Source organism: Chlorocebus sabaeus, chromosome X (assembly GCF_047675955.1).
Source record: "Chlorocebus sabaeus isolate Y175 chromosome X, mChlSab1.0.hap1, whole genome shotgun sequence".
Lineage (NCBI taxonomy): Eukaryota > Metazoa > Chordata > Mammalia > Primates > Cercopithecidae > Chlorocebus > Chlorocebus sabaeus.
In genome coordinates, this window is record NC_132933.1 from 87335283 (window position 1) to 88488715 (window position 1153433).

At 39.1% G+C, this 1153433-nt stretch overlaps 7 protein-coding genes and 7 pseudogenes across 34 annotated transcripts; 11 read left to right on the forward strand and 3 right to left on the reverse strand.

The window, feature by feature from the left end:
- The first annotated feature begins 7340 nt into the window (after window positions 1–7340).
- Window positions 7341–29082, forward strand: LAS1L (LAS1 like ribosome biogenesis factor). Of its 10 annotated transcripts, XR_005239114.2 has the most exons (15): window positions 7342–7672; window positions 8423–8548; window positions 9529–9598; window positions 10682–10763; window positions 12235–12519; window positions 12856–12902; window positions 13745–13854; window positions 16952–17037; window positions 17388–17438; window positions 17740–17946; window positions 18295–18442; window positions 21185–21300; window positions 23533–24026; window positions 26691–26841; window positions 28763–29082. XR_005239114.2 is itself a non-coding variant. In XM_007991914.3 (14 exons), the coding sequence occupies exons 1-14, from the start codon at window positions 7437–7439 to the stop codon at window positions 28887–28889; spliced, it is 2217 nt and encodes a 738-aa protein (XP_007990105.1). In that variant the 5' UTR covers window positions 7344–7436; the 3' UTR covers window positions 28890–29082. The 10 variants fall into 10 exon arrangements, 7 of the variants coding, with proteins under 7 accessions (XP_037850625.1, XP_037850627.1, XP_007990105.1 ...); XM_007991914.3 differs by lacking the exon at window positions 21185–21300 and having other exon boundaries at window positions 7344–7672; window positions 26694–26841; XM_007991913.3 differs by lacking the exon at window positions 21185–21300 and having other exon boundaries at window positions 7345–7672.
- A 4984-nt stretch (window positions 29083–34066) lies between these two features.
- Window positions 34067–457702, reverse strand: ZC3H12B (zinc finger CCCH-type containing 12B). Of its 13 annotated transcripts, XM_073013611.1 has the most exons (13): window positions 457259–457699; window positions 418894–418962; window positions 381992–382096; window positions 98282–98406; window positions 96425–96594; window positions 87711–87935; window positions 83417–83575; window positions 80527–80638; window positions 52544–53307; window positions 44665–44804; window positions 42710–42944; window positions 41952–42058; window positions 35550–40162 (listed from the first exon to the last, which is right to left on the reverse strand). In XM_073013611.1, exons 9-13 carry the CDS (start codon window positions 53149–53151, stop codon window positions 38742–38744), a joined length of 2511 nt encoding a protein of 836 aa, XP_072869712.1. In that variant the 5' UTR covers window positions 53152–53307; window positions 80527–80638; window positions 83417–83575; window positions 87711–87935; window positions 96425–96594; window positions 98282–98406; window positions 381992–382096; window positions 418894–418962; window positions 457259–457699; the 3' UTR covers window positions 35550–38741. The 13 variants fall into 13 exon arrangements, with proteins under 13 accessions (XP_037850623.1, XP_072869712.1, XP_072869713.1 ...); XM_073013612.1 differs by lacking the exon at window positions 87711–87935; XM_073013613.1 differs by lacking the exon at window positions 83417–83575.
- On the forward strand, window positions 102734–104404 carry LOC140710767 (peroxiredoxin-like 2C pseudogene; annotated as a pseudogene).
- Window positions 135268–136965, forward strand: LOC103232092 (mortality factor 4-like protein 1 pseudogene; annotated as a pseudogene).
- ZC4H2 (zinc finger C4H2-type containing) lies at window positions 457632–564972 on the forward strand. Of its 5 annotated transcripts, XM_007991911.3 has the most exons (6): window positions 457632–457899; window positions 460328–460443; window positions 559372–559543; window positions 561110–561282; window positions 562154–562316; window positions 563458–564972. In XM_007991911.3, exons 3-6 carry the CDS (start codon window positions 559388–559390, stop codon window positions 563569–563571), a joined length of 606 nt encoding a protein of 201 aa, XP_007990102.1. In that variant the 5' UTR covers window positions 457632–457899; window positions 460328–460443; window positions 559372–559387; the 3' UTR covers window positions 563572–564972. The 5 variants fall into 5 exon arrangements, with proteins under 5 accessions (XP_007990102.1, XP_007990100.1, XP_072869723.1 ...); XM_007991909.3 differs by lacking the exon at window positions 460328–460443 and having other exon boundaries at window positions 457789–457899; XM_073013622.1 differs by lacking the exons at window positions 457632–457899; window positions 460328–460443 and adding an exon at window positions 514765–514845.
- Window positions 564973–652279: 87307 nt separating this feature from the next.
- On the forward strand, window positions 652280–652652 carry LOC119622501 (biogenesis of lysosome-related organelles complex 1 subunit 2-like; annotated as a pseudogene).
- Window positions 652653–695538: 42886 nt separating this feature from the next.
- LOC103232086 (la-related protein 4 pseudogene) lies at window positions 695539–696473 on the forward strand (annotated as a pseudogene).
- Window positions 696474–754042: 57569 nt separating this feature from the next.
- Window positions 754043–755746, reverse strand: LOC103232085 (SHC-transforming protein 1 pseudogene; annotated as a pseudogene).
- Window positions 755747–796276: 40530 nt separating this feature from the next.
- Window positions 796277–919900, forward strand: MTMR8 (myotubularin related protein 8). 3 transcript variants are annotated; one of them, XM_007991903.3, is made up of 14 exons: window positions 796277–796389; window positions 830559–830681; window positions 833736–833901; window positions 835144–835301; window positions 839985–840113; window positions 841291–841425; window positions 847239–847371; window positions 848705–848814; window positions 855091–855216; window positions 856356–856405; window positions 858723–858923; window positions 861580–861708; window positions 909601–909727; window positions 911634–919900. In XM_007991903.3, the coding sequence occupies exons 1-14, from the start codon at window positions 796366–796368 to the stop codon at window positions 912156–912158; spliced, it is 2136 nt and encodes a 711-aa protein (XP_007990094.2). In that variant the 5' UTR covers window positions 796277–796365; the 3' UTR covers window positions 912159–919900. The 3 variants fall into 3 exon arrangements, with proteins under 3 accessions (XP_007990094.2, XP_007990095.2, XP_007990097.2); XM_007991904.3 differs by having other exon boundaries at window positions 833736–833898; XM_007991906.3 differs by lacking the exon at window positions 830559–830681.
- On the reverse strand, window positions 813815–814821 carry LOC103232082 (small ribosomal subunit protein uS2-like). Its single transcript, XM_037994686.2, has one exon. It carries the CDS (start codon window positions 814780–814782, stop codon window positions 813895–813897), a length of 888 nt encoding a protein of 295 aa, XP_037850614.1. The 5' UTR covers window positions 814783–814821; the 3' UTR covers window positions 813815–813894.
- Window positions 881149–887854, forward strand: LOC140710846 (importin subunit alpha-3-like; annotated as a pseudogene).
- A 39283-nt stretch (window positions 919901–959183) lies between the features above and the next one.
- Window positions 959184–960701, forward strand: ASB12 (ankyrin repeat and SOCS box containing 12). Its single transcript, XM_037994685.2, has 2 exons — window positions 959184–960069; window positions 960427–960701. Exons 1-2 carry the CDS (start codon window positions 959247–959249, stop codon window positions 960558–960560), a joined length of 957 nt encoding a protein of 318 aa, XP_037850613.2. The 5' UTR covers window positions 959184–959246; the 3' UTR covers window positions 960561–960701.
- A 16378-nt stretch (window positions 960702–977079) lies between these two features.
- Window positions 977080–998180, forward strand: AMER1 (APC membrane recruitment protein 1). Its single transcript, XM_007991899.3, has 2 exons — window positions 977080–977236; window positions 989951–998180. Exon 2 carries the CDS (start codon window positions 990049–990051, stop codon window positions 993451–993453), a length of 3405 nt encoding a protein of 1134 aa, XP_007990090.1. The 5' UTR covers window positions 977080–977236; window positions 989951–990048; the 3' UTR covers window positions 993454–998180.
- Window positions 998181–1119402: 121222 nt separating this feature from the next.
- On the forward strand, window positions 1119403–1120752 carry LOC103232079 (eukaryotic translation initiation factor 3 subunit E pseudogene; annotated as a pseudogene).
- The last annotated feature ends 32681 nt before the right edge of the window (window positions 1120753–1153433 follow it).

Below are 1153433 nucleotides of genomic sequence, written 5' to 3' on the forward strand. Positions count from 1 at the left end.
AAAAGGATAGTTTGACAAGCAGAAGGTTAGGGTAAGGATACTGCTGATTGGTTGGAAATGCAATCATAGGAGTGTGGAAAACAGTCCTTGTATGTGGAGTCTACTTCTGGGTGAAGGATCACAGGGGAGTTGTTGGTCTGACTGGGGCCATGTAACAGTCAGAAATGCAAAAGTCAGTTGGGCACGGTGGCTCACACCTGTAATCCCAACACTTTGTGAGGCCAAGGACAGGAAATTGTTTGAGCTCAGGAGTTTGAGACCAGCCTAGGCAACATGGTGAAACCCCATCTCTACCCAAAACCCAAAAATTTAGTCTGGTGTGGTGCTGCATGCCTGTGGTCCTAGCTACTCTGGAGGTTGAGCGGGGAGGATCACTTGAGCCCAGGAAGCAGAGGTTGCAGTGAGCTGAGATGACACCACTGCACTCCAGCCTGGATGATAGAATGAGACCCTGTCTCAAATAAAATAAAATAAAATAAAATAAAATAAAATAAAATAAAATAAAATAAAATAAATGCAAAAGCCTGAAAAGACACCTCAAAAGGCCAATCTTAGGCTCCACAACAGTGATGTGATGTTACTTACAGGAGTAACTGGGGAAGTTGCAAATTTTGTGACCTCCGGAATAATCACTGATAATCATTTAATTATGGCTACATTTTAGCGGAATTCAGGGTCCTCTCATCCTCCTAACTTGGTGGTCTTTCATTAGTTTTACAAAAGTAGTTTAGTTTTGAGAAGGGCTATTATAATTTAAACCATAAAGTAAATTTCTCCCGTAGTTAGCTTGGCCCAAACCCAGGAATGACCACGGGCAGTTTGTAGGTTAAGGGCAAGATGGAGTGGGTTAGGTCAGACCTCTTGTACTTTCACTGTCATAATTTTGTTACTGTTATAATTTTTGCAAAGGCGCTTTTAGCACCACTATACTGTAGCCTGGGTGACAGAGTACGACCCTGTCTCAAAATAAACAAACAAACAAACAAACAAACAAAGGCTGAGCTCAGTAACTTACGCCTGTAATTCCAGTAATTTGGGAGGCCTAGGTTTGTGGCCAGGAATTTGAGACCAGTCTGGGCCACAGGGCGAGGCCCTATCTCTACAAAAAATAAAATAAAAAATTAGTTGGGTGTGGTGGCATGCCCACCCAGCTGGTAGGTAGGGGTCCAGTCTTAGCTGTTTTGGGAGGCTTTAGCGGAAAGATCTCTAAAGTCCAGGAAGTTGAGTTTATAGTGAGCTATGGTGGCATCACTGCACTCCAGCCTGGGTCACAGAGTGAAATCCTATCTCAAAAAACAAAAGAAAACAAAACAACAACAACAACAAAAAATCCCCCCTTTTTTTAGACAGTCTTGCTCTGTTGCTTATGGTAGAGTGCAGTGGTGTGATCTCGGCTCACTGCAACTTCTGCCTCCCGGGTTTAAGCAATCCTTGTGCCGCAGCCTCTCAAGGAGCTGGGATTACAGGCACACCACCATGCCTGGCTAGTTTTTGTATTTTTAGTAGAGGCAGGGTTTCACCATGTTGTCCAGGATGGTCTTGAACTTCTGACCTCAAGTGATCCACATGCTTTGGCCACCCAAAGTGCTGGGATTACAGGCATGAGTCACCACGCCAGGCCAAAAAACAAAACTTTGAAAAGCTATTTAATGCCTACTATTTCAGGAAAAGAGTCTAGGGGTTTATTATTCTAACAAGATGAGTTTTCAGTTTATAAGACCCCTTCTCCTCTATGTAGGGGATGGAAGCAGAGAGACCATGTAGAAAGGTGATCCAGAGAAAACCAAGGCCCGAATTAGAAGAGCGGCCATGAGAATGAAAAGAAGAGGACTGATTAAAAAGGTAGCGGGTAGATTATGTAGTTTTGGGGGAGGGTGGCACAAAGGTTGAGGGAGAAGATGGAACAGTGGAAGTGAGTGAGGAGGTGAAGTAGTGGAGAATGATAATACTGTTACAGGACCCCACCACTTACCCAAAGTTAGCCTTTGGGTAGGGGGTTTCCTCACCGTAGTCCCTTTGGGGTTTGACAGAAACATGTTGAAGGAAAGGGGTCCAGATCCAGACCCCAAGGGAGGGTTCCTGGATCTGGTACAAGAAAGAATTCGGGGCGAGTCCACAGAGTAAAGTGAAAGCAAGTTTATTAAGAAAGTAAAGGAAGGCCCGGCGCGGAGGCTCACGCCTGTAATCCCAGCACTTTAGGAGGCTGAGGTGGGCGGACCACGAGGTCAGGAGATGGAGAACATTTTGGCCAATATGGTGAAACCCCGTCTCTACTAAAAATACAAGAATTAGCCAGGCATGGTGGCGGGCTCCTGTAGTCCCAGCCACTCCGGAGGCTGATGCAGGAGAATCGCTGGAACCTGGGAGGCGGAGCTTGCAGTGAGCAGAGATCACACCACTGCACTCCAACCTGGGTGACACAGGAGACTCCTTTTCAAAAAAAAAAGAAACAAAAAAAAAAAAAGAAGAAAATAAAGGAATAAGAGGATGGCTACTCCAGAGACAGAGAAGCCCCGAGGGCTGCTGGTTGCCCATTTTTTCTGGTTATTTCTGTTTTTTTTAGAGACGGAGTCTCACTCTGTCACCCCGGCTGGAGTGCAGCGGCTTGATCTCGGCTCACTGCAACCTCTACCTCCTGGGTTCAAGCAATTCTCCTGCCTCAGCCTACCGAGTAGCTTGGGACTACAGGCGCACGCTGCCACACCTGGCTAATTGTTTTGTTTGTTTGTTTGTTTGTTTGTTTGTTCTTTGTATTTTAGTAGAGACAGTGTTTCACCGTGTTGCCTAGGCTGGTCTCGAACTCCTGAGCTCAGGCAATCCATCCTCCTCGGCCTCCCAAAGCGCTAGGATTGCAGGCCTGAGCCACCGTGTCCGGCCTGATTATTTCTTGATGATATGCTAAACAAGGGGTGGACTATTCATGCCTCTCCTTTCTAGACCATATAGGGTAACTTCCTGACTTTGCCATGGCATTTGTAAACTGTCATGGCGCTGGTGGGAGTGTAGCAGTGAGGACGACCAGAAGTCACTCTCGTGGCCATCTTGGTTTTGGTGGGTTTTAGCCCGGCTTCTTTACAGCAACCTGTTTTATCAGCAAGTTCTTTATGACCCGTATTCTGTGCTGACCTCCTATCTCACCCTGTGACTTAGAATGCCTTAGCCATCTGGCAAGGCAGCCCAGTAGGTCTCAGCCTTATTTTACCCAGCCCCTATTCGGGATGGAGTTGCTCTGGTTCACACGCCTCTGACAATACGATTAAAAATATAGGCTAGACTGGGCGCTGTGGCTCATGCCTGTAATCCCAAAACTTTGGGAGGCTGAAGTGGTTGGATCACCTGAGTCAGGAGTTCGAGATCAGCCTGGCCAACATGGTGAAACACTGTCTCTCCTAAAAATACAAAAATTAGCCCGGCGTGGTGGCGTGCCTATAGTCCCAGCTACTTGAGAGGCTGAGGCAGGAGAATCGCCTGAATCTGGGAGGTGGAGGTTGTGGTGAGCTGAGATCATGCCACTGCACTCCAGCCTGGGAGACAGAGCGAGACTCTGCCAAAAACAAAATAATAAAAATAAATAAATATATATATGTGTGTGTATATTATACGTGTGTGTGTATATATATATATGCTAATAGCTGTAAGTGCTTACAGTGTGTCATGCACTCTCCTAAGAAGTCCTTCCCCCCTACCCCTCCCCTTCTTCTTTCCTTTCTGAGACAGAGTATCCCTCTTTCACCCAGGCTGAAGTACAGTGGCACGATCTTGGCTACATAGTCCTAAACACATTTTAGCCAACCTGTAAAATCAGAAGGACTTCACTGCAACCTCTGCCTCCCGGGTTCAAGCCATTTTCATGCCTCAGAATAGCTGGGATTACAGGTGCCTCACCATACCCGGATAATTTTTGTGATTTTTAGTAGAGACAGGGTTTTGCCATGTTGGCCAGAAGGCTCTTGAACTCCTGGCCTCAAGTGATCCACCCTCCTCGGCCTTCCCAAGTCCTGGGATTATAGGCGAGAGCCACCGCACCTGGCCAGTGCTCACCTCTTTTAATCCACATACCAGTCCTTTAAGACTATTATGCGAGCACTATTAATAAGTGCTCTTATTATTTCCATTTACAGATAAAGTAAACGAGGCATAGAAAAGTTAAGTAACTTGCTCAAGGTTTCAAATAGTAAGTGGTGAAGACAAAATTCAAGCCCAAGCTACCTGAGTGCAGATATTGAGGTTTAGATGACTGTGTGGATACTGTTGCCATGTATTGAATGATATAGGAAGAGGGACAGATTTTGGGGGAAAGTATTTTAGTTTTACACAGGTTGATATTGGGTTGCCTGCGGGATCACATGAGTGCAGCAGACAGTTGATTAAATGTGTCTGGAGTGCCACAGAAAACTGTAGCTAGAGACTTGAAGAACATCAACATATAGGTGTTTGCTTAGGTGAGGCCACAGGACTGCTCTAGATGAACTAGATACACAAAGTGGAGGTTGGGGTCAAGTGAGGGGGAGGGAAATGGTGAAATAAGGAAGGGGAAACAGTAGCTTGAAGATAAATTTGATTAACTTCAGGATTTCACAGACAATGCCTTGGACTTGGAGACTTTATTTAATTCATGCCCACTGCCACTGCTAGAAGTGTCCTACATCACCACAAGCCTAGGGATTCTTAGGATTCTTGAGCATGTGCCAGGACAGATCCATATTCCTTGTGGTGAGCTGAAACAATTGTCCCCCAAAATATACTCACATCCTGATCCCTACAACCTATGAATGTTACTTTATGTGGCTGAAACAAAAAGAAAAAAGAAAGAAAAACATTGGACTTCATTGTAATTAAAGATATTGAGATGTGGAAATTAGCCTGCATTATCTGGGTGGACTCTGCCACCACATGTATCCTTTGAAAGGGAGTCCGGAGGAGATTTTACAAACACAGAGGGGAAGATGGAGCAGAGAGATTTGAAGATGCTGGTCTTGAAGTTTGGAATAATGTGCTCCAAGCCAAGGAATGCTAGCAGCCACTAGAAAAGACAAGGAGTGTATTCTTCCCTAGAGCAGCTGGAGGAATCATGAACCTACCAGTACCTTGATTTCAGGTCAGTGATACTGTTATCAAACTTTTGGCCTCCAGAGCTATGAGAGAATAAATGTCTGTTGTTATAAACCACCAAGTTTGTGGTAATTTGCTATAGCAACAACAGGAAACGAACACAGTGCTCCTTCAAAATTAGCACTATTTAACACAGTTTGTCCACTAATTCCTAATTCTCAATCGGTCTCAGGCTCCATTTGCAACATATTAGACATAGTGCTCTTGTTACATGCTTTGGTCATGTTTTCTTAGAACACATGGAATAGAGAGAACTTCAGCTCTATATGGATGGAATGGGGTTAAATAGGTGTCTTTACCTGAAAAGTACTATGCAAAATTTTTAGCCTATAAACCCCAAAATGTGTGTGAATAATTGCCGCAGATCTGGCAGCTCCTCTGACTGAACTATATCTTGAGGAGTCATAGAAACCATTCCCCAGACTTCTTTGCCAGCACACTGTCATGATCCCGAAGGAAAAAGGGTATCTGGTTTCAGGCAGACACCTGGCCAACTGGTTGGCATGGCTACTTGGGACAGAGTAACTGTCAGTCAAGAACCATAGGCAGGCCAGGTGCGGTGGCTCATGCCTGTAATCCCAGCACTTTGGGAGGCTCAGGCCAGCAGATCACTTGAGGTCAGGAGTTTCAGACCAGCCTGGCCAACATGGCGAAACCCTGTCTCTACTAAAAATACAAAAATTAGCTGAGCATAGTGGCGGGCGCCTGTAATCCCAGCTACTCGGAAGGCTGAGGCAAGAGAATCATTTGAACCCCAGAGGCAGAGGTTGCAGTGAGCCGAGGATTGCGCCACTGCACTCCAGCCTGGGAGATTGGGCCAGACTCCATGTCAAAAAAAGAGGAGAGGAGAGGAGGGGAGGGGAGGGGAGAGGAGGAAGGAAAGAAGGAAGGAAGGAGAGAGAGAGAGAAAGAAAGAATGAGAAGGAAGGAAGGAAAAAATAAAAAATAACCATGGGCAGACTACATCTTAGGAAAAGTTGGCTGGAGAAAGAAGCACGTGCAGAGGATGAACTGGGATTTGTTGCTGTAAAGCGTGAAAGTGCCACTCACAGCAATGCTGTTAAGATCGCTAGCAACAGTTCTGTCTCTCTCTCTCAAGTGTTACATTGGAAAATAACTTCTGCAAGAAGGATTGGGACATAGTCCTAAACATATTTTTGCCAACTTGTAAAATCAGAGGAACTTCGTAATACTGCTTTTCTCCCAGAACTCCAAAATACCAAGGAATTTTGCAGAAAAACTAAGTATACCTTGGTGGATGTTGAAACCAACATAGTGGAATGTTGGCAGAGTAAAATCCTACAATTTTCAGCTGTGACAGAGAACCTAGAGACCAGTCTACAACTCTCACTGTACAGATGGGAAAACTGAGACTAGTCTAAGTCCACACAGTTAGTTGCAAAATTTAGAGTAAAACCCAGGTCTCTAGGCTGGTGTGTATGTATGTATGCATATATGTATGTATTTTATTTTTGAGACAGAGTCTCTATCTGTCACCCCGGGTGGAGTGCAGGAGTGCGATTTTGGCTTGCTGCAGCCTCCGCCTCCCGGATTCAAGCGATTCTTGTGCCTCAGCCTCCTGAGTAACTGGGATTACAGGCGTGTGCCACCATGTTCAGCTAGTTTTTGTATTTTTACTACAGACCGGGTTTCACCATGTTGGCCAGGCTTGTCTGGAACTCCTGACCTCAAGTGATCTGCCCGCCTGGGTCTTCCAAAGTGCTGGGATTACAGGCGTGAGCCACCACGCCCGGCCAGGCTGGTACTAATTTAAAAGGCAGGGCCCCTGGTTAACGGCCACGAAAGCAGATTTTTTCAACCCAACTTTATTTCGATGAGATATTTCCTCTGCAGCCCGGCTTCAGTGTCCAGTGTTTTACTAGGTTAGGTCCTGATTCGTAGCAATAAAAACATACTTAAAATCGCATTTTCAGTTCACTGGATGACTACAATCATGCTGCCGCCCGCCGAGGGGCGCCAAATAAAATTCCTCTTGCAGTGAAGACACACCCTTTCCGGTCTGGTACGGAAACCGTTTAGCAACCAGGAAATTGGCGGAACCTGGAGGGTGAACGCTTGCACCTGGAGGGTTTGGTTTGTGAAAAGAACACTTCCGGCCGGCGAGTTTTTAACCCCGCATGTCATTAGGTCGGCGCCCAACTCTCACGTTCCGATTGGCCATGCTGACGTTGGAAGGCGGGCTTGCGTATGGGGTCACGCTCTCCTATTGGCTGCTGTTGCGGTGGCGGTTCGGAGTGAGGGTAGCACGTTGAGCTGAAGGCTGTGCGGAGCGGCGCGGCACAGAGCCTGGTGTTGAGCTCAGTATGTCGTGGGAATCCGGGGCCGGGCCAGGTCTGGGTTCCCAGGGGATGGATCTCGTGTGGAGTGCGTGGTACGGAAAGTGCTTCAAAGGGAAAGGGTCGTTGCCACTCTGGGCCCACGGCATCGTGGTCGCCTGGCTCAGCAGGGCCGAGTGGGACCAGGTGACCGTTTATCTGTTCTGTGACGACCATAAGTTGCAGCGGTACGCGCTTAACCGCATCACGGTGTGGAGGAGCAGGTAAGGTGGCGGATTCGGCCCTTTTGCCTGCGTGCTGGTGGCGCTGCACCTCTTCCTTTGTCGAGTTTCTATAAGGCCCTGTTCTCCAGTCTTCCCCTAAGTCGCCTAAAGTTGCCCCTCTCCCAAATGCCTGGGGGAACGCCGCGGCCATCCTTGCGCTAATCCAGTTTGTGGATGGAAAGTAAGGGGTTGTGCCTCAACAATTCTCTTGTTATGTCTGTGAGGTTTACCCATTACCTCCAAAAAGTGACCTTCTCCCAACTTGGAGAGGATGCCGGAGGGACTAGTGAGGCCTGAGCCAGGGCTTAAGGAGTAGGTTAATACCCTTGGGTGGATTTCCGATTTCAATGGGGAGGAGGTCTTGCCTGCAAAACCATGTTTGAGTGGGGCGCCTCAGTCCTGTTGGTAAGATTGAGTTGGGACCCGATTAACAAGGGATAAGGGGCTCCTCTAGCTCAATGAGTTGATTTGGGGGGGTGGGGGGTGAAAGAAAGGGGTGTGTCCACACAACTGTTGATTGACAGTCTACCAGTTAGGTGTCCTGTATACGGCCTAGTCAGCCCCTCATGCCCTGTATACTGTTGGATCCCACAGACATTACCCTGTCTCCCTCACCTTCTTGTTTTGTGTCTGTTCATGCTCTCTTGAACCAGAATATGATGGGTGTAGCCTGCAACAACCTAGGTTCTGAGGTGGAGGGTAGACCAGTGTAAGGGCTCTTTATGATGGTGCTGGACTGTGACCCTTTAGGTCAGGCAACGAACTCCCTCTGGCAGTGGCTTCTACTGCTGACCTGATACGCTGTAAGCTCTTGGATGTAACTGGTGGCTTGGGCACTGATGAACTTAGACTGCTCTATGGCATGGCATTGGTCAGGTAAGACCTGCATGGGGTAGGGGTGGAGGTTGGCTTTGGGGACTGGAGGCAGGGGAGGCATGTGATAAGCAAAACTTGGCTTCAGGTGTTACCTGAAGCAAAACCCTGCGTGTACCTCAGTGTGGGTCAGCCTGTGATTATTGCCTGACTTAACAGCTTTTGGTACCCTTGTCAACACATTCCTCTTTTTCTTCCTTTTTCCTGAAAGCCTTCTCTTCCATTTTTCTTTCTCTCTTGGAATGTGGAGGAAGGGATTCAGACCAGGTGATCTCTGTGGGTCTCTTGATGGTCTGATATTTTTTCTTACCTTTGAATTCCTCACCCAGAGGAACTTGTCTGAATGGCTCGATGTCCTTGCCCGTGATTTAATGTGGACTTTCCAACCCTGTCCCTGTCTATTCCTAGCACCACCCTTTTCCCCTTCTCTCCTCATGAACACTGAAAGATTGCTGAGTTATGGAAGTGGAGACATGGGCTGGGAATTCCTGACTTACAAAGTGACTCATAATGGTTCTAGCTGTATACACATTGGAAAAAAGGTTGCTACTGAGTTTTCATATCTGTCAAAGTCTTTGTTTATCTATTGTTCCCCTTGTCTGCCTTGAGATCCCCCCTTTCTCTTCTTATTTTCTCCATTGGTTAGCTGTGCTCCCCATTATCTGATATAGTCCTTTGCAGCATTTATAGCATATTATGTTCTAGCCTAATACATTACATTATGTCATGATTATTTATCCTAGACCGAACTGTTCAAGGCTAGCGCAGTGTCTTATTCATCTGTATGGCTTCATTATAGTGCAGACTCTCATTAAATGTCGGAATGGATGGAACTGTCCCTGCTCTGGCTGACACCAACTGTAAGAATAGGACAAGACAGTCAGTGGAAAAGTTGTGGAAATGCAGGGTTTCAGTAACTCAGCAAAGCGTTTGGAATAAAATGGTTCCTTGGGCTGTGCCACTTATTTTTCCCTCAACTCCAGGTTTGTGAATCTTATCTCGGAGAGGAAGACAAAGTTTGCCAAGGTCCCCCTCAAGTGTCTGGCTCAAGAGGTGCGTATGATTCAGTGAACTTGCTCAATTCTCTCTCCAAGAGGGTTCACCAGATGGGGCATGGGGTAATGTGGGCACACAGTCAGACTAGCTCTTCCCATCACTACCAGCCAAGCCCTGCAAGAATCCCAGAGCCTCAGCTTCCAGCCTGAAGGAGGCACAGTTGCTCCCTTGCTCATGACTGGTATCTCAGAGGGCTTGGCCTGCCCAGCTTGCTGGGAGGAGCCCAAATGTAGCACTGGGTGGGGACAGGAAAGAGGTGACAGTCAGAAGGAGGAGACAGCTCAGCCACTGTGAGTCACTTTGTAAATCAGGAATTCCCATCCCATGTCTCTACTTATGTAACTCAGACATTCTTGCCCTGAGTGAGTATGTGAAGTGTGTAGAGGCCCAGAGGGCAGGCATGTTCTCAGTCATTAGCACTTCCCAGAGTAGGTGTAAGAGGGAAACAGGGGTAAAGGATACTCAAGGAGAAGGACACGGTGGAGGGAGGCTGGAGAACGTGATTGTTAATGCTCATTCACAGGTATTTCTTTGTTATAAAAGGGTGGTTGGTGGTTAGGGGAGGTATGTGCCTTTTCTGTTTCAGATTTTCTTTTCTTTTTTTGAGACGGAGTTTTGCTCTGTTGCCCAAGCTCGAGTGCAGTGGCGTGATCTTGGCTCACCACAATCTCCGCCTCCCAGGTTCAAGCGATTCTCGTGCCTCAGCCACTCGAGTAGCTGGGATTACATTTATTTTTGGTAGAGACGGGGTTTCACAATTTTGGCCAGGCTGGTCTCCAACTCCTGGCTTCAAGTGATCTGCCCGCCCTGGGCTCCCAAAGTGCTAGGATTATAGGCATGAGCCACTGTGCCCGGCCCACTTTTCTAATTTTCAATACCTCCTCCATAGAGCAGTAAAAAAAGAATAAGGAGAGCTGGTTTTTTATCTTGGCTCTGTCACTATGATTGGAATCTTCTTTCAGGACCTCAGTTTCTCTAGTTGTAAAATAGGGCAGAGGGTGGTCAGGATAGTTAATCTCTGGCTCCCTTCCAGCTTTAATATTTTCCAATTTCTATACTCACACCCTCCCCTGTAATCAGGTAAACATTCCGGATTGGATTGTTGACCTTCGCCATGAGTTGACCCATAAGAAAATGCCCCATATAAATGACTGCCGCAGAGGTGAGTCCTCAGAGGGTATACCTATTACAGTTAAACCCAGGGGCCTGGGCTTGGTGGCACTAAGGGTAGAGGGATAGGCAGGAGGGTCTTCACCTGGAGCCAAGGCTGGGACTAGGGTGAAAGAAGTAAGGCCTCGTCTTGGGCACAACATTTAAAGCGGGGAGAAGTCAGAAGTTCCATAATCAAGATAAATAACATATTAATGTGGAAAAATTCATGATAAACATAATATCAAAACTTTAAATAAAGCAGGATTAGTATTACTGATTTCTCCTTTTGTTTCAGCTTCCAACATGGCTTGGCATATTTTGATACCTTGACTACAGAGGTTTTTTTGCCTGCCCTTAAGTTGTTTTTGTTTGTTTGTTTGTTTTGAGACAAGTCTCACCTGTTGCCCAGGCTGGAGTGCAGTGGCACGACCTTGGCTCACTGCAACCTCCACCTCTTGAGTTCAAGTGATTCTCCTGCCTCAGCCTCTTGAGTAGCTGGGTCTATAGGCACACGCTACTACGCGTGATTAACTTTTTTTTTTTTTTGAGACAGAGTCTCGCTCTGTCACCCAGGCTGGAGTGCAGTGGCGCAATCTCAGTTCACTACAACCTCCACCTCCTGGGTTCAAGTGATTCTCCTGCCTCTGCCTCCTGAGTAGTTGGGATTACGGGCACCTGCCACCATGCCTGGCTAATTTTTTTTTTTTTTTTGTATTTTTTAGTAGAGATGGGGTTTCACCATATTGGTCAGTCTAGTCTTGAACCCCTGACCTCATGATCTGCCCGCCTCGGCCTCCCAGAGTGCTGGGATTACAGGCATGAGCCACTGCACCCGGCTGCATTTTAGTAGAGTTGGGGCTTCATCATGTTGGACAGGCTGGTCTCAAACTCCTGACCTCAAGTGATCTGCTTACCTTGGCCTCCCAAAGTGCTGGGATTATAGGCGTGAACCACAGTGCCCGGCCACTCCCCCATTAAATGTTGTTCCTGAAGTAGTCCCTCATTAGTCTCACATACCTCTCTGTAGTTGAGGTGGGGAGGTTGCCAGAAATGAGCTATCAGCAGTGTCATGAACCCAAGAGTTCCTTGGACATCCACCCCATCCCGATTAAGAGTCCCGGATTTAGCCTTACCTTTTGTGATGGGAAAACTGAGATCTAGGAAAGGGGAGACTTGGCCAACGCCATGTAACTAGCTAATGGGGCTGATTCCTACTTCTCCCACTTACTAGCCACTTGCTGTTTTTGGCATCCCGTCTCTAAGTCCAATAATAGTTTTTTTCTAGTAAAGGTGCTTGTGAGCAGGATAAAGCAAAGAACGGGGATAACCCAGAGTGAAAGAGGCTGCTTCTGGATATTTGAGATTTGAACCTTGGAGCCAAGCCTTTTCCTGGGGCCTTCCTATAATGCCCACAAGATGAGGCTGGAGGCCTGCTAGCTGCCTGCCTGATCCTGTGGCACTGCCTTCCTTCCCTCCTCTAGGCTGCTACTTTGTCCTAGATTGGCTCCAGAAGACCTATTGGTGCCGCCAACTGGAGAACAGCCTGAGAGAGACCTGGGAGTTGGAGGAGTTCAGGGAAGGGATAGAGGAAGAGGATCAAGAGGAAGATAAGAACATTGTTGTTGATGACATCACAGAACAGAAACCAGAGCCTCAGGATAATGGGAAAAGTGCGGAGTCAGATGTAAAGGCCGATGGAGACAGCAAAGGCAGCGAAGAGGTGGATTCTCATTGCAAAAAGGCCCTGAGTCATAAAGAGCTATATGGTAGGTGTTTTGGAGGGCAGAAAGGGGCCCATGAGCCCAGAAGGCTCAGGCTTAAGAGTTAATGCTGTTTATTTCCCTGGCTCAGCATTTCCTCTGGGGCTGTGGTGAGTCTTAGCTTAAAAAATTACTGTCACAAACCATCTTCCTGGCTAGTTTCCATAGTATAATGGCTGTCACATTCACTTCACAAACCATCTTGAGCCCTGTGAAGTAGTTGGGGAAAGAATTCTAGTTCCCCAATTACAACTCAAGAAATGAGGTGAGAGAGGCTCAGAATCCCATCAGGAACAGGGGTCTGGGCTGGCAGTCCTATCTGTTTCCCCATTCTGTTTTCAGAAAGAGCCCGAGAACTGCTGGTATCATATGAAGAGGAGCAGTTTACGGTAAGAAAGTGCCCTGGACTTGATGTGCTCTCATCTGCCCCAGCCATTTCTTCCCTTTTGCCAGCTACCTGAGACAAGTCTTGAGAAGGAATGTGAAAGAAAAGTGACAAAGCGTGAGGGAACTACTCGGAAAGAGAGAGGGGGGAACTAGGAAGGACACAAGAGGAGCAGAGTCCAAGTGACTGATCCTCCACACCGATGGAAGGGAACAGATGATGAAGTTTGCGGATAATCTGCCCCACTGGGTGGTAGGGAACAACTGGGAGTGGGTAGTTGCGCAGCCTTGCAATTCTGAAGCTGACCAGTAGATGGGGCCCAAGAGCTTCCCTAAATCAGGTGAGCTGGAGGGGTGCTGTTTTTAGGGAGGTCACTCAGAAACCATTTAGTTCAGTCCTCCCGTTTCACAGATTAAGAAGTTGAAGCCATGGATGAGTGAAGGGACAGGCCCAAAGTCACATATACAATTAATGATAGAACCAGGATTAGTACCTGGATCTCCCAGTTATCTTTCTTCTGTAACTCATTGCCTCCCCTCATCCCTGGCCCTTTGGCCTAAGAGTCTGTATCTCCAGCCAAATTCCCCCATTGAACATCTCAGTATTTGCCCACAGGAAATTCAGTTGGAGGAGGGAGGGAGAGAGAAAGAGGAGAAAGTCTCGCATTTGAGAGTCAGGCTATTTTTAGTTGCAAGGCCAATAGGGGAGTTGTGGGCCCACCCTTGCATGCCCTGCCCTGTCCCCTGCAGGGCAGTGCTGAGATGTCCTATGGGAAGGGATCCTGGAGGGGTGGAGGTGGGTTGCTTGGCTGAACCAGCCTTCTGATGGGACCCTCTTTACTGGCAGGTGCTGGAGAAATTTAGGTATTTACCTAAGGCCATTAAGGCGTGGAATAACCCGTCCCCACGTGTAGAATGTGTCCTGGCAGAGCTCAAGGGCGTTACATGCGAGAACAGGTGTGTAACTAGGTAACCGGGAGCTGCGTATTCTCTAGGATAGAGGGTAGCAGCCTCATTGAAATTGGTTTCCCTATCCTAGCTTGCCAATCTCTGCTGTACAGAATCCCAGGGATAATCCTGATCCCCTCCACAGTGACCCTACATTTGGCAGAACTGTTTGCCCTCGACCCTGCCAACTTCCAGGTGGGGTTTGCCTATACTAGAATGGCCAGAGGCAGGAATGCCCACTGTCATCCATCTCCTGGCCAGCTGCTTTCCTGTCTGTCGGGTGGCATGTGGAGCTCTTGACAACTAGGAAAATCCCTTGATAATTACCACCTCACTGCCTAGCCCTTGTCTAAGTTTGAGGTAAAAAATAATATGGTAGGTGTTGCTAGTCTTGTCTTTTTTTTTTTTTTTTTTTTTTTTTTTTGAGACAGTATCTTTCTCTGTTACCCAGGCTGGAGTGCAGTGGTGCAGTCTTGGCTCACTGCAGCCCACCTCTTGGGTTCAAGTGATTCTCATGCCTCAGCCACCAGAGTAGCTGGGACTACAGATGTGAGCCACCACGCCTGGCTAGTTTTTGTATTTTCAGTGGAGACAGGGTTTCACCATGTTGGCCAGGCTGGTCTCAAACTCCTGGCCTCAAATGACCTGCCTGTCTGGACCTCTGAAAGTGCTGGGATTACAGGCATGAGCCACTGAGCCTGACCTTTTCTCTTTTTTTATGATAGGGTCATGCTCTGTCACCCAGGCTGGAGTGCATTGGTGCGAACATAGTTAACCACAGCCTCAACCTCACAGGCTCAAGAGATCCTCCCACCTCAGCCTCCTAAGTAGCTGGGACCAACAGGCATGCACTACCACGTCTGGCTAATTTTTTAATTTTTTGTAAAGGTGGGGTCTCACCATGTTGCCCAGACTGGTTTCAAGTTTGGGGATTCAAGAGATTTTCCTGCCTTGGCCTCCCAAAGTGCTGGGATCACAGGTGTAAGCCACCGCAGCCGGCCTGGTCTTGTCTTGTCTTTTTTTTTTTTTTTTTTTTTTTTTGAGACGGAGTTTCACTGTTGCCCATGCTACAGTGCAGTGGCACGATCTCGGCTCACTGCACCCTCCACCTCCCGAGTTCAAGGGATTCTCCTGCCTCAGCCTCCCAAGAAGCTGGGACTACAGGCAAGCACCACCACGCCCAGCTAATTTTTGTATTTTTAGTAGAGATGGGGTTTTGCCATGTTGGCCAGACTGGTCTGGAACTCCTGACCTCAGGTGATCCGCCTGCCTTGGCCTCCTAAAGTGCTGGGATTACAGATGTGAGCCACCACGCCCAGCCTGGTGTTTTCTTTTGAACTGCCATTGGAGGGTATTAGCATCCCTTGGATAGTCATGATTAGGGGAATAGAGGCAGGACCTTCTCAGGGTCTGGCTCCTAGAGACTAAGTTCCTTGTCTCTCAAGTATGGCTGTGAGCCTTTTTTTTCCAAAACAAAGTGCTCAGCTCAGTCCAGAGCAGGCACATAGGATGTCTGCCCATTCTTCTTTCCTCCCTAGCTCTTGGGGGCTTTTCTACCTAAATTCAGCTGGAAGGGCTTTGGGGGACTTTCCTCTAAGAACCTGTGGAGGCAGTGCTAAACCTCAGCTAGAGAGAAGTTGGAGAGTGTAGGTAGGTGGTGTAGGTGGCAGATTAACCCTGGGTGAAAACTACAGTGTAGGCTGGGATTGCCCCTGGAGTCTTCTATTCATGTCCAGGATACTAGTTCCAAAAGTATTTTATCAGTGTTTGTCCAGCCTAGGTTTCTTGGCTCTACCTTTCAGCAAAAGAGTTGGTGGTGGCTTCATTAGCAGCTGGGAAAACTATGCCCCTAACACAGTAGTGTCTGCCTGGTAATGCTGGAGGGAGGGATCTAAGTATGTCAATTTTCCAGGCATTAGGACACCTTGGGAGCTCTTTTTTCCACGTCTAGGCTTGGTCAGCTAGGAGAATGTCTGTATCTGTTTAGTGTTGCTATAAAGGAATACCTGAGGCTGGGTAATTTATGAAGAAAAGAGGTTTGTTTATATCATGCTTCTGTATCCTGTACGAGAAGCATGGTGCCAGCATTTGCTTCTGGTGAGAGCCTCAGGCTGCTTCTTCCACTCATGGCAGAAGGCAAAGGGGAGCCCACTTTGCAGAGATCAGATGGCAAGGTGGAGGGGGAGATGTCAGGCTCTTTTTTAACAACCAGCTCTTGCAGAAACTAATAGAACAAGAACTTGATACTGTGGGAACAGCACCAAGTCATTCATGAGGGATCCGACCCAGTGACCCACACCCCTTCTACAGGCACCAAGGTCAACATTGGGGATCAAATTTCAACATAAGATTTGGAGGGGACAAACATCCAAACTGTAGCAGAGAGCTTCTTGGGAAGCCACTAACTCTGGAGGAATCAGCTTGCTGTTGCTGGTGTAGGTTTGAGCTATTAACCCATTTATGCTGGCGGTTCCAATAATGGAACACTAGGCATAAATGGGTTAATAGATAGAGATGGGTGATTACCTCTATAGCCTATTCCTGCAACCCCTCTAACTTTGTTCTGGGTTTTTAGAACCCCTAGTAATAAGGCCTGTGGACCATATTTGGTCTAGCAGTTGGGTCCCCAAGGTTTCTACTTCTAGGATCTAAAAGAAGGTAGCCAGGGAGAAGAGAAGGGGTAGGGTACTGGAGAGTGGTTAAGAGAAACAGACTGCAAGAACTGAGTCGAAAAGCCCTTGACCCCATGATCCCAGGCATTTAATTCCTTCCTCTGTGGATGTGGAACTTTTTCCTGTCTGTGTGTTGAAGTGTATTCAGACACTACTGCCCTCATTATGGGCCATAGATCAGCATTAGTGCTTGGTAAGCACTTGTTCAAAACCCACTGATCCCAGCCTCTAACCAGCCCCTGCCCGAGGAGGCCGAAGCCTAAGATCCAATTGTCAACTCCCTTCCTCCCCACTCCTACCCACTCACCACCCCTCTCCCTATACTGCTTCAGCCACTTGAGCCAGAGGCATTAACTGCTTTGGAGGTAGGTGGAGGAGTAGGAGAGGGTCTTCTGCCAGCATCACTTTGCTAAATTAGTGTCCTCTTCTTCCAGGGAGGCTGTGCTGGATGCTTTTCTGGATGATGGCTTCCTTGTCCCCACATTTGAACAGTTGGCAGCTTTGCAGATAGAGTATGAAGGTAGGGTTCTGGGGGCTCACTGTACCCTTAGGGTTCTGATTCTTGGGTGGGAACACCTGGGGTGGGCTGGGGGGCCCTGGGTTGGGGTGTGAAGGCTGTTTCCTGCCATTCCGCGGTCTCTGAAATTCCCTCAGCCTTTCTGGCTGAGCAGAACAGGTAGCCCCACTGACAGTTGTGGGGCTGTCCTTAAGTGGTCTGGAATGGGGTGGGGTGGGATGGGGTGGGGTCGGGGAGTCTTAATGACATTATTGTGCCATGTTCATTGTGATTTAGCTGCTAGCTAGAGAGCTAGAACAGCAGAATTGGAGGGGCCTTGTGAGGTCATCTAGTCCAACATCCTCATGTTACAGATGGTCAGACTGAGGTCCAGAGAGGGGAAGGTACTGACCCAAAGTCACACAGTGAGTTATTGACAAAGCTGAAGCTAGAACCAGATCTCTGTTTTGTTTATACTTTATTTTGAGTCAGTTGTTGGTTGCCAGATACTAACTGGTTTCTCTCTCCCCACTGTTCTGCTCTCCTCTTTCCTTTGTTCTGCGGTGGCAACTCTGTTGTTGGTGGGGGGCTTGGCTCATGCGCGCGCACACATTCTCTTGCTCTCACTCTCACTTCCTTTCTCTTGCTGTCTCTTGCTCTCTCTTTCGTGCTCTCCTGCTCTCTCCCTCCTATTGCCCCCTCAAATGGGTGTCCCTTACAAACCAGAAAACGTGGACTTGAATGACGTCCTGGTGCCAAAGCCGTTCTCTCAGTTCTGGCAGCCCCTGCTCAGGGGCCTGCACTCCCAGAACTTCACGCAGGCCCTATTGGAGAGGATGCTCTCTGAACTGCCAGCCTTGGGGATCAGCGGGATCCGGCCTACCTACATCCTCAGATGGACCGTTGAACTGATCGTGGCCAACACCAAGACTGGTGAGGGAGACTAGCCCTAGCCCTGGGGCCTAAGGCAGCCCAGGCAGGAGCCTCTGCCGCTGTCCTCAGCTCTCTGCTAAGAAGCACCAGGCAAACACCTCCCGTGTTAAAGGTTTAGGTTTGCCCAAGAGGGCCCCGCGGAAGCAGTGGACAAATCTCCCTTTTCCTTTTCTTCTCAGAGCCAACTAAACTGGGCTGGGGCAAAGTGCCCTGAATTCTTTGAGCAGTTGGGAGGTATAGGTGGGGAGTCTGGGGGGATGGGGAGGGACAGAGCCAAACTTTCTGAGGTGAAATGTTGGGTGGGGGGCTCACTGCTTCCTTCTCCTTAGATCCTCTCTTCTCTCTCAGGACGGAATGCTCGCCGATTTTCTGCAGGCCAGTGGGAAGCAAGAAGGGGCTGGAGGCTGTTCAACTGCTCCGCCTCCCTTGACTGGCCCCGGATGGTTGAGTCCTGCTTGGGCTCACCTTGCTGGGCCAGCCCCCAACTCCTTCGGATGTAAGTCTCTTGAATTCCATCCGGTAAGAGGGTGAGGCGCTTCAAGCCTCGGGGCCACACTGCCCTAGAATGACTGAGTTAGAAGGGCCCTTTGGGGACAATCTAGCCCAGTCTCACTCCCACTGACAGATGGGACAACTGAGTCCAGAGAGGGGAGGGGTAGCGTTTTCTTACCTAAGATCATACAGCTTAAGACTTGACTGAACTGAGTCCAGTGTGGGAATGGATAAGACAATCCCCCTAGAGTGCTTAGCACAGTGGCCTGCACAGAGTAAGTGCACAATAAATGGTAGCTGCTGTTTATTATTGAACCCAGGTCTTCTGACTCCAAGCCCAGTGCTGTTTCCTCTATTATCTTTCCAAAGTATACCTCTGATAGTTGCTTAGCAACCTTCAGTTGCTCCCTATTGCCTTCCTGTTAAGTCTAGGCTTCTTAGCCTGACATTCAAAGATCTTTCTGATTCTGGCCCAACTTACCATGGTAGCCATACCTCCTGTGAGTCTCCTTTACCCCATCCACCCTGGGTTCTATGGTCAAACTGAATATTGCACTGGTAAATACCTGTGGTTGTCTCCCTTTCCTTTTCTCTGTCATTTCCTGACCCTGAGCCACTTCCCTCATAATCATGGAAGCCTTTAGCACCTGATTTCCTTCTTGCTTTCTTGAGCAATATCTGTTTCATTTGGATGACTCATCTGACACTCTGCAGCTCCTCAACTCCAGTGACTTTCATTCTCCACTACACTCAGCAACCCATTTCCATCATTCGGAGCTGTTCCACCTCTGAAAGCTGACATCCCAGCATCCCACTCGGTGACCACCACTTCTCGTCCTTCTAGTTCTCACCCTTGCATCCCATGACATTTGCTCTTTGCCTGCATCCAGATCTCCATCCCTCCATTTCCTGCATCCCTTGACCTTGCTTCCCCTCTATCCTGTCTGTGGTTGCTCAGTTCGGCCACTCATCATCAGCACCTTCAGCTTTGCCCATCCTTTGGCCATATCTGACTTGCAAACCCCTGAGCTATAATTGATCCTCCCCATTCTGCTTCCCCTGCTCCTCAGCCCGGGTAGCTGAGCTCTGCTGGAGAAAACCACATAGCCCTGCGGATTGCTGCCACTGCAGAGGTATGATTTTTAATCTTGGGCGAGGCCTCAGTTCTGCTTGTCTGAACTTTTACTTGTTTTCTGACCACTTTCTCTCCCATTTCCTCACTATTCTAAACCCTTACCGCTCACCTCAAGCCCCTCCCCCTCTCCCATTTCACCCTAGCTTCCTCGAGCACATGGAGGCATCCGGCAGGGCCCCCTCGACCTGAGGTCCAGCCCTCGTGAACTGATCTGCGGCTGCACTCAACCTTCTCGCCAGTCTCAGGATGAGGTGGCCTTGCCCCACCTCAAAGCCTGCTCCTCCACCTGTGCTCTGGAGCCACCTCTGCCAGCATCGCTGGGGCCTCACCCCAGCCTCTACCTTGCTCTGCTGGCTCTTGCTCTTCAACCTAGGAACGTGCCTGAGCTTTTCTCATCTTAAACAAAACAACAGTAACAGCAACACAAGCAAAATCTCCTTTGACCCTGCATCCCTCTGTTGGGTTATCATCAGCTTATCATTCCCACCCTTCCCATCAAAACATCTCAAAAGAGTAGTCTACACTCAACACTCTCCATTTCCTCACTACCCTCTTACTCCTCAACCTGCTGCAATTTGACATTCACCCCCAGAGTTGCTTTGACCTCCTAGTTACCAAATCAGTGGGCCCTTGTCAGTCTCTGTGTCTGCTGCATTGATGCTGTTTACCACCCCCTCCTTGAAAAATGCCTGTGCTTATTACTAGTTCCTATAAAGTGCTGAGACCCAAATCTGTCTAGTTCTGGCCCTTCCCCCAAGATTCAGCCTCCTGTACTCGACTGCATGTGAGACATCTCCCCTTGGATGGCCCACAGGCACCTTACTGTGACCAAAAGAGAATTAGTCGTCTTAGTCCCCATCTCAACTCTAAAGTGGTCTTCCTCCTCTGTTCCCTATCTCACTTGGTGGCGGCACCATCTACCCTGTCCTGTTGACTCTCGAATACTTCCCAAATCTGAGGTTTTGTGTTGCCGTGTCTACTTCCCCTAGTGTCTCCTTCCCTCTATCAGACTAAGCTTTTCAAGGGCAAGGACTCTACATCAGCTGTCTGTGCCCCAGCACACCACACAAGTCTAGGCACCAAACAGGCCTCGGTAAATGTTGTTGAATTGAACCATGCTCTGCTCTCTCATTCCTAGCAGTGCTGTCCTTGGTGGGAGCTGACCCAGTGCCTGGGGAATGAATGAAGTGGGAGTCTGGATGCCAAGACCCTCTTAGTCCCTGATCCCCCTATTGAGTCCAAAAGTCTTTCTTTAACCCTGATGACATTTGGGACACAGAGGTATTTGTAAGATTTTAAAAGTGGCTTTGTAGACAAAGTCAGTCAAGGCAAGACTTCCAGAAATTGGGACTGAACAGCCACATTGCCAGATGTGTGCTCCAGACTAGAAGTGATGTGGATGGGTGGGAAATTGGGAGGAGAACCAAAAGGGCCTGGATGAGTCAGAGTTTCGAGAGGAGGCATTTGAACAATTCAAGCAGGAGAAAGAATAAAGCAAGTTTCAAAGTCCAGAAGGAACATGGCATGTGTATGTAATGGGAGGGAGGGAATGACAAGAGCAGCATGGAGAGGTTTGGATAGGTGGCCTTCAAGGTACTTTCCAATCCTAAGTGCCTGCAGAGTGGAAGCTGCTGGTCTTGGAGAAGTCTGGACCACAGAGATCTTCTCCCAACCCAAGCATACCAGAGGGATGCGAGACATGCCAGCAGTAACAGCGGCTCACTTGGGTACGATTTCTTGTGCACAGATCCTGCCTTTCCCAGATAAGCAGTGAATCTAGTCCTAATCACCCCATTACACAGAGTGGGGAACAGAGGGTGTTTGCCCAGGTATTATGCTGCAAGTCAGAGCTGGGGCCAGAATCCAGATAGCCTGTCGTTAGTCCCATGCTCTTCTGTAATACTCCACTAGATTGTATTATTGCAGAAAGCATCTGTTAAACACAGAACTTGGCTTTTGTTTACCCCAGAGAAAAAATAAAAGATACTATTGGAAATTAAGTGTCAGGCATGGTGCTGTGTTTTTTTGTAGAGGTTAATTTCATTTACTTTGACACAGCAGTCTTGGGAGGTGGAAGTATTATGTATTATAACCTATTTGACAGATAAGACATTGAGGCTCTAAGGAGTGATGGGACTTACCTAATAGCCACATATTTGTTGATGGTGGGACAGGGATCTTGGCCCAGGTGGTGTGAGCCCAAAGTCCACCTTCATTCCATCAGCCTGAATTCTGTGACCTTCTCAGTCCTGAGCTATGACCAGACATACTTGAGGAAGGGGGTGTATTTTAAGATTCGCATCACCCCTGCACCTTAGTGGTCAGACTAATGGCTCAAGATAGCAGGTGGGTAATCATAAGCAGGCTGATGAGGCGTTTTGCCAGTATCAAGTGTCTGGGAATATTTGTTATTAATCACACTAATGGACCACCATGAGAGGACAAAGTTTCTCTCTGGCTTTTCATCTGATAGGGCTGGAAGCTTTTCAAGCACTTTCCCCAGCCAGCCAATATCAATTTAATTTGAACTACTATCCCCTTGGAATATGAAATTGGCTCCATAGACAGGATCTCCCAGTCAAGTCATCAGCCCCCCAGCCCTGCCCCCACTGACCAGTCACCCTGCATATGTGACCAGTCTGCATGTGCCCAGAGAAAACAGCCTGCTGAGCTCATGGCCCGTCTGTGAACCATCCGCATCCATTTGTGACCAGGTGCCCGTTAGGTACCAGGTTCTATGAGAGGCTCTGTGAGGGGTACTCGCCCTCTTCTCACCTCGAGCTCCCCTTCCCAGCAGCTCTGTATCTGTTGGTGGTTTTGCTGTTGGCGCCGTCTTTTGTGTGCACAGTGTCATCATCTTTAACTCTGCCTGACCCCTGCCATCAGTCACCAAACCCTGCTCTCTGTCTGTGTATCCTTCACAGCTTCACTCCATCCCATCTCCACTGCCAGTGCCCCAGGTCAGCCCTCCCCGACTCTGGCCTCAACTGTCGGAACAGGCTCCTCCCTGGTCTCCCTGCCTCCAGGCTGCCTGTCCAGGCCAGCTTCCACATGGTCACCATGGTGATCTTCAGAAACATGGCCTTCATGTGTACTCAGAATTGGCAAGTGACCCCTCACACACACACCAATGCACACACATAACTTCCCAGCCCTCTCTTCCTCCCACGGCTCCTCAGCACAGGCCGTGCCCTCTAGCTGGGCTACTCACTGCACGCAGCAGCACCGTGTGCTTGCTCTTGTCTCTGGGCTTCCCGGGCCCTACCTCCTGCACGAAAGCCCTCCCTTGGTCTTTCCTACCCTCCTCGTGCTCTCTGTCTCCCTCAGTCCCGCAGTGCCTGCAGTAGGTTTGCAGTGCTCATCTGGCCTCCCTCCCACATCCTGCTTTGTCTTGTCAGCCGCTGCTTTTTTTTTCTTTTCCTCCATTCCAGGCTGGGCTGTAGCTGCTCCCATAAAGGGATCACAGTTTGTGTTCCACGCAGAAGGAGCCCAGAACACTTCCAGGCATATCCTTGGAGCTCAAGACAGGTTGCTCAGCTAGGCCAGAGAAGAGAGGGATCTGCTCATTTCCAGCCCTGCAGGCCTGTTGGCTGTTTTGTGTATTTATGTAGCTTTTAAGTGCAGACTAATAGCTATCATTTATTGCATGCCCACTATGTGCCAGGCACTGTGCCAGGCATTCTATGTGAGCTTTCTTATTTACTCCTCCCAACAATCCTATACATTAGGTATCATTATTGTCCTCATTTTACCTGAGAATGGAAGTGAGGCACAGAGATGAACCACAGAGCTTGTTCGGGGTCCATGGTCCTGTTGTTTCTATGTTCTGTCTGCTCTACTACACTGCCTTTCAGAGGCAGGTCTGGAAGTTCAGAGACCAAGTTCAAACCCTGGAGTGTTGGGGTATGAAGTGGCTTGGGATTTTGAATCTTTCCTACCCCATCCCTCCCTTTGCTCAGCATCTTCAAAGCCATGGGGCAGGGCCTGCCAGACGAGGAGCAGGAGAAGCTGCTGCGCATCTGTTCCATTTATACCCAGAGTGGAGAAAACAGCCTGGTGCAGGAGGGCTCTGAGGCCTCCCCCATTGGGAAGTCTCCATATACACTAGACAGCCTGTATTGGAGCATCAAACCAGCCAGCTCCAGCTTCGGGTCTGAAGCAAAGGCCCAGCAGCAGGAGGAGCAGGGCAATGTTAATGATGTCAAGGAAGAGGAGAAGGAGGAGAACGAGGTCTTGCCAGACCAGGTAGAGGAGGAGGAAGAAAATGATGACCAAGTGGAGGAAGAGGAGGATGAAGATGATGATGAAGACGATGATGATGAAGATGAAGAGGAAGACAGAATGGAGGTGGGGCCTTTCTCTACAGGGCAAGAGTCCCCCACTGCCGAGAATGCTAGGCTTCTGGCCCAGAAAAGAGGAGCTTTGCAGGGCTCTGCATGGCAGGTTAGCTCAGGTAAGAACTACTTTGTCCCCACATGAACTTCTTTTCTCTTTGGCTGGCTCTTGAGGCTTCCTTCTACCCTAGGAAGAGATGGAAAGTAGCAGGAGGTAGCCAATGTGAGGCAAGCCAATGTGAGGTATGCACCTGGAGGTAGCCTGGTGCATAGATGACAGGTGGCTTCTCCTGCCTCTTAGGATGGAGCCTGTGAGTGCCAGGGACCACTGTCAGGCTGCTGGCTACCTCATATAAAGAGCACATTCTGAGAGGATGACATGGGTGTGAGCCCTGGGCAGTAACATAGAGGCAGAAGATAGCAGAAAGTAGGGAGTGTGTACGTATATGGTTCTGTACGTGTTTTTCACTTGCAGTGAGACAGTGCTTTCTGTGTATGCGTGTGTGTGCCTCGAGGCTGGCTGGTCATGAGACAAGATTTTGCTGTGTGTATTAGAAAGAAGGAACCTAGGGCATTAAGTCAGAGAAACAGGAAGTGAAATCACAAGAGAGAATAAGGAATGCTGTGATTATTAGGTGAGCACACAAATTAGTGAGACCGAAGCCAGGAAGAGGCTGCAGGGAGGGTTAGTGATAGGGATCTGCTCCTCCTTTTGAGTACCCTTGCTTAGGTTAATGAACAGGAACCTTGGAGGCTGGAAGACCCAGAAGGAATGACAGAACAGTGGAGTCTGTGTGCTGAAGCCTGGGGAGGGAGGGAGAACAGCTGGGCCTGTGTGGTGTGGGGTGGGCAGTGGCAGAAAGTGAGAGGGGAGGCAGTGAATGAGTTTACAGAGAAAGATACTATGGCCTTTGTTTGCCCTTGTATGGACAGGGCGGAAGGGCTGAAACATAAAACATAAAATCTGTCTCTCTGTGTGTGTATATGGGCGTGTGCCTGTACCTGCTGGCCAAACCATGGCCCAGTGACAAATAACTTAGGGCAAGGAGGGCTGTGTTGGGGGGTCTTTGTAAATATTGAAAGGGAGGGGCATTGACATAAGCAGAATTGTGTGTGTGTGTGTGTAGGAAAAAGGGAAAAGTAGGGGCAGTTAAAGAAGTCATGGCCAAGCAGGCTGTTGTACAGCTTTGTGAAGAGGAGGCAGGGTTGCTGAAATCCATGAGGGCTAATAGGTGTCTGTGAGAGAAAAGTGACAGCATTGAGGTTGGCATCTATGGAGGGGTAGTGGGAACAGGCAATGAGATATAGCCATCCAGAGGTGGCCTGTATGTTCACACCATCACTGGGGCCATGTACAAGGGTATCAGGATAAAGAAGCAGGGGCAGTGACGTAGACAGCATTGGGCATATTAGTGATGATAGATGATTGGGTCAGTGACAGAGCCTATGTGGGTAGTGGTCCCTGTGCACGAAGGTGTCTCTGTATCATGGAGTAATGCAGGACATTAAGACAGGCACAACTTCGAATAAGAGAGCCAGGGGAGGGGGATGGACAAGTAGAGGAACAGTCCTTCCTGAGGAGCTCTGGGTGACATAAAAAGTTGGTCCAGGGTTGACACATTATAGAATGCCAGGGGCATTATGACAGGGAGAATTCTTTGAGTACCAGGGAGATGCAGAAGGCCAGAAATGGAAACTACGTGGAATGCACTAGTGAAGGCTTCATTTGAAAACACTGAATGCATTTGTGGAAGGATGGGGAGGGACATTTAATATAATACTGTGTGGTAGGTGTCTCAGTGATAGGACAGAGCGGGATGGGGGATGCCTGGCATCCCCATTCCAAAGTGGAGCATCTGTATGTGGGGGGATGTGAGTTGTGAATGTGGAAGTCTAGAACGTTAACTCTTTCCCTCTCTCCTTTGCCATTGCTCCTTCTGTGTGTACACATGTGTGGGGAGGTAGGGACAGGAAGATTCCTGGTTGTATGCCAATGAATGAGGTTTGTGGGAGGCAGGGAGTGAACAGGACAGTCACTGAGTGAAGGGCTTATGTATGTGTGCTTCTGTATACATACTTGGGGGGCTGTGAGGGGTGGGATGTGTAGTGAGACAGCCCTTCCCCAGAAAAGGGGTGTACCTTGTGCATCTTGGGGCAAGAACTGCAGGGGGCAGGGGAACATATTATCTCAGGGAGTCCACCCTGAGATGGGCATGGGGGTGTGTGTGTATCTCTGCATTAAGAAAATATGTGGTATTCAAACAGGCAGGGGAGTGTGTGTGTAGATTTGTAGGAAATCTAGGTCATTCAGATACTCTGAGGTACTGGTGGATTTGGGGTTTGGGGGGGAGGTGCTTTGGGAATTCTGGGACATCCAGACCCTCCATGATGTGTCCCTATGTATGTGTCTGCAGACAGGGAAATAGGGGTGAGGATGAGAAGTTGAAGCAGTGATACAGCCAGGTCTGAAGTTGTTATTTGTGTCTGTGTGGGAACATGCCTGGGGAAGTAGGAAAAGAGCAAAGAGGGACAAAAATGTCTGTAGTTGTATACTTGTATATGTAAACAAATAGAGGGGAAGAAGGACCATAAAGAATGTGTGGTGAAGCACTCTGGTGGAGAGAGGCTCATGAGAAGTGATACCGAGAGCAGTGAAGCTGGAGATCCTGAGACAGCCCACCCGTGCTAAGTGGGGTGGGTGGATGGACAAGGTGAGCAGGCCTGTACACCAGTCGGAGAACCAGCTCATCAACCCAGTCTTGCCACTTCCCTTTGCTCCACAGAAGACGTGCGATGGGACACATTTCCCCTAGGCCGAATGCCAGGTCAGACCGAGGACCCAGCAGAGCTCATGCTGGAGAATTATGACACCATGTATCTTTTGGACCAGCCTGTGCTAGAGCAGCGGCTGGAACCCTCAACATGCAAGACTGAGTGAGTGCCCATGGCAACAGGATTTCTCACCCCCTTTCTCTGCCACCTGTGGGAGGGAGAGAAGACAAGGTGAGGTGGGTGGGGGAGGTAGCTGTCCCCAGTCAGGGCCTAAATGAGTGAAGTGTAAGCCCCAGTCCCTGGCTGGGCCCTTGCCAGCTCTCCCTGTCCCTAGTGTGGGGAGCCAGTGAAGTAGCCACACAAGCTGGGCTTAGCATCCCTCTCAGATTGCATTCAGTTTGTGCTTATGGATGGACGTGTGTGTGTGTGTCTGTGCACACATTTTGGGAGGAAAAGGGTCCATAGCTTTCAGCAGATTCTCTTAACTGGTCCACCACTCCTGAAAGGTCAAGAATAGATGCTCTCATCCAGCTTTTTCATGTTCCTGAGGAGAAAACTAAGGCCCAGAAAGGGGAAAGGATTTGTCCAAATGTGCACAGAGTAGTCAGTAGGCCTCCCCACACTGTCCAGGCACCTTGGTAGCAAGGCCTGCACAGGGCTTCATGCTGTCCCTCGAAACTCGCCTCTGAATCACAGGCGTGGGAGCCCTTGGGTCACCAGGGAGCCAGGAACCAAGCAGCCCTTGCTGAGGGGCTATGCTGGTAACACAAAGGAGCCCATCCAAAGGGCCTATACATTCCAGAATGCTGGGCCATTGTGACCAGGGGAATCCTGTGAGTACTAGAGAGGAACCCCTGCAGGGCCCTGAAACTGAGTCTTTCCCTTTGCTGCCTGCCCACTCCCTGGGAGATGAACCCTTCTTCATCTGGACGTTCTGGGAGAGGGCTATAGAATTCAGGGGCCCCAGAAGCAGACCAGACCCAAGGCAATGCCATGGACTCTGTCCAAGGCCACGGGCCAGGGCCAGCAGGCCTCTTGGAGAGAAGAGGCGGCAGCTGGGGAAGCCAGGAGATCTGCAGTTGGGAGTGGGATTCACATGTCTGAGACAGAGGTGCCCTTACCCGTCCTTCCCACCCAGCCTGGACCTGGGTAAGGATGGCTTATTGAGTACCATGGATATCAAGGGTGAAGTGTGGGCAGCTGGAGCTGTTCAGTCAAGAAGGAAGCTGATTCAGCCCAGCTCCCACACCAACTGTAGTCAGGAGGTTTCCTCTGCTGTGGAGGGGCAAGCCCATCCCTGCTCCTTGTCTCAGCTCCACCCCTGACTTGGCTATGTGGCCTTGGGCAAGTCCATTCCCATCTCTGGGCCTCAGTTAACTTGTCTGTAAGATTGTGGGTGATGGGAGGTGGTGGGACTAGATCATCTATAAGGGTTTTTTCAGCTGCAGTAGTGTAACCATGGATCTGCCTGAGGGTAGGATGATGGCTTTGCTCTCAGCTGTCACCCTCACCCAGCTGGAAGGACCTTGACCTGCGGGAAGCAGGGGAAGCAAGAGTGTTATGAGCAGGGCCAGGGAGAAGGAGGGCAGAGCCACCCTCCCTAAAGCAATCTTGCAATTGTGGGTCTTGTCTTACAGCCCAAGCCTGGCCGTGGACCCCTTAACCAGCTATTGGGTGTGGGAGGGATCCAGCGTGGAGTGGCCTGGCCCCCAAGCTCTAAGGCCTTGAAAGGTGGCCCTGTTAAGGCAGCTACTTTCAATGTCTTGGGAGTCAGGTGGTGTGGGGCCCCCTCCCCTGCCTCAACCCAAACAGCTCTACTTTAATCTGGTTTATCTACTAGGACTCTGCGTAAAGCTTCATTTGAAAAGCTCCTTGCCTCCTTCCCTCCTTTCCTCAACTGAGGAGAGGGCCAAGCCACCCCTGGGGCCCACATGAAGTCATTTCTAGGATTTGCTCCAGCCTCTTTGTAAAGCCAGACAGGAGAGTGGGCCCATCCCACAGATACACACATGTCAAGCACACTTGGCCCCTCCAGAGCCTAAAGCTGCCTCCTTCCCTGACTGACCTCCCACTCTTTCCTCAGCACCTTGGGCCTGAGCTGTGGTGTCGGCAGTGGCAACTGCACCAACAGCAGCAGCAGCAACTTCGAGGGCCTTCTCTGGAGCCAGGGGCAGCTGCATGGGCTCAAAACCGGCCTGCAGCTCTTCTGATGGCCATCCCTGGTGCAAGTGTTCATCTAGCCCTGCCAGGGCAACAGCCTACCCCCTAGTACAACGGATGCTCCCTGAGACAACCTGGGAGACAGCCTGGATCAGCCACATCAACTCAGTTGTCCACCACAGGGGAATTTTGAATGTCTTTTGTTTTTGTTTTGTTTTGAAAAATAATAAACAGGCAACTGTAGTTTTGGTGTTTGTGAGATGAAGAGGGTGGGTGCTGGGGCAGACCAGTATAGTTGTCCCTTTACTGTGGAGGCTCCAGACAAGGCTTGACCAGGAACCAGGTCCTGAGGCCCTGTGGGCCTCTGGCTCTGATTGCTCCCAGAACCAGGCTCCACCCATATCTTACTCCGGACTCCTCGAACCATTTCTGTTCTCAGCTGTAGTATGAGGCCAGCTCACTTGGAAGCATCAGGCCCCAGAGGCACTGCTGGCCACAGAGCCTAGCGAGTGGCCAGGTGGTTTGTTTAGAGCCTCCCTGACAGTGGGAAGAGTCAGGCCGCCTTGCTGCTACCCAACAGGCTTCCTGCTGTTCTCCACACCTGCTCACACTATACACCAAACAGCAGTTGGAAGCCAGAGAGATTTTCTTTGTCACTTCTGCACTCTTTTGGCCTAGAAAAGATGAGAGTGGGCTTCCTTGTGGTGTGCATTAGAGCAAGAGAAATATCTTAGGGACTGATCCACTGTTCTCTGTGGTCACCAAATCCCCTCAGAAACTCACCTCACCTTAGAGTGCCTACGCCATGTCAGCCCTGAGCTAGCAAGAGATAGGGATGAATAAACCATGTTTTCATTCCTTAGAGCCTTCAGCCTGGTGAGGAAGGACAGAGTCACCAAATGATAACCTGATGCCTCTGCTAGGTGCCTTAAGGGATTTCTGTAAATGGCCACACCAAGAAATGATGGAGAGGGCTTATACTAAGAAAATGCCAAAGAGGAATTTGGTAAAAGTGCTGTGCCAGAGCCCAGACAAGAGTTTTAACTTGGATTAGGACCCCTAGAGTGTCTACAACACTTCAGAGGATATACTGAGTATCATTGTGGGTATGTGTATAATCATTTTTCTAAGGGGCTGGTCCACAGGTTTTATCAAGTTGTCAAAGGGGTCCATTAGTCCAACAGCCCAGCAGTGTTAAGATCTTTGCTGTGTATGATCCAAGCAATAGGCATGGGCAAAGCAGTCTTGTGCAGCATCAGTTTCCTTCCAACTCTCCCCTGTCCCCTCACGATGGCAAATGCTAGAAGTCTGTTGGCATCTTGGAATGTCAGAGCTGGAAGCGTTCTCAAAGAACATATAGGCAGCCGGACGCGGTGGCTCACGCCTGTAATCCCAGCACTTTGGGAGGCCGAGGCGGGCAGATCACGAGGTCAGGAGATCAAGACCGTCCTGGCGAACACGGTGAAACCCTGTCTCTACTAAAAATACAAAAAAAAAAAAAAAAAGTAGCCGGGCGTGGTGGCGGGCGCCTATAGTCCTAGCTACTCGGGAGGCTGAGACAGAAGAATGGCATGAACCCAGGAGGCGGAGCTTGCAGTGAGCCAAGATCACGCCACTGCACTCCAGCCTGGGGGACAGAGCGAGACTCCGTCTCAATTAAAAAAAAACATGTAGGCTACATCTAGTGAAGGGATTTGCAGTTGTGTACTCCAGGAGGTACTCCAGTGCCTGCTCTGTGGGGAGATAGGTGCCACAAGCTCTGGGTTCCCATCCAGCACTTCACCAGATTCTTATGTATTGGAATCATATATAAGATTTCTTTGGAAAGATGTTTTTGTTTTTGTTTTGTTTTGAGACAGCCTCACTCTGTCGCCCAGACTGGAGTGCAATGGCACGATCTCGGCTCACTGCAATCTCTGCCTCTCGGGTTCAAGTGATTCTCCTGCCTCAGCCTCCCAAGTAGCTGGGATTACAGGTGCCCGTCACCAAGGCCGGCAAATTGTTTTTTGTATTTTTAGTAGAGATGGGGTTTTGCCATGTTGGCCAGGCTGGTCTCAAACCCTTGACCTCAGGTGATCCACCCGCCTCGGCCTCCCTAAGTGTTGGGATTACAGGCGTGAGCCACCGCACCTGGCCAGAAAGATGGGTTTTGCTGCTAAAAAAAAAAAAAAATAAGGTCTGGAAGTCACAGTTCTAGTCTACACCCCCACCCCGCTCCATTGTATGCATTGAGACAGTGGGATAGGGAAAAAAAGGGATTTGTCTAAGGCCACAGAGCAAGTTAATAGGTCGGCATAGATCAGTGTTCTCTAGCAAATGTGAACATCACCTGGGTACTTGTTAGAAATGCAGATTATTGGACTCCACTCCTGACTTGAATCAGAAGGGGTGAGAGTGGACAGCAATCTTTGGTTTAGCAAGCCCTTGAAGTGATTCTGATGCACACTGAGGTTTCAGATGCACTGGTATACAGGAAAAAGCTCGCCAAAGACCTGGGTTCCAGACAAGCTCTACCACTTAAGAGGAGCAACCTTGGACAAATCATGCCACAGTTTTTTTCACCTGCAGGGAGATAATATTTGCCTCACATGCTTATAAGGATTGAAACACAATAGATGGGAAAGTGTTGTCTAAAGCATATTATGCTTTGTATGTGTGAGTGGTGTAGGTTCATGCCAGGGTTGATAAACCTTGAAATTGGGACTGAGGTCTCTATATAAATAACCCATTGTCATGCTTTCCCCTGGCCCTCAAAGACTGATCTAAAGATGAGAAGCAGACTACATGAGCTCATTTCTAGTCCAGGTCCAGAGAGTAAGAGCCAAGGGTCATTGTTGGCTGGTGTCCTTCTGGAACCTGGGAGTTCTGAGGCCAGGTTGAAGGGCTTCAGACGGCAGGAGTTGGTGGGTGGGGAGTGGAGCTGTCAGGAAGCAACCTTACTTAGCCTAGTGCCCATGGATGTTTTCTGTCTGATTAGAGATAGACTGATTAGAAAGTCTGAACTGCACACAATTTTCATTTTTTTTTTTATTTTTGGAGACAAGGTCTTGCTGTGTTGCACAGGCTTGAGTGCAGGGGCACAATCATGGGCCACTGCAGCCTCCAGTTACTGGGCTCAAGCAATCCTCCCATCTCAGCCTCCTGAGTAGCTGGGACTACAGGTGTGCACCATGACACCTGGCTAATTTTTGAATTTTTTGTAGAGATGGGGGTCTTCCTATGTTGCTCAGGCTGGTCTCAAACTCCTGGCCTCAAACGCCTGGCCTTAAGTGATTTTCCTGTCTCAGTCTCCAGAGTGCTGGGATTATAGGTGTGAGCCACTGTGCCCAGCCTGAAATGCACACATTTAACTGGGAAACAAGGATAGGGGTCAAGGAAAGGGAGCATAGATTATATTATTATTCAACAACAGTAATTCAGAGAGTCCCCTCTGATAGGTAATTCATCAGTGGCAAATAACATGGTTCCCGTGCCCAAGGAACTCCCTGTTTTGTGGTAGAGACGGTGTGCCAAAGTGAGTGACAAGAGCTAAGAGGTATTGCTCAATATTCCTGCAAGGCCCACTGTGGGGAGGGACTAACAATGGCTTGACCAGGAGGTTGGACATTGCCACTGGATCTTTAAAGGCAAGAGTACTAGTCAGAACAAGGAGTAGAAGGAAGGTCAAAGTCTGGAGAGGCTGAGAAAGCATGGTTGGGGGCACAAGTGCAGGGTACAGGATAATTGGAACATGGTGATGTGAAGGACTTGGTATTACATGAGGCCCGAGGGGAGGTGGAGAGGGATATGACCAGACTAGTTCATTTTCCACCTGAGATTAGGGCAGAATGACTGGACATTTGTTGATTGTCCCTTTTTGGAATTCTAGTAGTTCTTACCACTCTACTTACCCTCATGCTGCCACTGCCCTCCAAGGAAGTCTTAATTTCTTACTCTATTCTCTGAGTGTGCTTCATTCTCCCAATAGAGTGCAAGTTCCCCAAGATGGACTGTTCCTCTTCTGTCTGCCTAGCTTAGTATAGGCCAGACCCCCCCATCCGGTACTCAGTAAGAACTTGATACGTGTATGCCCGAGGAATGTGACAGGAAGAGTAAGAGACAGAAGAGGAAAAAGGTGGGGAGAGACGAGCACTCTTAGTCCCATGGAGGATGATAACAAAAAAAGATTCTCAGATTCACAAATAGCCTCTACCAAAGGCTTGTAGGCTGGGCTCTGCTGCAACCATCATGGCTACCTCTACCTTTAGAATGAGACTGGCCTGGAGTGCGGTGGAGGGTAGGTAGGAGGCTCCAGAGAGAGAACCAACTCCACTATGATAAATGGCTTACTGGCCTGGGAGTCATGAGGCCTGGGCTTCCAGTCCTGCCTTTGCCACTAATTCTGTTCAGCCTTGGTCAAATCTCTTCAGTGCTCTTGGAGCCTCAGTTCATGTACTATACCCTGAAGGGGTTGATGCAGCTGAGCACTCTGAGTGTGAAGTGTAGGATAGGAGGCACCTTTTGGCTCTGATATTCTGGCTGAGACAGCAGATGATGTATCTTTGGCCCTGAGGCTATTCAGGGGAGAAACTATAGGCTGCATACAAAAATTAAGTCTGGGCCCTGGGCCCACCACTTGGCTCTGACTGGTGGGCAAAGGCAGGCCCAGCCCTGCCCTGCAGGGAACACCAGTTCGATTAGCACTTGGAACTGTTAGTCTTCAAAAATTTGAGGACATATACTTACTGTGGTAAAATTCAGATGAACACATTTGGGGAAATCCCTGGCTTTATAGTTTATCCCAATATAAGTCGCAAGGACATAAATCTAATACTTTAGGAGCAAACTAGAGTATATGTATATGTATGTGTGGTATGGCTTTTGTTGTTGTTGGTTTTTGTTTGTTTTTTATTTTTTGTTTGTTTTGTTTTTTGAGATGGAGTCTCTGTCGCCCAGGCTGGAGTGCAGTAGCACAATCTCGGCTTACTGCAACCTCCAACTCCTGGGTTCAAGCAATTCTTCTGCCTCAGCTTCCCGAGTAGCTGGGATTACAGGTGCGTGCCACCACACCCGGCTAATTTTTGTATTTTTAGTAGAGACGGGGTTTCGCCATGTTGGCCAGGCTGGTCTAGAACTCCTGACCTCAGGTGATCCTCCTGCTTTGCCTCCCAAAGTGCTGAGATTACAGGTATGAGACACCACGCCCGGCCCATTGTTGTTGGTATTCTTAAAGAAACAGAGCCATGAGTGGTCAGTAGACAAATAGTTTATGCAGTAAATAACTGGTTACAGTTCATTGTTGTCAGCGATACAGCATTTTCCATCACAATGATAGGTGAAACAAATTAAAACCTCATGAAGTAGTCATAGCACATTCATGCTAGTGAGAGCATATTACAAAGCAATGCACGTGCATTATAGGGGCAGACAAAACTGGGGAAGGGCTATATTTTCACTCACCTCTGGTTAACTTTGTGTATTTTGTCATTGAGACTTACATTATATTTGGGTCAAACAAAAAACCCAAAGAGATTTTATAAAAGTTTACAACCAATAAACAGTATTGTTTAATCCCACAAATGGATAAAGCAAACTACTATAGCTCAACAATACACAAACCAGGACTAAAAATAGTCAATCTATGTATATAGCTAGCTACCATACAATAGATATTGAATATGCTGTCTTTACAAAGGCATTGGCTATTTTAGACAAGCAGATTCCAGAAATACACTTGTTTGTTTCCAATGAGAACTAACTATAGTGCCATTTCAGTTGAAGACTACGCACTCCTCAGTGTCAGACCTGAGGATAAACAAACTAGGGGAAGGCAGAGGAGGGTTAGGAGGGAGACCTGAGCGGACTCGACAGCTCAGCATTACTTTCTCTGTGCAGATCCAGACCTGGTTCACAAAGTAGAACAAAGTGTATTGAAATTTTTGGCCCTCAAAAAGGGCATTTGTACAAAGTCCCATACTTACAGCACAGATAGAATGGTAACTGAGTGCCTCTCAAAATGAATTCTTCTATGTTAGAAGAAAACTCAGGGCCAAAGGTTAATGGAAATCAGTGTTTGAATTACTGTATAAAGATAATTTATTCCAAAATAGAAAAAAATGAATTTTAGAGAAGTATTCTCCTGGAAACTAGCAGGGGGTGGGCAGAGAGAGAGAGAGAGAGAGAGAGAGAGAGAGAGAGAATCATGCTATGTGCTTTATTACTTAGAAGAAGAAAAGTTTCGTAGACCATTTCCATAAGGCATCTGTCATTCTCCCTTCCATACCTGGCACCTTAAGAGAGAGTGCAATGGCTCGATATTACCTTTGAAAAGGCTTCTTTTCCTTTGAGTTGTCTTACAGAAAGGGTGCCCTGGATTGACCATGCCACTCCGGGGTCACACTTCTCCTTTAGATCAAAATGAAAACAACAAAATCACAAAAAGAAGAAAAAAAATCAGAAAAGCTACAAAATTGAAGGCCTCAACAGGCACAGACTTGCTATGAGGTCAGAAAATCAGTGAAATAATTAAAATTACAAAGCACCTCTTGCAAAACACACTGTTTCTTGAAAACCACACAAAACGCTTTGTAGTAACCCCTGCTGAGTGCTTAGAGGTAAGTATCCTGAAGGACACATGCTTAGCCCCATGAAGGAAGCTTGATTTTATTATCAAGGCAGCCGAGGGGGTCCCAATGCTTCTTTGTTACTTGCTGTTTTATAATTACAGACAAAATGGAAAGTCAAGAAGTGCCTAGACCTCAATATAAAGAAAATGTTTCTCTAATAACTAAGAACCATGCTGTATTTATGTATTCATATTTGTATAGCTCCATTTATAGATTCTTGCAGATGAGTCACTAACACTGACACTTTTTATACAAAATCCCTTTTTCAAGGACATATTAAATTTAATAGTCTAAAGAGAACTTATGCAATATAATGCTTGAAATTGTACACGTGATAACTGTGCACTGGTAATAAAGAGGCCTTGAAAAATTGTTTTTGTCTATAAATTACTACTGCCCTTTAGAAATAAAAGCTCCCTCACAACCCCTGAGCTACTTCCCTGTGACACACAGTGCCACAAACCTCATGGTGAAAATTCAGTGCCAAACCTAGCTTAAGATGAGTTTTGTACATTTGTTTCTATACAATCAGGAAAAAAAGAGATACAATTTGTATCAACAAAAGGTCATTTCTGGTTATTTGAGGCATTGCTCCTAGCCGCTTTTGGTTCATACCAAAAAGAAGAATGAGAGGAGGATGACAATCATTTTTAGTAAATCAGAAATACATATGCTGCCTTAAAAGAATTTTCTGTATTGGGAGGAGCTTACACGTTTTCTGAGTACTAAATATGAACATGTTCAAGACGAATTATAGGTGACAAGATTAATCTTGTGCTTCCCTGTAAATTGTACAGCTCGTTGATACTGTGGTGCCATTGATGATTTTGGTAGGAAGATGAACTAACTGGCACATAGGCAGTAGCATCATCTGAGATTGTCAAATACCCTGATTTAGACACAGGTCCAATTGAGAAAGTCCAAGAAGTTGAAGGTATGAAATGGTGTTTGTGTGAAATAGCAAGCACTGCAGTGGCAACTGTCACTCTGTGGACCTACCTGATAGAAAATACTTTTACTCTTTTTCAATATGCTGGGGTATACGAAGATCAAAGGATAGGAGATAGAATGTAAAGCTGTGGTTAACTGAAGTGAAACATTGGTTAAGATGCAGTATTGATCAACTTGGACAGAGACAGAAAGCCAGAAAGCAGCATGCAAGCCATTATCAAACCACCAGAAACAACCCTGACTACAGCCTCACATTCAGAGTGTTTCACAGTAAGAAACATTTATAGGCAGTGTCACACCTTCTCATGAAGAAACAAAAGGCCAAGGCCCGGCCTTCTCAACTTTCATGAAAAAACGATCATAGAAGTTAGCAAGTTCCAGCTCAGGAAATAGTGAGCTGGTCATGGTTCGAAATATTGAAATATACAGTGGATTCAAAAAGGGAATTCATTTAGTGCAGCTTAAAAAAAACAATAAACACCTCTTCTAGAGGCATTTAGCTATGAAGTTTTCCACCCTGAGCAAGATACAAGTTGCACAAATGGTGTCGCCCAAACTGAAAGTCCTGCCTTCTAGTAACTCATCTAACAATTATTTAACAGCAAGTGCACTCTCTTTGCGTGGATTTAAAGTGCATAACTGAGCCAGCTATTAGTAAAGATGCAGTATCCCCTTTTGGAAACTTCCTTCTTCCACATAGAAAATCCCCTGGTTTTGTTTCCTAGAGAAATTCTGTTCCACCAATGATTGACCTTATTACCCAAAGGGTGGACAGGAAGAGAAAGTGGATACATGGCTGTGCACTGTCCTCCATTACATTTCATCCAGTGATGTTGAATACTGCATAGGTTGGAAGTCCAAAGAGCATCCAATAGTCCCTCCTTGAGTGGAGCTTTTTTATTCACCATTTAATGCCACATGTGTTTGGCCATCTCTCCTGGGATAAGGGAAGTGGATTGTGGTAGTAAGTCCCCTGGTCCTTGTCAAACTCTTCTGAGCTTGTGTAGCACACACATACTATGCTTGGAACTTGAGCTTAACCATCAGTTCCTCTGCAGAAGACTGCAACCTGATCCCTGATTTGCTAAGGTGAAGAGACTTGGAAGCTAAGAACTGTTAATAAATGTTGGCAGGTAAAATGTGCAAAGGAAACAGAGCTGCTTTGCTCTGGTGCCTAAGAAAGCAATGTTCAAATATTGCCATATAATTTTCACTCTCATAACTAGTTGAAACTATGAAATGTGACTTAAAATCATCAAGTCAGATTAGTGACCTATACAGCTATAGACGAAAGACTGTAGAGCCTACCCTCTCATTATCACTATATAAAAGGTTATACAGAGATACACACACATCTCAAACCAAATATATATATTCATACATGCAATATAATTGCTAATAATAGATTTAAAATATAGTTCTAGAAGCTTCAATGTGACCCTATAGCTTCGTTAATAAAGATTGAATGATCAGATATCCATGCAATAAAGTATGCATTTACTTTTAAATAGTTTTAAATATTTCTATTAGAAAAAACCTAAAAGGTTAATTCAACATATGATCTGATCCTGATGCTTTTGCTCTCTAAATTGGATATATCATCCATACTTTGTAATATAGAATATGTGACTATGAAAACTCTGGTAGGCTGGGCGTGGTGGCTCACACCTGTAATCCCAGCACTTTAGGAGGCCGAGGCGGGTGGATCACTTGAGGCCAGGAGTTTGAGACCAGCCTGGCCGACATGGTGAAACCCCGTCTCTACTAAAAATACAAAAATTAGCCGGGCATGGTGGTGCATGCCTGTAATCCCAGCTACTTGGGAGGCTGAGGTCATAGAATCGCTTGAACCCTGGAGGCGGAGGTTGCAGTGAGCAGAGATAGTGCCACTCCAGCCTGTGTAACAGAGTAAGACTTTGTCTCAAAAAAAAAAAGGAAAAGAAAAAAAGAAACAAACAAAAAAAAGGAAAACTCTGGTAATGGAATCCTCTGGGGTTTCTTACGTCTAGACCTCTCCCCCTGGGTTTTGTCCTCCATTACCTGCATGGTGCAGTGCAAAGGGGCATAGGACTTGGATTTAGAAGACTTGGGTGTGTGTCTTGACTTAGTCATTTGCTAGCAGTGTGACCCTGGCTAACCACTTAATTTCACTGAGCTTCACCTTCCTTCTCTATAAAAGAGGATGTTAGTAAGACGTACCTCACAGGGTTGTTATGCGCTTAAATGATATAAACACTCTGTAACTTGTAAAGCGCAACACAAATTATTAGTTACTATAATTATTGTGTTAGTGTATTGTTAGTATTAATATTCATATTTGTATAAAGAAATAAGTACTATGTCATATCAACGTGCAGCCCTAAGCTTAGCAACAATCAAGGCTGCCAGTTGCTGGGCATCTGCTGTGTGGGGATTCTTCTCCATCACTGCAAGGACGATGTTAGAAGGGAAAATATTGCAGAGGTTCTTGTAGGTCTGATACTGGTGCTCTGGGATCATATGCTCCCTGGAATCATTGCACATTCCAACCCAAGGATTCCTCCAAAGCTGCTCCATCTTTTCAGGCACGCTCCGTACCATGACTGGCTCATAACATGGTTGCATGAGGCTGTTACTCAAGGGATAGGAGTGGTAGCCATAGGAGTCAGTTGCACAGGGCAGCGGGTCCCAGCTGGCATGCTGTTCCCGGCACAAGGGAGGTCGTCTTTGCCTCACGGGGTTGCTCTCATAGAGGCGGGAGTCAGAAATGCTATCCATCCGAGTCATCACCAGGGCACGGCCTGGCTGGGGGGTTGCCCCAGGATGGATATTGGGAGGCATGGGGTAGTCTGCAGGACAGCTGGAACGTGTTCCAGTTGCTGGGTGCTGGGCATGCAGAGCTAAGTGGGGGACTGACTGTTTGTGGGGGCCTTGCTTAGAATCCTCTGGGCCATAGCTCTGCACTCGTGTTAAGGCTTCATGGTAACCATGAGGAAAAGGCTGAAGTCGGTTCTGGGATGCTGAGCGGTGCAGCTTCAAATTGCCTTCAGGATGGGTATCAGCTACAGCCAAATACACGTTGTTGTAAGAGGAATAGTTGTCATTCCTGGTATGGCTCACACGGCTGTCAGGACAGAGATTAGGATTCCGGGCATATACCCCCCGGTCTACTTCAGCCATGTAATACTCTCGATTATGCATGCTGTTGATGTTCAGTTTGGAGAAGTCACCTAACATTGAATAGTAGCCATGGTCCCCCATGGATTCAAACTTTGGGTATTGCTCAGCATAGCTAATAGGGGTCCCATGGCTGTTGGTAACCAGGATGGGAGGATACTGCATGCTGGCCATATGCTCCAAAGAGGCCTTCTGGTGGGGGAAATGGGAGGATCCTGGTACTGGGCTGCTGGCCGAACGGGTGTTGAGTGCACCCACTGCATGGCTTTTTGGGGGTGGGATTGTGGGAACACTTAGGGCAGTCACAAGCGAGGGGACAGAACTAGCCTCAGGCTTACGGGAAATGGACAGCCATTCCTCAGGCTCCACAGCCACAGACCGGATGCTGGGATCTGATTGGCGCTTGGGGGCCACACGTTTGACCTCTGAGGTTATCTCACCTTTGGCACTAGACATCCCTGTGCCACACTTGGCCAGGGTGCCTTCACTCATAGTTTTCACTGTGGACAGTTTGGCACTGATGCGGAGCTCATCAGCCACCGAACGCTGGGGTTGGTTGGCCCGCTCCGGATGGTAGTATTTGCACTTGTGGCCGTAGGTGCATTTTTTGCCTGAAAAATAATGCCTTGGGGTAAGACTCTCTCTCAGTGATGGAACCCTCCGTGCCAGAAACTGTTGTAACAATCTGGTCACTCAGGTTAGGGTTTTACTGTTTGGGGTAAAGGCAGAAAATTAACTGTCCACAAAGATGAGAGACAGACAACACCAAGGCGGCATCACACACTGTGATGGGAGAGAGAAAGTGGAAAGCTATGGAGAAAATTGCAGCATAAAAGCTAATAGCTGGCTGGATGCAGTGGTTCCTGTCCGTAGTCCTAGCAATTTGGGAGGCTGTGGTGGGTGGATCACTTTAGCCCAGGAGTTCAAGACCAACTTGGGCAACATTGTGAAACCCCATCTGTAAAGAAAAATATAAACAAAATTAGCTGGGCATGGTGGTGTAGGTCTGTAGTCCCAGCTACTCAGGAGGCTGCGGTGAGAGAATTCTTGAGCCTGGAAGGTCAAGGCTGCAGTGAGCCATGATCATGCCACTGCTCTCCAGCCCAGGTGACAGAGCAAGACCCTGTCTCAGAAAAAAAAAAAAAGCTAAAGCTGAGCAGTTGAGCAGTTTTAAGTTTTCGATAATGTACGACTTTGCCTAGGCATAATTTGCATGCTGAAGCAGCATAGAGTAACAGAAAGCAGCACAGTGCAGTGCAAAGAGCACAGGTTTGGAGTCCAGTCAGATCTGAATTTCAATTCCAGCTATGTCCCTTACTAGCTGTGTGACTTTGGTAAGTGACTTTATTTTGTGAGCCTCATTTTCCTCTTCTGTAAACAAAGTTCATCATCATGCCTATATTATAGGGTCATTGTAAAGATTAAATGAGATAATGAATATGAAAGTACTCTGTGACTTAAATGTTAATTGAGGACAAAAACCAAAACGACCCACAAAACAAATGATCATCCAAAAAAACAGACATTCAAAGTAGCCTCAGATCAAGCAGCCCTGTCACAATGTCAGGCACACAAACCTTGTATCAGAGGGACTGGGATAAGAGCGTGAAAACACTCTAGAAAAATATATTTATTAAAAAATGAAAAAAAAAAGGAAAACTGGAAAGGGGCTGGGTGCGTCATGCCTGTAATCTCAGCACTTTCAGAGGCCGAGGTGGATGGATCACTTGAAGTCAGGAGTTTGAGACCAGCTTGGCCAACATGGTGAAACCCCGTCTCTACTAAAAATATAAAAATTAGCTGGGCTTGGCATCGTGCACCTGTAATCCCAGCTACTGGGGAGGCTAAGGCAGGAGAATCACTTTAACCTGGGAGGCGGAGGTTGCAGTGAGCCAAGACTGCACCACTGCACTGCAGCCTAGGTGACAGAGCGAGACTGTCTCAAAACAAACAAACAAACAAAAAAACTGGAAAGGACAGATCTAAAGGAAAGGTTAGTATTAATTGACAGAGGGTGCAGTCACCTGCCTGAGACACAGGTTCATCTTAGGGCCAAACTCAGTTCAGTATTGCCCTTTCTGCTTCCACAGGCCATATAGGTTTCTTCATTTCCCTGCTCCTAGCAACATAGTTCAGGACTTAGGCAGCTAGAGCACATGTGCTATTGTCACAAGTGACAACTGATCTTCCCTTCAATTCTAGCTACCTTTTCCTCATTCAGTTTCTAAAATTTTTCTTTAAATACCTAACGGTGCACATGAAGACACAAACTTTAACTCAAAGACAGTGGACAAGCCAAGATTTCCCATTTGAAAGGGAAACCTGGAAGAGAAAAGTATTCACAGAAGAATCCTTATGCTTCTGGTGGTACAGAACTCAGTTTTGTACATAGGTACTCACCGTAAGGACATGGTTGCTTCTTATGCTCAGGAACAATGGGTCTCTTTCTTAAGAAATTTTCAAGGCTTGGGCCATGGCGTCCTAATGGATCATCTGGAGGCATAAATCTGAAAGCAAGTAAACAAGAGGTGACTGTCTTCCTTTCTGTCCCCTACTCCTTACTAGGAGTTCAGACTTTCATTACCTCTTGCCTGTACCATTGTCACAGCCTTCTAATTGCCCTTCGTGCCTCAAGTCTATCCTCTGCTAATCTAGAAGTTCTCCCCTTTGTTGCCACTTTATCACATAGAAAGGATGATTTTCCCTGTTCATCATTCTTCCATGAACTACATGTTCGAGCCATACTGGCATGTCTGCTGGTTCCACCAACATGCTACCCACTTTCACACCTTCATAACTTTATTCATGATGTCCCCCTCATCTCTCATGCCTAGCAGCCCCCTTTCCTCCATCTGTAAACTTGATCTGAAATGTCATCTCCTCTGGGATGCCTTTTTCTATTACTTCACATAGACAAAGCAATTTTAAAAAAACAACTTTTAACTGTAGCTCTTACAACAAAACACTGTGGTTGTCTCTTTCACTCTTCTACTACACTTTGAGTCCCTTAAGGGTGAGTCCTCTTCTTTATTCATCCTTTTATGTCTGTGGCAACTAGCAAAATGTATGATACACAGTAAGTGTTTGGCAAATGTTTATTAAAGTAAAATCTATTCCTACTGATAACTTGAATATAGGCCTACTGGAAAGAAACGCACTTGTCATTCACAAAAGAATACATCAGCAACCGCTCCTCTATAAACTTCTTCCATTCTGGCTTTTCAACTTGAAGGTCTCGGTAGTTATCATTGGACACAATGATGCCATCAGAATCAAAAGCCAGTTTGACTATGAACCGGTCATCATAGCAGACAACCCTCCTGCCTTGGACTCTTCGGGATGGTGTGAAGACGAGAATCTTTTCCTTCTCCAGTTTTCGTAGAATATCTTGATCTGTCAAAATATGATTATATGCCACAGAGCAGAAATCATCTTTGGAAATTAACAGTATTACCCCAATATTAAAAATGCAAAAGTTGGTACTGGATGAAGATATTATTTATCCTTAGAGGGAAAGTAGGCCCTGTTCCTGGCTATGATATCAATCTGGATTATGACCTCAGGCAAGTCATCTTCCCCTTTGGACTTCAGTCTTCTTTTTGATAAAATGAAGGAACTGGATTCAATGACATCTAAGTTTTAAAAACTACAGGAAGAGTGAGAGTGACACTGATATCTTAGCATTCTTGATGCTTGTTTTGCCCTTTGGCCAAAGCACCAGCTTTTTGGTTGTTGATTTCTAACAGGGAAGTACTGAGGATGTGTCTGCCAGGAGGAAACTAAAGCATCTCTCCTAGGGACTTACATTTTTGGCTTCTGCCTGAGGGAAGGCCAAAACTAGGGTGAAACATTAAGATATAGCAACTGAGTGCTGATCCCCTTTCCTTTTGGTCTACTAGTTGCTGAGGCAAGAAAGCTTGCTGGCTGGGCTCGAGCAGGGCTAGGATCTATTCTCAGATGGAGGCTCAAGAGCCTGTTCAGCAGATGGCAAATAGCTTCACACACAGCTCAGACAGTCATTCATGGGACTTTCTCATTAGGCACATTAGGCAACAGTTGATGCTCAGAAGACTGTTGTAAATGAATGTAGAGACCCCTCTGCCATTAGGAGTGCATCATGACTTTTGAAAACCTTAGGCATTTTTGCTTTCCTGGACTTCTTCCTCCATAAGAAATGTTAAATATTGGCTGGGCATGGTGGCTCATGCCTGTAATCCTAGCACTTTGGGAGGTTGAGGTGGGCAGATAGCTTGAGCCCAGGAGTTCAAGACCAGCTTGGGCAACATGGCAAAACTCAATCTCTACTAAAAATACAAAAATTAGCCAGGCATGGTGGTACACACCTGTAGTCCCAGCTACTCAGGAGGCTGAGGTGGGAGAAAAACCTGAGCCCAGGGAGGTAGAGGCTGCAGTGAGCCATGATCACACCATGGCATTCTAGCCTAGGTGACAGAGTGAGACCCTGTCTCAAACAAATATAAATATTAAAAATTTCATTTTCAATTGCTTTGGTATAAAGTCAAGGATAACCCAGGTAGATACATCATTTTACATGCATTGCTATTATATTCAATTTTTTCTTCTGATGTGAGAAGAAAATAAAATTAAGACATTTCCATGGGACCTTAACAATATCATTGGCCCTAGGTGCCAGACCTACTGTGTCTCATGGATAAGTTGGCTCTGACTGCTGTGGGACTTTTCTCTCTCTCTCTTTTATTCCCTAATTTGCAAACCCCACAATCACTTCTTTGGTACAGAATGAGATCCATTGTCCACCATGGTGTTTTTACTCTCTTGAAAACTTAGTCATGCTCATAACCAGATTCATCTCCCTTTAGTCTGAAGTCTATGGTCAAATAGAAAAGCACTCCTTTTTTAAAAAAACTATATACTTTATCTTTTGCCGAATTGAAGTTTTCTTTATTTAACTGTCAGATGCTACAAAATAATGATGGCTTTCTTTGAATCTTTTTTCAAATATACACTTAATACAAATACTTTAAATATACTTAACAACTTTGAAAAATAAATATCTAAATTGGGACCATCCCCAAACTATCTTTCCAGATTTGCCTCTAGATGAGAAGAAATACCTTATTTGACATAGTACCTGTAATTGGTGCATCAGGGCGGGATTGCTCCTTTCTCCACGCAGGCACAAATACAGTAATATCTTTATGGCCTTTATCTAGAAACCAATCCACTGCAAGTTGTATTCCTCTGCAGGAGAATTCTTCTTTATTCCCATGGCTTTAGGAAGATACAGAATAAGAGGAGAGAAGATTGATAATAGATAGCAAAGAAATACCTAAAGCAGGATTTTTCTTAGTGTCAAGGTATTAATAATAGACATTTACATTCTTTTCTTTCTTTCTCTCTTTCTTTCTTCCTTTCGCTTCTTTTCTTTTCTTTCTTTTTTTTTTTTTTTTTTGTCTCACTTTGTCGCCTAGGCTGGAGTGCAGTGGCACGATCTCAGCTCACTGCAACCTCCACCTCCCAGGTTCAAGGGGTTCTCCTGCTTCCACCTCCTGAGTAGCTGGAACTACAGGTGCGTACCACCATGCCCAGCTAATTTTTGTATTTTTAGTAGAGACAGGGTTTTGCCATTTTGGCCAGGCTTGTCTCGAACTCCTGACCTCAGGTGATCCGCATGCCTTGGCCTCCCAAAGTGCTAGAATTACAGGCATGAGCCACTGTGGCCATACAGGCATGAGCCACTATGACATTTACTTTCTTGATAATGCCAAGTAATATGCTTTTTAAAGAGCAAATCAAGTTATTTTTATTTAATTATTACAAATTTGCCATTAGTATTACAAACTTCATTCAAGGCCACAGATGGTTAGTAACAACTCCCAATTTATTGCAGCCCTGATGGCTATCTCCTATCACTAGTTCCATTTTCTCTCTTCTCTTTCTGTTTCTCCTACCACTTTCTTTTCAAAGATTGCGATATTCACAAAAAATGAAAAAAGTAAAGGTATTACTAGAGGTTTAAAGTTTATATAGAGTATTAATTCGGGATAAGTCCAAACATATATATATTAAGCTTCAAAAATAACATCGACAGCAAAAAAGATATGCACATAAATGCTCACTGAAAATTCTTATTACATATATCCTTTTAATATAATGCACCAACAAAAATCATATTCATGAAAATTTTAAGATGAAGGAAATGCTCGTAATTCTGAAAGAGAAAAGAAAAAATACAGACTATATATAATGTAACACCAATTTTGTAGAAGAAAACCTATGTATAAGCTTAGAAAAAATACGAGAAATAAGTACATCAAAATATTAATAAATATTGTTGTTCTGTGTGAGAGGATTATAAGTGATCTATTTTCTTCCTCTAATTCCAAAATATCCTTAAAAAATCAACTATTTCTGGCCGGGTGCAGCGACTCAGGCCTATAATCCCAGCAGGTTGGGAGGCCAAGGTGGGAGAATTTGCGACCAGCCTCGGCAACATAGCGAGACCACATCTTTATTAAAAAGAAAAAAAAAATTCAAGTATTCTTTCTATAATCAGAACATGATATAAAGGAGAAAAAACTGTCAGAATTACTTATAGGAACAAACATTGTGAAAACTTAAAAAGCCAAACAGAATTCATTTAACTAGAATTTGGAAGAGGGAAAATTTGCAGATAAATTGGGAAAAGGTGCACTAGATTTGTGCCTTGTTTGGCTGTGAAAATTATGATCTCTTAGCGTGGTATCTAGTGCTCTGACATATACATAAACCACACTAAATTATAGTTAATTAAACAGCTTGGATGGAAACAAATGGGCATACGTGTACCAATTCTACTACAATCAAGTGGCTATTGTCTGTTAAGACTGATCAGAAGGAAATAATTGTTTTGTTACAAGGCTAATTAAGACAATGTGATGGGGCTTCTCACTTTTGATTCCTCACCTTCTCACTGGCACTAGCTCACTCAGCTACAACAAAAATGAACTCCAACATATTGTTCCCTTTCGATGAATTCATATATAATATCAGGGGCTTCATCAATTCTTGTACTGCAAGACTTCCCACTGTCTTATCACTCTTGAGGCAAATTGCAAAAATTTATTAAATGCTTTTATTAACATTTCCAAGCATATGCTAATCATGTTTAAAGCTCTCCAGTGAGTACCATAAAGCAATTACACTACTCAACTGAAAGTTGAAAGCACTTAAGAAACAGAAGGAAAATATATTTAGTTGTCAATATACTCCAAGGTAGCCTTAGAGATAACTACCACTAACTTCTAAAAAGTTGAACAATGGGGAAATTATGCAAGAATTATGCTTAAATGGTTAATATTGGATGAACTGTGGAAGAGAAGTTGTTCAGCTGTGAATTTTCCCACTGCTACAGTGCTGGTAAGTATAAAGAATAACAGAACTTGGGAAAATTATCAGAATTGCCATTAGAGGGGATTTGAAGGAAGGGGATGGAATTTCTTCGGCTCTGCAGTACTATGATCTTCTCCCAAAGGGTCTAAGTCCGGAAATAAATGAGAGAGTAAAATTTGCTGTTAGATACTGCAACTTTATATTTTATTTATTTATTTATTTATTTTTTGAGACAGCGTCTTGCTTTGTCACCCAGGCTGGAGTGCAGTGGCACCATTTCGGCTCACTGCAACCTCTGCCTCCCAGGTTCAAGAGATTCTCCTACCTCAGCCTCCCAAGTAGCTGGGATTATAAACACAAGCCAACACGCCCAGTTAATTTTTGTATTTTTAGTAGAGACGGGGTTTCACCAAGTTGCCAAAGCTGATCGTGAACTCCTGACCTTGTGATCCGCCCACCTCAGCCTCCCAAAGTGCTGGGATTACACGCGTGAGCCACCACGCCCAGCCAATTTTATATTTTATACTGCCAAATTCTGTGTTTAAAAATTTTTTTTCAGCCTTGGCAACATAGTGAGACCCTGCCTCTACAAAAAATTAGCTGAGTATAGTGATGCACTCCTGTAGTCCTAGCTACTCGGGAGGCTGAGGCAGGAAGATCACTTGAGTCCAGGAATTTGAGGTTACAGTGAGCTATGATCATGCCCCTGCACTCCAGCCTGGGTGACAGAACAAGGCCCTGTCTCTCTCTCTCTCTCTCTCTCTCTCTCTCTATATATATATATATATATATATAATCGTTAAAAAATGTAATATAGTTATAGTATAAAACGTGGAAAATACATAAAATATAAAGAAAAAAAACCCCAAAATCCAACTGTTTTACTACAATCCAGAGACAAACACTTAATATTTTGATATATTTATATTCTGATATCAATTTCCTAACATACTGAGAATTATGTTAAGAAAAAATGTAAAATGTAACATACCTATAGCATCCTATTAAAATATATTAAAAGTATGCCACTGAAGCATTTCATCAGGCACACCAAATGCCCAATAAGAATCAGATGGCACTTTCAACATTTATCAAGGTGGCAATGAATACCTACACAACCAGCCAAGTATGCAAAGTTTATTGCCCCCCAAACATTTAAGGAATGAATAAATATTTTTTTAAAAAAGAGGAAAATAAAGTAATGCTTTTCAAGTGGCTTGTTTTTGCTTAAACCCATACAATGTCCTTTTGCAATCTATAAACGCTGAAAACCCTAGGACCTGCAAGTCACAGAGTATCTTGGTGACACTACAGTTCACTTTGTCTTTTAAACTGGCTTAGGAACCTCTCATGATCCAGGTTCCCAAGCCAAATTCAGCTTAGCAGATAGGTCATTAGCCCCTCCCTCTGCAATTGTTTTCTCTGGGCTTCAAATATTTGGGCTTCTCCTAGACTTAACAAAGAATATGGTTGCATTTACATTTCAAAGCCTTCATTCCTCTGAAATGGATTTCTCTTCCCAAAAGAGACAGCTCTCAGAATGAATGTACCCTTTAGGATCTTAGCATATATCAATCAGTATGTGGACCACAGGTGCACTACTACTGCAAATGTTAACCAAATGCTGCTAATGGCAAACAAAGCATCATAATTTGTTTGTTTGTTTTTTTTTTTTAGACGGAGTCTCACTCTGTCGCCCAGGCTAGAGTGTAGCGGCACAATCTCAGCTCACTGCAACCTCTGCCTTCTGGGTTCAAGTGATTCTCCTGTACAGGCACACCACCACCACACCTGGCTAATTTTTTATTTTTAGTAGAGATGAGGTTTTGCCTTGTTGGCCAGGCTGGTCTCGAACTCCTGACCTCAAGTGATCCTGCTGCCTCAGCCTCCCAAAGTTCTGGGATTACAGGTGTGAGCCATCAGGCCTGGCCCATAATTTTGTTTTATTTTTGGAGACAGTGTCTCGCTCTGTCACCCAGGGTGGAGTGCAGTGGCGTGATCATGGCTTACTGCAGCCTCAACCTCCCTGGGCTCAAGTGATTCTCCACTTCAGCCTCCCAAGCAGCTGGGACTACAGGCACGCACCCCCACGCCAGGTTATTTTTTGGTATTTGTAGTAGAGATGGGGTTTTGTCATGCTGCTCAGGCTGGTGTTGAACTCCTGGGCTCAAGCAGTCTGCCTGCCTTGGCCTCTCAAAGTGCTAGGATTACAAACGTGAGCCACTGTGCCTGGCCAGCATCATAATTTTAATGCAGGGTCATCCAACAGGCTGAGAAACAACAGACATTAACATGTAGTTTATCTAAGAAATACCAATCTCACCATAAACTTACAGCTAACTAAGGAGGAAAACAAACCTAATTTAGATTAATAGTAATAACAAATCCATAAGTAGACTATAGCACTGAACTTTGAGCATGTGAAATGTGATTGCAGAATAAATGGGACTCATCAGTAATTTACTACTCAGACAAAAGAAAAAGATGCTAACAAGGACTCAACTGGCAATTTTAAAGAAATTACATGGTCTACTCTGCACTATTTTAATATGCTCCTAACAGTAAGGTTGCATGCTATTTTTTTGGCTCTATTTAAATCATGTGAGATGCCTTTAATTTAGCAAAGTAACTCCTACAGGAGATAAAAGTTCATTTTCCTGTCAGTATAATAGTTTGCTACTGACATAGACCAGATATGTTGAAACTAATTATCCAAGTAATTAATCTCTGCATTATTCCTTAAAAAGCGAAAGAACCAGAGTGTCCTTCGTGATCAGCAATCCTTGAATAGAAGTCTAGAGAAAAGGAAGATATTACATTACCATGAAGCCAAAGTCCCCACGAATGCCTTAGGTTCTTCTCATCCTCAACTCCAAAACACAAAACCAGACCAGACCAAAAACAAAACAAACCAAAACAAAACAAAAAAACGGGTAGGCCTTGGGAATCAGGTCCAGTCTAGGGTGTTCCAGGTGGTGTGGTTTGGTGACAGATTGAGTTGGGCACATCCCAAACTCCTTCCCCTCAAGAATCACCCTTTCTTATGCCTGATAGGAGGGGAGCAGAGACACCTTTGGCCTTTTGAATAGACATTATCCTTTGCTTTTCACTGGCCCACTGCATCATTCTGATTGCTGTAGTATTGTGTGCAGGTCATTTAACTTTCTTGTTACCGTGCTTTTGGTTTCCCCTCATTAAAACAAAGGAGCTGTCTAGCCTGCTTTACATACCTTATAATGATGATGATGTCATTATTTTAAAAAACTGAAAAAGGAAATCTGTAAATGCATTCTCTGCTACTAGCAAATACGCCATACACACACACACACACACACACACACATATACATACACACACTTTTTTTTTAATAGGGTCTCACTCTGTCACTCAGGCTGGAGTGCAGTGGCGAGATCACTGCTCACTGTAGCCTTGACTCCCGGGCTCAAGAGAACCTCCCACCCCAGCTTCTTGAGTAGCTGTGACTACAGGCATGTGCCACTATACCTGGATAATTTTTGTATTTTCAGTAGAGACAGGGTTTTGCCATGTTGCCCAACCTGGTCTTGAACTCCTGGGCTCAAGCGATCCTCCCACCTTGGCTTCCCAATGTACTGGGATTATAGGTGTGAGTCACCATACCTGGCCCAAATATTCTTAATAACACTAATAGCCACATAATACTGTGTGATATTGTGAAAAGAGAACTGGAGTCAGATTAGTGTTTTAATTTAAGCTTTGTAAGCTTGGGTAACCTTGGGTAGTTACTCAAACTCTCTGAACCTGAATCTCTTCACCTGCAAAGATGAACCAAATTAGTTTATTCTTATAGGCTCTCCAGTGGGGATTAATTCACATATGTAAAAAATCTGGCACAGAATCAGTATTCGTAAGTGTTTGTTTGTTTCATTGCATTCATTTGAAGTCAGAAGACTTAAGTTCGAGTTCTCACTTTAGTACTTACTAGCTATGTAAACTCAGGGAAGTCAATTACCTTTGCTGAGCCTTATTTTTTCATCTGTAAGATAAAGTTGCTGTGAGCATTAAACAGGAGTATATACTAAAGTGTACTTTCAGATAGTCTGCTAAACATTTCCTGTATACAGCAATGGTATCGTTCATGACTTTCTCCCATCCCCACTCTCTCATGTCTCTGTGGGAGCACCCAATAATGTGGGAAAACAAAGCAAGATCCCTGCTTTCAAAGACAATGGAATAATCTAATGTAAAACTTGCTAGACTAAGGCTTTTTCACTTCATTCTGATTGCCTACGGTCTAAGGATTCTAGTGAGTCCATCAAGCAATGAGAGACTCAGTAGGAAAAAGGCTCCTGATTAGTGTGGTTTTTTAAACCAAGACTGGATGACAATTCGTTTGAGAAATAGAAGAAGGGATTCCTATGGCTTAAAAAAATGATATGAGAGAGTATGGAATAAATTATGAAGGCACTATAGGTACGGTTAGTCTCCCACTGCTGCTGTAACAAATTACCACACATTTAGTGACTGAAAATAGCACCAATTTATTCTCTTACAAGTTCAAGAGGTCAGAAATCTAAAATCAAGGTGTTGGCAAAGCTGTGTTCTTTCTGCAAGCTTAAAGAGAGAATCTGTTTCATTGCCTTTTTCAGCTTTCTAGAGGCCACCCACATTCCTTTTTTTTTTTTTTTTTTCCTGAAAGAGTCCAATGGGTCAAAAAGGTCACCCACATTCTTTGGCTTATAGTCCCTTTCTTATGTCACTCCAGCTTCTTGTTTCTGCCATTGCATCTCCTTCTACTCATTCTGATCTTGCTGCCTCCCTCTAATAAAGACACTTGTGATTACATTAGGCCCACTTTGATAATCCAGGGTAATCTCTCCCACCTTAAGAACATTAATCACATTTGCAAAGTCCATTTTACCATATGAGATAATGTATTCAGAGATTCCAGGGATTAAAATGTGGACATCTCTAGGGGGGCTATCATTCAGCCTACCACAGATACTGTAGTTCAGAGATCATCATTGGAATCAGAAAAATTAGGAAGTTCTTTGTGGAGGTGGTGCATTTTGAAGGCTATGAAGATACAAAGGAGGCACTTCTAAGTTGGGAAAAGGCATGAACACAGGTGGTGGGGATAGAAATCAGCATAATTTTCATGGAGACCATTAAAAAGATAGATGTAAATACAGTAAGCATGAGAGATACAATCAAATGGGAGGAGGGAAAGGCCAGATCACAAAGAGCCTTAAAGCCAGGAAAAAGGATCAAAATTTGGTATAATAACAGTTGAGAGTTACTGAAAGTTCCTAAGCAAACCGCAAAGTGACTTTATAAAAGCAGCATTTTCAGGATGATTAGTCTAGTAAAGTAGGGGTAGGACAGCAGACCACAAAAGGAACAAAGCTGAATGGCTATGTCTCCTCTGAAGCATCATCACTGATGTTGAAGCTGCCTTTAGAACACCTGGAAACAAATTGGCAGCAACTTCAGTGGAGGAAGAAAAGGCAAGAGCAGGATCATTTTAGTCTCTGGCCACCTTCAGAAACACACGCCACAGTCAATAGCCATGTGCCTCTTATAATGATTTGCAAAGGAAGAAAATTTCTATGAGCTCAGGGCAGGTTTTTAAAATGAGAGAAAAAACATACCAGGCTTACCTCATTGCCACATTACTTCCATCAATGACAACTGGCCTCAAATTGTCACTGTTGTCTATTTCATCTTCAAGAGACAATTCAGGGCTTGCAATCTCTCTGGAGCTGGGCCCATGAGGCACTAACAGGCTCAAGTTGATCTGCCCTTCTGAATCACCTTTGTTCCCAAGTCTGACAAGCTCTGCCAATACATCATTAATAAGTGATTCTGGGCCCAGCTTGTTTAGCACTGATTGAATCTGTTCCTCTGCATAGCCCAGCTTTAGCGCAAACTCCATCTTAGCTTGGTATTCCTTCTCCAAGTCAAGTTTACCATCCTGTAAAATGCTGCTCTGGGAGAAACTTGGACGATCTAGGCAGGGAGATCGACAGAGCTGGCGGTGTGGCTTGGAGGGCATCTCCTTTTTCTTCAACTGACCATCCCTAGGTTGGCAGCTCTTGCTGTTGTCACTACTCTTAAGGCTTATCTGTTCAGGGTCACTCTCAGAGCTCATCCACTCTTCAGAATCAGCATTGCCCTGCTCTGTGCTGTCCTGCTTAGGCTGCTGCTTCTCTTCCTTGGAGGCACTCTTCTCCATTTTTGGTGTCTCTACCTCAGCTGTGGCCGTCATCCCGTTTAGTGGGTCGTCTGAGGTCTAATCAGTTCTTTTTCTTTTTAGCCTGCTTGGAATCCACATGCAGTGGCATTCTTTTGTGGTAAAATGTCGTGGTAGCGATGGTGCAAGAGTTTGCCTGTTTGGTTTGGTATGTTCAGATGTTACCACTCCCTACAAATAAACACACATACCACATCATATTTAGTAAACTTTAGGAAAAGCATTTTAGAATACAGAGGTTTCTTCTTAAGAAACTACAGGGGTTTTTTTTGTTGTTGTTTTTTTTTTTTTTTTTTTTTTTTGCATTTGATTTTTCTGCTTACAATGATTAGACTAAACTTCAAGAGTCCCTAATTCTATAATAATTCTAGACATAAATATTTCAGTGGTGGTAATAATGCTGTAATTCCTGCCCCCCGTCCCGCCCCCCATGACATGCACACAAAATAACAGCTAAAGTTATTTGCTTACCACAACAATTTGGAGAAAGAGAAACATCACATTTCAACAAGGAGCAAGAATATATATATATACACATACATATATTTCCATGGAAAGACTCTCCCTTTCTGCCAGGAAGTGTTTCCAGATCCCACACCATATCCTTCTCGCTAAGGCTAAAATTCACTCCTGAAAAGCACATGTGGGCTGGGCACAGTGGCTCACGCCTGTAATCCCAGCACTTTGGGAGGCCGAGGTGGGCGGATCACGAGGTCAGGAGATCGAGACCATCCTGGCTAACATGGTGAAACCCTGTCTCTACTAAAAATACAAAAAATTAGCCAGGCGTGGTGGCGGGCACCTGTAGTCTCAGTTACTCGGGAGGCTGAGGCAGGAGAATGGTGTGAACCCAGGAGGTGGAGCTTGCAGTGAGCTGAGATCACGCCACTGCACTCCAGACTGGGTGACAGAGACAGAGTGAGACTCTGTCTCAAAAAAAAAAAAAGCACATGCTCTCTAGCGTTACTGTTTACAAAATATCAGGAACCCATCTACTAGGGAGACTAGAAAACCATTAAAATTGCTTCAGACAACTAAAGCAGGCTGTAAGGGTAACAGAGAGGTGTGTTTCAGATAAGAAAGGGTGTGTGTGCATTTTCCTGTCTGAAGCCTCTTTTTAAATTATAATTGATAAACAAAAGGAGAAAAGGATAAAACCAACTCAACTTGCAAGAGAAACCAGAACATAATAAAAAGAATATTAATTACAGAAGAGAATTAGGGACAATGTTATTTCTTTTTTTTTTTAAGATGGAGTCTTGCTGTATTGCCCAGGCTAGAGTGCTGTAGCATGATCTTGGCTTACCACAACCTCCGCCTCCCAGGTTCAAGCGATTCTCCCGCCTCAGCCTCTGGAGTAGCTGGGACTACAGGCACACGACACCATGCCCGGCTAATTGATGTATTTTTAGTAGAGACGGGGTTTCACTATGTTGGCCAGGTTGGTCTCAAACTCCTGACCTCGTGATCCGCCAGCCCTCACCTCCCAAAGTGCTGGGATTATAGACGTGAGCCACCTCACCCAGCAACAATTTTATTTCTAACCTCCTTCTCTAACTTATCTCATCTGTCCCAGCAGGTTTCAGTTCTAACCTGGCCTAAGTGTGTTCTTTCCTTTGAGCCTCAGTTTCTTCATATGTAAAATGAGGATATTGATAGCTACCTCACTGGTTAATTGTAGGGACTGTATAATATATGTTAGGAAAATGCTTAGAAAAGTGAAGAGAACACAATAGGTTCTCAATATACATAAAGCAGGTAATGATACCAGCATGGGTTCGGTTTTCCTTTTAAAAGAAGACTGACAGTGAAATAAGGCTATAGACCTGTGAACACTGATGAGGTCTTTAGGCAGAAGCTGTGCTCACTCATCTAAAAATAGGCTACTGGCCGGGCACGGTGGTGCATGCATGTAATGCCAGCACTTTGAGAGGCCGAGGCGGGCAGATCGCTTGAGGTCAGGAGTTCGAGACCAGCCTGGCCAACAAGGTGTAGCCCCGTCTCTACTAAAAATACAAAATTTAGCTGGGCGTGGTGGTGGGTGCCTGTAATCCCAGCTACTTGGGAAGCTGAGGCAGGAAAATCACTTGAACCTGGGAGGTAGAGGTTGCAGTGAGGTGAGATCACACCACTGCATTCCAGCATGGACGATAGAGTGAGACTCCGTCTAAATAAATAAATGAATAAATAAATAAATAAATAAATAAAACCAGGGTACTTGTGTGACCAGTGTGCCACAGATTTCTAGTTACACCTCAATTCTGTTTCTTTTTTTGTGTGTATGTGAGATGGAGTTTCACTCTTGTTGCCCAGGCTGGAGTGCAGTGGCAATATTGGCATGAGCTCAGCTCACTGCAACCTCCACTGCCTGAGTTCAAGCAATTCTCCTGCCTCAACCTCCCAAGTAGCTGCGATTACAGGCATGTGCCACCATACCTGGCTAATTTTGTATTTTTAGTAGAGACGAGGTTTCACCATGCTGGCCAGGCTTGTCTTGAACGCCTGACCTCAGGTGATCCACCCGCCTCGGCCTCCCAAAGTGCTGGGATTACAGGCGTGAGCCACCATGCCCTGCCTCAATTCTGTTTCTACAAATAAGAAAAACCTCTAATGGTTTGAAGAATGCTATGGATAACTGCATGCTTACTTTAGGAGTCACATTTGGAAACAGAGCCAAACGTAATCAACATCTCAGAAATGACATTCAGGCAGCATATAATGACTCCTGGAATGATTACATTACCATTTGTGACTTTAAAATTTTCCCTTAGTGAATTAGTCAACACATAGACACCCATTTCCTTGTAAATTTCACATTTGCTATCTGATTTACAATTTATTTTCTTCAAAATAATTTCAAGTGTACACAGAACATTGAAATATTTCCCCTGGATTTATTCAAAGCTTCAAAGTCACTTAAAACCAACTGTTTGTAAGATTAAATGTATATTTTCTTGGCAAATGGGAGGTACCTATAAAAGATAAGTTAGACTACTCTTAGCTAGTGGACCATAGAATGTTTATTTCATACTATCAAATATTTAGTTATGTCTAAATTGTCATTGGTGTGAATACTTTCACCATACTTATGTAGACATACAATAGCAAATTTAAATTCGGGAAAAATCTCACACACATAGGAAACCCTCATTGAAATTACTTGTTATTATTGTGGAAGTTTCCTACTCAATAACCTAAAGTAAAAGAGAAATAAGTGGCTTAGCAGAAATAAACTTGAATTTCTCTTTCAAAACCTTAAGCAAGAATATCTTAAGAAAAATGTTGGCGATCTTTCCTAAAACCTGTGTAAGTGAAGGTGTCATGTGTTTGTCTATGTGTATGTGTTTCTTTTATAATGCAAAAGTCCTTGGGACAAGATAGCAAGAATGTATTTTTATTCAAAAGAGCAGTCCCTGAGTGGCAGAGACTGTGCTAAGTCCCAGGGTTAGAATGATAAACCAGAACTAAGCCTGTCCTCAAGAACTCAACCAACTAGTAAAACCTTGGCTAGAATTGACCCTAGAAATGCACTTCTATAGAGGATGAATATTTCAATTACAGTTCAAGCTGGGATACTCTTGTGAATGAAGGGAGTGTTTACTAATAGTTATGTAGGAACAATAGGCATATACTAGGGATGTCTCAGGTAAACCTGGGTATACGATTGGTCACCCAAGTTACCTGCAAATTTTCATTGACATACAGAAGAGGAAATATTTAACTCTGTCAGTAGGGTGGGAGATAGGTGTGGTGGTTGAAGAGATTAGGAAAGAATTCAAGAAGCATATAATGCCTAGTCATCTGCTGACATTACTTAATTCATTCAAAAACATTTATTTAGTGACAACTATGCACCAGACAACATGTTAGAAGCTGAGGATATAAAATAAGATGAGGACTCTAATCTCAAGGAGCTTATAGTGATGTGGTGAGGAATGGGGAGACAGACAATAATCAAATAATCATATAATTCATAATTATAAACTGGCTAAGTGATTAAGCATTAAAAAGCATAGGGAGCTATGAGTTGAGCCTTAAAGGAAAGAGTTAAAATTTGCTGGGCAGGAAAGAGTTTTTAAAATTACAAGTATATGAAGATTAACATCATATAATGCTTTAGTCAATACCTCATGCCTAATATTATTGGCAAGGAGTAACAAATGAAAGCACTGAAGAAGGCTAAAGCAAAAGAGTCACTTTTGCTCAAAAAAGGAAGATGAGTGGGGAGAAAAGTTTCAAAGATGTTGTTTTAGCTTATGGCATGTGTTAAAAACAGTTGTTGGCTGGGCACAGTGGTTCAAGTCTATAATCCCAGCGCTTTGGGAGGCCAAGGCAGGAGGATCACTTGAGCCCAGGATTTGAGACCAGCCTGGGCAACATATGCTGAACCTTGTCTCTACAAAAGAATACCAAAATTAGTCAAGCATGGTGGTATAGGCCTGTAGTCCCAGCTACTCCGGAGGCTGAGGTGGGAGAATGGCTTGAGCCCTGGAGGCAGAGGTTGCAATGAGCCAAGAGGGCACCACTATACTCCAGCCTGGGTGACAGAGCCAGACCCTGTCTCAACAACAATAAATAGAATTGTTACCTTTTATTGTTACTGATTGAAAAAATCCACAAATGAATGCATTAAAGACTGGCATACTTTGGAAAATCGCATTAGTCAGATGAAATTATAGAACTGGATATAATTTGTTTGAAGAAGCTAAGAGCTTTGTCATCAGATAGCCACGTGTTGAAGATACAGAGCTTGCCTATAACTTGTTTAAGAATATGATTAAGCAAATGATTGCAAACTTGCATCTGAATCTAAAAAAAGCAGAGAAACATATGCAGGCAAAATCTGCTAAAAGTGACCTCGAGGAGGAATTTCCACCAAGAAAAAATGATCAAAGTCTTCTACTTTCTTCTCTCTCCCACTAATCTTTTTATTAGGAATACAACTTATTCAGTTTGCATTTGCATAGAGAAATTTTCCAAGATTAGTCTTCAGGTTCTACTAGATCTTTTTTTCTTGGTGGAAATTCCTCTTCGAGGTCACTTTTAGCAGATTTTGCCTGCATATGTTTCTCTGCTTTTTTTAGATTCAGATGCAAGTTTGCAATCATTTGCTTAATCATATTCTTAAACAAGTTATAGGCAAGCTCTGTATCTTCAACACGTGACTATCTGGTGACAAAGCTCTTAGCTTCTTAAAACAAATTATATCCAGTTCTATAATTTCATCTGACTACCAACTCGACTTCATCTATTCCAGAATCTGCCAAATGACATCCTATACAGAGGTAGAAACATCTGACCATTTCTAGTGAGCCAAAACCTTTGAAAATGTTCCAGAAAGCCCATTAACCACATAGAACAGAGTTACCCAGCAGTAATTAAGTCAAGAACGAAATAGTAAGTTCTCAATTATCTGAAGGTGACCAAGCCACTTGTTATTGTGTTTTGTGAATGCATGTTTTGATAGAGACTTAGGGATACCTACTTAGACAGCTGCCCTTCCTGCCACTTCTAGTAATTTTTTTTTCATGAAAGGAATTCTCAAAGAAAATATACATATGAAAAATTATCTGCTGTGTGGGATTTCTGGTGGGGCCCAGATAATTGAGAAATGACTATAGTTCAATCATCATAAGAATGCTAAGCTTTATTTTCTTGGTTTCTCCTCTGAAGTGGACCACTGTTTTCAGAATTACTTTTTTGTTAACTTTTATTTTAAGTTCAGTGGTACATATGCAGTTCTGTTACCTAGGTAAACTTGTGTCATGGGGATTTGTTTTACAGATTATTTCACCACCCAGGTATTAAGCCCAGTACCCATTAGTTATTTTTCCTGATCCTCTCCCTCCTCCCATCCTCCACACTCTGTTAGGCCCCAGAGTGTGTTGTTCCCCTCTATGTGTCCTCAAAGACCTAAAGACAGAAATACCATTTGACCCAGCAATCCCATTATGTGTACATACCTAAAGGATATAGATCATTATATTATAAAGACACGTGCACGTGTATGTTCATTGCAGCACTATTCACAATAGCAAAGACATTCAACTTAAATGCCCATCAGTGATAGACTGGATAAAGAAAATGTGGTACATATACACCATGGAATAGTATGTAGCCATAAAAAAGAATGAGATCATGTCTTTTGCAGGGATATGAATGGAGCTGGAGGCCATTTTCCTTAGCAAACTAACATAGGAACAGAAAACCAAATACTGCATGTTCTCACTTATAAATGGGACCCAAAGGATGAGAACACATATAGTTAGCTTCTAAAAGAACAAATTCAAATCTGTATTTATCAAATCATCACATTTTACTTTAAAAATCACAAATAAGTTATAAAACTTCAATAACAGTTATAACATATGAACAATCATTTACATTTGCATTACATCTTAGAGTTGCCTAAGTGCATTCACATATATGCTCTCAACAGAGCCACATAATTACCTACACAACCCAGTTTTGAGATGTTATGACTTATATAGCCCATCTCCAATCCCCTGTGTCAAGCACATCAGCTAAAGAAGTTATAGAAAGAGCTATAAAGTAAGGCTTTCTCAGATACTTTGGAGGCAAAAGAGTTTGAAAACTTTACTGATTCTCAAAATGAAAAGGTTCACATAGAGGCACTCTGAGAAAATCAAAAATTCAAATATTTCCACTTTTATTTATAATAAACCACATGCAGCAATTATATTGTAAAGGAGGTAAAGATTGTTTCTTAACCTCCAACTATACCCATCTGTTTGTGTGCTCTTGAATAGTTTATAGGTAGTAACACTTAGCAAAGAAACAAGTCTTAAGAAATAGCATATTTTCTGTGGTTTGTAAAAATGGGATTTCCCTTGAGCAATGAAAGCACTCTTGTCAGCCTATCTGGTTTTACATTACCCTCCAAACAAAATTGTTTTTTTATACTTTACCTTCAATACATTATCAAAATGATACATGTCACAGCAAAAACTGTCACAATCAGAGCTAACAACAACTGACCTTATTCAAAACTTAGGATTTCATTTCAAAGGAGACCCAAGAGCTTTGTATGATTAAACTACGTCAATTCTTGTCCTCCCACTCCCACACCAAATGTTGAAGCTTTAGACAAAATGTTTACAAAAAAGTAACAGTCTGTTGATTTTCATTACTCATTCATTTTTTTCAGGACTTCAAGCAAAGTAGACACACAATGATTTGATTTCAAGACCCATTATTCCCAGGTTTTGAACAAGGGCTCATTTTTCTGCTACCTTCCACCGCCACGTGTTCCATTAGAAAGGACGTACGTCTCCAGGATATTTAAAACATTTCATACTACACACACTCTGTTGTCCAAACTAATTAAAACCACATTGTTAAATGTAACCTCAATTTATACTTGATTCAATTTTCCCCACACAAAACCATTTCTAGTGCTTGACACTCCAGAAGGACAAGAAAACTGTAGGTTACATACTTACTATTTTCTTCTCTCTATATAAAGAAGGTCTAGGGAGATCATTTCAAATCATGCAGGGAAGCTGCATCATATGCTACAGGAGATGGTCTCTGTTAGAGTAAGGATTCAGTGAATGTGTGTTCTCTGGCCATTAGTGACAGCTGAGGAGCTGTTATGAAAGTGGCTTCTTCAGAAAACACGCCCACTTCTATGATTCATTGGTGAAGTTTATTTTTTTTCCTCTCTCTCCTCCTCTTCTCTCTTCTTTCTCTCCTCCCTCTCTTTTTCTTTTTGTGCCACCTATCCCCATCCCAAGACCCTTAGTCAAAAGCTATAGGGAAATATGGCTATGTAATTCTATAACTTATAGTAAATTGGAAAAAAAGAGTGCCTTTCTTATTACTTTAATAGTGATAAATATATCTTGAACATCTCATTCAGTTAACAACACTGGGCTTGATCTTTCTTGATTCTTTCCAATTTAACTGTTTTGTTAAATGTATGGAATAGAGTACACCCTATTCTCTCTCTTTATAATTAAATCGTTAGCAAGAATGAGAAAGGACACAAGCATCGGGGCAATTCTGAGGGGTAGCTGCAGTATTGCAGCCATGACATAATCAGCTGGTCTAGTTAGTTCCAAAAATCTCCCAGATGAAATTCAAGATATATTGGGTGGCAAATAGGAGTAGGAGGGAAAGAGGGAATAGAAGGTTACAAGTTTTAATTGTTATTATTTCAACTAACATGTTGTTTGTTGTCACTTCCTTCCTCAAACAATTACATATTGCTTTTTTCAAGAACTGCTCTGTTTTATCTCAGGAGTACTTCTGTGGCCCACGAAGTACATAAGAAACACCATTTTAAAAGTATTTCAGAGGCTTTCAGAACAAGGAATGCTTAATAATGCATTCTTTTTACATTAAATATGTCAACCATATAATGACATAGGTACGCTCTTGGCAGAAACCTTCTGCATTGGAGCTCGGAGTCAGGGTATTTGGGTTCAAATATTCCCTCTACCACTAATTTTTAATTCCCATCCTGCATACTAGGTACTTAGCACTGCTCTAGGTGCCGGGGGTTCTAAAATAAATAAGATGCAGTCCCTGTGAGGTGCTCACATTCTGGTAGGTGAGATAAATATGCAAACAAATAATCACAGAACATAGAATATGTTTTCGTAAGGTTGTTTATAGATGCTAGGGTAATACCAAGGAGGGGTAAGGAGGTAAGTAATTCTGCTATCTGAGGTAAGAGAGATGAAATTTGAGCTGGTTTTATCAGGAAAGGGGGAGAGAAATTGGGGAGGACATGCTAGGCAGATGGAATAGCATATGAAAGGGCATGGAGGTGTGAAAGACAATGGTGAGGTCAAGATTAGTGAGTAATGCTCTCCACACAGTGTTCTCTCCCCTGTAGTTCACCCACTTAACTCCTGCTAGTTGTAACAAGTTTGTTTCTCTCCCCAACTAGACTGTGAACTCTACTAAAAGAAAGAACTGTCCACATTCATGTTTGCATCTCTGCTTTCCCCAATCCCAACACTTAGCGTACCTTTATGTATGTGATACGTTTTCAATGAATACTTTATTAAATATTTCATCCTTGTACTTTTTTTTGGGGGGGTGGGGGCAGAGTTTCGCTCTTGTTGCTTGGGCTGGAGTGCAATGGCATGATCTCGGCTCACTGCAACCTCCCCCTCCCGGGTTCAAGCGATTCTTCTGTCTCAGCCTCCCGAGTTGCTGGGATTACAGACATCCACCACCATGCCCAGCTAATATTTTTATTTTTAGTAGAGATGCGTTTTCGCCATGTTCATCAGGCTGGTCTTGAACTCCTGACCTCAGGTGATCCGCCCCCGCTCGGCCTCCCAAAGTGCTGGGATTACAGGCGTGAGCCACCGTGTCTGGCCCATCCTTGTACTCTTATAGCCTCTGGCATACTCATAGAAGCCTGAAGTGAAGTTCAGCTGATCAAAATTATAAAGACCATTTGACATTAGACTAGTTGTACATAGCCCTGGCTTTTACTCAAGTAGTGGTAAGTTGGGTTAAAATGATTTCTTGTGAGTCATTGATTATCCAGGAAAGACATCATTAAAAATCTATGAGTGACTTTGTATTTCAGTTGACATTAATATCAGCTTGTTTAGAAAGCACTTTTTTCCCACAGTAGAAATTAAAAATAGTGAAAACAATGTATAGTAACAAACCTCCAAATGTTTAAAAGTTCATGTAATTACATTTATGCCATGAAATCTTTTGATAGTTACATAAATTTAAATATATTAATGGATGATGTCAGTGGTAATGACAGTGAAAGGACCTTAAAAACTCTGCTTATCAATAAAAGCATTGACAACACTGGCAAATTGTTAAAATCAACTTTTCCAGAATTCTGTTAGGCAGGAAAATAGGGTCTGGAAGTAGGGAACATAAGACCGATTCATACTTCAGCTATGGCAGGAAATATCATCTCCATAGGGCGTAGGCCAAGTAAATAACTTTGTAACTTTACTTCATCCTCTTCATTTACATATGGTGTACCCCAAATAACCAATGGAATCCTCTAGAGGGTATTTAAACTCCCTAAAATTCTGTAATGGGGCCCTTGAGCCCCTATGCTCTGGCCCGCTCCCACACTGTGGAGTGTACTTTAATTTTCAATAAATCTCTTCATTCCTTCCTTGCTTTGTTTGTGCGTTTTTTTCAATTCTTTGTTCAAGACACCAAGAACCTGGACACCCTCCACTGGTGACATCTGGAACTTAATGAAAGGTTTTTAATAATCCAAATAGTGTTTATTTAGCCAGGTGCGGTGGATCTCACCTGTAATCCCAGCATATTGGGAGGCTGAGGCAGGCAGATCACCTGAGGTCAGGAGTTCGAGACCAGCCTGGCCAATGTGGTGAAATCTCTTCTCTACTAAAAATACAAAAATTATCCAGGTGTGGTGGCAGGAACCTGTAATCCCAGCTACTTGGGAGGCTGAGGCAGGAGAATTGCTTGAACCTGGGAGGTGGAGGTTACAGTGAGCTGAGACTGCTCCATTGCACTCCAGTCTGGGCAACAAGGGTGAAACTCCATCTCAAAAAATAAATAAATAAATAAATAAATACAAATAGTGTTTATTTAAACAACAAGAAAACAAAAATTCAAAAGCCTGGCTGAACCTTGGTAAGAACAGGAAAATCTGTGGCATTTGAATGTGCTCTATTCACATCTCCTCTTCCCAGAAACATGGTGGCCTTGAAAGCCAACAGCCTCACAATCACAGTAGCCATGAGAATTAGCAGCCTAGAAGTCAACAGAGGAAATTGAACAAATTTAGAACTTCTCCAAACTTCCATCTCCATAGAATTATTATTATCTGACCTGTCTGAAAGTTCCTTGGAAAACCTGGCATTTTCAAGGGCTTGTGTTTATTTGATATGACTTAGAGCTCACTAACAATGAACAGCTTTTTCCTCAGGGATGTTTGTTGAAAACAATTAGAGACACTTTAAAAAAATATCACAGCTGCCCGAGGGGGTAATAACAGCTAGAGCAAACAAGAAGTTGACAAAAAACCTTTCAAGGAAAAGCTGGGAATTAGATGTCCATAAGGGGCTTTGAAAAGCTTCCACATATTCCTAGGGATCTAGAAGGACACATGCTTGTGTAGGGTTGTGCATGTGTTCATGGAAGACTTGAAAAGCCCCTTATCCCTCATCTTTGGTTGACCTTAAGGGTTTATGTAATCAGGAGGTAAAGGCTAAAGCAAAGTTGTCAAATGCTTTCTAGGTGTTGAGAGTGTGCCCCAATATGCATTCAAAGCTTCTTGGCAAAGGGAGGAAAACTTACTGGTTGAAAGCATTTAAGAAAAAGTTTTTTGAACCAATAGCTGACAAATAAGCTATTCCAAGAAGAGATAGCAGTGGCCACACACAACAAATAATACAGACTTTAAAGAATTACTTCATAGGTCACTAAACAACAATTACAAAAACGAACCTCAGGAAGAAGAGGGAATCTGATTTCCAAGGTTGTCAATTATATTATTTAAAATGTTCAGTCTTCAACAAAAAAATTATGAGACATGCAAAGAAAAAAAAAGTATGGCCTATATACAGGGAAAGGAAAAGTCAATAGAAACTATCCCTCCTGAGCTGGGCATAGTGGCATGAGCCCATAGTCCCAGCTACTCGAGAGGCTGAGGTAGAAGTAATGTTTGAGCCAAGGAGCTCAAATCTAGCCTGGGAAATAAAGTGAGACCCCATTTCTTTAAAAAAATATTTCAAAAATACTGTCCCTGTGCAAACCCAGATGTCAGGCTTACTTGACAAAGATTTTAAATCAGCTATTTAAAATATGCTTAAAGATTACAAGAAAGTATGTCAAAGAACAAAAGGAATGTAAGATGTCTTATCACATAGAGAATATTAATGGAAATTCTGAAGTTGAATAGGACAATAATTGAAATAAAAAATCCACTGGAGAGATCAACAGCAGATTTCAGCTGGCTATAGAAAGTATCATCAAACTTTATGTTGATAGGTTAACTGAGATTACCTAGTCTGAAAGGCAGAAAGAGAAAATAAAGAAAAATGATCAGAGCCTAAGAGACTTGTGATATATCAAGTGTACACACACACACACACACACACACACACACCCCGGAATGTTTTTGAGTTTTTCCAACTTTGAGTTTATTGATTTTTTCTTTCTTTTTGAGAGAGAGTCTTGCTCTGTCACCCAGGCTGGAGTGCAATGGCATGATCTCGGCAGCTTACTGCAACCTCCACCTCCCGTGTTCAAGTGATTCTCCTGCCTCAGCCTCCTGAATAGCTGGGATTACAGGCACCTGCCACCACGCCCGGCTAATTTTTGTATTTTTAGTAGAGACCTGACCTCAGGTGATTCACCCACCACAGCCTCCCAAAGTGCTGGGATTATAGGCATGAGCCACCGTGCCTGGCCTATTGATCTTCTTGAATGTGTGGATTAAAGTTTTCCATCAAATTTTGGAATTTTCAGTCATTAGACATCAAATATTTTTTCTGTTTTTTATTTTTCCTCTTCTTCACACAACTCTTGTGTGTGTGTGTGTGTGTGTGTGTGCATGTGTGCATGTGTGTGTGTGTATAATGCTTGTTTAACCTCCTTGTATAGTTTGTGTCTTCTAGGTTGCAACATTCCATATCAAATGATGGTTATGCAAGGATTCCAATCAATCCCTGCCTCAGATTTAGACTTTCTTGATGACCTTAACTTGGATCCCCTAGACCAGTCAGCCAGAGATTTCCATGCCCTTGCTAGGCAGTGCCATTACCCCTAATCATCAGGAAGGAGGATGAACAAAGAATTCCAGGCAGGCGGTTCACGGTGGCTCACGTCTGTAATCCCAGCACTTTGGGAGAGTGAAGCAGGCAGGTCATTTGAGGTCTGGAGGTCAAAACCAGCCTGACCAACATGGTGAAACTGCGTTTCTACTAAAAATACAAAAAAAAAAAATATTCAGGAGTGATGGTGCATGCCTGTAGTCCTAGCTACAGGGGAGGCTTAGGCAGGAGAATTGCTTGAATCTGGGAGGCAGAGGTTTCAGTGAGCTGAGATCTTACCACTGAACTCCAGCCCGTGTGACAGAGTGGAACTCTGTCTCAAAAAAAAAAAAAAAAAAAAAAAAATCCAGGCAGCAGTTTCACATGACTAGAGGCTATGGACTGATAAAACCATGAAAAACGGAGTGTGGAACAAGTTGGCTAAGACTGACTGAATCCAATATGGTCCTGAATTTGACCTAGGTTTCACCTAGGACCTCATTATATACTCATTAACATAGTAAATCACACACCCACCAGCACCATGACCGTTCTGAGATTACCTATTAGTGGTGTAAAAATGAGTGGCACCACAGTTCTGAGAAATCTTCACCTTTTTCCAGGAATCTTCATAAATATTCTACTTCTCGGTTAAATAAGCCCATAAAAGTAGAAGCTGAAAACTCTATTGTGTGACTGACTCTTGAATATGCCTGCACTCCTCTTTCTTGAGTGTGTACTTTTCACTTTGCAATAAATCTCTGTACTTTCAAAAAAAGAAAGAAAGAAATTAAAACCTAATACAGAACTTCAAAAACAGAATTGATCAAGTAGAAGAATCTGTGAACTTGAAAATAATTGAAACTATCCAGTTAGAAAGACAAAAAGTAAAAAGAATGAAAAAGACTGAAGAAAGTCTGTAAGACTTACAAGATAGTATAAAACTACAATGCATACATTATAGAATTTGGAAGGAGCAGAGAAAAAAAGGAGCAGAAATCTTATCTAAAGAAATAAATGAAAGAAGACTTTCCAAATCTAGGGAGGAAAATGAACATCTAGACCCATGATGTGAAAAGAATCCCAAATAGATCTTCACTGAGACCCATTATAATCAAATTATCTAAAGTCAAGGATGAAGAAATCATTTTGAAAGCAGCAAGAGAAAAGTAAAATCTTGACATGTAGGGGATTCCTGTAAGACTGTCAGTAGATTTCTCAACAGAAACCTTGCAATCCAGGAGATTTGGTTTGGCTCTATGGCCCCACCCAAATCTCACCTGGAACTGTAATAATCCCCACATGTCATGGGAGGGATCCAGTGAGAGGTAATTCAATCACGGAGGTGGGTGTTTCATATGCTGTTCTTGTGATAGTGAATAAGTCTCTGATCGTTTTATAAAGGGGAGTTCCCCTGCACATACCCTCTTGCCTGCTGCCCTGTAAGACATGACTTTGCTCCTCCTTTGCCTTCCACCATGATTGTGAGGCTCCCCAGTCACGTGGAACTGTATGTCAATTAATCCTCTTTATAAATTACCCAGTCATGGGTACATCTTTATTAACAGCCTGAGAACAGACTAAAACAAACAAGGATGAAGAAATAATTTTGAAAGCAACAAGAAAAAAGCGAAGCTTCACATGTAAGGGATCCTGGTAAGACTATCAGTGGATTTCTCAACAGAAATCTCGCAATCCAGTAAAGAGTAGGAACACATATTCAAAGTCCTGAAAGAAAAAAAAAAATACCTGCCGTCAAAGAATACTATATCCTGCAAAATTATCCTTTAAAAATAAAGAAGGGAAACCTTTTCCCAGACAAACAAAAACTGAGGGAGTTCATTGCCACTAGATCTGCCTTACAAAGAAATATTTATGGGAACTCTTCAAACTGAAAGAAACACATGTTAAATAGTGATGTGAAAGCATAAAATAGAGATATACAGATTAATGTAACAATGTAATGGTGGTGCATAATTTACTTTTAGCTCATATACAAAACTTAAAAGATAAAAATTTTTAGTGGATACAAAATATAAAAAGCAGATTCTGAGTACAAGAGCACAAAGTGTGTGTGTGTGGAGGGATGTAAAAGTATAGTATTTTTGTATGATATTTAAGCTACATTGTTATCGACTGAAAATTAAAGGCTAGAATATATTTTATATAATCCTCAAGATGACAGCCAGAAAACCTTTAATAGATACACAAAAGATAAAGAGAAAGCATCAAAGCAAGTCACTACCAAAATAACTCATCAAATAACAAAGGAAGAGGTGGGGTGTGGTGGTTCATGCCTGTAATCCCAGAATTTTGGGATGCCAAGGCAGGTGGATCACCTGAGGTCAGAAGTTTGAGACCAGACTGGTCAACATAGTGAAACCCCGTCTCTACTAATACAAAATTAGCTGGGCATGGTGGCATGAGTCTATAATCCCAGCTACTTGGGAGGCTGAGGCATGAGAATCACTTAAGCCTAGGAGACAGTGGCTGCAGTGAGCCGAGATCATGCCACTGCACTCCAGCCTGAGCAACAGAGTGAGACTCTGTCTCAAAAAAAAAAAAAAAAAAAAAAAAAAAAAAAAAAAAAAAAAAAAAAAAAATGGAAGAGAGCAAGATAGGAAAAGAGAAACAAAAAATCTGCAACACAGACAGAAAATAATTTAAAAATAGCAATAGTAAGTACTCACCTATCAGTAATTACCTTAAATGTAAATGGATTAAACTCACCAAAGGCAGAGAGTGGCTGAATAGATTTTTGTCTTTATTATAGAAATCCATTGCTTGCTAATGAATAGATTTTAAAAAACAGGATCTAGTAATATGCTGTCAACAAGAGAGTCACTTTAGATTTAAGGGCACACATAAGCTGAGAAGTGAAGGGGTGGAACAAATATTTCATGCAAATGGTCACCAAAAGAAAGCAGGAGTGGCCATACTTATATCAGACAAAATCCATTTTATGTTTAAAACTCTAGAGACAAAGAAGGTCAACTATGTAATGCCAAAAGGGTCAATTCGGCAGGAAGATAAAACAAGTATAAATATATACACACCGAACATCTGAGAACCTAAATATATAAAGCAAATATCAACAGATCTGAAGACAGACATTGACAATACAACAATAGTAGAGGACTTCAATACCCCATTCACAATATCAGATACAGCATCCAGACAGAAAATAAATGAGGAAACATCTGGCTTGAAGAACATTACAAAACAAATGAAACTAATAGACCTATATGGAACTTTCTACCCAACATCAGAAGCATACACATTTTTCTCAAGTATGCAGGGAACATTCTCCAAATAGATCACATGTTAGGTCACAAAACAAGCCTTAACAAATTTAATAGGATCAATGTCATTCCAGGTGTATTTTCTGACCATAATGAAAAAAACTAGAAAGCAATAACAGCAATATATATGCTATGGGAAACAAGTAAAGGATGACAAGGAAAGGATGACAATTCTCATCACTTCTACTCAACATGGTACTGTAAGTCTTAGTCAGAATAATTAGGCAACAGAAAGAAATGAGACATCCCAATCAGAAAGGAAGAAGTTAAATAATCTCTGTAGGTGAAAGACTTATACACTGGAAATTATAAAGCATTGATGAAGGAAATTAAATAAGACACAGATAAGTGAAAAGACATCCCATATTTTTGGATTGAAAGAATTAATATTGTTAAATGTTAAAATGTCCATACTACCCAAAGTGAACTATAGAGTAAATGTAATCTCTATCAAAATCCACTGACATTCTTTACAGAAATGGAAAACACTCTATAATTCATATGGAACCATAAAAGACCCTGAATAGCCAAAGACATTTTGGGCAAGAGGAACAACGATGGAGGTATCACACATCTTGATTTAAAAATATATCACATGGTGGGTGTGGTGGCTTATGCCTGTAATTCCAGCACTTTGGAAGGCTAAGGTGGGTGGATCACCTGAGGTCAGGAGTTCAAGACCAGCCTGGCCAACATGGTGAAACCCTGTCTCTACTAAAAATACAAAAAAATTAGCTGAGTGTGGTGGCATGTACCTGTAATCCCAGCTACCTGGGGGGCTGAGGCAGGAGAATCGCTTGAACCCGGAAGGCAGAGGTTGCAGTGAGCTGATATATATATATATATCAAAGGTAATCAAAAGAGTATGGTACAAGCATAAAAACAAACATAGGCCAAAATAACAGAATTCAGAACAGAGAAATAAATCCACACCATTACAGTCAATTGATTTTCTACAAAAATGCCAAGAATGCACAATGGGGAAACACAGTCTCTTCAATAAACAGTGATGGAAAAACTGAATAAAAGGCAGAAACTTTTTAGCTTGATGTAATCTCATTTGTCTATTTTTGCTTTGGTTGCCTGTGCTTAAGGGATATTGCTCAAAAAATTATTGTCTTCTCAGGACATTGAGACATTGGTCTCAATGTCTTGGAGAATCTCCCCAATGTTTTCTTGTAGTAGTTTCATAGTTTGAGGTCTTATATTTAAGTCTTTAATCAATGTGGATTTGATTTTTGTACATGGTGAGATGCAGGGGTCTAGTTTCATCTTTCTGTACATGGATATCTAGTTTTTCCAGCACCATTTATTAAAGAGACTGTCTTTTCCCCAAAGTATGTTAGCACCTGTGTTGAAAATGAGTTCACTTTAAGTGTGTGAATTTGTTTCTGGGTTCTCTATTCTGTTCCATTGTTTTTTTGGCTGTTTTAATACCAGTACCATGCTGATTTGATTACTATAGCTCTGTAATATAATTTGAATTTGGATGTGATTTCTCCAAGTTTGCTCTTATTGCATAGGATAACTTTGGCTATTCTGGGTCTTATGTATGCCTATATAAATTTTAGCATTTTTTTCTATTTTGGTGAAGAATGTTGTTGGCATTTTGATAGGGATTACATTGAATCTGTAGATTGCTTTGTGTAGTGTGAACATTTTACCAATATTGAGTCTTCTAATCCATGAACATGGAATGTCTTTCAATTTTTTGGTGTCCTCTTCAATTTCTTTCATCAGTGTTTTATAATTTTTATTTGGGAAATCTTTTGCTTCTTTGATTAAGTTAATTCCTAGGTATTGAATTCTATTTGTGGCTATTGTAAATGGGATTACTTTTTAAATTTCTTTTTAGGATTGCTCACTTTTGGGATGTAGAAATGCTATTGATTTTTTTTTGTATGTTAGTTTTGTAACCTCCCACTTTACTGAATTTGTTTATCGGTTCTAATAGTTTTTCTTTTTGTGCCTGTGGAGTCTTTAAGTTTTTCCAAATATAAGATCACATCATCTGCAAACAAAAATAATACTACTTCTTTCATTCCAAGTTGGTTGCGATTTATTTCTTTTTCTTGTTTGATTGCTCTAGCTAGGACTTCCGCTACTACGTGGAATAACAGCGGTGAAAGTAGGCATTCTAATAATGTTGCAGATCTTAGATGAAAGGCTTTCAGGTTTTCCCCATTCAGTATGATACTTGCTGTGGACCTGTCATATATGGCTTTTATTATGTTGAGGTATGTTCTTTCTATCCCCTGTTTTATGAGAGTTTTTTGTTTTTTATCATGAAGGGATGTTGAATTTTATCAAAAGCTTTTTGGCATCAATTGAAATAATCATATGGTTTTTATCCTTCATTCTGTTGCTATGATGAATCGCATTGATTGATTTGCATATATTGGACCATCCTTGCATCCCAGGGATGAATCCCACTTGGTCATGATGAATTTTTTTTTTTTTTTTAATGTAACAGTGAATTCGGTTTTGCTAGTATTTTGTTGAGGATTTTTGCATCAATATTCATCAGAGATACTGGATTGTAGTTTTCTTTTTTTGATGTGTCTTTGTCTGGTTTTGGTTTCAGGGTGATGCTGACCTCATATAATGAATTTAGAAGTATTTCCTGCTCTTCTATTTTTCGCAATAGTTTTAGTAGGATGGGTACCAGTTCTTCTTTAAATGTTTGTGGAAATCAGCAGTGAAGCCACTGGGTCCCCAGCTTTTCTTTACTGAGAGACTTCTTAATATGGCTTTGATCTTATTACTTGTTATTGGTCTGTTCGGGTTTTGGATTTCTTTCTGGTTCAATCTTGATCGGTTGTATGTATCTAGAAATTTGTCCATTTCTTCTACATTTTCCAACTTATTAGCATGTAGTTGCTCATCATAGCCACGAATGATCTTTGAATTTCTGCAGTATCAGTCGTAATGTCTCCTTTTTCATTTCTAATGCTTTTATTTGAATCTTCTCTCCTTTTATTAGTAAGTTTGGCTAAAGTTTTGTCAATTTTATTTTACTTTTCAAAAAACCAACTTTTTTTTAATTTTTTTTAATTTTTAATTTATTATTATTATACTTTAAGTTGTAGGGTACATGTGCACAACGTGCAGGTTTGTTACATATGTATACTTGTGCCATGTTGGTGTGCTGCACCCATCAACTCGTCATTTACATCAGGTATAACTCCCAATGCAATCCCTCCCCCCTCCCCCCTCCCCATGATAGGCCCCGGTGTGTGATGTTCCCCTTCCCGAGTCCAAGTGATCTCATTGTTCAGTTCCCACCTATGAGTGAGAACATGCGGTGTTTGAAAAAACCAACTTTTTGTTTCATTGATCCTTTGTATTGTTTTCCCTCGTTTTAAATTCATTTCTGTTTTAATCTTTATTATTATTATTATTATTATTATTATTATTATTTTGAGATGGAGTCTCCTTCTGTCACCCAGGCGGGAGTGCAGTGCTGCTATCTTGGCTCACTGCAGCCTCTGCCTCCTGGGTTTCAGTGATTCTCTTGCCTCAGCCTGCAGAGTAGCTGGGATTACAGGTGCCTGCCACCACACCTGGCTAATTTTTGTATTGTTAGTAGAGACAGGGTTTCACCACATTGGCCAGGCTGGTCTCAAACTCCTGACCTGAATTGATCTGCCTGCTTCGGCCTCCCAAAGTGCTGAGATTACAGGTGTGAGACACCACACCCAGCCTATTAGTTCTTTTTTTATTTTTATTTTTTATTATACTTTAAGTTCTAGGGTACATGTGCACAACGTGCAGGTTTGTTACATATGTATGCTTGTGCCATGTCGGTGTGCTGCACCCATCAACTCGTCAGCACCCATCAACTCGTCATTTACATCAGGTATAACTCCCAATGCCATCCCTCCTCCTTCCCCCCTCCCCATAATAGGTCCCGGTGTATGATGTTCCCCTTCCAGAGTCCAAGTGATCTCATTGTTCAGTTTCCACCTATGAGTGAGAACATGCAGTGTTTGGTTTTCTGTTCTTGCAATAGTTTGCTGAGAATGATGGTTTCCAGCTGCATCCATGTCCCTACAAAGGACACGAACTCATCCTTTTTTATGGCTGCATAGTATTCCATGGTGTATATGTGCCACATTTTCTTCATCCAGTCTGTCACTGATGGACATTTGGGTTGATTCCAAGTCTTTGCTATTGTGAATAGTGCCGCAATAAACATACGTGTGCATGTGTCTTTAGAGCAGCGTGATTTATAATACTTCGAGTATATCACCAGTAATGGGATGGCTGGGTCATTTGATATTTCTAGTTCTAGATCCTTGAGGAATTGCCATACTGTTTTCCACAATGGTTGAACCAGTTTACAATCCCACCAACAGTGTAGAAGTGTTCCTGGCCGGGCGCGGTGGCTCAAGCCTGTAATCCCAGCACTTTGGGAGGCCGAGACGGGCGGATCACGAGGTCAGGAGATCGAGACCATCCTGGCTAACCCGGTGAAACCCCGTCTCTACTAAAAAATACAAAAAACTAGCCGGGCGAGGTGGTGGGCGCCTGTAGTCCCAGCTACTCGGGAGGCTGAGGCAGGAGAATGGCCTAAACCCGGGAGGCGGAGCTTGTAGTGAGCCGAGTTCGTGCCACTGCACTCCAGCCTGGGCGACAGAGCAAAGACTCCGTCTCAAAAAAAGAAAAAAAAAAAAAAAAAAAAAGAAGTGTTCCTATTTCTCCACATCCTCTACAGCACCTTTTCTCCTACTAATTTTAGGTTTGGTTTGCTTTTGGCTTTCTGTTTCTTTAAGATGTGTCATCAGACTATTTATTTGAAGTTATTTCTCTTTTTGATGTAGGGACTTATAGCTATAAACTTCCTTCTTAGTACTGCTTTTGTTGTATCATATAGATTTTGGTATGTTGTATTTCCATTGTCTTTTGTTTTAAGAAGTTTACAAAAATTGTTTCATTGACATACTTGTCATTCAGGAGCATACTGTTTAACGTCCATGTGTTTGTATAGTTTCTCAAATTTATCTTATCATTAATTTCTAATTTTATTTTATTGTGGTCAGAGAAGATGTTTGATGTTATCTCAATTTTGTTGAATGTTTTCAGACATTTTTGACCTATTATATGGTCTATTTTAAAGAATAATCCATGTGCTGAAGAAAAGAATGTGTATTCTGCCACCATCAGATAAAATGTTCTGTAAATATCTATTAGATTCATTCGGTCTATACTGCAGATCAAGTCTGATGTTTCTTTGTTGATTTTCTGTCTTGAAGATCTGTCCAATGCTGGGAGTAGGTTGTTGAAGTCTCCAGATATTATTGTATTGGGACCTATCTCTCTCTTTAGCTCTAATAATGTTTCCTTTGCTTATCCAGGTACTCTAGTGTTGGGTGCATATATATTTAAAATTGATATATCCTCTTACTGAATTTACCTCTTTATCATTATATAGTAACTTTCTTTGTCTCTTCTTATAGTTTTTGTCTTGAAATCTATTTTGTTTGATATAAGTATAGCTACTCCTGATCATTATTTGTTTCTATTGGCATGGAATGTCTTTTCCATCACTTTTCTTTTAATCTATTTGTGTCTTTATGGGTAAAGTGTGTTTCTAGTAGGCAACAGAATCTTGTTTGTAATACACTCAGCCACTCTATTTCTTTTGATTGTAGACTTTAGTTCATTTACAGTCAATGTTATTATTGATAAGTAAAGACTTACTCCTGCCATTTTGTTATTTATTTTCTGGTGTTATTTCTTTATTTTCTTCCTTTAGTGAAGGTGATTTTCCCTGGTGATATGATTTATCTTGCTTTTTGTTTTTCTGTTTCCATTGTAATTTTTTTTTTTTTTTTCGTTTGAGGTTACTGTGAGGCTTGCACATGCTATTTTACAACCTGGTAACTACTCAACCCTGTTTTCATAAATACAGAAACAAAAAGAAAACTAATATAAATTCTATGCCATAACTTTATTTTCAAGATTTTTAACTTTTGTTTCTATTTAGATCTTATTGTACTGTCTATATCTTAAGAAATTGTTGTAGTTATTATTTTTGTTTGGTTCATCATTTAGTTTTTCTAGCTAGCATTTTAGTTGATTACCTATGACAGTTGCAGTATTATAACACTGCAGTATTCTGTGTGTTTTCTGTGCACTTACTATTACCCATGAGTTTTGTACCTTCAGATGATTTCTTGTTGCTCATTAATGTCCTTTTCTTTCTGATTGATGTACTCTCTTAAACATTTCCCATAGGACAGGTCTCTTATGAAGGAAATCCCTCAGCTTTTGTTAGTCTGTGTAAGTCTTTATTTCTCTTTCATGATTGAAGGGAATTTTTGCCATATATACTATTCTAGGGTAACAGTTTTTTCCCTTCAACACTTTAAATATATCATGCCACACTCTCTTGGACTGTAAGGTTTCCACTGAAAAGTCTGCTGTCAGACATATTGTAGCTCTATTGTATTTGTGTCTTTTTTCTTGCTGCTTTAAGCATCCTTTGTTTATCCTTGGTCTTTGAAAGCTTGATTATTAAATGCCTTGAGGTAGTCTTTGAGTTAAATATGCTTGAAGTTATATAACCTTCTTGTATTTGAATGTTAATAACTCTCTCTAGATTTGAAAAGATCTCTGTTATTATCCTGTTGAATAAACTTTGTACCCTTATCTCTTCCTCTATCTCATTTTTAAGGCCAATAACTCTTAAATTTGACATTTTGAGGCTGTTTTCTAGATCCTGTAGGCAAGTTTTGTGGTTTTATATTTTTTTCTTTTGTCTCTCCTAGCAGTGAAAATTTCAAATAGTCTGTTGTCAATCTCACTCTTCTTGATCAATTCTGCTATTAAGAGACTCTGATACATTCTTCAGTATGCCAATTGCACTTTTTAGATCCAGAATTTTTGCTTGATTTTTAAAATTATTTCAATCTCTTATAAATTAATCTGATAAAATTCTGAATTTCTTCTCTGTGTTATCTTGAATTTGAGTTTCCTCAACACAACTATTTTGAATTCCCTGTCTGAAAAGTCACATATCTCTGTTTCTCCAAGATTGGCCCCTGGTGCCTTATTTACTTCATTTTGGTGAGGTCATGTTTTCCTGGGTGGTGTTGAAGCTAGTAAATATTCTTTGGTATCTGGACATTGAAATGATTGATATTTAATTTTAGTTTTCACAATCTGGACTTGTTTGTACCCGTCCTTATTTGAAAAGCTTTCCAGAAATTAAAAAGGACTTGGATGTTTTGATCTAAGCTGTATCTGCTTTAGGGAACACCCAAATCTTAGTAATGCTGCAGTTCTTGCAGACTTATAGAAGTTGCGCCTTGATGGTCATAAATGAGATTTGGGAGAATTTTCTGGATTACCAGGCAGAGACTCTTGCTCTTTCCCCTTATTTTCCCCTAAACATATAGAGTCTCTTTCTCTGTTCCAAGCCACTTAAACCTGGGGTTGGAAGTACACAAGCTTCCCTGTGGCCATCATCACTAGGACTAGGACCATGCTGGGTCAGACCTGAAGCCAGCACAGCACTGGGTCTCACTCAAGGCTCACTGTAAACACTTCCTGGCTACTGCTTATATTCACTCAAGGCCCTGGGACTCTATAATCAGCAAGTGGCAAAGCCAGCCAGGCCTGTGTCTGTCTCTTCAGGGAAGTGAGTTCTCCCAGGTCCAGGTGGGTCCATAGGTGTCATCTAGGAGTCAGGAAATAGAGCGACAAAACTTAGAAGTCTACCTTGTGTTCTATTGTATTGTGGCTGAGCTGGCACTGAAACCACAACACACAGTTCTTTCAAATCTTCCTTCTCCTTTCCAGAGGAAGAGAACCTTCACTCTGTAGCAACCACCACCTTAGGCCATGAGGAGTTCTGTCTGACTACCACCAATGTTCCCTTAAGGCCCAAGAGTTCTGACATCAGCTTTTGGTGAATGCTGCCTGGCCTGGAACTTACCCTTCAGGGAAAAGGGTTCCCTTCTGGCCCAGGGCAGATCCAGAGATGCCATCCAAGAGTGAAGTCCTGAAATTGAGGACTCCAAGAGCCCACTTGGTGTTATATCCTCCTGTAGTCATGCTGATATCTGAAGCCAACAAATTTCAGAGGCTTGCTCAAGGCCATTGATGTAGCTCAGGGTCCAAGGCCTCTTCAGTCATCAGGTGATAAATGCTGCCAAGACTGGGTCCTTCTCTTCAAGGCAGTGGGTTCCCTTCTGGTTCAGGGCATGTTTTGAGATGTCATAAGGAAACTAGAGCCTGAAATGGGGGTCTCATGACTCTGGTCATTGCCCTATCCTGCTGTGGCTGAGGTGGTATCTAAGATGCAAGGCAAAGTCCTCTTCACTTTTCCCATTACTCTCCTAAAGCAGAAGGAAGGGATCTGTTTTGGAGCCTCAAGCTTTGCAGCCTGTGGTTAGAAATGTGGTGATTTCAGAACTCCCTTAACTGTCCCGGCTGGTGTTTCAGTAGATAACGTGGCCTCCCAGTCCACCATCTCTGGGCTCAGTTTAGCCCTAGGACCTGCCTAAGAGTTGCAGTCCTGATGACATAGAATGCTTTTCAAGTTTACTTAGAGATACAGAGCACTTTGTCCCCCAGTAGCGAGGTGTGAGGGAACTCAAGTTCAGACTACTAGGCTAGGTGATTCCCCTCTGGCTAAGGCTGCTTTAAATGCTCCCTCCATTAGCTCGACAGGTGAGCTTGGTCTGGTTTTCCTCTCTGCTCTTAAAGGATAGCACTGAGATTAATGCCTCACAATTGCTGTGCTCGCCTTCCTCCAGCATCCAAAGAAGCTCTCGGTACCACACTGCTGCTGCCAAAGGTGGGGAAAGGGTGGCATTCGAGATTCAGGAATGTTTTTTTTTTTTTTTTTTCTATCTCTTTAGTGCATCTTTAAGCACTATAGAGTTAAAACCAGGTATTATGAGGGCTCACCTGATTTTTGGTTCTAATGAAGGTTTTTGTTTTGTTTTGTTTTTTCCTCTGTAGATAGTAATTAAATTGGTGTCCCTGTGAAGGTGATGACTGGTGGAGCCTTCTATTCCACCATCTTGGTCCTCTCTGAAAATGCATTTTGTAATATTGTTGTTTCCTTGGAAAATATGTTTGCAGCTTCCGGAAAATAACTAACATTACCTTTGGATTAAACACCTATACTGAGTACTGCCTTGAAATGATTACCTACTATGAAGTACAATCTGATCCAAAATAGTGGTAAATTCTTCCCTGAGATGAATTATCACCTAGGTAGAGATTATTATCCAGATTAAGTAAACTGAAAAATGAAGCTGTTGAATCTTCTTTTCATTTTCTGTGCTTTGTGTTAGAACATCTCCCCAAAGAGTCAGGGTTTTTATTTAGGAATAAAATGACTGGACTTCGCTTTTAGGAGTATAATTCAGTAACAATGAGTAGAAGAACTAAGTAGATGGCTTTCCTGTCTTCCCCTTGCAAATTTTTTGAAGATTCTGCATTGAAATCATTATAACACTTTGATTTCAATCAACATTATCAAAATCTTTACAAGCATAAAAAGGTGAATTCCATACAATTTGTTAGACTGATGAAAAATCTGTAGCATTACTGTCTAAAAATAACAGAATTTGAGAAGAGAATGACAATAACAAGTTATAGATAAGTTCCCTTAAGAGATTCCAGAGTCTTTTTAAAAGCACCAGATGAGGCATAGATCTGATGATCTTGAGTTTATTTCCTACTCTGAAATTTTTAAATTCTCAGATTTCTAAAATTCTATGAGTTGTCTATCCATAAACCAGTTTCTCACAGCCAACTCTATGGGCACATATAACATATATTCCCACTTTCATACTTTGGCAAAATAACAATAACAGCACTGATAACACTGATTGATGCTTTGGTATTTTTTGTTTATTTTAAATATTTTTTATTTTAAAATATTGTTTACTTTTTACTATAGTCACTCTGTTGTGCTAGCAAATACTAGGTGTCGTTTATTCTATTTTTTTTGTACCCACTAACAATCCCCATTTTCCCTATCTCCCGACTACCATTCCCAGCCTCTTGTACCTACTCTTCTACTCTCTATTCCCACGGGTTCTGTTGTTTTTATTTTTGGATCCCACAAATAAGTGAGAACATGGGATGTTTGTCTTTCTGCCTGGCTTATTTTACTTAACATAATGACCCCCAGTTCCATCCATGTTGTTGCAGATGACAGAATCTCATTCTACTTTTATGGATGAGTAGTACTCAATTGTTTATATGTATTACATTGTCTTTATCTAGTCATCTGTTCAACACTTTGGTTGCTTCCAAATCTTGGCTATTGTGCATAGGGCTACAACAAACATGGGAGTGTAGACATATTTTTGATATACTGATTTACTTTCTTTTGGGTATATATCTAACAGTGGGATTGCTGTAACATATAGTAGTTCTTTTTTTCTTTTTTTGAGGAACTAATAAACTGTTTTTCATAGTGGTTGTACTAATTTACATTACCACCAACACTGTATGAGGTTTCCTTTTTCTCCACATTCTTGCCAGCATTTGTTATTGCCTGTCTTTTGAATAAAAGTCATTTAAACTGAGGTGAGATAATATTTTATTGCAGTTTTGATGTGCATTTCTCAGATGATCAATGATATTGAGCACCTTTTCATACACCTGTTTTCCATGTGTATGTCCTCTTTTGAGAAATGCCTATTCAGGACTTTTACCCATTTTAAAATTTGCTTATTATATTTTTCCTATAGAGTTGTTTGTTTTAGCTCCTATGTATTCTGATTACTAATCCATTGTCATATGAGTAGTTTGCAAATATTTTCTCTAATTCTGTAGGTTGTCCATGCATTTTGTTGATTGTTTTCTTTGCTGTGCAAAACTTGTGATCACATTCGTCCTTTTTTGTGTTGGTTGCCAGTGCAATAAATAGCACTTAATAGTGTATTACTCAAGAAATCTTCACCCAGTCCAATGTCCTGGTGAATTTCCCCAGTGTTTGCTTTTAGTAGTTTCACAATTTGAGGTCTTAGATTTGAGTCTTTAATATGTTTGGATTTGAGTTTTGTATATGGTGAGAGACAAGAATCTAGTTTCATTCTTCTGCATACGGATATCTGGTTTTCTTAGCACCACTTACTGAAGAGACAATCCTTTCCCCAAAGTGTGTTCTTGGCACCTTTGTCAAAAATGAGTCCACTGCAGGTGAACAGGCTTATCTCTGAGTTCTCTATTCTGTTCCACTAGTCTATTTGTGTGTTTTTGTGCCAGTACCATGTCATTTTGGTTACTATAAGTATTAGTACATTTTCATGCTGCTATAAAGAAATAACTTAAAAATGGGTAATTTACAAATAAAAAAGGTTAAGTTGACTCACAGTTCTGCAGGCTTAGCAGGAAGCATGACTGGGCAGCCTCAGAAAAGTTACAATCATGGTGGAAGGTGACGGGAAAGCACACGCATCTTCGCAATGGTGGAAGCATGCACATCTTCACAATGGCAGGACAGGAGAGAGAGTGAGGGTGTAAATGTCACACTTTTAAGCCATCAGATTTGTAAGAACTCATTCACTATCGTGAGAACTGCATGGGGGAAATCCACCCCAATGATCTAATTACCACCCACCAGGTCCCTTCCCTGACACATGGGGATTACAATTTGAAACAAGATTTGTGTGGGGACACAGCCAAATCATATCACTATAGTTCTGTAGTATAATTTGAAATAAGGTAATGTGATTACTCCAGTTTTGTTCTTTTTGCTCAGGATAGCTTTGGCTATTCTGGATCTGTTATGGTTCCCCGTAAAATTTAGAATGCTTTTTTCTATTTCTGTAAAAGTATCAACGGTATTTGGATAGGGGTTGCATTAAATCTATAGATTGCTTTGGGTAGAATGGACACTTTAATATATGGATTCTTCCCATCCACAAACACAGAATACCTTTCCGGATTTTGGTGTTCTTTTTAATTTCTTGCATCCATATTTTTTAATTTTAATTTAAAAAAATTTCACTTCTTTGGCTAAGTTACTTCATTCTACATATTTTATTTCATTTGTAGCTATTGTAAATGGGATTACCTTCATGATTTCTTTTTCAGATTATTCTATGTGGGCATATAGAAATGCTATTGATTTTTAATGTTAACTTTGTATCCTGCAAATTTATTGAATTTGTTTATCAGTTCTAATAGATTTTTGGTAAAGTCTCTAGGTTTTGTGAAGTATAAAATGATATCATCTGCAAACAAGAATAGTTTGACTTATTTAATTTTAATTTGGATGTTCTTCATTTCTTTCTCTTGTCTGATTGCTCTAGCTTGGACTTCTAGTACTATGTTGAATAACAGTGGAGAAAGTGAGCATCGTTGTTGTATTCCTGATCTTAGAGGAAAGGCCTTCAGGTTTTCCCCATTCGGTATAATACTAGCTATGGGTCTATTGCATATGCCTTTTATCATATTGAGATACGATTCTTCTATACCTAGCTTTTTGAGGGTGTTATTCTATTATGAAATGATGTTGAATTCAGTGAATCTCTCTGCAGAAACCCTACAAGTCAGAAGACAGTGGGGCCCAATATTCAATATTTTTAAAGAAAAGAATTTTCAACCCAAAATTTCATATCCAGCCAAACTAAGTTTCATAAGTGAAGGAGAAATAAAATTGTTTACAAGCAAGCAAATGCTGAGGGATTCTGTACCACCAGGCTGCCTTACAAGAACTCCTGAAGGAAGCACTAAACATGGGAAAGAAAACTGGTACCAGCCACTGCAAAAACATACCAAAATATAAAGACCAGTGACACAATGAATAAACTGAATCAACCAATGTGCAAAATAATAAGCTAGCATCATGATGACAGGATCAAACTCACATATAACAATATTAACATTAAATGTAAATGAACTAAATGCCCAAATTAAAAGACACAGACTGTCATGTTGGATAAAGAGTCAAGACCCATAGGTGTGCAGTATTCAGGAGACCCATCTCACATGCAAAGATACATATAGGCTCAAAATAAAGGAATAGAGGAATATTTACCAAGCAAGTGAAAAGCAAAAAAAGCCGAGGTTGCAATCCTAGTCTCTGATAAAGCAGACTTTAAACAAACAAAGATCCAAAAAAGACAAAGAAAGGCATTACATCATGGTAAAGGGATCAATGCAACAAGAAGAGCTAACTATCCTAAATATATATGCACCCAATACAGAAACACCTAGATTCATAAAACAAGTTCTTAGAGACCTACAGAGAGGTTTAGACTCCCACACAATAATAGTGGGAGACTTTAACACCCCACTGTCAATATTAGACAGATCAATGAGACAGATTATTAACAAGAATATTCAGGACTTGAACTCAGTTCTGGACCAAGTGGACCTAATAGACATCTACACAACTCTCCACCCCAAATCAACAGAATATACATTCTTTTCAGCACCACATAGCACTTACTGTAAAATCAATCACATAATTGGAAGTAAAACACTTCTCAGCAAAGGCAAAAACAAAAACAAAAACAAAATTGGAAATTATAACAAACTGTCTCAGACCACAATGCAATCAAATTAGAACTTAGAATTAAGAAACTCACTCAAAACCACACAACTATATGGAAACTGAACAATCTGCTTCTGAATGACTACTGGGTGAATAACGAAATTAAGGCAGAAATAAATAAGTTATTTGAAACCAATGGGAATGAAGATACAATGTACCAGAATCTCTGAAACACAGTTAAGCAGTGTTTAGAGGAAAATTTATAGCACCAAATGCCCACATCAGAAAGCAGAAAAGATCTAAAATCAACACCCTGACATCACAGTTAAAATAACTAGAGAAGCAAGAGCAAACAAACTCAAAAGCTAGCAGAAGACAAGAAATAACTAAGATCAGAGTGGAACTGAAGAAGATGGAGACACAAAAAACCCTTAAAAAATCCATGAATTCAGGAGGTGGTTTTCTGAAAATAACAAAATGGGTAGACCAATAGCCAGACTAACAAAGAAGAAAAGAGAGAAGAATCAAATTGACTCAATAAAGATGATAAAGGGGACATCACCACTGATCCCACAGAAATACAACCTACCATCAGAGAATATTATAAACACCTGTACACAAATAAACTAGGAAACCTAGAAGAAATCAATAAATTCCTGGACACGTACACCTTCCCAATACTAAACCCGAAAGAAGTCGTATCCCTGAATAGACCAATAACAAGTTCTAAAAATTGAGGCAGTAATTAGCAGCCTACCAACCAAAAGAAAGGCCAGGACCAGACAGATTCACAGCCAAATTCTACCAGAGGTGCAAAGAGGAGCTGGTACCATTTCTTCTGAAACTATTCCAAATGATAGAAAAACAGGGACTTCTCCATAACTCAATTTATGAGGCCAGCATCATCCTGATTCCAAAACCTGGCAAAGACACAACAAAAAAAGAAAGTTTCAGGCCAATATCCCTGATGAACATCCATGCGAAAATTCTCAATAAAATACTGGCAAAACAAATTCAGCAGCAAATCAAGTTGGCTTCATCCCTGAGGTGCAAGGTTGGTCCAACATACGCAAATCAATAAATGTACTCCATCACATAAACAGAGCCAATGACAAAAAACACATGATTATCTCAATAGATGCAGAAAAGGCCTTTGGTAAAATTCAACACCCTTCATGCTAAAAACTCTCAATAAACTAGGCATCGATGGAACATATCTCAAAATAATAAGAGCTGTTTATGACAAACCCACAGCCAATATCATACTGAATGGGTGAAAGCTGGAAGCGTTCCCTTTGAAAACTGGCACAGGACAAGGATGCCTTCTCTCACCACTCCTATTCAACATAGTATTGGAAGTTCTGGCCAGGGCAATCAGGCAAGAGAAAGAAATAAAGGGTATTCAAATACGAAGAGAGAAAGTCAAATTGTCTCTGTTTGCAGATGACATGATTTTATATTTAGAAAACCTCATCATCTCAGCCCAAAAACTCCTTAAGTTGATAAGCATCTTCAGCAGTCTCAAGATACAAAATCAATGTGCAAAAATCATAAGCATTCCTATATATCAATAATAGACAGAGAACCAAATCATAATTGAACTCCCATTCACAACTGCTACAACGAGAATAAAATACCTAGAAATACAGCTTAACAACTCAGAAGGGACCTGAAAGACCTCTTCAAGGAGAACTACAAGCCACTGCCCAAGGAAATAAGAGAGGACACAAATGGAAAAACATTCCATGTGTATGGATAGGAAGAATTAATATCATGAAAATGATCATACTGTCCAAAATAATTTATAGATTCAATTCTATTTCCATCAAGCTACCATTGACTTTCCTCACAGAACTAGAAAAAAAACTACTTTAAATTTAATATGGAACCAAAAAAGAGCCTATATAGCCAAGACAATCCTAAGTAAAAAGAACAAAGCCAGAGGCATTATGCTACCTGACTTCAAACTATGCTACAAGGCTACAGTAACCAAAACAGCATAATACTGGTACCAAATCAGATATATAGACCAATAGAACCGAACACAGGCCTCAGAAATAACACCACACATCTACAACCATCTGATCTTTGACAAACCTGACAAAAACAAGCAATGGGGGAAAGAGTTCCCTGTTTAATAAATGGTGTTGGGAAAACTGGCTAGACATATGCAGAAAACAGAAACTGGAGCCCTTCCTTACACCTTATACAAAAATTAACTCAAGATGGATTAAAGACTGAAATGTAAAACCTAAAACCATAAAAACCTTAGAAGAAAGCCTAGGCAATACCATTCAAGACATAGGCATGGGCAAAGACTTCATGGTTAAAACACAAAAAGCAATGGCAATAAAAGCCAAAATTGTCAAATGGCATATAATTAAATTAAAGAGCTTCTGCACAGCAAAAGAAACTATCTCAGAGTGAACAGGCAACCTACAGAATGGGAGAAAATGTTTGCAATCTATCAGTCTGACAGAGGTCTAATATCCAGAATTGACAAGGAACTTAAACAAATTTACAAGAAAAACAAACGATCCCATCAAAAATTGGGTGAAGGATATGAACAGACACTTCTCAAAAGAAGACATTTATGTAGCCAACAAACATGAAAAAAAAGCTCATCACTGGTCATTAGAGAAATGCAAATCAAAACCACAATGCGACACCATCTCACACTAGTTAGAATAGAGATTATTAAAAAGTCTGGAAACAACAGATGCTGGAGAGGATGCAGAGAAATTGGAATGCTTTTACACTTTTGGTGGTAGTGTAAATCAGTTCAATCATTGTGTTAGACAGTGTGGCAATTCCTCAAGCATTTAGAACCAGAAATACCATGTGACCCAGCAATCCCATTACTGGGTATATACCCAAAAAATTATAAATCATTCTACTATCAAGACACATGTACACATATGTTTATTGCATATATTGCACTTACACACCATGAAATACTATGCAGTCATAAAAAGGATGAGATCATGTCCTTTGCGGGGATATGGATGAGGCTGGAAACAAAACCAAACACTGCATGTTCCCACTCATAAGTGGGAGTTGAACAATGAGAACACATGGACAGAGGGAGGGGAACATTACACACTGGGGTGTTTCGGGGGTTGTGGGGCAAGGGGATGGAGAGCGTTAGGACAAATACCTAATGCATGCAGTGCTTAAAACCTAGATGAAGTGTGATAGGTCCAGCAAACCACCATGGCAAATGTATACCTATGTAACAAACCTGCACGTTAAGCACATGTCTCCCAGAACTTAAAATAAAATTAAAAAAGAAAGGATGTTGAATTTTATCAAATGCTTTTTCAGCATCAATTGAAAGGATCATCACTGCAGGACACAGTCCAGCCAGTGTCCATGGAGCAACTACCTTGTTCTCTACTAGCCCCATATCTAGAGCCCAGTTTCTCCAGGCCCAAGGGACCAGCAAACCATTGCCCTTCATCCTGTTGGGCCCCATATCCCCCACTGGCTCACAGCCTCAGTCAACCAGGGACCTGACATCATTGGAAGAGCATGGTAATGAGGCGCTGCCTGACGAGAAGCCACACTGTGATGCAAGCTTGCATGAATTATCACAGTAAAATTCACTGTAATTCACATAACCACACCAGTGCTATGAATCAAAATCTGCCTGAAAAGAGATATCTTAGTTTTCTCAAAATCAAAGAATGTTTTAAAAAACCACACAGCTGCTGAATAATCAACCTGTGAAACTGAGATGTTTCTCGAATGAAACAGTAAATGTGCCTGTAATAATTATTTTATAAGTCAGAAAATTATATTTGTCTCCATCTTTTTCCCCATAGTATATTAAACAAAAAGGTAAATAAGGTATAAATAGATTTTGTAAACTTTTCATATTGAAAAAGCCATGAAGTAAGTAGACAAGACAGATATTCTGTAAATTGGAGGGGGATATAGGACATTTTTGAAAAGGTACAAAGTCCTCAGATGGGCTTAGAAAATTCACTGTATAATCCATATACCATTTTACTTGACTGGCACATCTTCAGGTGCTTGTGTTTACTGTGTTCTTGCCATTAACTAAATGTCTCAGTCTGTCCCAGTGTAATAGGCTGTGAATGTTCTTGTATTATAGTTTTATTGTTGGTCTCTTTGCATCGATGACACAATAGCCACAACATTTTAAAATTATTGTTATTATTGATTCCTAGTTTTACTCTGTTTTTCCAGAGAAGATGCTTGTATTATTTCTATTTTGTTGAATGCTTTAAGACTGACAAGTTGATGGGTGCAGCACACCAACATGGCACAAGTATACATATGTAACAAACCTGCACGTTATGCACATGTACCCTAGAACTTAAAGTATAATAATAATAATAAATTAATTAAAACAAAAAAAGACTTGTTTCTTGACCTAACATATGGTCTATACTTGAGAATGACCCATGTGCTGAGGAAAATAATGTGTATTCTGCAGCTGTTGAATGAAATGTTTTGTAAATATCTCTTACGTTTATTTGATCTATAGTGCAGATTAAGTCTGGTGTTTGTTGATATATTTTTACTGGTCTCAAAGATATATGCAATGCTGAAGGTTGGTTGGGGGGGGGTGTTTGAAGTCTCCAGGCATTATTGTATTGAGCTTTATCTTTTTCTTATGCTCTAATAATATGTGCTTTATATATCTGGGTGATCAAGTGTTAAGTGCATATACATTTGCAATTGCTATATCTCCTGCTGAATTGACCACTTTATCATAATATAATTATGGCCATTGCCTCTTCCTATAGGTTTTTTTTTGTGTGTTGAAATCTATCTGATGTAAGTATAGTAACTCCTGTTCTTTCTTTGTTTCAAATATTGTAGAATATCTTTTTCCATCCCTTTATCTTCAGTTTATCTGTGTCTTTACAAGATAAGTCTGTTTCTCATAGGCAACAGATCACTGGGTCCTTTTAAAACCCATTCAGCCACTCTATGTCTTTTGATTGTAGAGTTTAGTCCATTTACATTTGATGTTATTAGTAACACTGAATAATTACTAACATTCAATGATAAGTAAAGACTTACTCCTGCCATTTTGTTAGGTGTTTCTTGGTTGTTTTGTAGTCTTCTTTCTTTCCTTCCTTCTTGTCTTCCTTTTAGTGCAGGTAATTTTGGCTGGTGGTATGCTTTAATTTCTTACTTTTTTTTGTATCTGTTGTTTATTTTTTTGATTTGAGGTTACCATGAGGCTTGCAAATACTATTTTATAACCCATTATTTTCAGGGTGATAACATCTTAACACTGTTTACCTAAACAAACAAGAAAAAAGTAAACAATAAACACTTTACACTTTTAAATTAATCTCCAGTCTTTTCAATCTTTTAATTTCTATTTATATCTCACAGTACCGTCTTTGACTTGAAAAGCTGTAGTTATTTTTGATTGGTTCATCTTTAAGTCTTTCTATTTAAGATAGGGGGAGTTTACAAGCCAGATTTATAGTGTTATAATATTTTGAATTTTCCTGTGTGCTTACAAACTCCAGTGAGTTTTGTAAGGTCAGATGATTTATTTATTTATTTGTTTATTTTTTCTGTCGCCCAGGTTGGAGTGCAGTGGCACGATCTCCACTCACTGCAAGCTCCGCCCCCCGGGTTCATGCCATTCTCCTGCCTCAGCCTCCTGAGTATGGGACTAGCAGCGCCCGCCACCACGCTCCGGCTAATTTTTTTGTATTTTTAGTAGAGACGGGGTTTCACCGTGTTCGCCAGGATGGTCTCGATCTCCTGGCCTCGTGATCTGCCCGCCTCAGCCTCCCAAAGTGCTTGGATTACAGGCGTGAGCCACCGCGCCCGGCCTCCAGATGATTTCTTATTGCTCACTATCCTCCCTTCTTTCTGATTGAAGTACTTCCTTTAGCACTTCATGTAGGCTAACTCTGGTATTGGTAAAATTCCTCAGCTTTTGTTTGTCTGGGAAAATCTTTATTTCCTCATTATATTTGAAGAATATTTTCATTTGGTTAACTGTTTCTTTTTTTTCCCCAAAGCCTTTCATGTATGTCATGTCACTCTTTTGTTCCTTGCAAGGTGTCCACTGAAAAGTCTGCTGCCAGCTGTATTGAAGTGCCACTGTATATTGTTTGTTTCTTTTCTCTTGATGCTTTTAGGATCCTTTCTTTACCCTTGACCTTTGGGAGTTTGATTATTAAGTGCCTTGGGGTAGGCTTCTTTGGGTTAAATCTGCTTGGGGTTCTGTAACCTTCTTGTACTTAGATAGTGATATTTTTCTCCAGGTGTGGTGAGTTCTGTGTTATTATTCTTTTGAATAATCTTCTCTAGCTCCTCTTTAAGATCAATAACTCTTTGATTTGCTCTTACGAGGCCGTTTTCTAGGTATTCTAAGTGTGCTTCATTGTTTTTTATTCTTTTTTTTTTTTGCCTCCTCGGACTGTACATTTTCAAATAGCCTGACTTTAACCCCACTAATTTGTTCTTCTGCTTGATTAATTCTGTTAAAAGACTTTGGTGCATTCTTCAGTATGCCAATTGCATTTTTCAGTTCCAGAATTGCTACATGATTTTTAATTATTTCAATCTTTTCATTAAATTTATCTGATAGAATTTTGAATTCCTTCTCTGTGATATCTTGAATTTCTGTTTCCTCAAAACAGCTATCTTGAATTCTCTATCTGAAAGGTCACATATCTCTGTTTCTCTGGGATTGGCTCCTGGTGCCTTATTTAGTTTGGTGAAGTCATGTTTTCCTATATGGTCTTGATGCTTGCAGATGTTCTTTGGTGTCTGGGCATTGAAAAGTTATGTATTTATTGTAGTCTTCACAATCTGGGTTTGTTTGTACTCAATCCATCTTGAGAAGGCTTCCTGGGTATTTGAAAGGACTTGGGTGTTGTGATCTTAGCTGTATCTGCATTAGAGGGCAACCCAAGCCCAATAATACTGTGGTTCCTGCAAACTCATAAAGGTATCACTTTGGTGGTCTTGGATAAGATCTGGAAGAATTTTATGTATTAAGGCAGAAACGCTTGTTTTCTTCCCTTACTTTTCCCAAACAAACAGAATATCTCTCTTTGCTGAGCTGCTTGGAGCTAGGTGTGGGGTGACTTAAGCAGCCCTGTGAGTACCACCACTGGGTAGGTGCTGGGTCAGACCTGAGGCCAGCACAACACTGGGTTTCACCCAAGGCCCATTGTAACCACTGTCTGGCTACCACCTATTTTCACTCAAGGCCCGAGGGCACTACAATCTGCAAGTCATGAAGCCAGTCAGGGTTGCATCTCTCCCTTCAGGGCAGCAAGTTTCGCCAGGACCAAGGCAGTTCCAGAAATACTGTCCAGCCACCAAACACTAGAGTCAAAAACCTTAGAAATCTACCTGTGCTATTGTACTATGGCTGGGTTGGTGCTCAGACAATGAGATGCTTTCCATATCCTCTCCACAGGAAGCAGAACCTCAGCCCATCACCACCACCACCACAGGCCCACTGGAAGTATTTTCAAGCTACCACTGATGTTCACTTAATGCCCAATGAGTCTTTAGCATGTGGTGAATGTTGCCAGGCTTGAGACTCACTCTTTAGGGCAGTGGGTTCCCTTTTGGCCCAAAGCATATCCAGAAATGCTGTCTAAGAGCTATGGTCTGGAATCAGAGACCCCAAGAGCCCACTTGGTACTCTACCTTCCTGTGGCCAGGCTAGTACCTAAGGTGCAAGACAAAGTCCCCTTTAGTTTTTCCTCTGCTTTTCTCAAGTAGGAGGAGTCTCTAACTATAGCTACCACAGCAAATGTGCTGGATCTCACCTGAAGCCAGCATGTCTCAGTCTCACCCAAGGCCTATGGTGTACTACCTGGGCATTGCTATGGGTTATTCAGGGACCAATGTATCTTTAGGCAGCAGGTGATGGGTCCTGCCTGGACTGGGTCCTTTCCTTCAAGGTGGTGGGTTCCCTTCTGACTCAGGATGTATCTAGAAGTGTCATCCAGGAACTAAGGCCTACAATGGGGGACTCAAAACTTTGATCAGTGCTCCACCTTACTGTGACTGAGCTGATATTCAAGGTGCAAGACAAAGTCTTCTTTACTCTTCCCTCTCATTTCCACAAATGGAAGGAAGGTGTTTCTTTTGCAGCCATGAGCTGTGCTGCCAAGGGTTGGCAGTGATGTGGTTCTCACTCCCTTAGCCACTATGGCTGGTGTCTCAGCAGGTCACATTCCCCTGATGTGCACTGGCTCTTTGCTTAGCATAGCACTAGGACTCAGCTAGGAGCTATGGTCCTTGTGTCCTACGCTGCCTTTAAAATTTGTTTGGAACCCCAACGCACTTTAGTTTGCAGTGAACTCAAATTCCAACTGCTGGGATGGGTAATTCCCCTCTTGCTAGGGCTGGTTTAAATGCCTCCTCCATTGGCGGGCATCAGCTGAGTTCAGTCTTGTTTGGCTTTATGCTGTGACAGGGCAGCAAAATGCAAGGTTTCACAACCGCTGTACCCTCCCTTTCCCAAGAGCACAGATTATTTTCTCACATGACACATCTACTGCTAGAGGATACTGGAGAGGGAGTGGCATTAGAGATTCAAGACTATCTTTCTTACCCACCTCAGTGCCTGATATGGTTTGGCTGTGTCTCCTCTCAAATCTCATCTTGAATTGTAGTTCCCATACTCCCCATGTGTCATGGGAAGGACCTGGTGTGGGAGGCAATTGGATCATGGGGGGCAGTTACCCTCATGCTTTTCTCATGATAGTGAGTGAGTTCTCACAAGATCTGATGGTTTTATAAGGGGCTTTTCCCCCTTTTGCTGGACACTTCTCCTTGCTGCTGCCATGTGAAGAAGGACATGATTGCTTCCCCTTCCACCATGATTGTACATTTCCTGTGGCCTCCCCAGCCCTGCAGAACCCGAGTCAATTAAACTTCTTTCCTTTTTAAATTACCCAGTATTGGACAGTTCTTTATAGTGGTGTGAGAGTGGACTAATACAGTGCCTACTTCAGTGATATGAAGTTAAAAATCAAATACTATGAGTGCTCACCTGATTTTTTCTTCTTAAGAATGTGATATTTTTGTTTAGATAGTTATTAAATTTGGTGTTCCTGTGGGAGGGATGCTCGATGGAGCCATCGTACTCCATCCATAATCAATTAATGCTTAGTAATTTACAAAATGGTTTTACATATGCTATCTCTTTCAATCCTAACAATCTTACTGTGGGGTGAATGGCATAATCCCTGTTGCATAAATGAAGAAATAGACTCAGAGACATTATTCTTTCTTCCTTTTTCTCTATTTAGACAATCTACAAGGCCCGTCATAGGAACTATATTCTTCACAAGAAAAACATGGACTGATTAACATCCAACTTGAATTCAGTTCATCCTTCTCTGAATTCCTATTGTAAAGTCAGTTTTATGTATTTTACTACTGATGTGCTATTTTTTCTTTTTCAGTCTTTTCCTGTGTATTGTAATTTAGTAATGTAAAAAGACAAGCATAGATTTTACAATTAATGAATTTGATTCCTAGCTGACCTTGATGCATACTTGTTGTGTGATTTTATACAGGTTATCTAGTTCTCCAAAACTCAGTTTCCCCACCTGTGAAATGTGGATAACAATCCTTACCTCACAATCTCGTTTGGTTTATCAAATAAGAAAATTGACATAAAGTCTTTCCTTCCTTCCTTCCTTCCTTCCTTCCTTCCTTCCTTCCTTCCTTCCTTCCTTCTTTCCTTCCCTCCTTCCTTCCTTCCTTCCTTCCCTCCCTCCCTCCCTCCCTCGCTTCCTTCCTTCCTTCCTTCCTTCCTTCCTTCCTTCCTTCCTTCCTTCCTTCCTTCCTTCCTTCCTTCCTTCCTTCCTTCCTTCCTCTCTCCTGCCCTCTCTTCTTCCCTCCCTTCCTTTCTTAAAATATGTCCACCATCAGGCTGAAAGCCCCATGATGTCAGTGCACATATCTTAAACCTCTGTCGTTTCCCCAACAGAGTTGGATTCATAATATTTGATACCTACGACATACTTATTGTGTGATTTTATGCAGGTTATCTTGTTCTCCAAACCTCAATTTTCCCACCTGTGAAATGTGGATAACAATCCTTACCTCACAATCTCATTTGGTTTATCAAATAAGCAAATTGATATAAGGTTTTCCTTCCTCTTTTCCTCCCTTCCTCCCTCCCTCCTATCCTTCCTTCCTTCCTTCCTTCCTTCCTTCCTTCCTTCCTTCCTTCCTTCCTTCCTTCCTTCCTTCCTTCCTTCCTTCATCCCTTCCTCCCTTCCTCTCTCCTTTCCTCTCTTACTCCCTCCCTTTTTTTCTTAAAATATGTCTGCAATCAGGCTAAAGCCCCATGATGTCAGTGCACATATCTTAAACCTCTGTTGCTTCCCCAACAGAGTTGAATTCATAATATTTGATACCTACATTTACTTGGAATTGGAAGGCTTGGAATGCATGTTTTTGGAGTACTAGGCGTCTACATACAGTCTCATCATCTAAGATCAACTTCAAGAGCCTTTGAATCTAAAATACTTTGCTGGATCTAATTAAAATTTCAACATGCTAATAAGTGAGTTAATGGCTTCCATCTTCACAAATCATTGATTTGTCAAAAAGGAGATGCAGTTTCTTTGATTTTAATGAATAGGTTTCCCCAGAAACTACACATTTTCTGAAATCATTATTAATAGCAATTTTAAATACAAACTCTCCATTGGTGGCTTTTGTTGTTGCTATGACACCAATAATAAGCAGTCACTACACTCATTGACAGAGATAACTCACTTTAAACCCCTTAAAGTTTGCAATTACTTTTGGTTGGAGGTTAGTGAAAAAAGTGTGAGGTATACTTCTTCAGCAGTCTCTAAAAAGTCTATACTAACACAAGGACTGTGATAGACAATCCCTAGAAAAATTGACATCTTCATATGTCCTGTTCTTTATTCTTTCTCTTTCTGTTGTATGCCTGAGGGTTACAGCTCCAAATATTATATTTAAATAACCACTTTCTTCAAATGATATTACAGTGCTTTACAAATACTATTTCTTTAGTCTTTCATAATGTCTAGAGCTCTGAAAGATACATTAATATTTTATTTGTACATTTGCTTGCATCTTGTTCAGAGCTTCAGTCTCAAATCTGAACAATTTTTTAAAAGAATATAAAACATTGTCCTTATTCTTAAGTATTCTTATTTGTTTACACTTTTAGCATACATAAATAACAGTGACTCTTCCCTTTTTAATTCATTTTCCAGATGAGATCCACTTATTCTAAGCCTGGATAAAATAATCTACAGCTTGAGGTAGTGGAAAAAAAAAACTGGGCTTAGAAATAGACTACAGTTGGATTTCTGGATCCATCATGTACTGGCTATGTGACTTTGTGCAAACCTTTAACCTCCTTGAGGCTCAATTACTTAATTTACCATGTAAAGATAAATAATAAAATATTGTCATTATTATGAGACTCAAATGAGATGATGGATCTTTAAAATACTTTGAAAATGTAAAGGATTATGCTAATTCTACCTCTAATAAAGTTATTAATGTAAGTGAATGTTTATTATAATTCACAACAGAGAAATCATTTGTGCATTTTTTTTCCTTTTGAGATATAAAATAGCATCCTAAAACTTAAATATATAATTTAAATCTTTCTATTAAAATTAAGAATAGGATATTAGAATATCAATGTTGGAATAGACCTTAGAGATAGTCTATCCCACATTACTGTATAAAAGGGGACAGTGAGGCCAAGAGGAAAAAGAAACCTTTTTTAGGTTATACAATCAGGCAGTGGTAAAATCAGGACTGGACCTCTGGTTCCCTTTCTTCCCATTCAATGTATTTCCTACTCTACTACAATGTCTTACCTAAATGGTCTTGTTGGGCTTTGTTAGGAAACTACTGTTCATCTCCAACTTTTCATTCACTGCTTTGAACCAAGATTTTAATATGAACTGTCAAGCAGGCTTCTCCTTGGTGGGAGATTACTTTTCACAAAGAGAATGACCTAGAAGGCAATTCTTTCACACATTTTACCTTCCTGCCAGTAGATTGTAAACCATTGCATGGCTACTGGGGCAATAGGTAGGACAACCAGAAAATGTGAATCAAGGCTGGAGGTCATGTTAGTTTTTCCTTAGGGATATACAGATATTGGTCTTGCTGGAGCAACAGATAGAAAGTAAGTTAGTGACTAGCATATGGTAAATATTCCTTTAGTGTTCATTTTATTCCATTTCTACTCACATTATGATAGAATGTTATTGCTTACAAAGTACTTTCCTATTTTTTATTTTAAGTTATTTTCACAACAAATACATGAGGTAAGGATTATTCTCATATTACAGATGAGAAAATTGAGGCTCCGAGAGAGTAAATTAATAGCCAAACTTTACACGGTAAACAAGAGAGCTAAGATTTAAACCTAGACTCTCTGACCTCAAGTGAAGGGATCTTTCCAGTATACCATAATGGCCTATGATTTTGCCATACTTAATGAATTCTGAAAAATATTACTAAAGATGTGACTGCGAATTAATAAATGCCATGTGGAAGAAGTTCTAAAGATTGTAACTAAACTTACATATTTTATAAAAAATAAACATATCTCAATCTTTCTTTGAAACTATATAAATGCTTTTTTTTCTTCCTTTTTTTTTTTTTTAAATACAGATGAGGTCTCACTATGTTGCACAGGCTGGTCTTGAACTCCTAAGCTCAAGTGATCCTCTCGCTTTGGCCTCCCAAAATGCTGGGATTGCAGGCATGAGCCACCATGCCCAGACAGCCACCATGCCTGGTCAACTACCTAAATACTCCTAAATTATAAGAAGAGGCTTCAATTGCTTAGACTGATCAAGTGTCCAAAAGTATGCAACACAAGTCTAGAATCAGAATTAACCTTGCATTGCTGATTTAGCTAAACAAACAGATCTCAGAAGTTGGAAGGGTTCAATTCTACACTTACAAAGGATATACTTATTCTGGAAATTCTGGTTCTCACTTATGTATTAATAATATATGGAAAAATGCAGAAGGAAAAAGAAAAAAAAGAATCATAGATGCTTTATTCCTAAGAATCGTTGCTTCTTTCTCTAGTGCAATTTTTTTTAAGTTGCATAAATTGTGGTTGTGAAGTATTTTCTGAATATACCACATGAAAAACTTTCCTCCAAAAACTAAAGTAGGGGCACAATGAAATGGAGCTAGAATTCTTCATAAGAAAAGCATGAAATGATATAGTCACATTTTTCTCTTACATATTTAGTTCTTTCTAAGCATAGTATTAGAAGTCAGAGAGATCTGGATATAAAACAAAACCCTAAATTTAATAGCTATTTGATCTTAGGCAAGTCAAATAACCTGCTTAAGATAGTTTTTTAATTTGTAAAATGGAGATGATAATACCTACATCATAGGATTGCTATGAGGATTAAATGTGATAACACATGTAAAGCTCTTGGTACTTGATTTGTGAAGTTCAATAAGTGATATTCCCTTTCCTCTCACCCCTTCCTATGATGATTTCCTGTTAACTCCAAAAGCCTACATATTTTCAACCTAAGAAGATAATTTTATTAGCTGTGTTGTTCAGATTTTCACCACTGCTTTGATGACTCAATCTATCTGGAAGAAAGCTTCACTTTCTTACAAATAAAATGTCTTAACTTTTCATATTACACAGATCATCTCACTATAGTTTACCCTTTCAAGCACACGCGCGCGCACGCACACACACACACAACAACAACAACAACAACCACCACCACTAAAGTACCCACCTCTTAGCACCTCAAAAATGTCCAATGTCTGGCACAGATCCTCAGCATGCTCAATTCTTCTTTGGAGGCCTGTAGTCCATGTCTGTATTTTTTACTTTTGTGACTTATCCATCACAACATGGCTTTTATCCTCTGTTGCTGAGGCAGAAATGCCAAAAGGAGTCCATAGCCTTGGGTAAAATAGATTCAATGAGCAGAAGGCAAACCTATGATGAGAACTTGATAAATCGACCACTGAAACACCTTTTACCCATTTAAAGTTAAGTATTTATGCAAAACAAAATAAGATCATAAATCTTAAAAGACCACAATTTAGAATAAACATGAATTCCTAACTACTTGAAATACATCAGATTTTCACCATGAGGAGACTTTTCTGATCCAATTAAATGAAAAGACATATGTACAGTTTACAAACTTGACAGAAACATACAAACAAAAAAAACACCTGAATAAGAAGAGCCATCCCTTTCTACCTCACTCCAAAATAAAATAATAAGTCATTTTGAGAACATTAAAATTAAAATGTTAATCATTACACTGATAACCACTTGATATTTTATAATTTTAGGTGGTTCAAAAAATGTTTTCTATCTAGAAGTCAGATCATTAAACTATGGTCCAGAAGCAAATTGTGGCCTAACAAAGGTTTGTGGAGGTTCTTATTCTTCCCACTCCACAGCTTTGGGAATTTTTCCATTCCTTAAAGATTACTTTAGTTGTATAGTGACTGTATTTTCCAAACTCCAAATCAGGCCATAAGTTCTGACACATGGGGGTTTTGTGTTGTTTCTTGGTGCTGGATGCAATCTAGGAGGTGTAACTTAGATATAAAAAAATTAGAATTTCAGGACACATGATATTAGGACCTCCTAAGGGTGTGTCAAGAAAATAAAGAGATAAAAGAAAAAAATTAGAAGTTTTGGGATATTCTGAAGGCTTAGAAAGATAATGAAAGAGAATGTTTGAAATTAAGAATGCCTTGGAAAATTTGTTTACTGTTTGAATAAATCATCTGAGTCAAGGTTATTGGATAGGTAAAAAAATCAGTTAAAATCGAGAAGAAACTGGAAATCTTATTTAATCTGAAATTATTAGAAAGTATATTCCATGGTTCATTCATACACAAGAAAATTTCAAAAAATGGTATGTAGCTTTATGTAAATATACTCATAACTCTCTATTAGATGTGTGACATGTTCAAGAGTGAGGTGCTTTCCTAGAGTTGATATTGTAGGGATCTTAGGGTTACTGCCCAACTTTGTATTATCAAGCTGTGGAAAAATCTATTCCCATGAAGCACTGAGATTTGAGCTGATCATGCTAGCAAACATGTTATTTGCAGCTCCTTGTTGCCACAACTATCATGATGAAAGAGTCAATCTTGTGTACCTATATCTGTTCCTGAGAAGTCCCCTTCTGATCCTACAGTTTTAATGATTTATAAATGCAATAACAATATCTTTGTGGGTAGTCAAGAAAAGGGTCACAAGTTGCCTCCACAGTCAGGAAGTACACTAAGAAGGTTCTGACTAGCTTTCATTCTGCTATACTGAGCTTCACGAGGACAGGGTGAGTGTTATTCATTTCTAAGGCCCTGTGCTAAGCCTTGCATATAGTAGATGTTCAATAAATAACTGCTAAATAGCTTGTAAGATCCTCAATGAAGAAAGCATTTTCCTGATCTTCCAAGTTTTTCATTTTGTACTCATCATTGAATAGCAGCTATTTTTGTGAGTTGACTATCATCACATAGGCAAACATAATAAGAAGTAATGTTTTGAAGAAGCAGATAGAGTGAGTCACATAATAGTGCAAATGTAGGTATGTATCCTAGAGGAGCTGTTACTCACCTACCTTTCTGTGTGACCAGGATTAAGGAGATAGGTGGTCATTATCTCTTCTTTCAAGTATCACCTGGGAAACCCATCATTCTTAAAAGAAGCAGTGGTATCTTGCAACTTGGCTATTTAGTCTATTTCCTTGTAGAGGGGTAAAAACAAACAGAATTGGTGACTGTTAATTACATAACCCCATCAGAGTTAAATCTTTATAGAAGACAGAGGTAGTGAAAGGGATTAAAAAAGAATATTAGCCTTTGCTAGCTTTTCAGAAATTAATCCTCACGATTGTCTGACTAGACAGAGACAGAAAGAGAGAGGGAGGTAAACTAAAATAAACATGGCATAGCAATGACAAATAACAAATACATATGCAAACACAACATGATCCAAAGAATTTTCTAAAATTCATAAGCAAGTTAAAGGGCTATCTGTCAGGACAGATGACCATCATGAAGAAGAAATGAGCTCCTATTAAAAGAAGAAGCCAAATAGGCTGGGAGCGGTGGCTCACGCCTGTAATCCCAGCACTTTGGGAGGCTGAGGCGGGCAGATCTCGAGGTCAAGAGATCGAGACCATGGTGAAACTCCGTCTCTACTAAAAATACACACACACACACACACCAAAAAAAAAAAAAAAAAAAAAAAAAAATTGCCTGGTGCAGTGGCGGGCGCCTGTAGTCCCAGCTACTCAGGAGGCTGAGGCAGGAGAATGGTATGAACCTGGGAGGCGGAGCTTGCAGTGAGCTGAGATTGTGCCACTGCCCTCCAGCCTGGACAACAGAGAAAGACCCCATCAGAAGAAGGAGAAGGAGGAGGAGAAGAAGGAGGAGGAAGAGGAGGAAGAGGAGGAGGAGGAGGAGGAGGAGGAGGAGGAGGAGGAGGAGGAGGAGGAGGAGGAGGAGGAGAAGAAGAAGAAGAAGAAGAAGAAGAAGAAGAAGAAGAAGAAGAAGAAGAAGAAGAAGAAGAAGAAAAGGAGGAGGAGGAGGAGGAAGAGGAGGAGAAGAAGAAGAAGAAGAAAGAAGAAAGAAGAAGAAGAAGAAGAAGAAGAAGAAGAAGAAGAAGAAGAAGAAGAAGAAGAAGAAGAAGAAGAAAGAAAGAAAAAAAAAGAAAGAAGAAGAAGAAGCCACCACCAAATAAGCCTTCTTCCACCATTTGGAAAAAAGCACCATCCTCCTTTGTAGAACTGACAAACCAGAAACCATTTTTCCCCTGATGGGGAAAACCACCTTTCTTCTGCTTGGGCCTTTTTTTTTTTTCATTCTATATTTACCAAGAAATATATCGCTGCGATAGACAATTCATGTACAGTAAATCATCAATATAGTTTAAGCCAATAAAAGCCAAATTGAGACTATTAAGTAGCATAATGCTGTGTAACAGTCCAGTGCCTGACTTACTTAAATATATACATTCTTTGGTGAAATTAGCTTCATTCAGTTTTATGTTTTTACACAAAAATGTTTTTAAGAGGGACAGTAAACCAGAGAGAAGAAACCTGCAGAACTTTGGAGCCTAACTTACATGTGTTATTCATAATTATATTTTCTAACAATAAAGATATGCTCCAATTTGAAGGCATTATTTGAGATTGGCCATGCAAGAGTAAATATGGACTGGATATTTGAGTGCCCAAAATATTTTATTGGGGGCAGGAACCCAAAACATATAATTCAAAGACTGAATATAAATATTTGTTAATGTGCTAAAAAATCAACAATCAGTCATGATGATATTCTTGTCACCCCTTATACTAGCCTTCTGTGTTTCACAGGAAGTAAATTATCAAACACAAATGAACCTTCCAAGAATGTCAAAATGTATCAGTTATTAGTTAAGGACTTAAAGAAAAAGTTCTAAAGCTATAGCCTTCTTTAATATGATAATACATCTGAAGAAAGAAAAACTAAAATTTCAGAAAATATAATTTCATAGATGCAATCAGAAAAAAATCAAGAAGTTAAAAACCAATAAAATGTCATAAAATTATAGCTTACCAAATAATTCCATATATTTACCTCATTTGAGTTTTAGAACCAACATATAAAAAAGGGAAATATTATTTCCTTCATTGTCTAAATAAGAACAGTGACAAATTTTAATGTTACTGTACTTATTCTAACTCATGAAACTCCAGAACTGGAATACAGGTCTTCTGATCTCTAGTACACTTTTTCTTCTGCCTGCTAGAATGCATATACCACAATTTGTTTATTTATTCAACTGTGATGAACCTTTGAGTTATTTCCAGTTTTACAAATTAAGTTGCTATGATTATTTGTATACATGCCTTTGTGTAGGTATATTCTTTTATTTGCCTTGATTAAATATCTAAGAATGAAATGACTGATTCATATGGTAGTTGTATGGTTAACTTAAGAAGCTGCCAAACTGTTTTTCAAAGTAGTTGTACCAATTTGCATTTCCATCTGCAGTGTATGTAGGAGATCTAATTGCTCCATATCCTTGCTATTGTTTTATATGGTCCATTTTTAAGCCATTGTAATAGGTAAGTGGTGGTATCTCATTGTGGTTTTAATTTGCATTCCCCAATAGCTAACGATACTGAGCTTCTTTTCCTGCATTTATTTGCTATTGCTATCTCTATTTATGGTGAAGTGTCTATTCAAATATTTTGTGTTTTTAAAATTTTCTTATTGTCAAATTTTCACAAAACAAGTTTATTGAAGCTTAATTCATGAAAATACAATTCATCCAGTTAAAGTACAAGAATACCTTGGAAATACTGCAAATTAAGTTCCCGACCACTACAAGAAAGCAAATATTGTAACAAAGTAAATATCACAATAAAGTGAGTCACATGATTTTTTTAGTTTTCTATTTCATATAAAAGTTATGTTTACACTATATTGTAGTCTATTAAGTGTGCAATAGCATTATGTCTAAATAATGCACATTCTTTTATTGAAAATATTTTAGTGCTTGCCTGAAAATGCTAACAATCATCCAAACCTTCAGTGAGTTGTAATCTTTTTACTGATGCAGGGTCTTGCCTTGATGTTTATGGCTGCTGAATGATCAGGGTGGTGGCACGTAAAGAATGAGGTAGCTGTGGCAATTTCTTAAATCTAGAAAACAGTAAAGTTTTCCAAATTCATTGACCCTTTCTTTTATACCATTTCTCTACATCATGTGATTCTGGTTGATAACATTTTACCCACAGCAGTACTTCTTTTAAAATTAAAGTCTATGCTCTCAAACCCCACCACTGCTTTATCAAATATGTTTATGTAATATTATAAATCCTTTGTTGTCATTTCAACAATGTTCACAGCATCTCCACCAGGAGTAGATTCCATTCCAAGAAACTGCTTTCTTTGCTTATACATAAAAAGCAACTCCTCATTTATTAAAAAGTTTTAACATGAGACTGCAGCAATTCTGTTACATCTTCTGGCTCCACTTCTAATTCTAGTTTTCTTGCTATTTCCACCAAATCTGCAGTTATTTTTTCCAGTGAAGTCTTGAACCCCTCAAAGTCATCCTTGGGGTTGGAATCAACTTATTCCAAACTCCCGTTAATGTTGATATTTTGACCTTCTCCCATGAAGTGCAAATGTTCTTAATGGCAGCGAGAATGATGAATCACTTCTAGAAGGTATAATTTACTTTTTCCCAGATTCATCAGAGGAATCATTATCTCTGGCAACCATAGCCTTATGAAATGTATTTCTTAAATAACAGGACTTGAAAATCAATATTACTCTTTGATCTCTAGGCTGCAGGATGAATGCCACATTAGCAGGAAAGAAAACAACATCAATCTTCTTATACATCTCCATCAGAGCTCTTGTGTGACTAGATGCATTTTCAATGAGAAGTAATATTTTGAAAGAATTTTTTTTTTCTGAGGTGGTCTTAACAGTAGGCCTAAAATATTCAATAAACCATGCTGTAGTGCTGTAAACAGATATGCTGTTATATGGACTTGGTTGTTCCATTTATAGAGATTAAGCAGAGTAGATTTAGCATAATTCTTAAGGGCACTAGAATTTTCAAAATGGAAAATGAGCATTGGCTTCAAATTAAAGTAATCAGCTGCATTATCCCCTAACAAACAAGTCAGCCTGTCCTTTGAAGTTTTAAAGCCAGGTAATGATTTCTCCTGTCTAGCTATATAAGTCCTAGGTGGCAGCTTCTTTCTGTACAGGGCTGTTTTGTCTACACTGAAAATCTGTTGAAAAGCTTGCCTTCTGCTAGCTTTTGAATTTGCTTGCTCTTGCTTCTCTAGTTCTTTTAATTGCGATGTTAGGGTGTCAATTTTAGATCTTTCCTGCTTTCTCTTGTAGGCATTTAGTGCTATAAATTTCCCTCTACACACTGCTTTAAATGTGTCCCAGAGATTCTCATACATTGTCTCTTTGTTCTCATTGGTTTCAAAGAACATCTTTATTTCTGCCTTAATTTTGTTATTTACCCAGTAGTCATTCAGGAGCAGGTTGTTCAGTTTCCATGTAGTTGTGCAGTTTTGAGTGAGCTTCTTAATCCTGAGTTCTAATTTGATTGCACTGTGGTCTGAGAGACTGTTTTTTATGATTTCCGTTATTTTGCATTTGCTGAGGAGTGTTTTACTTCCAATTATGTGGTCAATTATAGAAAAAGTGTGATGTGGTGCTGAGAAGAATGTATATTCTGCTGATTTTGGATGGAGAGCTCTATAGATGTCTATTAGGTCCGCTTGGTCCAGAGCCGTGTTCAAGTCCTGAATATCATTGTTGAGTTTCTGTCTCATTGATCTGTCTCATATTGACAGTGGGGTGTTAAAGTCCCCTACTATTATTGTGTGGGATTCTAAGTCTTTTTGTAGATCTTAAGAACTTGCTTCATGAATCTGGGTACTCTTGCATTGGGTGCATATATATTTAGGATAGTTAGCTCTTCTTGCTGCATTGATCCCTTTATCATTATGTAATGCCCTTCTTTGTCTTTTTTGATCTTTGTTGGTTTAATGTTTGTTTTATCAGAGACTAGGATTGCAACCACTGCTTTTTTTTTTCCTTTCCATTTGCTTGGTTAATATTCATCCATCCCTTTATTTTGAGCCTATGTGTGTCTTTGTACATAAGATGGGTCTCCTGAATACTGCACACCAATGGGTCTTGATTTTTTATCCAATTTGCCAGTCTATATCTTTTAATTGGGGCATTTAGCCCATTTACATTTAAGGTTAATATTGTTATGTGTTAATTTGATCCTGTCATTATGATGCTAGCCGGTTATTTTGCACATTAGTTGATGCAGTTTCTTCATAGTGTTTATGGCCTTTATAATTTGGTGTGTTTTTGCTGTGGCTGGTACCGATTTTTCCTTTCCATATTTAGTGCTTCCTTTAGGAGCTCTTGTAAGGCAGGAGTGGTCGTGACAAAATCTCTCAGCATTTGTTTGTCTGTAAAGGATTTTATTTCTCCTTTGCTTATGAAGCTAGTTTGGCTGGGTATGAAATTCTGAGTGGAAAATTATTTTCTTTAAGAATGTTGAAGTTCAGTGGTGGTGTTGCCCCTGTCTAGGCCCTGAGTGGCCCTGAGCATGGGCAGTCCCTGGTGGCTGCCATAGCCGAGCTACCAGTGCTGGACTCCCATGGGCAGTGGGTGCCGTTTGGAGCTCTCCTCCGGGAGCGCTGTGCCATGGTACTGTTTGTGCAGCATTTCCTGTTTTACATTTGCAACGAATATGTAGAGGATCTGTGAAAAATCCTGAAGAGTTTCTTACAAGAAGCAAATGTCACCCTTATAGTGATTGAACAGTCATCCTACCATCCTATTGAGCCTTTTTGCAAACTGCCTGGATATTCTCATGAAATCTATTTCATCCTGAGAGGGAAATTTATAAAATATTGGGAATGAAAAGAGGTGAAGAAATGGCCTCATCAGGACAGAGCCCCCACGTAAACTCTCAGGAAGCCTTTGGAGCTTGTGGTGGGCAGTGACTGGCCCTCTCTTTGATTTTCAAGGAGATCCAGCTCAGCAAGGTGGAACTCTCATTTTAGGTTCAGGTAACAACATCCATTTTATACACCATGAAAGGAATACGTTGGATCACAAACCTATCAACTGTTTTACAGCTTGTAGGAGTTTAACATGTGAACTTTACAAACAGACTTTCAGTTATCCATGTGTGAGTTAACATGGTATCTGCAACTTTCGACTGGACCTCCTGGAATGTGACCTTCAATGCTAGGGTGTAATATCCCTGTGCAGTGTCTAACCTTTGAGGATTTAGGAAAGCATAAAGAGTCCTTGAACCAGTTGAACTGCATGCTGAGAAGCATCAGTTGTCAAAAATGTGATAATACTTTCATTTTATAGCTTTTAAAATTTTATGCAAAATAACAAATATGAATATACAAAATATAACTTTAAAAAATTATAAAATCATAAATACAATTTCAATCATTTTACATTATGGTATATTCAGTCAATGAAAGATTTTTTGGGGAATTAATACAAATTCTGATGAAGAATATATAAAGGGAAGGGAGAGCAACACAAGACCATTGTATTCAGTGAAGAAAGCAAAATATTAAATTCTGTCAACAATATAACTGCATTTTTATATGTATGTATTTGTATTTTTGTGTGCTTAGGAAAAAGACAGGAAATAAATACCAAAATGTTGCCAGTAGGTATCTCTGTGTTAGGATGATAGTGTTATTATTTTCTTTTCTGCATTTCCCAACTGTTCTATAATGAGCATGATTAATATTGTTGGGCCAGGAAAAGGTCTTTAAACATTATCTGACAATTTTATGCCTATAAAACCACCTTCTAAAGCGCAAATTATATAGGCTGCAGTCCATGTTTCTACCCTAATTGCTTTACTCATAGGAAGTGTGGCAATCCGAATATCTCACATATAGCCAGTGTCCACGGCACCTTCTCATTACACACTTGCTATCCATTTCACCAGGATTTTTGGGAATTGGGGGAGCTATGGAGAAAAAATTTGTTTTAGATATTTAAGATATGTATTTAAAACATGGTTAGTGTGCTTTTTGAAAGGGAACTGTAAGAATTTTATTTTATTTATTTATTTATTTTTCAGACAGAGTCTTGCTCTGTCTCTCAGGCTGGAGTGCAGTGGTGCTATCTTAGCTCACTGCAACTTCTGCCTCCTGGGTTCAAGTGATTCTCCTGCCTCAGCCTCCCAAGTAGCTGGGATTACAGGCACCTGCCACTACACCTGGCAACTTTTTGTATTTTTAGTAGAGACAGGGTTTCACCATGTTGGCCAGGCTGGTCTTGAGCTCCTGACCTCAGCCTCCCAAAGTGCTAGAATTACAGGCATGTGCCACCACACCTGGACAAGAATTGTTCAAATTTTTAAAAACTTTGTGACTTAAATGTACCCTATGGTTTAGTTGTGCATTCCTAGAGAACTGGTATTTCCCACCTGCAAATTGCTCTTATTTGGAAGACTTGTCAATTTTTTATTTTTCTAGAAACTTAATCTGTTTAGTTGGGAAGTGTCCCAGAATTCCTGATGAAAAAAGTACAGCAAAATCAGGATTTTGGTAATTATTAGCAAGTATAATATTGCTTTGAACTCAATGCTTTTATATGAAGCATATGAAGTTACAAAAAAATTAATGTATTAAAATATTTGAATATATTTTCATGTTTGTATAATCATGTTTTTATTCAATAAAATGAAATTTTTCATTTAAATTTTTTTTAAAAAAAGGAATGTTGAATATTGATCCCCACTCTCTTCTGGGTTGCAGGGTTTCTGCAGAGAGATCCACTGTTAGTCTGATGGGCTTCCCTTTGTAGGTAACCCAACCTTTGTCTCTGGCTGCCCTTAACATTTTTTTCTTCATTTCAACCTTGGTGAATCTGATGATCATGTGTCTTGGGGTTGCTCTTCTCGAGGATTATCCTTGTGGTGTTCTCTGTAGTTCCTGAATTTGAATGTTGGCTTGTCTTGCTAGGTTGGGGAAGTTCTCCTGAATAATATCCTGAAGACTGTTTTCCAACTTGGTTCCATTCTCCCCATCAGTTTCCGGTACAACAATCAAATGTAGGTTTGGTCGTTTCACATAGCGCCATATTTCTTGGAGGTTTTTTCCATTCCTTTTCATTCTTTTTCTCTAATCTTGTCTTCACGATTTATTTCATTAAGTTGGTCTTCAATCTCTGATATCCTTTCTTCCACTTTATCAATTTGGCTATTGATGCATGTGCATGCTTCATGAAATTCTTGTGCTGTGTTTTTCAGCTCCATCAAGTCATTTATTTTCTTCTCTAAACTAATTATTCTAGGTAGCAAAACCTCTAACCTTTTTTCAAGGTTCTTAGCTTCCTTGAATTGGGTTAGAACAGGCTTTTTTAGCTCAGAGGAGTTTGTTATTACCCATCTTCTCAAGCCTAATTCTGTCAATTCATCAAACTCATTCTCCATAGTTTTGTTCCCTTGCTGGTGAGGAGTTGTGATCCTTTGGGGGAGAAGAGGCATTCTGCTTTTTGGAATTTTCAGACTTTTTGGGCTGGTTTTTCCTCATTTTCATGGATTTATCTACCTTTGGTCTTTGATGTTGGTGACCTTCGTATGGTGTTTCTGTGTGGACGTCCTTTTTGTTGATGTTGATGCTATTACTTTCTGTTTGTTAGTTTTCCTCTAAAAGTCAGGTCCCTCTGCTGCAGGTCTGCTGGAGTTTGCTGGAGGTCCACTCCAGATCCTGTTTGCTGGGTATCACCAGCGGATGTTGCAGAACAGCAAAGATTGCTGCTTGTTTATTCTTTTGGAAGCTTTGTACTAGAGGGGCACCTGCCAGATGCCAGCCAGAGCTCTCCTGTATGAGATGTCTGTCAGCCCCTGCTGGGAGGCGTCTCCCCATCAGGAAGCACAGGGGTCACGGACCCACTTGAGGAGACAGCCTGTCCCTTAGCAGAACTCGAGCGCCGTGATGGGAGATCTGGTGCTCTCTCTTCAAAGTCAACAGGTAGGAACGTTTAAGTTTGTTGAAACTGTGCCCACAACTGCCCCTTCCTCTAGGTGCTCTGTTCCGGGGAGATGGGAGTTTTATCTATAAGCCCCTGACTGGGGCTGCTGCCTTTCTTCCTGAGATGCCCTGCCCAGAGAGGAGGAATCTAGAGAAGAAGTCTGGCTACAGCGGCTTTGCCAAGTTGTGGTGGGCTCTTCTCAGTTTGAACTTCCTGGTGACTTTGTTTACACTGTGAGGGGAAAACCGCCTACTCAAGCCTCAGTAATGGTGGACACCCCTCCCACACCAAGCTTGAGTGTCCCAGGTCAACTTCAGACTGCTGTGCTCGCAGCGAGAATTTCAAGCCAGTGGATCTTAGCTTGCTGAGCTCTGTGGTGATGGGATCCACTGAGCTAGACCACTTGACTCCCTGGCTTCAGCCTCCTTTCCATGGGAGTGAACAGTTCTGTCTCACTGGCATTCCAGGCACCACTGGGGTATGAAGAAAAACTAGCAGTTTTAATTATATTCACATCTTTTCCTTTGCATTCAGAACTTGGCTGACTGTTTGGTGCAAGAACCTTGCTATCTTGGTTGTCAACATGCCTTCTTCACTAAGTTTAATGATTTCTAGTGTTTTAAGGTGAGAGACATGAGACTCTTCCTTTCACTTGAACACTAATTGTAGGATTATTAATTGACTTAATTTCAATATTGTTTTGTCTCAGAGAATAGGGATGCCCCAAAAGAGGGGGAGATATGAGGGAACAGTTGGTTAGTGGAGCAAATGATCTTTGTTTTTGTTTTTGTTGTGTGTTTCAGAACACATACATTTATTAAGTACCCTGTTGTATATGGGTGCAGTCCATGGCATCCCCAAACAATAGCAATGGTAATATCAAAGATCACTTATCGCCCACACACAGTGGCACATGCCTGTAATCTGAGCACTAAGAAGGAGGCCAAGGGGGCAGATAGCTTGATCTCAAGAGTTTGAGGCCAGTCTGGGCAACATGGCGAAATATCATACACACACACACACACACACACACTAGCCGGGCGTGGTGGCGCACACCTTGTAGTCCCACAACTTGGCAGGCTGAGTTGGGAGGATCACTTGAGCCTAGGAGGTCAAGGCTGCAGTGAGCCATGATCGTGTCACTGCATTCCAGCCTGTGTGACAGAGTGAGACCCTATCCCAGAAAACAGAAACAAAAACAAAGATCTCTTATCGCAGATCACCATAACAGATATAATGATAATGAAAATGTTTCAAATACTGTGACAATAACTAAAATGTGACACAGAGACATGAAGTGAGCATACATTGTTGGAAAAATGGTGCCAATAGACTTGCTCTACACAGGATTGTTACAAACCTCCAATTTGTAAAAAAGGGCAGCATCTGGGAAACATAATGAAGTGAAGCACAGTAAAAACATATGTATGTATAAAGCTTAGTGAGTTTTAGTATATAGAGAATTGTACAACTATTATCACTATTTAATTCCAAAAAGATTTTATCACCCCCCAAAAGAAACCTATACCCGTGGGCTATCACTTCCCTTATTTTCTTTTTCTTTCTTTCTTTTTTTTTTTTTTTTAAATTATACTTTAAGTTCCGGGATACATTTGCAGAATGTGCAGTTTTGTTACATAGGTATACACATGCCATGGTGGTTTGCTGCACGCATCAACACATCACTTACATTAGGTATTTCTCCTAATGTTATGCCTCCCCTAGCCTCCCACCCCCAGGACAGACCCTGGTGTGTGATGTTCCCCTATGTCCATGTGTTCTCATTTTACAGCTCCCACTTATGAGTGAGAACATGCGGTGTTTGGTTTTCTGATCTTGCGATAGTTTGCTGAGAATGATGGTTTCCAGCATTATCCATGTCCCTGCAAAAACATGAACTCATCATTTTTTTATGGCTGCATAGTATTCCATGGCATATATATGCCACATTTTCTTTATCCAGTCTATTATTGATGGACAATTGGGTTGGTTCCAAGTCTTTGCTATTGTGAATAGCACTGCAATAAACATACTCGTGCATGGGTCTTTATAGTAGAATAATTTATAATCACTTGGGTATACACCCAGTAATGAGATTGCTGGGTCAAATTGTATTTCTGGTTCTAGATTCTTGAGGAATCAGCACACTGTCTTCTACAATGGTTGATCTAATTTAAATTCCCACCGACAGTATAAAAGTGTTCCTATTTCTCCACATCCTCTCCAGCATCTGTTCTTTTCCGACTTTTTAATGATCACCTTTCCAACTAGCGTGAGATGGTATCTCATTGTGGTTTTGATTTGCATTTCTCTGATGACCAGTGATGATGAGCATTTTTTCATATGTCTGTTGGCTGCATAAATGTCTTCTTTTGAGAAGTATCTGTTTATATCCTTCACCCACTTTTTGATGAGGTTGTTTTGTCTTGTAAATTTAAGTTCTTTGTAGATTCTGGATGTTAACCCTTTGTCAGATGGATAGATTGCACATTTTTTCTCCCATTCTGTAGGTTGCCTGTTCACTCTGATGATAGTTTCTTTTGCTGTGCAGAAGCTCTTTAGTTTAATTAGATCCCATTTGTAAATTTTGGCTTTCGTTGCCATTGCTTTTGGTGTTTTAGACATGAAGTCTCTGCCCATGCCTGTGTCCTGAATGGTATTGCCTAGGTTTTCTTCTAGGATTTTTACAGTTCTAGGTCTTTTAAGTCTTTGTTCCATCTTCAGTTGGTCTTTGCACAAGGTGTAAGGAAGGGGTCCGGTTTCAGTTTTCTGCATATCGCTAGCCAGTTTTCCCAGCACCATTTATTAAATAGGGAATCCTTTCCCCATTGCTTGTTCTTGTCAGGTTTGTCAAAGATCAGATTGTTGTAGATGTGCGGTGCTATTTCTGAGGCCTCTGTTCTGTTCCACTGATCTATATATCTCTTTTGGTACCAGTACCATGCTGTTTGGTTACAGTAGCTTTGTAGTAGAGTTTGAAGTCCGGTAGCATGATGCCTGATGCCTCCAGCTTTTTTCTTCTTGCCCAGGATTGTCTTATTTATGCAGGCTCTTTTTTGGTTCCATATAAAGTTTAAAGTAGTTTTTATTTTATTTTATTTTACTTTATTTTATTTTATTTTATTTTTTTCCCAATTCTGTGAAGAAAGTCAGTGGTAGCTTGATGGGGATAGCATTGAATCTATAAATTACTTTGGGCAGTATGGTCATTTTCACAATATTGATTCTTTCCATCCATGAGCATGGAATATTCTTCCATTTGTTTGTGTTCCCTCTTATTTCCTTGAGCAGTGGTTTATAGTTCTCCTTTAAGAGGTCCTTCACATCCCTTGTAAGTTGTATTCCTGCATATTTTATATTCTTAGTAGCAATTGTGAATGAGAGTTCACTCATGATTTGGCTCTCTGTCTGTTATTGGTGTATAAGAATGCTTGTAATTTTTGCATATTGATTTTGTATCCTGAGACTTTGCTGAAGTTGCTTAGCAGCTTAAGGAGATTTGGGGCTGAGACGATGGGGTTTTCTCAATATAAAATTATGTCATCTGCAAACAGAGATAATTTGACTTCCTCTTTTCCTATTTCAATACTATTTGTTTGTTTCTCTTGCCTGATTGCCCTGGCAAGACCTGCCAATACTATGTTGAATAGGAGCTGTGAGAGAGGGTATCTTTGTCTTTTGCCGATTTTCAGAGAGAATGCTTCCAGTTTTTGCCCATTCAGCATGATGGCTGTGGGTTTGTCATAAATAGTTCTTATTATTTTGAGATACATTCCATTAATACCCACTTTATTGAGAGCTTTTACCATGAGGGTGTGTTGAATTTTGTCAAAGGCCTTTTCTGCATCTATTGAGATAATCATGAGGTTTTTGTGATTGCTTCTGCTTATATGATGGGTTATGTTTATTGATTTGCATATATTGAACCAGCCTTGCATCCCAGGTATGAAGCTAACTTGAGAGTGGCGAATAAGCTTTGTGATTTGCTGCTGGATTTGGTTTGCCAGTATTGTATTGAGGATTTTCACCTTGATGTTCATCAAGGATATTGGCCTGACATTTTCTTTTTTTGTTGTGTCTCTGCCAGGTTTTGGTATCAGGATGATGCTGGCTTCATAAAATGAGTTAGGGAGGATTCCCTCTTTTCCTATTGTTTGGAATAGTTTCAGAAGGAATGGTACCAGCTCCTCTTTGTCACTCTGGTAGAATTTGGTTGTGAATCCATCTGTTCTTGGACTTTTTCTTGGTTGGTAGGCTATGAATTCATGCCTCAATTTCAGAACTTGTTATTGGTTTATTCAGGAATTCAACTTCTTCTTGGTTTAGACTTGGGAGGGTGTGTGTCCAGGAATTTATCCATTTCTTCTAGATTTTCTAGTTTATTTGCATAGAGGTGTTTATAGTATTCTCTCACGGTAGTTTGTATTTCTATGGGATCAGTGGTGATATATCCTATATTTTTTTTATTTGGTCTATTTGATTCTTCTCCCTTTTCTTTTTTATTAGTCTGGCTATCTATTTTGTTGATCTTTACAAAAAAAAAAAAAAAACAACTCCTGGATTCATTGATTTTTTTAAGGGTTTTTCGTGTCTCTATCTCCTTCAGTTCTGCTCTGGTCTTAGTTATTTCTTGTCTTCTACCAGATTTTGAATTTGTTCGCTGTTTCTTCTTTAGTTCTTTTAATTTTGATGTTAGCGTGTCAATTTTACATCTTCCCTGCTTTCTCTGGTGGGCATTTGGTGCCATAAATTTCCCTCCACACAGTGCTTTAAATGTGTCCGAGAGATTCTGGTACATTGTGTCTTTGTTCTCATTGGTTTCAAAGAACATCTTTATGTCTGCCTTCATTTTGTTACGTACCCAGGAGTCATTTAGGAGCAGGTTGTTCAGTTTCCATGCAGTTGTGCGGTTTTGAGTGAGTTTCTTGATCCTGAGTTCTAGTTTGTTTGCACTGCGGTCTGACAGACTGTTTGCTATGATTTCCATTCTTTTGCATTTGCTGAGGAGCTTTTTACTTCCAATTATGTGGCCGATTTTAGAATAAGTGTGATGTGGTACTCAGAATATTGTGTATTCTGTTGATTTGGGGTGGAGAGTTCTGCAGATGTTTATTAGGTCTGCTTTGTCCAGAGCTGAGTTCAAGTCTTGAATATCCTTGTCAATTTTCTGTCTCGTTGATCTGTCTAATATTGACAGCGGGATGTTAAAGTCTCCCACTATTATGGTGTGGTAGTCTAAGTCTCTTTGTAGGTCTCTAAGAACTAGCTTTATGAATCTGGTTGCTTCTGTATTGGGTGCACATATATTTAGGGTAGTTAGCTTTTCTTGCTGCATTGATCCCTTTACCATTATATAATGCTCTTCTTTTTCTCTTTTGATCTTTGTTTGTTTAAAGTCTGTTTTATCAGAGACTAGGATCCCAACTCCTGCTTTTTTGCTTGGTAAATATTCCTCCATCCCTTTATTTTGAGCCTATGTGTGTCTTTGCATGCCAATGTGTCTCCTGAATATGGCACACTGATGCATCTTGACTCTTTATCCCATTTGGCAGTCTGTGTCTTATAATTGGGGCATTTATCCCATTTACATTTAAGGTTAATATTGTTCTGTGTGAATTTGATCCTGTCATTATGATGCTAGCTGGTTGTTTTGTCCTTTAGTTGATGCAGTTTCTTCATAGTGTCAATGTTTTTCACAATTTGGTATGTTTCTGGAGTGGCTGGTACTGGCTGTTCCTTTCCATGTTTAGTGTCACCTTTAGGATATCGTGTAAGGCAGGCCTGGTGGTGACAAAATCTCTCAGCATTTGCTTGTCTGTAAAAGATTTTATTTGTCCTTAAATTATGAAGCTTAGTTTGGTTGGATGTAAAATTCTGGGTTGAAAATTATTTTCTTTGAGAATGTTGAATATTGGCCCCCACTCTCTTCTGGCTTCTAGGGTTTCTGCAGAGAGATCCGCTGTTAGACTGATGGACTCCCCTTTGTGGATAACCCGACCTTTCTCTGGCTGTGCTTAACATTTTTTCCTTCATTTTAACCTTGGTGAATCTGACAATCATGTGTTTTGGGGTTGCTCTTTTCGAGGAGTATCTTTGTGCTGTTCTCTGTATTTCCTGAATTTGAATGTTGGCCTCCCTTGCTAGGTTGGGGAAGTTCTCTTGGATAATATCCTGAAGAGTGTTTTCCAACTGGTTCCATTCTTCTCGTCACTTTCAGGTACACCAATCAAATGTAGATTTGGTCTTTTCACATAGTCCCATATTTCTAGGAGGCTTTATTCATTTCTTTTTATTTTTTTTTCTAATCTTGTCTTCTTTCTTTATTTCATTAAGTTGATCTTCAATCACTGATATCATTTCTTCCACTTGCTCAATTCTGTTATTGAAACTTGTGTATACTTCACGAAGTTCTTGTGCTGTGTTTTTCAGCTGCATCAAGTCATTTATTTTGGTCTCTACACCACTTATTCTACTTAGCAATTTGTCTAACCTTTTTTCTAGTTTCCTGGCTTCCTTTCATTGGGTTAGAACAGGCTTCTTTAGCTCAGAGGAGTTTGTTATTATCCACCTTCTGAAGCCTAATTCTGTCAATTCATCGAACTCATTCTCTGTCCAGTTTTGTTCCCTTGCTGGTGAGGAGCTGTGATCCTTTAAAGGAAAAGAGGTGTTCTGGTTTTTGGAATTTCAGCCTTTTTGCACTGGCTTCTCCCCATCTTTGTGGTTTTATCTACCTTTGGTCTCTGACGTTGGTGACCTTTGAATGGAGTCTCTGAGTGGATGTGCTCTTTCTTTCTGTTTGTTAGTTTTCCTTTTAAAAGTCAGGCCCCTCTGCAGCAGGTCTGCTGGAATTTCCTTGATGTCCACTCCAGACCCTGTTTGCCTGGGTATCACTAGCAGAGGCTACAGAACAGCAAAGGTTGCTGCCTGATCTTTCCTCTGGAAGCTTCGGCCCAGAGGGGCACTTGCCGGATGCCAGCCAGAGCTCTCCTGTATGATGTGTCTATCAGCCCCTAGTGGGAGGTGTCTCCTAGTCAGAATACACAGGTGCCAGGGACCCACTTGAGGAGGCAGTCTGACCCTTAGCAGAGCTCAAACATCGTCCTGGGAGGTCCGCTGCTCTCTTCAGAGCCATTAGGCAGGGACGTTTAGGTCTGCTGAAGCTATACCCACAGCCGCCCCCATTCCCCAGGTGCTCTGTCCCAGGGTGATGGGGTTTTTATCTGTAAGTCCCTGACTGGAGGTGTTGCATTTTTTTCAGAGACGCTCTGGCCAGAGAAGGAAAATCTGGCAGTCTGGCCACAGTAGCCTTCCTGAGCTGCAGGGGGCTCTAGCCAGTTCAAACTTCCCAGTGGCTTTGCTTACACTGTGAGCGTAAAACTGCCTACTCAAGCAGTCCTCAAATGGAGGACTCCCCACCCCACACCAAGCTCAAGCGTCCCAGGTCAATCTCAGACTGCTGCTGTGCTGGCAGAGAGAATTCCAAGCCAGTGGATCTTAGTTTGCTGGGCTCCATGGCAGTGGGACCTGCTGAGCCGGACCACTTGGCTCCCTGGTTTCAGTACCCCTTTTCAGGGCAGCGAATGGTTGTGTCTCACTGGTGTTCCAGGCACCACTAGGGTATGGAAAAAAAGAACTTCTGCAGCTAGTTCGGTGTCTGCCCATATAGCCGCCCAGTTTTGTTCTTGAAACCCATGGCCCTGGTGGAGTAGGCACCAGAGGGAATCTCCTGGTTTGCAGGTTGTGAAAACCATGGGATAAGCGCAATATCTGTACTAGAGTTCCTTAGGCTCAGTCCCTCATGGCTTCCCTTGGGTAAGGGAGAAAATTCCCCAACCCCTTGTGCTTTCCGGGTGAGGTGACACCCCACACTGCTTTAGCTCGCCCTCTGTGGGCTGCACCCACCGTCCAACCAGTCCCAATGACATGAATCGGGTACCTCAGTTGGAAATGCAGAAATCATCCGCCTTCTGCGTCTATCTTGCTGGGAGCTGCAGACCAGAGCTGTTCCTATTCAGCCATCTTGCTAGCCTCCTATCACTTTCCTTATTATCCCTTATTATCTTCAATCATTCTTTATATATTTCATATATGAGTCCTTTATTAGGAATGTAATTTGTAAATATTTTCCCCCACTGTGTGGTTTGTCTTTTCATTCACTTGGCAGTATTTTAGGAAGATGAGCAGTTCTCAGTTTTGATGAAGTCCAACTTATCAATTTTTTCTTTCATATGTTGTTCAATTTTTTCCTCTTTCAAATAGGGATAGTGATTGTTTAGGTCTTTTTGGAAAATTCCCCAATCCAAACTTCAAACTCCTGTACCAATTTGCACTAATTTTTTTTTTTTGAGGCAGAGTCTTGCTCTGTCACCCAGGCTAGAGTGCAATGGCACGATCTCAGCTCACTGCAACTTCCACCTCCCAGGTTCAAGCAGTTCTCCTGTCTCAGCCTCCCAAGTGGCTTGGATTACAGGTGCCCACCATGATGCCTGGTTAATTTTATGTATTTTTAGTAGGGATGGGCTTTTACCATATTGGCCCAACTGGTCTCAAACTCCTGACCTCAGGTGACCACCCACTTCCACTTCCCAAAGTGCTGGGATTACAGGCGTGAGCTACTGTGCCCAGCCCAATTTGCATCAATTTGAAGGTAGGCTCTAGCCAGTTCCATAGATTGTTTGATCCATGGTGTTGCAATTAATGTATGCATAGGGATTAGCATGAATTGGGTTCCAATTTTTGGTTAAGAGCTATTAATTTGCCCCAAGTCTTAATAACTGGATTATTTCCAAAACCATATAACAGCCACCCAAATTACTGGGGAAAATAATTTATGAAGGGACAAGCAACCTAGAGATAGTAGTATGGAACCAGGTAACTCCCAACGGTCTGCAAGAATTTATAAATAATCTTGAACCTAATTTACTAAGAAGGAACACAGACTAGAAAAGAACAGAGTAATCACCTAAATCTATAGAAAGTGCCACTGGATTTAATTTTCACTGACAAAACCTATCAGAAAAGAGCAATAAAAATCTTAAATTCAAACCATCTTCAAATGACTATAGCTCCAACTAATAAAATGTCAAGTATGAAATCAGTACATATTTTAGCTGCCTGGGAATTACTTACAAAGCCTTGTTCAACCACATAGGATCTGGGCTTTTGTTTTGAAACTAACCAGCACACAGAACCATAAATAGCAGATATGAGTGGTTAAGAAGACAATATTTGAGGAAGAGACTTATTATTTTAAAAAATGAAAACATTTAAAGCCAAAATGGTTTATAAAATAAAAAAGGACTTGCCTTATATTTAAATCTAGAAGTAACTGTGATTAAAAAATACTTTTAAGATACTTAAACAACTTTTTATTGACTAGCGTTCTACATTAGGACAATATAGAGACATAGTTGAGAAAGTCTAAACTTTATAAGTTATTTCATCTGTAATAAATATTCCTACATTTTTTATAAGAAATAACTTATTAACACTCAAAGATACATACTTTATGGCATATTTACCATAAATTCTTCCCAAAAGTCTTTTATGCTTATAAATATCAAGAAGGAAATATCAGCACATGAATTCTGCTTCAATTCCTATGCTCACCAAAGAAAAGTTACTATTTTAGACTAATATTGATGACATACAAGTATATTTGCTGTGCTACATAGTGCTTATTTCCACATATTCTTTGTTGTAGTGATAAGCAGCAAGTAAAACAAAGAATAATATAAAGAGAGCTATAAATAGAGTAACCGTTTCCATTATAAGAGAGCTATAAATAGAGTAACCGTTTCCATTAGATTAGGATTTAACAACACACATTACTGACAAAAAGTTAAAACGCTGGCTCGAATTATTATGAAAGGAAGTTCTTTTGAAAGAAAAGAAACCTGTATAATGCAAATATTCCAAAATCTGAAAGATTCTGAAGTCTCAAACACTTCTGGTCTGAAGCATTTTGGATAAGGGATATTCAACCTTTACTAAAATTAGGGAGGGGAAATGGAGACAAAACTTCACAAACTTAAGCTTGGGATTTCAAATTAAATACTAAGTGTTTCAGATTAAATAGCCTCCAACTCCATTGGATACCATTGGAAGCAAAAAGGAAACTAGATCCAGGAAGGTCAGAAAAACATGGAATTGTTTTTAACCACAGAATGTCACATAGAAAAACAACACAGAGAAAGTTTGGGCAAATTTTGATAAATGTTATTTGGGTAGAAACTTATTTTTGGGTAACAAATATGGTTTTTATTAATAATTTCTGGGGAAGATGTGTAGAAAGAAAATGTGTGCATTGGGTCACTTTAAAAATTCTGTTTAACTTAGAAAGGGTGTATTTCTAAAGATAATTTAACTAAAGAAGAACAGAACGCATGCAAAAAAAAAAAATAACAGGAACTTGATAAAAATTCAAGAATACTCTTTGGTAAAAACCATATAACCAAAATTATGAAGTTTTAATAATCTGAAGTGGTACATCTAAGTTTAGTACATTTACTGCTATTTTAATATTCCATGCCCAGAATAGACCAATTTAATAGAAACAAACCTTTTGCCAACCAGTAATGGCAGAAAAACTTTACATGTTTTTTAAAAACATTAATTTTGTGAAAGTAGATGAAGTAGCACTCAGTAGTAAGCAATGACTTTTGCCAAAGTTATCATATTGCATTCTCCATTGGCAGTCCACTGTCTACCATCTCTATTAATGTAGGTTAACCTAAACTGAGTGTTTCTGTGGCTTAATGTTGTCAGAGGTCGATCATTGCATAATTCTATTTAAATGAGGCATTATGCATTTTTTTTTTTTATGTAGCAGTACAAAATCCCCTGTCATTATTCAGTTACCAAAAATATACATATTTACATATGTATGTTACATGACACTGAGGTTTGGGTTATGAAAGATCCTGTCACCCAGGTAGTGAGCATAGTATGCAATAAGTAGTGTGTCAGCCCCCACCACTCTGCCACTCTTCTTTCTCTAGTAGTCCTCAGTGTCTATTGTTCCCATCTTTATGTCTATGTGTACCTAATGTTTAGCTTCCACTTATACATGATAACATGTGGTATTTGATTTTCTGTTTCTGTGTTAATTTGCTTAGTATAATGGCCTCCAGTTTTCTTGTTGCTGTAAAGGGCATGGTATTCCTTTTATGGCTGCAAAATAGTCCACAATAGTGATAAAAGTATCACATTTTCTTCATGCAATCCACAATCCACTACTGATGGGCACTGAGGTTGATTCTATGTCTTTGTTATTATAAATAGAGCTCTGATGAACATACAGGCACATGTGTCTTTTTGGTAGACTGATTTATTTTCCTTTGGGCATATACCAAGTAATAGGATTTCTGACTCAAATGGTAGTTCTGTTTTGAGTTCTTTTAGAAATCTCCAAACTGCTTTCCACAGTGGCTGAACTAATTTACATACACAACAACAGTGTATAAGCATTCCCTTTTCTAGCCATTCTGACTGGTGTGAGATGGTATGTCGTGTTTTTGATTTGCATTTCCCTGATGATTAGTGATGTGAAGGCTTTTACCATATATATACATATTTTTTTTTGCCTCTTGTATGGCTTTATTCTTTCCAATTGTATTTCAGGTTCAGGGGATACATGTGTGGGTTTGTTACATGGGTAAATTGTGTGTCATAGCGCTTTGGTGCACAGATTATTTCATCACCCAGGTAATATGCATAATACCCAATAGGCAGTTTTTTGATCCTCACCCTCTTCCTGTGCTCCAACTTCAAGAAGGTACTGGTGTCTTTTGCTCTCTTCTTTGTGTTCATGTGTACTCAATATTCAGCTTCCACTTATAAGCGAGAACATGCCATATTTGGTTTTCTGTTTCTGTATTAATTCACTGAGGATTATGGCCTCCAGCTGCATCCACATTGCTAAAAAGGACATAATTTCATTCTTTACAATGGGTGTATAGAATTTCATTCCATGGTGTACATGTACCATATTTTCTTTATCCAGTCACAATTGATGGGCATTTAGATGGATTCCATGTCTTCGCTATTGTGAATAGTGCCACAATGAACATATGTGTGTATGTGTCTTTATGTCAGAGTGATGTATATTCCTTTGGGTGTATACATAGTAATGGGATTGCTGGGTCGAATAGTAGCTCTGTTTTAAGTCCTTTGAGAAATCTCCAAACTGCTTTCTGCAATGCCTGAACTAATTTATATTTCACCAGCAGAACATAAGCATACCCTTTTCTCCACAATCTTCCTGCATTTGTTACTTTTTGCCATTTTCATAATAGCTATTTGAACAGGGGTGAGATGGTATCTCATTATAGTTTTGTTTTACATTTCTCTGGTGATGAGTGATGTTGAGTATTTATTCATATACTTGTTGGCCTCATATATATCTTATTTTGAGAAGTGTCTGTTCATGTCCTTTACTCACTTTTTAATGTGGTTACTTGCTTTTTTTGTCTGTTGTTTAAATACCGTATAGATTCTAGACATTAGTCCTTTATTTTATTTATTTATTTATTTATTTATTTATTTATTTATTTATTTACTTTTTTTGGGGACAGAGTCTTGCTCTATTGCCCAGGCTAGAGTGCAGTGGCATGATCTCGGGTCACCACAAACTCTGCCTCCCGGGTTCAAGCGATTCTCCTGCCTCAGCCTCCCAAGTAACTGGGACTACAGGCTTGCGCCACCATGCCCGGCTAATTTTTGTATTTTTAGTAGAGACAGGGTTTCACTACATTGGCCAGGCTGGTCTCCAATTCCTGACCTCGTGATCCACTGGCCTCAGCCTCCCAAAGTGCTGGAATTACAGGCATGAGCCACCGCGCCCAGACTAGTCCTTTATTGAATACATATTTTGCAAAAATTTTCTGCCATTCTGTAGGTTGTCTGTTTACTCTGTTGATAGTTTCTTTTGCTGTCTAAAAGCTCAAAGCTCTTTAGTTTAATTAGGACCCACCTGTCAATTTTTGGTTTTGTTACAGTTGCTTTTGAGGACTTGGTCATAAATTTTTTGTACAGAATGTAAAAAATGATAATTTTGGAGTTTTCTTCTAGGATTTTTATAATTTGAGGTCTACATTTAAATATTTGAATCATCTTGAGTTGCTTTTTGTATATAGTGAAAGATAGGGGTGCAGTTTTATTCTTCTGCATACTGCTAGCCAGGTATTTCAGTACAATTTATTGAAAAGGATTCCTTCCCCCATTGCTTGCTTTTATTGAGTTTGTCAAAGATTAGATGGTTGTAGGAATGTGGTTTTATTGCTGGTTTATGTCTTCTGTTTCATTATTCTATGTGTATATGTATATATTTTTACTAGTGCCATTCTGTTTTGGTTACTGTAGCCTTATAGTAAAGTTTGAAGTCAGGTAACAAGGTGCCTCTGGGTTTGTTCTTTTTGCTTAGCATTGCTTTGGCCATTTGGGTGCTTCTTTGGTTTCATATGAATTTTAAAACATTTTTTTTCTACTCTGTGAAAAATGACATTAAAAGTTTGATAGGAAGAGTTTTGAGTCTGTATATTGGTTTCGGTTGTATGATCATTTTAACAATATTGATTTTTTTTCCAGTCTATGAACAGGGAATGTTTTTCCATTTGTTTTTGTCATCAGTAATTTCTTTCAGCAGTATTTTGTAGTTCTTCATGGAGAGATTATTCACTTCTTTGATTAGATTTATTCCTAGGTATATTTTTTGTGTGACTATTGTAAGTAGAAATGCATTCTTGATTTGTCTCTCAGCTTGAGCACTGTTGATATAAAGAAATGTTACCAATTTTTGTACACTAATTTTGTATCATGGAAATTTTACAGAGTCATTTATCAGTTCTAAGAGATTTTTGGTGGGGTCTTTCTTTTTATTGCTTAAACTTTATTTATTTAAGTTTTATTTTAAGGTCGGGGTACATGTGCAGATTTGTTACGTACCTAAACTCATGTCATGGGGGTGTGTTGTACAGATTATTTTGTCATCCATGTATTAAGCCTAGTACCCATTAGTTATTTTTCCTGATCCTCTCCCTCCTCCCGCCCTCCACCCTCCAGTAGGCCTTAGTGTCTGTTGTTTCCCTCTATGTGTCCATATGTTATTATTTAGCTCAAATTATAAGTGAGAACAAGCTATATTTGGTTTTCTCTTTCTGTGTAAGTTTGCTAAAAATAATGGACCCCAACTCCATACATGTTTCTGCAAATGACATGATCTCATTCTTTTTTATGGCTGCATAGCATTCCATGGTGTATATGTACCACATTTGCTTGATCCAGTCTACCACTGATAAGGCTCTTAGGTTGAGTCCATGTTTTTATTATTGTGAATAGTGCTGCAATGTACATATGCATGCATGTGTCTTTATGATACAATGACTTACATTCCTTTGGATATATACCCAGTAATGAGATTGCTAAGTTGAATGGTATTACTGTTTTTAGCTCTTCATGGAAATGCCATACCACTTTCCACAATGGTTGAACTAATTTACTCTATCACCAACAGTATACTTGTTCCTTTTTCTCTGCAATCTCACCAGCATCTGTTATTTTTAGCCTTTTTAATAATAGCCATTTTGACTGGTGTGAGATGGTATCTCATTGTGGTTTTGATTTGCATTTCTCTAATGATGAGTGATGTTGAACTTTTCCTCATATGCTTGTTGACCTCATGTATGTCTTCTTTTAAAAGGTGTCTGTTCATGTCCTTTGTCCGCTTTTAATGAGGTTGTTTTATCCTTGTAAATTTATGTTTCTGATAGATTCTGGATATTAGACCTTTGTCAGATGCATAGTTTGCAAAAATTTTCTCCCATTCTGTAGGTTGTGTGTTTACTCTGTTGATAGTTTCTTTTGCTGTGCAGAAGCCCTTTAGTTTATATCTCAGTTTTCAGTTTTTCCTTTCATTGCATTCACTTTTGGTGCCTTCTTCATGAAATCTTTTCTCATTCTTTTGTCCTGAATAGTATTGCCGAGGCTGTCTTTGAGAATTTTTATAGTTTTGGTTTTACATTAAAGTTTTTAATTAATCTTGAGTTGATTTTTGTATATGGTGTAAGAAATGGGTCCAGTTTCGATCTTCTGCATATGGATAACCAGTTATTGAAGCACCATTTGGTGAATAGTGAGTCCTTTTCCCATAGCTCGTTTTTATCAGTTTTGCTGAAGATCATATGACTTAGGTGTGCAGCCTTATTTCTGGGATCTCCATTCTGTTCCATCCATCTATGTGTCTGTTTTTGTGCCAGTACCATTCTGTTTTGGTTACTGTAGCCTAGCTTTTTCTAGTTCTATGAAGAATGTCATTGCAGTTTGATAGGAATAGCATTGGATCTATAAATTGCTTTGGGCAGTGTGGCCATTTTAACAATATCAATTCTTCCTAAATATGAGCATGGAATGTTTTCCTATTTGTTTGCATCATCTCTGATTTCTTTGAGCAGTGTTTTGCAGTTCTCATTGTAGAAGTCTTTCAACTCCCTAGTTAGCAGTATTCCTAGATATTTTATTCTTTTTGTGGCAATTGTGAATGAAATTGTGTTCCTGATATGGCTCTTGGCTTGATCGTCATTGGTGTATAAAAATTCTATTTATTTTTACAATGATTTCCTATCCTGAGGCTTCACTGAATTTGTTCATCAGCTTAAAAAGCTTTTGAGCTAAGACTATGGGATTGGGATTTTGTAGATGTAGAACCATATCATCTCCAAACAGGGATCATTTGACTTTCTTTCTTCCTGTTTGGATGCCCTTAATTTCTTTCTCTTGCCTTATGGCTCTGGCCAGAACCTCCAATACTATGCTGAATAGGAGTGATGAGAGAGGACATCCTTTGATGAAAGAGGGCATCCTTGTCTTGTGCTGGTTTTCAAGAGGAATGCTTACAGCTTTTTCCCATTAAGTATGATGTTGGCTGTAGGTTTATGATAGATGGCTCATTATTTTAATGCATGTTCTTTCAATAAATGCCTTATAAAGAGTTTTTAAAATGAAGTGGTATAAAATTTTATCAAAATCCTCTTCTGTATCTTTTGAGATAATCATGTGGCTTTTGTCTTTAGTTCTGTTTAGGTGATGAATCACACTTATTGATTTGTGTGTATAGAACCAACTGTTTATTCCAGGGATAAAGCCTCCCTGATGGTGTTTGATAAGCTTTTTGATGTCCTGCTCGATTCATTTTGCCACTCCTTTGTTGTGGATTTTTGCATCAATGTTCATCAAGGATATTGGCTGAAGTTTTTGTTGTTGTTGTTGTATCTTTGCCAGATTTTGGTATCAGGATGATGCTGTCCTCATAGAATGAGTTAGGAAAGAGTCTCTCCTCCTCAATTATTTTGAATAGTCTTGGTAGGAATGGTACCGGCTCTTCTTTATACATCTGGGCAGAGCTTGACCCTGAATCAGTCTGGTTCTGGGCTTTTTATTTATTTATTTTTTTTTAAATTTGTTTGTAGGCCTTTTATTACTAAACTAACTTCAGAACTCGTTGTTGGTCTTTTGAGGGATTCATTTTCTCCCAGTTTCAGCTTTGGGAGGGTGTATGTGTCCAGGAATTTATCCATTCTTTTTTTTTTTTTTTTTTTTTTTTTTTTAGATTTCCTAGTTTGTTTCCATAGAGGTTTTTATAATATGCTCTGATGGTTATTTGTATTTCTGCAGAGTAGGTAGTAATATCTCCTTTGTTGTTTCTAATTGTATTCATTTGGAAAGTCTCCCTTTTCTTCTTTATTAGTCTAGCTAGTCATGTACTTATTTTATTAACTTTTCTAAAAAACAAACTCTTGGATTCCTGGATATTTTGAATTTTTTTTGTGTCTCAGCCTCCTTCAATTCAGCTCTGATTTTGATTATTTCTTGTCTTCTGTTAGCTTTGGGGTTGGTTTGCTTTGCTCTTTGTTCTCTAGTTCCTTTAGTTGTGATGTTAGGTTGTTAAATGGAGATCTTTCTAATTTTTGGATGTGGGCATTTCGTGCTATAAATTTTCCTCTGAGTACTACCTTAGCGTTGTCCCAGAGGTTCTGCTATGTTGTATCTGTGCTCTCATTAGTTTCAAAGAACTTGTTGATTTCTGCCTTTTGTTATTTACTCAAAAGTCTTTCAGGGGCAGGTTATTCAATTTCTATGTAGTTTTATGATTTTGAGCTATTTTCTTAGTCTTGACTTCTAATTATATTGTGCTGTGTTCCAAGAGAGTGGCTGTTATGATTTCAGTTGTTTTCATTTGCTAAAGAGTATTTTATGTCCAATTACGAGGTCGATTTTAGAGTATGTGCCATGTGGTGATGAAAACAATGTATCTACATTCTGTTGTTTTGGGGTGAAGAGTTCTGTGGATGTCTATCAGACCCATTTAATCCAGTGCTGAGTTCAAGTCCTGAATATGCTTTCTAAATCAGGGTGATCCTGTGTTGAGTGCATATATATTTAAGATAGTTAGCTCTTGTTGAATTGAACCCTTTACCATCATGTAATGCCCTTCTTTGTCATTTTTTGATCTTAGTTGGTTTAAAGTCTGTCATTTTCTGAAATTAGGACTGCAACCCCGCTTTTTTTCTGCTTTTCATTTGTTTTGTAGATTTTTCTCCATACCTTTATTTTTAGCCTATGTGTGTCATTCCATGTGAGACTGGTCTATTGAAGACAGTATACTGTTGGGTCTTGGTTCTTTATCCAGGTAGCCACTCTGTGCCATTTAATTGGGGAATTTAGCTTGTTTACATTCAAAGTTAGTACTGATATATGTGGATTTGATCCTGTCATCATGATATTCATTGGTTATTATCCAGTTTTTTTTTTTTTTTTTTTTTTTGTGGTTGCTTTATAGGGTCACTGATCTGTGTACCTAAGTGTGCTTTTGTAGTGGCTGGTAACAGTCTTTCCTTTCCATATTTAGTGCTTTCTTTAGGAAATGTTGTAAGGCAGGTCTGGTGGTAACTAATTCCCTCAGTATTTGATTGTTTGAAAAGGCTCTTATTTTTCCTTCGCTTGTGAAGCTTAGTTTGGCCAGATATGGCCAATTTCTTGGATGAAATTTCTTTTGTTTAAAAATGTTGAATATTGGTCCCTAGTCTCTTCTAGCTTGTAGGATTTCAGGTGAGAGGTCCACTGTTAGTCTGATAGGCTTCTCTTTATTGGTGACCTGACTTTTCTCTAAAGCTGACTTTAACTTTTTGTTTTTTCATTTTGACCTTGGAAAATCTGATGGTTATATGTCTGGGGGATGATCTTCATGTGAAGTATGTTACTGGGGTTCTCTACCTTTCTTTAATTTGAATGTTGGCCTCTGTAGCTACATTGGGAAAGTTCTCATGGATGATATACTGAAATACGTTTTCCATGTTTCTTCCATTTTCCCCATCTCGTTCAGAGACACCAATGAGTCATAGTATTGGTCTTATTACATAATTCTATATTTCTCAGAGCTTTTATTTGTTCCTTTTCATTCTTTTTTCTCTATTCTTGTCTGACTGTCTTATTTCAGAAAGCCAGTCTTCGAGCTCTGATATTCTCTCCTCAGTTTTGTCTATTCTGCTATTAATACTTGTGCTTGCATTATAAAATTCTTGTAGTGTGTTTTTTAGCTCTGTCAGGTGGGTTACATTCTTTTCTATTCTGGCTATTTTGTCTGTAAGCTCTTGTACCATTTTATTGTGATTTTTAGCTTCCTTAGATTGGGTTTCAACATATTCTGCATCTCAATGATCTTTGTTCCTATTCATATTCTGAATTTTATTTCTGTCACTTCAGCCACTTCAGCCTTGTTTAGAACCCTTGCTGGAGAAGTAGTGTGGTCATTTGAGGAAAGAAGGCACTCTGTTTTTTTGAGTTGTCTTAGTCCTTGCACTGGTTCTTTCTCATCTTTGTGGGCTGATGTTCCTTGAATACTTGAAGTTGCTATCCTTTGGATGGGTTTTTTTTTCCTTTTATCCTATTTGGTGACCTTGAGGGTATGATTGTGGTATAAGGTAGGTTCAGTTGATTCGCTTCATTTCTGGAAGATTTTAGGGAACTGTGGCTAAGCTCCTAACTCCTGAACTGCCTGCTCTAAATCTGGGAGACCTGTGTCGGGCCCTAACTTTGTTCTTTGGCTCCTTGCGGTTAGGAACCCACTGCACTGGGGAATGGAGGTGCTGCCAGACCACTGATAACTACACTCTGATGGGTGGTCCTAGCCAGAGTGTTTCATAGGTTGGTGGCAGCAGGATCCATTTTGCATGTCTCAGCAGCAGTGGCAGTGTTAGGACAATGTGGTGTATGATTGTTGGCTGTGGCACGTGCTGAGATACCTGCTTATGTGTGGGTGTTCACAGCAGTAGTGGAGGCAGGATGGCTCAGGCAATCAGGGTGCCCCCATTGGCAACTGTGTAAGTGGTTGTGCTGGTGGTGGTGTTAGCACAGAAGCAAGGATCTGGTAGGTGCCATTCTTTGGGATCCCTCTGTGCATTCATGGAGGTGAGGGTGATCACTCATGTGAGGGAAAGTTCACTGTTCTCTTTCCCTTGTTTTACTCTGGCAGCAGTGTTGGTGCAGGAATGGGTCACTGGTAGGGGGTCGGGGTGCTAGTGGGCTCTGTGCCCATCAAGGCTCTGACTGCAATGGTGGTATGTTGGTTGTGGGGGTGAAGTGCACTCCCACCAGCAGCAGTGGCAGGTCAGGGTGTGTGTGCACACATGCTCTATCAGAACATTAAAGCCAAAATCCAGCCCCCTACCATGCCAGAAAAGCAATGTGGGGGGTGGCCATGGGCCTGGGGGAAGCTGCAGTGTAGAGAGGAAATGGGTGGGCTTGTGTGTGATCATGGGTGCCACCCCACTTGAGCTCTCTGCCAGTCAGGCATGGTTCATCATTTCAAAAGCTATGATCTGAGGTCCCAAAACACTGCAAACAGGCAAATCCAGGCTGGGGTCCCAGGAGACCCCAGCACACCAAGGGGTGCTCAGGTCAGACTGGTCTTGTCTGATGAGCAAGATCACCCTGCAGAGTTCAGGTCTGACATTTCCCCTAGGGCTAAAATCTCCTATGGGAGCAAATTGAGCCTAGGAAGATGGAAATTGCTGGCCATGCTCTGCTACAGATGCTCCTGTAACAAATACTCTGGGACCAATATCAACTGGCATGCTGCCCTTACCACTTCTCTAAGCAGCTCTCTTTGCCACCTCAAGTGTCTATGATGTTTGAGGGGTCTTCTCTTGCCAGAATTCCAGAGGCCTGTGGCAAGAGCTACTTGCTTTTTCCCAGTTCAATTCACCCATTTCCCCAAAGTCACTGGCAGACAAAAAAATGAGTTCTGGTGCACTGTAGCCCCATGCAGTGTTCTCAGCTTCCTCCCGCTTCAGCCTAGCTTCTGTGTCTTCCCTCTGTCCATTCTCCATGCCTTCCCTCTGGAGATCTGTTAAGAGTGTGCTAGTCATCCTAGTCCTAGTCTCTTGGTGGCAATTGTTGCTCCTGGTTGCATGTAGTTGGCCATCTTTTCCCTGCTTCTTAATGGAGTCTTTAGGGGTTTCTTTAGGTATAGATTCTTTGTCAGGAAAGAAAGATAATTTGACTTCTTTTACTATTTGGAAGCCTTTTATTTCTTTCTCTTGCCTTATTGCTCTGGCTAAGACTTTCGGTACTATGTTGAATAAAAGTGTGGGCATTCTTGTCTTGTTCCATTTCTTATGAAGAATACTTTCAACTTTTGTCCATTCAGTATGATGCTGGCTGTAGGTTTGTCACAGAAGGCTCTTATTATTTTGAGATATTTTCCTTCAACGCCAAGTTTGTTGAGGATTGTTATCATAAAGAGATGTTGGATTTTATTGAAAGATTTTTCCTGCATATATTGAGATGATTTTATGGTTTTTGTTATTAGTTCTGTTTATGTGGTGAATCTCATTTATTGGTTTGCATGTGTGGAACCCACCTTGTATCCCAGGAATAAAGCCTACTTGATCATGGAAAATTAACTTTTTGATGTGCTGCCAGATTCAGATTGCTAGTATTTTCTTGAGCACTTTTGCCTTATGTTCTTCAGAGATATTGGCATAGAGTTTTATTTTCTCCTTGTGCCTTTGCCTGATTTTAGCATCAGTGTAATTCTGGTTTTGTAGAGTGAGTTAAAAGGGAGTTCCCTCCTTCTCAATTTATTGGAATAGTTTCAGTAGAATTGGTACCAACTCTTCTTTGTATGTCTAATGGAATTCAACTATGAATCTATCTGTTCCAGGACTTCGTTTGGTTGGTGGGTTTTTAAATTACTGATTCAATTGTCCAATCTAATATTGGTCTCTTCAGGGTTTCCATTTCTTCCTGATTCAATATTGGAAGGTTGTGAGTTTCCAGAAATTTATTCATTTCATGTAGATTTTGTACACAGTTTGTGTACATAGTTACTACTAGACTACCCTTATGAGAGATCCTTATGGGAGTTCTAAACATGAAAATGAAAGAATAATACCTGCTACAAGAAAAAATCACTTAACTACACAGTCTAAAGACTCTACTAGAGCAACCATATAACAGAAACTATAAAGCAATCAGCTAACACCTTCAGGATAGGATCAAAACCTCACATATCAATATTAACCTTGAATGTGTAAATGGTGTAAATATCCCACGTAAAAGGTACAAAGTGGTAAGTCAGATAAAAAATAAGACTGATTCATCTGCTGTCTTTAAAAGATCTATCTCACATGTAATGACACCCAAAACATTTTTGAATGCCAAATATCCCCTTGTGAGTACTAAGGATTGTTCTGAAGACAGAGAATGTGAACTGGTGGCAGAATGCTAGAACATTACTATGTATCCACAAGGAATTTAATAGATATTTTCAAATTATGTAAGAAATGCTTTCTGATTAATTTTCAAAAAGATCTTTTATCTGTTTCTCCAACTTTAGAATCACTTTTGTGCTAGAGAATCATGCATGTTATCAACACCCTTCTAGTTAATTTTAAATTATATATTGAAAAACTATAATTGTATCTATTTATGGAATAGAAAGTGATGTTGTGATTTTTAAATATAAGGTGGAATAATTAAGTCAAGTGAAGAAACATGCCCATCACCTCAAATTGCTAACAGTTTTAGTAATGAAAACATTTGAAATTACTTTAAGTGATTTTGAAATGTGTAGTACTCGATTATTAGCTACATCTACCACATTGTACAATAGTTCTTTAAAAAGTCAGGCTATTCTGTCTATGGAGTAGCCATTCTTTTATTCCTTTACTTTCTTAATAAACTTGCTTTCACTTTACTGTATGGATTCACCTCAAATTCTTTCTTGCACAAGATCCAAGAACCCTTTCTTGGGGTCTAGATTGGGACCCCATTCTGGTAACATCTTTCTGATGGGCCCCAAATGGATGATACTGAGGAGACCTTTGGCCAAAAGGAAATAGACTGCAGCACCAATTGGCTGACTTTGAGTAAGTTGTGGGGTACCTGGGTAAAGAATGGGATTGGGTTAGAGGTTCAACTTAGAGGTTCAACTTAGAGGAGTAGGAGTCTCTTCTAAGACAGAGAGGGTTAAAGACTCCTCTTAATAAAAAGCAAAAATGCTTGACCAAACTTGGGTTCAGGGACCAACTTAGGAACGTTAGAGCCCTCCCAAATATTTAGGGAGGTGGAGGTCCCCCTTCTCAGTAAAGTCCCTATTGACTAAGAATGGGTTTGGCAGTAAGAGATGTTAACTCCTATTCTCTTTGGATTAATCTGCCTTGCACTCTTTGCTGATGTCTGTGGATGACAGGATTTGGCATGTACAGGGTCATGGGACATGGGAGCTTTGCTTCTTCCCAAAGCGGGAAACTTGAGAGCTAATGGAACTGGTGAAAGAGGTCTCTTTGCTACTGACAAACCTGGACTTTTGATTCACTGTCGCTGCAATAGGTGGGTCTTTCTCTGGCCTCCCTGAACTCCTTGCCTTTCCCACTCTGCCACAGGCAATGCTTCTCTCCCTTCCTCTCCTTTCTCTTTTCTATATTTTCTGTTACTCAGGGTGACCGTCTTGCCCAGAGACCGCATGTTGAAACTCTTTCAATACACCCTGAATAAATGAAAGATGACAGGACACAACCTGGAGCAAATTTAAGTCTTGCCAGTTTGATATTGGGTGCTAAGCAGAGTGGGTAATATCTGTTTTGCCACATGTATTTTGCTCTGGCTGGAATGGAAAATGTTAATCTAGCTTCCCCAGGCAGTCCGTTGGGGGAAAACTTGCAAAATTGAGAGGATTTTGCTTTTCATTCCGTGATTTTCCTTTGTGTTGTGGCTTGGCTCCCAGGGCAATGGTGTAGCGGGCTGGGTCGCTAGCGCTGCTCAGGGAAAGAAAACCCAGAAGCATGGCAAGCCAGCAAAAGGGTATGGATTTCTTACCAGTCAGGTTTCCAGCTTCTCTGTTTGTGCAAACTGGTTGAAGGAATGATAAAAATCACTCTTTATCTCCTCTGTAAAGTCTTAATTAATGAGAAAAAGGATTCAAGAGGCTAGTCTTAAGCTGTAGTGAATTTGTCATACTTTGTGCTATGAATTTGTCTTTCTGTATCTTTCTGTCAGAAAGAGGGGTCCCTTAGGATAGAACATGGGCCTAGGACTCCTGTAAGCCTGCTGTTCAAGATGACATACCAAACTGGTCAGTTACAAACTATGCTACACTTCCCTGAAAAAACAAAATCAAAACAAAACAAAACAAAAACCTAGATGAAGTTTCCTTCTCATCTTTTTTCATGTTCTTGGGAGCTTGACCTTGAAACCATTTGGTGGTACTTTCTCTTGGTCTCTGCCATCCAGGGAACAGGAATTTTGGGGTTCATGTCATAATTAGCCCTAAAAATTATCTCGAGCAGTTAAAAGGCTTTGCAAGCTCAAAATTGGCCTGCTCTAGGCTCCCTCTGGGAAGAGTAATGAAAGCTGCCCAATGCTGTAGTCTGGCAGTTAAGGCTTTGCCATTTTACGATGGTACCCGGGTTCTTTTCTCAGCTTAGGGAACGAGTCCTTTCTCACTTGATATTGGTGTGACCTTTACAATTTGTTGATCTATTCCCCTCCAAGAACCGTCTTGAATTTTCCTTTCTCTGAGCTACCTTTGAGGAGTCTAGATTTTGTAAAAACTCTTACCACCTCTTTGAAAATACCTTGTATACTCGTTGTTAAGTTATAACCTTAGTAAAGGCTTATTGGTTTCACTTGAGAGGTTAACTTTGGTAAAGCTAAAAAGCCAGAAATATTGGCTGTTTGGCTGTTGGGTAATAGATTTAAAAGAACTTTCTTTTTTAAGCACTATGGTTAAAAAGTCAGCTTAATTAAAAGTGGATATACAAGCTCCAACAGCCTGGGACTCCTTCAGAAAAAAAGAGGAGGCGCCACAGACCCCATTTTGAAAAGATCCTCTGTCTCTCTGTCTTCCTTATGAAACCCTAGGAATTCGAAGTGGATAGATCCTTCTCAAAATCTAAGGCTTTGTTCCATTTTGCATTGCATTATCTGATGTATTATACTTTGGGGGTATCAGAAATTACTTCATACTATGAGAGAGCTTTGATGTATAATAACTAGGTAGGAAATATACTTTTGGGGATAGCTCATGGAAGTTATGAGGGAATACTCCACTCTCTGCACGTTTGGATCAGAGAAGCGTGCTCTTAGCCACCTGAAAGGTATGGAAGTGTCCCCACACTGCCTCTGAGAGATAAGACTCCTGTGGGGGATGGGGCAATCACAGACTGGGCTGATTGGGTTGCTTTGTAATGAAATGCATGGTAAGATTATTGCACTGTGTTGTTTCATAGCATTTCCCTTTTTGGAGATCTAAGATTTGATATAAAAATGGGACCCTTAATTTTGGGGGATCTGTTTTTGCCTTCCAGTTGTGCCTGCTCATTAGGTCAGAGAAACTGGCACTGTTCCTCCAAGAGCTCCACTCTGAAGCCAGTAATCCAACTAAAAATTCGGCAAATGAAAAGTCTTATAACTACTGGATCTTCTTCTGTCTCTCTGTGCATTTATATGTGTTGTGTGTGTGATGTTTATACATAAAGGTGCTCAAATTAAAGGGCTTAAAAATATTTTTTCAGAAAAGCAAAAAGCGTAATGCTCTTTAGTTTATGTGACTTAAATAATTTTGAAAAATAAAAGCAATTTTACATGCAAGATATGTAAGGAAAGTGAAATGTGTTTTTGGTGAAAGATTATAAGAAGGTATAGGAATGTAGATGTTTCTGCCTAGATTAAAGGGTTAAAGGATTGTTTTAAGTTAGAGAGGAAAAAACTGAAGGTTTCGGCAAGTTGTGAAAGGTTTGTGAAAAATTAATCTTGTAAAAGAAATTCTGCGTGTGAACATATTGGCTAAAGTTAAAGGAGTATTATTCAGTTTTTTCATAAATTGAACATTGGAATAAACGCACAACAGGGTTTTCTGAGAGCAATGACCTGATCTTTAATAAAAAAATTGTAAAGGGTTATAAAAGTTTATAAGAATCTTACTTATAGTCATATTGATTAAGATTGGATACATTTGTTTATAAGGTTTTATTAAGAATTAGGTTTGACATCAATAGTACACTAATGCAATGGTGAAATACGGTTTATTTGGTATAAAAATCATACAGGAAACACTGTCAAAAATGAAATGGTGTTTGGCTTTCTTTGGACTGTATTTGTATAAATATGTTTTTGGTATGTGTTCCTAATTTGTGAGAAACTGCTATAATTCTGATGTGACTTAGTGTATGTTATTAATAGTTATAATTATTGTGTAAAATTGTTGTATGCTACAGAAGGAACCAAAGTTTCCTTATCAATTGTGGCTTTAATAGTGGCTGTCCTAAGACTTTTTGTCATACACAGGAATTTGTCTTGTTTTGGTCCTCTTTAGAAGATTGTTTCATAATCAACTATAGAACTCTAACAGGTGTTTTTAAATGCAGGTTTCTGATAACTTTGGAGACTGTGACATTAGAATAGAGGAAAAAAACTTTCAGGACTCTGATGGAGAGCTGAAATATTCATGATTATCAAGCAGGATAGGTGATAACTGCATGGACTGAACTAATAGAAGACTGAATTAATCTTTTTGACTTTTTGCTTAAAACATTGCTAATCCTTTATTTTTCAGAGTCAAGAAAACTTTTTTGGGGAGCTATATACAGCTTTTAACAATTGAGTAAACTATACTCCTGTGAACAAAATTTGGAGGATTTTTTTTCTCTCTACCTGATTTCTCCAGAATTTGGAAACTAGTTGCGATTATACTTAACTTATGGCAACATAGCTATTTGCATAAGTACAATAAGAATCTATTTTCCTTTGCAGCAGGACAAAACTGGAGAAACTGGTTATTTTACCAATGCTTTGACTGGAATGTTGTGCTTTCCTTTAAGAAATTCGACTTGACTTATAGAGCCAATAAAAGCCCCTTGCTAAAACTGGCCTCCTACCTTGTCTACACAGTACCTGTGCAGAGTTCCTTACCTGTGGTAAGTAAAGATTATCACTTTCTGACAGGCCCAGGAGCCCCAAGTTTATATTAGATCCTCAGGAGGAGAAGAATTTACCCAACTCACAGGCATTTGATGCCACAAACCCATGGCTGTGTTCAGCTTTAAAAAATGTCATATCTGAGATTCCTTATGGAACAGAGTTCCATCAAAGCCAATTTAAAAAGAGCTTATGTGACAAATAATTATTCTTGCTGCACTTTATACAAATAATCAGGCCAAGTATAATAATCCAAATTGGTCTTACCATGATTTATCTTTAGTACAAATGGGAGACTGGAGAGAGAAAAATTATGTTTCAAAAACTATGTTATCTAATAGTTATTAGACAACATAGTTATCTGCAATTTAGACTGATTGCTTATTTCTGTGAATCAACCAGTGATCTCTGGCTGCATCCGAGAAGAAACAAGAGGGATAGGTAATATAAAAATCCGGATCAGTATCAATATTCTAATTCTAAACACATATTGGAATCATCTAGCAACCTCATATCAGCTTGGTTCCAACGGTTGCACAGTTCATGGACTGCCTTCTTATTTAGTTTACTTTGGATAATTTTGCTTATTTTGCTTTATTGTTGTAGAATATAGTGCTGTTGTACTCTTTGTATAGGAACACAAGATAAGCTTACTGAATGTTTTCTTAAATTGAACATTTATTAATCTTCCAGATATCACCTTTTGTTGGAACTCAGAGTTATGAATGCCCCTTGACATACCAAAGCTTTCTGACTGAGCTCCTCTCTATCCCAAATACGAGAGACCTTAATAGTTAGGGAGGAATATTATTGCCCCTGTTCAGCCTGAAGAAGTTACAGAAGACAAATTTTCATCCCTCTACAATGCTTAGGATTAAGGGTTCTCTTACAAAAGGGAGGGGAGAAATATGCAAGAGGTGTTTGAACCAGAGCAACTTTATCTTGAATATGGGCTGGGTAAAATAAGGCTGAGACCTACTGGGCTGCATTCCCAGGATGTTAAGACGTTTTTAGTCACAGGATGAGATAGAACGTTGGCACAAGATACAGGTCATAAAGACTTTGCTGATGAAACAGGCTACAGCAAAGAAGCCAGCCAAAACCCACCAAAGTTAAGATGGCAACAAGAGTGACCTCTGGTCATCCTCACTGCTCATTATACACTAATGATAATGCATTAGCATGCAAAGAGACACTCCCACCAATGCCGTAATAGTTTACAAATGCCGTGGCAACGTCAGGAAGTTACCCTATATGTTCTAAAAAGGGAAGAAACACTCAGTTTTGGGGATTGCTCACCCCTTTCCCAGAAAACTCATGAATAATACACCCCTTGCTTAGCATATAATCAAGAAGTAATAATAAATATCTTCCGTTGAACAGCTCAAGCCACTGCTCTGCTTACAGAGTAGCCATTCTTTTATTCCTTTACTTTCCTAATAAACTTGCTTTCACTTTACTGTAAAAGTAAATAAATAAATATTAAACTTATTTTTCCTATCTCACAGGCTTTGTACCCTTAGACTACTATCTTTCCATTCTGTCTACCCCTAGCTTATGGTAACCAGCATTCTACTCTCTGCTTCTATAAGCTAAACCATTTTAGATTCCATGTATAAATGAAAATATACAGCATTTGTCTTTCTGTGTTTGGATTATTTCACTTATCTCAATGTTCTCCAATTTCATCCTTGTTGAAAATTTAAAAAAAAATCTTCATTTTAAAGAGCTAAATAGGAGCGAGTAGGGTGTGGTAGTTGGGGGTGCTGGAAGAATGAGGAGGCAGTGAATCACTTATAAATGATGGCAAAGGAGGAGCCAAAGCCGAAACTCCAGGAGGGTGAGTGAGTGCTGCACTCTCTTCGGCCTCTTTTTTATGAAGCAAAGTGTGTAGAGGTTGCCATAAAGGACAAACAAGTGAAATACTTTGTACATTACAATTGTTGGAATAAAAATATGGTTGAATCATTCCAGAGAACAGAGTAGTCAAATACGTGGACACCAATGTGCAGAAACAGAACTTAAAAAAGTCAGTCAGGAACAACATGTAGAGGGAAAGATGAGAGGGGCTGCCCAAGGAAATAAGACATCTTGTGTGCAACGGAAAAATATTGAAGTGAAAACAAAAAAGAAGAAATAGAAAAAACCTGGAAATGGAGATGGTGACAGTAGCAGTGAGATTCTGCAGCCTTTTTGGAAGAAAAGGGCCTGGGCAGATCCTACTGTTGAAAATGAGGAAACATTTATGAACAGAGTTGAAGATAAAATAAAGATTCCTGAAGAGCTAAAACTATGGCTTGTTGATAAAACAGCTGTTTTATCTTTCTGCAAAGAAGAATGTGGGTTTCACTATAAAGGATTATGCAAATTACAAGAAATCTCATGGAAACACAGATAATGACTATGCTGTTAATGAAGTTATGCCAGGGATAAAAGAATACTTCAACGTAATGTTGGGCACCCACCTACCCTACAAATCTGAGACAACTGTATGCTGAAATTCTTGCAGATCACCCTGATGCAGCCATTTTCCCGGTGTATAAAGTGCCATATTTACTGAGATTATTTGTATAAATTGGAGCAATGTTGGCCTATACACTACTGGATGAGAAGAGCCTTGCTTTATTACTGAATTATCTTCATGATTTCCCAAACTACCTGCAAAGAATTCTGCAACTTTGTGTAGGGCCAGTGATTATCAAGTGGCTCCTCTTGAGTACCATTGTAAAGCTGTGTGAGAGGCACTATCACTCAGTTATGTTTGGATCTCTGTAAACATATTTTTTGTTCTTAGACTTTCTCTTGTACAAATGACGTATTTTGAAGATGTTAGTGTATAACAGAATTGATGCTTGTTTTCTGTTTGATTTTAAACAGAGAAAATAAAAGCGGTTATAGTTCGTTTTTTCTTTTCTTACTTTTTTAAAATTTCAAAGTTGCTAGTGGTGTATTCAGTGATGGATGACAGAGAAACATGCTATAGAGTGTTTTATTGCCTAGTTTATGAAGCTGCATTTGAATGCTGCTGTTTCTATTCCTTTGACACGATGCCCTTTTATAATACATGGTAATCCTATATGACAAAATGCTCTGATTCCTAATACCAAAGGTTCGATTCATTGTAACAAGTGAACACACTCATTCATTTGTGCTTCTTTTTTTACGGTGCGTAAAGAGCTCATCCTTTGCAAGCCATCCATGTTGTCATTCAGAGTTTTATCTTTGCTCAAATTGTTGGAGAATGGTGGCTTGTTTCATGGTTTTTATGTTTGTGTCTAATGCAAATTTTAACAAAACAGACACAATGTATGTATACCTAGTTTTCTGGAAAGGTCAGTCTTTTAGGAATTGTTTTTAAAATCTTTAATAAAAATTTTTAAAAATTCCCAAAAAGCTAAGTAGTATTACACTGTATGTATATCTATATGTAGATATGTAGATATAGATATAGATCTATGTATATTTGTATCTATCTATCTATCTATCTATCTATCTATCTATCACATTTTCTTTATCCATTCATGTGTTGATGGACACAGGTTGATTCCATAACTTGGCTATTGTGAACAGTGCTGCAATGACATCTCTGAAATACTGATTCTAAGTGTTTTGGATAAATTCCTAGAAGTGGGATTGCTGGATCACATGGTAATTTTATTTTTAGTTTCTTGAGGAGTCTCCACACTGTTTTTCATAATGACTGTACTAATTTTTATTTCTCCCAATAATGTACAAGTGTTCCCTTTTCTCTCCATCCCTGCCAAAACTTAATCTTTGTCTTTTTGATAATAGCCATTCTAACAGAAGTGAGGTGATATATCAATGTTGTTTTAATTTGCATGTCCTTAATGATTAGTGATGTTGAGGACTTTTTCACACATCTGTGGGCCATCTGAATGTCTTCTTTTAAAAGTGTCTATTCAGGTTTCTAGCCCATTTCTTTTTAAAAAGTGAGTTAAATTTTATTTTATTATTTGAAGTTAATGTGATTATTTAATACATTCATATAATTTGTAAAGTTGAAATCAGTGTGCTTGGTATATCTATCACTCTAAAAAAGTTGTGTTTTCTTTATGTTAGAACTATTCAAATTCTTTCTTCTAGCTATTTTATAGTAATACACTAGATTATTGTAAACTATGGTCATGCTGACAATCTATCTAACACTAGGTCTTATTTTTTTTTCTATCCAAGCATATATTTGTACCTATTAATCAACTTCTCTTTATCCTCCCTACCCTGTACTATTCCTGGCCCGTGGTAATCCCTTATCTGCTCTCTATCTTCATAAAATCCACCTTTTTGCCTTCCATGTATAAGTGAGAACATGCAGGATTTGTCTTTCTGTGCTTGGCTTATTAAACTCAACAATAATGACCTCCAGTCTCATCCATGTTTTTGCCTATTTCTTAATGGAATTGTTTGTTTTCTTTCTATGGAGTTCGTTGAGTTCTTTATAGACTGTGGTCATTAACTGCTTATCAAATATATGGCTTTCAAATATTTTATCCATATGAGTAGGTTGTCTCTTCACTGTATTAATTGTTTCTTTTGTTGCACAGAAATGCTTTATTTCAATGTAATCCCATTTGTCTATTTGTTGTTTTTGGAGTCAAGTATTAAATAACATTGCCCAGGCTCCTATGCTTTCTTCTAAAGGGTTTTGTAGTTTTAGGTCTCATGTTTAAGTCTTTAATTTATTTTGAGTTAATTTTTTATAATGTGTGAGACAAGGGTCAAATTTTATTGTTTTGTATATAGATATTTGGTTTTCCCAACACCATTTATTGAAGAGATTGTCCTTTTCTCATTGTACATACTTGAAACCTTTGTTGAAAGTCAATAGACCATATATATGTGAGTTTATTCATTTATTTCTGGGCTCTATATTCTGATCCATTTTTTGATGCATCTATTTTTATTTCAGATCCATGCTGTTTGAATTACTAGCATGTTATAGGATAGTTTAAAATCAGGTAGTGTGATATCTCCAGCTTTGTTCTTTTTGCTCATAATTGTCTTAACAATTGGAGATTTTAGGATTTTTTTCTATTTTTAAGAAAAATGACATTGGAATTGTGCTGAATTTTTAGAAAACTCTGAGTGGTATAAACATTAAAAAAATAATTCTTCAAATCCATAAACATGGGCTAACTTTTTATTTACTTATGTTTTTCAATTTCTTTCATAAATGTTTTTATAGTTTTTATTATATATATCATTTGCTTTGGTTAAATTTGTTCCTAAGTAATTCATTTATTTATTTTTTGGAATAGTTATTGTAAATGGAATATCTCTCTTGATTTATTTTTCAGATAGTTCATTGTTAATGTAAAGAAAATCTATTGACTTTTGTTTCTTGATTTTGTATTCTGAAACTTTACTAAATTTGTTTACCTGTTCTAGTTTTTTAGTGACATATTTAGAATTTTTTCCATATAATATCATGACATCTGCAGATAGCAATTTCTTTCTCGTTTAGATGACTTTTATTTCCTCTCTAGCATTATTTCTCTGACAAGGACTTTCAATACTATGTTGAGTGGAAGTGGCAAAAGTGGGCATTTTTCTATTATTCTGGATATTAGGATACATGTAGAATGAAAGTCAAAGAATAGAAAAAGGTATTCCATGCAATGAAAACCCAAAGAGATTTGGGGTAGAAATATTTATATAAGGTAAAATAAACTTTATGTAAAAGCAACTGCAAAAAGAGACACAGAAACATTTTATAATACCAAAAAGATCAATTTGTTAAAAGAATATATGTATGAAATTGCAAATTTACATGTACCCAATATTGGAGCACCTAAATACTAAAGGCAAATACTAAAGAATCTGAAGAGATAGATTGCAATACAATAAGAGTAGGGTACTTAAATACCCCACTTTCAATAATTATCAGGTATTCAAACAGAAAATTAATAAAAAACAGAAGATTCAAAGAACAGTTTTGATCAAATGGAAACAAAAGACATACAGAGAATATTCCATCAAGCAGGACTATAATACACACTCTTTTCAAGTGCCCATGAAACATTCTCCAGGATAGACCATAGGTTAAGCCACAAGAGGAGTCATAGAAATTTTAAGAAAACTTAAATCATATGAAGTAACTTTTCAGATGACAATGGTATAAAACCAGAAATCAATAACAGAAGAAATTTAAAAAATTCACAAATACATGGATATTAAACGTGTTCATGAACAACCAAGGAGTCAATAAAAAATTTTAAAAGGAAACTGAAAAACATCTTGAGACAAAAATGAAAACATACCAAACTTATGGAATGCAGCAACAACAGTTCTAAGAGAAAAGTATATTATAATAAATGCTCACATGAAAAAAGAAAGGTCTCAAATACATAACCTAACATTATACCTCACTGGAATAACTCAAGATGGATTAAAGACTTAAATGTAAAGCCTGAAACCATAAAAACCTTGGAAGAAAACTTAGGCAATACCATTTAGAATGTAGGCATGGGCAAAGACTTCATGACTAAAACACCAAAAGCAATTGCAAGCAAAGCCAAAATTGATAAATGAAATCTAATTAAACTAAAGAGCTTCTGCACAGCAAAAGAAACTATCATCAGAGTGAACAGGCAACCTACAGAATGGGAGAATATTTTTGCAATCTACCCATCTGACAAAGCTCTAATATCCAGAATCTACAAGGAACTTAAAAAAATTTACAAGAAAAAAACCCCAAAACAACCTTATTAAAAAGTGGGCGAAGGAATTAACAGACCCTTCTCAAAAGACAAAATCTATGCGGTCAAGAAACATATGAAGAAAAGCTCATCATCACTGGTCATTAGAGAAATGCAAATCAAAACCACAATGAGATATCATCTCATGACAGTAAAAAGGGCAATCATTAAAAAGTAAGGAAACAACAGATGCTGGAGATGAATAGAAGAAATGGGAACATTTTTACACTGTTGGTGGGAGTGTAAATTCGTTCAATCATTGTGGAAGACAGTGTGTCAATTGCTCCAGGATCTAGAACTAGAAATACCATTTGACCTAGCAATCCCATTACTGGGTATATACCCAAAGGATAATAAATCATTCTACTATAAAGACACATGCACATGTATGTTTACTGCAGCACTATTTACAATAACAAAGACTTAAAACCAGACCAAATGCACCTCAATGGTAGACCGGATAATGAAAATGTGGCACATATATACTATGGAATACTATGCAGCCATAAAAAAGAATGAGTTCATGTCCTTTGCAGGAACATGGATGAAGCTGGAAACCATCATTCTCAGCAAACTAACACAGGATCAGAAAACCAAACACCACATGTTCTCACTCATAAGTGGCAGTTGAACAATGAGAACACATGGACACAGGGAGAGGAACATCACACACCTGACGGGTGGTGTGGGGGCCCCCCACGACCTGGTGTTGGGTCTGATCACCCCAGCATTCAACACAATAATAACTGTATATGATAAGGCAATAACATTGTATTCATTGTTGAAAAATTAAAACCCTTTTATCTAAGATCCAGAACAACACAGGGATGCCAACTCTCACCACTTAAATTCAACATAGTGAAACAAAAAGCAGCGGAAACCTCTGCAGATGTAAAAGTCCCTGTCTGACAGCTTTGAAGAGAGCAGTGGTTCTCCCAGCACAGAGGTTGAGATCTGAGAACGGACAGACTGCCTGCTCAAGTGGGTCCCTGATCCCTGAGTAGCCTAACTGGGAGACATCCCCCACTAGGTGCAGACAGACACCTCACACCTCACACAACTGGGTCACCCCTGAGATGAAGCTTCCAGAGCAAGAATCAGACAGCAACACTCGCTGTTCAGCAATATTCTATCTTCAGCCTCCGCTGCTGATACCCAGACAAACAGGGTCTGGAGTGGACCTCAAGCAAACTTCAAAAGACCTGCACCTGAGGGTCCTGATTCTGAGAAGGAAAACTAACAAACAGAAAGGACACCCACAAAAAAACCCCATCAGTACGTCACCAGCATCAAAGACCAAAGACAGAGAAAACCACAACGATGGGGAAAAAGCAGTGCAGTAAAACTGGAAATTCAAAAAATCAGAGTGCATCTCCCCCTCCAAAGGAACGCCGCTCATCGCCAGCAACGGAACAAAGCTGGACAGAGAATGACTTTGATGAGTTGAGAGAAGAAGGCTTCAGTTGATCAAACATCTCAGAGCTAAAGGAAGAACTAGGTAACCAGTGCAAAGAAACTAAAAACCTTGAAAAAAGAATGGAAGAATGGATAAGTAGAATAATCAATGCAGAGAAGACCATATAAGAACTGATAGAGATGAAAACAATGACACGAGAACTACGTGACAAATGCACGAGCTTCAGTAACCGACTCGATCAACTGGAAGAAAGAGTATCAGTGATGGAAGATCAAATGAATGAAATGAAGCGAGAAGTGTAGAGAAAAAAGAGTAAAAAGAAATGAACAAAGCCTCCCAGAAATATGGGATTATGTGAAAAGACCAAATCTACGTCTGATTGGTGTGCCTGAAAGTGACGGGGAAAATGGAACCAAGTTGGAAAACACTCTGCAGGATATCATCCAGGAGAACTTCCCCAACCTAGTTAGGCAGGCCAACATTCAAATTCAGGAAATACAGAGAACGCCACAAAGATACTCCTCGAGAAGAGCAACTCCAAGACACATAATTGTCAGATTCACCAAAGTTGAAATGAAGGAAAAAATGTTGAGGGCAGCCAGAGAGAAAGGTTGGGTTACCCACAAAGGGAAGCCCATCAGACTAACAACAGATCTCTCGGCAGAAACCCTCCAAGCCAGAAGAGAGTGGGGGCCAATATTCAATATTCTTAAAGAAAAGAATTTTAAACCCAGAATTTCATATCTAGCCAAACTAAGTTTCATAAGTGAAGGAGAAATAAAATCCTTTACAGACAAACAAATGCTTAGAGATTTTGTCACCACCAGGCCTGCCCTACAAGAGATCCTGAAGGAAGCACTAAATATGGAAAGGAACAACGGATACCAGCCATTGCAAAAACATGCCAAAATATAAAGTCCATCGATGCTAGGAAGAAACTGCATCAACGAACGAGCAAAATAACCAGCTAATATCATAATGACAGGATCAAGTTCACATATAACAATATTAACCTTAAATGTAAATGGACTAAATGCTCCAATTAAAAGACACAGACTGGCAAATTGGATAAAGAGTCAAGACTCATCAGTTTGCTGTATTCAGGAGACCCATCTCACATGCAGAGACACACATAGGCTCAAAATAAAGGGATGGAGGAAGATCTACCAAGCAAATGGAAAACAAACAAACAAAAAAAGCAGAGGTTGAAATCTTAGTCTCTGATAAAACAGACCTTAAACCATGAAAGATCAAAAGAGACAAAGAAGGCCATTCCAGAATGGTAAAGGGATCAATTCAACAGGAAGAGCTAACTATCCTAAATATATATGCACCCAATACAGGAGCACCCAGATTCATAAAGCAAGTCCTTAGAGACTTACAAAGAGACTTAGACTCCCATACAATAATAATGAGAGACTTTAACACCCCACTGTCAACATTAGACAGATCAATGAGACAGAAAGCTAACAAGGATATCCAGGAATTGAACTCAACTCTGCATCAAGAGGACCTAATAGATATCTACAGAACTCTCCACCCCAAATCAACAGAATATACATTGTTCTCAGCACCGCATCACACTTATTCCAAAATTGACCACATAGTTGGAAGTAAAGCACTCCTCAGCAAATGTAAAAGAACAGAAATTATAACAAACTGCTTCTCAGACCACAGATCAATCAAACTAGAATTCAGGACTAAGAAACTCAATCAAAACTGCTCAACTACATGGAAACTGAACAACCTGCTCCTGAATGACTACTGGGTACATAACAAAATGATAGCAGAAAGAAAGATGTTCTTTGAAACCAGTGAGAACAAAGATACAACATACCAGAATCTCTGGGACACATTTAAAGCAGTGTGTAGAGGGAAATTTATAGCACTAAATGCCCAAAAGAGAAAGCAGGAGAGATCTAAAATTGACACCCTAACAACACAATTAAAAGAGCTAGAGAAGCAAGAGTGAACACATTCAAATGCTAGCAGAAGGCAAGAAATAACTAAGATCAGAGCAGAACTGAAGGAGATAGACACACAAAAAACCCTCCAAAAAATCAATGAATCCAGGAGTTGGTTTTTTGAAAAGATCAACAAAATTGGTAGACCGCTAGCAAGACTAATAAAGAAGAAAAGAGAGAAGAATCAATTAGACGCAATAAAAAATGCTGAAGGGGATATCACCACCGACCCCACAGAAATACAAACTACCATCAGAGAATACTATAAACACCTCTACGCAAATAAACTTGAAAATCTAGAAGAAATGGATAATTTCCTGGAAACTTACACTCTGCCAAGACTAAACCAGGAAGAAACTGAATCCCTGAATAGATCAATAGCAGGCTCTGAAATTGAGGCAATAATTAATAGCCTACCAACCAAAAAAAGTCCAGGACCAGATGGATTCACAGCCGAATTCTTCCAGAGGTTACAAGGAGGGGCTGTTACCATTCTTTCTGAAACTATTACAATCAATAGAAAAAGAGGGAATCCTCCCTAACTCGTTTTATGAGGCCAACATCATCCTGATACTAAAGCCTGGCAGAGACACAACAAAAAAAGAGAATTTTAGGCCAATATCCCTGATGAACATCCATGCAAAGATCCTCAATAAAATACTGGCAAACCGAATCCAGCAGCACATCAAAAAGCTTATCCACCATGATCAAGTGGGCTTCATCCCTGGGATGCAAGGCTGGTTCAACATTGACAAATCAATAAACGTAATCCAGCATATAAACAGAACTAAAGACAAAAACCACATGATTATCTCAATAGATACAGAAAAGGCCTTTGACAAAATTCAACAGCCCTTCATGCTAAAAACACTCAATAAATTCCGTATTGATGGAACGTATCTCAAAATCATAAGAGCTATTTATGACAAACCCACAGCCAATAGCATACTGAATGGGCAAAACCTGGAAGCATTCCCTTTGAAAACTGGCACAAGACAGGGATGCCCTCTCTCACCACTCCTATTCAACACAGTGTTGGAAGTTCTGGCTGGGGCAATCAGGCAAGAGAAAGAAATCAAGGGTATTCAGTTAGGAAAAGAAGAAGTCAAATTGTCCCTGTTTGCAGATGACATGATTGTATATTTAGAAAACCCCATCATCTCAGCCCAAAATCTTCTGATGCTGATAAGCAACTTCAGCAAAGTCTCAGGATACAAAATCAACGTGCAAACATCACAAGCATTCTTATACACCAATAACAGACAAACAGAGAGCCAAATCATGAATGAACTCCCATTCACAATAGCTTCAAAGAATATAAAATACCTAGGAATCCAACTCACAAGGGATGTAAAGGACCTCTTCAAGGAGAACTACAAACCATTGCTCAGTGAAATAAAAGAGGACACAAACAAATGGAAGAACATCCCATGCTCATGGATAGGAAGAATCAATATTGTGAAAATGGCCATACTGCCCAAGGTAATTTATAGATTCAATGCCATCCCCATCAAGCTACCAATGAGTTTCTTCAGAGAATTGGAAAAAAGTGCTTCAAAGTTCATATAGAAACAAAAAAGAGCACACATTGCCAAGACAATCATAGGCCAAAAGAACAAAGCTGGAGGCATCATGCTACCTGACTTCAAACTATACTACAAGGCTACAGTAACCAAAACAGCATGGTACTGGTACCAAAACAGAGATATAGACCAATGGAACAGAACAGAGCCCTCAGAAATAATACTACACATCTACAGCCATCTGATCTTTGACAAACCTCAGAAAAAAAAGAAATGGAAAAAGGATTCCCTATTTAATAAGTGGTTTTGGGAAAATTAGGTAGCCATAAGTAGAAAGCTGAAACTGGATCCTTTCCTTACTCCTTATATGAAAATTAATTCAAGATGGATTAGAGACTTAAATGTTAGACCTAAAACCATAAAAGGCCTAGAAGAAAACTTAGGTAATACCATTCAGGACATAGGCATGGGCAAGGACTTCATGTCTAAAACACGAAAGGTAACGGCAACAAAAGCCAAAATTGACAAATGGGATCTAATTAAGAGCTTCTGCACAGCAAAAGAGCTTCTGCACAGCAAAAGAAACTACCATCAGAGTGAACAGGCAACCTACAGAATGGGAGAAAATTTTTGCAATCTACTCATCTGACAAAGGGCTAATATCCAGAACCTACAAAGAATTCAAACAAATTTACAAGAAAAAAACAAACAACCCCATCAAAAAGTGGGCAAAGGATATGAACAGACACTTCTCAAAAGAAGACATTCATACAGCCAACAGACACATGAAAAAATGCTCATCATCACTCACCATCAGAGAAATGCAAATCAAAACCACAAGGAGATACCATCTCACACCAGTTAGAATGGCAATCATTAAAAAGTCAGGAAACAACAGGTGCTGGAGAGGATGTGGAGAAATAGGAACACTTTTACACTGTTGGTGGGACTGTAAACTAGTTCAACCACTGTGGAAGACAGTGTGGTGATTCCTCAAGGATCTAGAACTAGAAATAGCATTTGACCCAGCCATCCCATTACTGGGTATATACCCAAAGGATTATAAATCATGGTGCTATAAAGACACATGCACACGTATGTTTATTACGGCACTATTCACAATAGCAAAGACTTGGAATCAACCCAAATGTCCATCAGTGACAGACTGGATTAAGAAAATGTGGCACATATACACCGTGGAATACCATGCATCCATAAAAAATGATAAGTTCATGTCCTTTGTAGGGACACGGATGCAGCTGGAAACCATCATTCTCAGCAAACTATCACAAGAACAGAAAACCAAATACTGCATGTTCTCACTCATAGGTGGGAATTGAACAATGAGATCACTTGGACACAGGAAGGGGAACATCACACACCGTGGTCTTTTGTGGGGAGGGAGGAGGGGGGAGGGATAGCATTAGGAGATATACCTAATGTAAATGACGAGTTAATGGGTGCAGCACACCAATATGGTACATGTATACATGTGTAATAAACCTGCACATTGTGCACATGTAACCTAAAACTTAAAGTATAATAATAAAAAAAAATTCATTAAGTATGTTTGTTATTGTCATTGTTTACAGAGGTCTGTCTTTCTCTTTGATGACCTTGAATAAAGACAATGTAACTTTGAAAAAAAAAAATTCAACATAGTATTGGAAGTCCTTTCCAGAGTTATCAGGCAAAAGAGAGAATTAAGAAGTATCCATATAGGAAAAAAAGAAGTTAAATAGTTGTTGTTTGTTGACAACATAATCCAAAATAAGAATATAAAATATCACATCACAAAATCAACACACAAAAATCTGTAGTGCTTCTATGTACCAAAAATGAACTTTATAATAATTCCATTAAAATCACTAACACAAAAAAAAAATACTTACAAATAAATTTAACACTGAAAACCATAAAACATTAATAATAAATTGAAGAAGTAAAAAATAATTGGAAAAATTATTCCATGTTCATGGATTGGAAGAATTAATATTAAAATATTCACAAAAGTTAAGGTAACCTACATATTCAATGCTATTCTGATCAAAATTTCAATATTTGTAAATGGAAATAGAAAAAAAATCCTAAACTTTGCATGGAACCAAGAAGAACCCTAATAGCCAAAGCAATCTTGAGTGAAGACCAAAGCTGTTGAAATCACACTACCTGATTTCAAATTCTACTACAAAAATATAGTAATCGAAACAACATGGTACTGTCATAAAAACAGACACATAGATAAATGGAAAAAATATGAAACCCAGAAGTAAATCCATACATTTATGGTTAACTGATTTTCAACAAAGATGTCAAGAACACAAAATGAAAAATGAGCAGTCCCCCCAATAAATGTTGTTTGGGAATGTGAACATCCACACATGCAGAAGAATGAAATTAGTCCCTTGTGTCCCACCACACACAAAAATCAACTTGCTACAGTTTTGTCTGTTTGACACTTCGAAAACTCATGTGGAAATTTAATTTGCAATATTGGAGTTGAGGCCTAATGGAAGCTGTTCCAGTCATGGGGGCAGATTCCTAATGAATAGATTAATACCATTCTTGAAAGGTGGGGGATGGTGGGTGAGTTCTTGCTGTATTAGTTCCTGTGAGAGCTGTTTGTTTAAAAGAAGCCGGCACCTCCCTCCCATCTGTATTGCTTGCTCTCTCACCATGTGATCCTTGCATGACAGATCCCCTTCAAGTTCGAATATGACTGGAAGCAGTCTGAAGTCCTTACAAGAAAAAGATGTTGGTGACATGCTTTTTGTTGTTGCTGTTTTTGATTTTATTTTAGGTTCACAGGTACATGTGCACGTTTGTTATATAGGGAAATAACACATCATGGAAGTTTGTTGCATAGATTATCTAATCACCTAGGTCATAAACATAGTACGTGATAGGTAATCTTTCAACCTGCTCCTTCCTCCCTCCCTACACCCCTAAGTAGGCTCCAGTTATATTGCTCCCTTCATTGTGTCCATGTGTTCTCATCATTAGCTCCCACTTACAAGTGAGAACATGTGACATTTGTTTTTCTGTTTCTGCATTAGTTTTTAAGGGTAATGGCATACAGTTCCATCCATGTCCCTGCAAAGGACATGTTCTCACTCTTTTCTATGGCTGCATGGTTTATAGGTACTGTTTTCTTTATCCAGTCTACCATTGATGAGCTTTTAGGTTGATTCCATGTCTTTGCTATTGTGAAGCGTTCTGCAATGAACATACAAGTGCATGTGTCTTTATAATAGAATGATTTATATTTTGGGGGCATAAACCCAGTAATGGGATTGCTGAGTCAAATGGTAGTTCTGTTTATAGGTCTTTGAGAAACCACCACGCTGTTTGCTGCAATGGCTGAACTAATGTTCACTTACACCAACAGTGTACAAGCATTCCTTTTCCTCTGTAACCTTGCCAGCACCTGTTAATTTTGACTTTTAAATAACAGCCAGTCTGACTGATGTTAGACAGTATCTCATTGTGGTTTTGATTTTCATTTCTCTAATAATCAGTGATGCTGAGTTTTTTTGTTTTCATATGTTTCTTGGCCGAATGTGTGTCTTTTTTTTTTTTTTTAAGTGACTGTTGTGTCCTTTGTCCACTTTTTAATGGAGTTATTTTGTTGTTGTTGTACATCTGTTTAAGTTCTTTATAGATGCTGATTATTAGATCTCTGTCAGATGCATAATATGAAAAATTTTCTCCCATTCTGTAGGTTGTCTTTTTACTCTATTGATAGTTTCTTTGGTGGTGCAGAAGCTCTTTAGTTTAATTAGATTCCATTCATCAATTTTTGCTTTTGTTGTGACTGCTTTTGCATCTTTGTCATAAAATTTTTACCAGGTCCTATGTTCAAAATGATATTGCCTAAGTTGTCTTCTAGAGTTTTCATAGTTTTTGGTTTTACATTTAAGTCTTTTATTCATCTTGAGTTTATTTTTGTATATGATATAAGGAAGGGGTCCAGTTTCAGTTTTCTGCATTTGGCTGACCAGTTATGCCAGCACCATTTATTGAAAAGAAACTCCTTTTCCCATTGCTTGTTTTTGTCAGCTTTGTCAAAGATCAGATAGTTGTAGGTGTGCAGCCTTATTTCTGGGCTCTCTATTCTGTTCCATTGGTCTATGTGTGTGTTTTTGTACCAGTACTATGCTGTTTAGATTATTGTAGTGCTGTAGTATAGCTTGAAGAGAGGTAGCTTGAAGAGAGGTAGCATGATGCTTACAACTTTATTCTTTTTATTTAGAATTGCCTTGGCTATTCAGGCTTTTTTTTTTTTTTTTTTGGTTCCACATGAATTTTGAAATAGTTTTTTTTTCCTATTTCTTTGGAGAATATCATTGTTAGTTTAATTGGAATAGTATTGAAACCACAATTTGCTTTTGGCAGTATGGCCATTGTAATGATATCAATTCTCCCTATCCATGAGCATGGAATGTTTCTCCATTTATTTGTGTCATCTCTGATTCCTTTGAGCAATGTTTTGTATTTCTCATTGTATACATTTTTAACCTTCCTGGTTAGCTGTATTCCTAGGTATTTTAATCTTTTTGTGGAAATTGTGAAAGGAGTTGTGTTGATTTTGTTCTTGGCTTGACTGTTGTTGGTGTAATGGAATGCCAGTAATTTTTGTACACCGACCTTTGTGTCCTGAGACTTTTCTGATATTGTTTATCAGCTTAAGGAGCTCTTGGGGTGAGACTTTGAGGTTGTTTTTCTAGACATAGGATCATGTTGTCTGCCAACAGGGGTAGTTTTACTTCCTCTCTTCTTATTTATGTGCTATGTCTTTTTCTTGCCTGATTACTCTGGGCGGGATTTCCAATACTATGTTTAATAGGAGGGGTGAGAGAGGGCACCCTTGTCTTGTGCCAGTTTTCAAGGGGAATGCTTCCAGCTTTTGTCCATTCACTATGATATTGGATGTGGGTTTGTCACAGATGGTTCTTATTATTTTGAGGTATTTCTTTCAATGCCTAGTTTATTGAGGGTTTTTATTTAACACAAAGAGATGTTAAATTTTATCAAAAGCTCTTTTTGCTTCTGATATGAGCATGTGGTTTTTGTTTTTAGTCCTGTTTATGTAATGAATCACCTCTATTGATTTGTGTATGTTGTTCCTAATTTGTATCCCAGGGATAAGGCATATTTGGTCAAGGTGGATTAGTTTCATGATGTGCTGCTAGAGTCAGTTTACTAGTATTTTGTTGAGGATTTCTGCGTCTTTGTTCATCTAGGATATTGGCCTGATGTTTCCTTTTTGTGCATGTGTCTCTGCCAGGTTTTTGTATCAAGATGATGTTGGCTTAATAGAATGAGTGAAGGAGGAATCTCTCCTCAATTTTTTGGAATAGTTTCCGTAGAAATGGTACCAGCTCTTCTTTATACATCTGGTAAAATTTGGCTGTTAAGCCATCTAGGCCTGTGCTTTTTCTGGATAGGAGATTTTTTATTACCAATTCAATTTGGAACTCGTTATTTGTCTGTTCAAGAAGTCAATCTCTTTCTGTTTCAATCTTGGGAGGTTTTATGTTTCCAGAAATTTATCTATTTCTTCCAGGTTTTCTAGTTGGTGTGCATAGGGTGTTTATAGTAGCCTCTGATAATTTTTGTATTTTTGTGGGTTCAGTGGTAATATCCCCTTTGTCATTTCTGATTGTGTTTATTTGGATCTTCCTCTTTTTCCCTTTATTAATCTAGCTAGCAGTTTGTCTAACTTATTCTTTCAGAGAACCTACTCCAGCATTCTTTGACCTTTGTATGGTTTTTCACAACTCAATTTCCTTGAGTTCCACTCTGATTTTTTTTTTTTTTTTTTTTCTTGTCTTCTGCTCTGCTAGCTCTGGGGTACGTTTTCTCTTGTTTCTCTAGGTCCTCTAGGTGTAATGTTAGGTTGTTCATTTGATATATTTTTAACTTTTCGATGCCAGCATTTAGTGCTATACTATTCCATCTTAACCGTACTTTAGCTGTGTCCTAGAGATTCTGGTATATTGTATTTTTTTGTTCTAATTAGTTGAAAATAATTTCTTGATTTTGGCCTTAATTTCATTGTCCACCCAGAAGTCATTCAAGACAAGGTTATTTAAATTAGCAAGAAAAAGTAAACAATCCCAACAAAAAGTGGGCTAAGGACATGAATAGACAATTCTCAAAAGAAGATATAAAAATGGGCTGGATGCGGTGGCTCATGCCTGTAATCCTAGCACTTTGGGAGGCTGAGGCGGGTGGATCACCTGAGGTCAGGAGTTCGAGACCAGCCTGGTCAACATGGGAAACACCATCTGTACTAAAAGTAACATTAGCCAGGTGTGGTGGCATGCTCCTGCAATGCCAGCTACTCGGGAGGCTGAGGCAGGAGAATCACTTGAACCCAGGAGGCAGAGGTTGCAGTGAGCTGAGCTGAGATTGTGCCACCACACTCCAGCCTGAGCAACAAGAGTGAAACTCCTTCTTAAAAAAGAATAAGAAGAAGAAGAAGAAAAAGAAGAAAGAAGGAAGAAGAAGAAAGAAGAAAGAAAGAAGAGGAAGAGGAGGAACAAGAGGAAGAAGAAGAAGAGGAAGAGGAGAAGGAGAAGAAGAGGAAGAAGAAGAAGAAAAAGAAGAATAAGAAAGAAGAAGAAGAAAGAGGAGGAGGAGGAAGAGGAGGAGGAGGAAGGAAGAAGGAAGAAGAAGAAAGAAGAAAAAGAAGAAAAAAGAAGAAAGAAGAAAGAAGGAAGAAGAAATACAAATGGCCAGCAAACATATTAAAAATTGCTCAACATCACGAATGACCGGGTAAATGCAAATCAAAACCACAATATGATACCACATTACTCCTGCAATAATGGCCAAAATCAAAAAATAATAGATGTTGGCATGGATACAGTTAAAAGAGAACACTTCTGCACTGCTGGTGGGAATTTAAACTAGTACAACTACTAGGTAAACAGTGTGGAGATTCCTTAAAGAAACAAAAGTAGAACTACCATTTGATACAGCAATCCCACTACTGGATATCTGCCCAGAGGAAAAGAAGTCATTATACAAAAAAGATACTTGCACATGCATGTTTATAGCAGCACAATTGCAAAAATGTGGAACCACCCCAAATTACCATCAATCAATGAGTGGATAAACTGTGATGTACACACACACACACTATATACACACATACAGTGTGTGTATATATATAGTGTGTGCATATATATAGATATATATGTGTGTGTGTATATATATACCATGCACACACACACACACACACACACACAATGGAATACTACTCAACTATAAATAAGAATGAAATAATAGCATTGGCAGCAACCTGGATGGGATTGGAGACTATTATTCTAAATGAAATAAGTCAGGAATGGAAAGCCAAACATCGTATGTTCTCACTCATAAGTGGGAGGTAAGCTATGAGGATGCAACGGCATAAGAATAATACAATGGACTTTGAGGACTCATAGGGAAAGGGTGGGAAGGGGGTATGGGGTAAAAGACTACAAATTGGATTCAGCATATACTGCTCAATGATGGGTGCACCAAAATCTCACAAATCATGGCTAAAGAACATATTCATGTAACCAAAGACCACCTGTTCCCCCAAAAGCTATGGAAATAAAAAATTTTAAAAGCTATGGAAATACAAAATTTTAAAAGAGTAGATTGTTTAATTTCCATGTAATTGTATGCAGTTCAGCAATTATCTTAGCAATTATCTTAGTATTGATTTAGTATTGATTTAAATTTTTATTGCACTCCTGCCCAAGAGCGTGGTTGCTATGATTTTTTTTTAATTGGTTGAGGATTGTTTGATGTCTGATTTTTTGGTCAGTTTTAGAGTATATGCCATGTACTCTACTACTATTTTGTGGCTAAGTCTCTTCAGATGTCTCTAAAAGCTTGCTATATAAATCTGGGTGCTCCTGTGTTGGGTACATATATTTAGGATAATTAGGTTTTCTTGTTTAATTTATTCCCTTACCATTATATAATGCCATTCTTTGTCTTTTTTGATTGTTGTTGGTTTAAAGTTGGCTTTGTCTGAACTTAGAATAGCAACCCCTGCAATTTTCTGTTTTCCATTTGCTCTGTAGATTTTTCTCCATCCCATTACTTTGAGCCTGTGGGTTTCATTGCATGTGAGATGGATCTCTTGAAGACAGTATAACGTTGGGTCTTGATTCTTTATCCTACTTGCCACACTGTGCCTTTTAATTCAGTTATTTAGCCCTTTTACTTTCAAGGTTATTATTGATATATGTGGGTTTGATTCTGTCATTGCCTTGTTAGCTGATTGACATGCAGACTTTATTGTGTACTTGCTTTATAGCATCAATCGTCTATGTACTTAAGTGTATTTTTGTGGTCGTTGGTAACAGTCTTTCATTTCCATGTTTAGCACTCTCAAGGACTTTATTTAAGGCAGTTCTGGTGGTTATGAATTTCATTAGCATATACTTTTCTCAAAATAACCTTATTTTCCTTCACTTTTGAAGCTTAGTTTGGCTGGATATGAAATTCTTAGTTGAAATTTTTTGTTACAAATGCTTAATATAGGCTCCAATCTCTTCTAGCTTATCGGGTTCTGTTGAAAGGTCCACTGTTAGCCTAATGCTGTTACTTTTAAGGTCACCTTTCTCAACCCTCCAGGTGATTTAACATTTTGCTTTCATTTTAACCTTGCAGAATCTGATGACTATTGCATAGTACCTCACAGGAGTTCTCTCCCTTTCCTGATTTTAAATGTTGGCCTCTTTAGTGAGATTGGGAAAGTTTTCATGCACACTATCCTCAAACATATTTTCCAAGTTGCTTGGTTTCTCTCTCTCTATTTCAATGCTGGTATGTTGTAGCTTTGGTCTGTTTCCATAATCCCGTCTTTTTTGGAGGCCTTGTCCATTCTTCTTTATTGCTTTTCCTTTTTTGGTTTTTTTTTTTTTGTTTTGTTTGTTTGTTTGTTTTTGACTGACTGAGTCATTTCAGAGTATTGGTCTTCAAGCTCTGAGATTCTTTCCTCAGCTTGGTCAATTCTGCTGTTATTACTTGCAATTATATTATGAAATTCTTGAAGCCAGTTTTTCAGCTATATCACATCAGTTTGGTTCTTTCTTAAAAATTACCATACTGTTTTTCAGCTCGTGTATGATCTTATTTTACTCCTTATGTTCATTGGATTGGGTTTTGACTTCTTCCTGGATGTGGATGATTTTTACTCCTATCTATATTCAGAATTCCATTTCTGTCATTTCAGCCATTTCAACCTTGTTAGGAACCATTGCTGTAGAACTGGTGTGGTTGTTTGGAGGTAAGAAGACACTCAGGTTGTTTGAGTTGCCAAAGTTCTTGTGCTGGTTCTTTCTCATCTGTGTGGCCTGATGTTCCTTCAATCTTTGAAGTTGCTTTCCTTTGGATGGACTTTTTTTTTTTTTTTTTGGTTTTACCTTTTCTGATGTCTTTGGGGTTTGATTGTGACATAAGATGGGTTCATTGAACTGGCTTCATTTCTGGATGATTTTAGGGGGCCAAGGCTCAGCTCAGCACTCCTGATCTGTGTGCTCCAGCTCTGGGGGGCTGCTACAGGGCCCCTGGCTTTTTTCTCTGGCACCTGGAGATTAGGTTAGTGATTGCCACATCGTTTACAGTATCCTTCTTTTGCTTCTCAAATGTATTTTCAAATGGTATTTTATCATTTCCAATATCATTCAAGAAACCTAAAACTGTATACTTCCATTTTTCTTCTCCCATTCTTCTGTGCTGCTGTCATATATTTTACTTCTACATATGCTAAAAACCATAAAATTTATTATTTTTTCTAATTTTTTAGAAAAATCAGTTATTTTCTCATACTTCTACTTTTAATCAATCCATATCATAATATTTAAAGTGGGTTTATTGTATACAGCATATAGTTGAGACATTTAATTATACAAACTAAATAAAAATTAATTGTATCTGAACTTAGAGCTGCCATTTATTATATTTATGCTTTCTCCTTGTGTTATTTGTTCCTCTGCTCCCTGTTTTAAGAACTTCTTTTGGATTTTAAAATAATTTTAAGTGTTCAATTTTAATTCATTAGATTTTTTGCTATATCTCTACCATTTGAATGATTGTTCTCGAGATTTTAATACATATACCTAACTCCTTACAGGTAATTGAGTTAATATTTTACTACCTAAAATAAAAAAATAGAAATCGTATTACCATATAGTTTCCTTTATTCTCTCTTTTATAGTAAAGTTGATTTATATCTTATGTCTACATAAACAAAAATTTTCCCAAATTATATTTTACTTTCAATAGATAGTTATATATACACTAAGGAAATTTAGTCTACAAGGTTTACTCAGAATGTACCATTTCTGTTGCTCTTCATTTCTGAATTATCAGTTTTCTTCTAGTGTCATTTCCCTTCAAGCTAAAAAAATTATTTTTGGCATATCTTTTATGGAAGCTATACTGGAAACAAATTCTCTTAGATTTCCTTTCTCTGAGAATGTTTTCTATTTCACTTTAATTCCTGAAGAATATTTTATCAGGATATAACATTTTGGATGGACAGTTCATTTATTCAGCACTTTAACAATGTTGTTTCCATCTTCTGATCTTCATGATTTCTGGTGAAAAATCAGTAGTAATTTAAATCACTGTCCGCTGTATTTAATGTGTCATTTTTCTCTGTCTGCCTTCAACATGTTTCATTTATGTTTGATTTTCGAGCAGTTTGATTGTAATGTGTCTGGGTATGGTTTTCTTTGTATTTCTCCTAAGCTTCTTAAATGTGTAAATTTATGTATTTCACCAATTTGGGGTAAATTTCAGCTTTTATTTCTTCAATTTTTTTTGTACTCTTCTCTTTCTTCTCTCTGCCAGAAACTCGATTAATACACACATTAGACCTCGTGATATTGTCCCACATGTCCCTGAGAATCTGGATTTTAAAAATCTTTTTGTTTTCTCTGTGTTCTTCTGAATGCATAAGTTCTGCTGCTCTATTTTCAAAATCCAAGATAGTTCCTTCTGTCATCCCAACTCTGCTATTGATTTCATCCAGTAGTTTTTCTAAAATATCAGATTCTGTATTTCATAAGTTCTAAGATTCTCATCTTTTAAAAATAGTTTGTATTTCTTAGCTTAGGACTGCTGTTTCAATTCATTTCAAGAGTATTCACCTTGGCCTCACAGAGCATGGTTATAATATCTTATTCAAAATTTTTGTCTTTTAATTCCATCATCTGAGTCATTTCAAAGTTGGCATCTGTTGATTGTTGCTTCACTTGAGAACTTGTCAAATTTTTCTGGTTCTTTCTACACAAAGTAATTTTGGGTTGTATTCTTTTTTAAAAAAAAAAAACAACACAAATTTATTATCTTACAGTTCTGGAGGTCAGAAGTCCAAAATAGACTTCATAGGCTAAAATCAAGATGTTGGGAGGGCTATATTCTTTCTGGAGCCTCTAGGGGAGAATCTATTACCTGCCTCCTCCAGCTTCTAGAGGCCATCTTCACTCCTTGCCTCATAGATCTTTCCATCTTCAAAGTCAGCAGTGTAGTATCTTTAAATCTCTCCCTGGCTCTGACTGTCTGCCTCCCTCTTTCACTTACAAGGATACTCAGATAATCCAGCATAATCTTCCTATCTCAAGGTCCTACACATCTGTGTAGTCCCTTTTGCCAGATTAGATAACATATTCACAGTTTCCAGGGATAGAACATAGATATCTGTGATGGTTAATTTTATGTATCAATTTGACTAGGCCATGAGGTACCCATATACTTCAGACATCACTCTAGGTGTTTCTGTGAGGGTGTTCTGGATGAGATGAACATTTCGGTCATTAGACTGAGTAAAACAAATTGCCTTCTGAAATGTGGACACACCTCATACAATTAGTTGAAGGCCTGAATGAAATAAAAGGCTGATTCTCCCTCAAGGAAAAGATAATTCTCCTGACAAATAGCCTTCAAACTGGAACATTGGCTCTTGCTGCTGCTGCTGCTGCTGCTTCTTCTTCTTCTTCTTCTTCTTCTTCTTCTTCTTCTTCTTCTTCTTCTTCTTCTTCTTCTTCTTCTTCTTCTTCTTCTTCTTCTTCTTCTTCTTCTTCTTCTTCTTCTTCTTCTTCTTCTTCTTCTTCTTCTTCTTCTTCTTCTTCTTCTTCTTCTTCTTCTTCTTCTTTTTTTTAATTATACTTTAAGTTCTAGGGTACATGTGCACAACGTGCAGGTTTGTTACATATGTGTACTTGTGCCATGTTGGTGTGCTGCACCCATCAACTCATCAGCACCCATCAACTTGTCATTTACATCAGATATAACTCCCAATGTCATCCCGCCCCCCTTCCCCCTCCCCATAATAGGCCCCAGTGTGTGATGTTTCTCTTCCAGAGTCCGAGTGATCTCATTGTTCAATTCCCGCCTATGAGTGAGAACATGCAGTGTTTGGTTCTCTGTTCTTGTGATAGTTTGCTGAGAATGATGGTTTCCAGCTACATCCATGTCCCTACAAAGGACACGAACTCATCCTTTTTCATTCCATGGTGTATATGTGACACATTTCCTTAATCCAGTCTGTCACTGATGGACATTTGGGTTGATTCCAAGTCTTTGCTATTGTGAATAGTGCTGCAATAAACATACGTGTGCATGTGTCTTTATAGCAGCATGACTTATAATCCTTTGGGTATATACCCAGTAATGGGATGACTGGGTCATATGGTACTTCTAGTTCTAGATCCTTGAGGAATCGCCATACTGTTTTCCACAATGGTTGAACCAGTTTACAATCCCACCAACAGTGTAAAAGTGTTCCTATTTCTCCATATCCTCTCCAGCACCTGTTGTTTCCTGACGTTTTAATGATTGTCATTCTAACTTGTGTGAGATGGTATCTCATTGTGGTTTTGATTTGCATTCCTCTGATAGCCAGTGATGACGAGCATTTTTTCATGTGCCTGTTGGCTGTATGCATGTCTTCTTTTGAGAAATGTCTATTCATATCCTTTGCCCACTTTTTGATGGGGTTGTTTGCTTTTTTTCTCGTAAATTTGTTTGAGTTCTTTGTAGGTTCTAGAGATTAGCCCTTTGTCAGATGACAGGAAGTGAGACAGAATTTGTGATCCAAATATAACCAGGTTAACTGTCTACTAAAACAAGCACAAATTAAGTTTTTTTCAGAATTTTAAAACTATACTTAATAGTATAATATTGAAAATTTTAAGAATACAACTTCAATATTATACTATTAAGTATAGTTTTAAAATTCTGAAAAAAACTTAATTTGTGCTTGTTTTAGTAGACAGTTAACCTGGTTATATTTGGATCACAAATTCTGTCTCACTTTCTGTGCTTGTTACGATGTCATTTTTCAAAACCTTTGATAAGCTGTTTGGGCCTGCCCTTTGTAAGTGCGAATCATAGGTTTGTCTGCAACTTAGGCATTAGTTTACATTATAGTTCAGTTCTTAAAGCCTTTGCTATGCTTCTTTGGATATATTATGTGTACCCACAAATTGAAGATGAGCCTGAAGTTGTATAGGGTCACACATAAAATTAAGAGATCAGTTCTTCGGCTCTCTCATCTCCAGAATTTTTCCCAAATTATGTGACTAGCAGGAGTCATTTTCTTGATATTTGACTTAAAAAATAAAATTCTCCCATAATTTTAGACTCCACACTTAAAATAGAAACCATCATTAGGATAATGTAGTAAGAGAAAATACAGAAAAATAATTCTATGGGTTAAATGTTTGTGTCCCCCTCAAAATTCGTGTTAAAAACTTAACAACCAGGCAGGGCATGGTGGCTCATGCTTGTAATCCCAGCCCTTTGGGAGGCCAAGATGAGCGAATCACTTGAGATCAAAAGTTGAAGACCAGCCTAGCTAGCATGGTGAAACCCCATCTCTACCAAAAATACAAAAATGAGTCAGGTGTGTTTGTACATGCCTGCAGTCCCAGCTACTCAAGAGGCTGAGGCAGGAGAATCACCTGAACCCAGAGGGCAGAGATTGCAGTAAGCTGAGATTGCACCATTGTACTTCAGCCTGGGCCACAGAACGAGACTCTGTCTGAAAATAATAATAATAATAATAATAATGAGCAATGATAAATGGTGCTGGGAAAATTGGCTAGCCATAAGTAGAAAGCTGAAACTGGATCCTTTCCTTACTCCTTATACGAAAATTAATTCAAGATGGATTAGAGACTTAAATGTTAGACCTAATACCATAAAAATCCTAGAGGAAAACCTAGGTAGTACCATTCAGGACATAGGCATGGGCAAAGACTTCATGTCTAAAACACCAAAAGCAACGGCAGCAAAAGCCAAAATTGACAAATGGGATCTCATTAAACTAAAGAGCTTCTGCACAGCAAAAGAAACTACCATCAGAGTGAACAGGCAACCTACAGAATGGGAGAAAATGTTTGCAATCTACTCATCTGACAAAGGGCTAATATCCAGAACCTACAAAGAACTCCAACAAATTTACAAGAAAAAAACAAACAACCCCATCAAAAAGTGGGCAAAGGATATGAACAGACATTTCTCAAAAGAAGACATTCATACAGCCAACAGACACATGAAAAAAGTGCTCATCATCACTGGCCATCAGAGAAATGCAAATCAAAACCACAATGAGATACCATCTCACACCAGTTAGAATGGCGATCATTAAAAAGTCAGGAAACAACAGGTGCTGGAGAAGATGTGGAGAAATAGGAACACTTTTACACTGTTGGTGGGATTGTAAACTAGTTCAACCATTATGGAAAACAGTATGGCCATTCCTCAAGGATCTAGAACTAGATGTACCATATGACCCAGCCATCCCATTACTGGGTATATACCCAAAGGATTATAAATTATGCTGCTATAAAGACACATGCACAGGTATGTTTATTGCAGCACTATTCACAATAGCAAAGACTTGGAATCAATCCAAATGTCCATCAGTGACAGATTGGATTAAGAAAATGTGGCACATATACACCATGGAATACTATGCAGCCATAAAAAAGGATGAGTTTGTGTCCTTTGTAGGGACATGGATGCAGCTGGAAACCATCATTCTTAGCAAACTATCACAAGAGCAGAAAACCAAACACCGCATGTTCTCCCTCATAGGTGGGAACTGAACAATGAGATCACTTGGACTCGGGAAGGGGAACATCACACACCGGGGCCTATCATGGGGAGGGGGGATGGGGGAGGGGTTGCATTGGGAGTTATACCTGATGTAAATGACGAGTTGATGGGTGCAGCACACCAACATGGCACAAGTATACATATGTAACAAACCTGCACGTTATGCACATGTACCCTACAACTTAAAGTATAATAATAATAAATAAATTTTAAAAAAATGAGCAATGTAAGAGGTGATTAGGTCATGAGGGTGGAGCTCTCATGAGAGGGATAAGTGTCCTTACAAAAGATGTCCCAGAGAGCTGCTTTTCCCTTCCACCAGGTGAGGAGACAGAGTGAAGACACTATTTTAAACTGGGAAATGAGACCTCACTATATACTCAATCTACTGGCACCTTAACCTTGGACATCCCATTCTCCAGAACTGTGAGATATATTTTTGTTCTTTAAAAACTACCTAGTTTATGGTATTTTCTTATAGCAGCCTGAGAGCTCTAAGACAAATAATAATGGTCATTTCCCAACCTTTGCACAAGAGGGGCACATTATTGTTTTTTGGTTTTTTTTGGTTCCTTTATCCAAAGAGATAGGTTTTTCCTCACAGTTTTTGTTGCCTGTGCTACCAGCAAAGAGGTGCAGATTCATTACTGTGGCAGGCATTGGAGAAGGGCTGGAAAAAAAAAAAAAAAAAAAGAACCTCAGTGATTCCTTTCACAGTATCCAACCCACAGAGGTCACTGTTCTCAATGTTCTGACAAGAAAGATGGGTTTCTCCCAGAGGTATTGTCTGTTCCCTTTATGCAACTCACCATTCTAGTCTGTCTTCAGATTAAATTTATGGGATAGTAGAGGGAGAAAACCAAGAAACCCACTGCTATTGTATTGGTTGTTCTTCAAGTTTTATTTCACTCTCCAATATGCCAGCTCTTAGTTACTTTTCTTTTTTATTTTTTAAAATTATACCTTAAGTTCTAGGGTACATGTGCACAATGTGCAGGTTTGTTACATAGGTATACATATGCCATGTTGGTTTGCTGCACCCATTAATTTGTCATTTACATTAGGTATTTCTCCTAATGCTATCCCTCCCCTTGTCCCCCACCCCATGACAGGCCCTGGGGTGTGATGTTGCCCACCCTGTGTCCAAGTGTTCTCATTGTTCAATTCCCACCTATGAGTGAGAATATGTGGTGTTTGGTTTTCTAATCTTGTGATAGTTCGCTCAGAATGATGGTTTCCAGCTGCATCCATGTCCCTGCAAAGGACACGAACTCATCCTTTTTTATTGCTGCATAGTATTCCATGCTGTATACGTGCCACATTTCCTTATTCCAGTCTGTCATTGATGGACATTTGGGTTGGTTCCAAGTCTTTGCTATTGTGAATAGTGCTGCAATAAACATACATGTACATGTGTCTTTATAGTAGCATGATTTATAATCTTTTGGGTATATACCGAGTAATGGAATCACTGGGTCAAATGGTATTTCAGTTCTATATCCTTGAGGAATCACCACACTGTCTTCCACAATGGTTGAACTAGTTTACACTCCCACCAACAGTGTAAGTGTTCCTATTTCTCCACATCCTCTCCAGCACCTGTTGTTTCCTGACTTTTTAATGATCGCCATTCTAACTTGTGTGAGATGGTATCTCATTGTGGTTTTGATTTTTATTTCTCTGATGACCAGTGATAATGAGCATTTTTTCATGTGTCTGTTGGCTGCATAAATGTCTTCTTTTGAAAAGTGTCTCTTCATATCCTTTGCCCACTTTTTGATGGGGTTGTTTTTTTCTTGTAAATTTGTTTAAGTTCTTTGTAGATTCTGGATAGTAGCCCTTTGTCAGATGGATGGATTGCAAAATTTTTCTCCCATTCTGTAGGTTGCCTGTTCACTCTGATGGTAGTTTCTTTTGCCATGCAGAAGCTCTTTAGTTTAATTAGATCTCATTTGTCTATTTTGGCTTTTGTTGCCATTGCTTTTGGTGTTTAGTCATGAAGTCCTTGCCCATTCCTATGCCCAGGCATTCCAATGCCCTGAAGGGTATTGTCTAGATTTTCTTCTAGGTTTTTTATGGTTTTAGGTCTAACATTTAAGTCTTTAATTCATCTTGAATTAATTTTTATATAAGAGATCCAGTTTCAGCTTTCTACATATGGCTAGCCAGTTTTCCCAGCACCATTTATTAAATATGGAATCTTTCCCCATTTCTTGTTTTTGTCAGGTTTGTCAAAGATCAGATGGTTGTAGATATGTGGTGTTATTTCTGAGGCCTCTGTTCAATTCCATTGGTCTATATATCTGTTTTGGTACCAGTACCATGCTGTTTTGGTTACTGTATCCTTATAGTATAGTTTGAAGTCAGGTAGCACGATGGCTCCAGCTTTGTTCTTTTTGCTTAGGATTGTCTTGGCTATGTGGGCTCTTTTTTGGCTCCATATGAACTTTAAAGTAGTTTTTTTCCAATTCTGTGAAGAAACTCATTGGTAGCTTGAAGGGGATGGCATTGAATCTATAAATTACCTTGGGCAGTATGGCCATTTTCACGATATTGATTCTTCCTATCCATGAGCATGGAATGTTCTTCCATCTGTTTGTGTCCTCTTTTATTCCGTTGAGCAGTGGTTTGTAGTTCTCCTTGAAGAGGTCTTTCCCATCCCTTGTAAGTTGGATGCCTAGGTATTTTATCCTCTTTGTGGCAATTGTGAATGCAAGTTCACTAATGATTTGGCTCTCTTTTAGTCTGTTATTGGTGTAAAAGAATGCTTGTGATTTTTGCACATCCATTTTCTATCCTGAGACTTCGCTGAAGTTGCTTGTCAGCGTCAGGAGATTTTGGGCTGAGACGATGGGGTTTTCTAAATTATACAATCATGTCATCTGCAAACAGGGACAATTTGACTTCTTCTTTTCCTAAATGAATACACTTTATTTCTTTCTGTTGTCTGATTGCCCTGGCCAGTGCTTCCAACACTATGTTGAATAGGAGTGGTGAGAGAGGGCATCCCTGTCTTGTGCCAGTTTTCAAAGAGAATGCTTCCAGTTTTTGCCCATTTAGTATGATATTGGCTGTGAGTTTGTCATAAATAGCTCTTATTATTTTTAGATACGTTCCATCAATACCTGGTTTATTGAGAGTTTTCAGCATGAAAGCTGCTGAATTTTGTCAAAGGCCTTTTCTGCATCTATTGAGATAATCATGTGGTTTTTGTAGTTGGTTCTGTTTATGCGATGGATTGTGCTCATTGATTTGCTTATGTTGAACCAGGCTTGTGTCCCAGGGATAAAGCCGAGTTGATCGTGGTGGATAAGCTTTTTGATGTGATGCTGGATTCGATTTGCCAGTATTTTATTGAGGATTTTCCCATCAATGTTCATCAGGGATTTCGGTCTATGATTCTCTTTTTTTGTTGTGTGTCTGCTAGGCTTTGGTATCAGAATGATGCTGGCATTATAAAATGAGTTAGGGAGGATTCCCTCTTTTTCTATTGTTTGGAATAGTTTAAGAAAGAATGGTACCAGCTGCTATTCATACCTCTGGTAGAATTTAGCTGTGAATCCATCTGGTCCTGGACTTTTTTTGAATGGTAGGCTATTAATTATTGACTGAATTTCAGAGCCTGCTATTGGTCTATTCAGAGATTCAACTTCTTCCTTGTTTAGTCTTGGGAAGGTGTATGCATCCAGAAATTTATCCACTTCTTCTAGATTTTCTAGTTTATTTGCATAGAGGTGTTTATAGTATTCTCTGATGGTAGTTTGTATATCCGTGGGATCGGTGGTGATATCCCCTTTATCAGTTTTTATTGTGTCTATTTGATTCTTCTCTCTTTTCTTCTTTATTAGTTTTGCTAGCAGTCTATCAATTTTGTTGATCTTTTCAAAAAACCAGCTCCTGGATTCATTGTTTTTTTTTGAAGGGCTTTTTGTGTTTCTAGCTCCTTCAGTTCTGCTCTGATATTAGTTATTTCTTGCCTTCTGCTAGCTTTTGAATTTGTTTGTTCTTGCTTCTCTAGTTCTTTTAATTGTGACGTTAGGGTGTCAATTTTAGATCTTTTCTGCTTCTCTTGTGGGCATTTAGGGCTATAAATTTCCCTCTACACACTGCTTTAAATGTGTCTCAGAGATTCTGGTATGTTGTGTGTTTTTTCTCATTGGTTTCAAAGAACATCTTTATTTCTACCTTAATTTTGTTATTTACCCAGTAGTCATTCAGGAGCAGGTTGTTCAGTTTCCATGTAGCTGCGTCGTTTTGAAAGTTAGTTTCTTAATCCTAAGTTCTAATTTGATTGCACTGTGGTCTGAAAGACAGTTTGTTGTGATTTCTGTTCTTTTGCATTTGCTGAGGAGTGCTTTACTTCCAAGGATATAGTCAATTTTGGAATAAGTGTGATGTAGTGCTGAGAAGAATTTATATTCTGTTGATTTGGGGTGGAGAGTTGTGTAGATGTCTATTAGGTCCACTTGATGCAGCGCCGAGTTCAGGTCCTGGATATCCTTGTTAACTTTGTTTCTCATTAATCTGTCTAATATTTATAGAGGGGTGTTAAAGTTTCCCATTATTATTGTGTGGGAGTCTAAGTCTCTTTGTAGGTCTCTAAGGAGTTGCTTTATGAATCTGGGTGTTCCTGAATTGGTTGCATATATACTTAGGATAGTTAGCTCTTCTTGTTGAATTGATCCCTTTACCATTATGTAATGGTCTTCTTTGTCTCTTTTGATCTTTGTTGGTTTAAAGTCCGTTTTATCAGACCCCAGGCTTGCAACTGCTACTTTGTTTTGCTTTCCATTGGCTTGGTAGGTCTTCCTCCATCCCTTTATTTTTAGCCTATGTGTTTCTCTGCACGTATTTTTATGGTTTTGAGGGTTCCTTTTGGAGTTATTTTCTAATTTTAATCCAATGTGGTCTGAGAGAGTACTTAATATAATTTTGATTTTCTTAAATTTACTGAGACTTGTTTTGTGGCCTATCATATGGTCTGTCTTGGAGAATGTTCCATGTACTGATGTAGAAACATGTATCTTGTAGTACAGGTGTTCTTATGAGGAATTTCCGCAGTTTTTGTGTCACTAAAAATGTGTTTACACTTGTTTTTGAAGAATATTTTTTGCTGAATATAATAAACTTAACATGGCAGTTTTGCTTTATTTTAGTGTTTAATTAAAGGTTGCATTCCATTGTCTGTTGGCTTTCACTATTTCTTACAAGAAATCAAAGTAAAATTTTATCTTTGTCCCATACAGAAATGTGTTTTCTTTCTGGTGACAACTTTAAATATTTGTCTTTATCACTGATTCCAACAATTTGCTTATGCTGTGCTTCAGCGAGTGGCTTTCTTTGTGTATTCTACTACAGGTTTGTTGAGCTTCTTGATTCTGTGAACAATAATTTATTCAAAAAAATCTTTACCCTGTTTTGGAATACACATATATATTAGACTACTTGATACTGTTTTTCAGATAATTAAGGGTCTCGTCATTTTTTTCCCCAGGATCATTTTCTTCTGCAATTTATTATGCATAATTTGTTTTCCTGTTTCCAATTAACTTGCTGTTTATTTTCACTAATAGGCTGTAAAACTCTTCAAGACTTTTTTGATTTCTCATATTGTATTTCTTAGTTTCAAAAGTCCCAGTAGGTTCCTTTTCCATTGCTCATTTATCTGTACATAAAGTTTATATTTTACCTTATATCCTAGATTATACTTAAATTCAATGTTTTAAAGGATTCAATAATTCTAAACCTTAGGCATTTGAGGGTGCTTTTCTCTTGACTGATTTTTATTCTAATTCGTGGACACATATCTCTGCTTTTTTAGTTATAGTAAGTTTTGACTGGATACTAGACACTGTATTGACATTGATGAATATCTGGATATTGCTATTACTTTAAAGACTGTCAAAACTCTAAACACCTTTACTAAGTTGTAAGTACATAACAATAAACTAAACATTTGAACTCTACAATTTTATAAGTTTTCACATACACGTATGCCTAGAATACTATCACCACAATCAAGAAGATGAGTATATCTACTATCATTAACAGTTTTCTCATGCTTTGATATAGTTAATTCTTGCAGCCTCTCACCATACCCACTTACCTGCTTTCTGTCATGGCAGATTAGTTTGCATTTTCTATAATTTCATATAAATAAAATCACACAAAATATTCTAATTTGTCACACTCTTTCACTCAGCATAACTATTTGAGATTTATCCAATTTGTGGCATGTATCAATAGTAATTCTTTTTTATTGCTGAGTGGTATTCTACTGAAGGAATATACAACACCTTTCTTATTCACTCTCCTGTTAATAGACTTTTGGGTTATTTTCCTTTTTAGAGCTGCTATAAATATGTGTATAACAATCTTTGTATGCACCTATGATTTCATTTATCTTGGTTAAATATCTAAGAGTGGGCGGGGTGCAGTGGCTCATGCCTGTAATCCTAGCACTTTGGGAGGTCGAGGCGGGTGGATTGTCTGAGCTCAGGAGTTTGAGACCAGCCTGGGCAACACAGTGCAACCCCATCTCTATTAAAACACACAAAAAAATTAGCCGGGCTTGTCAGCGTGTGCCTGTAGTCCCAGCTACTCGGGAGGCTGAAGCAGGAGAATTGCTGGAACCCGGGAGGCAGAGGTTGCAGTGTGCCGAAATTGCACCACTGCACTCCAGACTGGACAACAAAGCGAGACTCCATCTCTAAGAAAAAAAAATACATAAATAAATCTAAGAGTGGAATGGCTGACTCTATATCAGTGTACATGTAACATTTTAGTAATGCCAAACTTTTCCCCAAAATGTTGGACAATTTACAATCCCACTAACAGTGTATGAGAGCTCTAGTTGTTCCATAACCTAGTCAACATTTCTTATAATCAACTTTTAAAAAATATATTTGTAACAAAAAGTTCATTCCTGTTGATGGACTTTCAATTATCACAGGCAAAAGAAAATCAGAACTGCATGCAGAAAATTACTTTTTTCCTTATGCTACATCTGTAGGCATTTGATTTTTATCATGATAGAGAAGGTATGAGTTCTTATATTGCTTGGCACAGTAGAAATAGAAGAAATAAATAAATATAGCAAAAGGTCATTTCTCAGTGATTTCTATGTATGTTTTTTACTGGCAGTAAAAACAGCACTTGGGTAAATCAGACAACAGTAGATTTAGAAATAATATTGGAAGCTATCTAGCCCAACATCCACCATTTACAGAAGATAAAATCGAGATTTGGTTAAATGACTCATGCAGTTATAGTGTTCTTGCCATTATAACACACTGTCCCTTTAATCCGCGAAAATGAGAGATATCGCCCATTTATTAACCCACTGAGTATGAGGTACAATTTTGAAGGGCACTGAGGAGTTCCTCCAGAAACTCAAAATCCAACTGGGAAAATGAACATTTAAATAATGAATAATAACATAACAAATTTCTTATAGATACAAACTGCAAAGAAAACACAATAGGAGTAATGAATTATTCAAAGGATCAAAAGAAAGAATGAGGAAAGGAAAAAGAAGAGTGGGAGTTTCTCAGGCAGAGAAAGGGAGAAAGGCCTTCTAGATAAGAAAATACACAGGAAAAGGTACTGCATGGGAAACCTTGATAGTGTTACCAAATAACTAACGATCCCAAGGGATACTTTAGTCTAATTGATCTTTATCTTTTAAAGAGTCTGATTTCCAACACTAAATAAATATAAAACCACTATTTGGTTAGTTTCAACTTCCTATGCTACCTCCAATATATTAAGAGAATGGTAATATCTTCTTCTTCTTTTTTAATGCTGTAGATTGGGAAAGGATTGTGGAGTGAGACAGACCTGGAGTTCAATCCCTGCTCTGTTTAATATTTTATGGAGTTTGGTGATTAAGTTTTAGTTCCCCATTTCTCTGAGATTTAAAGTTTAACTAAATAGTACTTAATCCCTAGGGTTATTACGTATTTCAGAACTTAAAGTATAATCAACTTTTTAAAGCTAAGACAGTGTAATAGATGTGTGGTGATATGTCATTGTGACTTTAATTGAATTTCTTTAATGAGAAATAATATTTATCATTGTTTCTTGTGTTTATTTGCCATCTCCATATCTTCATTGATAAAATACCTGTTCAAAGCTTGTGTCCATTATTTATTTGTTTTTTTATTACTTCTTATTGAGATTAAAACATTTATTACATTTGTACAATGTAAATATTTTCTCCAAGTCTATAGCTTGTCTTTACAATATTTTAAAAATGTCTTTCAAATAGCAGAAAAAATTTTATGAACTCCAATTTATTTATTATTTTTCTTTATTGATCATTCTATGGTGTCACACCTAATACATTTTTGTCTAACCTAATAACACAAAAATTATTTGCCATTTTTTTCTTCTAAAAGTGTACTTTTTAATTTTTGGTTTTACATTTACGTTTATGACTGGGTTTGATTTAATTATTGTACACTGTGAGATATGTGTAAATGTTCTTTTTCTGTCTATGGTTACTCAATTATTCTACCACCATTAGTTAAAGAAACTATACTTTCTCCATGAAATTTCAGGTTTGGTTGAAAATTGATATGTATGTATATAAGCCTATTTCTGAATTCAGTATATTCTTCCTTTGATTTATTCATCTATATTGTCAATACCACACTGTCTTAAGTTAGATTTCTAATCTTGATATTGTAAGTCCTATAACTTTACACTATTTTCCACATAACGTTTTGGCACCACTAGATATTTTGTAATTTCAAATGAGGTTTAAAATTGGTTTGTGAATTTCTTTTTAAAAACCTGTTTGAAAGTTTGAGATTGCATTCAATCTATATCTCAATTTGGGTAAAGCTGACACTTTAACAAAATTGAGTCTTCTAATCCAAGAGTATTGTAGATCTGTCTATTTTACCTGGTCTTCTTTACTTACTGTCAGCAATGTTTCACAATTCTCAGTGTACAGGTCTCGCACATTTTTTTTATCAGGTTCATCTCTATGTATTTAGTAATTTTTATACTATTGTAAACAGTATTGACTTTTAAAATTCTCAAGGTTTATTGCTGGTATGTAGAAATATGTTTGATTTTTGTAAATTTACTTAGAGTCCTTCAAACTTTCATGTTTGATTGTACTGACTAGAAGTTACAGCACAATGTTAAATACAAGTGTTCAAGTGGAGTTCTTATTTTGTTGCAGACCTAAGTAGGAGAGCATGCAGTCTTCCAACATTAAGTTTTATACTAGCTATATAATTTTGAAAGAAGGTAAAGAAAGTTTCCTTCTATGCCTAGATTATTGAGATATTTTATTAAAAATGGATGATGGATTTTGTCAAATGCATTTTCTGCATCTATTGGAATGATCACATGGTTTTTCTTTAACCTGTTAATATAGCAAATAACATTTTTTAATTTTTCAAATGTTAAACTATTATTATTTTAAAAAATTTTATTTTAGGTTCGGCGATACACATACAGGTTTGTTATACAGGTAAATTTGTGTCATGGGGTTTTGTTGTACAGATTATTTTATCATCCAGGTACTAAGCCTGATACTCAATAGTTCTTTCTGCTCCTCCCCTTCTTCCCATCCTTTACCCTCAGGTAGGCCCTGACTTTAAATTCTTGGAAAAAACTTAAAAGTTTTTCATTTAAATGAAGTCCAGCTTATAAATTATTTCTTTCATAGACTGCATCTTTGGTATTGTCAAAACCATCACAATACTCAAATTAACTTAGATTTTTTTTCAGTGTTATTTTTAGGCGTTTTATACCTTCACATTTAACCTTTAGGTTTGTGATCCATGTATTTTTGTGAATAGTGTGAGGTCTGTGTTTAGATTTTTTTTTGTGTTACATGCAGAGATCCAGTTATTCTAGTACCATTTGTTTAAAATATGTTATTTGAATCATTGTATTACCTTTTGCTCCATTATCAAAGATCAGTTTACTATATTTATGTGAGTATATTTACAGGTTCTCCATTCTGTTCCACTAAATTATTTGTGGATTTTTTAGACAGTACCATACTGCCTTGATTACTGTAGCTTTATAGTAAGTGTTGAACGCAGGTAATGTCAGGCCTCTCACTTTCTTGTTCTTCAGTTCTAAGTTGGCTATTCTGGGTCTTTTGCCTTCTCATATAAACTTCAGAATCAGTTTGTCAATGTTCATAAAATAACTTCCTGGGGTTTTTATTGGGATTGCATTGAACCTATAGAACAATTTGCAATGAAATGACATCTTCAAAATATTTTCTTACTATCCATGAACATAAAATGTCTTCCCCACTTATTTAGTTTTTAATTTTTTTTTTCATCAGAGTTTTTTAGTTTTAATCCTATATCATGTACCTGTTTTATCTGCACCCAAGCATTTTATTTCTTGGGTGCTAATGTAAATGGAATTGTGTTTTTAGTTTCAAATTCCACTTATTCATGAGACGTAGGAAAGCAATTGACTGTTGTATATTAATCTTGTATCCTGAAACTTTGCTATAATTGCTTTTTAGTTCAAAAGTCTTTTTTGGTCAGCTCAAATTTTCTGTATAGACAATTATGTCACCTGTAAAAAAAAAAAAGCAGTTTTTTCTTCCCAATATGTATACAATCTCTTTTCATGTCATATTGCATAACCTAGGACATCCAGTATAACATTGAAAAGTGGTGGTTACCAAGGACATTCTTGTCTTATTTCTTTTTTTTTTTTAAATTTATTTATTATTATTATACTTTAAGTTGTAGGGTACATGTGCATAACGTGCAGGTTTGTTACATATGTATACTTGTGCCATGTTGGTGTGCTGCACCCATCAACTCGTCATTTACATCAGGTATAACTCCCAATGCATATCTTAGCAAGAAAGCTTCTAGTTTCTTCCCATTAAGTATAACATTAGGTATAGATTTCTTGTACATTTTTCAGAAAGCAAGTTGAGGAAGTTCTCTATTCCTGGTTTGCTAAAAGTTTTTTTTTTTTTTTTTTTAATCATAAATGGAATGTGGATTTTGAGAAATGCTTTTTTTTTTTTTAGCTATGTATATGAATATGGCATTTTTGTTCTTTAGTCTGATAATGTAATAGGCTACATTAATAATTTTTAAAACATTTATTATTTCAATAGGTTTTGGGGAAACAGGTGGTGTTTGGTGAAATGGATAAGTTCTTTAGCAGTGATTTCTGAGATTTTGGTGCACCCATCACCAGAGCTGGATATTAGACCTTTGTCAGATGCATGGTTCACAAAGTTTTTCTCCTATTCTGTAGGTTGTCTGTTTACTCTGCTGATTATTTCTTTCACTGTGTAGAAGCTTTTTAGTTTAATTTAAAAAGTAGCAGGGGAGTGAAGTGGACTCTGTGACGGTTTGATTGTAATTTTGTTTAGTTCGGTACTTTTGTGTTGGTTGGCCTTTGGTGGTCTTGTGTTCGTTTAGTCAGGAGATGATGCTTTCAAGACAGCATCAGCTGCGGTAGTATGGGGGGATACAAGCTTGCCCTAGGATTAACTGGATAAGTACTCAGATTCCTCCTGTGATGGGCAGGGCCATAGTCTTCCCAAGAGATATGTCATTTATCTTTGGCTACCAGAGTGCGTAGACAAAGACCACCAGGTGGGGGCAGGGTTAGGCTATCTGAGTTCAGACTCTCCTTGGGCCGGGTTTGCTTTAGCTGCTGTGGGGGCTAGGGGTCTTTTTCTTAGGATGATAAAATTGCTTTCCCAGAAGGATTATGGCTGTCTCTGTTATGTCATAGAGGTCATCAGATGAGTGGGAGAAAGCCAGGAGAGGCCTCACCCAGCTCCCACACAGCCGAAAAGGCAAGTCTTACTCCCACCCTGCCCCCTCAACAGCACCAAGTTTATATCCAGGCAGCTGGTGAACAGAAAGCAAGCAGGGCTTTCAGGTTTCTTGACTGCCCTCCTGCTGTGGTTTCTGTGCTGGTATCTGCACTCCCCATTCACCCTTTCCCCAAATTCTGTCCAGGAAACTTCATGTTCAGTTGAAATTGTTACAAAGTTCATCTGGAAGTTTCCTTCTCCCTGTGCTCTTTCTCCAATTCTATTGGCAGCCCTACTCAAACACCCCTGTGAGACAAACTCAGGAATTACTTCCCTGGGGATCAATAGTGCCCACAGGGCTTATCCTGCTGCTTCCCTCTACCCCTATATTTCACTTGGCTCTCTAAATTCATCTCAGCTCTATGTAAGGTCAAATCCTTCTCCCATAATCTGGAACCTCAGGTTCCCCAGTAAGGATGTGTGTTTGGGAGTAGACGTTCCCCCTCTCACACTTTGGGCACTTACAGTTTTTTAGCTATCTCAAAGAGCCTCTAGCAGCAAGCCGTTTTCTTCAAAGGGTCTGTGGATTCTCTCAGCTTTCCTAGTATGTTCCCGACGTAGTTCTTGGAGCAAAATTTCATACTGTGAGTCTCCACACACTGCTCTGTCTGAGTGGAAGGTGCAATTTAGTCCTGCCTGTTAGTTGCCATTTTTCTCCTAACATTTAATTTAAATGCAGAATTTGAGCTCTAAAACCTAGGGCATTCCATCTTTGATGCTTATATTATTATTGGCCAGTTCAGGAACCTCCCCTCGTTCTGGCCGGCCATTCAGGCTTTCCAGTTCATTTGTAATCTCACATTAATGACTTTTGAATGTTAAATCAGCCTTGCATGCCTGGAATAAATACCACTTACTTGTGCTGAATAATTATTTTTATATATAGTTGGACACCATCTGCTAATATTCTGTTGAGAATTTTTACATCTGTTTATCAGAGACATTGGTCAGTAGTTTTCCTTTATTGTGTTTTTCTGTGTTGTAGGCCTTATAGTAATGATAGTCTCACAAAATGAATTAAAAAGTATTCCTTTTTCTTGCAAAATCTAAAAAGCACTGTAGAGAATTCATACAATTTCTTCCTTAAATGTCTGACAATTCACCAGTCAATCCTTCTGAACTTCATGCTTTCTAATTTGAAAAGTCATTATGTAGTTCCTGACTGTATATCACTATTCATTTATAGTCACCTGCTGGTATGGTTAGGCTTTGTGTCCCCACCCAAATCTCATCTTGAATTGAAATCCCCATAATCCCCATTATCCCTACGTGTCAAGGGAGAGACCAGGTAGAGGTAATTGAATCATGGGTGCAGCTTCCACCATGCTATTCTTGTGATAGTGAGTGAGTTCTCATGAGATCTGATGGCTTTATAAGGGGTTATTCCCCATTTGCTTGGTACATCTCTTTCCTGCTGCCTTGTGAAGAAGGTGCCTTGCTTTCCCTTTGCCGTCCACCATGATTGTCAGTTTTCTGAGGTTTCTGCAGCTATGTTGAACTGTGAGTCAAATAAACCTCTTTCTTTTATAAATTACCCAGTCTCAGGCAGTTCTTTATAGCAGTATGAAAACTGACTAATACACCTGTCAAAAAAATCTTATTTTATTTCTATATTTTGGCTATTATGAATGAACAATAAGCATAGGAGTGCACATTTCTCTGTGAGGTCCTGATTTCATTTCCTTTGAGTATATACCCAGAAGAGGAATTTCTGGTCATATGGTAGTTCCATGTTTAACATATTGAGGAACCTCCATATTATATTCCATAATGGCTTCAATTTAATTTGCTAGTCTTTTCCTAGTATCCTCTGGTAGAAGCAGCTCAGATCCTCAATTTTAGATCTTTATTGTTGTATAATATATGCATTCAATGCTATGAATTTCCCTCTAATCACTTCTTTCACTGCATCCCACAAATTTTAATAATTAGTATTTTCATTTTTGTCTAGTTAAAATTATTTTTAAAATTCTCTTGATGGGATTATTTTTCTTGGTAATTTGTTTGAATTCCTTGTAGATTCTGGATATTAGTCCTTTGTCAGATACATAGGTTGTGAAGATTTTCTCTTACTCTGTGGGTTGTCTGTTTCCTCTGCTTATTGTTTCTTTTGCTGTGCAGAAGCTTTTTAGTTTAATTAAGTCCCATCTAGTTATCTTTGTTTTTGTTGCAATTGCTTTTGGGTTTTGGTCATGAAGTCTTTGCCTAAGCCAATGTCTAGAAGAGTTTTTCCCATGTCATCTTCCAGAATTTTTATGGTTCCTGGTCTTAGAAGATTTAAATCTTTGATCCATCTCGAAGTGAATAAGGTGAGAGATGATTATCAAGTTTCATTCTTCTATATGTGGCTTGCCAATTATCCCAGCGCCCTTTGCTGAATAGGGTGTCCTTTCCCGAGTTTATTTTGTTTGCTTTGTTGCAGATCAGTTGGCTGTAAGTATTTGGGTTTATTTCTAGGTTCTCTATTCTGTGCCATTGGTCTATGAGCCTATTTTTATGCCAGTACCATACCATGCTGCTTTGGTGACTTATAGCCTTATAGTACCGTTTGAAGTCAGGTAATGTGATGCCTCCAGATTTGTTCATTTTGTTTAGTCTTGCTTTGGATTTGTGGGGTCCTTTTTGGTTCCATGTAAATTTTAGGATAATTTTTTCTAGTTCTGTGAGGAATGATGGTGGTATTTTGATGAGAACTGCATTAAATTTGTAGATTTCTTTTAGCAGTATGGTCATTTTCACAATATTGATTCTAGCCATCCATGAGCATGGGATGTGTTTCTATTTGTTTGTATCATTTATAATTTCTTCCAGCAGTGTTTTGCAGTTTTCCTTGTAGAGGTCTTTCACCTCTTTGGTTAGGTATATTCCTAAATATTTTATTTTGCAGCTATTATAAAAGGAGTTGAGTTCTGGACTTGATTCCTCTTGGTTGCTGTTGGTGTATAGCAATGCTACTGATCCATGTACATTGATTTTGTATCTTGAAAATTTGCTGAATTCATTTATGAGTTCTACAAGCTTTTTGGATGAGTCTTTAGGGTTTTCTAAAGATATGATTATATTATTGGCAAACAGTAACAGATTGACTTTCTCTTTACTGATTTAGATGATCCTGATTTCTAATTGATTGCTCTGGCTAGGACTTCCAGTACTATGTTGAATAGAAGAGGTGAAAGTGGGAATCCTTGTCTTGTTCCAGTTCTCAGGTGGAATGCTTTCAACTTTTTCCCATGCTGTATAATGTTGGCCCTTTGTTTGTCATAGATGGCTTTTATTACCTTAACATATGTCCCTTCTATGATGATATTGCTGAGGGTTTTGCTCATAAAGAGTTGTTATATTTTGTCTGCTTTTTCTGCAGATATTGAGACAATCATATAATTTTTGTTTTTAATAATGTTTATGTGGTGTATCACATTTATTCACCTGTATATGTTAAATAATTCCTGGATCTCTGGTATGAAACCCACTTGTTCATGGTAGATTATCTTTTTGATATGCTGTTGGATTCAGTTAGCTAGTATTTTGTTGAGACTTTCTACATCTATCTTCATCAGGGATATTGGTCTGTATTTTCCTTTTTTTGTTATGTCCTTCCCTGGTTTTGGTATTAGGGTGATATCGACCTCGTAGAATGATTTAGGGAGGAATCTCTCTTTCTTTATCTTTTGAAATGGTGTTAATAGAATTGCTACCAATTTTCCTTTGAATGTCTGATAGAATTCAGCTGTGAATCTGTCTGGTCCTGGACTGTGTGTGTGTCTGATGATGATGATGATGATGATGATGATGATGATGATGATGATGATGATTTCAGTAAGTTTTTTGGGAACAGATGGTGTTACATTACACGAATAGTTTTTTAGTGGTAATTTTTGAGATTTTGGTGCACCCATCACCTGACTAGTGTATACTGTAGCCAATGTGTAGTCTTTTATCCCTCGTCAATCTCTGCCCTTTCCCCAAGTCCCCAAATTCCAATGTATCCTTCTTATATCTTTGCTTCTCATAGCTTAGTTCCCACATCTGCGTGAGAACATAAGATATCTGGTTTTCCATTCCTGAGTTACTTCACTTCAAATAAGAGTCTCCAATTCTATACAGGTTGCTGCAAATGCCATTATTTCATTCATTTTTATGCCTGAGCAGTATTCCACGGTATACATATACCACATTTATTTATTTATTCATTGACTGATGGGCAATAGAGCTGGCTCCCTATTTTTGTAATTGCAAATTGTGCTGCTATAAACATGCATGTGCAGGTATCTTTTTCGTATAATGACTTCTTTTTCTCCGGGAAGATAACTAGTAGTAGGATTGCTGGATTAAACAATAGATGTACTTTTAGTTCTTTAAAGGATCTCCACACCCTTTCTGGATATATTTTTGTTGGCATTTTTTTAAAATTACTCTTTCAATCTTGCTACTTCTTATTGGTCTGTTCAGAGATTTATTTCTTCCTGGTTTAATGTAGGAGGGTTGTTTATTTCCAGGAATTTATCCATCTCTGCAAGGTTTCTAGTTTGTGCATGTAAAGGTGTTCATAGTAACCTTACATAATCTTTTGTATTTCTGTGGTTTTAGTGGTAATTTCTCTCATTTCATTTCTAATGTAGCTTATTTGGATCTTCTCTATTCTTTTCTTAGTTAATATCACTAACGTTCTCCTAATTTTGTTTATCGTTTCAAAGAACCAGCTTTTTGTTTTATTTATCTTTTGTCCTTTTTTTGTTTCAATTTCATTTAGTTCTGCTCTGATATGTGTTATTACTCTTCTTCTGTTGGGTTTGGATTTGGTTTTTTCCCATTTCTCTAGTCCCTTGAGGTGTGACATTATTAGATTGTCTATTTGTGTTCTTTCAGACCTTTTGAGATGGGCATTCAATGCTCTGAACATTCCTTTTAGAACTGCTTTTCCTGTATTCCAGAGGTTTTGATAAGTTGTGTTACTATTAGTGTTCAGTTCAAATAAGTTTTTAATTTCCATCTTGATTTTATTGTTGACCCAATAATCACTCAGTAGCAGGTTATTTAACTTACATGTATTTGCATGGTTTTTAAGGTTCATTTTGGAGTTGATTTCCAATTTTATTCCACTGTAGTCTGAGAGTACTTAATATATAATTTCAATTTTCTTAAAATGTATTCCACTGTAGTCTGAGAATACTTAATATCATTTCAATTTTCTGAAATTTACTGAGACTTGTTTTGTGGCCTAACCTATGATCTATCTTGGAGAAATTTTCATGTGCTGATGAATAGAATGTATATTCTGCCGTTTTTTGGTAGAATGTTCTGTAAATATCAGTTAAGTCCATTTTTTTCTAGGATATAGGTTAAGTTCATTGTTTCTTTGTTGACTTTCTGTCTTTATGAACTGTCTAGTGCTGTCAGTGGAGTACTGAAGTCCCCCATTATCATTGTGTTGCTGTCTATCTCATTTCTTAGGTCTAGTACTTACAGTTTTGTAGATTTGAAAGCTCCAGTGTTAGTTGCATATATATTTAGGATTGTGATATTTTCTTGTTGGACAAGTCCTTTTATCATCATATAATGTCCCTCTTTGTTCTTTTTAACTGTTATTGCTTTAAAGTCTGTTTTCTCTGATATAAAAATAGCTACTCCTGCTCGCTTTTGGTGTCCATTTGCATGGAATATCTTTTCCCACCCCTTTGCCTTAAGTTTATATGAGTCCTTATGTTTTAGGTGAGTCTCCTGAAGATAGCAGATAGTTGGTGAATTCTTCTCCATTCCTCCATTCTGTTTCCTTTAGGTGGAGCATTTAGGGCATTCAACGTTAGTATTGAGAAGTGAGTTATTCTATTCATTGTTTTAGTTGTTGCCTGAATACCTTGTTCTTTTTTGTCATTATGTTATTGTTTTATAGGTCCTGTAAGATCTATGCCTTTAGGAGGTCCTATTTTGATGTATTTCAAGGATTTGTTTCAAGATTTAGAGCTCCTTTTATCACTTCTCGTAGTGCTGGCTTGGTAGTGCATTCTTTCAGCATTTGTTTTCTGAAAAGGACTATATCTTTATTTATGTAGCTTAGTTTTGCTGAATACAAAATTCTTGGCTGATAATTTTCTTGTTTAAAGTTGCTAAAAATAGGACCTCAATGTTTTCTAGATTTCAAATTTTTTGCTGAGAAATCTGCTGCTCATCTGATACGTTTTCCTTTATAGGTTACATGATGCTTTCACCTCATGGCTCTTAAGATTCTTTCCTTCATCTTGACTTTAGAGAATCTCATGATTATGTGGCTAGTTGATGATCTTTTGGCAATAGATTTCCTGGGTGTTCTTTGAGCTTCTTGTACCTAGATGTCTAGATCTCTAGCAATGCCTGGGAAGATTTCTTCAACTATTCCCTCAAATATGTTTTCCAAACTGTTACATTTATCTTTTTTTTGCTTGGGAACACAAATTATTCTTAGGTTTGGTCACTCAACATAATTTCAAACTTCTTGGAGGCTTTGTTCATTTTTTAAATTCTTTGTTCTTTCTTTCTTGGATTGGGTAAATTCAAAAGCCTTGTCTTCAAACTCTGATGTTTCTTCTTCTACTTGTTTGATTCTATTGCAGAGACTTTCCAGTGTATTTTGCATTTCCCTAAGTGTGTCCTTGATTTCCAGAATTTGTGATTATTTTTTATTTATGCTATGTATTTCTCAGGAAATTTTTCTGTTCATTTCCTGTATCTTTTTTTATTTCTTTAAGTTGGTATTCACCTTTCTCTGGTCCGTTCTTGAGTAGCTTAATACTTGACATTCTGAATTCTTTTTCTGGCAATTCAGAAATTTATTCTTGGTTTGGATCCATTGCTGGTAATCTCTTGGGGTATGTTGAAGACATTTATTTTGTCACATTGCCAGAATTGCTTCTCTGGTTTCTTCTCATTCGGGTACACTACGTCAGAGCGAAGATCTGGGGCTCAAGAGCTATTGTTCAGATTTTTTTTTTTATCCCAAGGTGTGATCCCTTGATGTGGTGCTCTTTTCCCGCCCCTAGGTTTGAAGTTTCCTGAGAACTGAACTGCAGTGATTGTTATTTTTTGGGTGTAGGCACCCAGCAGAGCTACCAGACTCCAGGGTGGTACTGAGGAGTATATGGAAAGAGTCCTGTGGTGTGATCCATCTTCTGGTTTCTCAGCTGTTGATACCATCACTTGCTTTTTCTCTGTTTATTGAGATGATCATGTAATTTCGCTTGAGAATTCTTCTTTGACTTATGATTTACAGGAATGTTGTTTAACGTCAAAGTATTTGAATGATGTTCCAGCTATCTTTCTGTTATTGTATTGTAGTTTTTGAGACAGGGTCTTGCTCTGTTGCCCATGCTTGAGTGCAGTGGCACAGTCATGGCTCATTGCAGTTTTGACTGTTCAGGTTTAAGTTGTCCTCCCGCCTCAGCCTCCTGAGTATCTAAGACCGCAGGCAAGTACCATTATGCTCAGCTAATTTTTTATTATCTGTAGAGACAAAGTCTTGCTATGTTTCCCAGGCTGGTCTCAAACTCCTGGGCTCAAGTGATCCTCCTGCCTTGGCTTCTGAAAGTTCTTGGATAACAGGAATAAGCCACCATGCATGGCCTCTTTCCATTACTGATTTCCAGTTAACCTCAATAGTAAACTGAGAACATATATTGTATGCTTAAAAAAAAAAAAAACTTCTATTTTAAGTTCAGAGGTACATGTGCAGGTTTGTTACATAGGTAAATGTGAGCCAGAGTAGTTTGCTTGTTGTACAGATCATCCCATCACCCAGGTATTCAGCTCAGCATCCATTAGATGCTATCTCTCTTCCAACCTTCCAGGCTCCAGTAACCCCCAGTGTATGTTGTTTCCCTCTATGTATTCATGTGTTCTCATCATTTAGCTCCCACTTACAGTGAGAACATGCCGTATTTGGTTTTCCTTTCCTGTGTTAGTTTGCTAAGTATTATGGCCTCCAGCTCCATCCATGTCCCTGCAAAGGACATTATCTCATTCTTTTTTGCATGCTATTTATTCTCTTAAACTATTTAATGTGTTTTATGGCCCAGAATGTGATTTTTCTTGAATTTTCCATGTGAAATGAAGAATTGTGTTCTGTTGTGACTGGTAGTCCATAGATGTTAATTACATCGAACTGATTGATTTTGAGTTCAGTTAAATTATGTCTTTACTGATTTCTGCCTCATCTTTCCATTTCTAATATAAAACTTTTAAAGTCTTCATAAGTAATAGCAGATTCATCTGTTTCTTCTTGTATTTCTCATAAGTTGTCACCTCACACATTTTGACATCCTACTGTTAGTTTCATACATATTGAGCATTGTTATGTCTTTAGGGAATTAATCCCTTCATCATTATGTAATGCTCCCTTTTATCCCTGATAATTTCCCTTACTGTAAAATCTGCTATGTCTGAAATTAACACAAGTACTCTAATGTTCTTTTAATTAGTGTTAGCATTGCATATATTTCTCCGTCTGTTGTTTAAAAACTATTATTTTGGCAAAAATACTTAACTTGAAATATACCCTTTAACAAATTTTAAAGTATACCATACAGTATTAACTATAGGCACAATGTTGTAGATATCTAGAATTTAATTATCATCACTAACTAAAAAATTATACCCATAGAATAACAACTACCCATTCTCACCAGCACCCACTCCTTAGCAACCAGCATTTTACACTCTGTTTTATGTGTTTCAATATTTTACATGCCTTATATAAGTAGAAGCATATAGTAATCATCATTCTGTGACTGAACTATTTCACTTGGAATAATTTCCTCAAGGTTCATTTATGTTGTCACATATGGCAGCATTCCTACTTTTTAAAGATTGAATAATATTCCAGTGTGTGTATATACTACATTTTGTTTATCTATATATCCACTGATGAACATTTAAAAGTTTCCACATCTTGGTATTTTCAATAGTAGTGCAAGTCACATGATAGTGAAAATATCCCATTAAGATATCTACATGTATTTAAGGCATAGTGATCAAGTCAGGGTATTTAGCATGTCCATCACCAAAATCAAATACATTTTTTATAGTCATCCTACTCTGCTATCAAACATTGAATTTATTCCTTTTATCTTACTTTGTTTGTACCTTTTAACACACATCTTTTCATCCTTCCATATCCTTCAATTCCCCTTTTCAGTCTCTATTATGTATTTTCCACACTCTACCTCTTTGTGTTCAAATTTTTTAGCTCCTACATATAAGTGAGAATATGTGGCATTTGTCTTTTTGTGCCTGGCTTATTTCACTTAAGATGATGACCTCCAGTTCCACCCATGTTGCTGCAAATGAGGTGATTTCATTATTTTTTTATGGATAAAACTATTCCACTGTATATATGTATATTGTCTTTGCCCATTCATCCATTGAGGAATACTTGGGTTGAATCCATATCTTTGGTATTGTGAATAGTGCTCCAATTAACATAGGAAGGCAGGTATTACTTTGATATATTGATATCTTTTCCTTTGGGTAGATACCCAGTAGTAGGATGGCTTAAGTGAATGGTAATTCTACATTTAGGTTTTGTTTATTTATTTACTTTTTTGGGAAGTCTCAACACTGTTTTCCATAGTGTTTGTAACAGTTTACATTCCCTCCAACAGTATATAAGCAATTCATTTTCCCCACAACTTTGCCAAAATGTGTTTTGTTTTTGTTTTGTATTTTTAAAATAGAGCCACTCTGCCTGGCATACGATAACATCTTAATGGGTTTGATATTCATTTTTCTGGTGATTAGTGATGCTCAGCATTTTTCATAAACCTGTTAGCCATTTGCATATCACCTTTTAAGAAATATCTATTCATGCTCTTTGCCCACATTTAATGGGATTATTTGTGTTTTTCTGTTGATTTGTTTAGTTCATTTTATATTCTGGATATTGGTCCCCTGTCAGATAAATAGTTTGGAAATATTTTTCTGCCATTCAACAGGTTATCTCTTCACTTTGTTATTATTTTATTTTTTACTGCATAGAAGCTTTTTAGTTTAAGCCCCATATCTCTATTTTTGCTTTTGTTGCCTATGCTCTTGAGGATGGATAACAAATCCCTTGCTTAGAACAATGTCCAGAAGAGTTTTATCTGTTTTCTTCTAATAGTATTATAGTTTTGTGTGTTATGTTTAAATTGAAGTACATTTTGGATTGATTTATGTACATAGTGAGAGACAGAAGTCAAGTTTCATTCTTCTGCATATGACTATCCCACATTCCCAGTACCATTTATTGAAGAGTGTCCTTTTCCCTGATGCAAATTCTTGTCAGCTTTGTCTAAGATTAGTTGACTGTATGTCTTTATTTGTTGATCCTCTATTCTGTTCCACTGATCAATGTCTCTATTTTTATACCAATACCATGCTGTTCTGGTTACTATAGCTTTTATATATAATATTAAATTAGATATTATGAATACAAAAATATTTATAATTATATAATATAAAATATATACATAATAATATATATCATGTACTCCCTGAACCTAAAATGAAATTTGAAATAATTTAAACATGTGCAGGTTTGTTAAATGGGTAAATTGCGTGTCACTGAGGCTTGGTTATGCATAATATCATCATCCAGGAAGTGGGTATAGTATCTGATAGGTAGTTGTTCAACTCTCGCCCTTCTCTCACCTTGTAATATATTTTCAAGTTAGGTCATGTGATGCTTGCATTTTTGTTCACTTTTCTCAGGATTGCTTTGGCTATTTAGCCTGTGTTTGCGTTCCATGTGAATTTTTGAACAGTCTTTTTTCTAATTTTGTGAATAATGCCATTGGTATTTTGATTGGGATTACATTGAACTTGTAGATAGCTTGGGCAATATGGTCACTTTAATAACATTAACTTTTCTGACCCATAAACATGGGTTATTTTTTTTCATTTGATTATGTCATATTCAGTTTCTTTCATCTATATTTTGTAGTTTTCCTGGCACAGATATTTTACCTCTTATATTAAATTTATTAAGTGTCTTTTTCTTTTTGTAGCTATTGTAAATGGGATTGTCTTTTGCATTTCTCAGCTAGAACATTTTTAATGTATAAAAATGCTAATGTTACTTGCATGTTGATTTTGTATCCTGTAACATTACTAAATTCATTTATTAAATCTAAGAGTTCTTTTGTGAAGTCTTCAGAATTTTCTAAATATAAGACCATATCACAAGCAAAGAGAGACAATTTGACTTTCTTTTTTTCCAATTTGGATACCTTTTTTTTTTCCCTTGCCTGATTGCTCTAGCTAGGACTTCTAGTACTGTGCTGAATAGAAGTGGTGAAAGTGGGCATCCTTGTCTTATTCGAGATGTAAGAAGAAAGACTTTCAACTTTTCCCCACTCAGTATCATGTTAGCTGTGGATTTATTATATATGGCATTTTGTTGAAATTTATTAAGCGCTTTTTCTGCATCTATTGAGACAGTCATATTGTTTTTTGTCCTTTGTCATGTGATGTATCACATTTATTCTTTTATACATGTTAAACCATAACTGCATCCCTTGCATAAATCCAATCTGATTTTGGTGTATTATCTTTTTCATGAACTGTTTTATTTGGTCTGCTAGTATTTTACTCAGAATTTTAGCATCTTTGTTCATCAGGGATACTGGCCTGCAGTTTTCTTTTTTCTTGTGTCCTTGTCTGGTTTTTGCCTCAGGGTAATTGCTGGCCTTATTGAATTAGTTATGGAGAATTACCTTCTCTTCACTTTTTTGAAATAGCTTCAGGAGGATTGGTATAAGTTCTTTGGACATTTGGTAGAATTAAGTGAATCCACCTGCTACTTGGCTTTTCTTTGTTGGAAGACATTTTATTACTAAGTAAATCTCAGTACTTGTGATTGATCTGTTCACGTTTTCGGTATCTTCTTGGTTAAATATTGGGAGGTTGTATGTTTCCAGGAATTTATCCATTTCCTCAAAGTTTGCAAAGTTGTTAGCATGTAGCTGTTCACAATAGTCTCTGGTGATATATATTTCAGTGGTATCAGCTGTAATGTCTCTTTTCCACTTCTGATTTTGCTTATTAGGTTCTTCTCTTGGTTAGTCTAGCTAGTGGATTGTGAATTTTGTTTATCTTTTTGAAGAACCAACTTTTTGCTTCATTGCTACTTTGTATTTTTTAGACATCATCAATTCTGCTCTGACAGTTATTATTTCTTTTCTTCTGCTAATTTTGATTAGGTTTTGACTGGTTCCTTGAAGTGCATTGTTGCATTGTTAATTTGCATCTTCATTTCTATCTTCATTTCTTTCTCGACTCAATAGTTATATTCAAGCACACTTAATTTCCACGTGCTTGTATAGCTTACCAATTTCCTCTTGGTATGAATTTCCAGTTTTATTCCATTGTGGTCTGAAAAGATATTTGATACAATTTCAAATTTTCAAAATATATTGAGAGTTGTTTTGTGCTCCATGATATCATCCACCCTAAAGAATGTTCCATGTGCTGATAAACATGAAGTATATTCTGCAGTTGTTGAATAGAATGATCTGTAAATGTTTGTTAGGTCCACTTGGCCAAAACTCCAGTTAAAATATGATTTTTTTCTTATTGATGTTCTGTCTGGATAATCTGTCTAATTCTGGAAGTGGGGTGTTAGAGTCCCACACTATTATTGTGTTGCAGTTAATCTCTCTAGATCTAGTAATATTTGCTTTATGAATCTGAGTGCACCGGTGTTGGGTACTTATATATTTAAAATTGTTACATCTTCTTGCTTGATTGATTCATTTATCATTATACAATGATTCTGTCGGTTTTGTTTACTGTTTTGACTTAAAATTTGTTTTACCTGATATGAATATAATTACAACAGCTTGCTTTGGGTTTCCATTTGCATGGGATATCTTTTTCCATCTCTTTACTTTCATGTGTGTATACATGTGTGTTTGCTGGTAAGGACAGTTTTTTGTGAGCAGCATATTATTGAATCATGTTGTAAAAAATATATATTTTAGGGGGGTGGAGCAAGATGGCTGAATAGGAACAGCTCCAGTCTCCAACTCCCAGTGTAAGCCACACAGAAGACCGGTGATTTCTGCATTTTCAACTGAGGTACTGGGTTCATCTCACTAGGGAGTGCCGGACAATCGGTGCTGGTCAGCTGCTGCAGCCCGACCAGCGAGAGCTGTAGCAGGGCGAAGCATCGCCTCACCTGGAAAGCACAAGGGGGAAGGGAATCCCTTTTCCTAGCCAAGGGAACTGAGACACACAACACCTGGAAAATCGGGTAACTCCCACCCCAATACTGCACTTTAAGCAACCGTGCACACCAGGAGATTATATCCCACACCTGGCCGGGAGGGTCCCACACCCACAGAACCTCCCTCATTGCTAGCACAGCAGTCTGTGATCTAACCACAAGGCAGCAACAAGGCTGGGGGAGGGGTGCCTGCCATTGCTGAGGCTTAAGTAGGTAAACAAAGCCACTGGGAAGCTCAAACAGGGTGGAGCTCACAGCAGCTCAAGGAAACCTGCCTGTCTCTGTAGACTCCACTTCTGGGGACAGGGCACAGTAAACAACAACAAAAGCAGCAGAAACCTCTGCAGACGCAAACGACTCTGTCTGACAGCTTTGAAGAGAGCAGTGGATCTCCCAACACGGAGATTGAGATCTGAGAAGGGACAGACTGCCTGCTCCAGTGGGTCCCTGACCCCTGAGTAGCCTAACTGGGAGACATCCCCCACTAGGGGCAGTCTGACACCCCACACCTCACAGGGTGGAGTACACCCCTGAGAGGAAGCTTCCAAAGCAAGAATCAGACAGGTACACTTGCTGTTCAGCAATATTCTAGCTTCTGCAGCCTCTGCTGCTGATACCCAGGCAAACAGGGTCTGGAGTGGACCTCAAGCAATCTCCAACAGACCTACAGCTGAGGGTCCTGACTGTTAGAAGGAAAACTATCAAACAGGAAGGACACCTACACCAAAACCCCATCAGTACGTCACCATCATCAAAGACCAGAGGCAGATAAAACCACAAAGATGGGGAAAAAGCAGGGCAGAAAAGCTGGAAATTCAAAAAATAAGAGCGCATCTCCCCCGGCAAAGGAGTGCAGCTCATTGCCAGCAATGGATCAAAGCTGGACGGAGAATGACTTTGACGAGATGAGAGAAGAAGGCTTCAGTCCATCAAATTTCTCAGAGCTAAAGGAGGAATTACGTACCCAGCGCAAAGAAACTAAAAATCTTGAAAAAAAAGTGGAAGAATTGATAGCTAGAGTAATTAATGCAGAGAAGGTAATAAACGAAATGAAAGAGATGAAAACCATGACACGAGAAATAAGTGACAAATGCACAAGCTTCAGTAACCGACTCGATCAACTGGAAGAAAGAGTATCAGTGATTGAGGATCAAATGAATGAATTGAAGTGAGAAGAGAAACCTAAAGAAAAAAGAAGAAAAAGAAATGAACAAAGCCTGCAAGAAGTATGGAATTATGTAAAAAGACCAAATCTACGTCTGATTGGGGTGCCTGAAAGTGAGGGGGAAAATGGAATCAAGTTGGAAAACACTTTTCAGGATATCATCCAGGAGAACTTCCCCAACCAAGTAGGGCAGGCCAACATTCAAATCCAGGAAATACAGAGAATGCCACAAAGATACTCCTCGAGAAGAGCAACTCCAAGACACATAATTGCCAGATTCACCAAAGTTGAAATGAAGGAAAAAATCTTAAGGGCAGCCAGAGAGAAAGGTTGGGTTACCCACAAAGGGAAGCCCATCAGACTAACAGCAGATCTCTCGGCAGAAACTCTACAAGCCAGAAGAGAGTGGGGGCCAATATTCAACATTCTTAAAGAAAAGAATTTTAAATCCAGAATTTCATATCTAGCCAAACTAAGTTTCATAAGTGAAGGAGAAATAAAATCCTTTACAGATAAGCAAATGCTTAGAGATTTTGTCACCACTAGGCCTGCCTTACAAGAGACCCTGAAGGAAGCACTAAACATGGAAAGGAACAACTGGTACCAGCCATTGCAAAAACATGCCAAAATGTAAAGACCATCGAGGCTAGGAAGAAACTGCATCAACTAACGAGCAAAATAACCAGTTAATATCATAATGGCAGGATCAAGTTCACATATAACAATATTAACCTTAAATGTAAATGGACTAAATGGTCCAATTAAAAGACACAGACTGGCAAACTGGATAAAGAGTCAAGGCCCATCAGTCTGCTGTATTCAGGAAACCCATCTCACAGGCAGAGACATACATAGGCTCAAAATAAAGGGATGGAGGAAGATTTACCAAGCAAATGGAGAACAAAAAAAAGCAGGGGTTGCAATCCTAGTCTCTCATAAAACAGACTTTAAACCATCAAAGATCAAAAGAGACAAAGAAGCCCATTACATAATGGTAAAGGGATCAATTCAACAGGAAGAGCTAACTATCCTAAATATATATGCACCCAATACAGGAGCACCCAGATTCATAAAGCAAGTCCTTAGAGACTTACAAAGAGACTTAGACTCCCATACATTAATAATGGGAGACTTCCACACTCCACTGTCAACATTAGACAGATCAACGAGACAGAAAGTTAACAAGGATATCCAGGAATTGAACTCATCTCTGCAGCAAGCAGACCTAATAGACATCTATAGAACTCTCCACGCCAAATCCACAGAGTATACATTCTTCTCAGCACCACATCGCACTTACTCCAAATTTGACCACATAATTGGAAGTAAAGCACTCCTCAGCAAATGTACAAGAACAGAAATTACAACAAACTGTCTCTCAGACCACAGTGCAATCAAACTAGAACTCAGGACTAAGAAACTCAATCAAAACTGCTCAACTACATGGAAACTGAACAACCTGCTCCTGAATGACTATTGGGTACATAACGAAATGAAGGCAGAAATAAAGATGTTCTTTGAAACCAATGAGAACAAAGATACAATATACCAGAATCTCTGGGACACATTTAAAGCAGTGTGTAGAGGGAAATTTATAGCACTAAATGCCCACAAGAGAAAGCAGGAAAGATCTAAAATTGACACTCTAACATCACAATTAAAAGAACTAGAGAATCAAGAGCAAACACATTTGAAAGCTAGCAGAAGGCAAGAAATAACTAAGACCAGAGCAGAACTGAAGGAAATAGACACACAAAAAACCCTCCAAAAAATCAATGAATCCAAGAGTTGGTTTTTTGAAAAGATCAACAAAATTGACAGACCGCTAGCAAGACAAATAAAGAAGAAAAGAGAGAAGAATCAAATAGATGCAATAAAAAATGATAAAGGGGATATCACCCCGACCCCACAGAAATACAAACTACCATCAGAGAATAGTATAAACACCTCTACGCAAATAAACTGGAAAATCTAGAAGAAATGGATAATTTCCTGGACACTTACACTCTTCCAAGACTAAACCAGGAAGAAGTTGAATCCCTGAATAGACCAATAGTAGGCTCTGAAATTGAGGCAATAATTAATAGTCTACCAACCAAAAAAAGTCCAGGACCAGATGGATTCACAGCTGAATTCTACCAGAGGTACAAGGAGGAGCTGGTACCATTCCTTCTGAAACTATTCCAATCAATAGAAAAAGAGGGAATCCTCCCTAACTCGTTTTATGAGGCCAACATCATCCTGATACCAAAGCCTGGCAGAGACACAACAAAAAAAGAGAATTTTAGACCAATATCCCTGATGAACATCGATGCAAAAATCCTCAATAAAATATTGGGAAACCGGATTCAGCAGCACATCAAAAAGCTTATCCACAATGATCAAATGGGCTTCATCCCTGGGATGCAAGGCTGGTTCAACATTCGCAAATCAATAAATGTAATCCAGCACATAAATAGAACCAAAGACAAGAACCACATGATTATCTCAATAGATGCAGAAAAGGCTTTTGACAAAATTCAACAGCCCTTGATGCTAAAAACGCTCAATAAATTCGGTATTGATGGAACGTACCTCAAAATCATAAGAGCTATTTATGACAAACCCACAGCCAATATCATACTGAATGGGCAAAAACTGGAAAAATTCCCTTTGAAAACTGGCACAAGACATGGATGCCCTCTCTCAAAACTCCTGTTCAACGTAGTGTTGGAAGTTCTGGCTAGGGCAATCAGGCAAGAGAAAGAAATCAAGGGTATTCAGTTAGGAAAAGAAGAAGTCAAATTGTCCCTGTTTGCAGATGACATGATTGTATATTTAGAAAACCCCACTGTCTCAGCCCAAAATCTCCTTAAGCTGATAAGCAACTTCAGCAAAGTCTCAGGATACAAAATTAATGTGCAAAAATCACAAGCATTCTTACACATCAGTAACAGACAAACAGAGAGCCAAATCATGAATGAAATTCCATTCACAATTGCTTCAAAGAGAATAAAATACCTAGGAATCCAACTTACAAGGGATGTAAAGGACGTCTTCAAGGAGAACTACAAACCACTGCTCAGTGAAATAAAAGAGGACACAAACAAATGGAAGAACATACCATGCTCATGGATTGGAAGAATCAATATCGTGAAAATGGCCATACTGCCCAAGGTTATTTATAGATTCAATGCCATCCCCATCAAGCTACCAATGAGTTTCTTCACAGAATTGGAAAAAAGTGCTTTAAAGTTCATATGGAACCAAAAAAGAGCCCGCATTGCCAAGACAATCCTAAGTCAAAAGAACAAAGCTGGAGGCATCACGCTACCTGACTTCAAACTATACTACAAGGCTACAGTAACCAAAACAGCATGGTACTGGTACCAAAACAGAGATATAGACCAATGGAACAGAACAGAGTCCTCAGAAATAATACCACACATCTACAGCCATCTGATCTTTGACAAATCTGAGAGAAACAAGAAATGGGGAAAGGATTCCCTTTTTAATAAATGGTGCTGGGAAAATTGGCTAGCCATAAGTAGAAAGCTGAAACTGGATCCTTTCCTTACTCCTTATATGAAAATTAATTCAAGATGGATTAGAAACTTAAATGTTAGACCTAATACCATAAAAACCCAAGAAGAAAACCTAGGTAATACCATTCAGGTCATAGGCATGGGCAAGGACTTCATGTCTAAAACACCAAAAGCAATGGCAGCAAAAGCCAAAATTGACAAATGGGATCTCATTAAACTAAAGAGCTTCTGCACAGCAAAAGAAACTACCATCAGAGTGAACAGGCAACCTACAGAATGGGAGAAAATTTTTGCAGTCTACTCATCTGACAAAGGGCTAATATCCAGAACCTACAAAGAACTCAAACAAATTTACAAGAAAAAAACAAACAACCCCATCAAAAAGTGGGCAAAGGATATGAACAGACACTTCTCGAAAGAAGACATTCATACAGCCAACAGACACATGAAAAAATGCTCATCATCACTGGCCATCAGAGAAATGCAAATCAAAACCACAATGAGATACCATCTCACATCAGTTAGAATGGCAATCATTAAAAAGTCAGGAAACAACAGATGCTGGATAGGATGTGGAGAAATAGGAACACTTTTACACTGTTGGTGGGATTGTAAACTAGTTCAACCATTATGGAAAACAGTATGGCGATTCCTCAAGGATCTAGAACTAGATGTACCATATGACCCAGCCATCCCATTACTGGGGATATACCCAAATGATTATAAATCATGTTGCCATAAAGACACATGCACACGTATGTTTATTGCAGCACTATTCACAATAGCAAAGACTTGGAATCAACCCAAATGTCCATCAGTGACAGACTGGATGAAGAAAATGTGGCACATATACACCATGGAATACTATGCAGCCATAAAAAAGGATGAGTTCCTGTCCTTTGTAGGGACATGGATGCAGCTGGAAACCATCATTCTTAGCAAACTATCACAAGAACAGAAAACCAAACACTGCATGTTCTCACTCATAGGTGGGAACTGAACAATGAGATCACTTGGACTCGGCAAGGGGAACATCACACACTGGGGCCTATCATGGGGAGGGGGGAGGGGGAAAGGATTGCATTGGGAGTTATACCTGATGTAAATGACGAGTTGATGGGTGCTGACGAGTTGATGGGTGCAGCACACCAACATGGCACAAGTATACATATGTAACATACCTGCCCGTTATGCACATGTACCCTAGAACTTAAAGTATAATAATAATAAAAAATAAATACAAAAAATATATATTTTATACATACACCTAATGTATAGAATACATATGTATATGCATTTGTTTCTTATAAATGCTTTATTTTTCCTTCATTTCTGAAGAATATATGTATATGTTATATACACACACATCCAGACATTCTATATTTTTTTCTCAACTTTTATTTTAGGTTCAAAGGGTACATGTGCAGGTTTGTTACATGGGTAAATTGTGCATCACTGATATTTGCTATATAAATGATCCTATCACCCAGGTAGTAAGCACTTGATAGGTAGTTTTTTCAACCCTTCCTCCCCTCCAACCTCCCCACTCTCATATTCTCCAGTGTCTGTTGTTCCCATCTTTATGTGTACCAATGTTTAGCTCCCAATAATCAGTGAGAACATATGGTATTTGGTTTTCTGTTTCTGTGTTACTTTAGAGAATGGCTTCCAGCTGCATCCATGTTGCTGCAAAACACACAGTTTCATTGTTTTTATGGCCACATAGTATTCCATGGTTTATTTGTACCACACTTTATCCAGTCCATTGTTTATGGGCATCTAGGTTGATTCTATGTCTTTGCTATTGTGAATATTCATATGTTAAACATATGAATATGTTTTTTTGGTAGAATGATGTATTTTTCTTTGGGCACGTAACAAGTAATGGGATTTCTGGATTGAATGGTAGTTCTGTTTTAAGTTCTTTGTGGAATCTCCAAACTGCTTTCCATAGTGGCTACCTTTTAAAAGGAAAATTGAACCCATTTACATTCAAGGTTGTTATTAATATGTGAGGCTTTGTTTCTGTCATATTCTTAATATTTTTGGTTGTTTTCTATATTTTGTGTTCCTTTCTTTTTGTCTTACTGTCATTGTGGATTGGTAAATTTCCATAGTGGTATCATTTGGGTCCTTTTTGTTCTTCCTTTGCTTGCTTGCTTTCCTAATGAATTTTATACTTCGTGTGATTACATAATGGTGAATGCTGTCATATCGCTTCTTGGTTTAAGACTCCCTTGAACATTTGTTGTAGTACTAGCATAGTGGTAACAAATTCGCTCAGCATTTGTTACTTGGAAATGCTTTATTTTTCTTTTGTTTCTGAAAAATAATTTTGCTGCTGGGTGGTAGTATTTTTTTGTCAGCACTTTGAATATATCATCCCATTATCTTCTGGCCTATAAGGTCTCTGCTGAGAAATCCACTGTTAGTCTGATGGGGTTTACTTTTTAGGTGACTAGACACTTTTACCTTGCTGTTTTTAGAATTTTCTTTTTAAACTTTGACTTTAGACTGCTTGATTACTATATGGTGTGGGGAAGACCTTTCTGCACTTGAAGTTCTATGCCTGGCTCCATTGAGGCTCCAGTATCTGAATGTCTAAATCTCTTGTTAGAAGGCATGAGAATGATATCATGGACTTTGGGCACTCAAGGGAAAGGGTGGGAGAAGGATAAGGGATAAAAGACTATACATTAGGTACTGTGTATATTACTCAGGTGATGGGTGTACCAAAATCTCAGAAATCACTGTTAAAGAACTTGTCTTTGTAACCAAACACCATCTGTTTCTCCAAAACTATTGAAATAATAATAATAATAAATCTTTTGCTAGATGGGAAGTTTTCTACTATTATTTTATTAAATAGGTTTTCTAATGCTTTCTTTGTTTCTTTGACCTTGGGGATACCAATAATTTGCAAATTTGGTCATTGTATGTTTTCCCAAAACTCATGAAAGATTTGCTCATTCCTTTTCATTTATTTTTATCTAATTGGATTATTTTGAAAGTCCTTGAAGTTCTAAGATTCTTTCTTCTACATGGTTTTATCCATTATTGCAGCTTTCAAATATAGTTTTTATTTCTTTCAACGAGTTCTTCAGTTTCATAATTTCTATTTGGTTCTTTTAAAAAATATCTGTCTCTAGGAAATTTCTTTTCTTTTCTTTTTTTTTTTTTGTTTTTGAGGTGGAGTTTCACTCTTTCTGTTTAGGCTAGAGTGCAATGGCACAATCTCAGCTCACTGCAACCTCTTCCTCCTCAGTTCCGGTGATTCTCCTGCCTCAGCCTCCCGAGTAGATGGGATTACAGGCATATGCCACCACGCCCAGCTAATTTTGTATTTTTAGTAGAGACAGGGTTTCACCATGTTGGCCAGGCTGTTCTGGAACTTCTGACCTCAGGTGATCCACCCGCCTCAGCCTCCCAAAGTGCTGAGATTACAGGCATGAGCCACCGTGCCTGGCCTTTTGTCTCTGGTAAATTTCTTGTTCATACCCTGAATTGTTTTTCTGTTTTCTTTGTACTGTTTTTCAGAATTCCCTCTATCTCACTGAGATTTTTAAAAACTAGTCTTTGAAATTCTTTATCTGGGATTTCAAAAATTTCTTCTGATTAAGATCTATTATTGGAGAATTATTACATTCCTTGGAAGGTTTCTTATTTCCTTGCTTTTTCATGGTTTTTTTTTTTTTTTTTTTTTTTTTTTTTTTGGGGTGTGTGTGTGTGTCCTTACATTGATATCTGTACATCTGGTATAATCATCACTTCCTATTTTTGAATTTACTTTCATAGAGGAAGACTATCATGAAGATGTATCTATGGTAATGGCTGGGTTGGGTACTTTGTCTTTGATTCTAGGTGCAAATAATAGCATACTCTCTGTATAATTTATTTGGCTGTAAGATAAAAAGTGCACATCCCCCTCACTCCTCAGTCCAGCTGGGGATCGATCCCCCATCCTGTTTGAAAAAGCCCACATTCAGCTCAGAACCAAGTCCAAGTAGTAACTCGAACACCACTCACATCCTTGTATCAAATATCGGCAGCACAGTGCTCAATTATTGACACTGGGCACTGCCACCCAGGCTTCATCCACTTCCTGACCCTTGCTGTAGGATTGCTCCCAGTTTGCTCTCCATCCTAGTAGCAACAGCCCAAGTTTCCATAATGCTTCAGTCCCAGTGCCACTGGGTATCATGACAGTGTACAGTTGCCACTGGCTACTTCTGAAAATGGCACCTTTCTTTAGTGGCTTAGGTGTCAGAAAGGGTGTGGAATCTAGTGCTAGCTCCTTTCCTGGAGAAGTTCTGTCCCAAGGCCTCCCAGCAGCCTCTAATGTTAGTTTCAGGGTTTGCACTCATGCCTTGCTCACTTTCAAGCCCCAGATATGAGAGCACTTCCAGATCATTTCCCTGTCCCATTTGTGAAAGCCCAGGTTTCTATAATACTGTAGTAGTGGTGCTGAGGGATCCCAGGAATCTGTGTAGTTTGCCAGAGGCAAGTTTACAAAATGGTTCCTTGCTTAGCCACTTAGGTCTCAGAATGGATATGAAACCCAGTATGAATCCCCTCCATAGAGAAGTTCCCTCCTATGGTCTCCCAAACGCTTCCTAAGTTAGTTTCAGGAGTTGGGAAAGACAAGGGTTTCTCCTGAGGCCAATAATACATAATTCCATGGTTCAGATGTGGGCCACTCAAAGTCTCTTTATCACTTCCTTGCATTAGGAAGTCAGTCCTGGCTTCCAGCCAATCCCATTCAGAAAGGCCTCCTCTCTCCCTAATTCCCTTCTTTTGGCATACCCTGTCACTTCTTTGTTAAATTCCAGCATTCTATTTTGGATAACGTACTCAAGTGTGACTGTCCATACACTACTCTGGTTCTTCTAAGTAAAGAAGGCAGGCATGAAATGCTTCTAGTCAGTCATCTTGAATGCCCCTCTCTCATTGTAGTTTGATTTGCACTTCCCTGATGATTAGTAATGTTGAACATTTTTTCATATACCTTTTGGTCATTTGTATGTGTTCTTTGGAGAAATGTCTATTCAAGTCTTTTACTCATTTTAAACTAGGTTATTTTATTTTTTCTATTGAGTTACAGGAGTTTGTTATGTGTTTTGAATATTAACCTTTTATCACAAATATGGTTTGCAATTATTTCCTTCCCATTACACAAGCAGCTTTTTTACTTTGTTAACTGTTTCCTTTACTGTGCAGAGATTTTTGATTTCATGCAATCCCACTTGTCTATTTTGACTTTTGGCTGTGCTTTTGGTATCACATCCAAGAAATAATTACTAAAACCAATGACATTAGCTTTCCCCCTATATTTACTTCTAGGAATTTCAGTTTCACGTCTTATGCTTAAGTCATTAGCCCATTTTGAGTTGACTTTTGTGTATAGTGAAAGATAAAAGTTAAGTCATTTTCTACGTGTGGATATCCAATTTTAGTAATACATGTGGATATCCAGTTTTCGCAATACCATTTGTTGAAGAGATTATTATCTCCCCATTGTGTACTCTTGTCACCCTTGGTAAATACAAATTGAGTATATATGCATGCATTGACTTCTGGGCTTTCTAATCTGTTCTAATGGTGCAAATATCTTTTCTCAGTACCATACTATTTCGATTATTGTAGTTTTGGAATATATTTTAAAACCAGAAGGTGTGAGGCCTCCAGCTTTGGTCTCCTTTTATTTTCTTTCTTTCATTCTTTTTGAGACAGAATTTCACTGTTTTTGCCCAGGCTGGAGTGCAATGGCGTAATCTTGGCTCAGAGTTATTCTTTTGCCTCAGTTTCCTGAGTAACTGAGACTACAGGCGTGTGCCACCATGCCCAGCTAATATTGTATTTTTAGTAGAGACGGGGTTTCTCCATGTTGGTCAGGCTGGTCTCAAACTCCTGACCTCAGGTGATCCACCTGCCTTGACCTCACAAAGTGCTGGGATTACAGGCATGAGCTACTGCACCCAGCCTCCAACTTTGTTCGTATTGCTGAAATTGCTTTGGTGATTTGAAGTGCCTGGTGTCCACATGAGTTTTATTATAATTTTTGTATTACTGTAAAAAATGCCATTGTGATTTTGATAGGAGTTACATTGTATCTGAAAAATGCTTTGGGTAAACACTATTAAATCTTTCAGGGCATGAACATAGGATATTTTTACACTTACTTATGTTCTTAATTTCTTTCATTAATGTTTTGTGTTTTCTTAGGATAGAAATCTCTCACCTCCTTAGTTATGTTTATTCTTGTGTTTCTTGTTTGATGCTTTTGTAAAGAGGATTTTCATTAATTTTCTTTTCATACAGTCTATTTTTTAGTATATAGAATCAAAACTGTTTTCATGTCGACAAAGGGCTAGTATCCAGAACCTATAAAGAACTCAATCAAATTTACAAGAAAAAAAACAAACAACCCCATCAAAAAGTGGGCAAAGGATATGAACAGACATTTCTCAAAAGAAGACATTCATACAGCCAACAGACACATGAAAAAATGCTCATCATCACTCGCCATCAGAGAAATGCAAATCAAAACCACAATGAGATACCATCTCACACCCAGTTAGAATGGCAATCATTAAAAAATCAGGAAACAACAGGTGTTGGAGAGGATGCGGAGAAATAGGAACACTTTTACACTGTTGGTGGGATTGTAAACTAGTTCAACCATTGTGAAAAACAGTGTGGCGATTCCTCAAGGATCGAGAACTAGAAATAGCATTTGACCCAGCCATCCCATTACTGGGGATATACCCAAGGAATTATAAGTCATGCTGCTGTAAAGACACATGCACACATATGTTTATCGCGGCACTATTCACAATAGCAAAGACTTGGAATCAACCCAAATGTCCATCAGTGACAGACTGGATTAAGAAAATATGGCACATATATACACCATGGAATACTATGCAGCCATAAAAAAGGATGAGATTGTGTCCTTTGTAGGGACATGGATGCAGCTGGAAACCATCATTCTCAGCAAACTATCGCAAGAACAGAAAACCAAATACTGCATGTTCTCACTCATAGGTGGGAATTGAACAATGAGATCACTTAGACACAGGAAGGGGAACATCACACACTGGGTCCTATTGTGGGGAAGGGGGCGGGGGGAATAGCATTAGGAGATATACCTAATGTAAATGACGAGTTAATGGGTGCAGCACACCAACATGGCACATGCATACATTTGTAACAAACCTGCATCTTGTGCACATGTACCCTAGAACTTAAAGTATAAGAAAAAAAATGTTGGCTATAGATATGTGAATTAATTTCTAGGTTCTTCATACTATTTCATTGGTTTACATGCCTTTTTAAATGCCAGTACCATGTTGTTTTGGTTACTACAGTTGTTTAGTATATTTTGAGGTCTGTTAGTGTGATACCTTCATCTTGTTCTTTTTAATCAGAATTACTTTGGCTATTTGTGGTTCCATAGAATTTTGGAATTAGTTTTTTATATTTTGTAAGGAATGTCATTGTATTTTGATGGAGATTGCATCAAATGTGTAGATTGCTTTGGGTTGTATTGCCGTTTTAATAATATTCTTCAGATCCATGAGCATAAAATGTCTTTTCATTTTTTTGTATCATCTTTGATTTCTTTTATCCATATTTTATGGTTGTCCTTGTAGTCTTTCACCTCCTTGGTTAAATTTATTCCTAGGTATTTTATTTTTATTTTTTTGGTAGCTATTGTAAATGATATTGCCTTCTTGATTTCTTTTTCACCTAGTTTGTTGTTCATATATAGCAATGCCACTGATATTTGTCTATTAACTTTGTAACCTGAAAATCTCCTCAATTTGTTTTTCAGTTCTAAAAGTTTTCTGATATTCTTTAGGTTTTTCTCTATATGTGACCAAGTTGTCTGCAAACAGGGTCAATTTGACTAACTTCTTTACAATTTGTATACCCTTTAATTCTTTTTATTGCCTAATGGGCAATAAGTACTATGTTCAATTAAAATGGTGAGAGTGGGCATCTTTGTCTTGTTCTAGTTCTTAGAGAAAAAGCTTTCAGGTTTTCCCCATTCAGTAAGATGTCAGCTGTGGGTTTGTCACATATAATCATCATCATGTTGACATATTTTTCTTCTGTACCTAATTTATTAAGAGACTTTATCATAAAGTGATAATTTTAACAAAAGCTTTTTATGCATCTATTGAGATGATCATATGGTTTTTGTTCATAATTCTATTGCTGTGATTCATGATGTCTATTGATTTGAATATTTTAAAGCATACTTGCAGTCCTGGGATAAATCCCATTTGGTCATATTGTAATCTCCAATGTTTAGTTGAATTTAGTTTCATAGTAATTTTTTTGAGGATTTTTGTGTCTATATTTGTCAGGGATATTGGCCTGTGGTTTTCCTTTTTTGTTGTGTCCTTGCTTGCTTTTGGTTTCAGAGTAATGCTGGCTTCATAAAATGAGTTAAAAAGAATTCTCTCTGCTTCAGTTTTGTGGAATAGTTTCAGAACAACTGGCATTACTTTTTTGCTAAGTGTTTGGTAGAATTCAGCAGTTAAGCCACACTATGTCTTTTAAGAAGTGTCTTTTCATGTCCTTGGCCCACTTTTTATTGGGGTTGTTCATTTTTCTCTTGTAAATTTGTATAAGTTCCTTATAGATGCTGGATAGTAGACCTTTGCAAGATGCATAGTTTGCAAATATTTTCTCCCAATCTGTAGGTTGTCTGTTCAGTCTGTTGATAGTTTCTTTTGCTGTGCAGAAGCTCTTAAGTTCAATTAGATCCCACATGTCTATTTTTGCTTTTGTTGCAATTGCTTTTGGTGTCTTTGCCATGAAATCTTTGCCTTTTCCTATGTCCAGGATGGTATTGGTTAGGTTGTCTTCCAGGGTTTTTATAGTTTTGGGTTTTACATTTTTTAAGCCATCTTGAGTTGATTTTTGTATATGGTGTAAGGAAGGGGTCCAGCTTAAAACTTCTGCATATGGCTAGCTGGTTATCCCAACAACATTTATTGAATAGGCAGTCTTTTCCCAATTGCTTTTTGCCAGCTTTGTCAAAGACATACATGTGGTCAACAAACATATGAAAAAAACCTCAATATCACCAATTATTAGAGAAATGCAAATCAAACCAAGATTGATACCATCTCACAACACTCAGAATGACTATTGTTAAAAAGTAAAATAAATAAATAAATAAATAAATAAATAAATAAATAAATAAATAACACGTGCTGGTAAGGTTGTGGAGAGAAAGGAACACTTAAACACGGTTAATGAAATTGAAAATTAGTTTTCAACCACTGTGGAAAGCAGTTTGGCAATTCCTTCAAGAGCTAAAAGCAAAAGTACCATTCGACCCAGCAATCCCATTACTGAGTGTATATGCAGATGAATAGAAATCATTCTACCATAAAGACCCCCACACACATATGTTCATTAATCACAATAGCAAAGATATGGAACGAATCTAAATGCCCATCAATGACAGATTAAATTTAAAAAAGTGGTAATACACACCATAGAATACTATGCAGCCATAAAAAAAGATCATGTCTTTTGCAGGAACATGGATGGAGCTGGAGGCTATCATCCTTAGCAAACTAATGCAGAAACAGAAAACCAAATACTGCATGTTTTCACTTATAAGTGGGAGCTAAATAATAACTTATGAACACAAAGAAGGAAACAATAGACACTGGGGTTTACTTGAGGGTGGAGGGTAGGGGGAGGGAGAAAGATAACTATTGAGTACTGGGCTTAATACCTGGATGATAAAATAATCTGAACAAATCCCCGTGACCCCATGACACCTGTTTACCTATGTAACAAACTTTCACATGAATCCCTGAAGCTAAAATAAACATTAAAATAAAAGCCACGTGATCCTGGACTTTACTTGTTGAAAGGCTATATTACTGATTCAGTTTAATTGCTATTATCTGTTTAGGTTTTCTATTTCTTCTTAGTTCATTTATTTTTTTAAGTGAAAGCAAGTTTATCAAAAAAGTAAAGGAAAAAAAAATGGCTATTCCATAGGCAGAGCAATGGCTTGAGCTGCTCAACTAAGGATACTTATTATTATTTATTGATTGTATGCTAAACAGGGAGATTATTCATGAGTTTTCTGGGAAAGGGGTGTGCAATTCCCGGAACTGTGGGTTCCTCCCCTTTTTGGACCAGATAGGGTAACTTCTTGACGTTGCCATGGCAGTTGTAAACTGTCATGGCACAGGTGGAAATGTCTTTTAGCATACTAGTGCATTATAATTAGCATATAATGAGCCACGAGGACAATGAGACGTCACTCAATACATTGTATGTGTCCAGGAGTTTATCCATTTCCTCTAGGTTTTCAAATTTATTGGCATGTATTTGTTTTTATTAGTTTTTAGTAATCTTTTGTATTTTCATGTTATCCACAGTGATGGATCACACACAATGTTGATAATACAATGTTATCCATTGTGATAGATATTATTTATTTTTGAAGTTGGGTTGCCTTCTTTAAGTTTGTGATTTTATTTATGTCTTCTTTGATTTTTTTTATTTATTCTAGCTAATGGTTTGTCAATTTTGTTTACGTTTTCCAAATAACAACTTTTCCTTTCATTGATCTCTCATATTCTTTATTGTCAATTTCATTTATTTTTCTGTAATCTGTATTATCTTCTTCCTTTTACTAATTTTGGATTGGTTTACTTTTGTTTTTCTATTTACTGGAAGTGTATTATTAAGTTGTTCATTTGAAATCTTTCCAGTTTTTTGATGTGAGAATTTATTGCCATAAACTTGCCTCTTAATATTGCTTTTACTATTTTTCATAGATTTTATAGCATCTTGTGCTTCTATTTTCATTTTTTCAAGAAATTTTTATATTTCATTCTTAATTTCTTCCTTCACTCATTTGTTACTGAAAAGCATGTTGTTTAATTGCCATGCACTTGTATCATTTCACATGTTCCTCTTGTTATTGATAACTAGTTTTATTTTATTGTCATTAGATTAGATATTTGAGAGGATTTTGATTTTTTAAATTTTTTTTGAAACTTGTTTCTGTCCTAACATATGACCAATCCTGTATAATGTTCCATTTCATGATTAAAATAATGTGTATTCTGCAGCTATCAGGTGAAATATTCTGTAAATGTCTGTTAGGTCCATTTGGTCTGTGTTATGGTTTAAATCTGATGTATCTTAGTTGACTTGCTGTCTAAATGGTCTGTCCAATGCTGACATTAGGGTGCTGAACTCCCCAACTATTACTGTACTAAAGTCTATCTCTCTTTAGATTTAGTAATATTTGCTTTATATACTTAAGTGCTCCAGTGTTGGTACATATATATTTACAACTGTCATTTTCTCTTTCTTAATTGATCTCATTATTATATAACTCATTTTTTGTCTCTTTTTAAATCTTCTTGACATCAATTTTGTCTGATATAATTATAGCTACTCTGCTCACTTTTTGTTTCTGTTTGCATGTAGCACCTTTTTCCATTTCTTCCCTTTTAGTCTATGTGTGTCTTTACAGATGAGGTTAGTTTCTTGTCAGAATATAGTTGTGTCTTGTTTTTTCATCCATTCAGCCAACATATATCTTTTCAATGAGAAACGTACATTCAAGGTTATTATTGATAGATGAGGACTTGTGCTTGCCATTTTATTGTTTGTTTTCATCTTTTGTTCTTTACTTACTCTCTTATTATTTATTTTTGAAGTTGGGTTTCTTTCTGTAGTGATAAGGTTTGATTCCTTTTCCTTTCTCCTTTGTGTGTCAGTTCTACCAGTGAGTTTTACAGTTTCCAGATGTAAGTCTCACTTGAGCATTTCTTCTAAAACCAGTCTAGTGGTGATGAATTTCCTTAGTTTTCGCTTGTCTGTGGAATATTTTATTTCTCCTTCATTTCCTAAGGATAGTTTTTCTGGAAATAAAATCCTTGGTTTATAGTTTTTTTCTGCCAGACACTTTAAATACATCATCTCACTTTATCCTGGCCTGTAAAGTTTCTGATGAGAAATTCACTGTTAGTCTAATGGAGATTCCCTTATACGTGAGTTGACGCTTTTCTCTTGCTGGTTTTATAATTATTTTCTTTAATGTTTGACAATTTGACTGTAATGTGTCTTGCAGAGGACCTGTCTAGGTTCAATCTATTTGGAGTTGTTTGAGCTTCCTGGACATAGATGTTCATATCTGTCCCAAGATTTGGAAAGTTTTCTCCTATTATTTAATTCAATATGTTTTCCTTAGCTTTTCCCTTCTCTTTCGGAAATATCCATAATACAAATATTTGTTCACTTAAAGGTAATTTATAAATCCTGTTGGCTTTCTTAATTCTTTTTTATTCCTTTTTTCTTGCTTTTTTGTCTGCCTGTGTTATTTCAAAAGACCTATCTACAAGTTCAGAAAACCTTTCTTCTGCTTGGTCTAGTCTGTTCTTGAAGCTCTTAACTGTATTTGTAACTTAATTCATTTAATTAATCACTCTGGAATTACTGTTTGAGTTTTCTCTACATCTATCTCTTGGTTGAATTTTTCATTTAAATCATGGATTGTTTTACTGAATTGTCTAACTGTATTCTATTGCATCTCACTGGAATTTCCTTGAGATTATTATTTTGAATACTTTTTCTGAAATCGTGTATATTTTCCAATGATTGGAGTCTGTAGAATTATTCTTTTCCATTGGAGGTGTCATGTTATTTGACTTCTTCATGCTTGATGTGTCCCTATGTTGATTTTCATGCATTTGGTGTAAAAGTTTTCTCTTCCAATTTTATGGAGTACATTTTGTAGGAAAAGAGATTTGTATAAATGGGTCTTGAGGTGTTGGTTTTGTGAAGTGCATTGACCTTTCTTCCAGGTGGTCACAGTAGTGTGGCTTCTGTAATTACTTCAGCTGTAATTCACGCTAGTAGCATCTGTGAGTTTCTCAGTTGCTTAGGCTGAGTTTCTGGTGGTAGTTGGGCAGATTGCTAGGCATAAGCTTGCTAAGCTATTTCTCAGGTCAGAAATATATGCATGAAGATAGTGGGTCAGTCAACTTTAGCCTGCTTCACTGCATTTGGGACATGGTGCTATAACTCTGATTGGGTGCACAGGCACACAGTTGCTTGACCTGCCTGGAGACATGCCTGCCAGGAGCAGCCTGCAGGGCTGTTTCTCAGGTCTGGCACTTGGACTGAAGGCTGTTTGGCTGGCCTGGGGGCTGATATGCCAGTGGTGGCCTATCACACTGTTTCTCTGGCTTGGAACATGGGTTCAAGGCTATGTAGCCAGTCTGAAGGCATGTCTGCCTGAAGTGAGCAGAGGGTTGTTTTTCTCAGACCCATGACACAGTTGCACAGCTGCTTAGCTGGGCAGTGGGACATTTATGCAGAAGGTAGTCCACAGGGCTGTCTTACAGACCTTGGATGTGGGCACAAAGCTGCTTGAGTAATCTGAGGATGTGTCACTACAGGCAGCCTCCAGGGTTGTTTCTCAGGCATGGAATATGGTTACACTGCTCCTGGCCAGCCTGTGGGTGTGTCTACCAGGGGTGGCCAAAGGATCTATTTCTCAGGTCTTGGATGTAGATACTAGGCTGCTTGGCTGGCCTGGAGCTTGTCTGGCCGGTGTGTCCCTCAGGGCTGTTTCTTAGGTCCAGGACATAGGCTATTGGATGCTTGGCCAGACTGGGGGACTGCCTGCAAGAGGCAACCTGCAGGACTGTTTCTGAGACCCTTATTGGGGGCACATGGCCATTGGACAGGATAGGAGTGTGTCTGAGGGGGGAGCATGCTGTGGGGCTGTTTATCAGGTTCTGAGTGGAACCACACAGCCACTTCACTGGTCCAGAGGCATATCAGCTTCTTGGAGGCTCAGAGGTCTCTTCTGCTTGGGGTTGGGTATGCAGCAGTCTGTCTGGCTCAAGAGTGGGTTCACCATGTGTGGGACTGAAGCTCTTGATAGAAGTGTGGCAATGGGGGTTGGTTTTCTTGCTGTGTAGAACCAGAGTCAAAGCCTATTTTGGACTCAGGCTCCACACAGTTGGGGTTGTGGCATTCAGACACCCATGTGGGCTTGAGTGTAATAAAGATGGAGCTCCAGTGCTGGAGAGATGCAGAAGCTACTGGCCCCTAGAGCAAGGTGCACTGAGACTCTAGTCCCAAGATGGTGCTGAGGTGCTGCAGCTTAGCTCACAGAGCATGGGAAGTGCACATCTTCGGCTCCTAATCTTGGGCAATGTAGCTGCATAAATTATCAGCAACTCTCCAAACTTGGCCCAGGACATGCAAGGACTGTGAAATTTTCCTGTTGTAAGGACTGTAGGTGTTTGCAGTAGAAATGGGGAGTAATGAGGATCTTCTGCTTACTTTTTCCCCACAATGAGGAGTCCCTCCTTACTCCAGGAAGATCCAGTCTGAGTGGGGGAGACAAAGCTGCAGAGACCCTGTGACTCCATGCTTCCCTCCTATACTTCCAATAACCACAGTTGCATCTCCACTCTCCTGCTGCACTCCAACAAACTTCTTTGGCACTGCAGTAAAATCTTAGCTGTTTATTAATTGCTGTGTTCCCTTACTGGGTAAGGAAGATGAATACAAGGCATCTCTAGTCAGTCATCTTGCTGATGTTACTCCTATTTTTAATTTCTGAAGTTTAGTTTTGGCAGGCACTGTATACTTATTTGGCAAGTTTTTTTTTCTTGTCAGTATATTGAGTCTATCATTCCACTCCCTTCTGTTTTGTAATGTTTCTACTTAGAAATTCCCTGATTATCTTATGGGTTTTCTTTTATGTCACAAGTCACTTTCTCTTGCTGCTTTAGAAATGATTTGTTTCTAACTTGACAATTTGATTATAATGTGTCTTACTGTGGATGTCTTTAAGTTCATCTCATATGGGACACAGTGAGTTTCCTGGATCTGACTGGCAATTTGTTCCTCCAGACTTGGGAAATTTTTATCCATTATGACTTTAAATAAAATTTTTACCCCTTTCTCTTTCTATTCTCTTTCTGGGACTTCGTTATGCATATATTTGCTTGTTTGATCATGTCCCACAAGTCCCTTAAGCTTTCTTTACTCTTTTCCATTTTTTTTTTTTTCTATTCAGACAGGATAATTTCCAATGACCGGTCTTCTACTACACTGGCATTTCTTCTGCTTGATCTAGTCCAGTGTTGAAACCCTCTAGTGAATTTTTCAGTTATTGTATTCTTCAGTTCCCAGATGTCTATCTGATACATTTCTTTTAAAACTTTGGAACTATTTGCTACATTTCTTTTAAAATTTTGGGACTAAACACTTAACCATTTCTTTAGATTGTATCAATATAATTTCAAGCAAGTGCTAACTGGAAGACCAATCCTGGAAATTCATAGAGAAAATATCATTCCAAAAATCAAGGATAACCAAGATACTCTTCTTTCACTGAAGTCACACTGTTAGTGGCCATAACAGAACAGTCAGCCAGTGTTATCCAGAATGTTAAGTGTTTACCATATCATCCAGTTTCAGAATGCCTCAGAGACTTTCAGTTGCTAAAGTCAGGGCACCAATTGAAACCAACAGAGGTCGGGCAATAATTACTTCTAAAATGTTAAGAATGTCACCCTTTTGGACAGTAATACCTACAGTATTTATTTCTTATGCATATTGATTTCCTAGTTCTGCTAATGAAGAAATGTGATTCAGGCCAGTGTTTTTAGCTACTGTAAATGAAGTTACCTCCATATCATCTGTAAGTCATAAATGCAGTAGGATTCCATACCTCTCAATGTTAATGAATATTCAGGTAATTTTAGAGATAGCTCTGATTTCTGGAGCACCATCTCTTGTAATAAGAACTCTATTCTTCACTAAACAGGAAATAAAACATAGGGTATCATAAATGGAGCATTTAGCTTTCCAATCATCAGTTTATTAGAATCAAGAACAACAACTATAACTGCTTTTGCAGGGCGTGCATAGCCTGCAGTCTTGAGCAATTTGCCAGAACCATTTAAATTGACCTCCTTGGCTAAAAGAGCAGAACCCACCATGTTAGTAGTGAATTGGTCAATATAAGCAACTGGCTTGTTTCCAGTTGTCTTACAAATAAATTCAATGCCTTCTTTTTCAATATCCTTAATCACCATAATCTTCATTTTGTTTAGAAAACGTAAATCAAGATTACTAAGAGCACCAATTAGAAGAGACTTCTGTGTGAGCAGGATGTTATCTTCAGTGTTTTTTTTTTTTTTTTTTAAACTAAATTTAGTATTAGGCTCTTTCTTTTCACAGCACTTGTTCCACATGGGTAAGTCTGAAACTATTTGATTATCCATCTGTTCTGGGAGCAGAGAAGCAAAACTGAATAAGCCCAGTTTTAGCCTTTTCAACTCTGGCTATCCCAGAATTTTCTACCTTTTGGGTCATAATCCCTTTCACTAACTCACTGCAATCAACTGTCCCACCAAGTTACTTAACTACTTTAATATCCCTAAGATCCACAATGGTAGCTGTGGCTAGATCACTTGCTTTAATCACTGTATCTATATTCATTGGAGAAATTAGACTGGAGTACTGAAAAATAAGCATTGAGTTCAATAAGTTGGTTGGACTATTTTAAAATGTTTCTTTGTCATTTACTTCCATAGGTTAAGACATGTCAGTTACAACTTTAATACCATTTCCCAAAGCCTTCTAGAATGACTCAGAGATGATGGCTAGATGAATCCCTTTCTGAAGAAGCTTATTATAGGACTATAAGAGAGATCCAGCAATAATGACCACTGATGGGGTGTCATCTCCAACTTCTATATCTTGGAGCCTTAGACAGCACCACTAGGATTCTGGCTGCTGCATGTAACACTTACATTTGTTTCAGAATTGTGGCAGCATCATATGTAATGGTCGTATCACCTTTTCTATTTTTACTTTTTCATCCTTTCTTTTTGGTTGAAAGCTTGTTCTAAGAGCATTGGCAGCCTCTTTTGCCATGTAGATATTTCCCAAATTGATCTGAAATGACTTTTCAGTATTTATAGGAACATTTCCTGTAGCCTCCAGCAGTCCTGGTGGGGATGGTGCTCCAGGATGCCATGTTCTCAGGCATGACAAACTTGGCTGGGTCTTCATGGGCTTGTAAAGGATAGATGGACATGGATTCCATCCAGCCATAAAATAGTGATATAACCCTATTGCCTTCATGACTCTTCCAGAAGGCAGTGCCAATGCCAAGAGGAAAATGTTTTGTATTTTTTAATATTTTCTATCTCTTTGTTAAAATTCTCACTTTGTTCATGTATTTTTTTTCTATTGAGTTGTACAGTTTTAACCCTCTATCAGTTATGTGATTTGCAAATAATATTTTCCCAGGCTGTAGGTTGGCTTTTTATTGTGTTGATTATTCTCTTTGCTATGCAGAACTTTTTAGTTTGACGTAGTCCCATTTATTTATTTTTGCACCAGAAGTCTGAGCTTTTGGTATGATATCCAAAAGATGATTGCCAATGCCAGTGTCAAGGACTATTCCCCTTGTGTTCTCTTCTAGAAATTTTATAATTTCAGGTCTTACATTTAGGTCTTCTATCCATTTTGAGTCATTTTTGTGTATGCTGTAAGTTAAGGGTCCAATTTCTTGCTTTTGCATGTTGAAATTTAGTTTTCCCAATACCAACTACTCAGGAGGCTGAGGCAGGAGGAATGCTTGAGGCCAGAAAGTTGAGGCTACAGTGAGTCATAATCACATCACTGCACTCCAGCCTGGGTGACATAGTAAAACCCTGTCAAAAAAAAATAAAAAATAAAAAAAATTAAAAAAAAACTAATAATAAAAATAAAATTTATTTCTCAGTATTTTAATTTTTTTGATGCTATTGTAAATAGGATTGCATTCTTGATTCATTTTTCTGCTAGGCCGTTATTTGTGTATAGAGAAAATACTGATTTTTCTTTCATTTTGTTTTGTTTTGTTTTTGTTTTTGAGATGGAGTCTTGCTCTGTCACCAGGCTGGAGTGCAGTGGTGTAATCTCGGCTCACCGCAACCTCCACCTCCTGGTTTCAAGTGATTTTCCTGCCTCAGCCTCCCGAGTCACGGGGACTACAGGCGTGCACCACCAAGTGGAGCTAATTTTTGTATTTTTAGTAGAGATGGGGTTTCACCATGTTGGCCAGGATAGTCTCGATCTCTTGACCTAGTGATCCAGCTGCCTCAGCCTCCCAAAGTGCTGGGATTGCAGGCATGAGTCACCATGCCTGGCTGAGATAATACTGATTTTTCTACATTGATTTTGTATCTGCAATGTTACTGAATTTATTAATTAATTCTATCAGGGTTTTTTATCTTTATGATTCTCTAAATTTAAAGTCATGTAATCTGCAAACAGACATACTTTTATTTCTTTCTAATCTGAGTGACTTTTTGCTTATTCTTGTGTGATTGCTCTTACTAACAATATGATAAATATAAGTAGTGAGAGTGGGCATTTTTGCCTTGTATTAGATCCTAGTGGAAAACTTTCCAGTTTTTTCCCATTGATTATAGTAGGTTTTTCATATATGGCCTTTATTATGTTGAAGAACTTTCCTTCTATACCTAAATTGTCAAAAGTTTTCATCAAGAAACAATGCTGAATTTGTCAAATTATTTTTTCTGCATCAATTGAGATGATAATGTGGGTTTTATCTTTCATTTTGTGAATCTAATATATCACATTGATTTGCATATGTTAATGCAGATTTGCATGCTAGACATAAACCTCACATAATCACAATGTATGATGTTTTTTATATATTGAATTTGGTTTGCTAATATTTCATTGAGATTTTTTGCATCAATGTTCATTAAATATATTGGCTTGCAGTTTTGTTTTTTTTTTTGGTGTCTTTTTCTTTTGGCTTAGGTATCAAGGTGATGTTGGCCTCATAAAATGTGCTTGAAAGTGGTCCCTGTAGCTCTCTTTGTTTGAAAGAGTTTAAAAATTATTATTGGTAACAATTCTTCTTTGAACATTTGGTAGAATTCAGCCATAAAATAATATGTCCCTGTGCTTTCCTTTGAAAGGTTTAAAATTACTTCTTCAATCTCTTTGTTATTGACATGTTCGAGCTTTCCAATTCTTCCTGATTCAGTCATGGTAGGTCATATTTTTCTAGAAATTTATTCATTTCCTCTAGGTTATCCAATTTCTTGAAATATAACTGTTCATAATACTCCCTTATATTCCTTTTTATTTCTGAGGTATCTGTTGTAATGTCTCCATATTCATTTATGATTTTATTTATTTGAGTCTCATGTCTTTTTTTCTTTATTAGTCTTGCTAGGGTCTTATTGATTTTAGTTTTTCAAAGAACCAACTCACAGGATTATCATTTTTTTTCCTATGGTTTTCCTGCTACTTAATTTTTTGTTCTGTTCTGATCTTTATTATTTCCTTCCTTCTGCTAACTTTAGATTTAGTTTGTTCTTCTTTTCCTATCTCCTTGAGATATAATGGTAGCTTATTTGTAATATCCTTTTAAAAATTAGGCATTTATTGCTACAAACTTCTTTCTTAGAACTGCTTTTCTTGAATCAATAGATTTTCATATGTTGTTTTTCCATTGTCACTTTTCTCATGATACTTAAAAATTCCCCTTTTGATTTCTTCTTTGACTCAGTGGTTGTACAGGAGAGTTACGCTATATTTAGTGAGACATTGCTCTTGTGGTTATATTTAGATTTTTGTATACTGTTCCTTTCAGATCTTTAGGCATATTTAACACAGATGATTTAAATTTTTTTCTAATGAGTCCAATATCTGAGCTTCCTTACGGACAGGTTTTCTTTTTTTTTTTTTCCCTTTTTTTCCCCCGTGTATAGAACATTTTTTTTTTGCATACTTCTTCATTTTTTGTTGAAACCTGAAATTTTTGAATATTATAATGTGGTAACCCTGGAACTTAGGTTCACTGTCTTCTACAGAGTTTGTTGTTGCTGTTTTTTGTGGGTTGGTATTAGCTTGTTTAGTGACTTTTCTAAATTACGTTTTTAAATTCTGAATTCTTTTTCTTGTGTAGCCAGTGAATTCTGTGTTTTGTTAGCTAAGCAGCCAGCTGGTGTTTTAAACATAGTTTTCTTAAACAACTAAAGCCAAATAAATAAATGAATAAATAAATAAATAAGAAAAAGAAAATACTCTCACTCTTTGCATATTGGTCTGTTTTGGGGCACTCCTTCAAAACTTAGGCAGCCTTTTTACAACCCTGCTTTAGTTTTCATATCCTGCTTGTGTGGAGCCTGAATGTCAGCCAGAGGTGAAAGCTTAGTGTCTTCTCAGGCCTTTTCCGAGCATGTGTCAAGTTCTGAGGATGCATGTGGACTTCTTAATTTCCCAGGGAGCTTTAAAACGCCCTTATTCCTCTATGTGTTGCCTCTCACAGACTCCTCCTTCCAGGCTTTTTAGTCTATTGCTTGTCCTATTGTTCCTTGCCCTGATGTGCTGTGACCAATACTTGTACCTTTAAATCATTTTAACAAAAGCTGCCCATGAAGCCACCTCAACCATTAAAATTCTGATTGAGAGGAAACAAAGGCAAGCCCTTGCACTGGTCAGGTAGTTGCCAGAGAGGTGGAAAACCCACAAACACAATTCTTTGAGAATAGGGTTTGTTGTGCTCCCTCTGGCAGTAGTAACTTTCATCAGGAACATAAGATTTGCCCTCATGGCCCCCACTAATCTGAGGTGTGGGGTACGGTGGGCAGCAATTCAACATTCCATAGCACTCCTTTACTGCAAAACAACAGCTTATTTATTCAAGCCTCTTTTTGGTTGTTTAAAGTTTTTTCATAAATTCCCCAACTTTGCAAAAGTTGATTTTGATGATTATCTTCAGCTCATCAGTTGCTTTTGTGGAGGAATAGAGCCCTCAAGTTTCCCAATTTGCCATTTCCAGTGATGTTAGTACCTTCTAGATTTGTTTTAAGGCTTTGCCAGGGCAGATCTGGAGTGACTTTGATTTTAGGGATAGTTTGGTACTACAATTAAGACTTGACTCTTTGGGGATCTCACTCTCCTGAATGCCTGAGAATGTAACACGGATATTTCTAATCTGTCTAATTGGAATTTTAGTTCCATGTAGCTCTAGCTCTGTATGAGTTCTAAGAAATAGATTACAGTCCCTGGTAGTTGTCTTTACCAGGCATTGCTGAATTTCACTATATGCATATGCAGCTTTTTACTTGGCCAAATACTCAAAAGAATTTTTAAGCAATTTTCTGGGGCTTTTTCTCTCTATAGTTATGGCCTAATATTCTCATGCAAAATTCCCAGCCATTTCAGCCTCCTCAAATTCTGATCTAGCTTCTCAACTCAGGGAGACCACTGTGCTCTAGTTGTGTTACCACCCACTATGCCACAGTCTGAAAATAGGTTTCATTTATTCCCCTCTCCCGGCTGGATTTTTTTACTATTTATGTCAACAAGGCAAGTTGAACTCCAATTACTTTGTCATGGCCAGAATCAGAAAGTTACAAACAACAGTAACAATAACAACAACCACAACAAATGATGTGCTTACTTAATATCTTTGACATTAAAATAAATTGATTAGGACTTCAGAAGGTTAAAAGAAACTGGCAGAAATACAGCTACAGTATGTGGAATTGTAGCAACGATGTAAATGGTCTATAGACCTATTTTCATACATTAGGAAATGTTTACAAGCCATTCCTTTGCTCATGAGATAGGACCTCTAATGGTTGCCATAATCCAGACATTCAATTCTCACTAAAATTCCTACTGAGTGAGAAGTAGTATAAAGGCTGCCACCTGGCTGCCAGTAGGCTGGATATGGCTCACTAATTAATTTTGTTTGACCAGTACACTAATTTAAAAACTTGAATTTCAATATATTTTGGTGGACCATGCACACTCCGGTTGCCCATAATCCCTGTTTTATTAGACCCACTGTATCAGATATTTGTTATTTCACTAGTCTGTAAATTTGGAATTAGGCTGCCTATGTTTAAATCTTGATTACCTGCCTACTTACTTTTATTCTTGTACAAGCTAATTAACTTCTCTGAGCATCAGGTCTCTCTGAAAAGGGAAGTAGATAATATTACTTACCTCAGAAGACAAAATGTACATATCTACATAAAATAGTTAGCATAGTACTTGACATTGAATATGTTAGAGATCATAATTATTATGCCTAAGGAAGGTTTTGCCTAAGGCTGTCTTAATCGCAGAGAGGAAGTCGGCAGCCCTGAATTCTAGTCTTGGCTCTACCACTGTTTTGCTGTGTGACTATTTCTCCTCCTAAATCTCAGTTTCCCATCCATACACTAAATGATCTCATGCTGTATTCAACTTGTACATTCTATGATTCTATTTATTTGGGGGATCTCCTTGACTAATATGAATGAAATGGAACTTACTACGTTTTTATCTTTACCACTATAAAACTATCAAACAAGTTATACAACATCACTCAAATTGACCAAAATGATTAAATTTCACACTTTGCAGGCTCAGAAAATAGAGAACCATTGAAATCATAACTAGTCTGCCAGAGGATACTGCTGGCAGAATCTGCTTATTTATTTGGGAACATGAATGGGTCCTCAGAAGACAATATCGACTTCCTTCCAGATGGTCACTACTGAAGGTTTTTCACTGAACTTAGCAACCTAACTTAATATCATTTAAAATCTATAGGTAGATACCAACTCCATATAATTGTGGTCAAATGAATGGCTTGAAAAACTGAGTTAGTTTCCTGGTTATCAGAAAACTTTGCTTTTTAAAACAATTAAAATACTAAATTGATTATATAATAGGTTATATTTGGGAAAGAGATAGTGTGAAAGTACTTCCTTTCAATTAAGTCTACTTCTAACCACAGACTTTAAAGAGCCTATAAAAAGGAGCCCATAATAAAAGAGGGTGCCAGTAAAAATGAATACTATAAAATTTACTAAGGGTACATGAACTCTTCAAAGACTGACAGACAAAAAAAAAAAAAAAAAAAAATGAGCTATGTTAAATTATATCTAGGGAGTGAAACTTAAAATATGTGCTAAGCATCTGCATATTTAGGCAATTTTCTCTTTAGATAAATGATTCCTATATTTCAGATTTTTTCAAACCACCTTCACAAGTTTTGACATATCTAGATATTTACTACTTGCATTATAATATCTGGGTATTACATGTATTATGAGTTTTTTAGTTGACTCACTTTTATTTAACCTTTTCTTAAACTTCCCTTAAAATACTTTTCTTAAATCTTTTGCTTAGCCTTTTGTTAATTTCATTCATGAAATTATGGGTTTGATGTGATAGGTAGATAATTTTTCCTAATAAATATCAAATAAACACATAACTGTTACAGGTAAAATAAAATAAATCCATCTAAGTATACTTCAAATCATCTCAGGTGCCAGCAGTGGTATGGATGTATACCACGCTTTGGGAAACACTGCCTCAGATTAAGAGAGATCACTGAAAGTCTATATACTTTGCCCATATTAAGTCAATGTCTTACAAAATCATCATTAGAAGGTGTACTTTAATGCTATACTGCCATAACATTATGGAGGGCTATTTCTAGAAATAGTCATATAAAATGACTAGACATACAAATTGAAATTGCTGTGAAAGGGTTAAAGACATTGCTGATTATCTTGTTTAATATCTGTGCAAGGTCCCAAATGAAAACTTTACTTTCAAATTTAGTGTCAGAAAACACTTGGTTATTTCTGTTCTTTTTCATAATGAAAGCTCTGTTACATTTCTTCTTACCTTGATTGCTAAGAAGCTCTACAACACCTCTGATGCTCAGTCTTAGCAACTATGTTAATCTTTGTGGTTGGTATAATGTGATTTTTCAATTTGATTTAATGAATTTCTTTATATGTTTTATTTTAAGCACTTAACATCATTTTTATAAGAAAAGGTGATGAAAAGCAGAGAAGGAAAATATTACTGAATGCTTACAGTATATAACAGGCACTGTGCTATGGCTTTACATTAGTTATCTCATTCATTGCTTAATAATTCTACAAGGCACATACTATTTTCTTAACTCTATAGATAAGCAGTCTGAGATTCAGGTAATTTTCTAATTTGTCCAAAGTCAAACAGCTAATATAAGTGACACAGTTGTGAATTTATACCAGTCTCTGAATGCAAAGGTGAATTTCTTTTCAGTATATTATACTCACCTCTATGTAAAAAGGTAGAACATCAACAAAAGGATTTAAAGAGAAGAAATTTTATTTTTATTTAATTTTTAAAAATCTTCCCACAGTTATCTATAGATGCTGTACTAGTTTACATTTCTACAGTGTATGAGCATTCTCTTTTCTCCACATCCTCACCAATATTTGTTATTCTTTGTCTTTTAAAACATTTATTATAGATTCAGGGTACATGTACAGGTTTACATGTAAATTGTATGTAACAAAGACTTGATGTGCAGGTTATTTTGACAGCCAGGTAACAAGCATAGTAATCTATAGGTAGTTTTTAAATCCTTAATCTTCTTCCCACCCTACACCCTCAAGTAGTCCCTAGTGTCTACTAATTAAGAATACAACCCCATTTTAATTTTCATTGCAGAGTTCTTTCACTTTCCTGGTTAGATGTATTCCTAGGTATTTTATTTTTTTGGGTGGCTATTGTGTTCTTAATTTAGTTCTCATCTTGCACATTGTTGGTGTAAGGGAATGTTACTGCTTAAAATTTTTTTATTTCAATAGGTTTTTGGGAACAGGTGGTGTTTTGTTATATTAATAAGTTATCTAGCGGTGATTTCTGAGATTTTGGTGTACCCATCACCTAAGCCATCTACACTGTATCCAATGTCTAGTTTTTTATCCCTTGCCACTTCCTGCCCTTTCCTCCGAGTTCCCAAAGTCCAATGTATCATTCTTATGCCTCTGCATCCAGATAGCTCAACTCCTACATGTGAGTGAGAACATATGATATTTAGTTTTTCATTCCTGAGTTCCTTCACTTAGAATAATGGTCTCCAATTCCATCCCAGTTGCTGCAAATGCCTTTATTTCATTTTCTTTTATGGCTGAGTGGTGCTCCACGGTGTATATATACCACATTTTCTTTTTCCACTTATTGACTGATGGGCATTTGGGCTGGTTCCATGGTTTTGCAATTGCAAATTGTGCTGCTATAAATGCATGTGTGCAAGCATCTTTTTCGTATTATGACTTCTTTTCCTTTGGGTAGCTACCTGGTAGTGGGATTGCTAGATAAAACAGTAGATCTATTTTTACTTCTTTAAAGGAATCTCTACACTGTTTTCCATAATGGTTATACTACTTTACATTCCCATCAACAGTGTAAAAGTATTTCCATTGCTGTGCAGAAGCCCTTCTGTTTAATTAGGTCCCATTTGTCAATTTTATTTTACTTGCACTTGGTTTTGGCATCTTCATCATGAATTTTTTGGTAGGTCCTATATCCAGAATGGTATTCCCTAGGTTATCTTCCAGGATTTTTATAGTTTTAGGTTTTACATTTAAGTCTTTAATCCATCTTGAGTTGATTTTCATATAAGGTGTAAAGAGGAAATCTAGTTTCAATCTTCTGCATATGGCTATACAGTTATTCCAGCACAATTACTGAATAGAGAATTTTTTCTGCATTGCTTGTTTTCACTGGCTTCATAGAAGATTGTATGGTTGTAGGTGTGCAGCATTATTTCTGTGCTCTCTATTCTGATCCATTAGTTTATATATCTGTTTTTGTACCAGTACTATGCTGTTTTGATTATTGTTGCCTTGTAGTATAGTTTGACATTGGGCACTATGATGCCCTCAGTTTTGTTCTTTCTGCTTACAATTGCCTTGACTATCCAGCTTCGTTTTGGTTCCACACGAATTTTTAATTTTTTTCTAATTCTGTAAAGAATGTCACTAGTAGTTTGATAGGAATAACATTGAATCTGTAAATTGCTTTGAGCAGTATGGGCATTTTAATGATATAGATTCTTCCTATCCGTGGGCATGGAATGCTTCTCCATTGATTTGTGTTAATTCTGATCTCTTTGAGCAATGTTTTGTAATTTTCCTTGTAGAGTTCTTTCACCTCCCTGGTTAGCTGTATTCCTAGGTATTTTATTCTTTTTGTGGCTGTTGTGAATGGAATTGTGTTCTTAATTTGATTCTCATTTTGCATATTGTTGGTGTATAGGAATGCTACTGATTTTTGTACATCGATTTGGTGTCCTGAAACTTTCCTGAAGTTGTTTATAAGATTGAGGAGATTTAAGAAAGAGACTACGAGTTTTTCTTAGTATAGAATCATATAGTCTGCAAGCAGAAATTGTTTGACTTCTTCTCTTCCTATTTAAATGCTTTTATTTCTTTCTCTTGCCTGATTGCTGTGGCTAAGGCTTCCAGTACTATGTGGAATCGAAGTGTTGAGAAAGCACATCCTTGTCTTGTTCCAGTTTTCAAGGAGAATGTTTACAGCTTTTGGCCATTTAGTATGATGTTGGCTGTGGGTTTGTCATAGGTGGCTCTTATTATTTAGAAGTATGTTCCTTTAATGTCTAGTTTGTTGAGGGTTTTCAACATGAAGGAATGTTAAATTTTATCAAAAGCTTTTTTTACATCTATTGAGATAATCATGTGATTTATGTTTTCAGTTCTGTTTATGTGATGAATCATTTACTGAGTTGAGTATATCAAACCAGCTTTGCATCTCAGGGACAAAAAGCCTGCTTGATTGTGGTGGATTAGCTTTTTGATGTGCTTGATTGTGGTTGGATTAGCTTTTTGATGTGCTGCTGGATTTGGTTTGCTAGCATTTTGTTGAGGATTTTGCATCTACATTCATCATGGAAACTGGCCTGAAGTTTTCCTTTGTGTGTGTGTGTGTCTGCCAGGTTTTGGTATAAGGATGATGTTGACCTCATAAAATGAGTTAGGGAGGAGTTTCTCCTCCTCAAATTTTTGGAATAGTTTCAAGTAGGAATGGTACCAACTCTTTTTTTCTATATATATTCGGTGGAATTCAGCTGTGAATTTGCCTGGTCTTGGGAATCTTCCAGTCGGTAGTCTTTTTATTACTGATTCAATTTTGAAACTCATTATTAGTCTGTTCAGGTCTTTGATCTCTTTCTGGTTCAATCTTCAGTGGTTTTATGTTTCCAGAAATTTACCCATTTCTTCTAGGTTTTCTAGTTTGTGTGCATAGGAGTGTTTTAGTAGTCTCTGAGGTTTTTGTTTGTTTGATTGTATTTCTGTGGGGTTAGTGGTAACATCCCCTGAGTCATTTATGATTATTTCAATCTTTTCTCTTTTTTATTTATTAGTCTAGTTGGCAGTCTATCTTTTTTTTTTTAAATGTTCTCTTTTTTTAAATTATACCTTAATTTCTAGGGTACATGTGCACAATGTGCAGGTTTGTTACATAGGTATACATATGCCATGTTGGTTTGCTGCACCCATTAATTTGTCATTTACATTAGGTATTTCTCCTAATGCTATCCCTCCCCCTGCCCCCCACCCCATGACAGGCCCTGGGGTGTGATGTTGCCCACCCTGTGTCCAAGTGTTCTCATTGTTCAATTCCCACCTATGAGTGAGAATATGTGGTGTTTGGTTTTCTAATCTTGTGATAGTTCGCTCAGAATGATGGTTTCCAGCTTCATCCATGTCCCTGCAAAGGACATGAACTCATCATTTTTCATGGCTGCATAGTATTCCATGGTGTATATGTGCCACATTTTCTTAATCCAGTCTATCATTGATAGACATTTGGGTTGGTTCCAAGTCTTTGCTATTGTGAATAGTGCTGCAATAAACATTCCATATGCATGTATCTTTATAGTAGCATGATTTATAATCCTTTGTGTAGATAACCAGTAGTGGGATCGCTGGGTCAGATGGTATTTCTAATTCTAGATCCTTGAGGAATTGCCACAGTCTTCCACAATGGTTGAACTAATTTACACTCCTACCATCAGTGTAAAAGTATTCCTATTTCTCCACATCCTCTCCAGTATCTGTTGTTTCCAGACTTTTTAATGATCACCATTCTAACTGGCATGAGATGGTATCTCATTGTGGTTTTGATTTGCATTTCTCTGATGACCAGTGATGATGAGCATTTTTTCATATCTGCTGGCTGCATAAAGGTCTTCCTTTGAGAAGTGTCTGTTCATATCCTTGCTGGCAGTCTGTCTTATTAATTCTTTCAACAAACCAATTCCTGGATTCTTGAATCTTTTATATGGCTTTTCATGTCTCAATATCCTTCAATTCAGCTCTGATGTTAGTTATTTTTTGTCTTCTGCTAGCTTGGGGGTTGGCTGGCTCTTGTTTCTCTAGGCCTTCTAGGTGTAATGTTATGTTGTTAATTCGAGATGTTTCTAAGTTTTAATGTGAGTGTTTAGAGCTATAAACTTCCCTCTTAGCACTCCTTTAGCTGTGTCCCAGAGATTCTGGCACGTTGTATCTTTGTTCCAATTAGTTTCAAAGAATTTCTTATTTTCTGCCTTGATTTCATTATTTATCTGAAAGTCATTCAGGAGCAGGTTGTTTAATGTCAATGTAATTGTATGACTTTGATTGATTTTCTTACTATTGATCTCTATTTTTATTGTGCTGTGGTCCTGGAATGCGTTTGATATAATTATAGTTTTGTATTTAATTTGCTGGAGATTGTTTTATGTCCAACTGTGCAGTTAATTTCAGACTATGTGCCATATGCAGATAAGAAAAATGTATATTTTGTTGTTTTAGGGTGGAGAGTTCTGTAGATGTCTGTTGGTCCCATTTGTTCAAGTGTCAAGATCAGGTCCCAAATATCTTTGTTAGTTTTCTGCCTCAATTATCTGTCTAATATTGTCAATGAGGTGTTGAAGTCTCCCGCTATTATTGTGTGGTTATGTATATATCTTCATAGGTTTCCGATAACTTGTTTCATGAATTGTGTGCTCCTGTGTTGGGCATATATGTATTTAAAATAGCTACATTTTCTTGTTAAATTGTGTCCTTTACTATTATGAACTGCCCTTCTTTGACTTTTTTGATTATTGTTGATTTAAAGTCAGTTTTGTCCGAAATTAGAATAGCAACCTCTGCTTTTATTTGTTTTCCATTCATTTCATAGATTTTTCTCCATCCGTTTACTTTCAACCTGTGTGTGCTATTGCATGTGAAATAGGTCTCTTTAAGACAGCTTACTATTGAGTCTTGCTTCTTTATCCAACTTTCCACTCTGTGCCTTTTAATTGTGACACTTAGCCTGTTTACATTCTAAAGTTAGTACTGACGGGTATGGATGTGATTCTGTTATGTTGCTAGTTGGTTATTATGCAGACTTTTTGTATGGTTGCTTTATAGTGTTAATGGTCTATGTACATAAGTGTATTTTTGTGGTGGCTGGTAATGGTCTTTCATTTCCATGTTTAGAATTCCCTTAAGGACTTTATTTAAGGCAGTCCAGGTGGTAACAAATTCCATCAGTATTTGCTTTTCTCAAAAGAACCTTATTTCTTCTGCACTTATAAAGCTTAGTCTGGCAGGATATGAATTCTTTTCTTTACAAATATTGCTTATAGCCCTCAATGTCTTCTGGCTTGTAGGGTTTTTATTGAGGGTTCCACTGTTAGCCTGATACTTTCCCCTTTGTTGGTGACCAGCCTCTTCTCTCTAGCTGACTTAACGTTTTTTCTTTCAATTTGACCTGGGAGAAGCTAATGACTATGTGTCTTGGGAATAGTCATCTTGTATAGTATCTCACAGGGGTTTTCTCCATTTCCTGAGTTTTAATGTTGGCCTCTTTAGTGAAGTTGGGAAAATTTTATTAGATGATATCCTGAAATATGTCTTCCAAGTTGCTCGATTTCTCTCCCTCTCTTTCAGGGACACTGATGAATCACAGATTTGGTTTATTTACACAATTCCATATTTCTCAGAGGTGTTTTTTATTCTTCATTTTTTATTTTTATTTTTTTGTCTGAGTTATGTCAGAGAACTTTTCTTCAAGCTAAGATTCTTTCCTCAGCTTGGTTGATTCTGCTGTTAATATTTATGATTGTATTCTGAAATCCTTGAAGTGAGTTTTTTCTGCTCTATCAGGTCAGCTTGGTTCTTTCTTAAAATGGTCATTTCATCTTTCATCTCCTGTATCATTTTATTGTATTTCTTAGAATCCCTGGATTTGGTTTTGACTTTTTCCAGAATCTTGGTGATCTTTATTCCTATCTATATTCTGAATTTGATTTCTGTCATTTCAGTTATTTCGGCCTGGTTAAGAGTCATTGCTCAGCATCTTGTGCATTCTTTTGGAAGTGTGAAGACACTGGCTTTTTGAGTTATTGGGGTTCTTGTGCTGCTTCTTTCTCTGTATAGGCTGATGTTCCTTCAATCTTTGAAGTTGCTATCTTTTGAATGTGTTTTTCCTTTTGCTTTTATCTTCTTTGATGTCCTTAGTGGTTTTATTGTATTATAAGATGGGTTCAGTCGACTGGCTTGGTTTCTGGAAGAGTTTATCAGATCAAGGCTCAGCTCAACACTGTTGTGCTGCATGCCGTAACTCTGTGATGCTAGTGTTGGCCACCAACTTAGTTCTCTAGCTCCTTGAGATTAGAAACCTGCTGTGATGGAAGGGTTAACATGTTTCCAGACCACTGGCCACAACAGTGCAATGGGTGGTGACAGTCAACATGCTCCATTGAGTAACTGCAGTGGGATCCATGGTTGTTAGCATGTGGTTGCAGCAGGAGCAGCATGGCAAGGTGGAGTACATGCTTGTCACCTGGGGGTGGGATACAAGCAGGTGCAAGGGTGTTAGCTTCCATTCAGATGTTTCCAGCAGTGGCGGTGGCATGGTGGCATGGGGCCACTGGTGTCTGTGCATGGAGCCACTGGTGTCTGTGCACACATTTGTGCTGGCAGCAGTGGCAGTGGGGGGTGGAGTGCTGGCAGGCACTGAGATGGAGGTCTCCATTTGTGTGTTCACACTGGCAGCAATGGCAGTGCATGGTGGGGCTGGGGCCACTGGTCTCCTTGTGAGCATTTTCACAGGCAGTGGTGGTGCAGCAGGGTGGGGCGGGGTGGGGCAGGGTACACTCATGTTAGCAGCAGCGACATGGTGGGGTGCACATGAAGACCTGAACTGGCGGAGAAGTGAAGTCAATTTCTGCCTCTGCTCACGGTGCACCACCAAAATGATCTGGGGCCTGGCTGTGGGTGTATGCCAGCAAAACAGCTTGGGGGAGGCTGCAGTGGGAGAAAGATGCCAGTGTGTTGGTACACATCTGTGTGGGCCACTCTGCTGGAGCTCTTTCATGGTCAGGCATGGTCTTCCAGCACAGAAGGTATGATGCGGGCCCTTGGCAGGCACCCCATTTGGGCATCAAAAACTGTACTGCAAGCAGGCATGGCCAAGCTGGGGCCCCATAAGAGGCCAGCAGACAGGGGGGCTGTTGGGTAGAAGCAGTCACATCTCATGGGGAAGATTCCCTTGTTCTGTTCAGGTCAGACACTTCCCCTAATGCTAAAGTGTCCTAGGGGAGCATGGAAAACTTTGGGGGTATGGGAGCCCCTGGTTGTGCTTCACCATGGATGTTCCTGCACCAAGCCCTCTGGGCTCTGCGCCAGCTGGTGTTCTGCCCCATCAACTCTCTAAGCAGCTTTCCTTGCCACTTAAGTGTCTGTGGGGGTTGTGGGTTCTCCTGCTGCCAGTATTCTAGAGGTTCATGGTGAGAGAAGGTTGCTCCCCCTCTGCTCAACTTACTCTGTCCCCAGGAGTTTTTGGAGACCAGGAATGAATCCCGGTGCACCAGAGCCCTATGCAGAGTTCCCTGCTTCCTTTTCCTTCAGCCCAGCATCTGTGTTCTCCCTCTCTCCATTCTTAATGAGTCCTCTCTGAAGATCTGGTTTGAGTTAACCAGCCTTCCCAATGTCCTGGTCCCTCGGTGGCAGATGTTCCTCCTGGCTGCATTTAGTCAGACTACTTCCCTCAAGAATGAATTTTACTTTTATGTGAGGGGATAAATTAGCTATAATAAATACTTCATTAGTTTCTTGCTTCAAAAACTAAAATTTCTTAATTAATTTACTAATTTACTGCTGCTTTACATGTTCACCTAACTTCTAACATAATCCCAAAGACATATAATTTAAAGGCAAAGCAAATAAGGTCTAAGGGGAAAATAATGTTAACTACAATATAATTTTATTTATTCTTGAGGACATTTACCATGGGAATTTATGTAACTGATCATATATACTCACAGTACTTTTCTGAACTTTCTCCTAAAACACATACACGTATTGCCACAGGGTACTTTTAATCACTGACAAAATGTAATCATGAGAAAAAAGCCACCAAAGAGATCTGTATTAGTTCAATGTAAATGGCCAACTTAAAAATTGACTGGTATTATATTGAGAGACTAAATGGAGAGGTGAAAGGCTATAATAGAGACAAGGGCAAACTCCAGAAACAGGCTGAGTTCACTATGCAGCCCTACCACTTGCTTGATGTTTGACCTTTGGAAATTCCCTTAAGTTTTCTGTGCTTTTGTTTCCCCATCTGTAAAAAGGGGGTAATAATAGTATTTACATCATAGGGATTTTGTGTGTATTAATTTTTTAATACCAATAAAATGCTTAGAATAGTGCCTGGCCCATAGCAAATTAATACTGATAAAATGCTTAGAATAGTGCCTGGTCCATTATATATTTTATATATATATATAAAATTTATATATATATATATATAAATATATACAATATATATATATATAAAAAATTTATACATATATAATTTATATATATAATATATAGCCTATTATCATTATTACAGTAACCTAAATACAACCTAATTACATGAAGAATAGATCCAAAGTTTCAAAAATATGTAAACCCCAAACCTTCATGAAATGTAACATTTTTCAATAGTTAGATACAATGAATAGAAACAGAGGAAACACTAGTACTGGTGGCAGTTTTAAATTCTGTTGTAAAATTCTACTATAAAATTACTGTACTTGGATTGATACTTGTCAAGGTAGTGAAATGTGATCCCCAATGTTGGAGGTGGGACTTAGTGGAAGGTGTTTTGATGATATGGGAGGATCCCACCTGAATAGTTTGGTGCTATTCTTGCTGTAGTGAAATCTCACTCTTAGTTTCAATGAGAATTGGTTGTTGATAGAGCCTGGCAGCTCATTCTCTCTCCCTGGACTCTGCTCTCATCATATGACTTCTGCACATGGCAACTCCCCTTTCCCTTCCACCATGAGAAACAGCCTGAAGGCATAACCAAATGTGGATGCTGGTACCATGCTTCTTGTACAGCCTGCAGAACTGTAAGCCAAATAAACATCTTTTGTTTATAAATTACTCAGCTTCAGGTAATTATTTGTAGCAGCACAAAAAAAATCAGAGAGTATGTGAGATAATGCATATATTAATTACTTGATGTAGCCATTTCACAATACACACATATCAAAACATCATATTCTATGTCATATGTACAATTATTTGGCAATTAAAATAAATCAATATATTAAGTAAGTTTAATTTAAAAAAAGAAACTACTACTACATTTCTAGTAAAATGACAAAAATCTAAAACACTGGAGACATCAAGTGTTGATAACCCTGTGGAGCAACAGAAACTCTCATTCACTGTTGGTGGGAATTCAAAATTTTATGGCCACTTTGGAAAACAGTTCGGCAGTTTCTTACAATGTGAAACACAGGCTTACCATATGATCCAGCAATTGCACTCCTTGATATTTACCAAAATTAGTTAAAAACTTATGTTCACACAAAAATCTACACATAAATGTTCCCAGAGCTTTTTTCATAATTGCACAAACTTGGAAGCACCCAAGATATCATTCGATAGGTGAATGGATAAACCACTGTACTACATTCATACTGTGGAATATTATTTGGCAATAAAAAGAAATGAGCTATCAAGCTAGAAAATACATGGATGAACCCTTAATGTATACTGGTAAGTGCAAGAATTAAATCTCTAAAGGCTATATGATTCCAACTACATAACATTCTGGAAAAGGCAAAACTATGGAGAGAGTAAAAAACCAGCAGTTGCCAAGGACTATATGGGAGAGAGGGATGAACAGGTAGAGCACAGGATATTTTCAGGGATCTATTTTGTGTGGTCCTATTCTATGAGAAACATGTACATACTTTTCAAAACTCACAGAATGTACAACACAGAGTGAACCCTAGTATTATCTATGGATTTTAGTTAATAATAACCTATTGGTTCATCAACTGCAAGAAATGTGCCACACTACTGCAATATATTAATAATAGGGGAAACTGTGTGTGGGCAGGCAGAAGGGGGAATGTGGATTCTCACAGAACAAAAAAAAGTAAAGAAAACAGAATGAGTATTTAAGATAAGAAGCATGGCATGAGCAAGGGCACAGTGTTTGTTCAGGGTACTGGAGGGTTTGTGTAAACTAAAATAATACAGAGAGAGATTAGAAAAGTAGTTTGGAGTTGGATTGTGAAGGATCTTTAATACTGGAATAAGGGAATTTGAGTTATGTTTGGGGTGTATAAAGAATAATTTGTCATAATTTTCTTCTTAAGAATTTCTTTTCTTTGAAATCCAATATTCTTAAATTAAATCAAATTGGTTAATAATACACACAGACACAACTTTAAAATTTTTCAACATGTAAAATAACATCACTAGGAAACTGCCTAATGTTTTCCTCAACCCTAAAAACAAAGCTCCACTTAGATAATCTGTGAGGTCAGAATTTCACAGTGAAAGGGCTGTAAACAATTTCTATTTATAAAGGTAACAAATATCATCATGGATTTTTGTTTTGTTTTTTGAGATGGAGTCTCGCCTGTGGCCCAGGCTGGAGTGCAGTGGTGCGATCTCGGCTCACTGCAAGCTCCGCCTCCTGGGTTCACGCCCATTCTCCTGCCTCAGCCTCCCGAGTAGCTGGGACTACAAGTGCCTGCCACCACACCCGGCTAGTTTTTTTGTATTTTTTAGTAGAGACAGGGTTTCACCCCGTTAGCCAGGATGGTCTCGATCTCCTGACCTTGTGATCCGCCTGCTTTGGCCTCCCAAAGTGCTGGGATTACAGGCGTGAGCCACCGCACCCGGCTATCATCATGCATTTTTGCTGCTGTTGGCAACAATCTTATTTAACTCTTCCACGGGCTGTGAAACAGTTAAAGTTAATCTAATGCAAATTTGTTCTTATTTTACAGCATACTCTACGTGGTCTTCAACATAATATATTACAGTCCTTACTCCATTTCAGCCTCACTTTAAGACATTCCTCAAACAATTCATGGCACTTTGCATTAAGCAGTAGTTTTTAGACAGTGTTTCCTTAAAGCCCAGTTTTATTTGCTCATTATTTCACATTCTGTGCATGTTTTTACATCACTCAGCCTAGGCTGCATGCCTGTTACTAAACCAATCACTGTGGCCAAGGGAATGGAGCATTCTAGTAAGACAGTTGGATCAAATCATCAACTCTTTGTGCAGGTAGGATAGTGAGGTAAGCTCTACCAAAGCCACATGAAAAATCTCAGTTCTCTATGGTAGATGATGTTTGGTTGCCTAATGCAACCAAAACTACAGATTCCTAAGGAAGATAAAGAATGAAATATAGCTTTGAATATATGATTATTTTAATTTAGCTATTTAGAGCATAATGCTCACTCACTAAGGAAGTCAAGATTATGAGGCCATTCATAAGCATAGTGAAATTTGTTAACATAAAGCATGGCACTACAGTACTTGCCCCTTATCCACAGGAGATGTGTTCCAAGACCCCAAGTGGATGCCAAGTGGATGTCTGAAACTGGATAGTACCAAAACATAATATATATACATATATATTATATATATAATATATATGTATGTGTGTGTGCGTATATATATACACACACTGTTTTTCCCATTACATACATACCTATGATAAAGTTTAATTTATAAGGTAGGTACAGTAAGAGATTAAAAACAACATAGAATAATTATAACTGTACTGTAATAAAAATCATGTAATGTGTGTTCTCTCTCTCTCTCAAAATATCTTATTGTACTGTATTTTACCCACCTATTTTTGGACTGCAGTTGGCCATGGGTAACTGAAACCATAGAAAGCAAAACTGTGGATAAGAGGGCTCTACTGTGTTCAACTTAGTTTCAATAAATAACTATTTAAAATCTACCACACGCATAGAACGTCTATCATTGTTACGGAGGATTCTAAAAAATAAATAGAATGAGCCTATTTATAATCTAGCTCGAGGATAAAAATTCATATTTGCTATAAAATATCAGTGCAAAGATATGTAGAACTAAGTATATGATAACATAATACAAGTTATATATATATTCAATATAATACTTTGACATTTTCCATGTTCTTGGGAAATTGAATATAAAATAATATTTACATATTGAGATATTATCAATTAACTTATGTTAGAACCTCAGAGATACAGGTTTACACAAAACATTTTGGCACACAGACACACACACACACACACAATCAGGTAATTTAGATATCATAAAGTGCAGTAGTGCTTAACTTTTACTATGCATTAGATGTATCATAGAAACACGTAAGAAACATTAAGAAAATAGCAGATGTATTTTTTCCAATCTTTAGTGGTGAAAAACCACTACATATATCAGCAGTCCCCAACCTTTTTGGCACCAGGGACCGGTTTCACGGAAGACAATTTTTCCATAGACTGTGGGTGGCGGGGGTGGTTTCAGGATGATTCCACCGCAATACATTTATTATTAGATTCTCATAACCTATATCCCTTGCATGCACAGTTCACAATAGGGTTTGTGCTCCTATAAGAATCTAATGCCTCTGCTGCTCTGACAGGAGGTGGAGCTCAGCTTCACTCGCTTCCCAATTGCTCACCACCTGCTGTGGACTGGTACAGGTCCCTGGCCCAGGGATTGGGGACCCCTGGAGTAGATAATTCAATTTAATTAGTCTGGGATAAGGATGGATATTTTAAATGTTACTCAAGTGATTTGAATGTTTAGACAGGATTGAGACTACTGACTTGGCCTAACTACTTTATGTATGGTTGAAGAAACTGAGGTTCAGTAAAGATATGTAATTTACTCAAGACCACATTGGTACAGTCCAGCCTCCTGCTTCCCAGTCCAGATATTTTTTAGGATACTGCTACTTTTTTTTCCCTTTTAATCTGTGGACATTAAATTCTTTGACATCACCTACTAGAATGAAATAGAAGTCATGTTAGACAGGCAGTTCATATAATTTTGCACACATAATAAAATAAAGTACACAATTTTTATTTCATTGGAAGTAACCCAATAATTCCATTGAACTCAAAGAGCTATGATGTGCTACTTTCAGTATTTAACAGAATTTAGTTGCTAAGAAAATTATTATTATTATTTTATTTTATTTTACTTTAAGTTCCGGAATACATGTGCAGAACATGCAGGTTTGTTACATAGGTATATATGTGCCATGGTGGTTTGCTGCGCCTATCAACCCATCATCTATGTTTTAAGCCCTGCATGCATTCGGTGTTTGTCCTAATGCTCTCCCTACCTTGGCCCCTCATCCGCTGACAGGCCCCAGTGTGTGATGTTCCCCTCCCTATGTCCATGTGTTCTCATTTTTCAGCTCCCACTTATGAGTGAGAACATGTGGTGTTTGGTTATCTGTAAGTAATTTATAGATTCAGTGCTATTCCCATCAAGCTACTATTGACTTTCTTCATATAATTACAAAAAATTACTTTAAATTTCATATGGTATGAAAAAATAGCCTGGATAGCTAAGGCAATCCTAAGCAATAAGAACAAAAGATCACGCTACCTGACTTGAAACTACACTACAAGGCTACAGTAACCAGAGCAGCATGGTGCTGGTACCAAAACAGATATGTAGACCAATGGAATAGAATAGAGACCTCATAAATAACACCACACATCTGCAACCATCTGATCTTTGACAAACCTGACAAAAACAAGCAATGGGGAAAAGATTCCCTATTTAATAAATGGTGCTGGGAAAACTGGCTAGCCATATGCAGAAAACAGAAACTGGACACCTTCCTTACACCTTATACAAAAATTAACTTGAGATCTATTAAAGACTTAAATGTAAAAACCAAAACCATAAAAACCCTATCAGAAAACCAAGGCAATACTATTCAGGACATAGGCATGGGCAAAGACTTCATGACAAAAACACCAAAAGCAATGACAGCAAAAGCCAAAATTGACAAATAAGATCTAACCAAACTAAAAAGCTTTTGCACAGCAAAAGAAATTATCATCAGCATGAACAGGCAACCTACAGAATGAGAGAAAATTTTTGCAAGCTACCCGTCTGACAAAGGTCTAATATCCAGAATCTACAAGGAACTTAAACAAATTTACAAGAAAAACAAGCAACCTCATCAAAAAGTGGGCAAAGGATATGATCAGACACTTCTCAAAAGAAGACATTTATGCATCCAAAAAACATATGACAAAAAGCTCATCATCACTGGTCAATAGAGAAATGTAAATCAAAATCACAATGAGATACCATCTCATGTCAGTTAGAATGGAGATTACTGAAAAGTCAGAAAACAATGGATGCTCACGAGGCTGTGAAGAAATGGAAACACTTTTACACTGTTGGTGGGAGTGTAAATTAGTTCAACCTTTGTGGAAAACAGTGTGACGATTCCTCAAGGATCTAGAACGAGAAATACTATTTGACCCAGAAAATTATTTTTTAAAGATAAAGCTCAGATTATACAAATAATTATAATGAGAAAATTCTAAGAATCTCATAATATTTGAGATTGTTGACTAAGTTAACAGGAATATTTGAAGAGGGTAGGATATAAGAAATTCAAATGTGCAATGCAGAGCATCAGATATGCAAATCATTACTTAATGATATTTATTAAGAGTTTAGGTACACTGTTTCAACTGGTATAAGGCAATGTTGAACACATTATTATCAACAAAGGACTTGAAGAGAAAGAATGAATGGAGTGGATGAGTTTGGTTGACAGACGAGTTTTAACAAAAATGTTTTTGGAAGAGATATATTTGAACTGATAGAGAAGATCAAAGGGCATTAGAGTTTGTGGAGGAAGGAAAGCATAAGTAAAAGTTGGGCAAGGAACAACAAAGGGATCTACCTAGACATAGTCAAACTCTCAGACCTTTTATTAGTAGTCTTGCTTTCTATAGAAATATAGATATCACTATGTCTCCCACAGCAAGTATCATAAAATAGAGGGAGCTCACTGAAATGTAATAACTAAAAATACAGTTAGAGAAGAAGCAAATATTTGTCTTCTAGAGTGTTCTGCCTTCTGCTTTCTTCTCTCAATGCACACTCTTAAGTGATCACATCTTTGTCTATAGTTTCAGCTACCAAACATGGGTCAATGAATCTCAAATCTCATGTGCTAATTTATTCCCTAATATACGGTCTAGTATATCCAACCATTTGCTGTATATATACCAGTTGTTCTCACTCGGGGCTATTCTCTCACCTCAACCCAAGGACATTGGAAATATCTCAAGATATATTTTACTGTAACAACTGGTGAGGGGTTTAATACCATCTAGTGAGTAAAGGTCAAGGATGCCGCCAAATATGCTACAATGCACAGTAGAGTACCACACAACAAAGAATTACCCTGCCCAAAAAGATCAATGATGCAGAAATTGAGGAACCCTGAGGAACACCAACCTAGAAGTCCCACAAACACAGCAAATGCAACATGCCCAAAGTTTAACTCATCTTCTCCCACAAAACTTGTTATTTCTCCAGGAATTGTTTACTTAATTTCATTTTTGAAATATTCATGCTGCTGCCTCCTTTATATCCACAATAATTCTTAAATTATCTTAACCCTATTCCTGGTATCTCTGCCCTGGCCAAACTTTCTCTGCCTGACCTATTGTCTACTAGTGAGTATGAAGTAGGAACTTTATAAAGCTCCAGACACTTATTATCTGGCCCCTGACTACCTTTGCAGCATCATGTCTCCTGTGACCTCACCCCTACTATGTACTTCAGGCATGCCAAACTACATACAACTCTTCCAAATAGTCATTATATTTCTTGAATCTCTATCTTTGCATAATCTCCTTTATTCCCGAAATACCCATTTTCTCTTCTCCCACATCCTCCCACTTTACCTAGTCATCTTTTAAAAATCTCAAATGTAATCTTTTCTGGGAAAATGTCCTTACTTCTCTACATCTTAGTAGATTTAAATGCTTTTTCCTCTGGTTTCCCATGACACCTCTTCTTTACCTTTACTATACTACTTAATACTCTGCAAATACTTGTTTATGCGTCTGGCTTCCCTGTTATATTATGAACTCCTCGATGGCAGGTTACATTATGTTAAATATATTGTAAGTTACAATATGTTGAATATAATGTATGTATGTATGTATGTATTATACACAAGGCATTGAAAACAGTTTGTACTTAAGTAGTCTGAATTGATTTGAGGCTGTTCTCATTCACCTTTTCTATTCTTTTTTATTGTCGTAAAACAAAACACAAGATAAGAGATCTACCCTCTTAACAAATTTTTAAGCACACAGTATTGTTAACTAAAAGCACAATGTTGCACAGCAGATCTCTAGAACTTTTCATCTTGCACTACTGAATCTTTATACCTATGGAAAAACAACTCTCCATTTTCCCCTCCCTCAGCCTCTGGCACTACCATTCTACTGTTTTTATGACTTTGACTACACTAAATACCTCATATAACTATAATCATATAGTATTTGTCCCTTTATGACTGGCTTGTTTTACATAGCATAATGTCCTCAAGTTTCATCCATGTTGTAGCATATGATAGGATTTTCTTCTTTTTATGGCTGAACAATATTCCATTATATGCATATATCATATTTTCTTCATCTATTTATTGATAGACATCAGTATTGTGTCCACTGCTTGGCTATTGTGAACAATGCTGCAATGAACATGAGAGTGCAGATCTATCTTTTAGATGTAATCTCCATTCTTTAGATAAATAACTACAAGTGGGACTGCTGAATCAGATTTTTTTTTTTTAATTTTCTGAGGAACATCTATACTGTCTTCCTTAGCAACTTCACCATTTTACATTTCCAGAAACAGTGAACAAGGGTTCTCTTTTCTCCACATGCACATCAACACTTGTTATTTTCTTTTTTTATATAATAGCTATCCTAATGGGTTTGATGTAATACGTCATTATGGCTTCAATTTAAATCTTCATTATAATTAGTGATTTTAAGCATCTTTTCATATACATATTGGCCATCTCTATGCTTTTTTTGGAGAAACATCTATTCAAGTCCTTTACCTCTTTTTAATCAGATTATTAGCTTTGTTTCTATTTATTTGTAGGAGTTTTAAATACATTTTGATTATTAATTCATTATAAGATTCATAAGTTTGCAAATACTATTTTCCATTTCATAAGTTGCCCTTCAACTGTTGATTGCTTCTTTTGCTGTGCAAAAGCTTTTTGGTTTGATGCAATCCACTTTACTACTTTTGCTTTTGTTGCCTGTGCTTTTGGTATCATATTAAAAAAAAAAAAAATGCTCCAGTCAATGCTCCTCCTATGTTTTCTTGTAAGAGTTTTATAGTTTCTGGTTTTCTGTTAAACTTTTAATGGATTTTGAATTGATTTCTGTATGTAGTATAAGGGTCCAATTTCATTATTTTACATATGGATATCCAGTTTTCTCAACACCATTTGTTAAAAAGATTATTCTTTCTCCATGGTGTGATTTTGGCATCTTTGTTGGAAATCAAATGACTATAAACGTGTAAATTTATTTCTCTGTTCTCTATTCTGTTCCATTGGTTTATGCATCTGTTTTTATACCAGTACTTTGCTGCTTTTATTGCTGCAGTGTTGTAGATTTGGAAATCAAGTAGTGTGATGCCTCTGGCTTTGTTCTTTTTGCTTAGGATCGCTTTGATAATTCAAAGTCTTTTGTGGCTCCATATCAAATATAGCATTTTTCTTTCTTGTTCCGTGAAAACTGTCATTGGAATTTAGGATCTCAATAGATGCAGAAAAAGAAGTTGAAAGAAATTTAGCATCCGTTGAAAATCTCAAGAAATGAGGTATAGAAGGAATGTACCTCAACACAATAGAGGCCATATATCAAAAGCCCACAGCTAACATTAAACTCAATGGTGAAAAGCTGAAAGCTTTTCCCCTAAGATTAGTAACAAGATTGGGGAGATATTGGTGAAATGATACAAAATTTTAATCATACAGGGGAAGTAAGTTCAAGAGATCTGTTGTACTACATGGTGACTACAGTTAATAACAAATGCATTGTATACTTGAAAAGTGCTAAGAAAGAAGATTTTAAGCATTCTCATCACAAAGGAAATGATAAATATGTGAGGTAATGGATATTTTAATTACATTGATTAGCCACTCTTTAATGTATACATATATCAAAACATGGTGTACACCATAAAATATATGATTTTTATATGTTAACTTAAAAAATACAAAGAAAACAAATAAATAACAGTACTTTTAAAATATTGCAATGAAATTAACGTGACAAAATGAACCATTTTAATGTATACAGTTCGGTGGTATTTACTATATTCCAAATGTTATCCCAACATGATTTCCATCTAGCGCCACACATTTTCATTACTCAAAAAAAAAAAAAAAAAAAAAAAAAGCCTGAATACACTAAGCAGACAGCCCTAATTTCCTACTTCTCCAAACAGCTGTCAACTATTAATCTTTATATCTGTATGAATCTTGCTGATATTAATATTTCATATATATGGGCTAATACAATATGTGACCTTTTTGTGTCTGGCATTTCTCATTTATCATGACATTTTCAGTATTCAGTCACATTATCAGCATGTATCAGTTTATTTCTTTTAATCATTGAGTAACAGTTCATTGTATTGATGTAACACTTTTGTTTATCCATTTATCAGTTGATTGAGATTTGGGTATTTCCATCTGATAGGTATTGTAAATAGTACTGCTACTAACACCTGGGTAAAAATATATATTTGAATATCTGTTTTCAATTATTTTTGAAAATTCCATGCCTAAGAGCTAAATTGCTGTTCATATGGGTAACTTTATGTTTGCCTTTTTTTAGAAACTATCAAACTATTTTCAACAGGAAATGCACCATTTTACATTTCCACCAGTGAATGTATGAGGATTACAATTTCTCATCCTTCTTACCAACATGTTATTTTATAGTTTTAAAAATTATTATTATAGCTATACTAGTGAATGCCAAGTGATATATCACCGAGGTTTTCATTTGCAATTCCCTACTCATTAGTAATGTTGAGCATCTATTCAAATGCTTGTTGGTCATTCATGTATCTTCTTTAGACAATTATCTATTTATGCCCTTTGCTTCTTTCTTAGTTGTTTATCTTTCTGTTTTGGAGCAAGGGTTCTTATATTCTGGTGTATTATGTTGATTGACTTCTTAAAATTTTCAACCACCACAGCATTCCTGAGATAAATGCCACTGTTTGGAAATTTTAAGAATGAAAACATATGGTCCTGGTCTTTAACCTGTGGTTAGGTTTTTGATCACTGATTCATCTTTTCACTTGTTATAGATCTGTTCAGATTTTCTATTTCTTTCTGAGTCAGTTTTGGTAGCTTGTGTTACTAAAAATTTGTTCATATTATGTAAGTTATCAAATCGATTGGTTTATATATAATTTTTATAACTATTTTGATATCTTTGAGGTCTGTAGTAATATCCACTTTTGCTGAACAATGTAAATAACCAAATATTAGTTTACTTTATTCTCTTTTATTTTCCATTTCTCAATTTCATTTATTACCGTTCTAATATTTATTATTTGCTTCCTTCTCCAAGTGGTGGGTTTACCTTGCATTTCCACTTCTAGATCCTTAATGTTTAAAGTCAGGTTATTGATTTCAGATTGATCTTTGAGTTTAAACATGTATATTTATACATTTCTTTCTCAGCAATACTTTCACTTACAACCCACAAGTTTTATGTTATGTTTCAATTTCCTTCATCTCAGAGTATTTTATTATTTCCTTGTATTTTCTTATTTGGCCGATTTCTTACTGGAGAATGGGATGTTTAACTGCTACATAGTTGTGATTTCTTTTCAGTTTTCCTCTGTTTTTGGTTTCAATTAGAAATTTCGCAGTTACTGCCTTAAATATAATTAATTCATTTTTCCTATTATACCATTTAGAATCCCTGCTTATTTTCTCATGTATTTTTCAGTTCATTTTTTGTTAACCTGAGGATTACAATTCCCATCTTAACTTTATAACAATTCAGTTTGAATTAATGCAAATTAATTTTAATAATATAGGCAATTTGACTCTAATATGCCTTGCAGTAGATTTCGTTCAGTTTATCCTGCTTGGAATTACTTAAGCATCTTGGATCTACAGATTCATGTCTTCCATTAAACTTTAGAAAAATGAGTAACAATTCATTCAAGTACTTTTGTTTCTTTCTATCCTTTCTTTCTGAGTCTATAATTATTATACATTGGTATACTTGATGTACTACAGGTTTCATAGACTTGTTAATATTATTTTATTGTTTTTTCATTCTGCTCATGAGATTGGATTACTCCAATTGACCTAACTTCTAATTAATTAAATTTATCATATGCCTCCTCAAATCAACCATTGCATCCTCTAAATATTTTTCCTTTTAGTTACTGTTCTTCTGAGCATCAGAATGTACATTGTCCTTCTTTATAATTTCTTTTACTGTAGTTTTTTGTTTTTTATTTCATTGGGACATAATAGGTGTATATATTTATGGTGTACAGGAGATATTATGATACAGGTATGCAATGCATAATAATCACATTATGGTAAATAAGGTATCCATCACCTCAAGCATTTATCCTTTGTGTTACAAACAATCCAGTTATACTCTTTCAGTTACTTTAAATGTACAATTAAATTATTATTGACTATAGTCACCCTGTTGTGCTATCAAATACTGGGTCTTATTCATTATTTCTGTTTTTCTTGGTACCATTAGTGACGCCCACTTCCACCCAACACCCCTCCCCACTATTCTTCCCAGCCACTGGTAACCATCTTTTTACTCTCTATCTTCATGACATTTAGATTGAATAGTGAATAGTACTGCAATGAACATACACGGGCATGTGTACTTATGACAGAACAATTTACATTCTTTTGGTTATATATCCACTAATTGAATTGCTGGATTGAATGGTATTTCTGTTTTTAGCTCTTTCAAGAATCACCACCATGCTTTTCACAAAGGTTAAACTAATTTACACTCCCACCAACAGTGTATAAGTGTTCACTTTTCACCACAACCTCACCAGCATCTGTTATATTTTGACTTTAATAATAGCCATTCTGACTGATATTAGGTGTTAACTCATTTTGGCTTTCATTTTCAATTGTATAATAATCAGTAACATTAAACTTTTCTTCATATGATCATTGACTACATGTATGTCTTCTTTTGAAAAGTGTCTGTTCATGTCTTTTTTTTTTTCACTTTTTAACGTGGTTCTTTTTTTCTTATAAATTTGGTTAAGTTCCTTACAGGTGCTGGATATTAGACCTTTGTGAGATGAAGAGTTCGCAAATATTTTCTCCCATTCTATAGGTCGTCTGTTTACTCTGTTGATAGTTTCTTTTGCTCTGCAGAAGCTCTTAAGTTTAATAAGATCTCACTTGTCAATTTTTGCTTTTGTTGCAATTGTTTTTCTTGTCTTTGTCATGAAATTTTTGCCTGTTCCTATGTCCAGGATGGTATTGGCTAGGTCGTCTTCCAGGGTTTTTACAATTTTTGGTTTTACATTTAAATCTTTAATCCATCTTGAGTTGATTTTTGTGTATGGCGCCAGGAAGGGATCCAGATTCAATCTTCTACATATAGGTAACCCAACATCCCACCACTATTTATTGAATACAGAGTCCTCTCTGTATTGCTTGTTTTTGTCAGTTTTGTCAAAAATCAGATGGTCGTAGGTATGTGGCTTTATTACTTGGCTGTCTATACTGTTTTGTTAGTTTATGTATCTGTTTTTGTACCAGTACCATGCTGTTTTGATTGCTGTAGCCCTTAGTAAAATTTGCAGTCCAAACACATGATGCTTCCATACTTGTTCTTTTTGCTTAGGATTGACTTGGGTATTTGGGTTATATTTCGGTTCCATATAAATGTTGAAATATTTTTTTCCAGTACTGTGAAGAATGCCGTTGGTAGTTTGATATGAATAACACTGAATCTGTAAATTGCTTTAGGTAGTATGGCCTTTTTAAAATATATACTTTAAGTACTGGGTTACATGTGCAGAACGCGCAGTTTTGTTACATAGGTATACACAGGCCATGTTGGTTTGCTGCACCCATCAACCCATCACCTACATTAGGTATTTCTCCTAATGTCATCCCTCCTCTAGCCCCTCACCCCCACAGGCCCCGGTGTGTGATGTTCCCCTCCCTGTGTCCATGTGTTCACATTGTTCAACTCCCACTTAAGAGTGAGAACATGCAGTGTTTGATTTTCTGATCATGTGATAGTTTGCTGAGAATGATGGTTTCCAGCTTCATCCATGTCCCTGCAAAGGACATAAACTCATCCTTTTTGATGACTGCACAGTATTACTTGGTGTATACGTGCCACATTTTCTTTTTTTTTTTTTTTTTTTTTTCCAGATTCTGTGTTTTTAATCATCATGATATTCTGTACAAATTTATTACAATAAATAGTGTTACATTTCTAAGGATAAGAGTAGATTTTATGCTGTGTGTGGTTAATTCAGTCTATCATTGATGGACATTTGGGTAGGTTCCAAGTCTTTGCTATTGTGAATAGTGCCACAATAAACATACGTGTATATGTGTCTTTATAGTAGAATGATTTAAAATCCTTTGGGTATATACCCAGTAATGGGATTGCTGGGTCAAATGATATTTCTAGTTCTAGATCCTTGAGGAATCACCACACTGTCTTCCACAATGGTTGAACTAATTTACACTCCCATCAGCAGTGTAAAAGTGTTCCTATTTTTTCACAACCTCGCCAGCATCTGTTTCCTGATTTTTAAATGATCGCCATTCTAACTGACATGAGATGGTATCTCATTGTGGTTTTGATTTGCATTTCTCTGAAGACCAGTGATGATGAGTTTTTTTTCACATGTTTGTTCGCTGCATAAATATCTTCCTTTGAGAAGTTTCTGTTCATATCCTTCACCTGCTTTTTAATAGGGTTTTTTTTTTTTTTTTTTTTTTTCCTCTAAATGTGACATTCCTTGTAGATTCTGGACATTAGGCCTTTGTCAGATGGATGGATTGCAAAAATATTCTCCCATTCTGTAGGCTGCCTGTAAACTCTGATGATAGTTTCCTTTGCTGCGCAGAAGCCCTTTAGTTTCATTAGATTCATTTTTCAATTTTGGCTTTTGTTGCCATTGCTTTTGGTGTTTTATTCATGAAGTCTTTGCCCATGCCTATGTCCTGAATGGTATTGCCTAGGTTTTCTTCTAGGATTTTTACGGTCCTAGGCCTTACATTTAAGTCTGCGACCCATCTTGAGTTGATTTTTGTGTAAGGTGTCAGGAAGGGGTCCAGTTTCAGTTTTCTGCATATGACTAGCCAGTTTTCCCAACACCATTTATTAAATAGGGAATCTTTTCCCCATTGCTGTGTGCATCAGGTTTGTGTAAGATCAGATGGTGGTAGATGTGTGGTGCTATTTCTGAGGCCTCTGTTCTGTTCAATTGGTCTATATATGTTTTGGTACCAGTACCATGCTGTTTTGGTTACTGTAGCCTTGTAGTATAGTTTGAAGTCAGGTAGATGATGCCTCCAGCTTTGTTCTTGTTGTCCAGGATTGTTTGGGCTATGCATGCTCTTTTTTGGCTCCATATGAAGTTTAGTTTCTTCCAATTCTGTGAAGAAAGTCAGTGGTAGCTTGATGGGGATAGCATTGACTATAAATTACTTTGGGCAGTCAGGCCATTTTCACGATGTGACCATTTATTTATATTGATTTTTCCTATCCATTACCATGGAATGCTTTTTCTTTGCATCGTCTCTGATTTTGTTGAGCTGTTTTTTAATTGTCATTGTAGAGATATTTCACCTCCCTGGTTACATGTATTCTTAGATATTTCATTTTATTTTTTGGTCACAATTGTGAATGGGATTGTGTTTTGGGCTTGACTCAGCTTTACTGTTGTTGCTGTATAAAAATGTTTGGTGATTTTTGTACGTTGCTTTTGTATCCTGAAACACTGCTGAAGATATCAGCTTAAAGAGCTTCTATGCTGAGACTATTGGCCTTTCATAGATATAGAATTATGTCAGCTGTAAACAAGGATAGTTTGACTTCCTCCCTTTATATTTGGATGGTGTTTATTTCTGTCACTTGCCTGATTGCTCTGGTCATTACTTCCAATACTGTGTTGAATAAAGTGTTGAGAGAGGGCATCGTTGTCTTGTGCTGCTTTGCAATGAATATGCTTCCAGATTTTGCCCATTCAGTATGATGCTTGCTAAGGGTTTGTCACAGATTGCTTTTATTATTTTAAGGTACGCTTCTTCAATATCTAGTTTATTGAGAGTTTCTAACATGAAGTGATGCTGAATTTTATCAAAAGTCTTTTCTGTATCTATAGAGATAATCATGAGGTTTTTGTCTTTAGTTCTGTTTATGTGATTTATTGCATAAGTCACATTTGTTTATTGGTGTATGTTGAGCCAACGTTGCATCCCAGGGATAAAGCCTACCTCATCATGGTGGATTCACTTATTGATGTGCTGCTAGATTTAATTTGGTTGTATTTTGTCGAGGACTTTTGCATCAATGTTGATATATATGGGCCTAACGTTTTCTTTTTTTCTTGTTGTGTCTCTGCCAGGTTTTGTATCAAGATTATGCTGGCCTCGTATATTAAATAGGGGAGGAGTATCTCCTTCTCAATTTCTCAAAATAGTTTTAGCAGAAACGTTACCAGTTCTTTGTATATCTGGTAATTTGGCTGTGAATCCTTCTGGCCTTGGGCTTTTTTTTTTTTTTTTTTTTTTTTTTCCTGTAGGCTCTTTATTACTGAGTCAATTTCAGAGCTCCTTACTGATTTGTTCAGTTCACGTTCTTCTGGTTCAAACTTGGGAGGGTGTATGTGTCCATGAATATATCTATTTCTTCTAGATTTTTCAGTTTGTGCAGATGAACATCTTTTTTTTTTTTTAATTTATTTATTATTATTACACTTTAAGTTGTAGGGTACATGTGCATAACGTGCAGGTTTGCTACATATGTATACTTGTGCCATGTTGCTGTGCTGCACCCATCAACTCGTCATTTACATCAGGTATAACTCCCAATGCAATCCCTCCCCCCTGCCCGCTCCCCATGATAGGCCCCGGTGTGTGATGTTCACCTTCCTGAGTCCAAGTGATCTCATTGTTCAGTTCCCACCTATGAGTGAGAACATGCGGTGTTTGGTTTTCTGTTCTTGTGATAGTATGCAAGAATGATGGTTTCCAGCTGCATCCATATCTCTACAAAGGACACAAACTCATCCTTTTTTATGGCTGCATAGTATTCCATGGTGTATATGTGCCACATTTTCTTAATCCAATCTGTCACTGATGGACATTTGGGTTGATTCCAAGTCTTTGCTATTGTGAATAGTGCTGCAATAAACATACCTGTGCATGTGTCTTTATAGCAGCATAATTTATAATCCTTTGGGTATATACCCAGTAATGGGATGGCTGGGTCATATGGTACATCTAGTTCTAGGTCCTTGAGGAATCGCCATACTGTTTTCCATAATGGTTGAACTAGTTTACAATCCCACCAACAGTGTAAAAGAGTTCCTATTTCTCCACATCCTCTCCAGCACCTGTTGTTTCCTGACTTTTTAATGATCGCCATTCTAACTGGTGTGAGATGGTATCTCATTGTGGTTTTGATTTGCTTTTCTCTGATGGCCAGTGATGATGAGCATTTTTTCATGTGTCTGTTGGCTGTATGAATGTCTTCTTTTGAGAAATGTCTGTTCATATCCTTTGCCCACTTTTTGATGGGGTTGTTTGTTTTTTTCTTGTAAATTTGTTTGAGTTCTTTGTAGGTTCTGGATATTAGCCCTTTGTCAGATGAGTAGATTGCAAAAATTTTCTCCCATTCTGTAGGTTGCCTGTTCACTCTGATGGTAGTTTCTTTTGCTGTGCAGAAGCTCTTTAGTTTAATGAGATCCCATTTCTCAATTTTTGCTTTTGCTGCTGTTGCTTTTCGTGTTTTAGACATGAAGTCTTTGCCCATGCCTATGTCCTGAATGGTATTACCTAGGTTTTCCTCTAGGATTTTTATGGTATTAGGTCTAACATTTCAGTCTCTAATCCATCTTGAATTAATTTTCGTATAAGGAGTAAGGAAAGGATCCAGTTTCAGCTTTCTACTTATGGCTAGCCAATTATCCCAGCACCATTTATTAAATAGGGAATCCTTTCCCCATTTCTTGTTTCTCTCAGGTTTGTCAAAGATCAGATGGCTGTAGACGTGTGGTATTATTTCTGAGGACTCTGTTCTGTTCCATTGGTCTATATCTCTGTTTTGGTACCAGTACCATGCTGTTTTGGTTACTGTAGCCTTGTAGTATAGTTTGAAGTCAGGTAGCGTGATGCCTCCAGCTTTGTTCTTTTGACGTAGGATTGTCTTGGAGATGCGGGCTCTTTTTTGGTTCCATATGGACTTTAAAGCAGTTTTTTCCAATTCTGTGAAGAAGCTCATTGGTAGCTTGATGGGAATGGCATTGAATCTATAAATTACCTTGGGCAGTATGGCCATTTTCACGATATTGATTCTTTCTATCCATGAGCATGGTATGTTCTTCCATTTGTTTGTGTCCTCTTTTATTTCACTGAGCAGTGGTTTGTAGTTCTCCTTGAAGAGGTCCTTTACATCCCTTGTAAGTTTGATTCCTAGGTATTTTATTCTCTTTGAAGCAATTGTTAATGGAAGTTCATTCCTGATTTGTCTCTCTGTTTGTCTGTTACTGGTGTATAAGAATGCTTGTGAATTTTGCACATTAATTTTGTATCCTGAGACTTGGCTGAAGTTGCTTATCAGCTTAAGGAGATTTTGGGCTGAGACAATGGGGTTTTCTAAATAAACAATCATGTCATCTGCAAACAGGGACAATTTGACTTCTTCTTTTCCTAACTGAATCCCCTTGATTTCTTTCTCTTGCCTGATTGCCCTAGCCAGAACTTCCAACACTATGTTGAATAGGAGTGGTGAGAGAGGGCTTCCCTGTCTTTTGCCAGTTTGCAAAGGGATTTTTTCCAGTTTTTGCCCATTCAGTATGATATTGGCTGTGGGTTTGTCATAAATAGCTCTTATGATTTTGAGGTACGTTCCATCAATACCGAATTTATTGAGCGTTTTTAGCATGAAGGGCTGCTGAATTTTGTCAAAAGCCTTTTCTGCATCTATTGAGATAATGATGTGGTTCTTGTCTTTGGTTCTGTTTATATGCTGGATTATGTTTATTGATTTGCGAATGTTGAACCAGCCTTGCATCCCAGAGATGAAGCCCACTTGATCATGGTGGATAAGCTTTTTGATGTGTTGCTGAATCCGGTTTGCCAGTATTTTATTGAGGATTTTTGCATCGATGTTCATCAGGGACATTGGTCTAAAATTCTCTTTTTTTGTTGTGTCTCTGCCAGGCTTTGGTATCAGGATGATGTTGGCCTCATAAAATGAGTTAGGGAGGATTCCCTCTTTTTCTATTGATTGGAATAATTTCAGAAGGAATGGTACCAACTCCTCCTTTTACGTCTGGTAGAATTCAGCTGTGAATCCATCTGGTCCTGGACTTTTTTTGGTTGGTAGGCTATTAATTATTGCCTCAATTTCAGAGCCTGCTATTGGTCTATTCAGGGATTCAACTTCTTCCTGGTTTAGTCTTGGAAGAGTGTAAGTGTCCAGGAAATTATCCATTTCTTCTAGATTTTCTAGTTTATTTGCTTAGAAGTGTTTATAGTATTCTCTGATGGTAGTTTGTATTTCTGTGGGGCTGGTGGTGATATCCCCTTTATCATTTTTTATTGCGTCTCTTTGATTCTTCTCTCTTTTCTTCTTTATTAGTCTTGCTAGCGGTCTGTCAATTTTGTTGATCTTTTCAAAAAACCAACTCCTGGATTCATTGATTTTTTGGAGGGTTTTTTGTGTCTCTATCTCCTTCAGTTCTGCTCTGATCTTAGTTATTTCTTGCCTTCTGCTAACTTTCGAATGTGTTTGCTCTTGCTTCTCTAGTTCTTTTAATTGTGATGTTAGAGTGTCAATTTTAGATCTTTCCTGCTTTCTCTTGTGGGCATTTAGTGCTATAAATTTCCCTCTACACACTGCTTTAAATGTGTCCCAGAGATTCTGGTATGTGGTATCTTTGTTCTCATTGGTTTCAAAGAACATCTTTATTTCTGCCTTCATTTCATTATGTACCCAGTAGTCATTCAGGAGCAGGTTGTTCAGTTTCCATGTAGTTGAGCGGTTTTGATTGAGTTTCTTAGTCCTGAGTTCTAGTTTTATTTCACTGTGGTCTGAGAGACAGTTTGTTATAATTTCTGTTCTTGTACATTTGCTGAGGAGTGCTTTACTTCCAATTATGTGGTCAATTTTGGAGTAAGTACGATGTGGTGCTGAGAAGAATGTATATTCTGTTGATTTGGGGTGGAGAGTTCTATAGATGTCTATTAGGTCTGCTTGCTGCAGAGATGAGTTCAATTCCATGATATCCTTGTTAACTTTCTGTCTCGTTGATCTGTCTAATGTTGACAGTGGAGTGTTGAAGTCTCCGATTATTATTGTATGGGAGTCTAAGTCTCTTTGTAAGTCTCTAAGGACTTGCTTTATGAATCTGGGTGCTCCTGTATTGGGTGCATATATATTTAGGATAGTTAGCTCTTCCTGTTGAATTGATCCCTTTACCATTATGTAATGGCCTTCTTTGTCTCTTTTGATCTTTGATGGTTTAAAGTCTGTTTTATCAGAGACTAGTATTGCAACCCCCGCTTTTTTTTGCTCTCCATTTCCTTGGTAAATCTTCCTCCATCCCTTTATATTGAGCCTATGTATGTCTCTACGTGTGAGATGGGTCTCCAGAATACAGCAGACTGATGGGTCTTGACTCTTTATCCAGTTTGCCAGTCTGTGTCTTTTAATTGGAACATTTAGTCCATTTACATTTAAGGTTAATATTGTTATGTGTGAAATTGATCCTGCCATTATGATATTAACTGGTTATTTTGCTCGTTAGTTGATGCAGTTTCTTCCTAGCCTTGATAATCTTTACATTTTGGCATGTTTTTGCAATGGCTGGTACCAGTTGTTCCTTTCCATGTTTAGTGCTTCCTTCAGGGTCTCTTGTAAGGCAGGCCTAGTGGTGACAAAATCTCTAAGCATTTGCTTATCTGTAAAGGATTTTATTTCTCCTTCACTTATGAAACTTAGTTTGGCTGGATATAAAATTCTGGGTTTAAAATTCTTTTCTTTAAGAATGTTGAATATTGGCCCCCACTCTCTTCTGGCTTGTAGAGTTTCTGCCGAGAGATCTGCTGTTAGTCTGATGGGCTTCCCTTTGTGGGAAACCCGACCTTTCTCTCTGGCTGCCCTTAAGATTTTTTCCTTCATTTCAACTTTGGTGAATCTGGCAATTATGTGTCTTGGAGTTGCTCTTCTCGAGGAGTATCTTTGTGGCGTTCTCTGTATTTCCTGGATTTGAATGTTGGCCTGCTCTACTAGGTTGGGGAAGTTCTCCTGGATGATATCCTGAAGAGTGTTTTCCAACTTGGTTCCATTTTCCCCCTCACTTTCAGGCACCCCAATCAGACGTAGATTTGGTCTTTTGACATAATCCCATACTTCTTGCAGGCTTTGTTCATTTCTTTTTCTTCTTTTTTCTTTTGGTTTCTCTTCTCGCTTCATTTCATTCATTTGATCCTCCATCGCTGACATTCTTTCTTCCAGTTGATCGAGTCGGTTACTGAAGCTTGTGCATTTGTCACGTATTTCTCGTGTCATGGTTTTTGTCTCTTTCATTTCGTTTATGACCTTCTCTGCATTAATTACTCTAGCCATCAATTCTTCCACTTTTTTTTCAAGATTTTTAGTTTCTTTGCACTGGGTACGTAATTCCTCCTTTAGCTCTGAGAAATTTGATGGACTGAAGCCTTCTTCTCTCATCTCGTCAAAGTCATTCTCCATCCAGCTTTGATCCGTTGCTGGCGATGAGCTGCGCTCCTTTGCCGGGGGAGATGCGCTCTTATTTTTTGAATTTCCAGCTTTTCTGCCCTGCTTTTTCCCCATCTTTGTGGTTTTATCTGCCTCTGGTCTTTGATGATGGTGACGTACTGATGGGGTTTTGGTGTAGGTGTCCTTCCTGTTTGATAGTTTTCCTTCTAACAGTCAGGACCCTCAGCTGTAGGTCTGTTGGAGATTGCTTGAGGTCCACTCCAGACCCTGTTTGCCTGGGTATCAGCAGCAGAGGCTGCAGAAGATAGAATATTTCTGAACAGCGAGTGTACCTGTCTGATTCTTGCTTTGGAAGCTTCCTCTCAGGGGTGTACTCCACCCTGTGAGGTGTGGGGTGTCAGACTGCCCCTAGTGGGGGATGTCTCCCAGTTAGGCTACTCAGGGGTCAGGGACCCACTTGAGCAGGGAGTCTGTCCCTTCTCAGATCTCAACCTCCGTGTTGGGAGATCCACTGCTCTCTTCAAAGCTGTCAGACAGAGTCGTTTGCATGTGCAGAGCTTTCTGCTGCGTTTGTTATTGTTTACTGTGCCCTGTCCCCAGAGGTGGAGTCTACAGAGACAGGCAGGTTTCCTTGAGCTGCTGTGAGCTCCACCCAGTTCGAGCTTCCCAGCAGCTTTGTTTACCTACTTAAGCCTCAGCAATGGTGGGCGCCCCTCCCCCAGCCTCGCTGCTTCCTTGCTGGTAGATCACAGACTGCTGTGCTAGCAATGAGGGAGGCTCCGTGGGTGTGGGACCCTCCCGGCCAGGTGTGGGATATGATCTCCTGGTGTGCCTGTTTGCTTAAAGCGCAGTTTTGGGGTGGGAGTTACCCGATTTTCCAGGTGTTGTGTGTCTCAGTTCCCCTGGCTAGGAAAAGGGATTCCCTTCCCCCTTGCGCTTCCCAGGTGAGGCAATGCCTCGCCCTGCTTCAGCTCTCGCTGGTCGGGCTGCAGCAGCTGACCAGCACCGATCCTCCGGCACTCCCCAGTGAGATGAACCCAGTACCTCAGTTGAAAATGCAGAAATCACCGGTCTTCTGTGTCGCTCGCGCTGGGAGTTGGAGACTGGAGCTGTTCCTATTCGGCCATCTTGCTCCGCCCCCCAGATGAACATCTTAACAGTAGTCACTGAAGGGTTTTTGTATTTCTGTGGGGTTGGTGGTAATATCCCTTTTGTCATTTCTAATTTTGTTTTATTTTTTTAAAAATCTTCTCTCTTTTCTTCATTGTATCATTTTAATTTGTTGTTAAATCCAGTGCTAGTATTTTGTTGAGAATTTTAGCATCAATATTGATCAGGAATATTGTCCTATAGTTTTCGTTTTTGATATGCATTTGTATGGTTTTGCTAACAGGGTAACACTGGCCTGGTAGAATGAGTTTGGATGTGTTCCTTGCTTTTCAGTTTTTCAAAATCTGCTGAATAGGATTAATATTACTTCTTTAAAAGTTTGGTAGGATTCAGCAGTGTAGCCATAAGGTCTCAGGCTTTTTTTTTTGCTAGGAGATTTTCTTGTGGCTTTGATCTCATTACTTGTTATTTGTCATTTGTATTAATCTGTTTTCATGCTGCTGGTAAAGACATACCAGAGACTGGGTAATTTATAAAGAAAAAAAAAGTTTAATGGGCTCATGACTCCACGTGGCTGAGGAGGCCTCACAATCATGGTGGTAGGTGAAAGGCACATCTTACATGGTGGCAGACAAGAGAGAATGAGAACCAAGTGAAAGGGGTTTCCCCTTATAAAACCAACAGATCTCATGAGACTTATTCACTAACACAAGAGTAGTATGGTGGAAACTACGCCCATGACTCAATTATCTCCCACCAGGTCCCTTCCACAACATGTGGGAATTATGGGAGCTACAATTCAAAATGAAATTTGGGTGGGGACACAGCCAAACCATATCATTCTGACCCTGGCCCATCCTAAATTTCATGTTCTCACATTTCTAAACCAATCAAGCCTTCCCAACAGTTCCCAAAAGTGTTAACTCATTTCAGCATTAACTCAAAAGTCCATAGTTTAAAATATGATCAGAGACAAGTCCCTTCTGCCTATGAGCCTGTAAAATCAAAAGCAGTTACTTCCTAGATAGAACAGAGGTACAGGCATTGGATAAATACATCCATTCCAAATGGCAGAAATGGGCTAAAACAAAGGGGCTAAAGGCCCCATGCAAGTCCAAAATTCAGTGGGGGAGTAAAATCTTAAAGCTCCAAAATGATCTCCTTTGACTCCAAGTCTCACATCTAGGTCATGCTGATGCAAGAGGTAGGTTCCCATAGCCTTAGGCAGCTCTACCCCTATGGCTTGGCAAGATATAGCCCCCCTCCTGGCTGCTTTCATGGGCTGGCATTGTCTGCAGTTTTTTCAGGTGCATGGTGCAAGCTGTTGGTAAATATACCAATCTGGGGTCTGAAGGACTCTCTTCGCACAGCTCTACTAGGCACTAACCCAGTGGGAACTCTGTGTGGGAGCTCGCACCACACATTTCCCTTTTGCACTGCCCTAGAAGAGGTTTTCCATGAGGGCCCCACCCCTGCAGCAAACTTCTGCCTGGGCATCCAGGCGTTTCCATACATACTCTGAAATTTAGGAGAAGGTTCCCAAACCTCAGTTTTTGATTTCTGTGCACCCACAGGCTTAACACCACATGGAAGCTGCCAAGGCTTGGGACATTCACCCTCTGAAGCAACAGCCCAAGCTGTACATTAGCCCCGCTTAACCACGAGTAGACTGGTTGGGACACAGAGCACCATGTCCCTAGGATGCACAGAGCAGGAGGGCCCTGGGCCCAGCCCATGAAATCATTTTTTTCCTCCTAGGTCTCCAGGCCTGTGATGGGAGGGGCTGCTGTGAAGATCTCTGACATGCCCTGGAGACATTTCCCCCATTGTCTTGGTGATTAACATTTGGCTCCCAGTTGCTTATGCAAATTTCTGCAGCCAACTAGAATTTCTCCTCAGAAAATGGGATTTTCTGTTCTATTGCACTGTTAGGCTGCAAATTTTCTGATCTTTTATGCTCTGTCTCCCTTTAAAAACTGAATGATTTTTAATGGCACCCAAGTCCCCTCTTGAATGCTTTGCTGCTTAGAAATTTCTTCCACCAGATACCATAAATCATCTCCCTCAAGTTCAAAGATCCACAAAAGGCAGGGACAAAATTCCACCAGTCTCTTTGCTAAAACATAGCAACAGCCACCTTTACTCCTGTTCCCAAAATGTTCCTCATCTCCATCTGACACCACCTCAGCCTGGATTTCTTTGTACATACCATCATCAGCATTTTGGTCAAAATTATTCAAAAAGTCTCTAGGAAGCTCCAAACCGCCCACATTTTTCTGTCTTCTTCTGCACTCCAAATTGTTTCAACCTCTACCTTTTAACCAGTTCCAAATTTGCTTCCACATTATCAGGTATCTTATAAAGCACCCCACTCTACTGGTATCTTATGGCAGCACCCCACTCTAGTGGTCCCAATTTACTGTATCACTCTTTTCTCACACTGCTAATATAAACATGCATGAGACTGGGTAATTTATAAAGGAAAGAGGTTTAATGGACTCCCAGTTCCGCATGGCTGTGGAGACCTCAAAATCATGAATAAAGGCAAGAAGGAGTAAGTCATGTCTTATATGAATGGCAGCAAGAAAAAAGAGAAAGCTTGTACAAGGGAACTCCTCATTATAAAACCATCAGATCTCATTAAACGTATACACTATCATGAGAGCAGCATGGAAAAAACCTGCCCCCATGATTCAGTTATGTCCCACTAGGTTACTCCCATAAATTGTGGGAATTGTGTGGGAGCTACAATTCAAGATGAGATATGGGTGCAGACACAGTCAAACCATATATTCATTTAAGGTTTTAGATTTATTCATGGGTCAATTTCAGAAGGTTGTATGTGTTTAGAAATTCATCCCCTTTTAACATTTTCCAATTTTTTGGCTTATGGATGTTCATAGTGGGCACTAATAATTCCTGGTATTTCTGCAGTATCAATTGTAATGATTCCTCTTTCATCTCTGATTTTATTTACTTGCATCTTTCCTATTGTCTTCAAGTCTGGCTACAGGGCTGTGAATTTTGTTTACCTTTTCAAAAAAATCAACTTTTTGTTTTGGTGTTTTTTTCTATCATTTTCTCAGTTTGACTAATTTCTGGTCTGCTTGAATTATTTACTTTATTCTAATAATTTTTGAGTTTTGCTTGCTGTTGCCTTTCTAGTTCCTTAAAATATATCATTAGGTTGTTTCTTTGAAGTTTTTCTTTCTTTCTTTCTTTCTTTTTTTTTTTCGATGTAGGTGCTTATAGCTATAAACTTTCCTCTTAGAACTGCCTTTACTTTATCCCATAGGTTTTGGTAGGTTGTGATTCCATTTTTATTTCTTTTAAAATTTCCACCTTAATTTCTTCATTGGCTTATTGGTCATTCAGGAACATAATGCTTAATTTCCATGTATTTGTATGGCTTCCAAAATTCCTCTTGTTATTGAATTCAATTTTTTTCCATTATCATCAGAGAAGAAATGGATATAATTTCAAATTTTTTCAATTATTTAGGACTTCTTTTGTGAAGTAACATATGGTCTATTCTGGAGAATGATCCATGTAATGAGGAAAGAAATGTATATTTGACAGCCATGGGATAAAATGCTTTATAAATATCAGTTAGGTGCATGTGGTTTATAGTGTAGAATAAGTGATGTTTCTTTGTTGATTTCCTCTCTGGGTAATCTGTTCAGTGCTGAAAGTGGAGTGTTGAAGTCCTCTGCTTTTATTGCATTGGGTCTTATCTTTCTCTTTAGCTCTAATAATATTTGCTTTATATATATAAGTGCTCCAGGGTTGGAAGTATATATATTTGAAAATGTTACATCCTCTTGATAAACTGACCCCTTTACCATAATATAATGGCCTTAGTTGTCTCTTCTTATACTTTTTTTTCTTTAACTGTATTTTGCCTGAAACAAATATAGCTACACCTGCTCTGTTTTGGTGTCCGTTGGTAAGGAGTATCTTTTTCCATCCATTTATTTTCAGTCTATGTGTTCCTTTATAGGTAGTGTGTTACTTGTGGGCAACAAATTGTTGGGTCTTTTATTTTTCAATCCATTCAATGTATGTCTTTGGATTGGAGAGTTGAGTTGATTTACATTCAATGTTATTATTGATTAGTAAGAATATTATCTTGACATTTTGTTGTTTTCTGGTTGTTTTGTGGTCTCCTCTTCCTTCCTTCTTTCCTTCCTGTCTTTCTTTTTGTGAAGGTGGTGTTCTTTTGTGGTATGTTTTAATTTCTTGCTTTTTATTTTGTGTGTATCTGTTGCAGACTTTTTTATTTGAGGTTACCAAGAGGCTTGAAAATAACATGTTATAACCCGTTATTTTAAATGGCTGACAAATTAACACTGATTGTGAAGAAAAACAAGCAAACTATAAAACAAGCAAATAAATACCTCATAAAATCTCTACACTTTAACTTCATCTCTTCCCCACTTCTGCTTTTTAACTTTTTTGTTGTTTCTATGTATACCTTGCTATACTGTCTATTTCTTGAAAGGTTGTTGTAGTTATTATCTTTGATTGGTTTATAATTTAGTTTTTCTACTTAAGATAAATAGACAGACCCCCTGAAGAAAGTGGATCACTCCTGGAGGACTTGGGAGACAACCCAAATACTGTAAGTGCCCATACGGTGGAAGTAGAAAAAAGAGACTGTCCACCCCTGAACACACACCCACACTGGGGAAAGTAAAGACCTAGATTATGGGAGATTTTTACCCTAACTGAAACTGAGTCAATTTAGAGAGCCAAGTGAAATACACGGGTAGAGAAAGCAGCAGGAAAACCCCTGGGAGCTTGCTGGGTCCCCTAGGAACCTGTTTCCACCTGACCTCAAAGGGGTCCTCCAGGAGGGTGGCCAGAGGCACTGGGCAAAGGCCACAGGGAGAAGGAAATCTCCAGCTGAACTCTGTAACAATTTGAACTGATTGAGAAGCCTCCTGGCCAAATCTCGGGGAAGGATGTGAATCCCTTGTGCAGACTCCACATGCTGCGGAAGAAGAAAGGCCATATTTGCTTTTGCAGCTGGTAGGCAGGTAGCCTGGGGCAAGTTCTCAGTCCTGCTTGCCCATTGCCTAGAAACAAACTCTGTGCTGTTGTGGGGGTGGGGGTGGAACAATGGGAGTGAGACCAGTCCTTCAGATTGCTTGGGAGCTAAGTGAGGCAAGTGACTACTGGCTTTCCCTCACTTCTCTGACAACCTGCATGACACAGCAAAGGCAGTCATAATCCTCTAGGAACATAAGTAAATTAAACTGGGAACCTCACCCCCATCCCCCATAGCAGCCGCAGCAAGACTGATGATGAGAAAAGAAAAGAAAATCCAAATAAGTTCAATAAAAAACAAAATGGGAAAAATTACAACTGACATCACAGTAATACAAAAGATCACTCAAGCCTATTATGAAGACCTTTACATGTATCAACTAGAAAACCTAGAAGAGATGGATAAATTCTTGGAAAGATACAACTCTCCTAGCTTAAATCAGGAAGAATTAGACACTCTGAACAGACCAGTAAAAAGTAGCAAGATTAAAAAGGTAATTTAAAAATTACCAACAAAAATGTCAAAGAGCAGATGGATTCACAGCAGAATTCTACCAAACATTCAAGAAAGAATCAGCACCAATCCTGTTGAAACTATTCCACAAGATAGAGAAAGAGGGAACACTCCATAAATCATTCTACAAAGCTAGTATCACAGTAATACCAAAACAAGGAAAGAACATAACCAAAAAAGAAAACTGCAGACAAATATCCCCGATGAACATAGTTGCTCAAATTTTTAGCAAAAAAACTGGGTAACTGAATCCATCTCACAAAGGGCTAATATCCAGAATCTGCAAGAAACTTAACCAGAGAGAAAGGTTCCAAGATGGTCGAATAGGAACAGCTCCAGTCTGCAGCTTTAGCTTGAGTGACACAGAAGACGGATGATTTCTGCCATTTCCAACTGAGGTACTGGGTTCATCTCACTGGGGCTTGTTAGACAGTGGGTGCAGCCCATGGAGCAGGGTGGGACATTGCCTCACCCAGGAAGTGCAAGGGATCGGGGAATTCCCTTTCCTAGCAAAGGGAAGCCGTGACAGATGGTACCTGGAAAATTGGGACATTCCCACCCTAATACTGTACCTTTCCAACGGCCTTAGCAAATGGCACATCAGGAGATTATATCCCGTGCCTGGCTTGGAGAGTACCATGCCGACGAAGCCTCACTCACTACTAGCACAGCAGTCTGAAATCAAACCACAAGGTGGCAGCGAGGCTGGGGGAGGTGTGTCTCCCATTGCTGAGGCTTGAGTAGGTAAACAAAGCAGCTGGGAAGCTCGAACTGGGTGGAGCCCACCACAGCTCAAGGAGGCCTGCCTGCCTCTGTAGACTCCACATCTAGGGGCAGGGCATAGTTGAACAAAAGGCAGCAGAAACTTCTGCAGACTTAAAAGTCCCTGTCTGACAGCTTTGAAGAGAGTAGTGGTTCTCCCAGCACAGAGTTTGAGATCTGAGAATGGTCAGACTGCCTCCTCAAATGGGTCTTTGAACCCCAAGTAGCCTAACTGCGAGATACCTCCCAGTAGGGGCCAACTGACACCCCATACAGCCAGGTGCCCCTCTGAGACGAAGCTTCAGCTGAGGGTCCTGATTGATAGAAGGAAAACAAATAAACAGAAAGGACATCCACACCAAAACCCCATTGGTATGTCACGATCAGCAAAGACCAAAGGTAGATAAAACCACAAAGATGGGGAGAAACCAGAGCAGAAAAGCTGAAAATTCTAAAAATCAGAGTGCCTCTTCTCCTCCAAAGGAATGCAGCTCCTCACCAGCAATGGAAAAAAGCTGGATGGAGAATGACTTTGCTGAGTTGAGAGAAGAAGGCTTCAGATGATCAATAACAACAAACTTCTCCAAGCTAAACGAGGATGTTCAAACTCATCACAAAGAAGTTAAAAACCTTGAAAAAAGATTAGATGAATAGCTAACCAGAATAAACAGTGTAGAGAAGTCCTTAAATCACCTGATGGAGCTGAAAACCATGGCACAAGAACTACGTGATGCAGGCACAAGCTTCAATAGCTGATTTGATCAAGTGGAAGAAACGTTATCAGTGATTGAAGGTCAAATGAATGAAATGCAGTGAGAAGAGAAGTTTAGAGAAAAAAAGAGTAAAAAGAAACTAACAAAGCCTCCAGGAAATATGGGACTGTGTGAAAAGACCAAATCTACATTTGATTGGGGTACCTGAACATGACGAGGAGAATGGAACCAAGTTGGAAAACACTCTTCAGGATATTATCCAGGAGGACTTCACCAACCTAGCAAGGCAGGCCAAATTCAAATTCAGGAAATACAGAGAATGCCACAAAGATACTACTCAAGAAGAGCAACTCCAAGACACATAATTTTCAAATGCACCAACATTTAAATGAAGGAAAAAATGTTAAGGACAGCCAGAGAGAAAGGTCTGGTTACCCAGAAACGGAAGCCCATCAGACTAACAGTGGATCTCTAAGCAGAAACTATAAAAGCCAGAAGACAATGGGGGCCAATATTCAACATTCTTAAAGAAAAGAATTTTCAACCCAGAATTTCATATGCAGTGAAACAAAGCTTCATACGTGAAGGAGAAATAAATCCTTTATGGACACACAAATGCTGAGAGATTTTGTCACCACCAAGCCCTCTTTACAAGACCTCCTGAAGGAAGCACTAAACATGGAAAGGAACAACTGGTACCAGCCACTACAAAAACATGCCAAATTGTAAAGACCATCAATGCTAGGAAGAAACTGCATCAACGAACGAGCAAAATTACCAGCTAACATCATAATGACAGGATCAAATGCACACATAACAATATTAACCTTAAATGTAAATGGGCTAAATGCTCTAACTAAAAGACACAGACTGGCAAATTGGATAAAAAGTCAACACCCATCAGTGTGCTGTATTCAGGAGACTCAGCTCACATGCAGAGACACGCATAGGCTCAAAATAAAGGGATGGAGGAAGATTTATCTACCAAGCCAATGGAAATAAAAAAAAAGCAAGGGTTGCAATCCTAGTCTCTGAAAAAAACAGACTTTAAACCAACAAAGATCAAAATAGACAAAGAAGGCCATTACATAATGGTAAAGGGATCAATTCATCAGGAAGAGCTAACTATCCTAAATATACATGCCCCCAACACAGGAGCAACCAGATTCATAAAGCAAGTCCTGAGAGACCTACAGAGAGACTTAGACTCCCACACAATAATAATGAAAGACTTTAACACCCCACTGTCAACATTTAACAAATCAACAAGAGAGAAAGTTAACAAGGATATCCAGGAATTGAACTCAGCTCTGCACCAAGTGGACCTAATAGACATCTACAGAACTCTCCACTCCAAATCAACAGAACATACATTCTTCCCAGCACCATATCACACTTATTCCAAAATTGACCACCTAGTTGGAAGTAAAGCACTCCTCAGCAATTGTAAAGGAAGAGACATTATAACAAACTGTCTCTCAGACCACAGTGCAATCAAACTAGAACTCAGGATTAAGAAACTCACTCAAGAAGATGGCCGAATAGGAACAGCTCCAGTCTCCAACTCCCAGCGCGAGCGACACAGAAGACCGGTGATTTCTGCATTTTCAACTGAGGTACTGGGTTCATCTCACTGGGGAGTGCCAGACGATCGGTGCTGGTCAGCTGCTGCAGCCCGACCAGCGAGAGCTGAAGCAGGGCGAGGCATTGCCTCACCTGGAAAGCGCAAGGGGGAAGGGAATCCCTTTTCCTAGCCAGGGGAACTGAGACACACAACACCTGGAAAATCGGGTAACTCCCACCCCAAAACTGCGCTTTAAGCAAACAGGCACACCAGGAGATCATATCCCACACCTGGCTGGGAGGGTCCCACACCCACGGAGCCTCCCTCATTGCTAGCACAGCAGTCTGTGATCTACCGGCAAGGCAGCAGCGAGGCTGGGGGAGGGGCGCCCGCCATTGCTGAGGCTTAAGTAGGTAAACAAAGCTGCTGGGAAGCTCGAACTGGGTGGAGCTCACAGCAGCTCAAGGAAACCTGCCTGTCTCTGTAGACTCCACCTCTGGGGACAGGGCACAGTAAACAATAACAAACTCAGCAGCTCTGCAGACGCAAACGACTCTGTCTGACAGCTTTGAAGAGAGCAGTGGATCTCCCAACACGGAGGTTGAGATCTGAGAAGGGACAGACTCCCTGCTCAAGTGGGTCCCTGACCCCTGAGTAGCCTAACTGGGAGACATCCCCCACTAGGGGCAGTCTGACACCCCACACCTCACAGGGTGGAGTACACCCCTGAGAGGAAGCTTCCAAAGCAAGAATCAGACAGGTACACTCGCTGTTCAGAAATATTCTATCTTCTGCAGCCTCTGCTGCTGATACCCAGGCAAACAGGGTCTGGAGTGGACCTCAAGCAATCTCCTACAGCTACAACCTACAGCTGAGGATCCTGACTGCTAGAAGGAAAGCTATCAAACAGGAAGGACACCTACACCAAAACCCCATCAGTACATCACCATCATCAAAGACCAGAGGCAGATACATGATACAGAGCCAACAGACACATGAAAAAATGCTCATCATCACTGGCCATCAGAGAAATGCAAATCAAAACCACAATGAGATACCATCTCACACCAGTTAGAATGGCGATCATTAAAAAGTCAGGAAACAACAGGTGCTGGAGAGGATGTGGAGAAATAGGAACACTTTTACACTGTTGGTGGGATTGTAAACTAGTTCAACCATTATGGAAAACAGTATGGCGATTCCTCGAGGATCTAGAACTAGATGTACCATATGACCCAGCCATCCCATTACTAGGTATATACCCAAAGGATTATAAATTATGCTGCTATAAAGACACATGCACACGTATGTTTATTGCAGCACTATTCACAATAGCAAAGACTTGGAATCAACCCAAATGTCCATCAGTGACAGATTGGATTAAGAAAATGTGGCACATATACACCATGGAATACTATGCAGCCATAAAAAAGGATGAGTTTGTGTCCTTTGTAGGGACATGGATGCAGCTGGAAACCATCATTCTCAGCAAACTATCACAAGAACAGAAAACCAAACACCGCATGTTCTCACTCATAGGCGGGAACTGAACAATGAGATCACTTGGACTCGGGAAGGGGAACATCACACACCGGGGCCTATCATGGGGAGGGGGGAGGGGGGAGGGATTGCATTGGGAGTTATACCTTATGTAAATGACGAGTTGATGGGTGCAGCACACCAACATGGCACAAGTATACATATGTAGCAAACCTGCATGTTGTGCACATGTACCCTACAACTTGAAGTTTAATAATAATAAATAAATTAAAAAAAAAAAAAAAAAAAAAAAAGAAACTCACTCAAAACCGCTCAGTTACATGGAAACTGAACAACCTGTCCTGAATGACTACTGGGTACATAAGGAAAAGAAGACAGAAATAAAGAAGTTCTTTGAAACCAATGAGAATGAAGACACAACATACCAGAATCTCCGGGATACATTTAAAGCAGTGTGTAGAGGGAAATTTATAGGACTAAATGCCCACAAGAGAAAGCAGGAAACATGTAAAATTGATACCCTAACATCACAATTAAAAGAACTAGAGAAGCAAGACCAAACACATTCAAAAGCTAGCATAAGGCAAGAAATAACTAAGATCAGAGCAGAACTGAAGAAGACAGAGACACAAAAAACCTCCAAAACATGAATGAATCCAGAAGCTGGTTTTTTGACAAGATTAAGAAAATTGATAGATAGCAAGCAAGACTAATACAGAAGAAAAGAGAGAAGAATCAAATAGACGCAATAAAAAATGATAAAGGGGATATCATCGATGATCACACAGAAATACAAACTACCATCAGGGAATAGCACAAACACCTCTATGCAAATAAACTAGAAAATCTAGAAGAAGTGGATAAATTCCTGATCACAAACACCCTCCAAAGACTAAACAAGGAAGAAGGTGAATCCCTGAATAGACCAATAACAGGCACTGAAATTCAGGCAATAATTAATAGGCTACCAACAAGAAAAAGTTTAGGACCAGACGGATTCACAGCTGAATTCTACCAGAGGTACAAGGAGGAGCTGGTATAATTCCTTCTGAAACTATTCCAATCAATAGAAAAAGAGGGAATCCTCCCTAACTCATTTTACGAGGCCAACATCATCCTGATACCAAAGCCTCGCAGAGACACAACAAAAAAAGAGAATTTTAGATCAATACCTCTGATGAATGTCGATGCAAAAATCCTCAATAAAATACTGGCAAACCGAATCCAACAGCATATCAAAAACCTTATCCACCATGATCAGGTTGGTTTCATCCCTGGGAGGCAAGGCTGGTTCAACATACGCAAATCAATAAATGTAATCCATCATATAAACAGAACCAAAGACAAAAACCACATGATTATCTCAATAGATGCAGAAAAAGTCTTTGACAAAATTCAACAGCCCTTCATGCTAAAAACTCTGAATAAACTAGGTATTGATGGGACGGATCACAAAATAATAAGAGCTATTTATTGACAAACTCACATCCAATATCATACTGAACATGCACAAACTGGAAGCATTCCCTTTGATAACTGGCACAAGAGAGGGATGCCCTTTCTCACCACTCCTATTCAACATAGTGCTAGAAGTTCTGGCCAGGGTAATCAGGCAAGCAAAAGAAATAAAGCGTATTCAATTAGGAAAAGAAGAAGTCAAATTGTCTCTGTTTGCAGATGACATGATTGTATATTAAGAAAACCCCATTGTTTCAGCCCAAAATATCTTGAAGCTGATAGGCAACTTCAGCAAAGTCTCAGGATGCAAAATCAATGTGCAAAAATCACAAGCACTCCTATACACCAGTAACAGACAAACAGAGAGCCAAATCATGAGTGAACTCCCATTCACAATAGCTTCAGTGAGAATAACATACCTAGGAACCCATCTTACAAGGGATGTGAAGGACTTCTTCAAGGAGAACTACAAACCACTGCTCAACGAAATGAAAGAGGACACGAACAAATGGAAGAATATTCCATGCTCATGGATAGGAATAATCAATATTGTGAAAAAGGCCATATTGCCCAAGGTAATTAATAGATTCAATGCCATCCCCATCAAGCTACCAATGACTTTCTTCAAAGAATTCAGAGAAAGCTACTTTAAACTTCATATGGAACCAAAAAAGAGCCTGCATTGCCAAGACAATCCTAAGCAAAAAGAACAAAGCTGGAGGCATCACACTACCTGACTTCAAACTATACTACAAGGCCATAGTAACCAAAACAGCATGGTACTGTTACCAAAAGAGATATATAGACCAATGGAACAGAATAGAACGCCCGGAAATAATACCACACATCTACAGCCATCTGATCTTTGAGAAACCTGACTGAAATAAGAAATGGGGAAGGGATGTCATATGTAATAAATGGTGCTGGGAAAACTGGCTAGCCATATGTAGAAAGCTGAAACAGGATCCCTTCCTTACACCTTATATATAGAAATTAATTCAAGATGGATTAAAGACTTAAATGTTAGACCTGAAACCATAAACACCCAAGAAGAAAACCTAGGCAATACCATTCAGGCCATAGGCATGGGCAAGGACTTCATGAATAAAACACCCAAAGCAATGGCAACAAAAACCAAAATTGACAAATGGGATCTAATTAAAGAGATTCTGCACAGCAAAAGAAATTACCATCAGAGTGAACAGGTAACCTATAGAAGGGGAGAAAAGTTTTACAATCTACCTGTCTGACAAAGGGCTAATATCCAAAATCTACAAAGAACTTAAACAAATTTACAAGAAAAAAACAACCCCATTAAAAAGTGGGCGAAGGATATGAACAGACACTTCTCAAAAAAAGACATGTATGCAGACAACAGACACATGAAAAAAATGCTCATCATCACTGGCCATCAGAGAAATGCAAATCAAAACTACAATGAGATACCAGCTCACAGCAGTTAGAATAGCAATCATTAAAAAGTCAGGAAACAACAGAGACTGGAGAGGATGTGGAGAAATAGGAACACTTTTACACTGTTGGTGGGATTGTAAACTAGTTCAACCATTGTGGAAGACAGTGTAGCGATTCCTCAAGGATCTAGAACTAGAAATACCATTTGACCCAACTATCCCATTACAGGGCATATACCCAAGGGATTATAAATCATGCTGTTATAAAGACACATGCACATGTATATTTATTGCAGCACTATTCACAATAGCAAAGACTTGCAACCAACCCAAATGTCCATCAATGATTGACTGGATTAAGAAAATGTGGCACATACACACCACGGAATACTATGCAGCCATAAAAAAGGATGAGTTCATGTCCTTTGTAGGGACATGGATGAGGCTGCAAACCATCGTTCTGAGCAAACTATTGCAAGGACAGAAAACCAGACATGACATGTTCTCACTCATAGGTGGGAATTGAATTATGAGAACACTTGGACACAGGGTGGGGAACATCACACACTGGAGCCTATTGTGGGGTGGGGGGAGGTGGGGAGGGATAGCATTAGGAGATATATCTAATATAAATGACAAGTTAACGGTTCAGTACACCAATATAGCATATGTATGCACATGTAACAAACGTACATTGTGCACATAGAACTTAAATTATAATAATTAAAAAAATAAATGAATAAATAAAGCAAAAAAAGAAACTTAACCAAATGTACAAGAAGAAAACAAACAACTCCTTCAAAAATGGGTGAAATATATGAACAGATATTTCTCAAAAACACACATTTATGTGGCCAAAAAACATATGGAAAAAAAGCTCATTATCGCTGGTCATTAGAAAAATGCAAATCAAAACCACAATGAGAGAGCATCTCACACCAGTTAGAATGGTGTTCATTAAGAAGTCAGGAAACAATAGATGCTGGCGAGGATGTGGAGAAATAGGAATGCTTTTATACCGTTGGTGGGAGTATAAATTAGTTCAACCATTATGGAAGACAGTATGGCAATTCTTCAAGAATCTGGAACTAGAAATACCATTTGACCCAGCAATCCCATTACTGGGTATATAACCAAAGGATTATACACCATTCTACTAGAAAGACATATGCACATGTACATTTACTACAACACTATTCACAATAGCATAGACTTGGAACCAACTCAAATGCCCACCAATGTTAGACTGGATAAATAAAATGTGGCACATATACACCATGGAATACTATGCAGCCATAAAAAGAATGAGTTCATGTCCTTTGCAGGAACATGGATGAAGCTGGAAATCATTATCCTCAGCAAACTAACACAAGAACAGAAAACCAAACAATGCATGTTCTCACTCATAAGTGGGAGTTGAACAATGAGAACACATGGACACAGGGAGGGGAGCATCACACACCAGGGTCTGTCAGGGGGTGGGGGGAAGGGAAGCAATAGTATTAGGAGAAATTCCTAATGTAGATGACGGGTTGATGGGTGCAGCAAACCACCATGACACATGTTTACCTATGTAACAAACCTTCATGTTCTGCACATGTATCCCAGGACTTAAAGTAGAATAGTAATAAAAAAGTATATATCAACACTAACAAAAACAAAACTAAACAAAACAAAATAAATCCAACAACATATCAAAAACATAATTCATTATGATCAAATGAGTTTCATACCAGGAATGTAGGGATAGTTTAACATGTGCAAGTCAATAAATGTGATACACCACATAAACAGAATTTAAAAGAAAACTCACATGATCATCTCAGTAGAAGCAGAAGAGGTATCTGACAAAATCCACATCTTTGTATGATTAAAACTCTCAGCAAAATCAGCATAGAAAAGACATACCTCAATATAATAAAAGCTGTCCATGAGAAACCCACAGCCAGCATAATACTGAATGAGGAAAAGTTGAAACCATTCCCTCTGAGAACTGGAACAAGACAAAGATGCCCACTCTCACCACTCCTCTTCAACATAGTACTGAACGTCCTAGCCAGAGCAATCCTACAAGAGAAAGAAATAAAGGACATCCAAACCAGTAAAGAGGAAGTCAATCTGTTGCTGTTTGCTGATGATATAATCATTTACCAAGAAAACCCTAAAGACTCCTCCAGAAAGTTCCTAGTACTGATAAAAGAATTCAGCAAAGTTTCTTCATACAAAAATTAGACAAATGTACACAAATCAGTAGCTCTTCTATACACCAACAGCAACCAAGTGGAGAGTCAAGAACTCAACTCCTTTTACAATAGCTGCAAAAACGAACAAACAAAACAAAACAAACAAAAACAAACAAACAAACAACAACAAAAACAGACCTTAGGAATATACCTAACCAAGAACATGAAAGACGTCTATAAGGAAAACTATAAAACACTGACGAAAGAAATCATAGACAACACAAACAAATGAAACACATCCCATGCTCATGGATGGCTAGAATCAATGTTGTGAAAATGACCATACTGCCAAAAGCATTCAACAAATTCAACACAATTCTCATCAAAACACCACCGTCATTCTTCACAGACTTAGAAAAAAATCTAAAATTAATATGGAACCAAAAATGACATAACCAAAGCAAGACTAAGCAGAAAGAACAAAACGGCAAGTATCACATAACCTGATTTCAAAGTATACTATAAGGTCATAGTCACCAAAACAGCATGGTACTGTATAAAAGTAGGCAAACAGACCAATGGAACAAATTGGAGAACCCAAAAGTAAAGCCAACTGATCTTTGACAAAGCAAATAAAAACATAAAGTGGGGATAGGACACCATTTTCAACAAATGGTGCTAGGATAATTGTCTAGCCACATGTAGAATAAAACTGGATCCTCATCTCTAACCTTATAAAAAATCAACTCAAGATGGCTTAAGGACTTTAATGTAAGATATGAAACTATAAAAATTTCAGAAGATAACATTGAAAAACCCCTTATAGATGTTGGCTTAGGCAAGAATTTTATAATCAAGAAACCAAAAGCAAATGCAATAAACACAAAGATGAATTGCTGGGACTTAATTAATCTAAAGAGCTTCTGCACTGCAAAAGGAACAATCAGCAGAGTAAACAGAAAACCCACAGAGTGAGAAAAAAGCCTTCACAATCTTTCCATCTGACAAAAAACTCATATCCAGAATCTACAATGAAATCAAACAAATCAACAGGAAAGAAACAAACAATCCCATCAAAAAGTTGGCTAACGACATGAATAGGCAATTTTCAAAAGAAGACATACAAATGGCCAACAAACATAAAAGAATGCTTAACATCACTAATGATCTGGGAAATGTAAATCAAAACCACAATGCGATACCACCTTACTCCTACACGAATGGCCATAATAAAAAAATAAAAAAATAAAAAAATAGTAGATGCTGGCATGGGTGCGGTGAACAGGGAACACTTCTACACTGTTGGTGGGAATGTAAACTAGTACTACCACTACGGAAAACAGAGTGGAGATTCCTCAAAGAACTAAAAGTAGAACTACCATTTGATAGTTTGACATGCCATGAGATGTAGGCTCCATGAGAGCAGAGATCTTGTTATACTCACTGCTGTGTCCATAGTGCCTTAATTTTTTTTTTTTTTATTATACTTTAAGTTCTAAGGTACATGTGCACAACGTGCAGGTTTGTTACACATGCATACATGTGCCATTTGGTATGCTGCACCCGTTAACTTCGTCATTTACATTATGTATATCTCCTAATGCTATCCCTCCCCACTCCCCCTACCCCACAACAGGCCCCAGTGTGTGATGTTCCCCTACCTATGTCCAAGTGTTCTCGTTGTTCAATTCCCACCTATGAGTGAGAACATGCGGTGTTTGGTTTTTTGTCCTTGCAATAGTTTGCTGAGAATGATGGTTTCCAGCTTCATCCATGTCCCTAAAAAGGACATGAACTCATCCTTTTTTATGGCTGCATAGTATTCTATGGTGCATACGTGCCACATTTTCTTAATCTAATCTATCATTGATGGACATTTGGGTTGGTTCCATGTCTTTGCTATTGTGAATAGTGCGGCAATAAACATACGTGTGCATGTGTCTTTAGAGCAGCATGATACATAATCCTTTGGGTATATACCCAGTAATTCAGCATAGTAAGCACTGAATAAATATTTGCTGATTTAATATGCTAGGGTTTCTATCTGGGCTAAATATTCTATCCATTGAGCAATATATCAGTTCTTATTCCAAGACTACATTTTTTTGAGTATTTTAGTCTGAAAAGTCACTTATATTTGCTGATTTAATATGCCAGGGTTTCTATCTGGGCTAAATATTTTATCCATTGAGCAATATATCAGTTCTTATTCCAAGACTATATTTTTTTGAGTATTTTAGTCTGAAAAGTCACTTTATTACCTGATGAAGGAAGCTCTCCCAAATATTCCTTTCTAAAAAATGTTCTGGCTGGGCGTGGTGGCTCAGGCCTGTAATCCCAGCACTTTGGGAGGCTAAGGTCACCTGAAGTCAGGAGTTTGAGACCAGCCAGGCCAACATGGTGAAACCCCGTCTCTACTTAAAGAAATACAAAAATTAGCTGGGCGTGGTGGTGCGCCTGTGGTCCCAGCTACTCAGGAAGCTGAGGCAGGAGAATTGCTTGAAACTGAGAGTTTGCAGTGAGCTGAGATCATGTCACTGCACTCCAGACTGGGTGACAGAGCGAGACTCCACCTCAAAAAAAAAAAATTTTTTTTTTGGCTAATCTTGCCTATTTGATCTTCCAAACAGAATTTCAAAACAATTTTGTCAATTTTCAAACATATTTTCAAGCTTGTCTTTTATTGTAAGTTTTTAAGGCATGTTAACAATTTCAAATAGGTAACAATAAAAGTATACTAAACATTTTTTAAACGTTTATTATAATTTCAAGGCTACAAGTGCAGATTTGTTACATAGGTAAACATGTGTCATGCAGGTTTGCTGCACAGATCATCCCATCACTTAGACACTGAGCCCAGCATCCATTAGCTATTCTTCCTGATGCTCTCTCTCTCTCTCCACCCCAGCAACAGACCCCAGTCTGTGTTGTTCCCAACCATGTGTTCTCATAATTCTGCCCTCACTTATAAGTGAGAACATGCAGTGTTCGCTTTTCTGTTCCTTCATTAGTTTGCTGAAAATAATGGCTTCCAAATCCATCCATTTCCCTGCAAGGGAAATTATCTCATTCTTTTTTACAGCTCCATAGTATTCCATTGTGAATATGAGCCACATATTCTTAATCCAATATCCCATTGAGAGGCATTTAGGTTGATTCCACGTCTTTGCTATTGTAAATAGTGCTGCAATGAACATATGTGTGCATTTGTCTTTATAGTAGACTGATTTATATTCCTTTGGGTATATAACCCAGTAATGGAATTGCTAAGTCAAATGGTATTTCTGTCTTTAGGTCTTTGAAAAATCACCACACTGTCTTCCAGAATTGCAGAACTAATTTATACTCCTGCCAACATTGTATAAGCATTCCTTTTTTTCCACAACCTCACCAGTCTCTGTAATTGTTTGACTTTTTAATAATAGCCATTCTGATTGTTGTTACATGGCCTTCAATGTGGTTTTGATTTGCATTTCTCTAATGATCAGTGATGTTGAGCTTTTTTTCATATGATTGATGGTCGCATGTATGTCTTCTTTCATGTGTTCTTTGCCCACTTTTTAATGGGGTTGTTTGTTATTTGCTTGTAAATGTGTTTAAGTTCCTTATAGATGCTGGATATTAGATCTTTGTCAAATGTATAATTTGGAAACATTTTCTCCCATTCCATAGGTTGTCTGTTCACTCTGTTGATAGTTTATTTTGCTGTGCAGAAGCTCTTTAGTTTAACTAGGTCCCATTTGTCAATTTTTGTTTTTGTTGCAATTGCTTTTAGTGTCTTCGTCATGAAATGTTTGCCCGTGTGTATGTCCTGAATGATATTGCCTAGATTGTCTTCCAGGGTTGTTACAGTTTTGGGTTTTACATTTATGTCTTTAATCCATCTTAATTTTTGTATATGGTGTAAGGAAGGGGTCCAAGTTCAATCTTCTGCATATTGCTAGCCAGTTCCCCAGGACTATTTATTGAATAAGGAATCTTTTCCCCATTGCTTTTGTCAGGTTTGTTGAAGATTGAAAAGTTGCAGGTGTGCAATCTTATTTCTGGGTTCTCTATTCTATTCCATTGGTCTACATGTCTTTTTTTGTAACAGCACCATGCTGTTTTGGTTGCTGTAGCATTGTAGTATAGATTGTAGTATAGATTGAAGTCAGGTAGCATTATGCCTCCAGCTTTGTTCTTTTTGCTTAGAATTGCCTTGGCTATTTAGGTTCTCTTTTGGTTTCATATAAATTTTAAATTAGTTTTCTCTAGTTCTGTGAAGAATGTCAATGATGGTTTAATAAAAATAGCATTGAATCAATGAATTGCTTTGGGAAGCATAGCCATTGTAACAATATTGATTCTTCCTATCTATGAGCATTAGACGTTTTTCTATTTTTTTGTGTCATCTATGATTTCCTTCAGCAGTGATTTGTGGTTCTCCTGTAGAGATCTTTCACCTCCCTATTTCATTCTTTCTGTGGCAATTGTGAATGGAAGTTCATTCATGATTTGGATCTTGGGCTGACTATTATTGGTGTTTAGGAATGCTAGTGATTTTTGTACATTAATTTTGTATCCTGAGACTTTGCTAAAGTTGTTTATCAGCTTAAGTACCTTTTGGGCTAAGGTCATGAAGATTTCTAAATATAGAATCATGTCACCTGTAAACAGGGATAGTTTGACTTCCTCTCTTCCTGTTTGCATACCCTTTATTTCTTTATTATTATTATTATTATACTTTAAGTTCTAGGGTACATGTGCACAGCGTGCAAGTCTGTTACATTTGTATACATGTCTCTTGTCTGACTGCCCTGGCCAGAACTTCCAATACTATGTTGAACAGGAGTGGTGAGCGAGGGCATCCTTGTCTTGTGCCAGTTTTCAAGGGGACTGCTTCTAGCTTTTGCCCATTGAGTATGATGCTGACTAGGGGTTGGTCATACATGGGTCTTATTATTTTGAGGTATGGTCATTTGACACTTAATTTATTCAGATTTTTTTTTAAAACATGAATGGATGTTGAATTTTGTCAAAAGCCTTTTCTGCATCTATTGAGATAATCATATGGTTTTTGCCTTTAGTTATGTTTGTATGATGAACCAAACTTGTTGATTTGCGTATGTAGACCCAATCTTGCATTCTAGGAATGAAGCCTACTTGATCACGGTGAATAAGCTTTTTTATGTGCTGCTGGATTCAGTTTGCCAGTTATTTTTTAGAGGATTTTTGCATTGATGTTCATCAAGGATATTGGCCTGGAGTTTTTCTGTTATTGTATCTCTGTCAGATTTTGATGATATTGGCCTCATAGAATGAGTTAGGGAGGAATCCCTCCTCCTTACTTTCTTGGAATAATTTCAGTAGAAATGGTCCTGGGCTTCTTTTGGTTGGTAGGCTATTTTTTACGGCTTCAATTTCAGAACTTTTTACTGGTCTGTTCAGGAACTCAATTTCTCCCTGGTTTAGTCTTGGGAGGTTGTATGTGTTCAGGAATTTATCCATTTCTTCTAGATTGTTGAGTTTATGTAGATAGAGGGGTTCATAATATTGTCTTATGATTGTATGTATTTCGGGGGAGGGTCAGTTTTAATATTCCTCCTATAATTTCTGATTGTGATTATCTGAATCTTCTCTACCTATCAAGATGTCATATTTCAGGCAACTGTAACCAATAGTAAAGAGATAAGAAACTTCAAACGAAGACCCTAAGATAGCTATCCTAAAGACTGAGCTTTGTAACCATATCAGGTGTCATGGTAAAACACTGAAAATTTTGGGCTTTGTTGTCATTTCTTAATCAAATATACAAAATAAGTATTAGAAACTATAATATTCAATACAGACATACCTTGTTTTATCATCATAATTTGCTTTATTGCACTTTAAATAATTTGTGTTTTTTTCTTTCTTTCTTTTTTTTTTGGCAAGGTATTGTTCTGTCACAGAATCTAGTGTGCAGCAGTGCAGTCATGGTCCACTGCAGCCTCAATTTCCCAGGCTCAAGCAATCCTCCTGCTTCAGCCTCTCAAGACCATAGGTGCACACCACAGGTGCACACCACCACACCTGGCTATTTTTTTTTTTTTCTTGTACAAACAGAACCTCACTATGTTACCCGGGCTGGTCTCAAACTCCAGAGCTCAAGCAATCCTTCTGCCTCAGCCTCCCAAAGTACTGGGATTACAGATGTGAGCCACCACACCCAGCATTTTTTAACTAATTAAGAATTGTGGCAACCCCGTGATGAGCAACTCTATTGGATCCATTTTCCCAAGAGCATATGCTCACTTTATGTTTCTGTGTTATGCTTTGGCAATTCTCACGATATTTCAAGCTTTTTCATTATTATTACATCTGTAATGGTGATCTTTGATTACTGTTATTTGGATTTTTTTATTTTTTTTAACTTTTAACTTTTATAGATACATAATAGGCATAAATATTTTGGGGGGTATATTTGATATTTTGATACAAGTATACAATGTATAGTGATCAAATCAGGATAACTGTGATAGCTATCATCTTAAACATATATCATTTGTGTTAGGAATAGTACCATTCCACTTTTCTAGTTATTTTGAAATAGGTAATAAATTATTGTTAACTATAGTCATGCTATTGTGCTACTGGGCACTAGATCTTTTAATCTCTAACTATATTTTTGTACTCATTAACAAATTTTTCTTTATAACTCCTTCCCACTACTTTTTCCAGTCTATGGTAAGCATCATTCTGCTCTCTATCTCAATGAGTTTAATTTTATATTAGCTCCCACATATGAGCAACAATAAGTAGTATCTGACTTTCTGTTCATGGCTAACTTCGTTTAATATAATGTCCTCTAATTCCATCTATGTTGCTGCAAATAAAAAACCTTCATTATTTTTATTGCTGAATAATATTCCATTGTGTATTTTTGCCACATTTTCTTTACCCATTTATCCTTTGATAGACACTTAGGTTGATTCCATATCTTGGATATTGTGAATAGTGCTGCAATAAACATGGAAGCGCAGATATCTCTTCAATATACTGATTTTCATCCTCTTAAATATATTCCCATTTGTAGGATTGCTGAATTATATAATAATTCTATTTTTAGTTTTTTGATGACCTTCTATATTGTTTTCCATAGTGGCTATACTAATTTACATTCCCATAAAGAATGTACAAAGTTCCCCATTTCTCTGCATCCTTGCCAGCATCTCTTATTATTTTTTTGTCTTCTTGATAAAAGACATTCTAACTGGAGTAAGACAATATCTCATTGTGGTTTTCATTTGCATTTCTCTGATAAATAGTGATGTTGAACATTTTTCATATACTTCTTGGTCATTTCTATGTCTTCTTTTGACAAATGTGTATTCAGATCTTTCACCTATTTATAAAATATAACATTTATTGCTTTTCCTATTGAGTTGTTTGAGTTTCTTCCATATTCTGGTTATTAATCCATTGTCAGTTGTATAGTTTGCATATATTTTCTCCAATTCTATGTGTTCTCTCTTCAGTTCGTTGATTGTTTCCATTGCTGCACAGAAACTTAATACCTTGATGTGATATTGTCCATTTATAATGTGATTGCCTGTGCTTTTTGGGTCTTACTCAAAACATCTTTGCCCAGACTAACAGACTGGGAAATTTCCCCAGTGTTTTCTTCTAGAAATTTTATAGTTCCTGGTTTTACATTTAAGTATTTTATCCATTGTGATTTGATTTTCATATATGGCAAGAGACAGGAGAGTATTTTCTTTCTTCTGCATGTGGACATCTAGGTTTTCCAGAAACATGTATTGAAGAAATGGTCCTTTCTCAAATATGTTCTTGAAACCATTGTCAAAAATGAGTTGACTACAAATGTGTGGATTTATTTCTGGGTTTGCATAAACTATTCCATAAGTCTATGCATATGCTTTTATGACAGCACCATGTCGTTTTGGCTACTATACCTTTGTAGTATAATTTGAAGTTAGGTAATATGATGCTTCCAGCTTTGTTCTTTTTGCTCAGGATTGGTCTGGATACTTTGGGTCCTTGTGGTTCCATATAAATTTCAGGATCTTTTAATATTTTCAAAAAATGTCACTGGTATTTTGACAGAAACTGCATTAAATTTGTAGATCACTTTGGATGGCAATGGACATATTAAAAACAACATTGATACTTCCAATCTATTAACACAGAATATTTCCATTTTTGTGTCCTCTTTAATTTTGTTCATTGTTTTATACTTTTCATTATAGAGATCTCTCATTTCTATGATTACGTTTATTTCTGGGTACTTTATTTGCAGCTATTGTAAATGAAATTAATTTCTTGTTTTTTCTGACTGTTCACTATTGGTTTATGAAATGCTACTGACTTGGGGAAACAAGCCAAAATGGCAAATTAGAAGCAGTTGGGGTCTGTGGCTCTCTCAGAGAAGAATGAAAACTTCAAGTAAATTCAGCACCTTTAACTGAAATATCCAGGTCCTTGCATTGGGATTGACTAGGTGAACGGCTAAACCCACAGAGAATGAAAAAAAGCAGGATGGGGTGATAGCCCACCCAGGAGTGGCACCGTCCCAAAGTAACCCCTACCCATAGCCAAGGAAAGTGGTGATTGTGTAACCTTACCCGGGAAACCACAGTTCTTCCACAAATTTTTGCAACCCACGGATAAGGAGATACCTTCGTGAGCCCACTCCACCAAGGCCATGGGTCCAAAAAGGTGTGCAGAATCTTGGCAGAACAGTAGTTCAGGCTCACAGAAACCCAGGAGTTTTACTGACTCTCGCCCCAGAAATGCTGGCAAAGTAGGAGATCCATCCGTATACTCTACCGGAAAAAGGGCTTTATGCAGGGAGCCAAGTAGTGTTGTTTTGTAGGCCCTACCTCCATGGCACCTCACAAGTTAAGACTCACTGGATTGGAATTCCAGCCAGCCAACACAACAGGCTGGAGACTGCCCGACACAAACGAATTTCTGCTGAGAAGGATGGCTGCCATTTCTGTGGTTAGGCTGAATCAGCCATTCTAGCCTGCTGGATCTAGGGGGTCCAGGCAGTCTGCCTGAAGACAAATCTCACATAATGCAGCACAGCTGCTGTGCCAGATCATGGCCAGACTATTTTTTAAAGTGGAACTCCAATCAATTCCTCCTCACTCAGGGGCGACCTCCCTGTGGGAATTTCAGCAACTCCAGCCAGGATTATACAAACAGAACTCTGATCTCTTCCAGGGCTGAAGCCCCCAGAAAGAGGGGCAGCTGCCATTTTTGTGGTTCAGTCAACTAAGCAGGTCTAGCCTGCTGGCTCTAGGGAGTCCAGGTGGTCCTCATGAGAAGGAGTCGCCCCTCTGCCCCCAAACACACACTGCAGCACAGCTGCTGTTCCAAATTATGACTAGATTGCTTCTTTAAGTGGGACCCCAATCCATCCCTCCTCACTGGGCAGGGCCTCCCTGTGGGAATTTCAGCAACTTCAGCCAGGGTTATACAAACAGAACTTTGATCTCTCCCTAAATAAAAGCCCCCAGGAGGAGGGGTGGCTGACACCTCTGCAGTTCAGTCAACTCAGCCTTTCCAGACTGCTGGCTCTGGAGAGTCCAGCAGGTCTGAACAAGGAAGAGTTACACCCAATGCAGCATACCTGCTCTACCCAAAACCAGCCAGTCTGCTTCTTTAAGTGGGTCTCTGATCCTGTATCTCCTGACTGGGTGAGAGCTCCCAACAGGGGTCTCCAGACACCTCCTACAGGATTGTCTGGGCAACAACAGGTCAGTACCTCCCCTGGGACAGAGCTCCCAGAGAAAGAAGCATCCTTCACCAGGTAAGGGGAAAACCAACGCAACTAGGGCCTGGAATGATCACCCTACAAAACACAGGAGCCATATGGGAAAGTGGCTTGTTAAAAACAAACAAATGAAAGCAACAACAAAAACATTATTAACAAACTCCCCCACAAATATCCCATTCACAGGTCAGCAGTCTCAAAAACCAAAGATAAATAAGTCCACAAGGATGAAAAAGAATCAGTGCAAAAATGTTGAAAAATAAAAAGATCCAGAGTGCCTCTTCTCCTCCAAATGACCACAACAGCTCTCAAGTAAGGGCTCACAACTGGGCTGAGACTGAAGTGGCTGAAGTGACAGAAGTAGGATTCAGAAGGTAAGTAATAACAAACTTTGCCGAGCTAAAGAAGTATCTTCAATCAAGCCCAATGCAAAAACACTAAGAATCATGAAAAATACACAGGAGCTGAAAACCAGAATAGCAACTCTACACAGGCATGTAAAAGACCTCATGGAGCTGAAAAACATATGAGAAATTGACAACGCCATAACAAGTATCAATAGCAGAATAGACCAAGCAAAGAAAATAATCTCAGAGCTTGAAGACTATCTTTCTGAAATTGGACAGACAAAACAAAAAGAGAAAAAAAATCAAAAAACGAACTAAACCACCAAAATTATGAGACTATGTAAAAAGACTGAACCTATCACTGATTGGGGTACATGAAAGAGATGGGAAGAATGGAACAAACTTGGAAAACATACTTCAGGATATCATCCAGGAAAACTTCCCAAACCTAACAAGAGGGGCCAACATTCAAATTTAGGAAATTGACAGAACCCCAGTCAGAAACTCCACAAGAAAATCAACCCCAAGACACATAATCAATAGATTCTTCAAGATTGAAATAAATAAAATAAAAATAAAATAAAATAAAAATATTAAAAATAAAATAAAATAAAAATAAAATAAAATATGTTAAGGGAAGTTCCCTTTTTCAAAGGGAAACCCATCAGAATAACAGCAGAGCTCTCGGTAGAAACCCTGCAAGCAAGAAGAGATTGAGGGCCAATATTCAACATTCTTAAAGAAAAAAATTTCCAACCTAGAAATTCATATTGGGCCAAACTAAGCTTCACAAGTGAAAGAGAAATAAGATCCCCTTAAGACAAGCAAATGCTAAGAAAACTTGTCACCACCAGGCAAGCCTGCAAGAGTGCCAAAAAAAGCACTAAATAAGAAAAAAGAAAAATTGCTATCGACCACTACAGAAACACACTGAAGTACACAGACTAGTGACACTATCAAGAAACCACATAAACAAGTCTGCAAAATAAATAGCTACCATCTTAACATGATCAAATTCATACATAAAAAAATTAACCTTAAATGTAAATGGGAGAAATGCCCTAACTAAATAACATAGAATGACAAGCTGGATAAAGAGTCAAGACCCATCAGTATGCTGTCTTCAAAAGAACCATCACATGTGCAGATAAACACATGTGCAAATAAACTCAAAATAAAGGGATGGAGGAAAAAATATCAAGCAAATGGAAAAAAGAAAAGGGCAGGGGTTGCAATCCTAGTTGCTGAAGAAACAAACTTTAAATCAACAGACCAAAAAAGACAGAGAAGGGCATTACATAATGGTAAATGGGGTCAATTAAATAAGATCTAACTATCCTAAATACATATGCACCCAATATGGTAGCACCAAGATTCATAAAGCAAGTTTTTAGAGACCTATAAAGAGACTTAGACTCACACACAAATAATAATGAGAGACTTAAACACCCCACTAACAATATTAGACCACTGAAAAAGAAAATTAAAGATATTCAGGATCTGAACTCACCTCTGGATCAAGTAGACCCATCTACAGAACTCTTCACCCAAAAACAACAGAATGCACATTCTTCTCATTGCCACATTGCACTTAATCTAAAATTGATACCAATAATAAAAAATAAAACACTCCTCAGCAAATTTTAAAAACCATGAAATCATAAGAAACTCTTTCAGACCACAGCACAATCAAATTAGACCTAAAGATGAAGAAATTCATGGAAAACCAAACAACTACATGAAGATTGAAAAACCTGCTCCTGAATCACTCCTGGGTAAGTAATGAAATTAAGGCAGACATCAAGAAGTTCTCTGAAACTAATGAGAACAAAGAGACAACGTACCAGAATGAGATACATTTAAAGCAGTGTTAAGAGGGAAATTTATAGCACTAAATGCCCACATTAAAAAGCTATAGAATCTCAAATTAACAACCTAACATAACAACTAAAAGAACTAGAAAATTAAGAGCAAACAAACCCCAAAGTTAGCAGAAGACAAAACATAACCAAGATCAGAGTGGAATTGAAGGAGATGCAGACACAAACAAAACTTCACAAAACTCATTGAATCCCGGTGCTGGTGTTTTGAAAAAAAAAAATTGATATGTTAGCTAGACTAATAAAGAAGAAAGGAGAGAAGAATCAAATAGCCACAAGCAAAAACGATAAAGGGGATATCATCACTGACTCCACAGAAATACAACCAACCATCAGGGAATACCACAAACACCTCTATACACATAACATAGAAAGTGTAGAAGAAATGGATAAATTTCTGGACACATACACCTCTCAAGACTGAATGAGAAAAACATTGAATCCCTAAATAAACCAATAACAAGTTCTGAAATTGATAAAGTAATAAGTAGCCTACCAACCAACAAAAAAGCTAAGGTCCAGACAGATTTACAACTAAATTGTTTCAGAGGTACAAAGAAGAGCTGGTAACATTTCTACTGAATCTATTCCAAAAGATTGAGAAGGGACTCTTCCATAACGCATTTGATGAGGCTAACGTCACCCTGATACCAAAACCTGAAAGAGATAAAAGAAAACTTCAGGCCAACATTCCTGATGAACATCGATGCAAAAATCCTCAATAAAATGCTGGTGAACTGAATCACGCAGCACATCAAAATGCTTATCCTCCACAATCAAGTTGGCTCCATCCCCAGTATGCAAGGATGGTTCAACATGCACTAATCAACAAATGTAATTCATCAGATAAACAGAACTAAAAACAAAAAACACATGATTATCTCAATAGATACAGAAAAGGCCTCAATAAAATTCAACATCACTTCATGTTAAAAACTCTCAATAAACTAGGTAACAAACCTGCACATTATGCACATGTATCCTAGAACTTAAAGTATAATAATAATAATAATAATAATAATAAAAAGGAAAAAAAACTAGGTACTAAAGAAACATTCCTCAAAATAATAACAGCCATATATGAGAAACCCACAGCCAGTATCACACTGAATGGACAAAAGCTAAATGCATTCCCCTTAAAAAAGGACACAAGACAAGTATGCCCATCTCGCAACTCATATTCAATACAGAATTGGAAGTTCTGGACAGGAAAATCAGGCAAGAGAAAAAAAAAAGGCATTCAACTATAAAGACAGGAAGTCAAACCATCCCTGTTTGCAGATGACATAATCCTATATCTAATGAATCCCATCATCTCAGACCCAAGGCATCTTAAGCTGATAAGCAACTTCAGCAAAGTCTCAGAATACAAAATGAATGTGCAAAAATCGCTAGCATTTCTACACACCAACAGGCAAGCAGAGAACGAAATCACAAATGAACTCCCATTCACAAATGCTACAAAAAATCAATTTCCTAGAAATACAGCTAACAGGGGAGGTGAAGGACCTCTTCAAAACAAACAAACAAACAAACAAACTACAAACCAGTGCTTAAGGAAATCAGAGAGGACACAAACAAATGGAAAAACATTCCATGCTCATGGATAGGAATAATTGATACTATGAAAATGGCCATACTGCACACAGTAATTTATAGATCCAATGCTATTCCCATTAAAATACCACTGATACTCTTCACAGAATTAGAAGAAACTATTTCAAAATTCATACGGAACCACAAAAGAGCCCAAAATAGCCAAAGCAATTCTAAGCAAAAAGAACAAAGTCGGACATATCATGCTACCCAACATCAAACTATACTCCAAGGCTACAGTAAGCAAAACAACATGGTACTGGTACAAAAACAGACACATAGACTAACGGAAAATAATAGAGAACTCAGAAATAAAACCACACACCTACAACCATCTGATCTATGAGAAATCTGATGAAAACAAGCAATGGGAAGATGGTCCCCTATTTAATAAATGATGTTGGGAGAACTGGCTAGCCATATGCAGAAAATTGAAACTGGAAGCCTTCCTAACACCTTATACAAAAATTAACTCAAGATGGAGTAAAGACTTAAATGTAAAATACAAAACTATAAAATCCCAGAAGAAAATCTAGGAAATACCACTCAGGAAATAGGCATGGGCAAAGATTTCATGATAAAAATGCCAAAAGCAATTGGAAAAAAGGAAAAATCGACAAATAGGACCTAGCTAAGTGAAAGAGCTTCTGCACAGCAAAAGAAAATATCACCACAGTGAATAGACAACCTACAGAGTAAGAGAAAATTTTTGCTATCTGTCCATCTGACAACAGTCTAACATCTAGATTTTAAAAGGAATGTAAACAAATATAAAAGAACAAAACAATCCCATTTAAAAGTGGGTAAAGAACATGGAGAAATCCTCCTCAAAATAAAACACTCATGTGGCCACGAAACATATGAAAAAAAGCTAAACATCAATGGCTGATAGCCACAGGAAACAGAGAAATTCCAACGCAGACAGGAACAGGTCCCTGGTGAAATTCAATCTTCAAGCCAAGAGAGTTGAAAGCCTGAAATCCGTGCTGCCGGTTCTGGATAGAGTCCACAACCAGAGTGAGAACTTCTATCCCTGTCTTAGCCTCTCTCTCTTGTTTATTTCCTTCTGATAGATACCTTTTACAAAATAAAATGGTGTTTTTCCCAAAGCCCAACCATAAACCAATCAGCAGGCATTCCCCCATTCTAAGCCCATAAAAATGCCAGACTCAGCTTCAAAGACCACTGCCTGCTTTCAGGTTCCCTCTCAGAGCTGAGAGCTTTCCTTCTGTTGCTCAATAAAATTCTGCTCTGTGTTACTCACTCTCTGGTGTCCATGTACTTTATTCCACTTGGTCATGAAACAAGAACCCAGAAACTGCCGAACGGTGGAAGTAAAAACTGAGGTAACACGGTCCCACTTGCTGAGCTATGGAAGTAAAGAGCTGTGACATCTCTTGGAAGCTCAGACCTCAGGATTCCCAGAGCAAGAGCTGTAACACCCCTTGAAGCTCCGCGATTGCTGGCATCTTCGAGTTTTGGGGCACCACCACGTTCCCCTGATATAGATACAGATGCCCAAGTCGGAACCTACTTGCAGCATGCCCAGGCTAGCTGTGGGCTGAGTGCAGAGCCACAGCAGGCAAGCAATCCAGGCTGGGATGCAAGCCAAACTCAGCCTGCCAGGCTGAGTGGGCAAAGTGAGCCCAGCAGGCCCTGAGGGAGGCCCAGGCAGAGATGGCAGTGGCTGGAGAGATTTCCAGCTGGTGAAATCGCACCAAAGGAATCCTGTAACATGACGATTGAAGAAATGCGAATCAAAACCACAATGAGGTACCATCTCATGCCCGTCAAAATGGCAATTATTAAAAAGTCAAAAAACAACAGATGTTAGTGAGGTCGTAGAGAAAAAAGGAACGTGTTTACACTGTTGGTTGGAGTGTAAATTAATTCAACCACTGTGGAAGACAAAATGGCAATTCCTCAAAGATCTGGAGGCAGAAATACCATTTGATGCAGCAATCCCATTACTGAGTATATACCCAAAGGAATATAATTTATTCTATATATAATTTATATTTATAAAGGTACATGCATGCATATGTTCACTGCAGCACTACTCACAAAAACAAAGACATGAAATCAACCCAAATAGCTATTAATAATCGACTGGATAAAGAAAATGTAATACATATACACCAAAAAAAAATACTATGTAGCCAAAAAAAGGAACAAGGTCATGTCCTTTGCAGGGACATGGATGGAGCTGGAAGCCATTATCCTCAGCAAACTAATGCAGTAACAAAAAACAAAACACTACATGTTCTCAGTTATAAGTGGGAGCTGAACGATAAGAACACATGGGGAGGAAACAACACACACTGGGGCCTGTCTGGAGAAGTGGTAGGGGGAGAAAGAGCATCAGAATAAAATAGCTAATGGATACTGGGCTTAATACCAAAGATGATGGGTTGATCTGTGCTGCAAACCACCATGGCACACGTTTACCTATGTAACAAAGCTGCACATTCTGAACATGTATCCTGGAACTTAATAAATGCTACTGATTTTGTATCCTGCAACTTTACTGATTTTCTTTGTTAGTTCAAATAGGCTTTTTAAATTATTCTTTTGGTAGAGTCCTTAGATTTTTCTAAATATGAAATCATACCATCTGAAAACAAAAATAATTTGACATCCTCCTTTCCAAATTAAATACCTTGTGTTTATTTCTCTTGCCTAACTGCTGTGGCTAGGACTTTCAATACTATGTTGAATAATAGTGGTGAAAATGGGCATCCTTTTCTTGCTCCAGATCTTAAAGAAAAGGATTTCAGTTTTTTCCCCATTCAGTATGATAATAGTTGTGGTTTGTAATATATTGACTTTATCATATTGAGGTATGCTCCTTCTGTACCAAGTTCTTTAAAGAGTTTTTATCATGAAGAAATGTTGAATTTTATCAAGTATTTATTTGGCATATATTGAAATGACCATATGGTTTTTGTCCCTTATTTTGTTGATGTGATGTATCATACTTATTGATTTGCATATGCTGAACCATCTTTGAAACCCTGAAATGAATTCCACTTCATGATGATGAATAATCTTATTATTGATTTGAAGTTTTATTTCATTGTAGTCAGAGAAGATCTTTAATATGATTTTAATTTTTCTGAATTACTTAAGACTTGCTTTGTGGCCTAACATATAGTCTATCCTTGAGAATGTTTCATATACTGAGGAGACAAGTGTGTATTCTGTAGCAGTTCTGTAAATGTCTATTTGGCCCATTTGGTCTATACTCCAGATTAAGTCCAATGTTTCTTTGTTAATTTTTTGTCTACATTATCTATCCAGTGCTGAAAAAGGGGTTTCAATGTCCCCCACTGTAACTGTATTGGGGTGTATATCTCTCTTTAGCATTGATAATATTAGCTTTAAATATCTGTGTGCTCTAGTGTTGGGCACATAAATATTTACAATTGTTATAGTTTCTTGATAACTTGACCCTATTATAATTATATAAATCACATCCTTGTCTTTTTTAATATTTTTGGCATAAAAACTATATTATCTGATATAAGTATAGCTACTCCTCCTTTTTGGTTTCCACTTGCAGGGAATATGTTTTTCCATCCTTAAATTTCAGACTATGTACATCTTTACAGGTGAAGTAAGTTTCTGGTAGACAGCATATAGTTGAGTCTTATTTTTTCTCATCCATTCAGCCACTCTGTCTTTTGGTTGGATAATTCAGTCCATTTACATTCAATGTTAATATTGATATGTAAGGACTTACTACCGCTATTTTGTTATTTGTTTTAGTGTTGTTTTGTTAGCCCTTTCTTCCTTCCTTCTTGTCCTCCTTTATGTATAAGTGATTTTCTCTGGTAGCATGTTTTAATTTCTTGCTTTTCATTACCTGTGAACTTATTACAATTTTTGCTTTGTGAGTACCATAAGGCTTGCAAATAACACGTTATAAGCAATTATTTTAAAACTTTGATCACAATGAAAAGCAAAATAAAAAGCAATGAAAATACTAAAAACCCTGCACTTTAATTCCATCCATCCCACCTTCCGACTTTGTGTTCTTTATCTTTTTACATCACCTGTTGCGGGAAGTCAGGGACCCCGAATGGAGGGACTGGCTGAAGCCGTGGCAGAAGAACATAAATTGTGAAAATTTCATGGACATTTATTAGTTACCAAAATTCAAAATTTTTATAATTTCTTACACCTGTCTTACTTTATTATTATTATATTATTATTATTATTTTTGAGATGGAGTCTTGCTCTGTCACCCAGGCTGGAGTGCAGTGGCACGATCTCGGCTCACTGCAAACTCTGCCTCTTGGGTTCATGCTATTCTCCTACCTCAGCCTCCCATGTAGCTGGAACTACAGGTGCCTGCCACCATGCCCGGCTAATTTTTTTTTTTTTTTTTTTTTTTTTTTTTTGTATTTTTAGTAGAGATGGGGTTTCACCATGTTAGCCAGGATGGTTTCGATCTCCTGACCTCGTGATCCACCTGCCTCAGGCTCCCAAAGTGCTGGGATTACAGGCGTAAGCCACCACACCCGGCCTCCTGTCTTACTTTAATCTCTTAATCCCATCATCTTCGTAAGCTGAGGATGTATGTCACCTCGGGACCCTGTGATGATTATGTTAACTCTAAAAATTGTTTGTAAAACATATGTGTTTGAACAATATGAAATCTCATTGTAAAATATGGGTGTTTGAACAATATGAAATCAGTGCACCCTGAAAAAGAACAGAATAACAGCAATTTTCAGGGAACAAGGAAAGATAGCCATAAGGTCTGACTGCCTGTGGGGTCAGGCAGAATATAGCCATATTTTTCTTCCTGCAAAAAACCTATAGATGGATGTGCAAGTAGGAAAGATATCACTGAATTCTTTTCCCATCAAGGAATATTAATAATTGAGACCCTGGGGAAGAAATGCATTCCCGGGGTGGGTCTATGAACTGCCGCTCTGGGAGTGTCTGTCTTATGCGGTTGAGAAAAGGACTGAGATATGCCCTGGTCTCCTGAAGTGCCCTCAGGCTTAGTAGGATTGGGAAATTCCAGCCTGGTAAATTCTAGTCAGACCGGTTGTCTGCTCTCGAACCCTGTTTCCTGTTAAGATGTTTATCAAGACAATGTGTGCCCAGTGGGACATGGACCCTCATCAGTAATTCTAATTTTGCCCTTGCCTTGTGATCTTGCTCTGCCTTTGCCTTGTGTTTTTTTATTGCCCTTTGAAGCACGTGATCTCTGTGACCCACTCCTTATTCATACACTCCCTCCCCTTTTGAAATCCCTAATAAAAACTTGCTGGTTTTGTGGCACGGGGTCACCATCATGGTCCTACCAATATATGATGGCACCACCATAAAATTTCTGTAAAACTTCTCTCTTTGTACTCCTTCTATTTCTCAGATCAGCCAACACTTAGGGAAAATAGAAAGGACTTACGTTTAAATATTGGGGGCTGGTTCCACCAATAATTGCCTACCTTTTAACAAATTGTTATAGTTATTATCTTGAATAGGTTTATCCTTAAGTCTTCATACTAAAGATAGAAGTGGTTGACGCAAAATTACAGCATTAAAGTAGTCTATCTTGGCCTGTGTAGTTACTTTTGATAGTGAGTTTATACCTTCAGACAAATTTTTGATGTTCATTAGCATTCTTTTCTTTCAGACTAAAGAATTCCCTTAAGCATTTCCTATAATAAAGGTCTGATGTTGATATAAATCCATAGGTTTTGCTTGTCTGTGGAAATCTTTACTTCTCTTTCATGTTTAAAGAATAACTGCTGAATATAATATTTGGGCTAGAATTTTTTTTCCATGCTTTTAAAAATTTCAATTTTTTGGGGGGGGGGAAGGGGGAAAGGTGATGTTTGTTTATATGAATAAGTTCTTTACTGGTGATTCTGGAGATTTGGGGTCACCCATCACCCGAGCAGTGTAGACTGCACCCAACTCATAGCTTTTTATCCCTTACTACCTTCTGACTCTTTCCCGAGTACCCAAAGGCAATTGTATCATTCCTATGTCTTTGCATCCTCACAGTTTAGCTCCCACTTATGAGAACATATGATGTTTGGTTTTCCATTCCTGAGTTACTTCACTTAAAATAATAATCTGGAATTCCATCCAGGATGCTGTGAATTCTACTATTTCATTCCTTTTTATGGCTAACATTCCATTGTATATAAATACCACAGTTTCTTTACGCCTTCGTTGATTGATGGGCATTTGGTCTGGTTCCATATTTTTGCAATTGTGAAATGTTCTGCTATAAATATGCATGTGCAAGTATCTTTTTCATATAATGACTTCTTTTCCTCTGGGTAGATACCCAGGAGTGGGATTGCTGAATCAAATGGTAGATCTACTTTTAGTTCTTTAAGGAATCTCCAAACTGTTTTCTACAGTGGTTGTACGAATTTACATTCCCACCAGTAGTGTAGAACTGTTCCCTCATCATCATATCCATGTCACAATGACATTTACTATTTTTTTGATTTGTGATTAAGGCCGATCTTGAAGGAATATGGTGGTATCACATTGTGGTTTTGATTTGAATTTCCCTGATCATTAGTGATGTTGAGCATTTCTTCATATGTTTGTTGCCCATTTCTATATCTCCTTTTGAAAATTGTCTCTTCATGTCTTTAGCCCACTTTTTGATAGTATTGTTTGTTTACTTCTTGCTAATTTGTTTGAGTTCTTTGTAGAGTCTGAGCATTAATTGTTAGATGTATAGACTACAAAAACTTTCTCCCACTCTGTGGGTTGTCTGTTAACTTTGCTGATTATTTCTTTTCCTGTGCAGAAGCTTTTCACTTTAATTAAGTCCCATCTGTTTATGTTTGTGTTGCGGGAGGTCAGGGACTCTGAACGGAGGGACTGGCTGAAGCCATGGCAGAAGAACATACATTGTGAAGATTTCATGGACATTTATTAGTTCCACAAATTAATATTTTTATAATTTCTTATGCTTGTCTTTACTGCAATCTCTGAACATAAATTGCGAAGATTTTGCGAAGATTTCATGGACACTTATCACTTCCCCAGTCAATACTCTTGTGATTTCCTATGCCTGTCTTTACATTAATCTCTTAATCCCATCATCTTTGTAAAATGAGGAGGATGTATGTTGCCTCAGGACCCTATGACGATTGCATTAACTGCACAAATTGTTTAAACAATATGAAACCTGGGCACCTTGAAAAAAGAACAGGATAACAGTAATATTCAGGGAACAAGGGAGATAACCATTAGGTGTGGCTGCGTGAGAGTCGAGCAGAACAGAGCCATATTTCTCTTCTTTCAAAAGCAAATAGGAGAAATATTGCTGAATTCTTTTTCTCAGCAAGGAACATCCCTGATAAAGAGAATGCGTTCCCAAGTGGAGGTCTCTAAAATGGCCACTTTGGGGACGTCTGTCTTTTACGGTTGTAGAAAAGGGATGAAATAAGCCCCGGTCTCCCATAGCACTCCCAGGCTTATTAGGACGAGGAAATTCCTGCCTAATAAATTTTTTTCAGACTGGTTGTCTGCTCTCAAACCCTGTCTCCTGATAAGATGTTATCAATGACAATGCGTGTCTGAAACTTCATTAGCAATTTTAATTTCACCCCGGTCCTGTGATCTTGCTCTGCCTCCATTGGCCTTGTGATATTTTATTACCTTGTATAGCATGTGATGACTGTGACCCACACCCTATTTGTACACTCCCTCCCCTTTTGAAAATCACTAATAAAAACTTGCTGGTTTTATGGCTTGGGGGGCATCACGGAACCTGCCAACATGTGATGTCTCCGCCAGACACCCAGCTTTAAAATTTCTCTCTTTCATACTCTTTCCCTTTATTTCTCAGACTGGCTGACACATAGGGAAATAGAAAAGAACCTATATGAAATATCAGGGGCTGGTTGCCCTGATATCTTTTTGTTGTATTTACTTTTGGGTTCTTGGTCATGAAGTCTTTGCCTAAGCCAATGCCTAAAAGGGTTTTTCTGATGTTATCTCCCAGAATTTTTATAGATTCAGATCTTACATTTAATTCCTTGAGCCATCTTGAGTTGATCTTTTTTTTTTTTTTTTTTTTTTGAGATGGGGTCTCCCTCTGTCACACAGGCTAGAGCACAGTGGCACGATCTCAGCTCACTGCAACCTATACCTCCTGGGTTCAAGCGATTCTCCTGCCTCAGCCTCCCGAGTAGCTAGGAATACAGGCATGTGCCACCACGTCTGGCTGACATTTGTAATTTTAGTAGAGACGGGGTTTCACCATATTGCTCAGCCTGGTCTTGAACTCCCAACCTCATGATCCGCCTGCCTTGGCCTCCCAAAGTGTTAAGATTACACGCACGAGCCACCACACCCAGCCAAGTTGATATTTGTATAAGGTGAGAGATTAGGATTCAGTTTCATTCTTCTACCTGTGGCTTGCCAATTATCCAACACCATTTGTTGAATAGGGTGTCCTTTCCCTACTTTATGTTTATGTTTGCTTTGTCAAAGATCAGTTGGCTGTAAGTATTTGGTTTTATTTCTGGGTTCTCTATTCTGTTCCATTGATCTATGTGCCTATTTTTATACCAGTACCATGCTGTTTTGGTGACTATAACCTTATACTATAGTTTGAAGTCTGGTAATGTGATGTCTCCAGATTTGTTCTTTTTGCTTAGTCTTGCTTTGGCTATGTGGGCTCTTTTTTGGTTCCATATGGATTTTAGGATGATTTTTTTCTAGTTCTGTAAAGAATGATGCTGGTAGTTTGATGTGAATTGCATTGAATTTGTAGACTTCTTTTGGCAGTATGGTCATTTTCACAATATTGATTCTAGTCATCCATGAGCATGGGATGTTTCCATTTCTTTGTGTCATCTGATTTCTTTCAATAATGTTTTGTAGTTTTTCCATGTAGAGGTCTTTCACAGACTTGGTTAAGTAATTTCCTAAGTGTTATTATTATTATTATTGCTATTATCATTATCATTATTTTGCAGCTATTGTAATACGGGTTGAGTTCTTGAATTTATTCTCAGCTTAGTTGCTGTTGGTGTACAGCATGTCTACTGATTTGTGTACATTAATTTTGTATCCAAAAACTTTGCTGAATTTATTTATCAGTTTTAGAAGCTTTTTGGATAGGTCTTTAGAATTTTTAAGGTATACAACCATGTTATCAGCAAACAGCCACAGTTTGACTTCCACTTTTCTGATTTGGATGCCATTGATGTCCTTCTCTTTTCTGATTGCTCTGGCCAGGACTTCTACTATTATGTTGAATAGAAGTGGTAAAAGTGAACATCTTTGTCTTGTTCTGGTTCTCAGAGGCAATGCTTTCAACTTCACCTTGTTCAGAATCATGTAAACTGTGGATTTGTCATAGATGGCCTTTATTACCTTAAGGTATGCCCCTTCTATGATGCTGCTGCTGCTGAGGGTTTTAATCATAAAGTGATGCTGGATTTTGTAAAATGCTTTTTCTGCATCTATTGAGATGATCATGTGAGCTTTGTTTTTAATTCTGTTTATGTGGTGTATTATATTTATTGACTTGCAGATGTTAAACTACTCCTGTGCCTCTGATATAAAACCCACTTGATCATGGTGGATTATCTTTTTGGTATGCTAGTAGCTTTGGTTAGCTTGTATTTTGTTGAAGATTTTTCTATCTATGTTCATCAGGAATATTGGTCTACAGTTTTTTTGTTTGTTTGTTTGTTTGTTTGCTTGTTATGTCATTTCCTGGTTTTGGTATCAGGGTGATACTGGCTTCATAGAATGATTTAGACAGGATTTCCTATTTTTTTAATCTTGTGGAATATTGTTAATAGGACTTGTACCAATTCTTTCAATGCCTGACAGAATTCAGCTGTGAATCTGTCTAGTCCTGGACTTTTTTTCTTGGTAACTTTTTTATATTAAAATTTCAATCTTGCTCCTTGTTACTGATCTGCTCAGAGCTTTACTATTTCCTGGTTAAATTTAAGAGGGTTGCATATTTCCAGAAATTTAACAATTTCCTCTAGGTTTTCTAGTTTATGTACATAAAGGTGTTCACAGTAGCCTAGAATGATCTTTCATATTTCTGTGATATTGGTTGTATTATCTCCCATTTTGTATTTAATTGAGCTTATTTGGAACTTCTCTCTTCTCAGTTAATTTTGTGAATGGTCTATCAATTTTATCTTTTCTAGGAAACAGCTTTTTGTTTTATTTATCTTTGGTATAGTTTTTTGTTTGTTTGTTCCGATTTCACCTAGTTCGGCTCTAATCTTAACTATTTATTTTCTTCTGCTAGATTTGGGTTTGTTTCTCTAGCTCCTTGAAATGTGACCTGAGATTGTCTATTTCTGCTCTTTCAGATTTTTTGATGTAGGCATTTAACGCTATGAACTTTCCTCTTAGCATCACCTTTTGCTGTATTCAAGAGGTTTTGATAGGTTGTGTCACCATTATAATTCAGTTCAAATATATTTTTAAATTTCTACCTTGATTTCATTGTTGACCAAGGATCATTCAAGGGCAGGTTATTTCCATGTATTTGCATGGTAATGAGGGTTCCTTTTGGAGTTGATTTCCAATTTTATTCCACTGTGGTCCAAAAGAATACTTGATATAATTTCAGTTTTCTTAAATGTACTGAGACTTGTGCTGTGGCCTATCATATGGTCTATCTTGGAGAATGTCCCATGTGCTGATGATTAGAATGTATATTCTGCAGTTGTTGGGTAGAAGGTTCTGCAATATCTGTTAAATCCATTTTTTCTAGGGTATAGTTTAAGTCCGTTGTTCCTTTGTTTACTTTGTCTTGATAACCTGTCTACTGCTGTCAGTGGTGTACTGAAGACCCACACTATTATTTTGTTGTTGTCTATCACATTTCTTATGTCTAGTAGTAATTGTTTTATAAACGTGGGAGCTCCAGTGTTAGCTGTGTATATGTTTAGGATTGTGATGTTTTGCTGTTGAACTAGTCCTTTTATCATTATATAATGTCCCTCTTTGTCTTTTTTATCTGCTGTTGCTTAAAAGTTTGTTTTGTCTGATATAAGAATAGCTACTCCTGCTCCCTTTTGGTGTCCATTTGCATGAAATATCTTTTCCACCTTTTTAAAATGTATATGAGTCCTTATGTGTCAGGTGAGTCTCTTGAAGACAGCAGATATTTGGTTGGTGAATTCTTATCCATTTGGTCATTCTGTATCTTTTAAGTGGAGCATTTAGGCCATTTGCATTCAATGTTAGTATTGAGATGTGAGGTCCTTGGCCAGGTGCGGTAGCTCAAGCCTGTAATCCCAGCACTTTGGGAGGCCAAGACGGGCGGATCACGAGATCAGGAGATCGAGACCATCCTGGCTGACACGGTGAAACCCCGTCTCTACTAAAAAATACAAAAAACTAGCCAGGCGAGGTGGCGGGCGCCTGTAGTCCCAGCTACTCGGGAGGCTGAGGCAGGAGAATGGCATGAACCCGGGAGGTGGAGCTTGCAGTGAGCTGAGATCTGGCCACTGCACTCCAGCCTGGGTGGCAGAGTGAGACTCCGTCTCAAAAAAAAAAAAAAAAAAAAAAAAAAAAAGGAGATGTGAGGTCCTATTCTATTCATTATGCTATTTGTTGTCTCAATATCTTGTGTTTTTTCATTGTGTTGTTGTTTTATAGGTACTGTGAAATTTATGCTTTAAGGAAATTCTGTTTTGGTGTATTTTGATGATCTGTTTCCAAATTTAGAGCTCCCTTTAGCAGGTTCTGCAGTGCTGGCTTCATAATGGTGAATTCTCTCAGCATTTGTTTGAAAAGGACTATTGCTTTCCTTCATTTATGAAGTTTAGTTTTGCTGGATACAAAATTCTTGGCTAATAATTGTTTTGTTTCAGGAGGCTAAAGATAGGAACCCAATCCCTTGCAGCTTGTAGGGTTTCTGCTGAGAGATCTGCTGTTAATTTTATGGGTTTTTCTATATAGGTTACCTGATGCATTTGCCTCACAACTGTTAAAATTATTTCCTTCATCTTGAATTTAGATAAGCTGATGACTATGTGCCTAAGTGATGATCTTTTTGCAAAACAATTTCCCAGGTGTTGTGTGTGTGTGTGTGTGTGTGTGTGTGTGTGTGTCTGTGTGTATGTGTACACTTCTTGTATTTGGATATCTAGATCACTAGCAAGGCTGCAGAAGTTTTCCTTTATTATTTCCTCAAATATATTTTCCAAACTTTTACACTTATTTTCTTCCTCTGGAGCACCAATTATTCTTAGGTTTGTCATTTAACAAAATCCCCAACTTCTTGGAGGCTTTTTACATTTTTAAAAATTCTTTTTGTCTTTGTTGGACTGGGTTAATTCAAAAGCCTTGCCTTTGAGCTCTGAAGTTTCTTGTTCTACTTCTTCAATTATATTTCTGAGAGGTTACAGTGCATTTTGCAATTCTCTGTGTCCTTCATTTCCAGAAGTTGTGATTTTTTAAATTTATGCTATCTATTTCACTGGACTTTTTCCCATTCATATCCTGTATCATTTTTTGATTTCTTGAAGTTGGACTTCACTTTTCTTTGGTGCCTCTTTGATTAGCTTAATAGTTGACCTTCTGAATTATTTTTCTGGCAATTCAGACATTTTATCTTGGTTTGGATACATTGTTCGTGAGCTAGTGTAATCTTTTGGGGGAGTTAAAGAACCTTGTTTTGTCATATTACCAGAACTATTTTTCTGGTTCCTTCTCATTTGCGTAGACTACGTCAGAGGGAAGATCTGGGGCTCAAGTGCTGCTGTTCAGATTCTTTTGTCCCAAGGCATGTTCCCTTGATAAGGTGCTTTACCTTTTCCCCTAGGGATGGAGCTTCTTGAGAGCCAAACTGCAGTGACTGTTATTTGTCTTCTGGATCTAGCCACCCAGCAGAGCTACTAGTCTCCAGGCTGCTACTGGAAAGTGGCAAAGAATTTTGTAATATGATCTGTCTTCAAGTCATGGATACCAGCACCTGCTCTGTTGGAGGTGGCAATGAAGTGAAGTGGACTCTGTGAGGGGCCTTGGTTTCATTTCTGTTAAGTGTACTGTTTTTGTGTTGGTTGTCTTCCAGCCAGGAGGTGGTCCTTTCAAGAGTGCATCAGCTGCAGTAGTATAGAAAGAATCATGTGGCAGGTGGGGCCATAGAGCTCTCAAGAGATTACGTCCTTTTTCTTTTGCTACCAGGGTGGGTAGAGAAAGACCATCAGGTGGGAGCAGGGTTAAGTGTGTCTCAGAGCAGACTCTGCTTGGACAGGGCTTGTTGCAGCTGCTGTGTGGGATGGGCATGTGGTTCCTGGGGCAATGAAGTTATGTTCCCAGGAAGATTGTGTCTGCCTCTGCTGTGTCACACAGGTCACTAGAGAAAATGGGGAAAGCCAGGAGCCACAGGCCTCACCCAGCTCCCACGCAGCCTATAGCCGAAAAGTCCTGTCTCATTCCCACCCTACCCTGTGAACAGCACCAAGTTTATTTCCTGGCAGCCAGTGAGCAGGGTTAAGAACTTTCTCCAGGCTAGAAGCCTCCTAGCTGAGAAAGCAAGCTGACTCACAGTTCCTCGGCTGTCCCATGTAGCCTGCAGTGGCAATCCACTTCCTTCAAAGGGTCTATGAATTATCTTGGCTTTCCTTGTATGTTTCTGCTGTAATGCCTGGAGCAAAAGTTCATGATGTGGATCTCCACATGCTGCTCTGTCCATCTAAGAGGGAGCTGCAAGTTAGTCCTGCCTCTTATCTGCCACCTTCTTCCTTCTTTTCCTTCAGTGCTTAGAATACATCACATCATTCCCTCCTGGCACATAAGGTTTCTGCTGAGACGTAAGATGTAACAGAGTCCCTTTATATGTTATTTGCTTTTCTTTTGCTGCTTTTAGAATTATTTGAAATTAGAGAGTTTGATTATTACATTGAACACTTGATATAGTCTTGAGTTAGTCTTATTTGTGTTGAATCTTCTTGGTGTTCCTTGACTTTCTGGTATCTAGGTCTTCATACATTTCTCTAGCTTTGAGTAGTTCTCTGTTATTATTTATTTGAATAAAGTTTCTACCCCCATCACTTCTCCACATCCTCTTTAAGGCCAATAGCTCTTAAGTTTTCCCCTTTGGGCTTTTTCTAGGTCTTGTAGGCATGCTTTATTCTTTCTATTCCTTTTCCATTTTTCTTTTCTTTCTGTGTATTTTCATACAGCCCATCTTACAGCTCAGTAATTATTTCATCTTTAAATTAACTTTGCTGCTGGAAGACAATGACGCATTTTTCAATTTGTTAATTGAATTTTACAGCTTCAGAATTTCTGCTTGTTAAAATTATTTTAATATCTTTGTTAAATTTATCTGATTGAATTCTGATTTCCTTGTCTGTGTTATCTTGATGTTTGTCAAACTTCCTGAAGAAAACTATTTCAGATTCCATGTCCGAGAAGTCACATATCTCCATCACTACAGGATTGGTCACTGGCGCCTTATTTAGTCTGTTTGTTGAGGTCTGTTTCCCACATATTCTTGGTTCTTGTGGATGTACATAGATGTCTGGGAACTGAAGAGTTAGGTATTTATTCCAATCTTCACAGTTTGGGCTTCTTTGTACCCGTACTTCTTGAGAGGGGTTTCCAAAAAATTCAAAGGACAATGAGTGTTGTTAACCTACACTTGTGGTTCCCGCAGCCATTTCAGCACTAGGAGAACCCTCCTAAGCCCAGAAACACTACGACTCATGCAGACTCCTGGATATGCAGGCTTGGTGGATTTGGAAATGATAAAGAAGAATTCCCTGGGTTCCCAGACAAAGTTTTGCTTTTTTCCATCCCTTCCCCCAAGGAGCAGTCTCTCTCAGTGCTGGGCTGCCTGGAGTTGGGGGAGAAGCAATATAAGCACTCCTGTGGCCACAACAGTTGGTACTGCTCTGGGTTGCTCCTGAAGCCTATGACCTCCTGGACCAGCCCAGTACGGGCACCAGCCTAAGACCTGTGGCTGCTACTGCCTAACTGCCACTAATTCAAGCCCCAAAGCTATTTTAATCGGCAAGTGGTAAACACTCCCTGAACTATATCCATCCCACCAAGGCAGCATATTCTCTTATGGCCTGGGGTGGGTCTAGAAATGCCATCCAAAGGAAAAGACCTGGAATATGGGGATTAAGGAATCCCTCTGATATTTTTAGTGTGACTGAGCTAGTACTTAGGTTGTAAGAAAAAGTCTTCTGATCTCTTCCTTTTCCTTTCCTCAGGCTGAGAGTCTCTCCCTGCACTGCACTGCCTGGTGGTGGGGAAAGAATGAAGTGGGCACTCATGTGGTTACTGCAGCAGGTGTTGCACTGGGTTGTATCTCAAGCCCACTGCCTCAGAGACCAATGCTGTACCAGGGCTTTTCCAAGGACTACATTCTCTGTAGCCTGACTGACACTCAAACTTATTTAGAGCCCCAGGACACTTTAGTCAGCCAGTGGTATAGCCAGTCAGGACTCAAATTCCTTCCTCCGGGGTGGAAGGTTCCCCTCTGCCCAAGGGCTGTTATAAATGCTCCCTCCGTGGACACCAGCAAACTTCTGCTCAGTGTTGAGTTCTGTGACAGGGCTATGCTGAGTTCCACTGTGAAGTCCCACATTCACTTTGCTCTCTCTCCCTCAAGCACACATATACTCTCTCAGTGCTTTACTGCCTAGGACTGGGGGAGAAGTGATATAGGCAATGTAAGATTGTCCTTCCTACCCTTTCCAATAACCCTTTCCTTGTTGTTATGTTGAAAACAGATACTGTGACCACTTGTCTGGCTTTGGGTTCATATGAAGGTGCTTTCTTTTGCATATACAGTTGTTTAATTCAGTGTTCCTATGGGGAGACAACTGCTGGAGGATTTTATTTGGCCATGCTGCTCTGCCTTCTTCCTCGATCAGTGTTCTTTGATGATATAACAATTATATGAGTGCTACAAACCACACCCATATGTAGCAAACTTAATCACTAATTGTTGGGCTATATAATGACCGGCCATTTCCACATCTCTCTTCTTCTCATCAGGCTTCCCTATTCCCTTAGACAAAAATATATTGCAATTAAAATAATTGATAACCCTATAACAGCCTCTAAGTGTTCAAGTAAGAGACAGTAGCACATCTCTCACTTGAAATAAAAGGCTAGAGACGATTACACTTAGTGAAGAAGGCATGTCGAAAGCTAAGACAGGCTGAAAGCTAGGCCTCTTCTGTCAAACAGTTAGCAGCTGTGAATGCAAAACAAAATATATTGAAAGAAATTAAAATGTTACTCCAGTGAATATGCAGATGATAAAAAATTGAAGCAGCCTTGATGATAGTGAGAAAGTTTTAGTGGTCTGGATTGAAGATCAAACGAACAACAAAATTCCCTTAAGCCAAAGTCCAATACAGGGCAAGGCCCCAACTCTCTCCACCTCTATGAAGGCTCAGAGAGGTAAGGAATCTTCAGAAGAAAAGTTAAAATCAAGCAGAAGTTGATTCATGAGGTTGAATTAAAGCAGCCATCTCCATAAGATTAAAGTGCAAGGTAAAGCAGCACATGCTAATGGAGAAGCTGCAAGTTTCCCAGATCTAGATAAGATAATAGATGATGGTGGCTACACTGAAAGTGTAGTCGAAACAGTCTTCTATTTGAATAAGCTGCCATCTAGGACATCCACAGCTAGACAGAAGTCAGTGCCTGACTTTAAAGCTTTAAAGCTTCAGGATGACTCTTGTTAGGGCCTAATGCAGCTGATGACTTTAAGTTGAAGCCAATGCTCATTTACCATTCCAAAATCTCTAAGGCCATTAAGAATTAAGCCAAATTTACTCCACATGTGCTTTGTAAATGGACCAACATAGCCTGGATGACAGTACATCTGTTTATAGCATGGTTTACTGAACATATTAAGCCCATTGCTAGGACCTACTCATCAGAAAAAAGAATTCTTTTCAAAATATTACTGCTCATTGACAATGCACCTAGTCACTCAAGAGCTCTGATGGGGAGCTATAAGGAGATTAATGTTGTTTTCATGCCTATTAACACAACATCCATTCTGCAACTCGTGAATCAAGAAGTATTTTTAACTTTCAAGTTTATTATTTAAGATATTTATTTTGTACAGCTATAGCTGCCAGAGATAGTGATTTCTCAGATGCATCTGCACAAATTAAACTGAAACCCTGTGGAAAAAAATCACCATCCCAAATGCCATAAAGAACATTCATGATTCAGGAGAGGAGGTAAAAATATCAACATTAACAGAGATTTAGGTGAGTTGATTCCAAACTTTATGGATGACTTTGAGGTGTTCAAGACTTCAGTGGAGGAAGTCACTGAAGATGTGGTAGAAATACCAAGAGAACTGGAAGTAGAAGTGGAGACTGAAGATGTGACTGAATTGCTGCAATCTCATGGTAAAACGGATGAAAAGTTGTTTCCTATGACTGAGAAAATGAAGAAGTTTTTGAAGTGGAATCTACTTCTGGGAAAGATGATGCGAAAATTGTGGAAATGACACAAAAGATTTAGAATATTACATAAATTTATACAACAGAAACTCGGTTCATAAAGAAGCAGCAAAATTTTAGAGGATTGACTCCAATTTTGAAAGAAGTTTGACTGTGGGTAAAATGCTATCAAACAGCATCACATGCTACAGAGAAATTTTACATGAAAGGAAAAATCCATTGATGTGGCAAATTTAATTGTTGTTTTATTTTAAGAAATTGCCACAGCCACCCTAATGTTGAGCAACCGCCACCCTTATCAGTCACCCTGATCAGTCAGCAGCCATTAACACTGAGGCAGGACCCTCCACCAGTAAAAATATTACAACTCACTGAAGACTGAGATGATCATTAACATTTTTAGCAACAAATTACCTTTGAAATGAGATATGTACATTTTTTAGACACAATGCTATTTCACACTAAGAGAATACCATATTGTGTAAACATAACTTTTATTTGTACTGGAAAATCACAATATTCATGTGACTTGTTATATGTGTGTGTGTGTGTGTGTGTGTGTGTGTGTATATATATATACATATATATATTTTTTTTACCTTGTTGCCTCCAAATGATTTACTTTATAGTGACATTAGCTTTTATACAGTGGTCTGAAACCAAATCTGCAATATCTCCAAGGTATGCCTGTATATTTAATGCATGCCTAGAAATCAGTAATAAAGATGAAGAGCTGCAGGTATTTCAAAAAGTAAGTAATCATTAAAACTAAAAACACAAGACTGCTGAAATTCATCAGTAATTTGAGAAATATACACAAAAACAATATTACCACTTCATAGTTACCTGACTAGAAAAAACTAGAAAGGTGGAGCCTCCCACCAGGCTTCATCTCCAACATTGAGATCACATTTCAACATGAGATTTGGAGGGGACAAACATTCAAACTCTATCAACCATGTATAGTGAAAATATTTCAAAATCCCCAAATTCTGAGATCAGAAACGCTTCTTGTCCCAAGCATTTTAGATAAGAGATACTCAACCTGTATACCCTATGGGCCAAGTGATCCCGTTATGAGAAATTTTCACAGAGTATTAGAACACGTATGAGAATTTTAATTGCAATAATATTTGTGGTGTTGGAGAGTTAGAAGTAAATTAGGTGCCCATTACTAAAGGAGTGAATAAATAAAATGTGGTAGATAGAGTATAAAAAATATTAGGAAGCAAGCCAAACAATAGACTTGGTATACTCATGGACACACTGATAGTTTTTTTTAAGTGCTGAATAAAAAGCAATAATTATATATATAATATCATTCATATAAATTTTATAATATATGCACAGAAAAAATAAACAATTTACAAGGATTCACACATAAGAATATATCATACATCAGAAGGGTATAATATGGGGAGGTGGAGAAGAGAATAGGAAATGGATAAAAAATAAAAGTGAAAAAAATTCAAAAACCAACAAAAACAAAAACAAATTATGCTCCTTACACAGACCAATGATGGTAAGTGCCATGAACTAAGAATAATTAAGTGAACAAACTGGTTAGACTTTATTATCATTTATTAGTTCATAAAATATTTACAGACTATTTAGTACATTCCAGGCACTGTGCTAGAAGCTGGAGATATGATGTTGAGCAAACCAGATATAGTCAATGTTCTCATAGAGCTGACAGTCTAACTAAGGGAGACAGAAAGATGTTAAGAGAAATATATATATATATATATAATTACAGGCATAATTATCATTTTAAGTTGTTTGGCCAATCTGTGTTTGGCATCCAACTCTATCAATTACTAGATGTATGACTTTGAGCAAGTTAATTAACCTTTCTGGAATTTAGTTTCTCCGTTTCTAAGATGGAAATAGTACCACCTAACTGATAGGGCTGTTGTGAAGATTAAACAATATAATGTATATTAAAGAATTTAGCATGGTGCCTAGAACATAGTAAGTGCTCAGTAAATGGCAACTATTATTATTATGATTACCAAGGAACTCTTTGGTTTATTATTTTATTATTGTTATTTTTTATTCCCATAGGTTTTTGGAAAACAGGTGGTTTTTGGTTACCTAAGTAAATTCTTACAGCAAAAGAAACTATCATCAGAGTGAACAGGCAACCTACGGAATGGGAGAAAATGTTTGCGATCTATCCATCTGACAAAGGGCTAACATCCAGAATCTACAAAGAAACAAATTTACAAGAAAAAAGACAAACAACCCTATCAAAAAGTGGGCAAAGGATATGAACAAACACTTCTCAAAAGTTCTTTACTGGTAATTTCTACGATTTTGGTGCACCCATCACCTGAGCAGTGTACACTGTACCCAATGTATAGTCTTTTATCCCTCACTTCCTTCCCACTCTTTCCCTTGAGCCCTCTAAGTCCATTGTTATCATTCTTATGCCTTTGCATCCTCATAGCTTCGCTGCCACATATCAGTGAGAACATATGATGTTTGGTTTTCCATTTCAGAGTTACTTCACTTAGAATAATAGTCCCCAATTCTATCTGGGTGGCTTCAAATGCCATTATTTTATTCCTTTTTATGGGTGAGTAGACGACCATGGTGTGTGTGTGTGTGTGTGTGTGTGTGTATGTATATATGTGTATAATATATATCTATACACACATATGCACACACATACACACACATATATATATACACACACACACATATATGTGCTGCTATAAACATGTGTGTGCATGTACCTTTTTTGTATAATGACTTCTTTTTTTCTAAGTAGATACCCAGTAGTGAGATTGCTGGATCAAATGATAGTTCTACTTTTAGTTCTTGATGGAATCTCCATACTGATTTCCATAGTGGCTGTATTAGTTTTCATTTCCATGAGCAGTGTAAAAGCGTTCCCTTTTCACCACATCCACACCAACATCTTTTTTTTTTAATTTTTTGATTATGGCCAATCTTGCAGGAGTAAGGTGGTATCATATTGTGGTTTTGATTTGCATTTCCCTGATAATTAGTGTTGTTGAGTACTTCTTCATATGTTTGTTGGCCACTGCTATATCTTCTTTTGCAAATTGTCTCTTCATGCCCGTAGCCCACTTTTTGATGGGATTGTGTTTTTCTTGTTAATTTGTTTGAGTTCCTTATAGATTCTAGATATCAGTCCTTTGTCAGATGTACAGATTGCAAAGATTTTCTCCTACTCTGTGGGTTGTTTACCCTGATGATTGTTTCTGTTGCTGTGCAGAAGCTTTTTAGTTTAATTAAGTCCTATCTATTTATCTTTGCTTTTGTTGTATTTGATTTTGGGTTCTTGGTCATGAAGTCTTTGCCTAAGCCAATGTCTAGAAGGATTTTTCTGATATTATCTTCTAGAATCTTTATAGTTTCAGGTCTTACATTTAAATCCTTAATCCATCTTGAATTGATTTTTGTATAAGGTGAGAGATGAGGATCCAGTTTCATTCTTCTACATGTGGCTTGCCAATTATTCAAGCACCATTTGTTGAATAGGGTGTCCTTTCCCTACTTTATGTTTTTGTTGCCTTGTCAAAGATCAGTTTGCCGTAAGTGTTAGGCTTTATTTCTGGGTTCTCTATTCTGTTCCATTGTTTTATGTGCCTATTTTTATGCCAGTACCATGCTGTTTTGGTGACTATGGCCTTATACTATAGTTTAAAGTCAGGTACTGTGATACCTCCAGATTTGTTCTTTTTGCTTAGTCTTGCTTTGGCTATGCGGGTTCTTTTTTGGTTCCATACGAATTTTAGGATGATTGTTTTCTAGTTCTGTGAAGAATAATGGTGGTATCTTGATTCAAATTGCATTGAATTTAGACTGCTTTTGGCAGTATGGTTATTTTCTCGATATTGATTCTAGCCATCCATGAGCATGGTGTTTCCATTTGTTTGTGTTGTCTATGGTTTCTTTCAGCAGTGTTTTGTAGTTTTCCATGTAAGGGTCTTCCACATGCTTAGGTTATTCCTAAGTATTTTACTTTTTTTGCAGCTATTGTGAAAGGGGTTGAGTTCTTGATTTCTCAACTTGGTCACTGTTGGTGTAGAGCACAGTTACTGATGTGTGTACATTAATTTTGTAAGAGGAAACTGCTGAATTCATTTATCAGTTCTAGGAGCTTTTTAGATTAGTCTTTAGGGTTTTCTAGGTATATAATTATACTACCAGCAAACAGTGACAGTTTGACTTCCTCCTTACCAACTTGGATGCTCTTTATTACTTTCACTTGCTCTGGCTAGAATTTTCAGTACTATATTGAAGAGGAATGGTGAGAGTAGGCATCCTTGTCTTGTTCCAGTTTTCAGGGGGAATGCTTTCAACTTTTCCCATTCAGTAGCATGTTGGCTGTGGATTTGTCATATATGGCTTTTATTACATTAAGGTATGTTGATTCTATGCTGATTTTGCTGAGGGTTTTAATCATAAAGGATGCTGGATTTTGTCAAATGCTTTTCCTGCATCTATCGAGATGGTCATGTGATTTTTGTTTTTAATTCTATTTATGTTGTGCACCAAGGAGCCCTTTGACTGTCATTCAAGTCTATTCACTTTTATTAACATACAACTCTTTAAAATTTTGGTTACTTCTTTTGCTGGTAAGTGCTAGATTTAGCTAAACAAACCAGAATTGGGTTTAATGACAGTGACAAGTGACAGCTGTGAAAGAAGGGAGAAACTGGAAAGTAGAGTTAAAGAATGTTAAGGATAATCTGGCTGAACAAAAAAAAAAAGTCAAAATACATTTGGTATTTTCTATTGTGAAATCAAAGATTCTATAAGTACTCATCAAAACTGAAAATATTTTCTCTCACGAACTGAAAAGCTACCATTCCTACAATACATATATTTACATGTAACGAGTTATTTTGCAATTAAGCTAGGCAGATAATGGATTACTGTAGTTCCAAGACTGGAAGAATAGTAGTTTTGAATAACAACTGTGAAATACTAACACTAAATTGTCTTTAAAATGAGATTTTGCTCCTTCCCAAAAGCTTGGATATAAAAGTTGCAGAGAAAAGGAGTAGGAAATGAGCAGCAGATAACAGCTTACTGAGTTTCTTAAATTCAAATAGATAGACAATCCATTGAAACACAATTAAGAAATAAAGAAAGAAAAGAGTTATTTCCAAAATATGTGAGGTTTTTAAGAGCTAATTTTGTTAACATTGATGATGCATGTTCAGTTTAGAAATTGAGCTACTTTTATAACTAGGAAAATTTCTCTCAAAAGGTAAGGCTACCACTTTGTAAATAAATCTTAATTACATGTTGCCTACCCATCTTAATTTTCACTTTGTTTACAAGCCAGGGAAAAGAACATCCACAGTTTGTTGATATGAGTTTGTGTTGTGTCTTTATAGGTATTTTAAGCTAAAGTCTAGGAAGAATGAAAATGTGATTTTTTCTGTCAATAATTATGATTATTTTATAATAGATACTAATCATTGATAATACTATACTTTTGAAAAATGACAGGCATTTTAGTAGGAGCAAAAAATAAAGCACATAATTCTAGTTAAATCTAAACTCGCTCTCCCCAAACCTCTAATTTACCCATTTAAGAATAAAATAATTCAGATGAAAGAGGCAGAGCTAGATGGCTGAATAGAAGGATCCACCGATCAGCTTCCCATCAGGAACACAAAATTGAACAAGTATCCACATAGAAAAGCACCTTCATGAGAACCAAAAATCAGATGAATAAATTCAATACCTGTTTTTAGCTTCATATTCCTTAAAAAGGCACTGAAGAGGGTAGAAAATACAGTTCTGAATTGACAACACCACTGCTCCTTCATATCCTGGCAGCAGCCACAGGGGACAGAGAGAGAATGTGCATTTGAGGGAGAGAGAACACAATGATTGTGGGACTCTGCATTCGAAGTCAGTTTTGGCCTGTAACAGTGGAAAACAACATGAGACAACAAAGCTGGAACACAAGGAAGAACCATTTATAACATCCCTAGCTAGAGGAGCATCACTCATCCCAGCATTTGGAACCTCAGTTCAGGAAAGCCCCACCATGACAGGCTACAGTGCTCTGTGGTCCTCAAAACACGTGAAAGACAAAGACTAGAATTCCTGGGCAAGTCCTGGTGCTGTGCTTAGTGCCGGTGGCTTAGTGCCAGTGCGCTTGCAGAGCATGCGACCTATTAAAATACTAGCCAGGGTGACCAAGAAAGTGGTTGCCACACCAATCCCGCAGCTCCAAGCAGTGCAGTTTGCAGCTCCAGGAGGGAATCCTTCCTTCTGTTTGAGAGGAGGAGAAGGGACAGTAAAGAGGACTTTGTCTTGCAACTTGGATACCAGCTCAGCTACAGTAGGATATGGTAGCAGGCAGAGTCTTGAGGCTCCCATTCCAGGCCCCAACTCCATGATGACACTTCTAGACCCACTCTGGGCCAGAAAGGAATGTACTACCTTGAAGAAAAGGACCCAATCCTGGCAGAATTAATTACCTGCTGACTAAAGAGCCCTTGGGCCCTGAACGTTCAGCAGTAATAACCAGGCAGTACTTGCATGGGCCTTGGCTATAACTTAAGGTGTGCTGGCTTCAGGTGTAACACAGAACATTCCGAGCTGTGGTGGCTATGGAGATTCCATCTGTTTTAGAAAAGGAGAGGAAAAAGTAAACGGGACTTTGTCTCACACCTTAGGTACCAGAGGAGGAAGAGTTGTAAGCAGCTCCTAGAGTCCTCAGTTTTAAGCCTTGGCTCCTGTATGGCATTTCTTGCATGCCCTGGGACAGAGGGGAGCTCACTGCCCTGAAGAGAAAGTTCTAGGGTTGGCAGAATTCAACAAAAGCTGGCTGAAGAGCACTAGGGCCTTGAGTGAACATTGGCAGTAGCCAGGCAGAACTTGTCATGGTCCTGGGGCAGTGGTGGCCACAGAGATTCCTCTGATTGGAAAAAAGGGGAGAGTGGGAAGGACTTTGTTTTGTGGCTTGGGTGCCTGCTCAGTCACAGTAGAACAGAGAACCAGGTAGATTCCTAAGGTTTTGAACTCCAGGCCCAAGCTCCTGGACTACAGCGCTAGACCTTCCCAGGGCTGGGGGGGACTTGCCACCTGGAAAGTAAGGACACAAGGCTAGCTGGCTTCACCAACTTGATTGTAGAGTCCTAGGGCCTTGCATGAACATAGGTGGTAGCCAGGCAGTGGCTACCACAGGCTTTAGGTAAAACCCAATGCTGTGCTGGCTTCAGGTCTGAACCAGTGCAGTCTCAGTGGTATTGACTACAGGAGTGCTTGTGTCACCCCTGCCCAAGCTCCAGAAAGCTCAGAACAAAGAGATAGACTCCATTTTTTTGGTTTCTGTTTTTAAAGAAAGGGAAGAGAAAGGAGTATCTGCCTGATAACCCAGACACATCTTCCGGTTATTATCCAAGACCACCAAGGCTGTACTCTGGGTCTACAAAGCCACAACATTACTGGGATTTGAGTGCCCACTTATGCTGTAGTGACCAAAACCTTAGATCACAGCAACCAAGTGCCTTTGAATTTGAGAAAAGCCTTCCTAAGAAGGACAGGTACAAACAATACTAGACAGTGAAGACTAAAATAAATTTCTAACTCTTCAAAGCCCAGAGACTGATGAACATTCACAAGCTTCAAGACCACCCAGGATAAAAAGACTGTTAGTTTGTTTTCACACTACTAATAAAGTCATACCCAAGACTGGGTAATTTATAAAGGAAAGAGGTTTAATTGACTCACAGTTCTGCATGGCTAAGGAGGTCTCAGGAAACTTGTAATCGTGGTGGAAGGCACCTCTTCACAGGGCAGCAAAAGGAGAAAAATAAGAGCTGAGCGAAGGGAGAAGCCCTTTATAAAAGCATCAGACCTCCTGAGAACTTGATGTCATGAGAATAGCATGGAGAAAATCAACCCCATTATTCAATTACCTGTCACTGGTTCCCTCCCACAACATGTGGAGATTATGGGAACTACAATTCAAGATGAGATTTGGGGGTTGGGGGAGGACAGTGCTAAACCATATCAAAGACCTTAACAAGCAAACTAAGGCACCAGGAACCAATCCTGGAGAGAGAGAGATATGTGATCTTTCAGATAGAGAATTCAAAATAGCTGTTGAAACAAACCCCAAAGCTAGCAGAAGACAAAAACAAAAAACAAAACAAAACAAAACAAAACAAAACAAAACAAAACAACAACAACAACAACAAAAAGAATAGAACTGAACTGAAAAAGAAAGAGGCACAAAAAACCTTTAATAATCAATGAATAAAGAAGCTGTTTTATGAAAAAAATAATAAAATAGACCACTAGCTAGACTAATAAAAAACACAAGAAAAAAGAATCAAATAAACACAAACAAAAATGATAAGGGGGACAGCACCACTGACCCCACCGAAAAACAACCAACCATCGGAGAATATTATAGACATCTCTATACACATAAACTAAAAAATCTAGAAGAAATGGATAAATTCCTAGACACACCCACCTTCTCAAGACTGAACAAGGAACAGATTGAATCCCTAAATATACCAATACTGAGTTCAGAAATTGAGGTGGCAATGAATAGCCTATCAACCAAAAAAAAAAAAAAAAAAAAAAAAAAAAAAAAAGCCCAGGACCACATGGATTCACAGCTGAATTCTTCCAGAGGTACAAAGAAGAGCTGGTACTATTTCTTCTGAAACTATTTCAAAACATTGAAACAAAGGGACTCCTCCCTTACTCATTCTATGAGGCCAACATCATCCTGATACCAAAACCTGGCAGACATACAACAAAAAGAGAAACTTAAGTCCAATATCCTTGATAAACATCAATGCAAAAATCCTCAGTAAAATACTGGCAAACCGAAACCAGCATCACATCGAAATGCTTATCCACCACGATCAAGTCGGTTTCCTCCTTGGGATGCAAGGTTGGTTCAACACACACATAACAAAGATTTCATGACAAAAACGCTAAAAGCAATTGCAACAAAAACAAAAATCGAAAAATGGTGTCTAATTAAACGAAAGAGCTTCTGCACAGCAAAAGAAACTATAATCAGAGACCAGGCACAGTGGCTCATGCCTGTAAACCCAGCACTTTGGGAGGCTGAGGTGGGCAGATCCACTGAGACCAGGTGTTCGAGACCAGACTGGCCAATATGGTGAAACTTCAACTCTACTAAATATACAAAAAAAAAAAAATTAGCCTGGTGTGGTGCTGTGCACCTGTAGTTCCAGCTACTCAGGAGGCTGAGGTAGGAGAATTGCTTGAACCTGCGAGGTGGAGGTTGCAGTGAGCTGAGACGGTGCCACTACACTCCAGCCTAGGTGACATGGTGATACTCCGTGTCAAAAAAAAAAAAAAAAAAAAAAAGAGGAAACTATCATCAGAGTGAACAGACAACCTACAGAATAAGAGAAAATTTTTGCAATCTGTCCATCTGATGAAGGTCTAATATCCAGAGTCTATAAGGAACTTAAACAAATTTACAAGAAGAAAACAAACCCATTAAGATGTGGGCAAAGGACATGCACAGACACTTCTCAAAAGAAGACATACATGCGGCCAATAAACATATGGAAAAGAACCTCAACATCACTGATCATTAGAGAAATGGAAATCAAAACCACAATGAGATACCATCTCACACCAGTCAGAATGGCTATTATTAAAAAGTCAAAAAATAACAGATACCAGCAAGGTTGTGGAGAAGGGAATGCTTTTACACCATTAGTAGGAGTGTAAATTAGTTCAACCATTGTAGAAGACAGTGTGGTGATTCCTCGAAGACCTACAGGCAGAAATACCATTTGAAATTTGACCCAGAAATGCCATTAGTTGGTATATACCCAGAGAAATATAAATCACTCTATTATAAAGATACATGCACATATATGTTCATTGCAGCACTATTCACAATATCAAATACATGGAATCAACCTAAATGTCCATCAATGATAGACTGGATAAAGAAAATGTGGTTCATATACACCATGGTATACTGCAGTTACAAAAAAAAAAAAAAAAAAAAATGAGATCATGTTTTTGCAGCGACATGGATGGAGTTGGGAACTATTATCCTCAGCAAACAAATGCAGGTACAGAAAACCAGACACTGCATGTTCCCACTTATAAGTGGGGGCTGAATCATGAGAACACAAGGACACATAGTGGAGAACAACACAGACCGGGACCTGTTGGGGGAGGTGGGGTTAGGGAGAGCATCAGGAAGAATAGCTGATGGACGATGGGCTTAATACTTAGGTGATGGGATGATCTGTGCAGCAAACCAGGATGGCACATGTCTACCTATGTAACAAACCTGCACATTCTGCACATGTACCCCTGAGCTTAATATAAAAGTGAAGAAAAAAAAAAATAGCTGACTTGAGGAAACCCAATGAAATTCAAGATAACACAGAAAAGGAATTCAGAATTCTATCAGATAAATTTAATGAAGAGATTGAAATATTTAAAATAATCAAAGAGAAATTCTGTAGAAGAAAAATGCAGTTGAAATACTGAAGAATGCATCATAGTCTCTTAACAGCAGAATTGATCAAGCAGAAGAAAGAATGACTGAACTTGAACGCAGGCTACTTGAAAATATACAGTCAGAGGAGACAAAAGACAAACAATTAAGTATGCCTACAAGATCTAGAAAATAACCTTTTAAGGACAAATCTAAAATTTATTGGTCTTATCTTTGGGGGGCCAAGGTGGGCACGTGATGCCAAAAGTTCAAGACCAGCCTGGTCAACATGGCCAAACTGCATCTCTACTAAAAATACAAAACTTATCTGGTGAGGTGATGCATGCTTGTAATCTCAGCTGCTCGGGAGGCTGAGGCATAAGAATCACTTGAACCTGGGTAGCTGAGGTTGTAGTGAGCTGAGATCATGCCATTGCACTCCATTCTGGGCAACAGAGTGAGACTGTCCCAAAAAGAAAAAACAAAGTTATTGGTCTTAAAGAGGAGGTAGAGTGAGAGATTGGTGCAGAAACTTTATTAAAGGGATAATAACGAGAACTTCCCAAACCTAGAGAAAGAAATCAATATCCAAGTTCAAGAAGGTTATGGAACAGCAAGCAAACTTAATCCAAAGAAGACAACCTCAAGACATTTGATTTTCAAACACACGGAGGTCAAACATAAAGAAAGGATCCCAAAAGCACATCTGGCCACAGACTTTTCAGTAGAAACCTTAAAGGCCAGGAGATAGTGGCATGACATATTTAAAAATCTGTACCAAAAAAACTTTTATCACAGAATAGTATATGCACCAAAAATATTCTTAAAACAAGAAGAAGAAATGAAGACTTTCCCACACACAAAAACATCGAGGCATTTCATCAACACTGGACCTATCCTACAAGATCCTAAAAGAAATATTAAAGGAAGTCCTTCAATCTGAAAGAAAAAGATGTTAATCGGCAATAAAGATATCATCTGAAGGTACAAAAACTTATTGGTAACAGTAAGTACACAGAAAAGCACAGAATGCTATAAAACTGTAAATATAATGCATAAACTATCCATGTCTTGAGTTGGAAGTCAGATAATCCAATAAAATATAATAAATACTGTGCATGTGAGCTGGCAAGGGGGGGCATTGTAGGATAATTTGTTTTGCCAGTCTCTTGGTAAGTTGAAATTCTTTAGATAAGTTTCTCCAATTTTGGTGGAAAAATTGATGCAATTGGGTGGCTTGGTCTAGCAGTGATGTCATAACCTGAAGGTTGGCTTGATCATTGCCATAAGCCAATGGGACAGGCAGAGAGCTGTGGGATCGAAAGTGTGTAGTAAAAATGGATGTGTACGTTGATCTAGAAATTGCTGAAGTTGGAGAAAAAGAGTAAACAGGGCTGGCTCCAGATTGAACTAAATCAGTGCTGTCTCAAGGTTTTGTAGTAAATAAACAGAGTATGCAGAGTCACTAACCATATTTATGGGCTGAGGGGAAAAAGTTCCCAAGGCCAGAATCAGAGCCCCAATTTCAGCTCTCTGAGTGCTAGTAAACCCAGATCCAGTGATTGCATTGTGTGGTCTCCACCAGACTGTCGCTTTCCCATGTTTACCAGACCCATCAGTAAACAGTGTTAAAGCATTAGGTATGGGAGAGTAAAATATTTTTGTAGGTAAAACATTTACTAGACTTTTTGGGAATGATGTATATAGATAAATTCCAAGGGCTGTTAGTAGAATATCACCCATAAAATTAATAATCCTGTAATTAGGAAACTTTTTTTACTGGGGAGCGAAGTTTGCTTTCAATTAGTCCTTAACTAACTCATTGGCCTTTTGTAATGTCTCTCCCTTTAGAAGTTATGTTTTACTTAAATTGAATTTGGAGACAGATAACAACAGTGGCCATTATTAGAGAGAGGTCCTTCAAATTTTTACATTTTACTTAAATTTTAGCAGATAATTATAATCTGGGATGTCGCTTGTAAACAAGGAGCACAGGAGATTTCGCCTTGGGATGCCTGCAGAGCTAGAGAGCTTGAGCAGGTGGTTCCCTGGGCGGCGGCTGTTTTAGGTTTGTAAAAAGGCCCAGTTTTTTTTTTTTTTTTTTTTTTTATTATACTTTAAGTTCTAGGGTACATGTGCATAACGTGCAGGTTTGTTACATATGTATACTTGTGCCATGTTGCTGTGCTGCACCCATCAACTCGTCAGCACCCATCAACTCGTCATTTACATCAGGTATAACTCCCAATGCAATCCCTCCCCCCTCCCCCCACCCCATGATAGGCCCCGGTGTGTGATGTTCCCCTTCCCAAGTCCAAGTGATCTCATTGTTCAGTTCCCACCTATGAGTGAGAACATGCGGTGTTTGGTTTTCTGTTCTTGTGATAGTTTGCTAAGAATGATGGTTTCCAGCTGCATTTTTCCTGTGCCATTTTTTGCCTGTGCTGGCTCCCTCTCCCAGCAGCAGGGTGGCTGTTGCCGGCTAGGGTTGTAGTGCATGCCTCTGCTGGGGCAGACTTTGTCACATGCCTTTTGCCTTTCCGCAGTAGGCTCTTTGTTGCCGCTGCTGCCCTGTGGGCGGAGTTCCTGGGGGCACTTGCTGGCTCGGTTTCTGTTAAAGTCCCTGCTGCCAGGCCTTTCTTTTTTAACTTATTCTTGTTCTGCTTTGGCTTTGGCTTCTAATGCCTTTTCTTAACCCTTTAGGTACCTAATCGCTTTGCTGACCTTGCATTACCAGGTGGGCTAAGACCTCTCCTTTTAATTCTGCCTGCTTAAGAAAGGGACTGATAGTTGTAGCTTATCCTGTCTTTTTTCCTGTCTATCGGAGGAGGCGACTCAGGTAAAACCTCCATTTCCTCTTTGCTATTTTGGCCTGGTGATATTAGGGCTGAGGAAAGAGGAGGTGATAAGGCAGGTGACGTTTTCTCCTCATCTCCCTTTTTAGGCTCTTGTGTGTGTAATGGAGCCAGGGCTGCTCTAATTAAAGCCCATAACATTAAAGGTGTTACTGGGACCTGTTGCCTTTGTGCCTGATGTTGTTTAAGATTTCTCCCCATTGTTCCCAGAGTTCTACGTCCGGTGGTCCTTCTACTGGGAAACATGGGCTTTGGGTTACAACAGTTGGCATTATAATTGAGCCTGTGAAACTGATACTCTGCTAGCCTTAAGCAACTGTTTCAACACTTTTATACACTGTTTCTGTTGAGCGGATAACTGTTGTCCCATGACAAAACCTCAGCTTGACCCGACTTCCCCCCCAGAATTTGGTAACCTCGAATAGGCACCAATGACTTACTGATTATTCACTGACTTGACCACGTAGTTCCTCTTTTCACCCTCATTTTTTGGGGGGTCGCATCTCCTTCACGCTTCCTTCATAGATTTCCTCACGAGGGTGGTCCTCACACTTCCTTTGCAGCTTGCCTCACAAGGGGCTCCAACTGCAGGGGGAGTGTTTCTGCAGACCCCTGGCTGTCCTCACATGGGGCACCAGCTGAGGCAGCACTCCTTTGGCGGGGACACTACCTGCAGTGGGAGGGGGTGGTCTGTTCCTGCAGGCCCCTGATTCAGCGACGGACGAATAAAGTACACTGACACACAGATATTCTGCTCTGCCAGTCTAGCTGAGGATCCCAGCCACTTACAGGCTCCAAGCTGAGTTCTGTAAACAGTTCGACTTGGCCCTCATCAAAAAGTGAGGCTTGCATTTATTCAGTAAGACTAATTAACAAAAGTTGTGAGTAAACACCACTACAGGGTAAAGATTAAAGTCCAGGTTCCAGGCTTAAAGCAAACACCATTTGGGGGCAATAAACTTCTGTCAACTCCCTGAGTAGGAGGCAGTAAAGTAACTCCCAGTAGGACAAAGGTGTTAGTCTTAAACCTATATAAGTAAACAGGTTAGTAACATAAACTTCCCACATTCCTTTGTGTTTGCAACCTAATTTTTCTGGCTCCTGCAAAGAGACCCTGGCTGCCTTCAGCCAAGCAATCTGAAGCTATGCAAACTCTCAGGCATTCCAAGAGAGTTTTTGACTATTCCTATAACTATCTTTAATATTTTCCCCACCAGTCTGATCAAATCCTAACAAAATACAATAACTTTTCAAGACATAGATAGTACAATAAGATATACATAGAAACAACAAAAAGTTAAAAAGCAGGGTATGAAGTTAAAGTGTAGAGTTTTTATTAGTGTTCTCTTTTCTTGTTTGTTTATACAATCAGTGCCAATTTGTCATCAATTTAAAATAATGGGTTACAGGAATTTGCAAGCTTCATAGTTACCTCAAATCAAAAAACCCACAACAGATATGCAAACTGTAAAAAGTAAGAAATTAAAGCATAACACTACAGAAAATCACCTCCACTGAAAAGGAGACAGGTAGGAAGAAAGGAAAGAAAGAAGATCACAAATCAACCAGAAAACAAATAACAAAATAGCAAAAGTAAACCCTAACTCATCAATAATAACAGCAAATGGAACTTGATTAAACTCTCCATTAAAAAGAGAGTAGCTGAATGAATTTAGGAAAAAAAGACCCAATGATCTGTTCACTATAACAAATGTAGTGCATCTTTAAAGGCACACTAGACTGAAAATAAAGGAAAAAGATATTCCATACAAAGAGAAACAAAAAAAGAGCAGAAGTAGCTACAATTATTGAAGACAAAATAAATTTCAAAACAAAAACTATAAAAACAAGAGATAAATATGGTCACTATATAATGATGAAGGATTTGTTGAGCAAGAAGATATCACAATTTTAAATATATATGCATCCAACACTGGAGTACCCAGATATATAAAGCAATAAATTATTAGGGCTAAAGTGACAGGCCACAATACAATAATAACTGGAGACTTCAACAGCCGAAGTTCAGCACTGGACAGATCACTCAGACCAAAAATCAACTAACATTAGAGTTAATCTGTGCTATCTACCAAAAAGACCTAACAGATATTTACAGAACATTTCATTAAAAGGCTGCAGAATAGACATTATTCTCCTCAGCACATGGATAATTATTAAGGATAGACCATATATTAGGTCAAAACCAAGTCTTAAAACATTCACAAAATTTGAAATTACAACTATCTTCTGTGACCACAAAAGAATAAAACTAGTGTTGCAGGAAGTCAGGGACCCCGAATGGAGGGACCAGCTGAAGCCATGTCAGAAGAACATAAATTGTGAAGATTTCATGGACATTTATTAGTTCCCCAAATTAATACTTTTATAATTTCTTACACCTCTCTTTACTGCAATCTCTGAACATAAATTGTGAAGATTTCATGGACACTTATCACTTTCCCAATCAATACCCTTGTGATTTCCTATGCCTGTCTTTACTTTAATCTCTTAATCCCGTCATCTTCGTAAGCTGAGGAGGATGGATGTCGCCTCAGGACCCTGTGATGATTGCGTTAACTGCACAAATTGTGCAGCATGTGTGTTTGAACAATATGAAATCTGGGCACCTTAAAAATGAACAGGATGACAGCAATGTTTGGGGAACAAGGAAGATAACCTTAAACTCTGACTGCCAGTGAGCTGGGAAGAACAGAGCCATATTTCTCTTCTTTCAAAAGCAAATAGGAAAAATGTTGCTAAATTCTTTTTCTCAGCAAGGAATATCCCTGAGAAAGAGAATGCGTCCCTGAGGGGAGGCCTCTAAAATGGCCACTTTGGGGATGGCTGTCTTTTATGGTTGTAGACAAAAGGATGAAATAAGCCCCAGTCTCCCATAGCGCTCCCAGGCTTATTAGGACGAGGAAATTCCCGCCTAATAAATTTTGGTCAGACCGGCTGTCTGCTCTCAAACCCTGTCTCCTGATAAGATGTTATCAATGACAATGCGTGCCCAAAACTTAATTAGCAATTTTAATTTTGCCCCATCCTGTGGTCCTGTGATCTTGCCCTGCCTCCATTTGCTTTTTGATATTTTACTACCTTGTGAAGCATGTGATCTCTGTGACTCACACCCTATTTGTACACTCCCTCCCATTTTGAAAATCACTAATAAAAACTTGCTGGTTTTACAGCTCAGGAGCATCATGGAACCTGCTGACATGTGATGTCTCCCCTAGACACCTAGCTTTAAAATCTCTCTCTATTGTACTCTTTCCCTTTATTTCTCAGACAAGCCAACACTTACGGAAATAGAAAAGAACCCATATTGAATATCGGGGGTGGGGTTCACCCAATAACTAGAAATTAATTACTAGACGAGTTTGGAAACTATGCAAACACAGAAATTAAGCAAAATATTCCCCTGAATGACCAGTGAGTCAATAAAGAAATTAAGAAGATAATTAAAAGATTTCTTGAAACAAATTATAATGGAAATGTGACACATCAAAATCCATGGGTGATATGATTTGGATCTCTGTCTCTGCTGAAATCTCATGTCACATTATAATTCTCAGTGTTGGAGGGGGGGCCTGGTGGGAGTTGATAGGATTATGGGGGTACATTACCCCTGTGCCACTGCTCTCGTGATATCTGGTTGTTTAAAAGTATGTGACATCTCCACCCTTCTTCCTCTTGCTCCAGCCATATGAAGTGTTGGTTCCCTCTTTGCCTTCTGCCATGATTGAAAGCTCCCTGAGGCTGCCTCAGAAGCAGAAGCCACTATGGTACTTATACAGTTTGTGGAGCCATGAGCCAATTAAACTTCTTTTCTTTATAAATTTCCCAGTCTCAGGTATATCCTATAGCAATGTGAGAACAGACTAATACAATGAGATATAGAGAAAGCAACACTAAGAGGAAAGCTTATAGGTAAAAATTCCTACATCAAAAAAGTAGAAAAATTTCAAATAAATCACTTAATGATTCATCTTAAAAAACCAGAAAAGCAAGACCAACCGAAACCCCAAATTAGTAGGAGAAATAATAAAAATTAGAGCAGAAATAAAGGAAATGAAAATGAAAGAAAAACCAACAACACAAAAGATTCATGAAAGGAAAAGAAAGACAAACAAAACTGACATACCTTTAGCTAGAACAAGAAAAAAGAGAGAAATCTCAAATAAATAAAATTAGAGGTAAAAAGAAAACATTACAGCCAATACTGCAGAAAGAAAAAGGATTATTAGAGGCCACAGTGAGCAACTATGTGCCAATAAATTGGAAAATTTAGAAGCAAGGGATTAATTCCTAGACACATACAACCAGCCAAGACAGAATCATAAAAAATTCAAAACTGGAACAGACTAATAACAAGTAATGAGATCAAAGACAGGATAAAACATCTTCCAGCAAATTGGCTTCACTGCTGAATCTTACCAAACATTTAAAGAACTAATGTCAACCCTCCTCAAACTATTCCAAAAAATTGAGGAGGAAGGAAGACTTTCATACTCATTCTATGAGGCCAGAATTACCCGGATAACAAAACCAGACAAAGACATATTAAAAGAAAGAATGAGAAAAAATAAAAAAAACCATGCAGGTCAATATCACTGATTAATACTGATGCAAAAGACCAGGCGTGGTGGCTTACAGCTATAATCCCAGCACAATGGGAGGCTGAGGTGAGTGGATCACGAGGTCAAGAGCTTGAGATCATCTTGGCCAACAGGGTGAAATCCTGTCTCTACTAAAAATACAAAAATTAGCTGAGTGTGGTGGCACGCACCTGTAGTCCCAGCTACTCAGGAGGCTGAGGCAGGAAAATCGCTTGAAGTGAATTGAGATCACACCACTGCACTCCGGCCTGGTGACAGAGCAAGACTCCATCTCAAAAAAAAAAATAGACATATATTTTTATATATATATATAAATATAAAATATTTATATATATAAATATATATTCATACATATAAACACATTTCTAATTTTACATTTCTAATTTTCTGAATTAGAAATACATTTATATATTTATATTCATATATATATCACATATATAAATATATGTTTGTATATATTTATTAAATATATACACATTATATATATATTTACTACATATATAAATATATATTTATGTATATACTTATATATTTATATATAAAATTATAAATATAAATATATTTATATTGTTATTATATTGGTGTTTCAATATAAACACTCCTGTGTTTACTGCAACACTATTCACAATAGCCAAAATATGGAAGCAACCTAAGTGTCCATCGACACATGAAAAGATTTTTTAAAATGTGCTTCATATACACAATGGAATAATATTCAGCCATAAAAATGAATGAAATCTTATCATCTGCAGCAATATGGCTGGAATTGGAGGTCATTATGTTAAGTGAAAAAATCCAGGTACCAATATAAATATATTTATACATATTATATATTTTTATATATAATATATATTTATATAAATATGTTTATTATATATATTTATTACATATATAATACATATATAAATATATATTTGTATATATACACACAAATATATATATAAATATATACATAAATATATATATGTGAAAACCCTCAACAAAATATTAGCAAAACAGAAAACATTTTAAAAAAATCATTCATCATGACCAAGTGGGATTTATCCTAGGGAGGGAGGAATGGTTCAACATATACAAATCAGCCAGTGTAATCCATCATATCAAAAGAATGAAGGACAAAAATCATATGATAAATTCAACTGATGCTGATAAAGCATTTGATAATATTCAACATCCCTCCTAAAAAAAAAAACCCAAAAAACTGGGTATAGAAGAAGCATACCTCAACAAAATAAAACCATATACCACTGACCCACAGCTACTATCATATTGAGGAAAAACTGCAAGCCCTTTATCTAAGATCTAAAACATGACAAAGATTCCCACTTACCCCACTGTTATTCAAAATGGTATTGAGAGGGGGGCGGAGCAAGATGGCCGAATAGGAACAGCTCCAGTCTCCAACTCCCAGCGCCAGCCACACAGAAGACCTGTGATTTCTGCATTTTCAACTGAGGTACTGGGTTCATCTCACTAGGGAGTGCCGGACAATTGGTGCTGGTCAGCTGCTGCAGCCCGACCAGCAAGAGCTGAAGCAGGGCGAGGCATCCCCTCACCTGGGAAGCGCAAGGGGGAAGGGAATCCCTTTTCCTAGCCAGGGGAACTGAGACACACAACACCTGGAAAATCGGGTAACTCCCACCCCAATAATGTGCTTAAGCAAACGAGCATAACAGGAGATTATATCCCACACCTGGCCGGGAGGGTCCCAAGCCCACAGAGCCTCCCTCATTGCTAGCACAGCAGTCTGCGATCTAACCTCAAGGCAGCAGCCAGGCGGAGGGAGGGGAGGCCGCCATTGCTGAGGCTTAAGTAGGTAAATAAAGCCACTGGGAAGCTCGAACTGGGTGGAGCTCACAGCAGCTCAAGGAAACCTGCCTGTCTCTGTAGACTCCACCTCTGGGGACAGGGCACAGATAAACAAAAGAAGCAGAAACCTCTGCAGACACAAACGACTCTGTCTGACAGCTTTGAAGAGAGCAGTGGATCTCCCAACACGGAGGTTGAGATCTGAGAAGGGACAGACTGCCTGCTCAAGTGGGTCCCTGACCCCTGAGTAGCCTAACTGGCAGACATCCCCCACTAGGGGCAGTCTGACACCCCACACCTCACAGGGTGGAGTACACCCCTGAGAGGAAGCTTCCAAAGCAAGAATCAGACAGATACACTCGCTGTTCAGCAATACTCTAGCTTCTGCAGCCTCTGCTGCTGATACCCAGGCAAACAGGGTCTGGAGTGGACCTCAAGCAATCTCCAACAGACCTACAGCTGAGGGCCCTGACAGTTAGAAGGAAAACTATCAAACAGGAAGGACACCTACACCAAAACCCCATCAGTACGTCACCATCATCAAAGACCAGAGGCAGATAAAACCACAAAGATGGGGAAAAAGCAGGGCAGAAAAGCTGGAAATTCAAAAAATAAGAGCGCATCTCCCCCGGCAAAGGAGCGCAGCTCATCGCCAGGAACAGATCAAAGCTGGACTGAGAATGACTTTGACGAGATGAGAGAAGAAGGCTTCAGTCCATCAAACTTCTCAGAGCTAAAGGAGGAATTACGTACCCAGCGCAAAGAAACTAAAAATCTTGAAAAAAAAGTGGAAGAATTGATGGCTAGAGTAATTAATGCAGAGAAGGTCATAAACGAAATGAAAGAGATGAAAACCATGACACGAGAAATATGTGACAAATGCACAAGCTTCAGTAACCGACTCGATCAACTGGAAGAAAGAGTATCAGCGATTGAGGATCAAATGAACGAAATGAAACGAGAAGAGAAACCAAAAGAAAAAAGAAGAAAAAGAAATGAACAAAGCCTGCAAGAAGTATGGGATTATGTCAAAAGACCAAAACTACGTCTGATTGGGGTGCCTGAAAGTGAGGAGGAAAATGGAACCAAGTTGGAAAACACTCTTCAGGATATCATCCAGGAGAATTTCCCCAACCTAGTAGGGCAGGCCAACATTCAAATTCAGGAAATACAGAGAATGCCACAAAGATACTCCTCGAGAAGAGCAACTCCAAGACACATAATTGCCAGATTCACCAAAGTTGAAATGAAGGAAAAAATCCTAAGGGCAGCCACAGAGACAGGTCGGGTTATACACAAAGGGAAGCCCATCAGACTAACAGCAGATCTCTCGGCAGAAACTCTTCAAGCCAGAAGAGAGCGGGGGCCAATATTCAACATTCTTAAAGAAAAGAATTTTAAACCCAGAATTTCATATCCAGCCAAACTAAGTTTCATAAGTGAAGGAGAAATAAAATCCTTTACAGATAAGCAAATGCTTAGAGATTTCGCCACCACTAGGCCAGCCTTACAAGAGACCCTGAAGGAAGCACTGAACATGGAAAGGAACAACCGGAACCAGCCATTGCAAAAACATGCCAAAATGTAAAGACCATCGAGGCTGGGAAGAAACTGCATCAACTAACAAGCAAAATAACCAGTTAATATCATAATGGCAGGATCAAGTTCACACAAAACAATATTAACCTTAAATGTAAATGGACTAAATGCTCCAATTAAAAGACACAGACTGGCAAACTGGATAAAGAGTCAAGACCCATCAGTCTGCTGTATTCAGGAGACCCATCTCACATGCAAAGACACACATAGGCTCAAAATAAAGGGATGGAGGAAGATTTACCAAGCAAATGGAGAACAAAAAAAAGCAGGGGTTGCAATACTAGTCTCTGATAAAACAGACTTTAAACCATCAAAGATCAAAAGAGACAAAGAAGGCCATTACATAATAGTAAAGGGATCAATTCAACAGGAAGAGCTAACTATCCTAAATATATATGCACCCAATACAGGAGCACCCAGATTCATAAAGCAAGTCCTTAGAGACTTACAAAGAGACTTAGACTCCCATACAATAATAATGGGAGACTTCAACACTCCACTGTCAACATTAGACAGATCAACGAGACAGAAAGTTAACAAGGATATCCAGGAATTGAACTCATCTCTGCAGCAAGCAGACCTAATAGACATCTATAGAACTCTCCACCCCAAATCAACAGAATATACATTCTTCTCAGCACCACATCGCACTTATTCCAAAATTGACCACATAATTGGAAGTACAGCACTCCTCAGCAAATGTACAAGAACAGAAATTATAACAAACTGTCTCTCAGACCACAGTGCAATAAAACTAGAACTCAGGACTAAGAAACTCAATCAAAACGGCTCAACTACATGGAAACTGAACAACCTGCTCCTGAATGACTACTGGGTACATAATGAAATGAAGGCAGAAATAAAGATGTTCTTTGAAACCAATGAGAACAAAGATACCACATACCAGAATCTCTGGGACACATTTAAAGCAGTGTGTAGAGGGAAATTTATAGCACTAAATGCCCACAAGAGAAAGCAGGAAAGATCTAAAATTGACACTCTAACATCACAATTAAAAGAACTAGAGAAGCAAGAGCAAACACATTCGAAAGCTAGCAGAAGGCAAGAAATAACTAAGATCAGAGCAGAACTGAAGGAGATAGAGACACAAAAAACCCTCCAAAAAATCAATGAATCCAGGAGTTGGTTTTTTGAAAAGATCAACAAAATTGACAGACCACTAGCGAGACTAATAAAGAAGAAAAGAGAGAAGAATCAAATAGACGCAATAAAAAATGATAAAGGGGATATCACCACCGACCCCACAGAAAGACAAACTACCATCAGAGAATACTATAAACACCTCTATGCAAATAAACTAGAAAATCTAGAAGAAATGGATAATTTCCTGGACACTTACACTCTTCCAAGACTAAACCAGGAAGAAGGTGAATCCCTGAATAGACCAATAGCAAGCTCTGAAATTGAGACAATAATTAATAGCCTACCAACCAAAAAAAGGACAGGACCAGATAGATTCACAGCTGAATTCTACCAGAGGTACAAGGAGGATCTGGTACCATTCCTTCTGAAACTATTGCAATCAATAGAAAAAGAGGGAATCCTCCCTAACTCATTTTATGAGGCCAACATCATCCTGATACCAAAGCCTGGCAGAGACACAACAAAAAAAGAGAATTTTAGACCAATATCCCTGATGAACATCGATGCAGAAATCCTCAATAAAATACTGGCAAATCGGATTCAGCAGCTTATCCACCATGATCAAGTGGGCTTCATCCCTGGGATGCAAGGCTGGTTCAAAATTCACAAATCAATAAACATAATCCAGCATATATACAGAACCAAAGACAAGAACTACATGATTATCTCAATAGATGTAGAAAAGGCTTTTGACAAAATTCAACAGCCCTTCATGCTAAAAACGCTCAATAAATTTGGTATTGATGGAACGTACCTCAAAATAATAAGAGCTATTTATGACAAACCCACAGCCAATATCATACTGAATGGGAAAAAACTGGAAAAATTCCCTTTGAAAACTGGCACAAGACAGGGATGCCCTCTCTCACCACTCCTATTCAACATAGTGTTGGAAGTTCTGGCTAGGGCAATCAGGTAAGAGAAAGAAATCAAGGGGATTCAGTTAGGAAAAGAAGAAATCAAACTGTCCCTGTTTGCAGATGACACAATTGTATATTTAGAAAACCCCATTGTCTCAGCCCAAAATCTCCTTAAGCTGATAAGCAACTTCAGCAAAGTCTCAGGATACAAAATTAATGTGCAAAAATCACAAGCATTCTTATACACCAGTAACAGACAAACAGAGAGACAAATCATGAATGAACTTCCATTCATAATTGCTTCAAAGAGAATAAAATACCTAGGAATAATAAAATACCTAGGAATTCAACTTACAAGGGATGTAAAGGACCTCTTCAAGGAGAACTACAAACCATTGCTCAGTGAAATAAAAGAGGACACAAACAAATGGAAGAACATATCATGCTCATGGATAGGGAGAATCAATATCGTGAAAATGGCCATACTGCCCAAGGTTATTTATAGATTCAATGCCATCCCCATCAAGCTACCAATGAGTTTCTTCACAGAATTGGAAAAAACTGCTTTAAAGTCCATATGGAACCAAAAAAGAGCCCGCATCTCCAAGACAATCCTAAGTCAAAAGAACAAAGCTGGAGGCATCACGCTACCTGACTTCAAACTATACTACAAGGCTACAGTAACCAAAACAGCATGGTACTGGTACCAAAACAGAGATATAGACCAATGGAACAGAATAGAGTCCTCAGAAATAATACCACACATCTACAGCCATCTGATCTTTGACAAACCTGAGAGAAACAAGAAATGGGGATAACATTCCCTATTTAATAAATGGTGCTGGGAAAATTGGCTAGCCATAAGTAGAAAGCTGAAACTGGATCCTTTCCTTACTCCTTATACGAAAATTAATTCAAGATGGATTAGAGACTGAAATGTTAGACCTAATACCATAAAAATCCTAGAGGAAAACCTAGGTGGTACCATTCAGGACATAGGCATGGGCAAAGACTTCATGTCTAAAACACCAAAAGCAACGGCAGCAAAAGCCAAAATTGACAAATAGGATCTCATTAAACTAAAGAGCTTCTGCACAGCAAAAGAAACTACCATCAGAGTGAACAGACAACCTACAGAATGGGAGAAAATTTTTGCAATCTACTCATCTGACAAAGGGCTAATATCCAGAACCTACAAAGAATTGAAACAAACTTACAAGAAAAAAACAAACAACCCCATCAAAAAGTGGTCAAAGGATATGAACAGACATTTCTCAAAAGAAGACATTCATACAGCCAACAGACACATGAAAAAATGCTCATCATCACTGGCCATCAGAGAAATGCAAATCAAAACCACAATGAGATACCATCTCACACCAGTTAGAATGGCGATCATTAAAAAGTCAGGAAACAACAGGTGCTGGAGAGGATGTGGAGAAATAGGAACTCTTTTACACTGTTGGTGGGATTGTAAACTAGTTCAACCATTATGGAAAACAGTATGGCGATTCCTCAAGAATCTAGAACTAGAAATAGCATTTGACCCAGCCATTCCATTACTGGGTATATACCCAAAGGATTATAAATCATGCTGCTATAAAGACACATGCACACATATGTTTATTGCAGCACTATTCACAATAGCAAAGACTTGGAATCAACCCAAATGTCCATCAGTGACAGATTGGATTAAGAAAATGTGGCACATATACACCATGGAATACTATGCAGCCATAAAATAGGATGAGTTTGTGTCCTTTGTAGGGACATGGATGCAGCTGGAAACCATCATTCTTAGCAAACTATCACAAGAACAGAAAACCAAGCACCGCATGTTCTCACTCATAGGTGGGAACTGAACAATGAGATCACCTGGACTCGGGAAGGGGAACATCACACACAGGGGCCTATCATGGGGAGGGGGGAGTGGGGAGGGATTGCATTGGGAGTTATACCTGATGTAAATGATGAATTGATGGTTGCTGACGAGTTGATGGGTGCAGCACACTAACATGGCACAAGTATACATATGTAACAAACCTGCACGCTATGTACATGTACCCTAGAACTTAAAGTATAATTAAATAAAAAAGAAAAAAAAAAAAACAAAAAACAAAATGGTATTGAATGTCCCAGTTAGAGCAATCAGGCAACAAAAAGAAATAAACGGTATCCAAATTGGAATGGAATAAGTCAAATTATCCTTGTTTGATGATATGATCTTATATCTGAAAAAACTTAAAGACTTTTAGAACTAATATAAAAATTCAGCAACATTGCAGCATATAAAATCAACATACAAAAATCAGTAGTATTTCTACATGCCAAATAACAATCTAAAAAAGAAACCAATAAATAATCTCATTTACAGTAGCTACAAATAAAATAATATACCTAAGAATAAATGTAACTGACATTTCTCACAAGAAGACATGCAAATGGCAAAGAGGCATGTGAAAAGGTGCTCAATATCATTGATCATCAGAGAAATGCAAATCAAAACTATAATAAGACATAATCTCACCCGTTAAAATGGCTTATATCCAAAAGACAGGCAATAACAAATACCAGCAACAACATGGAGGAAAGGGAAACTTTGTACACTGTTAGTGAGAATGTAAATTAGTAAAATCGCTATGAATAACAGTTTGAAGCCTCCTGAAAAAAAAAAAAAAAAAATTGAGCAACCACATGATCCAGCAATTTCACTGCTAGGTATATAGACCAAAGAAAGAAAATCAGTATATTGAAAAGATAGCTGCACTCCTGTCTTTATTGCAACACTATTCACAATAGCCAAAATGAGGAAGCAACCTAAGCGTCTATCAACACATGAATAGATTTTTTAAAATGTGGTTCATATACACAATGGAATAATATTCAGCCATAAAAATGAATGAAATCTTATCATCTGCAACAATATGGCTGAAATTGGAGATCATTATGTTAAGTGAAAAAAGCCAGGTACCAAAAGACAAACTATGCATGTTCTCATATATTTCTGAGAGCTAAAAATTAAAACAAGTGAACTCATGTAGATGAAGAGTAGAATGATGATTACCAAAGGCTGAGAAAGATAGTGGTTGGAGGGTAAGGGTGGGAATGGTTAATGCATGGAAAATAATAATTAGATAAAATGAGTAACATCTAGTATTGGATAGCACAACAGGGTGGCTACAGTCAACAATAGTTTATATTTAAAAATAACTAAAAGTATAATTAGATGGTTTATAACACAAAGAAATAATGAATGTTTGAGATCATAGATACCCTATATACTCTAATGAGATTATTATGCATTGTATATCTGTATCAAAACATCTCATGTACTCCATATATGTATCCCTACTATGTACCAGAAAAAGTAAAAAAAAAAAAAGCAAAATCAATAAAAATATTTAGGTTGGTGCAAAAGTAACTGCGGTTTTTGCCATTAATAATTACAAAGTCATTCTACCATACACTTGACTAAATACTGTCCAAATCACTTTTTCCAATTGGTAGATATTTTTCTCTCTTCAGTAATGTCCTCTGAATTAGAAATATATTTTCCCACCATGGTAGAGTCTCTTACCATTTTCCATACATCATTAGAAAAATCAAAAGATTAGCTCTGAAAGCATTTATAGTTTAGAATTTTAAAGTATAATTTTTTCAGCCATCTAGAAAGTGCTGACCTGAGGCCTGTGAGCCCTGACCCTGTTACCCATAGAACCTGAGCCAGATCCACACTATCTTCTAACTTTTTCTCAATGGTCTAAAAATATATCCACCAATGTGAAGGACAATTCACCAGCTGTCCACCTTTACAGGTGGAAGAACAAAGAGAAAGAAGAGAAATGATACAATAGAGTATAGAAGTTAATATGAAACTGAGGAAAGCTAAGAAAGATAGGTGGGATGCTAAAAAATGAAAAACAGTGGGGAGATTCCTTAAAGAACTAAAAGAAGATCTACCATTTGATCCAGCAATCACACTACTAGGTATCTACCCAGAGAAAAAGAAGGCATTATATGAAAAAGATACTTGCACACACATTTATAGCAGCACAATTTGCAAGTGCAAAAATATGGAACCAGCCCAAATGCTCACCAATCAATGAGTGTTATGAGTGATAAAGAAAACGTGGTATATATATACCACGGACTACTACTCAGCAATAAAAAGGAATGAAATAATGGCATTCGCAGCAACCTGCATTGAATTGGAGACTATTATTCTAAGTTAAGTAACTCAGGAACGAAAAACCAAATATCGTATATTCTCACTCATATGTGGGAGCTAAGCTATGAGTATGCAAAGACATAAGAATAATACACTGGACTTCAGGGACTTGGGGAAAAGGGCGGAGGGCGGTGAGGGGTAAAAGAATACATATTGGGTACAGTGTACAGTTTGGGTGATGGGTGCACCAAAATCTCAGAAATCACCACTAGAGAACTTATTCACGTAACTAAACACGACCTGTTCCACAAAAACGTATTTAAATTTTTTTAAAAAGAAATATAAGCTCTTTTCCTGCCACTCTTTTTTTTTTTTCCTGGAGACAAGAGTCTTGCTCTGTGGCCCAGGCTGGAGTACAGTGGTGAGATCTTGGCACCCTGCAACCTCGGCCTCCCGGGTTCAAGGGATTCTCCTGCCTCTGCCTCCCAAGGAGCTGGGATTACAGGCGTCCACCACCATGCCTGACTAATTTTGTATTTTTTTGTAGAGATGGGGTTTCACCATGTGGGCCAGGTTGGTCTTGAACTCCTAACCTCAAGTGATCTGCCCACCTCAGCCTCCCAAAGTGCTGGGATTACAGGTGTGAGCCACTGCACCCAGCACCTCCTACTTTTCTATCACAGAAAAACCATAGCAACTAGGGCTTTGTAAATTGTTCTGTTGGTGTCACTGTGAAAGACACAAAGAGTAATAATTTGGTACTCTAACTACAAGCTACCAAAGGTGCTAGAAAATTATTTTCTATGGAAAAACAACCCTCCATAAACATAATCCAGATTGGTTTGATTCCAAAATGCATGTCTTTCTCTGTAGTACTGTTAAACTTTAATTTGTTTAGGTGTACTTGCTAATATAGATTTTGGGAAATCGCAATAGACTAAAGCTGTGGTAGATGAAGAGCATTCATTGCTCTGTTGGCATCTTACCATTCACACATCAGTAAATAAGCTATATGAGCTTCAGGAAATCTTTCAAGATTTGGTTATCAAGAACGGTGCGATAGATACTTGATTAATTCTGCTTGCAGTTTGTGATATATCATCTTTGGCGTGTGGTTATTTATATAATTTTACCTGGACACTTTCCAATTTTTGTTGTCGTAAAAATCCAACTCTACTATTAGATGCTGTTAAGCAAATTCTCTCTACTTTAGTTTATCTTCTGTATCATATTGATCTTGAAGTGTTTACGGATATTTGCAGACTATTTCCTACCTCACTGATGGTGCAAATGAACCAACTTAAATTGTTTTAAAAACAAGAGTTTTGCCACAGCTCATAAAGGTTTTAGGAGCTACTGAATTACCAACTATGCAACTAGTCTAAAGAGACACAGGAAACACTGTCTGTAGAACAGACCAACAGAATCAGATTGTAGATGCACTTTCCGTTTTCACTAGCCTGCTTACTAAAGCAAAAACGAATATTTAGAAGAAAACTGCAAGAACAATGTCAAAAATCACAGCTATCTGTCAGGACCACATACAAGTTCCATTCTTGTTGCTTTCCTCTAGTCATTATTTCTTGGCTATTTTGACCTTGTCTTAATAAAGGCAGATTTGAAGATACACAAACAAGCTGTATGGTTAGCTGTATGGTTAGTCGCTATTTATACAAGTGAAGAAATAGTTGAACAGATTGTATACCATCCATATCCACTGTGGCATGATGGAACCACTGAAAAACCTTTTAAGTTTAAAATATATTGTGATTGCCTAGCTATGGTTTACAGCTGTTGAGAAACTAGCTGAAACTGGAAAAAAAAAAAATCTTAGTACAGTGAAGAGCGTGGAGATCTGGACAAAATTGAAGCTCTTCAAAACCTGAGAAAAGGTCTATGTAGATTTCATTAAGCTTAACTGGGACATTTTCTGTATAAATGAAGAAAATAATATACACAATGTATATATGTATCAAAACATCACTCAGTACCTCACAAATATGTACAATTATTAGGTGTCAATTAAAAACAAAGTAAAACATGAAAAATGAATATTATGTTAAAATCTACTGCTGATGGGCTACAGTTCAGGATTATACTCCTTAGACTTTCAGTTTTACATATTACTAATGAAGTAGTTTGTTGTATACCATGTTGTATACATGTATACCATGTTTCTCTAGTAAGATCTCTTTTTAGATGTGATTTGTAGTGCAGCACTTTTTACAACTCAAGTACACTTCAACAGTTCCAAATTATACATACGTTTAATAATCCCTCTCTAATTCAATCCCTTTCCCAAAGGTTTCTATCTCGATTTACATATTACTGTTCAAAAGGTCCTAGTATCCACCAATCTCTGACTGCCCTTTTTACTAGTTTACAAATTCCATCCATTACAAAATCCACCTTCTGCAATATCTCACAGATTCAGTCAGGTGGTATGTATTGAGATCTATTATCTAGCAGGATGTCGAGTTCTGCTCTTCCATCGTGCTGTGAAACCCACAGCAATGTTGCTCTAAAGATCAAATGAGATGATCTGCAAAAGGACTCTGTAAAATACAACATGGTATACTATACATGAGTTTGCTAATATTGCTATTGTCATCGTTATTCTATCAAAAGAGGAAAGGGGGTTGAGAAAACAAAATAAATAAAAGACATGGACTCTGCTATCAAGATATAAACAATGTAGAAATATTGAGATAACATACTTCAAACAAGTTAAAGTCTAAAATGCTTCATGGTATCAGGAAAAGGAAGAGGAAGGCAACTAACATTTATCTGATACTTACCATATGTTAATATGTTGTGTGCTTTACATATATAGTATCAATAGGAGTTCAAAACTGAAAAAGTTCAACCTCACCTGGAATTCCAAATATGCTGGGCATTCCATTTACTTCCTATTTCAATTCTTCTCAGAGTTGACTTTTAAAAATTATCCTATACACCACCCTCATTTACCCACAGAATGTCTCTTTTCTACTTTGCTAACATAATAAAGGGCATCAGGTAAAAACTTCCCCAAATTATTTCCTTTCTAATTTCCAACTTATCTATAAATATTCCTTGAACCAAAGAACGTATGCATTTACTATATATTAAGTATGATCCAGACACGAGGATTCAACAATGAACAATAGGGATAAGTCCCTTATATATTCTATTGGGGAAGACAGATAATAAACAACCAAACCTGTAACTATAAAAATATATTCACCTTTACTACCTTTATTTCCATCAGGAAAAGATAAGTATCTCACCAATAAAAATAACTTCTCCAAGTGTAATCTTGATTCCACAACCATAAGACTGTTTTCTTCATATATGTATAATATTCTTAACATTTATTTCAGGATCAAGGGTACATGTGTAGGTTTGTTATGTAGGTAAATTGCGTGTAACTGGGGTTTGGTGTACTCAGATGATGAGCATAGTATCCAATGAAGTAATTTTTCAATCCTCACACCCCTCCCACCCTCCAACCTCAAATAGACCCCAGTGTCTGTTGTTCTCTTCTTTGTGTCCATATGTGCTCAATGTTTAGTTTCCACACATAAGTGAAAACATGTGGTATTTGCTTTCCTGTTCCTGTGTTAGTTTGCTTAGAATAATAGTACCCAACTCCATCCATGTTGATGAAAAAGACATGATTTCATTCTTTTTTATGGCTGCATAGAATTACATTTTATTTTCTTTATTCAGTCTACCATTGATGGGCATCCAGCTTGATTATATGTCTTTGCTATTGTGAATAATACTGTGATGAACATATGTGTGCATGAGTCTTTAGAGTAGACTGGTTTACATTCCTCTGGGTACAAACACAGTAATGGAATCTCTGGGGCAAATGGCAATTCCATTATAAGTTCTTTGAGAAATTGCCAAACTGCATGCCACAATGGCTCAACTAATTTAAACTCCCATCAGCAGTGTATAAGTGTTCCCTTTTCTTCACAACCTAGTCAGCAACTGTTCATTTTGACTTTTTAATAATATCCATTCTGGCTAGTATGAGATGATATCTCATTGTGCTTTTGATTTGCGTTCTCTAATAATTGGTGATATTGAGCAATTTTTCATATAAATAGCGTTTTTTGTCTTTTTTGTTTGTGAAACTGATAAAGTTCCTTAAATATTCTGGATATTAGGCCCTTGTGAATGCACACATTGCAAATATTTTCTTCAATTCTGTGGGTTGTCTATCTATTGATAGTTTCTTTGCTGTGCAGAAGCTCTTTAGTTTAACTGGATCATATTTCTTAATTTTTTTGTTACAGTTGCTTTCGGTGTCTTCATCATGAAATCTTTTTCATGGCCTATGTACAGAATGGTACTGACAGAGCAGGAGCATCATGATCTTGGACAAGCACCGCCATTTTATTTTTATTTATTTATTTTTTAATTAATTCACTTTAAGCTCTGAGATACATGTGCAGAAAGTGCAGGTTCATTATATAGGTAAACACGTGCTATGGTGGTTTGCTACACCTATCAATCCATCATCTAGGTTTTAAGCCACACATGCATTAGGTATTTGTCCTAATGCTCTCCCTCCCCTTGCCCCCACCTCCCGACAGGCACCAGTGTGTGATGTTCCCCTTCCTGTGTCCATGTATTCTCATTGTTCAACTCAACTTATGAGTGAGAATGCGCAGTGTTTGGCTTTCTGTTCCTGTTTTACTTTGCTGAGAATGATGACTTCCAGCTTCATCCATGTCCAGGCAAAAGACATGAACTCATTCTTTTTGATGGTTGCATAGCATTCCATGGTATACATGTGCCATATTTTCTTTATCCAGTCTATCATAGATGGGCATTTGGGTTGGTTTCAAGTCTTTGCTATTGTACACAGTGCTGTAATAAATATACATGAACATATGTCATCATAGTAGAATGATTTATAATCCTTTGGGTATATACACAGTAATGAGATTACTGGGTCATATGGTATTTCTGGTTCTAGATCCTTGAGGAATCACCACACTGTCTTCCACAATGGTTGAAGTAATTTACACTCCCACCAAAGTGTAGAAGCATTCCTATTTTTTCACATCCTCTCCAGCATCTGTTGTCTCCTAACTTTTGAATGATCACCACTCTAACTGCTGTGAGATGGTATCTCATCGTGGTTTTGATTTGCATTTCTCTAATGACCAGTGATGGTAAGCTTTTTTCATATGTTTATTGGCAGCATAAATGTCTTCTTTTGAGAAGTGTCTGCTCATATCCTTTGCCCACTTTTTGATGAGTTTTTTTTTTCTCATAAATTTGTTCACGTTTATTGTAGATACTCAATATTAGACCTTTTTCAGATGGCTAGATTGCAAAAACTTTCTCCCATTCTGTAGGTTACCTGTTCACTCTGATGATAGTTTTTTGCTGTGCAGAAGCTCTTTAGTTTAATCAGATTCCATTTGTCAATTTTGGCTTTTGTTGTCATTGCTTTTGGTGTTTTAGTCCTGAAGTCTTTGCACATTCATATGTCCTGAATGGTATTGCCTAGGTTTTCTTCTAGGGATTTTATAATTTTAGGATTGATATTTAACTATTTAATCCATCTTGAGTTAATTTTTTGCATAAGGTGTAAAAAGGGGGTCCAGTTTCGGTTTTCGGCATATGGCTAGTCAGTTTTCCCAGCACCACTTATTAAATAGAAAATCCTTTTCTCATTGCTTGTTTTTGTCAGGTTTCTCAAAGACCAAATCATTGTAGATGTGTGGTGTTATTTCTGAGGCCTCTGTTATGTTCCATTGCTCTATGTGTCTGTTTTGGTACCAGTACCATGCTGTTTTGGTTACTGTAGGTTTGTAGTACAGTTTGAAGTCAGGTAGCGTGGTGTCTCCAGTTTTGTTCTTTTTGCTTAAGATTGTCTTGGCTCCACGGGCTTTTTTTTTTTTTTTTTTTTTTTGGTTCCATATGAAATTTGAAGTAGTTTCTGGTAATTCTGCGAAGAAAGTCAATGATAGCTTTCATTCATTTTATTTGTATTTAAATGTTTTAGGCAACCTAAGAACAAATGTAAAAGTAAAGATGCAGTAAAAATGAATTGCTTGGTATTCATTACTTCATGTATATCAAGCACACCAGTAAAACAAAAACCTATGTGTTTAACTTTTTTAGGTTTTTGCTTTTGTGATTTTTTTTTTTTTTTTTTTTGGTACATGCCTAACATGCATGTGCTGTAAAAATAGTTAACAGGAAAATAACTTGAGATGATGGCTAGCTTTGTTTAATGTCTTATGAAATTTTCATGAATCTAAGCATAATTGTTAAGAACACATGTATTAAATTCATATAAGTGGAATAAAAGTTTTATGAATGGACTTTTCAACTACTTTCTCTACAGCTTTTCATGTAAATTAGTCTTTTGGTTCTGAAGCTTCTCTAAAGGAAATTGTACATTTTTAAAACTTTATTCCTTATTCCCTCTTGGCAGCTGATGGGCTTTTCCAAGTTTAAACACAAAATTTATCATAACAACAAAAATACTACTAATATGACTACTGTTTCCATGTACCATGATCCCCTCTCTTCCTCCCAACCCTGAAAAACAATGAGTTCCTACTTTTCTGGGAGAGGGGGAGATTGATTGGGAAAAAAAAAAAAATGTACTATGTTCGATTTAAAATTTTGGTATATGACATTTTCTAACTTAGGAAGCCACAGTGATCTTGGCCCATCATGACACTGGGTAGCATTAACTATAAGTTTTGTGCTTCCAAATCATTTTTGGTTTTTAAGAATTTCTTGATACTCTTATAGCCTGCCTTCAAATTTGATCCTTTATTCTTTCTATTTGTCAGGTGCACAAGATTACTTTTCCTTTTTAGCCTTCTGTCTTGTCATCAACCACTCCTACTTAGTGGCCATGTACTTGGAAAAAGGCCGCATGATCTTTCTGACTCCACTCAATGTCTAAGGCACCCTGCTTCCTTCGCTTGCATCCCACAGACTATTTCCCTCATCCTATTTACTGCAGCAAATCTCTCCTTAGTTAATGAGATTGTGTTTATCTCCCTTTAAAACCCTACCTATCCTGAATGGGCTGTCATTGTCTGCCTTTAAAATCCTTCCTCTTTCTTCTTCCTCTATTCTCTAAATAATGATGGGGCTAAGTTATACCCAAAACTCACTTTACAAAATATTTCCTCAGTACTTTGCAGAAAACACCAAACAAAAATGCCACGTTAAAAGAGGTGTATTTTTTCTTTTAGAATGTAAGCTCCTCAAGAGCAGGGACAATGTTTTCTGTATGTTCTGTTGTGCCTAGTACACTGTAAATGCTCAACAAATATTGATGATGGGAGGCAGTGAGTCTTGATGATAAGGGTGAGAAACTGAAATCCCAAACACTGTTTTGTTGCTTGTTTTGTTATGACCTCAGATTAAATTGGGAAATATTGGCCCTTTTGAATAATTTTCCCAAACATTACATTCAAATAAAAGTGCAATGGAGAAAAGAAAAAGAAAAAGAAAGTCAATGGTAGCTTGATGGAAATAGCATTGAATCTATAAATTACTTATATCACTATGACCATTTTCATGATATTGATTCTTCCTAAATTTTTTTTTCAATTTCTTTGGGTCCTCTCTTATTTCCTTGAGCAGTGTGGTGCTGTTCTGCTCGAAGAGGTTCTACATGTAACTTCTAAGTTGTATTCCTAGGTATTTTATGCTCTTTGTAAAAATTCTGAATGGGAGTTCACTCATTATTTGACTCTCTGTTTGTCTATTATTGGTGTATAGAAATGCTTGTGATTTCTGCACATTGATTTTGTATCCTGAGACTCCGCTGAAGTTGCTTATCAGCTTAAGGAGATTTGTGGCTAAGACGATGGGGTTTTCAAAATATACAATCATGTCATCTTCAAACAGAGACAATTTGAATTCCTCTCTTCCTATTGTCTTGTGCCAGTTTTCAAAAGGAAGGCTTCCAGATTTTGTCCATCCAGTATAATATTGGCTATGGATCTGACATAAATACCTCTTATTATTTTGAGACATGTTCCATCAATACCTAGTTTATTGAGAGTTTTTAGCATAAAGAGGTGTTGAATTTTATCAAAGGCTTTTTCTGCATCTATTGAGATAATTATGTGGTTTTTTTCATTGGTTCTGTTTATGTGACAGATTATGTTTATTTATTTGCAAATGTTGAACCAGCATTGCATCTCAGAGATGAAGCCAACTTGATCATGGTGGATAAGCTTTTTGATGTGCTGTTGGATTTGGCTTGCCAGTATTTTATTGAGGATTTTGGCATCAATGTTAATCAGGGATATTGGCCTGAAATTTTCCTTTTTTGTTGTGTCACTGCCAGGTTTTGGTATCAGGATAATGCTGGCCTCATAAAATAAGTTAGGGAGAAGTCCCTGTCTTTCTATTGTTTAAAATGTCTCAGAATGAATAATACCAGCTCCTCTTTATACCTCTTGAAGAATACGCCTGTGAAGTCATCCGGTCCTGGGCTTTTTCTGGTAGACAGACAATTAATGTCTCGATTTCAGAAATTATTATTGTTCTATTCAGAGAATCGACTTCTTCTTGGTTTAGTCTTGAGAGTAAGTACATGTCCAGAAATTTATCCATTTCTCCTAGATTTTCTTTGTAGCAATTTGCATAGTTTATTTGCATAGAGGTTTTTTATAATATTCTCTGATGATAGTTTGTATTTCTGTGGGATCAGAGGTCATATCCTCTTTATCATTTTTTTATTGTGTCTATTTTATTCTTCTCCCTTTTCTTCTTCATTAGTCTAGCTGGTGGTCTACCTATTTTGTTAGTCTTTTCAAAAAACCAGCTCCTAAATTCATTCATTTTTCAAAGGGTTTTTTTGTGTCTCTGTCTCCTTCAGTTCAGCTCTGATCTTAGTTATTTCGTGTCTTCTGCTAGCTTTTGAATTTGTTTGCACTTGCTTCTCTAGCGCTTTTTTTTAGATTTTTAAAAATAACTTTAAGGTATGAGATACATGTGCAGAACATGCAGGTTTGTTACATAGGTATACACGTGCCATGGTGGTGTGCTACACCCATCAACCCATCATCTACATTACGTATCTCTCCTAATGCTATCCTTCCCCTTACCCCCAACACCCCAACAGGCCCCAATGGGTGATGTTCCCTTCTCTGTGTCCATGTGTTCTCATTGTTCAACTCCCACTTATGAGTGAGAATGTGTGGTGTTTGGTTTTCTGTTGCTGTTTTAGTCTGCTGAGAATGATGATTTCCAGCTTCATCCATGTCCATTCAAAGGGCAGGAACTCATCTTGTTTACAGTTGCATAGTATTGCATGGTGTATATATGCCACATTTTCTTTATACAGTCTATCATTGATGGGTATTTGGGTTGGTTCCAAGTCTTTGCTATTGTAAATAGTGCTGCAATAAACATACATGTGCATGTGTCTTTATGGTAGAATAATTTACAATCCTTTGGGTATATACCCAGTAATGGGATTGCTGGTCAAATGGTATTTCTGGTTCTATATTTTTGAGGAATCGCACACTGTCTTTCACAATGGTTGAACCAATCTACACTCCCAACAACAGTGCAACAGTGTTCCTATTTCTCCTAATCCTCTCTAGCATCTGCTGTTTCCTGACTTTTTAATGATTGCCATCCTAACTGGCATGAGATGGTATCTCACTGCAGTTTTGATTTGCATTTCTCTAATGACCAGTGTTGATGAGCTTTTCTTCATATGTTTCTTGGCCACAGAAATGTCTTGAGAATTGTCTGTTCACATCCTTCGCCTGCTTTTTGGATAAAGTCTGTTCTTTTCTTCTAAATTTGTTTAAGTTCCTTGTAGATTCTGGATATTAGCCCTTTGTCAGATGGATAGATTGCAAATATATTCTCTCATTCTGTAGGTGGCCTGTTCAATCTGATAATAGTTTCTTTTGCTGTGCAGAAGCTCTTTAGTTTAATTAGACCCCATTTGTCAATTTTGGCTTTTGTTGTCATTGCTTTTGGTGTTTTAGTCATGAAGTCTTTGCCCACACGTATGTCCTGAATGGTATTGTCTAGGTTTTCCTCTAGAGTTTTTATGGTTTTACACCTTACATTTAGGTCTTTAATCTATCTTGAGTTAATCTTCGTATAAGGTGTAAGGAAGGCATCCAGTTTCAGTTTGCTGCATATGGCAAGCCAGTTTTTCCAACACTGTTTATTAAAAAGGGAATACTTTCCCCATTGCTTGTATTTGTCAAGTTTGTCAAAGATCAGATGGTTGTAGATGTATGGCATTATTTCTGAGGCCTCTGTTCTGTTTCCTTGGTCTATGTATCTGCTTTGGTATCAGTATCATGCTGTTTTGGTTACTGTAGCCTTGTAGTATAGTTTGAAGTCAGGTAGCATGATATCCCCAGCTTTGTTCTTTTTCTTAGGATTGTCTTGGGTATACAGGCTATTTTTTGGTTCCATATGAAACTTAGTTTTTTCTGTGAAGAAAGTCAATGGTAGTTTGATGGCGATAGCATTGAATCTGTAAATTACTTTGGGCAGTATGGCCATTTTCACAATATTGATTCGTCCTATCCATGAGCATGGAATGTTTTTCCATTTGTTTGTGTCCTCTCTCATTTCCTTGAGAAGTGGTTTGTAGTTCTCCTTGAAGAGGCCCTTCATATTCCTTTTAAGTTGTATTCTTAGGTATTTTATTCAGTTTGTTGCAGTTGTGATTGGCATTCACTCATGGTTTGGCTGTTTGTCTATTATTGGTGTATAGGAATGCTGGTGATGTTTGCACATTGATTTTGTATCCTGAGACTTTGCTGTGGTTGCTTATCAGCCTAAGGAGTTTTTGGGCTGAGACGATGGGGTTTTCTAAAAATACAATCATGCCATCTGCAAACAGAGACAATTTGACTTCTTCTCTTCCTATTTGAATACCTTTTCTTTCTTTCACTCACCTGATTGCCCTGGCCAGAACTTCCAATACTGTGCTGAATAGGAGTTGTGAGAGAGGGCATACTTCTCTTTTGTCTATTTTCAAAGGAAATGCTTCCAGATTTTGCCCATTCAGTATGATATTGGCTGTGTGTTTGTCATAAATAGCTCTTATTATTTTGAGATATGTACCATCAATAACTAGTTTCTGGAGAGCTTTTAACATAAAGAGGTGCTCAACTTTATCGAAGGTCTTTTCTGCATCTATTGAGATAATCATGAAGTTTTTCTCATTGGTTCTGTTTATGTGATGGATTACATTTACTGATTTGTGTATATTGAACCATCCTTGTGTCCCAGCAATAAAGCCGACTTGAATGTGGTGGATAAGCTTTTCAATGTGCTGCTGGATTTGGTTTGCCTGTATTTTATTGAGAATTTTTGCATCAATGTTGATCAGGGATATTGGCCTGAAATTTTCCATTTTTGTTGTTTCTTTGCCAGATTTTGTATCAGGATGATGCTGGCCTCATACAATGAGTTATGGAGGAGTCCCTCCTTTTCTATTGTTTGGAGTAGTTTCAGAAGAAATGGTACCGTTTCCTCTTTGTGTCCCTGGTAGAATTTGACTGTGACTCTGTCTCATCCTGGTCTTTTCTTGTTGGTAGGCTATTAGTTCCTGCCTCAATTTCAGAACTTGTTATTGGTCTATTTGGGGATTTGACACCTTCCTGCTTTAGTCTTGGGAGGGTGCATGTGTTCAGGAATTTATCCATTTCTTTTAGATTTTCTAGTTTGTGTGCGTAAAGGTGTTTATAGTATTCTCTAATGTTAGTTGGTATTTCCGTGGGATCAGTGGTGTTATCCCCTCCATCATTTTGTATTGTGTCAGGGACCCTCTTGAGAAATCAGTCTGTCCCTTAGCAGAGCTTGAGTGCTGTGTTGGGAGATCCACTGCTCTCTTCAGAGCTGGCAGGCAGGAACGTTTAAGTTTGCAGAAGTTGCACCCCTAACTGCCCCTTCACCCAGGTGCTCTGTTCTACGGAGATATTAGTTTTATCTAAAAGCCCCTGACTGGGGTTGCTGCCTTTCTTTTACAGATGCCCTGCCCAGAGAGGAGGAATCTAGAGAGGCAGTCTGGCTATAGAGGCTTTGTGGAGCTGTGGTGGGCTCCACTCAGTTTGAATTTCCTAGTGGCTTTGTTTACACTGTGAGGGGAAAATCGCCTACTGAATCCTCGTAATGGTGAAAGCCCCTCCCCCCACCTAGCTCGAGCATTCCATGTCATCTTGAGACTGCCATCCTGGCAGCAAGAATTTCAAGCAAGTGGATCTTACCTTGCTGGGCTCTGTAGGGGTGGGATCTGCTGAGCTAGACCACTTGGCTCTCTGGTTTCAGCCTCCTTTCTAGGGTATTGAACAGTTCTGTCTCACTGGTGTTCCAAGCACCATTAGGGCATGAAAAAAATGCCTGCAGCTAATTCGGTGTCTGCCCAAATGGCCGCCCACTTTTGTGCTTGAAACCCAGGACCCTGGTGGTGTAGGCACCTGAGGGAATCTCTTGGTCTGTGATTGCAAAGACTGTGGGTAAAGCATAGTATATGGGCTGGAATGCAGCATCTCTCATGGCACAGTTTTTCACAGCTTTCCTTGGCTAAGAGATGGAGTTTCCCAACCCCATGAGCTTCCTAGGTGAGGTGAGGCACCACCATGCTTTGGTTCATCCTTTGTTAGCTGCACCCACTATGTAACCAGTCCCAATGAGATGAGCCGGGTACCTCAGTTTGAAATGCAAAAACCACCCCCCTTCTGCATTGATCTCACTGAGAGCTGCAGACCAGAGCTGTTCCTATTTGGCCATCTTTCCAGCTACCAGTTTGACTGCATTTTGACTGTAACCCATCACATGAGTTCAGGTATGGAATATTTCACTTGCTCAAAAAAGTTTTTGATTTTGGAACATTTCAATCTTTGTATTTTCAGATTAGCAATTCTTGACCCGCATAGTCATTACATTGGTTCTTATGTAGCCATCAAAAATGTTTACAAATAAATTTCATGATATGGGGGAAAATTTTAACTAAAAAAATAAAAATGTTACATGCAAAATGGAGAGACATCTGGCAAGAAGGCCAAAGGAACAGCTCTGCTCTGCAGCTACCAGCAAGACCAATGTGTGTGGAGTGGGGGTAATTTCTGCATCTCCAACTGAGGTACACAGTCCATCACACCGGTACTGGTTAGGCAGTCGATACAGCCCATGGAGGGTGAGCAGAAGCAGGGTGGGGTGTAACCTCACCTATGAAATGCAAGGAGCCAGGGACCTCCGTCCCCCAGCAAAGGGAAGCCGCGAGGGACTGTGCTATCTAGCCCAGATACTGTGCTTTTCCCACAGCTTTTGCAAACCCCAGACCAGAAGATTCCCTCATGTACCTACACCACCAGGGTCCTGGGTTTCAAGCACAAAACTGGGTGGTTGTTTGGGCAGAAAGCGAGCTAGCTGCAGGAATTTTGTTGTCGTTGTTTCCCTCCATTGGCACCTGGAACCCCGTAAACTCCCCTGGAAATGTGGCTGAAGCCATGAAGCCAAGTGGTCTCACTCAGCAAGTCCCACTTCCACAGAGCCCAGCAAGCTAAGAACCACTGGCTTGAAATTCTCACTATGAGCACAATAGTCTGAAGTCAACTTGAAACAATTGAGCTTGGTGGGAAGAGAAGTATCCACCATTACTGTGGCTTGAGTAGGCGGTTTTCCAATGACAGTGCTAACAAGGCCAGGAACTTCAGATTGGGCAGAACTCACCACAGCACAGCAAAGTGGCTGTGACCATAGTGCCTCTCCAGATTCCTCCTCACTGGCAGAGCATCTCTGAAAGAAAGGCAGCAGCCCCTAATAGGGGATAATAGATAAAACTCCCATCTCCCTGTGACAGGGCACCTGGGGAAGGGGCGGATGTGGGTGCAGCTTCAGTGGACTTAAACATTCCTCCTTGTCGGCTTTGAAGAGAGAAGCAGATCTTGGCACATCTTCAGAGCAGCTACTGTTATTCTGCCAAAAGGAAAATAAATGTTTCAATCCTTAGGTGGAAAAACGTCAATTTTTACACCACATCCCTTTTGAAAAACAAGGAGTATTCTTCCAGCACAATACTCGAGCTCTGTTAAGGGACAGACTGCCTGTTCAAGTGCATTCCTGATCCTGTGCCTCCTGACTGGGAGACACCTCCCATCAGGGGTTGACAGACACCTCATACAGGAGAGTTCTGGCTGGCAACAGGCTGGTGCCCCTCTGGGATGAAGATTCCAGAGGACGGAGCAGGCAGCAATCTTTGCTATTCTGCAGCCTCCACTGGTGATACCCAGGCAAAGAGTTTCTGGAGTGAACCTCAAGCAAACTGCAGCAGACATGCAGAAGAGAGCCCTGACTTCTAGAAGAAAAATTAACAAACAGAAAAGAATAACATCAACATCAAAAAAAGAACCCCCACATAAAAACCCCATCCAAAGGCCATCAGCCTCAAAAATTAGAGACACAACAAAAAAGAAAAACTTCAGGTCAATATCCCTGATGAATATCAATGCAAAAATCATCAATAAAAGACTGGCAAACCAAATCCAACAGCACATCAAAAAGCTTATCGTCCATGATCAAGTTGGCTTCATCCCTGGGATGCAAGGCTGGTTCAACATATGCAAATCAATAAATGTAATCCATCATATAAACAGAACCAAAGAAAAAAACCACATGATTATCTCAAGAGATGCAGAAAATGCCTTTGACAAATTCAACAGCCCTTCATGCTAAAAACTCTCAATAAACTAGGTATTGATGGGATGCATCTCAAAATAAGAAGAGCTATATATGACAAACTCACAGCCAATATCATACTGAGTGAGCAAAAACTGGAAGCATTCCCTTTGAAAACTGGCACAAGAGAGGGATGCCGTCTCTCACCACTCCTATTAAACAAAGTGTTGGAAGTTCTGGTCAGGGCAATCTGGCAAGAGAAAGAAATAATGGGTATTCAATTAGGAAAAGAAGAAGTCATATTGTCCCTGTTTGCAGATGACTTGATTGTATATTTAAAACCCCATAGTCTCTGCCCCAAATCTCCTTAAGCTGATAAACAACTTCAACAAAGTTTCAGGATATAAAATCAAAGTGCAAAAATCACAAGCATTCCTGTACACCAATAACAGACAAACAGAGAGCAAAATCATGAGTGAACTTACATTCACAATTGCTTCAAAGAGAATAAAATACCTAAGAATCCAACTTACAAGAGATGTGAAGGACTTTTTTAAGGAGAACTACAAACCACTCCTCAACAAAAAAGAGGACACAAACAAATGGAAGAACATTCGACGCTCATGAGTAGGAAGAATTGATATCGTGAAAATGGCCATACTGCCCAAGGTAATTTATAGATTCAATGCCATCCCCATTAAGCTACCACTTACTTTCTTCACAGAATTGGAAAAAACTACTTTAAAGTTCATATGAAACCAAAAAAGAGCCCGCATTGCCAAGACAATCCTAAGCCAAAAGATCAAAGCTGGAGGCATCATGCTACCTGACTTCAAACTATACTACAAGGCTATAGTAACCAAAACAGCATGGTACAGGTATCAAAACAGAGATATCGACCCATGGAACAGAACAGAGCCCTCAGAAATAACACCACACATCTACAACCATCTGATCTTTGACAAACCTGACAAAAACAAGAAATGGGGAAAGGATTCCCTATTTAATAAATGGTGCTGGGAAAACTGGCTAGCCATATATAGAAAGGTGAATCTGGATCCCTTCCTTATGCCTTACACAAAAATTAATTCATGATGGATGAAAGACTTAAATGTTAGACCAAAACCCACAAAAACCCTAGAGGAAAACCTAGGCAATACCATTCAGGACATAGGCATGGGCAAGGACTTCATGACTAACACACCAAAAGCAATGACAACAAAAGCCAGAATTGACAAATGCGATGTAATTAACCTAAAGAGCTTCTGCACAACAAAAGAACTACCATCAGAGTGAACAGGCAGCCTGTAGAATGGGAGAAAAATTTTACAATCTACCCATCTGCAGAGGACTAATATCCAGAGTCTACAAAGAACTTAAACAAATTTAAAAGAAAAAAATCAAACAATTCCATCAAAAAGTGGGCAAAGGATATGAACAGACACTTCTCAAAAGAAGAACTTTATGCAGCCAACAGACACATGAAAAATTTCTTATCATCACTGGACATCAGAGAAATGCAATTCAAAACCACAATGAGATACCATCTCACACCAGTTAGAATGGCGATCATTAAAAAGTCAGGAAACAACAGGTGCTGGAGAGGATGTGGAGAAATAGGAACCCTTTACACTGTTGGTGGGACTGTAAACTAGTTCAACCATTGTGGAAGACAGTGTCGTGATTCCTCAAGGATCTAGAACTAGAAATAGCATTTGACCCAGCAATCCCATTTCTGGGCATATACCCAAAAGATTATAAATCATGCTGGTATAAAGACACAGGCACACGTATGTTTACTGTGGCACTATTCACAATAGCAAAGACTTGGAACCAACCCAAATGTCCATCAATGATAGACTGGATTAAGAAAATGTGGCACATATACACCATGGAATCTTATACAGCCATAAAAAAGGATGAGTTCATGTCATTTGTAGGGACATGGATGAAGCTGGAAACCATCATTCTGAGCAAACTATCGCAAGGACAGAAAACAAAACACCGTGTGTTCTCACTCATAGGTGGAAATTGAACAATGAGAACACTTAGACACAAGGTGGGGAACATCACACACTGGGGCCTGTCGTGGGGTGGGAGGAGTGGGGAGGGATAGCATTAGGAGATATACCTAATGTAAATGACGAGTTAGTGGGTGCAGCACACCAACATGGCACATGTATACCTATGTAACAAACCTGCACGTTGTGCACATGTACCCTATAACTAACTTAAGGTATAATAAAAAAATAGAAAAGAAAAAAAAAGAAATGCAAATCAAAACCACAATGAGATACCATCTCATGCCTGTTAGACAAGCAATTATTAAAAAGTCAAGAAACAGCAGATGCTGGTAAGAATGTGGAGAAATAGAAACACTTTTACAATGTTAGTGAAAGTGTAAATTAGATCAACCTTTGTGGATGACAGTGTGGCGATTCCTCAAGGATCTAGAACCAGAAATACCATTTGACTCAGCAATCCCATTATAGGGTATATACCCAAAGGATTATAAATCATTCTACTATAAAGATGTATGCACATTTATGTTTATTGCAGCGTTGTTTTCAATAACAAAGACTTGGAAAGAACTCAAATGCCCATCAATGATAGACTGGGTAAAGAAAATTTGGCACATATATGCCATGGACTACTTTGCAGCCATGAATATGAATGAGTTCATGTCCTTTGTAGGGACATGGATGAAGCTGGAAACCATCATTCTCAGCAAACTAACACAGGAACAGAAAACCAAACACTGCATATTCTCACTCATAAGTGGGAGTTGAATAGTGAGAACACATGTACACAGGGAGGGGAACATCCCACACTGGGGCCTGTTGGGAGTGTGGGGCAAATGGAATGACAGCATTAGGAAAAATACTTAATGCATGCAGGGCTTAAAACCTAGATGACACGCTGATAGGTACAGCCAACCACCATGGCACATGTATACCTATGTAACAAACCTGCACGTTCTGTACATGTATCCAAGAACTTAAAGCAAAATAAAAAAATAAATTTAAAAAAGAAAACAGGAGAATAAGATTTTTAGCAATATAATCTCAAATAATTTGGAGCAATATAAAAGAAGGAAATAAATTCACTGAAATAATGACAGTATTTATTTTAGGAGTTGGGGAGCAGTTACTAATGATTTATTGATTTCTTCTTTTTATTTGTTCGAAAATTTCTACAACAAATATCTACTTTTATAACATTGAAATATAACTTAGTTTAGCGCACTTCATTTTCTCTATGTTCTCTAAGATTTTCTTGTAAGTTTTCTCATCTCCCTCCCCAACTAAACTGTATAATGTCTGAGGACAAATAGTATGATTGATTTTATTTTCTGATTTATGTGAAAAACTTTGCTGTGAGGCCCCTGCTAATAATTTTTGAGAAAGCTTCCTAATCCTGTGCTGTAACATTCTTTAAACATACTATGAGCACACCAGTATTCACACAGGGTTACTTTTGAGGGGAAAGTGCCGGTACCTCTTTTTTAAGAGTATATAAGCCAGACCAACAATCTGAAAACTCTTTATGATAGATGTTGATGAAAGTGTCTTTTCAAAAATTGTGACAGTAAAAGATATCTAACATAGCTGACTTCACTTTGCTTCTAACCTTATAAGCAGTCCTTGTTCATTCCAGAATGTAGACCAAGCTAACTATAAGAAGCATTTAATTTATAGTTCAACTTTGGAACAAAAATATTAATCCCTTCCCAAAATTAACCTCCTTCCTTTCTCAGGGACTGAAACCACCTTTGAAAAATGAACAAATTGGCAAAAAAGTTAGAATTGTGCTTAAGGAGTCATGTAGCCAGAGGTCACAAGAGTTATATCCTCCCTAATTGCTCCTATAGATATTATCATTATTATAAAACCTGAGTGGTGTTTGAGGTGTTTTTCAGATCTTGCATTCTTATGGACCAGCTGGTGCCACCCCAGTAACCACACCAAAAAAAACCCCCCAAAACCAAAAAACAAAAAACTGATTCAACCGGTTCTGTAACCCATACCCAGTAACTGACTCAGTACAAAAAGATATCTTTGACCCCCTGTGATTTCATTCCCTTGGTTTTTCTGGGCAGTGAGCAAAGAGAAATCATCAGGCTATAACAATAGGTAGTTTTTAACAAGGCAGGATAAATTTAATGTTCAAATGAAATAAAATATTTGCTTACATTAAAAATCTGCCTACATAATAAAAGACATTTTATTTTCTCTGTATGCTTTTCTTAAATCAGTGTATCACTTCCTACTTTCCCTGAATCTGATAAAAGAAATTCATCAATTTATATCATTGGTGAAAAGGTAGGAAAGAGAAAAAAAGGAAAAAAAGCAAAAAAATTCAGTATTTATTAGTTTGTGATATTTATTGTTGAATGGTAAATTCTGCACATTTCCCCCAAATTCAACTAGGTATAAGGAGGAAGACTAGGTGGGATAGTGTTAGGAGTTCAGTGAGAACTGTTCTTCCTCTCTTGTTAATCTTTTATCTTATATTAATAGTTTAGTTGGGAAGATTGACTAGACAATTTCTCCATCCTTTTCTAAAAGTGAAGAAAGAAACAGGAATGAAAACTGTAACAATAAGAACACAATCAAGGTACGGCATTTCTTGTAAATATTAGTTTTATACCTATGTTTATAAGAGAGAGAGGCATTACGCTATGCAATGAAATTCTATAGGTATTTTATAACCTCATGCATACATATCAAAATGTAATATTTATTAAAATATAATAGGTTAGGCTTTTAAAAATTAAACATTGATAAACCAGATAAATAATTAATTTTAATATCATTGAGGAAGCACTACAAAGAAATAAATGCATTCTATGAATTTTTTTCACAAAAAAATACTTTTTGTAAAGTAATACAGTAATATGATGCTTAAACATAAAAATAAAAGATGTTTTCCATATGTTGTTTATATAAAACATCATATCTCCTTTCATACCATTTTAATAAATAGCAATTTTTTATTAATTATATTTAGTTTCAGAATATTAACTTTCCATTTTGGGTGGGGGCCTTTAACAGGAGCTTCCCATGAATCTTTTCTATTTGTCAGGTTACTAGGATTCAGTTTAATTACCTGTAAAATACCAGGAGTAAAGATAAATACTTTGTCCTGACTTATACCATAAATGTCTTAGAAGCAAATGTTCTAATTACATGAAATTTTATATGATTCACTTACATAATTATAGCTTCAAATGCAGCATTTATATGATGCAATATTCAAATTATAACAGTGGACTATTTAGCTTTTCAGGGGAAGAGAAATAATTCTCAAAATGGTAAAAGAAACACATCTGCAGTACATTGGGTCGTGATTTATTAAATATTTTTGATGCTTGAGAAAATAACATAATGTGAGAAAACATTCCGAAGGTAGCAATCTTGGGAAGGGTAGAGGTCTCAAAAGATGGGTATCAACCCATCCAAAGTATTTTAGAGTTCGGGAAAATACGCGTTTGAGACTAGGATATTATTCTCGGGAAAAACACCCTGTTGAGATTAGGATATTATTCTCCATCTACTCCTCAGGTTTCCAAGCAGAGAAGCTTTGTGGAAGAAGCCAGTGTGCCCTTGGTATTCACTGTTGATGAACTGAAGAAAAAAACCCACAAAGTTATATCTCTTAGGAGTTTATATCTAAAGTCATACCTTTAAAGATTCGGGGAATTGCTAGATTCCTTGGTAATCTGAGTAATTAAAAATTTAAAATTTATAGGGATAGCTTTGTTTCCATTAAACAAACTTATTTCTTGCTATTAGTGGGTATAACACAATTTGATGCTGTCACATACAGTTCATTTTGATGAACATTTCCTACATGTGGTCAATTTTTTCTCTAACCTTGGCTTATTCCAAATAGCGTATTAACAAGGAAGTCTCCACATTTTTGAGCAATAGATATTTTCGGTCGAACAAATGTTTTAAGCCTTTATTTGTACTTTTATCATTTTTTAAAAATTGCATTGAGGTTTTGAATGGAAACATTTGATTCTTGGTTTGTGATTGCATTTTTAGGAAGAAATGTAACCCTCATTTTGAAATACTCTGAAAAGGAAGTCTGTTATATCTTTTACTGATGCTGTTTTTACAAGACATAGAAATTTTAAACAGAAATGAACTGCATAATTTAAATTTCTTCATAGTTACAAAAACAAAATTATAAAGGACTAAATTTTGATGTCAAAAAGCATTCAACAACAAAAGCTTGCATAAATGAATTACTATACATGTTATTTCTCAATTCTCTGTCCTCCAGAGTGATCAGAAGAAAACCCCATAATAAAATGGGACTGTGTGTTTATCATTGGAAACAACTAGGAAGGGGAGGCAGGGAAGAGTACATAGCCACTTTGCAGCCAGATTTAAGGAGACTAGAATGCCAAAAGACAGAAAGAGTAGTGATAGGTTTCATTAGTAAAAGCAAGCAAGCAAAATCGCATCTGCAAAGAAGAGAGGGGAAGCAAGAAGGTAAGACAAATGGCACTGGATCTAAAATATAGAAAAGCCTGTGCGGTTTTCTAATTACTGATCACATTTAACAAAACTAAAATATTCAGACTATGCAGCCATAAAAAGGAATGGGATCATGTTCTTTGCAGGGACATGTATGAAGCTGGAAGCCATCATCCTCAAAAAACTAACACAAGAACAGAAAACCAAACACTGCATGTTCTCACTCATAAGTGGGATCTGAAAAATGAAAATACATGGACACAAGGAGGGAAACAACACACACCAGGGCCTGTTGGGGGGTCAGGGGCAGGGGAAGGAACTTAGAGGATGGGTGAATAGGTGCAGCAAAGCACCATAGCACACCGTCTCAGCCCCAAATCTCCTTAAGCTGATAAGCAACTTCAGCAAAGTCTCAGGATACAAAATCAATGTGCAAAAATCACAAACTTTCTTATACACCAGTAACAGACAAACAGAGAGCCAAATCACGAATGAACTCCCATTCACAATTGCTTCAAAGAGAATAAAATACCTAACAATCCAACTTACAAGGGATGTGAAGGACCTCTTCAAGGAGAACGACAAACCACCGCTCAGTGAAATAAAAGAGGACACAAACAAAAGGAAGAACATACGATGATCATGGATAGGAAGAATCAATATCGTGAAAATGGCCATACTGCCCAAGGTAATTTATAGATTCAGTGCCATCCCCATTAAGCTACCAATGACTTTCTTCACAGAACTGGAAAAAAACTGCTTTAAAGTTCATATGGAACAAAAAAAGAGCCCACATTGCCAAGATAATCCTAAGCTGAAAGAACAAAGCTGGAGGCATCAGGCTACCTGACTTCAAACTATACTACAAGGCTACAGTAACCAAAACAGCATGGTACTGGTACCAAAACAGAGATACAGAACAATGGAACAGAACAGAGCCCTCAGAAATAACACCACACATCTACAGCCATCTGATCTTCGACAAACCTGACAAAAACAAGAAAAGGGAAAAGGATTCCCTATTTAATAAATGGTGCTGGGAAAATTGGCTAGCCATAAGTAGAAAGCTGAAACTGGATCCTTTCCTTACTCCTTATATGAAAATTAATTCAAGATGGATTAGAGACTTAAATGTTAGACCTGAAACCATAAAAACCCTAGAAGAAAACCTAGGTAATACCATTCAGGACATAGGCATGGGCAAGGACTTCATGTCTAAAATACCAAAAGCAACAGCAACAAAGGCAAAATTGACAAATGGGATCTAATTAAACTAAAGAGCTTCTGAACAGCAAAAGAATCTACCATCAGAGTGAACAGGCAACCTATAGAATGGAAGAACATTTTTGCAATCTACTCATCTGACAAAGGGCTAATATCCAGAACCTACAAAGAATTGAAACAAATTTACAAGAAAAAAACCAACAACTCCATCAAAAAGTGGGCAAAGGATATGAACAGACCGTTCTCAAAAGAAGACATTTATGCAGCCAACAGAAACATGAAAAAATGCTCATCATCACTTGACATCAGAGAAATGCAAATCAAAACCACAATGAGATACCATCCCACACCAGTTAGAATGGCAATCATTAAAAAGTCAGGAAACGACAGGTGTTGGAGACGATATGGAGAAATAGGAACACTTTTACACTGTTGGTGGGACTGTATACTAGTTCAACCATTGTGGAAAACAGTGTGTCGATTCCTCAAGGGTCTGGAACTAGAAATACCATTTGACCCAGCCATCTCATTACTGGGTATATACCCAAAGGATTATAAATCATGCTGCCATAAAGACACATGCACACATATGTTTATTGTGGCACTATTCACAATAACAAAGACTTGGAATCAACCCAAATGTCCATCAGTGACAGACTGGATTAAGAAAATGTGGCACATATACACCATGGAATACTATGTAGCCATAAAAAGGATGAGTTTGTGTCCTTTGTAGGGACATGGATGCCGCTGGAAACCATCATTCTCAGCAAACTATCAGAAGAACAGAAAACCAAACACCGCATGTTCTCACTCATAGGTGGGAACTGAACAATGAGATCACTTGGACACAGGAGGGGGACCGTCACACACCGGGGCCTCTTGTGGGGAGGGCGGAAGGGGGAGGGTTAGCATTAGGAGATATACCTAATATAAATGATTAGTTAATGGGTGCATCACACCAACATGGCACATGTATACATATGTAACAAACCTGCATGTTGTGCACATGTACCCTAGAACTTAAAAGTACATATATATATGTTAAAAAAAAACAACAACAACAACAACAACAACAAAAAAACACGAATGTTCTGTATATGTATCCCGGAACTTAAAATAGAATTTAAAAAAAAAACTGAAATGTTCAGTCTTTGTTTCAGCAAATGTGAAGGTCCAGAAGGAGTGGGTTCATTTGATGTAGGTGCTGAAAAAATATTTATTTCTAGCACTAAATGAGTAATGTTCATATCGCTTCATTATGAAATCTCCTTGAAGATTCCTGCCACCTTTAAGTTCAGTAGCCACAGTGCAAAAAAGAAGTAATAATAACATATAGTAGAACTGTAGCAATAGGAAAATGGAAAGGAGATACGACAAAGTGCAAATTCAAAAGACTTCTCAACTAATTACAGGTAGTAGAGTAAAATAAAAATAAAACATGACACTGGGGTTTCAAATGAAGAAAGAGTATGTTCATAGATATTTAAGTTGTTATGGTAATAGTTTTTAATAAAGTCAGATACTTGAACTCAATCAATTTACTGGGTTTCTATTGATTTTTACTTGGACAATGTGTGGTATATTGTTAAGTGATTTTATTAGTAAGACCTAAACATTACTATAAGTAGCATTATATAAGGGTAGTTACTGGAGATGCCCATAATACTTTACTTTTTATTATTTTATTATTATTATTATTATTATTATTATTATTTGAGATGGAATCTCACTCTGTGGCCCAGGCTGCAGTGCACTGGTGCGATCTTGGCTCACTGCAAGCTCCACCTCCTGGGTTCAGCCATTCTCCTGCCTCAGCCTCCTGAGTAGCTGGGACTACAGGTGCCCACCACCATGCCTGGCTAATTTTTTTTTGTATTTTTAGTAGAGACGGGGTTTCACTTGGCCAGGATGGTCTCGATCTGACCTCGTGATCCGCCCGTCTTGACCTCCCAAAGTATTGGGTTTACAGGCGTAAGCCACCACACCCGGCCCATAATACTTTAATTTTAAAAGTGCTTTTATCCTAAAGGAATGTTAAATAACTATCTGCTATGTAATTTTAACCTAATAACAACCTCAAGAGCTAGAAAACTGTTATTCACATTTTTATATAACTGACAAAGAAACCTGGGCACAGAAAAATCAAATAACTCAACAGCATACATTCTTTAGAGGCAGAGACCAGGTGAGGATGCAGCCCAGCTGGTGCTCAGAAAAGCAGTTGCTTTCTCACAGGACTGGAGATTATGTGGGCTTGGTAAAGCACAGGTAGATGTCTCATAGGGAACACTTGATGCATCTTTCCTCCAAGCTTAAGGCTCCTGAGGTTTTAGATACATTGGGGGCCTGAGACAGGGATGGATAGGGTGAGAAATGAGAGCAATGGGGCCAGATAGTCTCTCCTTCACAAGTCCTAACCAAAAAAACACAGAGAAACACACTTTAAACCCAAACAACTAAAACTTCTATTAACCAGTTAACACTAGCATGGATTTGTGGGAACATAAAAGGAGACAAAAAAAAAAAAAAAGACAGATAGAGGAGACATGAAGAAGAAGAAGAAAAAGAGAGGTCCAGGTATCAGGAAGATGGTAGAATAAAATTTTCCAGTGCTTATCCCCACACAGTAACATCAATGTGAATAACTATCCACACACTAAAACATCTTCACAAGAACTAAAGAAACCAGATGAGACATTACAACATCTGGGTGTAGCACAGAAATAAGAAAAGATGCAATAAAAGGACAGTAAAGACAGTTATGCATTATCCATGTCACCCCTCCCCAAACCCCAAGCAGCATAGTGCACAGGGAGAGATACCCTCTGCTTGGGAGAAGAAGAGGGAAATGAGCACTAGACTTTGCCTTGGACCTCAGCACTGGGTCTGCCCTAACAAAGCCCAGTGCTGTGCAGGCTAGACTACTCAGACTCCAGACGGGTACGCATATACTGAACCTCCAAGCCCAACTTGGTCTCCAGATGCACGCCAACACTAGGCTTGCCTCCAGAGACTCAGGGTCTAGGCATGTTCCAGGACCAGACTGGCCCCAGCAGCTGTGGGCTCTGGACCACCAGCAGTACTAAGCTGATCTCACAGCCGCCCCAGGCTTCAGGCCAGCCCCCATGAACCCAGCCTCCAGGCTGGCTCTGAAAATAGTCTCCAGGCCCACTGAGCATTATGCCATCCCTCACAGTCACAGGATCCAGGCCTGTCCAAGATTTCAGATCAGCCCAGAGCCAGGTCAGCCCAGAGCCAGGTCAGCCCATATAGCCTCACACTTCAGGCCCACCTTAGCACCAGATTGGCACTCCTGGTCTCAGGAACTAGGCTGGCACCTGTGGATATAAGTCCCTGGACAGCCCAATGCCAGGCCAGTCCCTGTGGCCCTATCCTCCAGGCTGGCCCCTGTAGCCCCATGCTCCAGCAGACTTAGGGTCCAGGCTCGTCCCATTAGACCCCAGTGCTTGACCAGCCTCCAGAGACCCAGGTTCCAGGCCAACCTACATGGCTTCATTACCAAGGCCTTGAAAACCTAGTCTCCAGGTAAGTACCCAGCCTGCAAGCTCCCCCTCAGGAAACTCAGGCTCCAGGCCAGTCCCCATAGTCACATGCTCAAGGCCAGCCCATGAATCCAGGCTCCAGATCAGCCCCCGCAGACCCAGGCTCCATGCTTTCCCCAGTGCCAGGCAAGCTCCAGGCTCCAGGACAATCTCCATGGCCCCAGACTCCAGTAGACCTTGTGTTCAGGGATACTCCAGTAGATCCAGGGTCTAGGATTATCCCTGATGACTCAGGCTCTAGGCCAATTCCCATAGACACAAAACTCAGCACTGCCTCCAGGGACTCAGGCTTTAGACCCACCCTAGAACTAGGCCAACAAACATGGACTCAAGCTCCAGGCCTGTCCCAGTGGACCCAGGTGCCAGGTCAATCCCAAGACCTACCTGATTTTTGCAGACTCTTGCTCAAGGACCACCAAATAACCAGGTTAGTCCCTATAGACCCAGGCTTCAGGCTGGCTCCTAAGGACACAGGCTCCAGGCCCACCCTCATAGACCCAAGCTCTGAGCCCAACCTCTCACACCCAATCAACAGGTACATGCTAATGGATCCAGGCCCAAGATCCAATTCCACATACTCAGGCACTGGGCCCATCCAACTTCTGACCAAGGTACCAGATCAGCCTTCCTGAGGACTCCAGCAGCAAGCCTGCCAGCAGACTATGCCAGACAGCCTGTCTAGAATCTCTAGATGAGCTGACTGGTGAAGGGCTTTCCCAAAGTCAGTATGTAAAAACTGGAATAAAATGCCACTTCTTCAAATGTGCAGAACATATCAAGCATCTTTTCCAACCACAATAGTATAAAACTCAAATTCCATAACAAGAGGAATTTTGGAAAGTTCACAAAAACATAAAAAGTAAACAACATGTGAAAGGAGGAATCGTGGCAGATGGCAGACAGACTAGATTTCAGCTTCAACTTGGATGGACAGAGTGGCATGTGGAAGCTTGCATCATGAACTTTTGCTCCAGAACAACTGCAAGAATAAATCAGAAAACCTGAGAGGACCCACAGACCCCTGCTGAAGGAAGCAAATTGTTCCTGCAGGACCTGCGAGACATCCCAAATACTGTGCTTGCATCTGTGGCTGGCAGACTCACAGATGGTTCACATCACAGGACTCTGTGAAGAAAATCCCCAGTACCAGTCTGGAGCCTTATAGACTTGCTGGGTAGCTAGATCCAGGGGAGAGATAATAATCCCTACAGCTTGGCTCCCAGGAAGCCACATCAATACAAAAAGGGGAGAGTACTTCATAAAGGGAACACCCCATGAGACAAAAGAATCTGAACAACAGCCTTCGGCCTTAGACCTTCCCTCTGATAGAGACTACCTAAATGAGAAGAAACCAGAAAACCAACTCAGGTAATATGACAAAACGAGGTTCTTTAACACCCGCAAAAATCACACTAGCTCATCAGCAATGGCCCCAAACCAAGAAGAAATCCCAGATTTACCTGAAAAAGAATTCAGAAGGTTAGTTATTAAGTGAATTAGGGAGGCATCAGACAAAGGTGAAGCCCAATGTAAGAAATTCCAAGTGAAGGGAGAAATATTCAAGAAAACAGCATAAATAAAAAAAACAAAACGTCAGGAAACAATGGACACACATAGAAATGCAAAATGTTCTGGAGAGTCTCAGCAATAGAATTATACATGTAAAATAAAGCACTTCAGAGCTTGAAGACAAGGTCTTTGAATTAACCAAATCCAACAAAGACAAAGAAAAAAGAATAAGAAAATATGAACAAAGACACCAAAAATCCTAGTATTATGTTAAACAACCAAACCTAAAAATAATTGATATTCCTGAAGAAGAAGAGAGACCTAAAAGTTTGGAAAACATATTTGGGGGAATAATCGAGGAAAACTTCCCTGGACTTGCTAGAGACCTAGACATCAAAATACAGGAAGCACAAAGAACACCTGGGAAATTCATCAGAGAAGATAATCACCTAGGCATTGTCATCAGGTTATTGAAAGTTAAGACAAAGGAAAGAATCCTAAGAGCTATGAGACAAAAGCATTAGGTAACCTATAAAGGAAAAAATATCTGATTAACATCAGATTTCTCAGCAGAAACCTTACAAGCTAAGAGGCATTGGGACCCTCTCTTCAGCCTCCTCAAGTAAAACAATTATCAGCCAAGGATTTTGTATCCAGTGAAACGAAGCTTCATAAATGAAGGAAAGATACAGTCTTTTTCAGACAAACAAATGCTAAGAGAAATCAACACTACCAAACCAGGACTACAAGAACTGCCAAAAGGAGCTCTAAATATTGAAGTCAATCCTCGAAACACACGAAAACAGAACCTCTTTAAAGCATAAATCTCACAGGACCTATAAAACAGAAACACAAGTTAAAAAACAAAAACAAAAAACAAAAAAAAGAAGGTATAGAGGAAACAAATAGCATGGTGAATAAAATGATACTTCACATCTCAATACTAACATGCAATGTAAATTGCCTCAATGCTCAAATTAAAAGATACAGAATTGCAGAATGGATAAGGATTCACCAACCAATTATATGCTGTCTACAAGAGACTCATCTAACACATACCGACTCACATAAACTTAAGGTAAAGGGGTGGAAAAAGACATGATGCAAATAGACACCAAAAGTGAGCAGGAGTAGCTATTCTTATATCAGACACAACAAACTTTAAAGCAACAGCAGTTAAAAAAAAAAAAAAAAAAAAAAAAAAAGAAGAAGAGGGACATTATATAATGATAAAAGGCCTTGTCCAACAGGAAATAACACAATCCTAATCCTAACTACATATGCACCTAACACTGGAGTTCCCACATTTATAAAATGATTAATAGTAGATGTAAGAAATTAGATAGACAGCAACATAATAATAGTGAGGGACATCAATACTCCACTGACAGCACTAGAGAGGTCATCAAGACAGAAAGTCAACAAAGAAACAATGGATTTAAACTATACCCTGGAACAAATGGATTTTACTGACAAATACAGAACATTCTACCCAACAACTGCAGAATATACATTCTATTTAACAGTGCATGGAACTTTTTCCAAGATAGACCAAATGATAGGCCACAAAACAAACCTCATACCTTTAAGAAAATCAAAATTATATCAAGCACTCTGTCAGACCACAGTGGAATAAAACTGGAAGCTCCAAAAGGAACCTCCAAAACCATACAAATACATGGAAATTAAATAACCTGCTCTTGAATGATCATTGGGTCAAAAATGAAATCAAGATGGAAATTTTAAAAAATTATTCAACTGAATGACCATAGTGACACAACCAATCAAAACCTCTGGGGCACAGCAAAGGCAGTGCTAAGAGAAAAGTTCATAGCCCAGAACACCTACATCCAAAAGTCTGAAAGAGCACAGACAGACAATCTAAGGTCACACATCAAGGAACTAGAGAAACAAGAATACACCAAACCCAAAACCAGCAGAAGAAAGGAAATAACCAAGATCAGAGCAGAAGTAAATAAAATTGAAACCATAAAAACAATACAAAAGATAAATAAAACAAAAAGCTGGCTCTTTGAAAAGATAAATAACATTGGTAGATCATGAGCAAGATTAACCAAGAAAAGAAGACAGAAAATTGAAATGAGCTCAATAAGCAATGAAACAGGAGATATTACACGTGACACCACAGAAATACAAAAGATCATTCAAGGTTACTATGAACACTGTTATGCAGATAAACTAGAAAACCTAGAAGAGATGGATAATTTCTTTGAAAGATACAACTGTCCTAGCTTAAATCAGGAAGAATCAGATACCTTGAACAGACCAATAAAAAACAGTGAGATTGAAATTGCAATTAAAACATTACCAACAAAAAAATTCCAAGACCAGACTGATTCATAGCAGAATTCTACCAGACATTCAAAGAAAAATTGGTACCAATCCTACTGACACTATTCCACAAAATAAAGAGGGAACCTTACACAAATCATTCCATTAAGCCTGTATCACCCTAATATGAAAATCAGAAAAGGACATAATCCCAAAAAGAACTAAAGACCAATATGCCAAATGAACATAGATGCTAAAATCCTTAACAAAAATACTAGCTAACGAAATCCAAAAACATATAAAACAGATAAGTCAAGGCCAGGTGCAGTGGCTCACACCTGTAATCCCAGCACTTTGGGAGGCCAAGACACGCAGATTACCCATAGTCAGGAGTTCCAGACCAGTCTGGACAACATGGCAAAACCCCATCACTACTAAAAATTAAAAAAAAAAAAAAATTAGCTGGGCATGGTGGTGCTCGCCTCTAGTCCCAGCTATTCAGGAGGGTGAGGCAGAAGAATCACTGGAACCTGGGAGGTGGAAGTTGCGGTGAGCCGGGATCACACTGGTGCACTCCAACCTGGGTGACATATATATAAAAAAAAAGATAATTCACCATGATCAAGTGGGTTTCATACCAGAGATGAAGGGACGGTTTAACATACACAAGTCAATAAATGTGATACACCACATAAACAATATTAAAAAAATCACTTGATCATCTCAATAGAGGCAGATAAAGCATTTGACAAAATCCAGCATCCCTTTATGATTAAAACTCTCAATAATATCGGCAAGCAAGGAACATACCTCAATATAATAAAAGCCATCTATGACATATCCACAGTCAACATCATACTGAATGGGGAAAAATTGAAAGCATTCCCTTTGAGAACAGAAACAAAATAAGAATGCCCACTGTCACCACTTATCTTCAACATAGTACTGGAAGTTGTAGCCAGAGAAATCAGACAAGAGAAAGAAACAAAGAACATCCGAATTAGTAAAGAGGAAGTCAAACTGTAACTGTTGGCTGATGATATGATTATTTACCTAGAAAACCCTAAAGATTACTCCAGAAAGCTCCTAGAACTGATAAAATAATTCAGCAAAGTTTCTGCATACAAAATTCATGTACACAAATCAGTAGCTCTGCTGTATACCAACAGTGACCAAGTGGAGAATCAAATAAAGAACTCAACCCCCTTTACAACAGCTGCAAAAAACAAACAAACAAACAAACAAACAAACAAACAAACAAAACTTAGGAAGATACCTAACCAAGAACATGAAAGAGCTCTATAAGGAAAACTACAAAACACTGTTGAAAGAAATCACAGATGACACAAACAAATAGAAACACATTCTATGTTCATGGATAGGTAGAATCAATATTGTGAAAATATCCATACTGCCAAAAGCAATCTACAAATTCAACACAATTCCCATCAAAATACCATCATTATTCTTCACATAATTAGAAAAAAAAAATTCTAAAATTCTTTTGGAACAAAAAAAGAGCCCATGTAGCCAAAGCAAGATTAAGTAAAAAAGAACAAATCTGGAGGCATCACATTACCTGATTTCAAACTATACTATAATACCATAGTCACCAAAACAGCATGGTACTGGTATAAAAATAGGCACATAGACCAATGAAACAGAAGCATAGAACCCAGAAATAAAGCCAAATAGTTACAGCCAACAGATCTTTGACAAAGTGAACAAAAACCTAAAGTGAGGAAGAAACACCCTTTTCAAGAAATGTTGCTGGGATAATTGGCTAACCACATGTAAGAGAATGAAACTGGATCTTCATCTCTCACCTCATACATAAATCAACTCAAGATGGATTAAGGACTTAAATCTAAGACCTGAAATTAAAAATTCTGGAAGATAGCATTGGAAAAACCCTTCAAGACATTGGTTTAGGCAAGAATTTCATGACCAATAACCCAAAAGCAAATGTAATAAAAACAAAGAAAAATTGTCAGGAATTAGTTAAAGAACTTTTGCACAGCAAAAGGAACAGTCAGCAGAGTAAACAGACAACCCATGGAGTGGGAAAAGGTTTTTAATAATCCATATATCTGACAAAGAAATGATATCCAGAATCTACCATGAACTCAAATTAACAAGAAAAACAAACAATCCCATCAAAAAGTGGACTAAGGACATGAATACAAAATTCTCAAAAGAAGATATACAAATAGCCACCAACCATATAAAAAATGCTCAACATCACTAATGATCATGGAAATTCAAATCAAAACCAGCATGTTATACCACCTTACTCCTGCAAGAATGGCTATAATCAAAAAATAGTAGATTTTGGCATGGATGAGGTGAACAGGGAATACTTCTATACTGCTGGTGGGAATGTAAACTAGTACAATCACTATGGAAAATTGTGGAGATTCCTTTAAAAACTAAAAGTAGGACTACTACTTGATTCAGCAATCCCACTTCTGGGTATCTACCCAGAGGAAAAGAAATCATTATACAATAAAAGTTGGTTGCAAATGCATGTTTACAGCAGCACAATTCACAATTGCAAAAACATGAATCCAACCCAAATGCCTATCAATCAAGTGGATAAAGAAACTGTGGTGTATATATACAGTGGACTACTACTTGACCATGAAAATGAATGAATTAATGGCATTCACAAAGACCTGGATGAGATTGGGGACTATTATTCTAAGTGAAGTAACTCAGGAATGGAAAACCAAACATCGTATGTTCTCATTCATATGTGGGAGTTAAGCTGTGAGGATGTAATGGCATAAGAATGACACAATGGATTTTGGGGACGTAGGGGAAAATGGTGGGAAGGGGGATAAGAGACTACAAATAGGGTGCAGTGTATACTCTTCTGGTGATGGGTGCACCAAAATCTCCCAAATCATCACTAAAGAACTTACTCATGAAACGAAACACTACTTGTTCCCCAATAACCTATGGAAATAAAAAATTAAAATAATAATAATAATAATAATAATAAAATAGAAAAAAAGCCAAAAAGGGCATATGTAGCTATTGAATGGAAATAAATAGAACCCTTATTATAATAACACCATTATGAGGGTAAATTAAGGAGCCCGTGTATGTGTAGTATGTCTTCAAAATGCTATTGTGATTTATATTAATAAATTATTAACAATTAAATAAAAAATAAAAAAGTAAACAACATGCTCCTGAACAAAAATGCATCAAAGAAGAAATGAAAACGGAAATTTTTTTAAAATCTTGAGACAAATGAAAATTGACATGCAACATACCACCCTTACAAAATTCAGCAAAAACAGTTCTAAGAAAAAGCTTTTAGTAATTAATGCCCACATTAAAAGGAAGAAAGATCTTAAATAAACAACATAACTTTACACCTCAAGGAGGTAGAAGATAATAAAGATTAGAAAAGAAATAAATGAAAAAGAGACTAGAAAACAGTAAAAGAAAAAAAACCAACGTATGTAAGAGTTGGGTTTTTGAAAACATAAAACAGAATTAACAACCTTTAGTTAAACTAACAGATAATCAAAGAGAATCCTCAAAATCAGAAATAGAAGAGAAGACATTACAAACAATATGATAAAACTGTAAAGGATCATAAGTGACCACTAAGAACAACTATGTATCAACAAATTAGACAACCTAGAAACATAGCTAAATTCCTAGACACATACAACCTAACAAGACTGAATAAGGAAGAAACATAAAATCTGAACAGATCAATAACAAGTAAGGAGATTAAATCACTAATAAAATTTCTCCAATCAAAGGAAAGCCCAAGAACTGATGCCTTTACTGCTAAATTCTACCAGATATTTAGAGAGAAACTAGCATTAATCCTTCTCAAACTCTTCCAAAAAATTGAAGACATAATACCAAAGCCAGTGGACACTACAGTGGACACAACAGGAAAATAATAGAAAAGAAAATTAAGGTCAAAATCTCTGATGAACATAGATATAAAAAGTCCTCAACAAAATACTAGCAAGATGAATTCAGCAGCCCATTAGAAGGTTTATTCATCAAGATCAAGTGTGATTTATCACATAACTGCAAGGATACTTCAATACACACAAATTTATAAATGTGATATAGCACACTGACAGACAAAAAGACAAAAACCAGTTGATCATATCTAAATAGATGCAGAAAAAGCATTCAACAAAATTCAACATCCCTTCGTAATAAAAACTTTCATCAATTTAGGTATAGAAGGGAGGTACCACAAAACAATAAAGGCCATATATGAAAAACCTACAGCTAACATCATACTCTACTCAACAGAAAAAGATGAAAGCTTTTCTTCTAAGATCAAAAACAAGACAAGAATGCCTACTGTCAACACTTTTATTCAACATAGTACTGGAAGTTCTTGTCAGAGCAATTAAGCAAGAAAAATAAATAAAACACATCCAAATTGGAAAGAAAGAAGCCAAACTGTCCCTGTTTACAGACAACATGGTCTTATATAGAGAGAAACCTAAAAATTCCAACAAAAAATACTTTTAGAAGTAATATAAGAATTCAGTAAATTTACAGGATACAAAATCCATGTTCAAAAATTAATTGCATTCCTATATACTAACAACAAACTATTGGGAAAAATAAATCTAGAAAACATTTCAATTTATAATAGTTACACAAAAAGTAAAATGCTTAGGAATAAATGTAACCAAGAAGGTCAAATACCTCTACACTGATAACTATAAAACACTGATAACAAACTGAAAATGATACAAATGAATAAATGAAAAGCTATCCTGTGTTCATAGATTGAAATCATTAATATTGTTAAAATGTACATACTACTCAAAGCAATCTATATATTCAATGTAATCCCTATCAAAATTCCAATGACATTTTTTCACAGAAATATTAAAAGGAATCCTAAAACCCATAACGGACCACAAAAGGTGCCAAACACCCAAACGAATCTTAAGCAAAAATCACAAAGCTGGAGGCATCACACTACCTGACCTCAAAGTAAACCTCAAAGCTATAGCAACCAAAACAGCATGCTACTGGCATTAAAACAGACATATAGGTCAACACAGAAAAATAATCTAGAAATAAATCCAAACACTTATAGTCAAATAATTTCCCATAACGTTACCAGGAATGCATAATGGAAAAAGGAAAGTCTCCTCCATAAATGGTGTGGGAAAAATTGCATATCCATATGCAGAAGGATAAAACTACACTCTTATTTCACACAATATGAAGAAATCAACTCAAATGGATTAAAGATTTAATGATAAGACAGAAGACTCTAAAAGTAATGGAAGATAACATAGAAGACTAGTTTCTTGACATTGGTGTTGGCAATGATTACTTGAATATGATACCAAAAGCACAGTCAACAGAAACAAAGCAGACAAATGAAACTATGTCAAACTAAAAAGCTTCTGCACAGCCAAGTAAACAATCAACACAGTGAAAAGACAACCTATGAAACGGGATAAAATATTTGTAAACCATACACCTGATGAGATGATAATATCCACAATACATAAGAAACTCAAACTACTCAATGGTAAAAAAAACAAACAAACAATCCAATTTAAAAATGGGCAAAGCATCTCAGTAGACATTTCTCAAAGGAAGACATTCAGATGGCCAACAGGTACATGAAGAGGTGCTCTACATCACTAATCGTCAGGGAAAGGCAAATTAAAACCATAATGAGATATCATCTCACACCTGTTACAATGGCTATTATCAAAAAGATTAAAGATATTAAGTGGTAGAAAGTATGTAGAAAAAAAGGAAACCTTTGTGCACTGTTGGAGGGAAATAAATTAATGCAGCCATCATGAAAAACTGTATGGAGGTTCCTCGAAAAATTAAAAATAAAATGACCACATAATTTAGCAATCCTACTACTGGGTATATGTGCAAAAAATAGAAATAAATAAAATCAGTATCTCAAAGAGGTTCTACACTCCCATGTTCATGCAGTACTATTCAACATAGTCAAAATATGAAATAAACATAAGTGTTCATCAATGGATGAATGGAATAAGAAAATGTGGTATATATACACAATAAAATTGTATTCAGTCTTTTAAAAGTAGAAAATCCTGTCATTTGTGGCAATATGAATCAACCTGGAGGACACAATGTTAAATAAAATAAGCCAGGCAAAAAAGACGAATTCCACACAATCTCACAGGTTGAGTCTAAAAAAGTTGAAATCATAAAATCAGAGAGTAAATGGTGGTTGGAAAGGGTTAGGGGTGGAGGAGAAAGGGAGTGAGGAGATGTAGTGAAAGGATATCAAATTCCAGTTAGATAGAAATATGTTCAAGGGATCTATTATACAATTTGGTGACTAGAGTTAGCAGCAATGTGTTGTATTATTAAAAACTGCTTAGAGTAGATTTTACATGTTCTCACAACAAAAAAATGATATGCATATGTCAATTACCTTGATTAAGCTATTCAAAAATGTATATATACTTCAAAACATTATGCTTTATAAAATAAATATGTACAATATTTGTTAAAATAAAATTTAAAACAAAAATGTTAAAAATTTAAAAGATAGATGAAATAATAATAATCTTCTTTTTTTTCAAAAAGAAAAAAAAGAACTCTGAAAAGAGGATGCCAAACACAAAATACATTTAAAATTAATCCAGTCCTGTGGACCAAAGAAGCTCTAAGTCACCTTCTCAGTAAATTCATTATCTTTCACAATCCTTATTCACCATGTTCTATTGAAGTAAAAAATATTTAGCATTTTCCCAAGAATGTGATCTAGGGATAATCCAAAGTATGCTTGGAACCAATATATAAAACTCCCCTAAGAATTATGTGACTATGGATCAGGTACAGTGGCTCATGCCTGTAGTACCAGGACTTTGGGAGGCAGAGGCGGGAGGATCGCCTGAGGTCAGGAGTTCAAGACCAGCATGGCCAACATGGTGAAACCCCGTCTCTACTAAAAATACAAAAACTAGCTGGGCATGGTGGTGCATGCCTGTAATCCCAGCTACTCGGGGGGCTGAGGCAGAAGAATCACTTGAACCCACTAGGTGAAGGTTGCAGTGAGTTGAGATCATGCCACTGCCCTACAGCCTGAACGATAGAGCGAAACTCTGTCTCAAAAAGAAAAAAAAATGTGACTATGGTCAATAAATATTAAGTAGGAACAATAAATCTTACTGTTTTGAACTTTCAGATATTTAAAATTATTTCACATATTTTTTCTTAAATTAAAAACTAACTCCAAAATATTTAAATGTGAGAATCCACTTTTAATTTTAAAAATAAATATGACACTGAAAAATGACACAAATCTAGTTCAAACAAATTTTTACATTTGGAAATAAAAAGATAATTCAGATCTTGACCCACTGTTTTTATAATTTTTCCTCATGTGATATAAAATTAATTTATCTATAGTTTACTTATGACTGGCTTAAATTGCATTAAACAGAGAGTTATATTTTATTCTAGATTACTTGTTTCTATATTCTCAGCCTCAAAAATAGAATTTCATCATAACGAACTATTCAAAACCATATCAAGGTCAGAGATAGCAAATGTAAGCATCAGAAAGTGTTCTCTCAAACAAGTAACACTGAAATTTTATTAATTTTTTTCTTTACTCATAATCCAAACTGTTTTTACAAAGCTTAAATATTGCTTTGACACACAAGTGAATATTGGCATCCCTAAATTTAAAATCAAAATAAATTATTTTTGTCTTTGTTAAACAGATATGCTAAGATTTTAAATTGAAAAATCTTATGTAAAAACTGATTAGCTTTTTTTAACATTATAAAAGCTTCTAAAATACTTTCAATTTATATTAGTAGAAGGTATAATTAAATAAAAGTTTGCTAAATTTGAAATAGTCTTAGTGGAAATAATCTAAATGGTAAATAATGTAAAGTTGTTTTATTAAATTATATTTCCTTAAAGTGAGTTTTTTAAGTAGTATTTTTTCCAGATGAATTTATAAAATATCAGCTGTGAGGCTATAAAGACAATCACATGTACTTTAGATTGTTTAATATAGAACTTTAGAGAAATAATGAATCTTTAAATCACATGGTCCACTTTCTGCTTCCAGGAAGATGAAATAGACATTTTTTTTCCTATTTCTCCTGCTAAATACAAACAAAACTCTTGAACATTATATATAAAACAAAAATAAGAAACTAAAAGGTGAAGAAAAGAAGGCAGCCTAGCTAGGGACTTCACGAGTTGAGGGATAACACAGCAATTAGTTCCTCTGGGTTCTCATTTTGTCTCATATCCCAAACTTGAAAATGAAGAAGCCAGCATTCCAGAAATGCCACCGGGACAGACAATAAAAGTCTCAATAAAAGCCTGCTCTCTCTAGCCAAAGGACCATAAAAAGGGCAGTCTAGCAGGACAAAATCTTTTAGCAAAACACCACAGAAAAAAATGTGAGATTACCCCAAACCATGCAAGCAAAAATTGAATGGGGAGCCTAGATAGCCACTCTTGCAAGGCTATAACAAGTAGCCTTAACAATCCCACCAACATAGTGTCTCAGAAGGCCAAGTAGGAAGCCAAGACTTTCATCTTATCAGCCAGTAATAAAACTCTCACACCAAACACACACAGTGTCAGTAAAGGCCATATGGGGATACAAAACTCTCATCCCTACCCAGGAGTCATGAATGACCCTCCCCATTGGTCCTCTGTCAACAGAGGCTCAATGAGAAACCTGGACTATTACCTCCATCTACAAGTAATGAGGCATTTCTCCCATTAGCTGTTGTAGTATCAGTGAAAGCCAGTTTAAAAAACAGAACACTTAACCAAGGCCCAAAGTCTTATCACATAAAGCAAATATTCTGAGGTTTCAATTGAAAATCATTCGTCATATTAAGACCAGAAAGGTCTCAACCAGAATTTTAAAAGACAATTAACAGATGACAACACTCAGAAAATAGAGTAATTCCAATAATCTGACAAATGTTTGAAAGTTGATATAATAGAACAATAAAATATATATAATAGTAAACAACTATGAAAACACTTGAAACAAATGAAAATAGACAACTTCAGCAAAGAAACGGAAGATATAATGAAGAACCAAATGGAGATTTTAGAACTGAAAAATAGCTGAAATAAGAAGGCCAACGGATATGCTCAACAGAATGAAGAGGATGATGAAATAAAAAAATCAGTAAACTGGAAGGGAGAAAAAATTACTCAAAAAAAAAAAAAAAGAAAACAAATAAATACAGCGTCAGAGACATGCGTGGCTAAAAAAAAAATATATCTAACCAATATTGTATCGTTGAAGTCCCAAAAGGAGAGAAGAAAAAGGCTGGGACTGAAAAAGTACTATAAGAAATAACTGGCTGTAAACATCCCAAATTTAGCCAGTGTTACAAAATTACAGATTCAAGAAGGTGAAGAAAACCCAGAAAAAATATGTTCAAATATATCCATTATTATATATATTATAATTAAACATGTAAAACTTAAGACAAAAAATCCTGAAAGCAGCCAAAGAAAAAGAACACCTTATTTATGGTAAGTCCAAAAGAATGGATGAAGAAGTCCTCTAAACAGAAAAGAAATTTAAAAAAATAAAATTTGGACTTTCAGGAAAAATAAATTTTAAAAACCTAGTAACAAAAAATATGAGTAAATAGATTTCTCTGTTGAGTTTTCCAGATTATGTTTGAGAGTTTAAGCAAAAATTACAACACTGTCTGATAAGTTGGTAGGCTTTATACACTTCACTAGGAAAAAATGATAACACTGGTAGACTGTTTTTACACATGTGTGTGTATATATACTTCAGTATCTATATATATTGTCAGGCCTCTGAGCCCAAGCTAAGCCATCATATACCTACCCTGTGACCTGCGCATATACATCCAGATGGCCTGAAGCAAGTGAAGAATCACAAAAGAAGTAAAAATGGCTGGTTCCTGCCTTAACTGATGACATTACCTTGTGAAATTTCTTCTCCTGGCTCAGAAGCTCCCCCACTGAGCACCTTGTGATCCCCGCCCCTGCTTGCCAGAGGACAACCCCTTTGACTGTAATTTTCCATTACCTACCCAAATCCTATAAAACTGCCCCACCCCTAACTCCCTTCACTGACTCTTTTTTCGGACCCAGCCCGCCTGCACCCAGGTAAAATAAACAGTCTTGTTGCTCACACAAAGCCTGTTTGGTGGTCTCTTCACATGGACACCCGTGACATTTGGTGCCGAAGACTCGGGACAGGAGGACTCCTTCGGGAGACTGGTCCCCTGTCCTCACCCTCACTCCGTGAGGAGATCCACCTACGACCTCGGGTCCTCAAACCAACCAGCCCAAGGAACATCTCATGAATTTCAAATTGGGTAAGCAGTCTTTTCACTCTCTTCTCCAGCCTCTCTTGCTACCCTTCAATCTCTCTGTCCTTCCAATTCCAGTTCTTTTTCCTCTCTAGTAGAGACAAAGGAAACATATTCTATCTGTGGACCCAAAACTCCGGCACCGGTCATGGACTCGGGAAGACAGTCTTCTGTTGGTGTTTAATCACTGCAGGGATGCATGACTGATTATTCACCCAGACTCCATTGGTGTCTGATCACCACAGGGATGCCTCCCTTGGTCATTCACCCATGTTCCCGTGGTGGCAAGTCAATTGCATGGATGCCTGTTTTGGCTGCTAACCCACATTGCAGCTCAGGGCTGCTCAGCACCCCCCTTCTCTGTGTCTCTACCCTCTTTTTTCTCGGGGCTTGCCTCCTTCACTATGGGCAACCTTCCACCCTCCATTCCCCCTTCTTTTCCCTTAGTCTGTGTTCTCAAAAACTTAAAACCTCTTCAACTCTCACCTGGCCTAAAACTTAAGCATCTTATTTTCTTCTGCAACACCACTTGGCCCCAATATAAACTCGATAATGATTCTAAATACCCAGAAAATGGCACTTTTGATTTCTCCATTTTACAAGACCTGGATGATTTCTGTTGGAAAAAAAAGTGGGCAAATGGGTCTGAGATGCCTGACATACAAGCATTCTTTTACACATTGGTCCCTCCCTCGTCTCTGCTTCCAATGCGACTCATCCCAAATCTTTCTTCCTTCTCTCCTGTCTGTTCCTTCAGTCTCCACCCCAAGATCTGAGTCCTTTGAATCCTCCTTTTCTACAGACTCATCTGACCTCTCCCCTCCTCCCCAGGCTACTCCTCACTAGGCCAAGCCAGGTCCCAATTCTTCCTCAGCCTCTGCTCCCCCACCCTATAATCCTTTTATCACCTCCCCTCCTCATACCCAGTCCGGATTACAGTTTCTTTCCGTGACTAGCCCTCCCCGACCTGCCCAACAATTTCCTCTTAAAGACGTGGCTACAGCTGAAGGCATAGCCAAGGTTAATATTCCTTTTTCTTTATCCCACCTCTCCCAAATCAGATAGCATTTAGGTTCTTCTTCATCAAATATAAAAACTCAACCCAGTTCATGGCCCGTTTGACAACAACCCTTAGACGCTTTACTGCCCTAGACCCAGAAGGTCCAGAAGGCTGTCTTATTCTCAATATGCATTTTATTATCCAATCAGCTCCCGACATTAGAAAAAGCTCCAAAAATTAAATTCCAGCCCTCAAGCCCCACAACAGGACTTAATTAGCCTCACCTTCAAGGTGTACAATAATAGAGCAGAGGCAGCAAAGTAGCAACGTATTTCTGAGTTGCAATTCCTTGCCTCCACTGTGAGACATACCCCAGCCACATCTCCAGCACACAAGAACTTCCAAATGCCTGAACCATAGTGGCCAGGAGTTCCTCCAGGACTGCCTCCCCCAGGATCTTACTTCAAGTGCCAGAAATCTGGCCACTGGACCAAGGAATGCCTGCAGCCTGGAATTCCTCTTAAGTGATGTCCCATCTGTGTGGGACCCCACTGGAAATTGGACTGTCCAATTCACCCAGCAGCCACTCCCAGAGCCCCTGGAACTCTGGCCCAAGTCTCTCTGACTAACTCCTTCCCAGATCTTCTCAGCTTATCAGCTAAAGACTGACGCTGCCCAATTACCTCGGAAGCCTCCTAGACCATCACAGACAACTTTGGGTAACTCTTACAGTGGAGGGTAAGTCCGTTCCCTTCTTAATCCATACGGAGGCTATCCACTCCACATTACCTTCTTTTCAAGGGCCTGTTTCCCTTGTCTCCATAACTGTTGTGGGTATTGACAGCCAGGCTTCTAAACCTCCCCAACTTTGATGCCAACTTAGACAACATTCTTTTATGCACTCCTTTTTAGCTATCCCCACCTGTCCAGTTCTCTTATTAGGCTGAGACATTTTAGCTAAATTATCTGCTTCCCTAAGTATTCCTAGGCTACAGCCACACCTCATTGCCACCCTTTTCCCCAGTTCAAAGCCTCCTTCGCATCCTCCCCTTGTATCTCTCCACCTTAATCCACAAGTATGAGACACCTCTACTCCCTCCTTAGGGCTGATCATGCACCCCTTACCATCCCATTAAAACCTAATCACCTTTACTCCACTCAATGCCAGTATCCCATCCCACAACAGGCTTTAAGGGGATTAAAGCCTGTTATCATTCACCTGCTACAGCATGGGCTTCTAAAACCTATAAACTCTACTTATAATTCTCCCATTTTACCTGTTCAAAAACCGGGTAAGTCTTACAGGTTAGTTCAGGATCTGCACCTTATCAGCCAAATTGTTTTGCCTATCCACCCTGTGGTGCCCAACCCGTACACTCTTTTGTCCTCAATACCTTCCTCCACAACTCACTATTCCATTCTTGATCTTAAAGATGCATTTTTCACTATTCCCTTACACCCCTCATCCCAGCCTCTCTTTGTTTTTACCTGGAGTGACCCTGACACCCATCAGTCCCAGCAGCTTACCTGGGCTGTACTGCTACAAGACTTCAGGGACAGCCCTCATTACTTCAGCCAAGCTCTTTCTCATGATTTACTTTCTTTCCACCCCTCCACTTCTCACCTTATTCAATATACTGATGACTCCTACTTTGTAGCCCCTCCTTTGAATCTTCTCAACAAGACATCCTCCTGCTCCTTCAACATTTATTCTCCAAGGAATATCAGGTATCCCCCTCCAAAGCTCAAATTTCTTCTCCATCCATTACCTACCTTGGTATAATTCTTCATGAAAACACATGTGCTCTCCCTGCTGATTGTGTCCAGCTAATCTCCCAAACCCCAACCCCTTCTACAAAACAACTCCTTTCCTTCCTAGGCATGGTTAGGTACTTCTGCCTTTGGATACCTTGTTTTACCATCCTGACTAAACCATTACATAAACTCACAAAAGCAAACCTAGCTGATCCCATAGATCCTAAATCCTTTTGCCACGCCTCTTTCCATTCCTTAAAAATGGCCCTACAAGCTGCTCCCACATTAACTCTCTCTAACTCATCCCAACCCATTTCACTACACACGGCCAAAGTACGGGGCTGTGAAGTCAAAATTCTTACATAAGACCTGGGACCACGCCCTGTAGCCTTTCTGTCCAAACAACGTAACCTTACTATTTTGGGCTGGCCCCCATCCCCATGACTGTATCTCTCTGATCTACCTGGCATTCACTCCATTTCCCCATATTTCCTTCTTTCCTATTCCTCACCCTGATCACATTTGGTTTATTCATGGCAGTTCCACCACACCTAATTGCCCCTCACCAGCAAAGGCAGGCAATGCTATAGTGTCTTCCACATCTATCATTGAAGTACTGCTCTGCCCCATTCCACTACCTCTCAGCAAGCTGAACTCATTGCCTTAACTCGAGTCCACACTCTTACAAGAGGATTACACGTCAATATTTATACTGACTCTAAATATGCCTTCCATATCCTGCACCACCATGCTGTTATACGGGCTGAAAGAGGTTTCTTCACTATGCAAGCGTCCTCCATCATTAATGTCTCTTTAATAAAAACTCCTTAAGGCCGCTTTACTTCCAAAGGAAGCTGGAGACATTCACTGCAAGGGCCATCAAAAGGCATCAGATCCCATCGCTCAGGACAACAATTATGCTGATAAGGTAGCTAAAAAAGCAGTTAGAATTCCAACTTCTATCCCTTATGGCAGTTTTTCTCCTTCTAATCAGTCACTCCCACCTACTCCCCTGCTGAAACTTCCACTTATCAATCTCCTCCCACACAAGGCAAATGGTTCCTGGACCAAGGAAAATATCTCCTTCCAGCCTCACAGGCCCATTCTATTCTGTCGTCATTTCATAACCTCTTCCATGTAGGTTACAAGCCACTAGCCTGCCTCTTAGAATCTCTCATTTCCTTTCCATTGTGGAAATCTATCCTCAAGGAAATCACTTCTCTGTGTTCCATCTGCTATTCTACTACTCCTCAGGGATTGTTCAGGCCCCCTCCCTTCCATACACATCAAGCTCGGGGATTTGTCCCTGCCCAGGACTGGCAAATTGACTTTACTCACATGTCCCGAGTCAGGACACTAAAATACCTCTTGGTCTAGGTAGACACTTTCACTGGATGGGTAGAGGCCTTTCCCACAGGGTCTGAAAAGGCCATCACAGTCATTTCTTCCCTTCTGTCAGACATAATTCCTAGGTTTGGCCTTCCTACCTCTATATAGTTCAACAATTGACCGACCTTTAATAGTCAAATCAACCAAGCAGTTTCTCAGGCTCTTGGTATTCGATAAAACCTTCATACCCCTTACTGTCTTCAATCTTCACGAAAGGTAAAACTGACTAATGGTCTTTTAAAAACACACCTCACCAAGCTCAGCCTCCAACTTAATAAAAGAGGACTCTGTCAAGGATAGAGCCCAAAAACTCGCCAACCAAGCAAATAATCACACTAAACCCCCTTGGACACTCTCTAATTAAATGTCCTGGGTCCTCTTAATACCTTTAATACCTGGGTCATTTAATACCTGTTTCTCTCATTATCTTATTCAGACCTTCTGTCTTCCGTTTAGTTTCTCAATTCATACAAAACCGTATCCAGGCCATCAGCACTAATTCTATATGACAAATGTTCCTTCTAATGACCCCACAATATCACCCCTTACCACAAAATCTTCCTTCAGCTTCATCTCTCCCACTCTAGGTTCCCACACCACCCATAATCCTGCTCGAAGTAGCTCTGAGAAACATTGCCCATTATCTCTCCATACCACCCCCCAAAATTTTCGTGGCCCCAACACTTCAACACTATTTTATGTTATTTTTCTTATTAATATAAGAAGGCAGGAATGTCAGGCCTCTGAGCCCAAGCTAAGCCATCATATCCCCTGTGACCTGCGCATATACATCCAGATGGCCTGAAGCAAGTGAAGAATCACAAAAGAAGTAAAAATGGCTGGTTCCTGCCTTAACCGATGACACTACTTTGCAAAATTTCTTCTGGCTCAGAAGCTCCCCCATTGAGCACCTTGTGACCCCCCGCCCCTGCCTGTCAGAGAACAATCCCTTTGACTGTAATTTTCCATTACCTACCCAAATGCTATAAAACTGCCCCACCCCTAACTCCCTTCACTGACTCTTTTTTTGGACTCAGCCCGCATGCACCCAGGTGCAATAAACAGCCTTGTTGCTCACACAAAGCCTGTTTGGTGGTCTCTTCACACAGACCCACGTGACATATATATTCTAGTGTATATATATAAATACACACATAACAGAACCATCAAAATTGATATACAAAGAGATACACTCAAAAAACACTATAGATATATCAAAACGAAACTCTAAAAAATGTTCAAGTACCCCACAAGAAGGCAAGAAAGGGTGAGCAAAAAAAAGAAACAAAGAATACTCTGAAGCAAACAATAAAAGGGCAGGCTTATAAGCCCTAACATGTCAATAATTACATTAAATGGAAATAAAATAAATACACCAAGTAAAAGAGAGATTAATAGAGTAGATTAAAAAACATGACCTAACAATATGCCACCTACAAGATAATCACTTCAAACACAATAAACAAGTTGAATGTGAAAGACAGAAAAAGATACAACATGCAAACCTTAACCAATGGAAATCAGGAGTGCCTATATTGATATTAGCTGAAGTAGATAACAGAGTAAAGAAAATACGAGAGACAAAGAAGAAAATTATGTTATTATAAAAGGTCAATTCACCAATAAGACTCAGCAACCATAATTGTCAATGCAGCAAATAATATAGCTTTAGAATGTGTGAAGTGAACACTGACAGAATTTAAAAGAAAAATAGACAAATCTTACAATTTTAGTTGGAGACTTCAACACCCCTCTCTTAACAAGTGATAGAACAATTATAAAATAAACAAGGATATAGGAGAATGCAAGAGCACTACAAACCAACAGGAATTAATCAATATTTATTTAGAGTAATCCACTCCAAAACAGAATACACATTCTTTCAATGTACCAACAAAATATGTCAATATAGAACATATCTGTAACACAAACTAACTTCGAAATATTTAAAAGAATTGAAATCATACCAAGTGTATTTTCTAACCACAATGGAATCAATCTAGAAATTGATAACAGAAAGATAATACAAAAACCTACAAACACATTGACATTAAACAACAGTCTTCATATTCCATAGGTCAAGAAGAAAATCTCAGAAGAAATAAAATATATTGAACTGAGTAAAAACAAAAATATAACATCAAAATTCCTAAGATACTACCCCATTCTCTATGATGTGATTATTATACATTGCATGCCTGTATCAAAACATCTCTGGACTTGGATTAAGATGTCAGATAGGTGGCAGAACTAGCTTGCAGCTCCTACTCAGATAGACAAAGCAGCATGTAGAGACTGACATTGTGAACTTTCATCCAAGAACTACCACAGAAGCATACCAGGAAAGCCAAGAAACCACAGACCCTTTGAAGGAACTAGGTCACTGCTACAGGCTCTCTAAAATGCCAGAAAAACTGTGAGTCTGCTTGCTTTTTCAACAAGGAGGCTCGTGGTCTGGGGCAAGTTCTCAGTCTTGGTAAACTGGCTGCCTGGAAACAGACTGGTGCCATTGGTGGGGAAAACAATGAAAGTGCAACTGGCCTTTGGGAATGCAGACTGTGTGGGAGCAGGGTGAGGCCTGTGACTGCCAGCTTTCCCCCACTTCCTGACAACTGTATGACTCAGCAGAGGCAGCCATAATCTCCCTGGGAATATAACTTCAGTGGACTGGGAACCATATCCCCATCCCCCACAGCAGCCACAGAAAGCCAACCCCAAGAAGAGGCTGAGCTGAGACATACCTATCCCTGCCACAACCTGGTGGTCTTTCTCTACCTACCCTGGTAGCCAAGGACAAAGATCATAATCTCTTAGGAGCTCTGTAGCCCTACCCACCACCTGAAAAACCTGAATACTTAAACCAGGTGTCCCTAGGGCAAGTTTGCATCCTCCCTATAAGACTGGCAACTCCTGGCTGGAGGCCAACCAACACAAAACCAAAGCACTAAGCAAGAAACCAAGAACCATCACAGAGTCCTCTTCACTCTCCTGCTACCTCCACTAGAGCAGGTGCTGGTATCCACAGCTGCAAGACCTGAAGATGAATCATGTCACAGCATTCTTTGCAGACATTTCCCAGTACTAGCCTGGAGTTCGGCAGCTTTGCTGCATGACTAGACCCAGAAGAGCAAAAGCAATCACTACAATTCAGTTTTAAGGAAGCCCCTGTCCTAGGGGAAGGGGGAGAACACCACACCAAGGGAGCACCCTGTGGGACAAAAGAATCTGAACAGCAGCCCTTAATTCCAAATCTTCCCTCTGACATAGTCTACCCAAATGAGAAGGGACCAAAAAATCCATTCTGACTAATACGACATATCAGGGTTCTTTAACAGCCCCAAAAGATCATACCAGTTCACCAGCAATGGATCCAAAACAAGATTAAATCTCTGAATTGCCAGAAAAAGAATTCAGAAGGTCAAATATTAAGCTAATCAAGAAGGCACCAGAAAAAGGTGAAGTCCAACTTAAACAAAAGCATTATACAAAATATAAAAGGAAAATTCTTCAGCGAAATAGATAGCATAAATAAAAAACAATCACAATCTTGATTTCTGGAAATCAAGGACACACTTTGATTAAATGAAAAATATGTTGGAAAGTCTCAGCAATAGAATTGAACAAGCAGAAGAAAGAGCTTCAGAGCTTGAAGACAAGGCTTTTGAACTAACCTAATCCATCAAACACAAAGGAAAAAAGAGTAAAAAAAAAAAAAAAATTAAACGAAATCTCCAGGAAGTTTTGGACTATGTTAAACGTTCAAATCTAAAAATAATTGGGGTTCCCAAGAAAGAAGAGAAATCAAAAAGTTTGGAAAAAAAACTATTTGAGGGAATAATCAAGAAAAACTTCCACAGCCTTGCTAGAGATCTAGACATCCAAATACAAGAAGCTCAAAGAACATCTGGGAAATTCATCACAGAAAGATCATTGCCTAGGCACACAGGCGTCAGGTTATCTAAAGTTAAGATGAAGGAAAGAATCTCAAGAGCTATGAGACAAAAGCGTCAGGTAACGTATTAAAGAGAACCTATCAGATTAGTAGCAGATTTCTCAGCAGAAATCATACAAACTAGAAGGGATTTGGGTCCTATCTCTAGCCTACTGGAACAAAACAATTACCAGCCAAGAATTTTGTATCCAGAAAAACTAAACCTCATAAATGAAGGAAAGATACAGTACTTTCCAGACACACAAATGCTGAGGCAACATGCCACTACGAAGCCCCCACTAAAAAAAAAACCACTAAAAGGAACTCTAGATCTTGAAATAAATCCTCAAAATATACCAAAACAGAACCTCCTTAAAGGTTCTGAATTAAACAAAACAAAACAAAACAAAAAAACAAAACAAAACAAAAAACAAAAAACAAGGTATTCAGGCAACAAATAGCACAATTAATAGAATAGTACGTCATATCTCAATACTAACTTTGAATGTAAACGGCCTGAATAGTCCACTTAAAAGATACAGAATAGCGGAATAGATAAAAATTCACCAAGCAAGTTTCTGCTATTTTCAGAAAACTCCCCTAACACGTAAGAATTCACACAAACTTAAGATAAAGGGGTGAAAAAAGATATTCCATGCAAATGGACACCAAAAATGAGCAGGATTACCTATTCTTATATCAGACAAAACAAACTTTAAAGCAACACCAGTTTACTAAGACAAAGAAGGAAATTATATAATGATAAAAAGGTGTCACCCAACAGGAAGATTCTAAATATATATGCACTTAACACTGGAGCTCCCAAATTCATAAAACAATTACTATTATAACTAAGAAATGAGATAGATGGCAACACAATAATAATGGGGGACTTTAATAATCCATTTACAGCACTAGACAGGTCATCAAGACAGAAAATCAACAAAAAATAATGGATTTAAACTACACCCTACAACAAATGGACTTAACAGACAATTATAGAACATTCTACCCAAATATACATTCTATTCATTAGCACTTGGAACATTCTCCAAGATATAACATATGATAGTCCATAAACAAGTCTCAGTACATTAAGAAAATCAAAATTGTATCAAGAACTCTCTCAGATGACAGTGGAATAAAATTGCAAATCAACTCCAAAAGGAACTTCCAAAACCATGCAAATACAGCAAATACATGGAAAAGAAATAACCTGCTTCTGAACAATCATTGGGTTAACAATGAAATCAAGAAGAAAATTTTCAAATTCTTTGAAATAAATGATAATAGTGACACAACTTATGAAAACCTCTGGGTTACAGCAAAAGTGGTCCTACGAGGAAAGTTCATAGCGTTAAATGCCTACATCAAAAAACTCTGAAAGACCACAAACAAACAATCTAAGATCACACCTCAAAAAATTGGAGAGAAAAGAAAAATCCAAACCCAAAGCCAGCAGAAGAAAAGAAAGAATGAAGATCAGAGCAGAAATAAATGAAATTAAAATGAAAAAATTATAAACAATAAATGAAACAAAAAGCTGGTTCTTTGATAAGATAAGAAAAATTGACAGACCATTAGTGAGATTAACGAAGAAAAGAAGAGAGAAGATCCAAATAAGGTCAATAAGAAATGAAATGGGAGATATTAAAACTGATACCACAGAAATATAAAACATTACTGAAGGCTACTATGAACACTTTTACACGCATCTATTAGAAAATCTAGAGGATATGGATAAATTCCTGAAAATATACAACCATCCTAGATTAAACTAAGAAGATACAGAATCTCTAAACAGGCCAATAACAAGCAGCAAGATTGAAATGGTAATTTAAAAACTGCCAATAAATAAAAAGTCCAGGATCAGAAAAATTCACAGCTGAATTCTATGAGATATTCAAAGAAGAACTGATAACAATCCTATTGACACTATTCCAAAACACAGAGAAAGAGGGAATCCTCCCTAAATCATTCTAGGAAGCCAGTATCACCCTAATGCCAAAACCAGGAAATAACATAGAAAAAGAAAATTACAGACCAATATCCCTGACAAACATAGATGCAGAATCCTCAACAAAATACCAGCAAACTGAATCCAACAGCAGATCAAAAAGATAATATACCATAATCAAGTGGGTTTTATACCAGGGATGCAGGGATGGTTTAACATATGTAAGTCAATAAATGTGATACACCCAATAAACAGAATCAAAAACAGAAATCACATAATCATCTCAATAGACACAAAGAAAGCATTAAAAAATTCCAGAACCCTTTACAATGAAAACTTCCAGGAAAACTGGCATAGAATGGACATACCTTAATGTAATAAAAACCATCTATGACAAACCTACAGCCAACATTATAATGAACAGGAAAAGATGAAAGCATACCCACTGAGAACTGGAACAAGACATGATTCCTACTTTTACCATTTCTATACTTCTATTCAACACACTATTGGAAGTCTAGCCAGAGAAATCAGACAAGAGAAAGAAATAAAGGGCATCCAAATCAGTAAAGAGGAAGTCAAAATGTCACTGCTTGCTGATGATATAATCATACACTTAGAAAACCCTAAAAACTCATCCAAAAAGCTCCTAGCACTAATGAATGAATTCAGAGAAGATTCAGTATAAAAAATTAATTTACACAAATCAGTAGCTCTGCTACACACCAACAGCGAACAAACTGAACATCAAATCTATAATTCAAGCCCTTTCACAAAAGTTGCAAAACAAACAAACAAACAAGCAAACAAAACTAGGAATATACCTAACTAAGAACATGAAAGACCTCCACGAGGAAACTATATTACACTGCTGAAAGAAATCATAGATGACAAAAACAAATGGAAACACATCCTATGCTCATGGATGGGTAGAATCAATAATGTGAAAATGACCATATTGCCAAAAGCATTCTACAAATTCAATGCAATTCGAATCAAAATACCACCATCGTTCTTCACAGAACTAGAAAAAGCCATCCTATTCCAATCAGTAGCAAAAGAAGGAATCCTACCTAACTCATTTTATGAGGCCAGCATCATCCTGATACCAAAGCCTGGCAGAGACACAACAAAAAATGAGAATTTTAGACCAATAACCCTGATGAACATCAATGCAAAAATCATCAATAAAAGACTGGAAAACCTAATCCGGCAGCACATCAAAAAGCTTATCCACCATGATCAAGTGGGCTTCATCCCTGGGATGCAAGACTGGTTCAACACACACAAATCAATAAATGTAATCCATCATATAAACAGAACCAAAGACAAAAACCACATGACTATCTCAATAGATGCAGAAAAAGCCTTTGACAAAATTCAACAGCCTTCATGCTAAAAACTCTCAATAAACTAGGTATTGATAGGACGCATCTCAAAATAATAAGAGCTATGTATGACAAACTCACAGCCAATATCATACTGAATGGGCAAAAACTGGAAGCATTCTCTTTGAAAACTGGCACAAGACAGGGATGTCTTCTCTCACCACTCCTATTCAACAAAGTGTTAGAAGTTCTGGCCAGGGCAATCAGGCAGGAGAAAGAAATAAAGGGTATTCAATTAGGAAAAGAGGAAGTCAAATTGTCCCTGTTTTCAGATGATATGACTGTATATATAGAAAACTCCATCGCTTCAACCCAAAATCTCCTTAAGCTGATAAGCAACTTCAGCAAAGTCTCAGGGTACAAAATCAATGTGCAAAAATTACAACCATTCCTATACACCAATAACAGACAAACAGAGAGCCAAATCATGAGTGAACTCCCATTCACAATTGCTTCAAAGAGAATAAAATACCTAGAAATCCAACTTACAAGGGATGTGAGGGACTTCTTCAAGGAGAACTACAAATCACTGCTCAACAAAATAAAAGAGGACACAAACAAATAGAAGAACATTCCATGCTCATGGATAGGAAGAATCAAGGTAATTTATAGATTCAATGCCATTCCCATCAAGCTAACAATGACTTTCTTCACAGAATTGGAAAGAAATACTTTAAAGTTCATATGGAACTAAAAGAGAGCCCACATTGCCAAGACAATCCTAAGCCAAAAGATCAAAGATGGAAGCAAATTTACAAGAAAATAATCAAACAACCCCATCAAAAAGTGGGCGAAGAATGTGAACAGACATTTCTCAAAAGAAGACATTTATGCAGCCAACAGACACAAGAAAAAATGCTCATCATCACTGGTCATCAGAGAAATGCAAATCAAAACCACAATGAGATACCATCTCACACTAGTTAGAATGGTGATCATTAAAAAGTCAGGAAACAACAGATACTGTAGAGGATGTGGAAAAACAGGAACACTTTTACACTGTTGGTGGGACTGTAAACTAGTTCAACCATTGTGGAAGACAGTGTGGCAATTCATCTAGGATCTAGAACTAGAAATACCATTTGACCCAGCCATCCCACTACTGGGTATATACCCAAAGGATTACAAATCATGCTGGTATAAAGACACATGCACATGTATATTTATTGTGGCACTATTCACAATAGCAAAGACTTGGAACCAACCCATATGTCCATCAATGATAGACTGGATTAAGAAAACGCGGCACATATACACCATGGAATACTATGCAGCCATAAAAAAGGGATGAGTTCATGTCCTTTGTAGGGACATGGATGAAGCTGGAAACCATCATTCTGAGCAAACTGTCACCAGAACAGAAATCCAAACACTGCATGTTCTCACTCATAGGTTGGAATTGAATAATGAGAACACTTAGACACAGGCAGGGGAACATCACACACCAGGGTCGTGGGGTGGGGGGAGGGGGAGCATTAGGAGATATACCTAATGTAAATGACAAGTCAATGGGTACAGCACACCAACATGGCACATGTATACCTATGTAACAAACCTGCACAGTGTACACATGTACCCTAGAACTTGAAGTATAATTTAAAAGAAAGAAAAAAGCATTCTAAAATTCAAATGGAACCAAAAAAGAGACTGCATAGCCAAAGCAAGACTTAGCAAAAAGAACAAATCTGGAGGCAACACATTATCTGACTTCAAACTATACTATAAGGCCATAGTCACCAAAACAGCATGGTACTGGTATAAAAGTAGGCACATAGACCAATAGAACAGAACAGAGAACCCATAAATAAACCCAAATACTTACATCCAACTGATCTTAGACAAAGAAAACAAAAACATAAAGAAAGGACACCCTATTCAACAAATGTTGCTGGGATAATTGGCACGCTATATGTTGAAGAATCAAACTGGATCTCATCTCTCACCTTATACAAAAATCAACTCAAGATGGCTCCAAGACTTAAATCTAAGACCTGTAACTGTAAAGATTCTAGAAGATAACATCAGAAAAACCCTTCTAGAAATTGGCTTAGGCAAACACTTCATGACCAAGAACCCAAAAGCAAATGCAACAAAAACAAAGATAAATAGATGGGACCTACTTAAACTAAAAAGCTTCTGCACAGTACAAGAAATAATCAGCAGTGTTAACAGACAATCCACAGAGTGGGAGAAAATCTTCACAATCAATACATCTGACAAGGGCTAATATCAAGAATCTAAAAGGAACTCAAATGAAAAAGAAAAAAAAAAAACAATCTCATCAAAAAAGTAGGGAAAGGACATGAAGAGACAATTCTCAAAAGAACATATACAAATGGCCAAAAAGCATATGGAAAAATGCTCAACATCAATAACAATCAGGGAAATGCAAATCGAAATCACAATGTGATACCATATCACTCCTGCAGGAATGGCCATTATCAAAAAATAAAAATAAATAAAAAATACATGTTGGCATCAATGCATTGAAATGGGAAGACTTTTATACCATAGGTGGGAATGTAAACTGGTACAACCACTATGGAAAACAGTGGGGGGAGATTCCTTAAAGAACTAAAAGTAGGTCTACTGTTTGATTCAGTAATCCCACTACTAGGTATCTACCCAGAGGAAAACAAGGCATTATACAAAAAAGATACTTGCACACGCATGTTTACAGCACATGCATGTTTTGCAATTGCAAAAATATGGAACCAGCCCAAATGCCCAACAATCAATGAGTGGATAAAGAAAATGTGGTAAATATATACAATGGAATACTACTCAGCAATAAAAATGAATGAAATAATGACATTCACAGCAACCTGCATGGAAGTGGAGACTATTATTTTAAGTGAAGTAACTCAGGAATGGAAAACCAAATATCATTATGTTTTCACTCATATGTAGGAGCTAAACTATGAGGACGCAAAGGCATAAGAATAATACATTGGATTTTGCGGACTCGGGGAAAAGGGTGGGGGATGGCAAGGGATAAAATACTACACATTGGGTACAGTTTACCCAACTCAGATGATGGGTGCGCCAAAATCTCAGAAATCACTACTAAAGAACTTATTCATGTAATCATATACCACCTGTTCCAAAAAACCTATGGAAACAGAAAAATAACAAAAATTAAAAATCTCATGTACTCTCTAAATATATAAACCCACTATGTATACCCCAAAATTTAAAAACTTTGTGATGTAAAAAATACATTGTAAACATTTGTGGAAAGTAAAATAAATCCTGAGACACAATTAATGCAGTGCTGAAAGAGAAATTAATAGCACTAATTGAATAAGCCATAAAAGAATAAAAGTCTCAAGTTCATAATCTGAGTTTCCACCTCTAGAACCTAGAAACAGAACATAACCCCAAAACAAGTGAAAGAAAGGAAATAGTAAATAAAATCAGATAAATCAATGAACTTGAAGAAATTATTTTAATATTAGAGAAAAATCAATTAAATATCTGGTTCTCTGAAAATATCAAAAAAATTAGTAAATCTCAATCAAGATGGACAAAGAAAAAAATAAAACCACAATTTATTAATATCAAGAATGAAACAGGGGATGTGACTATAAAACCTCCAGACATTAAAACAATAATATGGTAATACTATGATGAGCTCTTCACACAGACATCTGACAACTTAGGTAAAATAAACTGTTTATTTAAAAAATACAAACTCTCACAAGAAATTCAATATGAAATATATTATTAGAATAGCTCTAGAACCCTAGAGAAAATTACATTCATAATTTTAAAACTCCCAAAAAGAAATCTCCAATCACAGATTGTTTCACCAAATCAGTCTACCAAGTATTAAAAGAATTATAATCAATTCCTTATAATCTTTTCCAGAATGTAAAGAACTCTTTCCAATTCATTTTATGAAGCTACTATTTCACTGACATCAAATTTAGAAAATAAAACAGTACAAGAAAACTGCAGACCAATATCCCTCATGAACAAAATACAAAAATATTTAGCACACTACTAGCAAATAAAATTCAGCAGAAAATTTTAACATGTATCATGACCAAGTGGGCTTCATTCCAGTGGTATAAGATTTGCTCAATATTCAAACATACAGAAATCAATGTACTTCACCATATTAACAGGTTAAAGATGAAAAAAATATATATACAAGCATATCTCAGATACTGCTGTTTCAGTTCCACACAACTGCCTAAAGCAAATATCACAATAAAGTGAGTCACAAAAATTTTTCAGTTTCCCAGTGCATATAAAAGTTATGTTTATACTACACTTCAGTCTCTTAAGTGTGCAACAGCATTATGTCTAGAAATGTACATACCTTAATTTAAAAATACTTCATTGTTAAAAATGCTATCTGAGCCTTCATTGAGTTGGAATGTTTTTGCTAGTGGAGGGTCTTTCCTCGATGTTGATGGCTGCTGACTGATCAAGGTGGTGGTTCCTGAAGGTTGGAGTGCTGTGGCGTTTTCTTAAAATAAGACAACAATGAAGTTTGCAACATCAATGGATTCTCATGCAAGATTTCTCTCTAGCATGCAATGCTGTTAGATAGCATGTTTTTAAAAACAAGGTCTCATTCTCTCACCCAGGTTGGAGGACAGTGGTGTAATCATGGCTCACTGCAACCTCAAACTCCTGGCCTCAAGTGATCCTCCCACCCTGGCCTCCCAAGTCACTGGGATTACAGGCATGAGCCAACACACCTGGCCTGACAGAATTTTACCCACAGGAGAACTTCTCTCAAAACTAGAGTCAATCCTCTCAAATCTTGCCACTGCTTAATCAACTAGGTTTACGTAATATTCTAAAATTTTTGTTGTCATTTCAACAATGTCCATAGCATCTTCACCAGGAGTAGACTCCTCTCAAGAAACCACTTTTTTTTTTGCTCAGCCATAAGAAACAACTCTTCATCTGTTACAGTTGTATCATGAAATTCCAGCAATTCTGTCACATCTTCAGGTTCCACTTCTAATTCTACTTGTCTTGCTATCTTCATCACATCAACAGTGGCTTCCTCCACAGAAGCCTTTAGCCCCCCAGTGTCATCCATAAGGGTTGGAATCAACATATTCCAAATTCCTGTTAATGTTGATATTTTGACTTCCTCCCCTGAAGTACAAATGTTCTTAATGGCATCTATAACAGTGAATCAATTCCAGAAGGTTTTCAATTTATTTTTCCAAGATCCATCAGAGGAATCATTATTTCTGGCAGCTAGAGCCTTATGAAATGTATTTCTTAAATAAGACTTGAAAGTCAAAATTACTCGTTGATCCACAGGCTGTAGAGGGGATATTCTGTTACCAAGAATGAAAACAACATTAATCTACTTGTACATCTCCATCAGAGCTCTTGGGTCACTAGATGCACTGTCAATAAGTAGTAATATTTTATGAGTCCTTCTGAGCAGTAGGTCTCAACAGTGGGCTTAAAACATTCAATAAACCATGCTCTAAACAGGTATGCTGTCATCCAGGCTTTATAGTTCCATCGATAGAGCTTAGACTGAGTAGATTTAGCATAATTTTAATGGTCCTAGGATTTTAGAATGGTAAATGAGCATTGGCTTCAACTTAAAGTCACCATCTGCATCAGCCCCTAACAAGAGTCAGCCTGTGCTTTGAAGCCAGACATTGACTTCTCCTAGATGGCAGCTCCTTCCAATAGAACGGTGTTTTATCAACATTCAAAATCTGCTGTCTATTGTAACCACTTTCCTCAACTATCTTAGCTAGTTCTCGTGGAGTACTTGCTGCAGCTTTTCCATCAGCACTTGCTGCTTCACCTTGTATTTTTATGTTATGAAGACAGCTTCTTTCCTTAAACCTCATGAACCAACTTTTGGTAGCTTCCAATTTTTATTCTGCAGCTTCTTCACCTCTCTCAGCCCTCATATAATTGAAGACACTTAGGGTCTTGCTCCGAATTAGGCTATGGCTTAAGGGAATTTTGTGGCTTATTTGATCTAATATCCAGACCATTAGAAGTTTCTTCCTACCGCCAATAAGACAGTTTTACTTTCGTGTCCTTTATGTTTACTGGAGTAGCATTTTTAATTTCTTTTAATAACTTTTCCTTTTCCCAACTTGGCTGTTTGGTGCAAGCAACCTGTTTTCAGACTATCTTGGCTTTCAAAATGCCCTCTTCACTAAGTGTAATCATTTCTGGCCTTTGATCTAAAGTGGGAAATATGCTACTCTTCCTTTCACTTGAACATTTAGAGGCCATTGTGTCTCAGAAAATAGGGAGACAATACAAGAGGGAAAGAGACAGGAAATGGGAGGGGAAGGGGGTTAATGGCCAGTCCATGGAGTAATCAGAACACACACATTTATTGATTTAGTTTGCCATCTTACATGGGCATGGTTTGTGGCACCTCAAAACAATTAGAATATATCATCAAAGATCACTGATCACAAATCACCATAATAGATATAATGACAATGAAAAAGGTTGAAATATTGTGAGAATTATCAAAATGTGACACATGCTGCTGGAAAAATGGCACCCATGGACTTGCTTGACACAGAGTTGCCAAAACCCTTCAATTTGTTTAAAAAATTGCAATACTTGCAAATTGCAGTAAAGTGAAGCACAATAAGACAAAGTATATATGTGTGTGTGTGTGTGTGCGTGCGTGTATATATAACCCCCCCCCTCAGTGCAGAAAAAGCATTTGCTAAAATTCAACACATTTACATGATACAGACTCTCTGAAAACCAGGAATACATGAGAACTTCCTCAACTTGATAAAGAACATCTACAAAATGCCTACAGCTAGCATTATACTTGATGGTGAAAAGCTGAATGTTTTCTCCCTACAATTGGGAACAAGGCAAGGATGTATGCTCTTACTACTCCTAGTTGACATAGTTCTAGTAATTCCAGACACTGCAATAAGGCAAGATAAGGATATAACAGTATATATAATTACATATAACAGTATATATTGTTATATAACAGTATATATTGTTATATATAACAATATAAAATTGGAAAGGAAGAAATAATAGTATCCCTATTAGTAGATGATATACTTGTCTATGTAGAAAATCCCAAGGCACCCACAAAACACTCCCAGAACTAATAAGTGAATTCAGCAAGGTCTCAGGATACAAGATCAACATAAAATCAAGTGTATCTGTAAATATTAGCAATGACCATGTGAACAACAAAATTAAAAATACAATACCATTTATAATTTACATTTGGCCAAAGGCTGAAATACTTAGGTATAAATGTAACAAAATATAGAGAGGATCTGTATGTTGAAAACTACACAATGCTGATGAAAAAGTATTAGGGAAGATCTAAATAGATGCAGAGGTATGAATGCATGGATTGGAATACTTAAAATAGAAATATGTCAATTTTCCCTAAATAAATATACAGACTTAAGACAATTCCTACAAAAACCCTAGCAAGATATTTGGTAGATATAGACAAGATTATTCTAAAATATATATGGAAAGATAAAGAAACTAAAACAGTTACAACAATTTTGAAAAGAAAGTGGAAAGAAACATTCTTCCTAATTTGAACAGTTATATAGTCACAGTAATCAAGATTGTGTGGAATTAATGCTGGAATAGACAGGCTAGTGGAAGAGAAACAGACCCACATAAATATGCCTAATACTTGAAAGAGGGGCAAATTCAAGTTGCCTTTTCAAAAATGGAATGCTGGAGCAATTCTGCATCCATAGGTAATAAACCTCTATCTGATTCTCATGTCTTTTACCAAAGTTACTCAAAATGGATCAAAGACTTAAATATAATACAACAAACTATAAAACTTTTAGCAAAAAAAAAAAAAAAAAAAAAAAAAAAAAAAAAAGGCAGAAGAAAATACATAGGATCTAGGGCTAGGCAGAAGCAGAATTTTTAGACTTGACACCAAAAGCACAATTCATAAAGGAAAAATCGATAGACTGAATTTTATCAAACATAAAGTTTTTGTTCCGTGAAATACTCTGTTAAGAAGATGAAAGACAAACTACAGGTTAGAAGAAAATATTTAACTGCATATCCAATAAAGGACCAGTATCTAGAATGTGCTCTCAAAACTCAAGAGTAAAAATAAATCAAATTAGAAAGCAAGCAAAAGGCATGAAAATACATTTTAGCAAAGAGGATATACAGATGGCAAACAGGCACATAAAAAGATGATCAACATCACTAGCCACTAAGGAAATGCAAATTAAAAACACAAATGAGATATCACTGCACACCTGTCAGATGGGCTAAAATACAAAGTAGCCCAATAAGCACAGGAAAAGATGCTCAGCATCATTACTCATTAGAGAAATGCAAACCAAAACCATGAGATACACTTAATGCCCACTAGGATGGCTATTAACAAAATGATAATAACAAGTGTTGATGAAGATGTGGAGAAATTAGAACCCTTATACATTTGCTGGAGGGAATATAAAATGGTACATCTGCTTTGCAAAACAATCTGACAGTTTCTCAGTAAATTAAATATAAAGTTAGCACATGACCCACCAATTCCACTCCCTGGGTGCATACTCAACTGAACTGAAACCATATGTCAACAAAAAGACTTGTACAAAAATGTTCATAGCAGCATTATTCATAACAACCAAAAGACAGAAACAACCCAAATGTTCATTAACTAGTGAATCAATAAACTACATGTAGTATATCTATAAATGGAATATTGTTTGGGCATTAAAATTAATGAAGTACTGATACAGGCTACTACATGCATAGACCTGGAAAACATACAAAGTGGAAGAAACTAGTCACAAAATACCACAAATGTTATGATTACATTTAGATGAAATGCTCAGAATAGACAAATCTGTTAAAACAGAAAGTAGATTAGTGGTTGCCTTGGGCTGGAGGAAATGTGTTGATTAGGGGATGATGGCTAAGAGATGCAGGATTTCTTTTTGGGGTAATGAAAATGTTCTAACATGAATTGTCGTAATGGAATCATAACTTTGAAAACATTAAAAGTCACCAAATTGCACACTTTAAGCAGGTGCATTGTATGATGTATAAATTATATCTCAGTAAAGCTGTCCCGAAAGTAAAATATAATGATGAAGGCAACAATAATCTGGTGGCTAAAAATAATATTTTAGTCATTATGTACTCTAGGAATATACTGAAGGAGGTAGTTTGTGTTGAATTGTACTAGTACCTGAATTAACCCTGAAGTACTGGCACCATGGTGAAACTAGACGTTTCAGGCAAAAGCTGGGGCAAACCCAGAAAACCTTGAAGATATGTACAGTCAGCATCACATAATGATGTTTTGGTCAACAACGGATCACATATATGTTGGTGGTCCCATAAGATTATAATAGACCTGAAAAATTCCCATCACCTAGTGACTCTGCAACCATTATAACATTGTAGCATAAGGCATTACTCATATGTTTGTGGTGATGCTGGTGTAAACAAACATACTATGCTGCCAGTCACACAAACATAGAGCATATGCAATTATATACAGTAAATAATACTTGACAATGATAATAAACAACTATGTTACTAGTTTATGTATTTACTTCACCATACTTTTTATTGTTATTTTAGAGTGTACACTTTCTACTTAGCTTCTTTTTTTTTTAAGTTAACTGTAAAACAGCCTCAGGCAGGCCCTCCAGGAGGTATTCCAGAAGGCATTGTTATCATAGTAGGTGACAGCTTCATGCATGTTATCGCCCCTGGAGATCTTCTAGTGGCACAAGTTGTGGAAGTAGAAGAGAATGATATTGATGATCCTGGTCCTGTGTTGGCCTACACTAATGTGTGTGTGTCTTACTTTTGACAAAAAGTTTTAAAAGTTAAAGGAAATGAAATTAAATTAAAATTGAAAAGCTTATAGAATAAGGATATAAAGAATACATATTGTATAGCTATAAAATGTGTTTGTGTTTTAAGCTAAGTGTTATTATAAATAAATTTAAAAGTTAAAACCTTTTCAAAATTCACGAAGTTAAAAGTTATAGTAAGCGAAGGTTTATTATTAAATAAAAATTTAAAAATAAATTTTCTGTAGCCTAAGCATACAGTGTTTATAAAGTCTACAGTATGTATAGCAATGTCCTAGGTTTTCACATTCAATCACCACTCACTCACTGATGTACCCAGAGCAACTTCCAGTTCTACAAGCTCCATTCACTGGAAGTGTCAAACACAGGTGTACCATTTTTAATCTTTTACACCATATTTTTACTCTCCATTTTCTATGTTTAGATACATAAACACTTGTCTTTGGGTTACAATTGCCTGCAGTATTTACTATAGTAACAGCTGGAGAAGTTTGTAGCCTAGGAACATGAGGCTATACCATATAGTCTGGTTGTATAATAGACTTGTATTAGTCCATTCTAATGCTGCTATAAAGAACTGCTCGAGACTAGGAAAGAGGTTTGACTCACAGTTTCGCAGGGCTGGGGAAGCCTCAGGAAATTTACAATCATGGTGGAAGGGGAAGCAAACGTGTCTTTCACATGGCAGCAAAAGGGAAAAGTGCCGAGCAGTAGGGGGAAAGCCCTTTATAAAACCATCAGATCTCGTGGGAACTCACTCAATATCACGAGAATAGCATGAGGGTAACTGCTCCCATGATTAGATTACCTCTGAGCACCGGGTCCATCCCATGACACATGGGGATATGGGACTACAATTCAAGGTGAGATTTAGGTGGGGACACAGAGCTAAACCATATCAAGGTATACCATCTAGGTTTGTGTGAGTATACTCTATGATATTCGCATAATGACAAAATTGCCTAACAATTCATTTCTCAGGAAGAATCCCTACAGTTAAGTGATACATGACTGTACTCAAATGCTGCCCATCAGATGACTAGAGACTCCTTTTTTCTGTAGCCTCTTTGTTAACACTGACCTAGGTCTTTACTGTCTCATAACTGATGACCAAAATCCACTAACTGGTCTTTTTCCTTTTATTCTCTGCCCCACAAAGCTTTTGCCTACATTTACAGCCATATTTGCACATCCCTGCCTCATCTCCTTTTGAGTTAAAAAGTTCTAGCAGCACTCCACTTTCAAGAGCTAAACATGCAAAGTTTGTCATTCAAGGTCGTTCCTAATCTGGCCGCCTCCTAACTTTTTGCACTCTTTAATGTACTTCCCAGGTGATCTCATTCACCTCTTCTTTTTTAAACTATCAACCAACTTACTAATGGCTTCCATATCTAGATCTCCCATCTCAACCTACATTCATTTGAGTATCCATCTCCACGTGAATGTCTTCCATAGGCACTTCACAGGCTCTGGAACCAGACTGAGTTTGAATCTCGGCTTCAACTTGTGCTGTGTGACCCTGGAAAAGTTACATAATCTTATATGAAAATTGGAATACTAATAATTGTACCTACCTTATAGGATTGTTATGAGTATCAAATTAATACATACATATTGCTTAAGACACTGACTGCAGTGTGGTAAGTGATCAGTTCATGTTAGCTTAAATTATAATTACTATTATTCACTAAACTGAATGTGTCATCTTCCTGTCTTACTTGGTCCTTCCTATGTGTTCTTTCCTCATTATCTCTCCAGTCTCTGCAACCAAAAACTTGGGACTCTTAACTACCTCCTTCCTTTTCTTCTTATTAAAACAAGAACAAATACGAAATGGCTTTACCCATATTATTCTTAGTCTTTTTTCCCTCTCTATCACTATTACTTATACTCGATTTTAGGCATTTTAAGAACTATAATACCTCCTACACAATCTCCCTTCCTCTGATGTTGTCTTCTTCAAATTCATCCTCTAAACTACCCACAGAGCAATATACATAAAAGGTAAGTTAAAACAAATAAATGAAATGCTAGTCTGACCAAATCATGTCCATATTTACAATACTGTAATGGCAATTCATACACTTGCTTAAGTCCAAGCACAATGCCCCCCACACTCCTCTCTACTTATCTAATTCATTACTACATATACCAACTTATCTACTTATCTAATTTATACCTTTCAAAGCTATTAATGATTAGTGGATGCCCATGAGACCATAGCATTTGTGCATCCCTTGATCTATATTACCTTATATTTCATTTCTTTATGAAAATATTATCTTGGAATATTGGGTTTTAATGCTCCCCAAAGTCAAGAACCATTGCTTATATCTCTATATATTTTACTTCATTATTTTCTAAACTACAGGCCACGACCAATTAAAGCAATTAAGTGTGTCACACTAGCATTGTTTTAAAAAATAAAACAGAATAAAAGATATCAGAGAGCACTGCACATAATAAGAATAAAATTCCAGTTATCAATTTACTGCCTTCAGTTCCAAAAGCCCTTCTCAGCAGACTCACCCAGTAAATGGTGAACAGCAATGTGCAGCATCACCCCATGGGAAGCTTCTCTCTGGCAACCCTTTAGGCATAGAGTGCCATCAGTGTGGTTTCTTCCCATAAAATGCTTCCCTATCACCACCCAAGCAGTTTCCCAAAAAAATGCTGCTTGCATGACACCTCCACATGAATGGCTACCCCTACTACTTCCTCAGGCACCTCTGAAGTAGGTTCCAAGGCAGGGTACCTGTCCATGAATAATTCCCCATAGGATTTCAGAAAACAAATTTCCCCAGATTCTCTGTGAGTCATTTCAGTGTAGCATCTCACCTAATTTCTCTACCAAACAGTGAGTCATGACCATGACCTTTCCAACAAGGTCTAGATCTCAGTCCTGGGCCAAGGGAAAGATGGTCTTCTAGGTTTATTCCTTCACTGGGCACTCTATCCCAGCATTAAGAGTAGTAACTGCTCCCTATGTCTGCTATTCCTGTATTCTTTTTTAAAATTTAACTTTGAGTTCTGGGATACATCTGCTGCATGTGCAGGTTGGTTACATAGATTTACATGTGCCATGGTGGTTTGCTGCACCTATCAAACAGTCATTTAGGTTTTAAGCCCCACATGCACTAGGTATTTGTCCTAATTCCCTACCTCCTCTTGTCTACCACCACCTGACAGGCCCCGGTGTGAGATGTTCCCCTCCCAGTGTCCATGTGTTCTCATTGTTCAACTCCCACCTATGAGTAAAAATTTGTGGTGTTTGGTTTTCTGTTCCAGTGTTAGTTTGCTGAGGATGATGGTTTCCAGCTTCATCTGTGTCCCTGCAAAGGACATGAACTCATTCTTTTTTATGGCTGCATAGTATTCCATGGTGTATATGTGCCACATTTTCTTTATCCAGTCTATCATTGATGGGCATTTGGGTTGGCTCCAACTCTTTCCTATTGTGCAAACTGCTGCAATAAATATATGTGTGCATGTGTCTTTATAGTAGAGTGATTTATAATCCTTTGGGTATATACCCAGTAATGGGATTGCTGGGTCAAATGGTATTTCTGGTCCTAGATCCCCAAGGACTCACCACACTGTTTTCCACAATGGTTGAACTAACTTACACTCCCACCAACAGTGTACATTTCCTATTTCTCTACATCCTCCCCAGCATCTGTTGTTTCCAGACTTTTAATGATCACCATTCTAAATGGCATGAGATAGTATCTCCTTTTAGTTTGATTTGCATTTCTCTAATGACCAGTAATAATGAGCTTTTTTCATATGTTTGTTGGCCACATAAATGTCTTCTTTTGACAAGTGTCTGTTCATATCCTTCACCCACTTTTTGATGGGTTTGATTTTTTTCTTGTAAATTTGTTTGAGTTCATTGTAGATTTTGGATATCAGACCTTTGCAGATGGTTAGATTGCAAAAATTTTCTCCCATTCTGTAGGTTGTCTGTTCACTCTGACGACAGTTTCTTTTCCTGAGCAGAAGCTCTTTAGTTTAATAAGATTCCATTTGTCAATTTTGGCTTTTGTTGTAGTTGCTTTTGGTATTTTAGTCATGAAGTCTTTGCCCAAGCCTGTGTCCTGAATGGTATTGCCTAGGTTTTCTCCTAGGGTTTTCATGGGTTTACGTTTTAAGTCTATAACCCACCTTGCATTAATTTTTGCATAAGGTGTAAGGAAGGGGTCCAGTTTCTGTTTTCTGCATATGGCTAGTCAGTTTTCCCAGCACCATTTATTAAATAGAAAATCAGTTCCCCATTGCTTGTTTTTGTCAGGTTTGTCAAAAATCGGATGGTTGTAGACATATGGTGTTATTTCTGAGTCCTCTGTTCTGTTCTATTGGTCTATATATCTGTTTTGGTACCAGTATTATGCCATATTGGTTACTGTAGCCTTTAGTATAGTTTGAAGTCAGGTAGCATGATACCTTCAGTTTTGTTCTTTTTCCTTAGGATTATCTTGGCTATACAGGCTCTTTTTTGGTTCCATATGAAATTTAAAGTAGTTTTTTTCTAATTCTGTGAAGAAAGTAAATGGTAGCTTGATGGGAATAGCATTGAATCTACAAATACTTTAGGTAGTATGGCCATTTTCATGATACTGATTCTTCCTATCCATGAAAATGGAATGTTTTTCCATTTGTTTGTGTCCTCTCTTATTTCCTTGAGAAGTGGTTTTAGTTCTCCTTGAAGAGGTCTTTCACGTGCCTTGTAAGTTGTATTCCTAGGTATATTATTCTCTTTGTAGCAATTGTGAATGGGAGTTCACTCATGATTTAGCTTTCTGTTTGTCTATTAGTGTATAGAAACGCTTGTAATTTTTGCACATTGATTTTTGTATCCTGAGACTTTGCTGAAGTTGCTTAACAGCCTAAGGAGTATTTGGGCTGAGATGATAGGCTTTTTAAAATATACAATCATGTCATCTTCAAACAGAGACAATTTGACTTCCTCTCCTCCTATTTGAATACCCTTTATTTCTTTCTCTTGCCTGATTGCTCTGGCCAGAACTTCCAATACTATGATGAATAGGAGTGGGGAGAGAGGGTATCCTTGTCTTGTGCCAGTTTTCAAAGGGAATGCTTCCAGCTTTTGTCCATTTGGTATGATATTGGTTATGGGTTTGTCATAAACAGCTCTTATTATTTTGAGATATGTACCATCAATACCTAGTTTATGGAGAGTTTTTAGCATAAAGGTGTGTTGAATTTTATCAAAGGCCTTTTTTTGCACCTATTATCATGTAGTTTTTCTCATTGGTTCTGTTTATGTGATGGATTACATTTATTGATTTGCATATGTTGAACCAGCTTTGCATCCCAGGGATGAAGCTAACTTGATCATGGTGAAAAATCTTTTTGATGTGCTGCTGGGTTCAGTTTGCCAGTATTTTATTTAAGATATTTACCTCAATGTTCATCAGGGATATTGGCCTAAAGCTTTATTTTCTTCTTGTGTCTCTGCCAGGTTTTGGAATCAGGATGATGCTGGCCTCATAAAATGAGTAAGGGAGAAGTCCTTCTTTTTCTATTGTTTGGAATAGTATTAGAAGGAAGGGTACCAGTTCCTATTAGTACTTCTGGAAGAATTAGGCTGTACATCCATCTGTTTCTGGCTTTTTTGGTTGGTAGGGTATTAATTACTGCCTCAATTCCAGAACTTGTTATTGGTCTATTCAGGGATTCGACTTTTTTTTTGGTTTAGTCGTGGGAGGGTGTATGTGTCCAGGAATTTATCCATTTCTTCTAGATTTTCTAATGTATTTGCATAGAGGTGTTTATAGTATTCTCTGATGGTAGTTTGTATTTCTGTGTGATCAGTGGTGATGTCCCCTTTATCATTTTTTATTGTGTCTATTTGATTCTTCTCTCTTTTTTTCTTTATTAGTCTAGCTAGTGGTCTATCTATTTTGTTAGTCTTTTCAGAAAACCAGCTCCTGGATTCATTGATTTTTTTTTTTGAATGAGTTTTCTTGTCTCTATCTCCTTCAGTTCTGCTCTGATCTTAGTTATTTATTGTCTTCTGCTAGCCTTTGAATTTGTTTGCTCTTGCTTCTCTACTTATTTTAATACGATGTTAGGGTGTTGATTTTAGATTTTTCCCGCTTTCTGATGTGGGCATTTGGTGCTATAAATTTCCCTCTAAACACTGCTTTAGCTGTATCCCAGAAATTCTGGTACATTGTATCTTTGTTCTCATTGGTTTCAAATAACATCTTTATTTCTGCCTTAGTTTCATTATGTACCCAGTAGTCATTCAGGAGCAGGTCATTCAGTTTCCATGTAGATGTGCCATTTTGAGTGAGTTTCTTAATCCTGAGTCCTAATTTGATTGCTCTGTGGTCTGAGATACTGTTTGTTATAATTTCCATTCTTTTGAATTTGCTGAGGAGTGTTTTACTTCCAATTATGTGGTCGATTTTAGAGTAAGTACTATGAGGTTCTGAGAAGAATATATATTCTGTTGATTTGGGGTGGAGAGTTCTGTAGATGTCTATTAGGTCTGCTTGGTCCAGGGCTGAGTTCAATTCCTGAATAGCCTTGTTAATTTTCTGTCTTGTTGATCTAATGTTGACAGTGGGGTGTTATAGTCTCCCATTATTATTGTGTGGGAGTCTAAGTCTCTTTGTAGGTCTCTATGAATTTGTTTTATGTTTTATGAATCTGGGTGCTCCTCTATTGGGTGCATATATATTTAGGATAGTTAGCTCTTCTTGTTGCATTGATCCCTTTACCATCATGTAATGTCCTTGTCTTTTTTTTTTTTTTTTTTTTTTTTTTTTGAGACGGAGTCTCGCTTTGTTGCCCAGGCTGGAGTGCAGTGGCGCGATCTCGGCTCACTGCAAGCTCCGCCTCCCGGGTTCACGCCATTCTCCTGCCTCAGCCTCCTGAGTAGCTGGGACTACAGGCGCCCGCCACCTCGCCCGGCTAATTTTTTCTATTTTTTGTAGAGACAGGGTTTCACCATGGTCTCGATCTCCTGACCTTGTGATCCGCCCGCCTCGGCCTCCCAAAGTGCTGGGATTACAGGCGTGAGCCACCGCGCCCGGCCGTCCTTGTCTTTTTTTATCTTTGTTGGTTTAGTCTGTTTTATCAAAGACTAGGATTGCAAGCCCTGCTTTTTTTCTTTTCTTTTTTTTTCTTTTTTTTTGCTTTACCTTTACTTGGTAAATAGTCCTCCATCCCTTTATTTTGAGCCTATGTGTGTTTTTGCATGTGAAATGGGTCTCCTGAATACAGCACACTGATGGGTCTTGACTCTTTATCCAACTTGCCACTCTGTGTCTTTTAATTGGGGCAATCAGCTCTTCTGGATGAGTATCTTAGTGGTGTTCCCTGTATTTCCTGAATTTGAATGTTGGCCTGTCTTTCTAGGTTGTGGAAGTTCTCCTAAATAATATCCCAAAGTACATTTAATGACTTGGTTCCATTCTCCCCATCACTTTCAGTGACCCCAATCAATCGTAGGTTTGGTCTTTTCACATAGTCCCATATTTCTTGGAGGCTTTGTTCGTTCCTCTTCATTCTTTTTTCTCTAATCTTGTCTTCATGCATTATTTCATTAAGCTGATTTCAACCTCTGATATCCTTTCTTCCACTTGATCAATTCGGCTATTGACACTTGTGTATCCTTCACGAAGTTCTTGTACTGTGTTTTTCAGCTTCATCGGGTCATTTATGTTCTTCTCTAAACTGGTTATTCTAGTTAACAGTTCCTGTAACCGTATGTGGAAGTTCTTAGCTTCCTTGCATTGGGTTAGAACATCCACCTTTTGCTCAGAGGAGTTTGTTATTACTGACTTTCTGAAGCCTACTTCTGTCAATTTGTCAAACTCATTCTCTGTCCAGTTTGTGCCCTTGCTGGAGATGAGTTGCAATGATTTGGAGGAGATGAGGCTTTCTGGGTTTTGGAATTTTCAGCATTTTTGAGCTGGTTTTTCCTCATCTTCATGGATTTATCTACCTTTGATCTTTGAGGCTGATGACCTTTGGATGGGGTTTCTGTGTTTGTGTGTGTATGGGGGGGGGTCCTTTTTGTTGATGATGAAATTATTGCTTTCTGTTGGCTAGTTTTTCTTCCAACAGTCAGGAACCTCTTCTGCAGGTCTGTTGCAGTATGCTGGAGAGCCACACCAGACCCTATTTGCCTGGATATCACCAGCAGAGGCTGCAGAACAGCAAAGATTGCTGCCTACTCCTTCCTCTGGAAGCTTTGTCCCAGAGTGGCACGGGCCTGGTACCAGCCAGAGCTCTCCTGTATGAGGTGTCTGTCAACCCACTGGGAGGTTTCTACCAGTCAGGAGGCACGGAGGTCAGGGACCCACTTCAGAAGGCAGTCTGTCCCTTAGCAGAGCTCGAGCATTGTGGTGGGAGAACTCCCCTTGTCAAGATCTGCTGCTCCCTTCAGAGCTAGCAGGAAGGAACATTTAAGTCCGCTGAAGCTACACCCACAGTCGCCCCTTCGCCCAGCTGCTCTGTACCAGGGAGATGGGAGTGTTATTTATAAGCCCCTGACTGGGGTTGCTGCCTTTCTTTCAGAGATGTCCTGCCCAGTCAATAGGAATCTAATGAGGCAGTCTGGCCACAGTTGCTTTGCCTGTGTTTAGTTCTGCCCAGTCCTTAGCAGGGTCAGGGGAAAGCCACCTACTCAAGTCTCAGTAATGGTGGACACCCCTCCCCCACCATGCTCAATCATCCCAGGTGGACTTCAGACTGCTCTGCTGACAACGAGAATTTCAAGCCAGTGGTTCTTAGCTTGCTGGGCTCTGTGGGAATGGGACCCGCTGAGTGAGACCACTTAGCTCCCTGGCTTCAGCCCCCTTTTCAGGGGAGTGAACAATTTTGTCTTGCTGGGGTTCCAGGCACCACTGGGGTAGGAAAAAAAAAAAAAAAAAAAAAAAAAAAAAAAAAAAAACTGCAGCTAGCTCTATCGCTGCCCAAACAGCCATCCCATTTTGTGCTTGAAACCCAGGGCCCTGGTGGTGTAGGCACATGAGGGAATCTCCTGGTCTGTGGATTGCAAAAACTGTGGTAGAAGTGTAGTATCTGGGCCAGATAGCACAGTCCCTCATGGCTTCCTTTGGCTGGAGAAGGGAGGTCTCTGGCCCCTTGCACTTCCCAGGTGAGGTGACACCCTACCCTGCTTCTGCTCGCTCTCCATGGGCTGCACCCACTGCCTAATCAGTCCCAATGAGCTGAACAGGGTACGTCAGTAGGAAATGCAGAAATTACCTGCCTCCTGCATTGGTTTCGCTGGGAGCTGCAGACCGGAGCAATTCATATTCCACCACCTTGCCAGATCCCCCTATTCCTGTATTCTTTGGAATTCTCTTTATCCCCTATCAGTCAGTCTCCCACTACTCCAGTCTTTTGTTATAGTTGTTAATTCCTTATAATAACTTTCGGTGTTCAAATTACTTTCTGGTTTCTATTAATATCTCTTGATTGTTCTTTGACACAATAAAATTATTTTCTAAACTTCTGTTCCAGTTGTGTGTGTGTGTGTGTGTGTGTGTGTGTGTGCGCGTGCACGCGTGTGTACTAGGACATGACTGTAAAATACATTTATAACTATGGGTCACAGTTTAAAAGTTTGAACTTTGTCCCTCATTCATAACAGGTGCTTAATAAATGAGATGCACACACATTCTAAGAGCTGGTTTAAGAAAGGCATTTTTCAAAAGCAAAATTTTCCCAAAATAATTTTAAAGGATCCTGATAAAAAACAAAATGGTGTTTAAACAAGACATATGACACATCAAACAGCCCTTAAGCAGCTCTTTAATGAAGTCATATTTGAAAGAAAGATATATCAAAATGGAAGAAGGGACATTTGACAAAGGATGAGAACACAAAAGTCACAGGGCAATAACTCTAAGAATTGTATTAAGACTAAAGCCCAGAGTGGCATAAGGGTTACAAAGATACTAATAACAATGCAAAATGGTTTATTAAAAGTAGAATCAGACCAAAAAGTCCCATATAAGTAACGGGCTCACTCTTTTTAAAATATACTATCATGTTATCAGATGAAAAAGCAGGACTATTCAACCTCTATTTGTTTCATTTTCTCTATGAAAATGATTATCAAACTAGAAAGTGAACAAATACGGTCATGACAGAACTGAAGTACATTAGGATATATGAGGACAGAGTAAAGGAATATTCAGCTATTCTAAAATAATATCATTTCCAGGACCAGATACATTATAAACTTGTACACATAAAATGGCTGATAGGAGTTTGAAAGTAGAAGAGATACCTGAACACTGTATATAACATTTTCTGGCTTTTCTAAAATGGAGGAAAGGGAAAAACCAATAACTATATAAACTATAGAATATCAAAAGTAACATGAAAGCCCAAAAAAATTCTAGAGTAAATTACCATTATAGATGATTCATGAATAACCTAGAAAGGAAATTGGTAGTAGCCAGCATGAACCCAATAAAACTAGTAATGCCAAATTAACCTCTTTTGGTTGATTAGACTGAAAGAGCTAACACACACCAGAGATATGCTCTATCTTGTTCAGTTTAAGATTTGACATATTTTTCAAGATACTCCAAAGTTAGATGAATTTGTAACTAGTAGGTTACAAAGAAAGGATAAGATTAATGAATTAATGTCAACTTGGAGAAATGTATCTAGGAACAAATCAGTAAAGGCTCCACTTTTGTCCTTTTCTTCTAAAAAATTTTAACAATTTATGGACAAAGGAGGCATGATTGCCAAGTCTGGGTTGGATGGCTAGTGGGATGAATAAGGTAACATGGTATAGTATAATATTTCTCAATCTTTTTGGTCTCAGGGTCCCTTTACACTCTTGAAAAGTTTACAAGACTCCAAAGAACTTTTGTTTATGTGAATTCTATCAATAGTAACCATATTATAATGGATCAATTTTTAATTATTAATATATTTTCAATAATAGGCCCTTTACATTAATATAAAAATGATTATTTTTTACAAAAAAAAAGTGAGAAAAGTGGTACTGTTTTATACTTTTACAAATCTCTTCAATGTCTCACTTGTGCAGTTGTGGCAAAATTCTTAGATAGTCTACTCCATTTTAACTTGATCTTTCTTAGCCAAGAGGCCAAAAAATTATTCTCTGTTCCATTTTCTTCAGTCTTCCTTCTTTTTGCTTTTCAGTTTTGCAGTTTTCTACTGATACATCCTCAAGCTCAGAATGTCTTTTCTCAACCATACTCAGTCTATTAATAGGCCCATTAAAAGCATTCTTCATTTCTGTTACAATATTTTTTTCTATCCAGTATTTCTTTTTGATTCTTAGAATTTCCACGTCTCTGCTTACATTACTCATCTATTCTTACATGTTGTCTATTTTTCCATTAGAACCCTTAGTGTATTAATCATCGTTTTTTAATTTGTTTTTATTTTTAGTTCTGGGGTACATGTGCAGGTTTGTTACATAGGTAAACGTTTGCCATAGTGGTTAGCTGTATCTGTTAACCCATCACCTAAGTATTAAGCCCAGCATGCATTAGCTATTTTTGTAATGCTCTCCCTCCCCCCAACCCAACTCCCGACAGGCCACAGTGTGTTTTGTTTCCCTCCCTGTGCCCAAGTAACATAAATCATTCTATTACAAAGATACACGCATTTGTATGTTTATTGCAACACTATTCACAATCATAGTTATTTTTAATTGCTGATCTGATAATTATAATATTTCTGCCATACATAACTACGGTGCTGATGCTTGCTTTGTCTCTTCAAACTGTATTTTTTTGTCTTTTAATATGCCTTGTAATCTTTTGTTGAAAGGTGGGCATAATGCACAGTTTAAAAGAAACTGCAGTAAATAAGCCTTTAGTGATGTGGTTTTAAGGTGTAGAGGAAGGGGAAGAGTTCTACAGTCCTATGATTTAGAGGGCAGTCTTTTAATGAGCATGGCCACCTGCACTGTGAACTTTGCAAATGCTGCACAGTTTTATCCTCCCCTTAAGTGAAATAGGATGGCTAGAAGACACTGGAATTGGGTAATTTCCTTCCCTCCAGTTAGACTCATAAAACCCCAACAGGTTAGCTTCCGGTAAAATAGTTTCTCTTTAGAACATTTGTTAAGAATAATAGAATGCTCTGACATATTTCCGAAGAGCTACCTACTTTTCTCCTCCCATTGCTAGAATCATACAGGTATTTCTCTTTCATCTTCATTGTAAGAACCAAGCAGAGTTCTTTGTTCAGGTTTTCCTCACCCAGTACTGGTTCCTACAGAGGTTTCTGCTTGTGAGTTTCTGTACTGGTAAGATGATTCTCTGAATTTGCCTCTCTTTCTTTCTCTCTCTCTCTCTCTCTCTCTCTCTCTCTCTCTCTCTCTCTCTCTCTCTCCAATTTGGGGCCAGTAATTTGCCTCAAGACCTCAATTACCTGACATCTATGAAGAGTTGTTGTTTTTCAGTCTGTTCAGCTTTTTATCTGTTGTCAGGATCGAATTACAACTTCCAAGTTCTTTACATGCCAGGCCATAAATCAGAAGTCTCTGTCTTATACTTTGAATGCATCTTTTAAACTCATGATTCTGTAACATCATGGTTTGGTCATCTGTATTGATCCACTGAACTATGTAGATTCTCCTAATACTGATCTATTTTGTAATCTAACAAAATAAAAACATTTGACTTAATATCACCAATGATTTCATCAGAACAGCTTTTAAGTATTTGAAGCTGTCAAGCTCACAGTGATAGACAGAAGTTTCCCAAAATTGTAATTTTCATTTGAAAGCTCAAATTTTATCACTGGTAATAAATATTCCCAGTTTGTCTTGACAAGACAAACTCATTTCATTTCATTCATTTTTGAGAAAAATGTCTACAAAATGCCTAAGTCTGAATAACTATTTTTCTGTTAATTGTTCCTTTGGGTTCAATTCCATAAGTAAAATGGCTACATTGGCTTGCAACTCAAACACAAGTTTTTTCCTCAAGGCAACCACCATACTTCTTCATGATGAAACATGTTTTATGTGTACTTCCCATTCTGTCACAAAGAATATTAAATGACTATGTACTCCAGATCAAAATATAATACAATTACAACAATTTTAATTGTTTCATCAAGGACATTTTTAATGAAAATTGACTTTTTAATTTTACTGTGAGTGTGTGGTACTGAAGAATACAATAAATACTAGTACAGTTTAGTACCACTGCTGTAATTTGTGCTCAGATACAGTTGTTTTTTCCCCAAGAGTGAAACTATCAAAACCTTTTTTAAAAATCCAAATCATAACTTCGTAGGCCCTATATTAAAAACAGTTTTGACCTCCTGGGTCCCCTGAAAGTCTCATGAACTCCGGGGGTCCTTGGACCACACTCTGAGAGCCCTTTGTACGCTGAAAAGAATAATGGGTTTTGTAATCATACAAACTTGGAGTTAACCACTGCTTCCTCTATAGGCTTTGCAGTTGTACAAACTTGTTTCATTTTTCATTATCTTCATCCCCAATGTATTAGTCAGTACTCGAATTGCTATAAAGAAATGCCTGAAACTTGGTAATTTATTTTAAAAAACAGAGGCTTAATTGGCTCATAATAGTTCCACAGTCCACACAGGAAGCATAATGCTGACATCTGCTGAGCTTCTTAGGAGGCCTCAGGAAAGTTGCGATCATGGTGGAAGGCAAAGGGGGAGTGGGAACCTCTAATGGTTGGATCAGGAGAAAGAGTAAGATACCACATATTTTCAAACAACCAGATCTCATGAGAACTCTGGCATGAGAACAGCACCAAAGGAATGGTGCTACGCCATTCATGAATAATCCACTCTCATGATCCAATCACCTCTCACCAGGCCCCACCTCCAACACTGGGGATTAAAATTCAACATGATATTTGGATCCAAATATCAAGTTATGGTCCAAACCATACTGTTCCACCCCAGCCCCGCCCAAATCACCTGTGCTCACATTGCAAAATACAATCATCCTTTATCAACAGTCGACAAAGTATTAACTCATTCAAGCATTAGCTCAAAAGTCCAAAATCCAAAGTCTCATCTGGGACAAAAGGCTAGTCCCTCCCACATATGAGTCTGTAAAATCAAAAGCAAATTAGTTACTTAAAGATACAATGGGGGTATAAGCATTGGGTAAATATAATCCTATTCCAAAAGAAAGAAATCAGCCCAAAAAGTAGGGGCTACAGCCACATGCAAGTCCAAAACCCAGCAGGGCAGTCATTAAATTTTAAAGCTCCAAAATAATCTACTTTGACTCCATTTCTGACATCCAGGGCATGCTGATGTAAAGGGTGGGCTCTCAAGGCCTTGCACAGCCCTGCCACTGTGGCTTTGCAGGGTTCAGTCCACACAGCTGCTCTGAGGGTTGGTGTTGAGTGTCTGCAGCTTTTCCAGGCACAAGGTGCAACCCGTTGGTGGATCTACCATTCTAGAGTCTGGAGGACAGTGGCCCTCTTCTCACAGCTTCACTAGGCAGTGACCCAGTGGGAACTCTGTATAGGTACTCCAACCCCACATTTCCCCTCTGCACTGCCCTAGCAGAGGTCCTCCATGAGGGCTTTGCTCCTGCATCAGGCTTCTGCCTAGACATCCAGGTTTTTCCATACATCTTCTGAAATCTAGGTGGAGGCTTCCAAGCCTCAACTCTTGGATTCTGTGCACCCACAGGCTTAACATCACGTGAAAGCCACCCAAGAATTACAGCTTACACCCTCGTGAGCAGTGACCCAAGCTGCAGCTGGGCCCTTTTGAGACACAGCTGGAGCTAGAGCTTCTGGAATGCAGAGAGCAGTGTCCCAAGGATGTGCAGGGCAGAAGGGCACTGGGCCTGACTCATGAAACCATTCTTGCCTCCTAGGTTTCTGGGTCTATGATGGAAGGGGCTGCCACAAAGGTCTCTGAAGCCTTGGAGGCCTCTTTTGCATTGTCTTGGTTATCAGCACTTGCCTCATTTTTACTTATGCGAATTTCTGCAACTGCCATGAATTCCTCCCTAGAAAATGTGTTTTCCTTTTTTATCACATGGTCAGACTGTATATTTTCCAAACTTTTACACTCTGCTTCCCTTTTAAATATAAGTTCCAGTTTTCTGTCATTTGTTTGCTCACACATATGAGCATAGGCTGTTAGAAGCAGTCTGTCAACATCTTAAATGTCTTGTCACTTAGAATTTCCTTCTGCCAGATACCCTAAATCATCATTCTCAAGCTCAAATTTCCAGATTCCTAGATCTGTGCATGATGCAGCCTTCCTCTTTGCTAATACATAACAAAAGTGACCTTTGCTTCAGTTTCCAATAAGTTCCTCATTTCCATGTGAGACCTCCTGAGCCTGGCCTTCATTGTCAGCATTGTGAATACAACCATTTAACCAATCTTTAGAGATTTCCAAATTTTCCCTCATCTTCCTGTCTTCTTCTGAGTCCTCCACACGCTTCCAACCTTTGCCCATTACCAGGTTCCAAATTGCTTCCACATTTTCTGGTATCTCTATAACAATGCCCCACTTCTCTGTGTCAATTTTCTGTATTAGTCCATTATCTCATTGGTATAAAGAAATGCACGACACTGGGTAATTTATAAAGAAAAGATATTTAATTAGCTTATGGTTCCACAGGCTGTACAGGAAGCATAATGCTGGCATCTGCTCACTTCTCAGGAAACCTCAAGAAACTTAAAATCATGATGCAAGGCAAAGGGGGGAGCTGGCACCTCACAAGGCCAGAGGAGGATGAAGAGACATGAGAAATGAGGTGCTACACACTTTTAAACAAGATCTCATGAAAGCTCTATCATGATAATGGCACCAAAGGGATGGTGCTGAACCAGTTACAAAGGATTCACCCCCATGATCTAATCACCTCCCACCAGGCCCCATTTCCAACACTGGGGATTACATTTGAGCATTAGATTTGGGTGAGGACACAGATCCAAACCATATCACCCTGTTTTACTTTAATTAATAAACTTTAATTTTTGAGCAATTTTAGGTTCATAGCAAAATTGAGCAGAAAATACAGATAATTCTCATATAACCTTTGTCTCCCCATATGCAAAACCTTCCTAACTACAAACTGGTATTTGAACACAGGTAAGATTTTTTTGGTATGATCTTGGACAAACCACTTACTCTGAACCTCAGTTTTATCATCTATATAATGAGGTTAATAATATTCACATAAAGTATGATCAAGAAGAGTAGAGACACTCTAAGTAACATGTTACATCACACCTCGTCCATAGCTAGTACTCAACATCTAAAAATACAAAAGGTTTATTTAACAACCAAATAATCTTGACAGGCTAGAATAATAGGCTAAAAATAACAAAATGAAGCATAATAGGTATGTATTAGTTTTCTATGGCTGCTGAAACAAATCACCACAAACTTGGTGGTTTGAAACAACAAACACTTATTCTTCTACTGTTCTGGAAGTCAGAAACTGAAAATCAATTTCACTTGGTCAAAATCAATGTGTCAATAGGGCCACACTCTTTCCAGAGACTCTTGACTTTCCTGACTGCTAGAGCTGCATTCCTTGCATTCCTTTGCCCCTTCCTCCATCTTCAAAACCATCAGTATCACACCTTGTTTTAGTCACCACATTGCCTTCATCTTTGATCACACATCTCCTTCTGTCTCCCTCTTATAAGGACATGTATAACACCATTAGAGCTGTATTAGTCCATTCTTGCATTGCTATAAAGAAACACCTGAGAGTGGATAATTTATAAAGAAAATAGGTTTCATCGGCTCACAGTTGTGCAGGTTGTACAGGAAGCAGAGAGGCATCTGATTCTCAGAAAGTCTCAGAAAGCTTATAATCATAGTGTGAAATGGGAGAAGCCACTTCACATGGCAAAATCAGGAGCAAGAGACAGACGCAGGGAGATGCTATACACTTTTTAAACAACCAGATCTCATGAAAACTCACTAACGCAAAGACAGTAACAAAGGGGTAGTGCTAAAACATTCATAAAAAATCCGCTCCCATGATCCAATCACTTCCACCAGGCCCCACCTCCAATACTGGGAATTACAATTCAGTATGAGATATAGGTAGGGCTACATATCCAAATTATAACAGGGCCCACTCGGATTGTCTAAGGATAATCTCCCCATCTCAAGATCCTTTATTTAAAAGGGACACCTGCAGAGTCCCTTCTACTACATAAGGTAACATTCACAGGTTCCAGGGAGTAGGGCTGGATATCGTCCAGAGCCAACCACAAGGTATAAAAGTAAAGTCACCATCTAGGTTAAAAAATAAACTGTTTCAAAAAAAAAAAAAAAAAAAAAAAAACTGTTTCAAGTTCAGAGTAGGGAAGAACCCTAGATAAACAGCAGATTATTTAAAAACAAGATTAGTAGATGCAATCAATGTGATCATCAGTGTGACTTGATTACAAAAAAAAAAAATCCTACATGTATTTATCAAAAGAAGTAGAGGGTGCAGAGACAAGAGGCCTAGCTATATCACACTTAGAATATTATACAAGAGGCCTAGCTATATCACACTTAGAATATTATACAGCTATGTACCACACAACGTTTCAGTCAATGATGGACCCCATACACAAAGGTGGTCCCATAAAATTATAAGGGAGCTTAAAAATTCCTATCCCCTGGTGCCATCATAGCCACTGCAACATTGTAGCACAAGGCATTACTCACATGTTTCTGGTGATGCTGGTGTAAACAAACCTACTGTACTGCCATGCATATAAAAGTATATAGCACATACAATTACATATAGTATATACTTGATAATGATAATAAATGACTGTTACTAGTTTATGTATTTATTATATTATACTTTTTGTCACTGATTTATAGTATACCCCATCTACTTATTTTTAAAAGTTAACTGTAAAACAGCCTCAGGGAGGTCTTTCAGAAGGCATTCCAGAAGAAGGCATTGTTATCATAGGAGACGACAGCTCCATGTGTATTGTTGTCCCTGAAAACCTTCCAGTGGGAAAAGATGTAGAGGGTGAAGACAGTGAAACTGATTATCTTGACCTTGAATAGGCCTAGGCTAATGTACGTGTTTGTGTCTTAGCTTTTACAAAAAAAGTTTAAAAAGTAAAATATAAATAATTTTTAAAAGCTTATATAATAAGAATATAAAAAGTAAATATTTTGTATAGCTGTATATGTGTTTTTATTTCAAGTTAAGTGTTATTACAAAACAGTCAAAAAGGTTAAGAAAATTAAAAGTTTATGAAGTAAAAATGTTATACTAAGCTAAAATTAATTCTTATTGAAGAAAAATATTTTTAATACATTTAGTATAGCTTACGTGTACAGTGTTTTATAAAACTTACAGTAGTGTACAGTAATGTTTCAGGCCTTCACATTCATTCACCACTAACTCACTGACTCACCTAGAGCCACTTCTAGTTCTGCAAGCTCCACTCATGGTAGGTATCCTATAGAGAAGTACCATTTTAAATGTTTTATACTATACTTTTATTGTCCCTTTTCTATGTTTAGATACACAAATACCATTGTATTACAATTGCCTGTAGTATTCAGAACAGTAACATGCTGTACAGGTTTGTAGCCTAGGAGCAATAGGCTATCCCATATAGCCTAGGTGTGTAGTAGGCTATACCATCTAGGTTTGTGTAAGTACGTTCTATGATGCTCACACAATGACAAAATTGCCTAATAATGCATTTCTTAGAATATATTCCCAACATTAAGTAACACAAGACAGTAGTTTGTTACCACAATTTAAAAAAAAACAATGAAAAACTGATGCATTTCTAGGGGGAAATAACTATGATCATGAAAGAACTAAAAAGTTAGATCCATAAAAATAACTAATATTTATGGTAAATATGCCAGGCACTGTTCTAAATATATTACTTATATTAGCTAATTTAATTATTTCAATAACTCTATGATGTAGATACTATGTGTTAATTGTCCCTATTTTCCAGAAGAACCAAGGCACAAATTAAGTAACTTGCTCAGAATCACATACAATAGTAAACTTCAAGGCCAGGTTCAAACCCAGGTAATCCAGCTCTAGAGTCCACAACTTAGCTATATTGCTTTATTAACATAGCAGGAAATGGAAGAGCAATTTCAGAAGGTGAAAAAAAAATCCTTAAATAACTGAAGAATTATCAGGTAGAAGAGGAATTAGAATTAGTCTGTGTCATTATAGAAAGCAAGACCAAGACTAAGGGCTGAAAATTACCAATTTGAAGGAGTTCAACAGGTCATTCTGAATCTGCTTTGTCAGGTTATGTGTCTCCCATTAATAGAAATGATTAAGCAGAAGCTGAAAAAGAACACATGTTAAGTATCCTATAGAGAAGTACCATTTTTAACCTTTTATGCAGTATTTTTATCATCCATGGAGCTTGCAGGACTAGAAGTTGCTCTGGGTGACTCAATGAGTGAGTGGCGAGTGAATGTAAGGGCATCCATCCACTGCTGAAAATGTTCTAGTATCTAGATAGAGTTGAGTACAAATCACTGCTAGCACTAAAGAAAACCCCACTATTGCAACCATGGTGGAAAGTAGGTCTGGGTAGTTTGCAGAAGTCCCCCCAGAGGAACTCTTACTACCACCCAAAAAAGCAGTCTTATCATCCTTTTGAGAGTCACTATCATAGATGATTTTTAAAGAGAGATTACAAGATTCAGCAGTAACTTGAAAGATTTTATGAATGTTAATTTTATCCAGCAGGCTGGGAATCTTACACAGGCTAATGTAAACATTATCACCGTCACCATCTCAACGATATATCTGGAGGCCACAGATTACATTAAGGCAATAGTCTCCAAATAGTTTTAAACATGACCCATAATAGCCAATACATTTTACATCATTACTAAGTGCAAAATTACTAAATAGTACTTCTCCTTACTATGTACCAATGCACTCTGATATTTTCTATTCCTATTTCAACTTTTAAAAATTACTGACCATAACACATGAAATTGATTTCATGACTCCAACCAATGGGTTTCAACTCACAGTATGAAATATTTTGAGCTAAGAGTAGTATTTACCTGTTGCCCCAAGTATTTCTGAAGTTTTCTACTGACACAAACAATAGTTTTCTGTACTCTCAGTTCCTTTATTGACCTTCAACTAATCTTCCTCCACCTTAGCTTAGCTACCCTGTCCTAGGTCAGATCCTAGACCTTTATCTGTAATGATATCACTTCCAAAGTCTCATTTTCATGCATACTACTTTCTATCACCCTTTTCTTTACTGGCTTTCTAGAATAGGAGCACTCCTAAAATTCTTTGATTGCACATCTATTCCGTTCATCTTGTCACCTTTGACTCTCGATCGCCCCTATGTCCTCTCATGTCTTTATTCAGTATAGATTCTAAAATCCATCACCTTAATTATCTCTTGTACATATCTTCAACTCCCTTGCCAGTCTCTGGCTTTGTCATACTGCCTTGGCAAACTGCCAACTTTAGTCAAATTCAATTAATCCTTCTCCTTTTTCAAACAATTCAGTACTAAAGCCATTAGGTAGAATAAAGCAAAAGCAAGAAAGATGTCCACAGTAGGGGGTGTGCCTGTGTTAGCTTAGCATAGGGTGTCAGTGCCCTAACAGGATGAGGAGGGCATTCACCTAGAGGGCATCCTGGTATGCCAGAGCCCAAGGGAGGTGAGAAGGGCATTGATGATGAGGGGAACGCACCTATTGTGGGTGTCGGAGCTAAATGTAATGATGAAGGCATCCATTAGATTCAGAGAGCAGACCTAAAAAGAAGACTCAGAGACTGGGTGTGTTAGAGAGGGTGCCCACTTACAGGGACAGCCAGTGCATCAGAACCCCAGCAGGATAAGGCAGGTATCCATGCTCAGGGTGCTCTAGCTTGGGATATTAGAGCCCAAGCAGAGTAAGGTGGGTATCCATGTTGGAGGCCAGCCCAGCATTGGGTATCAGAGCTGAAACAAGCTTAGGACCCTATCCTTGTGGAGGCGAAGCCTGGCATGAGTTATCAGAGTCAAAGAATGAAGAATGTCTTAGTCTGTTTGGGCTGCTATAACAAAATACCATAAATTGGGTAGCTTATAAACAACATAAATTTATTTCTCACAGTTCTGGAGACAGGAAAGTTCAAGATCGAGGCACCCACAAATTCAGTGCCTGATGATGGCCACTTCCTGGCTCACAGACAACCTTCTTTTCTCGGTAACCTCATATAGCTGAAGGAGCAAAGAAGTTATCTTGGATCTTTTATAATAACATTCGTGAAAACTCTGCGCTTATAACCTAATAACCTCCTAAAGGCCCCAACTCCTAACAGCCTTACATCAGTAATTAGGTATCAACATATGGATTTCAGTGGGGGGCACAAACATTCAGACCACAGCAGTGAAAATGGTAACTGTGTGGAAAGGGTGTGCTGGAATGAGAGGTCAATTCCTGAACAAGATAAGGAGATTATCTGCATCCTGGTGGAAATGAAAGATTGGTTACAAGGAAATTTCTCAAACAAGTAAATATATTAAGGAAAATAGAAGTCAGGTTTCTTATTGTTACAAAGAAAAAGAGAAAACAAGAACAAACCCTGTGATACAGGACTGGCTTTAGAATTCATGGTTTTTAATATTTATAGATAAAAATAAATACAGATGTAAATACAGTGTGTGTAATCTTCAAAAGAGCCAAGGTCATAGAAGGCAAAGAAAGAATAGGAAACTGTCCCAACTGAAGGATACTAAAAAGACATGACAGATAAATGTAACACATGATTTTGAAGTGATCTATGTTCCAAAAAAAAAAAAATTATTAACACAATTGGTAGAATGTGAATTAAATCTGAGGATTAGAATGTTATCTAATATCTAATATCTGATATCATTGTTACTTTGCTGCATGCTCTGTGATCATGTTGGAGAATGTCCTTGCTTGTGGGAAATATGTATTAAAATATTCAAGAGTGATAATGAATCAGGTCAGCAACTGACTCTCAAATGGTAGTTTTAAAAAGTTCTTTGTACTAGATGTCCAACGTTTCCCTAAATATGTGATTCTTTCAAAATCTTTTTTTTTTTTTTTTGAGACAGGGTATAGCCCACACTGAAGTGCAATGGCACAATCATAGCTCACTATAACCTCGAACACCTGTGCTCAAGTGATCCTCCCACCTTATACTTCTGAGTAGCTGGGACTACAAGTGCTTCAAACCAGGCCTGGCTAATTTTTTATTTTTTGTATAGATGGGGTCTCACCATGTTGCCCAGGCTGGTCTTCAACCCCTGGCCTCAAGTAATCCTTCAATCTCAGCCACACAAACTGGGGTGTGAGCCACTACACCCAGCCTCTGAATCTTAAGAACAAAAACAAAATACCACAAAACCATGTTGATTTGGTTTCACATTTTTGATTTTTTTTATTTTTAATTTTTGTGAGTACATAGTAGGTGTATATGTTTATGGGGTAAATGAGATGTTTTGAAACAGGCATGCAATGTCAAGTAATCACATCAAAGAGAATAGGGCATCCATCTCCTCAAGTATTTATTATTTGTGTTACAAACAGTACAATTATACTCTTTTAGTTATTTTTAAATTTACACTTATTATTCACTACAATCACCCTGTTGTGCTAATAAATAGTAGGTCTTATTCATTCTTTCTAACTATTTTTTTGTATCCATCACTTATCTCTACCTTCTCACTTCCATCCTCTCACTACCTCTGTCAGCCTCTGGTAACCATCCTTCAACTATGTCCATGAGTTCAATTGTTTTAATTTTTGGATTCCACAAACAAGTGAGAACATGTGATGTTTGTCATTCTGTGATTGGCTTATTTCATGTAACATAATGATCTCTAGTTCCATCTACCTTGTTGCAAATAAGAGGATATCATTATTTTTATGGCTGAATAATACTCTGTTGTGTATAAGTGCCAGTTGTCTTTATCCCTTCATCTGTTGATGGACACTTAGGTTGCTTCCAACTGTTAGTTATTGTGAAAAGTGCTGCAAGAAACATGAGAGTGCAACTATCACTTAAATATACAAACTTCTATTCTTTGGGTATATACCCAGCAATGGGGCTGCTGGATCATATGGTAGCTCAATTTTCAGTTTTGTGAGGAACATCCAAACTATTCTGCATAGTGGTTGTAATAAGTTACACCACCAACAGTGTACAAGGGTTCCCTTTTCTTCATATCCTCACGACCATTAGTTATTCTCTGTCATTTAAATATAAGCCATCTTAACTGGGGTGAGATGGTATCTCATTGCAGTTTTTATTTGTATTTCTCTGATGACCAATGATGTTGAGCACCTTCTCATATACCTGTTTGCCATTTGTATGTCTTCTTTTAAGAAATGCCTATTAAAATATTTTGCCCATTTTTGATCAGATTATTATTTTTCCTATAGAGTTGTTAGAGCTCCTTATATATTCTGCTTATTAATCTCTTGTCAGATTCATAATTTGCAAATATTTTCTCTCATCCTGTGGATTGTCTCTTCACTTTATTGGTTGTACCCTTTGCAGTGCAGAAGCTTTTTAACTTGATGTGATCCCATATGTTCATTTTCACTTTGGCTACCTGTGCTTGTGGGGTACTGCTCAAAAAATCTTTGCCCAGATCATTTTCCTGCAGATTTTCTCCAATGTTTTCTTGTAATAATTTCATATTTTGAGGTCTTAGATTTAAGTCTTTCATCCATTTCAATTTGATTTTTGTATACGGCAAGAGTAGGGGTCTAGTTTCATTCTTCTGCATATGGATATCCAGTTTTCCCAGCACCATTAATGGAAGAGACTGGCTTTTCCCCAGTGTATGTTCTTAGCATCTTTGTTGAAAATGAGTTCAGTGTAAGACTGTGGATTTAATTCTGGGTTCTCTATTCTGTTCTACTGGTCTGTGTATCTGTTTTTATTCCAGTACCACAGTGTTTTGGTTACTATGGTTCTGTAGTATAATATAATTTGAAGTCAAGTAATGTGATTCCTTTAGTTTTCTGCTTTTTGCTTAGATTAGCTTTGCATATTCTTGGTCTTTTTTCATGCCACATAAAGTTTAGGATTTTTTTTCTATTTATGTGAAGAATGTCGTTGGTATTTTGATAGGGATTGCATTGAATCTGTAGAGTACTGGGAGTGGTGTAGACATTTTAACAATATTGACTCTTCCAATCCATGAGCATGGAATATTTTTTCCATATTTTGGTGTCCTCTTCAATTTCTTTCATCAGTGTTTTATAGTTTTCATTATAGCAATCTTTCACTTCTTTGGTTAATTTGAGGTGTTTAATTTTATGTGTGGCTATTGTAAATGGGATTACTCTTTCAATTTCTTTTTCAGATTGTTCATCGCCGGCATATAGAAATGCTACTGAATGTTGTTATGTCGATTTTGTATCCTGAAACTTTACTGAATTTTTCATCATTTCTAGTAGATTTCTTGTGGAATTTTAAGGTTTTTCTAAACATAAGATCATATCATCTGCAAACAAGGATAATTTGATTTCTTCCATTCCTATGTAGATGCCCTTTATATCTTTCTCTTGTCTCATTGCTCCAGCTAGGAATTCCAGTAATATGCTGAATAACAGTGGTGACAGTGGGCATCCTTGTTGTGTTCCAGAATCTAGAGGAAAAGCTTTCAGTTTTTCCCCATTTAGTATGAAACCAGCTGTGGGTCTGTCATATATGGCTTTCATTATCTTGAGATAAGTTCCTTCTATCCCCTGTTCTTTTGCAGGTTTCCATCATGAAGTGATGTTGAATTTTATCACATGATTTTTCTGCATCAATCGAAATGACCATATGTTTTTTTATCCTTCATTCTGTTGATATGATGTACATCACTGATTGATATGTGTATTTTGAACTATTCTTACATCCCAGAGATAAACCCAATTTGGTCATGATGAATGATCTTTCTAATATATTGTTGAATTCAGTTTGTTAGAGTTTGTTGAAGATTTTTGCACCAACACTCATCAACAATATTGACCTCTAGTTTTCTTTTTTTTTTTTTTTTTGATATGTCTTTACCGGGTTTTGTTAGGGTAATACTGACCTCATAGAATGATTGTGGAAGTCCCCCCACTTCCTCCAATTTTTGGAATAGTTTGAGTAGGATTGCTTTTCATTCTTTAAAGGTTGGGTAGAATTCATCAGTGAAGTCATCAGGCCCCAGGCTTTTCTTTATCAGTAGACTTGTTATTACAGCTTTGATCTCATTACTTGTTATTGATCTGTTCAGGTTTTGGATATCTTTCTTGTTCAAGCTGGATAAGTTGTATGTGCCTAGGAAACTGTCCATTTCTCATAAATTTTCCATTTTACTAACATATATAGCTCATCATAGCCACTAATGATCCTCTGAATTTCTGCAGTATCAGTTGTAATGTATCCTTTTTCACTTCTAACTTTATTAGTATCTTCTCTCCTTTTTCTTAGTTTGGCTAAAAGTTTGTAAAGTTTGCTTAACTTTTCAAAAAAGTAACTTTTTCTTTCCTAGGTCTTTTGTATTGTTTTCTTCATTTCAATTTGATTTATTTCTACTCTGATCTTTATTGTCAATTTTATTTTACTAATTTTGGGTTTGGTTTGTACTTGCTTTTCTAGTCCTTTAAGATGAATCACTAGATTATTTATTCCAAAGGTTTCCTCCTTTTTGATGCAGACACTTATAGATATATACTACCCATTAGGACTGCTTTTGCAGTATCACATAGGTTTTGGTATGTTGTCTTTCCATTTTCATTTGTTTTAAGACATTTTTCAATTTCTTTCTTAATTTCTTCATTGACCACTGGTCATTCAGGAGCACACTGTTTAATTTCTGTGTAATTTGTATAGTTTCCAAAATTCCTCTTCTTATTGATTACTAGTTTTATTCCATTGCGGTTAGAGAAGATGTTTGATAATATTTCAATTTTTTGAGACTTGTTTTGTGACCTTACTTATGGTCTATCCTTGAGAATGATCCATGTGCTGAGAAAAAGAATGTGTATTCTGCAGCCATTGGATGACATGCTCTATAAATATCTATTAGATCCATCTGGCCTACAGTTTAGATTAAGTCTGATTATTTTTCTTGGTTTTCTGTCTGGAAAATCTGTCCAATGCTGAAATTGGGGTGTTGAAGTCTCTAGCTATTATTGTATTGAGGTCTCTCTCTCTCTTTAGCATCAATAACATTTTCTTTATAAACCCGAATGCTCCAGTGTTGGGTGCATATACACTTTAAATTGTTACATCATCTTGTAGAATTGACCCCTTTATCATTTTATAGTGATCTGTGTTTCTTCTTATAGTTTTTGTCTTCAAATCTATTTTGTCTGATGTAAGTATAGCTATTCGAACTCTTTTTATGTTTCCATTGGCATTGAATATCTTTTTCCATCCCTTCATTTTCGCACTATGTGTGTCTTTACAGGTAATGTGTGTTTCATGTAGGAAACTGATCAATGGATCTTCTTTATTCATCTAATCAGTCTCTCTACATCTTTTGATTCAGTTTAGTCCATTTATATTTGATGTTATTATTGATAAATAAGAACTTACTCATGCCAGTTTGATATTTGTTTTCTGTTTGTTCTGTGATCTTCCCTTTCTTCTTCCTTTTCTTGCTGCCTTTTTAAAAAATTTTTATTATTTTTATTATACTTTAAGTTCTAGGGTACATGTGCATAATGTTCAGGTTTGTTACATATGTATACTTATGCCATGTTGGTGTGCTGCACCCATCAACTCGTCAGCACCAATCAACTCGTCATTTACCTCAGGTATAACTCCCAATGCAATCCCTCCCCCCTCCCCACTCCCCGTGATAGGCCCCAGTGTGTGATGTTCCCCTTCCCGAGTCCAAGTGATCTCATTGTTCAGTTCCCACCTATGAGTGAGAACATGCGGTGTTTGGTTTTCTGTTCTTGTGATAGTTTGCTAAGAATGATGGTTTCCAGCTGCATCCATGTCCCTACAAAGGACAGAAACTCATCCTTTTTTATGGTTGCATAGTATTCCATGGTGTATATGTGCCACATTTTCTTAATCCAGTCTGTCACTGATGGACATTTGGGTTGATTCCAAGGCTTTGCTATTGTGAATAGTGCCGCAATAAACATACGTGTGCATGTGTCTTTATAGCAGCATGATTTATAATCCTTTGGGTATATACACAGCAAAGGGATGGCTGGGTCATATGGTACTTCTAGTTCTAGATCCTTGAGGAATCGTCATACTGTTTTCCATAATAGTTGAACTAGTTTACAATCCCACCAACAGTGTAAAAGTGTTCCTATTTCTCCACATCCTCTCCAGCACCTGTTGTTTCCTGACTTTTTAATGATTGCCATTCTAACTGGTGTGAGATGGTATCTCATTGTGGTTTTGATTTGCACTTCTCTGATGGCCAGTGATGATGAGCATTTTTTCATGTGTCTGTTGGCTGTAAGAATGTCTTCTTTTGAGAAATGTCTGTTCATATCCTTTGCCCACTTTTTGATGGGGTTGTTTGTTTTTTTCTTGTAAATTTGTTTGAGTTCTTGTAGGTTCTGGATATTAGCACTTTGTCAGATGAGTTGATTGCAAAAATTTTCTCCCATTCTGTAGGTTGCCTGTTCACTCTGATGGTAGTTTCTTTTGCTGTGCAGAAGCTCTTTAGTTTAATGAGATCCCATTTGTCAATTTTGGCTTTTGCTGCCGTTGCTTTTGGTGTTTTAGACATGAAGTCCTTGCTAATGCCCATGTCCTGAATGGTACTACCTAGGTTTTCCTCTAGGATTTTTATGGTATTAGGTCTAACATTTAAGTCTCTAATCCATCTTGAATTAATTTTCGTATAAGGAGTAAGGAAAGGATCCAGTTTCAGCTTTCTACATATGGCTAGACAATTTTCCCAGCACCATTTATTAAATAGGGAATCCTTTCCCCATTTCTTGTTTTTCTCAGGTTTGTCAAAGATCAGATGGCTGTAGATGTGTGGTATTATTTCTGAGGACTCCGATTTGTTCCATTGGTCTATATCTCTGTTTTGGTACCAGTACCATGCTGTTTTGGTTACTGTAGCCTTGTAGTATAGTTTGAAGTCAGGTAGTGTGATGCCTCCAGCTTTGTTCTTTTGACTTAGGATTGTCTTGGAGATCCGGGCTCCTTTTTGGTTCCATATGAACTTTAAAGCAGTTTTTTCCAATTCTGTGAAGAAACTCATTGGTAGCTTGATGGGGATGGCATTGAATCTATAAATAACCTTGGGCAGTATGGCCATTTTCACGATATTGATTCTTCCTATCCATGAGTATGGTATGTTCTTCCATTTGTTTGTGTCCTTTTTTTTTTTCACTGAGCAGTGATTTGTAGTTCTCCTTGAAGAGGTCCTTTACATCCCTTGTAAGTTGGATTCCTAGTATTTTATTCTCTTTGAAGCAATTGTGAATGGAAGTTCATTCATGATTTGGTTCTCTGTTTGTCTGTTACTGGTGTATAAGAATGCTTGTGATTTTTGCACATTAATTTTGTATCCTGAGACTTTGCTGAAGTTGCTTATCAGCTTCAGGAGATTTTGGGCTGAGACAATGGGGTTTTCTAAATATACAATCATGTCATCTGCAAACAGGGACAATTTGACTTCTTCTTTTCCTAACTGAATACCCTTGATTTCTTTCTCTTGCCTAATTGCCCTAGCCAGAACTTTCAACACTATGTTGAATAGGAGTGGTGAGAGAGGGCATCCCTGTCTTGTGCCAGTTTTCAAAGAGAATTTTTCCAGTTTTTGCCCATTCAGTATGATATTGGCTGTGGGTTTGTCATAAATAGCTCTGATTATTTTGAGGTAGTTTCCATCAATACCAAATTTATTGAGAGTTTTTAGCATGAAGGGCTATTGAATTTTTTCAAAAGCCTTTTCTGCATCTATTGAGATAATCATGTGGTTGTTCTCTTTGGTTCTGTTTATGTGTTGGATTACGTTTATTGATTTGTGAATGTTGAACCAGCCTTGCATCCCAGGGATGAAGCCCACTTGATCATGGTGGATAAGCTTTTAAATGTGCTGCTGAATCCGGTTTGCTAGTATTTTATTGAGGATTTTTGCATCGATGTTCATCAGGGATATTGGTCTAAAATTCTCTTTTTTTGTTGTGACTCTGCCAGGCTTTGGTATCAGGATGATGTTGGCCTCATAAAACGAGTTAGGGAGGATTCCCTCTTTTTCTATTGATTGGAATAGTTTCAGAAGGAATGGTACCAGCTCCTCCTTGTACCTCTGGTAGAATTCAGCTGTGAATCCATCTGGTCCTGGACTTTTTTTGATTGGTAGGCTATTAATTATTGCCTCAATTTCAGAGCCTACTATTGGTCTATTCAGGGATACAACTTCTTCCTGGTTTAGTCTTAGAAGAGTGTACGTGTCCAGAAAATTTTCCATTTCTTCTAGATTTTCTAGTTTATTTGCGTAGAGGTGTTTATAGTATTCTCTGATGGTAGCTTGTATTTCTGTGGGGTCGGTGGTGATATCCCCTTTATCATTTTTTATTGCATCTATTTGATTCTTCTCTCTTTTCTTCTTTATTAATCTTGCCAGTGGTCTGTCAATTTTGTTGATCTTTTCAAAAGACCAACTCCTGGATTCATTGATTTTTTGGAGAGTTTTTTGTGTCTCTATCTCCTTCAGTTCTGCTCTGATCTTAGTTATTTCTTGCCTTCTGCTAGCTTTTCAATGTATTTGCTATTGATTCTCTAGTTCTTTTAATTGTGATGTTAGAGTGTCAATTTCAGAACTTTCCAGCTTTCTCTTTTGGGCATTGAGTGCTATAAGTTTCCCTCTACACACTGCTTTAAATGTGTCCCAGAGATTCTGGTATGTTGTATCTTTGTTCTCGTTGGTTTCAAAGAACATCTTTATTTCTGCCTTCATTTCGTTATGTACCCAGTAGTCATTCAGGAGCAGGTTGTTCAGTTTCCATGTAGTTGAGCGGTTTTGATTGAGTTTCTTACTCCTGAGTTCTAGTTTGAGTGCACTGTGGTCTGAGAGACAGTTTGTTATAATTCTGTTCTTGTACATTTGCTGAGGAGTGCTTTACTTCTAATTATGTGGTCAATTTTGGAATAAGTGTGATGTGGTGCTGAGAAGAATGTATATTCTGTTGATTTGGGGCGGAGAGTTCTATAGATGTCTATTAGGTCTGCTTGCTGCAGAGATGAGTTCAATTCCTGGATATCCTTGTTAACTTTCTGTCTCGTTGATCTGTCTAATGTTGACAGTGGAGTGTTGAAGTCTCCCATTATTATTGTATGGGAGTCTAAGTCTCTTTGTAAGTCTCTAAGGACTTGCTTTATGAATCTGGGTGCTCCTGTATTGGGTGCATATATATTTAGGATAGTTAGCTCTTCCTGTTGAATTGATCCCTTTACCATTCTGGAATGGCCTTCTTTGTCTCTTTTGACCTTTGATGGTTTAAAGTCTGTTTTATCAGAGACTAGGATTGCAACCCCTGCTTTTTTTTTGTTCTCCATTTGCTTGGTAGATCTTCCTCCATCCCTTTATGTTGAGCCTATGTATGTCTCTGCATGTGAGATGGGTCTCCTGAATACAGCAGACTGATGGGCCTTGACTCTTTATCCAGTTTGCCAGTCTGTGTCTTTTAATTGGAGCACTTAGCCCATTTACATTTAAGGTTAATATTGTTATGTGTGAACTTGATCCTGCCATTATCATATTAACTGCTTATTTTGTTTGTTAGTTGATGCAGTTTCTTCCTAGCCTCGATGGTCTTTACATTTTGGCATGTTTTTGCAATGGCTGGTACCAGTTGTTCCTTTCCATGTTTAGTGCTTCCTTCAAGGTCTCTTGTAAGGCAGGCCTGGTGGTGACAAAATCTCTAAGCATTTGTTTATCTGTAAAGGATTTTATTTCTCCTTCACTTACGAAACTTAGTTTGGCTGGATATGAAATTCTGGGTTGAAAATTCTTTTCTTTAAGAATGTTGAATATTGGTCCCAACTCTCTTCTGGCTTGTAGAGTTTCTGCCGAGAGATCTGCTGTTAGTCTGATGGGCTTCCCTTTGTGGGTAACCCGACCTTTCTCTCTGGCTGCCCTTAAGATTTTTTCCTTCATTTCAACTTTGGTGAATCTGGCAATTACGTGTCTTGGAGTTGCTCTTCTCGAGGAGTATCTTTGTGGCGTTCTCTGTATTTCCTGAATTTGAATGTTGGCCTGCCCTACTAGGTTGGGGAAGTTCTCCTGGATGATATCCTGAAGAGTGTTTTCCAACTTGGTTCCATTTTCCCCCTCACTTTCAGGCACCCCAATCAGACGTAGATTTGGTCTTTTTACATAATCTCGTACTTCTTGCAGGCTTTGTTCATTTCTTTTTCTTCTTTTTTCTTTGGTTTCTCTTCTCGCTTCATTTCATTCATTTGATCCTCAATCGCTGATACTCTTTCTTCCAGTTGATCCAGTCGGTTACTGAAGCTTGTGCATTTGTCACATATTTCTCGTGTCATGGTTTTCATCTCTGTCATTTCGTTTTTGACCTTCTCTGCATTAATTACTCTAGCTATCAATTCTTCCACTCTTTTTTCAAGATTTTTAGTTTCTTTGCACTGGGTACGTAATTCCTCCTTTAGCTCTGAGAAGTTTGATGGACTGAAGCCTTCTTCTCTCATCTCGTCAAAGTCATTCTCCGTCCAGCTTTGATCCGTTGCTGGCGATGAGTTGCGCTCCTTTGCAGGGGGAGATGCGCTCTTATTTTTTGAATTTCCAGCTTTTCTGCCCTGCTTTTTCCCCATCTTTGTGGTTTTATCTGCCTCTGGTCTTTGATGATGGTGATGTGCTGATGGGGTTTTGGTGTAGGTGTCCTTCCTGTTTGATAGTTTTCCTTCTAACTGTCAGGACCCTCAGCTGTAGGTCTGTTGGAGATTGCCTGAGGTCCACTCCAGACCCTGTTTGCCTGGGTATCAGCAGCAGAGGCTGCAGAAGATAGAATATTGCTGAACAGCGAGTGTACCTGTCTGATTCTTGCTTTGGAAGCTTCCTCTCAGGGGTGTACTCCACCCTGTGAGGTGTGGGTTGTCAGACTGCCCCTAGTGGGGGATGTCTCCCAGTTAGGCTACTCAGGGGTCAGGGACCCACTTGAGCAGGCAGTCTGTCCCTTCTCAGATCTCAACCTGTGTGTTGGGAGATCCACCGCTCTCTTCAAAGCTGTCAGACAGAGTCGTTTGCATCTGCAGAGGTTTCTGCACCTTTTTTTGTTGTTGTTGTTGTTTAGCTGTGCCCTGTCCCCAGAGGTGGAGTCTACAGAGACAGGCAGGTTTCCTTGAGCTGCTGTTAGCTCCACCCAGTTCGAGCCTCCCAGTGGCTTTGTTTACCTACTTAATCCTCAGCAATGGCGGGTGCCCCTCTCCCAGCCTCCCTGCTGCCTTGCAGTTAGATCGCAGACTGCTGTGCTAGCAATGAGGGAGGCTCCGTGGGCGTGGCACCCTCCCGGCCAGGTGTGGGGTATAATCTCCTGGTGTGCTCGTTTGCCTAAAGCGCAGTATTGGGGTGGGAGTTACCCGATTTTCCAGGTGTTGTGTTTCTCAGTTCCCCTGGCTAGGAAAAGGGAATCCCTTCCCCCTTGTGCTTCCCAGGTGAGGCGATGCCTTGCCCTGCTTCAGCTCTCGCTGGTCGGGCTGCAGTAGCTGACCAGCACCGATTGTCCGGCACTCCCTAGTGAGATGACCGCAGTACCTCAGTTGAAAATGCAGAAATCACCAGTCTTCTGTGTCGCTCGCACTGGGAGTTGGAGACTGGAGCTATTCCTATTCAGCCATCTTGCTCCGCTCCCCCGTCTTTCTTTACTGAAGGTGACTTTCTCTGGTGATATAATTTATTTTATTTAATTTTTATTTTTTTGTATCCATATGTTTTTTAGTTCAAGGTTTACCATTAGATTGCAAAACTATCTTATAATCCATTATTCTAACCTGATAACTACTTAATGGTCTTTGCATTAAAGAAAAAGCAAAAAGAAAATTAATAGAAACTCTATTACTTAACTTTGTCCCCTGCTTTTTAACTTTTTACTGTTTTATTGATATTATACTGTCTACATCTTGAAAAGTTTTTAGTTATTATTTATGATTGACTCATCATTTAGTCTCTCTACTTAAGATATGAGTAGTTTACACACCACAGTGACATGTTATACTATTCTCTGTTTTTCTGTGTACTTACTATTACCAGTGAGTTTTGTACCTTCAGGTGATTACTTATTGCTTATTAACATCTTTTTCTTTCTAGCTGAACTACTCCCTTTAGCATTTCTTGTAGGATAGGTCTGTTATTGATTAAATCCCTTAGCTTTTATTTGTCTGGCAAAGCCTTTGTTTCCCCAGGTTTGAAGGATATTTTCACCAGATATACTATTCTAGGGTGAGAGTTTTTTCCCTTCTGCACTTTTAATACATCATGCCCTCTCTCCTGGCCTGTAAGGTTTCCACTGAAATGTCTGCTGCCACATATTTTGACATTCCATTGTATGTTAATTGTTTCTTTTCTCTTGCTGCTTTTAGGATTTTTTCTTTATCCTTGACCTTTGGGAGCTTGATTATTAAATACCTCGAGTTAGTCTTCTTTCAGTTAAATCTTCTTGGTGTTCTATAAACTTCTTGTACTTGGATATTAATAGCTTTTTCTAGGTTTGAGACTTGTCTGTTATTATCTCTTTGAATAAACTTTCTACCCCTATCTCTTTCTTTCTCTACCTCTTCGTTAAGGTCACTAGATTTGGCCCTTAGAGGATATTTTTTAGATCCCATAGGTGTGATTCATTTTTTTTCTTTTGTCTCTTCTAAATATGTACTTTCAAATAGCCTGTCTTCAAGCTCATTATTTTTCCTTCTGCTTGGTCAGTTGTGCTGTTGTGAGACTCTGATGCATTCTTTAGTATGTCAACTGAATTTCTGAGCTCCAGAGTTCCTGCTTAATTTTTAAAAATTATTTTAATTGCTTTGTTAAATATATCTGAGAGAAATCCGCATTCCAACTCTGTGTTATCTTCAATTTCTTTGAGTTTCCTCAATACAGCTATTTTGAATTCTCTGTCTGAAAGAGCATGTATCTCTGTTTATTGGGATTAGCCCCTGGTGGCTTATTTAGTTCACCTGGTGAGGTCATGCTTTCCTGGATAGTGTTGATGCTAGTATATGTTCTTTGGTGTCTGGGTATTGAAGAGTTAAGGATTTATTGTTGTCTTCATTGTCTGAGTTTGTTTGTTCTTTTCCTTCTTGGGAAGGCTTTCCAGATATTTGAAAGTACTTATGTGTTGTGTTCTAATCTGTATCTGCTTTTGTGGGCAACCCAAGCCCAGTAACACAGTGGTTCTTGCAGACTTACAGATGTACTGCCTTGATGGTCTTGGACAAGACCCAGAAAAATTCTTTGGATTACCAGGCAGATGCTTGTTCTTTTCCCTTTCTTTCCTCCACACAGAGTCTCTTTCTGCACTCTGAGCCACTTATAGGTGGGAGTAGAGTGACACAAGCACCACCACCACTATGACTGTGCTGGGTCAGACCTGAGTCCAGTACAGCACTAGGTCTCACCCAAGGCCTGATGTAACCACTCCTTTGTTACTGTCTATGTTCACTCCAAGCCCTGCAGCTCTTTAATCAGAAGGTGGCAAAGCAATCCAGGCCAGGCCTGCATCCTTCCCTTCAGGGCAGTGAGGTCCCTCAGGTCCCAGGTGAGTCCAGAGGTGCCATCCCGGTGTCAGGGACTGAAGTAAAAAACCTTAGACGTCCATCTAGTGTTCTCTTGTACTGCCACTGAGTTGGCATTCAAATCACATGACACAGTCATTATGTAAAGTGAAATAAGCCAAGAAGAGAAAGAGAAACATCACACGTTTTCACTTATTTGTGGGATCTAAAATTCAAAACAATTGAACTTGTAGAGATAGAGAGTAGAAGGATGGTTATCAGAGGCTGAGAAGGGTAGTAGGGGTTTTTGGGGAAAGTGGGGATGATTAATCGATACAAAAATTAGAAAGAAAGAATGAATGAGCCCTAATATTTGATAGCAAAAAATGTTGACTATAATGAATAATAATTTAATTGTACATTTTAAATTAACTAAAAAAGTATAATTGGATTGTTTTAACACAAAGGATAAATGCTTGAGGGTATGGATGACCCATTTTCCATGATGTGACTATTATGTCTTACATGTCTATATCAAAATATCTCATGTACCTCATTACTATATATACCTACTATGTACCCACAAAAATTAAAAATTAAAACAAAAGAAAATTCCTCCAAAGAGTTGTCTATTCCCTGTGTCTCCATACCATGTATTGTCACTCTCTTGTCACACTTCAATCAATCTTTGATTTCAAGCCTCCAACTGAAATCTCTCTCACTAAGGTCACTGATAATCTCTATATTGTTAAATCCTATAGTCAATCCTCAAATCACATTTAGTTTGATCGCTCAGCAACATTTGTGACAATTGATTTTGCCCTCATTCTGGAAATACTTCCCTTGGATTTCATGACAATAATTTCTTCTTATGTTCCTCCTACCTTACTAGCTACTCATTCTCATCTCTTTCACTCGATTCTTTTCCTTCCTGAACTTGAAATGTTGGAATGTGCCAGAGCTGGTCCTTGGACTCATTCTCTATCTATACTTATTCACTAAGTCATTGTACTGAGTCTCACAGCTATATTTACAACTTATAATCTGATGATTTCCAAATTTATATCTCCATCCTTGAAATACATATTTGTAAATCCAACTTTGTAATAGACATTATCACTCACATATCTCAAACTTAACAAACTCTTAATTCCCAGCCCTAGTCCTACCAAACCTGGTCTTCCTCCATTGTCTCCCTTCTTGGTAGATGCTGCCACCACTAACTTTGTTGCTTAGGATAAAATCCTTGGAACGACCCTTGAGTCTCTTTCACTCACATCCAAAATGCAATCCATCACCAAATCTTGTTAGTTTCACCATTAATATATATCCAGAAACTCTGGAACAAGATATTGTAAACTTACTTTTCCATGCTACCATCCTCTAAATTCAAGTAAATACTCTGGAAATTACTGAACAGAAAAAATAAAAGGACTCTGAAATATGGTAAGAAACTATATGAGTTAGCAACCTAAAGATTTGAGGAATAAGAATGCTATGATTTCCCTGAGTTTTCTTTTTACCTCCTAAATATCTCAGACTAGGCATTGGGGACACCTGCAATCCAGAATTGCCAACAGGCATAAACAACAAAAACAAAAACAAAAACAAACTTAACCTTGCTTTCTCTGATCTATGTTCTGATAAAAAGCCCAACAGAGACCTAGCGGACAGCCCCAACTCCTGTTCTACAACCAAAGTACCTGAGAATAACCTGATTTGCACAGAGAGGCAGCTGCAAAGCTCCTGGACAATCCAGCTTCCACCCACAACGAGGTCATCAGCAGGTGACCTGATCTGCCCATATAAGTAGTTTCAGAACCCTGATGGGCCATCTTAACTCCTGATACACAACTGGGACACTGACAGCTCACAGGAGTAGCAGTGAAGCTCCAGCAGTCCAACCCAACACCTGTAGTGCTCAACACCTGTAGTGCTTGCAGGCTAAACACCTGTAGTGCTTGCAGGCTGGTCTACCTGCAGTGGAAGCAGAGAAGGGCTGGTCCACCCAATTTCCATTCCAAACCCAGGGCACCATCATCTCTTAGTCCTCTATTAATTGGCACAAGAAGACTCAGTCCCAGTAGCTTCTGCCTCAACCCCTACAGGATAACGTGGCTCAATGACACCAGGTGGCCCAGCAGAGTGCTTTGTGCCATGGCAGATGGCACTAATAGGGAATAAATGGAAACTGAAGCACCATCGGAAGGACAAAATACATCAGAATGGTTCTGAAAACTAAATTGTCATTAGACCTAAAACCCACAAAAATAGGTCAGAACCTATATTCTAAACCTAAACAGGATCACTGCTTGCTAAAATAGATTTAAGAATCAAGAAATTCCTAAAATAGTAACCAAAATATCCGTGATAAAATGGAAAATAATTCCTTATGCAAAGAACTAGGAAAACTACAATTTGACTGAGAAAACATAATTAACTGATATTAATACCAATATTATTCTGAAGTTGGAGTCAACTGATAAGAAAATTAAAACCGCTCTCATAAAAATGCTTCAACAAGTAATTAAAAATATCTTTAAACAAATGCAAACAGAATATCTCAACAAAAATAAAGGAGTTATTTATTTTTTAAAAAGAACCAAATGTAAATTATAAAATTAAAAAATAAAAATAGCCAAAATAAAATTTAAAACTCATCAGATGGACTCAATACTAGATTAGAGGTGAGGAACAGAATCAGTGAAGCTAAAGACATATCAACAAAACTTATTCAATCCAAACAAAGAGAAAGTATCATGAAAAAGAAACAAAAAGAAGAGAGCCTCAGGGATCTGTGGAATAATAACAAAAGACAGGACCACTGTCTGTTATTATCAGAATCCCAGTAGGAGATGAGAAAGAATGTGGGGCTGAAATAGTAGTTAAATAATAACAAGAAACAGGGGTAACAAGCCAGGCATGGTGGCTCATTCCTGTAATCCCAGTGTTTTGGAAGATTGACATGGAAGAATTGCTTGAGGCCAGGAGTTTGAGACCAGCCTGGGCAACATGTTGAGACCTGATACCTACAAAAATGAAACAAAAATCAGCCAGGCATGATGGCACATGCCTGTAGTCTTAGCTACAGGGCCACATGAGGCCAGGAGTTCAAGGCTGCAGTGAGCTCTGATCACGCCACTGCACTCCAGCAGCCTAGGTGACAGAGCAAGACCCTGAAAAAAGAGAGAGAAGAAAGAAAGAAAAGAAAGAAAAGACGAAAAAGAAAGAAAGAAAGAAAGAAAGAAAGAAAGAAAGAAAGAAAGAAAGAAAGAAAGAAAGAAAGAGAAAAGAAAAGAAGGAGGAGAGGAGGAAAGGAGGAAAGGAAGAAAGGAGGAAGGAAGGAAGGAAGGAAGGAAGGAAGGAAGGAAGGAAGGAAGGAAGGAAGGAAGGGAGGGAGGGAGGGAGGGAGGGAAAAAAGAGAAGAAGAAACAAAAGCAACAAAAAGAAAACAAATAATAAAATAGAGACTGGTGATGTCAGGAAGATGGCAAAATAGAAAGTCAGAAAACTTCTTCCCCCAAAGGAGACACCAATTCAACAAGCAAAAATACACAGATCAATTCCCTTCAAGAGAAATCCAGAAACTAGTTAAAAGGCTCCTGCATCACAGACAAGCTAAAACTAGCCACACTGAAGCTGGTAGGAAAATTAATGGTACTCACTCGCCATGGTCTCTCTGCCCAGCTTAGTATAGCATGATCAGCAGAAAACTCCCAATTCTTGGCTTCTTCCTAGAGAGAAAAAGAAGAAGGCTGAAACATATGTCCAATATGAAGACTTTTTCAGGGGAAGGCTGAGGAAATAATTTCTGTCTTCCCTGTATCTGGAGACTCGTGAAAAAGTGTGCTAGGTTGAAGGCTACTGAGAACAAGGGCAAAAGTTTAGACAAAAAGCACTCACTCACCATACTCCCTCCTCCCAGCTCAGCATAGAATGAGAGGGTGAAACTCCCAACTCTCAGCTTCTCTCTAGGAAGGGAAAAAGTTGTGGCATGTGTCCCACATTCTGTCTTTTTGGGGGGACTGCTCGAGAAATGGGTTTCTGTCTCATCGCTCTCAGAAGGCGGACAGGGCTGGCATACTCTAGATGTCTGGGGGATGCTGAAAACAAAAGAGATGTAAGTGATTTGCTGCTATTCCACAGGACATGCAGTAGAGAAGACAGATGTTAACACAGCTCAAAGGCTTCTCCTTCAGGGAGGGGAGACAGAAGAGTAAAGTGTGTGTTCAACATTATAGCTTTTTGGGGTCTGACCAAGAAACTTGTTTTACTTTAAAACAGACTTTAATTTATTTTACTAGATAAAAAGCACTGATATGGTTCAGTACACTCTAGAAGCCTGGGGGAAACTAAGAACTAAAGGGAGATGTGAACTAATAAATCTCTTTAATTAAAAATTTGCATATACAAGTCCAGAGAAGAAATATACACATAAAATGTCTGAAAGGACCCTCTAATTAGGCTGATTTGTGAAGGTCTTTCCTTGCACAAAGCCAGCCTATAAAGATTTGGAGAGGTGGTCATTTTCTTAAATGCATGGATCCAACATAAAGGTACAAAGTAAACAAGGAAACAAGAAAACATGGCACAAAGCCAAAACAACAAACTAAGTCTCCAGGAACTGACCCTAAAGTAAAGGAGATATATGAATTATTTTACAAACAATTCAAATATCCATCATAAAGATGCTCAACAAGCTCAGAATATGATACATAAATAAAATGAAAATAACAAATCAACTGAAAACATAAAAGGAGCCCAACAGAAAATTACGAGCTAAAGAATACAATAAGTGAACTGAAAAAATCACTAGACAGTTTGAATATCACACTTGATCAACCAGAAGAAGGAAGCCGCAAACTTGAATACAGGTAATTTGAAATTATTAGTCAGAGAAACAAAAATAATAAAAAAGAAGTGCAGAAAGTCTAAAAGGACTTATGGGACACAATCAAGTGGATCAATATATGCATTATGATATTAAAAGAAAAAGAAGAGACATAAAGGGACAAACATTTATTTAAAGAAACAATGGCCTAAATATCCAAAATCTGGGAAAGAATATGGACATCTAGACTCAAGAAGCCCAACAGAACCCAACTAATAGGAAACCAAAGGACTTCAAACTGACAACATTATGGCTAAATTGTCAAATGTCAAAGACAAAGAGAAAATTTTTAAAGAAGAAGTGACTCATGACATATAAGAGAGTCCCATAAAACTATCAGTAGATTTATCAGCAGAAACCTTGCAGGTTAGAAAAGAACGATGTGATAGATTTGAAGTAATAATAATAAAAAAACTATTAACTAACAATATTATATCCAGAAAAACTGTCTTTCTAAATAGAAAGAGAAATGATTTCCCATATAAACAAAAGCAGAGAGAGTTCATCACCACTAGATGTGCCTTACGAAAAAATGCTAAAGTGAGTCCTTAGAAGCTGATATGAAAGGATAATAGAAAACAGCACAAAGACAAATGAAAGTATAACTTCCACTGCTAAAAGTAAACATATGGACAAACCAAAATATTATAATACTGTAGAAGCTAGGCAAGATGGCTGACTAGATGCATCCAGGTGAACCAGCTGCCACTGAGGGACTGGGACAACTGGTGCACTCCTAATAGATCTTCAGAGGTATGGCACTAAGAGTGGATGGAGGAAAGACCAGAAGCTTGGCTGGAGGAGGAGGAAGCTGGAAACCCTGCACAGGGCGACAGTGCACCAGGACTTGTTCTTGGCCTCTGACAACTCTGGGAGAATGGGTGAGTTGAACTGGCAAGAAGCAACATGCTCTAAAATGGGCTTCTGGAATTCTGGCAGGAGGAGACTCCCTCCCACCATGGACACTTGAGTTGACAGGGAAAGCCATTAGAGAAGTGGTAGGGGCAGCACTCCAGCTGGTGTAGAGCCCAGAGGGTTTGATGTGGGAATGTCTATAGTGAAGTGCAGCCAGGGATGGCCATCTTCCTAGGCTCAACTTGCTTTCATAGGAAACTTTAGTCCTAGGGGAACTGTCCATACCTGAACTCTATAGAATTTTCTTGCCCATTACACAAAACTGGTCCAATCTGAACACCCCTTGGTCTGCTGGCCTCTCCCAGGGCCTCAGCCTGGCTGGACTTGCTTGCAGTGTGACTTCAGGTGCCCTGGGGGCCTAAATTGTAGCTCTTGCACTGGTGAACCATGCCTGACCAGAAAAGAGTTCCAGCAGAGTGACCCCCACCGACACATAACAGCCTGTCCCCTCCCACATTCCACTGCAGCTTCCCACGAGAGCATGGACACCTCCCCCCCTGCCATTGCTTTGCCACTATGCATGTGCATGGACAGACTTTGCCTTCTCTGTCCCACCATTGTGTGTGTGTGTGTGTGTGTGTGTGTGTGTGTGTGCGCGCGCGCGCGCGCGCACGCATGCGTGTGGGTGTGCATGTGTGTGTGTATGTGTGTGTGTGTACGTATACCTTGCACTGCCACTGCTGCCAGTGTGATTGCATTATTCCTCCCATCCCCCAACCATATGGCCATTGCAGTCAGAGTCTTTGCAGGCACAGAGCCTGTTAGCACCACTCCTGTCAGCATCTTGCCTCTGGGCTAACACTGCCACTGGAGTAAAACTAGGCTTAGAAAACAAATGACACTCTGCCACCCTGAGAGGCCACCTCTACCTGTGTGAATGTGCACAGGGGGCACACACAGTATTGCTTCTGCCAACACCCCACCTCTGTGCTGACAACAACACTGGCATGATGAGGTGCACTGTAACAAGTAGGGGTCCCCCCAGTGCCCAAGCCATGCTACCTCCTCTGCCTCTGCAAACACCCATATGGAGGCCTGCACCCTGGCACCTGCTAATGCCCTGTGGTAGCCAATAAGCATGTTGCTGCTGCCACTGCTGCTAGGACATGTGAACAAGAACAGATCTCACTGCCACAGCCCCATGAAATTCTTTGGCTGCCGCCACCCATCAGAGTGAGCCCTGCCCCCTAATATCTTCAGAAACAAAGCAAGTTGACTGTACCCACCAAATACCACAAACTATCAAGGTCATCAAATAGGATAAGAGAAAAACAATTCATCCACAGGACAGCAACCTCAAAGAATAAAGGAACATCAGCCCATAAAGATGAGAAAGAACCAGCACAAGAAACGTGACAGCTCAAAAAGCCAGAGTGCTTTCTTTCCTACAAATTATCACAATAGCCTTCTAGCAAGGTTTCTGAACCAGGCCGAGATGGCTGAAATTACAGAAACAACATTAGAAATGTGCACTGGAATGTTACAGAAACTGACAGGCAAAATAGCCAGCATAAAAAACAATATAACTAATCTGATAGAGCTGAAAACACACGCTACAAGAATTTCATAATGCAATCACAAGAATTAATAGCAGAATGGACCAAGAGGAAGAAAGAATCAGAGCTTGAAGACTGCCTTTCTGAAATAAGATAGTCAGAAAAGAATAAAGAAAAAAGAATGAAAATGAATGAACAAAACTTATGAGAAATACGAGATTATGTAAAGAGACCAAATCCATAACCCATTGGTGTCCCTGAGATGAAGAGAATGGAAGCAACTGGGAAATTATATTTCAAGATATCATCCATGAGAACTTTCCCAACTTAGCTAGGGAGGCCAATATTCAAATTCAGGAAATGCAGAGATCCCACACAAGATAATTCACAAGAAGATCATCATCAAGACACATACCCATGAGATTCTCCAAGGTCAAAATGAAGGAAAAAATGTTAAAGGCAGCTAGAGAGAAAGGTCAGGTCACATACAAAGAGAATCCCATCAGACTAACAGTGGACCTCTCAGCAGGAACCCTACAAGCCAGAAGAAAATTGGGAGCCAATATTCAACATTCTTAAAGAAAAGAAATGTCAATCAAAATTTTCATATCCAGCAAAACTAAGCTTTATATGCAAACAAGAAAAAGATCCTTTCCAGAAAAGCAAATGCTTAGGGAATTTGTTACCACCAGACCTGCCTTACAAGAGCACCTGAAGGAAACACTACAAATCAAAAGGAAAGATCATTACAAGCCACTTCAAGAACACACTTAAGTACATAGACCAGTGACAACAAAAAGCAACCACAAAAACAAGTCTATATAATAACTAGCTAACATAATGACAGGAGAAAATCCACACATAACAATATCAACCTTGAATGGAAATGGGCTAAATTCCCCAACTAAAAGGCACAGGCAGGCTGGATAAAGAGGCAAGGCCCAATGGTATGTTGTTTTCAAGAGATCCATCTTCCATACAATGACACCCATAGGCTCAAAATAAAGGATGGAGAAAAATCTACCAAGAAAATGAAAAACAGAAAAAAAAGCAGAGGTTGCAATTCTAATTTCAGAGAAAACAGATTTCAAATCAACAAAGATCAAAAAGGACAAAGAAAGGCATTATATAATGGTAAAGGGTCCAATTTAACAAGAAGATCTAACTATCCTAAATCTACATGCACCCAACACAGGTGCATTCACATTCATAAAGCAAGTTCCTTGAGGCCTATGAAGAGACTTTGTTTCACACCCAATAATAGTGGGAGACTTCAACACCCCACTGCCAATATGAAAAAAAAATCATTGAGGTTAAAAAAATCACAAAATTTCAGGACTTGAACTCAACACTTGACCAAATGGACCTAAAACACATTTACAGAACTCTCTACCAAAAGACAACAGAGTATACATTCTTTTCATTGCCACATGATAAATACTTTAAAATCAACCATGCAATTGGACATAAGACAACCCTCAGCAAACTCAAAAAAAAAAAAAAAAAAATACAGAAATCAAACCAACCACACTCTTGGACCACAATGCAATAAAAATAGAAATCAAGGCAAAGGAAATTGCTCAAAATCATACAATTATATAGAACTTAGACAAGTGACTCCTGAACCACTCTTGGGTAAATAATCAAATTAAAGAAGACATCAAGAAATTCTTTGAAACTGATGAGAACAAAGACACAACAAGCCAGAATCTCTGGGACACAGCTAAGGCAGTGTTAAGAAGGAAATTTATAGCACTAAACACCACATCAAAAAGTGAAAAAGATCTCAAATTAACAACCTAACATCACAATTACAAGAATTACAGATGCAAGAGAAAACCAATTGCAAAGCTAGCAGAAGACAAGAAATAACCAAAATCAGAGATGAAATAAAGGAGATTGAGACACAAAAAAACATACAAAACATCGATGATCCCAAGGGTTGAAGAAACTAGACCAACCAGTAGCTACATTAATAAAGAAAAAAAGAAAAGATCCAAATAAATACAATCAGAAATGGCAAAGGGAACTTTACCATTGACCTCACAGAAATAAAAATATCCATTAGGGGCTACTATGAACAACTCTATGCACATAAACTAGACACTCTAGAAGAAAACGATAAATTACTGAACACATACAAACTCACAAGACTGAAAATAAAAAAGACATTGAATCCCTGAAAGACCAATGAGCTCTGAAATTTAATTAGTAATAAATAGCCTACAAACAAACAAACAGAAAGCCCTAATTCACAGTCGAGTTCTATGAGATGTACCAAAAAAAAAAAAAAAAAAAAAAAAACTGTACCACTCCCACAAAAGCTGTTCCAAAAACTAAGAACGTGAGACTCATCCCCAACTCATTATATGAGGCCAGCATCATCCTGATGCCAAAACCTGGCAGAGACACAAAAAATAAAACTTCAGGCCAATATCCTTCATGAACATAGATGCAAAAATCTTCAACACAATACAGGCAAACTGTATTCTGAATCCAGCAGCACATCAAAAAGTGAATCCATCATGATCAAGTAGGCTTCATCCCTGGGATACAAGGTTGGTTCAACACATGTAAATCAATTCATGCAATTCATCACATTAAAAGAACTAAGGACAAACATCATATGCTTATCTGAATAGATGAAGAAAAGGCTTTCAATAAAATTCAATATCGCTTTATGTTAAAAACTCTCATTAAAGCAGGAGGACACAGGCCTGGCTTGCTTTGCCACCTGTTGACTTCAGAACCCCAGGGCCTTCAGGAAACTCAAAGAAAATCAAGATAACACAGAGAAGGAATTCAGAATTCTATCAGATATATTTAACAGAGATTGAAATAATTAAGGATAATCAAATGGAAATTCTGGAGCTGTAAAATGCAATTGGCATACTGAAGAAAGCATCAAAGTTCTTCAGTAGCAGAACTGAAGGATTAGTGATTAGAAGAAAGAATTAGTAAGCTTGGACACAGGTTATTTTAAAATACACATTGAGAGAACACAAAAGAAAAAAGAATAAAAAATGATGAAACACACCTACAAGATCTAGAAAATATCCTCAAAGGGGTAAATCTAAGAGTTATTGGCCTTAAAGAGGAGGTGGAAAAAAAGACAGGGGAAGAAAGTTGATTCATAGGGATAATAACAGAGAACCTCCCAAACCTAAAAAAAAGATATTGTCATCTAAATACAAGAAGTTTATGCAACACCACGCAGATTTAACCCAAAGAAGACTATCTCAAGGCATTTAATAATCAAACTCCCAAAGGTAAAAGAAAAGATAAAGAAAAATTCCTAAAAGCACAAGAGAAAAGAAACAAATAATATACAATGGCGTTCCAATACATCTGACAGCAGACTTCTCAGGGGAAACCTTACAGGTCAGGAGAGAGTAGCAAGATATATTTAACATACTTAAGGAAAAAAAAAGTTTATCTTAGAATAGTATATCTGGCCAAAATATCCTTCAAGCATAAAGAAGAAAAGAATACTTTCCCAGAAAAACAAAAGATGAGAGGTTTCATCAACACAAGACATTCTCCAAGAAATGTTAAAGGGAATACTTCAACTAGAAAGAAAAAGATGCTAATTAGCAATAAATAATCATCTGAAGGTACAAAATTCGCTGGTAATATTAAGTGTACAGAAAAACACAGACACTGTCACTGTGGTATACAAACTACTCTTATACTAAGTAGAAAGAATGAACGATGAACCAATTGAAAGTAATAACTTCAACAACTTTTAAGACAGACAGTACAATAAGATATCAATAGAAGCAGCATAAAGTTAAAACGCAAGGGGACAAAGTTAAGACATAGAGTTTTTGTTAGTTTCCTTTTTGCTTGTTTGTTTTTTTTTTTATGCAGAGTGTTAAGAAGTATAAGGTTAAAATAATGAATTATACGATAATATTTCCAAGCCTCATGGTAACCTCAAACCAAAAATCATACAATGGATACACAAAAAATAAAAAGCAACAAAGTAAGTCATATCACCAGAGAAAAGAACCTTCACTAAAGGAAGACAGGAAGCAAAGAAGCAAGAGAAGACCAGAAAACAACCAGAAAACAACAAAATGGCAGGAGTTCTTACTTATCAGTAATAACATTGAATGTAAAGGGACAAAACTCTCCAATTAAAAGAAATAACCTAGCTGAATGAGTAAAAAAAAAAAAAGACACACTGATCTGTTCACAAAACAAGTCTTAAAAGACACACACACACACACACACACACATACACAAAGTAATATCAAGCATCTTCTCTGATCACAGTGGAAAACTAGAAATCAATAACGAGAAATTTTGGAAATTACACAAATAAATGGAAATTAAACAAGGCCACTGAATGACCAGTGGTCAATGAAGAAATTAAGAAAAAAATGAAAAATGTCTTGAAACAAATGATAATGGAACATAACATACCAAAACTTAAGGGATACAGCAAAAGCAATACCAAGAGGTAAGTTCATAGTACAAATGCTTACATCAAAAAAGAGAATAAACTTCAAATGAACATTCCAATGATGCATCATAAAGAACTACAAAAGCAAGTGCAAACCAAATGCCAATTAGTAGAAGAAAGGAAACAATGAAGATCAGAGTAGAAATGAATGCAATTGAAATAAAAAAAAAAAAAAGATCAATGAAACAAAAAGTTGATTTTTTGAAAAATTAAACAAAATTGAAAAACCTTTAGCCAGACTAAGAAAAAAAGAGTGAAAATACAAATAAATAAAATCAGAAATGGGATCTGGCAAGACGGCAGAATAGGAACAGCTGCGGTCTGCAGCTCCCAGTGAGACCAACGCAGAAGGAGGGTGATTTCTTCATTCCAACTGAGGTACATGGTTCATCTCATTGGGACTGGTTAGACAGCGGGTGCAGCCCACAGAGGGTGAGCAGAAGTAGGGTAGGGCCTCACCTCACCTAGGAAGCTCAAGTGCTGGTGAACTCCCTCCCTAGGAAACGGAAGCTGTGAGAGACTGGGCTGTGAAGAATGGTGCTATCCAGCCCAGATACTACACTTTTCCCACGGTTTTCACAACCTGCAGACCAGGAGATTGCCTCGGGTGCCTACACCACCAGAAACCTGGGTTTCAAGCACAAAATGGGGCGGCTGTTTGGGCAGACACTGAGTTAGCTGCAGAAGTTTCTTTTTTAACACAGTGGCCCCTGGAACCCCAGCGAGACAGAACAATTCACTCTGGAAAGGGGGCTGAAGCCAGGGAGCCAAGTGGTCTTGCTCAGTGGGTTGCACCCCCACAGAGCCAAGCAAGCTATGATCCACTAGCTTGAAATTCTTGCTGCTAGCAGAGCAGTCTGAAGTCGACCTGGAACAATGGAGTTCGGTTGGGGGAGGGGCATCTGCCATTACTGAGGATGGAGTAGGTGGTTTTCCCCTCACAGTGTAAACAGAGCCACCAGGAGGTTCAGACTGGGTGGAGCCCACCGCAGGGCAGCAAAGCGGCTGTAGCCAGACTGCCTCTCTAGATTCCTGCACACTGTGCAGGTCATCTCTGAAAGAAAGGCAGCAGTCCCAGTCAGGGGCTTATAGATAAAACTCCCATCACCCTGGGACAGAGCACATGAGGGAAGGGGCGACTGGGTGCAGCTTCAGCAGACTTAAATGTTCCTGCCTGCCAGCTCTAAAGAGAGCAGTGCATCTCCCAGCACAGCACTCGAGCTCTGCTAAGGGACAGACTGCCACCTCAAGTGGGTCACTGACCCCCATGCCTCCTGACTAGGAGATACCTCCCAGCAGGGGTCGACAAACGCCTCATACAGAAGAGCTCAGATTGGCATCTGGTGGGTGCACCTCTGGGACGAAGCTTCCAGAGGAAAGAACAGGCAGCAATCTTTACTGTTCTACAGCCTCGATGGTGATACCCAGGGAAACAGGGTCTGGAGTGGACTTCCAGCAAACTTCAGCAGACCTGGAGAAGAGCAGCTTGATTGTTAGAAGGAAAACTAACAAATAGAGAGCAATAACATCAACATCAATAAAAAGAACACCCACAAAAACCCATCCAAAGGTCATCAGCATCAAAGATCAAAGGTAGATAAATCCACTAAGATAAGGAAAAAACAGTGCAAAAATGCTAAAAATTCCAAAAACCAGAATGCCTCTTCTCCTCCAAAGGATCACAACTCCTTGCCAGCAAGAGAACAAAACTGGACGGAGAATTTGTTTGATGAATTGACAGAAGTAGGATTGAGAAGGTGGGTAATAACAAACTCCTCCAAGGTGAGGAGCATGTTCCAACTCAATGCAAGGAATCTAAGAACCTTGAAAAAGGTTACAGGAGCTGCTAACTTGAATAACGAGTTTAGAGAACATAAAAGACCTGATGGAGCTGAAAAAACACACCAGAAGGACTTTGTGAAGCATACACAGGTATCAATAGCCAAACTGATCAAGCAGAAGAAGGGATATCAGAGATTGAAGATGAATTTAATGAAATAAAGAAGAAAGACAAGATTCGAGAAAAAATAATAAAAAAGAACAAACAAAGCCTCCAGGAAATATGGAACAATGTAAAAAGATCAAACCTATGATTGATTGGTGTACCTAAAACTGACAAAGGGAATAGAACCAAGTTGAAAAATACACTTCAAGATATTATCCAGGAGAACTGCCCTAACCTGGCAATACAGGCGAACATTCAATTCAGGAAATACAGAGAACACCACTAAGACACTCGTCGAGAAGAGCAAACTCAAGACACATAATCGTCCGATTCACCAAGGCTGAAACAAAAGAACAATTGTTAAGGGCAGAGAGAGAGATAGGTCAGGTTACCTACAAAGGGAAGCCCATCAGACAATAGTGGATCTCTCTGCAGAAACCCTACAAGCCAGAAGAGAGTGGGGGCCAATATTCAACATTCTAGAAGAAAAGAATTTTCAACCCAGAATTTCATATTCAGCCAAACTAAGCTTTATAAGCAGTAGAGAAATAAAATCCTTTCCAGACAAGCAAATGCTGAGAGATTTTGTCACGACCAGGCCTGCCTTACAAGAGATCCTGAAGGAAGCACTAAATATGGAAAGGAAAAACTGGTACCATTCACTGCAAAAACATACTAAATTGTAAAGACTATCGACACTATGAAGAAACAGCATCAATTAATGGGTAAAATAACTAGCTAGCATCATAATGACAGGATCAAATTCAAACATAACAATTTGACCTTAAATGTAAAGGGGCTAAATGCTCCAATTAAAAGAGACAGACTGGAAAATTGGATAAAGAGTCAAAAGCCATCAGTGTGCAGTATTCAGGAGACCCATCTCATGTGCAAAGACACATACAGGCTGAAAATAAAGGGATGGAGAAATATTTATCAAGCAGATGGAAAGAAAAATAAAAAAGTAGGAGTTGCAATCCTAGTCTTTGTAAAACAGACTTTAAACTAACAAAGATGAAAAAAGACAAAGAAGGGCAATACATAATGGTAAAGGGATGAATACAAGAAGAGCTATCCTAAATATATATGCACCCAATAGAGGAGCACCCAGATTCATAAAGGAAGTTCTAAGAGAATGAAAAAGAGACAAACAATAATAGTGGGAGACTTTAACAGCACACTGTCAATATCACACAGATCAATGAGACAGAAAATTAACAAGGAGATTTCGAACTTGAACTGAGGTCTGGACCAAGTGGACCTAATAGACATCTACAGACTCTCCACCCCAATTCAACAGAATATACATTCTTCTCAGTACCTCATAGCACTTATTCAAAAATTGACCACACGATTGGAAGTAAAACACTCCTCAGCAAATGTAAAGGAATGGAAAACATAACAAAAAGTTTCTCAGACCATAGTGCAATCAAATTAGAACTCAAGATTAAGAAACACACTCAAGACCACACAACTACATGGAAACTGAACAATCTGCTTCTGAATGACTACTGGGTAAATAATGAAATTAAGGCAGAAATAAATAAGTACTTTGAAAACAATGAGAAAAAAGACACAACATACCAGAATCTGTGGGACTCAGCTAAAGAAGTGTTTAGAGGGAAACTTATAGCACTAAATACTCACATCAGAAACTGGGAAAGATCTAAAATCAACACCCTAACATCAAAATTAAAAGAACTAGAGAAGCAAAAGCAAACAAATTCAAAAGCTAGCAGAAGACAAGAAATAACTAAGATTGGAGCAGAACTGAAGGATATAGAGACATGAAAAACCCTTCAAAAACTCAATAAATCCAGAAGCTGGTTTTTTGAAAAGATTAACAAAATAGACTGCTAGCCAGAATAATAAAGAAGAAAAGAAAGAAGAATCAAATAGACATAATAAAAAATGATAAAAGGGATATCACCAAAGATCCCACAGACATACAAACTACCATCAGAGAACACTATAAACACCTCTATGCAAATAAACTAGAAAATCTAGAATAAATGGATAAATTCCTAGACACATACATCCTACCAAGACTAAACCTGGAAGAAGTCGAATCCCTGAGCAGACCAAAAACAAGTTCTGAAATTGAGGCAGCAATTAATAGCCTACCAACCAAAAAAAGCCCAGGTCCAGAGGGATTCACAGTCAATTTCTACCAGAGGTACAAAGAAGAGATGGTGTCATTCCTTCTGAAACTTCTCAAAACAATAGAAAAAGAGGGACTCCTCCATAACTCATTGTGTGAGGCCAACATCATCCTGATACCAAAAGCTGGTAAAAAAAAACACAAAAAGAAAATTTCAGGCCAATATCCTTGATGAACATCGATGTGAAAATCCTCACTAAAATACTGGCAAACTGAACCCAGCAGCACATCAAAAAGCTTACCTAACACGACCAAGTTGGCTTCATCCCCAGGATGCAAGGCTGGTTCAACATATGCAAATCAGTAAACATAATCCATCACATAAACAGAAAAAATGACAAAAACCTCATGATTATCTCAATAGATGCACAAACGGCCTTCAATAAAATTCAACAGGCCTTCATGCTAAAAACACTCAATAACCTAGGTACTGATAGAACATATCTCAAAATAATAAGGGCTACTTATGACAAACCCACAGCCAATATCATACTGAATGGGCAAAAGCTAGAAATACTCCCTTTGAAAACTGGCACAAGACAAGGATGCCCTCTCTCACCACTCCTATTCAACATATTGTTGGAAGTTCTGACCAGGGCAATCAGGCAAGAGAAAGAAATAAAAGATATTCAAATAGAGAGAAAAAAGTCAAATTGTCTCTGTTTGAAGATGATATGATTGTATATTTAGAAAACCCCTTGGTCTCAGTCCAAAAACACCGTAAGCTGATAAGCAACTTCAACAAAGCCTCAGGATACAAAATCAGTGTGCAAAAATCACAAGCATTTCTATATACAAATAATAGACAAACAGAGAGCCGAATCATAAGTGAATTCCCATTCACAATTGCTACAAAGAGAATAAAATACCTAGGAATACAACCTACAAGGGACGTGAAGGACTTCTTCAAGGAGAACTACAAATCACTGCTCAAGGAAATAAGAGAGGACACTAACAAAAGGAAAAACATTCCATGCTCATGAATAGGAAGAATCAGTATCATGAAAATGGCCACACTGCCCAAAGTAATTTATAGAGTCAATGTTATTCCCATCAAGGCACAACTGACTTTCTTCACAGAATTACAAAAAATACTTTAAATTTCATATGGATCCAAAAAAGAGCTCGTATAGCCAAGACAATCCTAAGCAAAAAGAACAAAGCTGGAGGTATCACACTACTTGACATCAAACTATACTACAAGGCTACAGTAACCAAACAGCATGGTACTGGTACTAAAAAAGATATACAGACCAATAGTACAGAACAGGGGCCTCAGAAATAACACCACACATCTACAACCATCTGATCTTTGACAAACCTGACAAAAACAAGCAATGGGGAAAAGATTCCCTATTTAATAAATGGTTCCGGAGAAAACTGGCTAGCCATATGCAGAAAACTGAAACTGGAACCTTTCCTTACACCTTAAATAAAAATTACCTCAAGATGGATTAAAGACTTAAACATAAAACCTAAAACCATAAAAACCATAGAAGAAAACCTAGGCAGTACCATTCAGGTCACAGGCATGGGCAAAGGCTTCATGGATAAAACACCAAAGGCAATGGCAACAAAAGCCAAAATTGACAAATGGGATCTAATTAAACTAAAGAGTTTCTGCTCAGCAAAGAAACTATCATCAGAGTGAACAGGCAACCTGCAGAGTGGGAGAAAATTTTTGCAATCTATCCATCTGACAAAACTCTCATATCCAGAATCTACAAGGAACTTAAACAAATTTACAAGAAAAAACCACCCCATCAAAAAGTGGACAAAGGATATGAACAGATACTTCTCAAAAGAAGACATTTATGCAGCCAACAAACATATGAAGAAAAGCTCATCATCACTGGTCATTAGAGAAATGCAAATCAAAACTACAATGAGATACCATCTCATGCCAGTTAGAATGGCGATCATTAAAGAGTTAGGAAACAATAGATTCTGGACATCATGTGGAGAAATAAGAATGCTTTTACACTGTTGGTGAGAGTGTAAACTAGTTCAACCATTGTGAAAGACAGTGTGGCGATTCCTCAGGGATCTAGAAACAGAAATATCACTTGACCCAGCAATCCCATTAATGGGTATATACTCAAAGGATTATAAATCATTCTACTATAAAGACACAGGCACATGTATGTTTATTGCAGCACTATTTACAACAGCATAGACTTGGAATCAACCCAAATGCCCATCAGTGATAGACTGGATAAAGAGAAAATGTGTCACATATACACCATGGAATACTATGCAGTCATAAAAAAGAATGAGTTCATGTCCTTTGCAGAAACATGGATGAAACTGGAAACCATCATTCTCAGCAAACTGACACAGGAACAGAAAACAATACACTGCATGTTCTCACTCATAAGTGGGAGTTGAACAACGAGAACACATGGACACAGGGAGGGTAACATCATACACCAGGGCCTGTTGGGGGATGTCGGACAAAAGGAGGGATAGTATTAGGAGAAATATCTAATGCATGTGGTGCTTAAAACCTAGATGACGAGTTGATGGGTGCAGGAAACCACCATGGCACATGTATACCTATGTAACAAACCTGCACGTTCTGCACATGTATCCCAGAACTAATACAAAAATAAAAATAAGAATAAAAATTTAAAAAAATCAGAAAAGAAAAAAGATACACTACAACTGATATTGCAAAAATTCAAAGGATCATTAGTGGCTACAAAGAGCAACTATATGTCAAATAATTGGAAAATCTATAGTAAATGGACAAATCCCTAGATATATACAACCTACCAAGACTGACACAGGAAGAAATCCAAAACCTGAACAAATCAATAACAAGTAATGAAAATGAAGCTATAGTAACAAGTCTACCAGTAAAGAAATGCCTGGGACCTGATGGCTTCACTGTTGATTTCTACCAAACATTGAAAGAAGAACAAATAACCAGTCCTACACAAACTATTCCAAAAAACAGAGGAGAAACGAAGGCTTCCAAATTCATTTTATGAGGCCAGTATTGCCCTGATGCCAAAGCCAGACAAAGATAGATCAAAAAAAAGAGAAAACTACAGGTGAATATATCTGATGAATACTGATGCAATAATCCTCAACAAAATACTAGCAAACTGAAATCAACAATACATTAGAAAGATCATTCATCATGAGCAAGTGGGAGTTATCCCTGTGATGCAAGGATGGTTCAACATATGCAAATCAATCAATGCAATACATCATATCAACAGAATGAAACATAAAAATCATATGATCATTTCAACTGATGTGGAAAAAAGCATGTGATACATTTCAACATCCCTTCATGTTGAAAACCCTAAAACAACTGGCGATAGAAGGAACATAAAACTTCAACATAATTAAAGGCAAAAACAGCAGACCTACAGCTAGTTTCACACTGAAAGCCTTTCCTCTAAGATCTGGAACACAACAGGGATGCCCACTGCCATCACTATTATTCAACACAATACTGGAATTCCCAGCTGGAACAATGAGACAGGAGAAATATATAAAGTGCATCCAAATTAGAATGGAAGAAGTTAAATCATCCTTGTTTGCAGATGATATGATCTTGTATTTTAAAAATCCTTAAACTTCCACAAGAAAACTACTAGAAATGATAAACAAATTCAGTAAAGTTGCAGGATACAAAATCAACATAACAACACTAAGTAGCATTTCTATATGTCAACAGTGAACAATCTGAAAAAGAAATTTAAAAAGTAATCCCATTTACAATCACCATGCATAAAATTAAATGACGAGAATTAACCAAAGAAGTGAAAGATGGCTGTAATGAAGACTATAAAACACTGATGAAAGAAATTGAAGAGGACACCAAAAAGTGGAAAAATATTCCATGCTTATAGATTGGAAGAATCAATATTGTTAAAACGCCCATACTAACAGTAGTCTACATATTCAATGCAATCCCTATCAAACTACCAATGACATTCTTCACATAAATAGAAAAATCAATCCTAAAATTTATATGGCATGATAAAAGACCCAGAATACGCAAAGCTATTCTATGTAAAAATCAGAAAACTAGAGGAATCACATTATGTGACTTCAAATTATATAATACTACAGAGCCATAGTAACCAAAACCTCATGGTACTGGCATAAAAATAGACACACAGACCAATGGAACAGAACAGAGAACCCAGAATCAAATCCCCAATCCTACACTAAACTCATTTTCAACAAAGGTGCTAAGAACATACACTGGGTAAGACAGTCTCTTCCAAAAAAGGTGCTGGGAAAACTGGATATACATATGCAGAAAAATGAAACTAGACCTCTGCTCTTGCCATATACAAAAATCAAATTGAAATTGATGAAAGACTTAAATCTAAGACCTCAAAATATAAAACTACTACAAGAAAACGTTGAGGAAAATCTCCAGGATATTGGTCTGGGCAAAGATTTTTTGATCAATACCCCAAAAGTGCAGGCAGCCAAAGCAAAAATGAACAAATGGGATCACATCAAGTTAAAAAGCTTCTGAGCAGCAGAAGATACAACCAACAAAGAGAAGAGACAATCCACAGGATGGGAGAAAATACATGCGAAGCACACATCTGATAAGGGATTAATAAGTATAATATATAAGGCACTCAAACAACTCTATAGAAAATAATTTAATAATCCGATCAAAATTGGGCAAAATATTTAAATAGACACTTCTCAAAAGAAGACACACAAATGGCAAACAGGCATGTGAACAACAGAGCAGGAGGGAATATTTCTAAATTGTGAAAAGGGGCTCAATGTCATTGATCATCAGAGAAATGCAAATCAAATCTATAAGGAAGTATTATATTACTCCAGTTAAAATGGCTTATATTCAAAAGACAGGCAATAACAAATGTTGATGAGGATGTAGAGAAAAGTGAACCCTTACATACTGCTGGTAGGAAAGTAAATTAACAACCACTATGGAGAACAATTTGGAGATTCCTCAAAAACCTAAAAATTGAGATAGCAAATATAACTGCAATTCTATTGTTGAGTATATATACAAAATAAATGAAATCGGTATGTCAAAGAGATATCTGCACTTTTATGGTGGTTGCAGCACTGTTAACAATGGCTAAGATTTGGGAGCAACCTATTTGTCCATTAACAGATTAATGGATAAAGAAAATGTGGCATATATACACAACGGAGTACTATTCAACCATAAAAAAGAATGAAATCCAGTCATCTGCAATGACATAGATGGAACTGGAGATCATTATATTAAGAGAAATAAGCCAGGCACAGAAAGACAAACATCACATTTTCTCACCTATTTGTGGGATCTGAAAATCAAAACAATTGAGGCTGGGAAGTAGGGTGCTAGGGGGAGGTGGGTATGGTTAATGGGTACAAAGAAAAAATAAAAAGAACAAAGAAGACCTACTATTTGATAGCACAATAGGGTGACTATAATCAATAACTTAATTGTATATTTTAAAATAGCTTAAAGAGTGGAATTGTATTGCTTATAACTCAAAGAATAAATTCTTGAGAGAATATATACCCTATTCTCCATGATGTGCTTTTTCACATTGGATGTCTGTATCAAAACATATCATGTACCCCAAATATATAAATATCTACTATGTATCCACAAACATTTTTAAAAATAATAATAATTAGAAAAAGAATTATGGTGGGGCCTTGAATTTTGCTAAATGGTAGACATAGTTAAACAATTACCTGCCATTGCTTTATGTGTTTTTCTATAATTTGCTTACAGCTGCCGAGTCATATAACTGGGGTCACAAGTTTTACACTTCTCCAACTACTCCTATAGATAACATCACTATTATGAAACTTAAAAAACTGGTCTTTCACATATTTTTCAGATTCAGCAGCAGACCAAGAGCGGACCAAGAGATGCCACCTGGTCCTAAGACACCCCCCTCCCAGGAACTGACTCAGCTAAGCCAAGACAGTTTCAGGCACCCCTGTGCTTTCATCCCCAATCAATCATTTTTTTAAAAGTTTCCTATCCCCTGCCTGCCAAAGTGTCCTCAAAAACTCTAGCCTCCAAATTCTCAGAGAGATGGGTTTGAGAAATTTTTTCCCTTTCTCCTTACTTGGCTGGCCCTGCAATTATTAAACTACTTCTTTGCTGGAAAAAAAAAAAAAAAAAAAAAAAGTCTTAGGCTGAATCAATTATTTTTAATTTGTTCCTATTGTTAGGTAATCTATTCTTCCTTATTTGTATGTTTGAAGGATAGTTTCTTTGCTCATATGCTTTTTAAAGATTGCAAAATTTAATCTAGGTGAAATGTCCCCTTTCATTGATTTTTTCTGGTTCATGATGAATCCTTTCAAACAGAATACAGCATATCCATATTTCTTCCACCTAAAAAAGAAAGAAAGATCTCAATTAACAACTTAACTTTACATCTGAAGGCACTAGAAAAAGAAGAGCAAACTAAGACTAAAGCGAGCAGAAGGAAAGGAATGATAAAAACCAGAGCAGAGATAGAGGAGAAAAAAATATAGAAAAGATCAATAAAATTAAAAGCTGCTTTTTTAAAAAGATAAAAAATATTGACAAATCTTTAGCTAGACTAAGAAAAAAGAGAAGACTCAAAACAATCAGAAATGAAAGAGGAAACATAAAAACTGATGCCACAGAAATTAACAAGATTAAAATAAACCAATATGACCAATTTGTCCACAAATTGAATAACCTGGAAAAAAGGCATAAATTCCTAGAAATCTATAACCTACCAACGCTGAATCATGAAAAAAAAGAAAATCTGAACATACTTATAACTAGTAAAGAAGATTAAATCAGTTAATAACCCCACCTCCCACAGACAATCCTTCTTAAAGTCTTCCAAAAAAATTGAAGGGGAAGGCATACTTCTAAACTCTTTTATGAAGACAGCATTACCCTATTAACAAATCCAGACAAAGACACAACAAGAAAATAAATCAGTAAGCCAATATATTTGATAAGCATAGATACAAAAATCTTCAACAAAATACTAGCAAGTCAAATCCAACAGCATATTAAAAAGATTATTAAATCATGGCCAAGTGAGATTTATCCTTGTGAATCCAGGATGGCTAATCATATAAAAAATCACTTAAAATGATACATTACATTAAGAAAGTGAAGAATACAAATTCCATGGTCATCTCAATAGACACAGAAATATTGTTTGACAAAATTCAACACCCTTTTGTGACAAACTCTAAACAAACTAAGAACAAAAGAAAATTGCCTCAACAATTTTCAACAAAACCATATATGGTCAACAAAATCATATATGAAAAGTCTGCACCTAATATCATACTTCATGATAAAAAACTGAAAGCTTTCCCTTTAAGATCAGGAACAAGGCAAGGATGCCTGTTGTCACCAGTTGTATTCAACAGAGCATTGGAAATCCTCTCCAGAGCAATTAGCTAAGAAAAATAAATGAAAACATCCAATAGGAAAGAAAGTAGAAAAATTATCTCTTTTAGCAGATGAAGTGATCTCATATATAAAAAAATCCTAAAGACTCCACAAAAATACCTGTTAGAATTAATAAACAAATTCAATAAATTTGAAGAATTACAAAATCGACAAATAAAAAGCAGTTGCACTTCCATTGACTAGCAATGAGCAATCCAAAAAAATTAGGAAAACAATTGTATTTTCCATGGCATCAAAAGAATAAAATACTTAGAAATAACCTTAACCAAGGTGACAAAGGACTTTTATAACAGCTTAAAGAAAGTTGGAAAATTCAAAATATGTACATTAAGAAACACATTTTTGAATAACCAATAGATCAAACAGGAAATCTTAATAAAAATTTCAAAATATCTTCAGACAAACAAAAATGAAAACACAGCATACCAAAACTTATGAGATGATGCAGCAAAAGCAGTACTAACGGAATTTAATAGAGATAAAAATCTACATTAAAAAGAAAGAAAGAAAGATCTCAATTAACAACCGAAGTTTACATCTACAAAACTACAAAACATTGTTGGAGGAAACTAAAGAAGACACAAATAAGTTGGAATACATCTGTATTAATGGATTGGAAGACTTTAATAATGTTAAAATGTCCATACTACCCAAAGCGATCTACAGAGTCAATGCGATCCCCATCAAAATCCCAATGGCATTTTTTACAAAAATAGAAAACAATCCTAAAATTCACATAGATCCACAAAAGACTCCCAATAGCCAAAACAATAGTGAGAAAGACCAACAAAGCTGGAGACATCACACTCCAAGATTTTAAAACATATTACAAAGCTACAGGGTGCAGTACACCAACATGGCACAAGTATACATATGTAACAAACCTGCACGTTATGCACATGTATCCTAGAACTTAAAGTATAATAATAATAATAATAATAAAAATAAAATAAAATAAAATAAAGAAATATTAAATGATATCACTGGGCAAACATAATATGTGACTAATGATTTTTTTCATTAACGCCTACTTTAAAACTTGTACTTGGTTGTCTACAACTAAGCAGTGTTTAGTTCATAGTATTTTTATATTGTGTCATATTCTATAGTGACTTTTGCTATAATTCCAGAAATATTTTTCCAATAGGATATATCTCAACATTTATTAAAAATCTTAATGTTTCCTCCAATTGTTTGATGTTATCAGTGCTTTGTCTAATTACATTTTAATTCTCCACCTTAAACTCTGTAAGAAATTAGTAAACCATCATGCACTTTAAGTTTTTATTTGCTGTATAAGTAAATTTCTGTTGAAAAATTAAAAAAAAACAGTATGAAACTGACATAAAGGCAAACATATAGACCAATTTCGAATAGTGAGCCCGAAAACAAACGCACACACATGCAGTCAAATGATATTCAACAATGGTGCCAAGAGTACATAATAGGAAAATGATAGTCTCTTTAACAGATGGTGCCGGAAAAACTGGATATATACATGCAAAAGAATGAAACTGAACCCTTATCTTATACAATATACAAAAATCAACTCAATACGGATTAAAGACTTAACTGTAATACCTGAAACTATAAAACTCCTAGAAGAAAACATAAAGAAATTGCTTCATAACATCAGTCTTGGGAATGATTTTTTGGATAAGACACCAAAAGCACAGGCAACAAGAGGAAAAATAGACAAGTGAGACCAAATCAAACTAAAAACCTTCTGCACAACAAAGGAACACATCAATAGAGTTAAAGGAAACCCACAGAATGGGAGAAAATATTTGAAAACCTACACAACTGATAAGGAGTTAATATCCAAACTGTAAAGGGAACTCGTACAACTCAATAGAAAAAAAGAACTGATTATAGTATGAGCAAAGGACTTGATATTTCTCCAAAGAAGACATACAAATGGCTAACAAGTATATGAAAAGATGCTCAACATCACTAATCATCAGGGAAATGCAAATCAAAACCAAAATGAGTAATCACCTCATGCCTAATAAATGGCCATGATTAAAACAAAGCAAAACAAAAACCAGAAAATAACTAGTGTCGTACATTAGGTCTTACAAAGATGACATCTATAGCTAACAGTAGTGCACTGTATTCATGATTTTTGCCAAATGAACAGATTATAGCTGCTCTTGCCACAGGAGGGAAAACAGGTAACTATATGAGATGACCCAATATGTTGATTTGTTTCACTATAGCAATATTTTTACTATATATGTGTATCTCATAACATCATTATATATATACACACACACACACACACACACACACACACACCTCACTTATGTATAATAACATTTACTTTAAAAACAAAATAACAAGTGTTATTGGAAAATGGAACTTTTGTGCACTATTGTTGGGACTATATAATGGTGTAGCCACTTTGGAAAATAGTATGGAGGTTCCTTGAAAAATTAAAAATATAACTACCATATGATCCTGCAACCCCACCACTGCGTATTTATCCAAAAGAATTGAAAACAGTATCTAGAAGAGATATTTGCACTCCTATCTTCATTGTAGCATTATTTACAATAGCCAGGATGTGTAAACAACCTAAATGTCCATCAGTGGATGAATAGATACAGAAAATGTGGCATATGTGCATAATAGAATATTATTCAGCTTTTAAAAAGAAGAAGATCCTGTCACATCCAGTCGTACAATCCAGGTATACAACATGAAAGAACACTGAGGACTTTATGCTAAGTGAAATAAACTAGTCACAGAAGGACAAATACTACATTATTTCAGTTGCAGGAGGTATACAAAAGTAATCAAACTGATAGAACCCAGAGAAAAGGGGAAATGTGGAGATGCTGTTCAATGAGTATAGAGTTTTAATAATGCAAGATACAAAGTTTTAGATATCTTCTGGACATTAATGTACATATAATTTATAATACTGTGCTGTACACTCAAAATTTTCTTAAGAGGGTAGATATCATGTTATTTTTTACCAGAATTTTAAAAATTAAAGACTTAGCCCTAACATATGAGTAATTATTTTAATATAAACTAGTCTAAATATACCAATTAAAAGATAGAGACTAGCAGAGTAGTCTTTTTTTAAAAAAAGCTTAGCCCAGCTATATGCAGTCTACAAGAAATTCACTTCAAATATAACAAAATGGGTAGGTTGAAAGTAAATGGATGGAAAAAGATATATCATTGAAACATGAATTTTTTAAAACACCAGTACATATACTAATGTAAGATAAAGAAGACTTCAGAGCAAAGAAAATTACTAGAGAGAAAGAGGGACATTATATAATATTCATGAAATAGCAGAATTGTAGAGAGAGACAGAACAAATTAGAGATCAGATGTATGAGAAGGAGGAAAAGGAGGTGAGTGTGTCTTTATAAAGTGTTATCCTGAAAGAGCCTTTGGAGTGGTGATGATTGTTAGAAACTACACATGTGAGAAGATGAGTAGAGCTACACACACACACACACACACACACACACACACACATACAGAGTGCTTACAAAAGTAAGGAAAACTGAATAAGATAAACATTAGTTTCCTGGTTTCTGTATCATACTGTAGTTATGCAACATGACATTGAAGTGGTTTAGGTGAGCTATGAACAGGATCTCCTATACATTTATTGCAACTTTCTATGAATCTTCATTTCAAAAATAATATGCAGGGGTACCTCATTCTATTACAATTTGCAGATACTGTGTTTTTTGTTTTTTGTTTTCAAACTGAAGTTTTGTGGCAACCCTGCATTGAGCAAATCTATTGGCACAATTTTTACAGAAGCATGTGCTCACTTCATATCTTACATTTTGTTAACTCTCACAATATTTCAAACTTTTCCATTATAATTTTATCTGTTATGGTGATCTGTGATCAGTGATCTCTGATGTTACTATTGTAATTGTTTGAGGGCACCACAAACAGTGCCCATATAAGATGGCAAACATAATCAATAAATGTGTACATGTTCTGACTGCTAAACTGATTGGCCATTCCCCCATCTCTCTCCCTCCCCTCGGGCATCCCTATTCTGTGAGACATAACAATATTGACATTACGATAATTAATAACCCTACAATGACATTTAAGTGTTCAAGTAAAAGGAAGAATAGCACATCCCTCACTTTAAATCAAAGGCCAGAAATGATTACGCTTAGTGAAGAAGGCATATCAAAAGCCAAGATAGGCCAAAAACTAGGTCTCTTGTGCCAAACAGCTAGCCAAACTGTGAATGTAAAGGAAAAGTTATTAAAGGAAATTGAAAGTGCTACTCCACTGAACACATGAATAATAAAAAAGCAAAACAACCTATGGCTGTTAAGAAGACAGTTTTAGTGGTCTGGATGAAAAACCAAACCATCCACATTTCCTTGAACCAAAGCTTAACACAGAGGAAGGCCCTAACTCTCTTTAATTCTATGAAGCCTGAGGGAGGCGAAGAAGCTGTAGAAAAAAAGTTGGAAGCTAGCAGAAGTTGATTCATGAGGTTTGAGGCAAGAAGCTGTATCCATAACATAAAAGTGCAAGGTGAGGCATCAAGTGGTGCTGAAGAAGCTGCAGCAAGTTATCCAGAAGATCTAATTAAGATAATGGATGAAAGTAGCTACATTAAACAATAGACTTACAACGTAGATAAAACAGCCTTCTATCGGAAGAAGATGCCATCTAGGACTTTCACAGTTAGAGAGAAGTCAATGTCTGGCTTCAAAGCTTCAAAGGACAGACTTTATCTCCTGTTACAGCCTAACGTAGATGTTGATTTTAAATTGAAGCTAATGCTCATTTGTCATTCCAAAAATCCTAGGGCCCATAATAATTATGTTAAATCTATTCTGCCTGTGCTTTATAAATGGAACAATAAAGCCTGGATGACAGCACATCTGTTTATAGCATGGTTTACTGAATATTTTAAGCCCACTGTTGAGACCTACTGTTCCCAAGAAAATATTTCTCTCAACATATTGCTGCTCACTGAAAATATACCTCGTCACCCAAGAGCTCTGATCGATGTGTACAAAGAGATTAAAGTTGTTTTCATGCTTGATAACATAACATCCCTTCTGCAGTCCATGAATCAAGGAGTAATTTGGATTTTCAAGTTTTACTATTTAAGAAATACATCTCATAAATCTACAGCTGCCAGAGATAATGATTTCTCTGCTAGGTCTTGAAAACCTGGAAACAATCTATCATTCTAGATGCCATTAAGAACATTTTGCTTCATGGAAGGAGTTCAAAATATCAACAATAACAGGAATTTGAAAGAAGTGGATTCCAATCCCCATGGATTATTTTGACAGGTCCAAGATTATACCAGAATAAGTAACTAGATTTGGTAGAAATAGCAAAAGAACTAGAATTAGAAGGGGAGACAAAAGGTGTAATTGAATTGCTTCAATCTCATGATAAAACGATAATGGATGAGGAGTTGCTTCTTATGAATGAGCAAAAAAAGTGGTTCTTTGAGATGGAATCTACTGCTGGAGAAAATGCTAGGAACACTATGGAAGCAACTACAAAGAATTAAGAATATTACATCAACTTGGTTGATAAAGTAGCAGCAGGATTTGATAAGGACTGACTCTAATTTTGAAAGAAGTTCTACAGTGGGTAAAATGTTGTCAAGCAGCATCACATGCTACAGATAAACCTCTTGTGAAACAAAGTCTATTGATGCAACAAACTTCCTTTTTTGTCTTATTTTAAGAAAATGATGTGGTCACTCCCACCTTCAGGAACCACCACCCTGATCAGTCAGCAGCTACCTACAACAAGGAAAAATCCTCCACCAGCAAAAGGATTACAACTCACCAACAGCTCAAGTGATTCTTAGCATTTTATTTAGTAATAAAGTATTTCTTAATTAAAATAATTAAGACTTATTAGACATAGTGCTATTGCACACTTAAGAGACTGTTGTATAGTATAAACATAACTTTTGTTTTAAGGAGGGATGAAGTCTTGCTATGATGCCCACCCTGGTATCAAACTCCTGAGCTCAAGCAATCCTCCCACCTCAGCCTCCCAAAGTGCTGGAATTACAGGTGTGAGATACCACTCCTGGCCATAAATATAACTTTTATATGTACTAGGAAACCGAAAATGTGCATGACTCGCTTTATTGTGATATTCACTTTATTGTGGTCGCCTGAAACTGAACCTGCAATATCTGTGAGCTGTGACTGTACATATGTATTTGTGTGTGTGTGTATGTATCTCCATAATCTGACTAATTTTCACTTCCCCACTACTACTACCCTAATCCAACCATTTTCTCTCACCTGGGTTACTGTAACATCCTCTTTAATTGGTCTCCATGCTTATTCTCTTGCTCTTTCCATGTGGAAGCCAGAATATTTTCTTTACATGTAAATCAAATCAAGTTAATATTCTCTCTTTACATATAAATCAAATCAAATCACCCTCTCTCGATTTTTCAATGCCTTCCCATCACATGGAATAAAATCTCAAATTCCTATTTTATCCTACAAAAGTCTATATGTTTTGGACTCTGAATACATCTCTGGCCTTATTTTATCCCACTGTCTCACTCACTCTCTACATTCTGGATACATTAGCCTCCTTGCTATTCATTGAACATACCAAGCAGGTTCCCACCTCAGGGCTTTTGCATATTCTATTCTTTCTGCCTGAAATGTTCTTCTTCCAGATATTCACATGTCCTACGCCCTTGCTTCATTCAGGTCTTTGCTTAATGTCACCTCGTCAGATACCCTTTCTTGACCACTGTATCTAGAATAGCATCATCTATTGCTCCTTATTTCCTTATCTTGTTTTATCAGCCTTATAGCTCTTATCATTATCTGATGTTATATATTAGGTATTGTTTGTTTATTCACTGTATGTATCATCCTCTAGATTGCAAACCTCATGAATGTAGGGACTTTGTTCTGTTTACCACTGTTTCCCTAGTGCCTAAAACAGGGCTGTGCATGTAGCAACACTCAATAAATATTGAATGAATATATAGATCAAAAGGGAAAAACTGATTTGATTACAATCTAGCTTTCCCAGTAGCCAAGATATCATATTTATATCATTGCTTCTTTAAGTGTAGCAACTTCATATTATATAATCAAATTAATTGTTATTTAAATCTTTTGTTTTTATATATCTTTTAAGATTTTATTTTTGAAAAAATCAGATATTATGTATGGGCTTCTGATATTATTTCAGTTTCACCATATTGATATGGGGAAATGGTTTTGCTTCACCACTTTATTTACTTTGCTTAGACAAAAATATCTATCAAACATTGCTGCATATTTTATGAGACTTCTTTAAAGTGTGTTAACATTTTATCAGATACTCTGGTTAATGGGATGCCAGTATCTAGGAAAAACTAGAAACCACAAGGTTCAGATTATACTCACAGTTTTCTATTAATATTTTGTGTTAATGTATATAATTATATATATAAATTTATATATAAAAGCTTAGATAAGCTTTTATATTTTTATTAATCATCTCTAGGCCTCAATTTGATTCTCCTTAAAATCAGGAGGGTACATAATATGATCTCTAATGTTCATTATTGTTCTATGAATGAAGAGAAACATATGGCAAATGTGCTCTATTTTGCTTTTTTTAAGAAACATACATGTGTCTTCATATAGTTTATTCCATGCACCACAGTTTACACTTCGTGGTAGACACTACCTGAGATTCTCTTTAGCCCACAATCTTCCCTTCTCCGGGAATTGTATGTCCCTTCACTTAGGGTTGGGGCCTAATAACCATATTTATAACCATATTTATATGACATGATCTTGCCCCTCTAGCCATGGATAATCAGATCCTGGCTGGACATATAGCCCAACCTGTGTCAATCAGAATTAGGAATTGGAATTCGGAGATATTGAGTCTCTTCTGATTGCCTGAATTCAGAATATGTAAACTTGGGATCTCTTGAATAAACCAGGTTTGGCTGTGTGCTGAGGAAGTGAGAATAATGGAGTACATACACTGAAAGAAACAGAGATAAACAGATGACCCTACAGCCCCTAGGGGTGGTGAAGGAGAAGAGAAAGAGGGAGGAAAATTCCTTTAGCTACGGACAGCTCCTCAACTTAGTTGCAATCTCTCATGTACCTAGACTACACTTTCTGCTCTTTCTTTTTTCTCTTATACTCAACATAAACGCTTTTTTACTTTAAGCTAGTTTGAGGTGCACATTTATTATGTACACAGACTGGCAAATCGGATAAAGAGTCAAGACCCATCAGTTTGCTGTATTCAGGAGACCCATCTCACATGCAGAGAAACACATAGGCTCAAAATAAAGGGATGGAGGAAGATCTACCAAGCAAATGGAAAACAAAAAAAAGCAGGGGTTGCAATCCTAGTCTCTGATAAAACAGACTTTAAACCATCAAAGATCAAAAGAGACAAAGAAGGCCATTACATAATGGTAAAGGGATCAATTCAACAGAAAGAGCTAACTATCCTAAATATATATGCACCCAATACAGGAGCACCCAGATTCATAAAGCAAGTCCTTAGAGACCTACAAAGAGACTTAGACTCCCATAAAATAATAATGGGAGACTTCAACACTCGACTGTCAACACTGGACAGATCAACGAGACAGAAAGTTAACAAGGATATCCAGGAATTGAACAAAACTCTGCAGCAAGCAGACCTAATAGACATCTACAGAACTCTCCACCCCAAATCAACAGAATATACATTCTTCTCAGCACCACATCGCACTTATTCCAAAATTGATGACATAGTTGGAAGTAAAGCACTCCTCAGCAAATGTACAAGAACAGAAATTATAATAAACTGTCTCTCAGACCACAGTGCAATCAAACTAGAACTCAGGACTAAGAAAATCAATCAAAACCGCTCAACTACATGGAAACTGAACAAACTACTCCTGAATGACTACTGGGTACATAACGAAATGAAGGCAGAAATAAAGATGCTCTTTGAAACCAATGAGAATAAAGATACAACATACCAGAATCTCTGAGACACATTTAAAGCAGTGTGTAGAGGGAAATTTATAGCACTAAATGCCCACAAAAGAAAGCAGGAAAGATCTAAAATTGACACTCTAACATCACAATTAAAAGAACTAGAGAAGCAAGAACAAACACATTCAAAAGCTAGCAGAAGGCAAGAAATAACTAAGATCAGAGCAGAACTGAAGGAGATAGAGACACAAAAACCCTCCAAAATATCAATGAATCCAGGAGCTGGTTTTTTGAAATGATCAACAAAATTGATAGACCACCAGCAAAACCAATAAAGAAGAAAAGAGAGAAGAATCAAATAGACGCAATAAAAAATGCTAAAGGGGATATCACCACCGACCCCACAGAAATACAAACTACCATCAGAGAATACTATAAACACCTCTACGCAAAAAAAAAACTAGAAAACCTAGAAGAAACGGGTAATTTCCTGGACACTTACACTCTCCCAAGACTAAACCAGGAAGAAGTTGAATCCCTGAATAGACCAATAGCAGGCTCTGAAATTGAGGCAATAATTAATAGCCTACCAACCAAAAAAAGTCCAGGACCAGACGGACTCACAGCCAAATTCTACTGGAGGTACAAGGAGGAGCTGGTACCATTCCTTCTGAAACTATTCCAATCAACAGAAAAAGAGGGAATCCTCCCTAACTCATTTTATGAGGCCAACATCATCCTGATACCAAAGCCTGGCAGAGACGCAACAAGAAAAGAGAATTTTAGATCAATATCCCTGATGAACATCCATGTAAAAATCCTCAATAAAATACTGGCAAACTGAATCCAGCAGCACATCAAAAAGCTTATCCACCATGATCAAGTGGGCTTCATCCCTGGGATACAAGGCTGGTTCAACATACACAAATCAATAAACATAATCCAGCATATAAACAGAACCAAAGACAAAAACCACATGATTATCTCAAGAGATGCAGAAAATGCCTTTGACAAATTCAACAGCCCTTCATGCTAAAAACTCTCACCACTCCTATTCAACATAGTGTCGGAAGCACTGGCCAGGTCAAACAGACAAGAGAAAGAAATAAAGTGTTTATTTAGGAAAAGAAGGAAAAGAAGAAGTCAAAGGAAAAGAAGAAGTCAAAGGAAAAGAAGAAGTCATTTAGGAAAAGAAGAAGTCAAATTGTCTCTGTTTGCAGATGACATGATTGTATAATTTAGAAAACCCCATCGTCTCAGCCCCAAATCTCCTGATGCTGATAAGCAACTTCAGCGAAGTCTCAGGATAGAAAATGGATGTGCAAACATCACAAGCATTCTTATACACCGGTAACAGACAAACAGAGAACCAAATCATGAATGAACTTCCATTCACAATTGCTTCAAAGAGAATAAAATATCTAGGAATCCAACTTACAAGGGATCTAAAGGACCTCTTCAAGGAGAACTACAAACCACTGCTCAACGGAATAAAAGAGGACACAAACAAATGGAAGAACATTCTATGCTCATGGATAGGAAGAATCAATATCGTGAAAATGGCCATACTGCCCAAGGTCATTTATAGATTCAATGCCATTTCCATCAAGCTACCAATGACTTTCTTCACAGAATTGGAAAAAACTGCTTTAAAGTTCATATGGAACCAAAAAAGAGCACGCATTGCCAAGAAAATCCTAAGACAAAAGAATAAAGCTGAAGGCATCACGCTACCTGACTTCAAACTATACTATAAGGCTACAGTAACCAAAACAGCATGGTACTGGTACCAAAACAGAGATATAGACCAATGGAACAGAACAGAGCCCTCAGAAATAATACCACACATCTACAGTCATCTGATCTTTGACAAACCTGAGAAAAACAAGAAGTGGGGAAAGGATTCCCCATTTAATAAATGGTGCTGGGAAAATTGGCTAGCCATAAGGAGAAAGCTGAAACTGGGTCCTTTCCTTACTCCTTATATGAAAATTAATTCAAGATGGATTAAAGACTTAAATGTTAGACCTAAAACCATAAAAACCCTAGAAGAAAACCTAGGTAATACCATTCAGGACATAGGCATGGGCAAGGACTTCATGTCTAAAACACCAAAAGCAACGGCAACAAAAGCCAAAATTGACAAATGAGATCTAATTAAACTAAAGAGCTTCTGCACAGCAAAAGAAACTACCATCAGAGTGAACAGGCAACCTACAGAATGGGAGAAAATTTTTGCAATCAACTCATCTGACAAAGGGCTAATATCCAGAACCTACAAAGAACTCAAACAAATTTATGAGAAAAAAACAAACAACCCCATCAAAAAGTGGGCAAAGGATATGAACAGACATTTCTCAAAAGAAGACATTCATACAGCCAACAGGCACATGAAAAAATGCTCATCATCACTGGCCATCAGAGAAATGCAAATCAAAACCACAATGAGATACCATCTCACACCAGTTAGAATGGCAATCATTAAAAAGTCAGGAAACAACAGGTGCTGGAGAGGATGTGGAGAAATAGGAACACTTTTACACTGCTGGTGGGACTGTAAACTGGTTCAACCATTGTGGAAAACAGTATGGCAATTCCTCAAGGATCTAGAACTAGAAATACCATATGACCCAGCCATCCCATTACTGGGTATATACCCAAAGGATTATAAATCATGCTGCTATAAAGACACATGCACAGGTATGTTTATTGCGGCACTATTCACAATAACAAAGACTTGGAATCAACCCAAATGTCCATCAGTGACAGACTGGATTAAGAAAATGTGGCACATATACACCATGGAATACTATGTAGACATAAAAGGATGAGTTTGTGTCGTTTGTAGGGACATGGATGCAGCTGGAAACCATCATTCTCAGCAAACTATCGCAAGAACAGAAAACCAAACACCGCATGTTCTCACTCATAGGTGGGAATTGAACAATGAGGTTACTTGGACTTGGGAAGGGGAACATCACACACCGGGGCCTATTATGGGGAAGTAGGAGGGGGGAGGGATGGCACTGGGAGTCATACCTGATGTAAATGACGAGTTGATGGTTGCTGACGAGTTGATGGGTGTAGCACACCAACATGGCACAAGTATACATATGTAACAAACCTGCACATTGTGCACATGTACCCTAGAACTTAAAGTATAATAATAAAAAAAAAATGGTTTATCGATGAAAAAAACAAAGAGCATAAGTAGTAAATAACATGCCTCTAGCAACTCTAGTATTAGGTGTAGTTGTGCTCTATGGACTGCTTCACCCTAGTTCAAGTCTTTAACAAGTTAACCTTGTAACTTTAACAAGTTAGCCAGACCAGAAGTTCCAGTTTATTGTCAGAAGAATTTCATCTCAGAACATCAGAAATGCTGGATTTTAGTGCTTCTTGCATCATAACATAAATACAACAAACCAGTACCAATATGCATGCACTCATTATATGATTATTATTTCAGAAATGGGGAAGAAGAAGATCCTGAAGTTTTTCTACTTTAAGAGCTGCAGCAACACCATCAACAGAGACTACTAAGTGTAACTTTTAATGCACACTTTACTTTCTTACTCTGATGAATTGATAGGAAGAGTTTGTAAGTGCACAGAATTTACATGCAGATAATATTGGTACTACAGTTTTTAAAACATCTGAAAGCAGTTTACCACAGCCTGCCTCAATTTTGCTTACACTAAGTGATGTTCAAATCCCTTTTCTTGTAAACAGCCCAATACAATTAATGGCTCTGATTAGTAATACAGCACTTAGAAGATTTCTTAAATACACAAAACTTAGATGTTCCTCCATTCTTGTAACTTATTTTAATTCAGTATCATATGCAGATACCCAGTAAAGAAGCTCCAATACTGCCTAACCTCTTGTAGGACTCTGGCTGCTTCTCCTGTAGAGTGTAATTCATTTTTGGCATGACTACTATATATATATCTAGCCTCTAACAAGTTCTTGGTTAGTGGGGCCTGAAATAATGAAATTTTGTTGTACTGTAATCTGGACCCCACTGATTCAGAATTTGTAATAATTCAGAAAGGAGCTGAAATTAAAGTGACTTTAGGGTTACTTTTGCGTAAAGAATTTACTAAACAAATTTAAAAACAAGATAGTAGAAAGGATATTAAAACTACTTAAAAGAACAAATGTGGCCAGGCACGATGGCTCACGTCTGTAATCCCAGCACTTTTGGAGGCCGAGGTGGATGGATCACTGGAGCTCAGGAGTTCAAAATCGGTCTAGGCAACATAGTGAAACCCGGTCTCTACTGAAAATAGAAAAACTAGCCGGGCGTGGTGGCGCACACCTGTAATTCCAGCTGCTCAGGAGGCTGAGGTGGGAGGATCTCTTGAGCCAGGGAGGCGGAAGTTGCCATGAGCCGAGATCATGGCACTGCACTCCAGCCTGGGGAACAGAGTGACACCCTGTCTCAACTTCCCCCTCCCAAAACAAAACAAAAAAACTAAATAATGCTTCCAAGCACCTTTAAGTACTTTAGAAATATCTCTTTACATATAATCCATTGATACACTAATGATACACTAACTATAAATCACTCTCATATATTTATTAAATCAAGATCCCTAAGGGATCTTGATCTAATCCTGGTTAATATATGTACAAGAAAACCATAAAAACTACAGTTCATAAAAAAATTCTAAAATTCAAAACTTCACCCATTTTAGACTTGTTCTCCCTAAATTATTGCAAATTAAGAAAAATTTGAAACATATAAAATCTAAGACTCATTTTTCTCATACCCCTATCTTTTTTCCTTGTTTCTACAGACTCACAGGTATCTGAACCAATTTGGCAGCAACAACTACATAATCCAAGATTAAATCTATTGATAATAAGCAAAAAAAAAAAAAAAGTTAATAATGATAGTCCTAAAAGTATGCAGAAAGAGAAATAGAATATAAGGATCTATGTGCACGTTTAAAGATTAAACTCAGCAAGAACCATTACATATATTAGTATATAATATATACCCAGCCCTGAAAAGGACAAGGAGCAACTTAAAAGTAATGAGACTGGCTTATATACAACCTGTGGAATCAAACTTATTACTTAGGTTACACCCCAATATGTCAACTAGTATTCAATTTGAAAGAAAAATAAAATTAATCCCAAAAAGATGGTAAGAAATGTCACATAATAAAAAATAACTATTTGAATTCATCTGATAAAAGATGCTACATAAATACAAAGCAGTAGTAATAAGACAGCCTTGAAGAATAGAGAAGATATTCCTCTTTATTCTAAAATGAAAAAGTTCCTAAGTATAACTACATAAAGTTTAGATGGTAAAAACGCAATGAGGAAATCTGAAACAACCCAATGAAAGGATCCCTACTTTTATTCCAGAAGGACCCAATCTCTTCTGACTTTTTACTTCCTAGGGTAAAGAAAATAAATTATTTTTGAAATAAAAACCTAGTGATTCAAAAATTGCCTGATTTAGTCACAGTATTTTAAAAGAACCTGGGCAATTCTTCCTCTCAATACCACTTCCAGTCAAATCACCCAGTTTTAAATGCAGTTTATCCAGTCTGGGTTTGGCTTTTTAGACAAATCACAGAAAATCTTTCCTAAATAACTTTATAAAAAGATAGATATCTTTTGTGAAACTAATTTAAGGGCCAAAGAAGCAGGTGAAGAGTGACAGTGAGAACAAACCAATATCCACAGTAGTTAGGAAAAGTAGAAGTGAGGTACAGAAAAGTGAGCATAATGAGGAGTTATGTAATTTGAGGCAGTGAAAGTTTATAGTGATATTAAAACTTACTGTACAATGGCTTTAAGTGAATATTATTTTAGAAATATATCCATTTTCACATTATTAATCGTGTCAAAATTCAATTTCAGGTTTCAGTTAATATTTATTGCATTTTAAAAATTGTTACAAAAAACTTATTACAGTAGAATACTATCAGTAACAGAGTTAATCTTTCTGTCAAATCCCAGTGGTGCACTTGTCAATAGGAAAATAAGAATGAGTCAGACTACAGGGGAACTTTTAGATACCAAGAGTCTAAAGGGGATTAACAATTCATAAGATATGATATTGAGAGAATGATAACTGTGTATGAGACAGTTCCTGTGGATATTAGTTTACAACTTATATATGAAGGTTTTTGTTGTATTTTCTTTGTGGATAGCACACTTTAAGAAGGAATTCTAGTCTCCACTTTTTTTTTCCTACATTGAAGTGGCTATAGGTATCTTTCACTTAGTAAAAAATGTTATGTTCCAGGAAAACTTGCTCTTAAAAAGAATCGCTGGGAAAAAGTCATTTATCTCACAAACTTCCATCATACAATTGAGAGATGTGTGCTCAGCTGGGAAAATTTTTAGTCCAATGATATAAAGATCATACTTTAGAATATAATCCTTTTAAAACCACATACTTAAGGAAAATTATAACTTACAGATGAATCAGTGGTACTTAATGTAATACTGTCCTACCTCCAGACTCAGTCATTAGGTAAAAATATTGAGAATGAGCCTATTTTACTTAACAGAAACTGACAGTTCTTTACCCTATTTTACATGCTGCCACCACTGAGCCCTAGCAATTTAACTAAAGTATGTACCTGCCTTAAATCACCACAGTACTTACAATTTGACATACAAGGTAATTTTAATTTCTTGGCAGTTTCCCTCCTCTTTCCAAAGATCATCCCTTTGATACTGTCATAAGACCAGAAATGTACAATACTAACTTAGCAAAAATGATTTACTCCAATGCCTTCTGAATACATTTTGTTATCTGTTAACTGGTTAATTTCCAACAATAATCATAGCTGTTTGCTGACTGTGTCCAGATAGGCCATTCTATTCTCTAATAACTTGTTTATTTAATAGCTGATATTCTTAGAGGATATTCAAAATAACAATTATATTTGTTGAGCCTAGAAACTATTTGCTACTGTGAATTAAAGTTAACTTTAATTAGAGAAGACTATTGCTGGCAGCAAAAGATACCAAATAAAAGGTACAGAAGGTGTATAAATCCTCAAAAATTTCAAGTTTGAGTATATTGCTCCTGAGAGTAAATCTGTGAATTCTTTATATTTGGAATTCTAATATGTGAATTTATGTTAGGAGACATACCTCTCTATGGATGGAATAACTCCATATCTTGTTATTTTTCTATGTGTAAATGCCAACTTACAATGGCTGACTAAAACCTAGGAGACAATTAGTCATCTGACTAATTTTCAATATAGCAGAAGGATATTAGAAATATACCAAAATAAGCTTTGCAGAGGTTTGTAATTGCAGTTTAAACATTGATGTTAGTTGTCAATTATTAATACATACATTATTAATAACATGATATTAGAACTTTGACAGACATCAATTTGTGGGATTCTGATGTACCCTTCCCTTTGTTTTCAGAAAATGAAAGCAATAGCAGTACTAAATGTAGTACTAAAAACTAAGTTATCATATACTAATGGATCAAAATGAATGTTGCATATAAAATTTCCCTTATTTAATTTATCAAGAAATAGTCTTTGGAGCATATTAATAATTTAAGGCTGTACTAATCAGACCAGTGTTTTATGAAACACTCAGAATATAACTGTCTCTTAGTGGACAGTAAAAAAATATACAGGTTACAAAAACATGTGAAGACATTCTCAATTGCCTCAGGTAATAGGATGATTATTTGCTACATCTGCTTAGAAGACATTCTCAATTGCCTCAGGTAATAGGATGATTATTTTAAAGCCTGATTTCTATAGCATGTATATCTGTGAAATTATATTTAATTTGTTAATTTAGTATATAGTTTATCATAGAAAATTATGCCCACTACAAAGAAGTTAATTGCCACTGACAGTCCTCTTCTCCTTCAGGTTTATCTAGGAGAAAATATGCACAAGGATTAGAAAATCAAGTGCCTTAGCTCATGCTATGCTGAACTCTTCCCCCTTCTAAGAAAGCGTATACTTCTATTAAGAGCCAAATCAAGTATGACTTTCTCTACAAAGCTTTCTCAGACAAATCCAGCCTACAGCAATCTCCCTTTACTCGTAACTCTTTTAGTCCTTATTCAACATGACTCTATGTTCCAATTGTTGACCATGATGTCTCATATATGTATTTTCCTTTTTCTAATGGGTAAGCAATTTACCCAACTGGTAAACTGCTGTTTCTCTTCTATTCTCCACAATACCTGGTATAGTAGTAGGCATTCATTAGAAGCTAGAAAATAAAAACTCGTTGAAAGTCACTTTAAAAAAAGAAAAACTTCATTCCAGAGTTCACTGATCAAGTGCTTTGATAGCATTTGCAAAATAAGCCATCAATTTTATTTTATAATGTGTTTATGACACCCTAGGTAAATGCTCTTAGAGTATGTGGCACCTTCATAGCCATACTCATTTCAATGGAATACTAGATTGGATTCAAATTACTGCCAGGTTCTCTAAGTATGTGAAGGTGAAGAGCAAGTATTCATATGATATACTATTATTCCAAATAATTCAGACTTAAATTCATCAAAAGCTTTTCCAAAACAAAACAAAAAATATTGCCTTTGGACTCTAGCAACTAGAAGCATGTCAGCTTGCTAACGCACAAAACAAACAATACTCTCGGAGGTCCAAGATTATTTTGCAGTGGTACTAGAATTATATTGTGCTTTAATTCAAACTATACCCCCAAAGAACCTCAAACAACATGAAAGCTCCCAAAGCAAAGCATTTTACCCCAAACTAACAAAGTTTGCAGTCTTGACAGATTCATCCAATACATTTAATCATAAATGGCATCTATATATCCTTTTAAAAAATCTTTAGCTCAAAAGCGTTTACAAAAAAAGGAAAATTCAGCTTTTCCATTATTACACTTCTTTCTCGCCACGTCTTATCAGATAAAAGAAACCTGAAATGGCTTAAAAACCAACAGGGAGGGAAAATAACCCATCTTTTATTGTCTGCTCACAGAATTATCTTCAACTGCAGGCTACCTCAGGAAGAATAGATATATCACAACCTATCCTCGCTTTTATTTGGGATATTTTAGGTTTCATCATCATATTTATAATAAAAAAGAAGTATGCCATTCTCGATGAAAAGTAGTTTGTAAAACCAGTTTCCCTTATTATCAATCAGCCATTCTGCCTACTTCTCAAGTTTGATGGCATTTTAGAAGTCTAGTGGAGTGTGTGTTTGTTTTATTGTTTTTATTATTTAATATAAGTATTATCTTCCTAACGTACATGTCAGGAGTCAGAAGCCAGGCACAAGGCTTTCGGGAGCTCTCAGCACACGAGTAGCAACAACACTGAAAAGTAAGGGGCCACTCCAGCTATCTGTTCAAGCCTTGAGGCATGGAGTGGCAGCAGCCCGGGGAATGGGCTCCTGAGAAGCCCGCGGTCAGGCTGAGCCTCCTGAGAGCGAGAGCCAAAGCGAGGGGAAAGGGGCGAGCACAGCACTGGGAGAGTCTGTCCACGAATCAGGAACCAGGCTGCGTGACTGTACGTAGAATTATCAGCATCTATGGCATCTAAGAAGCAAAGCCAGGCCTTAAGCACCCACCCCGCATTCCTGGACGCCAGGGTTGAGACCAAAAAGTGGTGGCTATGAGAAGGAAAACTACCTCGAAGGGAATAGAGAGCCGCGAGCAGATGTGGGAGAGGCGTCAGAAGCTTCTGCAGGCAAAAGCAGCGATTCGCTCGCCTCCCGGGGCCCCGGAGGCCGGAAAGGCGCCCTAGAACCGAGCGAGTGCGGTGCCACTACTCACCCCTACTCTCCTATGGTCCCGGTCGTCGCCCTGCTCGACGCAGCCCCTGCAGGGGGGAGCCCCTCCCCCGCCCGCCGCCGGGGGTGGGCTCGGCGGGCGAGAGAAGGCGGCGGCGCAGGTGTCCAAGAGCCGGGGCCAGAGAGAAGCTGGGTGCAAGGGAGACAGCTTGGTGCCTTGCGCTCCGTGGCGCCGCCAACTTCACCACCATCGACGTGGAGGGACAAAGGGAGGCGATGGGGGGCAGGCGCTCGCCCAGCGGCCCGGACCCTCCTGGGGTACTAGGCCTGAGCCTCTGGAGTGACAGCCGTTCCCAGTCCCCTCAGCAACGCGACCCCCAGGCCTGATTCCCGTCCCTGGGCCCCCCTGGCCACAGAGCAGCGGCGGCTCCCTCTTGGGGCCGCGGTCGCATCTGCATCCTCCTGCTCCTCCTCCTCTGGCGCCGCTGCCTACACACACAGCCCCGGCGCGGTTACCGCCGCGGCGCCCGACCGCCGTTGCCTAGCAACTGTGCGCATGCGCCCCACCCCTGTCGGCGACTGCTGCCACCGCTGGCGCCGCTGTCGGAGCTCAAACCAGCAGGCCTGCGACCTAGAAAGTGCTCAAAACCCCACTTCCTAAGGCCTAGAAGGAGCGACGTGAAGGTAAGGGTGGGTGAGGAGAGGTCCAGGATGCTCTGCAATTCGAGAGGCCTGAGGACTTGGGATACGACAGTCAGCCCCTCGACAGGCACCTCTGCGGTTAATTAAGAGTGACAGTACCAACAACCTCACTACTTGTCTCGCTGCCTTTTATTTGTCTTTTATTTGCCTTTTATTTTATTTGCCTTTTATTTTATTTGCCTACTTATTTGTCTTGGCTCCTCCAATTCATCCTTCACAAGGGCTGCCAGGGTAATTTTCTAAATAACTTCTCTGATATGTGTCACTGGTCTGCAAAACTCAGGTGGTTAAGGGTCACCTCCCTTAATAGGGCCTAACAGTTATTTACTACTGCAACAGCATACTCTGGTTTCTTTGCCTTTAGATTTGTCTTTCTGCAATTTGTTCTCATACTTGTACCAGTGATCAAATGAAAAGCTAATCTCACTTCCTTCTGGCTTAGAGAATGGGCTTTGAAATTACAGCCAAATTTGAATTTCTGCTCCACCACCAAGTAGCTCTGTTTCCTTGAGCTAGGATTTTATTTATTAATTTATTTATTTATTTATTTTTTTTTTGAGACAGAGTCTCACCCTGTCGCCCAGGCTGGCATGCAGTGGCGCCATCTCGGCTAACTGCAACCTCCTCCTCCCGGGTTCAAGTGATTCTCCTGCCTCAGCCTCCCGAGTAGCTGGGACTACGGGTGCAAGCCACCACGCCTGGCTAATTTTTGTATTTTTAGTAGAGACAGGGTTTCACCATGTTGGCCAGGCTGGTCTCAAACTCCTGACCTCAAGTGATCCGCCCGCCTCCACCTCCCAAAGAGCTGGGATTACAGGCCCTCCACTAATGTTTCACTGGCACTTATCGTAGGACTTCTTAGAGTTTTTACACATGGCGTAGCTATTTTTACACTTTCTAAAATGTTTAAATATTTTACCAAATAAACATCCAGCAGGGCACATTTTATAAATATGTTTACACATTGTATTAAGTTTAATACAGAAACTCTAAACCTAATCTCAAAAACATCAAGTAAATAAGTCCCTAGAATATCACACAAGTTTGTACATAGCCATTGCCTACATGTCAATTCTCAGTGTCAATATTTTAAAATTAAAAAGTGTAGTTTTGGAAGAGTCACTGGATATTTACATGTTCGTTAACTGGAGGGTTTATGCAGATTTCTTACCCAGGTGAACCTTTGGGAAAGATGTCTAATCACTTTATAGATCTAGATGTGTCTCGGAAAAGGTAAAAACTGATCTGTAGCTGGGTGCCTAAGGAGGCGTGGAAGGAGCTAGGGCTAGAAAAATAGAGGCAAGATCTTAGAGGACTTTGAATGTTAAGCTAGGGAATCTGTACTTTCTCCTTTATTATAGATAATAAATTTTTCTATTGAAAAATAACTCCAATTTTTACTAAGTGCTTACTCTGAGCCACAGTAAGTTATGTATGTTAAGGGCTTTACATGCACTTTTCCATTTAATCCTCATAACTACTCTATAGGTATTATAATTATCCCCATTTTACTGATAAGGAAACAGATTCAGACAGGTTAAGAATCTCAGCTCAGGCTGGGCGCGGTGGCTCACGCCTGTAATCCCAACACTTTGGGAGGCCGAGGTGGGCACATCACCTGAGGTCAGGAGTTCAAGACTAGCGTGGCCAACATGGCGAAACCCTTCCTCTACTAAAAATAAAAAAATTAGCCAGGCATGGTGGCACTTGCCTGTAATCCCAGCTACTTGGGAAGCGGAGACAGTAGAATCACTTGAACCTGGGAGGTGGAGGTTGCAGTAAGCCAAGATGGCACCATTGCACTCCATCCTGGGTGACACAATGAGACTCCTTCCCAAAAAGAAAGAGAGAGAGAGAGAGAGAGAGAAAAAAAAGAAACATTAGAGGAGAGCTCAAATGGACTGTCACACTAAAATGAAACTTTGTACAGATCAGCCAAAAAGTACTGAAGAAAGAGAAGAACAATTGGAAAGGGGAAAAGAGTGAATCACTCTAGACCTAATTAAATAGAAGTATCAGATTGGAGATCATCAACAAGCTGTAACCAATGTGGAGGACCATAACATAGGGAATATATATTACAAGTATAAATGTAGCAATGAGCTTGGATAGAGTTCTCACACAGCTCATACCTTTCCTTCCATATGGAACAGACATGCCTTTCAGGTTCAAAGGAAAACAATTCCGTAGTGTTCAGCCTTTTCTAATGACCATCAGTAACTCACAGGGAAAGACTTTTTACAAAATTTGCTTATATCTTCTAAAGCCTGTATTTTGCCACATAAAACCTACATTCTCTGTTCACTTATTGAACTAATTACATTCTGTCACACATTTTTTAACAGTGAATAGAGGAATACATATATAAAATCCTGCTGATCATCTTTAATTCTTCTGTGTTCCTTTCTAGATAGAGAACTGTGTCACTGCTGTACTTAAACTCCTTCAGTATCTTTCCTGGGGTTTCAAGATAAAATCTCATCTCCTTTGCCCACATCAGTGCATCTGCCTTACTACGATAGAAAGGTAAAAACTCCTACAACAAACAGAACTCTCTATGTCAACATGGAAAAAAAAAAGAAAGCTGATTTATTATTGAGTAAGCACAACAGAGTACACGCATATAAGTAGCCTTCAAGAGACTGCAAATTCAAAATGAAATTCTACACAACTTATATATTACAACAGATACCAAGTCCACTTGAGAATTGAGGCAGCTATTTGTTTAGTTAATTGAATTCTTCCAACAGAGTAATAAAACTTTTCTTACCTCCCCAAAGATACCTCTCATCTTCCTGAAAGACAAATGGTTACACCTTGAGATGGGCTCCTACATTAACTTTGAAGACATGTCTTTACATTTCAAAGAGAAATGTGACCTTGACCTTGGACATATGTGTGCGTAGTCTCTCTGTGGTCTCTGGAGAGATTTATCTACATTCCAAAAGTTAGAGAAAGCATAAAGGTTCACTCTGCCTCCCAAGGTGATACATTAAGAGCTAAGGGGGAGAAAATAATCTCTTTCTCCTTATTCACCTTCTTTTCATTTCTTTTTTTTTTTTTTTTTTTTTTTTTTTTTTTTTTTTTTTTTTTTTTCCTTATTCACCTTCATTTACCTTTACAATTACAAATCAGTGAGTTCTTCAAAAACAGAACTCTGTGCTGGCACAGTAAATGCACTTAGTAAATCAAGAGTAGATCTTCCTTGAATAAATAAAGTCATAGAAGAAGATGTCAATAGATGAGTGGGAATTTGCCAAAAGGGGTTAAAAATATCCCATGCAAAGTAAAAAGTATATTCAAAAGCCCAGAAAATGTGAAAGTGCATGACGTATTCAGCCAAAGTAGAAAAGTGTGACTTATGCTTATTTTATCTGTGTTTATGGGCTGGGAAGTGTAAAGTTGTAATGGAGTTGAATATAGAGAAGTAGACTGAGCAAAGGTTGTGAAATGCCTTGTATGCCACGCCAAAGTTTGGAAAAGGTCTATATCTGATGGCTAAATATGGTGTTAAAGAAAATTTTTTCATGATACTTGTTAAAGATGGTAAGAAAGACTTAATTCAAGGGGGATTATTGTTATGGAGTTTTACAGTAGAGGAGAGAGATGAGGCTTAACTCTGAGTCCAACAAGGGGGGAGTAACATTTATAAGTGGGAATTTATAAACAAGGAGCAGAGTGGAGGCATCAGTTAATGGAAAATTACTAAGAGGAAACATTACTTCTAGGGGTATTCTTGCTAAACCAACTTGATGGAAATCTTGCTAAAGGCAGACCAGGGTAATAAGATATCAGGGGTGGGAGATGAGATATCTAATCAGATATCCAGAATGATCAGATACCAAGGGTAGGGAATTTCCACTAAACTGACTCAGCAGGATTCTTGCTAAAACTGAGCTAAGCAAGCCAAGGACAGAGCCCAAGGTCAGAGTTTAGTTGAGAAGATGGCTCACAAGAGCCTAACTCAAATTTGGTCGAGGAGAGAGTCTTTGTCAGAGGCAAGGTACTATTACTTGTTTAGGAGTCTAGCCGAAATATTAAACAGTGCTTCAGCCCCAAAGAGCTTATAATCTAATGATGCAGGAAGACAAGTTAATAAATAATTTACATAAATGAAATCAAATTGACAGATGTATTTGTGGGGGAGGGTATGAGATTGGAAATAGACTTTGAGTGAAGTTTCTGAGAAAGCTCCTTGGATGATTTCATCTTGACATATAACATAAAAGATCAGCTAGACACAGTGGCTCACTCCTGTAATCCCAGCACTTTGGGAGGTCAAGGCAGGTGGATTGCTTGAGCTTGAGACCAGCCTGGGCAACGCAGAGAAACCCAGTCTCTACAAAAAGAAATACAAAAATTAGCTGGTTGTGGTGACATGTGACTGTAGTCCCAGCTACTCAGCAGGCTGAGGTGGGAGGACGACGTAAGCCCAGGAGACAGAGGTTGCAGTGAACTGCAGTTGCTCCAGTGCACTCCATCCTGGGCAAGAGAGCCAGACCCTGACTCAAAAAATTTAAAAAAAGAGTCTCCAGAATTGAAGTAATTCCCAGAATTTCAGACCCTTGAACCCTTTGTGTCTGTATGCTATAGATCTTCATCTTTTGTTCACTGTTTCTATTCAAGCTCCTCTGAAGAAAATCACTATGACTTTTTAATGCAAATTGATGTTACCACAGATTTAGTTTCTCATCTCCGAACTACTTCGCAATCCTTTTTCATGGTCAGTCCTTCTCCAGTTCCCCTCAGCTATTTCTCCAAACTTTAACCATTCTCTACTATGACAGATGACCTCATCCTTCACTCAGCAAATCTGCCACCCAACTGGTGACTTTATTACCTATGTTCCTTAAAAAAATTGCAGGTAACAGGAATTTTTCTCACCTACAATCTGCATCTGCTCCCATGTTATACCTTTATTCCTCCAGTCTCACATAGACTAAATCTCCTATTTGAGCTCCTGATCTTTGTCTTGTCTAGCACCGTACAGGTCTTACCCACTTTTTCTTTCTATCTCACATACCTTACAACTCTCCGTCTCAACTACATTATTCTCCTCAGTCTGTAAACATACTCAAGACTCTTCCATTCTTAAAAGACATACTCTCCTGTGATCCTGGAGCCTCCTTCAGCTTCCTAGAAGTGTCTCCTGTTACCCTATCATGTTTCCTTCTCACCCAGAGAAGGGTTATCTTACATTCACTGCCTCTATTTCTTCACTTCCCATTCACCTTCCAACCACTGTAATAGGGATTTAACCTCTACCTCTCCACTAAAAGCTATTTTGTTAAGAACACCAGTTACTGACAAATTTCCCTATGCAATGGACACTTTTCAGTACGTTTGTTATTGGACCTCACTGCTACATATGATAGTATTTATCATTTGGGTCTGCTTGAAAGTTTCGACTCCACTTGATTCCAGACATACATTCTCTGTTCTTTTCCTTCCTCTTTATCTTTTTTATTTATGTAACTTTCCTGGACTCTTCTCCTTCAACCTACCCATTAAATGTTAGTTTTCCCCCTCCCATAGTTCCACTTTTGGCCTATTTCTTTTGTTCTACTCTCCATGCTCTATTACCTGCACATGGATGACTTTAAAATATATATTACTAGCTCAGACCACCGTCCTGAGATCTAGATAAACTGGTCCAACTGTCCACTCAACATCCTGACTTGGATGCCACCCAAGCAGTTCAAATTCAACCTGTCCATGCTTGAATATATTTTCCCATGCTAATGGGTTATTTGTCTTTTTGGGGATAGATTCCCCAAAAAATTTCCCCAAAGAGAGGCCTGGCACAGTGACTCATGCCTGTAATCTCAGCACTTTGGGAGGCTGAGGCAGGCGGATCAGGAGTTCAAGACCAGCCTGGCCAATATGGTGAAACCCTGTCTCTACTAAAAATACAAAAATTAACCAGGCATAGTGGCTCACGTCTGTGGTCCCAGCTATTTGGGAGGCTGAGGCATGAGAATCACTTGAACCCAGGAGGCAGAGGTTGCAGTGAGCCGGAATGGCACTACTGCACTCTGTCTCAAAAAAAAAAAAAAAAAAAAAATCCCCAAAGGGAGACCCTGGTATTGTCACATAATGATTTCACCTTCTCACAGAAACAGATGAAATGACTGGATTATGATCATTTTATGTGAGTCAAACCAAGACTTCTGTACCTTTTCCTGAAAAATAAGCTGCATATGTGCACCAAGGAAGAATAAGTTGAATCACTAGAATTGAAACTTCATGAAGACAGGGATTCTTGCCTACTTTGTTCACTGCTCTATCTCTAATGCTTAGAATAGTACCTGCCACATAGTAGGCTCTCAATAAATCTTTGTCGAATAAATGAATGGATGAATTTCTATATCCTCTTCTTAAAGGCCCTTTGGGAATTCCACTAGATTGTAGCAGCTAACTAGCTAGCTAGATAGCTGGCTAGACAGATATAGATAGATATCAATGTATATACATAGATTAAGGAGGTATATATCTTTTTGTGTCTGAAATAGGACAAAAGGAAATTATAACTGCACTTCACCCAGATTTCTGCCTATTGAAAGGAAAGAAAAAGGAGGGAGGGAGGGATAAAAACACTTTATCTGCCTCTTGGAATAGCCATTTGGTAGTTCTTCAGCTCTTCCAGATGCTCAGATCTCTGCTTTAGGAAAATCTCCTTTGTAGTATGCCTTCAATTCCTGCATAAGGAATGTCATCTTCTGGAATCAAGACAATTCAGGCAACTGAAGATGCCCACTTCAAACAGAAGGTTGATTGGTACCTCGTTTGGCATTATATTCAATAGTGAATAAAGGACACGTGAAACCCTTTGCCTGAGCTCGCTCTCTCTTGGTATGCTGAAATTTCTGTCTCACTGATACCAAACAAAGCAAAGTATGATCTAATCCCAAGAGTGGAAGCACTTCCAAGTTTGGCAGGCCCCCAACAGTCCTATTGTCCCTCTCTGGGTAGGTGTATTTTACCTTGTCTCCTAAACAAAAAACATAAAGGTCACCTCAGAGTCTCTTTTCTAGCCTCCTACATCTAATTAAGTTAATAAGCCTTGCTGATTCTATCTCCTAAATAGCTCTCATATTCATTCATCATTCCTTTACACCTGCACCATCACCAATTTTGCCCTAATTTATTTATTTCCTTCTAATTTTTTCAGGAGTATTTCAACAACTTCCTAATCAGACTCCTTACCTTCGTTCTTACCTCTCTTCCAAACCATCTTCTGCACTGCTTCTTGAATAAGTTATCTAAAAATGCAAACCTTATCACATTCTCTCCCTGCTTAAAAACGTTTCAGATCTATTCCCCATTCCTTATTGATTACACTTCAAACTCCATATTACTTTTCATAATCTGTCTCTTTTCCAGTCATATCCCCTACCATTCTCTACATTCTACTTCATGCTCAGGAATCTAATACTCCTTGCAGTTCTTTGCTGAGCATCCCCCTTCTTGGAGCTTCTCTTTCCACCACTTCCATCCTAATGTTACTGTAGAAGTTTTTAATGTTATGTGACCCATTGGCCACAGTTAACCAACCAATCTGGAACTATTATAGTCCTTCCTTGGGAATCTGGAATCTAGATTAAGATATTTCATCCTGGTCTGGTTGCTTTCTTACGCTGAGCAGTATAAACTTCATAGCTGTTGGCAGCAGCCATTTTTCTACCATATGGTCTGGGGAAAAAGAAAATGCTGGTCTGCTATAAAAGATGAAGCAGAAACATAGAGAGATGCAGCAATGAGAGAGGGAGAGAGTCCAGATAGCAGTTGAGTTCCTAGCTGCAGCTTATTCCTTGAAGCCCACCTGCCTTCTTGTTTTTGGGTTCCATAAGACACTCCTCTATCCTTGTGCTAAATTCCTTTTGTTGCTCAAGCTAGTTTGAATTGAGTAACTGTGCAAACATTCTGCTCTCCCATATTAAGCTGCTTAGCTCTTCTGTATCTTTGCTTATTCTTTTCCCTTTGCCTGCAAAACAGTAGTTATTTCCACAACCGTTTTGCCTGAATAATTTATATTTATAATGGCCCTTTACCTGTATCCGGAAGGTTCCTATATTTCTACTCTGCCCTTACTTCATTCCTTCCTCCCCAAAGGGAAATATTTATATTATAGGTCAGATGGCATGACACTGATTAGGTCAGATTTAATAAAGGGTAGGGTCGATATTTGCAAATAGGTCTCATACCCATTCGTGGTCCTTCCGTTCCTATTCCTCCTCTTTTCCTGTGGGTGGATACTGTAAGAGGGCCAGGGCCTATCTTGAGGCAGTTTCAGCAATATTCTCTTTCTGTATCTAAGAAGACTGGCATCAATTCAGATTTATGTGTTACGTGGCTGGGTCAGAGAACACTAACATTTGGATTTGAGCTTGGGGACAGGAATGCCATTAGGGAACCTCATTAAGGCTTCAAGTGAGCCACTTTTTAATCACATTTTCCCATAGCTCTATACAGAAAATATTTTGTACAGCATCCTATGTTTAGTAATCAGAGTTGCAGCTGGTATTTGGAGGGAAAGAGATTCTCTCCTGAAATTGGAGATCCTTGGGGAATGTAGACTGAATAGGAGAGCTGCACTTAAACTAGATTAGAAGGCAGAGTTCCACATGGAGAAAGGAAAATTCTCCTTATGGCCTCTATGGATAAAAAATGATTTTGGTTTGCATATTTTGGGGCATTGGTTGGAGGGATGGCATCTTGCTTTCCCCAATCCCACTCTCTCACCCGGAGCTGAGGAGTGGTGTATTTCTCCAGAGAGATCACATCTTTTTGTGGCAGGAATCTAAATGGTAGGAGAAATGTTTATATTACCATTTAGATAACCAAAGTCTGGAGAATTCAAAATCTGAAGGAAAGCAATGCGATTATGGATGTTTGATAAGTGCCAATAGTAGCAGCACAGAACTAGTAAAGATTTGGAGCCTGGGCACTATATTGAGACCTCGTCTCTACCAAATATTTTTAAAAACTAGCCAGACATGGTGATCACCTGTGGTCCCAGCTATTTGGGAGGCTGCGGTGGGAGGATGGTTTGCACCTAGGAGGTGGAGGCTGCCGTTAGCTGTAATTGTGCCACTGCACTACAGCTTGGGTGACAGAGCAAGACCGTGACCAAAAAAAAAAAAAAAAAAGCAAAAAACAGACCAATGAAAAAAACATGGATTTGGAATTTCATGAAGTTTTTAGAAAATAAATATGGCAGCTCAACCGCCCTCTCCACAGGCAATTTCTCTCAGTTGAATTTTATTTTATTTTATTTTCAGCTTTTATTTTAGATACAGGGAGTACATGTGTAGGGTTGTTATATGGATATATTGTACCAAAGTAATGAGCATAATACTCAATAGGTAGTTCTTCAACCCAAGCCCCACTCATTTTCTCCCCTCTCTAGCAGGTCACAGTGTATATTATTCTCATGATTACATTCATGTCTACTCAATGTTTAGCGGCAACTTACAAGTGAGAATACGTGGTTTTCTGTTTCTGCATTAATTCGCTTAGGTTATGGCCTCCAACTCCATCCATGTTGCCGCAAAGGACATGGTGCCAATTTTTTATGGCTGTGTGGTATTCCACGGTGTATATATACCACATTTAATTGATCTCATCTACCAGTGATGAGCACCTGGGTTGATTCCATGTCTTTGGTATTGTGAATAGTGTGGCAATTAACATACAAGTGCATGTGGTTTTGTTTTTGTTTTTGTTTTTGTTTTTTTTGTATAATGATCTATATTCTTTTAGGTATATACCCAGGAATGTGATTGCTGGGTCAAATGGTAGCTCCACTTTAAGTTCTTTGAGACATCTTCAAGCTGCTTTCCACAGGGGCTGAACTGTTAATAATTTACATTCCAACCAACAGTGTATAAGTGTTCCCTTTTCTCTGCAGCCTCAACAGCATCTGTTGTTTTTTGACTTTTTAATAGTAGCCATTCCGACTGGTGTGAGATGGTATCTCATGGTGGTTTTGACTTGCATCTCTCTGATGACCAGTGATGGTAAACATTTTTTTTTATTATACTTTAAGTTCTGGGGTACATGTGAAGAACATGCAGGTTTGTTACATACGCATAGACATGCCATGGTGGTTTGCTGCACCCATCAACCCATCATCTACATTAGGTATTTCTCCTAATGCTATCCCTCCCCTAGCCCCCACCCCCCAACCCCCGACAGGCCCCAGTGTGTTCTGTTTCCCATGCTGTGTCCGTGTGTTCTCATTGTTTAACCCCCACTTATGTATAAGAACAGGTGGTGGTTGGTTTCCTGTTCTTGTGTTAGTTTGCTGAGAATGATGGTTTACAAATTCATCTGTGTGCCTTCAAAGGACATGAACTCATCGTTTTTTATGGCTGCATAGTATTCCATGGTGTATATGTGCCACATTTTCTTTATCCAGTCTATCTATCATTAATGGGCATTTGGGTTGGTTCCAAGTCTTTGCTGTTGTGAACAGTGCCACAATAAACATACGTGTGCAAGTGTCTTTGTAGTAGAATGATTTCTAATCCTTTCAGTATATACCCAGTAATGGGATTACTGGGTCAAGTGGTATTTCTAGTTGTAGATCCTTGAGGAATCGCCATACAGTCTTCCACAATAGTTGAATTAATTTACACTCCCACCAACAGTGTAAAAGTGTTCCTATTTCTGCACATCCTCACCAGAATCTCTTATTTCCTGCCTTTTTAATCATTGCCACTCTAACTGGCATGAGATGGTATCTCATTGTGGTTTTGATTTGCATTTCTCTGATGACCAGTGATGAGCTTTTATTCATATGTTTGTTGACTGCATATACGTCTTCTTTTGGGAAAAACTGAAAGCATTCCCTTTGAAAACCAGCACAACACAAGGATGCCCTCGCTCTTCACTCCTGTTTAACACAGTATTGGAAGTTCTGGCCAGGACAATCAGGCAATAGAAAGAAATAAAGGGTATTCAATTAGGAAAAGAGGAAGTCAAATTGTCTCTTTGCTGATGTCATGATTGTATATTTAGAAAACCCCATCATCTCAGCCCAAAATCTCCTTAAGGTGATAAGCAACTTCAGCAAAATCTCAGGAATACCATTGACTTTCTTCACAGAATTGGAAAAAAACTACTTTAAATTTCATATGGAACCAAAAAAAGAGCCCTCGTAGCCAAGACAATCCTAAGCAAAAAGAACAAAGCTGGAGGCATCATGCTACCTGACTTCAAACTATACTACAAGGCTACGGTAACCAAACAGGATGGTACTGGTACCAAAACAGATATATAGATCAATAGAACAGAACAGAGGCCTCAGAAATAGCACCACACATCTACAACCATCTGATCTTTGACAAACCTGATAAAAAGAAGCAATGAAGAAAGTCATTGGTAGCTTGATGGGGATGGCATTGAATCTATAAATTACCTTGGGCATTTTGGCCATTTTCATGATACTGTTTCTTCCTGTCCATGAGCATAGAATGTTTTTCCATTTCTTTGTGTCCTCTCTTATTTCCTTGAGCAGTGGTTTGTAATTCTCCTTGAAGACATCCCTCACATCCCTTTTAAGTTGTATTCCTAGGTATTTTACTGTCTTTGTAGCAATTGTGAATGGGAGTTCACTCATGATTTGGCTTTCTGTTTGTCTGTTATTGGTGTATAGGAAGGCTTGTGATTTTTGCACAATGATTTTGTATCCTGAGACTTTGCTTTCAGTTTTCACCCTTTCAGTATGATATTGGCTGTGGGTTTGTCATAAAGAATTATTATTATTATTTTGAGATGCGTTCCATCAATACCTACTTTATTGAGAGTTTTTAGCATGAAGGGGCGTTTAATTTTGTCAAAGGCCTTTTCTGCATCTATTGAGATAATCATGTGGTTTTTGTCATTGGTTCTGTTTATATGATGGGTTACATTTATTGATTTGCGTATGTTGAACCAGTCTTGCATCCCAGGGATGAAGCCAACTTGATCGTGGTGGATAAGCTTTTTGATGAGCTCCTTGATCGTGGTGGATAAGCTTTTTGATGGATTTGGTTTGCCAATATTTTATTGAGGATTTTCGCATTGATGTTCATCAGGGATATTGGCCTGAAAGTTTCTTTTTCTGTTGTGTCTCTGCCAGGTTTTGGTATCAGGATGATGCTGGCCTCACAAAATGAATTAGGGAGGATTCCCTCTTTTTCTATTGTTTGGAATAGTTTCAGAAGGAATGGTACAAGCTTCTCTTTGTACCTCTGGTAGAATTTAGCTGTGAATCCCTCTTGTCCTGGACTTTTTTGCTTGGTAGGCTATTAATTACTGCCTCAATTTCAGATCTTGTTTTTGGTATATTCAGGGATTCGACTTCTTGTTGGTTTAGAGTTGGGAGGGTGTATGTGTCCAGAAATTTATCCATTTCTTCTAGATTTTCTAGTTTATTTGCGTAGAGGTGTTTATAATATTCTCTGATGGTAGTTTGTATTTCTATGGAATCGGTGGTGATATCCCCTTTAACATTTTATATTGCAGCTATTTGATTCTTCTCTCTTTTCTTCTTTATTATTCTGGCTGGTGGTCTATTTTGTTAATCTTTTCAAAAACCCAGCTCCTGGATTCATTGATTTTTTTGAAGGGTATTTCATGTCTCTGTCTCCTTCAGTTCTGCTCTGATCTTAGTTATTTCTTGTCTTCTGCTAGCTTTTGAATTTGTTTGCACTTGCTTCTCAAGTTCTTTTCATTGTGATGTTAGGGTGTTGATTTTAGATCTTTCCTGCTTTCCCTTGTGGGTATTTAGTGCTATAAATTTCCCACGACACACTGCTTTAATTGTGTCCCAGAGATTCTGGTACGTTGTGTCTTTGTTCTCATTATTTTCAAATAACATCTTCATTTCTGCCTTAATTTTGTTATTTACCCAGTAGTCATTCAGGAGCAGGTTGTTCAGTTTCCATATGGTTGTGCAGTTTTGAGTGAGTTTCTTAATCCTGAGTTCTAATTTGATTGTACTATGGATTGGGAAACTGTTATTATTTCCATTCTTTTGCATTTGCTGAGGAATGTTTTACTTTCAATTAAGTGGTCAATTTTAGAATAAGTGTGATATGGTGCTAAGAAGAATGTTTATTCTGTCGATTTTGGGTGGAGCGTTCTGTAGGTGTGTATTAGGTCCACTTGGTCCAGAGCTGAGTTCAAGTTCTGGATATTCTTGTTAATTTTCTGTCTCATTGATCTGTCTAATATTGACAGTGGGGTGTTAAAATCTCCCAATATTATTGTGTGGGAATCTAAGTCTCTTTGTAGGTCTCTAAGAACTTGCTTTATGAATCTGGGTGCTCCTGTATGGGGTGCATATATATTTAGAATAGTTAGCTCTTCTTGTTGCATTGATCCCTTACCATTCTGTTACGCCCTTGTTTTCTCTTTTGAGCTTTGTTGGTTTAAAGTCTCTTAGAGACTAGGATTGCAACCCCTGCTTTATTTTTGCTTTCCATTTGCTTGGTAAATATTCCTCCATCCCTTTATTTTGAGCCTATGTATGTCTGTATGTCTTTGCAGGTAAGATAGGGCTCCTGAGTACAGCACACAGATGGGACTCGACTCTTTATCCAGTTTGCCAGTCTGTGTCTTAATTGGGTCATTTATCTTGTTTACTTTTAAGGTTAATATTGTTATCTGTGAATTCGATCCTGTCATTATGATGGTAGCTGGTTATTTTTCCCATTAGTTGATGCAGTTTCTTCAGAGCGTCAATGGTCTTTACTATTTGGTATGTTTTTGCAGTGGCTGGTTTTGGTCATTCCTTTCCATGTTTATTGCTTTCTTCAGGAGCCCTTATAAGGCAGGCCTGGTGGTGACAAAATCTCTCAGCATTTGCTTGTCTGTAAAGGATTTTATTTCTCCCTTCCTTATGAAGCTTAGTTTGACTGGATATGAAATTCTGGGTTGAAAATTCTTTTCTTTAATAATGTTGAATATTGGCCCCCACTCTCTTCTGGCTTCTAGAGTTTCTGCCGAGAAATCTGCTGTAGTCTGATGGGCTTCCCTTTGTGGGTGACCCGACCTTTCTCTATTGCTGCCCTTAACATCTTTTCTTTCATTTTAACCTTGGTGAATCTGACGATTATGTGTCTTGGGGTTGCTCTTCTCAAGGAGTATCTTTGTTGTGTTCTCTGTATTTCCCAAATTTGAATGTTGGCCTGCCTTGCTAGGTTGTGGAAGTTCCCCTGGATAATATCCTGAAGAGTGTTTTCCAACTTTGTTCCATTCTCCCCGTCACTTTCAGGTACAACAATCAAATGTAGATTTGGTCTTTTCACATAGTCCCATATTTCTTGGAGACTTTGTTCTTTTCTTTTCACTCTTTTTTCTCTAATCTTGTCTTCATGCTTTATTTCATTGAGTTGGTCTTCAATCTCTGATATCCCTTCTTCCACTTAATCGATTCAGCTATTGGTACTTGTGTATGTTTCACGAAGTTCTTGTGCTGTGTTTTTCATCTCCATCAGGTCATTTATGTTCTTTTCTAAACTGTTTATTCTAGTTAGTCATTCATCTAACCTTTTCTCAAGGTTCTTAGCTTCCTTGCATTGGGTTAGAACATGCTCCTTTAGCTCAGAGGAGATTATTACCCACCTTCTGAAACCTACTTCTGTCAATTTGTCAAACTCATTCTCTGTCCAATTTTGTTCCCTTGCTGGCGAGGAGTTGTGATCCTTTGGAGGAGAAGAGGCATTCTGGTTTTGGGAATTTTTAGCTTTTTTACACTAGTCTCCCCATCTTCGTGGATTTATCTGCCTTTGGTCTTTGATGTTGATGACCTTTGGATTGGGTCTCTGAGTGGACATCCTTTTTGTTGATGTTGATACTATTCCTTTCGGTTTGTTAGTTTTCCTTCTAACAGTCAGGCCCCTCTGCTGCAGGTCTGCTGGAGCCTGCTGGAGGTTCACTCCAGACCCTGTTTTCCTAGGTATCACCAGCAGAGGCTACAGAACAGCAAAGATCGCTGCGTGTTCCTTCCTCTCGAAGCTTTGTCCCAGAGGGGCACCTGACAGATGCCAGCCAGGGCTCTCCTGTATGAGGTGTCTGTTGGCCCCTGCTGAGAGGTATCTCCCAGTCAGGATACATGGGGGTCAGGGACCCACTTGAGGAGGCAGTCTGTTCCTTATCAGAACTTGAACGCTGTCCTGAGTGATCTGCTTCTCTCTTCATAGCTGTCAGGCAGGGACATTTAAGTCTGCTGAAGCTGCACCCACAGCCGCCCCTCACCTGGGTCCTCTGTCCCAGTTAGATGGGATTTTATCTATAAGCCCCTGACTGGTGCTACCTTTTTTTTCAGAGATGCCCTGCCCAGAGAGGAGGAATCTAGAGAGGCCTTCTGGCCACAGTGGCCTTGCTGAGCTAACGTGGGCTCCATCCAGTTCAAACTTCCTGGCAGCTTTGGTTATACTCTGAGGGGAAAACTGCCTACTCAAGCCTCAGCAATGGCAGACGCCCCTCCCCCAACTAAGCTTGAGTGTCCCAGGTTGACCTTAGACTGCTGTGCTGGCAGTGAGAATTTCAAGCCAGTGGATCTTAGCTTGCTCAGCTTTATGGGGATGGGACCCCCCGAACCAGACTACTTCACTCCCTGGCTTCAGCACCTTTTCCAGGGGAGTGAACGGTTGTATCTTGCTGGCATTCCAGGTGCCACTGGAGTATGGAAGGAAAAAAAAAAAAAAGGCTCCTGCAACTAGCCCCGTGTCTGCTCAAATGGCCACCCAGTTTCATGCTTGAAACCCAGGATCTTGGTGACGTAGGCACTGGAGGGAATTTCTTGGTCTGCTGGTTGTGAAGACTGTGGGAAAAGCACAGTATCTGGGCCAGAGTGCACCATTCCTCAAAGTCCAGTCTCTCACGGCTTCTCTTGGCTAGGGGAAGGAAATCCCCCAACCCTTTGCACTTCCCAGGTGAGGTGACACCCCACTCTGATTTGTCTCGCCCTCCATGGGCTGCACCCACGGTCCAACCAGTCACAATGAGATGAACAGGGTGCCTCAGTTGGAAATGCAGAAATCGCCCACCTTCTGCATCAATCTTGCTGGGAGCTGCAGACCGGAGCTGTTCCTACTCGGCCATCTTGCCGGCAACCAATGAACATTTTTTCATGTTTGTTGGCAGCTTGTATGTCGTCTTTTGAGAAGTGTCTGTTCATGTCTTTTGCCTACTTTTTAATGGAGTTATTTAGTTTTTGCTTGTTGATTTAAGTTCCTTATAGATTCTGAATATTAGACCCTTGTCAGATGCATAGTTTTTGAATATTTTATCCCATTCTGTGAGTTGTCTATCGATGTTTTCTTTTGCTATGTAGAAGCTCTTTAGATACTGGCATTGGTGGTTCAGTGGTAGAATTCTCAGTTGAATTTTATTTAATGGGTTATAGACACTGCACAATTAGCACAAATTGACGGGCATACAGATGAAGTTAAATCCCCGATTTTTTTCTGTTTCATCCTCTATCCTTGTTATCTGAACAACAGGCTTGGTAACAGCAATATGATAATGTTATTTTTGCTTAAGATTGTCATAAGCACTTGATCCTACATTTCATGAGTGTGGAACTGGAACTTAAGAAAAGTGGTATCCAAGGGAGACTTGAATTTGTATCATTGCAACTTCAGAGGAGTTACAACCCTAGTGAAATACAACCAAGCATGCAACTGCTGAAGGAAAATAGACTCCACCTAGGAATCTGGGTGAAACCTCCTCTGGCTGAGATACAGCAAAATAATAAATTGGGGAGAGAGTTATTTTTGGCTTTAATTTCTTTGGGAATTCAATTTCTACATAGTACATAGATTTCAGCATGAAACTTTAACTTTCCTGAAACTTAATACTTAGAGTGGTTTCATATTGTTCAAATGTAGACATTCTGATGTTGCTGTGCTGATGTTGCGTTATTTGGACTATGCTACCACGCAGTACTCATTGAACCAGGTTTGACAACTGTAGATATGCATAATTTGGTATGTGAAATAAAATAGCAGGTAAATGTTTGAACTGCTATACAGCTTTGGTCCTGGGAGGATAAACAAAATAATTGATGAGTGTCAGGGAGATGGTGCTAGAAAAGGAGGGGTAGAACTTCTTTTCTGATAGTCCATGGGTCTTCCCTCACAAGGGGGATGGTTATGGCTGACCATCATCTTGACTATTAAGCCCAAAGAGATGAGAGAAAAAATGCAGAATAATCTAAGGGGAGAGGTGTCCTGATGCCTCTTTTCACATCAGAAATAACTCTAGCAGATGGTTTCCACATATTTTCCTGTTTTCTTCCCTCTTTCTAAACGGAAGGGAACATCAAACCAATAGATCATAATGTGAGACATACCTGGATCACATTTACTTGTAGGCCAAAGAATGGGAACACTGGACTACAGACCAGGCAGGTGGGCAAAGCCTTGGTCCCAGCTGCTCCTTCCATTTTGCTGGGATCATCAAAGTTCTTTCTTTTTAGCTATATGCAGTTGATAGAAAGGTAATATTTGTATTCATCCTGAGTTAGGGAAATACTAGACTCTCTTAGAACTCTAGCCATGTACTTCAAATCAGGTTTCCCAGAACTCTGTATTAGACATATTGGGCCCTGGTCCAACTAATAATAACATGATGCTCTGCTCCCAATTTTTTAATTGTTCTGTTCTCAGGGAACAATTGAGAATGAAGAGTAAGGCAGAATCTGAGCATTCTTGGTTATTCTAGCCAAAACCAACAAAATCTCTTCACATTCCCAGTACTATTCATCTTCTAACTTTATGCTAGCAGGTACTTATGGGATTATCTACTCCAAAACTCTGTCTTAAAAGTCTGCTGTCATCTTTTTTGTCCATCCTACAACCTACATGGTTGCAACAAGAGTTGTTATATTATTACAACATGATCATACTCCCTAAACATAGTTGATTGGACCAGGGGATAAGTACATTATTTCAGGCAGGCCAGTCAGTACTTTCCCTAGGGTAAAGAAGCAGCATCAGCTGCATCTGTCTCTTTTATCAGAAAAGCAAGAGCTTTTCCATAAGCTTCCTCAGCTGATTCCCACTTAAGATCATTGATCAAAACGGGGTGCATGGCTACCCTGACTTGAAGGAAGCTAGACAAGTTAGTATCTTACCTGAAGCTGGCCACACTGATGCCCAGAACAAATTTAAGTCTCTTTTGTCAAGGAATAAAAGGGGAATGGGTATTAGGAAGGCAATGAACAGGGTCTGCCACGTTAATATATTTATTTATAGATATAATGCAAAACTAAATTTGCTAAATATAAACCTAGCTGCCTTGCAAGGAGAGTAATTCATTTTAAAAATGAACTTTTTTGGCTATATATCTTTATGTATTGAGGTAAGCAAGCTAGTAGGAAGGAATTGGGGAGGATAAAAGTGTTCTGCATAATAGAGGGGAATGTGCTTGGAACTATGGGAGCAATCTTGGAGGGAGAGGACTGAGAGAAGAGATGGGAAGAGGAGAAAGAAGATGATGGAAGGACACATGGCTCCTCCTCTGAGCTTTCTCTTTACCTCCAAATCTTTAACAAAGTCTAGAACTCATGAAAGTAGTATTGTGAATAGATTTCTTGTGTAAACTAGTGAAGGGTTGAGGTTCATATGTATATTGTATTAGAGTGAAATATGTATAGCATGTGTAGATGCAGGAGGCAGAGAAAAGAACCTGAGAAAAGAGTGTATAAGCCCCACGGATTATCATAGAATCTTGAGGAAAGTCAGGAGTTCACATATCATGGAATGAGAGAGGCCTAAACCAATTATTCCAAGATCTCTGAGGAGTAAGGCTAACCCAGCCAACATTTGGATTATATGTGTTTCTTGTCCTTACCAAGTGGTGATCCCCTTGAGGAGCGAGGTACCATCATACCCATCATTGCATGGAACATAGATAATCTATAAATACTTGTTGAGTTCAATTGAATAGACCTGACCTATATTGAAATTCTCAATATACCTATTTTAACTCCTTTAGTAATAGACTGTCCATTAAGAGTGTGTCTGATTCAGTGTTTTATTAAACGAGATGCCTAAAACATACTAGGTGCTTAATGGGCCAATTTTCAAAGCTCTGCTTTTATGGAGAGAAATAATGTGCCAGGTAATCTGAGTCCTATTTCTAGCATGCTCTGGAACACTGGCTCTGATTTCTTGGCATTTTGTTTCCCTTAGGCTGATATGGAAATGAATTTTAATTCTCAAGCAAATATTAATTGATGGCAGGGGAAGGCCGTACAGATACACACCGTGTGGCAGAGGGAAACCAGTTTGGGATTTTAATTTGCCACCAATGATTAGCCAAATGGATAATCAAGAATTGGCAGTGTACAGCCATTACTCACAATTAGAAGTTGTTTAGGCAGTTCATTTATTCTAAGTATAACTGGGTACAGAGACAAGACTGGAATGATAGACACATAATGTTGAGAATTACATGAAATTGTAGGTGATTTTTGCTTTCTGTATCATTTTGTGCAATTTTCAAGCTACTGAATATGTTCATAAGTGCTCTTTAAAATAAATTCAGTTCAGTTTTTTTGATGGGACTAGAACTAACATTTACTGAATAACTATTATGTGTTGAGCACTACACTACACACTTTATAAATATAGCATTTAATCTTTGGAGATAGTTTATTCAGCCAATTTTATGGATTATATAACTGGGTTCCAGAGAGGCAAAGTGACTTTCCCACAGATTACAGACAAAAAGTGCAAATATGAAGACTTAAACCCAGTTTTTTCTGTAGAACTTGGTGAAATATGAATTGCTGGGCTCCCACAGTTCCTCCCATGAATTGCTCCCATAGTTTCTGACTTAGTAGGTTTAGGGAAAGGCTGAGAGTTTGCATTCTAAAAGTGCCCAGGTTATGCTGACCATGCTGTTCTTGGAATGACACCATGGGAACCATACCTCCAGGGAATCTAAGTATACAAAAGCCTGAAATCATCTCATCTTGGGTTTCCAAATCAGTGGACCAAGGTACACTGGTGTGAATTATAAGTGTGCAGAGGAATCCCTTTTGCCCTCAAAATGGTTGTGTAGGACCTAGGGAAACTAGTCACTCAAGCCACAGGCAGCCTTGTTGTTTTACCTCCAGTGTGCTATACATACAAGTATTATTTTCTATCATGTAAAAAGAATTAGAAAGCATCCTTCTAGTCCATCCACTCATATGAGGCCTGAATCCTTTCCACAAAACTCTCTAACAGATAGTCAGATTCTGCTTGAATACCTTCAAAGATGGGGAACTCATTCACCTATGAAAGATTTACTTCCAATTTTAGACTGCTCTAACCTGATTATTGTAAAACTTTTTTTTCTACACAAGCAGACAGCTGTGAGAAGAGAGAGCAGAAGAGAAAATATCTGAATCATGAGTTGTTGGCCCATGGCAGAATGTTTAAATGGATGTTCTGGAGATGGCCATCATTTCTTTCCTGTAATTGTTTTGCTGCATAACAAATTACCCCTAAAATCTAGCAGCTTAAAACAACTGACATTTATTATCTCACTGTTTCTGCGGGTCAAGAATCCAAGCACAGCTTGATTGAGTCCTCTGCTTCAGGATCTTTCACAGGTAACTGTCAAGGTGTTGGCTGGGCTCTAGTCATCTCAAGACTCAATTTTGGTGTAATCTACTTTCAAGTTCACATGGTCGTTGGCAGGATTCAGTTATTTGTGGATTGTTGGACTGAGGGGCCTCAGTTCCTTGCTACCTATTGAAGAGAGACTGCCATTAGTTCCTTGTCACAAGAGCCTCTTCAACATGGCAGCATGTTTTATCAAGGCCTGCAAGCTAAAAAATCAATGAAGAGAGTCTGCTAGCAAGAGGGAAGTTGCATACTTTTGTAACCTAATCTAGGAAAGGACATCCCATGAGTTTTGCTATATTCTGTTCATCAGAAGCAAGTCATTAAATCTAGGCCACCCCTAATAGGAGGGGGTTACACAGAGAAATGGATACTAGAAGGCAGGGATCACTGGAGGCCACTTTAGAAGTTTACCTATTACATGAATACTTCTACACTCCTTAGAATAGCTATCCCTGGCAAAGCCCCAACAAGGTAACCCTTCTCACTGTTTCCTGATTGCCCTGAGTTGGAGGTTAGACACTGACTTGGATTAGATCACACAGAGACTATGTCACTTGCTGCAGTGATTTGACCTGGCAGGTCCTTGTATCGGAGACTTGTAACTGCCAACACAGTATCCATTTTCATATTCTTCATTGCTAGCACACCTGAGATTTTTTTTCAGGTCCACCATGTGCCTAGTTCACTTCCCCTGCTCCCTTTGCATGCACTTTGCGGTGGCCATAAGGCTATTTCTAGCCAATGAAATGTAAGGGAAAATTTGATGGGTATTTCTGAAAATGCTTTTCTTTCCCAATAAAAAGGGACAGAAACAGATAGAATTTCTTTCTATCTCTTCCTTTATTTTTCCTGGCACGAATGCGGATATCATGGCCAGAAGTGAAGTAACCACCTTGCAAGCACATGGAGAAGGTCACTGAAATGTTGGTCCTGCTATCACTGAGCTAATCTATCAACATCAGTAACCCCCTGCATCTATACTTATTGAATGAGAAAAACCCTTGTTTAAGCCACTGTAGTTGGAATTGTTTATTGCTGCTGAAACCATGCCTACCTGATGTAGTCATGTAGAGAACTGGGACTTACATTTTTGGACAGCTATGATTAGCTAAGCATACTCAGATAGTGAGCAGAGGATAAATTTAAAAATATGATTGTTGAGCAGATGTTTTTGAGAGAAGAAGTAAGATTATGTAGTACAAGAGAGAGTGAATGAGAGCAAGAGATGGAAAGATTTTCCAGTTCTCTGAGACATAACTGCATTCTTCTAAGTGTGTTACACAAGATTCTCTACTGTATCATTACAATAACCCTCAATTACTTGAGCTAATTTCTGTAACTGGCAACCAAACATGCCTTGCATGAATACTTGAGTTATTTTTTTTTAAGCATGTGACTTAAAGATTGCAATGTACTAGACTTCTTTCTTTTTTTCTTTTCTCTTTTCTTTCTTTCTTTTCCTTTTTTTTTTTTTTTTTTTTTTTTTTTTTGAGATGGAGTCTTCCTCTGTCACCCAGGCTTGAGTGCAGTGGTGCAATCTTGTCTCACTGCAACCTCTGCCTCCTGGATTCAAGTGATTCTCCTGTCTCAGCCTCCCAAGTAGCTAGTATTACAGGCTAATGTACTAAATTTCTTTATGGCTTTCATAGCTGTAGAGCTACCTAGACTGAAGTCTACCAAACAGCTACATTAATGTAGGTCACTCAAAGATGGCATATCTTCATGCCTGTAATCCCAGCACTTTGGGAGGCTGAGGCGGGCGGATCACGAGGTCAAGAGATCGAGACCATCCTGGCCAACGTGGTGAAACCCTGTCTCTACTAAAAATACAAAAAATTAGCTGGGTGTGGTGGCACGTGCTTGTAGTCTCAGCTACTCGGGAGGCTGAGGCAAGAGAATCGCTTGAACCCAGGCGGCGGAGGTTGCAGTGAGCCGAGATCACACCACTACACTCCAGCCTGGCGACAGAGTGCGACTCCATCTAACAACAACAACAACAACAACAACAAAGTTGGCATACTTTATCTCCTGCATCTGGCCATTATTGGCCCCAGTCACTGCAGATAGACTCAACAGGGAACTCGTTCACTTCCACAAAATATTTGTTGATGTTCATCTCGATTTGTGTCCAAGATCTATGGGGTTGTAATTTTCTTGGTTTACCACCATAATCTGATGGTCAAAAAAGACTGTAAATTGAATCCTGGCAGAAGAACTTCACTGCCACCATACCTTATACAAATATTGAAATTGGGTTCCAGACCTCTCCCTCACCCAGGGCCTCTCTAAATCCAGCTAATTCTCTCACAGACCAGAATCAGATAAGAATTGAGCCAAGAAAATGTATTGAGCAAAGGGGGAACATGGTGTAACACAGTGGAAAGAATATGGGCTTTGGAGTCAGACGGACTCAAATCTAGCCTTAGCCACTTAGCTAAGTGACCCTGAAACAAGTCACTCACCTTTTTGAGCCTCAGCTTCCTTAACAGTAATATAAGGATAATAATACCTATCACAGAATTATAGTGAGGAACAAAAGTATCAACATTTGTAGAAAAGTTATTTGCCTTACGCTTGGCATGATGAAGTGTTTTGTTTTTGTTTTTGTTTTTCTTGTGTGTGTGTGAAAAATTTATCTAAAGCTTAGAAGAAAAAGACTGTTTATTCTGTTTCTTGGCTACCAACTCTCAAGATCCAACTGAAATCTCATTTATTCTGAAAGCCTCAGCATTTAAGCTGAAAAAACTAATTCACCAAAGAGATTATCTAAATTTTTTAATTTCTCTGAGTTTATGCAGGTATAATCAAATACTACTTTCAATAATTGAAGTAACAGTTTGAAAATAGTAACTATGAAAATAAATTATGTATTTATATTAAATAATCTCTCCATGTCCTATCAACAATAAGTTCATCACATTGGCTTTAAATTATGTTTTACTGAATATGTTTAAATAAATGCATATTCTAAAATATGTCAATAAAGGAACATGTGGTCTTTTCCCTAATTAAAGTGTTTTATGTGGCTTAAGAAATATTTTGGAAAAAATCTTACTGACATACTCAGTCTAAAAGGTAAAGCTCCTCTAAGCTCCAGTAAGCGGAGAGATTTGGGGAGGAATACAAAGTAATTTGTGGCTCTTTTACAAAGTACTCCATCCCCTAATCCCACCTTTCCCCTACTATGGGATAGCTTCAATAGGAGTGGAATCCCTAGAAAGATTGGAAATATTCCTTATGGGAATTTAAGTCAATCCCAAAGAAAAAAAAAGATTTGAAAGTCCTGAATTATTTGAGCATAACTGAGAAAATGTGACTCAGTATATCTAGACTTTACTAGGTTAAGTTTTCTGTCACTGGACAGGAAGGGGACTTGATGTAGTACTAAGTTTGATTGTAAGTAAAGTTACAATTTTTGCACATCTCAGTGTACAGATTGAAAATAAGATGTCCATTACACATATGAGCAGAAACACAAACAATAAGGACCTTCAAACGGAATCAACCCAAATGTCCGTCAGTGACAGACTGGATTAAGAAAATGTGGCACATATACACCATGGAATACTATGCAGCCATAAAAAAGGATGAGTTCCTGTCCTTTGTAGGGACATGGATGCAGCTGGAAACCATCATTCTCAGCAAACTATCGCAAGAACAGAAAACCAAATACCACATGTTCTCACTCATAGATAGGAATTGAACAATGAGATCACTTGGACACAGGAAGGGGGGCATCCTATTATGGGGAGGGGGTAAGGGGGAGGGATAGCATTAGGAGATATACCTAATGTAAATGACGAGTTAATGGGTGCAGCACACCAACATGGCTCATGTATACATATGAAACAAACCTGCATGTTGTGCACATGTACCCTAGAACTTAAAGTATAATAAAAAAAATTCAAATCTCCAAGAATACTTGACAATAAGGCTCAAATACACTAAAAATTAATAAAAAGATATTCATAAAAAAGAAGACAGAAAATTCCATTGTGGAGACCAACAGAACCAGAGTGAAGAGAAATTTTAAAAAGACCAAAAGAGAAACAAAAGGTTTATCCTAATTTGTGAGTGATGGGCACTTGGAAGTTGATGCATCCTTTTTATGGTTGTTTTATACATTAGTTTAGGCTAATAGATAGTAAAACGTCATATTGTCTTTATTCAAGAAGGTGAGTTCAATAATTCTCAATATGTTCCTTTGTCTTCACAAATTCTGGCATTAAATGTGACTGCTCCAGGCATTCCTACCTAGGTTATGTAGTGTCAGGAACTCTGAAGAGTATGAGATTTTACCCTATGTGCAAGATAACAAGTTAGGCTGACATAGTTTCATTAGTGCTGACTGAAGACATGACACTCCTGGGTCAAAGACAAAGGATTTTATTACTTACAGCACAGCAAGTACCATAAACATCACATTTATGTTGGTTACCCTTGCCACCCAAATCTCACAGGAGTAATTTAAAAAGGCCCAGGTGTACAGATGCACATGTAGTGGATTTGTGCCATGCTGAGGAACACTGAACTTAGGGAACCTGAATCTTTCATAATACATAGTAAACAAACCTGCCTGACTTTTGCTTTGCAGGGAAACATTACCTTTATTATACTGAAGAATAAGCAAACCTTCTATGCTCTGAATGAAGACACTTATCTCTATTTTCCAAGATTGTTTGCTATACAAACATCCTTGAAAAGATAGTTGGCACAGAATAGAGGATTCTGGGACGATGGTGGAGTGGAAACCATCACGAATCTGTCTGCCCACCTAGACAGCAGTTGCACTGGCAGAGTCTGCCTCATAGTAACTATTTTCAAACTCTGGAGTCTATTGAAGGCTTGCAACTTCTGAGGGAAGGCTTGGACAGTAAGGTGCAGTTAATTTGAGTCAATTTCAGGTCTTGGCACAGTAGCAGCTACCCATTCTCCCTGCACTCATCTGTGTGGCAGGCAGCTGTGCCCTGTGTTCCTGAAGTAGCTTGCAAAGAGCTTGTGGGAGTCTGCAGGGCACAAAAAGGACCTTGTCTTCCAAATATTGGAGAACTTTGCTTGTATTGCCAATAATTTTAAAAAAATAATAATAAAATATTGTAAATTATTGTGGATACATAATAGTTGTACATATTTATGGAGTACATATGATGTTTTAATACTATCGTAAAATGTGTAATGGTCAAATCAGGGCAATTGCGGTGTCCATCACCTCAAACATTTATCATCTCTCTGTTTTAGGAACATTCTAATTCTACTCTTTTGGCTATATTGAGATATACAATAAATTATTTTTAACAATAGTGACCCTGTTGTGCTACCAAACATTAGATCTTATTCCTTCTGTTTAACTGTATTTTTGTACTCATTAACAATCCCATCTTTATCCCAACCTCCCCACTACCCTTCCAAGCCTCTGGTAACCATCATTCTACTCTATCTCCATGAGTTCAATATTTTTACGTCCCACATATTAGTGAGAAAATGTGATATTTATCATTCTATGCCTGACTTACTTCACTTAACATAATGGCCCCAGTTCCATCCAGATTGTTGGAAATAACATGATTTCATTCTTTTTTATGGTTGAATAATATTTCATTGTGTGTCTTTACCGCATTTTCTTTATCCATTCATCTGTTGATAGACACTTAGATTGATTCCATAGCTTGGCTATTGTGAATAGTGCTCCAGTAAACATGGGAGGGCAGCTATCTCTTTGATATATGGATTTCCTTTGTATTGGATGTACTTAGCATTGGGATTGCCCGATCATATAGTAGTTCTATTTTTAATTGTTTGAGGAACTTGCATATTGTTCTCCATAGTGGCTGTACTAATTTAAATTTCTACCAACTGTGTGCAGGGGTTCTCCTTTCTTCATATCCTCACCAACATCCATTATTACCTATCTTTCAGATAAAAGGCATTTTAACTGGGATGAGACAAAATCTCATTGTAGTTTTGATTTCCATTTCTCTGATAAATGGTGATGTTGAGCTTTTTTTTGTATCTGTTGGCTGTTCGTGTCTTCTGAAAATTCTTTTCACTTATTTTGCCTATCTTTTAATCAGATTATTTGTTGTTGTTTTCCTGTTAAGTTTTTTGAACTCCTTACATATTCTGGTTATTAATCCCTTATCAGATGGTACTTTGCAAATATTTTATCCCATTCTATGTGCTGTCTCTTCACTTTGTTGATTGTTTCTATTGCTGTGCAGAAGCTCTTTAGCTTGATGTGATCCTGTTTGTCCATTTTTGTTTTGGTCACCTGAGCTTTTGGGGCCTTACTCAAGAAAAGTTTGCCCTAACCAATGTTCTGGAGTGTTTCTCCAAGGTTTTGTTCTAGTACTTTCATAGTTTCAGGTCTTATATTTAAATATTTAATCCCATTAAATTTGATTTTGATTCTTGTATATGTGAGAGATAGGGGTCTAATTTCATTCTTCTGCATATGAATATCCCATTTTCCCAGCACCATTTATTGAAGAGTGATTGATTCTTCTGATCACAGAGATACAAAAAAGCCAGAAGCCATTATTGTTGCACCTCCCCAATTATTACAAGTCCCTTCTCCTTTGGCTGCAGTGACTTCCAAGAAGTTTGAAGGGCTGGCACCCTTTTTTCCCCCTTTTACTTTTCTCTTTTTCCCCTCTTCAGAGCCAGATATTAAAGACTGGGACATTCAAAAACAACTGTATATATGGGGAAAATTAGAAAATGGCTGTGCCTACCCAGGGAAAGGCTCAGAAATTACCCAAGAAGACTTTAGATTTACACTTCAGGCTGATACTTGGCATAGAGACAGTCTACAGCAATAAAAACTTCAAAGCAATAAATAAAAACAGTAACAAAAGCTAGAAAACCCTAGGTAAGGGAGGCAGTCTTCTTTTCAGAGTTACCAACATTACTAGATTCTACTGTCCAGTTTTCAATGATAAATCACAAGGCATACAAAGAAAGAGAAAAGTATGGCCCTTTTAAAGGAAATGAATAAATAAACAGAAACTGTCCCTCAGAAAGATCTCGTGGCAGGTATATCAGACAAAGACTTTAAAACAGTTGTCTTAAAGATACTCAAAGAACTAAAGGAAGATGTGGAGAAAAACAGTAAACAATGTTTGAACAAAATAGAAATATCCATGAGAAGAGAAAATCTGAAACAAAATCAAAAAGAAATTCTGAAGTTGTAAAGTACAACTGAAATGAAAAATTCACTAGAGGAATTCAAGGGCAGGTTTGAAGAGGCAGAGGAAAGAATTGACAAACATGAATAAGGCAATAGAAATTGTTAAGTCTGATTAACAGAGAGAAAACAGATTGAAAAAAAAAATGAATAGAGCCTAAGGGACCTATAGAACATCAGCCATCAACCTGGCCATTATATGCATTGTGGGAATACAAGAAGGAGAAAAGCAAGAAAAATGGGCAGAGAGAATATTGGAAGAAATAGTGGTGGAAAACTCCCCAAATTTGATGAAAAACATGAATATAAACATCCAAGAAGGTCAGTGAACTCTGAATAAGATGAACTGAGAGAGACCCACAGCAATACATATTATAATAACAAAAAATTTTGAAAGCAGCAAGAGAGAAGCAACTGATCACATACGTGGACTCCTCAATAACATTACAGCAGATTTCTCATCAGAAACACTGGTGCTGAGAAGAATGTATATTCTGTTGAATTGGGGTGGAGAGTTCTTTAGATGTCTATTAGTTCCACTTGGTCTAGAGCTGAGTTCAAGTCCTGAATATTCTTGTTAATTATCTGGCTCTTTGCTCTGTCTAATATTGACAGTGGGGTGTTAAAGTCTCCCACTATTATTGTGTGGGAGTCTAAGTCTCTTTTTAGGTTTCTAAGAACTTGCTTTATGAAACTGGGTGCTCCTGTATTGGGTGCATATATATTTAAGATAGTTATGCATATATATTTAGGACAGTTAGGCCAGAAGATAGTGAACTGATATATTTACAGGACTAAAAGAAAAAAAAACTAAGAATCCTATATCTAGCAAAATTTTTCATGAAAAAGTGAGAAAGAAATTGAGACATTTGCAGACAAACAAAAGCTGAGGAAGTTCGTTACCACTCGACCTGCCCTTCAACAAATGTTCAAGGGAATCCTGCACAACAAAATGAAAGGACCATAGACAGTAACTTGAAGCCATATGAAAAAATAAAATCTCAAGAAATATAAATACATGGACAATTTTAAAAGCTAATATTACCGTAGCATTTTGTAACTGCTTTTTGTTTTCTAATGTTTTAATGGATAAAAGAGAAAAACAATTATCAATCTAAAAGCTAGCATTTTGTTATTTTCCTTTGAAACTCAACATTTTGGTTTCTATATAATTTAAAAAGAGTAATGCATGTAATACAATTATTAGTTTATGTTTTGCAGCACACGATGTATAATGATAGAATTTCATGATATCAACAGCCCAAATGGGTGTAAACAGAACTGAAAAGGAGCTGAGTTTTTGTATGTTATTGAAGTTAAGCTTCTGTAAACCAAATTAGAATGTTATAACTTTAGGATGTTAAATGTAATCTTCATGGAAACCACAAATAAAATAGCAACAGACTATACATTAAAGAGAATGAAAAACAAATCAAAACATTTCACTCCCAAATTAACTAAAAAAGAAAACAGTAATGCAGGAAATGAGGGATAAAAAAGCAGTATAAAAAAATCACAAAGCAAAATGGTAAAGTACATCCATTCTTATCAGTAATTACTTTTTAAGCTTTTTTATTATTATTATACTTTAAGTTATGGGATACATGTGCAGAACATGCACGTTTGTTACATAGGTATACAGGTGCAATGGTGGTTTGCTGCACCCAGCAACCTGTCATCTACATTAGGAATTTCTCCTATTGCTATCCCTCCCCTTGCCCTTCATCACCCAACAGGCCTCTCTGCGTGATGTTCCCCTCCCTGTGTCCATGTGTTCTCGTTGTTCAACTCCCACTTATGAGTGTTCCTGTGTTAGTTTGCTGAGAATGATGGTTTCCAGCTTCATCAGTGTCCCTGCAAAGGACATAAACTCATTCTTTCTAATGGCTGCATAGTATTCCATGGTGTATATGTGCCACATTTTCTTTATTCAGTCTTTCATTGATGGGCATTTGGGTTGGTTACAAGTCTATGCCATTGTAAATAGTGCTGCAATAAACATACATGTGCATGTGTCTTTATAATATAATGATTTTTAATGCTTTGAGTATATACCCAGTAATGGAATTGCTGGGTGAAATGGTATTTCTACTTCTAGATCCTTGAGGAATCACCACACTGTCTTCCACAATGGTTGAACTAATTGACACTCGCATCAACACTGTAAAAGCGTTCCTATTTCTCCACATCCTCTACAGCATCTGTTGTTTCCTGACTTTTTAATGATTGCCATTCTAACTGGTGTGAGATGGTATCTCATTGTGGTTTTGATTTGCATTTCTCTGAAGACTAGTGAGGATGAGCTTTCTTTCCATATGTTTTTTGGCTGCATAAATGTCTTCCTTTGAGAAGTTTCTGTTCATATCCTTCACCCACTTTTTAATAGGGTTGCTTGTTTTTTTTGTTTTTGTTTTCGTTTTTGTTTTTTGTTTTTTTTCTCTTTTTTTCTTCTGAATGTGTTTACATTCCTTGTAGATTCTGGATATTAGCCCTTTGCCAGATGGACAGATTGCAAAAATATTCTCCCATTCTGTAGGTTGCCTATTCACTCTGATGATAGTTTCCTTTGCTGTGCAGAAACTCTTTAGTGTAATTAGATACCATTTGTCAATTTTGGCTTTTGTTGCCATTGCTTTTGGTGTTTTAGTCGTGTAGTCTTTGCCCGTGCCTATGTCCTGAATGGTATTGCCTAGGTTTTCTTCTACGGTTTTTATGGTTTTAGGTCTTATGCTTAAGTCTTCAATCCATCTTGAGTAATAATTTTTGTATAAGGTGTAAGGAAGGGGTCCAGTTTCAGTTTTCTGCATATGGCTAGCCAGATTTCCCAAGACTGTTTATTAAATAGGGAATCATTTTCCCATTGCTTGTTTGTGTCAGGTTTGTCAAAGATCAGATGGTTATAGATGTGTGGCATTATTTCTGAGTCCCCTGTTCTGTTCCATTGGTCTATATATCTGTTTTGGTACCAGTACCATGCTGTTTTGGTTACTGTAGACTTGTAGTATAGTTTGAAGTCAGATAGCGTGATGCCTCCAGCTTTGTTCTTTTTGCTCTTGATTGTCTTGGGTCTGAGGGCTCTTTTTTGGTTCCATATGAAATTTAAAGTAGTTTTTTCCAATTCTTTGAAGAAAGTCAGTGGTAGCTTGATGGGGGTAGCATTGGATCTATCAGTAACTTTGGGCAGTATGGCCATTTTTACAATATTGATTCTTCCTATCCATGAGCCTGGAATGTTTTTCCATTTGTTTGTTTCCTCTCTTATTTCCCTGATAAGTGGTTTGTAGTTCTCTTTGAAGAGGCCCTTCACATCCCTTTGAAGTTGTATTCCTAGGTATTTTAATCTCTTTGTAGCAATTGTGAATGGGAGTTCACTCATGATTTGGCTCTCTGTGTGTCTATTATTGTTGTATAGGAATACTTGTGATTTTTGCACATTAATTTTGTATTCAGAGTCTTTGCTGAAGTTGCTTATCAGCTTAAGGAGATTTGGGGCTGAGATGATGGGGTTTTCTAAATATACAATCATGTCATCTGCAAACAGAGACAATTTTACTTCCTCTCTTCCTATTTGAACACCCTTTGTTTCTTTCTCTTGCTTGATTGCCCTGGCCAGAACTTCCAATACTATGTTGACTAGGAGTGGTGAGAGAGGATATTCGTGTATTGTGCCAGGTTTCAAAGGGAATACTTCCAGCTTTTGCCCATTTAGTACAATATTGTCTGTGGATTTGTTGTAAATAGATCTTATTATTCTGAGATGTGTTCCATCAATACCTACACTATTGGGAGTTTTTAGCGTGAAGCCGTGTTGAATTTTATCAAAGGCCTTTTGTGCATCTATTGAGTTAATTATGTGGTTGTTGTCATTGGTTCTGTTTATGTGATGGATTAAGTTTATTGATTTGCATATGTTGAACCATCCTTGCATCCCAGGGATGAAGCTGATTTGATTGTGGTGGATAAGCTTTTTGATGTGCTTACAGATTCGGTTTGTTAGTATTTTATTGAGGTTTTTCGCATCAATGTTCATCAGGGATATTGGCCTGACATTTTCTTTTATTCTTGTGTCTCTGCCAGGTTGTGGTATCAGGATGATGCTGGCCTCATATATGAGTTATGGAGGAGTCCCTCTATTTCTGTTGTTTGGAATAGATTCAGAAAGAATGGTACCAGCTCCTCTTTGTACTTCTGGTAGAATTAGGCTATGAATCCATCCTGGGCTTTTTTTTTTTTTTTTTTTTGGTTGGTAAACTATTAATTACTGCCTCAATTTCAGAACTTGTTATTGGTCTATTCAGGGATTCAACTTCTTCCTGATTTAGTCTTGGAAGTGTGTATGTGTCCAGGAATTTATTCATTTCTTCTAGATTTTCTAGTTTATTTACGTAGAGGTGTTTGTAGTATTCTCTGATGTTAGTTTGTATTTCTGTGGAATTGGTGGTGATATCCCTTTATAATTTTTTTTCTTTTTTTTTTTTTCTTTTTTTTTTTTTTCTTTTTTTGAGATGGAGTCTTGCTCTGTCACCCAGGCCAGAGTGCAGTAGCACAATCTTGGCTCACTGCAATCTCCACCTCCCAGGTTCACAGCATTCTCCTGCCTCAGCCTTCCAAGTAGCTGGGACTACAGCCACCCACCACCTTGCCTGGCTAATTTTTTGTATTTTTAGTAAAGACGAGGTTTCACCATGTTAGCCAGGATGGTCTCAGTCTCCTGACCTTGGGATTTGCCCATCTCGGCCTCCCAAAGTGCTGGGATTACAGGCATGAGCCACTGCGCCCGGCCCCCCTTTAACATTTTTATCATGTCTATTTCATTCTTCTCTCTTTTTTCTTCTTTATTACTCTGGTTAGCAGTCTATCTATTCTGTTCATCTTTTCTTCATTCATTGATTTTTTGAAGGGTTTTTCATGTCTCTATCTCTTTTACTTATGCTCTGATCTTAGTTATTTCTTGTCTTATGCTAGCATTTGAATTTGTTTGCTCTTGCTTTTCTAGTTGTTTTAATGGTGATGTTGGTGTTTGATTTTAGATCTTTCCCACTGTCTGATGTGGGCATTTAGTGCTATAAATTTCCCTCTAAACATTGCTTTAGTTTTGTCCTAGAGAATCTGGTATGTTGTCTTTGTCCTCATTCGTTTCAAATAACTTATTTACTTCTGCCTTAATTTTGTTATTTACCCAGTAGTAATTCAGGAGCAGGTTGTTCACTTTCCATGTAGTTGTGCAGTTTTGAGTGAGTTTTTTAATCCTGAGTTCTAATTTGATTGCACTGCAGTCTGAGGGACTGTTTGTTATGATTTTCTTTCTTTTGCATTTGCTCAGGAGTGTTTTACTTCCAATTATGTAGTCAATTTTAGAATAAGTGTGGTGTGGTGCTGAGAAGAATGTATATTCTGTTGAACTGGGGTGGAGAGTTCTTTAGATGTCTATTAGTTCCACTTGGTCTAGAGCTAAGTTCAAGTCCTGAATATTCTTGTTAATTATCTGGCTCTTTGCTCTGTCTAATATTGACAGTGGGGTGTTAAAGTCTCCCACTATTATTGTGTGGGAGTCTAAGTCTCTTTTTAGGTTTCTAAGAACTTGCTTTATGAAACTGGGTGCTCCTGTATTGGGTGCATATATATTTAGGATAGTTAGCTCTTCTTGTTTTATTGATCACTTTACCATTATGTAACGCCCTTCTTTGTCTTTTTTGATATTTGTTGTTTTAAAATTTGTTGTATCAGAGACTAGGATTGCAACCCCTGCTATTTTTTTTTTTTTTTTTTTTTTTTTTTTTTTTTGCTTTCAATTTGCTTGGTAAATATTCCTCCATCCCTTTATTTTGAGTCTATACAAGTCTTTGCACATAAGATGGGTCTCCTGAATATAGCACATCAGTAAGCTTAACTTTTTATCCAATTTGCCATTCTGTTTCTTTTAATTGGGGCATTTAGCCCATTTACATTTAAGGTTAATATTGTTATGTGTGAATTTGGTTCTGTCATTATGGTGCTAGCTGGTTATTTTGCCCATTAGTTGATGCAGTTTCTTCATAGTGTTGATGGTCTTTACAATTTGGAATGTTTTTGCAGTGATTGGTAGTTTTTCCCTTTCCATGTTTAGTACTTCCTTCAGGATCTCTTGTAAGGCAGGCCCAGTGGTGACAAAATCTCTCAGCATTGCTTGTCTGTAAAGGATTTTACTTCCCTTTTGCTTATGATGCTTAGTTTGGCTGGATATGAAATTCTGGGTTGAAAATTATTTTCTTTAAGAATGTTGGATATTGACCCCCCCAATAACCCTATAATCTTCTAGCTTCTAGGATTTCTGCAGAAAGATCTGCTGTTAGTCTGATGGGCTTCCCTTTGTGGGTAACCTGACCTTTCTCTGTGGCTGCCCTTAACATTTTTTCCTTTGTTTCAACCTTGGTTAATCTGATAATTATGTGTCTTGTGGTTGCTCTTCTTAAGGAGTATCTTAGTGGTGTTCTCTTTTTTTTCTGGAAGTTGAATGTTGGCCTGTCTTGCTAGGTTGGGGAAGGTCTCCTAGATAATATCCTGAAGAGTGTTTTCCAGCTTGGTTCCATTTTCCCCGTCACTTTCAGGTATACCAATCAAATGTAGTTTGGTCTTTTCACATAGTCCCATATTTCTTGGAGGTTTTGTCCATTCCTTTTCATTATTTTTTTCTCTAATCTTGTCTTCGTGCTTTATTTCATTGAGTTGATCTTCAGTCTCTGATATACTTTCTTCTGTTGATCAATTTGGCCATTGATACTTGTGTATGTTTCACAAAGTTCTTGTGCTGTGTTTTTCATCTCCGTTAGGTCATTTATGTTCTTCTCTAAACTGGTTATTCTAGCTAGCAATTCGTCTAACCTTTCTCCCAAGGTTTTCAGCTCTCTTGTACTAGGTTAGAGCATGCTTCTTTAGCTCGGAGGAGTTTGTTATTACCTACCTTCTGAAGCCTACTTCTCTCAGTTCATCAGACTCATTCTTGTTTGGTTTGGTTTCCTTGCTGGAGAGGAGTTGTGATTCTTTGGAGGAGAAGAGGCATCCTGGGTTTTGGGATTTTCAGCCTTTTTGCGCTGGTGTTTCCTCATCTTCGTGGATTTATCTACCTTTGGTCTTTGATGTTGGTGACCTTCTGATGGGGTTTCTGTCTAGACATTCTTTTTTTGTTGATGTTGATGCTATTCCTTTCTTTTTGTTAGTTTTCCTTCTAACAGTCAGGCCCCTCTGCTGGAGTTGGCTGGAGATCCACTCCAGACCCTGTTTGTCTGGGTGTCACCAGCAGAGGCTGCAGAACAGCAAAGACTGCTATGTGTTCCTTCCTCTGGAAGCTTCTTCCTAGAGGGCCACCTGCCAGATGCCCGAGCTCTCCTGTATGAAGTGAGCTGGGAGGTTTCTCCCAATCAGGAGGCATGTGGGTTAGGGACCCACTTTAGGAAGCAGTCTGTCCCTTAAGCAGAGCTCATGTGCTGTGCTTGGAGATGCACTGCTGTCTTCAGAGCTGGCAGGCAGGAACATTTAAGTCTGCTGAAGCTGTGCCCACAACTGCCCCTTCCACCAGGTGCTCTGTCCCAGGGAGATGGGGATTTTATCTATAAGCCCCTGACTGGGGCTGCTGCCTTTCTTTTTGAAATGCCTTTCCCAGACAGGAGGAATCTAGAGGGGCAGTCTTGCTACTGAGGCTTTGTCAAGCTGCAGTGGGCTCCACCCAGTTCGAACATGCTGGCGAATCTGTTTACACTGTGAGGGGATAACTGCCTACTCAAGCCTCAGTAATGGTGGACGCCTCTCCCCTACTAAGCTCGAGTGTCCCAGGTCGACTTCAGACTGCTGTGCTGGTAGTGAGAATTTCAAGCCAGTGGATCTTAACTTGCTGGACTCCATGGGGGTGGGATCTGCTGAGCTAGACCACTTGGCTTCCTGGCTTCAGCCCCCTTTCCAGGGGAGTGAATGGTTCTGTCTAACTGGCATTCCAAGAGCCACTGGGGTATGAAAAGAAAGCTCCTGCAGCTAGCTCAGTGTCTGCCCAAATGGCCGCCCAGCTTTATGCTTAAAACCCAGGGCCCTGGTGGCATAGGCACCCAAGGGAATCTCCTGGTCTACAGGTTGTGAAGATCATGGACAAAGCATAGTATCTGTGCCAGAATGCACCATTCTTCAAGGCACAGTCCCTCAGGGCTTCCCTTGGCTAGGAGAGGGAGTTCCCCAACCCTTTGTGCTTCCCGGGTGAGGTGACACCCCATCCTGCTTCAGCTCGCCCTCTGTAGTGGGCTGCACACAGTGTCTAATCTGTCCCAGTGAGATGAGCCGTGTACCTCAGTTCGAAATGCAGAAATGACCCACCTTCTACATTGATCTCCCTGGGAGCTGCAGACTAGAGATATTCCTGTTCGGCCATCTTGCCAGCCACCCCAGTAATTACTTTGAATGCAAACAGATTCAACTCTTTAATCAAAGGACAACGATTGGCAGAATAGATTTAAAGAAAAAAAAACAAAAAAACAAAAAAACAAAAACCCACATAACCCAACTGTATGCTGTCTACAAGAGACTCACTTTCAATCCAAAGACACAAATCAAAAATGAAAGGATGGAATATTTTCATATTAAATGCAAATAGTAACTCAAAGGGATCAGGATTGGTTATGCTAATATCAGACAAAATTGATTTAAAAGTGATTATAACAGACAAAGAAAAATATTATATTTTAATAAAGCATTTGATATAGCCAATATAAAATTATACAATTTATACACTTGATGGATCATCAAAATATATGAAGTAAAAGCTGATAAAATTGAAGGAAGAAAATAGTGATTCTATAATAATAGTTGGAGACTTTAATATCCCACTCAATAATTTGTAGAACAATCAGACAGAAGATAAGTAAGGATATAGAGGACTTTTACAATAAACTATATCTAACATATGCAGAACAGTACACAACAACAATGGCATACACATTTTTCTCAAGTGCATATCTTTTTTGAGGATAGATGATATGTTAGGCCACCAATTTAGCCAGTCTGTTGGTGTTTGCTTCGTATGTTTTGAGGTTCTATTGTTTGATATATTTATAATTGGAATATATTTCTGACCTTTTTCTCAATGTATAATGTCCTAGTTTGTCTCTTATAATAGAAGTATTTTTGTCTATTTTGTCTGACATTAGTATAGCCACACCAGCTCTCTTCTGGATATTATTTGGATGGAATATATTTTCCATCTTTTCATTTTCAGTGTGGTTGCATCTTTGGATCTAAAGGAATTCTCTTGTAGACAGCATATAATTGAATCATGTTTGTAAATACATTCTGTCCATCTCTGCCTTTTCATTGAGAGTTTATTTATATTTTGTGTTTACTTCTGCCATTTTGCTATTTGCTTTCTGTATATCTTATATCTTTTTTTGTCCCTCATTTCCTCCGTTACTGTCTTTTCTGTGTATTTAGTTGACTTTTTTTGCATGCACTGTTTCTATTCCCTTCTCATTCCCTCTTGTTTATACTTTTAGATATTTTATGGTTACCATGTAGATTACATTTATCACCCTAAATTTATAACAATTTAATTTGAATTGATACTGATTTAACTTTAATAGCCTACAAAAATTGCTACTTGGCGAGGCACAGTTGCTCACACCCGTAATCGCAGCATTTTGGAAGGCTGAGGCAGGCAGATTGCTTGAACCCTGGAGTTTGAGACCAGCCTGAGCAATATGGTGAAACCCCTATGTCTACAACAAATATATATATATATATTCTTTGTTGGTGGTGTAGTCCTGCCATGCCTGTAGTCCCAGCTACTCAGAAGGCTGAGGTGGGAAGAACACCTGCACCTAGGTGGTGGAGGCTGCAATGAGCTGTGATTGTACCACTGCACTCCAACCTAGGCAACAGGTCAAGACCTTGTCTCAAAAAAAAAATGCCGCTATATATCTTTGCCCTACACTTTATATTGTTGTCACAAATTACTTCTATGTATATTGTGTGACCAGTAAGACATTTATAATTATTTTTATGGTTTTATCTCTTAAATCATGTAGAAAATAAAAATCAGTGTTAGAAACCAAAAATACGATATTACTGGCTGTTAGATTTGCCCGTTTGGTTACCTTTATGAGAAATCTTTATTTCTTCATATGGTTTTGAGTTACTGTCTAGTTTTCTTTTATTTCAACCTGAAGGACTTCCTGTATGTTTTCTCATAGGGGTGGTCCAGTGTTAATGAATTCCCTTATCTTTTGTTCGTCTGGGTGTGTCTTGATGGCACCATCATCCTTAAAGGATAGTTTTGTCAAATATAAAATTCTTGATTAACAATTTTTTTCTTTTAGCACTTTAAATGTGTTTTCCCACTGCCTTTTGACCTCCATGGTTTCTGATGAGAATCAGCTGTTAATTTTATTGAGGATCCCATATACAGAATGAGTTGCTTTTCTCTTGTTGCTTTCAAAATTATCTCTTTATCTTTGGCTTTCAGTACTTTGATTACAGTATGTGTCAGTTTGTATCACTTTGAATTTATCACACTTGGAATTTGTTGAGCTTATGGGATGTATACAATCATGCCTTTCATCAAATTTTGGAAGTATTCAGTCATTATTTCTTGAAATATTATTTCTACCATTTCTCTCTCTCTCTTTTCTCATTCTGGGATTCCCAAATTTGTATGTTGGTTTAATGGTATACCACAGGTCCCTTAGGCTCTATTCACTTTTCTCTATTATTTTCTTTTTGTGGTTCTTAGGACTGGGTACTTCCAGTTGTCCTATATTCAGGTTTGCTGATTCTGACTTCTGCCTGCTCAGATTTGCTAGTGAACCCCTGTAGTGAATTGTTTTTATTTCAGTTATTGTACTTTTCAGCTTAAAAATCTGTTTGGTTCCTTTCTAAAATTAATATTCCTGTATGAATATTTTCATTTTGTTCATACATTGTTTACTGATTTCCTTTAGTTCATTGCTCATGGTTTCCTTTAGCTCTTTTAGCATATTTATGACAGTTGTGTTAAAGTCTTTGTTGGTAAGCTCAACATCTGTGCTTGCTCAACATCTGTGCCTCCTCAGGGATGGTTTCTATTTTCTTTTTGAATAAGCCTTCTTTTCCTGTTTATTTTTATGCCTTGTGCTTTTTTGTTGAAAACTGGACATTTGAATATTATAATGTGGTAACTCTGGAAATCTGATTATTTCTCTTTCTCAGAGTTAGCTGTTTTTTGTTTTGTTTTGTTTTGTTTTTTAACACTGTAATAGCCTGTTTCATTACTTTTCCTATTTTTACAGATACTGTATTTCTTGTCTGTGGTTACTGAAGTTTATGTTTCATAGCTTGTGTTCACCTATGGTTTTCACATATTTCCTTGAATTCCAGGAGCTAAAACAAACAAACAAAAAATTCACCTATTTCTGTCTTTACAAATTTTCTCTATCCTGGGCCACTCCATCATCACTTAGCCTGATCTTAGCCTTTAAACACTGAGCCTAGGGATCAGCTCAAGGTGGAAATCTGTGCTCTTATCAGGTCTTTTCTGAGTATGCATCTTGTCCTGGGCGTAACTGTGGCTTTCTAAATTATTTCATGTACACAGATACTTTGAATGCCCTGATTTCCCAAGCAAACTCCCCCAGATTTTTCTCCCAGACCTGTTGCATATTTCATGAGTAATCTATTGCCCCAAGCATCTTCATGTTGTTTATTTGCCTTGCTTTACAATATTTTTAAGCAATGCTCACTAGTTTTCTGGTCTGAGTGGATTCCAAGGTAGGTAAAACAGAAAAGAGCACCTTGCATCATTCCTTCAGGCAGCCCCTAGACAGTTAGAAAATACTTGGCATGTGAGGTCTGCTATGCTTCTTCCAGAACCAGGGACCAGGATTCCACTCTGAGAGTGTAGCTACCATCTTCAAGATGTAGCTAAGTGTACGTAAGGCCTGATGTGGTGGCTCACGCCTGTAATCCCAACACTTTGGGAGGCCAAGGCAGGTGGATGGCTTGAGCTCAGGAGTTTGATACCAGCCTGGGCAATATGGTGAAACCCCGTCTCTACCGAAAATACAAAAATTAGCCAGGCGTGGTGGCACATGCCTGTGGTCCCAGCTACTGGGGAGGCTGAGGTGGGAGGATCACTTTAGCCCAGGAGGCATAAGATGCGGTGAGACATGGACTGCACTCCAGCCTGGATGACAGAGTGAGACCCCATCTCAACAAAACAAAACAAAAGACCACTGCTAAGCTTGAGAGGCAGTGGGGCAAAGGCAAGTAAAAACATCACAAGATATCCTACCATTTTAAAGTTGCCTTTTTCTTGATTTGGCATATTCTCAGCTACTATAAACTACTCTTTTTGAGAGGCTGATAAAGTTGATTCTGATAGTTTCTGCTTCTTTTTAAATATTCCTGTAGAGGAATGGGAATGGAGCCGTTTACTCTGCCATTTTCCTGATATTACCTAGAAAGTCCATTCTGTTTTTTAATGACAACGGGATTGTGTGAAACTGATTTACTTTTTTCCCCATGAATCCTAGAAAAGCATGACTGATTTTGTAATTTCCTTACGACTTTGGCTGTTAAGAAGCTCTGAGATAGATTTGTGGCTACCACTAGCAGTTATGTAAGATTTTGTTTTCTAGTTCTACTTCTGTATGTATCTTACTTTATGCTTTTATTTCCCATTTGTCCCTCTTTACTCTTTCATTTTCTTTGTTTTTTGTTTGTTTTGCAATGTTTGTATCTCTGTAAACTGCATGAAATTCTTTTTGTGGAAGAAGGTGAGAGACAAATAAGGGAATAGGATTAAGATTCTAATATTTTCACCTACTACTGGGTCACCTTTAAACTGTTAAAGAATCTACCATAAGTATTTGTTGAAATTCTGTTGCTTTAATACCACAATATTGCTTCAGTAAATAAAAAAGCCAAGCAGAGCACAAAAAGTATATCACAGATCATGATTCATATCACAGATCATTCATGATTGTGAAATGAATTCCTGAACCTGCCTTTCAACCATGAAGTTCATAGGCTGGAAATGATAAAGTTAATAGGAACAAATTGGAAGTAAAAAAATAGTGCAGGGTTTCTGAAACTTGAATAATATAAAGCAAAACTTTTCATGGATCCCTAAGAATATCCTAATTTGAACAACATAGATATAATAACGTTTTATTTGACTTGTTTATATGAAGTATTGCATAGTGGTCAACACATGAGCTCTGTAGTCAGATTGCCTGGCTTTGACCCTTGCTGTGTCACTTATGAACTTGGTGACCTTGACTAGTTACATTACCTCTCTGTGAGTCTGTTTCTGTCGCTTTAAAAATGAAAATAATAATAGAGCCTAATTCATAACATTGTTATGAGAATCATAGTAATTAATACCTGTAAAGGGTTAACAGTGCCTAGGCTATATTAATCACTCAATGAAGGTTACTTATTATTTAATGATGAATCATCATGCAAAAGTGAAGTTATATTTCCATAACTGGCAAAATAAAATACTTGAGGCATTTTTTTAAGTGGAGACACAAACATTTTAAAATTCTGATATAGACCTTTTAAGTGGGAAATAATTATCTTAGACACATGAAAATACACATAAGTAGGATCTTGACTCTGCCATTTAGTAAGTGGTTTTGAGCAAATTTACTTCATCTATTTGCATCTGAGTTTTCTCATCTGTAAAACGAGAGTTGAACTAATAACTGCCTTGAAGATGAAATGAAAGACTGCAGGTAAAGCACCAAGCAGAGTGTTTTCACATAAGTGCTCAAACATTTCTTATTATTATTCTGAAAAAAAGAGTCGGCAGGTTTAAAATGAAGAGGAGGGGAGGCTCTGGGGGAGTAGGGTAGAGGAAGACCCTTAGCAATAAGTAGGGTCTTATTCCATTTGCACTGTTATAACAAAATACCATAAGCTGGGTGCCTCATTAACAATAGAAATTTGTTTATTGCAGTTCTGGAGGCTGAGACATCCAAGATCGAGGGACTAACATATTCCATGTCTAGTGAGGGCCTGCTTCCTCATAGATGGCTCTCTTCTCACTGTAACTTTACATGGCAGAGGGGGAAGGAACCTCTCTCTGTCCTCTTTTATAAGAACACTGACCTAATCACCTCAGAAAGGACCTAGCTACTAATACCATCGCCTTGGGTGTTAGGATTTTAACATAATTTTTTTCTAGGGGAACACAAAGATTCAGGTAATAGCAACTAGGAAACCTGGGATTAAGAACTAAAATCAATAAATTAGACAACACATGAATGGCAGGGTGATAACACCAAGACAGGGAGCTTGAAGGGAAGAGGTGGCTAAGCTGATGCCATCTCCACTGGGGGAATGTTGTCAAATAAAATACAAGATGCCTGTTAAATTTGAACTTTATATACAAAAAAACCTAATATGTCTGAAATGTTGCATGGCACATACTTGTACGAAAAACGTATTTGTTGTTTATCTGAAATTCGAATTTAACTGGGCATCTTGTATCTTTATTTGATAAATCTTGCAACTCTATGTGGAGGATGCAACAGCCTTGCTTGCAGAAGTTGGCTAATGAGAGCGCAGTTAAGTGGCCCAGGACCAGGGTCCAATACCTGATGTGACATCACTAAGTTAAGCTTTCTAGTAGGTGTGTCAGGCAGCCAAGGATCCAGATTCCTGTGAAATACTCAGGAATCACCAAGGAGGTAGCACCTGGGATTTTGGAAGATTCTGCTCCAGGACATGGTCTGAATCCAGGAGGTGCGAGGATCAGATCTGTCTTAAATAAGGGTTTTGGCAGACACTGAAAGCAGGGTGGGGAATGATGAGCCTTGATAGTGCTTGGTATGTGTGGGAGGAAAAGAGGGAATGGAACTTGGCGGTATCGACCACAGTAAACCATCAGCACAAAAGATGGAAAAAAGCAGAAATGTAGCCCTGAAGACTGGGCACACCATGAGACAGAGCAGGCAAGTTAGAGTTAGGGAATGACGTACCAACATGGCCAGGTCTGATCCCTGGGATCACTGAACTCTGGGTATGCTTGGGATAAAGGAAGCTTGGGGAATTCAGCTATTGTGAGGGATCACCCAAACCCAAGTTTGAGAATGTGAATAAATTCTGAACCCCACAAGGCAGTGGGCAGAGGTTATTATAAGTCTTGCTGATGAGCTTATAAACTGGAGCATATCTGAGCCTCGATGTGGGCATTAGTGGATACAGCTATAATCTTAGCAGACATGTAGATGACATAGATTGAGGGATGTTCAATCTGAGCCTATCAGAGATTGGAGTCAGGAGGGGAAGGGGAACAGGAACACTCATTTGCTCTGAATGTCTCATTTATGAAAGGTCTTAAGTTGAGACTGAAAAGTTTATATTGTCAATGAAATAAGGCATGGTTTGACATTTTTATCAAGATATAACTCACCATAAGTTTCACCAATAAAAATATGCAGTTATGTTTTAAGTGTATAATTTAGTACATTTTCAATGTTTTGGAACCATCATGACTATATAATTCTTGAACATTTTCTTTTTTTTTTTTTTTTTTTTGAGACGGAGTCTCGCTCTGCCGCCCAGGCTGGAGTGCAGTGGCCGGATCTCAGCTCACTGCAAGCTCCGCCTCCCGGGTTCACGCCATTCTCCTGCCTCTGCCTCCCGAGTAGCTGGGACTACAGGCGCCCGCCACCTCGCCCGGCTAGTTTTTTGTATTTTTTAGTAGAGACGGGGTTTCACCATGTTAACCAGGATGGTCTCGATCTCCTGACCTCGTGATCCGCCCGTCTCGGCCTCCCAAAGTGCTGGGATTACAGGCTTGAGCCACCGCGCCCGGCCCTTCTTGAACATTTTCATACCCCATAACCATTAAGAAGTCACTCCCCCATTTTTTCCTCCCGGCAGCCCCTGGCAACCATTAATTTACTCTCTGTCTCTATGTACTTGCCTATACTGTATATTTCACATGAATGGAATCATACAACATATAGTCCTTTGTGTCTGACTTTTACTTAACATCATATTTTCAAGGTTAATTTGCTTTAGCATATGATCAATACTTCATTTGTTTTATGGATGAATAATGTTTCATTTTAAAGACAGACCAAACCTTATTTATCCACTCTATCAATCGATGGGTATTTGGGTTCATTTCTACTTTTTGGGCTCTTAAGGTTAATGCTGCTATAAACATTCATATGCAAGTTTTTGTGTGGATATATGTTTTCATTTCTCTTGGGTATATACCTAGGAGTAGAATTAATGAGTCATGTGGGTAATTCTATGTTTAACTTTTTGAGGAACTGCCAATGTTTCTACTTTTTTTCTTTTACTCCTGGCAAGCTGTGGGAATAGTTTTGTTTGTTTTATTTTGAGACAGGGTCACGCTATGTTTCTCAGCCTGGTCTTGAACTTCTAGGCTCAAGCACGCCTCCTGCCTCAGCTTCCCGAGTAGCTGGATTTACAGGCCCACACCACTGCACCCCTCCACTTTGTAATATGTCAGGATTCTTAAAAAATAGGAAGAAATTTGAGCCATTCACAACTGTTAAGTCCTATGCTTAACCTGTATTGACCACTGGGATGATCTTGAAGGTCCAGTGGAGATAATAGTGACAATGTAGCACCACAACCCCTAAGTAAGCTCTTATACAATCACCATTACATCTTCCCATACCTCCCCTCTTTTATCTTCATTTCACAGAGATAGGGAGATGTAAAGTGAATATTCAAATCTTTCAGCTACTCTGAATTTTCCAGGTAATGATACTTTCTTTGCAGGAAGGCATTATTATTTTCCCATTTTTGCAGATGAGAAACTGAGGCTCCAAGAAGTAAAGTGCCTTGTCCAAGGTCCCACATCCAATCAGTTGTTAAGCCTACATTGAATACTAGGATTTTCAACACCTGGTCTAGGATCCTTTCAGTGTAGTCTTTGCCCCTATGTGCCTCTGAAAAAGGTAGAAGATTGCTGATATATTTGGGCTCGCAAACTGAAATCAGACAGCCTCAAAAATGTTGAAAGTTGATCATTAACACCAGAGGGGAAAGAAAGAAATTGGGGAGGAGGAGAGAAGGCATATTGTTTCTCTCTGTGAGCATAGTATGACTGGGAATAATTCATCTGAGGGGAAGTCATTCATTCCCCATCTGTACAGCATTAATTCACTGAGGGCTGGGTCTATACTAGGCCCTGGAGACACAGAAAGAGAAGGAAGAGGGCTGAAACTAGAGTGAGGTGAGTGGAGGTAGTTGCCTTGAGCATAATTTTAAGGGAATGCTGAAAATCTCAGTAATCAAGATAAACAATATTTTTTCTTAATTAACTTTTTGTTTTTATTATAGATTCACATGCAGTTGCAGAAAAATGATACGGATAGATCTCATGTAAATTTTACTGTGTTTTTCCCAAAGTAACCCCTTGCAGAACTATAGTACAATACCACAGAGAAGATATTGACATTAATATAATCAAGATACAGAACGTTTCCACCACCACAATGAACCCTCATATTGCCCTTTTATAGCCACACCTACTTCCCTCCCACTACCATTCCCTCTGTAACCTCTGGTAACCACAAATCTGTTTCCCATTTCTATGATTTTGTCATTCCCAGAATGTTACATGAATAGAATCATATCGTGTGTAACCTTTGGGGATTGACTTTTTTTACTCAGCATAATTCTCTGGAGATTTACCCACAGATGTATCAATAGTTTTCTTTATTGTTGAGGAGTATTCCATGGTATGGATATACCAATTTGTTTAAACATTCCCCTGTTGAAAAACATATGGGTTGTTTCCAGTTTGGGGCTATTATAAATAAACTACTATAAATATGTATAGGTTTGTTATAAACATAAATTTTCACTTTTTTCTGGGGTAAATGTTCAGGATTGCAATTACTAGGTCATGTGGTAGTTGTGTGTTTCTTTTTTAAAAATACAAAATTGACAAACCATTGTCCATAATGGTGGTACCATTGTGCATGCTCACCTGCAATGTATGAGTGACTCTGTTTCTCTGTATCTTTGCCAGCATTTGGTACTGTCACCATTTTTTATTTTGGCCTTTCTGATAGGTTATAGCGATATTGTGTTATGGTCTTAATTCGCATTTCCCAAATGGCTAATGACATTGAAGAAATTTTCATGTATTTACCATCTGTATAACCTCTTCAGTGAAATGTTTCTTCATATCTTTTGACAATTATTTAAATTGTGTTAAGTTTTTACTGTTGAACTTTGAGGGTTCTTAATATATTTTAGATACTAGTCTTTTGTTGAATATGTAGTTTTCAAATATTTTTTCCTAGTGTATAGCTTGTCTCTTCATCTTCTTTCACATAGAAAAAATTTTCAATTTTGATAAAGTTCATTTTATCAGCTTTTCCTTTTATGGATTATGCTTTTGGTGTCAAATTAAGAATCCTTTGCTTAGTCCGAGATCCAAAAGGTTTTCTCCTTTTTTTTTTTCCTAAAAGTTTTATAGGTTTACATTTTACATTTAAATCCGTCATCCATTTTGAGTTAATTGTTGCATAAGATGTGAGGTCTTTCGAGTAAAAATTTTTTTTCCTAACAGATATTCACTTTCTCCACCATCATTTGTTAAAAAGATCTTCCTTTCACCTTTGTGGAAAAAAAGAAAAAAAAGAAAAAAATAGTAAACCAGTTTGGCATATATGTGTGAGTCTATGTCTGGGTCCTATATTCTGTTCCATTGATCCATATGTCTATTCCACCACCAATACTACACAGCCTTGATTACTGTAGCTGTCTAATAAATGTTGACATCAGGTAGAATGATTTATTCCGCTTTATTCTCTTTCAAAATTGTTTTTAGCTATTTCAGTTCCCTTGCCTTTCTATATAAATTTTAGAACTATCTTGTCTGTGTCTACCAAAAATATTTCTGGATTTTGATATCAGTTGCCATTAAACCTGTATGTCAATTTGGAGATAATTGACATTTTGTCCCAGTGTTTATCATTAGGCTCCTGCCTTGTTCTTTATGCCCCAATTTGCTGTCCAGGTCACCAGGTCCTCTAAAATGAAGACCTGCTTTTCTCTCACTGGACAATCTGTCTACCTTCCTCCATTACTTCCATCTTAGAGACTACCTGAAGTCTGGTAGCTGAAACCCCTGTTTCTATGGACACACCATCTTGGAACCAACTGCCCAGTGGGACCTTCAAAACATGGACTGCCTTGGAGCCTTCCTTGTTCTGCATCTTCTACCTGTTGGGATGCCCCTACTAATTTACGTCATACTCCACTGACTCCCTGAACTGTGGCTTGCCACTTAATATACCGTAGTCCAGCTTTATACCTGGAGCCTGAGTCTTCTCTCCTCACTCACTAACTCCAATGTCATTATGTAGCAGCAGGGAGATGGGAGGAATGCCTGGCCTTAGATTCTGGCCCCTTTTAGCTTGACCTGGCTTGCCACTGCTAATAAAGCAGTACTAGGCCACATCTTGAAACATGGAAGGCAGAGCATCTAGCTTGGGACTGGAGGACTAATAGACCAAAAAGCTGTCTTTGACAAGTAAAGGATAAGCATGTTTGTCTTGATAGCACTTGTTTTGTTGTTGCATTTCTTTGATCTCTGGCCAAGCCTTGCTTACTTTGATCCTGTTTTTCTATCTTTAAAATAAGGACAAATTGGAATAAATCACTGTTTTTCAAATACTTTTTAAGCAACAGATCACTGTATTGAAAAATATCTTCCACAAAATCCCCAAATATGAAAATAATACCAATTAAGTTCTAGTTTAAAAAGGAGTAGGGGTGGCTTCCCTTCACTCTAAAATCTTAGGGTTCTGCCAAACCCAGTTTGAAAACCATGGATATAGCTGTCTTCTGAGAGGCCTTTCCAGCTTTGATGCCCACTAACATTTATAGGGCTAAATCAGCTGAGGAAGTAAGAGGGTCAAGAGGAGAAATGTTCAGTTAGCCTCTACTCAAAATGTGATGGCTTAGAGGAGTGTGGGCTCTAGCAACCAGCATGCCTCTGCTTGCCATAGGAAAATTGATTCAAGGTTTCTAATGGTGCCTGCCACAGATCTAGTTCTGAAAACACCTGTCTGGGAAACCCTCTCAGATTATCCCTGGTAGAGTTTCTTTTTTTTTTTTTTTTTTTTTTTTTTTTTGAGACGGAGTCTTGCTCTGTAGCCCGGGCTGGACTGCAGTGGCCGGATCTCAGCTCACTGCAAGCTCCGCCTCCCGGGTTTACGCCATTCTCCTGCCTCAGCCTCCGGAGTAGCTGGGACTACAGGCGCCCGCCACCTCGCCCGGCTAGTTTTTTGTATTTTTAGTAGAGACGGGGTTTCACCGTGTTAGCCAGGGTGGTCTCGATCTCCTGACCTCGTGATCCGCCCGTCTCGGCCTCCCAAAGTGCTGGGATTACAGGCTTGAGCCACCGCGCCCGGCCCCTGGTAGAGTTTCTTAATCCCCCTTACGTTATCCCAGAGTTTACTATTCACTCCTCCATTATAACACAGCTCACATTGTATTGTCATTACTTATTTACTGGCCCATCTCCAAATAAGCTATGAGCATCCTCAAAGCAGGAACTGTTCTTATTTCTCTGGATCTCCAGCCCCTAGGACAGCAGGCAAAGGGCATGTCTTCTCAAAAGAAGACATACAAACAGCAAACAAGCATATGAAGAAATTTTCAACATCAGAAATAATTGGAGAAATGCAAATTAAAACTACTCTGAGATACTATCTTACATCAGTCAAGATGACTTTTAATAAAAAGTCAAAAAACAACAGATGTTAGAAAAAAGGGAATGGTTGTACACTGTTGATGAGAATGTAAATTAGTTCAACCTGTATGGAAAACAGTATGGATATATCTCGAAGAACTAAAAACAGAACTACCATTCAACCAAGCAGTCCCACTATTGGGTATCTATCCAAAGGAAAAGAAGTCATTATAATAAAAAAGACCCCTGTACTCGTATGTTTATTGCAGCACTATTTACAACAGCAAAGTCATGGAACCAACCTAAGTGTCTACCAGCAGTTGATTGGATAAAGAAAATGTGGTGTATATGCACCGCGGAATACTATGTAGCCATAAAAAGAACAAAATCATGTTCTTTGCAGCAACATGGATGGAGTTGGAGGCCATTATTGAAACCAGCTTTGTGAACATTGTGACAGTGAGGAAAATCTGACATATGAAAACTCTAACAGTGAAAGAAATCTGACCTAACTGCCAACTCCATCTTGCTTCTAACCTCCAAGTTGCCCTTGCCCATGCCTGGGCATATGCCAAGCTAACTGTGGGAGGAATTTAGCTTGTAGTTTAGCAAATAAAGATGGGAACAGCCCCTTCCCAAAACAAATCCCCTTCTTGCTTGGGGATCAGGCCTCTTTTGTAAAACTAACAAAGTAGTCACAAGATAAGAAATAATGGCTCAGGATTCATGTAGCCAGTGGTCACAAGATTGCTAGCCTCCCCAGTTGCTTCTATAGATAACATCACTATTGTAAAACCTCGGATTGGTGTTTGAGGTATTTTTCAGACCCTGCATTCTGATGGACCAGCTGGGCCACCCAGACAAGTAAACTGCCTCATTGGTCTTGTGCCCCTACTCCCAGGAACTGACTCAGTGCAAGAAAACAAGCTTTGACTCCCTGTGAGTTCATCCTTAATCCAACCAAACAGCATTCCCCATTCCCTAGCCCTCTGCCCACCAAACTGTTCTTAAAAATCCCTAGCCTCTAAATTTTTACAGAGGCTGATTTGAGTAATAATAAACTCCTGTCCTCTTGTTTAGCTGGCTTTGCATTTATTGAACTCTTTTTCTATTGCGAAAACCTTCTGTTCTCAATGCATTGGCTTTTCTGGGCAGTGATCAAGATGAAACCATTGGGTGATTACATTATCCTAAGTGACAGGAGTAGAAAATAGAATATCACATGTTCTCACTTATAAGTGGAAGCTAAACAAAGGGTATACATGGACATAAAGGTGGAGAAAATAGACTCTGGAGACTCAAAAACCATGGAGGATGGGAGGGAGGTGCAGGTTGAAAAATTACCTACTGGGTACAATGTCCAATATTTTGGTGATGGGTATTCTAGAAGCTCAACTCCCACCATTATGCATACATAATCCATGTAACAAACAAGCACATATACCCCCTGAATCTAAAATTTCAACAAAGAAAACAAGGAGGGTACTAATAAATATGTTGAAGTGAAATGTTGGGTCAGGAAGAAATTCCTTAAATTCCTTTGTTTCTTCAATTACTCTTTTTCCCTCAAGAAACCCAAAATCATTCAAATTATTCCCCAAGAAGCTTATCTAAATTTTTAGAAGACAAAACTTTTTTAACTTAAATGTTTGAATAGTATTCAGTAGAGCCGCATGTTGTTTTTTGATCCAGTTTATGATGTAAGTTGAGATATATTTTTTATGTACTAACATATACTATATATGATTTATCTTATTAATTGGAAGAGTAGATTATGTAATCAGTGTATATAGTAAATTTATGATCATTTTATAGGACTGGGAACATGATTTTCCTATTTTTAAATAATGTCAGATGTTTAAATTTGTTATATCCTCAATTTTATGACAGATTGGCCATATCTATGATGCATTTATTTGGTATTTTCAGTTCCAAGTAGATAAGCACAATCCTTTTCAAGTCTTGTGATTTAGAGGATAATGGGAACCTGTCTGGTAGGGTAGCTAGGCTGCCAATGATGGAAAACAAGGAGGTAACAAGAAAGTTTATTGAAGAATATCCATCTTAATAATAGCAGACACTTTTATAGTATTTATTATGCTGTTTTAGCCAGTTACATATATTAATTTAATTACAACCCTAAGAGTTAGTCACAATTACTATCATTTCCATTTTCCATATGAAAAGACCAAAACCCATAGAGGGGATGTTATTTGCCCTTGAGTCAGTTAGCTAAAAACAGTAGAGACCAGAGGTGAACTCAGGCAGCCTGACTGAAGAGTCTGGGTGCCTCACCACTATGCATACTGCCACCTGTGCTAGGAAAGGAAGCGCTATCTGGGAAGTCAAGCTGGGAAATTATATGTGATATATGCAAGGGGATTTCGAAGGCCCAGGAGAGAACATCTGCCTTCCCACTCCTCTCCCAATCCATTTACTTGCAGATGCCAGATGTTTCATTCATAGGCATAAGGTTTATTCTATTGTTTACAATGCAACCAACCCCTGGGTGGGGTAATACTAAGATTTATGAGTTATTTTTACTTTCCCAGTCTGTTTCATTTTTTTTTATGAGTGTCACTTTTCATTGTACATTTTTATACAGTTGAATCTGTCCATCTTTTCCTTGGGGTTGCTTATCTGTCATTGTGGCTTTACAAGTTATCATCCCTCTAAAGCCTCCACTATAATTGAAACCATTTTTGCCCCAGACTCAGGGGAAATAATGGCTACAACCTTCACATCAAATGCTGCCCTGTCCATTTTGAGATCTTTAAATGAAGCCTGTATCATTGTCTTCTCAAACCTAAATCAAGACAACTTATTTGTAGTTTTTCATGGTCCTCTCCTGTTTCTATTCACTGAATTATCTCCAAATTTGGGTTCTCAAAATGACTCTGAGAATTAGGAGAAGTGATGAGAAGGATGAGGGATATTGACCTGTACTGAATGTCCATTATATTTCAATCAACGTGCTAGGTGCTTTCTCATACCTTATCTATTTTCATTTAATCATTAAACAGCTCTATGAGGGGGACAAGGGCCCTGTGAATAGTTCTAAAGTACCCCAGCCTGGGAAAGATGTGCAGGGAACCTGGTAAGACTCAGTCCTTTGGGAAACTCAATCCCATACTTAGTTCTGGTGATATAAAGGAGGCTGTTAGAAATGGAAGGTCATTGGAGCTAGACAGTCAGTTTTGGTCACTCTCAAAGAGGTGGGAATTGAAGAAGGGGGAGGGTGTGGATGAAAGTTTACTAAGAAAATGCAGTAGATGTACACTAGACTGCTTTTATAATAGGATTTTTTACACTAGGGTTTTTCAGACTTGGAAAGGGAAAAAGTGGGACTCCCCTACTCCCACTGCCAGATCTTTGTTCCCTGAAATTTGCATTTGGGGGATCTAGGTCAGTGACATTGGGTAGGTGAGAAAGAATACAGGAGTGAAAGTTCAATGACATAAAGCCATCAAAAACAGCAAGAATCTCAGCTGAAACATTGCCTGAGAACACCTAGCACAGTCTATGTAGGCAGATACAAATTCTAGCTAATCATCCACAAGTCCCATCTCCTAGGGGAATCTTCAAAGTTAAGGCTTCAAACACACCCCTCAACACCCTAGCTGAAGGGCTGAAGTGATGAAGAACATGAAAATTTTCTGAGAGAGTGTGAAGAATGAGAGTACCTATCTCAGCTCCTAATTCCCTAACCTAGGGAGGTCAATTACCATTTCTGTTCTTCAGTTTTTCCATATACCACATGAGTGCCTTCCAGCCCTAACATCGTATGGTTCTCTTCCAGTCTTTCCTGTCTCAGTAAATGGCACTGACCTTATTACTGAAGCCAAAAATCCAGGAGTCATTTTAGATGCCTTATCTTTCCCTCCGTACCTCTTCATCCCATCCATGAGCTAATCATATCACTTCTGTGCCCAATAATATGTTTACAATCAGTCCATTTTTCTTCATATCTATTATTACTACTGTAATTCAAGCCACCATCATTTCTTTCCTGGACAACTGTAATAGTTTTCCCATTGGTTTTCCTACTTCCACTTTTGCCCCAATAAAATCTGTTCTCACAGCAGTCAGTGATGTTTAAAAACTAGATCATGTTGCTCCCCTGCTTAAAACCTTCAATATCTGCCTATTGTAATTAGAATAAAATCCAAACTCATCACCATAGTTTACAATACCCTGTTTTTAGAATAAAAGTTCAATGACATAAACTGTCTCCTCAGTCTACTTCTGCTCCCCTTAATCAGCCAGAGCCCTACCTACTTTTTTTTCATAGGCTAAGCATTTTCTGACTCAGGACCGTTGCACTGGCTATTCCTTCTGCCTGGAGTACTCTTCCTCCAGATCATTGTATGGCGAACTCCTTACGTTTCCACTACAATGTCATCTCTGAACAGCAGGCTTCCCTGAACATCCTAACTAAAACATTCCCCCTCCTGCCACTATTCTCTCCTATTATCCTCAATTAGTGTTTCATGGGCTTATCTCCCCCTAATATTATTATGTTTATTTCTTTTTCTTTTCTGTCATTATTGTCTGGCTCCTCGTACTAGAATGTAAACTTCCTGAGAACTGGGATCCTGGGTAACTAATAGAACACAGTAAGTGAGAGCATGGCTTCTGGAGGCAGACTCTCTAAATTTGAATCTCAATTCTGCCACTTACTAGCTGTGTTACTCTGGGCAAGTTACTTAACTTCTCTGTGCCTCAACTTCCTCTTCTGTAAAATAAGGATGATAATAATATATATTTCCTGTGAAATTTTTGCAAGGATTAAACTAACTTAATACCTGCAAAGCACTATATATCCCTGGAACCTAGGAGAGTGCCTTGCATGTAGTAAGTGTTCAGTAAATATTTGTTAGCTGTTTGCATGAATTAATCCTCGATGCCTCCTGCTATTTCCCTCCCTTCCTCTCCCTTCCTGCCTAATTTTGTTCAGGAAGCTTTTCCCTGACTCCTTGCTCACTTCTCAGGACTAAGTTGGTTCTCCCCTTATGTGTGTGCTCACAGAACCTAGACTTATTTCAAGCCCTGATTGCTAGGTATAGCTATATATGTATGCATGATCTTTGTAATAGCTGGTCTCTCACTAAATGGTAAGCTTGGTAAGGGCAAGGCTCATGTCTGTCATATCTGCTATGAAATCTTCACTGAAACCTTGATGGTTCTTGACGCATCATAAGTATACAATAAACATTTTTGGGCTGAAAACTTTTGGCTCATTTTTTTCTCATAGAAATGCTGATTAAGAAATATAATGAGAAATTTAATAAGTAATTTGCACTACTTTTTGAAAGGCAATTTGGGACCAAGGATGTTGTTGCATCTCTGCCTCCTCTTAGTTCAGTTCACTGTTGAAGTACAAAGAAAGATCTGTGAATTCAATATTCTGGCCTCCATTTTTAAAGTCTTGATCTATTCCCTGAAAGTATGATCATGTTAACAAGAGACTGACTGACTTCCTTTTTGCTAATTTCTTGCATTTTAATGGTATTAACCCCAACATACCCTGCCTGACTTACTTGTTTCTTAGCAATAAGAATAATGTTGGCCCTGATAAAACTAAGAATTTTTTTTTATTTCTACCCCCTCAAATCAATCAGTTCTTCTAATAAAATCATGCATTAGAACTCACTGCTAGCCCATATCTTAAATATTGTTTCAGCCATTGCAAACTTCTGATCAATTGAGAGCTACTGAATACTTACTATGGAAAAGCCACCACCTTGGCTTGCAGTTACTGTTTTAAGTGCTGCTTCAGAAGAAGGGGCAGAAGGCTATGGTTTCCTTCTCTTCCCCATACTTTCTCTACAACATTTTCCTTCCTTTCATTGCTAGCCTGGATTCTTAAAACTCAGCAAGGAACAGGTGAAACATCTGTTCTCAAAGAGGTCAAGGAGCCAAAAGCAAACCAACAGAAGCTAAGAGGCATATTACTCTTTCTGTATTTGGACATTTTAATTGTTACAAATAGCACAAGGCCATAGGAAGAGCACAGGCCCTGGAGTCAGGAGTCTTGGTTCTGTTTCAGCCAAGTTGGGTGACGTCGGACAAGTCCTTTGCCTCTCTTGGTCTCAGTTTCCTCATCTATAAACTAGGATTTCTGTGAGGCTTGAAAGACAAGATAGTTCCCAAATTATTACCAAATCAGACTCTAAACCCATTAACATATTTAATTGAAACAGATACGTAGCCACATCCAGACTTTTACCAGACATGTGAACATAGTCAGTGGTAAGGATTCTTAGGGTGAAGGGGATAGTGGAAAAAGAGAGAGACATTAGATTTAAAATCTCAAAGACGGTTCATAAATTGCTTCCCACACATCCCTTACAAACCCTCCACTTCTCCCCAAGCCAGCATTAACGCATTATAAACCACTTTATGTTTGACATAGATATGTACACTCAGGACCCCATTTTAGTTTTGGTTGCTATATTTTTTTTTCCAGACATGCTATCTTCATTAATCTGCAAGTAACTTGGTCCAAAGTGGGCACAGGCTCTAGCTTCATAACTTATTGTGTGGCCTTGGCAAAACAACTTTCCCTATCTGAGTCAGTTTTCTTCCTTCTAAAAGGGGATGAATCTACTTGCCCCCTTCATATTGGTTGTGAGGATAAAATGATAGGTTGTACATATCAGACTCAGCACAGTAGCCAGTATATGCTAGGCACTTACACAGGCTTGTCACTTACCTCCTCCCCTTATGAGACAGAGCTGGGGCCAGTTCTTGGCTCTGGATCCACAGGGTTTGTGACTAACCAACTCAGTGTTCTTTAAATACCAACTAGTGGCTCTACAAGGTAGCAACCTTCAAGATGATAGGAAAATGTAGACACTAGGGAGAATTTTATGATTAAGAAAGTTATTACATCTTTGATCCAAAGAAGAGAAGGGCTTTAATTTCTTCCCTGGAGAATGCTTAAAATCACAGTGGACATCCAGAATGACATGAGATTCATGTTCCACAAACTTCTCAAGCTCCTACAATATACCAAGCCCTGTATTCAGCATGATCATGGGAATGATCTCATAGAGGCCTCACAACAAGCCTCTGAGGTGGGCTTACTAGGTACATTTTTCAGATGAGGAAACTGAAGCTCAGTAAAAGAAAGGACAAACTCAGGGAGAGTTCTGACTCACCTTTAGTTGGGAGTGAGTCACCATCTTCCTTTTGTCTGAAGTCCAGCTCTCTAGGCCTATTTGTGCACTCTGAGTAACTGCCTCTTACCTGGTCTCATGTCCTCTAATTATTCTCTACTTTGCTTCCAGAGTCCCTCCCTAAAATATTCCTCCAACCTTATCACTACCGTGCGTTGAAACATACAATAATTAAACATTATTTGGTGCAGAGTAAGCACTTAAAAAATGCTTATTAGGGTCGGGCGTGGTGGTTCATGCCTGTAATCCCAACACTTTGGGAGGCTGAGGCGGGTGGATCACTTGAGCTCAGGAGTTCAAGACCTGTCTGGCCAACATGATGAAATTCCATCTCTACTAAGAAACACAAAAATTATCTGGGCATGGTGGATGGGCGCCTGTAATCCCAGCTATTTGGGAGACCGAGGCCAGAGAATTGCTTGAGCCCAGGAGAAGGAGGTTGTAGTGGGCTGAGTTCTGTGCCACTACACTCCAGCTTGGGCGACAGAGTGAGACTGTCAAATAAATAAATAAATACATACATACATACATACATACATACATAAATTTAAAAGTTTATTAGATAAATGTCTGCCTATAGGATTAAGTCCAAACCCTTTAGTCTGACATTTAACATATTTCATAGTCTGGCTCCTACTTGCCTTTTCTAAATACTACATCTCCCATTTCTTTTTTCCACCTCTACACCTCATATAAGAACCCTACATTTCAGGCACTCTGAACCACTCATCCTTTCCTTTCTCTTTATTGTATCCTCACCTGGAAAGCCTATTCTCCTCTATGGTCTGACAAATCGTTAGTCACTCTTGAGACCTATTTACATCTTCTCTGCACAGGTTACACCTTATCTATTCCTGTATTTTGTTTGACACCACACTGTACTGTAATTAATAGGTAAATTTTCAGCCTCTTCTGTTCCTCAAAGGCAAGGATTTGCTTTTATTTATCTGCCTCGCCCAGTGACTCCTACAGTACTTCTTCCATTGACTGACAAAGTCCGAGCTTAAGTAATTGTTTGTTGAACGGGTAGCTGGAAGTAACAAGGTTCTCCTCCCCACTCTCCTTTCCCCCAGCTTTTGCAGCGTCTTGCTCCTCCCATCCTCCTCTTCCCCACCCCCGCCCCACCCTAATTTGAATGCCAAAGTTACTGGTCCCCAGGCAGCAACTAGCACATTCAACATCTCCGAAGCTACTTTCCCTGCAGGCTTTGTTTCCATCCCCAAGGCATAATTAGCAACTACCGCTAATCTTTTGCGGGTGAGTAGGTGCAAGGACCCCCGAAGGGGAGCGAATGGGTACGTCTCTCATCTCTCCAATGGCCTTCAGGAGGTTTTTTTTCCCCATTTTCCCACACACGGGCCAGATGAATATCCCCATTCCTTTGCACTCTTCACACCTTTGACATAATTATCTATAACAAATTGATTTAAAGTGCGGCTGCAGGAAGGGAAACAGGCATGTCTCGCTTGGCCTTCTGGGAGTTGTAGTCTTACAGGCCCCCGGGCTGCCTGGCTGGCCCTGAAGCTGTGGACTACAGCTCCCAGGCCTCTCCAAGCCCCTACCGCACAGGCTCAGAGCCCCAAGCCCGGAGGAGGTGGCTACATTGTGTCTATTGTATCCTTTGACTGGTGTATTTGTACATCTCTCGGGACGTGAAATTGACAGTGAAAAGTATGGCAGATGAGCAAGAAATCATGTGCAAATTGGAAAGCATTAAAGAGATCAGGTAAGTGGCACGTTGTCCCCCTCAACCCGCCGCCCCCCTCCAACCAACCCTTCCTTGCAGGAGAGGGTTAATTATCTATTGTTGGGCTGCTTGTCTGGGGAGCTGGAAAGGGGCCCATTCACCACAGACTTGCAGGAGAGGTGAGGATGGGAGGGGCGCTGAGGAGAGTTGAGAGAGAGAGAGAGAGAGACCTCTTGCCAGATGTGGCTGAGAAAGCAAAGAGGAAGAAACACAGGGTTGGTCCCAAGACAGTTTTATTTTTCGAGGTGGGGGTCAGGACTCTGCATTCATGGTCACGTTTTTAAAAAGTACTTGTGTGCCCCAAGGTGTCTTTGGCTCCTTGCTCTTTAGGAGTCGAGATTTTTTTCCAGTCTCTTGTTCAACTTGAGAACCTGGAGTTTGGGAAAGGCTTTTGAGAGCTAAGTCTAGCGCATCAGGGCTGGTGGCTGCTGCCAGGGGCTGCCAAGTGGGGGTTGCAGAGGAATCTCAGCGGGCGGAGCTGGGAGAATGGCGCGCGCTCGTTTTCCTTTCACTCACTCGCCACTTTCTTCCTTTCTATCCCGCGCTTGGGAGGGGGATGGGAGCAATGGGGATTGGGGACGCGGTCGCTGCGCTGATGGTGGGATCGCGACAGCTGCTCTGAGGAGCTGGAGGTGACAGGCAGGCTGGCAAAATGGGAGTTGCCCAAGTGGAGTCCGCCACCCGGTTGCTTCTGGAGCAGCTTTTGGCAAAGCGATGATATTGTCCTTGCTCAGAACACAATAGCGCCGGGCTGTGTGGGCTGGCACAAGGTCTTTCTTCACCTCCCCTTCTCAGCGTGAGCCCCTGCTTTGGCTTTTGCTCTCACTCTGAGAGTGGCCTGGGTCAAGCTGTCTCCCTGGAGTGTTTTCTGAGAACCCAAGGTGGAAGATGTCAAGTGTGTCTCTTTAAGAAATAAGACTTTGGGCATGAGATTTAACCCTTAGAGTGCTGGACGAGACCTACACGTGGTGATTAGTGGTGGTAGGTAAAACACCTTGGTTTCTTCTTCCTCTTGGGGGGTGGCATCTCTCTTTCTACAGGAGAGGTAAAGGAAGGGAACTATCATTTATTGAGCCCCCTCCCGCCCCTGTGTGCCAGGCCCTTTGACCTAATTTTGCTCATTCAGCAAGAGTCCTGTGAGCTTCCTACTCCTCCTTTACAGCTGGGGAAATAGAGGCCCAGAGAATTTGAGTGATTTTCCCACAGCCACCCAGCTTGAAAGTGCCACATTTTGTTGGTCTGCCTGCAAAGGTATTCCTTTTCCCACTATGTCCTAGGCAAAGTCTGGAAAGGAGAAAGGAATATGTTGCAATTTTGTTTTGTTTTGTTTTGTTTTTTTTTGCAAAAGCATCAGAAGTTAGCTAGAAAGTGTGACACCTTGGTACAGTAGAGTGCCAGCTGTCATAATAACAATGCAGCTAGTCAGAAGCTTAAGCTTGCAAATGGAGAGCCTAGACTTCCACTCTCACCAAGCTTCAAAGGAACCACCACCCCATGCCCAGAAAAGGACCAATTGTGAGCAAGGACTTTAATCCCCAGTGAAAATAGACCTTTCCCAGTGAAGACCACATGGAGAACCATGACTTCTACCCTTACCAGTGGTAGCTAGGAGTTTCTACCTCAACCAGCTAGGATGGAATCAGCATAGGCCCAGAGAAAAGGCCAAACTTGCACCTCTAACCAGCAGTAACAAACAGCCCCTCCCCAATCTGGATGTCAAGAGACAGTGGAGAAACTGGACCTCTGCCGTCCCTCTTCCATCCAGGAGAGTGTTAGAGAACTGCTAAAACAAAAGATTTAAATAAGATCCAGAGTATCCAACTTTTAATCAAAAAATCACTTTCCATACTAAGATATCCACTTGAATGAGAAAAGAAAATAAACAGATGCCAATACTGAGATGACACCCATGTTAGAATTATCTGATAAGGATCTTAAAGCACCTGTCATAAAAACATTTCAGTGAGCAGTTACAATACACTTGAAACAAATGATAATGTAGAAAATCTCAGAAAATAAATAGAAAGTCTCAACAAATATAAAACATAAAGAAGAACAAAGTGACATTTTTAGAACTGAAAAATACAGTAACATAAAAACCCCAAAAAAACCCAATGGATAGGTTCAACAGTAAGGTGGAGAAGACAGAGGGAAAAAAATAGCTTACAAATATAAAACAGTAGAAATCACTGTGGAACTATAACAAAAGCTTTAACATTTATGCCAACAGATTCCCCGAAGAAAGAGGGCAGGATTGGAAAAGTATCGGGAAAAATAATGACTAAAAACTTGCCAAATTTGCAAAAGACATACACATTTAGATTCAAGAAGAGGAGCAAACACCAATATAATCAACACAAAGAAATACACTCCAGGACACATTGTAATCAACCTCTGAAAAATGAAAGAAAAAGGAAACTTCTTCAAAGCAGCTGAAGAGAAACAATTCTACAAAGGAAAAAAACTTTAGAGTGACAGATTTATCATCAGAAACTGATGATGCCCTAGCATTTTTTAAATGCCGAAGGAAAAGAAGTGACAACCCAGAAATCTATGTCCAATAATAATATCCTTCAGTACTGAATGGATAATCAAGACATTCTCCAATGAAGAAATACTAAGGAAATTTAGATATACCCTAAAAAAAGATGATAGTAAGCTCTGAAAACAGAAAAGAAACAATAAACAGTAAGCAAAAACATGGTTAATACAGCAGACTTTCTCTTTCCTCTTGAAATTTCTTATGTTTGATAATTGAAGCTAAATTTATAATGTTATCTAATGTGGTCTCAGCATATGTAGAGGAAATATTTAACACATTTATATTGTAAACTGGGGAATGTAAAGAGATGTAAAGGGGAGGACATGCTTCTACACTTCATTCAAGCATGTAAAGTGGTGAAGTCAGAAGATTATTAAATAAGTTATGTATATATAATATATTACTGAGAGAAAACACTGAAAATGCTATACAAAGAAATGTACTCAAAACATTATAAATAAATCAATATGAATTTTTTAAAAATGCTCGTCACCCACAGGAAGGCAGGGCAGAGAAAATTGAGAAACTAAAATTATAGAGAATGAACAGAAAACAAAAAATAAAAGGACAGACATAGCCTTAATGTATCAATAATTATGTTCACAAGAAATGGTCTAAATACCATGCAAACATTAATCAAAATAAAACAGAAATGGCCATCTTAATATCAAATAATACAGACTTCAGAGCAAAGAAAATTCCTAGGGACAGAGATGGGTATTACATAATGAAAAATAAATGTGTGTGTTCCAAAAGTGACTTAAATTAACCTGCTTTTGACAATTTTACAGTAATATACAAAGGTTAAGCCACTTGGTTTAAGAATTTAAAGTGGAGAAAGTACTATAAACATATACTTCACGTTCACATATGGACAGGTAAACATGTATGGGAGGTAGAAAGAAGGAAGGAGCAAAGAGTCAAAGAAACTGAAGAAAGGAACTAACATTTGTCAAGCACCTTTTAATTTCAAAGCTCCTGGCTCATTTACTCTTTAGTCTTCCCAAAGAAAATCTGGGATAGGAATTATTACCCCCATTTTATGGATAAGGACATTGAGGATCAGATAGGTTAGGCAACCTTCCCATGGTTACACAGCTAGGAAAGAAAAAATAATATATCCTCCTATTCACATGGCATATGCATTTCAGTGTTATTAACTGCCCTTACAAATGCTAATTATCTGATTAACCATTATTCATATTCACTGTGAATATGACCTATATGACCTATATGAAATGCCTCATCTTTTCCAAAACTTTCTCAAGTTCCCCAGTTAAAATGAATTGCAATACCCCCACCACAGTCTCCACAGGGAGATTTATTATAGCACTCAAGTTATCCCATCTAATGATGCAATTTTGAATTGATATGTATCTTCCTTTCTTCCTTCCTTCCTAACTGCTCTAATCCTAAATCTCCTGAAGTATAAGCATGGCAGCATATTTCTGTTAAAAAAAAAAAAAATGTTTGCTGGACAGAAGCAGGAATGATGACGGCAGCATCATCTAATGACCTATTGAAGTCAAGCTAAGAGCCTTACACACATTCAGACACGAGCCCAGAAATGTACACATTAATACTCAGCACTCACACCAATGGCAGAATTTGCAGTGGGAGAAACATCAGAAGTGGATTCTCCCACCACAGACCATTTTCTGCTTCTAACTCTGAACACATGCCCACCCCTGTCTTTCAGCCCAATCCCAATCACACTCCCACTTTATGTTCCCAACCTCAGCCCCCAAAACCCAAACTAATCTATTTTGCCCATGTTTTCCTTGGACTTTTAAATGGTGATGAAGGAGCATGTAGATAAGTGGAAGAAGAGAGACAAGAATGGAACAAAAGAAGGATGATAGAAAAGAGGGAAAGGGGGGATAACAGTAATAAAACAGAGACAGTGAGTACAGGCACCATTAAATGGACCAGAGCCCTACACCAGCTCCCCAAGTACATAACAATATTTCCTTAAAATGCACATGCCATCCATTCATGTGTATTGCATACACTCACACCCTGATGTACACATATCCATACACAAAGAGCTTTCCTCACTTGAAAAAAAGAAAAACCATTTTGGAAGGAGATGTTGTGTTAAGTAGATACTCTTAAATGAATGTTTCTCGACTGGGTCCTTCTTTTCGTTTTTTCTTTCTACACACTCTTTTGAGTAAATTCCTATACTTCCATGGCTTCAAATATTATCTTCCAAATCTCCAACCTGTATACCCCACCCACATTCATGCTTTAGCCCACACATATGACAGCCTAGTGGGCTTGTCCGCCTGGAAGTTTCACAGATAACTCAGATTTATATCTACATCTCTTCCTACAGCAATCAAGCTCCTCCCCCTAAACCTTTGGTTTAATGCCACCATTTCCTGCACAGTTACCTCAGATGGCAATCTGAAAGTCAATGTTGACTCCTATTTCTCTTTAATGACTCACCTGCAATCACTTAGCAAATTCTACTATTTCTATCCTGAATATCTTACTCAATACCTGCCCCACTCTCCACCTCCCAGTTCACTGCTCCATTTCAAGTCTTCATTATAACTGGCATGGATATTTGTAATGCAGTATCCATTTCCATCTGAAGAATTACTTCCCTGTATACAGTCTCTGCTGTATCTGCAATGTCATCCACATAGGAAGCTATGAGAACTACCTTCCTAAAGCATGGGTGTTATTTTATTTCTCAAACATCTTCACTAACTTTTCATTATGTATGACAATCTTTTTGAAAAATACAGGGTGCGTCCCATTATTACCTCATAAAAATAATTTGGTTGGTCCCTAGTAGCACTTTTAAAAAAACCTTTTTTAAACTAAAAAGGAAATTATCAACTTACATTGCATATGAAGAAGTAGGTATACTTTGGGGAAGGTTTTGTTTAGTTTTAAATATGTGTATGTGTGTATTGTGTCATGAGGTGAAATTCATTTCTCACTTATGTCATTTCTTACTGTGTCTCTGTTGAACACACATTTGCCTATCAGTGTTTCCATGGCATTCATGCTGCCTCCCCAGAAATCTGTCCCATACCCACCATTCTGACCTTATCTGCTACTACTGCTTTTTATTCACCCTATCCTTTAGCCATATAGAAGTTCTAACTGTTTTATATATTTTCATTCTGCCAGAACTTTGCTTCTGCAGATTCCTCATTCTAGAATGCCACTCTCCCATTCCAAGCATCTAAATCCTACTCATTTTTCAAGGAAGACCTATATGAAATGCCTCATCTTCTCCAAAACCTTCTCAAGTTCCCCAGTTAAAATGAATTACAATACCCCCACCACAGTCTCCACAGGGAGATTTATTATAGCACTGAAGTTATCCCATCTAATGATGCAATTTTGAATTCATATGTTCCTTCCTTCCTTCCTTCCTTCCTTCCTTCCTTCCTTCCTCCCACCCTCCCTCCCTTCCTCCCTTCCTCTCTTCCTCCCTTCTTCCCTTCTTCCCTTCCTTCCACCATTGCTGTGGCAGCCTCGGTAGGCTCCTCTGTTACCTGGCTTGGGGATTGACTCAGAACCAGTGCTTACTCAAGAGCAAGGCACAGGATAACTGGAACCTCTGGGACTTGTAGATGGACAAGTTAAGCCAAACAATGCTGGCCAGAGGAGAGAGAGTGAAAAGTTATTGGCATTTGGTATTGAGATGTGAGAAAGTTTTCAGAATGAACTGTTATAAGAAACTTACTTTGCTGACAGTAGCTTTGTTTCCAGTTAAGCAAATAAATATTGCATGGAAGAATGCTTAGTGCTTAGGCAATATTCTCACCAGACTGGAGTAAGTAGGAAAAGCTAGCTCCTTTGTGTTCATTCAGTGGCATTTACTGAGCACCTGATCTGGGCCATAATCAGGGTTGGGCTATCCTGTGGTAGCCCATCACTTACGATAAATTAGACCCGTTGGAAGGATCTTCTAATCAAAGTCAATAGCTCTGATCTCTCCCTTGAGTTCCAGACTCACATATCTAACTGCCCATTTAACTTACACACTTGCATGTATCACTAGCATCTCGAACAGGCCTTTAACTCCAGCCCCACCCCTAAACATTTTTCTTTCCCAGTCTTCCCCATCTCAGTAAATGCCTCACTATGCTGAAAGCTAGAAGCCATTCTTTATTCCTCTTTTTATGTGACCCTCTCCATCCATACCATTAGCATAGTGGTTATTAAACTTGACCATGCAGGAGGCTCCACCTAAAGGGCTGTTAAATCATTGATTGCTGAGCCCCATTTCCAGGGTCTGTGATTCAGTAGATCTGGAGTGGGGCCTGAGAATTTACATTTCTAACAAGTTCCCAGGCAATGCTGCTGGTGGTGGTGCAGGGACTACATGTGGAGAACAACTGCATTAGTAAGACCTGGCCAGTTATACCTATACAATATAATCTGGAATTGTCCACTTCTTATCCCCTCAACTTATCAACAAATACTAGCACTTTTCCATCAATCTCCAGTAAACAGTATCTTTTCACTTAATTTTCCCATCTTCGAGGCCTATAGGTCCCAGCTGTTCTACCCTGCTTTTTGAGTAAGCACTGGGGCTGAGTCACCTCTGAAGCTGGGTGACAGATGAGCCTGCCAAGTTTGTCCTGGCAATGGATGATCCATGGCCCTAGAACTTCTCCGTCTTTGCTCCTGTCCTCTTCCATATTTGCCAGAAAGAAATCATTGAAAAGAAGGTATCCAGCTGAATGTTTTAGTCTTGGCTCAGGAGTCTGTCTGGAGAACCTGTGGCCTAGCAATCTGCTATGATTTGGATGTACCCCAAATGTCATATGTTGAAACATAATCCTACCATTTTGATGATATTAAGAGGAGAGACCTTTCAGGAAGTAATTAAGTCATGAAGCCTCTGCCATTAAGAATGGATTAGTGCCTTAGAAAATGACTTGGAGTGAGTTTAGACCCTTTTTTGTACTTCTGTGATTCCACCATATGAAGACACAACATTCATTCCCTCCTGAAAATGCAGCAACAAGGTGCCATCTTGAAAGGAGAGACCAAGCCCCTCACCAGACACCAAATCTGTTGGCACATTGATCTTAAACTTCCTAGCCTTCAGACCTGTGAGAAATAAATTTCTGTTCTTTACAAATTACCCAGTCCATGGTATAGTGTTACAGAAGAACAGACAGACTAGGACAGGAGCTCAGGAATACTGGTCCAAAAGTTACCTAAGACTGTCATCCTGGTGACTGTGGAAACCCTAAAGTACCCTAAAAACGCTGTGGTTTTCCTGTGGTTCACTAGGCATACTACCTGTGCTTCAGCCTCTTGGAAGAATCTCATTAGGACATTTTTATATATAAAATTGCATCTTTAATGATTTGGATGCCTTCCTCACTTGTAGGGCCAAACATTCCACAGATTTCATCTCACTGAATCATCCAACAATTCCATGCAAGGCTACACTGAGTCTTACTTTCCAGGTAGAATTTCCAAGGTGCCAAAAGATTCCATGAAGTGTACTATTTCACCCTGAAAATTGATGACTGAGCCAGGACAAGAATTCACCCTACTGGCCTGGTTTTTATGACTTTAAATCCATCATATGATGAAAATTCCTTGGTGTGATGGAAAGGTGATCAGATTTACAACACTGGATTTTCCACTTCCTGAATTTGTGTTCTTGGGCAAGTCACTTTACTTCTCTCAGCCTCAAATTCTTCATGTGTAAAAATGAAGCAAAACATACCTGCTGGTATGGTTCTTGTGAAGATTAAATTTTGATAGCATAAAAAGTGCCTAATATAGTTGCTGGAACATAGTAGGCACCACAAATATAATCGCTATTGTTATTAAATAAAGCTATTATTAAATAAAGCCTTTCTTAACAGATGGCTGCTTTCAGTTCCTGGCACTTATAGATTCTTAATAAATGTGAACCAAATGAATGAAATCCTTGCCACCCATGGTAATGTTTTTTCTTCTCTGAGGCTACTGATGCTATAATCACTCCCCTGGATTTACCACCTGTTTGCATTCAGTATGTTTTCATTCCAAATGTAATGATTGAGCCCCGCTTATGGCCAAAGCAGAATGATAGGTGATGTGGAGGTTAAAGAGAGAAATACGGTATAGTGCCACTGTCTAGAAAGCTCTCATGTATATACTCTGATTTCAAGTTGCTTCTTGCATAAATCTGTACTTTTTAGAGGACTCAGAGAACCATGACTATGTGCCTTGTGCTAGTCCCTTTCCCATCCTGGACCTTTCTTTATTCACCTCTGAAATAAAGAGGATAGATTTCATGGGTGACTTTGAAATAGCCCAGGGAATTCTAGGGAGGGTAATAAAGGGCCACTGTGATAGAGTCAGGTGATGGTTGAATTCGAGGACAGATTAATGACTCTGGGGGTCCCACTTCCACTTTAACCATAACAGTTATGATTTGTTCCATTTTCTATATTGGATCTCAATCAGTTATTTTATTTGAAGGAAAGGATCTTATCATTCATCCACAAGAACCAGCACACTTCTGGATAAATGGTGCTTGCTTAATATAATCTTTAAGTCTGCTTGATTGATGGAAGTTTGTAAAGAGTGAATTTGGTATTGTGAGTACATCTAAGCAGTGACTGGCATGACACTCAGTGCACATTAGAGAGAGGAAGGGCCTTTTATTTAGATTTAAGCTTAGCTCGAACTTCTCAATTGCTGGACAGAGAATGGAAGGCTGGGAATTAGATGCAAATCCTGAAGAGCATAGTAAAGACAATCTACCTCAAATACAACAAATTATTTATTTATTTATTTATTTATTTATTTATTTATTTATTATTAAGCCGTTAAGCTCCTTCTCATTGCTCCTGGCTGCCTTAATCAGCAAACTTAAAAAAAATCCATTCCCTCTACGTAAGCCTTTTGACAAGTCATTTATTTTTCTGGGAAAACATGAGCGTGCTTAGGAGTTATGTTTACTGGGAGTTGTAGGTTTAGATTTAATTCTGGGTGCAGTAAAAGGTCATTACAGAATAATTTGAGTTGTATTTTATATACTATAGGAAACATCCATTTCAAATGTACAATTCAGCATGTTTTAATGAATTTAAAGAGTTGTGCAATCATCACCATAATATTTTAGAAAATTTCCATCATTCCAAAATGGGCTCTTTGTTCAGTTTCAATTGATCTTTGTTCTTATTCACAGCCCCAGGAAACCTGTAATATATTTTCTGTCTGTATCGAGTGGCTTTTTCTTGATGCTGCATATAAATAGTTATACAAATGTGGCCTTTTGGGTCTGCCTTCAGTCACTTAGTTTATTGTTTTTGAGATTCATTCACATTGCAACATGTAACAGCATTTCATTCCTTCTTGTTGACAAATAGTATCCCATTGCATGGATATCCCACATTTTGGGTGTTCAATCACATGTTAAGGAGCATTTCAGTTATTTCCACCATTTTGGCTCTTATGAATAATGCTGCTCTGCACATTTGTATACAAGTCTTTGTGTGGAAAAATGTTTTCATTTTTACTGCTTAGATTCTCAGGAGTGAGATTTCTGTTTCATATTGTAAGTATATGTATAACTTTTTAAGATACAAGTGTTTTTGAAAGTGGATGTCCTAGTTTCCATCCCAAGAGGGAGTGTATGAGGGTCCCAGTTTCTCTACAAACTTTTTGTTCATTTTTCAGTTGGGCTGTTTGGTTACTGATTGTAAGTTTTGAGTATTCTTTAAATTTTCTGTAAACACATTTTGACCAGAAACTTGATTTGCAAACATGTTCTCCCAGTCTGGGACTTATCTTTTCATTGTCTTAACAGTGTCTTTTGAATTACAGACTTTTATATATATGTATGTGTGTGTGTGTGTGTGTGTGTGTGTGTATACCCAGGCTAGAGTTGAGCAGTGCCATCACGGCTCACTGAAGCCTTGACTTCCTGGGCTCCAGAAGTTCTCCCACTTCAGCTTCCCCAATAACTGTACTACAGGCTTGTGCCACCATGGCTGGCTAATTTTTCTTAAATATTTTGTAGAGACAGGGTCTCACTATGTTGCCCAGGCTGGTCATGAACTCCTGGGCTCAAGTGATCCTCCCGCCATGGCTTCCTAAAGTGTTGTGATTATAGGTGTGAGACAACGCACTCGGCCAGAAAATTTTGATGTTGATGAAGAAATCCAATTTATCAGTATGTTTTATGGATTGTGAGTTCTTGTGCCATTTAGGAGAAATCTTTGCCTAAGTCATGTTCACAAAGATTTTCTCCTATATTTTCTTCCAGAACTTTTATTTTTAGGTTTCATGTTTAGGTCTGTGATCCATTTTCACTTAAATTTTTTGTGTGGTGCGAGGTATGGGTTAAGGATTTTCTTTTGCATTTGGATGTTCAGTTGTTTCACTATCATTTGTTTGAAAGACTTGTCTTTATATCTGCGGGTTTATTTCTGACCTATCTGCATCATTTCTTTATTTGTGTATCTTTATGCCAATAGTTTGCTGATTTGATTACAATATCTTTTTAATAATTATGGAAATCAGGTCATGTAAGTTCTCCAACTTCATTATTCTTCCTCAGAAATAATTTTGGCTATTCTAGGCACTTTGAATTTCTATGAGTTTTAGATTCCCCTTGTCAATTTCTATTAAAAACCATACTGGGATTTTAATAGGATTTTGTTGGATCTATAGATTAGTTTGTTAGATTTCACCAGTGTGAAATGAAATAATGTCCTATTTCTGTTCTAGGATCTAATCCAAGATACAAGATTGCATTTTTATGATTCCATTTAACTTATTTTATGACTTGTTAGCTATAATGCTGTTTTATTATTTCAGTGACTGCTTTAGAGTTTATAATATACATCCTTAACTTATCACAACCTACCTTCAGTTGAGCTCATAATACTGCACATATAATGTAAGAAGCATACAACACTATATTTCTCCCTTTCTGGCCTCTGTGCTATTGCATTTTTGTACTTTTTGGTTTAAACTGTTGATTATATTTTTAAGTAACTTCATTAAGGAAGAAAATAATCATGATATTTTTCTATGTAGTTACCATTTTCAGTGCTCTGTATTCCTTTGTTTTGATACATTTCCCTCTGCTATCATTTTCCTTTTGCTTGAAGGACTCCCTTTAACATTTATGGTAGTGCAGGTTTGTTGATGATATAGCATTTTATCTTTCCTTGTGTGAAAAGTTCTCATTTTACTTTTGTTTTCAAAGTTGTTTTCCCTGGGTAAATAATTCTTTATTGGCATGGATTTTGTCAGTACTTTAAAAGTGACACACCACTGTCATCTTACTTCCATCATTCTTTGATACTCTTTGTGTAATGTGTCCTTTTTTTCTGACTGCTTTACTGGTTTTGAGCAATTTGATTATGATATAGCTTGGTGTCACGTTCTTTATGGATTTTATGCTTGTAGTTTGATGAATCTATTGGATCAGTGAGTGTATAGCTTTAATCAAATTTGAAAGAGTTTTGGCCATTTATTCTTCAAATATTTTTATCTTCCTCTTTCTTCTTGGTCTTCAGTTATCTGTATTTTTAATTTAATTTAATTTAATTTTACTGTGGTAAGAACACAACACTTGAGATCTACCCTCAACAAATTTTTATATTTATAATACAGTATTGTTAAATAGAAGCATAATGTTGTACTGCAGATCTCTTGCAGTTATCATCTTGCACAACTGAAACTTTATACATATTGGATAGCAGCTCTACGTTTCCCCCTCCTTCAATTCCTGGCAACTGCCATTCTACTCTCTGCTTCTGTGAATTTAACTACTTTAAATACCTCATATAAGTGGAATCATGCAGTATTTCTCCTTCTGTGATTAGCTTATTTCACTTAGGATTATGTCCATGTTATCTCATATTGTAGGACTTCCTTCTTTTTAATGCTTAATAATATTCCATTGCATAAATATACTACATTGTTAATTCATTTATTTTGGTTGTTTTCATATCTTGGCTATTGTAAATAATGCCGTGATAAACATGGAAGTGTAGATATCTCTTTGAGATCCTGATTTCAATTCTTTTGGACAAATACCTAGAAGTAGGAGTGTTGGATCATATAGTAGTTGTATTTTATTTTTTCGAGTAACATTCATACTATTTTCCATAGTGGCTGTACTATTTTGCATTCCCACTAACAATGAACATGGGCTTCAATTTCTTGTCATTTTTGGCAATATACTTTTTAAAAAAATAATACCTATACTAGCCAGTGCAAGGTGGTATTTCATTATAGTTTTGATTTATATTTCCCTGATGATAAGCAACACTGAACATCTCTTTTTATACCTGTTGGCCATTTTTATGTTCTTTGGAATAATGTTTGTGGAACTCCTTTGCCCAATGTTCAATTGGGTTAATAGTTTTTGTGCTATTGATTTGTAGGATTTTCTTATATTTTATACAAATTTATCCATTATCAGATATATGATTTACAAATATTTCATCCTTTATGCAGGTTGCCATTTTACTCTGTTTGTTGTTTTCTTTACTGTGCAGAAACATTTTAATTTGATGTGATCCTACTTGGTCATTGTTGCTTTTGTTGCCTGTGCTTTTGGTGTCATATCCATTAAATCACTGCCACAAGGAAAGTCTTGAAGCTTTTCTCTTATGGCTTCTTGTAGGAGTTTTGTAGTTTCAGAAGTTACATTCAGTGTTTAATACATTTGTAGTTAATTTCTGTGTATGGTATAAGGTAAGGGTCCAATTTTGTACGTTTGCATGTGGACATAGTTTTTCCCATAGCATTTATTGAAAGGACTTTCATTTCTTGCATTGTGTATTCTTGTAAACTTTGTCAAAGATCAAGTGACCGTATGTGGGTGGATTCATTTCTGGGCTATGTTTTCCCATGGCCTCTATGTCTGTTTTTATGGCAGTACCATACTGTTTTAATTACTGCAGCTTTGTAATATATTATAAAATCAGGGAATAATTTTATAATTATTATAATAATAATTATTATAAAATAATTATAAAATAATCTTATTATTCTGGCTATTTGGAGTTTACATGAATGTTTAAAAAAATGCCATTGGTATTTTTATAAGGATTGTATTGAATCTGTAGATTGCCTTGAGTAATATGGTTAAGTCTTCCAATCCATGAACATGGATGTCTTCCCATATGTTTGTGTCTACCTTAATTTCTTTCATCAATATGTTATAGTTTCATTTATTGCTAAGTATTTTGTTCTTTTTGGTGCTATCATAAGTGGGATTGTGTCTGAATTTCCTTTTCAGATAGTTTGTTGATAATGTGCAGAAACACAACTGATTTTGTATGTTGATTTTGCATTTTGTAACTTTACTAAATTCATTTATTAGTTCTAACAGTCTTTTTGGAATTTTTTGGGTTTTCTACAACTAAGATTATGTCAACTGAAAACAGCAATAATCTTATCATTTCCATCTCAATTTTGGTGACTTTTATTTCATTTTCTTGTCTAATTGCTCTGGTTAGGTCTCTAGGATCTATGTTGAATATAAATGGCAAGAGTGGACATCCTTGTCTTTTTGCTGATCTTTTAGTGTTTTACCATTAAGTATGACTTAGCTGTGGGTTTTTCATATATTGCTTTTATTATGTTGAGGTAATTTCCTTCTATTTTTAATTGTTGAGAGTTTCTATCGGGACAGAATGCTGAATTTTGTCAAAGGCTTTTTCTGCATTTATTGAGATGATCATGTGACTGTTATCTTTCATTCTCTTGATGTGATATAGTACATTAATTGATTTTTGCCTGCTGATCTATCCTCACATGATAGGGACAAATTCCACTCGTCGTGTCGTATGATACTTTTAATGTGCTGTTAAATCAGTTTGCTTGTCTTTTGTTGAGGATTTTTACATGTATATTCATCAGAGATAGTGTCCTCTAGTTTTCTTTTCTTGCAGTATCTTCATCTAGCTTTATTATTAGGGTAGTGCTAGGCTCATAAAATGAGTTTGGAAGTGTCGCCTCTTCACTTTTTTGGAAAAGCTTGAAAAGGATTGGCATTAACTCTTCTTTAAGTGTCTGTCAGAAGTCACCATTGAAGCCAGCTGGTCCTGGCCTTTTCTTTGTTGGGAAGTTTTTAATTACTGTTTCAATCTCCTTACTAACTACAGGTCTATTCAGATTTTCTATTTATTCAGGACTCAGTCGTGCCAGATTGTATGTTTCTAGGAATTTATCCATTTTTTATGTTATCCAATTTGTTGATATGTGATTCTTCATAGTAGTCTCTTATGATCCTTTCTACTTCCTTGGCATCAGTTGTAGTGTGTCATCTTTCATCTCTGATTTCAATTAGTTGATTCTTTTCTATTTTCTCTTAGTCTAGCTAAAGATTTGTCAATTTTTTTAATTTAAAAAACCCCTCTTAGTTGAATTTTTAAAAATTGATTCTTTATTTGGCTTATTTCTGCTCTCTCTTCATTATTTCCTTCAAAACTGACCAATAAATCACATGGTTAATAGAATTATTAGCTAATGACATTAAAAGTTATTATGAGTACATTTAATATGTTCAAAAAGCTTGAGGAAAAACTGACCAAGTAGAGACATGGTAAAGATAAAAAAGATTCAAATAAAAAGTCTATAGATGAAAACTATTATGTCTAATATTTAAAAATTTCTTAGTTTAGAAAAAGAGGGAGAAAAGATTAGTGAACTTCCAGAAATAGTAATAGAAATTATCCCAAACAAAATACATAGAGTTGAAGATTTTTTAAAATAAACAGTAAGAGCAAATTATGGGACAACCTCATTTGGCTAAAAATACAGGTAACTGTCATTAAAAAACAAAGAAGATCATTATATAATGATAAAACATCAATTCACCAGAAATATATAGCAATTATAAATATATATACACCCAATATCAGAACACTGAAATATATAAGGAAACATTGACCAACTGATGGTAGAAATAGACAGAAAGACAATAATGGTAAGAGACTTCAATACCTCACTTTTAATAATGAATGGAACAGTCAGACAGAAAATCAATAAAAAACAGCAGGCTTGAGTAACTCTACAGACCAAATGGACCTTACAGACATATAAAACATTAAACCCAAGAGCAACAGAATAGATGCTCTTCCTGACTGTGCACAGAACATTCTCCAGGATAGAACACATTAGGACAATGAGCACATCTTAACAAATGTAAGAAGATCAAAATCCTACCAAGTATCTTTTCTGACTACAGTGAAATTCAACAGTAGAAGGAAAACTGGAAAATTCACAAATATCCATCTTAAGGGTTATATTTTTCCTGCCTATTTCTACATCTGGTAATAGTAAAGTGTGAATGGATGCCAGAAATAGTGAATTTTATCTTGTTGGTTGCTGCATGTATTTGTATTCCTATACTTAGTATCAGTTTTATCCCTGTAAGTCTTACTGTTAAGCATAGTTAAGTGGAACCAAAGTAGTGTTTTGTCTAGAAGTCATTTCCCCAGTGCTATTAGAAAACCCTTCTTTGTACTTTAATGCTTTATGAATTGTGAAGTTCTTCTACCTTGGCTGTTGGAAATAGTGACTCTTCCCAGGTCCATGTAGGCTCTGATCACTGTCCCCTTTGGGTGGTTATTTTCCTGGCCTTATGTAGTTTTCTCATACACATGTGCTGATCAGTATTTAACTGAATAATTGGTGGGGGTGGATCTTCTGAAAATTGAGATAATCCTTTTTTTCATTAAAAAATAAAAATAAAAACAGTGCTACTGCAATAGAGTTCTCTTTCTACATAGGTCTACACTCTCCAAAACCCTTTTCTGAAAATTTTTGATACCTTAGCTTCCCTAGAGTCATGGCTCCATTTTTTTCAATTGAAGGAAACTAGCAGGCTCTGACTGAGTTTCCCTTCCCTGCAGCCTAGAATATTTATCTAGGCATGAAGATATGGCCATCTTAGGGCTCATCTAAGCCTTTCCATCTTTTAGAGATCGCTGACCTTACTTGCCTGAAGTCCAGTGACTTAATTGCTATTTTTCCCTATATTTTGTCAGTTTTTTCTGTTTTTAGTTATGCCTGGGAGGGTAAATCTGATCCCTGTTACTCTATCTTGACTAGAAGTGAAAGTCAAGGTTATTTCTCAAATATGGTTTCAAAAGATCAGATTTTGTCATTTAAGACACATATTTTACATTAAAAAATCTAAAGTCAGGGTGTGTCTTAAAATCCATTGGTGTTTTAATCATGCTTAAACATGTGACTGCTGTTGGCCAGGATGCAGCTGTGGGGTTGTTGTCAATATCTGAGCACATGTGAACTTTGCCATGACTATTCATATTGTCTTATCTTAAACTGAGTTATGTCCATGGTTGCCAACATGTACTGTCCATAGTTGCCACCATGTATTTAGGTTAATTGTCATTTAAAATGTCCTCAACAAGATTTCACCATGATTCTCCATGAAAATAGAAAACGATTTTGTATGAAGAAGAACTCAGACCAGAAAACTCTGATAAAAATAATCTCTTGAATAAGTCTACATTAGGTCTTTCAATTTGTATAAAATGTAAATTTTGAATTATAAGAAAACAATTTGTTATAATGTAATTGGTAGCATTTTTTCTTAGTAGCATATAAAATAATGTGTACCTTACATTCAAAGGCATCCTAGATTCAATTAAATAAAATAACTGATTAGCCAGGATGTTAATAATGCTAATCCAAGAAAGTCCTAAAATAACAGTGTTTAAAACAAGACAGTTTTAATTATCTCTCACATTATTGATCTGGGAACAAGGTATTTGTGGTTTGTGGTGGTGTTTGATGTTGGGGACCTAGGCTATTTTTATATTGTTGCTTCACTGTATACAGGGTATTGCCCTCATCTATATGATTCAAGATTGCCCACTGTTGTGTACAGATTTTATCCAGTAGGAAAATAGCAATGGGAATGGCTCTTCCATTTATAGTCACAATCCAGAAGTTGTAGAAATCATTTCTGCTTCCATAAAATTAGCCAGAAAGTTGTCATATGGTCACAAATAGTTGCAAAAGGTATGGGGTAATATGGTCCTTATTCCAGAAATCTACATGCCCAACTGAAAATCAGAGGGTCTATTACTATAGAAAGAGGGAAGAATGAATTTGGGGAGACAGGAAGTATTGTGTTGTTTAAGAGAGAAATGAGATCAGCTCAGGGTATATTCTGCTACAGATCTCCAATTGGGTGCCACCCCTAGTACCTTCTTAATTCTCCAGCTTTCTGAATGCAAACACAGATACAAGAGCCCTTATGAACTGCTGGTAAGACTGTGAACTGTTATAGCCATCCTGCTGAGCAAATTGGCACTACTTAGTCAAAATAAAAATGCACATTACCTGGGCCCCTGAAATCCCACTCCTGGGATAAATCACCACCCCCCACCACCACCAAAAAAAAAAAAAATTACTGAGATAGGTACAAGGCTATTCATTTAAATGTTGTTTTGGAGGTGGGGAGATGGAAGCAAAGTGGGAATCTGTCCCTGGAAGAGTCACCAGATAAAATGTGGTTGATAGCCATATATAGAAGCAAGGAATTCTGGATATTAACTTGAGATTGCTGTGTGAAAACCATATTTTGGAAATTGGCCAATATAACAATTTATATATACACATATATGTACATAAATATATGCACACACATAGATATACACACACATACACATATACAGGCATGTGCTGTATAATGATGTTTCAGTGAACAATGGACCACATATACCATAGTGTGGTCCCTGAAGATTAAAATGGAGCTGAAAAGCTCCTATCACCTAGTGACGTACCCACTGTAACATCATAGTGCAATGTATTACGTTTGTGATGATACTGCACTGCCAGTCATATAAAAGTCTAGCATATAAAATTATCTACAGTGCATGATACTTGAAAATGATAACAAATGACTATGTTACTTGCCTATGCATTTACTATACTATATTTTTTATCATTATTTTAGAGTGTACTCCTCTTACTTATTAAAAAAAATAATAACTGTAAAACAGGTTCAGGCAGGACTTTTAGGAGGTATTCCAGAAGAAGGCATTGTTTTCATAGCGGATGATAGCTCCATGCCTGTTACTGCCCTTGAAGACTTTCCAGTGGGACAAGATGTAGAGTTGGGAGACAGTGATATTGACAGTTCTAACCCTGTGTAGGCCTAGGCTAATATGTGTGTTTCTGTCTTTATTTTTATTATTTTTTTTTATTTTTGAAACCTGGTGTCACTCTCTCACCCGAGCTAGAGTGCAGGGGCACAATCATGGCTCACTGCAGTCTCGACATCCCAGGCTCAAACGACCCTTCCACCTCAGCCTCCCAAGTAGCTAGGACCACAGGCATGCACTACCACACCTGGCTAATTTATATATATATATATATATTTTTTTATAGAGACAGGATCTTCCTATGTTGCCTAGGCTGGTCTCGAACTCCTGGCCTCAAGCGATCCTCCTGCCTTGGCCTCCCAAAATGCTGGGGTTACACACTTGAGCCGCTGTGCCCAGCCTGTATCTTTATGTTTAACCAAAACGTCCAAAAAGTAAAAATAAGTAAATAAATACAAACATAGAAAAAACGCTTATGAAATAAGGATATAAAGAAATAAAATATTTTTGTACACCTATACAGTATGTTTTTGTGTCAAGCTAAATGTTATTGCAAAGAGTTGTTAAAAGAAAAACTTCAGCCAAATTAAATTTAAAGGAATTTAGTTGAGCAATGAATGATTCATGAATTGGGCAGCCCTTAGAATTACAGCAGCTGCAGAGAGACTCCAGTACAGCCATGTGGTGGAAGAAGATTTATAGACAAAAAAAGGGAAGTGACATGCAGAAATCGGAAGTGAGGTACGGAAACAACTGGATTGGTTACAACTCAGCGCTTGCACTATTTGAACACAGTTGGAACCCTCAGCAGTGTATGAGTGGTTGAACTATGGCTGCTAGGACTGGCCAAGACTCAGCTGTTGTTATAGGCACATACTCCTAAGTTATGTTTTCAATCTTGTCTACCTATTAAGTTAGGTTATGCTTTGTCCTCAAGGACTCAAATGTAGAAGTAGAGACCTTCTCAGGCCATATTTAGTTTGCTTTAACAATTCCTCCCTTTTGGTTACTTTCTCAATTTTGAGATGTTGACCAAAACTTTAGTCATTGATGTCACTATCACCATTGTAAATGTACTTATTTGGTCTTGAAACCCACTGGAAAACAGTAGAACAGTGGGTTTTACAAGGTGGGAGCAAGGACGGAGTAGACGGTACCTCCTTATGCTGGAACATCCTGTTTGCAGGAGAAAAATAAAATCTGGTCTGTTCTAGGATCTATGTGTTTCCTTAAAGTCTTAATTTGATTATGTCACATTTAGCATGAGCGACTCCATGTTTGTTTGGTTTGATCTGTTAGGGCCTAATACAAGAGCTCAGTCCAAAACAATGGCCTCCCGTAATTTTGTTTAAAAATTCCCCTTTTTGGGTCAGGTTCTCACTTAGGTGAGAGTGTGACCAAAACTTAGGGCCTTAGTGCCACTCTCACTTAACATCATTTTGGGTTTCTGGTCTCAGCACATAATTCATAAGTTACCATATCTTCATGGTCGCATATATTTTTCAGCTCTTGTTCATCCCAGTTGAAGAGAGACCATTTGATATTCTATAGATGGCTGCATGCAAACATTTAAAACTTTTGAGAGAATGCAGCACACAAGGGAGACTACTATTATGACTATTGGGAGGATAACACCAACAGTTTGTAGTATGCTCCTTACCCAGGGTTCCCGTAAATCAAACTACCTAAAATTAAATAGATTAAAGAATGGACTAGATAGAGTCTACTCACTTAGCTAAGTAGTCTTTCCATTATTCCCCTACAACTGAATTTTTATCATCTACATTTGATGTATTTCTCCATAGGCGACAAGTGCCAGCAGCTCCACAGATACTTTTCCATTGAGCCAATTCTATTATTTAGCATAACTTTCATAAGAGAATTTAGTCTGTTGTGTAACCATAGCCTTTACAGTAAAATCTGCTATAGAGCCTATCAGGAGGGATACATTTTTAATCATTGCTTCTTTTACTCCAAACCATGGAAAAAAGATCTAACAAATGATGCCCTCTAGAAGAGTGAAGGCCTCCTCATAATGTTCGCTTTAACCCATGATGTGGGTTAAGAGGAGTGAACCAATGTTCTCTTTCTGATTGATTATGAGGCAACATGTGTACCGTTAAAGCTTCTTATCTACATTGAGCCTTCATCTTTTATCTGTCAAAGTATAAGGTTGTCCATGTATAAGGCTGGCTGCAAAATCCTTCACAAGTAAAAGTATAACCCATAAGTGCACACAACAAACCCTCTTTTCACTTCTATTGTTCATAGAGGCATAAGCAAGGAAAAAAAATAGTTAGACAAGAATCTCTTGATACTAGAGAAGTCTTGATCCGTGATCTTGGGAAAAGCTATTCACATCAGAGATGCCATCTTCTTCTGGAGAGAAACTTCCCTGGTTAACTTTACTTTAAGGGCTCCACTGGGTGTACAGTTCCAAGAGTGTGGAGGGACCCTTCTCAGTTGTGAGATTATGAACTTAAAATTCAAGGTCTTGAAGTTTTGTTGTAGTGTGGATGGCAAATACAGCCTTTCTCTGATGTTCTCAGAAGATCCAACTTTTGGGTTCTAGATTGTGAAGGGATTGATTGTCCTCAGTCAGTGATCCATAAAATCTTTCTTTACCTGGTGAAAATACTCTGTAGCATAATACTCTACTGTTATAACAGCAATCCTCTTGCACGGGAAAACTTTTTTACAACCAGAAAACATGCATTGAAAATGATAGTTGAATGAAATTCCTATATAAAATGTTTAAATGGCCCATCAGCTAACCAAATGCACCTGAAGCTTTGATTGTTTTCCCAGGAATATGGGTGTGACAAACCAAATATTGGTCATAAAGTATTTTAGGAATTTAGGAGACACCACATTAATACATAATTAAGTTGGATCATTTTATCTTTTCCATGATGAGTCATGGAATACAGAACCTTTAATAAAAAAAGCTTTAAGGACTCAGGGAGGACAAAGTGGCTCTCCTGCTTCTCCATGAGTCCATGCTTAATTAACATTAGACTTATGTTTTCTTGAATACCAGTTGTTTCTCCAAATTAGGTAAATAGCACTGATAATTGGTGGGTTATCATAGGTAATTTGACTTAGACCATGGAGTTTATTCAAATTGTATACCTAAACAATTTCAGTATTGGCTGATTTAGCATTCAAATCTGGCAGAGTATTTTCTTGTTATTCAATCAATTTTTGTTCTACTTGGGTTAGCAGTTTTATAAACCAGTCAGTCTTTTCATTAAAGTTTCAGGAATTCTTATCCAGTCTAAATGATATGATTTTAAAGTTATTAGAAACCTGTATTCAAGAGTGATTTTCAGGGTCCTTCCCATCTTTTCATGAACCTACTATAATATACCATATTCTAGGATTTTGCATGCTTGTGAAGTTTTTCAGAAACAGCATCAGTATTAAACAATTAACTGTAGAAATGACTTCAAATGGTTATAGTTAAAAACACAATTGAAAGAAAAATTTGATTATTTCTGTGGTCTACAATAACTTAACATAATAACCATAGTAATGATGAATAGCATACACTCAGATATACTAGAAATTTTGAAATCCCATACAATTTTGGAACATATATTAATATTGTTCACTAAAATATAACCTGAAGAAAGTTAATTTTTTTTGACAGTGCTTCCCATGTAACTTTATATGTCAAATAATTCTGTTTACCTTTCCTTTGGGTGCTTAAGGGGCCCTCTGGAGCCTTCCAAAGCTAGAGGTCATGAAATATAATTTTGAAGCTGAAATTTGATTTTGGGAAGCCTATCAAATATAGTAAAGATTTAAAACAGTTTGATATGATGAAATAGAATTCTAGGTACTGTAAGTCATTCATTTAGCCAAAATGATGACTCAAAAAATTTAAAAAGGTAAAAACCATTACTCATTAATAGGCAGAAAACTTAGCTTTCCAAACAATCTGTCTCTTGTCTTTCCCTTCTTTTTTGGTAGTTTATTCAGAAGGCAAACAAAAATCTTTTATTATCATTTACTATTACATGAAAGTCTTGTTCAAGAGAGAAAGCAAAATTTCACCCTGGCATTAGGGTACCATGAATGTTAACCCTAATTCTTAAGAAATCTTATAGACAAATTGATTCAATCTTAATCATTAGTATCATAAGGTGAGATTCCCACAAACCTTTTATTACCCTTTACAAATTTTTGTTGAAGAGCAGATTAGTGCTCTAAGAAGACCCTGTTGTGCTTTTATTTCAATGTTCAATTTTATGGAAAAAACAATAATACCTCTTTAAATTTAGTCAATATGTTTACATACAAAATTTGTTTTACAATATTAATTGTTACAAACCTTTTACAGCTTGGTCAAACGTTTACCTTTATCTTATCTAATTTAAAACAATCCTTTAGCCCTCTAATCTAGGCAAACATTTACATTCCCATGCCTTCTTATAATCTTTTACCAAAAATACTTTACTGTCTTCATATACCTTGCAAATAAAACTTTTTTCAGTAGTCTCAAATACATGTTATAATGGTAACTCTCCAGAATTTTTATTTTTGGTAAAAAACCTGGCAAGTAAGTAATTTTAATTATGTAGTAGGTTTGGATACTAGGAAATCAGACAGAAGTACAGATAAGGTGTGACTCTTTCATCATTTCTGTTAGACTTCGCTGCTTCCTGGGTTAACATTTTTGCATGTGTAAGCCAGCGGAACTCAGTTCTTCAGAAATTAAGAATTCAATTTGTACCTAAAATACTGACTTTGCTCTCAGGTTCCCTTGATGAACTTAGCCAGTGACTTTTCCTACCTAGGTGTGCACAAAAAAAAAAGTGAAACAAAGGGGTAGAACACAAAAATCCTCATGAATATGTAGAAGCCAATTTTTTCAGTTTCTACAATATTGCCATTTACTGCCAGTTTTTTTCTGACCGAGTCAGGTGTAAAAGTCCTCTAACTGGATCCAAGCCAGTTAATCACTGGAACAAATCCAATCCTGGACCAAGTCCAGTTTCTACAGTGACTTACAAACCAAGTTTGGATGAGAAATTCGCCCAAAGAAACTCAAAGAGCTCAAAACACAAATTCATGAAGCTCTGAAACCCAAGAGAGAACATAACCAAGATCTCCAGCTCCTCTGAGAGATCAAACGACACAAATAGGTCCTCGCATGTACCTTGCTTGTTCACTCAGTGATCCTGGGGGTCGTTAGAAGTTCTACTTCAGATCCCACTTCTGACACCATCTGTTTAAAGAAAAAATTCAGCCAAATTAAATTTAAAGGAGTTTAACTGAACAATGAATCAGATAGCAATCAGAATCACAGCAGATTCAGCGAGGCCAGCACAGCCACTTCGTGGAAGAAGATTTATAAACAAAAAAAAGGGAAGTGACATACAAAAACTGGAAGTGAGGTACAGAAACAACTGGATTGGTCACAGCTTGGTGTTTGCATTATTCACAGTTTGAACACTCAGCAGTGTATGAGTGGTTGAAGTATGGTTTCTGGGATTAGCCAAGGCTCAGCTATTGTTACAGACACATACTCCTAAATTAGGTTTTCAATCTTTTTAATCTTCAAACTAGGTTATGGTTCATCCACAAGGTATCAAATGTAGAAGTACTGAGTCTTTCTCAGCCATATTTAGTTTGCTTTAACAGAGTAAAATTGTTTTTTTAAAATTTAAAGTTTATAAAGTAAAAACATTGTAATAACCTAAGTTTAATTTATTATGGAAGAAAGACATTTTTAAAGATAAATTTAGTTTAGCCTAAGTATACAGTCTAAGTATAGCTGGAGTCTTCAACACACCTCTATCAACATTTGATAAAACAAGCCAGAAATCATCAAGGTTATAGAACCATCACCATCAACCAGTAGAATCTCACTGACATTTATAGAACACTTCACCCAGCAGCAGGATACACATTCTTTGCAAGTGCTCATGGAACACATACCAAAATAGACCAGTTCCTGGGATATGAAATAATCCCCAACAAATTTAAAAGAACAGAAATACAGAAATGTGTTGTCTGACATTAATAAAATCAAACTAAAAACCAGTAAGCCAGAAAAAAAAATCTACACACACTTGTACACTAAACAACATATATCTGAATGATGTGTATTTCATAGAGTCTCAAGAAAAATATAAATACACTAAACTGAGTGAACTGAAAAATATCAAAAATTGTGAGATGCAGTAAAAGCAGTAATGAAAAAAAAATTAACAGTGCTAAATGCTTACGTTATAACAGAAGAGATGCCTTAAAACAATAATCTAAGCTCCCACTTCAAGAAACTCTAGGAAAAAGAGAAAAATAAGATGAAGGCAAGCAAAAAAACAGAAACTCATAAAGGTAAGCAGAGAAATCAATGAAATTGAGATTAGAAAAGCAACAAAGAAATGAATGAAACATTTATATATTTAAAACAACATATACACATTTCGTGCACATTACCTGTGCTGTGAAATCCCAATCCTGGGATAAATCCCTGGTTGTTTTAAGTATCTATCTCTCTATTTATCTATCTAAATATATATATATTTAATATATATAAAACAACTAGGGATTGATCCCGAGTGAAATTTATATTTAAATGTGTGTGTGTGTGTGTGTGTGTGTGTATTTAAAACAGCCAAGGAGCCGGGCGCGGTGGCTCACGCCTGTAATCCCAGCACTTTGGGAGGCCGAGATGGGTGGATCACGAGGTCAGCCAGGAGCTCCAGACCATCCTGGCTAACACTGTGAAACCCCATCTCTACTAAAAATACAAAAAATTAGCCGGGTGTGGTGGTGGGCGCCTGTAGTCCCAGCTACTCGGGAGGCTGAGGCAGGAGAATGGCGTGAACCCTGGAGGCGGAGCTTGCAGTGAGCCGAGATCGCACCACTGCACTCCAGCCTGGGTGACAGAGCGAGACTCCATCTCAAAAAAAATAAAAAATGAAATAAAATAATAAAAAAATAAAAAAACCAAGAGGTTTTTCCAAGATGGCTGAATAGGAACAGCTCTGATCTGCATTTCCCACCAAGACCAAAGCAGGAGGTGGGTGACTTCTTCATTTCCAACTGAGGTACCCGGTTCATCTCATTGGGACTGGTTAGACAGTGGGTGCAGCCCACAGAGGGCGAGCAGAATCAGGGTGGGGCATCGCCTTACCCAGGAAGTGCAAAGGGCCAGGGACCTCCCTGTTCTAGCCAAGAGAAGCGGTGAGGCTGCACTATCTGCCCCAGATACTATACTTTTCCAACAGTTTTTGCAATCTGCAGACTAGGAGATTCCCTCATGGGCCTATACCACCAGGGCCTTGGGATTCAAGCACAAAACTGGGCAGCTATTTGGGCAGACACTGAGATAACTGCAGGAGTTTGCTTTTTGCACCCCAGTGGCACCTGGAACCCAAGCAAGACAGAACCGTTCACTCCTCTGGAAAGGAGGTGGAAGCCAGAAAGCCAAGTAGTCTCACTTAGCAGGTCCCACCCCCACAGAGCCCAGCAAGCTAAGATCCACCAGCTTGAAATTCTCACTGCCAGCACAGTAGTCTGAAGTTGACCTGGGATGCTCGAACTTGGTGGGGGGAGGAGCTTCCACCCTTACTGAGACTTGAGTAGGTGGTTTTCCCCACAGGGTGTAAACAAAGCCACCAGGAAGTTCGGACTTAGCAGAAACCATCATAGCGCAGCAAAGCGACTGTGGCCAGACTGCCTCTCTAGATTCCTCCTCCCTGGGCAGGGAATCTCTGAAAGAAAGGCAGCAGCCCCAGTCAGGGGCTTATAAATAAAACTCCCATCCCTGGGACTGAGCACCTGGGGGAAGTGGTGGCTCTTGGGTCAGCTTCAGCAGACTTAAATGTTCCTGCCTACCAGCTCTGAAGAGAGCGGAGGACCTCCCAGCACAGTGCTAGAGCTATGCTAAGGGATGGACTGCCTTGTCAAATGGGTCCCTGACCCCCATGCCTCCTGACTGAGAGACAACTCCCAACAGGAGTCAACAGACACCTCATACAGGAAAGATCAGGGTGGCGTCTGGCGGATGCCCCTCTGGGATGAAGTTTCCAGAGGCAGGAGCAGGTGGCAGTCTTTGCTGTTCTGCAGCCTCTACCAGTGATACCCAGGCTAACAGGATCTGGAGTGGACCACCAGCAAACTCCAGCAGACTGCAGAAAAGGGACCTCACTATTAGAAGGAAAACTAGCAAAAACAAAGCAATAACATCAATATCAACATAAAAGATGCCCACACAAAAACCCCATTTAAAGGTCATTAAAGTCAAAGATCAAAGTTAAATAAATCCATGAAGATGGGGGAAAACCAGTGCAAAAAAAGATGAAAATTCCAAAAACTACAATGCCACCTCTCCTACAAAGTATTACAACTCCTCACCAGCAAGGGCACGAAACTGGATGGAGAAAGAGTTTGATGAATTGACAGAAGTAGGCTTCAGAAGGTGGGTATTAAAAAACTTCTCTGAGCTAGAGGAACATGTTATAACCCAATGCAAGGAAGCTAAGAAATTTTATAAAAGGTGACAAGAACTGCTAACTGGAATAACCAGTTTAGAGAAAAATGTAAATTACCTGATGGAACTGAAAAACACAGCACGAGAACTTCATGAAGCATGCACAAGAATCAATAGCTGAATCAATCAAGCAGAAGAAAAGATATTAGAGATTGAAGACCAACTTAAAGAAATAAAACATGATGACAAGATTAGAGGAAAAAAAATGAAAAGGAACAAACAAAGCCTCCAAGAAATATAGGACTAGGTGAAAAGACAAAACCTATGATTGACTGGTGTACCTAAAAGTGATGAGGAGAATGGAACCAAGTTGGAAAACACTCTTCAGGATGTTATCCGGTAGAACTTCCCCAACCTAGCAAGACAGGCCAACATTCAAATTCAGGAAGTACAGAGAACACCACTAAGATACTCCTTGAGAAGATTGACCCTAAGACACATAAGCATCAGATTCACCAAGGTTGAAACAAAGGAAAAAATGTTAAGGGCAGACAGAGAAAAAGGTCAGGTTACCAACAAAAGAAGCCCATCAGACTAACAGCAGATCTCTCTGCAGAGTCCCTAGAAGCAAGAAGAGAGTGGTGGTCAATATTCAACATTCTTAAAAAAAAAAAATTTCGAGATCGAGACCATCCTGGCTAACATGGTGGAACCCCATCTCTACTAAAAAAATACAAACAAATTAGCCAGGCATAGTGGCAGGCACCTGTAGTCCCAGCTACTTGGGAGGCTGAGGCAGGAGAATGGCATGAACCCAGGAGGCAGAACTTGCAGTGAGCCGAGATCATGCCACTGCACTCCAGCCTGGGTGACAGAGTGAGACTCCTAATAAAAAAAAAAAAAAAGAAAAAAGAAAAAATTTTCAACCCGGAATTTCATATCCAGCTAAAATAAGCTTCACAAGCAAAGGAGAAATAAAATCCTTTACAGACAAGAAAATGCTGAGGGATTTTTGTCACCACCAGGCCTACCATTCAAGAGCTCCTGAAGGAAGCACTAAATATGGAAATGAAAATCTGGTACCAGCCACTGCAAAAACATACCAAAATATAAAAACCAATGACATTAGGAAGAAACTGCATCAACTATTGTGCAGAATAACCAGCTAGCATCATGATTACAGGACCAGATTCACTCATAACAACATTAACCTTAAATGTAAATGGGCTAAATTCCCCAATTAAAAGACACAGACTGGTAAATTGGATAAAAAGACTCAAGACCCATCGCTCTGCTGTATTAAGAAGACCCATCTCATGTGCAAAGACACACATGTGCCCAAAATAAAGGGATGGATGAATATTCACTAAGCAAATGGAAAGCAAAAAAAGCATGGAGTGCAATCCTAGTTTCTGATAAAACAGACCTTAAACAACAAAGGTCAAGACCTTAAACAACTAGACCTAAAACACCTTAAACAACAAAGAAGAGCATTACATGATGGAAAAGGGATCACTGCAACAAGAAGAACTACCTATCCTAAATATATATGCACCCAATACAGGAGCACCAAAATTCATAAAGCAAGTTCTTAGAGAGATACAAAGAGACTAAGACTCCCACACAATAACAATGGGAAATTTTAACACCCCACTCTCAATCTTAGACAGATCAATGAGATGGAAAAAAATACAAGGATATTCAGGGCTTGAACTCAGCTCTAGACCAAGTGGACCTAATAGACATCCACAGAACTCTTCACTCCAAATCAACAGAATATATATTCTTCTCAGCACCACATAGCACTTTTTCTAAAATCAACCACATAATTGGAAGTAAAACACTCAGCAAATATAAAAGAACAGAAATACTAACAAACAGTCTCTCTGACTACAGTGCAATCAAATTAGAACTCAGGATTAAGAAACTCATTCAAAACCACAAAACTTCAAAAGAAGACATTTATGCAGCCAACAAACATGAAGAAAAGCTCATCATCACAGGTCATTAGAGAAATGCAAATCAAAACCACAATGAGATACCATCTCACACCAGTTAAAATGGTGATCATTAAAAAGTCGGGAAACAAGATGCAGTAGAGGATGTGGAGAAATAGGAATGCTTTTACACTGTTGGTGGGAGTGTAAATTAGTTCAACCCTTCTGAAAGACAGTGTGGTGATTCTTCAAGGATCTAGAACTAGAAATACCATCTGACCCAGCAATCCCATTACTGGGTATATACCCAAAGGATTATAAATCATTGTACTATAAAGACACATGCACATGTATGCTTATTGCAGCAGTATTCACAATAGTAAAAACTTGATACCAATGCAAATGCCCATCAATGATAGACTGGATAAAGAAAATGTGGCATTATACACCGTGGAATACTATGCAACCAGAAAAAAGAAGGAGTTCATGTTCCTTGCATGGACATTGATGAAGTTGAAAACCATCATTCTCAGCAAACTAACACAGGAACAGAAAACCAAACACTGCATATTCTCACTCATAAGTGGGAGTTGAACAATGAGAACGTTGCACAAGGAGGGAAACATCACACACTGGGGCCTGTTGAGGAGTGGGGGGCAAGGGGAGGGATAGCATTAGGAGAAATATGTAATGTAGATGACAGGTTGATGGGTGCAGCAAACCACCTTGGCACAAACCTGCACATTCTGCACATGTATCCCAGAAATTAAAGTATAATAAAAAAAAAAAATCAATGACTCCAGGAACTGGTTTTTGAAAAGATTAACAAAATAGACAGCTGGCCAGATTAATACACAAGAAAAGAGAGGAATCAAAAAGACACAATAAATAGTGATAAAGGGGATATCGACACTGACTCCACAGAAAAAAAAACTACCATCAGAGCTAAAAACACCTCTATACAAATAAACTAGAAAAATCTAAAAGAAATGGATAAATTTCTGGACACAAACACACTCCCAAGACTAAACCAGAAAAAAGTCGAATCCCTGATTACACCAATAACAAGTTCTGAAATTGAGGCAGTAATTCATGGCCTACCAACCAAAAAAAAGTCCAGGACCAGGCGGATTCACAGCCAAATTCTATCAGAGGTAAAAAAAAAAAGAAGATGGTACAATTTCTTCTGAAACTATTCCAAACAGTAGAAAAAGAGGGACTCCTGCCTAACTCATTTTGTGAGGCCAGCATTATTTTGTGATACAAATCCTGGGAGAGACACAACAACAACAACAAAGAAAATTTCAGGCTAATATTGCTGATTAACATCAAAGAGAAATACTGGCAAACTGAATCCAGCAGCACATCAAAAAGCTTATTCACCACGATCAGGTCAACTTCATCCCTGGGATGCAAGCCTAGTTCAACATATGCAAATCAATAAATGTAATCCATCACATAACTAGAAACAATGACAAAAACCTCATGATTATTTCAATAGATGCAGAAAAGACCTTTGATAAAATTCATCATCTCTTCATGCTAAAAACATTCCATAAACTAGGTATTGATGGAACACATCTCAAAATAATAAGAGCTATTTATGACAAACCGATAGCCAATATCATACTGAATGGGCAAAAGCTGGAAGCATTCCCTTTGAAATTCAGCAAAAGACAAGAATGACCTCTTTTACCACTCCTAGTCAACATAGTATTGGAACTTCTGGCCAGGGCAACCAGGCAAGAGAAGGAAATAATGGTATTCAAATAGGGAGAGAGGAAGTCAAATTGTCTGTGTTTGCAAATGACATGATGGTATATTCAGAAAACCCCATTGTCTCAGCCCAAAGCTCCTTAAGCTCATAAGCAACTTCAGCAAAGTCTCAGGATACAAAATCAATGTGCAAAAATCACAAGCATTCCTATAAACCAAGAATAGACACACGGAGAGCCAAATTATGAGTGAACTCTGATTCACAATTGCTATTAAAAGAATAAAATACCTAGGAATACAACTTACAAGGGATGTGAAGGACTGCTTCAAGGACAACTACAAACCACTGCTCAAGGAAGTAAGAGAGGACACAAACAAATGGAAAAACATTCCATGCTCATGGATAGGAAGAATCAATATCGTGAAAATGGCCATACTGCCCAAAGTAATTCATAGATTCAATGCTATTCCCATCAAGCTACCACTGAACTTATTCACAGAATTAGGAAAAACTACTTTAAATTTCATGTGGAATGAAAAAAGAGCCTGTATAGCCAAGACCGTCCTAAGTAAAAAGAACAAAGCTGCGGACATCACACTACCTGACTTCAAATTATACTGCAAGGCTACGGTAACAAAAACACTATGGTACTGGTACCAAAACAAATATATAGACTAATGGAATGGAACAGAGGCCTCAGAAATAACACCACACATCTACAACCATCTGGTCTTTCACTAATCTGACAAAAACAAGCAATGGGGAAAGGATTCTCCATTTAATATATGGTGTCAGGAAAACAGGCTAGCCATATGCAGAAAACTAAAACTGGACCTCTTCCTTACACTTTATACAAAAATTAACTCAGGATGGATTAAAGACTTAAATGTAAGACCTAAAATCATCATTTAAAAAAAAAAAAAAAAAAAAAAAAAACTAAAAGAAAACCCAGGCAATACCATTTAGGACATAGGCATGGGCAAAGACTTCATGACTAGAACACCAAAAGCTATTGCAACGAAAGCAAAATTGACAGATGGGATCTCATTAAACTAAAGAGCTTCTGCACAACAAAGAAACTATCATCAGAATGAACAAGCAACCTACAGAATGGGAGAAAATTTTTGCAGTCTATCCATCTGACAAAGATCTAATATCCAGATTCTACAAGGATCTTAAACAAGTTTACTAGAAAAAAAAAAAAAACTCCATTAAATTGGGCAACGGATATGAACAGAAACTTCTCGAAAGAAGACATTTATTTGGCCAACAAACATGAAAAAAAGCTCATCATCATTGGTCATTAGAGAAATACAAGTCAAAACCAAAATGAGATAGTATCTCATGGCAGTTACAATGTTGATCATTAAAATCTCAGAGAACAACAGAAGCTGGAGAGGATGTGGAGAAATAGGAAAGCTTTTATAATAATTGCAAAGATTTTCTCCCATTCTTTAGGTTGCCTTTTCCCTCTGACAATAGTTTCTTTTGCCGTGCAGAAGCTCTTTAGTTTAATTAGATCCCATTTGTCAATTTTGGCTTTTGGTGCCATTATTTTTGGTGTTTTGGACATGAAGTCTGTGCCCATTACTATGTCCTGAATGGTATTGCCTAGGTTTTCTTCTAGGATTTTTATGATTTTACGTGTTATGTTTAAGTCTTTCATCCATCTTGAGTAAATTTTTGTATAAGGTGTAAGTAAGGGGTCCAGTTTCAGTTTTCTGCATCTGGCTAGCCAGTTTTGCCAACACCATTTATTAAATAGGGAATCCTTTCCCTATTGCTTGTCTGTGTCAGGTTTGTCAAAGATCAGATGGTTGTAGATGTGTGGTGTTATTTCTGAGGCCTCTGTTCTGTTCCATTGGTCTATGTATCCGTTTTGGTACCAGTACCATGCTGTTTTGGTTCCTCTTGCCTTATAGTATAGTTTGAAGTCAGGTAGCGTAATGCCTCCAGCTTTGTTCTTTTTGCTTAGGAGTGTTTTGGCTATGCGGCTCTTTTTTGGTTCCATATGAAGTTAAAAGTAGTTTTTTTCCAATTCTATGAATAAAGTCAATGGTAGCTTGATGGGGATAGCATTGAATCTATAAATTACTTTGGGCAGGATGGCAATTTGTATGATACTGAGTCTTCCTATCCATAAGCATGGAATGTTTTTCCATTTGTTTGTGTCCTCTCTTACTTCTTTTTTTTTTTAATTTATTTATTATTATTATACTTTAAGTTGTAGGGTACATGTGCACAACGTGCAGGTTTGTTACATATGTATACTTGTGCCATGTTGGGATGCTGCACCCATCAACTCGTCATTTACATGAGGTATAACTCCCAATGCAATCCCTCCCCCCTCCCCCCTCCCCATGATAGGCCCCGGTGTGTGATGTTCCCCTTCCCGAGTCCAAGTGATCTCATTGTTCAGTTCCCACCTATGAGTGAGAACATGCGGTGTTTGGTTTTCTGTTCTTGTGATAGTACTTCTTTTAGCAGTGGTTTGTAGTTCTCCTTGAAGACATCCTTCACATCCCTTGAAAGTTGTATTCCTAGGTATTTTATTCTCTTAGTAGTAATGGTGAATGGGAGTTTACTCATAATTTGGCTCTCTGTGTGTCTATCATTGGTGTATAGGAATGCTTGTGATTTTTGCACATTGATTTTGTATCCTGAGACTTTGCTGAAGTTGCTTATGAGCTTAAGGAGATTTTGAGCTGAGACAATGGGGTTTTGTAAATACACGATCATGTCATCTGCAAACAGAGACAATTTGACTTCCTCTCTTCCTATTTGAATACACTTTATTTCTTTCACTTGCCTGATTGCCCTAGCCAGAAGTTCCAATACTATGTTGAATAGAAATGGTGAGAGAGAGCATCCATGTCTTGTGCTAGTTTTCAAAGTGAATACTTCCAGCTGTTGCCCATTAATTATGATATTTGCTGTGGGTTTGTCATAAATAGCTCTTATTATTTTGAGATACATTTCATTGATACCTAGTTTATTGAGAGTTTTTAGCATAAAGGGGTGTTGAATTATGTCAAAGGCCTTTCCTGCATCTAGTGAGATAATCACGTGATTTTTGTCATTGGTTCTATTTATGTGATGGATTGCAACTATTGATTTGAATATGTTGAACTAACCTTGCATCCCAGGTATGAAGCCGACTTGATCGTGGTGGATAACCTTTTTAATGTGCTGCTGGGTTCAGTTTGCTAGTATTTTATTGAGGATTTTCACATTGATGTTCATCAGGAATATTGGCCTGAAATTTCCCTTTTTTGTTGTGTCTCTGCCAGGTTTTGGTACCTGGATGGTGCTGACCTCATAAAATGAGTTAGGGTATTCCCTCTTTTTCTATTGTTTGGAATAGTTTCAGAAGGAATGGTATCAGCTGCTCTTTGTACCTCTGGTAGAATTCGGCTGTGAATCCTTCTGGTCCTGGACATTTTTTGGTTGGTAGTCTATTGATTACTGCCTCAATTTCAGAACTTGTTATTGGTCTATTCAGGGATTCGACTTCTTCCTAGTTTAGACTTGGGAGGGGGGGTGTTATGTGTCCAGGAATTTATCCATTTCTTCTAGATTTTCTAGTTTATTTGCGTAGAGGTGTTCATAGTATTCTATGATGGTAGTGTGTATTTCTGTGGGATCAGTAGTGATATGCCCTATGTCATTTTTTTATTGTGTCTATTTAATTCTTCTGTTTTTTCTTCTTCTTTAGTCTGGCTAGCAGTCTATCTATTTTGATGATTTTTTTCAAAAATCAGCTCCTGAATTCATTGAGTTTTTGAAGAGCTTTTCATGTCTCTAGCTCCTTCAGTTCTGCTCTGATCTTAGGTAATTCTTGTCTTCTGCTAGCTTTTGAATTTGTTTGCTCTTGCTTCTCTAGTTCCTTTCATTGTGATGTTAGGGTGTCGATTTTAGATCTTTTCTGCTTTCTCTTGTGGGCATTTAGTGCTATAAATGCCCCTCTACACACTGCTTTAATTGTGTCCCAGAGATTCTGGTACATTGTGTCTTTGTTCTCATTGGTTTCAAAGAACATCTTTATTTCTGCCTTCATTTCATTATTTACCTAGTAGTCATTCAGGAGCAGATTGTTCAGTTTCCATGTAGTTGTGTGGTTTTGAGTGAATTTCTTAATCCTAAGTTCTAATTTAATTGCACTGTGTTCTGAGAGACTGTTATGATTTTCATTGTTTTGCATTTGCTGAGGAGTATTTTATTTCTAATTATGTGGTAAATTTTAGAATAAGTTCAGTGAGATGCTGAAAAGAATATATATTCTTTTGATTTGAAGTGGAGAGTTCTGTAGATATCTATTAGGTCTGCTTGGTCTAGAGCTGAGTTCAAGTCCTGAATATCCTTGTTAATTCTCTGTTTAATTGATCTGTCTAATATTGACAGTGGGGTGTTAAAGTCTCCCACTATTATTGTGTGGGAGAGTCTGTGTTTCTTTACAGGTCTCTAAGAACTTGCTTTATGAATCTGGGTGTTCCTGTATTGGGTGCATATATATTTAGAATAGTTAGCTCGTCTTGTTGCATTGATCCCTTTACCATTATGTAATGCCCTTCTTTGTCTCTTTTGACCAACAAACACAACCAACAAAGATTGGTTTCAAGTCTGCTTTATCAGAGATTAGGATTACAACCCCTGCTTTTTTTTTCTTTCCATTTTCTTGGTAAATATTCCTCTGTCCCTTTATTTTGAGCCTATGTGTGTCTTTGCATGTGAGATGGGTCCCCTGAATACAGCACACTGATGGATCTTGACTCTATCCATTTTGCCAGTCTGTGTCTTTCAACTGGGGCATCTACCTCGTTTACATTTAAGGTTAATATTGTTATGTGTGAATATGATTCTGTCAATTTGATGCTAACTGGTTATTTTTCCCATTTGTTGCAGTTTCTTCATTGTGTCGATGGTCTTTACAGTTTGTTGTTTTTGCAGTGGCTGGTACCTGTTGTTTCTTTCCACGTTTAGTGCTTCCTTCAGGAGCTCTTGTAAGGCAGGCCTGGTGGTGACAGAATCTCTCAGCATTTGCTTGTCTGTAAAGGATTTTTTTTTTCTCCTTCACTTAAGAAGCTTAGTTTAGCTGGATATGAAATTCTGGGTTTTAAATTATTTTCTTTAAAAATGTTGAATATTGGCCCCCCACTCTCTTCTGGCTTCTAGGGTTTCTGCAGAGATCTGCTGTTAGTCTGATGGGCTTCCCTTTTGGGTAACCCGGCCTTTCTCTCTGGCTGCCCTTAACATTTTTTTCCTTTGTTTCAACCTTGGTGAATCTGATGATTATGTGTCTCGGGGTTACTCTTCTCAAGGAGTTATCTTTGAGGTGTTCTCTGTATTTCCTGAATTTGAATGTTGGCCTGTCTTGCTAGGTTGGTGAAGTTCTCCTGGATAATGTCCTGAAGAGTGTTTCCCCTCTTGGTTCCATTCTACCCATCACTTTCAGGTACACCAATGAAATGTAGGTTTGGTATTTTCACATAGTCCCATATTTCTTGGAGGGTTTGTTCGTTCCTCTTTATTCTTTTTTCTCTAATCTTGTCTTCATGCTTTATTTCATTAATTTGATCTTCAATCTCTGATGTCCTTTCTTCTGCTTGATCGATTCAGCTATTGATTCTTGTGTGTACTTCACGAAGTTCTTGTGCTATGGTTTTCATCTCCATCAGGTCATTTGTGTTCTTCTCTAAACTGGTTATTCTAGTTAGCAATTCCTCTAACCTTTTTCAATGTTCTTAGCTTCCTTGCATTGTGTTAGAACATACTTCTTTAGCTCAGAGGAGTTTGTTATTACCCACCTTCTGCGGCCTAATTCTGTCTGTTCATCAAACTCATTCTCCATCTGGTTTTGCTCCCTCACTGGTGAGGAGTTGTGATCCTTTAGAGAAGAAGCATTCTGGTTTTCAGCCTTTTTGTGCTGGTTCCTCCCCATCTTTGTAGATTTATTTACCTTTGGTCTTTATGTTAGTGACCTTAGAATGGGGTCTCTGAGTGGATGTGCTCTTCCTTTATGTTTGTCAGTTTTCCTTCTAACAGTCAGGCCCCTCTGCTGCAGGTCTGCTGGAATTTGCTGGAGGTCCACTCCAGACCCTGTTTGCCTGGGTATCACCAGCGGAAGCTGCAAAACAGCAAAGATTGCTGCCTGTTCTTTCCTCTGGAAGTTTTCTCCTGGAGGGGCACCTGCCAGATGCCAGGCAGAGCTCTCCTGTATGAGGTGTCTGTCAGTCCCTACTGAGAGGTATCTCCCACTCAGGAAACACGGGGGTCAGGGACTCACTTGAGAAGGCCGTCTGTCCCTTAGCAGGGCTCGAACACTATGCTAGGAGGTCCACTGCTCTCTTCAGAGCTGTCACATAGGGACTTTTAAGTCTACTGAAGCTGTGCCCACCGCTGTCCCTTCCCACTGGTGCCCTGTCCCAGGGAGATGGGGTTTTATCTATAAGTCCCTGACTGGGGCTTCCGCCTTTTTTTCAGAGATGCGCTGCCCAGAGAGGAGAAATCTGGCAGTCTAGTCACAGCAAACTTGCTGAGCTGCCATGGGTTCTGCCTTGTTCGAACTTCCCTGAGGCTTTTTAATACTTTGAGGGGAAAACCGCCTACTCAAGCCTCAGCAGTGGCGGATGCCCCTCCCCCCACCAAGGTGGAGTGTCCCAAGTCCGTATCAGACTGCTGCTGTGCTGGCAGAGAGAATTTCAAGCCAGTGGACCTTAGTTTGCTGGGCTCCATGGGGTTGGGACCCACTGAGCAAGACTACTTGGCTCCCTGGCTTCAGCCCCTCTCCAGGGGAGTGAATGTCTTTTTCTTGCTGGTGTTTAGGGTATGGGGAAAAAAAAAAAAAAAAAAAACAACTCTGCAGCTAGTTCGGTGTCTGCCCAAATGGCCACCAAGTTTTGTGCTGGAAACCCAGGGCCCTGGTGGTGTAGGCACGGAAGGGGATCTCCCGATCTGCGGATTGTGAAGACTGTGGGAAAAGCACATTATTTGAGCTATAGTGCACAATGCAGTCCCTAATGGCTTCCTTTGACTGGGAGTTCCCGGAAGCCTTTCACTTCCCGGTTGAGGCAATGCCCCACCTTGCTTTGACTCGCCCTTCTTGGTCTGCACCCACTCTCCAACCAGTCCCAATGAGACGAATTGTGTACCTCAGTTGGAAATGCAGAAATCACCCACTTTCTGTTTTGATCTCACTGCGAGCTACAGACGGAGCTGTTCCTATTTGGCCATTTTGCCAGCAATCAAGACACAAATTTTCTGATGTCAGGAATGAAGTAGAGGATATTTCTACAGACCCCACAGGCATCAAAAGAATAACAACTATGAGCAACTGTGTACGTGTAAATTGGACAAAGTACATGAAATAGACCAGTTCATCCAAACACTACCACAGTCCACCCACAATATATTAGAGAATTAGAATAACCCTATGTCACTATTTAGGAAATTGAATGTGTAATTTAACAATTTCCAAAAATTGAATCTTCAGGCCCAGATGTTACAATGGAGTAAAAATATTAAAAAATTTTGGAGAATATTCCAAATGTTTAAGGAGAATCTTCCAATCACTGCAATCTGTTTCTCAGGAAGCCACAGTCCTAGGGGAAGGGAGAGAGCACCACAACAAAAGAGTCCTAGGGGAAGGGAGAGAGCACCACAACAACATTCTTTTGTTCTGTGGAACAAAAGAATCTGAACAGCAGGCCTTATACACCATGGAATACTATGCAGTCATAAAAATGGATGAGTTTATCCTTTGCAGGGACATGGATGAAGCTGGAAACCAACATTCTCAGCAAACTAACACAGGAACAGAAGACTAAACACTACATGTTCTCACCCATAAGTGGGAATTGAACAAGGAGAACACATGGACACAGGGAGGGGAACATCACACACCAGGGCCTGTCGGGGGGTGGGGGACTACGGTAGGGATAGCATTAGGAGAAATACCTAATGTAGATGACGGGTTGATGGTTGCAGCAAACCACCATGGCATGTGTATACCTATGTAACAAACCTGCACATTCTGCACATGTATCCCAGGACTTAAAGTATAATAATAAAAAAAAGAAAGAAAAATTTGGTAAATTGGACTTTAAAAAAAATTTTTAAATACTCTTCCAAAGACCCTTTCAAGGTGACAAAAAGGCAAGCTACTGAGTGGGAGAAAATATTTTCAAGCCACATGTCTGCCGAAGTACTCAAATCTAGAATATATAAAGAAGTATTAAAACTCAACAGTGAGAAAACAAATACAGTTGTCCCTCAGTGTATATAGGGGATTTGTCCTAGGCCTCTACCTGTACCAAAATTCTCACATATCCATACTCAATCTTATAGTCAGCCCTGAGTATACAAAAAGCCAGCCCTCCATATATGCAGGTATTGCATCCTGCAAATACTGTATTTTTGATCCATATTTTGCTGAAAAAAATCCATGTACAAGTGCATCTGTGCAGTACAAACACATGTTGTTCAAGGGTCAATGGTGATCCAGTTAGAAAATGAGCCAAAGACATGAGCAGACATTTCATACAAAAGGATATACAGATGGCAAATAAGTATGTGGAAAGGTGTTCAACATCAGTAGGCATTAGGGAAATGCAAATTAAGATCACTTTGAAGTATCACTACATATTTATTATGATAGTTAAAATAAAATAGTTGGCCAGGTGGAGGGACTGGATCACTCATATTTTGCTGGTGGGCATGTGAAATGATACACTCTGGAACAGTTGGGCAGTTTATTGAAAAGCTAAATGTGCAATTATCATATAACCCAGCAATTGTACTCTTGGATGAAAACTTATGGTTACCCTAAAACTTGCACATGGATATTCATAGTGGCTTTATTCATAATTACCAAAAATTAGAGTCAGTCTAGATGTCCTTTAATAAACATTGTCTGAGATTGCCATTGCATGTTGATAATAAAGAGTAGACCAACTTTAGTTGGTTTCATTTTTGTATTTTAATTTTCTACACACAGCACACCCCCTTATTGTCTTCACCCCAGGGTAGAGTGTTGTTACTGCCTTGTACTTGATGCACCACTACTGAAAGATATTAGTGGCACCATCAAAGCCTGCAGTGACATTGCTGTCCCTCCGCTAAAGCATGGGCCAGGCTTCCCTCAGAGAAACTGACTTTACAAATAGTAAATAGAGGCTCTTTCTGAAACCTGTCTTTGTAAATGCATTTCCCTCCCCTAACAAGGAGTTTTGGCCTTTCTGCCCTTCAGTCAGGGTCTTGGTCCTTGGTATTTCTTGCCACAATGGGCAATAGACAAAGGCTCCCAAACACCTTGGATGGAGGCAGATATTGTAGCTATGTACCTTGTACCCAAAGGATTTAGCTGCCATCTTGCTGGTGGCAGCCCTCCACCCCAAAGAGAGGAAATGCCACTGGTGCTTTGAGGAAAGCTTTGTGCCTTTGATTTTCCATGCCAAGTCAGCACTTAACTGTGACCCTGGACATATGAGGTGAAAAATCTTTGGTTTACTTTGGCATTCATGTCTCTTGCCCAACAACATGGGTTTCTGTAAACAGAAGTAGGCATGGAGGGAGGAAGGAGGATTAGATAAAAGAGACTCATCCAAGCAGGGCTAGCTGCACTATGCTGATTTCTATTAAATGACAAGGGCAGAGACCTTCTTACCCCTGGTTTCAGTTAGTGGTAGTTACTTTCATCTTAATCGAATTAATTACAAATTGGGAAGGCTTGGGTCAGCTTCATAAAATGCTGTTATTTATGTTGACATTATTATGTGACTTTAGCTAATATTTGTTTAAATTTTAGATTCAGGGGCTACATGTGTACATTTGTTATATGAATATATTGCATAATATTGAGGTTTGGGCTTCTAGTGTACCCATCACCCAAATAGTGAACATTGTACCCAATAGGTAATTTTTCAACCCTTGTTCCCTTCCCATTCCCCCACTAATTATTATTATTTTAATCTCAGTAACCAGCAATATACCTGGCCACTCATGCATGTGCACACACACAAACCCTATTTGCTGTAGTGGAAACCACTATGGTGAAGGAGATATCCATGGTGGAAGAGTTGGACAGACTGGAGAAAGAAGGACCCTATCATTTGTTGACTGCCCACCATGTGCCACATACTCTGCTTGGTGACTTTACATGTCTTAGCTCATTTAATCCTCACCACATAATGTGTAAAGTAGGTGCCATTATTATTCCTGTGTTGCTGATGAGGAAGCCAAGGCTGAGGGAAGTGAAGTGAGATGATCAGATGTCGCTCTCCTGATACTTAAAATTCTAAAATCCCCCCTTCCTCTGAGGATAAAAGTCCCAACTCGTCCCAGTCTCCAAGCTGTGTTTTAGGCCCCGTCAACCTCCCTAGTTTTATCTAGGCCCTCTTGCAGTAGGTGCTTCAGCCACACTGCTCTTTACTCAGTTCCTTTAATGTGCCATATTCTTCTTCTGTGGGGCCATTACTCATGCTATTCTTTTTGTCTGGACTGTTCTCCTGTGTGCCCACCTGCACTCACCAGCTAACTGCTATTCATTCTTCAGGTCTCAGCTTAGATTTCACATCCTCAGTTCTCAGGGTAGCCTCCCCTGATTGTCCCCTTTACTCTATAGTGTCCCTCAGACTATGTTAGGTCCCTTTGTTGTGTCCTTCTATCACATTCTGCATCTCCTCCCTACCACTAATATAAGTTTACATGCAACCTTGTGTTCAGAATCAATTTTCTTCATTAGATGAAACTTGCTGTCTATATACTGCCCTGTTCTCTGCTCTGTCCCTAGTACCCTAGTACCTAGTACAATGCCTGCACATGATAAGTATTCGATAAATATTGAGTGATTATATATTGAAACCCTCTATAATTAATACATAATAAGTGCTCAATAAATATGGTTAAAATACAGTTGTTATTATTGTCCAAAAGCAAATAGTTAATCAGAGGCAGAACCAGGATTTATAATCGAAGTCTGAGTCTAAAGTGCATGCTTCTTTTATGATATGACTCTGTCTGCAGAAATAGGTTCTTGGCCCAGCACTGCCCTAACTGGTTGTGTGATACTTAGGGTGAGACACTATACTACTCTGAATCTTAGTTTTCCCATCTGTAAAATGGTTATGGGGGTAGGCAAAGCTCAGATTTATCTTCATGTAACCTAGAAAAGGAGGAGAATACAAGTCTAGATAGATGGGGATATAAGTAAATAAGGAGTTAACCAATACAAATCAGTATTATCCCTCTGCAAGACAGTTGATGAGCTATAATAAGAACCTTTGATGTTTTTATGCCCTTCAGCCTGGTAACCCTGTTCAAAGGCAATATAGAGTAGTGGATGGTATGTAGCCTTCGGTGTTAAAGAGCCCTGGGTTCAAATCCCAACATCCAATTTACTAGCTCTGTGGTACTAGGCAAGTTACCACCCTGAACCTCACTCAATTCCCTTCTCTACAAATGGGGTAACACCCACCTTTTAACCCATTTCTAAGGTTAAAAAAAATACAATAACTTGAAAAGATGTTGTCTTAGTATAGAAAGAGAAACTTCTCCCACCATCCTACCCACCTAACAGTTCTTTCTGTAGTTCTGTGCCATTGAAGACTACTTCGTTAGGCAAGAGGCACAGGCAATGCTGAAAAAAGAGAGACTGAAGACAAGCAGGCTGATGTCAGAAGCCAGAGTCCAGTGTGTAGAGTTGGATCACCCGTAGGATAGACTGGGGCAGAGGGGAAGATCAGCTACTGAGGGAGAAGAAAGGATACTCGAAATCTAAGTAAGGTGATAATGGCTAGGCAGATCCTGAGAAGCATGGTAGGGAGGCAGTGGGAAGACAACAACATGCCTTAGAGTGGACCCCTTTCAAAACTTTGTAGCCCTTTCCCAGAGGCAGGCTTCAAATGCTCTTATTAAAGGCCCTTGAGACTGTGTTTCTTTCAGACCTTCTTATTTAGTCACATGCATGTAAATTTTGAAATTGTAATCTTAGTGTGTACACTTTTTTAGTGAGTATCTTATCTCCAACATTGTCTATGTCACAAGTCTTCAGTGGCTGTCAAATATCCTAATTTTGCTGAAAGCCCAGAAAGTACATATCTGTGTATTAACTTTTTGCTTCCTTGAATTACCTCCTTAAAATATATTCCCAAGTATAGGATTCCTGACCCAGAGGGTATACAATTGGGATTTAATGACCAAAACCAGGTTTTTGTTTTTCTAAGAAAGAAATTACCCACAGTACCCTGTCCCCTTCTTTTTCTGGAACTGATAAACACACCCTCTAGAGTTGTGCTGTTTAATATGACAGCCATTAGCCACATGTGGCTGTTTAAATTTTAAGTTTGATTAAATAAAATTAAATAAAATTCAAAATTCAGTTCCTCAGTAGCACTGGCCACATTACAAGTGCTCAGTAGCCACATGTGCCTAGTGGCTATTATACTGGACAGCACAGATACAAAACATTTCCATCACTGTAGTAAGTTTATTAGGCAGTGCTTCCTTAGAGTTTCTCAAGGGGTCATTTTTGGTTTCTTGGGTGGGAGTTCTTTGCGTTTAGAACTTTCCTGTGCATTGAGAGGCTATTTAGTATCTCTGGCCCATGTCCACTAAATGCCAGTGACACATTTCCTTGAGTCAATCTAACAGCCAAAACACCCTCCATATTTGCAAATGCCCCATAAGGGAACAAAATTAACACCATTCGAGACCCACTGAGCTTTTATCTTAGAGAAAAACATCTAACTTTTTCTTGAGACAAGGTCTTGCTCTGTCACCTAGGCTGGAGTGGAGTAGTGCAATCATAGCTTAAGCAATCCTCCTGCCTTTTCCTCCTGAGTAGCTGAGACTACTGGCATGTACCACCATGCATGGCTCTTTCTTTCTTTCTTTCTTTTCTTTTCTTTTTTTTTCTTTCTTTCTTTCTTTCTTTCTTTTTCTTTCTTTCTTTCTTTCTTTCCTTCTTTCTTTCTTTCTTTCTTTCTCTCTCTCTCTCTCTCTCTTTCTTTCTTTCTTTTTCTTTTCTTTCTTTCTTTCTTCTTTCTTTTTGTAGATATAAGGTCTCACTATGTTGCCCACGCTGATTTCAAACTCCTGGGCTCAAGTGATCCTCCTGCCTCTGTCTCCCAAATTGCTGAGATTGCTGGCATGAGCCACTACACCTGGCCTTCTTTTTTGAGATGGCCTCAGGTTGGCTCTGCCTGGAGAGGGGGAAGGTTGGAAAGCTGGCTTAGAAAGAAAATGCTGGCTCCATTTCTGTTTTCTCCCTTCTTTTGCTGACCTGTTTCCTGCTTTTTGCAAATTGCAGGAACAAGACCCTGCAGATGGAGAAGATCAAGGCTCGTTTGAAGGCTGAGTTTGAGGCACTTGAGTCAGAGGAAAGGCACCTGAAGGAATACAAGCAGGAGATGGACCTTCTGCTACAGGAGAAGATGGCCCATGTGGAGGAACTCCGACTGATCCATGCTGACATTAATGTGGTACGTGGCTGCCTGGAGCCTATCTCTAAAGCCCTTGAGAAAGTGGTAGTGGTGAATGATAGGACCTCTCCTTGAGATGTGACATTGGCCAAACTCGGGGAGCAGGTATCAGTGCAGGCTGTGGTGGAGTGGAAGAATTCAGTAGTTCTAAGGTCCAGCCCTGGCTCTGTCACTAACTGACTATATATCACTGGACAAGTCCCTTTTCTCTGGGCCTCATTTTCCCTCTCTGCACTATAAGAGGGACTCAGTACCCTCTAAATGTACTGATTTGATGTGCTCTCATTCTGAGATTCTGGGAGTTGAGAGCTGGTCTTGGGGAAAAGCAGAGCAGGCAGCTGCCTCTGGAATGTAGTTTAAAGCACTCCAAGCTTTCAATCAGACCAAACAAATCATTTCTACTTGCTACCAAAGTGGGGCTTCCTCATTGGTATCTCCTTTGGAAACTGTTGGAACATGGAATATGAACTGTCTGCTAAGGTGGTAAGCTCCCCTCTTTTGGAGTTATTCAAGCAGCATCTTAATGGACACCTGTATGAGCTGCTGTACTGATGATTCCTTCACAAGGAAGGAGGTTGGCAGTGCTGACCAGTAAGGTCTTTTCAAACCCTTATCGCCTATAACAATGAGGAATATATTTTTAAAATTTACTTTCAAAGGAACTAAGTTTATATTTCTTGGAAACTCATTTCTGTGGCAATACTCATTTTCTGATGTTGTCAGATCTAGGATCATAAACGAATTATGAATGAAGTTTGGACAGTAAGCAACTGGGATTTTCTGTGTTAGAGATCACAGAATTCTAGATCTCATAAAGTATTGACAGTTTGGCTGCCAGCTAACCAATGATGCAGGGCCAGTTAAATGAGGAAGATATTTGCCAGAAGGGCTAAGTATATAGGCCAGTGGATCTCAAACTTAAGCATGCATCAAAGTCACTTTGAGAGCCTAAGACACATATTGTTAGACTCCAACCCCGATTTTCTAACTTTGTATGTCTTAGGTGGAGCCTAAGAATATGCATTTCTGAGTCCCCAGGTGATGCTGATGCTTCTGATCCCTTGGCCACATTTTGAGAATCACTGATCTAGGAGAAAGACTGCTGGCCTGGGAGGTGGAAGCCCTAAGTCTTTATGCAGCATTTGCCAGTAAGAAGTATTTCCCCAGGAAAGTCCATTTTTTCTCTTTGAGCCTCAGTTTTCTATAAAATGGGAGTAAAGTGGACTAAATGAGCTCTGAAGGACATTCCAACTCTAAAATACTATATTTGAAGAATACCATTTATTTAGTAGTAAATACTAAATGTAGCCCCTTTACTGAGTGCTTTATATGAATTATATCATTAAATCTTCACCAAGATTGCATGAGTTAAGCACTAGATTATCACCATTATACAGATGAAGAAACTGAGGCTTGACCAGAGTTACATAGAGAGGACATGGGAGATCAAGGACTTGAATATAGACTGAACAAACTCTGGAACTTGTTCTATTATTCACTCAGCTATAGAGCCTCTCTGAGAACCTTAGGATCTTTTCTCTTTGCCTGTCCCACTCTATGTTCCAGATGGAAAACACTATCAAACAATCTGAGAATGACCTAAACAAGCTGCTAGAGTCTACAAGGAGGCTGCATGATGAGTATAAGCCACTGAAAGAACATGTGGATGCCCTGCGCATGACTCTGGGCCTGCAGAGGCTCCCTGATTTGTGTGAAGAAGAGGAGAAACTTTCCTTGGAGTAAGCTACCTGCCCCCAGTCTCTACAACATACCCTCCCTCCGACACACATACATACCTATGTACCTACACATACATGGGCATGTATACATATACAAAGCCTAGCCTGAAAGTCAGAGTGCCTAGTTTTAGTTCCAGGCCTTTCAGTGACTGACTCATCGTGTGATCTTGGGCAAGTCTCTGTGCCAGCTTGTTAAAACAGGAGGAGGATTATTAAACTGGTTGAATTACTAGATGAATTAGAACAACTGCTAAGTGGCTTTTTAAATTCTTTGTGTGATATTAACAATACAAGACTATGTCTATGACTCTTAAGAGATCATTTCCCAAGTCAGGGTCTAGAAGGGGATATCTAGAAACCTCTAAAAACACAAAAGACTGAGCTTTCCTGGTCTTCAGGGACTAGCCTGGAACTTCATCTCCAGGCTCAGAGTTAAGAACTAGGCTTGCCTTGCAGAGAGACAGAATTTGGCCTGGTAGAGGAAACCATTTCCTAAAGGTAGAGCAAGGTGTCTGTGGAGTTTGTGAGCTTCCTTTTCCTAGAGATATGTCACCAGAGGCCTTAGGACACTTAATAGGAATACTCAAAACAGCATGAGATAGCAGATAGGACTGAATACCCTTAAAGGACCTTGCTAGCTCAAGATTTCTTGGTCTTCTTGGTCTATCAGAGCTAAGGACCAAGAGGATTATCCTTCTCATCAGAGATTGGGCCTTGTACCCAGGGACAATAGCCTTGTGCTTGGGAAGGTTTGGGGACCTTCTAGAATGAGCCACAGCTCAACCCTTGGTTATATGGCATGGAGTCTTTAAGAGGAGCAAGGTTCTCGTTGCTTTCAGAATGATCTAGCCAGTGTCTCTCATCTTCAAAGTTACTTTGAGAAGCAGAAAGCAGAATGGCAGACGGAACCTCAGGAGCCCCCCATCCCTGAGTCCCTGGCCGCTGCAGCCGCTGCCGCCCAACAGCTCCAAGTGGCTAGGAAGCAGGACACTAGGCAGACGGCCACCTTCAGGCAACAGCCCCCTCCTATGAAGGTAAGTGAACTGGGTAAGGGTTGTGGAGGAAGCAAAGTATCCTCCCATGGAAGGGCCGTGGAAGGCTAGTTCTGGGTCTTTGGCCTTGTTTATGCTGGGCCTTCTTTTAATAGCCTTTGCTTGTGACACAGAGGAAGGGGTGACATGGGTGTGCTGTGTTGGACCCACAGGTTTTGTTGCCCCATGTTCCCAGAGGTGTTAGAATGCAGGGATATTTTCAGGCCCTGCTGAAGTGCAATTCTAAAAGTTAGAAACGACTCTTACACAAATATGTAATGAGCATGTATCGTAAATGAAGGAACCAGCAGGATTATAAAGCTGGTTCCAGCAGCATTTGAGGCACAGATATCTATATCATCGAGAAAGGAGAGGAAAGCTGAAACAAATTTGCAAAGTTAGATACAAAACTGGTTTACATCCTACAGGGCAATACAACTGTAACCTTTATAGTTACTGTTTCTTCCAAACAGAAGTAATTTGCATCTCTACTGGGCAAAAGCCATTTGCAGCTTATTAGTGTAACATCACAGAGTCTGGGTCCTAATCAATTGGTAAATAGTCAAACAAAGAGACATTCTTCTAGAGCAGGGGTCATCAAACTACAGCCTACAGGTCAAATCTAATCTTTTCTCTGTTTTTGTTAAAGTTTTATTGGCCCACATGCATGTCTGTGTTTGCAAGCTATTGCAAACAGCATGCATGCAAGCTATTGTCTATCACTTCTTTCATGTAAAACAGAATTGAGTAGTTGCAGCAAACATCATATGATGTAAAAAATCTAAAGTATTTGCTATCTTAACCTTTACAGAAAATGTTTGTTGACCCCTTTCTAGAAAATTAAATAGTCTTTAAGTGGGCCTGTTAGACAATGTTTCAGTATAATGATGAATAGATGTGTAGTTCTCATTTTGCCTTACTTTCTAGTTTTGTATACTTTTTCTCAACACCCTTCTCTGAACTGGGTTATATCCTTCCTTCCCATCTTCTATGGTATCCAAGAATATTTGAGTCTACTTACTGATTATTGCTCCCTTCTGATGGGAAATCACTTTGCTTTCTGGACCCCTGGGGAATCAGAAGTCTAAGCTGTTGCCTGGAAGAATCTGACCACTAACTTTCTTTTTCCTGTGTCCCTCACCAGGCCTGCTTGTCATGTCACCAGCAAATTCACCGGAATGCACCTATATGCCCTCTATGCAAGGCCAAGAGTCGGTCCCGGAACCCCAAAAAGCCGAAACGGAAGCAGGATGAATAAAGAAAGGGAGAGCACATGAAGCTTTGCTAATTATAACCCCTCACCTTGACCAGAGTCATTGATGTCCTGATGTGAAACAACCCTTGCCCAACCCCACGAAGTCTCCTATTTAATGTAATGGAAGCACAACCCCTCTCTCACTTTGCTCCTATTTGTTTCTGCTCTTGGGATTTCCGGTTTAGGAAGAGATGTGGTTCAGGTGCTAAACAGTATGTCTGATGATCCCTTCTCTCCCACTCACATTTCAACCCCTGCCCTTGTTTGGAGCTAAGGGAAGGGCAAAAGGCTCAGATATGGTTCTCTATCTCTTGTGCCTGAGGCCTGGAGCCTAAGGAGCTGTAGGGTCTGAGGGGCAGAGGAGGGGCATATCTTATTTCAGGTAAAGGACCCAGTATTTCCCCTCCTTGTACTTTTGCCTTAGGTTCTGAAGGGACAATAGTCTTCATGTTGGATTCTCCAACAGGCTGGGTGCATGTATCCCCCTACTCCTACCTTCATCTCATCCTTAAGGCCCAAATGTAGCCTGGACAAGCCCTCCTTTTCATAATCATTTGGGAGGCCTTGTTGTAATTCTTTAGCTTGCTCCACTTCTGTCTCCCAGATATACTAAAATTCTTAGGTACTAGGCTGTGTGTCTTGGGATCTTAAGATCAGTGATCCTTTCCCCAATATCTAGTCTTTGCATATTCTAGTAGAAGATTCCACAGTGAAATCAGTGAGCCAGACCAACTCTACATCTCCTGTGTAACCTACTGCCTAAGTCATTAGGGCTGAGGGCTGGGCTGTAGGGGCTTCCTTAGGCTGAGAGGGTCCCCAGGCTGACATCTGTGTTGGCTTTTGTTCAGAACCATTACTCTGGCACATGCTCAATGGTATATTGCAGGGAGGAGAGGAGTAGATTTAGATTAGAGTAAATGCCAATCACTTTACATATGAAGGTGGGTGAGACTTTCCTTCCATTCATCCCTTACTCTCTTGGATCTGACTTCTTCTGTAGCCTCAGCTCAGGACAGCTGCTGGCCACTCCTGTCCTATGGATTGCGCAGGTGGCCTTTCCTCCCAAAAGAAAAGGCATCAGGCTCCCCAAGCCCCACAGCTCTCCTTTCCACCAAAGCCAGGTTTCCTGGTAAGGTTACTGGAAGATAAGGGATCAGGATGGGGGCTGACTGACAAAAAATGTTAGCCCTAGGTCTCAGTCCCTGGCTGGGGAGGGGGATATTTTTCCTTCCTTAAGTAGTTTTACATTGCCACAGTGTGTATGTGTTCATAATATAAAATGTTCCTCTGCTCTTTGAAAGTAAGAGTGTTGTGTCTGTACAAATCCTTTTAACATGCATTCATTGGAGTAAATTCTGAGTATCTACTGTGTATTGGATAATACAAAAGATGTAATGTCATTTACCTTTCTGGGTAGCTCTTGTTTGCTCTTATTCATTCTACCTTACAAATGAGAAAGCCAGGCACCAAGGCCAATAATTTACCTAATTATCACAATAATTTCCATTTATTTAGCACCTACTCTGTGCCAGGTCCCTATGCAAGTTACTCTCTATAAATGATTATATTTGATTTCCAAAACACCTTACAAGCTAAGTATTCTTATCACCATTTAAAAAAAAAAAAAAAAAAAAGATACTGAACCTCCAAAAACTTAAAAGCTTTTTCAGAGTTAAACAGCTAGTAAGAGGAAATTGCAGGATTTGGAGCTACCTTTGTCCAACTCCAGAGTTCATTTTTTTTCTACTTCTTCTCCATGATCATTTTTAAGAAAACCTTTCTCCCTTTTGGAATGGCTTGATGATGAGAGTGGTTGAAATAACTTTGGAACTGAAATCAAGAACATTTGGGTATCAAATGACTGATTTAGGGATATAAAGGCCTTGTTGCCTGTAGGGATACAATAGGGAACAACTTTGAACGGATATCCCAGCTTCAGAGCTCCCTTAGAGTAAGCTGAGTTTGCCATTAAGACTGCATCACAGATAAGCATCTCCCTCTGTCTAATCCTACTTCTTTACCGCCCCTTCCCTTCCACAGGTGTTGATCCCAAGGGCTCCCTAAGTAATATCCTGTACACTAATCTCTCTCTCTGCTTGTTAGGGAATTCAACAGCTAAATAAAACCTCTCTGTGCCTCAGTGTCCTCTTGTGGAAAATGGGGAAAATATTAGCACTTACTTCATGGGAAAGTAAACAAAGTGAGGCACATAGTAAGCACTCGTAAGTATTAACATCCTTTTATCCACTGTGCCTCTGGGTTTAGGTAGATTGGAACACTAGTCAAAAATTATACTACTCATCTTCCCTGACATTACCTTATCACCCCAGCTTTTTGTATAGCTACAGGCCTTCTTTTGAAGTGGCTCAGGCTCACTCTGGGCAAAGAGAGGACACTCATCTGTACAATTTGGAGTACACCTTAACCTGTATAGGCCTTAGTGAGTCCCTGTAAAGCACAGGAGGCATGGCCATAGCTCTGCATCCTTGGCACAAAGGAGGTCAGGTCTGTCAATTATATTGTAGTAATGGTAAGAGGTTTTGAACTCTGAGCGCCAACAGCCAGGCAAGCCATTTCCTAGGGATGCTTTTGAAGGGGAAGAGAATAATCATGTGTTGAGCCCCTACACCTGCCAGCCACTTGGTAGGGCACTACTGTCTTGTAGTCTTTCTGGTTCATTTATCTATTGCCCTGAAACAAACCACACAAACACTTAATGGCTTAAAACAACCATCATTTATTTGCTCATGACTCTGCAGTTTGAGCAGAACTTGCTGGGAACGGCTAATTTCTGTTCTATGTGGTCTTGCCTCAGACAGCTTGGCTAAGGCTGTAAGATCCAAGACGGCTGCACTCTCATCTGGCACCTCACCTGGGGTGGCTGGAACAGGAGTGGGCTGGATGTCTTAATACCCATTCCAACCTTTGTAGTCTTTTATCCTCCAGGGCCTCTCTCCATTTGGCATTGCACTTCAATATTCAGACTTTTTTACCCTGGCAGCTGGCATCCAAGAGGGTGAAAACCAAAGCAGACTGACTTACCCTTCGCTTCCTTCTTCTCTGTCTCTCCTAACCCCCTTGTATTATTTTTTTCATTATATTTTTGTTCCTTCTCTTATTTGTTTATTCTCCCTTAAGCAAGTCTTGGGTTCACCTGCTCCGCTGCACTTAGGCAAAAGAAACACAGACTTTTGAGGTAGACAGACTTGAGTCTGACCTGGCTTTGCCGCTTCCTACTTGTTGGGCAATTACTTTACCCTTTTTGAGCCTCAGTTTTATCATCTGTAAAAATGGACACATAACACATATAAACAGCAAGGCCTTTTGTGGCATAAAACCAGAAGTCATATAGCAATACTGCCTCTGCATTCTCTTGGTCAAAGTGAGTCACAGGGCCAGCTCAGGTTTAAGGGGTAAGGGAAATATACTCCATCTTTTGATGGGAGGAGCTGTTGCCAGCCATATTTACAGACAATCTACCACATTCTCTGACAACAGTATTTTAAGGAAGGTGTCATTAGATTGATGCAAAAGTTGTTGTGGTTTTTGCCACTACTTTCAATGGTAGACACCACATTTACTTTGGTACCAATGTAATATGCGTCCCTTTTTATAGATGATAAAACTGACTCAAAAAGGGTAAAGTTGTTGCTTAACAAACAAGTAGGAAGGGGCAAAGCCAGGTCAGACTCAAGTCTGTCAACCTGGAAAATCTGTGTTTCTTTTGCCTAAGTGCAGTGCTGCAGGTGAACCCAAGACCTGGTTAACAGAGAATAAAGAAAGGAAGAAAAGGAACAAAAAATATAGTGAAAAAGAAGACAAGGGGGTTGGGAGAGAGAGACAAGAAGGAAAAGGAGGGTGAATAAGAAGAGTAACAGAAGTAAGACAAGGTATCCTTTATATTTGCTTTACATTGAAAGCACTTTCTTCAACATTTCCATTTCATGCTCACCTTGTTCTGTTGGTAAAGAATGTATTATTAACGCACACGTTTTACAGATGAGGCCCAGATAAGGAAACCAACTTGCCCAACGAAGATTACATAGCAAATTATGAGCAAAGCCATAACCAGAACCTAAGCCTTCCAATCTGGGAATCACTTAGACTGTAGCATTCTCTATATGCCTTACACAGCAGAGGTTAATTGTATGCATGTTTTGTGCTAGAGTTGGCTGCCTTTATATATATACATATATATATATATATACTTTAAGTTCTGGGGCACATGTGCAGAACATGCAGGTTTGTTACATAGGAATACACATGCCATGGTGGCTTGCTGGACCCATGAACCCATCATCTACATTAGGTATTTCTCCTAATGCTATAGCTCCCCTAGCCCCCCACCCCATGACAGGCCCTGGTTTGTGATGTTTTCCTCTCTGTGTCCATGTGTTCTCATTGTTCAACTCCCACTTATAAATGAGAACATGCGGCATTTGGCTTTCTGTTCTTCTGTTTGTTTACTGTGAATGATGGCTTCCAGCTTCATCTGTGTCCCTGCAAAGGACAAGAACTCATCCTTTTTTATGGCTGCATAGTATTCCATGGTGTATATATGCCACATTTTCTTTATCCAGTCTATCATTGATGGGCATTTGGGTTGGTTCCAAGTCTTGCTATTGTGAACAGTATTGCAATAAACATCTGTGTGCATGTGTCTTTATAGTAGAATAATGTATAATCATTTGGGTATATACCCAGTCATGGGATTGCTGGGTCAAATGGTATTTCTGGTTGTATATCCTTGAGGAATTGCTACACTACCTTCCACAGTGGTTGAACTAATTTACACTCTCACCAACAGTGTAAAAGTATTCCTATTTCTCCACATCCTCTCCAGCATCTGTTGTTTCCTGATTTTATTAATGATCGCCATTCTAATTGGCATGAAATGCCATTCTAATTGGCATCTCGTTGTGGTTTTGATTTGCATTTCTCTAATGACCAGGGATGATGAACTTTTCTTCATATGTTTGTTGGCTACATAAATGTCTTCTTTTGAGAAGTGTCTGTTCATATCCTTTGCCCACTTTTTGATGGTTGTTTTTTTCTTGTAAATTTGTTTAACTTCTTTGTAGATTCTGGATTTTAGCCCTTTGTGAATGGATAGATTGCAAAAATATTATCCCATTCTGTAGGTTGACTGTTTACTCTGATGATAGTTTGTTTTGCTGTGCTCTTTAGTTTAATCAGGTCCCATTTGTCAATTTCGGGTTTATTTGCCATTGCTTTTGGTCTTTTAGTCATGAAGTATTTGCCCATGCTTATGTCCTGAGTGGTATTGCCTAGACTTTTTTCTATGGTTTTTATGGTTTTAGGTCTTCCATTTAAGTCTTGAATCCATCCTGAGTTAATTTTTGTATAAGGTGTAAGGAAGGGATCCAGTTTCAGCTTTCTACATATAGCTAGCCAGTTTTCCCAAAACATTTATTAAATAGGAAATCTTTTTCCCATTGCTTCTGTTTATCAGGTTTGTCAAAGATCAGATGGTTATAGATGTGTGTTGCTATTTCTGCGGCCTCTGTTCTGTTGCTTTGGTCTATATATCTGTTTTGGTAACAGTACCATGCTGTTTTGGTTACTGTAGCCTTGTAGTATAGTTTGAAGTCAGGTAGTGTGATGCCTACAACTGTGTTCTTTTTCCTTGGGATTGTCTTGGTTATGCAGGCTGTCTTTTGGTTCCATACAAAATTTAAAGTAGTTTTTTTCTAATTTTGTGAAAAAAGTTAATGTTAGCTTGATGGGGATAGCTTGAATCTATGAATTACTTTGGGCAGTATGGCCATTTTCATGATATTGATTCTTCCTATCCATGAGCAAAGAATATTTTTCCATTTGTTTGTGTCCTCTCTTATTTCCTTTAGCAGTGGTTTGTAGTACTCCTTGAAGAGGTTCTTCACATCCCTTATAAGTTGTATTGCTAGGTACTTTATTCTCTTTGTAGCAATTGTGAATGGGTGTTCATTCATTATTTGGGTCTCTCTGTGTCTATTATGGATGCATAGGAATACTTGTGATTTTTGCACATTGGTTTTGTATCCTAACAGAGACAATTTGAATTCCTCTCTTCCTATGTAAATATGCTTAATTTCTTTCTCTTGCCTGATTGCCCTTGGTAGAACTTCTCATATTGTGTTGAATAGCATTGGTGAGACAGGGCATTCTTGTCTTGTGCCAGTTTTCAAAGGGAATGCTTTCAGTCTTTACCCATTCAGTATGATGTTGGCTGTGGGTTTGTCATAAATTGCTCTGACTATTTTGAGATACGTTCCATCAATACCTAGTTTACTGAGAGTTTTTAGCATGAAGGGTGCTGAATTTTATCAAATGCCTTTTCTGCATCTATTGAGATAATCATGTGGTTTTTGTCATTGGTTCTGTTTATGTGATTGATTACGTTTATTGATTTGCATATGTTAAACCAGTCTTGGATCCCAGTGATGAAGCTGACTGGATGGTGTTGGATAAGCTTCTTGATGTGCTGCTAGATTCGGTTTGCCAGTATTTTATTGAGGATTTTGGCATCAATGTTCATCAGAGATATTGGCCTGAAATTTTCTTTTTCGTGTGTGTCTCTGCCAGGTTTTGGTATCAAGGTGATTCTGGCCTCATAAAATGAGTTAGGGAGGAGTCCCTCTTTTTCTATTCTGTGGAATAGTTTCAGAAGGAATGGTACCAGCTTCTCTTTGTACCTTTGGTAGAATTCAGCTGTGAATTCCTCTGGTCCTGGACTTTTTTTTGCTTGGTAGGCTATTAATTACTGCCTCAATTTCAGATCATGTTTTTGGTATATTCAGGGATTCGACTTCTTGTTGGTTTAGAGTTGGGAGGGTGTATGTGTCCAGGAATTTATTCATTTCTTCTAGATTTTCTAGTTTATTTGCTTAGAGGTGTTTATAGTATTTTCTGATGGTACTTTGTATTTCTATGGTATCAGTGGTGATATCCTCTTTGTCATTTTCTATTGTGTCTATTTGATTCTTCTCTCTTTTCTTCTTTATTCGTCTGGCTAACCATCTATATATTTTGTTGATGTTTTCAAAAAACCAACTCCTGGCTTCTTTGATTTTTTTGAAGGGTTTTTCATGTCTCTATCTTCTTCATGTCTGCTCTGATCTTAGCTAACTCTTGTCTTCTGCTAGCTTTTGAATTTGTTTCCTCTTGCTTCTCTAGTTCTTTTACTTGTGGTGTTAGGGTATCAATTTTAGATCTTTCCTCATTTGCCTTGTGGGCACTTAGTGCTATAAATTTCCCTCTAAACAGTGCTTTAGCTGTGTCCCAGAGATTCTAGTATGTTGTGTCTTTGTTCTCATCGGTTTCAAAGAACTTATTTATTTCTGCCTTAATTTAGTTATTTACCCAGTAGTCATTCAGGAGCAGGTTGTTCAATTTCCATATTGTTGTGCAGTTTTGGGTGAGTTTCTTAATACTGAGTTCTAATCTGATTGCACTGTGGTCTGAGATACTGTTTCTTATTATTTCCATTCTTTTGCATTTGCTGAGGAGTGTTTTACTTCAAACTATGTGGTCAATTTTAGAATAAGTGTGATGAGGTGCTGAGAAGGATGTATATTCTCTTGATTTGGGGTGGAGAGTTCTGTAGATGTCTATTAGGTTGGCTTCATCCAGAGATAAGTACAAGTCTTGAATATCCTTGTTGATTCTGTTTTGTTGATCTATCTCATATTGACAGTGCAGTGCTAAAGTCTCCCACTATTATTGTGTGAGACCCTGTTTTTTTACAGGTCTCTAAGAACTTGCTTTATGAATCTGGGTGCTCTTGTATTGGGCACATATATATTTAGAATAGTTAGCTCTTCTTGTTGAATTGATCCCTTTACCATTATGTAATGCCCTAATTATTCTCTTGATCTTTCTTTGTTTCAAGTCTATTTTAACTGAGGCTAGGATTTCAACCCCTGCTTTTTTTTTTTTCCTCTCTCTCTCTCTCTCTCTCTCTGCCTTTGCTTGGTAAATTTTCATCCATCCCTTTATTTGGGCCTATGTGTGTCTTTGCACGTGAGATGGGTCTGGTGAATACAGCACACCAATGGGTCTTGTCTCTTTATCCAATTTGCCAGTCTGTGTCTTTTAATTCGGGAATTTAGCTCATTTACATTTAAGTTTTATATTGTTATGTGTGAATTTGATTCTGTCATTGTTGCTAGCTGGTTATTTTTCCCATTAGTGATGCTCTTTCTTCATAGTGTCAATGGTCTTTACAATTTGGTATCCTTTTGCAGCGGCTGCTACTAGTTGTTCCTTTCCAGGTTTAGTGCTTTCTTCAGGATCTCCTTTAAGGCAGGCCTGGTAGTGACAAAATCTCTCAGCATTTGCTTGTCTGTAAAGGATTTTATTTTTCCTTTGCTTATGAAGCTTAGTTTCATTGGATATGAAATTCTGGGTTGAAAATTCTTTTCTTTAAGGATGTTGAATATTGGCCCCCACTCTCTTCTGGCTTGTAGGGTTTCTGCAGAGAGAGCCACTGTTAGTCTGATGGGCTTCCCTTTGTGGTTAACCCAACCTTTCTCTCTAGCTGCCCTTAACATTTTTTTCTTCATTTCAATCTTGGTGAATCTATTATATGTCTTGGGGTTGCTCTTCTTGAGGAGTATCTTTGAATTGTTCTCTGTATTTCCTGAATTTGAATGTTGGCCTGTCTTGCTAGCATGAGGAAGTTCTCCTGGATAATATCCTGAAGAGTGTTTTCCAACCTGGTTCCATTCTCTCATCACTTTCAGGTACACCAATCACATGTAGGTTTGGTCGTTTTCCATAGTCCCATATTTCTTGGAGGTTTTGTTTATTCCTCTTCATTCTTTTTTTGCTAATCTTGTCTTCATGCTTTATTTAATTAAGTTGATCTTCACTTTTGATATCCTTTCTTCTACTTGATCAATTCATCTATTGATACCTGTGTATGCTTCACGAAGTTCTTGTGCTGTGTTTTTCAGCTCCATCAGGTCATTTATGTTCTTCTCTAAAGTGGTTGTTTTAGTTAGCAATTCCTCTAATTTTTTCAAGGTTCTTAGCTTCCTTGCATTGGTTAGAACATGCTCTTTTATCTCAGAGGAGTTTGTTATTACCCACCTTCTGAAGCCTGTTTCTGCCAATTCATCAACTCATTCTTTATCCAGTTTTGTTCCCTTGCTTGCAAAGAGCTGTGATCCTTTGGAGTTGAAGAGGCATTCTGGTTTTTGACATTTTCAGCCTTTTGCACTGGGTTTTCCCCATCTTCGTGGATTTATCTACCTTTGGACTTTGTTGTCGGTGACCTTCGCATGTGGTTTCTGCATGGATCTCCTTTTTGTTGATGTTGATGCTCTTTTTTGTTGTTGTTTGTTTGTTAGTTTTTCTTCAAAGAGTCAGGCCCTTCTGCTGCAGGTCCGTTGGAGTTTTCTGGAAGTCCACTCCAGACCCTGTTTACCTGGGTATCACCAGCATAGACTGCAGAACAGGAAAAATTGCTGTCTGTTCCTTTTTCTGGAAGCCTTGTCCCAGAGGTGCACCCGCCACGTGCCGTCCGGAGCTCTCCTGTATGAGGTATCTGTCAACCCCTGCTGGGAGGTGTCTCCCTGTCAAAAGGCACAGGAGTCAGGGACCCACTTGAGGAAGGAGTCTGTCCCTTAGAAAGCTCAAGCGCTGTGCTGGGAGAACCACTGCTCTGTTCAGAGCCAACAAGCAGGAACGTTTAAATCTGCTGAAGCCTGCACCCACAGCTGCCCCTTCCCCCAGGTGCTCTGTCACAGAGAGATGTAGGTTTTATCTTTAAGCCTCTGACTGAGGCTGCTGCTTTTTTTCTAGAGATGCCCTGAGCAGAGAGGAGGAATCTAGAGAGGCAGTCTGGCTACAGTGGCTTTGCTGGCTGACTCTTACACTAAAGGTAGGACCTCACTCCACAGGGAGAGGTCAGGTGATTTTAACGGTCCTGCTCGTAAAGTCCAGTTTCCTGTTATCATTATGCTCTCAGCTTTCCCATAGCAACTATCAGCACATTTACAATGATCAACATCTTCCAAGCTGAACGTGGGGAAGGCTATTAACTCAAGTCCATGTACTGTTAGGTTAGTTACTTAATCTCTCCGGGCCTCAAATAGTGCTTTTCCTTTTTTTTTAATTCTTTTTTATTTTTTTATTTTTATTTTATTTATTTATTTATTTATTTTATTATACTTTAAGTTCTAGGGTACATGTGCATAACGTGCAGGTTTGTTACATATGTATACCTCTGCCATGTTGGCATGCTGCACCCATCAACTTATCAGCACCCATCAACTCGTCCTTTACATCAGGTGTAAATCCCAGTGCAATCCCTCCCCACTCCCCCCTCCCCATAATAGGCCCTGGTGTGTGATGTTCCCCTTCCCAAGTCCAAGTGATCTCATTGTTCAGTTCCACCTATGAGTGAGAACATGTGGTGTTTGGTTCTCTGTTCTTGTGATAGTTTGCTGAGAATTATGGTTTCCAGCTGCATCCATGTCCCTACAAAGGACACAAACTCATCCTTTTTTATGGCTGCATAGTATTCCATGGTGTATATGTGCCACATTTTCTTAATCCAGTCTGTCACTGATGGACAGTTGGCTTGATTTCAAGTCTTTGCTGTTCTGAATAGTGCTGTAATAAACATACGTGTGCATGTGTCTTTATAGCAGCATGATTTATAATCCTTTGGGTATATACCCAGTAATGGGGTGGCTGGGTCATATGGTACTTCTAGTTCTAGATCTTTGAGGAATCGCCATACTGTTTTCCATAATGGTTGAACTAGTTTACAATCCCACCAACAGTGTAAAAGTGTTCCTATTTCTCCACATCCTCTCCAGCATCTGTTGTTTCCTGACTTTTTAATGATTGCCATTCTAACTGGTGTGAGATGGTATCTCATTGTGGTTTTGATTTGTATTTCTCTAATGGCTAGTGATGATGAGCATTTTTTCATGTGTCTGTTGGCTGCATAAATGTCTTCTTTTGAGAAGTGTCTGTTCATATCCCTTGCCTACTTTTTGATGGGGTTGTTTCTCTTTTACTTGTAAATATGTTTGAGTTCTTTGTAGGTTCTGAATATTAGCCTTTGTCAGATGAGTAGATTGCAAAAATTTTCTCCCATTCTGTAGGTTGCCTGTTCACTCTGATGGTAGTTTCTTTTGCTGTGCAGAAGCTCTTTAGTTTAATTAGATCGCATTTGTCAATTTTGGCTTTTGTTGCTGTTGCTTTTGGTGTTTTAGGCATGAAATCCTTGCCCATGCCTATGTCCTGAATGGTATTACCTAGGTTTTCTTCTAGAGTTTTTATGGTATTAGGTCTAACATTTAAGTCTCCAATCCATATTGAATTAATTGTCATATGAGGAGTAAGGAAAGGATCCAGTTTCAGCTTTCTACTTATGGCTAGCCAGTTTTCCCAGCACCATTTATTAAAGAGGGAATCCTTTCCCCATTTCTTGTTTTTCTCAGGTTTGTCTAAGATCAGATGGCTGTAGACGTGTGGTATTATTTCTGAGGACTCTGTTCTGTTCCATTGGTCTATATCTCTGTTTTGGTACCAGTACCATGCTGTTTTGGTTACTGTAGCCTTGTAGTATAGTTTGAAGTCAGATAGCGTGATGCTTCCAGCTTTGTTCTTTTGACTTAGGATTGTCTTGACAATGCGGACTCTTTTTTGGTTCCATATGAACTTTAAAGCAGTGTTTTCCAATTCCGTGAAGGAACTCATTGGTAGCTTAATGGGTATGGCACTGAATCTATAAATTACCTTGGGCAGTATGGCCATTTTCACGATATTGATTCTTCCTATCCATGAGCATGGTATGTTCTTCCATTTGTTTGTGTCCTCTTTGATTTCACTGAGCAGTGGTTTGTAGTTCTCCTTGAAGAGGTCCTTTACATTCCTTGTAAGTTGGATTCCTAGGTGTTTCATTCTCTTTGAAGCAATTGTGAATGGAAGTTCATTCATGATTTGGCTCTCTGTTTGTCTGTTACTGGTGTATAAGAATGCTTGTGATTTTTGCACATTGATTTTGTATCCTGAGACTTTGCTGAAGTTTCTTATCAGCTTAAGGAGATTTTGGGCTGAGACAATGGGGTTTTCTAAATATACAATCATGTCATCTGCAAACAGGGACAATTTGACTTCTTCTTTTCCTAACTGAATACCCTTGATTTCTTTCTCTTGCCTGATTGCCCTAGCCAGAACTTCCAATACTATGTTGAACAGGAGTGGTGAGAGAGGGCATCCCTGTCTTGTGCCAGTTTTCAAAGGGAATTTTTCCAGTTTTTGCCCATTCAGTATGATATTGGCTGTGGGTTTGTCATAAATAGCTCTTATTATTTTGAGATATATTCCATCAATACCGAATTTATTGAGCATTTTTATCATGAAAGGCTGTTGAATTTTGTCAAAGGCCTTTTCTGCATCTATTGAGATAATCATGTGGTTTTTGTCTTTGGTTCTGTTAATATGCTGGATTACATTTATTGACTTGCGTATGTTGAACCAGCCTTGCATCCCAGGGATGAAGCCCACTTGATCATGGTGGATAAGCTTTTTGATGTGCTGCTGGATCCGGTTTGCCAGTATTTTATTGTGGATTTTTGCATCGATGTTCATCAGGGATATTGGTCTAAAATTCTCTTTTTTTGTTGTGTCTCTGCCAGGCTTGGTATCAGGATGATGTTGGCCTCATAAAATGAGTGAGGGAGGATTCCCTCTTTTTCTATTGATTGGAATAGTTTCAGAAGGAATGGTACCAGCTCCTCCTTGTACCTCTGGTAGAATTCAGCTGTGAATCCATCTGGTCATGGACTTTTTTTCTTTGGCAAGCTATAAATTATTGCCTCACTTTCAGAGCCTGCTATTGGTCTATTCAGGAATTCAGCTTCTTCCTGGTTTAGTCTTGGGAGAGTGTAGGTATCCAGTAAATTATCCATTTCTTCTAGATTTTCTAGTTTATTTGCATAGAGGTGTTTATAGTATTCTCTGATGGTAGTTTGTATTTCTGTGGGGTCAGTGGTGATATCCCCTTTATCATTTTTTATTGCGTCTATTTGATTCTTCTCTCTTTTCTTCTTTATTGGTTTTTCTGGTGGTCTATCAATTTTGTTGATCTTTTCAAAAAACAAACTCCTGGATTCATTGATTTTTTGAAGAATTTTTTGTGTCTCTATCTCCTTCAGTTCTTCTCTGATCTTAGTTACTTCTTGCCTTCTGCTAGCTTTTGAATATGTTTGTTTTTGCTTCTCTAGTTCTTTTAATTGTGATGTTAGAGTGTCAATTTTAGAACTTTCCAGCTTTCTCTTGTGTACATTTAGTGCTATAAATTTCCCTCTACACACTGCTTTAAATGTGTCCCAGAGATTCTGGTATGTTGTATCTTTGTTCTCATTGGTTTCAAAGAACATCTTTATTTCTGCCTTCATTTCATTATGTACCCAGTAGTCATTCAGGAGCAGGTTATTCAGTTTCCATGTAGTTGAGCGGTTTTGATTGAGTTTCTTAGTCCTGAATTCTAGTTTGATTGCACTGTGGTCTGAGAGACACTTTGTTATAATTTCTGTTCTTGTACATTTGCTGAGGAGTGCTTTACTTCCAATTATGTGGTCAATTTTGGAATAAGTGTGATGTGGTGCTGAGAAGAATGTATACTCTGTTGATTTGGGGTGGAGAGTTCTGTAGGTGTCTATTAGGTCTGCTTGCTGCAGAGATGAGTTCAATTCCTGGATATCCTTGTTAACTTTCTGTCTCGTTGACCTGTCTAATGTTGACAGTGGGGTGTTGAAGTCTCCCATGATTATTGTATGGGAGTCTAAATCTCTTTGTAAGTCTCTAAGGACTTGCTTTATGAATCTGGGTGCTCCTGTATTGGGTGCATATATATTTAGGATAGTTAGGTCTTCCTGTTGAATTGATCCCTTTACCATTATGTAATGGCCTTCTTTGTCTCTTTTGATCTTTGATGGTTTAAAGTCTGTTTTTTCAGAGACTAGGATTGCAATCCCTGCTTTATTTGTTCTCTATTTGCTTGGTAGTCTTTCCTCCATCCCTTTATTTTGAGTCTATGTGTGTCTCTGCATGTGAGATGGGTCTCCTGAATACAGCAAACTGATGGGTCTTGACTCTTTATCCAGTTTGCCAGTCTGTGTCTTTTAATTGGACCATTTACTCCATTGACATTTAAGGTTAATGTTGTTATGCCTGAACTTGATCCTGCCATTATGATATTAACTGGTTATTTTGCTCGTTAATTGATGCAGTTTCTTCCTAGCCTCGATGGTCTTTACATTTTGGCATGTTTTTGCAATGGCTGGTACCGGTTGTTCCTTTCCATGTTTAGTGCTTCCTTCGGGGTCTCTTGTAAGGCAGGCTTGGTGGTGACAAAATCTCTCAGCATTTGCTTATCTGTAAAGGATTTTATTTCTCCTTCACTTATGAAACTTAGTTTGGCTGGATATGAAATTCTGGGTTTAAAATTCTTTTCTTTAAGAATGTTGAATATCGGCCCCCATTCTCTTCTGGCTTGTAGAGTTTCTGCCGAGAGATCTGCTGTTAGTCTGATGGGCTTCCCTTTGTGGGTATCCCGACCTTTCTCTCTGGCTGCCCTTAAGATTTTTTCCTTCCTTTCAACTTTGGTGAATCTGGCAATTATGTGTCTTGGAGTTGCTCTTCTCGAGGAGTATCTTTGTGGCGTTCTCTGTATTTCCTGAATTTGAATGTTGGCCTGCCCTACTAGGTTGGGGAATTTCTCCTGGATGATATCCTGAAGAGTGTTTTCCAACTTGGTTCCATTTTCCCCCTCACTTTCAGGCACCCCAATCAGATGTAGATTTGGTCTTTTGACATAATTCCATACTTCTTGCAGGCTTTGTTCATTTATTTTGCTTCTTTTTTCTTTAGGTTTCTCTTCTCACTTCATTTCATTCATTTGATCCTCAATCGCTGATACTCTTTCTTCCAGTTGATCGAGTCGGTTACTGAAGCTTGTGCATTTGTCACATATTTCTCATGTCATGGTTTTCATCTCTGTCCGTTCGTTTATGGCCTTCTCTGCATTACGTATTCTGATTATCAATTCTTCCACTCTGTTTTCAAGATTTTTAGTTTCTTTGCACTGGGTACGTAATTCCTCCTTTAGCTCTGAGAAGTTTGATGGACTGAAGCCTTGTTCTCTCATCTTGTCAAAGTCATTCTCCATCCAGCTTTGATCCATTGCTGATGATGAGCTGCGTTCCTTTGGAGGGGCAGATGCACTCTTATTTTTTGAATTTCCAGCTTTTCTGCCCTGCTTTTTCCCCATCTTTGTGGTTTTATCTGCCTCTGGTCTTTGATGATGGTGACGTACTGATGGGGTTTTGGTGTGGGTGTCCTTCCTGTTTGTTAGTTTTCCTTCTAACAGTCAGGACCCTCAGCTGTAGATCTGTTGGAGATTGCTTGAGGTCCACTCCAGACCCTGTTTGCCTGGGTATCAGCAGCAGAGGCTGCAGAAGATAGAATAATGCTGAACAGTGAGTGTACCTGTCTGATTCTTGCTATGGAAGCTTCCTCTCAGGGGGTGTACTCCACCCTGTGAGGTGTGGGGTGTCAGTCTGCCCCTAGTTGGGGATGTCTCCCAGTTAGGCTACTCAAGGGTCAGGGACCCACTTGAGCAGGCAGACTGTGCATTCTCAGATCTCAACCTCCGTGTTGAGAGATCTACTGCTCACTTCAAAGCTGTCAGACAGAGTCGTTTGCATCTGCAGAGGTTTCAGCTGCTTTTTGTTGTTGTTGTTGTTGTTGTTGTTTAGCTGTGCCCTGTCCCCAGAGGTAGAGTCTACAGAGACAGGCAGGACTCCTTGAGCTGCTGTGAGCTCCACCCAGTTCAAGCTTCCCAGCTGCTTTGTTTATCTACTTAAGCCTCAGCAATGGCGGGCGCCCCTCCCCCAGCCTGGCTGCTGCCTTCCTGGTAGATCGCAGACTGCTGTGCTAGCAATGAGGGAGTCTCTGTGGGCGTGGGTCCCTCCCGGCCAGGTGTGGGATATAGTCTCCTGGTGTGCCCGTTTGCTAAAATCCTTGGTAGAGCGCAGTATTGGGGTGGGAGTTACCCGATTTTCCAGGTGTTGTGTGTCTCAGTTCCCCTGGCTAGGAAAAGGGATTCCCTTCCCCCTTGTGCTTCCCAGGTAAGGCGATGCATCACCCTGCTTCAGCTCTCGCTGGTCGGGCTACAGCAGCTGGCCAGCACTGATTGTCCAGCACTCCCTAGTGAGATAAACCCAGTACCTCAGTTGAAAATGCAGAAATCACCTGTCTTCTGTGTCGCTCGGGCCGGGAGTTGGAGACTGGAGCTGTTCCTATTCGGCCATCTTGCTCCGCCCCCTCAACAGCTAAATAGTCCTTTTCTTATAGCATTGTCGTGAAGATTCAGTGAGCTAATACATGTTAAGCACCTAGAAGAGTACCTGAAAAGTATTCAATTAGTGGTAATTATGTGGAAGATATTAATAATGATGATTAGCTTCCTGAAAAGCCAAGGATGATGATGATGATGATGATGATGATGATGATGATGATGAAGACTTACTCAGAATTCCAAATGTGCAAAATCAGATGGTTCAATGGGTGAGGGGTTGTCCTTGTATAGAGTCTCCCCTAAAGGGCAAGCAGACAGCTAGGAGTCATGGTGCCTTTCCTGAAGATTGAGAAGACTCTGAGGCTCAGCTGCCACCAGTCATTTAACCTGTTTAATGGTTGTAAAGGACACAGGCCCTTCCTGAAAACTAAGTAAAATTTCCCTTTTTTACTACATTCTATCCTGCTTATGGCTGGGAAGAGAAGTCCATCCTTAAACAAGTACTCCCCATCAGTAGTCTAGGATCTCTTGCACTTCAGTGATTTCCATATTGCACAGTACAGGGAAATGACACTGACTCAGGAGCCAATTGTTTCTGTGTTCAAATCCCAGATCTTCTATTTAGTAGCAGTGCATTCTTGAGCAAGTTATTAAACTTCTCTGATCTCCTGTTTTTCTCATCTGTAAAATTTAGATAATACCTGCTGTGTGGGGTTGCAGCACAAGTATACATATGTAACAAACCTGCACGTTATGCACATGTACCCTAGAACTTAACGTATAATAATAATAATTAAAAAAATAAAAAATAAAAAAAGAGTGATGGAAAGAATCATCTTTTGGATACCCATAATGTGGTGGATTTTGTCCTAAGTGCTTTCACATACTTAATTACTTATGGGATGCAGCATAGTATAATCGCTAAGAGCATGGATACTAAAGCCAGATAGTCTGGATTCATGTCTCAGCAAATTCCATTTGCTAACTATGTGACCTTTGGTGAACTCACTAACTTCCTGAAATCTCAATACCCCAATTTGTAAAATAGAGATAATAGTAGAATCTACCTTATTGGATTGTTATGGAGAATAAATGAGTTAATATTTATAATGTAAACATAAAAAGCATTATTTGAATGTTTGATAAATAACTAAACAAATCAAATATTCCTACCAACACTCAGTGTCATCAACTTAGAGACAAAAATATTGAGGTTGGGAAAGGTCAAGTGTCTTTACATTTGGGTCTGTCTGATCCTACTGTATCCCAAAAATGCCTGGAAGAGTATGTGATACAATTAGGTCCTTAATAACATTTCATTCTCTTCCTCTAGACTTGGAGTTTGAAGGCTTGAATCTTTTCTTGGCTCAGAGTCAATGAGGAGAGGAGGGAAATTGATGAGACAAAGTCACACGCTACAATAAGAAGCCACTGGGGTTAATTCTCCCTACCCAGTGTTCAAGCTAGCCTTTGCCCTCTTGACAGGCACATATATTAGTGATTCCCCTGATTGTCTGCCTTTATTCTCTACTAAACCTGAGCTCCCAGAGAATGGATCCTGTATCCTCAACTGCCTAGACCACTCTCCTCTACCAGTAGGTACTGAGCTGCTGAGACTGATAAAGCCTTTCAGAAGCATATTACAGATGAGCTACTTTATTCCTAAAAAAATAGTTTCTCATCTGTCTCTCAGTTTGGGTCTCTAACTGAAGCTGGAGATAGGAAAGTGAGAACTGGCACAGGTCATCCAACCACTGCTTCCCCTAGGACACTGCCAGGCAGATTTCACCTAAATTAGGCTGCAATTGTGGAGGACAGTAGACAGGGGGCAGTCAGAAGGGGTGCCATTAATTGTTCAATCCCAGACTTATTTCCAGCCGCCTTGGTACTAAGCCATGACAAGAAAGAGATGCCTTTCAGGAGAGCAGGACTAACCCTAATTCAACTTAATTACTGTTTTCCAGGTTGTAGTAAATGGCATTTCAATGCATTGCTAATTCTGATATGTGTGCACACGTGCATACTACACACAACTCTCTTCACCCTCTGGCTTTTTGCCCCCTCATGTCCCTCATTCCTCAGCCCCAATATCAGGGTTTATCATCTGTGCATTGGGAAATTCTTGTGATTAAAAAAAAAATTCCTATTCTGGCAGCTTGTCTCTCCACAACTTTCCTTAGTACTTTGTCACTCTGTCATTTCCCAGAGGCCTACTGCATGTCAAGTGCATATCACTACCTGCCTTGCTAAGTTTTGGAGAGTCAAAGACATATGAGACACATTTTCCTGTATCCATACATACTCTTCCCTCTCATCTCTGGACCAGCCAAAGCCAATCCCTCCATCTTTGTGTGGCCCCACCTTTTTCTGCTCACTCAAGCCCTACTAATTCCATCACGTATCCATCCTCTTTCCCCCAATCCCAACCTTTACCCTGGATTATGAACAAGCTCAATTAGTGCTCATCTTTTAGAAAAAAAAGGAAAGAAAGAAAGAAGGAAAGGAAACAAAAAGAGACACCCCTGTTAAGACTTTATGTTTCTCACATCCCACCCTCTCTCCTTCTGTATTTTATTCAAACTTCTACATAGACTTCTAGATAGTCTGTGCCAACTGTCTCCACTTCTTTATACACATCTCCATCACTATAATTTACCTTTGTTTTCCAATCTGTGAAGAACCTCTGAGAAATCTCAAATTACTTTCACATTATGGAAGTCAATGGACTTGAGTTGATCCTACTTGATCTTTCTTTGCCTACTGTATGATTAATTCTTCTTGCACTGATGACACTCCCTGGCTTCTTGCAATGCTCTGTATAGGTTCTTTCTCCTACCATGGCCACTCTTTTGTATTCTTCTTTATAGATTCTTATACCTCTGACTGCTTTCTGGAAGCTGATCTACCTTGAGGTGTCAACCTCAGCTCTCTTCTTTTTGCATGTTACAACAAATTCTTTGAGAGATATCATCCACCTCCTGATTTCAACAGCCTCTCTACAACAATCACCTGCATTTCTGTATGCAGATTTCCCACCTGAGCACTAGACAAATAGGAGAATAATGACAATGGGCATTTATTGAGCACTTGCCATGTGCCAAAAACCATGCCTAGTATTTTACGTGCATTTTATCATGGAATCTTCACAAAAGCTTTATGGAGGCAGGGATATTTTTGTTGTCCTCCTCATTTTAATTATTAAGAAAAATGAAGCTCAATTGCTTAATTAATTTGCCTAATGCAACACTTAATAAGTGGTAGAATTAGGATTTAAATTTGAATCTGTTCAACCTCAGAGTTTTTGTTGTTAACCACTTTACTACTAGGTAGAAAATAACCCCATGATTTCCCAAGATAATGGTACAGAATTCTTCACATGGAGAGCTTATTTTCAGCTTTTGCAGAAAGACTGGGAAATTAAAGATAAATCCACACAGAAAGCACTGTGAAAGCTGTGGAAAATTTGGGCAGGCGGAACCAGAGAAGAAAGGGTTTTCCAGGCTAAGGCAGCAACAAAACCCAAAGGCTGAGGTGCAGAAAAATATACAGTTCTCATGCTGGGCAAAACAGCTTGGTCTTTTCTTCAGAATAGTTTTACATAGCTACACGGAAGGTGGATGTGAGAGAGAGACAAAGGCAGAGAGATCATCTAGGAGGCTACTGAAATAGTTAAGGCAAAAGTGTCTTAACTAAGACAATGCATTAGGGATTGTGTGAGAGGAACAGATTTAGCCAAAATTCAGAAGGGAGAAAAAGGGCTCCTGGGGAAGGAAGAAAACAAAAATCGATTGCCACAATGAGGGAGAAGGTTTAATTCAGAACCTGAGGCCCAGCGTCTTCCTCTTCATGTTTAGCAAGGGATGAAGATAAAATAAATGACTAGAGCATTTCTGGCCTGTAACATTAGGAGGTTTAGTGCAAACTTGTCAATGCTTCAGGAATGTAGACCTGAATCCCAGCCCCTGAATGGTGTTATTTTTTTCCCCCGGAGTCAAATGAGTAGTTATGAAGAGGTACTTTGCTAATTGGGAATTGTGATTTCCACAGTATAATCAGTTGCTAGGAGCTAGAGTTTTCTCCCTAGAAATCACCCCACATAGAAATTGGTTATATTGGCCAGTGTAGTGGGGGGAAATCCAGGCTGGGCTGAGGCACAGAGAGAGAGCTATTCCCTACACAACTCTGGTAGCCCCCTGATGCTAGGACAGGGACTTCCCTTTTGAGAAAAGCTTTGAAGAATGAGGACCCAACACTTCCCTGTGGTCCCATATGGGCTGTGAGATAGGGGTTGGTGGTTGGTGGTAAGAATTATAGATGAGAAATATTTACTATACTTGATACTTCTGAATTGTTTTATTTTTAATAAGTATGTTTGACCTTTGTAATGAAACAAGACAATGCATACCACTACACACCCACTAAAATGGCTAATACAATATTAAAGACTGATGACATCAAATGTTGATGAGGAAGTGGAGCAACCAATACTCTCATTCACTGCCTGAGAGAATGTAAAATATTAAAATCAATCACTTTGGAAAAGGCCTGGAAGTTTCTTTTAAAATGAAATAGTCACCAGCACTATAATGCAACACTATATCCCAGTAGTACATATAACTACTAGACATGTACTTAAGAGAAATTAAAAATGTCCATTAATGTCTTACATATGAATGTTCATTGCAGTTTTTTCCATGGCAACTCCAATCTAAATACAGCTCAGGTGCCTATCAATAAAAGAATGGATAAGACACTCAGGAACAAGATGGCAGATAGGAGACAGGGCTAATGTGCAGCTCCCCCTTGGAAGGACAGAACGGAAGGTGGGGACTCACACCACAATCTTTTGCTGCTAGAACCACCACAGCAACATATCAGGAAAACAGAGAATTCAAAGATCCTTTGAAAGAAGCAGCACGGGACTGCAAATTCTGCAAAACTGTGAGTTCCCAAAGTGTGAGAAGGGAAAGTCTGCCTCTGAACACACATTCCCACGAGGGAGTCTGAAAATCCAGATCATAGGAGAAGGACTTAACCTTACCTAGAGTAGAAATGGATTTGGGGAATCATATGAAATATAAAAGTAGAAGTCACAGTGGGAAATGCCTTGGTGGCACTCCCAGTCTCCAGCTCGAGTTCAGGGAAGCCATCCCTGACTATACCTCACAAGGTCCCTTGAGGTAGGCAGTCAGCAGAATTAGGGAAGGGTCATGTGGTGAAGAAAGCTTCCAATTAAAGTTGGTAGTGGTTTTAACTGGTCAAAAATTTTCTTGAGTGAAGTCTGGGAGATGAGTGGGACCTGATATGGGATATGAGTGCAGGAGCACAGGAGCCTCTGCCAACAGAGGGGAGAGAGAAGAAGGGCCTAGGTCCAACAGCCAGGCTTGCTTTCCCAGCAGGGAAGTTTGTGGCCTGGGGCAAGGTCTAAGCAGGGCACTGAGGGGGTGAGACCAGCCTTGCCAACTGCATGGGAGCTCGGTGAGGCCTCTTGCTATTGTCTATTTCCCACTTCCCTGACAAAGTATATGACACAGCAGAGGCAGCCAAGATCTCCTCTGGAACATAACCCCATTGGGCCCAAGAACCACCTCCCATATCCCCCACAGTGGCCATGGCAAGCCCTGCCCAAGGAGAGTCTGAGCCCAAACCCACCTAACCCTGACTCCACTTGATGGTATTTCTTGGCCCACCCTGATGACCAAACACAATGGATAGAAACTCTGGTGGTCTCTTGAAAGTGCCACTGCCTGGCTGGAAGTCGACCAACTCAGATCATTACAGCAACTCATGGTAAGATAACCTTGATCCTAGGAAGGATAAGATAATATCTAATGCTACTTCCTGCAACATCCTGGCTAACCAGAGGTCCAGAGGACAACTTCACTTCTGGCATAACCAGCATTGGAGATAGCCAGCACCCTAAACATATCTACAACCAAGGACTTTTACAGAGTGCAACTTCACTTCCCTGCCAGCTCTACCAGTGCAGGTGCTGATATCCATGGCTAGAAGACCTGAAGATGGATCACATCACAGGACTCTTTGCAGACATTCCCCAGCACCAGCCTGGAGCCTGGCAGCCCCACTGGGTGGGTAGACCCAGAAGAGCAATAATGTTCACTGCAGTCTGGTTCTTAGGAAGGATCATCTCTAGGGGAAGGAGGAGAGCACCACATCAAGGGATCACCTGATAGAACAAAGGAATCTGAGATGACCTTGAGTTTCAGACCTCTCCACTGAAATAGTCTACCCAAATAAGAAGGAACCAGAAAAGTAATTCTGTTAATATGACAAAACAGGGTTCTATAACACTCTCAAATGATCACACAAGCTCCCCAGCAATTGATCCAAAGCAAAAATAAGTCTCTGAATTGCCACATAAAGAACTCAGAAGGTTGATTATTAAACTACTCAAGGAGATACCAGAGAAAGGTGAAAACAAACTTTAAGAAATTAAAAAAACAAAAACAACCAGGATCTGGATGAAAAATTTTCCAGATAAATATATAGCATAAAGAAAAAACAATCAGAGTGTCTGGAAATGAAAGACACACATAGAGAAATACAAAATGTGTGAAAGTTTCAACAATAGACTAGAACAAGTGGAACAAGTAAAAGAAAGACACTCGGAGCTCAAAGACAAGGCTTTTGAATTAGCCCAAACAGACAAAGACAAGTAAAAAAATGAACAAAGTATCCAAGAAATTTGGGATTATTAAAATGGCCAAACCTAAGAATAATTGATGTTCCTGAAGAAGAAGAGAAATCTAAAAGTTTTGAAAACTTATTTGAGGGAATAATTGAGGAAACTTATTTGGCCTTGCTAGAGACCTAGACATCAAATACAAGAAGTTGAAAGAACTCCTCAGAAATTCATTGCAAAAAGATCATCACCTAGGTGCATAGTCATCAGATTATCTAAAGTCAAGACAGAGGTAAGAATCTTAAGAACTGTCAGACAAAAGCATCAGATAACCTATAAAGCAAAACCTATCAGTTTAACAGCAGGTTTATTGACAGAAACCTTACAAGCCAGAAGAGATTGGGGTCCCATTTTTAGCCTCCTGAAACAAAATAATTGCCAGCCAAAAATTTTGTATTCGGCAAAACTAAGCTTCATATATGAAGAAGAGATAAAGTCTTTTTCAGACCAAGAAATGCTGAGAGAGTCACCATTACTAAGCCAGTACTACAAGAAATGCTAAAAGGAGTCCTAAATGTTGAAACAAAAGCTTGATATACACCAAAATAGAACCTCCTTAAAGCATAAATCTCACAAGGCCTACAAAACAGTATCACAATGCAAATAAACCAAAGTATTAAGGCAACAACTAGCTTGATTAATAGAACAGCCCCTCACATCTCCATACTTACACAGAATGTAAATTGCCTAAATGGTCCACTGAAAAGATACAGAATGGCAGAATAGATAAAAATACACCAATCAAGAATCTGCTGCCTTCAAGAGACTCACGTAACACATAAGGACTCATAAACTTAAGACAAAGGGGAAGAAAAAGATATTCTACCCAAATTGAAACCAAAATTGAGCAGGAGTCACTATTCTTATATCAGACAACTGTTGTTTGATGCAACAACAGTAAAAAGAAAGAAAGAAAGAAAGAAAGAAAAGACAAGAACAATAAACCCCAAAAGGATTAGTCCAACAGGAAAATATCACAATCCTAAATATATGTGCACCTAACACTGGAGATCCCAAATTTATAAAACAATTACTATTAGACCTAAGAAATGAGATACATGACAACAAAATAGTGGTGGGGACTTCACTCCACTGGCAGCACTAGACAGGTTATCAATACAGAAAGTCAACAAAGAAACAATGGACTTAAACTATACCTTAGAACAAATGGACTTAACAGATATTTACAGAGCATTTTATCCAACAACTGCAGAGCATATGGTATTTTCTTCAGCACATGGAAGATTCTCCAAAATAAACCATATGATAGGTCACAAAACAAGTCTCAATAAACTTAAGAAAATTATATCAAGTATCCTCTTCATTCACAGTGAGATAAAAACTGGAAATTAACTACAAAAGGAACCCACAAAACTATACAAATACATGGAAATTACCTAATCTGCTCTTGTATGAGTTTTGAGTGTACAATGAAATCAAAATAGAAATTAAAAATTTCTATGAGCCAAATAATGGTGGCACAATATATCAAAACCTCAGGGATTCAGCAAAAGTAAATCTTAGAGGAAAGTTCATAGTATTAAACGCCTACATCAAAAAGTTTGGAAGAGTACTAATGGACAAATGAATGTCACACCTCAAGGAACCAGAGCAACAAGAACAAACTAAACCCAACCCCAGAAGAGGAAAACAAATAACAAAGATCAGAGCATAGTCAATGAAACTGAAACAAATAAACAAAAAAATACAAAAGATAAATAAAACAGAAAGCTGGTTTTTTGAGAAGATAAACAAACGTGATAGACTGTCAGTGAGATTAACCAAGAAAAGAAAATGGAAGATCCAAGTAAGCTCAATTAGAAATGAAACGGAAGACATTACAACAAATACCACAGAAATACAAAAGATCATTCAAGGCTATTATGAACACCTTTACACAGACAAACTAGAAAATCTAGAAGAGATGGACATATTTCTGGAAACATACAACCCTCCTAGATTGAATCAGGAAGAAATAGAAACTCTGAACAGACCAATAAGAAGTAGCCGGATTAAAACAGTTGTTGTAAAAATTGCCAACAGTAACAATAACAACAAAAAGCCCAGGACTTTTTTTTGGAATACTGTCAGTGTTCCAACAGATAGAGAAGGAAGGAATCCTCTGTAAACCATTATATGAAGCCAGTATCAACCTAATATCAAACTAGGAAAGAGTTAAACCAAAAAAGAAAACCACACAGCAATGTCCCTGAGGAACATAGATTTAAAAATCCTCAAGAAAATACTAGCTAACCAAATTCAACAGCATATCAAAAACACAATATACCACGATCAAGTGGGTTTTATCCCAGTGATGGTTTAACATATGCAAGTCAATAAATGTGATACATCACATAAACAGAATTATAAACAAAAATTATTGATTATTTCAATAGATGCAGACAAAGTATTTGATGAAATCCAGCATCCCTTTGTGATGAAAACCCTCAACAATATTTTCACAGAAAGGACATACCTCAATGTAATAAAAGCCATCTATGACCAACTCACAGCCAACATTATACTCAATGGGGAAAAGTTGAAATTATTCCTTCTGAGAACTGGAACAAGACAAGAATCCCCACTTTCACCACCTCTATTAACATAGTATCGGAGATACCAGCCAAAGCAATCAAAGAAGAGAAAGAAAGAAAGGACATTCAGGCCAGGCATGGTGGCTCACAACTGTAATCCCAGCACCTTGGGAGGCCAAGGCAGGTGGATCATTTGAGGTCAGGAGCTCAAGACCAGCCTGGCCAACATGGAGAAACTCCATCTTTACTAAGAATACAAAAATAATTAGCTGGGTGTGGTGGCACATGCCTGTAATCCCAACTCATTGGGAGGCTGAGGTAGGAGAATCACTTGAACCTGGGAGATGGAGGCTGCAGTGAGCCAACATCACACCACTGCACTCAAGCCTGCATGATAGAGTGAGACTCTGTCTCAAAAAAAAAAAAGGAAAAGAACATTAAAAAAAAGAAAGGGCATCCAAATCAGTAAAGAGAAAGTCACTGTTCACTGATAATATGATCATATACCTAAAAAACCCTAAAGACTTATCTAAAAGACTCCTAGACCTGATAAATGAATTCAGTACAGTTTCAGGATACAAAACCAATGTACACAAATCAGTAGCATTACTATATAGCCCCAACAACCAAGCTGATAAACAAATCAAGAAGTCAATCCCTTTTACAACAGTTGCAAAAAATAAAATACTTAGAAATATACCTAACCAAGGAGGTGGAAGATCTCTATGAGAAAAACTACAAAACTGCTAAAAGAAAACATAGATGACACAAACAAATGGAAGCACATCCCATGCTCATGGATGAGTAGGATCAATATTGTGAAAATGACCACACTGCCAAAAGTGATCTACAGAGTCAATGGAATTTCCACCAAAATAGCATCATGATTTGATATGGTTTGGCTGTGTCTCCACCCAAATCTCATCTTGAATTGTAGCTGCCATGATTCCCACATGTCATGATAGGGACTTTGTGGGAGGTAATTGAATCATGGCAGTGGGTCTTTCCTGTGCTGTTCTCATGATAGTGAATAAGTCTCATGAGATCTGATGGTTTTATAAAGGGGAGTTCCTCTACACACCCTCTCTTGTGCCTACCCTGATGTAAGACGTATCTTTGTTCCTCATTCACCTTCTGCCATGATTTTGAGGCCTCCCCAGCCATGTGGAACTGTGAATCAATTAAACCTCTTTCCTTTATAAATTAACCAGTCTCAGATACATCTTTATTAGCAGCATGAGAATAGGCAAATGCAGTAAAATGGCACTGGGTAGTGGGATGCTACTGTAAAGATACAAGAAAATGTGGAAGCAACTTTGGAACTAGGTAACAGGCAGAGGTTGAAACAGTTTCAAGGGCTCGGAAGAAGATAGGAAAATGTGGGAAAGTTTGGAACTTCCTAGAGACATGCTGAATGACTTTGACCAAAATGCTGATAGTGATATGTACAATCAAGTACAGGCTGCTGTGGTTTCAGATGGAGATGAGGAACTTGTTGGGAACAGGAGTAAAGGTCACTCTTCTATGCAAGGAGGCTGGCAGCATTTTGCTCCAGCCCTAGAGATCTGTGGAACTTTGAAATAGAGGGATGATTTAGGATATCTGGCAGAACAAATTTCTAAGTGGCAGAGTATTCAAGAGGAAGCACAGCATAAAAGTTTGGAAGATGTGCAGTCTGACAATGCAATATAAGAGGAAACTTCATTTTTCTGGGGAGAAATGCAAGCCAGCTACAGAAATTTGCATAAGAAGGAGCCAAAGTTAATCACCAGGACAATGGGAAAAATGTCTCCAGGGCATGTCAGAGACTTTCAAAGCAACCCCTCCCATCAAAGGCCTGGAGGCCTAGGAGGAAAAAATGGTTTACTGAGCCAGGACCAGGGCCTTACTGCTTTGTGTAGTCTCAGGATGTGATGCTCTGTGTCCTAGTTGTGGCTAACAGGGACAAATGTAGAGCTCAGGCTGTTACTCAGAGGGTGCAAGCCTCAAGCTTTGGCAGCTTACATGTGGTGTTGGACCTGTAGGTGCACAAAAGTCAAAAATTGAGGTTTGGGAACCTCTGCCAAGATGTCAGAGGATGTGTGGAAATTCCTGGCTGTCTAGGCAGAGGTATGCTACAGTGGCATAGCCCTCATAGAGAACCTCTGCTAAGGCAGTGCAGGAAGGAAATGTGAGGTGGGAGCTCCCACACAGGGTCCCCCCTAGGGCACTACCAAGTGAAACTGTGAAAAGAGGTCCACTGTCCTTCAGACCCCAGAGTGGTAGATTCACTGAAAGCATGCATCCTGTGCTTGGAAAAGTCACAGACACACAATGCCAGCTTGTGAAAGCAGCCAGGGTGAGGGGTTGTACTCTGCAAAGCCACAGGGGTGTAGTCGCCCAAGACCATGGGAGCCCACCTCTTGCATCAGCATGCCCTGGATGCCCTGGATTCAAAGGTCATTTTGGAGCTTTAAGATTTGACTACCCCACTGAATTTCAGAGTTGCATGACACCTGTAGCCCTTTCATTTTGCACAGTTTCTCCCATTTGAAATGGTTGTATTTACCCAATGCTGCCATTGTATTTTGGAAGTAACTAACTTGCTTCTGATTTTACAGGCTCATAGGCAGAAGGGACTTGCCTTGTCTCAGATAAGACTTTAGACTATGGATGTTTGAGTTAATGCTGAAATAAGTTAAGACTTTCGGGGACTGTTGGGAAGGCATGAATTGTTTTGAAATGTGAGAACATGAGATTTGAGGTCAGGGACAGAATGATATAGTTTGGCTGTGTCACCACCCAAATCTCATTTTGAATTGTAGCTCCCATAATTCCCACATGTTGTTGGGGGACCCAGTGGTAGGTAATTGAATCATGGGGATAGGTCTTTTCCGTGCTGTTCTTGTGATAGTGAATAAGTCTAACAAGATCTAATGGTTTTCTAAAGGGGAGTTCCCCTGTACACCCTCTCTTTTTCCTGCTACTCAGCCATAAGAAGGAATGAAATAATGGCATTCACAGCAACCTGGATGCAGGTGGAGACCATTATTCTAAGTAACGTAACTCGGGAATGGAAAACCAAATATCTTGTGTTTTCACTTATAAGTGGCAGTTAAGTTATGAGGATGCAAAGGCATATGAATAATATAATGGATTTTGGGGACTCAGGTGGAAGGGCGGGAGTGGGGTGAGGGATAAAAGACTACACACTGAATACAGCGTACACTGCTCGGGTGATGGGCATATCAAAATCTCAGAAATTACTGTTAAAGAACTTATCCATGTAATCAACAGTCAAAATTATGTTCCCCAAAAACTATTGAAATAAAAAAGAACAGATAAACAAACTATGACAGGTTTATATAAAAGAATATTATTTAGCAAGGAAAAGAAACAAATTCTTGATATAGTGGACAACATATGGATCTTTAAAAAACACTTATGCTGACTGAAAGAAGTCAGACACAAGGGTAAATCCTGTATGATTATATTTTATAAGAAGTTCTAGAAGAGGCAAAATGAATTTATAGGTAAAGAAATTAGAACAATGTTTCTGAAGGATTGGATGTTAGGATTAACAGGGAAGAGGAATGAGGAAAGTTTCCGGGATGGTGGTTTTGATGGAAGTTCTCAGGACCACTTCCATGTTAGAAGATTTTATAGGAGGACTCACAGGTTTCAGTATCATGATTTAATCCAGTCCATATTCATGATTTATTACAGTTAAAGGACACAAAGCAAGAGCAGCCAAATAAAAGGGAGATGGGGTAAAGTCAGAGGAAACCAGGTATAGGCTTCCAAGAGTCATTTTCAGTGGAATCGCACAGGACACACCCAATTCCACCAAAAATTAGATGTGACAACACTGTAAAATATTGCCTATCAGGAAGGTCACAGGAGACTCAGTGCGCTTTTTTTAAAATTATACTTTAAATTTTAGGGTACAGGTGCACAATGTGCAGGTTTGTTACAAATGTATACATGTGCCATGTTGGTGTACTGCACCCATTAACTCATCATTTACATTACGTATATCTCCTAATGCTATCCCTCCCCTCTCCTCCCTCCCCACAATAGGCCACGGTGTCTGATGTTCTCCCTCCTGTGTCCAAGGGATCTTGTTGATCAATTCCCACCTATGAGTGAGAACATGTGGTGTTTGGTTTTCTGTTTCTGTGATAGTTTGATGAGAATGATGGTTTCCAGCTGCATCCATGTCCCTACAAAAGACACGAACTCATCCTTTTTTATGGCTGCATAGTATTCCATGGTGTATATGTGCCACATTTTCTTAATCCAGTCTGTCACTGATGGACATTTAGGTTGATTCCAAGTCTTTGCTATTGTGAATAGTGCCACAATAAACATAAGTGTGCATGTGTCTTTATAGCGGCATGATTTATAATCCTTTGGGTATATCCCCAGTAATGTGATGGCTGGGTCAAATGGTATTTCTAGTTCTAGATCCTTGAGGAATCGTCACACTGTTTTCCACAATGGTTGAACTAGTTTGCAGTCCCACCAACAGTGTAAAGTATTCCTATTTCTCCACATCCTCTCCAGCACCAGTTGTTTCCTGACTTTTTTGGGGTGGAGAGTTCTGTACATGTCAATTAGGTCCGCTTGGTGCAGAGTTGAGTTCAATTCCTGGATATCCTTGTTAACTTTCTGTCTCGTTGATCTGTCCAATGTTGACAATGGGGTGTTGAAGACTCCCATTATTATTGTATGGGAGTCTAAGTCTCTTTGTAAGTCTCTAAGAACTTGCTTTATGAATCTGGGTGCTCCTGTATTGGGTGCATATATATTTAGGATAGTTAATTCTTCTTGTTGAATTGATCCCTTTACCATTATATAATGGCCTTCTTTGTCTCCTTTGATCTTTGTTGGTTTAAAGTCTGTTTTATCAGTGACTAGGATTGCAACCCCTGCCTTTTTTTGTTTTCCATTTGCTTGGTAGATCTTCCCCCATCCCTTTATGTTAAGCCTATGTGTGTCTGCATCTGAGATGGGTCTCCTGAATACAGCAAACTGATGGGTCTTGACTCTTTATCCAGTTTGCCAGTCTGTGTCTTTTAATTGGACCATTTAGTTCGTTTACATTTAAGGTTAATATTGTTATGTGTGAACTTGATCCTGTCATTATGATATTAGCTGGCTATTTTGCTCGTTAGTTGATGCAGTTTCTTCCTAGCTTCGATGGACTTTACATTTCCGCATGTTTTTGTAATGACTGGTAGCAGTTGTTCCTTTCCACGTTTAGTGCTTCCTTCAGGATCTCTCATAGGGCAGGCCTGGTGGTGACAAAATCTCTAAGCATTTGTCTGTCTGTAAAGGATTTTATTTCTCCTTCACTTATGAAACTTAGTTTGGCTGGATATGAAATTCTGGGTTGAAAATTCTTTTCTTTAAGAATGTTGATTCCTTCCGCGGGGGGCGGAGCAAGATGGCCGAATAGGAACAGCTCCAGTCTCCAACTCCCAGCGCAAGTGACACAGAAGACCGGCGATTTCTGCATTTTCAACTGAGGTACTGGGTTCATCTCACTGGGGAGTGCCAGACGATCGGTGCTGGTCAGCTGCTGCAGCCCGACCAGCGAGAGCTGAAGCAGAGCGAGGCATTGCCTCACCTGGAAAGCGCAAGGGGGAAGGGAATCCCTTTTCCTAGCCAGGGGAACTGAGACACACAACACCTGGAAAATTGGGTAACTCCCACCCCAATACTGCGCTTTAAGCAAACCAGCACACCAGGAGATCATATCCCACACCTGGCCGGGAGTGTCCCACACCCACGGAGCCTCCCACATTGCTAGCACAGCAGTCTGTGATCTACCTGCAAGGCAGCAGCGAGGCTGGGGGAGGGGCGCCCACCATTGCTGAGGCTTAAGTAGGTAAACAAAGCTGCTGGGAAGCTCGAACTGGGTGGAGCTCACAGCAGCTCAAGGAAACCTGCCTGTCTCTGTAGACTCCACCTCTGGGGACAGGGCACAGTAAATAATAACAAACGCAGCAGCTCTGCAGACGCAAACGACTCTGTCTGACAGCTTTGAAGAGAGCAGTGGATCTCCCAACACGGAGGTTGAGATCTGAGATGGGACAGACTCCCTGCTCAAGTGGGTCCCTGACCCCTGAGTAGCCTAACTGGGAGACATCCCCCACTAGGGGCAGTCTGACACACCACACCTCACAGGGTGGAGTACACCCCTGAGAGGAAGATTCCAAAGCAAGAATCAGACAGGTACACTCACTGTTCAGAAATATTCTATCTTCTGCAGCCTCTGCTGCTGATACCAGGCAAACAGGGTCTGGAGTGGACCTCAAGCAATCTCCTACAGCTACAACCTACAGCTGAGGATCCTGACTGTTAGAAGGAAAGCTATCAAACAGGAAGGACACCTACACCAAAACCCCATCAGTACATCACCATCATCAAAGACCAGAGGCAGATAAAACCACAAAGATGGGGAAAAAGCAGGGCAGAAAAGCTGGAAATTCAAAAAATAAGAGCGCATCTCCCCCGGCAAAGGAGCGCAGCTCATCGCCAGCAACGGATCAAAGCTGGACGGAGAATGACTTCGACGAGATGAGAGAAGAAGGCTTCAGTCCATCAAATTATTCAGAGCTAAAGGAGGAATTACGTACCCAGCGCAAAGAAACTAAAAATCTTGAAAAAAAAGTGGAAGAATTGATGGCTAGAGTAATTAATGCAGAGAAGCTCACAAACGAAATGAAAGAGACGAAAACCATGGCACGAGAAATACGTGACAAATGCACAAGCTTCAGTAACCGTCTCGATCAACTGGAAGAAAGAATGTCAGCGATGGAGGATCAAATGAATGAAATGAAGCGAGAAGAGAAACCAAAAGAAAAAAGAAGAAAAAGAAATGTACAAAGCCTGCAAGAAGTATGGGATTATGTAAAAAGACCAAATCTACGTCTGATTGGGGTGCCTGAAAGTGAGGGGGAAAATGGAACCAAGTTGGAAAACACTCTTCAGGATATCATCCAGGAGAACTTCCCCAACCTAGTAGGGCAGGCCAACATTCAGATCCAGGAAATACAGAGAACGCCACAAAGATACTCCTCGAGAAGAGCAACTCCAAGACACGTAATTGCCAGATTCACCAAAGTTGAAATGAAGGAAAAAATCTTAAGGGCAGCCAGAGAGAAAGGTCGGGTTACCCACAAAGGGAAGCCCATCAGACTAACAGCAGATCTCTCGGCAGAAACTCTTCAAGCCAGAAGAGAGTGGGGGCCGATATTCAACATTCTTAAAGAAAAGAATTTTAAACCCAGAATTTTATATCCAGCCAAACTAAGTTTCATAAGTGAAGGAGAAATAAAATCCTTTACAGATAAGCAAATGCTTAGAGATTTTGTCACCACTAGGCCTGCCTTACAAGAGACCCTGAAGGAAGCACTAAACATGGAAAGGAACAACCGGTACCAGCCATTGCAAAAACATGCCAAAATGTAAAGACCATCAAGGCTAGGAAGAAACTGCATCAACTAACGAGCTAAATAACCAGTTAATATCATAATGGCAGGATCAAGTTCACACATAACAATCTTAACCTTAAATGTAAATGGACTAAATGCTCCAATTAAAAGACACAGACTGGCAAACTGGATAAAGAGTCAAGATCCATCAGTCTGCTGTATTCAGGAGACCCATCTCACACGCAGAGACATACATAGGCTCAAAATAAAGGGATGGAGGAAGATTTACCAAGCAAATGGAGAACAAAAAAAAGCGGGGGTTGCAATACTAGTCTCTGATAAAACAGACTTTAAACCATCAAAGATCAAAAGAGACAAAGAAGGCCATTACATAATGGTAAAGGGATCAATTCAACAGGAAGAGCTAACTATCCTAAATATATATGTACCCAATACAGGAGCACCCAGATTCATAAAGCAAGTCCTTAGAGACTTACAAAGAGACTTAGACTCCCATACAATAATAATGGGAGACTTCAACACTCCACTGTCAACATTAGACAGATCAACGAGACAGAAAGTTAACAAGGATATCATGGAATTGAACTCATCTCTGCAGCAAGCAGACCTAATAGACATCTATAGAACTCTCCACCCCAAATCAACAGAATATACATTCTTCTCAGCACCACATCGTACTTACTCCAAAATTGACCACGTAATTGGAAGTAAAGCACTCCTCAGCAAATGTACAAGAACAGATATTATAACAAACTGTCTCTCAGACCACAGTGCAATCAAATTAGAACTCAGGACTAAGAAACTCAATCAAAACCGCTCAACTACATGGAAACTGAACAACCTGCTCCTGAATGACTACTGGGTACATAACGAAATGAAGGCAGAAATAAAGATGTTCTTTGAAACCAATGAGAACAAAGATACAACATACCAGAATCTCTGGGACACATTTAAAGCAGTGTGTAGAGGGAAATTTATAACACTAAATGCCCACAAGAGAAAGCAGGAAAGATCTAAAATTGACACTCTAACATCGCAATTAAAAGAACTAGAGAAGCAAGAGCAAACACATTCGAAAGCTAGCAGAAGGCAAGAAATAACTAAGATCAGAGCAGAACTGAAGGAGATAGAGACACAAAAAACCCTCCAAAAAATCAATGAATCCAGGAGTTGGTTTTTTGAAAAGATCAACAAAATTGACAGACCACTAGCAAGACTAATAAAGAAGAAAAGAGAGAAGAATCAAATCGACGCAATTAAAAATGATAAAGGGGATATCACCACCGACCCCACAGAAATACAAACTACCATCAGAGGATACTATAAACACCTCTACGCAAATAAACTGGAAAATCTAGAAGAAATGGATAATTTCCTGGACACTTACACTCTTCCAAGACTAAACCAGGAAGAAGTTGAATCCCTGAATAGACCAATAGTAGGCTCTGAAATTGAGGCAATAATTAATAGCCTACCAACCAAAAAAAGTCCAGGACCAGATGGATTCACAGCTGAATTCTACCAGAGGTACAAGGAGGAGCTGGTACCATTCCTTCTGAAACTATTCCAATCAAGAGAAAAAGAGGGAATCCTCCCTAACTCATTTTATGAGGCCAACATCATCCTGATACCAAAGCCTGGCAGAGACACAACAAAAAAAGAGAATTTTAGAGCAATATCCCTGATGAACATCGATGCAAAAATCCTCAATAAAATACTGGCAAACCGGATTCAGCAGCACATCAAAAAGCTTATCCACCATGATCAAGTGGGCTTCATCCCTGGGATGCAAGGCTGGTTCAACATTCGCAAATCAATAAACATAATCCAGCATATAAACAGAACCAAAGACAAGAACCACATGATTATCTCAATAGATGCAGAAAAGGCTTTTGACAAAATTCAACAGCCCTTCATGCTAAAAACGCTCAATAAATTCGGTATTGATGGAACGTACCTCAAAATAATAAGAGCTATTTATGACAAACCCACAGCCAATATCATACTGAATGGGCAAAAACTGGAAAAATTCCCTTTGAAAACTGGCACAAGACAGGGATGCCCTCTCTCACTACTCCTATTCAACATAGTGTTGGAAGTTCTGGCTAGGGCAATCAGGCAAGAGAAAGAAATCAAGGGGATTCAGTTAGGAAAAGAAGAAGTCAAATTGTCCCTATTTGCAGACGACATGATTGTATATTTAGAAAACCCCATTGCCTCAGCCCAAAATCTCCTTAAGCTGATCAGCAACTTCAGCAAAGTCTCAGGATACAAAATTAATGTGCAAAAATCACAAGCATTCTTATACACCAGTGACAGTCAAACAGAGAGCCAAATCAGGAATGAAATTCCATTCACAATTGCTTCAAAGAGAATAAAATACCTAGGAATCCAACTTACAAGGGATGTAAAGGACCTCTTCAAGGAGAACTACAAACCACTGCTCAGTGAAATCAAAGAGGACACAAACAAATGGAAGAACATACCATGCTCATGGATAGGAAGAATCAATATCGTGAAAATGGCCATACTGCCCAAGGTAATTTATAGATTCAATGCCATCCCCATCAAGCTACCAATGAGCTTCTTCACAGAATTGGAAAAAACTGCTTTAAAGTTCATATGGAACCAAAAAAGAGCCCGCATCTCCAAGACAATCCTAAGTCAAAAGAACAAAGCTGGAGGCATCATGCTACCTGACTTCAAACTATACTACAAGGCTACAGTAACCAAAACAGCATGGTACTGGTACCAAAACAGAGATATAGACCAATGGAACAGAACAGAGTCCTCAGAAATAATACCACACATCTACAGCCATCTGATCTTTGACAAACCTGAGAGAAACAAGAAATGGGGAAAGGATTCCCTATTTAATAAATGGTGCTGGGAAAACTGGCTAGCCATAAGTAGAAAGCTGAAACTGGATCCTTTCCTTACTCCTTATACGAAAATTAATTCAAGATGGATTAGAGACTTAAATGTTAGACCTAATACCATAAAAATCCTAGAGGAAAACCTAGGTAGTACCATTCAGGACATAGGCATGGGCAAAGACTTCATGTCTAAAGCACCAAAAGCAACGGCAGCAAAAGCCAAAATTGACAAATGGGATCTCATCAAACTAAAGAGCTTCTGCACAGCAAAAGAAACTACCATCAGAGTGAGCAGGCAACCTACAGAATGGGAGAAAATTTTTGCAATCTACTCATCTGACAAAGGGCTAATATCCAGAACCTACAAAGAACTCCAACAAATTTACAAGAAAAAAACAAACAACCCCATCCAAAAGTGGGCAAAGGATATGAACAGACATTTCTCAAAAGAAGACATTCATACAGCCAACAGACACATGAAAAAATGCTCATCATCACTGGCCATCAGAGAAATGCAAATCAAAACCACAATGAGATACCATCTCACACCAGTTAGAATGGCGATCATTAAAAAGTCAGGAAACAACAGGTGCTGGAGAGGATGTGGAGGAATAGGAACACTTTTACACTGTTGGTGGGATTGTAAACTAGTTCAACCATTATGGAAAACAGTATGGCGATTCCTCAAGGATCTAGAACTAGATGTACCATATGACCCAGCCATCCCATTACTGGGTATATACCCAAAGGATTATAAATTATGCTGCTATAAGGACACATGCACACGTATGTTTATTGCAGCACTATTCACAATAGCAAAGACTTGGAATCAACCCAAATGTCCATCAGTGACAGATTGGATTAAGAAAATGTGGCACATATACACCATGGAATACTATGCAGCCATAAAAAAGGATGAGTTTGTGTCCTTTGTAGGGACATGGATGCAGCTGGAAACCATCATTCTTAGCAAACTATCACAAGAACAGAAAACCAAACACCGCATGTTCTCACTCGTAGGTGGGAACTGAACAATGAGATCACTTGGACTCGGGAAGGGGAACATCACACACCGGGGCCTATCATGGGGAGGGGGGAGGGGGGAGGGATTGCATTGGGAGTTATACCTGATGTAAATGACGAGTTGATGGGTGCAGCACACCAACATGGCACAAGTATACATATGTAGCAAACCTGCACGTTGTGCACATGTACCCTACAACTTGAAGTTTAATAATAATAAATAAATTAAAAAAAAAAAAATAAAAAAAGAATGTTGAATATTGGTTCCCACTCTCTTCTGGCTTGTAGAGTTTCTGCCGAGAGATCTGCTGTTAGTCTGATGGGCTTCCCTTTGTGGGCAACCCGGCCTTTCTCTCTGGCTGCCCTTAACATTTTTTCCTTCATTTCAACTTTGGTGAATCTGACAATTATGTGTCTTGGAGTTGCTCTTCTCTAGGACTATCTTTGTGGCGTTCTGTGTATTCCTGAATTTGTATGTTGGCCTGCCTTGCTAGGTTGGGGAAGTCGTCCTGGATAATATCCTGCAGAGTGTTTTCCAACTTGCTTATATTCTGTCACTTTCAGGCACACCAATCAGATGTAGATTTGGTCTTTTCACATAATCCCATATTTCTTGGAGGCTTTGTTCATTTCTTTTTACTCTTTTTTCTCTGAACTTCTCTTTTCACTTCATTTCATCCATTTGATCTTCAATCACTGATACGCTTTCTTCCAGTTGATTGAGTCGGTTACTGAAGCTTATACATTTGTTACGTAGTTCTCGTGTCATGATTTTCATCTCTAGCAGTTTGTTTATGAACTTCTCTGCATTGGTTATTCTAGTTATCCATTCTTCCATTCTGTTTTCAAGGTTTTTAGTTTCTTTGTACTGGGTACGTAGTTCCTCCTTTAGATCTGAGAAGTTTGATCAACTGAAGTCTTCCTCTCTCAGCTCGTCAAAGTCATTGTCCAGCTTTGTTCTGTTGCTGGCGATGAGCTGCGTTCCTTTGGAAGTGGAGATGTACTCTGATTTTTTGAATTTCCAGCTTTTTGCACTGCTTTTTCCCCATCTTTGTGGTTTTATCTGCCTTTGGTCTTTGATGATGGTGACGTACTGATGGGTTTTCGTGTGGGTGTCCTTTCTGTTTGTTAGTTTTCCTTCTAACAGTCAGGAAACTCAGTTGCAGGTCTGTTGGAGTTTGCTTGATGTCCACTCCAGACCCTGATTGCCTGGGTTTCAGCAGCAGAGGCTGCAGAAGATAGAATATTGATGAACAGCAAGAGTAGCTGTCTGATTCTTGCTCTGGAAGGTTCATCTCAGAGGTGTACCCAGCCTTGTGAGGTGTGAGGTGTCAGTCTGCACCTAGTCGGGAATGTCTCCCACTTAAGCTACTCAGGGGCAGGGACCTACTTGAGCAGACAATCTGTCCATTCTCAGATCTGTACCTCCATGCTGGGAGGACCACTGCTCTCTTCAAAGCTGTCAGACGTGGACATTTTCGTCTGCAGAGGTTTCTGCTGCTTTTTGTTTAGCTATGCACTGTCCTCAGAGGTGGAGTCTACAGAGGCAAGGAGGCCTCCTTGAGCTGCAGTGGGCTCCATCCAATTCGAGTTTCCCAGCGACTTTGATTACCTACTTAAGCCTGGGCATTGGTGGACACCCCTACCCCAGCCTCGCTGCCACCTTGCAGTTAGATCTCAGGCTGCTGTGCTAGCAATGTGGGAGGCTCCATGGGTGTGGGACGTTCCAGGCCAGGCATGGGATATAATCTCTTGGTGTGCCATTTGCTAAGACCCTTAGTAAAGCACAGTATTAAGGTGTGAGTTACCCGATTTTCCATGTGTTGTGTGTCTCAGTTTCTCTTGGCTAGGAAAAGGAATTCCCTTCCCCCTTGAGCTTCCCAGATGAGGGGATGCCTCACCCTGCTTCAGTTCTCGCTGATTGGGCTGCACCTGCAACAATGGCCATACTGCCCAAGGTAATTTATAGATTCAATGCCATCCCCATTAAGCTACCAATGACTTTAGTCACAGAATTGGAAAAAACTGCTTTAAAGTTCATATGGAACCAAAAAAGAGCCCGCATCTCCAAGACAATCCTAAGCAAAAAGAACAAAGCTGGAGGCATCATGCTACCTGACTTCAAACTATACTACAAGGCTACAGTAACCAAAACAGCATGGTACTGGTACCAAAACAGAGATATAGACCAATGGAACAGAACAGAGTCCTCAGAAATAATACTACAAATCTACAGACATCTGATCTTTGACAAACCTGACAAAAACAAGAAATGGGGAAAGGATTCCCTATTTAATAAATGGTGCTGGGAAAATTGGCTAGCCATAAGTAGAAAGCTGAAACTGGATCCTTTCCTTACTCCTTATACGAAAATTAATTCAAAAAGGATTAGAGACTTCAATGTTGGACCTAAAACCATAAAAACCATAGAAGAAAACCTAGGTAATATCGTTCAGGACATAGGCATGGGCAAGGACTTCATGTCCGAAACACCAAAAGCAATGGCAACAAAAGCCAAAATTGACAAATGGGATCTAAGTAAACTAAAGAGCTTCTGCACAGCAAAAGAAACTACCATCAGAGTGAACAAGCAACCTACAGAATGGGAGAAAATGTTTTGCAATCTACTCATCTGACAAAGGGATAATATCCAGAATCTACAAAGAACTCAAACAAATTTACAAGAAAAAAAAAAAAAAACCCCATCAAAAAGTGGACAAAGGATATGAACAGACATTTCTCAAAAGAAGACATTCATACAGCCAACGGACACATAAAAAAATGCTCATCATCACTTGCCATCAGAGAAATGCAGGTCAAAACCACAATGAGATACCATCTCACACCAGTTAGAATGGCAATCATTAAAAAGTCAGGAAACAACTGGTGCTGGAGAGGATGTGGAGAAATAGGAACACTTTTACACTGTTGATGGGACTGTAAAGTAGTTCAGCCATTGTGGAAAACAGTGTGACGATTCCTCAAGGATCAAGAACTAGAAATACCATATGACCCAGCCATCACATTACTGGGGATATACCCAAAGAATTATAAATCATGCCACTATAAAGACACATGCACACTTATGTTTATTGTGGCACTATTCACAATAGCAAAGACTTGGAATCAACCTAAATGTCCATCAGTGACAGACTGGATTAAGAAAATGTGGCACATATACACCATGGAATACTATGCAGCCATAAAAAAGGATGAGTTCGTGTTCTTTGTAGGGACATGGATGCAGCTGGAAACCATCATTCTCAGCAAACTATTGCAAGAACAGAAAACCAAACACTGCATATTCTCACTCATAACTGGGAATTGATCAACGAGGTCCCTTGGACACAGGAGGGGGAACATCACACACCAGGGCCTATTGTGGGGAGGGAGGAGTGGAGAAGGATAGCATTAGGAGATATACGTAATGTAAATGACGAGTTAATGGGTACAACACACCAACATGGCACATGTATACATTTGTAACAAACCTGTACTTTGTGCACATGTACCCTAGAACTTACAGTATGATAATAATAATAAAAAAAAGAAACTCACTCAAAACTGTGTAACTACATGCAAACTGAACATCCTGCTCCTGAATGACTACTGGGTATAAAACAAAATTAAGCAGAAATAATTTAATTATTTAACACCATTGAGAACAAAGACACAACGTACCAGAATCTCTGGGACACAACTAAAGCCATGTTAAGAGGGGAATTTAAGCACTAAATGCCCACAGGAGAAATTGGGAAAGATCTAAAATCAATATCCTAACATCACAGTTTAAAAAACTAGAGAAGCCAGAGCAAACAAATTCAAAAGCTAGCAGAAAACAAGAAATAACTAGCATCAGAGCAGAACTGAAGGAGATAGAGACGAGAAAACCCCTTCAAATAATCAACGAATCCAGGAGCTGTTTTTTTTTTTTTTTTTTTTTTTTGAAAAGATTAACAACATAGATAGACCAATAGTGAGACTAATAAAGAAAAAAAGAGAGAAGAATCAAATAGACACAATAAATATGTTAAAGGGGATATCACCACTGATTCAACAGAAATACAAACTGTCATCAGAGAATACTATAAACACCTCTATTCAAATAAACTAGAAAATCTAGAAGAAATGGATATATTTCTGTCCACGTACACCCTCCAAAGACTAAACCCGGAAGAAGTGGAATCCCTGAATAGACCAATAAAAACTTCTGAAATTGAGGTAATAATTAATAGCCTAACAACCTAAAAAAGCCTACAACCAGATGAATTCAGAGTCAAATTCTACCAGAGGTACAAAAAAGGGCTGGAACCGTTCTTTCTGAAACTATTCCAAACAACAGAAAAGGAGGGAATTCTCCCTAACTCGTTTTATTAGGCCAGCATCATCTTGATTCCAAAACTTGGCAGAAGAACAACAACCACCACCACCACAACAACAAAAAATCCCAAAAAATTTCATGTCAATATCCCTGATGAACATCAATGCAAAAATCCTTAATAAAATACTGGCAAGTCGAATTCAGCAGCACATCACAAAACTTATTCACCACATGCAAATCAAACGTAATCCATTACATAAATGGTGTGAATGACAAAAACCACATGTTTATCTGAATAGATGGAGGAAAGTCTTCAACAAAATTCAACACCCCTTCTTGCTAAAAACTCTCAATAAACTAGGTATTGATGGAACGTATCTCAAAATAATAAGAGCTATTTATGACAAACCCACAGCCAATATCATACTGAATGGGCAAAAGCTGCAAGGATTCCCTTTGAAAACCAGCACAAGACTAAGATGCCCTCTGTCACTCCTCCTATTCAACATAGTGTTGCAAGTTCTGACCAGGGCAATCAGGCAAGAGAAAGAAATAAAAGCTATTCAAATAGGAGGAGAGAAAGTCAAATTGTCTCTGTTTTCAGATGACATGATTGTCTATTTAGAAAACTCCGTTGTCTCAGCCCAAAATCTCCTTAAGCTGATAAGCAAATTCAGCAAAGTCTCATGATACAAAATCCATGTGCAAAAATCACTGTCATTCTTATACACCAATAATAGACAAACAGAGAGCCAAATCATGAGTGAACTCTCATTCACAATTGCTACAAAGAGAATAAAATACCTAGGAATACAACTTTCAAGGGATGTTAAGGACCTCTTCAGGGAGAACTACAAACCACTGCTCAAGGTTGTGAAAATGGCCATACTTCCCAAAGTAATTTATAGATTTAATGCTCTCCCCATCAAGCTACCATTGACTTTCTTCACAGAATTAGAAAAAACTACTTTAAATTGCATATGGAATCAAAAAGAGCCTACATAGCCAAGACAATCCTGAACAAAAAGAACAAAGCTGGAGGCATCACGCTACCTGACTTCAAACTATACTACAAGGCTACAGTAACCAAAACAGCATGGTACTGGTAACAAAACAAATATATAGACCAATGGAACAGAACCGAGGCCTCAGAAATAACACCACATATCTACAGCTTTCTGATCTTTGACATACCTGACAAAAACAAGCAATGGGGAAATAATTCCCTATTTAATAAATGGTGCTGGGACAACTGACTAACCACAGGCAGAAATCTGAAACTGAACCCCTTCCTTACACTTTATTCAAAAATTAACTCAAGATGAGTTAAAGACTGAAACCTAATACCAAAAACCATAAAAATCCTAGAAGAAAACCTAGGCAGTACTATTCAGGACATAGGCATTGGCAAAGACTTCATGACTAAAACAAAAAAAGCAATGGCAATGAGAGCCAAAATTGACAAATAAGACCTAATTAAACTAAAGGGCTTCTGCACAGCAAAAAGAAACTATCATCAGAGTAAACAGGAAACCTACAGAATGGGAGAAAATTTTTGCAATCTACCCATCTGACAAAGGGCTAATATCCAGAATCTACATGGAACTTAAACACATTTACAAGAAGAAAACACAAAACTCCACCAAAAAGTGGGTGAAGGATATGACCAGACATACCTCAAAAGAAGACATTTATGTGGCCAACAAACTTGAAAAAAGCTCATCATCACTGGTCATTAGAGAAATGCAAATCAAAACCACAATGAGATACCGTCTCATGTCAGTTAGAATGGCGATGATTAAAAAGTCAGGAAACAACAGATGTGGAGAGGATGTAGGAACTCTTTTACACTGTTGATGGGAGTGTAAATTAGTTCAACCATTGTGGAAGACAGTGTGGCAATTTCTCAGGTATCTAGAACTAGAAATACCGTTTGACCCAGCAATCTACTGGGTATATACCCAAAGGATTATAAATCATTCTCCTATAAAGACATAGGCACACATATGTTTATTGCCACACTCTTCACAATAGCAAAGACTTAAAACCAATCCAAATGCCCATCAATGATAGACTGGATAAAGAAAATGTGGCACATATACACCATGGAATACTATACAGTCATAAAAAAGGATGAGTTCATGCCCTTTGCAGGGACATGGATGAAGCTGGAAACCATCAGTCTCAGCAAACTAACACAGCAACAGAAAACCAAGCACTACATGTTCTCACTCATAAGTGGGAGTTGAACAATGAGAACACATAGACACAGGGAGGGGAACATAACACACTGGGGCCTGTTGGGGGGTGGGGATATGGGGGAGGGATAGCGTTAGGTGAAATACCTAATTTAGATGACAAGTTGATAGGTGCAGCAGGTCACCATGGCACATGTATACTTATGTAACAAACCTGCATGTTCTGCACATGTATCCTAGGACATAAAGTATAATAATTAAAAAAAAAAAATTCAACAGTTTCAGAAACAGATTTCGGAAAAAGTAAAAATCATCCATAATTCTGTTCTCTGGAAAAATAATTTTTTTTTGGTAAATCCTAATTTTAAAAAATGGTATAATACTACTTTACATTTTTTTTTTTTTTTTTTGCAGTTGGCAGTGAAAGCCACCACACACAGATCTATTTCATTTGTTTTAACTGCTATGTAATTTATTAAATGCTATAAGTCATTTTAACAATAGTTCTCTTAGAATGCCCTTGTTTTCAGGAAATATTCACTAGAGGATTTTGGGGAAAAATTACCATTTCTACAAGTTTCACATGTTTCAAAAGAAAGATGTATGTGTATGTGGAGGAGTGGAGAATTAAGAATAAAGATGGTAAAATACTCACATTTGGAAGATAGAGTTAAGGGTTTATGGGATTTTTAAACTATTTATGCAACTTTTTTATAAAACTGAAAATGTATCAAAACAACAAGCTAAAAATAATCCAGCACTTTGGGAGGACAAGGTGAGAAGTTTGGTGAGCCCAGAAGTTCAAAACTGTACTCCCTTGTCTGGGAAAAAAAATTAGTGATTGCCAGGAGTTCAAGGTGAGAGTGATAAATAATGAAGAAGAAAGGATGTTTAGGGTGGTGAAACTCTTCTGTATTGTACTATAATGGTAGATACATGACCTTATGTATTTGTCAATACCTATAGAACTTTACCACACTGAGTGAAACAATGCAGGCAAATTTTTATTTTATTTTATTTTATTTTATTTTATTTATTTATTTATTGAGCCAGAGTCTCATTCTGTCACTCAGGCCGAAGTGCAGTGGCCCGATCTCAGCTCACTGCAACCTCTGCCAGGTTCAAGGTATTCTCCCTCCTCAGCCTGCCAAGTAACTGGGATTACAGGCACCCACAACTATGCTTGGCTAATTTTTGTGTCTTTAGTAGAGACATGGTTTCACCATGTTAGCCAGGCTCTCGAACTCCTGACCACAATCAATCCACCCGCCTCAGTCTTCCAAAGCGTTGCAAGTATAGGCATAAGCAAATTTTAAAAAGGTCTCATATATGAACTCTACAATCTTATTTACATAAGAGTAAAATTTTACTTTTTTTTTTTTTTAGGACTGTGTTCATTCTCATGTCTTCAAGCCTAGGAATTTCAGCTGTGGAGATACAGAGAAACTAAATTTCCATACTTCTGAGAGGTACTGGCTGCCTGTATTTGTCCAATTTTATTACTGATAAAGACATACCTGAGACTAAGTAATTTATAAAATTATTATAATATTATTATAAAAAATAGATTTAATGGACCCAGAGTTCCATGTGGTTGGGGAGGCTTCACAATCATGGTGGAAGGCAAAAGGCACATCTTACATGGCAGCAGGCAAGACAGAATGAGGGCCAAGTGAAGGGGTTTATCCTTATAAAATCAGCAGATCTTATGAGACTTATTCACTACCATGAGAACAGTATGGAGGAAACTGTCCCATGATTCAATTATCTCCTACAGGGTCCCTCCCACAACACATGGGAATTATGGGAGCTACAATTCAAGATGAGATTTGGATGGGGACAAAGCCAAACTATATCACTGCCTATACACAAGTTAACAAACTCAATATTGCCTCACTGTAAAAAACTGGTATATCATTGGCTATTGGTGACAGTGTAAGTTAGTACAATTTTAGTGAAGGGTAGTTTGAAAGTACCTATTGCAAGGAAAAATGCACAAGTTTTCAACTCAGAAATTCCATTTATGGACATCTGTTCAGAAGAAAAACATATGCATGTACACAGTGAGAAATGTACAAATGTGCTTATGATAGCACTGGTTGAAAAAGTAAAAGACTGACAATAGCTTAAATATTCATGAATATGAAACTAGCTAAATAAATAATAGACTATCTTCTTTATGGAATACTATGTAACAGCTAAAAAAAAAATGGGAAGGAACAGAGCAATAGAAAGTTCCTCTGATCATGCCCTCCCACAGGAACACCAAATTTAATAACTATCAGTATAAAAAAGCACCTTCATAAGAACCAAACATCAGGTAAGGAGAGTGAATCTTTGAGCAGCTTGGGAGGGGGAGAGCATAGTGATTGTGAGACTTTGCATTAAACTCAGTGCCGCCCTGTCACAGCAAAAAGCAAAACCAGGCTGAATTCAGCTGATGCTTGCCCATGGAGGGAGCATTTAGACAAGCTCTAGGCAGAGGAGTATTGACCATCCCAGTGGTCAGAATTTGAGTTCCAGCAAGCCTTACCACTGTGGGATAATGTGCTCTGGGATTCTAAATAAACTTGAAAGGTAGACTGGGCCACAAGAACTGCAAATCCTAGACAAGTCCTAGTGCTGAGCAGTGCTAAGAGCTTGACTTGAGAGGCATGTGAAGTATTGAGACACCAGATGGGGCAGCTAAGGGAGTGCTTGTGCCACCTCTTGAACCCCAGGCAGCACATCTCATGGCACCAAAAGAGATCCCTTCTTTCTACATGAGTAGAGGAAAGAGAAGAGTAAAGAGGACTTTGTCCTTTATTTTGAATACCAGCTCAGCCACAGTAGGATATGTTAACAGTCAGAGTTATGAGGCCACCATACCTGGCTGTAGCTTCCAGATGACATTTTTGGACACAACTTGAGCTAGAAGGTAAAGCACTACCTTGAAGGGAAGAATCCAGTTTTTAGCAGGACTCATCACTTGCTGACTAAAAAGCCCTCGGGTCCTGAATAACCAGCACTAATACTCAAGTAGTATGCCATGGGTCTTAGGTGAGAATCTGAGATATGCTGGCTCCGGGTGAGATCCAGCACATTTCCAGCTGTGGTGGCTACAGTGAAAGACTCCTTCTGCTTAAGAAAAGCCGAGGGAAAAATAAAGAGGCCTTTGTCTTGCATCTTAGGTACCACCTAAACCACCAAGTGGGCTCTTGGTGAGTTCAATCCATATATTGGCTTAAGAGCAGGACTTCTGGAACTGCCCTTTAACAGAGGAAAAGCCACTTCCATGAAGTGTGAGTTGCAGGCCTATCATTATTCACTGCAAGCTGACCGAAGAGCCCTTGAGAGTTGAGTGAACATTGGTAGTAGCCTGGCAGTACTCTCCTTGGGCCTGTTAGCTGAAGAACATGAAAAGAGACTCTACTGCCTGGAGAAAGGAGAGAAGAAAGTGAGGACTTTATTTTGTGGTTTGGGTGCCAGCTCATAAACAGTAAAATAGAGCACCATATCGATTTCTAAGGTTTCTGACTCTAAGACCTGGCTCTTGGATGGTATCTCTGGACACATTCAGGACCCAGGGAAATTTACTGCATTGATGTAAAAGACATAAGTTCTGCTTGCCTCAGCACCTGTCGATTGCATAGTCCTAGGGTCTTGAATAAACATAAGTGGTAGCCAAGTAATAGTTACAGCAGGCCTTGGGTGAGACCTAGGGCTGTACTGGCTTTATGTATAAACAAGCATAGTCCCAGTGGGGTGGTAACAGGGGTGTTTACGTCTCCCATTCTCCAACTTCAAGTGTCTCAGCACAGTGGCAGAGACTGTTTGTTTGGGAGAAAGTAAGGAAAGAAAACAGGAGTCTCTGCCTGGTAATCCAGAGAATTACTCTAGATCTTATCCAAGACCATCAAGGTGGTACCTCTAAGAGTTTGCAAGAACCACAGTGTTACTGGGCTTGGGGTGCCCCCTAATGCAGATATGGCTGAAAACACAACACCTAAGTCTTTTCAAATATGTGGAAAGACTTCCAAGAAAGACAGGTACAAAGAGGCCCAGACTGTGAAGACTGCAAAAAACACCTAACTCTTTAATGTCTGGACAATGACAAACATCCTCAAGCATCAAGACCATTCAGGAACACAACCTCACCAAACAAACTAACTAACTAGGCATTAGAAATCAATCTTGGAGAAACAGAGACATGTGAACTTTCATACAAATAATTCAAAATAGCTTTTTAAAGGAATCTCAAAGCAATTCAAGAAAACGAGAAAGACTTCAGACTTATATTAGATAAATTTAACAGAGGTCAAAATAACCAAAAAGAATCAAACAGAAATTCTTAAACTGAAAAATGCAATTCACATACTGAAAAATGCACCAGCCTCATCAGAAGAAAGAATTAGTGAGCTCAAAGGTAGGCTATTTAACAATACACAGTCAGGAGAGACAAAAACAATTAAATGAAGTATGCCTACAAGATCTAGAAACTAGCCTCAAAAAGGCAAATCTAAATGTCATTGGCCTAAAAGAGGAGGTAGAGAAAGATAAAGAAGCAGAAAGTTTATTCAAAGGGATAATAAAAGAGAACATTCCAAACCTAGAGAAATACATCAATATCCAAGCACAAGAAAGTTAAAGAAAACCAAGAAAACTTAACCCAAAGAAGACTACTTCAAGGCATTTAACAATCATACTCCAAAAGGTCAAGGATAAAGAAAGGATCCTAAAATCAGCCAAAGAAAATAAACAAATAACATACAATGGATCTTCAACACATCTGGCAGCACACTTTTCAGTGGAAACCTTAAAGACCAAGAAAGAATGGCATGACATATTTAAAGTGATGAAGGAAAAGTCTTTTACTCTAGAATAGTATATCCCTTGAAAATATTCTTCAAATATGAAGGACAAATAAAGACTTTTCCAAACAAACAAAGGTGAGATATTTCATCAACACCAGACGTGTCCTACAAGAAATGTTGGGTCCCGTGGCTCACACCTGTAATCCCAGCACTTTGGGAGGCTGAGGTGGGTGGATCATAAGGTCAAAAGTTCAAGACTAGCCTGGCCAACATGGTGAAACCCTGTCTCTACTAAAAACACAAAAATTAGCTGGGGGTGATGGTACATGCCTGTAATCACATATACTGGGGAGGCTGAGACAGGAGAATGGCTTGAGTCCAGAAGGTGGAAGTTGCAGTGAGATGAGATCATGCCACTGCACTCCAGCCTGGGAGACAGAACAAGACTCTGTCTCAAAAAAAACCAAAACCGAACAAACAGAAGAAATACTAAACGGAGTACTTCGTTCACAAAGAAAAGAAGAAAAGGATGCTAATGAGAAAAAAAAGAGATTTTTGAAAATTTTTTAAATATTTTTTATTATTATTATACTTTAAGTTCTAGAGTACATGTGCAAAATGCGCAGGTTTGTTACATATGTATACTTGTGCCATGTTGGTGTGCTGCACCCATCAACTCGTCAGCACCCATCAACTAGTCATTTACATCAGGTATAACTCCCAATGTAATCCCCCCCCTTCCCCATAATAAGCCCCGGTGTGTGATGTTCCCCTTCCCGAGTCCAAGGGATCTCATTGTTCAGTTCCCACCTATGAGTGAGAACATGCGGTGTTTGGTTTTCTGTTCTTGTGATAGTTTGCTGAGAATGATGGTTTCCAGCTGCGTCCATGTCCCTACAAAGGACACAAACTCATCCTATTTTTATGGCTGCATAGTATTCCATGGTGTATATGTGCCACATTTTCTTAATCCAGTGTGTCACTGACGGACATTTGGGTTGATTCCAAGTCTTTGCTACTGTGAATAGTGCCGCAATAAACATACGTGTGCATGTGTCTTTATAGCAGCATGATTTATAATCCTTTGGGTATATACCCAGTAATGGAATGGCTGGGTCATATGATACTTCTACTTCTAGATCCTTGAGGAATCGCCATACTGTTTTCCATAATGGTTGAACTAGTTTACAATTCCACCAACAGTGTAAAAGTGTTCCTATTTCTCCACATCCTCTCCAGCATCTGTTGTTTCCTGACTTTTTAATGATTGCCATTCTAACTGGTGTGAGATGGTATCTCATTGTGGTTTTGATTTGCATTTCTCTGATGGCCAGTGATGATGAGCATTTTTTCATGTGTCTGTTGGCTGCATAAATGTCTTCTTTTGAGAACTGTCTGTTCATATCCTTTGCCCACTTTTTCATGGGGTTGTTTGTTTTTTTCTTGTAAATTTATTTGAGTTCTTTGTAGGTTCTGGATATTAGCCCTTTGTCAGATGAGTAGATTACAAAAGGTTTTTCCCATTCTGTAGGTTGCCTGTTCACTCTGATGGTAGTTTCTTTTGCTGTGAAGAAGCTCTTTAGTTTAATTAGATCCCATTTGTCAATTTTGGCTTTTGTTGCTGTTGCTTTTGGTGTTTTAGACATGAAGTCCTTGCCCATGCCTATGTCCTGAATGGTATTACCTAGGTTTTCTTCTAGAGTTTTTATGGTATTACATTTAACATTTAAGTCTCTAATCCATCTTGAATTAATTTTTGAATAAGGAGTAAGGAAAGGATCCAGTTTCAGCTTTCTACTTATGGCTAGCCAATTTTCCCAGCACCATTTATTAAATAGGGAATCCTTTCCCCATTTCTTGTTTCTCTCAGGTTTGTCAAAGATCAGATGGCTGTAGAAGTGTAGTTTTATTTCTGAGGACTCTGTTCGGTTCCATTAGTCTATATCTCTGTTTTGATACCAGTACCATGCTGTTTTGGTTACTGTAGCCTTGTAGTATAGTTTGAAGTCAGGTAGCGTGATGCCTCCAGCTTTGTTCTTTTGACTTAGGATTGTCTTGGAGATGCCAGCTCTTTTTTGGTTCCATATGAACTTTAAAGCAGTTTTTTCCAATTTTGTGAAGAAACTCATTGGTAGCTTAATGGGTATGGCACTGAATCTATAAATTACCTTGGGCAGTATGGCCATTTTCACGATATTGATTCTTCCTATCCATGAGCATAGAATGTTCTTCCATTTGTTTGTGTCCTCTTTTATTTCACTGAGCAGTGGTTTGTAGTTCTCCTTGAAGAGGTCCTTTACATCTCTTGTAAGTTGGATTCCTAGGTGTTTCATTCTCTTTGAAGCAATTGTGAATGGAAGTTCATTCATGATTTGGCTCTCTGTTTGTCTGTTACTGGTGTATACGAATGCTTGTGATTTTTGCACATTAATTTTGTATCCTGAGACTTTGCTGAAGTTTCTTATCAGCTTAAGGAGATTTTGGGCTGAGACAATGGGGTTTTCTAAATATGCAATCATGTCATCTGCAAACAGGGACAATTTGACTTCTTCTTTTCCTGACTGAATCCCCTTGATTTCTTTCTCTTGCCTGATTGCCCTAGCCAGAACTTCCAACACTATGTTGAATAGGAGTGGTGAGAGAGGGCATCCCTGTCTTGTGCCAGTTTTCAAAGGGAATGTTTCCAGTTTTTGCCCATTCAGTATGATATTGGCTGTGGGTTTGTCATAAATAGCTTTTATTAATTTGAGATATGTTCCATCAATACCGAATTTATTGAGCATTTTTAGCATGAAGGGCTGTTGAATTTTGTCAAAGGCCTTTTCTGCATCTATTGAGATAATCATGTGGTTTTTGTCTTTGGTTCCTTTTATATGATGGATTACGTTTATTGATTTGCGTATGTCGAACCAGCGTTGCAAACCAGGAATGAAGCCCACTTGATCATGGTGGATAAGCTTTTTGATGTGCTGCTGGATCTGGTTTGCCAGTATTTTATTGAGGACTTTTGCTTCGATGTTAATCAGGGATATTGGTCTAAAATTCTCTTTTTTATTGTGTCTCTGCCAGGCTTTGGTATCAGGATGATATTGGCCTCATAAAATGAGTTAGGGAGGATTCCCGCTTTTTCTATTGATTGGAATAGTTTCAGAAGGAATGGTACCAGCTCCTCCTTGTACCTCTGGTAGAATTCAGCTGTGAATCCATCTGGTCCTGGACTTTTTTTTTTGGTTGGTAGGCTATTAATTATTGCCTCAATTTCAGAGCCTGCCTTTGGTCTATTCAGGGATTCAACTTCTTCCTGGTTTAGTCTTGGAAGAGTGTAGGTGTCCAGGAAATTATCAATTTCTTATAGATTTTGTAGTTTATTTCCGTAGAGGTGTTTATAGTATTCTCTGATGGTAGTTCATATTTCTGTGGGGTTGGTGGTGATATCCCCTTTATCACTTTTTATTGCTTCTATTTGATTCTTCTCTCTTTTCTTGTTTATTAGTCTTGCTAGCAGTCTGTCAATTTTGTTGATCTTTTCAAAAAACCAACTCCTGGATTCATTGATTTTTTGGAGGGTTTTTTGTGTCTCTATCTTCTTCAGTTCGGTTCTCATCTTAGTTATTTCTTGCCTCCTCCTAGCTTTTGAATGTGTTTGCTCTTGCTCCTCGAGTTCTTTTAATGGTGATGTTAGTGTCAATTTTAGATCTTTCCAGCTTTCTCTTGTGGGCATTTAGTGCTATAAATTTCCCTCTACACACTGCTTTAAATGTGTCCCAGAGATTCTGGTATGTTGTATCTTTGTTCTCATTGGTTTCAAAGAACATCTTTATTTCTGCCTTCATTTCGTTATGTACCCAGTAGTCATTCAGGAGCAGTTTGTTCAGTTTCCATGTAGTTGAGTGGTTTTGATTGAGTTTCTTAGTCCTGAGTTCTAGTTTGATTGCACTGTTGTCTGAGAGACAGTTTGTTATAATTTCCGTTCTTGTACATTTGCTGAGGAGTGCTTTACTTCCAACTATGTGGTCAATTTTGGAATAAGTGTGATGTGGTGCTGAGAAGAACATATATTCTGTTCATTTGGGGTGGAGCGTTCTGTAGATGTCTATTAGGTCCGCTTGGTGCAGAGTTGAGTTCAATTTCTGGATATCCTTGCTAACCTTCTGTCTCGTTGTTCTGTCTAATATTGACAGTGGAGTATTGAAGTCTCCCATTATTTTTGTATGGGAGTCTAAGTCTCTTTGTAAGTCTCTAAGGACTTGCTTTATGAATCTGGGTGCTCCTGTATTGGGTGCATATATATTTAGGATAGTTAGCTCTTCCTGTTGAATTGATCCCTTTACCATTATGTAATGGCCTTCTTTGTCTCTTTCTTCATCCCTTTATTTTGAGCCTATGTGTGTCTCTGCATGTGAGATGGGTCTCCTGAATACAGCAAACTGATGGGTCTTGACTCTTTATCCAGTTTGCCAGTCTGTGTCTTTTAATTGGACCATTAGTCCATTTACATTTAAGGTTAATATTGTTATATGTGAACTTGATCCTGCCATTATGATATTAGCTGTTTATTTTGCTCGTTAATTGATGCAGTTTCTTCCTAGCATCGATGGTCTTTACCTTTTGGCATGTTTTTGCAATGGCTGGTACCGGTTGTTCCTTTCCATGTTTAGTGCTTCCTTCGGGGTCTCTTGTAAGGCAGGCCTGGTGGTGACAAAATCTCTCAGCATTAGCTTATCTGTAAAGGATTTTATTTCTCCTTCACTTATGAAACTTAGTTTGGCTGGATATGAAATTCTGGGTTTAAAATTCTTTTCTTTAAGAATGTTGAATATTGGTTCCCACTCTCTTCTGGCTTGGAGAGTTTCTGCCGAGAGATCTGTTGTTAGTCTGTTGGGCTTCCCTTTGTGGGTAACCCGACCTTTCTCTTTGGCTGCCCTTAACATTTTTTCCTTCATTTCTACTTTGGTGAATCTGACAATTATGTGTCTTGGAGTTGCTCTTCTCGAGGAGTATCTTTGTGGCGTTCTCTGTATTTCCTGAATTTGAATGTTGGCCTGCCTTACTAGGTTGTGGAAGTTCTCCTGGATGATATCCTGAAGAGTGTTTTCCAACTTGGTTCCATTTTCCCCCTCACTTTCAGGCACCCCAATCAGATGTAGATTTGATATTTTCTCATAATCCCATCCTTCTTGAAGGCTTTGTTCATTTGTTTTTCCTCTTTTTTCTTTAGACTTCTCTTCTCACTTCATTTCATTCATTTGATCCTCAATCGCTGATACTCTTTCTTCCAGTTGATCAAGTGGGTTACTAAAGCTTGTGCATTTGTCACGTAGTTCTCAGGTCATGGTTTTTATCTCTGTCAGTTCATTTATGGTCTTCTCTGCATTAATTATTCTGATTATCAATTCTTCCACTCTTTTTTCAAGATTTTCAGTTTCTTTGCACTGGGTACGTAATTCCTCCTTTAGCTCTGAGTAGTTTGATGGACTGGAGTCTTCTTCTCTCATCTCGTCAAAGTCATTCTCCGTCCAGCTTTGATCTGTTACTGGCAATGAGCTGCGTTCCTTTGGAGGGGGAGATGTGCTCTGATTTTTTGAATTTCCAGCTTTTCTGCCCTGCTTTTTCCCCATCTTTGTGGTTTTATCTGCCTCTGGTCTTTGATGATGGTGACGTACTGATGGGGTTTTGGTGTAGGTGTCCTTCCTGTTTGATAGTTTTCCTTCTAACGGTCAGACCCTCAGCTGTAGGTCTGTTGTAGATTGCTTGAGGTCCACTCCAGACCCTGTTTGCCTGGGTATCAGCAGCAGAGGCTGCAGAAGGTAGAATATTGCTGAACAGCGAGTGTACCTCTCTGATTCTTGCTTTGGAAGCTTCCTCTCAGAGGTGTACTCCACCGTGTAAGGTGTGGGGTGTCGGTCTGCCCCTAGTGGGGGATGTCTCCCAGTTTGGCTACTCAGGGGTCAGGGACCCACTTGAGCAGACAGTCTGTCCGTTCTCAGATCTCAACCTCCGTGTTGGGAGATCCACCACTCTCTTCAAAGCTGTCAGACAGAGTCATTTGCATCTGCAGAGGTTTCAGCTGCTTTTTTCTTGTTGTTGTTGTTGTTGTTTAGCTGTGCCCTGTCCCCAGAGGTGGAGTCTACAGAGACAGGTAGGACTCCTTGAGCTGCTGTGAGCTCCACCCAGTTCGAGCTTCCCAGTGGCTTTGTTTACCTACTTAAGGCTCAGCAATGGCGGGCACGCCTCACCCAGCTTGGCTGCTGCCTTGCCGCCAGATCGCAGACTGCTGTGCTGGCAATGAGGGAGGCTCTGTGGGCGTGGGACCCTCCCAGCCAGGTGTGGGATATAATCTCCTGGTGTGCCCGTTTGCTAAGGTGGGAGTTACCCGATTTTCCAGGTGTTGTGTTTCTCAGTTCCCCTGGCTAGGAAAAGGGATTCCCTTCCCCCTTGTGCTTCCCAGGTGAGGGGATGCCTCGCCCTGCTTCAGCTCTCACTGGTCAGGCTGCAGCAGCTGCCCAGCACCGATTGTCCCTCACTCCCTAGTGAGATGAACCAAGTACCTCAGTTGAAAATGCAGAAATCACCTGTTTTCTATGTCGTTCGCCCTGGGAGTTGGAGACTGGAGCTGTTCCTATCAGCAAATACTTTTAAAATGAATCAAAAAGAGATGTTTATATGAAGATATAAAACTCACTGGTAATAGTAAAAACACAGAAAATTTGAAACTCTAATTATACCGTGTAAACTACTCTCAGTTAGATCAAATGATAAACCAATCAAAATTAATAACTACAACAACTTTTCAAGGAATAGACAGTATAGTAAGATAGAAACAATGAAAAGTAAAGAAGCAGAGGGAAAGGTTAAGGTATAGAATTTTTATTAGTTTTTATTTTTCTTCTTTGTTTCTTTTCTTTTCTTTTTTTTTTTTTCTTTTCTTTTCTTCTTTTTCTTTTCTTTTCTTTTTGAGACAGTGTCGCTCTGTCACCCAGGCTGGAGTGCAGTGGCGTGCTCTCGGCTCACTGCAAGCTCCGCCTCCCAGGTTCACGCCATTCTCCTGCCTCAGCCTCCCGAGTAGCTGGGACTACAGGCTCCCAACACCACACCCGGCTAATTTTTTGTATTTTTAGTAGAGATGGGGTTTCACCATGTTAGCCATGATGTTCTCAATCTCCTGACCTCGTGATCCACCAGCCTCGGCCTCCCAAAATGCTGGGATTACAGGCATGAACCACAGCACCAGGCCTCTTCTTTGTTTCTTTATGCAAACAGTGTTAAGTTACTATCAGCTTACAGCTGAATGAGTTGTAAGATTGTATTTGGAAGCCTCATGGTTACCTTAAATCTAATATCATAAGATGGATACCCAAAAGATTAAAGGCAAGTAATAAAGCAACTTTTTGGAATAGTTTCAGTAGGAATGATACTAAATCTTCTTTGTACCTCTAGTAGAATTCGGCTGTGAATCCGTCTGGTGCTATTAGTGTTATTATAAAATCGATATGGTTATTGAAACTAACTGTATCTTAGGATATCATAAAAAAACCATAAACGTTAAAGAAATAGCTACAAGCTTTCAAAGCCCTCCACCTTTCTTGAGAGCATGTGAGGTAGATATTAGTTATTACATGGCTCATTCTGAGATTATATATGTTATATAGTGTAATCTTCAGTTTGAGCTCATTCAAAACTTATGATTATGGACAGAGGTTCTGGAAAAGTGTATCTTTTCTTGACAAACTTTCTCTTCATCCTGAAAATTTATTATATGAACAAGATTGGCAGAGGTGGACAGAAAGGAACAGATAAAAACTAAGAAAATAAGCTATTTTTAGGCATCCTTGACCATGTTAAAAGCTGCTGGGATTGTTACACAGAATTAACTTGCTCACTTAAATCTCCTGATTGTCTATTCTTGTAAACATGTACCAACTGATTCATTTCTACCAATTGATTCAATTTAACATCTGCTAATTAATGCCCAATATTCACAAGGTATTTTGCTTGACCCAGAGAGTCTACAGAGTGGATTTACAATCTGGTGAGTGAGACACAAGTATAAATACTTTCCAGTACCATACTATAGAATATCATAAGTACTTAACAGAGGATAGTTATACATTGTGAAAGAATAAAAAAAGAAATGATTCTTTCTGACTGGGGGATATCAGAGAAGGCTTTATAATGAAGAGGTGGCACCTGAAAAACACAGCTTATTTTGATTGATAAAAAAGAGCGTTGTGAACTTAATGAAAGTTTTTATATCCTCTTGAAAGTAACAAACTTCCATGTTTTAAATCTGGTCAGTAATTTAGATATCTAAATGTTAGTTCAAACTGCCCTCTCCTGTCACTCCCCTGCTTCATCTTCAATTACACCTAATTAGTTAAAATTTATTATGTAATATTATCAAAAAATGCACCGTTTTTTATGCTTTTATATAAAGTTGTAAGCAAGAATCACTTTCTAGCTGGGTTTGATGAGCTTTGTGGGTTTGTAAAATGTGTATCTGTGGGATCAGCATGAGGAAAGCAACCTGAGAGTTTGGAAAAGACATATTACAAGCTAGTGATTCTCCCAATTCTCTGGGAGTTTACCTTTACAATTTTATTTCACAGAATCCACCTGACTGATCTCAATTTTTCCATCCACTTTGATTCCAGTAGCTTTTTAAAATGACTTTTTAAGGCTTATATATTAAAGTCTAACTAATTTTTTCCTTTTGTATCTCCCTTAGTTGAAGTCATACAATATAAAATTAGAAGAATTGTTAAAAATAATTTAGTTCACTCTCCCATTGCTTTTTTCAGAGAAAGAAACTGAGGTCTAGAGAGGTAAAGATTTTACAGAAGATCACATGGCTATTTTGGAAAAAGGAATCTGCTAGATGGTCAAATGAGCAAGTTTTCTTGCTAATTTAGTACCTAGTTTTTGATCTTGCTATGTTGAGTTCTGAGTAAGCTTACTGTTCTTTGTGTTGGGACTTGCAAGGAAGTTAGTGTAATACAAAAGACCTAGGGAAACCTTCTAGGGGACACTTATTCTTCATCAAGTTTTAATCATAAATTGCTTAATCTGCAACAGAGCTTGGGAATTATCTAATTAGAGTAACGTAATGCGTTGATTTCAGACAAGGGTATTGTAGTTCACCTTTCTTCTTAATTTACAGATGACCTACATAATTCACCTGTTCAGAGTAGAATCATTTTTATTACTCCTTCTTCCTCTCGAGAAAATCTCATTACCTTTGTTCTGTATTTAGTGAGTTTGAAAAGAGTTAGATCTTGTCTCTCTTATATGCTAATAACTCAAAGGAATTTTTAAAGTACATGGGAATGCTAAGTTATTAGAATAGATAGCTGTATAATTGTATCAGTCAACCCTTATTTTGAATGTTTGATTCTCATTTTATTTTATTATTCCTAATATTTTTAATATTTTTGTGGGTACACAGTAGGTGTATATGTTTACTAGGTACATAAGATGTTTTGATACAAGTTTGCAAAGTCAAACACATCATGGAGAATGAGGTATGCATCCATTCCTAAGGTGTTTATCCTGTGTGTTACAAGCAATGCAGTTAAATTGTTTAAGTTACTCTAAAACATGCAATTAAGTTATTATTGATTATGATAATCCTATTGTGCTCATCAAATAATAGGTTTTCTTTATTTTTTCTTATTTTGGTACCCATTATGATTCTCATTTTAAGTAACAGCATTAGAGATTGAAATTTCTGGACACTTGATTGACTAGAAACTTACATATTTGGTAGAATGAAGATAAATTTTTTGCTGTTTAATTTTTAGTTCTCTTAGCACTTACTCCATCAACATAACCACCTCCTGCTTGATTTCTGGGTGTCTGAGCATTGATGATTATGAGCAGGAAGCCACTGTTTGCTAAACTTTTGATGTGCTCTTGAGGAATAGTATTAATCTGGTGTATATAGCAATTATTCCCTAATTAATATATTAATGTCTTTGAATCAGGAGTTTAAGTAATACTTACACCTATCATCTGTTTTGCATTAGACTGAACATTTACTCCAAAGTTATCTGCATTTCTGCCTCACACTGAATCGTATTTCATATACATCTATATAATTAAAAAAATAAGAACTTGCCACATGCAATGGTAGTTCCAATTTTGTAAGTGGAAGTTTTGAGGTCAGGCCTTAATTTATACTCCCAAAAATTTGCTTGGTTTCTCCTACTATCCTATAGTTTTATGCTATGGAGAATAGTAAGCTGACACCTGCCTTACTATAAATCAGTTGTTGTGCCGCAACCTAAAAATTTAATACTAGCCCTTGTAATTAGATATGGATTAAATAAGATGAGTAACATTTTTAAAAGATTTTCTCCTCATTGATGCTTTGAAAGTGTGAGGGAAGTGAACTTTCTTAAAAGTAAAGTACTTCGGGCCTAATTCCCTGTTCCATATCCAAGACTGGATGATTTACACATGAATATGACATCAAAGAATTTACACTCAGAAGAGACCTCAAGTATTATGGAAACCAATTTTCTCATTTACGTATAATGAAACTAAAAGATGGATAAGTGATATAGTGTTTTTAAAATCACAAAATTAGGTAGGGACAAAGCTTGGACTGAAACCAAGGTCTACAAATGCTTAAAACCATTAGGTATTATATCAACTTACCTGCTTTAGCTACAACCATTGCCTACCCAGGAATTCTTCCCCTACTGACCTGAAGCTTGAATCATCAACTCAGTAAATAAAATACTGGGAAAAAATAACTTAAAATAGTGTGCACTGTGGGAGGATGAAATAGGCTTTAGAGCATTCTTGCCATTCCAACCCCATAGGAGACAGTGAACTTGCCCACATACCAAGTATGTAACTACTGCAACCAGCATCTGGGAAAGCCAGTGCACAAAGACCCTCTATAACTAAGAAATGCATACAGTGTATTCACCCTTAATAGCACCAAGAATCAAACCAGGCTATTATAAACTGTAAACATTAAAATCAGATCCTTAAGAGGAAAAAAATAAAATTTGGTAAAATCAAAAATAAATTCAAAAACAATTTGAAGAAATGGTCTACACAAATGAGAAGAAACCAGAAAAGTAAATATGGTAATATGAGAAACCAGGGTTCTATAAAACCCCAAAAAGATTACACTAGCTCCACAGGAATGAATTCAAACCAAGAAATATCAGATAAATAATTCAGAAGGTTAATTATGAAGCTATTCAGGGAGATGCTAGAGGAAGGCAAAAACCAACATAAAGAAATTTTAAAAATTAGGATACGAATAAAAAGTTTACCAGAGAGATATGTATCATAAAGAAAACAAAAATCAGAACTTCTGGAAATAAAAGACACACTTAGGGAAATATAAAATGCAGTGGAAAGTTTCAACAATAGACTATAACAAGTAGAAGAAAGAATTTCAGAGCTTGAAGATAAAGCTTTGGAATTAATCCAATCAAGGTTAAAAAATAGATTCAAAAGAAACAAACAAAGTCTTCAAGAAATATGGGATTATGTAAAATGGCCAAGCCTAAGAATGATTGGAGTTTCTGAGGAAGAGAAGTCTAAGTGCTTGAAAAATTGAAGAAATAATTGAAAAAAGTTTCCTGGCCTTGCTAAAGATCCAGATATTCAAATACAAGAAGCTCAAGGAACCCCGGGGAAATCTACTGCAAAAAGATCATTAACAAGGCACATAATCATCAGGCTATCTGAAGTCAACACAAAGTAAATAATTTTAAGAGCTGTGGGACAAAAGCATCAGGTAACCTCTAAAGTGAAATCTATCAAACTAATAGCAGATTTCTCGACAGAAACTTTAGGAGCCAGAAGAGATTAGAGTCCTATCTTTAGCCTCCCAAAAGAAAATGATTCAGTCAAGATTTGTATGTCTAGCCAAATTAAGTTTCATAAATGAAGGAGAAATAAAGTCTTTTTCAGACAAACAAATGTTGAGCAAATCCATCACTACCAAACAAGCACAACAGAAAATGTTAAAAGGAGTTCTAAATTTTGAGACAAAAAGCTTTATATGCACCAAAGTAGTACGTTAATAAAGCATAAATCTAGTTTTTTCTTTTTTTGAGACAGAGTTTTATTCTTGTTTTCCAGGCTGGAGTGCAATGACGTGATCTTGGCTCACTACAACCTCTACCTCCCAGGTTCAAGCTCTTGACTCTGTCTTCCAAGTAGCTGGGATTAGAGGCAATCATCACCATGCAAGGCTAATTTTTTGTTTACTTTTAGTAGAGACGGGGTTTCACCATGTTGACCAGGAGATAAAGCATAAATCTTACAGGGCCTGTAAAACAATAACACAACGAAAAAAAGTACCTAGGTAACAACTAACATGATAAATAGAACAGTACCTCACATCTCAGTATTAACATTAAATGTAAATGGCCTAAATGCTCCACTTAAAAGGTACAGAATGGCAGAACAAATAAAAAAAAATCCACTAACCAAATATTGGCTGTCTTCAAGAGACTCACCTAACACATAAGGACTCATATAAATTTACAGGAAAGGGGTGGAAAAAGATAATCCATGCGAATGGAAACCAAAAGCAAGCAGGAGTAGCTATTTTTATATAAGACAAAATAGACATTAAAGCAATAGCAGTAAAAAAAGAATACATTATATAATGATAAAAGGATTAGTTCAATGAGAAGATATCACAATCCTAAATTTATATAAAGCTAAAAATGAAGCTCCCAGATTTATAAAATAATTACTACTAGACTTAAAGTATGTGATAGACAGCAACCCAATAATAGTGGGGAACTGAAAATTTACTGATAGCGCTATACAGATAATCAAGACAGAAAGGCAAAAAACAACAAACAAACAAACAAACAAAAAAAGGACTTAAGCCATACCCTAGAGCAAATGGATTTAGTAGATATTTACAGAATATTCTTCCCAACAATTGCATAATATGCATTCTTTTCATCAGTGCATGAAACGTTTTTCAAGATAGACTATATAATAGGCCACAAAAAAAATCTATATAAATATACGGAAATCTAAAGTATTTTCTCAGACCACAGTGAAATGAAACTAAAAATCAACTCCAAAAGGAACTCTCAAAACTATACCAATACATGGAAATTAAATAATCTTCTCTGGAGTGATTTTTGGGTTGAATATAGAAGATAACAGTGACAAAACTTATCAAAAACGCTGGGATACAGCAAAAGCAGTGCTAAGGGTTTATAGCATTAAATGGCTGCAACAAAAAATTTGTAAAAGCACAAATTGACAACCTAATGATACACCTCAAAGAACTATAGAAATGAGAACAAACTAAACCCAAAGCCAGCTGAAGAAAAGAAATAACAAAAATCAAAGCAGTAATGAATGAAATTGAAACAAAATAAACAATACAACAGATAAACAAAACAAAACCTGGTTCTTCAGAAAAATAAGCAAAATTGATAAGCCATTAACAAGATAAGCCAATATAAGAGGAGACAAGATCAAAATGAGCTAAATTAGAGATGAAACTGGAGATATTTCAAAGAATACCACAGAAATACAAAATACTATTTCAGGATACTATGAACATCTTTCTGTGCACAAACTAGAAAATCTAGAGAAAATGGATAAATTCCTGGAAACATACAACCCTGCTAGATTAAATCAAGAAAAAATAGAAACCCTGAGCAGGCCAATAACAGGCAGTGAGATTGAATCAGTAATAAATAATTGCCAACAAAGAAAGTCCAGGACCAGATCGATTCACAGCTGAATACTATCAGGTATTTGAAGAATTGGTACCAATCCTACTGAAATCATTCCAAAAGATATAGAAATAAGGAATTCTCTTTAAATCATTCTACGAAGCCAGTAACGCTAATACCAAAACCAGGAAGGGACATAACAAAATAAAAAGAAAATGAGAGACCAATATCTCTGATTAACATAGATGTAAAAATCCTCAGCAAAGTACTAGCTAACTGATATCATTTGGATTTCTGTTCCTTCTCAAATCTTATATTGTATTGTAATACCCAGTGTTGGAGGTGGGGTCTGGTGAAGGCGTTTGGATCATGGGGGCCGATTTCCCCCTTTGGTGCTGTTCTTGTGATAGAGCACTCATGAGATCTGGTTGTTTAAAAGTGTGGGATCCCTCCCCCTTCACTCTCTCTTACTCCTTATTTACCATGTAAGATGCCTTGTTTCCCCTGCTGTGCCAAGATTTTAAGTTTCCTGAGGCCTCCCCAAAATTTAAGCAGATAGCAGCATCATGCTTCCTGTACAGTCTGTGGAACTTTGGGCCAATTATACTTTTTTTCTTTATAAATTACCCAATCTCAGGTATTTACTTATAGCAGTGTGAGAATGGACTAATACACTAACCGAATTCAACAGCACATCTAAAATATCATGATTAAGTGGGTATCATTCCAGGGATGCAGAAATGGTTTAACATGTGCAAATCAATAAATGTAATACATCACATTAGTAATAGAATTGCAAACAAAAACCATATAATTATATATATAGACAGACAAAAAACATTTCATAAAATCCAGTATCCTTTTATGATAAAAACTCTCAACAAAATAAGCATACAGTAGACTTACCTCAAAGAAATAAAAGCCGTATATGACCCACAGCCAACTTTATACCTAATGGGGAAAAGTTGAAAGCATTATCCTGAGAACTGGAAAACACAAGGATGTCAACTTTCACCACTTCTATTCAACATAGTACAAGAAGCCCTAGCCAGAGCAATCAGACAAAAAAAAAAAAAAAAAAAAAAAAAAAAAGAATTAAAGGGTATCCAACGTAGAAAAGAGGAAGTCAAACTGTCATTGTTCACTGATGATATAATTTTATACCTAGAAAAGAGGAAGTCAAACTGTCATTGTTCACTGATGATATAATTTTATACCTAGAAAATCCTAAAGACTCATCCAGGGGGCGGAGCAAGATGGCCAAATAGGAACAGCTCCAGTCTCCAACTCCCAGCACGGGCGACACAGAAGACCAGTGATTTCTGCATTTTCAACTTAGGTACTGGGTTAATCTCAGTAGGGAGTGCCGGACAATCGGTGCTGGTCAGCTACTGCAGCCCGACCAGCTAGAGCTGAAGCAGAGCCAGGCATCGCCTCACCTGGGAAGCACAAGGGGAAAGGAAATCCCTTTTCCTAGCCAGGGGAACTGAGACACACAACACCTGGAAAATCAGGTAACTCCCACCCCAATACTGCGCTTTAAGCAAACAGGCACACCAGGAGATTATATCCCACACCTGGCCTGGAGGGTCCCACGCCCACGGAGACTCCCTCATTGCCAGCACAGCAGTTTGCGATCTGGTGGCAAGGCAGCAGTGAGGCTGGGGGAGGGGCGCCCACCATTGCTGAGGCTTAAGTAGGTAAACAAAGGCCCTGGGAAGCTCGAACTGGGTGGAGCTCACAGCAGCTCAAGGAAACCTGCCTGTCTCTGTAGACTCCACCTCTGGGGACAGGGCACAGTAAACAAAAGCAGCAGAAACCTCTGCAGACGCAAATGACTCTGTCTGACAGCTTTGAAGAGAGCAGTGGATCTCCTAATACGGAGGTTGAGATCTGAGAAGGGACAGACGGCCTGTTCAAGTGGGTCCCTGACCCCTGAGTAGCCTAACTGGGAGACATCCCCCACTAGGGGCAGTCTGACACCTCACACCTCACAGGGTGGAGTACACCCCTGAGAGGAAGCCTCCAAAGCAAGAATCAGACAGGTACACTCGCGGTTCAGCAATATTCTATGTTCTGCAGCCTCTGCTGCTGACACCCAGGCAAACAAGGTCTGGAGTGGACCTCAAGCAATCTCCAACAGACCTACAGCTGAGGGTCCTGACTGTTAGAAGGAAAACTATCAAACAGGAAGGACACCTACACCAAAACCCCATCAGTATGTCACCATCATCATCAAAGACCAGAGGCAGATAAAACCACAAAGATGGGGAAAAAGCAGGGCAGAAAAGCTGGAAATACAAAAAATCAGAGCGCATCTCCCCCGGCAAAGGAGCACAGCTCATCGCCAGCAACGGATCAAAGTTTGACGGAGAATGAATTTGATGAGATGAGAGAAGAAGGCTTCAGTCCATCAAATTTCTCAGAGCTAAAGGAGGAATTACGTACCCAGCGCAAAGAAACTAAAAATCTTGAAAAAAAAGTGGAAGAATTGATGGCTAGAGTAATTAATGCAGAGAAGGTCATAAACGAAATGAAAGAGATGAAAACCATGACACGAGAAATACGTGACAAATGCACAACCTTCAGTAACCGACTCAATCAACTGGAAGAAAGAGTATCAGCGATTCAGGATCAAATGAATGAAATGAAGCGAGAAGAGAAACCAAAAGAAAAAAGAAGAAAAAGAAATGAACAAAGCCTGCAAGAAGTATGGAATTATGTAAAAAGACCAAATCTGCATCTGATTGGGGTGCCTGAAAGTGAGGAGGAAAATGGAACCAAGTTGGAAAACACTCTTCAGGATATCATCCAGGAGAACTTCCCCAACCTAGTAGGGCAGGCCAACATTAACATTCAGGAAATACAGAGAACGCCACAAAGATACTCCTCGAGAAGAGCAACTCCAAGACACATAATTGTCAGATTCACCAAAGTTGAAATGAAAGAAAAAATCTTAAGGGCAGCCAGAGAGAAAGGTCGGGTTACCCACAAAGGGAAGCCCATCAGAATAACAGCAGATCTCTCGGCAGAAACTCTCCAAGCCAGAAGAGAATGGGAACCAATATTCAACATTCTTAAAGAAAAGAATTTTAAACCCAGAATTTTATATCCAGCCAAACTAAGTTTCATAAGTGAAGGAGAAATAAAATCCTTTACAGATAAGCAAAAGCTTAGAGATTTTGTCACCACCAGGCCTGCCTTACAAGAGACCCTGAAGGAAGCACTAAACATGGAAAGGAACAACCAGTAACAGCCATTGCAAAAACATGCCAAAATGTAAAGACCATCAAGGCTAGGAAGAAACTGCATCAACTAACGAGCAAAATAACCAGTTAATATCATAATGGCAGGATCAAGTTCACACATAACAATATTAACCTTAAATGTAAATGGACTAAATGCTCCAATTAAAAGACACAGACTGGCAAACTGGATAAAGAGTCAAGACCCATCAGTCTGCTGTATTCAGGAGACCCATCTCACATGCAGAGACATACATAGGTTCAAAATAAAGGGATAGAGGAAGATTTACCAAGCAAATGGAGAACAAAAAAAAGCAGGGGTTGCAATCCTAGTCTCTGATAACAGACTTTAAACCATCAAAGATCAAAAGAGACAAAGAAGGCCAATCCAGAATGGTAAAGGGATCAATTCAACAGGAAGAATTAACTATCCTAAATATATATGCACCCAATACAGGAGCACACAGATTCATAAAGCAAGTCCTTAGAGACTTACAAAGAGACTTACACTCCCATACAATAATAATGGGAGACTTCAGCACTCCACTGTCAACATTAGACAGATCAACGAGACAGAAAGTTAACAAGGATATCCAGGAATTGAACTCATCTCTGCAGCAAGCAGACCTAATAGACATCTATAGATCTCTCCACCCCAAATCAACAGAATATACATTCTTCTCAGCACCACATCGCACTTACTCCAAACTTGACCACATAATTGGAAGTAAAGCCCTCCTTAGCAAATGTACAAGAACAGAAATCGTAACAAACTGTCTCTCAGACCACAGTGCAATCAAACTAGAACTCAGGACTAAGAAACTCAATCAAAACCACTCAACTACATGGAAACTGAACAACCTGCTCCTGAATGACTACTGGGTACATACTGAAATGAAGGCAGAAATAAAGATGTTCTTTGAAACCAATGAGAAAAAAGATACCACATACCAGAATCTCTGGGACACATTTAAAGCAGTGCGTAGAGGGAAATTTATAGCACTGAATGCCCACAAGAGAAAGCAGGAAAGATCTAAAATTGACACTCTAACATCACAATTAGAAGAACTAGAGAAGCAAGAGCAACCGCATTCAAAAACTAGCTGAAGGCAAGAAATAACTAAGATCAGAGCAGAACTGAAGGAGATAGAGACACAAAAAAAACCCTCCAAAAAATCAATGAATCCAGGAGTTGGTTTTTTGAAAAGATCAACAAAATTGACAGACCGCTAGCAAGACTAATAAAGAAGAAAAGAGAGAAGAATCAAAGAGACGCAATAAAAAATGATAAAGGGGATATCACCACCGACCCCACAGAAATACAAACTACCATGAGAGAATACTATAAACACTTCTAAGCAAATAAACTAGAAAATCTAGAAGAAATGGATAATTTCCTGGACACTTACACTCTTCCAAGATTAAACCAGGAAGAAGTTGAATCCCTGAATAGACCAATAACAGGCTCTGAAATTGAGGCAATAATTAATAGCCTACCAACCAAAAAAAGTCCAGGACCAGATGGATTCACAGCTGATTTCTACCAGAGGTACAAGGAGGAGCTGGTACCATTCCTTCTGAAACTATTCCAATCAATAGGAAAAGAGGGAATCCTCCTTAACTCATTTTATGAGGCCAACATCATCCTGATACCAAAGCCTGGCAGAGACACAACAAAAAAAAAGAGAATTTTAGACCAATATCCCTGATGAACATCGATGCAAAAATCCTCAATAAAATACTGGCAAACCAGATTCAGCAGCACATCAAAAAGCTTATCCACCATGATCAAGTGGGCTTCATCCCTGGGATGCAAGGCTGGTTCAACATTCGCAAATCAATAAACGTAATCCAGCACATAAACAGAACCAAAGACAAGAACCACATGATTACCTCAATAGATGCAGAAAAGGCTTTTGACAAAATTCAACAGTCCTTCATGCTAAAAACGCTCAATAAATTTGGTATTGATGGAACGTACCTCAAAATAATAAGAGCTATTTATGACAAACCCACAGCCAATATTATACTGAATGGGCAAAACTGGAAAAATTCCCTTTGAAAACTGGCACAAGACAGGGATGCCCTCTCTCACCACTCCTATTCAACATAGTGTTGGAAGTTCTGCCTAGGGAAATCAGGCAAGAGAAAGAAATCAAGGGGATTCAGTTAGGAAAAGAAGACATCAAATTGTCCCTCTTTGCAGATTACATGATTGTATATTTAGAAAATCCCATTGTCTCAGCCCAAAATCTCCTTAAGCTGATAAGAAACTTCAGCAAAGTCTCAGGATACAAAATTAATGTGCAAAAATCACAAGCATTCTTATACACCAGTAACAGACAAACAGAGAGCCAAATCACGAATGAACTCCCATTCACAATTGCTTCAAAGAGAATAAAGTACCTAGGAATCCAACTTACAAGAGATGTAAAGGACCTCTTCAAGGAGAACTACAAACCACTGTTCAGTGAAATAAAAGAGGACACAAACAATGGAAGAACATACCATGCTCATGGATAGGAAGAATCAATATCGTGAAAATGGCCATACTGCCCAAGGTTATTTATAGATTCAATGCCATCCCCATCAAGCTACCAACGAGTTTCTTCACAGAATTGGAAAAAACTGCTTTAAAGTTCATATGGAACCAAAAAAGAGCCCGCATCTCCAAGACAATCCTAAGTCAAAAGAACAAAGCTGGAGGCATCAGGCTACCTGACTTCAAACTATACTATAAGGCTACAGTAACCAAAACAGCATGGTACTGGTACCAAAACAGAGATATAGACCAATGGAACAGAACCGAGTCCTCAGAAATAATACCACACATCTACAGTCATCTGATCTTTGACAAACCTGAGAGAAAGAAAGAAATAGGGAAAGGATTCCCTATTTAATAAATGGTGCTGGGAAAATTTGCTAGCCATAAGTAGAAAGCTGAAACTGGATCCTTTCCTTACTCCTTATACGAAAATTAATTCAAAATGGATTAGAGACTTAAATGTTAGACCTAATACCATAAAAACCCTAGAGGAAAACCTAGGTAGTACCATTCAGGACATAGGCATGGGCAAGGACTTCATGTCTAAAACACCAAAAGCAACGGCAGCAAAAGCCAAAATTGACAAATGGGATCTAATTAAACTAAAGAGATTCTTCACAGCAAAAGAAACTACCATCAGAGTGAACAGGCAACCTACAGAATGGGAGAAAATTTTTGCAATCTGCTCATCTGACAAAGGGCTAATATCCAGAACCTACAAAGAACTCAAACAAATTTACAAGAAAAAAACAAACAACCCCATCAAAAAGTGGACAAAGGATATGAACAGACATTTCTCAAAAGAAGACATTCATACAGCCAACAGACACATGAAAAAATGCTCATCATCACTGGCCATCAGAGAAATGCAAATCAAAACCACAATGAGATACCATCTCACACTAGTTAGAATGGCAATCATTAAAAAGTCAGGAAACAACAGGTGCTGGAGAGGATGTGGAGAAATAGGAACACTTTTACACTGTTGTTGGGATTTTAAACTAGTTCAACCATTATGGAAAACAGTATGGCGATTCCTCAAGGATCTAGTACTAGATGTACCACATGACCCAGCCATCCCATTACTGGGTATATACCCAAAGGATTCTAAATCATGCTGCTATAAAGACACATGAACACGTATGTTTATTGCGGCACTATTCACAATAGCAAAGACTTGGAATCAACCCAAATGTCCATCAGTGACAGACTGGATTAAGAAAATGTGGCACATATACTCCATGGAATACTATGCAGCCATAAAAAAGGATGAGTTTGTGTCCTTTGTAGGGACATGGATGCAGCTGGAAACCATCATTCTTAGCAAACTATCACAAGAACAGAAAACCAAACACCGCATGTTCTCACTCATAGCTGGGAACTGAACAATGAGATCACTTGGACTTGGGAAGGGGAACATCACACACCGGGGCCTATCTTGGGGAGTGGGGACGGGGGAGGGATTGCATTGGGAGGTATACCTGATGTAAATGACGAGTTGATGGGTGCTGACGAATTGATGGGTGCAGCACACCAACATGGCACATGTACCCTAGAACTTAAAGTATAATAATAATAATAAGAAAAAAAAAAAAGACTCATCCAAAAACTTCCAAATTTGATAAATGAATTCAGTAAATTTTCAGATTTCAAAATGAATGTGGACCAGTCAGTAGCACTGCTAAGCACCAACAACAACCAAGCTGAGAATCAAATCCAAAATGTATTCTTTTTTACAACAGCTACAGAAAAATACTTAGGAATATACTTAACCAAGAAGGTGGAAGATTTTTACAAGTAAAACTACAAAACACTGCTGAAAGAAATCATAGATGACACAAACAAATGGAAACACATTCAATGCTCATGAATGGGTAGACTCAATAATGTGAAAATGACCATAGTGCTAAAAGCAGTCCACAGATTCAATGCAATTTCCATCAAAATACCATCATCATTCTTCACAGAAGTAGTAGGAGAATCCTAAAATTCATATGGAACAAAAAAAGAGCTCACTTAGCCAAAGCAATACTAAGTGAAAAGAACAAATCTGGAGGCATCACATCACCTGACTTCAAATTATACAACAAGGCTACAGTTACGAAAACAACATGGTGCTGGTATAAAAATATGCACAATGGAACAGAATAAAGAACTTGAAAAAAATCCAAATATTTACAGGCAACTAATCTTTGACAAAGCATACAAAAATATAAATTTGGGAAAGAACACTTTATTCAATAAATGGTTCTGGGAAAATTGACAAGCCACATGTAGAAGAATGAAACTGGATGCTCTTCTTTCACCTTATACAAAAATCAACTCAAGATAAATAAAAAATTTTCATCTAAGACCTAAAACCATAAAAATTCTAGAAGATGACATAGAAAAAACTCTTCTGGACATTAGATTAGGCAAGTAATTCATTACTAAGACCTCAAAAGCAAATGCAACAAATTAAAAAATAAATAGACGGGACCTGATTAAACTAAAAGTCTTCTGCATAGCAAATGAAATAATAACTAAAGAGAGAACTTAGAGAGTGGGAGAAAATATTCTTAATGCATCTAACAAAAAATATTCTATGCATCTAACAAAAGAATAGTGTCCAGAATTTACAAGGAACTCAAACAAATCAGCAAGAGAAAAAAATCCCATCAATACATGGCACAGGACATGAATAGACAATTCTCAAAAGAAGATATACAAACAGCCAACAAAAGTATAAAAATTCCCCAAATTAGTAATCATCAGGGAAATGCAAAATAAAAGCAGAATGAGATACCACCTTACTCCTGCAAGAATGGCCTTAATTAAAAAGTCAAAAATAACAGATGCTAGCATCGGTGTGGTGAAAAGGAAACACTTTTACACTGCTGGTGGTCATGTAAATTAATATAACCACTGTGTAAAATAGTATAAGGATTCCTTAAAGTAGTAAAAGTAGAACTACCATTTGATCAGCAATCCCACTACTGTGTATCTACCCAAAGGAAAAGAAGTCGTTACATGAAAAAGGCATATGCACACACATGTTTACAGCAGCGTAATTTGCAGTTGCCAAAATACGCGACCAACCTAAATGCCACTCAACCAATTACTGGATTAAAAAATGTGGTACATATATACCATAGAATACTACTCAACCGTAGAAAGAAAGAAAATAATGTATTTTGCAGCAACATGAATAAGCTGGAGGTCTTAATTCTAGTTAAAGTAACTCAGGAATGGAAAACCAAATACCATTGGTTTTCACTTGTAAGTGGGAGCTAATCTATGGGGATGCAAAGGCATGACTGATATAATGGACTTTGGGGACTCGGTTGGGGGAAGGTTGGGAGTGGGGTGAGGGATAAAATATTACATATTGGTGTACACTGTATACTGCTTGGATGATGCGTGCACTAACATCTCAAAAACTACCACTAAAGAACTTATCCATGTAACCAAAAACCACCTGCACCCCCAAACTATTGAAATTCTTAAAAATTACCAATAAAAATAAATAGAAATAAAATAAAATACTTTGAAATGTATTAAAGACATAGTGTAAGAACTAAAACCATAAAACTACTAGAAGATAACCTAGAGGAAAATCTCTATAACATTGATCTGGGCAATAATATTTTTATACATTACCCGAAAAGCAAAGGCAACAAAGTAAAAATAGACAAACGAGAATACACCAAACCAAAAAGCTCCTGTAATGTCAAGAGAACAATCAACAGAATGAAAGGGAAACTTACAGAATGAGAGAAAATACTTGCAAACTATATATCTGATCAGAGTTTAATATCCAATCTATTCAAGGAACTCAAATAAATTAATACTTAGAAAACAAATAACTCAATTATAAAATGGGCAAAGGGCCTGAACAGACATTTCACAAAAGAAGGCATACAAATGCCCAATAAATATATAGAAAAATTCAACATCATTAATCATCAGCGAAGTATATATTATAACCATAATGACATGACTTAAAAGCTGCTAGAATGGCTATCAAAATGAAAGACAGCAAGTGTTGGAGAAGATGTGCAGAGAAGAAAACTGTTGCACAATGTTGATGGAAATGTAAATTTGTACATTCATATGTGTGATGGTTAATACTGAGTGTCAACTTGATTGGATTGAAGAATACAAAGTATTGACCCAGGGTGTGTCTTTGAGGGTGTTGCCAATGAAGATTAATATTTGAGTCAGTAGGCTGGGAAAGGCAGACCAACCCTTAATCTGGGTGGGCACAATCTAATCAGGTGTCAGCATGGCTAGAACATAAGCAGGCAGAAAAATGTGAAAACAGAGACTGGTCAGGCCTCCCAGCCTACATCTTTCTCCCATGCTGAATGTTTCCTGCCCTTGAACACTGGACTCCAAGTTCCCAGCCTATTGTGAGACATTGTGACAGGGTGAGTTAATACTTAATAAACTTCCCTTTATATATATACATATATACACACACACACAATGGAATATATATATATTCCATTAGTTCTGTCCCTCTAGAGAACCCTATTACAGACTTTTGTACCAGGATTGGTTCTAGAGGAACAGAATATTAAGGATGGGGATAATTTATTGGTTTTGGTTTCCTGGAGATAGTTGCTTATTATGATTAGACCCCAGAATGCTAAGGACTCTACTTCTAATAGTGGGGAGAGCACTGATAGTCCTTGGCACGAACTTTTTAGAGAGCTATGCAAAAAAAAAAAAAGAAAAAAATGCATTTGACACCCGATTCATTGTTCGTGAGAAGCAAGGAATTCAGTGACTCTATACATAATACCTTTGACCATATGGGGAGAACCAAGAAACATAATGAAGCTGGTTGGTTTCTTCTAAGTTCAGTAGACAAAGTGATGAAAGAAAATGATGAATGATAAATTCAGAGACTCTAGCTCCTGGCCTCAGAAGCAGATACTGAACTTCAAGTCCACTAAGATTGCCCTGAGTGAGAGTCTTATCTCCTGTAGAGAAATAGATGAAACTGTAGAAAAACAGACACAAGCTCTTACATGAATGGCTGACCTGAAATGAAACGTGCATGAACAGCCTTGCCAGGTGCCTATTGTTAAAGTGAGGGCATTGATTGGAAAAGAATGGGCCCTTGCAACTTTGAATGAAGACAGGTGGGAGGACCCTGATGAAGCTGAGGACACTGAGTTTGTTAATTCTGATGAATCTTTTTACCAGGAAATAAAAAGAAAAAAAAAAAAAAAAAAAAAAACAGCTTCCCCATCCCCAGTAGTGGAAACATCCCTTCCCTGATCCATACTGCAGTCAGTTTTTCCATTTTTGTCTGAGGAGATAAACCCTGCGCTGCCTGAGGCAACAGTGATGGCCTGCCTTGAGGAAGTTGCCAGGCAAGATAATTTCGATTCTCCTCAGGAGCCACCACCAACACTGCTATTTGCTTCTAGACCTATAACTAGACTCAAGTTCCGGTGGACCCCCAGAGGTGAGGTTGAGAGTGTGACCCATGAGGAGATGTGCTGTACTCAAAAAGAACTGCTTGAGTTTTCTAATTTATATAAACAGAAATCTGGAACACAGGAATGGGAATGGGTATTAAGGGTGTGGGATAATGGTGGAAGGAACATAGAGTTGAATCAGACTGAATTTATTTATTTGGCCAACTAAGTAGACACTCTGCATTTAATGTTGCAGCTCGGGAAGTTAAAAAGTTCTAATAATTTATTTGCTAGGTTAGCTGAAACATGGATTACAAGATGGCCTACTGTGAGCAAGCTGGAAATGCTTGATCTCCCTTGGTTTAATGTAGAGGAAGGAATCCAAAGGCTTAGGGAGATAATGATGGTGGGGTGGATTAGTCATTTTAGACCCACTTATTTCAGCTGGGAAGGTCCAGAAGATATACACTTGACCAATGCCTTGTGAAATAGATTTGTGAGGGTGGCACCTGCATCTTTGAAGAGCCCTGTAATTGCTGTTTTCTGTATGTCAGATCTAACAGTTGGAACTTCAGTCACTCAACTACAAAATTTAAATACAATGGGAATAATTGAGTCCCAAGGTGGCAGACACCAAGTGGTAGCACTCAACCATCAAAGACAAGGTGGACAAAGCTACTATAATGGACATCAGAGGCAAACCATTAATAAGAATAGTCTGATTCGTGTAGAGCTCTGGCATAGGCTCATTAATCATGGTGTTCCTAGAAGTATAATTGATAGGAAGCCTAGTGCATTCCTACTTAATTTATACAAGCAGAAAACTTCTAGGTCAAATGGACAAAAGACTAACTTGAATTATAAAAACAGAGAATCACAGACCCTCAATCAATTTTTAGACTTGAGCCAGTTTATAGACACAGAATGTCTTGAATGAAAAAGAGGCTGGATCCCCTTGAGGAAGGACCCCACTACATTACCAATAATGTATGCAGTGAATCTTTCTTCTATCCTTCCCCAAGGAGACCTCTGACATTTCACCAGGGTAACTGCATTGGGGAAAGTGAAATGATCAGACATTTTGGGGACTACTGGTTACTGACTCTGAGCTGACGTTGATTCCATGGGACCCAAAACATCATTGTGGTCCTCCAGTTAAAGTAGGGACTTATGGAGGTCAGGTAATAAAGGAGTTTTAGCTCAGGTCCTACTTATAGTTGGTCCATTGGGTCCCCAGACTCATCCTGTGGTCATTTTCCCAGTGCCAGAATGCATAATTGGCATAGAACTACTTAGCAGCTGGCAGAACCCCCACATGGCTCCATGATTGGTAGGGTGAGGGATATTATGGTGGGAAAAGCCCAGTGGAAGCCATAAGTGCTGCCTCTACCTAGAAAAACAGTAAATCAAAAAGATTACCGCATCCCTGGAGGGATTGCAGAGATTAGTGCCACTATCAAGGACTTTAAAGAGGCAGGGGCAGTGATTCTCACTACACCCTTGTTCAACTCTCCCATTTAGCCTGTGTAGAAGACAGATGGATCTTGGAGAATGACCGTGGATTATCACAAGCTTAAGCAATTGCAGCTGCTGTACCAGATGTGGCTTCATTGCTTGAACAAATTAACATATCTCCTGGTACCTGGTATGCAGCCAGTGACTTGGCAAATGCCTTTTTCTCCATTCCTCTTTATAAGGCCCACTAGAAGCAACTTGCCTTCAGCTGGCAAAACCAGCAATATACCCTTACTTTTCTACCTCAGATATATTTCAACTCTCTGGCTTTATGTCATAATATTATTCAGAGAGACCTTGACTGCTTTTTGCTTCCACAAAATATCACATTGGTCTATTACATTATGCCGATTGGATCCAGTGAGCAAGAAGTAGCAAACACCCTGGACTTATTGTTGAGACATTTGCATGCCAGAGGATGGGAAAAATATTTAATAAAATTGAGCGGACCTTCTACCTCAGTAAAATTTCTAGGGTTCCAGTAGTGCGGGGCCTGTCAAGATATTCATTCTGAGGTGAAAGATAAGTTGCTGCATTTGTCCCCTCCACAAAAAAAAATAAATAAATAAATAAAAATGACACAATGCCTAGTGGGTCCATTTGGATTTTAGAGGCAACACATTCCTCATTTGGGTGTGTTACTTTGACCCATATGTCAAGTGACCCGAAAGGCTGCCAGTTTTGAGTGGGGTCCAGGACAGGAGAAGGTTCTTTAGCAGGTCCAGGATGATGTGCAAGCTGCTCTGCCACTTGGGCCATATGACCCAGCAGATTCAATGGTGCTTGAGGTGTCAGTGGCAGATAAGGATGTTACCTGGGAACTTTGGCAGGCCCGTATAAGTGAGTCACCACAGAGGGTTCTAGGATTTTGGAGCATGGCCTTGCCATCTTCTGCAAATAACTACTCTCCTTTTGAGGGGCAGCTCTTGGCCTCTTACTGGGCTTTAATGGAAACTGAACGTTTGACTATGAGTCATTAAGTCACCATGCATCCTGAATTGCCTATCATAAATTGGGTGCTTTGTGACTCATCTAGCCATAAAGTGGGTCATGCATAGCAGCATTCCAGCATCAAATGGAAGTGGTATATATGAGATCCAGCTCGAGGAGGTTGTGAAGGCACAAGTAAGTTACATGAGGAAGTGGTTCAAATGCCCAGGGTCCTGCCACCCTGCCTTCTCTCCCCCAGCCTGCACCAATGGCCTCATTAGGAGTTTCCTATGATCAGTTGACACACAAAGAGAAGACTAGGGCCTGGCTCACAGATGGTCCTGCACAATATGCAGGCACCACCTGAAACTGAACAGCTGCAGCACTACAGCCCCTTTCTAGGACATCATTGAAGGAAAGTATTGAAGGAAAGTAGTGAAGGGAAATCTTCCCAGTGAGCAGAACTTCAAGCAGAGCACCTGGTTGTGAACTTTGCATGGAAGGAGAAATGGCCAGATGTGTGATTATATACTGATTCATGGGCGGTAGGATGTCACATTCAGTGGACATCACCCAGCCTCTTTCCCCAGCCACCCCTGGTGTCTCCCAAGGGGTCCATGAACAAAGTGGCCATAGTGGCAGAGATGGAGGCTATACATGGGCTCAGCAGCATGGACTTCCACTCACCAGGGCTGACCTGGCTACGGCCACTGCTGAGTGCCTAATTTTCTGGCAACAGAGACCAACACTGAGCCCTCGATATGGCACTATTCCTCAGCGTGATCAGCCAGCTACCTAGTGGCATATTGATTATATTGGATATTTTCCATGATGGAAAGGCAGAGGTTTGTCATCACTGGAATAGACATTTACTCCAGATATGAGTTTATCTATCCTGCATGGCATGCTTCTGCCAAGACTACCATCCAAGGACTCACAGAATGCTTATCCAACTTCATGGTACTCCACACAGCATTGCCATTGCCTCTGACCACGGCACTCACTTTACAGCTAAAGAAGTATGGCAGTGGGCTCATGCTCACAGAATTCACTGGTCTTACCATGTTCCCCATCATCCTGAATCAGCTGGATTGATAGAACAGTAGAATGGCCTTTTGAAGTCACAATTACAATGCCAACTAGGTGATAATACTTTGCAAGGTTGGGGCAAAGTTCTCCAGAATGCCATGTATGCTCTGAATCGGTGTCCAATATATGGCACTATTTCTCCCATAGCCAAGATTTGCATCTCCAGGAGTCAAGGGATGGAAGTGGAAGTGGTACCACTCAACATCACCCCTAGTGATCCACTAGCAAAATTTTTGCTTCCTGTTCCTGTGACACTACGTTCTGGTGGCCTACAGGTCTTTTTTCCAGAGGGAGAAATGCTGCTACCAGGAGACACAACGATTCCATTAAACTGCAAGTTAAAATTGCCACCTGGACACTTTGGGCTCCTCCTGCCTTTAAATCAAAAGGCTAAGAAGGGAATTACGGTGTCTGCTGGTGTGATTGACCCGGATTATCCATATAAAATCAGTCTACTACTCTATAATGGAGGTAAGGGAGAGTATGCATGGAATACAGGAGATCCATTAGAGTGTTTCTTAGTATTACCATGTCCTATGATTAAGGTCAATGGGCAACTACAACAGCCTAATCCAGGCAGGACTACAAATGACACAGACCCTTCAGGAATGAAGGTTTGGGTCATTCCACCAATAAAAAACCCACGACCTGCTGACATGCTTGCTAAAGGCAAAGGGAATACAGAAATGGGTAGTAGAAGAGAGTAGTCATCAATACTAGCTAAGACCACATGAGCAGCTGCAGAAATAAAGACTGTAAATGCCATGAGTATTTCCTCCTTCTTTTGTTAAAACATGTTTGTGCATATATACACTTGTACTAAGAGAATGTCTTCATTTTATTTCCTTTCTCCTTTGTCATCTGACATGAAATTTATTGACTCCACATCAGCATTTAAGTATTGTTAACTTTATGTAATAGTATTTGTGTTGGGGAATGGTGAGTTTCTGGTTGTATGAAGGATAGTTGTATTATGTTAGACATAATCATGTCCTCATCATTGTCTTTATTTCAAGGTTATATATGATCTCAGGAGATATGTATGGGTTTAAGTTGACAAGGGGTGGACTTGTGAAGGTTAATACTGTCAACTTGATTGGATTGAAGAATACACAGTATAGATCCTGAGTGTATTTGTGAGGGTGTTGACAAAGGAGATTAACACTTGGGTCATTGGGCTGGGAAAGGCAGACCTACCCTTAATCTGGGTGGGCACAATCTAATCAGCTGCCAACACAGCTGAAATATAAGCAGGCAGAAAAATGTAAAAAGAGAGACTGGCCTAGCCTGCCAGCCTCAATCTTTCTCCCATGCTGGATGCTTCCTGCCCTCAAACACCATACTCTAAGTTCTTCAGTTTTGGAACTTGGATTGGCTCTAATAGAGTAGAATATGTATATATAATAGAATATATATACTATTAGAATATATTAGAATATTTTAATTTGAATACATTAAAATATATTACAATATTTTAATACATTTCTAATATAATTCTATTATTCTAGTATTGTAATATAATTTTAATCTAATATTCTAATATTATTCTAATATAATTCTATAATTATATTATTCTAATATAATTCTAATATTCTATTCAGTTCTGTCCCTCTAGAAAACCCTGACTAATACAATATGGAAAACAGTATGGATATTCCTCAAAAAATTTAAAACAGGATTACTGTATGATTCAGAAACCTTAGTTTTCACTATAAAGCCAAAGGAAATGAAATCAATTTGTTAAAGAGATATCTGCACTCCCATGTTCACTGCAGCTATATTCATGGTAGTCAAGATATGGAAACAACCTAAGTGGCCATCAACAGATAAATTAATAAAGAAAACATGGTAGATATACAAATTGGAATACTATTCAGCCTTTAAAGAGAAGATAATACTGTCACTTGTGAGAACATGAATGAACCTGGAGGACATTATGTAAAGTGAAGCAAGACAGGTACAGGCACAGAACAATGAATACCACATGATTTTCCTTATATGCAGAATCTAAAATAGTAAAGCCCATAGAAGCAGAGGGTAGAATGGTAGTTACCAGTGGCTTGTTGAGGGGAAAATGTTAGTCAAAAGATACAAAGAAATAAGTTAAAGTGATTTGTTGTACAATATAATGACTATAGTTAATAACAAAGTATTGTATACCTGGGAATTGGTAAGAGAGTAGATATTAAGTGTTCTCACAAAACTTATATAATTAGATGAGGTAATTCTTATGTTGATTAGTTCAATTTAGGCATTCCACGTTGTGTGTATATTTCAAAATATGTTGTACACCATACATTGATACAATTTTTATTCAATTTAAAAATAAGTAAATACATAAAAAAATTTTTTAAGTTGTGAGATAAATGAGTTAGTGAGAATTGGAGCCTGCCACTCACAGCAGCCAATGCAGTCGTGAATGTAGAAAATTTTCACTGAGCCCTATTTACCTTGAAATTCAAACAATTATAAATATTACATTTGTTTTATTTCATTTTTAAGACTACAAAATAACTACAATAATACAAAACAATAACAATTCTAAAGAAAGATTTAAAATAAAATGCATAAATACTTGCATCTGAACTTGAATTAAAAGCTTCTTCAAAACTGAACCAAAAATGGTTCTTCATCATTCAGATTTATGACATTTAAAATAATAAACTCAAAACTAAATGTAAAATTTAAGAAATAAATAAATAGAATTATTTGTCAAGCACCTCACAACTAATCATGACACACTGAGAGTTTACATCACTTTTAGTACCTTAATGCTGACTACAGTGGCGGTCATCACACTTGTTGATGCTGCAATTATGCATCCCTTTCAGTGAATCATTTTTGAGCAGGCATTCTCATACATATTTATTATTTATAAATTTTATATCATGGTATGAGCATTATAAACATTGTAATAATGTACACAAAATATGACATTTTTAATTACAGGATGATGAAAATGACGTTATTGAAATTTTAAATGTATATTTATTGATGGCAAAATAAAACTTTTTGCTCTCACTGAAAAATTATCTTAGATGTAGCAATGTGATTGAATATGCTTTTTTTAGATCTTGGTATAACATTTGATATGACCATCCAAAGCTCTGATTATATGTTCAATTTGTTTCAGCAGTTTAGTATTTATTTTACAAAGACTAAAGACAACGTGATACATTTTGGATCTGTGTCCCCACCCAAACCAAAACTTTTGTTGAACTGTAACACCCAGTGTTGAAGGTGGGGCCTGGTGGAAGATTGGATCATGAGGGCAGAGTTCTCATGAATGGGTTAGCACCACCCGCCTCATGCTGTTCTTGTGACAATGAGTGAGTGAGTTATCATGAGATCTGGTTGTTTAAAAGTGTGTAGCACCTCCCAACTCTCGGTTCTACTCCTGCCATGTAAGATGCTTGTTCCCACTTGTCCTCCATCATGAATACGAGTTCCCTGAGGCCTCCCCAGAAGCAAATGTTGCCATGCTTCCTGTACAGCCTGTGGAACCCTGAGTCCAATTAAACCTATTTTCTTGAAAAATTTACCAATCTCATGTTTTTTTTTTTTATAGCAGTGTGAGAACAAACAAATACACAGTTTACTGTTAATGGATGCTTAGATATTAATTTTTACTGTTTATACACCTGTCTTGATAATTTTGAAATTTATGTTCAAATTTGTGAAATCTGATTGGATCAGTGCTTTTTTCATTTGCTTGCTTTTACTAGTAGAGTGGCTGAAGGATCACTGGAAATATTAATGTAAGTGTTAGCTGTGCCATTTTCTTATTACTACTACAATTCATTTTTAAATAAGGAGAAAAGCATGTTTTAATAAAAATGATGCTTTTAAATTTTAATTTTACACTATTAATGGACTCCGAACTATTGGCTTTATGTCTATCATCATTTTATACAGTGTTACTCATCCCTTTTAATTTTACTATGTATTATTCATTTGTTCAGTTGTCTTCTGATACAGTATTTCAATACCTTAATTCTCTAGTATACCTTTTTCAATTTTTATTGTGCATTAAACATACATCATAAAATTATCTATAATATATGTACAGTTTAAAGAATAATAAAATCAACATCTGTATACTTACTACCTAGGGCAAGAAATAGAATATGGCTAGTATTACAAAAGTCCTCTGTATAACCCACCCAGAATGCACTGTCCTTTCTTGCCAATGGTGATAAACACTATCTTAAGTTTTGTATTAATTATGCCTTTTTTTAAATAGTTTGACCACTGTGTGCATATATCTTTTTTTTTTTAACTTACAATACATGAAACCATACTGTATGTGGTTTTTAGATGATTTTTTCACTCAACATTATTTTCTGGAGACTCATACATGTCACTCAATACAGCTGTAGTTTATTCATTTTTTCAGGCTGTGTACTTTTCTATCTTTATACATTAATGTATTTATCCATTCTACTGTTAATGAACATTTGGGTTGTTTGCTTATATTTAATATTACAAAGAGTGCTGCTGAAACATTCCTGTATATGTTTCCTGGGAGCAAATATGCAAGAATTAATTTAAGGGGAATTGTTGGATGAAAGAGAATGCAAATGCTTGACTATTCTGGGTGATACAAATAGTAAGTTTTGGAAGTGGTTACCAATTTAAATTCACTTCAGCAATGTGTGAGAGTTCCCATTGTACTACATCTTCACCAAAATTTGGTTGACAAAACTTTTGATTTTTTTCGCATCTGATTTTGGTAAAAGGTTATCTCAGGAACTCATTTTTCAATTTCCTCATAACCAATGATAGTTGTATATATTTATGTATCATTTTTATTTTCTCTTCTGTCAAGGGCATATTCATGCTTTTTACTGATTTTTCTATTAAGCGTTTATCTTTTTCTTATTGCCTTCTAGAAGTGTGTTGTGTTTTTGGTTACTAATACTCTGACTGGATACATTGAATATTATTCTCCCAGTTGTAACTTATTTATTTTCATCTTTTTGTGGTAATTTTTAGATGACAATAAATTCTTATTTTAACATAGTTGAATTTGTTACTGTTTTTCATTATGGTTTGGATGTTTACTGTCTTGTTTAAGAAAAGTTTCTCAAGGAAGAGGCAAAGATGGCCGACTAAAAACAGCTGTGGTAAAAGTCTCCCACCAAGAACAAAAGTGGCAAGTGAATCCTGCACCGGCAACTGAGGTATCTAGGTTCTTTTACTGAGACTGATTAGGTGGTGGGTATCACCCACAGAGGGTGATAAAAAGCAGGGTGGAATGATGGCCCACCTGGGAGCTGCACGGGGCAAGGGAAGGACCCACCCCTGCAAGAAGGACCCACCCTAGGGCAAGAAATAGAATATGGCTAGTAGTGCAAAAGTCCTCTGTATAACCCACCCAGAATGTACTGCCCTTTCTTGCCAATGATGATAAACATTATCTAAAGTTTTGTATTAATTATGCCTTTTTTTCTTTATAGTTTGACCACTATGTGTATATATCTTCTTTTTTTTTTTTTTTTTACTTACAATACATGAAACCATACCATATGTGGCTTTTAGATGCTTTTTTCACTCCCCACCAAGGGAGGCACTGAGTGATTGTGCTACTTTGCCCAGGAAGCCACATGTTTTCCATGGATCTGTATACACCATGGATCAGGAGATCCCCTTGTAAGCCCATACCACCAGAGCCTTAGGCCTTAAGCACAGAGCTGTGCAGATTCTCAGCAGCTGCTCTACCGGAGACTGCCTAAGACTACCAAGTTCATGCGGGCAGAAGCAGCCACCATCACTGAAGCTGCCTGCTGCCTAAGATGATTGAGCTCCTTAGGTGAGGAGTGGCTGCCATCACTGTGGCTGCCTGCTGCCTAAGACAACTGAGCTTCTGAAAGGAGGGGCAGCCACCACCACTGCAGCTGCCTACTTCCTAAGATGAGTTCCTAAGGGGAGTGGCAGCAGCTATCACTGCAGCTCAGCTCGTCTGCAGTTTTCCCCTGCTGGTGCTGGGGACACTGGGGAGTTTGGAACCAGGAGGAATTCCCACAGTCCAGTGCAGTGGCTGTGGCAGATTGTGTCCAGACTGCTTTCTTAGGGTGAACTTGGACCCATTCCTCCTCAGCAGGCAGGGCCTCCCTGCGGGAATTTTAGCAACTCCAGCCAGGAGTTTACAGACAAAACTCTGATCTCCCTGGAAATGCGAACCCCTAGAGGGAGGGGTGGCCATAATCTCCATCAATCAGCAGGCTTAGTCTTTTCTCCTGTTGGCTCTGAGAAATCTGGGCAGTCCACACAAGTGGGATTCCCCCCAGTGCAACACAAACCTTCCAACAATGGATAGCCAGAGTGCTTCATTAAGTGGGTCCCTGATACCATGCCTCCTGACTCAGTGAGATGCCCCAAGAGGGGTCAACAGACACCTAATACACGAACATTCCTGCTGGCATCAGTTTGGTGCCCTTCTGAGACAGAGCTCCCAGAGAAAGAAGCATGCAGCCATCTTTGCTGTTCTGCAGCCTCCACTGGTGACATCACCAGATTCAGGAGGGACCCAGGTTAATAGGGTGTAAAGTGGTCCCCCAGCACATCCCACAGCAGCCCTATGGAAGAGAGGCCTGACTATTAAAAGAAAAACAAATGGAAAGCAACAACAACAACATCAATGAAAAGTCCCCATAAAACCCCATCCAAAGGTCAGCAGCCTCAAAGATTGAAGGTAGATAAAGTTATGAAGATGAGAAAGAATCAATGAAAGAATGCTGAAAACTGTAATTGCCAGAGTGCCTCTTCTCCTTCAGATGATCACAACACCATTCCAGGAAGGGCACAGGACTGAGCTGAGGCTGAGATGGATGAACTGACAGAAGTAGGCTTCAGAAGGTGTGTAATAACAAATTTCGCTGAGCTAAAGGAACATGTTCTAACCCAATGCAAAGAAGCTAAAAAGCATAATGAAATACTAAAGGAGCTGTTAACTAGAATAACCAGTTGAGAGAGGTACATAAATGACCAGATGAAGCTGAAAAATAAAACAAGAGAACTTTACAATGCAACCACAAGTATCAATAGACAAGTAGACCAAGTGGAGGAAAGAATTTCAGAGTTTGAAGCCATTATTGCCAAAATTAAGACGGACAGACAAGACTAGAGAAAAAAGAATTAAAAAGAACAAACAAAACCTCCAAGAAATACGGGATTATGTAAAAAGACTGAACCTATGACTGATTGGGATGCTGGAAAGTAACAGTGAGAATGAAACAAAGTTAACAAACCTACTTCAGGATATCATCCAAAACATATTTCAGGATATCATCTTCCCCAGCCTAGCAAGATGAGCCAACATTAAAGTTCAGGAAGCCCGTAGAACTCCAGTAAGATATTCTGTGAGAAGATCAACTCCAAGTCACATAATCATCATACTATCCAAGTTCGAAATGAAGAAAGAAATTGTTAAGGGCAGTCAGAAAGAAAGGGCAGTAACCCTACAATTGGAAGCCCATTAGAATAACAGCAGACCTCTCGGTGGAAATTCTACAAGCCAGAAGAGATTGGGGGCCAATATTCAACATTCTTAAAGAAAAGAATTTTCAAACCAGAGTTTCATATCTGGCCAAACTAAGCTTCATAAGCAAAGGAGAAATAAAATTCTTTTCAGACAACCAAATGCTGAGAGGGAATTTGTTACCACCAGGCCTGCTTTCCAGGAGTTCCTGAAGGAACCACTAACTATGAAAAGGAAAAATCTTTGCCAGTCACTAAAAACAACAACAACAACAAAAACAAACAACAACAACAACAACAAAAAACTGCAGTACACAGACCAATGACACTACAAAGCATTAAATTAACAAGGCTGCAAAATAACCAGCTAGCATCATGGTGACATAATCAAATTCACACGTAACAATATTAACCTTAAATGTATGTGGGCTAAATACCCCAATTAAAAGACACAAAATGGCAAACTGAATAAAGAGTGGAGACCTATTGGTGTGCTGTATTCAAGAGACCCATCTCATGTGCAAAGACACAAATAAGCTCAACAGAAAGGGAAAAAGAAAAATACAACCACAAATAGAAAGCAGAAAAAAGCAGGGGTTGCAATCCTAGTTTATGACAAAACAGACTGTAAATCAACAAAGATCAAAAAAGACAAAGAAGGGCATTACATAATGGTAAAGGGGTCAATTCAACAAGAAAAGCTAACTATCCTAAATATATATGCACCCAATATGGAAGCACTCAGGTTCTTAAAACAAGTTCTTATAGACCCACAAAGAGGCTCAGACTGCCACACGATAATAATGGGAGATTTAACACTGCACTCTCAACATTAGACAGCTCATTGAGACAGAAAATTAACAAGAATATTCATGATAAGAACTCAGCTCTCGGTCAAGTGGACATGATAAATATCTACAGAACTCTCCACCCAAAAACAACAGAGTATACATTCATCTTGACATCAAATGGCACTTACTCTAAAATTGGTCACATAATTGGAAGTAAAATGCTCTTCAGCAAATGCAGCCAAACTGAAATCATAACAGCCTCTCAGACCACAGTGCAATCAAATTAGAACTCAGTATTAGAAACCCCACTCAAAATTAACTACTATCTGAAAATTGAGCAATGTGCTCCTGAATGACTCTGGGGTAAATAATGAAATTAAGGCAGAATCAAGAAGTTTTTTTAAAACCAATGAGAACAAAGAGACAAAGTACCAGAATCTCCAGGACACAGCCAAAGCAGTGTTAAGAGGCAAATTTATAACACTAAATGCCCACATCAACAAATTAGAAATATCTCAAATATACATTCTAACATCACAACTAAAAGAACTAGAGAACTGAGAGCAAACAAACCCCAAGGGTATAGAAGACAAGAAATAACCAAGACCATAGTAGAACTGAAGGAGACAGAGACACATAAAACCCTTCAAAAAATCACCGAATCCTGAAGCTGTCTTTTTTTTTCTTGAAAAAGTAATAAAATAGACCACTACTTAGACTAATAAAGAATAAAAGAGAGAAGAACAAATTAGAAACAATGAAAAATGATAAAGAAGATATCACTAATGACCCTGAAGAAATACAAGCAGCCATCAGAGAATACTACACACAACACTATACAAATTTACTAGAAAATCTAGAAGAAATGGATAAATTCCTGGACACATACATCCTCCTAAGACTGAACCAGGAAGAAGTTGAATCCCTGAATAGACCAATAACATGTTCTGAAATTGAGGCAGTAATAAATAGTTTACCAATCAAAAAAAGTCCAGGACCAGATAAATTTACAGCTGAATTCTACAAGAGGTACAAAGAGGAGCTTGTACTATTTCTTCTGAAACTATTTCAAGCAACTGAAAATGAGGGACTCCTCCCTAACTCTTTTTATGAGGCCAGCATCATGCTGATACCAAAACCTGACAGAGATACAAGAAAAAAGAAAACTTTAGACCAATATCCCTGATGAACGTGATGCAAAAATCCTCAATAAAATACTGGCAAACCAAATTCAGAAGCACATCAAAAAAGCTTATACACCACAATGAAATCATCTTTGTGTCCTGGATACATGGTTGGTTCCAACAAATGCAAATCAATAAGTATAATTAATAACATAAACAGAACTAAAGACAAAAACCACATGATTATCTCAATAGATGCAGAAAAGGCCCTCGGTACAGTTCAACACACTTTCATGTTGAAAATTCTTAATAAGCTAGGTATTGATGAAACATATGTCAAAATAATTAGAACAATTTATGACAAACCTACAGCCAATATCATCCTGATCAGGCAAAAGTTGGAAGCATTCCCCTTAAAAAACGAAATAAGACAAGGATGCCCTCTCTCACCATGCCTATTCAACATAGTATTGGAAGTTCTAGCTAGGGCAATCAGGCAAGAGAAAGAAATAAAGCATATTCAAATAGGAAGAGAGGAAGTCAAATTGTCTCTTTTTGCAGATGACATGATCCCATATCTAGAAAATTCCATTTTCTAAGATTAAAAGATTCCTAAGCTGATAAGAAACTTCAGCAAAGTCTCAGGATTCAAATCAATGTGCAAAAATCAGAAGCATTCCTATCACCAACAATAGACAAGCAGAGAGCCAAATTGTGAATTAATTTCCATTCACAATTGCTACAAAGAGAATAACATACTCAGGAATACAACTAACAAGGAAAGTGAAGGACCTCTTAAAAGAGAACTACAAATCACTTCTCAAGGAAATGAGAGAGGACACAAACAAATGTAAAACATTCCATGTTCATAAATAGGAAGAATCAATATTGTGAAGTGAAAATGGCTATACTGCCCAAAATAATTTACAGATTCAATGCTATTCCCATTAAAATGCCATTGACATTCTTCACAAAATTAGAAAAAACTACACTAAAATTCATATGAAACCAAAGGAGAGCCCATATAGCTAAAATGATCCTAAGCAAAAATAACACAGCTGGAGGCATCATACTACCCAACTTCAAACTGTACTATAAGGCTGCAGTAATGCTACTGGTACAAAAAAAAAAAAAAAAAAAAAAAAAAAAAAAGACACATTGACCAACAGAACAGAATAGAGAACTCGGAAATAAGACTACACATCTATAAACATCTAATTTTTGGTAAATCTGACAAAAACAACCAATGAAAAAGGATTCCCTATTTATTAAATGATGTTAGGAGAACTGGCTAGCTATATGCAGAAAATTAAAACTGGACCTCTTTCTTACACCTTATACAAAAATCAACTCAACATGTATTAAAGTCTTAACTGTGAAACCCCAAACTCTAAAAATCCTAGAAGAAAATCTAGGCAATATCATTTAAGATATAGGCATGGGCAAAGATTTTATGACAAAAACATCAAAAGGAATTGCAACAAACAAAAAATTGGCAAATGGGATCTGATTAAACTAAAGAGCTTCTGCGCAGCAAAAGAAACTATCATCAGAGTGAACAGGCAACCTACAGAATGGAAGAAAAATTTGGCAATCTATCCATCTGACAAAGGTATGATATCCAGAATCTCCAAGGAACTTAAACAAATGTACCATAAAAAATAAAACAGCCCCATCAAAATGTGGGCAAAGGACATGAACAGACACTTCTCAAAAGAAGACATTTATGTAGGCAAAAAACATATGAAAAAAAGTTCAACATCACTGATCATTAGAGAAATGCAAATACAAAACCACAATGAGATGACATCTCATGCCAGTCAGAAAGGTGATTAGTAAAAAGTCAAGAAACAATAGATACTGGTGAGGCTGTGGAGAAATAAAAACACTTTTTCAGTGTTGGTGAGAATGTAAATTAGTTCAACCATTGTGGAAGACAGTGTGGTGATTCCTCAAAGCCTAGAGACAGAAATACCATTTCATGTGACCCAGCAATTTTATTACTGGGTATATACCCAAAGGAATATAAGTCATTCTATTATAAAGATACACGCACACGTATGTTCATTGCAGCACTTTTCACAATAGCAAAAACATAAAATTAACCTAAATGCTCATCAATGATAGACTGGATAAAGAAAATGTGTTATATATACACCATGGAATACCGTGCACCCATAAAATGAAATGAGATTATGTCTTTTGCAGAGACATGAATGGAGCTGGAAGCCATTATTTTCAGCAAACTAATGCAGGTACAGTAAACCAAACACCACATGTTCTCACCTATAAGTATGAGCTGAACATTGAGAACGCATGGACACATGGAACATTGAGAACACACATTGTCCGTGGAGGGCAGGCATGGGGATGGAGAGCATTAGAAAAAATAGCTAATGTGTGCTGGGCTTGACACCTTGGTGATGAGTTGACAGGTGCAGTAAACTACCGTGGTACATTTTTACCTATGGAACAAACCTGCACATCCTGCACATGTATCCTGAAACTTAAAATAAAATAAAATAATGAAAAAATCAAAAGAAAATAAAAAATGAAAAAATGGAAAGAAAATAAATTAAAAAATGGAAAAAGGAAAGAAAAGCTTCTCAAGCAGCACAAAACCTGCCATGATGATGGTGCCTGAGGTGTCCTCGTGACCTGATGTGAGAAACTAACTTGAGACATTGCCACCATGGAGACACCTGAGGAAACAAAGGAGCCTGCTGAAGCTGAGATCACTGAGCTCTTCTGGGACATGTTCTCCAAAATGGACATTTATCTTACTGGAGAATTGATGACCACCAATGAAGACTATAAGCTCCTGGAAAATGAATAGACTACTCAGCTTGAAGTATCTTGAAATAAAAGATACTGCTATTAACATTAGTAGATACTTAAAGGACTTAAGTTTAAGTTCAGTAGTATGCTGGACTGCAGCCTTATCTGGATCAGATCAATATCATTGAAGAGCAGGTAGCAGCTCTTGAGCAGACAGTTTAAAAGATAAACTCATATTTAAAAAAAACCAAAAACTGGAAGCCAAGTACAAAAAGTTGGAGAAGTGATGAAAAACATATTTCTTTGGGACAAAGTCTTTTTTAATGTGGAAGAATGATTTTTATAAGATGTGAATACTGAGGCTGATGAATTGTCAACTCTCCTCAAAATAAAATTATGCTGATCTTTCTAGGAAGATCTCAATGTTGAAATAAACTGTAGGACTGTGGCTACTCCTGTACCTCCTTTGAGGCAGTAACCCTTGAAAACTCACACTTACAACTGCTTATTTTTACCTGAATGCTTCATCATCTATTCAGGATAGAGACTCACAAAGTTCAAGATACACTTGAGTGTGCCAGTAAAATCAGATAAGAGGACCTGTTTTCTCTGTAGTGGTTAACACATTATTTTCCTACATGGCTGGTTTTTAAGTTATTGTAAATGTTTTTTTTCTGTTAATGATACTAATATATCATTAATGAGATTCTAATTTACTTTTAAAAAAACAAAGTAGTTATTTTGCAGCTTATAACCTTGTGAATGTTAGTAATTTACTTTCCCATAATATTGCAAATAACATAAACAGCTTAAAATAATTCCAGGCTGCATCTTTTAGGTTGAGCAGAAATAGTGAAAGGAATGTTTTGATAGCTTGGTCTATGAAATAAACAACTCTTTTCTCTTCTATGTGAGTCAGTTGTTTGGAGATGGATGACATCTTGATAAGTGCCCCCTTTTGGAAATGTATTAAAGACAAAGACAAGATATGTATATGTGTGCATGATTTGGGAGGGGGGGGGATATGGAAGTTGCCACTTATAAAATACAGCATTTTATAAAATTTTTAAAAAGGAAGAAATGCTTCTCTACCCTGCAGTCAAAAAATATTTTTATTAGTATATTTTTTAGGTATTTCAAAGTTTTACTTTTTCTATTTCAGACTTGATCCATCTGGAATTGATTTTCAATATACGGAGAAAGATATCCCTTTTTGCATATGAACTATCATATCATTTTAAAAGTGAAAACATTTTTTATATTTGTGATGTACAACACTATGTTTTGATACATGTATGCATTGTGGAATGGCTAAGTCAAGCTAATCAACATGCATATTATTTCTACACTTATTTATTTATGAGTTGTACTTAACAATAATTTTATAATCCCAGCACTATCTACAAGGTATCCCTTCTTTTTCCTGTTGATCAGCAGTGTCTGCTCCAACACATATCATCTTCATATAGGCAAGCATTTTTTTCTGGCTTTCTATTTGATTCCCTCATTCATTTGTCTATACCAGCACCAAGCCTACACTGGTAGAGTTATTATAGTTTTAGAATGTACTGATACACACTAGATCTAGTCCCCTGACCAGGCAGTTCTTCAAGAGTATTTCGGCTACTATTTAACCTTTGTTGTTCCATACAAACTTTAGAATCAGCTCATCAAGTTCCACGAAAAATGTTTTTTAAATCTTTACTGGGACTTGACTCTATTTTGCATTTTATAGATCTGTAGATGAATTGGGGAAAAAAATCAATATCTTTGTAATATTTAATATTCTAATCCGTGAACTTTTTATATCTGTCCATTTATTTAGGTATTCTTTAATGTCTCAGTAAAGTTTTATAATTTATACACAAAGATATTGCACATATTTCATTAGATTTAGATACTCTCTATTTCTGTTGCTATTAAGAGTAGTGTATTTTAAAATTATATTTCACAACCGTTTGTTGCTGGTGTATAGAAATGTAGTTCACTTTATGTTCTCCTACTCAGAGACAATCAAATAAAATACATAACAGAAGAAAGTTTGGGAAATTCACACAAAAAAGTGAAAATCCAACAACATTCTTCTAGAAAAGATTCAAAGAAAAAAATCAATAGAATTAGAAAATACTTTAAAGTGAATAATAATGAAAATACAACATGCCAAAACTTATAGGATGCAAGTAAAGCAATGCTTAGAAGTAAATTTATAGCTATAAATGCCTATATTAGAAATGAAAAAAAATCTGAATTCGATAACCTTCCACCTGAAGACACTAGGAAAAGAAAAGCAAAATAAATCAAGCAGAGAAGGAAATTATAAAGATTAGAGCAGAAATTCATGAAATAGAGAATTTAAAAACTATAGAGAACATCAATGAAACCAAAAGCTGATTCTTTGAAAGATCAACACAACTGATAAATGTTGAAAGAGAAGAGAGAAGACTTAAATTACCAACATCAGGAATAAAAAGTGAGACATTACTATGAACCATAGGTACAAAAATGTTTTTAAAGAAATACTATAAGCAATTTGTTCCAACAAATTAGGTAATGTAGACAAAATTATCAAACTCCTAGATGTACAGAAACTGCCAAAACTGAGTCAAGAATACATAGAAAATGTGAATATCTCTTAAAAATAAAGAGACTGAGTAGTGGTAATATTTTTTTTCCAAAATAAAAGCCCAGTACCATATGGCTTCCCTGGTGAATTCTACCAAATGTTTCATAAACTCTTCCAAAAATATAAAAAGAGGAAGCACTTTTTAACTCATTCTATGAGAGCACTACATTACCCAGAGACCAAAGCCAGGCAAAAACATCTAAAGGAAACTACAGACCGATATCCCTTATAAATACAAATGCAAAAATCATTAACAATATATTAGCAACTGAATTTAGCAGTATATAAAAAGGATCATACACCATAATTAAGTAGGGTTTATCCCAGGAATGCAATGTTAATTCAGCATACAAAAATCAATCTATGTAATACACTCTATTAATAGAATAATACACTGACCATCTCATGAGATGCAGAAAAGTCATTTGACAAAATCTAACAACATTTCATGAAAATAACACTTAACAACTAATTATAAAAGATAACATCCTAAATTTGATGAGGCACACCTATGAAAAACCCACATCTACTATCATACTTAATAGTGAAAGATTGAAAGTGTTCTCCTAAGATAAAGAACAAGAAAAGGATGTCTTCTCTCACCACTTCTATTCAAAACTGTACTAGAGGCTACAACCAAGGAAATTTGGCAAATACAAAGCCTCCAGACTTGAAAGGAATAAGTAAAAGTACATTCTTTCACAAATGACATGATTTGTATTTTGGAAATCCTAAGGAATCCATACACAAAATTATTAGAGCTAATAAACTAGCTGAGCAAGCAGTATAAAAGACCAATATTCAAAATTTAGTTATACTCATGCACTAACAATGAACAATACAAAAATAAAACTATATATAGTTGTTTATACTTGATAAACTATAGTTTTTACAGTTTTATAGTTCATGTTTGAAATGAAACTATATAAAAATGTATATATATATGAAACTAATGTAGAGTTTCATATATGTATATAAAGTAAAGTTTCATATATCTATTTATATACAAATAATGGAAACTAATGGAAAGTCATATTATTATTAGTTTCATATATAGTAATATATTATTATTAGTTTAATATGTCAATAATATATATAACTCATTGTCATATACTATTAGTTTCACATATATATGAAACTAATGGAAATAAAACAATTTCATTTACAATAATATCAATAGTATCAAAAATAATAACATTCTGAGGAATAAATTTAACAAAAGAAGTGCAAGGTATAGACAAAAAATTATAAAACATTATTAGAGAAATTAAAGAATACTTAAATTATCAAAATCAGAAATGAAAAATCCTACATAAATGGAAAGACATCCTGTATTCATGAATGGAAAAATTTAATATTGTTAAGATGGCAATACTCTCCACATTTTGATCTACTGATTCGATGCAATCCCTATAAAAATCCCAACTGCATTTTTTAAATAGATTGACAAGACAGTTCTAAAATTCACATGGAAATACAAGGGGCCCTGAACACCTGAAGCAATCTTGGGAAAGAACAAAGTTAGAGGACTCATATTCTTCATTTCTAATCTTGCTGCAAAGCTACAGTACTTAAGAATTCATGGCAATGGCATAGGGATAGACACACAGATCTAAGAAATAAAATTTAGAGTCCACTTCTGTGATACAAGAAGCAGGGACTAGATGACCTTCACAATCCTCTCTAGCCTAATCATTCAGTGGTACAAATGGTGCACACATATCCCCTTTGGCATACCAGGACCCACGTCCCCTTCCTTTTAGCACCCAAACTCCTTGTAAAACAGCAACAACAATAACAAAAACTGTGAGGAGCATCCTGACTAGGCTGCTCTGCTTCCTGCTCCATGGTAGCCCCCTTGGTACCTGTAACCAAGGCTAGCCTCCCAGCCTTATTTTGATCCAGGGAGCACCCATGAGCCTTAAGTTGAAACCCTGTTTTGTCAAGTTACCCAAAATCAGTTTCTGTCACTGTTAAAGAAATGCTTTAACTGATAAATAAGCCGTTTCCATACCCTGAATATAAAGATACCCCTTCTTTAATATGGAACTCTTGTCCTATTCGTCACCTTTGTTTTCCTCACTTCTGCTCTTTTTGCTTATCATTTACTAAGGTCCCTTCCCTCTCTTCCCCTTTCTAAAGGAGGAAAACAAAGAGGTGATAAATCCAGGATAAACAAAACTATTTACAAGTATAGCCTTAAAGATAGCCACTGCAAAAGAAATAAAACCCCAGAACTATATTGTTTGAATTAGATTGTGTTCATTTAACTGCTCTTTATGAGCTGGATGCCAGGCACTGTGCTAGCATTGGGGAATAAAAATGAATAAAAAGTAAGCACATAAGCCTTTCCTGGAGCAGTTCACAGTCTAGCCTCACTAGATAGATTAAAACTGAAGTTACTTGGCAGTATAGTATCCTCATGTTTTATGATATTTTGATTTTGCCTTATGTGTATTTGACACTTTAATATAAAGATATTTAAAAAGTTCACTTTATAAGCAAAAAGGGTTGAGAGTCCACATATAAATTCTTACATTTAGGGTCAATAGATTTTCTTTTTTTATTATTATACTTTAAGTTCTAGGGTACATGTGCATAACGTGCAGGTTTGTTACATATGTATACGTGTGCCATGGTGGTGTGCTGCACCCAACAACTCGTCAGCACCCATCAAAACATCATTTACATCAAGTATAACTCCAAATGCAATCCCTCCCCCTTCCACCCTCCCCCTTCCCCATAATAAGCCCCGGTGTGTGATGTTCCCCTTCCCGAGTCCAAGGGATCTCATTGTTCAGGTCCCACCTATGAGTGAGAACATGTGGTGTTTGGTTTTCTGTTCTTGTGATAGTTTGCTGAGAATGATGGTTTCCAGCTGCATTCATGTCCCTACAAAGGACACAAACTCATCCTTTTTTATGGCTGCATAGTATTCCATGGTGTATATGTGCCACATTTTCTTCATCCAGTCTGTCACTGATGGACATTTGGGTTGATTCCAAGTCTTTGCTATTGTGAATAGTGCCGCAATAAACATACATGTGCATGTGTCTTTAAAGCAGCATGATTTTTAATCCTTTGGGTATATACCCAGTAATGGGATGGCTGGGTCATATGGTACATCTAGTTCTAGATCCTTGAGGAATCGCCATACTGTGAAGTGTTCCTATTTCTCCACGTCCTCTCCAGCACCTGTTGTTTCCTGACTTTTTAATGATCGCCATTCTAACTGGTGTGAGATGGTATCTCATTGTGGTTTTGATTTGCATTTCTCTGATGGCCAGTGATGATGAGCATTTTTTCATGTGTCTGTTGGCTGCATAAATGTCTTCTTTTGAGAACTGTCTGTTCATATCCTTTGCCCACTTTTTCATGGGGTTGTTTGTTTTTTTCTTGTAAATTTGTTTGAGTTCTTTGCAGGTTCTGGATATTAGCCCTTTGTCAGATTGAGTAGATTGCAAAAATTTTCTCCCATTCTGTAGGTTGCCTGTTCACTTTGATGGTAGTTTCTTTTGCTGTTCAGAAGCTCTTTAGTTTAATTAGATTCCATTTGTCAATTTTGGCTTTTGTTGCCATTGCTTTTGGAGTTTTAGACATGAGGTCCTTGCCCATGCCTATGTCCTTGGAAGTTCTGGCTAGGGCAATCAGGCAAGAGAAAGAAATCAAGGGGATTCAGTTAGGAAAAGAAGAAGTCAAATTGTCCCTGTTTGGAGATGACATCATTGTGTATTTAGAAAACCCCATTGTCTCAGCCAAAAATCTCCTTAAGCTGATAAGCAACTTCAGCAAAGTCTCAGGATACAAAATTAATGTGCAAAAATCACAAGCATTCTTATACACCAGTAACAGACAAACAGAGAGCCAAATCATGAATGAACTTCCATTCACAATTGCTTCAAAGACAACAAAATACTTAGGAATCCAACTTACAAGGGATGTAAATGACCTCTTCAAGGAGAACTACAAACCACTGTTCAGGGAAATAAAAGAGGACACAAACAAATGGAAGAACATACCATGCTCATGGATAGGAAGAATCAATATCATGAAAATGGCCATACTGCCCAAGGTCATTTATAGATTCAATGCCATCCCCATCAAGCTACCAATGAGTTTCTTCACAGAATTGGAAAAAACTGCTTTAAAGTTCATATGGAACCAAAAAAAGAGCCCGCATTGCCAAGACAATCCTAAGCAAAAAGAACAAAGCTGGAGGCATCACGCTACCTGACTTCAAACTATACTACAAGGCTACAGTAACCAAAACAGCATGGTACTGGTACCAAAACAGAGATATAGACCAATGATACAGAACAGAGTCCTCAGAAATAATACCACACATCTACAGTCATCTGATCTTTGACAAACCTGTGAAAAACAAGAAATGGGGAAAGGATTCCCTATTTAATAAATGGTGCTGGGATAATTGGCTAGCCATAAGTAGAAAGCTGAAACTGGATCCTTTCCTTACTCCTTATATGAAAATTAATTCAAGATGGATTAGAGACTTAAATGTTAGACGTAATACCATAAAAACTTTAGAAGAAAAGCTAGGTAATAACATTCAGGACATAGGCATGGGCAAGGACTTCATGTCTAAAACATCAATTGATTTTTATTAAGGAAACCAAGAAATTCAACTGAGGAAAAAAGGGATAATCATCTTTTCTACAAATTATGCTGGGAAAGCTTGATAGTCTATGCAAAGAAATGAAGTCAGATCTGTACCTCACACAAAGTATGCAAATTAACCCAGGATTGATCAGAGAGATAAATGTGAGAGCTGAAAATATAAAACTTTACATAGTTGTAAAACTTTATGAGATATGATCCCCAAAACACAAAGAAAGAAAGAAAAATTAGGTAAACTGGACTTTAAAAAATTAAAGCTTTTGTGCTTCAAAGATACCTTAAAATTAAAATGATAACCCACAAATGGGAGAAAATATTTACAATAAAATATTTGAATAAAAGACAACTAATTCAAATTGGAACTCTTTGGAGAGTTTTCCTCAACAAAATAAATTTGTTAAATACTTGATATGTCTGAATTTCTTGAAGGACTGAGATGAATGGTGAATAACTTGGGTTGAACTAGTAATAAGCACATAGAAAACTAATAAATGACATAATTATTAACTTCAAGAAAATTAGAGTTATACAGTAAAAGAAAAGTAATCATAGTTTACTCTGTAGTTCAGTTAGTGAATAGCTTTACCTGAACATAATAATGTCAACATTGCATATCTATATTACCAAAATTACAATTTAGTCATCTGGTATTAGGAAGCTACCTGTGTGTGACTGAGGGTGGAGAATGGTGATGGTGAAAGAGAAAAATCCTCATCTTTGTTGGAGAGAATTCAATAGATAATCCCTACATATAAAAAATAAACGAGAGAGGGCGGAGCAAGATGGCCGAATAGGAACAGCTCCAGTCTCCAACTCCCAGCGCGAGCAACACAGAAGACCGGTGATTTCTGCATTTTCAACTGAGGTACTGGGTTCATCTCACTAGGGAGTGCCGGACAATCGGTGCTGGTCAGCTGCTGCAGCCCGACCAGCAAGAACTGAAGCAGGGCGAGGCATCACCTCACCTGGGAAGCGCAAGGGGGAAGGGAATCCCTTTTCCTAGCCAGGGGAACTGAGACACACAACACCTGGAAAATCGGGTAACTCCCACCCCAATACTGCGCTTTAAGGAAACGGGCACACCAGGAGATTATATCCCACACCTGGCCGGGAGGGTCCCACGCCCATGGAGCATCCCTCATTGCTAGCACAGCAGTCTGTGATCTACCGGCAAGGCAGCAGTGAGGCTGGGGGAGGGGCGCCCGCCATTGCTGAGGCTTAAGTAGGTAAACAAAGCCGCTGGGAAGCTTGAACTGGGTGGAGCTCACAGCAGCTCAAGGAAACCTGCCTGTCTCTGTAGACTCCACCTCTGGGGACAGGGCACAGTAAACAAAAGCAGCAGAAACCTCTGCAGACGCAAATGACTCTGTCTGACAGCTTTGAAGAGAGCAGTGGATCTCCTAATATGGAGATTGAGATCTGAGAAGGGACAGACTGCCTGCTCAAGTGGGTCCCTGACCCCTGAGTAGCCTAACTAAGAGACATCTCCCACTAGGGGCAGTCTGACACCCCACACCTCACAGGGTGGAGTACACCCCTGAGAGGAAGCTTCCAAAGCAAGAATCAGACAGGTACACTCGCTGTTCAGAAATATTCTATCTTCTGCAGCCTCTGCTGCTGATACCCAGGGAAACAGGGTCTGGAGTGGACCTCAAGCAATCTCCAACAGACCTACAGCTGAGGGTCCTGACTGTTAGAAGGAAAACTATCAAACAGGAAGGACACCTACACCAAAACCCCATCTGTACGTCACCATCATCATCAAAGACCAGAGGCAGATAAAACCACAAAGATGGGGAAAAAGCAGGACAGAAAAGCTGGAAATTCAAAAAATCAGAGCGCATCTCTCCTGGCAAAGGAGCGCAGCTCATCGCCAGCAACGGATCAAAGCTTGACGGAGAATGAATTTGATGATATGAGAGAAGAAGGCTTCAGTCCATCAAACTTCTCAGAGCTAAAGGAGGAATTACGTACCAAGCGCAAAGAAACTAAAAATCTTGAAAAAAAAGTGGAAGAATTGATGGCTAGAGTAATTAATGCAGAGAAGGACATAAACGAAATGAAAGAGATGAAAACCATGAAACGAGAAATACGTGACAAATGCACAAGCTTCAGTAACCGACTCGATCAACTGGAAGAAAGAGTATCAGCGATTGAGGATCAAATGAATGAAATGAAGCGAGAAGAGAAACCAAAAGAAAAAAGAAGAAAAAGAAATGAACAAAGCCTGCAAGAAGTATGGGATTATGTAAAAACACCAAATCTACGTCTGATTGGGGTGCCTGAAAGTGAAGGGGAAAATGGAACCAAGTTGGAAAACACTCTTCAGGATATCATCCAGGAGAACTTCCCCAACCTAGTAGGGCAGGCCAACATTCAAATCCAGGAAATACAGAGAACGCCACAAAGATACTCCTCGAGAAGAGCAACTCCAAGACACATAATTGCCAGATTCACCAAAGTTGAAATGAAGGAAAAAATCTTAAGGGCAGCCAGAGAGAAAGGTCGGGTTACCCACAAAGGGAAGCCCATCAGACTAACAGCAGATCTCTCGGCAGAAACTCTCCAAGCCAGAAGAGAGTGGGGGCTGATATTCAACATTCTTAAAGAAAAGAATTTTAAACCCAGAATTTCATATCCAGCCAAACTAAGTTTCATAAGTGAAGGAGAAATAAAATCCTTTACAGATAAGCAAATGCATAGAGATTTTGTCACCACTAGGCCTGCCTTACAAGACACCCTGAAGGAAGCACTAAACATGGAAAGGAACAACCGATACCAGCCATTGCAAAAACATGCCAAAATGTAAAGACCATCGAGGCTAGGAAGAAACTGCATCAACTAACAAGCAAAATAACCAGTTAATATCATAATGGCAGGATCAAGTTCACACATAACAATCTTAACCTTAAATGTAAATGGACTAAATGCTCCAATTAAAAGACACAGACTGGCAAACTGGATAAAGAGTCAAGACCCATCAGTCTGCTGTATTCAGGAGACCCATCTCACACGCAGAGACATACATAGGCTCAAAATAAAGGGATGGAGGAAGATTTACCAAGCAAATGGAGAACAAAAAAAAGCGGGGGTTGCAATACTAGTCTCTGATAAAACAGACTTTAAACCATCAAAGATCAAAAGAGACAAAGAAGGCCATTACATAATGGTAAAGGGATCAATTCATCAGGAAGAGCTAATTATCCTAAATATATATGCACCCAATACAGGAGCACACAGATTCATAAAGCAAGTCCTTAGAGACTTACAAAGAGACTTAGACTCCCATACAATAATAATGGGAGACTTCAACACTCCACTGTCAACATTAGACAGATCAACGAGACAGAAAGTTAACAAGGATATCCAGGAATTGAACTCATCTCTGCAGCAAGCAGACCTAATAGACATCTATAGAACTCTCCACCCCAAATCAACAGAATATACATTCTTCTCAGCACCACATCGTACTTACTCCAAAATTGACCACGTAATTGGAAGTAAAGCACTCCTCAGCAAATGTACAAGAACAGAAATTATAACAAACTGTCTCTCAGACCACAGTGCAATCAAACTAGAACTCAGGACTAAGAAACTCAATCAAAACCGCTCAACTACATGGAAACTCAACAACCGGCTCCTGAATGACTACTGGGTACATAACGAAATGAAGGCAGAAATAAAGATGTTCTTTGAAACCAATGAGAACAAAGATACAACATACCAGAATCTCTGGGACACATTTAAAGCAGTGTGTAGAGGGAAATTTATAGCACTAAATGCCCACAAGAGAAAGCAGGAAAGATCTAAAATTGACACTCTAACATCACAATTAAAAGAATTAGAGAAGCAAGGGCAAACACATTCGAAAGCTAGCAGAAGGCAAGAAATAACTAAGATCAGAGCAGAACTGAAGGAGATAGAGACACAAGAAACCCTCCAAAAAATCAATGAATCCAGGAGTTGGTTTTTTGAAAAGATCAACAAAATTGACAGACCGCTAGCAAGACTAATAAAGAAGAAAAGAGAGAAGAATCAAATAGACGCAATTAAAAATGATAAAGGGGATATCACCAGCGTCCCCACAGAAATACAAACTACCATCAGAGAATACTATAAACACCTCTACGCACATAAACTGGAAAATCTAGAAGAAATGGGTAATTTCCTGGACACTTACACTCTTCCAAGACTAAACCAGGAAGAAGTTGAATCCCTGAATAGACCAATAGCAGGCTCTGAAATTGAGGCAACAATTAATAGCCTACCAACCAAAAAAAGTCCAGGACCAGATGGATTCACAGCTGAATTCTACCAGAGGTACAAGGAGGAGTTGGTACCATTCCTTCTGAAACTATTCCAATCAATAGAAAAAGAGGGAATCCTCCCTAACTCATTTTATGAGGCCAACATCATCCTGATACCAAAGCCTGGCAGAGTCACAACAAAAAAAGAGAATTTTAGACCAATATCCCTGATGAACATTGATGCAAAAATCCTCAATAAAATACTGGCAAACCAGATTCAGCAACACATCAAAAAGCTTATCCACCATGATCAAGTGGGCTTCATCCCTGGGATGCAAGGCTGGTTCAACATTCGCAAATCAATAAACATAATCCAGCATATAAACAGAACCAAAGACAAGAACCACATGATTATCTCAAGAGACGCAGAAAAGGCTTTTGACAAAATTCAACAGCCCTTCATGCTAAAAACGCTCAATAAATTCGGTATTGATGGAACGTACCTCAAAATAATAAGAGCTATTTATGACAAACCCACAGCCAATATCATAGTGAATGGGCAAAAACTGGAAAAATTCCCTTTGAAAACTGGCACAAGAGAGGGATGCCCTCTCTCACCACACCTATTCAACATAGTGTTGGAAGTTCTGGCTAGGGCCATCAGGCAAGAGAAAGAAATCAAGGGGATTCAGTTAGGAAAAGAAGAAGTCAAATTGTCCCTGTTTGCAGATGACATCATTGTATATTTAGAAAACCCCATTGTCTCAGCCAAAAATCTCCTTAAGCTGATAAGCAACTTCAGCAAAGTCTCAGGATACAAAATTAATGTGCAAAAATCACAAGCATTCTTATACACCAGTAATAGACAAACTGAGAGCCAAATCAGGAATGAACTTCCATTCACAATTGCTTCAAAGAGAATAAAATACCTAGGAATCCAACTTACAAGGGATGTAAAGGACCTCTTCAAGGAGAACTACAAACCACTGCTCAGTGAAATAAAAGAGGACACAAACAAATGGAAGAACATTCCATGCTCATGGATAGGAAGAATCAATATCGTGAAAATGGCCATAGTGTCCAAGGTAATTTATAGATTCAATGCCATCCCCATCAAGCTACCAATGAGCTTCTTCACAGAATTGGAAAAAACTGCTTTAAAGTTCATATGGAACCAAAAAAGAGCCCGCATCTCCAAGACAATCCTAAGTCAAAAGAACAAAGCTGGAGGCATCACGCTACCTGACTTCAAACTATACTACAAGGCTACAGTAACCAAAACAGCCTGGTACTGGTACCAAAACAGAGATATAGACCAATGGAACAGCACAGAGTCCTCAGAAATAATACCACACATCTACAGCCATCTGATCTTTGACAAACCTGAGAGAAACAAGAAATGGGGAAAGGATTCCCTATTTAACAAATGGTGCTGGGATAATTGACTAGCCATAAGTAGAAAGCTGAAACTGGATCCTTTCCTTACTCCTTATACGAAAATTAATTCAAAATGGATTAGAGACTTAAATGTTAGACCTAATACCATAAAAGTCCTAGAGGAAAACCTAGGTAGTACCATTCAGGACATAGGCATGGGCAAAAACTTCATGTCTAAAACACCAAAAGCAACGGCAGCAAAAGCCAAAATTGACAAATGGGATCTCATTAAACTAAAGAGCTTCTGCACAGCAAAAGAAACTACCATCAGAGTGAACAGGCAACCTACAGAATGGGAGAAAATTTTTGCATTCTACTGATCTGACAAAGGGCTAATATCCAGAACCTACAAAGAACTCAAACAAATTTACAAGAAAAAAACAAACAACCCCATCAAAAAGTGGGCAAAGGATATGAACAGACAGTTCTCAAAAGAAGACATTCATACAGCCAACAGACACATGAAAAAATGCTCATCATCACTGGCCATCAGAGAAATGCAAATCAAAACCACAATGAGATACCATCTCACACCAGTTAGAATGGCGATCATTAAAAAGTCAGGAAACAACAGGTGCTGGAGAGGATGTGGAGAAATAGGAACACTTTTACACTGTTGGTGGGATTGTAAACTAGTTCAACCATTATGGAAAACAGTATGGCGATTCCTCAAGGATCTAGAACTAGATGTACCATATGACCCAGCCATCCCATTACTGGGTATATACCCAAAGGATTATAAATTATGCTGCTATAAAGACACATGCACACGTATGTTTATTGCGGCAGTATTCACAATAGCAAAGACTTGGAATCAACCCAAATGTCCATCAGTGACAGACTGGATGAAGAAAATGTGGCACATATACACCATGGAATACTATGCAGCCATAAAAAAGGATGAGTTTGTGTCCTTTGTAGGGACATGAATGCAGCTGGAAACCATCATTCTTAGCAAACTATCACAAGAACAGAAAACCAAACACCGCATGTTCTCACTCATAGGTGGGAACTGAACAATGGGATCACTTGGACTCCGGAAGGGGAACATCACACACCGGGGCCTATCATGGGGAGGGGGGAGGGGGGAGGGATTGCATTGGGAGTTATACCTGATGTAAATGACGAGTTGATGGGTGCAGCACACCAACATGGCACAAGTATACATATGTAACAAACCTGCACGTTATGCACATGTACCCTACAACTTAAAGTATAATAATAATAAATAAATTAAAAAAAAAAATCAATTGTCACTTTGGAAGGCCAAGGCTGGAGAATCACTTAAGGCTAGGAGTTCAAGATTAGCCTGGGCAACATAGCAAGACCTTGCTCAAAAACAACAACAAAAAATCAAAAAATCAGGTTTAATTCAGGAATAATTTATCGGAAATCTTCACTTAAGGAGCTGGAGTTTTGAACCAAATAGGCCTTGGCTGGTCTTTCCTCTACTTTGTTCTTCAGTTTAGAAATGCCCTGCATTTCCTTACCCATTAATTTTTTAGCTTTCTCTTTTGTATTTATTAAGTTTTATTTTAAGTTAAGATGTTCATGTGCAGGTTGGTTAACTTAGGTAAACTTCTGGCATGAGGGTTTGTTGTACAGATTATTTCATCACCCAGGTGTTAAGCATTGTACCCATTAGTTATTTTCCCTGATCCTCTCTCTCATCCCAGCCTCCACCCTCAAGTAGGCCAAGTGTGTGTTGTTCCCCCTATGTGTCCATGTGTTCTCATCATTTAGCTCCCACTTATAAGTGAGAACATGTAGTATTTGGTTTTCTGTTCCTACATTAGGTTACTAAGGATAATGGCCTCCAGCTCCATACATGTCCTTGCAAAGGACATAATCTCGTTCTTTTTTATGGCTACATAGTATTCCATTGTGTATATATACCACATTTTCAAATTCAATCTGTCATTGGTGGGCATTTATGTTGATTCTATATCTTTGCTATTGTGAACAGTGCTGCAGTGAACATAGGCATGCATGTGTCTTTATAACAGAACAATCTGTATTCCTTTGGTTGGGTATATACCCAGTAATGGGATTGCTGGGTCGATTGGTACTTCTGCCTTTGGTCATTGAGGAATAGCCACACTGTCTCCCACAATGGCTGAACTAATTTACACTCCCATCAACAGGGTTGAAGCATTTCTTTTTCTCCAAAACCTCACCAGCATCTGTTATGTTTTGCCTTTACAGTAATAGCCATTCAGACTAGTGTGAAATAGCATCTCATTGTGGTTTCGAGTTGCATTTCTCTAATTATCAGTGGTGTTGAGCTTTTTTCATACAATTGATGGCCACATGTGTGTCTTCTTTTGAAAAGTGTCTGTTCATGTCCACTGACCACTTTTTAATGGGGTTGTTTGTTTTTTTGTGTAAATTTCTTTAAGTTCCTTATAGATACTGGATATAGGACCTTTGTCAAATGCAGAGTTTGCAAAAAATTTTCACCCATTCTGTAGGTCGTCTGTTTAGTCTGCTGATACTATCTTTTGCTGTGCAGAAGCTCTTTAGTTGAATTAGATCCCATTTGTTAATTTTTGCTTTCGTTGCAATTGCTTTTGGCATCTTTGCCATGAAATCTTTGCCTGTGCCTATGTGCTGAATGGTATTACATAAGTTGTCTTTCAGGGTTTTTATGGATTTGAGTTTTACATTTAAGTCTTTAATCTGTCTTGAGTTACGTTTTGAATATGGTATAAAAAAAGGAGTCCAGCACTACTCACAATAGCAAAGACTTGGAATCAACCCAAATGTCCATCAATGACAGACTGGATTAAGAAAATGTGGCACACATACACCATGGAATACTATGCAGCCATAAAAAAGGATGAGTTTGTGTCCTTTGTAGGGACATGGATGCAGCTGGAAACCATCATTCTCAGCAAACTATCACAAGAACAGAAAACCAAACACCACATGTTCTCACTCATAGGTGGGAATTGAACAATGGGATCACCTGGACTCGGGAAGGGGAACATCACAGACTGGGGCCTATTATGGGGAGTGGGGAGGGAGGAGGGATAGCATTAGGAGATATACCTAATGTAAATTACCAGTTAATGGGTGCAGCACACCAACATAGCACATGTATGCATATGTAACAAACCTGCCCATTTTGCACTTGTACCCTAGAACTTAAAGTATATAATTTTAAATATTTAAAGTAAAATAATTTTAAAAGGGGGTCTAGTTTCAATCGTCTGCATATGGCTAAACAGTTATCTTGACACCATTTATTGAATAAGGAATCCTTTCCACATTGCTTTTTTTTTTTTCAGGTTTGTCAAAGACCAGATAGTTGTTGGTGTGTGGTCTTATTTCTGGGTTTTCCATTCTGTTCCATTAATCTGTCTGTTTTTGCCCCTGTACCATGCTCTGTTAGTTTCTGCACCTCTGTGGTATAGTTTGAAGTCAGGTAGCGAAATGCCTCCAACTTTGTTCTTTTTGCTTAGGATTGCCTTGGCTATTCAGGATCTTTTTTGGTTCCATATGAATTTTACAGTAGTTTCTTTTCTAGTTCTCTGAATAGTCTTAATATTAGTTCAACAGGAATAGCATTGAATCTATAAACTGCTTTGGGCAGTATGGGTATTTTAACGATATTGATTCTTCCTATTCATGAGCATGGAATGTTTTTTCCATTTGTTTGTATGATCTCTAATTTATCTGGGCATGATTTCTTTGAGTAGTTCTCCTTTTAGAGTTATTTAGCCTCCCCAGTTAGCTGTATTCCCAGGTATTTTATTCTTTTTGTGGTAATTGTGAATAGGAGTTCATTCCTAATTTGGTTCTCGGCTTGACTGTTGTTGGTATATAGGAATACTAGTGACTTTTTCACATTGATTTTGTTTTCTGAGACTGCTGAAGTTGATTATCAGCTTAATAAGCTTTTGAGCTGAGACTATGGGGTTTTATAGATACAGGATTATGGATTACATCATCTGCAAACAGGGATAGTTTGACTTCCTCTCTTCCTATTTGGATGTGCTTTATTTCTTTCTCTTGCCTGATTGTCCTGGTCAGGACTTCCAATGCTATGTTGAATAGGAGTGGTGAGAGAGATCATCTTGGTCTTGTGTGGATTTTTAAGGGGAATACTTTCAACTTTTGCCCATTCAGTATTATGTTGACTGTGGGTTTGCCATATATAACTTTTATTATTTTAAGGTATGTTCCTTCAACACCTAGTTTATTGAGAGTTTTCTTGTAACATGAATGGACGTTGAATTTTTATTGAAAGTCTTTTTTGCATCTATTGGGATAATCATGTGCTTTTTGTCTTTAGTTCTGTTAATGTGATAAATTGCATTTCTTGATTTGTGTATGTTTAACCAATCTTGCATAAAGTTGATAACCTTGAGAAAGCTTACTTGCTTGAGGTGGATAAGCTTTTTGATGTGCTGCTGGATTTGATTTGCCAGTATTTTGTTGAGAATTTTTCCATTGATGTTCATCAAGGATATTGGCCTGAAGTTTTTGTTTTTGTTGTTGTATCTCTGCCAGGTATCAGGATGATACTGGCCTCATAGAATGAATTGGGGAGAAGTCCCTTCTTCCCAATTTTTTTGGAGTAGTTTGAATAGGAATGGTAGCAGCTCTCTTTTGTAAATTTGGTAGAATTCAGCTGTGAGTCTGTCTGGTATTGCTTTTTTTTTTTTTTTTTTTTTTTTCTGTAGGCTATTATTGCCTTGAGCTCATTATTGTTCTGTTCAGGGATTCAGTTTCTTCCTGGTATAGTCTTAGGAAGATGTATGTATCCAGGAATTTATCAATTTCTCCTAGATATTCTAGTTTATGTGCATAGAGGTGTTCATAATAGACTTTGATGATTGATGGTATTTCTTTGAAAATTTATTATTATTTTTCCCCATATTCTTGCTGTCATTTTATTCTCACCCATTAATCTAGGCTATTTTATAGTTACCTGCACTCTCTTGACTTAAAATCCTTTGCTTTCATGTTTCCCAAATTCACTGGTTCACAGTCTGTGATGTACATGGGATTATCTCAGAAGTTATTTCTTAAGCTGGGGGGTTAGTATATGGGTTTCTATTATTCTAATATCTATGTACTTTTATGTGGTAAAAATTATTTTTATATAAGAAAACAAATGGAGCTTGTTAAACCTGCAGATTCCCCAGGTCCATTTTCTCAAAGGTTCTGATTCAATAGGTGATTCTTGTATTGGTGATCCACAGTCCACACTTGAAGAGACAACACTCTTGTGGGTTGGCCTAAGTAGTTTCCTTGGTGCCACATTTTTTAGAAAGCCCATCTGGAAACTGCATATATTGCATGGGCAGGTGCTGATTGTGTCACAAAAAGCCAAATGTCCCTAAGATAAAGATAAGATTATTGGCTGAGATATCTGTAACAAACCTATCTGCACCTGATGATCAAAGATCTGTCGGTGCATGCCTTTTTTTTTCACTCCTCATAATAGTCCTGTTGTTTGCCATGAGAATAACATTGTAAAGGTGCTGAACTGGGAGAAGATTATAAAATTAAAATGTTGCAATGGGAGGTTTTCTCTTTTTTTACTTGATCAATATATACCCATTTTGTTATGTTTCAGATGTAAAATTTCCTGCTTCCATAATGCAAGTAAGACCAATGCTGCTTCTTTTTATTCTATGATTCAGATTTACCTTGATTCTTGGACATCAAGGAGGCTCCAACTATTAAGCATGTGTTTCAGAGAGAATGGGGTGAATGAATGGAACGAGGTGGGAGGTCACAGAGGCTGTAGCAAAACACAGCCAACCTTGTTAGTTAACACTTTATGAGGTAAGTTGATATCTGACAAATTCAACTGGACTTGCATGAAAAGGAGTTCCAGAAGTCCTAAGCAGATGACAGATTTCAACCAGTTCAAATCAAGCTTTGCCTAGAAAGTTGTCTATTATCAATGTGAGAACTTTTGCTCACAAGAAAATTTGGAGGTCATGTGTATAGACAGTCCACACTCATTTTAGGGTGACGAGACAGGACATGGGAAGAAGAGAATATGGATGAATAATATATTGAAATATTATAAACTAGGAAAATAAAAAGTTTTAAAGCTTTTAAAAGGTATATATATATAAAAAAGGACACTTTGGGGAAGAGGAGAAGGCCCACATAGAAGGACCAGCAAAGCAAATTTCTAAATTTTATTAGAATACAGACATGTTTCAGATACTATTTTTCAGAAGAAGAGGAAAACTACATGCATGGAGGGTCCTAACCTCTCAAGGATGTGGAAATCTTAGTACCACAGTTAACCTTTTGTTAGGACAATTCTTTCAATTGAGTTTGCAGATCACATGTACAACCTCTGGACAATGCCCTCGGATGGCCTGATACTTGGAGAAGCAGAAACCATGAAGTTCTAGTGATTTTCTTTTTCTTTTTCTTTTTCTTTTTTCCTGATTTTCTCCTTGCCCTATTTGCCAAGTTACTCTACATATCTGCCATGGTCTACAGCTGATAATAACAACGTAGATTTGGAGGGTGAAATAAGATTGTAAACAGCTTCAGTAGATCAATTTGGTTCTAGAAATTTATTTTGGTATGTTTTGATATGTTTATATGCTCTGATAGCTTGCTGAAGCCATTGAATACATGATACAACTGACACTTCATTTTGGAGTAGTCTGAGAGTTGTATATAACTTAGGGTACCAGTTCAGCTACTGTAAAAAAAAATTATAGTGGCTTACGGTTGAAAGTTTTATCTCATGTAAATTTCTGAGAAAATGCAGTCCAGGGCTGACATGATGACTCCGTGCTGTTGGAGATCATGTTGTATCATCTTCAACATGCTTTACCATGTTATGGTATAAGATGGCTGCTCTAGCTCCTGCTTACACATCTGCTTTCCAGACTGTACTAGTCCATGTTCACACTGCTATAAATAGCCAAGACTGGGTAATTTATAAAGAAAAGAGGTTTAATTGACTCACAGTTCTATATGTCTGGGGAGGCATCAGGAAACTTACAATCATGGTGGAAGGCAAAGAAGAAGCAAGGACCTTCCTTACATGGTGGCAGGAGAGAAGTGCAAGGAGTGAAGGGGGAAGGGGAAAAACCCCTTATAAAGCCATCAGATCTTGAGAGAACTCACTAGCTATTATGAGAACAGCCTGGGGGAAACCACTACCATGATCCAACCACCTCTCACTGGGTCTCTTTCTCAACACCTGGGAATTTCAATTCAAGACGGGATTTGGGTGGGAACACAAAGCCTAACCATATCACAGACATTAGGAAGAGGGAAAGTATAAGGAGTGGGCATATTCATCCTTTTAAAAATGCATCATAGAAGTTGTACCCATCACTTTTACTCATATCCCCTTGGCTATAATTTAGTTGTGTAGTCACATTTAGCTACAGAGAGGCTGGGAGAGGCTGGGTCAGCTATGTTCAAACTAAAACTAAGTGATTACATTAATAAGGAGAAAGTGGGATAATAAATATTGGATGGCACATAGAAGTCTCTTCCATAGGAATAGCAAGCTCCAGTAACTACGGGGGCCAGGCAAGTAACCTAAAGGTAAAATAGGCCAAGGGTAATACTGGAGGGAATGGTGAAGACTGGAAAATTAGAGAGTGCATGTCTTGTCTGAAGGGGGCAGCCTATATTCAGCCCAGACAATTGTTGCCATTTGAAAATCAGGCCCATGATCTTTCAGTATTTCATGGGAAGTCAGAGATCTCTAAAACACAGAAAACATACCTGTGAAATGAATTTGGCTTTCTGGCTGGCTATTTTTCACCTGTGGGATAATCACCCATTAACTTGATCAGCACAATAAAACCTTGGGAGCTGAGCAACACAAACCAACAAACAATCTTCCTAGTCCCTTGATACACAAAGTGTGGCCCATGGACCATTTGCTGGGAGCTTGTTAAAAATGAAGAATTTCAACCCCTTCCCCCCAGAACCTATTGACTCAAAAACCGCTTTTCCACAAGATCCCCAGGTGATTTGATTTCTGCGCATATTAAAAGTTTGAGAAGCACTGGCAAGGGGTGGCAAACTTTTTCCGTAAAGGGCCAAATAGTAAATATGTTAGGCTTTGTGTGTCATATAGTCTCTGTCACAACTATTTAATTCTACTGTTGAAGCTTAAAAGCAGTCATGGAATAATTTTCACATGTCACAAAATATGCTTCTTTTGCCTTTTTTCCAGACATTAAAAAAAATCGAAGTCATTCTCAGCTTGAGGGTCATACATAGACAGTCATGGAGCCAGATTTGTTCCAAGAGCCATAGTTTGCCAACTTATGGGTTAGAATACCAAGGAACAGAAAAGCCTGTGAATACTTCAATATTGATTTTCTGTCCCTGTCACATTAATTCCCTAATGTTGTCATTACTCTAAACAGATCATCCTTCACCACAGTATTTTTGGTGTCCACCTTGTTTCTTTCTTGCAGCACACCATCATAACTCTGTAACCTAGTCAGAATCTAGAGAAGCCAAAATTTAGAGGTGTTTTTCCCCCATAGCTTATGGTCTAGAGCAAGAGCTTTAGGCTAGCTGGGAAGACTGGCAAAACAAATACCATTACCAAGCCTTTGCCAGCAAGCACCAGGCATCAGAGAGGGTCATCCAAGGGGAGAAACTTATGTTGCTCTGCTGGCACTACATTCAGACCACCTGATACTGTGGCAAACGTGATGACCTATTCCCAGAATAGGTCTCGGAGATGTGAGTCTTAGAAATCATAAGCCAGATTGCCTTCAGAGAAAGAATGAGATATTTGACTGGAATCGCAAGTCGTTGAAACCGGCCAGAGGTTCCTGCATGTCCTTGTGGGCCATATGCACAGTTACTCCAGGCAAATATATATTATTACTAGTCAGAAACTTTGGCCCCAAATACTTGTGTGATTTCCTTCCATGATAAATGGAACTAGACCAAGTATAAGCCCATGGACCTAATTTTGGCCCCATAGCTTATGGTCTAGAGCAAGAGTTTTCAACATTGACTACACATTGAAATTGCCTGAGGAAATTTTGAAAATGCTAATACCTGGATCCCATACTCAGAGATTGTGTTGTAATTGCTCTGAGCTGTGGTCCGAGCAATGGGATTTTACAAAACTTCTCAGGTTAAGCAGCCAATGTTAAGAACCAGTGACCCCTAATTCTTGCGATCTGTAGGAACTTTCTGGGAATTTTGTCAAAATGAAGATTCTGATTCTCTAAATATGGAGCAGGGCCTCACATTCTGCATTTCTAACAAGTTATCAGGTGATATCAATGTTGTCGTTGTACAGACAACATTTTGAGAAGCAAGGGTTTAGGCCCAGAATTTCTGATTCAGTGGATCTGAGAATAAGCATAATGACAATAAAGTAGGAAGAAAAGTTACTACTGTACCTCTGGGAAGTCAAATTTCTTTCTGATAATAAAGGACTAGTGTGGTAACAGGAGGTATTTTTATTGCTAAGTTAAAGAAGTTGTTGAAGGGAGAAAATTGGTACACTTTGTATTACTGGAACTGAATTCTTGGGACTATACTGATGCTATTATCTGGTATAATATAGTTGAGCACAACTAAAGATGGAAAATAGGAAGATGACTTCCTGGCATTGTTTGTAGCATAGCTTTGGAATTAGCTTAATTGAAGCAATGTCCTTATGCATTTAAGTGGACTCTAAGGAGAGTTTCCGAGAGACATTCATTGAAGACCTTGAGGGGCTGATCTAATGATCTAATCATCTTATTGGTCCCAGGTACAGTGCCAACAACTAGAGAGACAGCTTTAATGGTGGTACAATAGGACTCTTCTGGTACTCTGCTGATTGTTTCTCATGAAGAAGACAAAAGCAACCCTGGTTGACTGAAGGCCCTACTGTTAGGCTCATTTTATTTAACTAGAGGAGGAAGAAAATGTAGAGAACTGTCCGTAACACACGCTAACTACAGAAGGTGGTCAAGATTTCCACTATCACTACTACTACTGTGAAGGAATTGCTAGGGGTTGGTGGGTTGGGGACAGAAAGAAACGTACAATTAGTAGGGGTAAGAGATGTTAATAGGTCTTTACTTACTGAGAGTATGCATCTTCATGGTGCACTCTCATTTAGATAACTCTTTATTTTTCACTTCCATATAGCTAATGTGGTAAGCCCAGTAGGATCAGTGGGCTCCATAGGAAAGAAACTATGAAGAGGGAAGCTTAGACCAGTTATGCTGCAGTCCTAGGGAGAAGATAAGTGTCAAGAAGCTACTCGAGCAAGCCTTAGTCTACGTCAGTAGTTTATAAAGTGTGGGCCCTGGACCAACAGCATCAACACCACGGGGAACATTCTGGAAATATTCCACGCATTTGATATACTTTTGATTATCTTACCAGATGTGGGACTACTGGAAGTCTTGAAAGTGTAAAGTGTTGCCTTGCTTTTGTTTACCAAGTACTTAGGTGCTATGAAACTTCCATTTATAAGAACCTAGGAAGCCCTGCATCTGTCACTGACTGAGTTTGCAGATGCTTCAGGCTTAAGTAATCAGTTCGTATGTCTATTGCAAAATTGACTCATATGGGCTGATTTCAGTAAGTTATAGTCTTCCTTGCCCATTCAGTAAGTTATAGTCTTCCTTGCCCATTCAGTAAGTTATAGTCTTCCTTGCCCATTCATTTCTTCCTTGCCCACCCACATGATTCATCTCAATTAACCTTTAATGCCAGGTGCTTAAAAAACAAAACAGTGAGAGAGAGAATGAGAAGAGATCCATTTACCAAGTATGTGGAAAAAAGGAAAAAGATTTAAATGGTGTGAATTGTCTAGGGATCTGAGCATTCTTCAACTCAGGATAAATGGCCTGTGGCAGACTCAGTGTTAATGGCTCCTGTTGGCCACAGCTCAGCTATAGGTGCTTATATTACCTGTTCTAAAGAAAATTTTCCAGACACTGTGGTTCATGCCTATAATCCCAGCCCTTTGGAAGGCTGAGGCAGGAGGATTTCTTGAGGCCAGGAGTTCAAGATCAGCCTGGGCAATATGGCAAGACCCCATCTCTAAAATAAATAAATAAATAATTAAATATTAGCTTGGTGTGGTGACATACCCCTGTAGTTCCAGCTGCTTGGGAGACTAAGGTGCAAGGATTCCTTGAGCCCAGGAATTCAAGGCCGCAGTGAGCTGTGATCACACCACTGCACTCTAGTCTAGGCAACAGAGGGAGACCCTGTCTCAAAAAAAAAAAATCTAATAGAGAAAACTAGGCAGCTGAGATAGAGTTCAAAGCCACCATTTTAATCTGTTGTGTTACCAGGACTCAGGCATTTTAAAGTGCCTTAACTTCATTTCTTGTTCGTCAGAGTAAAATTAGCCTCTTTTTGATCTCTCTCTAACAAAGCAGAGATATCAGGGAATGTCTCTACTGACTTGCTTTCTCTGTATTTTCATAGTTTCTGCTCCCTTATACAAAGGGTCAGAATGTAATGGAAGATGCCATTTAGAGCAGTGGGACTTTGAAGCCATGTTACTTCAGGTGAAGAAGGGTTTTACCTAATATTTGAATTGTTGAAATCTGGTTTGAAATGCTGTCTTTTAACATTTTTTTTTCTCAAATGTAACTCCTGTATAATTTCTGAGGTTGAATTTCTTCAGTGGTCATCCAGTAGGTATGAGGTAGGGAGCAATTCTGAATCATCACTAAATTTAGGTTTCACTTAGCCTAATAGTGCCCAACTTCCTCAATTTGTCTTTTTGATGACCAGGATTGAACTGCCAGCAATGAATGTTTCAGGTCAGATGGACCCTAAATGCAGGTCCTTGACAGTGTACTCTCAAAAGTTTATTCTGCAAGAGTACATACACATTTCACCAGAATTTAGGTCCTAATCATAAAGTTAATGGCATAATTGTAGTCCTTATTCCATGCCTTATTCTAAGAAGGCTTCTCAGAAGGCAAGTTACTAGCCTGGTGCTCTAGGTACCTGTGATGCAAGCTGATCAGCTGCCTCAGTTCCTACTGAAAATGTTAGCAGCCAATGGCCAAAATGAAGGACATGACCTGGATGTTCCAGGCTACTGTTAGAGAGCAGAGCTCAGACCGCACAAGGTTTAGCACAGGTAGCATAGGAGAAAGTGAATAATAGGACCAGAAGGTTCATTTGGTCACCTACGTTGACTTCCAAAGGTAGGGCCTTATGGGCAATGGCGGGTCTTTCTAGTCAGGAACACATGTTGAAAGTGCCCACCTAGACAAGCCTGAGCTAGTAGCAAGTTGGGAGGTAGTATAGTTTAATGGAAAGAGCCACAGTTTGGAATCAGACAGACTGGGTTCAAATCCTGGTTCTGTCATTTTTATCCACAGGACCTTGGGCCTAAATTTCCTCATTTGTGAAAAGAAGATAATAGAGGTACCTTTTTCATTACAGTGATAATTAAATGCAATAATATATGTAAAGTACTTAGTGCAGTTTCTGAGAATGTAGATTCTCAATAAATAGTTGTAGTAGTAGCAATAGCAGTAGTAGTAGCAGCAGTGACAGTAATATTAATAATAGTAGCAATAAAAATAGTTAGGCCTGTTTGGACAAAACCCAAATGACAAAATTCTTTGATGCCTTGGAGTATACCACTATCTGGGGTTCACTGCATGTGTCTTTATACAGTCATACGTAGCTAGAGTACCCCTAAAGCTGGAGAAGGGAAAAGTGGAGAGATAAATGTGATCCAGGCCAGTTCTCCTACTCCTAATGATCTGAGGTTCTGTGTCTCAGGAGGTAAATATTAACATAGTTTTTGGCTGCTAGCATGAGCTATAATTGGCAGGAGATATGCTTCCCCTATACACATGGTCTTATCCTAAATCTCACAGGGAGACCCACTTTATGTTCATTGCAGACTATTTCCCAGTAGGCATAGCTAGGAAGACAGCTGGTTTCCTGACCACATCCTAGTCAGTAGTTTTCCAGATGGCTGCCAACTTCAGCTGTTGGGCTGATTCAAGTTGGCAAACCCTGCCTGATGTCTTTTGAGGACAGAACTAGGCTTAGCAGTCAGAACTTTGTCAACTATTTACTGATTTACCTTCTCTCCTTGTGAAGAAGAGAAAATCTAAAATTGCCAAACATCTGGGAAGCCCACCAAGACTGAACTCCCTATCTCCTTCATCAGGCAGGAAACCAAAAATTCTGTCTGTTGTGATTCACCTGAGAAACACAAGGCCTGAGTGTACAAGAAGTTGCCCACTTGCATGAGGAATCCAGGAAACTGTGTTGCTTTGCCAGCAAAATATTCCTACAAAAGCATCCAGTGCAAGCACAGCTGCAGAGCCAGTGCCCATAGTTGTGCAGGCTGAAGCTCATGCATGAGACCAGAAACTTTGCACTGACCTCTGGTACTGGGTTGATGAGGTCTTGTCCTCACATGACAGCCTCATCTTCAGCACCATGTTGAGCCTGGCCTAGAAAATTTTCAAAGGGCGCTGAGAGATTCTAGAAGTAGAAGATTGCTTTTATCACTTGATGGCCAAGACTAGAGTGACACCATGACAGCAATAAACAAGGGGACACTATTAGATTAGAAACAGGCCTACTGAAGGTAGCCTGAGGCTTTTCAAGAGAAGCCAAGGTCACAACCAGGACAAAGATGCCAAGTGTCTGAAGGGTGAAACATGTTCTAAAACAAGAGAATGAGAACAGCTGTCAGTAGCCAGTTTGGTTACAGCAGACTAGAATCAAGTTTGAGTTAGTGAAAAACCATGAAGAAAAACACCAAACTACTAACATAAGTCATCTTTGGGTACTGGGATTACCAGTGTTTTTCATTTTCTTCTATTTTTCTTTGTTATCTATTTTTACTATAATAAGCATGTAGTTTGTGTGTGTAATAAAAATTTTAAAAAACATGAATAGAAGCTCTAATTTTGTTAGTAATATAGGAGTAACAACAACAATAATAGCACACCCTTGCAGGCCCCTTACTATGTGTAAGGAATATTCAAAATATTTTTCAATATTGGCTCATTTAACCTTCCAAATCAACTCTGTGGGATAGCTGTATTATTATTATCCCTGATTTACAGATGATGAAGTAGAGAGGTTAAATGACTTGGCAAGGGCATACAGCCAGTAAATTGGAAAGAAAGAGCCTAAATCCAGGCAGCCTTGCTCCAAAGTTTATACTTTAATCACCAAGCAACTTATCATTAAAGATGGCTGAATGACCACACATATTTCTCTCCTTTTCCCTTTGAGTTTCCCTAAATTGAAATAAAGGAATGAGAAACATATGAAGCTCTAATATAAAGAGAATGAGTGCATATTAGTGGATAAAAGATTTCAATAAACTTCTAGAAACTGGAGAGCAGCTGGGCGACATAATTATGCAGGACAGAGGAAGCCACAGTCTAGAATACACAAAGAGAAAGAGCTAAAATAGTGGTCAATGTGACTTGATTTAGACAAACAAAAACAATCCAACAGATGACTGGGACTTAGGCAAAGAACAACAGAGGACAAGTATATGCTGTAGTAAAGGATTGGAAATCTGCACATAATAATTGACTGAACTCCCACTCCTTGATGTGCAAACTTCTAAGCAGCTGAGCATCCAACTATCAGGGTTTGTAATGAAGGAAATTGAACATCTTTGGAGAAAAGCTTGTTCTGATATTCAGGACTTTCCCAGAACTCCACTCAATAATCTAAAACTGTAGCCCATATCCAGACCAATTTTGTCCACTTACATAGTGCTTCCAATCATACTTACAGTGTCTCACTCTTAAACACAAATGGACAACCAAAGATCATCAGATGTTTAATAAAATGTCTCCAATAGTAAGGAGAGAGATCAAGATAAATAAGTAGAAAAGCAAAAGACTCAGGAGGAAAAGAGACAATGAAAAGAACAGAAGAGAATTTGTAAAACTTTCATTAGAAACCTCAGGGAGATCAGAGAAGACACCTTTTTGATAAAATGAGAAGAAATTTCTATGTAGAAAAAAAGATTTTAAAATACCCCATAAATTTAAAAATGATTGCCAAAACGAGCAATTTCAAGATAAGGGTTGGAAGACAAAGCAGAGAAAATTTAGAAAGTAAAACAAAAACAAAAAAGAAGTAACATTAGAAAAAAGATTTAAAAATTAGAAAATCAATCCAAGGGATTCAACATCCAACTAACGAACTTCTAGGAAGAGACAAAAAAGAAAATGAAAGGGAGGACATTATTAAAGAAATAACATAAGAAAATTTTCTTGAGTGAAAAGACACAAATTTCCAGATTGAAAGGGCCCACTCAGGTCCCAGAATAATAAAGATTTACACTTAGGCACTTTATTGTGATATTTGAGAACATCAGAGATTAAAAAGAAACACACAAAAAGCTCAAAGAAAGAAAATACAGATTATCAATCAAGAATCAGGAACCAAAACTGTGTCTGATTTTTCCACACTGATTGTGTTGAACAACGCCTTCAAGTACTAGGGGAAATTAATTTCAACCTAGAATCTATATTCATTCTGCTTATCAATGAAGCATGAAAGTAGAAAAATGATATTTTAATATATATGATAAAAATTTACCTTCCACATACCCATTCTTAAGAAGCTACAGGAAACTTTTATCTGCAAAACAAGCAAAAGGAAGACATGGAACCCAGGAGAGAATGTCTCCAACCCAGAGAGACAGTGAAGGAAAAACCCAGTAAGCTATTATGTTTCAAATTTAAAGGTTACCAGTCAGACTGGAGCAAGGGCATGGAATACCAAAGCAGAGAGAACTCAAGGAAAAGGGGGAACTTAATAGAAAACTGAATTGAGTGAAGAGATTGAAAAAAACTCCAGTATGTGATTAAAACAGAGCAAGAAAACAAAAAGGAAATAAAAGAATAGAAATGCAATTAGATGCTTCAGAAAAATAAAAACTACACAAGAAAAATAATAATAATAATGTAATCATGGGTTTATTGATGTTAAACTTTTAGAATCAGCCTAAGAAACAAGCAGACTAAATTACATCTACAAAACAGAACATGATTGTCATCAACCTTGACAGGGAAAAAGTCAAAGAACAGTTGTAGATAGTGGGCGCAGGAAGGAGGAATGGGGGCCAAAGGGAAGGGCATAGATACTAATATTCTCGTCTTCCAAAGTAGTGAGCCAGAAGATACTGTCCATGGTGGGTGGAACAAGAACTAGTGGTGTTGGAATATTACTTATTGTTACAAAGGTACCAATAGAGGAGCTGAAAGTAATAGTCCAAAAATAGAAAGGATGGAAGTTAGGTTCCAAGATGGCTAAATAAGAACAGTTCTAGTCTACAGTTCCCAGCATGAGTGATGCAGAGGACGGGTGATTTCTGCATTTCCAACTGAGGTACCGGGTTCATCTCACTGGTGCTTGTTGGACAGTGGGTACAGGACAGTGGGTGCAGGACAGTGGGTGTAGCCTACGGAGAGTGAGCCAAAGCAGGGTGAGGCATCACTTCACCCAGGAAGCACAAGGGGTCTGAGAATTCCCTTTCCCAGCCAAGACAAACCATGACAGATGGCTCCTGGAAAATTGGGTCACTCCCACCCTAATACTGCTCTTTTCCAATGGTCTTAGCAAATGAAACACCAGGAGATTATATCCCGTGCCTGGCTCAGAGGATCCCATGCCCACGGAGCCTCCCTCATTTCTAGCACAGCAGTCAGAGATTGAACTACAAGGCAGCAGCAAGGCTGGGGGAGGGGAGCCTGCCATTGCTGAGGCTTGAGTAGGTAAACAAAGCGGCCTGGAAGCTCGAACTGGGTGGAGCCCACTGCAGCTAAAGAAGGCCTCCCTGCCTCTATAGACTCCACCTCTGGGGACAGGGCACAGCTGAACAAAAGGCAGCAGAAACTTCTGCAGACTTAAATGTCCCTGTCTGACAGCTTTGAAGAAAGTAGCGGTTCTCCCAGCACAGAGTTTGAGATCTGAGAAGGGACAGATTGCCTCCTCAAGTGGATCCCTGATCCCTGAGTAGCCTAACTGGGAGACACCTCCCAGTAGGGGCAGACTGACACCTCATACAGCTGGGTGCCCCTCAGAGATGAAGCTTCCAGAGGAAGGATCAGGTAGTAACATTTGCTATTCAACAATATATGCTGTTCTGCAGCCTCTGCTGGTGATACCCAGGCAAACAGTGTCTGGAGTGGACCTCAAGCAAACTCCAACAGATCTGCAGCTGAGAGTCCTGACTGTTAGAAGGAAAACTAACAAAGAGAAAGGGCATTCACACCAAAACCCTTCTGTACATAACCATCATCAAAGACCAAAAGTAGATAAAACCACAAAGAAGGGGAGAAACCAGAGCAGAGAAGCTGAAAATTATAAAAATCAGAGCACCTCTTTGCCTCCAAAGGAACGCAGCTACTCTCCAGCAACAGAACAAAGATGGACAGAGAATGACTTTGATGAGTTGAGAGAAGAAGGTTTCAGATGATCGGTAATAACAAATTTCTCTGAGCTAAAGGAGGATGTTCGAACCCATTGCAAAGAAGTTAAAAACCTTGAAAAAGATTAGATGAATAACTAACTAGAATAAATAGCATAGAGAAGACCATAAAAGACCTGATGGAGCTGAAAACCATGGCACAAGAACTACGTGACACAAGCATGAGCTTCAGTAGCTGATTCGATCAACTGGAAGAAAGGGTATCAGTGATTGAAGATCAAAAGAATGAAATGAAACAAGAAGAGAAGTTTAGAGAAAAAAGAGTAAAAAGAAACTAACAAAGCCTCCAAGAAATATGCGACTATGTGAAAAGACAAAATCTACATCTGATTGGTGTACCTGAAAGTGACAGGGAGTATGGAACCAAGTTGGAAAACACTCTTCAGGATATTATCCAGGAGAACTTCCCAACCTAGCAAGGCAGGCCAAAATTCAAATTCAAGAAATACAGAGAATGCCACAAAGATCCTCCTCGAGAAGAGCAACTCCAAGACACATAATTGTCAGATTCACCAAAGTTGAAATGAAGGAAAAAATGTTAAGGGCAGCCAGAGAGAAAGGTCAGGTTACCTACAAAGGGAAAACCATGAGACTAACAGCAGATCTCTTGGCAGAAACTCTACAAGCCAGAAGAGAATGGGGGCCAATATTCAACATTCTTAAAGAAAAGTATTTTCAACCCAGAATTTTATATCCAGCCAAACTAAGCCTCATTACAGACAAGCAAATGCTGAGAGATTTTGTCACCAACAGGCCTGCCTTACAAGAGCTCCTGAAGGAAGTACTAAACATGGAAAGGAACAACAAGTACCAGCAACTGCAAAAACATGCCAAATTGTAAAGACCATCAATGCTAGGAAGAAACTGCATCAACTAATGAGCAAAATAGCTAGCTAACATCATAATGATAGGATCAAATTCACACATAACAATATTAATCTTAAATGTAAATGGGCTAAATGCTCCAATTAAAAGACACAGACTGGCAAATTGGATAAAGAGTCAAGTCCCATCAGTTTGCTGTATTCAAGAGACCCATCTCATGTACAGAGACACACATAGGCTCAAAATAAAGGGATGGAGGAAGATCTACCAAGCAAATGGAAAACAAACAAAAAAAGCAGGGGCTGCAATCCTAGTCTCTGATAAAACAGACTTTAAACCAACAAAGATCAGAAGAGACAAAGAAAGCCATTACATAATGGTAAAATGATCAATTCAACAATAAGAGCTAACTATCCTAAATATATATGCACCCAATACAGGAGCACCCATATTCATTAAGCCAGTCCTTAGAGACCTACAAAGAGACTTAGACTCCCACACAATAATAATGGGAGAGTTTAGCACCCCACTGCCAACATTAGACAGATCAACGAGAGAGAAACTTAACAAGGATATCCGGGAATTGAACTCAGCTCTACATGAAGCAGACCTAATAGACATCTACAGAACTCTCCACAGCAAGTCAACAGAATATACATTCCTCTCAGCACCACATTGCACTTATTCTAAAATTGACCACATAGTTGGAAGTAAAGCACTCCTCAGCAAATGTAAAAGAACAGAAATTATAACAAACTATCTCTCTGACCACAGTGCAGTCAAACTAAAACTCAGAATTAAGAAACTCACTCAGAACTGCTCAACTGCATGGAAACTGAACAACCTGCTCCTGAATGACTACTGAGTACGTAATGAAATGAAGGCAGAAATAAAGATGTTCTTAGAAACCAACGAGAACAAAGACAGAATATACCAGAATCTCTGGGACACATTTAAAGCAGTGTGAAGAGGGAAATTTATAGCACTAAATGCCCACAAGAGAAAGCTGGAAAGATCTAAAATTGACACCCTAATATCACAATTAAAAGAACTAGAGAAGCAAGAGCAAACACATTCAAAAGCCAGCAGAAAGTAAGAAATAACTAAGACCAAAGCAGAACTGAAGGAGATAGAGACACAAAAAACCCTTCACAAAGTCAATGAATCCAGGAGCTGGTTTTTTGAAAAGATCAACAAAATTGATAGACTGCTAGCAAGACTAATACAGAAGAAAAGACAGAAGAATCAAATAGATGTAATAAAAAATAATAAAGGGTATATCAACTGATCCCACAGAAATACAAACTACCATCAGAGAATACTATAAACACCTCTACACAAATAAACTAGAAAATCTAGAAGAAATAGATAAATTCCTGGACACATGCACCCTCCCAAGACTAAACCAGGAAGAAGTTGAATCCCTGAATAGACCAATCACAGGCTCTGAAATTGAGGCAATAATTAATAGCCTACCAACCAAAAAAAACTTCGGGACCAGATGGATTCACAACTGAATTCTACCAGAGGTACAAAGAGGAGCTGGTACCATTCTTTCTGAAATCATTCCAATCAATAGAAAAAGAGGGACTCATCCCTAACTCATTTTACGAGGTCAGCATCATCCTGATACCAAAGCCTGGCAGAGACACAACAAAGAAAGATAATTTCAGACCAATATGCCTAATGAACATCGACACAAAAATCCTCAATAAAATACCAGCAAACCGAATCCAGCAGCACATCAAAAAGCTTATCCACCATAATCAAGTGGGCTTCATGCCTGGGATGCAAGGCTGGTTCAACTTACGTAAATCAATAAACAAAATCCAGCATATAAACAGATCCAAAGACAAAAACCACATGATTATCTCAATAGATGCATAAAAGGCCTTTGACAAAATTCAACAGCCCTTCATGCTAAAAACTCTCAATAAATTCGGTATTGATGGAACATATCTCAAAATAATAAGAGCTATTTATGACAAACCCACAGTCAATATCATATTGAATGGGCAAAAACTGGAAGCATTCCCTTTGAAAACTGGCACAAGAGAGGGATGCCCTCTCTCACGACTCTTATTCAACATAGTGTTGGAAGTTCTGGCTAGAGCAATCAGGCAAGAGAAAGAAATAAAGGGTATTCAGTTAGGAAAAGAAGAAGTCAAATTGTCCCTGTTTGCAGATGACATGATTGTATATTTATATATGAGTTAATGGGTGCAGCGCACCATCATGGCACATGTATACATATGTAACAAACCTGCACGTTGTGCTCATGTACCCTAAAATTTAAAGTATAACAACAACAACAAAAAAAAAAAAATAGAAAGGATGGGAAGAGGAGGATTATAAGGGCTACAGCTTTCACTATCATAGGTAGGAAATAATATATCATATTTTAAAGGGATAAATCATGAAATAGTTATAGAAGCAAAACTTTTACAAAAGATATTGCAACTCAAATGTTTATAGGCTAGATACCATAACTGAGTGAAAGAGGAGAAACTGTGAAAAATTGAAAAACTCCGGTCCTATTCAAAAGGAGACAGCTACTGCTCCACTATAATTCATTGTTGCCATGTGGATATGTGAGCCTACTTTCGGCAGATCTACTAATTTTTACAGAACTGTTAAAAAAATTGGATTTCTATATGAAAACATTCAATTACTAAATATTGTCAATGAATTCCAAGGAGTTTAAAACAGTTCATGGGCACAATAAATCATGTCTGTGGGCAGCTAGTTTTCATCCTCTGATTAGAGCCATAATAACATCTAGCAGAAGAAAAACTAAAAGATTTAGAGATGTTCCCTAGAACTTAAAGTATAATAATAATAATAATAATAATAATAATAATAATAATAAAGAGTTTGAGACCAGCCTGGCCAACATGGAGAAATCCTGTCTCTACTAAAAATACAAAAATTAGCCAGGTGTGGTGGTAGGTGCCTGTAATCCCAGCTACTCAGGAGGCTGAGGCACAAGAATCGCTTGAACCTGGGAGGCGGAGATTGCAGTGAACTGAGATCGTGCCACTGCACTCCAGCCTGGGTGACAGAATGAGACCCTGTCTCAGAAAAAAAAAAAAAGAAAGAAAAAAATCACAATAGGCTGGGTACAGTGGCTCACACCTGTAATCCCAGCACTTTGGGAGCCCAATGCCAGGCAGGTGGATCACTTGAGCCAGGAGTTCAAGACTAGCCTTGACAACATGAGGAAAACCCATTGCTACAAAAAAAAAAAAAAAAAAAAAAAAAAGAAATCAAAATAATACTGGGTTCCTGGAGTTCCTGAGCTGACATCTCTGAGCATGGCCTGAATGACTCTCAGCTTCCTTCTCTGTTTTAAAAGATGAAACACTCCAAGAGGCATTCATTTCCATGGAACTAAGAATCTGATGCTTCTCATTGTAACAGCTCACTGGAAACTCTTCCTCATTTCTCCCGCAAGAGTGAGTAATGCTTCGTGGGGGCTTTGCTAGATGTCCGATTCGAACCACAGACCCATCAACTAACTCGTCAGTGTCTCCTAGGAGATGTAGAAAGAGAAACCTGGGCTGGATGCAGTGGCTCATTCTTGTAACCTTCGTCCTTTGGGAGGCCGAGGCAGGAGGATCACTTGAGGTCAGTGGTTTGAGACCTGCCTGGCCAACATAGTGAAACCTTGTCTCTACTAAAAATACAAAATTTAACCAAGCCAAAAAAAAAAAAAGATTTAGAGATGTTTAACTCTGGGAAATAGGCTGGGGAGTCAGAAGGAGTTACTGACATCTATTGAGAAATGGGGTTGATGGAATACCCTGCTATTCCAGCTATATATTGCTTTGATAAAAAACATTTTAAATAAAGTAAATTTTGAATAAAAAGAATCTATTGTGAAGACTCAGTCAAAAAGAGCAGTCTAGAAGTAACCCCAAATGGTAAGAGTATGCTGGAGATCCCTTTTTAGATGGAACCAGGTAGTGTGGGATGAGGGTGGTCTTAATGGAGGTGGATTGAACCTACTGATCCAGCTTCCTAATGTGAGGCTGAATTTCATATTTGAAAGGACAGCTGCAGCTGTTGCAAAAATGCATATGATAGCAGAAAGGAATCACACAATAAAATATATTGTAAAATACATATTTAAAAAATTTGTCCATGAACCTCCAGATATTTTGACATCGGAACCATTGGTAAAGTCTACAGAGAAAAGGAAAGCCAATCACACACTAAGAGGTTGGGCTTGGTCAAAAACACAACATAAGTTTACCCAGAATCACTAACATCCCCTATTGAGGAATGGGCCCAACATCTTCCAGCTTACCAAGAGCGGCTGGTAGAGGGGGAATTGGGAATGGGGGAAGGATGAGGTAGGGGTAGAATAGCCAGGGTGGGAAAGGATGAAGATTCTCACTCCCACACATATATATTAATAAATCTCCTGAAATCAGAAATTAAAGCTTTAGCCAACTGAGAACCAATGTGTAACCCTACAGATGAGATTCTGAATCCCTTCTCAGATTAAAGTAGAATTTCATTTGGGAGAAGGAACATGAAATTGAGTCAGAGAATCTGTATGTAATACTGTCCCATTGTGTGATAGTTTCTTCTCTGGGCCTTGTTTCTTCATCCTTAACAAATGATGAGGCTCATCCTAAGGATCTCTGATAGCCTCTCCAGTTTTGACATTCTTTATGTAGAGATGAAGAGGAAATTCCTGGCTAAAATACTACTTTAGTCTTGGTGATGGTGAGATTCCTCTGAAGAAACAAGATGTGGTGCTCACGAATGGGGGCATGTGACATATTATGATCACCTTATGGTGTGTCTGTTCATCCCACAAGCTGTTACCCTTTACCTTTGAAAAAAAAAAAGAAACTCCTTTATTCACAATCTTGATGTCCAGCACCTATATTAGTAAAAGGACAGCCAAGGCACTGAGCATGGTTGATTGGACTGGGCATGGGCACATGATCCAAACTGTGCCAGTTAGATTTCCTGTTGTGAGCATTTTTGAAGCTCTGAGCATATTTTGAAATAATTTCCGAGTTACAAAGGCATTCTCAAAATAGAAATAACACACAGAAAATGGTAGAATAGGAGCCTACAACCATTTATACCCCCAGCAGGAGCACCAAATTTTAACAGCTACCTGCACACAGAAAAGCATCATAACAAGAACCAAAAATCAGCTGAGCAATCACAGTACCTGGTTTTAACTTCATATCATTAAAAGAGGCATTGAGGATGGTTGGAGAGACAGTCTTGAATCCCCAGTGACACCTATCTCTCATCTCCCACAGGTCACCATGAAGCACAGTGAGTCTTTGCACTTGGGAAGGGAGAGTGCAGTGACTGTGGGACATTGCATTGAACTCTGTGCTACCCTGTCACAGCACAGAATGAAGCTGTGCTGGGCTCAGCGAGTATTTGTGCATGAAGAAGTATTTGGACCAGCTTTAGCCAGAGGAGAACTGCCCATCCCATCGGTCAGAACTTGAGTTTCTCAGCAAGCCTCGCCAGCATGGGCCAAAGTGATCTAGGGTACTAGGTAAACTTGGAAGGCAATCTAGGACACAAGGACTGCAATTCCTAGGCAACTCTTAGTGCTAGACTGGGCTCAGAGCCAGAGGACTAGAGTGGCATGTGATCTTTGGAGACACCTGCTGGGGCAGCTAAAGAGTGCTTGCCTCACCCCTCCCCCAACCCCAGGCAGTGTAGTTCACAACAATGAAAGTATCTTCTTTCTTCTTCTTAAGGAGAAGATAATAAAGGGTAAATAGGGTGTTGTCTTGCATCTTGGATACCAGCTCACCCACAGTAGAATATGTCACCAGGCAGAGTTGTAAGGTCCCCGTTACAGGTCTGAGCTCCTGGATGACATTTCTATACACAGCCTGAGCCAAAAGAGAACCCGCTGCCTTGAAGGAAAAGACCCAGACCTAGAAGAGTTCATCACCTGCTGACTAAAAAGTCCTTACTCCCTAAATAACAAACAGTAATATCCAGGCAGTACACCATGGGCCCTGGGCTCTGAGATGTGCCGACTAAAGATGTGACCCAGTGCATTTCCAGCTGTAGTGGCTACAGTGAAAGACTCCTTCTGTTTGAGAAAAGCAGAGGGACAAGTAAAGGGCACATTGTCTTGTACCTTAGGTACCAGTTCAACCACAGTGGGATAGAGCAAGAAGCAGACTATTAGGGTCCCCAAGTTCAGGCCTAGGCTCCTGGACAGCATTTCTGGACCTGCCCTGGGCTAGAGTAGAGTCTGTTGCCCTAAAGGGTGAGTCTCAGACCTGCATCATTCAACACAAAATGACTGAAAAGATCTTGGGCTTTGTGAGCATTAGTGGTGGACTGGTAGAATGACCCACCCTGCTCTATGGGCTGGTGGTGGTTGTGCCCAAAGAGAGAGGCTCCTTTGCCTGTGGAAAGGGAAGGGAAAAGTGGGAAGGACTTTATATTGTGATTTGAGTCCCAGCTTAGCTGCAGTAGAATAGAACATCAGGCAAACTTCTAAGGTTTTTAACTTCAAATTCTGACTCTCAGTTGGCACCTCTGGACCTGCCTGAGGCCTAGGGGAACTCGCAGCCTTGAAGGGAAGAACAGAAACCTGGATGGCTTTATCACCAGCTGATTGTAGAGCCCTAGGACCTTGAATAAACATAGGTGGTAGCCGGGTAATGGTTACAGCAGGCCTTGGGCAAGACCCAGTGTGTGCTGACTTCAGGTCTGACCCAGCACAGGAGTGTCAGTCAAAGGATATTTGGACCACCACACCCCCAGTCCTAGGTGACTCAGCATAGACAGAGGGGCACCATTCATTTGAGAGAAAGTAAGGCAAAAAAAAGAGTCCTTACCCAGTAATCTAGAGAATTCTTCTACATCTTATCCAAAACTACCAATTTTGTACCTCTACAAATCTGCAAAAACAACAGCAATATTTAGCTTGAGACCCAAGTTTCTTTGAATACCTGAAAAGACTTCTCAATAAGGACAGTCACAACCAAGCCCAGACAGTGACAACTACGATAAATATATAGCTCTTCAATGCCCTGATGACATGGATGAACATCTACAAGCATCAAGGCCATCCAGGAAAATATGATCTCACCAAATGACCTAAATAAGGCATCAGTGATTAATCCTGGGGAAACAGTCATATGTGACCTTTCAGACAGAGAATTGAAAATGGCCCTTTTGAGAAAACTCAAAGAAATTGAAGTTAACACAGAAAAGGAATTCAGAATTCTATCAAATAAATTTAACAAAGAGATTAAAATAATTTAAAAGAATTAAGCAAAAATGCAAGTGACATATCAAATAATGCATTGGAATCACTTAATAGCAGACTTTATCAAGCAGAATGAAGAATTAGTGAGCTTGAAGACAGTCTCTTTTAAAGTACACAGTCATAGGAGAACAAAAGAAAAAAAAATAATGAAGCAAAGCTACTAAATGCAAAAATAGCCTCAAAAGGGCAAATCTGAGAGTTATTGGCCTTAAAGAGGAAGTAGAGAAGAAGATCAGGTGGAAAGTTTATTCAAAGGGATAATACTAGAGAACTTCCTAAATCTGGAAAACGGTATCAATATTCAGATACAAGAAGGCTATAAAACACCAAGAAGATAGAACCCAAAGAAGTCTATCTCAAGGCATTTAATAATCAAACTCCCAAAGGTCAAAGATAAAGAAAGGATTATAAAACCAGTAAGAGGAAAAAAACAAAAAACAAATAGAGGTTCAATACGTCTGGCAGCAGACTTTTCAGTGGAAACTTTACAGTCCAGGAGAGAGTGTCATGGCATATTTAGAGAGCTGAAGGAAAAAAACAAACAAACAAAACTTTTACCCAAGAAGAAGATATATGGTGAAAACATTCTTCAACCCCAAAGGAGAAATAAAGACTTTCTCAGACAAACAAAAGCTGAGGGATTACATCAGCACCAGATTTGTCCTAAAAACAAATGCTGAAAAATGTTCTTCAATCTGAAAGCAAAGGATTTCAGTGAGCAAGAATAAATTATCTGAAGATACAAAACTCACTAGTAATAGTCAGCACACAGAATATTATAACATTGTAATTGTGGTGTATAAATATATCTTAAGTAGAAAAACTAAGTGATGAACCAATAAAAAAATGACTACAACAACTTTTCAAGACATACACAGTACAACAAGACATAAGAAGAAACAACAAGAAGTTAAAAAGTGAGAGGATAAAGTTGAAGTGTAGAGTTTTTATTAGTGCCTTTTGCATGTTTTTTTGTTTGTTTATGCAATTAGTGTTAAGTTGTTGTCAGTTTAAAATACTGAGTCATAAGATAGTAATTTCAAGTTTCAGAGTAACCTCAAATCAAAAAATATACAATAGATACAAAAATAAAAGTAAAAACAAGAAATTAAATCATACCACCAGAGAAAATTTATCTTCACTCAAAGAAGGACAGGAAGGAAGGAAAGAAGGAAGAGAACACGACAAAACATTCAGGAAACTAACAAAATGGCAGGAGTAAGTTCCTACTTATCATTAATAACATTGAATATGAATGGACTAAACTCTCCAATCAAAAGACATAGAGTGGCTGAATACATGAAAAAGCAAGACCTTATGATCTATTGCCTACGAAAAAACACACTTGACTTACAAAGATATTCATAGACTAAAAATAAAGAGGTAGAAAAAGACACTTCATGCCAATGAAAACCAAAAAAGAGCAAGAGTAGCTATTTTGATATCAGAGAAAATAGATTGCAAGGAAAAAACTAAAAGATAAAGAAGGTTATTATATAATGCTAAAAGGGTCAATCCAATAACAGGATATAATGTTTGTAAATCTTTATGCACCTAACACTGGAGCATCCAGATATATATGGCAAATATTAATAAAGCTAAAGAAAGAAATATATCCCAATAAGATAATAGCTGTAGACTTTACAACCTCAGTGTCAGCATTGGGCACATCTCCCAGAGAGAAACTCAACAAAGAAACATCAGACTTAATCTGCACTACACAGCAAATGGGCTTAACAGATATTTATGGAACATTTCATCTAATGGCTCTAAAATACACATTCTTCTGCTTAGAACATAGATTATTCTTAAGGACAAACAATATGTTAGGTGACAAAACAAGGCATAAAACGTTCAAAAAATTTAAATATATCAAACATTTTATCTGACCACAAGGGAATAAAATGATAAATCAATAAGAGGAAATTTGGAAACTAAAAAACACATGGAATCTAAACAATATGCTTTTGAATGACCAGTGGGACAATGAAGATATTATAAGGAAAATTGAAAACTTTCTTGAGATAAACTATAATGGAAACATAACATATCAAATGTTATGTATGGGATACAGCAAAAGCAGTACTAAGAGAAAAGTTTATAACTATAAGTGCCTACATCAAAAAAGAAAAAAAAAACTTCAAATACATAACTTTAACAATGCATGTCTAAAAATTAGAAAAGCAAGAGCAAACCAAACACAAAATTATTAAAAGAAAAAAATAAGTATGAGGGCAGAAATAAGTGAATTTGAAATGGAGAAAACAACATAAAAGATAAATGAAACAAAAAGTTGGATTTTTAAAAGAACAACAAAATTGACAAACGTTTAAGGAGACTAAGCAAAAAGGGAGAAGACCCTAATAAATAATATCAGAGATTTAAAAGGAGACATTATGACTGATACTGCAGAAATTGAAGGCATCATTAGTGGCTACTATGTGCAACAATATGCCAATAAATTGACAAATCTAGAAAAACTAGACAAATTCCCAAACACATACCACCTACAAGGATTGAACCATGGAGAAATTAGAAACCTAAGCAGACCAATAACAAATAAAAAAAATCAAAGCCGTAATAAATACTTCCCCAGTGAAGAAAAGCCAAAGATCTGATGGTTTCACTGCTGCATTCTACCAAATATTTACAGAAGAACTAATACCAATTCTACTCAAATTATTCTGAAGAACAGTGGAAAAGAGAATACTTGTAAACTCATTATATGAGGCCAGTATTACCCTGACACCAAAACTGAAGACACATTAAAAACAACAACAACAACAACAACAAAAACTACAGGCCAATATCATGGATGAATAGTGATGCAGAAATTTCCAACAAAATACTACCAAACCAAATTCAGCAACACATTAAAAAGATCATCCATTATGATCAAGTGAGATTTTTCCCTGAGATGCAAGTATGGTTTAATATATGTATAAATGACAAAAACCTTATGATTATTTTAATTGATGCTAAAATAGCATTTGATAAAATTCAACATCCCTTCATGATAAGAACCCTTAAAAACCTGTTTATTGAATAAACATATCTCAACATAATAAAAGCCATATACAAAGGACCCACAGGTAGTATAATACTGAATGGGGAAAAACTGAAAGCCTTTCAGTTTGTAGTAAGTGACATTATCATAACTCACTGCAGCCTTAACCTCTCAGGCTCCCAGGGAGTTGTTACACCAAGCCTTGAGAGAAACCCAGTGCTGTGCTGTGCTGGCTTCAGGTCTGAACCAGCAAAGTCATAGTGGTGGTGGCCACAGAGGTGCTTGTGCCACTTCAACCCCAGCTTTAGATGGCTCAGAACAGGGAGAGAGAAAGACTCTGTTTGGGAAAAAACAAGGGAAGAGAATCAGAATCTTTGGCTGGTAATCCAGATAATTCTCTTGGATCTTGTCAAACACCATCAAGATGGTATCTCTACAAGTCTGCAAGAACCAGAGCATTACTGGGTTTACAGGTGCCTGTAAAGAAGAAACAGCTTAGAACACAACACCCAAGCAAGCCCCTTCAAATATCTGGAAAGTCTTCCCAGGGACAGGTACAAATAAGTCCAGGCAGTGATGACTACAATAAATACCTAACTCCTCAATGTCAAGTCATTAAAGAACATCTACTAGCATTGACAACATCCAGGAAAATATGACCTCACCAAGTTAATTAAGTAAGGCACCAGGGAAGGGACCTTTCAGACAGATAATTTAAAGTAGCCGTGTTGAGGAAACTCAAAGAAATTCAAGATAACATGAACGAGGAATTCAGAATTTTATCAGATAAATTTAACAAAATGATTGAAATAATTTAAAAGAATCAAGCAGAAATTCTGGAGCTGAAAAATGCAACTGGCATGCTGAACAATGCGTCAGAGTTCTTTAATGGCAGAATTGATCAAGAAGAAGAAGAAAAAAATAGTGAGCTTGAAGAAGGTTACTCGAAGCTATAGTAACAGAATTTCCCAAGCCCAGAGAAATATATCAATATCCAAGTGAAAGAACATTATAGAACACAAAGCAGATTTAACCCCGAAAAGGACTTTCTCAAGGAATCTAATAATCAAACTCTCAAAGGCCAAGGATAAAGAAAAAATTCTAAAATCAGCAAGAGAAAAAGGAAAAACAAAGAAGACACAGTAAAGGTCCAACATGTCTGATAGCAGACTTTTCAGTGGAATCTTTACAGGCCAGGATAAAATGGCATGACACATTTAAAGTGTTGAAGAAAAAATAATATCCTAGAATGGTATATCTGACAATAATATCCTTCAATCATGAAGGAGAAATAAAGACTTTCCCTAACAAAAAAAAGTGGAGGGTTTTCTTCAACACCATACCTGTCTTAAAAGGAATGCTAAGGAAACAATTCAATCTGAAAGGAAAAGACATTAATAAACAATAAGAAATTATCCGAGAGTAAAAACTCACTGGTAATAGTAAGTACACAGGGAGACATTTCGAGGCCCTCTGGGAGGGAGGCGAACAACATGTGAGGCTGCGGAGGGAGAAAGGTGAAATGTGCAGGTAACATCTAAAGGAACTGGTTTAAATCCTAATGCCAAAGTATGACAAAAAATTGCTTCTGGAAATACTGATGCCACCCAAGTAACTCATGAAACTAAAATATCTTGGCATGAAACAGCAGCTATATCAGGTGCTCATCCTGAGTGTAATGCAGAGCTCTCAGGAGACATGTGTAAAGAATATAAAGTAATGTATTCTTTATCTTGTGAAATCACAAGAAATACTACAGGCATTGAAGAATCAACTGAAAACTAATTTCAAGCCCAAAAGATCTGAATTACCAAATATATGATGTTTTTACAGAAAACAATTCAGCAATTTCTACAGAAGACTTAAAAGAATGTTTGAAGAAACAATTAGAATTGTGTTTTTCACACACACAAAAAAAGTTGTCAATGGATCTTTACTTGATATCTCCAACGGATATTGATTATTTCATCTAAATTTGGACAGTTGCCAACATAGAGGAAATAAAAAAGTTGACCACAGACCCTGATCTAATTCTTGAAGTGTTGAGATCTTCTCCTATGGTACAAGTTGACGAGAAGGGTGAGAAAGTGAGATCAAGTCATAGGCATTGTATTGCGATTCTTAGATTTCTGGAACATCAATAGAGGAAGTAAAAGCTTTGATCAAAAGTACAAACTGAACCAAAGTGATAATCTGTGAGTCTGCACACAATCGCAACTGGTATATCACTTTCCAGTCAGACACAGACGCACAACAGGCTTTTAAATGCTTAAGAGAATAAGTTAAAACATTTCAGGAAGGATAAAGGCCATCAATACATTTTATTTGCTAAGAATGATTATCAACTGATGGATTCTAGTATATATAGCCAGCCCATTCAAACTCAAGCACAGTATGCCTCACCAGTCTTTGTGCAGCTTGTATATAATCCTCACCAACAGTACTCGGTCTACGGTATTTTGCCTCAGTCCTGATCTCCAAATCTTGCACTTTACTGTGAAACACCACTGGCTTCCTTTCCCAATGGTAGTTTTGCAAATAATTTTAATTCACCAGGGTCTCATAAAATAAATGCTGCTGCTGTGAATATGGGTCTACCATCCAAAGAAAGTATGTGAAACCTCATTTTAGGTCATCTAGTGGTTCAGAACACTAAATAGAGGGCTTTGTATTATTGGAGGGTGGATCATTGAACACATGTAGTTCAAGAAACTTTCCAAACTGAACAACATAATCCTACAGTAATGAAGCATCTGGAGCAAACTTAACTTCAAAAGGGGACTTCTACTGTGCAGATAAAACAGAATGGAGACTATGGTAGAAGCAGAAGAACTCTTTTTAGAGGTTGAAGGTGATGAGAAGATGATAGTATCCCAAGACCCCATCCTTCAACAGCGGAATCAAAGGATCCAACAACAAAGTTTGGCTTACTAGCCTCAAATTTTCCACCTTTATCAAGAATGCCAGGGGAACTCATTTTGTAGAATAGGATTTCTTATGCTGTTAAAGGTGTCTACAAAGAAAAGGATAATAAAGAGTTGTTTGTTGTCCAGTGCCTGTAGATGAGCAGACAATGCACTTCTGATCAGGGTAAATCAACTCGAGTACCAGTCCTCCATGTGCAGCTGAGCTTCCTACATTAACCACAACTCCACAAGAAAAAGATCTAATAGATAATTCCTCTGTTCAGAGGTAAGTTTCAACCAGATGACTATATCAGTTTCTCCTCCAAGTGCTACAAAGTTATCAATGGCAAATACTGCTTCACCATGTAATAATAACACAAATGCAGATGTAGCTGTGGATCTACAGGAACCCCTAAAGTTAATTTATGCTAAAGTGTGCCAAAAGCTCCCTAAAGAGCCATCTTCAGTTTTTGTGCAGCCACTCTGGGAAAGTCACTCATTGTAGTGTCTACCACCAAAAATGAAGACAAGTGAGTTCCTGAGAAATCCATTGAGAAACCACATGAGAAGCCAGAAGCCAGGATGAGTAAGGATTATTCTGGCTTTGGAGGCAATACCATTCTCAGGGAAAATGTGGAAAAATCAAGGAAAGGAGATGCCAGTTTAGCCATAGGACTATACCTCAGGGAATTACTCAATATAATGGCAAAGAGGAATATGTACCACCCAGATCACCAAAGTACAAAACAACAAAGGCAACCCCAAAAAACTATTCAAAAGTTTCTCTTTTTTCCTATTAAACTTGAGCCATGGCTATATTGAACTGTTTTGGAGTGGAGGTGGTAACCAGGAGGGAAACATGAGAAAGTACATCCTTAAATCATTATGGATTTTGGAGTTGTGAGTGATAGTCTATTAGGCAGTTCTCACATTGCTATAAAAAACTGCCTGAGACTGGGTAATTTATACTTGACTCACAGTTCCCCAGGGCTGGGAAGGCCTCAGGAAACACAATCATGGCAGAAAAAGAAGCAAATACATCATTCTTCACATGGCAGCAGGAAGAAGTGCCAAGAAAAGGGGGGAAATACCCTTATAAAAAAACATCAGATCTCATGAGAACTCACTCACTATTAAGAGAACAGCATGAGGGTAACTTCACCCATGATGCAACTACCTTCCACTGGGTCCCTCCCACAACAAGAGGGGATTATGGGAACAACAATCCAAGATGAGATTTGGGTGGGGACACAGCCAAACCATATTTCTCAACCCCTGATCTTTCCAAAATCTCATGTACTCACATTTCAAAACATAATCATGCCTCCCCAACAGTCGTCCAAAGTCTTAACTCATTCCAACATTAACCCCAAAGTCCAACTCCAAAGTCTCATCTGAGACAAGGTAAGTCCCTTCCACCTATGACCCAGTAAAATCAAAAGCAAGTTAGTTTCTTCACAGATACAATGGAAGTACAGGCATTTGGGTAAAAACATCCATTCCATATAGGAGAAATTGGCCAAAACAAAAGGACTACAGGCCCCATGCAAGTCTGAAATACAATAGGGCAGTCACTAAACCTTAAAGTTTCAAAATGATCTCCTTTTAGTCCATGTCTCACATCCAGCTCAGGTTGATGCAACAGGTGGAATCTCATAGCTTGGGGAGCTCCACTCCTGTGGCTTTGCAAAGTACAGCTTCCCTCCCAACTGCTTTAACAGGCTGGAATTAATAATTTGTAGCTTTTTCAGTTGCACTATGCAAGCTGGTGGTGAATCTAACATTCTGGGGTATGGAAAACAGTGACCCTTTTCTCACAGCTCCACTAGGCTGTGTCACAGTGAGGACTCTGTGTGTAGGCTCCAATCCCACATTTTTGTCACACATAGCCCTAGTAGAGGGTCTCCATGAGGGCTCCGCCCCTGCAACAAACTTCTGCCTGGACATCCAGTCATTTTCATACATTCTCTGAAATCTAGGCAGATGTTCCCAAACCTATATTCTTTACTTCTGTGCACCCACGGGTCCAACACCACGTGTAAGCCACCAAGGCTTGAGACTTACAGCTTCTTAAGCAATGGCCTGAGCTGTATCTAAGGCTTTTTTAACCACAGCTTGAGCTGAAGCAGCTGGAATGCAGGACACCATGTCCTGAGGCTGCATAGAGCAGGGGTCCCTGGGCCTGGCCCAGGAACCATTTTTCCCTCCTAGGCCTCAAGGTTTGTGATGGGAGGGTCTGTCATAAAGGTCTCTGACATTCCCTGTAGACATTTTCTTGGAGATTGACATTTGACTTCTTGTTATTGATGCAAATTTCTGCAGCTGACTTGAATTTCTCCCCAGAAAATTGGTTTTTATTTTCTATTTATCTCATTATCAGGCTGCAAATTTTCCAAACTATTATACTCTGCTTCCTTTTGAATGCTTTGCCACTTAGAAATTTCTTCCGCCAGATACCCTAAATCATCTTTCTCAAGTTCAAAGTTCCATAGATCTCTAGAGCTGGGGCAAAATGCTGTCAGTCTCTATTAAAGCATCACAATGATCCCTTTGCTCCAGTTGCCAACAAGTTACTCATCTCCATCTGAGACCACCTCAGCCAGGACTTTATTGTCCATATCACTATCAGCATTTTGGTCATAATCATTCAAGTCTCTAGGAAGTTTCAAACTTTCCCACATATTTCTGTCTTCTTCTGAGCCTTCCAAACTGTTTCAGCCTCTGCCTGTGACCCAGTTAAAAAGTCACCTCCACATTTTTGAGTAGTCTAACATCAGCGTCCCACTCCCTCAGTACCAATTTACTATATTAATTCATTCTCATGCTGCTATAAAAAGCTGCCCACACCTGGGTAAGTTACAAAGAAAAGAAGTTTAATTGACTCACAGTTTGCAGGGCTGAGGAAGACTCAGAAATCTTACAATCATGGTGGAAGTGGAAGCAAACATGTCCCCCTTCACATGGTGTCAGGAAAGAGAAGTGCCAAGCAAAGGGGGAAAAGTCTCTAATAAAACCATCAGATCTTAAGAAAACTCACTCACTATCACGAGAATAGCATGAGGTAACTTCCTCCATGATTTAATTACCTTCCACCAGGTCTCTCCTATGACACGTGGAGATGATGGGAATAAAATTTAAGATAAGATTTTGGTAAGGACACAGCCAAACTGTATCAGATACGGTCCCAAAAATTCACCTTTAATGTGATTTTTTTTTTTTTTTTTTTTTTTTTTTTTTAAACAGAGTCTTGCTCTGTCACCCAGGCTGGAGTGCAGTGGTGCAATCTCGGCTCACTGCAACCTCCGCCTCCCAGGTTCAAGCAATTCTCCTGCCTCATCCTCCTGAGTAGCTGGGACTACAGGTGCCTGCCAACATGTCCAGCTAATTTTTTGTATTTTTAGTGGAGACGGGGTTTCACCGTGTTAGCCAGGACGGTCTCGATCTCCTGGCCTTGTAACCCACCCGCCTTGGCCTCCCAAAGTGCTGGGATTACAGGCATGAGCCACCGTGCCCAGCCCTAATGTGATTTTTAAAGGCTGAAGGATTCCTATCTATCTATCCATTAATTTATCTATCTAACTATCCACACATACATAGATTTTAAAAGCACAATTTTTCTATAATTTTGTTTTTGATTAATATTTGCAGAGATTTTTTTCCAGGAATCAATTCTGGCCGGGTGCGGTGGCTCAAACCTGTAATCCCAGCACTTTGGGAGGCTGAGACGGGCGGATCATGAGGTCAGGAGATCGAGACCATCCTGGCTCACACGGTGAATGGATTTTTTTCTAGTTTGAAATTTTGTCTGCTTTTTTGACATTTCTAATATTTTATTCAACAAGTTGCTAAGCTCTGATTGTACCTGAAGATATAACAACCAATCAGCTTGATATTTAAGGAAAGCAATTCAACAAGAAGAGCTAACTATCCTAAATTTATGTACACCCAATACAAGAACACCCAGATTCATAAAGTAAGTTCTTAGACACCTACAAAGAGACTTAGATTCCCAAACAATAATAGTGGGTGACTTTAACACCCAAATAACAATACTAGACATATCATCAAGGTGGAAAATTAACAAAGATTTTCAGGACCTGAACTCAGCTCTGAATAAAGGGGACCTCATAGATGTCTATAGAACTCTCCACACCCCTCTCTCTCAAAAAAATAAGAATATACACTCTTCTCATTGTCACATAAGTTACTCTAAAATTGCTCATATAATCAGAAGAAAAACACTCCTAAAATAAATGCAAAATAACTGAAATTTTAACAGTCTGTCAGACCACCGTGCAATCAAACTAGAATACAAGACTAAAAAATTCACCCAAAATACACAACTACACAGAAATTGAACAACATGCTCCTGAATAACTCCTGGGTAAATAAGGAAATTAAGGCAGAAATCAAGAAGTTCTTTGGAACTACTGAAAACAAAGAGACAATGTACCAGAATCTCTGGAACACAGCTAAAGCAGTGTTAAGAGGAAAATTTATAGCACTAAATGCCCACATTGTAAAGCTATAAAGATCTAAAATTAACAGTCTAACATCACAACTAAAAGAACTAGAGAGCCGAGAGCAAACAAACCCCAAAGTTAGCAGAAGACAAGAAATAACCAAGATCAGATAGGAACTGAAGGAGATACATTAAAAACCCTGCAAAAAAACAAAGAATCCAGGAGCTGATATTTTGAAAAAAAAATTAATAAAATAGGTAGACAGCTAGCTATGCTAATAAAGAAGAAAAAATAGAAGAATCAAACAGACACAATCAGAAATGATAAGGGGAATATTATCACTGTCTCCACATAAACACATAAACAATCATCAGAGAATTATTAGAGAAATGCAACTCAAAAGCACAATGAGATGCCATCTCATACCAGTCAGAATGGCAATTATTAAATGTCAAAAAGCAACAGATGCTGGCCAGGTTGCAGAGAAAAAAATACTCTTAAAATATTGGTGGGAGTGTAAATTAGTTCAACCACTGTGAAAGACAGTGTGCTGATTCCTCAAAGACCTAGAGTCAGAAATACAATGGGGCTCAGCAATCCCATTACTGGATATATACCCAAAGGAATATAGATTATTCTATTACAAAGATACATGCATGTATGTGTTCACTGAAGCACTATTCACAATAGCAAAGACATGGAATCCACCAAAATGCTCATCAATGTTAGAGTGAATTAAAAAAATATGGTATGTTTACAATATGGAATACCATGCAGCAATAAAAAGGAATGAGATTAGGTCATTTGTGTGGACATGTATGGAGCTGGAAGCTGCTATTCTCTGCAAACGAACATGGGAACAGAAAACCAAACACCATATGTTTTCACATATGAGTGGGAGCTGAATGATAACACACAGATACATGGGAAAACAACACACACTGGGGCCTGTCAGGAGGAAGTGGGGAGTGGGAGAACATCAAAAAGAATAACTAATGGATGTTGAACTTAATATCTAGGTGATGGATTCATCTATGCAGCAAACCACCATTGCACACGTTTACCTATATAACAAACCTGCACATTCTGCACATGTACCCCAGGACTTAAAATAAAAGTTGAAAAAAAAAGTACACAGAAAAACACAACATATTACAACACTAAACTGTGTGTAAACTGCCTTTATCCTAAGTAAAAAGATTAAATGATGAACTAATCAAAAATAATAACTACAATAACTTTTCAAAACATAGTAGTATAATTAAATATAAATAGAGAAAACAAAAAGATAAAAAGCTGGAGAACAAAGTTAAGGCATTTAGTTTTTTTTGTAATTATACTTTAAGTTCTTGGGTACATGTGCACAATGTGCAGGTTTGTTACATATGTATACATGTGCCACGTTGGTGTGCTGCACCCGTTAACTCATCATTTACATTAGGTATATCTCCTAATGCTATCCCTCCTCCCTCCCCTCACCCCATGACAGGCCTCGGTGTGTGAAGTTCCCCTTTCTGTGTCCAAGTGTTCTCATTGTTCAATTCCCGGCTATGAGTGACAACATGCGGTGTTTGGTTTTCTGTCCTTGTGATAGTTTGCTCAGAATGATGGTTTCCAGCTTCATCCATGTCCCTACAAAGGACAGGAACTCATCCTTTTTTATGGCCACATAGTATTCCATGGTGTATATATCCCACATTTTCTTAATCCAGTCTATCATTGATGGACATTTGCGTTGATTCCAAGCCTTTGCTATTGTCAATAGTGTCACAATAAACATACATGTGCATGTGTCTTTACAGCAGCATGATTTACACTCCTTAGGGTATATACCCAGTAATGGGATGGCTGGGTCAAATGGTGTTTCTAGTTCTAGATCCTTGAGGAATCACCACACTGTCTTCCACCATGGTTGAATTAGTTTACAGTCCCACCAACAGTGTAAAAGTGTTCCTGTTTTTCCACATCCTCTACAGTATCTGTTGTTTCCTGACTTTTTAAAGATCAGCATTCTAACTGGTGTGAGATGGTATCTCATTGTGTTTTTTTTTTTATTATTATACTTTAAGTTCTAGGGTACATGTGCATAACTTGTAGGTTTGTTACATATGTATACTTGTGCCATGTTGGCGTGCTGCACCCATCAACTCGTCAGCACCCATCAACTCGTCATTTACATCAGGTATAACTCCCAATGCAATCCCTCCCCCCTCCCCATGATAGGCCCCGGTGTATGATGTTCCCCTTCCCAAGTCCAAGTGATCTCATTGTTCAGTTCCCACGTATGAGTGAGAACATGCGGTGTTTGGTTTTCTGTTCTTGCGATAGTTTGCTGAGAATGATGGTTTCCAGCTGCATCCATGTCCCTACAAAGGACACAAATTCATCCTTTTTTATGGCTGCATAGTATTCCATGGTGTATATGTGCCACATTTTCTTAATCCAGTCTGTCACTGATGGACATTTAGGTTCATTCATTGTGGTTTTGATTTGCATTTCTCTGATGACCAGTTATGATGAGCATTTTTTCATGTGTCTGTTGACTGCATAAATGTCTTCTATTGAGAAATGTCTGTTCACATTCTTCACCCACTTTTTGATGGGATTGTTTGATTTTTTTTTCTTGTAAATTTGCTTAAGTTATTTGGAGATTCTGGGTATTGACCCTGTGTCAGATGGGTAGATTGCAAAACTTTTCTCCCACTCTGTAGGTTGCCTGTTCACTCTAATGGTAGTTTCTTTTGCTGTGCAGAAGCTCTTTAGTTTAATTAGATACCATTTGTCAATTTTGGTTTTTGTTGCCATTGCTTTTGGTGTTTTAGACATGAAGTCCTTGCCCATGCCTATATCCTTAATGGTATTGCCCAGGTTTTCTTCTAGGGTTTTATGGTTTTAAGTCTAACATTTAAGTGTTTAATCCATCTTGAATTAATTTTTGTATAAGGTGTAAGGAAGTGATCCATTTCCAGCTTTCTACATATGGCTAGCCAGTTTTCCCAGCAATATTTATTAAATAGGGAATCCTTTCCCCATTTCTTGTTTATGTCAGGTTTGTCAAAGATCAGATGGTTGTAGATGTGTGGTATTATTTCCGGAGACTCTGTTCTGTTCCATTGGTCTATATCTCTGTTTTGGTACCAGTACCATGCTGTTTTGGTTACTGTAAAGGCACTGAGTTTTTATTAGTTATCTTTTTGTTTTTGCAAACAGTTTTGTTGTTGTCAGGTTAAAATAATGGATTATAATAAAGCATTTGCAAACCTCAGGGTAACCTCAAACAAAAAATATACAATGCACACCAAAATAAAAAGCAGGGAATTGTATCATATTACCAGAGAAAATTATCTTCAATTAAAAAAGCAAGAAGGAAAGAAATAAGAAAACAAAACCACATAACAATCAGAAAACAAATTTTAAAAATGACAGGAGTAAGTTCATATCAATAATAGCATTGAATATAAATGAACTAAACTCTCCAAACAAAAGACATAAACTATCTAAATGGATGTAAAAACAAGACTCTTTGATCTGTTGCCTGCAAAAAACACATATCACCTGTAAACCCACACATAGACTAAAAGTTTAAAAATAGGAAAAGACACTCCACATTGATGGAAATCAAAAAAAGAGAAAGAGTCACTATACTTATAATAGATTTTAACATAAAAACTCTAAGAAGAGGAATCAATGTAGGAGGCGGTTCCAAAATGTCTGAATAGGAACAGCTCTGGTCTGCAGCTCCCAGTGTGATTGATGCAGAAAATGGGTGATTCCTGCATTTCTAACTGAGGTACCTAGTTCATCATCCCATGGAGGGCGAGTCAAAGCAGGATGGGGTGTCACCTCACCTGGGAAGTGAAAGAGGTTGGGGGATTTCACTTTCCCAGCCAAGGGAAGCCGAGACAGACTGTATCTAGAAAAATGGGAAGCTCCCACCCAAATACCATGCTTTTCCCACAGTCTTAACAACCAGCAGACCAGAGGATTCTCTCCTGCACCTGGCTCAGGGTGTCCCACACCCACAGAGCCTTGCTCACTGCTAGCACAGCAGTCTGAGATCAACCTGCAAAGCAGCAGCCTGGTGGGGGTTGGGCGGAGCGTCCGCCATTGCTGAGGCTTGACTAGTTAAACAAAGCTGCCAGGAAGCTCAAACTGGGCAGAGCACACCACAGCTCAGCGAGGCCTACTGCCTCTATAGACTCCACCTCGATGGGCAGGGCATAGTTGAACGAAAGGCAGCAGAAACTTCTGCAGACTTAAACGTCCCTGTCTAACAGCTCTGAAGAGAGCAGTCGTCCTCCCAGCATGGTGTTTAAGCACTGAGAATGGATGGAGTGCCTCCTCAAGTGAGTCCCTGAGGACTAATGTAGCTTAACTGGGAGACAACTCCCAGTAGGGGCCGAATGACACCTCATCCTGGTGGGTGCCCCTCTAGGAGGAAGCTGCCAGAGGAAGAATCAGGCAGCAATATTTGCTGTTCTACAGTCTCCTCTGGTAATACCCACGCAGAGTCTGGATTGGACCTCCAGCAAACTCCCACAGATCTGCAGTTGAGGGACCTGACTGTTACAAGGAAAACTAACAAACAGAAAGGAATAGCATCAACATCAACAAAAAGACATCCACACCAAAACAACATCTGTAGGTCACCATGAAAGACCAAAAGTAGATAAAACCACAAAGATGAGAAGAAACCAGGGCAGAAAAGCTGAAAATTCTAAAAACCAGAGTGCCTCTTCTCCTCCAAAGGATTGCAGTTCCTCATCAGCAATGGAACAAAGCTGGATGGAGAATGAACTTGACAAGTTGAGAGAAGTAGGCTTCAGAAAGTTAGTAATAACAAACTTCTCTGAGCTGAAGGAGCATGCTCTAACCCATCACAAGGAAGCTAAAAAACTTGAAAAAACATTAGATGAACTGCTAACTAGAAAACACAATGTAGAGAAGACCTTAAATGACCTGACGGAGCTGAAAACCATGACACGAGAACTTCATGACACATGCACAAGCTTCAACAGCTGATTCAATCAAGTGGAAGAAAAGATATCAGTCATTGAAGATCAAACTAATGAAATAAAGTGAAAAAATAAGATTAGAGAAAAAACAGTAAAAAGAAATGAACAAAGCCTCCAAGAAATAAGGGACTACGTGAAAAGACAAAATATACGTTTGATTGGTGTACCTGAGAGTGATGGGGAAAATGGAACCAAGTTTGAAAACACACTTTGGGATATTATCCAAGATAACTTCCCTAACCTAGCAAGGCAGGCCAACATTCAAATTCAAGAAATACAGAGAACACAACAAAATGACTCCTCGAGAAGAGCAACACCAAGACACATAATCATCAGATTCACCAAGATTGAAATGAAGGAAAAAATGTCAAGGACAGCCAGAGATAAAGGTCAGGTGACCCACAAAGGGAAGTCCATCAGACTAACAGTGGATCTCTCTGCAGAAACACTATAAGCCAGAAGAGAGTGAGGGCCAATATTCAACATTCTTAAAGAAAAGAATTTTCAACCCTTAATTTCATATCCAGCCAAACTAAGCTTCATAAGTGAAAGGAAAATACAATCCCTTACAGACGAGCAAATGCTGAGAGATTTTGTCACCCCCAGGCCTGCCTTACAAGATCTACTGAGGGAAGCACTAAACAAGGAAAGAAACAACCAGTACCAACGCACTGCAAAAACAGGCCAAATTGCAAACACTATCGATGCTATGAAGGAACTGCATCAATTAACGGGCAAAATAACCAGCTAACATCTTAATTACAGGATCATAGTCACACATAAGAGTATTCACCATAAATGCAAATGGGCAAAATGCCCCAATTAAAAGATACAGACTGGCAAATTGGATAAAGAGTCAAGACCCATCAGTGTGCTGTATTCAGGAGTCCCATTTCACATACAGAGACACACATGGGCTCAAAATAAAGGGATGGAGGAAGATCTACAAAGGAAATGGAAAGCAAAAAAAAGCAGGGGTTGTAATCATCATCTCTGATAAAACAGAACCAACAAACATCAAAAGAGACAAGACCAGTACATAACGGTAAAGATATCAATTCAACAAGAAGAACTAACTATCTTAAATGTATATGCACCCAATCCAGGAGCACCCAGATTCATTAAGCAAGTCCTTAGAGACCTACAAAGAGACTTAGTCTGGCATACAATAATGATGGGAGATTTAACACCCTACTGTCAATATTAGACAGGTCAATGAGATAGAAGGTTAACAAACACATCCAGAACTTTAACTCAGCTCTGCACAAGCGATCCTAATAGACACCTACAGAATGCTCCACTCCAAGGCAACAGATTATACATCCTTCTCAGCACCACATCGCACTTATTCTAAAATTGATCACATAATTGGAAGTGAAGCACTCCTCAGCAAATGTAAAAGAATAGAAATCACAACAAACTGACTCTCAGACCACAGTGCAATCAAATTAGAACTCAAGATTAAGAAACTCACTCAAAACCACACAACTACATGGAAACTGAACAACCTGCTCCTGAGTGAGTACTGGGTAAATAATAAAATGAAGGCAAAGAAAAAGATGTTCTTTGAAACCAATGAGAACAAAGACGCAACGTACCAGAATCTCTGGGACACATTTAAAGCAGTGTGTAGAGGGAAATTTATAGCACTAAATGCCCACAAGAGAAAGCAGGAAAGATCTAAAATTGACACTCTAACATTACACTTAAAAGAACCAGAGAAGCAAGAGCAAACAAATTCAAAAGCTAGCACAAGGCAAGAAATAACAAAGATCAGAACAGAACTGAAGGAGATAGAGACACACAAAAAAAACCCTCAAAAAATCAATGAATCCAGGAGCTGGTTTTTTGAAAAGATCAACAAAATTGATAGACCACTAACAAGACTAATAAAAAAGTAAAAAGAGAAGAATCAAATAGATGCAATAAAGATGGTAAAGAGGATACCACCACTAATCCCACAATAAACTAGAAAATCTAGAAGAAATGCATAAATTCCTTGACTCCTACACCCTCCCAAGAATAAACCAGGAAGAAGTTGAATCTCTGAATAAACCAATAATAGGCTCTGAAATTGAGGCAGTAATTAATAACCTATCAACTAAAATTGTCCATGACCAGATGGATTCACAGCTGAATTCTACCAGAGGTGCAAAGAGGAGCTGATACCATTCCTTCTGAAACTATTCCAATCAATAGAAAAAGATGGATTCCTCCCTAACTCATTTTATGAGGCCAGCATCATCCTAATACCAAAGCCTTGCAGAGATAAAACAAAAAAAGAGAGAGAATTTTAAACAAATATCCCTGATTAACATCAATGGGAAAATCCTCAATAAAATACTAGCAAACCAAATCCAGCAGCACATCAAAAATATTATCTACCATGATCAAGTCAGCTTCATCCCTGGGATGCAAGGCTGGCTCAACATACACAAATCAATAAACGTAATCCATCACATAAACAGAACCAACAACAAAATCCACATGATTATCTCAGTAGATGCAGAAAAGGCCTTTGACAAATTTTAACATCCCTTCATGCTAAAAACTCTCAATAAACTAGGTATTGATGGAACGTATCTCAAAATAATAAGAGCTATTTATTACAAACCCACAGCCAATATAATACTGAATGTGCAAAAACTGGAAGCATTCCCATTGAAAATCGGCACAAGAAAAGGATGCCCTCTCTCACCACTCCTATTCAACATAGTGTTGGAAGTTCTGGATAGGGCAATCAAGCAAGAGAAAGAAATAAAGGATATTCAATTAGGAAAAGTAGAAGTCAAATGGTCCCTGTTTGGAGATGACATGATTCTATATTTAGAAAACCCCACCCTCTCCAAATCTCCTTAAGTTGATAAGCTTAAGGCCAAAATCTCCTTAAGCTGATAAGCATTCTCCTTGAAACCTCACACAAGACAAGGATGCCCTCTCTCACCACTCCTATTCAACGTAGTGTTGGACGTTCTGGCCAGGGCAATCAGGCAGGAGAAAGAAATAAAGCGTATTCAATTAGGAAAAGAAGAAGTCAAATTGTCCCTGTTTGCAGATGACATGATTGTATATTTAGAAAGCCCCATCATCTCAGCCCAAAATCTCCTTAAGCTGATAAGCAACATCAGCAAAGTATCAGGATGCAAAATCAATGTGCAAAAATCACATGCATTCCTATACACCAATAACAGACAAGCAGAGAACCAAATCATGAGTGAACTCCCATTCACAATTGCTTCAAAGAGAATAAAATACCTAGGAATCCAACTTACAAGGGATGTGAAGGACCTTTTCAAGGAGAATTACAAACCGCTGCTCCGTGAAATATAAAAAAACACAAACAAATGGAAGAACATTCCATGCTCATGGATGGGAAGAATCAATATCATGAAAATGGCCATACCGCCCAAGGTAATTTATAGATTCAATGGCATCCCCATCAAGCCACCAATGACTTTCTTCCCAGAATTGGGAAAAACTACTTTAAAGTTCATATGGAACCAAAAAAGAGCCTGCGTTGCCAAGACAATCCTAAGCAAAAAGAAGAAAGCTGGAGGCATCACACTGCCTGACTTCAAACTATACTATGAGACTCCAGTAACCAAAACAGCATGGTACTGCTACCAAAACAGAGATATAAACCATGGCACTGCTACCAAAACAGAGATATAAACCAATGGATCAGAACAGAGTCCTAAGAAATAATGCCACACATCTGCAAGCATCTGATCTTTGACAAACCTGACAAAAACAAGAAATGGGGAAAGGATTCCCTATTTAATAAATGTTGCTGGGAAAACTGGCTAGCCTTATGTAGAAAGCTGAAACTGGATCCCTTCCTTACACCTTATACAAAAATTAATTCAAGATGGAGTGAAGACTTAAATGTTACACCTAACATCATAAAAACCCTTGGAGAAAACCTATGCAATACCATTCAGGACAAAGGCATGGGCAAAGCCTTCCTGACTAAAACACCAAAAGTGATAGCAACAAAAGCCAAAATAGACGGATGGGATCTAATTAAACTAAGCAGCTTCTGCATGGCAAAAGAAACTACCATCAGAGTGAACAGGCAACCTACAGAATGGCAGAAAAATTTTGCAATCTACCCATCCAACAAAGGGCTAATATCCAGAATCTACAAATAACTTAAGCAAATTTACAAGAAAACAACAACCCCATCAAAAAGTGGGTAAAGGATATGAACAGACACTTCTTAAAAGAAGACATTTATGCAGCCAACATGAAAAAATGCTCATCATCACTGGTCATCAGAGAAATGCAAATCCAAACCACAATGAAATACCATCTCATGCCAGTTAGAATGGCAATCATTAAAAAGTCAGGAAACAAGAGATGCTGGAGAGGATGCGGAGAAATAGGAACGCTTTTACACTGTTAGTGGAAGTGTAAATTAGTTCAACCACTGTGGAAGACAGTGTGACAATTCCTCAAGGATCTATAACTAGAAATACCATTTTACCCTACAATCCCATTATTGGGTATATACCCAAAGGATTATAAATCATATTACTATAAAGACACATGCACACCTACGTTTATTGTAGCACTATTCCCAATAGCAAAGCTTTGGAATTAACCCAAATATCCATCAATGATAGACTGGATTAAGAAAATTTGGCACATATACACCATGGAATACTATGCAGTCATTAAAAACGATGAGATCATGCCCGTTGTAGGCACATGGATGAAGCTGGAAACCATCATTCTCAGAAAAGTGTCACAAAGACAGAAAACAAAACACTGCATGTTCTTACTCATAGGTGGAATTGAATGATGAGCACACATGGACACAGGGCAGGGAACATCACACACTGGGATCTGTCAGGGGGTGGGGAGCTGGGGGAAGGATAGCATTAAGAGAAATACCTGATGTAAATGATGGGTGCAGCAAACCAACATGGCACGTGTATAACTATGTTACAAAACTGCACGTTGTGCACAATGTACCCTAGAACTTAACATATAATAATAAAAAAACTATAAGAAGAAATAAAGAAGGTCACTATATAATGACAAAGGGGTCAATGCATCAACAGAATGTAGCAATTTTAAATATATATGCACCAACGCTGGAGCACGCAGATGTAAAAGGTAATATTAGTAAAGCTAAAGATAGACATAGGCCCTAATACAATAACAATTGGAGACTTCAACACATCACTTTCCTTTTATCATTAGACAGATCATCCAGACAGAAAATCAACAAACATCAAACTTAATCTGCACTATAGGTCAAATTAATATTTACAGAGAATTTTATTCAATGGCTGTAGAATACACATGTTTTTCCTCAGCACATAAATTATTCTCAAGAATAGCCCATATGTTAGGTGACACAAAAAGCTTTGAAACTTTCAACAATTTTGAAATATATCAAGCATCTTCTCTGACCATAATAAAATAAAACTAGAAATTAATAACAAGAGGCATTTTAGAAAGTATACATATACATGGAAATTAAACAATATGCTCCTGAATGACCAGTGGGATAATAAAGAAATTTTTTAAAATATAAAATGTATTGAAACAATTGATAATTGAAACATAACATACCAAAATTCATAGGATACAGCAAAAACAGTACTAAGAGGGAAGTTATAGCTATAAGTGCCTACATCAAAAAAAGAAAACCTTGAAATATACATTCTAATGATGCGTCTTAAATAACTAGAAAAGCAAGAGCAAACAAAACAAAATTAGCAGAGGAATATAAATAGTAATAAATAGAGCAGAAATAAATAAAATTAAAATTAATAGTTAATAAAACAAATAGTTGGTCTTTGGAAATTTAAAGAAAATCGGCAAACCTTTAGCTAGACAAAGGAAAAAAAAGAAAGAAGTTGCAAATAAATAAAATGAAAAATGAAAAAGGAGACATTACTACTGATTTTTTGGAAATTCAAATGATAATTAGTGGCTGTTATGAGCAACTATATGCCAATGAATTGGAAAACCTACGGAAAAAAGATAAATTCCTAGACACATATAACTTACCAAGATCGAACCAGGAAGAAGTACAAAACCTGAACAAACCAATAACAATTAACAAAATTGAAGCTGTAATAAAAAGTTTCTCAGTAAAGAAAACCCTGAGACCTGATAGCATCACTACTGAATTCCACCAAACATTTAATGAACTAATACTAATTTTACTCAATTCTACTCAAACTAATACCAATTATCCTCTATTCTGAAAGATAGAGATGCAGGAAATACTTCTAAATTTATTCTATGAACTCAGTATTTCCCTGATACCAAAACTATACAAAGAAATCTCAACAACAAAACAAAACAAAACAAAACAAAAAAACACTACAGGCCAATATCTATGGATATTGATACAAAACTTCTCAACAAAATACTAATAAACTGATTTATGCAACATGTTAGAAATAACATTCATCATGACCAAGTGAGATTAGGATGCAAGTATAGTTCAACATACATAAATCAATTAATGTGATACATTATATCAACAGAATAAAGGATAAAAATCATGTAATTATTTCAATTGATGCTGAAAAAGCATTTGACAAAATTGAACATCCTTTTATCATAAAAAAACTCAAAACTTTGAGTATATAAGGAACATAGCATAATAAAAGCCATACATGACAGACCCACAGATAGTATCATACTGAATGGGGAAAATCTGTGAGCTTTACCTTTAAGATCTGGAACACAACAAGGATGTGTACTGCCACCACTGTTATTCAATGTAGTACTGGAATTCCTAGCTAGAGCAATCAGAAAAGAGAAATGTATAAAGGGCATCCACATTGGAAAGGAAGAACTCAAATTATTTTTGTTTGTACATGATATGATCTTATATTTGAAAAAAAACTAAAGACTCCTCAAGAAAACTATTAGATCTGATAAATTAATTTAGTAAAGTTGCAGGATATAAGATCAACATACAAAAATCTGTAACATTTCTATATGACAGCAGTGAATGATCTGAAAATGTAAAAAAAAAAAAAAAGTAATTACATTTACAATAGCCACACATAAAATTAAATACCGAGGAATTAAGCAAAGAAGTGAAAGATCTCCGTATAAGACACTGATGAAAGAAATTGAGAGACCAAAAAAAACTAAAAACAAACCATGCTCATGGATTGGAAGAATCAATAATTTTTAAATGTCCATATGACTTAAATCAATCTACAGATTCAATGCAATTCCTATTAAAATACCAATGACATTACTCATAGAAATAGAAAAAAGTCCTAAAACTTATATGGAACCACAAAAGACTCAGAATAGCCAAAGCTATCCTAAGCAAAAAGAAAGAAAATGGGGAAAAAAAATCACATTACCTGACTTCAAATTATACTACAGAGTTATAGTAATCAAAACAGTATGATCCTGGCATAAAAACAGATTCAAAGGCCAATGGAACAGAATAAAGAACCCAGAAGCAAATTCACACACCTACAATGAATTCATTTTCAACAAAGGCACCAAGAACATATACTGTGAAAAAGACAGTCTCTTCAATAAATGGTGTTGGGAAAACTGGATATTCATATGCAGAAGAATGAAGCTAGACCCCTATCTCTCACCATATACAAAAATGAAATCAAAATGGTTTAAAGACTTCAGGACCTCAAACTATGAAATTACTACAAGATAGCATTGGAGAAAATTTTCACATTTGTCAGGTTAAAAATTTCTTAAGCAATACCCCAAAAGCACAAGTAAACAAAACAAAAAATGTACAAATTGGATCACCATCAAGTTATAAAGCTTCTACACAGCAAGGAACACAGTCAACAAAGTGAATAGACGCTTGACATAATGAGAGAAAATATTTGTAAACTACCCATCTGACAAGATATTAACCAGAATATATAAGGAGCTTAAACAGCTCTATTGGAAAAAATATAATAATCCTATCAAAAAATGGGTTAAAGATTTGAATAGACATTTCTCAAAAGAAGGCGTGCAAATGGTAAATAGACACATGAAAGCGTGCTCAATGTCATTGATCATCAGAGTAATGCAAATCAAACTACAATGAGATACCATTTTAGCTGGTGTTACACCAGTTAAAATGGCTTATATTCAAAACACAGGCAATAACAAATGCTAGTGAGAATGTGAAAAAAAGAGAACCCCTGTACCCTACTGGTGGAAATATCAATTAATACAATCACTCTGGAGAACAGCTTGGAGGCTCTTCAAAACACTAAATAATGAGTTACCATATGATCTAGCAATTCCATTGCCTGGTATATACCCAAAAGAAAGGAAATTAGTATATTGAAGAGATATCTGCACTCCTATGTTTGTTGTAGCACTGTTTACAATAGGTAATATTTCGAAGCAACATAAGTGTTCATCGACAGATTAATTGATAAAGAAAATACGGTATGTGTACACAATGGAGCACTATTTAGCCATAAAAAGAATGGAATCAATTTATTTGCAACAGCATGGATGGAACTGGAGATCATTTTGTTAAGTGATATAATCCAGGCCCAGAAAGACACACCACATGTTCTCACTTATCTGTGGGACCTAAGACTCAAAACCACTGAACTCATGGACATAGATAATAGAAGAATGGTGACCAGAGGCTCAGCAATATAGTGAGAGGCCAAAGTGGGGAAGGCCAGGATAGTTAATGGGTACAAAAAAATGGTTTTAAAAAAAATAAGACCTACTATTTGATAGCACAACCAGGTGACTGTAGTCAATAATAGTTGTACATTTTAAAATAAAGAGTGTAATTGAATTGTTTGTAACTCAATGGATAAATACTTGAGAGGATGGATACCCCATTTTCTGTGATGTGCTTATTTCACATTGCATGCCTATACCAAAATATCTCATATACCCCATAAATTTATACACCTACTATGTACTCACAACAATTAAAAATAAATGAATAAAAGGAAAATATGGTACATATACAACATGGAATGCTATACAGCCAAAAAAAAATGAGATCTTGTCTGACATGGTTTGGCTGTGTTCTCACCCAAATTTTATCTTGAATTCTAGTTCCCATAATCCCCATGTATCCTGGGAGAGACCTGATGGGAGGTAATTGAATCATGGGAGTGGTAACCCCCCTACTACTGTTCTTGTGATAGTGAGTTCACATGAGATCTGATTGTTTTATAAAGGACTTTTGCTCCTTTGCTCAGCACTCGTTTTCCTTCCTGTTACCATGTGAAGAAGGATGTGTTCACTTTCCCTGCCCCAGTGATTGTAAGTTTCCTGAGGCCTTCCCTGCCATGCTGAACTGTGACTTAATTAAACCTCTTTCCTTTATAAATTATCCAGTCTTGGGTATGTCTTTATGAGCAGTGTGAGAACAGATTAACACAATGTCTTTTGCAGCAACATGGATAGAGCTAGGGGTTATTGTCCTAAGGGAACTATAATGCAGGGACATAAAACCAAATACTGCATGTTCTCATTTATAAGTGGTAGCTAAACTTTGAATACACATGGATACATGTGTGCTTGAAGGTGGAAGATGGGAGGATGGAAAGCCTTGAAAAACTATCAGGTACTATGTTTATTATCCCAGTGATGAAATAATGTGTATACCACCTGTTACACTCAATTTACCTATATAAAAAACCTGCACATGTACCCCTTAATCTAAAAGTTAAAAAAAAAAGAGAGAGAGAAAGTGGTGATGGTTGTACAATTTCATACATATACTAAAACCCATCAATCTTATAGTTTAAGAGGGTAAATTTGATTATATGTAAATTATATTTCTATAGAAAACTTATATGAACATTCAAATCAGTCCTGAAAAGCCACATACTGTAGAATTCCATTTATACAAAATTTCCAGAATAAACAAATCTATAAGGGCAAAATGTTAATTAGTGATTGCCAAGTTCTGGGCTTGTGGGGAAGGTCTCAGGAAGACATAGTGAGAATTTGATACAGTGTTTCATTTTGGGTTGATGAACATCGTCTCAAATTGATAGTGGTGGTCACAGAACTCTGTGAGTATACAAAAAAATAACGAATGTTACACATTAAAAAGGTGAACTTTATGGTATGTGAATTATATATCAATAAAATGTTATTTGAAAAAACATTTCTTTTAGTTTATCCAATTTGCTGTATAATTATTCATAGTGGTATGTAATGACCCTTTGTATTTCTGTGGTATCAATTGCAATGTGTTCTCTTTCATTTATAATTTTATTTACAACCTACCAGGCTTGCATCATGAAAAAATAGGCAATCAGTACAGAACAATAATGGCTAAAGAGATTGAATCTGTTCAAATACCTCCCAAAAAAGAAAAGCCCAGGACCAAGTGGCTTTATTGGCGAATTCTACCAAATATTTAAAGAAGAATTAATGCCCATGCTTCTCAAACTCTTCCAAAAACCTGAAGAGGAGGGAACGCTTCCAAACTTTTTTTACTAGGCCAGTATTACCCTGAAACTGAAGCCAGACAAGGGCATTACGAAGCAACCCTACTTCTGGGTACATATCCAAAGGAATGGAAATTAGGATGTTGAAGAGATGTCTACACTCCCATGTTTATTGCAGGATCAACCAAAGTGTTCATCAACAGATGAATGGATTTTTAAAATATGGTATATATACACAATGGAATACTATCCAACTTTAATAAAGAATGAAATCCTGCTATCTGTAACAGCATGAATGAACTTGGAAGATCTTATGTTGGCTGAAATAAACCAGACACAGGAAGACAAATATTGTATAATCTCACTTACATGTGGAATCTAAAAAAGTTGAATTCATAGAAGCAGACAGTAGAGTGGTGGTTGGCAGGAGCTGGATATGGTGGGAGTGTGGTGAAATGGGGAGATGTTAGTCAAAGTATATAATGTTTCAGTTAGATGGAAAGAATACGTTCTGGAGATCTATTGCACAGCAAGCTTTCTATAGTTAAAAATAACATGATATACTTGAAAATTTCTGAGATAATAGATCTTAAATGTTCTCACCAAAAATATAAGTATGTGAGTTGATGAATATGTTAATTACCTTGATTTACTCATTTCACTGTATATACAAACACATATACATCACATAATATCACATTGTACACCATAAGTATACATATTTTTGTCAATTATACCTTAATAAAGCTGGAAAAAAATAAAAATAAAATGAAGTAAAAGCACATATATACACACACAAATAAAGGCAGAATGGTTCGCTCTGCCAGGCTGAACATAGTCCATTTTGATGTGCCAAAATACCTTAATTGTCCAGGAGTGAGCTGGAGGCTTTCTGCCAAAACCTGGATGTCACCCTCAGTGGTAGAGAATCCTAAAGGAAGGCTCAGGAAAATGGAAACCCAAGGGGCCCAAAAGAACAACTAGGAGCTTTCCCCATTCAGAATGACCTAAATCCACCCACATTACACACCTACAGGGATGCTCAAGTCCTGGGAAGATAAAGACATAGTATATTACTTAAGAGTTGAGCCTACTTTAATGAGTCCTGGATTTTAAGCTGAGTAGACTCCAGCTTCCAGCTGACCCTGGGATCTGGATAGCCACATACACTTTTCTGCGTATTTGTAATACTTATAATAGCTTTCATTAAAATCTGTGTGCTTCTTGCCCCAGAAGTTAACCCTCAAGCTGCCCTGCTTCTTTATTCTGTCTCTCATTCTCTCTCTCTCCACACCCCCCCCGCTCTGTCTTTTCTAGCAATAAAAACCCATGTTAAAAAAAAATCCCACATGATTAAAACATCAACAAATATAAAAAGGTATAAAGCAAAAAGTCTGATTCCCACCCCTGCTTTATCTGCTTCTTTTCTTCCCCATACCCCACTTGCACAATTAGCCACTTTTATTAATTTTCTTCTGTGGCCTTTCAGAGAGCTTTTATTTATGGAAATATAACCAATACAAATATGTGTTGTTATTTTCTCTATTTCTTAAACAAATGTAACATATTGTTTGTCCTCTGTTTTCCCTTAATAATATATCTTGCTGATCTTTCATATAATTACAGAGAATGTCTTCATATTTTTTCTGTAGTTTCATAATATTTATTTGTATGATCATACTAATTATAGTATAGTATGTATATATAGCATTTAACCAAATTTTTATTGATGAACTAAGGTTGTTTTCAGTCTCTTGCTATTAGAAGCAAATTTTACATTCGTTACAATGGATAACCTCATACATGCATCATTTCATACTTGTGCAAATGTATATGTAAAATAAATTCCCAAAAATGGCATTGCTGGATCAAATGATAATGTATATGTAAGGTCTTCTGAATCCTCCCTTCTGATTTATCAGCCGTAACTCTACCACTTATCTGCCAGCCTAGAATTTTGTCTTGGTTAATCATGCCCTCATGCTTAGTTATAGCCATGCCTACCAACCATTCTTCTACCTCTCCAGTTACTCCTTCGTCTAAATCCAGATTTTGTCAAATTCTTGAGGCTTGCTGGACTCCAGTTCTATTTAATTCACACCTGTAAAATTGTTATCTAAGTGTTTTATGTATTAGAAGACAGAGGAAACTTTCAATCTGTCACTACATGAATACAAACTTGTTCTGGTTCAGATCCTCTGCTATCTCAGACCCATCGGCCCACCTAAAACATAGTGCTGGTTGAGAATTGCAGCCATCAGTGTAATATCCAAATCATGATCATTCAAGTTGGGTAGGCTTACTGGTTGTCATTGAGAAATACTAGCTAATTTTGAAGGGCATATCTGTGGTATAATAGGAAAAAAGCATGATCTTTACAGGCAGTACTGAGTTTGGGCTGTAGCTCCACCACACTGGGAAGGTAATCTCGAAAGACTCACAGCATCTATAGACCTTGAACTTTAGACCATCTGAAAAGCATGGATCCTAATATCTACCTTCCATAGATGGTAAATATTAGGTGTGCTTGTATATGTAAAGTGCTTAGCACTGTATTTGGCAAATACTTGGTGCTCAGTAAATGCAGGTGAGTCTATCAAGGTTTGGGGATCCAGATCCAAAATTACATATTGTAACTTCCACTTGCATTAAAAATCCTCATTCTCACATGACACTCCCTTTGCAGAAAGGAATCATAGGTTCTGACAAAAAAAAAAAAAAAAAAAAAAAAAAAAAAAAAAAAAAAAAAAAAAAAAAAACCTAGCAATTTGATTGAACTTAATGTTGTTGACAGTGACTACAGCTGCTTCCTGGGCTGAGTAGACTAATACTCTTCCTCCTGCACTTTGTCTTTCTGAAATACTGCCAGCAGACACAATACCCCTTAAAAGAGCTGCCAAGTAATTGTGTTAATTGAATTAATGTTTTAATACAAATCCATACTGGTTTCTACAAGGGAATACACATGCACCTACGTGAACTTAGATCATTTGGTTTTACAGAATTATTGATCTTCATTAGGGCAGGAAAGCATGAATTTTGGTTCTGACATTTGGGGAAGAAATCATCAGGATATTAACATAGCTGGCTGACTCACAACTTAAGGATGGGAATCCTTTGTAATTTTTTATTTTTATTTTTATTTTTAGAGACAGGGTGTCACTCCATCACCCAGGCTGGAGTGCAGTGGCATGATCATGGCTCACTGCAGCCTTGAACTCCCAGGCTCAAGATATCCTCCCACCTCAGCCTCCAGAGTAGCTGGAACAACAGGTGAATGACACTATACCCATCTACTTTTTAAATATTTTTGTAGAGATGGGGGTCTCACTATGTTGCCCAGGTTGGTCTCAAACTCCTGGGATCAAACAGTCTTCCCACCTCAGCCTCCCAAAGTGTTGGGATCACAGGCATGAGCCACCATGCTTGGCCAAGGATGGGGATCTTGAATTGGTCACAGATCTCAGCAATGCCTTAGCTTCTACTCATGAAATAATATTGCCTGCTGATACATGTGCCTCCTCTGCTGTAGGTCTACATTAAATAGTTGATTCTGTACTGGTCTGACACCTCCAAGAGTATTTGTTCAGTTTTAGGCCTTGCAATTCAATGAGGTAGAAAATGTGGGGCATGTCCAGAGGGTAGTGAGCAGGTTGGTGAGAGGGCTCTAAGCCAAGCTCCATGAAGACTAATTGGAGAAACCAAGAGTATCTTGTCTGGAGTAGAAAAGACTCCGGGGAACAAGGTCTCTGTCTTTGAACCATTGATGTGCTCTCACCTGACAGAGGGTGCAGTCTGTGTAACTCAAGGGCCAGAGCTATAGGACCCATAGTTAGAAACATAGGGATATCGAGTTCTCAACAAAAGGAAGAATTTGCAGGGCTGACCATGGATGGAATGAGGGACCTTGTTGATGAGTTAGGGGAAATCTGATCACTGCAATCTGTAAAAAGGGGTAGAACAGCCAGTTAGATGAAACGCCATAGATGAATTCAAGCTTTAGGTTGGGAGCAGTTAGCCACAAGTACTGTTTCCCAGCCACTGGTCCTTAACTCACTGAGGCAGATTTTTACTTATTCAAGCTTGTTCCCTCTCTCACTTTTTTCAAGGTGAAAACCATTCAATCTCAAATATTTTGCTCCTCAATTTCTGTTCCTCATTCCTAGGATTCATAGTAGACCACTTACTGGTCTGAAGTCTAGTTTAGGCTTGGAAACCTTGAGCCACAGACTTTTAAGTTCCCTGTCAACACAAAGCCAAGCAAATTGGAGGACCATAGACATGTTGTCTGACCCTTTCATTTTACAGTTAGATTAAATGGAAGCTTAGAGAGAAAAGCAACACCTTCCAGTTAGGCTTGGGTATCCCCTAAGATTCATACCTTTTAATACAATTTCTTTATTGGCCCTTCCTGATTTCTCATAGAAAAGTGCTTCTCAACATTTAATGTGCATATAAATCGCCTAGGAATTCTGTTAAAATTCAGTTTCCGGTTCAGTAGATCTGAAGCAGTGTCTAAGATTTTATAGCCTTAACATCAATGCTGCTGGTTTTCTTTGCCCACATTTTAAATAGCAGGGCTCATAATGTTTTGCAGCCATGGATGCACATTAGAAACATCTTGGAAGCTTTTTAAAAAATTGATACTGTGCCCCAGCCCCTGAAACCCTGATTGACTTGATCTTCTTTGGAGTGTGAATGTTAGCATTTTTGCTTTTTTAAGCTCCCCAGATGTTTCCAGTGTGCAGTTATGGTTGAAAATCATTGCTCTTTCTTCTTACTCTAGAGTAGCACTGTCCAATTGAACTTTTTCTGATGATGAAAAAGTTGGTCAATTTGCATTATCCAATATAGTTACCACTCATGTGGCTGTTAAGGACTAGAAATATGACAATCAGCCAGGCACAGTGGCTCACACCTGTAATCCCAGTACTTTGAGAGGCCGAGGTGGGAGGATTGTTTAAGCCAAGGAGTTCATGACCAGCCTGAGTAACATAGTGAGGACACTATCTCTACAAAAAAAATAAAATAAAATTTAGCCAGGCATGGCAATGTACACCTGTAGTTCCTGCTACTCAGAAGGCTGAGAGGAGGATGACTTGAGCCCAAAATGTTAAGGCTGAAGTGATTGGTGGTTGCTCTACTGCACTCCAGTCTTGGTAACAGAGTAAGACCCTGTCTCAAAACAACAACAACAACAAAAACCAGAAATGTGGCTAGTGAGATAGAGAAACAAAATTTCTAATTTTAATTTATTTAAATTTGAATTGCTACATGTAGCTAACAGCTATTGTATTAGACAGTACATCTCTAGACTTTAAAAAATAGCCATCCTCTAACTCAAGTATCTTGTCCTTACATTGTTTCCATACACTGTCCCCACTAATTTCTGCCTTTCATAAAGCATATGTTAGCATCTTATATCTCAAAGCTATTGTGAGTAGCCTGGTTAGCACCTGGCCAGAAATACTTTGGCCCACAAAAAAAAAAAAAAATAGGTATATCATTTAGGATTCTTCTGGTTGCATGTAAAAGGAAATCCTGTCCAAACCAATTTAAGAAATAAAATGATTTCACATAACTGAGAAGTCCAGAGATAGTGTTAGATTCAGGTGAGGCTTTATCTGGCAGCTCAACATTGTCTAAAAGGACTTGATTTCTTTCCTTCTCTCCATCCAACTTGCCATGATGTTGGCTTCAAACTAAGGTTGAATCCCAAGATGGCTGACAATATCTACAAAGGCTACCTGATTCAATTTTTACAAAATTTTCTACAAAAAAAAGAAAGCATCATCATCCCAGTGTTCCCTTTATATTCCTGAGATTCATTCTGATTTGACCAGCTTGAATCACATAACCACCCATTAATCTCTGTGTATGGGGGATACAATTTATTGATTGCTCAATCCCTAGAGTTATGGATAGGCTAACCTCCTTGAATCCATATCACATGGATCCCCAAAAGAAATCAGAAAGGGGAGGTGACCAAGATGGTCAATTAAAGGCAGGTAAAAAACTGAAAGAGGCAAGTAAACTGTCAATCAAAACTGTCAATCAAAATATCCAGGTACTCTCATTAGGAACAATCAAGGAAACAACCTACACAGAATAGAAAAAGCAAGGCAGGATGATGGCCCATTTGGGAGTGACACAGAGCCAAGAGAACCTCCCCTGCCCAGGAAAATGGTGAATGTATGTGGGAACCTGGAAACCCATGCCTCTCCCATGCATTTTTGTAACCCTCGGGTCAGGAGATCACCTCATGAACCCAGGGCCTTCAGTCTGACACACAGAGCTATGTGGAGGCTTGGCAGAGCAGCTGCTCAGACACACATAGAAACCCAAGAGCATTAAATACTCAGGCTTTCTGTCTAAAGCAGCTGCAACTCCATTAAAGCAGGAGGTTAGACTCTCATACATACTCCTAGGAAAGAGACTAAATCCACAGAGTCTGAGCAGCAAGAATCTTCAGGCCTCACTTCCATGGTGCCTCTCAGGATAAGATCCTCTGGCTTGGAATTCCAGCTGTACACCAGTAGTAGCATTATACCTCTCTGAGATGGGCCTCCCAAGGGGACGTTTGATCTGCTATTTTTCCTGTTTAGGCAACTTAGCTGTCCCAGCCTTTGAGTTTTGGAGAGTCCAAGCCAATCGAAGACAGAAAAAATCCCAGCACAGCTGCTTTGCAAAAACGTGGCCAGAATGCTTTTTTAAGTGGGTTCCTGATCCCGTTTCTTCTCACTGGATGGGACCTCCCAACTAGGGTCTCCAGCCACACCTGACAGTGTTCTCCGGCCAACAGAGTTTTGAAACCTCCCTGAGATGAAGCTCTCAGAGAGAGGGTTAAGCCACCATCTTTGCTGTTTGGGTGACTTAGCCATTCCAGCTTTCAGGCTTTGGAGAGTCCAAGTCAAACAAGGCTAGAGGTGGTCCCCAAGAACAGCACAGCTGCTCTGTGAAAACTTGGTCAGGCTGCTTCTTAAAGCAGGTCCCCAATTCTTTTCATCTTTACTGGGCAAGACCACCCAACTGGGGTCTCCAGCCACCCCTGTCGGTGTTCTCCGGCCAAAATAGTTTTGAAACTTCCCTGGATCAGAGATCCCAGAGGGAGTGCAAGGCTGTCATCTTTGCTGTTTGGACAATTTAGCCATTCCGACCTTCAGATTTTGGAGAGTTCACACTGACTGGGGGCAAGAGTACTCCAGCACAGCACAGCTGTCCTACAAAAACATGGCCAAACTGTTTTTATAAGTGGGTCTCCAATCCCATTCCTCATCACTGGTGGAGCCTCCCAACCAGAATCTCCAGCTACCCCAAACAGTGTTCTCCAGCTGACAGAGGTTTCAGACCTCTTGGACACAGCTCCCAGAGAGAGGGGCAGGCCACTATCTTTGCTATTTGGATGACCTAGCCATTCCAGCCTTTGGGCTTTGGTGTGTCTGAGGCGACCAGGAGCTGAAACATACCTCTAGCACAGCGCAGCTGCTCTATGAGAATGTGACCAGGCTGCTTTTTAAAGCAGGACCCAAACCCCATCTCCAGCCACCTCCTACAGGGCATTTGAGCAAGCAACAGGTCCATACTTTCCTGGGATGGAGCTCCCAGAGGGAGGGACAGGCTGCCATCTTTGCTGTTTCACACTCTTCACTGGTGATACCTCCAGGTACTGGAAAATCGAAGATGATTAGGAATCTCCAGCATACCACAGCAGCATTATGGGAAAGTGGCCAGATTGTTATGTGGATGTACTTTCCCATATCTTCTCACTGGGCAGGTCCTCCAGGCCTGGGCCTCTACCCAGCCCCCACCAGAGCTATTGAACCAGTGGCAGCAGCTCTGCAACTCTCTGGACAGAGCATCCAGGGGTAACTGAAAGCCTCTCTGCTACTGCCTCTGCAGTGGAACTGTCCTTGCTTCCCTCAGACTAACGAAGGTGCCAAGAACTTAAATGCCTTATCCACATCTCCAAAAAGCTGCAGTCAACCCAAGGAGAGGGGGACAGTCCATCTCCTCTGGGTCCCATACACACCCCAGTGCTCATCACCAGACAAAGAACCCCTGGCTTGGGCCCACAGCACAAAGTCTCCATCCTGGGCTGATTGTCATGAGCAATTGATGACCTGTATCTCTCTGGGGTAGAACACTCAGGAGACAAGCAACATGGTGGCACAGCAAGACAGCAGATATGGTTCCCAGAGGGTTTGGTGCTGGAGTGTCTGTAGTGGACCACAGCCAGGGACAGCCATCCCTTTAGGCTCTACTTGCTCCTGTAAGAGACATTAGCCCTAGCGGGACTCTTGGACCTGATCTCTCCAGGGTGGTCTTGCACATCAGACAAAGCTGGTTTTACCTGAGTACTCCTTCATTTGCTGGCCTCTCCCAGGGTCCCAGTCTGGCCACACCTGCTTACAGGGCACTCTTGAGTGCCCTGAGCATCCACACCATAGCTTCTGTGCTGCCAGACCATGCCTGAGCAGTGGAGAGCCCCAGCAAGCTGGCCCCTATGGTGACACACCAGTCCACATGTTTTCTCTTCATACTGCAGCTTACCTCAAGCCCATGGCAACTCTTCACATCACTTTGCTGGCACAAGTCTGCCTGGGTGGGTTTTGCTTTGCTTACTCTGCCAGCAGGTGGTACTGCAGTACACTTCTACATCCCTGCCAACCACCATTGCAGACAGCCTTGGTCAGCACCAAGCCAGAAACCCCTGCCACTGCCAGTGCCCTGCCCTTGCACTAACACTGCAGAGAGAACAGGGGATCCTCCCACAAAATGACCAATCACTCCTGCTTACAGGACACAGAGAAGGTACCCAGATATGTGCTAGCCAGCATGCTGTCCTAAGCCAATACCACCTCAAGTGCAACAGTGCACACAGTGTCCAACAGGGGCCCCCTGCACCCCCTGACCCAAGCTGCCTTGCCTCTACCACTGTGGTGAACATCCACAGGGAAATAGGCATCCTTGCATTTGCTAGCACTCTGCAGCAGCTGCCACACCTCGACCTTCACAGCGCAGTAAACTTTAAACCTCAAGGAGATAGAGAACAAAGTCAGGGCCCAGTAAAAGATCCCTAGAGTTAGAGCATGCAATCATGGAATTGGGAGCTGAGCATTAGCCCCCTAAAAATCTCCCAGAAATGAAGACAATTTGTTGAATCCACCTAATTCCACAATCAAACCCTGAAGGTTGCTGAGTAAGATGAAAGAAAAAGAAACATCAAAAACTCAGCAACCTCAAATATTGAAGTTAGATAAGTCCACAAAAATGAGAAAGAATCAGCACAGGAACACTGAAAACACAAAAAGTCAGAGTGACTTCTTTCCTCCAAGTGACCACATCACCTCTCTAGCAAGGGTTTGGAATCAGGCTGATGCTGAGATGGCTGAACTGACAGAAGTAGAATTCAGAATAAGGATAGGTATGAAATTCATTGAGCTAGAGGAGTATGTTATAATCTAATTCAAGGAAGCTAAAAATCATGATTAAACACTGCAGGAGCTAATAGACAAAATAGCCAGTATAGAGAAGAATGTAACTGACCTGACAGAGCTAAAAACCACACTACAAGTATTTCATAAAGCAATCATAAGTATTAATGGCAGAGTAGAACAAGCAGAGGAAAGAATCTAACTGCTTGAAGACTGCCTTTCCAAAATAAAACAGGCAGATAAGAATAGAGAAAAAATACAAATAAATAAACAAAAACTCCACAAAATATGGAATTATGTAAAGAGATGTAATCCATGACAGATTGGTGTACCTGAAAGAGATGAAAAGATTGGAACCAACTTGAAAAACATTTTAGAATATTATGCAAAATAACCAGCTAACATCATGGTGACAGGAACAAATCTATACATATAAATAATAGCCTTAAATTTAAGTGAGCTAAATTCCCCAATTAAAAGACACAGAGTGGCAAACTGAATAGAGAACCAAGACCAATTGGTATGCTGTCTTCAAGAGACCCATCTCTCATGCAATGACACACATAGGCTCAAAATAAAGAGATAGTGAAAAATCTACCATGCAAATGGAAAACAGAAAAAAAAAGCAGAGATTGCAATCCTAGTCTCTGAAAAAAAAAAGACTTTGATCCAACAAAGAACAAAAGAAAAAGACAAGCACTACATAATGGTAAAGGGTTCAATTCAACAAGACCTAATTATTATAAATATACATGCACCCATAATCAGAGCACCCAGATTTATAAAGTAAGTTCTTAGAAGCCTTCAAATAGACTTAGACTCCCACACAATACTGGTGAGAGGCTTTAATACCCCACTGACAACATGAAACAGATCATTGAGACAGAAAATTAATAAAGATATTCAAGACATGAAGTCAGCACTGGATCAAATTAAGCTGATAAATATCTACAGAACTCTTCACCCAAAACAACAGAATATACATTCTTCTCTTTGCCACATGGCAGATACTCTAAAATCAACCACATAGTTGGAAGTAAAACACCCCTTAGTAAATGTAAAGGAACTGAAATAGTAACAGTCTTTCAGACCACAGCACAAACAAATTACAACTCAAGATTTAAAAATTTGCCCAAAACCATACAATTAAATAGAAATGTAATAACCTGCTTTCGAATGACTTTTGAGTAGATAATGAAATTGACAGAAATCAAGGAGTTCTTTGAAACTAATGAGAGCAAAGATAAAACATACCAGAATCTCTTAGACACAGCTAAGGCAGTGTTAAGAGAGAAATTCATAACACTACATGCCTACATCAAAAAGCTAGAAAGAGCTCAAGTTAACAATCTTACATCACAACTGAAAGAACTAGGGAACCGAGAGCAAACTAACCCCAAATCTAGCAGAAGACAAGAAAAAAACAAAATCAAAGCTGAACTGAAGGAGCTTGAGACACACACACAAAAAAAGATGCAAAAAAATTAATGAATCTAGGAGCTGTTTTTTTTAAAAAAATAATAGTAATAAAATAAATAGACTGTTAGCTAGAAAAATAAAAAATACAGAAGATTTCAATGAACATAATCAGAAATGACAAGGGAGATATTACCACTGAGCCCTTAGAAATACAAACAACCATCATAGAATATTATGAACACCTCCATGCACACAAACTAGAAAATCTAGAAAAAAATGATAAATTTCTGGACACATACACCCTCTCACGACTGAGCCAGAAAGAAATTAAAACCCTGAACAGAATAATAATGAGCTCTGAAATTAAGACAGTAACACATAGCCTACAAACAAATAAACAAACAAGCCCAGGACCAGACAGACTCACAGCTGAATTCTACCAGATTTACGAAAAGGAGCTGGTGCAATTCCTACTGAAACTACTCCAAAACATTAAAGAAGATGGACGTCTCCCTAACTCATTCTCTGAGGCTAGCACCATCCTGATACCAAAACCTGACAGAGATACAGCAAAAAAAGAAAACTTCAGGCCAATATCTTTGATGAACATCAATGTAAAAACTCTCAACAAATACTAGCAAACTGAATCTAGCACCACACCAAAAATTCTATCCACCATGACCAAGTAGGCTTCATCCCCAGGATGCAAGTTTGATTCAACACACACAAATCAAGAAACATGATTCATCACATAACACAACTAAAGACAAAAACCACGTGACTATCTCAATAGATGCAGAAAAGTCTTTCAGTACAATTAGACATTCATTCATGTTAAAAGAAAAAAAAACTATCTTCATAATAATAAGAGGCACATATGACAAACCCACAGCCATCCACAGAATGAGCAAAAGCTGAAAGCATTCCCCTTGAAAATCAACACATGACAAGGATGCCCTCTCTCACTGCTTACATTCAACACAGTATTGGAAGTCCTGGCTAGAGCAATCATGCAAAAAAAAAAAAAAAAAAAAAAAAAAAAAAAGTTGGGGGACATCCAAATTGGAAGAGAGAAAGTCAAACTATCTTTGTTTGCAGATGACAAAATCCTATATCAAAAAAACTTTATAGTCTCAGCCCAAAAGTTTCTTAAGCTGATAAACAATACAGCAAAGTCTCAGGATACACAATCAATGTGCAAAAATTACTAGCATTCCTACACACCATCAACAATCAAGCCAAGAGCCAAATCAGGAATGAACTTCCATTCACAATTGCCACAAAAAGAATCAAATGCCTAGAAATTCAGCTAACTAGAGAGGTGAAAGATCCCTACAAGGGGAAGTGAAAAATCAATACTCAAAGAAATCAAAGATGACACAAACAAATGAAAAAAAAATTCCATGCTCATAGGTAGAAAGAAATCATATTGTTAATATGGCCATACTGCCCAAAGTAATTTACACATTCAATGCTTTATTTCTAATAAACTATCATTGAGATTCTTCACAGAACTCAAATAAAAAATCTTAAAATGTATATGGAGTCAAAAAAGGTCCCAAATAGCCAAGGCAATCCTAAGCAAAAAGAACGAAGCTGGAAGCATCACGCTACCTTACTTCAAACTATACTACAGGATAGTATAACAAAAGCAGCATGGTACTGGGACAGAAACAGACATATAGACCAATGGAACAGAATAGAGAACCAGAAATAAGATTGCACAACTACAACTACCCAATCTTTGAAAAACCTGACAAAAACAGGGAATGGAAAAAGAATTTTCTATTTAATAAATGGTGCTAGGATAACTGCCTAGCAATATGCAGAAGATTGAAACTGGACCCCTTCCTTACACCATATACAATAAATAACTCAAGAGAGATTAAAGACTTAAGTGTAAAACCCAAAACTAAAAAAAGCCTTTAAGACAACCTAGGTAATACAATCCTGGACATAGGCACAGGCAAAGATTTCATAACAAAGACAGCAAAAGCAATTGCAACAAAAGCAAAAATTGACAAATGGAATTTAATTAAACAAATTAGCTTCTAAACAACAAAAGAAACTATCAACAGAGTAAACAGGCAACCTGTACAAAGTGAACAAATATTTGCAAACTATGCATCCAACAAAGATCTAATATTCAGCATTTATAAGGATCTTAAACAAATTTACAAGAACAAAAAACCACAAACAACTCTATTAAAAAGTGGGCAATGAACATGAGCAGACACTTTTCAAAAGAAGACATACAGAAGGCCAGCAAGCATGTTTAAAAAAAGCTCAACATCACTGATCATTAGAGAAATGCTACTCAAAACCACAATGAGATACTATCTCACACCAGTCAGAATGGCTATTCTTAAAAGCTAAAAACATACAGATGCTGGCAAGGTTTTGAAGAAAAAGGAATGCTTATCCACTGTTGCTGTTAGTGTAAACTAGTTCAACCATTGTGGAAGATAGTGTGGCGATTCCTCAAAGACCTAAAGACAGAAATACCATTTGACCCAGCAATCTCGCTACTGGGTATACACCTAAAAAATATAAATCATTCTATTATAAAGACACATGCATATGTATGTTCATTCCAACACTATTTACAATAGCAAAGGCATGGAATCCACACAAATACCTATCAATGTTAGACTGGATAAAGAAAATGTGATACATATACACCACAGAATACTATGCAGCCATACAAAAGAATGAGATCATGTTCTTTGCAAGAACATAGATGTAGCTAGAGGCCATTATTCTTAGGAACCTAACACAGAAACAGAAAACCAAATACCATATGTTCTCACTTATAAGTGGGAGCTAAATGATGAGAACACATGGATGCATAGAGGGGAACAACACACAATAGTACCTATTAGAGAGTTGAGGGTGGGAGGAGGTAGAGGATCAGGAAAGATAACTAATGGGTACTAGGCTTAATACTTGGGTGATTAAATGACCTGTACAACAAGCCCCTATCCTCCAAGTTTACCTGTGTAACAAACCTGAACATGTACCCCTGAACTTATAATAAATGTTTTAAAAATTACATTGTATCCTATAAATATATGCCATGAAAATGGTGGGTCTTAAAAAAAAATAGAAATCTGGAATTGTTGAGAACGGGGTTGTTAATTGTTGCACAATAGCTGTTTAAACCGCGCGGTGGCTCACGCCTGTAATCCCAGCACTTTGGGAGGCCGAGGCGGGCGGATCACAAGGTCAGGAGATCGAGACCATGGTGAAACCCCGTCTCTACTAAAAATAGAAAAAATTAGCGGGGCGCAGTGGTGGGCGCCTGTAGTCCCAGCTACTCGGGAGGCTGAGGCAGGAGAATGGCGTGAACCCGGGAGGCAGAGCTTGCAGTGAGCTGAGATTGCGCCACTGCACTCCAGCCTGGGCGACAGAGCGAGACTCCGTCTCAAAAAATAAATAAATAAATAAATAAATAAAAGGTAAACAATAAGTGTCTATCACAATCAGCTATCTTTTACTGAGCATGTCCTATATTCAAGAGACCAAAGACAGATTGATAGCAAGACCCATATGGAAGACAGATATGTGAGATACAAGGAAATTCAGGCAGATATTTGGCATTTGGGATATCTCTCAGCAGATAGCAGAACCCCAGCCATCAACTTGGGGCTTCGAGATGGACTCCAGTAGCTAAGAGTAAATGACAACAACAACCCTTGACCCTTGTTAGTGAGAGCTGGGAATTTTAGGCAGATTTCCAAGGCAATGGGGAAAAAAAAGTAATCCAGGAAGTGAATGACTGACTAAAACCAAGATTTAAGGTAGGGGCAGTGTCTGGATAACAATTCGAAAGCCCAGTGAATAGTATTGTGATTCAAGATGTAAGCAAGGTTCCCAGCAAACGACACTTGATGAGGAATCTAATGAGCTTTGCTTTCACTTCCCTTGTCTCTAGTCAGTGACAGTTCCAAAGGCCAGTGTGGCCTTCCGCCTATAGGCAGAGGGCATGTGGCTCCAGATGTGAGAGATGAGGAAGCCAGTAAGAACCTGATGCTATGCAGGACTCTTCCTTCCTCCCTCCAACTCACAGAAATCTGAGGCTGTGAATAAGATAAAAGGAAAGAAGGGAAGGGAGGCTAGTCAAAATTATTTTGGCCGCCAGTGACAGAAACTCAATTCAAACTGGCTTAAGCAAACAAAAAACAAACAAACAAACAAAAAACTGTGTTAATTCAGATACCTAAATAGACCAAGGAAGTTTGGATTCAGAAGTTCAATTACATCTTTAGAACCTGGCCTCTCTCTTCATAGTTCACGTTCACCCTCAGTCATCTCCAGCTCCACCCTCAGCAACTTCAGGCTTTTATCATACATTCATCTACAATATACCATTGTGGTAAAGAGCACGAGCTCTGGAGTCCCACTGCTGGAGTTTGAATCCTGGTTCTGCCACTTACTCTGTATGACTTTGAATGTTACTTAACTCTGTATCCTCTATAAAATCTGGATAATACTAGTATTTACCTCACAGAGTTTTTATAATGATGAAACAAGTTAATATACATCAAGGATTTAGAACAATAATAAATATTCAACAAGTACTTGCTGTGACTATCTTAATTTTAACATCTATTAATTCCAATGGAAATAAAACATACTGTTACCAATAGTCCCAGCAAAAGTCCCAGAGTTGGCTCAGTTTTGGTTATTTTCCATCCCTGAACATTCACTGTGAGATCTCATTGGCCAGAGCTGTATTATGTACCAACCCATTGGAGTCAGGAGGAGGAAGTGTATTAGCCCATCTGACCCACATGATTTACAATGAAAGGGGATGTTCCCCAAAAGGAAATTGAGGAGGCTGTTACCAAAAGGCAAAAAAAAAAAAAAAAAAGGACACTGGGAATGTAACACTCATACAAAGATGCTCATACTAAGGTCCTTCTTGGTTGAGAGAGGAAAGATCTTCAAGGATAAAGAGCATCTTCAAGTAAGCCCTGAAACACTCCTTGTTCCCTCTTCTTACTCTAAAGAAATAATAGCATAAATATGGTGGCGGCAGTGATGATGGCAATAACAAAGATGACAGTGATGGGGCAGAATACACTAGACAGCTGACATTACAAGAAAGCAATGGAGGCTTGGGAGATTTTAAACTAGAAATGGGCATGGAATTTTTTAATAAATAGCAAGCAATTCTTCCAGATTTCATGGATGATGGGACATTTGAAAAAAAAATACAGATGTTTTTGGTGACAATAATTTGTCTCAAGTTGTGAGAATGAGGTAGCAGCCTTTTGAGACATCTAAAATCAGGCTTCTACTCAGGTTCAGAAAAATCAAAGAGCCTGAAAAATATCTTCTATATATTTCAACATCCACAAGTATTCCTGCATGGACTTTTCTGGTGTTTCATTGCATTAATTAGGCAAAAAGGTTAGAGTTAAAAAAAAAAAAAAAGTGAGGCCAGTATGCTTACTGCTTGCTTTTATAAATGCACACTATTTATCTCTCTCAGGTGTCTGTTAATTTTTATTATTTGTCTAAAGGGCCAGACATCTCTCTCCCTGACCCTAGTCAGCCTTTCTCATTCACTCTAGCCTCCATCAGTGCAAATTACTTTTCAGCCAGCCATCATAGACAACCTGTTGTTTGTCCAAATGTTTCTACCATTTTTTGTGCCATTGCTAAAACTATCCCCTCTATACCTGAAATTCTCTTCTGTTTGCTGCTTCTCTGCTTTGACCGCTCTGCTTATCACCATAACCACAACTCAAATTCCATTTCCTTTCAAATTTTCCACAAATTACTTCATTCTGGATTAATTTGTCTCACCTGTGTCCTCCCATTGAGCATTCTTTGGCTCTTGTCATGGCAGCTACCACATCGTACCTCAAGAGAGCTACTCATGGGTAGATTTGGCTGCCTGACTGATTTATAACATCTCTTTCAATAACAGGACAGAGACTCTATCTCCACCTGTGACAGTTAATATTGAGTGTCAACTTCATTGGATTGAAGTATACGAGGAATTGATCTTGGGTGTGTGTCTGACGGTGTTGCCAGAAAAGATTATCATTTGAGTCAGTCAGCTGGGAAAGGCAGACCCACACTTAATCTGAATGGGCACAATCTAATCAGCTGCCAGCACAGCTAGAATATAAGCAGGTACCAAGTTCTTTAGTTTTGGAACTCGGACTGGCTTTCCTTGCTCCTCAGCCTGCAGACAGCCTATTGTTGGACCTTGTGATTGTGTGAGTTAATACTTAATAAACTCCCCTTTATATATATGTATATTCCATTATTTCTGTCTCTATAGAGAACCCTGACTAAAACAGATTTTGGTACTAGGAATGGTTCTAGAGGAAGATAATATTAAAGATGGAGTTATTTTGTTGGCTTTGGGGTTTCTGGAGTGGGCTGCTTGATATGGTTAGACCCGAAAGTGCTAAGGACTCTACTTCTAATAGTATAGAGAGCACTGATTGTCCTTTGTGTAAACTGTTTACAGAGTAATTAAAAAAAATGCATTTGACACTCATGATTAATTGCTCATGAGAGGCAAGGAGTTTAGTGATTCTATACATAATAACTTTGACGATACTTGGAGAACCAAAGGACATAATGAAGCTGGTTGGTTGCTCCTAAGCTCAGAGGGCAAAGTGATGAAAGAAAATGAACTCAGAGACTCTATCTCCTGGCTTCAGAAGCATTTACTGAGCCTCAAATCTGCTAAGATTGCCCTGAGTGAGAGTCTTATCTCCTGTAGAGAAAGAGCTGAAATTGTAGAAAAACAGACACAGCTCTTATCATGCAAGAGGCTGACCTGCAATGAAAGATGTATGCACAGTCTCGCCAGGTTTCTACTGTTAAAGTGAGGGCATTGATCGAAAAAGAGTGGGAACTTGCAACTTGGAATGAGGACTTATGGGAAGACCCTGATGAACCTGGGGAGACTGAATTTGTAAACTCTGATGAACCTTTTTTGCCAGAAGATACAGCTCCCCATTGGCAGTAGTGGCAGTGTCTCCTCCCCTATGCATGCTGCCATCAGCCTTTCCACCTTTGTCTTAGGAGATAAACCCTGCAATGCCTGAGGCAACAGTGGTGGCCTCCCCTGAGGCAGTTGCCAGGCAAGGTAATGTTGATTCTCCTCAGGAGTCACCTCTAACATTCCTCTTTGCTTCTAGACCTATAACTAGACTTGAGTCCTGGTAGACCCCTGGAGGTAAGGTTGAGAGTGTAACCCATGAGGAGGTGCACTACATGCAAAAAGAACTGCTTGAGTTTTCTAATTTATATAAACAGAAATCTGGAGAACAGGCATGGGAATGGATATTAAGGGTTTGAGAAAATTGTGGAAGGAACATGGAGTTGGATCAGGCTGAATTTATTGATTTGGGCCCACTAAGTAGGGGCTCTGCATTTAATGTTTCAGCTTGGGAAGCTAAGAAGATTCTAATGGTTTCTTTGCTTGGTCTGCTGAAATATGGATTAAAAGGTGGCCCACTGTGAGTGAGCTGGAAATGCCTGATTTCACTTGGTTTATTGTAGAGAAGGATCAAAAGGCTTAGGGAGGTTAGGATGGTGGAGTGGATTAGTCACTTTAGGCCTACTCATCCCATTTGGGAGGGTACAGAAGACATACCTTTGACCAATACCTTGTGAAATAGATTTGTGAAGGCAGCACCTGCATCTTTGAAGAGCCCTGTAATTGCTCTTCTCTGTATGTCAGATCTAATGGGGGAAACTGCAGTCACTAAACCATAAAATTGAAATACAATGGGAATAACTAGATACCGAGGTGGCAGGGGCCAAGTGGTGGCACCCAACTGTCAAAAGTTAGCTGGGCATAGCTACCATAATTGACAGCAGAGACAAACCAGTGATCAGAATAGTCTGACTTGTGTAGAGCTCTGGCATAGGGCTAATAAATCACGGTGTGCCTAGAAGTGAAATTGATAGGAAGCCTAATACATTTCTACCTAATTCATGCAAGCAGAAAATTTCTAGGTCAAATGTACAAAAGACTAATTTGAATTATAAAACCAGAGAATCATGGCCCCTCAGTTTCCAGACTTGAGCCAGTTTTTAGACCCAGAACTTCTTGAATAAAGGACAGGCAGGGTTCCCTTGAGAAAGGATCCCACTACATTACTGACAATGTATGCAGTGAATCTCCTTTCTCCAAGGAGACCTCTGGATTTTCACCAGGGTAACTGCACTGAGGAAAAGGACCCTGACTAATATACCATCCATCTCATTTTCTCAGCATAGTGTAACATAACATCTGCAGCATAGTAGGCCCTTGTAAATCTTTGTTTATTTTTTTACTTATTAATTCTTTCAACAAATATTTATTGGGTACCTATTATGTGGTGGGCACTGTGCTTATTACTGGGGTACAGCAGTAACTATAACACTCAAACATCCATATTTCTATGTTTTATAAGTTTTTGATATTTCCTCCTATATACACTCTCCTCTCTCAGGCCACCATGTGAAGAAGGTATTTCCTTCCTATTCACATTCTACCAGTAAGTGAGAAAACCAGTGTCAAAAGACAAGGTCAGAGTAGTGCAGAGTCAAATCTCTTAGAATCTGTTGACAAGAACGGAGTAAAAAAATAAATTTAAAAGGTGAGGATAGAAGACTGATGGAGTAGAAGCAACAGGGCTTGTTGAAAGAATACTAAGCCTATGGCCAATTTAGACTCCACGGCTCACCTCAGGCACAGGGCTTTCACCTTCTAGGTTTACTCACTTTTTGTTCACTGATCTTCAGACACCCACCCCATTTCCCAGGTGCTTACTGCCTATGTCCCAGGTAGAGCCAAGTGTATGGACTTGGCACACCCACAATTCAACCATGAAAATGATCTGAAAGCTGCTTGAGGCAGGAAAGTCATAGAATTTTCTGTTTTCTAAACTGAAACAGATTCAGAGCAGATTTCCAGAATTGAGAGATGGTTTGGCTTGCTCTTTGTTGAATCAGTTACAATCTGGGTTATCCTCTTGGTTTGCTTAAAGAAGGGAATTCTCCCTCCACAAATAGGTTTCAATATCTGAAGAAAAGTGCATATCTCTCTCTCTTGTTGGGCCACGCCAGAAGTAGAATAAGACCGCATTTTTGTGGAGGGTTATCAGTGGAGAACGACAAAGAGAGATTGAATAGAGTCTTGCATAATCCTGGGGTGCTGCACCAAATGAAGTAGTGAGGAAGAGAAGGAGGAAAGACCCAGACCACAAGCAGCAATGTGGCTATTTTTGTTACCAGCATTTGGTGTTGAAATTTATTTAGTCAAAGGAAATTGAACAGCAGAGCTGCTAGATGGATAGAACCCCGTTAGATGTAAGATCCCCTTCTCATAGGCTCAGTTCCAGAAACTATCTTGGAAAAAAAAAAAAAGGCAGAGCTTAAGCTCTGTATTACTCCTGGCCCATTGAAAGTGGCAATTGGCAATACAGCTGCTTCACCCTCTGGCTGGCTGAAACCTGGATAAGAGGTGAGGGGGGACTATAAGGAGGAAATATTCATGAAAGCAGACTTGGCCTCAGGATGCACCTGGTGTGGGATATAGCTCCTTAAGAGTAATGTCAAACAGCTTATGGTTAAGAGGATAAAGCAAAGGTGGCAAACTAGTAATTAGTGTCCTAATCACCTGAGGTCATGTATGTTTTGCCAGCATGGTGTTTTAAAAAATATTAGCCTGATGGCTTTTACGTGGGGTATAAACTCTGGAGTCCATACCACTCCCTATTGTCATACCTGCTTTCTGAGAGCCAGTATGTGCAATGGCTAAGAATACTGGGGCTCTGGTGTCAGATCTCCTGCTTACATAGCCTGCACCTCTCACTTACTATCTGTCCTTCAATTTCCTTATCTGTATATGGGGAAGATAATAGTGCCAACTTATAGTTGTGAACATTTAAAGAGTTAATGTAATAATCTCTCCACGGCTGCTATTATATTTGTCTGACTCCTGAAAGTATTTGAGTTTTCAACCTCTATTATAAAGGGGAGTACTCTAGAGTAGGTGACAAAAACAATTCACAGAGGAAATATTTGACCTAGGCCTTAAAAAATAGGGCAGAGGGACAGACTCAAGCAAAGTCATGGATGCATCAACCCACAAGCTATGTTTGCAGGGCAGAAAGTATTCTTGAGAGCTAACACAGAATTGTTTTCTTTTCTTTTCTTTTCTTTTCTTTTTTTTTTTTTTTTTGAGACAGAGTTTCACTGTTGTTGCCCAGGTTGGAGTGCAATGGCACCATCTCGGCTCACCGCAACCTTCACCTCCCAGATTCAAGGAATTCTCCTGCCTTAGCATCCCGAGTAGCTGGGATTACGGGCGTACACCACCACAACAGGCTACTTTTGTATTTTTAGTAGAGACAGGGTTTGTACTTGTTGGTCAGGCTGGTCTGGACCTCCCGAACTCAGGTGATCTACCCGCCTCGGCCTCCCAAAGTGCTGGGATTACAGGCTTGAGCCACCACGCCCAGCCCCAAGGCAGAATTGTTTTCTTAAGGAATGGCAGAAGTGGGTCTGAAAAGAAAGTAAAAGATGGACTGCAAAGAACGTGCTGTGTTCTGCCCAGCTGTTTCATATATAGTTGTTTGAAATCTCATTGCTGCTTATACCATAAAAAGGTTGGGACAAAACATCATTTATTTCATGACCAAGTGATAACCACATATTTACTTCCTCCTTTCTGGGTAAGGAGATTAATGTAATTGATCACATACCACCATTGTCTTGCTTATGGGGAAGCTCAGAACCTAGGGTAAAACTCAACTAGGTCTATAATCTTCATTTTATATTTTTTCTTTCCCTTGATCCTCATTTTCTGTTTGTCTTCCATTATTGTGTGTTGTGACTTTATTATTTACTATAATATTGTATGAGATATTTTATAAGTTGCTATCATTTGTTTGTTGGAAAGGCAGAGTATGAATACATAAATAAAATGTAAATTATTTGAGCTTTCTCCTTTAAACAATAAAAAGTTTAAAAGCAGAGCGACATGATTTGAAACACAATTCTGACTGACTGTATTGTGAAAAATGAACTAGAGAGGAGTGAGCTTGAAAGTGGAGAGATCAGTCAAGAGATTGTTTCAATTGTACAGGTAGGAGAAGATAAGGGCCTGACTCTGGGTAGTAGTGGGATGGAGAGGAGAGGGTAGAAATAGAAAAAACTGGAGGCAAGGTAGAATTGATATGATGTAGTGATTGAATATGGGGAGAGAAGAGAAAAAGGATGCAACTAGGTAGATGATAGTTAAAGTAGGAAGAATTCTAAGATGACCTCCATAACCTTTGTTCCTTGGTATTACTCCCGTAATTATGTTACATTACATTGCTAAGGGGATTTTGCAGATATTGCTATTACTAATTAGTTGACCTTAAGAAAGAAGATTATCCAGGTGGGCCTAGCCTAATCATATGAGCCCTTCAAAAGCAGATCCAAAAGGAAGCAAAAGAAGAAGCCAGAGTGATTCAAATTGAGTTAAATTTAAAATGAGGAAGATTCTTCATTTCTTATGTGGGGGAGGACATATGAAAGTGCCTGAGAATGGCCTCCAGGATCTGATAGTGATCTTCAGCAGCTGACAGCCAGTAATGAAATAGGTACCTCAGTCTTATAACCATAAGAAATTGAATTCTGCCAGTAATCTGAATGATTTTGGAAGTGGATTCTTCCTCAGAGCCTTAAGATTGGAGTCCAGCCTGGTTGACATCTTGATTTGAGCAGTGTAAAACTTTAAGCAAAGAACTCAGCTAAACCCATCTAGATTTCTGACATACAGAACTGCAAGTTAATAAATGAGTTTTGTTTTAAACCACTACATTTAGACCGGTGCTGTGGCTCACACCTGTTACCCCAGCACTTGGGAGGCTGAGGCAGGAAGGTCATTTAAGCTAAGGAGGTTGAGATGAGCTTCACCAACACAGCAAAACCTCCTCACTACTACTTTTTTTCTTTTAAAAAATTAGCTTGTCATGGTGGCATGTGCATGTTGCCCTAGCTACTCCAGAGGCTGATGTGGGAGGATCACTTGAGCCCAGAAGGTTGAGGCTGCAGGGAGCTATGATGGCACCACTGAACTCCAGCCTGGGTGACAGAGCAAGACCCTGTCTCAAACAAACAAACAAACAAACAAGACTGCTAAGATGGTAGATAATTTGTTTTACACATCAATAGAAATTAATGCAGTAGTTGAGCAGAAACCTTTGGAACCCACATCACATCCTTTTGAGCTACCTCTGAGTCTACCTGCAGCTGTGGTTGACAGCTCTGACTTACCTGAAGCTACTAATATCCTACCTCAAGAACACAATAAACATCTTTCTGCATTCTTCCCTACTGCCTTTTCTGATGCTGTAGAACTTGCTCAAAAGTAGCTTAGAAATGCAGAGAAAATTAATGGTCCCAGGAGCAACATTCAATTAGTAGAGAAAGCAAATTGATAGGATAAAGTGTATCTTCTAGCCTCTGAATGATGTTCAGGAAGACAATTCTTAATTTTGTATTTCAATAGGTTTTTGGAAAACAGGTGACGTTTGGTTACATGAATAAGTTCTTTAATGGTGATTTCTGAGATTTTGGTGACCTATCACCCAAGCAGTATACACTGTACCCAATTAATGATCTTTTAGCTCTAACTCCCTTTCCACACTTTCCCCCAAGTCTGCAAAGTCCATTGTATCATTCTTATGACTTTGCACCCTCATAGGTTATCTACCACTTATGAGTGAGAACATATGATGTTTGTTTTTCCATTCCAGAGTTACTCAACTTAGAATAATGATCTCCAATTCCATCCAGGAATTCTTTATCTACTTGTTGATTGAAGGGCATTTGGTCTGGTTCTATATTTTTGCAATTACAAATTGTGCTGCTATAAACATGTGTGTGCAAGTATCTTTTCGGTATAATGACTTAGTTTCCTCTAAGTAGATATCCAGTAGTGAGATTGCTAACTCAAATGGTAGATCTACTTTTAGTTCTTAGGAAATTGTCACATTGTTTTCCATAGGGTTGTAATAGTTTACATTCCCACCAGCGTATTGAAGTCCCTCACTGTTATTGTGTTGCTGTCCATCTCATTTCTTAGGTCTGGTAATAATACTTTTATATATTTGGAAGCTTGAGTGTTAGGTGTATATATATTTTGAATTGTGATTTTTTTCCTGTTGGACAAGTCTTTTTATCATTATATAATGTTCCTCTTTGTCTTTTTAAAGGGCTGTTGCTTTAAAGCTTGTCTTGTCTCACATAAAATTAGCTATGCCTGCTCACACTTGGTTTCCATTTGCATGAAATATCTTTTTCCATCCCTTTACCATAAGTCTATATGAGTCCTTATGTGTTAGGTGAGTATCTTGAAGACAGCAGATTCTTGGTTGGTGAATTCTTATCTGGTCTGTCATTGTGTACCTTTTCAGTGGAGCATTTAGGTCATTTACATTCAACGTTAGTATTGAGATGTGAGGTATTTTTCTATTCATCTATTCATTGTGCTATTTGTTGCCTGAATACTTTGTTGTTGTTGTTTTTATTGTGTTATTGTTTTGTAGGTGTTGTGAGATTTATGTTTTAAGGATGTTCTATTCTGGTGTATTTCAAAGATTTATTTTAAAATTTACATCTGCCTTTAGCAGTTCTTGTAGTGCTGGCTTTGTATTGGCAAATTCTTTCAGCATTTGTCTGAAAAATGACTCTCTTTCCTTCATTTATGAAGCTTAGTTTTGCTGGAAACAAAATTCTTGGCTGACAATTGTTTTGTTTAAGGAGACTAAAGATAGGACTCCAATCCCTTCTAGCTTGTAGGATTTCTGCTGAGAAATCTGCTGTTAATATGCTATGTTTTCTTTTATAGGTTACTTGATGCTTTTGCCTCACAGATTTTAAGATTCTTTCCTTCATCTTGACTTTAGATACCTGATGACTAGGTGCCTAGGCAGTGACATGTTTGTGATGAATTTCCCAGGTGTTTTTTTCAGCTCTTATATTTAGATATCTGTATCTCTAGCAAGACCAGGGAAGTTTTCCTCGATTATTTCCTCAAATATGTTTTCCAAACTTTTAGATTTCTCTTCTTCCTAAGGAACATCAATTGTTCTTAGATTTGGTCATTTAACATAATCCCAAACTTCTTGGAGGCTTTGTTTATTTATTTTAATTCTCTTTTCTCTGTTGGATTTGGTTAATTCAAAAGCCTGTTCTTTGAACTCTGAATTTCTTTCTTCTACTTATGTTATTCTATTTCTGAGACATTCCAGTGCATTTTGCATTTCTTTAAGCGTGTCCCTCGTTTCCAGAAGTTGTTACTGCTTTTTGTTTATGCTGTCTATGTTATTTTTAATCTGCTATCTCTCTCTCTCTGTCTCTCTCTCTCTATATATATATATAGACAGAGAGAGAGTGAGACATATGCTGCCTCTCTGTCTCTATCTGTACATATATGCATGTATATCTATCTGTAGATATATATATCATATAAATGTACGTGTATGTACATATGTACAGAGAAAGATATTTCTACATGTACATCAATCTACATGTATCTTTTTATGTGATGAAAAATCTCTCTGTGTATGTGTGTGTGTGTGTGTGTATATATCTTTATATGTACTTTGAAATATGTATATATCAGTTACTCTGCTGAGCACAAGGGTCCTGAGGGAATGAAACCCAGGAAAAGCAAATTTTGATAGGATGTGAAGGTAATAGAAATATCACATAAAAAGATATTTTATGCAAATGGAAACCAAAAGTGAGCAGGATTATAGAGATAGATAGATAGATAGATAGATAGATAGATAGATAGATAGATAGACAGATAATAGAAATTCTCACTCTATAACCCAGGCTTGAGTTCAGTGGCACGATCACAGCTGACTGCAGCCTTGAACTCCTGAGTTTAAGCATCCTTTTGCCTCAGCCTCCAAAGTAGCTGGGACTACAGGTATGTGCCATCATGCCTGGCTAATTTTTATTTTAACTAATTAATTTATTTTTTTGAGATGGAGTCTCACCCTGTCACCCAGGCTGGAGTGCAGTGGCACAATCTCAGCTCACTGTAACTTCCACATCCTGGGTACAAGCAATTCTCCTGTTTCAGCTTCTTGAGTAACTGGGACTACAGGCGCACCACCATGGCTGGCTAATTTTTTAATTTTTAGTATAGACAAGGTTCACCACGTTGGTCAGGCTGGTCTCAAACTCCTGACCTCAAGTAATATGCTGGCCTTGACTTTTCAAAGTGATGAGATTATAGGCATGAGACACTGAGCTCAGCCAAGCTAATTTTAAAATTATTTTTTGTAAAGATGGATTATCCCTATGTTGTCTGGTCTGGTCTTGAACTCCTGGACTCAAGCAATTCTTCCTCTTCAGCCTCCGAATGTGCTTGAATTAGGATCCTAAAAACTATTAATTCATTGATTCATTAAACAAATATCTACTGGTCATTTATTATGTGATTGTGGAGAGGTGAAATAGTGAATGAGGCAAACTAATTTCAACTCTTCTCATGCTATCAGCCTGATAGAGAAGGATGACCAATGATCAAGTTCTTTGAAAATCTGAAAGACTAGTGCAGGGTGCTTAGGAGCATATCCTGGATGGGCCTAACCTAGTATGAATATTCTTTGAGGGCTTTCTAGAGAAAGCAACTTTTCTTTTTCTTTTTCATTCTTTTTTTTATATATATATATACTTTAAGTTCTAGGGTACATGCACACAATGTGCAGGTTTGTTACATATGTATACATGTGCCATGTTGGTGTGCTGCACCCATTAACTCGTCATTTACATTAAGTATATCTCCTAATGCTATCCCTTCCCCTCCTCCCACCCCATGACAGGCCCCAGTGTGTGGTGTTCCCCTTCCTGTGTCCAAGTGTTCTCATTGTTCAATTCCCAACTATGAGTGAAAACTTGCAGTGTTTGGTTTTCTGTCCTTGTGATAGTATGCTCAGAATGATGGTTTCCAGCTTCATCCATGTCCCTACAAAGGACATGAACTCATCCTTTTTATGGCTGCATAGTATTCCTTGGTGTATTTGTGACACATTTTCTTAATCCAGTCTGTCACTGATGGACATTTGCGTTGGTTCCAAGTCGTTGTTATTGTAAATATTGCCGCAATAAACATACATGTGCATGTGTCTTTATAGCAGCATGATTTATAATCCTTTGGGTATATACACAGTAATGGGATTGCTGGGTCAAATCGTATTTCCAGTTCTAGATCCTTGAGGAATCGCCACACTGTTTTCCACAATGGTGGAACTAGTTTACGGTCCCACCAACAGTGTAAAAGTGTTCCTATTTCTTCATATCCTCTTCAGTACCTGTTGTTTCCTGACTTTTTAATGATTGCCATTCTAACTGGTGTGAGATGGTATCTCATTGTGGTTTTGATTTACATTCCTCTGATGGCCAGTGATGGTAAGCATTTTTTCATGTGTCTTTGGCTGCATAAATGTCTTCTTTTGAGAAATGTCTGTTCATATCCTTTGCCCACTTTTTGATGGAGTTGTTTGTTTTTTTTTTCTCTTGTAAATTTGTTTGAGTTCTTTGTAGATTCTGGATATTAGCCCTTTGTCAGATGAGTAGATTGCAAAAATTTTCTCCCATTCTGTAGGTTGCCTGTTCACTCTGATGGTAGTTTCTTTTGCTGTGCAGAAGCTCTTTAGTTTACTTAGATCCCATTTGCCAATTTTGGCTTTTGTTGCCGTTGCTTTTGGTGTTTTAGATATGAAGTGCTTGCCCATGCCTATGTCCTGAATGATATTGCCTAGGTTTTCTTCTAAGGGTTTTATGGTTTTAGTTCTAACATTTAAGTCTCTAATCCATCTCAAATTAATTTTTGTATAAGGTGTAAGGAAGGGATCCAGTTTCAAATTTCTACATATGGCTAGCCAATTTTGCCAGCACCATTTATTAAATATGGAATCCTTTCCTGATTTCTTGTTTTTGTCAGGTTTGTCAAAGATCAGATGGTTGTAGATGTGTGGTATTATTTCTGAGGGCTCTGTTCTGTTCCATTGGTCTATATCTCTGTTTTGGTACCAGTACCATGCTGTTTTGGTTACTGTAGCCTTGTAGTATCATTTGAAGTCAGTTAGCGTGATGCCTCCAGCTTTGTTCTCTTAGCTTAGGATTGTCTTGGCAATGCGGGCTCATTTTTAGTTTCATATGAACTTTAAAGTAGTTTTTTCCAATTCTGTGAGGAAAGTCGTTGGTAGCTTAATGGGGATGGCATTGAATCTATAAATTACCTTGAGTAGTATGGCCATTTTCACAGTATTGATTCTTCCTATCCATGAGCATGGAATGGTCTTCCATTTGCTTGTGTCCTCTTTTATTTTGTTGAGCAGTGGTTTGTAGTTCTCCTTGAAGAAGTCCTTCACATCCCTCGTAAGTTTAATTCCTAGGTATTTTATTCTCTTTGAAGCAATTGTGAATGGGAGTTCACTCACGATTTGGCTCTCTGTTTGTCTGTTATTAGTGTATAAGAATGCTTGTGATTTTTGTACATTGATTTTGTATCCTGAGACTTTGCTATAGTTGCTTATCAGCTTAAGGGGACTTTGGGCTGAGACAATGGGGTTTTCGGAATATACAATCATGTCATTTGCAATCAGGGACAATTTGACTTCCTCTTTTCCTAATTGAATACTGTTTATTTCTTTCTCCTGCCTGACTGCCCTAGTCAAAACTTCCAACACTCTGTTGAATAGGAGTGGTGAGAGAGGGCATCTTGTCTTGTCCCGGTTTTCAAAGGGAATGCTTCCAGTTTTTGCCCATTCAGTATGATATTGGCTGTGGGTTTGTCATAAATAACTTTTATTATTTTGAGATACATTCCATCAATACCGAATTTATTGAGAGATTTTAGGGTGAAGCTCTGTTGAATTTTTTCAAAGGCCTTTTCTGCATCTATTGAAATAATCATATGGTTTTTGTCCTTGGTTCACCTTTTTAAATGAAATCTGAAGTCTGAGAAAGCATAATCAAGGCCAGGCACCATGGCTCAAGCCTGTAATCCTAGCATTTTGGGAGGCCGAGATGGGAGGATCATGAGGTCAGGAGATTGAGACCATCCTGGCTAACACGGTAAAACCCCATCTCTACTAAAAAAAAAAAAAAAAAAAAAAAAAAGTAGCCAGGTGAGGCAGCGGGTGCCTGTAGTCCCAGCTACTTGGGAAGCTGAGGCAAGAGAATGGCGTAAACCCGGGAGGCGGAGCTTACAGTGAGCCGAGATCCGGCCACTGCACTCTAGCCTGGGCAATAGAGCGAGACTCCATCTCAAAAAAAAAAAAAAAAAAGAAAGAAAGAAAGCATAATCAAGAGACACCAGAGGGCAGAAGTTAATGAGGGAGGGAAAGAGGGGTTCAGGCAGAAGGAATCATAATATGTGCACAGCTCCCAAAGGTATGACTAATGTGTACAGGAAAGGACTGTAGTGAAAAGTAAAGTTGAATAGGTAGATAGAACATAATGTTGCCAGGCTTTTGTAGGCTATGGTGGGGTTTTCTGTTTTTATCCTAAGGGTAAGTGGAAGCCCCCGAAGTGTTTTAGGTAAGAGAGTGCCATCAGATTTGCATGTTAAAAACATCATTCTAGCTACTTTGTGGAGAATAGGCTGGTAGTGGGATACATAGCCTGAAGGGGGAGACACTAGCTGGAAGGTGAAATTAGGAATGAGATGAGGGTGGCATGTATTAGTGTAGTGCAGGTGGCAATGAAAAGGAAGTGGACAGACTTTTGAGAAACTTAGGAAATATAATCAACAGAACTTGGTGACTGATGATGAGTGGTGGTAGATTTGAAAGAGAAGGAATAGTTACAAATGATCGCCAAGTGCCTTTCTTAAGCGTTTGGGAAGATGGTGGCGCATTTCTGGAGAGAAGAAATGCTGAAATCATATAGACCTTATTGTAGTCACTTCTATCTCCTACTGTCTTTCCATTACCCTAATATCCTGTCAAAATTTCCGTTTCCTGGGTATCATTTCCTCAGGACCCTTGTGCTCAGCGGAGTAACTGACTAGAGCTAAGTAATATTAATTAGTGCTAAGGAGTTAACATGCCAACCTTTGTCGAACTCACCTTGGCATTTTGCCAATAGTCTTTTGAAGAGGATGTTTTTATTAAAGGAGGCAGTGTGGAAAATTGAAAATTGATTTGTAGATAGGAAGGTTTTTTTCCCAACAAAGGGTGAAGTAACATATATCCCACTGGTAAGTAACAGTAGGCCAAACCCAAAAGGACTCAAGACTCAGATACTGCTTCTAACCTCTTTTTTTTTTTTTTTTTTTAAACACATCTCTGATTTGGCCCAAATGTCAGGAAGACTGGGACTCAGATCTCATGTCTGGGATCCACATTCTATCCCAGCTGGTGGTATGCTGGAACTCACCTATATCAGCTAGTGGGAGATAATTGGTAAATTTTCAGGAATTTCGTGACTAGTTGGCATCACCTTGTAGCTTGAAATTGGCCACAGTAGAAGAATTTACATCACAAAAACCGGCAAATGCTATAAATTAGGGCTTCTGTCCTTTAGACAATTTGTTGTTAAACATTTATTAGCACATCACTGATTTCAGTCCTGCTGAAATGGCTCTGTTGTCTGGGGTATGTAACCTGGCTCTTGGTCTGTCGAGAAGGAATTCAGGACACAAACACACATGAGGAGTGGCTTTTGGAGCAGAAGGTGTAATAGAAAAAGAAAAGAGAGAGAAAAAGCTACCTCATATTGGAAAACCCAAAAGAGAATGTCAGAGTGGAAAAAAGAACTGGCTGGTGTGAATGCACTGAGTTTTATAGTCCAGTTTGAGGAGGTGGTGTCTGATTTACATGGGGCTCATAGATTGGTTCAATCAGTTATGATGTCCACATAGTGGGTGGGGAAGGTTGGTTGCCCCACCCTAATCTTATTATGCAAATGAGCATTCCAGTTGATCAGCACCATCTTGTCTGCTTCTTACTGTACACATGGCTAACAAAGAGAAGGGAAGATGGAGGTGCCATCTTGAACATGACTGGCCCAACTTCCGATATCTATGTCTGCAGCTCAATTTTACAGGCTGTTCTTTGTTAAAAAGGAAAATGACTTGGGGCTGCTTTTCATTAAAAAGAAAAGCCTTACCAAGGATTCCCATACCCTTACTATCTGCCTAAGTAATTTATTCTTAGCTCCTGTATCACTGCCACAGACTAACCATGTGGCTGGCTTCTCTGTCTGCACTCACATCTTTGTTAACCTCATCCATTATTGTGATTTTAGATACCATGTATATTCTGAAAGCTCCCAAATTGATATCTCCAATGCAGACATATCTTCTGGATGCCAAACATATATGGCAGACTTGTATAACCAACTGCCTCTTTAACATTTTGTATTTTCGTTTGGATGTCTAATAGTCATCTTAAACTTAACATGACTTAAACTGACCTCCCAATCTACAATCCTCTCATGCTCCCCATCACAAAATTTCCCCCTGCTGTCTTGTCCATTTTAGCAAATAACAAATTCCTCCAGTTGTTAAGGTCTGAACCTTGGTGTTATTGAAACTACTCTTGCAAAAGTATGACAGTAAGAGAAATCTGACATGGTTGACTCCATTTTGCATCTAGCCTCACAAGTTGGCTGTCTGCTCATTCCTGGGTATGGGCCAAACTAACTTTGGGATAAATTTAGTTTACAGTTTAAATGATAATAACCTTTCACAAAAACTAAACTGTTTAAAACTAATGAAAGAACACCAAGTTAGGAGAATGAGGGAAACCTGAATTTTAAATAATTGCCAGTCATTATTCTGGAGGTGATAAGATTTTCAACTTCCTCAATTACTCTTCAAGATAACATCACTATTATAGAACCTAAGAACTGCCTTTTGAGACGTCTTTTCAGATTTTTGCATTTTTGACAACCGGATGCCTTCACCACCAGGACCCACAAATAGTCCTGTGGCCTCCACCCAGGAACTGACTCAGCATAAGTGGACAGCTTTGATTACCTGTAATCTCACCTCTGACCCAACCAATAAGCATGCTCCCTACACTAGTCCCCTGCTCACCAAACTATCTTTGAAAAATCTCTAACCTGTGAGCCTTTGGGGAGATTGATTTGAGTAATAAGTCCATCTTCCACGTGGCATGGCTAGTCTCACATCAATTAAATGCTTTATTTACTGCAACACCATGGTCTCTGTGAGTTGATTTTGTTTGTGCAGTGAGCAGGAAGAACCCATCAGGTGGTTACATTATCCTTGAATGTTCCCTTTCTTTCACACCCCACATCCAATCCATCAGCAAATTCTGTTTGCTTTACTTTCAAAATACATCCAGAATCAAACTGTTTATTACCATATCCCATGCTACTATAACCACCCAATGGGTTCATTTTGCCTGCTTCCCAAATAGAGCTGATTTATCAAGACAGAGTGCAATAGAGAAAGAGCTTAGTTCACACAGAGCAAGCTGAACAGGAGACTGGAGTTTTATTATTATTCAAATCATTCTCCCCCCAAATTTGGAGGCTAACATTTTTTAAGGATAGTTTGGAAGGCATGGGAATCTGCTTCTAGGTGGGGCCACAGGAATGGTCAGTGGGAATCAGAAGTTCTGGTGCAGCCATTGGTCCATCAGTTGTCAGAAATGCAAAAACCAGAAAAGACATCTCAAAAGGCCAATCTTAGGTTCTACAATAGTGATGTTATCTGCAGGAATAATTGGGGAAGTTGCAAATCTTGTGACCTCTGGAATCATTACTGGTAATCATTTATGTCTACACCTTAGCAGAATTCAGGATTCTCACATCCTCCTAACCTGGTGGCCTTTCATTAGCTTTATAAAGGCAGCTTAGTTTTGGGGGAAGGGCTGTTATCATTTAAACTATAAACTAAATTTCTCTCAAAGTTAGCTTGGTGCAAGCCCAGGAATAATTAAAGGACATTTGAAGGTTAAAGGCAAGATGTGGGCCAGGCGTGGTTCCTCACATCTGTAATACCATCACCTTGAGAGACTGAGGCGGAAGGATCATTTGAGCCAAGAGTTTAAGATCAGCCTATGCAACATAGTAAAACCATGTCTTAAGGATTTGTTTTTTTAGTTAGTCAGGTGTGGTGACATGTACCTGTAGTCCCCACTACTTGAGAGGCTGAGGCAGGAGGATCATTTGTGCTTAGGAGGTCAAAGGTGTAGTGAGCTATAACCGCATCACTGCACCCCATCCTGGGTGACAGAGTGAGACCCCATCTGTTTTTTTTAAAAAAGGCAAGATAAGGGTTGGTTAGATCAGATCTCTTACAGTGTCATAATTTTCTCACTGCTATAATTTTTGCAAAGGCCGTTTTACTATCACCTGGTCTGTGCTGCTATCATCTCTCACTTGGATCATTTGCAGTAGTCCCCTAACAGGTCTCCCTGCTTCCTCCTCTTCCATTCTGCAGTCTGTTCTCAACATGGAAACCAGAGTCATCTCATTAAAACACAAGTCGGATCATATCAACCCTCTTCTCAAAATTCTCCAAAGGCTCCCCAAATAATCTGAAGTAGAACATAAAGTCCTGTAAGACTTTATGAGATCTACCTTACATAACTTATCTCATCTCCCTATATTCCCTTTGCTTCCTTGTTCACTTTACTCAAGCTTCAAACATAACTATCTTGCCTTTACCTCATAGCCTTTGCTTTGTCTGGAATATTTTTCCCCTAGATACACACTAGATATAGGTAAGGCACTCCTTAACTCCAATATTTAAAATTGTAAAACTTCCCCCACTCTGCTCCAGCACTCCCTGTTTACCTTTTGTGATTTCTTTCTTGGAACTCATCATCATCTGACACATTGTGTACCATTTATTTTGTGTACTATCTATCTCCCAGTTTAAAATGTAAGTTCCATTGAGAGAAGAGAGAAAGAGACCCCCCCATATTGTTTTATATTGTTTTATACTCAGTACCTGTTTTAAGAAGAAACAAGGAAGTGAAACCAAAGGCAGGCAGCCCAGCACCAGGCACCAGACCCAAAACCAGACCCAAAACCAGGCCTGGGCCTCCCTGACCTAACCTGGTAGTTAAAATTCAACCCCTGACCTAGCAACTGATGTTATCCATAGATTCCAGACACTGTATGGAAGGACATTGTGAAACTTCCCATTCTGTTCAGTTTCACTCTGATTACCGGTGCATTCAGTCCCTGTCACATACCCCCTAGGGTGCTCAATCAATCACGGCCCTTTCATGTAAAATCTTTAGGGTTGTGAGCTCTTAAAAGGGACAGAAATTGTGCACTCAAGAAGCTCAGACATTAGTCTGCTAATGCTTCCAGCTGATTAAAGTGACTTCCTTCACTACCTCTGTGTCTGTGGGCTTTTGTCTGCGGCTCGTCCTGCTACACCATGACAGCAAGGTTTTTGTTTTGTTTTGTTTTTCCTATGTTGTGTACTATTATGTTGTCAGTGCTTGAAACATAGTGAACACTCAGTAAATATTTGAAGGAATAAATAAATACATTTTCTAATGTAACTTACTACATAATACTGTAATTTATCTCTTCACACTAAGTGTATAATAGGCACTCAATGAACATTTGTTGAATTAATAGATAATAAAAGTCTTTTATGAACCCTGAAGCACTTACACAATGCTTTATCTTATGAAACCCAAAAATTTGAGACAGGTCTCAGTTAATTTAGAAAGTTTATTTTGCCAAGATGAGGATGTGTGCACAAGACACAGGCTCAGGAGGTCCTGATAACATGTACCCAAGGTGGTCAGAGCACAGGTTGGTTTTATACATTTTAGGGAGATATGAGACATCAATCAATATACGTAAAATGAACATTGGTCTATCCAGAAAGGTGAGACAATTTGAAGTAAAAGAGGGGCAACTCAAAGCAGAGGGGGAGCTTCCAAGTCACAGGTATATGAGAGAAAAATAGTAGAATTATTGTAAGTTTCTGATTGGCCTTTCCAAAGGAGACAATCAGATATGCATTTATCTCAGTGAGCAGGAGAGATGACTTTGAATAGAATGGGAGGCAGTTTTGCCCTAAGCAGTTCCCAGCTTAAATTTTCCTTTTTAGCTCAGTGATTTTGGGGGCCTAAGATATTTTTCTTTCACATTTTCCCCCTTTTCTTTTAAAAAATCTTTTGGAGAAAGCATAGTAGAAAAAAATGAGTCTTTGGTCTCAGGTTTCATCTGATCTCTCATGGCTAGGTCGTTTTATTCCTAGAAAGGTAGGCCCTGAGTTATTAGGAAAGCTCATTTTTAGAAGGTCCTGTAAGAGAAAATAGGGGTAAAAACGGGAGGAAAACAACAACAAACAAAAGAACAATCTTGGAAAATCAATATAGGCCACATAGTCTGAAGTTCATACATCAGTAGGCAGATATGGAAGTCACTTATGTATGTACATAGGATGCCATTATTTTCTTCTGAAGTTTAAGTTGTCCAGCTTCAGTATTCATGGCTTTATGAAAGCACAGCTTAGTTTCCAGTAATTTCAAATTAGGAAAAATGGGGAAAAAGGAAAAAAAATTAAAACATTATTTAGCAGTCTTATGGTCAAGAAAAATCAGAATTTGGTTCAAACTGTAGAAAATAATAAAAATTTTAAAAATTTAGGTAAGGCTAGAATCTAACAACAGATGTACTACAGTTTTTGAAACATAACTTTTCTCTCTCCAATTTTCCATTTTAACTAAAGACAGATTACGGTAGGACTGGTTAGCTTTATTATACTTGGCCTAATTATCTGTATACCGTACAGCAAGAATAATCATTTTTACATAGACATTTATTTTTATTTATTTTATTTATTTATTTTTTATTATTATACTTTAAGTTCTAGGGTACACGTGCATAACGTGCAGGTTTGTTACATATGTATACTTGTGCCATGTTGCTGTGCTGCACCCATCAACTCGTCATTTACATCAGGTATAACTCCCAATGCAATCCCTCCCCCCTCCCCCCTCCCCCCTCCCCATGATAGGCCCCAGTGTGTGATGTTCCCCTTCCCGAGTCCAAGTGATCTCATTGTTCAGTTCCCACCTATGAGTGAGAACATGCGGTGTTTGGTTTTCTGTTCTTGTGATAGTTTACATAGACTTTTAAATTGGCTTTGATGAAACTTTGTTCCATAGAAGGAATCTCAGATAAAACTTTTTTTTTTTTTTTTTTTTTTTTTAGAAGAAATACGGACTTTAATGAAGAATTTTCCCTTCGGTATAAGCGAGACCGTGGAAACATCCAAATAACAACAAAAGGAGGGTGGGATGAAAACAGTCAACTCTCCCTTATCCACAAGGCCGAAAGAGAGGGGCCTGTTTGCTGTGGTGTGGCCACCCCGGGCCTAGGCTGTACCAGGCCTGTAGAAGGTACTCAGGAATTGTAGGTCTTGCGTTTCCCATCTGTGAAACTGACCAGCATTCAGGCAAACTTCTGCCTCTCAGCCTCACGGTAAGAGGCCCAAGTTTTTCTAGTCCTAGCGGGAAATCAATTTCATCAGCCTCAGGTCTCTGGTATAAAAGATAATGCTGCTGGTCCCAGTTACCTCACAGGCCTAGAGGAGGAAAATGCCAAGAGCTGTAAAAGGGCTTGGAAAAGTCAAAAAGGTGATGTATAAATGTAATAATTGATTAACATTTTGTGCTCAAGAATAAACCATGGAAAACAAAATTAGAAAAGTAAGTCTACAGCCCTAAAATATATGCATACAAAATTTTGAAAGAATGCAGTTGCAATTCTACAGATGGTATTCGGGGATTGTCTACTGCTTTAGAATCTCAATGCCCCTTTTCCTACCTCCACTAAATCCACCTGGGAGAGTTAACTTACAAGAGGCCCAAATTCAATAACCCCCACCCCCCTCCCAGAAAGGGAGCCAGGGCAGAGGCTCCAGGAGGGAGGGCTACACTTTGGCTGTAGAGTACAATAGGCATGCTACACAGGAGGGCGGGCCTTATGAAATGTATATACAGACGCCTTGGGGTGAGGGGCCCCCAGCCAGGAGCCACTGAGCAAGGGAGGGATCCATCTCCTCCCTGGCCAGGAGGGGGCCCTGGGGCAAACCCTAAGGGTTGCATATCCCCAGAGAGAGGGGACAGCCGCCACTCCTGCCTCTGTTCTCCCAACCCAAACCAGAGAGGGTGCTGAGCAAGGAGAAGACAGGTCCCAGAAGCCAAGAAGGTGCTGGCATCCCTGTCATTGAACTCAAGGTCCCAATAACTCTTTATGTAAAATATCTTCAGACCTAAGAGATGGTCAAAGGCACAGTTTAAGCATAGGGGTAGGGGTGTTGAGAGGAGTCTGGGGTACCCTGACGCCCAGAAGTGTGATTCATTCCCCCTTGCCCAGAAGGGTGACTGTTCCACTGGGCCTGTCAGCAAAGGACATTTTCCATGACAAGCACTCACCTTCTTGGGGAAGGGGCATCAGGTTGACACAGAAAAGACCCAGGTAAAGGGCCACTCTGTACATTAATACTTCGATGATTAATGCTTGGGGAGAAGCAGGATTCTCCCCCAGGTTTCTGACTCAAACCCTCTCACTCAGCTGGATATGAAACCCAGTGTCCACACTACTCCCAGCTCTGACACAAGGCCATGCCCACAGAACACTCCCAACTGAGGTCCTGAGAGTTAGGGAATAGGGTGGAAGGGGTTGGAGGGCATCTTCTGGAAGAGAGTGCTGGGGCAGATCACAGTTTCCGCTCCACAGGTTGCTGTAGACACAGTTTGCTGCCCACAGAGATGATGGGCAAGTGATAGTCCATGTGGTAGCTGATAAGGTGACTGACACTCTCAAAGTGGTGATCCTTTGTCCAAACTACACCCTTCGTTCACCAGTAGCAGATGTTTGGACTGCCCGCTCTTCAAGCCAGTGAGCGCATACTGGCCAGGTGTGGTCATGCTTTCTTTCACCAGGAAGTCCCTGTTGAGCTGCAGCAGTGCCTCAGCCCCCTGCTAGTTCAGCTTCCCATGGAACCAGGGGTCCCCTCAGAGCTGCTCAGCCATGACATCAACTGCGGAGGAGGAGGCACATGAAGAGCATCTTCAAAGGGCTTCATGTCAAACAGGTCCCAGGTTGTGCTGCCATTGATGGCAGGATTGGGGGGCCCAGCACCACTCCCTGCTTGCTGGGCCTTGTCTAGGTTCTGCATGTTGACACAGGAGGGATCATCAAAGAGCTCTCTGCCTGGACAGGGTGGTGGAGGTGGCATCTGTTTGCAAACTTCTGGATCTCCCCCAACAGGCTATCCTACAGGCAGTGTAGCTCCCAAGTGGCTGGGGGTCTGGGCACTGGGTAGAGAGGGTTGAGCAGCCCCTACAGTGGCTGCTTCCCGAAGCCTCATGTATACCACATGCCCAAGAGGGGGTTTCTTCCCAGGAAGTCATTACAGTGCTGATGGTGAGGTGGCTCTTCCTCCTCCTCATCCTAAGCTAAGCCATCAAAGCCAGTCATCCTGTCATGGGGGGTGACCGATTTGGGTGGTTTCCTGAGGTATTGTTTAAAGTGCAACTCAAAGACCTGGCCAATGGTGCTGATGACATCCTGGGCAAGCCCTTCAGGATATTCCAGAATGTGGCAGGCTTTCCATTTCACAGGGTCTTTGGCAACATTGGCAACATACTTGGCTGAGTCCGGATCCCCACTGGATGCAAATAAGATAGATTACATGTGGTGGTTAGTGATAATCTGTTTGCAGTCTGTGACCATGAGGTTGAGGCTGCTGGTGGAGGTGGTGAGAGTGATTGGCATTCCAGCAAAATTCAGGTTACTCTTTCCCAAGATAGAGCTGAGTGGATGGCTACAGGGCTTTCTCTTCCTTGTCACCCCCCTTAGCACCCAGCACAGCCTCGCACACCTGATTGATGGCCTCCCTGGTGACCTGAGTCCAGGTGTTGAAGTCCAGGGTGCTCATTGACTGCAGGATCTCCACACAGCCCATGTACCAAATCAAGTAGGAAACCCCGGGTCCCATGACTTTGTCATTGGGATGCAGCCAGCCCTGCATGGGCTTATTGACAGAGCTCCCTTGGCGGGTCCACTCCTCACCCCCCAGCTGGCCCGCTTCCACCTGAGTCCTGCACCCACCACCTCCACTCAGCTTGTTCATGTCCTGGAGGAGGGGTAGGGGAATGAGTCTGGCATGGCTGCCCCTATGATGCCCTCCCCATCATCGGCTGCCCTTCCTGGCTCCCCCTTAGGCTCCAGGTGTCCCCTGGCCCAATTGGCCAGCCTCTGGTTGCTCATCCAGGGGAAGAAGGAGCACAGAGTAGTGGGACTATCGTCCCCAGACAAAGGGGGCAGGATGGGTCCTAGGGATGAGGCTGATGGGGAAGGCAGTTCCTCTGGCAGGGTGGACCCTGAAGGCCCCTCCTCCAGTGATGACAGAGACTCATTCCACAGTGGATTGCACTTGGGCTTGGGAGGCAGGAGATCCCTAGCTGAGGTGAGAGAGGGGCTACTGCTCAGCCCGGCCCCTCTGTCAGTTTGGGCAAGTAGGTCAGGCAGGGATTATGCCCAGGCCCTTAGCCTGGTCCGACCTCTGTGGCCCAGGAGTCACAGAAGTCCTGGGGAATGAGAGGGATAAGTGGTTTCTGCTCCACAGCTCAGACCCAGACAGTTTTGGGTCCCATCCCCAACCAATGTGGAGCCTCTTCCTCAGATAAAACATTTTAAAGCTGAGCCCAGCCATGGATTTGTATCACCAAATACCTATAAGTGGGGTAAGTTTCCTCTCCTCTTGAGGTTCCAAGATAAACCTGGGGCTCCTGGACCTGTCAGAAAATGGCATTCTTTACCTACCACAGGTCAGAAACCCTGTATAAGGGTTGTGTAGCAAAGGTATGAGGGCAGTTTTTATTCCTTAAAGGAAAGCACACTATTCCAGTCAAAGCCCTGGTAAAATAATCAGTTTCTCCAATTGTGTCCTGTTACAAATGAAAACAGATTCTTTATGCAAATAACTATATTATTATAAGTTAAGAATATTTAAAAATAGTTTCCAAATCCTGGAGAAATCAGATAGAGAGAAAAAATATGCTCCAATTTTGTTCATAGGAGCACACTAAATTGGTAAAAGTTGTCAATAGCTCTAAAGAAAAGTTTCAAGACTAAAAAACAAAACAAAGGATCAGCAACACTTTTAGCGAAAAGTCAAAAAGATTAGTCCAGTCCATGCCACTAATTCCTGTTTTGCTTGATATTCACAAAAATTTTAGCTCTCCATGAATCCTGAAAGTGTTTCCTCTATTCTCATGTCATAATCTCCAAACTTATCAGAAACCTGCATTCAAGAGCACTTGTTAAGACCTTTATAGCTAATTATAAAATCACCTTCTAAAAAGGACAAAACAACGTGACAATTGTCCATGGATAACAAAAATTTTAGGGCAGCCATACTCAAAGATACAATTGACAAGGAAATGTGTTACTTCTGTGACACATAATAATTTTAACATAACAATTATGATTATTACTGATAATGAACACTAAATCATATCAGAATTACAGGAGTTTCCCATAATTTTGGAAAACATGCCAATAACATATTTATACAAATACACCCCAAAGAAAACCAAACACAATTTCATATTTGACAATGCTTCCTGTATACTTTTTACGCCAAATAAGCCAAATTATGTCATTTTTGAACTTTAGGGAACCTAATATCTTAAAGAATTAATTAGGTCCACAAATACATAATTTATCATTTCATTTTGGAAACCTTGTCAAATATAAAAGGTTTAAAACACTTGATATTACAAAATAGAACAACAGGTCATTGTAAAATATGTCATTCTAAATGAATTACCAAAGTGATAACTCAAGGGTTTCAAAAAAAAAAAAAAGCAAAAACCGTTATTAGTTGTGAGAGGAGACTTGATTTTCAAAATAACTCCTAATAATAACAGCATGAAGCCAAATAAATTTGTTTCTCAAAATTTTACAAACGATCTATAGCGTTTTAATTGTTGACCATCAGATATAACCTCCATAAGCCTTTATAACTTTTATTAAGGACTTGGTTAATGCTTCAAGAAAACCTTGTTAATCTGACACAGGGGCCCATATGCTGGTCTTGCATCAGTGTGTCTTTGAAATTAATGATTAATTTATAGAGAAACTGAATTTATTTTCTCTTTCAAAATCAGCCCTTAACAATCTCCCATGTCCAACTTTTCCATGATAGTCTCTGGGCCTTGAGTTGACACAGCTTCAATTTTTGGCCTGTATCTCAGGGATACAGTTTATTTTGATTGGTATCTTCTATGGGGCCTGAATATGAGACTTTAGTTGCTCTCAGTGTTTAAGATCTAGCAAGACTTGGTGCCCTTTTTACACCCAGGAGTCAAAGCCCTGTAACTCAATGTCACAAGGACATTAAAAGCACATACAGGAAGATACATGAATGTAATAACATTAATGTAAAAAAAATTAAATCTCAGTTTTTTTTTTCCTAAGCAAACCAAACTTAATAATAATGGCATAGAAATTATTTTGATAAAACATACAATTTATTAGGCCAGTTACCAAAAGGCAAAATAAAAGACCTTCTGCAGTGCAGAGAATATTATGTTGGATGAAAACATTTCCTTTAGACCTTTAAGTAAATGTGCCTTTTAAAACGGGAGTGAGAGAAAGCTGAAAAACAGTGAGATGCAATAAAAGTTGAACTTTGGGTTAAAAGAAATTAATATATCTTATAATTTATAATGAATAAATCAATCTCTTAAGAAAATTTCATTGTTCTAACAAATAATTTAGTGTATAAGTGTTTTTTTTTACATCAAGCCCAATCTCTAAAAGAGCATTATATTTTTTCTTTAGTTATATACAACTTGATCATATAAAAGGTTTTTTTTTTTTAATCCTCTTTTATGACTTACACAGACCACTCATGACAGGCTGGAACTTTCAGGTTTGTCCTGAATATCACTCTTTCTAAAACAACTAGTCATTTTATTTTAGGTCTAAATTTACCATACAAGATTCTTTCTCATATAAAATTATTTCTCGTTAAACTTTCTTACCACAGAAAACCTCTATTTTTATAACTTTCTTTTTTTTTTTTTTTGAGACGGAGTCTCGCTTTGTCGCCCAGGCTGGAGTGCAGTGGCGCGATCTCGGCTCACTGCAAGCTCCGCCTCCCGGGTTCACGCCATTCTCCTGCCTCAGCCTCCGAGTAGCTGGGACTACAGGCGCCCGCCACTTCGCCCGGCTAATTTTTTGTATTTTTAGTAGAGACGGGGTTTCACTGTGTTAGCCAGGATGGTCTCAATCTCCCGACCTCGTGATCCACCCGCCTCGGCCTCCCAAAGTGCTGGGATTACAGGCGTGAGCCACCGCGCCCGGCCTATAACTTTCTTTACATCTCTTATTTCCTGCTTCCTTTTCCTTGTTTTATATATAACCTTTAAATAAGCTTCAAATTACACAAAACTTTTCATCTTTTAAAAAAGTACACACTTTTTTTAGCAAGAATGTTTTCCTACAATATATTTTTATTGGAAAATACTCAAATAATGCAATGTCTACTATTTAATTTAATATAGCTTTGTATTCTAAATTATGAGAAGTTTGTCTACAAGTATTTATCCCATTACATTTACTTATTTTATTTTAATTGTTTACCTAGACTATTTATGAAAACTGTGATAGTCGTCATTTAAAGTTATTGAACCGCCATTGCAAAATTATAACTGAGATAGAGAAAAAGATTTGACCTAACTGACTCCATCTTGCTTTTAACCTCCAAGCTGTCCTTGTTCATTCCTGGGCATAGGCTGAACTAACTTTGGGAGGAACTTAGTAAACGTGTATATTGCCAGTGAACTAGACTGTCTAAAACCACAGGACTAGAAGTTATAATAATCTTACTAAATTCAAGATGCAACTTTTTTCATTAAACCAGTATCAGTCTTATAAACCAATGTCACTCTTATTTATTAAAATTACACAAGCAAAGATTATTCTGTTTAAGGTTGGGTTTATAATTTTGTAATCCCTATGCCAAATTTTGACAACTTGCAGTATTTGGCAGGAATAAGTATGAAATTTCTTGATTAATAAATGTAAACAAAAGGTATGCTGGCAATTCTTAAGACATTTCTAATATTACTTTACCAATAATTTTAAAGTTAGCTTATTTAATAAAGATTTTAACTTAAGTTACATAAACTTGAAAAAGCATTTGACTAATCTTTTTTTTTTTTCTTGGCAAAGTATTTGATTCAAGTGCTTTTATTTTCTTAAGCCAATTAATTAGAGCTCTTTATTTTCAGTAGTGAAACATTTTGTACACAATACATAAATACATAGATGTATTAGGTATGCTGATAGAAGTACATCTTATAGATTTCCAAAACCTCCTCTTTTTTTCCTGTCTTAAACTTGCAAACTCTTGATACCTTGTTTCCTTACCCTGGCAGTTGTCAGCTACATAGCCCTAAATCTGCATATTAAAGGAAACAATTCTGGTGAAAATCAGATAGCAAAATTTACATTATAAGGTACAAAGACACTGTCTGGTGAGCTAGAGGGAAATTGAAAGGGATTTAATTGCCAATTGAACATAAAATTATAGTAGTCTATTACACACACATATACATACACATATACATACACACATAAACACACAAAAAGATACTGTAGCTTTTACTTCAGTGCTTTAGCCATGAGATAAATACAAATTCACTAGTTTGTAAAAAAAAAAAAAAGTTAGATCCAAACAGTGGTTTTCATTTAAGTAGAAAATAACAGCAGATTTAAAGCAGGCAGAAAAGAAAAATAGGAAAAATTGGGACCTACAAACTCTATAGTCTGCAGGTCAGCCTTGGGACTCTTTTACTTTAATGTAAATATGCACCAGAACCATATTACTTCTATTTTACTCTGGCAAGTAGAGTTGCCATAAAACCTACAGAGTGCTCAAAAGGGGGTCATTCTCCTTATTTTCAGATTATTCATTTCCTACCTTTTTTTTTTTCTTAGAAGGAGAAACTGAGCTATGGCCTTGGGGTTTTGTGTTGTGGATCAATATGTGCTGCTTGTGGGCAGGACTCCACAGTTGGTCACAGCTGAGTCAATTCCACCCTCTTACATGTCTCAGTTTCACTCCAGAGGTCTATAACCTCTTGTAGCAGGACGAGCCACAGACAAAACTCCTCAGACACCAAGTTAAAGAAGGAAGGGGTTAATTCGGCCAGGGGCATTGGCAAGACTCCTGTCTCAAGAGCCGAGCTCCCCAAGTGAGCAATTCCTGTCCCTTTTAAGGGCTCACAACTCTAAGGGGGTGTGTGTGACAGGGTGGTGATTGATTGAGCAAGCAGGGGGTATGTGACTGGGGGCTGCATGCACTGGTAATTAGATCGGAACGAAACAGGATAGGGATTTTCACAGTGCTTTTCTATGTAATGTCTGTAATCTATAGACAACATAATTGATTAGGTCAGGGGTCAATCTTTAACTACCAGGCCCAGGGTGTGGCGCCAGGCTGCCTGCTTGTGGATTTCATTTCTGCCTTTTAGTTTTGAATTTTTGTTTCTTTGGAGGCAGAAATTGGGCATAAGACAATATGAGGAGTGGTCTCCTCCCTTATTCCCCACTTTGAGACTCTCACTCAACAGTGGGAGTTCTCACTTTCATTTTTACTCTGCATGTCTTCTTGCAAGACAGATCGATAGTGATTCATATAGTACATGTGTGCTGAAGCATTTTGGTGAACTAAGGTATGATGAAGCTTTTATCATTTGAAGAAGTAAAGGTAGCAAACAAGGGAGCAGAAAGCAGGTTCCTATTACTAGTATAACTCTTATAAGAATTTTAAATCCTCCTAGCATTGGGAACCATTTTCTAAACACGGCCCCAGGATCAAACCCATGCCACACTTGCATGGGCACATGTGCCAGCTTTGTCATATCTCTAACTATATCTTCAACTACTTGCCCTTGATTATCTACATGTAGGCAGCAATTAGTAAGGTTAAATTTCCTACAGACCTCTCCTTCAGCTGCTAGCAAGTAGTGGAGAGCTAATCTATTTTGATAGATAGCATTTCTCATCCAAGTTTCTTGCTGGCCAGAATTGTCAAGGCTCTGCCAGTTTTATTAGTGATTATTTCTAAGACAGCTTGTAACCATATGATTTGGTTGATCATGTAAATAGGGGTCCGGTGTCCTCACGAGCCATCTTGTGCCTCAGTAGCAGGCCCATAATATTGTATGATTCTCTCAGGGGGCAATTTATCATTTTTTCAATTTCCTATAGCTATGCTTCTCTTTTCGGGGGAAGCATAGACAGGGAAGCCCAGGAGTTTGCCTGTTTTTATGGGCAGTAGGAAGAAAGATGGTTTAATAGTGCCAATAACAAAACTACCTGCCTACTAGTCAGGTAATTTGGCATAAACTCTATGCCTACATATCCAGTATAATCCAGTTGGGGCTGTCCAGTCCCTGTGGGACTCCGGATGGGTCCACACAGTTTGCAACTTTGGGAATTTAGTAAATGGATTTCTCTCTGTGTGATTTGAACTCCACCAAGTGACTGTTTTTATGGTACCATTATACAGTTTCTGTCTCAGACAACTAAGTTGTCCTGCGGGGTGCGTGAATTCTTTTCCTTCTCTACTATGCAGTATTGTCCAATAATTGAGGCTTTTAGGACCCAGAAATTATCGGGGTGATTCTTTTGAGCCAGGAATTCATCAGGAACTGGGTCTGTAGGTACTAATTCTCGGGCTTCCCATGGCCTTTGATCTCCTATTACAGTTCCTCTACCTACATAACATGAAGTGACATTGAGAGACTGGGCTACATGCTCGACTAATTGCAAAAACAAATTTCTTGTTTTTCCTGGAATTTCTGGTACTGGCATATTTACTTCATCATAGAAAGCTTGAAACACTGACTCAGGAGAGCATTTATAAACTTCTCCTTGAACCAAGATATTTACTCTAGGATCCAGTCTGGCCCCGTCGATTCCTAAGGCCACATACTCCTCTTTTTTCCAGCGAGGATCAAAGGGATTGGTTATTACTAGCTCTAAGGGCTTACATTGTCCCTTAGTACAGGAAGGGCCATTTTTTCTTTCATTTTTTCTTTTCTGAAGGTGGACTGGATCCTTTTCATTTTTTTTTTTAATCCAACTGGCCTAAATGACACAAGACCAGTATTTATATTTATTTCTAGAAAGTCCTAATTTATGACAGATGTACTTATTTTTTGCCATATAGCCTCTTTTCTAATTAAGAGAACCACACCTTATCCCCAACTTATTAGTATTAATGATAGCACAGGCATCAAATTTTAAGGTGACTTGTTTGGGCACCCCTTTTTCTTCTGTTTTGGCTAACATGTTACTTGTATCATTTATGAGTCCCCACCAGTCCTCAGTCCTTAATCTTATTTTAAAAACTGTGGTCATGGGAGGCTCAGATGGGTCAAAACACACATCAGGTTGGTCATTTCCTGGGTTACATAATTTGTATAGAATAACATTATACAAACAAGTTCTTTTTAGAGTTCCAGTACACTTATAATAACCATAAAATAATGGGACCGTAGCAACCTTTTGTCCTACCTCAGTGACTTCATGTATACACTGGGAACTGTCCTCAATCTGAGGAAGGTCAGTTGAAGTCCTTACTGTAAAAGTCTAAATTTTATGGAAAATAAGTCCTGCAATGAGTTTTCTCATGCTTTGGCCGTGCGTGGACCAGTCAGCTTCCAGGTGTGACTGGAGTAGGGCTTGTCATCTTCTTCAGAGTCACTTTGCAGGGGTTGGTGAAGCTGCTCCCGTCATGTACCACTCACAGTCTAATGATGTTTAAGGATAGTCTCAGAAGATAGGCCTGCTAGAATAAACTGAGTCCAACACCTCTACATAGTTATGTTTAACTGGGCTCTCTGATACCAGGAGCAAGGTGGTGGGGTTTAGGGTGTTGCAAACTTCAATGGTTATGTGGGGATTTTCACATAGCAAGCTTTGGTACTTGGTTAATATAGTGTTTGTTAACCAATGATGTCCTTTGGTAGTCATTAAAGTTACCACAGCATGGGGAGCCTTTATATTCAGGTTTTGCCTAAGGGTTAGTTTTTCTGCTTCTTGTGCTAACAGGGCCGTTGCTGCTGGGGCCCTTAGACCTGGGGGCCAGCCTTTGGAAACCCTGTCTAGTTGTTTTGAGAGATAGGCCACTGGCCTTGGCCAGGGCCCCACATTCTGGGTTAAAACTCCAACTGCCATTTTTTTTCTTTCTGATATATAGAGTGTAAAGAATTTTGTCAGGTCAGGTAGCCTCGGGGCTGGGGCCAACATGAGTTTTTCTTTTAACTCATGAAAAGTTTATTGCTTTTGGTTGTAATAGATGTAGTTTATCTAATCTACATTTTTATTAACTGTCACCTACCAAAATATTGACTCAAATCCTGCGGCTATCTGATTTCAAGCTTTAAATTGATCTGGTATTTCTCATGGGACTCCAATTGCGCATAAATAGACATAAGAGTCAAAAGACCCATAAGTGGCTTCTCTCGCTTTACGATGTCTTATTTTTTTTTCCTTCTGGTTGATGAAATGCCAGGGTGAAAGGGATAACCAATTGGACTAAAATACAAGTGCCACTCCAGTTATTTGGCAGAGTGCCCAGTAAAGGTCCACCACAATACCACCACACATCCACTTGGGGATGAACACAGGCGGACTGATTGATAAGCTCTTGACAATACTTAAGCTCACTGCATCCTTTCAGGTCTCCAAGGAATGCTAAGTTTCCTCCCTGTCATGAGAGACACGAAGTGAACTTAGTGTTGGGAGACAGAGGCTGGATGGCCCTCAGGGGCTGACCCACAGGGTGCTGGACTTTGGGATATAGCAGAGAGAACTTGGCACGACTTATTACTCCAGGCTGTAGAATCCTGGAAAAAAGCTACCATGCAGCCCACACCTGGTCGACTGGAGGACTACCTTAGTGGAAAGGGGACAATTTGGGTCTCTGGCCTGCCATGTGCACAAGCATAACAATTGCTTTTGTTTAATGTGCAGATGGAATATTTGATCCATTTTAACCAGGCATTTGCATCTTGGTGTCTTGCCTTAATTGCTGAAGTTTTTTTAAGTCTTTAACTTCTATGATCCTCTAGTAAAATGAAAGTATGGTTTTAGAAAATTACAAAAACTGGTTGGGGCAGTCCATCCTTGCTCTTTAGTGGTCCACAGAACCTTGGACTAACTATGGCATGAAAACTCTACATTGGGGGGCAAGACTCCTGGTTGGCACTGGGGTCTTTATCAAAATCTCCCTGGATTAAATGGTCCTAGTTTACTAAGGCCCAGTCTGAGGAGAATCAAGAGGGACAGAAGTACTTTTCTGAAGTAGAAAGCTGTCTTTGACTTAGTAAGTCCTCACAGGGTATAACAAGGCAAGTATTAAATGCAATAGTTTGAGGCAAAATGACTTGGTTATGTTAATAAGTAGATGGTTAGCAATAAAATGAGGAAAGAAGAAAGAGTAATAGAATAGATGAAAAGAGTTAAATTTTTCTTAGCTTTAGTTTGGTAGGGTTTTCCCTGGGACTATGGCCCACAACTCTGGAGGGGGTGGTGCTTTCTTGACTCGGGTGTGATGAGTCCATCCTTTTTTTTCTGTATGAACAGCAGTCTTAATGATTAGCAGCACAAGGTAGGGTCCTTCCCAGACTGGCCCAAGTTTTTCTTCTTTCTACCCTTTGATGAGAATGTGATCTTCAGGCTGGTGCAGGCTTATCAGAAATTCTAGGGGTGGTACATGTGCTAAAAGACTTTTTGTTTTTGAGAGAAAGGAAAGTGGAAGATAAACCAAGTATATAATTTTTAAGAAATTGACGTTTTGTTTTAAATGTAGGGACCTTGGGAGTGGACTTATAGTCCTTAGTGCCTGAGAAATAGCACCTATTTTTATTAGCACCTATTTTTATTAGCTTTTAAACCAAAGAAAGCCAAATACCATTGTACATTTAACAATGCTTCTCGTATGACTTTTATACCAGATAAGCTAAATTTTATCTTTATATTAGTGTGTTATTAATGTTAAACCTAATTTTAAAAAAGTTTGTAGACATATTTATCTAATTTTTAATGTTTGACCATAAGGTAAGATTTTATAGACTCTTTTTAACCTTTTATAATTTTTGCTAAAGAACAGGTTGGTGCTTTAAGAAAAACCTGTTATGGTTTTACTTTAATGTAGGGTTCACAGAAAAACTGGATGATACTTCTTTAACTTTAGCTAATATGTTTACACACAGAATTTTCTTTAAAATTAACATTTTAAAACTTGCTTAAACCTTCAAAACAATAATTTTGTAAACTTTTTAATGTAGGTAAAAATGTAGATTCTTATGCCTCCTTATAATCCTTTTACCAAAGGTATATTTTACTTTTCTTATACACCTTGCACATAAACTTTTTTTTTCAATAGTTTTACATTCAGGAGGCCTAGTTACTTTTAAATTATACAACTTTTTTGCATAAATTCTTTTTTATAACATTTTTCTCTTTCATGACTTTCACAAACAATTCTTTGACATGCCTCAACTTTCTGACTTATTACAAATAATTCTTTCTTTAAACAACCAGTTAGTTTATTTCCCGACAAGAATTGCCATATAATAAATACTCTTTTTATATAAATTCTGCCCCCTCCTCCCTTTTTTTCCATTTTTTTTCCCTTAGGATACTTCTGAACTGGTGAGGTGTGTTCACAATGAGGTTTCCTCTAAAAGTTATTTTTTTTTACTTTTTTTTTTTGTTAGCAAAGCCATTGCCACTACAGATTGAATGCATTTGGGCCATCTGAAGGTTACTAAGTTAAGGATTTTTGATAGCAAGGCCTCAGCGCTTTTGGGATATGCCCTTCTTTACATTGACAACAAAGTGGTATTGGAGTGTTATAGGGTTACGGAGAATAACTTCAATTATCAATTGTAGGTTTTTAATTTACCTTGGCTTTTAAAGGGATAGGGTACACTTTTGTTTTCTTAGCTACTTGTATATATATATCTCTCTCTTTTTCCTTGATTCCCTCTTTGTCTGTCTCTTCCTCTCTGTCTCTTCCTCTCTCTATTTGCCATTTTTTCCTCTCTGTCTCTTTCCTTTCTCTCTCTCTGCTGGTCTTTCCTTGCCTCTGCCAGCCGCTTATGCTGCTGTTCTCTCAACCACTGTGTTTTGGGGGTCAGGGGTCTAAAACCAGCTGTAACCAAGTGTCTATGTACAGGAACTGGTCTGGGTTCCCTGGCTTACTACCTTGTCCATACCTTTGAAACAAGGGGCCTGTCCAGGCTTCCTTCTAATGGCCAACCTGCCTCTAAGGCTGGCCAGTCTATCTTACACAACGTTTTAAGTTTTCCTAGTGTCATAGTACTCCACAGTCTCCTTTAAATTCTTTTTTGAAATTTTTCAACATAATTCCTAGTACGGTGGGCTTATTTGTGCCTGACCTACACTTCTTTGAGACGAAACACCATGCTCATACCACACGCACACCATAAAACAAAGAATGGGTTAAAAGGGCACACACACACTTTAGCAGTTTGCACCAAACCAAAATCAAAACAAAAATAAGAGCATCCAGAAACCCAAGCCAGGTCAAAACCAAAACCAAAGTATCAAGCAATCCAAGTCAAGTCAAAAACAAAACCCAAAGTGCCGGTACAGGCACACCATGGGTGATCCAGCCATGCTTCCACTCAAATGGAGTGGGCAAGTTCCCAAGACTGGTCCTGTCAAGCAATTCAAACCAAGTCAAAACCAAAACCAAAGAACTGATAAAGGCACACCATGGGTGATCAGGCCACACTTCCACTCAAACGGAGTGGGCAAGTTTCAAAGACTAGTTTTACCAAGTTTTAGATGTCCAGACTCCAAGTGCTGGTTCCTTCCCAGTGTTCAGCCACTGCCTTGATCCGATCCAGGTAGCTCAGGCTGGTCGGAATCCCCCCGCAGGGATGTTCCACAGGGCAGGCTGAAGCTGCCTAAGGAGCTACCTCAACCATCCAGCAATCATCTCACTTACCCGTCAGGGAACCAAGAAATGTAGCAGGACGAGCTGCAGACAAAACTCCTCAGACACCTAGTTAAAGAAGGAAGGGGTTTATTCGGCCAGGGGCATAGGCAAGACTCTTGTCTCAAGAGTCGAGCTCCCTGAGTAAGCAATTCCTGTCCCTTTTAAAGGCTCACAACTCTAAGGGGGTGTGTGTGACAGGGTCGTGATTGATCAAACAAGCAGGGGGTACATGACTAGGGGCTGTGTGCCCCAGTAATTAGATTGGAACAAAGCAGGATAGGGATTTTCACAGTGCTTTTCTATGTAATGTCTGTAATCTATAGACAACATAACTGATTAGGTCAGGGGTCAATCTTTAACTACCAGGCCCAGGGTGTGGTGCGGGGCTGTCTGCTTGTGGATTTCATTTCTGCCTTTTAGTTTTGAATTTTTGTTTCTTTGGAGGCAGAAATTGGGCATAAGACAATATGAGGGGTGGTCTCCTCCCTTACTCTGAGAGGGCTCAAAATGCCAGATGATCAACTCTTATATGCGCTTTCCAGATGAGACATTTTTAAAATTAATTTTTCTTGGGGATTTCCCTACAGGGTCACTGTATGTCATGGGGGTCAACCCCCTAGAAACTCCAACAAGGCTCCTGATCACCCAAGGGTGCCTTTCAGCTGGGAAGAACAAATGCCCTTTCTCTTTGGAGCTGCAAAAATCTCAGCCTATCATTAACGTATGAAAACAACAGTTCAGTTCCTCATGCAAATGTGCACAGACAAATTGAATTAAGATTAATTCTGAGAGAAAAATCACTAGAGAAGACCCTTTAGAATGCATCTCTGAACAAGAATTAGGATCCTTAAACAACAACTTCCTAGGAGAGAAAAGGGGGGAAAAAAAAACCCAGCCAAGACCACTTCCTGTAAACTGTGTTCAGTCACCCAAAACTTTGTAGCTATTGTTTGCCATCATACATGCCAAGGTCAAATCCTCTCACAATGCAAAAACCGAAAAGGTCAGGTCATGTAACACAGGAAAACAGAGGTTTAAGCCTAAAAATAATCTGAATTCTTCAAAGGGGTTCAAGTCATTAGAAGCCGTTTCTAGATTTTTTGGTACTGCAGATGGCAAAGGTGGAAAGAGGTATAGGGTGAAAGAAAAGTAAATTAAAATGACAATTATGGAATTATTTTAAGACAGGAAGCAAACACAGAAACCAAACACATGGTTTTTTGTTTTCTCCTTTTTTTTTCTTTTGCAGCTGCGAGGAATTTTAGCCAAACTAGACAGGACTTGTTACGCACAATTTGGAATTCTCACTCGGATTTGACCAAGACAGGCAGAGTTGGTCAAATCTGATGGGAGAAACACTGGAACAAACAACAACAAAACCCAACTATATGATCACTGAGCGCTCTAATGGTAAAGAGAAATCAAGATCAACTGGCTGTTAAACTTAACTTTAGCCAAGACAACCCCCAATTCAATTACTTACCTAAGGATGGGTCTCAGGCTGAAGACTGCACTCTACCACCTGAGAAGCAGAAAAAGAACCCTCATCTTCCCTGTTGGAAGTGAGCTCAAACTCCATAAAGGAGTTAACTGTCTTCCATTGTCATGGAAGCAGGAAAAACTTGCCTTTTTTGTGTTGGAAGCAAGTAACACTCCAAAAAGGAAGCGGAGTTGTACTGCAAAATAAACTTTAGATCTTGACCAAATCTGAGGAGAATAGGGGTTCTCTGGAGGGTGTTCTCTCAGACCTCAGCAAAATTTCCTATTGGTTTGAGCCATAAAGTTAGCTCATGCTCGTACCAAGCACTGATAGATTTGTCAAAAGTCAGGGGCATCTCCACTCCAAATCCCTTCATGGTAACCAAATGTGAACCTGAAAATTTGAGACAGGGCTCAGTTAATTTAGAAAGCTTATTTTACCAAGGTTGAGGATGTGTGCCCGTGACAAAGCCTCCAAAGGAGGCAATCAGATATGCATTTGTCTCAGTGAGCAGCAGAGGGATGACTTTAAAGAGAAAGGGAGTCAGGTTTGCCTTAAGCAGTTCCCAGCTTGAGTTTTCCTTTTAGCTTAGTGATTTTGGGTGCCGAAGATACTTTCCTTTCACTAACTTTTTTTTTTTTTTTTTTTTTGGAGACAAGGTCTCTCTCTGTCAATCAGCTGGAGTGCAGTGGCACAATTAGCCCACTATAACTTCAAACTCCTGTGCTCAAGGGATTCTCCTGCCTCAGCTTCCTGAGTAACTGGGACTGCAGGTGTGTGCCACCATACCCGGCTAATTTTAAATTTTCTTTGGTAGAGATGGGGGTATCAATTTAAAATCGAACTGTCTCGAACTCCTAGGCTCAAGCCATCCTTCTGCCTCAGCCTCCCAAAGTGTTGGGATTACAGACATGAGCTACCACACCCAGCTAAATCATGCTTTGTCATTAACAAATGGCCATTCTGTTTCCCTCTAGGCCACAAGGATGAGGCTGTTTGCTGCTGCTCCTCAGAGCTGCCCCAACACTTTACACAAAAGGCAGCACTTCATTCTACCCCTCCCCTATCACCTCAATATCAATTAAAGCCTTTGCTATAATTGGAGCTTTAAATCCAAGGTTTCTAGATTCTGTTGTCAACCACATGGGAGTTTAGTCTGCCTCCTTCCCCCTACCTGATACTGTAAACCAAAAATGAAATTTTAAGCCCTGCCCTACTCTTCTGAATTTCCACCTCCTCTTGGCTAAGGGTATTTCAGAGTTAACCTAAAAATCTAGCTCAGGCCATGATGGAAGAGGGGATTGGACATGCCTCATTATACCCCTCCAGCATTAACATTAACACAGACCTTAAGTATAATTTAAAAAAAAATTACAATCTATTTTCCCTGGAGTCTGCTACCTGAAGGCTTCATCTGTATGATAAAACCTTGGTCTCCATAACCCCTTATCTTAACCCAGATATTCCTATCTACTGATAATAACTCTTTCAGCCAATTGCCAATCAGAATATGTTTAAATCTATCTATGACTTGGAAGCCTCTGCTTCAAGTTATCCTGCCCTTCCAGATCAAACCAGTGTAAATCTTACATGTAGTAATTATTGTCTCATGTCTCCCTAAATTGTACAAAAGCAAGCTGTACCCCAACTACATTAGGCACATGTTGTCAGGTCCTCCTGAGGTTATGTCGTGGGTGCATCCTTAACCTTGACAAAATAAACTTTCTTAGTTGACTGAGACTTGACTCCAATATTTTGGATTTACAATACCTACAGCATTTTTACATTTTCCAAAGTACTTTGTTTCCATTCATTCATTTTATCCCCATACCAACCCTGCAGGGACGAACATTTTCATATTCTAGGTGAAGAACCAGAGGCTAGGAGAGGTGACGTGGCTAGGATTCAGATTTCAAGCCTTTTCACTCAGTTGTAAATGCCATTGTAGACAATTTGATGTGAAAACAAACATATAAATAAGTGAATATGCAACTTGTAGAACTCTTAATTAGCAAAGAGTATGTATCTTCAGTAGGGTAATGTGTAAGTATTAGCAGCAGCGAATCCATATGCGTCTGCAGCAACCTCAATTCTTGCCTCCTCAGAAGAAATAATTCAACTGAGGGGTAAAAAAGACAGAAGAAGAGACAAAGGCAAGTTTTATAGCAGGAGTGAAAGTTTATTGAAATGTTTTAGGGCAGGAATAAAAGGATGTGAAATACCCTCAAAGAGGGCCGAGCGGGTGACCTGAGAAATCAAGTGTGTGCAGTTTGACCTTTGACTTGGGTCTTTATATGTTGGCATGCTTCCAGAGGGTTTTGTTTCTTCTTCCCTAATTCTTCCCATGAAGTGGGCTGTCCACATACACAGTAGCCTGCCAGCACTTGGGAGGGGTCACATGTGCAGCGGATTTACTAAAGTTGTACGCATGCTCACTTGTGGCATTTTTCCCGTATAAGTCAAGTGTTCCTAGAAGAAGTTCATCTGCCATTTTGCCTGTTAGTGCACATGCTTGAGCCCACTCACGCAACTCCTGAGATGTTATTGAAAAGCTGCTGATCACCAAGTTCAGATGTTCTTATCTATTGGGAGACTGTCTTTTCCTGGTGCTGGCTATGATCAATTATTATTTTAGAGAGACAGTTATCAATCACCTGACCATCACCTGACGGTTGCCTGACATTCTTGGTTGGAAAAAGGGGCCCTCTCCTGCCCTGCTTTTGAGATACCTGTTTTATATTATTTTCATGTCTGACACTAATAGCTCCATCTGGACTCACCAACCACTCCTGTGGCCCCACCCAGAAACAACTCTGTGCAAGAGGACAGCTTTGACATTCTATGATTTCACCTCCAACCTAACCAATAAGCACTCCCCATACCCTCGCCTTCTGCCAACCAAATTGTATTTGAAAATCCCCTAACCTCCCAGACTTCGATGAGATTAATTTGAGTAATTACCCCATCTCCTGTGTGGTATGGCTGACTTCCAATCAATTAAACTTCCTTTACAGCAATTTCATGGTCTTTGTTTGTGCAGCAAGTAGAAAGAACTCGTCTGGTGGTTACAGACGTGGACTTGAGATCGTTAAAGAATGAAGGGAGGAGCAGAGACAGGCAATCAGAAAGAATCAATTCTTAGAACACCATGGGAGAAACTGAAATGCATGTCCTGGAAACAGTGAGGAGTTTGATGTGACTGGACTGCAGAATGCTACAGAAAAAAAGTGGGTGCCAAGGCAGCAGAGGAAGGTAAGAGCAGCTTCTGAAGGGACCTGAATTCCATTATGGGCACCAAAACACCATGGGCTAATGGTGGATGGAGAGGGGAGATGGGTCCTCTCAGTGAGACTCAAGCTTTTCTATTCTGGCCTTTACACCTCCTATTACAGCCTTCCCTGATACCTTTTGGACATAGGATAGCCTCATTGGTTTCTCTTCATATTCAGTTCAAGCTTATTTGTGCAAGCAACATTCAGTCTCCAGCAAACGAATTCACCATAGAAACAGGCTAGGGCCATTTTCTGATCCAGTAGTGAAGTACTTCTTTCTTGCTGGAAAAGGCAGAATTTCTCCTGGGTGGCCACCACCTGGGCTCCTTTCCCTTTCCCAGCCTACCAGCTGTGAGCCTCAGTCAGCCTTAGGCCCAATTAAGTTTCTTGTTCAATGGGGCATCTGGTTGCTTTAGCTTGAGCTCTAATGATTTGGCTGGGCCCCTCCAGTGAACTGGCAAGGTCCGTTTTCTTCAGTGGCTCTATTTTTTGTCTCTTTGAGAGATCCAGGCTTGAAATACTAATGTAGAAGGCTCAATTATCTTAAGAATTCATCTTCCTTTCTCTCCAGCTCACCTCCCTCTCCCTCCAGGGATCTGTGTCATGCCATATTGATGCTCTGTCCAAGATGAGGACTCTAGTGAAGGCACTTTCACATTAAATTATTTCTCCAGCTCATTGTCTCACCACTGTTTTGAGCTCTTTTTTTAACAACACCAGTGTGAAAAAACCTTAGGGGTTTAGTTAATTAGGAGCTCAATATGAATCAGAAGTGTGATGCGGCTGCCAAAAAGATTAATACAATTTAATCAGAAAACAGGGCCCAGAAGGAAAGTGGCAAGAGCTTTATGCTGATTTGCTGCTCCACCCTGGGAGGCAGTGCCTGCTGCTTCACCACCATGATTAAGGATGCTGCAGATGGAAAGAAAAAAGGGCACTGTCCTGGGAGACTGCAATGACACTGGCCTCCTTTTGGTTTCTCACCAGACCAAGAATGCTCCTGCCTTAAAGGGCTTTGAATAGGCCGTTCTCTATGCCTAAAACACTTCCTGCAGTTTTTGACATGGCTCACTCCCTTACTTCCTTAAGCCTGTGTACAGATACATTTTCTCCAGAGAGGCTGCCTCAAACCCCCTATTTAAGATAGTTCCTCCCATCATTGTCTATCTTCTCTTATACTGCATTATCTTTATAGCACTTATAATCTTCTGATTCAAATTATCTGTTTATCCCAGTAGAACGTACGCTTATCATAGGGTTTTGTGTGTTTTGTCCACTGTTGTGTCTATAACAATACTTGACAAATATTGGAGCCAGCTGGAAATTTACCTAGGAAGCCTCTTTTTAGGCATTCTTAACATTTTCACTAATTACTTAGCCAATGCCTGAATTGGTATGTATTGGATAAATTGATGAAGGTATTGGCAATGATGTTGCAGGGGGGTTTAAACATTGGATGGGGATTTGCCTAGACCCACACCACCCAGTACAGTAGTTATTAGATACATGTGACTATTGAGCACTTGGAATGAGGCTTGTCTGAGTTGTGATGTGTTGCAAACGTAAAATATACACCAGATTTTGAAGCTTTGGCATAAAAACATGTAAAATATTTCTGTAATCATGTTTTTATTGATTATATATTTAAATAATAATTTGAATGTACTAGGTTAAATAAAATATATTCCTAAATTTAAGTTCACCTGCTTCTTTTTTCTTTTTAAATGTGTCCACTAGAAAATTTAGAATTATGTATGTAACCAGCATCATATCTGTATTAAATAGCACTGCTTTGGAGATTTTGACCACCTCCATGTTTAAACTGTGACCTTTACAAGCTTGTGTGTGTGTGTGTGGTAGAGGTAGTTCTTTGTAATTTACACAGAAGAGGGTTCTTCATAATCACTGCTACTAGGGACTGGTGACAGCACGGTCAAATAAGCACTATGATTTATTACTCTACCTCATCTTTCTCACTTGTGCCATTTGTCATCTAAGCTTGTCACAGAGCTGATAGCCACAAGCCAGAATAAATGGCTACATTTTTTTAACCTTCTTTCTTACTCCTGCCCACCTGTGTTTCCCCGATGGTGACATTAAAGCACACGTAAATGGCACAAAGGTGAGCTACAAATTGGAAGAAGAAAATCTAGCCACAAGCACTCCGAACCATCCACACCCTGCAAAATCTGCCACTTCAGAAAATATATCTCTGCCTCATGAGTAATTTTATGCCTGTAACCAACTCCTGCAGCAGATCCTTATGCTGGGTTATCCCAAAAAGACAATAGAAAAGTAAGAGATGTTTTCTAATTACCCTCTAGGAAATTAGAAAGTTGGGAACTAAAGCTCACGTGTGGGTGAAAAGTTAAACAAGAATAAAGAACAGTCATCCAAGAAATGATGGGAAAAATGTGATTAAGAGGCAAACAAATGACCCAGAAAGTTGGTGCTCTAGGAGTTCAAATAAGGGATAGCTCCAAGGGCTAAGACAGCCAGAGAAAGCTTTTTGGAGGGGGTAATACTTGAGCTATTCCTTGAAGAATGTGTGTGATGTTTCAAGATCCAGGATTTCCAGAGCTTGAAGGACCTTACATGACATAGTGTACTTCTCATTGTACAGATAAGAAAACCGAGGCCCAGAGAGAAATAAAATCACAGGAAAATGTTAAGATTAGTACTAAGATTTTTTTCATGTTTCTCGACTTCAAACTATACCACAGGGCTACCATAACCAAAAGAACATGATACCAGGACAAATACAGACAAATAAACCAATGGAACAGAATAGAGAGCCCAGAAATAAGGCCACACACTTATGGCCATCTGATCTTTTATGAAATCAATGAAAAAAAGCAATGAAGAAAAGACTCCATATTCAGTAAATAATGCTGGGATAACTGACTAGCCATATGCAGCAGATTAAAACTGGACCCTTTCTTACACCATATGCAAAAATTAACTCAAGATAGATGAAAGACTTAAATGTAGAACCCAAAAGTATAAAAACCCTGGAAGAAAACTTAGGCAATACCATTTTGAACATAGAAACTGGCAAAGATTGCATGACAAAGACACCAAAAGCAATCACAACGAAAGCAAAAATTGACAAATATCTCATTAAACTTAAGATATTCTGCACAGCAAAAAAAAAAAAAAAAAAAAAAAAAAAAAAACTATTAACAGAGTAAAGAGACAACCTACAGAATGGGAGAAAAATTTCATGAACTATGCATCTGATAAAGGTCCAATATCCAGCATCTACAAGGAACTTAAACAAATTTACAATAAAAAATACCAAACAACTCCATTGAAAGGTGGGTAATGGACATGAACATAGACTTTTCATATGCATGTGACTGACAAGCATATGAAAAAAATCTCAATACCACTGATCATTAGAGAAATGCAACTCGAAACCATGATGAGATACCATCTCACACCAGTCAGAATGGCTATTATAAACATTTCAAAATAACAGATGCTGGCTAGGTTGTAGAGAAAAAGGAATGCTTATAAACCACTGGTGGGAGTGTAAATTAGTTCAGTCATTGTGGAAAGCAGCGTGGCAATTCTTTAAATAGATAAAAACAGAACTACCATTATTCCCAGCCATTCTATTACTGGGCATATGCCTAAAGGAACATAAATAATTCTACCATAATACATATGCATGTGTATGTTCATTGCAACACTATTTACAATAGCAAAGACATGTAATCAACCCAAACACCCATCAATAGCAGATTAGGTAGAGAAAATGTGGTACATATACACCATGGAATACTATGCAGCCATAAAAAGAATACAATCCTGTTTTTTGCAGGAATGTAGTTGGAGCTAGAGGACATTATCCTTAGCAAACTAACACAGAAACAGAAAATTAAATACCGCATGTTTTCACTTATAAGTGGGAGCTAAGTGATGAGAGCACATGTGCACATAGAGGGGAACAACACACTGGGGCCTATCAGGGAGTGGAAGGTGAGAGGAGGGGGAGTATCAGAAAAAAATAACTATTTGGGGGTTTGCCAACATGGTTAACTAAAAGCAGCTAGTGTGCACAGCTCTCACAGAGAGGAATGCAAGGGGCGACTAGATATAGTAACGTTAACTGAAACATCCAGGTGCATGCACTGGGACTAATCAAGAGAAAAACTCGGCTGGGAGTGGTGGCTCATGCCTGTAATCCCAGCACTGTGGCAGATGGAGGCGGGTGGATCACCAGGTCAGTTGGAGACCAGCCTGGCCAAGATGGTGAAACCTCATCTCTACTAAAAATACAAAAATTAGCCAGGCATGGTTGCAGGCCTGTAATCTCAGCTACTCAGAGGCTGGGGCAGGAGAATCGCTTGAATCTGGGAGGTGGAGGTTGCAGTGAGCTGAGATTGCACCACTGCACTCTAGCCTGGGCAACAGAGCAAGACTCTGTCTCAAAAAAAAAAAAAAAAAAAAAAAAAAAAAAAAAGAGAGAGAGAGAGAAAAGAAAAGAAAAAAGAAAACAACTTGACCCACAGGGAATGGAGAAACACAAGGCAAGATGACAGCCTACCCAGAAGTGACATAGAACCAGAAGAGCTTCTCTCATTCAGAAAAGCAGTGAGTAATTGTGCAACCCCAGAAACCTATGCTTCTCCCGTGGATCTTTGCAACCCTAGGGTCAGAAGATCTCCTTGGAAACCACTCCATTAGGGCCTTCAGTCTGATATACACAGCTACATGGAGTGTCAGCAGGGCAGCCACTCAGGCACACATAGAGATCTGGGAGCCTTAGATACCCAGGGTTTCTGGACTTCTCAGCAAAAGTAGCTGCAACTCCAGTAAAGCCGGAAGTTAAACCCCTGTACATACCACTAGGAAAGGAGTTGAGACCAAGGGGCTGAGTTTCAACAGTTTTCAGGTCCCACTTTCATGGCACCTCACAAGATAAGACCCACTGACTTGGAATCCCAGCCAGCCACTGGTAGGAGTGATGCAACTCCCTGAAACAGAGCTCCCAGGGGGAGAGGCAGGACACCATCTTTGCTGTTTGGGCTACTTAGCCATTTCAGCCTTAGGACTTTGGAGAGTCCAAGCCACCTGGGGACAGAACCGGTTCCCCAGCACACCACAGCTGCTCTATGAAAACGTGACCAGACTGCTTGTTAAAGCAGGTCCCCAACCCTGTTCCTTATCGCTGGGTGGGACCTCCCAACCAAGGTCTCCAGCCGTCCCCGCCAGTTGTCTCTGGTTTGCAGAGATTTCAAACCTCCCTGGGATGAAGCTTCCAGTGGGAGGGACAGGACACTATTTTTACTGTTTGAGTAATTTAGCCATTCCGGCCTTAGGACTTTGAAGAGTCCAAGATGAACTGGGGCTAACACAGACCCCCAGCACAGCACAGGTGTTCTATGAAAATGTGGCCAGACTGCTTTTTAAAGTTCCCCATCTTGTTCCTCATCACTGGGTGGGACCTCCCAACTAAGGTCTCTAGCTACCCCCAGTGGTGTTCTCCAGCTGACAGAGGTTTCAAACCTCCCTGGAATGAAGCTCCAAGAGTAAGAAGTGGGCTGCCATCTTTGCTGTTTGGGTGACTTAGCTGTTTCAGTCTTTGGACTTTGGAGAGTCCAAGGTGTCCGAGGGCTGGAGCAGAGTCCCAGCACAGCACAGCTCCTCTATGAAAATGTGACCAGACTGCTTTTTAAAGCAAGTTCCTGATCTCATTCCTCTTCACTGGGTGAGACCTCCCAACCAAGTTCTCCAGCTACACCTGCTAGTGTTCTCTAGCCAGGAGAGGTTTCCGATCACCCTGGGATAGAGCTCCCAGAAGAAGGGGTGGGCCACCATCTTTGCTGTTTGGGTGACTTAGCTGTTCCAGCCTTTGGACTTTGGAGTCTCTGATATGACCAGGGGCTGAAGCAGACCCCTAGTATAGCACAGTTACCCCACAGAAATGTAGCAAGACTGGTTTTTAAAAGCGGGTCCCTGATCCCATTCTTTCTCACTGGGTAAGATCTTTCAACTGGGGTCTCCAGCCACCTCCTACAAGTGTGTTCAAGCCAGCAGCAGGTGCATACCTCCCTGGGACTGAGCTTGCAGAGGGAGGAGCAGGCTGTCGTCTTTACTATTTTACAGCCTTCACTGTTTATATACCACTATGTACTGAAAAATACACTAGCATACCATAGCAGCTCTATGGAAAATTGGCCAGACTGTTACGTGAGTGCCCATTTCTATAATTCCTCATCAGGCAGGTCCTCCAGGTCTGGGTCTCCAACCAGTCCCCACCAGAGCTGTGGAGCCAATAGCAGCTCTGCAACTTCCTGGACAGAGTCTCCAGGGGCAACTGAAAGCCTTTCTGCCACCACCTATGCAGTGGAATTGCCCTTGCTATCCTCGGACTAATGAAGGTGCTAAGAACCTAAGTCCACACCTGCAATAAGCTGTAGTTGAGCCAAGGAGAGAAGGCCAGTCCATCTCCCACAGGTCTCACCCACCCCCACTACTTGTCACCAGACAGGAAACCCCCAGTTTGGGCACAGAAACACAGACCCTCTATCCTCGGCTGATTACAGTGAGTGATGACTTACCTGCATCTCTCTGGGGTGGTGTCTCCAGGAGACAAGCAAAAGACTCTTAGCTATAACAACTACTAAGGTCCCTTCCTCTGCTGTCTCCAGGTTTGGAAAGGAACATAAGCATTGATATCACCCCAGAGCTGCAGTGGGCAGCCCAGGAATGCCATGCTACAATCTACAGCCAGCACACAAGGGGAAGAGGAATCCATACTTTCAGAGCATTCAGAAGGAACATGGCTGCAACTGTGAGGAAACTTAGGGAAAGCACACAACTGAGCAAAAGTCTATCAACTGACCAATACACCTAAGTGCCACCCCAAAGCTTCAACACCAGAAATACCTTGCTAACATACCCCCCACTGAAACCAAAGACAATAAATCAGCTTCAAATAAAGATGCTTCACAAAGAATCAGCCCTGTGAAAACATCCAGAAAAGAAGTCTATTGACTGGAATTAATCAACACTACAATTAAATGAACACACACACACACACACACACACACACACAGACACACATACACACACACACAGAAATGAGAAAGAACTCCAGTAACTCAAATGGAAAGAGTGTTGTATGTCCTCCAAGCAACTGCACCAGTTCTCCAAGAAGAATTCTTAACCAGACTGAGCTGGCTGAAATAACAGAACTATAATTGAGAATATGGATGAGAACAAAGATTATCAAGATTCAGGAGAATGGAAAAATGCAATCCAAGGAAACTAATAACCACCATAAAATGTTACAGGAGGTGAAGGACAAAGTAGCCAGGATAAAAAAGAACCTAATGGATCTGACAGTGCTGAATAACACAATACGAGAGTTTCATGATGCAGTCACGAGTATTAACAGCAGAATAAATCAAGCTGAGAGAAGAATCTCAGAACTTGAAGACTGGCTCCCTGAAAGAAGACAGTTAGACAAAAAAATTTTTTTTAAAGGAATGAACAAAACCTTCAAGAAGTACAGGATTATGTAAAGAGGCCAAATCTGAGAATCATTAGCATACCTGAAAAGGAAGGGAAGAAAGCAAGCAACTTGAAAACATATTTCAAAATATCATCTGTGAAAACTTCCTCAACCTTGTGAGAGAGGCTAATAGTCAAATTCAGAAAATACAGAGAACTCTTGCAAGATTCTACACAAGAAGGCCATCACCAAGACACACAATCCTCAGATTTTTCAAGGCCAAAATGAAAAAAAAGAATGTTAAAGGAAGCTAGAGAGAAAGGGAAGTTTACCTACAAAGAAAACCCCATCAGGCTAACAGCAGACTTCTCAGATGAAATACTCCAATTCAGAAGAGACTGGGGGCCTATATTCAATATTCTTAAAGCCAGCATAGTAACCAGGTAACAACACAATGACAGGGTCAAATCCAAACATATCAATACTAACCTTGAATGTCAACAGGATAAATGCCCCCACAAAGTGGCAAGCTGGATAAAAACAGCAAAACCCAAAGGTATGCTGTCTTTAAGAGACCCATCACACATGTAATGACACCCATAAGCTCAAAATAAAAAGATGGAGGAAAATCTACGAAGCAAATGGAAAACAGAAAAAAACAAGAGTTGCAATCCTAATTTCAGACAAAACAGAGTTTGAAACAACAAAGATCAAAAAGCAAAGAAGGGCATTACATAAAGGTATAGGGTTCAATTCAACAAGAAAGCCTAACTACCATACATATATATATATATATATATAAAATATTATATATAAATATATAAAATATATATGTTATATATATATATGAAGCAAGAATGAATCAACCCCAAAACTAACAGAAGACAAGAAATAACCTAAATCAGAAATGAACTGAAGGAAATTGAAACACACACAAAAAAATTCTAAATATATAAATATAAAATATATAAATATATATATACACACACATATTTAGGATAGTTAGGCTTTCTTGTTGAATATATATATATATGTCCAACACAGAAGCACTCAGATTCATAAAGCAAGTATTTAGAGACCTGTAAAGAGAAATAGATTCCCACACAATAATAGTGGGGTACTTCAACATTCCACTGCCAATATTAGATAGATCATTGAGGCAGAAAATTAACAAAGATAAACAGGACCTGAACTCAAATGTATTAGTCCATTCTTGCACTGCTATAAAGACACACCTGAGACTGGGTAATTCATAAAGAAAAGAGTTTTAATTGACTCAGAGTTCCACATGGCTGGGGAGGCCTCAGGAAACTTATAATCATGGCAAAAGATGAAGGGGAAGCAAGGCACATCTTCACATGGCCAGAGCAGGAGGAAGAGAGAAAGCAAACGGGGACATGCTACACACTTTCAAATTACCAGATCTTGTGAGAACTCTATCATGAGAACAGCAAGGGGGGAGTCCAATCTCCATGATTAAATCACCTTCCACCAGGCCCCTCCTCCAACACTGGGAAATACAATCCAACATGAGATTTGTGTGGGAACACAGAGCCAAATCATATCATTCTGCCCCTGGCCCCTCCCAAATCTCATGTCCTTCTCATATTTCAAAACACAATCATGCCTTCCCAACAGTCCCCCAAAATCTTAACTCATTCCAGCATTAACTCAAAAGTCCAAGTCCAAAGTCCCATCTGAGACAAAGCAAGTTCTTTGTGCTTATGAGCCTGTAAATTAAAAAACAAGTTAGTTACTTCCATGATACAATGGAGGTACAGGCATTGGGTAAATGTTCCTGTTTCAAAAGAGAGCAATTGGCCAAAACAAAGGGGCTACAGGCCCCATGCAAATTTGAAACTCAGCAGGGCAATCATTAAATCTCAAAGCTCCAAAATAATCTCCTTTGACTTCATGTCTCATATCCTCGCCACGCTGATGCAAGGGGTGCGCTTCCAAGGCCTTGGGCATCAACATTAGACCAGATGAATCTGATAGACCTCTACAGAACTCTCCAATTAAGAACAGCAAAATATATACTCTTCTCATTGCCACATGGCACATAATCTAAAATTGACCACCTACTTAGACATCAAGCAATCCTCAGCAAATGCAAAAGAACCTAAATTATATCAAACACTCTCTCAGACCACAGAACAATCAAAATAGAAGTCAAGACTAAGATATTGCTAAAAACCATGCAATTATAAAAAAACTAAACAACATGTTCCAGAATGGCTCTTGGGTAAATAATGAAATTAAGGAAGAAATCAAGAAGTTTTTTGAAATTAATGAAAACAAAAATACAACATACTACTATCTCTGGGACACAGCTAAGGTAGTATTAAAATGAACATTCATAGAACTAAATGTCCACATCAAAAAGTTAGAAAGATCTAAAATTAACAACCTAGCATCACAACTAAAAGCACTAGAGGCGCAAGAATGAATCAACCCCAAAGCTAACAGAAGACAAGAAATAACCTAAATCAGAAATGAACTGAAGGAAATTGAAACACACACACACATTCTAAAGATCAATAAATTCAGGAGTTTTTAAAAAATTAACGAAATATATAGGCCACTAGCTAGACTAATTTGGAATAAAAGAGAGAAGAGCCAAATAAACACAATTAGAAATGACAAGGGGAATGTTATCACTGACCCCAAAGAAATAAAAGTAATCATCAGAAACTACTGTGAACTCTTCTATGCACACAAACTAGAACACCTAGAAGAGACAGATACATTCCTGGACACACACACACACCCTCCCAAGACTGAGCCAGGAAGAGATAGGTTTCCTGAAGAGACTGAAAATGTGCCCCACAATTGAATCAGTAATAAATAGCCTACCAACCAAAAAAAGCCCAGAACCTGATGAATTCACAGCCAAATTCTACTAGATGTACAAGGAAGAGATGACACCATTCCTACTGAAACTATGCAAAAAAATTGAGAAGGTTACACTCTTCTCCAACTCATTCTTTGAGGCCAGCATCATCCTGATACCAAAAACTGGCAGAGACGCAATAAAAAAGAAAAAAACAAAAACTTTAGGTCAATATCCTGGATGAACATCAATGCAAAAAACCTGAACAAAATACTTGAAAATCGAATCCAGAGGCACATCACAAAGCTAATCCATCATAATCAAGTAGACTTTATCCCTGAGATGCAAGGTTGGATCAACATAGGCAGGTCAATAAATGTGATTCATCACATAAACAGAGTTAGAGGCAAAACCCCACGATTATCTCAATTGGTGCAGAAAAGCCTGTTGATAAAATTCAACACACTTTCAGGTTAAAAATTGTCAATACACCAGTTATTGAAGCAACATATCTCAAAGTAATAAGAGTCATCAAGGACATACCAACAGCCAATATCACACTGAATGGGCAAAAACTGGAAGCATTGCCTCTGGAAAACCAGCACAATATAAGGATGCCCTCTTTCACCACTCCTATTTAACATTGTATTGGAAGTTCTAGCCAGAGCAATCAGGCAAGAGAAAGAAATAAAGGGCATCCAAATAAGAAGAGAAGAAGTGAAACCATCCCTGCTTGCAGATGACATGATTCCATGTCTAGAAAATCACATAGTCTTGGCCCAAAAGCTCCTTCGGCTGATAAACAACTTCAGCAAAGTTTCAGGATGCAAAATCAATGTACAAAAATCACTAGCATTCCTATACAACCACAATAACCCAGCCAAGAGCCAAAACAGGAAGGAAATTCCATTCACAGTAGCCATGAAAATAATAAAATATTTAGAAATACAGCTAACCAGGGAGGTAAAAGTGAACCCAGAAATATAGCTGCATATCTATTACCATCTGATCAAAGCTGACAAAAAGAAGCTATGAGGAAAAGACTCCTGATTCAATAAATGGTGCTGGGTTACCTATCTAGCCATATGCAGAAGGCAGAAACTGAACCCCTTCCTTACAACACATACAAAAAACAACGCAAGATGGATTAAAGATTTAAATGAAAAACCCCAAACTTTGAAATCCCTGGAAGACAACCTACACATCCTGGACATAGGAATGGACAATGATTTCATGACACAGACATCAAAAGCAACCATATAAAAAGCAAAAAATGACAAATGGGATGTAATTAAACTTAACAGCATCTGCACAGCAAAAGAAACTATCAACAGAGTAAACAGACAACCTACTGAATGAAAGCAAATATTTGCAAATTATGCATTCGAGAAAGGTCTAATATCCAGTTTCTGTAAGGAACTTAAGTAAATTTATAAGAGAAAAACAAGCAACCACATTAAAAAGTGGGCAAACAACAAGGACAGACACTTTTCAAAAGAAGACATACATGCGGCCAACAACCACATATAAAAAAAGCTGAATATCACTGATCATTACAGAATGATTTGCAAATCAAAACCACAATGAGATACCATCTCACACCAGTCAGAACGGCTATTACTAGAAAGCCAAAAAAATAACAGATGCTGGTGAGTTTGTGGAGAAAAGGGAACACTTATACACTGCTGGTGGGAGTGTAAATTGGTTCAACTATTGTGGAAAGCAGTATGGTGATTCCTCAAAGAGCTAAAAGTGGAAGTACCATGACTCAGCAATCCCATTGTTGGTTATATACCCAGAGGAATTTAAATCATCCTGCCATACAGACACATGTATGAGAATCTTTATTGCAGCACTATTCACAATAACAAAGACATGGAATCAATCTAAATGCCTATTAATGACAGACTGGTTAAAGAAAATGTGGTTCATATATACCATGGAATACTATGCATTCATAGGAAAGAAGATTATGTCATTGCGGGAACATGGATGGAACTGAAGGCTATTATTCTTTGCAAACTAATGCAGAAACAGAAAACCAAATACTGCACGTTCTCACTTATAAGTGGGAGCTAAATGAAGAGAACTCATGAACATAAAGAAGGGAACAACAGACTCTGGATTCTACTTGAGAGTAGAGGGTGGGAGGAGGGAGAGGAACAGAAAATGTAACTATTGTGTACTGGGCTTAATACATGTGTGATGAAAGAATCTGTACAACAAACCCTTATGACACGAGTTCACCTATGTAACAAACTTTTACATGTACCCCAAACCTAAAATAAGAGTTAAAAAAAGTAAATATTGGATACTAGGCTTAGTACCCAGATGACAAAATAATCTGTGCAACAAACCCCCATGGCCTCAAATTTATTTATATAACAAACCTGTACATGTACCCCTGAACCTAAAATAAGTTAAATTTTTTTAAAAAACAAAAGAACTAAGGATTTTGGGTTCCCAGTCCACTGCTCTGCTTACCAGGTGTTGAGAAGTGGGGTGATATGGTTTAGATCTGTGTCCCCAGAAAAACTCATGTGGAATTGTAGTCCCCAACGTTGGATGTGGGCCCTGGTGAGATATAATTGGATCATGGGGGTGGATTTCTCATTAATGTTTTAGCACCATCCCCCTTGGTATTGTCCTCATGACAGTGAGTGAGTTTTCATAAGATCTGGTCACATAAAAGTGTGTGGCACCTCTCACGTTACTCTCACTTGTTCTTGCTCTGGCCTTGTGAACTGCCTGTTTCCCCTTTGCCTTTCACCATGATTGTAAGTTTCTGGTTGCTTCTACAGAAGCCGAGCAGATGCCAGAATCATGCCTCCTATGCAGCCTATGGAGCCATGAGTGAATTTAACCTCTTTCCTTTATCAATTACCCACTCTCAGGTATTTCTTTTCTTTTCTTTTCTTTTTTTATACTTTAAGTTCTAGGGTACATGTGCACAACGGGCAGGTTTGACACATAGTGCCATGTGTCAACACGTGCCATGTTGGTTTGCTGCACCCATCAACTCGTCATTTACATTAGGTATTTCTCCTAATGCTATCCCTCCCCCAGTTCCCCACCCCCCAACAAGCCCCAGTGTGTGATGTTCCCCATCCTGTGTCCAAGTTTTGTCATTGTTCAATTCCCACCTGTGAGTGAGAACGTGCAGTGTTTGGTTTTCTGTCTTTGTGATAGTTTGCTGAGAATGATGGTTTCCAGCTTCATTCATGGCCCTGCAAAGGACATGAACTCATCCTTTTTTATGGCTGCATAGTATTCCATGGTATATATGTGCCACATTTTCTTAATCCAATCTATCATTGATGGACATTTGGGCTGGTTCCAAGTCTTTGCTATTGTGAATAGTGCCATGATAAACATACATGTGCATGTGTCTTGACAGTAGCATGATTTATAATCCTTTGGGTATATACCCAGTAATGGGGTCGCTGGGTCAAATGGTATTTCTAGTTCTAGATTGTTGAGGAATTGCCACACTGTCTTCCGCAATGGTTGAACTAATTTACAGTCCCACCAACAGTGTAAAAGCATTCCTATTTCTCCACGTCCTCTCCAACATCTGTTGTTTCCTGACTTTTTAATGATTGCCATTCTAACTGGCATGAGATGGTATCTCATTGTGGTTTTCATTTGCATTTCTCTGATGACCAGTGATGACGAGCATTTTTTTCATATCTACTGGCTGCATAAATGTCTTCTTTTGAGAAGTGTCTGTTCATATCCTTTGTCCACTTTTTGATGGGATTGCTTGTTTTTTCCTTGTAAATTTGTTTAAGTTCTTTGTAGATTCTGGATATTAGCCCTTTGTCAGATGGGTAGATTGCAAAAGTTTTCTCCCATTCTGTAGGTTGTCTGTTCACTCTGATGGTAATTTCTTTAGCCGTGCAGAAGCTCTTTAATTAGACCCCATTTGTCTATTCTGGCTTTTGTTGCAGTTGCTTTTGGTGTTTTAGTCATGAAGTCCTTGCCCATACCTATGTCCTGAATGGTATTGCCTAGGTTTTCTTCTCACGTTTTTATGGTTTTAGGTCTAACATTTAAGTCTTTAATCCATCTTGAATTAATTTTTGTATAAGGTGTAAGGAATGGATCCACTTTCAGCTTTCTACATATGGCTAGCCAGTTGGGGAAAAGGCCTCAAAGACATTTCAGAGACCTTTGCAGCAGTCCCTCTCATCACAGGCCCAGAGGACTAGGAGAACTACATGATTTTGTATGCCAGGCCTACAGCCCACAATGCTCTACATAACCTTAGGACACTGCTTTCTGCATTCTGGCCACTCTAGCTCCAGCTCAAAAATGCCCAGGCACAGCTCAGGGTTGCAGCTTTGGAGGGTACAAGCCATAACCTTGGTGGCTTCCACGTGGTGTTAAGCCTCCTGCTGCACAGAGTGAAAGAGTTAGGGCTAGGAAGCCTTTGCCTAGATTTCAGAAGATGTTCAAAAAAGCCTAGGTGCCCAGGCAGAAGATTCCTGCAGGGTTGGAACCCCCACAGAGAACCTCTACTAGGGCAATGCAGAGGGGATATGTGGCATTGGAGCCCCCACACAGAGTACCCACTGTGGCTTTGCCTAGTGGAGCTGTGAGAGGAGGGTCACAATCTTCCAGTCCCAGAATGGTTGGTCCGTTATCAACTTGCACTCTGCACCTTTAAAAGCCACAGGCACTCAAACCAGCCCATGAAAGCATCTGTGGAGGCTTAACCCTGCAAAGCCACAGGGGTGGAGCTGCTCAAGTCCTTGGGAGCCCACTTCTCACACCAGTATGCCCTGGATTTGGAACCTAGAGTCAAAGAATATTACTTTGGAACTTTAAGATTTACTGACTGCCCTACTGGGTTTCAAACTCGCATAGGGCCTGTGGACCCTTTCTTTTGGCCAATTTCTCCCTTTTGGAATAAGAATATTTACCCAATTCTTAAATCCCCACTGCATCTTGTAAGTAAATAACTTGTTTTTGATTTTACAGGCTCATAGGTGGAAGGGACTTCCCTTGTCTCAGATGAGACTTTGAACTTTGAGTTAATGCTGGAATGAGTTAAGACTTTGGGGGACATGTGGGAAGGCATAATTGTATTTCACAATGTTAAACAGATATGAGATTTGGGGGCCAGGAGTGTAATGATATTGTTTGGATCTGTGTCCCTACCAAATCTGATGCCAAATTGTAATCCTCAATGTTTGATGTGGGGCCTAGTGGGTGGTGATTGGATGATGGGGTTGGATTTCTCCTGAATGGTTGATCACTGTTTCTCTCAATATTGTCCTTACAATAGTCAGTGAGTTCTCATGCGATATGGTCATTTAAAAGTGTGTTGCACCTCTGCGCTCAAACTTTTTTGCTCCTGCTTCAACCATGTGAAGTGTCTGCTACCCCTTTGCCTTCTGTCATGATTGTAAGTTTTCTTAGTTCTCTCCACAAGCCAAGCAGGTGCCAGCATCATGCTTCCTCTACAGCCTGTGGAACCATGAGCCAATTAATCCTCTTTCTCTCATAAATTACCCAGTCTCACATATTTATTTATAGAAATGCAAGAATAGACTAATACAGAAGAGGTAGTATTCCAGGGGCACACAATTTTTAAATAATGGACCAGATCCCAAACGCTTGAAGAAACTACTCACTCTCCAACCCATACCTCTTCCCAACACAAACACACACACACACCCCTCCAAACCTGGTCTGGAATCTTCTATTTTCCTGAAGAACATATTAATTTAGTAGGTGAAACATATAACACTGAATTCAAACTACAGGTCAAACACCAATTATTTTTTATTTAGTTATAAATGGGCCACATGCTGCTGAATGGCCTCTCTGATATAACCTGCCATCTCAAAAGCTTCGAAGTTGAGAGGCCCTCCTTCTGTTCCTTTTCGTCCAATCACCACAAGACATACAGACTCGATCTGAACTACCGTCACTGCCCTGCTGCCCTGACTCTGGCCTTTGGTGCGCAGGTCCATGGTGTTGTTGCCTTCGGTGTACAGATTGTCCCGAATCAACAAGCATTTGGTTCCTGCAAGGGTGACTCCTTGGAGAAACAACTTCTCTCTCCCCTCTCTTGCCAGTAAAATCTGAATTTCTTCCTGGGTCAACTGGAACAAGTTGCCTTCAGAGTAAGATGCTAATAACCAGGGTGGGGAATTGGTGATAATTGCTGCATCACAGCACGTACCAGTTGGTAGAAAGAGAGTGAGGCAGTCCTGCCAGACCTCTTCACTGATATCCTGTATCCACTGCATTATTCAGGTAAGCTGTCTCTAGCAAGTTGGTCTTCAAAGGAAACTTGTTAGCACTTGGCTCAAGAAGTCTGATAAGCTGAGACTGAAATAAACTAAAAATACAGTCTATTTCTCATGGCCTTTCCCCAGAAGCAAGGTAGAGGAGGTCTTGGTGACTTGAATAAAGTTGTGCCTCAGCTGCTATCTGCTGTGATTTATCAAGCTATCTCAAGAATAGGAGTGAGGTCACAAAGGTTCTGTGACTTTTTAAAGAGTCATAATCAACTACATCATTGGTGATCTCTTCCAGTACCTTTCTGAGGCTGTATTTATAGCTATAAAGATAGTGGGTGCAAAGTGTACTTACTTACTTCCCTGGTGTACCATGAGAAAAATACCAACCCCCAACAGTAGGAAAGGCTTTAGTAGAACATAATTGAGTTGAAGGCTTAGATGTGAAATAGGACAGGTGAGAGTTACTGCAGCAATTAGTATCTCATATGTTGGTTAATCTTACTGAGACCTGAGCTTTAGGTACAAAGTCAAAAAGCCCACAGGATTGTCAGTTCACAACTTCTTTTGAGATGATCACAATAGCTTCTTACTTGGTTTCCTTGCCTCCAGACTTCTTTCCTTTAGTTTACCCTCTGAACTACATTAGCTGTTAGTCATTCATTTGGTTATTTATCAAACATTTACTATTTGCCAAGAACTTGTCTAGGCAGTAGGGTAGAGTAGTGAACAGAACAGAGACAAACTGCTGCCCTCATGGAGCTGACATTCTACAGGGAAGAAACAAATAATAGATGCTACTAGTATCTCTTTCAATGAAAATAATTTTATTAGCCTAGTAGTTTTTTCTTCCAGATTTTCTCTCTTATTGCCAGGCTTTCTCTACTCCTATGGGGGTACATTCTGACTTGTGGTTCTTCTGTAACCTTTGGCAAGTCAGTGTGTGTGCATCAATTTACTCTGAAATGACACCAACTTGCATTAAAAAGGGAATGTTATGAGAAATCACTAATATTAATGGTGGGAAAAATTTGAGCTACTGCTAAAAATATTTGTTTTTTTAATTCAACAAATATTTATTGAGTACCTACTATGGGTTAGGACTATTCCAGACTTTGGAAATCCAACAGTGAACAAAAAGTCCCTGCCCTCATAGAGATGACATACTAGAGAGAGAGAGGTAATAAATGACAAATACATCTATAATATATCAGGTAGTATTGATAACTATGAAGGAAAAAAGTTAGGAGTGTAGAGAATGTTGGAGATGAATTAGTGATAGTTTTATTTTATATACGGTGTTCAGGTAGGTAAGGATTGATACAGAGACATTTGATCAGAGACCTGAAAGAGATGAAGGAGTAAACATATAAATATCTGAGGGAAGAGCATTCCAGGCAAAGGAAATAACAAACATAAAGGCCCTGAGGCAGAAGTATGTCTGGTATATTTAAGAAACAGCAAGGAAACCAATATGACTTGAGGAGACAGAAAAAAGAGTGATAGAAGATATAATAGATATAATAAGAGTTGTACTGGGCTTAGATATTATGTAGGGATTTACAGAATATGGTTAATATTTGGCTTTTACTCTAAGATGGGGAGCTAGTAGACAGTTTTAAACCAAGGAATTATACCATTCTAGATTCTAGATTCTAGTCCCATAGAAGATGCTATGTAGATTATAGGTTCTAGGGGTACCAAGGCCAAAACATGCAGACCAGCTAGAGGCTGTGGCAGCAATCCAGGCAAGAGATAACAGAGGCTTGGGGCCAGGCACAGTGGCTCATGCTTATAATTCCAGTACTTTGTGAGGTGGAGGTGGGAGGATTGCTAGAGACCAGGAGTTGGGAACCAGCCTAGGCAACATAGAAAGACATCGTCTCTACTAAAAAAAAAGTAAAAAGAAAAAAATTTAGTCAGGTATGGTGGTACACCTGTAGTCCCAGCTACTTGGGAGGCTGAGACAGGAGGATCACTTGGGCCTGAGAGTTGGAGGCTGCAGTGAGCTATGATCACACCACTGCACTCCAGCCTGGGTGACAGAGACATTGTCTCAAAAAATAATAAAATAAAATAAAATAAAATAAAATAAAATAAAATAAAATAAAATAAAATAGAGGCTTGGGCCAGGATACAGGAGTGAGAAGTGATTGAATTTGGAGACAATTTTGAAGGGAGAACTCATGGGATTTGATGATGAATCAGGTATGGGATATGAGAGAAAGGATGCCTCCAAGACTCTTGTCCTGAATGACTGTGCTATGTTTTAATGCTTGTGTCTCCTTCAAAATTCGTATTGAACCTTTATCCCCAATGCAACAGTATTAAGAACTAATGATTAAGGAGCATTTAGAAGGTAATTAGGACATGAGGGCTGTAGTCTTATGGATAGGATTAGTGCCTTATAAAAGGGCTGGATGGAACTAGCCATGTGTGTATCTCCTGCTATGTGAGTATACAGCGTTCATCTCTCCAGAGAGCATTTAAGATGCCATCTTGGAAGTAAAGACAGCCCTTCTTACCAGACACTGAAGCTACTGGCTCCTTAAGCTTGATTTGCCAGCCTTCAGAACTGTGATAAGTACATTTCTGTTCTGTACAAATTATCCAGTCTAGAGTATTTGGTTTTAGCAGCACAAATGCACCAGGATAAACTGGAAGGATAAAGTTGCAATTTCCTGAGATGAGTAATACTGTGTAAAGAGCAGGCTTGAGGATTCAGGTAGAAATAAAAAATTCTTTAATCCATCTTGAATTAATTTTTGTATAAGGTGTAAGGAAGGGATCCAGTTTCAGCTTTCTACATATGACTAGCCAGTTTTCCCAGCACCATTTATTAAATAGGGAATCCTTTCCCTATTTCTTGTTTTTGTGCGGTTCGTCAAAGATCAGATGGTTGTAGATGTGTGGTATTATTTTTGAGGGCTTTGATCTGTTCCATTGGTCTATATCTCTGTTTTGGTACCAGTACCACATTGTTTTGGTTACTGTAGCCTTGTAGTTTGAAGTCAGGTAGCATGATGCCTCCAGCTTTGTTCTTTTGGCTTAGGATTGTCTTAAATGTTAGACCTAAAACCATAAAAACTCTACAAAAAAACCTAGGCAATACCATTCAGGACATAGGCATGCAAAGACTTCATGTCTAAAACACCAAAAGCAATGGCAATAAAAGCCAAAATTGACAAATGGGACCTAATTAAACTAAAGAGCTTCTGCACAGCAAAAGAAACTACCATCAGAGTGAACAGGCAACCTACAGAATGGGAGAAAATTTTTGCAATCTACTCATCTGACAAAGGGCTAATATCCAGAATCTACAAAGAACTCAAACAAATTTACAAGTAAACAAACAAATAACCCCATCAAAAAGTGGGTGAAGGATATGAACAGATGCTTCTCAAAAGAAGACATTTATGCAGCCAACAGACACATGAAAAAATACTTATCATCACTGGTCATCAGAGAAATGCAAATCAAAACCACAATGAGATACCATCTCACACCAGTTAGAATGGCGATCATTAAAAAATCAAGAAACAATAGGTGCTGGAGAGGATGTGGAGAAATAGGAACACTTTTACACTGTTGGTTGGACTGTAAATTAGTTCAACTATTGTGGAAGACAGTGTGGCGATTCCTCAAGGATCTAGAACTAGAAACACTGTATGACCCAGCCATCCCATTACTGGGTATATACCCAAAGGATTATAAATCATGCTGCTATAAAGACACATGCACACGTATGTTCACTGAGGCACTATTCACAATAGCAAAGACTTGGAATCAACCCAAATGTCCATCAGTGACAGACTGGATTAAGAAAATGTGGCACATATACACCATAGAATACTATGCAGCCATAAAAAAGGATGAGTTCATGTCCTTTGTAGGGACATAGATGAAGCTGGAAACCATCATTGTCAGCAAACTATAGCAAGAACAGAAAACTAAACACCGCATGTTGTCTCTCATAGGTGGGAATTGCACAATGGGAACACTTGGACACAGGAAGGGTCCACATACTGAGGCCTGTCATGGGGTTGGCGGAGGGGGGAAGGATAGCATTAGGAGATATACCTAATATAAATGATAAGTTAATGGGTACAGCACACCAATATGCACATGTATACATATGTAACAAACTTGCATGTTGTGCACATGTACCCTAGAACTTAAAGTATAATAAAAATAAAATAAAATAAAATAAAAGAGTCAAAAATTCTGTTTTGGATGTAATAAGTTTGAGATGTCTTTAAGATATCTAAGGAGACATGTCAGTAGGCTGCTGAATATTATGTAAGTTTTGAGTTCAGAGGACAGATAAAGATTACAGATAAAATTTCGGGAGTTGTCCACAAATAGATGCTATTTAAAGCCATGGCACTGGATGACAGCACCCAAGGAATAAGAGTAAATAAAGAAGAGGATAATTCTGAGCTCTAGCAGCATTACAACATATAGAGATAGGTAAAATGAAGTGAAACAGCAAAAGAGATTGGGAATGAGAAGTCAGTGACGTAGGAGAGAGAGTGGTATCTCTATCCCTGGAGCCAAGTGAACAAAATGTATTCAATGAGAAGAGAGTGATCAAATACTGCTGAGAGGACAAAAAGAGATCTGAGGATGACCAATGGACTTTGCAATGGGGAGAATATTGGTAACCTTGACAAGAATAGTTTGGTGGAGTGGTGGAAGAAATGCCTGATTAGAGAGATATAAAGTGAAAATAGGACAGGAATAGAAGAGAATGGATTTAGATAAATCTTTTGAAGAGTTCCGCTATAAAGTATAAGAGGAATGGGGGGATGGCAGGTTGGGGACAGAAATGTGGGTCCAAAAAGATATTTTTTAAGATTGGAAATTCTATGGCATGCTTTCATGCTGATGGCAGTGATCCAGTAAAGTGGAAACATTTAGTAATAAAGGCAAGGAAACAATTGAGCAGGATAAAGAGAATGAAATTGAGTGGACAAGTGGAAGGGTTGCCTTAGGGATGCTCAGTAAGAGTTCGTTAATTGAAGACAGATTATATGAGCTCACATTCAAGGCATCAAGCAAATTTGGTTGTGGGATGATGTGGAAGTTCCCTTCTTATAGTTTCTATTTTATCAGCAAACTAGGAAGCAAGGTAAGCATTTGAGAGAGGAAACAGAGATATTTGATGATAAAGTTGAGGAAAGGAAGGAACCTATCAATATTCATTGTGTCTTTACAATGTTCCCGGAACCTCATATACATTACATTTTGAGTTCCCACAAGAAATTTATGAGAATAGGTTTATAGATGAGAAAACTAAGGCACAGAGAGTTTGTGTAATTTGCCCAGGGCCATGTATTATTAGCATATTGCTAAGCCAAAATTTGAACCTGGTCTGACTAGAGTCCACACACCCTTTCCACTATCCTAAACAGCATTGAAATAAGGTTTTGAGTCTGAGTAACAAGGTATATGGTGGTGCAATTAGTAGGGATAGGAAAAAATTGAGAAAGAGCAAGTGGTAGAGGTAGGAAAATGCAAGGGGGTTGTGAGAGAGTGTGAAAGATGAGTTTGTTCTGGGCCATGATACCTTTAATGTGCTAGCAGGAACACGCAAGTAGAACTGTCAGAGGGCAATTGGAAGTTCTAAATTTGAACTCACGAAAAAGGTCATGGTACTTGAGATATGAAGTTGGGAATCCCCTACTGAGGGTGCATTAGCCCCTTTTCACACTGCTATAAATAAATACCTGAGACTGGGTAATTTATAAAGAAAAGAGGTTTAATTGGCTCACGGTTCTGCAGGCTGTACAGGAAGCATAGTAGCTTCTGGTTCTGGGGAGGCCTCAGGAAAGTTCCAGTCATGGTGGAAGGCAAATGGGGAGTGAGGCACTTCACATGGCCAGAGCAGGAGGAAAGTGGGCAGGGGACGGTGCCACACGCTTCTAAGCCATCAGATCTCGTGAGAACTCACTCACTATGGCAATGACAATACCAAAGAGGCTGGTGTTAAACCATTCAGAACAAACCACCCCCATGATCCAATCACCTCTCACCAGGTCCCACTTCCAACATTAGGGATTCCAATTAGCCATGAGATTTGGTGGGGACACAGATCCAGGCCATATCCAGGAGTAAGGGTTTAACTTGTGGAAGAGATCACGATAACCAAAAGAAAGAAAATAGAAGAGGAATGAGGATAGAAGCCAGCAAAATGGCTTTAAAAAAGGAGAAAGGAGCTGGGAAGGAGTCAGAGAAGGAACAGCTGGGGATGCAGGCAGTGAGTTTGCTTTATAATAAAGGTCAAGAGAAGAAAGAATGTCAAAAAGGAATATGAATCAATAGTTTTAAATGCTGTAAGACAAACAGAAAATTAGCACTGAGAAGAGCTGTTTGGAATCAGCAGCTGGAATTGAGGATGATGTGAAAGAGCCAATTGAGTGGAGTGGTAGGGAGGAGTGAGTTTGTTATGGAGAAGTGAAGGTGATGATAAGTAGACTATTCTTTTGAGATATTTGGCAGTGAAAGGGCTGAAAATGATGGAACGATGGTACAAGGGAGAATAGTGTCATGGACCGAGGGAAAGGCCTTCAGGCTAGAGAAAAAGGCAGAATATGATAAACGGATAGTTTTGCTAGCAAATGTTATAAGAACTCAAAGAAGAACAAAATTATTTTGTAGGGGCAGTGAGATTGCAAACCATAACACTGCAATAGTAGAGCTAGAAATTACCCTGAGATAGTGGCCAATACCCTCACTGTAACCTTGGTCAACTTAGGACTCAGAGAGGTGGCGTGATTTCCCCAAGGTCACATAGCAAGTTAGTGGCAGACCTGAGAGGAGTAGAACCCAGATTTCTCAACTCTCAGATTGTTCTTTTTCCCATCACAAGTCTGACTTGGAGCACACCACTGAGGGTCTGCACCTATTTACCCCTCATCTGATAACTGGTCCAGTGGGCCCTTCCTTGGTCCTCTTCCCATATCTATGATGGCAAAAGTGATGAGGTTACTGTAGTATTTCAGATTTTAACTAGGTTGATGGCAGCAGACACATAAAGGAGAGACACAGAGGAGGATATACCTTTCCATATTTCAAAAAATATTCTCTGGTGACTTGCCCAAGGTCTCACATCTAGGAAGCTCTTCAGAAACCCAATTGCCAGCATGGGGCAGCCTGTGTTACCACTGCAGGATGCTATCACTGTAATATTAAAGGACTGACATCTGTGTTCAGAGGCCTTATAGCATCAAGGAGTGTGAGAAGGGTGGCAGTACTCGAATCTGGGACTTAAAGACTGGGCCAAACGTTGAACCTGGACCAGAATAATCAATTCCCCGAAGAAAAGGGCACTTGCCAGGAAGCAAGATGGCGGAAACGGCTGCGGTCAAAGTGTCGCGATAGGAGCTGCCGCCGAGGATCAGGTGACGAGAGTTTGAGATACGACCGGGAGGGCGGGGTAGAAACCCGGGTTGGGCCAGAGGGTAGCTAGAGCGGTGGCGGCGGCATCCGGAGTAGCACTGAGATCTTCCGGTGGCGGGAACTGCGGTCATGGATCATATTACGGTACCCAAGGTAAGGAGAAGAGTTAAGCGAGGCTGACAGCTGCGAGCTTCCTCTTGGTGCTCACCTGGGAGCCCAGACACACCTCCTCAGCCTTCTCAGCCGTTTTTGACGCGTCTTTCCCGTGCGGGGTCCTGGGTTCTCTTTCTGGGTCCACACCCCTTTTCAACCAAACACCCCTTCTCAGGATCCGCTTGCGGGCGTCGGCGGCCGGGAAAGAGGTGGTCTGCGCCCCCGCGCCCGGTGCACACCTGTTCTGGCCCTCTGACTCCAGCTCCTCCCTAGCCTTGACCTCACACCCACCCTTACCTCAGCTTTTTATACTAACCGCACTTGTAACCGCCATTCGCGAATATCCCACATGGCACTGCCTCCTGCAGAGTTACTTCCTTTATTCAGCGTTTCTTCACCATCCTCTTGGCTCCTCCGGCCACTAACCTTCCCCAGGGGCTGCCCAGACCCCCACTCTCGCCCCAGCTCCACGGCATGCCTGTGAGGGTTTGTGGGGCTACAGCATCTCTTCGGCCAAAGCTGGGCAATAGAAAAGGAAGGGGACTGGGGCAGAGTGGATCTGGCCCTGCTCAGCCGGTAGGAGAAACCCAGGAGGTTTATCTAGCCAGTTGTCGCCTGTTTTTAGCCAGCCCCGAGTTAAAGTTGCTTCTGCTACTTTTTCCTCTCATCTTTCCAGATCCTACTCCCTCCTTTCCCAACGCCAGCCCCTTTCTGTTTCAAATCCACTTCCCTTCCTTCTCCTCTTTGGGGCTGGGGAACAGTAAAAAGTTCACAACTAGTCTGTCGTTATTTTTTCCTGTTGATCGTAACACACGTGGCCCAGGCTAATTGAAGTCCTGGTAAAAAATCCAGCGTGTTTTTAATGGAAAGAACATGGATTTTGAAGCCAGAAGACTTGAATTAAAGTGCTGCCCACTGCACCCCCACCAACTACTAGCTAATGACTTTGGACAAATTTAACCTCTCTGAGCCTTAGCTTTGATAGGGGTTTTCTCTGCGTCCCTACCCAAATCTCATCTTGTAGCTTCCATAATTCTCACGTGTTGTGGGAGGGACCCGGTGGGAGATGGTTGAATCATGGGGGCAGGGCTTTCACATGCTGTTCTTGTGATAGTGAATGGGTCTCATGAGATCTGATGGTTTTAAAAACGGGAGTTTCTCTGCACAGGCTCTCTCTTTGCCTGCTGCCATCCACGTAAGATGTGACTTGCTCCTCCTTGCCTTCTGCCATAATTGTGAGGCTTCCCCAGCCATGTGGAACTGTTAAGTCCAATAAACCTGCAATAAACTGCCCAGTCTCGGGTATGTCTTTATCAGCAGCCTGAAAACGGACTGATACACCTACCAAATGAGGATAATGAAATTTGCCTGACTCACTTCACAAGATGGGTGTGGGATTAAATAAGAGGATGTGTGTGAAAGAGTTTTTGTAACTAGCAATGTTTTGCCCACTTTTTAGCATAAGACCTTGATGCTGCCTGATGGGCAAAGCACAAACTCCAACCTTCAACCTCTTTTTCTGACTCCCTCCTCTTCAGGGCCTTTCTCTGTGGAGGATAACCACATCCCGTGTAACAGCCAGCCTTGCCTTTTTCTGTGTCCCTTTGTTTCCAGATCATGTCATTTGTACAAGGTGCTCTGACATGGTATAAGAAGGTGGTACCATTAAAAGAAAGGAACTTCTGTTGTCCAGACTCCCTTTTCTCCCAACCTACCTAAGCTCTAGTTCAAAATCAGCTCACTTGAATACTCCTTTTTTCTCTCTTTTGACAACTGGGGGAGATGGGGAGGCAGAACTGCCCTTGTCCTTGAGTGTTAAAATATTAAAATTCCCCTGTTAAGGATTGAAACTATAAACTGGGCTTGCTGTATGAAAATTGGAAGGGAGAAGAAACCATTAATGGGCCCATATGAAAATTATAATAGCAATTAATACATATTGAATATTTAACTATGTGGCAGGCCCTGTGTTAGATATTTTACATGAAATATGCCTTCAATCCTTACATTAACCTATTAGGAGATACTATTATTACTCCCATGTTACAGATAAGGAAACTGAGATTCATAGATGTGGAATGCTTGCCTAATAAATAAAGATAGGTGTGCTCAGACTGGCGCTGGGATAGGGTTCGTGCTCAAGAAAACTTAAATTTGCATCACGGTCAGAATCCATTTGTACTGCATGGATAGTGTCATTAGTCTTGAAATATAAATAAAAACTCCAAATGAAGACTTGATTCTTTAAACAGAATTAGTATTTGTTTTGTTGCCTGGCAGGGCTGTGAGTGCCCACAGGTGGTATGCTGCTGTGAATCTGTTTTTTCCTCAGTTTTTAGAAAGGATTAGGGTTGCATTAATGGCTCGGGATTAAAATGGCCTCCCTTTTGTTAACTCACTGTTTCCACAAAAGAGAGAAACATCTGCCTTGTCCATCTCAGGTCAAAGGGATAACTTTGAGTTTGTCAGTCATTAGTTGTGCATGTCAAGTACAAAAGTGACTTTTATTTTTGGCTCTTGCTTGAGTCTTTTTCTCTACTCAGAAAGACTATAAAGAATTTATTGAAGTACAGTACACGTAAAGAAAAGTGTATAGATTGGAAGTATTCATTGTGCTATAAACTTACATGCTCGACACACCTGTGCAACCACTACTGAGATTAAAAAGAACAACAACAACCGCCCCCCCCCCCCCAAAAGAACATTACCAGGAGTCTGCTTCATGCCCCCTTCCAGTCAATACCCCTCCCAAGGGTAAACCACTATACTGACCTGTAACAGGATGCGTTCATTTTACCTTTTTGTTGTACTTAATATAAATGGATTAATACAGTCTCTTTTGTGTTTGACTTCTTTTGCTCAACATTGTTTGAAAGATTTATCCATATTATTTTTTGAAGTTATAAGTCATTCTCATTGCTATATTATGTTTTGTTAACATGCCACATGCGATTTATCCATTCTTCTGTTGATGGGGAATTTCCAGTTCTGCCTATTACCAGTAGTACATTTTGACAGATTTAAATATATATTTTTGTTGGTATATGCCATAGGAGAGGAATATCTGGGTCATAGAACATGCACATGTTCAGCTAGACACTACCAATTTTACATTCCCACCACCTATGTATGAGAACAGATCTATCTTTCTAAGATATAGTTTAGGGTTCAACAACTATTTTTGGAGCATCTCAGACTTACCCTAAAGTTTGATGACTCTCTCGTCTGAATCAGAATTTGTTCTATGTATTTTTCCCTACCCTCATTACATCTGTGTCAGTTGTCACCCAGAATTCTTAATTACTTTTCTTTCCTGGGATGGAACCTTAATAATAAGGCTTTATGCAATTAACATTTATTGAGCTTCAACTGGTTTGACAATTTGCTGTGGTTTAAGAGTGCGTACTTTGGAGCCAGACTGTCTGAAATAAAATCTCAACTCTGCTACTTAACTAGCTTTGTGATTTTGGCAAATATGTAATCTCTCTTGCCTCAGTTTCTTCATCTATAAGATGATGTTAAAAATAGTACCTATCTCACAGGGTTGTTATAAGAATTAAATAAATTAGTATCTGTAAAGTGCTTAGAACAGTGTCTGGCACATGGTAAATGCTTAATTTAGCTACCAGTTACTATTATCATTATTAAATATTGTATGCAGAATCCCACATTGGGAGTTAAGGATACATAATTGGATATAGATATGGCAACTGCCCTCCGGGATCTCTTAATCAAGTAAGGTGATGAGATGCCAAGCATAAGGTACAAAAATGAAAGAGACTGAGAAATATGTCCATTCTGTCTTGTGATCTAATGGGAGCAGCCTGACAGGCAGGGAGAAGCTCTTCCAAGTTTATAGCCTCTTAGACCTCAGTAACTACTCTAGAGAATAGCGTTATGTGTTTAATTCATGAATCTCTTTAATCAAGGACAAGGATAATTTAGTCAAAAATCTGTTTTCTGGACTCTCCTTCACATAAATAATTGCTAGCTCATTAAGGAATGTTTTAACACAAAAGAGTAATTTCTACATTTGTATGGGTAAAAAAAAAGACAGTGAAGGTTTTATAGATTGTAAAGGACCTTGAATGTTACACTGAGGAATTTGAACTTGTAAATAGCCACAGAGCTACTAAAGCTTTATAAGTCTAGGAATGGAAAAGTTAGAAAGGATCTTTTAAAAGATTATCTAAATGAGGAATGGGGATGAAGTTTCTTTTCAGAATGATGGAAATGTTCTAAAATTACACTGTGATGATGGTTGTGTAACTCCAAATTTACTAAAACTATTTGAATTGTATACTTAAAAGAGTGAATTTGACTGGGCCCGGTTGGCTCAAGCCTGTAATCCCAACATTTTGGGAACCCCAGGTGGGAAGATCACTTGAGCCCAGGAGTTTGAGACCAGCCTGGGTGACATAGTGAAACCCCCATCTGTACAAAAAATTAAAAAAAAAAATTTGCTGAGTGTGGTGGCTTGCACCTGTGGTCTCAGCTACTCAAGAGGCTGAGGTGGGGGATGGCTTAAATCTGGGAGGTTGAGGCTGCAATGAGCTCTGATAGTGCCTCTTCACTCCAGCCTAGGCAACAGAGTGACACCCTGTTTCACAAAAAAGGGTGAATTTTATGGTATGTAAATTGTAGTTCAATAAAGCTGCTCATACATAAGTTAATTAATAAATAAGGATTGTGTTGTGATGGTCCAAGCCTCTCATTTCACAGATGTGAAAACTGAGTCCCAGAGAGCTAGAGTTTTTTATCCAAGGTTAAACATCTAGCAAGTAGCAGAGGTAGCATTGTCTTTTAGTTGTTTGTATGCATAGCTTGTTCAGACTGTAATAAACTGTGGAGTTATCACAGAAACAACATACAAAATAATTGGAGTGCCAGATGGGTACAGAATGTTATCTTGGGTAGTAATAATAAAAAATAATAATACTTTGTAGTATGTTAATAACACTTTGTAGCACTTTGTAGTACTACACAGGAAATTACAATTTGTATGAAGCTTTCTTAAAAGTAGATACTTTTTGCCTTTACTTCCAGGAAACTAAGACCAAATATTCAGTCATGTTAACTACCTTAGCCCTTGTACTTAGCATAATTGCTTCCACCCCTCTTCATGGCTTTGGTTTTCTATTCTAATAACCTAATTGTAGATCTGTCTTTTATTATAAACAACCTGAAATGCATTTAGACAAGAGGTAGGGTCAAAATAAAGAAAGATAAAACTGGGTAAAGAAGTGTTTTTCGGGAGGCTGAGGCAGGATAATGGCGTGAACCCAGGAGGCGGAGCTTGCAATTAGCTGAGATCCTGCCACTGCACTCCAGCCTGGGTGACAGAGCAAGACTCCGTCTCAAAAAAAAAAAAAAAAAAAAAAAAAAAAGAAGTGTTTTTCATTATGAAAGAAATGAGATTTCTAGAGGTGAGAATTGTGCTTCCAGTTCCCAAAATTGCAAATCCAGTTGGCTTCACTGTGATCCTTCTAGTCTAGGAAATAGTGTGATATAATGGAAAAAGCATGGACAAAGCTGGATTTGAATTCAAGCTATATTATTTATTAGCTCTGAGTTCTTGGGCAAATCACTTAAACACCCTGAGTCTGTTGGGATTATGATGAAGATTAAGATAAGGTATGATGAGGGCCTGGCACATTATAAGTGCTCTATAACTGTGTGTTTTTTCCTGCCTCCATCAGAGCCAAACAATAGTAGAGGCTTTAGTATACATTAGTTGTGGGAGGTCTCAAAGATCAGTCTGTCTCAGGGAGATTTGCCTGAGCATCCAGAAAGACTCTTGGTACTACATTGCAAGGAAAGAGACTACCTAGGAAGCCCTGGTGGCAGTGGTCTGGAATTTTAGACACTGTTTTGTAGGCATTGGAATAATTTTCCTCGCCACCAAAACCCACTCCTTCAACCTCACTTTGTACTTGGGAAACCCCAACTAAGCAGTTACTCCTAGAAACCACTGGGATTTGTTTTAGGGTTGTGTCTTTTTAGATATCATTTTCTGGTTTTTGTGGTAAAATACTTAAGTGGTTTAGAGAGATTTTTTGCTAAATTCTAAAGACATTTTCATCATTCGAGACACCAATACTAGACAGAGAGTTAGGAGACCTGAATTCTGGCCCCAGTTCTGATACTGACATGCTATGTGACCTTAGACTGCCTTTTTACCTCTCTAGGCTTCACTTTCTTCATCAGTAAAATAATATTTAACCTTTATAGAGCAATTGCTATGTGCCAGGTACTATTCTAGGTGCTTTACACTTAGAATTAATAAATATTACATATTTATATACTAATTTAACCCTTGCAACAATACTGTTATCCTCATTTTAAATATAAAGAAAGCATCCAAAAAGCTTAAGCAACTTGCCCAGAGCTGGAAATGTGAAGCCAAACAGTCTGTGACCCAAGTTTGTGCTCTTTACCCATGTACTACAGTGCTTCAATAAAATGAGCTGAGTGGGTTTACTAGCATTTCCTAAACTATGTTCCTGATGAACACTAGTCCCACAAGATAATTTGTTTTAAAAAATGATTCTAAGGTAAAATATATTAACACAACAAACACTGTGGAGATTCATAGTGAATGTTCACCTATTACAGACTCTGAGAAGCCCTGCAATAAACCTGCTTGTATTTGTTTCACCCAGTGTTCCCCTATGCTGACCACAGAACTGTGTGTGTGCATGTGTGTACATGCCTGTTAACATCCTGTGGAACTAGGATTCATAGAAAATGCCTTAAGAATGCTGATATCAATCTGGAAGGTTCATTCTAACTCTTGAGTGCTTTCAGCATTTAAAAATGATAGATGTGGGGACCACAAGATGCAGGATTCCTTTCCAAGTCTGAAATTTGCTTTAGTTGGAGGGACACGGAGAAGTAGGGTGTGGACAGGCATAAGTTCAAAGCTATTCTGGATTATATTTTTAACACTTACCTTCAATGACCTTGTACGTCTTGACACAAAAGTATTCCACCATTCCCCTTCCTTCCTCCTGTTACATATTTTCTCACTTACTACTTTAAAGAAGAGACCTAAATTAGAGAGGCTTGTCATGAAAGCCTGTCCTTTTTAATACGTACAGGACACAGCGGTTGTTTTCATGATGATTGCTCTCTGCTGTTGGAGGCAGTGACACAAGGGGCAGGACTTACTTGTTACATGAGTGTGACTGATGAATATCATTACACTGGTTGGTATTCTAGAGCCAGGTGTCACTTCTTTTATTTATTGTTGCAGTGCATCTAAGTTGTTACCAATAATTGTAGCAAATCAGGACAGTAGATGGATTCAGAGACCTCTGAAGTACTCCCTTCCTCCCTTCCTAGAAAGGAAATGACAAAAACAAACAAACATGGATTATGGTTCACAGCTTCTCCAAGAGCAAAGATCTTATAAATGTCAGAGTGCTCTATCTGCAGCTCAGGAGTGGAGAAATAACAAAACAATTGGGTGGCCTACCTGGGAATTAAAATCTGTACCATACTTAGTGGTGGTCAGCCTCTTTTCTCCCCTTTTCTTTCTTTTTTCATCTTTCTCTGTCTCCTTCTCTTTACTCTCCCTCTCTTCTCGTTTTTCTTCTCTCTCCTCCCTCCTTTCCTCTCTCCTCCCTTCTCTTTTTACCTTCTCTCTTGCATCCCCTTCTCTCCTGTTCCTTTTTGTCTTTTCTTTGTCTCTCCCCCCAGTCTCTCTTTTTCTTTCTCTCTTCCCCTCACCCCCAACCCCACACACATATTGTGTGAGACCTCAGTTTCTGCCAGGTAAAAGCACTACCTCTTATAACATTGTGTCAGAAACAGATGGGGCTCTGCTGCCCTTGAGTAGAAAGAGGGAGGGTCTGAGTAACTTCAAGTCTCCTAGAAGGTCCTACCTACTAATAGGCACAGGATTCCTGCCTTGGGGAGACACTATATAGGAAGTCCAGCCTGGATTTCAATAATTTTCCCCTCCCTTCAGGCTTCCTCAAAGACTGTTCTCCAAGCATCGCACAGCACTCTTTGTACTTGCATAATGTAGCCTTTTGGTAGGTAGTGCCCTGGGCCTTAGCGGGAATTTCTTCTGAGTGGCCAGTTTTTCCTCTTGTTGAGCATCTCCTACCATTCAGGACTGCATAAGGATCTCTGGGACAGTCAGGGGAAAGCTAAAGATGCTTTGTTTTTTTTCAATTCCTACTACTCATCCCTTAACCATTTTTTCCCCTGAAGTGTGACTTCTTTTCCTGAGTGTTACTGAGTGAGCCCCTGTGCAATTGACACTGATTTGTTTTTCTTTCAATCTAATCACACTACACTTTGTCTAGCAAGGGCAAGCCTAGTTTCTTTCTTTCCTTTTCTGAGACAGTGCCTTGCTCTGTCACCTGGGCTGCAGTGCAGTGGCATGAACTTGGCTCACTGCAGCCTCAACTTCCCAGGCTTAAGCGATCCTTCCCACCACAGCCTTCTGAGTGGCTGGGACTACAGGAGCGTGGCCCCACAGGTGGCTAATTTTTAAACTTTTTTTTTTTTTTTTCCAGATATGAGGTCTCACTATGTTGCCCAGGCTGGTCTTGAACTCCTGGGCCCAAGCAATCCTGCTTGGGCCTCTCAGAGTTCTGGGATTACAGGTGAAAGCCATTGTACCTGGCCCCTTTTGACTTAGTTGGCTGAACTGATGACATGTTTTCACCAAACTATTTCTATCATGTTTACATATCCTTCTGCATTGAGATTAGCACAGTACCTCCTTGCAGCTTCCCCATTACGTAAGGAAATAGTATGTACCCATGGTTCTCTTGCTGTAGTTCTTTGCAGCTTTTCCTGTAAGTATTTTCCGTGGGGGTAGGGGGAGCGTTCTGCCTATTCTGTGCCTGAAGGTCCCTGTGTGTTCTTTTTTCCCCTCTCATCCGTATGTGGGTTTTTGGTTTTAAAGTGCCCCCTGAATTCTGAGAGTTATTTTGCATTTATCTTACACTGGTCCCTCTGGCTTTTCACTTAACTTTTTAATCCTTCTCTGGCCTTGTCCCACCTTGCTCCCTCCTTTCTATAGCTGGCCCCTTGTAGCTGACTTCACTTGCCTCTTCTTCTCCAGCCACCCTTTAGCCACCTTCTATATTGTGAAAAGACAAAATTACAACAAAATTTAGTTATAGATCTAATTCATGAATTGGGGAACCTCCATTTTACAAAGTAGACTGAATGTTCCCACTGGGCATTAGCAGAACAGTGTATTTTGTAAGGTGGGAACCAGAAAACAATAGAAGAAAAAAACTAATCAGTTAACATGAGGTTACTTCAGGTTACTTTTTTTTTTTTTTTTTTTTTTTTTTTTGTCATGGTTAAAGCAGAGAAGAATTCCTTATTAAGCTGATTCAGGTAGATTGGAGTCTCCTGTTTTCAGGAAAAACTGGTCCGTTTGGGGATCTATATGTTTCCTTAAAGTTTCAGTTTGATTATGAGACATTTAACTTGAGTGACTCTCTGTTGGTTTGGTCTGGCCTCTTGGGACCAAGTGCAGGAGCTCTGTCTAAAACAGTGGTCTCTGACGTGATTAGGATCTTTGTCCCCACCAAATCTCAAGTTGAATTGTAATCCCCAGTGTTGGAGATGGGGCCTAGTGAGAGGTAATTGGATCATGGGGATGGACTCCTCATGAATGGTTTAGCACCATCCTTCTGGTGCTGTCCTCATGATAGTGAGTGAATTATGAGATCTGGTTGTTTAAAAGTATGTGGCACCTCACGGCCTACCCTTGCTCTTGCTCTGCCATGTGAGATGCCTGCTCTCCCTTCACCTTCCACCATGGTTATAAGCTTCCTTTGCTGGATAAATTTGCATAACTAAAAAGGAGGCAAGTACTGATAGCCAAGACAATGGGAAAAAGACCTCAGAGGCATTTCAGAGACCTTAATGGCAGCCCCTCCCATCACAGGCCCAGAGACTTAGGAGGAAGAATAGTTTTGTGGGTCAAGCCAAAGGCCCTGCAGCCCTGGGCATCCTTAAGACATTGGTTCTCAAATCCAGGCTACTCTGGCTCCAGCCTTGGCACAAAGGGGCCCAGGTGTAGCTCGGATTCTAGCACCAGAGGGTTCAAACTGTAAGCCTTGGTGGCTATCACATGGTATTAGGCCTGCAGGGACACAGATTGCAAAAGAGGAAGCTTGGGGGCCTCTGCCTATATTTCAGAGGTTGTATGAAAATGCCTGGGTACCCAGGCAGAAGCCTGCTACAGGGGTGGAACCCTCACAGAGAACCTCTACGAGGGCAGTATGGAGGAGAAATGTAGGGTTGGAGCCCACACACAGAGTCTCCACCAGGGCCCTACCTGGTGGAGCAGTGAGAAGGAGGCCACCACCTTCTAGACCACAGAATAGTAGAGCCACTGGTAGCTTGTACCCTGCACCTGAAAAACCTGGAGGCATTCACCTACAACCTGTGAGAGCAGCTGCAGGGTCTGAACAATGCAAAATCACAGGGGCAGAGATGCCGAAGGCCTTCAGAGTCCGCCCCTCACAGCAATGTACCCTGGATGTGGGACATGGAGTCAAAGGATGTTATTTACTTTGGAGTTTTAAGTTTTAATGACTGCCCTGCTGGGTTTCGTACTTGCATGAAACCTATAGCTCCTTTCTTTTGGCAACTTTCTCCCTTTTGGAATGGAAATGTTTACCCAATGCTTATAACCCCATTGTATCTTGGAAGTAACTAACTTGTTTTTGATTTTACAGGCTAGAAAGTAGAAGGAACTTACCTTGTTTCAGATGAGACTTTGGACTTTTGAGTTAATGCTGGGATGAGTTAAGACTTTCTGGGGACGATTGGGAAGACATGGTTGTATTTTCCAATGTGAGTAGGACATTAGATTTGGGGGACCGGGGCAGACTCATATAGTTTGGATCTGTCCCCGCCAAACCTCATGTTTAATTATAATCTTCCGTGTTGGAGGTGGGGAGTGGTAGGAGGTGATTGGATGATGGGAGTGCATCTCTCATGAGTGGTTTAGTACCATCCTTCTGGTGCTGTTCTCATAATAGTGAGTGAGTTCTCATGAAATCTGGTCATTTGGAAGTGTATGGCTTCTTCCCCCCATTTTGCTCCTTCTCTCGCCGTGTGAATGCCTGCTCCCTCTTCACCTTCCACCATGATTGTGAGTTTCCTGAGGCCTCCCCAGAAGCTGAGTACATGCCAACTTCATGCTTACTGTACAGCCTGCAGAACCGTGAGCCAAATTATATATAATAAATTATGTATGTATAATAATATACATAATTTCTGATTTTGATTTTAAATATATCATATATATAATTTTTGGTTTTGGAATTATATATATATAATTATAAATTATATAATATATATAATACTGCCTCCAATAATTTTGTTAAAATATATGTATATCTATCTATATATCTAATTGTATTTATATGCCTCTAGCAAAGATGGATCTATGCTGGAAAATGAATGCCTTCCTAGCTTGTACATGAAAATAAGACTTCTTGGGATTGGAAAACAGTTTTAAGAATGACTTTGAAGGACAGAATCCTAGGGGCAGGTGATCAAAAGAGATCTTTTTTCTTTGAAGCGTAAGGATTAAAATGAAATATAACATGTAAAGCTCAATACTTGGCGTATAGTAACTTCTCTCTTTTGTTATTATAGTTGTTGTTGTTGTTTCTGTATTTAAGGGTGAACCTTGGAACCTAGCCCTGGAAAATAAGAGGATTAATGGGATGAATGTGGTTCTCATCCTTGACTGCATACTAGAATAACCTGGGGAACTTTTTCAGACTCTTGAGATCATTTATGTTAGAATATCTAGGGGTGGGACCCAAGAATCAGTATTTCTTGAAGTTCTCCAGTTCCAATATTCAGCTAAGCAGGAGAGCCATTGCACTAAATTTGTTGTTGTTTTTAAAAATAATTCTGGATCAATGGATTTTTCCATGTCCTTAATTTTTCCCAAATAAAAATTTTATTTAGATGAAGTTTGGATTAATTCAGTGGTTCTCAACAATGGCTACACAATAGAGGGAGCTTAAAAAATTTAAATGCCTCACTTCAGACCAATTAAGTTAACCTTTGAGGGTGGAGCCTGAATATGTTTTTTTAAATCTCCCCTGGCATATAGCCCAGGTAGTACCACTGGTTTAACTGAAAGAAGGTTTGTGTTGTAAGGCTAAGTCACTGCAGAGTTTAATTGCTACAGCCATAACATAATTATTTAGTGGAACTCTGAAATGTGTGAGCATTTCTGGGTAACACTGTTCTGGAATAATTATCTATTGTGGTTTACAAAGTGAAGTCAGACACATATTCATTTGGTGTTTGCAATAACCTCAGTGGCAGGCATGATTGGGAAATTGGCACAGTGCAGTGAAGTCAGTTCCCTGGTTTAACTGAAAGGAGGTTTGTGTTTGTGAGGCTAAGCCACTGATGTTATCTGTAGGTTTTGTGTAGATGTTATTTATCAAGTTGAGGAAATGCCCCTCTGTTCCTAGTTTGTTGAGAGGTTTTTATCATTAATGGGGATTGGATTTTGTCAAATGCTTTTCTGCATCTAGTGGTATGACTCTGTGATTTTTTTCCTTTTTAACTTGTTGATGTAATGGATTACATTAATTGATTTTTAAATGTTGAACCAACATTACATACCTGGAATAAATCCCACTTGGTTGTGGTGTATCATTATGATTTATTTATTTATTTATTTATTTATTTATTTTGAGATGGAATCTCGCTGTGTCACCCAGGCTGGAGTGCAGTGGTGCGATCTCGGCTCACTGCAAGCTCCGCCTTCCGGGTTCACGCCATTCTCCTGCCTTAGCCTCCCCAGCAGCTGGGACTACAGGCGCCCACCACCATGCCCGGCTAATTTTTTGTATTTTTGGTAGAGACGGGGTTTCACTGTGTTAGCCAGGATGGTCTCGATCTCCTGACCTCGTGATCCATCTGCCTCGGCCTCCCAAAGTGCTGGGATTACAGGCGTGAGCCACCACGCCCGGCCTCATTATTTTTATACATTGTTGGATTCAATTTACTAATTGTTACGGGATGAATTGTGTCCCCCCAAAAAGTTCATATGTTGAAGTCCTAACCTCCCATACCTCAGAATATGACTTTTTTTGAGATGGGGACTTTACAGAGGTAATCAAGTTAAAATGATGTCATTAGGGTGAGCCCTAACCCAATGTGACTGGGTTATAAGGAGAAATTTGGACACAGGCATGCATATTGGGAAGCTGATGTGAAAAGACAGGGAGAAGATGTCTATCTATAAGCCAAGGGGAAAGGACTGGATTAGATCCTTCCCTTACATCTTTCAGAAGAAATCGGTTCTGCTGACACCTTGATTCTGGTTGTCTGAACTTCAGAACTGTGAGGTAATAAATTTCTCTTGTTTAAGCTGCCCAGTTTCTGGTACTTTGTTATGGCAGCCCTACCTAACTAATACACCATTATTTTGTTGAGGATATTTGCATCTATATTCATGAAAAATATTAGTCTGTACTTTTCCTTTCTAGTAATATATTTTCTGGTTTTGGAATTAGGGTAATGCTGGCTTTATAGAATGAGTTAGGAAGTATTCTCTCTGCTTCTATTTTGAAGAGATGGTAGATAATTGCTATAATTGTGTTCTTAATTGTTTGGTGAAATTCACCAGTGAAACCATCTGGACCTAAACCTTTCTGTTTTAGAAGATTACTAATTTTGGATTTTGTTTCTCTAATAGATATGGACCACTCAGATGATCTGTTTCTCCTTGTATGAGTTTTGGTAGACTGTGTCTTTTGATGTATTGGTCCATTTCACCTAGATTATCAAATTTGCAGACATATAGTTATTTATAATATTGTTTCATTATCCTTTTAATGTACATGGGATCAGTAGTGATGACCCCTCTTTCATTTCTGATGTTATTTGTGTCTTCACTCTCTTTCTCAGGTAGCCTGGCTAGCATCTTACCAATTTCTTGATCTTTTCAAAGAGCCAGCTTTGGGTTTTGTTGATTTTCTCTATTGATTTCCTGTTATCAATTTCATTGATTTCTACTCTGTAATATTTCAGAAGTTTACTTTGGATTAAATTTGCTCTTGTATTTTTTAGTTTTCTAAAGTAGAAGCTTAGATTATTGACTTTAGATTTTTCTTTGTTCTAATATATGCATTCAGTGCTATAGGTGTTCTTCTAAGCACTGCTTTTGCTATATCCTTCAAATTTTTTTAAGGTGTGTTTTCTTTTACTTTGAAATGTTTTAAAAACATTTTTCTTGCAACTTGTTTGATCCATGTGTTATTTAGAACTGCGTTGTTACATTCACGTGTCAGGCTGGGCACAGTGGCTCATGCCTGAGACCCTAGCATTTTGGGAGGCCAAAGCAGGGGGATCGTTTGAGGCCAGAAGTTTGAGACCAGCCTGGGAAACATAGTAAGAACTCTTCTCTACAAAAAGTTAAAAAATTACCTTGGCATGATGATCCATGCCTGTAATCCCAGCTACTTGGGAGGTTGAGATTGGAGGATCACTTGAGTCCAGTAGGTTGAGGCTGCAGTGAGCGATGATCATATTAAAAAATATGTTCTTAGAGAACTGACCCCTCAATTTTTATATAATTCTTGTTGTTTTAGTCTGTTCAGGCTGCTATAACAAAAATACTATAGATTTAGTGTGTTAGTTGTTTCTCACATTGCTGTAAGGAACTACTTGAGACTTGGTAATTTATGAAGAAAAGAAGTTTAATTGACTCACAGATCCACAGACTGTACAAGAAGCATGGCTGGGAAGGACTCAGGAAATTTACAATCATGGCAGAAGATGAAGGGGAAGCAAGCACATCTTCACATGGCGGAATAGGAGAGAGAGAGAGCAAAAGGGGAAGTGCTACACACTTTTAAACAATGAGATCTCGTGAGAACTCACTGTCATGAGAACAGCAAGGGGGAAGTCTGCCCCCATGATCCAATTACTCTCACCAGGCCCTTCTTCCAACATTGGGGATTACAATTCGACATGATATTTGGGTGGGGACACAGAGCCAAACCATGTCATTCCACCCTGGCCCGTCCCAAATCTTATGTCCTTCTCACATTTCAAAACACAATCATGCCTTTTTAACAGTTCCCCAGAGTCTTGCTTCATTCTAGCATTAATTCAAAAGTTCAGGTCCAGAGTCTCATCTGAGATAAGACATATCTCATGTACTTATGAGCCTGTAAAATAAAAAAAGCAAGTTAGTTGCTTCCAAGATACAATGGAGGTACAGGCATTGGGTAAATACTCCCATTCCAAAGGAGATGTACTCACCAAAACTAAGAGGCTACAGTCTCCATGCAAGTTTGAAACCCAGCAGGGTAGTCATTAAATATTAAAGCTCCAATATAATCTCCTTTGACTCTATTTCTCACATCCAGGCCACAGTGATGCAAGAGGTGGATTCAGAAGACCTTGGGCATCTTTGCATTGTGGCTCTGCAGGGTACAGCCCCCTTGGCTGCTTTCACAGACTGGTGTAGAGTGCTTGCAGCTTTTGCAGGTGCACAGTGCAAGCTGCGGGTGGATCTACCATTCTAGGGTCTGGAGGATGGTGGCCGCCTTCTCACAGCTCCGCTAGGCAGTGTCCCAGTGGAGACTCTTTGTGAGGACTCCAATCCCACATTTCCCCTCCACACTACCCTAGTAGAGGTTCTTCATGAAGGTTCTGGCTCCGCAGCAGACTTTTGCCTGGACATCCAGGCATCTCCATATATCCTCTGAAATCTAGGTGGAGGCTGCTAGGCCTTATCTCTTGCCCTCTGAGCACCTGCAGGCTTAACACCATGTGGAAGCTGCCAAGGCTTGTAGCTTGCAGTCTCTGGAGCAGCATCCTGAGACATATCTGGGGTCCTTTTAGCCATGGATAGAGCTGGAGTGGCTGGGACACAGTAGTGTCCCCAGGTTGCACAGGGCAGCAGGGCCCTGGACCCAGACCATAAAACCTTGATTCACTCCTGGGCCTCCAGACCTGTGATGGGAGGGGCTGCTGTGAAGGTCTCTGAAATGCCTTTGAGGTATTTTCTCCATTGTTTTGGCTATTAACATCTGGCTCTTCTTTACTTATGCAAATTGCTGCATCCAGTTTGAATTCCTCCCCTGAAAATGGGTTTTCTTTTCTACCACATGACCAGGCTGCAAGTTTTCTAAGCTTTTATGCTGTGCTTCCCTTTTAAATATAAGTTAGAGTTTCAGATTATCTTTTTGCTCACATATATGAGAATATGCTATTAGAGGCAGCCAGAGCACATCTTCAACACTTTGCTGCTTAGAAATTTCTTCCTCCAGATACCCTCAATCATCACTCTCAAGTTCAGAGTTCCACAGATTCCTGGAGCAGGGGCACAATGCTGCTAGTCTCTTTGCTAAAGCATAGTAAGAGTGACTTTTACTCCAGTTCCCAATATGTTCTTCATCTCCATCTGAGACCACCTCAGCCTGGACTTTATTGTCCATATCACTATCAACATTTTGGTCACCATTCAACAACTCTAGGAAGTTCCAAACTTTTATCTTCCTGTCTTCTTGTGAGCCCTCCAAACTTTTCCACCCAAAGCCTATTACCCAATTTCAAAGCTGCTTCCACATTTTCAGGTATCTTTTTAGCAATGTTCCTCTTTTCTGGTACCAATTTTCTGTATTAGTCTGTTCTTGCATTGCTATAAGGAACTACCTGAGACTGGGTAATTTATGAAGAAAAGAGGTTTAATTGACTCACAGCTCTGCAGGCTGTATGTACAGGAAGCATGGCTGGAGAAGCCTCAGGAAACTTACAATCATGGTGGAAGCAAAGGGGAAGTAGGCACATGTTCACATGGTGGAACAGGAAAGAGTGAAGGGGAAGTGCTACACACTTTTAAACAACCAGATTGTGTGAGAACTCACTATCATGAGAACAGCAAGGGGGAAGTCCACCCTTACGATCCAGTCACCTCCCACCAGGCTGTCCGTCAACACTGAGGATTACAATTCAACATGAGATTTAGGTGGGGACACAGAATCAAACCATATCACTCAGTGAAACAATAGAATTTATTGCTCACAGTTCTGGAGGATGTGAAGTCCAAGATAAGATGCATGCAGATTTGGTATCTGGTGAGGTCCTACTTCCTGGCTCATAGACAGTGGTCTTTTTGCTGCCTCCTCACATGGCAGAAGGGGCAAACAGGCTCCTTTAAGCCTCTTTCATAAGAGTACTAATCCCAGTTGTGAGCAGAGAACTCTCATGAGCTCATCACCACCTAAATACTCCACCTGTTAATACTATTGCATTGGCAGGAGTTAGATTTCAACATATGAATTTTTGAGGGACACCAGCATTCGGACTATTCCACCTCTCTTCATTCCTGATAACTTTCCTTGCTCTGAAGTCTTTTATGTCTTGTATTAATATATGTACTTCAACTTCTTCTTCTTTTTTTTTTTTAGAAACTGATGTTTATTTTCCATCAGCCATTTTTCCATGTTGCTTAAGAGCCCATGCAAGAACAGCTTAAGACCATTCAGTGGTTGCTCCTACCCATTCAGTGACCTGAGCAGTGGGAGCTGCAGACCAGTCTTCCGTGGCAGGCTGAGCACTCCAGTCTTCAGTAGGGAACTGCTGAATAGGCACAGAGGGCACCTGCACACCTTCAGACCAGTCTGCAACCTCAGGCTGAGTAGCAGTGAACTCAGGAGCTGGAGCAGTCCATTCACCCTGAAATGCCTCCTTGGTCACTGCCTTTTCAGCAGCAGCCTGCTCTTCTTTTTCAATCTCTTCAGGATCTCTGTAGAAGTAGAGATCAGGCATGACCTTCCATGGGTGTTCACGGGAAATGGTGCCACGCATGTGCAGAACTTCCCGAGCCAGCATCCACCACATCAAACCCACTGAGTGAGCTCCCTTGTTATTGCATGGGATGGCAATGTCCACATAGCGCAGAGGAGAATCTCTCTTACACAGAGCAATGGTAGGTAGGTTAACATGAGATGCCTCTGTGAGAGGCTGGTGGTCAGGCCTGGGGTCAGTAACCACAAGAAGCCGTGGCTCCCAGACGGCTGCCTGGATCTGGTTAGTGAAGGTTCCAGGAGTGAAGTGGCCAGCAATTGGAGTGGCTCCAGTGGCAGCAGCAAATTTCAGCACAGCCCTCTGGCCAGTATTCCTGGAGGATATAACACTGACATCAGCAGGGTTTTCAATGGCAATAATGGCACGAGCCGCCAGCAGAAGCTTCTCCCAGGTCCTCTTCAGATTTATTATGTAGAGGCCATCACTTTTCCTTTTATAGATGTACTGTTCCATCTGGAAGTCAAGATTGGTGCCACCTAAGTGGGTTCCTGCTGCAAGGAACTTAAGGACATCCTCCTCCTTCATTTGCAGGACATCAAGGGGTCCGGACATTGTGAAAGTTTCCTTTTAAGTTATGACGGGAATCCAGAACAACGCCGTATGGACCCCTCTGTAGGTAGCATGGAAAGGCTCAACTTCTTGTGATTAGTGTAAGCATGGTATATCTTTCTCCATTCCTTTACTTTTTTTTTTTTTTTTTTTTCTATTGAGACAGTCTCTCTCTGTCACCCAGGGTGGAGTGCATTAGTGTGCTCTCAGCTCACTGTAGTCTCTGCCTCCCATGCTCAGGCAATCCTCCCACCTCCTCAGTCTCCTGATTAGCTAGGACTACAGGCACCCACCACCATGCCTGGCTAATTTTTGTAGAGATGGGTTTTGCCGTGTTTCCCAGGCTGGTCTCAAACTCCTAGGCTCAAATGATCCTCCTGCCTTGTCCTCTCAAAGTGCTGGGATTACAAGTGTGAGCCACCACAGCTGGCCATTCCTTTACTTTTTTTTTTTTTTTTTTTTTTTGGATTAAAACAATAGAAATTTGTTCCTTCACCATTCAGGAGCCCAGGAGTCTGGAATTCACGTGTTGGCAGGGTTGCCCTCTCTCTGGAGGCTTTAAGGGAGAATCCTTCCTTATTGCCTCCTCCAGTTTCTGGTAGCTGTCAGAATTCCTGGTGGCTGTATCCATCACTCCAATCTCTGCCTCCATTTCACATGGCCTTCTCTGTGTGCCGTCTCCTCTCTGTCTGTTATAAGGATACTTATCATTGGATTTACAGCCCGCCTTGGCAGTCCTGGATGATTTCATCTTAGATCCTTAACTTACTTACATCTGCAAAGACCCCTTTTCCAAATAGGGTCACATTCACAGGGTCCAGGTATTAGAAAAAAGACCTGTCTTTCAGGAGGCTGCCATTCAACCCACTATAGGAGTTCAGCAACATTTTCCACTTCTCTTTAACTACTTTCATTCCACGCTTGGCTGAGTATAATCCTTATTCTGTTTTCTAAATACTGATAGTACTTCCTTGACTGATTTGTGAGCACTAACTCTGTTAGTCCTTTAGGGTAAAGAGCGTGCTTAGACATCTTTAATTCTATAACATTTGACACAGTGCCTGGCATATAGTAGATTCTCAGTGAATGTTTGTTAAATGGATGGTTGTAGGGAGGGATCATGCCTTGTTTATTTCATTTTCCCTTAAAATGCCTAACTCCATACTTTGAAAATAGTAGATACTCGAGAATCTTGAATTAAAGAAAGAATACTTTGAATATTCAGTTCTAGCTGTCTCCCAGGGGAATCTTTCTGAAACCTGGTCCTCTGGTTGCCCTAGTACTCTGCTCATGCACCTGTTTTGACATTTACCACAGGGTGTCTTTTGTTATGTTATGTTGAGTTGGGTTCATGTTTGCATTTCTTCAGCAAATTATAAACACCCAAGAATTTATAAGTTATAATTTACAATGTCTCATACATTCTACTTTTATTTCGCATAGGATGTTTTAGCACAGAATCTGGTACATAGTAGGCATTCAAAAAAGTATTATTGAATTAAATCTAGCTTTAGTTGTTTGTAGTTTTGCTGGTGTCTGACTCTGTGGTAGAGTGAACATCAAGATATCTGGCTGAAAGAAAACTTCCTGAGTCCATTTGGCTTTTTTTCTTTGAGCCCAGTGCTGTACCATCTTACTACAAGATCAGTATTCTTCAGATTCAGTTACTTTGGCAGGAAGTTCCCATTATTACTACTTGGTCTTCTAATCTGTCCCTGCCCAAATATAATGTGGTGTGCTTAGATTCGGGTATCTTGGCATCTTCCCCTAGCCTCCATGCCTTGACTACATTTTTGTTACTTTTCTCTTTTAGAGGGTGGGCCATAGGGGTGGAAGATTTTTTTCAGTTTCCTTTCTCTCCCCAAGCACACACGGTTAATAAGTCTGTGGCAGTATAGTATAATGGCGTATTAGTTCATTCTCACACTGCTATAAAGAAATAACCGAAGACTGGGTAGTTTATAAAGAAAAGAGGTTTAATTGACTCATAGTTCTGCAAACTGTGCAAGTAGTATGGCTGAAGACGCCTCAGGAAATTTTCAATTGTGGCAGAAGGTGAAGGGGAAGCAGGCTTATTTTCACATGGCTGGAGCAGGAGAGAGAGAGAGAGAGAGAGAGAGGGATATACTACACACTTTTAAACAACCAGATCTCATGAGAACTCACTATCATGAGAACAGCCAGGGGGAAATCTGCTCTCATGATCCAATCATCTCCCACCAGGCCCCTCCTTTAACACTGTGGATTACAATTCAACATAGGATTTGGGAAGGGACACAAATCCAAACCATATCAAATGGTTAAGAGTTTGGGTTCTTGCTTCTCACTGCCTGCCTTTACCTCACCACTTAACCACCCATGTGGTCTTCGATAAGTTAATTTACCTCTCTGAGACCCGGTTTCCACATATATGAAATGGGATTAACAATATCATCTATCTTAAATAGTTATTATGAAGATTAAATGAGATAACACATGTAGAGTATAGCACAGTGTTTATCATCTCTCTTCGTTCCCACTTTTGGCTTGGACATACTCCCTAGATTGGTGTTATTGGTGTCTGTGGATTGATTGGCCCAGCCCTGTTAGAGTTATTTGTCTGACAATGAAGTACTCTTTTCCTTTAAGTGCATACATATGCATTTTAATTTGTCATTGAAAAACATTACAGAAATTGCACTCTTGACCATTTATCCCAGAGAAATGAAAACCTGTTTTCATGCGGAAACTTGTGCACTAATGTTCATAGCAGCTTTATTCATAATAGCCCAAAACTGGAAACTACCCATATGTCCCTTCGGTGAGTAAATGGTTAGATAACTTGTGATATGTCCATACAGTTGCAATACTGCTAATCAATGAAAAGAGGTAAACTATTGATATATGCAAACACCTGGATGAATCTTAAGAGAATTATGCTGGGTGAATAAGGCCAATCTCAAAAGGTTACATACTGAATGGTTCTGTTTGTATAATATTCTTTAAAAATTAATTGTAGAGATGAAGAACAGATTAGTGTTTGCCAAGGGTTCAATGGAGAAGGGATGGGTGTGACTTTAAAGAAATAGCAGAAGGGAGTTTTGTGGTATGTATGTATGTATCATGATTGTGGTGATTGTTACACAAAGCTGTACATGTGATATAATTGCATATAGCCATACACACACAATTTATAACTGTACATAGTATACATGTATAACTACATATATAACTGGTATAATCTGAGTAAGATCTGTGGATTGTACCAATATCATTTTCCTGGTTTGGATGACTTACTATAGTTATTGTAAGATGTTAAATTTTGGGAGACTGGGCAAAAGGTCCTTAGGACCTTCCCATGAATTTTTTTTTTTTACAATTTCCTATGAATCTATAATTATTTCATAATAAAAAATAAGGTTTAAAAATCTTAGCATTAAGAATTACACCAAATCCTGTCATTCTACATTTAGGCTACCGTTTTCATTCCATTATGTTCTCATTCAGTCTTTGTATGCATACCGACATTGTTTAACATATTTATAATAGTTTTACTTAACTTTTAAATTTATTATTATGTTAAGTATTTTTATACAGTTCTTGAAAGATTTTTAACGGCACCAAATTTCAGATCTAATTAATTTTTTGGACACTTAATATGTGAAAGGCACCTACCTAGAAACCTTAGTATTATATATCTACTTAATAGTCAATTTTAATATAATGTTCTTAAATTTACCGAGTCCTTTCCCCTATTATTGGACATATAGGTATTTCTAGTTTTCTCCTATTATTGGCAGAATCTCAGGGAATATTCTCATGTGTATAAATTTGATTTTCTGAGGATAAACTTCTAAGAGTAGGGATATTGGGTCAAAGGATACTGGTTCATACTTATATGTTCTTGACAGTTTTTCCATATTACTTTCTAAAAGTGATATAGCATTGCAATCAGCAATGTATAAGATAGACTTCAGAGGATAAACTGCTAAGAATGGGGTATTGGGTCAAAGGATACTGGTTCATACTTACATGTTCTTGACAGTTTTTCCGTATTGCTTTCTAAAAGTGATATAGCATCGCAATCAGCAATGTATAAGCATAGCAGTTTTACCACAACCATGCAGTATTTGATGTTTTGCAAATTTAATACGTATAAAATAGTAGCTCCATGTCATTTAAATTTAGCATTTCTGTCATTACTAGTGAAATTTAACTCATCACATTTTTATTTTCTCATATGTGAATTATCTGTTCATGTTCTTTGGCTCCTTCATCTGTTGAGCTTGTAATGCTTTTCTTATAAATGTAAATAAGCTATTTATACTTTAGAAGAAGAATAAGGAGAATATTTTTGATATTGATTGATTTGTTAATTGATTGAGATAGGGTCTTGCTGTCTCACTTAGGCTGGTGTGGAGTGGCATGGTGCAATCACAGCCTCAAACTCCTGAGTTCAAGTGATGCTTCTGACTCAGCCTCCCAAGTAACTGGGATTACAGGCATGCACCACCATGTCTGGCTAATTATTTTTATTGTTTTTTGTAGAGACGAGTTCTTGCTATGTCACCCAGGATAGTGTTGAACTCCTGGGCTCAAGCAATCCTCCCACCTTGGCTTCCCAAAGTGCTGGGATTACAGGCTTGATCCACCATATCTGGTCTGTCTTGGATATTGAGGATCCCTAATTAGAGCACATTTACAGTTACAGTCATGCATCACTTTACCATGGGGATATGCTCTGAGAAGTGCTTCACTAGGCAATTTTGTCATTGCATGAACAACATAGAGTGTACTTACACAAACCTACTACACACCTAGGCTATATGGTACATAATCTATTGCTCCCACCACCATTGTATTTGTGGTACATCGTTGACTGAAATGTTGTTATGTGGCACTTGACTGTATAAGAGAAAGCATCAAGGCCTCAGTAGATAAATGAATATCCTGTTCTTAAATGTCTTCAGGGAAAAAGCTGATGCCATTTTTGTGTTATCCCTTTTAGCTATATGTAATTTGCCTACATAATTTGTGACACCGATAGACTTTGGGCTAATGACTTGTGGATGTCAACAAGAGAATATATGAAATGAAAAGATCATTAGGCTGGCGACTTTATGTTCACAGGCATCTTGCCTTTCCTTTTTTTGTGTGTATGTAAATGAAAATCATGACACCTAAGGGTATGGACATACATGTTAATAGCATGAGTTCTGAACCACTCATTTGCCTATGAGTTAAAGAGGCCAACATCATACAACACCGTTTAAATATCTAAGATTGTTTCTCATGTTTCTGAAAAGAAAAGGTGGTATTTTTGTTTTGTTCTATTTTTCTAACCTCAGGTGTATTGCATTGAGTTCATCACGTACTCCTCAATTCTTGGTACTTATCATCATTAGTCCATGAAAAGCTACCTCTCATTTTTATTTAATTAGCCTGTTTTTTCCCCATTCCACTCCCCCATCACAGGCAAGCATTCTAATATGATTAATGTGATTTGAATTAGAATGTGTCTTTCAAAACATGATAGTTGTTTTATACACATGAATTTTTAGTTTATGTAGTGATGCCTTCTGTATGTCATTCTCTTTCTTACTTTTTTCACTGTCATATTTATTTTGCTGTATGTATGTCTAACCCATTGCTTCTAATAGCTGCATAATATCCCACCACATTTGATCTTCTGAATTGGCCTGTTATTACATTGCAATAAAGAAATACCTGAGACTGGATAATTTTTTTTAAATTATACTTTAAGTTCTGGGGTACATGTGGACAATGTGCAGGTTTGTTACATAGGTATACATGTGCCATGTTGGTTTGCTACACCCATCAACTCGTCATTTACATTAGGTATTTTTCCTAATGCTATCCTTTCCTCTGCCCCCTACCCCATGACGGGCCCCCATGTGTGATGCTCCCTGCCCTGTGTCCAGGTGTTCACATTGTTCAATTCCCACCTGTGAGTGAGTACATGCAGTGTTTGGTTTTCTGTCCTTGTGATAGTTTGCTGAGAATGATGGTTTCCAGCTTCATCCATGTCCCTTCAAAGGACATGGACTCATCCTTTTTTTATGGCTGCATAGTATTCCATGGTATATATGTGCCACATTTTCTTAATCTCATCTATCATTGATGGACATTTGGGTTGGTTCCAAGCTTTTGCTATTGTGAATAGTGCCGCAGTAAACACACGTGTGCATGTGTCTTTATAGTAGCATGATTTATAATCCTTTGAGTATATAGCGAGTAATGGGATTGCTGGGTCAAATGGTATTTCTAGTTCTAGATCCTTGAGGAATCGCCACACTGTCTTCCACAATGGTTGAACTAGTTTACACTCCCATCAACAGTGTAAAGGCATTCCTATTTCTCCATATCCTCTCCAGCATCTGTGGTTTCATGACTTTTTAGTGATTGCCGTTCTAACTGGTGTGAGATGGTATCTCATTGTGGTTTTGATTTGCATTTCTCTGATGACCAGTGATGATGAGCTTTTTTTCATGTGTCTGTTGGCTGCATAAATATCTTCTTTTGAGAAATGTCTGTTCATTCCCCTTGCCCACTTTATGATGGGGTTGCTTATTTTTTTCTTGTAAATTTCTTTAAGTTCTTTGTAGATTCTGGATATTAGCCCTTTGTCAGATGAGTAGATTGCAAAAATTTTCTCCCATTCTGTAGGTTGCCTATTCACTCTGATGGTAGTTTCTTCTGCCATGCAGAAGCTCTTTAGTTTAATCAGGTCCCATTTGTCCATTTTGGCTTTTGTTGCCATTGCTTTTGGTGTTTTAGTCATGAAGTCCTTGCCCCTGCCTATATCCTAAGTGGTATTGCCTAGGTTTTCTTCTAGGGTTTGTATGGTTTTAGGTCTAACATTTAAGTCTTTAATCCATCTTGAATTAATTTTTATATAAGGTGTAAGGAAGGGATCCAGTTTCAACTTTCTACGTATCCTTAGGCATTTTTTCCCAGCACCATTTATTAAATAGGGAATTCTTTTCCCATTGCTTGTTTTTGTTAGGTTTGCTAAAGATCAGATGGCTGTAGATGTGTAGTGTTATTTCTGAGGTCTCTGTTCTGTTCCATTGGTCTATCTCTGTTTTGGTGTTAGTACCATGCTGTTTTGGTTACTATAGCCTTGTAGTATTGTTTGAAGTCTGGTAGCCTGATGCCTCCAGCTTTGTTCTTTCTGCCTCGGATTGTCTTGGCAATGCGGGCTCTGTTTTGTTTCGATATGAACTTTAAAGTAGTTTTTTCCAATTCTGTGAAGAAAGTCATTGGTATCTTGATGGGGATGGCATTGAATCTGTAAGTTACTTTGGGCAGTATGGCCATTTTCACTATATTGATTCTTTCTATCCATGAGCATGGAATGTTCTTCCATTTGTTTGTATCCTGCTTCATTTCGTTGACCAGTGGTTTCTACTTGTCCTTGAAGAGGTCCTTTACATCCCTTGCCTGATTGCCCTAGCCAGAACTTCCAACACTATGTTGAATAGGAGTGGTGAGAGAGGGCATCCCTGTCTTCTGCCAGTTTTCAAATAGAATGCTTCCAGTTTTTGCCCATTAAGTGTGATACTGGCTGTCGGTTTGTCATAAATAGCTCTTATTATTTTGAGATACAACCCATCAATACCTAGTTTATTGAGAGTTTTTAGCATGAAGGACTGTTGAATTTTGTTGAAGGCCTTTTCCGCATCTATTGAGGTAATCATGTGATTTTTGTCATTAGTTCTGTTTTTATGATGGATTATGTTTATTGATTTGCCTATGTTGAACAAGCCTTGCATCCCAGGGATGAAGCTGAATTGATCATGATGGATAAGCTATTTGATGTGCTGCTGGATTCGGTTTTCCAGTATTTTATTGAGGATTTTTGCATCGATGTTCATCAGGGATATTGGTCTAAAATTTTCTTTTTTTGTCATGTCTCTGCCAGTCTTTGGTATCAGGATGATGCTGGCCTCATAAAATGAGTTAGGGAGGATTCCCTCTTTTTCTATTGATTGAAATAGTTTCAGAACGAATGGTACCAGCTCCTCTTTGTACCTCTGGTAGAATTCGACTGTGAATCCGTCAGGTCCTCGACTTTTTTTTGGTTGGTAGGCTATTAATTATTGCCTCAGTTTCAGAGCCTGTTATGGTCTATTCAGGGATTCAACTTCTTTCTGGTTTAGTCTTGGGAGGGTATATGTGTCCAGGAATTTATCCGTTTCTTCTATATTCTCTAGTTTATTTGCATAGAGGTGTTAATAGTATTCTCTGATGGTAGTTTGTATTTCTGTGGGATCGGTGGTGATATCCCATTTATCATTTTTTTATTGCAGCTATTCTCTCTTTTCTTCTTTATTAGTCTTGGTAGCGATCTATCAATTTTGTTGATCTTTTCAAAAAACCAGCTCCTGGATTCATTGATTTTTTTTTTTTTTTGAAGGTTTTTTTTTTTTTTTTGTCTCTATCTCCTTCAGTTCTGCTCTGATCTTAGTTATTTCTTGCCTTCTGCTAGCTTTTGAATTTGTTTGCTCTTGCTTCTCTAGTTCTTTTAATTGTGATGTTAGGGTGTCGATTTTAGATCCATTCCGCTTTCTTTTGTGGGCATTTAGTGCTGTAAATTTCCCTCTAACACTGCTTTAAATGTGTCCCAGAGATTCTGGTACATTGTGTGTTTGTTCTCATTGGTTTCAAAGAACATCTTTATTTCTGACTTCATTTTGTTATTTACCCAGTAGTCATTCAGGAGCAGGTTGTTCAGATTCCATGTATTTGTGTGGTTTTGAGTGAGTTTCTTAATCCTGAATTCTAATTTGATTGCACTGTGGTCTGCGAGGCAGTTTGTTGTGATTTCTGTTCTTTTACATTTGCTGAGATGTGCTTTACTTCCAACTATGTGGTCAGTTTTGGAGTAAGTGCGATGTAGTGCTGAGAAGAATGTATATTCTGTTGATTTGCGGTGGAGAGTTCTGTAGATGTCTATTAGGTCCGCTTGGTGCCAAGCTCAGTTCAAGTCCTAATATCCTTGTTAACCTTCTGTCTCGTTGATCTGTCTGATAGTGACAGTGGGGTGTTAAAGTCTCCCATTATTATTGTGTGCAAGTCTAAGTGTCTTCGTAGGTCTCTAAGTACTTGGTTTATGAATCTGGGTGTTCCTGTATTGGGTGCATGCATATTTAGGATAGTTAGCTCTTCTTGTTGAATTGATCCCTTTACCATTATATAATGGCCTTCTTTGTCTCTTTTGATCTTTGTTGATTCTGTTTCATCAGAGACTAGGATTGCAACCCCCGCTTTTTTTTTTTTTTTTTTGCTTTCCATTTGCTTGGTAGATCTTCCTCCATTCTTTATTTTGAGCCTATGAGTGTCTCTGCATGTGAGATGGGTCTCCTGAATACAGTACACCGATGGGTCTTGACTATCCAATTTGCCAGTCTATGTCTTTTAATTGATGTATTTAGCCCATTTACATTTAAGGTTAATATTGTTATGTGTGAATTTGATCCTGTCATTATGATGTTAGCTGGTTATTTTGCTCATTAGTTGATTCAGTTTCTTCCTAGCATCAATGGTCTTTACAATTTGGCATGTTTTTGCAGTGGCTGGTACTGGTTGTTCCTTTCCATGTTTAGTGCTTCCTTCGGGAGCCCTTGTAAGGCATGCCTGGTGGTAACAAAATCTCTGAGCATTTGCTCATCTGTAAAGGATTTTATTTCTCCTTCACTTATGAAACTTAGTTTGGCTGGACATGAAATTCTGGGTTGAAAATTCTTTTCTTCAAGAATGTTGAATATTGCCCCCCACTTGCTTCTGGCTTGTAGAGTTTCTGCTGAGAGATCCACTGTTAGTCTGATGGGCTTCCCTTTGTGGGTAACCTGACCTTTCTCTCTGGCTGCCCTTAACATTTTTTCCTTCATTTAGACCTTGGTGGATCTGACAATTATGTGTCTTCATGATATTCTTCTCGAGTAGTATCTTTTTGTGTTCTCTGTATTTCCTGAATTTGAATGTTGGCCTCCCTTGCTAGGTTGGAAAAGTTCTCTTGGATAATATCCTGAAGAGTGTTTTCCAACTTGGTTTCATTCTCCCCGTGACTTTCAGGCACACCAATCAAACGTAGATATGGTCTTTTCACATAATCCCTTATTTCTTGGAGGCTTAATTCTTTCTTTTTACTCTTTTTTTCTCTAAACTTCTCCTCTCACTTTATTTCATTAATTTGGTTGTCAGTCACTGATACCCTTTCTTCCACTTGATCAAATCGGCTATTGAAGCTTGTGCAGGCATCACATAGTTTTTGTGCCATGGTTTTCAGCTCCGTCAGGTCACTTAAGGTCTTCTCTACACTGTTTATTCTAGTTAGCCATTCATCTAATCATTTTTCAAGGTTTTTAGCTTTCTTGTGATGAGTTTGAACATCCTTCTTTAGCTCGGAAAAGTTTGTTATTACTGACCTTCTGAAGTCTACTTCTGTCAGCTTGTGAAAGCCATTCTTCGTCTAGCTTTGTTCCATTGCTGGCGAGGAACTGCGATCCTTTGGAGGAGAAGAGATGCTCTGGATTTTAGAATTTTCAGCTTTTCTGCTCTGGTTTCTCCCCATCTTTGTGGTTTTATCTACCTTTGGTCTTTGATGCTAGTTACCTACAGATGGGATTTTGGTGTGGACATCCTTTTTGTTGATGATGATGCTAATGCTATTCCTTTCTGTTTTTTAGTTTTCCTTTTAATAGTCAGGTCCCTCAGCTGGAGGTCTGTTGGAGTTTGCTGGAGGTCCACTCCAGACCCTGTTTGCCTGCGTATCACCAGCGGAGTCTGCAGAACAGCAAATATTGCAGAACAGCAAATATTGCTGGCTGATCCTTCTTCTGTAAGCTTCATCCCAGAGGGTCACCTACCTGTATGAGGTGTCATTTGGCCCCTACTGGGAGGTGTCTACCACTTAGGCTAAACGGGGTTCAGGAACCCACTTGAGGATGCAGTCTGTCCTTTCTCAGAGTTCAAACACTGTGCTTAGAGAACCATTGTTCTCTTCAGAGCTGTCAGACAGGGATGTTTAAGTCTGCAGATGTTTCTGCTGCCTTTTGTTCAGCTTTGCTCTGCCCCCAGAGTTGGGCTCTAGAGAGGCAGCAGGCCTTGCAGAGTTTCAGTGGGCTCCACCACGTTTGGGCTTCCTGGCAGCTTTGTTTACCTACTCAAGCCTCAGCAATGGCGGACACCCCTCCCACTGCCAGGCTGCTGCCTTGCAGGTTGATCTCAGACTGCTGCGCTAGCAGTCAGCAAGGCTCTGTGGGCATGGGACCCACTGAGCTAGGCATGGGATATAATCTCCTAGTGTGCCGTTTGCTTATACTGCTGGAAAAGTGCAGTATTTGGGCAGGAATGTCCCGATTTTCTAGGTACAGTCTGTCATGGCTTCCCTTAGCTAGGAAATGGAAATCTCCCACCCCTTGCACTTCCTGGGTTAGGCGATGCCCCACCCTGCTTTGACTTGCCCTCCATGAGCTGCACCTACTGTCCACCCAGTCCCAATTAGATGAACCAGGTACCTCAGTTGGAAATGCAGAAATCACTGTCTTCTGCGTCGATCACGCTGGGAGCTGTAGACTGTAGCTGTTCCTAATCAGCCATCTTAGAATGGAAGAGACTGGGTAATTTTTAAAGAAAAGAAGTTTAATTGACTCACAGTTCTGCAGTCTGTAGAGAAACCATAACACAGGCATCTGCCTCTGGGTAGGCCTCAGACAGCTTACAACCATGGCATAAATTGTAGGTGAGGAGCAGGCATCTCACATGTTTGGAGCAGGACCAAAAGAGTGAGAGGTGCCACACACCTTTAAACAACCAGATCTCACAAGAATTCACTCATTATCATGAGGACAGCACCAAAGGATGGGGCTAAACCATTCATGAGGAATTCACCCCCATGATCCATTCACTTCCCACCAGGCCCCACCGCCAACATTGGGTATTATATTTCAACATGAGATTTGGGTGGGGACAAGTATCCAGACTATGTTACCTGACTATTCTCAAAGTGATGGACATATTCATCCTTACATGTCCTCTTGTAGACCTACATGAACATTTCTTTGGGCCCATTTTCAGGAACAGAATTGCTGAGTCGTAGGAAACATATATATATATATATATATATATATATATATATATATATATATATATATATTTGATTAAGTAGTTCCAGATTGCCCTTCTGAATGACCCCACCTGTCTGTAACCCCCTGGTTATAGTGGATGAGGATTCCTACATGCCTTCAACCCTACCAACACTTGGCATTTTCTTGCTTTCTAGTTTTTGCAAATCTTGTAGTCTTAAAGCAATATCTTATTTTAATTTAACTTTATTTTATTCCCAATGTTTTGAGCTTCTTTTCATGGTTGTATGCTTCTGGGATTGCCTCTTACGCAACTTGCCTGTTCTTATGCTTCATATATTTTTCTTTTGGGGCCTCTTTTTTTTATTGAGTTACAAAAGTCCCTTGTATATTCTAGATAATAATTCCTTGTTAGTTTTAGGAGTTGCACCTATTTTCTCCCATTCTGTTATTAATTTTTAAAAAGTCTTTCCCTGTTCATAGATCCAAGGTACTCTGCATTTTCCAATAACTTTATAGTTTTATGTAAAAGTTACATATAGATGCATCTAGAATCTAGTTTTGTATATGGTGTTAGGTAGGGATATGGCTTTATCTTACTGCGTGTACTAATACTGTTTCCCCAACACATCTAGTAAATACTCTTTTGTCTGTCAATTTGTAGTGCCATGTTTATGCTCTATTAGGCTCCCATTTTTTACATCAGTCTGATTTTGAGCTCTGGTCCTTTTCCATTGGTTTATTTTTCTGTTTTTGCAATAGTACTAGAGTTTTTTGTTGTTGTTGTTGGTGGTGGTGGTGGTTTTTTTTCCCCACAGCTTTGAGTATGTTTTAATACCTAGTAGAGCAAATCTTACCCTCTTTACTTTGTTTTAAGTTTGATTTAGCAATTTGTGGGGTTTTGTTCTTCTATGTAAATTTAGAATAAGTTTATTAGAAAATCCACTTTGAAATATGATTGAAATTGTATTGAATTTATAGATTAATTTGAGGGATAATTGCCATTTTTATTATATTAAGTTGTCCTATCCAAGAACATAGACATTATTTCTTTAGATTGTATTCTATATCCTTCATTAGACTTTTAAAGTTTACTCTGTAAAGGTCTTGTATATGCTTGGTTAATTAAGCTAATTTCTAGATTCTATATAATTTTTGTTGCCATCGTGAATGGTATTTTTATGTTTTCTAAGTGGTCATTGCTGGTGTAGGAAAATGACTTTTGTAGGTTGATATTATATTTGGTATCCTTGCTGAACTCTTTTATATTAGCTCTGAGAGTTTGGTTGATTCTTTTCTTTCATTTTTTTTCTAGTTGAATGATTACCTTCTCTGTAAGTGGTGCCAAATATAGAACTTCCCTTCTGATCCTTGCATTTCTTAATTCCACGCCCCCTTTCCTCATAGTATTTAGCCACGATATTTAAAATAGTAGCAGTGATAGAGTCAAGTTTGTCGTGTTCATGATTTTAAATTAATGCAGTTAGTTTCTTCATTATTCATAACATTCTTTGTAGATTTTTTGTATATAATTTTTACCAAGTTAAGGATGTTTACTTTTATTCCTTGTTCACTAAGGATTATCATTATAAATAGAATTAAGCTATATTAAATGCTGCTTTTTCTGTATCAATTGAGATAAAGCATATAATTTTTCTGTTTAGTCTTGCTGATGTATTACATTGACATTTTCTGATGTTGAACTCCCCATGCTTTCTTGTGATAAACTGCACTTGATCAAAATGTATTTTTAAAAATATACTGTTGGATTCATTAACATTATTTAGCATTTTTTGTGTCTATATTTCATAAATGAAATAGCCCTAAACTTTCTTACTTTATAATTGTCTTTATTTGATTTTAGAATCAAGATTAAATTGCCCTCATAAAATGGACTGAGTAACTTTATTTTTTTTCCAGTGACCGGAGTCAATTGGATAAGGTAGTAATTAATTATATTTTGAAAGTTCGGTAGAATAAACCTATAACGTCATCTGGACCTGAGGGTTTTGTTAGGGAAAATCTTTGACTACCATCGCCATTTTATTTTTTTCTTGATTTTTAAAAATATTTCTTGTAAGTTTTCCAATTTATTAGCATATTGTTTTTCATAATACTCATACTTTTAACTTTTTATGTTTTCCCTTTTTCATTCTGTATTTTATTTGCATCTTTTCTCTTTTTTAGCAACGATCTATCCTATTAACCTTTTGACATAATTAAATTCTGGTTTGTTAATCTTTTCTGTTCAGGCTGTGTGTGTGTATCTGTGGAGGAGGATTCTCTGGTTTTAAATTTCTGTCCTTTACCATCTTATTCTTCTGTAATTTTGCTATTTCCATTACATTGACTGTTTAACTAGTATGTCGTTAACCTTTCTCATTTCATGATAAACTTACTGCTGTACATTTACTACTTAGTTCTTGTTTAACTCTGCCCTACAAATTTTTATTTGTGTTTTTATTATCATTCACTTTTAAATCTTTTTTAGTTTCCTTTCTTTTTTCTTTTTAATTCAAGGTTAATTTAATAATAAGCTATTGTGTTTTCAAACATTTGTTAAATTTTGGCTATTATTTTGTTATTAATTTCCAGTGCTATTGCATTGTGGTTGGAGAGCCTAAACTGTATGATATTCAACGTTTGGAATTTATTGATGTTTCATTTACAGCTGTAATCACGGTCTCTTTTTGGAATTTTTTTTGTTGTTGTTGTCTTGAATGTTCCATTTGTTGGATATAGAGTCCTACTCTGTATATAATAGCTTGAGTTTTTTACTTGTAATGTGTAAGTGTTCTGTATCTTCATTTGATTTTTTTTTTTTTTTTTGGTCTGCTTGACCTATCAGTTCCTAAGAAGAGTATTAAAGTATCCATATGCACTTGTTCCTTTTCTCTTTGCAGTTCTGCTAGTTGCTTGATATATTTTGAGACTGTATTATACAATATGTTTATATTTATGATGGCTATATCTTCTTGTCCTATTGATTTTTGTCATGTAAATTCTATTTAGTCAGATATTGAGACTGCTACCTCAGCTTTATTTTAGTTTATATTTGCCTGGCATATCTTATTATTTTCAGTTTGTCTGTGGCTCTAAAGTATATCTCTTCTAGTATGAATATTGTTGAATCTTTTGTTTTAGTCTGTGTCTTTCTTTTAATTGGTAAGTTTAATTCATGTACATTTATTACAATTACTTTTATATTGGGATTTAATTCTGGCATTTCTTTTTATGTGTTTTATTTATGGTACTCCTTTTGTTTTGTTTTGTTTTTCTCCTTTTCTGTTTTATTCTATTCTTGCCCTGTAATGTAAGATCTATCTTCATGTTATTTACCCTTACTGATTTTTTTACACATACAATAGCTGTACCTTCTTCCAACAAGATAAGTACCTCAGCAAGCTCTCAGGTTCTATATAGTTTCCAGTTATACATACCTTATCTTGTAAACTTTGTCTAGAATTTTTATCTTTTCTAGAATACAGGTTTTCCTCTCACTTTCATAGTTTTTCCAGTGCTGATTTCAGAAAAGGTAATACAGATCATACTAGTTTGCCACCTTGGTAGGAACTGGAAAAACTCAAGTTTTGTAGCAAATTAACAGCATTTATCTTGCTTTGAATGGCCCCACTTCAATCACAGGTGGTGAGTTGGTAACTTAATCAGTATTTTTTACTCCAATAACAGGTAGAAAATGTGAAATTGGTGGATCGTTATGTGAGTAAGAAACCAGCTAATGGGATTCTTTATCTTACTGCAACCCACCTGATCTATGTGGAGGCTTCTGGTGCAGCCCGGAAAGAAACATGGGTATGTTCATGAGAAGAAGTATCAAAGGGTCTTAAAGAGTTGTGCATACATGCTGTCTATATGGTAGTTTCTTGAAATTTCAAGTATAATTTTTAAATTGCTGTAAAACCTTTTCTTCAAAGGACCTATTCTAATAATCTTTTTGTGGTCTGAATTGTATTACTCCTCTTTTTTCAAGTTATTGACTCTGGTCATCATAGTCATTTTATTCTACATTGGAATATTCCTGGGGATTAGCTAAATTATTTTTAGGTAGAATAGTTTCTGCTAACTTCCTGAACTATGTTTGTAAGCATCTTGAAGTAATTTAAAGCCTGCTATCCATAAAATGTAGTTCAAGAACCAGCAGTATCTGTAGCATATGGGAACTTGATAAAAATGCAGAATCTTAAGCATAAGATTTTAAATTTATAAAAGGGGCTCAGGTTATGCTGATGCTAAGGCCTTATTGACTTTACCTTGGGCAGCACTAGTTTAGACCATCTCTCTGTCCTAAGACAGGATTTTACCTAGGTATATATATATATGTGTGTGTGTGTGTGCATGCACAGGCATGTGTGTGTGTTTATTTTTACACCTGTAAGTAATGTTTTCTAATTACTTCAGCACCCCAACATTGCTTTATGCCTTACCCATCCTAAAGATCATAATTTAATCTTAATCATTAGATTTATGCTTAGACCTCTTCATTTATAAGAAGTACAACATGCTGCTTTTATACAGCGTAGCTTAGTGATTAAAGCTTTAAAGCCAGTCTGCTCAGGTTAAAATCCCGGCTTCAACATTTACTACTTTTGTAACCTTGGGCGAGTTGTTTAACTTTTCTGTGTCTCGCTTCCTTCATCTGTAAAATAGAGATAAAATAATACCTTGAATTAGTTTTAAAAGGTCAAGATACAAGAATTATAAAGTGAATGTTTATAAGTGCTTATAACAGTGCCTGAAACATGGTAAATACTATCATAAAAGTATAAAATAAATTGAATTGAGTATGTATATAAAAAAGTGTCTTAATACCTCCTTTTAAAACTGAACTTTCCCCATATGTATCTTGCTCTTTGTGCTGTGATGATAAGAATGTCAAAAGAGGTGTGAGAGCTGGGCTAGACTAAGCTCTGATGCTAACTGGCTGCGTAACCTTAGGCAAGTGATTCTTACTCTCCGGGCTTGTTTCTTCATCTGTAAAATGAGGTGGTTAGATTACATAATTAGTAAGGATTCTTGCAGTTCTAACAGTTTAGGAGCCAGTTCTTTAGTACTGTGCCATGAGCCTATCTCCTATCTACCTGCATTTATAGACAGTACAGATGTCTCCAGATTTGTTCCTTTTGGGTATGATTTCAAATCCAGTGGACTGTATCTGGAATGGAGGACTTACACTATTTCTGATGTCAAAGGAGGCTTATTTACCCAATTAGGGAAGTTCTTCCCAGACTTAGTCTGCCTACCTTCCCCCGACCCTTCCCAGTTTCACTACAATTGTTTGCCTGGGCCCTGATCTCGATTATCAGTATTGTACTACCAAAACACACATCTCTCATGTTGACTGGAAGATCTTTGATTTTCTTGAGGTTGAATATATTAATTCATATTACATTTTGTAATACCTCCAGAACTGCCATGGCAGGACTTGAGTGTGACAAAACAGTTAAGATAAAAATTAATCATACCTGTGATCCCAGCAGTTTGGGAGGCTAAGGAAGAAGGATCGCTTGAGGCCAGGAGATTGAGATCAGCTTGGGCAACAAAGCAATACCTAGTCTCTACAAAAGTTAAAAACTTAGCCAGGCATGGTAGCACACAACTGTATTCCTAACTTACTTAGGAGGATGAGGCAAGATGATCTCCTTTGAGCCCAGGAGGTTGAGGCTGCAGTGAGTCGTGATTAAGCCACTGCACTCTAGCCTAGGCAACAGAGCAAGACCCTGTCTTAAAAAAATAGAAAATTTATCCTAGGAATATCTGAATCATTTCCACACTTGCTCCATTCTTAGATGGTGGATATGATTGAAAGAGTTCATTGAAGAGATGACTTTTCCAAATAAATTAGGGACTGGGGCATTGAGGTGGTGGGAGAGCAGAAAAGGCACTATTGATTGCAAGACCATTCCAGGCACAGGACAGGGAGTCTAGATAATGGAAAGAGCACATCCAGGCTCCATAGTTGCAGAAACATCAGATAGGGATAGGAGGAGAACATCAAAGATCAAAATGTAAAACCATGATTCTATGGCTTTTTGAATCAATTAAGAGAGAATTAATATTATTTGGACACATTTTGTTTCATCAGTTCCCTTTCCATGCATTTCTTTGCTGGCATCAGCATGAACAGAAGTAATCATCCTACATTCTTTGCTTTACTGTCACTAGAGTTTAAAATGTAGAGGAATAGTTCCTCCCTAACATTTCTAGTTAAATCCTTATTCCAGAACTAGAGTTTTTAGAATTCCCAGAGAAGAATCCTGGCCTTATATGGACTGCTATGGTTCAAATTCTGTTTGTGCCACTTCTTGGCTATATGATATCTGAAGAGGAATTCACTTCTCAGAGCTTTGTTTTTTTCATTCCTGAAATAGGATGATTACACGTCAAATGGCTCTTCTTAAATGGCTAATGGTCATGGACTACTTTGTTTATAATAAAGCACAATACCAGCTATTAATAACTATCTTAATTAGTAATTTGATATAAGAAAAGAAATTCTTATTTTCCTCTGTAACAATTATTCTGTGATTGTGAACTCTATCACAGCATGCTAAAAGTCATCTATTCTGAGCTGATCCACCAAAATTGTCCTACAAACTTGGTAATCTTGTATCCTTAAGGAGAGAGAAGTTTTCTAACACTGCAGTCTGCTTCTTGTTGCTTTACCACTATTATGCTTTAGTTCTATTTGAGAGAACCCCAGTTGTGTCTTACAAAGAATGGTTGTAGGCTATAGATGTAGCCTACAGATCTGGTCATGCTGTTACCATTACGGAGAGTCAGGAATACTGATAGTGATAGAGATATTGCACATCTGTATGTATACGCTGCTTCTTTTATGTTTTTCAGATTGCACTCCATCACATTGCCACTGTGGAGAAGTTACCCATCACTAGCCTGGGCTGTCCCCTGACCCTCCGCTGCAAGAATTTCCGGGTGGCCAACTTTGTTTTAGACTCTGACCTTGTGTGCCATGAGGTTTATATTTCACTGCTCAAGCTTTCTCAGCCAGGTGGTTGTGATAGTATTTTTATCTAAAACCATTTTAATGTTTTTCCAAAATGGCATAATGGAAAGATCAGGGCTATGGAATCAGAGGAGTGTTTGGATCTGGACTCTACCACTTATTAGCTCCATTATATTTGGGCAAGTTATATAACCTCTGAACTCATTTTCTTTACCTGTAAAAGTAAGGAGAGTAAAAGCTCTCCAATGGGGGTTGTTTTGAGCCTTGAATACCTTCATGTATTAGTATATAGTAGATGTTTAGTAGATATTTTCTTCTCTCTCCCTCCCTCCTTTTAAGTATCAACTTGTGAATGTTTCCTCAGTTCAGGAAGGAAGACTGCTGTGGAACAAAATTTGTTTCCTGTTGTCCTGCAGACTTTTTGTTTGGCCCACGATGTCCACCCCTACTTTTAATTCCATCTAGAAGACTAAGGCAGTTCATCAAAGTCCTCATTAATGTAGGACTTAATGCTTCCTCCAGCTTCACCCTCATTCCCCATCCGCCACCCCTGGCAATTAACTGTCAGCTTCCTCTGATTTTAGTCTTTGATTTTAATCATGCTCTTACATTTTCTCCCCCATTTTCCCCCTATTCCCCCAAAATAATTCCTCAATATTTACTGATTTTTATGGATAAAGTTACCTGCTGGATGACCCAGCATTTTACAAGTCTCTGATAGGCTCCATTCATCTCTGGAGAAGTTGTTGCCACATAAATTGGTCAAATGAGTTATTTGATTGGATGCTGTATCTTGTGAAGGGAGGAAGCAGGCCTGACAGAGAAAAGAGAGGAAGTGGCCATTTATAAGTCAGAAGTTGCTGTTGGCCTGACAAGTAGAATGCAAAAACATTGTTGAAGATGTGTGCAACATGTTACAATAAGCAGTACTGTTAGGACATGGGAGCCCAGTTAAAAACTTTTGGTAAGGACTCTTTTCCTAACATGTGAAACCCTGAAGCCTCAGTTCAGTCAATTATCCAGCATTCTTTTTTTATAGGAAGCCAGGCAGAAAGATCCCACTTTGTATTGATACCACAAAAAATTAAAACATTTTTTAAAAGAACCTAAACAGTATTCCAGTATTTATTCCTTACATAAAGGCAAACTTGCACACACCACAGTCTTTTTCTGGGACTGTTTGACAAACATTCCCTTTGGGAAAAGGAAATCTAGCGTTTATTTGCATTGTTTGATGATTTTTAGGTTTCATTCATCATTTTGTTTTCCATGCCTATCTCTCTTCTCCAGCATTACCTGAAGATCTTTATGCTTTTTCTTATAATCCCAAATCCTCAAAAGAGATGAGGGAAAGTGGATGGAAACTGATTGAAGCAATATCAGACTTTGGGCGTATGGGAATACCCAACAGATACTGGACCATAACAGATGCCAACAGAAACTATGAGGTAATTTTGTCCTTGTTGTTTGCCTTTTGGTGCATTCAATTAAAATGGGAGAATATCAGGAAACAAGATTTTGAAAAAAGAGAGAAATGATTCATAATCCTTCTCTCCTTTCCATTCAACATTCAGCCATTCAACAAACATTTATTGAGTACCTACTGTGCAATAGGGACTGAGTAAGAGATCTCATGACCTAAAGCACAGGGTGCTATGTGAGCATAGGTGCAGGGCATGCAAATCAGCCTAGGAAGCCAGAAACAGCCTGATGCTTTGCGGAGTAGCCTTGTGAAGGCTAATTTACTTTTAACATTTTTAATTTTTAATTATTATGGATATATAATCGTTGTACATATTTTTAGGGTACATGTGATGTTTTTATATAGGCATACAATATGTAATGATCAGATCAGGGTAACTGGGGTATCCATCACCACAAGCATTTATCATTTATTTGTGTTAGGAACATTCCAATTCCATTTTCAGTTATTTTATTATTGTTATCTGTAGTTGTCCTGTTTTGCTGCTGAATACTAGATCTTATTCCTTCTATCTAACTGTATTTTTGTACCCATTGAGGATCCTCTTTTTATCACCCCACTCCACTACCCTTACCAACCTTTGGTAACCATCATCTATCCATGAGTTCATTTTTAATTTTTTGCTCGTACAATATGTGAGTGAGGTTATGCAATATTTGTCTTTCTTTGCTTTGTTAATTTCACTTAATATAATGTCCCCCAGTTCCATCCATGTTGTTGCAAATGACAGGATTACGTTTTTTTTGTGGCTGAGTAATATTCCATTGTGCATATATACCACAGTTTTCTTTTCTTTCTTTTTGAGACAAGGCCTCACTCTGTTGCCCAGGGTAGAGTGTAGTGGCATGATCATAGCTCACTGTAGCCTCAATCTCTTGGGCTCAAGTGGTCCTCCCATCTCACCCTCCCATGTAGCCAGGACCACAAGCATCCACCCCCATGCCTGGTGAATTTGTTTCATTTTTTGTAGAGATGGGGGTTTTGAACTTTTGGGCTCAAGCGATCCTCCCTCCTTGACCTCTCAAAGTGCTGAGATTATAGGTGTGAACCACCACGGCTGGCCAGTAGTGGCTATATGATTTACATTCCTACCAATTGTGTATGAAGATTTCATTTTCTCCATATCCTCACCAGTATCCATTATTGCCTTTTTGATAAAAGCCATTTTAACAGGTGAAATGATAACTTATTGTAGTTTTGGTTTTCATCTTTATGATGATTATTGATGTTGAATGTTTTTTCATATACTTGTTGGTCATTTGTATGTCCTCTTTTGAGAAATGTCTATTCAGATACTTTCTCCATATTTAATTGGATTATTTGTTTTCATTCTTTTGAGTTACTTGGGCTCCTTATATTTTCTGGTTATTATGTCAGATGGGTAATCTGCAAATATTTTCTCCTATTCTGTGGGTTATCTTTTCACTTTGTTGGTTGTTTCCTTTGCCATGGAGATCTCTAGCTCAGTGTTATCCCACTTGTCCATTTTTGCTTTGGTTGGTTGCATATGCTTTTGAGGTCTTACTCGAGAAGTCTTTGCCCAGACCAATATCCTGAAGTGTTTCTCTGCGTATGGATGTCCAGTTTTCCCAGAACCATTTATTGAAGAGACTCCTTTCCCCCAAATATGTGTTCTTGGTGCCTTTGTTGAAAATGAGTGAACTGTAAATGTGTGGATTATTTCTGAGTTTCTCTCCTAATTTATACAGGGGGAGAAGGAAGGAGGTCAGGAAGTGAAACCATATCATAAAGGGCTTCATGGCCAAATTAAGGAATTTGAACTTTATCATGAAGACAGTTGTGAGTCACAAGAGTATTTACGCTTAAAAGGAACATATGTATATTTGTGTTTTAGAAAGATAACTGTTATTAGTGTGGAGAATTTGTTTGCTGGAGCTAAGAATGCAGGAGAATGATATGTGAAGTTATGAGAACCTGAACTAAGGCAATGGCTGCAGATGGAGAGAAGGAGATGGTTTTGAAAGATATTTAGGTGGTAGAATTGAAAGCAACTGGTGACAGATCAAATGTGACTAGAAAAGTGGAGGAATTTAATATGCATCCCAGCTTTCCTGGTTTCTGGCTTTGATGACCAATGAGTAGTGGTGATGTTAACAAAGATAAGGACCACAAGAAGAGGGGCAGATGGTATCTTCAATTTTACACTTGATTTCAAGGTGATTAAACAGATATCAAGTATTTGATTTCAAACATTTGGGTCTGGATCTCAAGAAAGAGCTCTGGGCCAAATATGGACATCTGGGAATGTGTTGGAGGTCCCAAAGACCGTTCCTCAGGTTTTGTGATTTACTAGGAAAATTCATAGGACTCGGCGTATAGTCATACTTGTGGCTGTGATTTATTACAGCGAAAGGATACAAAGCAAAAATCGGCAAAGGGAAAAGGTTCAGGGGAGAAAGTCAACAAAACTGGAACAAGCTTCCAGAGTCCTCTCTCAGCAGAGTGACATAGGACACACTGAATTCCTCCAGCAGAAATTGTGACAACACTTATGAAATGTTATCTACCAGGATGCTCATTAGAGTCAAAGTGCTCAGGGCTTCTATTGGGACCTGCCCACATAGGCAAGTTCTGCCTAGTGTATGCCAGAAGTCCAGATGTCCAGAAGGAAAGCAGGTATTCAGAATAAGCCACATTGTACAAACAGTTTTAAACACAATGCAAGTAGGCCTTTCTAAGGGTAGTCTGATGGTTAATATTGTCAATTTGATTGGATTGAAGTATGCAAAGTATTGTTTCTGGGTGTGTCTATGAGAGTGTTACTAGAGGGGAGATTAACCTTTGAGTCAGTGGACTGGGCGAGGCAGACCCACCCTTAATCTAGGTGGGCACCATTCCCTCAGCTGCCAGTGCAGCTAGAAAAAGCAGGCAGAAGAAGGTGGAATGAGCAGACTTGCTGAATCTTCCGGTCTTCATCTTTCTGCCATGCTAAATTCCTCCTGCCCTTGAACATCAGACTTCAAGTACTTTGGCATTTGGATTCTTGGACTTACACTAGTGGTTTGCCAGGGGCTCTCAGGCCTTCTGCCACAGACTGAAGGCTGCTCTGTCGGCTTCCCTACTTTAGAGGTTTTGGGACTCGGACTGATCCACTACTGGTTTTCTTACTCCTCAACTTTCTGACGGCCTACCGTGGGACTTTACCTTTTGATCGTGTGAGTCAATTCTCCTTAATAAACTCCCTTTCATATATACATATATCCTATTAATTCTCTCCCTCTAGAGAACCCTGACTAATACAGGTAGCAATCAAGCCTGCTAGGATAATTTTTCTGCAGAGAGAGTCATTGGTGTTTAAGTGATATCCCTGAATTGTTCATCTTTAACAGTGTTTTTACTATCATAGTAAGACTGTAATTGCAATGACTTTCTGGTAACATAGCTTTGAATGTCTACTAGGTATGGGGATTGATGAGCTGTGACTTCGCAGGGTCATCTGTGAGGTGACTTGTTAGGGTCATGCTTGAGAGGAATGAGTAGAGATTGGAAGTAAAATCTGTCCACCTCAAATGTGTGTCTGAGTCTTCCAAAGAAGGTCTGAAATATTCTTGTTGGTCTTTTTGATGTGTATAACCTTCTAAGCTGAACGGGGAGCTCCATTTATTTTTCTTTGTATGACCGTCTTCTCCAAAGTTTAAGTCCGGGTAAGGGGGTGGGTAGAAAACATTTTTAAATGGTCTACATTCTGGGGACATTGACTTTAATGAGTTACATAGAGCATTCTTGATCTTATCTACCTTTAACTTTTTTTATTTTTGCCAGTTCAGTTCATATTTGTTTCATGTGTTGTTAAATGTTTAGGGGTGTTCTTTACTTAGGGGAGTGATTAGAATTAATTTTGCAATGTCAGGTCTGTGATGTTATAATATTTTGTCACTGTCTCTTTGGAAATATGTATTTTGGTAACCACTAAAAGCTGATAAACTTGAGAAAATATATCAGTCTTTTCATAGAGTAAGTCACACCTAAAATGTCAACACCTCCAACCCCCAGACTAGTGGTTTAAAGACCATTCAGATATGAATACTAGGAACCTAGTATGCAGTTTACATATATAACTTTTTCCCTTGCTAGCAACAGGCTGGAATTCGCAATCACTCAAGCATTAGCTAGCTGGTATTTAATCATCTATTCCTCAGAAATAGAAATGAAAATATCCTTGGTATAAAAGCTTTTCCAAGTATGCTGTTATTTTCTAGAAAGGAAGGGATTGAGACATATAAAAACAAAATGTACTTTTAGAATTAGAATAACAAAAATCATAGAAACACATATAAAACCCCATCTTGAAATTCCTGCGTGTACCTATCAGAGCAAAAACAATAACTGTAAACAAGTAAATTAATATGAACAGATGCAAATATGAAGCAGACAGGTGAAGGAGGAGAAAATATGATGTACTCTTTCATAAACTGCATAGTAGATTCCTAGTATTCATATCTGGATGGCCTTTAAAACACTAGTCTGGGGGTAGAGCTGTTGACATTTTAGGTATGACTTACTCTGTGAAAAGACTGACATATTTTCTCAAGTTTATCAGCTTTTAGTGGTTACCAAAATACGTATTTCCAAAGAGAGAGTTATATATAAATATATATTTATATATATTGTGTTTATTTTCTTTTAGATATGCAGCACCTACCCTCCTGAAATAGTGGTTCCTAAATCTGTTACCTTGGGAACGGTGGTTGGAAGTTCAAAGTTCAGAAGTAAAGAACGTGTCCCTGTGCTCTCCTACCTCTACAAAGAGAACAATGTGAGTTAAGCAAATTTCTCTAATGAGAATTATACTTGGCTCTGGAAGACCTGTTTTAAGTTTCATGCTGCCACTTAGTAGCTGTGTGACCTCAAGCAAGTTCCTTAACTTCTCTGGACTTTCATACTTCTGAAGTTTTTTGAGAGGATCTCAGGAGGGAATACTATATGTTTACCTTGTAAATTGTAAATTGTAAAATGTTATGCAGATATTAAGTGGCATTTTAGTGTGTTTATTTGTTTTTCTCTTTTTCCTTTTCTGTGGGATCCAGCTTGGTGGAAAGTTGTGAAATGACAGGAAATTAGTTGTATACAGGATTTTTTTGGGACTGTGGCCTCCCGGTAGAATACAGATATCCTTGATACTTTCTTACTGCTTTTCATGTAATTTCAGGTAGTAGTAAGAAAGCACTTGACTTCTCTGTGTTTCAGTCCCCTTACTTATGTAGGAAGTGATAATATTTATCACCTCTTGTAATCACTCTGAGATCTGGGGTTAGACAAATAGGCAAGTTGTCAAGTGGGCAGCCATTCAAGTGCTAAAGAGTATAGTAATGCAATTGGGTGTCATACTATTGAAGTGAGTCGACCCCTTAAAAACCACATCAAAGTGTAATCAATTTCATTAACTAATCATTACCAGACATTCATGTTAAATAGTTACGTTGGTTTTGTGTTAAAGTGGCTTGAAATAAACCACCCTTCTGATTTGGCATTAACTTCTGAAACTAGTGAACCCTGTTCTCTTAAGACGCTGTAGATCTTTGCTCTATCTTGAATTCTGCTGCCTCTGCAAGCTTATGGTTTATGTGGGCAATATCACTGGGACTGTAAGAAGTGAGGCAGTTTCAGAAAAATAGCCCATTATGTATCGAGAATAGAATTTCACTAAGGAAATACTCAACGATGTGATTTTCTTTCTTTCTTTCTTTTTTTTTTTTTCTGTAGTCTGATTTGCCAAGACTGGGTTGGTAATTAGAGCCACATGCCCAGGGTAGGCAGGAGGTTAAGCACAATGTCAGTGGAGAATGACTTTAGAGTCACATTTCTCTTTGCTTTGGACACTATCTTAATTTGGCTTAGCCTCTCCCTCTACTCATGGAACCTGGCCAGGGTCAAGGAAGATTTTTGACCATTTGTGTATATAATCACTCAACTGACACACTTTTTCCTTACAGGCTGCCATTTGCCGCTGTAGCCAGCCTCTCTCTGGATTTTACACTCGCTGTGTAGATGATGAGCTCTTGTTGGAGGCCATTAGCCAAACAAACCCAGGGAGCCAGTTTATGTATGTTGTAGACACAAGACCAAAGGTATCTATTTGTCAGTGATGTCTTTGATATTTCTGCCTCTTGCAGTCTTCCTCCTCATATATTGAGACATGCAGTGTTATTGGGGAAGTTAGGTTTGTGTATGTGTGTTTATTACTTCGGACATTGTGTAAAATCATTTCAGGAAGCCATTTGGGGCTCCTTTTATAAGGTAGTCACTGACAAGTGAGGTTATGAGAGGGTAATTCGAACAACCCGGCTTTGCCACCTCAGTGTGACGTCCTGCATAGAAGGCTTATTAGCATCCCTCGTCTTTTTTACCAAGTCTATTCCTTAACCAGAATTTTCAGTATTCCCATTCTGGGGTCTAAATTTACTGTCCGAGAAAGAGCTTCAACTTAGACATTGGAAACTTACTACAACCAACGTATTTTTTTTCTGTAAATGTGTTAGGTCACAGTAGTTTAATAATACTTTGGTTCTCCCAAAGCACCAGGGTTCACAAATTTTACTTTTATACGATTAACAAAAAATCTTTAGCTCATGTGGCAGTAATTCTTTTTTAGCATCTAGCACTGTTAGCTGGTTAAATTTTTTCCAGTTTACTACAGTGCAGTTTAAATCTTGGTCCCAGAGAATAAAAAAGACCAAGTTCATAAATTTGCCGTGAATTTTGGCAGTGGACATGGATAGACCTAGTCAAATCCTTTGATCTTTCCAATAATTTAATACTGCATGATTTGTTGCAATGTGTTTTCTCAGGCTTTGTCTCTTTCAAATATGAACATTGCTGAATAGAGTGTCCTCATATTAACCTAAGTATCAGCTTACACTCCTCTCTGCATTAATTCCTTAACCTTCAACGTTTTGTCTGGCTCTATATGGGCTGTAGAAGAACTCATTGTGTCCCACAAAGAATAGATTCCCTATTCTTAAATGTTGTCCTTTTTACAAACAGCCCCAGAAAGAAATAATTTTGCTTATAATTTGGTATGTAAAGTGTGGCTGACTAAAAGGTTTCATTGCTGATTCTAGTGATTACTAAATTGGTGATTTTCATCTAAGCCTAAGCCAGATGGTGGTGACTTAAGAGTTGAGCAGTTGGCCTTAAACATAGTCCAGCATATAAACAGAACCAAAGACAAGAACCACATGATTATCTCAATAGATGCAGAAAAGGCTTTTGACAAAATTCAACAGCCCTTCATGCTAAAAACGCTCAATAAATTCGGTATTGATGGAACATACCTCAAAATAATAAGAGCTATTTATGACAAACCCACAGCCAATATCATACTGAATGGACAAAAACTGGAAAAATTCCCTTTGAAAACTGACACAAGACAGGGATGCCCTCTCTCACCACTCCTATTCAACATAGTGTTGGAAGTTCTGGCTAGGGCAATAGGCAAGAGAAAGAAATCAAGGGTATTCAGTTAGGAAAAGAAGAAGTCAAATTGTCCCTGTTTGCAGATGACATGATTGTATATTTAGAAAACCCCATTGTCTAAGCCCAAAATCTCCTTATGCTGATAAGAAACTTCAGCAAAGTCTCAGGATACAAAATCAATGTGCAAAAATCACGAGCATTCTTATACACCAGTAACAGACAAACAGAGAGCCAAATCATGAATGAACTTCCATTCACAATTGCTTCAAAGAGAATAAAATAGCTAGGAATCCAACTTACAAGGGATGTAAAGGACCTCTTCAAGGAGAACTACAAACCACTGCTCAGTGAAATAAAAGAGGACACAAACAAATGGAAGAACATTCCATGCTCATGGATAGGAAGAATCAATATCGTGAAAATGGCCATACTGCCCAAGGTCATTTATAGATTCAATGCCATCCCCATCAAGCTACCAATGAGTTTCTTCACAGAATTGGAAAAAAACTGCTTTAAAGTTCATATGGAACCAAAAAAGAGCCCGCATCTCCAAGACAATCCTAAGTCAAAAGAACAAAGCTGGAGGCATCACGCTACCTGACTTCAAACTATACTACAAGGCTACAGTAACCAAAACAGCATGGTACTGGTACCAAAAACGAGATATAGACCAATGGAACAGAACCGAGTCCTCAGAAATAATACCACACATCTACAGCCATCTGATCTTTGACAAACCTGAGAGAAACAAGAAATGGGGAAAGGATTCCCTATTTAATAAATGGTGCTGGGAAAATTGACTAGCCATAAGTAGAAAGCTGAAACTGGATCCTTTCCTTACTCTTTATATGAAAATTAATTCAAGATGGATTAGAGACTTAAATGTTAGACCTAATACCATAAAAACCCTAGAGGAAAACCTAGGTAGTACCATTCAGGACACAGGCATGGACAAAGACTTCATGTCTAAAACACCAAAAGCAATGGCAGCAAAAGCCAAAAGTGACAAATAGGATCTAATTAAACTAAAGAGCTTCTGCACAGCAAAAGAAACTACCATCAGAGTGAACAGGCAACCTACAGAATGGGAGAAAATTTTTGCAATCTACTCATCTGACAAAAGGCTAATATCCAGAACCTACAAGGAACTCAAACAAATTTACAAGAAAAAAACAAACAACCCCATCAAAAAGTGGGCAAAGGATATGAACAGACACTTCTCAAAAGAAGACATTCATACAGCCAACAGACACATGAAAAAATGCTCATCATCACTGGCCATCAGAGAAATGCAAATCAAAACCACAATGAGATACCATCTCACACCAGTTAGAATGGCACTCATTCAAAAGTGAGGAAACAACAGGTGCTGGAGAGGATGTGGAGAAATAGGAACACTTTTACACTGTTGGTGGGATTGTAAACTAGTTCAACCATTATAGAAAACAGTATGGCGATTCCTCAAGGATCTAGAACTAGATGTACCATATGACCCAGCCATCCCATTACTGGGTATATACCCAAAGGATTATAAATCGTGCTGCTAAAAAGACACATGCACACGTATGTTTATTGCGGCAGTATTCACAATAGCAAAGACTTGGAATCAACCCAAATGTCCATCAGTGACAGACTGGATGAAGAAAATGTGGCACATATACACCATGGAATACTATGCAGCCATAAAAAAGGATGAGTTTGTTTCCTTTGTAGGGACATGGATGCAGCTGGAAACCATCATTCTTAGCAAACTATCACAAGAACAGAAAACCAAACACCGCATGTTCTCACTCATAGGTGGGAACTGAACAATGAGATCACTTGAACTTGGGAAGGGGAACATCACACACCGGGGCCTATCATGGGGAGGGGGGAGGGGGGAGGGATTGCATTGGGAGTTATACCTGATGTAAATGACGAGTTGATGGGTGCTGACGAGATGATGGGTGCAGCACAGCAACATGGCACAAGTATACATATGTAACAAACCTGCACGTTATGCACATGTACGCTAGAACTTAAAGTATAATAATAATTAAAAAAAAAAAAAGAGTAGAGCAGTTGGATGTACATGAATCCAGATAGTTGCCTTAGACAGCTTTCTGCCCCATCTTTGTGATCCCTCAGTGGCTATTCTCCAGAGCTACCTAGGACTGACTGAGCTCAGGAGAGAAAATAATTTCCCTTTCTGCTCAGGTCCATCCTTCAGTTTCTCAGAAGCTTGCTGTCTTGTTTCAACCATAACCACATCTGAAATTCCGCAATTATAAAGAGTTTAATTGCGTCTCTATCTTTAAACATTAAATAATCTTAAAATAGTAAAGAGAAATATACCAAGCTTTAAAGGAACAAAACAGTTGGTGCCTTTTGTTCAAATCTAACACCAAAAAGCCCCTTTTATGTTCCATTTTCCTCTCTCCAATTTGAGCAAATTGAGACAGGCCTAGAAATATCTGGCATTCCCTCTCTTCTGGATGGCTAGATCTGTACTTTTAGTAGGAACTATATTATACTGACAAAATTTTGTTCTAGGAGTCAGTCAAACCTGTGGTCAAATCCTGCTTTCAGCCTTTATTCATATCATCTTGGGCAAATTGGTTCATCTCTCTGAGCCTGTTTACTTTTGGGGATAATATTAGGACCCACTTTGAGAGGCCGTAATGAGGATTAAATGAGATAATGTACATAAAGGATTTAGCACAGTGTCAGGCATAGTAGGAGCTCAGTAAATATTACATTACAATAAATATTACATCTGACATTCTGCAATTGGAAAGAGTTTAATCGCATCTGTATCTTTAAAGATTAAATAATCTTAACATAGTAAAGAGAACTACAGCAGGCTTTTGAAGAAACAAAAGGGTTGGTGCCTTTTGTTCAAATCCAACACCAAAAAGCCCCTTTTAGCAGGTTCCATTTTCCTCTCAGTTTGCCACCTGAATATTAAATAGGTATCTGTTACTCAGATCTGCCAGACATATTTTTAAAGAGTGAATACTGGTATGAGGTAACTTGTTATCTGCATTAGGTGGCCTACCCAGACCTAGGTAGTGATTACTGTAATTATTATTATTATTGTTATTTTTGCTGAGGCATCACTCATAACAAACATCCTTGCTACTAGGTGACTATTGCTTATGCTTCCACAGGTGTTCCTTTGACATTTGTCATTAATTTAATGAAAGCTCAGTAACACTATCAATGTGATAAAAGATCAAAATTACCATCACATTTCCCCTTTTAACAGATGTCTTGCATTGTAAACAGAATATGTTTAGCACACTGACTTTTTTCCCTCTGCATGTTCTAACTTGAATAGTTTGTGCTTTGAGATTTTTGTATTCTTTTAATACAAAAATGACACCCCGACCACATACATGCTCCTCCTGCCTTCTGAAATGCACCATATTGGGAGATGAGAAAATAGGCCCAGAAAATAGAAAATCACTTAATTAGTAAGATGGTCATTATCATAGACAGTCTCTTGGCTTCCTTCTAGTTAGTCTATTCATATCTCCGCAAGTCTCATTTACTCCCTACCCCACCCAGCATTCTTCATATGACCTAGATATTTTCTGATTACCACAAGCTGAGCATAGTGTTAAAACAATTGGTGGTGTCTCCATTTCAATTTTGTCAGTGAGTAAAAGTCATTTATCTCATGCAGTCACATTTTAGACATTTTTCTAGAACAGCTATTTAAAACTAATTGGGCTGTATGTGGTGGTTTATGCCTATAATCCCAGCACTTTGGGAGGCCAAGGCAAGAGGATTACATGAGTCCAGAAGTTCAAGGCTAGCATGGGGAACAGCAAGACTGCATCTTTACAAAAAAAATAATTGTAAAAAAAATTAGCCCAGCATTGTGGTGCACACCTGTAGTCTTAGCTGTTCAGGAGGCTGAGGCAAAAGGATTGCTTGAGCCCAGGAGTTCGAGGCTGGAGTGAACTCTGTGATTGTGCTGCTGCACTCCAGCCTTAATGACAGAGTGAGACTCTGTCTCTTAAAAAATAAATACAATTAATTCATCCTAAAGCTCTTAAGCTTCTTTCTAGAGCTTCTCAGTTGTAAATATTTTTGAACTTTTGCATGTTTCTCAGTATAAAACCCTTTCAGCTGAGAAAACATTTGTGGTAGGCAGCTCAAAATTATTATTTCAGTTTTTTAGATCAGATATCCTCATAGCTGCTATATCCTTTATCTCTTAAGAAAGGTTTTCTTAATGAAACAAAACACTATGTCTCCCTATTTTTCCCCTATATGAGTCTGTTACTAAAAGTACCTGATGTAAAAACTAGTGAAATTCTCTCCATTCCAGAATGTATCTCATCTGATTTAACTTCTTTTTAATTGGGATTAAAAAGAATTATGATTTTAAACTGTTCAGAATGAGGCATTGAGATTGATGAACTCCATTCTTTCATCATCTGACCTATCTGCTCTATTATGTTATCCACTATTGCAGTTGAATGCCATGGCCAACCGAGCAGCTGGGAAGGGATATGAAAATGAAGACAACTATGCCAACATTCGCTTCAGATTCATGGGCATTGAGAACATCCATGTAATGCGGAGCAGTCTGCAGAAACTCTTGGAAGGTACAGGGATTTCACCTTGGCTAGGCAAGCGGCCATAGCTTTGCATTATTATGTAAGCAGAAAGCATGCCTGATTTGAGGTGGAATATAAAAGCAAGCAGGTGAGCAGAGTCAGTAAGTGGTTAGGTGTTTAACTGTCATACGAATCTAGCTTACATAGTACTGAATTACAGCAGTGTTGGTATGGAAAAAGGAGTAAGATGTTCAGTTTCATAATTCGATAAAGTTCATCTGGGTCTGGTCTAGTTGGTATGAAAATTATTTCTCTCCGTAGAAATACAGAGGTTGATTTTCAGGGATAGGCAAACCAACATAAGTATTAAATAAATTTGGGGTTGATTTTATCATCCTCAAGGTAAGAAATTACCTTATTTAATTTGGTATAAGGATTTAGTCTGATTTCATCACTATGCTGATAAAGCTGAATTTAGACCTCAAAAGAATAAAGTTGATATCAGACAGTTTTGGTGATCTGTTATCGACTACAAAATGATTAGGGTCAGAAAGGAGGCAAGGTGGGATTGGGGCCTTACAAGACTCTTGGGTGTAGAACATTTCTCCTAAAACCACTACCCAGATTCCATGATGTTCTATGTCACTTCAGGCAGAGATAGTGAAAACCTGCCTTCTTTAGTGAACTCCCCGTTCTTCCTCTCCTTTCTTCAATTTCTTACTTGTGTAGTCTGCCATGACCTCCCCTGTACATCACCCTTGCCAGATCTCATCTGCTCAGTCTGCATCCCTTTTAAAATATTAATGTCCCTCTTCCTTAGGTCTCTTACTCCTTTCTTTTTTGCCCCAGAATATGTTACGGAAAAGGACTTTGTTTTACAGATTTTTAAGGCAAAAGATTTCCCTCTGCTGGATAATTATTGCAGAGTGCATAAAAATTAACTGGTAATTTTTTTTTTCAACGTGTTGACAGAACAGGGCTACAGGGAGTAGATGGGGATGTGGGAGTAGAGACAGATGCTGAGGGCCTTCAGAGTTAGCATAAGTGGGTGGGATTAGGATAGGGATCAAATATGTTTTCTAATCAGGGGAGGTATGTTTTCCTGTAGATGCTAATTCAGTCTTCTGGCTCTCTTCTTGAGAGATTCCTAAGGGCTTGAGAGTGGGTTCTACAGCGTAATAAAGCAGGGGCCCAGGCTAAGAGATCTGGTAGGCTTTAGACCTAGTTCTGTCCCTGACTCACTCTGTGGTTTCTAACTAATCATTTAACCTTTCTGCCTCAGCTTCCTCACTTACAATATGGAGATCCACTTTCTCCCCTTTCTTAATGAATAAATCGAGTTGATCGTGAATTTCAATCTCTGCTTCCTTTTCTACCTTAGTTTGTGAATTGAAAACTCCAACAATGAGTGAATTTCTTAGCGGCCTGGAGAGCTCAGGGTGGTTAAGACACATTAAAGCTATTATGGATGCTGGAATTTTCATTACAAAGGTAATAATCAGGACTTTTAAAATTGCACTGACTTTAATTATGAGATTTGTTGAAGTAGTAGTGTGCCATGGAAAGAATATTGAAAAGAAAATCTAGTTTCTAGATTCAGCTCTGCCACTAATTCACTGTGTGCCCTTGGGCAAGTCTCTTTTCTTCTCTGGGTCTCAGTGTCTCCATCTTTAAACAAGGTGGTTGAACTAAAATCTAATGATGTAACTTTCAGGCGGCCACAGAATTCTTTGGGAATATTGTTTACCCTCTCCCCAACTGGAAAAATGAACATATGATGGTACATACAGAAAATGAACCTCAATTTCAGAGGGTCCACAGAACCCTGGACTTCACATTAAAAACTCTTAGGTGATCTCTAATCGATAAGTGATAATAATTGATCTCTGGCTCAGTTATTCTATGATATATTTTTGTGTTGATACTAAGGTATTAAGTATAAGAGTGTGTGTGAAATAAATGCAGAGCTTACGTATCTATGAGTTTTCAGAACTCTGAGTACAAAGACCTATTTTTTTAAACGTCTTTGTATAGATCTGCCTCCAAATGCAGTCTAGGTAGGCTTTGTCACCCTGTATTTATGCTGACTCATTTATTTTCTGATCTCTAGGACCCTAGGCTCTGTAGCCTTTGTTAAGTGGTTTGTTTTCTTACAAAAAACAAAAACAAAAACAAAATTCAGTGTATATTTTCTCATTTTGACATTTTGTTTTTATATATTTCTACATGAGAACTCTCCCTCTTCATCCCACCCCCATTATTTGTTAAAAGTAAAGGAGATAATGACTTTTCATCATCTGCTATAATTTTCTCAGTTGAAGGCAATGTTATATATAGCTTCTGGCTTAAAAGGTTTGAAGATTGTATGTAATTAACTGCCTTAAATATCCAAGCCCTAATGCTTTTTGCTTTCCTAGTCCTGTTGCCTGCACTTTTCATTGTTGTTGATGTGACCCTGTCAGTTGTTTCAGTGCACTGTTCTAACTATTCTTTGTTCTGTTCCTTTTTCATAGATTCTACATCCATATATCTATAGTCCCTTTCTGAAACCAAGTTTATTAGACCAAAGAGAGTGAGGATGGATAAGAGGGAGATCTGATAGACAGTACAGCCTTATAAATATTGGTTGAATTAAAATGAATGAACCAAAAAGATAGGCTTGGATTGCACAGTGTTTCTGTGTTCCCTATCTCTATTACCACCTATCCAGTATCCCAAGCTTGAGAACCTCAGTCAGCCTTGAATTCTACCTCTTCTCCTCTGTCTGGCTATTGCCAAGTCCCATGTGTTCTGCTTCAAAAGTGTTTCTCAAATCTGTCCTTTCTTCCCAGTCTCCACTGCTACTTCTCTAGTTAAGATAGCCACAACACATTGCCCACTGTATAATAACCTCTTAACTGCTTTACTTGTCTCTAGTAGTTACTCTTTAGTTTGGGAACCAAATTGCTACTAAAGTTATTTTTCTTGAACATGTCTGATCATGTCACTTTAAACTCAAAATCCTCCATTGGTTATCAATTCTATTGCCAATAAGACCTCATAAGCTTGACATTCAGAGGCTTTCACAATGTCACCCCAACTTGGCTGTAGTGGACCTCTTGCTATTCTCTAACATACTATGTTACTTCTTTTTCTCTCTCTTTTTTAAATGTTTATTATATTTACTTGTTTTCTCATTACAAAAGCAGTACATGTATATTATCAAAGAAGTAAACATTTCAGAAATATATAACATAAAATGTAAACATTCCCCATAGTTTGTCCCACAGTGCACACACATCACTGATAGTAGTTTAATGTTTATGTCCCTCGATCAGCACTGTCCATTTGAATTTTTTGTGATGATGGAAATATTCTCTATCTGTACTGTCTAATACAGTACCACTACATGTGGAAATTGAGCACTTAAAGTGTGGCTAGTGAGACTGAGGAACTGAATTTATGACTTTATTTAGTTTTAACAAATTCAAATTTAAGTAGATATAGGTGGCTAGTGACTACCATATTAGACAGTGCCATTGTAGAATTTTTCAACGTATAGAGTTACACATATTAATACTTTGTGAAATGAGCTCATACTGTGCATACTGGGTTTTTTTGGTTTTGTTTTGTTTTTGTTTTTGTTTTTGTTTTTTTTGAGACAGAGTTTTGCTCTCGTTGCCTGGGCTGTAGTGCAGTGGTTTGATCTTGGTTCACTGCAACCTCCGTCTACCGGGTTCAAGGCATTCTTCTGCCTCAGCCTCCTGAGTAGCTGAGATCACAGGAACATGCCACCACGCCTGACTAATTTTTGTATTTTTAGCAGGAACGGGGTTTTGCCATGTTGGCCAGGCTGGTCTTGAACTCCTGACCTCAGGTGATCCACCAGCCTCGGCCTCCCAAAGTGCTGGGATGACAGTTGTAAGCTACCATACCCGTCCCATACTGTTCTTTAACTGACCTTTTATACTTATACTATTTAATGAGCATTTGTTAAGACAGTTCAGTCAGCACTACGTCATTCTTTTCAGCAACTATGTTATATTCCATTGTAGTAATTTACCATAGTCCCCTGTTGATGGAGAATTTAGTTGTTCCTAATTTTTCGCTAATGCAGATATTGCTGCATCAAATATTCTTAAACATGTATCTTTATAGAAGTGGATTTTCTGAGTCAAAGAGTATGAATGTTTCAAATTTTAATAGATGTGGCCGAATTGCCCTCCAAGTAGGTAATACCAGTTTCCATTCCTATCAACAGTGCCTATTTTTCCATTTTGGCAGCAATGGTTATCATCAATCTTTTTGATCTTTGCCAGTGTGATAGGTGATACATTTTATATTATGTTTTAATTTGTATTTCTTTAATCATTAGTGAAATCCAGCATCTTTTTCTGTCCACCAGTGACTTTTGACTCCGTTTGGAGCCCTAAACAAAGAACATGGTTGCTGCCATCATGCTCTGCCTACTACCTGAGCTGTCTGCTTAATTGAGAAGTCAAAAAGGTTGAAAAACTTTTTTCCAGATCTCTTTAACTCCTTTTTTACCTGCAACCTGACTACCTTTCTAGGAATACCATTTTTTCTTGTACCCCATTACAAAGATTATTCATTGCCCCGCATCATATGAACCACATGACCAAGGGCAGTTTCACTATTCTTGTTCCTTACAAAAGCCCCTCCTCCTTTCAGATCTATTTCATTTAGCTATACCACCCTATACACCTCCTAGTTATTCTTTCCCCTCCATTAAGGATGTTGGGAACAGCCTTGCCACCTTCTTTTCCATCCTGGTTCTTCCCGTCATCTGAAGAGATTTGAATGTCAATGTACAATTTATCAAACATTCTGCACTTATAGTTCTTTGGACTTTTTATAATTCCAGCTTTCACATCCTTAATCCAGCTAGCATAGTTCTTCTATCTCATGGAAACCTCTGCACTTTTAACTCCTCTTTTTCCAAACTTCTTTTTTCTTCCCTGTATACCAAGACCGGATAGTATAGCACTTCATCCATTCCACCTTGTCTCTTATCCTTCCACTCTACCTGCCCTGCTAGCCACGGTCATTCTCTGCTCTTATACCCTGACCTCTAAGCATTGCTGCAAATAAATATATCCCATAGATATGTTAGTTGGTACTATCACAGGTTTATGCCTGATAGTCTTAGCTGAGGTCCTGTAGTTGCAGGGCCACGGAACAGTTATTTTATGTGTATTTGGTTGACTCCCAGTCCTGTTTCACCAAGCAGATATTCCTTGTACCTTGCTTTCAAACTGGCTACATCATGGTAACTTCCCCTCTATAAGCCCATATTGAAACATGTCCTTCATGGAAAAATGTATGTAATACCTCTTCTCACTATTATCCTTACCAAATTCTTCGCTATCTCAGAGGGCATGGTGCCCCATCTTCTGTGTAAGGATACTCGCTCTACCTATATTTGAAATTCCATCTCTTCCTACTTTAAGGAACCAACTCTATCGGTTAAACCCTCTTTGTCTTACATTTTCAACCTATTATTTTCGACTGGCTTCTTCCCTCAGTAGTATGCTCAAATGGTTTCTCATTCCTAAAGAAAAAGTACTTTTTCAGTCTTCTAGCTATTGCCCTCTTTCCTCTTGGTTATAACCTTCTGAAAAGTAGTTAGTCTTTCCTATTAGTACTTCATCTCCCTTCACCTTTCAGCCCACTGTGATCCAATTTTCATATATTGCTCTTCCAGAGGTCTTATGACCTTTGATTTGTCGTTATCTAAGACTCACTTGTTAGTCTTCACTCTATTTTGACCTTTCTGTTGCATTTGGCACTGTTCACTCCTTTTCACTTTGAACCCTTTTTATAGTCCTGACTTTTATCCAACTACTCCCTCCTGGATCTTTTTTTTTTTTTTTTTTTTTTTTTTACCTTTTGGGCTTTTTTGAACAGGCTGACTCTTATGATAATCCTCCTTCCTCTACATGCCCTTTAAGGGTCACTGCTTTTTAAGGTCTTTTCTTTTGTCACATTTGGTCTCTGCCTGGACAGCGTCAACTATGCACACAGTGTATACTACTGTCTCTATTCAGATAGTGGTGAAATCTATACTCTGGCTCAGATCTTTCCCTCTCCTGATCTTTAAACCCACATATCCAATTGTCCCACTGGACTTTCCATTAGATGTCCCTGAACTACCTCAAACTCACCATGGCCAAAACAGAAATCTTACATATCCCCACTACTACCTAAAACTTTCATTATTTAGTCTAATGGCACTACCATCCACCTGGTTGCTAAACCACACATTTCAGAGTTATCTTTAAGTTTTCCTTCTCTTTCATCCCATGTCTAGTCTCTCACTCTGTCCTGTTAAAGTGTTCATAATTAAAATCCCTCTTCTGTTTTTCAGCTCCACTGCTACTACCTTACCTCAGGCCTATATGGACTTTCACGATTTTAGTAGCTCCCTAACTGGTCTTCCTATATCCAAACTCATGTCCTCTCAATCCATTCTCCTTACTGCCACCACAGGGATCTTTCAATGATGTACATCTGATCATGGCACCCCTCTGCTATCAACTCCCTATTGCCATCAGATAAAATGTATACCTGATTTGTCTGACCATTGTCCTCCTAGCCAGCTCTATCACTCCTTGTTCTCTCACTTCCAGCTTAGCCTGAGCCATTAAGTGTTCTTCCTCTATGTCGTGCCTCCTTGCAGTGTACACTCTGTTACATCATTCTCCAGCCTGAAATGTCCTTTCCTCCTGGTCCATCTGATAAATTCCTATTCACCTTTCCAGACCCACCTTAGTTGTCTCCTCCTCCCTGGTTATCTTTTGTGCCTTTGTTATACCTGGCATGGATTTTTACCTTTTATTTTTCATTGATTTGCAGCCATGCATGTAAGTGTCTCTTTTGTATTCCCAGTGCACATCATAGTGCCTCTTGTACAGTCACTCAATTATTGGCTAGGTGTATGGAAGAATGAATGAGTGAATTAATGTCCTTCTTCACCTAAGGAAATCCTACTCTTTCTTCAAGGGTCGAGCTTCCCTGGCTCCTGCAAAAGAATATTGTTGCTATACATTACTGTATATTACCAGTAGTTTTTCCATTGTGTTTTAATTATTTATTTATCTTCGGTCACCCTGACTAGTTTGTGGGTTCCTTGAAAGCAGAAACTGAGTCTTATTTTTGTATTTCTAATACCTGGCACATAGAGGCGCAAAATTGTTAGAATGAATAAGTGAATGCTCAATATGTACCATTGCCAAAATTTCCCAGGTTGAATAACTGCCCAGATTTTTACATCATTCTGATTGTATTTATATAATTGCTTATTAAAGTGACCTAAGACAGGCGAGCACCTCCATCTTATGTTGAAAGCATTTGTGTTAGTAAGACTAAAACAGCTAGAGGAGATTGTTGTCAGATCTGGGACTAGAATGCAGAGCTGTCTGTGTTTTTGAGTGTGAATTCTTCCTCCAGTTCACCTATTCCTCTGAGAATTGATCCTTGGTTTCTTCAGAAGCTTAGTGAATTTAGAAATCCCCTCATTTTTCTTTTTGCCCTGCATTATGGGTTAGTTTTGATATTCTTTTCCTATTTGGTAAGCTGTCCTTCTCTTGCACTCCATTGTTTTCCTTTTCATTCCCCATAGAAGATGCTAACTTTATGAGAAAAAATTAATGTAGCCTATAAGACCAGGTTCTCTGTGCTTTAGGGACTGTATTTGGCAACTCTTTAACCCAACGAGCTATGCAAGGGTTGCTTATGGTACTTTTTTTTTGCCTCTTGTCTTCACAGGCAGTGAAGGTAGAAAAGGCCAGTGTCTTAGTCCATTGTTCTGATGGGTGGGACCGCACAGCACAAGTCTGCTCGGTGGCTAGCATCCTCCTAGATCCATTTTATAGGACATTCAAAGGACTCATGGTAAGAGAGCATGCTACTGTATTTTGCTTTGTGTAAGAGACAGATTGCGACAAAATAAAAAGAACTCTCAAACAACTTTTTTTTTTTTTTTTTTTTGCCAGAATTAACTCTAAGTCTACAAAAATAGCTTTTTCAATTTAGCTTCTTTTCATTAAATTTAGGTGTGTACTATCTGTATACTTTCTTTTGTATGTTTAACATACTTCTTACCTATCAGAACATAAGTCATATGTAATAGACTACTGTACAGAGTAGGAAAAGCTCAAAAAGTTTGCAAAACTTAATGGATGACTGTTAAATAGGCTGTCCAAGGGGCTCATCATCTTTAACATGTCAGCTGTTTGAATGTCAGACTCATGATTGTTTTCTAGTGCTGAATCTAAGGCCTCTTAGTTGATCTTTCTAAGAAACAGAACTCACCATAGTGGTTTATTCTCATTTCTTTGGAAAGCTTTTTCTTTTTCTTTTTTTTTGAGATGGAGTCTTGCTCTGTCACCCAGGCTGGAGTGCAGTGGTGCAATATTGGCTCACTGCAACCTCCGCCTCCTGAGTTCAAGTGATTCTTGTGCCATAGCCTCCCAAGTAGCTGGGATTTCAGATGTGCACCACCAAGCTCGGCTAATTTTTGTATTTTTAGTAGTGACTGGGTTTCGTCACATTGGCCAGGCTGGTCTCAAACTCCTGGCCTCATGTGATCTGCCCTCCTCAGCCTCCCAGAATGCTGGGATTACAGGTGTAAGCCACCATGCCTGGCTGGAAATTTTTTTTTGATGGTTAAAAATGGTTTTGTTACTAGTATAAAGCTAAGAGCTGCCTTTGGATTTCTGTTTTTCAAAGTTTGAGTTTGATATCATGCTTGTCAGGATTGCATTTAGTTATGGCTCAGTGACTTGTCACACATCATGTGAAAGCCAAAGGAAATTTGACTCTGGATATGTCTGAGAGCATCTGAAATTTGAAGGCACCCTGTATAGGCCTGTGAATGAAATCTAAGTTACTTACTTAGTTATCATTTAGGAAATTAACTATTTTATGATCAGTTCAACCATTTCAGCAAAGTGTTTTGACATTCTTGTGTGTATAATTAATTCATTTTATGATTTTCCTAATGCAAACTCTTTCTTTTGTATAAAATGAAGATCTTGATAGAGAAGGAATGGATATCCATGGGCCACAAGTTTTCCCAAAGGTAAAAATATACTCATTTTGAAGGAAGAGGCTGAGGATAGTTCATTAGGGTGAAGTATGTCAAAACCTCAGTATGTACATGTAAAAGAAGGAAGAGGAAGTTGAACATTGCATAAATCTCTTTTCATCAAGAAACAAGTATTCTAGATACTATGCTAGGGCACTAAGGTGACAAAAGTAACCAGAATATTATCCCTGTTTTTAAGGAGTACAAGTAATTATATCAAATTGTTAAATATTTCAAGGAAGAAAAAGGCATCACAGGCTACAGAAGGAAAAGTGCTTAACATTGCACGAAGAGGTCAGGGTAGGCTTCCAGGAGTACACAGCATTTAAGGATGAATTTTTGGAAATGAGAAGAAATTTAATAGGAAGAACAAGGGAATGAGGAGGTCATTCAGAGGGACTAATATCAAGATAATGCACCTTAAAAGGTGCACCTTTTGAAAGATAAAAGGTGCAGATTTGTTCTTTTTTAAGGGGTGAGGATAAGGGCTTATATTTATCTGTTGTCTGCCATAAACCAAACTGCTTCACTAAGGCTTTACCTGTGTTATCAGAACAATCGATAAATGTTTGTCAAATGCCTAACAGTGTGCTGTATATTGTATCAGACACTAAGCTGATTCCAAAGGCAAATAAAATTTGAGATTTGACTGGGCACAGTGGCTCATGCCTGTAATCCTAGCACTTTGGGAGGCCAAAGCGGGTGAATCGCCTGAGGTCAGGAGTTTGAGACCAGCCTGACCAACATGGTGAAACCCCTTCTCTACTAAAAAAACAAAAATTTAGCCAGACATGGTGGCGAGTGCCTGTAATCCCGTCTCCTTGGGAGGCTGAGGTAGGAGAACCGCTTGAACCTGGGAGGTGGAGGTTGCAGTGAGCCAAGGCCACACCATTGCACTCCAGCCTAGGTGACAAGAGCAAAACTCTGTCTAAAAAAAAAAAAAAAAAAAAAAAAAAATTTGAGTTTTACCCCAAGGAGATTATAATTCAGGTCTTATTTTCCCCCATTGATATGTGTTCATTTAATTTCATTTGGTTGCCACTCTCTAGCCATTTGGGTCCATGTATTTATTCTTCCTTCACCCACAAACTTTGGACCAGTCATTATGTTAGGTATTGAGAAGACGGAGTTGAATCAGATATAGTCCCTATCTCTTCTTTGAAGGAAAAGAAAAATTAGTGATGACAGTGTAGTATGGTAAGTGCTTAAGACAGAGGAAAACATAAACTAAGGAAGTTTACCCATTCTGGGGCAAAGAAGGCTTCCTGTAATAGCTGACATTTTAACTGAGATTTAAAGTATGAGTAGATGTTATTTAGAAAGGGAGAAAGCATTCTAGCTACTGATGTGTTTTAAACCATAAAGGCATTAAACAGGATTATGTGTTTGAGGAGCTGCAAGCAATTCAGTGTGACTGGGTCAAAGGGTGTGTAGGGAGAATAGAGGAAATGAGGCTAGGGAAGCAGAGCCAGAGGAGAAGATCATTCAGAGCCCTGGTTGTTTTTTTTTTTTTTTTTTTTTTAAAAAAAAAAAGCTAAAACACTTAAGTGTTTTGTGTACATAGTAAAGCTATACTGGAGGACTCTGGACAAGGCAGTGACATGATGTTTAGATCTATATTTTACAAATATCCCTCTGACAGCATGCAGAAGATTGGAATTGGTGGCAAGGGGCTGAATTAGTAGGCTACCAGAGTTGATGAGGGCCTGAAAAAAGACAGAAGCAATGGGATAGATACAAGGGTATTCAGGAAGTAGAACTCACCAGAAGATGGGAGGAAACATTAAACAGTTCTGGGATGAGGTTTCATTCATGTACTTTAATAAATGTTTCTTAAATACTAATTTTGTGCCAGACACTATGCAGTAAACAATATAGATGTGGTCATTGCTCACATAGAGCTAAATGTAGCTATTTAAATTAAATTAATTAAAATTAAATACAATTAAAAATTCAGTTCCTCAGTCACAGTATCCACATTTCAAGTGCTTAACAGTTAGTGGCTGCTATATTGGACAACACAACTGTGTAAATTTTCCATCATTGCAGAAAGTTCTATTGGAAAGAGGGTGTATAAAAAAATAGACTGGATGACCAAAGGGTTTAGAGTATGGATGACAGTGAAGGACACCAGCAGCTAAGAGGTCTGCTGGGATTAACTAGCTTTGAAATTCTGGCTGGCATTTTGGTATGAGGTGTTTCCTTGCTGCTGCCAACAGAGACAAAAGATGACCCTCTTATAGCCTATTCCCAACAGTGTAATCCTTAATGCTAACTAGTGTCTTCCTTTACCTTTATTTGCATCTCTCAGGTGTGGCCACCTCGATGGGGACTCTAAAGAAGTGTCCCCTATCTTCACCCAGTTCCTAGACTGTATCTGGCAATTAATGGAACAGTTTCCCTGTGCCTTTGAGTTTAATGAAAACTTCCTGCTAGAGATTCATGACCATGTTTTCTCCTGCCAGTTTGGAAACTTCCTTGGTAACTGCCAGAAGGATCGGGAAGATCTAAGGTGAATTTACTTTGTGAGAAGACACTGAACAGGGAGAAGGGGGTCAGTGCAAAAAGAATGTACCTACCACCCTGAATTTGACATAGCAGTCAAGAAAGGGGAGGAGATAACAATAATAAAAAGAACTTTTGAAGCATAAAGCACTCAATGTTTGCACAGAGATCTCTCAGAACCCTGAGATTTCTCATCTGTAAAATAGGGATAATAATGCCTACTTTTTAGAGCAATCATGAGGATCCAATAAAATAATGGATGTACAAGGCCTTTGCAAATAATTAATTGCTGTGCAGGTACAAGTAGTCATTATCTACAGTCCTTTCTCACTCATATCAGAGATCACAAACTAGCAGCTCGTAGGCTGAACCCAACCCAACAGGCATGATTTGTTTAGTCTGTGGAGTATTTTTTTAAACTCCTAATTAGTTGCCAACATTTTTGTTTATTTCCGTAGGTTTTTGGGGAACAGGTGGTATTTGGTTACATGAATAAGTTCTTTAGTGGTAATTTGTGAGACTTTGGTTCACCCATCTCCTGAGCAGTATACGCTGAATCAAATTTGTAGTCTTTTATCCCTCACCCGCTTCCTACCCTTTCCCCCTGAGTTCCCAAAGTCCATTGTGTCATTCTTATGCCTAGTTGCTAACATTTAAATATCAGTAGATTTCACATAAAAATCCAGTTATTTTAGAATGTTTTTTATAAATATTCTGAAAAATCAGGAGCTTTGGCAACACTAGACTGTATTTTCTCATGATAATAATAAGCTAGAGGTGAATAGTAGCTGTTCCATTTGGATGAGGCAAACTCACTCTTGTTGACTGCAGTTCTTACCATTCTCCATAGTTTATTCTTAGCCCATTTCTAATGTTATCTGCCTAGTTCTAGTAGGCAATTGAGTTTGCACCCCTCTCTTAAACTAACATCTTGGCAATATATGAGACATAAGTACTTTTTGAAATTGACAAGGTAGAGCTCCTATGAACAGTATCTTCGTTATTTTAGAGACAGAGAAAAAGAAATAGAAAAGTAGCTGTTTCACAACTCACTCCTATTTCACAGCTGTTGGCTGAGTTAGTAGTTAGCCCAACCCACAGGGCCCTTTATAGCATAGCCAGGATGACATTACTTCTCTGTGATTTGGTTTTCCTGTCAACATAGAGAACAATAATAAGTCTTTCTGTTTCAACATTTGTATTTATTTGGTCGTTTCTCTCTTGATGCCATGCATGTTTCTCTCTCTCTCTCTCTTTACAACTAGACCTTTGTCACTTTCTCCCCAAATTCTTTTAAGATATTCATTCTGTTTTTGTTTACCTATGCATTAAAACCGAGAATCTTTTCCATAATCTTTTTCCTTCTCTTAAAATCAAGTCAATATATGTGGTATTTTTCACACAAATCTGGATATCCATTTAAAAAACATAACAGTTGAACATTTTCACATATTTTAAAATAGTGATTACTTAAAATAAGCAGAAGTGTCATTCATTCATGAACGGAAAAGCATGGGCTTTAGAATCAGGCAGACTTGGGTTCAAACTTTGGCTCTGTTACCTACTAGCTATGTGACCTTGAGCAAAATAATATTTAGTCTCATTTTCTCGGTAATTTTGGGCTAAAATATCTCAAAAGGTTTTATTGGGAAAATTTAAGGAGGTGTTTTAGGTTAAGAGTTTGGAACAGTGTTTGAACACATAGTAAATACTCAACAAATTAGTTACTTTACCAACGGAATATTTTTTTTCTGTTATAAACCAACAGCAAATGAGAAAGATGGATATACAGAGCCTTTGGCCTCACTGGAATGCTTTGACAATTGTAAAAGTTACAAGACCACAATTTTAGGTCTTACTGCTTATATCACTCTTCATTTATCCTTTAGCTTCCTTTGACATGGTGTGTGTGCAAATAACCTTCTCATGAATGGTTATACAGCAGCTCTCTTTGGGAACCAGTGGATCTCATGTATTTTGAGGTGTTAACTAAGGGACTTGCTTACTGGTTAAGCAGGCTCCCCATGGTCTCAACTAAAGTATAAGAATCAGTTCTGTAATATAAATGCCATAGTCTTTAGTTGCCCACCTGGGATAGCTCATGAACATTTTCTAGTATAAATTTCCAATTGTCTTTCACTATCTTAAACCTTCTGAAGGGAGGAGAAGCTGGCTTTAAGTAAAATGAAAAATAGAAGAGCCACAAATTCACCCCGTAGAACCTATCTCTTAACTTACCAGACTTTTAAAAGCAATTCCAGAATTTTTAAAACCAGAAAAGTCATTAGTTCATAAAATCCTTGATTTGAAAGATAACTTAGAGGTCACATTTAACAGTGAGGAAATAGGCCCAGTAAAAACTCGGGATTTTCTTAAGATCACACAGCTGTTCCACACAGAGACTGGACTTAGAATCTCCTGTTCTCCAATATGGAACTCTTTCTAGCCTCTCATTTATTTTAAAGATGGATAAATTGAAGCCCAGATAATTTGTTACTCCATCAACACTTTTTATCTACTTATTTTTCTTCTGTCATATCCTGTCCTCCTTTCTTGAGTTGGGTTACTTGTTAGTAAAATTTGCTGCTTATCAGTTCAACAGGACTATTGAGATTACTTGCTTACTGCTTTTAATTTTTTGGCTTGTTTTTCTTTTCTAACAGAGTCTATGAGAAAACACATTCTGTGTGGCCTTTCTTGGTTCAGAGGAAACCAGACTTCAGGAACCCTCTCTATAAAGGCTTCACTATGTATGGGGTACTCAATCCTAGTACTGTGCCCTACAACATTAAGTAAGTTCTTAAGTTTTTCCCTCCTTTCTTATAGCAGGTCCCAGGGTCTCAGCTTCCTTGCTTCTCCTTAGATAGCTGGCACCATCTGTACAAGCCTGGCTATGGAGTAGGATACTCTGTCCTCATATCACCCATACCTTGCTGCTTCTGAAAACAAGAGCCCAATTCCTTTTGGTTTTCAGGGCTTTGCTGTTACCTGCTTAGGGAAATAGATAAGAAATTATAGTTGATTTGTAGGAATACAGCCAGTCAAGATAACATTTGTTTGATTCATTTACTCTTCCTCTGTATCTTCTACTTTTCTGTCCCTTACCCAATAAAGAAAAGAAAAATAAAGCAAACCAGGAGAGTGCTGGTAATGTTTGTTATATTTTTCTAAAGCTTCTGCAGGCTGAAGCACTCACAAAGAGTGCAAAGCAGACATTAATATATTTATTAGCTCTAATAGCTCATTTTGTGGATTCTTTAGGATTTTGTAAATGTAAGATCATGTCATCTCTGAATGGAGAGTTTTATTTATTCAGTTGCAATTTGGATGTCTTTTATTTCCTTGCCTAATTGCTCTGGCTAGAACTTCCAGTACAGTGTTGGGTAAAAGTAGTGAAAAGAGGCACCTGTGTCCTGTTCCTGATTTTTTTTTTAGGGGGAAAGCTTTCAGTCTTTCACTATTGAGTATTGATGTTAGCTGTAGGTTTTTCACAAATTTCCTTTTTCATGTTTCGGATGTTCTCTTCTGTTTCCAGTTGAGTGCTCATTGTATTTTTTTTTTTTTTTTGGCTATTATTATATTTTAAATTTTAATTGACACAATAATTGTACTACATATGGGGTATAGAGTGATTATGCTGTATTTGCCTTTGTGTGCCTGGCTTATTTTGTTTAGCATAATTTCTCCAAGCTCATCTGTGTTGTTGTGAATGACAGCTTTTCTTTCTTTTATATTGCTAAAATAATATTTCCTCGTGTGTATATATCACATTCTCCTTCTCAATCCATCCGTTTATGAACATTTAGGTTGATTTCATATCTTGGCTATTGTGAATAGTGCTGCAATAAACATGGGAGTGCACATACCTCTTCGACACAATGACTTCATTTTCTTTGGATATATACCCAGTAGTGGGATTGCCAGATAGATCATAGGGCAGTTCTATTTTTATATTTTTAGGAAGTCCATAATGTTTTTCATAATGAATGTATGATTTACATTTCCACTGATAGTATGTGAGCATTCCCTTTTTTCCACATCTTTGTCAGCACTTGATATGTTTTGTCTTTTTGTGAATAGCCATTCAAACTTGGCGAAATGATATCTCATTGTGGTTTTGATTTGCATTTTCATAATGATTGGTGATGTTGCATTTTTTTCATATACTTATTGGCCATTTGTATGTCTTCTTTTGAAAGTGTCTATTCAGATCTTTTGCCCATTCTAAAAATCAGATTGTTTGCTTTGCTATTTAGTTGAGTTTCTTATATATTCTGGTTATTAATCCTTTTTAGAAGGATAGTTTGCAAATATTTTCTTCCATTCTGTGGGTTGTCTCTTCACTTTGTTGATTGTTTCCTTTACTGTGCAGCAGAAGCTTTTTAGTTTGATGTAATCCCATTTGTCTACTTTTGCTTTTGTTGCCTGTGCTTTTAGAGTCATAGCCAAAAAATCGTTGCCTAGTCCAATATTATGAAGTGTTTTCCCTATGTTTTCTTCTAGTAGTTTCATAGCTTTCAGTCTTTCATTTAAGTTTTTAATCCATTTTGAGTTGATATTTGTATGTGATGAGAGATATGTACCTAGTTCCTTTCTTCTGCATATGGGTATCCATTTTTTTTTTCAGCACCATTTACTGAAGACTGTACTTTCCCCAATGTTTGTTCTTCACACCTTTGCCTGTATATGCATTTGTTTTTCTAGGGTGTCTATTCCATTGGTCTATGTGTCTATTTTTAGGTCAGTACCATGCTATTTTGCTTACTATAGCTTTGTAATACATTTAGAAATCAGATAGTGTGATATCTTCAGCTTTCTTTCTTTCTTCCCCCCCACCCCCCACAAGTTTTCATCAGCTGTTCGGGATCTTTTGTGGTTCCATACGAATTTTAGGATTCTTTTTTCTATTTCTGTGAAGAATGCCATTGATATTCTCATTAGGGATTACATTGAATCTGTAGATCACTTTGGATAGTGTAGACACTTTAACAATATTAATTCTTCCAGTCCATGAAGATGGGATATCCTTCTGTTTATTTGTGTCCTCTTCAATTTTCTCCATCAATGTTTTATAGTTTTCAGTGTGAAGATCTTTCACCTCCTCTATTAAACTTATTCCTAGGTATATGTTTTTTGTAACTATTGTAAGTGGGATTGTTTTCATGATTTCTTTTTCAGATAGTTTACTATTGATGTATAAAAATACTGCTGATTTTTGTATCTTGCAACTTTACTGAATTTGTTTATTAGCTCTAGCAGTTTTTTGGTGGAGTCTTTTGGGTTTTCTGTATACGATGAACCCTTAAACAACACGGATTTGAAATGTGTGAGTCCATTTATATGTGGATTTTCTTCCACTTCTGCGACCACTGAGTCAGCAAGACAACCCTTCTTTTTCCTCTTCCTCCGCCTACTCAACACAAAGATGACAAAGATGTAGATGTTTATGATGATCTACATTCACTTAATTAATAGTAGATGTATTTTCTCTTTCTTATGATTTTCTTAATAATGTTTTTTTCTTTAGCTTAACTTATAAGAATACACTATATAATACATATAACATACAAAATAGGTGTTAATCAATGATTTACGTTATTGATCAGGCTTCTGGTCAACAGTGGGCTACCAGTAGTTAAGTTTATTGGTAAGTGAGAACTTATACATTGATTTTCCAGTGTGCAAGGGTCTGACAATTCTAACACTGGTATTGCTTGAGGGTCAACTGTATACACTTATGTCATCTGCAACCAGGGATAGTTTAACTGCCTTTCCAATTTGGATAAGTTTCATTTCTTTTTCTTACCTAATTGCTGTGGCTAGGAATTCAAATACTAAGTAGAACAGAAGTAGTAAAAGTAGGCATTGTTGTCTTGTTCCTGATCTTAAGGAAAAGCTTCCAACTTTTCCCTGTTCAATATGGTGTTAGCTGTGGGTTTGTCATATATGACTTTTATTTGTAGTGAGGTACATACTTTCTATACATAATATGTTGTTTTTATCATGAAGGGATATTGAATTTTGTCAAATGCCTTTTCTTCATCTATTGAAATGATCACATGGTTTTTGTCCTTCATTCCATTTAGTGTTCTGTGTCACATTTATTGATTGGCATATGTTGAGCCATTCTTGCATCCCTGGGATGAGTTCCACTTGATCATAGTGAATAATCTTTTTAATGTGCTGTTGAATTCTGTTTGATAGTATTTTGTTGATGATTTTTGCATTTGTGTTCATCAGGGATATTCTTTTTCAATTGTGTCCTTGCCAGGCTTTGCTATCAGGGTAATGCTGTCCTTATAAAATGAGTTTAGAATTATTGTCTCCTCTTCAATTGCATCAACTAGTTTGAGGAAAATTGGTATTCGTTCTTTAAATGTTTGATAGAATTCAGCAGTGAAGCCATCGAGTCCTGGGCTTTTCTTTGATGGGAGATTTTTATTACTGTTTCGATTTCATTACTCACTATTGGTCTGTTCAGATTTTCTATTTCTTCTTTTTTTTCTGTAGAAAAGTTATTTTTTCTTTTTTTTAATTATACGTTAAGTTCTAGGGTACGTGTGCACAACATGCAGGTTTGTTACGTATGTATACAGGTGCCGTGTTGGTGTGCTGCACCCATTAACTCATCAATTGCATTAGGTATATCTCCTAATGCTATCCCTCCCCCCTCCCCCCGCCCCATGACAGGCTCCAGTGTGTGATGTTCCCCTTCCTGTGTCCAAGTGTTCTCATTGGTCAATTCCCACCTATGAGTGACAACATGCGGTGTTTGGTTTATTGTCCTTGCAGTAGTTTGCTCAGAATGATGGTTTCCAGTTTCATCCATGTCCCTACAAAGGACACAAACTCATCCTTTTTTATGGCTGCATAGTATTCCATGGTGTGTATGTGCCACATTTTCTTAATCCAGTCAATCATTGATGGACATTTGGGTTGGTTCCAAGTCTTTGCTATTGTGAACAGTGCTGCAATAAGCATACGTGTGCATGTGTCTTTATAGCAGCACGATTTATAATCATTTGGGTATATGCCCAGTAATGGGATGGCTGGATCCAATGGTATTTCTAGTTCTAGATCCTTGAGGAATCACCACACTGTCTTCCACAATGGTTGAACTAATTTACACTCCCACCAACAGTGTAAAATCATTCCTATTTCTCCACATCCTCTCCAGCACCTGTTGTTTCCTGACTTTTTAATGATCGCCATTCTAACTGGTGTGAGATGGTATCTCATTGTGGTTTTGATTTGCATTTCTCTGATGACCAGTGATGATGAGCATTTCTTCATGTGTGTGTTGTCTTTTGACATAAATGTCTTTTGAGAAATGTCTCTTCATATCCTTTGCCCACTTTCTGATGGGGTTGTTGTCCTTTACATCCCTTGTATGTTGGATTCCTAGGTATTTTATTATCTTTGAAAGTTGTATATGACCAGGAATTTATCCATTTTTTATAGGTTATCTGGGTTTTCTGGCATTGAATTATTCCTGATACTATCTTGTGATGCTTTTTATTTCTGTGGCATCAATTGTAGTATCTCTCTTTTTTTAAATCTGATTTTATTTGAGTCTTCTCTGTTTTTTCTTAGGTCAGCTAAAGGCATCTCAATTTTATCTTTTCAAAAAAACTACTCTGTTTCATTGATCTATTTTAAGTCTCTCTTTTCTTTTTTTTTTTTTTTTTTGAGACGGGGTCCTGCTCTGTCATCCAGGCTGCAGTGCAATGGCACAATCATGTTTGACTGCAGCCTTGACCTCCTGGGCTCAGGTGATCCTCCTGCCTCAGCCCTCCTGAGTATCTGGGACTACAGGTGCATGCCACCACATCTGGCTAGTTTTTTAATTTCTTTGTAGAGTTGGGGGTCTCACTATGTTGTCCAAGCTGGTCTTGAACTCCTGGCCTCAAGCAGTCCTCCCTCTTGGCCTCCCAAAGTGCTGGGATTACAAGTGTGAGCCACCAGGTCCGTCCTCTTTCTTCTCTTCTCTTTTCTTTATTTTCTTTCTTTCTTGAGATAGGATCTTGCTCTGTTGACCAAGCTGGAATACAGTAATGCAATCATAGCTCATTGTAGCCTCAAAATCCTGAGCTCACATGATCCTCCTGCTTCAGCCTCCCAAGTGGCTGGGACTACTGGTACATGCAACCACACCTGGCTAATCTTAATTTTTTGTAGAGCTGGGGTCTTGCTTTGTTGCCCAGGCTGGTGTAAACTCCTGGCTTCAAGTGATCCTTCCACTTTGGCCTCCCCAAAAGTGCTGGAATTATAGGCATGAGCTACTGTGCCTGGGCTCTTTCATTTATTTCTACTCTTTATTATTTCTTTGCTTTTACTAGTTATAGGTTTACTTGGGTTTTAAAATGTTTAATTCCTTTGGTGCATTGTTAGGTTTTTCTTTGTGATCTTTTTTCGTTTTCAATGTAGACATTTATTGGTATAATATTTCCTTTTAGAACTGCATTAGCTGTGTCTCAAGAATTTTGGTATGTTGTATTTCAATTTTCATTTCTCTCAAGAAATTTTTAAACTTCCTTTTAATTTCTTCATTGACCTGTTAGTCATATAAGAGCACGTTGTTTAATTTTCATGTATTTGTGAATTTTCAGAAGTTTCTGTTGTTACTGATTTCTAGTTTTACACCATTCTGGTAAAAAATATACTGGAAATTATTTTGATTTTCTTAAATTTGTTAAGGCTTGTTCTACAGGCTACCTGTAGAACAGGTAGATCTGTCCTAGAGAAAGTTTCATGTTCTGTTGAGAAGAGTGTTTATTCTGCAAACATTTGGTCAAATATGCTGTAAATGTTTGCTAGGTTCATTTGATTTAGTGTGTCATTTAAGTGTGATGTTTCTTTATTTTCTGTCTGGATGATCTGTCCATTGCCGAAAGTGACATGCTGAAGTCTCGTTATATTATTTTATTGCAGTCTGTTCCCTTAGATCTATAATAATTGCTTCATTTATTTGGGTACTCTGGTGTTAGGTGTATACATATTAAAAATTTTCGTATCATCTTGTTGAAATAACTCCTTTGCATTATATAATGACCTTCTTTTCTCTTTTTATAGCTTTTGCCTTAAAGTCTATTTTATCTGTTATGATTGTAGCTACTCCTGCTCTTTCTTGGTTTCCATTTGCATGGAATATCACTTTCCATCTCTTCACTTTCAGTGTGCATGTCACTCTGGGCAGGTACCCCCTGGAATTGGTATGCCTGGCTGGTAAGTATGTAGGCAGCAGAGGTCTGCCAGTTTGGGGCAGGGCTCCATGGAAGCAACATTTCTGGCTGGTATACCATTGTCACATGGGAGCCAAATCACCAACTTGGGGCAGGGGCACCTGGAAGCAATATGCCTGGCTAGTGAGTGCACGGGGTTGCACATGGACAGTGAACCTGGCTGGTGAGTGTGCTGACTGCACACATCACTGGGCAGTACTCAGTTTCTTTACTGGGCAAGATTACCTATTCCTCTAGGGACAGAGTACCACTTGCCTTTGTGCTGGAGCAGTGGATCTAGACTCTGAGAGGCTAGGGTTGGTTGCTGCAGTCACCAAAATGTGCAAGACAGAGCCTTTCCTAGGCAGCTTGTTCTCAGAGGATAGAGTGCTGTGACAGCTTGGCTGGGGAATGGTGCACCACCATTAAGGTGGTGTAATGGCAGTGCAGCTTCAGCAATGAAAAGATGCAGTTATTCCTGGCTCCTGGAGCAGGATACACGCTAGCTGTGGCTCTGGTTTCAAGACGGCACTGTATAGCTGCAGCTTGGGTTATGGTGAGAGAAAGATGTACAGTGAGTAATGAGATTGAAACCATAATAGAAAGTCTCCAATCAAAGAAAAGCCCAGGACTTGATGGCCTCACTGCTGAATTCTACCAAACATTTAAAGAACGAATACCAATTCTTCTCAAACTAGTCAACAAAATTGAAGAGGAGACAGTACCTCCAAACTCATTCTATAAAAACAGCATACCCTAATACAAAAACCAGAAAAGGACATAACAGTAAAAGGAATATCCCCGGCCAATACCCCTGACGAACACGAACGCAAAAGTCTTCAACAAAATACTTGCAAACAGGGCCTAGTCATGGTGGCTCACACCTGTAATCCCATTACTTTGGGAGGCTAACGTGGAGGATCACTTGAGCCCAGAAATTTGAGACCGGTCTGGGCAACGTAGTGAGACCTCATCTCTACAAAAAAATAAATAAAAATAAAAAAATGAGGCAGGAGTATGGCTGAAGCCTAGGAGATCAAGGTTGCAGTGAGGTATGATTGCACCACTGCGCTCCCACCTGGGTCACAGAGCAAGACCCTGCCTCAAAAAAAAAAAAAAAAAAAAAAAAAAAAACTAACAAAATTCAACAGCACATTAAAAAGATGATTCACTATGATCAAGTGGAATTCATCCCAGGGATACAAGAATGGCTCAACATGTGCAAATCAATAAATGTGATACAGAATGCTGTGGAATGAAGGACAAAACCATATGATCATTTCAACAGGTGAAGAAAGATAGTTGACAAAATTTAATATCTCTTCATGATAAAAACTTAACAAATTATATATGGAAAATATGTACCTCAATACAATAAAGGCCGTATATGACAAACCCACAGGTAACAACAGGGAAAAGTTTAAAGCTTACCTACTTGGAGTTTATTGAGCTTTGTAGTTATCTAGATTCATGTCTTTCATCAAATTTGTGACATACTCTCTCATTATGTCTTGGAATATTCTTTCCCTCCTTTCTATCACTCTTATCCTTTTAGGACTCTCTCTATGCACTTATTGGTCTGCTTAATAATCTTCTACAGGCCCCTGAGGCTCTTTTCATCATTTTTCTTTCTGTCTCACAGACAGGGTAACCCCAGTGGACCTATCTTCAAGTTCATTAATTCATTCTTTTACCTGCTGAAATCTGTTATTTAACTATTCTAGTGAGTTTTTCATTTCAATTATTGTACTTGTCATATCCAAAATTTCTGTTTTGTTTTGTTTTTATTATTTCTGTCTCTTTATTGATGCCATCTATTTGGTGAGATACTATTCTCCAGGTTTCCCTTAGTTATTTTTCTATGGTTTCCTTTAGCTGTTTGAGCATATTTAAAACAGTTGATTTAAATTTGTTGACTAGCTAGTATCTGGGTTTTCTCATAAACAGTTTCTATTAATTGTTTCTCTTATGAATGGGGCATATGTTTTTGTTTTTTTTTTCTTAATGCCTCATGATTTTTTGTTGTTGTTATTGTTGAAAACTGGGTAGTTTCAATATTATAATGTAGTGGAAATCAGATTTTTACCTCTCTCTAGGGTTTTTTGTTGCGCCTTGTTGTGGGTTGTAATTGTTAGTTTAGTAGTTTTTCTAAACTATGTTTTTAAAGATTGTGTTATTTGCCACATGTAGTCAGTGAATTCTCTGTCAGTTAGCTTAGTTCTCAGATAGTGATTTCACAGAGATTTCCTTAAATTCCAGAAAAATAACAGTAGTTATTCTAGTCTTTGCAGGTTGGCTTTTTGTTGATGTATTATCTTCAATGCTTAGCTGGGCCACTTGTATCTTAGCCATGTCCTGCTTCTGTGGAGCCTAAAAGTAAGCCACAGGTGAAAGCTTAGGGTCTTCTCACATATTTTCTGAGAATAGGTCCAGCCCTCGGCATGTGTCTGACCTCCTGCATTCCCTGGTATTTGCAAGAGCTTTCCAGAGCAATTTTTTTTCTTATGTATCTGCTTCCCCAGCCTTTTTCTTCCCAGGCTTTTTATTCTGTCTGCTGCTTGCTCCATCTATTATCCCTTGCCTCAGGTGGCTGTGGCTAGTATATTTGCCTTTAAGTGCTTTCAACAAATATCATGAAAAAGGCCACTCCAGCTCTGAGAAAGTTCCAAGGTGGACAAAATAAAGTCAAGGTCCTGAGCCTATACCTTAGGGATCTACCAGGCAGGCCAAAATATATAACCATAGTTTTCTGAGATCAAGATTTATATTGCTTCCCTTGCAGCAGCAAGCCACATCAGTAATGTAGTCTACCATCTCCAAGGCCGTCACTAAGCTGGGGAATAGGGGATGGCAGAGAGGGAAGTCGACATGTTGTAGCACCCTCTTACCAAAATTTATTAGTCTTTTTTTTTTAACTAAGTATTTTCCTGGTTTTTGTAGTTGGTGTAAGTTTATTTAAATTAGATTCTAGAATTTGAAAATGTTTATTCTTACAGTTTCTTCCTGCTTAATTATTGCTTTCATGGAGGTATGGAGTTCCCTACTCCACCATTTTTGGTGATATCACCAATGATAGGTATTTTTCATTGCTACCAATTGTTCTTTTTAGCTTTGAGTATTCCAAATGGGAATTTCTCAGTGAAGTGAAGGTATTTTACATGTACTTATTGACAACTGTAGTGCCAGAAATTCTGCATTTCCTTAAGATATAAAAACCAGATTTAGGCTGGGCGTGGTGACTCATGCCTGTAATCCCAGCACTTTGGGAGGCCTGAGGTCTGGGGTTCGAGACCAGCCTGATCAGTATGGTGAACCCCGTCTCTACTAAAAATACAAAAATAACCCCAGATACTTGGGAGGCTGAGGCTGGAGAATTGCTTGAACCCGGGAGGCGGAGGTTGCAGTGAGCCAAGATCGCGCCACTGCACTCCAGGCTGGGTGATAGAGGGAGACTCCATCTCAGAAAAGCAAACAAAACCAAAAAAACAGATTTAGGGGAAGATAGAGTCAACATATTTTTCCTACTCCCCCCACTAAGTAAAACTAAAGCCCATGGACATTATGAAACAAATATTAATCCATCATGAAAAATTCAGAGTAGAAGGCAGATTGGCTGGGGTCCACAGGACCTAAGGAACAACACGATGGTGAGTTTCTTGGGTTTTCTTTTTGCCTCATATAACCCAGACTTGGAGATGAAGAAGCTGGCAACCCAGAAATAACATGGGAACAGAAAAAAAAAACTACAAATAGAAGTCACCTCTTTCTAGCCAAAGGACCAGAAAAGAGCCTAGTAAGACAGAAAACTTGAGAAAATAACTGCTCTGTGTCAAACACTACAGAAAACACTATGGCTCTACTTAGTCAGAAAAGGCCATGTCAGGAGTCTAGATTTCTGGCCTCATCGAGCTATCACAAAATACCCAAATGGACCCCTGCCAGGGTGGTGTCAGAAAAGGCCAAGTGAGGAGTTGGAATTTAAATCCCTAAAAGACACTTCTGTCCCTGAGGTGTCAGTGGAGACCATATGGAAAGTCTGGACTTCCACTAAGTGGTAATAAGGTAACTCTTCCCCTCCCCACTTGGATATGATCAGAAGAAGCCTAGTGGGGAGTCTGGACTTTCACCTAGCATTAATATGGCCATGCCCTGTGTTGTCATTGGAAGTCACATGGGGAAAAGCAATGAGCCACTTTTATCCAATGCAGCTAGGGTGTTATTAGCATAGACCAAGTGGGAAGCCTGAATCCCCACTTCTACCCAGTGGTACTATGGGGCATCTCCCCAACTTAAGTGTCAGTGGAAACTAAATGGAGAACCTTGACTTATATTCCCACCTGGCAATAATGAGGAGGCACTCCTCCTTCTTTATTATCCCCTGCCAAAACAGTGTTATAGTAAGCCTGCTAAAACAGCAGATCTAAATCCAGAGTCTCGTCACAAAATTCCCCAAATATTTAGGTTTCAGTTGAAAATCAGTCATCAGACCAAGAACAAGGAAACTATCAACTTGAATGAAAAAAGGTAGTCAATGGATGCCATCATTATGATGCCTCAAGAAACAATTGCAAACATGATTGAAACGAATGAAAAAAGTCTCAGCAAAGAAATTCGAGATATAAAGGAGAACCAAACGAAAATAATTCAAATTAATAATATAGAAATGAAGAAAACTAAATGGATCAACTCAACAGCAGAGTGGAAGGGAAAGAGGAACGAATACATGAGCTCGAGATATAAAAATAGATACTATGGGGGGGTGGAGCAAGATGGCCGAATAGGAACAGCTCCAGTCTCCAGCTCCCAGCGCAAGCGACACAGAAGACAGGTGATTTCTGCATTTTCAACTGAGGTACTGGGTTCATCTCATTAGGGAGTGCCAGACAGTCGGTGCTGGTCATCTGCTGCAGCCCGACCAGCAAGAGCTGAAGCAGGGCAAGGCATCGCCTCACCTGGGAAGTGCAAGGGGGAAGGGAATCCCTTTTCCTAGCCAGGGGAACTGAGACACACAACACCTGGAAAATCGGGTAACTCCCATCCCAATACTGCGCTTTACCAAGGGTCTTAGCAAATGGCACACCAGGAGATTATATTCCACACGTGGCCGGGAGGGTCCCATGCCCACGGAGCCTCCCTCATGGCTAGCACAGCAGTCTGCGATCTAAGGGCAAGACAGCAGCGAGGCTGGGGGAGGGGCGCCCGCCATTGCAGAGGCTTAAGTAGGTAAACAAAGCTGCTGGGAAGCTCCAACTGGGTGGACCCCACAGCAGCTCAAGGAGGCCTGCGAGTCTTTGTAGACTCCACCTCTGGGAACAGGGCACAGCTAAACAACAACAACAACAACAAAAAGCAGCTGAAACCTCTGCAGATGCAAACAACTCTGTCTGACAGCTTTGAAGAGAGCAGTGGATCTCCCAACACGGAGGTTGAGATCTGAGAAGGGACAGACTGCCTGCTCAAGTGGGTCCCTGACCCCTGAGTAGCCTAACTGAGAGACATCCTCCACTAGGGGCAGACCGACACCCCACACCTCACACGGTGGAGTACACCCCTGAGAGGAAGCTTCCAAAGCAAGAATCAGACAGGTACACTCGCTGTTCAGCAATATTCTGTCTTCTGCAGCCTCTGCTGCTGATACCCAGGCAAACAGGGTCTGGAGTGGACCTCAAGCAATCTCCAACAGACCTATAGCTGAGGGTCCTGACTGTTAGAAGGAAAACTATCAAACAGGAAGGACACCTACACCAAAACCCCATCAGTACGTCACCATCATCAAAGACCAGAGGGAGATAAAACCACAAAGATGGGGAAAAAGCAGGGCAGAAAAGCTGGAAATTCAAAAAATCAGAGCACATTTCCTCCTGCAAAGGAACGCAGCTCATCGCCAGCAACGGATAAAAGCTGGACGGAGAATGACTTTGACGAGATGAGAGAAGAAGGCTTCAGTCCATCAAACTTCTCAGAGCTAAAGGAGGAATTACGTACCCAGTGCAAAGTAACTAAAAACCTTGAACAAAGAGTGGAAGAATTGATAACTAGAATAATTAATGCAGAGAAGGACATAAACGAACTGACAGAGATGAAAACCATGACACGAGAAATACATGACAAATGCATAAGCTTCAGTAACCGACTCGATCAACTGGAAGAAAGAGTATCAGCGATTGAGGATCAAATGAATGAAATGAAGCGAGAAGAGAAATCTAAAGAAAAAAGAAGAAAAAGAAATGAACAAAGCCGGCAAGAAGTATGGGATTCTGTAAAAAGACCAAATCTACGTCTGATTGGGGTGCCTGAAAGTGAGGGGGAAAATGGAACCAAGTTGGAAAACACTCTTCAGGATATCATCCAGGAGAACTTCCCCAACCTAGTAGGGCAGGCCAACATTCAAATTCAGGAAATACAGAGAACGCCACAAAGATACTCCTCGAGAAGAGCGACTCCAAGACACATAATTGTCAGAGTCACCAATGTTGAAATGAAGGAAAAAATCTTAAGGGCAGCCAGAGAGAAAGGTCGGGTTACCCACAAAGGGAAGCCCATCAGACTAACAGCAGATCTCTTGGCAGAAACTCTACAAACCAGAAGAGAGTAGGGGCCGATATTCAACATTCTTAAAGAAAAGAATTTTCAACCCAGAATTTAATATCCAGTCAAACTAAGTTTCATAAGTGAAGGAGAAATAAAATCCTTTACAGATAAGCAAATGCTTAGAGATTTTGTCACCACCAGGCCTGCCTTACAAGAGACCCTGAAGGAAGCACTAAACATGGAAAGGAACAACCGGTACCAGCCATTGCAAAAACATGCCAAAATGTAAAGACCATCGATGCTAGGAAGAAACTACATCAAATAACGAGCAAAATAGCCAGTTAATATCATAATGGCAGGATCAAGTTCACACATAACAATATTAACCTTAAATGTAAATGGACTAAATGGTCCAATTAAAAGACACAGACTGGCAAACTGGATAAAGAGTCAAGACCCATCAGTTTGCTGTATTCAGGAGACCCATCTCATGTGCAGAGACATACATAGACTCAAAATAAAGGGTTGGAGGAAGATCTACCAAGCAAATGGAGAACAAAAAAAAAGCAGAGGTTGCAATACTAGACTCTGATAAAACAGACTTTAAACCATCAAAGATCAAAAGAGACAAAGAAGGCCATTCCAGAATGGTAAAGGGATCAATTCACCAGGAAGAGCTAACTATCCTAAATATGTATGCACCCAATACAGGAGCACCCAGTTTCATAAAGCAAGTCCTTAGAAACTTACAAAGAGACTTAGACTCCCATACAATAATAATGGGAGACTTCAACACCCCACTGTCAACATTAGACAGATCAACGAGACAGAAAGTTAACAAGGATATCCAGGAATTGAACTCATCTCTGCACCAAGCAGACCTAATAGACATCTACAGAACTCTCCACCCCAAATCAACAGAATATACATTCTTCTCAGCACCACATCACACTTATTCCAAAATTGACCACATAATTGGAAGTAAAGCACTCTTCAGAAAATGTACAAGAACAGAAATTATAACAAACTGTCTCTCAGACCACAGTGCAATCAAACTAGAACTCAGGACTAAGAAACCCAATCAGAACCTCTCAACTACATGGAAACTGCTCCTGAATGACTACTGGGTACATAACGAAATGAAGGCAGAAATAAAGATGTTCTTTGAAACCAATGAGAACAAAGATACAACATACCAGAATCTCTGGGACACATTTAAAACAGTGTGTAGAGGGAAATTTGTAGCACTAAATGCCCACAAGAAAAAGCAGGAAAGATCTAAAATTGACACTCTAACATCACAATTAAAAGAACTAGAGAAGCAAGAGCAAACACATTCGAAAGCTAGCAGAAGGCAAGAAATAACTAAGATCAGAGCAGAACTGAAGGAGATAGAGACACAAAAAACCGTCCAAAAAATCAATGAATCCAGGAGTTGGTTTTTTGAAAAGATCAACAAAATTGACAGACCGCTAGCAAGACTAATAAAGAAGAAAAGAGAGAAGAATCAAATAGATGCAATAAAAAATGATAAAGGGGATATCACCACCGACCCCACAGAAATACAAACTACCATCAGAGAATACTATAAACACCTCTACGCAAATAAACTAGAAAATCTAGAAGAAATGGATAATTTCTTGGACACTTACACTCTCCCAAGACTAAACCAGGAAGAAGCTGAATTCCTGAATAGACCAATAGCAGGCTCTGAAATTGAGGCAATAATTAATAGCCTACCAATCAAAAAAATCTAGGACCAGATGGATTCACAGCTGAATTCTACCAGAGGTACAAGGAGGAGTTGGTACCGTTCCTTCTGAAACTATTCCAATCAATAGAAAAAGAGGGAATCCTCCTAACTCATTTTATGAGGCTAACATCATCCTGATACCAAAGCCTGGCAGAGACACAACAAAAAAAGAGAATTTTAGACCAATATCCCTGATGAACATCGATGCAAAAATCCTCAATAAAATACTGGCAAACAGAAAACCAAACACTGCATGTTCTCACTCATAGGTGGAAATTGAACAATGAGATCACTTGGACTCTGGAAGGGGACCATCACACACCAGGGACTATTATGGGGAGGGGGGAGGGGGGAGGAATGGCATTGGGAGTTATACCTGATATAAATTCATGAGTTGATGGGTGCTGACGAGTCGATGGGTGCAGCACACCAACATGGCACAAGTATACATACGTAACAAACCTGCACGTGGTGCACATGTACCCTGGAACTTAAAGTATAATAATAATAAAAAAAAAAAAGAAAAAAAAATCGATACTACCCAGTTGGGAGAAAACTGACTGGAAAAAATAAATAAATAAACAGAATCATAGAGGTCTGTGGGACAATAATGAAAGTTCTAACACTTGTATAGTTGGAAGCTTTGAAGGATAGAGGAATGATGGAAGACCTCAAAAAGCACTCAAATAAATAATGGCTGATAGTATTCCAGTATGGCAAAAGGCTTATATGTATAGATTCAAGAAGCTGAGTGAACATCAAACAGGATAAAGCCCAAATAAATTTACATAAAATACATCATAGCAAAACTTATGAAAACTAAAATATTCTTTTTTTTTTTTTTTTTTGAGACAGAGTCTCGCTCTGTCACCCAGTCTGGAGTGCAGTGGCATGATCTTGGCTCACTGCAGCCTCTGTCTCTCAAGTTCAAGTGATCCTCCCACCTCAGTCTCCCGAGTAGCTGGGACTACAGGCACACACCACCATGCCTGGCTAATTTTTTGTCCTTTTAGTAGAGACGAGATATTGCTATATTGTCCAGGCTGGTCTCGAACTCCTCACCTCAAGTGATCCACCTGCCTTGGCCTCCCAGAGTGCTGTGATTATAGCCGTGAGCCACTGCACCTGGCCTAACAAACTATTGAAAGCAGCAGGAGAGAAATGACACCTTACTTAGAGGGGAAAAGCAGTTTAAATGACAGTGGATTTCTCATCAGAAATCATGGAAGCCAGAAGGAAGTTGCACATTTTTAAGTGCCAAAATAATAATATTATTAATAATAATAATAATAAAATAACAATGCAAAATCTTATAACTGGTGAAAATAGTCTTTTTTTTTGAGACTGGGCCTCGCTCTGTCACCCAGGCTGGTGTGCAGTGGTGCGATCATGGCTCACTGCAGCCTTGACCTCCCAGGCTCAAGTGATCCTCCCACCTCAGCCCCCTGAGTAGCTGGGACAACAGGCATGCACCATCATGCCCACCTAATTTTTGTATTTTCTGCAGAGTCGGGGTTTTGCCACATTTTCCAGGCTGGTCTTGAACTCCTGAGCTCAAGTGATCTGCCCACCTCAGACTCCCAAAGTACTGGTATTACAGGTGTGAGCCACTGCATCTAGCCCAAAAATATTCTTTAGGAATGAAGGGGAAGTGATGATATTCTCAGATGAAATAAAACGTGTTTGTCACCAACAGACCTACCCTAAAAGGAAGACTTAAGGAAATTATCTAAAGAGAATGGAAATGATAAAAGAAGGAAGCTTGGAACATCAGAAAAGAAGAAAGAAGAATGGAAAGAATAGAAATATGTATAAATACAATAGACTTTCCATCTCTTCTTGAATTGTCTCAAATGTATGACAGTGGAAGCAAAAATTATAATGCTATCTGATATGATTCTAAATATGTAGAGAGGAAATGTTTAAGATAATTATATTATAAATAGGGGAGGGAAAAGGAATGTAAAAGGAAGGAAGATTTGTAGACTTCATTCAAACTTATAAAATGCTGACACCAGTACGCCATGATACACGGGCACACAGAGAAAGTATGTATAGGCACGCATATAATATACTGCCTAGAGAAACCACTGAAAGACCTATACAAAGAGATACACTCAAAAACACTTTAGATTAATCAAAATAAAATTGTAAAAAAGTAACCCACAGGAAGGCATGACAAGAAAACAGAAATGACAGATTGAACAAACAAAAACAATAACATGGGGAATTAAGCTCTAACATATAATAATCTTAAATGTAAATGATCTTAATATACCAATTAAATGACAAAACTAAGCAGAGTGGATAAAAAATATATGCTGTCTATAAGAATTACACTTCAATTATAATAAAATAGACAATTTGAAAGTAAAAAAGATGGAGAGAAGCATCATGAAAACAAATGGAAGCAGCAGTGGCCATATCACATAATATCAGATTAAATAGACTTCAGAGGAAATTTATTTGGGAAAGATGGCTGATGACAAAGCCAGGTGGAACAGCTGCCACCAAGGGACCTGGGACAACTGGTGCACTCCTAGCCGATCTTCAGAGGGAAGGCACTGAGGGTAGGCAGAGGGAAGACACAGAAGCTGGGCTGAAGTGGGAGGAAGCTGGGGACTCTGCATGGGGCCACCATGCTTGGGACTTGTTACTGGCTCCTAACAACAATGGGAGAATGGGTGAGTTGAACTGGCAAGGAGCAACCGTCTCTTGCTATGGGCCTCTAGAATCCTGGCAGGAGGAGACCCCCCAGACTGCGATGGACACTTGAGTTGGCAGGGAGAGCAGTTTACAGAAGTGTTAGGGGCAACATGCCAGCCAGTTATAGAGCACAGAGGGTTTAGTGCAGGAGCATCTGTATTGGAGCAGAGCCAGGGATGCCCATTGCCCTAGGCTCGACTTGCTCTCATAGTATACTTTAGTTCTAGGGGAACTAGTGGACCTGAACTCTGCAGGGTGGTCTTGCCCATCACACAGGCCAGTCTGATCTGTGCAACCCTTGGTCTTCTGGCCTCTCAGGACCCCAGCCAGGCCACATTGGTTTGCAGTGCAGTTTCGGTACCCTGGGGGTCTGCATCATAGCTCCTGAGGTGGTGGACTGCACCTAACTGTTGATGAGCTATAGTAGGGTGGCCCTCGAGGTCACGTACCATCCCACCCACTCCATACCCACAATACAGCTTACCCTGGGCCCAGGGCCACTTCCTACATTGCCTTGACAGCACATGTGTACATGGGGCCAATCTTGCCTTCTTCCCTGCCTGGCCAGTATATACATGCACTGAACCCTGCTTTGCCACTGCTACCAGCAGGAGTTCACTACAACCCTCTACCTTCTACCGCTGTTGTACTGCCATTGCAGTTGGAGCCTTGGCAGGCACAAAGCCAGGCAGTTCTGCCCCTGCAAGTGAAAGTAGGCATGGAGACTAGCAGACTCTCCCCTGCCCTGAGCCTGCATGAACATGCACAGAGGGTAGACAAGCCCTGCACCCATCAGTGCCCTACCCCCATGCTAACACCTCCAGCAGGACCACACACACAGTCACCAGTCATGCCCCTGCCCTCCTGAGCCTCCACCGCCACTACTGTGAATGCCTGCATGGAGGCAGGCACCCTGGCACCTCCTAGCACCCTGCTGTAGCAAACAAGCATGCGCACCACTGTGCTGGCACTGCTACCACTACTGGCACATGCAAACAAAGATGAATCCCACAGCCATCACCCTATGAAACACTTTAACTGTTACCACCCATTAGAGTGTAGTGACCAGCGGTCCATGAGCACCTCAGCCCTTCTAGCACAGCAGGTTCATAATTTCAAGGAGCCAAAGAACAAAGCAGAGGCTTGATACCAGTCATCCAGCGTTAGCACATCCTGTTCAGGGGTCCTGAGCTGAGGCTTGGCCCCCTAAAATCTTCCAGAAATGAACCCAGTCAACTGAACCCACCTTTTGCCTCAATCAAACCGCAAGGTCATCAAATAGAATAAAATTTTTTTAAAAATCCAAAGGACAGTGACTTCAAAGATTGAAGGAACATCAGCTGATACAAATGAGAACCAGTGCAAGAACTATGACAGCTTGAAAAGCCAGAGTGTCTTCTTTCCTCCAAATGACAGTACTAGTTCTTCAACAAGGGTTCTTAACCAGTCTAAGATGGCTGAAATCACAGAAATAGAATGCAGAATATGGAAAGAAATGAAGATCATTGCTCCATCTTTTCAGTCCTCTGGATTCAAGACACAACAGTGTTGAAATTCGGCCAATTAATAAACATACAATAGCATTTAAGTGTTCAAGTGAAACGAAGAGTCACGTTTCTCACTTTAAATCAAAAGCTAGAAATCATTAAGCTTAGCAAGGAAGGCATGTCGAAAGCTGAGAAAGGCCAAAAGCTAGGGCTCTTGCACCAAACAGCGCAAGTTGTGAATGTGAAGGAAAAGTTCTTGAAGGAAATTAAAAGTGCTGCTCTAGTGAAAACACAAACGATAAGAAAGCAAAACAGTCTTATTGTTGATAAAATTTCCTAACTCTCTTTAATTCTTTGAAGGCTGAGAGAGGTGAGGAAGCTGCAGGAGAAAAGTTGGAAGCTACCTGAGGTTGGTTCATGAGCTTTAAGGAAAGGAGTCATCTCCATAACACAAAAGTGCAAGGTGAAGTAACAAGTACTGATGTAGAATCTGCACAAGTTATCTAGAAGATCTAGCTAAGATAATTGATGAAGATGGCTACACTGAATGACAGATTTTTCAATATAGATGACGCAGCTTTATATTGGAAGAAGGTGCTACCTAGTACTTTCATAATCAGAAGAAGTCAGTGTCTGTCTTCAAAGTTCCAAAGGACAACCTAACTTTTGTTAGGGTTTAATGCAGCTGGTGACATTAAGATGAAACCGGTGCTCATTTATCATTCCAAAAATCCTAGGGCCTGTAACAATTATAATAAATCTATTCTGCCTGTGCTCTATAAATAGAACCAAAAAGCCTAGATGATAGCATATCTGTTCACAGCATGGTTTACTAAATATTTTAAGGTCACTGTTGAGATGCACTGTACAGAAGAAGAGGTTTCTTTCAGAGTATTACCACTCACTGACAATACCCCAAGTCATCCAGGAGCTCTTATGGAGATCTTCATGGAGATGAAAGTTTTTATGGCCGCTAACATAACATCCATTCTGCAGCCCATGAATCAAGGAGTAATTTTGACTTTCAGGTCTTATTATTTAGGAAATACACCTTGTATGGCCATAGCTGCCATAGATTGTCATTCTTCTAATGGATATGGGCCAAGTAAATAAATTTCTGGGAATGATTCACTATTCTAGATGCCATTAAGAATATTCATGATTTTGGGCTGAGGCGATGGGGTTTTCTTTTTTGTTTGTTTGTTTCCCTTCTCTCTCTTTTTTTTTTTTATTATTATACTTTAAGTTCTGGGGTACATGTGCACAACGTGCAGGTTTGTTACGTATGTATACTTGTGCCATGTTGGTGTGCTGCACCCATCAACTCGTCAGCACCCATCAACTCATCATTTACATCAGGTAAAACTCCCAATGCCATCCCTCCCCTCTCCCCCCTCCCCATAATAGTCCCTGGTGTGTGATGTTCCCCTTCCAGAGTCCAAGTGATCTCATTGTTCAATTCTCACCTATGAGTGAGAACATGCAGTGTTTGGTTTTCTATTCTTGCGATAGTTTGCTGAGAATGATGGTTTCCAGCTGCATCCATGTCCCCACAAAGGACACAAACTCATCCTTTTTTATGACTACATAGTATTCCTTGGTGTATATGTGCCACATTTTCTTAATCCAGTCTGTCACTGATGGACATTTGGGTTGATTCCAAGTATTTGCTATTGTGAATAGTGCTGCAATAAACATACATGTGCATGTGTCTTTATAGCAGCATGATTTATAATCCTTTGGGTATATACTCAGTAATGGGATGGCTGGGTCATACGGTGTTTCTAGTTCTAGATCCTTGAGGAATCGCCATACTGTTTTCCATAATGGTTGAACCAGTTTACAATCCCACCAAGAGTGTAAAAGTGTTCCTATTTCTCCACATCGTCTCCAGCACCTGTTGTTTCCTGACTTTTGAATGATTGCCATTCTAACTGGTGTGAGATGGTATCTCATTGTGGTTTTGATTTGCATTTCTCTGATGGCCAGTGACGACGAGCATTTTTTCATGTATCTGTTGGCTGTATGCATGTCTTCTTTTGAGAAGTGTCTGTTCATATCCTTTGCCCACTTTTTGATGGGGTTGTTTTTTTCTCGTAAATTTGTTTGAGTTCTTTGTAGCTTCTGGATATTAGCCCTTTGTCAGATGAGTAGATTGCAAACATTTTCTCCCACTCTGTAGGTTGCCTGTTCACTCTGATGGTAGTTTCTTTTGTTGTGCAGAAGCTCTTTAGTTTAATGAGATCCCATTTGTCAATTTTGGCTTTTGTTGCCATTGCTTTTGGTGTTTTAGACATGAAGTCCTTGCCCATGCCTATGTCCTGAATGGTATTACCTAGGTTTTCTTCTAGGGTTTTTATGGTTTTAGGTCTAACACTTAAGTCTTTAATCCATCTTGAATTAATTTTCGTATAATGAGTAAGGAAATGATCCAGTTTCAGCTTTCTATTTATGGCTAGCCAATTTTCTCAGCACCAGATGGGAAATATTAAATAGGGAATCCTTTCCCCATTTCTTGTTTTTCTCAGGTTTGTCAAAGATCAGATGGCTGTAGATGTGTGGTATTATTTCTGAGGGCTCTATTCTGTTCCATTGGTCTATATCTCTGTTTTGGTACCAGTACCATGCTGTTTTGGTTACTGTAGCCTTGTAGTACAGTTTGAAGTCAGGTAGCGTGATGTCTCCAGCTTTGTTCTTTTGACTTAGGATTGTCTTGGCAATGTGGGGTCTTTTTTGGTTCCATATGAACTTTAAAGTAGTTTTTTTCCAATTCTGTGAAGAAACTCATTGGTAGCTTGATGGGGATGGCATTGAATCTATAAATTACCTTGGGCAGTATGGCCATTTTCACGTTATTGATTCTTCCGATCCATGAGCATGGAATGTTCTTCCATTTGTTTGTGTCCTCTTTTATTTCAGTGAGCAGTGTTTTGTAGTTCTCCTTGAAGAGGTCCTTTACGTCCCTTATAAGTTGGATGCCTAGGTATTTTATTCTCTTTGAAGCAATTGTGAATGGAAGTTCATTCCTGATTTGGCTCTCTGTTTGTCTGTTACTGGTGTATAAGAATGCTTGTGATTTTTGCACATTGATTTTGTATCCTGAGACTTTGCTGAAGTTGCTTATCAGCTTAAGGAGATTTTGGGCTGAGATGATGGGGTTTTCTAAATATACAATCATGTCATCTGCAAACAGGGACAATTTGACTTCTTCTTTTCCTAACTGAATCCCCTTGATTTCTTTCTCTTGCCTGACTGCCCTAGCCAGAACCTCCAACACTATGTTGAATAGGAGTGGTGAGAGAGGGCATCCCTGTCTTGTGCCAGTTTTCAAAGGGAATGCTTCCAATTTTTTCTCATTCAGTATGATATTGGCTGTGGGTTTGTCATAAATATCTCTTATTATTTTGAGATACGTTCCATCAATACCGAATTTATTGAGAGTTTTTAGCATGAAGGGCTGTTGAATTTTGTCAAAGGCCTTTTCTGCATCTCTTGAGATAATCATGTGGTTTTTGTCTTTGGTTCTGTTTATATGCGGGTTACGTTTATTGATTTGCATATGTTGAACCAGCCTTGCATCCCAGGGATGAAGCCCAATGATCATGGTGGATAAGCTTTTTGATGTGCTGCTGGATTCAGTTTGCCAGTATTTTATTGAGGATTTTTGCATCGATGTTCATCAGGGATATTGGTCTAAAATTCTCTTTTTTTGTTGTGTCTCTGCCAGGCTTTGGTATCAGGATGATGTTGGCCTCATAAAATGAGTTAGGGAGGATTCCCTCTTTTTCTATTGATTGGAATAGTTTCAGAAGGAATGGTACCAGCTCCTCCTTGTACCTCCGGTAGAATTTGGCTGTGAATCTGTCTGGTCCTGGACTTTTATTGGTTGGTAGGCTATTAATTATTGCCTCAATTTCAGAGCCTGTTATTGGTCTATTCAGGGATTCAACTTCTTCCTGGTTTAGTCTTGGGAGAGTGTAAGTGTCCAAGAAATTATCCATTTCTTCTAGATTTTCTAGTTTATTTGTGTAGAGGTGTTTATAGTATTCTCTGATGGTAGTTTGTATTTCCGTGGGGTCGGTGGTGATATCCCCTTTATCATTTTTTTTTATTGCATCTATTTGATTCTTCTCTCTTTTCTTCTTTATTAGTCTTGCTAGTGGTCTATCAATTTTGTTGATCTTTTCAAAACACCAGCTCCTGGATTCATTGATTTTTTTGGAGCGTTTTTTGTGTTTCTATCTCCTTCAGTTCTGCTCTGATCTTAGTTATTTCTTGCCTTCTGCTAGCTTTTGAATGTGTTTGCTCTTGCTTCTCTAGTTCTTTTAATTGTGATGTTAGAGTGTCAATTTTAAATCTTTCCAGCTTTCTCTTGTGGACATTTAGTGCTATAAATTTCCCTCTACACACTGCTTTAAATGTGTCCCAGAGATTCTGTTATGTTGTATCTTTGTTCTCATTGGTTTCAAAGTACATCTTTATTTCTGCCTTCATTTCGTTATATACCCAGTAGTCATTCAGGAGCAGGTTGTTCAGTTTCCACATAGTTGAATGGTTTTGATTGATTTTCTTGGTCCTGAGTTCTAGTTTGATTGCACTGTGGTCTGAGAGACAGTTTGTTATAATTTCTGTTCTTGTACATTTTCTGAAGAGTGCTTTACTTCCAACTATGTGGTCAATTTTGGAATAAGTGTGATGTGGTGCTGAAAGAATGTATATTCTGTTGATTTGGGGTGGAGAGTTCTATAGATAGATGTCTGTTAGGTCCGCTTGGTGCAGAGATGAGTTCAATTCCTGGATATCCTTGTTAACTTTCTGTCTCGTTGATCTGTCTAATGTTGACAGTGGGGTGTTGAAGTCTCCCATTATTATTGTATGGGAGTCTAAGTCTCTTTGTAAGTTTCTAAGGACTTGCTTTATGAATCTGGGTGCTCCTGTATTGGGTGCATACATATTTAGGATAGTTAGCTCTTCCTGTTGAATTGATCCCTTTACCATTATGTAATGGCCTTCTTTGCCTCTTTTGATCTTTGATGGTTTAAAGTCTGTTTTATCAGAGACTGGGATTGCAACCCCAGCTTTTTTTTGTTTTCCATTTGCTTGGTAGATCTTCCTCTATCCCTTTATTTTGCGCCTATGTATGTCTCTGCATGTGAGATGGGTCTCCTGAATACAGCAAACTGATGGGTCTTGACTCTTTATCCAGTTTACCAGTCTGTGTCTTTTAATTGGACCATTTAGTCCATTTACATTTAAATATACAATCATGTCATCTGCAAACAGGGACAATTTGACTTCCGTTTTCCTATTCATTAGTAAAATGAATATCCTTTGTTTCTTTCTCTTGCCTGATTGCCCTGGCCAGCACTTCCAACACTATGTTGAATAGGAGTGGTGAGAGAGGGCATCATTGTCTTGTGCTGGTTTTCAAAGGGAATGCTCCTTAAGCTGATAAGCAAATTCAGCAAAGTCTCAGGAGGAAAAATTAATGTGCAGAAATCACAAGAATTTCTATATACCAGTAACAAACAAACACAGCCAAATCATGAGTGAATTTCCATTCACAGTTGCTACAAAGAGAATAAAATACCTCAGAATCCAACTTACAAGGGATGTGAAAGACCTCTTCAAGGACAACTACAAACCACTGCTCAGTGAAATAAAAGATGACACAAACAAATGGAAGAACATTCCATGCTCACCGATAGGAAGAATCAATATTGTGAAAATGGCCATACTGCCCAAGGTAATTTATAGATTCAATGCCATCCCCATCAAGCTACCAATGACTTTCTTCACAGATTTGGAAAAAACTACTTTAAAGTTCATATGGAATCAAAAAAGAGCCCCCATTGCCAAGACAATCCTAAGTCAAAATAACAAAGCTGGAGGCATCACGCTACCTGACTTCAAACTATACTAAAAGGCTACAGTAACCAAAACAGCATGGTACTGGTACCAAAACAGAGATATAAACTAATGGAACAGAACAGAGCCCTCAGAAATAACACCACACATCTAGAACCATCTGATCTTTGACAAACCTGACAAAAACAAGAAATGGGGAAAGGATTCCCTACTAATAAATGGTGCTGAGAAAACTGGCTAGCCATATGTAGAAAGCTGAAGCTGCATCCTTTCCTTACACCTTATACAAAAATTAGTTCAAGATTGATTAAAGACTTAAATGTTAGACCTAAAACCATAAAAGCCCTAGAAGAAAATAGGCAATACCATTCAGGACATAGGCATAGTCAAGGACTTCATCACTAAAACACCAAAAGCAATGGCATCAAAAGCCAAAATTGACAAATGGGATCTAATTAAACTAAAGAGCTTCTGCACAACAAAAGAAACTACCATCAGAGTGAACAGGCAACCTACAGAATGGGAGAGCATTTTTGCAATCTACTCATCTGTCAAAGGGCTAATATCCAGAATCTACAAGGAACTCAAGCAAATTTACAAGAAAAAAACAACCCCATCAAAACATGGGCAAAGCATATGAACAGACACTTCTGGCAATTAACAAATACATATAGTAATAGACTCTGGAATAGTTCCTCATTTGGTTCCTCTGTTCAGCCACCAAGTAGTTCAGACTGCTGCACCTCAAGCTGTGGGCAACTTGGCCACTGGAATTGAAGAGCAAACAGAAGTAGTTTTGAATTATGATGCTCTTTCATACTTGTGGGCAATCCTGACACATCCCAAAGAGAAAATTAATAAAGAGGCAGTATGGTTCCTCTGTAACATTACTGCAGGTAATCAGCAGCAGATATAGGCAGTAATTGATGCCAATATTGTACCAAGAATAGTAAACCTTTTGGATAAGGGGATATTGGCACTTAGAAGCTGACTGTAAAAGATGTACAAGTTGTACAAGTAGTACTGGATGGACTAAGTAATATATTAAAAGTGGCTAAAAATGAGGCAGAATCCATAGCCAATCTTACAGAAAAATGTGGAGGACTGGAGAAAATTGAAAAACTTCAAAATCATGAAAATGGAAACATCTACAAATTGACCTATGAAATCATTGCTCAGTTCTCTTCAAATGATGTTGATGAAGATCTTAGCTTTCATCCAGAGGCAATTCAAGGTGGAACGTTTGGTTTCAGTTTATCTGCCAGTATACCAGTAGAACAGTTCCAGTTTTAGAACAGTACTGTGGAAGTTAGGTGCAATTTTATATATATTATATATAAATGTATATAAAATATTATATATATGTGTGTATATGTATGTTTGATCCATCAAGCTTAGCTCATGGGATCTGCTTCTGCATTAAATTGGGAAAGAACATGTGAAGATTTCATTTGGAATCACAGAAAATGCCCAAATGTTGTCAAGATGGTGAATGGGTATGAGTGAGAATGAGTGGCAAAATGTAATGAAAACTTTACATGAATGCTTATTTAGGCTGTTCACAGTAAAAAGGGCTACAGGTCACAGATCTTCAGTGCCTGAGAAAGAACATTGACTTACTCTATATAAACTGAGGGGAAAGTGTAGTACTATTGTCTTCAAGGCTTGTAAGCAGAAAAGATAATTGGATGCCCGTATAAGTAAAAGGAAAATGAGCCTAGGCCTTGCTATGAAGCAGTGTCTGAATGGAAAATGTTGAATGAATATCTGGCTCAGTGATGGACAGTCAGGATCATCTTTAAAATCTGGGGCTCTCATTCATGAATTAGACTCCTAGTCCTGGAGTGACTATGTACAGGAGTGTGGTAGTGGTGCTGTATGTGAACACATGCAAGCTTGTTTTGCCTTCAGGTGGCTGATAACCTAGTAAATTGTCAAAATGTGATTATGAGTGTTAATGTACACTGGACATATAAACAAATACCGGATCAGCAGCAGACATTTGTTTACTCTGCAACTTATGTTTTCTATTTCCCCTTACCCCTTTTCCTCCCCACCCCTACAAGTTTTTATTTACTTTACCTAGTATGACTTTCTTCTTAGTTGACTCTCAAGTCAGAAAACATTTCAGGAAGGTTTTCCTGTGCATTTGCACTGAATAAATGTTTGATGCTATGAAAGCCTTTCCTTATCAAAGCTAATTTGTATATATTTTTGCGTGAAAAAAAATCATAACTTTTTCTCAAAAGAGACTGTGCTGCAGTACACAAGTTGCCATAATAGTATAAAACAGTAAAATGTACTTAAAAGGCCATGCTTTTCACTTTCAGGGGGAACATAAAGATCTTTGCATGAGGTAAATCTACAGCATAGTTCATTTTCGGATTTTGTTGGGTCCTGTAGAGAAGAAAAAAGTTTCAGTTGTGGTAGAATACCTTGCTGTATTTAAATGTTACTTGTTTTCAAATTTTGTTTTATATGAGAATGAGGTGGAAACTTCTAAAATGGAATTTGTCACATATGTACTGCTTCATAAAGACTGATCAAGTGGTTTTTATAAATTGAATAATACCTCAGTTTTGAGGTTACGTACAGTAAATGTGATGTAATTTGTACAGTAAGAGCTCTTTATAAGATGGCTCATTTTAGGAAATCCTGTGCCTTCCCCTTTGAGCACAAGTATTGTGTGAACCACAGTTTGCTATAAGAAATATATCACATTAACCCCCATTAGCCTCTATATATACTTTGTGTTTAAAAATCAACTAGTAATTCTGAAACACTGTAGAATGGATAAAAATTGTTTTGTGAGCATAACTCTGTTGAACTAGAGTATTTTTTGCAGCATGTCTTGTCATCAGAAATATAATTCAAGTTTAAAACTAGTAGCAGCAGAAAACTAGCTTATGAAATTTATCCAAGTCGAGTGCAAGCTAGGCTGTCTTGGGGAAATAAACATTGAAACTTAAAAAAAAAGAAAAATGTTCAACATCGTTAGCCAATTTGGTAAATGCAAATTAAAAGCTCAATCAGGTATTACTACACATTTATCAGAATGGTTAAAATTTAAAAAACATGGTGACAGTACAAAGTGCTGTCAAAGATATCGAAAAGCTGAATTTTTCCTACCTTCCTGGTGGGGATTATAGTGACTTTGAAGGTTTTTACCTCTGATAAGAATCATGAGATGGCATTAACACACAGCAAACTTGAAGTGATCCTTTGACAGGTTTGCACCTGGGAAAATCCTTCACAGCATGAGGCCATCCAGACTCTCTGGTATAGGCCTGAGGGCATAACCCATAAGGGGAGAAGGGCTAAGGAACTCATGAAGGAGAGGGGGCTGACATATCTATTAATATATGATGTTGCTAGGCAGCACAGCGAGGAGTCTGTGGGTCAGGAAACTCTGAAGACCAGCAGCAGCTTGGGGTCTTTATTGCCCTACAGTTTTTCTTGTCTATGGGTAGTAGATGTTTTGTGAAGTTTTGTAGTGTATGTAAAGCAGGCAGGCTCTAATGCCTAAAAATATACTCATGTGGGCTATATTTAAAACAATTGGATGTGTAAAATGTTCAGATTGGTACCATCAGGCTTTTCAGCTAATGGGTTCCTAGCCTATGATGAAGAAGTAAACAGCATAGGGTCCATATACAGAGGCTATCTGTGGTTCATTTATATAACAGTCTGTCCTCTGGCCCCATGGTATTTTTTGCTTGTTTTGCTTTTTGTAAAATATACATAACATAAAATTTACCATTTTAATCATTTTAAGTGTACGGTGTAATCAGCAATCAGAAGTTGTGTATCTACCATCATTATCCATTTCCAGAACTCTTTCATCATCCCAAACAGAAACTCCATAGTATCACAAAATAACTCTCCATTTTCCCCTCCCAGCAGCCCCTGGCAACCTCTATTCTACTTTCTATCTTTATGAATTTACCTATTCTAGGTAGCTCATGTAAGTGAAGTCATACAATATTTGTTTTTGTATGTGTTTGTGTCTGGCTTATGCCACTTAGCATAGTGTTTTCAGGGTCCATCCATGTTGTAGCATGTATCAGAACTTCATTCCTTTTTGAGGCTGAAAAATACTCTATTGTATGGATATAGCACATTTTGTTTATTCATCCATTGATGGACAACTGGGTTGCTTCCATCTTTTGGCTTTGGTCAATAATTTGTCTATGAACATTGGTATTAAACTGTCTGTTTGATTTCCTGCTTCGAGTTCTTGGGGATATATACCTAAAAGTGGATTGTTGGATAATATGGTAATTTTATATTTAACTTTTTAAATGACTTCCAAGTTGTTTTCCACAGTGGCTGTGCCATTTTACATTCCCACCAGCAATGCACAGAGGCTGCATTTTTTCTGTATCCTCACCAATAATTGTATTTTTCCTTTTTTTTTAGATAGTATCCATCCTAGTGGGTATGAAGTAGTATCTCATAGTTTTGATTTGCATTTTCCTTGTGACTAGTGGCATTGAGCATATTTTCATGTGCTTATTGTCCATTTGTATATCTTCTTTGGAGAAATATCTATTGAAGTCCATTGCCCATTTTTGAATTGGGTTGTTTGATTTTGTGGTTGAGTTTTAGGAATTCTCTATATATTCGTTATATCAATCCCTTACCATATATATGATTTGCAAATATTTTCTCCCATTCTCTGATTGCCTTTTTATTCTCTTGATAGTATCTTTTGGTGCACAAAATTTTGATAAAGTACAGTTTATCAATTTATTCTTTGTTTCCTGTGCTTTTAGTGTCATATTGAGGAAATCATTGCCAACTTCCATGTCATGAAGATTTCCCCCTATGTTCTCTTCTAAGAATTTTACAGTTTTAGTCTTCTAAATCTTCTTGTGAGAGAAAAAAAGAATTTTACAGTTTTAGTTCTTGCATTTAGGTTTACCTCCAGAGAATCTAGGAAACTGTGAGTGTGTGTGTGTGTGTGTGTGTGTGTGTGTGTGTGAGAGAGAGAGAGAGAGAGAGTGTATGTATGTGTGTGTCAGAAACATCTCATTTTAAGTTTTATCTGAGGTACACTAACAGGAGAGCCAAAGTGATAGCATCCTTTAGTTTATCTAGTACCTCATTGCTCCAGGTTCTCACTGAAAAATGAGACTTACAGATGACTTAGTCGCAAATATTGGAGGTGAGGAGTGTGTTGGAGCCAGAATATAAACATTCCTATCAAATGTTGGATCTTCTTTATCAGTGTGCAAGGTTGGAGCACTAGGAGCTTGTCTTACCAGATTGAGAATAGTTCAGCCTTCTGAGTTCCAAAGGTAACCCCGAGATTTAATAGAAAGGTCTTGTACCTTATGTGGGGCAGTTTCCTGTCTGCTGTAGACGATATTTATGTTCTCCCAAATTCATATGTTGAAATCGTAACTCCCAATGTGATGGTATTAGGAGTTGGGACCAAGAAGGCAAAGCCCTCATGAATGGGATTAGTTCCCTTATAAATGAGACCCCAGAGACATTGTTTGCTCCTTCTGCCATGTGAGGACACAGCAAAAAGACAACCATCTATGCAGCAGGAAGAGGACCTTCACCAGATGCCAAATCTGCTGTCATCTTGATCTTGCACTTCCTAGCCTCCATGACTGTGAGGAATAAATTTCTATTGTTTATAAGTCACCCAATCCATGGTATTGTGTTATAGCAGCCTAAGTGGACTAAGACACCATCCCCTCTCATTGAAGTGTTTGCTCGCAGTTGTGATAGCCTCTGAGACAGAATCTTGGCAAGGTTTAGTAAGGAGGATTTTATCAATATAATGCCAAAGCTGAATTTCTGGTGGAAATATGGGGCAGGCATCTAAGTCATGTCTGCACATGTTTGATCACAGGGCTATTTGAGTATTCCATAGGTCACTGGGAAAAAAATACACTCTTCACCCTCAAAAGTGAAGGCAAATTGTGATTAGCTCTCCTACAAAATATTTCCCAATTGGAGCACGTTAGGCAAGTCTATAACTCCGTACAATTTATCTATGTTGTTTTGAATGTCGTCCGTTAAGGTGATGATATCTGGTAGAAGTGCTCCAATAAAAAGGTGCTCTTATTTAACTCTCTATAGTTAACCTCTCTTTATTAATAGTGGCTTTACACATAGGCTCTACCAGGGAATTGACAGGTGAGATGGTAAGAATCAGTACATGTTATTTAACTAAGCTATGATGGCCTATAATCTTTCAGGGTCTTGCCTTAGCTTGTTCTGTGCCATATTTACCACCCGCACTGGTAGGGGAAAGTTAATTGGTTCCTACCAGGTAGTGCCACCAATACCATAAAAGCATTAGGTTCTGTGGAGTTACTAGCTGATTGAAGAAGTCCATTCAAATAATGGGAAAAGGGATAGTCTCAGGGGTACAACCAGATTCAAAGCATCTTTTAGCAGAACTGGATCAGTTTTAATAGTTAAGTAAATAATTGCTCCTTTACATAATCATCCTCCTGGACAGGGTGAGGGTTGAGGGGATTCCTTTAAAGCATGAGTGATTCTTAGGATTGGGGAGATTTGGGCACCCATGTCCAACAAAGCCAGCCAATGTTGTGGAGCCAAACTACAGTTAATATGGTAAAAAGGTGATTGTCTGCTGGAAGTAGCCACCTTCTGCAACCACCAGATCCCTATGTGGGGGTGGGTCCCTGCCACTGAAGGAGATCAGGAGCAGGTTTCCCAAATGAGACTGACTTTGAATACCTGCTGCAGATTGTAATCTAACCCTAGTAAATGTTAATGCTTGCTTCACCAATGTATGAGAGAACATCCGATTTGGGCCCCTTTGTCCATTAGAGTCCAATGTAACCCCTTTTGTTTATCTCAGCTCAAGCTAAACCATGGACCTGGCTCTACGTGGTTTGCTTGATCTAGAAGGGTGCAGCATAACTGTTGGTAGTAATTTTGATTTAGGCTAGATGGAGTTATATTCATAGAATTAACAGGCAACACTTGAGTTTGTCTTTCATGTATTTCTACTAAATCGAGTGAAGCTATGAACTCTTAAATTGTTTTAGCATTAGCCATTATTGCCCAAAAGGAGGACTTACACTTGTCAGGAACCCTCCTGAGAAATAAGTAGTTAGACGTGGGACTGAATTCAGTTTCCTCTGGACTTGCCAAGTCATCGTGCTGCAGGTCATCTGTTGCCTGATAAACCCACTTCAACATCCCCAGCTGATGGAGGAGATCTTTAGCCTTGGTTAACATTTTCCATTGACAGTCTTCCCAGGCCTTTATAAGGCCTAATATAGGATAGGAAGCCCACCAAGCCATAAAAATCCACATCAACAAGGTATATGTGGACTGAGGCACAAAGCCTCTTTTGAGGGTCATTCCTACCTTCCATGCTTACTATGTGGGATCCTTTAGCAGTGACACCATTTTTTTCCATCTTGTACTATGGCAGCCAATTGTTTAATTCCCCTATTAGGTGGAGTTTGCTCCCTGCCAGATATATTCTGTATATATAGTCAGACTGCCCCTTTTTCGTTCAGTTCCTGGGTCAGGTCCTTAAGGAGAGACTGGATGTAAGGGCAAGAAAGAGGATGCATTTTCTGCTCCAAAAGAGAAGTGGCCATCTTCTTTTGTTTTTCTGTTTTATGACTTTGCTGGTGGTTACTGACAAAGCAGAGGGTAAATGGCCCTAGTCCCTAGCATGATGACACGATGCTGCTGCTTTCTTCTTTAGAGGTCACCAATTCTCTTCCCCAGGATCTTCCCTTCCAACTCGTCTCCTGCAGGAGTTTGAGTTTCTGCCTCCTCTCTGGGCAAACCCTGGTGAAAAGCAACCAACAGCGAGGTCCAACATGCACCTACTTTATGCTTTGGAGCATCCCTTGAGTAGGATAGTCACTTCCTTTGGTGTCCTGGGATATAACTTTCCTTGATTTAGTCACTGAAATAATGCTTTAGTCAGCTCAGCCAAAAGATGGAGAGCTCAATATACTTCCAACAGAGGACTAGAATGAGAGTATCAAAAGCATTATTGTCATGATAGCAGAGGACTACTAGCTGCTTGCAAGTGTCTCTCCCAGTTGTACTTAGGAGACCAGCATCAGACTGACATCTCTGCCTTATCAGCTTGTTTGCCTGCCATAGCAGTGTCCAGGGACAAGGATATTCTCTCATCTCAGAGTATTCTCATCACATATTACCAGTCTGGCCATGGGGAACTCTCCCACTATAGACCATTATGGGATCTGGGGTAACCCACATGTGATCCATACGTATGTACTTTCCCTTTTTCTATTCAGGCCCACAAGTGCCGACCTAGTGCTTTTCTAGTGGGAGACCCAGGTGAGCAGACTGACCTTCCCTGGGCAGCTTGGTGCCTCTCTCTCAAAAGTCAGTTCTGATGGTGAGGATTTACTCAAATACTGGCACTGCTACTTCTCCAATCTCATAAGGCATGGCGGAGACCATAGAAAATATAGAGTGCAATTCGGTACAGAAGAATGCCATGCCAAAGTTATGCAAAGGTGTTCCAAATTCTGAGTCCCAAGTACTTAAGGTCATCCAGGGTTGTTTTGACATTAATCCTCCTATTGACTTGGTAGGTCCCATATTGATTTCCTGGTCATCACTAAAATTCCATCCTTGTTGCCACTTGTAATGAGTTGAGGGATTTCAGGACTGATCAAGGAGAAAATGAAAAGATATGACCGCTGTAGCACACAACAAGCTTTTTGAGGGGGGCGGGTGTAGGGTGTTCAGCAGGCATGTTTGCATGAGTGTAGAGGCCAGCACTCAGAAGGGGAGAAAGGCAAGGAAACTTCTCTTCAAGAAAGAGGAATATCAGAGGGGTTTACATGTCTAGACCACTAGGCAGCATGTCAGGAAGTTGCTGGGTCAGAGGGTTCTGAAGGGCAACAGTGATGTGAGGTCTTTATTACTCCAGGGTTAATCTTATCTTTGGTTAGCAGATGTTGGGTGCAGTTTTGTGGGGTATGCAAGACAGGAAGGCTCTAAAGGGTTAAAAAATGCTTACTTTGGCTATTTAAAACAACTGGATGTGTAAAAATTTGATTTTGGTACTGGTAGGCTTTTGAGCGAATGGGTTCCCAGCCTGCTCAGAAAAAATAAACAACATAAGGTCCATATGCAGAGGCTACCTTTGGCTCATTTATGTAATAGAAATATGAAATAGTATGGAGCCACTTTGAAAAACAGTTTGTCAGTTTTCTAAAAAACTGAACATGCAAATGCCATATGCCCCAACAATTGCACAAATTGTACTCTTGGCCATATATGCCGGAAAAAAAAATCAAACTTTCTGTTTATATGAAAACCTCTACATGAATATTTATAGCATTTTTATTCATATACTCAAAAACTGAAGACAGCCCAGATGTCCTTCAACAGGTAAATGGTTAAACAAACTGTGGTCCATCTGTACCATGGAATACTGCTCAGCAATAAAGAACAAACTAAATATATGCAGCACCTTGCAGAGAATATGTTAAATGAAAAATGCCAATTTCAAAATGCTATCTACTGTATGGTTTCATTTACATAAATTTCTTTACAAAATTAAAGAAATAGAGAACAAATTAATGGTTATGAAGGGCTAAGGACAGAGTCCACACTCTGAGGGGGTGGTGGATATGAGGGGGAGGCGGGTGTGGCTACTAAAGGAGAACAGGAGTTTGCCTAGTGGAATTGTTGGTATCTTGACTATCAGTTTCAGTATCCTGGTTGGGATATTGTACTGCAGTTACCCATTGGGGAAACTGGGTAGAGTCCATGGGAACGCTATTATTTCTTTTTAAATTTACTTTTAAGTGTATAAAATACACTTAAAATTTACCTTTTTGACCATTGTTAGGTGTTAGTTCACTTTTTTAGGTTTTAGGTTAGTTCCATTTTTAGGTTTTAGTTCAGTAGTGTTAGGTCAATCTTTAGAACTTTTTCATCTGAAACCCTACCCATTGAACAAATCATTTCAAATGAAACCCGATCCATTAAACAAATCATGCCACCTAGTCCCTGGCAACCACCAATCTACTTTCTATCTCTGAACTTGACTAATCCAGGTACCTCATATAAGAGGAATCATACAATGTTTTTCCTTTTGTATCTGGCTGATTTTACTTAGCATAATGTCCCCAAAAGTCATCCATATTGTAGCATGTGTCACAATTTCCTTCCTCTTTAAGGCTGAATAATATTTAATTGGTTGTATATACCGTATTTTTTTTTAATCATCTGGCAGTGGACATTGGGTTGCTTCCTCCTTTTGGCTTTTGTGAATAATACTGAATGGAACATTTTTGTAAAAGTATCTTGAGTCCTTGCTTCCATTTTTTTTTTTTTTTTTTTTTTTTTACGATGGAGTCTCGCTCTGTCACCCAGGCTGGAATGCAGTGGCACAGTTATAGCACACTGTAACTTGTAATTCCTGGGCTCAAGTGATCTTCCCACCTCAGCCTCCCGAGTGGCTAGGACTACATACATGTGCCACCACGCCCAGCTAATTATTTTATTTTTGTAGAGACAGGGTCTTGCTATGTTGTTCAGGCTCCTACTCTTTTGATATGTATCCAGAAGTGGAATCGCTGGATTATACATTAAATCTGTTTTTACATTGTTGAGGAAGCACCATAGTGTTTTAAATAGTGGCTGCATCATTTTATATTCCCATCATCAGTGAACAAGGTTTCCAATTTTTCCACATCCTCACCAACACTTGTTATTCTTTGTGCTTTGTTCCTTTTATTTGGATAGTAGCCATTCTAATGGGTGTGAGGTGATATATCATTGTGGTTTTGATTTTCATTTCTCTATTAGTGTTGTTGAACATCTTTTTATGTGTGTCTTGTCCATTTTAATTTCTTTGGAGAAATGACTATTAAAGTCCTTTGCACACTTTATAATTTTTGTTGTTGTAGGAGTTTTTAATATATTCTGGATAATAACTCCTTACTAGATACATGATTTTCAAATATTTTCTCCCATTCTGCAGGTTTCCTTTTCACTCTTCTGATAGTGTATTTTGATACACGAAAGTTTAATTTTGATGTAGCCCAATTTATCCATTTTTATTTTGTTACCTATGCTTTTGGTCTTATATCTGTGATATAAGATTGCTGAATTCAGTGTCATGACTTTTTATCCTGTGTTCAATGTAAATAATTTTACAATGTTCACTCTTACCTTTAGGTCTTTTATACACTTTGAGTTAATTTTTGTTTATGGTATAAAGTAAGGGTTCAACTTTATTCTTTTTTATTTTGTCTCTGTTTTTCTAATTTTATTTTATTTTAGGTTCCAGGATGCATGTACATAATGTGCAGGTTTGTTATATAGGTAAACGTGTGTCGTGATGGTTTGCTGCACCTATCAACCTGTCATCTAGGTATTAAGCCCCACATGCTTTAGCTATTAGTTCTGATGCTCTCCCTACCCCCGCCCTTGCTGACAGGCTTCGGTGTGTGTTTTTTCCCTCCCTGTGTCCATGTGTGCTCCTTGTTCAGCTCCCACTTATGAGTGAGAACATGCGGTATTTGGTTTTCTGTTCCTGTGTTAGTTTGCTGAGGATGATGGCTTCCAGCTTCATCCATGCTACTGCAAAGGACATGATTTCATTCCTTTTATGGCTGCATAGTATGCTATGGTGTATATGTACCACTTTTTCTTTATCCAGACTATCATTGTTGGGCATTTGGGTTGGTTCCAAGTCTTAGCTATTGTGAATACTGCTGCAATAAACATACGTGTGTATATATCTTTATAATATAATTATTTATATTCCCTTGGGTATATACCCAGTAATGGCATTGCTGGTTCAAGTGGTATTTCTGGCTCTAGATCCTTGAGGAATCTTCACCCTGTCTTCCACAATGGTTGAACTGATTTACATTCCCAACAACAGTATAAAAGTGTTCCTATTTCTCCCCAGCCTTGCCAGCATCTGTTGTTTCTTGACTTTTTAGTAATCACCATTCTGACTGGCGTGAGATGGTATCTCATTGTGGTTTTGATTTGTGTTTCTCTAATGATCAGTGATGTTGAGCTTTCTTTCATATGTTTGTTGGCCACATAAATATCTTTTTTTTTTTTTAAGTGTCTGTTCGTGTCCTTTGCCCACTTTTTGATGGAGTTGTTTTTTTCCTTGTAAATTTGTTTAAATTCCTTGTAAATTCTGGATATTAGAACTTTGTCAGATGGGTAGATTGCAAAAATTTTCTCCCATTTTGTAGGTTGTCTGTTCACTCTGATGATAGTTTCTTTTGCCGTTCAGAGGCTCTTTGGTTTAATTAGATCCCATTTGTCAATTTTAGCTTTTGTTGCAACTGCTTTTGGCAATTTCATCATAAAGTCTTTGCCCATGCCTATGTTCTGAATGATATTGCCTAGATTTTCTTCTAGGGTTTTTATGGTCTTGTGTTTTACATTTAAGTCTTTAATGCATCTTGAGTTAATTTTTGTATAAGGTATAAGGAAGGGCTCCAGTTTCAGTTTTCTGCAAATGGCTAGCCAGTTTTCCCAGCACCTTTTATTAAATAGGGAATCCTTTCTCCATTACTTGCTTTTGTCAGATTTGTCGAAGATCAGATGGTAGTAGATGTGTGGTATTATTTATGAGATCTCTATTCTGTTTCATTGATCTATGTGTCTGTTTTGGTACCAGTACCATGCTGTTTTGATTACTGTATAGCCTTGTAGTATAGTTTGAAGTCAACTAGTGTGATACCTCTAGCTTTGTTCTTTTTGCTTAGGATTGTCTTGGCTATATGGGCTGTTTTTTTTTTTAATTTCATATGAATTTTTAAGTAGTTATTTCTAATTCTATGAAAAATGTGAATAGTAGTTTGATGGGAATAGCATTGAATCTCTAAATTACTTTGGGCAGTATGGCCATTTTCATGATACTGATTCTTCCTATCCATGAGGACGAAATGTTTTTCCATTTGTTCGTGTCCTCTTTCATTTCCTTGAGCAGTGGTTTCTAGTTCTCCTTGAAGAGGTCCTTCACATCCCTTGTTAGCTGTATTCCTAGGAATTGTATTATCTTTGTAGCAATTGTGAATGGAAGTTCATTCATGATTTGACTCTCAGCTTGTCTATTTTTTGGTGGTGGTATAGCAATGCTTGAGATTTTTGCACATTGATTTTGTATCCTGAGACTTTGCTGAAGTTGCTTATCAGCTTAAGGAGCTTTTAGACTGAGACGATGGTGTTTTCTGGATATAGGATCATGTTATCTGCAAACAGAGACAATTTGACGTCCTCTCTTCCTATTTGAATACCCTTTATTTCGTTATCTTGCCTGATTGCCCTGGCCAGAACTTCCAATACTATGTTGAATAGGAGTAGTAAGAGGGGGCATCCTTGTCTTGTGCCTGTATTCAAAGGGAATGCTTCCAGCTTTTGCCCATTCAGTATGATATTGGCTGTGGGTTTGTCATAAATAACTCGTATTATTTTGAGATACGTTCCATCAATACCTAGTTTATTGAGAGTTTTTAACATGAAGGATGTTGAATTTTATTGAAGGCCTTTTCTGCATCTATTGAGATAATTATGTGGTTTTTGTCATTGATTCTGTTTATGTGATGAATTACGTTTATTGATTTGTGTATGTTGAACCAGCCTTGCCTCTGAGAGATAAAGCCGACTTGATTGTGGTGGATAATCTTTTTGATGTGCTACTGGATTCAGTTTGCCAGTATTTTATTGAGGATTTTTGCATTGATGTTCATCAGGGATATTGGTCTGAAGTTGTCTTTCTTTGTTGTGTCTCTGCCAGGTTTTGCTATCGGGATGATGCTGGCCTCATAAAGTGAGTTAAGGAGAAGTCACTCCTTTTCAATTGTTTGGAATAGTTTCAGAAGGAATGGTACCATTTCCTCTTTGTACCTCTAGTAGAATTTGGCTGTGAATTCATCTGGTCCTGGGCTTTTTTTAGTTGGTAGCCTATTTATTACTGCTGCAATTTCAGAACTTGTTATTTGTCTGTTCAATAATTCAACTTCTTCCTGGTTTAGTCTTGGGAGGGTGTATGTGTCCAGGAATTTATTCATTTCTATTTCATTCTTTTGCATTTGGATATAAAGTTTTCCCAGCACCCATTTCTTTGAAAGACTGTCCTGTCTGAATTGAATTATCTTGGCACTGTTATCAAAAATCATTTCATTGTATATGCAATGGTTTATTTCAGGGTTCTCTGTTCTGTTCCATTGGTCCATATGTGTGTCTTCATGCCAGTACCATATTGTATTGATTACTGTAGCTTAATAATATGTTTTGAAGTCAAGAAGTGTGTGACCTGCAACTTTGTCTGATTTTTCAAGATTGTTTTTGCTATTCAGAGTGCCTTGTAATTCCATGTAAATTTTAGGATGTATTTTTTCCATTTCTATAAAAAACCACCATTGTGATTTTGATGGAAACGGCATTAAATCTGTAAATCCCTTTGGGTAGTATTGACATCTTAACAATATTAAGTCTTTCAATTCATGAACAGGGAATGTCTTTCTATTCATTTGTATCATCTTTAATTTCTTTCAACAATGTTTTGTAGTTTATTGTGTATAAGTCTCTTACCTGCATGCTTAAGTTTAGTGAAAGCAGGCTTTCTTGTCTTATTCCCAATCTTAAAGGTAAAGCTTTCAGTCTTTCAACATTGAGTATGATGTTTACTGTGTGTTTGTAATATATAGACTTTATTGTGTTGAGATAAATTCCTCCCATACCTAAATGACTGAGTTTTTATTATGAAAGAGGATTGAATTTTGCCACATTTTTTCTGCATCTATTGAGGTAATCATGTAATTTTTATTTTTCATTCTGTTAATGTGATGTCTCATATTAAGTAATTTGCATATGTTGAATTATCCTTGCATTGCAGGGATAAATTGTGCTTGATGGTGGTATACGTTCCTTTTGATGTCCTGTTGAATTCAGTTTGCTAGTATTTTCATGAAGATTTTTGCATCTGTATTCAATATCAGCAATATTAGCCTATAATTTTCTTTGGTATAAGGGTAACTCTGGCTAACATAAAATTAATTTGGAGGCATGCCCTCCTTTTTGATTTCTTGAAATAATTTGAGAAGTGTTGGGGGGGAGGGGCGGCTGTGGGCACAGCTTCATCAGACTTAAATATTCCTGCCTGCCAGCTCTGAAGAGAGCAATGGATCTCCCAGTACAGTGCTTGAGCTCTGCTAAGGGACAGACTGCTTCCTCAGGTGGGTCCATGACCCCCATGCCTCCTGACTGGGAGATACCTCCCAACAGGAGTCAACAGATATCTCATACAGGAGAGCTCTGGCTGGCATCTGGCAGGTGCCCCTCTGGGACAAAGCTTCCAGAGGAAGGAACAGGCAGCAATCTTTGCTATTCTGCAGACTCCACTGGTGATAACCAGGCAAATAGGGTCTGGAGTGGACCTCCAGCAAACTCCAGCAGACCTGCAACAGAGGGGCCTGACTGTTAGAAGGAAAACTAACAAACAGAAAGAAATAGCATCAACATTGGCTGTTCACAGTGGCTCATGCCTGTAATCCCAGTACTTTGGAAGGCTGAGGCAGGTGGATCACAAGGTCAGGAGTTCAAGACCAGCCTGATGAACATGGTTTAACCCTGTCTCTACTAAAATACAAAAAATTAGCTGGGCGTGGTGGCGCCCACCTGTAGTCCCAGCTACTCAGGAGACTGAAGCAGGGGAATCACTTGAACCCGGGAGGCAGAGGTTGCAGTGAGCTGAGATCTCACCATTGTACTCCAGCCTGGAGGACAGAGTGAGACTCCATCAGAAAAAAAAACAAAAAAAAACAAAAAAAAAACAGAACAGCAAAAGAAATATCATCAACATTAACAAAAAGGACATCCACAGAGAAACCCCATCTGAAGCTCACCAGCTTCAAAAACCAAAGGTAGATAAATTCACGAAGATGAGGAAAAACCAGCGCAAAAAGGCTGAAAATTCCATAAGCCAGAACACCTCTTCTCCTCCAAAGGATCACAACTCCTTGCCAGCAAGGGAATAAAATGGGAGGGAGAATGAGTTTGATGAATTGACAGAAGTAGGCTTCAGAAGGTGGGTAACAACAAACTCCTCTGAGCTAAAGGAGCATATTCTAACTAAATTCAAGGAAGCTAAGAACCTTGAAAAAAAGTTAAATGAATTACTAACTAGAATAACCAGTTTAAGGAAGAACATAAATGACCTGATGGAGCTGAAAAACACAGCACGAGAACTTCATGAAGCATACAGAAGTATCAGTGGCTGAACTGACCAAGCGGAAGAAAAGATATCAGAGATTGAAGATCAACTTAATGAAATAAAGCATGAAGACAAGATTAGAGAATAAACAATGAAAAGAAACGAACAAAGCCTCCAAGAAATATGGGACTATGTGAAAAGACCAAACCTACATTTGATTGGTGTACCTGAAAGTGATGAGGAGAATGGAACCAAGTTGGAAAACACTCTTCAGGATATTATCCAGGAGAACTTCCCCAACCTAGCAAGACAGGCCAACATTCAAATTCAGGAAATACAGAGAACACCACAAAGATATTCCTCGAGAAGAACACCACCAAGACACATAATCGTCAGATTCACCAAGGTTGAAATGAAGGAAAAAATGTTAAGGGAGAGAAAGGTCGGGTTACCCACAAAGGGAAGCCCATCAGGCTAACAGCGGATCTCGCTGCAGAAACCCTACAAGCCAGAAGAGAGTGGGGGCCAATATTCAACATTCTTAAAGAATGTTCAACCCAGAATCTCATATCCAGCCAAACTAAGCTTCATAAGTGAAGGAGAAATAAACTCCTTTACAGACAAACAAATGCTGAGAGATTTTGTCACCACCAGGCCTCCCCTACAAGAGCTCCTGAAAGAAGCACTAAACATGGAAAGGAACAACCAGTACCAGCCACTGCAAAAACATGCCAAATGGTAAAGACCATCGACACTATGAAGAAATCACATCAACTGACAGGCAAAATAACCAGCTGGCATCATAGTGACAGGATCAAATTCATACATAATAATATTAATCTTAAAGTAAATGGGCTAAATGCCCCAATTAAAAGACACAGACTGGCAAATTGGATAAAGAGTCAAGAGCCATTGGTGTGCTGTATTCAGGAGACCCATCTCACATGCAAAGACACACATAGGCTCAAAATAAACGAATGGAGGAATATATACCAAGCAAATGGAAAGCAAAAAATAAAAAAAAAAAAATTTAAAAAGCAGTCTTAAAACAATAAAGGTCAAAAAAGAAGACAAAGGAGGGCATTACATGATGGTAAAGGGATCAATGCAACAAGAAGAACTAACTATCCTAAATTTATATGCACCCAATACAGGAGCACCTGGATTCATAAAGCAAGTTCTTAGAGACCTACAAAGAGACTTAGACTCCCATACAATAATAGCAGGAGACTTTAATACCCCACTGTCAATATTAGACGGAGCAATGAGACTTGAACTCAGTTCTAGACGAAGCCGAACTAATAGACATCTACAGAACTCTCCAACACAAATCAACAGAATATACATTCTTCTCAGCACCACATTACACTTATTCTAAAATTGACCACATAATTGGAAGTAAAACACTCCTCAGCAAATGCAAAAGGACGGAAATCATAACAAACAGTTTCTCAGACCACTGTGCAATCAATTTAGAACTCAGGATTAAGAAACTCACTCAAAACTGCACAACTACATGGAAACTGAACAACTTGCTCCTGAATGACTACTGGGTAATTAATGAAATTAAAGCAGAAATAAATAAGTTCTTTGAAACCAATGAGAACGAAGACACAACATACCAGAATCTCTGGGACACAGCTAAACCTGCCTTTAGAGGGAAATTTGTAGCACTAAATGCCCATAGGAGAAAGCAGGAAAGATCTAAAATCACCACCCTAACATCACAATTAAAAGAACTAGAGAAGCAAGAGCAAACAAATTCTGGCAGAAGACAAGAAGTAACTAAGATCAGATCAGAACTGAAGGAGATAGAGACATGAAAAACCCTTCAAAAAAATTAATGAGTCCAGGAGCTGGTTTTTTCAAAAGATCAACAAAATAGATAGACCACTAGCCAGACTAATAAAGAAGAAAAGAGAGAAGAATCAAATAGACACAATTTTAAAAGCATTAATTCTTTAAATATTTGGGAGAATTCTTCAGTGAAGCCTCTAGCCCTGGGCTTTTCTTTGCTGGGAGGTTTTTGATTCCTGATTCAATTTCTTTACTCAATATTAGTCTGTTCAGTTTTTCTTTGTGATTCAGTCTTGGTAGGTTGTATGTTTCTAGGGATTTATCCATTTATTCTAGGTTATCCAATTTATTGGTACATTGTCTTTATGATCTTTTAAATTTTTGTTACATCAGTTGTAATGTCTCCTTTTTCATTTCTGATTTTATTTATTTCTTAGTCTAGCTAAAGTTTTATCAATTTTGGAATTTTTTTTTCCAAAAAATAAACACCTCTTAGTTTCTTTGTTTGTTTGTTTGTTTTACAGAGACTCACTCTACTGGCCTGGCTGCAGACAGGACAAGGCTCAAGCAGTCCTTCAAACTCAGCTCCCAAGTTGCTGGGACTACAAGCATGTGCTATTTTCTAAATTGTTTTGTAGAGATGGGGTTTCTCTGTGTAGTCCAGGCTGGTCTTGAACTTCTGGCCTCAAACAATTCTCCTGCTTTGGCCTCCCAAGGTGCTGGGATTATAAGAGTGAGCCACTGCATCTGGCCTCACCTCTTAGCTTCTTTGATTTTATATTCACTAGTTCTTTTATTTCTTCTCTAGTCTTTATTATTCCTTCCTCCACTACTTTTGGGCTAGTTTGTTCTTTTCCTAGTTCCTGAGATATAAAGTTAGGTTTTTCATTTTAGATCTTTCTTCTTTTTTAGTATCACTATAAATTATCACTATAATTTATCACTATAAATTTCTCTTTTTATTAATATTTTTAATTGGCCAGTCATAATTGTATATATTTCAGGTGTTCAGTGTGATGTTTTGATATATTAATACAATGAGGAATGATTAAATCAAGCTAATTATCATATCCATCACCTCATTTAGCCATCATTTTTTGTGGTGAGACAGTTGAAATTTGCTCTCTTCTCTTCAATTTTGAAATACACAATACATTATTGTCAACCATGGTCAGCATGCTGGGCAGAAGACCTCAAAAACTTATTCCTTTTATCTAACTACATCTTTCTACCCTTTGGCCAACATCTCCCCATTCTCTCCTATCTCAACCTCTGATAACCACAATTTTACTCTCTGTTTCTATGAGTTTGATTGTTCTAGCTTCCACGTATAAGTGAGAACAGAGTTTTTGTCTTTCTGTGTCTGGCTTATTTCACTTACATAGTGTCCTCCAGTTCCATCTATGTTGTCACAAATGACAGCATTTATTTCTTTTTTAAGGTAGAATAGTATTCCATTATGTATATATATCACATTTTCTTTATTCAATCATCTATTGATGGACTCTTAGGTTGAGTCCATATCTTGACTTTTGTGAATAATGCCAGAATGAACATGAGAGTGCAGATATTTCTTCAAAATACTGATTTCAGTTCCTCTACCCAGAAGTGGGATTGCTGGATCATATGGTACTTCCATTTTTAATTTTTTGTCAAACCTCCATACCGTTTTCTGTAATAGCTGTGCTAATAAATTTCCTTCTTAGTACTGCCTTTGCTGCATCCTACATATTTTGGTATGTTGTGGTTTTGTTTGTTTCAAGATAATTTCCAATTTCCCTTTTGATTTCTTCTTTGACCCACTGGTTGTTTAAGAGTGTGTTTTTTTAATTTCCATATATTTTTTAACTTTCCAGGTTTCCTTTATACTATTGATTTCTAGTTTCATTCCATTGTGAACAGAAAAAAATACTTGGTATGATTTTAATCTTCTTAAATTTGATAAGCTCTATTTTATGACCTAACATGTGATCTACCTTGAAGAATGTTACATGTACTTTTGAAAAGAATGTGTATTGTACTGTTACTGGGTTGAATATTCTGTATATCTATTAGGTCCATTTGTTCCATAGAGTTGTTCAAGTCTGCTATTTGTTTTTTGATTTCTTTCTCTGATTGTTCTATCCATAATTGAAAGTAGAGTATCGAAGTAATCTATTACTGTATTTTTGTCTGTTTCTCCCATCAGTTCCATCAGTATTTGCTTTACATATTTAGGTACTCTGATGTTGAATGCATATATATTTATAATTGTTATATCTTCCTGGTATATTGATTCTTCCATAATTATATAAAATTCTTCATTGTCTCAGTGACATTTTTTGACTTAAAGTTCATTTTGTCTGATATTACTATTGCCACACGTGCATTTTTTCTTTTTCTAAGTTACAATTTGCATGGAATATCTTTTTTTATCCCTTCACTTTCAGTCTATGTATGCCCTTAAGTCTAAAGTGAGTCTCTGATAGACAGCATATAATAGGATGTTTTTCTTAAACTATTCAGTCTTTCTTTGTATTTTTATTGAGGAGTTTAATCTATGAGTATATTTCAAGTAATTATTGATAGGGGATGATTTACTGTTGCCATTTTGTTCATTGTTTTCTGTTTGCCTTGTAGGGATTTTGTTGTTGTTTCTCTTTTCATTTCTTGCTCTCTTCCTTTATGTTTTGTTTGTTTTGTTTGTTTGTTTGTTTAGTTTTTATATTAGTATGCTTTGATTTGTTTCACTTCTTTTTTTTTTTTTTTTTTTTTTTAACTTCTGTAGGTATTTCCTTTGTAGCTACCATGGGGCTTACATAAAATATCTAACAGTCTAACACTCTCGTCTTAAGCAAGTAACAACTTAACTTCAATTATGCACACATTACACGTTTTCTTCTTCTCCCTTTATGTTATTCATGTCAAAGTTTACATCTATTTATGTTGTATATTCATTGGCATACTTTATAATTATGTTAATACTTTTTAAAAACTTTATACTACAATTAAAAGTGACTTACTCACAATCATTACAGTAATATAGTATTCTTTATTAGTTTATATACTTACCTTCACCAACAACTTTTATACTTTTTTATGCTACTGTGTTGCTATTTAGCATTCTTTCATTTTCGTTTTCATTTTCATTTCCCTTTCAATCTAAAGAGAAGACTTCCCTTTAGATTTCCTGTGAGGCAGGTCTAGTGGTAATGAACTCCCTTAGCTTTTGTTTGTCTGGGAAAGTTGTGTTCTCTCTTTCGTTTTTGAAGAACAGTTTTGCTACATATATCATTATTGGTTCATAGTTTTAGTTTTCCTTCAGCTCTTTGAATATATTATCCCACTCTCTACTCTATTCTGACCTGAAAGTTTTTTTTGCTGAGATGTCTGCTGATGGTCCTAATAGATTTTCCTGCATATGACAAGTTGGTTTTATCTTACTGCTTTCAAAATTCTGTTTTTGACTTTTGACAATTTGATTATCATATGTCTCAGTGTGGATTTCTTTAGATTCATCGTATTTGGGTCATTTTGGCTTCCTAGATCTGGATATCCATTTCCTACCCCAGATTTAGAGAGTTTTCAGTCATTATTTCTTTAGATAAGATTTCTAGTCCTTCCTATCTTCTCTTGGGACTCCCATAATGCATATATTGGTCTGCTAATTAATGGTGTCCCATAGATCCCTTAAGCTATTTTATTTATTTTTTTTATTCTTTTTGCTTTGTGTCCCTCTGACCGGATAATGACAAATAATCTGTGTTTGAGTCTGCTTAGTCTTTTTTCTGCTTGCTCTAGTCTGTTGTTGAACTCCTCTATTGGATTCTTTACTTCAGTTATTGTATTCTTCAGCTTTAAGACATCTGCCTATTCTTTTACATTTTCTGTCTCTTTGTTGAAATTTTCACTTTGTTTATGGATAGTTCTCCTGAGCTTGTTGAGATTTTCCATGAGGGATACTTTGAGTTCTATGTCGGGTCATTCATATATTTTCATTAGAGTCAGTTTCTGGAGTTTTAGCTTGTTTCTTTGTTCAGATTGTGTTACCCTTTTTCTCCACATTAGAAAAATCCACTATCACTCCCAGTCATATGAATTGGCCTTGTATAGGAGAAGACATTCACCAGCCAACCAAGCCAGAGCTTCTGTGGGCCTTTCAACCCATTGTCCTAGTTTAAACTGCTGTCTTTGTTATTAGTGTCCCCCAGGCATCCAGAGTATGTCCAGTTTCATCAATGCTCCTAGACAGGTGACACAAAAGCCATTCCCTTGGTAGATCCTGGAGAATTTAGAATGCTGGGTGCATGTTCCAACTTTTCCCCTTCCCAGGGAGAAGCTGGGAACTGGGATTTTCCCCCTACCCTGTGTTGAGCCAGGTACAGGAGCTGTGGTACATGCCTACATGCTAGTTGAAACTGCCACTTTCTTCTCTGTAGCCCTCAGGATACTATCACATGCCAGACCCTTTCAACTCTTTGAAATAGGTGAGAAAGAAGCCGATCTTTCAGGTGGCACCTGGAGAAGTTGGGATGTTAGATGTGCAGTCCAGCTTCTTCCATTCTGAGGTAGAAGCTGGGAATGGGGGTTTCCTCCTGATCCTATGGCACTGTGCTGGGAGTAGGGATTATGATGAGTGGATGTTTCTGCTTTTTCTACAGATGTTTTATTTACAATCTGGTTGGTTTCATACTTATCCAGGGTGCAGAAGCCTCTCCATGAGTTGCTGGATTTCTCATAAAGGGAATTGATCCTTGTGTTGCAATTAAATTAGTGTATCCACTGGGGGAAGGAGAGTCCAGGGCTTCCTATTCTGCCATCTTGGTGATGTCACTCCTCTCCCTTATTATTTCATAAAGCTACATGTGAGTCTATAATTATCTCAAAGTAAAAGCATAATTTGATTGTTTAAAAGAACCTCAAGTTTGCTGAAGTCTAAAGTGTCTCCTTCAGCTGAGATTTTTCTGCTGGTATCTTTACTCTTTCCAATTATGAGCATGTCCATTCTTTTTAATGTCGTCAAATTACAGTACTCATGAGATCTTCCCACCTACTAGGCTAATATTTTCTTGGCACAAGGAAAACATTGGTAATCAATCACTCCAGCTAAACTAACCCACTTCCCCCCCCCCACCCCTTTTTGTCTATTTGAGGTTCTGGTGTGGGATGTATAACCGCTTTGACAAAGGGCTGCAGGCCAAGCAGAGTATACTAGAGAACCTCCTGGAAATTAAGAAACAGAGAGCAATGCTGGAGACAGATGTGCATGAACTAGAAAAGGTGAGGAGAAAAGTCCCAAAGAGAGATCTTCTTGCCCATTCTGGGTAGGTCCAGCCTGCTTGGAGTTGAATTGATACTTGTGGAAAGCTCCCTGACTGGCTTTTTTATACTCTTTGGCTTTTCATGTGTCCCGTGTCTGCAAAGCTTTCAGCATAACTCCTTTTCTTACTTCCCAAAATGTGGTAAATATGTCACTCAACTAGATAAACAAGTAAAGTTGTTCTCTTTATCTCTTTTTGGATCTGGATGGAATGAGTAGGGGGAACAAGAGGGAATGACTAGGGAAATCACATAGCATTTGTTATCCATCAAGAGAATAAGTATAACATCTTGGGTATACTGATAAGAACAGTGCAATTGCTGTTTTCCAATTAAAAATCTTATAATAAAAGAAGGTTCTTATTTCCTTCCCATGTAGACTGCAAACTAGCTTATTGAGTGACCATGTTGGACACTTGTTTTTTAATTACAAGTTACAGAACTCAAAAATTATTTCTTGTTGATTTCATAAACTGAGCTGCTTATGAAATGTAGGGATCCCTAAGGGTTTGTTTGAAGGACAGGGGAAAGGTACCTCTTAGAAAAGAATTATTGGAAATGGTGTGCTATTTAGGAACTGGATGTGAACCCACTTTAAGCCAGATAAGGCATAGCTTTTCTGCTTCCTGTAAGTAAACAAATGTCATTTTATTGTGAAAATAAATGTGTTGTGATTACATCAGATCCCAAACTTTTTAATGTCCTCTTGGGAGGCAACAGCCAGTTACTTGGTTCCATTTTAAAAAAAGGTGGGAGGGCGAACTAAAGCATAACTTAAAATCGTAGGAAGCATGCATCCCCGAGAAGGCCCAGTCTTAAGTAGATTAGATGTAGTAGAGAAACTTCTTCTTAGGGCTCCTCTTTTAGCTACTAGCATATTCTTCCACAAGGCCCTCAGGGAAGGTGCCCTATTCTTGACCCAGCCCTCTCACTTATCCCTGCCTGACTCCTGAGAGAGAATCAGATTCATTTCACATAGACTCAGATCACTCTGGAAAGACTTCTTTTTGAAGTGTGTATGTGTTGTTATGTATGTGTGTTATTAACTTTCTTTTTTTAATACAGAGCAGAAAAACAAAAATGGCTGATAGTATCACCCAGATAACACTGTTTACTTTTTTAAAAAGACAATATAAGTATAAAGTTAGAAAATACAGAATATAATAAGATACAAAATGAAAATTTAAAAGACTCCCCACATCACCTTCAGAAAAATGTATGTATTTTTCTGAAGAGAAGGTCCATAATTTTCATCAGGTTTTCAATGGGGACTTATGACCCCAAAGAATCACTGTTGTAAAGTATCAGTGAATCATTATATTATCTCTGAAAGTGAAAATACCTGTTAGAGGTAGCATGAGGTAGATGACAGGTCATAGACTTTGGCGTTAGGTGGATGCAGGGTCAGATCCTAGTTGTTTACTTCGTACATGTGCAAATTTGGGTGACTTACTTAACTTCTCTGAGCCTCAGTTTCTTCATCTGTAAAATATAGCTAATACCTAAACTAATAGGTTTATTATAAGGATAAATGGAAATACTGTGCATAAAATGCCCAGCACATAGAAGTATTCAATAAATATTAGTGATCTATTCCCCCGCCCTCTCCCCATCCCATGAACAAAATTACACTTATCATAAAAGAGGACTTTTATAGATGTAAGACCTTTGAGATACTTCAATGGTAGGGCTTCTAAAGTACTATGGCATGTGATGAGGGAAAGATGTTGTGGGGGGGGGGGCGAGCAAAAGGTCATTTGCTTCCGTTATAAGTGACAGCAATAGGATCTCTGCAGATCAAGGTGATGTTTTCCTAGTTTTTCTCCTGTTTCTAATTCTTCTTAACCCTTTCTTGCTCCTGAGGCAGAAACTAAAAGCCCGTGATGAGACACCAGAAGAGATCTGTACCTGCACTCAATTAGGAAACTTATTATCCCAGCATCTGGGAAGTCCTTTGACCAATCCTCTTGGCTTTATGGGTATCGATGGAGACCTGAATACCTTGATGGAGAATGGCACCCTCTCCAGGGAAGGAGGCCTCCGAGCTCAGATGGATCAAGTAAAAAGCCAGTGTGCAGACCTCCACCATAACCATTGTGAGATTGTGAGCAGCCTTAGGGCCATAAATATCTCTGGGGATGTGGGCATCTCTGGAGGGACAGGCATCTCTGAGGCCATGGGCATCTCTGGAGACATGAGCACCTTTGAGACTATGGGCTTCTCCGAAGACTTAGGAATCTGTGGGGCCATGGATATCTCTGAGGCCACTGACATATCTGGAAACATGGGTATTTCTGAGGCCAGGGGTTTCTCTGGGGACATGGGCATCTTGGGGGACACAGGCATCTCCAAGGCCAGCACCAAGGAGGCAGACTACTCCAAGCATCAGTGAGTTAGTTACTCATCTTCCATGCTAGGTATACCTACAGCAGCTACAATGATTCTTGTCCCAGAGAGGGCTATGCTGCTTTTCCAATTGGTTTAAGTGACTGAAGCCAAGGCATCCCTCTCCCCACTTAAGTCTGGAAGGGAATTACTTTACTGATTAAGTGACCAATATGTTCATATTATGCAGTACAGAGTGTAGGCAAGAGAAAGAATATGTTATTGTTCTAAAATGGGATTTAACTATAGAAATGTTGCCTCTCAGGTGAGACACATATTAAGCTGGTTCTACTGTCTGTTTTCCTTAATGATCGACCGCCCCTATTTTCTATCCTAACTGCTGTAATGTGAGTGAAGTGGAAATATTGTCACAGTGGTCAATAATGACCCTTTTGAGGGTATGGAGAGATGGTATACAGCAGGTAACTGAATTGCAGAATATATTAAAAGAAAATCTTACTTTCAGGTATGCTTAGTCATAGGATATTAGCTAACATTATTGCCAATGGAGACATATAATGTGTTCCTGAAAAGGAAATCAAAATGATGCTTAATTGTTAGCATGAGTGCATGAGTGCTTGGTGGTTTGAAATATATAAGGAAAGTTTTCTTAAGTTACAACACATGCTTTCCCCAACCCACACCCCAGCTAGGTCTTGTTATAATACTTAGCCAATTCCCTTTTTCATAGATAGTCCATAGGTAAACTTGAATCCACTAAAGTCTAAAATTATAAATTTCAAATTAATGGGGTTTGAATTAGTAACATTAATTGCATCAGTTCAGGAAGTAACTGAAAATATCAGTGCTTCAGACTCAGACTGAGACATGGTCTGTGTGCCCATCTGGTTTTGTGGAAAATAGGACCCTTTTTAGGTCTTTTTATGAAGACAAATGGTTTTGCTTATCTAGATATCACATGAGGTTTGTGGATTTTTTAGACACAATTGGCACTACTTTTAAATCTGGTAGGTTTATCACCTTGTGCTAATGTACAGTTTTGAAAAAAGTCCATTCTGATAGCAGATCCAGATACTCCTGGGGAAAGGGATGTATTTTTATTTAAACACCAGCTTTTCTCCTAGGGGTTGATATACTTGATGGGTTTTTCATCTGTCCTATTGGATATTCAGTCATGATTTTGCTACTTCCACATACTGAGAGTAAGATAGGCCTCAGTCAGTTTGGGTCATGCTCTGTATATTCTCAGCAATTCCAGAACTCTTAATACCAACAGAATCCAGGTCCTCACCCAAAATGTCTGTTCCAAATACTCTATATTTGGCTTAAGCTAAAAAATTAGATGACTTAAAGAGGCATCCCTTGATTATCACATCCAGTTGTGCACGTAGAAATATCTAAAGGATTACCTCATTAGGTGCTTTTCTTTGAGAGAAAGAGGAACCTTTTAAGGGTTTAATTTAAATGTAGGAGAGGAGTGCCAGGATAGCTCCTTGATTTCTTATCCCTAGCTAAACTGTAGACCCAAAATATCCTCTTTAGTGGAAGAACTCTAAATCATCTTGGTTGTCTTTTTTTATATGTAAACAGGAGTCATTTTTCTATTTACTTCCTCTTGGTAAATTTTTAATTTTTTGTTTTTAAAGAACTCTTAATTTATTTGGGTCTTCCCCATTAATAAATAAAGGCCATATTTTACTTACATGTTCTTGATAGCTACCTTGATCCTATAATTTTAAAGCATCAAGATGATTTCCTTTTTTTATCTTGCTGGTCCTCCTCTTTCCATGATTTAGTCCTTGCTTTATATAACCTAAATCATCAGATGTTGCCAGTTGTCATTTGACTTCTTTTGGGAAAAAAAAAATGGGGTTTGTGCACACCATTTTGATCTGGAGGCTACATCTACTCCTGGCTTTGTGAAGGAAGTTGCCAAAAAGGATGACGGTACCAATCTGCCACCAGTGAGCCATTCTGGATCTTGCTCCCAGATCTTTCTCCCATATCTCAGTCTGCATTTTGCAGTTTATTAATTAGCATGATGTTCTGGATAGAGTGTGTTGAGTTTTCAGAGAAGAAAGTAAAAAGGTAAATGACAAGATGTAGTAGTTTTTGCAAATGCTATAAAAGACTGAAGAGTCTTGATTCCTAAAGATCTGTACAGGTACAGTACATAGTACCTAATCTTATTTCTTAGATCAAAAACAAAATTAATCAATAGTGAAAGGAAGGTCTTTTCAATATAATTCTAAACTAGAAGTAGTAAACCACAACTCTGGTATTTCCAAAGGTGAAAACAGCATTTTTTAAAGACTGGATTATTTTGTTAATTATCTAAGGCCATGGGATTGATCTCAGTCTCAAAATCTGTGAGGTCAGTTTGTTTGATCTTTGATATTTTTATTCCCCAACATGCCACATTATTACTTACATATAAAATATACAGAACTTAAAAAAAAAGACTGCATGAAAATCACCTATTTATTCTCAACACAAAACACCTTTTGGTTTTACAGTTGGATTTAAAAATCTGAGAAGAGCCTGGCCGCAAAGGAAGAAAGAGAAACAGGAGAACCTAGGCCAAGCGTGGTAGCTCACGCCTGTAATCCCAGCATTTTGGGAGGCCGAGGCGGGTGGATCACCTGAGGTCAGGAGTTGGAGACCAGCTTGGCCAACATGGTGAAACCTTGTCTCTATTAAAATATAAAAATTAGCCAGGCGTGATGGCGGGTGCCCGTAATCCCAGCCACTTAGGAGGCTGAGGCACAAGAAGTGCTGAACCCCAGAGGCGGAGGTTGCAGTGAGTTGAGACCACGCTACTGCACTCCAGCCTGGGTGACAGGAGCAAAACTCCATCAGACACACACACACACACACACACACACACACACACACACACACACACACAAAAGAAACAAGAGAACCTAAATCTTCTCTAAGACCTCTCTCACTGCTAAGACTGTTTCCTCATCGTAGTCACTGATCACTGAAAGACCGTCTAAAATAATGATGCCTGAGGGTTCACACCCTTGTCATGCATCTTCTCCTCACTTCAGTCCATGCTTTTTTACCTATGTCCCATCTGCAAAGTAATCCTAGAAGATATATATACAGGCTGTTGTTAAACCAGGAGTATAAGTCACCTTTTTATAAAGTTAACCTAAGACTTTTCAGTGCCGAAGAGGGAGCTATAGTGTTAGAAAGGTAGCATATTTCCAAAGCCATTTCAGAAAATCAATCTTAGCCTAAGTTAGAGTGAACTATTCCATTGTCTCTCTGCGTAAGTTAGAGTGAACTATTCCATTCTTTCTCTGCTATACCCATGATACCCCATCCTAACTCAGACACCTAGCTAATTTTGTTTTCCTGATGTGAAAAATACTCTAATTCAAAAAATAACCCTCCATCAACTTTCAAAGACAACGTAGAAGAAAGTAGGCAGGTTTTATCTATTATTTATACCTTTCTAAATCCAAATTAGATTTGATCTGGCTTCATCAAAACCAATAAAAATATAAAAGAACCATTAAAATAAGAATTAATACAAGTAACAGTTAGGTAAAATATGTGTTCCAGAAAAATTAAGGTAAAGATGATTGCTGCAATTGCAGTTAATATTAGAAAATAAGATAAAAGAAGAAATGTAAGGAGTTACATGGATTGCATTACTTAAGACAAGGTTTGTACCAGCTCGTTAGAAAAAAAAAGTTTTAAGGTATTGTCTTTCAACAATTCTTATATCTTAATATTCTTGACATCCGATTATCTAGTAAGCAGTTATATGTCACAGTTGTTTTATGCAATGTTTTCCATATGGCTGTATCTTTACCATTAAACTTCAAAATTCAACAACAGAGTATTAAGTCATGCAGTGAGAAGGCCGTAACTTGGGATCTGTAGCTTTCCAGTGATCTAGTTTAATACATGGAACAAGTTGATATAGTCTTGATAATTTAGCCCTCAGGTGATTGGTCCTTGGCTAATTAGTTGTCTTAGAAGGTTGGGTAACTTCAGCTGGAGAGGAATATTTGAGAGGCAGGTCATTGTTGAAGACCTGAATGGCAAAAGAGAGTTGGAAAAGTCATTTCTCCCACAGTGACAAAATCCCCAAATTTTTAATATGTTCCAATAATACCAGCTACTACTCTACACTTTCCCCAGGAATGAGATTGGAAATTTATGGATTCAGATGCTGTACTTTTAGATGTTCTGCAGTGGTTTGGTTGGAACAAGAGATGAGACATTAGAAAATGTTACCTGAACTATGTATTAGGGAAAAGATTTTGTTTATCCATCTCTTTTGTTTCCCTTTGCTGTGAAAACTCTATCTAAATAAAACCTGTTCACCACGGGGAAAAAAAAAAAAAAAAAAAAAAAAGAAGAACAAAGCGTTCAAAATAGGAAAATAAATAAATAAATAAATAATAAAAATCTGAGAAGAAAAAGATGGAATCCAGGTATTTATACACTATTAAAAGCAGATTAGCTATCTATAGGTAGGAGCCCAGCAATAGTGAGGAGACTCTTGAAGGTAAGTTGCCAGGAGTACTAGAAAAGATGATCTATTAATGGCTTTCACTTCATACTCTGATATAGCACCTATCCTGTGAAAGAAATGTGACTCCCTTCCCCCACTGTCCTACCTTTCCAGTTCCCCAAGCAGAAATTCCATTCTCATGTGACTACTCTACTTAAATTGGAAGGCATTTAACCACCTGCCACTGTCATCCACTAATCTGACCTCTGCCTGCTTTCTACACAAGTTTCACAGGCCTGGGGTTACTGCTTATCTTTTCTAAGCATGAGGCAGGCTCTGTCCCTGTGCTTGTGGCCATGCTCAGAGTCTACCATGGCCACCGTTTTAAAAATGCATTAATTACTTAGTTTATGGAATGACAGATTTATCACAGTAATAAATAAAACAATTTTAAATAACAAACTTAAATAACAGCTAACAGTTTGACTTTTTAAAGAAGAAATTCACTAATAAGGTTTGCTCTATGAAAGAAAACCTGAAACTCTATATAGAACTAATTAAAAGAATCTAAAGCTTATGGTGAATATATTAGACATGTGTATCTTTGGAAAGTACCCTTAGAAATTATGTTCATTTACCAGCAAGTCAGTTGTCATTGCCTGCCAACATACATGAAACACCTTTTGTCTGAGATACCCCTCACACTTCACTGGAAGTGAGACCTTTCTCAGAACACTTCCAGCCAAAAAGGAATCCAAGTCTTTTTAAGAGGTGCTTTTCAAACCTAATTGGTAACTATTTAAGCTTGGCCTTAATTTAGTAGAAAGAGAAGTTTAATAACTAAAGATGATCATGTTAGTTCTTTGTTACATACTGGCTTTTATTAAACACCCAACTCTTCTTGATGCTAATTAGGCTTTGATATACTATTGGGAAATCTTTCTATGAGAGTATTTTATTAAGTGTACTTTTTCTAAACAATTGTGTAGGGTAACGTAAATTACCTTTACATTAAAATATCCCTCTCAAAAGGGGCTTACTGTACTCCAGATTGGTTTATACCTAGGAAGATAATTCTCACTTTATTACTTTCCAATGTTTATGATTTAGTGATATCTAAACTAAATTTTTACCTCACCTTCAGGCATCTAACTCTCAGAATTGTTTGTATGATACAGGCAGATACGATTCCAACCAAGTCTGATTGCTTTATTCTAAGTGCCAAATCAAAACCTTCCTTTTGATGTACACATTTAAAAACAAAAAGACAAGGCTTAAGCCTTACATGCTGTTCCTATGTTTTTGTTTTTGTTTTTGTTTTAATATACTGTGAAGAAATGGTTGAGGTGTCAGGCAGTAACAGACAAATGGAAAGATGTGAGGTCATAACGGACTCTTGTTTTCTCGTCCTTTTAAAGGCAGTTGTGATTTCAGAGTATTTGATGGTGGCATAGAAACTTTTCCAAAGCAAAAAACAAAAACGCAAAATGTGCTTTTCAAGCCCTATAAAACATGTCTTCTCTGATTCCCTGGCTGTGGAACTGACAGTCTTTGCCTTCCCCTGAAATAGGAAGTACTAGTATTGTCACCAGTCTTGGCAGCCCATGTCTCCTTTACATGTCAATGCAAGTAAAAGCATGTTACATTCTCTGTGATTTGTGACTGTTTTCACAAAAGAGAAGTGTGCTTTGAAAACAGCTGTCTCATTTAGACCCATGAGTCTTGCAGGAACTGAACAAAAATATGCTGAGAAGTTGGCATGTGTGAAACCAATGGCTTCCATGTTAAGTCTGGTGTCCTGTCTCTTGGTGCTTTTTAAAGCATTGGGGGTAACCTAAAAGCTTTTTTCTCTTCTACAGCTTTGTTAACCTTTCAACCATTTTCATGGTTTCATACTTAACTTTTTAGAGGGCTCTACACCAGCCCTTACAGAATCCCAGTTGTGGAGAAGGAGGTGGGAAGGATCGGGGGAAGAGAATAATACAGAAACATACCTGGCCAGTTCAACAAAAAGAGTATATACCTATCCATGATTACCAGCATTCCAGTTATTTAAAATTTCATGTGCTCCTTGAGATTAAATTGTTCACAATAAGGTCCAAAAGTCTTTTCCAAGTGGTACTGAGACTAATATATTTTCTTTTTAAGGCTTTTACACTGGTAGAAACTCTCCTTAAGAATGCTATGAGTTGTGTATATTCTTTATCAACATTTTTCTGTTGTGATATGTAGTCCTGGGTTTTCTCTTCTTTTAGAGAGTGAAGGATGATGGGTGGTATTCTCTCCCCTTAACATGTCCCTGAGGCAGATCAGTCCTTAGCTTTCTTTTGCTTCTTTTGCTGAAGCAACATTGGATTTCTCACCTGTCAGGTGAGAAACATGCACCAAAATCATAGATAATCAGTGTTCAAAGACCCTTGTCTTCTGGTCCCACTTCACATGCATTTGGCCATACCAGTTCACATAAAGTGTCTCCAAGTCTCCGCTTCACTTGCATTTGCAGACAGGGTGGTTTCTTCATTTTGTGAATGCCAGTGAGAATGCAGAGCACATATTCTACTTCTGAAACAGAGCATGTTGTATATTATAGTTTGACAATGCCTCTGGCATAGGAACAGCTAACAAGTTCAGTCCTTTTGGAATATAGCTCATAGTGTAGCTGTGTGTGTGTGTGTGTGTGTGTACTAGAACTTTAGTAGCGTCTGGTCTCATAGGTTATTTGGGCATTCAGATGAAGAGGATTTGTCCAAGAAATTAGAAACTCTTTTAGTGCTAAGCCTCTTACTTTGATATTGTCTAGCTAAGTTTAATGAGTACTTTGGGACATGCCAAGCCAGAGATATAAACCAAAGTGAAGCAATTGGCCTTTTCTCTGGGATATATTATCAGGCAGCTTTAAAAGTAAGATTCAAGTATATGACCAGTGTTATCTGTAATACGTTAATGTCAGCCACATACCTGCATGAAGATCATGCAACTGATGTATAATTCAGAATTGAACTATATAGGTTCTTTGAGAACCTGACTTTTTATTAGCTCCAGGTTTACAGACTGACACTGTCACAGCAGCTCAAGTCTGAACTTGCCAAGGTACAACAGCGTGAATGATTGACTTTAATCCCCTGTCATGTGTTATCTTGAGCCTGTCACACCACTGTGATATGGATGTGTGACCCAGTGACGATGTTCACTGCCAGTTGTTTTGTCCAGTGCCACAGAGCCCATTGGCCCTCTACTGCAGTTATGTTACAGTTTGTAAATGTTTGGACGATACAGTGTTTTTTATCCAAAATTAAAAACCTTCAGTCTTTTGCATGTGTGAGGTTCCTGTGTATTAGCTACAAATAAAAGAAAAGATGGCATACCTCCAAAAATGATACACTGACCTAGCCTCAACAGATGAACCACTTTACAAAGACAGAATCTGCACGTAGGTTAAAATACTCTGTTGATGTTAAAATAAGACAAGAAAGGTATCCAGGCACCTGGTTCTGAAGAGCGCTGTCAGTGACCAGCTGTGAGGGCAAGACTGACACCAACTTAACTCACAAAAGAGTGCTGACAGTATATCAGTTTGTCCGTTCACATTGGGGACAGACCTGTTTACGGACCAAGCTCTTCATCCCCTTTCAGGGCCTTCTCTCCTGCCCCCACCACCCCCTCTCCCAGCAACCTCACTCATGAATTTGGAGGTTATTCCTCCAGGCCTCAAAAGAGCTTCCCTCTCTGGGGACTACGTGATCTGGGCCTCCAGTGGGTGGAACACAGAGGGACCTGGGTTCTAGTCCTGTCTCTGCCATTCACTAGCCCAGTGGTTTTGGGCAAGTCATTTTCTCTCTTTCAGCCTCAGACGTCTTATCTATAAAATGAGAATGATAATTGTACCTACCACACAGGGTCGTTATGCAAGTTAACAGAGCTAACATGTAAAGTACTACCTGGTAAAGTCCCTGGCACATAAAAAAGTCAAAAAGCATTAGTCAGCCTCCTCCTACCTTCAGCCCTGATGCTGCTGATTACACTGACAAGTTCTCACTCTTATGCCTCTTTTTTCACCTCCATTCAGCCCCTTCCTACTCTTCACATAATGTCTATATACAGTCAGATTCCAATATAATATATTATGCTGAATTAACCAACAAATCTTTGTTCATTGTATAATGTTTTTAAAATATAGAGAACCAAAAAAGAACACATCATAATTTTTCTATGCAGAGAGAAATCTACATGCAGAGAACAAAATAGGACTGTACTGTTCACTCTTATGTAATAGTCTCACTTAATTTTGAACATCTTTCCATTTCTATAAATAGAGGTTTATTTTGCTATTTTAATGGCCACATAGTATCTCACTATATGAGCTATAGTTTGTTCAACCAGGCTCCTATTGTTAAACACGGTACAGCCTTCTTCTATATCAAATTTCAATCTTGCCTTTCTGAGCTATACCCTATTTTCCTTGGTTAGAATTCAGCAACCTGCTTTCTAATTTGAGGTAACCACCTTCCCTGAGGTGACCTATACAGATGGGTAATTTCATCTATTCTGGTAGGAGTTTTTTTTTTTTTTTTTTTTCTTTTTTTTTTTTTAAACAAACAAACTCTGTATTAGTCCTTTGTCCCATTGCTATAAAGAAATACCTGAGAGTAGGTAATCTATCAAGAAAAGAGGTTTAATTGGCTCACAGGTCTGCAGGCTGTCCAGGAAGCATGATGCTGGCATCTGCTTGGCTTCTGAGGAGGCCTTGGGAAAACTTACAATCAGAGCATAAGGCAAAGTGGAAGTGAGGCATCTCACATGGCAGGAGCAGGAGCAGGAGAGTGAAGAGGAAGGTGCTACACACTTTTAAACAACCAGATCTCACAAGAACTCACTATCAGGAGAACAACACCAAGTGGATGATGCTAAACCATTAATGAAGGATCTCCACCTCCAGTACTGGGGCTTACAATTGAACATGAGATTTGGGTTAGAACACAGATCCAAACCATATCAAACTCTAAGGGTAATTTGAGCTCCAAATTTTCATGGTACTATGTATAGAACATAAGCCTGATCTTAGAATTTATTCACTTTGTAGTCCCAAGGTAATGCACTGTGTTAGCTGTGGCTGAGGGTGTGGCAAGCTGGGCACTCTGAAATCAACTATGTTCACAGCCTCCTGTCATTCAGTAAAGGCTTAGTTTCACAGGAGAGATGGTGTCAAAGGAAGCCCCTAAATGTGAAAGCGCTTCTGGATTTGTCAGCCCCCTGACTTACTGTGCTTCCTTATTTGCAAAACAGGAATAATCTCTACCCTACCAGACTCATGCTGTGATTATGACAACCAAGGGAAATTGTTACTGCAAAAGCACTTTGCAAATTTAGAAGTACTTTTCAAATATAAATTGGTATGATTAGTTTCAATCTTCAAATCCTGTCCGACTGAACTAGAACTACTTCTAGAAGTAAGGAACAAAATCAAGAATTAATGGAGTATGCTTTTGGCCTTTTGGGGGAAAATGCTACTTGGGTATATGTAAGGCACAGCACATTTGAAAGGCTACCTTGTTTCTCTAGGCCTCTGTTACCTTATATTTAAGACAGGTGGTTTGAACTAGATGATTTCTAGGAAAAGACTGAATACCTATTGAGTGGTTCATCTGTGCCAGGTCTTGGGCTGGGAGCTTTAAATATATTTTGTGTGGATGACATAACTGAAGTCCTGTTCAAAGTCAACAAGCTAGTATGGAGGCTACTGAAACACAAGACTGACTAAAATATTGTCTATCTTGAGAATTTCATACTCTAAAACCCTATTGATTGATTGGACTTCCAGTACAGACAAGACAGTGTAGATTCATTTCTCACTATTCCTTCCCGCTAAGTACAACCATAAGGCCTGGAAATAACACAAGTGGCAACCAAAGGAGAACTCTGAAAAGTAGTATGAAGGAGAGCTGTTTTGGGATCCCAGGGCTAGAGTAAAAACACAGCATCAAGATGTTTTATGTCCTGTCACCCAACAAAGTGGCAGTCCAGGCTGGGTATTTCTTAACCCCCAACCTAACAAGAGAAGGCAGCTCAGGTAGGCTTATTCGTCCCCTAGATCAAGCAGGATTCCCTTCAACAAGAGGTGAGCCTGACAGCATCATCAAGAGGGATTAATCAAGACATCAAGACCTCCCTCATTCCCCACTAACAATAAGCAGCCAGACAAAGGGCTCTCCGTCTCTACCCTTCCCTACTCAGAGACATGGGCAGCAGGAGACATCAGCAAAAGAGGCCCTGCCACAAGTGCTCATCCCAGGATGACTACTTCATCTCCACAGGCAGATGGGGACCCTGTCAACCCCAGGGACTAGGCAGGGAAGCCTCTTTGTCATTGCAAGCCTGAAAGTTCCATGACCAACTAAGAGACACTGGGCAACAGACCTAGGGAAACCATGTCTGCTCCCCTCAGGCAGCACAAGAGAAAACAGGAGGAGCCCCAGTGGCAGCAGACAAACCAATCAGACCAAAACAGCACCAAAAAGCTTTCAAAAACCAAACTTCACTGGAATGATAGCTGACAAAAGTAGGAGAGGATCTGCATGCTAAAGCTAAACAAGATGAGTGCCTGCTAAAATAGAAAGTTTAAATAGAGTCTCCTAACATAATAAACAAAATGTCCAGGATATAATAGAAGACTCACAATTTAAGTAAGAAAAGACAATCAAGTAACGTCAACACTGAGATAAATCAGATGTTGGAATTACTAGGATTTTAAAACTGCCATCATAAAAAGGATTCAAAAAGGAATAAAAAAGCATTTGAAACAAGTGAAAAATTGGAAAATTTCAGCAAAGAAATAAAAGTTATTTTTAAACAGAACTAAATGAGCCTGGGTGCTGTGACTCACACCTGTAATCCCAGCACTTTGGGAGGCCGAGGCGGGTGGATCACCTGAGATCAGGAGTTAGAGACCAGCCTGACCAATATGGTGAAACCCCATCTCTACTAAAAGTACGAAAATTAGCCTGGTATGATGGTGTGCACCTGTAGTCCCAGCTACTCAGGAGGCTGAGACAGGAGATTTACTTGAACCCGAGAGGCAGATGTTGCAGTGAGCCAAGATCATGCCACTGCTCTCCAGCCTGGGCGACAGAACAAGACTCCATCAAAACACACACACACAGACACACACACAAATGAAAGTGGGGCATGGTCCCAGCACTTTGGGAGGCCGAGGCGGGCAGATTGCTTGAGCCCAGGAGTTTGAGACCAGCCTGAGCAACATGGCAAAACCCCCCTTCTCTACAGAAAATACAAAAATTAACTGGGCATGTTGGTGTGAGCCTGTAGTCCTAGCTACTCAGGAAGCTGTGGTGGGAGGATCACTTGAGCTGAGGAGGTTGAGGCTACAGTGAGCTGTGATATCGCATCACTACACTCCAGCCTGGGTGACAGAGCGAGGCCTTGACTCAAAAAACAAACAAAAAAAGAACCAAATGAAATGGAAATAGTACAAGTGAAAGATACAATAATGTTACAGTAGGTAACTAATCAGATATGAGCAGGGCAGAGCAGGGCTCCCCACCACACACACACCAGGAGTGTTGGGTGACCTTCAGCTGATGGTCAGGTGGGTAACAGTTTCTCTAAAGTAATAATTGTTCATAGCCAGTGCCAGGGAAAGGCATTCTCCTAATAGATAGAAAACACCTAAAACTGATCAGCAGCTTCCCAATAAGATCCTGGAAGTATGGCAGCATATAAAGCCCCAAGTCAAGAGGTCAAGCTGGGCACTTGGTTTCTCAAGTCGCCCACTTGGCTGTCTTCTAAGTTGTACTTTCCGTCTTTCCTTTCCTTTTTTTCCTTACTGTTCTAAAGCTTTTTAAATAAACTGCCACTCCTGCTCTGAAACTTGCCTTGGTCTCTTCTGCTTTATGCCCCTCAGTCAAATTATTTCTACTGAGGAGGACTGAAGTTGCTGCAGACCCATTCGAATATGCCACTGGTAACTTGGGATAACTTGGATCTCCTCTACCAGTAACAATAACAGAAGAGAAACAAAAAACTCACAGGATGAGCTCCTAGTGGAATGGAGATAACAGATAAGAGAATCAGTGAACTTGAGGATATATAAATTGAATTTACCCAGTCTTACAAAAGGAGAAAACAAAACAAAACAAAACAAAATCAAGCATGAGGGACTTGTGTAATAAATAATTAAATTTAAATTTAAAAACCATTCATATATTTGAAGTTCAAGAAAGGAGAAAGAGAGCAGGGCTGAAATAATGGCTGAAAATTTTCCAAATTCAGTGAAAGATATAAACCTATAGATACAAGAAGCTGAGCAAACCCTAAAGGGAGTAAACCACCAAAAGACTCATATCAGGATACATGATAATTAAACTTCTGACAACTAAAAAGAAAGAAAATTATTGAAAACAGCCAGAGAAAAATGATGTATTATTGACAGGAGAATATCAAATGAAAGTGGATTTCTCATGTGAAACTGGAAGCCAGAAAACAAAAATAGGACAAAAGTTTTTAACTGCTGACAGGAAACAAACAAAAAACTATCAGCTTCAAATTGCATTATCAGCGAAACTATCTTTCAGGAATAAATGGGAAATAAAGATATCCTCAGTTGAAGGAAAACTAAAATAATTTGTTGCTTGCAGACCTACTCTTAGAGATTGGCTAAATGAAATTCTTCAAACATAAAGGAAATAAAAAAAAAAATCAGGAAAGAAGAGGAAAAATAGAGAAGAAATATGGGTATGTACAATGACTTATTCTCCTAAGTTTTATAGATCAAACTTGATTATTAAAACAAATTGTAACACCATCTGGTATGCAAGACAATGGCATTTTAAAAGTGAATAAATAAAGGGACCTAAATGGATGTAAGGTTTCCACACTTCACAGAGTGGTAAAATGTTAATACTCAGAGGCTAAGTCACATAGATATGTTTTAATACCCTGAGTAACCACTACAAAACTATACAAAGACATACATTCAGAAGCACTATAAATAAATCTAAATGAAATCCTTAAAAGTTCAAGTAATGCACAGGACATTGAGAATAAGAACCAAAGGAAATGAGTAGAAAACAAATACTAAAATGTCTGACTTACGTGCTAAAATACCACCAACTACCTTAAATGTATGTGGTCTAAATACACCAATCAAAAGACAGATGAGAAGAGTAGACATCATTTCAAATTTAACAACACAAGTAGATTAAAAGTAAGAGTGGGAAAACATTGCCTATATTAATATCTAATAAAATATACTTTAGAGCAAAAAAATTATTAGAGGGACATAACATAATTATAGGATCACTCTATCAGAGTGGCATAATAATCTTAAATGTGTACAAACTAGAATCTCAAAATACATAAAAGAAAAACTAGTGAAATGAGAGAGAGAAACCCACAATTATATCTGGAGACTCCAACATCCACCTCTCACCAGTTTATAAAACTACTAGGTAGAAAATCATCAAGAATGTAGAACTGAAAGGCTAGGCATGCTGGCTCACACCTGTGATCCCAGCACTTTGAGAAGTCAAGGCGAGAGGATTGTCTGTGGCCAGGAGCCAGGAGTTTGAGACCAGTCTGGGCAACATAGCAAGACCCTGTCTACAAAAAGTAACAGAATTTGCTGGGTATGGTGGCACGTGCCTGTGGTTCCAGCTAGTTGGGAGGCTGAGGGAGGATCACATGAGCCCAGGAGTTTGAGGCTGCAGTGAACTATTATCATACCAGTGCTTTCCAGCCTGAGTGACAGAGACCCTGTCTCTTAAAGAATATAAAAGTGAAAAATACAGTCACCCAACACAATCTAATTGACATATATTGAGTGCTATACTCAACAGCAGTATAGATATTCAAGCTCAGATAGAGCATATACAAAAAAAAAAAAAAAAAAAAAAAAAAAAAAAAAAAACATATCCTGGCCCTAAAACAAGCCTCAACAAATTGAAAGTAAGCATAATCATTACAGACTGCATTATGACCACAATGTAAAACAACTAGAAATTAAAAATGAAAAGATAGTAACAAAACTCGCTGAACACTTTGACAACACGTTTCTAAATAATCCATGGGACAAAGAGGAAGTCTCAAAATTTAAAAACACGCCATAAACTTTCCTCTGTCCAGTCTAGCATGTAAAGAGTTTGGAACTCATCACTCCCATCCGAATAGCAATAAAAGAGCTAACAATCTGAAAATTAACAACTTTTCTCAAATCTGTCAGAGAACTGAGTTCACAGGACAAACTGCTGCCCTCAAAATTAGAGGCAGACAGGTAAATACAGAAGAACCACAATTTATCAAACAGAGCAGAAATCCGTGAGCAGAACGCTGCAATAGGAATCAGTACAAGAGTAGGGAAAACTTAAATTGAACAATTATTGGAGGCTCAATGTGGACAAATTTAAGGGTTAACAACAACAACAAAAAAAAAAACAAAAAAACAAACCCTCCAGGAGACCATCTTAGGGATGACTCCATTGTTTTGTGAGCATTTTCACCAGGAGCACTACCAGATTCTCACAGTGGAAAAAAAAAAAAGCCATTTTGAAAGTAACCATTTTGAGATACACCAAGCTTTCTGTTCTTCTTAAGAAGACCTGACATCAAACTACTTCACTGGAACATAACTGGCTTGAATTTTGCCACAGTCTAATCGAACTGGGAGAAGAGTAATACCCACCTCCAGTCCTCCCTAGCCTTCCACATGTGGGGGAGGAAAATACGTAGCTTTGCTGTCTCAAAAAAGCGGGTGGAGAAGTATAAAAAGCATTTCTGAAAGTCACAGCCCTGGGGCACAAGCCCACTATAACACTGTGACCCTATCATGGGACAATAGAACATCTCTACTTCCTCCATATCTTACCGCCACATCAGTTAGGCTCTTGCATAATAACAGGGTAATATATCTGAAAGAATTTAGAAGAATTATGATTAATATACTTAGGGGACCAATGAAGAAAATGGACAGTGTGCAAAAACATGAGAAGGAAAAATAAATGCTACAAATCAAATATAATGTAATAGAAATGAAGAATGGCTTGGATGGGCTCACCAATAGACTATTAGACTGAACATGGCCAAGGAAAAAGAAAATCAGTGAGTTTAAAGAAATGTCAATAGAACCCTCCTAAACTGAAATGAAACCAGAAAAAAAGTGAAAAGGACATAACAATATCCAAGAAATGTGGGACAATTAGAAAATGTGTAACATAACTTTATGTAGTGCAGCATAACATTACATAAAGATGTAATGGCAATACCAGAAGAAGGAGAAAGAGAAAAATGAAGAGAAGAAAAATTTGAAGCAATAATGACTGAGAATTTCCCAAGAGTAATGATAGACACCAAACCACAGATCTAGGAAGCTCAAAGAACTCCAAGAAGAATAAATAACCAAAACTCCATACCTAGGCATATCATATTCAAATTGCAGAAAATCAAAGACAAAGAAAAAATCTTGAAAGGAGCTTTAGAGGGGGAAGAAAACTTAAATTTAGAGTAGCAAGGATAAGAATTACATTGGACTGCTCGGAGCCATGCCAGAAGGAAGGTAGTGAATCAAAAATTTAAAGTATCAAAAGTAGAAAAGCCCCAATCTAGAAATTTGTGTCCAATGAAATTATGCTTCAAAAGTTAAAAGCTTAAAGAAAAATGGTGAACTAGGAAAATTCAAACCATCTTTCCCCCATTAAAAAACATTAAAAAGGAACTACTAAAAATTATATAGCTGTATAGGAGTTCTGGAAATCAGTCAGTGATTAATAGAAACCAAGCAAATGCCCAATGAAGAAAAAGTCACATTCAAAACGCTAGGAAATTTCATGGCATTGTTACTTACTTTTGACCCACACCTTCCCTAGTGTTACATGCTTTTGGGGAAGAGGTGGCTTAGTCCCCAGCTCTCCTTCAAACCAGAGAGAGAAGAGTAGAACTAATTTTCCATGTTCTAACCTGTCTGAGGGCAACCTGGTGGATTGATTTCTGTCACCTAAACTGGAGCTTAGATGGCCAAAAGTGATACGGTTCAGATCTCAAGCTAAGAAAAGTCATTAGAAGCAGTGAGTACAGCTCATGAAAACCACAGGGGAACTATAGACCCATAGACCCCAAGATCAGGAGATTATTAGTAGGGGAAAACAATTTAACTGCCATGTCCCCAAAAAGAAGCCACAGTGAGACTCAGGGAAACTAAGACACATAAAAGTTGACTATATGTGGGGAAATTGGAGAAAAAGAGCTCAGGGAAAATACAGGCTGAGAAAAGGCCTTCTAAGGCTGGGATTGCCTGGGCCAATCCCAAGGACAAAAATATACCCTGCTAATTAATAAAAGTCTACACCTGCAAGGAGCTAGTCTGCAAAGACCAGAAAAATACTGTGTTTTTTTTTTTTCAAATGCCTAATTTTCAAAAAATATATAGCAAGGCATAGAAAAAAACACAAAAGCCTAGTCTATTTATAGAAACAAAATAAATCTACAGAAATCATCCAAAAAGAGACATAGGCATCAAACGTACTAGATAAAGACTTTAACACACTTCTTTAAATATGTAAAAAGAACTAAATGAAATCAAGAAAACAGTATGTGAGCAAAATTTAAAAAATTAATGAAAGATAGAATTTTTTTTAAAAAAGTCGTGGGCTAAAAGAATAAACTCCTTTGAAATACTTGCTAGAGTGGTTCAACATCAGGATCTAATAGACAGAAGGAATCAGAACTTGGAGACAGATCATTTAAAGTTGTCAAATCTGAGGAGCAAAATTTTTAAAAGAATGAAGAAAAGTGAATAGAGTCTAATGGATTAATGAGACACCATTAAGGAGACCCAAAAAAAAAAAAAAAAAAATGCATCATAAAATTTCCAGAAGAAAAAGGAAAAGGGTCAAGGAGGTTATTTGAAGAAATAATGTCCGAAACCCTCCCAAATTTGAGGAAAGAAATGAATATGTAAATATAAGAAGTTCAACAAATTCCATGTAGGATTTAGCCAAAGAGACTCACACCAAGACACATTATTATCAAATTATTGGATGAGAAAAATCTTGAAAGAAAAAGCAATTTATCACATAAAAGATATTCTCAATAAGACGATCAGTTTGTTTCTCAGCAGAAACCTTCAAGACCAGAAAACAGAAAATTCATACATTTAAAGTGCTGAAAGAAAAAAAAAAAAAAGTACTCTGAAAATTGAGAATTCTGTATCTGGCAAAACTGTCCTTCAGGATTGAGAGTGATAGGCCAAAGATGGCCAACTAGACACAGCCAGGAGGAACATCTATGACTGAGAGACTGGAACATCAGGAAGACTGGCAAATTCCAAGCAAATCTTCAGAGGGAAGGCATTAAGAGTGGATGGAGGAAAGGAGCAGATGCTGGGCTGAAGGGGTAGGTATCTGGGAACCCTGCAAGGGAATACAAAGCACTGGGACTCATTCCTCATGGGGATGAGCAATGGGGGGAATAAGCAAGAAGCAGCCTGCTCCCATTATGGACCTCTGAAATCTGGACAGCAGGAAATGCCATGACCCCCATGGACACTTAAGCTGGCAGGGAGTACTTCTTAGAGCTGTGCTAGGACCTGGACTCCAGCTTGCACAGAGCCCAGAGGGTTTGGTGTGGGAATATCTGCATGGGAGCAATGCCAGGGATGCCCATCCTCCAAGGCTTCCCATGCTTTTCTAGGATACTTTGGTCATAGAATGAATGTCAGACCTGGACAGAACAGGGCTGTCTTGCTTGTAAAATGAGGCCAGTTCAATCTGAGTGCCCACCTGTCTGTTGCCCTCTCCCAGGACCCCAGCCTGACTGCACCTGCTGGCAGTGCAGCCTTGGATGCCCAACCAAGGTGCTTCCTAGGGACCCTCATTATATCTCCTTCACCAGCAGACCGTGCCTCACCACAGGAGGTCCCCAGCAGAGCATCCACTGACAGAGTACACCATTCCCCCATGCACCCTACCGATTACAGCCTTCCCCACACCACTTTGCCAGGACACTCTTGCTCATGGCCACCCTGCAACTGCTTTGCTGGTGCACATGTACAAGTGGACCTCACCTCCTCTCCTCTGTCAGTGTGCAAGTATGCATGCACCCCACCACTGCTGCCAGTGTGAGTGTAACCCATTGCCCCACCACCACCACTAATGTTTCAGCATTCAGCTGTGCAACAATTTCGTGTGAATGTGCACACACACTGGTGATCACAACTCTCCCACGCTGCCACTACAACTGGTATGAATAAGTGCTGAATGCTGGCAGCTCCATGCCCTGACACTGTCAACAGTGCAAATGCACACATGGAGGCCAGCAGCCCCACATCCACCAGTGCCCCACTGCCACTGCCACCAGCATGAGTGCAAGCACAGGCACTGGCAACTTTTCCCCTGCCTATGGCCCACCGCCAGCAGGAGTATGCACAGGAATGCTTCAACCGCGCTTCTACCAGTATCCCACCCCAGCCAATGTACATGCACTCCACCATGCTGCCACAGCTACTGGCACATTCAAGCAGCCACAGCTTGTGCTGTCACTGCCCCAATGAAGTGCTTTGGTTGGCACCAGCCATTAGAGTGTTGTGCCCAGTGGAGTGGGAACACCTCAGCCCCCTCCAGCACAGCAGGCTTCTAACTGCAAGGAGCTGGAGAAGAAAGCCAGGTGCCTAGTACTTGCCTCCCAGAGTCAGAGCATGCAGATCAGGAGTGCTGAGCTGAGCCTGGGCCCCATACAATCTTCCACAAATGAAGACAGTCAAACCGACCTTATACCACAATCAAACTCTCAAGGGCATCAAAGAAGATAATAGCAAAAACACCAAAAGGATAGCAGCTTCAAAGATCAAGAAAACAGTCTACACAGATAAGAAATAAACAGTGCAAAAACTGTGGCAACTCAAAAACCCAGAGTGTCTTACCTCCAAATGACTGCACTAGTTCCACAACAGTGGTTCCTAACAAGGCTGAAATGACAAAAATAGAATTCAGAATATGGAGAGAAATGAAGATCATCAACATTCAGAAGAAAGTGGAACCCCAATTCAAGGAATTTAAGGAATACAATAAAATGATACAGGAGATAAAAGACAAAATGGCCATTTTAAGAAACAACCAAATTGATCTGATAAAGCAGAAAAGCTCCAAGAATTTCAGAATACCATTACAGGTATTAACAGCAAAAATAGACCAAGCGGAGGAACAAATCTCAGAGCTTGAAGACTGGTTCTACAAAATAACCCAGACAACAACCACAACAACAAAAAGAAAACACAAGAATGAACGAAAGCTCTGAGAAAGATGGTATTATGTAGACACCAAATCTATGAATCATTGGTGTCCCTGGGAGAGAGGGAGAAATACCAAGCAATGTGGACAACATATTTAAGGATATCATTCAAGAAAATTTCCCCAACATTGCTAGAGGCCAACAGTCAAATTCAGAAAATGCAGAGAACCCCTGAAGATACTATACAAGATGATCATCCCCAGGACACATAGATCTTCCAAGGTCAAAATTAAAGAAACCATATTAAAGGCAGCCAAAGAGAAGGGACAGGTCACCTACAAAGGGAACCCCATTAGGAAAACAAAGGACATTTCAGCAAAAAACCCTATAAGTCAGAAGAGAATTAGTGCCTATATACAGCATCTTTAATGAAAAATTTCAATCAAGAATATCATATTCAGCCATACTAAGCTTCATAAGCAAAGGAGAAATAGGATCCTTCTCAGACAAGCAAATGCTATGGGAATTTGTTAGCTCCAGACTTGCCTTACAAGAGGCCCTGAAGGGAGTACTAAATATGGAAAGGGAAGACTGTTACCAGCCACCACAAAAACATACTTAAATGCATAGACCATGCACTTGGTCTATGACACTAAGAAGTGACCACACAATCAAGTCTGCATAATAACCAGCTAACAACTTGATGACAGGACCAAATCCACACATATCAATATTCACCTTGAATGTAAACAGGATAAGTGCTTTAATTAAAAGGCACAGAGTGACACGTTGGATAAAGAAGGAAAGACCAACAGTATGCTGTCTTCAAGACACCCATCCACATGCAATGACACCTATAGGCTCAAAGTAAAGGGATGAAGAAAAATCTACTAAGCAAACAGAAAACAGAAAGAAGTAGGGGTTGTTATTCTACTGTTAGTCAAAACAGACTTAAACCAACAATGGTCAAAAATCAAACAAACAAAGAAGGGCATTACATAATGGTAAAGGGTTCAATTTAAAAAGAAGACCCACCCTTCATAAATATATGCACAAACACAGGAGCACCCAGATTCATAAAGCAGGTTCTTAGAGACCTATGAAGAGACTTAGATAACCACACAATAATAGTAGGAGACTTCAACAACCCACTAACAATATTAGGTCATCAAGGCAGAAAGTTAACAAAGATATTTGTGACCTGAACTCGACACTTGACCAAATGAACCTAACAGACATCTACAGAAATCTACCCCCAAAAACAACAGAATATGCATTATTCTCAGAAGCACATGGCACATACTCTAAAGTCAACCACATAATCGGCCATAAAACAATCCTCAACAAATTCAAAAAACCCCAATATCTTACCAAACACACTCTTGGACCACAGCACAATAAAAATAGAAACCAATACTAATAAAATCACTCAAAACTATACAATCACATATAAATCAAACAACCTGCTCCTGAATGACTTTTGGGTAAATAATGAAATTAGGGCAGAAATTAACAAATTATTTGAAACCACTAAGAACAAAGATACAACATTCCTTCTTAACACTGCTTTGGCTTTGTTCAATTTGGTGACACAGCAAAAGCAGTGTTAAGAAGGAAGTTTATAGCACTAAACACCCACATGAGAAAGGTAGAAACATCTCAAATTAACAACCCAACATCACACCTAGAGAAACTACAAAAACAAGCTAAATCCAAAGATAAAAGAAGACACGAAATAGCCAAAATCAGAGCAGAAGTGAAAGATACTGAGATGGAAAAAAAAAAAAAAAAAATCAATGATTCCATGAATTGATTCATTAAAAGAATAAATAAGATTGATGGACTGATAACTAGACTAATAAGCAAAAGGGAAAAGATCCAAATAAACATAATCAGAAATGACAAAGGGCACATTACCACCAACCCCAGAGAAATACAAAATCCTCAAAGACTGCCACAAACACCTCTATGCAAACAAACTAGAAAACCTAGACAAAATAGATAAATGTCTGAAAAAATACAGCTTCTCAAGATTGAACCATGAAGACATTGAATCCCTGAACAGGCCAATAATGAATTATAAAACTGACTCAGCAATAAAAAACCTGCCACCCAGGACCAGGCAGATTCACAGCTGTATTCTACCAAGTGTAAAAAGGAGAGCTGGTACCAGCATTCTTACTGAAACTATTCCAAAAAGTTGAGGAAGAGTGATTCCTCCCTAACTCATTCTTTGAAGCCAGCATTATTCTGACTGCAAAACCTGGCAGAGACACAACAACAACAACAACAACAACAAAAACTTTAGGCCAACGTCCTTGATGAACATATATGCAAAAATCCTCAACAAAATGCTACCAAACTGAATCAAGCAGCACATCAAAAAGGTAATCTACCACAATCAAGTAAGCTCTATTCCTGAGATGCAAGATTGATTCAAGATATACAAATGAATAAATGTGATTAATTACATAAACATCTATTTTTAAAGCCACATAATTATCTCACTAAATGAAGAAAACACTTTTGATAAAATGCAGTATCATTTCATGTTAAAAACCCCAAGGAAGTAGACATTCAAGGAACATACCTCAAACCAATAAAAGCTATGTATGACATAGCAGTAGCCCAAATCATACTGAATGGGCAGAACTTGGAATAATTCCACTTGAGAACTGGAACAAGACAAAGATGTCCACTATCACCACTCCTATTCAACATAGTACTGGAAGTACGAGCCAGATAAGTCAGGCAAGAGAAAGGAATAAAAGGCATCCAAATAGAGAGGAAATCAAACAATCTCTGTTTGCAGATAATATAATGCTGTACCTAGAATATAATACTAGATATAATGCTATCCCACAGTCTCTTCCCGAAAGCTGCTTAAGCTGACGAACAACTTGATCTGACACACAATTTCAGCAGTTTCAGGATACAAAATTAACATAGAAAAATTAGTAGCATTCCTATACAACAACAACCATGCTGAGAGCCAAATCAAGAATGCAATCTCATTCACAATAGCCACACCAAAAAAAAAAAAAAAAAAAAATCTTGGAATACAGCTAACCAGGGAGGTGAAAGAACTATACAATGAGAATTATAAAACACTGCTCAAAGAAATCAGAGATGAGACAAACAAATGGAAAAACATTCCATCCATGTTCACAGACAGGATGAGTCAATATTTTTTAAATGTCCATACTTCCCAAAGCAATTTGCAGATTCAATGCTATTCCTGTCAAACTAACAACAAAATTCTTCACAGAATTAGAAAAACTATTTTGAAGTTTATACCAAAAGAGAACCCAAATACCTAATGCAATCCTAAGCAAAAACAAATAAAAAAACAACAAACAAAACCAAATCTGGAGGTATCACGTTAGCCAATTTCAAACCATACTACAAAGCTACACTAACCAAAACACAAAATAGCATATTACAAAAAACAAATCAGACATAGAAAATTGGAACAGAATAGAGAACCCCAAAATAATGCTGCGGGCCTACAACCATACAGTCTTCAACAAAGTTGAGAAAAACAGGTAATGGGAAAAGGAGTTCCTGTTCAACAAAAAGTGCTAGGATAACTGGCTGGCCATATTCAGAAGACTGCAATGGGATGCCTTCCATACACCATATACAAAAATCAACTCAAAATGGATTAAATACTTACATATAATACCTAAGACTATAAAAATCTTGGAAGACAACCTAAGAAATAACATTCTGGACATAAGGTCTTGTAAAGAATTCATGTTGAGCATGCCAAAAGCAATAGCAACAAAAACAAAAATTGACAAATGGGATCTAACTAAACTAAAGAGCTTCTCCCCAGCTAAAGAAACTATCAACATAGTAAATTGACAACCTGTGGAATGGGAGAAAATATTTACAAACTATGCATCGAACTAAGGTCTAATATCCAGAATCTACAAGAAACTTAAACAAATTTACAAGTTAAAAAAATATTAAAAAGTAGCAAAGGACATGGACAGACACTTTTAAAAAAAAAGATATACACACAGCCAATAAGCATATGAAAAAGTGCTCGACATTGCTAATCACAAACCTGCCCATGTACACCTGAACCTAAAATAAAAGTTAAAATAATCATAAATGAAAGAGAAGACATTAAAACTGGTATCACATATAAAACAAGATTATAAGAGACTATTATGAATAATTATATGCCAAAAATTGGATAACCTAAAAGAAATGGAGCAAGTCCTAGACACATACAACCTACCAAGACTGAATCATGATGAAATAGAAAACCTGAACAGACCAATAATGAGTAACCAGATTTATTCAGTAACTAAAAGTCCCTCAGCAAAGAAAACCCAGTACTGGGTGGCTTCACTGCCTATTTCTGCCAAACACATAAAGAAAAACTAGCACCAGTTTTCTTCAAAGTATTGCAAAAGTTGTTGAAGAGGATATTCTCCCTAACTCATTCTACAGGGCCAGCATTACCTTGATACCAAAACCAGATAAAGATACAACAGAAAACGAAAACTATAGGCCAATATTCCTGATGAACATAGCTGAAAAAATTCTCAACAAAAGAGCAAATTGAATCCAACAGGACAAGAAAAAGATAATACATCATTATTAATTGGGATTTAATCCAGGGATGAAAGGATGGTTCAACATACACAAATCAGTAAACATGATAAAACACGTCAACACAATTAAGAACAAAAGCCATATGATTATCTCATCAGGTACAGAAAAAAACATTTGATAAAATTCATCATTCCTACATGATAAAAACTCTCAACAATGTAGGCATAGCAGGAGCATACCCTAACATAATGAAGGCATATATGAAAAATCCACAGCTAACATCATACCAGATGGGGAAAAGCTAAAAATATTTCCCATAAAAACTAAAACAATACAAGGATACCAACTTTTACCACTCTCATTTAACATAGCACTGGAAATTCTAGGCAGAGGAGTGAGGCAAGAGAAAGAAATAAAAGACATTTGAATTGGAAAAGAGGAAGTCAAAAATTTCTTCTTTTCAGATGACATGACTTTATATTTAGAAAACCTTGAAGAGTCCACTAAAGAATTCTTAGAACTGATAAACTCAGTAAAGTCCCAGAATACAAAATCAACATACAAAAATCAGCAGTGTTTCTATATACCTATTATGAATTAGCTGAAAAAATAAATCAAGAAGAAAATCCTATTTACACTAGCTACAAAAAAAAAAGAAAAAAAAAAAAAAAACCTAGGAATAAATGATAAATGTAACCAAGGAGGTGAAGGACCTCTTCAAGGAAACTACAAAATACCAATGAAGCAAAACGGAAGAGGACACAAACTAGTGATGCTCAGGAATAAGAGTTAATATTGTTAAGGTAATTATACTACCCAAAGCAATCTACAGATTCAATACAGTCCCTATCAAAATATCAATGACATCTTTCACAGAAATGGAAAAAAATCAATCCCAACATTCTTATAGCAACATAAAAGGGCCCAAATAGCCAAAGCAATCATGTGCAAAAATAACAAAGCAGGAGGTATCACATTACCAAATTTGAAAATATATTACACAGCTATGGTAACCAAAACAGCATGGTATTGGTTTAAAAACAGACACATAGACCAATGGAAGAGAATAGAGAACCCAGAAATATTGCCTAGAAGAAAACCTAGGCAATACCATTCAGGACATAGGCATGGGCAAGGACTTCATGTCTAAAACACCAAAACAATGGCAACAAAAGCCAAAATTGACAAATGGGATCTAATTAAACTAAAGAGCTTCTGAACAGCAAAAGAAACTACCATCAAAGTGAACAGGCAACCTACAGAATGGGAGAAAATTTTTGCAATCTACTCAATCTGACAAAGGGCTAATATCCAGAACCTGCAAAGAACTCAAACAAATTTACAAGAAAAAAGCAAACAACTCCATCAAAAAATGGACAAAGGATATGAACAGACATTTCTCAAAAGAAGACATGCATACAGCCTACAGACACATGAAAAAATGCTCATCATCACTGGCCATCAGAGAAATGCAAATCAAAACCACAATGAGATACCATCTCATACCAGTTAGAATGGCGATCATTAAAAAGTCAGGAAACAACAGGTGCTGGAGAGGACGTGGAGAAATAGGAACACTTCTACACTGTTGGTGGGATTGTAAACTAGTTCAACCATTATGGAAAACAGTATGGCGATTCCTCAAGGATCTAGAACTAGATGTACCATATGACCCAGCCATCCCATTACTGGGTATATACCCGAAGGATTAAAAATCATGCTGCTTTAAAGACACATGCACATGTATGTTTATTGCGGCAGTATTCACAATAGCAAAGACTTGGAATCAACCCAAATGTCCATCAGTGACAGACTGGATGAAGAAAATGTGGCACATATACACCATGGAATACTATGCAGCCATAAAAAAGGATGAGTTTGTGTCCTTTGTAGGGACATGGATGCAGCTGGAAACCATCATTCTTAGCAAACTATCACAAGAACAGAAAACCAAACACCGCATGTTCTCACTCATAGGCGGGAACTGAACAATGAGATCACTTGGACTCGGGAAGGGGAACATCACACACCGGGGCCTATCATGGGGAGGGGGGAGGGGGGAGGGATTGCATTGGGAGTTATACCTGATGTAAATGACGAGTTGATGGGTGCAGCACACCAACATGACACAAGTATACATATGTAGCAAACCTGCACGTTGTGCACATGTACCCTACAACTTGAAGTTTAATAATAATAAATAAATTTAAAAAAAAAAAAAAGAAAATGTGGTATGTATACACAATGGAATACAACTTAGCTATATGAGAGAATGAAGTCATTTGCAGCAAGATGGATGGAACTAGCAGTCATTATCTTAAAAGAAATTAGCCAGGTACAAAAATACAAATATCACATGTTCTCACTCATATGTGGGAGCTAAAACGTTTGATTACGTGGAAGTAGAGAGGGAAAAGATAGATAACAGAGACTGATGCCTTAGTCCATTTGCATTACCATACATGAAGCTAGGTAATTTATTTTAAAAAATAGGTTTATTGGGTTCCTGGTTCTGCAAGCTGTACAAAAAGCGTAGCACCAACATCTGCTTCTAGTGAAAGTTTCAGGGAGTTTCCAATCATGGTGCAAAGTGAAGTGGAGCAGGCAACACATGATCAGGGATGAGGAGGAAAGAGAGGGTGGGGAGCAGTATCATACTCTTTTAAATAACCAACTCTACCATGAACTGATAGAGTAACAACTCATTCATTACCATGGGGATGGAACCAAGCCATTCATGAAGGTTCCATCCCCATAACTCAAGCACCTCCCATTAGGAACCCCCTCCAACATTGGAGATCAAATTTCAACGTGAGATTGGAAAGGACAAATATCCAAACTATATCAACTGGAAAGGGTGAATAGGAGAATTGAGGAGGATGAAGAGAAGTGGGTTAATGAGTACAAACATATAGTTAGATTGAAGGAATATATCCAATATTTGATAGCAGAGTAGGGTGAGTACAGTTGACAAAACTATATTATACTCACGTGATGGAAACCCTAAACACCTTGAACTGATCACCACACAGTATATATATGTAACAAAATTTCACATATACCCTATACATTTGTATAAATTTTTTATGTGTGATTTTCACATAGTGATAGACATATGGACCAGTGACGTAGAACTGAGAGTCCGAACAAACCAACACATCTATGGCCATTTCTTTCTTTCTTTCTTTCTTTTTTTTTTTTTTTTTTTGGACAAAGCTTCCAGGTATATTCAATGAGTGGAAAAAAAAAAAAAAAAAAAAAAAGAAGAAAAGTTTCTTCAACAAATGATACTAGAAAAACTGAATTTGCATATGCAAAGTAACAAAGTTGGATGTTTACCCCACAACATAAACAAAAATTAACTAAAATGGATCAGTGACCCAGGTATAATAGATAAAACTGTAAAACTATTGTTAAAAAAAGGTGTAAATCTTCATGTCCTTGGGTTTAGCAACGCATTTGTAGAGGACACAAGAAACACAAACCACAAAGCAGTTAATAGATAAATTGAACTTCATTAAAATTAAATAATTTTATGTATCAAAGCTCATTATTAAGAAAGTGAAAGAGACATTATCAAGATGGCTGACTAGACGTGTCTCATGCTCTTTTCATTCACAAAGAAAGCCTTAGCAATAAAAAACCACACTTAAGAGAACGCTGTAATTCCAGCAAGGAAATGATTAAAACATTCTCAAATATTGAAACTTGGGATGGCAGCACAGAAAGAGAACCAAATAAAGTGAAAAGACGACCCACAAAATGGTGGGAAATATTTGATGACTTTTATCTAATAAGGGTTTAGTGTCTCAGATATATGAACTCCTAAACTCGACAACAAATAGACAAAAACCTAATTTAAAAATGGGAAAAGTACACAGCTAACATCATACTCAATGATTAAAGATTGAAAGCATTTCATGTAAGGTCAGGAATAAAACAAAGATATTCATTCTCACCATTTCTATTCAAAACAGTACTGGAAGTCCGAGGCAGAGCTATAGTAATTAAAACAATGTAGTACTAGCATTAAAACAATGTAGTACTAGCATAAAAACAGACATGCAGACCAATGGAAGAAAATAGAAATCCAGGAATAAATCCTCATGTATATGGTTAAATTATCTTCCACAAATGCTAAGGCCACTCAATGGGGAAAAGGAGAGTCTTTTCAAAAAATGGTTCTGACAAAACTGGATATTCACATACAAAAGAACCCTTATCTTACATACAAAAATTAACTCAAAATGGTTAAAGACCTAAATGTAAGACCCCAAAATATAAAAATCCCAGAAGAAAACATAGGCCAAAACTTCATGACATGGGATTTGGAAGTGATTTCATGGCTATGACATGAAATGCACAGGCAACAGAAGCAAAAATAGACAAATGGTAATACATCAAACTTAAAAATTGTGTTCATCAAAAATTAATAACAGAGTGAAAAGGCAACTTATGGAATGGCAGAAAACATTTACAAATTATGTATCTGATAAAGGCTTAATACCCAGAATAATAAAGAACTCCTACAGCAAAACAGCAATGAAACAAACCAAATAAATAAATTTAAAATGTGCAAAGAACTTGAATAGACATTTCTCCAAAGGTAATATACAAATGGCAAAAAAGCACATGAAAAAAAATGCTCAATATCATTAATCATTAGGGAAATACAGATCAAAACCACAATGAGATATTATCTTGCACCCATTAGAAGGGCTACTATAAAATAAAAATCAGAATATAACAAATGTTGGCAAAGATGTAGAGAAATCTGAACCCTTGTGCATTATTGATGGGATTTTAAAATGGTGCAACCGATATGGAAAACAACATGGCAGTTTCTAAAAACTTTACAATAGGGCTTCCACATGATCCAGCAATCCCACTTCTGTGGGTATATACCGAAGAGAATTGAATGAAAGCAGGAACTCAACTAGATGCTTGTAGACCAATGTTCATAATAGCATTATTAATGAAAGCCAAAAGGTGGGAGCAACCCAAGCATCCAGTGATGGATGAATGAACAAAATGTGACATATACATACAATAGAATATTATTCATCTTTAAAATGGAAGAAAATTCTGTAACATACTAAGATATGGTTTGGATTTTTGTCACCACCCAAATCTTATGTTGAATTGTAATCCCCAGTTGTGATGGTTAATATTGAGTGTCAACTTGATTGGGTTGAAGGACTCAAAGTATTGATCCTGGGTGTGTGTGTGAGGGTGTTGACAAAGGAGATTAACATTTCTATCAGTGGACTGGGGAAGGTAGACCCACCACCCTTAATCTGGTGGGCATGATTGAATCAACTGACAATAAATATAAAGTAGGCAGAAAAATGTGAAAATGCAACACTGACCTAGCCTCCCAGCCTACGTCTTCCTCCCATGCTGGATGCTTTCTGCCCTTGAACATAGGACTTCATGTTCTTCAGTTTTGGAACTCAGACTGGTTCTCCTTGCTCAACCTGCAAATGGCCTATTGTGAGATCAAGATTGTGTGACTTAATACTTAATAAAATCTGCTATATATATGCACACATATATGTACATATACACATATATACACATATATATGTGTATATATATGTCTGTGTGTGTGTGTGTGTATGTGTGTGTGTGTGTGTATATATATATATACACATATATATACACATATATTCCATTACTTCTGTCCCTCTGGAGAACCCTAATACAGATTTTGGTACCAGAAGTGGGGAGGTTCTGGAGTTGGCTGCTTCATGTGATTAAAACCAAAAATACTAAGCACTCTACTTCTAATATTATGGAAAACGCTGATAGTTCTTGCCTTGAACTGTTTAGATAGTTTTGCAAAATAAATGCATTTGACACTCCTGAATCATTGCTTCTGAGAGGCAAGGAGTTTAGTGACTCTATACAAAATACCTTTGACCATATGTGGAGAACCAAGGAACATAATGAAGCTGGTTGGTTGTCCCTAAGTTCAGTAGAAAAAGTGATGAAAGAAAATAATGAACTCAGGGATTCTATCTCCCGGCTTCAGAAGCAGATACAGAGCCTTAAATCTGCTAGGATTGCCCTGAGTGGGAGTCTTATCTTCTGTAGAGAAAGAGCAGAAATTGTGGAAAAATACATACAAGCTCTTATCAGTTGAGTAGCTGACCTGGAACGAAAGGTGCATGCACAGCCTTGCCAGGTGTCTACTGTTAACGTGAGGGCATTGATTTGGAAAACAATGGGACCCTGCAACTTGGATTGGGGACATATGGGAAGACCCTGATGAAGCTTGGGACACTGAGTTTGTAAACTCTGATGAACATTTTTGCCAGAAGAAACAGCTTCCCCCTCCTCAGTAGTGGCAACACCCCCTCCCTAACCTATACTGCCATGAGCCATTCCACCTTTGTCTGAGGAGATAAACACTGTGCTGCCTGAGGCAACAGTGATGGCCTCCCCTGAGGCAGTTACCAGGCAAGGTAATGTTCATTGTCCTCAGGAGCCACCCCCAACACCCCTGTTTGCTACTAGACCAATAACTAGACTCAAGTCCCACTTGGCCCCTACAGATGAGGTTGAGAGTGTGACCCATGAGGAGGTGTGCTACATTTGAAAAGAAAGAGAATTGTCTAATTTATATAAACAGAAATCTGGAGAACAGGCATGGGAATGGATATTAAGGGTGTGGGATGATGGCAGAAGGAGCAGAGTTTGATCAGACTGAATTTATTTATTCGCGCCCACTAAGTAAGGACTCTGCATTTAATTTTGCAGCTTGGGGAGTTTAAAAAAAAGGTTGTAATAGTTTATTTGCTTGGTTAGCTGAAATATGGATTAGAAGATGGCCCAGTGTGAGCGAACTTGAAATGCCTGATCTCCCTTGGTTTAATGTAGAGGAAGGGATCTAAAGGCTTAGGGAGATTGGGACAGTGGAGTGGATTAGTCATTTCAGACTTACTCATCCCAGCTTGGAGGATCCAGAAAATATACCCTTGACCAATGCCTTGAGAAATAGATTTGTGAGGGCAGCACCTGCATCTTTGAGGAGCCCTGTAATTGCTGTTCTTTGTATGTCAGATCTAACAGTGGGAACCACAGTTACTCAAGTACAAAATGTAAATACAGCAGGAATAATTGGATCTCAAGGTGGCAGGGGCCAAGTAGTGACACTCAATTGTTAAAGGTAAGGTGGGTGTAGCTACCATAATGGACAGCAGAGGCAAAGCAGCAATCAGAATAGTTTAACTCGTGTAGAACTCTGGCATAGGCTAATTAACTACCATATTCCTAAAAGTGAAATTGATAGGAAGCCTACTGAATTCTTACATAATTTATACAAGTAGAAAATTTCTAGGTCGAATGGATAAAAGACTAATATGAATTATAAAAACAGAGAATCATGGCCCCTCAATCAATTTCCAGACTTCAGCCAGTTTACAGACCCAGAATGCCTTGAATGAAGGGGAGGTTGGGACCCTTTAGGAAGGGCTGCACTACATTACCAAAATTTGTTGTTAGTCTTTCTCCCATTCTTCCCCCAAGGAGATCTTGGGCCTTTTATCACAGGAATTGTGCACTGGGGAAAGGGAAATGATCAGACATTTCAGGGACTACTGGACACTGGCTCTGAGCTGATGTGGATTCCAGGGCACCCAAAGCATCACTGTGGTCCTCCAGTTAAAGTATGGACTTATGGAGATGAAGTAATTAATGGAGTTTTAGCTCAAGTCTGACTTGCAGTGGATGTAGTGGGTCCCTGGACTCATCCTGTGGTCATTTCCCCAGTGCTAGAATGCATAATCGGCATAGACATAATTAGCAGCTGGCAGAACTCCAACACTGGCTTCCTGACTGGTACGGTGAGGACTATTATAGTGGGAAAGGCCAAATGGAAACCATTAGAGCTGGTTCTACCTAGAAAAATAGTAAATCAAAAACAATATCTCATCCCTGGAGGGATTGTGGAGATTAGTGCCACTATCAAAGACTTGAAAGATACAGAGGTGGTGATTCCCAACACTTGCCTATTCAACTCTCCCATTTGGCTGTGCAGAAGACAGACAGACCTTGGAGAATGACGATGGATTACTATAAGCTTAACTAAGTGGTGACTCCAATTGCAGCTGCTGTACCAGATGCCGTTTCATTGCTTGAGCAAATTAACACATGTCCTGGTACCTGGTATGCAGCCACTGATTTGGCAAATGCCTTTTTCTTCATTCCTGTCCATAAGTCCTATCTGAAGCAATTTACCTTCAGCTGGCAAGGCCAGCAGTATACCTTCACTGTCTTACCTCAGGGGTATATCAACTCTCCGGCTTTGTGTCATGATCTTACTCGGAGAGACCTTGATCGCTTTTTGCTTCCACAAGATATCACACTGATCCATTACATTGATGACATTATGCTGATTCGATCCAGTAAGTAAGAAGTAGCAAACACATTGGACTTATTGGTGAGACATTTATGTGCTGGAGGATGGGAAATAAATCCAACTAAAACTCAGGGACCTTCTACCTCAGTAAAATTTCTAGGGATCCAGTGGTGTGGGGCCTGATGACATATTCCTTCTAAGGTGAAGAATAAGTTTCTGCATTTGGCCCCTCCTACAATCAAGCAAGAGGCATAACACCTCATGGGCCTATTTGAATTTTAGAGGCAACACATTTCATATTTGAGTGTGTTACTCTGGCCCATTTATGGAGTGACCTGAAAGGCTGCCAGCTTGAGTAGGGTCCAGAACAGGAGAAGGCTCTGCAATAAGTCCAGGGTGCTGTGTAACCTGTTCTGCCACTTGGGCCATATGACCCAGCAGATCCAGTGATGCTTGAGGTGTCAGTGGCAGGTAGGGATGCTGTTTGGAGTCTTTGGCGGCACCCATAGATGAATTACAGCAGAGGCCTCTAGGATTTTGGAGCAAGACCCTGCCATCTTCTGCAAATAACCACCCTCCTATTGAGAGACAGCTCTTGGCTTTTTACTGGGCTTTGGTGGAGCTTTTTACTTGGGCTTTTTACTGGGTTTTGTACTGGGCTTTCAGTTTCCACAACTGAACGTTTGACTATGGGTCATCAAGTCTCCATGTGACCTGAACTGCCTCTCGTGAACTGGGTGCTTTCTGACCCATCTAGCCATAAAGTGGGTCATGAACAGAAGCATTTCATCATCAAATGGAAGTGGTATATACATGATCGGGCTCGAGCAGGTCCCGAAGGCACATCTGGACATGAGGAAGTGGCTCAAATGCCCATGGTCTCTACTCTTGCCACCCTGCCTTCTACCCCTCAGCCTGCACTGATGGCCTCATGGGGAGTTCCCTATGATCAGTTGACAGATGAAGAGAAGACTAGGGCCTGGTTCCCAGATGGTTCTGCATGATATGCAGGCAACACCCAAAACTGGACAGCTGCAGCACTACAGCCCTTTTCTAGGAAATCACTGAAGGACAATGGTGAAGGTAAATCTTCCCAGTGGGCAGAACTTCGAGCAGTGCACCTTGTTGTGCACTTTGTATGGAAGGAGAAATAGCCAGATGTGTGATTATATACTGACTCATAGGCTGTAGCCAATGGTTTGGCTGGATGGTCAGGGAATTGGAAAAAGCATAATTAGAAAATTGGTGACAAAGAAATTTAGGGAAGAGGTATGTAGATGGACCTCTCTGAGTGGTCAAAAACTGTGAAGATATTTGAATTCTACGTGAGTGGTCACCAATGGGTGACTTCACTAGAGGAGGATTTTAATAATCAAGTGGATAGGATGACCTGTTCTGTAGGCATCACTCAGCCTCTTTCCCTAGCCACCCCCGTTATTGCCCAATGGGCCCATGAACAAAGTGGCCATGGTGGCAGGCATTGAGGTTACACATGGGGTCAGCAACATGGATTTTCACTCATCAAGGCTGACCTGGCTATGGCCACCGCTGAGTGCCCAGTTTGCCAGCAGCGGAGACTAACACTGATCCCTCAATATGGCACCATTCCTCGAGGTGATCAGCCAGCTACCTGGTGGCACGTTGATTATATTGGACCTCTTCCATCATGGAAGGGGCAGAGGTTTGTCCTCACTGGAATAGACACATACTCTGGATATGGGTTTTCCTATCCTGCACTGAATGCTTCTCCCAAGACTACCATCCGAGGACTCACGGAATGCCTTATCCAACGTCATGGTATTCCACATAGCGTCGCCATTGCCCCTGACCAAGGCACTCACTTTACAGCTACAGAAGTGTGGCAGTGGGCTCATGCTCATGGAATGCACTGGTCTTTTCATATTCTCCATCATCCTGAAGCAGCTGGATTGATCGAATGGTAGAATGGCCTTTTGAAATCACAAGTACAATGCTAACTAAGTGACAATACTTTGCAGAGGTGGGCAGAGTTCTCAAGAAGGCTGTGTACATTCTGAATCAGCATCCAGTATATGGTTCTGTTTTTCCCAGAGCCAGGATTCATGGGTCCAGGAATCAAGGGGTGGAAGTGGAAGTGGCACCACTCACCATTACCCCTCTTGCTCCACTAGGAAAATTTTTGCTTCATGTTCCTGCGATATAATGTTCTGCTGGCCTAAAGAACTTAGTACCAGAGGGAGAAAGGCTGCCACCAGAACACGTGACAACGATTCCTTTAAACTGGAAGTTAAGATTGCCACCTGGACACTTTGGGCTCCTCCTACCTCTAAGTCAACAGGTTAAGAAGAGAGTTACAGTGTTGGCTTGGGTGATTGACTCAGACTATCAAGATGAAATCAGTCACTACTCCATAATGGAGGTAAGGAAGAATCATTGAATACAGGAGATCCATTAGGGTGTCTCTTAGTATTGCCATACCCTGTGATTAAGGTCAATGGGAAACTATAACTGCCCAATCCAGGCAGGACTACAAATGGTCCCGACCCCTCAGGAATGAAGGTTTGGGTCACCCCACCAGGAAAAAAACCACCACCTGCTGAGGTGCTTGCTGAAGGAAAAGGGAATATAGAATGGGTAGTAGAAGGTAGTCATCAATACCAACTATGACCACGTGACCAGCTGCAGCTTGAAAGACTGTAACTGTCATGAGTATTTCTTCCTTCTTTTGCTAAAAACATGTTTGTGCATGTATACATTTGTACTAAGAAAATATCTTCATTTTATTTCCTTTTCCTCTATCATGTGATATAAACTTTATTGACATCATATCAGCATTTAAGTATTGTTAACTTTACACAATCATATTTGGGTTGGGGATTGGCGCATTTCTGGTCATAAGAAGAATAGTTATATTACGTTAGGCATAACTATGACCTTATTATTGTCTTTATTTGAAAATTATGTATGATCTCAAGAGATGTGTATGTGTTCACGTTGACAAGGGGTGGACTTGTGATGGTTAATACTGAGTGTCAACTTGATTGGATTGAAGGATGCAAAGTATTGATCCTGGGTGTGTGTGTGAGGGTGTTGCCAAAGGAGATTAACATTTGAGTCAGTGGGCTGGGGAAGGCAGACCCACCCTTAATCTGGTGGGCACAATCTAATCAGCTGCCAGCAAATATAAAGCAGGCAGAAAAACGTGAAAATGTGATACTGGCCTGGTTTCTCAGCCTACATCTTCCTCCCATGCTGGATCCTTTCTGCCCTCGAACATCAGACTCCATGTTCTTCAGTTTTGGAACTCAGACTGACTCTCCTTGCTCCTCAACCTGCAGACAGCCTATTGTGTGACTCTTGTGATTGTGTGAGTTAACACTTAGTAATAATCTCTCTCTCTCTCTCTCTCTCTCTCTCTATATATATATATATATATATGTAGCATATATATATATATGTTCTATATATATATGTATTTATGAATATATATTCAATTACTTGTGTCCCTCTAGATAACCCTGGCTAATACACCAGTGTTGGAGGAGGGGCCTAGTGGGAAGTGATTGGATCATGGGGTGGATTTCCCTTTTTCTGTTCCCATGATAGTTAGTGAGTGAGTTCTCATGAGATCTTATCATTTAAAAGTGTGTACCACCTACCCTTTTGTTTTCTTCCTGCTACTCTGGACATGTAAGATGTGACTCCTTCCTCTTTGCCTTCTGGCATGATTGTAAGTTTCCTGAGGCCTCCCCAGCCATGCTTCCTGTACAGTCTGTGGAACTGTGAGTCAATTAAACCTTTTTTCTTTATAAATTACCCAGTCTCACGTAGTTCTTTATAGCAATGTGAGAACGGACTAATACATACTACTAATGAAAACTTTGATGAACCTTGAGGACATCTACTAAGTGAAGTAAGTCAGTCATGAAAAGACAAATATCATATGGTTGCATTTATATTACCTATTTACAGGAGTCAAATTCATAGAAATAAAAAGTAAAATAGTGCTTTCCAGGGGTTGGGGGAAAGGAGAGTTGGAGAGTTGTTTAATGAATATAGAGTTTCAGTTTTGCAAGTGGGAAAAAGTTCTGGAGATCTGTTGCACCAACATGTAAATATACTTAACACTATTGAACTGTATACTTTAAAATGGTTGAAATGGTAAATTTTATGTTATCTGTTTTTATCACAATTTTTAAATAAAAGTGTTGCATTATAGGTACTTGATTTGGCGTGAACGCACAGGCTTTGGCCAAGGAAGGAAATAAGTTGGAGGCAGCTCATGAGAGCCTATATTTTATAAGAGCCTATAGTTTACACAGTATTCAAAGCTTGTTGTTTTTCTGACCATTCTATTACATAATTAGTGTTTGGTAGTTACTAACATTTAAATTTGACATTTAGAACTAGTGCTTTTAGTGTGTTTAATGGACCACTTCTTTGACACTAGATGCACACACGTCTGCATTCTATGTGCAATACAACAGCAGTGCAATGTCATAAACTGAATGGTTGCATTCCAGAGGACAGTCACCTAGGAGTAGATGTAAGTGCCCTCTGAGTAGGGCAGACAGATAAATACTATTTTTTGATAACTGAGACTTTGTCAAACAGCTCTTTGTGTACCTACCTTTGCTTTCTCAAGTATAAACCAGCTAATAAACATGAGTATGTTCTAAAATTTAAAAAGATGCCAAAGTACTTGAATAGACATATTTCCAAAGACGATGTATAAATGACCAATGAGCACATTAAAAGAGGCCAACATCATTAGTAATTGGAGAAATGAAAACCAAAACCACAAGATACCACCTCACACCTACTGAGATGGCTATAATAAAAACAAGGAAAATGACAAATATTGGCTAGGATATGAAGAAATTGGAAATCATACATTGCTGGTGGGAATATAAAATGGTGCACCTGTAATGGAAAAACAGTGTGTCTCTTTTCCTCAAAAAAATTATAAAGCTACTATATAACCCTGCAGTTCTACTCCTAGGTATATACACAAGATAAATGTATGAAGACAAGTTCATACAAAAACTTACACATGAATGTTCATAGTAGTATTCATAATAGCCCCAAAGAAAAAACAATCTGAGTGTCCATCAAAGGATTATTGGATAAACAAAATATGGTACATACATACAATGGAACGCTATTCAGCCTTAAAAATGAATGAAGTTCTGATATATGCTGCATCGTGGATGAAGCTTGCAAGCATTATTCTGTGTGAAATAAGCTACACACACACACACTCACACACACAACCAAATTATTGTATTATTCCACTCACATGAAGTACCTAGAATAGGTGAATTCATAGAGACAGAAAGTTATAAGATGCTGAAAGGAGGGGGGGGGGGGGGAATAGGGAATTTTTATTTAAAGTTTCTGTTTGAGGTGATTTAAAAAAAAACTCTGGAAATGGATAATGATGGTGTTTGCACAGCACCGTGAATGTAGTTAGTGTCACTGAATTGTACACTTATAAATGGTTAAATCGGTAATATATATGTGTGTGTGTACATATATAGCCATAATAAAATAATTAATTACAAATAAGAATACTAGGAATAACTTTACCATCATAAATTCAACAACTTAGAAAAAATGGACCAATTTTTCAAAAACCACAAACTATCAAAACTTTAAAAGAGGTGAAATAGGTTATATGAATAATTCTATGCCCATTAAAGAAATGCAGTTTATTATTTAAAGGTTTTGGAAAAAGAAATCTCTAGGTCCAGGCAGTTTCACTGGACAAGTCTACCAAAAATTTAAAGAAGAATTAACACCAATTTTACACAATTTCTTCCAGCAATAGAAAAAGAGAAAACATTTCCCTACTCATTTTGTGAGGCCATTATTACTCTGATACTAAAACCGAAGAAGAACAAAAAAAGAAAACTATAAACCAATATTTCTCATCAAGTCAGATGCAAAATTCCTCACCAAAAGTATTAGCAAACCAAATCCCACAATGCATAAAAAAGGATTATACGCCATTACCAAATGTGGATAATTTCAAGAATGCAAGTCTGGTTCAACATTTGAAACTAACAGACATAATCCACTAGTCAAGAGATTAAAGAAAGAAAAATGAAGTGATCACATCAGCTGATGGAGAAAAAAAAAGCATTTAACAAAATGTAACATTCATTCCTGATAAACTCAGAAAACTATGAAGAGAATTTCATAAGCTTGATAAAGGGCATCTTTGAAACAAGTACAATTAACATCATACCTAATTGTGAACAACTGAATACTAATTCTCTAAGACTGGGAAAAGGCAAACATGTCCTCTCTCACAACTCTTTATCAACATAGTCCTGGATGTTCTGGCTATTGTATTAAGGCAAAGAAAACAAATAAGGCATACAGATTGGAAAAGGAAAAATAAAATTGCCCTCATTTGCAGATGGCATGATTGGCTATGTAGAAAATCCCAATAAACTTACCAAAAAACAAAAACAAAAGTAAACAATCAACAATTACAAAATCTTTCCTGTAACTAAGGAGTTCAGTTAGGATACAAGATCAACACACACAAAAAAAATCACATTTCTTTTTTTAAAATCTAATTTAATTTTACTTTAAGTTCCAGGATACACGTGCAGAATATGCAGGTTTATTACATGTGCCATGGTGGTTTGCTGCACCTATCAACTCATTATCTAGGTTTGAAACCCCACATGCATTAGATATTTGTCCTCATGCTCTCCCTCCCCTTGCCACCCACCTCCTAGCAGGCCCCAGTGTGTGTTGTTCCCCTCCCTGTGTCCCTGTGTTCTCATTGTTCAACTCCCACTTATGAGTGAGAACATACAGTGTTTGGTTTTCTGTTCCTGTGTTTGCTGAGGATTTGGCTTCTAGCTTCATCCATGTCCCTGCAAAGGACATGATCTCACTCTTTTTTATGGCTGCATAGTATTCCATGGTGTATATGTACCACATTTTCTTTATCCAGTCTATCACTGATGGGCATTTCTGTTGGTTCCATGTCTTTGCTATTGTGAATAGTGCTGCAATAAACATACGAGTGCATGTGAACCAACTGCATTTCTAAGAAGAAACAAACATTTGAAACAGAAGAACCAAATACATGGAAACCCAAATCAAAATCCAATGCCATGTACATTTGCACCACAGAAATTGAAATATTTAGGTATTTTCTTAACAAAACATACAATCCATATGCTGAAAAGTACAAAATGCTGATAAAAGAAATCAAAGAAGACCTAAATAAATGTAAAAACACACCATGTGCATACACTGGAAGACTCAGTATAACAAAGCACTCAATTCTCCCCAAACATATAGATTTAACACAATTTCTATCAAAATCTCAAAGAGGTTTTTTGTAGGCATAGATAAGCTTATTCTAAAATTTATATAAAGAGATGCAGGTACTAAAATAGCTCAAACAATCTTGAAATGAAATAGTAAAGCTGAAGGAGTCACTCTACCCTACTATATAACTACAATGATAAGGACCTGTACACAGATGTTCATAGCAGCTTTATTCATAGTAGACAAATAGTAAATAGGACCCACATGTCCTTCAATCAGTCAATAATTAAACAAATTATACTACATACCTACTATAAATCATATTTAGTAATAAAAATAAACAAACTTGATACATACAGCAACTTGAATTAATTTCAAGGACATACTGAGTGAAAAAGCTAATTCCAAATGTTTATATAATGTATGGTTTCATTCATATAAGTTTGAAATTATAGATATGAAGAACAGATTAGAGGTTTCCAGAGGTTAGGGACTAAGGTGGGAAGAATGGAAAGGAAGTAGAAAGGAAGTAGATATGGCTATAAAAGGCAATGTGAAATATCCTAATTGAGATAGAACTATTCTGTGTATTGCCTAAGGGGGTATACACAAGCTACATGTAATAAAATTGTATAGAATTAAATGTACACACATAGACAGGAAAAAGTAAAAGTAAACCTGGGGAGATTTAAATAAGATAAGTGGATTGTATCAATGCCAATGTCATACTTGAGATATTGTACTATAGTACTGCAAGATGTTAGCATTGGGAGAAACTCAGTAAAGTGTACTTGGAATCTGTATTAATTCCACAACCACATGTGAATTACAATTATCTCAACAAAAACTTACATTAAAAAATCCTGCAAGTCTTTTTTTTTCAAGAATAACACCTCACTCTATCATCTTGAGGATCATAATAGCTTATTTGTTGACTGCAAATGGGCTTGCATGAGGCCTCAGACAAAGTCCACTGGCTCAAGCTAAGCTGAAACTGGTATGCTTTTTGATGTTTCTGATCTTCAGAGTCACTGATCACACTAGGACATTCCAACATTTCCCAGAGGAGTGATCTGGTCTTCTGTGAGCTCCCTGGCACTATCAATGTGCAAGCAGATTGCTTGACCACTTCATGAGTGAGGTAGACAAGACTGGGGAGGGAACTAAATAGATACCAGATTGAAAGAAAGATGAAGGAGCTGGGGCTGTTTTCCCTGAAACAAGGTGACATGGAGGATATAATTCCTGGGTTCAGATCCCTAGAGGGCTGTTTTGGGGACAGAAAAAGTAAGAGCTGAGTTTTTGACAAAGTTCCCAGTGCTGGACACATTAAACTAATGGTGATGCTTTAGGGTGAGGAGAGTGGGAGGTTGTGGGCATTTTCTTCAGGCTGAGCCTGGTGGGTTGCTGGACTGGGAAGGTCTTTATAAATGACCAAGTCCTTCTTAAGCTTTAGAAAAGCTGAGTGAGGGCCGGGCGCGGTGGCTCAAGCCTGTAATCCCAGCACTTTGGGAGGCCGAGGCAGGTGGATCACGAGGTCAGGAGATCGAGACCACCCTGGCTAACACGGTGAAACCCCGTCTCTACTAAAAATACAAAAAACTAGCCGGGCGAGGTGGCGGGCGCCTGTAGTCCCAGCTACTCGGAGGCTGAGGCAGGAGAATGGCGTAAACCCGGGAGGCGGAGCTTGCAGTGAGCTGAGATCCGGCCACTGCACTCCAGCCTGGGCGACAGAGCGAGACTCCGTCTCAAAAAAAAAAAAAAAAAAAAAAGAAAAGCTGAGTGAGAACACATTCTGTTATGGAGGCTTCTCCTTCCCACCCTCCTCCTCACTCTGAGAAGTGGGGGAAGGGGAGGGGCAATGAGTTGGAGGATATGCAGAGAGGCTCAGTTCAGAAGAGAAAAAAAAAATGTGTGCTAGGCTGAGGCTGGGCCTTCTCAGTGCTTCCTGGTGGAGGTGTGGGAACACCCACAGCTCAGGGGCCTCACCCTGTCTCCCATTTGAGTGGCGGGGAGGGATATAGGAGGACAGGCTGGGGGCAGGAACCCTAGCCTCGCCAGGCACCTGTCTATCTGTCAGTCAGTCCTTCCAGGACTTCCCCGCAGGCGAGCCCCTCCTCTTACTGAAATCGCTCCCAGAATGGCACTGGTAAGATAACACGGCCTGGGAAGAGGGGGTGGAGGGTAGCCTAAAATTAGCCCCTTGGACCAAGACTAGGGGCTGACTCCTAGTCTTTCAGTGGCATTGTTAACAGTGGGAACTGAGAGCCCCAGCTGCTCCAGGCTGGGGCCGTAGAGGCTCCCTAAGGAGGGGACACCAAGGCCCCAGTGTTTCACAGACGGGTGGGGGCAGCGACCCCGGGCAGCACGGCCTCAGGCTGAAGCCCGGTGAGTACCTGGAGCCTAGGACTGGTTTGAGAACAGTGACCACTGCGGGCCACAGACCTGTGATCACCCACTACCCGTTGTAGGCTGTTTCCGCTGGGTCTGGGACATGGTGGGAGTTGGGGGAGGTGCTTGGGAGGTCGTTAGGGTAACCCACCAGGAGGAGGGAGGAGGGATATAATGCCAGCTCCCTGCCTTGTTGTCCCAAGAGGATATGTCTGCCTAGGACCTCGAGTCTAAACAGACCTGCTTCTTGAGAGCAATTGAGATTATACACTACAGGAAGTGTGGAGATTTGTCTTTGTGTCCCTGTGTGGTGGTGTTGGCTAGTCTCTGTGTATGGGTGCCTTGGAGTGGGTTTAAGGGCATAAGGGCAGAACTCCTAAGGGTGGGAGAAGGAAGATAAGGCTTAAAAACATTCTACTAATGCCTGAAGGAGTGATCTAGGGTGCACAGAAACCAATCACTTTCCTGTAGGAGTACTTAACCTGTATTCACAGACACCAAGAGGACCTTAGACAGAATTCAAGGGGTCCAGAAACTTGGATGAGTAGACAATTACCTTTTTTTCCCCTAACCGCTAACTAAAATTTACTATTTCCTTCAAGGATTAATGCAGGTAGCAAATGGCAGTAGCATAACCAGTTCCTGTAACTTGGTTACCAGAAGAAACCACAGATATTTCATATCATATTACAGTTGTGGCAGATACCTTGAAATGTCATTTGTTACCACTTAGAAATTATTACTAGACCTTTTAATTTAATGTGTTACTAAAGAACATCTCTTACTATATCACGCATTTAATAATATTTTGACAGTCGCATTTTATTATAATTGGTTTCCTTTAATTTTGTGTGTTTTATGTAGTAAAAACCATTCTGAAAGGCGTTTACAGACTTCACTAGTTTGTCACAGGAACCAGTATCACAAAAAAAGGTTTAAAATTCCTACATCTTTAGGATCAGGAAGGAGCTCCGTGCACATAGGAGGCACATAATAACTATATGATTAATAAACTACAGCAAAGTGAGGTTAGACAACAGGCTAGCTGGATTTTCTTGTCCTTATCTAACGGAGGCACAGTTCACTCCAGTGCCAAAGCCAGCTGGAGAGCATGGCTTGGTCTCCCTCTGGAGGCTCATTATATGAGCACTGCTGTAGGCTCTTGGTATGACCTTTGCAAGAGCTTCGGCATTTTCCTCTGCCACTCCCTGCCACATTATCTCCCCAGACCCTAGTCCCCAAAATAAAATACTAAGGAGGGAATTCCTACCAGTTTTCAGAATAAATTATTTGTAAAAGAACCTTCCATTACTGAAGACCCTGGAATTCATCATGACACTGAAAAGCTGAAGATCCTGGGAGCTGCAATGTGACTCTGCTGGAGTCAAGGGAGGGGGTTATGTGTTTGTGTTTCATCTTGTAACGGAAAGAACAGGAGGAGGAGTAGAGAAACCTGGATTCTGTTTCTGACTCTGCTCTTGCCTTGATGTAAGGCATATGGCAAACCCTTTACCCTCTCTGGACTCAGTTTCCTCCATCCAAAAAATGGGGATAATATTACCTATTTTGTTACATGAAATTTCTTTGAAAAGTACAGGATTATAAGTGTGTTCTGAGTTCTTGTTCATGAGACAACTAACAATAACAACCATGTGACCTTACTAAAGTCCCTGCTCTGCTCTGAACCTTGGTTTCCCCATCTCTAAATTGAAAAAATTAAATTATCTACAACGTCCATTGCAGCTCTGAGGTTCTAGAACATTAAGTAGGGAGCAATAGCCATAGAAAATGGAGACATAAGTAATAATCATCCTCATAGTAAAAATAGTTACCGAGAACTACTTTCAGGCACTATTCTAAGCACTTACTATGTACTAACTCATTTAATCCTAACAACCTTCCAAGGCAGGTACTATTGTTATTTCGTCTTTACAGATTAAGAAATGGGCACAGAGAGATTAAGTGACCTGCCCTAAGTCACACAGCTACTAAATGCTAGAGCTGGGGTAGAAGCAGAACTCCCGTTTTGCCACTACCACATACGGCCTCTTTATCTGCACTGGGGGCAAACAAAGACCCATATAGGAGTTACAGTTCTCTGGAAGAATTAACTTGGCAGAAGGAGTTGTTTGTGGCAGAAAGAAACATGGTGTATATGGAGAGCCATCATTTCTTGTCTCTTGTCACTGGATCTCAGGGTATAAGTCAAGGAGTAGTAGGAAGTGAGGCTGGAGAGATTGGCCAAGATTTGTTCATGAAGGACCTCTGAGCTGGGCTAAAGTATCTGGGCTGTAGCTGGAAAGACAGGGGAGTCATTAAAGTATTTAAAACAGATGATTGGCAGAGATCAGATATGTATTTTAAAATTACCACTTTATCAACAATGTTGAGAAAATAATGAAAAGAGAAACTACCTATGAGACCGCTATAACTGCTGAGGCAAAAGGCAGTGGGGGCCTAGATAAAGCATGGTCAATGAGAATGGTCCCTGAAGAGGACAGATGGTCTGGAGAGGTCTTTAGTAGGTAAAATCCACAGGACTTAATGGGATTGGATGAGAGTGAGATAAAGACACAAGAGGATTGACAGAAGTCTTGGTTTTTGGTTTGGTTGACCAGGTAGATGGTGAGGAAATGATATATGGATCAAGTTTCATCATGGTGGTAGTGGTGGTGATGTGATACTGCTGTCTTTGAAGTGCTTGAAGAAACTCAGTAGATACATGCCTGGAGCTAAAGAGAGAGCTGGGGGCTTGGACAGAGAGGTTTAAAATAATCAGAATAAAGGTGAGCATGACTGGAGAGAAGAGGATGGAGAAGAGAACATAAATACTTCAGGGGAGAATGAGAAAGGAGAAAAATCAGGAGAGTGTGCTGGCAAGGAAGCTGATGGAGGAGTTTGCAGGGAGGAGTGGTCTGTAGGGATAGATATTCCAGAAAAGTCAGGGAAGAAAAGATCTTCAAGACATCCACTGGATTTAACCACAAAGATGACCTTTTGAAGAGCTTTCTTGGTGTGTGTTTGAGGGTGGGTGAAGCCAGACTACAGAGATTGGATAAGTGAATGGAAGGTGGTGAAGTACATAGTAGAAAACTCTTTGGATATGTTTGGTTAAGAAGGGAGAGATGAAGAGAAAGATAGCTAGAGTGAGACAAAGGACCATAGAAGTTTATGGTTTGGTCTCCTAAGATGGTTGAGGGGGAGGAGCCAGTGTGAGGAGGCTGAAGGTGCAGAGTATGTAGTAGCCCTCTTACTCCTAAAAACTTCATGAGAAAGGGACTTTCATTTCTGTCTTATAGATGAGGAAACTGAGTCCCAAAGAAGGGAAGAGACTTACCCAAGATTACTCAGCTAGGAACTGAGAGTGCTGAGCTGCAAATCTGGGTCTGCTGGATTTCTAAACTCCTGTCCTTCCCATTGCACCCCAAGAATAAATAAATAATAAGACCATATATGGAGCTGATGCTGGTGGGTGGGGAGGGGCCTAAAGTTTAGGGTGACCCTACCCACCCACCTCATAATTTTCTTCCTATGAGGTAGGTACCTGAGGTCCCAGACTAACAAAGAGGGGTGGGGATAGACAGTGAATAAAAGGAGGTATGAGGCCCTGAGACCTCGGCTGCAGGGTATGGGAGAGTAGGGAAACTTAAGCTCTGAGAAACCTGCCACCTCACCCTGATGACATTACAAACTGAGGTGGGTGACCTTGACACTGAATCACTAGGAATAGGACTGGTAAGATCAGAGTTTAGGTTGAGTCAGACATTGAGCCATGTGAGTGGTTTTGTAGGGCCTGAGGATTGTGGGAAGAGAAGAGTTGAAGGTTGAGTCAAAGGCTCTAGGCTGGGTCAGACAGAGAGGATGGAAAAAGGGTTAAACCAGAGGAATGGGGAGGCAGTGTTGGCAATCAAAGGGACTCCTGGATTAAATTGGCCCTGGGGGAGAATCTAGTTGTAATCAGAGAGGAAATTTGCCCTGGGAACCTCGACTGTTTCCTGCCATCTGTCTTCATTTTACTTGAAATATGTTCTTTGTAACGCTACCTCTTCATTTAATCAGTAAATATCATTCGATACCAATTTCCTAAATACTTCTATTCCTGAAATGTGGGGCTTTCATCTGAAGGAAGGTTACAGAACACTCAGGTGAGGGAGCTTTAGTCATATATGAGGGGCTGTGAAGAGTTAAACTATCTGAAAATGGAGTTAAGGGCTTGTCCCAAAAGACTGATGTCAGAAAGCTCAGGGATGACAGCTTGACACCACAAAGTATGGTTCTATTGGCCTAGCCAGTGCCAAGCCAGAGCCACCTTACTAATCCACACATTCTGATCTGAGAAAAATGCATCTACCAAATTTCCAGCCATGATATAGCCCTACTAGGGGTAGAGGAATACAAGATGAATACAGGGTCCTTGCCCTGGAGTTTATACACTAATGGAATATAGATAAGCGGAAATGTGGTTTGAAAGTTCATAGCTGAAGTTTAGTTGTGATCCTTCAGAATCCCTGAGCAGGAAGAAGAGATTAGGGAAGGCTTCCTAGAAGTAGGAGTTTGAGGGGCAGGCAGAAGAGTATATGCAAAGGCATCAAACTATAAAATGCCCTGACCTGTTTTGGCAGTGTCTTTGGGGCCTGAAATAAGACAGTGGGATTGGGAGTGAGAAGTAGGAGACCCATGAATGAGTAGCCTGATGGTGAAGGGCAGGGGGCAAGGGGTTGAAATGGAGGCAGATTTCAAGGAGGGTGTGTGATCAGGCTTTTGATGGGTACCCTCATTCTCTCCCACTTGTTTGTCACCCACAGATCTGGCATTTCCTTGTGCTCATAATGAGAATAGTTCTCCAGTTAGCTAAGATGAACCTCATGGACATCACCAAGATCTTCTCCCTCCTGCAGCCCGACAAGGAGGAGGAGGACACCGACACGGAGGAGAAGCAGGCTCTCAATCAAGCAGTGTATGACAACGACTCCTATACCTTGGATCAGCTTTTGCGCCAGGAACGTTACAAACGTTTCATCAACAGCAGGAGTGGCTGGGGCGTTCCTGGGACACCCTTGCGCTTGGCTGCTTCTTATGGCCACTTGAGCTGTTTGCAGGTCCTCTTAGCACATGGCGCTGATGTTGACAGCTTGGATGTCAAGGCGCAGACGCCACTTTTCACTGCTGTCAGTCATGGCCATCTGGACTGTGTACGTGTGCTTTTGGAAGCTGGTGCCTGCCCTGGTGGTAGCATCTACAACAACTGTTCTCCCGTGCTCACAGCTGCCCGTGATGGTGCTGTTGCTATCCTGCAGGAGCTCCTAGGCCATGGTGCAGAGGCCAACGTCAAAGCTAAACTACCAGTCTGGGCATCAAACATAGCTTCATGTTCTGGCCCCCTCTATTTGGCCGCAGTCTACGGGCACCTTGACTGTTTCCGCCTGCTTTTGCTCCACGGAGCAGACCCTGACTACAACTGCACTGACCAGGGCCTATTGGCTCGTGTCCCACGACCCCGCACCCTCCTTGAAATCTGCCTACACCATAATTGTGAGCCAGAGTACATCCAGCTGTTAATAGATTTTGGTGCTAATATCTACCTTCCATCTCTCTCCCTTGACCTGACCTCACAAGATGATAAAGGCATTGCATTGCTGCTACAGGCCCGAGGTGAGTGGTGAACAGGCCAGCCTTGGGTCACGAGGCTTGGAGATCTCAGGGCCCCAAATCACTGTAAAAGCCAATCCTCTGAGATGCAATGGAGAAAACTCCATTTTCCTCCCTCTCCCGTGGCCCCAGTAGAGAAGAGGTTATGTATTCCATGTTAGAGAAAGGTCACTAAGATAAGGTTGGTTGGGGGTGGGGAGCACTAGCCCAATTTCTGGTTCTGGCTCTGCCAATGACTGTTTTATTTCTTGGAAAGGATAGAGCATTAGGGCTGTAGTAGCCAGGGGAGGGTGGATGTAGGCTTGTGTGGGAGAATTATGCTGATAATTGCTCCTCATGACCTGTTTCTTCTTGCTGTAGCCACTCCACGGTCACTTCTATCACAGGCCCGTTTAGTCATCCGCAGAGCCCTGTGCCAGGCTGGCCAGCCACAAGCCATCAACCAGCTGGATATTCCTCCCATGTTGATTAGCTATCTAAAACACCAACTGTAATCTTGCAGTCTCCCCAGGAACTTATGATGCCTCCAAAAACCACCTGGGGACTCAGGTAGCTGGAGGGCATTACAGCCTCATCCACTTACCTGGAGTTGCTCTCCTATATTATCCTCCACAATAAAATTATCCAGAAAATAAGTCCCAGTGTCTGTTGTGTCTGGTGTGTGTGGGCATGGATGGGGGCGTGGGCGTTATTGAGGGAAGGGGTATGATTGGCCATGGGGAAGGATAGCAAATGGTCTGGTATCTGACAGGCACAGGAGTCTGTAAGAGCAAAAGAGGAAAATAACCCAATGGCCTATACCTCCACACCAAGATCCTTTAGAGAGTTTTGGGAGCTGTGTTGCCCTGGAAGCAAGGTCCTGAATAATACAAGTGGGTAGAAGCGTAGCATCAGCTTGCCCAGCCCTGTGCCTCCCTTCAATTCTCTGGCTGCTGCATGACACCTTTTCATTGGCTGTCCCCCAGTCTCATATTACTTTGAGTCAAGTGACTGAGGAGCCTCCCATTCACTCACCTTGAATCATAGGCTGCATTTCCGCTAGTCCAGTTTATGTTCAAGATCTACCTGGGTAAGCAAACTATCAAATATTTATGACAGAGTATCTAATGTGAAAAATAATTTGGTTACATAGGTGATAGGCTGGGAATTGAAGTAAGACAAGCAGATAACCTAGAGATTAGCAAGTGCAGGAAGCCAGCATAACTTCTAGGCTTCAGGGGTAAGGGAGGAGGGACAGGGGTCATCTGATTGAAAGTGAAATCACAGGCCTACCCATGATTTGGGTGGTGAAGAATGGAGGGACCATGGGAGGAGGTAGTATGACCTAAACCAGGAGCTGGAATCACACAGCAGAATTGGAAGTATGCTGATAGCAGGAACCACAGAGCAGACACAGCAGGGGCACCACCCAAGGCAGAGAAGGCAGAGGCTAAGTACCCTGGCTTCTCCATTTTTCCTGCCTTCCCACCAGTGCCTTCTATTGGTTAAACCCAGCCAGAAGGTAGTTGACTTGGGAGCCTGGGAAACACAGCCTGTAGGGGTCAGACCCCCTATAATGTGGAGAACAGGGGAAGGAGGCAAACAGACCCTGGACCAGCGAGGATATCCACTTAAATCCAGGGAAATTCATTTTACTAAATTTTAATCCCTCCACAGGACCTTCTTGTATTTCTCCTGTACAACTGTGGGTGAGAACATGGGTGAGCAGTGAAAGGGACACAAGATTAAGGGGTAGAGGAGGAGAGCCCAGATAATCTGTACCCAGGAAGCACTTTACATATTTAGAGCCCCCCCTGGGAGCTGCTTTGGTGGTCTCCTACATCATGCTCCCCTATCACTGGGAAAGGGAGACAGAGCACGGAGTCTTAATCTGATTTGCCCCCTACTTCTCTCACCTCCCCCATTCTCCCTAGCTACTTCTGCCTGAGAGACTTTAGGAAAGAAGGTGAGAAAATTGGATATCTATCTCCATGCTCCCACCCCACCCAGCTTTCAGATTTTCATTCTTAGGCACTTTGGGAAACAGTGCAACTGTTTTTCTCCAAGGAGCATGAGAACTAAAGAACTCAGGGCTTCAGGGTAGGCATCCTCAGCTCTCTTCTATCTTTCTTTCAATCTGGGCTCCTAAGTGGTAGTTTGTGCAAAACCTCACCCCTAGCCCTGCCTGTGATTCTCTTAGGGCCCTTGGGGATTGAGTCAACCTCAGCAGCCCTATCTGCTATAGTTCCCCAGGAAAGTACACCCTTCGAATGGGGTCTGGGCAAGGTGGCCTCCTCCATGGCATCTGGGACACAGATTCTGGTTGACTCATGAAGGCACATGGACACTTTAGGCATTTCAAAGTTCATGCGCTTGAGGAGGTTATAGGAATGTACAAAATTCTAGGTAAAGAGGAAGGGCCAAAACTCTTAGCTTCAATTTCCCAGATGAGGGAATTGAGAACCCAACTAAGGTAAGTGCCCATGTTATTATTTACGGTCCAGCTCTTCAGAACAATCCTAGCTGTTCTCTCTCCGGTTGCCTGTGCTGTTAGTGAGAAGAGACAACGTTAAGACCTGGTGCCTTAATGTTTTATCCTCCCCAGGCCTCATCATTCCCATCCAGAAAATGGGCCAGGAGTTGGAATGAATCACCTCAAATTCTGATGATGACTTTTCCAAGGCAATTTTGCCTAGGAAGTATGAGGAGAAAGCAGAGATGCTATTACTGTACCTAGAGTGAAATCTTCCTCTTGGCCTTTAGTGTCTTGTCCAGGTGAAAGCTCAGTTTCCTCAATCTCCCTTACCCCCAGCACAGTCACTAGCTTTCAGAGGGCCAAATCTTAACTACTTCAGGTAAGCTAGGCCCCTTATCTCCCTTTTATCTCTCCTCCTGACCTCCCTTTCCTTTCTGCCTTTCTTCCTTCCTCTCTCCCTCCTTTCTTCCCTCCTGCTATCATCTTAATGTGGTACTTCCCAAATTCATATGTTGGAACCTAATCCCTAGTGTGACAGTATTAGGTGATGAGGCCTTTGGGAAGTGATTAAATCATGAAGGCTCCAGTTTCATGAATGGGATTAGTGACCTTATAAAAGAGGCCCCAAAGACACCCCTCACCCCTTTCACCATATGTGAGGACACAGCAAGAAGATGCTGTTAATAAACTAGAAAGTGGGCCCTCACAGGACACCAAATCTGCTGGCACCTTGATCTTGGACTTTCCAGCCCCCCAAACTGAGACAAATAAATTTCTGTTGTTTATAAGTTGCCCAGTCTAAGGCATTCTGTTATAGCAGTGCAAGCAGACTAAGACACCTCCCTTTCTTCCTTCCTGACATTGCCATTATCCTAGATCTTGGTTCTGCTTTCTACAGGCCACTATCAGTCTGCACTCTCTCCTGCAATGGGAAAATTATTTTGCTTTATTCAAAAAGATGGCCCCCAAGGACTAGATCCAAAGTGTAAAATGGCCCATGGGACTCCAGAAACCAGAGACATCTCCATTCAGCTACTAACTTGACAGAAAGCCTGATGGAGAAGGTGGTTTTTGATATTTGCTTTGAAAAGTGGAAAAAAATTTAATCAGCAGAGAGGAAGCAAAAGGTATTAGTGGAGGGAACTCAATGAGCAAAAGCATAGAAGTGGGAAAATTCAGTTCAGTGAATTTGAACAGGAGCTAGGTTGCGGACTAGACCGAAGAGAGCCATGAATACCTTAGTTTTTTAGAGTTGAAGGTTTCAGTTCTTAGAATGGGACACTTACAGTCGCAGGAATGACTTCGTGAGCATATGGAGAACATGTTCCCTGATTTCCCAGGACATATCTGCTAGCATTAACTAAACCACTGTCTTGTGTGCACATATCAATTTACTACTTACAAGTTATTTGCACACCTATAATTTCATTTACTTCTTAGAACAATTCTGTGAAGTAGGCAGAACAGCTTTTGTACAGATGTCGCAACTAAAGCCCAGAGAAGGGAGGTGACTTGACACAGTGAGGCAGTGGCAGAGCCAGGACTGAACCCACAAGACTCCTGATACCCAAGCCACTGTCCTTTCCCAAGATGCTGCTTTGCCTCACGTGTGAATGTTAGCACTGAGGCAGGGTGGTGCATGGAGTTTGCAAGCTCTGACTTCATTTTGCAGGCCTGGGTCCCTGCCCTCCCGCCGACAGAGCTTGGCACTAAGGAGTGATGTAGCGAGGTAGGAAAAAGTGGCAGCCCCAGTGACTGGGGATAAGTTAAAGGGGCTGGGGTAAGCCTGCAGTGAGGGGCTGGGCATATGGGAAGATCAGAGGCCTCCCTCTCCCTGCCCAGGGCTCAGAGGGGCCCCAATCCTACTTTACTGGTAATTTCCAAACTCTAAAGGGGTTTCATTTTCCCTCAACCCTGAGGAAACCCTGTTCCTAAACAGTCAAGCCAATGACCATCTGCTTCATCCTGGTATCTTCTGAGCTCTATCCACCTATAGGTACAGAAGACATTAGCTTCCAGCTACTAGACTACTTGCCGGCTCTTACTTTGCCAATCTCCAAGTAGGCTGCTTCTTCCCAGGAGAAAAGCAGAGGCTAGGCTAGTGGCAGAATCTGGTCCACTGATACCTCCAATGCTCTGGCTTACAGTTCCTTCACCTCCTTGACTCTCACACCACCCCTCACTCTCCATTTTAGTATCCTTGGCCTTACCTGGAAATGCAGGTTCCCCTTTCTAGTCAGATTTGCTTGCTTTCCCAGAAGTTACATTCCTGGAACTCTATGCTTTGATTTCACAGAATCAATTCAACAGATACTTATTGAGTACTTATTCTGTGTCAGGAACTGCATTTCAGGAACCACATAACCTAATTTATCTGCATTTCCCCTTTCTCCTGTCTTCCCTTCCCTCACTGTCCATCTTTGACTCTGTCTTCAATCACTTCATTCTCCACACTAACTTTGGATCAAGCCGTTGTCCTCTCCTAAGCCTGGTCTAAGGAATACCATAGAAGAAATAGAAATGACTAATCATCATAGAAATCTAAAGAATCGATAGAAGAGTGATGGTCACCAGAGGGTGAGGGACTTTGGGGGGAAAAAATGGGGGATTATTCATCAAAGGGTACAAAGTTTCAGATAAACAGGATGTGATGGTTAATATTGAGTGTCAACTTGATTGGATTGAAGGATGCAAAGTATCGTTCCTGGGTGTTTCTGTGAGGTTGTTGCCAAAAAAGATTATTAAAATCTGAGTCAGTGGACTGGGAGAGGCAGACCCAGCCTCACACAGTCTGGCTGGGCACAATCTAATCAGCTGCCTGCTCAGCTAGAATAAAGCAGGCAGAAGAACATGGAAAGAATACACTGCCTGAGCCTTCCAGCCTTCATCATTCTCCTGTGCTGGATGCTTCCTGCCCTCAATCATCAAACTCCAAGTTCTTCAGCTTTTGGACTCTTGAACTTACACCAGTGGTTTGCCAGGGTCTCTCAGGCCTTCAGCCACTGACTGAAGGCTGCAATGTTGGCTTCCCTACATTTGTAGTGTTGCGACTCAGACTAGTTTTCTTTCTCCTCAACTTGCACAAGGTCTACTGTGGGACTTCACCTTGTGATTGTGGGAGTCAGTAATACTCCTTAATAAACTCCCTTTTATATATACATATATCCTATTACTTCTGTCCCTCTAGAGAACCCTATTACAGATTTTGGTACCAGATGTGGGGTGGTTCTAGAGAAACAGAATATTAAGGATGGAGTCCTTTAGGTGGTTTGGGAGTTTCTGGAGTTGGCTGCTTAATATGATTAGGCCCCCAAATGCTAAGGACTCTACTTCTAATAGTATGGAGAAGATTGATAGTCCTTGGGGTGAACTGTTTGGAGAGTTATGCAAAAATAAACATATTTGATACTCCTGATTCACCGCTTGTGAGAGGCAAGGAGTTTAGTGACTATACATAATACCTTTGACCATATGTGGAGAACGAAGTAATACAATAATGTTGGTTGGTTGCTCCTAACTTAATTGGACAAAATGATGAAAGAAAATGATGAACTCAGGGATTGTAACTCCCAGCTCCAGAAGCACATACTGATCCTCAAATCTTCTAAGATTGTCTTGAGTGAGAGTCTTATCTCCTATAGAGAAACAGCTGAAATTGTGTAAAGTCAGACACAAGTTCTTGTCATGCGAGTGGCTGACCTGCAATGAAAGGTGCACGCACAGCCTCACCAGGTGTCTACTGTTAAAGTGAGGACCTTGATTAGAAAAGAGTGGGACCCTGCAATTTGGAATGAGGACATGCAGGAGGACACTGATGAGGCTGCAGGCACTGAGCCCCTAAATTGTGATGAGCCATTTTTTTGCCAGAGAAAACAGCCTCCCTACCCCCAGTGGTGGCAAGATCCCCTCCCTACCCACGCTGCCATCAGCCTTTCCACCTTTGTCTGAGGAGATTAACCATGAACTGCCTGAGGCAACAGTAATGTCCTGCCTTGAGGCAGTTGCCAGGCAAGACAATGCTGATTCTCCCAGGACCCACCTGCAACACCACTGTTTGCTTCTAGACCTATAACTAGACTTAAGTACCGGCAGGACCCTAGAGATGAGGTTTAGAGTATGACACACAAGGAGGTGCACTACACACTCCAAAAGAACTGCTTGTGTTTTCTACTTTATATAAGCAGAAATCTGGAGAGCAGGCATGAGGATGGATATTAACGGTGTGGGATAAGGGTAGAAGGAACATAAAGTTGGATCAGGCTGAATTTATTGATCTGGGCCCACTAAGCAGGGATCCTGCATTTAATGTTGCAGCTTGGGGAGTTAATAAACATTCTAATAGTTTATTTGCTTGGTTAGCTGAAATATGGATCAAAAGATGGCCTACTGTGAGCAAGCTGGAAATGCCTGATCTCCCTTGTTTTACTATAGAGGAAGGGATCCAAAGGCTTAGGGGGATTGGAATGCTAGAGTGGATTAATCACTTTAGACCTACTCAACCCAGCTGGGAGGATCCAGAAGACACACCCTTCACCAGTAGTTTGTGAAACAGATTTGTGATGGGAGCACCTGCATCCTTGAAGAGCTCTGTGATTGCTCTTCTCTGTATGCCAGAACTTACACTGGGAACCGCAGTAACTAAATTAGAAAAAATTAAATGCAGTGGGAATAATTGGATCCTGAGGTGGCAGGGGTCAAGTGGCGACTCTCAACCGTCAAAGGCAAGATGGGTGTAGTTACCGTAATGGACAGCAGAGGCAAAGCAGCCATCATAATAGTCTGACTTGTGCAGAGCTCTGGCTCTGCGTGGAAACACGGTGTTCCTGGAAGTGAAATTGATAGAAAGCCTACTGCATTCTTTCTTAATTTGTATGAGCAGAAAACTTTGAGGTCAAATGGACAAAAGACTAATTTGAATTGTAAAATACAGAATCACAGCCCCTCAATCAATTTCCGTACTTGAACCAGTTTACAGACCCAGAACCCCTTGAATGAAGGGGAAGCCGAATCCCCTTGAAGAAAGACCCAACTACAATACTAACAATTTATGCTGTTAATCTTTCTCCCATCCTTCCCCAAGGAGACCTCCAGCCTTTTACCAGAATAATTGCATCGGGGAAAGGGGAATGATCAGATTTTGGGGGGACTACTGGACACTGGCTCTGAGCTGACATTGATTCCAGGGGGCCCAAAACGTCATTGTGGTTCTCCAGTTAAAGTAGGGGCTTATGGAGGTCAGGTAATTAATAGAGTTTTAGGCCAGGTCTGACTTACAGTGGGTCCAGTGGGTCCCCAGACTCATCCTATGGTCATCTTCCCAGTGCATGAATGCATAATTGGCATAGACATACTTAGCAGCTGGCAGAATCCCCACATTGGTTCCTTGGGTGATAGGGCTGTAAATCAAAAACAATATCACATCCCTGGAGAGATTGCAGAGATTAGTGCTACCACCAAGAACTTAAAAGATGCAGGGATGGTGATTCCCACCACAACCCCATTCAACTCTCTTAATTGGCCTCTACAGAAGACAGATGAATCTTGGAGACTGACAGCAAATTGTCATAAGCTTAGCCAAATGGTGACTCCAATTGCAGCTGCTATACCAGATGCGGTTTCATTGCTTGAGCAAATTAACACATCTCCTGGCACCTGGTATGCAGCCACTGATTTAGCAAATGCCTTTTTCTTCATTCTTGTCCATAAGGACCATATGAAGCAATTTGCCTTTAGCTGGCAAGGCCAGAAATATACCTTCTTACCTCAGGGGTATACCTACTCTCCAGCTTCATGCCATAATCTTGTTCACAGAGATCTTGATCACATTTCCGCTCCACAAAATATCACACTGGTCCATTACATTGATGACATTATGCTGATTAGATCCACTGAGCAAGAAGTAGCAAACACACTAGACTTATTGGTGAGACATTTGCATGCCAGGGGATGGGAAATAAATCCAACTAAAATCCAGGGACCTTCTACCTCAGTAAAATTCCTAGGGGTCCAGTGGTGTGGGGTCTGTCAGGATATTCCTTCTAAGGTGAAGGATAAGTTGCCGCATTTGGCCCCTCCTACAACCAAGAAAGAGGCACGATGCCTAGTGGACCTATTTGGATTTTGGAGGCAACACAGTCCTCATTTGAGTGTGTTACTCTGGCCCATTTATTGAGTGACCTGAAAAGCTGGCAGTTTCGAGTGGGGTCCAGAACAGGAGAAGGCTCTGAAATAGGTCCAGGCTGCTGTGCAAGCTGCTCTGCCACTTGGGCCATATGACCCAACAGATCCAATGATTCTCGAGGTGTCAGTGGCAGATAGAGATGCTGTTTGGAGCCTTTGACAGGCCTCCACAGGTGAGCCACAGTGGAGGCCTCCAGGATTTTGGAGCAAGGCCCTGCCATCTTCTGCAGATAACTACTCTGCCTTTGAAAGACAGCTCCTGGCCTGTTACTGGGCTTTGGTGGAAACTGAACGTTTGACTCTGGGTCATCAAGTCACCATGCGACCTGAACTGCCTGTCATGAACTGGGTGCTTTCTGACCCATCTAGCCTTTTTTTTATGCATGGGGCATGCATAGTAGCATTCTATCATCAAATGAAAGTGGTAGTATATACATGATTGGGCTTGAGCAGGTCCTGAGGGCACAAGTAAGTTACATGAAGAAATGACTCAAATGTCCAGGGTCCCCGCTCCTGCCACCCTGCCTTCTCTCCTCGAGCCTGCACCAGTGGCCTCATGGGGAGTTTCTTATGATCAGTTAACAGAGGAAGAGAAAACTAGGGCCTGGTTCACAGACGGTTCTGCATGATATGCAGGCACCACCCAAAAGTGAACAGCTGCAGCCCCTTTCTAGGACAGCCCTGAAGGACAGCGGTGAAGGGAAATTTTCCCAGTGGGCAGATCTTGGAGCAGTGCACCTAGTTGCGCACTTTGCTTGGAACGAGGAATGGCCAGATGTGCGATTTTTTACTGTTTCATGAGCTATAGCCAATAATTTGGTTAAATGGTCAGGGACTTGGAATAAGCATGATTGGAAAATGGGTGACAAAGAAATTTGAGGAAGAGGTATGTGGATGGACCTCTCCAAGTGGTCTAAAATTAAGAAGATATTTTTATCTCATGTGAGTGCTCACCAAAGGGTGACCCCAGCAGAGGAGGATTTTAATAATCAAGTGGATAGGATGACTCATTCTGTGGATGCCACTCAGCCTCTTTCCCCAGCCACTACTGTCATAGCCCAATGAGCCTATGAACAAAGTGTCCATGGTGCCAAGGATGGAGGTTATGCATAGGCTCTGCAATAAGAACTTCCACTCACCAAGGCTGACTTGGCTATAGTCACCACTGAGTGCCCAATTTGCCAGCAGCAGAGACCAACAATGAGCCTTCCATATGACACCATTCCTCTGGGTGATCAGGCCAGCTACTTTGTGGCAGGTTGATTATATTGCACCTCTTCCATCATGGAAAGGGCAGTGGTTTGTCCTCCACAGGACAGCCACTTATTCTGCATATGGGTTTGCATATCCTGTGTGCAATGATTCTGCAAAGACTACCATCTGTGGGCTCACAGAATGTCTTATCCACGGTCATGGTATTCCACACAGCATTGCCTCTGACCAAGGCACTCACTTTATGGCTAAAGAAGTGCAGCAGTGGGCTCATGCTCATGGAATTCACTCTTCTTACCATGTTGCCCATCATCCTGAAGCAGTTGGAATGATAGAACGGTGGAATGGCCTTTTGAAGTCACAAGTACAATGCAAACTAGGTGACAATACTTTGCAGGGCTGGGGCAAAATTCTCCACAATGCTGTGTATGCTCTAAATCAGTGTCCAGTATATGGTACTGTTCCTCTCATAGCCAGGATTCACAGGTCCAGTCATCAATGGGTGGCACCACTCACCATTACCCCTAATGACCCGCTAACAAAATTTTTGCTTCCTGTTCATTACTTTCTACTGGCCCAGAGGTCTTAGTTCCAGAAGGAGGAATACTGCCACCAGGAGGCACAACAATGACTCCATTAAACTGGAAGTTTAGATTGCCACCTGGACACTTTGGGCTCCTCCTACCTCTAAGTCAACAGGCTAAGAAGGGAGTTCCAACGTTGGCTGGTGTGAACGACCTGGACCATCAAGATGAAATCAATCTACTACTCCACAGTGGAGGTAAGGAAGAGTATGTGTGGAATACGGGAGGTCCCTTCAGGCATCTCTTAGTATTACCATATCCTGTGATTAAGGCCAATGAGAAACTACAACAACACAATCCAGGCAGGATTACAAAGAGCCCAGACACTTCAGGAATGGAAGTTTGGGTCACTCCATCAGGTAAAAAAACACGACTTGCTGAGGTGCTTGCTGAAGGCAAAGGGGATGCCAAATGGGTATTAGAAGATTATAGTCATCAATAACAGCTCAGATCAGTTGCAGAAATAAGGACTGTGATTGTCATGTGTATTTCCTCCTTATTTCGATAAGAACATGTTTGTGCAAGTATACACTTGTACTAAGAGAATATCCATTTTATTTCCTTTCTTTTTCCTTCGTCATGTGACATAAGATTTATTGACTTCCTATCAGCATTTAAGTGTTATCTTTATGTAATAGCATTTAGGCTAAGGACTAGTCAGCTTCCGGTTGTACAAAAGATAGCCGTATTATGTTAGGCTTAATTTTGACCTTATTATTGTCTTTATTTAAAGATTATATATGATTTCAGGAGATGTGTATGGGTTCAAGTCGACAAGGGGTGGACTTATAATGGTTAAAATCGAGTGTCCACTTGATCAGATTGAAGAATGCAAAGTACTGTTCCTGGGTGTGTCTATGAGGGTGTTGCCAAAGGAGATTAACATTTGAGTCAGTGGACTGGGAGAGGCAGACCCACCCTCAATCTGGGTGGGCACCATCTAATCAGCTGCCAGCTGGGCTAGAATATAGCAGGCAGAACGTGGAAGGAATAGACTGGCTGAATCTTCCAGCCTTCATCATTCTCCTGTGCTGGATGTTTGCTGCCCTAGAACATCGGACTCCAAGTTCTTCAGCTTTTGGACTCTTGGATTTACACCAGTGGTTTGCCAGGTGCTCTCGGGCCTTCACCACTGACTGAAGGCTGCAATGTCAGCTTCCCTACCTTTGAGGTGTTGTAACTTGGACTGGCTTCCTTGCTCCTCAGCTTGCACAAGGCCTATTGTGGCACTTCACCTTGTGATCATGTGAATCAATTCTCCTTAATAAACTCCCTTTCATATATACATATATCCTATTAGTCTTGTCCCTCTAGAGAACACTGACTAATACACAGGAGAAATAGGTTTTGAGATCAATTGCACAGTAGGGTGACTACAGTCAATAAGAATGCATGATCTATTTCAAAGTAACTAAGAGAGTAAATTTCAAATGTCTCACCATAAAACAATGACAGGTAAACAAGGTGATGGATATGTTAATTAGCTTGATTTAATCATGCCACATTGTATACATATATTAAAACATCATATTATATCCCATAAGTGCATACAATTATGATTTGTCAATCAAAAATAAAAATAACTCTAAAGAGTTGATTTCCATCAAGCACTTATATGTTCCAGGCAGTGTCCTCAGTAATTACTTCACATGGATTAACTCATTTATTTCAATGGCTTTGTTTTACTCATGCCCATTTTATAGATGAGGAAACTGAGGTGCAGTGAAATTAAGTAGGCTAAGTGAAGTTGCTCTAGGTCACATAGCTAGGAAGCAGGATGTCACAAAACTACAGAGTGGGGTGGCTATACATTCCTGGGTGACAGCCTAGCTTGACCTTTACCAACTAGCCCATTGTCTGCAGTGGCTATTTCAAACCTTGTCCAATATTGACAGACTTCCTTGAACCTCCCTCCAGAACTGCTTTTCCTCTCACTGTCAACTAGGAATTTTGCATCCTTCCTCCCAGAGCAGGTACAGGTCATAAGGAGTGACATCTTCAACCTTCCATAACAACAAACTCTGCTGAATCCACCCATTTTTCCCTCTTGTCTTGATCCCTCGTCCCAGCAAAGGTTAATTCGTCTGTAAGGGCTCTGGATTCCATCCCCCACTGCCACCTGCAGCCCCCACCCATCAATTATCTTGTTTCCTGTATCTTCTACTTGATTGACTTCTTTTCCTCTCAGCACATAAACAAACTCACATCCTTCCATCTTGTAAAAACAAACCTGAACACCAGGGACCCCTCTAGCTACCACATCTTTGTGGTCAAACTTCTAGAACAAGGAAGCTGTATACATTCTCCCTTTTCTCACAGACCATTCTCTTGACACCCCAGCGCAGTCTGGTGTATATCTGTCCTGAACTGGCCTTGCCCATATTACCAGTGACTTGCCCATCCAGTGGCATCTTTTCTGCCTGTATCTTGCTGGGTTTCTGGGCAGCATCTGACACATACATTCTTGGTAACTCTGTCTTGTATAAAATCCCAGTACTTTACTTGGCTTCTAGGAGAGCCAATTCTCTTTCCTCTGGTTTCACATTGCCAATCCCTCTTTCTCAGGGCTTTGTGGGCTTCTATTCCTCACTCTTCTCTTTCCCTCACATCATTCATCTAAGTTATCAACACCAAGCCCAGCCAGTTCTATCTTCCAAATACATCCAGAGTCCAATCAGTTTCTACCATCTCCACTGCCTCTATTCTGATATGGATCACTATCAGAGCCTCCTTCCTGGCCTCTCTGCTTCTTCTTTTGTTGCTATAGCACCCTAAATTCTTTACTGAGGTCATGTAATTCCTCAGCTCAAAATCCTGCAAAATCTAAAGTATTTAAAATGACTCACAAAACTATACATTGTCTGTTTCCCTATGTCCTCTCTGACCTCCTCTCCTACCACTTTCCTCCTCACTCACTGTGTTCCAGGTGCACTGGCTTGCCTAGATGCTCCTCTAACATTTCAGCATGTCACCATCTCAGGGACTTTGTATTTACTGGCTCTCTACCTGGAATGTTCTTCCTCCAGATATCCTCATGGTTTGTTCTCTCAGTTCCTCTAGGTCTTTGCTAGAATATCACCTTCTCCAACTTCCTTGTTTAAAACAGCACCCCTCAGGACCCCCTGTACCCATTCCCTGCTCTATTTTTCTCCATCGCATTATTTTTCAAGAGACAAGGTCTCACTATGTTGCCCAGTCTGCAGTGCAGTGGCTGTTTGTACGTGCAATCCCACTACTGATCAAGATGGAAGCTTTCATGTGCTCCGTTTCTGATCTCGGTCAGTTCATACCTCCTTAGGCAGCCTGGTGGTCCCCTGCTCCTGGGAGGTCACCATGTTGAGGCTGAACTTAGTGCAGACACCCTATCAGCATAGTGCACTACAGCCCAGAACTCCTGGACTTAAGCTATCCTCCTGCTTCAGCCTCCCAAGTAGCTGGGACTACAGGCATGTGCCACTGCCCCAGGATCTCCATCACATTTATTGCCATCTGACCTATTGTATACTTTATGTACTTATTTGTTCATTGTCTATCCCTCACAGAGCTTCCATTTTCATGATAAGAAACAGAAAATTCAAAAATGACTCTAAAATAAATAACAATAAGAAATATACCAAGAGGTGGTAAATGCTATGGATAAGAAACAAAGGCCAATTAAAGAACTGGAGAGTGAAGGGGGTGGAAATGGGAATTGCTATTTTATACATCAACTGTTCAGTGAAGGTGTTACTATTAATGACATTTGAGCAGCCACCTGAAGGAAATGAGGTGCAAACTATGCCAATATTCAGAGGACAAACACTGTAGGCAGAAGGAACAGCCAGTGCAAAGGCCCTGAGGTGGGATTTCTGACAAGTCAAATTCAGTATGTCCTAAACAGAATCATTACATTTTCCTAATTGTGTTCTTATATTCCTCAGTTCACTTGATGACAACACTATCCAGCAGTCCCTTGCCCAAGCAAGAAACTCAGGAGTTTTCTTCCTCTTCCACTAGACTGGTTGCCCTTGAGACCAGAAGCTGTGTGTAGTCCATCATTCTGGGTAATGAGTGTGTCACTTAACACAGGGCCTGGCACAAAGGAGATGCCCAATGAGTGGTAACATCACACTTTACTAGTGGATGCTGGCACTTAAGCTTGATATTAGGCCTGAAATGCCTCATTTGACTATGTTCAGTAAATACATGCTCATGACAGGTTTGTGCCAAACTCTCTGTTGAGTGCCGAGGATATGAAGATGAACAAAATATTCTGCCCTTGAAAACTGGGTCTAGGTCTGCACAATAAAGTGAATCTGTGCATAAGAAATCATAGGCTCATGTGTGTTTACATTAAAAACTGGTTTCGGCTGGGCGTGGTGGCTCACGCCTGCAATCCCAGCACTTTGGGAGGCCGAGGCGGGTGGATCACGAGGTCAGGAGACAGAGACCATCCTGGTGTGACAGAATGTTTGGTGACTGGGCAGAAGGCATAGAAGACTAGTCCCTGTGACAGGAGAAGCACAATAGTGCCTGGGCCTATTTCAAGCCTGCCACCTGACTACTTTGCACACCTCCTCTCTCCCTGCTTCCACAACTGAGACTGCTCTGGCCCTTTGTTTCCGTGGACCCCAGGTTTGCAAACTGCCTTCTCCAAATCACAATCTTGGTCTAATTTAGAGAATCAAGGTTCTGAGTGAAATGCGAGCAAGTGGCAGTGACCAGAGGCACGAGGTAGGGAGGAAGTCTATAATGGAGATTCTGGAAAACAAAATAAACTTCCAAATCAGGCCTACAAATGAGAATCAGGACTTTGCAAAGCAGGAAAGCATAGCCCCAGGGAAACTTTTATAGTCCAGCCATTCAGATGGGAAAAAAAAGTTACATAATGAGCCAGCAGCAGCTCCCTACTCCTCACCATTTATTTAGACTCGGTACTAGGAAGGGAGTCTGATGTTCAATATTGATTTTTGTTGGCAATGTATAGAATGTCATGGAAGGTCATGGAATATCTATATTTCCTATAATATTCCGTGGAAGGTCATGGAATACTATAGAAAAAAAATGAGTTGAACTCTCAGATCTCAAAGATATCAAGAGAGCCTGATGATGCTTACCCTCTCCTTGTGGAGGCGGGGTGATGGACTGGCCCAGAGAAAAAAAAACTAGTTGGCCAAGGTGTCCAGCAAGTCTGACGTAGAGCTAGAGTCAGATCCCTAGCAGCCATGTCAGTTCCTGTGCTCTACACATGCAGAGGCAGAAGTCCACCTCTTACCAGTTCAGCAGCTGGATCTTTTCAAGACTGTCAGGACCCAGAAGCAGCAGAGAACACTCCTGCAATGCAAAAATAGCACGCATTGTTCTCTAATCCTTCTCTCTATCCTCAACTTTAATCCACCCACCTCCCTTTTTAGACACGCACAGAGTTTTAGGGCTGGGCCTTCTGGATATTCTTGAACTAGAGGTGGAACTAGATTCTTTGTTGCCTCCGCTCACCTGGCCCTGGCAGCCACTGATGCCACTTAATGTCCTCAGGCTAGAGACCCAAGTTCGGCTGGCTCCCTGCCACATCCCACACACAGTAGCAGACAAGGCTGGTACAGGCCTCCTCATTTTGTCCTCAGCCTGACCTCCGGTTTGGGCCCAGACAAGATTTTCCTCTCGATATTTAGACTTTTCAGGAAAAAAGGCCTGCACAAAGCCAGGCTCACAAAGGATAGGGGGAAGGGGGACTCTGAAGACCTTGGGGATTCCCTCCACATTCCATAGAAGTTGGGAAATTTGGGTGAGGGTCAATCTATGGAAAACAGGTATCATCTCAGAGAAGAAAAGTGAAAGCAATCCTGGAAGGGGAGCCCGGGGCTCTGTATTCCAAATTGGCCTATGTCGCAGGCCGGCTGGGTAACTGTGGGGAGGGGCTTTCCCTACTCGGGGCAGCAGAGGGCCCGTCGGTAACGGGTGGAAGTTGGCCTCTATGGTCTTAGGGGCACCGGTGTGCCAGAGAGGCGGACGAAGTTAGGGCGCAGGCGCTGCAGCTGGCTTTCCTGGCAGGTGAGTCCCTCCTCTGGGTGGCCTGGCGGCGCGATCCGCAGGGCCTTGTCTCTACGACTAAGGAAGGGCCGGCGGAGGTGCTAAGGGTTTCTGCAGTCTCCCCAGGTTCCTCAACCTCTCTGCCTCGTTACTCCCCGCCGGCCTCTAGCTCAGGAATAAACGGCCTGCTGGCGGCCAGGGCACACGTGAATGCACAGCGGCCACGGAAGTGGCAGTGCGTGAAAACCGAAACCGAGCTCCAGGGATCCGGCGAGCCCCATCCGGACAGGACCGGCTCCTTGAAGCCACGGTGCAGCCACGCCACTACCAGCCCGGCATGGGGGCGGGAGTGGGGAGCCCCAGCCAGTGGTTCCGCACCCTCTCCGCCCCCTGCCAACACCACGCCTGCACTTATTTGCATTTAAAGAGAAACGCACCAAGGAAAACAGTGGGCGGGCCGGGGCACGCCTTCCCACCATAGCGATTGGACCATACGCCTGCCAATCAAGACGCAGATGCCCCACCCGGTGGCCTTGGAGTACTGGGGGAGGGGGTATGGGGGAGCTACCCAAAGCCTGGGGAAGGGGAGTCAGTGCTGGAGGTGACTGGAGCCGCGGCGGCGGCGGCAGCAGCTGCGGTGGCGGCGCTCTCAGCTGCGGCAGCCGAGGCTGCAGCCCGGCCCAGGGCGGCTCAGCGGACAATAACCAGGCTAGGAACCTGACCTGGCCGGGTAAGCGTTGCGTACAGCCAGGAGCCTCCGCCTGCCCGCGGTCGGGTGCATTCCCGCGTGCTCTGCTCCTACGAACTGGAGAAGGGCGCTAAGGACTGGGCGGGTCGGAGTCCCGGTCGCTCGCCCTTCTCCTTTGGAACCCGCTTTGCGGAGTGTCCGGTGGAGAGGCCGAGCGGCCTTGAGTCCCCTGGGCACAAGCGACCACGGCTGGGGAGAGAGGGGAGGTTGGGGAGGGAGGGTAGGAAGGCAGGCTAGCCTGGGCCATGCCTCCCGGCTTTCGGGGGGGCGGGGATGGGCCCGCACGTGCTGTCGCACAGTCCCGGGAAGGGCGCCGCCAGCCAGCACCCCAAGCCATGCATTTGTAGGCCGGGAGCTCTGCAGCTTTGTTATAGCACATTTGCTGGAACAGCTGTGTAACGCGGGTACCGCTCACCCCTCACCCTGGCTGCCGCCCCTCCCCTCCCCTGTGCATCTCCAGCCTCTCTCTCCTTTCTGCGGACTCAAGCTGGCGTGCTGGCTTGGGCCCGACGGAAACCGGCTTTGGCGTGGATTAGGACATCCACAGACTGCCCCCTCCCCAGAGGAGCTCAGTTGGGCCTGTGGGCTGAGCTCAGTCGCACACTTCCCTTCAGAACCTTGGCCTTGCGGCCCCAACTAGCCGCGCCCCTCCTCCTGGGCCTCCCGGCGCATCTGGCGCCCGCCCCCGCGGTCGGGCAGGCTGGCTGGCAGCCGGGCTCTTGCTGGTCCTTGGGTTAGAGCAGCGGCGCAAGCTAGTCCTTGAGTTAGAGCTGCAAGGCCGCTTTGTCTCCCGCCTCGCCTCACCTCCTTTTCCCTTGGAGGATACTGGCCGCGTTTTTCTCTCCAGCCTCCCGTTTAAAAATAGCGATAGGCACGGTGTTTGGGGGGCATTTCCTTGCCTGAGGCCGAAGGAGCCCTCATTGTAGTACGGAACGTATCATACCGTCTCTGTGTGTACAGGAGAGCTATCGAGGTGGCTAACCCCTCCAACTTCGCAGTTACTTAACATACCCAGCCCTCTAGGCCACTGTCATTGTCTCCTGGAGACACTTCTGACACTGGTGACCGCCCGAACGCTGGACTTTGCTTGGCTCCCCCAGTGGTGAGGGGCTGCGTCCGCTACATGCGTCACAGCCCAAGCGCCTAGGCAGCAGCTGGACTGGTCCCTCAGAGCTGGTCTCCGTTTGGCCAGGCTCCTCTTGGCAAGGGCTGCGGGGTCAAGGCGAGCCTTGTTCAACACACAAATATCTCTCTCTGCGGCTCTGCCTGCCTGCCTGCTGCAGCGGCGTGGGCATGGGCAAGGCGGAGGGCACTGCACTGTTGGACTGCCTGCCCCACCAGGATTCCAGCAGAGCCCCCTCCCCCAGTGCGGCTCCCCTCATTCGGCCCCACCCACTGCACAGTCACTGCACCACGGTGCACCTCTGGCAGTGGGCTCTCTAGGCCTTTTTGAGGAATAGGACAGAGAAAGCCACTGAGGGACTTGGTAGGCTCTTCTTGGACCTTTGATTAATCTCTGGTGTGGAGAGTCCTGCGGGCTGCAGGGCCCAAGCAAACCTTGGGCACTTTGAGGAGGGGCAATGAGACCCAGTAAATTCCTCACTTGGAGGAAGGCTAGCTCTGGATCTTTATGACAGGAGCCAGGACCACAGATATCACACTACAGTCACCTCCTCCCACCTTGATTAGGCCCCAACACAAAACTCTACTTGCAGCTGGGCATCTCTAGCCCAGGGCTGGACCTGCCCTCTGCCTTGTCTTAGGCCAACAGGCACCTAATGTATCTGCTCTATGTAACTCCCTTGCCCACACCCAAACCCACTCAGCCTACACCTGTCCAAATCTTCTTCCTTCTCAGACCCCAGTTCTGGGCCTACCTTTTCCTTGGTGCCTTTCCTGCCTGGCTCTTGCCCACCCATGATGACTTCTTTCTTCTTGGAACTCCTCCAGGGCTGCCTCCTTCTCCTGGGCATATTCAGGCTTAAATTATAATAGGATGCAGACTATAATTAAGTTGGCCTGCCTCTGTTTTGTCTGATATCATGGATGTCTGGGTTCTCTCAGAACCCTTTGGAGGAGTAAATAAAACCTGGACCTCAGCCACAACCCTCTCAAAGCCAAGCAGTGCAGAGCAGTTAACGATTGTTCCGGAAGGGCTTGCTTTCTTTGTAGAGTTTTCGAGTAGACCTTTACCTTTCCAACTTGTGCTTGTCCTGATTCATATGAAAGTGACTAGAGAAATGGTAGTCAAGGCTCAGATATGTATTGTATTGAGTGTGCCTAATGAGGATGGATTAGAAGGGGGATGATTGCAACTACAAGAAAAAAAAAAAATAATGATATATCCTCCCCCAACAACAGGCTCAGGATTTGGAATGCTCAGATCCCAGACCACGCATATCTTTGGTTGCTGATTCATGAGCCTAGAGACAAACTATGTGAAGAGAGATGAAAGATCTGTATAAGCAGGGGGATCATCCTTGGAAGCTGCCAGAAAGTAGAGGGGTTTGGTAGGCAAAGGGTAAGCAGACCCAGGAATGGGAGGAGAGAAAGCGATTGACAGGCAGGGTGAGGGGAGTGAATGAGTCTATTCTGGTTGAGATGGTGTGGCTCAGAGGTAGAGAAGAGGTTGAGGCTCAGTGATGGGGTTTCCCAGATGACAGGCTGTGGAATGGGAATCTGATCCTTTTAGGGGAAGGGGGCATCAAAGAGTAGGGAATTGGCAGAGAGTTGCTATTTTTGTATATAAATATGCTGTAATACAAACAAGATTTTTGAATGAGTGTTAGAATGGGGTCTTAGAAAGGGATCAGAAGCATGCTGCAAAGTCAGCCAGTTAAGAGGCCACCTTTGGATCTGGAAGTAGAGCTGTGGGCAGGCTACCTCCAAAGGAAAGTTTTACTATGTCAGCCTCCCTTTGGCATTGCAGGGGAAAGGACAGGAAGAGGTGGGAAGTGGGGCCTAAATACCAACATGGTTGGGACCGAGAAGTGTTCCCCAGGCCTCTGCTGAACACCTTCCTCTCAGATAGGCAGTCCTTGGGGAGCACCAGTTTGAACTGCTATGCTTACAGATGAGAATCCTGAGCCTTGGAAAGCATCAGGGGCTTGCTTAAGGTCACACAGCTATTTAAGGATAGGCTCCTGCTTCCTGTGCAGTGGCTCTTTCCACTGTGTCCCATGGAACCAGCAGCTTCCAATCAATGCAGATTTCATTAACCATCCCCTTCATCTTACCTCCCTCGTTCCCGAAGAGGAAATGGGGACTGAGTTAACTTGGGAGCTTCATAAGGGGAACCTTTCACTCGTTTCATGTCTCTTTTGCCTCTTGGTCTTGGTCTACAGCTTTGCCAGGACTGAACATTTCAAAAGGAGAGGAGGTAGTTGGAAGAATTTGGCAGTCTGATGATCCCCTCCTAGTATAGTGGAGGTGTTAAAAATTCCTTAAGGGCCAGGCATGGTGGCTCACACTTGCAATTCCAGTACTTTGGGAGGCCTAGCCGGGTGGATCACTTGACCCCAGGAGTTCGAGACCAGCCCTGGCAACATGGCAAAACCTCATCTCTACAAAAAATACAAAAAATTAACCGGGTGTGGTGGTGTGCACCTGTAGTCCCAGCTACATGGAAGGCTGAGGCAGGAGGATCTCTTGGGCCCGAGACATCAAGGCTGCAATGAGCCGTGGTCACGCCACTGCACTCCAGACTGGGCAGCAGAGCAAGACTATGTCTCAAAGAAGCAAAATTCCCTCAAGAACTGTTACGTCTCCACTCGTAGACAGTGTGTATGGGAGAAACAACCCTGTTCCACTAGGAAACAGCAGCAAGCCTGGCAGGTAGAACCAAGAGGGAGAAGGGGTTTCCAGCCCCCTTGCTTAACAGATAGGCTATCTGAGGCTAGAAGAATGTCCAACGTTATTTCAATTTCCCTACCTGAATCCTGTCTGGGAAGATACAGTGTGAGTGATAAAGGGTTAAGCCCCTGAGGCAACATTTCATAGCCTTTCTGTGTCACTCATTCCTGGGTCACCTGCCTCATTGCCCAGTTCTTCTCAGGGCTAATCTGAGCCTGTCATGCTGTAGTTAAACCTTGCATGTGTGTGTGTGTGTGTGTGTGTGTTGGGGGAAGGAGCTGCGAATAGCTGGCCTCCATTGCTCTTCTGCTTAACAATGTATTGGAGATTTCATAGGCATTAAACTCTCTCTCCACCCCCCAACTTCTGTTCTCTGAATTAAATAATATCAGAGTCTTTCGTCTCCTCTGCTTTGTCTTAATTTTCAAACCTGTGCATGTGTAAGTGTTATTTCTAGCAAAGGCAGGCAGGGAAATCAGAACCACTACAGAGGTACAGGTGCTAGCCCAGTAAGAGTACGTTGCTCCCTCCACCTCCCCTTTTGGAATCAGGGGAAAATATGAACAATGGAGAAATGACCTGAGGGGCTTGATGTGGTCATAGGCAGGCATACTGGTGCTGCAGTGGCCTTTGTGACCCTTTGATCTGCATTTTGAAATAGAGATTTCACTGCTGGAGCAGGGTTGTTTCTCCCATACACACTGTCTACGAGTGGAGATGTAACAGTTCTTGAGGGAATTTTGTTTCTTTGAGACATGGTCTTGCTCTGCGGCCCAGTCTGGAGTGCAGTGGCGTGGCCACGGCTCATTGCAGCCTTGATATCTGGGGCCCGAGATCCTCCTGCCTCAGCCTTCCATGTAGCTGGGACTATAGGTGCACACCACCACACCCGGTTAATTTTTTATATTTTTTGTAGAGATGAAGTTTTGCCATGTTGCCAGGGCTGGTCTCGAACTCCTGGGGTTAAGTGATCCACCTGGCTAGGCCTCCCAAAGTGCCAGAATTGCAGGTGTGAGCCACCATGCCTGGCCCTTAAGGAATTTTAACACCTCCACTATACTAGGAGGGGATCATTAGACTGCCAAATTCTTCCAACTACCTCCTCTCCTTTTGAAATGTTCAGTCCTGGCAAAGCTGCAGACCAAGACCAAGAGGCAAAAGAGACATGAAACGAGTGAAAGGTTCCCCTTATGAAGCTCCCAAGTTTCATCTCCTACAGTTTTTCCCCCTGCTGGGCTTCCAAGTGGATACTAATCCTCCATCCCTAGTGAGCATGCCTCAAGCCTCCCTCTCCAACTGCTCAGTCCTTCTTGCTGGGGGCTGTGGCTCTTTTCAGGGGAATGAGGAATGGCATGACCAGTTCTGGGCCCCCTCCTTTCTGGATATGTTGGAAATATTCACAGGCCAGACTCAGTGCATTTTGAAAGAGCAAAATGTTGAGGTGTGGTGCAAGGAGTGAGGCTGGGCCACAGTGCACCTCTGTCCTGAAGTGGTGAACTAGGTCCAACCAGCTAGGTAACCAGGCCTACCAGTAAGACCGAGGACCCCCAAAGCCAATCTAGTGCCCCCTGCTATGCCTTCTGACTCAGCAGCCATTAGAAAACTGGGCACAGGACCACTCCTCCCCCAGCCTCTCAGGGCAACCTGGAGCAAGCAGACTGCCTGGTCTAATCTCCCGTTTCTAGATGAAGAAACTGAGGTCCAGAATAGGGAAAGGATTTGCTCAAGTTTACTCAGAAGTCCAAAGCTCCTGGTCCCCAATTCAGTTCCAGAGTTCTTCCTCAAATTACACTCTCCTAGTCCCCTCCCAAGCCTCAGTTTCCTCACTTGGCCTCTCATACAGGGCATGGTTAGTAGAAGGGAGTGGACACATAGGAAAGTCAGAGGTATCTGTTGTTCACTTGACCCAGCTGCTCCTCTGTAGGCTTTCCTTGGCTGCTCTGTCACATCTGCTTCTCTGGAGTTAACTCCTCTCCTGTTCTTCATTTGAACAGAGGTTGGGGAAGGGTTGGCGCCTGTCTGATCTCACTCTAGCTGGGCTAGTACTGACTTAGTGGAAGCCTATGCAGGCAGGCATGGTACCCACTTCAGATACACTTCTCTCTAAGAAAGTTTGGGAGCCTGAGATGGGAGTGGCAAGTAAGTGGCTCCCAAAGCCCCTGTCATTCAAGGCAAGCTGGGCAGGGAGGGGACCTCAAGAGCCTGAGGACAAACCTGGGGCACTGAGAGGACTCACCAGGAAAGCCCATTTCTAGGGAGAGGTGGTATCTGGGTGACCACATCTCCCAGACTGGGCAAACCTCTGTGTATTTGGAGCTGGGGCCAAGAGGCAGAGAAACAAGGCTGAGAAACTTGCAAGGGGCACTCAGGGAGAGCAAGCCTTGAACGTCAGACATAGGGGTTTGGCCCTTATCCTATAGGCAGTGCAGAATAATTTGGTAAGTGGAGGAGTGATGTGCTGAAATAGGAGTTGTAAGAAAATGAACCTGGCAACAATGTACAGGATGAATGAGATGGGAGAGGGGAGCCAGGGGGTGTTGCGACAGGGAGGGACTAGAGGGAGCTCAGCTAAGAGGCTTGTGTCATCTTCGGAGAATGTGGAGTGGCAATTGAGGAGCTGGAGGGGAAAAGGTGCCTGCAAGTGGCCTCATCACAAGAGCCCTTTATTGAATATCTGCTTAGTATGTAGTTACCAGTTTGCTTTTACATTGGTCATCTCTAATCCTTACCACAATCCTGCATGGTACATAGCATTTTCTTCATTTTGCCGATAAGGCATTTGAGTGTCAGAGAGGTTAGGTCACTTTCTCAAACCACACAGCCTATAGAAGGTGAGACTGGCATTCCAGTTCCGGACCAAGAAACTTCAGCCGAATTAGAATTCAGTTGAATCAGCATTGTTTGAGCTCTTGCTATGTGCTAGGTGTAGTGACTGTAAGATGAAGGAGGGTCCATTTGAGAGAGATGAATGAACAGACCAAAGCCTGTCAGGATGAATTACACAAAGCTCAGTATGTGAACAAGTCAGTTGAGGGGGGCTGGTGGGGGAATAGGGACAGGAGAGAGAAGTCCCAGTTTGGGGTCTTGCTGAATCTGGAGTTGGTGAGATGCCCCCTGGGCAGGAGGTGCCCCTCAGCAGGAAGGCTGCAAATTAGGGGAGGAGTGAATGAAGGGGTAGCTGAGGGGGCTCTGCCAGCTGCCTCTACAACTCCATCAGAGGGTACCAAGCCAAGCAGCCCTTCCTTCAGGCTCTGACCAAATAGCTTTGAGAGCAGTACTTGGCTATGGGTGTTAGAAATGGATCATTCAAGTTCCAGATGATCTGATAAATCACTTTCTTTAAATAGCTCAAATTCTGCATCTTTGTCCATGTTGGCAGGTTTCTGGTTTTTGGGCCACTCAAACCTATCTCTTAAGGAAAAGGGGAGTAGAGTGACATGTCCTGTAGTTTGAGAGGAGTGGTGGTAGGGTTGCTGATGAGGAGAGCAGCCACAGGCTGGGTTGTTGGCCCCTAGATTCTAATGTCACCAGGTTTTCTAGAATGTGTTTGGTAGGATCCAAACAGTGGCAACCAGTGAGGACTGGAAATGTGGCAAAGAAGGCTTAGCAGGGCTGGTACAGAGGTGGGATGGGAGTGGGAGATTATAGTTCTTGCTGGTGTGAGGGGAACCCTTGCAGTTCTCTTGCTCAGTCTTCCTCCTTTGATTGGTAGCCTGCACGGTGCAGCAGAATGGCATGAAATTGAGACTCAACAGTCCTGGGAGCTAGTGTGGCTCTGTCACCATTTCACTATGTGACCTTGGACAAGTCTTTTCCCAACTCTAGGCACAGTTTCCTTCTCTGTGACAAGGAGTTGCCATCCCCCACCAGGCCTGATTAATGGGGTGGCTGAGGAGGGCAAAAGCGGGGTGTGGGAGTAGGAAGTGCTTTGTAAAGTGGTAAATACCCTGAGAGTGAAGAATATCTGTTGATTTGCATTTCCTTTGATGTTGGTACTTTTAGCTGAGTTTGACCTGGGCTAGAGAACCTGGCTAATTGAAAGTCCCACATAATCCTGGGCTGCTAGCCAGTAGCTAGCTGACTCTTTTAGGTTCCTAAGTATCGAAAGTTGGCTAAATGAGCAAGTAAAGCCTCCTATGACATGACCATACAGTTATCCTCATTTACCATTTGCCATTTGGGGAAACTGAGCCCCAAGGAAGTTTGGTGACTTACCCACAGAGCCCTAGGGAGCACCCTACTGAACCTGAGATGATTTTACTTCTAGAAATTGTTCTACCATAGTTTGAATAAAATATGAATAAAAGTTAGTTACTATAATGTTTTGAGCTTCTGCTATGTAATGCACTTGATTTGGTACATTATGTGGGTTGGTTTTACTTCTTACAATAGCCTTAAGAGGTAGGCACTCTCAGTGGCCTCATTTTGCAGTTAAGGAAACTGAGGCATAAACATGGGAAAAAAAACTTTCTGGATTTCCCCTAGCTGGGCAGAGTTGATTCCAGCGCAGAACTGGCCAGCTCTCTGGAGGGCCATCCTCACCATTTTTTCTTTAACCAACCCTCCCCAACATACAGAAGGGCAGGTGGGCCTGAAGTGGGCTTGCTTTCAGGAAGACTGCTTGGAACAGGCCTGAGGAACTATGGCTGGTCAAGGCCATGTCTCTGGAGCTACTGCATAAATCCACATGCTTCTGTTTCTTCCCCAATTCAGCCCTCTCTAAGTTGGCCAAGCTGGCCTCAGGAAGCTGATTTGGAGCAGAATGTGCAAGGCTCATGTTGCAGCTGTCCCTTCTCCTTGAGAAGGGTCTCTAGGGCGGGTATGTGGTTGGCTTCCTGCCTATGTTTTAAGTGGAGAGGAGAAGGAAGAAGCTCTTCCTTTGTAGCCAGCCTTCCACTGGCCCCAGAGTGGCCTAAATCTGGCTCAGGGAGCTGGAATGGCCCCAGCACTTTCTACCACAGTCTGCTTTCTGCCATGATAGCAGCAACTGCAGCAGGCAGCCCCTGCAAGGGACCACAGAGTGGCTTGGGAGGGTTCTCTTAACCCCTAACCCACCTGAAACTCAGCCACACTGGTTAAGGAACATGAGAGTTGTGGGGCCCTGCATTTGGCAGTGTCACTTTCTTGGCAGGACCCCCAGGGAAAGCCAGTCCCAGCCTAGGGGATCTGCAGAGTCTGTCCTTTGCTGTCTCCTTTACTTTCTGCTCCACCTGACTCTCCTGGTGAACTCTTGTGGTCCTAAGTAAAGGCAGCATAACCCATTGAGGAAGGATAGCTTTGGCACCTGTTTGGATAGCAAAGAGGATGCAGAAGAGGCCTAGGGCAGAGGTAGCTAGGTGGGGCTAGGCTAGGGAGCTACCAGCTAGACCCTGCTACCTTCCTTCCCAGTGTTCTGGGTGACATAGGCAGAGACACTGTGAATGGCTGTAGGGGTACACGGCTCTGGGAGAGAGAATGCAGAGTACTAGTTTAAGGCTGGTACCTGCCAGCAAAGATGACCCTGGACTTGGTTAGGAGAAGGGCCTGAACTGGAGGGAGAGAAACTCCATCCCAGGGACACCCTGCCTAATTCATCTATCTCCCCCAACACACACAAAGGACTTTTCAAACCTCTTAGCAGAGGAGTTTGTGTAGATACACACACCTCTTTAAAATCCCCTCATATCTGTCTCCCTCTCAGCGTGGACCAAGGCTGCAAGTCCCTGAGCTTGCCACAGTGAGTGAATAGCTTTCCCAAATGAACAGCCTTTAACAGATGGTCAGTTGCTTCCTAAGAAACTGGGATCTGACCTAGAAGGAGTAATAATAACAGTAATGATAGTCTTTCTCATTTGCACTGTACTATACAGTTTATGAAGTGCTTTTTTTGTGCCTATTATCACATCAAATCGTCACACCACTGTAGTGGGCAGGTAGAAGGATAGGTAGAGGAGCTGTTTTGATCTCAAAATAGCTCACAAGTACCTGAGTTTCAGCAGGCTACATTGGCACATTCAGGGTCCCTTGGCAGATGGGAGGCTGACATGGCCTGGACCCCAGCCCTGTGGTCCATGGCTCCTTCCACAACAAACTGCAGCTCCCTGTGGCAGGAAAGGGGACAATACAGAGAGAGGTGGGTGGGCTGGCCTCTACCCCACAGAGCATAGGAGCAAGGGCAAGGGAAAGCCCAAAGAGACTGTCCTCCAACTGGGGCATCAAGGCTCCGAAAAGCAGCCTTCTTTGTGATTCAATTTGCCTAATCACTCTGTTCCCAGGAACTCCAGCCCCAAACCCAGCAGGACAAGTCAGCCTGTGATTCACAAGGATGTCTAGGTCCGTAAAGTTTTTCACTTGACTCTGAGATTTTCCTTGAGGCCCAGCCTTACTGCCCGAGAAGTGTCTTTCTCCCTTTCACATTTATCTTTGAATATGTTTACAAGGTATAAAGAATGATACTCCACCAACCAGCTTAAGAAATAACGGGCTATTCTTTAAGGCAGCAGTCCCCAACCTTTTTGGAACCAGGGACCTGTTTCATGGAAGACAGGTTTTCCACGGATGGAGAGGGGGAAGGTTTTGGGATAAAACTGTTCCATCTCAGATCATCAGGCATTTGTTAGATTCTCATAAGGAGAGTGCAACCTAGATCCTTGCATGTGCAGTTTGCAATAGGGTTCACGCTGCTATGAGAATCTGCCTCTACTGATCTGACAGAAGGCAGAGCTCAGGTAATGCTCACCTCGCTCTCCTGCCTGCTAGTCACTTCCTGTTGTGTGGTCCAGTTTCTAACAGACTGTTACATGTAGGACTCTCCCTGTTAGCCTAGGAGCTCCCTAGAAGCAAAGGCTGGGAGTTCGCCCTTCTTGGCCTGCCCTGCAGCACTGAATTCCAGAGAGGAATAGAATTTCACAAACAACTCCAGTACTGCCACCCCAACTCCCCTATCCCCAACACCGTGACGATAACCTTACCAGTAATTTTAAGGCTGAGGTAAAAATGTGCTGTGGAAAGTGGGGCATTCAGACATGATAGGACTCCTATTCTCACCAGACCCAGGGGCAGAAAACTGGGTGATTGTGTGTTTAGGTATGATTGTGTGTGTATTTGGAGGTGGGAGGGGGCGCTGTCTATTGTGGGACTATCAGTTGCAGGGCTGAGTTGGAATAGTGTGATGTCAAAATATGTCACAGAAAAATCTCTAACCTGAGCAAATGGCAATGCAGATCTCTGCGGAGAGAGGTTCAAATGAACTTTCCTTTTCACCTGCTCTTTTCTTTTCTGGATAACCAGCTGTTATCTTCCTCCAGTTTTAATATTCAGTTATGTAGAGTGTTCTTTATCACACTGATGATTCAAGTGTCAAGCCAAGCAAGGCAGCAGGCACAAAATTAATGTTTGCCAGACAGAAGCAGGAGCTCCAAGGCTAGAGTGTAGCTGCCAGCCTCTTTCCACACTCATTGCTGGTCCACAGTCTTCCACTTCAGGTGAATGTGTGAATCTTATTACTGTGGCAAGCAATCACAGGCCTGGTGTACTGTCCAGCTGTTCCTGTACCAAGGGTGCTTGCTTCTCTTCCCCTCTCTTCCTCTTCCTTCCCTCCCCTTCCCCTTCCCCTCTCTCCTCTCCTCCCAGATCCCCCATCTGCTGGTGCCACTCTACAGAGAGGGGACACACTGGTGAGGGACTTCCCAGGGAGGGGTCATTGGGTTTTAGCAGGCTGGTCACTGAGCTAGCCGATGACCAGAGGTGCAGAGGTATATTGTGGTGGGTAGTGGCTAGGTCTTGTTTTTATTCCATCTTTGTTGATATTTGGGCATTTGGAGGATTGAGAGTCTTAACCAGAAGGGTGTGGCTTGCACCAGATTTATTTATTTAAAAAGTTATTGGGAACCTATCTCACACACCAGGAATATGAATCACATAGGGCCTTCAAGAAGTTCCCTTCCTAGATAGGGAACTAGATGGGGACAAAAAATAATAAGAGGAGGAGAGTAGAGGAGAAACAGTCCACCTCATGGTTCTCAAGGGGAATTTGGGGTTCCATTGATGACCACATTAAAATATCTTCCCAACAGGACAGCCAATAGAGGGTCTGGCTTAGACCCACCCTCATATCACCTCTCTGAGGGAGAGATGTTGATAGGCCTCTTGGATGGCGAATATTGAAGCCCAGAGAGTACCTTTCTTGAGGCTCCCATTTCATTTTCTTAGCAGGTCCTAGATTGCAAACCTAGTTTTCAGATCTGTGAGGCTCCTGTTCTGAGATTCTGAAGCCTGAGCATGGTTCTGTAGGCAATTTAGGAAGCTATGGATGGGAGGTGAAACTTCAAGTCCACTTTTCAGTCTCAGATGAAATGTCAGTGAGAGCCCAGACTAATGTGAAACTGAAGCTTGACTCCAACAGAACCCTGTGAGGACTCAATAGACTTTTGCCAGATACTTTTCAAAAATTCTGTGATGTTGGAGCCAACATCCCTTTTTCTTTTCTTGTCTCTCCCTATCCTCATCCCCTTTGATAATTGATAATACCTCCCGCAACCAATAGCACCACTAGGCCTTTCACACAACTGCAGGTCCCCCTGCCAGTGGTCCCCTGAGCTTAGGATGGTCTGAAGGAAGTGGACCCAGCAAGAAGGTAGTGGGTGAAGGCTTCTTGTTGCTCAGTGTAGAGTTTTGCTGCCTTGGGGCCCAGAGGGAGCTGGCCCAGCAAGCCAAGCATATCGAGTGGATTAAGATTTGCCCCACATTTTCCCTTACTTTCTTTCTCGTTCCGCTCAAGCCTGATGTCCCGTGAAAGCAAACCCAGCCTGGATGCTTGCTCACTAGTATCTGTCTCTCTGTCTTTGTCTCTCCTATCTCCTCCAGACCGCACTGTGATGCTTCCTGACTGATAATGTTATAACAGTGCCTGGAAGCCTGAGGCTGAATTTCCAGCTGGACGTACCTCAGTTGTCCCCATCATCATGGAGACCCAAAAGGATGAAGCTGCTCAGGCCAAGGGAGCTGCAGCCTCTGGGAGTACCCATGAACAAACGACAGAAAAAGGAGCCAAGAACAAGGCAGCTAAGGCGATAGAAGGACCAACATCAGAGCCATCCTCATCCGGCCCAGGTAGGCTGAAGAAAACTGCCATGAAACTCTTTGGTGGCAAGAAGGGTATCTGTACTCTGCCTAGTTTCTTTGGAGGGGGACGGAGCAAAGGTTCTGGGAAAGGCAGCTCCAAGAAAGGTCTCAGCAAGAGCAAGACCCACGATGGCCTGAGTGAAGCAGCCCATGGCCCTGAAGATGTTGTCAGTGAAGGAACTGGCTTCTCCCTGCCTTTGCCTGAATTACCCTGCCGATTTCCCAGCTCTCAGAGTGCCCATGGGGCTTTGGAGACAGGCTCCAGATGTAAGACGTCTGTGGCTGGAGCCACAGAGAAAGCTGTGGCCGAGAAGGTTCCATCTATGCCCAAGCCAAAGAAAGGCCTAAAAGGCTTTTTTAGCAGTATCCGCCGTCACCGGAAGAGCAAGGTCACTGGGACTGAGCAAAGTGAGCCAGGGGCCAAGGGGCCTGAGAGGGTCAAAGCCAGGCCTCATGAGCATGTGAGCTCAGCCCCTCGGGTGCCCTGCCCTGAGGAGACCTTCCAAGCCCCTAGAAAGGAAAATGCTAACCCCCAAGATGCCCCTGGGCCAAAAGTTTATCCAACACCAGAGCCTTCTCCACTAACCACTGAGACAATGGCCTGTAAAGATCCAGAAAAACCCATGGAGGCCTGTGCCTCAGCACATGTGCAACCCAAACCTGCCCCTGAATCCAGTAGCCTAGAGGAACCCCATAGCCCAGAAACAGGGGAGAAGGTAGTAGCAGGAGAGGTAAACCCACCCAATGGCCCTGTGGGGGACCAGCTGAGCCTCTTGTTTGGGGATGTGACATCCCTGAAAAGCTTTGACTCATTGACAGGTTGTGGTGACATTATAGCAGAACAGGACATGGACAGTATGACAGACAGCATGGCCTCTGGGGGCCAGAGAGCAAACCGAGATGGGACCAAGCGAAGTTCCTGCCTGGTGACCTACCAAGGAGGTGGGGAGGAGATGGCCTTGCCAGATGATGACGAGGAGGAGGAAGAGGATGAAGAGGTAGAATTAGAGGAGGAAGAAGAGGAGGTTAAGGAGGAGGAAGAAGATGATGACTTAGAATATCTGTGGGCAACTGCTCAGATGTATCCAAGGCCCAATATGAACCTGGGCTACCATCCCACCACATCCCCAGGCCACCACAGCTACATGCTCCTTGACCCAGTTAGGTCTTATCCTGGCCTAGCCCCTGGGGAACTTTTGACTCCTCAGAGTGACCAGCAAGAATCCGCCCCCAATAGTGATGAAGGTTATTATGACTCCACCACACCTGGATTTGAGGATGATTCAGGTGAGGCCCTGGGGCTTGTCCGCAGGGATTGTCTACCCCGAGACAGTTACAGTGGAGATGCCCTATATGAGTTCTATGAGCCAGATGACAGCCTTGAGAACTCTCCACCTGGAGATGACTGCCTTTATGACCTCCATGGTCGAAGCTCTGAGATGTTTGACCCCTTCTTAAACTTTGAGCCCTTTTCTTCCTCCCGGCCACCTGGGGCAATGGAGACAGAGGAAGAACGGCTAGTGACCATCCAGAAACAGTTGTTGTATTGGGAGCTTCGGCGGGAGCAGCTTGAGGCCCAGGAGGCACGCGCCCGAGAAGCTCATGCCAGGGAGGCCCACACCAGGGAGGCCTATACTCGAGAGTCTCATGGCAGGGAAGCCTATGCCAGGGAGGTCCACACTTGGGAAGCTCGTGGCAGGGAGGCCAGAACCCGAGAAACCCAGGCCCGAGAGGCTCGTTCTAGAGAGACTCAAGTCCGAGAGGCCCAGGCCCGGCAGGAGAAGCCCGTCTTAGAGTATCAGATGAGGCCCTTAGGCCCATCAGTGATGGGCCTGGCAGCAGGGCTATCAGGGACCTCTCAGATTTCCCACCGGGGAATTACCTCAGCTTTTCCTACCACTGCAAGCAGCGAGCCAGACTGGAGGGACTTCCGTCCTCTTGAGAAGCGTTATGAAGGAACATGCTCCAAGAAAGATCAAAGTACCTGCCTAATGCAGCTCTTCCAGAGTGATGCCATGTTTGAGCCAGATATGCAAGAAGCAAATTTTGGAGGATCTCCCAGGAGGGCCTACCCTACTTATTCACCCCCTGAAGATCCAGAGGAAGAGGAGGTTGAGAAGGAAGGAAATGCCACTGTGAGTTTCTCACAGGCCCTGGTAGAGTTCACCAGCAATGGGAACCTCTTTTCCAGCATGTCCTGCAGCTCTGACTCTGACTCATCTTTCACTCAAAACCTCCCTGAGCTGCCTCCCATGGTGACCTTTGACATCGCTGATGTGGAACGGGATGGGGAAGGCAAGTGTGAAGAGAATCCTGAGTTCCACAATGATGAAGATCTTGCAGCCTCCTTGGAAGCCTTTGAGCTGGGCTACTATCACAAACATGCCTTCAACAACTACCATAGTCGATTCTACCAAGGCCTGCCCTGGGGTGTGAGCAGCCTCCCTCGATACTTGGGACTGCCTGGCCTGCACCCTCGACCTCCACCTGCTGCTATGGCCCTCAACAGGAGAAGCCGCTCTCTCGACACTGCAGAGACCCTGGAGATGGAGCTCTCCAATTCCCACTTGGCCCAGGGCTACCTGGAGTCTGATGAGCTGCAGGCCCAGCAGGAAGATTCAGATGAAGAAGACGAAGAGGAGGAAGAAGGAGAATGGAGCCGAGACAGTCCACTTTCCCTCTATACTGAACCCCCAGGGGCTTATGATTGGCCTGCTTGGGCTCCCTGCCCTATTCCAGTGGGGCCAGGTCCTGCCTGGGTAAGCCCTAACCAGTTGGACAGACCTTCCAGCCAGTCTCCATATGAGCAGGCAACCTGTTGCATACCTCCTATGACCACGTCAATGTCACTATCAGTGCCAGAGTCAAGGGCACCTGGGGAATCCGGGCCTCAGCTAGCTCGTCCCTCACACCTACACCTGCCCATGGGCCCTTGCTATAACCTCCAGCCACAGGCCTCCCAGAGTGTGAGGGCCAGGCCTCGAGATGTGCTGCTGCCTGTTGATGAGCCTAGTTGCTCTTCCAGTTCTGGAGGCTTCAGCCCCAGTCCTCTACCACAGGCCAAGCCTGTGGGCATCACCCATGGCATTCCTCAGCTGCCCAGGGTCCAGCCTGAGCACCCCCAGCCTCAGCTCACTCACTATGGACCTTCCAGCCTTGACCTGTCAAAGGAGAGGTCCGAGCAAGGTGCCTCTCTTGCCACCAGCTACTCCTCCACTGCCGTGAATGGAAACCTAGCCAAGTAGTTATCATCAGTTCTGGAGTAGAGGCACGGGGCCTGAGCATGTGAATGGGGATCAGGGGTTGGGCAGAGGGGTGGGGGGGTGGGGGTTGCTGTTTAACTTGAAAACCCTTTGGGCCAAGGAAAACTCCTATGAGTTTTCACCTTGGTTTTCCCACTTCCCTCTTCTGCCATCTATGGCCACGTTCAACTCAAGTGCATCTGCCCAGGGAGGCTGCTGCTGCTACTGCACTCCAGTTTTTGCTTTTGAGGTTTCTTCTTGTGACCCCATGCTGGGTTTGGGATGCTGTAATTTTGTGCCTATTCCAGTTGCCAAGTTAGTGATTATATATATATGTATATATATACACACACACACACACATATATATATATATATATGTATATACAGACACACACACACACGCACACACATATTTAGCATGCATCCTTGACACAGGCTAAACCTTTAGCGCTCCCTTCCCGTTTCCCCCAGTGAATGATGAACCACTGATTAGCAGCCAAGTCTGCATTGCCTCCCACTTGGGGAAGTGGGGCTTATTTGCTATTAGCAATGTGAAATTATGGTACAGATCCTCCCCACCCCTATTCCTTCTAGCCTTGGCATAGCTGCCATCATTATATCAGATGACTATAAGCTATTCATCCCAGCTAGCTGTCCTTAGGATCAAGTAGCATGTGTCTCACAGCCTATCACTGTGGACTTCGGCATCATGACCAGATGGGGGCCTTTTAACCTGTCCTGCCATAGCTTGGGTTAAAGACAAAAACGCTAATCCCCTTGATGGAGCGATAAAATTCATCCATTTGCAAACAGAAGACAAAACAAAGTTCTGTTGTGGACACTGCCATAGAGTCTTGAGCTCTGGAATGATAGGATTTTTTTCTTTCTTTCTTTTAAGCCTGTGACTACCTGAGTTGCAGAAACTTTTGAATTTTTGCTCTTTTTTCCTCTAAAGGAAGTTTTCATAATCTCATCACAAGGAACTTGGTATTTTAATTGAGATAAGGGAAGAGAAGCAACCTAAATTAGGCTTGACTATAGGGGCTGGGGTTTTTGTGGGGTGTAGGGGAAAGATAGAAAATGAGGGTCCTTTTATCACAGCCAGCAAGAGAGGGGATTTCAGACTTTGCAGAGCTTGAGGTATCTCAGTTTCTTAAGAGGGAAAACTACTCCCTTCTCAAGCCTCCCAACACAAAAAGTTCCTTAAGCCTTGCCCACCCCATCATTTGAACTCTGCAATAAGGCCCCAGCTTTGCACTCCCAAGACAGGATACCAAAGGCATCTCAGCTGCTGTTCTGGGCCCTTTAAAGAGCTTTTATCTTCCAATTAGCCAAGTCCTCAGCATCATCAAAGGACAGGGCTTCTTGGCAGTTGCAGCCCTTTATGGAATGAATGGCACCCTCCCTTCTCCTGCATCCATGCAGTTTTCATGTTAAACTAGGTTGGAAATACTGGTGGAGAAGAGCTTGCTGTCAGGAAGCCACTGGAACAGGCTAATCTTGCCAAGCCCAACCTCTCATTAGTCACCTATAGGAGAGGGTTCCTTTTACATGTCTTTATTGGAAATGGCATATGGAACATTTTTTGCTTGGCTGTGTTCACTCAAATTATGATTATTGCACCTCCACCCCCACATCCCACCGTCTCCATGCCTGTTGAGAGAAGAAGTCAACAGGGTTCTTGCCATTCCTGAGATACAGCATTTTAGCTTGGAAACAGATGCTGTTTGCCCTCTAAGTCAAGTTGACTTTGTGGGCAAACTGTTTCTTGGCCAGGGGATGTGTCCATGCTGGTCTTTGTCACCATTTCTCAGATTGGGGTTGGCCGTTACTCACAAATTATAGCAGACCTGGCTGGTAGAAGCTGCACCCCTGGAAGCACCACATGAATTTGCATGGCACTAACACCACCACTCAAGGGACCCAGACCAGCTCTTCAAGCTGACTTTGGCTACAGATACATTGTGAAGAAATGTGTCTATTGTGGAGCTGGAGAATGAAAGAGGGTGAGGAAGGCCCTCCTTACCCCAAGCACAGCATTCCAAGAGAGAAGTGCCCAAATTCCAACTTTCTGGCCTCTTACCAAAGCTGCTCTGGGACGGTGGGGCTGAAATTGGCCTGGCTGTTTGGCAGGAAGTAAACACTCACCAAATGCCTTTACAACAGGGAAAAACCCACCTCTTGCCTCTTCTTTCAGGGCAGCTTGAGCTCCTGTCTACATGTGGACTGTGCCAGCCACAGCAGGCAGTAGAGCCATCACCAGCCTCCAGACCCTGCTGGAGAAGGGCCACCAGCCTATCTGGGAAGAGAAAAAGGAGGTGGTCAACCTTTGGCTAAGGGCTGAGAGCTGCCCTCAGGGTTAGGAAGGCAGCATGAGGCATTGTCTCTGAGGGGCACTGGCATAGCCCTGACACATTTGATGGGCTTTGGAGGGTCACACACCACAGAGTAGGGCCTGGGGCTGAGTGAGAGTTCATGGTTTGGACAGCCTTGCTGCCTGCAAGTCCCTTCACTGCCCTAGCCAGCCCAGGGATAGGATCCTTACCACCTGAAGTGGGGCAGCCAAGATATGTGGCTGCAGAAGCAGGTTCCTTTGAATCTCTAGCGCTAAGCAGTTTATGGCTGAAATCCAACTGCAGCCTTGAGGAGGAAGGAAGACCTGTCTGGGCACCCATGGTGATGACAGCACAAGGTGACACTGGGAGAGCCAGCCAAGCTTCAGGCCTGTTTCCAAACACAGACCAGTGCTGACTTGGTTGGCAGCAAATACGCCCCAGACCACTAAAACTGTTGATATCATGTCCACACCTCCAAGACTATGACTAAATGAACACCATGTCTCCATTGCAAGGTCCTAGAATAACGCTTTTGGATGTGACTTTAAGAGAAAATGGGACTTAGTGAAAGCAGCTGCCTTCATCTTGTTACCCAGTAGGCCTAGTGCCAGACAGCTGTGATCCTGAGAATTCCCAGATGAGACTGATCCTTGGAGAACCAGTGAATGTGGATAGAGAAGGCTACCTAGTAGGCCCCTCCCAAGGCCAGGATGCCAGTTTCTTGGTGCTTTAGCGTCTCCAAGGAAGCACTGCCTTGGGGCCCAGTTCAAGCCAGCCTTACCTATCTGGCCTCAACTTGGGTACCAGGCCACAAGACTGCCCGGATAATGGGTTCAGTAAACACCCGTCTCTCTCCCTCCTTAGTCCTATGACAAGAAGGGAAGTAGCTTCACACACTCAGGAGGCTGGGTATGTACCCTTCATCCTGCTGCCAGCAGCTTTCCTTACCTGTGCCAGTGCCACCACCCCACCTGCCCTCAGCCCCCAGGCCCAGTTGCTAGAGGGAGGCATGGGGTTTAGCAGGGAGACTTCAAGTTTACCCATGTGTATGTTGCATTCAAGTTGTTTTTAATATATATATATATCAAAAGTCAATTATCTATTTTTATATTGTTTGCATTTTATATTCATGGAAAACAATGTTTATCAATTGTTCTTTTCTGATTTATTTTTAAGCGGTGCTGTTTACAGTTTTAAACAAAACAAAGATGACACAAAAATTGCTGCTGCTTGTGCAGAGGGCTGGCATCTCAACTGCCTAGGGCCCTCCCTCTTTCCCCTCTCCCTACGTTAGCTGTATCACACTGTCCATTCCCTCCCCTCATGACAGGGACAGCAGAAGATGCCCAGGTACTGAAGACAAACGCCAGGTGACTCAGGCGTGTGGGACCTGGTAGACAGCTTGTCATTTTCTGGCTTTATTTTATGTTTTTCTTTCTTTTGAACCCTCCTTCCCCATGTCTAGACCTTCTGAGAGTACTCATGTGCCTTTTTTTTTTTTTTTTCCTCTTTATGTTTTGTGCTTTTGTTTTGAAATCAGAGTGCCCATGTTGTGCTATTTGTCTTGTTGAGTTTCTCCAAAGGAGCATTTTGGGGACATTCTCCACCAAATGGGGAAGGCAGGCGGTTTCAACCATGTCCCCTTTCCCCGAGAAGCTGTGGGAGACAGATGACAATGATGCTTGCACTATCAGGAATTTACCATCTCGTTGAGGAAACCCTTGCATAGGACTTCCTAGGAGCTCAGTTGATTGTGACATTTGCCCAGAAGAGGCTTTGGGGAACTCCTTCACCCCTCTTGCTGCTTTGGGGGAATATCTTCCCCTACCACCATTCCCCCTCCCCTGCCCTGCTCCAGCTCACACATGGATGGTACTTTGGGGAACAGTGACTTTCAGGGTGATGGCTTGCTGGCCTGATCCCCAACTTTCCAATCCTATAGTCACTCCAAAGAAGAAAATCCACATGGTATGTATATGTGTGAGGGTTGGGTCTATCGAGAGGTGGGACTTTAATTATTGTTATTATTATTGGTGCTTATTTTTCCTGCTGTATATGGGGGTGGGGGTGGGGGAATAAAACAGGAATGTATATTTAGGTCATGTTAAATAAAATGGCTGGAGGAAGGAGGGAAGAAATTAGGAACTGCAGTACATCATCACCCCAGGTGTAAGAGTTATTTCTCTCCCAGTGCAGAAAGGGGAGTGTGGCCCCTGGCTGTACCTGAGCTTCCTCTTCTCCATCCCTGAGACATCACAGAATCACCTGGGTTCTGACCTCTCCACTTCTAGCTCTCACTGACATCTGGATATCTGGATGCACTGCCTGTTTGTAACAACATCTTTGCTGAATGCTAATAAACTTCTGGGTTCAAGAGGGAACCCCTCAGTCACTAATGTGCATTCTTGTGGTTTGTTCCACAGTAGTGTGCCTGTAACCCATGGTTGTTGAGATTGCCCTTGGAGAGAAATTGAGAAACCAAGGAGGTGGTGGGTGGAGGTGGAATGGGGAGAACCTAGCAGGGGAAACAGAAGCCAGGGCTGAAATTGAAAGTAGAGGAAATTGCAGTTTTTCATCCAAGCCATGCCTTACATCCCAGTCTGATGCCATATTGGTAAACTCTATCACACCTTCTATGCCCTAAGACCTGCCCCTGAAGTCCCTGTGCACTGCCAGGGGCTGGCTGGCACTTGTAAAATTAGCCTCAATTTCTGCAAGTATGCGATCTCCCTACCAGCCAGGAGACAAAGATGTGTACCTCCTGCTGATGGCTCAATCAAAAGGTTATGTCTAATGGTGGGACCAGCAGGCCAAGCTGCAGGAATGGCATCTTTTATCCAGGCCTATGGGCAGAGATGCTGGCCAGATAGCTGCCTGCCCCACCTATTCAGCTGTTGGGCTGGGTGGGGGAATGTGGCTTCTGCCACTTATTGCAGGGCATCTTATCCAGTGAGCATCAGTGGTATACCACAGCAACAATCAGTCACCTTGGGGACATGTGCTGATTTCCAGGCCTGTCCTAGCCTAGGTAGGAATCACTTGCCACTTTCTGTTACCACACAAATGCCTACTTGTGCCACCAACCAAGAGAAGGTGATTGTGCTCATGGCTTTGGTTTCTCTAATCCAGATTCTTACCCTTGGTCCCTGGCAAGCAAGGGCATCTGGCACCTGCTGTAGATGCATTCCTGAGTTCCCCCCAACTGCAATCTCTAAGCAAGCCACAGTTGCTTGAAAGTGCTGTGGGCAGTGCTGCCATGGATATAATTGAAGGGATCCTTAGGGCCCCTTCCCAGACCAACAAAGAAGCTTGGTGGCCCTCAGTATTTCATGAATCAAGCAAAGCCAATTAAAAGCAAATTAGCAAGACAAAAAAAAGAGAAACTTATGGGAGGGGAGTTGATATTTCATAGAAATTGGATTAACTCTCCTGGGCTGTCCAGGGAGGGAAGGAGCAGGCATGGTTACTAAAGGAACTTTTGGAGCAAGAACCTCTGGGAAAGTCCATAAAATCTCACTATATCCATTAGAAATTCATAGGGGTCCTGGAGTCTGAGAGGCCTGGGTTTCTGCCCAATTTTTGCCCCCATTTAATCAACTGGGCCATGGGCAAATCTCATCTTTGGCAAATCTTGGGCTAGATTTTACTTGACTAGTTCCCATATGTAAGTCAGAAGACTGGGCTACCTCAAATGACTCAGGATGTTTTCAACTGCCTAAGTGCAGGATTTCTCACCCTGATTCTGACTCAGGTGGCCTGGGAGGGAGTATTTATTGTTTTACCCACATGATGCTGGTGTGTTGAACCTGCTGGACAAGAGCTCTTCCTGTTCTGCCATGACAGATGGCTGCCTTTGCTGTGGTCCCCTGAGGAGTGCTTTGCAGTGCTTTTTGGGGTGGGGGGGCGGAGGGGTGGGTGGTGTTAATGGAGGTAATTTCTTAAGAATTTCCTTTTATCATCAAGAAATTCACTTTGGTCAGCTCCAGCACTGTTCTATGGCCTGCTTGAGGGCTGGGGTTGTGCCTAGCAAGTGGTCTGCCCTTGTTCCCAGTTAATGTTTAAAGCAGACGTAAATCCAACAGATAAGAGCTTTTTGTAAGCCTTTTGGAAACTGCTGTGGGCAAGCTGCTAGTTTTCCACTGCCCCACTCCCAAGGAGGTTGACTGGGCTGTGGGCCCTACTGATCATGTTCTTCCTTTACTTAACAACTCCTAGGCTTTAGCTGAGCTGCCTGGCTTCTGGGAGCCAAAACTAGCCAGTAAGAGCAAGTGACCGGAGGGTGACATTTTGTAGTTTGCAAACTCCTTCCATCTTTGTTATCTTCTAAATGGCCCTACAAAGTAGATGAAAAGAGCAGGTAATTTCATCCCATCTTTGTAGATGAATAAATAGAGTCATGGAGAAGTAGAGTGACTTGTTCATGGTTATGCAGAATACCGACTGCAAGTCAGTGTGGAAAAGATGGTAGGGCAGGCTGGGTTAGAAGAGGTGGTAGAAGAGAAAGTTTACTGCTAATAATTCTCCAAGCACAGAATGAATAATATCATTGATATGTGCGGGACACTAAACACTACATTTTCTTGTGTAATCCTCAACTTAACCCTATGAAGTTGACATTTGTTGTTATCCCTATTTTCAGATGAGAAAACTGAGACTCAGAGAGGTTAAGTCCCTTTCCAAAATTCACCCAACTAGCTCACTGGACTCCAAATCTTGTGCTTTTACCGTTGCACTTTTAGTGAAGCTGTCAGCTGAACATTAGGGGTAACTCACAGCAATGGTCCCAGCAGCTGGCCTCAGGTCAGAGCATCCAAAAGCTGAAAGAGACTGCTAGCTGCCTCCCTATCCCACTGTGCCCAGCCCAGCCTCCAAGCTCCAAGGCCCCCACCCCCAGTCAGCAGGGGAGCTTGGTGGCTGTGGCCCTGGTGGAGTCCAGGGTGGGACTCCCATCCCCCTCCCAACCCCCAGCCTTGGATCTCTGAGAATTGTTTCCCTTCAGGTGAGCTCAACACTACTCTCACTTAAATCTTCTAATAAGTGGCCTGGGAAAGATGATGAATGGCAGAGTGAGTCAATAGACATGAGCACTTAGATGCCTGGAGACAGGGCCTCCCACCACTCAGCTTTCACCACTCAGACCTTTATCATCAATTGGAGCGCTGCCTCATGAGGTGCTACTTAATTGTAAATCACTTAATAGCCACAGTGGGAAATAGTCTCTTTCTTTGGGGGAATAATTGCTATCTGATGGGCTCTTGAAGGCTGTTCTTTGTTCCCTCAGTTTCTCTCCTACTTTCCCACTCGCTCCCTCTGGATGCCTGAGAACATTTTCTCTCCTCCTTCCAGCCTGTGGGGCACTTCATGCAGCTTTCCAAGGGCTCCTGTGCAGCACCCATCACCAACAGGAAGTGGATGCTCTAAGTAATGTTATGTCCTTTGAGAGGCCGAAAGTGGGATGGGCATCCATCTGCATCTTCAGACTCAGATGTGTTAGGGCAAGAAACAGCCATTGTTTGTTTTCTTTGAAGTAACTGAATTCTGACCCCAGACTCCCCATCCAAACAGGGAAGTGGGAAATTCCATGTCAGTCATGACTGGGAGTCCCCACTCCCTCAAGGGTGGCACTGGAATCCAGGGACTATTTGTGGTTCTCAAAAACCAGGTCAAGGGCAACTAATCTCCCATCTGTTCCAGTCGTCACTGACACCATCATTTTTTACACTAATAGTAGGGGAAGGAAAGCTAAGAGCCCCGAGATCTTAGGTTCTTCCTCCCTCTGAGCACCTTAGGACTATGTCCACCCTCTCCTTGAGGAGGAGGTTCTACAGCTAAGGGTTCCTACAGTCCCAGACTCAGGAACTCTCCCTTCCCAGCTGGGGCTGGGAATGGTAGGAATCTTTCTTCTTTTCTCTCTCTGGGCTCTCAGAAGTCTCTTCCATCTTTCCTTTGCCTGTAGGATATTATGTCTTCACTGTGGTTTGGGGGGTTTTATAAAAGAATGATAGATTTAGTGGCTTCGGTCTGCTTCTTCTTTCTACACTGCAAAATCCTTCTTTTAAGAGGTCTGTCAAGGGCCTGATTACCTCCATGAAGCAGAAAAATGGGGAATGGGGACATAAGGAGACAACATACACAAACATAAATATTTTAGAAATTACTCTGCCACAGAAAACTTTCTCATTGGCGAAAAAAGTGATTTCACTATCCTAGAACTCAAGACCCCAAGATTTTAGTCATTGCTCTTCCCGTAACTCTTGGGAACTTGGGTGATTTCTCAGTCTCAGTTTCCTCACTGTAAATGTGGGGGGCTGGGGTTGGAGAACATAGAATTTCGAGCTGCAGTTCTTTTCTCACCCTGCCCCTTTTGATGCTTGAAGTCCCCTTGTACACCATGTGTCCTCTGCCTGCTCACTGCAGCTGGCATAGACTCCTGGAGAAGTTTTAATACCTGAGATGCCCCTTCTTATATTGAGCTGGAATTGGCCTAGCTTAGTTCTTGGGTGCCACACAGATCTTGTCTGCTATCTACCCCATCATAGCCCTTCCAGATCTGAAGGCAGAGGTGGTATTCTTTGGATCAATAAATATTATTGAGTGCCTGTTTTGTGTCAGACTCTGTTCTCCATGCCAAGCATATGGAAGTGAACAAGAGAGATAAAACCCTTACCTTCACAGAGCTTACTTTTTTGTGAGAGTAGGGAGGCAGAAAATAAAATAAAATAGTGTGTCAAATGATGATAGGTACAAAGGAGAAAAATTAAGTAGGGGAGGAGAGACAGGGGTTGCAATTTAAAATAGAGTGGTTAGAGAAGACTCACTGAGCAGGTCACATTTGAGAGAAGAGCTAAGGCTCTGAGGTGAGAGCATATAATGTATTGGAGGAACAAACATGAGCCCAGTATGGCTGAACTAGAGTGAGTGAGGGGGACAATGCTAGGAGACGATATCATAGAGGTAGTGTTGGGGCTAGGGGGATGAAACAGGGCCTTGTAGACAATTGAAAATACATTGTAAAGACTCCTGAGGTGGGATCAGTGACATGAGCTGACTCAAGTCACCTGTAGAGGTGTCTTTTCCATGCCTAACTAGCTTCAGCTCTGTCTTAGTCCATTTGGCCTGTTATAACATACTCAGTAGCTTATAAACAACTGAAATTTATATCTCACAGTTCTGGAGGCTAGGTAGCACAAGATTAAAGTGCCAGCAGATTCAGTGTCTAGTGAGGCCCACTTCCTCATAGATGGTGCCCCTTCTTGCTTTTTTTCCCTCAGATGAAGTCTCATTCTGTTACCCAGGCCAGAGTACAGTGGTGTGATCTCATCTTACTGCAACCTCCACCTCCTGATTTTAAGTGATTCTACTGCATCAGCCTCCTGAGTAGCTGAGATTACAGGTTTGCACCACCACACCCAGCTAATTTTTGTATTTTTATTAGAGATGGGGTTTTGCCATGTTGGCCAGGCTGCTCTCGAACTCCTGACCTCAGGTGATCTGCCCACCTCGGCCTCCCAAAGCGCTGGGATTACAGGCGTGAGCCACCATGCCCAGCTGGTGCCTTCTTGCTTTGTCCTAACATGGTAGAAGGAGCAAACAGCTTCCTTGGGCCTTTTTTATAAGGTCATTAATCCCATTCATAAGAACAGAACCCTCATGACCTATCACCTCCAAAAGGCTTCACTTAGTAATACATTGGGGGCGAGGTTTCAACATATGAATTTGGGGATTACACAAACATTCAGACCATAACAAGTAAGCTCCTTTTAGTCCTTCCTTACGTGCCTTGGGTCTTAGCCCCCTCCCCAGCCTTCTTGCTCCCTCTTAGATATACCCCAGTGTGTTTGTGCCCCCTTCAAGCATGGGTCCCCAAATAGGATATGATCTCTCAGGGACTGCCTAACCTAGGCAGGGAGGTATGGGGCCATTATTTCCTTGATGTTCTCTAGCATACTTTTAACACTGACTTTTTTTTTTTTTTTTTTGAGACAGGGTCTCACTCTGTCACCCGGGCTGGAGAGCAGTGGCCCAATCTTGGCTTACTGCAACCTCCACCTTCCAGGTTCAAGCAATCCTCCCACCTCAGACTCAAGTAGCTGGGACTACAGGCACAGACCACTACGCCAGGCTAATTTTTTTGTATTTTTGGTAGAGCTGGGCTTTCACCATGTTGCCCAGGCTGGTCTCCAACTATTGGACTCAAGCTCTCTGCCCACCTCAGCCTCTCAAAGTGCTGCAATTAGAGGCATGAGCCACTGTGCCTGGCCTAATGCTGACATTCTTTGAGGAAGAATGAATAAGGTTTAAAAAGTCACCATCATAGAGCAGGTAATTCTATATTTTAGTATGCTAAGGTGAACAATTTGGACAAATTTACTGAAGCTCTTTGTCATGATGCCTGGATACCTGTAAGAGTCTAAGTGATATTATGAATTTTGGAGTCAAACAGACCCAAGACCATGACCTACCTGCTGTACGACCTTCGTAAATGAGACCTTCTTTAAGCCTCAGCATCTTAATCTATAAAATAGAAGAAATAATCTGCACCTCATCATGGGAGATAGCAATAATGTGTATAAAGCCTCCCTGTCTACTGCCTGCCCCATGCAGGCCCTGCACATATGGTGGTCAATCTTGACTATCATTGTGTCTCCTATCCTTGGCACATAGGCAGCCTCATTTTGGATCTTTGGTAGGACCCTGTAGTTGGAGAGAATTTGGTCAGAATGATCACATTTTTGTAGGGCTCAGCAGATGGAGATGTAAGAGTGTGGACCTCGTGTGCTTCTCCCATTGAGTTATGTGAGTGTCTATTGGTGGCTAGACCCGGGGTCTCAGGAGACCCAGGGCTGTCAGCATTCAGGCTCAAAGTTTAATGTTCCTTTTCTGAGGGAAGGTTGAAATGGAGACTTCAAACGAAGTCAGTGGCAAGTGTTTATTTGACCTGCAATTGAAAGCCCAGGGACCTGCATCACATTGTACCTGAAAAACCAGGCTAAGATGTGAACTGCTTAATCAGAATTAAAATCATCATGTAAGTAAGGAACCTAAAGTGGGCATCAGAAGTCCAGTGCCAAGGAGGGAAGCAAGTGCATAACAATGGGACCAAACAGGTGAGCAGGAAGGAGATGACAGTTGCTGGTGCTTGGTGCCAAGGCTCGGCTTTTATGAGTCTCCAGTAGCTTTGTGTGTGAGCGAATGAGCCATATCTGCATACAGGTTGCAAACAGGGGATCCACCAAGATGCTTTCCTAAGGGTCCGTTGAGCACTACTTTCAGGGTAGTCCAGACATAAAGCCAAGTATTTGTAGGATATCTCTCGTTCCACCTTTAGGGCTGGGCTTAGTAGTAGGCCAGTCTGAGAAGTAACCCTGTTCACTTGGAAGTTGAAATAACTGTTTGGGACAGGCTTGTGTTGGGAGCAGCCAGAGTAACAGGCAAGTCTTTGTGAACCTGGATAGGTCTGAGTCTGTTTTCTTAGCTGCTAACAGGACCAGTAATGCCCAGTGATCCTCCCTCTCACCAGCCCTGTGATCCAGTGGAGGCCATTCTCATTTCCCCCACTGAACAACGCTGTAGACACGGGATATTAAATTAATTTTCGAAAATTGTAAAAGGATATAGAAATTCAAGGTGGTAGTATTATGCGAATACTCTGGCACTGGTTGTCCTCTGCCCTCTATGAATTCATCTCTGTCACGAGGCTTGGGCCCTGAGGGGATGGATACCCTGTTCTCAATAATGTGCTTATTTCACATTGCATGCCTATGTCAAAACATGTTAAGAACCCCATAAGTATATACACCTACTGTGTACCCACAATTTTTTTTAATAATAGAAAATTTTTTTTTTTAAATCCTTTAAACCTGCCAGTAGCAAGACCAACACTGTGATAGGCTAGTCATTGGACACAGTAAGTTTAGAGTTTTATTTTTGACTTGTGAGTGGGTTTTTTTTTTTTTTTTTTAGGAATATGAAAAATTGGCATACTTAGAGGAATTCACTCTCTTGCTGCTCCCAACTCCTCAATTTCAATCTTTTGATATTCCTCTCTTTCTCACTCTCATTCTCAGTACCAAGACTGACTATGTTCTTGGCTTAGCCAGAGGACCTTGCAAGGTACAGATGGTCTCATGTAGCTTCCTTCTTGGCTGGCTTTATTCATGGCAGCCACTATTCAGAGTAATTGTGGGCAAGTGGTGGAAACTGTTTGCAGCATCCCAGGTTTAGGCTCATGAGTCAAAAAGTATCTTCACCACAACCTGAGATAGAGCTGAGCTCCAATGAGTACAGTCCAATGGCAGTAGGAGTGTTCACTTATCCTCCTGGGAGTTAGATCAAAGACTTGCCTTTCTGGTTCTGGCCTGCTCATCTTTGTGACCTTGGGCACTTCCCTCACTGCTCTAGAGCTCAGCTTCCTCAGCCATTAGGTAAGAATACGGATCTCTGCCATGTCCCCCTCCTGTGCAATGGTTATAAAGAGTATTTTGAAAACTGTAAAGGAAGAAGACAAAATGATTATCATTATTACTGGCATTATCTGTGCAGCTTGGATTCTCAGGGAGGAGGCTGCATCTCCAAAGTAATAAATTTTTACTGCCCTCATGCTGAGTCTGATATCCTGCTCTAGGTGCTATAGATATGGAAACAAACAGTGATGTGCCAGGGTCAGCTGGTAACAGCTCTCAAGAGCCAATTGTGCACATCTCTTCTTAACTCTACATCCAGCGACATCACATTGGTTGACTGAAATTGGCTATGGTGGGAGTAATTTCCACAATGGAAATCAGAAGACACTATAAATCAGGGCTTTTATTTTTTTTTTCCCCAGAGATCCAGACCTGTCTCAGCCACAAGGGAGCTGCCAATCTAGCAGTGGTGTGTGTGTGTGTGTGTGTGTGTGTGTGTGTGTATGTGTGTGTGTCTGTCTGTGTGTGCATGCATGCTAGCATCTGTGTGTGAAGGTACATGCATACAGGCTGGCAAAATAAGCAGGCATATGACTACAATAGATAAGAGTATTAAGTTGAACCATGAGATATTGCTATTTGTGTCAATCAAAACTAGCCTAGTATTGACAACTGCATATGGTTAAACCTAATTGAGTATTTATAGCAGAAGGGAGTACCTGGAATAGAAGAGAATTTCCCAAGGTCCCTCCAACGATCTGAGGCTGAGCTGGAGTTAGGCTCCAGGACTCATGGTTCCTTGTCTTAACCCTGAAGGCTTCATCATCACTCTTTTGTCCTCTGATTCTTTGTCAAAATGGACAAGGCTCTGACGTGGGAACTGTAGTACTGATGGAGTAGGTTATCCACAGTCTTCTTTTGTCTCTTTGTCTCCTCTGAGTTAAAGGTTAGAATCCAGCGGATATTCTTATGTCATAGACTCATTGTCCCAACCACTTTTTTTTTTTCTTTCTCTCTGCCTCCCTCCCTCCACCCTACCCTCACCACTCTGCCTGCGTCTTGCATTCTGAGAGTGTCAGAGATTAGAGCATGTCCAGAAGAAAGCAAAGGAAAATGAATATAGCAGTTGGAAATAGAATCCATGAGGAAAGTTGAAAGTAATTTTGCCTTGAGAAAAGAAGTCTGCCTGTCTACCTGTCAACAGAATAGGCTTTATGTCTCAAAATAATTGCTATATAGAGGATCTATACTGCCTTTTCCATTTCATGAAGCCAGAAGAATTCAACATTCCAGCCTTCCAGGCTCTTAAACTGAGAGTTATCATTGACTCCTTTCTCTCACTCAGTCTCCATTTCTAATCAGTACAAGAATTCTGCTGATTCTACCTCTTAAATATCTCTTGAATCTGTCCCTTCTTCTTCATCTCAGCTGCCATGGTCCTAGGTCAGGCCTTTATTCCTAGCCTCCACTGCGCTCCGTCCTTCTCAACTACTGCCACCAGAATGTTCTTTAAGTATCACCCAACTGTTCAGACCATGCCTTTTGTGAGGTCACTATTGCCTATGAAATTAAGAATGACTTCTTCAGGCTGACATTAAAAGCCTTTTCTCTTATGGCTCCAACCTCCTTTGCAGCCCTAACTCCCACCTCTTGATATACTGGATACTTCAGCTGTTTCCTTGGTAGGCCCCCATTGTTACCACCACAGGGCCTTTGTACATGCTGTTCCCTCCATCTAGACTTCCATCACTTTTGCCCATTGGAAATCCTGTTTATCTCTCATGATGCCCCCTAAAGGCCACTTCCTCCTGAATTCCACATCATGATGGGCTCATTTGCTCTCCTAAACACTATAGTCATTCATTTGTCTCTTTCTGTTGGCACCTGACTTAGCATAGTCGTAAGAGCAGCAGCTTTTCAGCTAGACTGCTTAGGTCCCAATCCTGACTTGCTACCTATTAGCTATGTGACATTGAACAAGTTGCTTAAGTTTTCTTGATCATCCTTAAAATGGGCAACATATAAGTATTTCCCTCAGAAGCTGCACAAGTTAATAAATGTTTGAAACTGAATATTTATTAACTATAAGCTAAAATATGTTAAATAGTAAATGCAGCTATTAGAATTGTTTATACTCTTGTCTCATCTTTTCCACTAGACCATAGTTCCTTGATGATAGAAATCACATATTGCTCATTGTTTGTGACAATTAATAAAGATTTTTTGAAATGCTTCACAGGAACTTCTGGTCTACAAAAGATAGTTTCTCTCTGCTCTTCCTCTCAAAGTACAACTATAAACTCTGAAAATAGTGCAAGACACCACCAAAACTTGAAAAAGTGATAAAAAGAAAGCAAGCTGGGATGGGACCACAGGATTGAAGGAATAGCACAACTGCAGGGCATCACGGATCACCCATCCAAGAGAAGTAGGCAACCACAACCTGGCATTTCCTAATTGTCAACCTAGCATCAGAAGGCAGCCCAGGAAGGCTCAACCTTCCCCAAGATAGAATAGGTATCCCAACATCAGGTGATCCTGGCAGCATAGTCAAAGGGGGTTGATTGGGAGCCCCACTGACAATAAGCAAGTAAAGGAACCACTTCCTTTCCCTAACAGGCCTGAGACTCTCCTTTCCCATTGAGACACATAAGGTGACTAGGTGGCATCAGCAGGGTTGTCCCATCAAAATAAGCAGCCCTGCTTGGGAAGTGCTCATTCTCCCTGCAGGACAATTACTCTTTTGCCCTAACCTAGATTTGCCAGGTGGTTTGGCCTAGGGAACACTCCTCCCACCCCTCAGGCAGCATCAGCAGAAGCAAGTTGGGGCCCCAGAAGCACCAAATAAATTAAGCAGATTAAAATAGCAGCATAAAGATCATAAGGAAAATTAAATTGTCATTGGAACCACGGCCCACAAAAGTAGACCAGGACCTGCCTCCTAACATAAACAAGATGACTCCCTGCTAGAATAAAACATTTATATAGAAGCAGAGCCCCCTAACACAATATACAAAATGTCTAGGATACAATTTAAAAAAATCACTCATTGTAACACGAGCCAGAAAAATCAAACGTAATGCCTTCCGTGAAGAAATCAGTTGGAGCTGGGTACAGTGGCTCATGCCGATAATCCCAGTAATTTGGGAGGCTGAGGCAGGTGGATCACCTGAGGTCAGGAGTTCGAGACCAGCCTGGCCAACGTGGCGAAACCCCGTCTCTACTAAAAATACAAAAACATTCACCAGGCATGATGGCAGGCACCCATAATCCCAGCTACTTGGGAAGCTGAAGCAGGAGAATCACTGGAACCTGGGAGCAGAGGTTGCGGTTAGCAGAGATCATGCCACTGCACTCCAGCTCTGTCTCAAAAAAATAAAAATAAAAAAAGAAAAAGAAAAGACATAAATTGGGATTTTAATAGGGACTACATCAATCTGTAGATAATTTGAAGGAGTCTGTTTTGCCTGATACTAGTATAGCCACTCTACTTCTCTTTTGGTTATTATTTGCATGATATACATTTTTGCAACTATTTACTTTCAGCCTATTTGTGTCTTTAATTCTGAATCATGTCTCTCATAGGAAGTATGTGCATCATGTTTTTTTTTTTTTTTTTTTGAGACGGAGTCTGGCTCTGTCACCCAGGCTGGAGTGCAGTGGCCGGATCTCTGCTCACCGCAAGCTCCTCCTCCCGGGTTTACGCCATTCTCCTGCCTCAGCCTCCGGAGTAGCTGGGACTACAGGCGCCCGCCACCTCGCCCGGCTAGTTTTTTGTACTTTTTAGTAGAGACGGGGTTTCACCGTGTTAGCCAGGATGGTCTCGATCTCCTGACCTCGTGATCCGCCCGTCTCGGCCTCCCAAAGTGCTGGGATTACAGGCTTGAGCCACCGCGCCCGGCCATCATCATGTTGTTTTTATCAAATCTCTCAGTATCTTCCTTTTAAATGAACAATTTAAGTTCATTTACATTTAAACTAATTATGGATAAGGTAGGATTTCTGCCCGCCAGTTAGCTATTTGTTTTGTATCTTCCTTTTAAATGGACAATATAAGTTCATTTACTTTTAACACAATTATACATAAGGTAGGATTTCTGCCGGCCAGTTAGCTATTTGTTTTGTACCTTCCTTTTAAATGGACGATTTAAGTTCATTTACTTTTAACTTAATTATGGATAAGGTAGGATTTCTACCTGCCAGTTTGCTATTTGTTTTCAAGTTTCTTAGGTCTTTTTGTTCCTCTATTACTGCATTCCTTTGAGTTAAATAGATATTTTCCTGTGTACCATTTTCATTCTCTTATTGTTTCTTTTACCACATTTCTTGGTTTTATTTTTTTAGTGGTTTCCCTGAGGATTATAAATAACATCTTAATATATAACAATTTAATTTGGATTGATACCAACTTTATTTCAATAATATACAAAAACACTGCTTTTATCTCACTGTGTCCCCCCATCTTTGTGCCGTTATTGTCACAAGTTACATCTTTACACATTGTGTACCCACTAACATAGATTCATAATTGTTGCTTTATGTAGTTGTATTTTAAGTCACATGGTAATAAGATTTATATTGTCTTTTATGTTTGCCTATATAAAACTCTAGAATATCTATTGGTCCTTTTGATAATTTCTATCACTTTATTGATATTTGGTGATAAATCAGTTTCATGCCTTCTGTTAATTCTTTAGATATAGTTTAAAGGAAATAATAAAGAACTAAAGGAGTTCTTTGAACATATTTAAAATGATTGATTTAAAGTAATGTCTAGTAAGTCCCATGTCTGAGTTCTCACAGGGACAGTTTCTAATTGTTTGCTTCTTATCATGTGTGTGGACCATAATTTCCTGTGCTTTTGCTCATCTCATAATTTTAAAAATTAAAACACTGTAATTTAAGTGATATAATATGGCAACTCTGGACAGCAGATTTTCCCTGCTTCCCAGGGTTTGCTGTTGTTGATGCTAATTGCAATTGGTGTTTTTGTTTCTTTTGCAGATTTTATGAACGAATTCTGTAAAGTTCATATACTTTGTGTGTGACCACTAAAGTCTCCGCTTAGTTAACTTAATGGTCAGCTAACAATTGCACAGTTATTTCCTTAAATGCTTGGAACCAATACATCTCCTAGTCTTTGCTGAGGAGTACTTTGTTGGGGTATTCATCCAGGCAGTTTACAACTCTGTACTTAGGTAGTTTACATGTTTACCTTGGCTTTCTCTTCTTATTTGTGCACAGCTTCAAGGTTAGCCAGAAGTGACAGCTCAGAGCCTTCTCAAGTCTTTCTGAGTATACGCACATTCCTAGGTACATGTATGGTCTTCCAGATTCTTAGGAATATGCTGGACCTTTTCAAAGTTTGTATGTACATCTTATTGTTCCGCTTTTCCTGTTTATATTTTGGTTAGTCTGCTGTTTACCCAAATATTATCAATTGTCTTAGGCAGCTGCAAATGTAAAACTGCTGCCTGTAATTATTTTCAACAAACGTCCCCCCTCGCCCCCTGCCAAGATAGAGGGCTTTTATCACTGGGAAAACTCCAAGTCAGGCTTGTAAGGGGGTTCCTCCAGGAAACCACCAGACAGGTCAGATAATGACAATTCTTTGGGAATAAGATTTTTAAAGGGCTGCAGCTCCATTCTGCTTTCTCCAAGGGCTGATAAGATGCTGAAGAAAGTAGGCTGTTATTTTTCAAAGTTACTGCTTAACTGGATAGTGGAGAATGGGACTAGGGCAAGTTGAAACACAACAAATCTCACTGCTCTTACCAAGATTCAGTCGTATTTCTTGAGTAAACACCACCCAGCTTCTGCGAGCCTTTGGCTAACTTCCAGTGTTCTGAAAAAGTTGATTCTGACTATTTTTTACCGGGTTTTATGTTGCTTTAATGGATGGGAAAATTTTTGGAGGTTTTTACTCTGAAAGGACTTCACCAATGGTATCACATGCAATTGCTTTTTAAATTGGTTAAGAAACAAATATGTAATTATACTGTCTGTTATCATTATCTATATAACTACATTTACTGGAGCGGTTTTTTTTTTTTTTTCAGGTGTATCAATATATTCAAATTACTGTCTGGTGTCACTTTTTTCAGCTTGAAGAACGTCCATTAGCATTTCTTGTAAAGCATGTCTTCTAGCAATGAATTCTCTCTGTTTTTGTTCATCTAGGAATCTTTCCTTCAACTTTGAAGGATACCTTTGCCATATATATGATTCTTGATGGGCAGGAATTTTTTGTTTCTTTTTGTACTTAGACTCAGCCATCCCACTGCTTCCATTGTTTCTGATGAGAAGGTAAAGGTTGATCTTGTGGTTTCCTGCACATGCTGAGTCATTTTTTTTCTTGTTGTTTTCAATATTCTTTCTTTGTCTTTGGTTTTGGCAGTTTGATTATGATATGCCTAGGTGTGAAGTTTGTTGAGTTCATCCTACGTAAAGTTCATTGAGCATCCTGGATGTGTAAATTAATGTTTTTCATCAAAATTGGGATGACTTCAGCTATTATTTCTTCAAATATTCTTTCTGTCCCTTCCTTTCTACCCTTGCCTTCTGGGACTTCCATCGTTTATTCCTTTGTTATGCCTATGTGCCACAAGCTTGTTTATTCTTCATTCTTTTTCTTTCTTTTCCTCAGACTAGATAATCACAAATGACCTATCTTCAAGCTCGCTGATTCTTTCTTCTGCCATATCAAATCTTTCACTGAGCACATCTAATTAATTTTTAATTTCAGTTATCTAACTTTTCAATTCCAGAAATGTTATTTGGTTCTTTATTATACATTCATTCTCGTTATTGATTGTCCTTATTTAGTGAGACATTATTCATGTACTTTTCTTTAGAGAAAGTTCTTTAGAAATGTTTTCTTTAGTTCTTTGAACATATTGAAAAGAGCTTATTTTAAGTCTTTATTTAGTAAGTCCAAAGTCCTTCCTCAGGGCCAGTTTCTACTGAATGCTTCCCCCACTGTATATCAATCATGCTTGTTTCTTGGCATGTGTCGAAAATTTTACTTTTTAGGTAATATAATGTGGCAACTCTGGAATCAGATTCTGCTGGGTGTGTGTTTGTTGTCACTTGTTACTATTTGCTTGATTAGTGACTTTCCTCAACTAACTCTATAACGTCTGTATTCTTTAACCTGTGTGGCCTCTGAAGTTTCTGTTTGGTTAGCTGAGTGGTTGACTAATAACTGGATAGAGATATTCTTAAATGCTTGGAACCAGTAAGTTTCTCAGCTCTTGCCAAGTAGCTTAGTGTATATGTTGGAACAAGTATTCAGTATTCAGGCAAGCAGTTTAAAACTCTGCCTTAATTTGTGCAGAGCCAAAAAGTCAGCCAGAAGTGAGAAATCAGGGCATTTTCATGTATGTTCACTCAAAGAGTAGAATATAAGTACATGCAAAAGAAAAACAATCACAAAAATCAACAAAACGAAACAAAAGGTTTGTTCTAAAAAAAAAAAAAAAGTTTGTTCTTTGAAAAGATCAAGAAATTTGGCAAACCTGTACATTAAGTGATCTAGAAAAAAAGAAAGAACCTCAAATTACTAAAATCAGAAATAAAGGAGGGGACATTACTAGTGATTTTAAATAAATAAAAGGATTATAAATGAGTACTATGAACATCTGTATGCAACAATTTAGATAACCTAGAGGAAATCTCCATGAAGACACAAACTACTGAAAATGACACAAGAAAAAAAAAAAGAGAAGATGTAAATAGATCTCTCACAGGTAAAGAGATTGAATATTATTCTAAAATTTTGAAAAGTCAAGGATGAGATAACTTTATTAATGACTTGTACCAAAAGTTTAAAGAAAAATTAGCACCAATCTCTTACAACTCTTCCAAAATAAGTGGAAAAGGAGGGAACACTTCCCAACTCATTCTGTTGGGCCAAAATTACTCTGTTACCAAAAGTAAACAAAGCAAAGGTATCATAAGAAAATAAAACTACAGACTAATGTTCTTTGTGAATATAGATGCAAAAATCCTCAACAAAAATACTTGCAGACAAATATCCAGAAGCTTACAAAAGATTACACACTATGACCAAAGTAAGATTTATTCCAGAAATGAGAGATTGATTTTACATATGAAAAATCAATCAATGCAATATACCATATGATAAAAGACCAAAACTGCAATGATCATGTCATCATGTCAATAGACACACACAAAAAAATCATTTGACAAAATCCAACATCCTTTCATGATAAAAACATTCAAAAACTAGGAATAGAAAGGAACTTCCTCAACCTAAGTAAGGGCATCTACAAAAATCACTCAGCTAACATAATTCTTAATGTTTAAATACTGAAAGCTTTCCTCCTAAAATCATTAACCAGCAAGGATGTCCACTTGTGCCACTTCTATTCAACACTGTATTTGAGAATCTAGGGAGAGCTATTAGACAAAAAATGGTGTCAATATTCAAAAGGAAGAAGTGAAATATTTCTATTGGCAGATGACACCAACTTATATATAGAAAATCCTTAGGAATTCACCCAGAGTTGAGAGTCGATAAATCAACTCAGCAGTGTTGCAGGTTACAAGCTCAATATACAAAAATCAATTGCACACACTATGTACTAACAGTGAACAATATGGAAATAAACATTTTAAAATTCCATGTATAATAGTATCAAAAATAAAATACCTGTGAATAAATTTAACAAATGAAGTGTAAAACTTGTATCTTGAAACTAAAAAAAAAAAGTTGATAGAATTTAAAGGCATAAAACAATTGGAAAGCAATCCCATGTTCATGAATTGGAAGACTTAATATTATTAAGATAACATTAATCCCCAAACTAATCTACAGATTGCATATGGTCTCTATTAAAATTGCAGTTAATTGTGTTTTTGTTTTTTGATCTTTTTTAGTTTGTTTTGTTTTGCAGAAATTCACAAGTTGATTCTAAAACTCATATGAAAATGCAAGCAATCCAAAAGCCAAAAAGTTCTTGAAAGAGAAAAACAAATTTGGAAAAGTAATATTCTCAATTTCAGATATTACTATAAAGCTACAGTAATCAAGAATGTGCGATTCTGATATAAAGATGGATAGATAGATAGATAGATAGATATAGATATAGATAAATGGAATAAAACAGAAAGTCTACGTTATTGGTTGATTGATTTTTGACAAGGGTGTCAAGACAATTCAATGAGTGAAAATAATCTTTTCAACAAATGGTGCTATATCAACTGGATTTCCACATACAAAAGAATGAGTTTGGACACTTACCTCATACCATATACAAAAATTAACTCAAAATAGATCAGAAGCATACATGTAAAAGCTAAAACTGTAAAATTCTTATAAGAAAACATAGGAGTAAATCTTTATGAACTTTTTATGAACTTAGGTTGGTCTCTCTCTCTCTCTCTCTCTCTCTCTATATATATATATATATAAAAAAAACACCAAAAAGAGCAAGCAGCAAAACACAACCAAAAATAGATTAACTGAACTTCATCAAAATTTAAAATGTGCATTAAAAAACACTGTAAAGACAGAGAAAGACAATACACAAATGGGGAAAAATATTTATAAATCACATGTCTGATTTATAGTCTAGTATTCAGAGTATCTAAAGAACTTTAAAAGTCATCAATAACAAGATAAATAATAAAATGTTTTAAATGGACAGAAAATTTGAATAGACATTTCTCCAAAAAAGATATACAAATGGCCAAGAAGCAATAATAAAATATGTTCAGCATATTTATTCATTAGGAAACTGCAAATCTAGCCTTCAATGCAGTATTATTTCACACTCACAATTATGGCTATAATTTTTTTAAAACAGAAAATAAAAACTGTTGGTAAGGATGTGGACATATTAGAACTGTCATATATTGCTGATGAGAATGTAAATAGTGCAGCTTCTGTGGACAACAGTTTTGCTGTCCCTCAAATAGCTCCAAACATAGTATTTGGTAGTGTTACTATAAGACTCAGGATTTCCAATCCTAAGTATTCACCCAGGATAATTGGAAACATATGTCCCCATGAAAACTTGGACCCAAATACTCATAGCACCATTGTTAATGATAACCAGAAAGTGGAAACAACACTATGTCCATAAACTGATGAATGGATAAACAATATATGGTTTATCTATGCAATGGAATTTTATTCAGCCATAAAAAGAAATAAAGTCCCAATACATGCTACATAATGGATAAACCTTGAAAATATTATGCTAAGTAAAAGAAACCAGAAACAAAAGGCCACATACGATGTGATTCTGTTTATATGAAATGCCCAGAATAGGCAAATTTAAAGACAGAAAGCAGATTAGTGACTGCAAAAGGTTAGGCATAGGAAAGGATGGAGAGTGACTGGTAATGGGTAAGTAGTTTCTTTTGGGGGTTATGAATATAACTGGACTTAGTGGTGATGCTTGCACATCTCTGTGAATATCTGAAAATCTACTGAAATGTACTCTTTAAATGGTGAATTCTATAATATGCAAATTAAAAAACAATTACATAAAACAATGACATAAAATTTATTTTTGGATCTATAACATATAGAAATGCAACATATTTGACAATAACAATATAAAGAGAGAGTAGGAATTAAGCTATATGGAGGTGAGGAAACAGAGTAGAGGACAACTCAAATCTACAGAAAGAAATAGAGACAACCAGAAATGGAAAATATGAAGTCTAATTAAAAAAAAAAAAAAAAAAGAAACTAGAAATATGTGTGTTCTTCTTTATTATCTTTGTTTCTCGAAAAATATATAAAATTGGCCAGGCATGGTGGCTCAGCCTGTAATCCCAGCACTTTGGGAGGCCGAGGCAGGAGGATCACCTGAGGTCAGGAGTTCAAGACCAGGCTGACCAACATAGAAAAACCCCGTCTCTACTAAAAATACAAAATTAACCGGACGTGGTGGCACATGCCTGTAATCCCAGCTACTGGGAAGGCTGAGGCAGGAGAATCGCTTGAACCCAGGAGATGGAGGTTGCAGTGAGCCGAGATCGCACCATTGCACTCCAACCTGGGCAACAAGAGTTAAACTCCGTCTCAAAAAAAAAAAAAAAAAAAAAAAGAAAAAAAGACATTAAATTATATGAAATGAAAATTATAAAAAAGTATTGTTTGAAAACTTATATAGGTATAATATTTATAATAGTAATAACATGAAAAAGGGGGAAGAGAGCTACACAGGAGTAAAGTTTCTATACCTTACTAGAAATAATTTTATATAAATCTAAAGTAGCTTGTGATTCACTATGATTCATAATGTAACTCCTGGAGCAATCATTCATAAAATAATTTTTAAAATTATGGTTAAAAATTAAAGAAATTAATATTTTACACTAAAAAGTATCAATTTATGACATAAGGACACGGTGAAGGAGGAACAGAGGAAATATATAGTCATGGAGCACATAGAAAACAAAAGCCAGACATGGTGGCTCACACGTGTAATGCCAGCATTTTGGGAGTCCAAGGCAGGAAAATCACTTGGGGCCAGGAGTTCGAGGCCAGCCTGGGCAACATAGCGAGACCCCATGTCTACAGAAAAATGTTTTGAAATAAAATTAAATAAAATGGCAGACATAAATCTAATCATATCAATAGTAACATAATATGTGGATGGATTAAATAATCCAATCAAAAGACAGTGATCATCAGACACAATCAGACTTCATGCTCTCTACAGGAAGCACAATTTAAATTCAAAGATACAAATAGGTTGAAAGTAAAAGGGAAGAAAAAGATATACTATACAAACAGCAATCATATGAGAACATGAGTGGCTTTTTTTTTTTGAGATGGAGACTCATGTTCTGTCGCCCAGGCTGCAGTGCATTGGCACCATCTCGGCTCACTGCAACCTCTGCCTCCTGGGATCAAATGATTCTCCCACCTCAACCTCCTGAGTAACTGGGATTACAGGCACCCACCACAATGCCTGGTTAATTTTTGTATTTTTTAGTAGAGCTGGGGTTTCACCATGTTGATCAGGCTGGTTTGGAACTTCTGACCTCAAGTGATCCGCCCGCCTTGGCCTCCCAAAGTGCTGGGATTATAGGCATAAGCCACTGCACCTGGCCAAGAACATGAGTGGCTTTATCAATATGAGACAAAATAGACACTGAGGCAAAAACTGTTAACGTATATAAAGATGGCTATTTTAGAATAGTAAAGATAGCAGAATAATAGAATATATCAATGATATAGAAGAACTTACCAACATTATAAATCAACTATACAATATCTGTATAACACTCTATCCAACTACAGCAGAATACACATTCTTTTCAAGTGCACATGCAACATCCTCCAGGATAGATCACATGCTAGGTCGTAAAACAAGCCTCAGTAGATTTAGGAGGATTGAAATCATGCACTTCATGCTCTCTGAGAAAAACAAACAAACAAACAAACAAAAACCTCAGTTTCTCCCACTATACTCTTTCAAGGTGCTTCTGACAGCAGATGTAAGTGCACATCGAGCAAGCCAGCAATTCTGCAGCAGACACCAGCTGGATATCCTCCAACCCAGTTCAATTCCAACACTATCTACCCGGAGATAGCATCAGATCCCACAGGTTGAGGGCTCAGTCCCACAAGGCTGCTCCCTGCTTCTAATGCCAATTACAAGGCCCAGGTTGTTTCATCTGTGCTTCTGACTGATGGGCTATAAATTGAGGTTCCCATGATTCCCTACTCATGTTTGATCAGTTTACTAGAGTGGATCACAGAACTCAGGTAAACATTTATTTACGCTTACTGATTTATTTTAAAGAATATTACAAAGGAAGATGCATAGGGTGGGGGTACAGGATCACGTGTGCGAATTGTCCAAATCCTTCCTTGGTGCACCACCTTCCGGAAATCTCCATGTGTTCAGGTATTGGGAAGCTCTTCGAATCCACTCTTTTTTGAAATTTTATGGATGCTTCATTACATAGTCATGATTGATTAAATCATTGGTCGTTGGTGATCAGCTTCATCTTCAGCCCTTGTCTCCTCCTTGGAGGTTAGGGGGTGCGGCTCAAAGTTCCAGCCCTCTAATTCTGCCTTTGTCTTTCTGGAGACCAGCATCCATCCTGAAGCTACCTAGAGGCTACAGTCATCAGTCAACTCATTGTTTTTTCTTTTTTTAGAGATTATGTCTCACTAGTTGCCCAGGTTGGTCTCAAACTCCCGAGCTCAAGCAATCCACCCACCTTGGCCTCTCAAAGTGCTGGAATTACAGGCATGCACTACCATGCCTCCTGTGGTCAACTCATTAGCATACAAAAAGATATTTATCCCTTTGAAGATTCCAAGGATTTAGGGAGTTGTATGCTGGGAATGGGGACAAGTACCAAATATATATTTCACAATATAAGACTCTCTGACCACAATGAAATAAAATTAAAAATCAACAGCAGAAGAAAATTTGAGTTCATAAGTATGTGGAATTTATAAAACACACTTCTAAATAATTAATGGTGCAAAGAAGAGACTACTCAAAAATTAACAGTTTAAGATGAATAAAAGCACCAACATAACACACCAAAACTTGAGATACAGCTAAAGTAGTTCTTGAAAATTTATAGCTATAAATGCCTATATTACAAAAGAAGAATTATCTTAAACCAATTACCTAACCCAAAGTAAAGCCAAAGTGAGCAGAAAGAAGAAAATAATAAAGATTGTAATTAAATTTGACTGAAATTAAGGCTAGTGAGGCAGAAATAATTTGATAAAACTTTATTGGAAGCCAAATGTGAGGATCAATCTGGAAGACACACCATCAACGCTGGGGGGTGTTCTGAAATCTGTCACTAAGTGAGAGGATTTTATAGAAGTTTAAAAGAAGGGAGAGGGACTCATAATGGAGTTGTCCTCTTTTCATTGGAGGATACAATACAGAAGTTATAATCATTGGTTACAGATTATATCATAGAGGCTAAATATGTCTAGATGCAAGGCAATCCAGTGGAAATTCATGCTTCAGTTAACCTTAAAATAAATCAGCATCCAATTTAGTGTCCGTAGGTTACACATTGATCAATACATCAAAAATCTGAGAAATTTACAGTAACATTATTTACTCAGAGAGAGAATGTTGCCCTTGAGTCACGAGACTTCCCCAAGGTGGATTAATTTGGAAGACTGGTTTCTGTCAAATGTGACCTGAAAGTTGTGTAAACCAAAAAGTATCTGAGACAGGTCTCAATCAATTTATGTTTATTTTGCCAAGGTTAAGGACATGCCTGGGAGACAAGTCTGTGCCTTTATCCAAGATGATTTTGGGGGCTTGGATATTTAAAGGAGAAAAGCAGGCTAGAAGGGAAAGAGGGAGGCTATGGTCACATTATTGAATCCGCATGTTGCAAGAGAAGAGGAGCAGGTAGGGGAATAGTCAGTTATGTATTACTCCCATGCTCAGTAAATCGGCACTTTACATAAAGATAAGGAGAACATATAGTGGAAATATTTAAACTTTTACCTGTAGCTATCTGCTTAGGAACAAAAGGAAAGGCAATTTCTTGCATGACTCAGCTTTTAGCTTATTTATTCATTTTTTTTCCTTTTGGCATAGTGAATTGGGGTCCTGAGTTTTTATTTTCTTTTCACAGTTATCACTAAAATAAATGAAATAGAAAATAGAAAAAAAAATAGAGAAAATCAACAAACCCAAAAGTTGTTTCTTTTAAAAGTTTGATAAAGTTGACAAACTTTTAGCTAGACTGACAAATAAAAAAGAAGATTAAAATTACTAAAATCAGGAGATACTACTCCTACTAACTATATAGAAATAAAAATTATAAAGGAATCCTGGGAACATTTATATGTCAATAAATAATATAAATAAAATGGACAAAAATTCCTAGAAAGATATAAACTACTGTAACTGACTCAAGAAGAAACAAAAAGTCTACTTAGAACTATTAAAAGGAAGAAGATTGAATAAGTAATCAAGAAACTTCCCATAAAGAAAAATCCAGTATTGGAGGCTGGGGAGAGTAGGGAGGAGGGGAAAATGGGGAGAGGCTGGGTAAAGGATACATTGCAGGTAGATAGGAAAAATGAGTTCTAGTGTTCATTAATTTTTCCTGTGTGTTAGCAGCAATTGTTAGATATTTCCAGATATTTAAAACTATCCCTTCAGTAAATTTTATTTATTTAAAGGCAATACCCTGAAGCCTCCAAAATAAAACAAGTACAGGTTATTCAGTAAAACTTCCTGGAGGGATAACCAATTTCTTCTCCATGAATATTCTGTGATCTGCAGTTCTCATAGTGGGAATAATAGAACTAGAAAGGGTGATTGAAAACTTTTTCACAAGTCATTAAATTATAAGTTACTTCTGTTGGAAGGCCAACAAATTAGTCTGAATTAATTAACTAAAGTTGTCATGGGTAATTGAATAGCCCTTTCTTTCTTCTCAGCCAAGGGGAATTGTGCTATGGCATTTTTTTTTATTGCATTTATATAAATACTACAGGACAAACAGAACAGTCTGTGACTAGGCTAAGATAAAAAGCCACCCGGCTTTCTGAAACAGACCTCACCGAATTCTTGGACATGTTTCCATTGCCTGAGTCTGGACTTATGGCAAAGACTAATAATCATTTTGTTTCTGACAATTGCGTATGTTACAGTTGGCCAATATATCCTGTCCAGAGTCTTAAATGCTACTAAGCAGCTATTGTCAAGTCAGGTGTTTCAAAATCTCATCCTATGACAGAAGTAGTAGAAAGGATTAACCCCAGATAAACTACAAACAATATTGGATGGACACCCTATAGATTGTAATCAAAATCTTGTAGTGGTTAATATCTGGGTACTCTGGATTCATGTGCTGTGGCCCAACTTCATCTGTCCTTATCCAAATGAGAGAATTAAAAAAAAAAAGAGCAATCTCTAACATTTAAGGCTGGCCTCGCACTCACAGCTAAATAATATTATTTTCATAAACGATATTAATAATCTCACAAAATACCAACTTCAGACAAGGTTACTATGAGACCATTATATAATGAGACAAGTCAAGGTCACTTCATGCTTCTGTCTAAGCACAGGCAAAAATCAGCTTGCTATGCTATCTGTACCAAGCACCCCTCCTTGGCCAAAATGAGTGATTGCTACTTCTTTACCAATTACACCTTTATCCTTGCTCTAGTTTCCCTCCCTATAGATAACAGTTATTAAAATGTGCAATCATAAAATTGTCCTCCATTTCGATAGCATACAATCTAGAGCAAACCTCCACTTCTTCAGATACACTTTCAAATCATCCAACGAAAACCCAAATCCTATAGTAAGTTTTTTTCTTATACCTCTTACTGAGACATCCCCTGGTTCCCCATGGTGTGTGTTCTCTCTTTCTGTAGTAAGTAATAAACCCAAACGTAGGTGTATTCCCTGGTGGTCTTTGGCTGAAGGATTTCAACAGTGGATTCAAGATTTCTTTCTAGAGTGATGAAAATGTTCTAAATTAGATTATGATGAAGATTGCACAACTCTAAATATACAGAATCATTGAATTCTATACTTTAAACAGGTGAACTTCATGGTATGTAAATTGTACATCAATGAAGCTGTTAAAATGTATAATATAGTAATATATGTCTATCATTATTGATGCATTAGTCTATTAGCACAATTACAAAGTGGTGATGAGCTTTAATAATACTTCGCTATTTTTACCACAACTGTAGTATGATACAAATATATCTCTGCTTCTAATACTACTGTGGTTTGGTGCCAACATTCATCACTGAAGGAAATGGCAATTTTCAGTCAGAGCTTAGTAAAAATAAAGACATATTTTCTCCATTAAAATTAACTCCTGAATTTTATTTTATTTTTTTAAATTTATTTATTATTATTATACTTTAAGTTGTAGGGTACATGTGCATAACGTGCAGGTTTGTTACATATGTATACTTGTGCCATGTTGGTGTGCTGCACCCATCAACTCGTCATTTACATCAGGTATAACTCCCAATGCAATCCCTCCCCGCTCCCCCCTCCCCATGATAGGCCCCGATGTGTGATGTTCCCCTTCCCGAGTCCAAGTGATCTCATTGTTCAGTTCCCACCTATGAGTGAGAACATGCGGTGTTTGGTTTTCTGTTCTTGTGATAGTTTGCTAAGAATGATGGTTTCCAGCTGCATCCATGTCCCTACAAAGGACACAAACTCATCCTTTTTTATGGCTGCATAGTATTCCATGGTGTATATGTGCCACATTTTCTTAATCCAGTCTGTCACTGATGGACATTTGGGTTGATTCCAAGTCTTTGCTATTGTGAATAGGGCCGCAATAAACATACGTGTGCATGTGTCTTTATAGCAGCATAATTTATAATCCTTTGGGTATATACCCAGTAATGGGATGGCTGGGTCATATGGTACATCTAGTTCTAGATCCTTGAGGAGTCGCCATACTGTTTTCCATAATGGTTGAACTAGTTTACAATCCCACCAACAGTGTAAAAGTGTTCCTATTTCTCCACATCCTCTCCAGCACCTGTTGTTTCCTGACTTTTTAATGATCGCCATTCTGACTGGTGTGAGATGGTATCTCATTGTGGTTTTGATTTGCATTTCTCTGATGGCCAGTGATGATGAGCATTTTTTCATGTGTCTGTTGGCTGTATTAATGTCTTCTTTTGAGAACTGTCTGTTCATATCCTTTGCCCACTTTTTGATGGGGTTGTTTGTTTTTTTCTTGTAAATTTGTTTGAGTTCTTTGTAGGTTCTGGATATTAGCCCTTTGTCAGATGAGTAGATTGCAAAAATTTTCTCCCATTCTGTAGGTTGCCTGTTCACTCTGATGGTAGTTTCTTTTGTTGTGCAGAAGCTCTTTAGTTTAATGAGATCCCATTTGTCAATTTTGGCTTTTGCTGCCATTGCTTTTGGTGTTTTAGACATGAAGTCTTTGCCCATGCCTATGTCCTGAATGGTACTACCTAGGTTTTCCTCTAGGACTTTTATGGTATTAGGTCTAACATTTAAGTCTCTAATCCATCTTGAATTAATTTTCGTATAAGGAGTAAGGAAAGGATCCAGTTTCAGCTTTCTACTTATGGCTAGCCAATTTTCCCAGCACCATTTATTAAATAGGGAATCCTTTCCCCATTTCTTGTTTCTCTCAGGTTTGTCAAAGATCAGATGGCTGTAGATGTGTGGTATTATTTCTGAGGACTCTGTTCTGTTCCATTGGTCTATATCTCTGTTTTGGTACCAGTACCATGCTGTTTTGGTTACTGTAGCCTTGTAGTATAGTTTGAAGTCAGGTAGCGTGATGCCTCCGGCTTTGTTCTTTTGACTTAGGATTGTCTTGGAGATGTGGGCTCTTTTTTGGTTCCATATGAACTTTAAAGCAGTTTTTTCCAATTCTGTGAAGAAACTCATTGGTAGCTTGATGGGGATGGCATTGAATCTATAAATTACCTTGGGCAGTATGGCCATTTTCACAATATTGATTCTTCCTATCTATGAGCATGGTATGTTCTTCCATTTGTTTGTGTCCTCTTTTATTTCACTGAGCAGTGGTTTGTAGTTCTTGAAGAGGTCCTTTACATCCCTTGTAAGTTGGATTCCTAGGTATTTTATTCTCTTTGAAGCAATTGTGAATGGAAGTTCATTCCTGATTTGGCTGTTTGTCTGTTACTGGTGTATAAGAATGCTTGTGATTTTTGCACATTAATTTTGTATCCTGAGACTTTGCTGAAGTTGCTTATCAGCTTAAGGAGATTTTGGGCTGAGTTCAAATTTAAAATTCAGGAGTTGGCAGAGCAAGATGGCAGAATAGGAACAGCTCCAGTCTCCAACTCCCAGCGCAAGCGACACAGAAGACCGGTGATTTCTGCATTTTCAACTGAGGTACTGGGTTCATCTCACTGAGGAGTGCCGGACGATCGGTGCTGGTCAGCTGCTGCAGCCGACCAGCGAAAGCTGAAGCAGGGCGAGGCATTGCCTCACCTGGGAAGTGCAAGGGGGAAGGGAATCCCTTTTCCTAGCCAAGGGAACTGAGACACACAACACCTGGAAAATCGGGTAACTCCCACCCCAATACGGTGCTTTAAGCAAATAGGCACACCAGGAGATCATATCCCACACCTGGCCGGGAGGGTCCCACACCCACGGAGCCTCCCTCATTGCTAGCACAGCAGTCTGTGATCTACCAGCAAGGCAGCAGCGAGGCTGGGGGAGGGGTGCCCACCACTGCTGAGGCTTAAGTAGGTAAGCAAAGCTGCTGGGAAGCTCGAACTGGGTGGAGCTCACAGCAGCTCAAGGAAACCTGCCTGTCTCTGTAGACTCCACCTCTGGGGACAGGGCACAGTAAACAATAACAAACGAAGCAGAAACCTCTACAGATGCAAACGACTCTGTCTGACAGCTTTGAAGAGAGCAGTGGATCTCCCAACACAGAGGTTGAGATCTGAGAAGGGACAGACTCCCCGCTCAAGTGGGTCCCTGGCCCCTGAGTAGCCTAACAGGGAGACATCCCCCACTAGGGGCAATCTGACACCCCACACCTCACAGGGTGGAGTACACCCCTGAGAGGAAGCTTCCAAAGCAAGAATCAGACAGGTACATTCGCTGTTCAGAAATATTCTATCTTCTGCAGCCTCTGCTGCTGATACCCAGGCAAACAGGGTCTGGAGTGGACTTTAAGCAATCTCCAACAGACCTACAGCTGAGGGTCCTGACTGTTAGAAGGAAAACTATCAAACAGGAAGGACACCTACACCAAAACCCCATCAGTACATCACCATTTTCAAAGACCAGAGGCAGATAAAACCACAAAGATGGGGAAAAAGCAGGGCAGAAAAGCTGGAAATTCAAAAAATAAGAGCGCATCTCCCCCGGCAAAGGAGCGCAGCTCATTGCCAGCAATGGATCAAAGTTGGACGGAGAATGACTTTGACGAGATGAGAGAAGAAGGCTTCAGTCCATCAAATTTCTCAGAGCTAAAGGAGGAATTATGTACCCAGCGCAAAGAAACTAAAAATCTTGAAAAAAAAGTGGAAGAATTGATGGCTAGAGTAATTAATGCAGAGAAGGTCATAAACGAAATGAAAGAGATGAAAACCATGACACGAGAAATACGTAACAAATGCACAAGCTTCAGTAACCGACTCAATCAACTGGAAGAAAGAGTATCAGTGATTGAGGATCAAATGAATGAAATGAAGCAAGAAGAGAAACCAAAAGAAAAAAGAAGAAAAAGAAATGAACAAAGCCTGCAAGAAGTATGGGATTCTGTAAAAAGACCAAATCTACGTCTGATTGGGGTGCCTGAAAGTGAGGGGGAAAATGGAACCAAGTTGGAAAACACTCTTCAGGATATCATCCAGGAGAACTTCCCCAACCTAGTAGGGCAGGCCAACATTCAAATCCAGGAAATACAGAGAGCGCCACAAAGATACTCCTCGAGAAGAGCAACTCCAAGACACATAATTGCCAGATTCACCAAAGTTGAAATGAAGGAAAAAATCTTAAGGGCAGCCAGAGAGAAAGGTCGGGTTACCCACAAAGGGAAGCCCATCAGACTAACAGCAGATCTCTCGGCAGAAACTCTCCAAGCCAGAAGAGAGTGGGGGCCAATATTCAACATTCTTAAAGAAAAGAATTTTAAACCCAGAATTTCATATCCAGCCAAACTAAGTTTCATAAGTGAAGGAGAAATAAAATCCTTTATAGATAAGCAAATGCTTAGAGATTTTGTCACCACCAGGCCTGCCTTACAAGAGACCCTGAAGGAAGCACTAAACATGGAAAGGAACAACCGGTACCAGCCATTGCAAAAACATGCCAAAATGTAAAGACCATCAAGGCTAGGAAGAAACTGCATCAACTAACGAGCAAAATAACCAGTTAATATCATAATGGCAGGATCAAGTTCACACATAACAATATTAACCTTAAATGTAAATGGACTAAATGATCCAATTAAAAGACACAGACTGGCAAACTGGATAGAGTCAAGACCCATCAGTCTGCTGTATTCAGGAGACCCATCTCACATGCAGAGACATACATAGGCTCAAAATAAAGGGATGGAGGAAGATTTACCAAGCAAATGGAGAACAAAAAAAAGCGGGGGTTGCAACACTAGTCTCTGATAAAACAGACTTTAAACCATCAAAGATCAAAAGAGACAAAGAAGGCCATTACATAATGGTAAAGGGATCAATTCAACAGGAAGAGCTAACTATCCTAAATATATATGCACCCAATACAGGAGCACACAGATTCATAAAGCAAGTCCTTAGAGACTTACAAAGAGACTTACACTCCCATACAATAATAATGGGAGACTTCAACACTCCACTGTCAACATTAGACAGATCAACGACACAGAAAGTTAACAAGGATATCCAGGAATTGAACTCATCTCTGCAGCAAGCCGACCTAATAGACATCTATAGAACTCTCCACCCCAAATCAACAGAATATACATTCTTCTTAGCACCACATTGTACTTACTCCAAAATTGACCACGTATTTGGAAGTAAAGCACTCCTCAGCAAATGTACAAGAACAGAAATTATAACAAAGTGTCTCTCAGACCACAGTGCAATCAAACTAGAACTCAGGACTAAGAAACTCAATCAAAACTGCTCAACTACATGGAAACTGAACAACCTGCTCCTGAATGACTACTGGGTACATAACGAAATGAAGGCAGAAATAAAGATGTTCTTTGAAACCAATGAGAACAAAGATAGCCTGAGTTTCAACTCCTGAATTTTAAATTTGAACCTCAGGCTAAAATCTCCTGTGCTAGAGGGAAATTTAAATAACAAAAGAGTCCAACCTCCTCATGTTAGAAAATGAGGAACTCAGGCTGAATCAGGGGCAGCACTTGGGCAAAGTCACAAAGGAAGCTAAGCAGCTGGGTCCCCTGTATCCCCTGACTCTCCGTTCAAAGCTTGGTTCCCTAGTTCCACTATGTCCTTTTGATGACTTAGTAATTTGTTATCTGAAAGTAAAATCTGAACCAACGTTCAGCAACAGGGTGATGAAGTTTCAGGTCCTGATGCTGCCATGTCTATCCTCTCTGAGCCGCTCTAGGCTTGGCCAGAATACAGTGTGGATGGTCTCATGTTGATTCCTCTCTGGCTAGCTGAACCTATGGCAGGCACCACACCGATGAAGTTGGTCTACAGCTTCGCAGCATCTTTCTCAGGAATCAGGGAGTGTCTTCCCTGAAGCTTTGGATGGGAATCCCATAGCTCTGCATTGTAAAAGTGCCTGCATACTGCCCGCTTAGCAGTTAGGGCAAAATTCTGACTTTCTTGTTCTCCTGGGTCTGCATTGCTATTTCTTTCTCTGGACCTCAGTTTCCTCATCTATCAATAAAATGGATGTGGTGTGTCCTTCTCTCCCTCCCTCCTTAGCCACCAGGTTTACTGTGAGGAGCAAAAAGAGAATGTGTACAGAATCACATAGAAAATATAATGTGCTCAGAAAATGCTAGAGACTATGATATTGAAACCAAACAACACCACCTGACCTCAGTTTTCTTCTTAAAAGCCTTTGCTCTGAAAATTAGGGTTCAGACAACTCTTTCTTGCTCCTCCCATTGTGACTCAGGGGAAGTCACATAACTGTGCCTCAGTTTGTCATCCCTAAAGTTGAGGTGATCTTTACAGTACCTGCCTTAACGTTGGGATGATAACAACAGCAACTGCCTTAAAGGATTGCTGTAATGAGAAGAGGGATTACTATCTGTAAATAATTCAGAATAATCCCTGTCACAGACATTGTACTCAATAAAAATTTGTTATTTATTTTACAGAAATCAGAGGATAAGTGTCTGTCTGTGCTGTGGGGATGGGATTTTTCACTAATATTATTTTATTTGATTGCAATAGCCATTCTAGGAGACAGAAAGAATATTGGTGGGGACGGGGGTGGGAGGGGGGCAGCATTAATACCATGAGTGTTCTGTACATTGCGTCTCTCCCAGCCTCAAATTGTGGATCAAATTTCACATTATTTTACGAGATAAAAGCTACACTCAAAAAAAAATTGTCTTCAACCTCCATCGTATTTTAAGGGTCATACTAGTGTTAAATATGCAACTTGATATCAATTACTTGCCTCACAAAATTAGTTAAAAAAAAAAAAAAAAAAAAAAGTGAATAGATTAGAAATTAAGATCCCTAGACCTCAATCTGATATCTGGTGTCTGTATCTTACTGTGTGACTTTGGGCTCCTTTCTTCCCTTTTTGGGACCCTTGTTTCCTGTCTGAGCAATGGAGGAGGAGAGAGCTTTTCAGTTCTAAGATTCTGTGATCTCATCTCATTCTCCCCTTGACTGTTTTTTTTTTTTTTTTTTTTTTTTTTTTTGTCCCTGAGTAAACCTTTCATCTTAATCTGTATAGTATTGCTACAAAGAAATATCTGAAGCTGGGTAATTTATAAAGAAGAAAGATTTATTTGGCTCATGATTCTGATGTCTTGAAAAGTTAACGATTACGCATCTGATGAGGGCCTCAGGCTGCTTCCACTTATGGCTGATGGTGAAAGGGAGCTGACACATGCAGAGACCCCATGGGAAGAAAGGAAGAAATGGGCGGGGGTGCCAGACTGTTGTTTTTTTTTTGTTGTTCTTTTTTTTTTCTATGATTCTGTTTATATGCCTTTCAAAATCAGACATGATTAATTTTTTGTCTATAAATCAGGACAGTGATCACTTTGGAAGGGTAAGTAGAGACTGATACAGGAAGGAGGGAGCTTTTACAGTCCTGATAATGTTCTAATTTTTGTTGTAGAATGCCAGTTACATAAACATGCTCAACTTTTGAAACTTTGCTGAGCTGAACACTTATGAATTATATTCATTTTAAAAAAATAATTTCAACTTTTACTTGAGATTCAGGAGGTACATGTCCAGGTTTGTTACCTGGGTATAATGTGTGATGCTGAGGTTCAGGATATGATTAATCGCCTCACCCAGGTACTGAGCATAGTACCCAACAGTTAGTTTTTCAACCCATTCCCTCTCCCTCCCTTCAATTCTATTTTTTTTGTTTGTTTTTTATTATTATACTATAAGTTCTAGGGTACATGTGCACAACGTGCAAGTTTGTTACCTAGGTATATATGTGCCATGTTGGTTTGCTGCACCCACCAACTTGTGATTTACATTAAGTATTTCTCCTAATGCTATCCTGCCAACAGCGCCCCACCCCTGACCATCCCCGGTGTGTGATGTTCCCCGCCCTGTGTCCATGTGTTATTGATGCTCAACTCCCACCTATGAGTGAGAACATGCAGTGTTTGGTATTCTGTCCTTGTGATAGTTTGCTTATAATGATGGTTTCCAGCTTCATCCATGTCCCTGCAAAGCACATGAACTCATCTTTTTTTTTTTTTTTCTTTTTTATTGATGCACAGTATTCCAAGGTGTATATGTGCCACATTTTCTGAATCCAGTCTATCATTGATGGATATTTGGGTTGGTTCCAAGTCTTTGCTATTGTGAATAGAGCCACAATAAACATATGTGGTGTGTGTGTGTGTCTTTATAGTAGCATGATTTACAATCCTTTGGGTATATACCTAGTAATGGAAGTGCTGGGTCAAATGGTATTTCTAGTTCTAGATCCTTGAGGAATCACTAAACTGTCTTGCACAATGGTTGAACTACTTTACACTCCCACCAACAGTGTAAAAGCATTCCTATTTCTCCACATCCTCTCCAGCATCTGTTGTTTCCTGACTTTTTAATGATTGCCATTCTAACTGGCATGAGATGGTATCTCATTGTGGTTTTGATTTGCATTTTTCTGATGATCAGTGATGATGAGCATTTTTTCATTTGTCTGTTACCTGCATAAATGCCTTCTTTTGAGAAGTATCTGTTCATATCCATTGCCCACTTTTTGATGGTTTTTTTTTTTTTCTTGTAAATTTGTTTAAGTTCTTTTTAGATTCTGGATATTAGCCCTTTATCAGATGGGTAGATTGCAAACATTGTCTCCCATTCTGTAGGTTGCCTGTTCACTCTGATGATAATTTCTTTTACTGTGCAGAAGCTCTTTAGTTTAATAAAATCCCATTTGTCTATTTTGGCTTTTGTTGCCATTGCTTTTGGTGTTTTAGTCATGAAGACTTTGTAGATGCCTATGTCCTGAATGGTATTGCCTAGATTTTCTTCTAGGGCTTTTATGGTGTTAGGTCTTATATTTAAGTCTTTAATCCATCTTAAGGTTAATTTGTGTATATGGTGTAAGGTTTCTACTTTCAGCTTTCTACATATAATTAGCCAGTTTTCCCAGCACCTTTTATTAAATAGGGAATAATTTCCCCATTGCTTGTTTTTGTCAGGTTTGTCAAAGATCAGATGGTTCTAGATGTGTGTTGTTTTCCTAATTGAATACCCTTTTCCTAATTGAATACCCTTTATTTCTTTCTCCTGCCTGATTGCCCCACCCAGAGCTTCCAATACTATATTGAATAGGAGTGGTGAGAGAGGGCATCCTTGTCTTGTGCCAGTTTTCAAAGGGAATGCTTCTAGTTTTTGCCCATTCAGTATGATATTGGCTGTGGATTTGTCATAAATAGCTCTTAGTAGTTTAAGATACGTTCCATCAATACTTAGTTTATTGAGAGTTTTTAGCATGAAGTTTGTTGAATTTTTTTGAACGGCTTTTCTGCATCCATTGAGATAATCATGTGGTTTTTGTCATTGGTTATGTTTATGTGATGGATTACGTTTATTGATTTGCATATGTTGAACCAGGCTTGCATCCCAGGAAGCCGAGTTGATCGTGGTGGATAAGATTTTTGATGTGCTGCTGGATTCGGTTTTCCAGTATTTTATTGAGGATTTTTGCATCGATGTTCATCAGGGATATTGGTCTAAAATTCTCTTTTTGTTTTGTCTCTACCAGACTTTCGTATCAGGATGACGCTAGCCTCATAAAATGAGTTAGGGAGGATTCCCTCTTTTTCTATTGATTGGAATAGTGTCAGAAGGAATAGTACCAGCTCCTCTTTGTACCACTGGTAGAATTCAGCTGTGAATCCATCAGGTCCTGGACTTTTTTTTGGTTGGTAGGCTATTAATTATTGCCTCAATTTCAGAACCTGTTATTGGTCTATTCAGAGATTCAACTTCTTTCTAGTTTAGTCTTGTGAGGGTGTAAGTTTCCAGGAAATTATTCATTTCTTCTAGATTTTCTAGTTTATTTGCATAGAGGTGTTTATAGTATTGTCTAATGGTAGTTTGTATTTCTGTGGGATCGTTGGTGATAAACCCCTCTATCATTTTTTATTAGATTCTTTTTGATTCTTCTCTCATTTCTTCTTTATTAGTCTTGCTTGCGGTTTATGTATTTTTGTTGATTTTTTCAAAAAACCAGCTGCTGGATTCATTGATTTATTTTGAAGGGATTTTTTGTGTCTCTATCTTCCTCAGTTCTGCTCTGACCTTAGTCATTTCTTGCCTTCTGCTTGCTTTTGAATTTGCTTGCTCTTGCTTCTCTAGTTCTTTTAATTGTGATGTTAGGGTGTCAATTTTAGATCTTTCCTGCTTTCTCTTGTGGTCATTTAGTGCTATAAATTCCCCTCTACACACTGCTTTAAATGTGTCCCAGAGATTCTGGTGCATTGTGTCTTTCTTCTCATTGGTTTTACCATCTTTATTTCTGCCTTAATTTCATTATTTACCCAATAGTCATTCAGGAGCAGGTTGTTCAGCTTCCATGAAGTTGTGTGGTTTTGAGTGAGTTTATTAATCCTGAATTCTAATTTGATTGCACATGGTCTATCAGTTTGTTGTGATTTCTGTTCTTTTACATTTGCTGAGAAGTATCTTACTACCAATTATATTGTCAATTTTAGAATAAGTGTGATGCGGTGCTGAGAAGAATGTATATTCTGTTGATTTGGGGTGTAGAGTTCTCTAGAAGTCTATTAGGTCCACATGGTCCAGAGCTGAGTTTAAGTCCTGGATATCCTTGTTAACCTTCTGTCTTGTTGATCTGTCTAATATTGACAATGGGGTGTTAAATTCTCCTATTATTATTGTGTGGGAGTCTAAGTCTCTTTGTAGGTCTCTAGGGACTTGCTTAATGAATCTGGGTGCTCTCATATTGGGTGCATATACATTTAAGATAGGTAGCTCCTCTTGTTAAATTGATCCCTTTACCATTATGTAGTGGCCTTCTTTGTCTTTTTTGGTCTTTGTTGGTTTAAAGTCTGTTTAAAGTCTGTTTAATCAGGACTAGGATTGCAACCCCTGCTTTTTTTTTTTTTTTTTTTTTTGCTTTTGATTTGCTTGTTAGATCTTCCTCCATCCCTTTATTTTGAGCCTATATGTGTCTTTGCATGTGAGATGGGTCTCCTGAATATAGCACAGTGATAAGTCTTGACTCTTTTTTTTTCTTTTTTATTAAACTTTAAGTTCTAGGGTACATGTGTACAATGCGCAGGTTTGTTACATATGTATACGTGTGCCATGTTGGTGTACTGCACCCATTAACTCGTCATTTACATTAGGTATATCTCCTAATGCTATCCCTCCCCTCTACCCAGCCCCACAACAGGCCCCAGTGTGTGATGTTCCCCTTCCTGTGTCCAAGTGTTCTCGTTGTTCAATTCCCACCTATGACTGAGAACATGTGGTATTTTGTTTTCTGTTCTTGCAATAGTTTGCTGAGAATGATGGTTTCCAGCTTCATCCATGTCCCTACAAAGGACATGAACTTACCCTTTTTTATGGCTGCATAGTATTCTATGGTGTATATGTGCCACATTCTTAATTCAGTCTATCATTGATGGACATTTGGGTTGGTTCCAAGTCTTTGCTCTTGTGAATAGTGCCACAATAAACATACGTGTGTATAAGTCTTTATAGCAGCATAATTTATAATCCTTTGGGTATATACCCAGTCATGGGATGGCTGCGTCAAATGGTATTTCTAGTTCTAGATCCTTGAGGAATCGCCACACTGTCTTCCACAGTGGTTGAAGTAGTTTACGTCCCACCAGCAGTGTAAAAGTGTTCCTATTTCTTCACATCCTCTCCAGCACTTGTTGTTTCCTGACCTTTTAATGATTACCATTCTAACTGGTGTGAGATGGTATCTCATTGTGGTTTTGATTTGCATTTCTCTGATGACCAGTGATGATGAGCATTTTTTCATATGTCTGTTGGCTGCATAAATGTCTTCTTTTGATAAGTGTCTATTTATATCCTTTGCCCAATTTTTGATGGGGTTGTTTTTTTCTTGTAAACTTGTTTGAATTCTTTGTAGATTCTGGATATTAGGCCTTTGTCAGATGAGTAGATTGCAAAAATTTTCTCCCATTCTGTAGGTTGCCTGTTCACTCTGATGGTAGTTTCTTTTGCTATGCAGAAGCTCTTTAATTTAATTAAATACCATTTGTCAATTTTGGCTTTTGTTGCCATTGCCTTTGGTGTTTTAGACATGAAGTTCTTGCCCATTCCTGTGTACTGAATGGTATTGCCTAGATTTTCTTCAAGGGTTTCTATGGTTTTAGATCTAACATTTAAGCCTCTAATCCATCCTGAATTAATTCTTGTATAAGGTGTAAGGAAGGGATCCAGTTTCAGCTTTCTACATATGGCTAGCCAGTTTTCCCAGGACCATTTATTAAATAGGGAATCCTTTCCCCATTTCTTTTTTTTTTTTCAGGTTTGTCAAAGAACAGATGGTTGTAGATGTCTGGAATCATTTCTGAGGGCTCTGTTCTGTTCCATTGGTCTATATCTCTGTTTTGATAGCAGTACCATGCTGTTTTGCATACTGTAGCCTTGTGGTATAGTTTGAAGTCAGGTAGCATGATGCCTCCAGCTTTGTTCTTTTGGCTTAGGAGTGTCTTGGCAATGTGGGCTCTTTTTTGGTTCCATGTGAACTTTAAAGTAGTTTTTTCCAATTCTGTGAAGAAACTCATTGGTAGCTTAATGGTGATGGCATTGAATCTATAAATTACCTTGGACAGTATGGTCATTTTCACGATATTGATTCTTCCTGTCCATGAGCATGGAATGTTCTTCCATTTGTTTGTGTCCTCTTTTATTTCATTAAGCAGTGGTTTGTAGTTCTCCTTGAAGAGGTACTTCACATCCCTTGTAAGTTGGATTCCTAGGTATTTTATTCTCTTTAAAGCAATTGTGAATGGGAGTTCACTTATGATTTGACTCTCTGTTTTTCTGTTATTGGTGTATAAGAATGCTAGTGACTTTTGTACATTGATTTTGTATCCTGAGACTTTGCTGAAGTTGCTTATCAGCTTAAGGAGATTTTGGGCTGAGACTATGGGGTTTTCTAAATATACAATCATGTCTTCTGCAAACAGGGACAATTTGACTTCCTCTTTTCCTAGTTGAATACCCTTTATTTCTTTCTCATGCCTGATTGCCCTGGCCAGAACTTCCAACACTATGTTGAATAGGAGTGGTGAGAGAGGGCATCCCTGTCTTGTGCCAGTTTTCAAGGGGATGCTTCCAGTTTTTGCCCATTCAGTATGATATTGGCTGTGGATTTTTCATTAATAGCTCTTATTATTTTGAGATATGTTCCATCAATACCGAATTTTTTGAGAGTTTTATCATGAAGGGCTGTTGAATTTTGTCAAAGGCGTTTTCTGCATTTATTGAGATATTCATGTGGTTTTTGTTTTTGGTTCTGTTTATATGCTGGATTACATTTATTGATTTGCATATGTTGAACCAGCCTTGCATCCCAGGGATGAAATCTACTTTATCATGGTGGATAAACTTTTTGATGTGATGCTGGATGCGGTTTGCCAGTATTTTTTTGAGGATTTTTGCATCAATGTTCATCAGGATTATTGGTCTAAAATTTTCTTTTGTTGTAGTGTCTCTGGCAGGCTTTGTAATCAGGATGATGTTGGCCTCATAAAATGAGTTAGGGAGGATTCCCTCTTTTTCTATTGATTGGAATAATTTCAAAAAAATGGTACCAGTTCTTCCTTGTACCTCTGGTAGAATTCGGCTGTGAATCCGTCTGGTCCTGGACTTTTTTGGTTGGTAGGCTATTAATTATTGCCTCAATTTCAGAGCCTGATATTGGTCTATTCAGGGATTCCACTTCTTTCTGGTTTGGTTTTGGGAGAGTGTGTGTGTCCAGGAATTTATCCATTTCTTCTACGTTTTGTAGTTTATTTGTGTAGAGGTGTTTATAGTATTCTCTGATGGTAGTTTGTATTTCTGTGGGGTCGGTGGTGATATCCCCTTTATCATTTTTTATTGTGTCTATTTTATTCTTCTCCCTTTTCCTCTTTCTTAGTCTTGTTAATGGTCTATCAGTTTTGTTGATCTTTTCAAAAAACCAGCTCCTGGATTCATTGATTTTTTTGAAGGATTTTTTTTTTTTTTGTCTCTATCGCCTTCAGTTCTGCTCTGATCTTAGTTATTTCTTGCCTTCTGCTAGCTTTTGAATGTGTTTGCTCTTGTTTCTCTAGGTCTTTTAATTGTGATATTAGGGTGGCAATTTTAGATCTTTCCTGCTTCTTTCCCTAGTGGGCATTTAGTGCTACAAATTTCCCTCTACGCACTGCTTTATATGTGTCCCAGAGATTCTGGAATGTTATCCAAAAACATCTTTATTTCTGTCTTCATTTCGTTATGTACCCAGCAATCATTCAGGAGCAGGTTGTTCAGTTTCCATGTAGTTGAGCGGTTTTGAGTGAGTTTCATAATCCTGAGTTCTCGTTTGATTGCACTGTTGTCTGAGAGACAGTTTGTTATAATTTCTGTCCTTGTACATTTGCTGAGGAGTGCTTTACTTCCAATTATGTGGTCAATTTTGGAATATGTGTGATGTGGTGCTGAGAAGAATGTATATTCTGTTGATTTGGGGTGGAGAGTTCTGTAGATGTCTATTAGGTTCCCTTGGTGCAGAGTTGAGTACGATTCCTGGATATCCTTGTTAACTTTCTGTCTCATTAATCTGTCTAATGTTGACAGTGGGGTGTTAAAATCTCCAATTGCTATTGTGTGGGAGTCTAAGTCTCTCTGTAAGTCTCTAAGGACTTGCTTTATGAATCTAGGTGCTCTTGTCGTGGGTGCTTATATATTTAGGATAGTTAGCTCTTCCTGATGAATTGATCCCTTTACCATTATGTGATGGCCTTCTTTGTCTCTTATGATCTTTGTTGGTTTAAAGTCTGTTTTATCAGAGACTAAGATTGCAACCCCAGCCTTTTTTTGTTTTCCATTTGTTTGGTAGATCTTCCTCCATCCCTTTATTTTGAGCCTATGTGTGTCTCTGCACATGAGATGGGTCTCCTGGATACAGCAAATTGATGAGTCTTGATTCTTTATCCAATTTGCTAGCCTGTGTCTTTTAATTGGAGCATTTAGCCCATTTCCATTTAAGGTTAATATTGTTATGTGTGAACTTGATTCTGTCATTATGAGGTTAGCTGGTTATTTTGCTCATTAGTTGATGTGATATCTTCCTAGCTTCGGTGGTCTTTACATTTTGGCACTTTTTTTGCAGTGGCTGGTACCAGTTGTTCCTTTCCACGTTTAGTGCTTTCTTCAGGAGCTCTTGTAGGACAGGCCTGGTGGTGACAAAATCTCTCAGAATTTACTTGTCTGTAAAAGATTTTATTTCTCTTTCACTTATGAAACTTAGTTTGGCTGGATATGAAAGTCTGGCTTGAGAATTCTTTTCTTTAAGAATGTTGAATATTGGCCCCCACTCTCTTCTGACTTGCAGAGTTTCTGCCGAGAGATCCTCTGTTAGTCTGATGGACCCCCCTTTGTGGATAAACCGACCTTTCTCTCTAGCTGCCCTTAACATTTTTTCCTTCATTTCAACTTTGGTGAATCTGACAATTATGTGTCTAAGAGTTGCTCTTCTTGAGGAATATCTTTGTGGCATTCTCTCTGTTTCCTGAATTTGAATGTTGGCCTGCCTTACTAAGTTGGGGAAGTTCTCCTGGATAATATCCTGCAGTGTGTTTTCCAACTTGTTCCATTCTCCCCATCACTTTCAGGTACACCAATCAGACGTAGATTTGGTCTTTTCACATAGTCCCATGTTTCTTGGAGGCTTAGTTCATTGTTTTTACTCCTTTTTCTGTAAACTTTTCACTTCATTTCATTCATTTGATCTTCAATCACTAATACCCTTTCTTCCAGTTGATCGAGTCCGTTACTGAAACTTGTGCATTTTTCACATCGTTCTTTTGTAATGGTTTTCATCTGTATCAGTTCATTTATGGACTTTCCTGCATTGGTTATTCTAGTTAGCCATTTGTCAAATCTTTTTTCAAGGTTTTCAGTTTCTTTGCACTGGGTTCATAATTACTCCTCTAGCTCGGAGAATTTTGATTGTCTGAAGTCTTCTCTCAACTCGTCAAAGTCATTCTCCATCCAGCTTTGTTCTGTTGCTGGCAAGAAACTGCATTCCTTTGGAGGGGGAGAGGCGCTCAGATTTTTAGAATTTCCAACTTTTCTGTACTACTTTTCCCCCATCTTTGTGGTTTTATCTACCTTTGGTCTTTGATGATAGTGACGTACAGATGGGGTTTTGGTGTGGATATCTTTTCTGTTTGTTATTTTTCCTTCTAACAGTCAGGACCCTCAGCTGCATGTCTGTTGGAGTTTGCTCAAGGTCCACTCCAGACCCTGTTTGCCTGGGTATCAGCAACAGAGGCTGCAGAAGAGAGAATATTGCTGAACAGCAAATGTTGCTGTCTGATCATTCCTCTTAAAGTTTTGTCTCAGAGGTGTACCTGGCAGTGTGAGGTGTTAGGTGTCAGTCTGTCCCTAGTGGGGAATGTCTCCCAGTTAGGCTACTCCAGGGTCAGGGACCCACTTGAGCAGACAATCTGTCCATTCTCTGATCACAAACTCCATGCTAGGCAAACCTCTACTGTCTTCAAAGTTTTCAGACAGGCACATTTACATCTGCAGAGGTTTCTGCTGCCTTTTGTTTGGCTATGCCCTGTCCCCAGAGGTGAAGTCTACAGAGACAGGTAGGCCTCCTTGAGCTGTGGTGGGCTCCACACAGTTCGAGCTTCCAGGCCACTTTGTTTACCTACTTAAGCCTCAGTAATGGCAGGTACCCCTCCCCCAGCCTCACTGCCACCTTGCAGTTAGATCTCAGACTGCTGTGCTAGCAATGAGGGAAGCTGCATGGGCATGGGACCTTCTGAGTCAGGTGTGGGATATAATCTCCTGCTGTGCCATTTGCTAAGACCCTTGGTAAAACATAGTATTAGGGTGGGAGTGACCCAATTTTCCAGGTGTTGTGTGTCACGGTTTCCCTTGGCTAGGAAAGGGAATTCCCTTCTCCCTTGCACTTCCCAGGTGAGGTGATGCCTCACCCTGCTTCATCTCTCACTTGTTGGGCTGCACCCACTGTCCTGCCCCCACTGTCTGACATGTCGCGGTGAGATGAACCCGGTACCTCAGTTGGAAATGCAGAAATCACCTGTCTTCTGTGTCACTCACACTGGGAGCTGGAGGCTGGAGCTGTTCCTATTTGGCCATCTTGGCGTGGATCCCCGAGTCTTGACTCTTTATCCCATTTGCCAGTCTGTGTCTTTTAATTGGGGGCATTTTTTAGCCCATTGACATTTAAGGTTGATATTGTTATGTTTGAATTTGATCCTGTCATTATGATATTAGCTGGTTATTTTGTCCATTAATTGATGCAGTTTCTTCATAGTGTCGATGGTCTTTGCAATTTGGCATGTTTTTGCAGTGGCTGGTACCGGTTATTCCTTTCCATGTTTAGTGCTTCCTTCAGGAGCTCTTGTAGGGCAGGCCTGGTGGTGACAAAATCTCTCAGCATTTGCTTGTCTGTAAAGGATTTTATTTCTCCTTCACTTATGAAACTTAGTTTGACTGGATATGAAATTCTGGGTTTAAAATTCTTTTCATTAAGAATATTGAAGGAGATCGAGACCATCCTGGCTAACACGGTGTAACCCCGTCTCTACTAAAAAATACAAAAAACTAGCTGGGCGCAGTGGCGGCCGCCTGTAGTCCCAGCTACTCGGGAGGCTGAGGCAGGAGAATGGCATGAACCCGGGAGGCGGAGCTCGCAGTGAGCGAGGTCTGGCCACTGCACTCCAGCCCGGGTGATAGAGTGAGACTCCGTCTCAAAAAAAAAAAAAAAAAAAAAAAAAAAAAAAAAAAAAAAAAGAATATTGAATATTGGCCCTCACTCTCTTCTTGGTTGTAGGGTTTCTTGCAAGAGATCCATTGTTAGCCTGGTGGGCTTCCCTTTGTGGGTAACCTGACCTTTCTCTCTGGCTGCCCTTTACATATTTTCCTTCATTTCAACCTTGATGAATCTGACAATTATGTGTCTTTGGGTTGCTCTTCTCGAGGAGTATCTTTATGGTGTTCTCTATTTCCTGAATTTAAATGTTGTCCTGCCTTGCTAGGTTAGGGAAGTTCTCTTGGATAATATCCTGAAAAGTGTTTTCTAACTTGGTTCCATTCTCCCCATCACTTTCCGGTACACCAATCAAACGTATATTTGGTCTTTTCACATAGTCCCATATTTCCTGGAGGCTTTGTTCATTTCTTTTCACCCTTTTTTCTCTAATCTTGTCTTCTTGCTTTATTTCATTAATTTGATCTTCGATCACTGATATCCTTTCTTCCACTTGATCAAGTCGCCTATTGAAGCTTGTGCATGCATCACGAAACTCTTGTGTTGTGATTTTCAGCTCCATCAGGTCATTTAAGGTCTTATCTACACTGGTTATTTCAGTTAGCCATTCATCCAACATTTTTTCAAGGTTTTTAGCTTCATTGCCATGGGTTAGAACATGCTCCTTTAGCTTGGAGAAGTTTGGTATTACCAACCTTCTGAAGCCTACTTCTGTCAACTTGTCAAACTCATTCTCCATCCAGTTTTGTTCCCTTGCTAGTGAGGAGCTGCAATCCTCTGGAGGAGAAGGGGTGCTCTGTTTTTTGGAATTTTCAGCTTTTCTGCTCTGGTTTATCCCCATCTTTGTGGTTTTATCTATCTTTGGTTTTTTATGTTGGTGACCTACAGAGGGGGTTTTCATGTGAATGTCCTTTTTGTTGATGTTGATGCCTTTCCTTTTTGTTTGTTAGTTTTCCTTCTAACAGTCAGACCCCTTAGCTGCAGGTCTATTAACATTTGCTGGAGGTCCACTCCACACCCTGTTTGCCTGGGTATCACCAGTAGAGGCTGCAGAACAGCAAATATTGCTGCCTGATCCTTCCTCTGTTAGTTTCTTCCTAGAGGGGCACCCACCTGTTTGAGCTGTCTGTCAGCCCCTACTGGGAGGTGTTTCCCAGTCAGGCTACATGGGGATCAGGGACTCACTTGAGGAGGCTGTCTGTCCATTCTTGGAGCTTGAACGCTATGCTGAGAGAACCACTGCTCTCTTCAGTGCTCTCAGACAGGGACATTTAAGTCTGCAGAAGCTGTCTGCTGCCTTTTGTTCTACTATGCCCTGCCCCCAGAAGTGGAATCTATAGAGGCAGTAGGCCCTGCTGAGCTGTGGTTGGCTCAGCCCGGTTTGTGCTTCCCAGCTGCTTTATTTACACTGTGAGCTACTCAAACCTCAACAATGGCAGACACCCCTCCCCCCATCAAGCTGCAGCATTGCAGGTCAATCTCAGACTGCTGCACTAGCAGTGACCAAGGCTCTGTGGGCATGGGACCCACAGTGCCAGTCACGGGAGGGTATCTCCTGGTCTGCCGGTTGCTAAGACTGTGGGAAAAGCACAGCATTTGGTCAGAGGTGTACTGTTTCTCCAAGTACTGTCTGTCATGGCTTCTCTTGGCTAGGAAAGGGAAATCCCCCGACCTCTTGCACTTCTTGGGTGAGGCCATGCCCTGCCTTGCTACAGCTGACCTTCCATGGGCTACATCCACTGTCCAACCCGTTCCAATGAGATGAACCAGGTACTTCAGTTGGAAATGCAGAAATCACCCATCTCCTGTGTTGATCTCCCTGGGAGCTGCAGACCAGAGCTGCTCCTATTCAGCCATCTTGAAAGTCCAATTCGAATTATATTCCCAGACTGTTTTTAACAACCAGCTGTCCTGGGAACTAATAGGGTGAGAATTCACTCACCCTCCCCATCCCTCTTCACAGGGAGGGCATTAATCTATTAGTGAGCTATCTGCCCCCATGACCCAAACACTTTCCATTTGGCTGCATCTCCAGCAATTAGGATCAAATTTCAATATGAGGTTTAGGCGGGGACAAACGTTCAAACTATAATACTTACTTGACTGCCTTGTTCTCAGTTTCCGTTGGTGTTTCATTCTATGAGGGGAGCTTGCCTTTCTGGGCAGCTGAGCCTGTGGATGCTAAAACCCAGGATATCCCAATCTCTAACAGTCCAGACTGAGTCCTGCTTGCCAGAAAGGTTGCTGTCTGGAAAGCCACGATTCTTTCAAATCTCTTTTTTGGTCCTGCAGAAGCTTGTCAGAACAAACCGTGCTCACATTTTAATGGCTTCTCCAGCCTGTCAAGGAAGCTGGAAGAAGACTGCCATGTCACAGAGTCAAGCCAATCATTAGTAATCTGTATGACTTTCTCATTCAGTGCCTAGCCCAATGCCTCAGGGTTCTCAAATCATACTGACATCCATTAAATCATAGCCACCTGTTTCAGTCCACCCATCCTTCTCTCCCTTTTCCTCTGAGACAGGGTCTCAGCCTCCTTGAGCAATGGTCATCTCCCTGCCATCTACCCAGTAAAAGTTGGAATTTCTGAATGGAGATAATGTGTATGCCTGAACCTGAATGTAAAAACAGCTGGATTTCATCTTCACACACTTAGTGCTCACATTCCTCACACCTGGTCTTTTTCTCAACACCAACCCCTGTACTTCCATTCTTCTGACCAAGAAGACTAAAGGCACCTTAAAAGCTATTTTAAAATATGTGTTTTTAAAATTATTCTGGGGTCCCCGCTATTTTTATTTTTTCTGGATGCGTAAGATTGAAAGGGATTGAAATGAAGGATTCAGAAGGATCTGAGAATGTTGTGGTGCCAGGGAGCCTTAGTCTTAACTAGTAGTCACTTAGGTTGACATTGGATAAGTCTTAGACCCTCTCTGAGCCTTAATGTTCCATCTGACTCTATCACTGAGATTAAATGTTACAGGAAAACAAAAGAAAGAGAAGTTTCTTCTGGATGTCAAGACAGTCTTTGAAGAAAAGATAAGAATTGATTTGGGTTTCAAGATTAGGTACTGAGACTACTACTACTAACAATAACAAACACATATATTGTACTTACCTCAAAACTAGGCATCATTCCATGTACTTTACATACAGTAACCCATTTAATTCTCACCACAGTCCCATAAAGTAGGAACTCTGACCATGATCCCCATTTTTCAGATGAGAAATAAGAGTCATAGAGACGTCAGAAGTCATGCCCAAGATCACACAGCTTGAAAGAGGTGTGATATGGTTTGTCTCTGTGCCCTCACCCAAACGTCATCCTGAATTGTAATCCCCATGTGTCAAGGGAGGGACCTGGTGGTTGCTGATTGGATTATGGGAGCAGTTTCCCCCATGCTGTTCTCATGATAGTGAAGGAGTCCTCAGGAGATCTGATGGCTTTAAAAGTGTTTAGCAGTTCCCCACATCTCTCTCTTTCTCTCCTGCCACAATTTAAGAGGTGCCTTGCTTTCCTTTCACTTTCTGAAATGATTGTAGGTTTCCTGAGGCCTCTCCAGCCTTGGGGAACTGAGTCAATTAACCCATATTTTTAAAATAAATTACCTAGTCTCGGGTATTTCTTTATAGCAGTGTGAAAATGGACTAATACAGATAATTGGTACCAGAATAGTGGTGTACTGCAATAAAGGTAACCTGAAAATGTGGAAGCAACTTTGGAACTGGGTAACAGGAAGAGGTTGACACAGTTTGGAGGTTTCAGAACAAGACAGGAATATGTGGGGAAATTTGGAACTTCCTAGAGACTTGTTGAATTTTTTTGACCAAAATGCTGATAGTGATATGGACAATGAAGTCCAGACTGATGTAGTCTCAGATGGAGATGAGGAACTTATTGGGAACTGGAGTAAAAGTCACTTTTGCTATGCTTTAGCAAAGAGACTGGCATCATTTTTGCCTCTGCACAATTGTGCAGCCTTGGGACTTGGTGCCCTGCATCCCAGATGCTCCAGCTCCAGCCACGGCTAAAAGGGGCCAAGGTACAGCTCTGACCATGGCTTCAGAGGGTGCAAGGTCTGCGGAACTTTTGATTTGAGACAGGTGATTTAGGGTATCTGGTGGAAGAAATTTCTAAGCAGCAAAGCATTCAAGAGGTGACTTGGTTTATTCTGAAAGCATTCAGTTATATGCATTCACAAAAAATATGGTTTGGAATTGGAGCTCATGTTTAAAAGAGAAGCAGAGCATTAAGCTTTGGAAAATTTGTAGCCTGACTATGTGGTAGAAAAGAAAAACCCATTTTCTTGGGAGGAATTCAAGCTAGCTTCAGAAATTTCATAAGTAATGAGGAGCTGAATATTAATCACCAAGACAATGGGGAAAATGTCTCCAAAGCATGTCAGAGATCTTCACTGCAGCCCCTCCCATCACAGGCCCAGAGGACTAGAAAGGAAAAATGGTTTTGTGGGCCAGGCTCAGGACCCCACTGCTCTGTGCAACCTTGGAACTTGGTGCCCTGTGTCCCAGATGCTCCAGCTTCAGCCATGGCTAAAAGGGGCCAAGGTACACCTCTGACCATGGCTTCAGAGGGTGCAAGCCACAAGCCTTGGTAGCTTCCACGTGGTTTTGGGCCTGCAGGTATGCAGAAGACAAGAATTGAGCCCTGGGAACCTCCACCTAGATTTCAGAGGATGCATGGAAATGCCTGGATTTTCAGACAGAAGTCTGCTGCAGGGGAGGAGTCCTCATGGAGAACCTCTGCTATGGCAGTATGGTAGGAAAATGTGGGGTTGGGCCCCCCACATAGAGTCTCCACTAAAGCACTGCCTAGAGGAGCTGTGAGAAGAGGGCCATCGTCCTCCAGACCCCAGAAAGATCGATCCACTGACAGCTTGCATCATGCACCTGAAAAAGCTTCAGACTCTCAATGCCAGCCAATGAAAGCATGCAAGAGGGCTGTATTCTGCAGAGCCATAGGGGCAGAGCTGCCCAAGGCCTTGGGAGCCCACCCCTTCCATCAGCATGCCCTGGATGTGAGACATGGAGTGAAAGGAGATTTTTGAGCTTTATGATTTAATGATTTCCTGGCCAGGTTTTAGACTTGCATGGGGCATGTGGCCCCTTTGTTTTGGCCAATTTCTCCCATTTGGAATGGGAACATTTACCAAATGCCTGTACCCCCATTGTATCTTGGAAGTAACTAACTGGCTTTTGATTTTACAGGCTCATAGGTGAGAAGGATTCGATTTGTCTCAGATGAAACTTTGGACTTTTACTTTTGAGTTAGTGTTATAATGAGTTAAGACTTTGGGGAACTGTTGGGAAGGCATGATTGATATTGAAAGGTGAAAAGTACAAGATTTGGGAGGGACCAGGGGTGCAATTATATGGTTTGGCTCTGTGTCCCCACCCAAATATTATCCTGAATTATAATCCCCATATGTCCAGGGAGGGTCCTAGTGGGAGGTGATGGAATAATAGGGGCAGTTTTCCCCATGCCGTTCTCATCATAGTGAAGGAATTCTCATGAGATCTGATGGTTTTGAAGGTGTTTGGCAGTTCCCTCCTTCTCTCTCTTTTGTTACCATGTAAGAGGTGCCTTGCTTCCCCTTTGCCTTCCACCATGATTGTAGGTTTCCTGAGGCCTCCTCAGCCATGTGGAACTGTGAGTCAATTAATCCTCTTTTCTTTATAAATTACTCAATCTTGGATATTTCTTTATAGCAGTGTGAGAATGGACTAATACAAGGTGAGACCAGTATTTGAACTCAGGCAGCCTACCTGCAAGAATCCATGCTTTTTCATTCTGAACTACATTGCCACACTGCATGGTAATACGGATGAAGGGTATTCTATGCTGAGAGTGGGAGCTCCTGTGAACAAAGCTCTGGAAGCCATTTTTGCCTCCCAAGAGAAGCTGGAGGCAGAAAGATCAACTAGGAGCTAGTCCAGCTGAGATGAGGCCATGAAGGCCCAGGGTGTGGAGGGGAAGAAATGTAAAGGGGAAAACAGTGAAGATGAAAAGAAAAAGACAGATGCAAAGGTGCTGTCCAAAAGAATCAACAGGATTTGGTGACTATTTGAAAGAAAGAGGGAAATAGAGGGACTCAGGATCTGGAGTCTGAGGGATTCTGTGTAAAGGACAAACTTTGGCTCAAGGGAAAAGAGTCAGGCTTGGGGAGAATTCTGTAAGATCTCATTTAGACAATTTGAATGTAAGGCAATACCAAGAGCCTCAGAGAGGGTCTTGGCAAGATATAGAAAGGTGGCAGTTGAAGCCGTGCAAGTAGGAATGAGATGTGCCCTGCCTAGTGCTGTGTGTTGGGCAACCATGGGGAGCCAACTACTGGTTTCTCTAGACCAGTGATTCTCAAACTTGAGCATGCATCAGAATCATCTGAAGAGCATATCTAAACACACATTTCTCAGCCCTTCTACAAGAGTTTATGATTTAGTTGGCCTGGGTGCAGTCGGTCTGGGTGAAGCTCAAAGATTTGCATTTCTAACAAGTTCCCAGATAATGCTGATGTTCTTGGCTTGGGGACTGCACTTTGAGAATCACTTCTCAAGAACAACTCTGGGACTCATATGGTTGCCTCACATGTGTCACAAGCTCTGATACCTTTGTGTTTGAAACTGCAAAAACTTTAAAAGTCATTTACTATCCCATTACTCGGTATATACCCAAAAGAATATAAATTGTTCTATCATAAAGACAAACGTGTGTGTATGTCCATTGTAGCACTATTCATAACAGCAAAGACATGGAATCCACCTAAAGGCCCATCCACAGTAGGCTGGATAAAAAAATGTGATACATATACACCATAGTTTATGCAACCATAAAAAAGAACGAGATAATTTCCTTTGCAAGAACATGGACAGAGCTGGAGTCCATTGTCCTTAGCAAACTAATGCAGAAACAGAAAACCAAACACCACATATTCTCACTTATAAGTGGGAGCTAAATGATGAGAACACATGGACACATAGAGGGGAACAATAGACACTGGAGCCTACTTGAGGGATAAGGGTGGGAGAAGGGAGAGGATTCAGAAAAATAACTAATGGATACTATGATTAGTACCTGGGTGATGAAATAATCTGTACACCAAATCCCCATGACACAATTTTACCTATATAACAAACCTGCACATATAGCCCTAAACCTAAAATAAAAGTTAAAGAAAGTCATCTAGTAGGTCCAATCAGACGTGCAGTCAGAGAGAATGGGATGCTTTCCACAATCTCGTGAGACCTTGGTTTCCATGGCATGAGCTCAGGGTCCCATCTCTATTGCTCTTCTCCGCAGCTTCTGGAACCCCAAGGTGGCTTCATCACAACCTCTGTAACCCTTGTGACCTGTAGGTACTGGGAGATCTGCAGAAAGTGTACTGGTACACCCAATAAGTCAGGAAATGGACTCAGTGGTCTTTGAAGATGTGATTGTGACTTTTACCTGGGAAGAGAGGCCTTTGCAAGGTCCTTCCTGGAGGAATCCACATAAAGATGTGATCCAACAAATCTTAAGGAACTTGAGTTATATAGAAAACTAATGGAGAGACCAACATATTGAAAATCAGTATAAAAAAATTCTTTCAGATATTTAAAGTAGTTTCTACTCACAAGAGAAAGCATTATTCCTTAAGGGAATCTCAGCATGTCACAGTCACTTAACCAAACCAAAAAAATAAGCAAACTTTATTCATAAAACATGTTGACCAAAAATATACACTTCCATGTAACATAAATATTCAGTGTTTGCAACGTAGTTCACTTGGAAACAGTGCTAAGAAACTGTATATATAAATATTTGATAATAGCTATGGTGGAGGTAGCTCTGTTGGAGAGTAATCAATTCCTTTACTTTCAAACACTTTAGTCAGGGCAGAAAACGTGGAATTTTCTGATATTGGTAGCAATCTAAGTTCAAGACCTTTTAATAAATAGGAAATAATTAATGAGACAACCATTAATGATGTGGTAGTCATTTTTCCAGAAATCGTATGATAAACACACTGGATGAAATTAAATAATGTCATCAGTGGAGAGAAACCTTCACCCAGATTCCAAATCTTAGCCTGAACAAAAAACCTTAGCACTGGAGTAAAACTACATGAATGCATTGTGTTGAAAAGTGTTCATATATCATTTGTTCTTTCATAGACACATTATGTCTCACTCTGGATACAAACAATATGAGTGTGCAGAATGTGGAGAGAAGTCATCTAAATCTAAACAGTGTCAGAAAGCCCTCATTTATCTCACAAGTACTCAAAGGCACATGGTAACTTCCATTGTAAATGAACCTTATAAATGTACAGTATGTGAGAAAGCCTTTGATTTTTCCAATTTATTTCAAATAAAGCAGAGAATTCCCATTGCAGATAAGCCCTATGGATGTAAAGAAAATTGTAAACTCTTCAGTTTTTCTATTTCCTATCCAATACATAAAAGAACTTACACTGGAGCAAAGTCCAGTGAATATAAGGAATGTGGGAAATCATTTGATTTTCCCTTGTTTTTTAATAAAAGACATGAAAGTATTCACTCTGGAAGAAAGCCCCATGAGTGTAAGAAATGTAGTAAATCCTTTGCATATTTTATTCCTCTTTATAACCATGAAAAATCTCATTCTGGAGAGAAACCCTATTAATGCAAGCAATGTGGTAAATCCTTTAGTCATTCTGTTCTGTTCATTATTTATTGAGCATTTTATTCAAAAACATGAAAGAACTCATAATGGAGACAAATCCTATGAATGTAAGAAATGCGATAAAGCCCTCAGTCATTCCAGGAACCTTTATAGGCATGAAATAACTCATCGTGAAGAGAAACCTTATGAATGTAAGGAATGTGGGAAAGCCTTCAGTCATTCCAGTTACCTTTATAGACATAAAAGAACTCACAGTGGAGAGAAACCCTGTGAATATAAGCAATGTGGGAAAGCCTTCAGTTGTTCCAGCCATCTTTATAACCATGGAATAACTTGTACCAGAGATAAACCCTATAAAAATTCTATAAACCTATAAAAAATGTGGTTAAAGCCTTCAGATACACTGGTGATTCTCGAATACACGAAAGAACTCACTAGAGTTAAATCTTGTGAATGGAAGAAATGTAGGAAAGCATTTAATTTTCTAGGTTTCTTTCAAAGATATGAAACAAAACTCACTGAAGAAAAAACCCTGTGACTAGAAGAAATGTGGTCTGAAAATGTGAAAGGACTCTGAAGAAAAACCTTATCAGCATTAGAAATATTATGAGGCCTTTAGCTCGTCCAGTTCTATTTGATGACATAAAATAACTCATTGTGGAGGAAAACTCTATAAATGTCTAAAATGTGGGAATGTCTTCATTTCTTTCATGTTTATTCAAAGACACATGATAATGCACACTGGAGATGGACCATATGAATATAAGAATATACCCCTTACTATGCAACTATGCATCATAATATGGAAAATGCAAAAGTATTCCATTCTAATTATATTAAGAATCACATGACATCTATTGGAATGAAATTCTATAAATGTAAGTAATATGGAAAGCCTGATGCAAACTAATTATTGTAGAGTGGTTGAGAACATTCAAAACATGAATGAAATGGTGTATGAGTTATTTATTGTGTTTATTGGTAGCTCATTATTAAAGAGGATATCTAGACTAGATTTTCACTGCTTTTGCAAGTAAGGTTTGCAGTGAGAATTCAGTAGGTACTTTAAAAAATTTTTTTTTATTTTAAACTGATATATTGAGGTATAATTGACATAGAATAAAATGTACACACAAACAATTTGATAAGGTTTGACATATGAATATGCCCGTGAAACCATCATTGAAATTAAAATAATGAACATTTCTATCACCCCTAAAAGTTTCTTCATAATTTTTATTATATATCCCTCCTCCTCCTTACTGCTCCATTCCCAGGTAAGCACTACCCTGCATTCTATCTATAAGTCAGTGTGCATTTTCTAGGACTTTTAATAAATAAAATTATATAGTATGTACATTTTTGTGGCTTCTGTCACTTAGCATAATTATTTCGGATTATACATGTTATATGTATCAATAGTTCATTCTGTTTTATTGATAGGCACTTTCCAATTGAATGGATTTACCACAATCTGTTTATCCATTCACTTGTTAACATATGAACCTTTTCCTGTTTTTTGGTTATTACAAATAAAGCTGCTATGAACGCTTACATAAAAGACTTTTCATGGACATGTGCTTTCATTTTTTGAGAGACTACAATAGCTGTATTATATAATAAGCGCATGTTTAGCATATTACACAACTAAAAAACTGTTTTCCAAAGTGGTTGTATTAGTTCACTTTCTTTTTTTTTTTTTCTTTTTTTTTTTTAATTTTTAAAAAGGCAGTTATGTTTTTTTCTATTCATTATAAAGTGTGTTAAATCTATGGGTAAATTGAAATGAACTTCTAATTTATAGGTAAGTGTAATTTTATATCGTTGTTTAATTGTTCTATAATTAATGGGTCATTGAAAAATTAGTCTTTGTTAATTGTTGAAGTTTTTACTTTCCTTATTTGGCAGGTACTGGATATCCTTATCCATTATATACATATTCTACCTTTTTTTTTTTTTTTTTTTCTTATGGGAAACTTTTTTTTCTGATGTTAACTGTGGATCTTTCATCCATGCTTTAAAGTAAGTTGAGAAACTTCTCTTCTGTTTATTATTTATTGAGCATTTCATTGTGAAGGAGCATTGAACTTTTTCAAATGATTTTTCAGTATCTATTTGGACGATTCTGTGGTTGTTGAAATTTACCCTATTAATATGGCGTGTTACATTAATTGACTTTCAGATGCAAAAATACATTGCTTTCCTGGGTTACACCTCAGTAATGAAGTATAAGTCTTTTTATATATTGATAAATTCACTTCTCTAGCATATCGTTGAGACTTTTTGCATCTATATTTAGATGAGATTGGGCACGTTGAGGGCAGTATAGCTGTAGACTGCATCAATATTTAAAGAGATTTGTGTAACATTATAACATAATGTACATCATTATCTAGTATAAAAACATCATCTAGTAAATCTTGTAGAAGATTTATTATATATGCAGAAGTATGTAGGAGTCTATCTATGTAGAAGTCTTTTCTGAAATATTCCTGACATATGTCATTCGGCCTTTTCACTTAGCCATTCGACAAGTATTTACTGAGCACTAGCAACGCTCTAGCCTCTGTGGATATAACATTAAATAAGACAGACAAAAGAAGGCCCTTGCTCTCATGAAGCCTATATTTTAGAGGGTATGATGAGAGTGTGGGGGCAACGTATATCTAACACAATAAGTATTAGATAATGATTAGTGTTGAGCAGAGAATTAAAATAGGACTGCCTGGATTGCTACTCTATATTGGATGGTCAGGAAGCCCTCTCTGAGAAAGGGACATGTGGGCTGAGATCTGAAGGCCAAGAAGCAGCCAGCCATACAAGCATCATAGGGAAGAATCTTTAGAGATGAAAAAACTGCTAGGTCAATGGCTTTAAGTTGGTGCTCATATAATTTTGCATGAGCAATTCTGGTAACAGAGAGTTCATGGCTTCACAAAGCAATACATATTGTCATTGATACTATCTTTGTGCTTAGCTGATATCTACCTCTCTGGGATTCTTACCCACAGGTCTTACTAAAACACCCTGGGGCAACACAGAGCAGTCTGCTCTCTCTGATAGTGACAACCTTTCTTTCTTTCTTTTTCTTTCTTTTTTTTTTTGTAAAAGGGAGAGCTGGGTTTCTTTTTTTTTTTTTAAAAAAAATTATACTTTAAGTTCTAGGGTACATGTGTACAACGTGCAGCTTTGTTAAATATGTATACATGTGCCACGTTGGTGTGCTGCACCCATTAACTCATCATTTACATTAGGTATATCTCCTAATGCTATCCCTCTCCCCTCCCCCCACCCCACGACAGGCCCCGATGTGTGATATTCCCCTTTCTGTGTCCAAGTGTTCTCGTTGGTCAATTCTTACCTATGAGTGAGAACATGCAGTGTTTTTTTTTTTTTTTTTTTTTTTTTTGTCCTTGCGAAAGTTTGCTCAGAATGATGACTTCCAGCTTTGTCCATGTCCCTACAAAGACATGAACTCATCTTTTTTGATGGCTGCATAGTATTCCGTGGTGTATATGTGCCACATTTTCTTAATCCAGTCTATCATTGATGGACATTTGGGTTGGTTCCAAGTCTTTGCTATTGTGAACAGTGCTGCAATAAACATACGTGTGCATGTGTCTTTATAGCAGCACGATTTATAATCCTCTGGGTATATACCCAATAATGGGATGGCTGGATCAAATGATATTTCTAGTTCTAGATCCTTGAGTAATCGCCACACTGTCTTCCATAATGGTTGAACTAGTTTACATTCCCACCAACAGGTTCAGGTTGTACACTGTTCAACTCCAAGGAACACCATTCACATTGTAGTCCATGTAACTGATATGTCCTAGAGTTGTGCTGTGGAGAACTTGCATGAACATATGCAGCTTTCTTGTGTGTCTCTTGTCTTTGATAAAAACAAAAATGGGGGGAATATATTTGGTCCTTGGAGATATGAGATCGGACTGAGGATGTGCTCAAATTACTCTTGCCTTATGATTCTTGATTTCCTCATATGAAAAGCAATGGGCTCAACTAAATGCTTCCCAATGTGTGGCATGGATTCTAGAGGTGACATTGGGTATGATTATGGTGGCTACTATGATCATTTCTTTACAAGTTACAAATTTATTTTATGCTTATCTTTTGATGGTGGAATATTGTTGCTTCTCCACTTGCAAAAGTGTTATAGTTTCCTCTTAAAATAAATTTCTGCAAGTAAAAAAATAGTTGATTTAAATAAAATATTATGTGTACAGTTGCATAGCCAGCACTTTTTAAATTATACTTTAAGTTCTGGGGTACATGTGCAGAATGTACAGTTTTATTACATAGGTATACACGTGCCATTGTGGTTTGCTGCATCCATCAACCTATCACCTACATTAGGTATTTCTCCTAACTGTATCTCTCCCCTAGCCCTCAACCCCAGACAGGCCCCAGTGTGTGATGTTCCTCTCCCTGTGTCCATGTGTTCTCATTATTCAACTCTCACTTATGAGTGAGAGTGGTGTTTGGTTTTCTATTCTTGTGTTAGTTTGCTGAGAATGATGTTTTCCAGCTTCATCCATGTCCCTGCAAAGGACATGAACTCATCCTTTGTTATGGCTGCATAGTAGTCCATGGTGTGTATGTGTCACATTTTCTTCATCCAGTCTATCACAGATGGACGTTTGGGTTGGTTCCAAGTCTTTGCTATTGTGAATAGTGTTAAAAAAAAAAAAAAAAAAAAAAACAACTTCTTCATGCATCTTTATAGTAGAAGGATTTATAATCTTTTGAGTATATACCCAGTAATGGGATTACTGAGTCAACTGGTATTTCTGGTTCTAGATCCTTAAGGAATCGCCACACTGTCTTCCACAATGGTTGAACTAATTGACACTCCCACCAACAGCACAAAAGAATTCCTATTTCTCCACACCCTCTCCAGCATCTGTTGTTTCCTGACTTTTTAATGATCACCATTCTAACTGACATGAGATGGTATCTCATTGTGGTTTTGATTTGCATTTCTCTAATGACCAGTGATGATGAGCATTCTTTCATATGTTTGTTGATCACACAAATGTCTTCTTTTGAAAAGCGTCTGTTCATATCCTTTACCTACTTTTTGATGGGGTTGTTTGTTTTACTCTTGTAAATTAGTTTGTTATTTGTAGATTTTGGATATCAACCCTTGGTTAGATGGACAGATTGCAAAAATTTTCTCCCATTCTGTAGGTTGCCTGTTCACTCTGATGGTAGTTTCTTTTGCTGTGCAGACACTCTTTAGTTTAATTAGATTCCATTTGTCAATTTTGGCTTTTGTTGCCATTGCTTTTGGTGTTTTAATCATGAAGTCTTTGCCCATGCCCATGTTTTGAATGGTATTGCCTGGGTTTTCTTCTAGGGATATTATGGTTTTAGGTCTTATGTTTCAGTCTTTAACCCATCTTGAGCTAATTTTTCTATAAGGTATAAGGAAGGAGTCCAGTTTCAGTTTTCTGTATATGGTTAGCCAGTTTTCCCAACACCATATATTAAATAGGGAATCCTTTCCTCATTTCTTGGTTTGTCAGGTTTATGAAAATCAGATTGTTGTAGATGTGAGGTATTATTTCTGAGTGCTCTGTTCTGTTCCATTGGTCTATATCTCTGTTTTGGTACCAGTACCATGCTGTTTTGGTTACTGTAACCTTGTAGTATAGTTTGAAGTCAGGTAGCATGATGCCTCCAGCTTTGTTCTTTTGGCTTAGGATTGACTTTGCAACACGGGCTCCTTTTTGGTTCCATATGAACTTTAAAGTAGTTTTTTCCAATTCTGTGAAGAAAGTTATTGGTAGCTTGATGGGGATGGCATTGAATCTATAAATTACCTTGGGCAATATGTCCATTTTCATGATATTGATGCTTCCTGTCCATGAGCACGTAATGTTCTTCCACTTACTTGTGGCTAGTGACAACCTTTCATAGGTCCAGAAACCACAGACTGTATTCCCTTGAATCTGCTTTTATTACCCTGGCTAAGGCCACCTGAGACTGAGGGACACACCTTGTAACTGGCTCACTGCTTGTGAGCAGGGGAGGTCAAGGTCCCTTGCCTAAGAAGGCTGCTGTCTAGGCCTGAAGGTTGCCTCCTCTCTTCCCTGTGTCCCATCTTTAAACAAAGTAGCCCCTTGACTCTGATGCCTCATCTGGTTCCAGAGTCCTGCATTGATTAGGACAGGCCTTCTTCTCTTAAAACCATGAGATTTAAATGCAAGGAGTCTAAGTTTCCAGAATGCCTGGATTATTGCCACTGACTGGGTATAGAATTTTCATGAATCTCTCTCTGGCTTTCATTTCTGGCCTTCAGGCAGGAACCGGGATTCTTGCCTCTCCCTGCTTCTTGGAGGGACTATGAGGACAAAGAGAAGGCTTGTCCTTCTCTTGATAAGGACCAGCTGAAACAACCAATGGGCAAATATAAGTTATGTCAAAAATGTGGGCACTGGCCTAAACTGGGCCCTGGAGGAGTCAGAAAAAATGTACACATTGCCTGTAATTAGACTTAAGTTGAGGGGGTAGACCAGGAAGCACTCCTTTATCAAATATATTATTTCACAACTAGTATGTTCCAGACATTGTTTTGGGTGCTGGGAATGCAACAGTGAATAAGACAGACAATAATCATATACAAAAATTAACAAACTAATTTTGGATGGTGAGGGAGTGCTATGTGGAAAATAAGATGATGGTGTTACAAGAAAGAAAACTGAGTTGGTTTAAGGAGGTACTTGATATGGAGTGTTCAGAATATTCCTCTCTGAAGATATGACATTTGTGCTAAAATTTGGAGGAGAAGGAGCCAGGCACAAGAAAATTGGAGCTCAGAGTGATCCAGATAGAGGGAAAGGAAGTGCAAAAACCTTTATCAGGAGCAAGCTGTGGTGTTCAAGGAACACAAAGAAGGCCTATGTGATTGGAGCATAGCGAGCAAAGGGGAGAGGAGAAAAACATGACATCAGAGAGGTAGGCAGTGTCTAGCATATGCAAACCTCTGTAGGCTGATTGGGAGTTCAGATTTTGTTATGAATGTGATGGGAAATTTTTGGAGAGTTTGGAATAGGATTGACATGCTTCAGAGTTTGAAAAGATTCCTCTGGCCATTGTGTTAAGAATGGGGCAAGAGCAAAAGTAAAGAGCCCAGTGAAGGGGTCCTTTTGACAATTCAAGTGTGAGATGATGGTGTGTTGGACTAAGGTGGTAGCAGTGGAGGTGGTGAAGGATGAATAAGTTTGAGGATTTAGCACAGTGTAGTGCAGTGTTTTCCAAACTGGGGGTCACAATTCATTAGTGAGTTGTGAAATCAATACAGGGTATAGATACTTGTGCTTTAAAGAATGTAACAGAATAGAATAAAAAATAGTAGTCATTCCAGGTATTGGTTTGTGAAACTGTCTGTTATGTATGTATTATATATATGTTTATATATATATATATTACATATATACACACACATTCATAGGTATGTTATATACATACATACATAAGTGTAATAGTGTATAGAGATTTGTAATTTAAAGTGTATTTCTTACTGTGGGTTGTGGACAAATATTTGAAAACCACTGACATAATGGTTGAGAGTGTGTGCCTTTGTAGTCAGACTCACCTGGGTTTGAATTTGAATTCCAGATCCACCAATTATGTGTTGTGTAACTTGTTGTGATCCTGACTTTCCCCATCTGTAAAATAAGGCTAATAATGGTATTTATCTCATAGAGATGTGAACGTAAGAATAAATATCAACATGCTTATCACAGTACCTGGCACAGAGGAAATAGCAGTTACTTCATTATTATAGTTAAAACTGAGTGTTGAATGTTGGGCTGTGTGGTCTAGACAATGAGTAGGAAGTCAAGAAAGGGAAAGGATGGTGTTGGTGGTATAGCTACCCCAGTTCCTAGCATACAGATACAGAATCCCTATTTTCCAAATAGAAAATCTAAATGTGTGGCCTGACAAAACAAAGAATGTTTTTCCAATTGTGCATTCAAAGGATGAGATTTTAAAAACAAAACATTTCAAAAATGAAATCCATTCATGAACTATGAATTAAGCACTGGTGATGTGCCAGGATGAGGCTAGATGCTAGAGGATTGGGATAAATGAATAAGACAGTGCCGTGGCATTCAAGACAGTCCATAAACTAGTGAACTGCTCAGTGTCATTTGAGTTATACAATTAACAAATTGTCTTTACTGAAAAAATATATTGAACTGAAGTCCAGGATTGATACCCTCTACACATACAGGTACTCAAAAGTTTGAATCTATTAATTTCAATGGATCTTTATTGTGTAACCACTATGTGTCAGGAATACTGCTAAACATTGAAAATATAACAATGAACAAGACAGACTTGAGGCCTGCACTCGTGATGTTCACAGTCTGTCAAGGGAGGCAAACATATTGTTGCAGGAAAAATATTTGGTAAGGTTAAAGTCTTATTGAGAGTAACAACAAAAAGTCTTAGTAAATTAGGAATTAAAAGGAAACTTATTAACTTTGTAGAGGTTATGTATGAAAAAGCTAACAAACATACAGATGCTCCTTGACTTTTGATGAGGTTACTTCCTGATAAACTCATTGTAAACTGAAAGTATCATCAGTCAAAAATGCATTTAATATAACTAATCTACTGAACATCCTAGCTCAGCCTGACCTGTCTTAAAGATGCTCAGAACCCTTACATTAACCTACAGTTGGGAAAAAAATCATTGAAAACAAAGCCTATTTTACACAGAAAAAGAATATCTCATGTAATTTATTGAACACTGTAGTGACAGTGAAAAACAGAATCATTGCATGGGAACTCCAAGTATGCTTTCTACCAAATGCATATTGCTTTTGCACCATCTAAAGTCAAAAAGATCATAACCTGAGCCATTATAAGTTGGAGACTGTCTGTACTTAATAGGGGAACTTTAAATAAAGTCCCATTTAAGATTGAGATTAAGATCCATGCCTACTATCACTCATACTGTTTCACAGAGTATGGGAGTTTCTACCCGACTCAGTATAGAATTTTTAAAAAGAGGCATGAGTATGGAAAGAGAAGGTCTAAAGTTTTCATTAGGTGTAGATATTAAATACCAAAAAATAAACTATTAAAACTAATAAGTGAGTTTAGCATGCCAAATAAAACTCACCTTACAAAAATTAACAACATTTCTCTGTCTCAGCAACATAATAAAAAAGATATGTGAGATACCATTTGCAATAACAATGAAAACAATCTAGTATCTAGGAATTAAGTATCTGTAAATTAATTAGGCATATTAAAGATATTTATGAATAAAATTTTTAAAACTCTATGGTTTTCTACATTTTGAGTGTACAGTTCAGTGGCATTAAGTACATTCACGATGTTATGCAACCATCACCACTATCCATTTCCAGAACATTTTATGAATATCCCAAACAGAAAGTATGTACTCATTAAATAATAACGTCAATTTCTCTCTCTCTGTAGCCTCTGTTAACCTCTATTCTGTTCTCAGTCTTTATGAATTTGCCTATTTAAGGTATCCCACATGAGTGGACCCATACAACATTTGGCATTTTGTATCTAGTTTATTTCACTTAGCATAATGTTTTCAAGGTTCATCCATGTTGTTACATACATCAGAATTGTATTCCTCTTAAGGCTTAAAGTTGAATAATATTCATATATATATATTTGTAAATATATATGTATCCCACATTTTGCTTATCCATTGTTTATCTGTTTTGATGGACACAAGTTGTTTCCACTTTTTGACTACTGTGAATAATGTTGCTATGAACATTGGTGCACACAAATCTGATTGAGTCCCTGCTTTTAAATTTTTTTTGTTGTTGTTGTTGTTTGTTTGTTTGTTTTAGATGGGGTCTCACTCTGTCACCTAGCCTGAAGTGTAGTGATGTGATCAGGGCTCAAGCACTCCACACACCTCAGCCTCCCAAGTAGCTGGGATGACAGGTGCATGCCACCACACCTGGCTAATTTTTGTATTTTTTGTAGAGATAGGGTTTTGTCATGTTTCCAAGGCTGGTCTCAAACTCCTGGGTTCATGCAATTCACCTGCCTTGGCCTCCAAATGCTAGGATTACAGGTATGAGCCACCATGCCCAGCACCCTGCTTTTATTTTTTTGGGTATACATATAGAAGTAGAATTGCTGGATCATGTGGTAATTCTTCAACTTTTTTGAGTGACTGCCAACCCATTTTCTACTGTGGCTATTCCATTGTTAGCTTTACCACTAAGAATGCACAAAGATTCCAGTTTCTCTACATTTTGGGCAAACTTGCTAGTTTCCATTTTTTAAAATAGCCATATTAGTGGGTGTGAAGTGGTATCTCACTGTGGAATTGATTTGCATTTCCCTAATAACTAGTGACATTGAACATCTTTTCACATGCTTATTGAGAATCTGTACGTCTTCTTTGAAAAAATGTCTGTTCAACTTCATTGTCCATTTTTTAATTGCATTTTTGGTTGTTATAATTGACTTAGAGGAGTTCTTTTATATTGTAGATGTTAATTACTTGTCAGATATATTATTTTCAAATATTACCTCCCTTTCTAAGGGTTATATTTTGCTTCCTTGATAGTGTTCTTTGATTAAAAAATGCTTTTAATCTTGATAAAGTACAGTTTATCTGTTTTTCTTTTGTTGCTAGTGCTTTGAATGTCATCTCCAAGAAATCATTGCCAAAACCAATGTTGTGAAGATTTGCTATGGGTTTTTTCTTTGAGTTTTATACTATTAGCTCCTATATTTAGATTTTTGATCCATTTTCACTAATTTTTTTTGTGTGTGATGTAAGGTAAGGGTCCAACTTCATTGTTTTGGAACTGGATATCCAGTTTTTCCAGCACCATTTATTAAAAAGACTGTCCATTCTCAATTGAATTGCCTTGGAATCCTTGTCAAAAATCAGTTGACCACACAGGTGATGGTTTATTTTTGGGATCTCTATTCTATTCTAAAGGTCTATAAGTCTGTCCTTAGTCCAGTGCCACACTGTTTTGATGACTGTAACTTTGTCATAGGTTTTGAAATCAGAAAGTGTGAGTCCTCCAACTGTGTTCTTTTTCAAGATTGTTTCACTTCTTAGGGTCCTTTGAGGTTCCATATGAATTTTAGGTAGTATGGATTGTGCTGTTGTTAGGTGGAGTGTTTTTTAAATATATTTGTTTTAGATATAATTGGTTTGTACTGTTCTTAAAGTCTTTTATTTCGTCTTCTGCCTGGTTGTTTTATCTATTATTACAAGTTGAGATATTGAAGTCTGTATTATTGTGTAATTGACTGTTTGTCCCAATTAACAAAATTGACATACCTTTAACTAGACTGACTAAGATAAAAAGAAATAAGACCTAAGTTACTAAAATCAGAAATGAAAGTCCGGGTATTACTTCCAATTCCACAGAAATAAAAAGGATTATGAGATACCTGCAATATCAGGAATGAAGGAAGAGCAACAGAAATGGTAAATACCTGAGTAAATATAGTAGATAATTTTCATCCTCTTAAGTACTTAAAATGTTTGATTGGTTAAAATACAAAATTATACATGTATAGTGGGCCTTTCATGTATGTAGATGTAATATAACTACATCTACAATAAAAAGGGGGGAGGTAAAGTGACCTATAGGGTAATAAGAGCTCTACATTTCACCTGAAGAGGTAAATAAACTGTGAAAAAATAATTATGTATAGTTTAATTCCCAGTGTGACCAGGAGAAACTATATGAAGAGATACAGTAAAAAATATGCCCACGCAAAAAGTAAGTAGATACATTAGAGTTGAATTTAAAAATCAAATAATCTAAAAGATGGCAACAAATAAGAAATGGGATTTCAAAAAACTGAAAAATAATTGAAAAGTAGATTTAAATTCAAACATATCTATAATTACATTATTGGTAAATGACCTAAACACATTAATTAAAAGACAAAGTTCGACAGAGTGGATAAAATAACACAATCCATCTATGTGCTACCTATAAGAAACCTACTTTAGGGTCGGGTGCGGTAGCTCACGCCTGTAATCCCAGCACTTTGGAAGGCCGAGGCGGGTGGATCACTTGAAGTCAGGAGTTAGAGACTACCCTGGCCAACATGGTGAAACCCTGTCTCTCCTTAAAAAAACAAACATTAGTCTGGTGTGGTGGCGCCGCGCCTGAAATCCCAGCTACTCAGAAGACTGAGGCAGGAGAATCGCTTGAACTTGGGAGGCGGCGGTTGCAGTGAGCCAAGATTACGCCACTGCACTCCAGCTTGAGGGACAGAGCACGACTCCTCAAACGAAAAACAAAACAAAACAAAAACAAAACAAACACAAACAAAACAAAGAAACAAAAAAACAAAAGAAAGAAAAGGAAACTTACTTTATATATAACGATGTAGGTAGTTCAAAAGGAAATTATGGGAAAAATACATCATGCAAACACTCTTCAAAAGAAAGCTGGGGTTGCTATATTTAATACCAAGTCGACTAGACTTCAGAGTAAGGAACTTACCCAGGATACAGAGAGACATTATGTAATGATAAAAGGGCCAATTCACCAAGAAGACATAACAATCCTGAATGCATATGCATTTAACAACAGAGTTTCAAAACAAGGCAATAGCTTATAAAAATGAAAGAAGAAATACAAAATTTCACAATTATAGCTGGAGACTTCCAACATTCATTTTTCACTAATTCGGAGAAGTACTCAGAAAATCAGCAGGGATACAAAAATTTAAACATTGTCAACCAACTAGATATAATAGAAATTTATAAAACACTTTATCCAACAATAGTACAATACACATTCTTTACAAATAAACATGGAACATTCACTAAGATGGACCATATGCTGAATCAGAAAATAAACTTTAAGAAATTAAAGAGAATTGAAATCCCACAATGAATTTTTTTTTCTGACCACAAGAGAATTAGCTAGAAATTGATAATAGAAAAATAATTAGAAAATCTACAAATCCTTAGAAAGTAAACAAAACAATTATAAATAACTCGTGGGTCAAAGAAAAAGTCTCAAATAAAATTAGACAATATTTTCAATGAAAAAAAGAAAATTCAACATGTCAATATTGTGCAATGCAGCTGAAGCAGTGCTCAGAGGGAAATTTATATTTTTAATGCTAATACTACCAAAGAAGAAAACACCTCAAATCAATAATCTCAGTTTCCAACTTAAGAAACTAGAAAAAAGAGCAAAGTAAACCCAAAGCTGTAGAAGAAAGGAAATAATAATGAAAAAAAAGCAGAAATCAATGAAATTAAGAAAATTTAAGAAAACCAAAAACCAGCTCTTTGAAAAATTCAATACAATCAATATCAATAAACTTGTAGCCAGACTGACAGAGAGAAATAGAAAGAGACATAAATCAACAATAGCTCATATAAAAGAATTAGTAGAGAGTTTACAAACATTAAAAACAATGTAAGAATACAATGAAGACTATTATGCAAAGAAATTCAAGTTAGTTGAAATGGACCAGTTCCTTGAAACCCACAAACTATTAAATTTTATCCAAAATTAAAAGAATAAATAGACAACATGAATAGTTCAGTATCTTTTACAATTTTTCTTGTGTTAATTTATTGTATTAATGTGTTAATGTATTGATTTTTGTTGTATTAATGTATTTCTTGTATTAATGTATTGAAATTATAAGTGCATATATTTATGAGGTAACAAGTAATGTTAAGATGTTTCCCTCAACCTCTTCCTCTGGTAGCCATCATACTATACGCTGCTTCTATGAGTTTAATTGTTTTAGATTGCACATATGAAATGTTTTTCTGGATTTGGTTTATTTTGCTTAGCATAACATTCTCCGATTTCATTCATGTCATCATAAATGACAGAATTTCTTCTTTTTTATGGCTGAATAATATTCTACTGTCTAGGAGGTGGAGCAAGATGGTCAAATAGGAACAGCTCCAGTCTCCAGTTCCCAGCGTGTGCGACACAGAAGAAGGGTGATTTCTGCATTTTCTACTGAGGTACTGGGTTCATCTCACTAGGAAGTGTGGGACAATTGGTGCCGGTCAGCTGCTGCAGCTGGACCGGCGAGAGCTGAAGCAGGGTGAGGAATCACCTCACCTGGGAAGCACAAGGGGGAAGGGAATGCCTTTTCTTAGCCATGGGAACTGAAACACACAACACCTGGAAAATTGGGTAACTCCCACCCCAATACTGCACTTTACCAAGGGTCTTAGCAAAGGGCACACCAGGAGATTATACGGCAAGGCAGCAGTGAGGCTTGGGGAGGGGTGCCTGCCATTGCTGAGGCTTAAGTAGGTAAAAAAAAGCCGCTGGGAAGCTCGAATTGGGGGGAGCCCAAAGCAGCTCAAGGAGACCTGCGTGTCTCTGTAGACTCCATCTCTGGGGACAGGGCACAGCTAAACAAAAAAAGAAAAGCAGCAGAAACCTCTGCAGATGCAAACGACCCTGTCTGACAGCTTTGAAGAGAGCAGTGGATCTCCCAACATGGAGGTTGAGATCTGAGAAGGGACAGACTGCCTGCTCAAGTGGGTCCCTGATCCTGAGTAGCCTAACTGGGAAACATCCTTCACTAGGGGCAGACCAACACCCCACACCTCACACAGTGGGGTACACCCCTGAGATGAAGTTTCCAAAGCAAGAATCAGAGAGGTACACTAGCTGTTCAGCAATATTTTATCTTCTGCAGTCTCTGGTGCTGATACCCATGCAAACAGGGTCTGGAGTGGACCTCAAGCAATCTCCAACAGACCTACAGCTGAGGGTCCTGACAGTTAGAAGGAAAACTATCAAACAGGAAGGACACCCACACCAAAACCCCATCAGTACGTCACCATCATCAAAGACCAGAGGCAGATACAACCACAAAGTTGGGGAAAAAGCAGGACAGAAAAGCTGGAAATTCAAAAAATCAGAGTGCATCTCCCCTTGCAAAGGAACGCAGCTCATCACCAGCAAAGGATCAAAGCTGGATGGAGAATGACTTTGACGAGATGAGAGAAGAAGACTCCAGTCCATCAAACTTCTCAGAGCTAAAGGAGGAATTACATACCCAGCGCAAAGAAACTAAAATTCTTGAACAAAGAGTGGAAGAATTGATAACTAGAATAATTAATGCAGAGAAGGCCATAAACGAACTGACAGAGAAAAATCATGACACGAGAACTACGTGACAAATGCACAAGCTTCAGTAACCGACTCGATCAACTGGAAGAAAGAGTATCAGCCATTGAGGATCAAATGAATGAAATGAAGTGAGAAGACTAATCTAAAGAAAAAAGAAGAAAACGAAATGAACAAAGCCTGCAAGAAGTATGGGATTATGTAAAAAGACCAAATCTACATCTGATTGGGGTTCCTGAAACTGAGGGGGAAAATGGAACCAAGTTGGAAAACACTCTTCAGGATATCATCCAGGAGATCTTCTGCAACCTAGTAGGGCAGGCCAACATTCAAGTTCAGGAAATAGAGAGAACGCCACAAAGATACTCCTCGAGAAGAGCAACTCCAAGACACATAATTGCCAGATTCACCAAAGTTGAAATGAAGGAAAAAATTTAAGGGCAGCCAGAGAGAAAGGTCGGGTTACCCACAAAGGGAAGCCCATCAGACTAACAGCAGATCTCTCGGCAGAAACTCTACAAGCCAGAGAGAGTGGGGGCCAATATTCAACATTCTTAAAGAAAAGAATTTTAAACCCAGAATTTCATATCCAGCCAAACTAAGTTTCATAAGTGAAGGAGAAATAAAATCCTTTACAGACAAACAAATGCTTAGAGATTTTGTCACCACCAGGCCTGCCTTACAAGAGACCCTGAAGGAAGCACTAAACATGGAAAGGAACAACCGGTACCAGCCATTGCAAAAACATGCCAAAATGTAAAGACCATCGAGGCTAGGAAGAAACTGCATCAACTAACGAGCAAAATAACCAGTAATGGCAGGATCAAGGTCACACATAACAATATTAACCTTAAATGTAAATGGACTAAATGGTCCAATTAAAAGACACAGACTGGCAAACTGGATAGAGTCAAGACCCATCAGTCTGCTGTATTCAGGAGATCCATCTCACATGCAGAGACATACATAGGCTCAAAATAAAGGGATGGAGGAAGATCTGCCAAGCAAATGGAGAACAAAAAAAACAGGGGTTGCAATACTAGTCTCTGATAAAACAGACTTTAAACCATCAAAGGTCAAAAGAGACAAAGAAGGCCATTACATAATGGTAAAGGGATCAATTCAACAGGAAGATCTAACTATCCTAAATATATATGCACTCAATATAGGAGCACTGAGATTCATAAAGCAAGTCCTTAGAGACTTACAAAGAGACATAGACTCCCATACAATAATAATGGGAGACTTCAACATCCCACTGTCAACATTAGATAGATCAACGAGACAAAAAGTTAACAAGGATATCCAGGAATTGAACTCATCTCTGCACCAAGGGGACCTAATAGACATCAACAGAACTCTCCACCCCAAATCAACAGAATATACATTCTTCTCAGCACCACATCACACTTATTCCAAAATTGAACACATAATTGGAAGTAAAGCACTCCTCAGCAAATGTACAAGAACAGAAATTATAACAAACTGTCTCTCGGACCACAGTGCAATCAAACTAGAAATCAGGCCTAAGAAACTCAATCAAAACCGCTCAACTACATGGAAACTGAACAAACTGCTCCTGAATGACTACTGGGTACATAACGAAATGAAAGCAGAAATAAAGATGTTCTTTGAAACCAATGAGAACAAAGATACAACATACCAGAATCTCTGGGACACATTTAAAGCAGTGTGTAGATTGAAATTTGTAGCACTAAGTGCCCACAAGAGAAAGCAGGAAAGATCTAAAATTGACACCCTAACATCACAATTAAAAGAACTAGAGAAGCAAGAGCAAACACATTCAAAAGCTATCAGGAGGCAAGAAATAACTAAGATCAGAGGGGAACTGAAGGAGATAGAGACACAAAAAACCCTCCAAAAAATCAATGAATCCAGGAGTTGGTTTTTTGAAAAGATCAACAAAATTGATGCACTGCTAGCAAGACTAATAAAGAAGAAAAGAGAGAAGAATCAAATAGACGCAATAAAAAATGATAAAGGGGATATCACCACCAACCCCACAGAAATACGAATTACCATCAGAGAATACTATAAACACCTCTATGCAAATAAACTAGAAAATCTTGAAGAAATGGATAATTTCCTGGACACTTACACTCTCCCAAGACTAAACCAGGAAGAAGTTGAATCCCTGAATAAAGCAATAGTAGGCTCTGAAATTGAGGCAATATTTAATAGTCTACCAACCAAAAAAAGTCCAGCACCAGTTGGATTCACAGCTGAATTCTACCAGAGGTACAAGGAGGAGCTGGTACCATTCCTTCTGAAACTATTCCAACGAATAGAAAAAGAGGGAATCCTCCCTAACTCATTTTATGAAGCCAACATCATCCTGATACCAAAGCCTGGCAGAGACACAATAAAAAAAGAGAATTTTACACCAATATCCCTGATGAACATTGATGCAAAAGTCCTCAATAAAATACTGGCAAACCAAATCCAGCAGCACATCAAAAAGCTTATCGACCATGATCAATTGAGCTTTGTCCCTGGGATTCAAGGCTGGTTCAACATACGCTAATCAATAAACGTAATCCAGCATATAAACAGAACCAAAGACAAGAACCACATGATTATCTCAATAGATGCAGAAAAGGTCTTTGACAAAATTCAGCAGTCCTTCATGCTAAAAATTCTCAATAAATTCGGTATTGAGGAAACATATCTCAAAATAATAAGAGCTATTTATGACAAACCCACAGCCAATATCATACTGAATGGGCAAAAACTGGAAGCATTCGCTTTGAAAACTGGCACAAGACAGGGAAGCCCTCTCTCCCCACTCCTATTCAACATAGTGTTGGAAGTTCTGGCTAGGGCAAGCAGGCAAGAGGAAGAAATAAAGGGTATTCAGGTAGGAAAAGAAGAAGTGAAATTGTTCCTGTTTGCAGATGACATGATTGTATATTTAGAAAACCCCATCATCTCAACCTAAAGTCTCCTTGAGCTGATAAGCAACTTCAGCAAAGTCAGGATACAAAATGAATGTGCAAAAATCACAAGCATTCTTATACACCAGTAACAGACAAACAGAGAGGCAAACCATGAATGAACTCCCACTCACAATTGCTTCAAAGAGAATAAAATACCTAGGAATCCAACTTACAAGGGATGTAAACGACCTTTTCAAGGAGAACTACAAACCACTGCTCAATGAAACAAAAGAGGACACAAACAAATGGAAGAACATACCATGCTCATGGATAGGAGGAATCTATATCATGAAAATGGCCATACTGCCCAAGGTAATTTATAGATTCAATGCCATCCCCATCAAGCTACCAATGACATTCTTCACAGAACTGGAAAAAACGGTTTTAAAGTTCATATGGAAGCAAAAAGTAACCTGCATTGCCAAGACAATCATAAGTCAAAAGTACCAGCTGGAGGCATCACGCTACCTGACTTCAAACTCTACTACAAGGCTACAGTAACCAAAACAGCATGGTACTGGTACCAAAACAGAGATATAGACCAATGGAACAGAACAGAGTCCTCAGAAATAATAGCATGCATCTACAGACATCAGATCTTTGACAGACCTGAGAAAAACCAGAAATGGGGAAAGCATTCCCTATTTAATAAATGGTGCTGGGAAAATTGGCTAGCCATTAGTAGAAGGCTGAAACTGGATCCTTTCCTTACTCCTTATACGAAAATTAATTCAAGATGGATTAGAGACTTAAATGTTAGAACTAAAACCATAAAAACTCTAGAAGAAAATCTAGGTAATACCATTCAGGACATAGGCATGGGCAAGGACTTCATGTCTAAAACACCAAAAGCAACGGCAACAAAAGTTAAAATTGGCAAATGGGATCTAAGTATACTAAAGAGCTTCTGTACAGCAAAAGAAACCACCATCAGAGTGAACAGGCAACCTACAGAATGGGAGAAAATTTTTGCAATCTACTCATCTGACAAAGGGCTAATATCCAGAACATAGAAGAAATTGAAACAAATTTACAAGAAAAAAACAAACAACCCCATCAAAAAGTGGGCAAAGGATATGAACAGACATTTCTCAAAAGAAGGCATGCATACAGCCAACAGACACATGAAAAAATGCTCATCATCATTGGCCATCAGAGAAATGCAAATCAAAACCACAATGAGATACCATCTCACATCAGTTAGAATGGTGATCATTAAAAGGTCAGGAAACAGGTGCTGGAGAGGATGTGGAGAAATAGGAATACTTTTACACTGTTGGGATTGTAAACTAGTTCAACCATTATGGAAAACAGTATGGCGATTCCTCAAGGATCTAGAACTAGAAGTACCATATGACCCAGCCATTGCATTACTGGGTATATACCCAAAGGCTTATAAATCATGCTGCTATAAAGACACATGCACACGGATGTTCATTGAGGCACTATTCACAATAGTAAAGACTTGGAATCAACCCAAATGTCCATCAGTGACAGACTGGATTAAGAAAATGTGGCACATGTACACTTTGGAATACTATGCAGCCATAAAAAAGGATGAGTTTGTGTCCTTTGTAGGGACATGGATGCAGCTGGAAACCATCATTCTCAGCAAACTATCGCAAGAACAGAAAACCAAACACTGCATGTTGTCACTCGTAGGTGGGAACTGAACAATGAGGTTACTTGGACTCAGGAAGGGGAACCTCACACACCGGGGCCTATTATGGGGAGGGGGGAAGGAGGAGGGGTTGCCTTGGGAGTTATACCTGATGTAAATGACGAAATGATGGGTGCTGACGAGTTGATGGGTGCAGCACACCAACATGGCACAATTTTACATATGTAACAAACCTGCACATTATGCACATGTACCCTAGAACTTAAAGTATAATAATAATGAAAAAAAAGTTTGTAGCAAAAGAAAAAATTCCACTGTCTATACATACTACAATTTCTTTATTAATTCATTCATTGATGAAAACTTAGGTTGATTTCATAACTTGGCTATTGTGAATACTGCTGCAGTGAACATCAGAGTGCAGACATGTCTTCAACATACTGATTTCAAATCTTTCAGGTAAATATGCAGAAGTGAGATTACTGGAGTATATGCAAATTCTTTCACTTTTTTGAGGAACTGTTGTTCTTTTTTCCATGGCTGTACTAATTTATATTATCATCAACAGTATACAAACATTCTCTTTTCTCTATATCTTTTCTCAGACTTACCTACATCTTTTGGATAACAGTGTTTCTAACAGGTGTGAGGTGGTATCTCAGTGTGGTTTTAATTTGTATCTCCCTAATGATCAATGACGTTGAGAACTTTCATTTAGTTGTTAGCTATTTGTATGTCTTCTTTTGAGAAATGTGTATTCTGGTCTTTTGCCCATTTCTTAATTGAATTATTTGTTTTCATAATATAGAGCTGAGTTCCTTATATATTTTGGATATTAATTCCTTTTCAAATATACTTGCAAATATTTTTTCCCAATCCATAGATTGTCCCTTCAGTTTTTTTTCCTTTGTTGTGTAGACACTTTTTATTTTGATGTAATCCTCTTGGTCTATTTTTGCTTTTGTTTCCTGTGCTTTTGGTGTCATATCTAAAAAATATTGCCCAGACCAATGTTGTGCAGTTTCCCGCCCTATGTTTTTCTCTAGTAGTTTTATGCTTAAGGTCTTATGTTTTCAGGTCTTATGTTTAAGTCTGTAATCTATTTTGGGTTGATTTTGTATATGATGTCAGTTAAGGATCCAATTTTATTCTTTTGCATATGGACATCCAATTTTCCCAACATTATGGAAAAGACAATCCTTTTCCCATTGTATATTGTTGGCACCTTTGTCAAAAATCAATTGTCTGTAGATGTGTGAGTTCATTTTTGGGACCTTTATTTTATTCCGTTAGTCAATGTGTCTATTTTTTATGCCAGTACTGTGCTGTTTTAATTACTATCTCTTTGATGTATAGTTTGATGCTTTCAGCTTTATTCTTTTTGTTCATAACTGCCTTGCAATTTGGAGCTTATTAGGGTTCTATCTGAATTTTAGGAATTTTTTCTGTTTCTATTAAAAACGACATTGGAATTTTGTCAGGGGTTGAATCTGTAGACACTTTGGGTAGTTTGGACATTTTAACAATTTTAATTCTTCCAATTGAACACAATATATCTTTTTGTTTATTTGTATCTTATTGTATCTTATTCAATTTCTTTCATTAATATTTTATAGTTTTCGATGTACACATCTTTCATCTCCTTGGTTAAATTTATTCTCATTTTTGTTGTTGCTATAGTAAATGGGATTATTTTCTTTATTTCTTTTATAGAAAGTTTATTGTTAGTCTACAGAAACACTGTTGATTTTTGTATGTTGATTTTGTACCCTGCAACTCTACTGAATCTGTTGACCAATTCTAACAGCTTTTTTTTTTTGGTGGAATCTTCAGAGTTTTCTACATATAAAATTGTGTAATCAGTAAACAGCAACATTTTACTTCTTCCTTTCAAATTTGGATGCCTTTATTTATTTTTCTTGCCTTATTGCTAAGTTAAGAACTTACAATAGTTGTTGAATAGAAGTGGAGAGAGTGGGCACCCTTGTCTTGATCCAGATCTTAGAGAAAAAGCTTTCATCTTTGCCCTGTTCAGTATGATGTTATCATAGGTTTATTGTATATGGGTTTTATTGTGTTGAGGTACTTTTCTCCTACACCTTATTTGTTGAGAGTTTTTATCATGAAGGGATGTTGACTTTTGTCACATGCTTTATTCTGCATCTAATGAGATGATAATATCATTTTTGTCTTTCATTCTTTTAATGTGGTATATCATATTTAGTGATTTTTTATATTAAACCATCCTTGTATTCCAGTGATAAACGCCACTTAATCATGGTGAGTGATCCTGTTAATGTGTTGTTGAATTTTGTTTGCTAGCATTTTGTTGAAGATTTTTACACCTATATTCATCAAGGATATTGTCCTGTAGTTTTCTTGTGATGTCCATCTGGCTTTGGTATCAGGGTAATGCTGGTCTTGTAAAAAAGATTTGGAAGTGTTGCCTTCTCTTTGATTTTTTGGAAGTTTGTGGAGAATTGGTAGTAGTTCTTTAAATGTTTTTTAGAATCTAGCTGTGAAGCCATCAGGTCCTGGGCTTCTCTTTGATTGAAGAATTTTTGTTACTGATTGAATGTCCTCAAATGTCCTCACTTATTATAGGTCTGGTGTATGTCTAGTACTTTATCCATTTCTTCTAGATTATCCATTTTTGGCAGATAATTATTTACAATAGCCTCTTATGATCCTTTGCATTTGTGTGGTATCAGTTTTTAATGTCTCCTCTTTCATTTATTAGAACTGATAAATTCAGTAAAGTTTCAGGATACAAAATCAACATACACATTTAGTAGCATTTCTATATGGCAACAGTGAACAATCTGAAAAAGATATTAAGAAAGTTATCAGTTTTTCAGTAACTACAAATAAAATATAATACCTCGGAGTTAACCAAAGAAGTGAAAGATCTCTATAATGAAACCTATAAAACATTGATGAAAGAAATTAAAGAGGACATGAAACAATGGAAATATATCCCATGTTTATGGATTGGAGGAATCAATATTGTTAACATGTCCATACTACTCAAAGCAATCTACAGATTAAAAATATTCTCTGTCAAAACACTAATAACAATCTTCACAAAAACAGAAAAAAATCCTAAAATTTATATGGAACCATAAAAGACTCAGAATAGCCAAATCTATCCTGAGGGAAACAAAACGAAACAAAACAGAACTGTAGGAATCACATTACCTAACTTCAAATTGTATTACAGAGCTATAGAAAAAACAAAAAGAATGGTACTGATATAAAAACAGAGACATAGACCAATGAAACAGGATAGAGAACCCATAAACAAACATATACATCAACAGTGAAGTCATTTTTGACAACGTTCCTGAGAATATAAATTGGGGAAAGGACTGTCTCTTTAATAAATGGTACTGGAAAAACTGAATATACTTATGCAGAAGAATGAAACTAGACCCATATGTCTCTCCATATACAAAAATCAAATGAAAATAGATTAAGGACTTAAATCTAAGACCTTAAACTATGAAACTACTACAAAAACATTGGGGAAACTTTCCAGGACATTGAGCTGGGCAAAGATTTGTCAAATAATATCCCACAAGCACCAGCAATCAAAGCAAAAATGATAAAATGGGATTACACCAAGTAAAAAACTGTCTGCACAGCAAAGGAAATAATCAACAAATTGAACAGACAATCCACATAATGGTAGAAAATGTTTGCAAGCTATCCATTTGACAAAGGATTAATAGCCAGAACATATAAGGAGCCAAACAACTGTATAGGAACAAATCAAATAATCTAATTTAAAAATGGGCAGAAAATATGCATAGACGTTTCTCAAAAGAAGACATACAAATGGCAAACAGGTATATGAAAAGGTGCTCACCATCACAGATCATCACAGAAATTAAAATCAAAACTACAATGAGATATCCTCTTACCCCAGTGAAAATGGCTTGTATCCAAAAGATAGGCAATAACAACTGCTGGTGAGGATGTGGAGAAAAGGGAACACTTGTACACTGTTGCTGGAAGTGTAAATTAGTACAACCACTATGGAGAAGAGTTTGGAAGTTCCTCACAAAACCAAAAATAGGGCTACCTTAAAATCCAGCAATGCCAGTACTAGGTATACACCCAAAAGAAAGGAAATCGGTATATCAAAGATATATCTGCACTCCCATGTTTACTGCAACACTATTGACAATTGCCAAGATTTGGAAGCAACCTAAGTGTCTATCAACAGATGAATGGATAATGAAAGTGTGGTACCTATATGCAATGGAGCACAATTCAGCCATAAAAAGAATGAGATCCTGTCATTTGTTAAGTGTGATGTCATTTTTAAGTGTCAAGTGAAATAAGCCAGTGACAGAAAGACAAGTTTCGCCTGTTCACACATATTTGTTGGAGCTAAAATTTAAAATAATTGAACTGATGAACATAGAGAGTAGAAGGATAGTTACTAGAGGATGAGAAAGGTAGTGGGTGGGGAAAAGTGAGGATGCTTATCGAGTACAAAATATATTTAGAAAGAATAAGTAAGATCCATTCACCCTGATGTGATTAATACACAATACACATCTGTATCAAAATATCTCATGTAGCCCATAAAGACATACACCTACTATGTACCTCAAAAGTTAAAAATTAAAAATTAATTTTAAAACGGCCAGATGAATACAATACAGGAGAAGAAAATGTTAGATCAGTATTTTTCATGAACATAGACCTGAAAACACTCAACAAAATATTGGTGAGTTGAATCCACCAACATAAAAAATGATTAATGATGACAGGATCAAATCCACACATATCAATATTAACCTTCAATGTAAATGGGCTAAACGCCCTAACTAAAAGGCACAGAGGGGCAAACTAAATAAGGAAGCAAGACCCAATGTTATGCTGTCTTCAAGAGACCCATCTCACATGCAGTGACAAACATTGGCTCAAAATAAAGGAATGGAGAAAAATCTACCAAGCAAATGGAAAACAGAAAAATCAGGGGTCACAATTCTAATTTCAGATAAGACAGACTTTTAAATCAACAAAGATTGAAAAAGACAAAGAAGGGTATTACATAATGGTAAAGGTCTTCTTCATATACATATGCATGCATACAAAACAAGAGCACTCAGATTTATAAAGCAAGTTCTTAGAGACCTTCAAAAAGACATAGAATCCCACGCAATAATAGTGGGAGACTTCAACAATCCACTGACAATATTAGATCATCAAGGCAGAAAATTAAGAAAGATATTCAGCACCTGAACTCAACACTGGACCAAATGGATCTGATAGATATCTATAGGACTCTCCACCCTAAAACAACAGAATATGCATTCTTCTCATCTGCACATGGCACATACTCTAAAATTGACCACACAGTCAGACATAAAACAATCCTCAGCAAATGCAAAAGAACAAAAATTATACCAACCAATCTGACAGACCACAGTGCAATAAAAATAGAGTTCAAGACTGAGAAAATTGCTCAAAATCACATAATTACATGGAAATTAAGCAACCTGCTCCTGAATGACTTTTGGGTAAATAATGAAATTAAGAAAGAAATCAAGATGTTCTTTGAAACTAATGAGAACAAAGATACAATGTACCAGAATCTCTGGAAGGCAGCTAAGGCACTGTTAAGAGGAAAATTTGTAGTACTAAATAGCCACATGAAAAGGTTAGAAAGATCTCAAATTAACCTAACATCACAACAAAAAGAACTAGAGATGAAAGAGAAAAACTGACCCCAAAGTGAACAAAAGACAAGAAATAAACAAAATCGGAACTGAACTGAAGGAGATTGAGATGCAAAATAAACATTAGAAAGATTAATAAATTCAGAAACTGAGTGGTTTTTCAAAAAATTAATAAGATAGACTACTTGTAGAATAATACAGTATAAAAGACAAAAGAACCGAATAAACACAATCAGGAATGACAAAAAGAGATATAACCACTAACCATATAAAAATACAAATAATTGTCAGTCACTATTATGAACACCTCCATGCACAGAAACTAGAAAATCTAGGAGAAACTGATAAATTCCTGGACACATATTCCATTCCAAGACTGAACCAGGAAGAAATTAAAAGATTGAACGAACCAATAATGAGCTCTGAAATTTAATCAGTAATAAATAGCCAACAAACCAATAAGAGCCCTGGACCAGACTGATTCACAGCCAAATTCTACCAGATGTACAAAGAAGAACTGGTATCATTTCTACTAAAACTGTTCCAAAAAATTGAGGAGGAGCGACTTCTCCCTAACTCATTCTATAAGTTATCACCCTGATAGCAAAACTTTGCAGAAACACAACAGGAAAAAAAAAAAAAAACCTCAGGCCAATATCTTTGATAAACGTTGATGCAAAAATCCTCAACAAAATACTAGCAAAACGCACCCAGCATCACATCAAAAACTTATCCCCTACAATCAAGTAGGCTTTATCCCTGGAAGGCAAGGTTCATTCAACACAGGCAAATCAATAAATGTGATTCATCACATAAACAGAGCTAAAGAAAAAATCACATGATCACCTCAACAGATGCAGAAAAGGCTTTCAATAACATTCAACACCTCATCATGTTAAAAACTCTCAAAAAACTGGGTATTCAAAAAGCATACCTCAAAAAATCCAGAACCATCAATGACAAACCTATAGACAACTTGATACTAAAAGGACAAAAGCTGGAATCAGTTCCCTTGAACACCGGCAGAAGACAAGGTTGCCCTCTCTCACCACTCCTATTCAAAATAGTATGTAAAGTCCTGGCCAGAGCAATCAGGCAATGGAAAGGAATAAAACACATCCAAATAGGAGGAAGTCAAACTATCCCTGTTTGCAGATAACATGATTCCATATCAATAAAACCCCATTGTCTCAGTCCTAAAGCTCCTTAAGCTGATAAACAACTTTAGCAAGGTAGCAGTATACAAAATCAATGTATGAAAATCACTGGCATTCTTATACACCAAGAACAGCCAAGCCAAGATCCAAATCAACAATGCAATACCATTCACAATAGACATAAAAAAGAATAAAATACATAGGAATTCAGCAGACCAGGGAGGTGTAAGAGCTATACAATGAGAATTACAAAGACACAGCTCAAAGAAATAGAGACGAGACAAACAAATGGAAAAATATTTCATGCTCCTAAATAGGATGAATCAATATTGTTAATAAGTCCATACTGCCCAAAGCAATTTGCAGATGTAATGCTATCCTTATGAAATTTCCAATGGCATTCTTCACAGAATTAGAAAACCTATTTTAAAATTCACATGAAAACAAAAAGGAGCCCAAATAGCCAAGGCAATCCTAAGCAAAACAACAAAGTGGGTGACCTCACACTACCTGAATTCAAAATATACTATACGGATACAGTAACCAAAATGGCATGGTACTGGTACAAAAACAGGCATATAAACCAGTGGAACAGAATAGAGAGCCCAGAAAGGAGGTGGCATACCTACAACCATAGATCTTTTACAAACCTGACAAAAACAAGCAATAGGGAAAGTATTCCCTATTTAATAAATGATGCTAGAAGAGTTGGCCAGCCATATGCTAAAAAATAAAACTGTTCTCCTTCCTTACACCATATACAAAACTTAAGATGGATTAAAGACTTAAGTGTAAAACTCAAAACAATAAAAACCATAGAAAAAATTCTAGGCAATACTATTTATGACATAGACACAGGAAAAGGTTTCATGATGAAGACGCCAAAAGCAATTGCAATGAAAGCGAAAATTGACAGATGGGACCTAATTAAACTAAAGAGCTTCTGCACAGCCAAAGAAACGATTATCATAGTGAACAGACAACCTACAAAATGGGAGAATTTTTTTTTCAATCTATCCATCTGACAAAGGTCTAATATCCAGGGTCTACAAGGAACTTAAACAAATTTACAAGAAACAAACAAACAACCCAATTAAAAAGTGGGCAAAGGACATGAACAGACACTTTTCAAAAGAAGACATCCATGCAGTCAAAAAAACATATGAACAAAACCCTCAACATCACTAATCATTAGATAAATGCAAATCAAAACCACAATGAGATACCATCTCACACCAGTTAGAATGGCTATTATTGAAAAGTCAAAAAACAACAGATGCTGGCAAGGTTGCAGATAAAAAGGAATACTTTTATACTGTTGGTGGGAGTGTAAATCAGTTCAACCATTGTGGAAGACAGTGTGAAAATTCCTCAAAGCCCTAGAGGCAAAAATATCATTTGACCCAGCAATCCCATTACTGTTATATACCCAAAAGAATATAAATCATTCTATCATAAAGATACATGCACATGTATGTTCATTGCAGCATATTCACAATAGTGAAAATGGGTATTTAGGAATCAACCTAAATGCCCATTGGTGATAGACTGGATAACAAAAATGTGGTACATATACACCATGGAATAGTATGGAGCAATAAAAAGGAATGAGATCATGTCCTTTGCAGGGACATGGATGGAATTGGAAGCTATTACCTTCAGCAAACTAACGCAGGATACGAAACCAAACACCACATGTTCTCATTTATAAGTGGGAACGGAATGATGAGAACACATGGACACAAGTGGGGAATAACACACACTGGGGCCTGTTGGAGGAGGGTGTGGAGGAGGGAGAGCATCAGGAACAATAGCTAATGGATGCTGGGCTTAATACCTAGGTGATGGGATGATCTATGTGGCAAACCATGATGGCACATGTTTACGTATGTAACAAACCTGCACATCCGGCACATGTAACCCTGAACTTAAAGCAAAATTTGAAGAAAAAAAGGAAAAATGTCAAAAATATATGTTGGAGGGGTTGCAGAGAAAAAGGAATGCTTATATACTGTTGGTGGGAATGCAAATTAGTTCAACCTTTGTGGAAAGCAGTGTGGAAATTCCTCAAAGATCTAAAAGCAGAACTACCATTCTATCCAGCAATCCAATTACTGGGTATATGCCTAAAGGTACATAAATCTTTTTATCATAAAGACAACTGCTCACGTATGTTCACCGTAGCAGTATTCAAAATAACAAAGACATAGAGTCAATGTAAATGCTCATCAATGGAAGAGTTGGATAAAGAAAATGTGGTACATATACACTATGTAATACTATGCAGCCATAAAGAAGAATAAGATCATGTCCTTTGCAGGAACATGGATTGAGCTGGAGAGCATTATCCTTAGCAAACTAACAGAAACAGAAAACCAAATATTGCATGCTCTCACTTATAATTCTGAGGTAAATGATGCGAACATATGGACACAAAGAGACGAGCAACAGACACTCGGGCCTACCAGAGGTTGGAGGTTGGAAGGAGGGAGAGGAGCAGGAAAAATAACTATTTGGTAATATGCTTAGTATCTGTGTGATCAAATAATCTGTACATCAAACCCCCGTGATACAAGATTACTTACGTAGCAAACCTGCACACGCACCCCTGAACATAAAATAAAAGCCAAAAAATGAATATGCTTAATGGCATTGAAGTGTGCACTTAAAAATGGTTAAAATAGTAAATTTTATGTTATCTATATTTTACCACAATAAAAATTTGATCAAAACAAACAAAAAAGAAAAATGGTTAATACACCATGACCACATGGGACCTATCCTATTAATACAAGACTGATTCCATATTAGAAAGTCCATCAATGCAACCCACCATGTTATAAACAGAGGAAAATTTGCATAATAATATCAATGGATTCAGTAAAAGCATTTAACAAAATTCAACATCTATTCTTTATAAAGACTCAGTAAACTAAGAATAGAAGAGAACTATCTTAACCTGACAGAGGACATCTACAAAATGCCTATAGTTGATATCATATTTAATGATGAAAAACTAAATGCGTCCTCCTTAAATTTCATAACAAGTCAATGATCTCCATTATCACCACTCCTATTCAATATTGTTGTAGAAGTCCTACCCAGTGCAACAGGGCAAAAAAATGAAGAGCATAAAGTCTGAAAAGAAAGAACTGAAACAGGCTCTATTTACAGACAATATGAATTTGTACATAGGAAATCCCTAGGAATCTACAAAGACATGCCCAGGACTAAGAAGCAAATTGAATGCAGCCACAGGTTATTAGGTCAATTTACAAAACAAATTATATATCTATATACTAGGAGCACACAATGAGAGAAGAAAATTTTAAAGTAAATAAAATTTAGAATAGCTCAGAAAATATAAGGTATAAATCTAACAAAACATTTGCAGTACCTGTTGCTCAAAACTACAAAGTACTGATGAAATAAATCAAAGATCTAAATAAAGAGAAACATAATGTGTTCATGGGTTGGAAGATTCAATATCACTAAGATTCAATTCCCTAAAATTGATCTATAGCTATGACACAATTCTGATCAATATCTTAGTAAGATTTTTTTATATATAGACAAGCATATTCTAAAATTCAAATAAAAGGACAGAGAAACTAGAATCATCCAATCTTGATAAAAGAAAAAGTTGGAGAACTTACGCTACTTGACTCTAAGACTTACTGTAAAGCTATAGTAATCAAAATACAATGTGGACCAGAATAGAGAATACAGAGATTCACAAATTATGGCCAACTGATTTTTGACAAAATTATAAGAACAATTCAATGAAGGAAAGAGAACCTTTTAAAACAAATGGTGATAGAGCAATTGTTTACATCCATAAGAAGAAAAAAATGTTTAAAAGGAAACTTGATATAAACCCCCTATCTTATACAAAAATTAACACAAAAGAGATCACATATTTAAATATAAAATATAAAACTTTAAAAGTTCGAGAAGAAAACTCAGGAGAAAAATCTTTGGGACCTAGTGCTCTGTGAAGAGTTCTTAGACAAGACATCAAAAGCATAATTCATTAAAAAATAAATTAGACTTTGTCAAGATCAAAACTTCTACTCTTCAAAAGATCCTGTGAAGAGAATGAAAAGATAAGCTATATAATGAGAGAAAATATTTGCAAGCCACATATCTGACAAAGAACTAGTGTCTAAAATAGAGAATGTTCAAAATTCAGCAAAAACAAACAAACAAACAATCCAATTAGAAAACGGGCAAAAGACATGCACAGACATTTCAGTAAAAAGAATATACAGATGTTAAATAAACATATGAACAGAAGTTCAACATCATTAGCTATTAGGAAAATGCAAAAAATGCAAATTTAGAAGACAATGAGACACTATGACACATTCACTAGCATGTCTAAAAACAAAACAAAACCCTGACAACACAAAATGCTGATGAGGATATGGAACACCTGGAATCTTCATACATTGATGGCGGGATTATATTTTATTTTATTTTTTTCTTCAACTTTTATTTTAAGTTGAAGAATAAAATAAAATAAAACAAAATAAAATAAAATAAAATAAAATAAATGTGCAGGATGTACAGGTTACATAGGTAAAAGTGTGCATGGTGTTTTGCTGCACAGATAATTGATTGCAGCCACTTTGAAGAACAGTTTGAAGTTACTGACAAGGTTAAACACAGAGTTACCATATGACCCAGCCATTCTAATCTTGGGTATATGGGTAGGCAAGAGAAATGGAAACATATGCCTACACAAAAACTTGTACATAAATGTTCATAGCAGCAGTATTTATAATAGGCAAAAAGTGGAAACAAGCTAAATGTCCTTCAATGGATGAATAGATAAATATAGTATATGCATACAATGGAATATATATTATTCAGCAATAAACGGGATACACTACTGATTCACACAACAATATGAATGAATCTCAAAGATACTATGCTCAGTGAAATAAGCTAGCCTTAGGAGGTTACATACTGTATGGTTCCATTTATATGGCATTCTTGAAAAGATAAAACTATAGTGATGAAGAACAGATCAATGGTGGTCGCCAAGGACTAGAGGTGGGGAGGATACGCCTGCAAAGGGGCAGCATGAGGGAACTTCTTCTAGGTTCTTACCAGCTTTTGCCTAGATTATTGCCTCAGTCTTCCAAGTGGTCACACAACCTCCAATTTTGCCGCTCCAATTTATTCTCAATTCTGTCACTACAGTGAATGCCAGCCATATTGATCTCCCTTAGAACCAATTCCATAGCTATCAATTTCCTTCCATGTGTAGTCCCAATTCTTTGATTGGTTTACTGCAACGTTCCTGAGCTGACTGCTATCAGCCTCTCCAGCTCCATCTCTTTTGGCTTTCTCATTCATAACCTCCTCTGTAGACTGATGTTACAGTTTTTTTAGGGCCCCATGACTCCCTCACCTCTGTGTTACTCCATTCACGTGGATTGCCTACCTTTTCTCCTGCATCTGACTAACAGTACTTGGCTGAGATGACATTTCTGGAATGCACCCCCTGACCATCTCTTAGCTATTGTGGCTGCTTTCTTTGTATTTCTCAAGCACTTGTGTTTACTTCTATGACTCTCCTACAAGACAGTTATTTTGGGGCCTATTTCCCCACAAAGCTAGTGGCATTTCCATGTTCTTGGGAGCACTGGGGAGACCCTTAAGCAGGCAGACCTTTTCTGTGGTTAGCTGTCGCTTGCTCTTATTGTCTTGCACTCCTTAGGCCCTGGCTTTCAGCCAGGTTTTTATTTAGAGGATGGTATTTTCAAAACCAAACACTGGATATCCAGAAAGATAGTAAATGAATGAATGGATTTGAAAATTGCCTGATTTGCATCCATTCTGAGGTGGAAAGACTTCTGAAAGCCTTTTCCTGTGGCCAAGCAGCTGGGCATCAGACTCTAAGACTTTGACAGGTATGAAAAGGGTTGTCAATCTCTTCCTTAATGGGGGGCAAGGCTTCCTATTACGGATTCTTTGGTGTTTCATTGCTGTGCATTTTGGGGTATTGATTTTCTCTCAAGACCTGTCTATGTATCTGCATCAGTGCCTAATTTTATACATATATGTTCCTGCTGCTTTGGGGATAGTCAGGCGCCAGATGCTACTCAGGAGGCAACATTCATGGTGAGTCCCTGGTCCAGTTGGGAAGATGAAATTGCTTCAAGTCACTTACCCAGGGCAGGAAATCAGCCTTATGTTGAAAGACAGATCATGAATGATCTCTCTCACAGACATATACACCAGAAAAGAGGCTGAGCAATTCAGATTACAGAATATGGTCCTAGCTTTATGACTTACTTTTAGAAGTCTTGTCTCCTTCCTGGGCTTCAGCTCCCCATCTGAGTTATTAAAGGACTTGAATGAGGTGGTTTCTGAAACCCACATGAGCCTTAAGGACTATGGCTTCTTGAATAATAGAGTAAGGAGGTGGTGAGGACTAAGACTGATCGGCGTAGTGGTGAGGAGAAACATTCAGATTCAGTAGGTATACGGAGGAGCTGGGAATCCATATTTTAAAAGGTTCCCTAAATGATTTGAAACAGGTAGCTAATGGGAAATTGGTTTTGGTGGCTCCACTGAAGGTGAGCGTTCTATTTTTCCTTCCCTTCCTTCCTTCCTTCCTTCCTTCCTTCCTTTTTCCCTGAGCACTCCTAGCTTTGTCCAATTCCCCACCTTCAACACAGTCATATGTATCCAGAGAACTCCCCAGGCCTATTATTCAATGAAGGGTCCAGGAACTGTGATCTGGGCTTTTCTTTCTTGAGAAAGAGCCAAAATGATCATTCTTTTCATATGTGCTTTCTATGTATGTCAGTGTCTCCTAAACCTCTAATCTCAACTTGCTTTCTTCAGATCCAGGATATTTCCAAAATCCTAGCTGCCCTCACCATCTGGCTTCCTACAGATCCTATAATTCATTATGTCCAAGAAAGAACTCATTATTCTCTCCTACTCTGTACTCCCACATCTGAGGTAGAGCAGCCCCTCCTCTTCTATTCCATGTCTAGTTGAGTGGCACCACCATTCCTCCCAGTTCCCCAAAGAAGACTTCTCCCCCTTTCTTACCATCTCCATTAGTCATTTTGAGTTTACACTTAGAACAGAAGTCATTAAATGTGATTGGGAGGTTTTGCATAAAAATCTGATTTCCTCTATTCCTGCAGGGTATTTATTGACTAGAACTGAGTATCAACTCCCTTTTGGCAAAGTTTATATCTCAATTGTCACAGTCCCCAGCACTCCCTGTAGTATTGCATCTAGCTCATTTCACTCATTTAGGTTGTCTGCCTTGTTTCTCTGGGCATATGCATTAGTAATCATGGATTGGTATTGTCTTTTAATCTCTATCCTTGCTGCTGCTACCACCCAAGTTCATTCTCAGATTTAATCTATGACACTCTTTGACTTTTGCTTTCCTACTTTTAAACCATAGATAACTTACTGGGCTCTTGGCCAGCAGGTAATGTCCATCCACTTTGGCATGACCAAGGGAAGCCCTTTCAGATCTACCTCTTTATTTTCCACCATTTCCTCTCCTTAGGCTTACCCCAGTCACACCAATCTTGTTGCTATATCCCTAAGCACAAGTTTTCTTGAACTTTCGCACATTGTTCTCTTTCTTGAAGCTCTTCAGGTTCTCCATCTAGAGAACCCTTTCTCAATCATTAAGGCCAAAATATATGCCACTTTTGTGAAGCATTCCCTGAGTCCCTTATCAGCTAGCTCCCCTTCTTGTGCACTGCACTTCAGGTATTGCATTAATTACTCCATATATGGCAACAAGTTTATGAGGAAAAGAAACTTTTTTTTTTTACTAGATTGGTAGTTTTTAGAGGGCACAGCCTTCCTTAGTCCAATGCTCAGAGCACTTATTGAGTGAGTGAATCTCAACACTGCTTTCTGTGAAAAGATGTGTTATCTTGAAAATCACAAGTTGGGTGGTAGAAATGGGAGGACCTCCAGCAGCCTTGGATACACCTCTTTCTTTCTCTGAAGGGCTGGCATGTGGAAGAGGGAGGATCATTTAGATGATTTCCAAAGAGAAAAACCCAGGACACGTTATAGGGAGGAAAGTTGCAGTCCTATCTAATGAAGACTTGTCTATTAAGACAAGCTGTCCAATAAAGGACCAGCAAACAATAAGGCTTAAATGACCTCTTGTCAGAGATGCTGTGGGGAGAATTCTGGACCCCTTTATTAGGGAATAAGAGGTTTATCCTCAGCTTTCAGAATTTTCCAATAGTTATGGGGTGGGGTGGAGGGAAAACGTCATTTTCGGCAGAGTTAGAGGTTGCACAGGATGACCTCTAAGATCCCTTCTGACCCTACAAGTCTATGTTTTTCTAGGCTTCAATTTCTCCACCTGTATCCTGCAGAGAAAAGTTCCTGTCCCTCTCTAACTCATGACTGTTATGAAAAAAAAAAAAAAAAAAAGGGCAGCTATAAGAGTGCTCAGAACTAGTTGTACTACACTTGTGATTTAGTTTATTATCTTTGGTAAATATTAAGTCTGTTTTGCATGTGATATTTTTTCAATTACAAATTTCTGTGGGCAAAACCACAATTTTAACATTTCATTTAAATCTTGCTTTTGCTCATTTATTCAACAAGTATTTGTTGTGTGCCCACTATATTAAAGACATTGAGGATACAGCAGTCCCTGCCTTCCCAGAGCCTCCAAACCATGACTCTCCTAGTACCTATGGTGCTTCACATGGGACATGGAAATATTGTGGACTGCCAGGGGTGGGGTTCATATTACATCAGTCTCTGGATCTAGCACCCCAAGCAGTTCCTGGCACATGGTAGGTGTTTGGTAAGCCTGTTGAGTAAAGGGACTCTAAAACGCCAAGGTATGCTGTACTACACAATCTAAGATTAATTTGGAATGAAGCTCATCTGAATCATGGAATTTGGGAGAACTATATGCTGTTTGATGTTAGCCCATACAATAGCATGAATTATCTACTCACATAGTGTGGGCTTGCCTTAATGAATACAGACTCTTTGGAACGTTAAATATATGCAAATGTGTGTAGATCTGGTGGATGCAAAAATTCAAGGGCATATTGGTGTTTCTCTTTTTAATTTTAGCAGCTATAAATGGAAATATTTTTTTTCTTAAGTGGGCTACCAGTTTACTTGCAATCATCTCAACAAACCTTTTGCACGTAGATGCAGCAAATCCATTACTGTTGGTGCTCAGTTAATAAGGCTTCACTCAATATGTGAAGTCAATGTTGAGTGACTGTGTAGAATGGGGGTTAAGGACATGGCTGAGAGAGCTACACTGTTTGGTTCTGAGTCCCAGATTTACCACTTGCTAGGTGTGTGACCTTGACCAAGTCACTCAACCACTCTGTGTCTAAGTTTTCTTATCTGTAAAATAGGGGATAATAATCAAGATGACAGCACCTTCCTTCTAGGATTATTGTGAGGATTAAATGAGTTACTGCCTGTTAAGTACTTAATGCAGTGCCTGGAACAAAGTAAGATGCTCATAAGTGGGTTTTGCTGATGTTGTTATTGTTATACATGGCCATTGTGACTATGTTGTCTGTCGGGAGGGCCACACAGATAGGTAGTGATTATCACTCCAGAAGGAAGGAACAGTAAAATCTTTCCCAGAAAATGCCAACTTCTAGCAAGAATAGGAACCCAACACTCTGAATAGGGTTAATCATAGCAACAGGATGAAGCCAAGCTGATGATATGAAATTTACCCCACATACCTTCCAGGTGCCAATTTCTGTGCTATCTTTTATCTTTAACCCTTCCTAATGTTGTAACACTTCTAGGCTGTAACACTCCCCTGCACTTAGGTGCAGGATTTGGCAAGAACAGCTTGGCCAGGGAGTTCTGCATAGTGCGCTTGCTGCACCAGTCCTAAAGGAATAATTGATAAAGCTGAACAAGGGATCAAAAGACAGGCCTCTGGTCTGCCTGAAGGTCATGGTGTCCCTTCTGCTCAATTACTTCAGGTCAAGGAAGAATGTGGGTCTCGGCTTGGTGCTAGGCCAGGTGCCTTAAGGTTACTGAAAAACAATGTCCTGTGGGTTTCCAATCAGAAATGCTAAGGTAAACCATTTTAAGCTGAAATGCAGGACAAGCCAAAGAAAAAGGAGAAGCAAGCAGTTTGGGGCCTGAGGAGAGCAGTGGGAAGAAGTTCCTTTTAGAGCAGGTGATTGGAAAGGAATGCCTTAGAGGTACACAAGGCATGAGCAGCAGGGACATGTCTCCAATTGTTAAAGATGTAGACTGTCAGCAGAGAAATGCAAGTCAAAACCACAGTGAGATACCATCTCACACCAGTTAGAATGATGATCATTAAAAAGTCAGGAAACAACAGATGCTGGAGAGGACGTGGAGAAATAGGAACACTTTTACACTGTTGGTGGGATTGTAAACTAGTTCAACCGTTGTAGAAGACAGTGTGACAATTCCTCAAGGATCTAGAACTAGAAATACCATTTGACCCAGCCATCCCATTACTGGGTATATACCCAAAGGATTATAAATCATGCTGCTATAAAGACACATGCACACGTATGTTCACTGCGGCACTATTCACAATAGCAAAGACTTGAAATCAACCCAAATGTCCATCGGTGACAGACTGGATTAAGCAAATGTGGCACATATACACCATGGAATACTATGCAACCATAAAAAGGACGAGTTCATGTCCTTTGTAGGGACATGGATGCAGCTGGAAACCATCATTCTCAGCAAACTATCGCAAGAACAGTAAATCAAACACCGCATGTTCTCACTCATAGGTGGGAATTGAACAATGAGAACACTTGGACACAGGAAGGGGAACATCACACACCGGGGCCTGTCATGGGGTGGGGGGAGAGGGGAGGGATAGCATTAGGAGATATACCTAATGTAAACAACGAGTTAATGGGTACAGCACAAAAATCTGTATGTAACAAACCTGCACATTGTGCACATGTACCCTAGAACTTAAAGTATAATAATAAATAAATAAACTTTAAAAATATATGTAGACTGTCTGGAAAACATCTGATTTCTCTATATACCTCTGGGGATTAATATTATGTGCCTAGGAGTCCTACGAATAAATGAAAAATCTCTGAAAGAGGTCATTATCAAAACCGACCTCTTACTAGAAATTAATTTATCAGATCAAAGAGCTAGGAAACAGAGTCCTGTGGAAATGGGACATAGGCCAGGTCAGATATGATTAGGAAAAAGAAGAAAAGCACTGATAACACATGGAATTTTCCCTAGAAGGAAAGCCTGAGTGGGGTGCCTCAGTGGGTGTAGGCCTTTGGGACCCTGTGAGGAAGTGGCCATCTTAAGTGAGAAGATCACAGTAAATGAATGTCAGAAGAACCGGAAGGTCAATAACAGCAACAGCTAAGATTTTCTGACTGCTTCACCATGTCCTTTAGACTCACAATCACATTATAAAATAAGTATTTTTGCTTTTTCCATTTTATAGATGAGTACTTGAGTTAGAGAGGCAAAGCCAAAGCAAGTTGTCCAAGAACATATAGTAAGCAGAATCCACTTTCATACTTGACTGGCTGATTTCAGAGCCCAAGTTCTTCACCACTATTCTGCTACCTGTCCACTTCACCTAAATTCTTGCTCATCTTTCAGTGCACTTTCAGATTCCACCCTCTCTCTGAAGAAACCTAGCTAGCTCCCCTCTGACACTCTTCTGTTTGTCTTGTCACCTTCGGTTACACTTCTAGGCTGCACCATAATATTTAGTACTAACTAGCTGCTTTCTTGTTTGGTGGATGGTGTGTGTGTGTGTGTGTGTGTGTGTGTGTGTGTGAGAGAGAGAGAGAGAGAGAGAGAGAGAGCCACAAACTGTGGGAATCTTGAGGGCAAGGGGTTGTGTCTTTTCCCTCTGCCCGCAGTAGAACCTAGTCTGGCCTGGGCAGATAGCAGTAACCCATTAATAGAACCCTACTATTTTAGACAGGGTGGTCAGGGAAGGCCTCTCTGAGTGTGTGATGTGTGCCCAGAGATCTAAATGAAGAGCAGAAGTGATCCATGTACATGCTCTTCTCCACATGTTGCTCCCAATACACAAGTCTAAAAATAACTACATGGGCTGAAAGGTCACTTTTCATTAGATTTTTTGCCAAGCTCAGGGTTTTTGAACTCTGGATTTAGTGGAACCTCCTTAGAGGTCCCTTAGGATTCCCATGCCTACCTCATCTAGGGCACCTCTGTTCTGAGTTTCTCTATTTGTTTATTCTCTGATGCAAGGTTATATTTGAATGCAAATGTTCTGAGGCTGCCTGCACTTCTTCTATCTCCCTGTCCACTCAGGCCCTCAACATATCTCCAGACTCTTCTCCTGCTTCCACCTTACCTTATAGATTCACCCAGTGCCTAGAGTGCCTGTCCCCAAGGAAATGTCTTACTTTGTCCCTACCTTGCTAGAAACCTACTTCTGTTCTTTTACCACTGCTGCCAGTAAAGGATAAGCTTCTTATCAGGACTTATGAGGACTTTTCTGATTTGACCTGCCACTCTGGCCTGGGCCTAGCTCAACAGCCATACTGACAGAGCTGTAGTTCTCCAAATGCGCCACGTCATTTGGGACTTCTACATACATTTGCAGGCACTGCACTCTCACATCATCCCTTGTATCTTGCCCATTAATACCAAGCTCAGTGTTATCTTCTCTCTGCTAGGCATTCCCCAATCCCAACAACAGCAGCAATCTTGGTCCCTCACTTCTCTTGCTACTACTGTACCTTGCAAAAACTTATATTAATACAATTTTCTCACTAAATTATAATGTATTCATCTTTTTCTATATCTGCCTTCCCCTCTACATGGAACTCTGAAAGTCTGGGGGACTACACAACACTTGGACCCAGCTGGGAAGCTATTGGGAAATGAGATGTCAAAACTTTAGTACCATCTCTTGTCAACATTGGGATTGTGATCACAGCTAAACTATAGGACATGGGCTGATAAATGAGTACTCACCCCACCCTTGACTGTACTCTGGGAGGGCCCTAGTGTATCTAGAACAGCGGTCCCCAATCAGGCCTTCTTTTTGACAACAGCTGTCTCCTCTGCTTATTCCTACATATAGCTCTTTCTGAGAACCTTTAATGGAGTACTTTTTGTGTTTTAGGCACCTTCTAGAGACCACATTTTACCAATGCAGGCCGAGCTTTATGGCAAATTGATAGTTTTTACAACTTCAGGAATGCATCCCCTCAGGCATTTAAGCTAATCTCTGCCCCAGCCTCAAAGTAGGAGGTGCAGAATCCCAGGGGCACTGAAAGATGGAGCTTGACAGGGCCCTATAGATGACTTAGTGCTTCCCTAATTTAAAGATAGGCCCAGACAGATAGTGACTGATCAGGCCCCATCAATTCTAGGCAAGTGTGTTTTTCCACTATAGCCTGTTGTCTAAGCAGTGGGCAAAGTGAGCAGTACAGAAAGCAGGACTAATGCCTTTTCCGGCAAAAGGGACAAAAAATAGCTCACATATATGAGTGATTCTTATATGTTGATTACTCTTCTCTACATGTAGTATCTTATCTAATTCTCGCAGCAATCCTCTGAGGAAAATACTATTATCACCTTATTTTACAGATGAGGGAAATGAGGCATAGAGAGGTTAACTGACTTATCCATGTTTGCATGCTAATAAGTGGTAGAATCAGAATTAAGACCCAGGCAGTTTGACTCCTGAGCCTAAGCTCTTCTTTTGTCTCTTCCCTTTCCCCTCTTTCCGTCCCATGTCTGATCAGTCACTAAACTCACCAAGTCCTTGATGTGTATGTAAATCATGCTGGGCTGTTGCTTAAAATTCCCCTCTGAGTCACCTGAAGAGCCTAGATTTTATTCTGTGTTTTGTACTTGACTTGCTGTTAAGCCAGATTTTCCTTATCCTGTATTTATACAATTGATTTCTTTTTAAATCCAAGCTTAGGATTTCACTTTATCCCTTTTGGATATCATATTGTTGCTTTCCATTCATCTGTTGGTATAAGTTGAGCTCCATTTAGGTATGTTTTTTGAATAGCTAAGTCCACCAAACTGTAGTATCTCCAGTTAAAGTTTTCCATATAGTCCACAGAGATTTCCTGAGAAATGTTACTTTGTGTATATACTTTAGTTTTGGCTAGCCATTTGAAAGTAAGTAGCATATAGTATGATACTTTACCCCTAAATACTTTAGCATACATCTTTTAAAAATGAGGGCATTTTCCTACATAACCATAATACAATCATCAAGGTATAGAAAATTAATAATAACTCACAATATTATCTAATATATAATCCATATTCAAATTTTCCCCAATAGATTCCCAAAATGGAATTTTTGAAGCAGAATCCAACAAAGGTCCTGAAGTTGTATTTCATTATGTCTCTTTAATCTAGAATGGTCCTCTCATCTGTTTTCCTCCATGATATTGACATTTTAATGAGACCAAATCAGTTGTCTTATAAATGTTCCACATCCTGGGTTTGTTTAATTACTTCCCCAGGGTATAATTTAATTTGAACCTCCATCCCCTATATTTTCTGTAAAACTGGAATTTAGGTCTAAATGAATAAATAGATTTAGATTAAACATTTTTTGTAAGAGTAGTTCATAGTTGATGCTGGTATTTAGTATTTTACAGCACATCGGAACACACACACACACACACACACACACATTGGTTTGTGTTTTATTAATGAAGCTATGTTCGATCACTTGATGAAGTGACCTTTCCTTTACAAAGGTACATTTTCCTTTGCAATTATGACTTGTTTTGTAATTTTTACTTATGCCCTGCTGCATCTTCAGTGTGGAAAGACCAGGGGTATCTACCCCATAGAGATCCCACATCTTTTATCCTTGGAGAGGCAAAAGAAAAACATGGATTACTTGAGAGCAGTGATAGTCCTTCTAGGTTCACCCTTCTGATGCTTTCCTGTCCTGTAAGCATCAAAATAAGAGCAACCTCCTTCTACCAAGAGTACAGTGAGGGCCAGAAGAGGTGAAAGAGTCCCCTTAAAGAACAGGGAGACTGAGCTGTGCCTGGTAAAGTGGCCAGGTTTGAATAAACAGAGGTCATCTTGGAGGTCATCCCAGAGGAGAGGGAAAACATGACTGATTGTGTAGTGGCAGGAAAGAATATAGAACTGAAAATGACCTATGTAGCTGAAGAAGAAATGCTTACTGGAAAGGAGTAAGAGAGAAAGAAGAAGGGCAATACAGGGCCATTGTATATAACAGCTGAAATGCCAGACTGAGGGACTGGGATGTGTAACAGCAGTCAACATCACCCAGGAAGCTCAAGGGGTCAGGGAACTCCCTCCTTTAGCCAAGGGAAGCCATGAGGGGCTGTGCATTGAGGAAGGGTGCATTCCAGCCCAGATACTATACTTTCCCCATGTTCTTCACAACCTGCAGATCAGGAGATTCTCTTGGGTGCATACACCAACAGGGCCCTGGGTTTCAAGCACAAAACTGGGTGGCCGTTTGGGCAGACACCAAGCTAGCTGCAGGAGGTTTTTTTTTTTTTTTTTTTTTTTTTTTTTTTTTTTTTTTTTTTTTTTTCCATACCTCAGTAGTGCCTGGAATGCCAGTGAGACAGAACCGTTCACTCCCCTGGAAAAGGGGCTGAAGCCAGGGAGCCAAGTGATCTAGCTCAGTGGATTCCACCCGCACAGAGCCCAGCAAGCTAAGATCCACTGGCTTGAAATTCTTGCTGCCAGCACAGCAGTCTGAAGTCAACCTGGGATATTCGAGCTTGGTTGGGGGAAGGGCATTGGCCATTACAGAGGCTTGAATAGACGGTTTTCCCCTCACAGTGTAAACAAAGTGAAGTGGAAAAACTGGGCAGAGCCCACTATAGCTCCACAAAGAGTCTGTAGCCAGGCTGCCTTTCTAGATTCCTCCTCTCTGGACAGGGAATCTCTGAAAAAAAGGCAGCAGCCCCAGTCAGGGGCTTATAGATAAAACTCTTATCTTCCAGGAACAGAGCACCTGGGGGAAGGGACGGCTGTGGGTGCACCTTCAGCAGACTTCAACATTCCTGCCTGCTGACTCTGAAGACAGTAGTGGATCTCCCAGCCCAGCGCTCAAGCTCTGCTAAGGGACAGACTGCCTCCTCAAGTAGGTCCCTGATACCCTTGCCTCCTGACTTGGAGACACCTCCCAGTGTGGGTCGACAGACACCTAATACAAGAGAGCTCCAGCTGGCATCTGGCAGGTGTTCTTCTGGATGAAACTTTCAGAGGAAGGAACAGGCAGCAAACTTTGCTGTTCTGCAGCCTCCACTGGTGACACCCAGGCAAACAGGGTCTCGAGAGCAGCTCCAGAAAACTCTAGCAGACCAGCAGAAGAGGGGCCTGACTGTTAGAAGGAAAACTAATAAACAGAAAGGAATAGCATCAACATCAACAAAAAGGACTTCCACACTAAAACCCCATCCAAAGGTCACCAACATCAAAGTCTAAAGATAGATAAGTCCACGAAGATGTGGAAAAACCAGTGCAAAAAGGCTGAACATTCCAAAAACCAGAACGCCTCTTCTCCTCCAAAGGATTACAACTCCTCACCAGCAAGGGGGGAAAAAATGGACACAGAATGAGTTTGACAAATTGGCAGAAGTAGGCTTCAGAAGGTGGGTAATAAAAAACTCCTCCAAGCTAAAGGAGCATGTTCTAACCCATACAAGGAAGCTAAGAACTTTGATAAAAGGTTAGAGGAATTGCTAACTAGTATAACCAGTTTAGAGAAGAATATACATGACCTGATAGAGCTAAAAAACACAGCATGAGAACTTCATGAAGCATACACCAGTGTCACTAGCTGAATCAATCAAGCAGAAGAAAGGATATCAGTGATTGAAGACTGACTTAATGAAATAAACCATGAAGACAAGATTAGATTTAAAAAAAAAAATGAAAAGGAACAAACAAAGCCTCCAAGAAATATGGGATTATGTGAACAGACCAAACCTCCATTTGATTGGTGTACCTGAAAGTGACAGGTAGAATGGAACCAAGTTGGAAAACACTCTTCAGGATATTATCCAGCAGAACTTCCCCAACCTAGCAAGACAGACAAACATTCAAATTCAGGAAATACAGAGAATATAACAAAGATACCCCTCAAGAAGAGCAACCCCAAGACACATAATCATCAGATTTACCAAGGTTGGAATGAAGGAAAAACTCTTAAAGGCAGCCAGAGAGAAAGGTTGGGTTATCCACAAAGGGAAGCCCATCAAACTAACAGCAGATCTCTCTGCAGAAACCCTACAAGCCAGAAGAGAGTGGAGGCCAATATTCACCATTCCTAAAGAATTTTCAACACAGAATTTAATATCTAGCCAAACTAAGCTTCATAAACAAAGAAGAAATAAAATCCTTTACAGAAAAGCAAATGCTGAGAGATTTTTGTCACCACCAGGACTGCCTTACAAGAGCACCTGAAGGAAGAACTGAATATTAAAAGGAAAAACTGGTATCAGCCACTGCAAAAACATACCAAATTGTAAAGACCATCAACACTATGAAGAAACCACATCAACTAACAGGCAAAGTAACCAGCTAGCATCATAATGACAGGATCAAATTCACACGTAACAATGTTAACCTTAAATGTAAATGGGCTAAATGCCCCAGTTAAAAGACACAGACAGGCAAATTGGATAAAGTGTCGAGACCCATAAGTTTGCTGTATTCAGGAGACCCATCTCACGTGCAAAGACACACATAGGCTCAAAATAAAGCGATGGAGGAATATTTACCAAGCAAATGGAAAGAAAAAAAAGCACTCCTCATCTCTGACAAAACAGACTTTAAACTAACAAAAATTTAAAAAAAGGCAAAGAAGGGAATTACATAATGGTAAAGGGATCAACACAACCGTAATAGCTAACTATCCTAAACATATATGCACCCAATACAGGAGCACCCAAATTCATAAAGCAAGTCCTTAGAAACCTACAGAGAGACTTGGACTCCCACCTAATAATAGTGGGAGACTTTAACACCCCACTGTCAATATTAGGCAGATCAATGAGACAGAAAATTAACAAAGATATTCAGGACTTGAACTCAGCTCTGGATCAAGCAGATGTAATAGACAACACAGATCTCTCCACCAGAAATCATCAGAATATACATTCTTCTCAGCACCACATTGCACTTATTCTAAAATTGACCACATAATTGGAAGTAGAACACTCCTCAGCAAATGGAAAAGAATTGAAATCACAACAAACAGTGTCTCAGACCACAGTGCAATCAAATTCAAACTCAGGATTAAGAAATTGACTCAAAACCACACTACTACATGGAAACTGAACAACCTGCTCCTGAGTGACTACTGGATAAATAAAGTGATATTAAGGCAGAAAGAAATAAGTTTTTTTGAAACCAATGAGAATGAAGATACGATGTACCAGAAACTCTGGGACACAACTATAGCATTGTTTAGAGGGAAATTTATAACACTAAATGCCCTCAGGAGAAAGTGGGAATGATCTAAAATCAACACCCTAGTATCATAATTAAAAGAGCTAGAGAAGCAAGAGGAAACAAATTCAAAACTAGAAGAGGATAAGAAATAACTGAGATCACAGCAGAACTGTGAGACACGAAAAATTCTTTAAAAAAATCCAGGGGCTGGTTTTTTCAAAAGATTAACAAAATAGACTGCTAGCCAGGCTAATAAAGAAGAAAAGAGGGAAGAATTAACATACACAGTAAAAAATGATAAACAGGAGATCACCATTGACCCCACAGAAACACAAACTACCATCTGAGAATAGTATAAACACCTCTATGCAGATAAACTAGAAAATCTAGAAGAAATGGATAAATTCCTGGACACATACACCCGTTGAACATGAAACAAGGAAGAAGTTGAATCCCTGAGTAGACCAATAAAAAGTTCTGAAACAGAGGCAGTAATTAATAGCCTATCAACCAAAAAAAGCCCAGAACCAGATGGATTCACAGCCAAATTCTACCAGAGGTACAAAGAGGAGCTGGTACCTTTTATTTATTTATTTTTTTCTGAAACATTCCAAACAGTAGAAGAAGAGAGACTCCTCCATAACTCATTTTATGAGAGCAGCATCATCCTGATACCAAAACCTGGCAGAGACAACAATAAAAGAAAATCTCAGGCAAATATCCCCGATGAACAACCTCAATAGGCAAATTGAATCCAATGGTATATAAAAAAGCTCACCCACCATGATCACGTCGACTTCATCCATGAGATGCAAGGCTGGTTCAACTTATGCAAATCAGTAAACATAATCCATCACATAAATAAAACCAATGACAAAAACCAAACGATTATCTCAATAGATGCAGAAAAGGCCTCCAATAAAATTCAACTTTCCTTCATGCTAAAAACTCTCAATAAACTAGGCATTGAGGGAACATATCACAAAATAATAAGAGCTGCTTATGACGAACCCAAAGTCAATATCATATTGAATGGGCAAATGCTGGAAGCATTCTCCTTGAAAACTGCCACAAAACAAGGATGCCCTCTCTCACCACTCCTATTCAAAATAGTATTAGAAGTTCTGGCCAGGGCAAGAGAAAGAAATAAAGGGTATATATATATATATAATAGGAAGAGAGGAAGTCAAATTGTCTCTGTTTGTAGATGACATAATTGTATATTTAGAAAACCCCATTGTCTCAGCCCAGAATCTCCTTAAGTTAATAAACAACTTCAGCAAAGTCTCAGGATACAAAATCAATGTGCAAAAATCACAAGAATTCCTATATACCAATAATAGACAAAAGAAGAGAGAAATCATGAGTGAACTCCCATTCACAATTCCTACAAAGATAATAAAATGCCTAAGAATAGAACTTACAAGGGATATGAAAGATCTCTTCAAGGAGAGCTACAAACCACTGGACAAGGAAATAAGAGAGGATGCAAACAAATGGAAAAAAATTTCCATGCTCACGGATAGGAAGAATCAATATAATGAAAATGGCCATATTTCTCAAAGTAATTTGTACATTCAATGCTATCCCCATCAAGCTACCATTGACTTTTTCCACAGAATTAGAAAAAACTACTTTTAATTTCACATGGAATCAAAAAAGAGCCTGTATAGCCAAGGAAATCCTAATCAAAAACAGCAAAGCTGGAGGCAACACACTACCTGACTTCCAACTATACTACAAGGCTGCAGTAACCAAAAAGCATGGTACTGGTACAAAAACAGATATATAGACCAATGGAACAGAACAGAGGCCCCAGAAATAGCGCCACACATCTACAACCATTTGATCTTTGACAAACTTGACAAAACCAAGCAATTGGGAAAAGGATTCCCTATTAAATAAATGGTGTTGGGAAAACTGGCTAGCCATATGCGGAAAACTGAAGCTGGACCCCTTTCTTATACCTTATACAAAAATTAACTCGAGATGGATTAAAGACTTAAATGTGAGACCTAAAACCATAAAAACCCTAGAAGACATCCTAGGAAATACCACTCAGGACATAGGCATGGGGAAAGACTTCATGACTAAGACACCAACAGAAATGGCAATGAAAGTCAAAATAGACAAATCGAATCTAATTAAAATAAAGAGCTTCTGTACAGCAAAAGAAACTATCATCAGAGTGAACAGGCAGCCTACAGAATGGGAAAGCATTTTTGCAATCTGTCCATCTGACAGAGGGCTAATATCCAGAATCTACAAAGAACTCAAACAAATTTACAAGAAAAAACCAACAACCCCATCAAAAAGTGGGCAAAAGATATGAACAGACACTTCTCAAAAGAAGACATTTATGTAGTCAACAAACATAGGAAAAAAAGCTTATCACAGGTCATTAGAGAAAGGCAAATCAAAACCACAATGAGATACCATCTCAAGCCATTTAGAATGGCGATAATTAAAAATCAAGAAACAACAGATGTTGGAGGGGACGTGAAGAAGTAGAAACGCTTATACACTGTTGGTGGGAGTGTAAATTAGTTTAACCATTGTGGAAGACAGTGTGGTGATTCCTCGAGGATCTAGAACTAGAAATACCATTTGACCCAGCAATCCCATTCTGGGTATATACCAAAAGGATTATAAATCATTCTACTATAAAGACACATGCACACATGTGTTTATTGCAGCCCTGTTCACAGTAGCAAAGACTTGGAACCAATCCAAATGTCCATCAATGATAGACTGGATAAAGGAAATGTGGTACATATACACCTGGAATACTATGCAGCCATAAAAAAGGATGAGTTCATGTCCTTTGCAGTGACTTGGATGAAGATGGAAACCATCATTCTCAGCAAACTAACACAGGAATAGAAAATGGAACACCTCATGTTCTCACTCATAAGTGGGAGTTGAACAATGAGAACACATGGATACAGGGAGGGAAATATCACACACTGGGGCCTTTTGGTGGATGTGGGTGTAGGGGAAGGATAGCATTAGGAGAAATACTTAATGTAGATGATGGGTTGATGGTTGCAGCAAACCACCATGGCACGTGTATACGTATGTAACAAAGCTGCACCTTCTGTACTTGTATCCCAGAACGTAAAGTGTAATGAAAAAAAAAGAAAAAAAATAGCAATCAAAACTGAGACTTCCCAAGCACAGTCTCAAGCAAAGCATCAGCTCCTGTCCTGTTAACCAATGTTAGGATGCCATGAGAAGGCTCTTTCTTGAACCTTAGGACCTTTATCATCCTCTCTTCCTGACAAATAACAGACCCTCAATAAATGCAAATGTCCTCCCCTACCTTGTCTATGAGGCATGAGGTGACGGTGAGCTCAACTTTCTCCTTGTAATTTCACAGACTACTTCTTATGTAAATGTCAGTCGCTCAGGAGTATGGAGGCAACTCTCCAAGGCCCTTTTTCTGCCACACTTTCTTTCCTTAGAGATAGCCTGAGAGGCTCCCAAGACCTCCAAGAAATTTATAGTATTTGTTTATATTAACCTCAACACTAGGACTAGTCAAAGTTTTTTTGGTTTGTTGATGTATTAGTTTTCTATTACTGCATACTAAATTACCACAAACAGGGACTTAAAGCAACATCCGTTTCACCTTTCACAGTTCTATAGGTCAGAAGTCTGGCACAGCACGACTGAGTTTTTTTGATCAGGGTATGACAAGGCTGAAATCAAGGTTTTGCCCATCCTGGGTTCTCTCTCTCTCTCTCTTTTTTTTTTTTTTTCTGTTTTAGAGGGTCTCACTGTGTCATTCAGGCTGGAGTATAGTAGTGCAATCATAGCTCATTGCAGCCTCAAACACCTGGGCTTAAGCAATCCTCAGCCTCCTGAGTAGCTGTGACTAGAGGTGCACACCACCATGCCCATACAATTATTATTATTATTATTATTATTATTATTATTTATATTTTTAAGAGATGAGAATCTCACTTTGTTGCCCAAGCTGGTCTCGAACTCCTGACTTAAAGTCATAGTCCTACCTCAGCCTCCCAAAGTGTTGGGATTACAGGAATGAGCCACCACGCCCCAGCCATACTAAGTTCTTAACAGGAGTTTCTGAGTGAAAAAATCCACTTCCAAGCTGAGTTCTCTCTTCAGAGTATCACAAGGACTTAAATCAAGATGGCAGCTATGTTAAGTTTTCACCTAGACACTCTGGGGAAAAAGCCACACCAGCTCATTCTTGTTCACAAAACTTGATTCCTTGAAGTTGAAGATTTGATGTACCCATTTCCTACTTTTCTATAAGCCAGGCACTATTTTCAGCTACTAGAGGCCACCTACATTCCTTGACCCATGGCCCCCTTCATCTTCAAGCCAGCAATGGCACATTGAGTCGTTCCCATGCCCTCTGGATAATCTCCCTTTCTTAAAGCCAACTGTGCCATCTAATATAGCCTAATTATATTCACAGTCCTAGGTATTATGCAGGGCATGTACATAATGGGGATGGAAAATCTTTGGGGATATTTTAGAATTCTGCTCACACAGTTGGTTTACCTCACTATGCAACTATGTTGTCATTCACTGGCTGCTTTTCTAACCCCCTAACACTGGAATAACTTGTCCTCAGTCTGTGAAGGCATCTGAAGTCTTGCGTTTATCCCATTACTTTCATTTACCTAGTGGAGGTTGGCCCCTTAAGTTCCTCCTGCTGAGCTGGATTCCCAGTCTTACACTGCTTTTGAGGTCTTGTAACTGAGGTCATTACAAGCTTTGCTTTCCTTGCCAAACTGAATTTTTACTTCTGTTTTATTTAATCCATGTTTTCCTTTCACCTCTCCAAGGATAAAAGATGTGGGAGTCTCCATGGGGTAGATATGCTTGGTCTTTCTACACTGAAGACGTAGAAGGGGCATCAGTAATATCAGCTTAGAAATTGCAGACTCTTTGGAAAACTACAGTGGTTCTTTTTGTTTTCCTTCAGTTCCAACAGAACTGCAACTGAAGAAGAAGGAGGTAAAAACCTCTGAGTCTGAAGGAATGTTTCCTGTCACCCTTTCCAATAATTGAAACACCACACTCCTGTTTTTTGCCATCTCTAGCAGGCAATGAAAGTCTCGTGTGTTGCACGTGGGGTTGGTGGGAGAAGCTGGGAAGGAAATGGTGGTTAAAATACTAAATCTCTGAAGAAACCATCTGTCTGACATTACTCCATCTCTAAATACAGGCAGGAGTTAGTTGTGTGTGATTTAGATTCTTGCAGAATCATGGAATGTCAAAGCTCAAAGGCATCTTAAGTTGTCTTTGCACACAGGTGACCTCTAGGGTGAAATTAGGCCCATAGATGTTTTCTGTTTAGCTAGCCTAATTATTTTTTTTAAATTTTTGAATCTGAAAATCTTAGTCTAGTTTTTGACACAGTACCCACCTATCCCTAGTGTCTTATACCAGGTGTCTTCACACATTTTCTCTAGTGCCTGAGAGGTGGAATGGAGTGATAATTAAGATTATGACATCTGGAGCCAGATTGCTTGGGTCTGAGTCCCAGATTTTCCATTTGATAGCTGTGTGATTTTGGGCTAATTACTTTACTCTTTTGTGCTTTAGTTCCCGCATCAGTAAATATTTAGTTAATAATGGCATGGCGGCCCAGAGCAACCCCATCAAAAGTGAACAAAGGATAAGAACAGACACTTCTCAAAAGAAGACATTCATACAGCCAACAGATACATGAAAAAATGCTCATCATCACTCACCATCAGAGAAATGCAAATCAAAACCACAATGAGAAAGCATCTCACACCAGTTAGAATGGCAATCATTAAAGAATCAGGAAACAGGCAAGATGGCCGAATAGGAACAGCTCCAGCCTCCAGCTCCCAGCATGAGTGACACAGAAGACGGGTGATTTCTGCGTTTTCAACTGAGGTACTGGGTTCATCTCACTGGGGAGTGCCAGAAAATCGGTGCTGGTGAGCTGCTGCAGCCCAACCAGTGAGAGCTGAAGCAGGTCGAGGCATCACCTCACCTGGGAAGAACAAGGGGGAAGCAAATCCCTCTTCCTAGCCAAGGGAAACTGATACACACAACATCTGGAAAATCGGGTAACTCCCACCCTAATACTGCACTTTACCAAGGTTCTTAGCATACGGCACACCAGGAGATTATATCTCACCCCTGGTTGGGAGGGTCCCACGCCCACAGAGCCTCCCACATTGCTAGAACAGCAGTCTGTGATCTAACTGCAAGGCAGCAGGGAGGCTGGGGGAGGGGTGGCACCCATTGCTGAGGCTTAAGTAGGTAAACAAAGCCGCCCGGAAGCTCGAACTGGATGGAGCCCACAGCAGCTCAAGGAGGTCTGCCTGTCCCTGTAGACTCCACCTATGGGTACAGCACACAGCTAAACAAAAAGTACAAGAAAGCTCTGCAGATGCAAATGACCCTGTCTGACAGCTTTGAAGAGAGCAGTGGATCTCCCAACAAGGAAGGTTGAGATCTGAGAATGGACAGACTGCCTGCTCAAGTGGGTCCTTGACCCCTAAGTAGCCTAACTGGGAGACATCCCCCACTAGGTGCAGACCAATACCCCACAACTCACACGGCGAGGTACACCCCTGAGACGAAGCTTCCAGAGCAAGAATCCGAGAGAATCACTACCTGTTTAGCAACATTCTATCTTCTACAGCCTCTGCTGTTGATACCCAGGCAAACAGGGTCTGGAGTGGACCTCAAGCAATCTCCAACAGACCTACAGCTGAGGGTCCTGACCGTTAGAAGGAAAACTAACAAGCAGAAAGGAAACCCACACCAAAACCCCATCAGTACATCACCAGCATTAAAGACCAAAGGCAGATAAAACCACAAAGATGGGGAAAAAGCAGGGCAGAAAAGCTGGAAATTCAAAAAATAAGAGCGCATCTCCCCCTCCAAAGGAACGCAGCTCATCGCCAGCAACAGATCAAAGCAGGATGGAGTATGACTTTGACGAGTTGAGAGAAGAAGGCTTCAGTCCACTAAACTTCTCAGAGCTAAAGGAGGAATTACGTACCCAGCCCAAAGAAACTAATATTCTTGAAAAAAGAATGGAAGAATGAATAACTAGAATAATCAATGCAGAGAAGGCCCTAAACGAACTGACAGAGATAAAAACCATGACACGAGAACTACGTGACATATGCACCAGCTTCAGTAAGCGACTTGATCAACTGGAAGAAAGAGTATTAGTGATTGAGGATCAAATGAATGAAATGAAGTGAGAAGAGAAGTCTAAAGAAAAACAGGATCCATGAGCATCCTTGTTAACTTTCTGTCCCGTTGATCTGTCTAATGTTGACAGTGGAGTGTTGAAGTCTCCCACTATTATTGTATGGGAGTCTAACTATCACAAGAACAGAAAACCAAACACCGCATGTTCTCACTCATAGGTGGGAACTGAACAATGAGATCACTTGGACTCGGGAAGGGGAACATCACACACCGGGGCCTATCATGGGGAGGGGGGAGGGGGGAGGGATTGCATTGGGAGTTATACCTGATGTAAATGACGAGTTGATGGGTGCTGACGAGTTGATGGGTGCAGCACACCAACATGGCACAAGTATACATATGTAACAAACCTGCACGTTATGCACATGTACCCTAGAACTTAAAGTATAATAATAAAAATAAATAAATACATTTAAAAAAAAAAAGAAAAAAAGAGGAAAAAGAAATGAATAAAGCCTTCAAGAAGTATGGGATTATGTGAAAAGACCAAATCTACGTCTGATTGGGGTGCCTGAAAGTGAGAGGAAAAATGGAACCAAGTTGGAAAACACTCTTCAGGATATCATCCAGGAGAAATTCCCCAACCTAGTAAGGCAGGCCAACATACAAATTCAGGAAACACAGAGAATGCCACAAAGATACTCCTCAAGAAGAGCAACTCCAAGACACATAATTGTTAGATTCATCAAAGTTGAAATGAAGGAAAAAATGTTAAGGGCAGCCAGAGAGAAAGGTCGGGTTACCCACAAAGAGAAGCCCATCAGACTAACAACATATCTCTTGGCAGAAACTCTCCAAGCCAGAAGAGAGTGGGGGCCAATATTCAACATTCTTAAAGAAAAGAATTTTCAACCCAGAGTTTCATATCCAGTCAAACTAAGTTTCATAAGTGAAGGAGAAATAAAATCCTTTATAGACAAGCAAATTGTTAGAGATTTTGTCACCAATAGGCCTGCCTTACAAGAGACCCCGAAGGAAGCACTAAATATGGAAAGGAACAACCGGTACCAGCCATTGCAAAAACATGCCAAAATGTAAAGACCATCGAGGCTAGGAAGAAACTGCATCAACTAATGAGCAAAATAACCAGTTAATTTCAAAATGACAAGATCAAGTTCACACATAACAATCTTAACCTTAAATGTAAATGGACTAAATGGTCCAATTAAAAGACACAGACTGGCAAATTGGATAAAGAGTCAAGACCCATCAGTCTGCTGTATTCAGGAGACCCAATTCACACGCAGAGAAACACATAGGCTCAAAATAAACGGATGGAGGAAGATCTACCAAGATGATGGAGAACAAAAAAAAGCAGGGGTTGCAATCCTAGTCTCTGATAAAACAGACTTTAAACCATCAAAGGTCAAAAGAGACAAAGAAGGCCATTCCAGAATGGTAAAGGGATCAATTCATCTGGAAGAGCTAACTATCCTAAATATATATGCACCCAATACAGGAGCACCCAGATTCATAAAGCAAGTCCTTAGAGACTTACAAAGAGACTTAGACTCCCATACAATAATAATGGGAGACTTCAACACCCCACTGTCAACATTAGACAGATCAACGAGACAGAAAGTTAACAAGGATATCCAGGAATTGAATTCATCTCTGCACCAAGTGGGCCTAATAGACATCTACAAAACTCTCCACACCAAATCAAGAGAATATACATTCTTCTCAGCACCACATCACACTTATTCCAAAATTGACCACATAATTGGAAGTAAAGCACTCTTCAGCAAATGTACAGGAACAGAAATTATAACAAACTGTTTCTAAGACCACAGTGCAATCAAACTAGAACTCAGGACTAAGAAACTCAATCAAAACTGCTTAAGTACATGGAAACTGAACAAACTGCTCCTGAATGACTACTGGGTACATAACGAAATGAAGGCAGAAGTAAAGATGTTCTTTGAAACCAATGAGAACAAAGATACAACATACCAGAATCTCTGAGACACATTTAAAGCAGTGTGTAGAGGGAAATTTATAGCACTAAGTGCCCACAAGAGAAAGCAGGAAAGATCTAAAATTGACACTCTAACATCACAATTAAAAGAACTAGAGAAGCAAGAGCAAATACATTCAAAAGCTAGCAGAAGGCAAGTAATAACTAAGATCAGAGCAGAACTGAAGGAGATAGAGACACAATAGACTCTCCAAAAAATCAATGAACCCAGGAGCTGATTTTTTGAAAAGATCAACAAAATTGATAGACTGCTAGCAAGACTAATAAAGAAGAAAAGAGAGAAGAATCAAAGAGATGCAATAAAAAATGATAAAGGGGATATCACCACCGACCCCACAGAAATACAGACTACCATCAGATAATACTATAAACACCTCTATGCAAATAAACTAGAAAATCTAGAAGAAATGGATAATTTCCTGGACACTTACGTTCTCCCAAGACTAAACCAGGAAGAAGTTGAATCCCTGAATAAAGCAATAGCAGGCTTTGAAATTGAGGCAAAAATTAATAGCCTACCAACCAAAAAAAGTCCAGCACCAGATGGATTCACAGCTGAATTCTACTGGAGGTACAAGGAGGAGCTGGTACCATTCCTTCTGAAACTATTCCAATCAATAGAAAAAGAGGGAATCCTGCCTAACTCATTTTATGAGGCCAACATCATCCTGATACCAAAGCCTGGCAGAGACACAACAAAAAAAGAGAATTTTACACCAATATCCCTGATGAACATTGATGCAAAAATCCTCAATAAAATACGGGCAAACCGAATCCATCAGCACATCAAAAAGCTTATCCACCATGATCAAGTGGGCTTCATCCCTGGGATTCAAGGCTGGTTCAAAATACGCAAATCAATAAACGTAATCCAGCATATAAACAGAACCAAAGACAAAAACCACATGATTATCTCAATAGATGCAGAAAAGGCCTTTGACAAAATTCAGCAGTCCTTCATGCTAAAAATTCTCAATAAATTCGGTATTGAGGAAACATAGCTCAAAATCATAAGGCTATTTATGACAAATCCACAGCCAATATCATACTGAATGGGCAAAAACTGGAAAAATTCCCTTTGAAAACTGGCACAAGACAGGGATGCCCTCTCTCACCACTCCTATTCAATATAGTGTTGGAAGTTCTGGCTAGGGCAATCAGGCAAGAGAAAGAAATCAAGGGTATTCAGCTAGGAAAGAGGAAGTCAAATTGTCCCTCTTTGCAGATGTCATGATTGTATATTTAGAAAACCCCATTGTCTCAGCCCAACATCTCCTTAAGCTGATAGGAAACTTCAGCAAAGTCTCAGGATACAAAATTAATGTGCAAAAATCACAAGCATTCTTATACACTGGTAACAGACAAACAAAGAGCCAAATCATGAATGAACTTCCATTCACAATTGCTTCAAAGAGAATAAAATACCTAGGAATCCAACTTACAAGGGATGTAAAGGACCTCTTCAAGGAGAACTACAAACCACTATTCAGTGAAATAAAAGAGGACACAAACAAATGGAAGAACATACCATGCTCATTGATAGGAAGAAACAATATCGTGAAAATGGCCATACTGCCCAAGGTCATTTATAGATTCAATGCCATCCCCATCAAGCTACCAATGAGTTTCTTCACAGAACTGGAAAAAACGGTTTTAAAGTTCATATGGAAACAAAAAGGAACCTGCATTGCCAAGACAATCATAAGTCAAAAGTACCAGCTGGAGGCATCACGCTACCTGACTTCAAACTATACTACAAGGCTACAGTAACCAAAACAGCATGGTACTGGTACCAAAACAGAGATATAGACCAATGGAACAGAACAGAGTCCTCAGAAATAATACCACACATCTACAGCCATCTGATCTTTGACAAACCTGAGAAAAACAAGAAATGGGGAAAGGATTCCCTATTTAATAAATGGTGCTGGGAAAATTGGCTAGCCATAAGTAGAAAGCTGAAAATGGATCTTTTCCTTACTCCTTATATGAAAATTAATTCAAGATGGCTTAGAGACTTAAATGTTAGACCTAATACCGTAAAAACCCTAGAAGAAAACCTAGGTAATACCATTCAGGACACAGGCATGGGCATGTCTAAAACAACATGTCTAAAACAACAAAGGCAATGGCAACAAAAGCCAAAATTGACAAACGGAATCTAAGTAAGCTAAAGAGCTTCTGCACAGCAAAAGACATTACCATGAGAATGAACAGGCAACCTACAGAATGGGAGAAAATTTTTGCAATCTACTCATCTGACAAAGGGCTAATATCCAGAACATAGAAGGAACTCAAACAAATTTAAAAGGAAAAAACAAACAACCCCATCAAAAAGTGGGCAAAGGATATGAGTAGACACTTCTCGCCGGGTGCGGTGGCTCAAGCCTGTAATCCCAGCACTTTGGGAGGCTGTGACGGGCGGATCACGAGGTTAGGAGATCAAGACCATCCTGGCTAACCCGGTGAAACCCCGTCTCTAGTAAAAAAATACAAAAAAATAGCCGGGCGAGGTGGCGAGCGTCTGTAGTCCCAGCTACTCGGGAGGCTGAGGCAGGAGAATGGCATGAACCCGGGAGGCAGAGCTTGCAGTGAGCCGAGATCCGGCCACTGTACTCCAGCCTGGGTGACAGAGCGAGACTCCGTCTCAACAAAAAAAAAAAAAAAAAAAAAAAAAAAAAAAAAGGATATGAGTAGACACTTCTCAAAAGAAGACAGTCATATAGCCAACAGACACATGAAAAAATGCTCATCATCACTAGTGATCAAAGAAATGCAAATCAAAACCACAATGATATACCATCTCACACCGGTTAGAATGATGATCATTAAAAAGTCAGGAAACAGCAGGTGCTGGATAGGATGTGGAGAAATAGGAACACTTTTACACTGTTGTTGGGACTGTAAACTAATCAACCATTGTGGAAAACAGTGTGGCGATTCCTCAAGGACTTTGAACTAGAAATACCACTTGACTCAGCCATCCCATGACTGGGTATATACCCAAAGGTTTATTAATCATGCTGCTATAAAGACACATGCACACGTATGTTCATTGCGGCACTATTCACAATAGCAAAGACTTGGAATCAACCCAAATGTCCATCGGTGACAGACTGGATTAAGCAAATGTGGCACATATACACCATGGAATACTATGCAGCCATAAAAAAGGATGAGTTTGTGTCCTTTGCAGGGACATGGATGCAGCTGGAAACCATCATTGTCAGGAAACTATTGCAAGAACAGAAAACCAAACACCGCATGTTCTCACTCATAGGTGGGAAATGAACAATGAGATCACTTGGACTCGGGAAGGGGAACATCACACACTGAGGCTTATTATGGGGAGGGGGAATGGGGGAGGGATGGCATTGTGAATTATACCTGATGTAAATGATGAGTTGATGGGTGCAGCACACCAACATGGCACATGTATACATATGTAACAAACCTGCACATTATGCACATGTACCCTAGAACTTAAAGTATAATAAAAAATAAATAAATATGTTCATGGCACCTACTTCATAGAGCTGTTAAAAGTATTAAATGTGTTAATATTTATAAAGTGCTTAGAACAGTGCCTGACGCATAGTAAGTGATGTAAAAATATTTATTAGTACTGTTTGACTCCTGAAGGCATTTGAGTTTGTGTCTTCTGATTTCAGTTAAAGTTTTCCCAGTCTCACATTTTATTTTATTAATATTATTTAATAATTAATTTTTATTTTTATTACAGTAGTTTTGGGGGCACAGGTAGTTTTTGATTGTAGAGATATGTTCTTTAGTGGTAATTTCTGAGATTTTGGTGCACCCATCATTAAAGCATTGCATGCTGTACCCAGTAGGTAGTCTTTTATCCCTCACCCCCTTCCCAATTTTCCCCCTCAAGGTCCCAAAGTCCATTTTATCATTCTTATGCCTTTGCATCCTCATAGCTTAGCTCCCACTTATAAATGACAACATAGCAAAATATGGGTTTCCATTCCTGAGTTACTTCACTTAGAATGATGGTCTCCAGTTTCATCCAAATTGCTATAGAAGACAATATTTCATTCTTTTATGGCGCAGTAGTGTTCCATGGTGTATACGTACCACATTTTCTTTATCCACTCCTTGGTTGATGGGCACTTAGGTTGATTCCATATCTTTGCAATTGCGAATTGTGCTGCTATAAACATACATGTGAACATGTCTTTCATATAGTGACTTATATTACTTTGGGTAGATACCTAGTAGTAGGATTGTTAAATCAAATGGTAGTTCTTTTCGTACTTTAAGGAATCTCCATCCTGTTTTCCATAGTGATTGTACTAGTTTACATTCCAACCAGCAGTGTAAAAATATTCCGTTTTCACCACATCTGCACCAACATCTATTGTTTTTTGACTCTTTAATTATGGCCATTCTTGCAGGAGTAAGGTGGTATCTCATTGTGGTTTTAATTTGCATTTCCCTGATAATCAGCGATGTTGAGCCTTCTAAAAATAATGCTCAATATCACTAATGTTTGTTGGTCATTTGTATATCTTCTTTTGGGCAATGTCTATTCATGTCATTTGCACACTTTTTGATGAGATTATTTGCTTTTTTCTTGCTGATTTGAGTTCCTTGTAGATTCAGGATATCAGTTTTTTGTTGTATACAGAGTTTGTGAAGGTTTTCTTACAGAAGGTTTTAGTCTAAATAAATCCCATTTACTTATTTTTGTTTTTGTTGTATTCGCTTTTGGGACCATAGTCATGAATTCTTTGCCTAAGCCAATGTCTAGAAGATATTTGCTGATGTTATCCTCTAGAATTTTTATGGTTTCAGGTTTTAGATTTATGTCTTTGATCTATTTTGAGTTTATTTTTGTATAATGTGAGAAATGAGAATCCAGTTTTATTCTTCTACATGCGGCTTGCCAGTTTTCCCAGTATCATTTTTTGAATAGGATGTCCTTTCCCCAATTTGTATTTTTGTATGTTTTGTCGAAGATCAGTGGCTGTAAGTATTTGGCTTTAATTCCAGATTCTCTATTCTGTTCCATTAGTCTGTGTAACTATTTTTATACCTACCAGACTGTTTTGTTGACTACAGCCTTGCAGTATAATTTGAACTTGGGTAATGCGATACCTCCAGATTTGTTTCTTTGCTTAGTATTGCTTTGGCTCTGTGGGCTCTTTTTTGGGTCCACATAAATTTTAGAGTTGTTTTTTTCTCAGTTCTGTGAAGAATGATGAAGGCATTTTGACGGAAATCACATTGAATCTGTAGTTTGCTTTGGACAATATGTTGATTTTCACAATATTGATTTTACCCATCCATGAGCATGGGATGTGTTTCCATTTGTTTGTGTTGTCTATGATTTCTTTCAGCAAGGTTTCGCAATTTTCTTTGTAGAGATCTTTCACGTCCTTGGTTAAATATGTTTAAAAGTAATTTATATATATATATTTTTGCAACTGTAGTAAAAGGGATTGAGTTCTTCATTTGATTCTTAGCTTGGTCATTGTTGGTGTATAGCAGTGCTACTGATTTGTGTACATTGATTTTTTACCCTGAGACTTTACTGAATTTGTTTCTCAGGTCTAGAAGCTTTTTGGATGAGTCTTGAGGATTTTCTATGTATACAATCATATCATCAGCGAAAAGCAGCAGTTTGACTTCCTCTTTTCCAATTTGAATGCCCTTTATTTCTTTCTCTGGTCTGATTGCTCTGGCCAGGACTTCCATTACTATGTTAAATAGAAGTGGTGAAAGTGGACATTCTTGTCTTGTTCCAGTTTTCAAAGGGAATGCTTTTAGCTTTTTCCCATTCAGTACGATGCTGGCTGTGAGTTTGTCATATATTGTTTTATTACTTTTAGGTATGTCCCTTATATGTCCATTTTGTTAAGGTTTTTTTTTTATTATCATAAATGGATACTGGATTTTATGAAATGCTTTTTCTGCATCTACTGAGATGATCATATGCCTTTTGTTTTTAATTCTGTTTATGTAATGTATCACATTTATTAACTTGCCTGTGTTAAACCATCCCTGCATCCCTGGTATGAAACCCACTTGATCATGGTGGACTATCTTTTTGACATGCTGTTGGATTCAGTTAGCTAGTATTTTGTTGAGGATATTTGCATCTATGTTCATCAGAGATATTGATCTGTAGCTTCATTTTTTTAATGTTCTTTCTTTCTTTTTTTCTTTTTTTTTGTATCAGGGTGATACTGGCTTCATGGAATAATTTTGGGAGAATTCCTTCATTCTCTATCTTTTGGGATAGTTTCAGTAGGCTTGGTACCAATTATTTGACTATCTGATAGAATTAAGCTGTGAATACATCTGGTCCTGGATGTTTTTGTGTTGACAATTTTTTCTTAAATTACTGATTCGATCTCATTGCTTGTTATTAGTCTCTTTGGGATTTCTATTTTGTCCTGATTTAAGCTAGGAGGATTGCATATTTCTAGCAATTTATCCTGTCTTCTAGATTTTCTAGTTTTGTGCATAAAGGTGTTCATAGTAGCCTTGAATGATCTTTTGTATTTCTGTGATATAGGTTGTAATATCTGCAATCTCATTTCTAGTTGAGCTTATTTGGATCTTCTCTCTTCTTTTCTTGGTTCCTCTTGCTAATGGTCTATCAATTTTGCTTATCATTTCAAAGAACCAATTTTTTGCTTCATTTATCTTTTTTGTTTCAATGTTATTTAGTTCTGCCCTGATCTTTGTTATTTCTGCTCTTCTGTTATCTTTGGGTTTAGTTTGTGCTTGTTTCTCTAGTTCCTTAAGGTGTGACATTACTTTGTCTAATTGTGCTCTTTCAGACATTTAGATACAGATATTTAATACTATGAACTTTTCTCTTGCACCATCTTTGCTGTATGCCAGAGGTTTAAAGTTGTGTCATAATTAACATTCATTTCAAAGAGTTTTTAATGTGCATCTTTATTTTATTATTAACCCCAAGTTATTCAGGAGCTGATTAATTTCCATGTATTTGTATAGTTTTGAGGCTTCCTTTCAGAGCTGATTTCCTGTTTTATTCCACTGTTGTATGAGAAGATGCTTGATACAATTTTGATTTTCTTGAATTTATTAAGACTTGGGGCCTATAATATGGTCTATCTTGGAGAAGGTTTTATGTGCTAAGAATTATGTATGTTCTGCAGTTGGGAAGAATGTTTTGTAAATATATGTTAAATTAATTTGTTTTAGGGTGTAGTTTAAGTCCATTGTTTCTTTGGTGACTTTCTGTTTTGATCGCCAGTCTAGTGCTGTCAGTGGAGTTCTAAAGTCCCTCACTATTATTGGGTTTTTGTCTTTCTCCTTTCTTAGGTCTAGTATTAATTGTTTTATAAATATGGGACCTAAGAAAGGTAAAGGGTTGCAAATGGAAACCCAAAATGAGCAGGAGTAGCTATTTTTACATCATACAACATAGACTTTAAAGCAACAACAGTAAAAAAGAGACAAAGAACATTATATAATAATAAAAAGATTAGTCCAATAGGAAGATATTACAATACTAAATTTATATGCATCCACTGACAGTTTTTTTCTAGATACTTTGGGCTTTTTCATTATGTTATTGTTGTATAGGCCCTGTGACATTTATGCTTTCAGGAGGTTCTATTTTGGTGTACATCAAGCTTTTGTTTCAAGATTTAGAACTCCTTTTAGCATTTATTATAGTGCTGGTTTGGTAGTGGCAAATTTCCTCAGCATTTGTTTGTCAGAAAAATATTTTATCTCTCCATCATTTGTGAAGCTTATTTTTGTTGGATACAAAATTCTTGGCTGACAATTATGACAATTATTTTGTTTAAGTAGATAGGACCCCAATTCCTTCTGGCTTGTAAGGTATCTGCTGAGAAATCTGCTGGTAGTTTGATAGGTTGTCTCTTATAGGTTGCTTGATCCTTTTGTCTCACAGTTCTTAAGGTTCTTTCCTTCATTTTGACTTTTGATAGCCTGATGACTATGTGCCTTTGTGACGATGTTTTTGCAATGGATTTCCCAGGAGATTTTTTGAGCTTCTTTTATTTGGATGACTAGATCTATAGCAAGGACTGGGAAATTTTTCTCAGTTATTCTCTCAAATAATTTTTCCAAACTTTTAGACTTCTCTTCTCCCTCAGAACACCAAGAATTCTTAGGTTTGGCAGTCTTACATAATCCCATATTTCTTGGAGACTTAGTTGATTTTATAAAATCATTTTTTTTTTTTTTGTTTCTTTGTCTGATTGGGCTATTGCAAGAGCCTTGTCTTTGAGCTCTGAACTTCTTTCTTCTACTTGTCCTAGTCTATTGCCGAAACTTTCTACTGAATTTTGCATTTCCCTAAGTGTGTCTTTTATTTAAAGAAGTTCTGATTGCTTTTACTTTATAAGATCTATTCCTCTGAAAAATGTTTCATTCATATCCTGGATTTTTTAAAGTTAATTTTCACTTTCTCTGGTAGCTTCTTGAGTAGCTGAATAATCAGCTGAATTCTTTATCTGGTATTTAAGAGATTTCTTCTTGATTTGGATCCATTACTAGGAAGCTAATGTCATCTTTTAGGGAATGTTATAGAAGCTGTTTTGTCATATTACTAGAATTACTTTTCTGGTTCCTTCTCATTTGTGTAGACTATTTCTTCAATTTTTTTCTTGAATTTATCATTAACTGAATCGTGGATTTTTTTTTTCATTTCTTTTTCCCCCTCTTAAGGATCTGACTTTAATGTTTATTAGTTTATTTTAGCCTAATTTGATTCTTCATGCTTTTAGGGGTGAAGGTATATGCTCCTTCATTACAGAGAGTCCTTGTGCACTGGCTTTCCCAGACGCCAGGTGTAGTAGTTATATATTTGGTGTGTGGGCAAGTTCACTGTCTCCTATGGGGTTAGAATGAGAGGAATCTCTTTTTTTTTTAATTTTTAAAAATTTTTATTATTATTATTATACTTTAAGTTCTAGGGTACATGTGCATAATGTGCAGGTTTGTTACATATGTATACTTGTGCCATGTTGGTGTGCTGCACCCATCAACTCGTCAGCACCCATCAACTCGTCATTTACATCAGGTGTAACTCCCAATGCAATCCCTCCCCCCTACCCCCTCCCCATGATAGGGATCTCTTGAAACTTACACCATTCTCTCATAGTGTACAGCATATTTATTTATTTATTTATTTATTTCCCCAGTATTTTATTTACTGAGTTGTTAATTCCAGGCTTCAGGTCAATAGGGGAGGTATCTCTGGGTAGGGACTGGTTGTAGCTAAGGCAGGTGGATAGATGCAACACACAGTGGTTGGCAGAGGTCCCGGCCTCGATGAAGGTGGCTGGTGGGGCTCTCAGTTAGATGTGCTAGGGTTTTTATGAAGGTAAACGATGGGAGCTACCTCAGATCTCATGCCAGACCAAGCAGGAAAACAATCTATCTCACAGCCTCACTCCTGTCTCAGTGTTCCAACTATTCAGATCAGGCAGGCACCTCTTTTCACCTGTAGGAATATTGATGTTCCAAGTAGGAAGGAATTGTGACTGCCTTTTGTGCAGGCCTGAATCTGGGAAATACTCTTCCTATGAGGCTGCAGTCACCCTGAATTCTTCCAGGAAGGTTGTCTATAGGTGCATTCATGCTGCATTCCCGTGGGAGAAGCCCCAGCTATTTCCGGAGTGGTGTACTGGTGGGAACAGGACCCTTTCTTCAAGATCCTACATGATTACAAAGGCTGCTTGCCTGTTAGGGTAGAGACTCAGCCTTTCCCTACTGCACCCAGCACTGCAATTATGTCTTTGCTATAAGAAACTTACCACTAGCTAAGAGATGGGACTCAAGGCCTGCAATTCAGATTCTTTTCTCCCATGGGATATTCCCTTGATGTGGTACTCTCCCCCTTCCCCTAGGAATGGAAGTTCCTGGGAAACAGACTGCAGTAATTCTTTTTTTTTTTTTTTTTTTTTCCCCAACTTTTATTTTAAGCTCAGGGGCACAGGTACAGAATGTGCAGGTTTGCTACATAGGCAAACATGTGCCATGTTGATTAACTGCACAGATCATCACGTCACCTAGGTTTTTTTTTTTTTTTTTTTTTGAGACGGAGTCTTGCTCTGTTGCCCAGGCTGGAGTGCAGTGGCCGGGTCTCTGCTCACTACAAGCTCCGCCTCCCAGGTTTACACCATTCTCATGCCTCAGCCTCCCGAGTAGCTGGGACTACAGGCGCCCACCACCTCGCCTGGCTAGTTTTTTTTGTATTTTTTTTAGTAGAGACGGGGTTTCACCATGTTAGCCAGGATAGTCTCGATCCCATGACCTTGTGATCCGTCCGTCTCGGCCTCCCAAAGTGCTGGGATTACAGGCTTGAGCCACTGCGCCCGGCGTCACCTAGGTTTTAAGCCCAGCATTCATTAGCTATTCTTCCAGATGCTCTCCCTCCTCCCCCCACCACCCTCCAACAGGCCCAAGTATGTGTTGTTCCCCATCATGTGTCCATGTGTTATCATTCAGCTACCACTTCTAAGTGAGAACATGCGGTATTGAACTTTAAGATATGAATCTGAGAAATTTTCAAAATGAACAGGTTGTAGTATTAAAAATAAAAATATTCTTGTAAGTTCATTAAGAGCAAATCAATACCTTAAGAAAATCCTGTTATAACATAGAAAATCAATCGTAGAAAGACTATCATAAATAATGACCTTCAAATTATAGCCAACTTAATCACATACAGAATTATTTATTTATTATACTTTAAGTTCTAGGGTACATGTGCACAACGTGCAGGCTTGTTACATATGTATACATGTGTCATGTTGGTGTGCTGCACCCATTAACTTGTCATTTACATTAGGTATATCTCCTAATGCTATCCCTCCCTTTTCCCCCCACCCCATGACAGGCCCTGGTGTGTGATGTTCCTCTTCTTGTGTCCAAATGTTCTCATTGTTCAATTTACACCTATGAGTGAGAACATGTGATGTTTGGTTTTTGGTCCTTGTGATAGTTTGCTGAGAATGATGGTTTCCAGCATCATCCATGCCCCTATAAAGGACATGAACTCATCCTTTTTTATGGCTGTATAGTATTCCATGGTGTATATGTGCCACATTTTCTTAATCCAGTCTATCATTGATGGACATTTGGGTTGGTTCCAAGTCTTTGCTCTTGTGAATAGTGCCTCAATAAACATACATGTGCATGTGTCTTTATAGCAGCATGATTTATAATCATTTGGGTATATACCCAGTAATGGGATGACCGGGTCAAATGGTGTTTCTAGTTCTAGATCCTTGAGGAATTGCCACATTGTTTTCCACAATGGTTGAACTAGCTTACAATCCCACCAACAGTGTAAAAGTGTTCCTATTTCTCCACATCCTCTCCAGCACCTGTTGTTTCCTGACTTTTTAATGATTGCCATTCTAACTGGTATGAGATGGTATCTCATTGTGGTTTTGATTTGCATTTCTCTGATGGCTGGTGATGATCAGCATTTTTCATGTGTCTCTTGGCTGCATAAATGTCTTCCTTTGAGACATATCATTCATATCCTTTGCCCACTTTTTGATGGAGTGGTTTGTTTTTTTCTTGTAAATTTGTTTGAGTTCTTTGTAGATTTTGGATATTAGCCTTTTGCCAGATGAGTAGATTGCAAAATTTTTCTCCCATTCTGTAGATTTCCTGTTCACTCTGATGGTAGTTCATTTTGCTGTGCAGAAGCTCCTTAGTTAATTAGATCCCATTTGTCAATTTTGGCTTTTGTTGCCATTGTTTTTGGTGTTTTAGACATGAAGTTCTTACCCATGCTTATGTCCTGAATGGTATTGCCTAGGTTTTCTTCGAGGGTTTTTATGGTTTTAGGTGTAACATTTAAGTCTCAAATCCATCTTGAATTAATTTTAGTATAAGGTGTAAGGAAGGGATTCACTTCAGCTTTCTACTTATGGCTAGCCAATTTTCCCAGCATCATTTATTAGATAGGGAATCCTTTCCCCATTTCTTGTTTCTCTCAGGTTTGTCAAAGATCAGATGGCTGTAGATGTGTGGTATTATTTCTGAGGGCTCTGTTCTGTTCCATTGGTCTATATATCAGTTTTGGTACCAGTACCATGTTGTTTTGATTACTGTAGCCTCGCAGTATAGTTTGAAGTCAGGTAGCATGATGCCTCCAGCTTTGTTCTTTTGACTTAGGATTGGCCTTGGCAATGCAGACTCTTTTTTGTTGTTGTTTCCACATGAACTTTAAAGTAATTTTTTCCAATTCTGTGAAGAAAGTCATTGGTAGCTTGATGGGGATGGCATTGAATCTATAAATTACTTGGGCAATATGGCCATTTTCATGATATTGATTCTTCCTATCCATGACCATGGAATGTTCTTCCATTTGTTTTTGTCCTCTTTTATTTTGTTGAGCAGTGGTTTGTAGTTCTCCATGAAGAGGTCCTTCACATCCCTTGTAAGTTGGATTCCTAGGTATTTTTTTTCTCTTTGAAGCAATTGTGAATGGGAATCCACTTATGATTTGGCTCCCCGTTTGTCTGTTATTGGTGTATAGGAATACTTGTGATTTTTGCACTAACTAACCAAGTTTAACATCACATCAAAAAATCATACATTACGATCCATACCAGAAATGCTGAAATGATTTAACATACATAAGTAATTAAGTGTGTTAAATCACATAAACATAATTAAAAACAAAAACCATATGATTATTTTCATAGATGCAGAAAAGGCATTTAATACAATTCAACATCCCTTTATAATAAAAATCCTTAACAAAATAGGCATAGAAAGCCTATGGAACAAAACCACAGACAACATTTTACTGAATAGGGAACAGTTGAAAGGATTCTCCCCTGAGAATTGGAATCAAACAAGGATCCACACTTTCACCACTTCTATCCAAGATAATAATGGATATGCTAGCCAGATAAATCAGACAAGAGAAAGAAATAGAAGGCATCCAAATTGGAAAAGAGAATGTCAAATTGTCACTGTTCACTGATATGACTGTATACCTAGAAAACCCTAAAGACTAATTCAGAAAGCTTCTAGATCTAATAAATGAATTTAATGGCCTCAGGTTACAAAAATCAATGTGCACAAATCTGTAGCATAGTTACACACCAACAATGACTAAGCTGAGAATCACATCAGAAACTGAATTCTTTCTGCAACAGCTGCAAAAAATACCTAGGAATATACCTAACCAAGGAGGTGAAAGATATCTACAAAGAAAACTGGAAAACACTGAAAGACATCATAGATGACACAAATAAATAAAAACACATCTCACTTACATGTGTTAAAATAATCAATATTGTGAAAATGATCATATTCACCAAAGTAATTTACGGATTCAATGCAATTCCCATTAAAATGCCATTGTCATTTTCTTTACAGAACTAAAAAAAGCAAAGCTGAAATTCACTTGGAACACAAAAATGCCCACATAGCCAAAGCAACACCAAGCCAAAATTATAAACCTGGAGGCATCACATTACCAGAATTCAAAGTATACTACAAGGCTGTAGTTACCAAAACAGCATGGTACTGGTATAAAAATAGGCATGTAGACCAATGAAACAGAATGAGAACCCAGAAATAAAGCCAAATACTTATAGACAACTAATCTTCAGCAAAGCAGACAACCACACAAATTGGGAGAAAGGAAACATTGTTAATAAATAAAAATCTGGCAAGTCACATATAGAAGTGTAGAGGGAAATTGGATTCCCATCCCTTGCCTTACAAAAAAGTCAACTCTAGATGAATCAAATACTTAAGTATAAGACCTGAAAACATGAAATACTAGAAGATAACATCAGAACAACTCTTCTAGACATTGGCTTAGGCAAATAATTCATGACTGAGAACCCAAAAGCAAATGCAACACAAACAAAAATAAATAAACAGACCTAGACCCAGTTAAACTACAAAGACTCTGCAGAACAAAATAAATAATCAACAGAGTAAACAGACAGCCCACAGAGTGGGAGAAAATATTTGTAAACCATTCATTTGAAAAAGACCAGTACCCATAATCTACAAGGAACTCAAACAAATCAGCAAAAAAAATCTCCCAATAATCCTACCAAAAAGTGGGCAAAGATCCTGAATAGATATTTCTTAAAAGATATAGAAACATTCAACAAACATATGAAAAAATGTTCAACATAACTAATCATCAGGGAAATGCCAATTAAACCACAATGCGATACCACTTTACTCACTCAAGAATGGCCGTAGTTAAAAAGTCAAAAAGCAACAGATGTTGACTTGGATGTGGTGAAAAGGGCACAAATTTACAATGCTTGTGGGAATGTAAATTAGTACAACCACTTAGAAAACATTATAAAGTTCCTTTAAAGAACTAAGATTAGAAATACCATTTGATCACCCTATTCACTACAGATTATCTATCAAAAGAAAAAGAAGTCATTGTATAAAAAGGACATATGCATACCCATGTTTATAACAGCAAGATTTTCATTGGCAAAGATATAGAAACAACATAAGTGCCCTTCCACCAACAAGTGAATAAAGTGTGGCACATATTCACCATGTAATGCAACTCAGCCTTTAAAAAAAAAAAAAAAAAAAAAAAAAAAAAAAAAAAAAAAAAAGCAAAGTAATGTTTTTTGCAGCAACTGAGAGAGAACTGGAGGTCATTATTTTCAGATAAGTAACTCAGGAATGGAAAATCCAACATTGTATAGTCTCACTTATACGTGGGAGCTAAGCTCTGAGGTTACAAAGGCATAAGAGTGATATAATGGATTTTGGGGACTCAAAGGGGAAGGTAGTGAGGAAAAAGAGACTACATATTGTACATATTGGCCACAGCATACCTGGTTGGCTGAAGGATACACTAAAATTACAGAAATCACCCCTAAAGAATGTGTTGATTTGTCCAAAATCCACCTGCACCTTCAAAAAACTGTTGAAATAAATTATTTTTAAAAAGAATGTTTGCATTTTTTTTTTTTTTTTACTATACTTTATATTCTAGGGCACATGTGAACAACGTGCAAGTTTGTTACATATGTATACATGTACCATGTTGGTGTGCTACACCCATTAACTCGTCATTTACATTAGGTATATCTCCTAAAACTATCCCTCCCCCCTCCCCCCACCCCACAATAGGCCCCGGTGTGTGATGTTCCCCTTCCTGTGTCTGAGTGATCTCATTGTTCAATTCCCACCTATGAGTGAGAACGTGCGGTGTTTGGTTTTCTGTTCTTGCGATAGTTTGCTGAGAATGATGGTTTCCAGCTGCATCCATGTCCCTACAAAGGGCATGAACTCATCCTTTTTAATGGCTGCATAGTATTCTATGGTGTATATGTGCCACATTTAAAAAAATAAAAGAGTTTAACAGCTCTGGGGACAGGAGCCATTCTGATTTTGACAAAGTGCTGTAAGAAGACAAATTACTTTTTTTCCACAGGGCACTTACTTCTCCTCACAGGAAAGAAATCTGTTTTCCTTGTTTTTGCAGTATCCAAATTTATTTCCTTTTGTATTCATTTTGTAGCAGATATCATGAATCTCTATTGCCTCTGGGGTAAGAAAATGGTATAAAAGTAAAACAATAAAAGCATGACTATCATGAAAAACAAAAAAATAAAAATAAAAAAGAATGTTTGTACTTTCAAAAACTGTTGAAATAAAATTTTTAAAGAAAGACTGTTTGTAGCCACATTAGTCACAAATGGCTTATTTCTGTAAATGTTGTCTCCAGGCTTGTAGTGCAAATTGAAGAGTCGACTATTAAACTCACTAAGAAAAGTGCATACAGCTGTAAAAGCCATGTTAAAATCCCTTTCCAGCACTCTACAGTCACACCTCCTAGCAAAAGGGAAAAGGGAAAGGGAAAGAAAATAATTATAATAACCAATAAAGAAAAAGAAACAAAAGAATTGACCCATTCAGAAAATAATTACAAACATTAAATGTGCCGTTGTGTTTAGAAGAGAAAAATCCAGTGCAAAAATTCTGGCACCATAATAATCTGAATGTAGTGACAGAAATAATGCATTGCATTAGCTCTCTAGCAATGTCCCCTAACCAAAACAGAAACCCAGAAATGACAGATAAAAATTTCATAGCATGAGTTGAATAGAAGCTCAAAGAAATCCAAGACAAGGGTTAAAATCAACAAAGGGAATCTTCTTTTTTTCTTTGGCAAGATGGCGGAGTACAACTTGACTACTCACATTGCCCACTTTTTGGATCGGCATCTAGTCTTACCACTCTTTGAGTTTCTCTCTGTAAAGGAGATATATAACGAAAAGGAATAAATACAAAGTAAATTGAACCTTCTTAGTAACACTAACATGATAGACTTCGCTATGGATGTATACAAAAACTTTTATTCTGATGATGTTCCTCAGGCTTTGAGAGAGGAAACAACCACAATTGTTGCACAACTAAAACAGCTTCAGGCAGAAACAGAACCAATTGTGAAGCTGTTTGAAGATCCAGAAATTACAAGGTAAATGAAGTCAACAAGGATGGTAGGATGCTCTTTGACTACCTGGTGGACAAGCATGGTTTTAGGCAGGAATACTTAGATATGCTCTACACATATGCACAATTTCAAAATGAATGTGGGAGTTACTCAGGAGCAGCAGAGTATCTGTGTTTTTTTTAGTGTGTTGGTTCCAGCAACAGATAGATATGCTTTAAGTTCACTCTGGGGAAAGCTGGCCTCTGAAATCTTAATGCGGAATTGCGATGCAGCCATGGAAGACCTTACATGGTCAAAAGAGAAGATAGATAATAATTCTGTGAGTTCTCCACTCCAGTCTCTTCAGCAGAAAACATGACTCATTAACTGGTCTCTTCTTGTTTTCTCCAATCACCCCAGAATTCTTCACAATATTATTGATCTCTTTCTTACCAGCCATGGTATCTTTAAAGCAATTCAGACAATGCATCCACACAGTTTTTGCTATTTGACTACAGCAGTCATAACAAACAAGGATGTTTGAAAATGTCGACAGGTGCAAAAAGATCTAGTTAAAGTTACTCAACAGTAGTCTTGCACATATAAAAACCCAGTTACAGAATTTGTTGAATGCTTATATGTTAACTTTGACTTTGATGGAGCTCAGAAAAAGCTGAGGGAATGTGAATGAGTGCTTGTGAATGATTTCTTCTTGGCGACTTGTCTTGAGGATTTCACTGAAAATGCTCATCTCTTCATATTTGAGACTTTCTGTTGCATCCACCAGTTTATCAGCATTAACATGTTGGCAGATAAATTGAACGTGACTCCAGAAGAATCTGAAAGGTAAATTGTAAATTTAATTAGAAAATTAATAAGAAATGCAATCTTGAGTGCCAATATTAATTCTAAAATTGGTCATGTGGTTTTGGGTAACAATGCAGTCTCACCCTATCAGCAAGTGATTAAAAAGACCAAACACCTTCCTTTTAGAAGCCAGATTTTGGCCATGAATATTGAGAAGAAACTTAATAAGAATAGCAGGTCAGAGGTTCCTAATTGGGCAACTCAAGATTCTGGCTTCTACTGAAGAACTGTAAAGAAAAGATTAAAAAAACAGTAAACGGAAAATGAAAGAATCAAACTGTTATGTGAAGAGTGATTTAAACTTTGGAAACCACATATTAAGTATAAATTTTGAAGAATTGGAATAAAATGGACTCTGATTCAAAAAATAAATAAAGATAATCTTCTAAAGCAATTAAAGAAATAAACAAGAGATAAACATTTTAAACAGAAATCAATCAGAGCTTTTGGAATTGGCAAACTTCCTTAAGGAATTCCAAAATTCAACTAAGAGCTTGATCAATAGTCTGTATCAAGCAGAAGAAATAATTTCAGAGCTTGAAGATGGATTTTGTAGTTAACCTGGTCAGACAAAAATTAAGAAACAAATAATGTTAAAAAATGAACAAGATATCTGAGAAATATGGGACTATGTACAGCCAAAAATAATCTATAAATTACTGAAATTCCTGAGAGAGAGAAAGAAAAAGTAAACAATCTGAAAAACATAATTGAAAAAATAATTCAAGAAAACTTCCCTTGTCTTACTAGAGAAGCAGACTTCTAGACACAGGAAATCTAGAGAAAACCTCTGGGATGTTATACAAAATAAACCTCACCAAGCTATATAGACAAAAGGCTGTCCAAGGTCTATGTTAAAGAAAAAACCTTAAAGTCTGCTAGAGAATAAAGAGAGATCATCGACAAAGGAAACCCCATCAGGATAACAGTAGACTTTTCAGTGGAAACCTTAAAAGCCAAGAGAAATCGTACACTGGCTTGCTTTTACTTAGGAAGGTTTTACATTGTCAATATTAGGAAAGAAAATTCAAATGCTTTTGCACCACAGAGTTACAGCTTAAAAGGTGGGTACTATGCCTGCATTTTATCTGTTAAAATTTCAAGGATTCATTGAAAACATCTAAAGAGATAAACAAGACCCTGAAACAATGGAACAGAGATAAGAGGAGAAGTGCTAGGGACTGTCAAAAAGAGAAATGTGTATTTGCCTCGATCAACTTCCTCTTTCCAAGGAAAGAACCATGTCTCAGTCTCAGTCCATTTGTGCTGCTACAACAAAACATCATGGACTGGGTAATTTATAAATAATATAAATTTATTTTGTCACTGTTCTGGAAGCCGGGAATTCCAAGATCAAGAAACCAGAATGATCGGTGTCTGATGAGACACCATTCCTCATTAATGATGCTTTGTTACTAAACCCTCACATGGCAGAAAAACAGAAAGATAAAGTGATACAGCTTTCTAAAGCTTCTTTATTTTTTTGGTTATTTTGTTTTTAATTTTTTGTTATACTTTAAGTTCTAGGGTACGTGTGCACAAGGTGCAAGTTTGTTACGTATGTATACATGTGCCATGTTGGTGTGCTGTACCCATTAACTCGTCATTTACATTAGGTATATCTCCTAATGCTATCCCTCCCCCCTACCCGCTCCCCACAAGAGGACCCGGTGTGTGATGTTCCCCTTCCAGTGTCCAAGTGATCTCATTGTTCAGGTCCCACCTATGAGTGAGAATATGAGGTATTTGGTTTTCTGTTCCTGCGATAGTTTTCTGAGAATGATGGTTTCCAGCTGCACCCATGTCCCTACAAAGGACACAAACTCATCCATTTTTATGGCTGCATAGTATACCACACTGTATAAGTGCCACATTTACTTAATCCAGTCTGTTACTGATGGACATTTGGGTTGATTCCAAGTCTTTGCTATTCTGAATAGGACAACAATAAACATATGTGTGCATGAGTCTTTACGGCAGCATGACTTATAATCCTTTGGGTATATCCCAGTAATGGTATGGCTGGGTCAAATAGTATTTCTAGATCTAGATCCTTGAGGAACCGCCACACTGTTTTCCACAACGGTTGAACTAGTTTACAGTCCCACCAACAGTGCAAAAGTGTTCCTATTTCTCCACATCCTCTCTGGCACCTGTTGTTACCTGATTTTTTTTTTTTTTTTTTTTTTTTTTTTTTTTTTTTTAATACGGAGAAAGCTTTAGTGGTCGGAATAGAATATCAAACCAGCCATGACATTCTCTTAAGTCAAAGCCTATTCAGAGCAAGGCCATCAACATAGAGGAAAGCCCCCTCAACCAGCAAAAACATTACAACTTGCAGAAGGCTCAGATGAACATTAGCATTTATTTTTTTTTAGCAATAAGGCATTTTTAAATTAAGATATGTACATTTTTTAGACATAATGCTGTTGCACACTGACTAGACTATTGTAAAATGTGACAGTAACTTTTTTTTTTTAATACTTTAAGTTCTAGGGTACAGGTGCATAATGTGCAGGTTTGTTACATATGTATACTTGTGCCATGTTGGTGTTCTGCACCCGTCAACTCATCAGCACCCATCAACTCGTCATTTACATCAGGTATAACTCGCAATGCAATCCCTCCCCCCTTCCCCCTCCCCATGATAGGCCCCGGTGTGTGATGTTCCCCTTCCCGAGTCCAAGTGATCTCATTGTTCAGTTCCCACCTATGAGTGAGAACATGTGGTATTTGGTTTTCTATTCTTGCAATAGTTTGCGGAGAATGATGGTTTCCAGCTGCATCCGTGTCCCTACAAAGGACACAAACTCATCCTCTTTTACGGCTGCATAGTATTCCATGGTGTATATGTGCCACATTTTCTTAATCCAGTCTGTCACTGATGGACATTTGGGTTGATTCCAAGTCTTTGCTATTGTGAATAGTGCCGCAATAAACATACGTGTGCATGTGTCTTTATAGCAGCATGATTTATAATCCTTTGGGTATATACGCAGTCATGGGATGGCTGGGTCATATGGTACATCTAGTTCTAGATCCTTGAGGAATCGCCATACTGTTTTCCATAACGGTTGAACTACTTTACAATCCCACCAACAGTGCAAAAGTGTTCCTATTTCTCCACATCCTCTCCAGCACCTGTTGTTTCCTGACTTTTTAATGATCGCCATTCTAACTGGTGTGAGATAGTATCTCATTGTGGTTTTGATTTGCATTTCTCTGATGGCCAGTGATGATGAGCATTTTTTCATGTGTCTGTTGGCTGTATGAATGTCTTCTTTTGAGAAATGTCTATTCATATCCTTTGCCCACTTTTTGATGGGGTTGTTTGTTTTTTTCTTGTAAATTTGTTTGAGTTCTTTGTAGGTTCTGGATAATAGCCCTTTGTCAGATGGGTAGATTGCAAAAATTTTCTCCCATTCTGTAGGTTGCCTGTTCACTCTGATGGTAGTTTCTTTTGTTGTGCAGAAGCTCTTTAGTTTAATTAGATCCCATTTGTCGATTTTTGGCTTTTGTGGCCGTTGCTTTTGGTGTTTTAGACATGAAGTCCTTGCCCATGCCTATGTCCTGAATGGTATTACCTAGGTTTTCTTCTAGGGTTTTTATGGTATTAGGTCTAACATTTAAGTCTCTAATCCATCTTGAATTAATTTTCGTATAAGGAGTAAGGAAAGGATCCAGTTTCAGCTTTCTACTTATGGCTAGACAACTTTCCCAGCACCATTTATTAAATAGGGAATCCTTTCCCCATTTCTTGTTTCTCTCAGATTGGTCAAAGATCAGATGGCTGTAGATGTGTGGTATTATTTCTGAGAACTCTGTTCTGTTCCATTGGTCTAGATCTCTGTTTTGGTATCAGTACCATGCTGTTTTGGTTACTGTAGCCTTGTAGTATAGTTTGAAGTCAGGTAGCATGATGCCTCCAGCTTTGTTCTTTTGACTTAGGATTGTCTTGGAGATGCGGGCTCTTTTTTGGTTCCATATGAACTTTAAAGCAGTTTTTTCCAATTCTGTGAAGAAACTCATTGGTAGCTTGATGGGGATGGCATTGAATCTATAAATTACCTTGGGCAGTATTGCCATTTTCACGTTATTGATTCTTCCTATCCATGAGCATGGAATGTTCTTCCACTTGTTTGTGTCCTCTTTTATTTCACTGAGCAGTGGTTTGTAGTTCTCCTTGAAGAGGTCCTTTACGTCCCTTGTAAGTTGGATTCCTAGGTATTTTAGTCTCTTTGAAGCAATTGTGAATGGAAGTTCATTCATGATTTGGCTCTCTGTTTGTCTGTTACTGGTGTATAAGAATGCTTGTGATTTTTGCACATTAATTTTGTATTCTGAGACTTTGTTGAAGTTTCTTATCAGCCTAAGGAGATGGTTGGTTGAGACAATGGGGTTTTCTAAATATACAGTCATGTCATCTGCAAAGAGGGACAATTTGACTTCTTCTTTTCCTAACTGAATACCCTTGATTTCTTTCTCTTGCCTGATTGCCCTAGCCAGAACTTCCAACACTATGTTGAATAGGAGTGGTGAGAGAGGGCATCCCTGTCTTGTGCCAGTTTTCAAAGGGAATTTTTCCAGTTTTTGCCCATTCAGTATGACATTGCCAGTGGGTTTGTCATAAATAGCTCTTATTATTTGAGATACGTCCCATCAATACCTAGTTTATTGAGAGTTTTTAGCATGAATGGTGCTGAATTCTGTCAAAGGCCTTTTCTGCATCTATTGAGATAATCATGTGGTTTTTGTCTTTGGTTCTGTTTATACAATAGATGACGTTTATTGACTTGCATATGTTGAACCAGCCTTGCATCCCAGGGATGAAGCCCACTTGATCATGGTGGATAAGCTTTTTGATGTGTTTCTGGATTCCACTTTCCAGTATTTTATTGAGGATTTTTGCATCGATGTTCATCAGGGATATTGGTCTAAAATTCTCTTTTTTTGTTGTGTCTCTGCCAGGCTTTGGTATCAGGATGATGTTGGCCTCATAAAATGAGTTAGGGAGGATTCCCTCTTTTTCTATTGAATGGAATATCAGAAGGAATGGTACCAGCTCCTCTTTGTACCTCTGGTGGAATTCAGCTGTGAATCCATCTGGTCCTGGACTTTTTTTTGTTGGTAGGCTATTATTGCCTCAATTTCAGCGCCTGTTATTGGTCTGTTCAGGGATTCAACTTCTTCCTGTTTTAATCTTGGGAGGATGTATGTGTCCAGGAATTTATTAATTTCTTCCAGATTTTCTAGTATATTTGTGTAGAGATGTTTATAGTATTCTCTGATGGTAGTTTGTCTTTTTGTGGGATTGGTGATGCTATCCCCTTTATCAGTTTTATTGCATCTATTTGATTCTTCTCTTTTCTTCTTTATTATTCTTGCTAGCGGTCTATCAATTTTGTTGACCTTTTCAAAAAACCAACTCCTGGATTCATTACTTTCAATGATGTCAATTTTGGAGGAAGTGCGATGTGGTGTTGAGAAGAATGTATATTCTGTTGATTTGGGGTGGAGAGTTCTATAGATGTCTATTAGGTCTGCTTGCTGCAGAGATGAGTTCAATTCCTGGATATCCTTGTTAACTTTCTGTCTCGTTGATCCGTCTAATGTTGACAGTGGAGTGTTGAAGTCTCCCATTATTATTGTATGGGAGTCTAAGTCTCTTTGTAAGTCTCTAAGGACTTGCTTTATGAATCTGGGTGCTCCTGTATTGGGTGCATATATATTTAGGATAGTCAGCTCTTCCTGTTGAATTGATCCCTTTGCCATTATGTAATGGCCTTCTTTGTCTCTTTTGATCTTTGATGGTTTAAAGTCTGTTTTATCAGAGACTAGTATTGCTACTCCTGCTTTTTTTTGTTCTCCATTTGCTTGGTAAATCTTCCTCCATCCCTTTATTTTGAGCCTATGTATGTCTCTGCATGTGAGATGGGTCTCCTGAATACAGCAGACTGATGGGTCTTGACTCTTTATCCAGTTTGCCAGTCTGTGTCTTTTAATTGGAGTATTTAGTCCATTTACATTTAAGGTTAATATTGTTATTTGTGAACTTGATCCTGCCATTATGATATTAACTGGTTGTTACATAATCCCATATTTACATAATCCCATATTTCTTGGAGGCTTTGTTCATTTGTTTTTACTCTTTTTTCTCTACATTTCTCTTCTCCCTTCATTTCATTCTTTTCATCTTCAATCACTGATACTCTTTTTTCCAGTTGATTGAGTCAGTTATTGAAGCTTGTGCGTTTGTCACGTAGTTCTCATGTCATGATTTTCATCTCTATGAGTTCTTTTAAGGTCTTCTCTGCATTGATTATTCTAGTTGTCCATTCTTCCATTCTTTTTTTCAAGGTTTTTAGTTTCGTTGTGCTGGTTGCATAGTTCCTCCTTTAGCTCTGAGAGGTTTGATCGACTGAAGCCTTCTTCTCTCAACTCATCAAAGCCATTCCCCATCCAGCTTTGTTCTGTTGCTGGCGATGAGCTGTGTTCCTTTGGAGGGGGAGATGCACTCTGATTTTTTGAATTTCCAGCTTTTCTGCATTTCTTTTTCCCCATCTTTGTGCTTTTGTCTGCCTTTGGTCTTTGATGATGGTGATGTACTGATGGGGTTTTGGTGTTGGTGTTCTTTCTGTTTGTCAGTTTTCCTTCCAACAGTCAGTACACTCAGCTGCAGGTCTGTTGGAGTTTTCTTGAGGTCCATTCTAGACCCTGTTTGCCTGGGTATCAGCAGCGGGGGCTGCAGAAGTTAGAATATTGCTGAACAGCGAGTGTTGTTGTCTGATTCTTGCTCTGAAAGCTTCATCTCAGGGTGTACCCCACCATGTGAGGTGTGATGTGTCGGTCTGCACCTAGTGAGGGGTGTGTCCCAGTTAGGCTACTCAGGGGTCAGGGACCCACTTGAGCAGGCAGTCTGTCCTTTCTCAGATCTCAACTTCCGTGCTGGGAGAACCACTGCTCTCTTCAAAGCTGTCAGACAGGGACTTTTACATCTGCACAAGTTTCTACTGCTTTTTGTTTAGCTATGTCCTGTCCCCAGAGGTTTAGTCTACAGAGGCAGCCAGGCCTCCTTGAGCTGTGGTGGGCTCCACCCAATTTGAGCTTGCTGGAGGCTTTGTTTATCTACTTAAGCTTCATCAATGGTGGGCGCCCCTCCCCCAGCCTCGCTGCCACCTTGCAGTTAGCTCTCAGACTGCTGTGCTAGCAATGAGGGATGCTCTGTGGGCGTGGGACCCTCCAGGCCAGGTGTGGGATATAATCTCCTGGTGTGCCATTTGCTAAGACCCTTGGCAAAGTACAGTATTAGGGTGGGAGTTACCCGATTTTCCAGGTGTTGTGTGTCTCAATTTCCCTTGGCTAGGAAAAGGAATTCCCTTCCTCCTGTGCTTCCCAGGCGAGGCAATACCTTGCCCTGCTTCAACTCTCGCTGGTCGGACTGCACCCATGGACCAGCATCAATTGTCCAACATGCCCCAGTGAGATGATCCCATTACCTCAGTTGAAAATGCAGAATTCACCCATCTGTTGTGTCGCTGACGCTGGGAGCTGGAGGCTGGAGCTGTTCCTATTCAGCCATCTCTCCTTTGTCTATTTTTATATTTCTTGGTTTAAAGTCTGTTTTATCAGAGACTAGCATTGCAATCCTTGCTTTTTTTTTTTTTTTTTCCATTCGTTTAGTGGATTTTCCTCCATCCATTTATTTTGAGCCTATGTATGTCTCTGCACGTGAGATGGATCTCTTGAATACAGCACACTTATGTATCTTGAATCTTTACCCAGTTTGCCAGTCTGTGTCTTTTACTTGGGGCATTTAGCCCATTTACATTTAAGATTAATATTGTTATGTGTGAATTTGATCTTGTCATTATTATGTTAGCTGGTTGTTTTGCTCATTAGTTGATTCAGTTTCTTCCTACCATCGATGGTCTTTACAATTTGGCATGTTTTTGCAGTGGCCGGTAACAGCTGTTCCTTTCCATGTTTAGTGCTTCCTTCAGGAGCTTTTGTAAGGCAGGCCTGCTGGTGTCAAAATCTCTCAGCATTTGTTTGTCTCTAAAGGAATTTATTTCTCCTTGACTTATGACTCTTAGGTTGGCTTATATGAAATTCTGGGTTGAAAATTCTTTCATTTAAGAATGTTGAATATTGGCCCCCACTCTTCTAGCTTGTAGAGTATCTGCCGAAAGATCTGTTGTTAGTCTGAGGTGCTTCCCTTTGTGAACAACTCGACCTTTCTCTCTGACTGCCCTTTACATTTTTTCCTTCATTTCAACTTTGGTGAATTTGACAATTATGTGTCTTGGAGTTGCTCTTCTCAAGGAGTATCTTTGTGGCATTCTCTGTATTTCCTGAATTTGAATGTTGGACTGCCTTGCTAGGTTGGGGAAGTTCTCCTTGATAATATCCTGCAGAGTGCTTTCCAACTTGGTTCCATTCTCCCCATCACTTTCAGGTACACCAATCAGACGTAGATTTGGTCTTTTCACATAGTCCCGTATTTGTTGGAGGCTTTGTTAGTTTTTTTTACTCTTTTTTTCTCTAAACTTCTCTTCTCACTTTATTTCATTCATTTTATCTTCAGTCACTGATACCCTTTCTTTTTCTTGATCTAATCAGCTACTGAAGCTTGTGCATGCATCATGTAGTTCTCGTGCCACTGTTTTAAGTTCCATCAGGTCATTTAAGAACTTCTCTACACTGTTTGTTCTAGTTAGCCATTGGTCCAATCTTTTTTCAAGGATTTTAGCTTCTTTGTGATGGTTTCGAACATCCTGCTTTAGCTTGGAGAAGTTCGTTATTGCTAGTCATCTGAAGCCTTCTTCTCTCAACTCATGAAAGTCATTCTCTGTCAAACTTTGTTCTGTTGCTGGCGAGGAACTGCATACCTTTGGAAGAGAAGAGGCACTCTGATTTTTATAATTTTCAGCTTCTCTGCTCTGGTTTCTCCCCATCTTTGTGGTTTTATCTAGCTTTGGTCTTTGATGATGGTGATGTACAGATGGGGTTTTGGTGTGGATGTCCTTTCTTTTTGTTAGTTTTCCTCCTTACAGTCAGGACCCTCAGCTGCAGGTCTGTTGGAGTTTGCTGGAGGTCCACTCCAGACCCTGTTTGCCTGGGTATCACCAGGGGAGGCTGCAGAACAGCATATATTGTAGAATGGCAAATGTTGCTGCCTGATCCTTCCTCTGGAAGCTTCATCTCCGAGGGGCACCCAGCTGTATGAGGTGTCAGTCTGCCCTTACTGGGAGGTGTCTCCCAGTTAGGCTACTGAGGGGTCAGGGATCCACTTGAGGAGGCAGTCTGTCCGTTCTCAAATCTCAAATTCTGTACTGGGAGAACCACTACTCTCTTCAAAGCTGTCAGACAGGGACATTTAAGTCTGCACAAGTTTGTGCTGCCTTTTGTTCAGCTATGCTCTGTCCCCTGAGGTGGAGTCTACAGAGGCAGGGAGGCCTCCTTGAGCTGCAGTGGGCTTCACCCAGTTAGAGCTTCCAGGCCACTTTGTTTACCTACTCAAGTCTCAGCAATGGCGGACAACCTTCCCCCAGGCTCGCTGCCACCTTGCAGTTTGATCTCAGACTGCTGTGCTAGCAGTGAGCGAGGCTCCGTGGGTGTGTGACCCTCTGAGCCAGTCATGAAATATAATCTCCTGGTGTGCCATTTGCTAAGACTGTTGGAAAAGTGCAGTATTAGGGTGAGAGTGTCCTGATCTTCCAGTTACTATCTGTCATGCCTTCCCTTGGCTAGGAAAGGGAATTCCCTGACCCCTTCCACTTCCTGGGTGAGGCAATGCCCTGCCCTGTCCTTTGGGCTGCACCCATTGTCTGACAAGCCCTTGTGAGATGAACCCAGTAGCTCAGTTGGAAATTCAGAAATCACCCATCTTCTGCATTGCTCACACTGGGAACTGTAGACTGGAGATGTTCCTTTTTGGCTATCTTGGATCTCATTTTCTATGACTGTGTACTATCCCATGGTGTATATATACCACATTTTTCATGCAGTCTACCATTGATAAGGGATTAGAAAGATTCATGTTTTTGCTATTGTGAATAGTGCTGTGATGAGCACACACATGCATGTGTTTTTATGGTAGAACAATTTAAATTCCTTTGGGTAGATACCTAGTAATGGGACAGCTGGTTCAAATGGTAGTTCTGTTTTAGGTTGCTTGAGAAATTGCCAAAATGCTTTCCACAATGGCTGAACTAATTTGCATTCCTACCAGCAGTGTATAAGCATTCCTTTTATCTGCAGACTTGCAAGCATCTGTTATTTTTTGATTTGCTAGTACCCATTCTGACTGCTGTTAGATAGTATCTCATCGTGGTTTTGATTTGCATTTCTCTAGTGATCAGTGATGTTGTGGTTTTTCCATATGCTTGTTTTGAGAAGTGTCTGTTCAAGTATTTTGCCCACTTTTTATTGTTTTTTTTTTTTTTTTTTTTTTTTTAATTTGTTTAAGTTTCTTGTAGACTCTGGATATTAGACTTTTGTCAGATGGATAGACTGGAAAAATGTTCTCCCATTCTATAGGTTGCCTGTTCACTTTGATGATAGTTTCTTTTGCTTTGCAAAAGCTCTTTAGTTTAATTAGATCCAATTTGTCAATTTTTGCTTTTGTTGCAATTGCTTTTGGTGTCTTAATTATAAAATCTTTGCCAGTTCCTATGTCCAGAATAGTACTGCCTTGGTTGTCTTTCAAGATTTTTATAGTTTTGGGTTTTACATTTAAGTTTTTAATCCATCTTGAGTTAATTTTTGTATATGGTGTGAGGAAGACGTCCAGTTTCAATCATCTGCATACGACTAGCCACTTATCCCAGCACCATTTATTGAAGAGAAGTCCTTGCCCCATTGTTTGTTTTTGTTGACTGTGTTGGAACTTTGATGGTTGTAGGCATATAACTTTATTTTGGGGCTCTTTATTCTGTTCCATTGGTCTGTGTGTCTGTTTTTGTATCATTGCTATGCTGTTTTGGTTATTGTAGCCTTGTAGAATAGTTCAACGTTAGTTAATGTGATGCCTCAGCTTTTTTGTTTTTTTTGTTTGCTTAGGATTGCTACAGCTATTAAGGCTCTTATTTTTTTTTTTGTTCCATATGAATTTTAGAACAGTTTTCTTTTCTAAATCTGTAAGAAATGTCATAGATAGTTTCATTTGAATAGCATTGAACCTAAAAATTGCTTTGGGCAAGTTGGATATTTTAGCAATATTGATTCATCCTGTTCAGTACCATGGAATGTTTATCCATTTGTGTCATTTCTGATTGCTTTCAGCCTTCTTGTAATTCCTGTTATAGAGAACTTTAATCTTCCTTGTTAGTTATATTCGTAGGTATTTTTTTGTAGCTATTATGAATGGGATTGCACTCTGGATTTGACACTCAGCTTGGACATTGTTGGAGTATAGGCATGCTATTGATTTTGGATATTGATTTTGTATCTTGAAACTTTGCTGAAGTTGTTGATAAGATCTAGCAGCTTACGGGCAGAGACTATGATATTTTCTAGGTATAGAAGCATATCATTTGAAAACAGAGATAATTTGAATTTCTCTCTTCTCATTTGGATACCTTTTATTTCTTTATTTGCTTGTATGCTCTGGCTAGGTCTTCCAGTACTATGTTGAATAGGAGTGGTGAGAGTGAGTATCCTTGTCTTGTTCTGCTTCTCAAAGGGAATGCTTTCAGTTTTTGCCCATTCACTATGATGGGCATAATGTGGGTTTGTTGTCTGTGGGCTTGTCATATATAGCTTTTATTATACTGAAGCATGTTCCTTCAATGACTAGTTTGTTGGCTGTTTTTAACATGAAGGGATGTTGAATTTTATCAAAAGACTTTTCTGCAACTAGTGAGATAATTGTGTGGATTTTGCTTTTAGTTTTGCTTATGTAATGAATCACAATTCTTGATTTGCATATTTTGAATCAAACTTGCATACCAGGGATAAAGTCTACTTGATCATGGTGGATTAGTTTTTTGATTTGTTGCTGGATTCAGTTTGCTAGCATTTTGCTGATGATATTTGTATCTATGTTCATCAAGAATATTGGCCTGAAGTTTTCTCTTTTTGTTTTGTCTCTGCCTGGTTTTGGTGTCAGAATGACTCCGGCCTCATAAAATGAGTTAGGGAGGAGTCCCTCCTCCTAAATTTTTTGAAACAGTTTCAGTGGGAAGGAATGGTACCAGCTCTTCTTTATATGTCTTGTAGAATATAGTTGTCAATAGTGTGGTCCTGGGCTTTTAAAAAATAATTTACTTATTTATTTTAATAATATTTACATTTATTTTATATTTTTTATTATACTTTAAGTTCTGGGATATGTGTGCAGAACGTACAGGTTTGTTACATAAGTATACATGTGCCATGGTGGTTTGCGGCACCCATCAACCTGTCATCTACGTTAGGTGTTTCTCTTAATGCTAGCCTTCCCCTTGCCTTCCACCCACAAACAGGTCTCGGTGCAAGATGGTCCCTTTCCTGTGCCCATATGTTCTCATTTTTAAACTCCCACTTATGAGTGAGAATATGCAGTGCTTGGTTTTCTCTTCCGGTTTTAGTTTGCTGAAAATGTTGGTTTCCAGTTTCATCTATGTCCCTGAAAATGACATGAACTCATTCTTTTATGACTGCATAGTATTCCATGGTGTACATGTGCCACATTTTCTTTATCCAGTCTAACACTGATGGCCATTTGGGTTGGTTCCAAGTCTTTGCTATTGTGAATAGTACCAGAATAAACATACATGTACTTGTGTCTTTATAGTAGAATGGTTTAAAATCCTTTGGGTAAATACCCAGTAATGGAACTGCTGAGTCAAATGGTATTTCTAGTTCTAGATCCTTGAGGAATCAGCACACTGTATTCCACAATGGTTGAACCAATTTACACTCCCATCAACAGTGTACAGGTGTTCCTATTTCTTTACATCCTGTCCAGCATCTGTTTTTTCCTGACTTTTTAATGATCGCCATTCTAACTGGCGTGAGATGCTACCTCATTGTGGTTTTGATATGCATTTCTCCATGGACCAGTGATGATGAGCTTTTATTCATATGTTCGTTGGCTGCATAAATATCTTCTTTTGAGAATTGTCCATTCGTATCCTTCACCCACTTTTTGATGGGGTTGTTTTTTTTCTTGTAAATTTGTTTAAGTTACTTTTAGATTCTGGATATTAGCTCTTTGTCAGATGGATAGATTGCAAAAATTTTCTCCCATTCTGTAGGTTGCCTGTTCACTCTGATGATAGTTTCTTTTACTGTGCAGAAACTCTTTAGTTTACTTAGATCCCATTTGTCAATTTTGGCTTTTGTTGCCGTTGCTTTTGGTGTTTTAGTCATTAAATCTTTGCCCATACCTATCTCCTGAATGGTATTGCCTCATTTTCTTTCTAGTTTTTTTTATGGTTTTAGGGTTTATGTTTAAGTCTTTAATCTATCTTGAGTTAATTTTTGTATAAGGTGCAAGGAAGGGGTCCAGTTTCAGTTTTCTGCATATGGCTAGCCAGTTTTCCCAACACCTTTCATTAATTAGGAAATCGTTTCTCCATTGCTTGTTTTTGTCAGGTTTGTCAAAGGTCAGATAGTTGAAGACGTGTGGTGTTATTTCTGAGGCCTCTGTTCTATTCCATTGGTCTATAGTTCCATTTTGGTACTAGTACCATGCAATTTGGGTTACTGCAGCCTTGTAGTATAGTTTGAAGTCAGGTAGCGTGGTGCCTCCAATTTTGTTCTTTTTGCTTAGGATTGTCTTGGCTGTATGGCCTCTTTCTTGTTTCCATATGAAATTTAAAGTAGTTTTTTTCTAATTCTGTGAAGAAAGTCAATGGTAGCTTGATGGGAATAGCATTGAATCTATAAATTACTTGGATGTTATAGCCATTTTCACAATATTGGTTCTTCCTATCCATGAGCATGGAATGTTTTTCTATTTAATTGTGTCCTCTCTTATTTCCTTGAGCAGTGGTTTGTAGTTCTCCTTGAACAGGTCTTTCACATCCCTTGCAAGTTGTATTCCTAGATATTTTATTCTGTTTGTAGCATTTGGGAATTGGAGTTTGCTCATGATTTGGCTCTCTGTTTGTCTATTATTGGTATATAGGAATGCTTGTGATTTTTGCACATTGATTTTGTATCCTGAGATTTTGCTGATGTTGCTTGTCAGTTTAAGGAGTTTTGGGGGGCGAGATGGTGGGGATTTCTAAATATACAATCATGTCATCTGGAAACAGATGTTTTCACTTCTTCTATTCCTATTTGAATACCCTTTATTTCTTTGCCTTGCCACATTGCTCTGGCCAGAACTTCCAATACTATGTTGAATAGGAGAGGTGAGAGAGGGTGTCCTTTGTCTTGTGCTGGTTTTCAAAGGGAATGCCTCCATCTTGTGCCATTCAGTATGATATTGGCTGTGAGTTTGTCATAAATAGCTCTTGTTATTTTGAGATATGTTCCATCAACACCTAGTTTATTGAATGTTTTTTAGCATGAAAGCGTGTTGAAATTAACAAAGGCCTTTGATAAATGTTTGAAGATTGTTGAATATTGACCCCTACTCTCTTCTGGATTGTAGGGTTTCTGCAGAGAGATCCGCTGTTAGTCCGATGGGCTTCCCTTTGTGGGTAACCTGAACTTCTTCTCTGGTTGCCCTTAACATTTTTTCCTTCATTTCAACCTTGGTGAGTCTGATGATTACATGTCTTGGGGTTGCTCTTCTTGAGGAGTATCTTTGTGGTGTTCTCTGTATTTCCTGAAATTTGAATGTTGGCCTGTCTTGCTAGGTTGGAGAAGTTCTCCTGGATAATTTCCTGAATAGTGTTTTCTAACTTGATTTTATTCTCCCTGTCACTTTCAGGTAAACCAATCAAACCGAGATTTGGTCATTTCACATACTCCCGTATTTTTTGGAGACTTTGTTCGTTTCTTTTCCTTTTTTTAAATCTAATCTTGTCTTCACACTTTATTTCATTGCATATATTGATCTTCAATCTCTGATATCCTTTCTTCCACTTGATTGGTTCAGCTACTGATACTTGTGTACGCTTCATGAAGTTCTCATGCTGTGTTGCTCAACTCCATCAGTTCATTTATGTTCTTCTCTAAACTAGTTATTCTAGTTAGCAATTTCTCTAACCTTTTATCAAGTTTATTAGCTTCCTTGTATGAATTAGAACATGCTTCTTTAGTTCAGAAGAGTTTGTTATTACCCATCTCTGAAGCCTACTTCTGTCAGTTCATCAGACTCATTATCCATCCAGTTTTGTTTCCTTGCTGGTGAGGAGTTGTGATCCTTTGGAGGAGTAGAGGCATTGTGGTTTTTGGAATTTTCAGCCTTTTTGCTCTATTTTTTCCCCCCTCATCTTTGTGGATTTATCTACCTTTGGTCTTTGCTGTTGGTGACCTTCAGATGGAGTTTTTGCATGATCATCCCTTGTGTTGATGTTGACGGTATTGTCTTCTGTTTGTTAGCTTTCCTTCTAACTGTCAGGCCCCTCTTCTGCAGGTATGCTGCAGTTTGCTGAGGGTCCACTCCAGACCCTGTTTGCCTGGGTATCACCAGTGGAGGCTGCAGAATAGCAAAGATTACTGCCTACTCCTTTCTGTGGAAGCTTCATTTCAGATGGGCACCCACCAAATGCCAGCTGGAGCTCTCCTGTATGAGGTTTCTGTTGATCCCTGCTGAGATGTGTCTCCCTGTTAGGAGGCACAGGGGACAGGAACTTAATTGAGGAGGCATTCCATCTCTTAGCAGAAATCGAGCATTTTGCTAGGAGATCTGCTTCTCTCTTCAGAGCTGGCAGGCAGGAACACTTAAGTCTGCTGAAGCTGCACCCACAGCCACCCCTTCCCCCTTGTGCTCTGTCCCAGGGGGGGTTATCTATAAGCCCCTGACTGGGACTGCTGCCTTTCTTTCAGAGATGTCCTTCTCAGAGAGGAGGAATCTAGAGAAATAATCTGGCTACAGTGGCTTTTTGGAGCTGTGGTGGGCTCTGCCCAGTCTGAACTTCCTGGTGACTTTGTTTACTCTGTGAGGGGAAAATTGCCTACTCAAGCCTCAGTAATGACCGGCCCCCCTCCTCCTGTGAAGGTTGAATGTCCCAGGTGGACTGCAGGCTGCTGTGCTGGCAGTGAGAATTTCAAGCCAGTGGGTCTTAGCTTGCTGGGCTCCGTGGGGGTGGAATCTGCTAAGCAAGACCATTTGGTTCCTTGGCTTCAGCCCACTTTCCAGGAAAGTGAAGAGTTCTTTCTTGCTGGCATTCCAGGCACCACTGGGGTACAAATAACTCCTGCAGCTAGTTTGGTGTCTGCCCAAATGGTCACCCAGTTTTGTGCTTGAAACACAGGGCCTTTGTGGTGTAGGCACACAAGGGAATCTTTTGGTCTGTTGGTTGTGAAGACAACCTGCTCCTAGTATCTGGGCTAGACAGCGCTGTTTTTTAAGGTAGAATCCCTCATGGCTTCCTGTGTCAAAGGGGAGGAAGTTCCCCAACCCCTTGCACTTCCAGGTGAGATGATGCCCCACCTTGCTTCTGCTGGTCCTCCGTGGGCTGCACCCACTGTCTAACCAGTTCCAATTAGATGAACCAGGTACCTCAGTTGGGGATGCAGAAATCAGTGGACTTCTGTGTTGGTCTCGCTGGGAGCTGCAGACAGGAGCCACTCCTATTTGTCCATCTTGCCCCAGAATCTTGATCTTGGGCTTTTTTCTGATTAGTAGACTTTTTATTACTGATTCAATTTCAGAACTTGTTATTGATCTTTTCATGGTTTTGATTTCTTTCTGTTTCAAACTTGGGAGATTGTGTTTTTCCAGGAATGTATCAATTTTTTGTAGGTTTTCTAGTTTGTGCACATAGAGGTGTTCATAATAGTCTCTGAGGGTTCTTCACATTTCTGTGGAGTTGGAGGTAAGGTCATTTCTGACAGTGTTTATTTGGATTTTCTCTGTTTTTTCTTTATTAGTCTAGCTGGCAGCTTATTAATTTTATTTGTCCTTTCAAAGAGCCAATTTCTCTCTGTGTGTGTGTGTGTGTGTGTGTGTGTGTGTGTGTTTTAATCTTTCTATGGTTTTCCATGCCTCAATTTCTTTCATTTCAGCTCAGATTGTGGTCATTCCTTGTCTTCTGCTAGCTTTGGGGTTGGTTTGCTCTATTTCTTCTGGTATGATATTAGGTTGTTAATTTGAGAAATTTCTAACTTTTTGATGTGGGCATTTAATGCTGTAAGTTTTCCTCTTAACACTTCTTTAGCTGTTTCCCAGAGATTCTGGTATGTTGTATCTTTGTTATCATTAATTTCAAATAACTTCTCCATTTCTACCTTAATTTTATTGTTTATTCAAAAGTTATTTAGAAGCAGGATGTTTAATTTTCATTTAATTTTATGGTTTTCAGCAATCTTAACATTGAGATCTATTTTTATTGTGCTGTTCAAGAATGTTGTTGGTATGAGTTGAGTTTTTTTTTAATCAGTTGAGACTTGTTTAATATCTGATTGTGTGATCACTTTTAAAGTATGTGCCATGTGCAAATGTATAGAATGAATGAATATTCCTTTCCTTTTTTTTTTTTTTTTTTTTTGGTCTAGAGCTCTCTAGACACTTGTGAAGTCAATTTGGTCAAACGTTGAGTTCAAGTCCCAAATATCTTTTTTAGTTTGCTGCCTTAATGATCTGTCTAATATTGTCAGTTGGTTGTTGAAATCTCCCACTATTATTTTGTAGTTATCTAAGTCTCTTTGTACATCTTTAAGAACTTGTTTTATAGACCTAGGTGCACCTGTGTTGGGTGCAGATATATTTTGGATTGTTAGATCTTCTTGTTGAATTGAACCCTTTGCCTTTATGTAACGTCCCTCTTTGCCTTTTTTTAAAAATTGTTATTGGTATAAAATCTCTTTCATCTGAAATTAGAATGGCAATGCCTCCTTTTTTCTGTTTTACTTGGTAGATTTTCTCCATCTCTTTACCTTGTGTCTGTGGGTGTCATTGTATGTGAAATGGGACTCCTGAAAAGAGCATACAGCTGAGTCTTGCTTCTTTATTCAACTCTCCACTCCTTTCCTTTTAATTGGGGCATTTAGCTCATTTACATTCAAGGTTAATATCGATATGTGTGAATTTGATCCTGTCATCATGTTGTTAGCTGGTGATTATGCAGACCTGATTGGGTAGTTGCTTTATAGTGTCAATGGTGTATGTACTAAAGTGTTTTTTCTGGTAGCCAGTAATCATCTTTTGTTTCCATATTTGCACTGCCTTAAGGACATTTTGAAATACCGGTCTGGTGTTAACAAATTCCCTTAGCATTTGTTTGTCTGAAAAGGATCTCATTTTGCTTTGGTTTATAAAGCTTAGTATGGCTGGATATGAAATTATTGGATGGAATTTCTTTTCTTTAAGAATGCAGAAGACACAGACTGGCAAACTGGATAAAGAGTCAAGACCCATCAGTCTGCTGTATTAAGGAGACCCATCTCACATGCAGAGACATACATAGACTCAAAATAAAGGGATGGAGGAAGACTTATCAAGCAAATGGAGAACAAAAAAATGCACTGGTTGCAATACTAGTCTCTGATAAAACAGACTTTAAACCATCAAAGATCAAAAGAGACAAAGAAGGCCATTATATAATGGTAAAGGGATCAATTCAACAGGAAGAGCTAACTAACCTAAATACATAGGCACCCAATACAAGAGCACCCAGATTCATAAAGCAAGTCCTAAGAGACTTACAAAAAGACTTAGACTCCCATACAATAATAATGGAAGACTTCAACACTCCACTGTCAACATTAGACAGATCAACGAGACAGAAAGTTAATAAGGATATCCAGGAATTGAACTCATCTCTGCAGCAAGCAGACCTAATAGACATCTATAGAACTCTCCACCCCAAATCAACAGAATATACATTCTTCTCAGCACCACATCGCACTTACTCCAAAATTGACCACAAAATTGGAAGTAAAGCACTCCTCAGCAAATGTACAAGAACAGAAATTATAACAAACTGTCTCTCAGACCACAGAGTAATCAAACTAGAACTCAGGACTAAGAAACTCAATCAAAACCACTCAACTACATGGAAACTGAACAACCTACTCCTGAATGACTACTGGGTACATAACGAAATGAAGGCAGTGATAAAGATATTCTTTGAAACCAATGAGAACAAAGATACAACATACCAGAATGTCTGGGACACATTTAAAGCAGTGCGTAGAGGGAAATTTATAGCACTAAATGCCCACAAGGGAAAGCTGGAAAGATCTAAAATTGACACTCTAACATCACAATTAAAAGAACTAGAGAAGCAAGAGCAAACACATTCGAAAGCTAGCAGAAGGCAAGAAATAACTAAGATCAGAGCAGAACCGAAAGACATAGAGACACAAAAAACCCTCCAAAAAATCAATGAATCCAGAAGTTGGTTTTTTGAAAAGATCAACAAAATTTTAGACCACTAGCAAGACTAATAAAGAAGAAAAGAGGGAAGAATCAAATAGACACAGTAAAAAATGATAAAGGGGATATCACTACCGACCCCACAGAAATTCAAACTACCATCAGAGAACACTACAAACACCTCTACGCAAATAAACTACAAAATCTAGAAGAAATGGATAATTTCCTGGACACTTACACTCTCCCAAGACTAAACCAGGAAGAAGTTGAATCCCTGAATAGGCCAATAGCAGGCTCTGAAATTGAGGCAATAATTAATAGCCTAACAACCAAAAAAAGGCCAGGACCAGATGGATTCACAGCTGAATTCTACCAGAGGTACAAGGAGGAGCTGGTACCATTCCTTCTGAAACTATTCCAAACAATAGAAAAAGAGGGAATCCTCCCTAACTCATTTTATGAGGCCAACATCATCCTGATACCAAAGCCTGGCAGAGACACAACAAAAAAAGAGAATTTTAGACCAATATCCCTGATGAACATCAATGCAAAAATCCTTAATAAAATAATTGCAAACCGGATACAGCAGCACATCAAAAAGCTTATCCACCATGATCAAGTGGGCTTCATCCCTGGGATGCAAGGGTGGTTCAACATTTGCAAATCAATAAACATAATCCAGCATATAAACAGAACCAAAGACGAGAACCACATGATTATCTCAATAGATGCAGAAAAGGCTTTTGACAAAATTCAACAGCCCTTCATGCTAAAAACGCTCAATAAATTCGGTATTGATGGAACGTACCTCAAAATAATAAGAGCTATTTATGAAAAACCCACAGCCAATATCATGCTGAATGGGCAGAAACTGGAAAAATTCCCTTTGAAAACTGGCACAAGACAGGGATGCCCTCTCTCACCACTCCTATTCAACATAGTGTTGGAAGTTCTGGCTAGGGCAATCAGGCAAGAGAAAGAAATCAAGGGGATTCAGTTAGGAAAAGAAGAAGTCAAATTGTCCTTGTTTGTAGATGACATGATTGTATATTTAGAAAACCCCATTGTCTCAGCCCAACATCTCCTTAAGCTGATAAGCAACTTCAGCCAAGTCTCAGGATACAAAATTAATGTGCAAAAATCACAAGCATTCTTATACACCAGTAACAGACAAACAGAGAGCCAAATCATGAATGAACTTGCATTCACAATTGCTTCAAAGAGAATAAAATATCTAGGAATCCAACTTACAAGGGATGTAAAGGACCTCCTCAAGGAGAACTGCAAACCACTGCTCAGTGAAATAAAAGAGGACACAAACAAATGGAAGAACATACCATGCTCATGGATAGGAAGAATCAATATCGTGAAAATGGCCAGACTGCCAAGGTAATTTATAGATTCAATGCCATCCCCATCAAGTTACCAATGAGTTTCTTCACAGAATTGGAAAAAACTGCTTTAAAGTTAATATGGAACCAAAAAAGAGCCCGCATCTCCAAGACAATCCTAAGTCAAAAGAACAAAGCTGGAGGCATCACGCTACCTGACTTCAAACTATACTACAAGGCTACAGTAACCAAAACAGCATGGTACTGGTACCAAAACAGAGATCTAGACCAATGGAACAGAACAGAGTTCTCAGAAATAATACCACACATCTACAGCCATCTGATCTTTGACCAATCTGAGAGAAACAAGAAATGGGGAAAGGATTCCCTATTTAATCAATGGTGCTGGGAAAATTGGCTAGCCGTAAGTAGAAAGCTGAAACTGGGATCCTTTCCTAACAACTTATACGAAAACCAATTTAAGATGGATTAGAGACTTAAATGTTATACCTAATACCATAAAAACCCTAGAAGAAAACCTAGGTAGTACCATTCAGGACATAGGCTTGGACAAAGACTTCATGTCTGAAACACCAAAAGCAACGGCAGCAAAAGCCAAAATTGAAAAATGGGATCTAATTAAACTAAAGAGCTTCTGCACAGCAAAAGAAACTACCATCAGAGTGAACAGGCAACCTACAGAATGGGAGAACGTTTTTGCAATCTACTCATCTGACAAAGGGCTAATATCCAGAACCTACAAAGAACTCCAACAAATTTACAAGAAAAAACAAACAACCCCATCAAAAAGTGGGCAAAGGATATGAACAGACATTTCTCAAAAGAAGACATTCATACAGCCAACAGACACATGAAAAAATGCTCATCATCACTGGCCATCAAAGAAATGCAAATCAAAACCACAATGTGATACCATGTCACACCAGTTAGAATGACAATCATTAAAAAGTCAGGAAACAACAGGTGCTGGAAAAGATGTGGAGAAACAGGAACACTTTTACACTGTTGGTGGGACTGTAAACTAGTTCAACCGTTATGGAAAACAGTATGGCGATTCCTCAAGGATCTAGAACTAGATGTACCATATGACCCAGCCATCCCAATACTGGGTATATACCCAAAGGATTATAAATCATGCTGCTATAAAGACACATGCACACGTATGTTTATTGCGGCACTATTCACAATAGCAAAGACTTGGAATCAACCCAAATGTCCATCAGTGACAGACTGGATTAAGAAAATGTGGCACATATACACCATGGAATACTATGCAGCCATAAAAAAGGATGAGTTTGTGTCCTTTGTAGGGACGTGGATGCAGCTGGAAACCATCATTCTTAGCAAACTATCACAACAACAGAAAACCAAACACCGCATGTTCTCACTCATAGGTGGGAACTGAACAATGAGATCACTTGGACTTCGGAAGGGGAACATCACACACTGGGGCCTATCATGGGGAGGGGGCAGGGTGGAGGGATTGCCTTGGGAGTTATACCTGATGTAAATGACGAGTTGATGGGTGCTGACGAGCTGATGGGTGCAGCACACCAACATGGCACAAGTATACATATGTAACAAACTTACACCTTATGCACATGTACCCTAGAACTTAAAGTATAATAATAATAAATAAATAAATAAATAAATAAATAAATAAAGAATGCAGAATATTGGTCCCCAATTTCTTCTACCTTGTAGGGCTTCTGCTGAAAGTTCTACTGTTACACTGTAGGTGACCTACCCTTTCTCTCGCTGCCTTTAATATATTTTTCTTTCACATTTACCTTGAAGAATCTGATATATGTGTCTTGGGAATGGCCATCTTGTATAGTATCTCACAAGGATTCCCTGCATTTCCTGAATTTGAATGTTGGTCTCTCTAGCAAGGTTACAGAAATTTTCGTGGGCAATATTTTCAAATAGGTTTTATGAGTTGCTTGCTTTCTCTCTCTCTATTTCAGGAACTTCAGTGAGTTATGGATTTGTTCTCTTTACATAATCCCGTATTTCTTTAAGGTTTTGTTTTGTTTCCTTTTTTATTCTTTGTCTCTATTTTTGTCTGACTGAGTTAATTTACAGAACCAGTCTTCAAACTTTGCAATTCTTTCCTCAGCTTGGTTTATTCTGCTGTTAATACTTCTGATTGTATTATGAAATTCTTTTAATGAGTTTTTCGACTCTATCACATTCATTTGGTTCTTTCTTAAAATAGCCATTTTGTCTCCTGTATTGCTTTATTGTATTCCCAGTATTCCTTAGATTGGGTTTCAACCTCCTCCTGAATCTCAGTGATCTTTGTTTCTGTCCATATTCTGAATTCTATGTCTGTCATTTCAGCCATTTCAGACTGGTTAAAAAACATTACTGGGGAACTAGTGCAGTCATTTGGAGGTAAGAAGACATTCTGGCTTTTTGAGTTGCCCGAATCTCACATCTGTTCTTTATCATATATGTGGGCTAATTTTTCTTTAATTTTTGGAGTTTCTGTCCTTTGGAATTTTTTGTTTTATCTTTTTTGATGCCCTTGAGAATTTAATTGTGGTATAAGGTGGGTTCAGTGAACTAGCTTCATTTCTGGAAGATTTTATGAAGCCAAGACTCAGCTCAGCACTTCTAGACTGCATATTCTAACTTTGGGGAGTGGTTAGTACTGGGCCCCCAGCCTTGTTCTCTGGCCCATAAAAGTTAGGAACCTGCTGCATTGAAGGGGCCAAGTTGTTCCTGCTCCACTGGCAACAACACTCCAATGGCGAGTGCCAGCCAAAGTGCTTCATCAGGGCAGAGGGAGCTTGATCTGTGCTCACTTGCATGTGCCTGCAGATGTAGTGGTGCAGTAGGGTGCATGCATGTCAGTTGGGTGGGGCACCTGCAGGAATGGAGCAGCAATGTCCATGCCCACGTTTGTACCAGTGGTGGTGACTTGGCAGAGACCCTATACATTCATGGGGTCAGGACACTGGTGAGGGTGGTGAACCAGCATCCATGCACACACCTGCACCAATGGTGGTGGTGCGGTGGAGTGCCCATGCAATGGCAGCGGCAGAGTACTGCTGAGAGTGGTGGATAGTTGTCCATGTGCACATTCATGCCAGTAGCAGTGATCTAGAAATGTTTAATATGTACACCTCAGTGGTCAGCTTGTGAAACACCCTCCCATAATTTTCCTTTTGTCTTTGGGCTTCACATTTTTTTCCTGTGCCAATGAAGGGAACTTAGGCTGCAGAAGGAGATAACTATTTAGATAATAATATGGGGATCTGGTGGTTACTGGGGCAGTCATGTGTCAAGTGGTGATTTAGAGTTGAGAGAGAGAAAGAGAGAAAAGGAAAAGAAGCAGAAGAAGAGAAGAAGAAGAAGAAGAAGAAGAAGAAGAAGAAGAAGAAGAAGAAGAAGAAGAAGAAGAAGAAGAAGAAGAAAAAGGGGAGCAAGATGGCTGAATAGGAACAGCTCCAGTCTCCAACACCCGGCGCGAGCGTCACAGAAGACCGGTGATTTCTGCATTTTCAACTGAGGTACTGGGTTCATCTCACTAGGGAGTGCCAGACAATCGGTGCTGGTCAACTGCTGCAGCCCGACCAGCGATAGCTGAAGCAGGGCGAGGCATCGCCTCACCTGGGAAGCGCAAGGGGGAAGGGAATCCCTTTTCCTAGCCAGGGGAACTGAGACACACAACACCTGGAAAATCGGGTAACTCCCACCCCAATACTGCGCTTTAAGGAATCGGGCACACCAGGAGATTATATCCCACACCTGGCCAGAGGGTCCCACGCCCACAGAGCATCCCTCATTGCTAGCACAGCAGTCTGTGATCTACCCGCAAGGCAGCAGTGAGGCTGGGGGAGGGGCGCCCGCCATTGCTGAGGCTTAAGTAGGTAAACAAAGCCACTGGGAAGCTCGAACTGGGTGGAGCTCACAGCAGCTCAAGGAAACCTGCCTGTCTCTGTAGACTCCACCTCTGGGGACAGGGCACAGTAAACAATAACAAACGCAGCAGAAAGCTCTGCAGACGCAAACGACTCTGTCTGACAGCTTTGAAGAGAGCAGTGGATCTCCCAACATGGAGGTTGAGATCTGAGAAGGGACAGATTGCCTGTTCAAGTGGGTCCCTGACCCCTGAGTAGCCTAACTGGGAGACATCTCCCACTAGGGGCAGTCTGACACCCCACATCTCACAGGGTGGAGTACACCCCATGAGAGGAAGCTTCCAAAGCAAGAATCAGACAGGTACACTTGCTGTTCAGAAATATTATATCTTCTGCAGCCTCTGCTGCTGATACCCAGGCAAACAGGGTCTGGAGTGGACCTCAAGCAATCTCCAACAGACCTACAGCTGAGGGTCCTGACTGTTAGAAGAAAAACTATCAAACAGGAAGGACACCTACACCAAAACCCCATCAGTACGTCACCATCATCAAAGACCAGAGGCAGATAAAACCACAAAGATGGGGAAAAAGCAGGGCAGAAAAGCTGGAAATTCAAAAAATAAGAAGACATCTCCACCAGCAAAGGAGTGCAGCTCATCACCAGCAACGGATCAAAGCTTGACGGAGAATGACTTTGACGAGATGAGAGAAGAAGGCTTCAGTCCATCAAACTTCTCAGAGCTAAAGGAGGAATTACGTACCCAGCGCAAAGAAACTAAAAATCTTGAAAAAAAAGTGGAAGAATTGATGGCTAGAGTAATTAATGCAGAGAAGCTCATAAACGAAATGAAAGAGATGAAAACCATGACACGAGAAATACGTGACAAATGCACAAACTTCAGTAACAGACTCGATCAACTGGAAGAAAGAGAATCAGCGATTGAGGATCAAATGAATGAAATGAAGCAAGAAGAGAAATCAAAAGAAAAAAAGAAGAAAATGAAATGAACAAAGCCTGCAAGAAGTATGGGATTATGTAAAAACACCAAATCTACATCTGATTGGGGTGCCTGAAAGTGAAGGGGAAAATGGAACCAAGTTGGAAAACACTCTTCAGGATATCATCCAGGAGAACTTCCCCAACCTAGTAGGGCAGGCCAACGTTCAAATCCAGGAAATACAGAGAACCCCACAAAGATACTCCTCGAGAAGAGCAACTCCAAGACACATAATTGCCAGATTCACCAAAGTTGAAATGAAGGAAAAAATCTTAAGGGCAGCCATAGAGAAAGGTCAGGTTACCCACAAAGGGAAGCCCATCAGACTAACAGCAGATCTCTCGGCAGAAACTCTACAAGCCAGAAGAGAGTGGGGGCCAATATTCAACATTCTTAAAGAAAAGAATTTTCAACCCAGACTTTCATATCCAGCCAAACTAAGTTTCATAAGTGAAGGAGAAATAAAATCCTTTACAGATAAGCAAATGCTTAGAGATTTTGTCACAACTAGGCCTGCCTTACAAGAGATACTCAAGGAAGCACTAAACATGGAAAGGAACAACCGGTACCAGCCATTGCAAAAACATGCCAAAATGTAAAGACGATCAAGGCTAGGAAGAAACTGCACCAACTAACAAGCAAAATAACCAGTTAATATAATAATGGCAGGATCAAGTACACACAAAACAATATTAACGTTAAATGTAAATGGACTAAATACTCCAATTAAAAGACACAGACTGGCAAACTGGATAAAGAGTCAAGACCCATCAGTCTGCTGTATTCAGGAGACCCATCTCACACGCAGAGACATACATAGGCTCAAAATGAAGGGATGGAGGAAGATTTACCAAGCAAATGGAGAACAAAAAAAAGCAGGAGTAGCAATACTAGTCTCTGATAAAACAGACTTTAAACCATCAAAGATCAAAAGAGACAAAGAAGGCCATAACATAATGGCAAAGGGATCAATTCAACAGGAAGAGCTAACTATCCTAAATATATATGCACCCAATACAGGAACACCCAGATTCATAAAGCAAGTCCTTAGAGACTTACAAAAAGACTTAGACTCCCATACAATAATAATGGGAGACTTCAAAACTCCACTGTCAACATTAGACAGATCAACGAGACAGAAAGTTAACAAGGATATCCAGGAATTGAACTCATCTCTGCAGCAAGCAGACCTAATAGACATCTATAGAACTCTCCACCCCAAATCAACAGAATATACATTCTTCTCAGCACCACATCGTACTTACTCCAAAATTGGCCACATAATTGGAAGTAAAGCACTCCTCAGCAAATGTACAAGAACAGAAATTATAACAAACTGTCTCTCAGACCACAGTGCAATCAAACTAGAACTCAGGACTAAGAAACTCAATCAAAACTGCTTAACTACATGGAAACTGAACCACCTGCTCCTGAATGAGTACTGGGTACATAACGAAATGGAGGCAGAAATAAAGATGTTCTTTGAAACCAATGAGAACAAAGATACAACATACCAGAATCTCTGGGACACATTTAAAGCAGTGTGCAGAGGGAAATTTATAGCACTAAATGCCCACAAGAGAAAGCAGGAAAGATCTAAAATTGACACTCTAACATCACAATTAAAAGAACTAGAGAAGCAAGAGCAAACACATTCAAAAGTTAGCAGAAGGCAAGAAATAACTAAGATCAGAGCAGAACTGAAGGAGATAGAGACACAAAAAACCCTCCAAAAAATCAATGAATCCAGGAGTTGGTTTTTTGAAAAGATCAAAAAAATTGATAGACCGCTAGCAAGACTAATGAAGAAGAAAAGAGAGAAGAATCAAATTGACGGAATAAAAAATGATAAAGGGGATATCGCCACCGACCCCACAGAAATACAAACTAGCATCAGAGAATACTATAAACACCTCTATGCAAATAAACTGGAAAATCTAGAAGAAATGGATAATTTCCTGGACACTTATACTCTTCCAAGACTAAACCAGGAAGAAGTTGAATCCCTGAATAGAACAATAGCAGGCTCTGAAATTGAGGCAATAATTAATAGCCTACGAACCAAACAAAGTCCAGGACCAGATGGATTCACAGCTGAATTCTACCAGAGGTATAAGGAGGAGCTGGTACCATTCCTTCCGAAACTATTCCAAACAATAGAAAAAGAGGAAATCCTCCCTAACTAATTTTATGAGGCCAACATCATCCTGATACCAAAGCCTGGCAGAGACACACAAAAAAAGAGAATTTTAGACCAATATCCCTGATGAACATCGATGCAAAAATCCTCAATAAAATACTGGCAAACCGGATTCAGCAACACATCAAAAAGCTAATCCACCATGATCAAGTGGGCTTCATCCCTGGGATGCAAGGGTGGTTCAACATTCGCAAATCAATAAACATAATCCAGCATATAAACAGAACCAAAGACAAGAACCACATGATTATCTCAATAGATGCAGAGAAGGCTTTTGACAAAATTCAACAGCCCTTCATGCTAAAATGCTCAATAAATTCGGTATTGATGGAACGTACCTCAAAATAATAAGAGCTGTTTATGACACACCCACAGCCAATATCATACTGAATGGGCAGAAACTGGAAAAATTCCCTTTGAAAACTGGCACAAGACAGGGATGCCCTCTCTCACCACTCCTATTCAACATAGTGTTGGAAGTTCTGGCTAGGGCAATCAGGCAAGAGAAAGAAATCAAGGGATTCAGTTAGGAAAAGAAGAAGTCAAATTGTCCTTGTTTGCAGATGCCATGATTGTATATTTAGAAAACCCCATTGTCTCAGCCCAAAATCTCCTTGAGCTGATAAGCAACTTCAGCCAAGTCTCAGGATACAAAATTAATGTGCAAAAATCACAAGCATTCTTATACACCAGTAACAGACAAACAGAGAGCCAAATCATGAATGAACTTGCATTCAAAATTGCTTCAAAGAGAATAAAATACCTAGGAATCCATCTTACAAGGGATGTAAAGGACCTCTTCAAGGAGAACTACAAACCACTGCTCATTGAAATAAAAGAGGACACAAACAAATGGAAGAACATACCATGCTCATGGATAGGAAGAATCAATATCGTGAAAATGGCCAAACTGCCCAAGGTTATTTATAGATTCGATGCCATCCCCATCAAGCTACCAATGAGTTTCTTCACAGAATTGGAAAACACTGGTTTAAAGTTCATATGGAACCAAAAAAGAGCCCGCATCTCCAAGACAATCCTAAGTCAAAAGAACAAAGCCGGAGGCATCACGCTACCTGACTTCAAACTATACTACAAGGCTACAGTAACCAAAACAGCATGGTACTGGTACCAAAACAGGGATATAGACCAATGGAACAGAACAGAGTCCTCAGAAATAATACCACACATCTACAGCCATCTGATCTTTGACCAATCTGAGAGAAACAAGAAATGGGGAAAGGATTCCCTATTTAATAAATGGTGCTGGGAAAATTGTCTAGCCATAAGTAGAAAGCTGAAACTGGATCCTTTCCTTACTCCTTATACGAAAATTAATTCAAGATGAATTAGAGACTTAAATGTTAGACCTAATAGCATAAAAACTCTACAGGAAAACCTAGGTAGTACCATTCAGGACATAGGCATGGGCAAGGACTTCATGTCTAAAACACCAAAAGCAACGGCAGCAAAAGCCAAAATTGACAAGTGGGATCTAATTAAACTAAAGAGCTTCTGCACAGCAAAAGAAACTACCATCAGAGTGAACAGGCAACCTACAGAATGGGAGAACATTTTTGCAATCTACTTATCTGACAAAGGGCTAATATCCAGAACATAGAAGGAATTCAAACAAATTTACAAGAAAAAAACAAACAACCCCATCAAAAAGTGGGCAAAGGATATGAACAGACATTTCTCAAAAGAAGACATTCATACAGCCAACAGACACATGAAAAAATGCTCATCATCACTGGCCATCAGAGATATGTAAATCAAAACCACAATGAGATACCATCTCACAGCAGTTAGAATGGTGATCATTAAAAAGTCAGGAAACAACAGGTGCTGGATAGGATGTGGAGAAATAGGAACACTTTTACACTATTGGTGGCATTGTAAACTAGTTCAACCATTATGGAAAACAGTATGGCGATTCCTCAAGGATCTAGAACTAGATGTACCATATGACCCAGACATCCCATTACTGGGTATATACCCAAAGGATTATTAATCATGCTGCTATAAAGACACATGCACACGTATGTTTATTGCGGCACTATTCACAATAGCAAAGACTTGGAATCAACCCAAATGTCCATCAGTGACAGACTGGATTAAGAAAATGTGGCACATATACACCATGGAATACTATGCAGCCATAAAAAAGGATGAGTTTGTGTCCTTTGTAGGGACGTGGATGCAGTTGAAAACCATCATTCTTAGCAAACTATCACTAGAACAGAAAACCAAACACCGCATGTTCTCACTCATAGGTGGGAACTGAACAATGAGATCACTTGGACTTTGGAAGAGGAACATCACACACCGGGGCCTATCATGGGGAGGGAGGAGGGGGGAGGGGGGAGGGATTGCACTGGGAGTTATACCTGATGTAAATGACGAGTTGATGGGTGCTGACGAGTTGATGGCTGCAGCACACCAACATGGCACAAGTATACATATGTAACAAACCTGCATGTTATGCACATGTACCCTAGAACTCAAAGTATAATAATAAAAAATTTAAAGGAAAAAAAAAAGAAGAAAGAGGAAGAGGAGGAGGAAGGAAGAAGAAACTGAAAAGGAGGAAAGAAAAGACAGACATATAGCCCTCACCTGGTGTTTGCCCTTCTGCCAGGCATTGCTGCAGAATGCTTCAAGAAACTGCTGTCTTGACTACCTCCTGCTTCCAACTTTGTAGGCTTGGATCTATGTGGATGTCCATTGTGATCTCAGATAGTAGAAAGACATGTGGAGGCAGGCACACTTAGCCACCAGCTGGCTTTGTACCCTTGTGCCTCAGTTTTCCCATATGTAACCTGGAGCATGGTGTACATAACCTCTGAGGACTCATTCAGGCTGAGAATTTAGCTTGTAAATAGAAGTAGCTATCAATGTTGTGGCTCTTTGCCTAGCTCTTTTAGCTTTTAAGGTTTCCCTGGCTACTTTGGGCTTTTGAAAACCTGCAGCATTCATTATCTATCACTGTACTACAAAATGTCTCAAAAGTTAGACGCCTAAAAGAAATTATAAACATTATCTGTGCAATTTCTGTGAGTCTAGAATTCAGGAGGGACTTAGCTGGATGGTTTTGTTTTAAGGTCTATCATGAGGTTTCATAGTCAAGATGTTGGCCAGGATTACAGTCGTCTGAAGCCTTGAGTAAGACTGGAGAATCTGATTCCAAAATGGTTCTCCCACATGACTGGCAAATTAATGTTAGTTTCTGTAGAAAGGCCTCAGTTCTTAACCATGTGGATCTTTCTCTAGAGCCACTTCAGTGTCCTCATGACATGGCACCTGGATTTTCACAGAGTAAGTAATTCAAGAGATAGCCATGATTGAAACTACAATGTCTTTTTTTTTTTTTCTTTATACTTTAAGTTCTAGGGTACATGTGGATAACATGCAGGATTGTTACATATGTATACCTGTGCCAAGTTGGTGTGCTGCACCCATCAACTCGTCAGCACCCCTCAACTTGTCATTTACATCAGGTATAACTCCCAATGCAATCCCTCCCCCCTTCCCCCTCCCCGTGATAGGCCCCGGTGTGTGATGTTCCCCTTCCCGAGTCCAAGTGATCTCATTGTTCAGTTCCCACCTATGAGTGAGAACATGCGCTGTTTTGTTTTCTGTTCTTGCGATAGTTTGCTGAGAATGATGGTTTCCAGCTGCATCCGTGTCCCTACAAAGGACACAAACTCATCCTCTTTTATGGCTGCATGGTATTCCATGGTGTATATGTGCCACATTTTCTTAATCCAGTCTGTCATTGATGGATATTTGGGTTGATTCCAAGTCTTTGCTATTGTGAATAGTGCCGCAATAAATATACGCATGCATGTGTCTTTATAGCAACATGACTTATAATCCTTTGGGTATATACCCAGTAATGGGATGGCTGGGTCATATGGTACATCTAGTTCTAGATCCTTGAGGAATGGCCATACTGTTTTCCATAATGGTTGAACTAGTTTACAATGCCACCAACAGTGTAAAAGTGTTCCTATTTCTCCACATCCTATCCAGCACCTGTTGTTTCCTGACTTTTTAATGATCGCCATTCTAACTGGTGTGAGATGGTATCTCATTGTGGTTTTGATTTGCATTTCTCTGATGGCCACTGATGATGAGCATTTTTTCATGTGTCTGTTGCCTGTATGAATGTCTTCTTTTGAGAAATGTCTGTTCATATCCTTTGCCCACTTTTTGATGGGGTTGTTTGTTTTTTTCTTGTAAATTTGTTAGTGTTCTTTGTAGGTTCTGGATATTAGCCCTTTGTCAGATGAGTAGATTGCAAAAATGTTCTCCCATTCTGTAGGTTGCCTGTTCACTCTGATGGTAGTTTCTTTTGCTGTGCAGAAGCTCTTTAGTTTAATTAGATCCCATTTGTCAATTTTGGCTTTTGCTGCCGTTGCTTTTGGTGTTTTAGACATGAAGTCCTTGCCCATGCCTATGTCCTGAATGGTATTACCTAGGTTATCTTCTTGGGTTTTTATGGTATTAGGTCTAACATTTAAGTCTCTAATCCATCTTGAATTAATTTTCGTATAAGGAGTAAGGAAAGGATCCAGTTTCAGCTTTCTACTTATGGCTTGCCAATTTTCTCAGCACCATTTAATAAATAGGGAATGCTTTCCCCATTTCTTGTTTCTCTCAGGTTTGTCAAAGACCAGATGACTGTAGATGTATAGTGTTATTTCTGAGGACTCTGTTCTGTTCCATTGGTCTATATCTCTGTTTTGGTACCAGTACCATGCTGTTTTGGTTATTGTAGCCTTGTAGTATAGTTTGAAGTCAGGTAGCGTGATGCCTCCAGCTTTGTTCTTTTGGCTTAGGATTGTCTTGGCAATGCGGGCTCTTTATTGGTTCCATATGAACTTTAAAGCAGTGTTTTCCAATTCTGTGAAGAATGTCATTGGTAACTTGATGGGGATGGCATTGAATCTATAAATAACCTTGGGCAGTATGGCCATTTTCATGATATTGATTCTTCCTATCCATGAGCATGGTATGTTCTTCCATTTGTTTGTGTCCTCTTTGATTTCACTGAGCAGTG

Excerpts from the sequence above, each read along its gene's own strand:
- LAS1L (XM_007991913.3), top strand. The coding sequence starts at position 7,437 with ATGTCGTGGGAATCCGGGGCCGGGCCAGGTCTGGGTTCCCAGGGGATG. Across the intron at positions 13,855-16,951 it reads GGCGTTACATGCGAGAACAG|GGAGGCTGTGCTGGATGCTT; the intron begins GTGTGTAACTAG and ends CTCTTCTTCCAG. Across the intron at positions 24,027-26,690 it reads TGCATGGCAGGTTAGCTCAG|AAGACGTGCGATGGGACACA; the intron begins GTAAGAACTACT and ends TTTGCTCCACAG.
- ZC3H12B (XM_037994695.2), bottom strand. The coding sequence starts at position 53,151 with ATGACGGCCACAGCTGAGGTAGAGACACCAAAAATGGAGAAGAGTGCC. Across the intron at positions 42,945-44,664 it reads CCCTGATGCACCAATTACAG|ATCAAGATATTCTACGAAAA; the intron begins GTACTATGTCAA and ends ATATTTTGACAG. Across the intron at positions 42,059-42,709 it reads TATTCTTTTGTGAATGACAA|ATTTATGCCTCCAGATGATC; the intron begins GTGCGTTTCTTT and ends ACTTGCTTTCAG.
- ZC4H2 (XM_007991908.3), top strand. The coding sequence starts at position 515,262 with ATGGCAGATGAGCAAGAAATCATGTGCAAATTGGAAAGCATTAAAGAG. Across the intron at positions 515,315-559,371 it reads GAAAGCATTAAAGAGATCAG|GAACAAGACCCTGCAGATGG; the intron begins GTAAGTGGCACG and ends TGCAAATTGCAG. Across the intron at positions 559,544-561,109 it reads TCCATGCTGACATTAATGTG|ATGGAAAACACTATCAAACA; the intron begins GTACGTGGCTGC and ends TCTATGTTCCAG.
- MTMR8 (XM_007991903.3), top strand. The coding sequence starts at position 796,366 with ATGGATCATATTACGGTACCCAAG. Across the intron at positions 840,114-841,290 it reads ACCTCTACAAAGAGAACAAT|GCTGCCATTTGCCGCTGTAG; the intron begins GTGAGTTAAGCA and ends TTTTCCTTACAG. Across the intron at positions 861,709-909,600 it reads ACTGTGCCCTACAACATTAA|GTTCTGGTGTGGGATGTATA; the intron begins GTAAGTTCTTAA and ends TGTCTATTTGAG.
- LOC103232082 (XM_037994686.2), bottom strand. The coding sequence starts at position 814,782 with ATGTCCGGACCCCTTGATGTCCTGCAAATGAAGGAGGAGGATGTCCTT.
- ASB12 (XM_037994685.2), top strand. The coding sequence starts at position 959,247 with ATGAGAATAGTTCTCCAGTTAGCTAAGATGAACCTCATGGACATCACC. Across the intron at positions 960,070-960,426 it reads ATTGCTGCTACAGGCCCGAG|CCACTCCACGGTCACTTCTA; the intron begins GTGAGTGGTGAA and ends TTCTTGCTGTAG.
- AMER1 (XM_007991899.3), top strand. The coding sequence starts at position 990,049 with ATGGAGACCCAAAAGGATGAAGCTGCTCAGGCCAAGGGAGCTGCAGCC.